This window comes from Dasypus novemcinctus, chromosome 4 (genome assembly GCF_030445035.2).
Source record: "Dasypus novemcinctus isolate mDasNov1 chromosome 4, mDasNov1.1.hap2, whole genome shotgun sequence".
NCBI classification, from domain to species: domain Eukaryota; kingdom Metazoa; phylum Chordata; class Mammalia; order Cingulata; family Dasypodidae; genus Dasypus; species Dasypus novemcinctus.
In genome coordinates, this window is record NC_080676.1 from 63,253,361 (window position 1) to 64,406,793 (window position 1,153,433).

Sequence of the window (1,153,433 nt, forward strand, 5' to 3'; positions counted from 1 at the left end):
TCCAATCATTTCCACACTGATGTCCTGCAGAAGCCCTAGGGCCAAATGAGTGGGTAAATGGAGTCCCCAGCCCCCACTCACCAGGGCAGCTTCCCATTTACCATTCATATGTGCTAGGTTTCTACAAAGCATTCTCTGAAGAAGAATTCCGTGGCTACAGAAGTCTGAGGCACACTGATTAATCCAATCTTGCCATGTGACAGCAGAAGAAACTGAGCCCCCTAAAAGAAAAGTGCCTTTTCTAACAGAATCAGGACTGTCCTCGCGGTCTCCGACTCTTACCCACAGAAGCCCTTCCCCATCCTGGTCACCACAACTAGGGCAGAGTGATGATGGCTGGAGGTGCAAATCTGGCCAAACAGTTCTTGAGGGTCTGAGATGCATCAAGTTCCAAATAAAGAATTTCAGTATCTGCCAGAGCAAATCTTTCTGAAACAGGGATTCTGCAAATTGTTGGAGCAGTGACTTGCAAGCACAGGACTAAATAGTGTGATGAGACTGTCCCTCTATTCCCCATGACCCCAGCAACAGTTTTAAAGGGAAAAATTTATCCCCAATGAAATATGCTGTTTTCCATCCATATACTCGTTTTTGTTTTTTGCGATGATGTTTGCAGAAAAAAGCCCACAGCTAATCGTGAACTGTGTTCTAACTCTTTCCCACAGAGACAAATTCAGGCTATATTGTGCATCTGCCTTGGGCTCTATCCAAAGAGATTTAGTTGCTTGAATACAAAAAAAGACCTCATTATAATGAGGCTTCACCTAGGAGATGCCTAAGGGCAGAGCCTGTAGGAAGCAAGAAGTAGAAGGAATACTGGGTCAGGAATTAGGGGACCAAGTCGTAGTCCCAATCCTGACACTGTGAAACCCAAAGCAAGTCACTTGCCTTTACAGGCCTCAGTTTTCAGTTTTCTCAACTACAAAATGGGAATAATGGTGCCTCCATGGTCATTTCCAAGGGCAGTAACAATTAAATCACTTGAGATCATGGGTGTGAAAGAGCTTTCGGAACTACAAAAATACTAGGTTCGTAAATAAAGGTGTTAATAGGCAGTGTTTCTTCCCTTTGGTTTGTTCTTTTGGGTAGTTAAGAGGAAGAAAGCTTCCTTTTCCAGGTTTCTGTAATGTTTGCTTCTTGCCCCATCTTCCTCATAACCACAGGCAGCCACAATGCTGCGAATTTTCCCTAACATAAGGGGCAATGCAGTGGGACCGCTCCTGTCCAGGAATTGTTGGAGAAGCAGAGAGCAGACAAAGGGAGCTGTTCCCTTACCCCCGGATTCCCCTCCCTTTCCTTTCCAAGCACAAAGTGAAGGGGTTTCTCAGCCTAAGGAATTTGGGGAATCATTTCCCTCTGAGCAACTATTTCCTCGTATGTAAAATAAAGAGGTTGTACAAAATGATATTTTAAGTTTTGGGGGTAACAATGTAATTTTATTGCTAGAAAAGACATTTTTGAGGGTGAAAGTATGTGTTATTTGTAATTACACCAGGATAAGCAGTGCAAATAGGCAAACCAGCATGTATGGATATCTATCTTATTTAAAACCTGTATCCACTTGGACTTTTACTGGGGAACCAAAATGACCTTAAGAAAAAGAAATTTCCATTCCCTCAATGTTGTCTTAACCACACTGAATTTTTGACGGATTCTACAGCTTATTTTTACACTGTGCTCTGTCACCAAGGACAAAATCTGTATCAATCTCATATATAAAAGAATCGGCAAAACATCTAGCATTTCTACATCCTTTATCTCCATTGCAACAACTCTATGAGGCAGGTATGGCAGAAGTTAATCCCATTTTAGAGATTATATTTTTTTAATCCTAAAAATAGGTCAAGGTCTTCCTCAAGGTGATGGAGCAAAAGTAAGTATGGCCTCAGTCCCTGTGCTTTTTCCACTGGGCCAGGTAAATAAGGGAGACACTCAATTTGCAAACTCAGGCTGGCTTTATGCCAGCCACCTGCCATCTAGAAAGGTCCTTCTCCTTCCATAACAATGATGTTCAAAGTATACAGGTATTTTTAGACTTCTCTAAAGTCAAAGTCTGACCAGGACCTTAGTAATCACCTAAATTTACAGTTGAAGAAACCAAATCTCCAAGAGAATGATTTGTCCAAGATTATCCAGAGCCTCCGTTAGCATTCTTTCTTTTTGAATTAGCACAGTTGTAAGTTTAAAGAAAAATCATACAAAAAGTACAGAGATCCCATATCCACACACAGTTGTCCCTATTATTATAACATTTTGCTTTAGCAAGGTACCTTTGTTACAACTGATGAACCAATATTATAATTATATCATTAACTATAGTCCATAATTCCTATTAGTGCTTACTCTTGTGATGTACAGTTCTATGAGTTATTATTACTATTACTTATTTTGGTAACATAAATACAACATAAAATTTCCCAATTTAACCACTTTCAAGTATATAGTTCCTGGGTGTTAATTGCATTCACAATGTTGCCTTGGCACTCTTTTAATATCAACCAAACACAAATATATTTAGGAGAGTAAAAGTAATTTATATCCTCTTACACCCTTACAAAGACTCATAAATTACCTTTTGATTTTCTAATGTTAAGGGGCCTCCAGCTATTACTTCCTTCCTTTGCTAGGAGAAGTGAGAGTTGAATATATTTAAATCTAAAGCATTGCAAAGCCATGTCTTATTTCTCTTCTCTGTATTCCCAGTGAAGACTAAATGAAGTTTTCTCTCAGGCAAAGCTTCCATAATGAAAATGTTCATCAGAGTTCTGAGTGGCCAAACCAAAGGCTGTTTGCCCTGCAAGAATGAGCACTTGGGAAGCGAGCAAGGAGGCTTGGGTTTAAGTTCTGTTTCGGTCACTCTATGGTTGCACTAACTTGACCAAATTATTTCTCCTTTCTTGGCCTCAGCTTCTTCACCGGTAAAATAAAAGAGTTGGATTAGGTGATACCTATGGATTCTTTCAGCACTAACACATTGTGAGTTTTCAACTTGAAAGTTTAAGTGTAGAATCTGCTGAGTGGGGGATTGATCAAGTTCTGTCCTGTCCATCAGCCTCATCACAGCCACAAGCCTGTTGAGATTTTGTCACCACATCCAGCGGGTGGATGTTTCATGCACCTTTTCCCTGCTGCTGATTACAATTACCTGTGTCAGCCAAAAAAGGCAATGGAGGCAGTCACCCTCTCCAGTCCAAACCAGAGTTAAATCAGAGACATTAACCAGGGAACCTAATTGACTGCTCCTTCATAAATCAATACAGCTGGCAAACTTTGCTCAAAGTCTGAGCATTTATTTCCTAATTTATTACCTGTGCTGAGATCACCACTGTATGTATTTCTCTAAGGAATTGTAATTACAGGGCAAAATAAAGACTGATACTCATTGATGTCATTGCTTGAATCCAAAATACCCCTGAAGGTGGGAGAAAATTTTCCAAAAGACATAATACAGCAATGACCTGTTTCTAATATTCAGGCCCAACAGTAGGTATGATTTTGAGCTAAAGGTAGTACCCATGATACTTATCCTGCCTGTCTTCATATTAAGTGGCAGGCAAAGCGACTTGGATTCACTTCTTCCATTTCTACTTACCTAACACCCTTTTCCCCCTCATCTCATACAGAAACTGCCTATCCTATGGAAAACCTTTCCCATATGTTTTGTGTAAGACAGACCCTTCCCCACACAGCCAATGGGGCAGACAGATGTCTTAGTTCTGGCCATAATTGTACCACATATCCCTTGGCCTCCATGAAGGGTTCAGAAATGAATATGTGATCACAGTTGGGCCAATACAATTCCTCACCAGGACATTTCTCCTCACAGACAAGATGGTTATTTTTCCCTGGTAGATTTTCTTAGTAGAATTTGAGTCTTCTAGGGAACTATCCTGCCCAATACAGAGAGAACTAAAGATAAGGAATTTGAACTGCTGGATATAGCCAAGCCTGAAACTTAGCTTTTTCTATTGCTATACAAGTAAGTTCCCTCTTTGGCTTAGGTTAGTTTGAGTTAGGTTTCTATCATTTGTAGTAAAAAGAGACCTGAGTCATGTTAGTTTCTTATCAAATCCTACACAGAACCTTTGAATGTCAGAGCTGAAAGAATGCCTAATGTTTGAGTCCATTGTAGGTAACAGAGAGACTGTAAGGATCTGCTCAACATTAGCAAAAGAAGTTATAGGAGTAACTGGAGTAGCTGGATTTCTGGATTAGTCTAAAAAGCCCCTCAGAGATCACCTAGTCCAATTTCTCAAAATTTCAATTCTATGGCATGAAACAAAAATAAATAAAATAAAATAAAATAAAAATCAGTATCTTAACTTAGAGCATTATTCTTTTCAAGAGCCTTATGTTTGCCATGACCCTAAGCTTCCCAAGTGTTCTGATGGTACATTTGTGTCGTGCTTTTATTTCTTCATAGCACTTTCATTGTTATTATGAAAGGAGTAAAATACTTTGATTCAAATCCCATCCATTGTTAATGTACAAGTCATGTAAACTTGGAGATGGTACTTAACATTATTGTGCCAGTTTCTTCATCTATGAAATGGAGGTGATAAGAAACAACATTCACTTTGTAGAACTATTATGAATGGTAAGGATAAAATGCATGTAAAACATTTAATCCAATGCCTGGCATATAGTACTCAGTAATTTTGATTATTACTTTTAGTTTATGATTTGTGAAACAACATTGAGAAACAAGACAATTTAAAGATAAGAAAGCCAAGGATCAGAGAAGATATGGGATATGCATAAAGTAACATGCTGGTTAGTGGTGGAACTGGTACCAAGTGGCAACTCACATGATTCTCACATTAAAATGTATTTCACGAACCAGATGGCCAATTCAGATTGTGTTCACTTGTTCACACATTCACTGATTCCTCTATTATTATTTCATGAATTCATTATTTCAGCAAATATTTCCTGAGAACCATGGGTTCCTTCCAACCCTAGGCTCCACCATTCATAGATTTGGATTTTAATCCTAGTTCTGCACTTGACTATTGTGGGCCGAGAACAAATGATTTCTTTCCTTTGACCATCATGTTCTTCAAGAGGCCAGACAAAATGTCTCTAAGGCCCTGTTAGGCGTTGAATTGTGTCCTCCCCAAAAGATATGTTGCAGTCCCAACACCCAGTAGTACCTCAGGGTGTGACCTTATTTGAAAATAGGATCATTGCAGATGGAATTAGGTTAAATAAAGATGAGGTTATACTGGGGCAGGACAGACTCCTAATCTGTTATGACTAGTGTCTTTATAAGAAGAGACAGACAAGAGAGAAGATGATCATGTGGAGACAGTAACAGGGATTGAAGTGCTGAAGCTGCAAGCCAAGGAATGCCAATGATTACCAGAAAATGACCAGAACCTAGGAAGAGGGAAGGAAAGATTCCCCCATAGGTATCAGAGAGCATGGTTCTGCCAACATCCCCACCACCACCACCCTGCCTCGAGATGGCTCCCGTATCTATCTGCTCACTGTCTGCTCACTTGCTCTGCTCATTGTGTCTGCTCTTTGCCTGGGTCCCACGTGCTAAGATTGGCAGTAACGTCCATTTCCAGCGTATTCGGGGGGGGGGGGGGGGGGGCCTTTCCCCTCCTCCCAATGATGGCCATGCACAAGATCCTCAAACAGAGCTGTACACTGGTGGCCCTTGGGCCCAATGAAGTCCACATAGTGTTTTGTTTGGCCTACAGTGATTTTTTTTATTTTTAAAGTCAACATTTAACAGATGTGAGCTTTTCATTAAAATCCAGATTCCTGGCTTCTCTTGAGAAAGCCTAAAATCTAGCAGCACTGGGCTGGAAACTCTACACTGACAACTAGCACTTTAGCTTTTTATCCTTTTAGGGAAGTGTGGTAGACTGAATACATAGCCTGTATTCATATGATAGACATGTTCTTAATCTTAATCCATAGACCCGTGGATAGGAACCCCATTGCAAACAGGCCTCCTGAAGATATAATTCTTTGGTAAGGTGTGGCCAACTGAATAAGGGTGGGCCTTAACCTGGATTACCGAAGGGTTTTTAAGGAGGACCTGGAAGTCACAGAAGCTTGGAGAAAGAAGAGAGAACATCATCATTTGACTAGAGGCAGAGATAAGCCAAGGAAACTTAAGTATTATTCCCTGACTTTGGGAAGAAATCACCACCTTCCTGATGCTTTGATTTTAGACTTCTGCTAGCCTCAAGACCATAAGCCAATAAATTCCCATTGTTTAATTAACCCATTGTGCAGTATTCATGATAGCAGCTCAGGCAAACTAAGACTGCTCAACATTAGTGTGCACCACTTTCTGCTCCCTGATTAGAGGTGAAAGTTTGACTTTATCTTGAGGTAGACTATGTATTTGGGGAGAACATCCATTATGGCAACCTAATCATGCAAATTTAAAACATTTTTTTTTTTTGGAGCTGGGGAAGTGAGTGCAAGGGGAAGACCTGAATGTTTTGTAATACCCTCATTATATATCTTTTAGATTGAGAAATTTATCTTAATGCAAATTAGCTCTTCATTTTAGCCTAGCTAGAGACCAATATGTTTTGATAATTCATTGGGATAAGTGTTTCTAGACTTAAAACAAACCACTTATACATGTTACCTTCCTGTTCCCTAAGGGTATTTGAGTTGGTGACTATGGTTCTTACTGAGATATACTGGTAAGCTGGCTCTATGGGGGAAAAAATCCTGATTTGCAGATTTTGCCAATTTCTATGTGTAAAACTCAAAGATGGTTTAATGATTGGCTCATGACATTTCTGAAATTTTAACTATCAGCTCTTTAGCCAGTACGAGACAAGTCAGTACACCAGGTCTATCTAATTACAGAGTATGGGAATATAAAAATGTTGTTACTTTTCCCTCACCCTAAATTCTATAAAGAGGACAGAATAAATATGAAAAGAACCCATGCCTGTCCTAAGGAGAATTTAGATCTAGTTTAGGAGACAAAGCTAACAGTCTTAAAACAGTTAGCTGGCCTTTCAATATCCAAAAAGAATATCAAATATATCCAAAACAGATTTCTTGGATTTCCTCCCAAAGCTGCAATGTATACACCTGATCTTTTCATTTCTGTAAATAACCTCCCAACTAGTTCTCTAGCTGAAAGATAAGGCATCACTCTCAATGCCTTCTTACTTCTCAAACCTCTTGCACAATCCAGCAACAAGTCCCATGTGATCCACCTCCAAAATTTCTCTGCTTCCTTGCATCCCCACAGCAACAACGCTAGTCTAAAACACTCCCATCAACTCTCACCATGAACCTGGTTTCCCTGTTTCCTTGCTTGCTCCCTTGCTATTTGTATTAGTCTGCCCAAGGGGGTGCCAATGCAAAGGAAGAGAAATCTGTTGGCTTTTATAAAGTGTAATTATTTGGGGTAAAAGCTTAACAGTTACAAGGCTGTAAAAAGTTCAACTCAAGGCTGCTTTCTCAAGAAGTCAGCTGCCACATGTTGAAGCAAGACCTCTGCCGAGATTCAGCCTTTCCCTCTGGGCTTCCTACATCAGTCTTGGCTCTCTTCCCAAGGTCAGCTGTAAGCTATCAGGCAAATGGTTCATCGCTCCCCAGGGCTTTAGCTGTTTGAGCCTTCTCCTTTCTGTCACATGGTGGATCAAAATGACAAAGTTCTCTCCAGTGTGTCCTCTTCTGTCTCTTGTGTGAGTAGTCCATTCAGACCCCAGCAAGTGGGCGGGGATCCACCCTGAGTTATGCCTTACGGACATAGCCCAATCAGAATTTAATACAATCCAAGGGTAGCACACCCTGAGGAACAGATTCATTTACAAACACAACCATTCTCTTTTTGGGATTCATAAATAATCTAATTGTCACACTATCACTGCCCCAAAAAGCAGCCAAAGGGATGTTTTAAGAACATAAATCAAATCATTTACTCCCCTGCTTTATTTTTTTTATTTTTTATTTATTTAAAAATTTATTTTATTGCTTTCTCTCCCCTTCCCCGACTCCCCCCACGCTGGTTGTCTGTTCTCTGTGTCTATTTGCTGCGTCTTCTTTGTCCGCTTCGATTTTTGTCAGCGGCACGGGAATCTGTGTCTGTTTTTTATTACGTCATCTTGCTCCGTCAGCTCTCCATGTGGGCGGCGCCATTCCTGGGCAGGCTGCACTTTCGCGCTCGGCAGCTCTCCTTACGGGGCACACTCCTTGCACATGGGGATCCCCTATGCGGGCATCAGCACTGCACATCAGCACTGCGCGTAGGCCAGCTCCACATGGGTCAAGGAGGCCCGGGGTTTGAACCGCATACCTCCCATGTGGTAGACGGACGCCCTAACCACTGGGCCAAGTCTGCTTCCCTCCCCTGCTTTAAACCCTCCAAAGGCTTCCCACTGAACTCAGAATAAAATTCCAATTCCAAACATCACCTTCAGACCCTTCCTAATGGGATATTTGTGAACCCCTCTGTCCTTGCCTTGCACCTGTACCTCCCCAGACTTTCTTTAATCACTCTCCCCTGTTTAGGTCTCTAAAATCTCCCAGTTCTTCCTCCCCACCTGGCCTTATATATTCAATGCCTCAACCAGTTACTTCTCTCCACTCCTAATCCCTGACCACGGCTGGCTCCTTCTCATTCCTGAGATACGGGTTTAAATATCACCTCCTCACAGAAACCTTCTCTGCCCATCCTATCTCAAGTAGTTCTCCCTATCTGGCCAGTTATTCTTCATTCCATCAGCCTATTCATTATCACATGCTTTGTCTTTGTTTACTTGTTTATGATTTGCTCCCCTCCCTCCACACACAATGTAAATCTCATGAGGTTAGAACCCCCTCCTGCCTTGTTTTTGAGATATCTCCTTTGCTTAGCACAGTACTTAGTAGACTGTAAGGCATTACATAAATATTTCAAGGATGAATGAATGACCAAATTAAAGGTGGAGGTGGGGAGATTTGACATTTCAACATCCCCTTCTGCCCCTAACATTTCAGGAGTCTGGCTTTATGAGTATAATTTTGTACGCTTACTGATGTGGGCCCAGCCCTTAAGGAGAGCAGAATTCAGAGGGCAGGGAGATGAATGAAGCTTGCAGTCAGCAGTCAGGGGCAACTCCCTGGAGGAAGCAATACATAAATTGGCCTTTTTCAGCCTGAAGAAATACTTTCACAAAAGACATTTGTCATCCTACAAAAAGTTTCATCCTAATCTTTATTTCAATTGCCAGCTACTCTATTGCATTTACAATGTGACTGTGTATAAAAACCTGACAGGCACACTTTTCAGGAACATCTCGCTTCTAAACTGCACTGCCCTTTAATGTCCTTGGGGGTGTGTCCACACTGACTACAGGCTTTAATTTGACACAGATAAAGAACGTGCAGAATTTGCCCAGAGGCCAATCGACTAGACCCTTTGGCTGGCTGGATATCTGGAGGATCTGTTCCACACCTCAGAGAAGACCCACTTAGGGCAGGAAGTGAGTCATCTGTGCTCCATAGAAGAGCAGGCACAGGTTGGACTATAGTAACTGTGAAACAGATTAAACTGGAACAAAGTCATGACATATTTGTTCCCTTCCACTTTGTGGGACATTTCATAACCTCTTGGAACTTTATGCTAACACTTTCTGAGCTGGAGAGATCTGCAGAAATCATCTGTATGATCCTCTTCTCCTACAGAAGGGGAAACTGAGGCCCAGAGGAGTCGTGTCCTGTGTAAATTCACACAGCATATTTACAGCACAGAGTGGATTGGATCCCTGTCCTGAATCCCAGTGAAATGTTTTATAGAAACATATACATAAAAACTGATTTTTACAAGATAAAACCTATTATATTTTATTTTTATTCATAATTTGACAAACTATTCACATTTCATAATTGAAAAATAAAGTTTTTAGCAAGTAGCCTCTAATGGTATTGAAGTTCTAGGTCATCTCAAAGGAATGCAGTTTAAAATGCTGATAGAAGTCTTTGCACAGTGAAGTTTAAGATAAGATACACAAACTTACAACAAGAGATAAATATTATTTTAACTGTCAGTGAAGAACTGTCATTTTAAAAACAACAAAAAGAACTGATTCTTTTTTTAAATCTCTGTAGTTTATATTTAAATATTATCACATGTGGTTTTTGAACAGTTTAAATATTGCTTGAGATATGAACATAGAAGGATACACACTAATGTGTTACACTGTTACACATGAAGTATTGGAGGCTAGCAGGAGCTATTAACGTAAAGAAGGGGGTCTGTGAGTTTTTTCATCTGTCAAGGGATCAGCTAGTTAAGAGAGTTAAAGTGTTTCAAGACACATATACATTTACACATCATGATGCTTGACTGGCAAACAGAACTCATTTGTCCAATTCCTTTACATCTAGTCTGAAAAGATACAACAGAGGCTTGCAAAATTGCTGTAAGAATGAAAACAGAAACAGAACTTCTTTCCTCATAGCAAACTGAATCACTCACCTGGATCCATTCTTTTCCACACTCACGAGTTCCCACAGACCTCTGGTGGGAGAGAGAGCCTTGAGTCTGGAGTCAGGAGCCCTTCCATAGGGTCAATCACCGACCAGCTTTGGAATTTTAGACCAGGGGCTCTCAAACAGGGCACTACAATGGCAACATTTTTCTTTAACATTTGTAAATCCTCCAAGTTAGAGAGCCAACTGTTGTAGCATGGCCCCGGAAGAGCTTCTTCCCAACATTTACCTTCCCTAGGCAATGGATCTCATCCTTTCCAATGCCCCATAGCTACAACTTGCCATGGTCTTGGATTCTCCTACCGATAATTACCAGTCCTTCCCTGTTGGGCTCAGGTGTGCTCATCAGGCCCTCCATTAGGCCAGAGGACTTTCAAAAATGCCTAATTACCTATGCATCTTGACCCTGGATCCTTTCTTTAAAAGGTTTGAGGTTTGAGTTGTAAACTCCAGCAAATTGCTCAAATTTGTTCTTCATCTGCCTCTAATACATATACTTCCATGTACTTTGTCAGACATAAAGGGTAAAATTGTAGACAAGAGCACAAAAAAAAAAAAAAAAAAATAGCAGAAGGGATCCATGGGGGCGGGGAGGGGGGGACAAATTCCCAAAGATTCTCAATTCTCAAAAGTGCAGTGGAATACTAATTGGCTGAGAGCTTCCTGTAGCATGGGACAGTAAAGCTCATTGGCTGAGAGATTACAGTCAAGTTTATTCACCTCTCATTGTCTAAGAGCATATACTAGCCCTCAAATCCCAGGTGGAACTATATGATATGAGATATGACATGGTAGAACTACATATGATATGATATTATGATATGATATATGAGGACATGAGGATATGGTATATGGTTCAAGGAAAAATATTCATAAAAATTAAGGTTATAATGCATCTATATCATTAAACAGGATATGCAAGGACCTAAGTTCCCTTTCCATTGTTTATGAGGCAAAAAATGGGTCAGCAAGAAATGTCCAGTGTTCCAACACAGAGTTGATATAATTTCAGATATAGGCAAAGAAACTTGGCATGTTCACAAGCTTATACAGCTTTAACATTAGTAAATAGGCTATTTTTGTTAGGTTATTCAAAACACTGAAAATATTTTAAAGACATCCCTTGTTGGTTTTGCCATGAGCATCAATTCCCCTTCTTCTGGTAACAGCACCCCTTTTTCCTTTGTGAACCCCCTCACCACACTCACAGTCCCTGGATTCATGTGAGCCTGGCCTTACCCAGCTCCAGGGATGTGTTTGTGATCAAAGCTAATCAGATTATACTATTTCTGCAGCCACAGGACTGTTAACTAATAAAGGCCTTTGAGAGCTAAGCCTAGCACTCTTTGAAAAGTTAGGAAAGAGATGCTTCTTCATTTTCCCTGGTATTGCCACCAGTGATATTGCCACCATGAGTGAGGGGTGGATCTAAGCATAGAACTGACACAGAAGTGTCTCAGTTGTCAAACCAGAAGACAGCTCTGCCCCCAGTAATCCCCTTTTCTTTACTGAGGCCAATTTGAAGTGGGCTTTTGTCTCTTGTAACCAAATTAACTATATCTGATATCCTTCCCACCATCTACTACATTACTACTCCCTAAACAAGGTCTTTGGGCTCTAAGGATCCTAGAATTGGGAATCATTAACCAAGCACCAAGGAGATCATAGAAATATATTGGCTAAATCTGTACAATTTCAATCCATATCTAATGCAAATCTCAGTCTCTAATTCCTCAAATCATTCATTCCCATTTATTGAGCACCTACCATGTACAAAGTCCTGCCTGGGCTCTATGTTAATCTAGATGACTTTGCTGTCCCCACCACCCTCACAGACAGGTAAGAGAATGAAGAAGGGGATGGCTAGTTATCAGGCCATATAGGAAGAGACAAGGGCCATTATACAGTTACAGGGAAGGTGCTATGAGAGTTCAGTGGAGGGAAAGATACCTTCTGGGTGGGAATCTAGGAGGGATTCATAAAAGAGTGCTCATTTGAATTGGGACTGAATGGATTAATTGAGTCACAGCCAAGCTAGACTAGAGCCCAAGTTCTGCCTCTGGTCCAGGATTCAGTTTATACTTTACAGGTAAAGACATTAATGCAGGGTCAGGCTCTGGAGGAGTAGGACAAGTTCTGCAAACAATTGTGTGGGGCCTCGTGCAGTGACATGGAACATGGCCACCCAGAGATACATTAGGGGCATATAAGACAAAGGCTACATGCCTTTAAATCCACCTTAGAGAACCCTGGAATCATAACATGTGAGGATATATAGGATTGCAGAATGTCATACCTGGGAGAACAGGTATATCAAAGGTTGAGCACCCACTTCCCATACACAAGGTCCTGGGTTCAATCCCTGGTACCTCCTAAAACATTAAAAAAAATTTTTTTTTCATGTCATACCTGATCATTTGACAGATGAAGGGGCTTGGAAACCTGAGGAAGTTTATTGACTTGTCTGAAATCACTCGGGCAGGGACACAACCAGGACCCAGGACTTCAGGGGACCTGAACCATAATAGCTGATATGAGTTACCAACATTATTTCAATTCCATCCCAGCAGGAGTAAGAGAAGAATTCTGGAATTATATTTTGATAGGTGCTGTCTCTTAGCTCTGGAATAGAGTCTTGTGACTTCCTTGCTTCAGCACATCCCTTGATTTTAAGACGGTAATGAGTTCACGCCTCTCCTGGGGCTGAGTCACACAGGCCTGGAAAACTTCCATAGGCTTTTCAGCAATAACCATGAAATCCCCACAAGAAAGCCCTCACTGGGAATGCACCCTTCTTCGAGCTCCACTCAGGCACTTAGTGAAATGTGAATGCTGTTTTGTGATGCCAGTTCAGGGATTTCATCTCGTTTCTTGGCAAAGCCACTCCTCCAGAATCTCTGTAACATAATAAATGGAGAAATCATTTGTAAGTACAAAGAGAAAGGCAGGTGTACCTGGATTGGAAGGCCCTTTCCTAAAGCACCTGTAGGGTCCTAGGGTAGGGCGAGGTGAGAGCCACCCTATTTCCTAATAATCTTGTCTTTCCCTGGGGTGTTTTTTATCATTTACATGCATTTTCAGAAGACTCTCTGAAAACCTCGTGAAGCAGGCAAGGCAGCATCTCATTCTCCCCATGTCTCAGTTGATGTGAGACTCAGAGAGGGAAAGCTACCTGTCCCTTGTTACCCGGCTAAGCGTGGCCATGCTCCTTTTATAACATCTGAGGCGATGATCTTGCCCCATGGCCAATATGAACTACCACCATAGTTAATGAAAGATGAGGTGTCAAGAGCCTTTATGGGAGTGACAAGGGAGCTAAGGAGGAAGGTTCCCTTGTTCTGCTTTGTGAGCCCTGTCTGATGCTCAGGGAATGGTTACTTCTCTTTTAAATCTGAAATAGGTAACAAGCCTAACTAGAGGACATGTAAAATAATGGAAACAAGCAAAAGATAATGGATGGATGGATGGATGGATGGATGGATGGATGGATGGATGATGTCATTTGCTCACACATTAATTTAGTTAACAAACCACTGATTACGTTTCAGCTGTGGCACTGAAGATGGACATGAGACTATGTCTGAGACCTGGTCTCTGCCCTAGAGGAACACGTATTCTAATACGGTGAAAAACAGACACACAGACAAATAAATGACCACACACTGCAAAAAAAACAAAACATAATGCAGATAGGTACACAGTGCTCTGGAAGCCCAGGAGAAGGATATGACTAAGTCTCCCTCCCATGTAATCATGGCCACAACTTTCTCTGGTCTGTGAGCTCCCCAAGGGCAGCAGGGACCTGCATGACTCATCTTTCCCATCCTATGGAGCATAATGCCAGGAATATCCAAGTTCACCAGTTAGTCCTTGCTGCATAAATTTCTCTGATGGAATCATAAAAGGTTCTACAGTGCAGGTGACCTGGGCCATATGACTGGGTTTGCAAAGCCCCCCAAATAGCCTGCCCTGGGACAAGGTCCCCAGCCTCAAGTCTTCCTGGGAGCTGCCCTCAGAATCAGCTGGCCTCCAGAGCCTCTCTCACCTGCCAGCTTCTTAAAAGGTGAAATAAGATCAAAGTATAAGGAACATCACAGTTGCCCTAGCGCCACTCATCCGTCACGGCTTGCACACCTCACCTTGAACAAGGGAGATAAGAGAATAAAATAACACCTGACATGGCCTTATCACTTGATAATAAAACTTCAGTTTTTCCACTTAAAATAACCGAGAGTCATAGCCCTGTACTTTAGCTGATAAAGAGATCACAGAAAACAAGGCTATTAATTTTTATCTCTGCTGTAGCACATTTCAGTGAATACAATATATGGGGGGTAGAAATACTTTTTGTAACAGTGCAAGTTAGTTATAATTTTTTTCTGTTCTTAACTTTCATTTCTCAAACCTTATTTATCTGTTAAAGTCTAGGAATTTTTAATCACAGATGTATTAAAGCCAGTGAATCCAGCTATGTTATCTCCATCACATCATGTTATAAATCTCTCTTCTTACTCCAACCCCATCCTGGGAGGACTTGATACAAATATTTAGACAGAATTTACAGGATCTGGGCAATTTAGCTGCCTCTTTAGTCTTCATTATTCCCATTTTAAATGAGGGATTGGGCCATTTGGCCTCTGCAATCACTTCCAGTTACAATACTTCAAGATCCCATGACTGAAGAGGACAATGAGCAGGTCAGTTTTGATAACGAGAGCAGTCTTTCCAGGCACAAAGTTTACCAGATAAAGTAGAACCAGGCAATCACGACTCCTGTTCTATGGCCCACACTTTAGGGGGTCCCTCTCTGACCTTTCCCACCAGGTGAGATGTCCATGGGGCCACATGAACCTGTGCATCCAAAGCCCTCCCACTCCAACTCTGGGCACCCAGGATCCTGAAATCCCCTTTGTAAATGCCCAAAGCCTGTCTCTAGGCTCTTTCCCTTGGTTCCAGCTCCCAAGAGTAGGTCACAGCCCTGGTGTGTACACCTCTAGGACCAGGGGGTGGCCTGGACATGGTTGATGCTTTACTTCTAAATCTCTCTTTCCTGCATTTTGGAATACTTGGGTGGAAAAGTGTGAGAAGGATTTGTGTTCAGGGGGCTACCCCTGTGCATCAATGCTAGCCCCCAGTGGTGTAGAGAGCAGGACGTGGAAAGAGAAGGGAGGCTATGACCAGGAACCTCCACTTGTATTCTTATCCGACCAGCAAATGTAGGGGGTGGGGGGAAGCTGCCACTGAACTGGGTGCTGGGGAGGATCCTCGTTGGGTGGCCGGTGGGAGGAACCGTGGGTCTCTATGAAGTTCTTCCTAAGCAATTAGGTAGTTCAAAGACCCGCAGGCAAACCCAAGCTCTTTCACAAGTTTACCTCAGGCCTCACATCTGGAGGTGGTTTTATTGTTTTTAATGTGTCTTATTTTTTCTGCTTGCTTCAGAATGAAGCTATCTCAGACTTTGTTTTCTTATCATTGATGTCCTACCTTATTCTAAAATAAAAATAGGAGAACACTTAGAGTAAAAAATACCAGACAGCTAAAAATACAGCCAGAAAGAGATCTGACACTATATGAAAGAAAGGAGATAATCATGCCAAGAGTCTCAGAAACAGTTATTGCTAAATATAAGAATAAAACAGCGCTGAGCGTCCTGACTGCCAAGGCAAAAATAGAAAAATGGTGAGTTACCTGGCTATCGTTATGTGATCAAGCACACCAACACCCATTCTTCAAAGAAGATAACCTTCCACTCAGAAGAAAATTTGAGAAAGAGATTTCTCACCTGCACCCTGATACAAGAGACCCTAAGTAACTTAAAGGACTAGATCTTCAACACTGCTTTTGAAGGCACTGTGGACCATTCTCCATACAATCATTTATTATATTGACATTTGATAAAAGCTGAAGACATATTTGAAAGAAAAAAAAAAACTTGTGCAGTCATTGCTACAGGTACCTGAGCTAATACCATCTAAGTGACCGAAATTGATATAAGGATATAACTCAGAAAAATCAAAGGAATGAACCATTTAGACAAATATTTCTCAAACTTTTCCACCCAAGTATTTCTAATGGCATCTATTGGCGGAGAAAAGTGAAATTCTACCCTGAGGGATTTGGAGATAGAGCATCAATCATGGCTTACCAACCCTAGGACACGGTAGAATTTATTCACAGTCTCATGTTTTATCTTTAAAATTTATTCAACTTCAGCATACTCTTCATAATAAATCTATGTTTATTTTAATATGAAATTAATTCCCCCAAAATTTTGCTACAATTTATTGCTTAGAAATACTATGGCTTTGACTAGTACCTGGCACATTTCCAAATGTTTTGAAAAGCATGGTTTTGATTGTCACTTATTTCTTCTTTTTTTAACATTTTCTTTTGAGATACTTTCAAACTTACAGAACAGTTAGAAAAATAACACAAACTTCATATAGGAAACTCCAACATCCCTGTACCCCTTTCCTATTAGATACCCACAACATCAATTTAACTTATCATTCTGTCTGTCCATCCATCCATCTACCTATCTGTCTATGTGTCTGTCTAGCTATTTATCAATCCATATTTTGAACACTTGAGTGTAGGTTGCATGCATCAAGCTGCTTGAACACTTAATACTTCCATGTACATTTCCTAAGAACAAGAATATTCACTTACATAACCACATTAAGTGCAGTTACCAAGTTTAAGAAATTTAACACTAGTACAGTCTATTTACTGATTTTTTGCACACACATCAATAATCTTTCTTTCAGCCTTTTCTCCTCCCTTGCTAGATCTCATCCAGCATCATGTATTACATCATGTATTATAATTAATCCCATTGTCTCTTTAGCTGTTCTTTCTTTTTTTCTAATTGTAGGAGCATATGTATAAAATGAACTTTTCCACCTCAACCACTCCCAAGCATACTATTCAATGGGGTTAAACACAGTCACAATATTATGGTTTTTTTACCACTTCCTGTTACTAAAACTTTCCCATCTCCCCAGACAGAAACTATACACCTATTATGTGCTACTATCCTTTTCCTCTGCCCCTCACTCCTGCCAACCTGCACTCTAATTTCTGTCTCTGAATTTGCATATTCTCCTATATTTTCTGTGTAGTTACAATGGGTCTTAAATTTAACATTCTAAGTATAGGAATTTCATTTGTTTTGATACCAATTTAACTTAAATAGTATACACAAACTATTTTCCTATACTCCTCTGACCCCCACCATTAAATAATTTATTACAAATTACACATTATATGTTATGAATCCAGATCACTGAGTTATCATCACATTGTATGCATTTGCCTTTTATATCCTCTAGGAAGTAAAAAGTATGTGTGTGTGGGGGGGGCTACAAATAAAAAATACAATAGTTCTGGCATTTACCCTTGTCATTACCCTTACTAGAGATTTTTATTTTATCATGCTGCTTCCATCTACTCTCTATCACCTTTTTCTTTCAAACTGTAGAATTCTCATTAGTATCTCTTGTAGGGCCAGTCTAGTGATGACAAACTCCTTCACCTTTTGTCTATGTAGTAATGTCTTAATCTCTCCCTTATTTTTGAAAGATGGTTTGGCCAGATACAGAATTCTCAGTTGGCAATTTTTTCTTTCAGCACTTTTTAAACATGTCTTCCCACGGCCTTCTTGCTTCCATGGTTTCCAATGAGAAATCAGTAGTTAATCTTATTGAAGTTCCTTTTTATGTGACCCAGTGCTTCTCTCTTATGGTTTTCAGAATTCTCTCTTAAATTTGGCATTCAATAGTTCGATTTGAATATACTGTTGTGTGTGAGTTCTTATTTTTTATTTTTAGCAAACAGATGAGGCAGTTATTACCCATTTTCTAAAATGGGAAATTGAGGCACAGACAAATTAAGGAACTTTCCCATTAGTACATGGAATCAGAATACATAATACTTGAATAGAACCCAGATCTGCTGACAAGGCCAGTCCTTCTTCCAGGCTTCCATAATGTTAATGTTGTTGTCTCAGAAATAATCATGGAGTGAGTTGCATGACCCAACTAAGGTCTCTGAAGTTGCCTTAGTGAAACAAAATGCTCACTGAGCTTAAGATGTCCCCATGTAATTAAGGCCCTGACACTAGGCTCCCAACATCCCACACATTATACCCGACATCCATAGGTGTGTCCTGATACCTTGCCAATGTTCCTCCAAGGATAAGTCACCCTATGTTTGAATTTTCTCCATAATCAGTTCATACATCATTAACCTCGTGAGGGTAGGGCAAGAGAGAGGGGTACTCTCTCTTTCAGGGTACCTCAGCAAATGTCCAAATACTTACTACAGTGAGGATAAATCTTCTTTTCTCCAAAAGGCAGGTAAGTGATCTTGAAAGCTGTAAGATGAAGAGAGCAGCCTAGAAGGCTAGAAGTTTGACAACCTGAGTCCTAGTCCTGACTTTGCCACGAGGTGTAGTACAGAAAATATTTGGTGTGGGGTGTACAAGGTCTCCTAGTAGTGGAAACAGGCACATTAAACAGTTCTATCCAATGTGATGCAAGCGTTATTGCAGCCAAAATAACAAGCCACCTGGACTGTGACAGCAACTGAGCAGAAGTTATCCTGCAGCCCTGAGTCCTTGGACAAATCACTTCAATTCTGAGACTCAGAAAAATTAGAAGAAGAGCAATGACATCATCAACTAACATGAGGATTATATTTAACAATTCTAATAATTTCATAAACACTAGCTGACTTAATCCTTATAACAATGCAGGCAAAGACAATAATGATTATCCCTACCCAACTGTGGCAAAACCTGAGACTCTGACAGATGGAGTCCCAGGCACATGACCTTGACTGGACTCCCAGAGAGGTTATCCAGAAAAATACTAGGAAAGCAGCTGGATTCTAGACCCCCAGAGCCTTATTCTTTACAGATGAACATCTAAGTTCCTCTAAGTTCCTTCTGTGAATTGCTCAAAGATCTGAAGACTGTTTGGTAAGTAATTTTTATGATCAAAAAGCTGTCAAAGGACTTAAGGCTTTTTCCCCTGCAAACTCAATTACAAATTTCTTAATTTAAATATCTTAATAAGAACCTCATTTTCTTTATTATCTATAATTGTACAAATACATCATGAATACAGTCTAATTAAGATTCAAATACCTCTTCTCACTGATTCCAATCTCTAGTACTCCCAATCGTTCACATACCACCCCCACAACAATGTAGAATTATTTTGTGCATATGCAAATATTTCAACTTGTTTTGAAGGTTTTTTAATATAAATGATGTAATATTGCATATTGTGTCCTACAATTTTTTTTCTTTTTTTATTAGAGAAGTTACAGACCAATATAAATTTCCATATACTGTATTTAACAACTTTCATTAGTGCAAAACATTTGTTACAACTGATGGAAGCAAACTTTTATAATTGTTCTATGAGCTATAGTCTATGATTTAACTTAGAGTTCATTGTGTTGTGTGGTTCCATGGATATTTTTAAAATTTTTATTCTAGTAACAAATATACAACCTGAAATTTCCCCTTTTAATCACATTCAAATATAAAAGGCACTGCTGTTAATTATGTTCACAACGTGGTGCTACCATCACCACTATCCATTACCAAAATTTTCTATCACCCTAAATACTTAATTTTAAGCTTTAACTCCCTATTCCCTAACCCCACTATATCCACTGATTACCTATATTCAAGATTCTAGCTTTATGAGTTTGCTTATTCCAATTATTTCACATCAATGAGATCATAAAATATTTCCCCTTTCGTGTCTGGCTTATTCCATTCAACATGTCTTCAAGGTTCATCCCTGTTGATGCATGGATCCAGAACTTCATTCCTTTTTATGGCTGCATAATATTTCATTGTGTGTATCTACCACACTGGTGTGCAAATAACTGTTTGAGTCATTGCTTTCAATTCTTTTGGATATGTACCTAGAAGTGGGATTGACAGGTCATATGCAAATTCTATGCTTACTTTTCTGAAGAAGTGCCAAACTGCCTTCCATAGTAGCTGCACCATTTTACATTCCCACCATCAATGAATGGATGTTCTTATTTCTCAATATCATCTCCAATACCAGTAATGTTCTGTTTGTGTGTGTGTGTGTGTGTTATTGTAGTCATTCTAGAAGGTGTAAAATGGTATCTCATTGTGGTTTTGATTTGCATTTCCCTAATGGCTAATGAAGTTGAACATCTTTCCATGTGCTTTTTGGCCATTTGTATATCTTCTTTGGGTAAATGTTTATGGAAGTCTTTTTCCCAATTTTTAATTGACTTGTCTTTTATTGTTTAACTGAAAGATTTCCTTATATATTCTGGATATTATACACTTACCAGATATGTGGCTTCCAAAAATATTCTCCCATTGTATAGGTTGCCATTTTATTTTCATAATAGAGTCCTTTGATGTGCAAAGTTTTTTATGTTTATCTGTTTTTTCTTTTGTTGCTTGTGCTTTGGATATAAAGTTTAAGAAATCATTGTTTCTTTTAGGAATTTTATAGTTCTGGCTGTTATATTGAGGTCTTTGATCCATTTTGAGTCAATTTTTGTATATGGTGTTAGGCAGGGGTCCACCTTCATTCTTTAGAAATGGAGATCTGGTTTTCTTGGCACCATTTCTTGAAGGGACTATTCTTTCCCAATTAAGTGTTCTTTGCCCCCTTGTCAAAAATGACTTGGTCATTATTCTTTGAGGGTGCTGTTGGGTTCAATTTGCTGGCGTTTTGTCGAGGATTTTGTAGCTATATTCATAAGAGTGTTTGATCTGTGATTTTTTTTTTTGTAGTGTCTTTATCTGGTTTGATATGAGAGTGATGATGGCCTCAACAGAATGAATTAGGGAGTGTTCCATCCTGTTCAATCTTTTGGAAGAATTTGAGCAGGTTTGGTGTTAATTCTTCTTAGAATGTTTGATAATATTCCCCTGTGAAGCCATCTACTCCTGGGCTTTTCTCTTTATTAGTTATTGGTCTGTTGAGATATTCTATTTCTTCTTGAGTCTGGTACTTACATGTTTCTAGGATGTTGTCAATTTCATCTAGGTTATCTAGTTTGTTGGCATACAGTTGTTCATAGTATCCTCTTATAGTCCTTTTTATTTTGCTGTGGTTGGTAGTAATATTCCCCTTATCATTTCTGATTTTAGCTACTTGTGTCTTCTCCCTTTTTTCTTCATCTGCTCAGATCAAGGTTTATCAAATTTATTGATCTTTTCAAAGAAACAATTTTTAGTTTTTTAGTCTCTATTTTTTTTTAATTCTCTACTTCACTTATGTTCACTCTAATCTTTGTTATTTCCTTCCTTCTGCTTGCTTTGGGTTTAGTTTGCTCTTCTTTTGCTACTTCTTCCAATTTTGAGGTTAGGTTTCTGACTTGAAATCTTTCTTCTTCTTCAATGTGAGCATTTAGAGCTGTAAATTTCCTATCAGCACTGGTTTTCCTGCAGCCCATAAGTTTTCATGTTTTCATATTCATCCAACTCAAGAAATTTGCCAATTTCCCCTTTGATTTCCTCATTAATCCTTGGGTTGTTTAATAGTACATTGCTTAATTTCCACATATTTGTAACATTTCCTTTCTCCTTTGTTATTGGTTTCTAGTTTCGTCCCATTGTGGTTGGAGAAGAGATATTGTTTAATTTCAACATTTTAAATTTATTGAGACTTGTTTTTTGACATAAGATATGATCTGTCCTAGAGAATATGCTCTCAAGAAAAATGTGTGTGAGCAGATATGGCTCAAGTGGTTGGGCTCCCACCTCCCACATGGGAGGTCCCTTGTTCAGTTCCCATTGCCCCCTGAAAAAACAAGTAAAACAAACCAAATAACCAACTCAGGGAAGCCTATGTGGCTCAGTGGTTGAACACAGGCTTCCCACATATGGGGTCCGGGTTCAATCTCTGGTCCCCAGTATCTAAAAAAAAAAAAAGATATATTAAAGTATGCTACCATTAATGTAAGACCTTCAAATCTGTCAGTAGTTGCTTAATTTATTTTGGGACTTTGCTATTAGGTACATATATTTTATAATTGCTATGCCTTCTTGTTGAATTCATCTCATTATCAGTACATAATGACCATCTTAGTCCCTCATAACTATTTTTTAGTTAAAGTCTATTTTATCTGATATTAGTATATACACTCCAGCTCTCTTTCAGTTACCACTTGCGTGGCATATTTTTTCCTTCCTTCACTTTCAACCTTCTATGTCTTTGAACTTAAGGTGAGTGTCTTGTAGACAGCATATAATTGTTTTGTTGTAGTTGTTGTTTGTTTTTGTTTGTTTGTTTTATCTTCTCTCCGATCTCTACCTTTTGCCTAGAGAGTTTAATCTATCAGAATTAAAGTCGCTATTGATAATGCAAGACTTTCTTTTGCCATTTTGTTACTCAGACTTTGTAAGTCTTATACCATTTTTGTCACCCAATTCTTCCTAGTTTCAATGCCTACTTTTATATTTATTTGATTTTTTGTATTGTACCATAATGAGTCCCTTCTCATTTTTATCTGGATATATTTTTTATCTCTTTTCCTTGTGTTTACCATGGGGTTAAAATTTAACATCCTAAATATGTAACAATCTTATTTAATTTGATACCAACTTGACTTCAATAGCATAAACATATATTGTTCCTATACTCCTTTATCCCCTCACCTTTTTATGTACTTGTTACCAGTTAAATATTTGTACATAGTATGTCCAAAACTACAGTGTTATCATTACTTTTTTAAGTATCTGCCTTTTAGCACTCATAGGAAGTAAGAAGTAGTGTTACATACCAAAATAATTCCAAACAATAGTGCTGGCTTTTACAATTAGCCAAATGGTTATCTTTATCAGAAGTTTTTATTTCTTTATGCCACTTTGGACCATGGTTTAGTGTCCTTTCCTTTCAGTCTGAAGAACTCCCTTTAGCATTGCTTGTAGGGTAGGTCTAAATAGGATTAACCCCTAGCTTTTTTTATCTGGCAATTTTTACATCACTCCCATTTTTGAAAGAAAGGCTCACTAGTTATAAAATTCTTTGTTAATAATTGTTTTCCTTTAGTACTTTAACTTTTTCAACCCACTGCTTTCTTGCCTCCATGGTTTCTGATGAGAAATTGGCACATAATCTAATTAGGACTCTTACAATAGCACATTACTTTGCTCTTTCAACTTTCAGAGCTCTCTCTTTGTCCTTTGCATTCAACAGTTTGATCAGTATGTGATGGGGCATATTCTCTTCAGTTTTATCCTGTTTAGTGTTCTCTGTGCTTCTTGGATTTGCATATTCATGTTTTTCTGCTAAGTTTGAGGAGCTTTCTGTCACTATTTCTTTGGCTATTCCTTCTGTCCCTTTTTTCCTTTCTTTTCTTCCTGAGACTCCCATAATACTTGTATCCATATGCATTGTGGTATCCCAAAATTCTCTTAGGCAATTTTCACTTTTTATAATTCTTTTCCTTTTGTTTTTTAGGTTGACTCATATCAATTGTCTTGTCTTCGAGTTTGCTGATTTTTTCTTCTGCCAGCTCCAATTTGCTGTTGAAACCCTCCTAGGAATTTTTCATTTCAGTTATTAGGGTCTTCAAGTCAAGAAGTTCTCTTTTATTCCTTTTAAAAATTTCTATCTCTATATTGATATTTTCATATTGTTATCTGTCTTTTCTTTCATCTCCTTGAGCATACTGAAGATCACTTTTTTTAAGTCTTTATTTGATATGTCCACAGGGTTGTCTTCTTCATTTTGTGTTCTCTGGATTTTTATCCTCTTCTTTTGGATGGACCGTCTTTTCCTATTTTTTTTGTCTTGAAATCTTTTGTTGCACACTGTATATTTTAATATTTTTAAATGTTAACTCTGGGATTTATTCCCTGAGATGTCTTGTTCTTGAGTTTGTAAGCAGTTGATAAGTGACAGAGCCCCTCTTTAGTGTTGGCCCTCTTATCAGGAAGTGCAGAGTCCTCCCTGTCTTTTTGTTGCCTGTGTTTTGTCCTGGACTGGTGCTTGCTAGTGACCATAGGGGTTCCTCTGTTTAAAGGACTTTGGATGGCCCCTCTACATTGCAGAAGATAGACCTTCTCCTTTTCTGGGGTGTTACACTACTGGAGGTAAGCCTTTGCCCTGGGTTGTTCACCTCAATTGTTTCTTACCTTGTCACAAGCTGCTTTTGTCTGGAGGGTAAATTCTGGAAGGTGGGCATGCCATAGAGGAGTTTTTCAAGTCAGTCTTTCACAGCCAAACAGACCAGGAACCCACAAAGGGGTTGTTGGCTATCTCTATATGCTCAGGGCTGGGGAAGGGAACCACCAGAAAGGGCACAAGAAGCTTCTTCCATGGTTTCCTAAAACTCTGCTTTTTTGACTAGCCCCTGCCCATCAAATGCAACCCTTTATCTGCCCTATGCAGCTCTGAGGAAGTGTACCATCTCTAAGTCTCCGCTACCACCTTGTCAAATGGGGGTTGGACCAGTGACTGTCCTCAGAACTGGGTACACAGTGATCCCAAGATGCTAATCAGAACCTGTGATCAGAGATTGGGCCGTGCCTGCTCCGGATCCTGGGGAGTAGATTTTTATGTCCCTTTCTGGCATCAACAAACTATACCAGGAGCCAGACCCCACTGTCATCTGCTGTGAGAGTGGGGGCTGGGTGAAGGTAAATGCCCAGCAGAGAGAGTAATTTATTTTTATTTACCATATTTTACCAGCCTCTTCCTCCCACTCTGCCCTGGGTGCTGTATAGTGCTCTACTGGAATGTGGAGTTTTAAAATAGCTAATTCAGACAGTTCCTACCACTTAATAGTTGTTCTGGTGGAGGGACTGATTCCTGGAGCTTCTTACTCTGCCATCTTCCTCTCAAATTTTTTAACTTATCATGTATTAGAAATCTAGCCATGCCAGCTTCCATGATGTACTGCATCCCTTCAATGGGGCCTGGTGCTCCACAGTAAAACTACACCACAGTTCTGCCATTCCCCTGTGCATGGACTTCTACATGGCCTCTATTTTCTCTCCATTCCTAACAATGCTGCTTTGAATATGCTTTATGTACTTCCTTAGAAACAAGTTAAAAAATGTTATATTTTAGTTCTGATAGATCATTGCCAAATTTCACTCCAAAGGTACTATATTGAATTACAGACTCACTAGCAGAGTATTAGAGGAGGTTCTTTCTTATACTTTTGCTAAAATTTGGTACCATCAATTCTGATAATTTTTTACCATGCTGGTGATAAGAAGAATATACATTGCTGACTTTAATTTACATTTCAAATATGATACTTCCCTATAAGATGGGAAATAATGAAATACATTAACACTTTAAAATATACAGTCTTCTTGGGAGAAAACAGGACATGTTGAAAGATAAAGGTTTCTGGGGTCAGAGCCTGGTTGCCTTCCCAGCTCTACCATCAAGCTTAGTGGCCTCTGGCAAGTTACTCAGCCTTCCTCAGCTTCATCTTCATGTCTGTAAAATGGGAATAAGGCATGTATTCTGGCTTCTGCCAGACCATGAACTACCAGACATGAAAGTACCTCAAAATGGTTAGCTTTGTGCAAGTATTAGATGTTCCCTGGCTTTTAGAAAAGGAAGAAGTTGATGCTCAGTGAGAAGGAGTACATACATATTCCCTAACACAAAACAATCTCCTCGTACAGCTCCAATAACCTTGTCTCATGTCGAAATGTTTAGTCAGACATTCTTAGCAATCTGAAAGATTAGGTTTTTTGAGGTTTTTGTTTGTTTGTTTTGGTTATGGTTTTTGCTTTTGTTCTGTTTTTGTGTTTTTTTATTTGCTTGTCTTATTTTTTATTTAATAGAAGCACATGCAGAACAAGGTATATGTTAACTGATTAACAGTGGAACATCATGATACTTAAACCTGAGATTTCAACTTCACCCAGGGAAATGATCCAGCCCCTTCATTCCATTTTTTTTTTCACTAAAGATGTTGTAGGTTGACAGAAAAGTCATCCAGAAAATACAGAGTTCCCATTTACCCACCCGCATTATTAACATTTTGCATTAGTGTGGCACGATTGATGTGAAAATATTAGAATTGTACTATTAAAAACTACAATCCACAGTTTACATTATCCAGTCACTTCTGAGTTCATTACAATTATCATAACTGCCCTGTTTTCTAGAAAGCAAAGTATTCCCTAATTTGGGGATATAGAAGGTTTTATAAACATAAGGCATAATAAAATTTATCATGACGCATGGGAGCATTGGAGAGATACAGAGGCTATTTTTTAATTTTTTGTCAACAAGCATCCACTTGCCCTTCCTAACAGCACCCCACTCTCAGTCCCCAGGGTCTAAAGGGAGCGCCATCGCAGGCTGCCTGCATCAGCTGACCTTCCCAGCCTCAGTGATTGGTTTATAGGAGGGCACATGAGACTGGCACCCAGAGTGAACCTTGGGGTTTTTGCAGGAAAGGTTTGGACAAGGAACTTTCCTACTTTCCCATTGTGCACAGTCCTGAAAGGAGTTATCCCTGGAAACTGCTGGCAACCTTCTTGAGGGGAAAAACGTATCTGAGAATGGGTAATAGAAATGAAGAGGAGGTAAAAGATTGAGAGAGTGAAATCAGATGCCTAGGACATTGCCAAAGCCAAATGTCCTCCTGGTCGACTCAGTAACACAACAAGCTAAAAAATCTCTCCACCCTTCTGTTGTCAAGTCTGATGCTGTACTACTCGTAATAACAGCCACTTCTGGAACCACACAAACGTACACACACGCTCATGTTCAATACATGAAGAAAGCATGATGTCATGGTAGAAGCACAGGCCAGGAAGGCAGGAACCCAGATCTGTCACCGACTGCCTTTTTGGACCTCAGTTTCCTCAGCCATGATGTGAGTGTGCTGGACAAATACGCTCACAGTGCCTTCTTGCTCTGACACCCTCTGAATCTGTAAATCTGAAACTCTTGGTGCTCTGTGATCACTAGGAGCTGAGACTGTCAGATAGTGACCCTGTGAAGCATTTCATTCATTGTGGTGAGAAGGGTTTGAGTGGCCATCAATGGGACCTGAAGAACATAGAACAACTAGCTTCTCTCTGTCTCTACCTGTTCCAGAAGGGGGTTCGGCTTTGCCAAAACACAGAACATTCTTCCCCCTGGGCTCCCTTGAGGAAAGGTCTCAGCATTATGGAAGGCATCTCTTGCCATTCACGGCTTGCCAGAGGCAACAGCCAAGAAGAAGAAGAAATCACAGGGCCAGTCCTGATGCCGGCACAGAATGTTCTGAGCAGCCGATCGCTGGACAGGGAGGATTACCTGATTCCCTACTGAGGCTTTCTATGAAAGGTGGGCGTGAGATTTGCCAAAGCAATATTCACCAACAGTTTCTATAAAGGTCCCTGAACGCTGGATTCAGATTCAACATCAATTGGTTGTCTCTTCCATATGAAGCACTATTATGCTAGGTTTGATTTTTTTTAAGTTTATAGACAAATGTTTATCTATCTATTTATTTATTTATTTTTAGGAAGGTACCAAGACCTCCAACATGGGAAGCAGCTCAGTCATTAGCTACATCCGGTCCCCAATGCTAGGTATTTTCATACACATTTTTTAAAATGTTATTGTGATCACACATATATAACATAATATTTCCCATTTTAACCGTTTCTAAATGTACAATTCAGTAGCATTGATCATATTCACAGTGTTGTGCTACCCTCACCACCATCCACTACCAAAACTTTTCCATTATCCCAAACAAAAACTAGTATTTATTAAGCAATAAATCCCATTCTCACCTCTTCCCAGGACCTGATAACTTTTAATTTACTTTCTGTTCTATGTGTTTGATTATTCTAAATATTCCACATAAGTGGAGTCATACAGTAGTTGTCCTTTTGTTTTTGTCCAGTGTTTTCAGGGTTCTTTCACATTGTCATATGTATCAGGATTTCATTCCTTCTGAAGGCTAAGTAATACTCCACGGTATGTAAATACCACATTTTATTTATCCCTTCATCTGTCGATGAACACTTGGTTTCTTCTACCTTTTGGCTCTTGTGGATAATGCTGCTATGAACATTGGTGTACAGATATCAACTCAAGTCCCTGTTTTCAGTTCTTTTAAGTATATACCTAGGAGTAGAATTTCTGGTTCATGTGGTGATTTTATGTTTAACTTTTTGAGGAACTTCCTTCACTACTCTTTTAAACCTCACAACAATCCCAAATATCACCCCCAGTTCATAGTTCTAAAAATTGAGGCTCGACGAGATGAAGTGAAAGTAATTTGTCCAGGGTTACAAAGCAACAGAGTCACAGTTAGTTCCACCAAGCCAGGACAAGTCAAGGGCCCATGTGACTGGTTTTGCCTCACCTTCTCCCAGCCCTCCACCATGCCATAAGTAAGAGTCAGAAACGCAGGGGTCAGAAGCACATGCTTCAGTCACTGCCCTCACATAGCTGCTTTTGCAAGCACAGGACAGAGTGTTCTAGTCATTCATGTACATGTCATTTCCCTGACCTGTCATTTCAGGCTGTGGGTAATTTAAATGTGCATCTCCCACAGTTCCTTGCTTTAGACAGGAAAGTGAAAAGCAGTCCCTGACTGGCTGGCCCAGCCACTAACCTTGGAGGGGGTCTGGACTCTACCAAAGATCACCAACTGGATGCATTTAGCACCCAAGAGTCAGCCGAAACACAAGAAACTCTGATCCAGGTATGAGACTGGGAAGCAATAAGAAACTGAGGGAATAAAAAGTGCAGGACCCTCCTGAGGCATTCAGATCAAGAAGTTTCAGTGAGACTGGGAACCCAACCAAAGGAGGCAGGCTGGATTGGGCCTCAGAGCCCACAGTTTACAGCTCCCACTGTGACTCCACCCCTGCCCATTCAACCTGATGGGGAATTTTTGAGCATCCCTCCCACACTTATACCACCCATTTTCCAAGATGGAGCCTGTGGCTGAGAGGCCCCATACATGGTTCACTTTTAATGCAGTGTGTGGCAGACATCAGGCATTTAATCAGTGTTTGCTAAATAAACTTTAAAAATTAAATTAATGCTCACCCAAAATCAAATAATACTATAAACCTTACTAAGACAATACCCTATAAGGAAACTACTGGCTCAGCTTCCATTGCTCTGGAAATCAGAATAGTAATATAGATTGTTTGGGTGGGAAATAACCAATTCCAAGTATCTGTATGTATCACAATGCCTAGAAGAGTCCTTTAGGGCGATAAAATGATTCACTGAGTGGTCCCTATACTCTTAAATGGGAAATATATGCAATTCAAATGCTGTCCAATCAGTCATCCATTCAGTCAACAATGTGGGATCATAATGGTGATGGGATGATAATAGTGAGCAAAACAGATATAGTGCCTGTCCTTGGCAAACTTACAGTCTAGTGGTCAACTAATCACACAAATAAATGCAAAACCATAATTTGTGATAAGTGCTCAGAAGAAGCGACAGACGGTGCTTTGAGAGGCCTGGCCTGGGAGGTTCAAAGAAGTGATGCTTGAGCTAGACAGAGAAGGGAACAGCTTGTGCAAAATCCTCCTGGATGAAGAGTGGAAAAGAAGAGCATGGGTAAAGCTAGTGCAGCTGAACAGCAGAGGGAGGGTGTGGCTTAAGAGGCCGATAGAGGTCAGACCTTTTCAGGTTGCTGAGCAATGGTAAGTGTTCCAGTTCTTATCCTAAGAGCAGTGTGAGTCATCTACTCTGCCAGTGAAAAAGAATGGTTGAGTAACATTGTAGCCCCCTGTTTCTCTAACCTGCACCCTGTGCACAGGTGATTCCTTTATTGCAGGAGCTGCGGCAAGGGAGAAGAGTTGCAAACTCTTTGGATGGTAGAAGTTATTTCCTTCTTAGAGTCCAAGCTGCAACTGAGATTTCCCTTTCCAATGTACCATGGCATTGCCAGAGTAGCCCGATTAGACTCTCGTCTGACAGCAGGAGCTCAGAGTCTTCCTGTTAGTTATTTCACATCCAACATAATGTAAGCTTCCCATCTTGTGGCTTATGCAGACCACATTTTAACCTGAAAGGCATCACAAGCATCTCATTTGATTCTAGTTATAGTTTCAACATTCAAATGTTTGAGAAAATATGAGACAAACAAGATAGTTTTAGTAATATACTTTAAAAATATTGTATTTGATTAATCACAACAGCATCCACATACATTTAAGAAATGCAAGTATATATGAGTAAAATATGCTTATCTTTTGCAGTCTATAGATAATCCTGAGCACACATTGGATTCAGAGATTCCTTTGCAGTAAATCCACAGGCTCACAAAAATTTGGAGTTTGGGAACCATTGTTGGGGGGCTTTAAAGATATTTAATAAATATTTACTAATAGATATTTGATTTAATAATTAAAACCTGTATCCTTGGATGATGACAAAAAGACTAACTGCAAGTCAGCATTGTTGATGTCAAGTCTCTTTCTCAACTCTGTGGAACTGAGCACACATTGGATTCAGAGATTCCTTTGCAGTAAATCCAAACAAAAGTTTGTCCTGTCGCTCTAGAGTGATATGGCAGCTGAAAAATTATTGAAAGATCCTTCAAAATTACAATCTTCTGGAGGAATTAAAACACATATATATTATGGACAATATAGCTATGACTGCATTTATTAATTCACAAGTATTTATCATTCAGCTCCAACTATGTGTAAGGTGATGGCAGTGCTAGGTGCTGGGCTAGATTGCTCTGGTCTTTAGGTAAACTTGGGTAGTCAGGGAACCAACACCCTGTGCTACTGCTTGTCCTGAAACCTCTGCTGTCTCAATTTTCTTAGCAAATCATTGATCCCATTCCCGGAAACATAGTCCCATGAGGTAAAATTTAAGAAACTGGGGAGTCTTGGCTTGGGGATGAGAGAACGCTGGAGAGACATGATCCTTGATTTCACAAATCAGAAGTACAGCCCTAGAGAACAAGAATTAGGTGTTCTTTGGTGTGGAGTCATACATAAGAATTAGAGTCCAGTTCTGGAAGCTACAGAGAGACTGATGTCATCTTAGCAAGAGAAAGAACTTTTTAATAAAGAGAAGATTCAAAATATGGAATAGACCATATTAGTAGGTAGTGAGTTACCATTACTTCAGGTTTTCAACCAGAGGTCAGATGATCAACAGGCAGGGAGATTGTAGATAAGAGTCATTCAACACCTGTGGAAACAGTGGAGCTTATCTTCATGACTTTACCTCTCACTTGAATCTATTTTTATGAGTGTTGGCTATACCCATAGATTTCTGCATTACAGATCAGATATTATAATATTCTACCTTACACCTATGTATCTGTACATCATTTAGAGCTTAGAAAATGCTTTCATTTACATTATCTCCTTAATACCTCAGGACAACCTTTTGAAAAAGTATTACAAAGACTATTATCCCCATCTTACAGTAGAGGAATCTAAAGCAGGTAAAGCCTGAGAGAAGCAGATCGATTAAAAAGTCAGAATAAATGATGATACCACCATTAGGTCCCACTTCCTACTTTGGAATCAGGCTGAGAGCATCCAGCTCATGCATTTTCAGAATGAAGAATGAGTCCCAGACATGGGAGATATATTGTAGAGGGACTGAGAAGCTGTCACTGACATTCAAGCCTGGGCTTGACATTTTCTCCAAAGCTCAAACAGTAGGAAGTATGCAGTCTTTGATGTCAATGGACTTAATCCTAATGGCTCAGCTTCTTCTCACTCACAACATGCTCCAGGGTGAGACCAGGCAGAACAATGACCAGTCTTAAAGAAGACCAGAGTTGAAAAAACAAGGAGAGAGAGGGTGGTGGTCAAAGGACGACAGTGAACTAGAAAAGGTTGAGAAAGTCCCAGGAGGCGACCAGAGAATCAAGAACAATTTGCTGCTTCCTGGGAAAAAAAATGTTTTTCACAGATGTTTTGCATCTGTGAATATTGTCTAGTGATTCCCAAAAAGGATACAGATTGAATAAGCAGAGAACCCCCAAAGGCCAGTGAAGGTATTAATTCTTCTATAATAATCATGTTGCATTCTTCTCCAAGGTCTTTCATCTGGAGAGCTCAGAAAATCTGGCAAACATCAATTTCAGGCTACAACATTCCTTTGAAGTAAGTATTATTATATCCATTTTCCGGATTGGGAAACTGAGCGTCTAAGGAGTTGGCCTAGGGGCTACCCTACAAGACTCTAGGAGAGCCAGCATTTCAGTCTTGAGCTGTGCAGAGAGTGCTGGGCCTCACCAAGAGGGAGAGACAGAGACCTTCTGATAATGCTGCTATTCCAAGGCTCTGAGAAAGAAAGAAAGGATGCCTGAAAAGACATTTTCTGCACTGGTTTTACACAATCTTCTGTAAGAACCTAGGAGGGCTTATTTGTCCCCCCTTATCAAAGTGGTTGAGTCCAAGAACCCTGAGACCTGGAGCCAATAGACTCCAGTCAGGTGTCTTCTTCTTCAAAGCTGTCAAAGGACACATTCTTACTTTATTTTGGATGACTTCGGGTCACAGTTATTAGTACTCGTGTCTTGTTTTTCTCACTGGACTTCAGAAATGGGGTATCTTACATTGTCCGTTTTGCCGGTTCATAATATGTGGTCATAAGTAAATTGCTTTTGACTTTATTTGAAATGGGATTGCTAGGAAAAAGAGCAGCAGGCCACGTCTACAAAGGGGCAAGGACAAAAGGTGATGATGTTTGTACTCCCAGAGATAACTATAAGGCCTGCTTAGTATTCAAATCCTCAAGTGAATAAAGGTACTTATGAGTTTTCATGGCTACCCAAAATTCCATTTTTACTCTCAAACTAGTTTGTATTCAAGCCTGGCCAAATTCAGTGAAGGAGCTTTATGAAAAGCCATGTGTGTGATAAATATATTTGATAACAGCAGGCCTTTATGTGAGCATCATGCATTATAGCTCTACAAAGCATTTTTATAAGCACTCCCAAATTTGATCCTATTTAGACACCATGAGGTAGGCAAAAGAGATGTCATTATCTTATTTTGTCGATTACAGTTTGTCACAGTTAAGTGACCCGCCGTAAGCCACACAACTATTAAATGAGGAACTATAGCAGAAACCAAGAAGCCAGGAGATAGACAAGAATGACTGCTCCCTGGATTCCATCATCCCCTTTCCCTTTCCAGTCTTCCAAAACTGGAATCTTCTTGTGACTTTCTCTTTGCCCAACTTCATTGCTCACCACCTGTGCACCCTCCCTCCAGCAGTCTCCCTGCTGAACCCTTTTGGCCTGTTGAGATGTTTCTTATCTCTTTCAGCTTCAAGTGGCTTCTAGAGTCCCTTGGCATGTGGCAGCATAACTCCAATCTCTACCTCCATCTTCACATGCCCTTCTTTTTGAGACTCTGTGTCCAAATCTCCCTCATTTTTCTCTTCTAAGACACAAGTCTTTGGATTTAGGGCCCATCCTATACCCAGGATGATCTCATCTCAAAATCCTTAACTAATTACATCTACAAAGGCCTTATTTCCCAATAAGGTCACATTCTAAGGTTCCACGTGGACATGAATTTGGGGGGGACAGTATTCAATCTGCTGTCCTCTCTATTGTTTAGTTTCTCTCTTGAGGGAAGGACAAACATAAGTGGGACAGTACAGTGGTGCAGAGATTGAGAGACACCAGGCAGGAGAAGCCATGAGGGGCAAAAGCCGTGAGATAGAAGAAAAGTAGAGCTAAGAGGTCAGTAGCCACTGCAGGAAGAAGCACAAGGAGTTGGGACAAGTTGAGGCACAGTAATGCCAGAGCATTTTGAGGAGCAGGGATGGGGTGGCCAGAACAATAGCAGCCATTGTTTCCAGAATGGCAGCACATTTCTTTTCAACAGCCCAAGGCACAACTTCGCAGCCACTCATTTTCCTAATTATCCTCTACATTCATCTCTCATAACCTGAGATGAATAGCATTTCCCTAACTCTTGCATACTGAACAAAACTAAAAACAAAACAAAACAAAAAGAATACAAATGTGTAAAAGTGCTTTACATACTTAAAAAACATCGCTTTACGCAAGGGAGCCTTTCAGCCAAAGATCTCCACTAACAGCAAAAACAAAGACAAAATTAGTCCTGCAGGTGAGTGAGGATGTGGGCATTGGCCACTCTTGACAGCTCTGTCTGCACTTGCTGCATCTCCTCCAAAAGCACAATCATTGCACCCTCAAGCATCTGTCTACTCAGACGTTGCCTCTTCCAAAACAGGAAACCCTGGTTACTTGATAATTGCACGACAATAACTCAGGGATTGACCAATCCACTCTCTCAGTTACTTTATCATGAGCCTTCCATGCTGAGCCTCTGGGCCAATCAGCTTAACTTTTCTCAACCATTAGCACACCATCAAGAATTGCAGGTTAAATGTCATCAATCTTCCCCACTCCCCCACCCCTGAATAATCCTAATATTCAAGCTCTGTGAAGATTATTAGCCTTCTTAAAAGAAAAGTGCCCTAGGAATCTTTACTCAACATGATAGTCAATTACCTTTGCTTAATCATCTTTTCCTTTTATTCCTGCTTCAGTGCTCAGACTCATCCTTCTGTGCAGGACAGTGGTTGATGCTCCCTAGGAGGCTCTCCCCATTCCAAACCCCATGTGCTAGTCATTATCATCCCTACCATGCTTTCAGAAAGTTGCTGTATTCTTGCTACTTGGCAGTCAATTCCACAGACCTCCCAGGCAGCAAACTGCTGCAAATGGCCTCTAAAGCAGATCAGATTTGTCTTCCATTTTCTTGATGAGGAAAGAAGGAAAATGACCTAGCCAAGATCTTAGAGCAAGACAGACTCACTAACTTTATTCTACTATCTGTCCTACTGAACTACACTCCCAAACACAATGTTATTTTGCTCATTAATTCCCTCACCAAGATTTTCTAAGTGCCCCCTACGCATCAGTGCTCTGCTAAACACCAAATATTCAGACTTGAAGAAGAAGATGGCAGCAAGTTCCCCAACCAGCGCTTGAGTCAGCCAACCATGCTACTAAAATAAATTATTTTGCCCATTCATTCAGGAAACATCTAGCAGCCACTTGTGTTGGGCTCTTTAAGGACCTACTGAAATCCCACCTTCTCTCCCAGCATCCCTCCAACATTCACCCTATGGGAATTACGCTCTTCTTCAGTAGAGAGTCATAACAAGAGTCCATTTTCACACCACTGTCTTCCATTAGAATTACTCGTATGCTATAAGAACCTTTCTTATCCAAACATGTATCCCCTGCAACACAGCCTGGTGCAAAGTAGGGGCTTAATCAGTGCCTGTCAAACTGAGTACTCACAAGATGTTTGAGGCACTAGGGGAGAGGCAGGATCACTATTAACTATAGTCATGGCTGTTACAACACTGAGAATGACTAAAACAACAACAGCAAAGCCATTTTTCCTCACACTTTCCTGTGTCTGGGAATCTCCCAGCACTCAGACAGATATGGCTGTAGTTGTCTCAAGTGCTCCTAAGCAGTCAGGTCTATCCTTTCTGTTTGGATAGTCTCACAAAGAACTCTCCCATCTATTTTATTATATGAGACCCTCAGCAAAGCAGAATAGGCATAACAGGGTGCTTTTTCCTACCTACCAAGATCAGACAGGGGAAATGATAGCTTGATATCTCAGTTAGGAAGTGCTAGAGCCTGGACTCAAATTCTCCATTCTAAGTTTGGTATTCTTGGCACCAAACATACCAACACACTGTCACAAATCATAATAATTATAGAAAGTAAGAAATCTACAGAGCTGCAGTGAAAGGTGGGCATCTTTTTACCTTTAAGTTTTTCTTTTTTGTAACTTCCCAGATGTAGTTGATTTGTATAAATCTAAACTGGGCTAAATATTTGTTAATGGGCTTTTATAAACAGATGCAGTTGCACCACCATGCAAAGAACACAGGTGAAGAAGGGTTTATTCAGGCTTATTTGCATGAGTGATCAAAATAAAATATGAAAAGTATCTCACAGGAGAGATCAGAACTTTTGAACACTGATATTTCACAGTTCAATGATTCTTAATGATTTGAGAGACACCTATGCCTGCTCATATCTGTAACTGTTGTTCATATACACTTATATTTAGTTGGAGAGAACGTTGATAGATAAATAAAAGCAAATTGCAACTGACATACAATATCGGTTCAAGTTAATGTTCTAACTGCTTGAGGGCACTTTGTGGCCAAGTTTCTTTTATTGATCATGTCAAGGCTCCAATCTATTTCAGTTTGGAAGAACCGTGTTGCTAAGTTTTATCATATGCAAAAAAAGAAAAAGCTGGCCATGCAAATGGATATAGCATTAAGTTTTTCATGAAATTAGTAAATATCATCTATTCTCTTGAGAATAAACCGAAACCAGGTATATGCTGGTACAATCTTTGGATCAACGTGTAGTGTGCCTCCCCATAGTCTATTGAGATTGAGCTGCTTCCATTACTCTATAAGTATTTTGGACCCACTCTCATTTCCTATCCAGTCTAGAGAAGTCCTATCCCACTGGGACCTGACAGCAAGACTATTGGGGATTATAATAAATTTCCCTACCAGGAAAGACCTCGTCCCAAATCTCCATTCTGTAGGTTGCTTCAGGATGAAGGGAGCTACACAGATGTGGCCCTTCTGGGTCCTCACACCCCTAGAAAGTGAAAATTCTCTGGATGGTGAATTAGAAGTAGAGCCTCAGCACGTCTTCCTGCATTCTTTCCTTTTCTCTCCCGGCCAGCCTACCCTCAGACAATCTGTTCTCAGCTGTTCTTGGTTGGGTTTAGGCTTAGCAATCCAGATCTTGCTGAACATTGGAGGCCTTCATTGGTCTAGCACTGCCAGTGACAAGGTAGGTAAGTCAGCATAATTCTGGGGTTCAATATTAGGGAGCCCACTGCCCCAGAGACATAAACCACATTCTCCAGGGGGTTTAGGAACATGAACATGGAACACAGCAAGTGTGGGCAACTGATTCCTCATCAAACTTAAGTTCCTCAAGATCCCTTTGTCTCTCTTGATTCACCAGTACCCATCACAAGGCCTGACATGTAGTAGGCACTCATTACATATTTAATGGATTAAAGTGAAAGGACAAGAATGTAGATGTTTACGTTTTTTACCTCTTACACCATGCAGCTGCTATGGCCACCAAGAAACACACAGCCTGTCAAATACCACACACATGACATCTGAGGTGCTTTCTTATACACAAGGCTTCTGTTTCCTCCCCTACCCTCTAGTAGAAATCAGAATAGCTGCCATGGAGCTGTTTTTCCCACAGTATTTCTTCCCTCCTCAGGGGATCTTGCATTTACCATATCATCCCCCTTCTTTCACCACTTACCACTGAGGTAACTCATCTCAAGCAATTCCTCTTTTACTTGTACAAACACATCCTCTCTAGTCCTCTTCCTCCTTGTCTCTTCTCCAACTCTTCCCCATTTATCACAGGACAGTCTCTCATCTTCCTTGTTTCTCCCTCATCAATTCTGACATAAGCCCAAAACCACTTTCTCAGACTGACAATTTTAAGAGTAGAGCTAATGCTACCTCAAGTGAAAGGCCAAGGAAGACTTCTGTTTTGCAATGAAATTAGACATTACAAAGAACCAGTTTTATCAGCCCCCTTGCAGTCCTTGAAAATGACCAAAAATTATTTTGAAAAATTCTGCTAGTCTCTATCAATACATCATATGTTTTCTTCAAGTACCAATATGCTAACTAAAAGCTCAAATAAAAATAGCACCCTATATTATGAATTTGTAGTGTGTTTTATTATGTTTAACACAAACATACCACACTTTCATTATATTATGCAGACAAGAGGCTTTAGAGAGGTGGACCAGGGTTCCAGTGACCAGTTTGAGCATTGTCCAGCAAACATGCCCTGGCTCCCAAATTAAGACCTTAGAACACCTTTACCCATCTGATGGGTAAATTGTACATACTTTGTTATCCTTAAAGAATTCCTCGAGGAGCTCTGTGGCTGTAGTTTAAAAAATGGAAGAGTACAGACTAGTTATTCTGAATAGTGTAGACCCATTCCTCAAAAACTGGTATTTCCTTGAATTCAATCAGTTTTTATAAGGGTAGAGGAGACCACCCATCCTGGAAGTTTGCTATATTTTCACTTTCGGCACTCCGCTTTACTCCAATCCTGGGTGTTCTTAGTCTTCCTGTTTGACCCGGCGGCCAAGGTACACCTGACAAGTCCTCTATATGTCTGTTCTCCTATCTCCAAACTCGACATTCCTGATTGTTGCATGCAAGAGGCCAGGTAACATGCAGTAGGGTTGGGGACACAGAATGAGTTACAAAACAGAATTTATCAGGAAAACCTACAAAGCAAGAGTTGGCAGTAGAAGACATTTGGCTCTCCAGTCTCTTCCTTTTCCATGGAGAAGCATGCTATGGCCAAACCACCCTGCTGGATTCACCATGGGTGCAGAGACCCCTTTGAAAGGGCAAGCTTGTGAGTATACTTATGTGGGGGAAGGATTGCATGGGTGCCAGGCTATCTGGCTTTTATATGCCAGGGAGTTTAGATATTTACAGGACTTATTCCACAAACTATCTAGCACCTAAAAACCTTGGGAAGTCATAGAAATTCGAGCCAAAACCAGATCCTTCTATGTAGGAGAGGCCAAGTCCTATCAGAATTTGAATTTAGATAGGACTGAATTTAGATAGCAGTTCCTGATGCTGGGAGGAGGACCCTCGGGTCCCAAAGAGGTTTTTGTCCAGGCAACTCAGAATGAGTTCCTGGGTAAGTTTTTAGGCAACATTAAGGACACTGAAATTAACCTTTTTTTAAAAATGTATCTACAGATAAATTTAATTGCCAGGTCCTGCGACTCCTTCTCTTTTGAAGTCACCTGTGAACATCACCACTTCTGTACCCTCTGTTCCATCTTCCCGGTCCCTTCCCTCCCTCGTGTGCTCACATCTCTTGCTTGCCCCAGTGCACTCCATCCTAGCTGCTCTCTCTCCTAACTGCCTCCAATCTCTCCTAGAGACAACCTGTCTTGCATAGCATGGCAGGCTTACTATTCCTGAAAGACAACTCTAACCTTGTTACTTATAGCATCCAGGATACATTAGGCTATCCTGAAGTAAAAGACAAACCCAACATTTCAGTGGCTTAAAACAGCAAAAGTTTATTTCTCACTCTCACAACATGCCCATTGTTTGGCAGCAGGGGATTCAGCGCCATGTCATTATTGTCCTCACTCTGAGGCCAGGCTGATGGATCAATCACTATCTGAAGCATAGCTCGTGCTGTAGAAGAGAAAAAAATTGAACTCTGGGCGAACCTCACATCGATAAATGCATATTTACCTGGAAGCAACAGATGCCATTTCTGCTCACAGCTTATTGGCCCAAAATGATCTCATGAGCCCACCCACAGGAGGCCAGGAAGTGAATCCAATCATGTGCCCGAAGACTTAGACCTAAAATATTCACTGAACAGCATTAATGACAAATTCATTACTCAAATGCTTAAAGAACAAAGAAGCTAATAACTTCCCATAGTTTTCAGGAGATAGTCAAAATGCCTTAGACTACAAGATCTTCCCATTTTCTCATCTAACTGGAAGTTACTAAACGAGCACTATCTCCCACTCCCTACATAGCATTTCAGCAAGAAGAAACTATTCACATTTAACTGCACAAAACATGTTCCATCAGGCCTTGCTGCCCCTCATCCACACCTTTGCTCCTGCTGCTTCCCCACCAAATTCTAGCTAGTTTTTCTAGGACAAATTCAAACGTCATCCCTTCTATGACTCTTCCTTCAATTCCCGCAGCCAGAAATAAGCCCTACTCTACTCTATACCTTGATAATGGCCCAATCTGGGCCTCTTTATGGTACCTAATACAATTTCTCTTCCTTTATAATGAAGTATCTTTGTAATTTAGTCATAAGTTTAATAAAGACTTAAGAGGGCATCTAGTTCTTAAATCTTCCGTATGTATCACTGTCAAGCCTTCTCCATTTGTCTGAAAGGTCACAGTTTGGGGGAACTCACTACTTCCTAGGCAGCTCATTCTATCATTCTAAACTTAAACAGCTCTAATTATTTTAAAAAGCAAAAATAAGGATGCATTTTAAACTCTTCATTGGAAGCAGATTTGGCTCAACTGATAGAGCATCCACCTACCATATGAGAGGTCCACGGTTCATACCCAGGACCTCCTGACCCATGTGGTGAGCTGGCCCACGCACAGTGCTGATGCGTGCAAGGAGTGCCGTGCCACACAAGGGTGTTCCCCACATAGGGAGCCCCATGTGCAAGGAGTGCACCCCACATGGATAGCCGCCCCGTGCAAAAAAAGTGCAACCTGCCCAGGAGTGGCACAGCACACACTGAGAGCTGATGCAGCAAGATGACACAACAAAAAGAGACACAGATTTCTGATGCCACTGACAAGAATGCAAGTGGACACAGAAGAACACACAGTGAATGGACACAGACAGCAGACAACAGGGGGTGGGGGGGGGGAAGGGGAGAGAAATAAATCTGAAAAATAAGTCTTTAAAAAAATACAATAAAGCTCTTCATTATGTAAGGCGAGTCCCACATACCTCTTTTCCAAACAAGGACAACAAGATACCATGAGAGAATAAGAAACTTTTTCTTAAGTAGCTAGGAAATTATCAAAGGAAAGTTCTGGCTTAATTTATCTCACCGTGTTGCTCAGAGGCTTCTCAGCTTCTGGACTGGGATGTGGATAACCTCCTAAGAGACTGAGAGGAATGGAAAGACACCAAGGCAACCACTCTGCCTTGTTTACTGGAGAACTCAAGTGTGCTTCTCGCACAGCTGTGCTGAGTGGAAGTGTTTAGACAGAAGGCTGTGTGGTCCCAGACAGATGTGGCTGTGCCATGATTCACTGTCAGGCTGTCAACCTGAACTGTTGGGAATACTGTACAACACACTCTGGGTAACCCCTGAGGAGAACAGTGGAGGGAGCCTGCCAGAGACCTCTCTCATTACCAAGCATGCATGAGAGCAAAAGTCTACCTAGAGGGGTGCATGGCCTTACTGACTGCTAACGACAAATAACACATAAATGTCCTTTGCATTTTCTGGTGCCTTCTTCAGCTGCCTTATGGAAGAACACAGATCTTGGAAAGGACACAGGCTCTGAAATCTCTTCCACTGACTTCCTGCATGACCCTGGACAAGTCACTTCACTTGCGTAAGTCTCTGTTTCCTCATCTATGAAATGGGACAAGTAGTAGTTCCTTTCTTAGGCTGTAATAAGGATTGAATGACAAACAAAATGTGCCTTGCCATGGCCTGGCTCAATAAATCATAGATTTTTCTGGTCTTACTTTTAGATCACAGTACCGAGGCCCCTGACCTATACCTTGTACTTTAGAGGGTCCCCAGTAGGCCCTCCTCCAGGCATTCTCCTCTCCACTGGGTGAGATCATGAAGTCAGAGGACATACCTACCTGGAGTCATGTCCCATTCTAGACCACCCTCCATGAGCCCAGGACTCCACAGTTTCCTGTCCATATGGTTCCACACCTGCTCATCAGACTTGTGTAGGCCGCATCCCCTCATCTGTCCTGCAGAGAACACCAACGCCCAAGGCCCTATGCACGCCAAGGCCCAAGAAGTGAACAAAGGACAGCTGTGTGCAGGGCCTAGGGATGGACTGGGATGAGGATGGAATTGTCATGAAGATCTGATTTTATTTTATATTTTTACATGTATGAAGAGTTATTTTCTAAAAGAAGCTTTAGATTACATGAATATTACATAAAAAATATAAGGGATTCCCATATACTCCACTCCCTGCCCTCTCACATTTTCCCCTATTAATAACATCTTTCATTAGTGTGATACATTTGTTACAATAGATGAGCACATGTTGAAGCATTGTTACTAACCATGGTCTACAGTTTAGGTTGTTCTTTTACATTTTACACCACACAATTTTAGAGGTTTTGACAAAATGTATAGTGGCCTGTATCCATCATTGCAGTGTCATGCAGGATAATTCCAATGTCCCAAAATGCCCCATGTTACACACCTATTCTATCCTCTCCCTCCCCTCAGAGCCTTGGTGACCACTGCTTTTATATCAATGTTACAAGTTCTTCCATTACTAAAATAATCATAAGTCTACTTTAGTCCTTAGTTGTAATCCCCCTTATGTTTGTTCATTCCTCAATCTTGAGGATTTGGGCATGGTAATGTCCACTCTGTTTCTGAATGAGAGGGGCCTTAGATCCCCATGGTGCAGATGGATGGAACTGTCTTTCTTGCAGGTATAGGTACTCTCTGTTTTGAGGATGGGCATTGTCCATCATCATCCTTTTTTTAGTTGTCCTGGGTGAGTCTGATGAACTGGAGAGTAGGTGTTGACTGAAACTCTGCTGGAGAGTCAGGGCTCTACCAACATATAAACAGCTGGAAGATTTAAGTCTCTGGGACACATATTTAATGTGTCTAGTGCTAATTCTAGGCTCAAATAAAAGTGGCATGAGAGCCACGTATAGGAAAATCATAAATGAGTCTATCTCCAATACATTGGTGGAGAAAGATTATCATATATTCTAAGGTAAGGTCCACTGACAGGGTGCCTAATTCCTGGGAATGTCTACCATTCCTATAGTGTCTAGATGTCTCTAGAGCCCTCAGGAGTCCCCCTGCTTGAGGCACTGTTTACCGTGGCAGTCAGGGAGATCTTCCTGAGATGTGCGTAAGTATACCCTCTGGAGTGATCTCCTGACTCACTTTGAAATCCCTTAGCCATGAAAATGCATGGTCATGGGGATGTTGATCATGGAGGCTGGCTGTCCACATGCATGTATGTGAGAGCCTATCAGTGCAAGAGCAAGCAGGGTGGGGAAGAGAAGGGGCCAAGATACAGGCCAATGACCTTATTTATACCCTTGCCCGGGACCTCACAAATGTTAGAGAAAGGCCTTGTTTCCTCTCTCTTCCTTATTTCTAATTCCCTCGCTCTCAAGAACCAGAATTTTAAGTCATGATTGACTGACCCCATAAACAAAAGCAGGGAGCATCACTGCATGATTCTGAAGCTAAAACAAGAATATGGGTTGGTCAGTCTTGCAGGCTGCACAGCTCCAGGGCCATCATGGGCACCCTGGCCTACGTGAACAGCACCTGCTGGAGTTGTGAGGCTCTCAGACTGCACCACACTATATTGTGTTCCTGGCTTTCATGTGTACATGTACTACATGCAACTACTAACATCACCTCACTAGTGCCTTCCTTTTCAGGAAAGTTAAACCAGATCTCTGGCCTGGAAGACTGCAGCTGCTACTTCTGATGGAAATGGGCCAAATGAGAAAGAGCTTCTCTCTGTGCCACTGAAGGAATCTCCAAACAGCATGCCTCCTCTCTGAATGGACATGTACAAGCCCTTACTGGTATCACTCTGGTCAACTGAACTGCATGATTCCATTGATATAAAATATACAGAATAAGTAAATCCATTGAAATGGAAAGTAGACAGGTGTTGAGGAGTAATGGCTTAGAGGGCACAGGCTTTCCTTTTGGGGTGATGTAAATGTTTTGGAACTACATAAAGGTGGTGATTGCACAACATTGTGTAGTAAATGCCACTGAATTGTTCACTTTAAACAATTCTCCTCGTGTGCTTATGAGCAAGTCCTGCAAGTCCCCACTGTACCTTCTCAGTTATGACCTCAGCTGCTGGAACTATTGTCTAGGTCCTACCTGAGATCACCACTGACTGAACACAACCTCTTCCATTAGTGATGCCCACCATGTCATCACTATGGCAGCCATGAAGGATGCCATTCTCCCCATGTACTTCATTTCAAGTGCGGGGCAGGCCCCTTCCCTTTATTCCTCATAGTGGAGCAGTGACTGGGGATATCTTTATTATTGTTATTATTATTGTTACTTAATAATAATATTTTCTTAGAATTGTCCTTTTCATTTTTATTGAGGCAAAATTCCTGTAACATAAAATTAACCATTTTAAACCATTTTTATAGCCATCCTAGTGGGTGAGAATGGATCTCATTGTGGTTTTGATTTACATTTTCCTAATGACTAATGATGTTGAGCATCTTTTCATGTACTTGTTGTCCATTTGAGTATCTTCTTTGGAGAAATGTCAAGGACAACTTTTAGCGAGGTAACTAACATTCTAGGGATAATGGATGGGAATTAAAGCTAAGAATAACTTAAAACTACTACTAAACTCCTCACCTTGCTCCTAGCTTGCCTTCTTGAGGCTGGGGAGGCAAGCCACGTGCCATCAGAATCTCTCTCAGCATCTCCACGCCTTAAGTTTGGGCTCACTACACACCCACCCATCCCACTCCACACATGAACACACTCTGTTCTCATTCTTGACTTCAAGATTACATAGTAATCAGGACTTGGTTGCCCTTTATGGAACAGCCTGAACCCTTTGTATATTATCTGGTCCAGGGCTCCATCAGAACTATTAAACGGGGATGTATGTTGTTGGACTATGCTGGGTTAAAGAAGTAAGGGCAGCTGCATTCCACCCAGGTGGGTTGCTCCAGCTCAGCCCTGCTTCTTTTCAATCTCCCTGCACATAACTTCCAATACAGAGAAAGGAGTCATAGAAAGAAAATGGCCAATGCTCCTCTTCTGTCCATTTGCCATGTGGTGAAACTGAAACACAAATAGGAAGCATTTGACCAAGATCACAGCCAGACACAGGTCTAGATCCTGGTCCTTGACTTCCCAGACTTTTTTTCCTGGAGGACAATATGATAAGACAAATGTTTAGACATTCCTAAGTTGACATCACCAATTTAATCTGGAAATCTTAGTTCTGGTTATTCTGTACCCTGATCTTCCCACCTATAAAATGAAGCTGCCTCTTTCTTTCCCCTTGGGAGAACTAATGAAGTTTGTATATATATATGCATATATACATATATATGCTTTAAGTTCGCTGGAAGGCAGGAGCTATATAAATATATGTGAACGTTTGTACTTACACTTTTTTTCTTCATGACCTAGTTGAGGTGGAAAACCATTTTGGGACTAGGTGAAAATGGCACATACTAATTCTACCTGTTTCTTCTTGCATGGTCTAGTCTGACATTCCCAAGTAAAATGAGTCCCCTTAACTCTATAAAAGGAAGTAGATTCTGTTCTGCCAGGTGCATTCAAGCCACACAGGCATAAGGCCATGTCTGTGGGTCTACATTTGGACTGGGGTTATGTCGGTGAAAGTGACAGCTGGAGAAAAGGCAATCTGGCTGCCTGCCAGGAGCCCCAGACAAGCACCGAGAGACCAAGAGCAGGTGGCCCCCAACTGTTGGGTGAGACCTTGGACAAGTTACTCCCCTGCTCTGAGTCTCAATTGTTCTATCAATAAAATAAATAGACTGGACTGGACTAAGAGGTTTTAGTTATTTCTTAACAGCAAAAGTCTGCCTTCAAAATAAAATCTCATGCAGATCCCACTGTATAAAAGCCGATAAAAACGGAACCGCTCTGACTGAAGGGCCCCTCCCCCTCCCCGCCTGGAACTCTCTGCTCAGCCTCCAGCTCACCGGCACGAAACCCTTCTAAGTAAAATAGTTCATGATTCTATGTCATCGGAGTAACCAGTTAGAGCTAGACAACTACAAGATAGGAGAATGAAGGCAGCAGGATGACAGAGGCCGAGGCCTGGGGAAATGACAAGGGGAAGACCGGAAGTGAGTGGAAATGCTTGCGCCAGAGCCTGGTCCAGACACCCTGGGGCTCCCGGAGGTCTTCAGCAGCGCCCTGGTCTTGCACCTCAAATTGCCTGAGAGAAAACGGAGGCCCCGACTGTTAAGATACAAACTTTGTAACTTTTTGACCCAGGAAGTTTTGAGAATCCTAATAAGAAAATGATTATAGACTGCTTTGAACTCTTCAGAGACAAGCAGCATTTAAATACAAGGTATTATTACCTCAATAGAGTTCTCTTTTGATTACCACTGTGCTTGAAAATGTGGGCAGACCACTTTTATTTTTCAAAACTCCGGTGTTTTTTTAAAAAACCCTCATGTACAATATCTACACTCACTCCCCCCCCCCAATAAGCTAATTCCCAGCTTCCTTGTCACTGGATAAATGAAGTCTTCAGAGATATTATATTCGTTTTATAGACTGAATTGGCAGTGCCCTTATTAAAGACATCTATCCCTTCCAGCACACCATCTCCTCCAGTTATTTGAAGAATTGTTAAATTAACAGTGAAAACAATATTATGTTTGGGATTTACGTTGTCAGCACCAATATCACTCTACAGGTAGGAACTTATCTAGAAAAGATTCTGAATAAATCTCTATTTATGGGCTAATTGATTCCTTGATATGGGGTCTGCTGTTGAATTTCAGAAGTCAATCCCCCAAAAATTCAGTGTTAGGAATTTCAGAAGTCAAGCCCTCAAAAAACCTTCTTTCAGAACTGTGATACTCAAACAGCTTGTACTGTAAAGAGCATATGACCCAAAGTCAGAAGAAAGGGTTCAAATCCAAGTTCTACTGTGTATTTTCTTTGTTGAGTAGTAAATCATTTCACTTCTCTGGTCCTCAGTTTCTTCCTCTGTAAACTGGGTAAAGTCTCCTGCCCCATGGACTTCAGGTCTGCTCTGAGGATAAAATCAAGTGGTGCGGAAAGTCCTGCGTGGCCTAGCATGAGTGTAGGCTCTGAATGGAACTAGATAGACCTTGGTCCGGTCCTTGTACAGCAACTTACCAGCTGTGTCCTTATCAGATTGTTTTGAGGAATCTAAGTACAAGGCCTGCACCAGAGCAAAGGCTGAATCGGTGTTGGTACAAAAGCTGCAACACTCCATGTACCCAAGGAATTATTGTTTTTTCTTTCTAGTTCTGCTTTCAGTGCACTGCTGACCTAAAGATAACCAGGCATCTATTGTCTCTGAACCGCCTGAGTGCTCTTACTCGTGCGAAAGGAAAAAGGAAATACACTGTGGCCCAGAATGGGGCTCCAGAGAAATCCAAAATGAGCTGTGGTCTAAAAGCAGCTTCTCTCCAAACCTATTTTTAACCAGCTGTGAACTTCTCTAATAAGCAGAGAGTGATGCTGGGCTCCCTGAATAGCTCTGCTGACGAGCTGCTGCCCGCTTCTGCTACTATGTGAATTTATGGAGTTCTGGTCTCACACTTCATTTAAGAAATATACAGTGGTGCTGAGACTGGGGGCCAGACACCTATAACTCTTGTCCCCATCTCCCAGTTATAAATCTTGGTGCTTCATCCACGAGTGAAGAGGAGTAACTGAAGAGATGTAATCAGCTTTTCCTTTGGTGTGCTCTCCTCTTTAAGACTTTTGCAACAGACAAATTTACTAAGGGATCACCCAAACCAGACCTCTGGTCCAAAGCCAATCCTGAATCCAAGAATGCTTTCAGTTGCAACTAACACGAAACTCTACTACAGTGGTTTAAACAAGTGGGAATTAATTTTTCTCACTTTAAATATTGAGGTATCTGATAACTGGTGCTAGTTTAGAAACTCAATAAAGTCACCACAATTCTCTTAAGTTGAAATTCCCTGGGCTTTTTTCTTCAGAGGTGCAGTCTGTTGGCTACAGGTCAAACCATCATATATGTAATCCAGTGAAAAGAAAGAGGAAAGCAGAAAGAGCAGCATCTATATCAGGGAATAAAAACATTTCCAAGGATCCCTACAGCAGTTTTTCCCTTCTACACTTTATCACTTAGAACTGGGTCAAATGATCACCATTGTTTAGGTGCTGATTAGGAATAAAAAGGTTGGAAATGAAAACTGGATCAACCAAGAATGTCTGTCCCAGCTCCCAGTAAAGGTCTGCTTCGTGAAGGAACAAAAAATGAATGATCAATTATTGACTAAATTAATGAATGAATGTTTGACACAGAAACCTAATCTTGGATTTAGTTCAGCTATCATTTTTTACAATCCCCCATCCCATGTGCTACACCAAACTGTGGTTTTACAAGATTTCCTCTGGTAGCAGCCATGAGAATGGAATGGAAAAGGTGAAGAGAAGGAAGCTGGGAAAACCTGTTCAAAGGCTACTGCAATTATCTTGGCAAGATATGAAGCAGACCTGAAGTAAGGCAATGGCAACATGAATGTGGCTGAGAGGCCTGATGAAGGATGTTATGTGACATTAAACTAAGATATTTAACTGACCACTCAACCAGGCAAGCAAACCAGACCAGATGAAATGCTGTCTGTGGGAGAGGGAACTCCAGAAAGAATAGTTAAGGAGAGAGATAATTAATCTCAATTATGGCTTCCAGACCAGTTAAAACGATGGGGACTATAGTTTGCTTTACTAACCCTCTTATCTTAAATTTTTCATAAATTATGGCCAATTACCATCTTAAAAAGTACTCTGACTTACTGAAATTTTATCACCCCTCATAGGAAAGAAGGGAGAACATCTTGTTCTCACAATTGTTATTTCCTGTTGTAGAAAAAAAAGGGGGGGTAGGGGAAGGAAGGCAAGAGGAGATAATCTAAATGTCAAAGAATTGATTCAACAAATGCCCTTTAAAATTCAAAACAATTAAGTGTGTCTGTAGATGCAAGGTAGTTTGAGTAAAAATGCAAATACACTGGCAGGATGATCCCATTTTTTTTTTCTCTCCCCTTCTCGCCCCCCGCCCCCACTTGTCTGCTCTCTGTGTCCATTCACTGTGTGTTCTTCTTCCGTGAACACTTCTGTCCTTATCAGTGGCACCCGGACTCTGTGTTTCTTTTTGTTGCATCATCTTGTTGTGTCAGCTTTCCATGTATGCCACACCATTCTTGGGCAGGCTGCACTTTCTTTCATGCTGGCTCCCCTTACAGGGCACACTCCTTGCGCATGGGGCTCCCCTACGCGGGGGACACCCCTACGTGGCACAGCACTCCTTGCATGCATCAGCACTGCGCATGGGCCAGCTCCACACGGGTCAAAGAGGCCCGGGGTTTGAACCACAGACCTCCCGTGTGGTAGGCCAAGTCTGCTTCCCCCCATTTTTTTAAACAAATAAAATTAGAATAGGTGCTTTAAACAAATATAATACTAGTATCTATTTCCTGAAAGAATGGATAGCCATATGATAAAATTTGACCAATAAAATGTAAACAGAAGTGTGGTCTAAAGGCTCTTGGGAAACATGATTAAGAACTAAGGCATGTACACATGACCCTTCCATGAGCTTAAGTCTGAAATGCTAATGTGAGGGGTAGACCATAACTATAAGGCCCTCACTCCAGGGATGGCAGCGAGGCAAAGCCTGCTGGACTTGGGCAATTTGCCTCCTGGGCACTTTGTAGAATAGACCAAACAACAACTCTGAATACCCACTTCTAGATGATTTCAAGAAGTATAAAGATGGAAGCTCAATCAGTTGAGCTCCCGTCTACCATATGGGAGGCCCTCGGTTAGCGTCCCAGGGCTTCCTTGTGAAGGCAGGCTCACCTGCATGCCACAGAGAGCCACCTGGCCCTCAGATGCTGCAGAGAGCTGACTCAGCAAGGTGATGCAAGAAAAAGAAGGGAGACAATTGAGAACACAGAAGAGCCTGCAGTGAATGGACACAGAGAGCAGACAGCAAGCAAGCTGCAAGGGGGGGTGGGGGGAATAAATAAAAATAAATACAGACACAGAGAAACGTACAGCGAATGGACACAGAGAGCAGACATCATGCAAAAAGCCACAAAGGGGGAGGGACAAAAAAAACCTGATGGTGATGATGGTTGAACAACTGCGAATATATTTAAAACTAGTAAATTGCATATTAAAAAAAAAAGAAGTATAAAGATGCTTCTGGGAAAGCAGATGTGACTCAAATGATTGGGCTCTCATCTACTATATGGGAGGTCCAGGGTTTGATTTCTGGGTCCTCCTGGAGAAGGCAAGTTGTCCCACATGAAGAGTTGGCCCAAATCTTTTTTTTTTTTAAGACGCTTATGTCTTGTTCAAGCTACTTTTATTTTGAATTTTTATGATTTTCGGGCAAACCTGACACTAACTCATATAAATATATTTTAGAGAAAAGGGGTTGGGGAAGAGAGAAACACCTGTCTCATTTATCCCTTTGATACTGTTTAAATTTTTTAAACTTGCACAACTATTACTTTTATTTATTTATCTACTTTTAATCAACAAAATTTTGCACTTGATTAAAACTTAAACACAGGCTGGGGACATAGGGGCAATGAGTTTGAAAATGACACAGGCCTCTGGAATGCATGGTCAACAGTACACAGGGGCAATCGCAGAAACTGTATTTGGAAGAAGAAGAACACATTTGGATGAAAGCAGATGGTTGTCTTCATGTCTAGGCTTTCCTATGGCTTTACCTTCTATGGCGGGCAGGAGAATGGCTCCCCAAAGATGCCCAAGTCCTAATTCCCCAAAACTGTGAATATGTTACTTACATGGAGAAAGGGACAGCACAGATGTGATTAAATTAAGGTTCTTGAGAAGATTATCCTGAATTATCTGGGCAGGCCCAATGAAATTACAAGGTTCTTATAAGGGGGAGGGAGGCAGGAAGTTCAGTCGAAGAAGGAGATGTGGCGATAAAAGCAGAGGTTGGACAGATGTGGGCCACTAGATGAGAAATATGGGCAGTCTAGAATAAAAAATGGCAAGGAATCTGATTCTCCTCTAGATTCTCAAGAAGGAATGCAGCCCTGCCAACCCATTTTAGACTTCTGATCTCCAGCACCATGAGATAATAAGTTTGTATTTTTTAAGCCACTATGTTTGTGGATTTGTTATCACAGTAACAGGAAACTAATATACCTTTCCTGTTGTATAGAGACCAAGGATTTCCCTTCAGTATGATGGACTTTGTCACAAAGTGCTTCCACTAGTTACATCTCAGTTCTTTCTCACAGCAGTGTCTGAATGTCCCTTGTCCTCTCTTTAAAGTCCATATACATTCCTGTGGCTCACCTTGGGTTCTGAGCACACACAGTCCAAGGAGCCTTCAGACCCCAGAATGACACCCTCACAGGTGTCGTTCTCCACATCCTGCTTAGCCAGTGTTCACAAATATGTCCTGGAAACAATTTTACTTGTTTTCTGTTACCAACCCACTGCTCTGGCTAACAAAAATCCTGGGTTTTAAAAATTTGTAAATCAAATTTGTAAATTTTAAATCAAGACAAGAGTCAATAAAAGAAATTATGCTGTTCCTTATTTCTTGACAATAAATTGTATGTTTTGGTAATATAGGCTTCTCCTTAGAGTGACACCCAAGTGTATTTGTTCAGTGTGTGAGTATGCATATATCCACCTCCCTGGACTTGGCCCAGTGGTTAGGGCGTCCGTCCACCACATGGGAGGTCCGCGGTTCAAACCCCGGGCCTCCTTGACCCGTGTGGAGCTGGCCCATGCTCAGTGCTGTTGCACGCAAGGAGTGCCCTGCCACGCAGGGGTGTCCCCCACATAGGGGAGCCCCATGTGCAAGGAGTGCACCCCATAAGGAGAGCTGCCCAGCGCCAAAGAAAGTTCAGCCTGCCCAGGAATGGCGCTGCACACATGGAGAGCTGACACAAGATTCCCATGCTGCTGACGACAACAGAAGCGGACAAAGAAGACACAGCAAATAGACACAGAGAACAGACAACCGGGGTGGGGGTGGAGGGGAAGGGGAGAGAAATAAATAAATAAATAAATCTTTTTAAAAAAAGATGAGGTTTTGGGTATTATGGTCCTTTATATACAGAATGGGATCTCTCACATTTGGGTGGGCTCCTCTTTCTTCCACCTTGATGCTAACACTGCCCTAGAAGGGGTAAACGCTTGCTGAGCATTAGTGTGAGGTGAGATCCTGCCATGCTGCTCCTGGCAGGAGTGTGGAATAATCTGAAGCTATGTTAGGGAATTTTAAAAAGTAGACCAGTGATTCTCATGTCAATGTATTGATCAGAAAGATCTGGTGTGCTTTAAAAGTATGTAGATTCCCAGCTGCACATCAGATATACTACCAAACCCTAGCATCCAAGTTCCCTGGGTGATGCCAATGCACATCGAAGTCTGAGAACACGCATTCTAAAACAATGCCTGAACAAAAGAGGTAATTATTTTAAATGGTATTATCTGAGTAGACAACTACCATATATGGTGGAATTTCAACGTTGACGTAAGTAGCCCTCTTCCTTAGGGACAAATGCCTAGAATTCCTTTAACAAGAGCCTCTCACCACACAAGAATGATGAGGCTAAGAGGATCAATCCCTTGGGAAAGGGTCAACAATAGAAAAAATCACGTTGAGGTATAAGTAGCTGATATTAGATGACAGCAGTCTTACAGAACAGGCTTAGACAAGATGAGGTTGGGTAAGAAGGACATTTGGTTCTGACAAACACCAAGAGGAGGTAGTTGGTGAGGTAGTGTAGACAATTCTCACTTCCTTATGCCTGGGGCTTAGGTGAAAGGCACAAGAATCCAGAGAGCACTGACCTCTTGTCCATGAAAGTAGACTGCATTCCTACTCACATGAATTCATTGGCCTCTCCCCAGGGGATAGCTTCCTGTTTCACAGATACTGTGAAAGAAGGGCTGGATATCAGGAAGTCTGAGGTTGGAACAAGCGACTGAACTGTAGATCTGGCCTCAACAGTCAGTCTTATCCAAATCTTTTTGCATCTCAAATGCAATATATTCATTCCTTCTTTTCCATGGCAGAAACTTTTAGAAGAACCCAGGCTGGGGTTCTTCCTCTTTACTCATCTGTGATTGAAGAAAGGTCATTACAGGCTTGGTATCTGTCCATGGACAGGGATACTCCTTGGTTCTTCTGATAGCTCCTTCTATCTTTAGAGCTCTTCTCTAACTCCTTATGCTGGAAGGGTTGTGTGTGTGTTGCTATGTTTGTGTGTGGACATATCTCCATCTCCCTAGTCTGGAGACTGCTGTCAAGAGTCATTTCTCTAGGGTGGCCATTGTGCTGTGCTGAGGAGGAAATTCCACTAATGCCACCTAGTCCTCTCTTCAGGAAGAAGAGGCCCGGTGGGGGCCAGATATTCGCTGATAATCTGTCAAGGTCTACACTTCTTGATTGGCCAGAGTCACAATTTTAAACTCAATGTCTCCACCTGCTTGTCATTGATTCAAAAGAGAAAGGTCTATGGTTTCCAAAATTTTCTGTTGTGGCCAGCACTCCTAGAGCAAATCATCACAATTCCTCTAAGAATATCTTGAACTGCCTGTTAATCCAGTGCTATCCCCTGAGAAGAGAAAATGACCTTGGGATCAGTGCACTCCTGAGAAGGGAAAATGACCTTGGGATCAGTGCACCAATAGCCAAACAACATTGAATTAAGTGTTATTTCAACAATAGGAAGTGTAAAGAAAGATACTTTGATTATTTACGTATACTTCATTCAAGTGAATGAAATAGATTCGCACACAACCACTCTGTGCAAAATCAGCAACAAATATTTCCCAGTTACTTTCAGACCCCGGTTCTGCAACTTGGCTTCAGGAGACATTTACATAAATGTCTACCAAATTTTGGATTATCCACTATTTCTTGCCATTTGGTATAGTTTTGCCACCCTTGTTCTGCCTTCTCTTTCAGTATAAGATTAAGAGTGAAGCACACTAGTGTTTCCACCTCTTTCCAGCACCGGCATGGCATCAGCTTCACATACCGCTGTGATCAGGACTCTGACGCCAGAATCAGGAAGGAAAGCCTTCAAACGCTCTCTGTGTTGCTAATTTGGGCGAAACACTCCCCCACTCTGGCTATAAGGTACATTACCTGCCTGTCACCTTCTCTACTTTCTATTTCTCCTCCATTAAAGCAGCAGGAAAAAGAGAGGTCAGGGCCCAGTTCAGGTAGGTCTAGCTAAAGAGATCAGAAATGCCTTAGGAACCTTAGGGGAGGCAAAAAAAAAAAAAAAAAAGAGGCAAACTCTTTTCTTTGGAAGAATCCTAATAAGAAATGAAGCTTGACATGGGAGTGTGGAGTAGTAATAAAGAGACATGAAAGGAGAGGTGGAACAGTCTGTCCTTCCACAAGTCTTCATCTGAAGATTGTTTTTCTCCAGTGGTAACCTAACAGCTGTCTTTTTTCTCCCCCTCATTTCTCTTTCTTCTTTTCCTGAGACACATCTTAGAAAGAGAAAGACTTTCTAATGAGGCAAGGCAAGCAAGATATTCGCCCCTAACACCAATTTTAGCACTGGCAGTTAAAAGCATCCTAGTCAGTCAGTGCTGGCTGACTGCAGGGCCCATCTGCTGGCCTTGAAAAATGTTTGGCCCTTGCTTGGAATCGTTTTTTCTAACCAAGAATTATCTTCATCAAAGGCCTCTTTCTGACCAAGGAAAAGGTTGAGCTATTCAAATATTCCAAAGCCAAGTTGCTTTGGGCAAAGGAAGGCAATAATGTTTCCTAAATTTATAAGACCTGCCAAACAATTAATTCTTCATCATTCACTTCCCAAATGCATATGTCCAAGTACTGAAGGTGGGGGATGGTGAACAAACCTAAGAGATAAATTTGATACAGTCAAGTTCTTTAAGAGTTTAGAGTCTCGATGGGCAAAGAAAGGCACACACATAAATAACTTTATTACTAGATAAAAACTGACTGTTGTAGCCTTCATCAGGGGCAGAACCAGAAAATGTGGGCTACTACTATTAGAGATACTTAGGAGCTTTTTCAAAATATGCTGGACTCCTCCCCCACATGATCTTCTCATTCAGAATGATTTTCTTTTTGATTGATAAATAGTTGTTGGGTTGGTTGATATAAGGAGTCTCAATGTTTCTCTTTTTTCTCTCTCTCTTTCTCTCTCTCTCTCTCTCTCTCACACACACACACACACACCACTTATAAAAAATATTTAAGTAATACTGATTTGGCCAGGCAACCATAGAGACTAACCCAACTGATATATTCATTCACTCATTCATTCATTCAGCAAATATTTATGGAGCACCTACAATGTGCCAAGCATTATATTATACACTGGTCATAAAACAGTGACCATGTCTTTGTGCAACTTATATACAGGATTGGGGGAAGCAGACCATAGGCAAATAATGATGCAAATACAATTACAGGGAAACAGATATGGCTCAATCAATTGGGCTCCCATCTACCATATAGGAGGTCCAGAGTTTGATCTCCAAGCCCTCCTGGTGAGGGTAAGCTGGCCCACGTGGTAGGCTAGTACACAAAGAGTGCCAGTCCACTCAGGTGCGCAGCCACGCAGGAGTGCCGCCCTGCATGGAAATGTCGCCCCTTGCAAGAAAGCTGCCCCACACAGGAGTGCTGGCCGACGCAGAGAGCTGGCGCAGCAAGATGACGCAACAAGACACAGAGGAAAGAAAATAAGAAGACATAACAGAATAAGGGAGCTGAGGTAGCGCAAGAGAGTAATTACCTCCCTCCCACTTCCCAAGGTCCCAGAATCAGTTCTCAGAGCTGCCTATTGAGAATACAAGCAGACACAGAAGAAAACACAGCGAATGGACACAGAAAGCAGACAGTGAGGGGTGGATGGGGAGAAATAAATTAAAAATCTTAAAAAAAAATACATTGACCGTTACAGATAGAAAAATTAAGTTCTGGAGGCTCTTAGGGGAGGAGGGGGACTTGTTTCCAGCTTGGGGAAGAAGGAAAGGGTATCAGAAAAAGTTTTACCAATGAAGTGCCATGTGAGCCAGATTTTGAAGGTTGTGCATTATTTTGGATATTGGGAGATGGTAGGCCAAGGGAATTCCATTTAAAGCATATATTGTGAATAAGGGTAACAATACAGGAAATGTCAGGGTTTGGACTAGGTTCTGGAGTAATAGGAGAACCATTGAAGTTTTATGAGTAGTGGAATGATATTAGCTACACTTTAGAGAGATGAGTTTCCGGCATGTGCAGGAAGCACAGTAGGACAGACAGGAGAGAGGCAGACCATTGGGCAGCTACCAAAATATATTAATAGAAGAGTAGAGGCAGTGAGAATGGTAAAAAGGGAACAGATATAAGACACGACTGATTTATAATCCATAGGATTTGGCAATAACTAGATGGGGGCAAGGAAGGAGCTTTTTGGGAAATACTAACATATCAACACAGATACTGGGAATAAGGAAGCACACCTTATCATATTCAGCCCTTACCCTTGTTTTCTATCTCTTCCTTCTCTACCCTTATCCTCTATGCATAGCATTCTATATTACAGAAGTAGATTATAAATTACCACAAATTTTTGATAAGTGAGCAAACTTTCCCAGAATATGATGAGCAAAGTCCCTTCCCATCCAGAGGCCCAGTTAGCAATGGAAAAGGTCTCTGGTGAATTAGGCAGCCAACCCTCAGTCAGGTAGCTCTTCAACATTGTAACTCTACCATTTACCAGCTTTGGACTTGGGCAAGTCCCTTTACCTTCCTCAGCTTCATTTTCCTATCTGGGAAAAAAATAGGGCTAATTACACCTACTCACTCTGCCTCACTAGAGTGCCATGGGCTTCAAAAAGATCAAGAAGGAGAAGACTTGAGAAAGATGATTGGTGAGTGGCAGCAGGGGATAAGGTTGAAGGCAGTGAGACACAGATGACCACTGCAAAGGCTAAAGGAGTGAGAGGCAGTAAGCATATGAAGTCTACTAGATGGAGGAGTTGCAAGGCGAAAGGAGGATGAATTAGAGGAAACCGAGGCTACAGGCAGGAATGAGATAGGAGGTTTTGCAATGGCAACCAGGATGGAGGGGTGATGAGCATTGCATCTCTAAAAGGCAGAGAATGCTGAGAAGGGGGTGTTAGGCCAAGCTGAAGCCTTGAAAGATGAAGAAATGAAGTGCTGAGAGTCCACATACTTTTTCACTGTGCATCAACAGCAAGGTTTTGATTTAGATCCTAAAAAAATCTGTTTCAGAGAGCGGGAAAGACCGTCATTAATGTGCCAGAGTCTGCTAGTTACCTCCTGACATCCATTTTCTCCTTTTCAGTGACCACTCTGTTTTTTGGCTGGGAACAAAATCAGTCAACTGGATTTCCCACCTATCCTGCAGCTTGATGTGACTATATGACTAAGTCTTAGTTGGTTAAAAGTGAGCAGATATATGTGGGACTTCCAGAAACTCTCCTTAGAGGAAAATCATTTCTCCTCTTTGTCTTTTCTGCTACTCAGACTGCAGATGTAAAGGCTGGAGCTTTAGCAGTCATCTTTGTCCTTGTCATGACCTCACAATTGGAAGCCACACAGTAGAGCAACAAGAGAGCAGTGGCAGGGTACCTGATTTATGAAATTAGTATCCGGTCTGGGCTGCCCACCCCATATCTCCTCTAGGTGATTTTATTAGTTCTATTAATTATATTAGGCGGCAGAAGTGGCCCAGTGGTTAGGGCGTCCGTCTACCACATGGGAGATGTGCGGTTCAAACCCCGGGCCTCCATGATCCATGTGAAGCTGGCCCATGCACAGTGCTGATGCATTCAAGGAGTGCCCTGCCACACAGGGGTGTCCCTGCATAGGGGAGCCCCGCGCACAAGAAGTGCGCCCCATAAGGAGAGCCGCCCAGCATGAAAGAAAGTGCAGCCTGCCCAGAAATGGCACTGCTGACACAAGATGACGCAACAAAAAGAAACACAGATTTCTGTGCTGCTGACAAAAACAGAAGCGGACAAAGAAGACGCAGCAAATAGACACAGAGAACAGACAACCAGGGTGGGGGGGGTGGAGAAGAGAGAAATAAATAAATAAATAAATCTTTTTTTAAAATTATATTATTGCATTATTTATTAAATTAATTATTATATTAATTTTATTGCTGCTTTGACAAATTGCCACAAACCTAGTGGCTTAAAACAACACAATTTTTAAATCTTAGAGTTCTGGAGGTCAGAAGTTTGAAGCAGATCTCACTGTGCTAAAATCAAGGTGTCAGCAGGGCTGTATTCCTTTTTGGGGCTCTATGGAAAACTTTATTTCCTTGCCCTTTCCAGTTTTTAGGACCTGCCCACATTCCTTGGCTTATGGCCCCATCAGCACATCTTCAAAGTCAACAATATTGGGTCAGTCCATCTCATGCTGCCATCACTGGCTCTCTCTTTTAATTCTTTCACTTTTAAGAACCCTTGTAGTAACATTAGGCCCTCTCAGACAATCCAGAATAATCTCCCTATTTTCAGGTCAGCTGATTAGCAACTTAATTCCATCTGCAATCTTAATTCCACTTTGCCATGCACCCTAACAAATTCACAGGCTCTGGGGGTTAGGACTTAGACCTCTTGGGGGCCATTAGTCTGCCTCCCACAGAGGCAGATAAATATACTTCTATCTCATCTAAGGCATTCTTTTTCAGATCTTTGTCACCCAAAGCTGAGCCTAATCCCAGTTGATGTGATAATGCATTCCCCTCAGAGATATTTGCTGAATACCCACTCTTAGGCAATGGCCTTGCACATCAGTGTGGTTGTGCTCTGATATTCCTGGGTGATTCTAATACCCATAATCCTTCAGAGATTGTCAGACTCACCTTGTAACAGCACCTTCCTCCAGAAGCATTCACATGTCCACTGTCAACAAATGCAATCCCACTTCTGTGAACTGACCACAACTCCTGCTCCCCAAAACCCACACACTTTCCTCAGTACAGAAAAGGAAACTGAGGCCCAGAGACAGGAAAAGTCTTGCCCATGGTCCAAAGCAAGAAAATTCAAGTCTCTGAATACCACTTCTTCATCACATTCTTCTTCCTTAAGTCACTCTTGAATTTTCAAGGAAGGGCTTGTTGGACATGTGTCCACAACTCCATGGGTCTGGGCTCCCAGGTCACACACCTTGGCACAGGCAAAAGACTGTTTTCTCCCCTAGTGCAGTGATTCATTCCTGCATTCGGCAGGATTTCTTATATTCATTTTTTGGCTGTGGGATAGCCATAGCAAAGTTGTCTGATACGTGGTGTATTAGTCAACCAAAGGGTGCTCATACAAAATACCAGAAATCAGTTAGTTTTTACAAAAAACATTTATTTGGGGTAGTTGCTTACAGATACCAGGCCATAAAGCATAAGTTACTTCCCTCACCAAAGTCTGTTTCCATGTCTTGGAGCAGGATGGCTGCTAGTGCCTACAAGGTTTCAGGCTTCCTGTGTTCCTCCCTTCCTCAGGCTTCTTTTCCCTGGGTTCAGTGTTTCTCTCTTCCCGGGGCTTGCTACTGTTCCCTCTGTGAGCTTACTTTCCAGGGCTCCCACTTAAGGCTTCAGCATCAAACCCAGCATCAAAACCCCTCAACTCTGTTCTTTGCCATGTCTTTTATCTGTGAGTCCCCACCCCTTGGTGAGTGGGGCTTTACCACCCTAATCATAACTCTGTCATGCCCAGGTACAGATCAGATTACAAGCATAATCTAGTATTTCTTTTTGGAATTCATCAATAATATTAAACTGTTACACACGCATTAAACTGCTACCTGTTTCCTTGCTACTCACACTTCATTTCTAATATTTGTTAAAATAGAACCAATTAGTATCAAATAGGACTTACTAGGTAACTTGGATAAGAAAATCAAGTTGAGGGCTCAGGCCTGGGAGACTATTCATTCTAGTGCCATCCCCAAATTTGCCTTTGCCTCTCTGGGTGCTAGCATTTCCAGCTTTTATAAAGGGGATTTATTTGGGATAAAAGCTTACAATTCCAAGGCTGCAAAAATTCCAACTCATGGCACCATAAGAGGTGCTTCCTCACCAAAGTCAGCAGCCATGTGGTGAAGCAAAATGACAGGAGATATCTGCCAAGGGCTCAGCCCTCCCCCTAGGCTCATGGTCTCTAAAACCCAGTTCCCAGAGCTCAGTTGTGAGCAACCAGGCATAGGGTTTGTCTCTTTCTGGGCCTCCTTTGTCACTCTTGGCTGTTCCACTTTCTTCCCGAGTTCAGCTACAAGTTATCAGGCATATGGCTCATCTCTGCCTAGGTCTCAGTTCTTTGAGCCTCTTCGGGTCTTTTCTCCTTGCCAATCAGCTGTGGGAGAGAACCGGAGTTCTTTCTTTCACATGACAGGATCAAATATGGTTGTTCTCTTTTCCTGAGTCTCCATTTTTATCAGGCCCAGCAAGACGGCAGAGACTCAACCTGAGTCATTCCTCACTGATGTAGTGCAATTAAAAGGGTATCACACCCACAGGAATGGATTACTTCACAAACATAATCTTACTCTTTTTGGGATTCATAAAATAATTTCAAACTGCCACACTCTACCCTCTGAATCCCAAAAAGACATATGTCTTACATATGTAAAATACATTCATTACATCACAATATTTCAAAAACCTTAAATTATTTCAGTAGCAATGTTAAGTTGAAAATCATATAAAGATCAGTTAGAGCTATGAAGTTTGTCTTGGGCAAATTTACCCTCTGTCTGTAGATCTGTGAAACTTAGAAAACAAGTTATTTGCTTCCAGTATACAAAGGAGGGCCAGACATAGGATAAACATTTGCATTACCATAAGGAGACATTGGGAGGGAAACAGGTGTCGTGGGTTTCCAACAGTTCCATAAACCTGCAGGGCATACTCCATTACATTTCAAAGTTTAAGAGTCATTCTTAGAATGATGTCTTCTTCTTTGGGCCTTAGGGGAGCCCTTCCCTTCCACAGACTTGCTCAGTAGCGATTTTCTTGGTTCCACCCTCATCAAATATTTGGGTGATGGCCAAGCTCCAGACCCCAACCTCCAAGAACATTGGGGTGATGGCCACACTTTCTCCAGTCTCTGGGGTACAGGTTCTACCCCCTTAGTACAGTGAGGTGGCAGCAACATTCTCCATAATCTTTGGCACACAATCCCAACCCCCTCAGAATGGTGGGTGGTGACCTGACACTCTCTAATCTATGGAGAACAGACCCAACCCCCTCAGAGCAGTGGGGTGACAACCTAACTCTCCCCAATCCCTGGGGAATACACTACACCCTCTCTGTACCCGGGGAGGCCAAACTCTCCCTTAACAACAGGCAGGAAAATCCACACCCTTTTAAAATGCCAGGGCAAACTTACTCTTTCCACACACATAACATTTCTCTTTTGGGGATTCATAAAATAATTTCAAACTGCCACACTAAGCAACAAATATGCCTCAAAATAATGATAAGGAACAGCTAATAAGCTCATTCTAAAGAACATTACCACTATGCAAAGTGTCATCTAAATTTGTAATAATAAAACACTGAGAAACATTGAGCAACCAGGAATTTAGCTTTTCCCATTTGGCTCTGAGTCATTCTCCCTAATAACATTGAGCAAAAGTAAGTGGAACTAGAATGAGGCCAGAATACAGCACTGGGAAGTATCTGATAGCCAATCTAGCATAGAGATGTGCCCAAGAGCCAATGGCAAGGACATAGTCCATTTGCTGAAACCCTTTGCTCTGCTGTTCTTAAAGATCTCATTTCCCAAGTCCTCTTTGGTAACTAACTGTTTCTGGGTTACACACCTCAGAAAGTTGGAAAGATCCTCCTTATGCTGGACTCAGATGTGATCTTTGTCCACCAGCCTCTCTGGTTACTTTTACTGGAACTGTAGTTGGTGCTAGGGTTTAATGTATACACAGGGACCTGAATCTCTGGACTGACCATGTGATAGCCAGGCCCTGAGCTTCAACAGACTTGCAATTCCTACACTCTGGTTTATGGGACTTACCCCACTCATCTAACATGGAGGTGAAGAAAGTCAACTACCACACCAGGGAGCCAAGAGTGCCTACAACTGAAAGCAGGAGAATTGCATCCAGCATCCATGTGGAATCTAAGCCCCCTCTTGATATCGATGTGGAGTGGACACAACCATTCTAAGGTCCACAGGATGGAGGAATAGAATATGGATTAGAGTAGACTTACTGATATTCTATTCATGAACAATTGTGATTAGTGGTTATCGAAGAAAATGTGGCATTGGTGTGGAGAAAGTGGCCACAGTGGCTGCTGGGGGTAGGGAGTGGGAAGAAGAGATGTGATGTGGGGTTATTTTCGGGGGTTGGAATTGTCCTGGGTGGTGCTGCAGGGATAGTTACCAGACATTGTATGTCCTCCCATGGCCCACTGGGTGGACTGTGGGAGAGTGTGGGCTGTGGTGTGGACCATTGACCGTGAAGTGCAGCGGTGCTCAGAGATATATTCGCCAAATGCAATGAATGTCTCATGATGATGGAGGAGGTTGTTGTTACAGGGGGAGGAGTGAGGTGAGGGGGTTGGGGGGTATATGGGGGCCTCATATTTTTTTAATGTAACATTAAAAAAATAAAGAAAGAAAAAAATTTTTTATTAAAAAAGTAAAAAATATTTATATATTGAAAAAAAAAAGAAACAAGTCAGTTTTCTTTGGCTCTGTCCTCAGTGGAAATGGAAAGAAAGATATTCAAATATACCCGTCACTCACACATACAGTAATATTCTTTCCGAAGTCTGATAACTGGTATTGACATAACTCTTCCGTAGCATTTCCCAGTACTATTACATTGCTTCCTAAGTGTGTTTTTTCAATCCAAAAGTTTTTACCTTGAGTCAAAAATGCTAGAGTATGAGAATTTCACAACTGGACAGGATTTTAGAGATTATTTATTCAAACATCTAGATTTGGCACTTGAGAAGACTGAGGCTACAATGTGTACAGTCTTGATTAAAGTTGTGGTTTTGAGACAAAGAACTGTAAGTGAAGACTAAGGAATTTTGATAATAATGTGTCACTGAATAATATTAAAATTATGCTAATTTTTATTTTTGTATTCTTTACATAATACTGCCTTAAACTTGTATGATGCCCTGATATTTATTTTGAGCATAAGCAGTCATCCCTCTTTTTGTATAATAGCTGTTTACTTTCTTCTGTCAGAGAATTCATTTTCCTTCAATTAAGCATAATTCTGCACATTCACATTAACTTCTCTAATTTAGGGGATCATACTGAATTCTAATTCTACATTACTTGACTTCATCTAACCTTTGTGGAGCAGCGTGTGGCCTATGAGCCAAGCACTGCCATCTCAGTATCTCATTTGATCCTCAAAACAGCCCTAAGTTAGAGGGATTACAATCAACATTTTAGAGATTTTAAAAAATGAAGCACAGGAAGATTAAGCAACAGATCCAAGATTGTCCTTCTGTGAAGACCTAAGTCTTCTTATTTGTGCCCATGACAGTATATGACCTCTCACATAAAGTCAGCAAATCTATCTAATGATTTTAGAGCAGTTAAGTCAGGGAATGACGTTCCTTCTCCATTATCCCCACCGTGGGTATCAATGTTAAGTAGCTTATTTAGCCTAGCTCACATACAATTTGATTTTACTCTTCAAGTTGAAGGTGAATGATAACTTTGACATCCCCAAAATGTAGGTCAATGAAAAGAAAGTGTGAACTTTCCTTTCAATATGTAATCAAAGACATGTAGGCTAGGCAGAAAATGATGAGGGGAGGCTGTGGAACTCAACTGGAGTTAGAATGAAGGAGAGCTACCTTCTATGAGAGGTCAGGAAAAGTGCCTTGGAGAAGGAGCACAGCCCCCGCCTCGATGAATGGGAAGGGTTCAAACAGATGGTGTTGGGGTGGGCAGTTGAGTCAGAGGTTAAGAGAAGGGGTTCAGAGGGAGGAAGGTTTGGGAAAAGAGGTGAATGAGGGATATCTGAAGGAATTGGGATTCATTCACTGAAAAAGAGACAATTCTGTGTTTCTATGTATCTGAAGGGTGATCATATCAGAGGTAGATAAGACTTGCTCTGCAGAGTTAAGATTCCAAAGACCAGTTGCTTGGGCCAAAGGGCACAGAGTCAGTTTGAGACAGAGAGCTAGGACCAGGGCAAATAAAGAGGCACATCATTTCTAACAATTATACCTGCTCCATGGAGCACTGAGAAATCCATCAGGGAAAATATTCAAGTGAACCCTCATGAACTTAGGTTGTAGACAGTATTTCCACATTCTGTGCGGGTGAATTTAGATGACCTTCCAGGGCTCTTTCACTTCTTAATTTCTAAAATTCTATAAGTTCAGGGAGCAGAATATGGCTCCACACAAGAAAATCCTTTGAACTTATTAGCTTATTAGCTGCCCCAGGGAGATCGGACTCCCTTGCAGGACTGGCCCACTTTGTGCCCAAGGGGTTTGCACCTCTGTGAGGAAAGGCCAGCTTTCAAGGCATTCTCCAGACCTGATATTTTAGCCATTTGTACTCAGTTGGAACTTCACAGGGTTTTTACATTATATATATTCATAATACAAGAATGAAATACATATTTTTATCTAAAACAATACAATTTTTTTTTTAATTCTTGAGGAAAAGTATATTTTTTTCCATCTTCCAAGTCAGTCCTCATTTTCCTAAATTTTTCTAATTGCTGCACTGCAGGTAAAATTTGTGCTAAATACATTAATTGATGTGCTTTGGCTAGTAAAGTTGTTTTCTTTGATTGAATATACTCCATATATATGTTTGTTTAGAGTTCCTAACAGTGCTAATTTTTAGTTACTTACATGAACCTTACATTTTTGTAGTCTCTTTATAGTTTCTCATGTATTCAAGGCCTCTTTTATTCTCAGGCATGCCTAGGATTTGTCAGTACTTAGAATGAGGAGAAGAGGCCTACCTGAAGGGAAATGGTGAGCCTGAGTTCTGTCTGAGTAACCTGAGTAACCTGATGCCCCAGAAACGTCATCTTCCAGCTCCTGCTCCAGCATCCTCACATTCAACCAGGCACCCCCCACAGTGACTCAGTACACTATACCAGTACCACGATTTTATGAGGAAAAAGCTAAGACACTGAAAGGCCGGGTGATTGAGCCCAGGGTCACAGAGTTCATTAGCGACAGGGCCAGCTGAGCTTTGAGTACATGGCCACAGAATCTTTATTTTTGAAAATCACCTTTAACCTACCCCAGGTCATTTATCTAGATGGACTTGGAGTTACAAAGCGGCTTGCCCAAGTTTTTTAACCATAATCACTGAGTTCCCAATCTATCACATGAACAATGAGCAATATTATAGATTTCTTACTACTAATAACCAAAGAATGAAGTGCCAGATCCATTTTGTATAGATATCAGCCATTCCCACACAGCTCTGTGTTCCTCACTTGCTGATCATGTCTCAGCTAGATTAATAAATATTGGCACTATCTTCTTAAATTGCTACATGAATATTGCTTAAATTGCTTTGTCCCTCAAATGAATATTGGCTAAAAACCTCCAGTAAGATGGAAAAAGACCTTGAATAACAGGGGGGAAAAGTAAAGGCAAATGAGTTTATGGGGCTAAGAGACTTCAAAGTGAGTCAGGAGGTCATCAGAGAAGTAACACTTATACACATCTCAGCAGGGTCTCATAGACATCCAAAGTAGATACTACCCCAAACAGTGGGGCTCCTAAGGGCTCTGGAGACACCCAGATCCTATGGTCATGGCAGATAGCTCCAGAATTTGGGGCCTTGCCAGTGAGCCCTACTTTGGAGTTTGTGCACCCCAGTGTGATAAGAGTTGGACTCAGATATGACTTCTCTACACATGCCTTTTGTGTCCCTTTTATTTGAACCTATAGTTGGTGCTGGAGTTGGTAGGAGTACATCCAAGAGACTTGAATCTCTGGGCTGTCCATGTGCCAGTTGAGCCCTGAGCCTCAGCAGCACCTACTCTCCAGTTCATTGGAGTCACTCAGGATAACCAACAAGTAGGTGAGGATGGATAACCACCACACCAAGGAACTGAGAGAGTCTACAACTGCAGGCAAGAGACTCCCATCCATCAGTCATATGGGATCAAATCCCCCTCTCAATTAAAGGTTGAGTGGGTATCACCATCCCAGAATCCTCAGGATTGGGGAATAAACTATGGACTAGAGTAGACTTACTGGCATTCTACTACGGACTTATTGTGATTCTAGCAGTGGAAGAAATTATATCATTGATGTGGAGACAGTGACCAATTATTATCCAATGTTCATTTGAGGGTAAGGAAAGGGAAAAAGAGGTGTAATGTGGGGGCATTTTCAGGACTAGGAATTGTACTGAATGACATTGCAAAGACAGATACAAGCCATTAAATATCCTGCCATAACCTACAGAATTGAGTGAGCGTGTAAACTACAATGTAAACTATAATCCATGCTTAGTGGCAATGCTCCAAATGTGTTCATCAATTGCAATGAATGTACCACACTAATGAAAGAAGTTATTAATGTGGGAAAAAGTGGGAGGTGCGAGGAGTGGGGCATATGGGAATCCCTTATATTTTTTTATGTAACATTTTATGTAATCCCTAAGTATCTTTTAAAAATAAATTAAAAATATATATTTTTTAAAAACCATAAGGAAAGTTGATTACAATTAACATAATTAAACAGACAAACAAAACAAATCCCTTTCTAGTCACTTCTCTGAGAATGCCCATGCTTCCATGTTTCAGCATGTGGCCTACCTCGGTGCCCTAAAAATGCCCAGACTTTCCCATCTGTAATCCTTTATTCATGCCATTGCCTCAATCTGGAATATCCCCACCCTCCTTTTCTACCGCTCAAAACTTTACTCATTCTATAACGGCCAGTTCATGTGTCACTCTGTAAGAAGTCTGTCCTAATCCCCTCAATTGAGATTAAACCCTCCTTTCTCGGACCTTATTTCATAGTTTTATAGAGTTGATTTTTTATTGCATGTGTGTCTCCTATACTAGACTGTGACTTCCTGAGGGCCCAAATCAAGTGGGATTCACGTGGGCTGTGTACACTGCCTCACAATATGCACTTGACATATGTTTATTGAATGAATCAAATTAACATCAAATGCCATTTCCCTTTTTCCATTTCTTATCAGATATTCAAAGATATTCAACATCTCAAGTGTCTTCCTGCTTACAATCTGTACCTCCTTTTCTACAGATAATCCATAAGGGGAAAGCAAGCTGCTACTGTTAGGAAACATTTGTCTGGGATTGCTAGAAACCGTGTACAGTTCACTAGTTCTTTTAAATGATAAGGGTTTTCTTTTTCCTTTTCCAATTATTATTCAGTTTAATTTTTTCTGTCCTTGTTATGCACAAAGGAGAATGCTCACAAATCAGAAATCACTGAATGTCAGAACCAAAAGAGAGCATCTAGTAATCTAGCCCCCATCTTTTATTAAGCTATGGGAGAACTGAGCCCCAGAAAGAGTAAGTTACCTGCACACAGTCAAGTAGCAAATTCTTAGCATGCTGAGACAGGGTTGAGATCTCCTGTCTTTCAGGCCAATGTTCTTTCCACTCCTGAGAATTTGTTTTATGGTTTAGCTTCCAAAACAATGTTTGACCCTACCCCCACCTCAGCTGTGAATTTCATCTTTTCATTTGAGAAGCAGTAATCCCAGCTTTCTGAAGGAGCCTCCTCTGAAGTTTCCATAGGCCTTCAGTGAGAAAATCTGTCCAGACCCGGCCTCCTGCTCTTTGCTGTAGTCCTGGCCCAGGTCAGAAGACCTCTATCCTCACCATCCTGCCGTCAACACACGCACCTCACTTCAGCCTCCACAACTCTTCTTTGGCTCTTCCGTAACCAGGGAAGGCCTCTCACCATATTTTAGCTCTAGTACCTCATTTAATCCTCACAACAAACTTATGAGGTAGGGAGCATTGCTATCCCCATTTTACAGAGGAGGAAACTGAGGCCCAGAGAAGCTGAATCGCAGTATATAAACTGGCAATCTGCTCACAGACAGGGGTCCAGGCCTGTGGTCCCAAGGAGGTCTCTGCTCTTTCACATTCATTCCATTCTCTCAGGCGACACCATTAGTTTCCAAACTATTTTTTCCTGAGTAGATTTGGTGAGATTTGGTTCTTGCCTTAGAGGGTTACTTCCTAAGGCAATTAGAGTTGAAGATTTGAGTCTTCTGCTTTGGAATGTTTTTTTTCCCCTGCAAAAAATGGCAAGCACAGTCATGATTTTTTAAAAATCTGTAAATTCAATAGGTGCATTTCCTCACTAGAAAAATTCACCTTTGGGGTAGAGTGCTTTATGGAAAATTCCAGTGGAGAAAGGAAAATTTCTCAAAGTGTGGTGAGCAATTGCAAAGAGGAATTTTGAAACAGGCAGGACAGGCATTTGGTAACCTCTGGCATTTGTTACTGCAAATGCTAGGCCTTACAAAGATAATGATTTCAGAGCAAATTAGTGTGTTAGTCAGACTTAAGAGGGATTTTGCATGAGCTTCAAGCATAGTTTCCCAAAGAAAACAGTGTTCAACAGCCCTTTTCTCAGAGGGTTGTGATCTGAGAGGGGCAAAGAGGCTGAAAGCCAGAATATAGTACCCTTAAATTAGAACTCTATAGAGGGAGGAATTCATTGTTCACCTGATGAACTTTTACAGCCCTGAGTTGGAAAATTCAGAAGGAAAGAAAAGAAAAAGGAGAAAGGCAAGGAAGAGGAAGGGAGGAACTGAAAGAGGGAAGAAAAGGAGGGAGAAGCACAAGAAAATTGCCAAATTCTTTTTCTCTCTTCGCCGCATTAAAAAACTCAACTACTATAAGGATAAATTCTATTTCTACTCCATAATGCTAACTCTGGGCTTTGTATCCTCCAACACACAAATACACATAAGAAACTAACCCAGGTAGTGATTAATATAAATTAATATGCAATATTAATTAATTATATTAATAATTAGAATTATTATTAATATTTACTATCTAGAATTACTCAAAAGAGTATTTAGTCTGTTTATTTGAAAATCTCAGTGGTGTGAGTTGCAGCTTATAAAACACCTACATCTTGCTGTGTGCTTGGAGAAGTCTTCCCATGGAGCCATAGCAGTGCTGTGTGAGCCTTCCCGAGCCAGGCTTGCAAATTTCTGCACTTTGCGTGACAGGGCTGGCCTCTTTGAGTTCAGCTCCAGCCTCTTTCCAGTCCATGGTTGCTCCTTTTAGCAATAGGGCCTGGACAAATGGTATTGTCCCTAGTGGAAGAGATTGAATGAACAGATTCTCCATGAAAATTTGGAGGTGAAATTTTTAACATTAGATTAAGAAACAAGGCATGGGGCTGCAAGTTCCGCCATATGATCCCTCACTTTGTGTTCCTGGATAATCTTTCCCCTCTTAGGGCTCAGGAAACTGAAGGGGCATGGCCAGATGAGTCCCCTTCCAATTCTAATATGAAATGATATTTGTGACTAAGTTGCATATTTCACCGTTATCACATCTGTAATGGGGCCAGGTTGGACCAAATGAACTCTAAGTGGCCATCCAGTTCTTGCTCTAGGAGTCTACAGTTCTATGACTAAATCAGGGCTCACTAAACCAGTGTAAAAGGAGAGAGGTTAGGAGTGGATGTACCTCAGGTGGTTGAGTGCCTGCTTCCCACATACGAGGTCCTGGGTTCAATTCCTCAGTGCCTCCTAAAAACAAATAAGCAAAACAAATGAAAAATACCAAATCAGGGGAGCCCATCTAGCTCAGTGGTTGAGCGCCAGCTTCCCACGTACAAGGTCCAGGGTTCAATCCCTGACCCCAGTATCAAAAAAAAAAAAAAAAAAAAAAAGGAGAGAGGCTGTGGTAAAGGATACCAGGTTGCTCCCAATGTTCTAGCTTAAGCTCAGGTATGAGTTTACCTAGCACAAATGACCAGCCAGAATGTAAGTGCTCAGAGCCCCTTGGGCATAGAACAGGAGCTTCCTACACTTGAGGTCGCTATTCTCCCCCAAGCCCCTGCCTCCATACCTTCTGTTCCAGCAACCCTGATCATGAGAAGAATGGAAGGGCCTGAGTTTCACAGCAACTCAGGGTCCCACGTAGGACCTCAGAGGTTGCCAACCCCAAACTCCTTCCCTGTGCATTCCTCCTAAATAGTTTCCCACCTCTGCCTAAAGGCAACCTGCTTCATCTTTAGAGTGTGTTGACTATTAGAAACCTCTTGGGTCAATAGCTGTCTACCTCTAATTTCCACCATTGGATAAATTCTGCCCTCTGAGGCCTCCCTTAATAAGTCTATCCTCTCTTCCCCACAGAAACCCACCAGATCTTTGGAGACAATAGGCATGGACTTATTAGGTCTTCTATTTTTTTAGAATAAGGGACTTCCAATGACATGGTTTCAGATATCTTTCTCTCCTTGTATGTAAATTCTCCAAATTGTCAAACGACATGAGGCTTAGGAGATAAAAGACCTAATTTTGAGCTGTGCCTCCATCAAGAGGCTATATTCTTTCAACACAACTGATTGGAAGTTTTTATTTAGAGTGAATAAAATGTTGAATATAGGAAGCTTGTAAATGATGAAGTATGACATGAAATGTTATTACTACTACTCTGCTGCAAAAAAATATTATTGCTCCCACTCTGCTGCTAGCTACTATAGATACCACTACTAAAAATATGGGGAAAATATGGGGAAGCAGATGTGGCTGAGAGGTTGAGTCTGCCTCCCATGCATGAAGTCCCAGGTTCATTCCCTAGTACCTCCTAAAAAATAAAAATAAAAAAATCTATGATTAATATCAAGAATATAATCCAATTCTCTTCTAAGACTACAGAATAAAAAAGGATCATATCCTTTCTCTTCCTCTGGATATTACATTCCTATGCATTCAGCCTAATACTGCTGTAGCTGTGTCCGTGGACTGTGTCCCAAAGTTGGCTCACCCTGAGCTTATCGACTACTAAATACGATGGCTTCATTACACATGCTATTGTCATTTTTCCCAGTTCTGTTATTGCAAAGTTGTGGACTTTACATTTGTCTCACATTTTATCTTGTTTGTCTCATTTTATTCAAATCCTTTTGGACTATGATTCAGTCATCAAGCACAGTGCTTTCCAAAGCTGGCTTCATATCAGAATCATTTTGGGAAATTTTTGAGCATAAATACTCTTCCTGAGACCCAATCTCAAGATTTTGAATCATTTGTTCTAGGGTGGGACTCAGGAAGCTGTACCTAAAACAAACTCTTGGGTGATCGTTATCAGTTAACCCATCAGGCTGCATTTGGAAATGCAGGATATTCACAACCTCCCGTTTAGTTTCACCTACAAGATGAACACGATTGCTCTAGGGAACTGCTGGGAGGGTAAGAAGATAGCATATGGAAGGGCAAGGGATGACTCTCCCACATCTTTTGCATTCTGTTAATGTTGGGTTTGTTTTTGTTTTTTTTCCACAAATCATTTACTTCCTCATTCCATAAAACAGTGTAGACAGAGCAATCTATCTGTGAGCTAGGCAAAGGGTTATCAGATACACAGAAGTTTCAAAATGCCTTTCTTTTCCGTCAAGAAAGAATCCTGCCAGGCCACAGCAGAGTTGTGTAATCTGGCTACAGAGAATACTTAAATTTCAAGCCCAGAGGAGAAATCAATCATCAATTTGGGAATGTCCTGGCAGACAACTACTTGGATGAACTCTGAAACTCTCAGTTTAAGTGACAACTAAAAGGTCCCACCTGCATGTATCTTTTATCTGAGGGATGACACACCCAACCACTTCCACTCCTATGCACAGGGAGGGATGGTTAATCAACCATAGCCCTCTTGGGAAACGGACTTGGCCCAGTGGTTAGGGTGTCCATCTACCACATGGGAGGTTGGCAGTTCAAACCCCCAGCCTCCTTGACCCTTGTGGAGCTGGCCCATGCGCAGTGCTGATGCGCGCAAGGAGTGCTGTGCCACGAAGGGGTGTCCCTGCATAGGGGAGCCCCATGCGCAAGGAGTGCGCCCCATAAGGAGAGCCCCCTAGCGTGAAAGAAAGTACAGCCTGCCCAGGAATGGCGCCGCTGACACAACAAGATGACGCAACAAAAAGAAACACAGATTCCTGTGCCGCTGACAACAGAAGCGGACAAAGAAGACGAAGCAGCAAATAGACACACAGAACAGACAACTGGGGCAGGGGAAGGGGAGATAAATAAATAAATAAATAAATAAATAAATAAATAAATAAATAAATAAATAAATCTTTAAAAAAATAAAAACCATAGCCCTCTCCTCTGCTGAACCAGGATGCAACCTCCAAACCCTTCTTAAAACTAGAGCTCAGTTCAGCCACTACCAACTGATCTGAGTAGGCATGTAAAATGAAATCTATTTACCACCCCAGTCAAACCAACAGCCCAACCCTTCATTTTACCTGGAAATCCCATAGAACGGAATGTATTTACTCTTTTAGTTGCCCAGCTGCTAAAACAAACACCATACAATGGGTCAGCTTAAACAGTGGGAATTTTGGAGAGCTCATGGTTTTGAAGCTAAGAGAAGTACAAAATAGAAGTGTCAGCAAAGCAAAGCTTTCTTCCCCAAAGACTGTAACATTTCAGAGATGGATGCCAGCTAACCTTGGATGTTAGCTTTTCTGTCACATGGCAATGTACATGGCAGTGTCTTTTCCTTTCCCTTCAAGCTACCATGCTTCCAGCTTCTGGCTGCTCCCCTTGGCTTCTTTTCCTGTGTCCAATTTCCTTTGCTTATAAAGATTTCAGCCATATTGGATTAAGGCCCACCTTCAGTTTACACACACCTTAACTAACAACATCTTCAAAGGTCCTATTTGCAAATAAGTTCATACCCACAGGGCTAGGGGTTGGGACCTGAACACAACTTTTGTGAGGGATACAATTCAGTCCCCAACACTTGCTGACAGCCTTGTCCAGAGTCATCTGGGAGAATTCTACCTGGACTGGAAGGAGCCCTAAGTTTTCCTTATTTTCTTTATGATACATTCTTTCTGAATACACAGACTGAGAAACCTAGATAAGCATTGTGGGGGATAAGGAATGAGGCATAGTCCTTTCCTTTGTGCCTGAAGTCCAGTAAAAGAACATCTACACACAAATAATGACTGAAGGTGTGCAGTGATGGGTGCCAAGGAAGCTCAAGGGAAGGATGAATTACATTATCCTCGTTCTAAGAAAAAGTGTTCTTCCCAACTTGCTAATTTACCCTAATAACAACACTAATAAAACAACACTAATTTACCCTAATAACAAGACAAAAAGATAAAAATGCTTCATTAAATCCATGTCTATGTCCATGTGACCTTTCCAAAGGTCAACTCTTGCAGTATAGGAACCCTATTGTTTTTTATTACATCTATTACACAACACAATATAAGGCACACACAGAAACACACAAAAACACACCTATACTCTCAGCCTAACCTTCATATGCTTAAGTTCTTGGCATATGAGAGCACAATTGTGTTACTAAAGATCTTGAAAAATATCTTAGCTCTATGCCTACTGAATTTCTTCATACATATCTATGTTAAAAGGCTTTTCCCCACATTACTAAAGCTATATAGCTCTCATACACTTCTTAGACAAGATCCTCCTTGTTAGACAAATCCAGAGATCATTCCTTTGACCTGTTCAGGCCCTCAGAGCCTCGCTCTAAGTCCACGACTCATTGTTCTCAAAGGTAGGCATTTATGAAGACAAATGCCATTTTGTTTCTGGAGTCAGAGCTCAAATCTTTTTTATTGCCTCTGGTGAGATGATATTCTGTTCCCTTTCCTCTATTTAAGTATATAACATACCCTAAAATATGTGCTAATTAATACATCTGTTTGTCTTACAGAGCAGTTGAAAAGCATTTATTTAAACTGTGATTCACATTTTTCCTTTCTGCCTGTCTGCAGATTTTCGTGCATGTATCAAATGAGGAGCCTGATTGCACTACTATTTTAAAGAGCCAATTAAAAAGTTCATTAAGTGATACTCTAGTGTTTTAGTGCAGGTAATAGAAGTATCAACTTATACATGGTCTTAAAAAGCTGAAAGTTACAACTGGATTTGAGAGCAGAATTCATTTTTTTAAATTTCCAAAATCGTCTTCTAGAGGATAACTATGTTCCTCTAATGGACACATGCATTGAGCAATTAGACTGTGCAAGGCAGTGCTAGGGTAAAAAATTAACTCATACATAAGTACTCAGAGAATTCCATGGCAAAGGCTTTATGGTTACCCCTTAGAAGAGAATGGACTGACTTGTTTAAGTTTGCAAAATCCAAACCACTTAACCCAAATTTGGCCAATCACATGATTGCTTCCAGACTTAGAATCTTAGTGAATTAGGCATGAATGGAGGAAACATTTGGAGATCAGGTTGATCAGAGCACCTACACATGGACCAGAAAATTCCTGACATGCAACCTTGACTATGGATCTTACCTGTTGTCCAAGCTAATTTTTCTCGTCTCCCACTTACTTTGTGAGCCCTACTATCACTTCAGTATAGTCCTTCTTCACATGAGATAATCAAAGTCTGTTTCTGTTGCTTGGCACCAATCATCCTAATTGTTTCCACGGGAGATGATTCCTCCCTTAATAGCTTGATACAGGTAACTGAGGAAAGATGTCTTTTACACTGTTATGGAGAGACAATTAGCATGCTTTAACTTTCTACCTAATTGTTGTCCATGAATGCGGCAGGTTGCTGAAGGTGCTGAGGCTGGAAGCCTAGATACCTGGAACCAGCATCTTATCCTGATCTCCTTGAGAATGAGTTCTTAAATTTACATCAATTAGTTGATTGTTTCTGAGGGGCAGCAAGCTCCATTCTCAGCGATGGGAGGGCTTAGCCATTTTTGCTTAACTCTGGATGCTTTCTAATTGTTTCTTTGCACATTCTGAAACAATGCCTTTTGCTCTATAAAGAGCAAAAAATATTCTGCTTTTTTTTTTGCTGGAATCTTGAACTGGATAACCCACAAGGTAGGTAGTTCATAGGCAAGTAGTCAGAAGTAGATTAGCCTAGTCCAAGCTGATCTATGAGGTGTAAAAAGGATCCACAATACGTATTTTCAAATCCAACTCCAAAGTTCTTAAGTTTATAACAAATGAATTCACAGGTCACTTAATTAGTTTCCTTAGCTATCTATCAGCTCACTCATCTCATTTTAGAGCTGAGAAATAAAGGCCTGTAAAGGCCACATCTTGACCAATGTCACACCCTGAGATGGGGTCCATGCTGGAATGACCATCTCATGACACCTGAAGCTGTCCTCTTCCCAGCTGCCTCCCTATCACCTTGCCTGTCACCTCCAGCCCCAACAGGCTGCTGTCTTCTCAGCAAAGGCTTAGTGAGTCTCTACTTGCCCTACCCCCTCCCCCAAGGTGTCAGTAATGCTCATGTGTGGGGAAGCTCTCACAGCAGTTCCTGCTTATGCTAAAAACACCCTGGGAATAAATAAAGGTCCCCATTCTAACACCTTCTACTCCTATCAAGTATTCACGTGAAGGAAAAAAAAGGATTTAAAAATTAAACCTACAGAGGTAGGGATTCTCTGCTATTGAAAGAAATTCCTTAACACACATTACTCAGGTAATAATTTATTTGACTGAGTCTATGAAATTTTTTAGAGCTTGAAACTCCTGTAAACAGGGGAAATCCAAAGAAAATAATAAGCACAAGCCCAGGACAAGACACAGGCCCAGAAAAGACAGGGAAAACCCTGTACTTTGCATTTGCCTTGGACAGACTTGCCTGATAGGAAGGCTGACACTCAAGAAAATCTCTGTCATATCACCAGCTGGCTACAAAATCAAGAAGCAGACATCTCAGGGAATAAATCCCAGAGTTAACATTATAAAATATTAAAATATACAGTGTGCAACTAAAGCTTTCAAGCCAAATAAAGAAACAGGAAATGACAGTCCATCCAAAGGAAGAGGATAAAAATCCCGAAAACACCAGTAAAAGGCCAATTGTGGACATAACAAAGACTTTTAAAAAAAAGATCTTAAAAACCCTCGAAGAAATGTAGGAAAACACGGAAAAAGAACTAAAGGATAGCAGGAAAACAATGAATGAGCAATTCAAGCATCTTAGTAAAGAGAGAAATTTTTTAAATGAAACAAACAGAACTACTGGAATTTAAGACTACAATAAACGAAATGAAAATTTCCCAGGAGGGTTTCAATAAGATTGGAGCTGGCAAAAGAAAGAATCAGTGAATTTGAAGACAAGACAATTTAAATGTCAGGCTAAGAAACAGAAAGAAAAAATAATTTAAAAAGGCAAAAATATCCTAAGAGACCTCTGGGACACCATCAAGCATACCAATATATGCATTATGGGAGTTCTAGAGGAGAAGAAAGAGAAAAAGTGGCAGCAAATATATTCAAAGAAATAATGACAGAGAACTTCCCAAACTTAGCAAAAAATGTGAATATATACCTTCAAGAAGCCCAGAACAAAATAGGATAAATGTGAAGAAAAACATACCCTGTCAAATATTGGTCAAACTGTCAAATGTAAAGGGCAAGGAAAGAGTTTTGAAAGCTGCAAGAGGAAAAAAACCAGTGCCTTATATAAAAGGAGTTTCTAATTATATTGAGTGCTGATTTCTCATCAGAAACCATAAAGGCACAAAGCAATGGGTTGAAATACTTAAAGTGCTGAAAGAAAATATATGTCAACAAAGAATTTTATATCCAGCAAGACTGCCTTTCAAAAACAGAAGATTAAGATATTTCCAAATAAATAAAAACTGGGAGAATTCATCAGCATTAGACCTGCCTTACAACAATGCTAAAGGGAGTTCTTCAAACAGAAAGGACAGAATACTAGACCATGGTTAAAAGTGACATAAAGAAATAAAGACCTTTGGTAAAAGAAACCATTTGGATAATAACAAATGCCTGTAATATTGTTTTTTGTTTGTTTGTTTGTTTTAAAGATTTAATTTTTTTAATCTCTCCCCTTCCTTGCCCATCCCCCTTCCCCCACCCTGAGTTGTCATCTCTCTATGTCCATTTGCTGTGTGTTTTCTGTGTCCGCTTGTGTTCTTGTCAGCAGCACCGGGAATCTGTGTCTCTTTTTGTTGCGTCATCTTATTGTGTTAGCTCTCCATGTGTGAAATGCCACTCCTGGGCAGGCTGCACTTCTGTCACACTGGGCAGCTCTTCTTAAGGGGCACACTCCTTGCACATGGGAATCTCCTACATGGGGGACACCCCTGCGTGGCATGGCACTCCTTGTGTGCATCAGCACTGTGCATGGGACAGCTTACCACATGGGTCAGGAGGCCCTGGGTTTGAACCCTAGACCTCCCATGTGGTAGGTGGATCCTCTATCCATTGAGCCAAATCTGCTTCCCTGTACTATTGTATTGCTTTTTTTTTTTTTTTTTTGGTATGTAGTTCTACTTCCTACCTCCTACAGATCCTAAAATGCAAATGCAAAAAAAGTAATGACAAATACATGGTTTTGGACATACAACATACAAAAATATAATTGGTAACAAGTACAATGGCTTTATCATGAAAGTAAAACAACAAGCTATACAATGGGAGAAAATATTTGGAACCCACATATCTGATAAAGGTTTAATATCCAGAATATAAAAACTTAACTACAAAAAATAAACAACCCAATTAAAAAATGGTTGAAAGTCTTGAATAGACATCTCTCCAAATAAAATATATATAAATAGCCACAAAGCACATGAAAAAATGCTGAACCTCATTAGCCATCAGGGAAATGCAAATCAAAATCATAATGAGATACCTTTTCACACCCACGAGAATGGCTGCTATTAAAAAAAAGACCAGAAAATTACAAGCATTGAATAGGATGTAGAGCAAGCAACAATGGCTCATTGCTGGTGGCTATGTAAAAGTTTCAGCTGCTGAGGAGGACAGTTTGGCAGTTTCTCAGAAAGTTAAATATATAATTTCCATATGACTTGGCAGTCTTACTTTTATGTATATACCTAAAATAATTGAAAACAGGGACTCAGAAATTTGCACACTGATGTTCATATCGACACTTTTCAAAATTGCCATAAAAAAATGGAAGCAACCCAAATGTCAATCAACAGATGAATGAATAAACAAACATATACACATAAATATATTTACACATAAATGGAATATTATTCAGTCATTGAAAGTAGTGAAATTCTGCTCCATGCAACAACATGGATAAACCTTGAAGACATTATGTTGTGTCAAACATGCCAGATACAAAAGGACAAATAGTCCTTTTGATAGGAAATAATTAGAATAAGAAAACTAAGTTGGAATCTACACTATAGGTTACCAGGGGATAGGGTGGGAATAGGGAATAGATGTTAAGGCTTAAAATTTACAGCATTCCTATTTGGTGGTGATGGTAGTACAACATTGTAAATATAACTAACAGCACTGAAATACACGTATCTGAATGTGGTTAAGAGGAGAAATGTTAGTTGTATATATGGTAATAGGATAAAAAAAATTCTAAGCCATGAAACTGTACTACATGGACAGGGAGGCCAAAGTTAAACTATATACTATAGTTAATAGTACAATTATAAAAATGTGCTTTCATCAATTGTGGCACATGTATCTCACCAATGCAAGGTATTAATAAAGGGGTGTATATGTGAATCTTGTATTTTGTGCATAATTGTTCTGCAAACCTCAACTTAGGAAGGAAGGAAGGAAGGAAGGAAGGAAGGAAGGAAGGAAGGAAGGAAGGAAGGAAGGAAGGAAGGAAGGGTATTCTTGCAACAGAAAAAATAAAGAATATTGGAGACTACTAAAGTCCCTACCATAAATATGTTGGATGAAGCAGAGAGCATGTGTGAAGAGCTGCAGAATTTCAGGTGCCAGGCTAAAAGGGCAGAGCAAATGTTTGTGTTCCAAAAGGTCCCTGAATAAAGGGTTCTTTAATCTTAGGGAAAAGATTTGCAACAGGCCTCCATTTTGGGGGCAAGATTTTTAAGAGTCAAAAAAATGAGTAAAACTTACTTGAGATCAAGGATCTGAGCTTTATAGACTTTCTCAGAGGAATCCTAGATGTTGGATTATCCAGACACCTAACCAGTGCAGAAGTCCCATCTGCACCATCTTAAATAGAGCAGTGGCTTCTTCCTCTTTCTTAACACCTCCAGGGACAGAAGCTGCTTATTTTATGACATCAATTAAGTTAAAAAAAGAAAGAAAGGTAAAGGGTGGGGATGCATTTCTGAGGTAAGCTAAAATCTACCTCGTTACTTCTGACTTTTGATCCTACTTCTATACCCCTGGGATCACACAAACAAATTTGTTCCTCTTCTGTGGGTTGCTTAAGTCTCTGAGAAAAACCATTGCTTTTATAATATAAAAGCATAAATGTTTATACAAGAATGTCAAAATAGGCCATTTAAGTGTGTAAATATTTACCATGAAACTCTGTTCATGATGATCATGACAACAAATAGGCAATCACATATATTGTATAATATACCTGTGGGTGAGCTCAAGACATACACTAGTGTCCAAATGGCTGGGGTGAAAGATCTGAATTTAGAATCAGTTGACCTAGATTACATCCTAGCCTGGGTTGTGTGATCTTAAACTGAGCCGATGTGTGGAACATGGAAATTACAGTGGGGCTGTAGAACCTGTTATAGAGAAGTCTGAAAACCTGAAAACCTGAGTTCACTTGTGTGTAAGAAGGATTGGGGGAAATTCATTAATTTGCTTGTTTCCCTCTCTGTGCATGAGAGATTTGAGCTACATCAGTGTCATTCAACACATTTGTAGTCACTGAACCCTTTCTTCAAGTGAAGTCTTAATTAGATCTTCAGTACTTAAAAATAGACAAAGAAGTTTGAGATGATGTGCCACCCCCATTATTTAATATTATGAGATTATACATATTATGAGATTTATTATATGAATTGGCTCATGTAACTATGGGGATGGGCAAGTCTGAATTCCATAGGACAGGTCACAAGCTGGGAACTCAGATGAAGGGTTTAATGAAATTCCCAGGAGAAGCTGGCTTGCAGAAGTAGAAAAGGAAATTACTTCTTTTGACTGCTAAAATCATCAGCTGTCCCTTCAAGGCCTTCGACTAATTGGATGAGACTTCTTTCATTGCTGAAGGCAATCTCCTTAGTTGATTATAGATGTAATCAGCCATAGATGCAATCAAATTACTGATGATATAAATCTACAAAATATCCTCACAGTAACAATCAGCAGGTGCTTGCTTGACCAAACTGGATACCATAGCTTAACCAAGTTGACACATGAACTTAACCATCACACTGTGTCATGCCAAGTTTGAAAACACTTTATTTGGATGGCTCTAGTTAGAGGTAATATTTTTTATTCCAAATGGTAAGAAGAGTTATAGTTGTTGAAAGTGTTTGATAAACAATAAACTAGACTCTAAATGTAAAGAAGTATTATGATTCGTTTTGGAAAGCATATTCCTTATAAATCCTGAGTATGTAAATTATCGCATCCCTACAAAAAGCCAGGGCCTCTAAACTGGAAACCATTCCTCAGAATCACCCATTACACTTCTTTCTGTGTGGCGAGCTGGTACCCTCACTCTTAAAATGGCTACTTTTATTTCAGACACTTTTGAAATGGCTCAGAAGGCTTGTTAACAGGTCACAAATCTTCACTGAGATAAAGGGCAGAGAATTTTCTTTCCATGTCAAATATACTAACTGAACCATTTAGTATTTTTTGTGTAACAAGCAATTCCACAATTTAGTGGTCTAAAAAAGTCACTTATTAGTGAATCAAATTTGGGCTGGGTTCAGCTAGGTGGACCTTCTGTTGATCTCACCTGGACACACTCATGTAAGTCAATTGGAAGGTTGGCTTCTGGCTAATTGGGGCTGGTTGTCAGGTAGGCCATGTGTCTCTAGCATCTAGGAGGCTAGCTGAGACTTTTGCAGAAGAGTAGTGTGAGCATAAGCTGCTTGTCTTCTTGTGGCCTAGAGTCAGAAGTTACAAATTGCTACTTCTGCCTTATTCTTCTATTGGTCAAAGCAAGTCACAAGGCTAGCCTAAACTCAAGGGGTGGATGAATAGATTGCACCTCTTTATAGGAGGAACAGCAAAGTCATATTGCAAAGGTGTGTGCATAATGGAATGGATAAGATCATTGCAACCATCTTTGCAAATCTACTACGCTAACCAATGCTAGTTTTTGCTTAAAGATATTATGCTTGCTTTTCTTTCTCCCTGATATTTACAAAAGGTATAGCTTATGAAATGTGCAGTTTGGAACCAAAATATATACAAGTTTTAGAGACATTGAAAATAAATCTGAATCCTTTGCTTCTCTAAAGCTTAATCTCCTGTTCACAATTTTCTTATTTCTGGCATAGGTGCACTCACTTGCCTCATTTCTCCAAGGCAGGCGTTCTTAACCAGGAAAGATTTCAGGGGATCTGTGAGATTGGATTTTGAAAAAAAATCAACTTATTATTTTTATTTTCTCTGATATCCAATGTTGAGTGTCATAAAACTATCTGCCACTACATTCTGAGAAAGGGTCCATGGTTTTCCCATGACTGGCAAAGGGGCCCATGGAACAAAAAAAGGTTAAGAACCTCTGTTCTAAGCCTTCTATGTGGATTTTAGTTTGCCATATGTCATGGGGCGATGGCCCATGAAACTCCTTTGCTGGGGGACTCTCCATCCAAGCTATGGCATGATCAGACTACTTAAATCATCAGAATGCCCTAGGCTTACTGCTTACTGCCAACAATGATATGGTCCATGAATGAATTTTGCCACAGATGGAGAAAAGTGGTCAGTTTGATAAAAACATAAACATGAAATAATGCAGATAATGCAAGTAATGCTTTGTAAAACTACAGAGAGTTCAATTATCAAATACGCAAAACAACAATTTCCCCTAAATTCCCTGAAAAATATATGATCCAACTATGTGCACACAATGATGATATGATTCTATATCTAGAAAGTCCTGGAAAATCTGCAACAAAACTGCTTGAACTAATAGATGACTTCAGCAAAGTGGTGGGATGCAAGATTAACATGCAAAAATCAATAGCATTTCTATACACTACTAATGGACAAACTGAGGAGGAAGTCAGAAAAAAATTCCATTCATAATAGAGACAGAAAGAACCAAATATTTAGGTGTAAACTTAACCGTGGACATAAAGGACCTGTACTCAGAAAACTACAAAATATTCCGAAAAGAAAGCAAAGAAGACCAAAATAAATGGAAGGACATTCTGTGTTCATGGATTGGAAAACTAAATATCATTATGATGTCAATTCTACCCAAACTGATCTACAGATGTAATGCAATCCCAATAAATATTCCAACCATCTTCTTTGTAGAATTGGAAAAGCCAAATATCATATTTATTTGGAAGGGTAAGTGCTCCTGAATACCCTAAAGTATCTTAAACAAGAACAAAGTTGGAGGACTATCACTTCCCAACTTTAAAGCATATTACTTAACTACAATGATAAAAATAGCATGGTACTGTCATAAAGATAGATTGATCAATGGAATCAAACCGAGAGCTCAGAAATCAGCCTTACAAATATGATCAAGTGATTTTTGACAAGGCTGTCAAACCTACCACCTGGGTCAGAACAGTCTATCTATTCAACAAATGGTGCTGGGCAAAACGTATATCCATACCTACAGGAAAAAGGACCCTTATCTCACACCTTATGCAAAAGTTAACTGAAAATCAATCAAGGACCGAAATATAAAAGTTACAACAATAAAAATCCTAGAAGAAAATATAGGGAAACATCTTCAAAATCTTGCAGTAGATGGTGGTTTCTTGGCCCTCACACCCAAAGCACAAGCAATGAAAGAAAAAATAGATAAATGGGACCTCTTCAAAATTAAACACTTTTGTGCTTCAAAAGACTTTGTTAAGAAGATAAAAAGCAATCTACTCAATGGGAGGAAATTTTTGGAAACCACATATCCAATAAAGGTTTAATGTCCATGTTATATAAAGAGATCACATAACTCAATAACAAAAAGACAAGTAACCTAATTTAAAAATAGGCAAAATACTTGAATAGATATTTTTCCAAAGAGGAAAGACAAAGGGCCAAAAAGCATATGAAAAGATACTCAACATCACCAGCTATTAGGAAAATGAAGATTGAAACCACAATGAGATATTATTTCATGCTTTACAGAAATGGCCATTATTTAAAACAACAACAACAACAACAACAAACCCCAGAAAACTACAAGTGCAGGAGAGGATGTGGAAAAATGGGAGCACTCCTTCACTGTTGATGTGAATGTAAAATGGTGTGGCCTCTATGGAAAGCAGTTTGGTGGTTCCTTAGGAAGCTAAATATAGAACTGCCCTATGATTCAGCAATTCCACTCCTAGAAATATATTGAGAAGAACTGAAAGCAAGAACACAAACAGATACTTGCACACTGATGTTCATAGTGACATTAGTCACAGTTGCTAAAAGATGGAAACAACCTAAGTGTCCATCAACTGATGAGTGGATAAACAAAATGTAGTACATACATACTATGGAATACTATTCAGCTATAAGAAGAAATGAGCTGGGGAAGCACATCACTACATGGATGAACCTTGAGGATACTATATTGAGTGAAATAAACCAGACACCAAAGAATGAATATTGTATGGTCTCAATGATATGAACTAAATATTATGAGTAAACTTATGGGCTTATACTGTACATTATAGATTAGTATGAGACAGAATGTGGGTTGAGAAGGGGAAGCTGATTCTGAATGTATGTATGTGGAATGCTTAATCAGGTCAATTGTAACTATGTGGAAATAGAGTTGTTGGTAGCACATTATAATGAGTATAGCTAACACTGCTGATTTAAAAATGTGATTCTGGCTGAAAAGGGTAGTCTGGAGACCTTAATGTTAATTGAAAGACAACCAGAGGATAATCAAGGGATTGTATAACAGTGATTTTGGTGGTAGATGAGGATTGTGGTTGACATAAATACTAGACTTACAAGGTGTTAAGACAGTTGCAAAACTCCCAGAACCACCTCAGGCATCTCATGTTCAAGACTTTGTTCCTCAAGAACCACTCCAATTGTATTAGTCAGGGTTCTCTAAGGAAACAGAATCAACAAAAGATATCTGTCAATAGTATGCAATTCTACTAGTCTCTCAGGCAGCCGTGGGGATGCTCAAGTCCAGGTTTCACAGGCAGGCTGCAGCCAGGGGCTGCAATGAAAGTCCAATGAAGGTTCTTGATGAGTTCTGGGAGATGCTGGCTGTCCAAAGACAACCTGGGAAATTCACTCTCAATGCTGGAATCACATCCCCTATTAAGGCATTCAATTGATTGGGTTAAGTGTCACTCATTGCTGATAGCAATCTGCCTGATTGATATAATTATAGCCAGCTATCTATGATTTACCACTGCTGTAAAGTCAATGGTGACTAACGTCCATTAATGCCCTCATATTACAGTTAGCCCCGTGTTTGCTTGACCAAACAACTGGGCACAATTAACTGGCCCAGTTGACACAATAGCCTGACCAAAACATGGTGATATGTATGAGAGAAATACAACTAATGTAATTTATGGACTAGAGTTAACAGTAATGTTGTAATATTTTTGTAGTAAAGGCCAAGAAGTTACTATATCAAAGTTAAAAGTTTAAAAAAAAGAATATGGAATTTAGTTTTATGTGATATGAATATGATCAAGTATTTTTTCCTTCATTTTCTTCATTAATAAGGAGATCTTGGTCATGTCATTTAACCAAATTGTGCTCAATTATTCATCTTTCTGAACTTGGGTGAAACATTTGAATTTGCTTTTAGGATTAAATAAGATAAATGTGCCTGGATAGAATTTTTAGAAGTAATGCTTCCATAATTTGCTAAGCAGCCTTTTTTTTTTTTTTAATATTTTTTGATTGTCTTTTTTTAATGATACATAGATCACCAAAAGTTACATTAAAAAATATGAGGTTCCCATATACCCCACTGCCCATCCCCCCAACTCTTCCCACATCAACAACCTTTTTCATCTTTGTGGCATATTCATTTCATTTGGTGAATACATTTTGGAGCTGCTATACTGCATGGATTATAGTTTACACTGTAGTTTACTCTCTCCCCCAGTCCATTCAGTGGGTTATGGCAGGTTTTTTAATTTCCATCATCTGTCCCTTCAGTATCATTTAGGACATCACTAAGTCCCGAAAATGCCCCCACATCATATCTCTTCTTCCCTTTCCCTGCCCTCAGCACCTACCATGGCCATAAGCTGCTCTTTGTCTTTTATTTTATTTTTTGAAGTTGCAATAAAATTTACCTTAAAAGAATAAAAATAAATAAATTTTTAAAAAGTGATGTACCTTCATAAATGAGGTATAGAAAGGGTGCTATGAGCATTCAGGGAGTAAATATATGTCTGGATAGGTGTGGCTCTAGAAAGGTTTCTTGGAGAAAGAAAACTTTTATTTTGAACTTGGGCAATTGAAATAATATATGAATATACAGAATGATCACCAATGGTTGAATGAACAAAATAGGATTTCTCTCTACTTTCTCTAAGCAGCCTGCTGCCCACTGGATCCCACACTGTGGTGACCATAACAAAGGCAAAGGAGGTGGGTCTTCCTGATAGTTCTTTACTAGGACACATTATTTCAAAGCCAAATCAATAATCATTGATATGAATCCTAGGAGACAGAGATATGGCACACACATATATGTTGAAACTATGCATAAACTGTCCAGCTGGAAACAAATATTAGTCATCTAGGTGGTGGTAGATTATGTTTTATGTATTGCCCACAGCTTATGAGGCAAAGTCCTCAAAACTATATTCCTGGGAAATGGATGTGGCTCAGGTGACTGAGTTCCCACCTACCAAATGGGAGATCCGTGTTCAGTTCCCAGTGCCTCCTAGAGAAGTTGCACAAGACAGTGAGCTGATGCAGCAAGATGATGCAGTGAGATGATGCAACCAAGAGGAAACACAATGAGAGACAGAACAAAGCAAGAAGTGGAGGTGGCTCAGGCGATTAAGCATCTTCCCCCTGCAAGGGGGATCCCCGGTTCGGTTCCTGGTGCCCCCCAAAAAGAGAAGACCAGCATATAACGAACAGACACAACGAATGCTAACAATAAGGGGGTAGGGAGAAATAAATTAATCCTTAAAAAAAAAAAATCACAAAACTCTAGTCCTAATAGATCGTCAATCAAAGTTCCACTGAATATAAAGGTTGATCATTTAACTGCAGTGAGAGATACATATTATGGCGAAATTGGTTTCTTGCCTAACTTAGAACTAGGGTGTGAAATAATTTAATTGTTGATTGCTTGTCAAGATGATAGACTCCTTCAGAAGCTGGGATTGCTGAGTCATGGGAGCCCATGTACTGGCGGCTGGGGACAGGTTAATTGGGGACAGCTGTGGCTGCAGAAGGCGTGCCTCCACTTGAGAAGGCAAACATATCAGAGAGGAAGGCTTTGGCTTTGGTTGTTCTAGAAAGAAAAAATAACTATAACAGAGACTAGATGATGTGAGAATCAAGAAAGAATCAGATTGAGCACTCTGTAAATAACTAAGCATGATTAATAAGTACGTTACTTTGACACTGCAATAATTACACCACGAACAACTGAGGTCCCTGAAAGTCAAAGTTGGCTTTATCATCATTTTAGGATTATAGGAGGCTAGATTTGGAAGAGGCCTTAGAGAGCTTTTAGTCCAAATGCATTTCTTCTCATTTTAGAGCAACTAATTCTTCTGGAGCTGTAGAGCTGAAGAAGCAAGTACACAAGGTAGGATAGAAGTTGATCTAAATAAAGAGAGACACATTCAATTCTTTCCCTTTTTATTTGCTTATTTGTTTGTTTTAAAGAATCACATAAGTACTTTCTTGGGATTTCTGTTTTTCCAGGCCTAAAAAGCTGTTGGTACTTAAACCACTGGGCTGTTGCTATTATTAACCAAATGCTAAGCAAATGCTACACAGCTGGTAAAAAAAAGAAAAGAAAGGGCCTGATGTGTCCATGCCTCAAACCCTGAGGGCAATTGATGCTTGCTCTAGTCAAGGTATTTACCAAACACCAAAAGGCCTTGAAGAGCTTCAAAGTATAGCAAAGCCATTACAGTTTAGTACTATTACTGAGGCAGACTAGTTTAGGGAACCGGGGAGACAAGCCTAAAACCTGGCAGGAAAACATGGCGGTGAAACACGTGGCCATGGAAGCCCACCCAGAAATCCCCCGAGGGAAAGACCCCATTAGAAGACTGCTGGCAGAACCCGATGAGAATCCTCCATTTGGAATGAGATTTCATCCAGGGTCAAGGAAAAGCCCTGGATACTCTCAAGGAGTCTTATCATTGGCCCCTCAGGGAACTGACAGGTGAGGTAATCAATCAAAAGAGCAAACAGCTGGGGGCCCTCCCCTGAACATTAGCAAGGGGAGGAATAATTAATGGCTTAAAAAGTAGCTGCACAGGACAAATCTCACTCTCTCTGCCTGGAGCAGCCCACACCTATACCTGGGGAAGTGTTATCAATTATTTTCTTCCGTTTCTATTCTCTTCTCCCATTTCCTAAACTGGCATGCTCTTAAGTTCTTTTATGTAACATAGCCAAGAACCTAGAGGAATCTGGCTACACTTCCACTAGGAAATGCGAAGTGTCAAAGGCCTGAAGGAGTTGGAGTAGGGTAGGACAACAATTGCTCTAGCTATCAGGGAAGTCTTTGTGGAGGAGGGGGTACCTGAACTGAAGGCCTATAGGATTTGTACACCTGCAGACGTATTTGATAGGCTGGGAGAGGAGAAATGCTCTGTGTAAGAGAAGACACTGAGGAGAAAAAGCATGAGGTAGGTTTATTAGAACAGTGGGAGATTATGCTTGGAGACAAGAAAAACATATATATAGCTTAGGGTTTGTTTTCTTGCTTAGGTAGTCTCATCATCATAGAAAACATTTTTAAAATATAAGTTTTTTAATCTATAACAATCAGCTCATTCAAGAAATTTTGAAAAATAGTTTTCAAAAGAAAAAAATCTTAATAATTGGCTTTTTCCTTTCCATATTTTTTTGTAGACATAAATGTTTTTGTTTTTTAAAATGATCTTAGAATTCTAAATTGGATTCCTCAAGCCAATGGTAAAACTTACATGAAAGGTCCCTCAAGAGAAATTTCTGATGTCCAGTTAGAGGGTTTGTTTCATAAGAGATAAACAGAACAAAACAAAAAACGCAGTGAAAGGTACAGAAGGAAACTTTTATCAAGGTGCCCCTGCAAGAGGGCACCACCCCCTCCTGTTCTAACGGAGGAGAGCCCTGCCTGCTCCATCCCAGGTGGTCCCGGTAAGTGTGCTCCTTAGGGTGCCCATGATGAGGCAGGAGTTTTCTGTTGAGAGTTTGTAGAACAATTTGCCACATTTTTTTAATACCATCACTTGCCCGTTGGTGAGTTCTTAATTTTGATTCCATTATTTGTCAGTAGAGTGACCTGTCCATCTGGTTAAAATGCAGATCCTGAGTCAATAAGGGCCGGGGGGAGGGGGGGGCTGCAGAGTCAGCATTTCTAATAAGCACCCAGGTGATGCCAAAGCAGATGGTCCACAGACACACTTTGAGAAGCAGGGTCATAGGGGTTTTTTCATACTTAAGATGTCATTTTGTTGTTTTCATATGAATAAAACAGATTAACTTGGTCACAAACTTTCTCCCACAAATCTTTATAGATGCTGCTTTATTTACTCTGGGTGCTTTATTGTTGCAGAAAAAAACTGAGGCTAATGTCATTTTTATTCCTTTCTAGGCAAACTGGTTTTTCTACCTGGATGCTCGAAGGATTTGTTGTTGTTTGCTTTACTCCTGTGCTTTAAATATTTTGCCCTGGTATGTCTACATGTATCTCTTTTCTTTGATTTTGCCTAGAATGCAGTGGACCTTTTGGCTTGCATACACAGGTAAACTCTTTGCAGCTCAGGAAAGTTTCCTTTTACTGTGCCCTCAATTATTATCTTGCTTTCTTTCTAAGGTTTTTTCCTACAATCTAGAAGACCTTCTTGAGCTTATCCTCTATCCTATACTGAACTTTTTTTCTGGGTTATTTCCACCCTTAGCCTCAAAGTGCATGTTAACTCTGCTGCTGTACTTTTAATTTCCTAAAATACGTTTTTATTGTTTTATTTTATCTATTTCCTATTTTAGTCATTCTGTTGTCCTTTCATGTCAGACTGCTCTCTCTTACTTACGGCTTTTGTTTCAGAAAGTCAATGCCTTTAAACTTTTAGAGAATTATAAACACTTCTATCATTTTATTCAGGTTCTTCCAGCTAAACATTTCTAGAAATTTGTTCTCCCTTTGTATGTTTAGGATTATGTTCTCTTCCCCTTGTTTTTTGTACCCCCCCACCACCACCACCACCCTTGTTTTGTCATTATTTTGCCTCTCAGCATCTGAACCAGGATCCCCTACCCCATTTCCTATATTTGGAGAATCTTCCATTTCATGAAGCAAAGCTTACCTTCCACACAGAAACTGAAAATACCAGAAACTCAATTTATTGATCTCCCTTGCAATTTGGGCACATGAAGTAGTTTCTGCCAATCAGATGTATCTGCCCTAGTCATTGACTAAGTGGTACAAGGAAGCAGAGCAGAATTGGCCACATCCAGTTTCCAGAGACAGCATATGGGCATTCTAGAGGTAGCATCCAGTATTGGGGTTGTCAGTGGTATAAGCCGTAATGTCCATAGCCAGCAGTGGTATTAGGAGTGTAATCAGTTAGTTGGATGAAGGGAGCCAATATGGCTCAGTGGTTGAGCGCTGTCCTCCCACATAAGAGGTCCGAGGTTCAATCCCTAGTCCCAGTACCTAAAGAAAAAAAAAAAAAGGTTTTACTTTAGTTAGTTGGATGAGTTAAATAGCATCTTTCCTTACTGTATAATCTGGTTCTTTAGTCTCAAAGTATATGCCAGGAACTACTTAACACTTTTAAAAAATTTATTTCTTTATTGGAGAAATTGTGGGTTTACAGAACAATCATGTGTAAAATACATGACTCCCATATAGTACCCTATTATTAAAACCTTGCATTGGCATGGAACATGTGTTACAATTGATGAAGGTACAATTTACAATTGTACTATTAACTTTAGTCCATGGTTAAACTTAGGGTTCACTGTTCGTGTAGTGCAGTTTCATGAATTTTTTAAAAAATCTTTATTCTGTTACCATATACACAACGTAACATTTCCCCTTTTAGCCACATTCAGATATATATTTCAGGGCTTCACAATGTTGTGCTACCATTACCACCATCCATTACCACAATGTTTCCATCCTTCCAAATAGGAAACCTGTGCATTAACTTCCCACTCCCTATCTCAATCCTGCCCCCTGATAACCTATATTTTAGATTCTGACTCTATGAGTTTGCTTATTTTAATTATTTCATATCAGTGAGATCATACAATATTTGTCCTGATGTATCTGGCTAACATCTTAATAAATTTATTTTCTGCCTAAATTGTTAGAATCCAATTCACTTCTTACAACAAAGAATCCTGCCTGAAAGAGTCAATATATTTTAAGTAGACTCCATGGCAGCCTTATTTTCTGTTCACTGTTACATTTCTTCACCTATCTAACACCTACTCTCTCAAGACTCTTCACAAATTGTTTCAGGAAATCTTTCTTGACCTCCCTGTGTTAGTCAGCCAAAGGGGTGCTTAAGCAAAATACCAAAAAATTGGTTGGTTACTATAAAGGGTATTTATTTGGGGTAGGAGCTTACAGATACCATGCCAAAAGCATAAGTTACTTTCCTCACCGAAGTCTATTTTCACGTGTTGGAGCAAGATGGCTGCCAGTGTCTGCAAGGGTTCAGGCTTCCTGGGTTCCTGTCTTCCCAGGGCTTGCTTCTTCCTGGGCTCAGCATTCCTCTCTTCCTGGGGCTTGCTTCTGTTTTCTCTGTGGGCTTACTTCCTGGGGTTCCAGCTTAAGGCTTCAGCATCAGACTCCAACATCAAAACTCCGTCGGCGGCAGACTTGGCCCAGTGGTTAGGGCATCCGTCTACCACATGGGAGGTCCACGGTTCAAACCCCTGGCCTCCTTGACCGGTGTGGAGCTGGCCCATGCACAGTGCTGATGCACGCAAGGAGTGCCCTGCCGCGCAGGGGTGTCTCCCGCGTAGGGAGCCCCACGCGCAAGGAGTGCACCCTGTAAGGAGAGCCGCCCAGAGCAAAAGAAAGTGCAGCCTGCCCAGGAATGGTGCTGCACACACAGAGAGCTGACACAAGATGACGCAACAAAAGAAATACTGATTCCTGTGCCGCTGAAAACAACAGAAGCGGACAAAGAAGGCGCAGCAAATAAATATAGAGAACAGACAACGGGGCGGGGGGGGGGGGGAAGGGGAGAGAAATAAATAAATCTTTAAAACAAAAAAAACCCTCCAACATCAAAAATCCTCAGTTTTGTTCTTTGCCATGCCTTTTATGAAGTGGCCAAATCAAAGCCCTAATCATGCCCAGGTACAGACAAGATCACAAACATAATCCAATATCTATTTTTGGAATTTATAACCATATCAAACTGCTACATTCCACCTTCTGAATTCCAAAAAGACATTACAAAATTTGAAAAGACCTTAAATCAGTAACAATGCAAGTACTCAGTCATATCACAGTCAATTTACAGAAATACAGTTTGTCTTCAGGCAAAGTCCCACCTGGATGTAGACCTCAGAAATTAAAAAACAATTTATCTGCTTCCAAAACACAAATAGACAGAAAAAGCATAAATTTTTTCATTAAGGAGAAATTGGGAGGGAAACATGAGTCATGGGTCCTTTATAGTTCAGTAAACCTACAGGGCATCCTCCATTTGGTTTCAAAGTCTGAGTCATTCTTAAGATGATGGTTTCTTTTCCTTGATGCCTTATGGGAGCCCACCCTTTCCACATGCTTGCTCAATGGCCATTTTCTTGGTTCCACCCTCATCAAGCATCTGGGTGTCAACAAGCTCCAGGCCTCACCCTCCAAGAGTGTGGGGGTGATTGCCACACTCTACCCAATCTTTGGGTTAGAGTTTTAATGTCCCCCCAGTACAGTGATGTGAAGACAACATTCCCTCTAAACTTTGGCATACAGGCTCAACCCTCTCAGAGCAATGAGTTAACCACCTGGCATTCCCTAATCCATGGGAGACTGGTTTACCCCTCTCAGACCTGTGGGGTACTGACTTTAAACACCCTTATCCTTGGGGAATGTGCCCCACCCTCTCTGTACCCTGAGGCAGCAAAACTCTCCCAGAACATTGGTGGAAACATCACCCTCTTTAACGGCTGGTGCAAACTCACCCTCTCTGTACACATGGGTAGGGCTCGTCTCTTGGTCCAAGGTGATGTCTTAATTCCAGATCTCAGCTTCCATGGTGTTCCTTTTAAAGCTGTTTCTCCTTCAATCTCTCCTTTCCATGTCCCCTTTAGTCCAAGCTGGCAGTAGTTTTGCTCGTTCAGTTCTCTTCAAAACCTTGTTGGTTTAGCATGCAAGAAGCAGAGACCAAGCCATCAGACAGTAAGACTTTCCACAAGTCTTTCTGAGATAACTGCATTTCAATCCTGATTTACAAGTTCCAAGTTAAGTTAAGCCCTCCAGTGGGGCACTTTCTTCTGGGAACTTGATTTCCAGAGACTTGGAATTTCCAGAATTAGTTTCTGTTTCCTTTGTGCCTGACTGTTCAGTCCTCAGCTTATCTCTCTCGTGTAGCATTTTGCTATAAGCTGCAGGCAGAAGCCAAGACACATCCCCCAGGTTTACTTTAGAAATTTCTTCAGCTAAATACTTGGGCTCACTATTTTCAAATTCTGCCTTCCATAAACCAGGAGTTAATTTTGCTAAGTTCTCTGTAACTTTAAAACATGAATCATCTTTTCTCCAGCTTCCAATAATAGTTTCATCATTTGCTTTTAAGGCATCATAAGAAATCTCTTTAGCATCCATATTGCTATCAAGAGTCTCTTAAAAGCAATCTAGGCCTTTTCCATGAAGCATGTATTAGTCAGCCAAAGGGGTGCTGATGCAAAATACTGGCAATTGGTTGGTTTCTATAAAGGGTATTCATTTTGGGGTAGGAGCTTACAGATACCAGGCCACAAAGCATAAGTTACTTCCCTCACCAAAGCCTATTTTCACATATTGGAGTAAGATGGCTGCCACTGTCTGTGAGGGTTCAGGCTTCCTGGGTTTCTCTCTTCCAGGGTCTTACTTCTCTCTGGGTTCAGGGTTCCTCTCTTCCCAGGACTTGCTTCTTCCTGGGCTTGGGATTCCTCTCTTCCTGGAGCTTGCTTCTCTTTCCTCTATAAGCTTACTTCCCGGGGCCCCAGCTTAAGGCTTCAGCATCAAATGCCAACATCAAAAACCCTCAGCTCTGTCCTTTGTCCACCCTTGGTGGGTGGGGACTCAGTGCCCTAATGACGTGGCCCAATCAAAGCCCTAATCATAACTTAATCATGCCCAGGTACAGACAAGATTACAAACATAATCCAGTATCTTTTTTTTGGATCATAACCATATCAAACTCTCTACTCCCCTTTCCCAAGATCAAGTGGGTGCCTTTTCTATGGGCTCCCATAACACTCCGGACTCATTCCTCCCTTAACACATATTACTCTAGGTAGTAATTGAATATATATTTGTTTATAACCCCAGCTAGACTCTAGGAAATCCTTGGACCATGTCTTAGTCAGTGTTGAGTCCCTAACGTTCAGTCACACATATAATTTGTAGTAAGTGCTTGAAAAAATTTGTGAAAGAATAAAAGGCTAATTAGAAATAATTCCTTCTTCTGAACATTAAAGCACTTTAAAATGCAATAACTTTGTACTTTGTGTAAAGTATTGCGTATACAGTTTATTGTATTCTTGTTCTTTTAGATTAGGATCAATGACAGGTTGGAGTAAATATCATGTTCAGGGCCTTCCACATTAATAGGTACTCAAGGAATGTTTACTGAAGAAGTCCTGTAGCTGTAGAATAGCCATAAAATCAGTTGTCTAAATTGGGCCACTTTTGAGAGTGAAAAGTGGTGCTATTAGTAGTTACCCTGAGGCAAAAGGCATAATTTGGGATTGTACCGGGCAATTAGATGTATGGTTACCTTATTCAGCTAGCAACATACCCTTGCCAGGTCATTAACAGTTATTCTGTAGACTTTGATTCAAGATGGAATATGTTAGCTCAGGGAGAGCTTCTGGCATTATATCTACTCTCTAGTAGGACGAACTGAATAAGAAAGATTATCATCTCATAGTTAAACATGAAAAGTGAGTTCATGACAGGGATAGATAAACTGCCAGGGATTCTTGATCCTCTTTATTCTTTACTCCAAAGAAAGCTACTTACCAAGTGGCACACATGCAGTGAAAGACATTAAAACTTAGATAATTTTTGGAACTCTAATAGTCATCATAAAATAGAAGGAAGCAAAATCAAATCTCTTGCTTCTTCCTACATCTGTCATGATGATCATGCATAATCCTTTAATTGTAATCAGAGGTAGGAATAAAATGTCAAAGCCATGTGCTTTAAAGAATTTAATTGGAGATTCAAACATCATCCCGAAGCAGCAACCACTTTTCTTCCTTAAATAAAAGCAGTCAGAAAATTTATATATCAGTTCAGTAATCCTCAATTTAAGAACTTGGTTTTGGAAAGTCTTTTTATCCTTGCTCTATTTGGGGAAATCAAAGCTTGATGTATATTGCCATTGGGTCCATTTATAGTTTAGTAGATTCATTCTTTTTTTAAAATTTTTTATTAGAGAAGTTGTGTGTTTACATACCACTCATGCACAAAATACAGAATTTCCATATATCACCCCACCAACATTGGTGTATGTGCATTGGTGTGGAACATTTGTTAAAATTTATGATATATTTTTGTAATTGTTCTAATTTTTTAGCAGTAGTTATCTTTCCTATAATTGGTGGAAAAATTATCAAAATAGTATTATCATTGGGGAGCTGATGTAGCTCAGTGGTTGTGTGTCTGCTTTCCACATACCAGATCTTGGGTTTGATCCCTGGTTCCTCCTTAAAAAAATAAGTATTATCATCCATAGTTTACATTGGGTGTATTTTTCCATATAACACCCTATTATTAGTACCTTTTATTAGTGCCATACATTTGTTATCATTGATGAAAGAACATTCTTATACTTGTGCTATCAACTATAGTCCATCGTCTTCAGTAGGGTTTACTATGTTATACTGCCCAATGTTTAATCTTTTAATTTTTATTATAGTAGTACTTATGACCTAAAGTTTCCCATTTTAACAACATTCACCTATATAATTCAGTGCTGTTAATTACACTCACAATAATGTGCTACTATGATCACCATCCGTTTCCAAACTTTTACAATCAACCTGTATAGAAATTCTGTACAAATCAAGCATCAACTCCCCATTCTCTAACCCTAATATATGCTCCGGTAACCTACATTCTAGATTCTAACAATATGAGCTTGTTTATTATAATTAATCTATATCACTGAGTTCATACAATATTTGTTCTTTTGTGTCTGGTTTATTTCACTCCGCATAATGTCCTCAAGCTTCATCCATGTTGTTCTGTGCATCAGGACTTCCTTCCTTCTTATGGCTGAATAATATACCATTGTGTGTGTGTGTGTGTATGTGTGTATATATATATATATAGACCACATTTTGTGTGTGTATATATATATATATATAGACCACATTTTGTTTATCTGTTCATTGGTTGATGGACACTTGGATTGCTTCCATCTTTTGCAAATGGTGTGGAAATATCTGTTCAAAAGTTCCTACTTTCAGTTCTTCTGGGTATATACTTAGTAGCAGGATTGCCAGGGCCTATGGAAATTATTTTCTTAGCTTCCTGAGGAACTACCAAACTGTATTCCATAGTGGGCGCACCATTTTACATTCCCATAAGCAATAAATGAGTGTTCCTGTTTCTCCACATCCTTGCTAACATTTGTAGTTTTCTGGGCTTTATAAATAGTAGCCATTGTACTATTAGAATTTGAAATGATATATCATTGTGGTTTTGATTTGCATTTCCCTAAAAGCTAGTGATGTTGAGCAACTTTTCATGTGCTTTTTAGCCATTTGTATATCCTGTTTAGAGAAATGTCTATTCATGTCTTTTTGTCCATTTTTTAATTGGGTTGTGGGATCTCCATATATTCTGGATATTAAACTCTTATCAGTTATGTGGTTTTCAAATATTTTCTCCCACTGAGTAAATTGTCTTTTCACTTTTGTGACAAAGTCTTTTGATACACAAAAGTTTTCAATTTTGAGGAGGTTCCATTTATACTTTCTTTTGTTGCTTGTGTTCTGGGTGTAAAGTCCAAGAAACTATTGCCCAACAGAAGATTCCAAAGATGCTTCCCTACGTTTCCTTCTAGGAGTTTTATAATCTTGTTCTTATCTTTAGGTCTTTCATCTATTTTGAGTTATTTTTCGTATATGGTGTGAGATATGGTTCCTCTTTCATTCTTTTGCATATGGATATCCAATGCCCCCAGCACCATTTGTTGAACAGACTATTCTTTCCTGAGTAAGTGGACTTAGCAGCTTTGTCAAAAATCAGCTGGCCATAGATGTGAAGTAGACTCATTCTTATCTCTAGGTTGACAAATTAAGGGTCAAACAGGCCATAAGAGAACACTAGAGGCCAACTTTGCAAGCAGTGGTAAAAAAGGTTTAGTGGGGAAAGAAAAAGCAATCATGAACTCCAATAATAATATTCAGTAGATTTGCATAGTGTTTACAGTTTGCCATGTATTTTTATATTCATTATTTTATCTGGTTTATGCCATAAAGAAACAGGGGAAAGTGAGACAGGGGTTAGGATCCTTATCCAATAAATGAATGAATGAATGAGGTCAGGGAGAGTAAGCAACTTACCTAGGATCATGCCTTTATTATTAGAGCTTAAACTAGAACCCAGATAGCCTAATTCCTAGTTGGGCATCCACCCTTATGCCCAATTACAAGGTTGAGTGTTTCATCTGTACAATGTATGGGAGACCTAAAGAAATGTGACCTGTTCTGTTTGGAATTTATAAATACCACCAAAATCCTTCAAACAACTTATATTTTTGCTTGGGAAACCTTGAAGTATTCCCGATCTTTCCCTGCCTTTTAAATTACAGCATTTGTCATAGACAAAGAGAAAGCTCATAATAAACTAGCCCATTGAAGGGAAGCTAGATCTTGCAGTCAGAGCCTTTTCAGTATCCTACAAGTATCTGAACCTCAAGTCACACATCTGAAGCCACCTGCATGGTCTGGAGCTAGAGAGGTTCAGGATCTTAAGGTAAGATATTAAGGTAATATGGTGGTCCATAAGCAAAGAAAACAAAATACTACCATGTGCCTCACTGGTCCTTTATAAGGTTCAGATGGAAGATGAAAACACTTGCCCTTTTGGTTTAAAATACATTCTTAGGAATACAAACATGAATTACTGACCTACTGTTCTATATAGATTTTATTTTTGAGAAGTTTGCTAATATTAGGTATTCAAAAAACACTTGTATTTTCCTCGTGACTGTAGTGTCCTATCTAACATAAGGGTTAGTGACTGGGATGAAGGCATATATTGAGAATTGCCAAGAGTGAAAATTATCCTTGAAAAATACAGAGGAATGAGTCATGTTGGAGCCTGACCCAGCCCATTTTTTCCTCCAGCTTTGGATTCCATTGCTGTGAGCATCAACAGAAGCATCTGGTTTTTAACTAAGGGGCATGCGGAATAAAACATAGGTGTCTGAACAATGGAATCAGTGAGGTGAGAGTGCACTATAAAAGGCAGGCAGAGATAGAGCATGTGCAGGTCAGTAGGGTCACCTGTCATATCTTATACTCACAAGAACCTTGGTGGAGAAGACCACTGGTGGTATTTAAATTGTTACCTCTCTCTTCTCTCTCTGCTCACACAGTTGAATCTGTGAATGTTAAATCTATCAGTCATGGGGCTCCATTGTAATGAGGACCTAACCTCAAAGAAGGGAACAGAAGGGCAGAATTAGCCAGACTTGACAACTGACTGGAGAGAGGGCTGTGGGAGAGAAGTCAAAACTGGCCCTGGGTTGTGACTGGGGGTAGTTGGAGTTCCATGAACAGAAAAGGAGGTGGGGGAGAAAGGAGGACTGAAGTGAGTTCAGTTTTGAGCCATGTTGAGGTTGAGCGTTCTCAAATCAAGGTTGGATAACCTCTAGACAATACATTAGTCCACATACTAAAAAGCAAGAAAAAAAATTATTTTAAAATATCTATAATTGGGGGCTTGCAATTAAACTTAAGTGCATTCTAAAAAGTAGGAGAAACCTAATCTTATTCAATTTGAGGTTTAAAGCATCCCTTCTCTGGCACTACCACTAACAAAAGTTGTCTTATCTAACTGAGTGAGCAAAGGGCCAAGTGTTAGAGGCATGGATAAAAATTTCATTACATATTTCAAAATAATATTCCACCACAGACCATCTGGCATGGATTGCTGAGACAGTTCAAATGCAAAATGAGTGACTTCATGTTTCCAAATATTTTTTTGTCTTAAAAAGGAAGAGCGTTATTGTCTTTATCTTATTACCAATACAGGAAAATTTAAAAGCAGGATATGTCTATTGTAAGAAAATAAGCAAATAAAAGAACGAATCCTGCCATCTGGAGATAACCACTTTTTCAACTTTGGGACACACCTTTCAGATTGTTTTTCATACAACTCTTTTTCACTTTAAAATATCACATAACTAAGAGAAATGAAAGCATATGATTGCAAAAAGACTTGTACATGAATGTTCATAGCAGCTTTCCTCATAATAGCCCCAAAGTAGAAAATATCCCAATAGCTGGAACTTATGACTAGATAAATAAAATGTGAAATATCCATACAATAAAATATTATTCAGCAATAAAAGAAATGAATTACTGCTACATGCTACAACATGGATGAACCGTGAAAATGCTATGCTAAGCAAAAGAAGCCAGTTGCAAAAGACTACACATAGTGTGATTCCATTTATATGAAATGTCCAGAAGTGCAACTCTTTAGAGGCAGAAAGTAGATTAATGGTTGCATGGCATTGCAGGTGGGAATGGGGAATGACTGAAAATGGGCACAAGGTTTCTCTTCTGGGTGATGGAAATGTTCTAAAATTTGAATGCCAGGAAGCAGAGTTGGCCTAGTGGTTAGGGCGTCCATCTACCACATGGGAGGTCCATGGTTCAAACCCTGGGCCTCCTTGACCCGTGTGGAGCTGGCCCATGTGCAGTGCTGATGTTCGCAAGGAGCACTGTGCCACACAGGGGTGTCCCTGCGTAGGGGAGCCCCACGCGCTAGGAGTGCACCCATAAGGAGAGCCGCCCAGCACGAAAAAAGTGCAGCCTGCCCAGGAATGGTGCCGCCCCCACGGAGAGCTGACACAACAAGATGATGCAACAAAAAGAAACACAGATTCCCGTGCCGTTCACAACAACAGAAGCGGACAAAGAAGACGCAGCAAATAGAGAACAGACAACTGGGGTGGGGGGAAAGGGGAGAGAAATAAATGAATAAATAAATCTTTAAAAAAATAAATAATAAAATTTGAATGCAGCGATGGTTACAAATTCCATACATTTACTAGAAATGTAAATTGTACATTTAAACTTGTACATTGAAAAGGAATGACTTTCATTGTATATAAACCATACATCAATTAAGCTGATAAAAACATACATCATGCACCTCTGTTCATTCACTTAAAAGTGTAGTTGGAAATATGAATTTGATAAAAATCCCTATTGGTTGGGCTGAGGCTCTCTCCTGCCTGGATGTTTGCTCTGCTCCCTGAGGAGTGGGTGAGGCTGTTCATCACAGCCATGAATGAGGCAAACCATTCTAAAGCCTATCCCCACGTGCATGACCCCCCAACAAGGCCATGGAGACAAGGCTGCAGACACGAGCCCTTAGAGAGCCTCCTTTACTTCTTGCTGCTGTTGTATGAAGACAAAAATGGACGCCAGATGTTAACATGTCCTGAACAGGGTCTGGATCTCTAGGCTCCCTGTTGCCTGCTCTATTGTCATCAAAGGATATGTGTACCTGAAGCAGCGGACCCAGATCAAACTCTGGTCCATGGGGAGGACTCTGCCCAGCTCTCTCGCTGCCCTTTGTCTTTGAGTTGGTATTATGTATCAGCTTTGTGTTCCCATGGGGGCTTGGGGTGCTTAGCACACTGTGTCCCCAGGCCTAATACGGTTAGTAGGTGCATAATAGATACTTGTTAGAACAAAAAGATGATAAACTGTCTTCCTTCGTGTTTGAGCCTACTTGAAACTTCTCATTGGAAGTGAACCCAAGAGGGATTAAAGCTCATCCATAACATCTCAACTACCACAGACAGTCCCCACTGCCAGACGGCGTTGCCTGACCTCCGGAGGCTCACTGGTTTCCAGATGTGGTCACAGCACTTTGACTAAATGTGTATTCCAACTGTAGTTTTAGGTGAAAGAAAAGAGGTGCTTGAGGTATATGTTTTTAACAGCTTACCTGAGTCAAAAGCCAGCAGAATGTGCAGGACGTTGAGTTGGGATAGGCCCAAATACATTCAGATATTCTGATCCTGTCATCTGGTAAAATGCAAACTGTGTTTACTTCAAGCCACTGGTTCAAAACTGGGTTTGAAAACTGGGTAAAACTGTACAGAAACCCATGGGACAGATACAAGTCATTTTCCATAGAGCCTTAATTCTCTAAACCAATAAAGAAAGAAGGTTGTGACAACATCCCCCCCACCCCAATAAAAAGAACTTGTGCTCTAAAAAGGGAGAAACATTCTTAGGAAGTCATTCTTTACATTGGGATCATTTTTCTCCATTGTACAGTGAGGCATGAAGAACAGGGAAAACAAACAAAGCTTTTGTAAGCTGCTTCCTTATCTTTAATGCTGCTTTTACTAAAAGCATACCACTACTGTTTACCATATCAAGTTTTCATCTCCTTACAAAAGGCTGATGCTTGTTCTCACCAGAGTCACCCAGAGGTCTTGTTTGCATCATACAGCAGTACCACATTCTTGGGAAGAGAACTATGCTCAACTATACAACAGGACACGTCAAATAGTAAAACTGGCACTTGTGCTTAGTTCTTCCTGGAAAAAAAGTGACCCTGAGTAGTTTTTAAGGATATATTTCATATAAAGTTGCAAAATAACCTTTGCTTTAATTCCTTCTCTATTTCTATAGCAGAATCATATCTTCAGATCTAATTTATAAAATTTATACTTGCTAAATGCGAGGAGAAGGCCTGGGACAGTGCTACACAGGACACATAACTAATAGCAAAGATTAGTCTTCTCCTCCTCCCTCCTGGCCCCAGTTCTAAGAGAACATGACCAGTTCTAGGGAGAGGGCATTCCCTATGATGCTTTCTAGCAGACATGAAGGATTCATTCATTCCCTTGCTCACTAAATAATATTTACTCTTAAGTGCCAGGTACTGTCTAATATGCTAGGAGCAGAGATGAACCAAACATAAATCCTAAAGCATTTTATATTTGAAAGGAGGAGCTCAAACAGACCTGTAAAATATTACAATGCAATGTGGTCATTGAGTTTGTACCTTTCTTAGAAGATAGACATATTTCAGGAGGAGGAAATTCAATGTGTAAAGGCTCAGAAGTAGGAAAGTACAGGGAGCTGTCTGTGTGTGTGTATCTGCGTGGTGGTGGTGGGGAGTTGGGGATAGAGTCTATAGTTGGAAAAAGCCATTAGGACTTGAATCAGTGAGCTGGGAAAAAAGCAGCTGAAGGGTTCAGTCTCAATACCATGGAACTTTTGCAAGTTTGAGAGTATAAAAAGACATGCTTTCTTTGAGAAGATGAACTTGGTCACTGGGTAGAAATACAGCATCAGATTGAAGAAGCAGGAGAATGTTGATGAACATCAAATCCAAGAACCAATGAGGTTCTTTATAGATAAAGACCCTGAGACCAGAGAGAAAGTGACTTGCCACCAGATCATACAGCAGTTTTAGGCTGAGGCAAGGACCATAAACCTTCCTCACTTCTGCTTCTCCCCAAGCTAAGACCTGGTTCTATTTCCAAATGGTCAGGTTCATCTGCCTTCCTCTCCTTTCCCATTGGTCTGTGTGCATCCAGGCCTTATCTCTTGATGAAGGTATCTGATTTTATTTATTATAAATTCACTGACCCTACCACCTTCTCCCGCTTCCTCTGCCTTTGACGAGGAAAATGAGAACAAAAATGATTGAATGTCAATAGTGACAGAGTGACAAGGTCTACAGGGCCAGTGAACTAGGATGGAGGTGGCGGTAGGGCAGGGAGGCCTCTCCAACAAGTTGATATTTAAGAAATATAGGTGGATTAGAAGTTTGCCAGGTGCATGGGATAAGTAGAGGGCTCCTGGGAGAAAGAAGAACCTGTGCAAAGGCAGATATGCATGGAGAGTAGATGCCCTTGGGAAATCACTAGCAGTTTTTATCCACCAGAGCATAGGGTCATGTGAACGGCTGGTAGAAATGAGGCGGAAGAGACAAGTAGGTGCCAAATCATGAAGGGCTATGCAAACAATACAAAGAAGTTTGGCCTGAAGAGTTTCGAGTTGGGGAGAGGCAACACCAGGTTGGTATTTACCTTTCAACTTCTGTACCCCTTTTGTCCATATTACTTCTCTAGTATCCTCTTTATAACCCTTTCCTCTTGGTCAGAAGATCATGAGTTCCCACACTAGAGTTTTCAAACTGAAACTACATGGTCATTCAGCAGTGGTTGAGCCAGGTGCCAGGCTGCCTGGGCTCAGGGTGGAATCACAGCTAGCCACAAACTTGCTCTGTGAGTCTGAGCAAACTACTTAACAACATGGGCTACAGTTCCTCACAGGCCAAATAGAGAAAGCAAAAGGGTTTGGCAAGGATTATGTGAATTGCATATGGAAGTCCTTTGAACAGTGCCTGGCATTATCATAAGCACTCAATGAAACTGAGCTACACAAGGCCTTTGGGTAAAGGACTATAGAGAATGAAAGGGAGTGGTGGGTCCACAGCCTGTCCTGCCTGAAAGCCTTTTGGGCCAAGACACTGGCTCACTGAGAATGCTGCTATTGGCATTTAGACCAACTATGTGTCCTCCTTGACCCACAGGACCCCTGCTTGGCCTCCAATTCTGTGCTACTTCTAGTCTCTGAGCTGATAAATGTGCATTTCGCTAGGCTTGAGTCTGAAAATTTATGCAATCTTTCTTTTTGGCCTGAGCCCCTGCACACAGCAAGTTTTAATAGGTATGTTGAGGAAAGTGAGTGTGTACAAGCAACCAGAGTAGCACATGAGAATGAAGTTTTTTGTTTGGGTTTGCATGAATGACAATGCTGCTTGTGGGTCACCAAGCACCCAATTTACAACTTTGTTGCTCATACTCCTGGTGAGTGTCTCATGAGTTGCAATTATCTTTTGTGATTAACTTTATATAATGCTTATGCTAATACCATGCCCACCTGAACCATTCACAAATATTCAGGAGGAAAAACACAGGGATCTTCCCCAACATACCCATACAACAGTTCCAGTGTAATTAGTAGCGTTTCTGGATCCAAAATAGCACTCTTATAATGCATTTGATGGAGGAAATGAATGACTGTAATTATACCTTATTAAACGTATTAATTCTCATTAGAACCCTATTATTTATAAGTGGGTTATTGGGGGGGGAAAAAAAGAAATGCTGGTCAAATCCACTTACATCCAGTGAAGACTGGGTGAATCCATTCTTATCTAACATAACACTGGGACTTTCTCATAGTAAAAGGTAGTACTCTGATATGGGTTTGCTGATATGTTGAAGAAAGAGTGAGTTTATCTGAGGGCTGATCTTTTTAAAGTCCCAGAAGAAATCATTTTAACTGCTCATATTTCCTATTTCAAACCATGTCAGTTGCAAAGAAAACAATATTTAATTATTGTATAGAATAGATACACTTAACTTTATCTCTCTACTACTACTTTTGTATTTTTGTATGTACAGATGAGAGCTGAAAGAAACAGAGAATTTAATTGGGATCCAGGAATGTCTGCATACAAAGATCCTCTACAAAGAAGGTGCTTGATAAATGATAAGTGCAATAATGTGCTTTTTAATAATTTTTAATTTTTAAAGAAGCTTTAGATTACATAAAAAATAAACAGGATTCCTATATATCTAACCCCTCCCCTCCCCCACTTTCCCACATTAACAGCATCTTTCATTAGTGTGGTACATTTGTTACAATTGGTGAACACATATTGAAGCATTGCTACTAACCATGGACAATAGTTTATCTTATATTTTACACTTTGCCCTGCACAATTTTATAGATTTTGACAAAATGTGTAATGGCCTGCATCCATCATTGCAGTGTCATGCAGGACAATTCCAATGTCTCCAAAATGCCCCAATGTTACACCTATGTTTCCTTCTCCTTCCCCTCAAAACATCTGGTGGCCACTGCCTTTGTATCAATGATACAAGTTCTCCCATTGTTGGAATAATAATAATAGAATAGTAAGTCTACTTTAGTCCATTGTTCATTCCCCAATAATGATGGTTTTGGGATAGTATGCCTACTCCATTTCTCATTGAGAAGGGGCTGAGATCCCATGAAGTGGATGGATGGAACTGTTTTGCTTGCAGTTATAGATGCTCTGTTTTTTGGGATGGGCATTGTCCATCATCATCCTTTTGTTAGTTGTCCTGGGTGAGGCAAATGAACTGGAAAGTAAGTGTTGGCTTCAATTCTGCTGAGATTCAGGGCTCAAATGGCATATGAACATACCAAATATTTAAGTTCTCTGGCACACATATTTAATAAATATAGTGCAAATAAAACAAGTACAGGTTCAAATAAAGGGGGCAGAAGGCCATGTGTAGGGAAATTATAAATTGAGTCTAACCCTGTCACATTAGGGAGCCTCAATTCCAAAGTAAGGCCTACTGCCAGGGTGCCAAATTCCTGAGATTGTCCGCCCTGCTTATAGTGTCTAGATGTCTCTAGGGCCTCCAGGAATCCTGTTGTTTGAGGCATTGTTTAGTATGGCAATCAGTCAGATCCTGCTGACACAGAACCTCTGGAATGACTTCTCAACTCACTTTGAAATCTCTTAGCCTTTTGATTAATGTCTTTTTTCAGATTCCTGTTCATTGGCCCTTGGTAATAATCCTTAGTGCCAGAGATGCTCATCCCCGGAAGTCATGTCCCACACTGGGTAGGGCGGGGAGAAGGTAACAAAACTCCATGTTGAGTTTGGCTTAGAGAGAGAGTCTACATTTGAGCCACAAGGAGGCTTTCAGGAGCTAACTCTTAGGTAATATATAATACCAGGCTAAGTTTCAATTTCACAGGAAAAGTTTCTTAAATACAATCATCAATGTCAAGGGCCTGGTGTAATGGTCTGTCCTCCTTCACTAGGCACTGCCCATGTACTAGGGGATTCTTGCTGCTCTTTTAGAGAATATAGCAGGACTCCCCAGGATGGGAATTCAGTATTCTTTTGGTTATTGTATGGGTCTCTATCCACCGAGATAACCCCGTGAACACTTGAACACATTAATATGCCATCGAGGTATGTCCCAGGTTCATCCCTCCCCACACATCCCCCCATCACTGACACCCAGCACCAGTGGTCTTCCTCTGAAACAGGTATGACCATTCTGCCATCCAAAACCTCCCCATAAACAAAGCCAAAAAAAACCCAAATACAATCAACAAGAAAATAACAATAACAAATAACAAATAAAATACAAAATTTAAAAAATAAAATTGTCTTTAATCACTGTAGTATCTGTTATCTTTTATGTACAGTGACAATTTCTTCTGTATGTTCCCCATGTCTTGTTTTCACTTTTATTTCTTTAACTCCTACTAAAAAAATCCCACCAAACCTCAGAAGAAAAAAGTTTTGGAGGCTTCATGAATGAGAAAGTCACTGTGTATCTTTAAGATTCATGAATGGGATTAGGTCCCATAAGGAAGTTGTGTGAAAAAAAAATTATGAGATTAGATCAGGTGACCTGACTACATGGGTGGGGGTGGGGGTAGGGTGTTGGCTCAGTCACTTTAGTGACATTAAGTCACTTTACCTGAGTATTTTCTCCAGTTGTAAAAGGGGTACTACAATGTCATGTTTAATTTACACAAGGGTCAATAAACTCTTGAAAAAGTGCTTTCATGAAGTGCTGAGGTGTGGGATTATTATTTTAGAATCCAGTAGGAACGAAATGCAAGGATACAAACTCTCCACCTTCCAGGCAATGGCTGCTTCACATTAAAACCCCCTAACATAGTAAATGGTGTTCTCATCATGGTTCATATTTACATGTTAAAGGAAAGAAATCCAACTCAAACCTTCCAAGAGCAAGCTTGTTTTTATTCAAACCAGTTCACCCAGTTCACCTTTTGGGCTTCCAGGCAGGTCTGCGAGGTAAACCTTAAATTCCAGGGGTCCGTTTACTTGAGCACAGGACAAGGAAGCTGCCCTGAAGTAACTGGTTGTCACTGCTATTCAGAGCTCACTGTCAATCACAACCTTCCAGGAACTGGCTCCAGAGCCAAGGGAAGTAGAAAATGACTTCACCGGTGGTCCGCGTTGCTTCCTGTCTGAGTGGGAAGAAAACAGAGCTCGGCCTGGCGGTGGGAACACTGCTAGGAGGCAGAACACCTGGGTTCCACTGCTGGATCTGATGAGTGTGTGACCCTGTAGAAGTCATTTTTCTTCTGAGAACTTCAGTTTTCTCAGGTGTGAAGCGGACGGTTTGCAAGTTGGTCCCTTACAAGTTCTGACACCTTGTAAGTTTCCATTCTTGCTGGGAATCCAGGGCAGGGCTCAAGAGCAAGATCTTGGAAGGGCACTCCATGACAGGATCCCTTCCGCCCAGGCTCACCCCCCTAATTTGGCGCCGTAATAGAAGACGCAGGGTCCCCGGTTTCTCCAGCAACCCCACGACTCGGGCAGCTTCCTCTTTCGACATCTCCTTCCTCTTCCTCCAGTGCAGGCAAAGCCTCCACACCTCCCTCTTTCCCTTTCTCCTTTGCAAGCTCCCCGCATTCCTGCGTCTCCTTCGTCCTCAGGAAATGCAGTGTACTCTGTGCGCCCACCTTTGGGGAAAACCACTGCCCGCGGCGGGCGTCCCCTCCCCCGCCAGGCGAGCACTGCGCGGCGGCCCCGCGGGCACAAGCCTTCCCATACCTTACATGGACAAATGCGTGCAGGCAAAGTCAGGAATTCGGGCCCCTGACGTCAGCCTCCAGCGCTCAGGGCACCGCACGGGAGACCGAGGGGAGGGGGTGGGGACGGTGGGGAGGAAGGAGGGGGAAAGGCACCAACCAGCAGCCGCTCCAGCCCTGCCGAAGTTTCACTTTTTGTCTCTGGGTTCGCTCCCGGGCCCCGCGCGAGCTTTCCCGGGATAAGTAGCTTTAGCGAGCAGGGGAGAGCCGGGCGCTGCAAGGTAAGGGCTGGCTGCACGGCCCTGGGCGCGGGACGCGGGCGGTGCGCTCCGCGGGGCCGGTGCGGGACCCGGGGCCGGGCCTGTCCGGGGCTGGGGACAATGGGAGGGGGAGTGCCCGAGCACCTCCTCCTCCGTCTCTGCCTCCGCCTCCAGCCGCCGCCGCCGCTGCCCCGGCTGCCTCCTCCTTGAGGTATTGTTGCAAATCCTCCTTCCTTCCCTCCACCTTCCGCCCGCAGGCGCCCCGGGAACCCCCGGCCCTAATGGGGCGGGAGCGCCTCCGGGGTGTCAGGAGCGCGGGGCGCGAGGCATCGGGTGCGCGCCTTGTCAGAGCCGCCGGGCCCGCGGGCCCCGCGGTGCGGAAGTGCCGAGCGCGGCCCAAGTGCCGGCTGCACGCTATGGGGGAGGGGGTACCCAGAGTTTTTCGGTTAGCGTCGAACCCGAGCTGGGCGGGGCTGGAGCCCTTCCCTGCGCGGCCCGTTTTTGGGCTTTTCTGGGCGCTCAGGGGGCGGGGCCACGCCCAGCCGCTTAGAGCTTTCGCGGAATCATAGTTGTCACTGTGGAAAGGGCGTATGGACCGGGCCATCCACGTTCCCCCATTTTACAGTCGAGGCAGCTGAGGCCTAGAGCTGAGGGCCTCCCCCAAAGTCACTTATCTTGAGGCTGAACCGTAAATAAAGGTGATCGTTCCTGACTCCTAGTCCCCTTTCTCTCTATACGTTTCTCGAGCACCCATTGTGTGCCAGGCGCGCAGGGTGTGTTGGGTCAGAGAGGCTGATGAGACCCACCCAGTCCCTGCCCTCAGGGAGTGCACAGTCGATCCGAAAAGCCAAATCTTACCCAAGGCAGGAAGTGCTAAGCGTTGGGGAAAGGGCATGGATAAAGTTTTAAGGGGCTACTGGGAAGCAGTTTCAGTTTTTGCCTGGGGAGGGACCAGAGGTCCCCTTGGTGTGTACTGTGATTGGTCAGGCCATGGAAGAATGGGGGAGTTTTCAGAAGCCAGCAAGTGGCCTGGAGGGAAGATATTTCTGTGAGAAAACTGCAGGACTGCTCTTGGGGGTGGGGATGCCACGGTAAATATTACTGTGTTGGGGGCATGGGGTTGGGGCGCAGGGTACAAGAGATGAGGTAATCAGTGGAATACGGCCAGGTAGGGGAAAAGGGTAGTGTTTGTGGGATGGCGGGTCCTCGGGGAACAGTAAGAGCTCTTTCCTTTTCCTTTTCTTTTCTAGGGATTCATCGACTTCCTGCCCCCAAGGAGAAACCCAATCAGCAAAAACAAACTCAATTATCCCTGAGCTAGTTTCCTAATACCAGACTCCTTTCCCTTCCTTTCCCAGCTCTTTCTCTTTCCCCCACCTTCTATTAAATTTCTTGCGTTTCCAATAAAACTTATTGTCATTAAGATGTTAGTGACTTGGTGGCTTACCCCTCCCAACGCATGTACAGTTTTAGAAAGCCCTAAATTAAAATGGAAGGGGGGAAATTGTGGATTGGGGCACCACTAGATAACAGCCAATTCGCTTTCTGCTCCTCACCCTCAGGCTTACTGATAGGGAAACAATTAAGAGGCCAAGAAAGGGTGGGTGCTAGCCCGGGGGCCAACAGTGAATAGTAGAATAGTAGTAGGCGGTGGAAGGCCTGAATTCCTGGTAGGGTCCTCTATACCCCATCACCAACCTTCCTCTTTCCAGGGTTCCTCCACTGTGGATCCTGCACCTAAATATTTTATGTCTGCCTCCTAACCACACTCTGAAGGCCTTTGCAATCTAGAATCTGTGACTGGCAGATAAGTAGTTGGGAATTGGGCTCCATGTAAGCAGTAGGTGGGTCTAGAGTGGCTTTGGGGGTGAGGAAGAGAAGCCAAACTGCTGAACTGACTATTATGGCTGGAACTGAATAGGACCCTTCTTGGGCCACATACTCTGGTAGAGGTGATTCCTTCGGGGAAGGTAGACAGTCCCAGGCAATAGTGATTGGGAGAGGAGGCTTGATTATGAAGGGACTTAAAAATGCTGGGTGCAGGAGTTTGGATATGACTTGAGCTCATCATTTGAAGATTTTGCGTGGGCTGTAACATGATTCGGAGCAGAGGAACTGGCAGTGCATAGGTTACTGCTACCCAAATTCCAGTGAGAGGCATTAATTTGACTTGAAACTATTACCAGTGGGTGTTCACTTGACATATATAACTGAATTCTTACTATGCACCATTGGCAAATATGAAAATTTTATAGCAGATTCCTCTGTTTTATTGAGATGAATAAATTATATTTCATCAATTCTAAAACACTTTTTTTCACCTTTTAGCAGCACTGAATTTGGGATGTCTTATAATCATGGGCATGTCATTGTTGAGCAGCTTTATTTCATGATAAGTTGCTAGTGTTACATCTTACATCCAATGGCTTAGATGTGATAAAATTTGTTAGTTATATCCTTTATGAATTTACAGTGTTTTGTACTTTAAAACACATTTTCTCATCAGAGATTCCATTTGAATCTCAGAAATTACCCAAGAATTAGGCCTGGTGGCACTGTCATCTCCCCTTTAACCCTTGCTCAAGGTCACACAGCTAATTAGGGATCTGCCAACCCAGAACTTTTGATTCTTGATATTAGTGTGTGACTTTGTTCTGCTGTGGGGCTAGCCTGAATTAATTGGGAATGGGGGAAAGAGAGATCGGATTTGATTTTGTAACCATGACTTAAGATGCTGAAATGATCGGGTTTTGACCAAGGATGGAACAACTCCTGGGACTGGGAAGGTGCTCTTAGGCCCGAGACTTGCTGTATTAAATAGAAGATCAACAGGGAGATAGGAAATGCCAGGTTATGTGGGAAAACCAGAGGATGGAGCATAGCTGTTTTCACACAGAAAGGAGAAGAGCAGTGCATGAAGTATACATGTTCTGGGTTTTACAACTGACCTTGCCTGGGAGGACAAAGAAGGGGAGGACTTTATCTCTGTCCTTGAGTAGCACACAGGGGCTTGTGTGTGGGGAGGGCATGGCAATGTGTTAAGTGTTGAAATGGGATATCTTATGGCTTCTCTGCACCGAGGAGAAACTACCTGAGGGAAGCTGTCACAGAGGGAGTGGTATCTGATCTGAACTCTTAGGGCTAAATAGGAGTTGCCCAAGTGGCAGAAGGACAGGTGAGAGAGGGACCTATCAGGAAAAGCTAGCAGATGTGGATGGAGGGAAGAAGAAGGTTTATTCTTGAGGTTGCATTTTGAATGGCCAGCATGTAGGAGACTGTGGAAGATGGAGAAAGGGAGACTTTTTTTTGTTTTTGCTACGTAGGTTTAAATTGATTTTGTAAGCTACAAGGGCCATTAAATGGGTCTGTAGAGATTCACATGAGAACAAGGCTGGGCATGGACTCCACAGCCATTTCTGTGGGATTAGGAATTTGATGGGTAATGAAACAGACATAGTAACACGTTTAGTAGTAACTCTCCAAGTGAACCTGAGACTTTGACCCAGGTCAGTAATTAGGAGCTCAGAGCTGAGTGTGTGCACTGGCAGGTGGAGATTTTTCCTGGAATATGGCTCCGCCTTGCTAGAAGAAGCTGCTGTGAGGAAGGAGGAGGTAAAGTTGTGCTGCATGCAGTAAGCTAGCATTTGGGTGGAACTCCAGGGGCTTGAAGGTAGAGCTGAGGCAGAGAACATGAAGGTGAGAAGAAGGGAGGAAGGAATGGAGGTGTGTGGTATGAGTTGGCTATAGGCTGCCGGCATCAGCTTCCCCAGACATTTGGAGGAAATGGCTGGTGCATTCCTATGCAGATCACAGAAAACTGATGGGGTGCTGACTGTATTGATGGGGACTTCACCTCTCCTGACTTTCTATAAACAGGGCGGGTGAGTGGCCAAAGGGTTAATGGGATTAATGTTTGGAAGCAGATAAATAACAGAGTTAAGGCTAGAAAATATTTATCTTCCTCTCATTCTTCCTTAATGACAATAATATAATTTCAGAAATTTTCTGAGTGCTTACCATGTGCTTACGTAATTCTCATACTGATTCATTAATGTAGATTTTATGAATATCAGCCTCATTTTGCAGATGAGAAAAATTTTCGAGAGGCACACGTCTACTAGGTGATATGGCTGAGTTTCAAACCTTTGCCTGATCTATTACCATATCACCACTCTCTACTGTGCCCACTGCAAGAAAAGTTCAAGTCAACATTGTCAGTGTCCTTCCTTGGAATTTAATTCAGCACTATTCATTGAGCCCTGGGCTAGCAGGCTTCTCAGTTCCACACAGATGCAGCCCTGCCCCTGCATCTGTCTTCAGGTGCTACCATTCCTTCTCTCCTTTGGTATCTTCCCTTCCAACCCTGACTGGAGAGGACAGAGCCTCTCTAGCAGATCATCTGCCCCTCCCACCAATGCCCCACTTCCCAGTCTCCTGTAATGATAAGGATTTAATGAATCCCTTTAGAGAGATAGTGGAGACTATGAAGTAGCCAAGTGGGAAAGGGATGGAGTACCTTGATATCAGTTATTGTTTGTGTGCATGTGGCTCCTGTTCCAATGTTAAACAATGGATATGATCCTGCCCTACCTAGGTCTTGCTGACCCCTTCCTCTAAGAAAGCTTTCTGACTCACATGAGAGCAGGGAATCAACTAAAGTCCTCCTGCCTCAAGTGGATCATTTGCCTTTTGAGGACTCACAGATAAAAACTTGAATGAGCTGCTTCAATGTTTGGCAGTGGAGATGGACCCTGGGAAGGACACCTGGCAAAATAAATAAGACCCTGTCTTTTTCATCTCTGGATCCTTCTCATCTCTGAATTCTGAAGAAGTTCAGTAACTGTTTGATAAATAAACAGCATTTATTGACCCTATATAGCATGAATCACCACTTGCCCTTATAAGTTTTTGTCCCTCTTCCCCCTGTAAGTAAGTTTCATAAGGATTACTTATTATTATGTACTTTGTTAATGGCTATATTTACAGTGCCTAGAAGAGTGCCCAGTGCATGGTAGGCGCTCTGGGAATATTAGATGAAGAGAGGAATTGACAGTTTCACTGCAACCACAGGATAGCATTGCTATGATGAGGTGAACTGTTTTTATTGCCCTCCAAGTATGGGCCTATGGAGTCACCCATGCTGTAGCTTCCACAGGGCCATTGTGCAGTCTCACCCTCAGGGTTCTGAATGGGGGACTGGGATTGTAGAATTGAGGGTTGATAGACTGTTTATGCAAAGGGCCATTGCAATTGTGACCACTCTTCCGCTTTTCACTCACACAGCCTGGTGGCTTTGTTGTTTTAGAACATTGGTCTGGTTTCTTAATTCATACCTTTGCTTATGCTGTTTTCTCTACCTCGCAGTTAGTTCCCTGCCTTTCTGTCTCTGCCTGTCGCAATCTTCTGATCATTTAACATCAAGGTCAAAAACCAACTTGTGCCAGGAAGCTCTCTCCAGGCTCCTCACCCCTTTCTACCCCTTTCTGGCATGCATATGTGATTACATACACCTCAGTCTCTTGCGTTCAGTTCAACACATGTGATCTGAGTGGTTACCGTATGCCCAGGAGACATGGTGGATACTGGTACAGCTAAGACAAACTCTGCCTTCAAGGGTCTTTTTTCTAGCAAAGGAGTGAGACTGAAATAGAACATGGTTAAGGGCCTTTATAGGGTGATGAACAGGGGGCTAGTGGGAGCACTTCAGAAAGAAGTGGCTGACCACCTGAAAACAACTGGTGAATGCTCATGGAAAAGAGGACATGAGGGTGGGAAGGTTTTCGAAGCTGAAGGACCTTGATGTGTGTGCACAGGACTGAGGCCTGAGAGTGTTTGGACCATGGAAGGGTATGTTTGGAGATCACTGTTAGAGATGGGGCTGGCTAGAGAGGGTTAGACTGTAAATGGCGGGTAGATTGAGCTAAGGAGGATGACAGTGGTGGTAGTAAGGGGCCCAGGTCTTTTGTTACATTTTGAGCTAGGGAGGGCATGGTTGAATCTGTATTTAAGGGAAGTGGAGTGATAGCAGGTCAAGATGGGAGGCAGGTACCCCACCCAGGAAGTTTCTGGGATGTTCCAGGGGGAGGAGATAAGACCTCTACTAGATTAGCAGAGTAGAGAGAGGAAAATGGATTCCAGCAGCTGTTTGCTGTTAGACTCAGATTAGGCAGATTAACTCGTACTCTTGTCCTTCTAATTATTTGCCAGTTTATCAGCCTGGGCTAAAATGAACTGTTTTGTGGGCACCAAAAGCTTGTAGGCAGCGAGATGGCAGCCAGTGTTTGCCTTACAGGCGTTTAGAAATCACAGAGTGGGCTAGGGTCTGATTGCTTACTGTACAGATGAGGCAACTGAGGCACTGAGAAAGTGACAGACTTGCTTGCGTTCACACTGCCTGGCTGCTGAAGCTGGAGTTGGGTCATGGCCATCAGCCCCAGGCCGGCCTCTTTCCCAGGTGTTCCCCAGTCTCAGTTTCTGCTGTGCCTGACACATTCCTTTTCCACCCTGCCTCCACTCTCTAGGGCTTTGCTTTGGAGAATTTTGGTAGGGGATGTAATTCGGAGATCTTTGTACTTTGGACTTAAACCTTGTGCTTTGCATTTTGCAAACAAAGCTATTAAGACAGTTCAGTTTGAGTGTGTGTGGTCTGGATATTTTTTTATGTTACTTGCTGTTATGCCTGCCGATGGTTTGGAAGAATCAAGTTTTTCTAACACCAAGGTTCCCTGCTTAGTGGCAAACTCCCCATTCCCAATCCCCTACCAGCCCCCTTTTTATCTTTACTTATTTTTCTTGCCTTAAGGTTTTCAGGTTGCTGGTCTTAAATCCATTACAGGGGAGATCCTTCTGTCTTATCCTTCCCTCTTAAACCTCCATCACAACTCAACTCACAGAACCCATTAGTACTTCATAGCCTTAATAGCACTTTTTATGTGGCAAATGCATTTTACAGTTGCTTTTATGACACAGTTCCCAATGCAATCCAAGAGGTGGGTTGGCAGGATCAGTCTTGTCTTTCTGAGTGAGGAGAATTTGGGAGTGAAGAAACCTTTCCACTGGGGCACCAAGCCTGAAGTAGCAGAGTGAGAATCAAATTCTCGTCTCCAAAGCTCCTGTTGTGCCCCTTAACTCCTGCAAGTGAGCATGAGATAATTGACATAGAAACCCTTAGCAAGCCCTATCCACAGGCAAGAAACCATTATTATTTTTTCATGTACACTAATTAGGAGCTTCAGTTGCCTGTCTCTGAGGCTTTGGAGCCTGAGGGTCCAGGCTTCACTGTGCTCTCCGGCTTCACTGTGCTATGGTTTCAGTAGTGTCATTATCAGCATTTTTTGGTGTAGGAAAAACAGATCTGTGTTTGAGCCACCCACTACCCCTGGGATCTTAAATAAGTCCTGGGACATCGCAGAACTTCCATTACCTTCAAATAGAGATCATGTGATAGGTCACAAACCCGGTTGTGAGAACCAGAGAAGTTTCTGTGACAATGCTGTAGAAATGGTAATGTAGTGTGCACGTGGCCAGGGTTCCACTCACTGTGTCGTTGCTGGTGCCCATCGAGGGGTCTAGCACTTTAAGCTGTTGGTGGAGATCATGGATTTAATTCCAGGGAACTCTAGCTTCAAGTCCTAGCTTTGTCATCCATAGAGGGTGCTCACCCAGGGTGGCCATAGGCACTTTTCAATTTACCCACTTGCTTTCCCTTTAGACTTCTGATTAATGAGGGCACTGCTGCTAGAAACACTGTGCTCTGCAAAGTGGGCTGAGTGCTCCAGACATTCCCAGGCAGCAACAGGCTGTGCAGGGAGATGGTTAGCCAGCAGTAAATGGCCGTGCAGTATGCCTTATGCCTTGACCATCCCAGTGCTTCGAGGGTTTTGTGTTGTGTTTATGTTTTTCAGCCTTGCAGGGTTTGCTTCTACTGCAGGGAAGGCTTGTGTTTTGGCAGGAAAGCCCCCTGTAGTTCACTGGAAGCTTGTGCTGAGGGGTGGAGCTAGGTATTCCTTGGAAACGTGTGTGGGAACATTTTATGGGCTTGTAAGCATGAGGATCAGGACAGAGTGGGGTTATTTTGCAGACTTTTAAGAAGTGTGCTGTGGCCTTGCTCCACACAGAGTGTAGTCAGTCTTCCTGCTGTAGCTGTTGTCAGCATTCCTTAGTCAGACTGGCTATCAACCAGTAGCTCCGCTGCCACCTTGCAGAGACTGCTGGAGGCTCTCCATCTCCTCCTGCTCAGAAGAAGATGGCCTGGACATAAGCAGTGCGAGTTCCTTGGCATTTTCAGGAGGATATTGTTTAGAACTTAAGGGATTTCTGTCCTTCACCTGAGCCTCAATTTCCTTATGTGTAAAAATGGCAGTAGCCACAGTACCTACTTCATACTGACCTTATTCTTCTTGATTGGCCCAGGACAGCCATGGTTTATGCCTCTGTCCCAGTGTTTATTAATAGGGTCCCTTTCTCTCAGAGGTGTTCTGATTCAGAGGATAAATTATATGGCCACCCTACTTGGCATAAGTGGTACGTGAGGTAGTGCAAGTAATGCATATATAGTCAGGCACAAGGAAAATTACTCAGTAAACAATCCACTGGCTTTGTTAGAGGACGTGCTTAATTTGTTGAATGAACTAATTCTATACAGGTAAAGTTGGACAAAGTTTGAAGGGGATGAGGATGTCAAGATTGTGGGCACTTAAATAGTTCATTAAGATTGATAAAAACATGTTAATCATGTCTAGAATATAAGAAAGTATCCTGAGAGAGGACTGATGGAAAGAGCCAGTCCACTGGAGCATGTGAAGAAGCTCATTCAAAGTTCTGTGGCTTGGATTGGCCTTGAAGGGAAGCCTTAGACCCAGATGTAAGGGGCAACTAAAATTGCTCTGGCTGCCGTCAGTTAAGAGTAACATGGATTCTCTGTCCACGTGAATACTTCAGCTGGGCTTTGAAACTATTATTTTTCCTCCAGTGGCCCCTCTTGGTAATGCTAACTACTATGGTGGAATCCCAGTGCTGTAGTAAAATCTGTGCCAGGAGGTCACCAGAGAAACTTGCACTTATTCTTCCTAAAGAAATTCCACCAAAGGCGGTTCTTATTTATTTCCCAGGAAAAAACAACTTGGTTGACACCTGGAGTTTCTATCTTGTTTGGCATGAAAACTAATCATTTTCAGGAACTGCAATAATGAGGTGCCACCCAGAGGGTGGGGTGAGCCTGACTCATGGGGAGGCAAACCTTGCAGTGCTAGGGCGGGTAAGCATTACCTTTTCTTAGAATGAGGTGAAAGGTAGGTCAGCTTTCCAGTGATATGGTCATTACCACTCTGGAACTCTCCTTTCTTCTTAGCCACAGACTGGCAGCTTCATTTGGAGGTCATCAGGGTCCTAGTGATGATAGATGGGCAGGACTTTAAAGATCCCTGTGTCCATTAGTTTGATGCATTCTTGTATTCATTCAGTTGACACATGTGCCAGGTCTACCTGTAAATGAATAAAGGAACTCTCTCTCTGTCTGGATTTTGGGGATGGAAACACAAATGCTGGGGGAGCTATCTGTAAATGATCAGGCAAATAGCTCTTCTCACCCTGGGACCACAGGATCAAAACGACAAAGCTTTCTCCTCCTATGTGTCTTCCTTAGTGCCATGTCTGTTTATATCAGCCTACCAAGGGGTTGGGGACACAACCTGAGTCAGGCCTTACTGACATAGTTAAGTCAAAGCCCTAATCTTAGGTAATTTAATCAAAGGGAATCATACCCAGAGGAATAGATTAGTTTACAAATAGATATACAAATCTTTCTCTTTTTGGGATTCCCCAAATAATCCCAAACTGTCAAAGCTAGTCCTCACAGTAGTCTTGTTGGGTAGTTATTTTTCTTTTCCAGTTTTAAGTGATCAGACATTTGAGGCTGGGAAAAGTTAAATGATTTGCCCAGGGCCCAATCTAGTTGGACCTTGAATTGGGACTTAAAATTTCTTTTTGTGCAATACCAGATTTCTTCTGTTTTTATCTCTTGACGATTCTGAGGCAGATTCTAGCTTTTGTTCTTATTTATAGTCACAGCATCCATTGTGGATCCTGATATGTGGTAAAGAATTTAATAAATGTTTGTTGAATGAAGATATGAATGAATAATGTTACTAAAGGGATAAAGACAACTTGAATTTTAAGACTGCCTTTAGTAGTAAATGAATTGAAATCCTCTAAACATTAATTGATCTGTTATCAAAGGACAATGAAAAAGGAGTCATTTAGAAAACAATTACCAACTTTACGGAACAAAAACACCAAAACTCTTTTTCCTGTCCTTCTCATCTCTTTTGAATCCATAACCCTAATCTTAACCTCCCCAAAATACATGCCTTCTTTGTATACATGTACAGTGTTTCTTTTTGCTTAATATTACAAAAAAGTTCTTCCTTGTTTTTGCCTGACCTTTATATCTATATTTTAGTTGACTAAAGATTTGTTGAAATTGAGACTTTTACTCCCTTCTAAATTTCTAAAGACAATTATTTGTTTCTTTTGCCCATTGACCTTACCTTTCAGTGATTACCATGTTCTCCCTTGTGTTGTGTGGTTATCTGAAAGTGGGTCTTATCTGCATGCACTGGGATATATTAGACCCTGTGGAAGGTCTGGCAAGTCATATAGTCTTGGGTTTAAATCATAGCTCTGCTACCTGTTAGTCATTTAACCGGGTACTAATTAACCTCATCTATTAAAAAGGGGGATAAAAGTGCCTGCCATATAATGTAATTGTGAGAAGGAATTACATGCTCAATATAGTAAAGCATCAACGCCTGGGACACAGTGCTGCTGAAAACTATCTCTGCTTTGCACCAGATGGTAAGATTCCCCAAGATCTTTTCCCTTGTATTTCCCCAGGGAGTGTGATCTATAGTAGATCTTAAATAAATGTTTATTGACTGGCTAAATAAATTTTAAGTTCTTCCAGGGGAGAATATAGGGGCAAAAGTACCAAATATTTCTATTACTTTTCATATCACTTGCCACCCAGCCTCCAGAAAGACTACTAATTTTAATTTTCACAGTTATTAGCAGTGTTTGAATTTACTTGTTTCTCTGTATCATCACAAGGATTTAATTTTATTACTTGCATTTTTTTTGTTAAGTTAATCTCTAAGAAATGATATTTTATTATTGTTTTAATTTGTGTTCTTTTAGCTACAGAAAAAATTTCCCAGGTAGTGGTTTAGTGTTTGTATTTCCTGTTATATGAACTATCAAATGACAAAATTAAAAAAATGTTCTGGGAAGGTTGGGGGAAGCTTAGTTTGAAAGGGCTAAAAACCTTAGTGTTTTGAATTGCCTAGCCTTTAATTATGCATTCATTCATTTATTTAGTAAGTATTTATTGAGCATCTATTATGGGCCAGGTGCTGTTCCATGGACTACAGATTACGAGGAAAAAAATAGATAAATGAATAAAGTCAGTGACCTGCAATCCAACCTCCTGATTTGACCTGGAAGGAAGCTGAGACCTAGCAAAGTATAAATTAGATTCATACAACCTGTTTTGGTAGCTCAACCATTTATTTGCCCAGTAATGGATTTCAAATGTTTTATACTAGTGTCCTTTTAAAGCATGGAAATAGCCCGGAAATTTCAGTATTGTTAAGACAAACTGTATCTACATTGAGAAAGCATAGTCCTGATTTTTGGTTTAGAAATATGGTCTCTTTGTTCTTCAGTCTTCTTATATATAACTTCTTCCTAGACTTCTACACTTCTTACATTTATATCCATTCTTAAATGTATAAATTTGTTATTAAAACAGGACCAGAAAACAAAATAACTCCAATCAAAGCAGTTTGTATCAAGTGTGAATGTTTTTGGAAATGGGAAGAACAGATGATATATTTCCTTATCAATAAAATAGTCAATTTAGATTTAATAAGGCAGTTATCTTCAGGTAATAAAAATTCAACTAACTTTCCATAACTATCTTGTTTAAAATCAATTAAGAGCCTCATATTCCTCACTTGCTGGATAAAATTTAATAGAACTTCAGTTAAGCATTTATTGCTTATTTAATTCAAAATTAAGTTAATCACAGTTGGTAACAACCACTGCATATTTAATTAACATTCAGCAAACTATCTTATTAAGTCTAAATTAGATACAGACAGGTCTTGTTTATCCCCATTAGTTTGCAAATACTACTTCTCTACCTCTAACCCTCAAAGGCCTTTGGTTTTTTCATGGCTTTCCTCTTCTGATTTGTTTTTCGTTTTCTTCTGGTTGATGCCCACCTTGGGTGAAGGAGAAGAGGCAAAAGCCCATCATGTTATGGGACCTTTTGGCTTGGGGCATAGATGAGAAACCATTCCATTCCATTTCATGCCATGCCATGCCATGCCATGCCATGCCATGCCATGCCATGCCATGCCATGCCATGCCATGCCATGCCATTCCATTTCATTCTTCAAGAATTATTGAGCACCCTCTCTCTGTGAGGTATTCCTCTAAACACTGCAAAAGTTATGGGGGAGGATATATTGAGATTTTTGGTTTTATTTTCTTATTTTAGAAATGAGAGGATTTGAGTTTAGTTTATTCATGTAGTATGTATTTATTAGTGTGCAGTGCGTAAGGCACTTTACTGGGAGTTGGGGATACCATGATAATTCAGAAAGGGTCCCAGCTCTTAAGGATGATGTGCAGTCTAGTGAGAAGGTGCCGTTATAGAAATACTGGACAAGGAGTTGTTGTTACAGGAGCAGGAAGGTCGCTTAGAATGAAGTGATTCTCTGAGACAGTTTCCCAACGTGTTAAAGGTGTTATATGAAAAAAGAGTTCTGTGGCCAAGTAAGTTGGGGAAAATCCAAGTTGAAATTAAATGGATATCTTAATCATGGGTTTTTTTCTGAGCCTTTAGTAAATTAATGCATATTGTGATCTCTCCAGAGGTTTGTTTTTCAAGATTATTTGATCATGGAACTACCCTATGCCTTACCCCTTTTTTTCCAGAACACTTTTTCGGGCTAGTGTTCCAATGTGCTTTGGGAAAAACTGTGGTGAGCCCTGAAGCCTGTCTTCCAACATCATACGGTTCAGGAGGGCTCCTCAAGGCATGCACCCAAGTAACTATGATAAGAAAAGTTCAATTTGTATCAAGTGTGTGCAGGTAAAGTGGGTGGTTTCAGACATAGAGGTTGAGGGGTTGAGGCTGGGGTCAGGGTATCAAATAGGGCAGGCTTTCATGGAGGAGAGTTGGGCCTTGTGGGAGAGAGAGAGAGGACTGAAGGGTTGCTAAAGGATCTTTGAAGCAGAACAATTGAAATTGTGACATGACTGATTAGTTTGAGAAACCCTAATCCATTGATACAATTTAGACCACTTTTCCTTATAGCTGAATCTGGAGAGGTGGCAGACTTTTTAATGCACAACTCTGCATCAATTGTCCCTTTGTTCCAGCTAAACGACTGTCTGTCTTTAGAAGTAAGCGTTGATTCACTTCTGTAAGGCTTTCGAACTCTTTGTCTGGAGTAGAGCCTCTGCTTTGTAAATTGTAATCCCTTTTAAGTGTGAGTCTTGGCTTCTTTGCGAACTATTTCATTCTAGGGGAACTAGTGTCCCTTTATTCCTTCACATACCATTTCTTCTGACTTTCTTCCCTTATCTGGGGGGCTCATTTATGTCTTTGTTTTTCATTCTTTTCCACTTGTATCATCCTTTTCATCAGAAGCAGGCTACCCTTTTATTTCTCCTTGAAATGTTAATCTATTTCATTTAAAATAAATGCTACCATTTTTCTCTTCTCCAGTAGCAACAAGCAGATGGAATATACATGATGAGATGGAGGATAATCTTCAAATCGGGTCCACCATGTCTTGGAAGATTTGACCTCAGGTTGTGTGCCTTGAGATCCCTCGGCAGCACCCACCTAGTTATTCCTATCCCTACAGAAAGGTGCACGGGCTAAGGAGTCAGGAGGCCTGGGTTCTGGTTCTGATTTCATGTTAGGCACAATATTTCCCAAGCCTGAACCTCAGGTTCTCCACTTATGGAATGTTAGGATTAGGCTATCTGTATTCTTAGGGCCCTTTCAACTAAAATAAATGTGTTTATAGGGAATAAATGGCTTAACCATTTGCTTAAATCAACATAATGCTTATGTCAGCTTGGATTGTTTGATCAGACATTTTTTTGCCTGGTAATATGAGGAAAGAGCTCCATGCCCACATGTAGTAGGCAGACAGTGAACACTGAGTCTCCTTTCCCCTGTATCCTGCTGGATTTGTTTTCTTTATATTGCTTGTTGCTTTTCAGTCACATCTCCATCTCTTCTGCCATGCAAGCTTATTTCTCCTTTGCCTCTACTCTCACTGCTGTAAACATTTTCTCTCCTATTCCCCAGCTCTTTTTTTTTTTTTTTTTTTTTATTCCCCAGCTCTTAAGTATGCCTTTTCCCCATCCCACTCTGCCCATGATTGGTGTCCACTCTGAAATCTAAAGGCAAATGGCTATAACAGTGGGAAGGTTGGTTGGGAGGGGTGAGGTTTTCTGGCCAACTGTAAATCTTTCTGGGAGACTATCTGGGAGAATAAATATTGCTCTTCAATGAATGAGACAAATCTTGCTCTTCAAGAACCTATAGGGACTTACAGGCTTGCCTTCTCTTTGACCTTTGGTGGAAACTGCAGCTGGTAAGGTATGTCATAAATTGGAAAGGAGGAATTTTTCTTTCTAAGAAAGAATTGGGGAGTGCCCTGTTAGTTCTCGGCATGGATTCCTGAGCATCTAGGAAAACCAGTCACCTGGAAAGCTCAAGCTTGTTTTGAAGACCTTGAAAAGTCAGCCTGAATGTTTCATTTCACCATCTACCAGAACAGACCCTTTAAGGATCAGAGTGTCAGCAGAGAGTCCCTCAAGTGCTTGACCAGAGGGTTTAACATGGGCTGGTGGTGCAAACCTTCAAGAACGATGTGCACAGGACACAGAGTATGCCAGGGATGCTGTCAGACACTGAGAGGCCGTTGAAGATGTCAGTGAGGTTAGGTTCAGTTCCATTCAATATTTTTTTCAAGAAGTAAGGAATTCACCTTGAGAGTTGTTTTGTTTCCTCTGTGTATTACACTTAATAATCACCTTTCAGTCTTTGTGATTAGTCCTTTGGATATTTATCTATCTATCTATATATATATGCCAACTTGGAAAATCCAGAAACATTTGGGAAGGTCTTATCTAAATGTGTTGTGTTTAAGTGTATGGACTCTGGGGCCAGACTGCCTGAACATATATCCTGTCTCTGCTATTAATATCTTGATTTGCTTCTCAGTGTCTTTAGGCCTCGGTTGCCCAATCCATAAAATGGGGATAGGAAAATCCTTTCTCATTGTTATGAGGACTAAATATGTTAATACATACAAAGTCTGTAGAACAGAGCCTGACACATTCTAGGCATCCATTAAATATTAGTAGCTGTTATTATGTAGATTATGTAGATATAATCTAGATAAGTGAGTTCTTATTGTTGTTATCTTTTTAAATAACCATTGCATTTTGGAATAATTTTACATTTACAGGAAAAATTTCAAAGGGAGTATAGAAAATTCCTGTATGCCAGTCATGCATTTTCCCCCATTTTTGAAATATTGCATTATCATTATACACTTGTCAAAATTGAGAAACTGACATTGGTACATTATAGTTAACTAAATTTCAAATTCGATTTGGTTTTCATCAGTTTTTCCATTAATGTCCTCTTTCTGTTCCAGGATCTAGTTCAGGGTACTGAACATATGCTTAGTTATCCTGTCTCCCCAATTCAGATGAATGCTTTAAAAACTTCCATTTTTTTTAATAGTTGGAGAAGAATTCTTTGTGAAAAACTTACTAAAATCTATTATGCTGAATGAGCAAACTGGGAGCGGTTGTAGATGATGTGGGGTAGGAGGGGCCCACATTTCTTTTCTTGCCATCCCACTTTTTCTCCTTGAAGGGGCTCTGGCAAAACAGGACCTCAAAAAATCACCAAAATCCAGCTTTCCTGTCTTCAGGGAAGGAGAATGAGTGCCCAAAGGAAGTGGCAATTCTGGGCAAAGTTGGAAGTCCAGAGATGGTCACAAAATGTTGTTGGAAATGCCCTGATTGTATCCTTGTTTGTTGATTGAATGATGAGAGTGGCAGTCAGGAAGTGAAAGATCTGCGATTGGATCCAAGCTCTTCCACTCCTCTCAGTTTTCCTTATTTGTAAAATGGGTACAGTGACCAGGGATACCTCACAGGATTTATTCTTCACAAAATATCACAATTTTACTCTGTGAAAATTAAGTGAGCTAAGGTGACTCATGTTTAGCTTCGCCTGGGATATAGTAGGTTCTCAATAAATGCTTGAAAAACAAGCCTTGGAAATTAGGAAGCTTTGTCCTCAGAACTTATCTCAAGGAAGACTTGGAACAGATCAGTGCAAAACAAAAACATTCATTCATGAGGGAATCTGTGTCACTCAGCAAGAAACCAATCTTTGAGTTTCCGATAAGCAAGATATACTGTCTGTTTTTATTCTTGGAGGCTTTTATCATACAATACTACATTATGTTGCAATCTGACTTTCACACAAATTGGATCCCAAAACTTCTTACAGGAATTAAAAATACAAACTCGTGGGCAGTATGTGTTTTATAAATTACAGAAAACAGTAGTGTAAAGACATGGTATAGTGGGCACATTAAGGCCTGCACAGGCACCGGTGCTCAGGGAGGAACACATGGCTAGAGCTGGGAGGCGGGGAGATGAGGAGATGGAACGAGGTGAGCAGATATGGAGCTTGGGCCTGAGTGCCAGGAGAGATGGCAGAGGGCAGACATCTCCAGCAGGGAGGCAGGATGAAGGAGCTCAGGGCAGTGACGGCTGTCATCTTCCTTTATTCTGCCATGTCGAGCTCTTCTTGAAAGGGGCACAACTGACTTTTGGAATCTCATCATCATCGCTTTCCTTTGCTCTTGCCTTTGTCACAGAATTTCCTCAGCCTGGATTGCTCTTCCCTGCCATCATCATCCATTTGAATCCAAATCTAAATAGGTTCAGCACATTAATGCCACCTCTTTCATGAAGCAGGCCTTGATTTCCACTACACCACTAAGGAGGACATAATCACTTCCAGCTATGATCTGTACCACTTGTACTGAGCACTTTCTACCTTCTGTTGTAAGTGTCTATGTGCCTTTCTTATTTTGGGCTTTTAACTTCTTAGGCTATTTATTCCTGCCTGGAATCTGGCAGATATATAAGTGAATATTTATTGAATGAATGAATGGAGACATGGATGGATAGATGGTTGGACATGTTTGACATCGCAACAAGACTCAAGACTCAAACTTAGTTCCTTCAGAGTAGGATTTTTAAAAATTTTATTCCGCCCCCCCCCCGCCCCAGTTGTCTGTTCTGTGTCTATTTGCTGCGTGTTCTTCTTTGTCCGCTTCTGTTGTTGTCAGCGGCATGGAATCTGTGTTTCTTTTTGTGGCGTCATCTTGTTGTGTCAGCTCTCCGTGTGTGCCGTGCCATTCTTGGGCAGGCTGCACTTTCTTTCGCGCTGGGCAGCTCTCCTTACGGGGTGCATCCTTGCGCGTGGGGCTCCCCTACGCGGGGGACACCCCTGTGTGGCACGGCATTCTTTGCGCACATCAACACTGCACGTGGGCCAGCTCCACACAGGTCAAGGAGGCCCGGGGTTTGAACCGCGGACCTCCCATGTGATAGACAGATGCCCTAACCACTGGGCCAAGTCCGCTACCCCAGAGTAGGATTTTTAACTTGCTCATCTCTACACCTTCCAGTAACCAGGGCTGAGAAGATGTGGACTCATTCGCTCTATCGTTTATTCAATCAACAGAGTCTCAGGCGGTATATCATAGTTGCAGCATTGAATAGTCCATTTGTTAATACTTTCTACAGTGAATATCGTACTCTTTGGGATGTGTTTCCATACTAAAGACTTATAAGGAATTTTTCTCTTTTGATAAAGACCAAGCACAAAATGGTTTTGTGTGTAAGTATCTCTTGTATGGAGAGCTAGTGCTCCCTCATTCCTTCAGCTGGCCTTGTACTCAGGAGAGACCTCTGGACTTAGAAAGGCACCATTTCTCTCACATTATTTGGCAGTTCTTTACAGACTTGCCTTGGGGACACACTCCCTTTCAAGTTTTTTAGAAGATAGTGCCAGAATGCTAGAATGCTCTTGGTTTGGGCTTTCTTAATGTTTTTGTTTCTCTTTTTAGCACAGTGATGGAATATGTACCACTGAGGTGGTAAATGGGAAAAAAAAGAAGTGCAGTGGAGTAAACTATCTGTTTCTTAGGGCCTTCTGTACTAATCACAGGAGGAAGCAGTAGATGTGATCAGATGAGAGAGCCAGCTGACTTCGGTGCATGCCAGGATTGAAATTGAAGTGACAAAATTGGTAGGAGTTTGATGGTGCTGAATTGAGAGAGCTTAAGGTTCTCTGAGTGGCAAAGCTGGAAGGACCAAGTAATGTAGTTTCCTCAAACTTTAATGAGCATGAGAATCATCCTTGAGGATTCATCAAGACACTGATTCCTGAGACACATCCCAGAGATTCTGGCACAGTAGGTCAGGCAGGGCCCAGGAATTTGCAGTCCTAATAAGCTCACAGGTGATACCAGTGCTGTGGGAAACACTGCTAGGTGATGGATCTAGTCTAACTGCTTATTTTGATGGGTAAATGAGACCAGGAGATAGGTGGAAAAGACTTGTCCACAGTTGCACAGCTCATCAGGAACAAAGCTAATGTCAAAACCCAGGAATTCTGATTTGCTGTCCCCAGGGACTGTCTTGTAATAATATTATTTTTAGCTCTACACCAGAGTAATAGCTAGCGTTCACCAGTTTTCCCTATTATGGTCACACACTTATTTTTCAGGGTCTTCTATTTGGCTCTCCAACTCAATTCTTTTATTCAGTTATCTCACATTTCTTGACTGCTGCTGTTCATTAGTAATTGCATTTGAACCAGAGGAGTCACATGGTGCTGTGGTGTCCTGAAAGCATGAGCTGCAACTAGTGAGACCTTGGGTCCGTTCCTAGACTTTATTCCCTCATCTGAAAATGAGGACAGTAACATCTCCTAGGCCTGACCCTTAGTACCCTCACCATCATTATTCAAGAGAAGTAAGGTGTGCTTTCTATTTGCACACAGGTGGCTTTCTGAATGTTACACTATGGGTGGTGGTGGTGGTGGTGGTGGTGAGATTTAGTGGAAAGAATACAAAGCTTGAAATTAGGAGAACTGGGTTCATGCACCAGTTTTATCCTTTATTAGCTGCATGGTCTTGGGTGAATCACTTGACCTCTCTGAGTTGTAGTTTGAAAGTGGTAGAATTTGCTAAGCAACAAGAGACCAGTAGTGAACAAGAGGAAGTAAGGAAGTTAGGAAGAGTGGAGATGTGCTGACCAGGTGCAAGCTTTGGACTGACTGGGAAAGAATCTGGCTTAGGAGGAGGCCTGGTGGAAGGAGAGCTGGGTGGCCTGAGGCTTGAGTGTGGGAAGGGGCAGCAGGCCTGGGGATGGCCCGGTGATGGTTGACCAGGTGGCCTGCCCAGAGAGGGGCTTGCCTCAGGCCAGGAGAGCTGTCCTCACTCCTATGGCAGGGTCCCTGCCAGTGGACAGTCCCCAACACTGGGTACCAGGCCCTGGCCGTGGTGTGTGGTGAGGAGTCTGGCAAGGGCAATTCTTTCTGCTTTGTACTGGGACCTTGAGGCAGAACCTTGGTTCTGTGCCCTGAGCCAGCCTCGGAGGCCGGCAAAACGTGTAGGGATTTGACCCCAGGATTGACCTTGGCTACTTCGTTTCTGGGTTTGTTTAGCGGTAAAGAGATTGGTTTATAAAGGTACTTAATTTGATTAATATGCCTTTCATGATTGGTTAAGAAGCTGAGAGAGTCCTGGTTAGACGATGAGAGGTTTTGGGGAAGATGAAGATAAGGTCTCATATGAGCCTCAATTTCCTCATCTGTGAAATGAAAGTGATGATGGGTGATTATGCTGATTCTGTCTGGATTAAGGATTAGAGTATGGTTATAAAATGCCAGAAAAGTGCCTGATGTTCATATTGCAAGGGAGCACCAAATAGTTGGAGAAGAAGGAGGATGGAGCGGTGGTGCTGCCAGAGCACTCCGGAAAGTCATCTTAGGGAGGACTTTGGGGGTTGCTGTCTGGCGTGTGATGGGGTGGGCAAGCATATTGGGTTGAAGAGCCCATGGAAATGTTGCTAAGCTCTGATTCATTGCACTCTTTTCTCCTTTTGTGTTCATAGGGCTTTTGTCACGGGTGAGCCTGGGAGCCCTGATTACGCTGCAGCACCCTCTTTTCTCAAGTGTGAGAAGGGAGAGAGGCTGCTCGTGGTCTCACTCCAACAGGGGGTGTCGGGGCTGTGGATGGAGCTCGCGGAGTTTCCAGGCTCTCTCCTTGCTTCATAGCCAGTCAGCGCTTGGATAGACCTCAGAGTCAGCAGGTCTCATCATCACCTCATTTCTCAGTGGAGGAGAGCAAGGCACATTGGGAAGTCTGAACCCTGGGCGAGTGAACCGCATGCCGGCAGGAAGTTGCCCGTGCTTTTCACACCCTTTTCCCCACAGCTCCCCTCCTTTCTCTCTCAGCGTCCTAGCTCCCCATCATGTTGTGCCCCAGGCAGGTTGATGGCCTGTGTCTTTCCCTTCTTTACACATCTTTCTTTATCTCATCGATAAATGCCATTGACCACCTTGCTGGCTCCTGTTTGTCTTTCCGAGGTCTCCGAACCTCCCTTTCTTCAGGTTACAGCTCTAAGACTATACAGTATCTTTCTCCAAAGGTTTGTGTTCTGCCCATTGCATGTAATTGTTCTTCTTTGGTTAGAATTAACCCCCTAGTAATCATCCCTTTGTGCTTCCCTTAGCTTCAGAGCACACTGCCAATCAAATGAGAATCCATCAGACATTCTTCTTTTAGCAGAAGGAGACTCTCTGGGCAGCTGGATGGACCCTTGCTGAGTCCATATATATTGTCTGTTGTTCCAAGGTCTGGGGATATGAATGTGAATAAGGTGCCATTTGGCTGTCTAGGAGGTTGTGGTCTATACAGGAAGCAGACGGGAAACCAAATTGGGGCAGCAGGCTCAGTATCGTGGTATAGGTATCTGTGCCCAGTGTGGGGAGGCACTGTCCAGGGGGGCAGGAGGTGCCCTGCCAGCGGCAGATGGTTGAGAGCAGACTGGGGTGGCAGAGAGGCAGCCCTGAGGGTATGCACACGTGTTTGGAACAAGCTGAAGAAAGAGACATTTTAAAAACATTGATGTAGGGCCTGCATGGCCACAGGGAAGGATGCTGCCCCCGAGCCTTCTGTATCCTCCACCACAGCCTCCTTTTGCTCTGTCTCCTGTCTTCACTGTGGATCTTCCCTCCTGGCTCACAGTCCACCTGAGGGGCAGCCCTCCGTAGTGCTGGGACGCTTGGAGGCACCTGTGCTTAGCTCTCCAGTCACTGCTTGGCCCAGGGCTGTTGTCGGCTGGGGACTGTTGAGACCCTCTCTACCGTGGTTTCCCCCGTGAGTCCGGAGCCCCGCCCCTCCGGGGTGCCCATATCTGGGACACGCTTGTTTGCGTCCAGAGTTTCCTGTCTTAATCTTCTATTTCCATTTAAAGCCCTCTTGAGCAGACTGAGTGTCTCCTGCCAGCAGCATTCCTTCTGGTTCACTAGAACCTCATTTCCCATCCTGTCAGGAATCTTCTGTGCTCGGAGATTACGCCCTCCTGCTGGGAGAAGTGACCGTCTGCAGGGCCTGTCTGACCTCAGCGTCATGGGGCTTCCAGTTCCTTTGAGGCATTTCCTCCCCCCACGTGTGAGGTATTGCTTCTTCCTCCTCCTCCACTCAGCCTCACCCAGCTTTGGGTTAATTTGACTGACGATGATACGTTTACAGTTTTGTCATTTGCCTGGCATCTGTGCCTGATGAGCAGAAGTAAGTTGTGAAACAACATAGAAGGAGTGGTTGGGCCTACTTTTAGGAGGAAGAGAGAATGGCCCTTTTGTGACATCAAGGACAATAAGGATGTGTTGATATGATTTGCCAATTAATGTTATCTCCAAGCACAAATGTATGCACAGCTCTGTTAGAAGAAAATGAAGGAGAACCATTTTGTGAGTGGAAATGCGTGGCGGGCACTTTACCGGTGCTCTCCTGGACTCTGGTCTGTGGCAGCTCCTGGGAAAGCCTTTCACCTTTAGCTTCCCAGCTGGCTGCCTGCCTTCTCGCTCACCATCTTTCATGGCCTGTGGGTTTAAATTCTTCAGCGCGCACACCTTTGCCTTCCCATCATCCTGCCATCCCCTGCCAGTCATACTCTGTGTTTCAGCTACCCTGAGCATGTTAGGGTTGCACAGCCTTGCTCGCCTGTGCGTCTTAGCACATGCCTTTCTGTTGGCCCGAGGGCCCCTTTCCTTGGTTTCTGTGTGGTTAAGGAGCCTGTTCATCCCTCAAAGTGCAGCGAGGACTTTTGAACCTCCCTCCCTCAGGCAGAATTAAAAGAAATGAAACCAATTTTATGATGTGTGTTATAAGAGTAGTACATGCTCATAATAGAAAATTTAGCAAATACAGAATCATGTAAAGAAGAAAACGAGAATCCCTTCTAAGTCCATTATTTTGATATAAGCACCCTCTATATTATTAATGTTCTTGAATAGGTCCTTTCATTACTTTTTTTGTGCATGTGCATTTTACTGACTTGCCATCTTCCTGTATGTATAGTTTTATATCTTGCCATTTCACTGTGCAATATAGCATGAGCATCTTCCTGTGACGTTAAGAATCTTTATAGTTGTAGCTTTTGATAATTGTATACTATTCCATTTTAGGAATATCTCATAATTTTTAACCTTTTTTTTTTTTTTTTTGCACTTGAGATTTAAGTTTCTAATTTTTCATCATTGTAAATATCACTGCCATGAACATCCCTTTACAAAATTCTTTTATCTGTACCTATTTTCTCTTTTCCAGGGTGGATTACTAGGAAGTGATATTGCTTTTTCAAAGAGTAAAAACTTTTTTTTTTTTTATTGACTTTGTAATAATATTACATTAAAAATATATATGTGAGGTCCCATTCAGTAAAAACTTTTTTCACCCTTAATTTAAAAAATAATTCCAACTATATGGAAAAAATTAGGACTATATAAGGAAGCAAAGAAGAAAATAAAAATCACCTATACTCACTTGTGATAACCAATGTGAAATTTGGGTTTAAAATTGTATCTTTGGGTCTCTGTCTTTCTAGGCCATGAGTTGGCACACATTTTCTATAGAGGGCCAGATAGTAAATGTTTTAGGCTTTGTTGGCCACATATAGTCTCTGTCACACATTCTTTTCTCTTTTAAACAATCTTTAAGAATTATAAAAACCATTCTTGATTAGTAGATTGTACAAATATTGTTTGCTGCCCCAGTGCTAGCCTCAAAAGAGGGGCCATACTGAATACAGTGTTTTGTTATTGCTTTCCCCTGCCATTTAACTACCTCATCACTGTTTCTCACAGTTTTTGGTTTCATACTGCCCAAATATAGCCTCTGCTCTTTGGGGCATATCCTTGTGTCCCAGCACCCCCCACCCCACTCTTTCCGTTGGTCAGACCCTCCTGTGGCTGGCCCATGGACAGTCAGTTAATTCAGGAGTAGTCCTGGCTGGCCGACACAATTTATTTTTCATGTGGCACCAGCTGCTGTTTTACCTGGTGGAGTCCTGTGACTGCAGTTGCTTTTGGTTGGGGTTGGATGTGATGGTGAAAGGAAGAAACATTTATTTAGCACTTGCCCTGGGCCGGGCCTTGGAGCAAGCATTCTTCCAAGGTTGAGGCTTGATGATTTCAGATGCAGGGACATGGGCCTGGTTGAGGCCCATGATTCTTAACCATCAGAATCAGTTGGGGAATTGGAAAAATTTTATTACATGGGTGGCCCCTGCCCCAGTCCTAAAGCAGAAAATGTAGGCAGATAGGACTTGCCATGAGTACTGTTCCCTAAGTACTTTTGTTGGGCATTCCCGGTTAAGAACCAATGGTCTGTGTCAATACGTGGTTTAGGTCAATATTGTGTAGTTGAGGAAAGTGGTTAGTGAGTCTCCCAAGGTCACATAGATTTATTTAATTATTTTCAATTGAGGCAAAAGTTCACATAATGTAAAATTAACCATTTTGAAATGAACAAGTCAGTGGCATTTATTGCACTCACAGTGTTGTGCAACCATCACCTCAACCTTTTTCCAAAACTTTTCATTACCTCAGACAGAAACCCTCTACCCATTAAGCAGTTGCTCTCCTTTGCCCCCTCCCTCTCACCCCTGCCAACCACCAGTGTGCATTCTGTCTCTGGATTTACCTATCCTGCATATTTCATTTAAATGGAATCAAGCAATATATGGCCTTTTGTGTCTGGCTTCTTTCACTTTGCATGTTTTCGAGGTTCACTAGGTTCATTTTTATGACTGCATAATATTCCACTGCATTATGCCACAGTTTGTTTATCCATTCATCCAAATATGTTTTTACCTCTTGGCAATTGTGACTAGTGCTGCTGTGAAACTGCCTGCACAGGTCACATAGGTTTGTTTGTAACAGTGAAGCCAGGTCTCCTTACTGTGCCTTCAGTTTGAGGACAGACCTCTCAGCACTGTGAGCTGCTTGCCAACCTGCAGTGGTAGTCTGGACATAGAACCAGTTGAATAGATTGCAACCTTGTCCTCTCTGCTCTCAGCCAGACATGTCACAATGCTGTATGTGACTTGGCATTCTGCATGTAGAAAACAGACACTGAGTCATGTTCCTTTTACCTCTCCACCTTTGCCCCCTTTCTGGTGCCAGTTTCGGGGCTCTGACTGAAGAGGCTTGAGCAATGTTGACAGCTCCAGAGTGACCAAAGCAGCAGCAAGTGCGTCTGGTGGCCTACTTCCCCTTTGCAGGGTGGTGGACAGCACCCTTAAATGGGGTAGCTAAAGAAGTTGTGTTCTCCCTAATATTTCACTATCTCTCAGGGTCATGATTTTTAAGGGAAACCCCACTCAACCCTTGCTTCTGGTCATACCCAGCCAGTAGCAAATGGAACAGGACACTGCTGAGACTTTGCAGTCATCCTAAGAAAAGGGTGTTCTAACATCCTAGGGAAGCCAAGGGTGCGAGTATCACTCTGCTTACGGGGCAGGCTGAATGGGGAACAGGAATAAAACTAATTGTCGTGATAGCTGCCATTTATTGACTGCTCCCTGTGCCTGCATTAACTCAGCTGTGAGAGGCTTGGGGAGGTTAAGTGATTCCCCCAAGTGGCAGGCTGGGATTTGAACCCAGTTCTGCTCGATTTCAAAGTCCGGTCTTATTCACGTGCTGTACAACTTTTCCTGCTTGTTCTGTGTTCATCCTCTGCTACCCCAAGTATTTAACCACAAACTTCATGGAGACAATATTTAAGGAAGCATGTTATGAGATGTCAAAATGGAGCCTACCACATCGAGGGGTAGAAGATTTCCAGTCATTGGAGGTATTCAAGCAGATATCACATGACTCCTTCCTTGGTGGGAGACTTGTAAGAGGATAAAGCATTAAATAACCACTAAAGTTCTCTGTTTTAGGGATTCCAAGAGTCTGAATCTAATTGGAGGATCTAATCATAGAACTATAAAAAAAAGCACATTAAGGGAGCAGATGTGGCTTAAGCAGTTGAGCACCTGCTTCCCAAATGGGAGGTCCTGGCTTTGGTTCCCAGTGCCTCCTAAAAGCAAAGACAACAAGCAAACCAATGAAAAAAACAACTCTGGAGCCAATGTGGCCAGTGGTTGAGCACTGGCTTCCCACTTACGAGGTCCTGTGTTCAATCCCTGGCCCTGGTACCTCAAAAAAAAAAAAAGCAAAAACAACATATTAAGTAAGACAAATTATAGATTAGGGGTGGAGAGGCATTGAAGCCCTTGATTTTGTACCACCTGCTTCCAGCCATGAAGGGCTGTGCTGCTCTGGTTTCTAAGTGTCTACCAAGTGCTCTGCAGGATTAGGCCCTGGGGGTGGTCCAGGCCTGAGAACTCGTCCTCAGGGAGCTCCTGGTCCAGTAAGGGAGGGAGGACATGAGCCCATGGAAAGATCTTAAACTATCCAAGGCCAGAAAGTGTGGGGGAAGAGTAGACAAGTGTGTGCCTTGGGAGTTTAGAGGAAGGAAGGGTGAGTTATGGGCAGGGATTTTTTTTTTTTTTTGTTTAATGATAGACTTGAACTGGGCTTGGAAGGATGCATAGAATCCTTTAGGTTGTAAGAGGATGGCATCAAGTCATGACATTGAGCTGTGGTGGGGGAAGCAAGCTGGGACCCTAGAGTGGTGGTAGCCTTGGATGATAAGGCATTGAAGAGTGAGTCTCCCGGGCTTCTTCCTAAAGTTAATAGACAGAGTGGTGGAGAAAATGCAGGATACCTTCTCTATCTCTTACTCTGTTGAATAAGCATTTGCTGGGTAGTCATTGTGGCTGGAGCAAGCTGGCCTCCAAAGATAAGTAGAGTTAGTTGGATGGAGAGGTTGTTCAGGAGCCTACAGGAGGTGGTGGAGGGTAGGTTGGTGACGGTACAGGTAGTTACCTCCATGTGGTAGAGGCATGCAAGGATCGCACATATCTGCTCTCCTTAAGCTTTATAAAGCTGGTGGGACCTGAGTTAAGTGCCTTGATGTGTGGAAACAGAAAGAACTGGGACATTCCTAGTACTTTGGGATCAGTATCCCTGTCTAGTACCTTCTAGTAACTCTAGTACCTTCTAGTAACTAGAAGCTGATGAAGAGTGACTTGAAGCTCTTGGAAAAAGCTCCTTATCTCCATTTTTTTTCCCCTTTCACTGTGAAATAGATCCCACTGTGTATTACTAACCTATCAGGCACGTGATCTTCCTCCCACAGCTTCCAGCTGGGAGAGGTGCTGAGAGAACCGAAGAGCATGTTTTAGCATTTTGTTAGAACAAGCCCAGGAATGCTGGCTTGTGGGAAGTATATTTTGCGAATGGTTGAGGAGGCTGGGAGTCAGCAGTGGATGGGTGGTTTCAGCTATGCCAAGAACTTGTTCAATAACTTGCTTGTCCATGCCTTCTGATTAGGCTGAAATTTTGAGGGCAGCTACCATGTGTTATTCAGCTCTGTCACTAGGGATTTGACATAGCACAGTGTCTACCTGAATTAATAGCTCAATATATTTTTCCAGATGAATGAATGAAAGATGTCCCTCTTCTGCCTTCATGTACTCATCCCCAGTGTGTTATCTCTTATCTGCTGTGACAGTACAGGGCCATTAAAGTTGAATGAGCGAATGCCTGGAAAGTACCCCTAAGTTCATAGACTGGAAAGTTTTGAAGAATTCATGGAAAATTCCCATGGGAGGAGCTGGGTAGCTGCTACACAGGCATGTACTTGTTAAATTGTAGCAAACTTACTAAACATGGGCCAAGGCATGCAGTGCACAGCTAAATAAGTAGCTAATCTCAGAAGCAAACTTTTACTTTATTTTATTTTTTAATTATCATTTTTGAAAAGTTAATAGAGCACACAAAACGTTACATTAAAAAACATAAGAGGATCCCATATACCCCACTCCCCACCCCCCACCCCCATCAGTTTTTTTAGTGGTATTTTTTTGAAGATACACAGATCACAAAAATGTTACATTCAAAAAATATAAGAGGTTCCCATATACCCCCCACCCCCCCTCACTCCACTCCTCCCACATCAGCACCTTCTTTCATCATTATGGCACATTCATTACATTTGGTGAATACATTTGGGAGCACTGCTGCACTGTATGGATTATAGTTTACATTGTAGTTTACACTCTCCCCCAGTATATTCAGTGGGTTACGGTAGGATATATAATGTCCAGCCTCTGTCCCTGCAATATCATTTAGGACAATTCCAAGTCCCGAAAATGCCCCCACATCACATCTCTTCTTCCCTCTTCCTGCCCTCAGCAACTACTTGGCCACTGTCTCCACATCAATGCTACAATTTCTTCCATTACTGATCACAATCGTTCTATAGTAGAATACCAGTATGTCCACTATAATCCATATTTTATTCCTCTACCCTGTGGACCCTGGAATGGTGATGTCCACTCCACCTCTATATCAAGAAGGGGCTTAGATCCCACATGGTTGATGGATGTGATTCTTCTGCTTGCAGTTGTGGGCACTCTCAGTTCCCTGGTGTTGTGGTTGATCATCTTCACCTCCCTGTTAGCTGACCTTGGTAAGTCCAACGAACCAGAGAGTAGGAGTTGCAATTCTGTTGAGGCTCAGGGCCCAAATGGCACATGGTCAGTCCAGAGATGCAAACCTCCTGAGTATATACCAACCCTAGCACCAACCACAGGTTCAGTAAAAGTGACAGAAGAGGCATGTGTAGAAAGATCACATCTGAGTTCAACTCTATCACTCTCAGGAGCACAAATTCCTTAAGTAGGGCCCACTGACATGGTACTGAACTCCAGAGCCATCTGCCATGACCATAGAACCTGTGGGTCTCTGTAGCCCTCAGGAGTAAATAGTAAACTTAGTTCAGACTTCACGATGTCCAAATAAAGGGCTAATAGTGTGCATGTATGTACAAGCAACATTGAGAGAAACTGAAGGGGGGATGCCGTGAGAGGAGAGTAGTCCTTGGACTGTGTGCTTTCAGCTGAACTCCAAAACTCTTGGTTTGTTTCTTTTAAAGGATAGTAAAGTGACTTCCCTAAATCATGGACTTACCAAATGTAATAGGGGAAACTGACATGTCCAATAGCTGATTTGGATCTAAAAATCTTTGTTTCATGACACGGTTGTGCTCCAGCCCTTTTTGAGCCTTCTCCGCTGCGCCTTTTCTCCCTCCCAAACAGGGAATTTTGGTATCATCCGTCAAGTTGATAGGGAAGGTGTTTGGTGGATACCCAGGGAAAACAAGCAGGTGGACACAGAACTATAAGCCAGACCTCCCCATTTGAGAGAATCGTGCTAGGCACAGCTGCTGTCCCATGGTTGCCCCTGAGAAGCCTGATTGTGCGTGGTGGGCTGGGGTGGTGGATGCTGAGATGTGACGTGCTGAAGGTGTCAAGCTCGGACCTGTGGGTCTTTGGTCAAGTTGCATTAGATGATCTTTTCCTACTTAACAAAGTGACATGGATGCGAGGAGGTTGTGGAGTGAGAAACCCCAGGAGGTAAATGCTGTGGAAGCAGTGCCCAGGGTTTGAAAGGTTTTTGAAAGGCTGAATTGGCCAAGGCATGGAACATTACCCTGTAAAGGATGGGGAGCCACAAAATACAACTGACAGGGGCAGTGGTACTTTCAATTTTTGGAAATCTCTAAAACAAAAGTCCATGACGGGAACGGGTGTAGCTCTGAGGTTGAGCACCTGTTTTCCATTTACGAGGTCCCAGGTTCAATTCCCAGCTGCTCCTGAAAAAAAAGTGTCAGTGACAGTGCTGCTGTGAGTGCTAAGAAATGTCCCATGTAGCCAGTGGCCTAACTTCTTAACCCTGTTTGCAGAGACACCTTCATTTTCTACTTTTCTTGGTGGCATGGTGAGAAAGGGCTCCAGCTTCAGAACCAAACAGGCCTGATTCTGAATTTGAGCTGTTTCTTTTCAGCACTGTGATCTTGGGAAAGTTGTTTTCTCCTCTGCGAGCTCCAAGGTTTGGAATCCTACCCTGTAGGATGGCTGCAGGGTTTGGGACTATGAAAAGTCTGTGCTGCACATAGGTGGCATTCCTTAAGTGTGTCATAAACATTCACCTTCTTACCTGCCCTTGTTCCACCCACAGTGGATAACTCCCCGTTTCCCTTGATTTACTCCACTGTTCACTGACTTTGTGCCTTTGCTCATGCAATTTCCACCTTCGAGAAATCCATCTTTCCTTCATATGTTTAAACTACTTCCATTTGCTGAGGTCAACTCTGCCATGGTTTCTGGGATGCCCTGCCCATTCATCCCAGCAGGCAGCAGCCTCCCTTCTCCTGCTACGCCAGTGGCCTTTTACCCAGCGCTGTGCTATGAGTACTGTACGGCCATCTCACTCAGCTGCCCCAGGGCCGTTCAGATGGGATTCTGTAGCACAATGCCAGGCACGTGTGGGTGCCCAGTAAATGGGTCGTGAGTGATTGAAAAAAAAAGAACTTATCTGGATGTCGACGGGTACTCCCTGAGTGGAGAAGAAAAGATGGTATAGGAACAGAGCGTCAGGCCTGCGGTTTCCGATTTCCTCCTTCAGGGTACAGGCTGGGATTGCCTGGAGCCACAGTTCCTTGAGACTTACATCCTCAGGCCTAAATCTGCCTCCTTTAATTACCTCCTTTCCAGGGAACGGGAGTCCTTTTTGTCTGCCCAGAAACTGCTAATTATTGTCACAACCTCTAGGTCTTGGTGCCCTTCTAGTCCATGGGACTGCACAGACTGACTTGTCTGTTGATTTTGGGGTTTCCTTGGAAGATTCTTTACATTTTCAAGTTTTCAGTAGGAACTGCTTTCTATTTTCAAGCCAGAGAAGAGAAGCCAGGGGCATGGAACATTCAAAATTTTATGGGAAAGAGCTTGGGGAGAAAAGGGGAAGGGGGACATTCTTGAAAAGGGGCAAGGTGACTTAAAGAAGGGAACCTGGTTGTGTGTCTAGTGATCTCTGACAGAGAGTATCAATAGTAACATTTTCTAATCGTTCCTCCGAGAAAGCCTTTCACATTTGACTGTCGTGACCTCTGGATCATGCTATTTGCAGCTGTTTCTATTTAGTTTTAAATACTTTTTCTTAAACTTAAAAAAAAAATTAAAAGCTGTTAAAATATATGCCCATAGTAAAACTAAAATAGTACAGATGGGTTTATAATAAAAAGAAGAGTTTCTTGTCCTATGTCTCCCTACCCCAGTTCAATTCCCAACAGCAACCACTTGTAACTGCTTTTGTTTTTAATTCTGCTGGTGGATATTGTTCTGTCTCACATTAGTGAGTTTATAGCTCTTATTTTGAGTGTTAATTTCAGATATGGCTTTTATGATATGCAAGAACTAGTTCATTTGTATCCCATTGCTATTTTCCCCCTTCTGAATTTCTGATAGTTATTTCACTATTTTACCTCTTCTATTAGTTTTCTTTGTGAGTTTATGTGATATGCATAAATCTCCATCTTATGTTATATCACCCTTTGACATTATCTCTTCACCCATAATTTTGTAAGATGAAGATGGGGTTTCTCTCCACCACTCCTCTCTCACTTCTGCCCTTCAACTTGTCAGTGATATTATATTACCTTTTGCATCTCTGAAGTTAATAATGGATACATATATATGTAGTACATATGTATATGGTTTTGTAACCGTAATTAAGTCTTCTGTGCTTCGTCTATGGGCTGATTTCAAATGTTAAATAGTCAACAACATTTACAGTATGATTTCTAGGTAAATATTGCTCAATACTGGGCCAAGTCATGTGCTATGGTTTCATTTCCTTTTCTAGGGTTCCGAGGTCATTACCTTTGAGCCACTCAAAACAGACTGAATTTTCTCAGCAATAAAATCAAATTGATTCTTCAAATTATTCTCAAGTTGTTCAGAACCATTCCAGGTTTTGTTTGATTTCTGTGGTGAGCTTTTTCTCCCTTTCTTTTTAAAATGATTATCTTCTTGGCATTTGAGGTTTTATTTCCATTTTTAGGAGATGAAAGTTAATCATTTCCCACCATATCCTGTATATCTTCATCTTTCTAATTGTTCTCCTGCCAGCTTGGCGTCCGTTCTGTGTTTCTTCTTGAAGTTCCATTGACTTTTTCTTTTATTTTTGGACTGGTTTCTCCATCTTTGGAACATGAGTTCTTATACAGTCTTTTGTTTTTTTCCCAGTACTTTCTGATTACCCCCTTTCATTTAAATTCTATATCTTTAGCCTAGCTGCAGATATCTCCAGGTTCTCACAGAGTTCCTCCTGTAGCTCCTGAGTCATGCTATTAGCGGTTTGTCATTATCATAATCGTTGCAAAGAAGATGTTATTAAAATAGTCACCATTGCTTTCTCATACATATTCTTACTAGGAAGTTTTGTTTGCTTTCTTTTTCCTCCACTGAATATTCATAAATATGCTCAGATTATTTTATAATAATCCATAATTTTAATGGCTATTCACATATTCCATTGAGTGGATGTACTTTTTTTTTTTTTTAGCCATTTACATATACTCTTAGGGATATAGATCATTATCATTTATCTGCTTTTATAAACAACACTGCTATGAACATTTTTGTGCATCAGGCCTTTTTCATTAATGCATAAAGCATTAATGCATAAAACCTAATTCATTACTTTACATCAGTGCTTGGTGGGGGAAGAAAACTGGGATACCTCTGTTATCATCTTTGAGGACATATTCCAGTGACTATGGTTATGTTTAGTTTTAGTAGGGATCACCTGGCATTTCATATTAAAAACTTTTGCTTGTCTTTGGATAGGAGCAGTAGGGATTGAGAGCGTAGCATCACTTCTAAATCAGCATGCTGAGTTCTCTTGGCAGCTTTAGGAAGATATGTTGTGACTTATTGCAAACTTACTATAGCCCAGAAGTCCACAATCACTCTTTTTAAATGAGTCCTCTGGGGGCTGAGCCTCTGTGACTTATGCCTGTAATGCTCTTATCACCTCAACACTTTGTGTAATAATATTGGCAAAGTATTATTGTGCTTGATCACCATATCACCTCCCTTATTCAGTGGAATTGTATCTCAGCAACTTTTGGGAAAGATCAGATTTATTCTTCCAAATCAAAAGGTACTCCCATCGAGAATATTCTAAAAGATCTACCTCTGCTTCTGTACATATTTTGTAAGAAAGGGCTATGAGGAATGGCAGGATTATTAGAATAAAGGGACTGCTGTGAAGAAATCCACAGTCACGTGAAACATCAACTTTGATATATTGAAGAAAGTCATTTTTTATTGTCATCCTGCAGTACTGTGTTATATTAAATCTCAGTTTGGCAACATTTACTCTGTGGTACTTACTAAGTCCGTGTGACATAATTACATAAAAATGGGACACTTGCCTTTACAATTCATTGAGGAACACTGATCACACACTGATTGTGCTGTTGCACTATGGAAAAATTTTGAGGTAATGAGTCACTGACTAATTATTTTGGGTAGTGAATGATAATACTCTTTTGAAGGTGATGATGAGATGTATAGATCTAGAATATCACAGCTTCAGGAAGATCTGGTCTAAGAGTCTCATTTTAGTATGAGAAAAAGCAAGGCCATAGGAGAGAGGGACTCACTTAAAGTCACCTTAGTAGTTAGTAATAGAACCAAGTCTAGATTCCATACTTTTCCAACTCTAGTCCATTTTTCCTTTCCCTTTACCACTTCTAATAATTCAAAACATTTGTAATTTGATTTTTAGGTATGTAAACTGTACTTCATGAGTCTGGAAATTAGAGACATTTTTCGTCTTGTAGAGAAATTTAGACCGTTTAAAAATGGAAGAAATGCTTTTGCCTGGAATGGAGGCAGGAAGAATGTAAGCTCTAGGACATAAGGTATGATTAGAGAAAGGGTAGGTGAGCCAGGGCCCTTACTTGGATATATTCATGCCGACGTGGTTGTTTCTGAGTTTTGGAGAATCTGGGGGTATGCTTTTGGGCAAGACACCTCTATTCTCTGGAACACAGATTCCATATCTATACAGTAAGAGGGTTGGACCTGAGTGGTTGGTCTTTGGAGACCCTTCAGCTCTGAACTCTGTGACTATATGTTTCTGTGTTGTATCCCAAGCCCAAGACAAATGGGAAAAAAAGAAAAAAAAGACCTTGCTGAATCACTACCGGCATCATCTGCTCCGGTCTGGCTGGGAAGTAGGTCAGAGCTTGGCAGACATGAGAATGTGGTTGGCTTTAGCTGTGAGCTTGCTCGAGTCCTCTTTGCAGACACCTGCCTCAGAAAGGGCCTGGGGGAGGGGCTGGTGCTCAGCGGTGGAGAAGGACATTTTTGGGGCCCCAGGTAGTGCAGACAAGGAGGGATCGGTTCATCAGTAGAAGGACCCCATTTGTGGGTGGGTGGGGAATGAAGGAAGCAGAGCTGGGACTGGTGGAGAAAGGGAGAAGCTGGCATCTGTTGCCATTTATCTTGTGTGGGGCACTGGCCAGGATTCTTTTTTTTTATTCCTCTCAACCACATAGGGAGGTTGGTGTCATTACTTTCATTTTAAGGATGATGAATAAGATGGAGACTTGGGGAGGCTTGGTTGACTGGCCCATGGTTAAACTTTTGGAAATTGGGAGGAAGGAGTCAAACTTGGTTCTGGTCCCAAAGCCTCTATTCTTTTCACAGTCGAAAACCATGCTCTGTTCTAGGTGCTGGGGAGATAGCAATGAAGGAGCCAGGTCAAGCCCATGTTCTCATACTGCTTGCAGTCTCGGGGAGAGGCCGATAACAAACTAGTTGACAAACATGTTTTCAGATAATGAAAAGTTCTGACAAGGAAAACAGCAGCCATTAGGCGATAGCAAGTGACAGTCTCACTGGTATGTTGTGTTTTTACATCCTAGTTGGTAAGATTGAACATTGATAAAATAAGATGACCCAAGGAAACAACATGCCTCTAGATTGAGATTCTTGAGGTCAGAGTGTAGCTTTTGTCACAATATGAACCAACTGTGTGATTGGGCAAGTAAGTCACTTTCCCATGGTTAATATTGAGGAAAGTAATTCCTCCCCTTCCTCCTTTTCTGGATGATAGCAAAGATGAAGCAAAACAGCTTAATGTGAAGGTGTTGATGAAACCTTAGTAGGCTATAAAAACAGTCCAGCAATGGAAATGTCTTTAACTGTTTTTAACAGGTTTGGTTAACCTTTCAAGGGATAGCCCCTTATATTTATTTACTGCCTTTTTGTTCATTGGGGAAACAACTGTTTCTTTAGGTTATTTCCTTATTCCTAGAATGAGGTCAAGAATGAGGACCTGCAGTGCCAGTCTCAGGAGAGTTTGGATATGATTCATTGGCCGCAGAGGACTATTAGAGGTGTTGCAACAGAGGCTGGTCCTTAGTCCTGTCATTGAAAGGTGGTGGGGGCGGACCTGAGAGGCAGTGGCAGGGGTCAGGGGGTGAGTTGGGGAACTGAGGGAGGTGGGACTAAAGCTTGGGTCTGACTCCAGAGTTGCACACAGGGGAGCAAGCAGGTCAGTTGGTCAGCACACACTTATTGAGGACCTCCCGCGTGTTAGACTAGCTGAGGAGGGGGAGACACTGTGGATGGGTTCAGCATTTGAGATGAGCCTGCTGTGTGTGGGAGAGGTATTCTGCTGGGTGCTGAGGATTCGAAGAGAAGTCAGTTGTGCTCGGCTGGCAAGGAATGCCCTCTCAAGTAATTAATATCTGTTCTATTCTAAAGCGTATGTAAATCCACATTCAGTCTAGTAGGTGAGTTATCCAAGGAGACAGAGATCAGATTTAAAGTGTATAACCATCTCTATTCAAGGGGTAACAGCTCTGCCTGGGGGACATTTCCATTGCTGGATTGTGGGGAAATCCGCAGGGCTCTAGAAGAGGGACTAGGACAATTAGGGTGATTCGAGACACTTGGGGACCTTCAGAAGCAACTGTAATATTTAATCGGTAACATTTAAATATTAAATGCAGATGATGCCTTGCTCTAGATCTTTCTGTGCCTCAGTTTCCTTTTCTGTAAAATTAGAGTAATGATAATGGTGCCTACTTCATAGGGTTGTTGTGAAGACTAATGGAACTAATATTTGTGAAGTGCTTAGAAAATTGCTAGCACATAAGTGCCAAGGAGGAGGGTAATATTTAAATGTAGCCAGCAGTGTTGTCTTATCTCTGTGAATAGCATCCCTGCATGTGGTGGTACAGTTATCTTACAATATCATCCGTGAAGTGACTGATGTGTTTATGGGCACCGAGGAGGGAATGATTGGAAGGGTTCCCCGGCAGAGATGATGCTTGAGCTGGGTTTTGGAAGATGTGTAGGAGTTTGTCTAAAGAACTTTCTGGGAAGAAGGGAGAACATGTGCAAGAACACCAGTGTGTGAAACAGCACAGGGCTTGACTGGAGGATGGAGAGGGTGGGCGTAAGGGATTTTGTGCTTAGATGACCACGAGTACTGCTTTTAACAAAAGGGCAGGAAAGAACAGTGCATTCATTTTATCCTCTCTTCTTCCTCTGTTAGAAGATGCAGGAAAAGAGATCTGGGACAAGGGTCAGGCAAAACCTTTTTTTTTTTTTTTTAAAGTAATAGCTACCTTGTGTAAAGTGTTAGGCAGTTTGCAAACATTGTCTTAAATCTTTCCATTATCCCCATGAGGTAGGACTGTTTATCCTCGATGCATTTTACAAATGAAGAAATCAAAACTCAGCATGTTTAAGTGACTTGCAAAGGGTCACACAAGGGCAAGAACGGATTAGAACTTGTCTGTCTGCAAGAACACGTGTGACCTCTGTGTCTCCTGAATTTGTAGTGCCATGCATGAGGAACTGGGTACTTTTCTTGCATGGAAGTGTAATTTGTAACAAAAACTGGAGGCAAAAGTACCCTCATTTGCAAAATGGGGACAGGAGTTCTTGCTGCAGACATTGGCTGTGAGTGCTCAGTCAGGGAAGAAGGGGACCTCGGCTCCGGTTCTTTGCGTATTTCTAGTCCCCTCAGTAAGACCCGTCCTGGGGAGATGAACGTGTCAGTCCATCTCTCCTGCTGCCACTGAGCCTTTGATTTGGTTACTGTATGCTGAGATAACCTCCTGACTGTGACAGAGAGCATAGGCTGATCATGTGGATGCTGCATATTTCAGGTCTTGTGATCGGGCTTTCTCAGAGTAAATTAATAATGTGGTTCCTGGTTAAGGCTTGGCTGTTCTATAACTTGGTTTTAGTGAGAGGATGTGCTGATCCTGCTGAGGCTGGTGTGTGCCAAGCCATGTGTCCTTCACGATTCTTACTGTACATTAATAAGCTGTTCTGGGACCCCCCAACATTAAAAACAAGGAAAGCAAACAAAACCCATCGAGAGGCAGCCTAGCATGGTGGTGAAGAGCACCGACTTTGAGGCAAATTGCTTAGATTCGATTCTCAGCGCCACCACTGCCTTGCTCTAGATCTTTCTGTGCCTCAGTTTCCTTTTCCGTAAAATTAGAATAATGATAATGGTGCCTACTTCATAGTGTTGTTGTGAAGGCTAATGGAACTAATATTTGTGAAGTGCTTAGAAAATTGCTGGCACTTTGCCAAGTGTATATAGAATGTGCCTTCCACTGCCCTTTCAGGTGTTACATGACTTGATATGTTAGTGCATTCTGGTTTTTTTTTCCTCAGGCCTGGCAGGTGAAGGCACTCATCTAACTTCTGTTAATGTGGTCAAGCACAAAAGGGTGACACGTTTGAGTATGTGGTCTGGTGGTAACATATGATGGCTGCTTGCGCCACAAGAACTCTACTGGCTGTGGGAGGTGTATGGCTGAGTAATGCCAAGTGGAACAATGAATTTGCTTTTGCTCATAGAATAGGTTAAGTGGCATTTGCAGCTGAGTGAATTTATTTGCTATTTATTGATGTAGTTTTCCTGACTGTACCTTCTGCAACCTATGTATTTGGAGTTAGTAGTTTTATCTGGATGGGCCGGCATAGTGCTTAATTTGGCTTTAAAAAAATTAGGATCACATACAGGGAAACAGTGAAAAGATTTGGATTCTCACCAACAAGGTTTAAGTCTCAGCTCTGCCACTAACACACTCAGTCCCCAAGGGCAAGTCCTCTCATCTCAGGGCCTCCATTTATTCTTCTTTTTCTTAGTGTTTCTTTACTGCTAAAATTAGGTTGCTGGAAGCCAGAAGCTCCCTCATCTCTTGCGTCTTGGGAGGGTTCCTCATTCCTGGTCAGTAAGCTGTGGGGTATTGAAGAAAGTTTTTATTTTATGAGTTCTGTTGATGGTGACCCTGGTCAGTAAAAGAAACAAACTGTTTTAATTTTTTTCTCTATGTTTGACAATCATGGTCCTAGAAAGTTTTCATTTTTGGCTCCCATCTTTTTTTTTTTTTCCTTTTTAGGAGATAGTGGGGTTTGAACCTGGGACCTCGTACATGGGAAGCAGGTGCTCAACCACTTGAGCTACATCTGCTCCTCATCATCTTTTCTAATCCCCCAAATATTTCTATGTATCATCAGTAGTAAAGCAGAATAAAATCAAATAGTTATATGGTAACCTCTTATGTTTTTTTAATGTAATGTTTTATGTGATCTATTAACTTTAATAAAAAAAGTGTTAATTAAAAAAAAAAAGAAATCAAATGGTTATTACCTTCCAACTCTTGGAAATTGGTTGCAGTAGGGAAACATTTTAACTGTTGAGCTATAAGTGATATTGGTACAGTGTGATACAGTTCCTGTATCCCTTCTGTAGAAAAGTGATTGAGCCCTCAATTGTACCATATTCCAAGTTTTTAAGTCTCTACTTTGTAGGCAAGCTTTATCCAGTTCTGCAAACCTCAGAGTGTGATGATTCAGGGAAAACCAAGTTGTTTTTCCCTAGGAAAATCAGAGTGACCACAACTTCTGTGGTTTCTGAAAAGAGAAGTGAAATGTAGTGATGTTGGAAATTAAAATACCAATGTTAACATAGCCATGCACAGTTTTATTTTGTTTACGTATGTGTGCATGTAGACAGGTTTGATGTCTACAATATCATAAACTTGCATGTTGTATATTTATAGTATAGAATGATACTTTACATTTGTGTAGTGCTTCAGTGATAAAGTGGCTTGCTTGAGATCAAACATCTATGTGAGCAGTAGGTCTTCTGACTAATGTTTGGCAGAGTTGTTTTGCCCTAAGTAAATCAGAGAGACTGACTGCTTTTGGAATTTGTGAAGGAAGAGGGGAGGTTAGAAGAAATGGAAATTATGCTATTAATAGAACCACAGTGAGAGCAAGGCTCCAATCAAAGTATAAGCCAAGACTGGACTCTGAAAGGATAGTTGCTAGAGGGAAAGAAAACATGGAGAGTTCACTGGTTTCTCAGTAGAATGACGGCCCATGCTTCTATTCTTCCATGCATCTATCTATTCATTCATTGCATCATTTTTTTCCCCCTGAAAATATAGTGTACTAGCTACCATGCTAAGGTCTGACACATCAAAATAAAATCAGAATGATAAGATGTGCTTGAAATATGGCTGGTTCAAATTGAGATATACTGTTATGTTTAAAATACACACTGGAATTCAAAGGCTTAGTTCAAACAATGAAAAATATCAATACATTTTATTATATGTTGGAATGATAATATTTTGGGTATATTGGGTTAAATAAAAATATTATTAAAATTAATTTTTCCTTTTTCTTCTTACTTTTGAAAATGTGGCTGATAGAAAATTAAAAACTGCTTATGTGGTTTGCATTGTATTTCTATCAGACAGTACTACAACTTATTGTCTATTAAGATATATTCCCAGACACCCTTCTCTGACAGCATGCTATTCCTTTCTTTCTCATTTCTACGTTTACATTTGTCTCTACTTTCTCACTTTCTAGTGACTCCTTAACCCATTTCAATCTGGAAGCTGCATTTGCCTAGATGCTGGATGGCAAATTTATTTCTCTTTAGCATTAGTATTATTTGGCCTCCCTGTGGCACTGGTGCTATTGACCCCTCTTGTTTCCTTGGCTTCCTTGGCTCTTCCCCTACCTCTCTGGCCTCCCCCCAAAGTTCCTTTGCTGGCTCTTGTTCCCCCTAACATCGCAGAAATGTATGTATTGCAGAGCTTTGTCTTCAGCCATCCTCTGTGTCTTTGTGTTCATCACTCCTAGGTGGTTATCTCCAATTTGGAATTCACTTCTAAATTCCAGACCCATATATGTAAGTGCCTTTTGGACACTCTGGTTGGAAATCTTCGTGACCTCAGGCTCAACAGTCTTTTAGCACCTTTACCTAGGTGAGTGATGTCACCATCTATTTACTCAGTCACCCAAGTTCTGAAACAGAGTCATTCTGGACTCTCTTTCTCTCACCTCTGCATCTAATCATTTTTGCATCTTATGGCATCAACCACCGTAACAATTCTTCCCTTCCCCTCCTCTGCTGTCCCACCCCTGTTCAGGCCTGAAGCATCTGTCTCCTGGAGGTTTCAGTAATTCTCAGCTGGCCTTCTTTTTCCTGTCTCCCCATTCTCCATTCCATTCTTTATTCCTTTTCCAGAGTGATTAAAAAAAAAAAAATCCTCCACTGATTTCCTCATTCAGGCTAAAATCCACACTTTTTGCATGAGCTAGAACACCTTTAGTGATTTGGCCCCTGCGTTTTTCCATCTTCGTCTCACTGATCTCCTTGCAAATCCAGTGCCCCAGGAAGATATATGACTTCACACATTCTGCTCCCCTGTCTGCAATATCCCTCCACTTCCCATCCTATCAGGGTAGTGCCCATGTGCCTTTCAAGGCTATTCTCTGATATTACTTCTGCTTGGAATACATTTCTTGACCCCTGCTATCTCCTTTTCCTCCATTTTAGACGTTTATTGAAATTGTTTGCCTCTACCTAAGGGCAAGGTTCACTTCTTTCTTCTCTGTTCTCAGGTACAAAATAGGTACACACACAAAAAATTTTTTTTTAACAAATAAATGCCAGATAGCAAAGGGTAGAGATAAAGCATGGTGGGACTTGCAGTGGAAGTGTAAGGATGAGCTCAGGCTATCCAGGAGACATGGCATTTGAACATGGCCTTCCATTCTGGCTTTAGAGGAGTGGGCAGGTGCAGAGAAAACCCTAGTGATCATCTCCAGTGTGAGTCTGTAGGACCCAATGATAAAGAAGAGGCTTGTCCCCTGGCTCAGTGCCAGCATCACCAGTGTACGATAAGGAGGGTAATCCCAGGAATCCACCTGGGCTAGGGTCTGCTGTTTGTTGCTGAGCTGGGTTGTATAACTCAGCTGAGCCTCATTAGTCCAGTACAAAGCTGGCATGGCAGGCAGGCACCCCTATCCTTGCCTGTGAGCTGCCCTGGAGGGAAGGAATGCAGAGCAGTTGCCTGCATTTTTATCTCTTCTTTCCCTTCTGAGCTGGAGCTGTTTTTCTGGATAGTCGAGAGGTGACCTCAGCAGCCAGAGAGGAGAGAGCAAAATGAGTCATCTCAGGCCCTAATGAGGTGCATAAGGGACCCTTCCTGGGAAGGAGGGTCAGGTGAGGTCATGCTGTGCCGGTGGGGGGAAAGGGGTGCGTTTTGCCTCGGGGCTCCAGGCAGCACTGGAGCAGAGCTGTGCTAATTTTACCCATAGGAGCTGACTGTGCTCAAGGGCAGGGCTTATGACATTGGCCTTATCATCCTGTGATGCTCAGAGAGCTCCCAAGGTACAACCCTGTTATGTCTGGTCTGTTTTTTCCCTTTCAATTTAATACATTTTTTTCCATTAGGTGTGCAAATTGGGAAGCAGGATGCTGAGGTGCAAAGAGCTTCCGATTTGGGTTGAAGGCACAGAGTTTGATGTGGAATCCACCTCTACCACCAGCTTCCTAGCTGTCTGACCTTGGGCAAGTTGTATAGTCTAAGTCTTCATTTCCTCATTTGTAAAATGGGACTCTTCTGTGACAATTATTAATTAATTACTGTGTGTCAGTCAGTGTATTGGGTGCTTTCGATTCATTTAATCTTCTAAAGAAACCTATACGAGGAAGGTATTATTGCTAACCCCATTTTACAAATCAGGCAATGGAGGCACAGAGAGGTTAAGTAACACACTTTATTCATGGTTGCAGATGGAAGTCCTTGGTCAGCAGAGGGTATGGTAGATCTATTTTTTTTTTCCCTCTCCCCTTCCCTGCCCCAGTTGCCTGTTCTCTGTGTCCATTTTGCTGCATGTTCTTATTTTATCCACTTCTGTTGTTATCAGTGGCACGGGAATCTGTGTCTCTTTTTTGTTGTGTCATCTTGCTGCATCAGCTCTCTGTGTGTGTGGCACCATTCCTGGGCAGGCTCAACTTTCGTGCGGGGCGGCTCTCCTTATGGGGTGCACTCCTTGCATATAGGCTCCCCTACGCGGGGACACCCCTGCGTGGCACAGCACTCCTTGCGCGCATCAGCACTGTGCATGGGCCAGCTCCACACGGGTCAAGGAGGCCCGGGGTTTGAACCACAGAACTCCCATGTGGTAGACGACGCCCTATCCACTGGGCCAAGTCCGCTTCCCCAGTAGATCTATTTTAGAATCTATAATGTGCCGGGCTCCGGGTGATGAGCTCTGCATGTATCCTTTCATCTCTTCCTCATGACCACCCCCAAAGTCAGGTATCCTTATCTTGCTCATTTTACAGACGAGGAAAAGGAGGCTTAGAGTGTTATCATGATCTCCTCAGATTGCCCCTGGTGAACACAGAGCAGACCAAGTCTGTTGAATCCAGTGTTCTTGTTCATTTCTTTGTTTTCTCTATTAACTGTGCTGCCTCCCAGAGCTACTTGTTGTTGCAGAAAAACTCTTCTTTCTCCCACCACTGCCAACCCAGGAGAAGCCAATATCCATGAAAAATATTGATAATTCATTAAGGAAGGCATGTCACTCTGCCAAAGTCATGTGGTCAATGCTGGGACTTGAGGAAATGGAAAAGGGCAGGGTTTTGTTCCAGTTATTTGTTGCTATGGAATGAGTTACCCCCAGACTTAGTGGCATATAGCATGCATTTATTATGTTCATGGGTTCCCTGGATTAGGCATTTGGACAGTGTAGCAGGCCTCAGCTGGAAGTCTCAAATCCTGGGGCTGGAGTCATCTGAATGCTCACCCACTCATATGCTGGTGGTTGATGCAAACTGTTGGTGGAGGCCTTAACCAGGGCTATTGGTCAGCATATCTGTATGTGGTCTCTTCATTTTGCCTCGACTTACTTCTTCACACCACGATGGCTGGTTTTCAAGGGCAGGCATCAAAGAGGGAGTGAGAGTGGGAGTGGAGATAGAAGGAGAGCACTAGTGGACGCCAGGCGGAAACTGGTAGTCTTTTAATACATAGCATCACTGCAGTATTCCATATTGGCCTGAAGAGTCACAAGCCTGTCCAGGTTCAAGGGGAATGGAAATTGAGTCCATCTCTTGATTAAGTGGCAAGGTTCTGGAAGAGCTGGTGAGAATGAAAATATTGCAGGGGTCATTTTTGGAAAGTATAGTCCCAAGGACAATCTGCCATAGGCTCCTTTTTGTTAAAGAGAGAAGATTCAGTTTCTCGATTCAGTGGCAAATCTAGAAAACAGAGGTGAAACCAGGAACTCTCAGGAAAGAGTCAATAATTATGCTCAACTGTGCTTTGTTTTATACAAATTAGAGTTTGTATTGACCACAAACTACTTTGTGTGATTCTTATTACTTTAGTATACCTCCTAGTTGTTGACACTTTGGAATTCTAGGTCTGTTTGCCTCATTACAGTCAAGTGAGATATTTTTTCCTTCCCTTCACAGAGACAAGGGAAGAGAACTTTGGTGTAGATATAGGTCTTGAGCAGACCAAGAAAAAGGGAATTGGATGATCAGTTAATTGATTTGTGTGGTTTTTTTTTTCTTTCTTTCTTTTTTCCTCTCCTGCATCTATGAGGCTTAAGTGCAGGAAAGACATTCCACATAATTTATTTAGAAAAGGAGGATTAATTCAGGGAAATAGATGCTAACAAAATCAATAGAAAGGCTGGTAGTGGTAGGAGCCAGGAGGCTACATTTGTAGCTATTGAGTTTAAGACTTTATTCCATGGTCACAATCCAGGGAAAAGAAGATGGGATTAAGAAGTCCTTGTTGACTTTTCTAAAACTTTTCTCAACATCCTCGATGTTGGTTACAGGGCACTGGATTGCTGAACTGAGTAGCCCTTTGACGCTTATGATTTCTTTGTTTCTTTTGTCAGTAGAAATAGCAGGAAGCTTTAGTGTCCCTTCTGCCTTCCACATTTCACATAAGTTACATCTCATTCGTGGAACCTAATTTTTTAGCTTCAAGAGAGTGTGGGAAATGTAGTTTTTTAGTGTGCAGTGTAGAAAGGCATTCTAGAGGATGGAAATAAGCTCTGATCCAGCTAATCCAGAGATATATCTGCCTCCAACACATTCATTTAAAAATGCCCACCGGTCACCTTCTTACCTTCTCCTAAAAGCATGTCATTTGCCCAAGTTCAGTTTCTGAATTGGGTTTTCCTTACTTTTTTTACAACAATGGTTGATTTTCAACCATTTTTAACCATTCAGTTAAGTTAGTCTCCTCCTGAAAGATATACCCTAGAACAGTTGTTATTGTTTATGTTATTTGTTTACAAACTTTTATTAAACATTTAATATGTCCCTGATCCAGTGCTAGATATGGGCAGAGATATGTTCTGGATCCTTCCATTCAGAGTCCATAGCTGCAAAGGGAAATAAGTCAGTTATGTTGTACAAGGAAGATGAAGATCAATGCCCCTGAGAGCAGGCTGAGTGAGTTCAAGATGAAAGATTATCCCCGCCCTGGTTGAAAATCAGGGAAGGTTTCAAAAAGGGTGGCAGGGTCCATTGATTCTCAACTGGTGGTGGTAGGGGTGGTAGTACACAGAACCATTTTAAGTGGGATTTGAAAATGTGGTGGGGTATTTTGTGTTGTTTCAGTGATGTGAGGACTAGTTGCCTTTGGCATTTAGCAGCAAGGGCGAGGGGTACTATATTTGCTGTTTCTCAGGGCTGCTATAATAAATACCACAGAGTGGCTGTCTTCAACAACATGAATTTATTATCTCACAGGTTTGGAGCTAGAAATCCAAAATGAGTGTCTTCAGGATCAGTTTTCTCTGAAGTCTGTAGGGTATGTAGGGTATGTATGAAGTTTGTATGTAGTATGCACAAGTCAAGCTTGCTGGTAATCCATAACTTCATGGCCACCTGTCTCCTTCTGTCTCCTGTGTCCACATTTCTTCTGCTCTTAAGGACTCCATTCGTAATGGACTAAGACCCACCTTGATTGAGTTTGACCTTACCTTAGCTGATTAACATTGTCAAATGAGTTAGGACTTGAGGAACATTATTCAATGCATAAAATCTTGCAATGCATGAGACACTGCACGTGAATATTTGTATTGCCCCAAAGGGCAATCTCGTTCCTGTTGAGAAATACTAGTAGGCCTTGAAGGATGTGTAGGATATCCATATTTGGTATTGGGGTGTAGGGTTGTAGCAGGTCAAGCAGAGTGAACACCATGAGCTAAGAGTTCAGTCTGAATAAAGCAAAAAATGTGTGCTGAGTCGCAATGGGAGGTAGTGTAAGGTGGGAATGGGAAGTTGGGTCTGGGTTATGCAAAAACTTGAGATATTAGATTAAAGGAATTGGACTTTTTTCTGTGGCCATTGGGAAGCCACTCAAGATATTGGGGAAGGATTACCTCATCTTACTGCTGTATACCAGTCATTCTTTCTTAATGAATGAATGAATGCCCCAGACAAGTTGTGGTTTATAAGAGATGGATTAGCTGGTACCTGGGTTTTGCCAGATACCAGATCTAGGATCTTGTGATCCTGGGAGAGCCCTAGGCAGTAAGCTTTTGGACTTTTGGAGAGTGGACCTGGTGATATGTCTTGCAGATACTCAACCCACATCCAGATGAGTGTTACGGCAGAGAGTAGTAGTAGTTACCTACACCAGAGAGAGAAGCTGATGTCCCAAGAATCTTGAAGGAAAGAGGGATTCTTCCATTGACCCCCCTTGTATAGCTGAAGGGCCATGAGGCATGTAGGCACATACTGTGCAGTCTATATTGATGCTTGTGCATCTTGAGCTTATTAAAAATTGCCAATCAACCCAGCTGTTTGCTGACAAGGCTCTTGCATTGTGATCATGACTGTAGCTATTCTTGGGAAGCAGCTTGCTTGTCTGCATGATGATGACTGTTGCATGTTGTTCCCCATGCTGTCCTGTAGAGTCGTGGTGACATTCTGGTCAGGCCGTCTTCTTTCTGGATAGATTTTGAAGATTGGGAGGGGGAGCTCAGGATGGAATGGACCACACATATATATCAGATGTTGTCTTGTTAGTTCCACTGTAAGGTTTCATTTCTGAAGTCTTTCAGGGGTATATAAAGGGATGCTTAGATTTGTGGGATGAGTCTACAGCCCTCATGAATGAAGAAACTGTGGCTCAGAAGGAAAGTGATCTGGCCGGGGTCATGCAGTACACTGGCCATGGGACCAGACTGGCACCTTTTGATGCTGTGTTTAAACTGTACTTTGTTCCTGGGGAAGAGAATGTAGTATGCACAGGATTTGCATCAAAGGCCTGACCTCAGCACTGGCTCAGCTACTTACTTGCCATGTGACCCTATTATGGACCCTTAGGTTCCTCATTGTAAAATATGTGTCACGGTCATATCTGCTATTGAACTTAAGAAAGGTGGGGTGATAATGTCTGGTTCCCCTGTCAGCCTGAAGCAGTCTGAGCAGACATCATCCCAAAGCCCTCAAGACTGAGAAATGAACAAAAGTAAGGGGGAGTATAACCACGGACCAAAGCAGATTTATGGTTATTGTAGTTATCTTGTATTCACAGAAGAATTGTAACATTGATGTAAAGATAGTGGTTGTCAAGGGTCCAGAAGGGAGAGGGAGGGATGAATATGTGGAACACAGGACACTTTTAGGACAGTGAACTTGTTCTGTGTGATACTGCAATGAAGGACACATGACATCATGTATTTGTCAAAGCCTATAAAACTGTACAGCACGAAGTGTAAACTGTAATGTAAGCTATAGACTTTGGTTAGTAGCAATGCTTCAGTATTGGTTCATCGGTTGTAATAAATGTACCACACTAGTGTAAGATGATAACAATATGTGTGTGAATATTGGGGGCTATATGGAATTCTCTATACTTTCAGTATAATTTTTCTGTAAATCTAAAACGTCTCTAAAAGTTTATTATTACTGAAAATAAAGAAAAGAAAGAAAGGTGGACGTGAAAAACTTTTTCAGCTACAAAGAAATTTAGGAATGTTTTCTCTTTTTATGATTATCTGGATGTGTATGGACTGGTAATTGGTGTAATCTTCTTTAGAGAAATGGTGGGGGAGTGAAGCTACTACTGACCACACCCCAAACACAGCACACTCCCCAAGAGTTCACTTCCCCACTGCCACAGTGAAGAGAGTTTGCATTCAGATGTGTAGGCACAGGACTATAGGGGAAAATCATAGAGTTGTGTGGAATTGGGGCTACACTCTTGCTTGTGGGCAGGGTCCATGTGGTGATACAATGGAAGATGGGGCCCATCCTGGAGGTCAAGAATGCTGGCCTGAGGGCAGGTGGACCTTATGCCAATAAGGGGTCAGCTGGGAAAGCCAGGATGAATTAGTTGGGAACCTGGCATCATCTTTAGGGTGTGCAGAGCGCCTCTGGGGAGAGGCAGGGAATCTTGCAATTGGGGAAGCGCTCTTAAGACTGGGTGATTCCCAAGTTTTGTACACATGCTAAATTATTTTTTCTGTTTAATTTTTTACTTGAGGTTATAAAGAGAATGGTAGTATATTAGATAGGTATAGAGTTGTAAAGTTTTCGGGAGTTTTCATACCCATTACTCCTTTGTTCTGTTCTGTATTGTGGTGAGGTACCCATTTTACCCATTTTATAGGTAAGGAAATTGAGGCACAGAGAGCAGATGGGCTTTCTCAGGCCACACAGCTGATCAGGAGGGAAGCGGAGAGCGAGCATGCCAAATCTCACAATTGCTCCTGTGTTACAGACCTGGATCAGTGGAAATTTCTCAAATGGGCCTTTTCAACTCACTTTTTTCCACTTGCCACTGTCTTGGTTGACATCCTAAGAAGTCTAGGAAGGCCATGAGTCCCAAAATCTCCAGAGATAATCCCTAAGATTTTCAAAGATGAGATGGAGGAAATTTGGAATGCAAATTGTGGTTTCTCTCAGTTCTCTCTTTTTATTGCTGTCATCATTGTTTGTCCTGGTTGAAAATGTCAATAAGAGCAAGGAAGGAAAGAAATGGTCCCTCTCACTTACTGGGCATCTTCTTTGCCCTGAACCCAGTGTTACCTGCTTTCCCATCTGTGGATTTAGATAAATTTATGAATGGGGTAAGCATAATGCATAGCATTTATTAAAGCATTCTATTGAGCAGTTTATATATCTTGAGTTAGTTAATCCTCATTAAAGCCTTATTACGTAGATAACAATATTTCCTATTTTACAGATGAGGAAACTGAGATTTAGAGAGATAAAATAATTTGCATGAGAGAACACAACTCCTAAACAGATTATAATCCAGTTTTTTCTAATTTGAGAACTCTTTCCTCCCTGATAAAAATGCAGAACTGTTTATTAAGGAGTTACATCTCAGATCTTGGGAGTTACTAGAATCATTCAAAATACCATAGAAGGCATTTTGAAGGGCTTGGCAGGCTGGTTGTTTTCAGCGCCAACCTGGGAGACTCCAAGTGGCTGTGGGGTTGGGGTGCTGGGGTTAGGGAAGGAGTCAAGGGAGGTGAAAATTGGTGAAAAGTGGAGGAAAGTGGAGGAGGGAAGGGGACCTGTAGATCCCAGTCCTAGCAACTCCGCTTTTATCTATGATACTTTACAAAGTCTTTACCTGCCAAGAATTTTGTTTGAAGAAAAAATTCTGTGCTGTTAGGAAAAGAAACAAGTTCGAAACCGACTGTGTTAGGCTAGCCCTTTCTTTTTACTAAGGTTGAGGGACAAAGTAGCTTAGCACAAGTTGTGCTTAGCATTGGAGGAGACCTCCCTTCTCTCTGGGGCACTTGGTTAAGAAGCATCTCCTTTTTAAATTAAAAAAAAAAAAGGAATCTTTTATTTGAGGAACAATTGACATACAATACATGGTTCATATTTAAAGTGCATACTTTAAGTGTTAGCATTTGTATATACCTCTGAAACCATTACCACGATCAAGGTAATGAACATACCCATCATGCCCCCAAGTACCTTGTGCCCTTCATGAGTGAGGGAGGAGGAGAACAAGGATATTGGGTTGTCCTGGAAACTAGAGAAGAAAATTGTCAACTGGAAGCACCTCCTTTAACTCAAAGTGTTAGCATTTGTATATACCTCTGAAACCATTACCACGATCAAGATAATGAACATACCCATCATGCCCCCAAGTACCTTGTGCCCTTCATGAGTGAGGGAGGAGGAGAACAAGGATATTGGGTTGTCCTGGAAACTAGAGAAGAAAATTGTCAACTGGAAGCACCTCCTTTAACTCAAAGTTTCATCTTGGTGGGACACGGCGCTTTTCTTTTTCTGTGTAAGTGTGCAGAGGCCTCAGAGGTCGTTGGAGAACCCACCGGGAGGTGCAGGTCATACACATGCTTTTAGTAGCTGCAGAACCTTCAGGCAGCTCCCCAAGCCCAGGCCCCTTGACCCGCATCTTTGATTTGGCTGGACCTCCCCTTTGGACCTTCGGAACCTCCCTGACATTGATTGGTTTAATTTCTCTGCAAGAAAGAGTTAAAATGATGGCCAGAATTGTGTCACCTACCTGGTCCAACCTTCAAAGGCATTGTCTAACTGAATACATTTAATTATTGAGCATCCATTGTATGCACTGTGATGAGAATATAGACAAGATTCCTAACCCCAAGGGCCTGGAGGGGAGACCAAAGCAAATGAGGAGTATTGTTAATTTTCCAGGTGATAATTTTGCATGTTAGTTAGGTATGATTGTTATGTGAGGAGGATTTCATTTTATAAAAATGCCTGAGCAATGGGAAAGAAGATATTTAGAAACCAGGGAGTAGAATCCAGAATTTGTGCTGTAAATTAATCCCAGCTTCTTCCACTTCTTGTTTCTGGGACTTGCACATTTTACTCCCCCCTTCTCTCCCCCCTCCCCCCCCCCCACCCCCCCACCCCCCCACCAGATGGCTCCCAGGTCAGTCTGCTCGTTGTCTGCTTGCTGTGTCTGCTCATTATCTGCTCATTGTGTTAGCTTGTTGCGTCTGCTCTTCTTCATTAGGAGGCACTGGGAACTAAACCTGGGACCTCCCATGTGGGAGTCGAGTGCCCAACTGCTTGAGCCACATCCATTCCCCTTTACTTTTTCTTTAAGCCTTGATGCCCTCATCTATAATATGGGAGTGAGACAAGGTGGTTGATGGGATTAAGTGAGAAGTATGTAACCTGCCTAGTACTGTGCCAGACACAGAGGAAACACTGATTAAATTATAGTTTTATTGTTGTAATTATTGTCTGGCAGGGGCCAGAGAGACTTTTTTTTTTTTAACCAGATCAGTGGTGTGATCAGAGCTCTGCTTCTGAAACAAACCCAAGAACAAACCCCCCTCCTTTTCGGATAGAATCCAATCTATCCTACAACAATTTGTCGTCAATGTACCTTTCAAAGTTATTTTTGTTTCTCTCCTGCCACCTGCCCACTTCTCCCACTAGTAGCGTGAGGTCCTCTAAGCTGGACTCCCATCTTGCCCTTTCTTATGTGTATTAGCTCTTCCTTGTTTGGAATGCCCTTTGTGCCCTCACCCTCACTACAGCCTCTGTTATATCTAGCCCCCAAGTCCATTCTTTTTCCAAAGGATCCCGCTGAACTGTGAACTCTTGGAGTTCACCACATCCTGCCCTTCATTTTGGGCAGCCCTCTCTTGTATTAGGCTTGTGGGCTTCTGAGCTCCTTGAAATTAGCTGTATGTATCCCTGGGCGCTCAGGGATTCAGGCACATACTCAGTAGTTTGTTCTCACACATTTGTGCAACAAATTAGTTTATGCGCTTCTCAAATATAAAAGCAGAGGAGAAAAATGAAAAACAATGCAAACAGATAACAGTCATTCATCACTGATATGTGTGCTCATCAGCCTTGGGAATGGATTTCTGGGGATTTGGCATCTCCGTAAATGACAGGGATGAGTTGGCTCTTTGCAGGAAGACAGTCCTGACTAGAAAGACCAGAGTATTGGGAGAGGCCTGAAGGAAGATTGCATTCTTGGAGCTTCTTGGGTGTCCTCCAGCTCCCAGGTGATCTGCAGCTGGACCTCTGGTATGTGAATGGCCTCATCTGCTCCTTCAGCCTGCAGCCTACTGCATGGGAAGAGCCTCTGTGAGCCAGGCTGAGGAGGTTTAATGGATTTGGGGATTATTCTCTTTTTGGTATCTGCAACTTGGAGTATCCTGTGCCCTTGATTAATTCATGCTTGGAAGCTTCAGTGGTGTTCTTTGGTAAAAATATGCTCCTTACCGTACTTTTATTTCCCCACGGGCTTATCTCAGGGAGCTTGGAGCCTGTGTTTCTAACGGCTTCTCCAAGGAAAACATCTCAGACAATGTTTCTGGAACTGAGAATCTCAGAGGGTCTACCAAATGTCCATCTCCATTACCTCCTTTAGGCCTAATTTTTGCTTTTAGATGAAAAGGTTTTTTTTTTTGATCTTGCACTGACATGCAGACATGTATGACTGGGAGTTTGAAAACCTGACAGTTGCTGCTGAGCTTCGAACTGCAAGAGTGAGCAGCATATAGACATAACTGTAGAGCATCAAATCATTTTTTCAGAGCCTTAATGTTTCTTTGTCTTGAGAATGACCTCACTGATTTTTCTATTTGTAAGGGAATGCACAGTCATTTACAAGTAATCTCACGATAATCCCTTATACTTTTGTTGCGCCTTACTCTTTTTCAGAGGACTTTCACTTGCATTATCTCATTTGGTCCTCGTAACTGCTCTGAGAGATAGGCAGAGTTGCTGTTTTAATCCCTAATTTTCAGGTGTGGAAACTGAGGTTTAGAGAAGTTAAATAATTGGTCAGAGGCCAAATGGTTAATTCGTAACAGACTTGCATCTGGAGCCTCAAGTAGTCTAACTCTAGGACCAGAGCTCTTTTTATTGCTTACTCGTGGCGACCTTGGGAATGTACTTAATCTCTCTGAGCCTCAGTTTTCTTATCAGTAGGGATTACATGAGACTGTCTGGGAAAGTACTTACTAAACTGTAAAACATACTGAAGTGAGAGGTTATCATTTTTACTACATTTGCTTTGAATCTAAACGGTGCTATCAAAACTGTGGAAGGAAAGATCATCTTTTCCTCTTTTTGTAATGACACCAAGGTCCTGAGTGGTGCTGGAGTTGTCTGGAATCTCAAGCTCCCAGCCCCGTGGTTAGAAAATTCACCCTGTGCCCTCCAGTAGGCTGCTTTGTTATTCTAAGGGCATTTAAGTTGGCAAGACCTTTTTCCTACAGAACTCTCTCTCCTCATTCCTTGAAAGGGCATAATGTCCTGTAAACAGTTCTAGGTTTGGCAGGACTGGAGAGCTAGAGTGGGGATTTGGGAATGGGATCTCTAGTCCCGAGCTTGGCCAAGAAGAGCTGGGTATGTGATGGGCAGTAGGGTAGAGGTTGATGAAGAAGTGGTCTTGAAGATCTCTCTTCTCTAGTTTTTCACTGACTGGAATTTAATAGGGTACGTTCTGGGGGTTCACCAGGCCAGCAGCATATTTGCAGAATGGGTTGCTTAGCAGTAACACTTGTTGGAAAAAAACAAAAATGATATTTTTCAACTAGGCAACAAATGCATTAGGAGTCGGCAGTGTGATAAGATCAGGGCAACAGCCAGTGTGACTTAGCGATAAGATCTTGGATGGCATTTCCATATGCTTGTTCACCTAAAAATTTCCCAACCAGTGAGACAGACTAGGTTATTTGCAGCATCTTAAGAGACAACATGAGGACCCGAAGTTGAAGGCCTGGGAGCCACACTTTGGTTCCATTTAAGGAGGAACATTCTGTTAGAAAGATGGAATTTGCAGCTAGAAGAGACACTGATCTCCACCTCTCTGGAGACCTCAGGAATTCCTGAGTGGGGTGGGCAGTGGTCTCTGTGGCCTTCATGGATTCCAGGATCCTGGTTCTCAGTGGTTAGGAGGAAGAGAGACACATACATGAAAGAAACGAAGGCCCCTTTGTTACTTGCAAAACAGGGTGGCGGGAAAGAGGGAATTTGAACTCTCATTTTCATTTTCATACCTGTCCCTGTCCTTGTTTCTCAGAGTTCCCAGGCTATCTTTGGGTAGCTATTTTGCATGGAATTTCTTTCTTCTCTGCTGAAATGCTTCCATTGGGGGTACTGGAAGGAACTCTGAGCTCCTAACAGGGTGATACTCTTTCTCCATTTCTCCCAGATCTGATGCTTAGTCTTGTCTTCTCATTTACCAGTGAGGCACATCCCTTTATCCTCTTCAAGCCTGATTCTGAGATCTTTAGAGTGCTGCACTGGAGAGAACCCTGGAAGGAGTTTTGTTTCTGGCTGTGCCATTAATTGCTGTGTGGTAGAAGGGTCTCTTTTCTTATCTATTTTAATTGTAACTTAAAGTTGTGTTCATTTATTAGGTATACAATAAATAAGGCATGGTTGCTATTTTCATGCTTTTATGGGGTATTGGGGAAAATATAAAATGTGTAATGACTCTTCAGATGGGCCAAGTAGAAGTTCCTTTCAGAGCACATCGTTGAATAATTTTGGACTGTCTATCCAATTTGTAGATGAGAAATTCGAGGCTAAGAGAGAAGAACTGGGAAGTGGACTTGGCCCAATGGATAGGGCGTCCGCCTACCATATGGGAGATCTGCAGTTCAAACCCCAGGCCTCTTGACCTGTGTGGAGCTGGTCCATCCGCAGTGCTGGTGTGCGCAGGGAGTGCGGTGCCCTGCAGGGGTGTCCCCGGCGTGGGGGAGCTCCACGTGCAGGGAGTGGGCCCCTTAAGGAGAGCCGGGCAGCTGGAAAGAAAGTGCAGCCTGCCCAGGAATGGCGCAGCCCACACAGAGAGCTGATGCAGCAGATGAGGCAACAGAGAGAAACATAGATTCCCTGTGCTGCTGATAAGGATAAAAGCTGATAAGGATTAAAGGGGTTGGTCATGGGGGAGCGCACAGCGAATGGACACAGAGAGCAGACACCTGGGGTGGGGGGAAGGGAGAGAAATTTAAAAAAAATCTTTAAAAAAAAAGAGAGAGAAGAACTGACTTGTCAAAATCTTAGTAAGTAAGTGACCGATCTGAGCCCTGCTGTTCGATGCCCTGGGGGGTGGGAACAAGCAGCCTTGTGGCACAGGTCTGAAAGCCATGAAATGGCCATGATTCTGAAAAACAACCTGTCTGACCTGCAGAAAGCCCTTAAAACCAACCGTAGAAAAATGTCACACTGAGAAACAGAGCCCCTGGGAAGCCAAGCTGTGGTTGGACTGCCTTCTCTGAGCACAGCCCTACCTCCCCACACTTCCACTTACCCCAGCCTCTCATCTCCCTAGCCTTTCCTCTCCTCTCATTCAGTCTGGAGTCATTATAGACCAGATTCCTTCCTCACTGGCTTTACTGGTCTAGCTGGTCGTCAAATACATCTAGGGAGCTTAGGGTCAGAATTAATTTTACACATTCAGTCGGGCCTTCCTCCCCCTCTCCTCACGTGTTCTTCTGATTGTTTGGTCTTCCTGGGGACCTTATCCCTGGCATCTGCCCTATGAAGAACTCATCTAAAAGTGAGTTCTCGGGTACTCCCAGCCCACCGCAGTCCAGCTCTGGTCAGGGATGGGGGCGGGGCGTTTTAGGACCCAGCAACCACCTGAGGAACTGCGTCTGGGATCCCTGGCCACCTCCTCAGGTGCTTCCACCCAAATTACCTCCTCCTTCCCCAAATGAATAGATTTATTTTATAAACATAGTTGTATTCTAGATGGTCTCACAGCAAAGGTGAATTTGAGACCTTTCAAACCAGTCACTTCCTTGTTTGGGTGTGGAACCTTTTCCCTGTGACAGCACAGTGTATGAAAGAGTCGGGACTCCCCATCTTTTGGGGTTAATAATTTACACTGAATAAGGAATTCTCTCTGAAGTGGGGCATTTTATTCAAGTGCCCGAGCAGAGTGGGGTGATTTTTCTGACATCCTCCAGCCTGCCTCTCCATATTTGGAAATGTTTACCCACCACACTGATCTATTGGAAGAGGAGGAGATGACTCAGGGTTTAGGAGAAGCAGGATTTGAATTCCTGTTTCCAGAAACAAAGTCGTCCCCCTCCCCCCCCCTCCCGCCCCCACCCTTCCCCCTCCGCTCCTTTGCCCCTTGCCTTGGACGCTGAGGAGAGAATGTTTCAGTTCTTTTCCCCTCGGGCTTCAGGACCACCTCCTTTCAGTGTCCTGTGCAGTGGGACGGAGGGCGTGTGAGAGGGAGTGAGGGCCAGCTGCCCGCCGGGGCCTGATGTCGCGTGAGTACATCACTATTGCCCGAGTGAATGGCATTTCTGCTCACAGACCCCGGGCTTACAACCCTGTGGGCTGGCTTGCTTGCAGGGAAAGGGGAGTGTTGCTGGGAGTGCTGGGTGCTTCAATTCGGGGTGTTTATAGCTGTTTTCCCAGGGGAAAGCTTCTCAGGGAGATTTAGAGATGGGCTCTGCCTGAGGAAAAGTTCTATTTGTATATGAAGACATTAGATGTATATTTGCTTCCTTCTGAGGCCTAACTTGAACTGGGTAGAAAGATAATTCAGGAGCATGGTGCTCTATCTGATTGCTAAGGCTAAAGCAACAAACAAACAAGGATGTTTGTGCACAATTGGAGAGAAGGCGTTTTAGCTTGAAAAACAGTTACGATTGGACCTAAGAATTGGTGTGTAACATTTGTGCAATGTCCACAGTTTGGCCTGGGATAACTATCTTGTATGCAGTACACTGTGTAGATTTGATGGACCATCAGAGTTGGGACAATATTTAGAGATGCCTCAGTCTACCTGTCTCCAGATTACAGAATGACAATCGGCAGTGAAGCCCAGAGAGCCTGCCTAAATTGCTCTGAATATACCTGGCTAATTAATGATAGGATTGAACTTGGATCTTCTCACTTGTGGCCCTTTCTACCTTCCATTAGACTTAGGCTTCCTCTTCAAGCAAGGCAGAGAGGAGGCCCATTTTGGAGACGAGGAAGCTGGGCTCTGTAGCCAGATTTGCCCCTCAGACCTAGTTGGTGAGAAATTGAGGGCTAGGAATTTGTTCTGCCTGTTGAGACCTCTTTCATTACGCCACATAGGCTCAGATGTTCAAAAGTCTGCATTTGTGGTTTTCTAAATTTCCTTCCCCCTGCCCCCCCCCCAATTTTTTTTTTTTTTTTTTTGCTTCTACTTACCTTTTTCTTCTTTTGGTCATATAAATGTTGTCTGAATCTGAGCTGCTACCTTCTGACCTGCTACATATATCCTTTTCTTTCCTAAAAAGGGGATGATAGCTTACCCTCAAAGCAGAACTCAGTGGTCAAAGTTTTTACATCTTTGGTAGTGAAAATTATGCACAGACTACGAAAGAAAGTGAGCAGGGCTTTTTAAGCCTCTACTGCTATTCTTTAAGCTGCAAAAATTTCGGAGCATTAGTCCCTTTCAACGATGAGCTCTGATTCTGAATAGATTTAACACACACACACATACACACACACGTGCCCCTTGTACATCTTTAGCCTGCTTTGATATAACTGCAGCATTCGGTGGAGACTAAGAGCATACCCATTCACAGTCCATCCAGATGTGTTATGTAGATATGATGAGCTACTCCTTCCAGTCAGTTCAGCATCTCTAGGGTCCCTTTCTACTGTGCAGGGAAGATGATAGAGATGTGGGGAAGCATTTTGGACACCAGCGGCATGGGGTCTCAACTGCTTTGAGACCTTCCTTAGTTCTGGGCAATGCCTAGAGAGGGGAAGCAACCCTTGAAGCTGCTCTGAAGCTGCTCTGAGGCAGCAGGGAGGCAAGAATTTTCACAGGGCTCCAAGGAACCTGCACACAGCCTGTGTCAGCTGTGGTAGGTCCTATGGTAGGTCCTGCTCATGGGGTGGAAGGAGACCGTTTTAAAGAGTAAAGACTTTTCCAGCTGTGATGCTGAGGGACAGGGTCCTAAGAAGTTAGTGCTGATAATATTAATAGGATTAATCATACTGTTAATCAGAAGAACTGACTTCAATTAATTGCTTACTGAGCAGGGGGCTAAGCACTTGGTTGACATAAGTCATTTAGTGACCACTACCGCTACCTATGTATAGGTATTATTTTTTTACCTCCATTTTCTAGAGGAAGAACCTGAGGCTTTGAAAGGTTAATAACTTGCCCAGAGTCATACAGCATTAGTGGTGCTGGGACTTGAACCCAGCAGAGTGCAAGCTGATCAGGAATAAGTAGATAGTGGATTCTGGCTGGCAAGAGTGTGGCAGTGCGGGGTGATTCTCAACTGGTTCACGAAGCTTCCTTGCACGTTGATGTGACGTTTCGTTAAGTCAAGTGTGCCAAAGGGCTATGCATGGGTATTTTTCCTTTGCTTCATTTTGGTCACCTCCAGCAAAGGGACTTTGTTCGACTTAAGGGTCTTAGCCAGACTTATGACTTTTATTTTGTTGTACCTTGCCTTCACCTTATTTTCCCATCTCTTTTCCCCATTTCCTCACTTAAAAAAAATCAGGAACTCTTTTATCAGGCATGTCAGATTCTTTCTGGAACATGGCAGAACACATAAGTAAAAGCAGTGGTATCTAGCATTTTTGCTATATGATGTCTAAGGAAGAAATGGCCTGAGGAGTAGTAGGCAGAGATTGGAGATGTGATTGTCTGAGCTGGTTTTGCTGCTAACTCAGTGTCTAACCTGGGCGAGGTCTGCCTCCTTTCTGAGTCTCAGTTTCCTCACTGGAAGGAGCGGTTGGTTTCTGTTGATCCCAGCCAGTGTTTATTCTATGCCGAGTACTACATTAAGCACCCTATGCTGGTTTATCTCCTTTACTTCTCCCCACAGTCCCACAAGGCAAGTGCTATTATCCCACTTTACCTGCAAGACAGGTAAGACCTAGAGAAGGGGGAAAACTTGCCCAAGCCCCACAGCTCCTGAGTACAAGCATTTGTAATCCATGTCTGACTGATTCCAAAGCCCACGCTGTTAGCCTCAGTGCTGGCTGCTTTCCCTTAGGGAATCTGTAGGGCTTCTTTCAGCTGTGGCACATTTTCATCTAACTTTCCTAAGTCTTTTTTGTGTTCCCCCTACATGCCTCATACTATCCTGGGCGCTGTTCCAGATTATAGACGAGTAGGACACACAAGTCAGTGATCGTTCAGAGTTTACTTTGTAGTAGAGGTGTGTGGAGGAGGCAGTTTGGTAATAAATGAACATGTAAATGTGAGGGAGTAGCCTGAAACAGGAGGATTCATACAGGACAATATGACTGTGACTGAGCAGAGATGGCCTCTGGGGAGTGAAGTTTAAGCTGAGACGGAATGACAAGGAGCCAGCCATGTGCCCATCAGGAGGGAAAGCAGTCCCGGCAGACGGAACAGCCAGTGCAAGGGCTGTGGAGCAGGAACGAATGTTTTGATGAGCAAAAGGAGGCCAATATGGTAGAAGGTAGAAGGCTGCAGGGGGAGACAGAAGCAGAGAGGAGAGCCAGGGAGTGGTGCTAGTAGGGGTTAGGAAGCTAGAGAAGAGGCTTAGGCTTTGACTTCAGTCTAGGCTTGCTGGGAAGCATTTTATCAACATAATTCTGGCGGCTATGGGGGGAAATGGATTGCAAGGAATAGGGACAGGAATAGAAAGAAGGTCAGATAGGAGGTGACTGGCAATTATCCAAGTGAGAGATGATGGTAACTTTGATTAGGACAGTAGAAGTGGAACTGGAGAGAAGCGGATGGATTTAGGACATGTTTTAAAGGGACAGCAAGTAAGATTTTCTTCAGAGAAATGTAATGCTAAGTGGGCAGGAATCTGGGAGATCCAGAGGGACATGAAAGTATTTGCAGTAGCGGTTGCACAGACATGCAGCTGGAATTCCAGGACTCAAGTGTGTGTGCTCTCCCCTTTGGTTTCTAACCTTGAGCTTCTGACCAAGGAATGGAGGGCAGTGGCTTCCTGCCTCTGACTTCCTGGCCGAGAGCTGCTGGAACGCCCCAAAATAAGCCCCACAGAACACGCCGCTTCCTTTGCTCTCACTGGGTATTTTTATAAAGCATTCTTTCCCACCAAGAATACAGAACATTCAGGGTGATGTTGACTTTATGGGCCGTATTTAATATATTTTTTTCCTTGCTCTGTTGTCTGTTCTTGCAGAGCGGCTTTCTGCCTCCTATAAACTCGCTGGTTGGGAGCGTTCAACCACCACGTAAGATGCTTTTGAAATGCTTGGTGGGAGACCAGAAGAACTGGGCTTCAAATCCCCACCTTGGCTTGTGGGCTCTGGACTCACTGTTTCCGACCCTTGCCTGCTCCCTGTAATTCCTTTTAGTGGTCTGGGCTTTGCTGCAAATACTCCATTTTTTCAACAGAAAAATTAGGGGATTTAGCCAAAGTCCCACAACACGATAACTGCTGGGTCAAGTAGGGAATCCAAGATTCCTGAATGAACCCCATGCTCTGACCTCCAGCCAAACCTACCTATCATGTGACCTCATGCTCCTGGGTTTCCCATGGCACTCTTCACTACAATCTGCCTAATTCCTGAGATCAGAGACCTTAAATCTGAATCATCTAAAATTCACTCCTGAGGCTTCTTCACACATTCCTTTTCAAATAGTTTACATTCTATAGTAACCAGTTTTTAAAAAATCTGTTCAACATTATATCTTAAAAACAGTGTTTCATTTTTGATCATTCGAGTTTTTTAAAAATTTCCTTCCTATTTCTCATTCATTTAGTCAACAGACATTTATTGAGTTCTTACTGTATGCCAGGCATTGTGCTAGGTGCTGGGGATTGATTCAAAGACAATTTGGAGGCGTATGGTAGGGGAGTGGATAATTACAGCACAGCGAGATAAGTGCTATAATAGATGGATATATAAAGAGCTAGAAATAGCACCATGAATAACATCTCTGAGCAAATTGCCTTCTTTTTTTCCTTTTGGATTATTCCCTTATGTATATTGCCCAAAGTGGGATTACTGGGTCATTTAAAAGATGAAAACAGTTTGGCACAAAAAGATGTAATGGCTTGCCTGGGGGAATACAGCTCAATTTTCAGCAGTGAAAAAAATTATTGTTGACAACTCCAGATTTAGACCACTTCATGAGGCGAGTTGGGCAGTTTTTATACAACCCTTGTCAGTATGGTGGCTTTCAGGACAAGTACCTGTTCTATCCATGTCAGCCTGTATGTGGAGATATATATCCTTATATCTAATCTCAAATTAATCATTGATTCCCATAAGAACCTAGCTATGTAAGTATTATTGTTTCCATTTTACCAAGGAGGAAAAACTGAGGCTAACTTAAAAGGAATTTACTTACTCAAGATTCCATAGTTAATAAGCAGAGAATCCAAGTATCAAGTGCAGGTTTTTGATTCTAAGACACCCGTTTCATTCTCCTGGTCATCAGTTAGGGGTGCTTATGTCCTGGGAGGGCCTGGACTTTTATTTAATGAGCCATGGAATCTCTTATCAGGAAGGTCAGGATCTATGAAGTAGATATGTATTTCCTAACTCCCAAACTCACAGGGAAGAGTGTAACTGTGTCACTCCTCTGAAAGCACCTGAAGGCCATTTGTCCTGACCCTGGCCCAGGTCCTGGAAGGTCATCCTCATGGCCCTCGCCCTGGAGAACAGGAACTCAGGTATAGTTGAGGCCATGAAACAATTCTGCTTTGAAGCATTTGTTTTCCTAATACTTAATGGTATAAAAAAAATCTCCCATCATTGGTGACCAGGGACCATCATAACTATATACCAATATGTGTCTACTGTCGACTTCCTTGATGTTCCTGCCCACTTAGCCTTAAATCAGCCACATCCTTTGCTATTTCCCAGATATACCCTGCATTTTCTAACTTCATGCCTTAGCTCATCTTTGGATTGAGTTGACCTCCCCCATCTCCATCCACTCAAGTACTGTTTGTCCTTTAAACCTCTGTGTCGATGCCAACTTCTGCCCTCAGTGATCCCTTGTCACGATCTACTCCCCATTATCCACTCTTTCCCACACTATAATTGATCCATTGTCTGTTTTGCGAATGCACATAATCATTAGCTCTAAGGCAAAAGAATATAGCTATATGGAATTTATGAACAGGGAATCTGGGCTTAAATTCTTCCATGATACTGACTTTTAGACCAGTTAATCTGCTTTAGCTCAAGTTTCTACATCTGTAAAATGGTTAGAGTTAATCCCACCATTTTGTAAGGTTGTTAGGAGCATTTGTATTGTTATTATCTCTGCTTTCTTAATGGCACTTACCACCCCCTGCTTTGCTCATGTCTTATCTCTCCTTCTAGATTGCTAGGTTGCCCTTTAAAGGTGGGAGGGGTATCCTATCTTCCCTGTGTCTTGGACATATGGGAATGACCACAAAGGCTCCTTTAAGGGAAAGGAGGATTCCAGACAAATGGTGATAACAGGGCAGATTCATTACTAGTCGAAGCCCTGAGTCAGCCTGTGCTGGGCCAGACTGGAAGCTCTGTGCCATGGAGATTTGAGCACACACAGCAGATGCTGGAGAAGCCTCTGATTCCTGCTTCTTGAGTGACAGGTAAGAGGCTAGAGCCTCTGTCCAACCTGGTTTCTTGCTCATGATGTCCACTGTTATTAGCAGTTTGCTAAAGGCAGAGTGGAACATGAGTCATGGTTTCCTTCTTGGGTCCTGCAGGGGTCTTTTCTGTGTATGCGATATCCAGACTTTGAGGGAAGGGTCAAGGTAGGTATGGATTAAGGCCAACCTCTCTGGGATTGGGCCTCAGAGAGAGGGCTCCCTTCAGAGCACGCTCTCTTTTGGACACCTCCACCCTTGCTAATCTTAGAAGCTGACTGCTTTGAAGGGGGATTCATTTCTTAAAGGGATGCCTCCATTTTTTAAACTTTCCTTTATGTCATTTCCCAAAAGGCAGCAGTTGAGTCTCTCAAGACCCAAGTGATTTAGCCTGATCCATTAGGTCCTCCATGTCCTAGCTGTGACATTCCTTTCCAGACTCCTGTCTACCGCACCCCTTTACCGTCCTCTGCCTCTGAGATTAGTCACTTTCTCTGAGAATACTCGGAGCTGGTCTTCCTCGTGGCCCTTGCTGTCTTGTTCCTGGGCCTATTTTCTTCCTTCTCCTACTTGGAAGCCCTCTTGGGCATTTAGGCTCAGTTTAAATGTCACATCATCTGCAAAGCTGTCCCAGGCACTCAGAGTACTTCTGCTTCTGCATGCTTTTCATTCTGTCTTTTGTATTCTAGTGTGCACGCAGTGAGGCTGGGCTGTTTGAGAGCTGTGGGCTCTCTAAACTATCTCAATTCTTCATAGCACCCATACCTGCTAGTAGACACTGTGCTTTATCAAGGACAGAAGGTGCTAGTAAGCCTCTGTTTTGCTAATAGTTTTGCCAGAGGGGTATTCAGAAGCCCATATTAAGGTTATCCACCATTTGTTTGATCAGGAGCCCAACGATTTGAATTTTGTTTTTGAATCGGCCTGATACCAGCTCATCGCTAACTTTTTTCAGTCCTGTTTCTCACATACCCAGCCATTGTATGCTTAGTGTCAGGGCTCTGAGCTTTTTAATCCACTTGAAAGCATAGCAGCAAGGTGGAATTCAGGAAGGATTTACCTCCTCCTAATGTGAATTTTACTTTTTAATTTGGAAAGGGAGGCTTTATTTTTATCCCAAAGGACCATGAAATGTGAAAATAGCGAAGAGGGTTTTTTTTTTTTTAAGGTATATTTCTAGCTCTAGTAGAATATTAGTCCATATTATCTTTGTAACTGCAAAGTAATAAAACCCATGTCCTGGAGTTTGGTTTTGCTGATCTGGATTCAAGTTCTGGCTTGACAGTTTACTAGCCCAGCAAACTTGGTCAGGTGCCTAACTTCTCTGACTTCATTTTCCTCAGTGTACAGTTGGGACAAATAATTTCTTTCTCATAGGTTTGATGGAAAATTTAAATGAGATTTTGGACATGAAATTGGGATTTTATTGAGTTTCAGAAGCCAGATTTGAAGGCAGTTTTTGAATGGCAGGTTCATAAAGTTTTCTGTCAAAGGAAAAATACTTGTAAGTTTTCCTACGTGTGTTTAATTTTAATTTTTCTGAATAATAAAATAATGTGAGCCTGTGCACCTGAAATAAGAACAAGGCCTAGAGCTGCAGGGTGCCTAAGAGTTACCTCCTGAGAGCCTCCATGTTGCTCAAATGTGGCTAGTCTTGAAGCCAAACTCAGCATGAAAAATGTTGCCTTCCCCCCAACATGGGACATGACTCCTAGGGATGAGCCTCCCTGGTGTGAAGGGATTACTACCAAGTACCAGCTGATGATGTAACTAGAAAATGACCTTGAATAAAAGGGTCAACTAGGACCAGCAGAATATCTCAGTCTACATATAATACCAGGAGTTAAAAATGCTTTTTGACCTGAATAAAAGGGGGAAATGGAACGGACAAATGAGTTTATATGGCTATGAGTCTCCAAAAAGAGCCGAGAGGTTATCAAAAGTGTTGCCCTTATGCACACCTCAGCAGAGTTCCAGAGACAGATAAAGTAGATACAACCCCAGGTATTGGTTCTTCTGAGGGCTACAGAGACCCACAGGTTCTATGGTCATGGCAGATGGAGTTCAGTGCCATGTCAGTTTGCCCTACTTTGGAGTTTGTGTTTCTGTGTGATGGAACTGGATTCAGATGTGATTTTTGTCCACAAGTCTCTCCTGTTACTTTTACCGGAACTGTAGTTGGTGCTGGGGATTAATGTATATCCAGGGGACCTGAATCTCTGGACTGACCATGTGATAGCCAGGCCCTGAGCTTCAACAGACTTGCAAGTCCTACCCTCTGGTTTATTGGACTTACCCCACTCAACTAACATGGAGGTGAAGAAGGTCAACCACCACACCAGGGAGCCAAGAGTGCCTACAACTGAAAGCAGGAGAATTGCATCCAGCATCCATGTGGAATCTAAGCCCCCTCTTGATATAGATGTGGAGTGGACACAACCATTCTAAGGTCCACAGGATGGAGTAGTAGAGTATGGATTAGAGTGGACTTACTAATATTCTATTCATGAACTATTGTGATTAGTAATTGAAGAAAATGTGACACTGGTGTGGAGAAAGTGGCCATGGTGGCTGCTGGGGGTAGGGAGTGGAAGGAAGAGATGTGATGTGGGGGCGTTTTGGGGACTTGGAGTTGTCCTGAGTGGTGCTGCAGGGACAGTTGCCGGACATTGTATGTCCTCCCATGGCTCACTGGGTGGACTGTGGGAGAGTGTGGGCTATGATGTGGACCACTGACCATGAGGTGCAGCGGTGCTCAGAGATGTATTCACCGAATAATGAATGTCTCATGATGATGGAGGAGGTTGTTGTTATGGGGGGAGGAGTGGGGTGAGGGGGGTGGGCGGTATATGGGGACTTCATATTTTTTTGAATGTAACATTAAAAAAATAAATCAAGGCGAAAAAAAGATACTAAAAAATGTAAAAAAAATAAAATAATGTGAATTTGTACCTGGGGACATACATGAATTTATATTCGGGGAACATAGCCTAACAGACTTAGGGACATACATGAATTATAAGACTCAGCGGTTGTCCAAATAAATTAGAACCACAGAACCATAGGCTTTGAGAAATTATAGAAACCTTGGAAGGCAAGGGAGCAAACATTAACACATGCTGCCTGCAGGCTCTGTGAATGCATGCTAGCTGTGGAATACCAGGAAATGACTGCCTATATCCTGAGGGTTAGGTGGCACTGGACCTTTTTGCAGATAGGGAAGCTGGAACTCAGGAAGGTTAAATAATTAAATCAAGGTCCCTGTCTCACTAAGGATTGAAATAGGATCTGAGTTTGAACACAAATCCCACATCTTGACCTTCACTGGTGGCCTCTGGAAATTCTTCCCATTTACAGATTGGACAAGTCCTGCCTTCCACGTGGTTGATTCTTAATTCCCTCCCTCCAGCAGCAGCTACTGATTCAGGGCCAGATATAGCAATAGAAAGCTGCAGTCTTCCTGCCCCATAACTTCTTTAATGAGTCAAGATAAGTTCCTTGACTTCTCCTGCCAAGAATTGGCTCACAAAGTGTCTCATTTTGATGTCCTTTGATTGTACTCATTCTTCAACCTTTACTTCATTTTCTCTCTTGTGGGGAGATACTTGCCTTTATCCATTTCTGTTTTTGAGGCCAGGAGTATGTATTAGGAGGACTTTAGGTTTTCTTTTTAAAAATACAGGTGGAAAATCAAGGTTCTTAAGTATTTCCTACCATTTCCTCCTGCCATTTATGGGCAGTGGTTGTGTTGGTGGGAAGAGGCGGCACTGGGCTAGGAGTTGGATCCATGGTTCTCATCTTGAATCTGTTGCTGGCCAGTGAGACAATGTTCCCTTTTGGGGCCTTGGTCTTTTCATCTGTAAAGTGACTCCCAAGATTTAAAAATTCTGCATGTTTTTTTGTGGTGTCAAAACTGTCAACTTCTGCTGAGCTGCGTAATCCTGCAGCTGTTTCTCTGATACTTTTCAATCTTTAGATTTAGGCTATTCAACAATGTATAATTTTTTAAAGGGAAGCCTTTATAGACATTTCTGAAATATAAGGAGGGGGGGATAAATGGATGTTAAAAAATAGAAAACAACCAATTAAATAGTATATAGCATGTAATTCTCCTCGGAAACTTACCATGAAATTGAGGAGCACTTTAACAAGTGGTAATTTAAATTGCATTTGAACTCTGGTAATGGTTTGTTTGCATGGGAACTTCAATCATCTCACAGCGGTTCTTTCGCAAAACTGCTTGTTCTCTTTATGGGAAAGATGAAAAAATTATTAAAAGAGAAGTTGGCTCTGGAAAAGGGAGGCCGCTTTTATTGGTGCATAGAGGGAAGCTGGTGAGTGTGTGAATGAGACGCTTCAGGGGACATAGCCTAACAGCCTTAGGAACAAGGGCAAAGTGTGGAGGGCTTTGCCGTTCAGTGAGCCTTAGAAATCTGGGAAGTCTGATGTTTTTTGTTACTGCTGTAGAAACTGTTCTGAGTTTTAGCTCCCTCTGTGAGAAGAAGCCCACATTTCCTGGGGCTTGGGGTTGGACGGTTATCTTTTTGTTTTCTATGAGATTTGCACTGTCCACAGACCTAACATTGGCCTCTAACAGTCTGTTCATCAGCAAGTTTGAAATTATTACTTTCTCTCATTTCAGTGGAAGTGGCTTTGAGAGTTCTAATGTCCTTAAAGACCACTGGCTCCCAGGAAGTTCAGTGCCTGGCTGGGCTCATCTTGATTATGGTCCATTTTCCTTACTTAATTTCTGTCTGCTGTCGGGATATACCGGGAGAGCTTTGAAACAGATATTCAGAAGCCTGGGTGTTTAAGCTGTGGTTTTGCTCTGTAACTGACCATGGGATCAAGGGCAGATCTTTCTTGGTTTCCTCCTCTTTCAGACTGGGCAGTAACTGGTCAGACTGGGCAGTAACTGGGTCAAGGGGACCAAGCCCTCCACTTGGTGCCCTGTACTGTCACTAATTGTGGGCTCTGGCCCACAGGCTCTCCCTACTGTGGCCTCCAGTTTCTTTTCCTGTCAGTTGAGTTGAGGTAGGTTTTTTTTTCTTTTTCAGTGAATAGTAATATCCACCTCCCCCCAGATGGTTCCCTCATTGTGCCTGCTTGTTGTGTCTGCTTGTTGTCTTTTTCCCCCCTCCTTATCTGCTTTTTTTTCCTTCTTCTTTTTAGGCAGCACTGAGAATGGAACCCAGGACCTCCTGTGTGGGAGGCAGGTGCTCAACTATTTGAGCCACATCCACTCCCTGCTTGCTTGTCTCTGCTCATGTTTTTTTCCCCCCTTGATGTCTGCTTGTTGTCTGTTCTTTGTTTATCTTTAGGAGGCACTAGGCACCAAACTAGGGACCTCTCTTGTGGGTGGCGGGCAGTCAACTGCTTGAGCAAACTTGACATCATTCTCATTATGGGCTAGTCACTGCATTCCTAAACCTGGAATATTCTAAAGCTAGAGAGATTCAAAACCCACTTTATCTCCCATTTCCCACAGGTGGGGACACTAAGGCTCAGAGAAAGAAGTGAAGGCAGAATCCAGTGCCCTGGTTCCCAGTCTGTTGTTGCTCCACTGGACACTCACTGGCAGCAAGATATTTTCCGTCAGTCGGTGAGTTCTACCCAGAAAAGAAGACTTTCCCTTTTAAAATAAATATGCATGTTTTAATGGATTTTAAAAATTAGTGGTTTCCATTTAAAACATAAGCATTGGTAACTAGGATGGATTAAGAACTAGGGAACAACGAAACATCCTTCTTATTTTTTTGACTTGATATTATTGGCAATAAACAAGATATAATAATGCTAATAAAATGTATGGCAAGCAAAGACAGGACTCAGCTCTTGGTAGGTGGTATGCAGAGAAATCAGGAAGTAAGCCAGTAATTGTATTGCTTCATTTCTTCTCCTTTGGCGTGGTGTGAAATGTTCTTGAAATTGAGAGACCAAAATGAAAATGTCAGTGAACAGTGTTAGGGATTTTGCAAGGAAAGTAAGTAGTATTATTGAATGACTTTTGTTTACCCTTTTGAAAGGTATTTCTTCTTTTGTGATCTCATTTTATTTTTCCAACAACCTTTTGAGGTAGGTGAGGCTAAAATTGTTTAGGCAAAGTTCCTGAGTCATGGTCTTAAAGGAGCTTCATTGGGGTCTGAATTTGAATCCTTTTGGGCACCCAGAATGGGAAATTCTGGCCCGGTAAGGTGAACTTCCTGTTGTTTTGGTGCAACTCTGTGGTTCCTAGGTAGAATGGAATGCCACATTCTAAAAAGTGGGGTAAAGGGAATCAGTGTGTGTGATACCCTGGCTGTGGGGAGCTCCAAGGAGAAGAGTTGAGAAATTCTGTGTAAGGCTTCTATGTAGGATTTTAGATCTGTGAGTTCTGTCTTGAGGGAAAGTCCATGTGTACCTCAATTGTTGGCCTTATACTGAATAAATTATATGCCTTGCCATGTTTGTGGTGTGGTTTTTCAAAACAGAGAAGATGCTGTTGTGACTGATAAAAACTTCATTTAAAAGTGTTACTGAGCTTATAGTTGCCTTTTGTGGTGCTATCACTCTCTTTTTTCTTCTTCTTTTTTTGAGGTACCAGAGCTGGGGATTGAACCTGGGACCTTGTATGTGGGAAGTTGGTGCTCGACCACTGAACCTCTTTTGCTACCCTGAGTTGTTTTTTTCATTTGTTTGCTTGTTGTTTGTTTTTCTATTTTTAGGAGGTACCAGGTACCGAACCCTGGACCTCGCATGTGGGAAGCAGGTGCTCAACTACTTAAGCCATATCTGCTCCCTCTATCTTTTTCAATCAGTGCATCTTGAGGATACAACTGTACTTTCCATGGGATCTATGATATACATAAAATAAAAGGTTGAAAACCACTGCTTTAACATTTTACTCTTAAAATTTCAAACAAGGTCTTGAATATTTTCTCCCAGCATGAAATTCAGTCATCAAATGTGAATCTTTGTTACTTGTTCTGCCTTCTGAAGTTTTTCAGTGTTAAATTAAATTGTGATAAATAAGAGGCCCTGCATTTGGATAAAAACTCAAAATCAAGTGTTTAATGACGGGATAAGAGAGAGTGCCTTGACAAGGAGCAAGCTGGAAGAGACTCAAGTTTTTTTTTTTGTCCGTAAGCTAATTATGAGCCAGCAGTGGCTTTTGTCTCTAAAATGCTGATGCAAACTCAGAGTGCATTAAATGGTATCTGGAGCAAAGTAGGTGGGTGATCCTGCAGAAAGCAGAACACCTAGAAACTGGCAAGTACAGAGGTCAGGTGGGCTTCAGGTACAGTTTGAGCAGGGCTCTTTCTCTGCCCTCTTCTGTGTGCTGCCTCCATTCTCAGGATGTGTCACCTCATGGTCACAAGATGGCTGCTGCTGCAATCCAGATGATACACATCCCATTGGGGAAAAGAGGGCCTTGCCTGCCATACTTACATAGGCAGGGGTTACTGCACATTCCTGAACCAGTGGCATGTGTGAATCAGGGCTCTACCCTGGAACTGAAGCTAGAGACAGTGCCACCCAAACCTAATGGCAGCTTCACACTGGAGAAGAGGTGACCCTGAAAGAAATACTGGAGTGCTGTGGGGACGGGGCGGAAGGGTTGGGTGCTGTGTGGACAACCATGAGTGTTCTGCACACCCACGAACCCTCCAGTCGGAGTCAGAGCTCCCCGAGAGCGTTAGGCTTTTGTTCCTGCCTCACCCTTAGAAAGAGACATTAGCAAACTGGACTTTCTAAAAGAGGATGCTGAGGGGACCAGAAATGCTGTCCCCAGAAGCTGTTACAGGAATGAGGCCCTGGAGAAGGCAAGAGGCTGGGGTGCACATGATTCTGACCTTCATAAGTACAGAATCTGGTAAGGAGAGGGGCAGTATCTCTTGTTCATGTGTGTATCCTCGAGTCTAGCAGGATCACTGGCACAAAATAGATACACAGTGCACAGTAAACCCCCACTTCATGAGCGTCCTTTGCCCTGAGGGTGTTCAGTCAAAAACTGGTCAGCCCGCTGTTGAGAACTTATAGGAATTCTAGCACAGATGAGACTGGACTACATGGTTTTATGAGATTGAAACAATTGACAGGACAGAAAGAGGCTTTAAGGACCAGTATGGCTTAAGAAGTTTGTGAGTGAATAAAAAGGCAGTCAGGTCTGGCCATGAAGTGGACAGAGAGAGGTATCAGAAGATCTGGTCTGCAGTCCCAGATCTGCCAGTTATTAGCTGTACAATCCAAGAAAAGCAGCATCCCTCAGCCCTCAATTTCCTAATCTGAGAAAGGGGTATAAATTGCCCTGTCTCCCTCACATGTTTGCTTAGAGTAAGTGTTCTGATAGATCCCTGCCCGCTGTGTAAGCTATGAAGCGTGGCCTATATGTGATAGGTTTTTACAGTCTTTTAGTTAAAAGACTCATGTTAAGTATAAGGAACAATAAGGCCATGGAAGTCAAGTACCCAGCGCTGGGCCCGGCCATGTGGTATCCTCAGGGTTTGTCCTTCCTTCCCTTCCTTCCAGCACCACACCCCATCCTCCCCAACATTTGATGGGCATCGACCTTATCCTTAGCCTGAAAAGGAGCTAGTTCTGGATCCTTGTTCGATAATGATGGTTGAAGTTGAAATGAAATTGTCAAATATTATTTTTATGTTTTTGCCTTAGGAAGCATGAAGTAGAGGGTGGTAGATTTAAAGACTGAGGGAGCCAAATGTGTGAAAGACCCCCATAAAGTAACAGTCCAGCCCAGTTGGCTCTTGCATTGTTCGATTAGAAAATCAGACCTCCTGCCCCAGGCTTGACTGGCCCAGTGTGAGTCAGGAAGGAAATTATTTGCCTCTGTTGACACCAATGTGCAATTGTTGACTGTAGCCAGGTGCTTTCAGTTTTAATATTTCCTCTTTGGTCCTCAGATGCATCAGGTATTAACCCCTGCCGGAAGCAAAGCATTTGTCTCATCCGCCAGTGAAAGTCTTGGCTCCCTGCAGTTACTTGATCAGGTGGTTTCTGGGCATGTGTGACCATCTGCTTAGCCAGTTTTGATTGCTATTGTGTTATTGCTTGAAAAAATGACAAAAGGACTTGCTGGGTCTGAGCAGTGACCCATCCAGCCTTCTGAGATTCTGTGGCCTTCCTGAAACCCAGGGATGTCTGGTAGGAGGTATATATGCTCTCCATGAAAGTAAATGGTAGAGCTGTCTCTTTCTTTTGCTTCCTTGTTCTTGATTCCATAGGCTTCTATTTCATGACCTTCTGGCAAAGTGGAGATACCTCTGTTCTTCCTTGGGCAGGAATCCAGTGGCTATGGCCCCAGGAGATCAAAAGAATTATTTGGCTCTCCTCACTCAGTTACTGTGCAGAAGAGGGGTCTAATGCCTGGATGGACAGAGGGCCCCACAGGTCCTTTGTAGACTGTTGCCAAACATCCCTCGCTGATCAGAGTGTGTGCTTGTCCTCTCCCCTGATCCCAGTGTTTGGAAGTTGGTGAGCTTCTGGATCTTTAGGAAAGCAAGATGCATTAGGTACAGCCTCTAATCTCAAAAAGCTTTCAGTCTAGTTGGGGAGAAAGACACATGCACAAGAGAGAAATACACATTAGAAAGGAACTGTTTATAGCACATGTTTTTTAATTACCTCAGACTAGGTGTTTAGGAAATGAAGGTAAATTATAGCCTCAAAACTCAAGAGGCTAGGGTGGAGGGCTGAGAGAGCAGATGGGATTGGGAAACATTGGGAAAGGTTCCTAGTAGGGGATCAGGTCCCCAGTTTTTCAGTGGCCTAATGGAGCTTTGTGACAGAGGCTCAGGGGTATACAGGGCAGGCCTATATATATATAGATTAGCCCTGTAGGGCTGGAGGGGTTCTGAGGGAGGATGTAGCTGATCGCAGATGCTTACTTGGGCAGGTTAAGAATCTCTTTCCTTTAGGCATGGTTCAGTCTCTAGCTCAATTTCCACCAACATGCTGCTTACAAAGTCAGCTGTTGACTTTATGATGTACTGAAATTATTTCCACGGTCATCTCTGGGTTGCCTGAGTCTGTGTTACCAATCTGGAAAGCATCTCTGCATTCTGGAAGACAGATTTCTTTCGAGAGTCCTAAAATCAAAACTCTTATGGTCTATGTCCTAGGCGTCACAAAACACGGTGGGGCTGGTTGGGGCCATTAAAATAATCCAGGACTGGACATCTCAAACTTGGATGCTGTGTTAGTTAACAATTGTTATATAACAAATTTCCTTCAATTTATTATTTTAAAACACCAAATAATTATTACCTCACCGCCTCTGTGGTCATGACTCTAGTGGCACCTGAATAGGGTGCCTCTGACTCAAGGTCTCTTATGAGGTTGCAGTTAGGGCATCAGCTGGTCTTATCTGAAGGCTCTACTGGGTCATTCACCTGAGTGTTGGCAGGTGCAATTCCTGTGGCTTGTTGGTCTGAGGGCTGTAGTTCCTTGTTGGCTGTTGGCTGGAGACCTCCTTCAGTTCCTTGCCATTTGGGCCTCTCCATAGGGCAGCTGGCTTCCCTCATTCTTAGCATGAGACAGTCCTCAAGATGCAAGCCGTGGCATTTTTGTAACCTTATCTTAGAAGTAACATTCCATTACTTCTGTTTGTTAGACGTGAGTTCATAGATCCAACCCACATTCAAGGGGAGCAATGACCCAAGGGTTTAAATACCAGGGGGTAGGGATTGTAGGGGAACATCTTAGAGGTTGGCTACCCCAGATTACTGAGGGTACATTCCATGTGCTAAGGTGAGGATGGGGATTACATGGAGCCCCTGAATAAACTCAGCACTTCTGTGGGCCAGTTTTACTTAAAGACTTGTAAAAATCGTTATATAAATACTGATATGTAATTGCCTAGGATGCAAAATTCGCCTGGATTTTCAGAGAAAAACTGCTAGCCTACCTTTATACCCTCCTCAGCAGCTGGAGGTGCTTTGGTGGCAATATCTGAAAGTTCTTTCTTGAGTCTTTTGCTGTATAGGTGAGATACCAAGACTCAGAGATGGCAGAAGTCCTTCTGGGACCATGGAGCAAGTAAGTAGCAGAGGGAGGAACCATGATAAGCTCCTCTAACTCTGGCCCAATGCTTCCACCTCTCCACACAGTCTCTGCTTCTCAATAAGTCCACACAACTTTTAGGCATGTTTTCTCTTCTTTATACAACCTCTATCCTGCCCCAGAAACAGGTTAGGAAAAATAGGTCAAAATTGTGAGTCTTGAGACTTGATGGCATCTCTTTAGTTAAATTTCAGGGATCTGCATCTCCTGTTGGGTCATGCTGTGTCCTGAAAAGTTGCATAAATCAGTATTACTTGGTTCAGACAGTGTGTCTCTGCAGTTATGAATAACATTTCTATTAAGTACAGAGAACCAATACACAACATTACTGTGAGACTGACAGGATCAGACATAAAACCTCCGCCAATACTTTCTGTCTGGCAGAACTTTTCTTTTAAAGAGCATCCATTCCCCACTCCCCAACCCTTCCCCAAATACTCTTTTTATAAAACCAAGCTCGGCAGTTCATTTCATAGAGGATGACAGGTTCCTTTATAGTCCACCTTTCCATTCCTAAAAAAATTAAAGGAAACGCTGAAATTATGGTCAAGCTCATTAGTAGTCTCTAAACCAAAATGAGGGAAGTAGAGCCTAGGTTACTGAGAATTTCATCGGTAAGAATTTAATAACACTCCCCACTCCACGACCCCTTTCAACTCATATTTTTTTATGCTTTTAGTGTTTTCAAAGTGTTGCTTATCAAATATTTAATTTGTACTAAAGTACACTGTAGGAAATTGAATTTTAAACAGGAGAAGTCACATGAAGTAGGGAGACTGCCACTTAAAAGCTGCATAATCTTGTATAAGTCACACACATTTTTTAGCCTGTTTCCACATCTGAAAAAATTGTACTAATAGTGAGCACCTCACAGAGTCTTTGTGCTCATGAAGCTGCCTAATGTATATGAAGTCCTTATTTAGTATGCTACTTAGTTCCTATTTGGTGCACATTAAATGAACTTCCTGATTTCCTTAACAGCCTGTAACTCTCTGTCAGGAATCATCCTCAGTTCTCTTCTTTGTCTCAAAGTCTCCTCTTTGTATGGTTCCCTTGACTTGGACTAGTCCAGCAGCATTTGCATATCAGTCATGCAGGTTTCATGTTTCCCTGACAAAAAGGCTTTAATATTTATAATTTTGCTCAATGGCTCCCAAGACAAAAATACAAACATCATAATATGCTTACATTTTCTGGTATGTGGAAGTATAGTAGCTCTGGGAACAAAACATTCATAAGCTGTGTTTATGAGGAAGGCCTTTTGGGCATCACTATTGAAAAATAAGTGCTGGTTTTCATGAAAAGACCATCTTGTCCAGGGGGTGGGCTTCTACTTTACCATCTTTGACCTCTTTATTTATAAATGGTAGCATCTCTAGGACCTGGCCAGCTCTGACCCTCTTTGGTTCCATGACTTCTTTGGGATGACATCACCTCACTGTGCTTCAGTGGCAACTGGCTTGAGTTATATCAGTTATTAAAAATGATCTAATATTTTCCTTTTAAATCTGGGACCTGGCTTGTTCTATGATTAAGCTAGTGATTTATTTATAATACGGTAAGAGACTGCTGCAGTCACTCTATGATGTAATCTAAGAATGACATGAAAACAAAATAGGCTTTTACATAATGAAAGTGTTCCTGTAATGCAGTTTATAGCAAGACTTTTTTTTCCCTCCCATTGAGAATAGAGATATTTCTTTACTTTCCCCTCTACTCTTTTTTAAATCTTCTTTCCCATTTATGAGTCTTAAGGCCTCTGAGTTAATTTTTAAAAAATCAGTATTTAAAACTCCATGGTCTCTGGTTTATTTTTCTAATCTTGTCATCTTCTTCATCCCTCTGGTCCCCTGGTACCCTCCAAGGTAGTTTTAGCTACTGCTCAGTCCAGCAGCTACCAGACTCTACCCAGCACTAAACAAACAGCACCTTTCTTCTCCCTGACTGGAAATACTCCCCTCCACTCCAAATTTTCTTCTGATAAAGACAGGTATGCCTTACTAGTCAGATTCCGAGGTTGCATCCTTCTGCAGGCTAGCTCGAATGTCCCTCTCTCTGAAGCCTCTGCCACCTAGTTAGAAACTCTTGATCTGTACTTCTCATAGAACATAGCAAGTTCCTCTCACGCTCCCCATCCCCTTTCCAAGGCATATTTAAAGAATATCAGAGTTAAAGGAAGTTGATTTAGGAGAATAGGGGAGGGAGTCTTTGTAGTTCTAGTTCTTCCACTAACACTGAAACTCCGACAGGTCATAGCCTATCTTTGGATGTCTGTTTCCCTTGAAAAATGATGGGTATAGATTTTCCATGGCTGCATGGTATATTGTTAGTGTATTGCTAAGGTTCTGTGTTGAAGAGGATGCTGAGGCTCTCTCAGTAAGAAAGAGTCCACAACAACTTAGTGATGTCTGCCATGATTGTGGGCAGAGGAGGTTGGAGGCATGCAAGAGGTATCTTGGCTATTTTTGGACTGGATAGTTTCTTTTATGTTCTAACTTGAGGGATGTTTTATTTGCTGCCTTAATGTGTCTTTCCCAAGGTCACACAGCAAGTTGGGGATAGAACCCCATTCTTGGACATATTGATGATTAAAAGCTACCTAGTTCTAATCTCACATTCATTCATGTAGGCCAACTGTGGGAATTGAGAGGCTCGGATAAGTAGGATTAGAGAGATGTTGGCTTACTAGAGGCACAAGATTCTTCAAATTCTATATGCCCTTGAGGTGGGGTGTGGTCATGAGATGGATTTCACCTCTTTGTCTTCTTTGCTTCCAAGGAGTTATAAGGTCCACAGTCTTCTAATTTATTTCAAAGTGAAGGTCATAAAGGTAGGGCAAATTTGCCTTTGGTCCTCTGTGCACCTCCCTCTCCCCTGCTCCCTCAAGGCAAAATGCCAGCACTAAACTGCCTGAACAAAACGACATCTAAAACGGGGCCCTGGAACCGTGGGAGAGGGCCAGATGAAGGAAAGGACAGAGGGAGTGTAGTATGGTTGAAGGCAATGGAAACCAGAGCACTTGAGGGATGCAAGGGGGAACTGGAAGTGTCAATGTGGAGAAGAGGGAAAGTAGGTGGAGGAAAAGAGAGTAGGTGGTACTTTCCTGCAGGACTTTGCTGTGGAAGGGGCACAAGCTTGTTCTTGTGACCTTACAGGCCCTCCTGAGAGTAGTGGCACAGCCACAGCAAGGCCATTGTGGAAGAACTTTTAATGCTAAGAGCAGACCACAGATGGAATGTGCTGTTTTACAAGTAGTTCTCCATCACTGCAGAGGTTTAGGTACAGATGTTGCTCGGTATTTTGTAGAAGGAATAAGAAGTTGGACTTGATGACCTTTAAGGTTCTTTCTGTCCTGAGAATCTAGCATTTTCTGAAGACACATTTTGTATTCATTTAAATAATTCCCATTTAAAAATGAAAGCTCTGTGGAGGAGAGTGATTCTTTCTTCCAGGTCTTGGCATACATAAATGCTGACTTTATCTTAGGCAGTCTTTTGTCCCACTTAGCATTATTGATGAGGGAAAGGAGGCTAGCTGAGGATGTCTTAGTACTTTTTTGGTACTGAATGTATTTTGAGGATAATATTTGTGCTTCCTTCAAGAGAGTTCCAGAGAACTCTACCCTTTCGGCCTGCCCAGATCTGCCCAATGTCAATGATTTGCTGTAACTGTTCCACCAGCATGCTTTGTTTATGTTTGCAGAAGAGCATTCATTTCACTTTGCTCTGCCATCAAGCACATTTTCACAACTGTCATTTCCCACTAGATTATAGATACTCCTTGAGAGCATAGAATCCTTATTCCATAATAGGTCTCATGGTGCCTACTGTCTTGGTTTACAGATAACCAAATGATGACTCTTTAGCTTAACAACTGTGGGGTTTTTTTGGAGCATCTACTGTGTGCCAGGCACTATTCCAGATGCTGGGAATAGAATAGTGCAAAAGCAGGCAAACCTTTTATTTCATGGAGTCAGACAATACAAATTAATGAGTAAACATATAACATTTAGGTTGTGATCTTTGTTAAGAAGAAAATGAAGTGGCTTAAAGGCACAGAGGATGTGGAGAATGTAGATTTAAAACACTGGCTTGAACTAGTATTGGAGAGGATGCATAGAAATAGAATATTCATCCCTTGCTGGTGACAGTGTAAGATGGTGCAGCTGCTGTGGAAGACAGTGTGGACGTTCCTCACAAAGCTAAGGCTAGAACTGTCCATATGACCAGAAATCCCACTACTCAGTGTATTCCCAAAAGAATTGAATGTGGGGATTTGAACAGATATTTGCATACTATGTTCATAGCAGCATTATTCACATTTGCCAAAATATGGAAGCAACCCAAGTACCCATCAACCAATGAATGGATAAATAAAATGTGGTATATCCATACAATGGAATATTATTCCACAGTCTTGTGGACTCATGAAGTCCTGATACATGTGAAAACATGATGACCCTTGCAGAGATCATGTTGCGTGAAGTAAGCCAGATACAAAAGGAAAAATATTTGTGTGGTCTCACTGATTTGAAACAATTAGAATAAGCACACTCATCGAGTCAGAATCTAGAATATAGGTTACCAGAGGCCAGGATGGCTAAGGGGAATGGGAAGAGAAGGCTTTAAATATACATGTTTCCTACTTGGAACGAGAGAAATGTTTTGATAATGGATGGCAGTGATGGTAGCACAACATTGTGAGTGCAATTAACAGCACTGAAATATATATCTGAATGTGTTTAAAAGGAGAAAAATTGGATTGTATATATGGTGACAGAATAAAAATTCAAAGAAAAAAATCCAGAAATTCACTGGTTTTGGAAGTTCTTGCTGATGAGAAGGGAGACCCAAATGGAGTGAGGCAGCAGCTGTTGGGTATCTGGGGGAAACAATATTCCAGACAGAGAAAGCAGTTGCAAAGGCCCTGAGGCAGAAGCACATTGTATATTCTAGGAAAGTGAGGAGGCCAGCATGGCTTGAGTGGGGTGACTGAGGGGAAGAGTGGAGAAGAGGAGGTCATGTGTATGCCAATTGAGGTAAGTGCAACATGGGAAGTGGATTTAGCTCAGCGGATAGAGCATCCGCCTACCACATGGCCCTGACCCATGTGCAGCTGGCCCATGTGCAGTGCTGATGCGCGCAAGGAGTGCCGTGCCACGCAGGGGTGTCCCCGGCATAGGGGAGCCCCACGCGCAAGGAGTGCACTCTGTAAGGAGAGCCGCCCAAGTGCGAAAAAAGTGCAGCCTGCCCAGGAGTGGCGTCGCACATACAGAGAGCTGATGCAGCAAGATGACGCAACAAAAGGAGACACAGATTCTCAGTGCCGCTGACAAGAATATAAAAAAAAAAGATAAGTGCAACAACAAAGATTTGTCAAGTACCCATGGTAGATGCTTAGAATAAAATTGCCTCTGTGATTTAAGAATTTACAGAAACCTTACAAGAGAATGACGGAAGGTATTTCTGTTTTTCAGCTTTAAGAAGCATGGACAATGGACCAGGAACTGGGATAGTAGTGGTGGGCAGCTCAGAACAAGTGCAGTTGGGCAGGGTACTGGCTTCCCTCTGCAGCCCACCTGCGGAGGCCTCTCCTTTCGGATTCTCTGCTCCTGTGGCGGGCACACCTGCAGAGGGCTTTGGGCCCTGGGTGCAGATGGGCAATTGCATGCCTAATCACCCATTCAGGCACCCACTTATTTGTTTTCCACATGCAAATATGGTTTTTTTTTAACAGACAGATTTAATGTATTTGTTGCTTCCCCATTTTATTTAAAACAAAACAAACGGCCAACCATGTCAGTTGAGGGCAGCAAATAGAAACACGAATATTACGGTCTTTGCAGTTTGTGGCAATTACGTGGCTGAAACCGATCCCAGGCAAATCAGTCTTTTCCCTGTTCAATTTTATTTCTACTTTATGTCACCTCTTCTTACTATTTTTATGGGTAAAAATGATTTTAGAGAGAGAAGTGGTATTACTTTCCCTAAATCATCTCGGCATTTCTTGCTACATCTTTTTCATTGTGTGGTTTCTACTTTCACGTTTTCAGTTTTGGAACTTGTGACCCATTGTTGAAAAAAGGACATTATGGAGTCTCCAAAGGCCATTAGCAGGTGGTAGAATGGTAACTTCCTTAGCCTGGAAATAAACAAACACAAATCAGAGATGTTTGCCCCTATTGAAGTGCTATTATTATTTATGGCGCAACGTCATGCAAAAAGTTACTTTTATTTACTTGGGAGCCCATAGGTAAAAGCCAATACTAGCTAGAGAGAGGGCTTGGGTTGGGTGTTTGCTTTTATTTGTAATGAAATTTCAGAGCGCTAGAGTAGAATGTCAGAACTAGTAGATACTTTGGAGTTTATTTTATCACAAATGCCTGTTACAGTTTGGGAAACTGAGGCGTACGGACCTGCTTGTTGGTCTCAGATGCTTAAGAGATAGGGCTTGGACTTGAGCAGCTGGAACTCTGGCACTCATCCGTGACTACGGAGCTGGTGGAAGCTGCCTCTGTGGTTGGGAGTAATGAAGAAACTGCTGGACCCCACAGAGGAACTCATCTCAAGGTGGGATTTATGTGTAAATGGTGTATATGTTTCTGATTTTTCTCTCATAAAATAATTTAAAATCCTTTTGGTGTTAAATCTTAAGCGAAGAAGCAGTGAGGGACATTGTAGATAGAAATTGTTGATTGTCTAACAGGGTTGTTGATTGACTGTCAGTGAGAGTATGGGGTGAATTTGTGCATGTGTGTGTGCCTGCCTGTGAGAGAGGAAGGGGAGGGGGGGAGAGGGAGAGATGAACAAACTAAGAAGGAGATGTCAGACCACTGGGCTGTAGAAATTTCATAGTTAGGGATGCAATATCTGAGCCTGAAGGAAGTCCAAAGTTTACTGGTTGGTCTGCTTTATTTTGTAGAAAAGGAAACTTATGTCCAAAGTGGTTCAGAGCCTTGTCCAGGATCAATCCCACTTTAATGGAGGAGTTAAAATATTAGACCAACAGTCTTTGATAGAAATTTTGACTTGGAAAAGTACAATCATCACCATCAAATCATATTTACTAGTTAGCCAGTGGAACTGGATGACACCTTTGCCATCTTTGGGATTCTTGACCCAGACGTGGCTTTGACAGGAGGAGCATCTGCAGGGTGGCAGGGAGGTGAGGGCCCCAAGTGTTGGCCTTTTCTGTCCTTGCAGACATGAACAGACACATCATCAGAGACAAGATGAACTTAGCTAGCGAGCCCCCCCCCCACCAACTGACTACCTTAAAAGTAATCTTCTGAAAAAGTAAAGCTCAGGGATGGCATCGAGGCCAGTTAAGTAACATTTTATGGATCTTTTAGAGACTCTTAAAGTTGCACTTGTGTCACTTTTAAATGCAAAATATTAGGACATTGAATTATGGGGTATGTATGCAAAGCCCTGAGTGGTATTTTGGGAGGCGCATGAGAGCAGTAAAGTCCCTATGTGTGAAAAGGGAAGAGTTTTATCAGAAAGTGTTGAGAGATGGTTGATATTCTATTCAGTGGCTGTAGGAATGATAAATGGTCGGGAGGCAGCCGCTTTACAGAAGGCTGCTAGGAACTTCTGTAGGGTGAGGAAAGGACTACTCGATAGAGCATGAATTCATCCTGCTGTGCCTGGGATCTGTGCAGGGGAACTCTGTGCAGGGTAACTCTCTGCAGCTATTTGCCTTGAAGTCCACGCTGTGCATTTTTCCTTTGATACTGCATGGCTTGGTGTAAGCGCATCTCCGCAGTGTGCTGGGCCGTTCACGTCACCAGGGCAGCCTCCTGTGTCCTAGGCAGACACACCGCGTCAGGGATTGGAGTGCCTCTGTCCCTACCATCCTCACCCTCCTCCCCCTTTGAGAAAAAAGTCATTAGCGTTGTTTGAAGGTTCATTTATGCTGATTTGCTTGCATTTTGTTACTAATTTGTTTCCTGCTCAAGTCTGTAACTCATCTGTTTTATGGTTTTATGTGAGACCACATTTTAATTGACTTGAGTCCTCTTTTGTACCCACTTTCTTTTTTACTTGTAATAAATGTCATGTGTCTGTCTTTGTGCCTCTGGCTTTCTTGTCTACATGTACAGTCTATATTTGAAGAATCTTTAGAGTTATTGACTTTTTTAGAACTACTCTATAAGCATTTCAGGTGACAGAATTACAAATTTAACTTGCTTTTCTAGAAACAATTTTTTTTTCCTACAGCACCAAAGAGTAGCGGTAGAGAATGAGGCATTCTGAAAATAAGAAAAAGGTGTGCCAAATGAGGTGCTGATTTCCAGCTAGGCATATGGAAAACAAAGTCTTTATTTCAGTGACCTCTTTGCTCACTGGAAAACTCTGGGCTGGTGGATTTCATGATAGGGATGCTGTGAGCACTCTCCAGTTACAGCAAGTGATGAGGTTAACTGCCAGGGCAGAGGATGTGTTCTTGTTGGGGTAAGTAGGGTGTTAAGGAGACATGCTGTCCTTTGGCATTAAATAGAGACCTTTTTTTCCCATTTGCATGAAGTTCAAGAAATAGCTCCACCAAATCCCCAAATTCACGAACTGTATAGGAAGGCAGAGCATTTGGATAGTCAGCTTTTAATGTGGGTTAACTTTTAACGTGGCCAATGGCCGGACTCAGTGATTCCTAGTGGATTTGTTCAACCCATTTCAAACCTCCAGGCACAGGCCTGTTCCTGATCCCCCTTCCTTTTCTGTGGTGTCTGCAGACTGCCAGCCTGGCCACACCACCTGTGTAACCATTCACAGACATTTTCATTTATTTGAAAATATTTAAATGGCCATTTTTTTACACAGGTACCAGAAATACGAAAAACGTGTCAGACACGGTACTTACCCTCACTTAAATAGTCAGGCGTAGAGAGAGAAGTGCACAAATAGAAACTTGAAATCACTTCTCCTTTCTGGGGTCTCCTTTTTACATAGACTGGACTAGATAATTGTCAAGGTCCCTTCTGATGCTAACATGCAGTCATTCATACAATTTGTCATTCATACAGATGTTTGTTAACCATCCAATAATCACTTATCTAAATGAAAATTGGCAAACATTTCCCTTATGAAGGGGAATGATGTTGAAGATGAATGAGGCAGTATCTACAAAATACTTTAATAAGCAAGTTGAAGAAAAGTATTATATAAATTTGAGGCATAATTATTAAGGGAAAAGTGAAAATAGGGGCCGATGTTTTTAGAGAGAGAACAGATGGTTCCTTTGTTTAGAATTTGAATATAAAGGAGAGAGAGAGAAAAAGATACTTGCCATATTGTTTAGGCCCTGAATGTGAGTGACTTTAAAATGCCAAAACAATCTGGTTAAGAAAGTCCCATGGATTCAAAATAGCTCCTACACTGATCAAACTATAATTAATATAACAAAAAAATGACAGTACGAAAAATCCTAATAAAAAATGCCACCGTGACAATTGACAGAATCTAACAAAAACTCCCATTTCTGCGTCAGCTCCAGAAACCTAAATTCCCTGTGTTCAGGAGTTATACCACACACAGGAACAAATTAGTGGGAACTGATTTAAAACACTTACTTTCTAAAGTTGTCCCTAACGTTATTTCAGTTTTCCATGACTCATAGAGGGAATGTTCAGGATTCACAGGAAATTGGCATTCTTCTCTCACCTTTATCATTAGATTCCTGTGGAAAAGTGAGGAGATTTGGGGCACTTTAGTTAGAGTGCAAACCTCAGGGGACTTAGGGGGTGTTGTAGAAGCAGGGGTCTTGGAAGGACCTTTGAGAAGCTTGCATAAAAAGTTGTGCAATGGTTTACTTTTTTTCTCTTCCTTGTTTCTTAATTTCTTCTCATCTGCCTCTGCAAAACACAAGTTAATTAATGTTAGCCTTTAGGCGTGTTCCTTGCAGTCCTGGTGTCTATCACTGTTGAGTCTGCAGGAAATGTGAGAATGAGGCCATAGGCCACCGCGCTGGGAGCTTTTAGCGGAAGTGCTAGCCCCTTAGTTCTGGTGCTGTCCAACCTGTGGTGTGACTGGGCAGGGTGACCTCAGTCTATCTGGGCCTCAGTTTCCCCACTGTAGAAAGAGGAGGTTAATGAGAATGTTCTCCAAGGATCCTCCCTGCTGTGCCAGACTCTGACACTAATCTGAGGTCAGGTCCCCATCTTGTTATCTACAACTATAAAGGATGGCAATTCTTTTAATTTGGGAGTATGAAAACAACAACAACAAAAAAGCTTCCTCAAGACAACAAAAGAGCTACATTGCTGAGGTGCAACTTCTTAAATATAATGTCACCTGTCTCCCTGCCTGCTGGCCTGGGCACACTGTGGCATAAGTGGTAGTGGTACTACAGTCTGAGGTGCATTCACACATCCCCTAGGGGCAGTGCGACTTGGAGAGAGGCACCGGTCTAGTCGCCTGAAGTTCTGGGTTCCAGTCTTCTGCTACTAGCCACATATAACCTTGGAATAACCCATCTCAAAGGTATCTTCGAGGTCTGAGTCATGGTTGGTTTGTGATTCATCAAAGCAATTAGAAGACCTGCTCCATTCCTTGAAGGCTCAGGCTTTGCTCAGAATACTCCCCTCAGGACTCTCATGTGGTTGCATGTATCTCTCTTATACACCTAATTCATTCTACCTTGCATTAGAATCATTTTGATTAGTTGTTGAAATGTCCCTTTTCATGCCATTCCCAATGTCCCCTGCCCCTCTCCCCTTGAGGAACCTATTCCTTCAAACACCTTGTGTGGTATACCTCTCCTTCTGCTTTAACCATACTGCCTGGGGCTTAGTCAATATCCTGTGTTTGTCTTCTGCCCTGGACTGTGAACTTAACCATGTTAGTACCTAGGTTCGAGACATGGTCACTTGAATGAATGAATGGAGAATGGATGATTCTGTATTCCCTTACCAGGTTGTGAGCTCCTCGAGGGCAAGGGCCATGTCTAATTAGTTTCTTTTCTGAGAGTGTCCAGCTTTGAGTGCAGTATGGGGTTAACTGCTGTTTGTTGAATTGTGGAAAGAGAGGTGGAGCTGGATCAGAAGCAGAGAATATATATGTATATATATGTATGTATATATATATATCCTTTAGCTCGGTCACATTAAATATCTTCTGAAAACCTAGCTGACAGAGGTCATGGAACATTTGAGGGTCACTCTGATTGTGTGCCCTGGGATGGGAGGTAATTTCCTCTTTGGTTGTCCTCTTGGCTGGGGTGTTCTAAAGACTACTTGTTCTCTCATTCTTAGTCCGTTGCTGTTGATAATTTTTTTTCTACCACCTGTCTTTGCTCTCTTTCTGCCTTTTCATCTCTTCTGAAGAGGTGGCTTGTATAATTAATGCCACCCATATAATGAAGATTGCAAAGTAAATTTAATAAAATAACAAAACATTTTTTCTCCTACCCTCACATTTTTTTAAAAGATCAAAATAATTTTGCTTTCGAGTGTGTCCTTCTTTGAAAAAAATCAGATAGTGGTAAATACATTGTGCTATCCTTACTGTTCTCCTTTGTCCATGGAATCTTTATATTTTGTGTGGAAAATAAAAAGATCTGTTTCTTCACTAATTGTTGAAGTACGTGTTCAAAGTTTTCCATTTTATTTCATGGATGATACCATAAAGTTGAGTGGAATTATGTGAGGATATCCTAATGGAAAAAGACTTGAATATCTATGGTATTGGCTCTCTATTTCTTAATTGTTTTGTCATCTTGGGGAGGTTTCTTTAACCCTCTCTATTCCTGTGTCTCTAAAATGAGGTTATTAGAGAAGGTAATCTTCACAACTCCCCCCCCCCTTTTTTTTAATTGCATAAACTTTAAATCCATGGATACCTGAGAGCAGACAGATATTTCCATGCATCGATTTCATTTTCTGTCCTTTAAGTAGGAATGATGACCCATGAACCACTGAAAACAGCAGCCTCAGTAGCTTTCAGAAGCCTCCAGGTAGTAGCCACCCTGCAATTCATTTCACTAATTTGTTTGTGATTAATATCCTCTGCCCCTTCTTTTTTGATAAGCTCACTGTTTTGATATTGAATTATAGTGAATATATTCCTCCTCATAGATGATATAGCAAAATGTATTTCATTTCTCTTATCTGAAATCTTTGTTGACTATCCACATCTTATTAATTTAAGTAGCCTAAATAGGGCATAGGATCTTAAATATTCCCTTCCAGGTCACACATTTGCTACTTAGAACCATGGTTTTCAACCTGAAAGAGCCCCCTGTTGGTCTGTGAGCCCTCTGAAGGCTGGAGCCTTGAGTATACCTACTTTTCTCTTTTATTTGACAAAGACAAGGCATAAAATATATGTTGGCTTAGATATTTCTTTAACTGAGTCAAAGAAATTTCGTTGAATCTCACAAAATTATTCTTCCTTCTTTCCAAATGAGGAAATGGAGGCTTAATGACACTAAGTATCAATGCTCAAAGTTTCAGTTGATTTAAGTGACTTAATAATGTGTTGACTTCAAAATCTGTGTCCTTCTCATTCATTCTACTGCCTCTGGTGATTTGGTAAAGTCTCTGAGTTTTATTAGAAATCAGTGAACTGAGGCCTCGTTAGGAAACTCTAGTTGTCTCATGACACCCAGGTGATCAGGAGCAGGAAAAACAGTCAGCCTGTACTCAAGGCCGGACAGGAAAGCATCGGACCTTCAGAGTTGGGAGGTGCACCACAGTGGGCCTGGAGGCTCTTCAGGAGAGTGAGGGTGACTGAGCTCACATCAGGAGCCTCTGTATGAGTGAGGCAGGTGTTGAACCACTGAGCTCTACCTGCTCCATCCATTTTTGCCTTTTAAATTTTGTTTTTGGTGGAAACTGAGCCAGGGAAAGAAAAGGATGATATCAGTGTCAATTGAAGGGTATAGCAGAAAAGTCTTGAAGCTTTCATAGAAATTCTTGGACCTATGCTGCTCAGTTGAATCACAATGTTTTTGAATAGGACCAGAGCTTCAGTCTTATTTTTAAGCTCCTCACAGTTAAAAACCATTGGTCTACTTCATGCAGGGATCTTTAATCGTGTCTTGCTTACCATCTCACTTGATGGATTTACTTCTGGGGTATCACCTCCCTGACAACTGAGTGAAAACAGGTGAGTGACCAGGAAGCTTACGTAAATAACATAAATGCACCAGAAACCCCACTGAAAAGGTTCTGTGGGACCATGAAATAAATGTGCAAAGGAAGAGAAAGGGTTAACGTTTTTACCTTGGGACCTTTTTATGCTTCTAAGGACTTTTAAAAATGATAACAGGGAATCTATTTTATTGCTTTACTTGTTCAAGATCTTTAAAAGTATGTGCAATAAAATACTATTTAAACTAACTATCTTTATGTTTTAATGCTTTTTGGAGGGGAATAATACTTGGTATGTAACTGGTATAATTTTAAATTATGTGTATATTTATATACAGGATATATTTATTTATATATATATATGGTATATTTATATGTATGAGAGAGAGAGAGAGAAAGGAGTCAGTCAGCAGAGCCTATTTTGTAGTCAGAGGATTGAGAGTTTTGCTGCCTTCCCAGTTCTATTTTACGGGTGTCTGTTTAAACATCAAGTTCCATTCAGTTGACGGTTCTTGACCTCATAATGTCTAACCTTTATATCTTTTTTTTCTTCCCTCTCCCAACTTTTTTTAGGAAAGTGGCTCCGATTCCTGATTCACTAATTTTTCCATCAGCTGGGAAGTTCAGATGTGTAGTGGGAGGCAGTACGTGTTACCTAGTCCATATTTTGATGAGCGAGTGTACTCCCTTCCTCCCCCCAAACCACTTGGTAACATTTAACCTCTAAGGCCACTGCTAATAGATTGTTAAAAATTGATACTAGCTATTACCTTGGAAGATATAGCTCATCTTCCAACTCTAAACTGCTCTTTCTAGAAGGGAAATAGTACTCGGGTTGCAAACGTGGCAAATTGGAATTTCAGAGGCTTGAACTGACCTACAAATTTTGTAATTGTAGCTCTGGTTACTTATCCACTGTGGCCTGGGGACATGTGAGGTGTTGTTTCCCCCAGGAGCTTTAGAAGGAGAAATCATAGAATCTTTTTCCATGTTAAGAAATTAAAATATACAGAATTCTTTTTACATATTCTTATTTATATATACTTGTGTAATATGGACTTAAATAGTTTGGACTTAATTTATTATTTTCAAATGCTGCTAGGAAATAGAGCTAATTCTCATACTATATATTTTCCCTTCCCTTTTTTTTTCCCTTGAGATTTATTTTATTTATTTATCCCCCCCTTGTTGTTTGTGCTTGCTGTCTGCTCTCTCTGTCCTTTCACTGTGTGCTTTCTGTTTCTGTTCATCTTCTCTTTAGGAGGCGCTGGGAACTGAACCTTGGACCTCCCATGTAGGAGAGAGGTACTCAATTACTTAAGGCACCTCCACTCCCTGCTTTGTTGTCATCTCTCTCATTGTGTTTCCTCTTTGTGTCTCATTGTTGCATCATCTTGTTGTGTAAGCTTGCCACGCCAGCCCTTTGCATCACCTCGCTGTCTTGCTCGTCTTCTCTAGGAGGCACTGGGAACCGAACGTGGGACCTCTCATGTGGTAGGCAGGACCTCAATCACTCGGGCCCCATCCACTTCCCAATTATTTCTTTCGTTAACTTTTTATTGGAAGTGATTTTTTTTAGAAAGTAGAAAGAGTAAGAATAGTTCAAATAATATCCATATGCCTTTTATCCAGATTCACTTACGATTAACGTTTTATTCCATTTGCTTAATTTTTCTCCCCTCTTTCTTTCTCTTCTTTCCTCACTCCTTCCCACCCTCTGTTTATATAAACAATTTTCTCAGCTATTTGGAAGTTAAGTTGCACACATCATTGCCCTCCACCTGTAAATACTACTGTATTTCCTAAGAATAAGGATAATTTTTTTGATATCCACAATATAATTGTCAACTTCAGTACATTTAACATTGATCCAATAATCTAACTGTTCACACCCCTATTTTGTCTGTTGGCCTAGTCATGTTCTTTATAGCATTTTCCTCCTCCAGCTTAGAATCCAGCCTAGAATCAGGTATTGCATTTAGTTATCAAATCTCTTTAGTGTCTGTGATGGTTTGAAGTTGAATGGACCCCAGAAAATTATGTTCTTAAAGATAATCCATTTGTTTGGTGGAACCTTTTTTTTTTTTTTTTTTAAAGATTTATTTATTTATTTATTTATCTTCCCCCCCCCCATCCCTGTTGTCTCTTCTCTGTGTCTATTTGCTGTGTTTCCCCTTTGTCCGCTTCTGTTGTTGTCAGTGGCATGAGAATCTGTGTTTCTTTTTGTTGTGTCATCTTGTTGTGTCAGATCTCTGAGCGTGTGGTACCATTCCTGGGCAGGCTGCACTTTCTTTGGCACTGGGCAGCTCTCCTTACGGGGTGCACTCCTTGCACGTGGGGCTCCCCTATGTGGGGGACACCCCTGCGTGGCACAGCACTCCTTGCATGCATCAGCACTGCTCATGGGCCAGCTCCACAGGTCAAGGTGGCCTGGGGTTTGAACCGTGGACCTCCCATGTGGTAGACAGACACCCTAACCCCTGGGCCAAGTCTGCTGCCTGGCAGGACCTTTTGATTAGATTGCTTTAGTAAAGGGCCTTTTAATTAGGTAACTTTGGTAAGTCATGGCCCAGGGTGGGTCTTACTCCTCTTACTAGAGTTCTTTATAAGAGAATAAAATTCAGGTGAATAGAGAGAGAAAGCCACAGAAAGAAGAAGCTGAAGCAACGAAACCCAGAGAAGGAAGAGACCAGCAGACATGCCATGTGCCTTGCCATGTGACAGAGGAGTCCAGGATTGCCAGCAGCTGGTCTTCAGGAAGAAAGCATTGCCTGATGATGCCTTGATTTGGGCATTGTCATGGCCTCGGCTAATAAATACCCATTGTGAAAATGAGCCCATTTCTGGTAGCTTTCAGCTGCCCAATAGACTAAAATTCTTTCCTTTAGTCTGAAACATTTCCATAGCTTTATCTTTTATGTCATGGACATGTTTGAAGCATACATGTTTTTATAAAATTTAATATTCCTCTTTTTTAATCAATTGTTTTTTCATGTTTAGATTCAGATTATGTATTTTCTTCCAGAATACTGCATACAAGATGTTGTGTCCTTTCAGGGCATTACATCTGGAGGTTCACGTTGTCCACCTCTTAACCTCAAAACCATTGGCTAATAAATTCTCATGTTTAAGCTGACCCATTGCATGATATTTGCTTGAGCAGCTAAGAAACTAAAATGTTTATTTTAGAAGAGTTCATTCATGTTATCTTCTAGTACCTTTATAGTTTTTCTCATTTAGATCTCTGATCCATTTGCATTTTTTTCTTAAGTATGCTATTAAAATTTTTAGTTATGTACATGTATTTAAGGCTGCAAGTCTTTCAAGAAAAGGCCTGCTTAATCATTCTTCACATTTTTTGAAGATAAAGTAAAAGCAGTATATTAACTTGGTTTCTTTAAAGTTTAGTGGTCCAAAATCATGTACAGTGGCATCAGTCATAAATTATCTTCAGCACAGAAAGTTTTTATTTTTTCTTGTGTCATGTAAGTTCATTTGATAACGGATTTCAGTCTCAGCTTTGACTTCATATTGGTTTTAATACTCAGCCATTTTGTACTTGGCCCAAATGTGTAACGCATGCAAATCTTCTATCAATAGATGGGTCTGCATCTGTATTTGGAGCCAACATGTAGGTATCTCAAGGTCAGATTGGAAAAAATCTCTAATATTTATCTACCGTTTATGTGTTTGCATATTGTTTCCATGGTCACCATTCCATTAATAATTCTATAGTCCTTGAGGAAAGCAGGGTGTATCATTTCCCTTCGAAAAAGGTAACCTGAGCCTTAGAGACGTGAAGGGCATTAGTTGTCCAAGGGTCCCAGGTAGTGGTGGAGCCGGAGTCTCCTGCTCCATCTCTCATATTCCGTGTCTGGTCCTATGACTCCCACAGACTTGGCTTTGAATCCTGGCTCTAGTTCTATCCCTGGTACATGCATAGTAAGGCATTTAATTTCTATACTGCCTGTCTTTGGAGAAGAAGTGTTGGTAAGTTAATTTATTAGAGTTATATTTATAGTTTGATTCTGACCACTGACTTCATAGAGTAAATAAAATCAACCATCTTCTTGGGGATGAAGATGTTGCTGATGAGTCCTGTGGCCCTTGGAAAGCCTTCCTTGTTTATTTGCACGTTGGAGGGGGAGGGGGAGTTGGTTATGGTACCTCCAAAGGCCTCCTTTCAGCTTTGCCGTTTTGTCATTTGATAAGAACTGACTAGAGGAAAGGTGGGACCTGATGCCTACTGAAGTCCAAGCCAGGATATATATATATTTGCTGAGAGGCACATATTGACGCCTAGGTTTAATCAGTCTGGTTTTTAGTTGGTATTGGAATTGTAAATAATATTTCTTCCTGGTTTATGAGATAGGAAACTGATTGTCTGCCATATGTATTTCCCATTTTTGTTTTCATTTCATAGTTTGGTTATGGAATGCAATTTTGGAGTTTGATTATTTTACTCAGTAATAATATTAGTATTAGCAATTTTTTCACTGAGTAGCTAGTAAGTGCCAAAAACTATGTACGGTATCATTCTTAATCTTTAAAGAAAAGCAACAATATACATCCTAATCTCACTTTGCAAATAAGGAAATTGAGGCCCATAGCAATGAAAGGACTTGCTTACCGTCTCTTAGAAAGTGACAGAGCCAGCATTCAAACAGAGGCTCCCTGACTACAGAACCTCTACTATACTTATACCCCCATACTGCCATAGGGTTGAAGGCTGGCAACTGAGTGCCATGCACTCTTCCTTTGCCCTCTACTTTTACAGTAAGTAGAGCTTGGCATGGGCCTGCACTGGCTCCTACCACCAGTGTCCTTGAGCTGTGTTCTGATGCGGGGACACACCTCATGGGATTATGTGTTGCCAGTGCCCCTCCCATGGCATCTGTGTTGACAGCCCAGGGACCCCGCCACTCCCCTACAAAGAGCTCATCCTGGACTCCCAACACAGGGAAAGAGGCTATGAAAAAGGATACAAATTGTGAGTAGGGATTACTGTGATGCTTAAATTTAGTAGTCAGGTATTCTCATTTATTTGACTTCTCTCTTCCCTTTTGGCATTTTATCCAAGACTTGAAGCAGTGACTTTCAACCTTGGCTACACATTAAAATTACCTGGGGCAAATGGTATTATTGCTTAGTGGGTAGAGAATTTCTGTCTAGGGTAATGAAAATGATTTGGTAATGGGTGGTAGTGATGGTAGCACAACATTGCAAATTTAACTACTGCCACTGGATTTTACAGTTAAAATTGGTTGAAATGACAAATTAAAAAACAAAAGCACTTGGAATGCTTTTTAGTAATAACTGTGCTTGGGCCCTAGCTCTACAGATTCTGATTTCAATGGGCTGGGGTGGGGTTTTGGTATCAACATTTTAAAGGAAGGAGCCAATGAGGAGAACCACTTCTTTCAGTGAAGACCCTCCCCCCTTTTTTTTTTCATACTTCTGATGGTGAGGTATACTTTTTTTTCATTTTTTAAAATTATCTTTTTTTTTTTAAAAGATACATAGATCACACAAAATGTTATATTAAAAAATATAAGAGGTTCCCGTGTACCCCACTTTCCACATCCCCCACTCCTCCCACATTGACAACTTCTTTGATCAGTGTGGCACATTACATTCATTGCATTTGATGAATACATTTTGGAGCATTGCTATGCAGCATCAATTATAGTTTACATTGTAGTTTATACTCTCTCCTGTCCATTCGGTGGGTTATGGCAGCATATATAATGTCCTGCATCTGTCCCTGCAATATCATTGAGGACAACTCCAAGTCCCGAAAATGCCCCAATATCACACCTCTTTTTCCCTCTCCTTGCCTTCAGCTAGTCCCATGGCCAGTGTCTCCACATCAGTGATATAATTTCTTCCATTGCTAGAGCCACAATAATTCTATAGTACAACATCAGTAAGTCCCCTCCATGCAAGCCTCTTCTTGTCGCTTTTACTTTTTTTAAATCCCATTTTTATCCCAGTGAATCCTCATTTTTAGGATCATTGCAGTAAGAAGTAGGATTTATGTAGCCAAGAGGATTCATATTTTTTGGAGGACGCTTAAGGAACAGAGAGTGTATTACCGGAATGGGCAAAAATGCTGAATTTAGTGACCAAAGGGAGGGAAATGAGCCATTTGAGGTCGGATCACTGGGAATAACCAAAAGACAAATACCGACTTTGCTATCTTCTCTCCCAATCCGTGCCTCCCAGCCCCATCAAATTTTCAGCATTAAAAAGAGTATTTTTTCTGATTGTGGGATATTCACAATCACTTTCATTGATTTTACTCTGGAGCATATTATGGCTTCTTTACACTGGCCGGGATGTGTTTTTGTGGTCTCTTAAGTTTCATTTACATAATTTAATTTACTACCACTTCTATTGAAATAATCATTTATGGCACAGAGTATGCATATAGAGACCCTTTACCTTGCTCATGTGGAAATACACCCACACTCTTCAGTCTGGCATTCAGCATTCTCCACCATCTGATGCCAGTTCTTCCAGAATGAAGGCCACTATTTACCATCTCCGTGCTCCAGCCAGCTGAACCAGGATCTGCCCTATCCCTGCCTTTGTTCCATGTCTCATTCTGCTGAAACATTAACTCTCTCCTGAAACTGCCCTTCATGCTGGCAGCTAGAAATAATCTTCCCTTTCCAAGCGCCCCCTACGCTGCTTTGAGTGGGGACATTCTTTTTAGAACTTTCCACATTATACCCTGAGCTTTTCCTATATGTGTATGTATATTTCTCTCTTTGTACTTCTTGAGGGCGAGACACGCTCTTCTTAATTTTGGTATCTCCTGCTGTGCCAAGAATACTGTCGGCATTCCCTAAATGTCGTTTGAATAAATGTTTTACTTTTAGTTTAACTCAGCAGATCTACAAAGTTAATCTCACAAGGATATGGGTAGCTTTGGTGAATGCTTGGAGAGGTCTAACCATGGATTGAAATCCGGTGACCTAGTTACAGAATATCCCCTGCAGGCTTGCTGGTAAGGAAGGCTCATGTTTAAACACTGTGAAAGAAGAGCCTGGCTTATTTATGGTGGTGGTTGTTTACGTGTCTTTTTAATGACCCTCTTTTTTTTCATTTTTTAAGTCTAAAGCGATGCTTTCTCCTCGAAAATTCAGAAAATGTAGATGGAGATTAAAGGAGAAAATAAAAATCATAATATCTAATACCGTTACCCAGAGATAATTAATATAACCTGTTCTATTTTAATAATAAATGATAATGTCAGATGTTGTGTACTCAGAGAAAAGAATTACTTCTTTGTATTTTTAATATTTGGTGGCAAGGCCAGTGCATCAAGTGGGTGGGCTGTTTATTATTATTATTATTATTAATTATCATCACCGCCACCACCACCATCATCATCATCATCACTAAAGCTACACCAAAATAAACATTGTCACCATTGCTAAAGTCCCAAGTCAGACCTCATGGGTTGCACTATGATTAAGCACCTTATATTTGTAAAGTGCTTGGTAGTCTTTTTTTAGCAATGATGCCTTAACAACAGCTGCACAAGGGCAGCCACATTGCTGATGAAATCCAGGGAGCCAAAGTTTCAAAAGACAGTGTTTCATGAGTATGATGGCAATGTCCTGATGGGGGCCCGGAGGAGGTGGGCGAGCAGCCTGGGTGGCAGGGCTGAAGAGGGAGTGCCCGGATGCCCCCTTTTCAAGCCAACCCCTTTCTGTGCAAGGGCTGGGAGACCCGCACGGCTCTCGCTCCTTGCGTTCATTTATACCTTGTCCTAGAATCCATTGTTCTCCCAGTACTTTTTCTCCACATATCAGTGATCACCTGAAATGAGGTAAAAAAAAAAAAAGGGCAGGAGTAATTTTGGGACTCACTTCTAAGGTGTATACACCAGATATGAGCAGTATAGACAGTAAGATTTGTTTGTATAAAACAAGTCTGACCAAGTACACATGGCTGATGTGTTCTTTTTCTTTTTCTTCTCTAACGCTTCCTCCTCCTTCCTCTTCTTTTTTAGGGTTACCTTCTCTTTTATTTTTAAATAGCTTTATTATTTTTATAAAAATGTTTTGCAACCACTGAGTAGAATTTAAATAATGCGGGAAAGAAAAAAATACATATCTCCAGATCCATTTTCCAGAGATAATCATAGTTGAAATCATATATGCACACATTTACATGAATGAGCTAACTGCAGGCTTTTCTGTGATTTACTGTTTCACTCAACAATAGGGCTTGAAAAATTACTTTATTCCAATAAATATAGATCTATGTCATCTTTTAACAGCTGCAGATTTTCTCTCAGATTTATAAACTGTCATTTTCCTAAGAACTGGTGATATTTTAAATCTTCTTTATTTATATAGGCAAGTCTTCATGATTAAAAGAACACAGTTCTTTAGTTGTAAGTGGATATTATTTGCATCTACTACTGTAGTAGTTCTTAAGGGGATCATTTATGAATGTAGGCTATACTGACTAAGTATTCAGAATATGCAGGCACTGTAGGGCTGGTGCTAAGAAATGAGTGAGCTGTTGGGTCTGTCCTCTGGGGCCGTGGCCTGCTAGGAAGCAGACACACCAGGAGGCTTGAAATCACGTGGAAGGGTGGGCGGGGCACTGAGGTGGGAGGGGTGGACCCCGCTCTGTTCTTCCTTTACTTTGCCTATGAGCTGCTCCATACTCCCGCTATTTCGGTCAAGCATGATTCTGGATTTTATTAAAATTAATTAATACTTTAATATTTAAAATAGTGTTTCTTTTCTGTTTGTTAAAAGTAATGTGCTCATTATTAGAAATTGAGAATATATAGGAAAGTATAAAAAAAAGATGAAATTCACCCATAATCCCACCTCTTATTGGTAATTACTGTGCTGTTCTATTTGTGAAAGTCTTATTTTGCCATGTGAGCCCATGTTTTTCATCTGAACTCACCCTCCTTAACCTAGTTCTCAGCTTTACTTTACGTAACGTTTTTAAGGGATGTGAGATGAAAAAAAGATGCTATTTCAACCAAAATGCACTTTTATATATTTTAAAGTAGTCCCCCGTCCAACACACACACACACTCAGGGGCAGTCACTGTAGTTGAGACCCAACCTCTTGTTTTACAGTTAGGAGAACTGAGGCCTAAAACTTGGCCGCGATCATGCAAAACAAACAAACAAACAAAAGTGGGAACCAAGACTCAAACCTAGCTCTCCTGAATTCTTGCCCAGTTCTTGTACCATTCCTCTGTACCTCCTTACTAGGTCATAGAAGCTTTGGTGGAGAGTGAAAAGGGAAAACACGTCAGTTCTAAGGAGTGCAGTTTTTTTCTGTCCTTTCAGCTGAGCTATTTTTGTAACTGTTTGGTACATGTACAATGCTGCCTCTTGGAGTGTTCTGGCCAGCCCGAGCGGCCATTCACTGCCCACTGCAGCCACACCATCCCTCCATGGCAGCCGCCACAGAAACCAAATGGAAACAGTCTTCCAATATAAAAATCAAATCTCAGGATCTGAGTGTACACACAGAGAAAAATACCTTGTATCCTGTTGTGCTATCTACATAACAATGAAACTCTGATTTACCAGTGTTTGAGTGAGACGAGTAGGGCCCATGTAGTGATTGATGTGGTTCTTAGTCTGTGATCCATTCACTAGCTGTAGTCAGTCTTAAACAGTCTTAAACAGAAATGCCAAATTATTTATTCTCCCTAAACCCGGCCTTATTATTCTTTTCCTCAGAATCATCTATGATTCCCTTTTGCATATATAACAAAGCCTGGGCCTCCTCTGTCAGGCATGTGAGGTCCTCTATGATCTGTCATAGCAGACATTGATATAATATGGAGGTGTAATAATGTAGCAGTTAAGAGTAGGGCTTTGCAGCCAGGCTGCTCCACCACCATCTAGCGCTTTTACCTAGCAGGAACGTGAACCTCTCTGTACTTCAGTTTCCCCATCTGTGAAATGGGAATAGGATTGTTAAGAGGATTGAATGAGTTAAAATTTGTAAAGGGCTTGACAGTGTCTAGGTCATAATCCAGAACAGAAAGTGCTATATTAGTTTGTTAAATAAATGCCTTTCCAACCCCAATGCTAATGGCATTTGCCTTTTGCACGAGAGATGAAATCATTCCTGAGGCAGTCCTCCCATTTTCCTGCCTCCCGGCAGCTATGGCCCTCACCCTTAAACTCCTTGCTTTCTTGTTTCTGCCTGTCCAAAACGTACGCATCCATTTAAGGCCAGACTCAAATGTATCTTCCTCCATTGCTTTCTGCATTCATTCAGCCATTCAGTGAAATCTTATTAAGGTTCTTCTGTGTGCAAGGTGCATTATCTAGAAAGCCTTCCACAATTCCCCTAGCTAGGGCAGATCTGTCACGCATGCCTCTCATGACATAAAATTTGCTTCGCTTTGTAGTTTATGAATATAAGTTATTTAGGGTAGGATGCTTTTTATCAGGTATTTATTAAGCTTTAATTTAAATGAATACATGAATGACGAGTTATCCTTTGTGGGTATTTATTACCTTTAGGTAGAGGCAAGAACAATAGGAACAAACATTACTTTATAAAAACACTTTTTATTTAAATAATAATACAACTCAGAATTCCCCGTTTTAATCATATTCAAGTGTACAATTCAGTGGTATTAATTACATTCACAATATTGTGCTGTCATCACTGATATCCATTACTCCAACTTTTCATTACCTCAAATAGAAATTCTTCACCCATTAAGCTACGACTCGCTTCCTGTCCCCACCCCCCACCCATCCCTGGCTTCTGGTATCCTGTAAACTCCTATTTGTTTCTAAGAAGTTTGATTCTTCTAGGTGCTTCATATAAGCTATATGTAACAGTTGCCTTTTTGTGTCTGGCTTATTTTATTCAGTAGGAGGTTTTTAGGGTTCTTCCATGTTGTGGCATGCATCAGAACCTCATCCCTTTTTAGTTCTTAACAATATTCCATTGTATATGTAGGATCACATTTTGTTTAGACATTTACCTGTCGATACTTGGCTTTCTTCCACTTTTTCACTCTTATGAATAATGCTGCTACAAACATTTGTGTTACAAATATCTGTTTGAGTCCCAGCTTTCATTTCTTTTAGGTACACACCAAGAAGTGAGGTTGCTAGGTCATATGATAATTCTATTTTCAACTTTCTAAGAACTGCCAAACTGATTTCCACAGTAGCTGCATCATTCTACTGGGCCACCAACAATGTATAAGGGATTCTGTTTTTCTATGTCTGCGTATACTTGTACCTTTGTCAGCACTTAGTATTTTTTTTAAATAATAGTTATCCTAGTGGGTGTGAAGGGATGTCTCATTGTGGTTTTGATTTACATTTCCCTAATGCCCAATGATGTTGAACATCTTTTCCTGTGCTTGTTAGCTGTTTGTAAATATTCTTTGGAGAAATGTCTATTCAATTGGGCTATTTGTCTTTTTGTTGTTGAGTTGTAGGGGTTCTTTATATAACCTGGATATGAAACCCTTATCACATATATGATTTGCTATTATTTTCTCTCATTCTGTAGGTTGTCTTTTCACTTTTTTGATAGCGTCCTTTGACATACAAAACAAACATTATTGCTTATGTTTGAATGTGTGTGTGTATGAGATTTTAAATGGGAAAGAAGGATGAGGCTGGTTGAGGGCAAAGAACCACTTCCAAGTTGAAAGAAAGGCAAGGAGAAGATGGGAATGGGAGCATGGCAGAGGTAAAGGGGAACGGGGCAAGAGAATTGGTTGTTCTCTGATTCATAAATCATTAGCTCCAAGATCCATTTTTCCTTAAGTGGTATAAAATGCGAAGTGAATTAAGTCTCAGGTTTCCTTTCCTTTAGGAGATTGGAGCTGATTTTTAAAATGAGGTGTGTGGGGCGGGAGGTGGGGTTTGGAGAAAGAAAGTGAAAATTGTTTTCTGAAGCTCTTTTTGCCAAGTAACTCTCCAGAGAGACGGTTCAGAGGGGAGGGTATGCCAAATTTGACTAGGAATAAGCCCCAGAATGATTAACTTGTTGGCCAACACACTATTTCTTTCCTTATTGCTCTGATCACTCCCTTCACCCCTATTCTTCACCCCCAAACACCTTTTTCTTTCGTTTTCTTATTTTAAAATTTACTTATAAATATTACAAGTAAGTGGATGGGTGAAAAAGCAAAGCAAAGAAAAACAAAGTAAGCAGATGATTTCAATCTACAATTATTGTCAGTATATAGTTTTAGATTTACTTATATGATCACCTCATCTGTTTTCCATTGAATGCCTTCTTCTTCTGCCACCCCTCCCCCTTGCTTAGTTCAACATCCAACCCACTCATGACTCCAAGCAGAAGAGGAGAATGGAACAACACAACTGAACTTAGAGAAGGGAGAAGGGCAGTTTTCAAGAGCTGACTCAAGAGCTTTAACATGAATAAATTCCTGGCCTTTTTCTTCTGCAGATTTTTTCTGATGTTTTTATGTTTGTCAAGTTTAAAGCTAAAGATGCTTTGCTGTGGAAGGCACAGAAAGTTCAACTTCGGGCATGCATTTACAGAGTACCTGGTATATGCAGACCTTGAGCTAACTTTGGGAGATGCTGAGAAAGTAAACGAGCATCTCTATCTGCAAAGAGCCCTGTGTGTGTGTGCATGTGCTTGAGTGTGCTATGGGGAGACTGGCTTCTGGGGAGGGGGGAAGGATGACGGGCCAGGGAGGAGGTGCTAGAGGCGCCCCAAACTGACAATTACTTCGAGGCATGCTTTAAAGTATCTATGACTGGAGTTATGAACATTGGGGAAGGCCTTAGGTATTCTGTCTGCTTCACAGAGGGGGTGGCATTTTTCTAGATCTTGAAGGCTGCCTGGGACTTTAATAGGCAAGGAAGGGAGAGACAAGTCTTGTCCACCAAGGCAGCAGCAAAGGCCTGGGGGCAGGAGACTCCTGGAAACACTGGGAGTGGGTGTGCCTGGAAGATGCACGGAGGTGAGACATCTGTAGCAAACTGCGCATCTGCATGCCCCCTATGAAGTTTGGCGTTTTCTTTTTTCTGTAAACGGCAGGGAGCTGTTATGAATTTTGGGGAGGGATTGTGATAGAATTACTCTGATGTGTGTGTGTGAGTGTGTGTCTTGTTTTGCTTTTACTTTTAATTTTCAGAGTCTTTTTAGGAACTGTTAGGCAGCCTAACTCTGGGAAGTGTTAGGCTTTATCTGTCTTCTTTTTCTTCTCTGTTCCTGCCTGGCTCAGCTCCTTCTCGTGCTTCTGTTAATGAAGTGTGGCAGTGCAGGCTCCTAGGAGCTGGTGTGTGATCTCGGAGCCGACCATGTGCCTGTTCTTCACGGTTTCCCATCCTTTCCCCCCTCTCTTTTTTTTCCCTCCTCCTCCTCCTTCTCTATCACCACCCCCACCAGCAGCAGCAGCACTCCCCTCCCTAAAATAAATAAACCAGTCACTCCAAAAGGTTCCAAGCACATTAGTCACATATCCCAGAAGTTTAATACAGAATTATTTTGACAGCGAGAACAAGAAGTGTTTTCTAGTTGAACGCACAGAACTTGCTTATTCCAACTGGGCTTTCTGCCGCACAGACAGATGATATGTTTTTTAGATGGATCGGCTGCGCAGGAGACTGCGTCGCTTCCCTTGGATACATGACAAACTGCTCGCTCCCAAAAGTGCTTGAGGAGAAGTGAAAAGAGAGACAGAGAGAAAAGAATGAAACCGAGCCCTCACTGTGAACATAACTTTCTCACTAATAACTTCAATAAGTCACAGAGAGATTTCCTTGCATTTACTTATTTATAGAGCTGCCTCTGTAGCTGTGAAGTCCTTTTTGAAACTCAGGCTCACGCGTATTCTAAAAGACAGGGCAGATCGAGTTATTGCAGTGCGGGTGGCTCTCGAAGCATTCCAGTTGAATAGCTCTTCCAGAAATATTTCTTGACTCATTTATTTAGCACTTTCTATTGCATTTCTAAGCAGATTAAAGAATCCTCCCTGACCTTTTACTAGACTACTCTAGAGCTGAGATAGATGGGCTTATCCCTGTTTGGCAAGTGGCAAGATGGATGAGGAAGAGGCAAAGACTCTTGTCACCCATGAGGGACATTTTACTGAAGTGCCAAAGCAGTGTCTGAAGGGTAAGAAAAAGGAGACAAGTGTGAGTTCTCTTCCTTCCAAATTGCCCTTCTCCTCTTGGGTCTTACCGCTAGCCAAGAAGACCTTTTCTCAGGGGCAGCTCCCGTGGGTGTAAAGTCCTTTCTGACCCAGAAGTGACCATGTGGAGAGAAGAAAAGAGGGTTCGAGACCTAGGATACCTCCTCTTTCTAGCTCCCATGAACCTTCACTGCTTCATCTCAAATCCTTCTGGAAATTTCCAGTCTTTTGGGAAGTGGGGGACTGGACTGAACTTCTCAAATTGTAGTGTGCACTCTCAGGAGCTTTCTTAACTTCTTCCAATAATTTCTTATCAGCCCCTTCATTCCCAGGCCCTCTAGTAAGGTACGTGTCTGTGTTGTGGACACTGGCTCTGTGACTTGCCACAGTGAATCCTTTGGGTCTCAGTATTTTCAGATGTTTTTCCTTCATGAAATTCTTTTTTTTTCTTTTTAGCCCTCATGAAACTTGATGTGGAATCCCAATATACAAAATAACTAAGTGTAAGTGCTGGAAGAACCAGTGCTAGGTTTCCACGTGGAGCCAAGGTATCTCTCCAGAACTCTGTGCCTCTGTGGATCCCACTTGGAAAACCACTTTATTGGAGGCTCTCCAAGGCCCCTGGCAGCCCTGTGGGTCTACCCACTTGCAGAGCTTTCTGCCCCTTTGTGTACCTCTCAAGGTTCAGAAAGTGGCACCTGTTACAGACCAGGAAGATGGGCCCGGTAGAGACTTGAGCCTTCCGGGTTTCCTTATCCTGGCTTTGATACTCCATGTGATGGAAGCCTTTTAGGTAGCTGACTTCACATTATTCTTCTCAGCAGGATTCCTCAGTCTCCAGGGCTCCCCAGGCCTCCACTCCTGTGCCTGGGCTTGTACTGCTGGGCACCGCATGGCCTGCACTTCATTATTATTAATTGTCCTACACTGAGAAGTAGTCTCAGGAAAGCCTTGCCAGGCTTGTTGGGACTCTGACCCTATAGTCTCTGTCTTAGGAATATCCCATATTGAATAATATGGGGTTCAAGCTATTTTTAAGAAAATCTTTTTTTTTTAAGTTCTGACTTTGGTCTTTATGAGGAAGGCAAAGCATAGGCCATCTCTCATTCCTCCACTAATATTTATTCAGCGCCTACATTCACGTGACTTTCTTCTGTTCTCCAGAGAAACTTCTGACCTTTATGATCATACTTCGCATTTTTGCATTGGCAGCGTGGTTTCTAAAGCACTTTACCAGCAACCTCATTTAAACCTAACAACAACTCTGTTGCAAAGGAGACTCAATGCAGTTGTACATGGATGCCAAAGTTAAAAGTTAATCCAGGAATTGCTGGGATTTGAACCTTAGGCTCTCTGACTTGTGCCATGGCACCAAACCACCTTCCACTTCATTCTCTGTGTAACAGGAATTATGAAGGAACACACTATTAGCAGTTACTGTTAAGTGCTTTCTAATATGTCAACAGTGTGCTTGGTAGGCACTTTGTAAAAAGCCCATTTAATCTCTTCAACAACCCTATAAGGTAGGAATGATTATGTTCGATCTGCAGATGAATTACTAGAGATATAGAGAGAATAAATAACTTGCTCAAGGCTCTACTTTAAAGAACTGATGGACCTTGGGTTCTAACTAGGACTGCCTGCATCCAGATGCCTTTCAAGTATGGGATATGATCCCAGCCCGTCATCAGTCCTCACTAAGAAGATGAAAAGTACTCTCTTGAAAATAAAGTCTGTGGTGTCTACATACTACCGTAAAGGCTACAAACTGTTAAATTAAACAGAACCCTGTTCGCTCTTTGCTCTTGGAAGGCATGATTACTTTGTGCAGTCCTTCAAACTTCTTTTTAGATTTTAAGTGCACATTGAAATTATGCATCTTCAGTCCTATTGAACTGTGCCCCTTTGGGCAAGTCATTTCTATTCTAGGGACCTTGGTTTCCCCTTCTAATGAAACAGTTGTCCTATCCTGTACTGAACATTTTATCCTTCCAAGTTTTACCTGTCTAGGGAATGTGCATTTGAATTCTCTTTGTATAATTCTTCTCAAAAGTATTATTTGGAATTATAGATACTTAATAAATCTTATTTTAAAGTTGGAAAGACAATTGTACATTATCCCCCTTTTCAAAGATATTTTCTGCTTCTGAAATGCAATTGCAAAAGTTTTAAAGTCAGATACCACTTGGAGAAATCACTAAGTCTTATCAAGAAAGCTGAATGCCTAATACATGTTCTCATTGGCTAGCTGTTTTAATTTTTTTAGCATCAACTTTTTTCTTTCTAACTCTTCATGGCAAAACAGTCCCTCTCCCCATAAATATGTGCATGCACATATACATAAACGTGCTGCTCAGTAAGTTATGTATGGTTATGCCTGCTATTTATTGATTTTGAGAGAGACATGCTATTTCATGTTATTTTTAAAGGAGTAACCAACCTAAGGAGTTAACAAATGACTACTGACTACTTTGTCTATTGATGATAACCCTCCCCCTCACTAAAACACAAACACGCGCACACACTTTTCTTGAGAAAGAAACCCTCCTATATTTGTTAAACTTGCCACCTTTTCCTCAGAATCTGGTTAGCATACCTTTGGGTGAGCAAAAGAAAAATCTTCCTCTTTGTGCCCAGTTCAGGGTGTGAATCAATTCTCCCTGCCTTTTGCATTTTAGTAAATGTTTCCTAGATGGATTCATTGAATTTCCAGTAAAGACAAACAGCTCAGAAATCAAATTGCATTCATACCAGAGGCCTGAGTTCCCTGACCCGGGCTTGAGAGCTCAGTTCCATATATGGCAAAAAGAGGAACAGAAAGAGGGAGTTGAGGGAGAATACCACACATACAAGGCATTCCTAAGAAATGTGCCTTCACAACTGAGAAAATAGGACCCTCATTGGTTTCCATCTTATGTAGAACATGAACTTTGAAGTTCTGAGAAAGAAGCTTATGTTCCAAGCATCTGCCACAGGGAACAGTTTATTTTCCCTTTTCTTTTTGGTCACATGTAGGTTTAATTTGGAGTCAGTGTTCAAGTCAGTGATAGTATAGAATAAGGACAAAAAAATTATTCTTGCAATCAGACGTTGGTTCTCAGCCCGATTTGACTGCCATCCAGCTGTGAAACTCTCTCTCTCTCTCTCTCCCTCCCCCCCCCCCCCCAAAGTCTCCCCACCCCTGACCCCTTTCTCTGGCTGGTTTTTTTCTTTTTTTTTTCCAGTGGCAAAGTGATAGGGTAGGATTTGATGATCTCCAAGATCTCTACTATTTCTGTTTTGATTCTAATTTTGCCTGAGATTTTTCCAGTTCCTGTGGAATTCCCCACCTAAACTAGTTTCTAATTCTTCTAAATACTTTCGGTGGTTTGAACTTAAAAAGACAAAATAAAACTCTGGTCTTGAACTTTTCTTTGTGATTTACTTAAATATGTCTTAGATGGAGATGAATACATTTCCTACATCTTCAGGGTCTTCTTCCTCTTGCACCTCTTGTTGGAGAAGAAACGGGGGATACATGACTAACCCATTCTTATAGGAAAAATATGTGCCTTTAGCAAAGGCAGCCTTTAACGGCCTTGTTAGTTATCTGCTTTTATAAATTAAGCTGTCTTTGTGGGAGAAGTGGGACCAGCAGGAGGCAGGTCCCACAGCTTCCTCACACCTTAGGAGATGGAACTAGGGATGTGAAACTGAGGTGTTGGTTTTCCAGTCCGTAATTGGATGAGTCACTTGGCTGTCACAGATGTTTAGAAGGTTAAGAAGAAATAGAAACACAAAACTCTGGCCCTAGAGCAGAGTATAAGTCATCTCCACTTTGTGAGACAAGGCGGTGGTTTTAATTGTTTTCTCTTCCCACCCTGCCCTTTCCCTTCTAAAAACATGGCTTTAGTTTCTCCCCTGAGATAAAGGCAGGTTTCTCTGTTCCTTGACAAAGGATTCCTGCCCTTGGCCTTTAACATCTCTGTGGCAGGTGTACCTCACCAGCACTCGGAGCAATGGTGGAAAGTTATTCCTCTAAGCCATGGTTGTTTAGCAGGCATCCATGAGAGGTCTCTTCTTCCCTGCTGAGGCTGAAGAACCAGGCATGACTGCAGAAACTTAGCCTTGGCCTTTTCTCACTGAGGATGGCCCCTTTGCTGGGAGCGGGCTGCTTCAGCATAGCCAAGAAGCCTTGGGAGGAGGAGAAGGAGGACGGCAGATACTTGGAGAGCAGAGAGGGACTGCTCCAGAGAGAGTGGGAGCTAAGACATCTGTGTGTCATGACAGCTGTACCATAAACTTGCTCTGTGTGACCTTGGTCAAGATGCTTCAAGTCTCTGGGCCTTTATTTTTCCATTTGGATGGTACAAGTGCTAGTGGGCCTTGAAGGCTTCTCCCCCCCCCCCCCCCCCCCCGGCTTGCTTGCTGTCTGCTCTCTGTGTCCATTTGCTGTGTGTTCTTCTGTGTCTGTATTTATTTATTTTTATTATTTATTCCCTCACCCCGCTTGTAGCTTGCTTGTTGTCTGCTCTCTGTGTCTGTTCACTACGCGCGCTTCTGTGTTTTTACTTGTCCGTCGTTTTTTGTTGTGTCACCTTGCTGACTTGGCTCTCCATGGTGCTTGTGGACTGGCAGTGCTCTGCGGCGCCCAGGCTGACAGCTCTCTGCAGCATGTGGGCGAGCCTGCCTTCACAAGGAGGTGTCGGGATGCCAACCCAGGGCCTCCCATATGGTAGACGGGAGCCCAGCTGATTGAGCCACAGCTGCTTCCCATTTGAAGCCCTTTTTTCAATTCTTAATGCATGGATCTAATATATTTTAAGATTGTCTCTTCAAGTGTCATATTGTTGCTACTTGTTATCTCCAGAGGTGCTGAGCCAGTCAACTTACACAAAGCCCTGGCCCTGCCATTACCCTGTTTCACATCAGATAGAACGAGAACAAAAATCCCTCCTGTTTTGGCTCCTGTCCTCCATAATATTACTACCAAATTCTTTAGTGTAGCATTTAACTCCCTTCACAATCTGCTTCAAACTGATGGTTCTAGTTTTTGGGAATGGGGCCTTTAGAAGGGTTTCTTTCCATGAGTAGCATTTATCTTTCCTTTACGCTCTCTGGGAGCCAGCCCTTTCTCACTTCAGAGGTAGGAGTGTGTATGAAAAGAAGGAACTACACATGAAGAATTTCAGAATGAGTTACTGGGTCAGGCGGAAACTGAGAAGAATGAGTCAGGATTCTGGGGTTCTATGACAGACTCTTCGAATAGTTTAGGGGAATTTTAGGGAAGCCAAGCATGGTGGATCTTCTGCTTTAGTAAAAAGCACACATTTTTGTAGTTACAAATGGTGGTACTATTGTGAGGAAATCACAGAAAACGCTAATCATATAAACAATAATGATTTGTTGACCATGTCTGAATCTTTGGGGAGCATGATATGTGAAGTAGCTTTATACAGGATGCACAGTGGACTAACCCCTTTCACATCCGTTAACTCACCAGATCCTCACAATAGGTCCATGAGGGTGGGAGGCTAATGATCTTTACCCTCATTTTATTAATGAGCAAAGCTATCTTTAAATAAAGTGAAGAGGTGTCCAGTGTCATGTAATAAAGAGAAGGAATAGCAGAGAGCTGTCCAGTGACCTTATATCTATACCATTTCCTGCCTTGAAGCTCCTGCCTGACTGGTGGAACCAGATAAACACACATATGCGCTCACACATGCGTAAACACAGTACCAGGGGATGGCAGAGGATGGCATTTAATTAGTTCTGAATTATGTGAGCCATAATATTTGGTGAATCAGTCTTGGTGATTAGTGGGGTGATGTGTCAGTCAGATCGCTTTCACAGCTGAGTTATCAACTAGGGCACTATGTCAAAAAACAGAATTTTGTATTTCTACTTTATAACTGTTCATTCATGCTTGTGTACTTTCATTTATTTAAGGCAGCAAAGAACTAATATTTATTGAACATTTAAAATATGCCAGGCCTTGAGCTAGATGCTTAACTGCAGAAGTAGACCATAAACTGAGGGTTGGAAGGGACTTTATAGTTTATTTAGAATACCCCATCTCCCTCTGATTCTTCATTCCCTTCTCTGATATCCTTAATGGGTGATAAGGCCAACTCTCCCTGACTATTTTGAGTGATATCCTTTGGTACAGGGTCGTTACTCCATAGGCTATAATTTCTGGTGTTTAGAAATGTACATAAACTACTTTAACTTCCAACACTGGTACTTATGATTCTATTAAATATATTTTTGAAAAGTCAACTCTTCTCTTGAATTTATGTTTTCTTCTTAGGATAGGTTTCTTAGGTTGGTTGTTGCTCTCGAGAGATCACTAACTGATTTGCTTTAACATTTCCTCTTACATGACTTGAGACTGCTTAACTTAATTCTGGAAATTGAAAATTGGAGGGAATAAGTTCATTCTGTCTTATCTTTCCTTTTGATTCCATTTTGGGGTACTGTAATTATATCTCTATAGTTGTTTGGTTTTAGACATGTCAGAACATGTTATGTATTTCTACACATGATATTTGAAACCTTTTTATACTTTCTTAGAACCACAAAATATTCACAATGGAAGGGACTGAAAAATTCTTCTCAAATAGTTTTAGGCCATAAATTCCTTGAGGTGAAGAGCTGTGTCAGATTTATTTCTGTATCTCCTCCTTGTGCAACTCCAAACACCTTGCCCAGTGCTAATAAAGGACTGGTGGATTGACTTAGATTTCTCATTCTTACTGCTTTCTTTGCCTCTCACTCAATTTGTCCAGTCATTGGGAAGACATGTGTGGATCAGTTGAGCACGATGAGTAAGTACATCGTAGGGTTTCCTGTCCTCTACTAGGGCTTTAGCTGTGTTTAGGTTTAAGAATGCTGAGTAACTAATAAAAACTGAGTCCAAAGCACTCTGCAGATAGAAAGTGCTTCATGTGTAATAAATAATAATGGTCCCTCAAGAGTAGGCACAGCCACAGAAAGAAGTGCCGACTTTGCAGGTACAGGAACTTTGATTGCCATTCTAGTAGAAGAGTGAATCAAATGATACTGACTCCTATCATCATTTGTAACCAGCAGTTTCATCTATAAGTCACTGTATATTCCTCAGAATGGGCAAAATTTACTTCCTAACTATCCAGGAATTAATCCTTCCAGGTACCAATAGAAAAGGGACTGAAGGGATGCTATGAAAATGGACAGGCAAGTCTTCTAGGCAGGACTTTAATTCATTCCTTAATTTCAGTCCTTTCTGGATCTTGTTCTCTGCCCCAACACTAACAGCTGTTTCTTTAGAGGAGTCAGTAGTCACCTCTATTTTAGTTTCCAGAGTCCTTGGTAATTTCACGAGGTAGATATTGGCACCTTTTCCAAAAGAGACAGGGAACAACTGGGGCCCCTCCTGGCTTTAAACCACAGTTTCAGAGTAAAACATAATCTGGCTGTTCCAGAGTACATTTGTCCGAATCCCTCCGTTTTTCCACAGAGAGGCCCTGTTCTTGGGATTTCATGGGGGGGGCAGGGGTGCGGCAGGGAGGGGGTGGCCTGGCCTGCCTTTCCTTTGCCTTGGGTTTGGGTTAGTCTGATTCAAATTCACTTTAAAATACTTGGTGACTGTCCACCAGGAGCCACGAGCCATGAGCTGAGCTTGATATTTTCAACTGTGCTATCCCACCTCATTAAATAAAGAGCAGCAAGTGAACAGAAACCTACACAGAATCTTGCTTCTCTTCTTGGTGACTTTAAAGCCTCTTTGTTCTCAGCAACAGCGACCCACTCTAGTGTTATTATCCATTCATTCAACAAATACTAAGCACCTAGTATTTTCCAGGAACTCTTCTAGGTGCTGAGCAGTGAACCAAACAAAGTCCTCCTGGAGCTAACATTTGAGAGATTTGACAGAAGAATGATTCAAAATATGATTTGACAGAAGTATGCTTTAAAAAATATATACAAACAAAACCCAGCAGCTCTTTCCTTCCAGCATTTACTCCTACTTTTTCTCATCTCCCATTCCTTTTTCTCCATGCAGCCTCATACTCAACCCTTTACTCTCTCACCGTCCCTTAGCGAGACACCCATATTTTCTCCTCATTCCCTTCTTGTCTCCTCTTTGCATCTGCTCATGCTTTTCATGTGGGAATGAAGCAGATGAGGCTTGATGTTGGCTTGACCCCAAGCTCTTCTTCATTTCCTACCTACTCCCTTCTTCCTTCTTTACCTTCAGGAGTGGCAGGGCAGATAGATGCTCTTGGTAGGAACCAGAGAACCTGGAGTAGCTAGTCTCATATCTCTTTATCTGGGTGTGGCTATAGCATTTACTGCCTAATTTTATGACTATTGTGCCCATTTCCATTTCCTAACTTGCCTAAGAAACATGGACCATGTGGATGTGTATTAAAGTGTGTTACACGAACTGGGAGGGAGTGGGAACATTTTCGTCTGTGGAAACTAGTTCCTTATTTTGGGATGAGGACATTTAGTGTTCAGTCTTAGATTTTAGTAGCTGCAGTGCTACTAAATTTACCAAGTGGTTGGAATCATCCTGTCCCCGGATTTCCACTAGAGCCTGAGGTTTGCAGGTGTCTGAAATTCCCTGGGCTATTGTTTCCCAACTACAGACTAGATATTTGGTGATCAGCAGTGATGACTCCTTAGAAGAGACAAGGCAGAGCTTGTGGGGAAGAAAATCTTTTCTTCTCCCTCCCTATAGTCCAGATCTTAACTTCATGCTTTTCCTCTAGACTTTGTTCCTGGGCTGAATTCCAGCCCCTCGTATCTCTTTAGATTATGTATAGTTAGCACAATAGCTCACATTTATTGTGCACTTACTACATGCCAAGCACTGGGTAAATTGCTTTCCAAACATTATCTCATTTACCCCTCCGAGCCAGCCTATGCAGTAGGTACAATCATTTTATGCATGAAGTAGATGAGGATACTGAGGCTCAGAGAGATTTAAGTAATTGTTCCAGATCACCCAACTTGTAATGGTAGAGTCAAGTTTAGAAACCAGATCTCCCTGACACCAGCTTTTGATTTCTTAATGACTTCACTCACCCCTTGTTTCCTCTCCTGCCCTCTGTTTACCTTACACGCAAGTCTTGCCTGCAGGGTCTGGCTGCATAGGTGGCTGGAGGGAGTCTCTGTCCTTACCTCTTCTTGCCACTGGCACCCTTAGCTTGAATCCTCAGCATGTGTTGTACTCTTCTGACCTCTCACCAGACTCTGAATTAGCTGTCAAGGCTGAATTCGCTGACAAGCACCTTCTAATGGGTTCATTGTTTTTCATGGTTTACTTGGTTTATCACAAGCTAGGGACAGCTTGACATTTGCTTGCTTCACTGTCAATGATCTGCCCATGCATGCAGAGCTCTTTGATTCAGATCTCCTCTCAGTTTCTCAGCACTTAGCTAAGACTCATGGCCATTTAATTGACAGTGCTTATGTTTCTGTTAATCAATCATGATATAATATGCTATGATAAGATCTGGAGACATACCTGAGAATTTGGGGACAGTCTTAAAAAAGAGTGAGGTTTGAAGAGAGGTATGGCCTCTGGTGGATGATGGTGGGTGCTGTGTAATATGGCACAGCCTAGTGCTTAAAATTAGCCGCTCTCCAGGGAACTGCCTCAGCCTGGGGCATTTAAATTATTGGTGCTTAGCATTTTTGTATTACTTTGCATTTGCAATGTGCTTTCCAGTGATTTATTAGCTGTCCTTGTTTTTAATAGCTCCTGGAGGTAAGTTGATATTCCGCCTTCTGAGAACCTAAAGGCATAGAGAAGGCGCATCTCATCAAATATTATTGGATCTGGGGTCAGGACTCTGACCTCCTGGGATAAGGCCATTTAGGGTCACTGCCTCATGTGGATTAGTTGGAGATCAAATGAACTTAACGTCAGCTCCCAGTCTGTAAAGCAGAAGTGGAATGATGGCAGCTATTTAGGGAAATGGCATAAAAGTCATTCTCCAAGGGCCTGGAGAATGTACTACTCCATTCTGTACTACTGACCAGCTCTAATGACCTAGACCAGACACTTTGCCTATCTGTGACTTAGATTCACATTCTTGTAAAACAAGGGTTTTCTTTGCAGTTGTTTTAGATCCAACATTGTATTAAATATAATTCTGTGACTTTGGGCCCATCTGGAGTGCCTTGGGTTTAGCCAATGAATTATATGACAGGCAACATAGGTATAGGTTGTAGCCATTACAGGACGTGTATTAAAAAGGTGCCCCCCTTCCTTATTCCAGGATCCAAGAACTGACTTACAATGATTTGCCTTCAGATTCTTTTTAAAAAGCACATAGTCCTCATTCACTATGAAACTGAAATAGTGAGTGTAACTGCTAGATGAAAGTCAGACTGGAGCCAAGACCATCAATCCAGTATCTTATGGGTGTTGTAGAAAGTAATTAGCAGACTCGATTATCTCACTGGTTCAACACACGTTTTAGGGATGTGATGTAATGCGAGGAAACATTTAGTTGTCAGATTTTAGGGCTGTATCAAATTTATTCTTGCAGGAAAAGTCTAGTTGTCCTGGCAACCTGAAATTGATTTTCTTTTTGCTCTTGTCAGCTAAAACAGGTCCCCTTTGAATCATTTTTCTAATTTAATATAGCAAACTATATGTCCGCACCTGGTGACTGAATCTTTCTTTATGACAGGTAACCCCAGCACATGGTTCCTCTTTCCTACCTGAGCCAGAAGCATTGGTTTATTATCGCCTTCACGCTGTGGTGTTCTCTTTGTGGTTATTTATTTGTCCATGGAGTCAGGTGTAGAAGTAAAGTGGCATTCAATTAAATAAGAGTCTAATCAGGTCTGTAGAGCAATGATGTAATTGGCAGCCAATCAGGGCTTTTCATTTTCAGTTACCTCCTGGGCAGAGGCGAGATTAGAATGGGCTCCAGGAGAAGGAGAGGGAGTCGTTTTGTGGGGATGCCCAATATTTCTGTGATTTGGGGGATGGTGGTGTAATGGCCCAGGTAACAGGGAAATCAGAGCTGTGTGGCTGCTCCTCTGCCTCTGTCATCTCTATTACTGAGGGGGGTGATCTTTAAATTAGAAAGGGTAGAATTGACATCATTAGGAAGAAATGGACGCCCACGACGGAAGAGGAGGTTGAGAGAGAACAATTTACTCTTCTAAATGATGACAAAGCTCCTGGGCCACACATTTTGCAACTCAGAAAAAAGAGAACTTGTGATAGTGACTGTGGAACTGCTGCCAGTAATTTTGAGGAAACCTGGAAATCAGCAGAAATGCCAGCAGTTGATAGATATCAGGTATCTAAAAACAGGTATCTGGAGTCTAGAATCTGTTGACTTTATTGTGGTTCCTTGTACACTTCTAGTCTGGTTGATTAAGATAGGAGGCTTATGTCTTGGAAAGGAAGCAGCTGTCACCAGGTGCCTGAAGAGGGTCACTTAGCCATTTCCCTAGGGGTTTAAAATGATATCACAGTGTAGTGAGGGCAGGCTCTGGAGTCAGATTTTCTGGGTTTGATTCCAAGCTCTTCTGCTTAGTAGCCACATGACCTTAGGAAAATTGTTTAATTTCTGTGACTCAGTTTCCTCCTCTGTAAAATGGGGATATTGGTAATATAGACAGAGAGTTCTGTGAAGACTAAATGAATTGGTGCATATGAAATGTTTTATCAATGCCTGGCACATATTAGGCATTCCATAAATATTACCCATCATTACTACTAGTAGGAAGACATTCGAGTTTCGTGAAGTATATGAACATTTTTTCTTTACAACTTTATGGATAAGATGATGAAATGTAAATTGGATTTTGAAATAGGTAGTGGATAAATTTATGGATCTGTGAAAAAATATATACTTATTAATGGTGTGGATGGAAAAAAGTGTCCATTTTTTGATGGGTAAGACCACAAAGTCATATTGCAAGGATGAGGATGCAGGGAGGGGAAGGAATTGTGGCCATTTGTAGCTTACCAAATCCCTTCCTTCTTCCCTGTCCTTTTCTCTCTCAAGAAATTACAGTCATTAACAATTTGGTATGCGTCTAGTTTTTTCCCACATATTTATATTTCTATAAATAAATATTTGTGTTTTTTTGGTTATGAAAAAATCTGTTATTTGTACAACATTTATATCCTTTGTTATTTCATAAACAAGCAGGACTAGCAAATTGAAAGTCCCTTGGAGTTGCCATAACATAGTTGACTGATATCTAATTGTCCTTTATTCTTGGTTAGAGTGGTTCATGTAATGGCTTTCCTTGCCTTCTCATGTGGTCCTTCAGAAGCTTTTCTTTCTTCCTTCCTTTGTATCTTTCTTCTTTGTTCCTCCCTGCCTCCTTTTTTCCTCTCTCCCTCCTTCTCTCCCTTCGTCTTCACCTTCCTACCTTTTTTCTTTATTATTTTTTAAATCTCTTGTCCTTGGCTTAAAATGGGTCTCAGTGGCCATGCATTTACATAATTAGCCCTTAGAGAAGCATCCTTCTGCCAGTTAGTTAGTCCCAGATTTGAATTGGCAGGTCCCATTGCTGTCCTTTCTTGGGTTCATTTTTCCTGGCTTTTAACACTGGAGGTTGTGGTCATATTGCCCAACCTACCTTGTCCTGTACACAGGGTGCTAGGAGGTAAGCTTGCATACACATGTAATTTTCCTTGGGTTGTTGGAAGGGTAGCCTGTAGCCTTTATTTTAGTATGGAGTAGAGTGTTCATCAGAACACTAGACTTCAGTGTTTTTTCTTGACCATTCGGTAGCCCTGACATGGGAGATATCCCAGCTCAGCCTGACATTCATGGTCCTACTTGATCTGACTTCAGGCTACCCTTCTACCTTCTTCCTGACTTCTCCCTATCTGCCCATATTCCTGCTTGTCCTCCACGTGGCGTGCCTCCCTCTCTCTGCCAGGTAACATCCTGCCATGGCTAGCTTGAATTCCACCATCTCAGAAATACCAGCTTCCCTATTTGGAATCCCTCTTTCCCACCTACTTTCCCATTATACTGTTTGTACTTTTGAAAACCCACCTGACATTTTAATGACTGTTATCTGTTTCTGAGCCATGACCCCCAGAGAGCAGGCATCTTCAGTTCTCCTGGAGCCTAGCTCAGGGGCTAGCATTTATAGATACTCTGTAAATGTTCGTTAAATTGAATTACTAAGGAGGCTTGGGGGGTTGGAAGGTTAACTACAGTTAACTTAAGGAACTAGAAGGACTCGTGGGAACTTGGTTTAAGAGCCTGGCTTTTTTGAGCAGCTATCAGCTTTTCCCAAGGCTCCATCGTAAGCCTTGCTTCCCTAAAGGCAGAAGGAAATGTGGGTCTGCTTAAATACCGGGGACACTTCCAGTGAAGTTAGATCAGGTTGGGCCATCTCTTCTCTTGGATCTACAGTTATTAGAATATCAACTTCCTTCCTATCAGAAATTTTTAGCCTTTGGAAGGGACTAAGTGGTTTACCTGATGACCTCTGGATTTCTGAATCTGATTATTAAACTTCTAGCAAAAGACTTTGTAGTTGCCTCTGTTAACAAGGAAGGTGAAGTTGCCAAGATGCTGCATTTGTGAAACTGAGTGAAATTCCAGCTTCATTTCAAGACTGATCTTTGGTAACAGTTTAGGGTCAGGCTGCTTGCTTGACAAGTCCACTTCCCAACATCAGTGCTGGGATCTTAGCTTTACTGCTGCTTGTGAAACACCTTTTCCTGATTTGCAGTTCAGATTCTTCCTGAACTACTGAGTGCTGCTTCCAATGACTCATGCAGATAAAAACACTTTATTGTTTAACACGCAGCAGAAAGACAGAGAATGCAGTTGAGAAGAGGATATATGATGCAGAGGAAAGAGATAAAGAACAGGCTTAGAGAGCTCTGGGTTTCAGCTCTAAATTGGCCAGAGACACTTTGTATGACATGGGGCTTTAGTTTCCAGGTTTGTAAAATATGGATAGAAATAATTATTATGAAGGGTTGTTATATATAAGCTAACTAAGGTTATTTAGGTAAAGCATGTAGCAGAGTGACTGACACTTAGTAAGTTTCAACAACAGGCTATCTTGATGGAGTTTGAATGATTTACTTTTAAATCCTGGCTCCAATAGCTGTTTGAATTTGGATGACTTGTACAGCTTCAGTGAGGCTGAGCTCCTAAACCTGTCTAAGTCCCAATTTGAATGGCTTTAATATGGAATTAAATTTACTTCCCATGCTAAGCTGTAACAATTAGAGAATGTTTGTTAAAGGCCTTGCACAGTTGTGTTTCTCAGCATCTGTCCAGGGGTTGACACTGGCCATCTGGGCCACCACCCCAGAGAGCCAGCTTCTCTGGAATGAAGAATGTGCTCATTGGGGTGGCGTGCCTCAGATGTTGAGTGAAGTTCCTGGACATAAAACCTTTTTCTTCAGAAAGCAGACCTACAGAGCCAGTTGATTTTAGAAGGATACAAACTATAGCAGGTCTGGAGAAATGCAGCCGATGTGGTAGAGGGTGAATTCAAAGCTGCCCAGTGGGGAGCTATGGAAGAGCTGGCAGTACTTTACTGAAAGATAGATTTGGGGTCAGGGTTGGGGATGGAGAGATGAGTTAGTGCTTGTCTAGAGTAGAGTTGACCAGGGTCTAAACTAGTGCAGTGGCATCGGTGTTGGAGAAGAGGGGCTGGCAGGAGGCCCCCGGCAGGAGAAATGGGATGGCAACCAGGAGGCCCAAGGCAGAGATGGAAGGTTCAGGTGAGAAAGTTGGGTGCAGAACCCAGGGACACTGCTTGAACTCTTGGGCTGTAACTAGAGTGCATAGGGTGAACTAGACAGGGGCTTTCTGTTGTCACCTTCCTGGTAGGCAAAATGAAGGGATATGTGTGTGTGCACGCATGTGCACGCACATGTGTGCATGAGTGTGTCTTAGTAACTGGGCCAGAGAGTTCAGAGACTTACCCAAGGTCGGATAGCTAGGAAACATCTTTCATTTGCTTGAAGTGCTATGTGTAGTAATGACTCTGAGTGACAGAAATGGACAGGGGGATTGTGCAGGGACAGGGCCTCGGCCTGGTTCCCTGCTCCCCCCCAGGCAAGAGTGTGGAGGAGTTTTACAGTCCCACTAATGGATAGCATCGCCTCCTCTGCTTTCCCAGAGTTTATTCCTCGAAGTATAATTGGAATTATTCCTCAGTTGCAAGATGTCTCAGTTCCTAGCTGACCTTAAAGGGTGGCATTGGCATTTCAGAGGTGGCATAATAAAGTAGAAAGAACAGGACGTTTTGAGCTTAGGGGCCTGGATTTGAGTCTTGGCCCTGTTTTTTGAGGTCTGTGTAATTTGGGCAAGTGAATGTACTGTAAGTGCCTGAGCCTTTCCCCCTGAAAATTGGGGGAAATGATGAATTTGTTGTGGCTGTGTTTTGCAAATTACGATGTTGGTCGTGTACAGTGAGTGTAATGAATAGATGAACTTGGATTCTGTTTCTACATAAGTGGAGTGGCAAGGGGTGGGAATGGTGATTTGGTCAGCACCTTAGATGGGCCAGATCTCTAATACTATGGTATTGCCACTACTTTCTGTTGGGCCTTGGAACATTGTGGTTAAAGACAGTAGAATCTACATATTTCTTGCCTGTACCCTGCCCTGTGCTAAATCAACCTCTCCCACCCTACAGCTATGAGGTAAATGCCTTTTCGAGCGTGCTCAGAATCTTCTAGCTCCTGTGTTAGCCTAGGAGATGAGAGGCCCTTTGTAAATTGTATTGGATTTTTGCATTCTTGGAGCCCATTTTCTTTCCCTCTCCTCTCTCTTCTGCTTGGGGCTGAGGGATCTCATGGTCCTGAAAAGATCAGTTGGTTTGGAGGAAGAAACTGGCAATTATAGAAGGAAGTGACTTTTCAGGAGCCCCAGAGTGAGTTGGAATCCTGGGATCTGTGCCGAGTTTTGTCACAACATGTCCCATTCCACCATTCAGTGTGAGGCTGATTGGTCCATGTCTGAGACCTTCCCCAGAGGGAATGGAAACTTCAGGAAGGGGTGTGGGCTCTTTGAAGCCTTGAAGTGAGCAGCAGTCTCTGCGGTGCTTGCTCCTGTGGGTGCTGAGGTTCCCATTCATCTCCCCTCGTGTCCACAGTGACTTGTTACTTGGGTATTCGGCTTGGGATGAGTCAATGCTCCTGTGACCCAGAAGACTCTGTGGTGTGCTGGCGGCACGCGGGAGTTAGTCAGAAGGCTCGTCCTCACCCCAGGGCTGACTTACTCTAGGTGGATGCGAAAGCCTTTGCCCTTTCCGATTCTCAATTTCTTCTCTTTGGTAACTTCTGGAGAATAGTATTTTCTTTTACTTCCTCATAGGGTCAGTATGGAAATCAAAGGAGAGAAGAATTTTTAAAACAAATAATGTTACAATATCCACATGTCATTAGTTTCTGCCTTTTAAAACGGGCACCTTGACTTCTCTTCTTTGCTTCCTCACAGACTGAATGTATTGTTACCAAAAAAGAAAACCAGCTAAATTCTGTTTTTATTTGGTGTCTGAGGTCTCTGAATTTAGGCCTGGACCATTTCAGGTATACATTTGGGATGTGTAAATGGGGACTGTGAAACTGAAGCACAAATTCAAGAATCACAGGTTCCTACCTGCCTTCTATCTATCTTGGATTATAATATACAATCCTTCATAAACACTGCGGCTTTGGTCCCCATTTTTTTTTTTTTTTTTTTTTTTAATGCAACCCAAGGAAACTTTTTTCCTGATGGAGAAAGTCCCTAGTTAGGAAACTGAGGCTGGCAAGGTCACCCATTGAGGAAATGGCACAATCAAGACCAGAAGCCCGCTCTTTGGATTCTCAATTAATGGCTCTTTCTGACACATCACTCTTCCCTCCTGTCAGGTGAAGAGAGAAGCCAGATGGTTTGACAAATGGTTCTTATTGCTGTCAAATCTGCCTTCTCTTTCTGCTCAGACAGACAGTTCTTACCTTCCCGTTTCTGGGGGGAAGGTGGAAGGGTGGTACTGTGGGCAGAGAAGGAGGTGGATGAAGGAAGAAATGCATTTTATTGCCTGTTTTTTTTAATGTGGCAGAGATGACCAATAAGCTCTCATTGCTCTGGCAAGGAGCAAAGCTAAAGCAGTGAGTAATTGCCACCTGAATTTTAAGCATGCAGAGGCCTAGAAATGCAGGCCATATTAGGAGACAACATTGATTTCATATATATTCATTTAAAAAAAACATGTGTAAGATGCCATATCCATAAATACTAATAAGGCTGTCTGATTCCAATTTTCAGGTGAGATTAGCATTTTATTGAGTATTTTATCTGTCAGATTCAATACTCTATGTACCATCCTCCCAGGCTTATTAGCATAATTGCTGTGCTTAAGCAACAATAAAAAATTCAGCAGTAAAATAGCAGTTAGTGCAGGCAATTTGTTATCAAAAGCTTTTACTTAAGGACAGCTCCAGCCCGCATTTATTAGCAAGTTAGGGTTATAATTTATTTTTATTTGGGAAAAAACAAAAGGAGGACAAAAAATTTTGCTTTTTTGTTTTGGGCATAATAGAGAAATTAGAAAGCATTGCCTCTTTGGAAAATTGTCCCTTCTTCCCTTCTTCCTTTGCTGAAGTTAGCCTATGATGAGAATAGACTCCACTTGTGAGGTATGTTGGCACACACAAGAAGTTGTTCTCCTCAGCACTGGAAGAAACAGGTAGTTTCTAGAGTTTCGTTTGTGCAGACATTTCCTAAAGACCTTCAGATCTATTATGTTGCTTAAATCTCACACAAGTCCTCTGAGATCTCTATTCTGAGAAGTGGAAAACTGAGTTGAAATGACTTGCTAGAGATGACACAGTCGAGTGGCAGAGCGGAGCCTCGAAACCTGGTCATCCAGCTCTCAGCGTTGCCTCAGCCTTGTGACTCTACCCAATCTGTCTAAACTCCCTGTGTGTCCATCGTTTTTCCAGCTCTGTGGGGGCTGAGTTTCATCCTCTTCTTTTACACACTCATACACACACACACACATTTTAATTTATCTAGGCTTGCAGCTGTTTGCCTTGGTGTCGCAGTTGCAGCAGTTCTGCCACATGAATATTCTCTTGATAACAAATATCCTCTGTTTCTTGCTTTTAAACTCTCTCTCTGTCTTACTTTCTCTCTAGGCTAGTGACTGACTCAAGAAAGCACTTGTGAGTACCGTCTGTGAAGGACTGGTGCAAAATAAGTGATTTTATGAGTAATGTGGGAGTCTTTATAGAGAAGACAGATAAGATTTAAAATGTGGAGACTGGGAAAGCACTCTTCTGTATTTCTTGAGAAATGTATCAGAAATAAATAAGAACATTAAATTGAGGCTTTTCAGTGTGTTTTAGGCTTCAATGATGGGTGATAATTTTCAAACTGAAGACAAAATTTTGGGCAAAAATGGACAACTGACATTTCTAAACTTTCATAGAAGGTACCAAACTTTCAAAGAAGTTATCTTACTGTCTCAGATTTTCTTTCTTCAGTAAATTTTGAGGACAATCATGTAGTCATTGACTCTGAACATTTCCAATGAAGGGACTGTGCTGGCCACCATGGGATTTATAGACCTGATCATACTGAGTCACAAGACTCAAGATATAGTTAGACTACTATCGGGTTGTTTTTTAGAGCAATTATTCTGTGATAGGAACTCTGGTAGGAATTTTTCTGTTTCAATTTATTATTCATTAAATAAATATTTCTTGAGCATGTATCATGTGCTGGTCACTGTTGTAAATGTTTTACACGTATCATCTCATTTAATTTTTGTAACAGTTTTTTATAAGGTAGTGGCAGATACCTTTATCATTGTTCTCATTGTTCTGATAAGGAAATAGAGGCATGAGAGAGTAAATAACTTGTCCAAGTCATGCACCTAGTAGGTGATAGAACTGGTCTCCCTATCTCCCAGATGCTTTCGACTGTGCTATTTAGCCAAAAAATAAAAATAAAAATCAGTGAGTCCACACATAGACAGATAGTGCTAATTATGATTAGAGGACTATGTAGTTTATTGATGTTAGAGCTGGGCAATAACCTGGATGTTTAAAAAGAATACTAAACTTGAAAATGGACAGGGTTCAAAGACCAGTATGTTTCTTAGTGTTTGTATAAACCTTGGCTAAATTACCACTTAGACAAGTCTGAGTGTCTTCCTTTGATAAACGAGAATAAAATATGGCATGTGAGAGCCTCCACAGGTGCCTGGTTCATGGTGGGTGTTCAGCCAGCGATAGAAGTACCCATTAGGAGACAGATTTCTGTACTGATAAGGAATGTCACTGAAGCCAGATTGCCTGGATTTAAACACAATCTGTCGCATTAATGACCTTGGACAAACATTCTCTTTGTGCCTCCCTTGCCTCATTTATAAAATGGACTTAACTCATAGGGTCATTGTGTGGATTGTTTAAGTTAAAATATGTAAAGTACAGAGAACAGTGCCATGAAACTAGGATGCTGAAGAAGTTCAGATGCAAAGTGTGAGCAGTTGGGGACCGTGTTGGACTCTAGCCCATTCACTAAAGGGCAGCAAATCAGTTTACACTGGGACATAGAGGTTGCATTTGCACAGCCACTCATGACTTCTCTGTTCATGGCTTCTCTGTCCCTGACTTTGCTTATCTGCAGATGGTGATTGAGAGAGTAAACTTCAGTTGATAGCTTATTCCTAGGAATGGAATTCATCTACATCCTTGATAAATTGGCTGGTTGTAGAGTTGCCATATGACTACTGAGTGTCAGTTTCCTGCCCAAAGATGGCCTGTAGGGCAGTATTTTTTCTGTCTGACCCAGGCAAATTCTATTTTCTCTTGATTTGCCCATGCCTGGGTCCTGTCTTCAGAGTTGTGTTCCATTTTCCACCTCTCTAGAAAGCATTGATATACTGGAACCACTTCTTCTTGGGTCCATTTCTCTAGTCCCAGGAGGAGGTGGGTGTGAGTTTTGACATGGCATTTTTTGAAAGGCTTATTTCCTTTAACATGTACACTTCTAACATATATATCCCTAACATATAATATTTTACCCATCTTCAGAGAGTAATAATCTACTGAAAGGAAATTAATTTTAAAGCTGTGTGGTTATTACTGTAAAATGAAAGATTCTTAAGGATCTTATGCTTTCTCTGGCTTATTGTTCTAAACACCAACTATATTTACAAGGCTTGTGTGTTTGCTTACCTTCCTGGAATTGGTAATGTTGATTTTGAGGGTGTTTCTTTGGCTTATTCAGAATAGAAACAGAAAGGCAAAAGTAGTTATTTTATGTCATTAAAAATGCGTTTATAGGAAAGAACGTTAAGATAATAACTTGCTTTGTGTACAGGGCTTTGTGGTTTTCAAAGCACTTAAATACACATTTTCTTATTTGCACCTTGCAACAATCCTATAAGGTAGGCAAGGCAGAATTTATTAAATTTCTTTAAGAGATGTTGTATCTCAGTTTCAGAGAACTGAAGTGAGTTTTTCTTCAGTGATGTGATGGATGTACCAGATCCTTTGACTCTCAGGTACTTTTTGCTTCACAATCTCAGTGTGAGTGTAATGATAACATTCTTACCAAGTGCTTATAAAATTATATAGAGTTGTAATGTATCTCAAAAATGCTCGCTTTTATTTTCCTTTTTAAAAAAAGATTGGTTAAAAGTTAACTATGATTTGGTTATTAACTTGTTCCACCCCAAATATAAACAACAATGAGTCTCTGGGACTTTTTGCTAAACCAGCATGTGTTTTTCAAAAATCAGGTGTCAAAGTATTTCCTGAAACTTACTTTAATGAACAAGGGAGGTGAAGAGAAATTTCCTTTTTTGCATGAGGTAATTAAAAACAGGATATGCAAACTTGCTATAGGAATCTAAAGAGGAGCATTTGTACTGATATAGAAAGTGGCAAGGTGTTTATTATAGAGGGTTTCATGATTGGTAGAGATATTAGTTGAAAGAGGTTCTCAGTAAGCATATCAATTCTTTTTAGTTTGCCTGAAAACCTATTTTTTCCCATGAGTTGGATCCAAAGTGGTATATATCTCTGTATTCCAAAATACAAAAGCGTACCTCAGACTTCCAGTTGTGACTGCAAGGTGCCTTTATCTGGGTGTCTGGGCATATCCTAAGGAATGGAAGATGCTCTTGAGCTTAATAATCAGAAGTCAGCGCTAGGCTTGCTTGGGAGGCGTAAGGATTGGATTCTCTTTGGCACATGTCTTTCAATCCTTTAGACACATGGAGCCAATTAAGCCCAGTGCTGTATTATTAGCGTCATGTACCAGAATGTGGATTAGGTGACATGCATTTTTGGAAACCTGTTTCTTGCCTTCACAGTGTGTGATTTCTTAGGTGGCAACTTCAGAGGGAATTGCCGGTATCCTAACATTAGAGGAGGGCTTTTAAACTTCCTGATTATTTCTTGAAAGGCCTGCTTTAAAAGGAGGCAGAAAGTGCTTCTGCTTGCACAGATTACTCCCTTGACTTTGCATCTTTCTGGGTTTTAAGTCTACATTGTCTGGTAATAGGTGTGGGTGCTCAAATTAGCTCTGATGTATGCCCCACATACAGTTCCCCTGGTGCTTTCTTAGGACACACATAGCTATGAATTCTGTATCTCCATGAAAATCTATGTACCATCTAAGTTTGCCATATAAAAATTAGCTCCTATTCTACAAATAAAGTTAGACATGAAATCCCTAGCTGGGCAAGTGAGACTTCACAAGCAGAAGATTCCTTTCTCTTGAGTTTCTCTCATACCCTATTCTGTGTAATTGGCATTGGGTTGTCCTATGTGTGTTGGCTTGGTCTCTTTTGCTAGATTTTGAACTCCTGGAGGGCAGGTGTCACATCTTATTGATTGCTGTGGTGCCTGGCACATAGTAGGTGCTCATTACCAAGTAGTTGGGCCATATTTTAAGAAGTTGAAAAAGCTGTTTTCCCTTGACAGAGCAAAGATTGTGAATGTTGCTCCTGGTGCATTCTGATCCTCCCTGTTTGGGAGAACTATGCTAGGAAACTTGGGGAAGTCAGGCATAAAACACCACGACTCCTTTCTTAGGGAGCCTAGCTCTTGCTATCTCACATACTGAGGCCACTTTGTAAACCATGAAACAGTGCACAAATGGGTCATCCTGATTAGTTTTAGAGTTAGTATGGCTCTGGCTCTAAGACACTGCCACCTTCTCCCATGTCTAAGATGTCCTTAACGCAGTCCTTTCTCCACATGTATAATGGGATAATCATGTATTGATTATTGTAGGTGGGGGAGGGGAATCAAAACGTGTCAAACTGAGTGCTAAGTAATTTTTTGGTAAATGGGGGGTTATTTTGATTTTTAAAAAGTAGATTGCTGAATGGTTTGCAAAATATAATGGAATGTTATTCAGCAGTAGAAAGGAACGATCTACCAATATATGCCACAGTGTGGATGAACCTTAAGAGTGTTATGGTAAATGAAATAAGCCAGTTGCAAAAGACAGCATAGTATGAATCCATTTATATGAAAAATCCGGAATAGGCAAATCCACATCATTTATAGAGACAGACTGAAGAGTAATGTGTACTGGGAGGAGCTAGGAAGGGCACGGGGAGTAATTGCTAATGAGTACAGATGCCTTTTTGGGGTGATAAAAATGTTCTTAAACAAAATTGTGGCTATGGCTACACAATTCTGTGACTACACTAAAATCTGAATGATAGACTTCAAATGGGTGAATTGTATGGCGTGTGAATTATATCTCAATAGATGTTAAAAATGTAGATTTTTAACAGGGAATCAAAATAGGTTTTAACATCAAGTTTTTAACTCATCTCGATTTGTTTTGGGCAAAGTCATCATGCACACTTAACGATGGTGACCACACCTAAGGAAAAACTGCTAATACAACCAGAGCCACTGAACTTGAAATATACTTTCACCCAACTTCATGCACAATCTTTTCAGGAGCTTTAAAAGTTTATACTTCCTGAGATGTTGATTAGTGAGATATCCGATAAGAAATAACAGGGTACTGACAGCCCTGATTGTATAAATAGGCGTTTGGGATTGTGTTCATGGTTTGCTTGTCAGTACAAGAGAAATGTGTGATTATGTTGAATGATGGTTAATTTCCTTATCCACCCCTTTTAAAAATAAAGATGTACGGCTGGATGACAGGTGCCCAGGGGAAAAAAAAAAGAGACCTGCAGCTTTGATAACCAACCCCAGAAGGAACTAGAAAGAACAAGTCCCTATTTATGGGTTGGCATTTGATTCTTGGCCGATTTTAGGCTATAGCTGATGAGTTAGGGAACAGTGGATAGTGCCCCACAAAGGAATTTTCCTTTATTCTTGTATAGTGAGTAAGTCTGGACAGCTTTTTCTCCTCCTCCTACAAGGTCATTGTCCCACCCTCTCCTACAGAGAGGCTCGACCCTTATTGTGTCAACAGAGTTAAAAGAGCAGCCTGTGGATGTGTGTAGAAGTTGGAAGAGTTTTCCTTTCCAACTTTGTATGTGAACAGTTCATACACAAACACTTCTCTTTGATTAAGTATCCGGTGAAACCAATTCACATGAATGCCAATTAAACTTTAATGAACAAGTGGGTGTATTAATATCAGCTGAGTAATGCATGCAGCATGGATTCCAGTAAGTGACTCACTTCTCTGAGCAGCTCATTCCCCATGCACAGTTAGAGTTACTAGAAAGCTTCCAGCTATATTTGAGTGGATCTGGTCTGGGCCCTGTAATTCTAGCAGTCCTTGGGGCTTGTTATTCATCTAGTGACAAAACCACAGTCATCCAGACCTCTGTTTTCAGAGCAAAGATTGGGGAAGGGTAGACGTGTTCACATTGAACAATTAGGTCCTTCATTAAGTAGTGATGGTATGGACACTTTTTTAAAAGTAAGAATTCTTTCTTTAAGCCCAGGGGCAGTGTGGGTCAAGGCAATTAAGATAGTACACCCAGTTTTGAGCATTCCCTGAGGCTCCCTTCCCATTCCCATCTGCTCTTGTCCCTCAAATTTCTAAGTCTCTCTATAGTTATATCAGAGATAGCAAAATGTGCTTAGCCTGATGAGACGTTTTGAGCACAGACCCTGTTCTTCTAAAGAGTATTAACTCTCCTAGCTTCCTAGGGAGGACTAAACAATATGACTATAATGTTTTTAGTTTCAGGCATGGCACAGAATAAGCCCTCAATAAATGTTAATTAACTCACCAACAGGAGAGAAATGGGAAGGAGGGTTTGGAGATGACTAGGGCTCAGTCCCTGACAATTAAGGAGCTTAGAGTCTCCTAGAGATTTGGCTTATCCTTAAGCAGGTCTATGTATTAAAGAGTGAGTATGACCCAAAGCTTGGAACAGATAAGAGCAATGAGCAGTATTCAGGGAATGACAAGATCTTAGAGTCGGGCTGCATCTGGTCAGCTCAGTGTGGTTAGCATATACGATGTGTTGGGGTTTGTGAGGATTAACTGAGACTGAACTTAGCCCCTGCCTTGACCAGCAAGACTCATCCCCACCTCGATTTGCTTTTCTGCCGACAACTTTATAAGCCTCCCATTCTTTTCAGCCCGTCTAGAAATGAGTTCAAACTAACGCATGAGTCAGGCAGAGGAAGATAATGGCTAGGATGTAGAATGAGTTTAGGTCTGTTCTGGACTTGCTAACATACTCTGCAAGAATCAAATTTACCCTTTCTTCTCGGGTAACTGTGTGAGACAACTCCACCAGGGGCCTGTGTTTCTGTGGAGCTCGGAGTCTGTGCTTCCAGCAGTCAGGCAGTTCCCAAAGACTGGGAGGCAGGACTGAGTTGTCCATGCTCAGTTCCTCCTCCAAATTCAGTATTTGGGTAGCTCACCCCTCCTGCCTTGAGGACATGTGGGGTGGAGGAAGGCCAACATAGAAATGCAGAGCAAGAGTAAGGAAATGTTCTACTGTGGCCAGGCTCCCTGCTCCTGTCCAGCCCCCATCCCAACATTGTTCTTAGAGGGGAAAATTGAGAGGTTGGAAGGCCGTACTGTGGAGGTGAGGAACCCCAGGGACAGTTTTCTGGGCAGGAAATGATGTAATTCACTCTATAATTTAGACTAGTTTTTAAAGTACTTCTGAAACCACCAATTGAAGAAGGCACACTTAGCTCAAACTTGAGTAAACAGGTCTTGTGTAAATGCTGTCAAGGTCTGTGGTGCCAGAATCAGCCCCACTTCAGAGGTAACAACAACCCCTCAGTGTCAGACTGTGGACCTTACACCAGGTGCTTTGTCTCATGGCCATACTTTTTTTTTTAAACGTCATGGGATAAAGAAATCTGGAGGGTAAAGGCATAAATTTGAAAATGATTCCAGAAGTGAGAAAATCTAATCAAAAATGATAAATTTTGTTTTTGGAATTTCAGGTAAAACAGAAGGGACTCTTGCAAATCAGGAATTGAATAGATTGATGGTACAAATTAGGAACTATATTTTGCTTATAGAAAACAAAGGAATGTCTACTAGGCTTAAAAAATGTGAGTCAATAGTTTAACTATTTGGCAATTAGAGCTAGGTATTTCATTATTTAACTGTTAACCTTATTTACTACCTGCCTTAATTGTTAACTATTTCTTTTTATAAACTGCCAAGAGAAGCCTGTTATTCCCATTTTACAGATGAAGAAACAGTAGAACAAATATAAAGAATGGTATCCAAGGACGCTTGAGGTAGGTTTCATTAGCCAGCTTAATCCTTTGTTTTCTGTTGGGGGTTTCATATTGAAGTAAAGCAATAGGATTGTTTTTCTTATAGGGATCCACAAGACAGCCAAATTGGACTTGGCTTTAACTTTCTAAGGAATCAGAGGCTGAAGAGATTTGTTGTAGAAATTTAGTAGCCTTGATTGATTTTGTCTTTGAGTGAAGACCTGTGACAAATTCCTTCCAATGTGGGGTTGATCCAGAACTTACTGTTGTGTCAACAATATTTAAAGCACATTACAGAGAGTATGCTCATCTACTTCCTCTACTGTCATCTTTTTTCAAGATGATATACTGAATAAGAGGCTGAATACAATGCATAGACTGACAGACTAGCCTTTCTAGGGTGAATGCCCTTTGCAAACCCATCGCTCCAAACTCAAATCCTGTCCAGATTTCCCAGCTTCCCTCGTTGTAAAGCTCCTAAGGGGACCTTCTTTTCTAGAAATCTTTGACAAACCACACTGCCATTCTCTTGGGAGGTAGCTTTCCTGACACCTCTGTCCTCCTGGCCACATTTAGTCCTCCTTTCCTCCCTTTGTCCAGCGTGAGGACTGCACTGGTCCCTTGACCATTTTGGGGACGCTAGTATAGCCAATCTATTGCTTTCCTTACCTTTGTTTATCTTGAGCACCTATGCTGGTGATTGCTCTATACAATAGTAGTTCTCACCTGAATTTGTTTGAGCAGCTGCATGAAGAGAGGTTTTTACCAGAATTTAAGTTTTCAGTCTGCATCCCTAAATCTTTGACTGTGGGGCTGGGCTTTTGTATTTGGAAAACCTTTTCTGGTGATTCTAAAGGCCACCGTTGCCTAAAATCTATTGATTTTAGTTTACTTATGGTTTTTTGGAGAGCTTAGAGTGAAAGCCCTTCTTTTCTGTTTTTTATTAGAGAAGTTGTAGGTTTATAGGAAAATCATGCCTAAACTACAGTTCCCATTTACTACCCTATTATTAACACCTTCCATTAGTGTGGTACATTTATTACAATTCATGAAAGGACATTTTAATAATTGTACTATTAACTATAGTCCATCATTTATAATAAGGTTCATTGTATTGTAGAGTCCTATATTTTTGTTTTTTTTAAGATTTATTATTATCTTTTATTTATTTATCTCCCTTTTCCCCCTCCCCCGACCCCAGTTGTCTGCTCTCTGTGTTCATTCACTGTCTGTTCTTCTGTGTCTGCTTATATTCTTGTCTGCGGTACCAGGAATCTGTATCTCTTTTTGTTGCATCATCTTGCTGTATCAGCTCTCCCTGCATGCAGTGCCACTCCTGGGCAGGCTATACTTTTTTTTTGGCATGGGACGACTCACCTTATGGGGTGCACTCCTCGAGTGTGGGGTTCTCCTACGCAGGGGATACCCCTGCGTGACATGGCATTCCTTGTGTGCATCAGCACTGCGTGTGGGCCAGCTCATCACATGGGTCAGGAGGCCCTGGGTTTGAACCCTGGACCTCTGATGCGGTAGGTGAACGCTCTATCAGTTGAGCCAAATCTGCTTCCCCCTATGTTTTTTTTAAATACATTTTTATTCTAGTAACATATATACAGTCTAAAATTTCCCCTTTTAACCATAAATATATAATTCAGTGCTGTTGATTATGTTCACACTGTTGTGCTACTATAGCCACCATCCATTACCAAAACTTTTCCATCAACCCAAATAGAAACTCTTTACAATTTAAGTGTCAACTCTCTATATGCTACCCCCATGCTGTCCCCTGGTAACCTATATGCTAGTATTCTAGTATCTGACTCTATGAATTTGCTTGAGTAAAAACTTTTCAAAAAAGATACTTAAGCCATTGCTACTAGGATGAGAAAGACACACTTAGAGCATGAAAAGAAAGAGAATGAGGTCATATTCTCATGTGGTTTCAGCTGGAGAGGAAGCTGGATGATGCTACAAGGGAACAAAGACTCCGTGTCCTATCTCCTTGTTTTATACCCCAGGTACATTCCCATAGTGAATATTTATTCTGTTCTGCAATATTCCCCTTGTTCCTACATGTACTGAACTACGGGTTTTGTTCTAGAAGTTTCCATGCTCAGGGGAGTGTGAGAGGGGTAGGGACTGAGGGTAGGAGTTCTTGGCTCATGCTCCTTACAGGTGAGGACAATCAGGAGACTCTTTGATTTGATTCTATAGGTTCTAGCCTTTTCAAAAAGACCCAGCTTCTCTTCTTGCCCTGCAAACCTTAAGCAGGCCCAGCCTTTTTCTGTATTCTCTACAGAATTAATAAATCTTATACCTTTAGTAATGCACCAGACTTTGTCAGAATCAGTTATTCTTCAGCAAAAAAAAAAAAAATCTAGAAGCTATACAGATTACCTGTAGAGAGACTGCGCACAGACTGAGGTGAACGGGAGGCCAGTCCTCCACCAGCGTTAGGCTCTCCCTGGGCTTTTTTTGTCTGTACCGTGTGGAGTCAGTGTTAGAATGTTTCAGTCATATCTTCCTTATTTAAAAACTACAGAATTGATCTTACCAACTCACTGGGGAGCCCATCATTAGTAAATTCAAATGGAAAAACTTGTCTGATAAATAAGGCAGAAAGCGTCACAGTCATCCCAAGACCAGCTAGCTTTGAGTAGTGATGCTTCTTCATCACTGACTCTCAACCTCCCTCAGTGTTCTGCCATCTTAAGCAGCTTTTGAATCTTTGCCTCTTGATTTCCTTACCTAGGTCATGTGGTATTTCTTTTTAAATTGTATCTGAATACCCCCTTAAGAGAATGCACTGGTCCTGTTTTGGCAAGTGGATTTATGAGTTTATAAAATTAGTAACAGTAGGGAATTGTGTAGTTTTTGAACAAAATTTTCCCTTTCCATGGTGAGGCTGAGGTATTAAAGGCCCCGGGTGGGCTTGTATGTGCAGGTTTTATTATTTTTAATTTTTACATTTTTTATAAGTCGCATGGTGGTACTTTGGTGTGAGAAGCAAGCAAAGCAGCTTTTGGAACACATTTAGAAAAAAACAGCAAACCTCTTTTCCTTAGAAGTATGAGTGTATGTTGTAAAGAGACCAACAGGGCACCAGGAAACCCAGAGTCAGGTCAGCTTCTGTTCATGTTTTGCTGTGTGAGCTTGGCAGCTTGTTTATAGAAGGGACCTATGTCTCTGAGTTGTTGAATAAATTAGATATGTTAATGCCTATGAATATATTTTGTAAGTGGAAAAGCATTCTTCCTATTTGTTTTCTTATCATAGGTACTTATCTTTTTCCTACAACAAAACAGCCCTTTATTTTTCAATTATAAAAGGTATGTAGGCTCATTTAAAAAGTATATAATGCACAAAAATACAAAAAAAATTAAAACACCCATAAGTTCATCCTCTAGAGATAACCACGGTTGTAGTTAAAAAAAAAATCTATATAGCTACTTTATCCTATTTTTAAAGGGGGATCTCTTTTTATAATTCTGTTTTAAACATTCTGTAGCTATTTAACGTTCTTCAAAAGTGTGAATTTTAGTCACTGTTTATTATTTTGTTCTGTGATATATTTGCTTGTATTGTGATATATTTCTCCATTGCTTCCATTATTAAGTACTGGCTGTTTACCAAGATGGATACTTGCAGGACAGTGCAGGAACACATAACAATTTTGGCTAAGTAGAGAAATTTGAAATATTACATTTTATCCTAAATTAATAGGTTTTGGACTGAAGTTTAGCAGTACTTTTAGTTAAGGTGTCAGTCAAGGTAAAAGTTCGACTTGAAGGGTTCTTAATTTAAAGAAAATTCTGACTATGACAAAATATATTACCCCAAGTTTTCTTAATGAATGTAAGTTAGTGGAACTTTGAAAAATAGTTTGCTTAGTCTCATAGATGTGTTACATTAGGTACATTGCTTTCTGCCTTGTGGAAGACTTTTTTTTTTCTCTTTTATTAGTTGGATATAGTAAATTTGTTTCATCTAGAGTGTTCATTTTCTGTTACTACTGGGCATACACGTAATATTAGAGTTATCACATATTTGAATGTGATGATACAATGATAAAGAGAGAGCTTTGGATATTTTTAAAAATTGAGATTTAAGGAACAGAAGTTGTCTTGAAGAATAAAGTACATGAGTATTTAACTTCTGACATTGATCTTTTTGTTGTGGATTTATCTTTGTCCATATGCTTTTTTATGTGTCTCCTTAGCATCTTGTTATCCACATTTGCTTGAATTCTGTTATCTCCATGAAAGTCTATTTTCCATCTAAATTTGCCATGAAATAATTAGCTTGCACTCTGCAAACAAGGTTAGACATAAAATCACTAGCAGGGCAAGTGAGACATGACAAGTTAAGATTACCTTCTCTGAATTTCTGTCATACCATTATTCTGTTTAATTGGCACTGGTTTGTCCTATGTATGCTGGTTTGGTTTCTTCTGCTAGATTTTGAACTCCTGGAGGACAGGTGTCACATCTTATTGATCACTGTGATACCTGGCACATTGTAGGTGCTCACTGCCAAGGAGTTGGGCCATATATTAAGAAGCTGAAAAGACTGGCTTTCCTTGAGAGAAGGATGGTTATGAATGTTGCTCCTCCAGTGTATTCCAAGCCTACCTGTTTGGGAGTACTGTACTGGGAACCTTGCGGAAGTTAGACCTGAAAACACAATGGCTCCTCTCTTAGGGAGCCCACACTATAGCTATCTCATGTTAGTGACAGCACTTCATAAAACATGAATCGGAGCACATATGGGTCACCTGATTAGTTTAGAGTTAGTATGGCTTAGTTGTGTCTCTTTGTCTGTATACCCACCTATCTCCTGCCTATCTAATCAATTACCTTTCTGGCATCCTTATCTCCTGCTCTCATGTCTGCATTTCATCTGTGGTCCTCATCTATCTATTCACCCATCCATATTTATATAGCTGTCTGCTAACCATCTTTATAAAGTGGATGGAAGCTATTTAGATCGGGCATATAAATTACTTTCTTGTATTTTACACTAAGGATCACAAGGACCAAGGTCATGAGAACCAGAAAGTGAAAATGACTACAACTAGACCATTTTTGTTCATTTTTGAAATCAGGAGGAATCTTCAGAACTGACCTGTTTACCCTTTCTATGATGTTCTTCTGTATGTTTTTAATAGAATTCATTTTGAGGAATGTTCTTGTAACTGATATTTTGCTAGAAATCAGTCTCTAGGAGAAAGAATAAACAAGAGCTATTGTACAGCTTCTGAGTGGCAAATGAAGGAAGTAAAAAGAGTTTACTTGAAGTCAGACCAAGGAAGAGAGAAAAATGTAGAAAAGCCATTTATCCAAATTTACTGACTTTTGAGACATATTGAATATTTTCAGGGAGTTTAGATACATCACAAACAAGATATTTTTTAGTTATGGGGACATGTGTTGTTATGGACAAAATGGAAGGAAGGGAACCAACTATTACAGAAAGCCTGTTTTTCCCCTTTTTTCTGTGAAAACTTCTTTGCATTTACTATTTCATTTAATTCTCACATCAGCCCTGCAATGTGACTTTTATTATTCCCATTCTGTAGTTAAGAAGCAGAGACTGAGAGAGATTAAATGATTTGCCCAAGTTGATATGGCTAATGAGTGACAGAGATTCAGTGGAATTGAGACTTGTTTGACCCTAAAACTGTAGCTTTTTGTAGTAAGTCATGCTGACACTATACAGAAGATTTGTAAAGCCTTAGGTGTATTTGAGCCCTACACTTTAAATGTTATAGTAAATCAGCCTCTGCAAGAGATTCTACAAATAACACATTTTAAAATTCTTTCCTTGATATGTGAGTGGGTTTTCATAGGGACATAATAAAGAAGACAGCTCTTAGGATATGGATATAAGATTGAGTTGATAAGATTTACCTTGTTATTTGACAAAATGGGGTTTTCCTTATATGCTACTGTGTATACCTGTTTAACCTAACCCATGTCTCATCAGTCAGCTTGAGCCAAAAGACACAAAGGCCTTCTTGATGAGAGCCATTTTATAGAGGCACACAAACTAATGAGATACAATAACTACTCTCCCCGAACTTTTATAAGCTCTAGGAAATCAGAAAAAGGACGCTTATTACAATGTATTTTACGAAGCCAGCTCTTAAGATAACAAATGAGCCTGACATAGTAATGGCTTCTGAAAACACAGTAAGCTTATTTTGTTAACTTTTCCATTGTTTTGAATGTTTGACCCCTCCCTTTTTATCCTGCTAAGCTGTGGAGTTTCGAAAAGCATTCTCTTTTGGGTAGGAATTAGTTTGGACATAATTAAAGATGACCATGGAGACTGGGTAAAATTTAGAGGCTCGTTTCAGTCTGATTGGGATCTCTCTCATAGGATCTTATTTTCATTTTCCATCTTTATCATGTTCCCTAAGCATTTATTAATTTCCTCCTGTGTATCAGTCACTGCATTATGTGAGAAGAATATACTAGAATAGGGGTCAACCATATTCCTTTGTATAGGGCCAGATAGTAAATATTTTAGCTTTTGTGGGCCAGATGGTTTCTGTTGTAGTTATTCAACTCTGCTCTTAGGCAATATGTAAAATACTCTGCCATAGATGATATTTAAACAAATGAGTCTGGCTATGTTCCAATAAAATTTTATATACACAAACAAGCAGGGAGTTGGATTTTGTTTGTGGGCTGTAGTTAACCAACCCCTGTACCAGAGTCCATGAAACTAGTGAACTTTGTTTTGTCTCTTGTTATTTCAGTGTTTTAGTTTGCTCAGCTGCCAAAAGCAGATACTATAAAATGGGTTAGCTTTCAACAGTGGGAATTTGTTAGCTTATCAGCTTACAGTTTCAAGGCTGAGAAAAATGTCCAAATCAAGGCATCATCAGGTGATGCTTTTGCCCCGAAGACCAGCTGCCAGTGATCCTGGTCTCCTCTGACACATGGCAGGTCACATGGCCATGCCTGCTGCTTTCTCATTTCTCTTCTGGGTTTCATTGCTTTCAGCTTCTTGCTTCCATGGCTTTCTCTCTCTCTTTGTCTGAATTTCATTCTCTCATAAAGAACTCCAGTAAGAGGATTAAGACTCACTCTGGGCCATGCATTAATGAAGTAACCTCATTGAAAAGTCCTGCTTAGAATGGATTCACACCCACAGGAATGGATTAAGTTTAAGAACATGGTTTTGTAGGGTATGTACAGCTCCAAACCATGACAATTTTGTAGGAGGCCTCTAACCTTTATGATTAAATGGCTTGTAATTTAACCAATCATGTAAATTGCAATAAAAATATTAACTTCCATGTAGCTACCAGATTCATTGCTTTCGAAATCTCTTGGTTGAAAACATCAAAGAGGTCAAACGGATTCAAATGCCACTATAGAAATTTTGCTTTCTCCAACTGAAACTGCAGTTCAGAGGGTAATTTAATCTAATTCCCAGATTTGTAAAATAAGACCACTGGAAATGACATTTATCTCTCATTTCAGTGCTGGTGTGAAACAAGCCTGTGAGGTAGTAAGTAATTTGCCCAAGTTCTGTCATCCAATTATTGACAGAACTAGAAGTACAATGCGTATGTTGTTACCCAATTTAGTTTTCTTTTCATGGTGCCCTGCCACATGTATCAATAAGATTCCTAGTTATGAAATTTCTCTCCCCTTTGAATCTCATAGCCTTTTGCCCAATCCTCTTCTATGCTGCTTATCATAAAGTTGTATCTTAATGTTTTTTTCCTGGACTAGTACCTCAAATAAAGATTGAGCTCTGTTTCCGTGGTGTTTTAGTTTCCTGGATGATAAAACAAATGTGATGTGTTGGCTTAATAACAGAAGTTTATTTTTATGGTTTCAGAGGCTAAAAGGCTTTCTTCTTCCTGGGTTTGGTATCTTCTGGTTGGACGGCAAACTCTGGGGTATCTTGACTTTTCCATCACATGGCAATGCACATGGTAGTGTCTTCTCCTTTATCTCCTGGGTTTTGTTGACTTTCAGCTTCTGGTTGTTCCCTGTATCTTCTCTTTCAGCGTCCAATTTCCTTTGCTTATAAGAACTTCAGCCATATTGGACTAAAACCTATCTTTATTCAGTTTGAGCCTAGCTTAACTAATAACATCTTCACTGGTCCCTATTTACAAAGGGGTTTGCACCCACAGGACTAGGGGTGGGGACCTGAACATGCCTTTGGTGGGGGACATAACTCAATCTCCAACACCTGGAAAGCTTAATATATTTCCTGGCACCTAGCATATAATTGTAGGCTGAAATTATCTTGAGCATCTTTTCCTTTCTCAAGTGTTTTATCTTGGGTTCCTTTGCAGTTATTTTGTCAGAAAAGTCAAGCTCTTTCAGAATTACTAAAATTCAAAGAATTTCTCTTAAGCATCCTTAAAAAAAAAAGGATATGAAGTTGAATTATATATGGCTGAGGCCTTTCTTAACAGCTCTTCTGATAGTTAAATGTCAGCAACTTCAAAGAAGAAATGTCAATAAACTATCAAGGAAGAAATTGCATATTTATTTGGGTACAAAATTTTAATTGATCATTTAAAATAAAGATTAGAGCAAAATTCTGAGAAATTTCATACCTTGCACATTTCTCTCAGCTGCCAGAACTCTTTGTTTTTACTCTGAGGAGACTTAATTTTTATTTCTCTTGCATAAAGGTTATTTATGTACATTTGTCTCTCTCACTGGATAATGAGCTCCTTGAAGTAAAAGCACTTAAAAATATATTAATCCCTGCATCCCCACAAAGCCTGTCTCTGTAGGTTCCAAACACTATATATACATTTACTTAAGGAAACACCATTAGAAGATGGTCAGTCTTATTTTTAATTCACTCTTATTTTGAAGACTTCAACTGAATAACTGTTTTACTGAACATCTGACTTTGTGCTCAAAGTTGGTGGTATTGTTGGATGGAAAGGTATATGGAAGTGAATAAGACACAGTTGTTTGTCTCAGGGAACTCTAAATTGGTGGAGATATTGAAACATAACCCATAAATATAATGTGATCTAGAAATCTGAGATAGTTATGAATGTCCTTAAATATGACAGAGTGAGCCAGGGGAGATGACCTTGGGCCTTGATGTATCTTGGTCTCCCATTTCAGTCATTGGATCTGATCTTTCTCAGTACAACATGCATACACATTTCATAGAATGATTTATTTTTTCTTTTTGCAATCTGTTCAACTGCAGATTGAAGAATGTAATTACCTTTAAATGGGTAAAAGAAAAAAAGAACAGGTTTCATTGTGTAACTTGAAGGTTTCCTAAAGTCTGACAGACACTGCTACCCAAAATGATTGGGATAGGCTTTGTCTTCAGTGGCAGGAACAGCAAGTGCATTGACCAGAGAGACCTGCACTATTTTAAATGAATGGTGTTTTCTGTGAGAATTTTCCTAGATTGGAAGAAGTCAGGCAGTTCTGGTTCTACACCTAACTTTGCCAACACCTAACATTGCCAGTTATTGTCTATGAGACCCAAGACCGTTGCCGCTCTTCTCCAAGGCTCAGTTTCCTCACCTGTGAAAATGCTAATAATGGAAAGTACCTCACAGAGTGTGGGATTAAATGAATCAATGAATGTAAACTCCTGTCTCAGCGCTCAGATTGATGTGCAAGTTACACGTGGAACCTTTGACACAGACATACTGTGTTTGCAAAGCTAATTCTTAGGGGTATCCTTCACTATCTCTAAGAAATGCTTCCATTCCCTTTTCTTAAAATTCAAGGCCCTTTTATCTAACTTTGCTTTTCTCACTTTAAAGTCTGCAAATGGGAAGTACAAGAACCATTTCATTTTCTTCTGGACTGTGGGGAAGATAACAGGGCAAGCATGCTGATGAACGACAGCTGATCCTCAGCCACTGTCATTTTTGTGTTTCAGGGAGAGGACTGCAGGGTGTGATGGAGGATGTGGGGAGGTCAAGAGGGCATGTGCTCTGACAGGGGTGCCTGCTGCCTGGTGCTGACCAATTATTGACTGGTGGGAATGGAGATTCATTATTGCCAGATTTTTATGTGAACTCTCTGGATTTTTTAATTTTGGTAGCTCATTCGAATATTTTTAAAGCATTAGAAGAGGTACTTCCCTCATGGAAGAGATCTCACTCACTGAGCATCAACTTTGGCCAAACTCATAACAGCAGTAACTTTAGCAAAAAACTTGAAAACTTCACTGTCCAGGCCCAACAGAACATGTCTGAAGATCGAATTTGGCCTCTATCCCTCCAGTTTGTGTCTTCTATGTGCCTTTTTAACTGATAAAGGTAACAGTAAAATGGCAAACATCTACTGTGCCCTTTCCATGTGTCAGGTTCTCTGCTACAGGCTGTACATATCCCGTTTAACTTTCACAATAACCTAAAGAGGTAGACATTACTTTTATTATCTGTATTTTAAAGATAAGGACACTGAAGCACAGGGAGATTAAGTCTTTTGTCCAGAGGTCACACAGATGATATGGTACAGGTGGGTGTCAAACCCAGGCCTGTTCACCTTGGCAACCATATGCAAAGCCCTGGTGGTTTATTAGAATTGCCGACATATCCTTACACATACAGTTGCCCAAACCCACCCCCAAACTACAAATCAGAATCTGTGGGTGAGGCCCAGGCTTGGGCACTTTTTTTTTTCTTTTAAGCTCCAAATCAGTGGTTAGAAGTAGAAGTACTATAGGTAGCAACTCCTTTCCATCCGCTGGGCACTCCCTCTCTCCTGTACCCTATTTTATTCTTCTCAAAAGCATTTATCACTTGCTGACTAATTTTGTGTTCATTTACCTGTTTGTGAATTATCTGCCTCCCCCCACAGCAATGTAAACTTCATGAGTACAAGGTTTAGTGTTTTTGTACATTACTTTATCCCTACCAGATAGATCTGTCTGGTATATAGTAGGTGCTCAAGAATGTTTACTTCAATGAATGATTGGTCCTTTGCCACAGAGCACTTAAGTCTAATGAGGGAGAAGACAATAAATACATCATCCTATGGTATGAGCTGAAAACAGACATTAAAATTTGGGATTTTGCTGTTTATCTCAGTCTGTGTTAAGGATAAATTGTCTTGGCTTGTTTTGAATGGACTGTGTGGCATTTGTGGTCACCTGCAGTAGTAGACTGGATACATTCTGGGCTCTGGTATGTGTATGTTTGGGGACAGATAGGGTGATAGGTATTATACTCCCATAGCCATTCTTTGGGCACTATTTTCCAGTGAGGGAACTAGAGATTATAGCTGGGGCATTTTCAGTTTTGTTACCTAACTGTCAGGCCATAGAACAAATTAAGGACTGATGGTAGAGGTTTCCTCAGTCTAAAAAAATTCAAGTATTTCCTTCTCTTTCTAGGAAAGCCAACTTCTGTAGGTCATTACCCTTACCATCTATAGCAGTAGTTCTACATCTTTATTTTTCAAAGGTTCCCATGATGGATAATGTGGATAGTTCACATAACTGTACAATATGGGTTATGATATAGATAAGGTGGGCTATGAGTTAAGTGGAATAAGTAGAGACCTAGTTATAAGTCCATCTCTTGCTCTTCCACCTAAGAAAGTAAATGGGAGTATAAGTAGTAATATCATGGTATCTAATGCTAGTTTCTAAATAAAAATAAATCATTTGAAACATTAAGACTTTAATATTTAATAATATTGCTTGGGACACAGCTGACAATTGATAGTGAAAATATTTAACAACCGTTATACAGCATCAAAACAGATCATGGCAAAAACAGTGGTGCCATCAGGTATGAGCTGATTGTCAGCCCTGCTGATGGTATCAGGCTGGTGTCATGATGAAGCAGCGAAGGGCCAGTGATGTACAGATTATCCAAGGAAACAACAAAACTCCGGGCTGCTCTCCTTAGGCAAAGTGGAGAGTGGGAATAGTCCCTCCTTGCCTAGAATGAATAAACTCTGTTTGAGGTTCCGGCCCTTCCAGTTGTTGCCAGGGCTCCTGGGCACTCCACTTGCGCTTGTGGAGCCTGTTTCTTTTAATAGCTCATAGAGGAGAATGATCTTTGTATCACCTATATCGCAGGCTTGAAAGGATGGTTAAGCACCTATGAAGAAACTTTTTAAGATGAAGCACTATAGCCAAGGGAAGGATGATGATTAAAGTAGTGATGACAGTGACGACGTCTCTTCTTTTGCGGACCGGAGACCTCTGATTTCTCTATTTAAATTTAGCCAAAAATAATGGTTGAAAAGAGTTTGGGGGAGAGGAGGGAATGAGCAAAGGTGGGACTTGACTTTCTTCTGTGCTTCTCCATAATAGTTATGTCCTGTGGAGTCCAAAGATAAAATTCGAGCAATCTGTTTCATAGTTCAGAATATATACCCCAATAAACTGGCTCCATATAGCCCCTTGTCTCTGTGTTCATCAAAAGGGCCACATCAGGGGTTGCCTGGTTGTTTTGAAAATGGGCTGATTTTGACACAGGGGAAAATTGGGATTCGTTTACTGTAAATTGCAAGTAAGAAACAACAGTAAGTTGAATATTAGAAAAACTTGGCTATCGCAAAAACCACACACTTTCACATCAGTAAAACATGGAGTTCTGATCTGAGTGAAATGTGAAACTTCTTGCAGACCACAGAGAGTAAAAAGGAGTACTTTTGTTTCATTATTAATATCACTGCCCTTATTTCTTTAAATGAGAATTGATAGCAACTACAATAGAATCTGTCTGAAAGACCAAAAAAAGAAAGAAAGAAAAATAAAGCAAAACAAACACACAAAAACCTCACCACCAACACCAAGAAAATCTGATGCTCTAAGGACGAGTCATCTTTAACCATTTATTGTTAAATTGTCAGGTCCTAGAGAAAGGTTTCCCATATTTCTGGGCAGAGAATAATATCATTGAAATTGTCTTTCTTCTTATCTTCCTCTTGCAGAAGACTGATCAACTTGGCCTTTTGGTGTACTGCAAGAAGGGTTATTGTGTCTTCTATTGTGCATGAGAATATTGAGCAGATGACTTTGGGTAGACCATGTCTCCCTTGTGTTCATAAGGGGAGACAGGCCCAGGCATGCCTGGCTAATAGGTGTGCTCTAGTGCTTTAGAGTGAAAATGTTAGCTCTTTGGAGGTAAAACAGGACAAACATTCAGGAATGTATAGCTGATGGAGTTGAAGGAAAGAACCCTGCTACTTGCTGACACATGAAATATTGTGGTGAAAAGTTCATGGAGTGGCAGTCAGTAGACTTGAGGTATTTATACCTTGGGCTAGCTTCTCAACTACAAAGGGCCTCCGCTCATTTCTCTGTGAATGTAGCAATTGAAATAGATGTTTTCCAGTATACTCTGAACGGTGGAAGAATTCTGTGAATATTTATTCAACTGCTGCTTCACAGGGACTTAGGCTGTTGTGACATGGGAAGGAAAGCTGGGGTGGAATATGAGGTTGGGTGGAGTATGTGTGGTTGAAGACAGCAGACTTAGAACTATTATTATTATTATTATTATTATTGTATTTGTTTTTTTTTAAGAAGACCTCATATAGTAGAGAGAACTAACATTTATTGAATACATATTCCTTGTCAGGCCTTGGACTAGGTACTTTATATATATATATATACACACACACATATGTTATCTTATTTACTTTTCACTACAACCCTTGAGGAGCAGCTGTGGGAACAGGCATGGAGAGAATAAAAAAATTTCCAAAAAGTCAAACTTATTGAGTAATTGTGTTTGGATTCAAACCCTGATATATTTTTCATGTTCTTTGCAATATACCACATTAAATTACAGTGTTAGGAGGTCACAGGTCATCTTTTGTTTTCCCTCCCCTGCATTCACTTTCTTCTTTCCACATTGCCCAGCTTTTCTTTGAAGAAAGCTAAAAACTAATTTGAGAAGGTAAGACAAAAGCATACTACAAAATTCAAAAGTCATAAAAAGGCATACAGTGACAAAACTTTTCTCCTCTCTCTCTCATCTTCTTGTCCAACCCAGAGATAATAATGGGAAGATTAGTCTCTTCCAGAGATCATCTTTGCAAAAAGAAGTATATACATACATACATATAAATGTTCAGGTATACGTAGAATATTTACACAAAGGAGAGCCTATTGTATATGTTAATTTGCATCTTGCTATTTTCATATAACTGCATATGCAGATGATTATTTCTGTCAGTATCTTATATCCACTATCTTGTAGATTTAATTTGCATTTCTCAATTAATGGCATTAATGTCTTTAAAATAGGTTTTATCAATTGTATTTCCTTTTCCATGAACTCCCTTTGCCTCTTTTTCTCCAGTTGTTATATTTGCCTTATTGATTTATTACTGTTGAAACAATTAACCCTTAGTTTGTGATAGGACTTGCTGTATCCCACCATTTTGCATTTGTCTTTTGTACCCTTTTGTACTTACAGAGTGAAAAAACAAAACAACTTTTCTATAGTCTATTAATCAATCTTTTGTTTGTGACCCTTAGATATGTCTCATTTTAAAAATTATTTAAAAATAATCATCTTTGTAATAGATATAATTATCTTAAAAAGTCTTCTGATTTTTCTCCAAGTTCTTTATGTTCTTTCTATCTCTCAGACTTAAATCTTGATCCATCTAAATATTATTTTGGTACATGATGTGAGGTAGGGATCTATTTTGATATTTTTCCAGATCCACCTGGCCAAACACTATTGAATAATTCATCTTTTTCACACTAATTTGAAAAGCCACCTTTATTGTATATTAAATTCCTTAATACTAAATATTTAAGTAGTTAACCAATACTTAAGTACTTCGGGATTTGCATCTCTTTTTGGGCTTTCTGTTCTATTAATCTGTCACTTCATGAACCATTATCACACATTCAATTATTGTAGCTTTCTGTGTTTTGTTATCTGATAGAGCTTCTCCACTTTCATTAGTTCTTCTTTTTCAGAAATTTTCTGGCTTGTAGTGCTTGCTTATTTTTCTGCAAACTTTAGAATCAGCTTGGACAGTTCCAAAATGGTATCTTGTTGATATTTTTATTTGGGATTGCTTTAAATTTATTCATTTACATGATCCATTTTGCATTGTAAAGATATTAATTCTTACTTTTCTCATTATGCCTTTCCGTTTGTTGACATCTTCTTTTATATCCCCAGCACCATTAAACTTTTTCTCCATGTAGATTGCATTTGTTCCTTATAAATTTATTTCTAGGTATTTTCTGCTTGCCTGAGTTAATAAAATTCCTTATTATATTATACTATCTAATAAGGTGTTTGTATGTGTGAGCATAGGTTTCAGATTTCAGTACATTGATATTCTGCCCAGTGAATTTACTGCATTCTCCCATCTGAATACTTTTAAAATGAATTTTCTTTGTGTTTCCAGCTCAATAGTCATATCATCTGCCAATAACTATAATTTGCTCTTTATTTTAATTGTGTGGTCTACTACCTCCAGTGGAGTAGGTATTAAATAGCAGTATTAGAGCGGACTTTCTTGCATATTCATGATTGTAATGAGAATGTTATTAATGTTTCTTCATTAATTATAATGTTGGATTTTCATTTGAGAAATAATGTTAAGAAAGTATCCTTATTTTATTGAAAGCTTTATTTTAAGTTAAAATTTATCTAATACCTTTTTAGCATTTATTAAAATAATTATTCATTATTTTCTTTAAGGAAATAACTTTTCACTTCTATCCTGTAAATTTGGTGAACTCTATGAATATATTTCCAAATGATGCTAGTTCCCCAGAATAACATCCAGTTTATCATTGTGTACTATTTTTTAGTGTTGGAATCCAGATGCATCAATTTTCATAAGTGAGATAGAAAATTGTGTGTGTTTGTGTATTAGTATTGCCAGGTTTTAGTGTCAATGTTATGCTTAAATCATTGTGAAAATAATTTGGAAGGTTTTCTTTTTCTTTCTCTCCCTCTTTTTAAAAAATAGTTTGATTAGCATTTCCATAATCTGTTCCTTAAAATGTGATAGAGTTCCCCAGTGAAACTACCTCGAGTTGGTGCCTTTTTTGGAGGAGAGGATGTGTGGTCTCTTCAGCAATTTTTTTTTTTTTTTCATTTCTTCCATCGTACTTGAACTCAGTAGCTTTTATATCCCTTCTGTGGTTACTGTTATTAAATTATAGTTTCTTAGGAAAGTTACTTATTTGCATGAAGTTAAATAATTTCTTGTGATTATTTTTATTTCCTCTGTATTTTTGGTTATTTCCACATTATTATTTCAAGTTCTGTGGTTTTGTGCATTGTTTCTCTTTCCCCCTTTTTGGTTATTTTAGCAAAGGCTTATTATTTATTTAAAAACAACTCTTGTGTTTTTTTATTGGTTCTACCATTTTGCATTGTTTATTTTCTCTTTCAAGTATTCAGTAATATTCTTAGCTTTATTTTGTTATTCTTTTTCTAATTGTTTGAGCTTGACTCTGAATTCACATATTTTCATTTTTATTAATATAAGTAAGGTGTAAATTTTCCTTAAATTTTGCTTTAGTTGTATATCGTAAGTTTTGCAATGGAGGGTTTTCATCTTACTATTTTTGGTTATTTGGCTATATACACCTTTTTAAAATGCCAGATTTCTTTGGAATGCAAGTTCCATGGGGACAAGAACCTTGGTTTTTAATTCATTCGGGGTCTATCACTGTGCCTATTGTTTAGCAGATGCTTCACAATTTTTTTATGAATAATAAATCCATGAAATAATTACAGAATTTTGGGCTGGTTCATTCCTGTGAACTACCATTCTAGTTATTCCCTACCTTCTTAAGTTATTCCCTCCCTTCTCTAGTTATTCTTTCCCAGTATGTACTAATGTATAGCATAAGAAAATATTAGGCATGCTTTACATTATATTTTTAGTATATGTTATTATAGTTTTATTCTGAAGGTGTACTAATACAACTTCTTTAAAATCAAGTGAACCTGGGTGAAAGAATCTTTGTAAAGATCAACTAGGAGAAAACATACTTGAGTAGAATCTGCAGGACACAGAGATATGGGATAACAGAGGTCATGTCCATGATTTTTGTGAACTCTTTTGTTCAAGTGAAATCTTACAGGGAAGCCCAAGACTATTATGCTCAATGTTGGAAGCAGGCCTTCACTGGTGGAGGGGCGGGTGCAGAGCCAATGGAAGCCTAAGACCCTACTGCTGAACACCTTCTCTACTGACCTGCTCCCATATCTCATTTGAAAACCCATAGTATCTGTTAAAAAACTCAATTTTCAGCTGAGAAGGAAAACAAAAATGCAAAGAAGGCAAATGGTTAATTCAAAGTTAGTGAGTTAGAGGCATCCCGTGGGACTACAACTCAGGCCTTCTGTCTCTACATCTAGTGGTATTTCCAGGCTCCCAGGAAGCCTGCTGTACCTTGCTCCAATGTACATTTTCCAGTGGACCTGATGTTTGATCGCCGCACTTGGCAGGTCCAGCTACTCTTGCTGAGGCACAGACTGTGTGTTTGCTGATCCCTGAGGGGAAAGCTGTGATTGAGGCTCTGAGGTCTAAGAACTGCAGACTTAGTTTCTAGTCTCCTGATGAAACTGCTAATCTGGGTGCCTGTGGTGTTTCTGCTGCATGGACACCTGCCCACACAGCATGATTAGAAATTATAATGATGACGACGATGAGTCTTCCAGGACACCCACGTCCTTTGCAAGATATTTCTGCTAATTGTCTCTACTGGAATAAGATGGAGAAGAGCAATGTGGACTTTTTTTTCCAAGCCTTTTTCTCCCTTTCTAAGGAAACTAAAAATGCTCATCCAATTCCGGTGTAGATTAAAGAATTCTTTTTACCATTACTCTTGTATCATTTCTTTTGTGTGTGCAGGGGATCCTAGAACTTTGGCTGCATTGTGTGATGGAAAGAACTCTGGGCTAGATCTGGAGAGATTTGGATTCAGGTCCTACGTGTGCCAAACATTCCTGGGAGATCTTGGTAGAGGTTTCTTCCCATCTCTTCAACTTTCATTTCCCCTTCTGATAAATGGGCATCTAGTTCTGTCAAACCTAACTTAGTAGGGTTGTGAAGATGAAATGAGGTAATGAGTAAGGAAATGCTTTATTAGCTCTATACCATAAATTTGCAGGGTTATTATTAAATTATTTTTGCATTGTTAATTTGTTAGACTGTTCATGTTTTATTTATGTAGTAAATCAAGCAGAGTCAGTATGAAAGCTGAGATGGCAGATTGTTGTATTAATCCAACATTGGGGAGGTTCAAGGAAAATAAAGAATAAAAAAAGAGAGGCCTTGAATGGTAGAGTATATGGGCTGTACCCTGAACTTGGGAAAAATTCAATCAGGAGGGGATGGTAGACTTGGAATAAAGAAAGGATCTAAGAAATTGGAGATCTTGATGGAGAAGTAAATCAGGTGAGAGAAGGATAGGAAGCTAAAGTCAGAATGTGCAATATTGGAGGCAACAAGAGGCAATTAGAAAAATGCTAGCTTGGGCTTTGGACTCTGCATCTGGAGTGTGGGAGGAAGAGCAGATGCAAAAGGGAGGCTGCAGGGAAAACAGTATCCTTGGAGCAGAACCTTCTCTCCCAGAAAGCCTTTCGAATGCCCTCCAAGGAGACTAAACCTTGTTCTATTGCTCCTTGGGGCCACAAAGATTCTTGTCTTAAGGATCTTTGCATCTTGATACTTAACTTAGTATTTTATCTCAGTAATTGTCTTTTAAAAATAATTGTTATTTTTTAAAGTTTTGGACTTATTTTTAATTTAAGGACTGAGTACTGAAAGAATGCTGGGGAAGGATTCTGATAGGGAAGAGCTGAGTTAACTTGGACATATTCATTTCTCTTTTTGGTTCATTGTTTCCTCATCTGAGATGTGTTGGGCTCCTTAACTCAGTTTCTGTGATGCTCACTACCTTTGTGGAAGGGAAAATGTTTTTCTAAAACTAGGATTAAAAAAAAAAATTCATTGAATATGTGGATATTTTTGTTACATTGCTGACGATTGGGAATGGAGTGGAATGTTTTGTGAAGGTCCTTTAGGAGAGGACTTTAGCTTGCAAATTATGCTCAGATAATTTTAACTTTTATTCCTGAGCCCTATCTATCTATCTATCTATCTCTCTCTCTCTCTCTCTCTCTCTCTCTCTCTCTCTCTCTCTCTCTCTCTCTCTCTTCTCTCTCTTATGTGTCTATGTCTGTCGCCTTACCCACCTACCCATCCATCATGCAACTATTGCCTCTCTTCTATTTATTGATCATCTACCTCCTTCTGTACCTATTGAAGATGTTGAAATTTAATATTTCTAAGCCTTTGGACTTTCTTTGGTTTGTTCAATCAAGTAGGCCAAATTGGACAAAAATAACATCTGAAGGAAAAATTTGAAAAAATTATCATAATTTTTTGAAAAAGATTTTTCCAAAACTAGTTTATACAGTCCCACGGATACTTAAGATGGAGACTAAAAAGTCTGGGCACACTGAATCCCTGAAAACACATGTGTATGTGTTAGCTAAGCTTTTTCCCTTCTTAGGAGCAGAGATAAAGACAGACTTCCAGTAAAACTGGGTGGGTATAAATTCTGAAATCTTCAAATGTGCTTTGGGAATGATTCTTTAAATAATGCCAGCTCAGATATAAAACAAAAATTTCTAGCAATTAGCAGAAATGTGAATTTTTCAATTAACAGTTTCATTTTTGGCAAAGTTGGCTTTTTTCATTCTATTTCTTTTTAATTTTTTAATTTTTTAAAGTCTACTTAGTTCATCTCTAGCTCCCAGTGAACCTTTTAACTAATCAAATGCATTTGAAATGCTTTTAATTTATTATAGTAACAACAAAAACTGATAAATCACTTTATGTAATGCCCTTTATTACAGTTTAATGTTGTCAGCTCTTTTCCTGTTGGAGTTTTGGTTTGGCGGGAAGCTGCTTGAGGGTGTTCATCCCCCAGTAGTTTTTACCTATTGCTGCTGGTGATGAATTTTTTTTTAAACTTTAATTTTGAAATTTAGATTTACAGAGAAGTTACAAAAATGGTGTGGAGAATTCCTGTATACCCTTCACCCAGCTTTGTCTAATGTTATTATATTTTATAAACAAAACACATTTATCAAAGCTAAGAAATGAACATTGATTCAATACTATTAATTAAATTACAGATTTTATTTGGATTTTCCACTATTGCCTTTTCTTCTGGATCCTATCTAGGGTACTGTGTTACATTTAGTCTGCTTCATCAATTCCAATCTGTGACAATTTCTCAGTCCTTTCTCATTTTTCATTACCTTGATAGTTGTTGAGTATTGATCAGGTATTTTTATAAATATATTTACTCTTTTTTTTTGGATCAGGTATTTTTTAGAATGTTCCTCAATTTGAGTTGCTCTGATGTTTTCTTATGATTAGACTGGACTTGTAAAGTTTTTGCAAGAAGATCATAGAAAGGTAAAGTGTCCTTCTCATTGCTTACTATCAGGGAGTACATGATACCAAGATGACTTTTTACTGATGCTAATTTTGATGGTGATCAGTTTTGTTTTGTTGTGTATTAATTAAAGACCAGTTGCCTGGGACTATTAATACACCAACACCTTTGCAAATTAACGGTAACAATTCCTCAATAGTCCAAACAACAGCTTCAACATTTTGGAGGTTCAATAACACTCAGAGTACAAAAGGTTTGAGGGAGGAATCCCAAATCCTGTATGTGATGGTATCAGTAGAAAGAAGATGCTAATGAGCAGCAGGCTAAGTTGCCATTATATTGGTAGTAATCCTTAGTCCTGTTTGGTTTTTCTCATCCTTACATATGGGATGGAGCCATCCCCCTCTGGTATTTGCCATCACAGTGTCTTGTAATCTCTTTGTCCTGAGTAGTAGGGTTGAGAGAAACACAGTGTATTATTGGGACAGTTGGGTCTGTTTCTTGATTTCTATTGTTAAAGTTGTCTCCAACTGTATTGTTCTGTTTACTTATTGGAAAATGAAGATGGAGGACATTGCACTGTCCAATGTGATAGCCACTAGCCACATGTGGCCACTGAACAATTGAAATGTGGTTAGTCCTACATGTTGAAAAGGACACCATTTTGAAAATATTGGTAAAATAACTTTTATTATAATTTCATCCATTTTTTTCACCTTTTAAAAAATGTGACTACTATAAAATTTAAAATCACTTTATGTGGCTCACGTTATATTTCTATTGGACAGTGATGGGTGTCAACCTGGGTGTAATGTGGCACATAGTAAATTGACCTTGTGTTCTCCTCTGAGTTCTAATAATATTGGCATTAAAGGGAAAAGCTTCAGCAGTCATAATTTTCATTAAAAAAGTCTGATTCAGAAGAATTGGCTCATTTTACATTATTGCTTGGACTGGAGAAGAATCTGACATTTGGTATTTTCATAATTGAGAACATAACTTGCTGACTTAAAAAAAAAATCACAACATTTTGTGCTTGGCCTTAGCTACCAGACTTTGAGCTCTCTGAAAATAGGGATTGTGTCTTTTTCTCTTTCTACCAGTCTTTCTCCATGAAACCACACACTAACTAGCACATTGGAGGTGGTTAACTTGAATTCACTGGATAAAAAATATAATTTTTTAAAAGGAGAAAACCTTATGAAGCTGCTCTATATTTATGATTGGAAGAGAAAAATAATCATCTTTATAAGGCAACCCGTTTTCTTAAGACAGTCACCAAAAGTAAAAAACATTGATCCAAGTGTCTATGCACTTCTTGATTTAATTACCATCACCATCGGGTGTTCCTGTCAGCTTTGCTTATGATAAAGAATCTTTTAAAATGCTTAACCTTACCACCCCTCTTCCTAAAGGGAGACAGAAAAGGAAGCTCCTCATACACGCTGATCCTCAATGTCAGACGTTATATCTAAGGGCCTTAAGACTGGGTGCTGCTGCTGCTGCTGCTACTGATAGTGGTGGTGGTGGTGATTTATTTATTTTCTCTGTTGTTTGATCCTTTCTAACATTGATCTACTATGGTGGCTTTATCCTGCTGTGGGAATAATAATGAAAAGAGTGTTTAAGCTTGGACTATATTAACTTTTCATTTGGCTATTTTACTTTATTATACATCAAAACAAGCCGGAGCCTCTGTGGACATACGACTTAAGGCCCTCAGACTTCCTCTGTGCCCACTCCCTTGATTCTTAACTTTTTCAGTACATGCCCTGGGGCTGCCTGAGGGAGGCAGCTTCCTGTGATGTTATTTGGTCAAAGCCTTATGCTGGAAGATGCAAGGGCCTCCAAGAAACCATGCTACGCATAGTGTAGATTCTGCCTACTCCACGGACCCAGCTGTAGTCCAGACCATGTTACTTTTTGTCAGTCAATCCTTATAGAATCTATGAGTGGCCTCGTCACTCGCCATTCCTAGAAGAGGCCTTTTGTAAGTGGGCTTTTGGTTATATACAGCCTTCCTAAGTAATATGTGAAGGTTTGAGTCTCCTGCAGAACAGAATGGAAGGTTGTGGATTCTCTTGGAATTTTAAGGGGCAGCTGTGGTGAGTGAATGACCTTAGAGTCAAGACCCATGTTTATTTTCTGGCTCTGCTGTTTTTTAGTTGTAGGCCTCCAGACACATAGCTTATCATTTTGAGCATAAGTTTCTTCATCTGTCTAACTTGAACAGTACTGATTCTCAGGGTTGTCCTGTGTTCATGTATGTAGGGTACCTACCTCAAAGCCTGGTACTTAATTGATATAAATACCAAATGAGCATGTTTTCTCACACGTATCTTTTGATTTTGTTAGTGACAGACCTATAACCATTTTATGTATTCACTGGAGGTGGGGGAGGAGGGCAATGGGGGTGATTGTGTGGTAAAGTCTACTTTACTCTAGCTGTGAGAAAAAAAGGGCAGGGAAAATGCGGTAAGCAATTGCTTGTAAAAAGCTTAGACTAAAAGCACTTGATGGATTTGTGCTGGTTTCCCGGTAGACTCATCTCTGTCCTGCCCGCGTAGTACAATTAATAGTTATTACTTGAGAAGGAACAAATTAAAAAAAAAAAAAGAGCAAGTATAAAAACATCCTTTCATCTTCCTGAAGATGGTTCCTTTTGTCAGGTCTGTGAAGCCATACCTGTGAATCATCTTGGGAAAACACAGTGTGGGTGACTAGAAGGAAGAGCTTGTGGCTCATTTCTTACCCACTTCCTGGGCTGGGGAAATGTGCAAGCTCATTTTTCTTATCCACTGATACCTTGTCAATATCTACTACCATTCACCATGTGTCTTCCCAAATGGGGTCTCTTCCTTACATCCTCTGTCCAAATACAGCACTATGTAGAGAGCCAGTTACTCTGTGGGCAGAAAAAGTTATAAGGCATAACCAGAGGAAAGTCAAGAGAGTAAATGTGGGACTGTGGACAAGCTGGAGTAGGAGTCCAAGTGCAATCACAGTGAAGGCCTGGGAAACACTCTAGCCATGCTTGTCTCATGAAGACACGAAATGAGTCACGGTTCTGCTATGGACTGGCCACCTCACCTTGGGTCCCTCACTTCCTCCTCCTAAGGAGACTTTGTATCAGCTTTTGTCACTTGCAGTTTTGAAGCTTAGTCAGATTGGTAGGGAACCCTGACTTTGGTGACGAATGCCCGAAATAGGCACCTGATTCTCCTATATGTTTACCTTAGGCAAAATGGAAGTAAAGTTCATGAATTTTAGGGTCAGTTCCTGGGTTTGAATCCAGCTAAAGCAGGAATGACTCTGGGTGAACTACATAATGTCTCTATTAGTTTTCTCATTTGCAAAATTGGAATGGGTTGTTGGCAGAATTGTAGATAGTGTACGTTGTAATGTGCCTGGCAGTAAATGATTGGTGTTGCTTTTGTCCCTTGTAACCTCAATTGTTTTTACCTGGCACTACCCCATAGGGATGTACTGTGGACCCATGAAATATTAGTTGTAAAAGTACTCCATACTAGATGCATAGAAGCTATAAGTTCTATCTATATAGTAAACAATGTCATTAAAGAAACCTCAGAATTAATTCCACCATCTTCTTTTATGTTTTCACTCATATTGTTTATTTATCATCAAGTCTTGGGCCTTTTTTTTTTTTTTTTTTCCTACATCTCTTGGATTTGCCTCCTTTGCTCTATTTTACCTATTTTTACCCTAAACCAAGTCCTCATTAACTCCTACTCTGTGGGTGTTCCTGTCTCAAGATTTCCTAGAACCTTGGTTCTCAAAGTGTGGTTCATGGAACAGCATCATGATCTGGCATTTGTTAGAAGGGCATCTCAAGTCCCACTCAGACCTGCTGAATCACGGGCTTTATTCCCCATCATGCAGTAGGGTTTCATCCAATTCACATGGCCAGCACTTGATCAGAGTACCTGCTTGGGCAGTTTGTATTTGTTTTGCTTCCAAAATATTTCTTGATTCTGATTGTTTTTACCACCTCTTTTTTATCTACCTCAATCCAAACCATCCTCTAATACCTCAACTGTGGCAATAAAGGTTCTGAAATGGTCTCCATACTTCACATTTGCCTCTTAAGGCCCATGCTTATAACACACAAAGAGATCTTCTAAATGTATTAATTGGATCTTATCACCCCATTGTTTAAACCCTGTAATGGCCTCCTTCCAAATACTTTAACATGGCTTGCAAGGCCTTGTGATATGGGGCTCTGTTCTACCATTCATCTCTACCCTAAATACTTTGCAGAGTAAGCTACAAGGACACTGGCCTTCTTTCTGCCTTATTCCTAAGCTAAGTTTGCTTTCACTTGGTTTTTCTCTGATTCCATGCAAGGAATTGAGACTTGGTTCGAGACTTGGTTCACTGTCATCTCTTCAGACAGATCTTCTCTCAAACCTCTGGTTAGAGTAGCAATCCTCCACTTTCCCCTCACTTTCTTCCATTACCGTGGAAGAAAACTGCATAGTAGTTTTGGTTCTCTGAGACCATGGTTTGTACTCTTTGGTGTCTTTATGTACATTGCAAATGGTGTTTTGCTAAGAGATATCTTATTTATAATATAATGGCTTAGGTTTCCTGAGTGCTTACTGTGGTCACTGTGCATGGAAAACTCTCTAATGGATAATTTCTTTTGGATTAGTTCATTCTCTTTAATGGATTATTTATTTGCATGCTTTTCTTCCTCTTACCGTAGGATGTCAGCTTCTTGAAGACTGGAACCATGTCTGTTATCACTATATCCTCAGCCCATAGAAGCTTGCCTGGCATACGATAGGTGCTCAGGAAATGCTTGTTTAGGAAATCAAAGGATCCCAGAGGATTATCACTGGGGAACAGGTCTACATGAAAGGAAAGCATGATGAGTCTCTCTCATCCCTTATTCCAGATATGTCCCAGGATAAAATAACTTTAAATTCTTCATCATCTTTCATCTAAGGAGAGGGAAGCAGGTGTTGGAATCTGATTTAGGATTTGCTTTAATGACCATGGGTGCAGATGTACATACTGGGCATTCATGTGAAGATTCTGGTACAGTAGTTCTTGAATGTAACCTTAAATAGAATAAGTCTTTTCTAAAGCCGTTTGCCCCTTAAGTTTGATTTTTGGGTGGCTGGAAATACAGGGCCTTCCGACTTTCCTGTTCTTTGTGCGCACATCATCGATGTGCGTATGTGAACCTTTTATTATTGTGGGCTCTGCCGGCAGTAACCATGGTGAGTAGACCTATCACACAGCATTTTTCTGAGTCAGTTTAAAATGCTGACAATTAAATATACCGTACTCTTTTAAGCGATCCATCAGTCTCCCTTGTTGTCATGGTGACCAGAGTATATTTAGAAATGTGACAAGTACACTGAGTTCAATTGCACTTTTGCCAAAACATAGTTTTGCAGCTAAAATTGAATTTCCTGATTGAAGATCCAAGTGCTGTTAAGGGGGCATGATCATTTCTATACATTATTCTGGAAGCCTAACTTACATCATTCTATGTAACAGCAGTTAAAGTCTTCTCAGGCTAGTAAGTTATTGACACATGAAGAGATTGTACTTAGAGTTGGTGAAATAAAGTGAAATAAAGGTAGCATCATGATTTTTCCTTTAAAAATGAAATTGGGCCTTCCCAACAAAACTGATGATTCTTTTGTATATTTAAAAAGAAAGTATAGGTAAGCGTGCATGCATCCTCTCTTCCAGATTGTAGTTCTCATTTACAGAGACTTATCACAGGATTCTTCTCCTCTCTCCTACTTGTGATGTATTCTTAACAATACGAAGGCACTCCTTTTTCTTGTGGTCTGACCTCGAATTGACAAGCATCCTTATTTTTCCCCAACCTCATTCCTTCTTAATTTTTCAATGAAGTAAGGAGGTGAAATGACCATAACTTTTTGCCCAAAGGAAAAGAAGAATCTTCTCTCTTATCTAATTGCAATTTAGTTTGAACCTGACTTCCTTGTCTTCTGTCTTCTGTCCTGTCAGCACAGCACTGAGAATATGTTGAATATGAATGAAATGAATGCTTGCTCATTTGACTGCAAACCATTTAGGAACTTATGCAGGATGGGGGTGGCTGGGTCATAATTAAAACTTTGATTTCTTTCTTGGCCAAAGAGTCTTCTTCTCTTGAGGTGAGAAACAAGTGCTCCTGGATACTTTTCCTTGTCTCTTTTCATTGAGCTGAACTAGTCAGCAACTGGGAAGATTTTGAGCCCCTCATGATACATTGTTAGAATGTTTTTTTCTTTATGTATGTTGAAAACAGTTTGTTGTGGTAAGAGACATCTCAGCTATTATAACAATGGCTAAAAATGACTGAGTGCTGGCTGCATGATAGGCATGGCATATAGTAAGTTGTTTAATAATCTCTTTGGATCTACACAATAATTTTATGAAGTAGGTTTTATTGGCATTCTCATTTTATGTTAAAGAAACTGAGGTTGTTACATATTATGTATCTTGATCAAGAGCAGATCCCAAGTAGTAAGTCTTGATTCTGATGCAAGTACCCGGCTAAACATTACCTGTCCTATAGTAGACACATAGTAAGTTATTTGTTGACTCACCAGTGCTTTACTCTATGCTGAGTCCACATCGATGTTTCAATATTTCCAGATGTTCTCTGAAGTGGTAGTTACATAAAGGTCAGTAGGCAGTCGTATCTGAAAGTACAGCTGAACCACTGTGTACCTTTCCTAATAGGTCACAATCAAAGGAGAGATTTGTGCTGGGCAAAGAGGGAGCATAGAACAAATTCATTGATTCTTAAATACTTATGTCTCAGGACTATTTTATACTCTTAAAAATTAGCTTTTGTTTATGTAGACTATTTCTATACATATTTTATTCTATTAGAAATTAAAAATAAAAAATAAAAAGAAATTTTAAAATAAAAATATTTGTGTAAAAACAAGAAAGAAGTACATTTTCCAAAATACCGACACAAATTAGGGAGGAAAGTGGCAGCTAGATTCTTCTGCTTTCAATTTGTTATGAAATATTGTTTTGATTGAAGTTTATGAAGAAACTCTAACCTCACACAGATAGGACATTGGAAAAGGAAGGAAAAAAGGAGATACTTATAAACTTTCTTCTTTGATATTATACCAGAACTTGACAAGTGGTAGTTTCTTAAGGGTTAGCTTACAATGTAGAATCTGAAATAATATCAATGAAATTTTTATACTGTTAGATTAAAATCCATTGTTATAATTCTCTCTTTGAATGGATATTTTGCCATATGAGATAAGATGTTGTAACATTGGTCATTTGGAAAATATTCATTCATTGATTTATACAGATCTTCCAGATGTCTGCACATTTCATTCTTTGATATTAAAAAAAATCACATTCATTAATAGCACCACTGATTTCTTCAGAAAAGTCTAAGTATTAGGAAGGTGGCAAATGCATGGTGGTGTTTGCAAGGTTTTCAAAATTCTAATTTTCACTTTAAAACTTGAATTTATCACTGAAAGCATATACTGTTAGTAGTTTTCCTTGAATTGACAGGTGGTATTGGTTTATTTTAAGAAAATATCTGCCATAGTCCAGGTTTGAATAACCATGGTTTTCTGTTGGTCATTCTTTCAAGTAGAAATGGTGTTTCGTGAAAAGAGCTTTTAGTTCAGCTCTCAGTCACACCATGCACTTCTTGGAGACAACCATCATACTTTGGTAGTCAGGGTTTCATGCTTATTTCACATTTTGTCACACAGAATATTAAAGATGTGTACTCAAGAGTTGAGATTTAATAAAATTAATAATTTTTAGTACATTAAGGGCATTCTCAAGTTCAACTGACTTTTCTTCTCACTTTATTATGGGTGCCTGGCAGTGAAAAATGCATTAACTGTAAGGATTGTTTGGTGCCACTGCCTTGGTTCACATCAAAACTCCAGCACTTTTATCCACTATTACTTTTGCATTATCAGTGCAAATGTCAACACATTGAAAAAGACTCATAACATTTTAGTATTGTTATAAAAATAGTTTTCAGTCTGTGGTCCCTTGAAAGGTCTTGGGGATCCCTTACAGGTCTGTGGACCACACAGTCTAGTGCTTTTATTTTACAGGGGAGGAGAGTAGGAAGAGATCTGCCCAAGATGGACAGTACCAGTTAGTGGTAGTGCAGGGACAAGAACCTAGTTTTGTATTACTCTTTCTTTTCTTTTGATTTCCTGTTTCAGTTTCAGGAATTTTAAGGTAGTCATTTCCAAAATTTCTTCCTCAAATATATTGGTGATATATTTATATATATATTTATCTTATTTGTGAAAACTTCCCTATTTTTCAATATCAAACCCTTTGTATACTTTATCTACTCACCACTAGCCACCTCTCTTCTGCTTTTCAGTAGTAACCACTGCTGCTAGTAGAGTCCTTTTTAAATAGTCTTGTGAGAGGAAAGTTGAAGCAGCAATTGACTGCTTGTTCATTTTCTGGATAAGACAGAATTCTGGCATTATGCGGATGAAAGATAGTGAGTTGTGGCTGGAGCAGCTACTTCCTTCTTTACCTAGGCTAAATTATTAAATAGTAACAGGAAAGAAAATTGTGTACGCAACCGTCATCTTTATTTCATTTTACAATTTATCTCACTGAACACCAGACCCTCCCCCCCCAAATTCCCTATTAAAGCTACATATTTTTTGCCCAATAAAAGTTACTCTAACTTTGCTTTTAATTATGTTAACATTTTATGCAAACTATTTTCTTCAATAAAAATGGGTAAAATTGTAGTGAAGAATGCTGAATAAGTCAATAGAACGAGACCCACAAATTATATTTTTACTTTAATACTGTACTTCTCTTGTGGTTTAGTATAGCTTTTTTGGGGGGGTGGGGTGGGAAGCTGAAGTGAAAATGTATGAGTAAATCTGGACAACTGTGAAAGTAGACTTGCAGACTCTCAAATGTAAATGTATTGTTCTCTCATTTTCAAATAAATTGGATATTCTTTTGCAAAATCTCATTTTTTCCTACTTCTAATCCGACAGTCTGTTGCCTTCCTCCCACTGTGTGCTTTTTGAGTGAAACTTTTGTTTGCTAACGAAAGTTTTCATGGTTACTCAAAGTGTGATCTGATTTGACCTTCGGTCACTCTTGTGAGTTAGCTCTTTTCCTGGGGCTTTGGAGACTTCCTTTTTTTCCCACAAATCTGATGTTTCTTGCCTTTACTGTTATTTGTAAACCTTTTTTTTTTTTTTTTTCTTTTTCTTTTTCCCCTCTTTCTTTCTGTCTTCGATGTTGGGTTTACAAATGTCCTGGTAGTGGCTCTGATTAACTCTTCAAAATGTGTTTTTTTCTGCCTTCTAGTCTTAGCCCCCTGAGAATGGGTGCTATCTTAATGCTTGGTAAACCATAGCTGACTGTGTATGCGTTGACTGAATATTGTTTTTACCTAGGGGGTCTCTTCTTCTGAGGGTATTTATCAATTTTTTATCTAGGGATTATCTCCCACTATTGGACTGCTAAATTTCCAAAACACAGAAACTGTAGTGGACCGTCTTTTAATGCAGACTTCATCCCACAAAAGGATATTACACATGTTTCCCTGACAGATGGCCATTTAGCCTCTACTTGAATGTTTCCAGCTCTTTGTGAGGCCATCAGTTCTAATGCTGGGTAGCTTCATGGTGAAAGTTCTCCTTTGTGTTTTTTAGAAACTGAATTTTCCGTACTTTCAACACAGATAGTTCTAGCCTTGTATTAATATATTTTGAAAAAATGCAATATGGCTTATACATGGCAAGCCCTCAGATACTCAAAGATAGCTTTGATTTCCCCATTCCCCATCACACTTTTTCTTGCTAGCTACATCCCAGAACTTAAAAAGATTTGAATCCTCATATTCTTTTTTATTTTTTTTTTTAAAAGATTTATTTATTTATTTACTTCTACCCCCTCCCTCCATTGTCTGCTCTCTGTGTCCATTAGCTGTGTGTTCTTCTATGTCTGCTTGTATTCTCATTAGGCGGCTCTGGGAACCGATCCTGAGACCTTCCAGAGCCAGAGAGAGGTGGCCTCCTCAGCTCCCTGATATGCTGCATCTCTTAATATCTCTCCTCTGTGTCTCTTTTTGGATCCTCATATCCTTTTTCCCTTTTCCAATTTTATATCTCTTTCTGAGATTTTCATCATGCCATCAAACATGATGGACCTCTTTCAACCACACCTCCTTTCTCTGTTGCATACTGGGAACAAGGTAAGTTTGTGCATCTAAAAGCCTTGGTATGAAGTACTGAAAGGGAATTCTAGTACCATAATTTGTTAGGTATAAATTTGATCAGGGTACTTAATCTTTCTAAGTCTCAGTTTCTTCAGATGTAAAATGGATATAATAATGACTTCCAAGAATATCTTTAATGAATAAAGTGTGTAAAATGCTTAGTTCAGTTCCAGAAACATAGTATGTTCTATAAATGTTATTTTCAGCTTGATTACTCCTTTTGTCTTTGATCTATCTGATTATCCCCCCCCCCTTTTTTTTTAAACACACATGTACTTGGTTTTTAGAATTCGTTATTTTAAGAGTTTCCTTCCCTCTCTCCCTCCATCATCTCCCTTTTTCTCTGGATTTTATTCATACCCATAATCATATAAGAATTCTTATTGTCTCTAGATATTTTTTATTTTGTATTTTGTTTCTAGATTTTAACATGGTTTTCTTGACATATTTTTTCTTCTACATGTTCTCAGCTCCTGCCTACATTTCTACTCACATGTTCAGCATTTGTTTTTCTTTCTGTGAAAAACATTTCATCACCCTTCTAATGGGTTAATCATGACTGGATCATTGAGGGTTGCTTAACTACTCACTGAACTCCTCACATAAATAATCACTCAGTAGCTTTTAGAATCATTTACTTGTACAATAAATTTTTTATTAAATGTTTGTTTACTAAATACTTCTTATATGACATGCATTTTTTCGTTTATTCATTCAATAGACATATGCTTGAGTACCCACTAAGGACTAGATGTTGGACTTGGGGGTAACATTCAAGAAACTGAGTTAAATAAGATGCTTCTCCTCAAGGTGCACAATCCACTAACAGCTATAAAATTGTGTGACAGTTTTGTTATTTAGATATGAAAGCAGGTATTTTAGTAGGCACGAGAAAGTTTGCTTAAATCAAACCTTTCTGGACCAGGAAAGCAGGGGAATCACGTACAGTTTGAACAGGGATTCAGAGCAGGGGAAACACTTAATGTTTGAACAGGGGCTCATAATCTAGAAGAAAGATGAGACTTTTACTTGACTTTCATTATATTTGGTATAAAACTGTTTTGTGAAACCAGCCTCTAGTTCCCATGTGCAACTCTTGAACCAACCCGTGACAACCCCTCCTCCCCACCATCAGTTACTTGCCTGTAACATTTTCCATTCCAGTTTAGGGGTCACAGAACCAGCAGAAAAACTGAAAGGTAGGTGTGATATTAAGAGACTCACTTTGAGGACCTAATTACTACTTGGATGCAGCTGCTTCTATAGTCCCATGTAAGAATAGTGACATAAATACATAAAAATAAATTGTATAATGGCAGAACACATTACAAAGTATTTCTGTATTCATCATTTCATTTACTTCTTATAGAACAGCTCTGTGCTTGTGAGTTTCCAAGGTGAATTTCTTAAGCATTATCACTGATAGATATTAGCACAATAATTAGCACTGAATAATAATGTGGGCTTTGCAAATAATTTTTTTCTCTCTTGATTCCAACATGATCATGCTTTCCTCTCTGATTTTATTTAGATCACATGACCAGATCTGCCCGTACCTAGGTGTTTAGGAAAGAGATCGTTTACTCTTCTAAGAGTGCCTCAGCTTCTTCACTTGTCAAGTGGGAATATTGCCATTATTGCTAGCAATAACATGGAAAAATTATACCCCATTGGGTTGTGGTGAAGAAGAAAATCTTTGATATGTATGAAAACACAATTTATATGTTTGTTCACAACTTTAAATATAAAGTATACCTTTTGAGTGGTCAGATTGCCAGGTACTTTAGTCAAAATGAGTTTGGTTTAGTTCTAGTTTCCTCAGACTTTTTCAGGTAGTTTCATGTCTTATTGCCCTCTCTTTTCCACCATTGTTATATATATTTAGTGAGTGCTTGTTGATGGATTTTTTCTTTAAAGATTTATTTTTTATTTATTTCTCTCCCCTTCCCCCCCCCCCCCCAGCCCCCCCATTCTCTGCTCTCTATGTCCATTCATTGTGTGTTCTTCTGTGACCACTTTTATCCTTATCAGCGGCACCGGGAATCTATGTTTCTTTTTGTTGCGTCATCTTGCTGTGTCAGCTCTCCGTGTGTGCAGTGCCATTCCTGGGCAGGTTGCACTTTCTTTCGTGCTGGGCGGCTCTCCTTACAGGGCGTACTCCTTGCGCGTGGGACTTCCCTACGCTGGGGACACCCCTGCGTGGCACGCACACTCCTTGCACACATGAGCACTGCACATGGGCCAGCTCCACACGGGTCAAGGAGTCCCGGGGTTTGAACCGTGGACCTTCCCTGTGGTAGGCGGATGTCCTATCCATTGGGCCAAGTCTGCTTCCCTTTTTTTTTTTTTAATTGCTCTTTTCGGGTCCAGGACTGGAGATTTGTAAGCTAGTTATATTTTGCTTAGGATTGGTAAAGTCTCTAATTTTCTGATTATGAGTTCCATGGATAGAACTTTTAAAAATACCACATTAAGAAGTTAAGCATTACCTTTAGGCCAAAGCAATTTACTTTTAAAAAATATGATTAATTTCAACACAATCAGCCAGGATGTCAAAAGATCTCAGTGCCTCTGATAGATGCTGACAGGTGAGGAAATTAAAATCAGGGAGGGAAGCAATTAAATACTGGCAAACATTACTTTAATGAGACAACCAAATGATTCCTAAGATATGGAATATGTTGTAGTCTTGATAAGTATCTTAGGGTGGTGGGAAAGAGAAAGCATTTAAAAATGTTTTTAATAGAGGATTTGGTGCTGGGAATAGTGGACATTCCATGTCTGTCACCTAATGTGTTTGGCCTAATCTAACATTTCAATTGCTTCTGGGACCGACTTCCTAAAAATGTTTAACATAATAATGTTTAACATTATTATATTATTTAATTTAAACAAATCTTACTGTAAGTAATTCTCTCATCACCACTGCATAAAACATACCAAAACACACAAAATCCAGACAAAATAAATCATGGCTTTTTCACAGTGGTTTTTGGCTAACCATGGGCAAGACCTATGAAAAGAGAAACAGAAAAAGTTTATATTTCATACAACTTCTAATTAAAAAGATTTGGGGGTTGTGGTGCTAAGACCAGAACCCAGGTCTATACTCCAGTGTTGTTTTCAAGATAACACCCCGGATTTAGAACATGTTTACAAAGAGTAAACAATGTACTGGCTTAGGAGCAGTTTTTGCAAGGCTCTTGCCTTATGCTTGTTTGTGCTAGAGAACTTAAACAAAATAAAGTATTATCAATTATCTGGAGCATTGGGTTCAGAAGTCGTAGTGCTTGCTTGGTCAGAATTCTTGTTCGTAATGTTAGGATCATTATCCTAGGCGTATGTTGCTGAAAAATTGCCCTGGAATGTGGTAGCAGATTCAGACTCCCAGGGTTTGTAAAAAACCTCTTGAAACAGGTGTCTCTGCTCTCTGTTTCTCATCTCCCTGCATTCCTTTCTGCTTTTTTTCCTTTATGCCACATCATTTCTATTCCCACTTTCTTTTCCTTACTGATTTCATTTGTTTCTTCTTGTTCTTTCTGTAGAAATGATCAGTACTCCTGTCAGAGTAACAAGTTTTGATGTATCTAGCTTTGGCATATATTCTAATTCATAGGTTGAAGTTTTGTAAGTTAGAGGTTGATTATAAAGGGCTGGTTGGTTGTCTTTGGCTTTAATTGCTTCTGTAGATGAGGCCATTTTTCTTGGGAAAGGATGGGTCATTTGACAAAAAATAGAGACATGCCAAGGACTGGGTCAGCAGTTATAAAATACACAGGGACTGCCAAGGATAATAGGGACTTCATAACCAATCGCCCCACATGTCTTTATTAGCCTAGTGGAAAACCCCATTGCATTATGAAATACCCAGGAGTTTCTGAGGACACGTGGCACTTGAACCAAGTGAAGAGGGGCTGGTGAAGTTAGCTAGAAGGCATCAGCTTTTCTACTTACTGCTTAAGGGGACACTTTTTGATGATGGGTCTTTTACCCTAACTCAGTTGTGCTGACTCCTGTTGTTTCTGTGACTTGTATTTTGACATTTGGCTGAAGGGTGTTGCATCTCTGAAACTGGGGAGAGCTGAGAAAGTGTTCATGATAGTAACTCTGCATCCAGTCCTCTTTTCAGCCCAGCTTAGAAATAAGTCACCTCTGGTGAGACCGCAGATGTGAAATCTTCTCTTTCTCCTTTCACTTGACAGTGAAGCAGAACTCAGAATACTAAATGTCCTTTGGGGCTTTAACCATTGTCTCTACTTCAGTGTTGTTTTCCCTTTCCTGAACTTTTTGTTACCCTCTCAAAATAGTGTATTACCAAATGGGAGTCTGCATTTTATTTTAGAAATGTGCTTACTGGTTTTGGTGTCAAGAATTCAAGGTTTAGGTTTTGATCTGTTCCATATTAGGTGATCTTTGAAGTTTTTTATTTCCTTATCTGTAAAAGTGGGGGAATAAGGTCTCCTTGGGGTTATAGTGGGGATGATTTGAAACAAAATGGCCATGTGATTAGTTTTCTAACTCTAAGATAAAGAATAGAGTTAAAAGATTATTAATGGTTTGATTTTGTGGCAGATAACCAGAATTTCTTGCAGGTCACTCTATCAACCATGCTCTTGTCTTAATCTGATTTGTGTTCTATGTGAAAAAGGGATATTTTAAGGAAGCTTCCCGGAGTTCTTATACTTCCCGATACATCTATCCATTGTATTAAAACAAGTTCTCTTTGTTCTTGCTGTCAGGTTGGAAGCTTCATCTCTCTTAACCTAAGGCATCATTTAGGCACAAACTTTAAAGTGACCCTATATCATTTGCAGGCCTTTCAATTAAGGCAGTGTCTCTTGCTTTTTGAGGCTGAGGGGATACTTGATTTTTTTTTTTTAAGTTTTAAGGACTTGTCTTTCAGAGGAGTTTTTTCTGTTGTTGTTTTGTAGTTAGGCGAAGCCATGTGAGATTCACATAAACATTATGGTGTTTTAAAAGTAGGGGTGTGAATCAAAGAACTGCCCAATCCAGAGGTATTTTCTAGCTTTGTGGCTTTTAATATCATCCTTTGATCACTTAAACATGGACTCCTAAGAAGAAATATTATCAATTCATATACCATGGCTCTGTACATTTGTAAAATGGAATAATATTCCAAAAATGTTTATCTTAGAAGAGCTTTGCCTATGAAGTAGAAATTATCATTTACATATGAGGAAATTAATACTCCAAGAGTTTAAGTAGCTTGCCTAAGGCCACATGGTAAGAGGCAGATCAGTCTCTGGCTCTAAATCCCTTGTGCTTTTTCCACTTCCCTATGTGAATCAAATAACTTCTTTTATTTGTTTTTCCCTCTTCCCTCACGCCTCCTGAATCAAGTCAGTTTGGCCTAGTGTTTTCCCAGCCTGATAAGCTAGGAGAGACTGAGGTATAAAGAAAGACCAGAGGCAGAACCCCTGGTTCCAACTTGGTGCTCTGCCACACATTCTAGTAACTGTGTTGTTTTAGGTGAGTTACTTAACTTTTCTGAACTTGAGTTTCCATTTCTGTAAAACAAGGGCAATAATACACATTTTGTCTGGTGCTTATTAAGGTAAATGTGAGAGACGGTACATAACTTGCTCAGCATATTAGAGCCTCCGTAGGTGTTATCTCCCTTCCCATCCTTCCTGTGCCTCTGAGCTTCCGTTTCCTCACCTCTGAAGGGAAGAGACTCATGCTTGCTCTTCACCAGGCAATTGTGCAGGTGACATGAGAAAATGAATGTGAAAGTGTTTTGAAAAGACGTAGGAAGAAAAAATTATTAATGAATTAATAGAGGTTTAAAACCCAGGAGTAACTTTTGCCTATTTTGTTTACAGACACTGGCATTGCAGTTCGCTTAAGCTTGTGTGTATAGACCACTTCAAGAGCTAGTGATCTGAGGTAAGAAAGCACCAGCATCTAAATGTTTATGAAATGCTGATATGCATTTTAGCCAATAATGTTTAAGGCTGATTTTACAACCAATAGAGGAAATACAATGAACATCATGATGAACAAACCCTGAAAAATGGCCATGGCAGCGTACCCTCCTTTTTGGTCTTCTTGATTTGACTTACCCTCTTAACTCCTAGCCCTTACAGTTAATAGCAAAAGAAAAATTATTTGGGCAACATGGCCATCTCAGATTTAACAGGTATTTGTTAAGTACCCATACTATGCTATGTACTAGGCTATTCATATCGTTGTTTGATTATAATCCCAGATAGGAGATGGCCTGAGCGCTTCTCACCCAGCTCTCTCAGCCTCTGATTCAGACATTGCCAGCTGCCAATCTTACCCGCCCCTGCTGGGGCCAAACAGTAATAGGTCACAAATCACCTCACAAAGATATACACTAAGGCTACAAACAAAATTTCCTTACAACATAGAGAATGAGTTAGAGTCTTCTGAAACCCAGGGCACATGCCGCCGTCCTGGGAGACCAGTGTGGAGAAGGGAGACCTGTGGTATATACTTGCCTTGAGGTTGTCAAGAAAAGGGAGGTCAATAATTTTTAAAAAATGGAATCACAATAGTTTTAAAATTTGAAAAATGGTGAGTTTTCTCCTGCAGCTGACCAGCTGGGATCCCAGTGAGCTCTGCTGTTCTATGTAATCCTTTAGAAGAAGTCTTAGCAAAAAGGAAATGAGGTAGTTAATAAGTTGTTCCCACCTGCATAATAGTAACTTTGTGGAAGATTTGATATCAGCATTTAAAGTACTGAAAAATTTGTTATGCTGAATTTTTGTTCATCTCTTTGGTATGTTAGTTCCATGATCTTTGAACCACAAACATAAGTAGCACAGATCATTAAAAGAACTGAAGTTTGTTGTTACCACCCCATATTTGTAGGAGTTAGTAATTTTAAAATTGAGTGGAAGATACACTTTTAGGTTAATATAGTTTTCAAAGCTAATATTCATGATATGTAAGAGCATATCATCTGCAACTATTGTGGGTGACGTATGGACTGTGAAACTCCTCTATAATTATATCAGACGTAGCAGCCATATTTAGATTTTATTCTCATTCCTACGAAAGAGTTATTTATATATATAAATGCAGTAGCAAAATATATGGAAAGGGTTCCTGCCTATCGTTTTTTCCTTGTCCAGCCCACAAAATACCCCTGCATAAACTCCTTTCTAATGCATTACTTTCATGGATAAATATATCAGAAAATAATTACTGTAGACACACACTACCATGGTTTTTGACAGCTTTGTGAGGCAGAGATTTAACTTGTTTATTTTAGAAACTGCAGTTATCATACTATACTTCCCCCAAATGCCAATTATTAAATATCAGTAGAATAAACTTTAACACATCTGTATGATTCTTTTGCAAGTTCACAATATCTGTAACAAAAATACATTAAACGAAAATTAGTATGGGTTGGGGGAAAAATACACCAAATGTAAGATAAAAACTATAGTAGGTAGAAATTTTTTGACAATACTCTTGCATAGTTTATAACAAATGTTTCACACCAATGCAAAGAGTTGGTGGAGGGGTGATATATGAGAACCCTGCGTGATGTTATGTATGTTTATTTACAAGTTCGCAATCTTTACTATACACTTAGTGTTCATGTGTGTTCATGTATGAATGATATACTTCAATAAAAAAGGAAAGTGGTTAACTGTGCCACCTTTACTTCCCATCTTGAAACTACAAAGAGGAGTTTAAGCAAGCCTTGAAAGGTTATGAAAATTGCTCTAGGTCTATGTCCATGTCTCTGCCTACCTACTTACCTGCCTTCTATCTGTCATTGCTCTACCCATTTAGCATCTATCATTTATCTACCTCTATTACTCTGTCTATCTATTTATCTATCTAGGAGCCTTCATTTATATTTTGGAAATGGGGGCTGGTGGAGACAGACAGAGAGAACTTCTCAATAACTTTGTGGAAGGTGAATCAATAAATATTTTTGGGGCATGCGGTAGAATTTTTAAATAATCTTATGGTAATAATTGGTATCAGTAGCAGCAGAGGAGAAAGAATAACAGTTTAAATAAATAATTAGATTTGACAGTAGATATGTCAACAGGTACCCAATTAATAGGTATAATTATTGTTTTTCTCTGCTTTCAATGTTGGAATACCGATTGTGGTGTGTTCCCTGTCCCATTTCCAAACCAGATCTATTTAAAGCTACACTTCATGGAATCTGAAATCTTATACCCTGTTTACTATTTAGAGCTGATACTTAATGTTCTTTAATAGGCAAGATCTATACTTGACGAAGGACAGGGTGATTCATTGACAGGGATGAGTAATGCCCATTTAATTATCATGGAGTTGTCTATTTTGCAGAGTAAATTGTTTATTATAAGTTGGTGGAAAGAGCTCTGGTCTGCATTAAATCAAATTAATAAGTTATTGTTTATTTGAGTTGGAGGCAGAGGTAATAGTTATAAATGAAATTATTTTCTTAGTTACCTGGATAGATTTTCATTGTTCTGGGGAATAAAGCAATGTGTTACAGAGGAAGAATTGTGAGCCAGAAGGCATGAGAAACTATTTCTATTCCCAGCTCTGTTCTCAACTCACTGTGTCACCTTGGGCAAGCACTTTCCCTTTCTGGGGTCCATTTGGGCATTTTAAAAGAGTTGCACGGTTGATCGTGGCATTACTTTTAGTTAAATGTTCTGCCTTCTGCCGACACTTTTCCAATATCATAGGGAAGTCCTATGACTCTACTGCAGAGTCAGTGTGTGAAAATAGTTATTCTTCTGTTTAGTTTAGTTTTTGATTCTCCTACACATGGGAAGAACAATAAGTGATTTGAATTATATAAACACTATGACTGGGCATTTGTACATTGGTCATCCTCTCGCCTTTAGCAACATTGCTATTTGCAATTTCTGGTTAGAAAGAAAAACAACCTACCTTCTCCCATCTTCCTCTTCTCTGTGGCATTCTTCCATAATCAGCGTTTCATTTTTGGAGGATCTGGTAAACTCATCCACTGTCAACATCGGTGGATTCTTCTGTTGTATGACTTTTACAGGGTGAGTCATTGGACCTGTAAGAAGAGGGCAGAATGTCAAAGCCAGAGGGGACTTTACAAATCAATCTAACCAAATTCTGTCATTTCACAGATGGAAATTTTGGGGTCAAGGAGGGAGTCTAATTTATCTAAGATATTTGTAGCAGATCCTGGACTAGAATTCTTAATTCTGACTCCAGAGTTGTGTTTTCGTTTAAGTAGAGAAATCCCTTTCTATAAACTGTTCTTTGCCTCCATCATACTTAAAGGGCTGTTGTCTTTCAGGCAAAGCTTATCTCAGTGTCAACACAGGGATGTGAGATAGCTTTAAAACATAAGTGGACTCCAGACATCTTCATTAATTCTGTGTGGCAGTGGTACAGAGGGCTCCTACTGGCTGCTCCTCTCTGTATTTATTTGGAGTCAGTGGCCCCCTTTCCAGTCCTTTCTGTTAGAAATATTTGACCCTGATAGAAATTATTCGACCCTGACATAACCACAACCTCTTCCACCTACCTCCTGCCCTTTGCTGATCCAGTGAATTATAGGAAGCTAAGGATGAGCTCCTTGCTGGCTGTTTACTGTAGATAGTTGGGAACATTAATAAAGAGAGGACAGATGAGGGATTAATAAGCCAGAGGACAGGAGAATAATAGCTAACAGAATGAAATCTAGTTCAGGGCCTACAATTCCCAGTTGCTGGGTTATACAAGATTAATAGTAGTGTCTCTCTTTCAGACCTTTCTCACTGTCTTGTTCTCGTGGGACTGGGCTGGGTCTGAGAAGCAGCTGAAATCATCTTTGCCAAAACCAAACTCCTGGGACTTTCAGGTCCAGGGTTGAAACCAGTAATTATCCAAAGAATTAGAAAATACCATAGAGGCCATTGGATCTAAACTCTTATCTTCATAAAGCTAGATTCAGAATGCAAATTATTTTACCGAATCTGAGGTTCAAATCCTGACTCTTAATTTACTGTGACTTTGGTGAGTACATGACCCTCTGGGCCTCAGTTTCTCCGTTTTTAAGGTGGGAGGAGGAATGATATAGATAATGTCAAAGATCCCTTTCAAACTCTGACTTTCCATGAGTCTCTGATTTGCTCGAGGTCCTGTAACAAGATTTCAGCCAAGCTAGGTCTTGAATTCAGAGCCCCTTTTTCTGGCTTGGCGTGCTCCTCATTATAACTTCCTCTGGCCATCTTTCTGAAAAGCACATTTGCATTTCTTAGCCTTGAGGTAGTAAATAAATTTTCTGAGTCAATTGATAGGTCCCTTTCTATTAAAGGACTTGTTTATAACAGTAAGTAGTTCTTAATTTGTGTCCATGTGTTTTTAGAGGTAGGGGCTATGGACTTTTTGGAAAATCAGATGAAAACTATAGAATCTCTACCCTGGAAAATGCATCTCTGCATAGAATGTAGACTATAATTTGAGCAGGTTTGTAGACCCTTTGAAGGCCACTCATGGGTTCTAGGTTAAGGACAAGATTTTTTTTTGTGTGGAAAGTCTGAAATGGCACTTGGATGACATACATTTTCTGATGCTGTTGGAATTGTTCTACTCTAAGTGCCAGCCTCATTTCCAAGTGTGACCCTGAACATTTATGTCTCAAACTGTTGATATGGTATTTTAATATTGAAACTCTTATCTGATTGCATTATTCATTCAGTCACTCTACTGTACGTCTACCAAATTCTAAAATACTAAAATACTAAATTCTAGGCTCTTTAATATGATATTTCACTTAATATTGTAAAATAGAAGATGATTTCCCCCATTATTCTTTTTTTTTTTTTTCCCCTCCCTCCCCTGCCCTGCCGTTTTTGCTCTCTGTGTCCATTTGCTGTGTGATCTTTTGTATCTATTTTTCTTTTTGTCTTCTCTACTCATCTTTCTCCTCTAGGATTCACCGGGATTTGATCCTGGGGAACTTTGATGTGGAAAGAGGTTCCCTGTTACTTGTGCTACCTCAGTTCCTGGTCTCTGCTGTGCTTCATCTTGAGGCTCCCCTTCATCTCTCTTTTGCTGGTCATCATCTTGCTGTGTGACTCATTTGTGCGGGCACTGGCTCACCACGCAGGCACTTGGCTTGCTGCACAGGCACTCGGTTTGCTGTGCAGGCAATCGGCTCACCATGTGGGCACTGGCTCGCTACATAGGCATTGGCTCACCACACAGGCACTTATCTTGCTATGCGGGCACTTGGCTCACTGTGTGGGCACAGACTCGTCCGCCGCACGGGCACTCATGTGGGCACTCAGCTCGCCACGTGAGCATTCACGCGTGCACTCGGCTCAACATGTGAGCACTTGGCTCACCATGTGGGCACTTGCGCGGGTACTTGACTCACTGTGTGGGCACTGGCTCACCACACAGACACTGGCTCGCCACCTGGGCACTCACTCAGGCACTTGGCTTACTGCATGGGCACTCAGCTCACCATGTGGCCACTCACGTGGGCACTTGGCTCACCGCATGGGCACTAGGCTTACCATGCAGGCACCCTTTCTCTTCTTCTTTATCATCAGGAGGCTCCAGGGATTGAACCTGGATCCTCCCATATGGAAGGCGGAGGTCTTATCACTTTTCCCTCCCCCCATTATTCTTATGAGGAAATTAAGCACAGAGAGGTTGGGTAAGTTGCCAAAGCCATACAGCTAATATATAGCAAAGCTTGAATTTAAATCCAGACATACTCCAAAATATGTGACTATCTCCAGAGACCTCACTGAAAAAGAAGAGGGACAATGAAACAAATTTATAAACCATAGAAATATCTGGAAAAAAATGACAAATGGACCCTAGAGGAGTACTGGGCATGTGTACTATGGGAGTTCAGAGAGGGACAAGATCATGCATCCTGAACCATTTACATTATAATTCATTAATTAAGTGCTTATCTGGCACCATAGGGCAAAGATAAAAATTGTTGGACAATTGTATAAAATGCATTGTAAATAACTCATAGTTTTCCTTTTTTTTTTCAGACTTCCATCAAATTAGTGGTGTCTGTCTCTCCATTTGGTAAGTGAGATGAAGAGGACAAAGGGCAGTTAGGTTCACACTACTCTGATTGTGCATGAGTTATCAACTGACTTGGGACTTCAGTGCTCTGGGAAATCTGCATGTTGCTTTCTCCCTGTTATATTGATCGTAGGTCTTTTAACAGAGATGGACTTCTGACCTTGCATAGATCAACACAAATGTGGATGTGAGCAGCTAGGATTTGGTTTCTGCCAAATTCTAATGACTGCCACATGTGTGACCCACTGTGAGTACACATGGGGGTCATGAGAGTAAAAACCCATGCCAGAGATGGAAAAGGTCTTAGAGAGCGTCAGGGGCAACATCTTCCCCTGTTGGAATGGGAATCGGTGGCCCAGATTGGGGTGTGACTTACTAACACTCAAGCCACAGTAAGTTTGTGGCAGAACAAGGACCGCAGTTTGTATGAGCACTCTTCAGGAATAACTACTCCTATTTCCTGTCTTCCAAATGCTTATACTTAAAATACTTAACCTGATAGGCTTGACAGGCACTTATTAGCTGTGTGTCCTGGTTTCTTCGGGTCTCAGTAACATCTTTAAAATGGACGTAATATCCTACTAACAGGACTATTGTGAGGATAAATGAAATATCACTGTGTTGTTCAATATACAGAAATATTATTGCCAATATGATTAATAGTCCTCATCACAGCCAAATGAGACAGGCACTGTTGTCCTGTTTTAACAGCTTCCAGTTCTTAGCTTCAACCTGATACTTTTTAGATCTTTGCTTCTCAAAGTAAGTCCGAGGACTAGCAGCATCAGCATCACCTGGGAGCTTATTTGAAATGCAGATCTCAGGCCACACTCCAGAGCTACTCAATCAGATTCTGTATTTTAACAAGATCCCCAGGTAGTTCATGTGCTCATTAGAGTTTCAGAAGCACTGTTTTTTAGGCTGGAGACCAATTTCAAGGCATATGGCCATGGCCTGCTGACAATGACTGGCAGGCTGCCCGCATTCTCTGGGTAGCCGTGCCCGTGCCTGCGATGGTGGGAGGAACCCTGTGAGCCGCTCCTTGGGAATGATGGAAGGCTGAGCTGAAGGCACCCAGCAGGCTTTATCTTTTCAACGCACTTCATTTCCTCAGAAGGACTATTCACAGGGGCTTAAACTGCGATTGGATCCCAAATCTTTCTGATTCCAAAGTCCATATTCTTTTCATTAAACCATGATGTCTCAGTTAAGAGGAATGTGGGGCTGTGTGTTTGATAACTCTTTTTCCCCATAGTGTGAATATTTCCACACTGGCTGTTTTACTATATTACACAATTCCTAGAGGGAAAGATTAAAAAAAAAAAAAAGCTTGAGTTGAAAGCCAGGATCCTGCAGCTTAATCAGTTATTTTCGTTTTTTAATGAGGGTGACTATTGTGAAATAAGTAATTATTAATTACTCAAAACTAATGAAATATTTTAGTTTCCTTGCTAAAAAAGCATATGGATGCTAAAAGAAAGCATATGGGTGTTTTTCGGGAAGCATATTGGTGAATGGACAAATTACAGTGGTGCCAACATGCCTTTGCTGTCTGGCTGGGGCCATTCACTACGTGTGTTGGCATCTGAGTCCTTGTGTGTTTAAAGGGATTTTTAAAATTTTATTCCCATCTGATGTGTGCCTTGGGTTGCCTCTGGAGTTACACAGCTCTGTCTCATAAATCTTTCTGCCATGCTTTCATTTAGACATTACTAGTTGAATGTAGTGTAATACTACTCCTAAGTATAAAACCTTCACTGTGGGTAGCTATCATAGCTCTTTTCTGGATGTCACTTGTCCTCTGCAGTAGACTAAAGTGCTTCCCTGGCTGATGACTGAGACTGTCCAACAGTTGGCCACAGTAGCAGAAACGGCACGTCAGGAGGCTGTGGATCTGGGACCTCCTTGCTCCACCAGGGGCTCTGTATGAGACCCTGGGCCAGCCATTGAATCTTGTTAATTAGGAATGCTAATGCCAGGAAGCTCACAGGCATGGCTGTATATCCAGTTTGCGGTCCATACCTTTTGTTACTTCTTTTCTTTGTGTCTCTTTTCCTTTGCTACTTATTTAGTAGGTCTGGCAAAAGCTTGATGGATTTGGGGGTGGTCGCAATTATTTTGGCTTCTCCAGGGATTGCACACATCTAAGCTTTTGATGATCATAGGCAACGTGATATGTTTGAGAAAGTATTTGGCTGAGTGTCAGAAAAGGGAGGTTTCAGTCCAGCTGGCCTTAAACGTTTACTTAGCACCTACCAAATGAAGAGGGAACTGGCAGAGTAAGTGGAGGTGAGTTCGATTCAGGAGAAACCAAGTCTCAGGATGATGTGTGAGTTATTGTGCTTTTTGAATGACAGAATTTGGGGAACTCTTTCCATCTGGAAGTTTCTTACATGATCCAGGGTTGGAATTAGCTTTGCAAGATAATTCAATAGACTTTGATGGACTATTAGAAGGAGCTGAAGATTTAAATCCTGGCGGGAAAGAGTCAGCTTGAGCTAAGACCCTGAAATAGGTGAATACCAGGCATGTTGAGAGACTCGAGGACCAATCATAGATATGTTGTAGTTGAGAGAAATTGCTTCTTTTCTGGTGGACTTCAGTCTCCTCACCTATAACATGAGAGCTTTAAATAAGGTGATTCTCAAAAATCCTTCCAGCTGGCATTCTATAGCATCTTTTATCCCATAGCCATATAAACCCTGACAATTAAGTATCAACAACAGAGAAGGGCCTGGAACCCAAGTGCTCTGTTCCTCTTTCGTTGCCCTTTCTATGGTCTCACATAGCATCATGGGTTGTGGGGAGGGGGCATGGGCAGCCATTATTACTCCAGCTTTTAATGTGTGAGACATGGGAAGTTGAAATGACCTATGTCTCAAAACAAGTACGAAACTTGACCATCCCTCATACTCACGACTCTTGTGCCCACAGAGGGGAAGTTCCTTTAAAGTGCCATCTCTCTCCATTTGCCTGCATGGGCCTAGCTCTCCTGCTTTAGGTCCAGCAAGTGCCTCCCTCCTAGGGAAGCCTTCCTGCCTGCATCTTGGTTCTGAATGGCTTAGCATGGCACTTTGTTTTACAATTAAACTTGATTTACATTGCTTTATTTTCATGTTTGCTCTTTCCATCCTAGCCCTCTATGTATTATAAGGGTCCTGAATTTAAGGACTATGTTCTGCTTCTCTGAATTCCCTGTAGATCTTGGCACCGTGCCCTAGATGTAATGCTTTATAAAGGAGCCAGTGACTATGTGTTCTTCAACAGCTTTTCATTCTGCATAATGCTTGTTTCTAAGATGTCTACAAGACCCATACGCTTACCGGCTTTCAGAACTGGAAGGAACATAAAACTGTCTTATTTCATACATACCACCTCCTTACCCTCACCCGGCCTAACTCCCCCAAGAAAGAAATGACTTGCTCAGCTTTGCCTGCCTAGCTAGTGGCAGTTCTGAGAACGGCAGCAGCAGAGGGTTGGGTTGGTGCCCCCACCTCTGCTTACCACTCAGCAGTCCTTGGCTGGACTCCTTTCTTTGTAGACTGTTAGGAATAGTGGGGACATGTGGTGTTGCTGCCGTATTAAACAGATGGAAACAAATAGACATGTATTGGGGATCTACTATGTGGCAGTCTTGTGAGAGATGCTTTTACATTGTTTGACTTGGTCTGTCGTCAAAAGCAAGAATCCCCACTTCTAAATGAGAGACCAGTTGCTGATCAACAAGAACTTTTAGCAAAAGACCCTCCCTAGAAACTCAGCCAGGTACACTGTGCTGGTGAGATGCTTTCTCCTAGAACATGGGGGAGAGGGCTCTGTAGCAAGTGGCAAGCATGACTCCTTTGAGGGAAGTTGGTTTTGGAAACAAGTGAAAATAAACAGAGGGAGTGATCAAAAGTGGGATGAGAAGGCTGTGGTCACCTGTGCATAACGGAGCATCCAGCTTCCTCCACAAGGGCACACGCCTCTGAGTCTTTGAAGAACTGGGCTTGGGTGCCTCACACTTGAGTGTTTGTAATACTGGCTTTTACTTGCCTTGTTTCATCTTACTCCCTTCTCTCTACTATGGCCTGACCCCAGTGCGTATCTTTTTCTCCTACTTCCTCCCCCTCTTCTCCTAAGTTAACCTGGGTGACCCCAAGACTTGAAGGCAGAGTGCTCTGTGCTGGATTGTGGAAATGCTGCCAGGGAAGGCGATGCACAAATCTGTTAAATACTCAGTAAAAATAGCTGATGAACTATGGGACTTGGTATTAAGCAAGATGATATTAACGAGGTTTGAGTGCTGCTCTGAACTGTGGCAGCTGCACAGGCATATTGGCTGCTTTTCCTTCCTACCTCTGGCAGCTCATAAGCGGTGTTACCATGACGCTCCTTGGGCTCTGTTTAGATCAGCTGTTTTCTGAAGGAGTCCCTGACCTTCCCCACAATAGAAACCATTGATATGGCCATGTTAGTGCCTTTTAAGGGGCATTGTGACTGGGGAGCCCCCAGTTGTCCCTTGGAAACCGTTAGAAGCTGTAGGTCAGGACACGGACAGGGAACTTGCAGGAGCAAGAAGGGCTTATAAATATCCTCTATTCTCATTTGGCAAGTGAGGATCCTGTGGCCCATGGAGTAGAAGTGATATGCTCAAGATCAGAGTGAAGTCTGAACAAGGTCATGGCAGGAACTCAGGTCTCCTGATTTTCAGTCAGGTGATGTTTCAGCAGTACCACACGAACCCCTGCCTCAGTGCCTTGGTCAGCCCCGAAGGCTGTGGATGGTGACACACCAAGCTTGTGGAATTCACTCTCCCTAGGAATGGGCAGAGGAGGTGAAGAAAAGAGGAACCTTTCAGTATCAACTGAAATGAGTGCGGAGGAAGGAATGAGAAAATAAATGGGAGTTATGGATCGTGAGGTGGTGATAGATGGCCAGCATTAATGACTGATGTGCCACACTCTCTGCAGAGAATCTTCTGGGCAGAGCTTTCCTAGTGGATTCCACACATTGCTTCCTTGAGAAATGGGTGCTCAAAGGATCTGGAGAAAATGCCTTTCCCTATAGCTCTAAATCTTTTCCTGACGGCACATAAAACTCCCATAAAAATCATTGTCAGGGGAAACAGATGTGGCTCACAACTGGGATCCCATCTACCATATAGGAGGTCCAGGGTGTGATGCCCAGGGCCTTCTGGTGAGGGCAAGGTGGCCCATGTGGTGAGCTGGCCTGTGCGGAGTGCCAGCCCACACGGGAATGCTGCCTAGCACAGGATAGCCACCCCGTGCAGGAGTGCTGGTGGATGCAGAGAGCTGGCAAAGCAAGATGACGCAACAAGAGACATAGAGAAGAGAAAATAAGAAGACGTAGCCGAACGGGGAGTTGAGGTGGCACAAGAGAGTAATCACCTCTCTCCCACTTTGGAAGATCCCAGGATGGGTTCCCAGAGCCGCCTAATGAGAACACAAGCAGACAGAGAAGAATACACAGCAAATAGACACAGAGAGCAGACAACAGGGGGAACAAGGGGGCGGGCAGTAAATAAAACATATCTTTAAAAAAGAAGTCATTGTCAGTACCATACTTGTTTTTGTACTTGATTATTACTTTAAATAAACTTTATTGAAATGTATTTACAGACTATGCAGTCCATATAAAGTGTGCAATGAATGGCATTTGGTAAGATCACAGAGTTGTGCTTTAATCACTTCAATCAATACTGGAGCATTTTCATTACTCTACAAAAAAAAGAAAAGTGAAGAAAGTAAACAACAAAAAACAAAGAAGCAAAAAACTGAAAACACACACACACACACACAAACAACCCTACCCCTTAATAGTCACCTCTTAATTTTCCTTTCCTTCTGCATAACTGCTAATGTATTTCTGTCTCTATAATTTATTTGTATTTACATTTTGTATAGATGGAGTAAAATAATATGTTAGTACTTTATTATTTAATGCCAAGTATTATTGATATAGTTCATCTATGGAATATGGTCTTTTCCACAAGATTATGGCATCTTAGAGAATAGAAAGTATGAATTAAATGGACCTTGCACCCTATCTTTCCCTATCTTTCAATTACAGCACCTGGAATAGACCTGAAAGTATAATGCTTATCATCCAGTAAATTTTTGTTGAGTTTAAGATAGTTGAATTCAGATGATTTCTTACATTTTTTAATTAATTGCTGGTGCAAGTTGGCAGACTATGATTTTGAGAACAGTGTTCTCACCAATTTAGATTCTGTTAAGATTTCTTGTAAGTTCTTACTTAATTTTCATAAAACCCGACATGCTGTCCATTATTACTCTCATTTTACAATGAGGAAATAGAAGTCAAGTGGTCAGCTCAAATCCATTTCAAGTAACAAATGGTGACGATCTTATTTGTATCCAGATATCCCATATCTAATTACTGTAATGCTACCTCTACTCCTCCCCAATACCTACAGAAGAGGAAGTGCTCCAGAGGCAGTCGTCTAGCTTGTTTAGGCAGTAAACTACCCTAGTAAGAGTTTGGGAAAATAATTATGAAGCCTCAGGTTTAAACAGTAAAATATTATAATGCTTTGGGCAAGAGTTTAGCTGTTCTCCCCCACCCCCCCGGTAAACCAAAGGAAAAATATTGTGTTTTCTATCTTCTTTATTTTCCTTAATTTGAAATAAGCTTTTAAGTAGTGTATAAGACTATTTTAACTTTTAACAAATTGGAGTACAGAAAGAATATAGGGGGAAAAAACCCCTTTCCTTACCCTAAATGAATTTACTCATTTAACTAAAAACAAAATTAGGCCTTTTTATTTTTAATACCATTGAAGGATACAGGAATTGATGAATGTTACAGCTAAAGCCCTGCTTTCAGTTGATATTGTTGTTTTGTAAGTTTTTTCTTAACATATGCCATATAATTATATGATGTATATTAAAAATTTCTTAATTGGTAAAAAATTTGGATGAATTTGGTTGATAACACTCTGCGTCCTTTCTTTAAAACCACAAATGCAACACTGTCCTCTTTTTTTTTTTTGTATGCTCTGAAAGAACACTGTTGTCTAATTTAAATTTCAAGTACATAGGCAAAACTGATTTGTAGTGAGTATAATGTCTTGATACATATGATGTCATGTTTCCTTTTGTACCTAACTTCCTTAGTGCTTAAGGAGAAGGATGAGTAGAATAACAATATGTCCACAGAGAAAGTTGAGCATTTAGGGCAAATATGTTTGTGGGTCTATTTTTGTATTTTTTACAAGCATGTTTATATGTGTGTGTGTGTGTGTCTGTGTGTGTGTGATTGGCTTATGGTCCTTCAACTATTTATTGTTGAGAGTATTTTATTTGTTGGAATTAAATAAAAACTGAGTTCTACCAAAGAGAAAAATTGAAAGGAAGACTTGGTTTTTTGAAGGATGAATATTTCATCTGTTTTAGAGTTGGAGGCAGAGTAAAAAGTTACAAAATTCTATTGTTTGCTGTTAGACAGAACTCAATACTGGAAAGAGTTTTTTGGGAATCTGATCATTCTTGCAAACATTCTAAATTTCTTCAGCCCTTTTGATACTCCTACTTTGTTTAATTCAATTGCATCAGTTTACTGTGACCCCTGGCCCAGGGTATACTATTTGCTACAAGGTATGCACAAAAAAGAAAAAAAAAAAAAAGCAGTTTTTTTTTTTTTTTTTTTTGGCTTTTAGAAAAGCAGTATTTTGTACTTTCTTTTTTTCATGCTTGAAGACTGAAGAAGTCTCCCTTGCTTTAGAATTGCCTATGCGTATGTTTTCCCAAGTAGATTGGGAGCAACATGAAGACAAGAGAGGTGTTTTATGTATCTTTATGACGATGATTTTTCTGAACTCAGGTGCAGTAAATTGAAATAACCTTTACCAGATCCTTTACTTGGAGCTCACAGGCTTATTCAGAATCTCTTTTTAAGTCATTATATTGTTTTTTAAATTCCTCACCTTCATATACTTCCTGGGTAATGAAGAAACATTGTCCATCTGCCTACTTGCAAAAGAAATAGGTAGCTTAGGGGTAAAGTAGCCTCTTTACATACTGGCCCAAACTTCATGTTAAAAATGTTTTTGTATATTAGAGAATGTTGCAGAGCTAGGAAAAATATACACATTATATATATGTATATGTATATATATATGTATACGTATATCTGTTCTTTGTCACAATATTTAATCCAAAGTGCTATTTACAGTAATGAATCAAAATGTCAGTTTTAAAAATATGAAGTGTCAAAGTGTTCCCACGTTGCAGAAAAGTTTGATGTGACAGTTTGTTAATCATATGACTATTATATCAAATGTGTCTCACAATGTTTTTTGTTCAGCACACTTTCTTGTAGGCTTCTCACACTTTTTGAGTGAATTTCCAGTTAAGTTACTAACCCAAAGAGCACATTTAGGTTACGTGTCTCCCACACCTCACACAAATGCTACTATATTTTTCTGTACATAAAACTGAATGGATTTCACATCATTTCAGAGTGGTTTGATTTTGTGCCTGACACATTTATGTATAGTAACTAAAAAAGATTCCTTTACTGTAATTTTGTTGTTTTCGTTGTAGAACCATACCATGGAACTTAAACTCAAAGTAATAGATGTTTCGTGTGTTTCCCCAAGCTGGGTTTCCCAAGTTATAAATTAGATGTCCTTATTTGCCAGTGCCTACTCATTGACCTTGGACAAATTTTTGAATTTTGCTTAATTTTACCGACTTCTTCATCCTACTAAATGTCTAGAGTCAGAGAACATAAGTATTATATGTTGTGGGGGCTTGGGGGAAGGCAGCATGGTTTCTTTTAGGAGAATCCATGGTTATGCTTCTTACTTGCTCTATGTTCATGAACTACAGTTAAATCTCTAGGCCTCAGTTTTCTCTGAAAAAAATGGTTAGGGTGAAATTGGATTTTAAAATTTATGACCCAAGGAGCCCTTGAATTCTAGAATGGAGTGTGGTCTCCAAAGGTGAGGTGCAGGGTGAGTAGTGAGGGCTCTGGATCCTTCAACCCAGCTGCTCCAATCTTTGTTTTGTAATTTAGATATTCACGTACCATTTCATTAAAATAAAAGGCTTCACTGCTTGAACAACTAACATACCTTCTTGCCTGTTGGTAACCACTATACCAGAAGCTATCCTGCAGCAGCAGTCTGATTCCATGGCTTATTTCACCGAGAGTTTTCAGTGGCTGACCGTGCCAACAGATTTTGACTGATCTGGCTCCAGTGTCTCTCTGCACATCCATGTTGCCTCCGGGGAAGTCTGTTCATTGGCAAAGCATTTCCCATACTGAGATTAGAACCACTATGTGTGACATTTCCTTGAGTATGATTATATCCGTTAGATAGTGTGAGGCAGGAAAAGAAAATGAGGCAAATAGAAAGAAAAACAGATGTTTAAGGGGCATGAATTAGTAACACTATATAAAAGCCAAAATAAAAGTAAATTGAAGAAAACATTTCTCATGGATTAAAAAAAATAAATAAACGTTTCCTGAAAGATGGGATTCAGGATTAATGGCCATCTTGCAGAATGCAGGAACATCATTTCCAAAGTCCCCCAGGAATCAAATTAGGTGATTAGTTTGCTTTAACTCTTTTAATAGCTGAAAACTAGAGGGGAGAGAATGGCCGAGTCTTCCATTTTGTGAATGATAATGAACTCTTTCCAGTAGTGAAATGCCCCTCTAGTAATAAATCTTACAAAAACTGTGTAAACCAGAAGTGGCAGCATAGTACCAGAGCAATGATGTTCTTTTATTGAGTCATGTATTTGCCAGCGGGGAAGTACCTGGGTTTTTTCGGGGAAATGATCCAAAATCCGTTTACAGGATGATTAGGCAAAACCCAGGAGTGATTCCTTGTTCTTTGTTCCTTGAGGACATTTTGAGATGAGGCAAAACATTCCATACAATTGGTGAACTCTAAAATTACCATTTTAAATAAAATAGAAAGCATCCTATGTGTAGTTTTTGGCCAAAGTCGGACAAAATAATGGATCATTGGCATGGGGGAGATGACGTGAAGACAAACAAAAGAACAGCATGGTTGTTATCTTGTTTCATTATTGTACCTTTACATCGGCTTTCCCTCCATTCTCCTTGCTGGAGGTTAGGCCCTTTAGTTGGGAGCCTTGTCCGTTTTGTTCTCCTGTTTCCCTAATATTTGGAGTCATGACTGGCTCATCTATGAGCTGGATACACATGTCCTCTTTGAATAAGTGATTCTGAAAGATAAAAACCATGAGGGAAGAAACATGACATAAATATGAAATCTTGATCTGGCTACTTTTAATCTCAGAAAATTTAGCTAACCTCCCAGGACTCAACCACTACTTATATTGCGTGCCTACTCCACTCAGGCACTGTTCTGACCCCTTGGAACATTAACTCACTTAATCCTCACATATATGCTCTGAGAAAGGCGCTAATTTTAATGATAAATAACCTTATTACCATTTTATAGATAAAAAACTGAAAACTGGAAATGCTACATAAGTTGCCCAAGGTCACCTCAGTTGATAAGATTGGAAGCGAGGATTTGAACTCAGGTAGCCTGGCTCAAACAGCTACACTTAACTACTAAGTTACTGTCTCCATATAATGAATGTAATTATGCATGCCTTTTCTACCTCTCAGCATATTGTGAAGTGGAAAGAAGATAACAGCTGTGAAAGTACTAGGTATAGGGTAAACCAACTGGTGAAGGTGAGACAACACAAAAGAACTATAATTTTAAGTATTGTAGTGGTTTGATATGGTTATGAATTCCAAAAATAGATATTGGATTATGTTTGCAATCTGGACTGTACCTGGGAGTGATTAAGTTATGATTAGGGCTTTGATTGGGCCACATCATTAGGGCGTTGAGTTCCTGCCCCTTGGTGGGTGGGGACTCACAGATAAAAGGCAAAGGACAGAGTTGAGGGTTTTTGATGTTGAATATTTGATATTGGAGTTTGATGCTGAAGTCTTAAGCTGGAGCCTTGGGAAGTCAGCTCACAGAGGAAAAAGAAGCTAGCCCTGGAAAGAAAGGAACATTGAACCCAGAAAGAAGCAAGACCCTGGAAGGGAGGAACCCAGGAATCCTGAACCCTTGCAGATGTTGGCAGCCATCTTAGTCCAACACATGAAAATAGACTTTGGTGAGGGAAGTAAGTTATGCTTCATGGCTTGGTATCTGTAAGTTTCTACCCCAAATAAATACCCTTTATAAAAACCAACCAATTTCTGATATTTTGCATCAGCATCCCTTTGGCTAATACAAGTATGAAGTTGAAACTTGCAGAGAATGTTCAGGGGAGAAAAAAGAGTGATCACTGTCAACTGGTGTGAAGGGCAGGAGATCAAGGACAGTTTTGTGGGGTAAGTGACATTTGGGTTGGCCCTGATGTGGGGTTTTGATAAAGGAGATGCTTGTAAGCAAATGGAATGAATGGAAGAATGCATCAGTATATACGGGGTGATGAAAAAGAAGAGGCTAGTTCATTTAATGCTAAGTAGTTTACCAGATCCGTTCTAAAACAGCATGCATTGAGGAATGGGGTTGGGGAGAAAAGGCATTTTAGAAACACTTGACCATCATCAGAACTTTGCTGGTCTACCTTGGGCACATAGATGATCCTTGCCTCACCTTTATCATGCTTGAAGCTATCACTTTCATATACATGGTCCAAAAATATTAGTCCAAGTAGGTACTTGCAGAAAGAGGGGCACATTAAGTCTACAAAATGCTGCATCCTCTGGCATGGTCTAAGCTATTGACAATATACGTTAGCATGGTAAGTCTTCCAGGAAGTCCTGTGGGACCACAGTTGGCTTTGACAGGGAACTTGGTTTTTACTTTCTCTTGTTTTTCTTTGAGTTGCTAGAACATATACTTTAGGAGATCTCCTTCAGCCAACTAGCTGAACTGATTTGTGTCCACTTTCCAACAAGGTGTGTTTCTGCTGAACACAGATCATCTCAAAGTAGAAGTAGCTCTATTCTCAGGGCAGTCCAAAGTCCCATTCTGAAAGAAGAACTTAGAGCACTTTTGCTCTGTAGAAATTGCTCTGTGTCATTTAGAAAGAGAACTGTGCTCAAGATATCAAATTTGAGAAACTGCAGCCCCACTCTTACTCTGAAAAAGTAAGAGTGAGAATCAGGAAGTGAAGGAGCCTCAGGTCTAGAAATGGAATATGCCTAAAAGTGATAGTAACCAGCCACAAGAACTACCCTAGCAGCCTGCCCTGTGAACGTATTATGAGAAAGCAGTTAAAAGTCAGCAGCTTAACCACCAGCCTCACAGAGGGATTTTTCATTATGTTACCCTACATTTGCCTGATATGAAAAGAAAGACAGTAGACTATTGCATGCCTACTCCATACCTTACTGTGTGTCAGGAACCATCATATAAAATCACCTCAATTAGTCTACTCAACAACCCAACTGTGTGAGAATTATCAATGTCTTTATTTATAGATGGGGAAGCTAAATCCCAGGATGCCTCACTGGTGTTGAATCTATCTTGTTGTTTTACATCTTGGACCTTTGCCATGTTTGTCCCTGTTCCTTTCCCTACCTCTCTGGCAAACTCCCAGTTGTAAATGAGGGTCTCCCATGATGAGCCCCTGAACTTTGTATAACCTCTCATGCTGGAATGCATGATGATACCCTTGTCATATGCTTACAGGTCTTTCTCCCCTTAAAATTCAAAACATGAGTCTGGGTGACTTGAGTCCACATGCTTGTGTTGCGTTGCCCTGTTGGCATTCAGCCTTCTCCACAATATGACGTCACTGTAACTTTCAGTTCCAGTCCCTAATAGGATACCTCCTCTCCAGCCCTTTGTTTTAGACCTTCTTTGCTGAAATATTTTGACTTTTCTGTACTCTGGGCCTCTTTATTTTTAATGTCCCCTCCCTCCCCCCATTTCTGGAACATGCTTGTTAACTTCTTGCTATTTGCTCAGGTCCCCCTTTATCTTTTAGCAGCACTTCTCATACTTGGCATGCATTGAAATCACCTGGTGATTTTATTAGAAGAGAATGATGACTTCATCCTCAGAGATTATGATACAGTAGGTCTAAGGTAGGGAAAAGAATAATTCCTATTTTTAAAAGGCTTGCAACTGATGCTAAAACTGTCAGTTTGTGGACTCACTTTGATTAGCAGCACTAATTTCCTGTCTTCCAGGAAACTTAACTGGCTATCTTAGGCCAAAGTGATTTTTTTTTTTTTTTTTTGTACTCTCATGGAGCCCCTATGATGCTCTATCAGAATATCAGAATTAGACAACTTTTCATTCAGGTAAGTCTCGGGGTCCATCACTGACTTCTTGCACCTGATGCTATATATGAGAGAGACAACTTTGTGTAAATGAACAAAAATCTATGGAGGGAGCAGGTGTGACTCAAGCAGTTGAGCACCCACCTCCCACATGGATGGTCCCAGGTTAGGTTTGCGATGCTTCCTCAAGGAACAGAAACAAGCAACAAGCAAAACAAAGGGTAAAACCAGCTCGGTGAAGCTGATGTGGCTCAGTGGTTGAGTGCTGGCTTCCCACATACAAGGTCCCAGGTTCAATCCCTCGCCCCAGGTACCTAAAAGAAAAAAAGAAGAAAAAAAAAATCTATGGATGGGGAAATTTCGAATCCTGAATTTACATACTGCCATAACCTCTTTCTAGCTGTGTGTTCTGAGGCAAATGAGTTTCCTCATCTCTAAAATAGTTATTAAATTTTCTTCTGCTGCAAAGTTCATGGAAAGATCAAATGAGACTTTGGATATATAAAGTACTACAAAAATGCAGTGCTATTCATATGTAAATTGTTGTTGGTATTTTGCTTGTTTCTATACAGTTGACTTATCTTTTTCACCATTAATGATGAGGCATGAGGGAAATGCTGTTGTTTATCAATGAGAGAGAGAGTAGTGGGTAGGGTTGAAGGGATTCTAAGATTTGGGAAAGTCTCTTTCAGGTTCCTGGAAATGATTCTCACACCAACAGTTGTGAAGCCTGTACTCAGGTCAGAAGAGCAGCATTTTATTTGCACTGTGCTTTTTCTCCAGGTAGGCCATGCTAATGATTTTATAAATTGCATTCATATTCAGAATCTTGTGGGAAGCGGATTTGGCCCAACGGATAGAGCATCCACCTACTACATGGTTCAAACCCAGGGACTCCTGACCCGTGTGGAGCTAGCCCACGCGCAGTGCTGATGTGCGCAAGGAATGTTGTGCCATGCAGGGGTGTCCCCTGCATAGGGGAGCCCCACGTGCAAGCAGTGTGCCCCATAAGGAGAACCACCCAGTGCGAAAAAGGTACAACCTGCCCAGGAATGGCGCCACACACATGGAGAGCTGATGCAGCAAGATGATGCAACGAAAAGAAACACAGATTCCTGGTGCCGCTGATAAGGATAGAAGCGGTCACAGAAGAATACCCAGCGAATGGACACAGAGAGCAGACAACTGGGGGGGGAGTGGGGAAGAGAGAGAAATAAAAAAAATAAATAAATCATTAAAAAAAATGAGACACAGATTCTGGGTGCCGCTGACACAAGCAGACACAAAAGAATACACAGCGAATGGACACAAAGAGCCTACAATGGGGGGGAGGGGAAGGGGAGAGAAATAAATAAAAAATAAATCTTTAAAAAAAAAGAACTTACATGTAAATATGAGAGCAATGAAAAGAGACTGCAGTGCTTGCCATTTACAGGAGTTTGTAGTCTGATTGTAAGTGAGTAAATTTGTAAATCATTAAAATTCTGTTTTCTATAAATGACGATACCTAAAAATGGAAGCAACCTCTAGGTTTTCTTGAGGAAGCATATCCTTTCCCTAAGTGCCTACTATGCAAAGCCCAGACCCAGCACTGAAGCTGAAAATCATGACCAAATGTAATTCCTTTGAGTAGTTCATATGGGAGATATAGACACATAAATAAGTAGCTGTTTCAGAAAGCAAAACATAATAGGAGACAAAGGACATGTCCAGATAATGTGCAGTGGAAACTTGTAGGTGGGTTTTGGTGGTGTAAGTATTGGGGAGGGGCTTCTTGAAGGAGGTGGTGTTTTTTGGGCAGACCTTTAAGAACTGAAAGTATTTCAGCAAATGGACTTCAGGTAGGAGTGTGCCAGGTGAAGGGGCAGTATGTTAATTCTATAGGCATTTTCTATAGTGTTTGATAGCTTAGTTTATGGGAAAAGTAAGGCATAGAGAAATGAGAATTATCTCCTTGGAAGATCCTCTGCTGACACTCTGGTCCCTCTGACTGCTTATTTATTTCCTTTAATGTGCTTGTGTCCTCCCTCCTTACAGGGTATTCCTTTTTTTCTACTCTCCATCTTCTTGAGTTTTCTTTCCTGGTCATTAGCCTCTCTCTCGTGCACATTTGGCTTACCTTTACCACCATATTCCTTTAGACTTCCTCTTACTTTTGGCTCCAAGTATTTTAAATCTACCCCCTCTCCATCTTCTGCTCCTCCTCTTTTGTTTTGATTCGCAACATTAATTATAAATTCTTTTTTATTGTTCTGTATTAATGAGATTGGCCTGTTTGCAAAATGAAGATGGCAGTTTTCTCTTTTCCGGGCTCTGGGTCATCAAGCCCATAAGGCTCCGTTTAGTCAGTGCTTACAGGCATATAGTGCATATTGCGGGTGAGAGGAAAAAAGGCCACGATGAAAAGAAGCAGGTTGAAAAGCTCTGTTGGGATAAAACATCAGGTTCCAGGTTTGTTTGAGAAGGCAATGTAGACTATACATTTCTGTGGCCGGATGACAGAAGTTTTGATGATACTGTGATCTGCCTCATATTTTGATAATTAAAATAATGTAATATAAGTTACGTCAAGTGAATCCAGGCAATTTCACCATCCACTACATTATTAATTCCAGATGGGAAAATTCATTAGGGCTTAAATTTTGTTTGAGGCCCAACTGTTTCTTAAATTATTATTACAATTATTATCTATTTATTTTTTACAACTGATGAGAAGGGAAATTTAACAGCTGTGTGGTTAGCAAGGCATGAAATTAAAAATGTTTTGCACAAAATCAAGAGGTTGTTTACTACAGAATTCCTCTTCTAAGAATTAAGTATCATTAGGATTGGCCACAAGATGCTCCCATGCACCACTGAAGTTTTATTTCACATTGCTAAAAGGCCTTTCACCTTCTCTGGAAGGAAGATGCCAGCCTAATGCTCAAGAAGGTCGCATCCGCAGTTATAATGTTAACAGTCAAAGGTAACAACCTCATTTCTGTCACTGACAACGAAACAGTGCACCCGGAACTTTAGCCTCAGAGCTCTCAGTGAAAGATGAGTAGGTTCTGTTTTGAGGAAGTCAGGTACATTAGAAAAGGCTGCAGCCTGAAGAGTGGTTCCAGGAGTTTCCTGTTTCCATGAATGCCTGCACATATGCCTTCCTTTACCTGGGCCCTAGAAAGTACCAAGTCCCTTGTCCTTTGTGAAGGACGTTGACAGTCTTCTACAGAAGCACTAGAGCATGGTGGTCAGCCAGATTAGTTGTAGTCTCTTTGCTGAGCTTTGAAGCCAGTCCTTCTGTTAGCTTGGGCAAGTTACATAAGGTTTCTGCAATTCATTTGCCCTACCCCTCATCTAATGGAAGTAATGATAGTGCCCATATGTCAGTCATTATTTTGAGACTTTGAAGAGTTAATACCTGGAAAATGTTTAAGGGTCTGCTTGATGAATGCTTTTGGTTTTTTTTTTAAAGATTTATTTTATATTTCTCTCCCCTTCCTTTGCCCCCACCCCCCTCTTGTCTGCTCTCTGTGTCCATTCACTGTGTGTTCTTTTGTGTCCGCTTTGCCTTCTTGTCAGGCGGCAATGGGAATCTGTGTCTCTTTTTGTTGGGTCATTTTGCTGCATCAGCTCTCCCTGTGCGGCGCCATTCCTGGGTAAACTGCCTTTTTTGCACGGGGTGGCTCTCCTTGCTGGGTGCACTCCCTGTGCGAGGGGCACCCCTATGTGGGGAACACCCTGCGTGGCACAGCACTCCTTGCGCACGGTAGCTCTGTGCATGGGCCAGCTCACCACATGGGCCAGGAGATTGAACCCTGGACCCTCCATATGGTAGGCGGACGCTCTATCAGTTGAGCCACGTCCACTTCCCTTGATGAATGGTTTATGCTCAGTTCACATTAGCTGCCTTCATTCCCTTTGAGTCAATATATTGTTTTGTGTTTGAGGGTCTTTAGTACACATTTAAGACTGACTTGGTTAAGCTCCAGCCTGGAATTTGTCTATCACTCTCCTAATATCTTTAACAGAGTCTTTCCTCTATTTCACATATTTATATACTTGTCTTAATTCATTCTTTAGAAGGATTTTTATATTTGTTGAAATAAAGCAAACTCAACCTCTGCCCTAAGGGACTTTTCTTCTTGGGAGAACAGGATTGGTAACAACTTTTCATATAATTTGTACTGGTACATCTACTAAAAACTCGGAAATATAGTTAAGGGATTTGTGATCATTAGAGGAGAGAACCATTAGTTTTGATTGAGATTGGGTGCAAGTGTGAAGAAAGAAGGCTACCTGGAGGAGGTGGGATTTGATATGGAACCTGAATGTTGGGTAGAATTTAATCTAGTAGAAAAGGGGAGAAGATTTTCCAGGCTGAGTGAACAGAGTGAGTTGCACTTGCTTTTATTTTTGTTTTGCTTTGTTTTGTTTTCTTTCTGAATTACCTTGTGCTGCCCTCTTGCCTCCGGTCAGGCCTTTTGTAGGTAGCATCCTGGTTAGGGCACCAGTGAGCTTTCAAGGCTGTTGTATTCTCCTTGTCCTGCATATAAAATGGGGAGAGGAGCCAGCTGCTGGTACATTCTATTGCCTGACTTTCAAGGGGGTTTAATTTTTTGTGTGTGGGGGGAAAAAAGGCAGGAAATACTGGATAATTGTATAGAGATTATAATGAAGGCTGTTAAGTCCTCTTTATTTTTTCTTTCAGAGCAGTTTTAGGGATGATATAAAGGCTTTCAAAAAATTTTTTTTTCCATATTGAGGTTTCATTTTACCCCCTTTATCTTTTCATTTTCTTAGGAACAAATACTGAAAAACAAACAAACTCTTGTTCTCTACCCTTAAAACAAAGCTGGGTGGGGTTCGGCAAGAGTATTTCCTGGAATGCATCTCATGCTGAGTAATAGATTTGGATTGTTTAAATACCTTTCCTGTAGAAGGTCCTTGGGCACGGAGGGATGTCACCAGACACCTTGCAGTGGATGGTGTGTTTCCACCCTGTGGAAGCCCTGCTTTAGCTCTCTGCCATGTCAAGGTGGTTTTAAATTTACTGTTACTTTTAGCAAATGACCTGATGAGGCACTATAATGTGCTTGTTTCTGGCCCAACATTGCATGGCGTGGTTACAAGATAATGCAACTCGTGCTTTAACCAGCCCCCCAGAACGTGTGCCTACAAGCACAGTTATCCAAACAGCGTTCTTTGGCAGTAGGGGTTCGGCACAGGGATCACTTGTTCCTAAGTTGCTGCCATTGCTCAAAACATTCTTGAAATTGCATTAAAATAATGAGATGTGAGAACCTGAAATCATTTACTTCTTTCTGAATGTGAGAAAATGGAGACCCTGAGACAAATATTGATGTGTTTAGCAGGGCCCTTCACTAGGCTAGGGGCAGCATCTGTTCTCAGTTCCCTTTTTAGCTTTTTGCCTGATATTTCATTTTCTCTCTGCCTTAAAGAAAATGGGCTGAATTAAAGCCCTTGAATAATTAGAAAGAAAAAGAAAGAGAGGAAACAAAGTTCCCCTTGGTACTGCCTAATAGCTCAGAGTATATCTATAGCCAAAGAGTCCAGGCCTCCTGGGATGGGTATAAGGAAGTTTCAATAAGTAGAAATCACTTTGACTGTCAGTGTTTTCAGTTGGTTATGTTGCATCTTTTATAAAATCTGGTGTAGAAAAAAATAGGGTTAAACATACAAGTTCCTAATTGGATGATAGACCTTATCTGGTATATATAGAGCTATGTCCTTGTCATATCAGTTGTCATATTCCTGATAGCATTCCTAAAATGTATTCCATGATCAAGACAGTTGGGAATCAGTAGCTATTACATCCTCTTGTTTTAGAGATTATCTATGGAATTTAGCAAGTTTAACCCCATAAAGTCCTATCGATAAAAACAGTAACTGCAACATTCCTTCATGTTATGTTAAAGTTGGATATTGCGAAATTAATTTATAATAGAACTGTTTTGTGAATGATAACCCAGACTTGTGTTCTGGGAGACTTCTTTGGATAGCATGACTTTATTATTATTAAAATTCTTTAAGTTCACATTTGTCATCTTGTAATAATATTGGGTGAAATACAAAGTCATAGTGTTAAAGTCCAGACCTCCCTCTGCCCTCTCTTCTTGATAGAAGTTACAGATTTATTTCAGGATCAAACATTTTTCAAATGAATGTTGTTAGGAAAAAAACAAAAACAACAAAACTCTTTCAGAGCCTAATAATTTCAGAAAGAAGACAGTGTTAGACCAGCCAAACCCAGTTTTGTGAATTAGGACTTTAACTTGGAGAGTTGTTCCTGAAAATAGCTTGTTTTTAAGCAATATTTTGTTGGCTTTTGGTAATAGACTTTTTCACCATCAAAGGAATGAATATGGGTGGTTTGAAACTGTGGCATGTTTTTGCATTCAAAACTATGGCTTGTGGAGGAAACGAAATTTTCTTTAACTTTTCTGAAACAGTTGACTTGACCATCATGGCTTTTTTTTCCCCCCTGCTTATTTAGGTTATTAGCTTTTTTTTAAGCTAGAAGTGTCCTTGGAGATCTCATCCAAGCCCACACTAGAAAAATGAGGAAATAGAAGCCCAGAAGCCTTCAGCAACATTTCCAAGCCTATTTGTTAGTAACAAAACCAGAACTAAAATGAAGGTATCTCACTTGCCTGTTCAGTGCCTCGAATATAATACGCTGTATAAAAAAGAAAGGCATTTACTGCTCCACTCTTAGTTAGAGAATGATAGACAGATAGATGGACAGGCAGACAGATAGACAGACAGATAGACAGATAGATACAAGCCCAAGATCTGGAATGCTTTTACCGTCAAGGTAAGAAGACCCTACATAGACCCGAGGCTCTATCTCCTTTCCATAAGGACTTCTCTCACCTCAGGCCAATCCTTTGATACTGTTCACTTGAGAAATTGCCTCACTTTAAAGGAAGAAGTGTATGTGAAGGAAAGGGTCATGCCCCACATTTTTTCTCCCTCTTTTTTCAGGCAGAGGTGTTCACCACAACAAGACAGGGTTTAAAAGTTTTCAACGTAAGAAGTACTGGCATGTCACCAAGTGCTAGAGGGATATGGCTTAGTTATAAATCATCATGTGATTGTCTCCTCTTTTTCTACACCCCCCTCTCTGATTCAAGCTGTCTCTTCTTTCTCCATTACCCATGACTTCAACAGGGGCACAGTCTTACCAGTCTCCAGAGAGAAATGAGAAGTTCAGATTCAGGGAAGATGTTCCTTCTGCTCAGCTTAACCTGGGGCAGCAAAACCAAGATAAAGTTCTCATACTTTGGAGTTTCTTGCTTTAAGTCAGAGGATTTGATAAGTTGGAGATATGGAAAAGTTTTGTTATTGACATTTCTCATTTTAAGAAGTTGCTACATTGGGGAACATGTATGGCTCAGTGGTTGAGCGCCTTCTTTGCATGTATGAGGTCCTGAGTTCAGTCCCTGTTACCTCCTAAAAAATATACATGTATAAAAGTTGCTACACTGGGTAGAAAGACTCTACCCTGATCAAGATGGTAGAGTGAGAAGCTACATGGGCCCCCCACCCCCAAAGAAGCTTTGAACAACCAGCTTGCTGGCACAAGCATCTTTCTCAAAGCACAAGAAAATAGTTAAAGGGCTGCAATAACAGGGCAAGCACCAAATCAAGAAGAAGACTAGGTAAAAAGCAGCAGGGTTCCTGTTGCTCTTGCTGGCCCCTCTCCTACTCTTGGACTATGCTCCTAGTGTAGCCCTAGTATAGGTCCTGCTTCTGAAGGGAGCAGAGTAACCCATGTGGGTTATCCCTGGCCCAAGCTCTCTGGTGGTTAATTGAGGGGTTTCGATATTCCAGAATTTCCTTGCATGTATTAATAGAAAGTAGCACACAGAAATTTCCTATAGTGTGCTGCAGGAGTGCAGTCAAGTCATGTGGCAGGGTATGGGTCTGATGGCTGTAAGACATGTATTTCAGTTTCAAGCGAAACTGTTTTCTAGGAAAGAGGGGGCATTCAGAACCATGTGAACAGGGGGATTTAAAGATAAATCAATTTAAATCATCCAGACTGAGGAGGAGGAAGAAGAATGAAGAAAAGTGAACAGAGGGAGCAGATATGGTTCGAGGGGTTGAGCACCTGCCTCCCACATGGGAAGTCCCGAGTTTGGTTCCTGTGCTCTCTGATAAAAAACAAACAAGCAAAACAAATGAAAAAAACTAATTCAGGGAAGCGAATGTGGTTCAGTGCTTGAGCACCCACTTCCCACATATGAGGTCCCAGGTTCATTCTCCAGCTGCCTGTACCTGAAAAAAAAAGCAACAGAGCTTGAGGGACCTGTGGGACACCATGAAGCACACCAATCTAAGAAGGAGAAGAAAGAGAAAAACATGCAGAGAGCATTTTTTGTTAAATGGCTGAAACATTCCCAAATTTATTGAAAGACATGAATGTATATATCTAAGATATTCAACCAACTCCAAATAGGATAAACCAGAAACCCACATCATGCCATGTTAAAATCAAACTATTGAATGTTAAACATAGAGATTTCTGTAAGCTGCAAGAGAGAAGCAATGCTTCATATACAAGGGAGCTTTATTAATATTAAGTGCTGAGTTCTTATCAGAAACATGGAGTAAAGAAGGCATTGGGAAGACATATTTAAAGGAGAGATTAAGACATTCCTGGATAGACAAAAGCGAAATGCTAAAAAGAGTTCTGAAGGTTGAAAGGAAAAAACACTAGGCAATTGACTGAATTTCACATGAAGAAATACAGATCTCTGGTAAAGACAACGACATGGGTAAAAATAAACACCAGCACTATTGAATTTTTGATTTGTAACTCCACTTTTTACTTCCTGCATGATCTATAAGACAAATGTATAAACTGTAATGGTAAATCAGTGATTTTGGACTCACGCTTTATAAACATGTAATTTGTAACAAGAGCTACATAAAAGTGGGATGGGACAGAAGGCTATAGGAACAGAGTATGTGTATACTATTGATGTTAAGTTGGTATCAAAGCAAATGAGACTGTTATAGAATTAGGATGTTAAATTTAAGCCCAATGGTAACCCCAAAGAAAATATCAGAGAATATGCAAACTTACAAGCAAGAAAGTAGGATACAGCTTATCTGGGGTAGGGGGATGGATAAATAAGTGTAGAATTTCTCTTTGGGGTGAAGGGAAAGTTGTGGTAATGGATGCTGGTGAGGGTACTGCAACACTGTGAATGTGATTAATCCCACTAAATGGTATGTGTGGGAGGAGTTGAGATGAGAAAGTTTATGTTGTATATATGTTGTTACAATTGGAAAAAAAAAGAGCAGCTAAAAAGACAATGACAATTAAATGTAATACATGATCCTGGATGAGATCTAATAAGGGAGGAGAAAAGTCTCAAACATACATTATTGGAACACAAAAAATTGGAATACAAATTTTAAGCTTTATGTAAATGTTAAATTTCTTGAATGTGTTAACTGCACTTATGAAGATTACCTAAGTGAATATCCTTGTTTGGAGGAATTGTACATGGAGACATATGTCTTTATGTGTTCAAGGAGTATGACGTGTGCACCTGCTCACAGGTGTTCAGACAGATAACGAGGTAGGTAGGTAAGTAAGATGGAGAGAGAGAGAGAGAAATGACAAAGGTGGCAAAATTTTTTAATTGATGGGTTTCAGTATCAGGATGTATGTGTGTGTGTGTTGGAATTCTCTGTGGTGTATATATTATTTTATTTTACATTTATATCAATGTTTTAAGTTACTCTGTTAACAAAAGATAATAACTACAATAACAATAAATCTTGTTTGGTTTGTGGTCCCCTCCTCCCTTATTTTTTGTTCATTCCTCACACTTGGATTTGGGATGATATCTGCTCTGACTGCTTCAGGCTGAGAAGGGACAAAGATATTATGTGGCAGAGGAAAGGAATTGTTTTGTTTCCAGCTGAAGATATCCCTTGTTTTGGGGATGGAACTGGTTCATTATCATCATTTTGTTAGTTTTCCAGAAACTGAAGAAATGGAAAGTAGGAGTTGGCCACAACTCTCCTGGGTTTGAGGGCTCAACAGGCATATGAACAGTCTAAAGATTTAAGTCTCTGAGTAAAATACTTAACAGGTACATTGAAAATTATGGGTTCAAATAAAAGGAGTAAAAGAATTGTGATTAGGGGATTTATAAAAGAATGTAACAATGTTATATTGGGGAAATATATTTTCATGTATTTCTAGATAGGGCCTGCTGAGGGGGTGTTGATTTCACAGGGCTGTCTGGATGTGTGTAGAAAGCAGTTTTGTTTGAGGCTTTGTTTATGTGGCAGTTTGTGAAATCTGCCTGAGACTTGCATAAGTGTAGCCTCCTGAATGACCTCCCAACTCACTTTGAAATCTTTTAACCATTAAATCTCTATATTTTATTTGATATTTTCCCTTTTTGGTCAAGGTCTTTTCCCACATACATTGCTGATTAATACTTGGTAATAATCCTTTTGTGCCAGGGAGGCTTATCCCTGAGAGTCATGCTCCACATTGAGAAAAGGTAATGAGTTTATTTGCAGAGTTTGGCTTAGAGAGTCCCTATTTGAGTAATGAGGAGGTTTTCAGGAGATAACTCTTAGGCATCAATTATAATTAGATTAATTTTATTATTGCAGGAATAAGGTTCATAATTACAAGCATTAAGATTGAGGGTGTGGCTTATTGGCCTTTTTTCTTTTATTAGGCAAGTCTTATATATTCCAGAGGTTTTTCTGCCATCTTATTTGAGAAAGTAGCAGGACTTTACCAGGAGGGAACTTTAATTTTTTTTTAGCTGCTATGTGGCTTCTACCCAGAAAACATGCCTATGTCAAAAAGGATACATTATTATATCCCATAGAAATATGCTTTACCTGCCCTTTTCCTCCATATTCCTCCCCATTACCAACACCCTGGGCTAGTGAAATACCTTTGTTATAGATTCTTAAAGGATATTCTTTTATTGTGTTATTAATCACAATCCTCAGCCATCACAGAGTTCACCATGTTATATAATCCCATTTTATCCTCTAGCTTTCCTTCTAGTAACATATAAAACTCAAAGCTTCCCCTTTCAACCACGTGCACACATACACTCCAGTGCTGTTAATTACATTCACATAAAGGTACCACCATCACCTCTGTCCATTTCTAAACCATTACAATTAACCTAACTATAAATTCAGCACAAATTAAGAATTGGTGCACCATTCTCAATTCCCAAGCTTTGTCTTGGTAACCTGACTTCGAGACTCTACCTCCATGAGTCTAATCACTATCATATCAGTGAGATCATACAATATGGGTCCTCTTGTTTCTGGCTTATTTTACTGAACATAAGGTCCTCAAGGTTCATCCATATTGTTGCATCTGTCATTACTTCATTTCTTCTTTTAGCTAATAGCCCATCATACACACACACACACACACACCACATTTTGTTTATCCATTCATTTGTTGATGGGCACTTGGGTTGCTTCCATCTTTTGGCTGCTGCTATGAACCTTGATGTGCATATATCTGTCCATATCCCTGCTTTAATTCCTTTTGGGTATAAAATCTAGTAGTGAATTGCTGGATCATATAGCAATTCTATATTTAGCTTCCTAAGGAACCACTAAACTGCCCTCTGCAGAGGCTGCACCATCCTACGTCTCCACCAGCAGGGAATGAGTGTTCCTATGTCTCCACATCCTCTCCAGCACTTGTAGTTTTCTGTTTAATAGCAGCCATTCTAGTAGGTGTGAAATATCTCATTGTAATTTTGATTTTCAGTTCCCTAATAGCTAGTGAGGTTGAGCACATTTTCATGTGCTCTTCAGCCATTTATATTTCCTCTTTCAAAAAAATGTCTATTCAAGTCTTTTGAAAGTATATATTGTTTTCCTACTTTCCTGTAAACTTGAAATTATTTAAAAATAAAAAGTAAAAAAAAAAAGACCCACCAAAAAAACAAATGAAAAAATGTTGCAGAATCCATAGTCTGGTACTGTATATATATATATATGGTGTATTACCTAGTGAAATGAAGTATAGTAAACTCAGAAATGGAAGATGTGGATTCTGAGATGTACTTCTCTGCCACTTAGCAAAGGGCCCTGGAGAAATCAAGGAAGCCCTCTGAGCTCCATTTGGGCTCCTTCTTTTCATTTGGACTTAGGACACGTGATTCCTAGCTCATTAACTACATGGGGTTGTTGTGAGGATGAAATGACATAATGGATATGAGAAAGCTTTGCAAAGTGTGAAGTACCCTATAAATGTGTAAGGGATTATTATTAACAATAATAATAGCAAACACACTGCTACCTGAGCCAGGTACTATTTTAAGCACTTTACAAGTATTAGTTCATTTAATTTTTCTAACAACTCTAGTGTGCTAGGGAACAGTGCTGGGCATCGAGAATCAGCGGACCTGGATGCCACCTGGATTGGCTGGTGATTTACTTTATAGTTGTGGGCATATCCCTTCTTTCCCTTGGTCCTAAATTTCACTCTTTATAAGGTATGCTTGGATGCAGGTTGTATAAAGTCTCTTTTGCTCAGGGATATGGGATTCTGTCAGGTAGTTTTTTGGCCCCCACTGGCTCAGTCACTGATAATATTGATCAGAACTACCTGTGAGGTAGGTACTATCATAGTCTTCTTTTTATAGATAAGGACATAGGTAAGCGCAGAGAGTCACATAACTTGCTGGAAGCTGCACAGTAGTGATGGAACCTCGCAGCTGTGCTCTGGAACAAAGGCGTCTCCCTAGGTTGGAATTCTTCAGCAATCTCAGGTTTGGTATGTTATTGGGCTCCTCATCTAATCAGCATTATGATTATCATTTAGCTCTTTAGGTTTTTGGTTGTGGCTATTATTTAACTCCACAATTAGACTCTCTAATTGTCTTGTCTCTAGGTTTCCTTTGTAGTAATGTGTATTTCCAGTGGCTTGCATAAGTTTTTGCATGCAGTAGCAGTCCTCTGCATGTACACAGTTTATTTTGTGCCCAACCTTTAGATTATTTGAACCCTTCAGAGGTCCTACCTCTTGGATCTAGAATAGAATGGACTTTCCACCTTGCCACGTGTTCACCTGGGAAAGCCAATTTAGGAGATTGCTGTGGCACATCTCTCTACAAGGAAAACATTGTTCAAGCTGTGGCTGGTTTGCCTTCTACATGGCAACTTTTTATCATGACCTTATAACTACCAGTGTCTTCTGGCTTCTTCAGCATTGTTTTGCTTTGCCTTTGTTTTTTTTTTGTTTGATTTCCTTGGGCTTTGTTTGTATGTAACTAAATAATATATTTGTAGCCCAGTTGCATCTGGGAAAGAGTAATAGCCATTGAAATTGGGAAGACATTAACTGTTGCAGCCCAAGGAAACTGACAGAAATTTTGCAACACTTTGGGTTTAGGTCCCTTGACTCTGCCTTCTTTCTCAGTTTGGTGCTGTTCCAAGATCTCTTCTTCTTTTTAAATATACTTTTTTATTTTATTTTTTTTAAAGATACTTAGATTACATAAATGTTACATAAAAAATATGGGGGTTTCCCACATGTCCCGCTCCCTACCCCTCACACATTTTCCCATATTAACAACACCAAGATCTCTTCCTGAGACCAACTTTCTTGGAGGGTTGCCTTTAGCACCTAATCCTCAGTGTGTAGTCCACCACCAATAGCCTCTCCAATTGCCACTTCATGACTTATATGGAGTTCATTTATTCTTTCATTTATATGTGAATTAGTTGATATTTCCTACTTGTTAGATACTGAGTCAGATACAACGGGGGTATACCAAAATGAATTAGACACCAACCCTGCTTTAAAGGATTTATTATTTCAAGTAGGGAGAGATTAATAAATTCAGTCAACAACTATTTCCTGAGTGCCTACCATGACCAGGTACTGTACCAGGCACTGGATTGGGACTATGGGTTCCAGGTAGAACCCTTTTCCTCACAGGTCTTCTGGTCCAGGGGAGACAGATGTCAGATTCATAATTTCACAGGTAATTATGCAATTATAGTTAGTGATAGGTGCCACAAAGGAAAGGCACAGTTTATTATTGGAATATTTAACAGGTTGTTTTTGTTTTTTTTTTCTCTCCAATTTCTGACCTTTTTTGAGGTGACAGGTATGTTTACCTGAGGGAGTAGAGTTAACCAGGTGGGCATAGGAGAGCTTGCTTAGAAGGACATATCACTCATTTAAGGTAGAAAGTGGTCAGCGTCCTGTTAAAGTGTTATGGTAGTTAAAAAGAGGAAGAACTTTTAAAAACTGGGTTGATACCCAAACTTCTTTCAGTGTGTTTTTTTGCTGTCCCTGCTCTATATGGTGGACTTTAGTAGCATTGTTGCCTGTTTTAGTAATTATAAGTTGTCTTAATAAAAAACTCGAGTGTTTTTTTTCTTTACTACTTATATGTGTTAAAATAATGCACTGTATTTCATAAGTACACTCAAGGTCATTGAATCCAATTAGTAAGAACAACACTTTTCACTTCATTGTTAAATAATGGGAAAATCACTGGCTTAAAAAAAGAAAAAGGAAAACGAAGGTACTGAGCTTGCTGCTGGAATCTAGGAGTGCCTGCTTGAGAGAAATGGCTTTGGACCTGTCATTTCACTCCATATGTATGTATTTATTTATTTCTTGAGAGGGCCTCACGTGTCATGGACTTCATTGGACCGTCAGAGGTGAGAGGGGCCTAGGTACGGCTGCTGCTTACTGCTGTTCAGATTGTATCCTTCTCAGCTGCGGGCAACAAGAGAAGGGCATGTTGGGCTAAAATCCTGCCGTCTCTCTACTGGTCAAGTCGTGACAGGAGCATTTTTCTAATTTGAACAAAAGAACCTAACGGTTAGCAGAGGCCTTGGGGGATGACACAGGTTTATTTTCCTGTGGAAGCATTCATAGTTTGCTGAGGTAGGCAGACATGGGGATAACTAAACATGATTATATTACCAGCCCAAATTAAATATGCTAACCTGAGGTACAAATAACATTCTGTGGGGACTTCACTGAAGGACTTTAACTCTGCCTGGATGGGAAGGAGAGAATCAATTCAGATCGCATTTGACAGACCCTAGTAGGCTAGGTATGGCTTTTTTAAATTTTTATTTTTATTTAACTTTATTCAATAAAATATGCACACCAAACAATTCATCCATTTAAAGTGTACAATTCAATACTTTCTCATATATTCAGAGTTGTGTAACTGTTACCACAATCAATTTTATCCCCTGAAAAGGGAAACTCCATGCCCGTTAACAGTCACTCCCCATTTCCCCCCATCCTTTATCCCTAGACAACCACTAATCTATTTTCTGTTTCTGTAGAGGTGCCATTATTCCAGACATTCAAATAAATGGAATTGTATAATTTGTGGTCTTTTGTGAATGACTTCTTTCACTTAGCATACTGTTTTCAAGGTTCATACATGTCGTAGCATGATGAACTGATTTTTCATTGGTGGAGAACAGAAGGAAGTTTACCCCAAAATAATAAGGATGAGGCAAGTAAAGGACATTTGTGAGAAAGTATGAGCTATATTTGAGAGGTGGAAAGTATTAATAGAATACTGGGTCTGCAGAGTAGGGCATATAGGGGATATTATGGGAAATGAAGTTAGAATTATAATTTGTGAGCACATTTTGGAGGGTCTTGAATGAGACGGAACTCTTTCTGGATGCAGATGTTTTTGAGAGGGGAGTAGTATAATCTGATGGATAATCTGAAGGGAATGAATAATAATTGGAGTTGCTAGGTCATTCAGGTTGGTAATGGAGTGTAAGCTGTAAAATCAAGAACTCTTCCCTCCCATGACTTTTTCCTCATACTTGACTATCTAACTTTTTATATTTGTTGGCTGGATAAGTGGAAGCAGCACAGATGACTTTCTGTGTTATTATTTTTTAAGCTATTTACAAGCATGTGAAAAAAAATAAACTTTTGGCAAGTTATAGTTAATATTGCCATTCCTTGGGCACTTGGGGTAAGGTTTTACTGGCAAAGCCCACTACTTATGTTTAATTAAACCAGGAGGAAACAGTCCCTCTGGGGAACCCTGTTGGGTTGCCCCTGCAGAACCCTCTAACAATGCAGTGTTTTGGATACAAAGTGTTTTCTTGTTTTGCCTACCTTTGAACTCCTTGGCCTTAGATGTGTTTTCTTATATTCACTTGACAGATTCCAGCCAATCAAATGAAGTCAAAGGTATCTCAAGAATAGCTAATATATGTTTGAATCTCTTGAAGCCAAGAGAAATCCCTCATTGCTTGTTTCCTTCTTTTTTCTGTTTGTTTGTTTGTTTATTTATTTATTTAAGTAGAGACCAGTGATTGAACTGGGACCTCATCTATGGGAAGCAGGCACTCAAACCACTGAGCTACACCCACTCACTCATTGCTTATTTCTGAGCTGCTCATGTCACAAGCTTTTGCAAGAGGAAGGATTTTAGAGTCTGACTCAAGGGTTATTAAATTAAAGGTTAGTGTTCCGTCAGCCACCTGAAATGTTTGTTTGGAGGAAATTTTTTCTCATAAGACAATTTAGAGGTTTGTGTCCCTCCAAAGAGAAAGAATCAGTTATATACTTTAATACCGAACATTTAGTGAGAACTTACACAAGGCCATTTATAGTACTATTGTATCGGTACTTGCGTTATCTTATTCAATCTTTATAATTCATCTTTGTGAGGGAGGAAATAGAATTATAGTATGGTAAAGTCAATTTGCCCAAGGTCACAGAGCTGGTAGGTGACAACTTGGACTCAGACCCATGTATTCAGATACCAGAGCCTCATTTTCCAAATCTATAAATTGGTATTGATGGTATCTGCCCTGTGTATCTCATAGTGTTGATGTTCACTTTTGAAATATGATAATGGATGTAAACGCTCTTTAATGAAATAAAGCTCTTTGAATTTGGGTGGAGTTTTTAAAAAAATTCACCTTGTTCCACATTTACATGTAGTAATTAAATTTTTGTTTTGTTTTGTTTTTCTACTCCCCATGTAAACTGTAAGCTTTTTGGAATTTATACATACTTTTTAAAAGCCTCCTCAATACCTAAAACATTTTGTGTGTATTAGATTTTAACAAACATGATTTTAATTATGGTTTTATTTCATTTCTCTTTTTTCTTGTACATTCTCTTTTATAGTATTTAAAAAAAAAAATTCCTGGACCCAAATAGGATGTTAATTTCTACTTGAATAGCTCATTCTTTGACTTTCTCACATTATGTGTTCTAGGTCTACTCTCTTGTGTCTCATCCTATGTATGCTGTGCCTTCCTTCTGTGTTTAAGGTAGATGCCTCCTGATGCTCTTACACTGTCCTAGTAATGATGACTTAAGAGTATTTGCTGGTACTTAAAAAAAACCTTTATGGGCATAGAGTCCAACTGCCTCATAGAAAACTAAGGCCCAGAGAGAATTAATCTATACTTGGTTGAAATAAGTATGGATAATACTCATACGGTGCATTCTGCTGAGGCTTACTTATATTTGGCTTTTCCTCCTAGCCTCCTAATTTTTTTTCTTTTAGATTTTTTAGAATGGAATTACTAACTTTTGTCACATATTAAAATTTCATGAGTGTTCTATTCTTGAATCCAATTCCATTTTCTTCTAGATCAAATTGCACTCTTTTTTACGCTCTGTTGTGGTACATTTGTTCCCAGACATAATCAGGGGTGATACCAGACACAAAGCATGCTTTACCATGTATCAAGTGGAAATTTTAGTATGTCTGTTTTATCTTGTTGAATGTAGATATTGTGGGCAATATTATCCATTTTAATTGATTTATTGGTTAATATTCTGAATTTGTCTGCTGCTCACTTCCACAGTAGATATATTTTATTTAATATAATTTATAAGATGGTTATATCTTTACAGTTTTCTCAAGACTTTTAATTACGTAATATTAAAATAACAGTAATATAAACTCTTAAAAATAGTTAGGTAGACCATCACTAGAATCTCATTATTTTGACATACCTGTTCATAACTTTCTTTCTTTTCTTTCAAACAATTCTTGTCCCAGTACAGGTTTGTTCTTTTAACATTACTTTTTTATCTTCCATACTACATATTCTAATTTACTTTCAAGTTTTTTATTTATTGGCTGTTATATCCATGAGATTTATACTTAGGCCAGATATGCGAGAGTGAGATGTTTGAGGCAAATGGTATTAACGTTTTTTCTTTATAATTATTACTGGCAGTTCATTTTCAAAACATATTTTCAGTTTACAACACCACCAATAAAGTGTTCTCATTTTGCGAGAACATGTTATTAAATATATCTTTCCCTATAGGAAAAGATAATTGTGTATTAGCGTAACATTTAATTTTTGCTAATTTAAATGGAAATCCTTCATTTTAATTCTCATTTCTCTGACTCTTAAGAATGGTTCTTTTTTCCATTGGCCATTTTCTAAATTTGCATATTCTTCTATGAAGTGTGACATCATGCCCTTTCCCTGTTTGATCTCAAGGGTTCATGATTTTCTGCTTTATTTGGGATCCAAAATATTAGCCCTTTTGTTTGACATATTTGTTGCACATATTTTTTCTTGAGTTTGTTGTTTGACATTTTAGTTATATTAATGACTATGTATATAATTATGGGATCAGTATCACTTAGCAGATGTACTCCTGCAACCACCCAGTTGTAACAGGACCTAAACCATCTTAAATTTTTTAGGCCAGAAGTTTCAGAATTCTCAGGGTTCCTTCCATGGATGAATTTGAAGGATCAGAAAGATGGAGGCATGCGCTCCATAGTACTACCTTGCTGCTGTCCCTTACAAGTCAAATAAGGTTTTCTTGGAGAAATTGTAGAATATCCTCAGACCACTACTCAGTTTTTCCTTCCCAGACTTTGCCTGTTCTTGAGAAGGTCACACACACTTAGCCCTCTTTTTTCTGAGGGTCTGGTTGTTTTCTTATTTCAGACAATACCAGTTCCTCAATAGCCCCAAACTGTTTTGCTTTCTTTCCTACTTGCCTGAATTTCTCCCTCGTTCTTTACATATCTTCTTTATTTCCACTGTACCCCGATTTCCAGTCCTGCAGTTCTAATTTTATCATGTCTTGAAGGCAAATGAAAATTTGTTCTTTTTTCAAAAAAGGGAACCAAAAAAGTATGAGGAATGATTGATGTGTATCTCAAAGTTGAGAATATGTTAGGAATTAAGAAGGAAGAATTGTAGCATATCAGGAAATAGGAGACTGTCTCATCAATTGCTGAAAGTGGTTGCTTAGGCTCTTGGAAAGCATTCCTTCTGAGAATAGTGCTTAAATCATGGAGCGTATTCACACACACATGCACATACACAACACATTCTTTCCCTCTCTCTGCCTTACTAACCATTTCTTCTTGACTGTCTTTTGTTTAATGATTTCTTTTACCTTGTTCCTTTCTAAATATTACCTCCACAGGGACCTAATTAGAACCCCTCAAAATTCACAGAATATCAGAATAGATTGGACTCCCAAATATTATCTTTAGGCATTACAGAATATTAGAAACTAATTATGGTTATCCATTGTGTATACAGGCATGTAAGCCTCTTCTGACAAATTTGTTGTCAGGCGGCAGTGAGAAAAGTTAAGGAAATATTTCTCATTAGCTTTTAAATTTCAAAGGAATTTTCTCCTCAGAAGTGATTATACTGCAAGTTGAGCCTTCTTAAATTCAAAAGTAAATGTCCAAAGCTGGAGTTTAATTTAATGGTGAGTTAATACTTAACTTAGCACTCAAATTTGGAGGAAAGGACTATTTATTACTATATTTGGAAGAGCAGTTTAACTCAAACTGCAGCACATTAAAGCCTTTAAAAGACTTTTAGAGGTCTTGTAGAGGTCATTGAACATTGTTATTTTTAAATAAAATATGAAAACATAACAGTGGCCTCAGGGTTGGTTCATCCTTAGAAAATGATGACATGAAATGCTCTGTAGGAAAAACTACTCAATTTGAAATCTGGAGTACTGGGTTCTAGTCCCAGTTCTGATTGTGTCTTCGCATGTGTCCTCAGGAACATCATTTTACAGCCCTGAGCCTAATTTTCACTTCTATTAACAAATGAATTGCAAACCTTAGTTCTGTAATGCACCAATTCTAAGAATTGACCCTCACTCTGATAAGTGATATTGCAAAACAATTATTAAGCGCAGTACGTTCAGGAGAAAAAGTGTCACCCATAATCATGTCATCCCAATACAGGTATATTCTATTATTTTTGCATATTCCTTTCCAGTTGTTAGCCATAAGCATAAATTTCCCATAGTGCTATAATCACTTGACATCATATATTAAGCATTTTCTATATTGGTGCATATTATTAAATGATTACAATTTTAATACCTGTTTAATATTTCATTCAGTGGTTAATTATTCCATTATTTTTATATAATGTATTGTTGTGATGAACATTTTATGCATAGATATAGCTTAGCCCCTGAAAAATCTTAAACATGATGTCTGAGGGGTGAGACAACAGGGTCAGAGGTGAGCATTTTTATGGCTATTCAAATCTTCTGATGACTTGTGTTCTAAAGGGCTGGTTCCATAACTCTGCACCAGGAATTTATGAATGAGTCAGTCTCCCCAGACTTACCAGCAATAGATAAGGTGGCTTTTTTTCCCCTCTTTTTCGGTGTTTATATATTTTTGGCTGATTTAAGGCTAAACATGTCTCCACATTTCTCATATCTAGTTTTATTTTTACATAGCATTAAAGTAAACATTCTAATGAAACTTATGGATAGCTTGTATAAAAAGGCTCTACAACTTTATTGAGTCATATGAAGTCTCTTGAAAACATTGCAAGGCGTCCCTTATTCCTATACGGGGATGCAAAGACTGTTAAGTAGTTATTTTTCCCTACTTTTCTTGTAATCTCAACACAACTCTTAAGTCAATGATTCTTGAATCTTAACAAAAGACTCTAAAATTGTTTGCTAATAACCAGGCAAAATAGCTAAGAGAAACTTGAAAAACAAGAGCAATGTCAGGGACCAGGCTGGTAAAACATTTAATAAGGCAACTGTATTTGGAGTGGTATTGTGGGGGCAAGGGAATAGATGGAGGCCCTTACAGAAACAACCCACTCAGAACAGAACTACTGCATGTGTAATTTAATTTAAAATAAAGGCACCACCTCAGAACATTCTGGCAAGTTTATTTTAATGACATTGGGATAATTGGTAGGCATTAATGAAATAGAGTTATATCATGAATATATATCAAAATAAATCCTGAAATGGGAAAAAAAAATTCATATTAAAAAGGAAAACTAGCAAAAGGCTTAGAAAAAAAAGAATAGACTTATTAATATCTGTGCTAGTTAGAAACAATAACTTTTTTTTCTTAGTTTAGAACAGGGGTGAGCAAACTTTATCTATAAAGGGCCAGGTATAAATATTTTCGGCTTGACAGACCAGATGGTCTCTGCCCTAACCACTCAGCTCTGCCATTGTGGTACAAAAACTGTATAGGCAAAAGGTAAATCAATTGGATTATCAGTGTTCCAGTAAAACTTTATTTATATATTTGGCAATGGATAGTGCTCTCCTCAGTCCTTTTTTTTTAAAGATTTATTTATTTATTTATTTTTCTTCCCTTCCCCCCACCCACCCCGCCCTGGTTGTCTGTTCTCTGTGTCTATTTGCTGCGTCGTCTTCTTTGTCCACTTCTCTTGTTGTCAGTGGCATGGGAATCTGTGTTCTTTTTGTTGTGTCATCTTGCTGCATCAGCTCTCCATGTGTGCGGCGCCATTCTTGGGCAGTCTGCACTTTCTTTCACGCTGGGCAGCTCTCCTTATGGGGCACACTCCTTGTGTGTGGGGTTCTCCTACGTGGGGGACACCCCTGTGTGGCATGGCACTCCTTGCATGCATCAGCACTGTGCATGGGCCAGCTCCATACAGTTCAGGGAGGCCCGGGGTTTGAACCGTGGACCTCCCATGTGGTAGATGGATGCCCTAACCACTGGGCCAAGTCCGCTTCCCTCATTCCTTTCTAATCTGATGATTTTGGGAGTATAAAATTAAAGTTGTACCATTAGTATGAGTTATACCAAAGAAATGCCAGTAATCTTAAAGAAGTAACTCAATTTATGAGATGTGTCTGATTAAAGAAGAACATATAATACTATTGTATGTTTCGCACACTCACTTGCACATTGAACTTTTTAAAGTTTATTTTATTATTTTAATTTATTATTTTTTGAAAGAAGATTTAGAATACATAAATGTTACATCAACAATATAAGGCAATTCCCATATACCCCACCCTTACCCTCTCCCACACTTTTCCCCATTAACAATATCTTTTATTAGTCTGGTACAGTTGTTATAATTGATGTACTCATATTGAAGCATTGCTAGTAACCATGGTCTATAGCTTACATTATAGCTTATACTTTTATTAAAAATTTATTTTTTAATTGTATTTTTTTGAAGATACGTAGAGCACAAGAAATGTTACATTAAAAAAATATAAGAGGTTCCCATATACACCCCCCCCCCCACTCCTCCCACATCAACAACCTTTTTCTTCATTGTGGCACATTCATTGCATTTGGTGAATACATTTTGCAGCATTCCTGCACCACATGGATAATAGCTTTCCTTGTAGTTTACACTCTTCCTCAATACTTTCAGTGGGTTATGGCAGGATATATAATGACCAGCATCTGTCCCTGCAATATCATTTCGGACAACTCCCAAGTCCCTAAAATGCCCCTACATCACATCTCTTCTTCCCTCTCTCTGCCCTCAGCAACTACTGTAGACACTTCTCTCTACATCAATGCTATAATTTCTCCCATTACTAGTCACAATAGTTCTATAGTAGAATACCAGTAAGTCCACTCTAATCCATATTTTATTCCTCCATCCTGTGGACCCTGGGATGGTGATGTCCACTCCACCTCTATATCGAGAAGGGGCTTAGATCCCCCATGGTTGATGGTTGCGATTCTCCTGCTTGCAGTTGTGGGCACTCTCGGTTCCCTGGTGTGGTGGTTGACCATGTTCACCTCCCTGTTAGCTGACCTGGGTAAGTCCGATGAAGCAGTGAATAGGAGTTGCAACTCTGCTGCGTCTCAGGGCCCAGCTGGCACATGGCCAGTTCAGAGATCCAAGTCTCCTGAGTATTCACCAACCCAGTGCCAACCACAGGTTCATTAAAAGTGACAGAAGAGGGCTGTGTAGAAAGGTCACACCTGAGTCCAACTCCATCACACTCAGGAACACAAATCCAAAGTAGGGCCCACTGACAAGGCGCAGAACTCCAGAACCATCTGCCATGACCGTAGAACCTGTGTGTCTCCGTAGCCCTCAGGAGCACCACTACCTGGCCCTATCTACTTTGGATGTCTCTGGGACCCTGCTGAAGTGTATGTAAGTGTGACCCCTCTGATGACCTGCCATATTGAGCATTTGCTCACCACCATCTCCCTTTCTGTCTCCTGTAAACATTTCTTCCAGACTCTAGCTCTGAGAGTCTGCTCAAATTGCTTAAATCATACCAGTTAGGTCATAAATATTTGTCCTGCAGTGACTGAGTTACTTCATTCAACACAGGGTCTTCAAGATTCATCCGTGTTGTGCTATGTGGAAATACTACATTCCTTTTTGCAGGTATTTAATATTCCATTGTATGTCTGTACCACAATTTGCTTATCTATTCATCTGTTGATGGACATTTGGGTTCCTTCCAACTTTTGGCAATAGTGAATAATGCTGCTATGAATATTGGTGTGCATATATCTATCTGTTCACATCCCTGCTTTCATTTATTCTGGGTATATACCCAGAAGTGGGATTGCTGAATCATATAGCAGTTCTATAGTTAGCTTTCTGAGGAACTGCCAAACTGTCTTCCACAATGACTGCACTATTCCACATTTCCACCAGCAGTGGTTGAGTGTTCCCTTTCCTGCACATTCTCTCCAACACTTGCAGTCTTCTGTTTTTTTTTTCATTAGCCTCCAGTCTCATAGGTTTGTAAGATGATATCTTAATCCCTTACCCATTTTTTAAAATGGCGTGTTTGTCTTTTTATTATTGAGAAGTAGGATTTCGTTATATATGCTGGATATTAGGCTGTTAGCAAAATAAATGGTTACCGAATTTTTTCTGATATTGAGTAGGCTGCCTTTTCACTTTCTGGACAAACTTCTTTGAAACACAAATGTTTTTAATTTTGAGGATGTCCCATTTATATATTTTATCTTTCATTGCTCGTGCTTGGATATAAAATTTACGAAACCATTTACAACTATGAGATCGTGTAGATGCTTCCCTAAATTATCTTCTAGGAGCCTTTTGGTCTTGGTTCCTATATTTAGGCCTTTGATCCATTCAGAGTTAAATTTTGTATAGGGCATAAGATGGTGATCCTCTCTCAGTCTTTTGCATATGGATATCCAGTTCTGCAACCACCATTTGTTGAAGATGATATTCTATCCCGTTGAGGGGCCTTGTCAAATATCAGTTGACCATATATGTGAGGATCTATATCAGAACTCTAAATTTGTTCCATTGGTCAGTTTCTCTGTCCTTGTGTCAATACCATGCAATTTTGACCACTGTTGCTTTGTAGTATGCTTTTAAGTCAGGTAGTGTGATCCTCCAATTTTGTTGATCTTTTTCAAAATGTTTTTGGCTATATTGGGTCCTAGCCCTTCCAAATAAATTTTGTAGTTGCTTTTCCAATTCAGAGAAAAATGATGTTGTAGTTTTTTTGGGGATTGCATTAAATCTGTAAATCAGTTTTGGTAGGATAGACATCTTAATGATGATTGGACTCCTAATCTAGGAATATGGAATATTCTTCCATTTATTTAGGTCTTCTTTGATTTCCTTTAACAATATTGTGTAGTTTTCTATGTACAAGTCTTTTACATTTTAGTTAAGTTTATCCCTAGGTATTTGATTCTTTTAGTTGTTTGTGTAAATGGGTTTTTTTTCCCCTTGGTTTCCTCCTCAGATTGCTCATTATTGGTGTACAGAAATGCTACTGATTTTTGCATGTTGATCTTATGTACTATATCCTGCCACTTTGCTGAACTTGTTTATCATTTCTAGAATCTTTGTTGTAGATTTCTCAGGCCTTTCTATGTATAGGATCATGCCATCCACAAGTAGTGAAATTTTCACTTCTTCCTTTCAAAATTGGATGCCTTTTATATCTTTTTCATGCCTAAGTGTTTGAGCAAGTACTTCTTACACAATGTTAAGTAAGAGTGGTGACAGTGGGCATCCTTGTCTTGTTCTAGATCTTAGAGGGTAAACCTTTAGCATTTCAGCATTGAATATGATGGTAGCTGTGGGTTTTTCATAGATACCCTTTATCATATTGAGGAAGTTTCCTTCTATTCCTATCTTTTGAAGTGTTTTTATTTTTTTTCAAGAAAGTACGCTATATTTTGTCAAATGCCTTTTCTGCATCAATAGAGGTTATCATGTGATTTTTTCCCCCAGCCTGTTAATGTGGTATATTACATTGATTGATTTTCTTATGTTGGACCATCCTTGCATACCAGGGATGAAACCCAGTTGATTATATTGTATAATTTATTTGTTATGTTGATGAATATGATCTTCAAGTATTTTGTTGAGAATTTCAGCATTCAGGTTAACTAGATAGATTGGTGTGCAGTTTTCCTTTCTTGTGGCGTCATTATGTGGTTTTTGTATTAGGGTGATGTTGGAATCATAGTATGAGTTAGGCTGTGTTCCCTCTACTTCTGTTTTTTTGAACAGTTTAAGAAGGATTCATATTAGTTCTTTCCGGAATGATTGGGAGAATTTACCTTTGAAGCTCTCTGGTCCTGGCCTCTTCTTTGTTGGGAGATTTTTGATGACTAATTCAATCTCATTACTTGTGATTGTTCTGTTGAGTTCACTGACTTCTTTTGTCAATGTAGGCTGCTAGTTTGTTTTTAGAAATTTGTCCATTTCATCTCCATTCTCCATTCTCCATTCTGTTGGCATACAATTTTTCAAAGTATCCTCTTATGACATTCTTTATTTCTATGAGCTCATTGGTGATATCCCCTTCCTCATTTTTTACTTTATGTACCTGCATCTTCTTTCTTATTTTTCTTTCTTTTCTTTTCTTTTTTTGTTAGTCTAGCTAAGGATTTGTCGATTTTATTACTTTTATCAAAGAAACAGCTTTTGATTATGTTAATTTTTCTAGTTTTTTTTTTAATTCTCTATTTCATTTAGCACTGCTCTAATCTTTCTTATTTCCTTCTTTCTGCTTGCTTTGGGATTAGTTTGTTGTTCTTTTTCTCATTCCTCTAGTTGTATAGTTAGAGCTTTGATTTTAGTTCTTTTTTAATATAGGTATTTATAAGTTTCGATACCTTGTGTTTTCATTTTTATATTTTTCAAGGTAGTTACTGATTTCTTTTGCAATATCCTTCTTGAACCACTGATTTTCAATGAGTTTGTTGTTTAACTTCCTATCTTTGTGCTTTTTCTGGTTTTCTGCCCCTTATTCATTTCCAGTTTCATTCCATTGTGGTCAGAGAAGTTTTTGTATAATTTCAATTTTTCTAAATTCATTGAGAGTTGTTCTTTGATCTAGCATGTGGTCCATCCTGGAGAATGATGCATGTGTGCTCAAGAAGAATGTATATACCACTGCATTTTGGTATAATGGTCTGTATTTGTCTCTTAGGTCTAGATTTTCTAATGTATTATTCATGGTTTCTGTTTGTTTAATGACAGATCAAAAAAACCTAAAACCTAAAACACCTGTGTTGAGATATTCTGTCTCGTGAAAATGGTGTATTAAAGTTCCCCCTATAACTGTAGAGACATCTATTTCTCCACTTAGTTTTTCCAATGTTTTGTGTCATGTATTTTGGGGCACCCCAGTTAGGTGCATAAATGTTTATGATTGTTCTTTCTTCTTGATAGTCAACTCCTTTTATTAATATATAGTATCCTTCTTAGTCTCTTAAATAGTTTTGCCTTTAGAATCTATTTTGTCTAATATTAGTATTGTGACTTGTGCCTTTCTTTGCTTATTGTTTGCATGTAAAATCAGTTTCCAAACATTCACTTGCAACCTCCTTGTGTTCCTGTATCTAAGGTGAGTTTCTTGTAGACAGTATTTAAATGGGTCATATTTCCTGATCCATTCTGCCAGTCTGTGTCTTTTGATTGCAGAGTTTTATCCATTAACATTTAATGTTATTAATTTCAAGGCAGTACTTAACATTAACCATATATTCTTTAGTTTTATACATGTCGTATTTTGTTTTTACTTCTTTTTTATGTTTTTGTTACTAACAATCTTCCTTTCTACACTCTCCTCCAACCCTCTCTCTCCTTTTTCCCCCTTTCAGCCTGCAGAACTCCCTTTATTATTTCTTTAAGGGCAGGATTCTTGTTGACAAAGTCTCTTAATTTCTGTTTATCTGTGAATTTTTTTAACTCTCCCTCTTTTTAATTTTTTTATATATTTTTTATTTTTGAAATTTATTTCTCTCCCCTTCCCGCCCCCGTCCCAGCCCAGTTGTCTGCTCTTTGTGTCTATTCACTGTGTGTTCTTCTGTGTCCGCTTCCATTGTTGTATTGTTTTCAGTGGCATCAGGAATATATGTCTATTCTTGTTGCGTCATCTTGCTGTGTCAGCTCTCTGTGTGTGCGGCCGCCACTCCTGGGCAGGCTGAACTTTCTTTCACATTAGGTGGCTGTCTTTACGGGGTGCATTCCTGGTGTGTGGGACTCTCCTATGCGGGGGACACCCCTGCATGGCACGACACTCCTTGTGCAACATTAGCACTGTGCATGGGCCAGCTCCACACAGTTGACCTGTGTCTGGGGTTTGAACCGTGGACCTCCCATGTGGTAGGTAGATGCCCTATCCATTGGGCCAAGTCCACTTCCCTCTCCCTTGTTTTTGAATGTCAACTTTGCTGGATATAGAATTCTTGACTGGCACTTATCTTTGTTTGTGTTTTTTCTTTTAGAAAATTAAAATGTCATACCACTGCCTTCTCCCCTTCATAGTTTCAGCTAAGAAATCCGCACCTAATCTTATCTTCTTCTGTATTTGATGGATCTCTTCTTTTGCTGATTTCAGTAATCTCTTTGTCTTGAGTGTTTGACAGTTTGATAAGGATAAGTATTTGTCTTGGGGTATGCCTGTTGGATTTATACTTTTTGGGGTGTACTCTGTTTTCTGGGCATGTACATCCATGTCACTCAAAAGAGTTGGGAGATTTTCAGCCATTATTTCCTCCAAACATTCCTTCTGCCCTTTTTTCCTTCTCTTCTCCCTCTGGGATGCCTATAATGTGTATGTTTGTGCTTTTTTGTTGGCATTCAATTCTCTGATTCCTTGATGAATTCTTTTATCTTTTTATCTATCTGTTCTACTATCTGTCTGACTTAAGATTATATTATCTATTTCTTTGCTCTGCCTGTTCAAATCTGCTGTTATATGCTTCCAGTGTATATTTTATTTCTTGCATTGCACCATTCATCACCATTAAATCTGTTTTCTTTTTATGTATGTTATGATTTTTTCAGTATGTTCCCCCAGTGTCTTCTTAATATCTTTTATCTCTTTCTTCATTTCATTAAGTCCATTTATAATATTTATTTGGACATCCTTGATTAATTGTTCCAAGTTCTGCGTTTCCTCCTGACTATTAGTTTTTCCATTAGACTGAATTATGTCTTCCTGTTTCTTAGAATGGCTTGAGGCTTTTTTGGTTGGTGTCATCTGTTTATCTTGATGGTCTTATTCAGATGGTTAACTTCTCTTTCTACTCTAGGTTTTTACTTTGTTTTGTTTTGTGTTGAGATTCTTCTTCTTTTTTTAGGTACTGGGGGCTGGAGAGTATACCCAGTACTTTGTATGTGGGAAGCTGGTGCTTAAACATTGAGCCACATCAGCTTCCCTGAATTGTTTAAATCATTTCTCTTGCTTTTTGTTTGTTTTCATTTTTTCAGTAGGCACTGGAACCATATGGGAGGTGGGAGCTCAACTGCTTGAGCCACATCTTCTCCCCAAGATTATTACTCTTTTTACTTTACTTTAACTTCATTTTTAATTTAATATTTAATTTTTTAAAAGATATTTAGATTATACAAATGTTACATAAAAAATATAGGGAATTCCCAAATGCCCTGCTCCCCATACCTCCCACATTTTCCCACATTGACAACATCCTTCATTTGTGAGGTACATTCATTGCAAGTGATAAGCACATTTTGGAGCTTGCCACTAAGTGGTGATTAAAGTTTATATTGTAGTTTACACTCTCGCCCACCCAATTCTGTAGGTTATGGCAAGATTTATGATGGCCTGTATCTGTCATTGCAGTGTCATTCAGGACAATTCCCAAGTCCCCAAAATGCACTCATATTACACCTATTTCTCCCTGTCCTTGCCCTCAGTACCTCCAGTGGCCACTGCCTCCACAATGATGTAATTTTATCCATTGCTAGAATCACAATAAGTTTATAGTAGAATACCAGTAAGTTTACTTTAGACCATAGTTCATTTACCAATCCTGAGAATTCTGGCATAGTGATGTTCACTCCACCTCCAATTGAGAGGAGGCTGTGATCCTATAGGGCTGATGGATGGGACTCTCTTGCTTACAGTTGTAGATTCTCTTGGTTCCCTACTATGGTGTCATCCATCATCACCTCCATATTAGTTGGCCTGAGTGAGACCAATGAACTGGAGAGCAGGTTTTGCAACTCCATTGAGATTCAGGACCCAGCTGGCACATGGACAGACCAAAGATTTTAGTCTCGTGGATGTATACCTGTCAGCGTTCATATAGAAGGATAGAAGAGCCATGTGTAGGGAAACTATGTCACTCTGGGGAGCATAAATTCCAAAATAGGATCCACTGGCAAGGAACCAAACTCCTGAGCTACCTGCCCTGATTATAGTATTTGGATGTCTCCAGAGCCCTGAGGACACCTACTCTTTGGGGTAGTATCTACTTTGGCAGTCAAAGAGATCCTACTGAGACATGTATAAGCATAACCTCTGAAATGACTTCCCAACTCACTTGGAAGTCTCTTAGCCATTTAAACTCATTTGTCTTTACCTTTTCACCCTTTTTGTCAAGGTCTTTTTCCAGTTGCATTGTTAGTTGGTGCTTGGTAGTAAACCCTTGGTGCTGGGGATTCTCATCCCCAGGAGTCATGTGCCACGCTGGGACCCTTGAGTTCACTTATTCTATGTGTTTGTAGTTGTCTGTGTACCCTTGAAAGAATATTAAGGCCATTGGAAAGGAAAGAGAGAAGAGAAAACAAGTATAAGATAGAAAAGGAACCATAAAAGAGCCAGTGAAATAAATAATGAGTTAAAAATCATAAAAAAATACAAAGGAATAAGAATTAAAAAGGTAGAGTAAAAAATGAAACAAGGAAAAAAATAGAATAAAATGAAATACCAGAAAGACAAGAAGAAAACAATGATGATCAAACCTATGATGGAATGAAAGAAAAGCAACAAAAGAGGGAAAAATGAAAGAAAATGAAGAAATAAAGAAACAATCAAGAAAAAGTAAGGAAAAGCATAAAAGGAAACCAAGGAAGTGAAAAACAGCAAACAAAAACAAAAATCAGCCTAGGAGAAACAGGCTTCCCTGTTAGGCCTTTAGAACCTGCCTCAGGCTGCCTGTGCTCATCAGTCACCCTGTGGCCTGCGCTCTGCAGGTAAGGTTCCTGGTTTTAGCAAATAAAAAAAAAATTGAAAATTAAAAAAAAGAAATATAAAATAACAGATAGAAAAACCTAAAGCAAAAAATCTCTTTCTATAAATTCCCTGTGCAAGGTGCTGGCTGGATCCCACTGGCTCACTCTCTGGATCCCTTCTCTTAGGAGGTACCAGAAATCGAACCAGAGACTTAATATATGAGTCAGGTTTTTCTCCACTTAGCTACACCCACTCCACATGTTAAGTAGGCTTCTGAAAGCTTATCTGGCTTTCCATGCTGTCTTCTCCCTCAGGGGAGTTGGACTCCTAACTGTTTGCTGGCTACTTCTCCGGGCTTCTTCTTTCCCAGGCTGGCTAGTTGCTTGTCTCCTCCACCCCCTCACTGACCTACTTCTTCCCTTTCTTAGGGAGTTGGGTGTGACAACCTGCCTGATTGGATCTCCCCTCTCCCCTCCCTGGGGTCACTTCAGGGCTGGCTGGGGTCTTTTTTGAGATTCAAAAGGCATTCAACTGGCCAAGTGCACTGAAAATAAACCACTCTCCACCCTTTACCAGACCCTTTTTCCTCCCAGAGAGAATGCTCTTTACCCACTGAGGTGGCTGCAGTGAGCCATGGGTTTTACTGAGGCTATTTGCCTGGTGGGTGGGGTACATATGCTCTTCCTTGTCACAGGAGCTAGTAAGTCCTGGTTTTTGTTCGGCCTCCTTTTCCCTCTGTCCCTCTCCCTTTTAGATGATGCACAGCACTCTCCTGGCCCGCAGATCCCCAAAGCAGTTTTTGCCCTTCCTCCTCTTTTTTTTTTTTTTGGTGAGATCCTTGAGCCCTGTCTGTCTACTCTGACTCCATCTTCCTGGAAGTCCTGCACTTTGAATTTCCAATTTTTTGCCAAATTATGTGTGGAAAAAGTATCTCACCTGTGTTTTACTATTATAAAAACTGGATATGTTTGTGTTTGTATACTTACATTTTTTTAATGTATTTATTTGCCATTGAGGTGTCCTCTGCTGTGAATTACTGGTTGGGTTAATTTGGCTCACTTTTTTTGCCTCCTTGTGACCTAATACTCCAATTCCCCAGAGATACTGTGATACCTTCTACTACAGGCCCAGTGCAGACCAACGTGGGGCCATTTTGCTTCATGCCCTTGTTTTGACGACCTGGGATTTGAGCTTGTTACCTATCCTCTAGCATGACTGCTAGTCCAATAAAAACAGAGGATGGAGGACAGCTTTGCCTCTCAGTCCTGTGTAGTTTGGTTCTGCTCTTACCTACTGTTTCGTCCCCCTCCAGGTACTCTTGGAAACCTTAATTAGTGGTTGCCTTAATATTATCTGAACTTGTGTATGCCCTTTGGGCCCTGAAATCCAGCTGTGTCAAGATCTGCTCTTTCCTTTCAAGCCATCAATGTGAGCAAGCCTAGAAATTGACCCTCACTCCTTCAAGTTGCTCTGCTTCAAAAAACAACCAGTATTATGCTTCGCTTCTGAACTATGACAGCTGTTTCTACTTTCCCAGAGAGATAAGTGAGAAGGGATGAAGTCACGTGAAGGAGCCATATAAAAATTATTAGTGGGCACAGAGTTTGAAATTATTATTATTAGTAAGGTGAAAAAGGTCATTTTCTTGGTTGGGCGTCTTCATGTCTTTGGTGCCTTGCAATTGCAAGGTTGCTCCTGCCCCTCCCTGAAATCTTTCCATTGTTGTACATGCTACAGGAACTGAGACAATTATGACAGAGCTGAGCTGGTTTCTCTTCTCTTTTGGACATCATTGTTTGTACAATTCTCATCACCATTTTGTCCCCAGATTATACAATTGTAAAAACATTGCTATATTTACATTTCTCTTTTCTTCCATCTCTGCACTCGGCTTGAGAAGTAGTGTTCATAGCTTTCTTTTGAAATTCCTTTATGAATAGCCTTCATATATATATATATATATATATATATATATATATATATATCACTCTTTGCTGTTTACAAAATGCTTTTAATATTTGGTAAGTACCTATGAGGTAAGCAGGGCAGCATTTTTTGTTTTTACTTTAAAGATGAGGAAATTAAGGCCCATTGAGGTCCAGTAGCCTGAGGTCACTATTGGAGCAGGCACCAGAGCTGTAATTAGATGTATGACCTGGTCCCTCCTGCCATTTGTCTTCCTGCCCATGAGACTACTTTTCTATTATGAATTTCAGGAACTTTTTTTGGTCTAAGACATGAGGAAATTAGTAGTGACTTTTTAAACTTTTCAAAGGAAACGTAAATATTAGTGCATTTGCCTAATATTTCTTTCATTCCATTCTTTGCTCTGGGTGCTTTAAGAGAAGATTGTGTATCCAAATCACTCTTCCTCACCCCTTTTTTCAAACATTGAGACTTACATTTTCAAGAAGACAGAGACCCTGAAGAAGCTGGGTTTGTTTTCTGGTATTCTTAAAAAACAACAACAACAACAACAACAACAAAAACACAAAACACTGAAACCGTGATTTTGGACTTTTCTGCCTGAGACTTTCCAGCTCTAGGCTACCACAAAGTCTAATTTTTGGGGGTCACTGATTCTTGTTCCTATTTTTCATGCATGATGTCTGTGTGTTATGTGACCTTTGTGTTCTGACCTTCAGGTCTAGGGAACTGAAAATTTAGGAAGTTTTGTTAGGATTTGGATCCATGTAAATTCCCTCATAAGTACAAAGACTCATAGAGTTCTGGAATATTAGAGTTTGAAGGGACTTTCTTATGTCCAACTCCTTGTTAGAAAATATGGCCAGTTAGTGATAGAGCCGAGGTAAGGATGGTGAGATTAGATTAGGCTTCCCACTGACTTCCTCCATGTCATTTTGTTACTTTCCTGTTAGAACAAGCCTCTTACCCCTGGACCTGGAGCTCAGAGAGGACTAGCACCAGCCTAGCTCTTCTCCCTAGTGATGAATGGAGTGCTTTGCATAGATACGCAAGACTTAGTTGTCCAAAGAGTGATTTGAAACTAAGTACTTTGAATTGATGATACATCATTATTCCTTACCTGTTAGCAAACTAAAATTTAAAGACCTCGAGGGGGTTTTATTTAAAGTTTATTATGGAAAACAGAAACCATTCTAGATATTTTAGGTAAAAAGAGATATACCATAGGGTGTTCCAGAATCATTGGAAGGACTGTAAGAGCAAGCTCTAGACTATGGCTTCGGTAATGAATCCTTGAACCACACCTTTGTTACTATCTTTTCCATCATCAGGAAAGCCAAGAAATCATGAGGCCACTGCAGGAACTATTGAGTTCAAGAATGCATCGTTGTACTTGTAAATCAGAGATCATGCAGCCAAGATCAGGAAACTGTCCTTCAGCTGTCTGTCAGCACCAAGGAAAGTGGTAACTGGATTCTGAGGCATGAAGTCCAGCTACTCCCTTTCTGCAGCAGCTGCTCCTTGATAACCACAAAGCTTAAGACTGGATATGGCTTTTTCTCCCATTTCTCAGCAAGCCTTGTTCTTTGCCCCGTTTCCCAATAAATTCTTTTTACTGGCTTAACTTAAAAAAAAAAAGCTAGGTATCTGTGTATGGTAATGTAGGTAGAGGAAAAACCCATTCCTTTTTGACTACACTTGCCAGAAGAAACAGCTCAAAGCAATAGGAACATGGCCTCCAGCTTCCTTTTGCCTTCCAAATCCCATGCAGTACATGTATTTCGGCAGAATGTCTTTCTGCAATCAAACCCAACCTGGAAGACAGCCTGTGCAATATGGGAAGTCACACTAGGAGAATAGGATTGGGATTTGAGTGCCTATCCAGCATATCCAACACATTAAGAGTTAAGGTTTTCATGTTTTGGGCATGTCTTCCATAAACCACTGTGTGTAGTAGAAATTAAAGTGAGAGTGAATTAAAAATTATGTTCCATAATAGCCCTATTTACCAGTGTAATTAATCATACAATAGAAGGGAATGCAACAGTTTGACTGTAGGGAATCCCTAAGGGGAATTTCTATTGATTAGAAAAATGTCATAATGAGGGAAGGCCTTGATCTGGGAGAGTGTTCTAAACTGTTTTGGTTTTAAACATCTTGGAAAGTACTACAGGGAGACATGAAATATTGTGACATAACAGTGCTTGCTAAGTTCGGGGGTGGGGTTCCTGATTTAGGCAAAGGTCAACTTTCTATCTTGTGTCCTCAATGCAAATTTATAATTTGCCTTGGAAATTAATGTAAATGGATTTTTAATATCATTTTATTGGCCTGCATTCAATTCATTTGACTTCATCTCCTTTAAGTCTTGTGTAACTCCTACTTATTAATAGAAATGTAAAGTAATTGTAGCAATCCCCTTCTCCCTTTACCCTTGTACCTGAATGAATGAATTTAGATACAAATTTAAAACTGTTTCTTGTTCACTGCCTTTTTCTTCCCTCTTGTTTCAAATTAAGAATGAGGCAGATCTGTTTTCCTACTTGAAACCTAGTAGATCTGATAAAATCACTGGTAATATTGATGTGGATAGGGGACAGGGGTGGATAGATGGTGAAGATATAATGAAGTGAATAATCCAGTTTTCTTAGAAAAGTTGATACTCTTTGTTTCAGAAGAAAGAGACTGAATGAGTGGGTTAGCTGATTAGATTTCTGCTGAATCTTAATCTTGCTTTCCTCTATTCCTGCAGAATCATTCGGATACGTTCTTTTCTTCTTAATTGGGAGCACATGTTCCTAGAGCATGTAAGCCCCTAAAGTCTCTTCTACTTCCCAAGGCTAATTGCTCTGCCCTCTTAGCAACTGCTTATAATTTACTCAAAGTATTAGAGGCTTTTGGGAGAGGACCTGACTGTGTTCAGGATTCATTCGGACTCAGTGACTAAAACCTCATTATCACAGTATGACGAGTAGAGGGACTATATAAGTTATCTTCTAAACCGTGAATAGTGGCATTGTTAATACACAACGATTCAGCAGGTGTTACTGAATGTATGGTCACCTTCTAAATTAACTCGGGACACAGAAGAACATGCACTGAGTTGGTAACTAATAAATTATTTTAAATATCTGAAGGGCTTTTAAGCATAAGAGGACTGTGATTCCAGTAGTCAATGGTAGGACCAATCAGTGGTCTCTATGGGGATATAGGTTTTTGTTATATAGAAATCTCTACTAGTTTTATCTTATTTTTCATGGAAAGGGCTGCCTTGCATGGTAATAAGTTCCTTGTCATTGGACATGTCCAAAAAATCTCACAGATGGTAGTTATCTTTCAGCTTGAGCTTTAAAAGAAACATCTCCATTAACAATTTCATGTTGCGTATATATTAAACTTGTGTGTTGGTGAAGGTTGGGTCATTAGCTTCTACCTTAAAAATGCCTGAACTGTGTGTCCCTTCTCCCCATGGACTATTAGCAACTTTAACATATTCTTCCTGCATTTCCTTTATATATTTTTGACATAGTGGACAATAATTGATAAAAATGCAAAATGCACATCACCAGTCCTTTCATCGAAAGAAATTTAAAAGGGAATAACATCTACCAATGTCATTCTGAAAGTGATCTGGAACAGCCTTGTTGGTTTTTACTCAGCTGCCATTGGTCAGTGCTTTTGCAGATATTCTCTCTGTTTCAAAGTTGTGACGTAAAAGTGGAACAACTTCCAACATGACTTAGAAGGAGGTCACTACTTGAAAATGGTTTCAATTGTTTTGCCATTAAATTGAGATTATAAAATTAGCCTTTTACATAATTTAAATTTATGACACATTTTAATGAGAAACTTGTCTGTTTTTCATCCCATTTCAGATTCTGAGAAATTATTTTCTGTGTTCTTGGGTTGGTGCTAAAATTTTATTATTTCAAAGCATATAATGCATGAAGTTGAATCTCTTTGTTTACTGTAACTGCAGCTCATGTCCTTGAAGATTGGAAATATGTATATTTCCTTTTATTCTTTCAATACCTGGCCTTTCAAAAAATGTTTAATTTAGCAGTATCCTCATGCTTTAACATTAGAATGAAATAGACTTGGGGCTTGATCAACAGGAATTTAAGATGACAAGTAATGAGAGAGACATATGTTAAATTGGGAACTTACTTCAATCTAATAATAATATCCTCCAAACTTGATAATATTAATTCAAAATCTAGTGTATAAACTCATTGCAAAGGCTATAAATTATTTTACAGACAGAACTTGTGACAGGTAAGATACAACAGCACAGTTAATGACATTTTAAAAAGCTGTATGAAGTTTAGAAGACCAAAGTATTATGGTTAGCTCCATGTCGTTTTGCTATGCTTTTTCTTTGGCATGCTATGTGGGTCACATGGAGAATTACCAGATGTAAATATGGCCTGAGATTTGTCACTAGTGAACTCATATTCATTGCAGACAATTTTAAGTATTTCTATTTCATCATGGTCTAACTGAAATAGAATTTTTTTTTGTGTGTTGTACTATTCATTTTTTATTGGGCTATCAAAGTAAATTTGCAACAAAGAAAAAATACAAATAGAAATATTAAATATGAAAAGTAATTAAAACATCCTCAAATGCTAGTAAAATTCCAAGGCCTGTCCAATGGGCATGACTTATTTGTACAAAGATAACTAAAACAGTGTATACATGTTTTAATACAAGTTTGAAAAACTGTCATGGGAATATAAACAGGTGAGCAGCAATTAACTTTGGACCTACCCACTTAGAGTATGTTTGGAAAGGGAATATTCCAGATACCACCACAGAGATTTTCTCAATAGATATTATACTAGTGATTTTTTCCCCCCATTGTCAAATTTACTTTCTAGTGGAGAGGCAAGATCTAAACCAGGGTTTAAAACTCTTATTAATTAGGCATTCAAAATCTTGTCTTTATAAATCCACATCTCTATTTTTAGAAGTAGATACTTAATATCCAAAGAGCTCAAGGTATTGTTTGCCCCTTCTCTTGGCATTGTACAGAACAGCAATCTGTGAGAGTCAGACTTAGAAGAGACCTCCTTAAGAGAATAATTTTTTCATGCACACTCCACATACTAGCCATATCATCATAGAACAAAAAATATTGTTGCAGGACGGGCTTTTAGAGATCATCTTGTTAAATGTTCACTATATTGCAGCTGGGAAACTGAGGTCCAGGAAGGGGAAACATTTTCTTGGTCACTTAGCCAAGTAGAGCAATTGCTATTAAATATGACCTAGAATAGAAGCTGAGGTTACATGTCCTTTTGCTAATTTTCAGTGACCCGGGTACTGGCTGTTTTGCAAGAGAAATTCTTTGCCCATATGTCCATGACAATACCCCTCCTTCTAGTCATCGTCCAACAACCAATAGAGGTATTATCTTGTTTAGGGAAACTTCTCTACTGTCTTTTGAAGGAGAGCAACTGGCCTTGGTTTGAATCTAGCCTCTGGTATATTATAACCTCTGTATTACGTTGGATATGCTAACTTCTGCTTCTCTAAATTTTTCTTTTAAGAATGTAGTATTCATATTAGATGAAATGAATTAGTCACTAGGATTTCTCCAAGCTGGGACTTTCTATGTCCTCTTAGTTATTGAATAGCCTGCCCTGTCACTTGTCACCCAAGTCTGTTTTTTTCCATGAGTGATGAGAGACTGGTCAATTAGTAATTGATTTAAATCTGTATTTTCTTTTGCCTTCTCCTGAGCATCCTGATCTTCCAGTGCTATTGCTTCTCTGTGGGTGCTGATTATTCCCTTTTCAAGTGACATTCTGAATAGGCAGTGAAAGAGCAGTGTGGAGGTCTATCTCTATTCTGCTTCACTTTATCAGAGATGTTTTCTTGTCTGAACCTGATGCTTCCCTCACTTGATGCTGCTTAGTTCACTTGGGATCTATAAATGTAGCTGAGATTTTCTTGCCACCAAGTGTTGACTGCCTGCAAGAATCAGGCCTTTATCTTCATTTGTGTTAGTACCAATGCTGTGCAAAACAGGTTGGCGGTTAATGTGTTCATTCCCACCTCCCCACCATTTATTCTATGCTCCCTGGTCTGTGGGGCTCAGAGGAGGGAAGAATTAGTTTTGTAAGAAACCTCAGTTCACTCAACTTGCAGACTAACTGAGTAAATCAAGGAACATGAGAGCTGGAGAGAATGTTAGTGTGTATCTAATTTTTAGGTTATGCCTAAGGAGAGACACTGAGATTCAAGGAATTTAAGGGAATGAAGTCGTGTAACCAATTAGAGCTAGAACTTATGGCCAAGTCTTCTGCATCTAAGTCTAGTGCTTTCTTGAGTATTTCCGACTGTTTCTCAGAAGTCCTATATAAAGGGTTGGCATTTCTGTAGAGTGTTCTCTAGTCATCTCTTCCGAGTAATGGCAGCTGTCCAGTCGGAAAGTGGGGCACTTAGCCAATGCTGGGCCAGAGCTGTCTATAAAGAGAAGTTGGGTGAATGCATTGACATTTTCAGCCTGTGGCAGATTCTGCTTTGCCCTTCCAGTTCTCAGCTGGCCTGATGCTTCAGAGGAAGGGTGATTACATTTGCTGTTCAACTAACAATTGTGTGTAATTTTCAGCCTGCCTTATTCGTTAATGCTGTCTTCCCACGCTTCCATCACATGCCACAGCATATCTGCTTTGTAATTACACTGGTAGGGGTTTACCTACACCATTTGGAAAATGTTTGCCTAAAGTACTTATTTACTTGTGCATAATAAATCTTGATGGATACGTTGGCAATCTGTGAGATCAGTCCAAGAATCCCTCCCACAATGGGGTAATTTGAAGATTCAGGGTAATGAGTGACAAAAAAAGAAAAGAAAAAAAAATCTATGCATTCTCACTGATGAGCTATAGGTAGACTTGCAGATCATTTGGAATCTCCATGACTTGACTTTTGCTTTGTTTTGGCTAGTTATATAGTCAGGATTTTTCATAGAATCATAAAAGCTTGTGAGTAGAGTTATCATTAGTACTCACCCAATCTAATCATCTCATTTTCAGAGGGGGACACTGGTGTTCTAGAGGGAGCAAAGGCACGTGAGCACATGGCAGAGCTAAGTCTGGAGGTTGGGTTTGAGTTCTAAAGATCAGACATCCTGCAGCTGGATACTGACATGAGAAGAGGATGGATAGCTGTAGCCTATAGAGAGTAGCACATTGCACCATTTTAGTGCATCATTGAGAAAGCCATTTGTAATTCCAAGATGGTACTGACTTATATATTGAGGAAATACATGGAGAAAACTTCAAAGATACAGGAAAGCATTTTAAAAATTATAACTGCATATTTAAATGAAGAAAATATTGTTTAGGGGCAAGAATCCTAAACTTGAGTCTGCCATCAACTACTTCTGATGTTTAAAACCATAGGACCCCTTCATCTCTCAATTTTTCTAAGATAGTTATGTTAATATCTGCCTCTTTTCTCCATATCATTTATTCATTCAGGAAGCACTGACCAAGAACCAGGCCTTGGGGTAGTTGCCAAGGGAGATCTAGAGACTAATGTGACATGATTCAAAGCTCAATATAAATACTCTAAGGCAATGACTTCAACCCTTGGATTATCATATATGTATAATTATATATATATGAATCATTGTATATATAATATGATATGTAATATCATATCATATATATATTGTATGTAATGTAATAAAGTTCCCCAGATTTATCTAATCTGTAGTCAATGTTGAAAACTACTGCTTTGAGCTCATAGGAGTAGATGAGTAAATGTTCGATAATTCCATGCAATGTTTGTTTGCTTTAAATATAGATGTTTAAAGAAGAGTAGAATATTGTTTTTGGACCAAAAAAAAAGAAACTCTACCAAACACTACTTAGCTCTGTTTTTCTGGATAACAGTCACTTGATATTTGCTTACTATCTTCAGAGAGGCTTAGTAGCTTTGTTAGTATTAAAAGTCACTTTATCTGTGGCTCTCAGTTTTCCCACCTACAGAGGAAGGGTCTAGCCCTTATGTCATATGGACTTTTGTAGTCATTTGCATTCTGTTGTACCTTGATTAATTTTACTAGATTATCAGCATCATCAGTTTGTATTTTGTGGCTCATTATGGTTATGGTTTATGGAACAGAATAGAGAAGACATTATGGCAAGACATTATATCCAGGACCTAGGAATAGAGGTAAGGGAAAGCATAAACTATGATTTCTAAATGGTGGCCTCTTTTGGATTGTGGAGTTTTCCCTTTTCCTCCAAAGAGAGGTATTACAAAGTGAAGACCATGGACTTATGGTTAGCAGACCCATGTCCAAGCATCACCTTTGCTATTTATTATCTGTGTACCTTTGAGCAAGTCATTTAACATCTTACAGGAGTACTGTCTTAACCTGTTATATGCAGATGGTGATACTCCTACTTCATACTGTAGTCAGAGTGATGAGGCGGCCACTAAGTCCTCAATAAATGCTTGTTATTTATTGTCAGTCCATGGTTTTGTTGTACCCACGGAATAGCTAGGAAGAAAAGATAGCAGAGCAACAAGGAAGGTAATAAGTGAAACCTCTTAGGTTCTCCTTAATTGTTTTGCATGTGACCACAGTTCCTGAAAGAGCACTGCTTAGGCAGCAGCAGCTCTCTGACTTTCGCTTCAGCATTAGGCATCTTGCTTAGAAAAGGGCCATTTCTCTTGTCTTCCTCTCTTCTGATGGTGTTTGTGTGCTTTCAGAGCCTCTTTAGACACCTTCCCTTTCACTTCTTGCTTTCATGATGATTATTAGTTTACAGTGAAACTGATCTAGAACCAGAGGAAGTAAGAGCAAGGGTAAGTTTTGGTCCACCAAAACCAGCTCTCACCACTATTCATCTTTGTGTTTATGTTGGGTCCTTCTCTGAGAAGCTGAGAAACCCCAACCAACATGTTCTAGTTCATCCGCTTACTAAACTTGTGAGGTTTCATCAGACCTATTTATCATTTTAATTTAAGAGAATTAAAGCGCTGTGGAATATTAGAGCTGGTTGGGACTTTACAGACATTCATTTTGCAAATGAGTATCCTCTCTTTTAAAGGCAACCTGGTAGTTACTAAGAAAGCTGAGACTAGGCTGGGGTCAAAGATACTCCATGTCTATATTTTGAATGTCTCACCTTCCTTGGATCTGTCCTCCATATGCCTCTGGGTTCATTTTCCTTACATAGGGTTTTCACTGTTGTTAGGTCTTTGATGTTCAAAGATTAAAATTCTAGTTTCATATCTCTCTATATAAGCTTTAAAAAATCAAAGCTCATTTTATCTTCTCTACCTTTCCGCCAACTATTCCTCTACCTCATTTCAGTACAACTGGCCTGCTCCCTGTCCCACGGAAAAGCTTTGCCTCTATTACTGAGCTCACAGTATTTCCAATTGTCGTCCTTGTTGCTCCACTATCTTTCAGAGTCCCTCAGCTTTCAAAGTCCTGGTTAAGGGCCTGTGAAGCCTGTGGTATCTCTGTGACATTCCCATACTATTTATTTTTTCATGTGCTTTCTTTCCCTCTTTATGCATATGAAGATATCTTCCTCAGTAAATGTCAGTTTTGAGGCTGGGAAAATGTCCAGATCAAGAGATCGTCAAGGCTATGATTTCTTCCCAAAGACCAAAGATTTCTTCCAGCAATCATTGTCTTCTCTATCATATGACAAGACACCTGGTGGCATCTGCTGGTCTCTCCCTTCTCTTCCAGGTTTCATTGATTTCAGCTTCTTCTTGATTCTGTGGTTTTCTCTCCTTGTGCAAATTTTATTCTAAAATAAAGGAATCGAGTAGGAGGATTAAGACCCATCCTACTGAAGTGGGACGCATCTTAACTAAAGTAACCTCATGGAAAGGTCCTACTTATAATGGGTTTACACCTACACTAACAGGAATGGATTGCATTTAAGACCGTACGATTCTGAAGTACATACAGCTTTAAGTCATCGCAGGATGTGAATCTGATTCATCTGGAGCTCCAGTGGCAGAGAAATATTAATTAGTTTCTTCATTCATTCATTAAACTAAGACATTTTTATTGAGTACCTTCTATGGATTAAGATCTGGGATTATAAAATGATAATTATGTCTGCTCTGAACGATTCAAGAGTTTACTGTGATGTATAGAGAAGCAGACTGTACCACACATGTGATAATTGTGATGATAGTAGCATGCCATGTGCTGTGAAGTATAGAAAAAGGGTATATAACATAAACTGGAGAAGAAATACCTGAATTAGTTCTTTAAGGATAAGTTATAGGATCTAAATGATGCATGGTAGATGAGATGGGATTTTTTTTTTTTTAAGATTTATTTATTTTTATTTCTCTCCCTTTTGCCCCGCTCCCCCCCCCCCCCAGTTGTCTGCTCTTTGTGTCTATTCACTATGTGTGTGCTTCTGTGTTTGCTTGTATTTTTGTCAGCGGCACCAGGAATCTATGTCTCTTTTGGTTGTGTCATCTTGCTGCGTCAGCTCTCCATGTGTGCGACACCACTCCTGGGCAGGCTGCTCTTTTTTTTTGCGATGGGTGGCTCTCCTTATGGGGAACGCTCCTTGCACATGGGGCTCTCCTATGTGGGGGACACCCCTGCGTGGTAGGGCACTCCTTGCGTGGATCAGCACTGCATGTGGGCCAGCTCATCGTATGGGTTAGGAGGCTCTGGGTTTGAACCCTGGACTTCCCATGTTGTAGGTGGACGCTCTATCCATTGAGCCAGATTCACTTCCCTGAGATGGAGTTTTTAATCAAGAGGTAGCTTGACTAAAAGGAAGCAGAGATAAAAATCTAGAGGAAAGGGATGAATTTTAAGAATGAATATAATGCTAAAAACTAACCTCAGAAGAAGTAGAAAACTGTTGAGTTTATCAAAGAAGTTTTTAGAAATATGATTAAGATCTGTTATTAAGAAGACATCAATTCTAGTTGACTTTATACAGAATTCTGATAAGCCTTTAAAGATCAAATGTTTCTAATGTTATCATTAAATTAATCCAGGCACTAAAAAAGGATGTAGAACCTCCATATCATATTTTAATAATGGTCAGAAAACAACAACAACAAAAACCCACTACAGAATGATCTTACATAGAATTGTAGGTCCAAAAATTCTGAATGAGATAGATATCTAATATATCAGTTTATCAAAACATTACAACACTACCCAGGTAGGTTTTATTCCAGGACAGCAAAGCTGGTTCAATATCTGGAAATCTATCAACATGATTCATTACATCACCAAAGTAAAGAAAGAAAGGAAAAAGAGATGCTTGTATCAGCAGGTACTAGAGAGAGATACAGAGATTCTAGAAAGGGGTGACTAAGGAGATTACATTCATGAATGACATGTTTTTCTAAGTGCTTCCTAGCCAGGTGTTGTGTTGGGATGGTTAGATTACCAAGGAGCTTCCAGCTTGTTGGAGCAGGCAGGCAGGCATGCAGTGAAAAAATGGCTTTTATAGGAACTGTTCTAAGTCATATATGAACAAAGCACTAGAAAAACCCAGGACAACAACTGACCTACTCTTCTTGGGGGAATTTAGGGAGAGTTTCCTAGAGGGAGATATATTTGAGCTGTCTAGGTAGAAAAATAAGGCTTGATAGAAACGTAAGGAATGGAAATGGCTTTGTAGGTGGTAGAGACAGCTTGAATAAGAATTCAGAGTTAAGAAAGTTCATCATAATTCCTGAATGACACTGGGCCATTGTTGACATGGAGAAGAATTGCAAGAGAAGATGATAGAAAGGTCATCTGCAAACCGATTCCAGCACTTTTAGGAGGAGGAACTAAAGTATCTCCGTGTGGAGGCAGTATCAGAATAATGTGTAGTGTTGGGGACAACTGAAAAGACTTTAGAGCTAATGAATGATTTGCATTTTGATGCTTATGTTTACATTTTCCATATTTTTCCAGCAGTTCCCTGTTCCTTTATATCTATGGCATATTTTAAAAGGCCGAGATAAAACTGACAATCATATAATGTGGGATTGCTCTGAAAGTGTGTATCTTTGCTTTAGAAATCGCTAGTCCTATATTAACCCATTTTTTAAAACTTTTCATTTTGGAATAATTTAAGTTTACAAAAAAGTCACAAGGATAGTAATAACCCATTTAAAAATGTATAATCATAATTTACTCTGCAAATATGTAGAGTACATTAGAACTTTCAAAACTTAATTTTATCCCATTTATTCCTCACTTGTACTCACTTTACTCATAATGAAACCAGAACAGGTACTTTTATCCCCATTTAGTAGAAAACTGAGACTCAGTAAACAAAGCAAAATAAAACCAAAATTGGTCTTTCTCAACCCTGAGAGATGGCTCTTTTTTTTTTTTTTTTTTTATCTTTCCAAATGATTCTGTATGTGCAGCCAGATTTAAGATAGACATTAATGGGTTGCTTTTCTATACTGGTTTTGTGATACAATGGCAGTTTAAGGATGTGTACAATAGGATCCCAGTCCTTTCTAGGAATTCACAGTTTAGCAATGTCTATATACACAGTACATATATGAAGAACCGTGGAGTAAAAGACAAAGAAAGGTGCTGTAACCAGAGTAAAAGGCCAGTATCATCACTGGCTTTATAACATCAGTCTAATTCAGAGTCCTCCTCACTGGTTCACTTTAATCTCTTCTATGTCACTGGTTCACATTAACCTCTTCTATGGATAAAGCTTCCAACAACCTTCTTGCAAGTGAGCTGGTCAAATAATTCCCAGTGACTTTCTGTGAGTATAGGGCCATTCTTTCCCCCTCCCTTTGTGTAGCACTTTTCAGTATATTAAGACCTTTAATATAGTTAAATCATTGGTTGCCGTAAAAGCCCTTTGAGTTAAGAAGGACAGTGCTCCTTATCTTAATTTTGAAGGTGGAGTTAGAGGCACCTGAAAAGGGTTAGGGGGGACCTGATCAAGGTCACGTCACTCATCTGTGGTGTAGAGTCTAGGCGCTACTGTGTCCCACCTTCTCCCTCCACTCTACCTCTCCATTGCTATGCCTTGTGTGGAGGCCTTTATTTTTTTTCCCCTGCATTTCTAATGTTCTGCCTTTACAGACATCTGGAGGTAATCATGCAGTCTTCTCAATTAATTCAGTTGAATTAATAAATTACTGGATGGACTGGGTCTAGGAGGGGGTGCAGTGTGCCTTCCAGGCCTTCCTGCCCTGGAGAGAGGCAGTCAGGCTTGGAGAGCCATCTTCTGTGCAGCTCATTCTCCAGCCCACAGGCTGCCTAGAGGGGTGATTGGCTACCCGAGGAGGTGAGATACCATTTTCGTTTGCTCACATAATGTTTGTGATCTGATCATAAGGCTGGGCTTGTTTTTCTCCCCAAGTTAAAGTTTTTCATAAAAGTCCAATATGATATCAGCTCTGCATAGCTCCTCCTAAAACACTCCTTGTTTGTGTGGGACTGTCCTGTGCATTACGAGAGTTGAATCTCCTTATCGCCTGGCTGTTTAAGGGTCCCAGTCATTGTGGCAACCAGTGTCCCCCTCCCTCCTTTACTTGGTGGAGGGCAGAAGGCAACTTGTTCCTGCCAGAGAGATTTTTTGCTCCTGTTTCAAGAATAAACTTTTTGGTGGTGGCTTATTACCTACAGAATCAATTGAAACTCCTCAGGCTTGCCTTCAAAGCTTTTTCTGCTTTATTTCCATTGCACATTTCATTCTTTCACCTGGCTGTTTTTCCTTTTTCCCACTTTGGTCCAGCTTACCTAAACCTAAGTGCTGTGCCTCTTCTCCCTGTGTACCTTGGCTGACCGTGCTAAGGCCCAGCCTCTTTCCCAGCACATAAGGCCCAGCCTGAATGCCACTCACCAGTATGGCCTCAGTTCTGCTCCCAGGAAGAAGTAATTATTTTTCTTCACCTCGCTTAGGTAATGTGTCACCTCATTTAGGTAATTTATCTCAATTTTATCAATGTGATAGTTATTTTAATTGACTATTAATAAAACAGAAGTTTTTTCCCAACCTTGTCAATGTAAGATTCTCTTAACGTAGAAATTCCTTCAGGTTAGGGACCGTGGCTTAATCCTATTTCCTGAAGAGTGCTAGACCCTAAAAGTGGTAACTGTTGGAAGGGAGGTGTTCAAGATGGAGTGAGAGGATTGCTCATTTCTATTTCTTCATCATCGTCGTTGTCTTCTTTTTCTTCTCTTGCTTCTTCTTCTTCCTCCTCTTTTGTTGCTCTGCCTCCTCCTTCCCCTCCTCCCCCTTCTTTCAATTCCTCTTCTGTCCTCCTTCCTCTTTCCTCTCCCTTCCTTCTTTCTTTTTTCCAAAGAACTTTATCAAGATGGATTAAGTATGGTTTATGATGAAATAATAATGAAGTGAGGTATGTTGCTTCCATTTTTATGTTTATACGAAAACAGCTGTGCATGTTTCTTTTTAATTCCAGATACCAACAATGTCTCACCCATCTTGGCTGCCGCCCAAAAGCACTGGTGAGCCCCTGGGCCATGTGCCTGCACGGATGGAGACCACCCATTCCTTTGGGACCCCCAGCATTTCTGTGTCTACACAACAGCCACCTAAGAAATTTGCACCGGTAGTTGCTCCAAAGCCCAAGTATAACCCATATAAGCAACCTGGAGGTGAGGGTAAGTGTTGGAATTTCAGAGTTGAGTGCCAAGTGTGAGAAGGTACAAAATAATAGAAGTGGTTTACTGTCCAGTGCTGTGTTGATAAAAGGTAGCTCATGTGTTCATCGTGTGGTTCATGGGCTATCAAAGCTTAAAGAGCCTCAAGAAATTACCTGGACTAACCCCTGTCAGGGACAGAGAGAGAGAGACTACACAGGAGTTATATGACTGTGGCTACACACTGAATTAGGGTGAGACCCTAGAAACTAGAACCCTGGTCTCTACAGTCATAGCTCAGTGCCCTTCTCCTGCATCATCCTTAACTGTCCATCCCTTTATCTTTTAGGGAGTTCTCTCCTTTTATGGCTCCTCCCTTTTATGTGCAGGACTCTCCCAGCTTTGACATGCCCCACTCTCTTCACTGTTCTTTGTGCACTTCACTCCCCTATGTGGTAGTCTCCAGGGACACTGGGAACATGAGTATGTTTGCATACTCTTCAATTCACAACTCTGTCCTTTCTCAACTTGCTACCCCACACCCTTTTGTCTCCTGTCAATTCCTACTTCTATCATCTCCAAAATATACCCTACCCCCAACATGGCCTTACTCAGAAGTCATCACTTCCTTCCCGTGTTTCCACACACACCTTCGACTATGACTATCCACTTGTTACTTCTTATGTTAATGTTCCTGTCCTTACTTTGAAATTTATTGACATGTAAAGAATGCTAGACTCTGTGCTTTTCTATTACGACATTACTACCTTCTCACAATGACCTTATGAAGAAGGTGGTTTTTATACACAAAGAAGTGAAAGCTTTGAGAGGGGACGTGAAATTCTCTCTATTATGGCTAGTAACTCTCTGAACTAAGGCCATTTCTCTTAACCAGGGTTAAGGGTTATAGCATGTCCTTCTCCTTGTGGCATATTGGCCCCCAGGCTCTATATTTTGCAGAAATTCCCTACTTCCCCTAAAAAAACTGCAAGCTTCTGTTTCTCCCTTTAAGCTTAAAATGTTGGTCTTGCATTCATCCTGTGTTCCTTTGGTTCCTATTGTACTGTGTGTTTTTAGTAAAATGACACATATGAAGTGGTCAAATATATGTCTGTAGGTCCTTTTTTTAAAAAAAAAAACATTTATTTTCATTTATTTATTCCCCCCTCCCTCCTTTGTTGTGTGCTCTCTGTGTCTGCTCGTCTTCTTTTTTTCTTTTCTTTTTTTAGGAGGCACCAGGAACCGAACCCAGGACCTCCCATGTGGGAGGTAGACACCCAATCGCTTGAACCATCTCTGCTCCTTGCTTGTTGTGTCTCTCATTGTGTTTCCTCATTGTGTCTCCTTGTTGTGTCATCAGCCCATCACATCAGCTTGCTGTCTTACTTGTCTTCTTTAGGAGGCATTGGGAACCACACCCAGGACCTCCCATGTGGTAGGCGGGTGCCCCATTGCTTGAGCCACATCTTCTTCCCCACGTAGGTTCTTATGTATGCCTGGGTATTAGGATGGATGGTTCTTATGTATGCCTGAATGGATGACTGTATTGTTCAGTAATTCTCCTCTTGGAATGTACTGTGTGGAATATGTCATCCTTCTTCAAAGCAACCAAGTCTCGTTTATTTTCTAAAGTTTTCATTCTTTCTTGCAATTTTGCCAACCTCTTTTTTCTTTCTCTAACCTTGTTTCAATATGTGAAGGAAGTATTTTTCTTGAATATGTACATTTTGAAGACAAATAGTGGGAAAGGCTCAAGGATATTCTGACTTCCTTTTGAAAGAATAAATAAATCTCTTTATCTGGTGTATATTTTGCCACTAGCTGTTTGGTAGAAGTGTGAGATATGCTTTCCTCTATGTGTAATTTAAATGTTATCCCTGCATTCTCTGTTACACTAAATATTTTTATAATTCATGTTTATTTTTATGTTTAAACTATTGTACATTAAAACAAGCTATATCCTTTTCTCTTTTCTTTGTTTAGCTTATTCCCCATCATTAGTCAAATCCCCAGAAAGTAGGTAACATAGTTAAAGCATGTTATAGGGTGACCAAATGGTGCCGGTGTTGTATTTCTGCTCATGCTCTTCATTGCTTTTAGTACAGACTCCCCCACCCCCACAATTTCCAGCTCGTAAAATCTTTTGATTTATAGCTTAAATGTTGATTTCCTAGAAGCTCAGTAGTAAAGTCAGAAACTTAGAACCAATCGAGATCATGTAGTCCAAATATTTCTTGGTATATATGTGAAAATTGTGGTCCAGAGAGTGTAAGTTATTTGTTCAGAATTGCACAGCCCATTACGGTCCTCACTAGAATATTGTACGAGGTAGTGAATGATGCTGGACTTGGCACTAGACCTCATCCAAGTTCAGTGTTACCCAGTTCCTTTTACAATATTCTGGTGAGAACTGTTCTTTACTACCCCATGAACTCTTTAGGCATCTCCTACAATTCTTACTGTACTGTGCCTTTTTGTATATGAACCTGTTTCTTCCAGTGGAGTGAACTTTTGAAGGGAGGGGCTGCCTGACTCATGTCTTTACCCAACATAGCCCCTAGTAGGATACCTGACACACAGTCAGTGTTAAATAATGTCTGCAGTATTGAATTAATAGTTAAGCCACAGCAACATAAACATGTTCATCCAAGCATATGAACTTACATATTTGAATTACTTTCGCCTTCCTATACCTGTTCATTGAATTTTTTAGTATGAGAGTTGTTTAACTACTGCTTCCTCAATGCTACTGATAACATTTCTCACCTTTGTATTATGTCCAAAATCTCTGGAGTTTACTTTCCCATTTTTATTTCTGACTGTGAAAGTGGAAAAGTATCCACATGTATTCTACACCAACTTATATTTAGCTGATACTATATGTTATAATTTTCTTTTATAAGGCATTCTGCTAATAACCTTCCCCTAAAAGGTTTTGGCACACTTAAAAGTGGGGTATGAATTTTCCCAGTTTGTAGCTCCTTAGGCCTATGGTCTTTTTATTTTACTCTCATTGTTTCCATACTTTTAATTGATTTTTAAAATAACTTGTGTTTTCTTAGCTGCCTTTGAAAGTCCCTGCATTTCTGAAGACCATTCTGTATCCACTACTATATGCTTATGGGCCCAAATATGTTTTTATCAAGTTTTGTCTTTATACAGATTTTATAATATTAGTACCTCCATCATTTTTGGTGAAAAGGTTTTGGTGTATATGTATTATTTGGTCTCTTTACTCTTCTGTATTTTTGTGGAAGACAAGATTATGCTATTTTTTTCTCCTCCTGCTCTTTAAGGACTACCTGGTAATGTTCTTTGCCCTGTAATCTGGATCTCATCTCTGTTTGAAATTTACAGGAAAACAATGTCTTAGGCTTTGATGATGGAAAAGTTATAGACCTTTCTGTTCCTTTTCCTGGTCTATACCAAAATAAGTAAGCTTTCTCACTTTATTAGTATAGCAATTTCTTAAAATGGCTTTGAAATTTTCTTATTATAAACCTAGAAATTGAAATCATACATACATACTGTATTAGTCAGCACAATACCAGAAATTGGTTGGTTTTTATAAAGGGTATTTATTTGGGGTAGGAGTTGACAGACACCAGATCATAAAGCATAAGTTACTTCCCTCATCAAAGTCTTTTTGGAGCAAGATGGCTGCTGACGTCTATGAGGGTTCAGGCTTCCTGGGTTCCTATGTTCCTGGGGCTTGCTTTTCTCTGGGTTCAAGGTTCCCTCCTTCCTGGGGCTGGTTTCTCTTTCCTCTGTGTACTGCCTTCCTGGGGCTCCAGTTTAAGACTTCAGCATCAAACTCCAACATCAAAACTCTAACATAAGAAAACCTTAATTCTGTCCTTTACCATGCCTTTTATCTGTGAGTCCCCATCCACCAAGGGGTGGGGGACTCAATGCCCTAATCATAATTCAGTCATGCCCAGGTACAGATCAGATTACAAACATAATCCAATATTTCTTTTTGGAATTCATCCATAATATTAAACTGCTACACATACCTATACACACGTGTGTGTGTGTGTACACACACATACATAGTAGTTTGACTGAATGAAATTCGATAATGCCTTTTGCCCACTCATTAAAATTAAATATATGAATACTTGCAAATTTGTAAAGTCGACGTTGGCCTGTGGCCTTGTGCCTTGGAGTTGACCTTTTCTAATCTGTGAAGTTGTTTTTGAAAATTATATTTTTTGTAAGATTTTTGAAAAAAATAAATCCATAGGGTACAATTTTGAGGTAACTCTTCCCAATAGCATTCCTTTGTGTTTGTGTAGTCCTTTATAATTTATCCAGCATGTTTTTTAACTCTCAAAAGAGAACTAGTATGTAGCTCTGAGTTATGTGGAACAAAAATTATTGCCCTTTTACTGATTGGTAAATCACCAGAAGTAAAATACCGTATTAAAGCCTAGTGTAGCTAGTGCAAGAGCAGAGCTAGACCTTCATATCCAGAGTTCTTACTAATTTCAAATGTTCTGTTGAATGGAGCTAGACTAGATAGGCTCATGACATTTCTAACTCTGTAGTTTTATTTTTTCATGATTTTTCACTGAAAGTAATTTCACAAGGATGACTGTGCTAGTTTGGAGCTATGTATCCCCCCAAAATTTGATCCAATGCTGTGGGTGTAGACTCATTGTAAATAAGATTTCTTCAAAATGTTACTTCAGTAAAGGTGTTCATTCGGTAAACCAAATGAATTAGATTGAACTTTAATCTGTATTATTGAGACCTTCATAAGCAGAGTAAAAGTCAGAGAATAGCCAGAAGGAGCGGCCAGAAGCTGAGAGGCAGTGGCATTGGAAGAGAAGGGTGGAGCCTGGAGGGTCCACCATGCACATTGCCATGTGACAAACAAGCCAAGGATCAAGGATGAAGGATCACAGGAGCCAGACCCAGAAAGCCACAGAGTTCTGCCTTGATGGCAACTTGATTTTGGAGTCTTTGCCTCAAAACCGTGAACCAGTAAATTCTCTTTGTTTAAGCCAACCCATTGCATAGAATTTGTTTTGACAGCCAGGAAACGAAAATAGTGACTGTTTACGTAGATTATTTCTATATAGGGTATATTACTCTGTGCACATTTGTGTAATACACAAAATGCCTCTTTTATATTTTCAAGCTTTGCCTATATTGCTTTACTTCATAAAAACAGGTAAGGAAGTGTGGGGGTCCTAAACATGGAAATTATTACCAGGTCTCTCTGTCCTTTCTGCTTCCCTGAGGTTATGACTCCATTGCATGGAGGAAGTGATTGTTAATATGGAGTAGACATAGAGATATAAAAAACTCTACCGTGATGGAAGTAACAGCCAGGCTTGTTTCCTCTCTTCTTTCATGCCAGTGCCATTTTTTATGCTTTAATCATAATGTCTTTGGGAACAGAAGTAGAAAAAAAAAAAAAAATGAAGGTGATCTAGTCCAGTTCTTTCATTTGTCAGGCATGAAAACTCAATCTGAGAGGGAAGGAAATTACTTGAATTTGGGACTGAACTCAGTTGAGAACCCGTGACTCTTGGATGTGTACATTTTTTCCCCATCATTGTCTCCTGGAAGAGGCAAGAGTAGAGAATTGATGAGTTCTATATTGATACTTGGTTGAAAACTAGCCATTATTGATGTGAAGTCATGGTTTTGGCCAGGCAGAGTATATCTGCAATAATGTGGTGTGTAATGAGCTAAGTCACAAATTCTTTGAACTCTAGTGTGGCTCAGGTTTGGCTAGCATGTACTTTTCCTCGTTTAGGGTAAACATCTTGAGCCTCTTCTATCATTGCAGAGTCTAAAACACGAGTTTTAAATTTCAGGGCCTCAAGTAAAAAAAGGAAAAGCTGTTCATTCATTAAGTATCAGATAATAATTGTGTTGCTTTCAACTTTACATTGCATTTACTGAAGAAAAAAATAACTTGGAATTCTTTGGGTGACTCCAGATTTTGCCAAATATCCATAGGCTTTTATTTTTATTAAAAATAAAAGGGGCAGTCCTGGCTTGGTGTTCTTGATATTTGCAGTCACATTTCAGTTTTACCATTTGACCCTGGGCATGAGACCTTTTTTTTCTTTTCCACAGGATCATTACTTTATAAAAGTAACTGGTAATGTCAGTTATCCTGCATGATTGTTTTGAGTATGAAATGGAATAGTAAATATGAAAATGTTTTATAAATTTTAAAATATTCTGCAACTGTAAGAAACTGCTGTCATGTATTTATTCAAAATTTATTTACTGAAAACTGATTTTGTGCCAGGCCCTTTACTAGGCACTGAAATAATGACAACAGAAGAATAATGAATGGAGAATAACCCCTACCCTCATTGAATATAATAAAATAACTACGTTGGTAATAATATTTATAAAATTATAAAATAACATTTATTTAATAAATGGATTTTGTAATGCTATACATATTTTACTAATATATGATAATTAGGTTAGTGATATTCATAACTAATGATAAACATTATTAACGTCAAATAACAGTGATAGGGTTTACAGTACCTCATTATTCTAAAAACTGTAAAATTCTAGAACTAGGTGAATCTGTGATGGTTTGAGACTGTAGGGACCCCAGGAAGCTGTATTCTTGGAGCTAGTACATTTCTGTGGGTGTAAACCTATTGTGAGTGGGGCCTTTTGATTAGTTTTCTTAAGTAAGGCATAGCCCAGTGTGGGTCTTAACCCTCTTACTGGAATCCATTATAAATGGAATGTGACACGGAGAGAGAGATAAAGAGAAAGCTACAGGAGCAAGATTCTGAAGCAACAAAATCTGGAAGAGGCGTGACCTACGGTCACTGTCATGTGCCTTGCCATATTGCAGGGTCATCCAGTATTGCTAATAGCTAGTCTTTGGAGAGAAAGCGTTGCCTGATAATACCTTGATTTGGGCATTTTTTTCAGCCTTAGAACTGTAAGCTTGTAACCTAATAAATCTCCATTGTAAAAGCCAACCCATTTCTGGTATGTTACTTTCAGCAGCCTAGTAGATTAAAACATTTTCTAATATAATCTTTCTTTTCCTAGGTAAGACTAATTAATTCATATATGTCTGTGGGAGGTACAGGGTCTTTCCTATCAGAGTGCTGATAATGTTGAATGAAAGTTATGAAAACAGGCAGAAATTATCCAAGTTTTAGAGGCTCAGTTTAATTCGTTCATTATTAAAAAATAGTACGTCACAAAGCCGAGGTCTGAGCCTGTGGATTCCTTCCATGCTTGCCACAGTTCTGCATCATAGAAGTGTTTGGGGGTGGCTTGTTTAGAAGCTAGAGTGATAGTGTTTAATAGGAAGAAGTTCATGTATTGTTGACAAAATGTCTTTTATTTTGTAACCCATCAGTTTAGTTAATGGCTGAAACAGAATCCTTAAGGAAGTGATGGATTCCTATACTTGTATGACTTCACAGTTACAGTGAGTGATACTGTAGGGTGTGGTGTAGTGGTTTCAATTTTCTTGTAGGTTAAATAAATGTACAACACTATTGACACTTCATATTTTAAATTTGATTAATGCTTAATTTCTTTAAGATTAATGATATCTATAGAACCGCGAAGTTATAGCACCACATACCTATTAGTATTGCTAAAATAAAATAAAATAATAGTGGTAACAGCAAATGCTGGCAAGCATGCAAAGAAACAGGGTCTCTCATACATTGCTAATGGGAATTTAAAATGCTACAGTCACTTTGGAAAATGTTGTGGCTGTTTCTTACAAATTAAGCATGCATTCACCATATGACCCAGCAATTATACTCTTGGACTTACGATCCAGAGATGTGAAAAGTTGAGAAGTTATGTTCACACAGAAACCTGTACAAAAATGTTCATAGTAGCTTTATTTGTAATAGCAAAATACTGGAATCAATCCAAATGTCATTTAGTGGGTGAATGGTTAAATAAGCTCTGGTACAACCATACAATGAAATAATATTACCCAGCAATTAAGATGAATGAGTTATTGATACATGCAACAACCAGAATTGACATCAAGTAGATTATGCTTGACAAAAGTCAATCTCAAAAGGTTATATATGATATGATTCCACATACAGAACAATCTCAAAATGATAAAATTCTAGAAATGGAGAACAGATTAACAGTTGTTAGGGGACAGTCATGAAGAATGGAGTTGGTTGAGGAATGGTGTTAATACTGAGAGAGAGCAACAGGGAGTTGTTTTATGGTGATTCAGCAGTCCTGTGTCTTGATTGTCATAGTGGTTATGGGAATCTCTGTCTACATGGGTTAAATTGCATAGGCCAATACATACACAGGAATGAATGTAGGTTGAAAACTGGTGAGAATTGAATAAGATCTAATTTACCATAATCTAACAATGTCAGTTTCCTGGTTTTGATATTGTTCTACAACTATATGAGATAGCACCATTGGGAGAAACTGAGGAAGGATACATGGGCCTATTTGCACTATTTTTGCAACTTCCTGTGAGTCTGTAATTATTTCAAAATAAAAAGTTTAATAAAATAATATATATATACACACACACATTTCCTAATGTTTTCTAATAGTTAAAGTGATATCTTACATGCAACCAGAATTGCTTGTACTGTGCTTTGACCATCAATGTTATAATGTAGATTAAAGCTAATGGTTTTCAAAGCTAGTCAGTCATCAGAAACACTTGGAGAATGTTCTAAAGAGGAAAAAAAGAAAAAGGGGAAAACGTGTTTGGGGCCCTATCTCAGTTCCACAGTATTAGAATCTCAAGGCATGGGCCTCAGGATTCTACTTAAACAAAACAAAACAACAAAAAGAGAAAGAATCCCCAGGTACTTCTGATTGATGTCCCACCAATGTTTGGGAATCATTTGCTCGTTTCATTGAGTCCAAAGCCCAGTGCTCTAAGGCCTTTTGAGTCTTCTCCAGGTTGTATGGGTGTACACTCTGTCCTTAGTTAATGGTGTTGATTTTTGAAATCCTAAACACATTTAAGAGTTGCATGTGAACAATGTAGAGATTCAGGGACAGAAAGTGTTCTTTGTATTGCTGTACCTTTCCTTCTATGCTTTTATCAAAAACATGTCATCCCAAGGAATTTTTATTTGATATCCAAAAAGAGGTCATTCTTCTAGAATGCCCCAGTGATGCCCATGCCCATACATATGTATTATAGATTGCCCCCTATTCTGTTGCTTTAAGTAGCAATGCTTGAAGTCTCAGCCAATTTTGCGTTCGTCAGGCCTATGTAAATTATAAATGGTTTCATTATATATATATATTATAAAAATAAATCCAACTCTGGCGCCTTTGGACAAATATACCTTATAAAGAAATCACATCCTGAAACACAGATTGACCCCATGGGACTATTGAAAAATAGGAAAACTTATATGGCATTTTTATCAGGTCTGCTTAAGTTCACTGTAGTCAGAGACCAATCTGCTGAGGACATTACCAGGGACAGAGGAATACAGTCACTGGGACTTGGTGCCCAGAACCTGCTAAGGCTCTTTCCTTCATATATCCTCCCTTCTTATCCATTATTTTCACTGTTCATCTATTGTTTGTCTTCAAAAAGAAAAGGCAGCCTGTAATTCAAGGTAGACATATGACAGGCACCATAACACACCAAACGTAAGCTCAGTGTTGTCTTAGTTTCAGCTATAAAACAAATACCATACAATGGGTTGGCTTAAACAATGGGAATTTATTGGCTCACAGTCTTGAGGCTGGAAGTCCAAATTCGAGGTATCAGCAAAGCCATGCTTTCTCCCCAAGGACTGTGGCATTCTGGGGCTGGCTGCCTGCAATTCTTGGTACTTGGCTTTTCTGTCACATGGTAACGTCTTCTTTCTGCTCCAGGTTCTGTGACTTCTACCTTCTTCCTGTGGTTTTTTCCCTCTATGTCTGAATTTCATTCTGTTTATAAAGGACTCTAGGAATCTGGGTTAAGATCCAACCTGATTAGGTTGTGCCACCCCTTAACTTAAGTAACATCTTCAAGAGAGCCTATTTACAATGGGTTCACTGCCACCAGAATGTAAAGACCAAGAAGACGAGCAAACTGGAGTAAACAATTCATCCCACCACAAGTGCCATAAAAGAACTTGAAAGATGTGTTGTAGGAGGAAGTAAGGACAACTTTATAGGTGAGGGGATATCTGACCTGAGCCTTAAAGAATGAGCTAGTTGTTTGCCTGGCAGAGAAGTGCAGGGGAAAGTAGAAAAAAAATTACGGCATGCCAAGGTAAGGGAATAGTGTTTTTATTATTGAACCATTATTATACATAACAATATGGATTAATGGTATATAAAATCAACTACTAAGTGATATTAATTTTTTTTCTTTAAGGTTCTAAAGTATCAAATAAAGCAGAGAGAATTTAAGAATGTTATTACATAATCCTCAAAAAAGAATTGATCTGGTTAGGGGTTTCATCTTGTTTACCATTCATCCCTGGGATTAATAATGATGTTCCCCAGTTTGTGGTAATTGGGTTTAAACTTGTCCACGTGTTTGTTTTTTTCAGGGAAAAGGTCCACAACATCATCAGAACCTCAAAGACGTCTCTAATTCTCTCATTAAGAATAAAAACAGCCCCTGCCTAAGGGGTCACCTGCCTATATTGGTGCTGCTTAAATGATATACTCTTTTTAATTTTCCTCTCACCAAATTTAGGAGGCAGTATCTGAGGAGAGAACTGAGTATTTGAGGGAGTGGGGATGTTTTTAATAATTTTATTAAAAATAGTATGTAATATACATGGTATATTGTGATTTGCCATTTGTAAGTGCATTCATGTATATTTTTCACTTGTTTATTCATGCAGAAAATAGTCCCATACCTCCTCTTGGTAGAGCATATCTGAGGCACTGCGAAGGATATGGCAGTGAATGGTTTCATTTCTTAGGCTGTGAAATGGGTTGGCTTAAACAATGGGAATTTATTGCCTTACAGTTTTGAGGCTGAGAAAATGTTCAAACCAAGGCATCACGGCATCATGAAGGCTTTTCTTCCTGAAGAGCAGCTGCTGGCGATCCTGGGCTCCTTTGTCACATGGCAAGGCACACGGTGGTGTCTCCTCGTCTCTCCCTTCTCTTCTGGGTTTTGTTGTTTTCGGCTTCTTGCTTCTGTGTCTTCTTTCTCTCTCTCTCTTTCTCTGTATTCATTTTTAAAAGTCTCTCTATAAAGTGCATTAAAAACCATCCTGAACGAGGTGGGTAACATCTTAACTGAAATAACCTCATCAGAGGTCCTTCTTAGAATGAGTTTACTTAGAATGAGTTTATATATACAGGAATGGATTAGCTTCAAGAACCTGTTTTCCTGGGGTACAGACAGCTTCAAACCATCACAGACATGTTTGTTCCTGGGAGAGGGATGCAGAGCAGGGATACTTATTCCTGCTTTACAGCAGAGATCAAGGCTTGGTGATGAATTTGCTTGTCTTCAGACCTACAGCTAGAAAGTAGTCAGCGGGGGGTCAGTCAAGCATAACTATTCTGAACCAAAATTGAATTCTTTATACTGCAACATCCCTCCTATTCCTTAGCTATAACTATTACCCATACATTTTATTTATTTCTTTTAATACGTGGATTTAAAATGTCATATTTGTTCCTCTTCCATTATTGCAGTTTTGAATGATGATTCATCAGTGCAGTGGCCTATTTTAGAGAACCACAATAGCTTGGGTAGAAAGAAAAAGATCCAACATACTCAGGAATGGAAAGCTGCCATCTTTTTATAGCTAAAATTGCAAACATCTGGCAATTACTCTATTCTACCTCCCTTAAAAAAAGAAGAATCGTCCCTTCAACTGGAGCCTGCCGCTCTGTTCAATCAAGGGAGTTGTGCAAGTCTCAAGGAGCAATAGGTTTTGATTCAAGGAGGCCATTGCCTAACCCAGTTGGCCAGAATCTCTTCAGAAAGTACAACATTTAATGCTCCCCATATGCTACTGTGTTATATAATGATAATTATGGTAATGTGACAATTAATGACTATAGAAAATCCCCTTTTGCTTTTCTGCCCTGGCTCATTTGTGGCAGCTCTTGTGGCAGCTTTTATATTTTCAAAATTAACTGTTCGGTCAAGTTTGCCTCACTTCATCCTTTGAAGCTTTTTGTACTGAACAAAGGGATCCCTTTGCGTCAGTACAACCGATGATTGCTGACTTGATTATCTTATAAACTGGTCTAATAAAATGTCAAAGGAACAAATCAATTTCTTTTTAAAGCCTGATGGTGATCCTATAGTCAAAAAGCAATCCACCATGACTATGGCCCCTCACTACCCCACCCTTATTTCTTGTTGTGATAACTGCTTCTGAAACTAGTTCTTCCCTCCCTGGCAAAAGTCAACTTTTTTGGCAGGGGAAGTGAGAATGGCTGGTGGTTTACAATAAGAGCTGAGAGTCAGAACTTCTGCATTTTTTTCTTTGGACTAGAACCAGCTTTCACTCTGGCCTTGACTGATGTATTTACCTTTCTATTCCCTCTTTATTTTTCTCTTCTTCAGGGCCATTGGAAGGTAGAGGTGGACATTTCCTTTCCCACATTATGCCGACCTTCTAAATGTTCTTCCCCTTTGCTGTGGGGTATCTTGGTAAATATTCCATAGTAATCATGAAGGAAAGGAAAAGATGTAGCAGGAAAAAAAAACTCAAGGTTCAATGCAATGCTAATTTTCAAAAACAACTTTAAGCCCTAAAAATAGGTAGTTTTCTACTGTTGCACATTATGGTTCTTGGAAATTGTAGACAATGAGGACTTTCAAGCTTATTTTATATGCCTGCCTTTCACTTTTACAATTTTAGTAAAACTGTGTTTACAATTTTTGAACAACTGAGCTAGGCCTGTCTCTCATACCCCAGTTAGAATCACCGGGGGATCTTCAAATGATACCGAGATTTGGACCTCACCTCAAGATATTTTAATGTAACTGGTCTAGAGTAGGCATCTTTATTCTTTCCGTTTCTTTCCTTTGTCCTTCCTTTTCCTTTCCTTTCTTTTCTTCCTTTCTTCTCTTTTCTTTTAAACACTTCTGATGTTTTAGAACTACTGAGCTAGGCCTACCTCTCATCTGAGTCTTAAATCCTTCCCATCTGTGACAAGGTGTTTTCCAGACTTTCTTGAATATTTTTAGTGAAGGAAATTGAAACAGCCCTTTCTGTCTCTGGAGAACACTTGATATTTTGAAAGTTTTTTTTTGTTTTGATTTGAAATCTGTCTTTGTAAAATGTTGACATATTTCTTAGTCTTAAAAGTTTATGATTTCCCTCCATAAACTTTAGTTAGGACATAACATTGTAAGCAGTCATTATAGTATCATTCACTTCCACCACCTTCCCTCCAAAATAGAAAGAAACAAACAATCCAATTGCATCTCCCTAATTGTGAGCCAGTTCTTATCAGTTAGGACCTCCCATCACCACTTTTGAGTTATAGAGCTCTGGGAAAGGAATTGTGAGTAGGAAACAGTCATGCAAATAAAGCAGGTACGTACTGTAGTGAGGCAAAATTAGAGTTACTTTGTCAACAAGACAATTCGACTTTGAGAGCAGGATCTTTATGTTGCTTATTATTCACAATGCCTAGTGTGTTCATGCATAGGAAAAGAATTAAATTATTATTTATTGAATAATTAATAAAATAATTTATTAATAATTAAATGAATGAATGAATAAATAAATAACAGTCCCTCAAGCACAGGCATGTCCTCATAAGCAAACTTAAATTTGCTTTGGCTTGAATATCAGGTGAGGGTGGAGGGATATTTTATTTATAAGGTCATCCATGTTATGTTTATATTAAAATGTATTTTCCCATATTTTACTGCTACCCTAATCTCCATTTTGTCTCAGTTCAGCCTTTAGAGATTATAAAGAACAAGTCTAATTCTTCCCTAGGAAAGCCTTCAAGACTCTGAAACTATCGTAGTGTTCCTTACCTTGTTTTTCTGTACTTTTCTCCTTCAAAAAGAATAATATTGAAGGATTTCTAAAGCTTGAATTATTTTATCCAGTCTGTCCTGGAAAGCTTCATTTTTTAAGACCCAGAACTTAACAGAATGCACACAAGAAATGGGATAATTCTGTAAAAGAATTCCTTTTCCTAACAGAGGACTAAATACCAAGAAATGCCTTTACAGTTTTAACCAGTTTGTCAGTGTCATGCTGATTTTTTTTTCCTTCTTTAAATCTTATGCATATTTTTAAAATACTTTTTTTCATTTACTATAGATGGAAAAGAAGAAAAAGGGTCTCTGAGAACACAAAGGCCAAAAAAGAGAATATAGACCTTTCCTGTGATCAGTTTAGTCTAATAATAAAGACAAATAAATGTATAGTTGAATAATAAGGTGGTGGTAGAAAAACAGCAGGAGTACTAAGTTCCAGGAAGCAGTCCCTCCACCAGATTAAAGACAGGAACAGTCTGAATCAACTCTTTTGAAACTCCAAAATCTAGTAGAGGACTGTGCATCATCTAGTGAAGAGCAGGAGGAAGACGTTGGTAAAATATGGTAAACACCAGTAAGTTGCTCTTTCTGCATAACATTTACCATCCCCTGTCCCCTCAGTCCCCCATGCCTGTGGGAGGAAGCACCCAGGTCTGGCCCCTGGCATAGCTCACTAGTGGCAGAAAGGGACCTAAAGATGTACTTTCCCAAAATCTGGGGTAGCCATGGGCAAGAGCAATGGAGGAAACTTAAAGATGGTATGCTTCCTCAGAGCTGTGAAAGACAATTGAAGGGCTGGATTTGCTGGGCAGGCCAAGAAAGCACAGCTTTGAGGGGCCATGGAAGAAATTCCTGGTGCTCTTACTGGTGCCTTCCTCATTCCATTTCCAGGGCAGTTTGGAATTGGCCAGCGCTGCCTTTGTGGGTCCCTGGCATTATTCCTGTGGGAAAAGGCTGAGCTGGGAAACACTTCTTTTGCAAGTCCCCCTTCCCAAAATTTGCTCCCCAGGCAAAAGCAGCATGGTACAAGGAAAGCAGTAAGAAACAATTGAGGCAAATGGCCTGAAGCAAAGGTTTATAAATTTAGGTCTAGAAGTGGAACACCCCTGGATAGGAGAAGGTCTGTCTCCTGGAGATTAGAGGAGGCACTCAAACTCCTGGAAACGAGGGACTTCTGAAGCCCTAGTAAACACAATCCCAGGACGAGACACAGTCCCAGAAAAGACAGGGAGGACCCTGCATTTTACCTGCTCCTTGGGAGGCTCTTCCTGATATGATGGCTGACACTCAAGAAAATCTCTGTCATATCACCTGCTGGTTAAAATCTCAAGAAAGAGACATCTGAGGGAATAAATCCCATAGTTAACACTTCAGAATTATAATGAATCAAAAGATTGCAAGAAAGAAAAAGAAACCAGAAACGATGGCTCATCCAAAGAAAGAGGATGAAAAAGCAAAACACACCAACACGGAAGCCCAGACTGTGGACTCTTACATCAAAGCCAGCTAAGATACCTCAAGAAAAGAAAAGTATAGGCCAATATCTTTTATGAACATAGAAACAAAAATCCTCAACAAACTGAATCCAAAAGGACACTAAAACAATTATGCCCCGTGATCAAATATGTTTTATCCCAGATATGCAAGCATGGTTCAACATAAGAAAATCAATTAATGTAATAGACCATATAACAGAATGAAGGGAAAAAAAACCCAAACTAAACAACAACAACAAAAACACATGGTCATCTCATTTGACACAGAAAAGGCATTTGACAGAATCCAACACTGCTTCTGGATTAAAATACTTAGGAAACTAGGAATACAAGGGAGCTTCTTCAACATAATAAAGGGCTTATTTGAAAAAAACAGAGCTAACCTTATACTTAATGAGGAAAGACTGAAACTTTGGCCTGTGAGATCAGAAACAAGAGAAGGCTGGTCATTGTCAACACTTATTCAGCCATTTACTGCAGGTTTTAGCTGGAACAGTTAAGCAAGAAAATGAAATAAAAGTCATCCAAATTGCAAAAAAAGAGGAAGCATATTCTATATACAGAATATCCTGAAAAATCTACAGCAAAGCTCCTAGAGCTTTAAAATAAATGAACTGAACAAGGTGGTGGAGAATAAGATCAATACCCTAAAATCAGTTGTGTTTCTGTACCCAACTCAATGACCAATCAGAAGAAATCAAGAGCACAAATTTCATTTATAATAGCAACTAAAAGAATCAAATATCTAGGAGTAAGTGTAACCAACATGTAAAAGATTTGTACACAGAAAACTATGCAACAATGTTAAAAGAAATCAGATTAAGACCTACATGAGGGAAGCAGACTTGGCTCAATGAATAGTGTGTCCACCTACCACATGGGAGGTTCACAGTTCAAACTCCAGGCCTCCTTGACCCGTGTGGAGCTGGCCCATGCACGGTGCTGATGTGTGCAAGGAGTGTCCTGCCATGCAGGAGTGTCCCCCACGTAGGGGACCCCCATCGTGCAAGGAGTGAACCCCATAGGGAGAGCCACCCAGTGTGAAAGAAAGTGCAGCCTGCCCAAGAATGGCGCTGCACACACGGAGAGCTGACACAGTAAGATGACACAACAAAAAGAAACACAGATTCCCAGTGCCACTGATAAGGATAGAACTGGTCAGAGAAGAACACACAGTGAATGGACACAGAGAGCAGACAACTGGGGGGAGCAGGTTAGAGAAAAAAAAGACCTACAGGAATAGAAGGACATTCTGTGTTCATGGATTGGAAGGTTAAGTATTGCTAAAATGTCAGTTCTACACAAAGTAACTTACAGATGCAATGTAATTCTAACCATAATTCCAATAGCCTTCTTTGCAGATATGGAAATGGCAATCACCAAATTTATATGTAAGTGTGAGGGTACCCAGATAGCCAATGCCCTCTTGAAAAAGAAAGAGCAAAAATTTGTAGGACTCATACTTTGTGATCATAAAAATTATTTCAAAGCTACAGTAATCAAAACATTATGACACTGGCACAAGGGCTTACATCTTGTCCAGTGGAATTAAAATGAAAACGCAGAAACAAACCCTCACATTTTGGCTGTTTTACTTTCCTGGGCTGCTCAAGCAAAATACCAGGAAATGGGTCAGGAGAAACAGTGAAAATTTACTTGGTCACACTTTGCGGCTGAGAAAAAAGTCCAAATCAAGGCATTACCAAGGTGGTACTTTCTGCCAAAAATGTGTGGCATTCTGGGGCTGGCTGCTGGTGATCCTTGGTCCTTAGCTTGCCACATGGCAAGACACAAAGCAGCATCCTCTGGTTTCTCCTGTCTCTTCTGGGTTTTCTCTCTCTCTCTTTTAAATTGAAAAAAAAAAAAAAATAACAGAAAAAGGAAGCTCAACAAGTTATAGAAGCGATACTCCTAAAAGTTCTCTCCCGGCACTTTTCTTCTTCCTGTGGCTTTCTCTGTTTTTGTCTGAATTTCATTCTGCTTATAGAGTTCCAAAATAGGATTACTCCATAAGGTGACACTTGGGCCACACCTTAACTGAAGTAACCTTAATCTAAAGATCTTACAAAAGGTCCACACCCACAGGAATGGATTAAATTTAAGAATATGTTTTTTCTGGAGTACATACAATTTCAAGCCATAGACTCCATTCTCTGGACTCCGATAAGACATGTTCCTTCTATGTGCAAAGTCCATTAATTCTGTCACAATATCCATAAAATCTTAAGTCCTTTCAGAAACAATGCTTAGTGCAAACTCTTCTTAAAATTGATGATGGGTATGATCTGTTCTGGGACACAGTTCACATGTTTGTGGGCCTGTAAAATGAAGAAAAAAAGTTATCTGCTTCCAGTATACAGTGGATAAACAGGCATAGGATAAACTTTGCCATTCCAGAAGGGAGAAAGTGAAAGGAAAACAAGGGTCATGCATTCCAAATAAATTTGAAACGCAGCAGGGCAAACTCCATTAGTTTTATTTATTTATTTATTTTAATTTATTTCTCTCCTCCAGTCCCCACTCCAGTTGTCTCTTCTCTGTGTCCGTTTGCTGTGTGTTCTTCTGTGACTACTTCTATCCTTACCAGCGGCACTGGGAATCTGTGTCTCTTTTTGTTGCGTCATCTTGCTGTGTCAGCTCTCCATGTGTGTGGTGCCATTGTTGGGCAGGCTGCACTTTCTTTTGCACTGAGTGGCTCTCCCTACAGGGTGTACTCCTTGCCCGCGGGGCTCCCCTACAGGGGGTCACCCCTGCGTGGCACGGCACTCCTTGCGCACATCAGCACTTCACGTGGGCCAGCTCCACACGGGTCAAGGAGGCCCTGGGTTTGAACCATGGACCTCCCATGTGGTAGGCGGATGCTCTATATCCATTGAACCAAGTCCACTTCCCTCCATAAGTTTTAAATTCTGATGGTTATCTGTGAATGTTGGTATGTACCCCAGGCCTGATGGGGTGGCAGCCATATCCCCTGCCAGCACATAATGCAGTTGCTGTGCTCTCCCCAAACACTGGAGTGAAGGGTCAACCCTCTCCAAGCATAAATAAGGTGGCCAGTCTCTCCACAAACACAAGGGCACAAGTCCCACTCTTTCCGAGCATTGCAGTGGAGGCCAGACTTTCTGCATCCCACTCCGGTCATATGTCTCATCCTCTCTGAGCACTAGCCTGGTGGCTAGAACTTTCTGCAAACACTGGCACACAGGCCACACCATCGCAGAACATTTTAGTTTCAGCACTCTCCATGAAAACAGATGCTTGGCCTGCCCTCTCCAAGCCCTGGAGCTGACTTGTTCTTCTTGCATACATGGGTGGGACTATTCCCTTGACCCAAGGAAGATATCTTCAATCTAAAGCTCTGCTTCCATGGTTCTGCCCTTGAAGTCATTCTTCTTTTAACATGTCACTTTTAGTATAGGTTGGCAGTGGTTTCCTTCATACAAATTATGCAAGAATTTGCCAGCTTTGCATGTAGTTCACAGGGGTACAATCCACCAGACAGAAGGACTAACCATCGATTCTTCCTAGGTAACTGTATTTACAATGCTGACTCTATCAGCTAAACTCTTACATGGAGCCCTTTTCTGGAAGGGCTCAGTATTTTCCAAATCATTAATTTCTGGTTTCTTTGTACCCTTTAGTTCAGTTTTCAGAGTCTCCCTTTCTCTCTCATTTCATTATAAGCTGCAATGAAAAACCAGCTGTATTTTCACCCTTTATCTTTGAAATCTGCTCATTTCATTGTATTCATCTGACATCATTGTCTTCCATCTGACATCAGAACTCAATTTTGCCAAGTTGTCTTCCACTTCAAAACAAGGATCAACTTTCTTTCAGTTTCTAATAATATATTCATCATTTCGTTCTACGATCTCTTCAGAAGTACCTTTATCATCAATGTATCTACCAATAGGCTCTTCAAAAGAATCTAGGCTTCTAGCCTATACCCATCACCCAATTCAAGCTGTTTCTACATTTTTAGGTATTTACAAGAGTAATAACGCACTCCCAGTACGAAAATCTGTTTTAGTTTCCTTGATTGCTCTAGCAAATACCACAGAATGAGTTGAGATAAAACAATGGGAATTTATATGTTCATAATTTGAGGTTGGGGAAAAGTCCAAATCAAGGCATCACAAAGGCACTACTTTCTTTCTAAAGATTGTGGCATTCTGAGACTGACTGCTGGTGATCCTTAATCCTTAGCTTGTCACATGGCAAGGCACATGGCAGCATCTCCTGGTGTCTCCCTTCTCTTCCAGTTTCTGTTGATGTTCAGCTTCTTGCTTCCTGTAGCATTCTCTCTGTCTGAATTTCATTCTTCTTATAAAGGACTCCAATAATAGGATTAAGAACTATCCTGATTGGGCTGGGCCACGTTGAACTGAAGTCACTTCCTAAAAACATCTTGCTTGCAATTACTTTTCTAATACTACAGAAAAGTATTAGATTTAAGAACATGTCTTTTTGGCATACCTAGAGCTTCAAATCACCACAATGTCCCACTAATTTTTGACAAGGGGGTGAAGACCACTCAATTGGGAAAGAATCATCTCTTCAACAAATGGTGCCGGATAAACATATGCAAAATAATGAAGGCGGGGAAGCGGATTTGGCCCAATGGATAGGGCGTCCACCTACCACATGGGAAGTCCAAGGTTCACACTGTGGTGAGCTGGCCCACACGCAGTGCTAATACACACAAGGGGTGCTGTGCCACGCAGGGGTGTCCCCTGCTTAGGGGAGCCCCATGTGTAAGGAGAGCCACCCAATACAGAAAAAGTACAGCCTGCCCAGGAATGGCGCCACACACCTGGAGAGCTGACGCAGCAAGATGACGCAACAAAACGAGACACAGATTGTGGGTGCCGCTGACAAGAATGCAAACAGACAGTGCAAATGGACACAGGGAGTAGAAAACTGTGTGTGGGGGGGCGGGTAGGGAACGGGAGTGAAATAAATAACAAATTAGTCTTAAAAATAAAGAATGAAGGTGGACTCCTATCTCACAGTATATACAAAAATCAACTCAAAATGAATCAAAGACCTAGTTAAAAGAACCAGGACTGTTAAACTCCTAGAAGAAAATGTAGGGGAGTATCTACAGGACTTTGTGTTAAGCAATGATATCTTAGACTTGGCATCCACATGACAAGCCATAGAAGAAAAATATATATAAATGGGACCTTGCCAAAATTAGATATTTTTGGGAAGCAGATGTGTCTCAAGCTATTGGGCTCCTGCCTACCAATTGGTTAGGTTCCTGGTGCCTCCTAAAGAAGGTGGTGAGCTGATGTGATGGGCAGGTGCAATAAGCTGATGCAAGAAAATGACATGACAAGAGACACAGGAAGAGAAAACATAACGAGAGGCACAAAAAAGCAGGGAATGGAGATGGCCTAAGTGATTAGGCACCTCCCTCCCACATCGCAGGTCCTGGGTTTGGTTTCCAGTGCCTCCTAAAGAAACAAGGAAGACGAACGGAGACAGCAACTGCAACAACGAAGGGGTGGGGAGAAATAAATAAATAAAATAAATCTTAAAATAAACAAACAAACACTTTTGTATGTCCAAGGACTTTATCATGAAAATAAGACAATAGTCTCCATAATGGGAGAAAATATTTGGAAACACATATCCCGTAAGGGTTTAATATCCTTAATAATAAAGAAGTCCTGAAGAACAAAACACAAAAACCCAATTAAAAAATGAGACAAAAACTTGAATAGACATTTCGCCAAAGAAGATATACAAATAGCCCAAAAGCATGTGGAAAGTTGCTCAACCTCATTAGACATTAGGTAAATGCAAATCATAATCAAAGTGAGATGATATCATACCCATTAGAATGGCTACTATTATAAAAATGGAGGGAAATGGATTTGGCTCAATGGATAGAGTGTCTGCCTACCACACGGGAGGTCCAGGGTTCAAACCCAGGGCCTCCTGACCCATGTGGTGAACTGGCCCATGCACAGTGCTAATGCGCGCAAGGAGTTACGGTGTCAAGGAGAGCGCCGTATAAGGAGAGCTGCCCTGTGCGAAAAAAGTGCAGCCTGCCCAGGAGTAGCACGGCACACACGGAGGGCTGATGCAGCAAGATGATGCAACGAAAAAAGAGATGGAGTTTCCTAGTGCCGCCAATGAGAATACAAGCTAACACAAAAGAAGAACACACAGCAAATTAACACAGAGAGCAGACAACGGGGGGGGGGGGGGGGGGGTGGAGAGAAATTTTTAAAAAAAATCTTTAAAAAAAGAAGGAGAATTACAGGTGTTGAAAGCATGTAGAGGAATAGGAACACTTATTCTTTGTTGGTGAGGATATAAAATGTGTAAAACAGTTTGGCAGTTCCTCAGAAATTTGAGTATTAGATTCTAATATGACCCAGCAATTCCACTTCTAGATGTATGTCTTAAAGCATTGAAAGCAGTGGCTTTAACAGGTATTTGCTCACCGATTTTCATAGCTGCATCATTCACAATCGCCAGAAGGTGGAAATAACCCAAATGTCAATCAGCAGATGAATGGATAAACAAATATGGTATAGACACAAAATGAAATATTATGCAGCTGTGAAAGTAATGAACTTCTGATATGTGCCTCAGCATGGATGAACCTCAAAGATATCATGTTGAATTAAGTCAGACAGAAAAGAACAAATATTGTATGATTTCCTGATATAAAGTAATAAGGATAAGCTAATAGAGTTAGGATCCAGAATATAGTTTACCAGGGAAATGAGTAAGGGGTAGGTGACAGGGAGTTAGTACTTAAACTTTGGCCCAGTGGTTAGGGCGTCCGTCTACCATATGGGAGGTCCGCGGTTCAAACCCCGGGCCTCCTTGACCCGTGTGGAGCTGCCCATGCGCAGTGCTGATGCGCGCAAGGAGTGCCGTGCCACGCAAGGGTGTCCCCCGCGTGGGGGAGCCCCACGCGCAAGGAGTGCGCCCGTGAGGAAAGCCGCCCAGCGTGAAAAGAAAGTGTAGCCTGTCCAGGAATGGCGCCGCCCACACTTCCCATGCCGCTGACGACAACAGAAGCGGACAAAGAAACAAGACGCAGCAAATAGACACCGAGAACAGACAACCAGGGGAGGGGGGGAAATTAAATAAATAAATAAATATTAAAATAAATAAATAAATAAAATAAAATATATAGAATTTCTATTTGGGGCAATGGAAAAATTTTGATAAAGGATTATAGTGATGGTAGCCCAGCATTGTGAATGTGATTATTAATAGCACTCAATTATATATTTGAATGTGGTTAAATGGGCAAAATTTTAGGTTGTATATATGTTATTACGATAAAAACTTAAAAAAAAAATCCATGTAACGACACAATACAAATAGTGAAAGTTCACTTAACCTGGAGACTATATATAGTTAAAACAATTATCAAACCATGCTTTCATCAGTTGTAACAAATGTACCACACCAATGCAAATTGTTTATAATAGGGTGATATAGATAATCCTGTGTTTTGTGCATGATTGTTTTATAATCTCATAACTTCTCTAATAAAAGTAACAATAATAAGCAGGAGTTTTTGTATCCCAAGGGAGTCTAAATTTTGAGGAAAGAGATTTGAAAAGCTAATGTTCAGAATGAGTGACAGTAAAAGAAAAACTGGTTATTAAAAATTATCAGAGTCACTTAAATGATTTTTCTCAACAGTGTTTCCTGGCTTATCTTCATTGGTTGAAGTTATTTTACAGGTCTTTTATTTTCATTCTTTTTGTTTTTTAAGAAAATATAGTATCTACTCTATGCCAGTGTTTTATTATTTGCACATTGTACTGACACACTGCTACTACCTGGTTGTAATGTGCTTAAAATATATTTTAACTGGAAAAGTAAAGAAAACCTTTAAAGCTATCCTATTTAAGATGATGAAAGAACAGCAGCCATTACATACTTTTATTTACCTTTGTGATTTATTATTCCATGTGTTTGTTTAGAATGCAAAGAATAAGAGTTAGAATAATAGATGTGACTGATTCTACATCTATAGACATCTGGAAAGGAATCAGTAGCAATGTTGTCTCCTGACATTTCTGAAAAATTTTTTGTGTCAACCTGAAAATGCACAGTGATCATTCATAGCCTAATAGATAAGGCCTAGTCCAATAAAATTGAAAACTCTTTCACATTATCACTGATAACATTGAGCTTCCCTCTACTTTCCTATTTACGTATATATTGTCAGTAAAACAAGTTTTATTTGTTCTAAATATTTTCAGTCCACTGAAACATTTCATAATTAAGTTTTTTTTTTCCTCACAGTTCTTTTCAGAGAGCTACAGCCATGACTCTGCTAAAGATGTGTTTCTGTTATTGTTGTTGTTGTTGTTTAGGCATCTTATTTTGTTCATGGTAAATCTATTATATTCCTAAACAGTTTACTTCAAGTGGTTTGTTCTATATTGAATATTGCCCAGATACAAATTAACCTGTATGAAAATGTTAGTTCTATGCTGAAATTTGCATCTGGAATTACTGCCTCTTATCCTGGAAAACAGTGGTAGCCAAGGTTGAGGATGTTTCTTAGGACCTGTGTCCATTTTGTGACCTACCAAGGACATTTAATTCTCTGTAATAGTTTCTGGACTCTTGTTGGCTGCAGAAAAATCTATTAGGTTGGGCATTTTGTTGTAAGTGTAGGGAGGCCTAAGCTAGAGAGGGAATGGAAGGAGGAAAGGCTTGTATTTAGAAGCTAGGTATCATGTAAGATAAAGCACCTTTCAAACACCCTGTTTTCAGAAATAAACCAAATTTTTAGAGATCCTGCTTTTCCCAGAGGGAGTATATAAGGAGCACTGATTCTTACTTAATAGTTAGGATTCATGGTAAAGTTTGTGTTCTTCTGAATACAACCTCAGAATTGTACATGGATCGTCAATTGAAAGAGTAGAAAAAATGGGCTTCCAGGATAAAGCTAATTTTATCTTAACCTCACTGAAAAGAAGGCGGCAGTCAATCCAGAAAGCTCACTCTGAAATGACAGGAGATAATTTGAAGGAAGCGTGGTCGAATTGAAAGAATGCTTCCCTAACCTCTTATGGGCTTGGTAAATTACTGAACCACTCTGAGTCAGTTTCCCCAGTTGTAGAACAATGCGATTGATCAATTTTGCCTGTTTACTTCCTTCTTGGTGTAAAATGATTTGAAAATATGATTCAGTGACATATTTCCATTTAATTTGTTACTTCTGAAAGGCATAGAGTAAAATTGTTTCCATGGAATATTGTTAATTTAGTTAGGTTGTAAACTCTGTCACAGATTCTTATCATGTAAACACTCTTTGTGCTCCTCTGCCCCTACCTGTGAGCTTCCAACTCTTCTGTGTCGGCTAATATCCTTACATGTTCTTTTCCCTATACTCAAACAAATCATAAATTCATATTTTTAAGAGCATACCATTCATGAGTGAGCTAACATTTAATTTATTCCTATTTTATGCCAGATATCTGATATATATCTTTAAATCACTGAAATTTATTAAGATTTCCATTTTTCAAATAATGTAATTGCTGCTCAGAGAGATAATTAATAAATTGCCTGAAGTTTCATGGCTAATAAGTAACAGGTCTTTTCACTGAATGCATATATCAAAGTCCATGATCTTTCTACAGTATTTTATATGCTGATTCCCAAAACATATATAAAAATTCAATGCACACACAGAGGTACAGATATTTGTTTCTATAGCTCTCTGTATCTATATACATATTATATATCTGTTTATCCCTCTATTCTCTGTTTGTGTCTATCCATTGATCTATCATTTATCTAATTTATCTTCTGTCATCTCATCACTATTTGTCTATCTATATCATCACCATCTCTCTTTATCTAGCTAAATAGCCAGCTATTGAAAGGAAAAAGGTCTAATATTTGATAGTATGTCAGAGTAGAACCTTCCCAGAAGGATTTCCATTTTTTAGAAGAAACCAGAGTCTAAAGCTGAAGGTATGAAGTCCTAATGATAAAACTTTATATTAGTCAGGGGGGGAATCTGGCTGTGGTATCTTTGGATATATGCTTTAGATGATGGTATGTGAAGTTGGCCTTGTGGTGAGAGGAAGGTTACACTAAAAAGTTCTTCTGGGAAGTGGACTTGGCCCAGTGGTTAGGGCGTCTGTCTACCACATGGGAGGTCTGCGGTTCAAACCCCAGGCCCCTTGACCCGTGTGGAGCTGGGCCACACACAGTGCTGATACACGCAAGGAGTGCCCTGCCATGCAGGGGTGTCCCCCACATAGGGGACCCCCACGCGCAAGGAGTGTGTCCCGTAAGTAGAGCCACCCAGCACGAAAGAAAGTGCAGCCTGCCCAGGAATGGTGCCGCACACACGGAGAGCTGACACAAGATGACGCAACAAAAAGAAACAGATTCTCGTGCTGCTGACAGCAACAGAGGTGGACAAAGAAGAAGACGCAGGAAATAGAGAGAAGAGACAACTGGGGGGGAGGGGGTGGAGGGAAGAGAAATAAATAAATAAATAAATCTTAAAAAAAAGTTCTTCCAAGTTAACCTTGTGATGGGGAAGTAAATAAGATAGATAGATAACTGATCTTCCAAGTATAAGAGAAATAAAAACGAGGAATGATATACTGGACAAAGATCAAATTTTTGTTAATTTCTGATATTTACTTTAAAAAATTATAATCTATTCTGAGGGCATTAAAACCATTGGCAGGGTTTCTATAAGCTTTTCCCCTTCCTTTTGTTTCCTGAAATGTATTGGTGAATCGAGTTAGGTAGGAGCCTCAAGGGAAGGGAAGAAGAGCTTAATCTGAACACCTCCCCCCCCCCCCTTTTTTTTTTTTGAGGTACCAGGGCCAGGGATTGAACCCGGGACCTCATAAGTGGGAAGCTGGCACTCAACCATTGCGCCACATTGGCTCCCCTGAATTAGTTTTTCATTTGTTTGTTTTTAGGAGACCCCAGGAATGGAACCTGGGACCTCCCATGTGGGAAGCAGGGGCTCAACCTCTTGAGCCACATCTGCTCCCAATGAACGCTCATTTATTCATTCAGGAAACGTCCATTGAGCACCTTAGGACCTATTAGGCTATTCTGCCAATAGCTGGGTAGGATTAGAGGTAAACAATGTGTGACCTGTGCTTTGGCTGTTTACTCCAGAAAAAGGAGCAGAGGATGGAGGACTCTGCCTAAGATGCTCCTTAAAGTGTTCCCTTACAGCTTTATCTTTATTCAGGCTGAGATGAATTCAGAACATGTTTTAGTCTATTTATTTACCTGTGAAATAAATAATATTAAGAAATACTGGGACATGACATGAAATCTTTATTAAAATGCGTTTCAAAATGATCATTGGCTGGTAATAGTGATGGATGCATGTGATCATCACACCCACCATTTTAAAGGAGGATGGGGAAATCCTTTGCCCTTGTATAAAACAAGAGTTTTGGGAACCTTGGTTGATGGTTGTGAGAGGGTTAAGCGTGTCCAACATTTTGTAACCAGGCTTAGTGTTCTTATATGAGCCATGTCAGGATGTTGTCTGCATGCCGTCTTTGCTGATCACAGTAATCGGGTCATAAGAGAAAGAGAAGTAATAGAGTGTCTCTTAGCAACCAACCCCAGGAGAAAGAGAAAATTACTCAAACCCGACCATCCAGCCAGGGAAGTAGAAAGAAAAAACACTCTGAAAGTCTGCTGAAAGTGCTCAGGGACATGGCTCTTTTATGTGCCAACTCCTAGAGTCTGCTTTGGGCCTTGCCTTTTGAAATAGAAAATAATTTTTGAAAAAAAGAAAAGAAAAAAGCAGAAATAAGTAAACAAACTAAAACATCTCCAAAATGAAACCATTTCTTGCCCCTGCCTTCCTTCCTCTCTCTTTTCATATTTTTTCAAAACACGTTTCAGAAAGAGGGACAAAGGAGCAAAGGGTGGGTAAGGGCAAAATAAACCTTGAACTTGGCAGTCTAAGGTTTGAGAGGATGGGGGTGGGGAGGAGAGTAACTAGACTGTGCCTAGTATTTTCAGTTGAGATCTGGATTGCACCTCAGGGGACCAGCAATGCCAAGTCTAGAAGAGGTGTTATTAGAATTGTAAGCCTCCTTGTGTCCTCCCTGCGCTATAACTGTGTGGCAGTTAGTTCTATAGCTCTTGATATTTGTCACTATAGACCTTGGTCTAAGGTAGTAGCTTGCAAACACTTTTTAACACAGATGTCAGTAAGAAATAAAATTTACATTGACAATTACAGGCATTTATATAAAGATACGAAAGGAAATTCCACTTAACATGTCTGCTCTTCCTTCATGTGATTTACCTTATGTTTTCTGGTCTACTTCAGTTCTTTGAAAATATTCTTGACTGACTAAATTACAGTTATCCCTTCCACATTGTAGGGGTTAGGGGTATGGTGCCGCAGCCATCTGGAAAATCTGCATAAATTTTTTTGGCTCTCCTTTTGCACCAGAAAAAAAGTCTGAATTTTTTCATTTTCTTTCATGGGGTGTTTACAGTACCTCAATGGAAAATTTGGGTTAACTATTTGGTCATAAATGAAATCATACACTATTACACATATATTTTATGCATTTCTGAGTTTATAAACTTTTTCTGTTATCTTCTGACCTTCGCGTTTTGCTTGTGGCTTCTGCAAAACTCTCAAAATATTCCCATTTAATTTCTTATACCGACCTATAATATATCAAAACCAAGATGTGGAAAGTCGTAATGTGGAAAGGATAACTGTGGTTGCTTTCTATAGTTTGAAAACCACTAGTCTAGTGGTCAGCATTTGTCATCCATTTATATTTATTAAAATGGTACCCGGCAGCAAGTTCAGCCATGGTAAAGAGCCATTGGCCATTACTGTGGTATTCAGAATAACAGTTATCTGAGCTAAGTATTTCCTTGTCATCTGTCAAGTGGATGTATTCTAGGATCCCATAACAGCTTGAAATTTAGGGAAATAAACCTGAGGCAATTCCTCCTGCAGACTGTTAACAGTTAGAAAGGTACCATGGTGTGGGCAAGAAGCATAGACCTCGACTCCTGAGACCTCAGTTCTCCTTGGATGTACCCTTTTCTCACTTTGAGCCCTTAATTAATGATGGGCATTCCAGGTGGAGTAATTCTTGTAAGTTATGGAAGAATGAAAGAAAGGGTGCATTCCCAGTCAGTTGTCCGGTTTGGGAGGATTATTAAATTGTGCAAATGTGTGATAAGCCTGAAACAGACAGAAATGTGACTGACCAAGTTTGCATAATACTGAGCAAAAAGGTCTATATCCCTTCTTCCCCCTTTTTTTCTTATAGCATTGCTAAATAGCTTCTATTCCATTAATCTTCCCTCAAGTTATAGTATAAACTCTGGAAAAAATGTGAAAAAAACAACAACCTGAAAAGACTAGGGAGAGTCCAAAGCAGAATGTTGTTGTAGTATAATCAAGGTTTGGAGGGAGGGAACAACATTGACTGGATTTTCTGTGTTTTTTTTTTGTTTGTTGTTATTTGTTTATATTTAAGGCATTTATCTTGAGAATAATCCTGTATACTAATTAAATTTCTAATACAAAATCCTCAATCTTGATTTAGCTTGAAGAGCCAGAGAATGGAGTTCAGATCAACCATAGCCATTGCCAAGTAAGGGGAGTAATCCTGGAAAGGAATAAATGAGAGAGAGAGCGCCTAAATTCTGAGTGTAATCTTTGCCCAAATCTCTGCTGACCACTGTGCCATACACGCATGAGTAGACACCAAACAGCTTAGCTCAGCTCAGCTAATGATAAATGAGCTGAATTGAGATTGGAGCTACTACTGGCCAACCAAGCTGAACGCCTGCTAAAATAGTAACAACAAAATTAGCACTATTTTGGAGAATGTAACAGAACCCAGATTGTTTGCAACATATAATTCATAAAGCCCAGAATACAATCCCAAGAGAAAAGATAATCAATGGAAACTTCCTATGAGATGACTCAGATGTTGGAATTAACAGACAAGGCTTTTAAAGCACAGTTGTTATAATTGTGCTCATGTATATTAAGGAAAATCTGCTTGTAATGAATGGAAATATAAGAAATCTCAGCAAAGAAATAAAAATTATAAGAGAGAATGAAATAGAAATTTTAGAACTGCAATTTTGAAAAATTGGGAATAATAGCAGATTCAAAATAATAACACTGTTAGCAAATTTGAAGATTGCACAGTAGAAATTATCCAACCTGAAGAACAGATAGAAAAATGAACAGGCAAATGAACAATGTGACCTGTGGAACAATATACAAAAGTACCACAAACTTGTCATTGGTATCTCAGAAGGAGCAAAATACCAGAATGAACCATGAAGAACACAAAAAGTACAGTGGAGAAAAGCTTCCATTTATGTGAAAAAATTCACAGAATTAATTATCTCAGAAAACCCTAAAGAAGATGAGTACAAAGAAAGCTATATCTATGCACATCATACTCAGATTTCTGAAAATCAAAGATGACAGAGAAAACTTCGTTTCTTGACTGTTGATCCAAATGGTTATTCAGCACATTACCTTTCACAGTGGTCCTGTTTGGATTTTTTTTTTATTAAAGAAGTTATAGGTTTATAGAAAAATCATGCATAAAATACAGATTTCCCATATACCATCCTATTATTAACACTTTGTATTCATGTTGTACATTTGTTACAATTCTTGAAAGGACTTTAAAAAAAATTATTGAAGTATATCACTCATATATAAACATACATAAACAATAAAAGTATAGTAATAGTTGTGAACTTACAAAACAAACATATATATCATCATACAGGACTCTTGTACCTCACCCTACCACCAGTAACTTGCATTGTTGTTGAATATTTTTAACTAATGATTAAAGAGCATTGTCAAAATATTACCACTAACCAAAGTTTCTTCCCCCAACCCACCCTATTATTATTTTTGTCTTTATATTATTTATATATGAACATACATAAACAGTAAATGTATAGTAAAAGTTGTGAACTTACAAAGCAAACATACATAACATCATACAGGGGTCCCATACCTCAGCCTTCCACCAACACCTTGCATTGTTGTGAGACAAATTATCAAAGAATATTGTTTAAATCTTACTACTAATTATCTTATATTTGGTATATTTTTCCCCCAACCCACCCTATTATTATGTTTAAAATTTTTTTTTAATGACAGAAATTGTAAACTTATAAAACAATCATGCACACGTACAGAATTACCAAACAGAATTACCAAACATGCAGTTGAATGGACACAGAGAGCAGGCAATGAAGGGTGGGGAGGGGAGAAATAATAGGTCACTCCAGTTGTATTTTTCTCATGCTTCTCCACATTCCCACCACCTTGCAATAGTGATGCGCATTTGCTGTAGCTCAAAGGACACCCTTGCATCTGTACCATCAATCACAATTCTCATCCACCTCTTGGTTTACTGTACTATTCAGTTCCTAGATTATTCTCTAGCATTCTGTCAATTGGCATTTACATACCTAGACTACCATTTTCAGCCACATCCCCTTTTATAAACTAGCTGTTACTATGTGTTATCATCCACTATACATTTCCACACTTTTACAGTAAAACTAATTAAAATTTCTAAATACATTAAACATCAGCTGTCCATCTCAGTCTTCCTCTTATCTCCTTTAAGAATCTGCAGCCTACTACCAAGTCTTGAAGGTATTTTCCTACATTTTCTTCTAGAAGCTTTATGGTTTCTGCTTTTATTTTTAGGTTTTTGATCCATTTTGCTTTAATTTTTGGATGAGGTATGAGATAGGGGTCCTCTTTCCTTCTTTTGGTTATGGGTATCCAGTTCTTTCGGCACAATTTGTTGAATGGACTTTTCTGCCCAAACTGTGTGGGTTTGACAGACTAGTCAAAAATCACTTGACCATACATGTCAGGGTCAGTTTCTGAACCATCAGTTTGGTTCCATTGGTTTTTGTGTCTGTCTTTATGCAAGTATCATGCTGTTTTTACCACTATAGCAAGGTAATATAATTTAAAGTCTAGAGATGAGTGTTCACTTTACCTTTTTAAGATGTTTCTGGCTATTCAGGACCCCTTACTCTTCCAAATACATTTGATAATTGTGTTTTCAATTAAAAAAAATTCTGGTGGGATTTTTATCAGGATTGCATTGAATCTATATATCAATTTGAGTAGAACTGACATCTTATTGATATTTAGTCTTCTAGTCCTTGAGCATGGAATATTTTTCCAGTTATTTAGCCCTTTTTTGATTTCTTTTAATACTGAGTTGCAGTTTTCTGAATATAAGTGCTTTACAACATTAAGTTTATTCCTGACTATTAGAGTTTTATCTGTTGTATTACTTTCACTATGCTTTTGACACTTGTAGTTTCTTTTATTGATATATTTTTCCTTTCTAGACTCTCTAACCTCTCTCTCCTGTCTTGTCTTTTCAGGCTCTAGCACACCCTTAAGAATTTTCTGAAAATCTGGTTTCTTGGCTACAAATTCTCTCAGTTTCTGTTTATCTGTGAATATTTTATACTCACCCTCATTTTTGAAAGACAGTCTTGCTGGATATAACATTCTTGGCTGGGAGTTTTTCTCTTGTAGTACCTTAAATATATCACACTACTGTCTTCTTGCTTCCATGGTTTCTGGTGAGAAATCAGCACTTAATCTTATTGGGTATCCCTTGTGCATTGCTTTTCTCTTATTGTTCTCAGAATTCTCTCTTTGTCTTTGGCATTTGACATTCTGATTAGTATGTATCTCAGAATTGGTCTATTCAGATTTTTTTTGGATGGGAGTATGTTGTGCTTCTTGGACATGGATGTCTATGCCCTTCAGTTGGGTTGGGAAATTTTCTACCATTATTTCTTCAAACATTCCTTCTGCCCCTTTTCCCTTCTCCTTCTGGGACACCGATGATACATATGTTTGTACATCTTTTGCTGTCATTTAGTTCCCTGAGACTTTCCTCAATTTTTTTCCATTCTTTTCTTCATCTTTCTTTTTTATGTTCACTTTTAGAGACCATTTCTTCAAGCTCATCAATCCTTTCTTCTGCCTCTTCAAGACTGCTGTTATGATTTCAGTGTTTTTTAAATTTCATTTATTGCGCCTTTCATTCCCATAAGATCTGCCATTTTTCTATGTATCCTTTCAAATTCTTTGTGCTCATCCAATGTCTTCTTTAGCCATCTCAATGAATTTATTAAGGAGATTTGTTTGAACATCTATGATTAGTTGTCTCAACTCCTTTATGTCATCTGGAGGCTTATCTTGTTCCTTTAACTGAGCCATAGCTTCCTGTTTCTTGGTGTGGATTGTAATTTTTTGTTGGTTTTCTTGTCATCTGGCTTACTAGAGGATTTATTCTGGGTGCAGTTTTTCTCTTTAGTTTAGGGCTTCTGGCCATTTCTCCCTTGTTGGTTGTGCAGTAGGAACCAGGGATGTAATTGGTCTTATAAGCTGTGGAGGCTCAAGCTGTCCTCATTACCCCAGGGACAAATGAAGCTTCTTCCAACTTTCTCCTTTGCCAGGGGTAGGGAGGGACGAGTCACAACTGTGTGCAATAATCCAAGTTGTGCAGGCCTAGACTATGGTTGCCTAGAGAGACTGATGAAGCTTCATGACCCTTTATCCCCTGCCTGGCATACGGATGGAGCTGCAGATGTGGGCAGCAGTCTTTGCAGTGTGGGTCCAAAATGACTGCAGTTTCTCTGATAGACTTTTGAGTATTCAGTGTGTGCCAGCCTAATGTACCTGCAGTTACCTGAATAGGCAGGGCCCATCAACTTTTTCCCTGCCAGAGGTAGGGCTGAAGCCTAGACTGGGACTGCTGGCCTATCTGGGTAAAGAAACCGGTTCCTGCCATCACTGTGATTTTCAGTTAGCCTGGCTTTCCCTCAGGCTGAGGGTGGAGTCAAAATGGCAGCTTGTGCCTCCATTGGAGGATTGGCACCAGCCTCCATGGCATGGAACACTCTACTCACAAATCTTCTTTGTGGATGGGCATTCTCCTCCTTCCATTCCTTCAAGAATGTTGCGGGATGCTCTTCTGTTCTCCTGGAGCCTGCAAACAGATGCTTCAACTAGCTCCTGATGGCTCTGGGTGTTTATTCACTGTCCTGTAGCAGGAGCTGACTCTAGGAGCTCCTTATTCCACCACCATCTTGCTGGTTCTCCTTGAAAGGACATTTTTATAATTGTTCTATTAACTATAGTACAGAGTTTAACTTAAGGTTCACTGTGTTGTATATCTCATTACTTGATTTTTGTTTTTTATTTAAATATTTATTCTAGTAACATATACACTAAAATTTCCCTCTTAAACACATTCAAATATGTAATTCAGTGCTGTGAATTATACTCACAATGTTGTGCTGCTGTCACCACCATCCGTTACCAAAATTTCATGGTTAACCTAAATAGAAACTGTACAGTCAACCCACCCACACCATGCACTCCTTTTATTGATATTATCCCTTGGATAGGTGGATTTTCAAGATTGCATCTTTTTTGATACTCTTGTCCCATCTATTTTATGAGTGCATGCCTAATATAAGACCAAGTAAAAAAGTTTTTTTTTTCCTCCTCTGTGTTAAGGTTTTTCACTTCACTTAGATTTTACTGGGCTTGACTACCCCTCCCCAACTTTTCAAATTTTATAGTTTTTTTTTTTTCCCCAACTAACATGACCCATTAATAATGACCCATTGCTCACTACCCGATAAGAAGATAAAGGATAATTAACTAATATCTTTACAGTTCTATCTTCTGCTAGGAGACATATGTTTATATAAACAGAAAGTGTTATTACAGTTTTTTCTTCCCCAAGGGGAAAAAGCAAATACTGAAATACTAATTAATACCTGGTATCGTTTCAAAACAAGTAATGCTTAAATGTTTTTCTTCTTTCTTTTTCTTAAGGAAGGAATTGATTTAGTTTGGTCTGACATTTTAGTAGTTTTTACACTATGGAAAATGCACTGTGTCATCGAGGATATTTGAAATAATATTCTTAAGGATGTCATTTTGTAAACCAGAGGCCAGGTATTAAACCAGTTACAGCTAATAAGTGAAAAAATAATTATCTGAGGACTTTGCATTTGTAATTTTGCCTTTCCTTGAGGGGTCTTCATGCAGTCACATATCTCGCTCATCCGTCCTGTTCTTTAAAGCTTTCCAGTGTCATAATGAAGCAGAAAAGTTTCTTTCTTTCTTGATATTCCTTTTTTGACCTGCTTTCTTTCCAAAGACCTCATAGAAGTTTTCCACAGATGTGCTCCCATTCTTCCTCTTTCTCTAACTTCCTAAATTTGGCAATGACAAGAATCAATGATATAGGATTTTATGTTCATTGCACATACTCATATCCATTGTTTTATTGCATCCTTAAAAATCCTCTTCGATATATAAATGGTAGGGGTTACTGTTCCCTCTTTGTAGATGTCTAAGCTGAGGTATCCAGAGGTGACATTATCTAGTATTGCTTACCATAAGGTGATATTACCTAGATCAGAACAGCAGGTTTTCTGACTCCTGGCCCAAGGGAGGCAATGTGCTCCAATGAAGGTCATGGCTGATGCATAATTCAGATGATCTATTTGAATATATTTCATTTTAGATGAAGAAACTGAGGCAGAGAATGGGTAGTAACTAGTATTCAGCAGGTCAGCACAAGGAACCAGACTTCTGATAGCCTTTCTGAGGCCTTTATTATCGAATAACTCAGATATAACACCCCCATATCCTATGTTCTGATCATGGCAATGTATAGTACAAGATATTACTTGAGAAGTATGCATGTGCTTCATAAATAACTCCTGCTGATTTTTGATATCTTCTATGGGTAATTAATGGACTTTGAAGTAGGTATTTACTCAGATCCCAAAATTGTTGAATACTAGGAAACAACAATAAAACATTAAGACCAAGGATTTCTATTCAAATTTTCAACAGTGCTTGGGTGATATTTTAGAAATAATGACTTGATTAGAAAACCAGGGCCTGTAATGCTAGGCCCTGACTTTTAGTATGAATTTTGAGAAGAATGTATATTTTTAGGCCTGGATAGGAAAAGGAAGGATATATTTTGAAGGTTAGGTGATTATGGATTGGCTGTGCTTAGGGTGGGGAATGGGTTCGTGGGTGCTAAAGAGACATATACTTATGAAATTGTCCAATGCTCAATACAGAGAGAATACTGAAAGCAGCAGGAGAAAAGAGATCCATCACATACAAGGGGAGCTCAATGAGATTAAGTGCTGATTTCTCATCTGAAACCATGGAGGCAAGAAGGCAGTGGTATGACATAGTTAAAGTACTAAAAGAAAAAACTGTCAGCAGGCAGAGCTGGGAGGGGTACCTTGAACAGAAACATGATTATGATGGCAGCAGGGAGAGTTAGGCCTCATTGGCACAGGAGGGAGTGATCAAGGAGAAGAAATGATAAAGACCCTCTGCCAGCCTTTTAGCCTAGAAAGTAGAGCCATAGTATATGAGTTAAGGTTGTAAAATCTCCCTGGAACTAGGTAGCTTTACTGTAAACAAATAAAATGGAGCTTTACTGACCTCTTAAACACTGAACACAACTCATTCATCCATTTACATAGCTGCTCCCATAGTGATGATTAGAAAGTAAGATGATGCTCTTTGATGAGCAGCCTTCCCAAATAACACTTGATGCTGCTGATGAATGAGACTTAGGTACAGTGCTTCTTCTCTGGAGTTCGGGCATAAATGGATCTGGGAGTATATGAGAGCTTCTTTCCAAAGTGCCTGTCTTTGAGTGGTAGGTTAAGTAATGCCTAGATACAATTTTAGGAGTACTTGTGTATCTTTCAGGAGGAAAGGTTCCTGCTCTTAGGATAATTTGCCATGCACTTAAAACTTTATAATCATATAAATCCTTCTTGGATATCATTTTCTTCTTTGTGGACTTCAGGTGAATTTGAAGATTTTCCACACGTTTAAAAATATGCACAAATAATACTATAAGAAAAAAACAAAAAGTTCACTTTAAAAATATGATCATAATTCTATCGCCCAAACACATTAATTCCTTGTGTATGTACCCTCTCAGTCTTTACTCTCATGAAGCTCCAGTTTGTGTAATGTATAAAGGGGGATAGTTGTAATTATGCCTTTTTAAAAAATTTGATGTCATAGAATAAGAATTTCCTTCCCTAGTTTATTTCTTTTCTAAATATCATTTAATTGATAACATTTATAGTCCTTTAAGTGGATACACCAAATTTTCTTAAATGTTCCCCTATTGCTGGTCATATATTCCAGTGTTTTGTTGTGTTGTTTTCTGTTAAAAAACAGCAAAGGTCGTCATGAGTACAGCTGTCACTCAACTGTGATGAGAGAGATGTGGTCCAACTAGATTGCCTGAAAATGCTATCCTTTTGGAGTGGACCATATAGTTTTATTGAGGTCAAGATGGTAGAGCATGTTCTATTATAGGTGATCCAACAGACAGATTGGTTGGCACAAATGACCAGAGGATTAGCTGTGTCATTGGGACAAACTGATCCTATTCTTGGGAAAAAGAATGAGTAACCTCAGTCTTGGAATAACTGGGGTAATGATATATGCAAAAATTTTTAGAGTGCTTATTATGTTCCAGGCATTATTTTATGCAGAGAGTTTTATATACATTATCTCTTTTAACCTCATAATAATCTTATTGAAATAGTATTATTACCAATCCCCATTTGATGGATGAGGAAACTGAGGCACTGAGAATTGAAACAATTTGGTTTAGGTCATGATATTTTTAATTAGTGGGACCAGTATTTGAACTGTGAGAATCTGTTCCCAGAATCTGCATGCATAACTGCTATACTCTGCTGATAGTTTATGAGGCAGTGGAACTGAAAAGGCAGATGTGAACACACCTTCCAAGTAGGACTTAAATCCCTTGTATTTTTAGATATTTTAGATTGACCTGAGGTTCTTTACACTTTCTGAGCCAGAGAATAGAACTAATCTCTTAGCTCGAGAATAGAACTAATCTCTTAGCTCTAAACTCAGTTTAACCGACAAACAGGGTGAATTGAATTAGCTACAAGGGTGAGTGGAGATCAGGACATTTATTGTAGTTGTTATCTCTTTTATTTAGTTTTTTATTTCTTAGGGAGTACAAATCTGGCACTTAGTGGGTGCCTAGGAAATACCTATGAATTTCAGGTTTAAAGGGAGGAATGGATGGACAAATGAAACACTGAATGCAAATCCATACATCTATCTCTTGGAAGCCTAATATTGACTTCCCAACTTTGGTTCAACCATACTTCGCCTGGAGTGTGTATGAGCACTCTGTTAATGCAGTCTTAGTGTAGGATTCAAAGCTATCTGAGCAAATTGTGAAAGCTTGCTATTAACGAGATTCAAAATGTATTATTATGATTTGTTGTTGTCTTGTTCTGATAAAGAAATGGGAGGCTTCTCCCTTAAAGTTCAGTGATTAAATCACCAGTGCCTTTTCTATTTTGGTAATTGTGGTAATTGATGTTTCCTGGAAATTTTCCCTCCGTTCTATTAATACTGTTAAAAGGGGGTTACAGCCATGACTCACTCCAGGAAGTCAACCATCATTCGCTTCCTCAATCTCACCAAACAGTCCCCGTGTGCAAAATCAACAACTTCTGCAAATGAGTTACTCTATAGTTCTCTAAAAAGTTTTAGAAACTACAGCTTTGTGGTTCACTCTGTGATTTCATGCCGTAATGAGGAATAAAACAAAAGTTTGACTTACTTCTTGGTATTCTTAAAATCATTGACTGGACAGGTTTCTCTGTCAAGAGAACTCCCACCTGCTGTCTAATGAAAGTCCCTTCACACTCATCTTTGCAAATGACACCTGGTTACAAGGAGCTTTAGCAGCCATAGACCTGGAGTTCACCAAATTTAGTAGTCTGTTCTTCTTACTAGTATATACCTGGCTTTATGTTTCTGTTTTCGGTGATTTGCTCTCATTGAATTAATTAGCTTATTCTTCATTCAACACCTAATTCCATATCGCTTGGACACCACTGTATATCAGATACCATCCTATGTTGTCTATGTTGTCTGTCCTGAGGGAGCTTCTAGTTTAGTGAGGTTACAGTGCATTGTGTTACTGAATTACCCCACAGGGAAAACAAATTAAGAAAAGCTGAAGGCTTACCCTAAAGAATCAAACTCTGCCCGATATTTATAAAATTGGGGAGAATAAGTCTATTTGTCTTAATTCTGTAATTTATTCTGTCTGGAATTCACTTCATCTCTCCTTCCTCAACCCTCTACCACACGTAAACAAAGAGATGGAAATGAACTGTGCATTTCTTGTGTGTTTAATATTTTCTACCTTGGGTTATAGTAATTTATGTTTATGTCTTCATTTCTCTGCAAGTTCTTTGGGAAGAACCATTTTGTGATTCATGTCCTGTTTAGGGATATCTCCCTCTACTTTTCCTTATCCCACTCCTCTTTGCCTCCTAAAACTAGCACGATGTCCAATGAATGGTAAATGTGGAAATGCCAGCTTGGTGATCGTAGCCAAGTTATTTAATGTCAAAGAATCTCACTGTGAAAAGGAGATAACAATTTCTACTTTGTAAGTTGTTGTGAAGATTAGGTATTATAGTTAAAGTTCTTTTAATAGTGTCTGGGGCTTAGTAGCCTCTTACAGAATGTTATCATTAATAAATGATCACACTGCTACATATAGAGAAGTAGCATTTCCTTCCAGGATTTTTTTTTTTTTTTTTTTTTTTTTTTTTGCAGTTCTTTTTGATTGATAGAGAAGAGACATGCAGTCTAGGATATCACATCAGCCTTCTTTATATAGGAAATCAGATGTAAATAGGCTATTTCTGTTGTATACATCTCACATTCTTGTATGATTGCTGACAAAACATTAAGTAAAAATTATGCTGACATTTCCCCTAGATGTCAATTCATGGTTTCATTAAAGTCACAGAATTTTTCCTGATACTTACTGCTGACACTGGTTTTACCAGAGGTTATGTTAATCAGTGTCATCATCTAGTGGTGCAGCTTGACCTTTGGGGCTTCATTGCGGTCCTTTGCTTATTCTGGCTTGAGCAGAGGAATCAGGCAGGATGACTTTTGCATCCCCTTACCTCCCAGCTCCATTTTCTGCTGGTAGAGAAACTTTGTGTAAAGAAGGGCTACAGAGTGACTGAGAAACTGCTGTGATGACAAAACATATATAATGTAATAATTGGTCAGACTTTTGTGTTTGATATGTATTTTTTGTGTCAAAATGATACACAGTTTTCAGAATGTATTTATATTGCATTGCCATTGAATTCCTATACATCAGCCTTTCATGCCAGGCATTACAGAGATTATGGTCTCTATTTTCTAGATGGGGGAGTTCAGCTATATATTCTAGATCAAGGATTGAATCCAGATTTTCAAAATCCCAGGTCACTTAAAATATATCTAACTATGAAATACATTTATATAATTATATTTAATGTATATCTGTAATATACAGTATCATTTTGAAACTATCATTTCAAATGTGGAACTTTCTGGGATTAATACTAAGGTAGAAAGTTGAACACATTTTGATTATGGCACTAAATATTTAAATTTTAATCAACATCAATCAGAAGATAATTTAGAAGCCTGGATGTCAGTTAGAATTGAACATTCACCTCTTTTTTTTGTAATGTGGCTCAAGTTCCTAATAAACTGCAGTGGAATTCCATTTTCTACCCTTTAGGTCCCCTTATACTCCTTTTTCTAATCACAAATACCTTTCTCTGTTCTGATAACTGATCCTTGGAAGGTTCAGTGTTGGAGTTCAGTTGATATTCTTAAATCCCCCTAAATTTATCCACTGTAGTATTTAGCAAAATTTCTAATTAGAAAATATTTGTGTAATTATTTGTTTACTGCCCTGCTCCCATACTCAACTGTAAACTCTATGAGAACAAGGACCAAATCTTTTTACTTATCATTGTATTGCATATATTTAGCATAATGCCTGTTAGTAGGTGCTTAGTGGATAGCTGTTTAATGAATCAACAAAACAATGGATGCATGAGATAGGTAATCACTTTTTAAATTTAGAAAGTCAGTTCTAGAAAAAGCCTTTAAAGCTTTGAATTCAAATTAATAAAATGTTACTGAAAACCTTCTCTGTCAAAACTACTAACATAGATTCTTTTGAGTTAATAGCAACAAACAAGACATAGTTTTCATCCTCAGTACAGTGGTATGTCGGTATTCATTGTTAATTGGTTCTGGGAGGTACAATGAGTACCAAAAATGATGAGTACCAAACAAAATTTTTCCATAAAGAATAATGTAAATAAATTTAATGTGGGAAAGTGGATGTCGCTCAACTGGCAGAGCGTCTGATACCCAGGAACGACCCGTGTGGTAAGCTGGCCCACACACGGTGCTGCCATGAGCAAGGAGTACTATGCCACACAGGGGTGCCCCCGTGTAGGGGAGCCCCATGTGCAAGGAATGCGCCCCGCAAGGACTGCTGCCCTGTGTTCAAAGAACGCAGCCTGCCCAGGAGTGGCACCGCACATACGGAGAGCTGACATAGCAAGATGATGCAACAAAAAAGAGATGCAGTTTCCTGTTGCTGCCTCATAATGAATGTGGACGCAGAAGAACACACAGCAAATGGACACTGATAGCAGACAACAGAGGGGAAGGGGAGAGAAATAAATAAAACTTAAAAAAAATTTTTAATATGTTCCCAAACCAGAGACAATGCATATTTTTAAGGCAATATGTGAAAAGATAGGGTTGTATATCATTACTTTACATGAGAAATAAACCTAAAAATTAATAAATACTTAGGTTAAATAAAGTAAAAACTTCACTTTACTGTGCTGAGAAGAGTCCAGGTGGGAGGAGAGTGGTGAGGAGGAGAGGTTACATGGAACGTTGCTTGGAAGGGGAGTCCCGTTCCAGGAAAACATCAGGCACTTGTACTTCAGGTGTTCTTTCTCTTTTCTGCCTTTTCTCAACTTACCCCATAGGCTCTGACACATTCTTTGTCACCTTCACTAAAAACTTATCCAATGAGGACTGCTTCTTCTTTTCAGAATTCCTTGAAAGTGTGAAATTGTTTGGTCATTCAATAAATTCACATTTCTGGTTGTGAGAGGTTTGTCCTGATGGTACTTCTCCACAAAGTTTTGAACTTCTGCCCATTTTGCACACATTTCTTTTATCAAGGAACTGGGGCATCCTCCTTTGTTTCCTCCTCCCTTCAGCCACTTCTTGTTGCTCCTCCTGTAGTTCCTGCAGCTCCACAGTGCTGAGCTCTTCATGGTGTTCCTCCACTAACTCCTCAGCATCAGCAGTATCGTCCTCCAGACCCATGGATTGGCCCAAAGATACAATATCCTGCTCAACTGTACTCTCTGTACTTGCAGGCTTGGGGTCAGCCTCAAACCCTTCAAAGACTTTTCGTCCACAAATTCTGGCCTGGTGATACCTTCTCCTCTTTTGTGATGTAGGTCCTACTTGGCATTTTTTTCCCCCCAAAATCTGATCTCATCAGAGTTAAAAACTTGGTGAGGAATAAAACCCTTAGCCTCTACATAGTCTTGAAATTCACAGATGAATTCATCAGCAGCCTTTTTATTAGCCCTTGCTGCCTCGCCATGCCTCACGACATTATGGATCCTGGTCCTCTTTTAAAAATTATCAAACCAGCTGCGGCTGGTCTTAAAAGCTTCAACACTCTCATCACTTGGTTCTGGTTTTCAAAAGGTCAGCATGCAACACTTTTGCTTTTTCACATATCATGGCTTCCTATTCACTGTCACCCACTAACTGCTTTTCGTTTTCCCAAATTAATAACAGCTTTCAACTCCCTCGAGAGTTTGGGAATGCTCTTTTTTTTTCCCCAGAGATTTATTTATTTATTTTTCTCCCCATCCCCCCCCCCCCCCCCCGCCCCGCCCCGGTTGTCTGTTCTCTGTGTCCATTTGCTGCGTGTACTTCTTTGTCCGCTTCTGTTGTTGTCAGTGGCACGGAATCTGTGTCTCTTTTTGTTACGTCATCTTGCTGCGTCAGCTCTCCGTGTGTGGGGTGCCATTCCTAGGCAGGCTGCACTTTCTTTTGCACTGGGCGGCTCTTCTTACGGGGTGCACTCCTTGTGTGGGGGGCTCCCCTACACGGGGGACACCCCTGTGTGTCAGGGCACTCCTTGCACGCATCAGCACTGCACATGGGCCAGCTCCACATGGGTCAAGGAGGCCTGGGGTTTGAACTGTGGACCTCCCATGTGATAGACGGATGCCCTAACCACTGGGCCAAGACCGCTTCCCTTGCTTCTTTATTCTTAATAATGGTGGAAACTGTTGTTCTAAGCAAAAATCATATACACTAGCAAGATCATTAATGTAAATACTGCTCTCATATTACCTATTATTTCTTTTTTTTGCTCAATGGTGGTATGAAGTAATTTTCTTTTCTGCTCAGCACTACCAGTGCTTATTTTTTTAGGACCCACGATGAGAAAAAAAATGCAAAAATACACAAAATGACCACTGAAACTAAGATAAGACTTAGTTTGGCTTGTGCACAGGGCTAGAGCTACCACGTGACTAACACGTGACCCTTTGTTTTTGCTGGAAAGGTTAGTGAGTCACGAGGCAACCGACACTGACAAGTTTTAGCTTATGCGTTGAGAACCAAACAATGAATACTGGTACAAATTTTTTGTGTCAGATGTGTGGAATACCAAATTCAATGAGTTTCAAAGCAGTTGCGTACCAAGGTATGACTGTAATTTGGAGTGGATGTGACTCATGTGGTTGAGCACCTGCCGCACACAGTCCCCGGTTCAGTTCCTGGTGCCTCTTGAAAAAACAGAAACAAACAAGGAAACCAACTTGGCAAAGCCTATGTGGATCAGTGGTTGAGCCAGCTTTCCGTATTCGAGGTTCTGGGTTCAATCCCTGGCCCTGGTACCTAAAAAACAAAACAAAAAACTAATAATTTAATCAGCGGCATTTAAAATATATGGCAGGGATTATAATAGAGCCCTAGGCAAAACCTGATAGAAACAGCAGATAAATATAAGATATTTCTTTTAATCAGGAACATCTTGTAAAGCAGATTTTCCATGGACAGGAACAGTGTGAAGAAAGTACGGTGCATTTAGTGACTGGATGAATCCCTGGGCCATGGTAGAGGGGCAGTGGAGATCGTACGCCCTGATGTTGGGCCTCAGAGAGTCTGTGCAAAAGTTAACTGTGTGCATTATTCTTTTTCCTTTTCCCCTGACTATTGTTTTTCCTTCCCCTCCTTCTCTCAACTATCTACACCCCCATTTTCCCTTTGTCTTTCTTGCCAGAACCAGATATTTAGATGATTGATGGTTTGCTGCAAAAACTGGTATTGTTCATTTTAAAATTGCAGATGGACTGTCTGGGCAGCAGCGTACCTTCTGTAAACTGTAGCCTGGCTGAGTGAGGTGGGACTTGGTGTTTCCTGAATTAGCTACCTTCTGCTTTCCTTGCTCCATGTGGTCATGGGTTCAGTTCGTAATTGACTGCGGAGAATTTTCTAAACTTTAGAAACAAGCTGTGTGCATAAATGTTTTAGGTAAGCCCCTTTTTTATGGTGACTTCTCTGTCAGTATGCCTAGTACTCTTTACTTTTACATGTCAGATTGAGGTGTTTTATCCTGAGAATGTCAACTGCCTTTATGAGGAAGCAGAGTGATCTGAGTATCTGAGAAGAGTATGTTTGGGTTGCTGGGCCTCCTTGCTCAAGAACATGTGGAGGAGTGTTATGCGTCTTTTGGTATAGCCATTCTGGAGAGATGGTGTTTTAGTTTGCCAAAGGGCTGCCAATGCAAAGTGCCAGAAATGGGTTGGCTTTTATAAAGGGGATTTATTTGGGTAATAGCTTACAGTTCCAAGTCTATGAAATATCCAAATCAAGGCACCCTCAGACATGCATTCTCACCAAAGTCAGCTGCCTTGGATCCTGTTGTCCAGCCACATGGCAAATCAAGATGGCCGCCGATCTCTGCCGAGGTCTCTACCTTCCCTGCCAGGCTCACCCTCTCTTGGAGCCCATCTCTGGGAGCTCAGCTCCGAGTAACCAGGCATAGGGTTTGTCTCTTTCTGGGCCTCCTCTTTCAATCTTGCTTGCTCTGCTTTCTTTCTGAGTTCAGCTGCAAGCTATCACTCCTAAGGCTTCTCTCTCCCTGGACCTCAACTCTTTGAGCCTCTTGGGGCTTTCTCTCCTTGCAGCTCAACTATTGGTGATTCTGGAGTCCTTTCTCTCATGTTGAAAGATAACGTGAGATGTGGTGGCTTCCTTTTCCTGTGGGTCTCACTCTTTCTTTCTCTGTTTTTATCAGACCCAGCAAGAGGGTGGAGACTTACCTGAGTGTGCCTCTGACAGAGTCCAGTCAAAAGGTTCTCACACCCACAGGAATGGATTTATTCTCTTTTTGGGATTTATAAAAGAACTTCAGAGTGCCACAGATGGTAACAAGCATTCTAAGGAATACAGCATTTTTATTCTGTTACAAAAGGCAGGAGAGAGGCAGATTGTGTACTGACAAGGACAAGGCAGGAGAGAGGCAGATTGTGTACTGACATGGACAAGCCAATGAAGGCATGTTTGCAATCTCTCCTCTCCAAATTTGATTTTCATTTTGTGAACTTCATTTCCCTGCTTTTAGACTAACACCTGTAAACAGAGGAACACACAATACTTGCTAAAAGGAGAAAAAGTCATTTCCAAACTTGGGCTCCAATTAATGGTTTATTCATTTATTACTCAACCCACCAAATATAACAATCCCTGTTTGTTATTGAAAATAATGCAAGCAGGAAGTAGGAGTAGGAGGCAAGTTCATGCATATCTTGCTATGATTTTTATGCTCTTCTATGTAGTGACAAAGTACTGACCTGGTCTTGAAGCCTGGGTTCATCGCTTGCAGACTGTGAAATGGGATCAGTCACATATCCTTTGAACCTCAGTAATTGCCATTACCAAACAGAGAATAAATATACATGGCCTTCATTCACTTCTTCAAATAGTATATTGTGTGCAAAAGTGTACTGTAAATTGTAAGTGCTGAACAAAGCTGAAGGGATATTGTCTCACTATTTGGCTACAAAGGCAGTGGTAGCATGAATATCTGTGCCCTTCTATTCTATTTCGACTCCATTAGCACAGAGAGCTTCAGAACTTCTTTTGCTGACAGTCCTAATTAGCAATTCTGTGTCTTAGTGTTGTATCAGTCCTCTCCATTCCTTAAGATGGAAACAAGTGTTCCTGTTATAGCTTTACCATGTGCATGACAGGAAAGAATAGTGTTGCCATCAGAACCTTAATTTATCAATCTTACTGACTTAAAATTTTAAATTTGCAAGCTAAAGATGATTCATTAACAAAGTATTTTTCATGCTTTAGCTTTTCTCCAGGGAACAAAAGGAAATGGCTCACACTAGCACTTCTAATAAGCACTCATTCAGCAAAGGATGGTGTGTCCTTAATTTTGTCAGCATGCGTATAAAAAAATGTGCTTAAAGTAGAGATGCTTCATTCTGCAGATACAGTGCATGCTTTTCAAATATGCCTTTAAATCTCCCTCACACCTGTTCAGATCTGTGCTTTTCCTCCCTTCTTTAAAATGTTCCATCCTAAAAGTTTTCATTTTTGGAAATTCAACCATTTTTCACTTCTTGGAAAGAGAACAATTAATTGATTTCAATATTTTAAACTGCAAAGATAACATTTTCCCCTACACAGTGTTGAGGTGGTTGAGCAGTATTCTTCTAATAATACAAATAATCTATGTGTATCTCTTTGTGTATGGATTTATATCTATGTCTTTATATCTTGAAAGAATACAAGGTATAGAGGTAAATTTTGAGAAATTAAGACATGGTTATGGACCGAACAGTCTTATAACTTTAGCTATGCATCTAAATTCTAAACTAAAAAGCAAAAGGTTGTTCCTGGCTCTCTGCTTACATGCACATAGGAAAGCCTATCTGTTATACTATAACTTGATTGCTTTCAGGCTTTTGTAAAAGAAAACATGCAGGCAAAGATTCATTATTGAAAATAAAAATGGTCCTGCCATGGATCACAGTGGTGAGAGAGACACTTCAGGACTCCAGCCACCTACCTACCCAAGTGTTGTACAACAGCTAAGAATTGGCAGAAACATCTTTTCCAAAGCTCCAGGAAACAGCTGAAGGGTCACAGTAATGGGGAGAGTGCCAGTTCAGGGGAAAGACTACTTAAAAGCAGTAGGATCTTGGGGCACCCTAGCTGGCCCCTCCTCAACAGCTTAGTACTGAGCCAGCCTGTGCTTGCAGCACAATTCCCTACTTCCTGTTCTAGAGGGAGCAGGGCAAACATCAATAACATAGGAGCATGTATGTCTGCCAAATCTGTTTGGGGTAGCCTGAGGAACTCACCATTCCAGAATTTGCCCTGAGTATAGAAGGCAGTTCACAGAGCTCTCAAACAGAATACATTGGTGTTAAAGGCTTGCAATAATTAACAAGCTGTAGCTCAGTCTCCCCTGATATGCCTTGGGAAAAGGCTAACCCCATCCCCATAAGCCTACGTGTTCAAGGGCATGGTGATTCCCCACCAGTTAAATAAAGAAACCTTGGAGAGATGGGAGTGAAGGGAAATGGAAACCTTCCCTACCTACATATCAGAGAGAGATAAAATTCCTACAAAACAAAGAAACACCTGCTCCTGCAGCATTCCAAGAAACTGTAACTCCCTAACCCACTATCTTCTAGTCACTCTCAGGGACAGTTCCACCTCTAGGGCTTCCCATTAGTCCCTGCACTTCACTTGGACCCTCAACCCCCTCCCACCAACTATCATTCCCTGCCTAGAAAATTTCTGTATAAATTCAAGTCCCCCCTTTCAATGGGGGGCTGAAGTCTGTTCTCCAGAACCCCTCCATTGGGAGAACCTCTCAGTAAATGTTTCTTTGTCTATAGTCATCAGTCTCCCTGTCCCAGTGAGCACCGTTTTTCTCCCAACAATTGGGAGAGCAGTCACGCTGCTGCCTGGGGCAAGGTATTGCTGGCTGTGGGATAAACAATATAATGCCTATGGGAAGTGGGTGTGGCTCAAGCAGATGAGTGCCTGCTTCCCAAATGGGAGGTCCTGTGCCTCCTAAAACAAAAACAAACAGAAAGCAAACAAATAAAACAACTAACTCAGGGACCCAAGTGGCTCAATGGTTGAGCATCAGTTTCCCACATATGAGGTCCCACATATAAGTCCCTGGGCCTTACTTCAAAAACAAAAACAAACCCTAAAACAAACAAACAAACATAAAAATATGCCTGGGATTCTGAGGAAACTGTTTACTAGGGAAGAGGCAATATTCATATCCCTGTAACAGGGGGATTCCTAATGCTGTAAGGATAGGCCCAAGAAAAGACTGGTGCACAGAAAGGATTAGGAAGGCCCGATGCTTTGGCCTCCAGCTGTTCTCTAATTTCATTGTATGGATAAGCTCTGAAGGAAAGCAGTCTCACAGGTCAGTTTGAAATGATTGCAAATGGTGTTTTCATTTTCTTTTCTTCTTTTCCTTTTTTTGTTATCTCCTAGCTTTCAAGGAAAACTATCTGGACACTAGATTCATACAAGTTAAGGAATAGATATCTCTAAGAGTCTAGCTACCACATTAAAATATCAAAATGTGCAGGATTCACTGAAAGATTGTAAAGCATACAAAGGCCCAGGAAAAGGAGAAGATTAGGAAAAGGAAAAGACTAATGCGTTAGAAAGCACCAATGAGAAAGAACAGACCAGGGCCCTAACAGACAAAGAAATAATAAAAATAGAAATAATGGCTGGAAACTTCCCAAATTTATTGAAAGGCATGATATATGCACCCAAGATACCCAGTGAGCTCCAAATCAAGATAAACCCAAAGATACCATGATACATTATAATCATACACTTGAATGCCAAAGATAGAGAATTCTAAAAGCTACAAGAGAGAAGGAATGTGTCACATACAAGAGAACTTCAATAAGATTATGTTCCAATTTCTGATCAAACCATGTAGGCAGGACTGCAGTGGAATGACATATTTAAAATACTGAAAGCAAAAAAAAAAGCCAACCAAGAATTCTCTATCCAGCAAAACTGTCTTAAAAATGAACGAGCTATGGGAAGCGGATGTGCCTCAACTGATCGGGCTCCTGTCTACCATATGGGAGGCCTGGGTTCACCTCCCAGGACCTTCTTGTGAAGGCAAGCTGGTCTGTGCACGCAGAGAGCTGGCACAGCAAGATGACGCAACAAAAGGAGAAAAGCAGACACAGAAAAACGCGCAGTGAATGGACACAGACAGCAGACAGCAAGCAAGCGGCAAGGGTGGAAGCGATAAAAAATAAATCTTAAAAAAAAAAAGAAGGAGCTATTAAGTCAATGTCATATAAATAATGCTCAAGCAGTTTGTCAGTACTAGAATGGCCGTAGGAGAGTGCTAAAGGGAGCATTGCAGGTTGAAAGGAAAGGACTGTAAACAATAGATTGAAGCCACATGAAGAAATAAGGATCTCTCATGATGGAAGCACATGGGTAAATATAAGGGCCAGTATAATTGTAGTTTTGTTGCTCTCTCCTTATTTTACTTCCCTATGAGATCTAAAAGACAAACTCAAAAAATCGTAATAATAAATCAATGCATTTGAATTCATAATAATATAAACATGCAGTTTCTGACAAGAACTACATAGAAGTAGAGGGACTGAGGAGTATAAGAACATAGATAGTGTATGTATACCATTGAAGTTAAGTTGGTATCTAAGCAAGAGTGTTACAAATTTAGGATGTTAAATTTAAGCCCCATGGTAACTATAAAGAAAATATCAGAGAATATACAGTCTCATAGAGACAGAAATTAGAGAACAGGTTGTCAAGGGCAGGGAGCAGATGGAGAGTTAATTCATAATGTGTATAGTTTTCTCTTTGGGGAGATGGAAAAGTTTTAATAATGAAGGTGGCACTGCAACAGTGTAAACATTAATAATTCCACCAAATAGTATGCTTGATAGTGGTTGAGATGGGAAAAATTTACATTATAATAATGTTCACACAATTTAAAAAATAATGAGGAAATAAAGAGACAATGGCAATTAAATGCAATGTGTAATCATAGAAATGATCTAATAATGGAGGAGAAAAGGCCCAAAAGGGCATTTTTGGGACATATGAAAATATTGGAATATGGACTGTATACTTTATTGCAATGTTAAATTTCTTGAACTTGCTAATTGCACTCAAGGTGGGTGCATAAGTAGAATTTCATTGTTCATCGGAAATGTGCATGGTGTTAAGTTTTCGAAGAACATGATCTGTACATCTACAGTTAAGTGTTCAGAAAATGGATTGATAAAGAGACAGATGAACAGAGGGCCAAATGGATGGATGGATGGTGGACTGATTGATAGATTAATGCATGGATAGAATGATGTGATAAAGGTGGCAAAATATTAAAATTAGTGAATCTGGGGGGATAAGGGTATGTTGGAGTTCTGTCTATGGGTTTGCATTATTTTTGCAACTATCTTATATGTTTGAAAGTATTTCAAAATAAAAGTTAAAAATGTGTAAACATGAGACATTCATTCAAGCATCAAGCAATGTTTATTAAGAATCCGTCCTGTTCTAGGGATTGGGGATAAGCAGTGATCAAATCCTTGCCCTCCTGGAGTTTACATTGTGAAGGGAAATGTATTAATTTCAGTGGCTCAAGTGCTGAAACAAATTATTTTCACTCACACACAGCAGGATAAGAGAATTGAATTCCCTGTTCATTTTTGATAGAGAATAGATCTAATAAGTTTCTGTCAGTTCAATCATCATTAAAGGCCAGTCTTCCTAGGCTCCCTCCATGTCCCATCTGACAGGGAAGGGAAGTATCTTCCACTTTTGTACCTAATTCTTTTATTTTTCAGTAACAGCATCTTTCCCATAGTCTGCTTGAAGATAGTGTTGCAGGTGCATTTTGTGTTTAATCTCAGGAGAGTCTTGTCTACAATGCATATCTTAAAAAGGGTTATGGGGCACAACTGAAATGACCAAAAACAGTTCTATTTAGTAAAAACACAGGTATTGTCCTATCATTTGAAGTCATCACCCAGATTTAGCTTCCTTTTGCCCCTCAAATCTCAGCCTTTATGAACCAGTGAAAGTAGCAGGTGGCATTGGGCTTTTAGATTTTCTTTTAGTGTCTCTTTCTGTTACTGTCCAGAGTCTATGGCAATGGGAGTGTCAGAGTCAGAACATCTGAATTATATCTCAGATCATATCAGCTCTTTCTTTTTAAAAAGCTTCATTGTATGTTGTTCATTAATGTGGATGGCATTTAATTCCTCTGTCTTTAGTTTTTAAAGTGACTAGTTTTACAATGTCATCCAAAAGCTTTTCTGGGTTCATTTGTATGCTTGTTTTGTTTTTATAATCTAGTCCCACTCTATTTTTCTAACCTCATTGCATTGCATTTCTTTAATTTTTCACTGATGGATTAAAATGCTGTGCCTATTCCAAAACATGTTACTCAGCTTCTCATTGGTGCATGGCCCTCCTTGGCGTTCTCTAAGTCCCAGCTCAGCTTCTTCCGTCCTCAAAAACCCTTTGCTTGCTAACATCTGTTTTCAACATGGCAGTAAAATAAAGTTGTCTAGGATATGAATGGATAAAACTGCTTTCATTTCTCCTTTTTGCATCTTCTCTGTGTCCTTTTTAACTTGTCATTTCTAAATTTCTAGAAAGGTCACTAATTTTTTTTTTTTTTACTCAATAATCTATTTCACATGTTCATAGTTGTTTTCTAAAGAGCACAGGAAGATGATGACATGGCTTTTGGAAGAGGAGATGGTGTTTCTCCTCTAGAACTTCGCATTAAAATAGGTTTTCTGAAGTGTGAGAGCTTCAGAGTCTAGAGTGGAAATTGTGGCCTCTGACTGGTCTAACTCTTTGATTCTTTTGGATAGAGAATATTGGAAAGTCCAGATGTGCATTAGGATTCTTGTCTTCTCTATGCCATCCCCAACTCGTGGTATCATATGCTCTATATTATATATAATGTGATGGGCATCATGTATAGATGCTAATATGTTATCTATACATGATAAGCTCACTCAGTCTCTCAACATTTCTAAGGAGAAAAGTGATTTGTCTCCTAAGGGTAAAGTGTCCACTTCTAGTCAAATAGATCTCTGGATCAAGGTTCTAAGATCAGCTCTTTACCCACTTGGCAGGGTTTTTGGGGAGGGACAGATTCTCTGAGCAAGAGGTGTTGTCACTACAGGCAATTTTTCTGACGTTGAAAGGTCCTTTTTTCAATCCTTTATTTTTTTCAGTATTTGAATGACAACCATATCATAGGAACTTGTCCATGTACTTGAGAATACAGTTGAAATAGACATAGCCTTTGGTTTATTTCAACCCGCAGTCTCCTTGGGAAGATAGCCGTTCATCAGTATGCACACACATGTGAATCATGACCATTGCCATAAGGGGAAGCAAAGAGAGTAATGGTGTATGAAGGGGTTAGCAGAATTGTTTATGATTATTTGATGCAAGTGAATGTTGGGATCAGAGCAACCACTGAATAATATAAAGTGGTGGGGAGGAATATTCAAGCAGAGAGAATCATCAGTATAGGGACCAGAGGCAAGAGGGAATGTGACATCTTCAAGGAATGGAAAAGCCATTATTGTTCAGGGTTTTTATTAATTTATTCAGCCATTTTTTATTGGATGCTTACTATGTGTCAGAATACAGCAGTGAGCAATACCCAGAGCTAGGGGTGGTGAAGTGAGGCTGGAGAGGTGGTCAAGGGGCTCTATCATGGACTCATCCCCCTTGAGTCTTCTCTTAGGTAAGCAACCCAAGTTCCAATGATCATTCTTGTATGATCTGGTTTCATATCTCTCTTAATCTTCTGTTTTAGATTGCTACAGTTTCTCTGGGAGATTGGTAGAACTAAGTGTAGATTTTAGGTCTGACCATTAAGAACATTCTTCATGACATTAATTAAGTTGCCTTGCTGTTTTCAGCCGATATCACTCACTATTTTTCTTCTGCCATAAGCCCCATGATACATTATGTATTGTTCAAGGACACATAATCTGTGCAGAATTGATTTAAAAATAGGTGTCCTTTGGGCCCTGAGCATGTTGTTTAACTAACTGATTCCTGCCACCTCTTGTTTCTTCCCAGAAAGACCTCACTTGCTACCCGACAAAGTCAAGCTATTGTCTGCTTAGTCTGTATTGTCTACTAAGATGCCTAATCATTCTTTGAGTTCCTTTTTCTTTTGTGGAGAGGTACTACAGTATTCTTGTCTGATAATTGAAGTGTGTTGGAAAGGAAAAACAACAAATAAGAAAAGGAACTTGGATAATTTCTACCTACTCCTGACTCTGAGATCTTATAACTTAATGCTTTACACCCACCACTTATGTCCCCTAACCCAAACTCTGTGAAATGAAAATGGCTGGTATTGAAGACAGATGTGTATTATGGCCCTCGCTTCATTTTCTAGGGGATGAAGTGGCATATCATATAATGCAGGGTGTCCACATCATGGGGCTATGACCACAACTTAGTTTTTCCTTGTCTCCTGATGGACACATTCTGTCTTAGGAAGAACTGCTGCTTTGGGGTTTCTTACCATTCTTTATATCTCTTACTTATTTCTTTTCCGTATTCTCCCTGATTCTGTTCCTTTCCAGACCTTAGCGCCTTAGATCTAAACTTATCTCCAAAATTAAATTGGCCCTCATAGCTAAACATGAGCATGGTTCTCACTTGTGGCTAGAGGTCTACAGGAAGTGGATAGTAGTTTGATGATTAAGATTCCTCCTTAGTTAGGACACCCTATTTTGATTTCATCTTTTTTAAATCTGCTTTTCCTCCTGCATCCTTTTCTGACAGTGTTCCATCATATCAATTCTCTTTTGCCTCTACCTTCTTCCTCAGGTGTTGAGATCTACCCACTGAACTTCCCCATCATGTCTGGCACCCCACTGCATCATGCCCCATGCATTCTCTGGCTTTGTCCTAGCTTAGGCCCTTAATTAACTCTAGGACTCTATTGCCAGGCCTGACCCTTAAACAATCTGCAACTTGCACTCACATCATTCTATAATATGGATATTTGCTGTTAATGACCTGTTGAAACCTTGAATATATCCACAGTGCCTATTCAGCCAGGCACCTGCAGTCCTCTACTGATTGAATCTGCTTGTTTAACCTCAACTCCAATTCCTTCCCTTAATCCTCTTAACATTGTTCAGATTGGACCATGTGCTATTCCCTGAAGATCACCCATGCTTTCCTTCCTCATGCCTTCACTTGAATGGTGCCCTCTATCTGGAATATAGTTTTCAACATTTCTACCTTTATATCTATTCTACAATCTTTATCAAAATAACCTTTTCTCTAGTAAGCGTTCCCTGAGGCCTTAGCTGAAAGTTATTTTGATTTTCACGGAGTTTCTGTAACACTTCTTAGTTATATATCTTGATGTTCTACAGATGAGATGAGAATCAGTTTAAATAACACTGGGTCGTAAATATAGCAAGTACAACTGTGAAGATTCCAATTTTTTAACTAAAAATTCCATATCGTTTCCACCACCCCACGTTCTTGCCATTACACATTTTTCTACCTTATGTAGTATAGTTGAGAGTAGGGTACTGAAAATAATGTCTACTTGTATTAAATGCTTAGTACATTCCAGTACTGTTTTAACTATTTTTTAAAATTTATTATTTCATTTAATCTTTATAAAAAATTTAAAATAAATAATCTTCTATTCTTTCTTTACATATAGGAAAGTGAGGCACAGAAAGGTTAAATATCTTGTCCAAGTTTACATAGCTGGTAGGCTGCAGCCAGGAGACCAATCCCAATGGTCAGACTTGAGAGCCTGTGCTGTCAACTGTCCTGTAATGCTATCAGTAAATAGTAGTGCAAAATAAAAAGTATAAAAGGTGTGATGAAAGTCACTGATATTCTCAGTTGATGGTATTTGGCATTCTCAGTTGATAATATTCGAAAATTGTGCGCTAAGATATTCTCAATAACTTTTCTCAAAGGAAACCCAATGTATTTCTTTGATTTGTATACCAAGACTTACATTTTTCTTAAGGATTTCTCAGTGTGGACACTTAAAATTTTTAATTTGAAACAAACTAATATTAAAACACTCTTCTCTGTAGATAATTCAGCTGTAAAATTTTATGTTGCTTTATTTGAAAACAACTTTAGTTTTATGCATTATACACATGGATGAGCTGACTGCTTATTTTCTGGTCTAGAAGGTATCTGTGATCTGTTTTTGGAAAACAGCTTTTCTTAGTAGTGGGCATTGGAAATATATCCTGTATACAAGTGAGATGACACAATTTATTAATACTCCCTTTATGTTTGTCTTTATAAAAAGAGGTGATCTAGAATCATAGTTCTAGAGACAATTGCCAATAGCGAAGACGATTGGAGTGGAAGGCAATTTAATAGATAATATAGGTGCTGCTTTACCAAGCTGTGTGGTTTCAGGGCAGTTTAGACAAAATTTTTAGTTGAAAGCCTGATGAAACCTCAAGACCATTATTTTTTTTAGATTTATTTTATTTATTTCTTTCCCCTTCAGCGGCACAGGAATCTGTGTCTCTTTTTGTTGTATCATCTTCTTGTGTCAATTCTCTGTGTGTGCGGTGCCGTTCCTGGGCAGGCTGAACTTTCTTTCCCACTGGGCGGCTCTCCTTATGGGGTGCACTCCTTGTGCATGTGGCTCCCCTACACAGGGGGCACCCCTGTGTGGCAGGGCACTCCTTGCGCGCATCAGCACTGCGCATGGGCCAGCTCCACACGGATCAAGGAGGCCCATGGTTTGAACGCAGACCTCCCATGTGGTAGACAGACGCCCTATCCATTAGACCAAGTCCACTTCCCTCAAGACCATTATTAATAATAATGTTTGAAGACTGGCAAAATGCTGCTGTGACAAGTTCAGACAAGATGGGAAAAGGGAATGATGACTAGGTACACTGCCTTCTATGCCTAGAAAGAGCCTTAAGCAGCTCTTGTAAAATGGCATCTACACATACCCTAGGAGATACACTCTTCTTCAAGCCAAAGCCTAACTTTTACGTTAATAGGGCTAAGTAATGATTGGAGTGAATAAAAATCAACCAAGTCCTCAGCTTCCTTGCTTGGTATAGTAATTGATATCATATATGATATTGAACCCATGGAATTTTATCAATCTCCTGCAATTTTGCAAGATAGAGGCTGAGTTTCAAAAGAATAGATATGGGTACATGATTTAAAAATGTAACATAAAGTGAACTCTATCATGATATACTGATTGGAGAATGAGAAGAACAATATGTTTAAACTTATTAGAGCAAATAGAAAAACAAATGTGACCTGGTATGGATATGGAAAACCAGTCATCAGTGCTTAACCTGTAAAGAGAATATTCATTTGTCCAGTGTCCTACTAAGAATCTGTTTACTAAGGGGATCCTAAAGAGGACTGCAATAGACAAATGTGGTTGTTGAAAAGTAAATTTGTTTTTGTTAGCTAACTGATTCATTCATTCATTTGTTATATATTGACACTATATATATAGCCCTGTACTACAGGCAATATTTTTACAAAGTGGGTCACAACCAATTAGTAGGTCATAAATTAGATTAGTGGGTTGTGATATCATTAGCAGAAAACACTTCACATATAGTTAGAATAAGTATTGTTTGAAAACTTTTCAGTTGTACACGCGCGCATGTGTGTGCTATATCATAATGTAAAATGCATTTTTATTGTGGATCATGGTTAAAAATGTCTGAAAAATTAGTACAAGGGATATACAAATCAATCATGCTACCCACAAGGGGCTTAGAGTTAAACAGAGAGATAATTACAGTATATGCTAACAAGTGATAATTATATAAGAAACTCAGATACTTACTATGAGAATGCAATGAAAGCAGAAAATAATTTGAATTTACGAATCAGCAAAGGCTTAGTAGAGTAGATGACATCTGTGCTGGACCTGAACAATGTGTTAATTACAGATGGGTTTGAAATGGTGAAAGTCCGATCTGGATTGACAGTTGTAGATGTGCTTAAAGGCATTCCATAAAATTCCAGAGAAGCACTGTGTTTCTTTTGGTCACTGAAGCACAGTTATCTTTGGTGTCTGAATTTTAGAATGCAATCACTCAGAGCGAATAAGGAGTAAGATAAACAAATGGATCTGGGGCTTTAGGAAATGCCTGTTGACTTATGAGAAAAGGAGCTCAAGGAAGAAAAGTACATGGCATGACATGATAATAGTCTCTGATTATTTTAAGATACAGATAATGCAGCAGTCACTTATTTCTTACACCTTTTGAGGAAAGGGCAAAAAATAACCAGCCAGAGCTGAAGTTACTCTGCACAGAAAATTAGGTGTTTCTGGAATTTGTATTAACTCTTCAGAAACTCTGGGGTTACCATTTGGTATCTGCAGCAGAAATTTACTAAAGGATCAGGAAGATAATCTTTGAGGAACTTTTGAGGATCATTAGAAAGAAACATTCATTTTTCTCTGTGACTATTTAGAATACACATGGGTGGTATACTTGGAGTAATAGAATCTTCCCTGGAATTTGGTCCTGCTGGAATATGGAGCCAAGTTCCTCAGAAGGTGCTGAAGCCTTCAAGCTGAGTCAGGACAGCACCATCTCTGCATCTGGGAGAGGAGATATTTGAATAAGGGGTTGATGCCCTGGCATCTGGAACTTTTCCTATTCTACAAACTCTGGTTTCAAAACTGGCCATCTTGATGTGCAGTTAAACAAAACAGATTGGGTGAAGGTTGGTAAATTAATTAACTCGTGTAAGATCATATAAGAAATTAGAAAAAAAAGTAATACCATCTGCAAAAGTGCCTTGTGCACAGGAAAAATAAATAGTGGCCAAATTACCCAATAAAACACTAGAATTTGCCTAGGTTAGATATTCCTCATTGAGAGTGCAATACTAGTTCTTCACTGTGATTGGTGTAAACACATGAAATGCTCCCATGCCTTAGAATCTCACTTTTAAGTGTCAGTTCTCCCAACACTTTCACTGCTTTTGGGGGATAATAAGAGAATTAAAGTCTGGGTAGTATTCCCCTTATCCTCTGAGGTCACTGGATTGAAGTGGTATACCAAGTAATAATGGTATTATTAATGATAATGACATGCAGCATGCTGGTATTAAGCCATGAGCTGATATATAGAGCAGCAGATATTGTATTTTTAGTTCATTTCCTTAGGCAAATGCAAATGTTGTACTTGCATAGTTACCTCAGGCATTCACAAGTTAGATTTCCAGTGCAAACAGTTTCCAGTAAATATGAACTACAGTGGTGCCATTAGTTTTGCATTCACTGGGTGTCTTTTTAAGTTTCTAAAGAGATAATTGAAGTAGAACTTGGATATGGGATAAATTGTGTATGTGTATAAAAGATTCATCAGGGATTTAAGGTACTTCCAACTCCCATGAAACATGAAAAGTATTTGCTGAGACTAGCTTGGAGATGGGCTGAGGCATGGTTCTTGATTCTGAAGAGTTGTCTGCTCTTTTATTGTATAAAACAAGATGAGGGCAGTGAATCTTAACCAGGACCTGAGGTAAGCACAGATAGGTGTGTTACCTTTCTTAGTTTTAGGATAATGGGGGTTGCTGTCATAAAATAGAACTTTTTTATTTTTAATCTTTTTATTATTAAAAATTTCAAACCTTTACAAAACTGGTGAGAATAATATAATGAACCCCTACGAATATATTACCTGCTTTCAATGATGATTAATTCATGGCCAGTCTTATTTCATCTAAATACCCACTCCCTTACCCAACCCTGGATTATTGTGAAACTAATCCTAGATATCATGCCATTTAATCACTATTGTAAATTTTAATCTTTAGTAGGTGTGTCTAAAAGATTTCTCTCAACCATGAGAAACACCTCTGGAAACCTCTTTTGCAAGATGTTTATTGATTTTGTGGCTTTTGCATGAAACACAGGAGTGATGACTGTTTTAAGGAGGACAAAAGTCCTTTGTTATATCTATTTCTCTATTTTTTGGAAATTGGCTTGGCTTTAGAGGTAAGAAACAGGGAGTGTTGTTGGATAAAATTTTAAACTCTAAGTGACTTCTTTGGTTGGGAGAAGCCCAGTTTGGTCAGAGTTTATTGTATTAATAGTTACCTGCTTGGTGAGACCCAGTTTACATTTGTGATCCTTTTATATTGATGCCTAAACCTTTGAAATTCTTAAATTATCTAGAATATAAATAGGGTTTGTATTAGTCAGCCAAGGGGGTGCTGATGCAAAATACCAGAAATCTGTTGACTTTTATAAAGGGCATTTATTTGGGGTAGCAGCTTACAGATACCAGGCCATAAACATAAGTTACTTCCCTCACCAAAGTCTGTTTTCACATATTGGAGCAAGATGGCTGCAGACGTCTGCAAGGGTTCAGGCTTCCTGGGTTCCTCCCTTCCAGAGTCTTGCTTCTCTGTGGATTCAGGGTTCCTCTCTTTCTGGGGCTTGCTTCTCTTTCCCCTATGAGCTTACTTCCTGGGACTTAAAGCTTAAGGCTTCAGCATCAAACTCCAACATCAAAACTCCAAAGTCAAAACCCCTCAGGTCTTTCCTTTGCCATGTGTTTTATCACCCCTTGGTGGGTGGGGACGCAACACCCTAATGACGTGGCCCAATCAAAGCTCTAATCATAGCCAGGTACAGACCAGGTTACAAACATAATCTAGTATCTATTTTTGGAATTCATAACTATATCAAACTGCTACAGGGTTCTACTTACAGAAGAGTTGTGTTCTCAGCTGGAACCTCAGCTGGGAGACTTGGTATTCAATACTGGGTATTCCATTGTAGAAGAGACATTTTCTTTCTAAAAAGACCAATCAAGATGCTTCATACCATGTCTTATGAGGAATTATTGAAGGAAATTGTAATGTGACTTCAAGATACAGTGGCCATGGGTTCAAAAGTGAGATTTGGATGGATGTGTAGAGCCATGGATGTATTTACTGAATGACTCCAAATGCTAGAAATAAATCAGAACACATAACTTAGAGAGAGGAAGATTTCCATTTACTACAGGCAAACTGTTTCTGACAAGAGTGGTCCAATGATAGAATTAGCTATCCTAGGAAGGGGTGATCTCCGAATCATTTGAGGATTTTCAGCACTAGCCTAGTGATCCTGAGAATTCTAAGATGTCTTACAGTCAGTTTGTAGTTTAACTTGATGAACCTTCCCTTCTAACACAATTTTTTTTTTTTTTGATGTTGTACATTTCTTACTCCCCATAGTCTTCTTAAAATAAAATTGTAAAGGTAATACAGGACACTTGATTTAAGAAAAACATTTCACCACTCAGTAACGACTGATGATAATGAAGGACATACTGCTATGGATCCTTCAAATGTGTTTTAATGTTTACTAAATTATAGTACACATATAGCAAGTTCACAAATTATAAATTTATAGTTAAGTGGTTTTTCCAGATTGAACATTTTTGTGTAAAAAGCACCCAGATCATGATACAGAACCTTTCCAGTAGCCCTGACATCCTCATTACCCAATTTTCCTAAGGAAAATCCCTATCCTGATTTCCAACAGCATAGATTAGTTTTACCAGCTTTAATTTTGGTCCTTTATATACATATGAGGAACCAATACAGTGTGTATCAAATATTTTTAATGCACAGACTTCATTTATTGAATTAGTCTTAAATAGTTGTGATATTATCATCAATACATTTTTATATACACTTAGTAAATTTGTGATAGAATTTTAATGGCATGTCACCAGTATTCTAATATAGGAAATTTAGATTGTTCTCAATTTTTCACTTTTATTTATAATGTTGGGTGAAAGTCCCTGCCCCTTGCCACTCCCTTTCCCCTACCCATATCATTCCACTTTGAATTTTAGATTGATTTCCATATGTGAAATTATTAGATTAAGTGGGATGATGTGTTTTTGAAGCTATGGATTCATTTTACCAAATTCTTACCTTAAAGTTATCAAATTACAAATTTCACTAGTAACATATAGAAGTGCCTATTTAACTACATGCTTATATTTTAAAACTTTTACATGTGCTAATTTTATGGGAAAATAAAATTAGTTTTTGAATTATTTATAAAACTTTTTTACATTTGGTATGTTGAGTCAAGCACTGTGCTTGAATGTTCTTCATACATTACCACTTCTTTAAGCTATTAATAATTAAAAGAACTAGATATCATTTTCATTTATCAGACGGGAAAACTGAAAAATAGGGATACTAAATAATATGCTTAATGCCCAATGTAATCAAGCTTATTAGTGGCATGTTTGGGGTTTAATCCAAATTCCATACTCTTAAGCCTGTCACTCATCTATCCTTTTTGTTAAGGTGTTTTGTTTTTTTTTTCCCTTATCATTTGCTTATTGTTGTTAGCATGTCTAACCAATTTTCATGAGATTTTTATGTATGTGTGTGTGTGTATGTGTGGGTATTACATTGCTGGGTGTTTATCGTTAATTTTGTTCCATATTGGGATCATGTATAAGTTGGTTTAATTTTTAAAATATTCAACCTTTAATAAAACTGGAACTTACTTTGGTCAAAGATGAATATCTTTTAGGTGAGGATTTTTAAAAATGGTTTCTCTGATTTCCCAATTCTATTTGATGACTCATCTTACCTTTACTCATTACTTGTGATATTTCTTTTTCACTATATATTTAGTATATATACATGCATGTTCAGTTCCATCAGTTTTTGTCCGTTCTTGTTTAAGACTCCCCTCTCACCATTTCACTTCTCATTTTATATTAGTTTTATAATATTAATTATGACAAGTCTCTCTTATTCTTTATTTCAGATTTTCTTAGATCTCTTTGCAGTAGCATTGAAATGAAAGAGGACTTGCAGAGGTACAGTTCTGTATAACTTAAATTTATCAAGTTGCTCTCTTCTCTGTCAGAGAATAGCAGCGGTATGTGATCTAGCTTAGTGAAGATGTGGCCTGAAAAGAAGCTTTACCACCTATTCAACCCTCTTGCACATCTGCCTTTAGGTGAGATGGACTCCATACTCACAGACCATTCATTTTAACTAACTTTTGTTCATTGCCTATACTATGCTAGATTCTCGATAGAAAATTTTGCATCCTCTATCTCACTTCACCACCTTAACATTCCTACGAAGTAGGAGAGCTATCTTATATAGTGATTTGTCCCAGGTTTACAGCAAGTCTGTGGAAGATCCTGCTAGTACCTGAGGCTTTTCACTCTTTCTTTTTTACTTTCCATTCATTATTCCAGTGCATTCTATGAAAAACATGTCCTACTCACTATTCCTCATTTGTAAATGTGCTCTATACAGTATTGGGTTTAGAGTTTTGAGAGAAAGTAAATCACGATTCTTCTTCCTAAAGGTATTATTCTGTTTAAATAACTGGAAATCCAGGTGTGTGTTCATATTTCTAGTTCTTAATCTAAAATCTTTAATAGGTTTGATAAGGTTCTATCAGAAACCAGACAGAAAATTAGATTTCTTGATTTTATAGCAGATTTATTATTATTTTTTGGATTGCAGGGATAGAGGAAACCATTTTAAATATGTACAACTATATCAGTGTAGTCCAATAGCCACTAGCCATATGTGGTTATTTAAATTTCAATTTGAATTTAAATAAATTAAAATTAATAGAAACCATTAAAATTAAATTATATTAAAATCAAATCTAAACCATTCCATTTTGTGGTTACTAGCCATATTCTAAGCACTTAGCAGCCACATATGAAAGGTTTTGGCACAAAATAGATTTCCAAAATTGCAGAAAGTTCTATTAGACAGTGCTGGTCTAAATGATTCTATAACTAGAAGATTTAGGAAAAAGGAAGAACAAATATTGAGGTATATCATACTGGTTTTTATTAGGTTTAGTAAGGTGTGAACCCTTTCTTGAAAATATTACAGCTGATTAATGGAATATTGAGATGTTTAATTTCAAATGTTTTCATATGCATTATTTAATCAACAAAGCAACAACATAGATTAGTCATTGACTACAAAAATAGATCAATATTTATTATACCCATTTTATATCTGGTGGAATTAAGAGGCACTTCCCAATCCCACAACTTCAATAAAAGAGAAATAAAGGTGGAAGTGTTTGACTGAAGAGCCAGATGTGTCATCCTGCTTCTAGTAACATGTGGTCTTCTCACAGTTATTCCTTTGTTGTTTGGGATGAACTGCCATTCTGAATCCTTTAAATGTTTGGGAAGCTTGAGATGAGACTCTTGAATTTCACACAGTAGTCTAATTTCAGACTCAATTCAAGTCTTACTATGAAAAAAGAAAAAAAAAATAGAACTAAGATGGTTTTCATGATCCTTTATCTAGTTAGGATAATATGGAATCAGCTCGCACCATATGGTGTCTTCTGAGGACTTATTTATTATTTTAAGAATACTCCTACTGAAATGCAAATACAAATAACACCAAGAGGATAGGTCCTCTTTATCAACAAACAAAACCGAAATGTAGTTGAACTGCATTTCTGGAGAGTTCTGCTTTCATCTGCATTCACTGGCACCCTGGATCTTTTATTTGGTTTGTGACTAAGGTGAGTGGGTGTAAGTTAATGTCAGAACTTCCACAAAGAAGCCATTTGGTGTTATGTCCAAGAAAGCTCCCGTGTCCTGGTTAAGGCTGTGTGAACTGGACCCTCCTAATACGGTATCCCCAAAGGTTAAATTTAATCCTCTGGTGTGACTGCTTTCAGAGTCTTTTCAAGTGCCTAAATACCATAAAATACTCTCTCACAAAGGCCTTCATACCAAAGAATGTGCCTGTCGGCTCATGTCAAGAGCTCTTAGTGAAGAACAATGGGCCTAAAGCCATAATCTAATAAACAAACAGATAATCTAGTTCAGTTTTGCCCAAGTAATATAATGTCTCCATCAAACTATTTCCTGCACCTTTAGCTCTATTCAGAAGGAAAGGGTTCTGCGTGGGAATGTGTGTATATTTTCTTTGAACAGGAGGGCATTTAGCTCCAGTAACTGAATGTCTTATTTTTCTCTTCTGGGTAGCTCTAGTTGTTTACGGTGGGAATTTTCCGTCTTGGTAATTTGGTATTTTGCTTGGTTTTTATTGTAAAGGGTGGAAATGTGTATACCTTAATTTAAGAAATATTGTTGCATCACCTCCATCTCAGTTGTCAAGACTAGGTCAGAAAGTTCTCATTTGCATTGAAGCCTTTCTGCCATACCCTTACATTCCCCTTAAGCCAAGGGCTATTTCCATAGAGCAACTTTAGGGATTCTTGTGCGGGGAGGGAGGGGACATAGTTAGCAAGGACCATAATCCCCATAGTAACCCTTTATACCCCTAAGTATAGTGCTCCTTAGTCTTGTGGAACATCATGACTTAATAACCAGTAGAATTTTGCCTTTTGAAACTTCTGAGTATAAAAGCTTATTTTCCAAGCTGTAGTAAGACATAGGAGTTAGAGTCAGTCATTGGTATTGTACCTGATCATGCCTAGACAATTATTTTTTGCCTGATCGTGCCTAGACAATTATTTCTATTCCATACACTTGATAAGGGCCTGCTTGCACTTAGGGTGGCTGCTTCATAATGGGATCAGGGAGAATTCTCTGACTGCACCTATTAAAAGGAAGCCTGTGTCTCTTATAGACAATAATTGGCCTCGTGTTTTGAGTCATGATATAAAATCTCAGGGTTGAAAGGACCTCAAAGGCTATCTGAACAAGTTCCTTGGCTCTATATTGCTTGAATCTCCTTTATAATATCATGCCAAATGCTCTTCTTGCCACTGCTTAAATGCTTCTAGTTATTTGGCACTCACATACTCTCAAGCCAGGTAATTTTTCTTTAGTGTTCAATTAAGCCTCAGGATTTGTAAATGTAGTTCATTTACCCTTGCTAATAAGTTTCTGTGACACTCTTCAAATTTTTTCTAACGAACTTGTAATTTTTCTTTTTATATGATGGTAATGGTAAAAGCTCTATTTTGGTCTTTTGCTCTTAGCTATATTTTTGTCTAAGGAGCTAAATATTCCCAAATTAAAATGGTTTCCATCATTTCAGGTATATGCTGTATATAGCTCTACTTTCTGTTTAATTGTAGCATTAATTTTTCTCAATATATTATATTTGAATCCCCCCCCCACACACGAACTCAAACATTGCTATGTTGGTCATCATAAAACCCTGTACCAACATTTTCAGTCTGTTTACGAGGTTCAGAGAGGTAAAGTAACTTTCTCTAGACATTAGATCTTTTTCTAAAATTTCTCTCACCTCCCCCTCCCCTTCCCCTTCTTCTTCCCTCCCTTCCCCCCCAGTTGTCTGCTCTCTGTGTCCATTCACTGTGTGTTCTTCTGTGATCGCTTCTATCCTTATCAGTGGCACCAGGAATCTGTTTCTTTTTGTTGTGTTATCTTGCTATGTCAGGTCTCCGTGTGTGCGGCGCCATTCTTGGGCAGGCCACACTTTTCTTTCGCGCTGGGCGGCTCTCCTTATGGGGCGCACTCCTTGAGTGTGGGGCTCCCCTACATGGGGGACACCCCTGCGTGGCACAGCACTCCTTGCATGTGTGATGTGCATGGGCCAGCTCCACACGGGTCAAGGAGGCCTGGGATTTGAGCCGTGGACTTCCCATGTGGTAGGCAGATGCCCTATCCATTGGGCCAAGTCTGCTTCCCATAGACATTAGATCTTGTTGGTGTGATTCTGGACAGTCTCCTAATCTTTCTAAGGCTTAGTTTCCTTACCCACAAAATAGAGCTAAGAAAAGCAGTCCCACAGGGAGAGAACTTCGCTGCTTTAGCTGAAATTCTAACTCACACTAGCTTCCTAAAATCTCAACCTAATATCAAAAGGGGTGTTTCTTAAATGTGGTGGCAAAAAGATAGTTTCAAAATGAAAAAGAACAATGTGTGTGGAACAAAATGGTAGAACTATTTTAAATAATATAAATTTAAAAATAACATATGCTTAAATATGAAGAAATGTTCACATTATGTGAAATTCCAGAAGCTATGTATCATAACAGAGCTTTTGTTTCTGTGCTGATAAATTGTTTCTTTTCTATGTTTTATGGCCTTAGCTACCCTCCTTTACAGCACCCTATGTTGACAGACTAACTGCCCCCAAAATTGTCTATGATCTGCTTCCCAGGATCTGTGAATATGCTATGTTACGTGGAAAGGGAAATTAAGGCAGCAGATGGAAATAAGGTTGCTAACCAGATGACCTTACAATAAGGAAATTTATCTTGGATTATCTGGCTGGAACCAATGTTGTCACAAGGGTCCTTAAAAATGGAAAAAGGAGGTAGAAGAGGACTTCAGAATGACGTGATGTGAAAAATACTCCACGCACCTTTGCAGTCTTTGAAAGTGGAGGAATGGGCCATGAGCTAAGGAATGTATATGATGGCCTTTAGGAGCCGGGAACAGCAAGAAAATGGATCCTGCCTTCTAGCCTCCAGAGAGAATACAGCCCTACCAAAATCTTGATTTTAGCCCAGTGAGACCTGTGTCAGGCTGTGTCTTTACAGAACTGTAAGGTAATAAATTTGTGTTATTTTAAGTAGTTCTACTTGTAGTAATTTGTTGTGTCAGCAATAGAAAACCAGTACATGCCTACACTGTTACACTGAAGTTACCCTTCTATCTGTTCCTCTCCCTAGACAGTGAATTCCTTGTGGGCAGCAATTTTGTCTTTTAAAAAGTCATTTTTAGACAGTTCTACATTAAAGAGATATACAATTTCCAAAGAAATGCTAAAGAGAACTAACCTTTACTGAGTGTGTATGTAACACATGCCTGGCCTGTTGTTTTTAACTTTTCAAAGTTTTACTCCCTGGGAACATTGTTTAACTTCATCAAATCTTAATTTTCTCAACTGCAAAATGAGTTCATAGATGAAAGCCTATTTGGTAAACTTTTCTGTAAGTCTAGATAATAAATATCTTAGGCTTTGCAGGCTGCACAGTCTCTGTTGTAACTACTCAGTTCTGCCAGTGGAGTCCAAAAGCAGACATAGACAGCAAGTAAATGAATGAATGTGACTGCGTTTCAATAAAACTTCATTTACAGAAACAGGAAATGGGCTGGATTTGGCCCTTGGCCCTAGTTTGCTGACACCTGAACTATTCCTTTCTCATTATCTCCTAATCTGATGGTTCTATGAGTTTTACTATTAGTGCTAGTTAAGCCAAGGAAGTGCCAGTAGGATTTGGAAAGGTAACTCAAGTGATGGGATGGTCTATTAATAAGAAGAACCATGATATTGCAGACTCAGGTACCAGGAAGGAACCTGCAACCATGTCCTTGGTAACTGGACCTTGGACAGATGCTCTTCAGGATGAGACATAAGGAGATCCTTGAATGCCAAGGCTGAGCTCACCGATCTTGAAACTCAGAGAACTGGAACTACTGTTGGAATAAAAGGGAGCAATAAATCTATTGCCCTCCTGAATGAAAGACCTTCCGAGGCAGCTGGCCAAAGGAAGCAGAGGAAGGAATGAGTTCCTCACTCAACTGAATTATGTCTTTGGGCAGGCAGACCAGTTCTGCTAAAATAACAAGGTACCTGAACTTCTGCCCAGAATACATCACTGAACTTTGCGTTTGAGACTGTCTTCCATCATAGGACCTCCGAATCTGAAGGGGTAAGGAAAACAGAGTTAATGAAATGTTAAGAAAAGAAGTTTTTCTTGGAGTGCCTCCCTAGAGACAAAACTTGAGTTTTCAAGGGAACTCCATACATTTTTGGACTCTCTCTTCTAATTAAAAAATCATAGGCTCTTAGATAGTGAAGATCTAATAGATTTGGAAGTCTTTTGAATTTTGTTGTTGGTGTGAGGCCTGTGCATTGTAGATGTGGGGGTGTGGATTTACAGGTGGAAGTGTGCAAAGAAGAGGCTACCTAGAATTAAACAAAGGACATGGATGATCTTATTTGTCTGTCTGGTTATGTTGCTGGGTTTGGGGGACAAAACTGCCCTATTTGGTGCATTATGATAACTTGTTTTATGTTTTGTAAATTTAAAGAACAATTTGTCCATTAAAAAAAAAAAAGTGGCCTAGTGATACTCATGGACCCAAGGAAATATTGGGCAAATCAGCTGCTGAAGTGCTAGATGTGCCCAGACAGTGTTACCTTAGGGTTCCCTGTGCTTTTCCTTTCCAAGACTTCTAACATTCCAGAGAGAGCACAATATTTGTTCATTTGGCTGCTAGTGCTCAGTTTTTCTGATGTTTTAGTTACATTCTTACGCTTTTCTTTCTCTTTGCCGTCACCCGTAATGTGCTGGAACCACTGTGTGCTAAGAGTCATGTTAGAGTATAGCATATACTCAGTAATTAATTACATTTTGTGTTCAGGTTTCTGATTGGGAAGAAAACCTTTATCTTTATGTCATTTAGAGAATCTCCTCATAATAATATTAATTTATATTTGTGTAGGACGTTATAGTTTTAACCTATGTAACTTGGTCTGCACAACCCTGGGCGGTATAGAAAAGAAGTGGGAAGTGGACTTGGCCCAGTGGTGAGGGCGTCCGTCTACGACATGGGAGATCCGTGGTTCAAACCCCGGGCCTCCTTGCTCCATGTGGAGCTGGCCCACGTGCAGTGCTAATGCATGCAAGGAGTGCCCTGCCACACAGGGGTGCCCCCCGTGTAGGGGAAGTGCGCAAGGAGTGCACCCCGTAAGGAGAGCCGCCCAGTGCAAAAGAAAGTGCAGCCTGCCCAGGAATGGTGCTGCACACACAGAGAGCTGACACAACAAGATGACGCAACAAAAAGAAACACAGATTCCCGTGCCGCTGACAACAGCAGAAGTGGACAAAGAAGAACACGCAGCAAATGGACACAGAGAACAGACAACTGGGGTGGGGGGTGGGGGAAGGGGAGAGAAATAAATAAGTCTTAAAAAAAAAAAAAAGAAGTGCTGTTCCTCTCATTTCACAAGCGAAAAAGAGAGTTCGGGACTGAGAATTTTCTTGATTTTCCAAAGTTCACACAGCTGATAAATGATGTCTGAGATTATATGCAATTCTATTTATTTTATATAAATCATCTAAGACACTGATCAAGTCTCTAAGACCATATTAATTTTGTAGAGATGATCCCCATGGCCATGTTGGATTGAGACTTTCTCTTTCAATCTCTTGCTCTCATATTTTCTCTCTCTCTCTCTCTTGCTCTCATATTTTCTCTCTCTTGCTCTCTCGCTCTCTCTGTCTCACACACACACACACACACACACACATGCAAATACATTCCAATACACTCACATATTGTGAGATTAGTAGCAACTGGATTCCTCAGTTTCTTTAATGATGTCATTTATTTGGCTAGGATAATACTTGGTGAGAATCCAGGCATATGCCCATTTTGCAAACATTTCCTCAACTTTTCCTATATGGCATTAAAAGAAACATGTTTGGGATAAAGATAGGTAGGTAGGTAGATTGGTCGATCATACATGATGTCTGCCTTTGAAGAGCACACAGGATAGTTGGCTCACTTATCTTTAACATGATACACCACCGTAAGTGCTCTAGAAATGCTACAGAGCATCGGAAGTAGGAAGATGTCTTCTGTATGGAGTAGGCAAGGAAGATTGTGTAGGTGTGGCAGGTGAGTTGGACCTCCAAAAATGGTTTGAGTTCAGATCTGAAGGAAGGGTAGAGATGGAAATCCTGAAGGAGAGAAGGTACGTGCAAGTCTTAGAGTCAAGGAAGCCAGGGGAAGCAGTTAGCTAGAAGACTGGGTGGGTGGCTTAGTGAAATGAACACTCTGACATGTAAAACTTCCAGAACTGCTGTTTGCAGCAATAATCTCAACTACAGTGTTACATGGAGGTGTTTGGTGAGCAGACCTTCTCAGGTTTCCCTTTATCTCTTCTTAGGAGAGCCATATTCAGATATACCATGGTGCCTGTCTAGTATGAGGTCCTGTTAAACTTTGGGAAGCCCCAAGTAGGGTTTCACCAAGTGTCCCAATACTTCCCAACCATAATTCTCTGAAACATGAGCATAATAGAATTATAGAAAAGTCAGCAAACATTTTCTATAAGGGACTAGTTAGTAAATTTTTAGGCTTTGCAAGGCATTTATTCTCTTGCAGCTTCTCAGTCCTGCAGCTAGAGCATGAAAGAGACCATAGATAACACATAAGTGATGGTTTTGGCTGTATTACAGTAAAAGCTTATTGACATAAACAGCCCGTGGGCCATAGTTTACTAACTCTTGCCTTAGAAAACAGCAAAATCAGACTTTAGTAAGTCTTGTCACCAAGATGTAGGTTCTGGGTTCAGTTTCTTTCTATGCCGTCATCTTGCTTTGATGTCCATGTGTTACCTGGTAATGATCAGGCATCACAAAAACCTTTTCATGGTGCACCAGTACATGAATAACCAGTCTGTAACATGTAACTGTTTTCGATGAGGCTTAGGAGGGGCAGAGGTTGCAGAGTTTGTCAGAGCATATCCCACTTAGCATGTTTGGGTGATCATGATAGTCAAGTTTGGCTGGGGCATAGGATGTTTGAAGGAACTTGCAGACAAGTCAGGTAGAGTTAGACTGTGAAAGGTCTTGGATGCCAGACTTCATCAGTCTTCATATTTAGTCTAGTGCTAATGGATGTTTTTAATCTGGCAACAGTGGATAAGATCAGTTGGAAAGACTAGGTCAGGAAGAAGGGAGACCATTTGAACTACTGCTTTTGTCTGGGTATGAACTAACTAGGCATTAACATATTTTGGTAGAAGTGGAGATGGAGACCAGTACACGAACTAGAAAACTTTGGTAAAATTTATATAGCTTATTTGTAATCAGAACAAATGGGTGGGACAATAAAGAGAAAAGAAGTTTGCAGCCTTTGTGATTGGGAGAATAGTAATGATGTGCACACATACATAAGAGGGGACCCAAAGGAAAGGAGGAGGTCTGTGGTCAGGGTATCTGAATTCAGCTTTAATCACTGAGCTGGAGGTTCAGATGAAGATAACCAGCTGGCAATCAGAGATGTGGACCAGGAATTAAGGAGCACTGTGATGATTCTGGACCTTAGTTGCTTGTAAATAGTGTATTCATGCAGAATTTCTTTTTTTAAAAATATGATGCATTTATGGCTACCACAGTAGCAAAAGCCAATAAATTGGGAGATTGGGGACAGGGCTATGATGAAGATATGGTTAAAGGTAAATTCATGAAGCTTCTGTGCCTTGCCTGTATTTTGTTTTGAAGTGACTATTATAACTAGGGTCTGAAATACTTAGCCTCGATCTCTTGGAGCCTAATGTTCCTGTTCTCCAGCTGAGAGAGACTAATTCACCATCTTGTGTTGTAAACACTCACTCATTTTAACTGATTACACCTCCAACGATTCTCAAATCACTAAAATTACTAATTGCTATTCCTTACACATCAAAGAGTGAATCCTGAATAATTAACCCCAAATAAAATTAGATGAATTGGCCCTTTTAATTAGAGTCCCTGCTGCTGTTTGTTCTGAGCTTCCTTTTCTTACTGTTAAGAGGCTTGTAGAAAGATTAAAACTGTTTAAGACTTAAACAGCCAGTGACCTTTTAATACAATATAAATCCATGAAAGCAATATTTCAGCTAGCAGGTGGCGAAGTAAATTTTTAGAGCAAGTACCTGTCAGTTCCAGTATTCCTTCAGAAAAAAAAAAAATGCATGCCAAAAAAACAACCACCTTGAAATGAAATGAGTGTCTCTATTTGATTATTTTTAAAACATTTATGCATTTGCTAAGCTTCAGACTGGATGAAATGGCAGGGTGGAAGGGGAGTGAGTAATGGTTGGCATCATTTTCTATAAATAGTAGCAAGTATTTCTCAGTGAGAAGAATTTGAAGTCATTTGTGCAGAAAAGATGAAGACTGAGGAAATCAGAGAAGGCCTGGTCTCATCTAGCCATTGTTGTACTAGGGGAGTCTCTGGAGGCAGGGGAATGTGACTGAGGGAGGTAGTGGTCAAAAGGAATGTCATGGGGTGCCTGTGCTGCCAGTCATTGAGCTGAGATTCCCCGCTCATCCATGCTGCGTTCAGCCTGGATTCTCTTGAAGACATTTCATGTTCCTTCTCATCTATCTGAGGTCTCCTAAATAAGAAGAACCTCTTCTCTCCTTAATGGTTCTCTGAAGATGTGAGAGCAGAGCAGCATCCCTCATTAGTCCTAGGATGCCTCAGTTTCTCCTGCTAAAACTGTTGTGTACTGTAGTAAATGTGTCCTCAGCTAGAGGGTGGGAGATTTGGAGTAACAGAGAGGTACTCAGCAAGGATCTCCCTTGTTTGGCTGTTTATCTTTACCTTGCTGGTCTAAACTTTTTTCTATCTATAAAATAAAGTTTTAAAAAATGTAATAAGTTTTTCCTTAAAATTTAAAAATAAATTATGACTTTTCACGCTTTACACAAACACTGAATAATAGTAGAAAGAATTCTCAATTATCCCAGACCCAGTTTCTCCAGATGTTAACATTCTATATAACACAGTACAGTTAGCAAAACCAGGTAATTAACACTGACATAATACTATTTGCTAATGTATAGACATTCAGATTTCATCAGATGTGTTATAGATACTCTTTGGATTGGATCTTAGACTAGAAAAAGAGTATCTATAACACTAGTCTAAGATCCAATCCAGAATCATACATTGCATCTGGTTGTCATGTCTCCTTTGTCATTTTTATTCTATGCCATTTCCTTTTTCTTTGTCTTTCATGGAGGTGAAAGACTCTCCACCAGGGCTCAGAAGCATGCCAGAAGCTCTTCAAAATGTTGGGATCTGTAGCCCAACCCCAAGGATTCTGATAACAGGGCTGCATATTATGTAGTGAATGAAAATGTTGGTGGTTATAAGTCAAATCTAGTTCTTTACCTTGGGCACCAACACCTTGAGATTCTGTTCATATGACATTTCTTCCTCATCTTCTCTCCTTTTCCTGCTTCTCCCCTATTCTCAATTCTCCTTTATAGGAGGAGATCTGATGTTCCAGAAATTCTGGAGGTTTTAAAGGAGTTTCTGGGTACCCCATGGGATTATAGGCACAGCTCTTTTATTGCAGTGGTCAGGTACATGTGGTTGCAATGTTTCTAGAGAATAGGGAACCCCATAACCACATGGTGACTTACAGATGAATACTCAGTGACGGTATTTTGAAAAAATACCCTTGGTAAGGTACTTTGTAAAAAGAAAAAAAATCCCACACATCTACTTGATTACCTTTTGATGTACATTATTAAAAGTCAAACTATTAATATCATGCAGGACCTATGACCCACTGATACTAAAGAGTTATTTATGACAGTAAGTGGAAAGGGAAAGTTTCCTATGCTGAAAATCCATGTATCCATTTTTCAAAGTTCAGTTTAATTTAATCTGATATAAATTTATAATAACAACAGAATTATTAGTATTTATTGAGCATCCTCTATGTTCTGTAAATGCCCTGCGTACAGATTAATAAATCAGAGAGCGTGCCCTCAAGGAGCTCACTGTCTAGTAGGGGAAACAAATAGACATGCAATAAACTAACATAAAGCAGAATGTGTACCCTAATAGAAGTAAACCAGGAAGTGACAGTGTATCACAATTGGATTTGTGGGTTGTTCACTTCACAACCACATGGCTGCAATAGGAAAATAAGTTGAATGACCTATTGAAAATGCCTTTATTGTGAAACCATACTTCTTCAGGATTCGTTACCCTCTGTGGTTGAAAAGCAAGATTCTTACCTCAATGGCCATGCATCGTGAAGTCCTATCTCTAAGAGAAAAGGAGAATTTCTGGAATATTCTGTTAGCAAACTGGTATTTGTTTGTCAGCTTCTTTCTTCAGTGGTAAATTAAAATTTTCATTTTTTCTGGTCTGTTGCCCCAATCTCTGTCCACAACATGATTTAAAAAAACAAAACAAAACATATTTCATGTTCAAAATGAGAATTTTACTTTTTGTTTTCAGGGCTGAAGATATATCAATTTCTGGTAGAAAATTATTAGGCTCAAATCATTGCCTTATTTATTTTGAGCCCCCATCTTTGGAAGTCAGAATGTCTGATGTGGTTTGCTTGGATAACAATTGTTATGTTTCTGTAAGACAAATGACACTTGGTAAATTCAAAGGTGCTATTTGGTTCTAGTCAGTTTGCAGAACTACATTGTCCTCCTAATTTCGTATTATTTTAAATCTATTCTGTGCTTTCAAAAGTAATTCAACAAATGGAAACCACTGTGTGGTAGGGAAAGATAATATCCTTAGAAGTGATACAGTAAGTTGTTTTACCTTCAAATAGACTGTTTGTGATTAAAGAAGAGGACGGTAGAACTCAGTGAAGCCCCAGAGATTCTGTATTATCTGAGTCTGAGATGAAACTGTCCATTTGAAAATTAGGGAGACTTCTCTACTTTAAGAATAATAATCCTTGGTTTTAATTTGAGAAACTCAAATTCAATTTCAAGCTAAGTTATTTAGGAAGACAATGGAACCATTAAACTTTCACTTGAGTAAATACAGTGATGCATTAAAATTAAGACCTGGGTTTAAATAAGTAGCTTCTGCAATTTATTTCAAGTTAGTTTTTTGTTTGTTTGTTTGTTTGTTTTTTAATGCTTATATGCAATAGACATTTATTATATAACGATTAAGCCAAAAGGAGGGCTAAAAATTAACAGTTATAAACCCATGAGCTGTAGATAATCATTATTAACATATATGTTTATACAAAAATGGGGTCATATTATAAACACTAACTTAGTTATATGTTTTTTTTTCCTTACCTGGTAATGTATCAGAAACATTTTTCATATTCTTCCCCCAGACACTCCATGACTCATTCCTTCACTAGATTTGCTCAAATGACACTTTCTCAGTGAAGCATTTTCCAGTCCTTTATTTTAGATTTCAACATCCCACCGTCATCCTAGAAGGCCCTTCCCACTCCCTAACTTTATATTTGTTTATGCTGCTTATTGCTGTTTGATGTTCAGTATGTTTTATTTATTATTTTTTCAGTATCCTTCTCCTCCTAGTAGGGTGTAACTTTCTCGAGGGCAGCACTTTTTGTCAATTTTATATGTTGATTGTCTATGTGTTGTTTTTTCTTTCTCCCCCTAGTTTGCACCATATTTTATGGAGTAATTCATGGCATATAGAGACGGCATTCACTGAATGAATAAACAGATGTCAGGAATAGACCCCATTATTACCTTGATGGCTTCACAAGTTTCCAGTGTGTGATTGACTATGATTTTTTTAACCAGTACTTGCTGATGAACATTTTGACTGTTTCTATTATGTTGCATTGTGATGAGATTCTTTCATATGTTTGTTTGCAAACTCTTCAAAATTCTTTAGAATAGTTTACTAAAAGGGGTGTTGTTCTATCAAAGTTTATAAATAGTTTAAGGGTTTTGATACCTATTGCCCAATTGAGAAACATTATTTCTATTAACACTCCTATCCATATGCTAGTATCATTGGAGAGTGCTGGTTTTCCTATAACATCATCAATACTTTGTTTAATCCTTACTTTTATCCTCGTCCTTCCTGTTAAGTGACATTGTTGCTTAGAAAATTAAGTACTGTGAAAGTCAGTAATATGTTTTTAGCTAAGCAGCAGAGATTTAGAATGGAAGAAAAATAGCTTAATTTTCTAATGTATAATAGAGCCTTTACTTTAAAACTGTCTAGTGTGGGAACTGAAAAATTGAAGTTACTTGGTCAAGGTCACATATCTTCTCATTACAAATGATAATGTGTCTGAAGACAGAGAAGTAGCAATGCCCAAGACTTCCCTTGATAATCATTGCTCTTCCTAGAGAATTCCCCAGAAGGTTGCACTCTCAAGACATAGGAGCAAAAAGGGTTTCAAGGGGCTGATTTATTAGTAGCTTCATGAGTGCCTGGTCCCTCCAGGATAGATGTTCTGGTCATACCAAAGTGACACACAGACTGTAGGCTATAGGAATGAGCAGGCTTTTTATCCCATCCCCTTGCCACACGACTGCATCTTGGAGCCACCATGCTCAATGAGCTGTAACCCCAAAGGACCATGGCTTGTCATTCTGATCTTGCTCTATGGAGCAAAAAAAAAAAATATTCCAAACAACAGCTAGCTGGTCTACTATTGGAGCCAGATCATGCTTAGGTCTGAGGCAGGAAGAATAAGTAAAAGATTCTCTGGGTGCTGATTTATAGAGCTGATATCCTTACAGTAGTAGCTAGACAGAAAAATTAGCAACTCCTCCCTTGTAAGAGAGAAGAAAAGAAGTGGGTTGGGAATAGATCATGAAAGGGCTTCATTTCTTGTAGGAAAGACATTTTGAGTAATTCAGGTCAATTCCTTCCACACTTTTAGTTACTACCAATGGATAGCAACTAGGTCAAGAAGATAGAGATATAGCACATTAAATGAGAGATTTTAGTCAATGGCCTCTGATATACCCCAGTATTTCCTGGTAGTTTTGAAAAAAATTACTCAGCTGAACATTTACAGATGACAACTTTCTAGGTATTTTGTTTTGTTTTGTGTATCTATATGTATTTAAATTTTAAATAAGTAAAATAATGACAGGTTAAAAATTTATACAGTGAAAAGTCAATTTCCGTTGCACTCTTGTTACCCAGTTGCAATACTTAGTGGCTTCATAGAGAATTGCAGTTTCCTGTTTCTTGGGAATCTTTTCAAAAGATACCATGAGAACAGACATTAGTGATTGATTTTCCTTTTTTATTAAACCAATGATAATGTATTATGCATGCTGACCTGAACCTTGAATGCTTCATTTTTGAAATATCTCACCCAATGTGCATTATGGTTAACTTTTCCTAGTGGCACATCTTCAGCTACTTAATTTCATGATAAATTGCCTCAGTACTATGAGGAAAAATCTACAGCTATGGCTATCAAATTATGGAGGCAGTCATTCCTGCTACATTTGTTTCATCTTCCCAATTGCTCTCTTTATCCAGCCTGCAAGTCCCTGTTCATAGTCCTTCATTCTGTCATCTTTGGCCTTCTCCATTGAGTGGTCACGTTTGGATTCTGTTGTCGTCTTCTGCCCAAGTGAAAGGAAAGAAGATTCACATGTGCTATGCAGGCACTGTAAAAGGCACTTTCACTAATTTAGCTCAATGATGTTCAAATTATGGGTTGAGACCCATATATGGGTCACAGAATCAATTTAGTAGGTCACAATCAGCCTTTTAAAAAATTAATAAATGTAATATCATAGATATTTTTGATTTGCATTATGCAGTATGTTTCATGATACTGTTTCAGATATACATGTACATATATATGACCATATATAGTATTACCACATGACATATAAGGTATTTCTTGCTCTGGTTTTGTTTAAAAAAATGTTTCAAACCACTGTTTTAGCTGTTTTGATCTACACAGTGACATTTTAAAGTGAATATTGTGATCCTTACTTAATAGGTGAGAGAAAACTCATCATTGGAAGTATTACCTTTCCTGAAGTAAAAGGCAGGGCTGGGTTTTATGTTAAAGGTTTTAGGCTTGGAATTTTGTACTGTTTTTGTATTATTTTCTTTCAAACAAATTTCCCTTCTTGGTTAGTTGCTATTAATGGAAATGACGGACTGTCTTTACTTGATGCTTATACTTTGGTCACTGTGATTTAAAAAAAAAAACAAAAACCAGAAAACTTCCTTCAATTATTTCATCTTTGGAAAAATTTTTTTCCAACACCATCTCTTTTTTCCTCATAATTTAAATTCCTCTTAATTTGAAGAGACCTCTAAGTGATTTTGTACTTACTTCAAAGTTTTATATTTACCTTAAAATTTAGGATTTTCCTCAAACAGACCAAAATTCTCCACTTAACAAAACTGGAGAATGGAAAGAACCCCGCCCAAAGAGATGGGAGCCTTGTTGTTCCAGGTGTAGTCCATGGATGCTCAGCGTCAGCATCACCTGTGAGTGTTTTAGAATTGCAGCCTCTCAGGCCCCAACTAGGACCTACTGAATCTTGTTTTAGCAAGGTCCCCAGGTGATTTGAACATGTATTGATGTTTGAGAGGCACCAGGGTATATAGGTGTTCATTTAATTGCTGTGAAATTCGCATAACATAAAATGAGCCATTCTAAAGTGAACAGTTCAGTGTCATTTAGTACATTCACAATGTTGTGCAATCACCACTTCTATCTAGTTCCAAGATAGTTTCCTTGATTCCTTAAAGGACTTCCTGTACTCATTAAACAGCTCCCCCAACCCCCCCCCCAATGGAAACGTTTCTATCTCTATGAGTTCTTTTTTTTTTTTTTTTTTTTTAACAACAGTTGAGATATTGAATGGCTTCTCATTTATTTATGTCCCAAGCCTTCTGCCTGACAGTGGTAATATAAGCATAAGTCATTAACGGGCTCTACTTTTAGGTAAGTCTCACTTCTAACTGGAGGAGAGTGACCTATGGTCACATAAAGGCAACTACATATTATAAAATGCTACTGTAGAACTGCATATGAGCCCCAAAAGGGGACTGCTCTCTAAATCCCTGGGTATGTGTGTAGGTTTACATGGGTATCTGGAAAAAGAAAAAGAAATAATGCTTTCATATTTAACTATGGTAAATGAAACCAGACTGTTGCTTATTGAATTTGAATTGTTCCTTTACGTTTTTCCACTCTGATTCCACATAGCCAGTACTTATCACTCTAGTGTAGGTCAATTCTTGTCAGTTTGCTCTCTGATTGGAGCCTTTATTCCATGAAGTAATAAGCAAGCTCTGAATTCAGATTATGCTTTTCATATATGCCTGACCCATGTTGCTAGGGCAACTACCATGGATTATAACTCATTTGTACCAGTTCCTTGGGCCTCGTACCATGGCTTTAGCCGTACTTGCTTCTCATTACTGCCCTTTTACCCAGAGACTAGAAAGGGAAGCTTGAGAAAACATGGATAGCGGGGGTCGGAGGAGTTTCTCCTCACTCAGTTTTTGAGTAAATGGTATGCATAACAGGATATTTTCTGAAGTAAATTGGAATAAACTAACATCTCGAAACATGAATATGATATTTCATTTGCCCAACTTATGATTTAATTTATTCATGTAGGTACCTCTGACACAAAGCAAAAACCTTTTGAATAACAGCTGAATAACTTGGGATGATATGGAACAAATTAAGCATGATGCTTCACGGCTTGCTTCATAGTCCAAAGCAGAATAAAAATCCATTTCCAGCTCTATATTTCACTTGTTGTATAACTTTGAAATTGAGTAATAATTGAGTATTTTGTATGCTTTTGGATGGTGAGGAAACAAGTAAGGAAGGAACTATGTTTGAAGGCCTGTGTCTGGCTACTTCACCTCTTCTAAAACCAAATTTTTTGTCTTAGAATTTAGAGATGGCTACACTGTCCCACATGCCTGAAGACATGTTCTTTTCTGGCCTGGCTATTTATTCTTCATTGTCCCTGTAGTTCCCAGGGTCTTGGAGTTCCATTTGAATTTCCTCATCAAGGTAGAGAGGATAGGACATGTACAAATGTGAAGGTCTAGCTTAGAATTGCTGACTGGAAGGTACTGCAGGTCATTCCATTCTGATGCTTTTGTCTAGAAGGGTCACCATTTAAGCCTCTCTGCCAGATGGTCTTTCTTTCTTGGTTCTCAAAAACCTGCTGGTATGGAAAGGGCCCCCTCTAATCCACCCATGCATTTTGATTTTTCCACTTTGCCAACTTTCTTAAGCATGGCCATTTTGCTTTCTTTCAAGATGAACTTACTGCAATTTAGAAGCATTTCCTCTTGTTTTCTTGTCTATTGAAATAGTGAACTGCAATTCAGAATCCTGATAATAACTCTTATTATGATTTAAGAGAGTTGAGAGTTTTTCATTCCATCTATCCCATCTGGTTTATGCTTCCCTCCAAGGACTCATTTTCTTTCCCTTTATTATGTTTGTATCTTTTTTCTAGAGATTTATCCATTCCTTCACATTTTAAAAAAATGCGAACTCTAATGGTTCAGCTTGAAGAACTGAAAACTGGTCTTGCTTAATAACTGCTCTAAATAAAGCAGCTAATTATTATGTGGTTTTAACTAGGACTTTTTAAATTCTGCCTAATCTTGCTTAGAATATACTATCTAAATTTATGTTGTTGCCTAGTTAATTCTTTAAAAAATACTTTCTATTTTGCTTTTCTGTTCCATTTCACCATCACTTTGATTCTCATCAACCTGTAGCTCACTATATTTAAAGCAGAAAAATAGAACAAAAGGGAATATAATTGGAAGGGACCTAACAGAGGCAGTTGTATTAAATTGCTACAGGATTTTGGCCTGTTCATGTAATTCTCTGGGCCTTGGTTTCTGCCTTTATAAGATGATATCCAAAATTTTGTCCAGTTTTGATATTACAATGACAGATGTTCTGACAATACTCTTTGTCATAACAGAATCTGGTAAGTTTAAGAGTATACTAAAAGTTGCCTTTAAAAGTTGTTTTGAAGAAGGGAAGGCATAGATCAATATATTAGAATGTCTGACCTTAAAATCTAGATGTGAACTAAATTTGGTGTTCAAGTCTTCAGCAACTTGGATGCTCTTGACGTGTATATATAAGATCTCATTGTAAACATTCTCCTCATGCATTATGATTTCTAAAGGCAGAAAAGAATGTGGTGATAGTTCTTTTTATTTAAAAAGTGTGCTGTACTTTTAGTGTATTATTTAGCCAAATGAGGGCCAGATGAGAGTTTTAACAATCCTGGCTGCAGTTTAGAATCACCTGCATTTTAAAAAATGAATAGTAACTTATAACCCCCTCCTGATCGTTTTCCTTCCACCTTCAAGTTTTTTACTGAATTGGTGTGAGATACAGCTTGGCCATCAGCAGTTTTAGATAAGCTTCCCTGGTGATTTGAATAAGTAACCAAAGTTTAGAACTGAATGAAGTTAATAAAGGTATAGGTGCTAAACAGCACATGGGGCATGTACTGTTCAGCTCATTTCCAGAGTATGAAATTCATTCATGATACATAAACTCTGATAAGGATATGGACAAAGTATATTTCCAGGTATCTGTACCCATAAGAGGGGAAAAAAATAGAATTTTTTCTGTATGACATGAGTTATTGAACCTTTCTACTCCTGATAGGTCCAAAATAAGAATAATATAGCACTTTGCTTAAAGCAGGTGTTCCTGGAATGTGGTCCCAGTACAAAAAGCATTAGCATCACCTGGAAATTTATTAGAAATGCAGATTATTGGGCTCTACTCCAGACCTACTGAATCAGAATCTCTGGGGTAGGGCCCAGCACATCTGTGTTTTAATAAGACCTCCCAGAGATGCTGATGAACTCTCAAGTTTGAAAACCATTAGCATAGAGGATTGTTGGAGTGAGAGGGAGCTTCTGAAAATCTTAATACAATACCTAATGCATAGAGAGAATACAGTAAGATAGTATATTTGACTGGTTGATATTCTGAATTGTTGCCTCTGGAATAGATTTGAGAGGTATTAGCTACTTTTCCATTTCTAAAAATGATATAAGACAGGTGAAAGCAAAGTAGACCACTTCAAACTTCTATCAGTATGACCAAACTAAGTCACCCATTGACACAAACTATCCCTCTGTGCAGTTTGAACTCTTTGATATCTGGAAATCTAAGTTATGATATTTCAAAATTACTCCAAAACAACTCATTTAGAGACTGCCACCCTCGCTGTTATGTTGAATATCCAAAATGCAGGAAAAAAGCTACTTATATGTAAAGAGCGAAGAATATTTTTCCAATACATGAAAAATCTTATTTTTAAAAGGATAAGGACAACAGAGAAAATACTAAGAATGGAAGTTCCCATTATCCCGTAAGAATTAGTTGTAGAGAGCATTTTGAATGATTCCAGAGTACTCAGTGGCGAGGTAAGTAGTTTTATAATTGTTTCTGACACTGGAAAAATGAAAGGGATGGGAAAAAAGACTGGTATTAACTAGATAGTAACTCCGGAGTCACGGATATTTAGAAGAAGTACAGGAGTGCAAGGTGCTACTGAGAATTTAGCTTTTGTAAGTGAAAGCGTGACCCATTGACTAGACCCCATTGCTCAGCAGTGGCCTGGCTACAGCATGGCCTGGATTCTGACAGAGCCTGGCTGGAGCCAAAGCTGGCAGAGGAAACCTCTTCCTCTAAAAGTTGGGGGTGAGGTTGGTCTGGGAGATACGTGAAGAACTAGTACAGAAGCTGGCCTTACTTTCAGTCCTCTGAGCAGCAGTTTTTTGAGTTTCCCAATATCGTCCACCATTTATGGAAAGAGCTAGTGATTTTTATTTTTCTATTTTTTTCTTTTCTTTTTACATCTGTGTGTGGGCTTTTCCTGGTCTTGCAGATCATTGAAGGCATATCGTATAATACTCTGGCCTTGGTTTCAACCCTCTCTGCAGCAGCTGCTTCTGGCCTCGTCCCGGCATCCACCAAAACTTAAGACCTAGTGCATTTTTTCATTGGTTGAGTTTCTTCTTTCTTTTTCTTGTGTTGTTTGGTCTGGCATACTCCTGATAGCCCAGCTCAGAAACTAGCCTCTTTCCCTTAGAAGCAGAAACTTCTGGCCTTATAGGAGCATAACAGGGACATAAAACCAGAGATCTTCTCTCCCCTACCTCTTTTACTTTTCTGTGTTTCATGTTTTTGGGCTTGGCAGATCCATGAGGGACAGCAAGTGCACAGGCCTCAATTTTAACTTTGAAAGTAGCAGCTTCTGACTTTCCAGCGGTGCATAACAAGAAATTTAGAGGTGGTTTGCTTTGCCTTTTTTCCCCCTTTCTACTTTTTCTTTTAGGGTGTTATTGTCTGCTGGTTTTTCTTCCTTTCTTTTCTCTCCTTTTCTTTCTTCTCTTTTTCTTTCTTTCTTTTTTTACTCTTCTTGAACTTAGTTTGGTGGACTGAAAAGTAGAACTAGAGTTCTAGGCAGAGGAAACCTCAAAATGTTTAGTTCTCAATAAAAAATTGCAAAACACACAAGGAGACAGGAATTTATGGCCGTCACAGGGAAAAAAGGAATTCAGTGGAAAATATTCTGGATGTAGCACAGTCTCTGGCTCTGGAATTACTAATCAAAGAACTTAGAATGACTCCTATGAATAGGATCAGTGAGCTAAAGGAAAACATGGAGAAAAAATAAGGAAAACAATATATCAAACTGTGAGAACTTAACAAAGAGATAGAAATTATAAAGAAAGACCAAACTGAGATTTTGTAACTCCAAAGTACAGTAACTATAGTGAAAAATTCATATCACCCTACACAGGCCAAACATACATTCCTTTTAAGTACACATGGATTCATTCTCTAGAGTAGATAATATATTAAGCACTAAGAAGTCTAAATAAATGTAAAAATTTCAAAATCATAAAGAGAAACCTGTCTGACCTCAAAGGAATAAAGCTAGAAATAATAGACAGAAATCTGCAAAATTCACAAAGATATGAACGTCAAATAGTACACTATAAAACAACCAATATATTAAATATGAAATTACAAGGTAAATTAGAAAATACTTAGGGACAAATGAAAACAAAAGTCTCAACATACCAAAACTTATCAGATGAAGTGAAGACAGTGCTCAGAGAGAAATTTAGAGCTATAAATGCCTATATAAAAGTAATATGGCAAATTAATAACCTTACATTTTGAGAAACAAGAAAAAGAAGAGCAAAGCAAACTCACAGCTAGCAGCAGAATGGATAAAAATAAGATTAAAGCAGAGAGTAATGAAATAAGAGTATAGGATAATTGAAAGAAAAACAGAACAAAAAGTTGGTTCCCTGAAAAAAATTACTGAAATTGGCAAACCTTTAGCTAGACTGAAAAGAAAGAGAAAAGATTCAAATATCTAAAATCAGAAAGGAAAATGGTATTTACTGACCTTACAGAAGGAAAAGGTATTATAAGGGAATAATATGATCAATTGATTGTCAACAAACTAGATGATCTAGTAGAAAAGGAAAATATCCTAGAAGTACATGTTATCCAAACTAACTCAAGAAGATATAGAAAACATCAACAAACCTATTACAAGTATAGAGGTTGAATCGATAATCAAAACTTTTCCACCAAAGAAAATTCCAGAACCAGGTGGTTTCACTGGTGAAATCTACCAAACATTTAAAGAAGAATTAATACCAATCCTTCTCAAATTCTTCCAATGCATTCAAGAGGAGGGAATAATTCTGTATTAGTCAGCCAAAGAGATGCTGATGCAAAGTACCAAAAATCTGTTAGTTTTTATAAAGGGTATTTATTTGGTATAAAAGCTTTCAGTTACAAGGCCCTAAATAGTCCATCTCAAGGTACCACAGGAGGTACTTTCTTACCAAAGTCAGTTGCCATGTGTTGAAGTAAGATTTTAGGCCTGGTCTCTCCTTCCTTCTTCCTCTTAAGGCTCTATGTACCCAGCTTCTCTGATCTCAGCTGTAGGCTGTAAGGTTTGTTTCTTTCTGGACTTACTCTGCTCAGCTGCTCTGCTCTCTACACCTGCAAACTATCAGGCGAATGGCTTGCCTCTTTTCCCAGGCCATAGTATCAAAGTTCTCTATGGTGTTTATGGAACACTCGCTCTTTTCCTGTGTCTTCCCTTGTGTGTCTTCTTGAGTGAGAGTCTATTTCTATCAGCCCACCAAAGGGGTGGGGACTCAATCTGAGACATGCCCTACTGATGTGGTTGAATCAAAGCCCTAATCTTAACAGGTAATGTAATCAAGACAGGTCATCTGAATCTAATGCATCAAAGGGGATCACACCCAGAGGAAAAGACCAATTTATAAACGTAATTGCTCTTTTTTGAGTTCATAAATAATCCCAAACTGCCACAAATATTTCTGAAAAAAATTAAAGAAAACAAAAGTAAATGTCAGGACTTACTGTACACTTTGAATGAATGGTACAAAGCATGCATCTGTATAATGTAGGGAAAGCTGTGTTGGAAGATGGACTGTAGTTAACAGAACAAAAATAAAAGCATTGTTTTATGAATTTTAACAAATATATAATATTAATTCATGGTGTTAATAATTGGGTGAGTTTGGGGAAAATACACCAAATTTAAGATATGGAAAATAGTAATATTTTGGTGGTGCTCTTTCATAGTTTGTAATAAATTTTTTAAAACAATGCAAGGTGTTTGTGGTGGTGTGAAGTATAGGAGACTGCATGATGATATGCATGTTTATTTTGTAAGTTTGCATCTTTTACTATACACTTGTTTACCTATGTTCATGTATGAACAATAGATTTCAATAATATTTTATTTAAAAAAAGAATAACAAAATAAATGTCAGGATAGTCCATGTTCATGGACTGGAAGAGTTAGCATTGTTAGTATGTCAGTATTACCCAAAGCAATATACACATTCAATGCAATCCCTATTAAAATTCCAACAGCCTTTTTTTTTTGCAGAAATTAAATGAAAAAAAAAAAAAAATCCTCAGAATTTCATAGAACTGCAGATGTTCCCCAAATAGCCAAAATGATTTTGCAAAAGTTGAAGAGAATCACAGGACTCACACTCTCTGACAAGTTGTATTACAAATCAAGTGTAATACAAACCATGTGGTACTGGCACAAAGACACACAGATCAGTGGAACCAAATTGAAAAATCAAGAAATGGGTCCATACCTCTATTACCAATTGATTTTTGTCAAGTGTGGTAAATACATTCAAGTGGAAAAAAATAGTTTCTTCTCCAAATAGTGTTGGAAAATCCACAAACAGAAGAGGCCCGTACGTCACACCATAGATAAAAATCAACTCAGTGATGATCAAAGACCAAAATATAACAACTGAGAGTGTAACATTCTTAGAAGATAACATAGGATTTAATCTTCATGACCTGGAATTCAGCAATGGATTCTTAGATATGATACAAAAAGCACTTGGAACACAATTATCAATAAATTTTATTTCATCAAAATTAAAATCTTGTGCATCAAAGGTTATTATCAAGAAACTGAAAAGACAATCTCTGAAATAGGAAAAAATAGCTTTAAACTGTAGAGTGAGTAAAGGTTTAATATTCAGAATATATAAAGAACTCCCACAACTCAATAACAAAAGACAATCCAATTAAAGTATGGGCAAAAAACTGAACAGACCTTTCACCAAAGAAGATATACAAATGACCAACAAACACATGAAAAGATGCTCAATATCATAAAAGTCATTAGGGAAAGGAAATTAAAACCACAATGAGATACCATTTCATACCCACAAGGATGGCTACTGTGAAAAAAAAAAAAAAAAGGAAAAATAACAAGTGTTGAAGAGGATGTGGAGAAATTGGAAGTCTAGTGCATTATTGGTAGGAATGTAAAATGGTATAGCCACTGTGGAAGCTAATGTGGTGGTTCTTCAAAAAAGCTATATATAGAATTGCCACGTGACCTGGTAACCCACTTTTCAGTATTTACCCAAAAAGAGTGTCACAAACAGATACTTTTGTCACAATTATTGATAACATATACAAAATAATAAAAAGATGGAAACAATTCAAATGCCCCTCAAAAAATAAATGGACAGATAAGATATGGTACATACATATAATGGAATAATAGGCCATCAGGAAAAACTGATGAGACATGTTGCAACATGAAATACTTTGAAAACATTATACTTAGTGAAACAAGCAAGGCATTAAGGATGAAAATTATATGTTATCAGGAATAAGAGATGACTGGAAATGGTACATCCACAGAGGTAGGAAGTAGATTAGAAGTTATCAGGGAAGGGGAAGTATTTGTAAAATAAAAAAAAAAAAGGAAGGTATTTCAAAATTCAATATTAAGACAATCCAATTAAAAATGAATAAAATCAGGGAAGTGGATGTAGCTGAAGTGATAAGGCCTTTGCCTACCATATGGGAAGACCTGGGTTTGATCCCTGGGGCCTCCTGGTGAAAAAGAAAAAAGAAAACTTGCCCACGTGGTAAGCCAAGTGCCTATGCAACAAGCCAAGTGCCCATGTGGGTGCCTGTAAGGCAAACTGAGTGCCCATGTGGTGAGCTGAGTGCCCGGGCATTTGAGTCACACAGCAAGATGATGACACAACAAAAGAGAGATGAAGGGGAGAGTGAAGGTGAAGCACAGCAGAGACCAGAAACTGAGGTGGCACAATTGACAGGGAGCCTCTTTCCACATCAGAGTTCCCCAGGATCACATCTTGGTGAATCCTAGAGGAGAAGGACAAGAAGAGAAAACAAAAAGAGAAATAGATACAGAAGATCACACAGTGAATGGACACAGACAGCAAAAACAGTAGGGAGGGGAAGGGAAAGGAAGAGGGAAAGGGGGAGGGGAAGAAAAAAAATGAATAAAATCTGTGATCAGATAGTTCATCAGAGAAGGTATACAATAATTCAGATATAAAAGGACAAATCCCAAACAAGCGTAAGAAACACCATTCATCATTAGGAAAATGCAAATTAAACCATGATATACCATTTCACATGTACTAGGATGGCTAATATAAACAAACAAAATACTGATAATGCCAAGTTTTGACAAGGATGTGGACCACTGGAACCCTCATATATTGCTGTTGAGAATGGTATGTGGTACAGCCTCTTTGGAAAAGAGTTTCACAATTTCTTACAAAATTAAGCATACCCTTACTGTATAACCCAACAATTGCACTCCTAGGTATTTTCTGAAGATAAATAAAGATATATATCTACCCAAAATCCTGTACACAAATGTTTATGGATGCTCTGATGATAAGCACCAAAAACTGAAGACAACCCAAATGTCCACCAACTGGAGAAGGGATAAACAATTGTTGGAGAGCCATACAAGGGAATTGTTCATCCATAAAAAGAAATAAAGTTCTGATCAATGCTAATGAATCCATGAAAACATTATGTTTAGCAAAAATAATTCAGACATAAAAGGACAAACATTGTATGATTACATTTTTATAAAATAAGCATATTCATAGAGACAGAAAGTATTTTAGAGTTTACCAGGTGCTCGGGGGCAGGGGAATGGCAAGTTATTGTTTAATTGGTAAAGAGTTTCTGTTTTGGGTGATGACAATTTTTAGTAATGGAAGGAAGTAAAGGAAGATGGTTTGATATCACAACATTGGAAAAGTAATTAATGCCACTGGATTGTATGCTTAAAATGATTAAATAGCAATTTTTATGTTATATAGACATTAACAAAATTGATAATAATAATATACCTCACTTAAAAATAATTCCATAGAGTTCTTGGATATATGTCTATACCACAAGCCTGAGGGATCAGATATGCTCTTTCAAGAATTCTTTTGTCATTATGTTATACTTATTGGTGATAGACGTTTGAGTTTCTTGGTATCTGGAAGGACCATTTACTCCTTTCCTATATTGTATAGAGATTACCAAATCAAATGTTTCTTATACTGTTTTTTCCTGATCTATTCTGCTCATACTTTCAGATTATTCTTAGTAAATCATAGTTATAGTCAAGTGTTCTCTTCTCAGAAATCCTTGGTTGGTTCCCATTGCATGTAGGATAAAATTCAAAACTTTCGCTAGCTATGCAACACACTTAAAACTTAAGTTTAATCATCTCTCTAATGTTTATACTGCACTAGTTATTTTACATTCCTATATTTATGCGAGATTGTATCTTGCTCTTTATTTTTTATAACTTTAGTTTTCCCACCTCTATATCTTCATTCCTCTTTTTGCCTGGAGTGAACTTCTGTACATCATAATATTCAGGCCCAATTGAATTGTCACCTGTTCAGTAAAGCCTTCTTTGATTGTTGCAGCTGGACAAGCTTTCTTGATCTTAACGGCTGGACAAATTTGTCTGCATATCCTCAAAGATTGTGTTTTGCATTATCCTTTCTTGCAGTATCCTTACATATTTTTTTCCCCTGTATTTGTTTATAACCATCTCATAACCCCCATCCCCATTTTCCCCTGTTGTTGGTAAATATATGCAATCTTCCTAGACTAACTTTTATGTTACTTCTACATATAAAATCTGGTTGTCTGTTAACATTTTGGGCTGCTAATTAAACTACAAAGCACTAAGACAGGGAATATTTTCTATATAAGGCAGTAATTTGTAATTACAAAGCAGCAGAATGCCAGCCAATATATGATTTTTAAATATTCCTATAATATTGCATCCATAATTCTGCATGTGCATTTCCTTCCTGTAGGTGATTTTCTTCCACCCCCACCTCCACCTCTGGATGATCCCAGTGTCCTTCCATCTGGCTCTGGAAACTTCCCTCCTCCACCTCCCCTTGATGAAGGTGCTTTCAGGCTGCAGGTAAGATCTGTGATTGAAGTCATGTTTTTAAGCCATGTATCTTGCAGTGTTCTCCACAGAAAGAGAACCGACAGGAGAGAGAGAGAGAGAGAAAAGAGAGAAGAGAGAGAGAGATATATTGGTATTTATTATTAACTGGTTTGTGTGGCTGCGGAATTAGTAATTCCAAATTCCGTAGGGCAGCCTCCAAGTTGAAAACATAAGAAACTGACTAGCTAAAGAAGAGGCAGAAATTCTTTTCTGACTTCTATAATCCTTAGTTCTGTCTTTTTAAGAACTTCAACTGATTGGATGAGATTCCCCTCATTGCTGAGGGCAGTGTCCTTTGATGATTTTAGATTCTTTCAGCAGTAGATGCAATCAACTGACTATAGATGCAAATCCATCTACAGACTACCTTCACAATAACAATCAGTCCAGTACTTACTTGACCAAACAACTGGACACCCTAACTTAGCCAAGTTGACACATGAAATTAACTATCATAGCATGCTGAGAAGCTCATGAACTCAGTGATTGTTTCTGTGGCAGATAAACATTTTTCCAGCACCTACAGAGAGCTTTACAACTCACAAAGAGCTAAAGTACTTTAATGCAAAATGCCCAACTCATGCTTTTCACAGTTCTGCTTGCATGCATTCTGAAAACCTGGAAATCATTCTACCTACTAATTTTGTTTCAAAACTAAAAGCCCTTTTTTGTAGGAATGCTTTTGTACGCTTTGTATTTACTTCAGTTCATTTAGACTTCATATTTTCTTGTTATGCTAGGATAAACATACATGCCCCCACAAACTTTACATTCTAAATTAATAAGGCTAATTATTAGGTCACTGTGAGTCCTAATATACAGCCAACAACACCTTTCTAGCAAGTCAACAGCAAAAATCCTTAGGGTTTTTTCTTGTGGATGATGCCAAGGATGCTCATTATAGATATGTATTGATTACATAGAATATTATGCTCTGAGAAGTATTGATTGCAAAGTAACTCAGTAACTCAGGGACTCAGTTCAGAGGTGATATCAGAATTAGTTTTCAGACTATGATTATAGATAGCAGCGCTGGTGACTAGCTGCCACCTTTTAAGCTGAAGATGTCCTTCATGCCAGGAAAAATAATAAGATAATAAAGCCATAGAATTATTTATAGTTTTAGGTGTGATAATATTATTTTAGATATGTTGAAGAAAAAAGACTTCTTATCTTAACAGGGAGGCATTCGGAAATATTTTTCCCATAAAAGCAGTTTTAAAAAGGAAAAGCCGTAGGAAATAACTGCTTAAATGGTCAAGTTTCTTGTCTGGCTTTTTGGTTCCTAAATTTCAGGTTGGGAGAGACAAAGGAAGAAATGATTCATTCATTCGACAAATATTCTGGACTCCTGTTCTCTGTGGGCAATCTTCTAGCACTAGGAATTCTGTTGTAAATAAGATTTGTTCTGCCTTAGGGAACTTATAGGTTAGTGGAGTGAGTAGAAGTAAACAAAATATAAATGTTGCAAAGTATATTGGAATGGGGTATGGGTAGGGGAAATCAGGGAAGGCAGTATGGCATAGCTAGGATGGTGTGTCGAGAAGGCTTCACTGACAAGGTGAGTTAAAATGAAAACCCAAAGGAGATCAGGAGGGAATGAACAATGTGCATTTCTTTGGGGGTGTATTTTTATGTGGTAGATCACAAGAAATAGAAGCAGCTCTTCATATTATTGATATGTTGAAATTTGTTAAGTTCTAGTTGTAACCAAGTACAAATTCGGTTTGAGAACCAGATATTTTCCTGACTATCAAGAATTTTGTGTGTGGGATGTATGTGTCACAAATTTACTACATATTTTATTTTGCTGCAAGTTAGTAAACTTAAAGATGAGATTTCAGTAATGGCCAGGAGTCCCACAAGGTTTTACATGTATTTTATGCAACCAGATGGATCTCTTGCAAATAAAAACAGTATGTTTGATTTTTCTTATTTTTAGTTATGTTTTATTAAAAATGAAAAATGAAGTTAATGTTTATTTTTTTTTTAATGTACATTTGTTTTTATTTTCTTGGGAGTGGGTCTTTGCCTTTTGTCAAATTTACACAGTGAAAAAATTTGCTCATTTCATTTTCTCTCTTGGGGTGTTCTGGAAACCATTTTGTTTCATTTTAAATATTGGTTCTAAGTGTATTGTTTGACCTGGTGACAGAAGACTAATTGAACAGCTTATTCTATCTGTGTGATCTTGAGCCAGTCTAAGTTTCAGTTTCCTAGTAAGTTAAAGGAAGGCTAATATACCTATATATCTTATTATTCATTGAGACACAGGTGGATTTAAAATTGTGTATTTTAAAAATTGTATATTTTTGTGTTATAGTAACTATTTCCACATAAAAGTAACACCACCAACAACAAATAATAAGACTTTGCCAATGGTTCCATTAAAAAAAATGATTGAATGTAGGGCTTTCATAAAATTGCCAAGTCTTTTTCCGTATGGACCTTGTCCTGATAACTGTACTCTAGGCATGACTTTGTTTTTGGAGAAGAAGGAAATAAACAAAAAGCCTATTTCCCTGTTGGCTTATGTTCTGCAAAACAGAAGGGAGGAGGATAAATAGAGTTTGCCAAATGGAAAAGGACAAATCTGGTAGGCAGAGGCATGTTATTTTTGAGACTTTTCATATGGAAAATTGTTGGCAAGTTGTAAAGGAAATGGACATGTCCTTCCCTTTTCTAGTAGTGACTTGGATGCAATAGTGACTTGACCCCACTTTGGACATACTTGCACCATCTTTAGATGTGAGTTATAATGTAACCTAAAGCAATATAATCACTAGAAAAAAATTTTGCATTTTCCTCTCAACCATGGTGAAACCTCATGTTGCCAAGTCCAAATTATAGTTGGTAAAATGTGTGTTTTTATGTAGAAGTCTGTTTATGTTTCCAGCAAATTTTCAGATTGGAGCCAAAAGAACGCCTACTAACTGTGACCATAAGAATTAAAAGATTTTCAGAAGTGAAAGGGACCTCAGAGTTCTTCTAGTCCAACTATGGCGCCAGACAAAGAGTTACAGCCCTTTCAGGTGCTTCACAAATGGGGAAAGTGGGATGCAAGGAGGTGTGGAGCCAGTAGTTTCTGACAGAGTTCATAATGAATTTGAGAATCACGACTTCTGAATTTGACCTTTCCATCTGTACAAAGATGGCTCGTGTTCATGGTTCTGTTTTCATCTTCTATCAGCCTGCAAGGCTTGGAAGGACTAGGCAGTTTGGCTCTCTTACTTTTTGATAGGTGCTATACACTTTTTCTGTTCTTTGCAAAAGGCAAATCAATATCTAGTGTCAAATTCTTGTTTTGAGAATTCTCCTTTTGATGGGAAAAGATGAATGTTGAAAAACAAATGTGGAATTTACTCTTTTTTCCTGTCAAGATCAGTTTGACCTCAATGTCTATGAGATATGGAAAACCATTTAGCAGTAACTTCTTCCTTCCTGCCTTCCTTCCTTCCTCCCTTCCTTTCCTCTGGTATACTTAAATACTTGCTATACGTCAGGCACATGTGCTGGGGATTATAGCCTTAGAACTTGGCATCAAGGGTTTGGTGCCTTGGGACTATCAGTTAGTTTTGTTCTGATCTGAAGGCACAGTTGATAATTCCTTCATGTTTTGGCCAGCCTAAGGGCAGGTATATGATATTGCTTAGGGTAGTTTCAAGGAAAGAAAATGTCTCCTAGAATCTCTGGTTTGCAGGGGAACTTGGAGATCATATGTTCAAGTGTCTTTTTGGTGTTTGAATCTCATTGTTTTTCAGGTCAACAACATGTATAGGGTGATATTTTGATGAGGCAGTGTTGAAGGATAAAACTTCTGATCAGATACAGTACTTCAGAATTAATTTGGGAAGATTTATACACACCTTTTAAATCAAAGTGTTTTTCGGTAAGTTATGCCTTAGTCATAAGGCTTTGATCAGAGGTACAAGTTAATTCCTGTATTAGTGGTGGCAAGTGGGGGAAATAAATGAACTGTTCCAAGAAAGATTCTTGGAAATGATTTCAACTGAACTGAAATTTGAATGGGTTTTTCAGTAATAAAGTAGCAAGACTACAAGTGCAGAGGGAGGAAAATACAAAGTAGCCATGATGGGCCTTAGATTTTCAGACTCTGGAATTTGTGGAGTTTTTTCTGCAGCCATTGACAATTTATTGCAGGTGTTTGCTATTATTTTAAATATGAGGGTGGCTCCTCAGACCTTGTCAGATGCCAGGCGGTGCCTTTAACACAGAATGAGGTGAAATGTGTTGCATGTGTGGAAAAGTTTGTACTGAATTCTCTGATTGTCTTGAGCGCCTCAGAAATTGCCTGCTGATACATGATGGCTTTGGGTTCAGGACCCTGATATTTAACTTCCTCTTTTTAGGATATCTTTCTTTGGTTTTTCTTCCTGAGCTCCTGTTGACAACTCCTAACTGCCTCTCTCTCATGATAGCCTAGCTCCGTGGCTATCTTTTAGTTACTTGCTATCCAGTGGTGGGGCACTTCTAAGTTTCATCTCCATTTATTCAGGCAAGAGGGCCGGCCATGTTTTATAGTGTAACTCTCTAGTCACTCCACCTGAAAAAACAGACTTCTGACCATCAGTGGTTCCTTAACTTGTTAAACATTTCTTTAGCTTATTGAACTGAAATTTGGCCCTTTATAAATTTCCTCACACTGACATTCTTCCTACCCTCTTAGAAAATGATGCCCATTCAAAGGAACAGTCAGGTCAGGTGAGAGATATGTGATATATGCCTTCAGGGGTTGATCAGTAAATTAATGGGAAGAGATGACTTTTCTGAGGAGTGAGTGAGAGCCCAGTAAAGTGAGGACTATGGACTGAGTTTGGGGAAAAGCCCAGAGTTAATGGACAAGAGGAGGAAGGAGAGAAATTTCCTTAATCATTTACACTCTTACCTTTAAAAAAAGTCAGTCTTCAAAAGCTTTTAAGCAAACTTGTTTGTATTCTTGTGAAAACAGCTCAGAGCTAATATATGTGTATAGCAATTGGCAGATTATAATCACTTTTCCCCTTAACCATTTGTGTATTTCATTTAACAACGGCAATGTTAGTATCTGTTGAAGATTTAGCAGAACAGGGTCTAGACCCTGTGCCTTGAGAGTATTTGTCCATTGCTCTCATGGTCCCTGGAGAGGAATTTACCTTGCAACACAAAGGACTCAAGCCCACAGTCACGGTCATATTCCGTCATGGGCTCACAAAATCGGCAGCTGGACTTGCTTTATATGGTTTGGATGTACCCTACCATAGAGGCCATTCCTTCCGCTGCCTGCTTGTGTGGTGAGGAAGGAGGAAACTGGGCTCTCAAGGAGATCCAGGCTACGAAGATAAGAGTGAAGGTAGTGGGCGGTGTTGCCAGAGCAAAAACAAAATCATCAGCAAAAACCTCATCCGCTCTGAAATGCTTGTCTTTTCTGTACAGCGAGAATACAAGCATAGCTTGATCCATGAAAACGAGCCAAAGAGGTTATGGAGATTGTTTGCTTCTTTTGGGTCTTGGATCATCGAGGCTTAGTTAACCCGCAGGGCTCTTTTTGCCTCCGGCGGCGGCAGCAGCAGCAGGGTCCTGGGCGATGACCTCCTTTCAGGTCCGCAGCGCTGGGTAGGGTCGTGGGCACACCACTGGTCCGGTGGATGTGGCTTTGTAGGAGCGAATGCCAACGTTTTCCTGTCTGCCTTTGCTCTGAATCATCCTCTGATTGGGCATTTAGATAAGAAGAGAGATATTTTTGCTGGCTGAACTTATCAAAACTTATTTGAAGGGAGTCGGCTTATAGTTGTTAAAAAACATTTCCCATGGAATGCCATAATTTCTCTTCCCATGTGTTTTTTTTATTTCCAGGGGATTGATAGTGGAATGTATTCATTACACACATTGTCATGACCATCAATGCCGCCACCACTGCTGCCTCCTCCTTGAAATCATCTAGGATGTATTCATGCACTCAGATGAAAGAGGGTCAATTATTGGATGAGAAAAGTCTTAGGGGAAATTGATTGTGGTTGGTTCTCCCTATGTAGGGATAACCAATGAGGTTAAGCTTTTCCTTAGCTCCTGAGTAAGTTTCTATATAAGGAGTAATTATGATACTTGTATATTTCAGAAAATTTCTCTTGTGCAAAATTAAGTGAAACTATACTTGGTTCTTTCCCAGTCAGTGGAATTTTATTTATCCCATTTTGTCTCTCCCATTAAGATTCTGAATGATCTCTTCAAAGCCAAGATTATCTTTATTGTTTTCTTCTACGTATAAAACAATATAGATAAAATATTTTCAAACAAGTCTATCAAATAAAAATTATGCATGCACATTGACTCCCTCTCCTGGTATAAATACATGATGCCTGGACCCTTTTTTCCTCCCTCTTTAATCCCAAGTTTTACTAAAATGATTTGGAGAATGTGTAGCAATATTTTTAAACTTTATACCCCCTCTCACAAATCTTTTCTCACATTAAATTTCACTACCTCATTATAAATAAACTTTTATTTGTTTAATGCACTATTTCTTTTGTTTGTTTGCTTACTTTTCTTGTATTTATCATTCTGAGTCTTTTCTGTTTATTTTTAATTTTTCCTGCCAGAGCATTTCAGCAAGTGATTTTTTTTTTCTTGGAAGGCTACAAGGTTCCTGAGACCTTACATAACCAAAAATGACTTATTTTTGCCTTCATATTTGAGAAGTTTGGATGCAAGTAGAATTCTTTTACTTCAATATTCTATGAAGATTTCACTGCTATCATTTAGTATTTAGTGTTACAGATGAGAAATCTGGTGTCAGTCTGATTCTTTTCCTGTGTTAGTAATTTTTTTTCTTCTTTGGTCTGTGAGCTTTATTTGTGGGATTCAACAATTTTAATACATTGACTCTAGATGCAGGTCCTCCCACTGGCCAACATTTATCCTTGACATCAGTGAATCTGATCTGAAGAGTCAAATTTTTTTTTTAGCTAAGGGAATTTCCTATTTGGGGAGAAAAATAACAACAAGAAAACCCATTTTATCTTTTATATGCCTTTTTTCTTCTTTATGGAAATCCTAATATATCTTCTCTATCCTTCATGCTGTTATACCTTTTCAATAGTTCTGTGATATGTAAGGATTCTTATTGCTTGTTTCCTTTGTTTTTATTTTTGTGGGGATGGTCTGCTCTTGCTTTGTACTGTATCTACCTGAATTTGTTGAGAATTTGTAGTTGGGGTGGCTCAGGGTCTCCTGTTCAGGTGGCTCTACCTAGCTTGCACACCAAACATTATCATTATCTAGGTAAGGAATATCAAATAGTGCTTTGAAGAGGTGGCCACACGGTGTCTGCAGGCAGTCTTCACCATGTGTATTATTAGGAAAGCAGGCCAGAGAATTAGCTTTCCTTAGATAGATAGGTCAAAAGCATACCTGGAAACCTCACCCCACCTTCAAGGCTATCGGTTATGGGATCTGTAGGCAGGTAGCAGAGCCCCCGCTTCATGTGCTGCATGAGGGCAGCAGCAGGCTGTGGCCAGGCCTCTCTGGTGGTCTCTGATTGAGTTCCCATGCCCTCTCAGTTTCCTTCCTCATGGTTTCCCCAACTATTCTTTGCTTCCTCCTCTGCTTCTCAATGGCTCCATTCCCTGGATGTGGCAATGTTTTATTAGTTAAAGGGATGGACTTAGGAACTCAATAGGTGATTTCACTGTTGGTTTGACTAGCTTTCATTATATACCCTAAATGTCTCTCCCTATTATGTTGTGGTAGCTTGAAATCAGGTCAGTTATTGCCACATTTTGTAATCTATCTCCAGTTTGCTCAGCTTCAGTGAGGAAGGAGTGGGAAAGAAGTTCTGCTGATTGCATCATCTAAGCCAAGTAAAATTTGAGGGACAACATAGTATGATGGTTAGCACTATAGGTTCTGGCTCCCTATTCACTCGCTGTAAGACTGTGGCTGTGTAATTTAACTTTATCATGCCTCAGTTTTCCCATCTTTAAAATGGAGGTAATTATGTACCTATGTCTTTGATTTATGGTGAGGTTTCAAAGAGCTAATGCATGTAAAGAACATTATATATGCCTGACGTGCTAATGCTTAGTAAATATTTGTTCTTGACTTTTTGCTCTTGATAATATTATGATATTCTAGACCAACAGATCTCCCTACTGGGTTCTGGTAGTTACCACTTTTCTTTAGTTTGTGCCATGACTCCCAAGGTGCACCACTGATTCCATCCCTTGCTATTTATAAACTTGGGGATTTTCTGTCTTTTTGCTAAAGAAATGCTACCACAAACTTCCTCTGTACAATGAATGAATTAAATAATCTTTTTTTGATCTTTTTCAGCTCTAAAATTCAATATCTTGGTAATAAAATATCACCTCTTCATAGTGGATTCAAATTCTCATGTACAAATTAGAGGATAAATCTTTTGGAAATTAAGGATTTGTCTTAAAAATACATTTCGTTATATTTCAACATCCTTGAGCTTTAATTAATTTCTTTTAGAAATTATATCACCCCTATATTAAGAGGAATGAATAATTGCATGGCTTTAAATGGTGCATTTGATGGTATGGTGGATATTGAAAAGAGAATAGCAAATTATTCAGAACAGAGATTTATTGACTCAAACCACGAAGTAATAGAGTATATGCTCCTAAGAGTGAGGGCCCTGTCCTCTTAGAACTTGTCTCAGAACCTCAAGAGTACCTGGCTCAAAATTAGGAATTTCATGAAAAAATGTTTAAAGCATTAAATAGAAAATATGGAAATAACTAGAAGATTATTTCACTGTGCATATACATGAGACTTCATTTTATCATTTTATATTAAGCTATTTTATAAGCTGAGATGTGCTTAGAGGGTTATTTTCATTTCCTTTTAGCTCATTTAAAGTCATATAGTACCCCTTTAGTAATTCTCTTCTGACACAGTGGGGATAGAAACCAGTTCTGGGCCATAGAAGCTACAAAAAAATATATTTTCATTGAATTACAGATTCATTAAATGAGATCTTCTCCCTCCCTTCCCAACACCTCACTGTGTTTCTCTCTGTATCTGGGACTTAAGCCACAGCCCCAAAATGAAATAATTCATTTCAACTCTCCTGAAATGTTTTTTGCATAGTTTTGCAACTCCTCCTGATTCCTCAACAACTGTCAAATTAATAAACTTGATGATTTGAACTCTTTGGCTCCTCCATTGATTTTTATTAATCTAAACTTCCTTGGTTCCTCTGTGACATCTATGACTATTCCTTTTCTCTCTCCTACCAGATCCCCTTCTGTCTTCCTTTCCCTAAATTTGGGTCCTTTTCAGCATTCTCTTTTTGACCTTCTGTCTTTTCTTCTCTCTGTAGAATTAACAACTCTGTCATTGAGTTAATTTCAGTCAATGTTTACCTAACAATTCAAACTTGAAATGCTTATTGTGCTATTTACCCAAAGGATCTTTCCATAGGAATAACTTCTGTTTCTTCATGTTCAGTATGTCCCAAACTCAACTCATCATCTTCCCCCATAGTTTCCATTTTAATGGAAACAATTCCATGTTTTCTAGTTTCCCAAACTCTAGTTTCTGTAGCTATTGTTGATTTGTCTTGCTTCTTTCATGCATTTGTCACCAAGATCTGCTATATTCTGGCTTGAAAATGATTCTCAGTTTTGCTTCAGTGTCTTCACTTTTCCATCCATCATCTTATCCATATCACAATCGGCTCATTGCCTTGATTCTATTTTTCCATTCCAGCTGCATGCTCCTAACTAATTAATCTTCAAAACATGTTATTTTCTTCCTATGACTCTCTATTGCCTGCCACATTAAATTTCCTCTCCTGGTTGATTTTCAGAGTACTCCATGACCTCCCTCACCCTATAAAACACACCTTATCTCCCACTGTGCTCCTTGCAGTCCTCACTCTTAGGAGGCTGATGTCCTGATTGTCAGTTTCACATACTAAATTAAATTTCCTTGTGTTTTTCCTGCTGCTTGGCTCGTCCTCATCTCTCCCAACAGGTCAGAAACCTTTCCTATTATTAAAAGTCTAATTCAAATCCTATTTCTTCCTCATCAGCTTCTGACCCCTCTGGCTTCTCTCCTTCTCTGCATCCTGACTCTTTGAGCTGTGTAATGTGGTGTAGGGCATGATCCAGGCTTTAGTGCCTAGCAGCTCTATTTACATTACTTAACCAGCTGCATGCCTTTAAGTTACCCACCTTCACATGCAAAATGGGAATAATAACGTCTTAGAAAGTTCTTTTGAGGATTAAATGAGATCATGTACATAAAGTATCCAGCAGTGTCTAGTTTGTAATAAAGGCTCAGTAAGTGTTAATGCTGTTTGGTAATACTGCCACTTAAGTTATGCCTCTTTGTGAGGTGATATAATTATTTCACGTATATTCATCCTGTCCCCAAACTATTTATCATGACACCAGCATCAAAATATAACATAAGCAAGGCCTGAAGAAATAATTTAAAATTATAAATTATAGATGTTCATCTTCCTTCAGATGAGGAAATGGAGGCCCCAGTCTCTTAAGAGTATTGCCCATGGTGGCACTGTTACTAGGAGAGCTGGCCCCAAACCCAGCTGGAGGCTTCTGGACTTCCAGGCCTGTATTTTTCCCATTAGTCTTAGTTCACTCGCATTTTAGAGACAACCTGAAGGCTGGGTCACATCTCTTATTCCTGTATTGCCCTTAGTCCCTATTGCATTAAAGGAACATAGAGTAGCTTCTTGGTTGACACTTGTGGATTGATTGCTCCATTCATTCTTTTTTTTTTAAAATTACTCCCCTCCCCCCCAATTGTCTGCTCTCTGTGTCTACTTGCTGTGTGTTCTTCTGTGACGCTTCTGTCCTTATCAGCGGCACCAGGAATCTGTTTCTTTTTGTTGCGTCATCTTGTTGTGTCAGATCTCCGTGTGTGTGTGGCGCCATTCTTGGGCAGGCTGCACTTTCTTTCACGTTGGGCAGCTCTCCTTACAGGGCACACTTCTTGGGCACATCAGCACCGCACATGGGCCAGCTCCACATGGGTCAAGGAGGCCCGGGGTTTGAACCGTGGACCCCCCATGTGGTAGACGGATGCCCTATCCATTGGGCCAAGTCCGCTTCTCCCATTCAGTCTTTGACTTGGTCACAGGAATTCTTTGAGAAATTTCTATGGGATATGTACTATACATGGGCTTATCACCCTTGTGATGCTGTTGTAAGCAGGCAAAGGATTCAACATGTGCCACTTCTATGTGCTGACTTAGTGTGGTGGGGAAAGGAAATGCTAGAGGAAGTTATATACATCTTGAGCAAATCAAGCTTTTCTATTTTTAGTTCTTGCTACTGTTTGGAAAGTACGGCCCCTGTTCATGGCAGTCTGGCATGTGTTTCCTTAGTGCCATTTCAAAAGGGGGAAAAAATAAATACGGGAATTTTTTTTGTAGTGAAAATAGTTACTCAGTGAAATCATATAAGTTCCCTCTTTTCCTCTTGATGAAACCTCAAACCCACTAGGCACAGAATCCATAACCTCAACTATGCATGTCAAAGGCTCATGCAGAGCAAGAGACTGGAGTCAGCAAAACCTAGAACAGCATGATGTGCTGTGATGCCCAAGACGGGTCAGGGGAGACTGGCAAAGGCAAGGACATCTGTCCTCGTTCAGAGGACCACTTGGCCAGCCAGCAGATTGTTGCCCCTGAAGAAAGCTGACCCCTGAACCAGGTAGACAGAGGAATATACAGCATTGTAGTCCTCTTGCTTTAGCTATTCCTTCTGCCTGGGTTTCTCTTTTTCCTGTCTCTCCCTGGTAAAAGTTTCCCTGAGTGTCTTTCTGCCATTCCTCCAATTCATTTGAATGAATTGATTTCTAATTAGTGCTTTTGTTTGGTATTTTGGGGACTTTTCTAACCTGAGACTGGAATGATTATCATTAGGGAACAACAAAGAGCCTTAAGCAGATGAATAAAATGTTGTACTCCACATTTAGACTGATTGCTGTAATATAGCAGAGCTTGGCTGCTCAGAATTGGCTTGGAGTGGACTGCAGCAGGCCATTGAGGCAGACTTGGGCCCAACCAAGGCTGTGGCCATGGTAATGGAGAGGGGGAGCTAGATTCCAGAACAATTTGGAGAGCAAGGGAGGAAGGAGTCCGGATACTTTGCAGGAGTCTGACTCTTCAAGGGAGATTTATTTGCTTCCTGCCCTGGTATTTTCCAGATAGAAAGGTCCTCTGAGAGTGAAATCTTGGAGGCAAGTGAAATGTGAATGGTACTAGAGGATATGTTGATATCACTAAGCAAAGATTGCCCTTGTTAATGAGTTAATGAGAAGGACGATACAGTCTCCAGACTTACACAATTCTGCCTGGATAAAACTATGACAGTATAGTGAGAATAATGCATTGCTATAATTAATGCTAATTTGTGGATATTGCGGATTGTTGTCATTGTTTTTTAACTGAATATGTATTTAGCTCCTACAGGGTGCTATGAATAATGCCAACTGATAGTTGATTTATCAGAACACTCAGAAGACTTTATAAACACCAATAAATGGAAACTCACAGCACTCCTTCGAGGTGGTAAACGTCCTTGCCATTTCTATAAATGAAGAGAAGTGAAGTAGATTGTGTTTGCTATGTTGGCACTGTGGGTGAGAACACAGAACTGTCAAATGAGAGAAAAGTATGTTTTCCGTCCCTGGGAACTGGGTTAGAATACATTAGTAAAGAATTCTCCATCAGATGCATTCAGGGTTGTGGGATTTTAATTAAATTGTTCCAGTTATTGTTAGCACTTGGATTAGCACGAGGCAGCCAAATTTTAGGCTGGCAGATTTCAAATTTAGTGTGGAAAAGAATTTGGGAGGCTTGAGAGGGGTTGTTAAATGCAGGTTACTAGGGCCCTGACCCCAAAGATTTAGGTTTGGTAAATCTGGGGAGGAGCATCTAAGGTACTTCTGATATAGATAGTCCTCAGAAGAGGCTCAGCTTCCCTTCAAGATCCAAGAATTCTCTGGGTTTAAGACCTGTCTTTGGTCATCAGAATCTAGCCTTACCCTGAGATGAGAGCAAGGCTTTTTTTTTTTTTTAATAGCTGCAGGATCTAGTAAAATTCACTTGGTATAATCCTGTGTTCTCAATTACACAGCACGCCACTTACTATCTACTATGTACAGAAGACCCACTGCACACTTAGCGTTCACCTGGGCTTGTGGTACCCAGTACCTTCTCTTAGCATGTTTTCATAATATCCTTGAAGGGTTTGTATTATTATTCTTCCATTCCACACTGCTTTAAATCCTTAAAGTTGATGGGGTAGGTGCCCAGATTTCACTTCAAGTTTGAAGCATAGATGGAAAGTGTCATGGTACTGAGGGAGCTCAAAGATACTGTGTCTCTAGACCTTGTTTAAGTGGGATGTAACGTAAAGAAAAATGTTCTCATCAGACCAGGGGAGAGGAGAGAAGAGAAGATGAAAATGACAGGTTCAGCTTTTCGGTTTTCCTTTATTGTCTTGTTTCTTTAATACAGACTAGGTACCCAGCTGTTGCTAAGCAAATAACAGACATTTTATTATTGCTTAACTCTGAATATTCTATGAAAAAGGAAGCATTTCTCAGGAAACCCTGAAATGAAGTATAAGTAGAACTTTGGAGTAGATAAAAGACTTTTTAAGTAGAGACAAGAATAGTGAGGTTTGAGACACATAATTCCTACATCCTTTAGACTTACTTCAGCCTCCAACTACCAAAGTAACGATCTTTGCATAGTAATCTATTTATTTGTATTCCCTGAGTCTAAAGCAGGAATGTTTGTGAGCTTGGACCACATTTCTTGTCTTGTGAGTTCACATTTGTTCCTGATTAAGGTGAATATATAGCTTTCTGATATGTTCTAGTACTCATCAGTGGTGGTCTTTTTCATTAAAAAAGGAATTGTTGCTGGGAGTGTTGTTAATGTAAATTGTCTGTGCATTGCCTAAAATATAGTTGAATCATACTGTGTGTTTGTTCCCACATCAACACTAAGTCCTGGGATACAATCGCCCCGTCCACCCTGTGCTTCAAGATGGGGGCTGTGTGTATCATCTAGAGAGCTGTACCATGAACAAGGGCCAAGTTCCTTATGTGCCAGGTTTTGCACACCTCATAGCCTGAACACTGCTGACCATTTGAGTCTGATCTTACTCTGTTCTTACCTAAGGCACACTTGTATTTGCCAAGTTCTTTTACATATTGCAGGATTCCTCCTATATTTATGGGGTAAATATCTTAATATTTTTCTCCATTCAAGGTCTTCTTAATTCTCACTGTTTTCATGTGCCTTTCTGATTTCTCTATTTAGCTGCTCTCCCTCTCTCTCTCCCTTTCTCTTTATCTCATTTATTTATTTGCTCTGGCATTTTGTGTTTAATATAGTTTAAGACTTAGCCACCTGTATTTTTCCCTATAATTTAGTTATTTGTGTATAAACTAAGCTCTGTAATGTAGTTATAAGCACTTGGAGGGCAGAAAACCACTTCCCTCCCTCCTTCCCTCCCCCTTTTCCTCCCTCCTTCCCTTCTTACTTCTCCTTCACATCAATGTATCCTGAGTATTTGATAAATGTTTATGGGAAAAGTAAATGAAAACTCTGCTAAGTGGGGAGCTGAAAGGCAAAGGAGAGGACTGAAGCATGACTTTTAGCTGTATTTATAGGTCTGATCTAATTCTTGATAATCTATTAGGTCTATATTATCTCCAGTTTGAGGCTTGAAGGCAAGACTTTCCCCATTTTGCATTTCCAGCCTGGGTGTCATGTATAAACCATGAACTTTGGAGTGGAACGTTTTAGTCCCAAGTTCTTGTTCTTCCATTTACTGAGTGACCCTGGAAAAGTCTCTTTTCCTTATGATACTTGGTATCCTCATTTGTGTAATGGGGATAAAAATACCTACTAATCTCTGTGATTGTTGCAAGAATGCAATGAACAATATTTATGAAAGTGCTTTTTTAAACTTAAGCAATTCTCCGTTGATAATGGTGATGCTGAGGGAGCTATGATTTTCTTCTCCCATGTTCCCACCATTGGCTGTGTCCCAGACTGTACACAGTACATTTTGTGGACCGAGTAGTTTATTAACAAAGCTGCTGGCTCATAGGATATTTCCCAGAACTGTATGAGAACAGGAAATTCAACAAAGAGAAAATGATAAACAGATTTAGGATGCTTATTAGGTAGCTGATGCAACTTTTATTGTTAGAAAATATGACTCCTGCCATTTTAGATAATCCCCCCCATATCTTTTCCCTTCTTTAGCTTTTGAGATAAGACATAATGTGTATGTTGCCTTTTCCCTCCTCCTGCTTGTTAGTATGCTGTCACTTCCAACTGTCTTTCTCCATTTCCATCAATCAGCTAGTGGCATTCAGAACAATGTAACTGAATGCAACTTCTCCTTAAAGTTATCAGTGATCCTATTTTTGAAATGGGTATTTCAGATCGCTTGTTGGTCTCCGCTCTACGTCTTCTGATTTTCTACTATCAAAAGAACATTTATACTAAATAGAAAGAGTGATTTGGTTTCAGAACGTGAGTTTAAGTGAAAAAATGGCAACAAAAACAGAAAAACTAAGCTCCTTAACATGTCATACAATTTGTTTGTGAATGCATTAGAATGACCAAACTTTTAAACTGAAAGAAAACTTAGATCTTCACATCAACCCCCTTATTTTGTTGTTGAGAAAACAGGAGCTCAGAAAGGGAAAGCAATTTGCCCCCAGGTATATAGCACTTGGAAGTTGAACCCTACTAAATTATGGTAGAGCCAGAACAAAATATCCAGTCTAGTACTTTTTCATCCCCCCATTCCTATGCACCCACCTACCCATTCACTACAGAGAATTCTATGGATGCACTTGCTGAATCACAAATACCATTTCTCTGAGTCGAAAATTCTAAATATTCAGAATTCTGTTCTGGCATTAGTGAACTTCAGAGTCTCTCCTGAGAAAGTCACAGTACTGTCTTCTTTCATTTGACAGTTTGTTTTGTGGGGGAGGACGGGGACTGGGGAACATTGACTCAGATCAGTGGGATGCATTATCTGTTTGCTGTTTGACCTTTGGTTAATCATTTAAGCTTTCAGGTCATTTGATTCCTTTTTTGATACTATCATCTACTCTTAATAGATGTTATCTAAGCTTCATCCTGTCTCTCATGTCTCTGATTCTAGTGTCTCCAACCCATTCTGACATCTCCTATCTCAGAACTCCTATAGCATTTGCTGTGCACCCTATGCCCACATTGCCTTCGGCTTGAGGATAGGCTCTTCTCCCCTACTTCTGCTGACCTTGCTGGAAGGCTGGAAGGCTGGAAATCCCTGGACAGTGCCTGTGCTCCTCTCTCTCACAAAGTTTTCTCATCTGGAAGATGGGATGGGAATAACCTTCCTCCTGAATTCATCAGTTCTTAAGAAGAATCATTGAAATAATGTATGTGATATCACCTTGGAGAGGTATACATAGTGTAAAGTGATAAGATTTTATCCTATTCAGCCCCTTTACTGAATTATTATCCTGGAGAGTTTAAATTACCTCTTTGAGTGAATTTATTATCTTTGAATGAAAATGTTGGAATAGCTCCTTAAAGTCCTGGTTTCAAATATGTCATGAGTTTGTGCTCCCTTTTCTATGCTAATTATCTATATTCTGTTCTCTCCTACTGTTCTAGCATTCTTTATCACAAATCCTGATTGATAGAACTCAGCACATAGAGTCTGAACCACAAATGTTTAAAGGGATTTTTCCCATATCCACTTCAGTGGCATACTTCTTTTCCTTTATAGCTTTGGCCATAAGACATGTAATACAGGACATGGGAACTGAGCACTTTTTCTCAGTTTCCAATTTTAGTAACATTTTAAGAGGTCATGAAAGGATTGAAGGGGTAAAAATTTCTTATGATGAGCCCATAAATAAAGCTAACATCAAATGTCTAAGTAGGCAAACATTTGCTTCTGGTTATTTCTCTTGTATTGTTGGGGAACATGAGAAAGTGACTTTTGAAATTTATCATGCCACAACTCATTGGTATCCTGTTATCAAAATGCAAAATAAGGAAACTGTCTTGCATGAGCTTTTAAAACAAAACCACTTGGCATGTTCTATTTGCTACTGCATGCTGTGGTGGGGAAGAAAACCATTTGAATAATTCTATTTAATCCTTAAATTTAAGCCATCATTGTCCCTCCCCCTAAAAATTAAACTTTTCTTAATTGGAATCCAAGCTAGGCTTTTACCCCTGCTACCTTTTAAAACTTTTGTTTACTACTTTATTATTTCATTATTATATTATGCAAAGAATTCCAGGGAAAAATGTCATGATACTAGATGAATTAGTGAATATTTTATAGATAATTCAAATGGATGTACTTCCTAAACACACACATACACACACACATATATAGTGCAGCAAAGACAACTTGGTATAATGTTTATTAAACCATGTATCATTTCATTTCATTTTCATTTTCACCAGAGAGTTTGGCTGATGCCAAATGTCAATTGATTTTCAAATAATTAATTTTATTGTGGTCACTCATGGCTCCTTTTTTATAGGTGAACATATGCGTGGTATTTTTCTGTATTATTATATAGCCATTATCATGCAAATTGGTCTTTATTTTAATTGTGAGGAGCTGCTTTAAAAGTATCTTGTAAATATTTTCATTTTATAAGTAATATAAATCAGTAGAAGTAATTCAGTGGGTAGATAAGTATAGTGAAAATAAAAGTTTTTTTGTGGTTTTGTTTGGTTTGGTTGTGTTTTTTAATTTTTATTTATTTATTTTTGCTTTATTATCTGCAGAGAACAGTGAAGAGAAGGCTGCTTATGAGTACTCAGTACTGACTATTTTGAACGTATCTCTGATCATACTTAAAACCAAGTTGTCCTAAAGACATCATACTGGCCCAACACAGTTGAGTTTGTGTCTCGTTGCTAGAGGGCAGGAAAGATAATGGCAGGCAAGTTGTGAAATGTCATTATAGACTCATAAAATATGAAAGCTTAAAACATATAAAAGAACACCTGGAATGTTCATAGTCCTCATTTTACAGAAGAGTTGAGCTCTAAAATGGTAAAGTGATTGCTTGATGGTGTCAGGAGTAGACCTGGTTTCCAGCTCTGAGTCCCGAGAATGAGTGGTTCTTATGCTGGCCATTTCTGTAAGGCCCGTTATGTAGAAACAGAAGCGCCCTTGGAATATCTCAGTGTAAAGAGATTTACCTAAGGATTTACAAAGAGGAGACCAGGTACCGGAAGGGTCAGGGGTGGGGTCAGATCTGAGGATAGACTTTTGCCATCTCTCTTTCCTCTCTTTTTTCCTTCCTCCCTCTCTCTTCTCTTTCTAATCCTCTACTTCTCTTTTATTATTTGCATACCCATTATTCTCCTCTTTCCAGTTACAACTGCCTTTTCTTCATAGACATTCTGATTGTTAAGAATTAGCCATATATGTCATCTTATTGGCTTATGATGGTCACAGTTCGTCTTTATGACAGTTTCTTTATGTGTTTTTTAGTTCAGATTTATAAGAGGGGTTTTATTTGCCTAGCCTATTCTTTTCGGCACAGGTTATTGATTAAGTCCACTGGCCAGTGTATAGACCTTGGTCATGTGTTCAACCTTGGATATGCAGACTACAGTGTTTTTGCTTGTTTGTTTTGTTTTAAAATTGTATTTTTTTAATTTAAAAAAAAGCTTTGGATTACATTAATGAGACATCAAAAGTATAGGAGATTCCCAAATACTGCCCCCCTCCCTCTCCCACAATGTCCCCCATTAACAACATCTTTCATTAGGTTGGTACATTTGTTAAAATTGATGAACACGTATAGGACAACCATGGACTATAGTTTATGTTATATTACTTTGCCTCACATAATTTTATAGGTTTTGATAAAATGTGTAATGGCTTCTATACCACATTGTCATGCAGGACAATTCCAATGTTCCCCCAATGCCCCCATGTTATACCCAATCTTCCCTCTACCTCCCCTCAGAATCTCTGGTGACTGCTGCCTTTATATCAATGATACAAGTTCTTCCACTGCTAGAATAATAATATCTATTTATATATTTAGGTTTGTTCATTCCTCAGTGTTAAGGATTTTGGGATGGTGATGCTCACTCACTCTGTTTCTCAATGAGAGAGGGCTTAGATCCCCTGGGGCAGGTGGATGGAACTGTCTTGCTTGCAGTTGCAGATACTCTGTTTTTGGGATGGGCGTTGTCTATCATCATGCTTTTTTTAGTGGTACAAGGTGTATCCAGTGAACTGGAGAGTAGGTGTTGCAACTCTACTGAGATTCAGGGCTCAATTGACATGAAGAGAATGAAGATTTCAGTCCCTGGGACATACATTTAATGAATTTAGTGCTAGTTATATGTTCAAATAGAAGGGGCAGAAGAGCCATGTATACAGAAACTCTAAATGAGTCTAACTCTGATCCATTGGAGAACATATATTCCAAAATAAGGCCCACTGATAGGGTGCCAACTCCTGAGATGGTCTCCCCTGCCTATAGTGTCTAGATGTCTCTAGAGCCCTCAGGTGCCCTGCTATTTGAGGCACTGTTTACTGTGAGAGTCAATGAGATCCTTCTGAGACGTGCATAATCACAACCTCTGGAATGACTTTCTGACTCACTTTTGAAATCTCTTAGCCGTAAAAACTCATTTGTATTTAATATTTCCCCTTTTTGGTAAAGGTTTTTTTTCCAGATAGATCATTAGGTGGCACTTGGTAGTAATCCCTTGGTACCAGAGAGGCTCATCCCTGGGAGACATGACCCATGTAGGGGGGGAAGGTAATGTGTTGATATGCTGAGTTTGGCTTTGAAAGAGGCCACATTTGAGCAACAAGGAGGCTTTCAGGAGTTAACTCTTAGACAATATATAACAATAAGCTAAGTTTCAGTTTCACAAGAAAAGATTCAAAGTTCAATCATCAAAATCAAGGGCCTGGGAAGTGGATATGGCTCAAGTGATAGAGCTTTTGCCTACCATATGGGAGGACCTGGGCTCGATCCGTAGGGCCTCCTGGTGAAAAAGAAGAGAAAGTGTGCCCACGCATCAAGCCAGTGCCCACATGCATGCCTGTGCAAGTGCCCATGTGGTGAGCCAGTGCCCTGCACAAATGAGTCACACAGCAAGATAATGACACATCAGAAGAGAGACAAGGGGAGAGTCAAGGTGAAGCACAGTAGAGACCAGGAACTGAGGTGGTGCAAATTCAGGGAACCTCTTTCCCCACCAGAGGTCCCCATGATTGAATCCCAGTGAATCCTAGAGGAGAAAGATGAGAAGAGAAGACAAAAAGAGAAATCGATACAAAAGATCACACAGGGAAAGGACAGAGACAGCAAAAACAGCAGTGTCAGGGAGGGGGAGGGAAAAAAGTTACATACTGAATTGACTGGCTATGTTAACCAAAGAATTTATTTTGAGACAATATTAAAGGTAATAATTCAATAACTAACATTTATTGAATACTTGTGAATAGCATTTGACATGTATGAGTTCATCTTATCCTTATAACAACTCCTTGTTGTCACTTGTGGCAATTCTTTTGTGTAAAAAATGACCCATCCAAACTCAGACTCTTGGAAATGGCATTTTTTTCTCTTTTGTTTCTGGTCTCTCATTTTAGATTATATTCCTCTGTACTTAAAATGGGGTGGTCTTCACTCTAATTCTAATGATGGCATGTGAATTATGATTTTTTCTAAGTTATAATAAACCCCAACTGAAAATTGGTGAGTTTTCTTCTTATGCATATTTCCTCAATGATTGAAAAGAAATATCTTCTGGAAAATATTGTGAGCAATATATTCATAGGTTTTGTAGCTATTAGTTAAAGGACTTGGTCGTTGGACTTATCAGACACTTCCTGTACCTTACATCTCATCCTCTTATCCCACCTTCCTACACTAGCCATTGCTGAAGCAACAAACTGTGCACAGGAATGATGTGATCGTACCTTTCTTCAACTGCATTACATTTCTCTTACTTTTTGTTCTGTGTTTTTCTGCCACCACACTACATCTTGGTATAAGTAGGTGTGAGAGACTTAAACCCAATGGGAAAACTCTCAGCCAAGGGAGCACTGGAGCCTCAGGGTATATATTCTCCTCTTCCATCCCTCAGGTGAAGATCTGAGGCATTGCTCAAAGGGCTTCCAGGAGGACAGACCCCTATTTGTCCACAGTGCTGACAGCTCAATACTGCACCCTTGAATTGGTTTTCCCTCCTTCCCTCTTCCTAGTCCCTCACTACTGCTCCTTGGGACTGATTCCCAAATTGCAAACCTTCATGCTAGCCCTCTCCTTGGGCTTTACTTTTTGGCAGAACCCAGACTAAGACAATGAAATCTTTCTAACTAAAGTTGAAGAGAGTGGGGATTGTTACTATTTCAATGGCCACTTGATAGGATGGCATGTGGTAGCTATAAGAAGAGTTAGGCGAAGAATCAAGGGAATCTTCCTTATTGTTATTTAACCATCAGCTGGATGACTGGGTAAGAGACAGTGATAGGGAGTAAAGGAGCAGGCAGTTTGGTGAGTCTGGGTGAGCTGGTGACATATCAAGCTTGGTGACAGCCTCTAATATAAGGTTTTGAGAATAGCAAGGTATCGCCTGAGCCTGAAGTTACTGAGAAAGTGGGTAGGAGTACCAAGAGGATTCCTGGTGGACATAGGACTTCAATTATTTGAATGAGGCATGAACTAGAGACTCAGGTGAAACAGAGACCTTTTCTAATCCCTAATGGGTATTGAAATTTAGAAGTGAAACTTTTATCATAACATCAGATAGGGTAGCAAGGGGTCTCGAAGCAGAATCCCACATGTTTAGACAGCAATTTGCTAAACTGCATCAACCTAATATAAGAAACTGAAAATGAGAGCAGTCCCAACTAAGACAGAGGGAGAATGAGGAGGCTAGAAACCAATTGAAGTCTTAAACCCACAGACTGGTTGCATACCATAATCACTTGTTTCATTGGATAATTTGATAATTCTGCAACTTTTGACTCTCTGTGGTTGACTATTATAGTTGATATGCTTTCTGTTACAGTATAGTGCAGATATTGAAGACCTGATCAAATCGTATATCTTTTCTGATAACCAAGAAAACACTTAATGAGTTATGCTTCTCTTAAGAAGGAGAATAATTTATAAGAACTATTTTATTTATATTAATTTATAGTTTCTGGTTGCCAATGCTGTTTATGAAAGTCATCGTGATTTCAGTGCTTTGCAATTTACAAAGCACTTTCCATCCATTATATTTGAATCTTGTAATGTCCCTCTGACTTAGATAGGGCAGGTGATGGTGTTCTCATTTTTTAAAAGAGGAAATAATGTCCCAGGGAAGAATTTAACCAGACTCTAAGTCTCCCACTTATCAATAAATTGTGCTGCCTATGAGTGTGTGGAAATACACTTATTGTATTCATATTTGTAATAATAGTGTGTATCTGCACACAAGGGAAATAAGTACATAATTTCTCAGGTGCCTTAAGTTATACTAGTACCCTAATTCTTCTTGTTGCACCAGGATTCCAATAGCCTAGAATGTTCACATGAGTTTTAAATGTTAAAGGGATTTATTTTCTTTAATCATACCACAGTCCTTCATGCTTTTTAAATCTCAATTGGATAAAGATGAAATCACCTCTGAGAGAGAGCTTGACATCTTGAAAACATCTGTTCCTAGGGCAGAAACCTGGTGGTCTTAGATGGTTTTGTCAAACTTGGGATTCAGACCATAAGAAAACACAACCATATCACTGATTTCTATCTTTGATTGAGGCAGGAAAGCTCAGAAAATTCTCCTAATTTTCACAGGGCCATCCTGGAACTCCGTACCATGCAGGTTGAAATGCATATATACAAACACACATGCATACACATTCACACCTGCACACATATGCATACACATACACACCTCCACATATATACACTCTCACATTCACAAACTTGCATATGTGTACACATTCACACATACATATACACATATACACCCCCACATACACACTTACATACATACGTGCACACATATACAAACACAAACATACTGTGACTCTTTGGTTCCCTTTTTATGTCATTTATTAGAGCATCACTACTTTCTGTTGTGCATCTAGCTGCTTCTACCCAAAAGATGTTGATGTGAAGAAGACCACTAAATGGACCTGTGACGTGTCTGTCATCATTTATTTATTCATTTACTCAAAGATATTTATTGAGCACATACTAACAGGTCAGGACCTATGTAAGATCCTAGGGTTACAGTGAGGAGCAAAACAGAGAAAGCCCTTGCTTTCATGAAGCTTACATTCTTGTGTGTGTGTTGGGGGGGGGGATGATTAACAATAAACAGACAAATAAACATATAATGTTAGATGGTGCTAGAAATTATGAAAATAAAATAAAATTTGATGAGCACCAGAGAATGACGTAAAGGAGTCATAAAAACTATCCAGAATAAGAAAATCATGAGGTCTGCTGTAAATAATGTGATAAAGGGTACCCAGGTTTAAAAAGGGCTTACAAACAAGGTTGCCATTTGCCTTATGGTACAGGTGGCAGTCATTAGGTTTGGCTCCAAGGGGCTGGGGGGCCATAGATTCCTAGACAGTTGGTGTTATAAGTGCTCCTAGGATAGATCAGGTCCAGGAGAGATTCATTCATCCCAGCTAAGTTCATAGGAGAGTGACTGACACCACATATCTCAGTAGATCAGTTTTATACAGAGCCTTAAGTATGTTCCAGGACATAGGAAAAGTTGCCTGATGAGCAAGATACTAGGGAAAAGGATCTAGTGATCTTAATAGTGCCTTTGTGCTAGCATTGCCTGATGTACCATATTTACTGTAATAGTAGGTTTACTTAGAAAACGTAAGACTTAGTGCTAGCCTAGTAGGACACCCTTTTTTTTTGTTTTTGCTGGAGCTATTCTGATTGCTTGGCTAATCTGTTTTTCTAGATTCTTAAAATCACTATCCTGATATTTAACCTCCTCAGACAAGTTCAGATTAGTCACTTCACAATATTTCATTCCTGTTGAATCTTGCTGAGGATACATTTTGGTCTCTTAATAAAATCTCAAAAGACCCTCCCAACCCACTTACAGGGTAATAATTATATTGTCTTCTTAAAAGATTAACTTTGCCTGACCCTGCTTCCAAATCCTAGGGCCATCCTACTTTATATATCTCTTTGCCTTAAGATCTGGGCCAGCTAACTGTTTGTGTCTTTGCTTGTTTTTTCCCAAGCCTGCTCACAATTCTGGGCCATTGCCTTGAGGCAGTGTTATTGCCTTCTCTTCCCTAATTGATTCTGAGTGCAGGTAGAAGTCTGCCTCTGATAACATAACTTTAGATCCCTAACTTCATAATTAGCAATCATTGTGACATGCTTTTGCAGAAGTCCCTTGGCCTAGTAATCTAAGCAGTCTCCATCTAATCACTTTACAGGTGCATCCCCTGTGACTTGGCATCACACGTATGCACACACACAAACACATTGCGGGTACACATTGATTCCTATCCTCATCAACTCTTTCATATCCTCAGGTCTTTGAATTCTGGTTCCTTTTCCAGGATGGCCAGTCTCCTGCACTTGTCCCTTCCTGTTTCAACTAACATGACAATATTCTTTGTGATGGTTTCTGAATGCAAGGAGCTCGTGATTTCTCACTGGTTAGATCTGCTCCTTGAGGTAGCGATGGAAGCATTTATTTACTTTCTCTATATTAAACAGAGACTGAGTTTGTGACCTTAGAAAATCACCTACATCTGCTTTAGTTTTATTATCTGTCAAGCAAGAATAATCCTATTCTAGCCTAGCTCATGGGGGTTTCATAAAAACTAAAATTAAAAAAAAAAATGAGTTAAAGCGCTTGGACAGATTGACCATGTAACTGGTAAGTCTGAAATCATTCTAATACTAATTGAAACTGGAAAATTCCTTTTTAAATATTTGTTTGTGTTGCATATAGCAGGTTAATCCTGGAGGGAAGACCCTTGAGGAAAGACGCTCCAGCCTGGATGCTGAGATCGACTCCTTGACCAGTATCTTGGCTGACCTAGAGTGCAGCTCCCCATACAAGCCTCGGCCTCCACAAGTAAGTGCTTCCCGTAAATGTTTCTCCACATTTCCAGCCATAGATATTCTACTCTTCTCTGAAAGAACAGATTTCTTTTTCTAGCCCTTTGATATTTTTTGCTCTTACCAGCTCCAGTGGTTTGTCTTGCTGTTAAATATCAGCCTGGGTTATTTAACAAGCAGAAACTTCTTTAATTGCTTTTATTAGTATTGTCTTTAAACCTCACATAACATTACACAAAATTTTTATGAAAGAACATACTTCTTATTGCACTGCACTAGCCTTTTTCTAGCTTTCCTGTATGGATGCTTTATATCTGTTATAGTCTTCAGAAAATGATTTAACATGCCCATATGAGGTAAAGGTGAGGGGCTATATGTCTTGTAAAGAAATTCCTTCTATTAGATATTAATTTTGTCTCCAGTTTTTGTTGTTATAACTAATGGTACAATAGACATGCTCTATATGTGTTTTATTTTGAGCTATATCCCTTCCTCAGCTTCCTAAAAGTGGCATTTTTACACTGAGGAGTATACCCATTTTCTTCACTTTTTTTTCCAAAGGCTGTAAGTGATTTATTTATTTATTTATTTATTTTTAAGATTTATTTTTATTTATTTATTTAATTCCCCTCCCCCGGTTGTCTGTTTTCTGTGTCTTTTTGCTGCGTCTTGTTTCTTTGTCCGCTTCTGTTGTCGTCAGCGGCACGGGAAGTGTGGGCGGCGCCATTCCTCGGCAGGCTGCTCCCTCCTGCGCGCTGGGTGGCTCTCCTTACGGGTGCACTCCTTGCGTGTGGGGCTCCCCTACGCGGGGGACACCTCTGTGTGGCACGGCACTCCTTGCGCGCATCAGCACTGCGCATGGGCAGCTCCACACAGGTCAAGGAGGCCCGGGGCTTGAACCGCGGGCCTCCCATGTGGTAGACGGACGCCCTAACCACTGGGCCAAAGTCCGTTTCCCTTATATTGCTTCTAGCAGTTTGAATATATTAGTTTCACCCCAGTCTAACCAGAATTTTGTGATAGCAATGAACTTGATTTGGAAGCATAAATAAATGGTACCATGTTGTCAGTTTTTCTTTGTGTTCCTTTGTTTTCTTCAGAGCAGGACTGTTTTTCTGCATCTGAGTTTATCATCCGCATTGTAAAAGCTGACCTTCCTATGCTAGTGAGCATTCTCTGCCTCTCTGAGTATTTATTGGGTGAATGGCAAGTTCTGTCTCAGGGCTGCTGAGTCCTCAAAAGACAGCCAGCAGAACTCCGGATACAAACCTTGGACAGGCACTGTTGTCTCTCTATTGTTGTTTGGTTCTTGTGTGATGTTTGCTTGACTGTGTGACAGTGCATACGGCATTTTGAGTTCGGTTCCAAATCTTAAGCAACAGCTTCTATATTAACAATGATTCCTTTTCAAAGTTCTCAAATTAAGAACAAGTTCTGCCTCTCTGTTGTCAGTCATTTCGACACTACTGTGCACATAAGGCTACAGTGCTTTCTTCTTTAGAAATATTTCCATTACCTTTTCTAGACATATAATGGGACTGTTAGTTCTCTGGGGGCACAAGGCAAAACAGACTAGAGCTTGGCTCTTCCTCGGTTTGCTCTTGGCTCTACAGGCCTGTCATAGTAAAAATGTAATTAGGCTCTGTAAATATGTCTTGAGATGCTGATATATGGCATAATATAAGAGGCAAGTCCTTTTCAGCAGTGGATAGTTGAAAGGGAGAAAAATAGGATCCAGGTGCCATCTTTCAGAAATCTGTAATAGTTTAAGGTGTGAATTATGGCAGTTATGGTAAAAGCACAAGGAAGTGAGTGATGCATTTTTTGGAAGTGGCAGAATCTAAAAAGGCTCATCAGAAGTCTTGCATTTATAGCTGGAGGGACAGATGAAATTGTATTGTGGGAGATAAGAGGGAAAAACAGCCTGAGCCATAGGGCAGAAAAGTCCAGGCCTTATTCAGAGAAATGCAAGCAGAATGGCTGAAGGAGATGAAACCATTGAAGACTGGGATATAACTCTGAGATGGTTTGCTAGTGAACGTCTGTGGATATTTAAAGATCAGCTCAAGGTTTTGGTCTCTTTTGTAAGTGCTGGGCAATATTTAGAGATTCTCTAAGAGGGGAAAGCTAAAATTCATTCTGAAAAGGAAACATAGGAAACAGGGCCAACTTTGGAAAGATGTAGGAGGATTGACTTAAGTCAGAGTAATATTTTCTGGTAGTCCTTGCTTACATCCTAGTTTCTGACCATTGTTTGATGTTCAGCAATTTTTCATTTCCACCCCAGCAAATATTTTCAGATCCAGTTTTGCAGAACAGTAGGACCACTGGCTTTGCCACTAGATTCAACTGTCCTGTGCCCAAGTGCTTCTGTGCCCTTTTCTTTACCAGTAAACCCTTATAACCTAACTAATACTGAGGAGATTCTGCTTTGAAGTTATTGCCTAATATAGCTTTCATTCTTTAAGATTGTATCTACACATGCCTTCTATAAACTGCTGAGTTTTAGTGGTTTTTTTCAGCACATACTGTTTTGTTTGAGTAATCTTACTGTGTGCACCACCTCATAATCACTCTTATTTGGGTAACACTTTACTGGTTGTATAGCACTTTCACATAAATTCTCATTTGAGTATCTACAACTCTGAAACATAAGTGGTATGCTTATTTTGTGGATGAGAAAACTAAAACAACGTCCATCTATGTTTCTCTGTGAACATAGATGGACTTTGAATTTAGGCCTGTGTTAATGTTCCAGAAACAGATTGAAGATGTCAATTTTGTTCTTATTTTGTAATGTTTTTACACCAACTACAAAAATATGAAATCATTCATATGAGTAAAGCTGCCACTCTAGTATGACTTTTCCATAAAAATAAAAACATTTAGAAGATTTAAAAAAAATAATTAAATAGAAGAAGTTCAGAATTAGGGTTGAATTTTCTTTCAATGTGCCGGTTCAATTCAGAAATTAAAGGGTGATCGGTTCTAGTTTTCGGTATTTTTTTTTTTTTTAATTGTTCTAATTTAGGAAAGCAAGAGTTAATGGGGAGATCTAGCTCATTCTTCTGAATTATCTTCACTCTGGTGGAACTGAATTAAATGTGTTAGTATTTATTCGTTAACATAATTATATAGTATAAAAAAATAATCACACACTTAAAATATTAAACATTTGTGCCAAGAGAAGATGATGACTGAAGTAGGCTGTGTTATCTTGTAATTAAAAGGTACTTGAAAAGTCCTAGAAATGTAGCCTGTTAAAGCCCCACTTTGATGTTTTCATTTTTGATCCAAAGCAAATTTTAAAACCTGTGGAGTAACCTGACTACTTAAAGTAGGCTAGTAGGTCTGTGATTTCTTACTGTTTGAGCATATGTTGTGAATTTCCCAAATCCACCTCTGAATCACTGTTGTAATGCTTCTTTGACTCATGGATTTAGAGAAAGAGGACCATATTTGTGGAGCATTTGTTCAGTAAGAGGTCCAAGGAAGCTCCATTCACGTTAAAGCTCTGAAAAATGCCTGTGCTCTTGAGACTAGATTTTGCTGAGGCATTTTTCTCCTTTTTTGAAGGAGCTTCTCCCACTCCTAGATTTCCCAGCTTTAGTTCTGTTCATTTATGTATCCAGATCTTTATTTGGGAAATGTGGGTTAATTTTATGTATTCATTCATTCTTTAACTGGCATTTATTGAAATTCTTCTGTGTATTAATTATTAGAATTCTAAAGTTAGCAACAGCATATCCTTGTTCTAGAGTAAATTTTAGTCTTACAGAAGAGATAAAAACATAAACAATTCAAAGGAACACAAAAAAGGGCTTCAATGTGTAATTTAGGTCATCATGTTACTTACCAGGTGTTGAAATTGGAGATCAGAAATAAGATTATCAAAATTGTACCTAATACCTTTATAGGGAACTGTAAGGGGCACTAGAAAAGATAGCCTTTGAGTTCACTTGGGACTTATTCATCCACATGTACGATTGGGAAGGTATAGAATTCATGGTGTGGGAATAACAAGGCAAGACATGTTGAAAGTAGAATTAGAAGACAAGCTCTCTAACCCTGGCTCTGTCTAGAAAAGAAAAGCATCGTAAGTCCATGTCTGATTCCTTCTAAGAAATAAAAAAAATTTCCATCTGATGCCTCTATAGTTCCTCCAAAGGTCCAAGTTTGGAGCATAAATTGGTCCAATTGCAATGTGTAGGGTATGTGGATTATGAAAAGAAATAACAGATGAAGAGGTCATACATTTGATATTCAGATAGCCCTTTTTATGTCTAAGAGCTCTTATAAGAAGGGGGGTGAGCTTAGTGGGCATAGCAATAGTAGCTATATTGGGTTCAGGGGTAGCTCCTTTAGGAAATTTTACATAGGGTGTAAAAATATCCATTTGTGACAGCACAATTATACAATTAAATTGTATTCATGTATGGAACTAAAATTTCCAATAACTTAAATGGTGCAGATTGGGAAAAAGTTTTAGAACAACAGAAATAAGAAGTTGTAATGTGGTTATTGGGATAACTGTAGGCTAAATATGACAATACAATGGTATCTGAACTTGAGTGGACCTTCAAGTTCAGATAGCCCAACTCTTTCATTACAGAAGGAAAAGTGTTGCCTGATAAGGGAAAGATCATTGCTCAAGGACAACACTGTTAGAGATATGCAGAATGATTCTTTTTATTTTCCCTGAACCACAACATAATGGTTTGATTGAATGCTAACAGCAACCATGAGACAGTTTGCTTTGATTTAGCAACTCAATTAGTTTATATACAAAATGTCTCTTTTTTTGTGGTGCTTTCTCAAAAATATGTCTTGGAAGCACAACAGAGTATCAGACAAATAAAAAGCATGCCTCAGAGGTTCACAGCCAATATGACAGTATTGTGGCCTTGAGTTAGTGTATGTTTAGACCCAACCCTTTGGTTATCATTTGTTAGTATAAATGCAGCTTAGACCATTTGGAAGACCTATAGAGGCATCAGATGGAAATTCTGCTTATTTCTTAGAAGGTAAGGAATCAGTTATGGACTTAAGATTTTTTTTTTCTTCTCTAGGCAGAGCTAAGGTTAGAGGGCTAGCCTTCTAATTCCTAGTACTAGGCTATCTTTTCTTTCCTACAGTGAGTTTTGAAAGGTTAGACCTGGTACCCAGGTGACTTGGAAGGATGTTTAATTATTCTTATATTCATATTTTAGGGAGATTTAGTAATCTTTGAATCAAGTTACCTTTGCATTGATCAAATGGAATTTCACTGTCCTCATTTAGATTAATATGAAAATTTGAGAGATTTTTAAGGAAAAAAAATAGGGTTGGACATAGTTAAAGCCTAGTCTCAAGTTTCCCAACAGAAAGAACACTGTTTTGAATTTCCTGTTGCCACCTATCTAGAACTTGGCTACATCATAACTTGAGCTTCCTTTTCTTTATTTCTAAAATGTGCATAGTAGCTGCCATTCATTCACCCTTTTGAGAGATAACAATATTCCGGATTTACAAGGAATAAAGTATTGGTTCAAAATAACAGTCCAGTCAGTCCTTACTGTTTTGTTTCAGGATTTTTAGCTGTGATTCTGGACCTTCCTTTAAAATGAATGATGGTTTCTCTCTAAATGACATAAATTCCTCATTTAAAGCATTGAAAAATTTTTGTAACTTCTTAGCCTTTTTGGGAGCTGAGTATTTAAATGCTGTTAGGTCACACAGTCATGTCATTTAATTGCAATTCAGGTGCACCCACACTGAGTCCCTTTCTTGGAGCAATGATCTTTGATGCAACCTGAGAAATTATCTCAGGTGTGTTTGCATGTGTGCATGTGTTGTGTTGAAGCCTTTTAATTTGGAATCTATGTTCCCTGATGTAGTATAATCAGGGTGGAGTCTTGTGATGCCATGGATCCTCTATTTTCTTGTGCTCCATGCTCTAGCTTGCAAAAGCCATGAGCAGCTGCACTGGAGATTAATTAGTAATTAAATGTTTAATATCCCATATTATCCAGTGCAACCCAAACATGTAGGGCTACTGGGAGATGAAAGCTGCAATGTGCTGATACTGTGTGATAAAACTTAGCCTTTCCCTGCAGACTGATGATGTTCTTGGTTCTTTGTTTTGCTTCTTGGGAATTGAGATAGGAACTGGGTATTAATCTATTGGAAAAGAAAATATGTGTAGGGAATGTCATCTTCTTTTTTCTATATTCTGTTCATAACAATTTAGAAGGGTGCCATGATTTGCTGAGAGAACAGATTTTGGATTTGTCTGTTTTTCTCTGCATTGTCTGCTAATAACTCTGGGCTTTCTTCAAAAACTATGGTAAAAGTTGAAACACTGTAGATATCTCACATATAAGATATTAACTGGAGTACAGTAAATTAAAATGTGTAAAAATACTATTTTTAAAGAAAAATAATCTAAATATTTGTAAGGCCCATGTTTAGAGGATCTGTCTTATTTTTCAAATATTTTTTATTTTTATATCATTTGTTTCTTTTTAAGGGGTACTGGGGATTGAACCCAGGACCCTATACATGGAATGCAGGTGCTCAACCACAGAGCTTTACCACTCCCGGATCTGGTTTATTTTGAATTAGTCTGTACCTGCCAGAAAACTTCAACAGTTAAATAATACTGAGATAGGGGCGGAGGAGTGGTTAGTTGATTCAAAGTTTCATGCCATCGGCGGACTTGACCCAGTGGTTAGGGCATCCGCCTACCACATGGGAGGTCCGTGGTTCAATCCCTGGGCCTCCTTGACCCGTGTGGAGCTGGCCCATGCGCAGGGCTGATGCACGCAAGGAGTGCCATGCCATGCAGGGATGTCCCCACATAGAGGAGCCCCACACGCAAGGAGTGCGCCCCGTAAGGAGAGCTGTCCAGCCCAAAAGAAAGTGCAGCCTGCCCAGGAATGGCGCCACACACATGGAGAGCTGACACAAGATGACGCAATAAAAAGAAACACAGATTCCCGTGCCACTGACAACAACAGAAGCGGACAAAGAAGACGCAGCAAATAGACACAGAGAACAGACAACTGGGGTGGGTGGGTGGGGGGGAGAGAAAAAATAAATAAATAAATCTAAAAAAAAGTTTCATGCCATGGGTTTGATGACGGACAATTTTTAGATTGAGTATAAATGCATTCAATTTATTTCCTCCTTTCTTTTTAAAAGATGTTGTTTTAATTTGTGTCATATGTGACATGCATAAGGAAGGTTAGCTTTTAATCTGTGTTTTGAGTGCCATGAAAATGGAACATCATTTTCAGAGTAGAAATTTAGGCTGGAAATCTACCTTGCACTGAACCTTAATAAATTTTTGCACAAAAATGCCCAGTTTACGTAAATCAATGTAAAAATCTGCTTCAAATGTATGTTAGTTCCTAGCAGTGATTGGGGAGGAAACTAAGCAGGTAATTGTTGCCCATTACCATGAAGAAACCGGTTCTGCTGAAGGCTGGCCAGTTTTCTGTGGACCTTGTCCTTTCTACCGCATCTCTTCTGGTAGCTTTTAGTTGTGATTTGTTTGCAAGATCTTGATAAATCCTTGGCTCAGAGATGATTTTTTTATACTGCACTGAATAACTCAATTCAGACATTGGTTTAAAAAGAAATATACAAAGCTGCCTGTTGAGTTTTTCCATTTTAGAGCAGCATCTTAGTGGAAATAATCAACCCTGTGTCCATGCAGAAGCACACATCACATTTGCAAAATTAAAGGGAGTTCTTGCCAAGACTGCTTTCTCTATTTCTTCCTCCTCTCCCACTGTTTAAGTATCTATTTTGGTAGTAGTCTTGATCTGAAATTTATGGTCCTTCTTTTATTTATTTATTTATTTAAAAATCAAATAAACTATAACAACAACAGCAAATTCAGCTATGTTTTCTACTCAAGATAACTAGACTTTACCATGTAGGGTTTTATATGTGTTTTAATAATCTATCTTACATGTCATCATTTGTCATGGTGAGTGAATGGTCTACTCTCCACACAGACTATCACATTGGAATTTAACTGCATACATTGTCCCTACATTGATATATTAGTTACAAGCATGAAATTTCAATTTATTTTTTCATAAGTGAACATACATATTTCTTTATAAAACTTTAGACTGGAATTGAATAAAAGATAAAAATTTGACAAATATTGCTGTTGAGCCAATCTTTTTAGTTTTCATTTGTATGTGCAGATGAGGCCATTTGTTTTTTTTTTTTTTTTCCATTTATCCTTTTATCTTTTGTTTTTTTTTTTTTTTATTGACTTTGTAATAATATTACATTAAAAATATATATGTGAGGTCCCATTCAACCCCACTCCCCCACCCCCCCTCTCCCCCCCCAACAACACTCGTTCCCATCATCATGACACATCCATTGGATTTGGTAAGTACATCTTTGGGCACCTCTGCACCTCATAGACAATGGTCCACATCATGGCCCATACTCTCCTCCATTCCATCCAGTGGGCCCTGTGAGGATCCACGATGTCCGGTGATCACCCCCGAGGCGCCATCCAGGGCAGCTCCACGTCCCAAATACGCCCCCACCAATCATCTCTTCCTGCCCTTCCCCATACCCATCGTCCACCATGTCCACTTTTCCCAATCCAATGCCACCTCTTCTATGTGGACATTGGATTGGTTGTGTCCATTGCACCTCTATGTCGAGAGGAGGCTCAGATTCCACATGGATGCTGGCTGCCATCCTCCCATTTTCAGTTGTAATCACTCTAGGCTCCATGGTGTGGTGATTGTCCTTCTTCAACTCCATCTTAGCTGAGTGTGGTAAGTCCAATAAATCAGATTGTAGGTGCTGGAGTCTGTTGAGGCTCAGGACCTGGCTATCACATTATCAGTCCAGAGATTCAAATCCCCTAACTATATCTTAAACCCCAACGTTAACTGCACCTCCAGCAGATTAGTATGAAAGTCTTATGAAGGGAGATCCCATCTGAGTCCAGATTCATCACACATAAACACCATTTCCAGAGAGGGGCCATCTGCCCTGGTAGTAAACCCCATCGGCAATGACCATAACTCTCATGGGTCTCTTTAGCCTTCATAGGAACCAATATCTGGGGGTTGTATCTGCTTTATCTGTCTCTTTGACTCTGCTCAGTTGTGCATGAGGGCAATCCTTCTGCCAGCCTCCAGACTCTTTTTTAGAAACTCGTAGCCATATAAACTCATTTCTCCTTTCCATTTCCCCCTTACTTTAGGTCAAACAGCATTTTAAAGTCATGTTGTTTTATGTAGACATGGATATTCTGTTGATCCGCATTGAACCTTCCATATAAGGTCCTTTTCCAGTTGCATCATCAGTTGGTATTTGATAGTGGTCCCTCGTTGCCAGGGAGGCTCATCCCCGGGTGTCATGTCCCACGCTGGAGGGAAGGCATTGCATTTACATGCTGAGTTTGGCTTCGAGACTGGCCACATTTGAGTAACATGAAGGCTGACAGGAGGAAATTCCCAGGCACAAAGTTGTTCTAGGCCTTGTTCTTATTTTGGGTTTATCAGCTCACAAGCATAGTCATTAGCATCAGGGGCTCACTGTTGAACCCTCACTCCCTCCCGGTCCCCGCCGCTGTACCTGTGAGACTATCGCTGCTCCCCTAGGGACCACGACAGAGCACCACTGGCCAGGAACCCAGTACCCCCCCTGCTGGGTTTTTAATTGTTGCCACTATGAGTATATCCAATCATTACCATGCACCCTGGACATATGTTCTGTACAGCTCCCTGTCAGCCATATATCACCTGTCATTGGTATCCCATACCAGTATCCCTCCATTGCCATTGTTGAAACACTCTGTGATCCAGAACTCCCCGAAATTTGAAGCCCAATATAATGTCATGGTCCCTTACTAGGGAATGGCATATAGCGATGGGTTTAAAGGATAGATAAAGAACTTGGATAAAGTTAGATAAAGAACTTAGATAAAGAATGTTGACTTGAAAAAATTCCACATCCTATCCTTTCCTCCCCCCCCCCCCCTAATTATTCAGCGTTTCTTCGTAGGAGTCCTAGACCACAGCAATGCATATATATAATATACAGCACTCCCATACATCCACCACAACACCTTTTTCCTTCCACAGCGATACTCTTACACCCTATTCACATCATATTTACTTAAGGTGATGTACAGAGTCTGAGATATTAGCTTTCTAACATGGTAATATCTGTGCTTACATTATGGTGCATACTTTAGGATACACAGTTCTTTACATTTTTAGTTCTCCTATGTTTTACATTATGGTTTACATTATCAGTCTGTCGTCTCCTATATGTTATGGTGTAATATTACATGTTTTATATCCATCCTTGTGTACTCTCAAGAAACTCCTCCCTTGCCCCCCATTTACTTTGGTTCCACACATTTAACGTCCATTTTCCCTTCCACCTTGGTGCCCACAGTGACAGTCAACCTCCGTTTCCTGAGGAGCCACTTCCAGAGATAGATGGAATAGTGTTTAGGGCCTAACTTGCTCATCTGCCCCAATGCCCTGGGAGCCACCCTTTCTGATGAGGCCATTTGTGAATTTTGGAATTGTCTCTCTGTGCTGTGGACCTTGGACCCATACCCAAATACTCATCTAAGCTCTGCTGTTGTGTTGGGGTTCAAGACCATAGGAGGGGATTGAATCATGTTTCATTGTGCTGAATCAAGTGTGACTTGAATATAAAGTAAAAATCTAATAATTTTATCTCTCAAAGTATACCTTGTGAGACAGTATAAAAGTGCCCAATACCTTAAGGAAAAAAAAGAGATAATTGTAATAAATACCAGACTATGGGTCCCTGACGCAAGACTGTCTTTGTTTCCTGTCACTCAAGAGGCACTCATATTCATGTCTGCTGAATAAATGAATGAGCATTTCATCCTATTTAGTAATGATGTAAATAGCCACACCCTAAAAACCTGCTAAAGAATCCAACCTAGGATTGACAGCTATTCAATGCCTGACAAAGGTATAGCTCCTTCCTGGTTTTTCTATAATGAACATGTATTTGCACTAACATAGTTGAGTACAGCTGAGGCAAGTGGGGTTTGAAAGGGTAACCTAATGATAACCACTGATTGATCTAAAATTACCAGCTTCATCCCTAAATTACTTTATATCACTTGAAGGCAATGCACTGGGTGAGATCATATTACCATGAGTTACAATTTTAATACTTTGCCCATTTGCTTATTGGGTGATTTAAGAAATAAACGTCAAGAACTTTTCAGTGTCCTTTACAGAGCTGCTGAAAAGATAGGACCGTTATGTTGTTCAGTGCTTCCTAATAGAGATCAATATGATAAATTCTTTCTATTTAATGTCAAGGGCAAAAAGTTTTCTGACAAATGAATATGCCTCCTTTTTTCAGAAAAAATAAATTTACATAATTATCATACAAATTTTTTACCATGATGGCCAGGAAGCTCTGCCTCCTGTGAAAGGAAGCCTGTAAGATTCAGTCTTCCTTCCTTTACCACACTGTTTCTGATTTTTCCTGACCCAGGATATGAAATGTCCTAAGTATTTTTCAATTATAAACCATTTAAAATAAAAAACATTTAATTGCCTTTTTCAGTGGAAGTACACTTTGTGTCTATGCATGTGTGCCTTGAAATTACGTGAACCAGATTTTTTTTTTTTAAAGAGGAAATTGGATTCTAAATTGTTTCTTCACTTATATTGATGGTATACAGGGCATCCATTAAAGTGACATATTCCCCTGGTATAAATAAAATACAAGATTTAAAGTAGTTTAAGGTGGAAGAATATTTATTTGTTCCTTTTAAAAAATGTGGTGTTTTTTAAAGCTTAGAGCCCTTATAGTTACGTATGTGAGCCCATTACCTGAATCATTTGCGATCTTGGACTCTTCCTCATGCTGTCTTGATATTGTACTGCTTATGCGAAAACAATGGAAAATGTTACTTCTTAGATGCTGCTAGAGATGCCAAGCTCTTTAGCAAGAAATAATCTTCTCAGCCCTCATTGCCACTCAGCAGATACAGAGTGATGTTGGATTTCCCGAATGGCTGGCTTATTTTAAATTGATCCTTACCAAGGCAGTCCAAGCCAGGAAACAATTTTTATAAACTATACCCTGGATGGCTTAATATTCTGTGTTTTACTTATTTTAGGACTCCTTTTCTCATCAGCCAACCTAGTATAGCTATAAGGTATGAAGTTTAACTGTGTTTATTGGGGAGCCTTATTTTTACAGTAACTTTTAGATCAGTTTTTACCACCAGCAAGTAGAAGAAAAAAGAGAGAGAATCAGGATGGTCTGTTTGCTCCTGTGTTAGGATAAATTTATAAGAGTACCTTTTGAAATAAGGGGATTAATAGAGATGCATCATTCAGGGCCATTAGCTCTCTGCCAATATCAGCCATATTGGATGAACAAAATTCTATGTGAATAATGATTTAGATGTACCTTGAAAACTAGGCCCAGTAAAGGTTGAATTTCTGAGAAGGCAAATGGAATTCAAGAAGGTGGCCATGGTGTACATGTTTCCAAGAGCTGCTTGGATTCTTTCTTCTCTTCGTTGACTGTTTCTTTCATTCAATCATTCATTCATTGGCTATTAATTGAACACAAACTCAATATTGAACTGTTGAAAGAATATAAAGACCTAATTAAATGGAAAGATAGCCCATGTTCATTGACTTAATATTGTTAAGATGGCAGTACTTTCCGAGTTGATCTACACATTCAGTGCAATCCTTATCAAAATCCCAGTGGGCATTTTTGTAAAAATTGACAAGCTGACCCTAAGATTTGTATTGGAAATTCACTGGACCCAATGAGCCAAAACAATCTTGAAAAAAGAACCAAATTGGAGGACTTACACTTCCTGATTTCAGAACTTACTACAAGTTACAGTATCAAGACAGTGTGGTACTGGTATAAGGATAGACTTACAGATCAATGGAAAAGAGTTGTGAGTCCAAAATAAACCCTTACACTTATAATCAAATGATTTCCAACAGGCGTGTCAAGACAGTTCAATGCAGGAATAATCTTCTTTAAAAATTGTGCTAGGATAAATAGATACCTATATGAAAAGGAATGAAATTAAACCTCTACTGCATAGCACTTACAAAAATTAACTAATATTCATAACAGATCCTAAGTGGAAACAACCCAAAAGTCCATTCATTGATAAATAGATAAGTAAAATGTGGTATATGACTACAATGGAATTTTATTCAGTCCAAAAGGAATGAAGTATCGATACCTGCTAGAAACTGGACAAACCTGGAAAAATTATGATACAAGAAAGAAGCCAGACACAAAAGGCCACATACTGTAAGATTCCATTTAAATGCAAAGTTCAGAATAAGCAAATCCAAAGAGAGAAAATAGATTAGTTGCAGGGACTGGGAGAAGGGGAGAACTAGGGAGTGACAACTAATGGGTAGTATTGATGAAAATATTCTGGAATTAGATATGATGTTGGTTTCACAATGCTTTACCTATAATAAGAACCATTGAATTGTGCATTTTTAAAGGATGAAGTATATGGTGTGTGAATTGCATCTCAATTAAAATAAATAAAACCCAAACAAAACTCTAGCAATGTGCCTGGAATACACAGATGAAATTGGACATGACCCCAGATCTTAAGAAGTTCATAGTCTAGTTGGGAGAATGCAAACTCAAAATGACAGTACAGAGTACTACTACAGGCTAAGGAAGAAGCACATATTAGGATACTGCTTAAACAGGAATAGTGAGAAGTCTGCCTGGATGGTCATAGAAACTGTGCTTCTTGGCCTTGCATTGACATGAAAGATCTGCAAGAGGATTAGACTCCCATGCAGCTCCAGAGAATAAAACTAAGACTAATATTGAGAAGTTGAGGAAGGCAGACAGCAATATAATATGACAATAGCTTTCTAACAGTGAGAGCAGTTGGACTTCAATGTAAGCTGCCTTAGAAGATGGCAAGTTACTTAATGAAACACATTTGAAATGATACACTGGCATTTACCACAAAAGTTATTTAATCTCTCTAAACCTTAGTTTTCTGAGTAAATACCATATCTCAGAGTTGACTTGAGGACCACGTAGAATAAATAAATGTGTGTAATGTGTTAATATGCTATATTGCATGTAATAAACAGTTATTACTGTTGCTTTTCCCTACTTCTGTCATCAAATTGATTTTGGCAGTAATGCTGGGAAATGAATGCAGGCAACAGATGGAGGGACTGAATTGAATAACACTAGGATTCCATGGTAGTCTCATTCTTGGTCACTGGACTTGGAGGTTTCTGTTCCTTGATACAAAAGCTTGGAAGGAAAGACAAAAGACCTTGGTTCTAGTCCAGGCCTCTGAATTGACTATTTCTGTACTCAGGGCAAACAGCTAGCTTCAATAATGCTTTGTGATGTTTGCCATGCTGGCTGGTCTAGAAGTTTCATTTATTAGACTGTTAATGACAAGAACCTCTAGTGACCTTGGAAAAAAAAAATTTTTTTGTGAATGTCATTGAGACTCTGATGAGCACTGAGGGTGGTTGAAAACCAAACAGTATGAGGGTCAAGAAGCAGGAGGCTTTACTTCCTCAGCCTTGCAAAGAAAATGCAATCTTTTCAAAACAAAGAAGAGAAACTTGGTTAGATCTGTAGATCAAATTATTTAGGATGCCTTAAGAGACTAGAGCTTGCATAATTGGCCAGACACCTAGTAAATTGCTACTACCTTCCCCCTGGGTCTAGCTTTGACATCTGTAAATTGGACAAGTGGCATTAGATGAGCTCTTATGCCATTTCTACCTGTGAGTTAATATGTTTTTTTCCTTGTATTAAAGAAAAGACTCTCTTGACTTTTCTTTCTAAACTTTTGTTATTTCACTATACAAGTTTTTTTTTTTTACGGCATGATTATAGTCGATGAGAGTAATTACGTGCAACCAAAGGGAAATTACATGGACATTGAAGGACTAAGATCATGATATTCAGTTGAGATAACATCTGATTTTATTCGTACTGTGTTTGGAAACTGGCCCTTACTGGCTCCTGTTGGCTTCCCCCTGGTTAGGGAAAATTATTTCAAACTTAAATACTCTATTTTAACTCCTAGGGTTAACATTATGATTAATAGGAATTAAAAAAAAAAAATTTCCTGGAGCGGGGGAGGGGGGAGATTATAAACTTGTCACAGTTTTAATAGGCCTGACATTAGCGCATTGATGTAATTTATTCAACCCAAATTTTCATCATGTTCAGGATGCTTTGGAACCAATATCATAGAGTTTATGATTATTTAAGAAGCAGTATATTATAGAGGTTAAAATCATGAATTCAGGCTGGCTTGCATTCAGATCACACCCCTACCACTTTGTAACTGGTTGTGAATTTTAGGATAAGTCACTTAAACTCCTTATGCCTCACTTTACTCATCTCTATGATGCAGATAATTACAATATGCACCTCAGAGGACTAAATGAGATATCATGGGTAAAGTACTTAAAATGATATTTGGAACAAAGTAAGCACTTCTTAACATTATTAATGGGAGTTTGGATGCAAATTCTTAAGTTGTCTGAGGTATTGCTTTTATATAAAGATATTGATTTAAGTAATATCCCACCCAACTCTCAAACAGATTTTCTATCTCATATACGCTGGTGTTATCCTTGCCGTACCCAAAAGGTAGTGGGTCTGTCTGCCCTTGAGCCTTTGCATAGGTCCTTTGGTTTTTTTCAGTGATATGTAGCATCTGGACTCTAAATCCAGAGCCAGAACCATAACCGGTCTTGTTTTATCTGACATGAATCTTCAGCACCTGTTTCTGTGAATTACAAGGTAATCCCTCTGATAAAAGTAAGGTTTTACTTAAAATCAAAACTCATACCTCATAGATTATGAACTTGTCACAGTTTTAATAAGCCTAGCATTAGCCTGTTGATAGAGTTTATTCTTGTTATATTCCTCATCTGCTGAGAGACAAATAAAGCAATAAATAAAGTAAATAAAGCAATGGCTCAAGTTACTGTCCATCAGGTCACCTGGAGGACTTGTTAAATACAGTCTGCTGAGCTCCATAGCCAGAATTTTGGACTCAGTAGGTCTGGAATGATGCTCAAAATTTGTTTTTCTAAGAAGTTTCCAGATGATGCTGATGTGGGGACCACATTTTGGGAACCATTCAAAACTGCTTGTCAGTCAAATGTTTTGTAAGCAGCACCCTCTTCCTCCTTTCTCTCATGTCTGCAGCTCTATACCCTTAAGGCTTGGTCTAGTGTCAACAACAGAACAATAGTATAAAAATGGGCCTTCAGGATCCTTTAAGTCAATGTCTTCCTTTGCTAGAGGAGAAAACGCTAACTCAAAGAAGTATCTTCCCAGGCTGCATAGTAAATTGGCAGAATCTGGAAGATGCATTTGATTTGCTTTGTTCTTCTATTTGGAAATGATTTACAACTACAATTCTTGACTAAGCATTTGGATTTAGAAAATTAGGGTCCCACTTTCAACTCTGCCCTGTTTGGAAGTATGTATTAGAATTGTTCTATCTCTGAGTCTCATTTTCCTCATACATGGTTCTTCTTAACTATAGGTGATGATTTTTGTGAGCCCTAAATGACATACTGTGTGTTAAAGGGCTTTGCAAACTATGAAGCACTATACAAATATTATTTTTCCTACCCAACCCATTATCTGATTCAATATCATGGTAACATAATATATTTTATGATAGTTACACCCTCCCCCACCCCCAGCTAGAGTAAATATTGACTTTTCTATACTCTTTTCAGGAGTAAATAGTGCATTATAAATTCCTTGCCTTTTGTACAGAATCCTTTCATTTTCTTCCTATATTCCTTTCTCTCTTCAAGGCCTGCTTTTTTCATTAAATAATTTGAAACTTGTAATTTAGTCATTTATGCATCTGAGTTGTACACATGGGAGGAGCTGGATCCTGGCAGGGAGGAGACCCAGATGGTGGTCTGAGAGTACTTTTGCTGGGAGGGGGCCTTCTAGCCTGTGGGCAAAGCCTTCAATTGGCAAGATCTTCAAGTCCAACATCTCTTGTCATTGCCCCACTGTCTGCACCTGCCTTACAGAAAGATGGGGGTCATTAAAGAAAACTGAGCATTGAAGAAAAAGAAGTGAGGGGGTGCACAGTTTCTGCCCTCTCTATCCCACCATGAACTTCTAATGGAGACAGATGTGTATACAGATAATGGCAGGGATATATGATGAACATATAAACAAGGGTCTGTGAACTCAATGCCCAATTCTTTCCCTGTCCCCAGAGAGGTTAGAAGAGGCTTTCAGAGGTGGCATTAAGCAGATGTGTTACAGGAACTGAAAATAGTTCCGCCTGGGGAACTATGTAGGGTAAGTGTCATTAGAAAATCTGAAAAGGAAGGCAGGAAGACATGGTCTGCAAATGCATTGCCTCCTTCAGCCTCTCTGCCTGCTTTATGTGCATAGTGAAGTCTCCATACCAGGAATCTCAGGCAACAAACAAGAAACACACATGCATTTAAATTTCTCTGTACTCCCTTTATCTATTTTCCCTCTATGCTAATACTTCAATGCCAGGAACTCTTCTGAAAACTGTAAGGTTGTGGGCTGGGAAGGCATGCATCCCATGCAGGTAAAATCACACCAGCCCTAAGCTGGTAAAATCAGTCTTCTCTTGTAGCACATCTCTGTAACGCTGCTAGGCCTGTCCATCACAATGTCATTTGGCAACATCCATAGTTTGGGAAGACTTTACTGCCTACGCAACACATTTATAGCACATTATCTCTCTTATTCCTTAGTACATGTGAATTAGTAAAGATAGGTAGTGCTGACCCATGAACATATGGTGACATCGAGGCCCAGAAATATGAAATGACTTGCCTTAATTCCCACAGCAAGAAAATGGGGTACACCAGGCCTTGAACTTACATCTTCTCTTTCCAAATTCCAAACTATTCATAGTCCTCCATAGGTAGAACCTCTTTATGCAAATGAACTCTTATCTGGAGCTTGATATAGTAAATGGTATATAAAATGGCTAAAGTTGAAATACAAGTTGGTATAGTTCTGGCTGAAATATGGGACTTTGGAGTACGAATGAGTGCCTACCTGCACACTCCCAGAGGCATCTCCATTTCTAGTGACAAACCCACACCCTTATAATGGGCTGATTCTCTGTCTTTAACTTGAAACTTGTAAGAAAGACCCAATTATCATTTTGCTGCCCAGGGTAGGGTTCATGTGGGAGACTAGTGAGAGTGTTCTCCCACTGAGCCTGGTATTAGTTCATGTGGATCAGTGAATGGAAGGACAGCAGGGGATAAAGACAGTTGTGCAGTGGGCAGAGCATGTGACTTCCCTAATCTTAGATCTGCCCCTCACTTGCTGTGATTTTTAGCAGAGCCCCGCAAGTTCTGATAGAAAAGTTCCCGTGAAGGCTTCATCGCTTAATAAAATCACACAGCTTGTCCCATCATGGACTCAGATTGGAGGATCAGCTAGCATTTCATATCCCTGTTCAGGACTTTATGTGGTACATATTTTGAAGGTGGCATATGTCTCAGGTAGAGGGATCTTGACTTGGTCATGGGTTGGGTAAGTTATTGTCATGCCAGAATTCAAGTGCTAAGTTGCTTTTTATCCATGAATTGTTTCATTGGGCTCAAATATTTTATGAGATTTCCTGGCTTATTATGAATATATTGCTATGTTCAATGTGGGGAAAATAAATGAAGGACTCCTTGGGGTGAAGGAGAAGGAGGGTAGATGTAGGAAGGGAGGAAGAACCCTTTGTACCTCTTTGTACCTCTTATCTCAGCAGAATCAGGATTGACTTGATTTGGATCAACAAAGGAAGGAAAGGGACAAGGCAGAAACCAGATGGTAGTGATGGGAGAACACTTTGTAAAAGTCTGTACAGTCCAACTTTTCTTTGTCCAACATTGCAAAGTTGGCAGGGTCTATTTTAGTTTCCTTATTGCTAAAACAATTATCATACAGTGGGTTGGATTAATAGCAGGGATGTATTGGCTCATGATTTCAGAGGCTAGGAGGCTTGCTTCTGCCTGGGGACAGTAGCTTCTGGCTGGCCGGCAGTCTTTGGGGTTCCTTGGATTTTCTGTCACATGGCAGTGCACATGGCAGTGTGTTCCTTTGACTTGTCACTTCTGGTTTCTTTTTCTATGTCCAATTTCCTTTTCTTATAAGGACTTCAACCATATTGAAATGAGGCCCATCCTCATTCAGTCTGGGCATATCTTAACTAATAACATCTTCAAAGGTCCTATTTAGAAATGGGTTCACACTCACTGGACCAGGGGTTGGTACTGGTATATGCCTTTTGTGAAGGACACAAGTCAATCTTCAACAGGTTCCTTGGAGATCTTCTTGATCAAGTTCCTTAATCTTAAAGAGAATGGCTGCTAGCCTTGGACAGGGGACTCACTTCCCCGTACATATCACTGCTGCACACTCCTTTCACAGGGTAGCTCAGAATGGGTGTCTCCATTGGGTAGAGGTGGGGCAGGGGCCAGGTGGTCCTGAGAGGCCCCACTATTGGTTTCTTCCTACCATCCACCTGTATATCTCTAACAGATGCTTGGTCCACAGGGCACAGACTTAGATTAGAAGACACCAAGACTCCCATAGTAACAACTGATAATAATAGGTATGACTGTCATTTCTGAGTTATGCTTGATGTGTTTAAAGGCCTTGGATTATCAAACATTATGAGATGTTCCAATATAAAACATTCCCCATGTAAGCAGGATGTTAGTGGTCAGTTCAAGAGAAGCCTGCATTTCTTTGTTTCGTTTTATTCTTTATGTACTCCTCTTTATTGCTTGGAACATAATAAGGCATGATTGCTGTACTGGAATTCATTATTCCCCCTGTATGTTAAAGCTCTGCATTATTTTTTAAAGATCCATGACAGATTAGAACTGATGGAGCCTTGCTGTGGTACTTCCACCTACTCTAAATCCTTTTTTTCTGGTCTCATTGAGCTTGTAAGTGAGGGGACAAAAGGAAGTTGGCTTGGCTCAGCTCAGAGACCTGAAATCCATGATCTTTTTAAAAAATAACTTTATGTGTTTTATTTTTTGTTGGCTCAAAGCCTGATTACCAGTTAATTCTGCTTTATAGTCAGACTCTGGTTTGACCACTGAAAGCTGTATGTAGCATTGGGCTTTATCTCATTATCTCATTCCAAAGTCGAGGATCTAAGATCCATAAAAGAGAGATAAATCTAATTAAAAAAAAAAAAAAACAGTTTACCCTGAGACTGAGTAGCACAGAGACCTCCACTACCAGCCATTTCCCTTTCCTCACAAGGGAATGAAGTTTTTCATTAAAAATAAAGCATACTCTAGGGAAGCAGACTTGTCCCAGTGGTTAGGGTGTCTGTCTACCACATGGGAGGTCCGAGGTTCAAACACTGGGCCTCCTTGACCCGTGTGGAGCTGGCCCATGCGCAGTGCTGATGTGCACAAGGATTGCCGTGCCATGCAGGGGTGTCCCCCGTGTAGGGGAGCCCCATGTGCAAGGAGTGCACCCCATAAGGAGAGCCGCCCAGTGCGAAAGAAAGTTCAGCCTGCCCAGGAATGGCGTCGCATGCACGGAGAGCTGACACAACAAGACGACTCAACAAAAAGAAGCACAGGTTCCCATGCTGCTGACAACAACAGAAGCGGACAAAGAAGAACACGCAGCAAATAGACACAGAGAGCAGACAACTGGGGGAAGGGGGGAAGGAGAGAGAAATTAAAGAAAGAGAGAGAGAGAGAGAGAGAGAGAGAAAGAAAGAAAGCATACTCTTATGTTCACCTCACATGCTTTCTTGAAATGGATAAGAAACAATAAAAGTGTGCAGGCTCACACATTTATTCTCATTCCCTATTCTGGGAAGAAGTGGCTTTAGAACAGAGAATAGATTTAGAAACTTTATCAAAAGATGTGTCTTTGTTATGATATGAGATATCTAATTACCCTTCTGTATGTCAGAATTTTTGTGTGTAAAGCAATTATCCGAGGACTCTTGTTTAGTCTTGTTTTGTAAACTAGCTTCTCTCCACTTACCCTTGGTTCTCTATTTCTTCCTTCTTCCATAACTCTATCCTACCTCATGTGCACGCAATCACACATCACACATCTGGAAAGTCGCTTTTGGTATGTAAGATAACATAATTATGGGTTCATGGGGTAAGTATGTGGGTATCTTTTGGGGGCCATTATTCTGGCTACCTGCTTGTTCATGGAAATAGACATAATATCACATGGTTAATGCATAGAGAATGAGGTTTACAGTGAGAAAAACGAAGTAGCCAGGTAATGATATGTCTTTTTTTTTTGCTCTGCGTAAAAAGTTCTGAAGTTATCCTGATGGCAATAGGGAGTCATTTGATTATTTTCTGCACAGGAATATTTAATCTTCAGTGAAATTAGTCTATTGGACTTTGTACCTCCATGGTACTCAACCATCCTTCATATCTACTTCTATGGAGAAATGAAGTCTATGTTTGTTTGTTTTTCACTCAGTATGCTAAGAACATATTTCAGAGTCATATGTATATCATTAATGTTCTTATCCCTTTTTATGTTTTTCCTTTTAGTTCTCTCTCCCTACTTGGCTTTCCTGGAGATTACAGAAATGTCATTCATGATCTATGACTTGTTAGGTAAAAAGGTCAGGAAGGCTAAGGTGTCTCAGAGTTGGGAAACTGGAATCCGGTAGCAGGGAGGGAATACTTAGGAGAACAGGGAGATGTCTGTTCCTCAGTATAGCAGCATATTGAACTTGTGCTATCTGGAGTAGACACAGCCCAAGTGAGGAGGTGGATGGCCTCTTTCTATATCAACTTAGGAGCAACACCCAGTTGTTTTGGCTTCCCCAAGGAATAGATCTAGGAAGTCTAATGAAAGAATTGGCACTGCTTCTCTGCACCTTTAATGTATGAGTGGGCAGTTAACTTGTATGTTTGTTCAGGAATGATTCTTAATGTAGGCAAAGAGCTGGTGAATAGAAGGAGCCTGGTAAATGGAAAGATTCTCCTGATGGAACAGGGAAATTGAGATTTATTGTTTGGTCAGTTCCAATTTTGCTGTTGTATTGCAGAAGAAAGCAGCTAATCAGAATGTTGGCTTGTGATACCAGTAAGGTGGAATCTACCTCAAAGGGGATGGTGTCATTGTTCAATGCCTGAGTTTCTTTCAAGTGAGTCACTTGTGGGAAAATGCCTTGACTCAGATAGAATGAGGTACCCGCACTATATCTGATCACAGTAATGTTATGCAGAAGAGGAAGCTGGCTTTGATCTTCATGGGATTGCAGACTGGGAAATAAAGAGAGAGGGGTGCATTTTTAAAGGTCATCTCTACTGCTTGTAAGAAGGCAGAGTAGCGCATCCCATACATCCATGAACCTGCACATAAAAATGGGAATTGAGTACATTTGAAGGAAAACTGCAAGTTTTGTGATTTTGATTTTTTGAATATGTTTTTCTGGAAGAATTTAGCATCCCAAATATTTTCCTTCTATTTTGTAGTTCATACTCTCTAACATCCACTTTGGTGCATAGAAAGGAAGAACCTTCTATCCCCTGCTTTAAGTGTGAATGGTGTGACATAATTTTTCAGAAAAAAGCATGCAATTTCAAATGTGATTCCTTTTATACTTCACTGGTACAGAAAATCTTCTAGACTCCTCTGTATAAACCCAGAAAGAGCTGAGTATCATTTGAACAAGTGGTAGTAGAATTCATATCACATCATAGAACGCTAGAGATTTGAGATCATTTGTTCTTTTATTTAGGTGAAATATGGGAACTGATAGGGATGAAACTGCTTGTCTGAGGCCATGCAGTAGTTAATGGGTAGTGCCAGGGCAGGAGCCATTGTTTCTCTGATTTCCAAGTTGCTCTCTTTCTAGTCCAGCACAGCTGCTTTCCAAGTTTAATAGTCTGTGACTCACAGTACAAATCTGTAGTGACATACAATATTTTACTTTGACTCTAAATCAACAAACCACTTTTAGAAGTGTGCATACTGCTGCATCACCTTTTATACCACTGGATTCTTCAAGTTGAGTCTTATTTCTTTAACTCCATTTATTCATTATTTTGACAAATATTTATTCAACTCCTGTTGGGTGATGAGCTCTCTTGTAGAGGCTGACAGTATAGCTCTGAATAAAACAAAGTCTATTTTCTCATGGAGTTCATGGTCCTGTGGGGAAAGACACAATAAGCAGATAAACAAAGTAAACATTTAAGTCAGATGGAATTAAGGGGTTTTGAGAAAAATAAAGCAAGATAAAGGGAAGAGGGAGTGCTTTGGTTGGAGGGGAGTGATAGTTGTTATCTTACATAAGATGGTTAAGGAAGTCCTTATGAGGGTTGATACTTGAGCAGAAACCTCCATGAGATGAGGGAGTGAGCCATCCAGATATTTGAGATAACCATGTTCCAGACAGAGGAAAGCATAAACATGAAAGAGAGAGAAGCATGTTTGGCATTTAACAGGCCAGTTTAAGAAAGCATAGGGTAACCAGTGGTGGGTGGAGTGGGGTGATCTGAAGGATCACAGAGGTCATGGGTCCTGATCTTCATGTAGGTAATCTTAGACTATTTTAATGGTCTTAACGCTTATCTGAGATGGAGAGCCTTTGGAGTCATGTGATCAGACTTACCTTAAGGATCACTTTGGCAACTGTGTGCAGAACATACTGTAGACTATGACCACAATCTCAATTAGAAATGATAGTCAGTTGGGCCTTAGAGGTGGTGGTGGATTTGTTAAGAAGTAGTGGGATTCTGGATGTATTTCTTTGGTTCAGTCACCTGGTTTTGTTGACAGATTAGATGTGGAATATGAGAACAAAAGAAAAGTTAAGAATGAATCCTAGGTTTTTGGCCTGAGGCCATCAGAAGAATGAACATGGCATTTAGCAAGTTGTTGAGAAGACAGCAAAGAAAAGCAGTTTTTTTGTTTGTTTGTTCTGGTTTGGCTTTGTTTCGTTGAAAGGAAGGGAGAGGGGATAACCAGGAATTTGGTTTTGGGTATATTGCATTTGAGATATCTTTTAGACTTCCAAGTGGTGGTTGAATAGATAGTTATATATTTGCCTCTGGAAGTCACAAGGTCTTGATTGTTATAGATTTAGGAGTCACCAGATATAAATTTAAAACCTTGAAACTGGGCCTTATCATCTTAGAATATGAAGTAGGTCCTGGAACCAATATTTTGATGTTGTGGAGCAACTCAGAGGGACCATGAAAAATGTTGTGAAAGACAAGACACTGAGATAGAAAGAAAACCAAGGGATGGACGTGTCCAAAAAAAAAAAAAAAGTGAATAAAAAGAACTTCAAGACTGAGCGAGTGATCAAGTTATCTGTACTGTTACATCAAATACTATCAAAATTAAAACAGACCACTGGATGTAGGTCTTTGATGGAGGTTATTGTGGTGGTGGTGAGGGGAGGAGTTCCTATCACTTTTCTGAGCTGTTGGCTCATTCTTGCTTTACCGTTCATGTCTCAAGGTAGAACCCATAATAAATAATAGTTAAATGCAGGGGCTTTAGAGTTTCACCGCCTGAGTTCAAATTGTAGATCCATACTTACTAGTTGTTTGAGCTTGGGCGATTTACTTAACCTTTCTCTGAGCTTCACTTTCCTTTTGAAAGAGGTGAAATAGTATTATCCATCTCATAGGATTATTGGGAGGAGTAAGTTAAATATATAGCACAGTATCTATCACATAGTAAATGCCCAATATATGTTAGCTCTTATGATTGAGAATGAAAACAATTACCAAAATTACGTAAAATACACTTGACTTATATTTTCTTTTCACTTTGGAAATTAAGACAGTATCTCTCTGGAGTTGGTAAGTTAGCTGCCCTGCTTTCTGTACTCTGTTATTTCTTGTGTGTGCATTCTCTCATCATTACAGGAATTGACTCCGTTATAATATAACTATTTCCACATCTTTCTCCTCTCTAGATTGTGGGCTACTTGAGGAACTGTATCCGGCTCTTCTCTCAGCACCTAACACCGGAATTAGTACTTGTGGCACTTCAAGCTTAAAAGTAAAACTGCTTCTGAATGCCCAGTGGTAGAACTGACTATTCTCATACCCAATGGATTAATGCTGAGATAAAATCTTAGTTTCTAGAATATCTTAGAAATCAATTTTAATTTCTTAAAATAATAGTTAAGTGCTTTTTAAAAAAATATTATTCCCTTCCTTTATAGCTTGTTTCATGGATTAAAAAAACCTTGTTCTTTTTCACACCCTGTAAGGGATCCTGATCACTGTTAAGGGCAGTTGACCTTGGGATTGGTGGTCTTGATGTACAGATGTTTTTGTGGAGACTCTACTCCCTTTCTCTTTCTATGACTGAAAACTTCAAATGAGCTATTTTCATTTTTTCCCATTCATAGTTCCAGAGGCTCAAATAATAATGCCTTTAACAGTTTCTGAGGCTTTCATGAACTTTAAAAAAAAAAGAGGTTTAATATTTGTTTCTTTTGAAATGTGGATAAAGGTATCTATTTACATGCCTATAACATAGCAAAACTGCATCTATTAGATTCTTGAAAGCAAATCTACAAATCTTAATTAAGCACTAAGCTAGGAGAAGTTCATTTAGCACTGACTCTAGCCTTTGTGTTATATCTTAAGATCTGGGTCCGTGAAAGGAATAGATTTCATGAGCAAATTTCTAATCGAATTCCTGTACCTTCGTTTACAAGTTCATCAAGTGGCAGTAGGTGATTCTTGCCTTTCTCATCCCATACAGCTGTAGTCTCAGTGGTAAAGGTAATGACTTTTTTTTAATTTTAGATTTATTTATTTTTATTATTTTTCTCCCCTTTCCCCCACCAGTTGTCTGCTCTCTGTGATCTTTCGCTGTGTGTTCTTCTGTGACCGCGTCTGTCCTTATCAGTGGCACTGGGAATCTGCGTTTCTTTTTGTTGCGTCATCTTGTTGTGTCAGCTCTCCATGTGTATGGCGCCATTCTTGGGCAGGCTGCACTTTCTTTTGCACTGGGCGGCTTGCCTTACAGGGCAAACTCTATGTGTGGGATATTCCCCTATGCAGGGGACACCCCTGAATGGCAGGGCTCTCCTTGCATGCATCAGCACTATGCATGGGCCAGCTCCCCATGGGTCAAGGAGGCCCCGGGTTTGAACCACAGACTTCCCATGTGGTAGGTGGATGCCCTAACCACTGGGCCAAGTCCACTTCCCAGAAATGCCTTAAAGTATTTTCAACCCCTCAGTTTGCTTAGTGATGAGTAATACATTTCTAATGAAGGGACTCTAGCCATACTTCCCACCTGACCTCTCCTTCTCCGTGTATTCTGGGTAGCCTGTGCCACAACCACTAGTACATTGACTAACAAATTTTCCTGAGTAAGCTTAAGAATCAAGAAGAACATGAGGGAAGCCAAAGATTGTAAAAGTTCAAATTCTGTTGTTGCTAATGTCATAATTTATTCAAGGTACTATCAAGGGGCTAGAATGCCCATAAGAAAGCTCTGGCACTCTTTGAGTACTTGTAATTAAGCAAAACATCTAAGAACCCACTTTCTAGTACTTTGTGTTATAATGATCAAACAGGCATAGAAAAGTGAACTGATTTGTGCAAGATTCCATAAACCTATAGAGAATGAATATTTTCAGTATTTTTGAGCCAGAAAATCTGCCAGAGTGTATGTGCATACTTGCTTGTTCACTGCCATGTATATATTCAGACAAATTATTATCTCCAATCCTGGTCAGTAAGTTCCTTGCTGTCTCTCAGTTCTCTTTCTCTTGTACTTCTATAGAAACAAGGGCTCTCTTTGAGTCTGAATAAGCTAATGTATAATAAAGGCTTCTGGATTTACCCATGTCTTTATACCTCATACTCCCACTCACTATCCTGTCATTTATTACACTCATGCTCCCTCTTCATGCACACCTTTCCAGTTGGTTCTGTCCTTTCCCAGCTCTTGGTTTTTTCTCTCTATGCGTCATCTGTCTATAAAGTCATTCACTAATGGCTGCCTGCTACTCTCACTCTTCACCCTTAACTTTGGAACTTGATCTCCCCGTTTGACATGAGGCACATATTTCTTCTGGCACATATTACATTCTATACTTTATTAGTTAAGTTTAGCTGTTCACATACTACCCCTCTGACTAGACTGGAAACTCATTCACTGTGGGGTATATATTTGTGTATACTTGCATTTTGGGGTTTTCCATTACATCTAGCACAGTGGTGCTTGACATAAGTTAGGCACTCAGCAGATGTTTGTGGACAAATGAGGACAAATGTGGAAAACAATTAAACCCCTAACAGACTCTAAAGTAATTCAGTAAATAAAGTTATCCTGACTGCTAGGATAACATGTCATTTTACCTCTTCTTTTGTTGTCATGCATAAAACCAGAATAAACCACAATTTCCCCAAAGGTCAAAAGAGCTAAAGGACAATGTTTGATTGAAATTCTACTTTCTGAAAGACATGTATATGTGACTGTTTTAGTCACAGTAGCGAGCGCCTTTGTTCTGTCCTGAATTTTTGGTGAAAAAAAAATGAGTTTTTGATGAAACAAACAAAAATCTTGTCTTTTTCTCATACGTGGAAAAGAAAGTATCTGGATTCCAATGACTATTCTGCCTTCATCAAACTATTGTCCTTGAACATGTCCCTCTCTCTACCTGGGCCTTACTCTCCCGGATGTGACGTGAAGAGTCCAAATAGTTAAATATTCCTTCCAATCAGAGCACACAAGGCTGAAAATTCTAGATTGGGATTGAGGAGTAATTCTTTCTGATGACATGTGATCCAGCCTGGCCCACCAATGGGAACATAAGCACCTGATTATTCACATATTTTTTAATATATGAGTTGCATAAAGCTGTTCAGTGATGGTGAAAATTGAGTGCTAAATATTCTATTAGATGTATATGTAATGTAATCCATTGAGGATCTCGATAAAATATAAAATTATATATGAAATATGCATCAAGTAAGAAGGGCTTACAACATTATGACATGGGAGTAATACAATTTGATTTTTATGAGTTAAAGATGGTGATATAACAAGAACTCCAGTTATTGGACCTGGAGCTGGCATATGTAGAGCTGTGTCTAAAAAGGCAAACCATTGAGAAAATAGTGTTTCTCACTCTTGTATTACCATGTTCAAAGAATGAACTGCTTCACTCAAAGCTGGAAAACAAGGCTTCCTATTAGTGCCTCCATCCAGGTCATTTTGATTCCTCACCCACTCCAGTTTCATTTATATTTATGCATTTTTTTATTATTCTTTTACCACGCCAGTGCCACAGAAAGAGAAATATTTTTACTTTGAAAAAGGTACCTAGAATCCCCCCAATGTCTCATCAGAGAAAATAAAAACACTTAACCTCACATAAACTCACTTCAGAAAATGTGAATGTAACACTGTTCCCGAACCACTTTCTCCTTTGAATGCCAACTGTCCACACAGCGGCTTTCCTGACCTCCTACTTCCAGCATCTCAGACCTTTCCGCTTGCTGGGCTGGAATATGTAATGGAGCTGTTCATCTGGCAATGTGGAAAGAGCTCCTTGTCTCAATCTGGTACCTGAAGACCTAGTTTCTACCACTCAGCAGCTTTACGAATACTGGGAAAATATTTAATATTAAATAATCCATTAATTAACTAATATAGACCATGATGTCCTCATCAGTAAAAGAGGAATATTTACTTTTTGGCATGACTAGAATTATGGCAGAGATTGCATGGAAATCATCTAACATATGAATTGACACATGGCAAGTGCTAGTTTGCTTCTCATCCTATACATGATCTGGGGACTCTGAAGTGTCTTGTTTCTTCATCTGGTTTATCTCAGTACTGTGCTATTCACTATGTGGTCTTCACTACACTGATAGGAGAAATAATCCTTAAATCCTGCTGTCATTTCTTGGTATCCCATGCATTTTAGTGAGGCATAAAATCACTACCCACCAGCAATCTCTGGAGCACTGTCTTGCCAATTCTTTTATCTACTTCTCAGGCTTCTGTTGTTTCATAGTCTCCTACAGAATGCCATTTAGGAGAAAGAGCCTGGACCTGGAATCTTGGTGACCTGCCTTCCAGTCCTGTTTCTTAGATAAATTTACTGTGTGACCCAGGCCATGTCTTTTCCCTCTACCTATTTAAACAACAATACAATCCTTAAGATCTGTCCAGGTCTGTCTAGAGTGCTTAGGTCTATTCACTTATGATTTAATTTATTGAATACTGATGTATCGAAGCACATCCTCATCAGTATTTCCTACATTTCCCAGTATAAAATGTATGGATGTTCCCACCAGCTCCCCCAAAATAGGAACTAGGTAACACTTCTGAGCCTGGCAAATCTTATAAACCCTTCAAGATCTGATCTTCTGCCTTGATAATGATATTTCAGTGCATTTACCTACTTATTTTTACAGTTTACAGAAGACCTTCATTTATTCATGCTTTTTAAAATCTAACGAAGTCTAAAATCTAACAAAAACTTTTGAAAATGGAGATTCCTCTGCATATTTTAGAAACAGGTTGAAAAATTAAATGATTTATTCAAGATACTTACAGTAAATGCTATAGAGCCTACATTTAAAGCCGCATTCTTTTCCCAGCGTAGTATCCTGGCTTGTTCTGTAAGTAAATGTGATTTCCACCCTGAGGGAGGGTTTCTATACACTTTTTAGTCCTCAAACAAATCTGCCTTTTCTTGGTACTACCTTGATCAAGATGGAGGAGTGAAACACTTCAGAGCTCTGTTCCCTGACAGGAGTTTTGAACAACCAGTAAAAAATGGCAGAAATACCTTTTTTAGAGAATCTGCAGACAATTAAAGGACCCCAGTAACAGGGTGAATGCTGAACCAAGAAAAGACTGCTTAAGAGTGGTAGAAGAAATCCTAGTATTGTGGGAAAATAGTGGAAAAGGAGACCCAAGCAAGAATCAGTTCTTGGACCAGAGCAATGCTAAACAGGAGTGAACTGTCTGAATCAACTCTTTCAGGACTCCAGAGTCCAATGGAACAATGTGCAACATTAAGGAAAGAACAGGCAGAAGAGGCTGATAAATTGTGATACATACCAGTGAATTGTACTTTCATGGGTGGCTACCATTACCCATCACAGAGTCTCATAGCTGGTGGCAGTGAGGCACTCAAACTCAGCCCCTCCTGCACATGTTGGTGCCAAAGTGGGACATAAAGATCTAGTTTCCTATGTCTTATGTCTGATCACTGCTGTTGATTAGCTACTTCAGATTGCCAAGGGCCCAGCTCTGTGGACAGCTATTATGCCAGCTGACCCCAGGCAAAGATGGCAGAGGAGACATAACACCATTAGCACCCTTCTTGAAAGGAGAGTTGACTGGCTGCATTTGGTGGGCAGGTACCAGTCAAGAAAGCACAGCATTGAAAGAAGCTCCTCTAACCTTTTGGTCCCTCCCACATCCCCACCCTAGGGCAGTTTATAGCCTGCCAACTCTCCCTTTGTAAGTCTCTGGCCTTGTTCCCACTGGGAAAATCTGACTTGGGAAATGCCTCGCCAGCATGCCCCCCTCCCAGAAGTTGCCCTCCAAGCAAAAGCAGATTAATACAAATAAAGAGTAAGAAACAATTGAGTCAGGGGGCCTAGGGCAAAAGCTTACCTGCTTTTAGTCCTGCAGTGGAACTGTTTCCTAAAGAGTAGAGTCTATATTCAAATTCCTGTAAACAGGGAAACTCCTAAGGCCACTAGCCTTAGACAGTGATTCAAAGTGGTGTAAAGAATTAAAAGACCTCCAGTAAAGGTAACCATCTGGTTAGTTACAAATGCTAGTACAGTGAATTGTGTTTTTTAGAATGAAACTCCACTTCTTACTTCCTACAGATGCTAAAATGCAAATGGAAATACAATATACAATGATATAATTTGTAACAAGTACAAAAAAAAGATGGGAGGATGGAGGGGTATAGGAACAGTGCATGTGTCAGCTGTTGAATTCAAATTGGCACCAAATCAAATATGATTGCTATATATTTAGTGTGTTCATTTTTAACCCAATAGTAACCAAAAAAAGAAAATATATGAAAAATATTTCCAGAAAGAAATGAGAACAATTCAATATTCTACACTACAAACACATATTTTTAAAAAATGAAAGTAGTTATTAATAGAAGGATTGAGGGGCAAAATGTGTATAAGACTTATAAAGACTCAGTAGCAAAATAACAGAAGAAAACCCTACCCTATCAATAGTTATTTTAAATTTAAATAGATTAAACTCTCCAGTCAAAAGGCAGAGATTGGCAGAATGGATAAAACAACATGACCCAACTATGTGCTCTTTACAAGAGACTCACCTTAAATTCAAAGACTTAAGTAGGTTGAAAGTGAAAAGATGGGGGAAAAAAAAAAAAATATATATATATATATATATATCGTACAAGTACCAACATAGATAAATGGAGTAACTATATTATTAATATCAATAAAATAGACTGTAAGACAAAAACTGGTACAAGGAACAGAGATGGTCATTATATACTGATAAAAGGGTCAATTCAAAAAATGTAACAATTAAAAAAAAAATATATATATATATATATACACACACACACCTTAATGCAGAGCCCCAAAATATATGAAGGAAATATTACAGATGTGAAGAGAGAAATAGACAGTTAAACATTTTTAGTAGGAGATTCAATACACAATTTTCAATTATGAATAGAATATTTAGAGAGACTAAAAGAATTTTTATAATACTATAAAACAATTAGACCTAACACACATATATGGAACATTTCACCTAACAGCAACAGAATACACATTCTTCTCAAGAGGACATGGATCATTCTCTAGGATTGACCATATTTTAGAACACAAAACCAGTCTCAATAAATTTTAAAATATTGAAATCATACAGTGTGTCATCTCTGACCACAATGGAATGAAGTTAGAAATCAGTAACAAATGGTGAATGGAAAATTCACAAACATGGAAATTAAACAATGTACTCTTAAACAACCAATTGGTTAAAGAAGAAATCACAAGGGAAATAAGAAAATATCTTGAGGCAAATGAAAATGAAAACACAAAATACCAAAACTTATGGGATACAGTAAAGTCAGTGCTGAGAGGGAAACTTATAGCTCTAAATGTTTTACCTTAAAAAAGAATGATATCAAATCAGAGACCTAACCTCAAAACAAACTAAACCTAAATCAAGCAGAAGGAAGGAAATAACAAAGATTAGAGCAGAAATATATGAAATAGAGAATTAAAATATAAGAAAATCAACAAAACCAAATGTTGGTTCTTTGAAAAAAATTCAATGAAGTTGACAAATCTTTAGCTAGACTGACAAAGAAAAAAGAGATAAGATACAAATGACTAAAATCAGAAATGAAAAGAGATGGCATTACTACTGACCCCACAGAAAGAAAAAAGGGGCTATAAGAAGATACTATAAAATGTACAGCTACAAATTAGATGACGTAGATGCAATTTACAAAGTCGTATAAGCACACAAACTACTGCCACTGACTAAAGAAGAAACAGAAGACTTCAATAAACAATAACGAGTAAAGAGTTTGAATCTGTAATCAGAAAATTGCCAAAAATTAAAGCTCAGAAGTAGATGGCTTCACAGGGAAATAGTACCAAACATTCCATGGAAAATTAATACCAGTCCCACTCAAATTCTTCCAAAAAATTGAAGAGGAGGGAGCACTCCTTAATTCATTCTACAATGCCAGCATCATCCTCTACCAAAGTCAGGAAAAAATAGCATAAAAAAGAAAGTTATAGACCAATATCTCTTTTGAAAATAGATGCAGAAATACTCAACAAAATACTAGCCAATCAAATCCAATAGTACATTTAAAGAATTGTACTCCATGATCAGGTGGGATTTATCCCAGTTATGCAAAGATGGTTCAACATAAGAAAATCAATTAGTGTAATACACCTCATTGACAGAATGAAGGAAACACATATACATGATTGTCTTAATTGATGCAGAAAAGGTACTTGTCAAAATCCAGCACCGATTCTTGATAAAGACATTTAGAAAACTAGGAATAGAAGGAAATTTTCTTAACATGAGAAAGGGCACCACAGCTAGCATCCTACTTAATGGTGAAAGACTGAAAGTTTTCCCTCTAAGATCAGGAATAAGCAAGGATGTCCAATGTCGCCACTGTTACTCAACATTGTACTGGAAGTTCTCACCATGCAGTTAGGCAAGAAGTAAAACTTTGTTTTGTAAATTTTGCAGAATTTTGTTCTATTTCCTTTTTTCCTCATTTTGCAGACAAAGTCATATCTAGTGCATGTGATGTTTTAGGAGACTTTTTATTTATTCCATTGATAATTATTGATCACTAACTATGTGAACTCTAACTAAAGTATAATGAAAGTGTGGAGGAGGGAAAGAGCACCTACATATTTTTTGGAGCAGCATTGCTAATGTCTGCGAGTGTCCTTCTTGGTTGTAAGAGTTGATCGCCCCTATTGACTGTGATTTCCTGTAGGGCAGGTCTTTTGATATATGCAAAGGAGCAAAGGGTGAAAGAGAGAGAATATGGTGTTTGAAGGAGTTGATATTTGACCTGAGACTTAAAAGAGAAAACTGTATGAAAATGAAATGTGAATTTAAAGTGCAGGATTTTAATAAGAATGTTGAGCACTGAGAATATGTAGTCATGCATTTGAGCAGTTGAGATAAGGAGAGAAAGGGGGAGGTTTGACCTGAGTTTGGAGGGTCTCCCACAGTATGCACTGTACCTAACACATAGTAGGTGCCCAGAAGTAGACACTTGTACTGAATTGCTCATGTTTAAATCAGTCCTAGAAGGAAGGAAGATAGTTTATCTCACATGGAATAACTAGGAGAGAGAGAGTGTGTGTGTGTTTTAATGAGCTACCAATAACAAAAACAAAACTGCAGTGAAAGAATTGACAGCCTGGATCTGTAATCTGCCTGACCTGACAATTAAAAGAACTTATTACTGTGTCAGTCTGCCAGATGGATCTTCTCCTTGAAATGTAACGTGCAGTGCTTCTGAATGTGATTCAAGTGCAAGCTTCCTTTTCTCCCTACTTGATGTTTCTTGAGTTTGGGAAAGAAGCAGTTTTATTTGAACTAAACCCACTCATTTCAAGTGTGTTTAATGACAGCAATATGTGACAGATAAAATAAAATCCTACGGCCTCATTTGATGTTTGTTTTAATTTCAGACCTTAGGAAGAGGAAACAGAGAGGATAAAACAATGTGGCTCAAAGGGAGGAGTTTAAAACAAATGATCTATGATCACAAACTTGGTCATTTTTCTCCAGAGAGAGTTGGGAGGTCAAATAATATGAGTAACAATAGTAGAAGTATTTTAAATTCATATAATGCTTTGTAGCTTGTGCTTTTATGTTCGTTATCTCATTCCATTCTGTGAGTGTGACTGGCCACAAAATATCATCATCCCACTTTACACATGAAAGTTCTGTGAGTTGTACCACAGCACACATCTAATGTGGCAGAGAGCAAGGTCTTTTGCCTGTTCCTTTGTATTTGGAATCCAGTAATTCTTCTACTGTTCTGTGCTGGCCCATCAGTCAACTGTGTGTGCAACACATAGGAGCACATTGTAAGCATTCTCTTCCTTAACTTCATTGAAATACCTAAATGGAGTGCTTGAATATATTCTCATAATAACAGATTCCAGCTGTCAGAAGTATGTAAAGTAAAACTTAAAAGCCATCTTTCACTACCTACAAATTCTTCCCTCACATTTCCAACTCCACTCTTTTTCAAAAAAATAATCACCGTTGTCTGTTTATTGTGCATCTTTCCAACCCTTTTCCAATGTATTTACCTATATAAATGTAGCTAAACTAAGGTAACTTTCATTTCAAACACAAATGGTATCATAATATTTTCTATTTTCTCTATTTTGCTCTTTTCATGGAACTCTTATAATGTCAGTAAGAAGGGATTTGCGATATTACCTTTAATATTTGCCCAGTGTTCCATAGTGTTCCTTCATTAGCCACTTTTATACTAATGGGCATTAAGGATGAGTTTCTGGTTTTCTTTGTTATGAACAATGCTAAAATGAGCTTCCTTTGCTTGTGTATCTTTGTATATGTTCAAGGATATTTTTTTGAAATAAATAACCGGAATTGGAATTGTTAGGTTTTGAAGTTTATAAAATGTCAGTTGAACCACCATCCCAACTGTTAGAATCCTCATATTATCTCATGTTATCAACATGCAATTTTATGTTGTTTCTTGGGAATGTGTTGTACAGACCAGTCCAGACTCTTCTCTAAACAGACGCTTGAGGCCAGGAGAGTAAATGTTGGGCAGGTTTTTTTCCATGGCAGTGTGGTTTGGAAACAGGCGCAGTGGAAGAACACTAGAGTATTCTTCTAACAGTTTTGTTTTCTTAGAACAGCTATACTCTTCATTGGAATATAATAAGATATTTAATGTAATTAAAATGCAAATATAGCAATGGATTTTTAAAATTCCTTAAATGTATCTTTGCTAAGAAACAAGAATTTGAGACAATAGTTGTTTTTTTATTTTATTTATATATTTAGACACACAATTATATATATATATATAATTAGAGACATTGTGAACTTACAAAACAATCATGCAAATGTACAGAATTCCATATAACACAATCCACCAACACGTTAAATTTTGTGTATCATTTGTTATAGATTATGAGATGACATCATCAAATTCTCACCACTAATTATGGTCTAAAGCAAACATTCGGTATATTTTTCCCATAATCCACTATTTTTTAAAATTATTTTTTAAAAATATTTATTTATTTTTATTTATTTCTCCCCCCTTCTCCTCCCCTCACCCACACCCTGTTGTCTGTTCTCTGTGTCCTTTCGCTGTGTGTTCTGTGTCCACTTGCATTTTTGTTAGCAGCTCCAGGAATCTGTGTTTCTTTTTGTTGTGTCATCTTGTTGTGTCAGCTCTCCGTGTCTGCGGCACCACTCCTGGGCAGGCTGCACTTTTTTTGCACGGGGCAGCTCTCCTTGCGGGGTGCACTCCTTGCATGTGGGGTTCTCCCACATGGGGTATACCCCTGCGTGGCATGGCACTCCTTGCGTGTATCAGCATTGCGTGTGGGCCAGCTCACCACATGGGTCAGGAGGCCTTGGTTTTGAACTCTGGACCTCCCATGTGGTAGAAAGATGCCCTATCAATTAAGCCAAATCCACTATTAACAGTACCTCTTTAACATTGATGTAAGAATATTACAATTTTGCTATTAACTGTAGTCCATAGGTTACATTAATTTTTCTTTTTCCTATGCATCTCCTTAGTCTTACCACCTCGTAATAGTGGTATACATTTGTCCTAGTTTGTAGACCATTCTTGTATTTGTACTATTAAACACAGTTCTCCTCCACCTCTGGGCTCATTATGTTTTTCAGTCCCTAGATTATTCTCTAGCTTTCTTTCTACTGATGTTTGCATCCCTAGACTACCCCTTTCAGCTACAATCCCATTTATAAGTCAGCTGTGTTATATTCAGTATAATGTGTTACCATCAACTCTATCCATTTTCACACTTTTACAGTCAAGCTAATTAAAACTTCTACATACATTATCAGTACTCCTTCTCAGCCCTCATCCTATCTCCTAGTGACCTGTACTCCAGATTTTATTCTTCATATTGTTTATTCTTCATATTTAATTCCTATTAGTGTGTTTATTCTTCATATTTAATCCTATTAGTGAGTCCATAAAATATTTGTCCTTTTTTGCTTGGCTTATTTCACTCAGCGTAATGTCTTCAAGTTTCATCCATATTATCATATGTGTCCCAATTTCACTTCTTACAGCAGCAAAATATTCCATTGTATGTATATACCACATTTTGTTTACCATTCATTGGTTGATGGACACTTGAGCTGTTTCTTTTAGTAATTGTGAATAATACCACTAGAACATTAGTGTGCAAATGTCTGTTTGCATCACAGTTTTTAGTTTTGTATATTTTAGTACAGAGATTGTCAGATCATATAGCAGTTCTATATTTAGCTTTTTGAGGAATCGCCAAATGTCTTCCACAGAGGCTGCACCATTTTACCTTCTCACCAACAGTAAAGGAGTGTTCCTATTTCTCCACATCCTCTCTAGCACTTAGTTTCCTGTTTTTTAAACAATGGCCATCCAATGAGGTGTAAGATGATATCTCATTGTAATTTTGATCTGTATTTTGAGCATATTTTCATGTGCTTTTTAACTGTTTGTATTTCCTATTTGGAAAAATATCTATTCAGGTCTTTTGCACATTTTTAAATTGTATTGATTGCTCTTTTATGATCATTGTATGATCTCTTTATAAGGCATGGAAATCAATCCCTTATCACGTATGTTAATTCCAAATATATTCTCCCATTGAGTGGGCTTCCTTTACACCTTCCTGAAAAATTTCTGGAATCACAAAAGTGTTTAAGATTGAGGAGGTCCCATTTATTCATTTTTTTCTTTCGTTGTTTATTCTTTTGGTGTAAAGTTTAAGAATCCACCAGCTGCCACCAGGTTTTGAAGATGATTTTGTACATTTTCTTCTAGGAGCTTTATGGCTCTAGCTTTTATATTATGTCTTTGATCCATTTATTTCACTTAATATTGTAAAATAGAAGATGATTTCCCCCCATTTTTCTTTTTCTCTTCCCCTCCCCCACCCCCGCCCTGCTGTTTTTGCTGTCTTTGTCTGTTTGCTGTGTGATCTTCTGTATCTATATTTCTTTCTGTCTTCTCTTCTCATTTTTCTCCTTAGGATTCATCGGGATTCAATCCTAGGGACTTCTGATGTGGAGAGAGGTTCCCTGTCAATTGTGCCACCTCAGTTCCTGATCTCTGCTGCACTTCACCTTGATCTCCCCTTTGTCTCTTTTTCACTGTGCAATGCAACTCATTTGCGTGGGCACTGGATCACTGCATGGGCACTCGGCTTGCTGCATGGCCACTCCGCTCCCCACGTGGGCTCTGGCTTTCCACACTGGCACTCATGTGGGCAGTTGGCTGGCCATGCAGGCACTCATATAGGCACTCAGCATGCCACGCAGGCACTTGGCTAACTGCATGGGAACTGACTCGCCATGTGGGCACTCACGTGGGCACTTGGCTCACCATGTGGGCACTTGGCTTGCCGTGCTCACTACACATGGGCACTTGGCTCGCCACGTGGGTACTGGCTCACTGCACAGGCATGCTTTCTCTTCTTTTTCACCAGGAGACCCCAGGGATCGAACCTGGGTCCAACCATATGGTAGGCAGAGGCCTTATCATTTGAGCCACATCCTCTTCCCTGTATTAAATCTTTGAATGCTTGGTAGAATTCAGTTGTGAAACCATCTGGTCCTGGACTTTTCATTTTGGGGAGTTGATTGATGATTGGTTTACTTACTTGTGATTGTTTTTTTTTTTTTAAGTCTTCTATTTCTTCCAGGATCAATGTAGGTGGTTCTTATGTTCCTAGGAATTTTTCCATTTCATCTACATTGTCTAGTTTCATGGTATACTGTTGTTCATAGTATCCTCTTTTAATTATATGGGATCAGTAGTAATGTCCCTGTTTTCATTTTTTATTTTATGTATTTGCATCACCTTTTTTTTTCTTTATTAGTCTTGCTAATGGTTTGTCAATTTTGTTAATCTTCTCAAAGAACCGACTTTGTTTAATTCTCTCTGTTGTACTTTGGTCTCAGTTTTATTTATTTCTTCTCTAATCTTTTTTATTTCATTCCTTCTGCTTGCTTTGGAAATAGTTTGCTATTCTTTTTCTAATTTCTCTAGTTAGGCCATTGATTTCAGCTTTTTCTTCTTTTTTAATGTAAGCAGTGAGTGCAATAAATTTCCCTCTCAGCACCGCCTTCACTGCACCTCATAGGTTCTGATATGTTGTGTTCTCATTTCATTTGTATGAGGTGTTTATTGATTTCTCCCACCATTTCTTCTTTGACCCAGAAGTGTGTTGATTAATCTCCAAGTATTTGTGAATTTTCCCATTTTATGCTCATTGTTAATTTCCATCCTTATTCTATCATGGTAAGAGAAAGTGCTTTGTATAATTTTGATCATGTTAAATTTATTGAGATCTGCTTTGTGACCCAGTGTATGGCCTATCTTGGAGAAAATCCTTGAGCACTTGAGAAGAATGCATTTTTGCTGTTTGGGGACTCAATGTTTTGTATATATCTATTAGGTTTAGTCCATTTATCATAGTATTTAAACTCTCTGTTTCTTTATTGATCCTCTGCCTATACATTCTGTCCAATGCTGAGAGTGTTGTATTGAAGTCTCCAACTATTATTGTAAAGCTGTCTATTTCTCCCGTCAGTTTTGCCAGTATTTGCCCCATGTAATGTTACATCCTGGTTATGTGCATATACATTTATGGTTTTTCATACTTGGTGTTGTTTTGGCTACCACATGCATCGAATATCTTTTTCCAGCCTTTCCTTCAAGGTGAGTCTCTTGTAGACAGCATATAGATGACTCATATTTTCATATTCATTCCTATAGCAGGTGTCTTTTGATTGGGAAGTGTAATCTGTTTACATTCAATGTTACTACTATAAGGGCAAGTCTTACTTTACCCCTTTTGTCCTTTGTGTTGTATCTATCATATTTTATTTTCACCACTCTCTTTATACTTTTAGTTACTTTTATTGATATAATCTTCATTTCTAGACTCTCTTCCAAGAGTCTCTCTCCTGTCTATTCTTTTCAGGCTGTAGCACTCCCTTTAGTATTTCCTGCAAAGCCAGTCTCTTGGTTACAAACTTTCTCTATTTCTGTTTATTTATGAATATTCTAAACTCACCCTCATTTTTAAAAGGCAATCTTGCTGGATTTAAGATTCTTGGTGGTAGTTTTTCTCTTGCAGTATCTTAAATATATCATACCATTGTCTTCTTTCCTCTGTAGTTTCTGATGGGAAATCTGCACTTAATCTTACTGGTCATCCCTTGTATGTGATCCATCATTTTTCTCTTGTTGCTTTCAGTATTCTCTTTTTGTCTTTGGCATTTGACTTTTTGATTTTTATCTGTCTTGGAGTAGGTCTATGGAGATTTATTCTGATGCAAGTATGTTGTGCTTCAATAGGGTTTGGAAATTGTCTACCATTATTTCTTAAAATAGGCCTTCTGTCCCTTTTCCCTTGTCTGCTCCTTCTGGAACACCCATGACATGTATGTTTACAAGTCTCTTACCATCATTTATTTCCCTGAGATCCTGTTAATTTTTTCCCATTTTTTTCCTTCATCTGTTCTTTTGTATGTTCACTTTTGGAGGCCATGGCTTCATGGATGCTTAAACTGCCCATGTTGCCCCAGGAACCAATGATGCTTCTCCTACCTTTCTTCTCCACCAGGGATTGGGACAGAACCACAACTGCAGTAATCCAAGCCATGCAGACTATAACTGTCTGTAGTTGCCCAGAGAGACTGATGAAGTTTCATGCCTTTTCTCCTTCCTGGAGCAGTGATGGAGCCACAGATGTGGAAAACAAATTAAGCCATGCAGGTCAAAAATGACCATAGATAGATGTAGCACCAGCCACCTCTTCCCCTGTGAGAACTGGAGATCAAGCCACAGTTGTGCCCAATGATCTAATCTGTGTGTGCTGAAAGTACCTGCCCTGAGAGACTGAGGAAACACTGCCCCACTCCTGTCCTGTGGGACTTGTGGTGGGTATGGGTCTACAGGTGCTCAACAATCCAGTCTGTCCTGGCTGAAAGTGCCTGCAGTTGCCCAGAGAAGCTGGTAGAGGTGTCGCCAGCTTCCTCCATGCTGGAGTTGGGGGCTGGAACCTATATTATGGCTGAAATCCAATCTGGGTGGAAAGAAGCCAATTCCCAGCATCACTGTGATATTCTCTCATCCCCCTTTCCCCCTATGCTGGGGTGGAGTTAAATGGAGGTAACTGATCTCTTCCTGACTTGAACAGATTCACACTTTAGCTGTTCCTAGGATTATACCTTAGCCAGCTGAATTTACCAATCAGTCAGTGCCTGACCATCTCTTCCTCCCCCATTTTTGGGAAATATAGCTTCCAACTCCAACTGGGGAATATCTCCCAAATTGACTTGTGCTGCTAGTGGGGAATGGGCACCAGCCTCTGTGGCATGGAGTGCTCTACTCACAAATCTTCACTGCAGATGGGCAATCTCCTCTTTCCATTCTTCCAAGGATGTTTCAGGATGTTCTTCTGGTCTCCTGAGTCCCCAAACAGGTGCTTTAGATACCTCTGGTTAATTACTGACTGCTCTGATTCTTAGAGCTCCTTACTCTGCCACCATCTTGCCCCTCCTCCTGATTTTATATATATAGCAAATACTTTTTTATTGTTGGCGAGGAAGAGTCTGCTAAGTTATTCCACATAACTGAGTACCTTACTTCTTGCTCCAGGTCAAAAACAGCTGTGTTTTTTGTTTTGTTTTGTTTTGTTTTAGTTTTAGCTTTTGTTTTTATTTTAAATATGATTAAGCTCTGTACTGATTGTATGATATGATGTTCCAGCAATTCAAGTCCTCCTCTCAGGTCATCCTACCTTTCCCAGATTCTTCATATTGGAAATGATTAATAGGGGATAAAATCTGAAAACCTGGGCAAATAAGATCATTGACCTGATCTGAGTGACTTTTGTGGTATTATAGATCGCAGAATAGCATCCTCACATTTATTTCCCATATCATGGATAATGTGTTTTACTTTTGCAAGCACAGAGACAGAAAATAAACTCTGTGTCCACCCCTCTTTTTCTGTTAAAATACTTATTTTTTAAAAACCATAATACACTACTATGGTTCAGAATCATGTTTGTCTAAGTTCTTTTAGAATAAAGAAGCTATTTCCAAAGTCTGTTTTAGTTATGTCCTTTCAGGTTGCAGGAAGCCAAGATGTACTTAAGTTACCTCAGATGACTTTATACGGTGAGACTTTATGGTGAATATACAAAGAGCAAGACATCTAGCAACCAGAAAACCAAGCCTCACAGAGTCTTGGACTACCATTGTGGACACAACAGTAGATGATTTTTGTCATCCCCATAAATTAACAGCCAATGCTTCCTATTCCATTGGGTCTCCATTCGCATGACTTAGCTTCACTCAGTTTTTCCTTCTGTTTCCTATTGTTGCTCCTGCAGTGATTCCATTTAGTTTTCTTCTCAACATTCTGATTTTCACTATATTCTGCCCTCTTCTACCTTTTGGCATCTTCATACAACTTTCTCTTGGCTTTTCTCCACTCTATTCTGCTACCAGCTGCTCTGTTTGTGTTTTGCACTCAAGCACTCGAAAAAATAGGATCCCTTATTTTTGCTGGTCCTTCTCAAGTACAAATTGGAAAGAAATTCTCACACCAACAGATCACATGGAGATCTGGTCTGGCTTGTTTCAATATGTGATCCAATTAGTTTTTTTTTTTTTTTTTTTTTAAATTTTTTTTATTTTTTATTGACTTTGTAATAATATTACATTAAAAATATATATGTGAGGTCCCATTCAACCCCACTCCCCCCACCCCCCCCTCTCCCCCCCCCCCCAACAACACTCGTTCCCATCATCATGACACATCCATTGGATTTGGTAAGTACATCTTTGGGCACCTCTGCACCTCATATACATTGGTTCACATCATGGCCCATACTCTCCTCTATTCCATCAAGTGGGCCCTGTGAGGATTTACAATGTCCGGTGATTACCTCTGAAGCACCATCCAGGGCAGCTCCATGTCCCGAAGACGCCTCCACCTCTCATCTCTTCCTGCCTTTCCCCATACCCTTTGTCCATTATGTCCACTTTTCCCAATCCAATGCCACCTCTTCTATGTGGACATGATCCAATTAGTTTTGACCAGAGTTCGGAATTAGATTTTACAAAGCTGTGGCAACATATTATTAAAATCAAACAGCGTCTCCTTAAATGGAGCTGTGGATGTGGTAGGGACTCAACATTTTATAGGGTTTTTGTTTTGCTTTGTTTTTTTTTAATCGTAGTGAGTTTATAACTGAGCCAAATGGAAGGCTTTATCCTTGAAGTTATTATGCTCAAAACTTATTCAGAAGACTTGGTCTTTGCTTCTGACATTATTCTGGCCATCACTGGAACTTTCTGCAAGTTTACTTCTCATTTCTAAGCCCCAGTGTTTCAATCTTTTCAAGAAATCTTCTGCAAAAATGGAGGAGGATAACTTAAGAAAAGAGGAGAACCAACCAAAATTAATTGCTTATTACCCCTTCCCCAGGTAAAAGTGAAATTTGCACTTTTGAAATGACAAAGGGGAGGCATCAGAGTGGTAATAATAGCAGGTACTAGTGAGTGTGGGGAAGGGAGTTAGTGAGGGAACAAGGTACCCATATGAGGCAGTAGGGAAGGAAACCAAGAACATGTTTAGCATGCAGATTGGGCATGCTGCTGCTTCTCTCGCAGGAAAATTGAAGAGTATATCTATAGAAACAGGGATACTTTGAGGTAAAGAGAATAATTAGAAGACAAATTAATGTAACATACTCTCATGCTTCTCAAAAGTAGGAAGGACAGTTATGTACAGAGAACATGACATGGAATAATGTGAACATAAGGAAATTTGGATAGACTGGTATATGCAGTAAATGGATCCATGAAAAGGTTATGGTGTAGCTTTGAGGGCCCACTTGAAATCTGAAGTTCAGGTCTGCACTATGTTTTCTTAAGAATCTATGCAAACCAGAGTTAAAAAAAAAAAAAAGAAAGAAAGGACAATGTGAGTATTGTGAATATTTGGGAGTTAAAGGTTTGCAAAAAGGCTGGGTAGAAATCAAGGGAACAAGGTTAATTCAGTATTAGTTATTGTGACTTAAGTAGATGTAATAAGTAGGACCCCTCTTTTCTACCCACATTCAGAAACTATTGATAAAATAGTGGAGTCAGATGGAGACCCAAGTGTCAGCCTTATGACTGACTAAAGTGCCCTGTATGACTGGCATTAGCACTGGGGCAAATGAAATTATCACTGTTTTACCATTAGACATATTTGCCTTTCTAATAGTGGCCAGCAGTGGACACCTGCAAGCCTCTCCTAGGGCAGGGGTGCTGTCTACTAGACAGTTTATAGTATGGAAAAGCAGAGAAAAACATGGGCCTTCCATGTAGGCAGATTCTGAATGAACTCTGGAGGAAGCTGAATGACACCTGCCCCATTTCTTCTCTCACATTCACCACACTTAAATCACTGCTCCTTCTTGGGGGAAGAGTGAGTGAGGTGGCAGTCAGGTGGCAGGGGTATTTCTCCGGGAATATGCTAATCTCTAGGAGGGGGAATAAACTTCCCTTTTTATGTCATTGACTACAGTATTCAAGGTATTGATCTAGGGACCTAGCTTCAAGCCTGGTAGAGCTAAATTGAGTTTCAGGGACTAAATAAATATGTATCAATTTGATGTCTTGTAAAGGCAAAGAGGTTGCAGGTGGCTAAGGTGATTATAATGAAAAAGGGAGCATATGCTAAAGGCAGTCTAGAAATTCATGGAGGTGAGGTCTGTAATATAGCTGAAGAGGTAAGTATTATAGAGGGAAATTCATGGTTAGTGGGATAGGGGAAAGGAAGGAATTATAATGGCAAGGCAAATCCAGTATCTGAACCTGTGATTTCTCCCCAGATGTTTGCAAGTCAGTAAGTTTCACAACTTAGAGATTTGCTGCACTCGTGCTCCTATTGCCTCTCTGCCGTGGAATCTAGATCACTGTTTCATTAATACTTGTTTTTCACTGCGGTTTCGAACACCATTCATCTGCAATGCAATGAGTAGCACTCTTAACAAATTTTGTATGAGGTGAAAGGCAGTGTGGCTCTTATGACTATAACTAATCTTCAAATTTAAATAAAAACCTGGATGGGCCTGTCTTCCACGGCAGCATCTCACCACAGCCTTGTGCCCTCATCTGCACTAAGGAATGCTGATAGATCTTCCTACTTTGATGAATTTTAAACTGATTTGTAAAATGTTCCCTTTGGCTGATCCAGACCTTAAAGCCATGCAATTTTCAGGTGTGAAGTCTTGCTGGAACTTAGTTGCAACCTAAGAAGGAACTCTTCCAATAGGAGCATGAGCAATAATGGAAATTATACTGTCATTACTAAAGGTTTTTATTTAGGTAATGTTTGCATCTTCATGATGCTTTGAGGTATATAAGAACAACTGATTGTATTTTCCTTTTTACAGATGATAAAACTAACCTCTAAGAGGTTTCATGGAAGATCAAATAGCAAAATCCTAACACAGCTAGCAGGAAAAACTGGCTTCTTTGACATTTCTATGGTATTTATAAATGCCAGCCTACCTCCCAGATAGGACATGCCTCTTCATACAAAAACACACCTATAAATATATGGCAAGCAAGCTCTTGTCCAAGTAAAATCCTTTCTTCAAAGTGTCAACAATTAGCAGTATACACTCACACCCAGACACATACCCCAATTCCTATGTGCAAGCCCTTTAGAAAGCAACTGTGATATATTAGGGCTTTGATAACTTTTTAGAGGACTTTATTCAATTTATTTACATACAAAGCTAATACTTCTAGCCATTTGTTAAAATCCCAAACAGGGCATTCAGTTGGTCACAAATATATTATCAAATGCATTTTTTATCTTATGGATCATTTGGATAGGCTTTAAAGAATTAAATATAAACTATTTGATATTAAAATAATGCAAAACATTCAATATGTGATGACTCAAAAGGGAGTTTTACTATTCCTCTGGGTTACTTTTATGAACATGTGATATTGGAACAATGTACAGACAGTCCTTTACTCAAAAATGTTCAGACTTTTGTAGAAAAAGACAAAGCTGCAGACCAGAATATGCACATCAGTCCTGCTGCCCTTATCAGATAGTATGGGTGGGGAATTGTATAGTGTCCCTTAGGACTTAGAGACAAGTAGAATTTGGGGCAGCCTTTAATTCCTAACGTGTGTGAGGAAGTAAGTTTCTATAGTTTAGTTAGTAGAATTTTCCATGACAGAAAAATGGATTAACACGATTAGATTAATAAGATTAAGTCTCAGTAACTTCTCAACTAGAAATCACGTTTGATAGGGAGCAATTCCAAAATTATTCAATAGTATTTCTTTTCAAGAACTCCTTCCCTTGCTTGATAAAAGGGATTACCCATTGATTGTTTCTCTTAATAACTTATGTTAGAATCTCACTGGTTATTTTGAATGTCACATGTCTTGACATTCATATGAGGGAGCAGGACTTACTATACAATGTCTCTTTGCTTAGAGGTGATTTTATACATAAATATTTCTTTCAAAATGACCATTGATAGGAACTGTGTTTGTCTTCAATCTCTGTGTCACATTTGATATGTAGCCAAGTATTCTAGGATTAGCTTTATTACTTATTTCTCATTACTTCACACACAAAAACACTAAAAAAAAAACTCATCTGTGAGATCATACGACCTCCTAAAACCCTACTCACAATTCTGAATGTCTGTTGTTTCTAAGCCTGCTGCCCTCTTCTTCCAATGTGCACACCACACTCCTGTATTTTTCTGTTTAGTTGAAAAAAAAAAAAATCCTGGACGATAAATTACACCAAAATTGCCACTAATATTTGGGAAGTTAATGATAATATATGCTTGATTTGTACCTTTTTAAATATCATGTTGTGGCATATGATGCCAAATCAGATCTTTTTTGGTTTTTATTAGTCAGCAACATCTATTTAATGCCTACTAAGTACAGAGCAAAGTTGTGAGGTGGAAAGGCAAAGAGATCTAAAAAGGAATAGACTAATATTTTCAGCGTAGCTTACCATTATCTTTATGAATACAAAAAAAATAGACAAATGAAAGATTTAAGAAGAGTTAAAAGAAAAATACGAATGAGTGCAAATTGATCTGGTATAAACTGAATTATATAAATGCAAATGATGCAAATTTTAAAAACTCAAAGTTCATCTTTAAACTTACTCTTTCTACTTTTATGTTTATAATACTTTGCCATGAGAATAGTGAGAGCTCAGTACCCTATGCACTTCAGTAATGAAAATTTCCTGGTTCAGTTGTATCATTTAGAGAGACAAATCTAACACTGATTTTTTATGGACATCTGAGAACTTAAGCTGTAAAACTTTATGAGGCCCTGTTTATCTTTTGTTATCCTCATTAAAACTGATGTGTGGCCTCCAGCAAGTTACTTAAACTCTCTGTGCTTCATTTTCCTCATCTGTAAAATAGAAATGATAATAAGACCTATGTCATAGTAGTGTTAAGAATATGAAATGTATAATACTGCATTACTTCAATTCTATGAAGTACCATTCTTTTATATGTGGTTTAGTTTCTTTAAGGTTAAAATGTACCCTATAGGTGATATGACAAGAAATCATTGTGCCATAGTTTAAATGGCATCAGTTCTTTCTTAGTGATAAAAAACAAAACAACACCAACAAAAAAAAGTGTTGCATCTTAAAATCAAATGCATCATAGAATCAATGAAATATAGCATGTGTGTGGGTGGCTTGAAGTTGTATGTACCCCAGAATACCAGGTTCTTTTTTTTTAACATATTCAATCACTTTTTTTTAAGATTTATTTTTTATTTATTTCTCTCCCCTTCTTCCCCCCTCCCCCCCACATTGTCTGCTCTCTGTGTCCATTCGCTGTCCTGTGCTCACTTGCATTCTTATCAGTGGCACTGGAAATCTGTTTCTCTTTTTGTTGCATCATCTTGCTGCATCAGCTCTCCGTGTGTGCGGCACCACTCCTGGGCAGGCTGCACTTTTCTCGTGTGGGGCAGCTCTCCTTGAGGTGCATACTCTGTACGTGGGGCTTCACTACATGGGCGACGCCCCTGAGTGGCATGGCACTCCTTGCACGCATTAACAGTGCGCATGGGCCAGCTCACCACATGGGTCAGAAGGCCCTGTCTTTGAAACCTGGACCTCCCATATGGTAGGAGAATTCTGTCAGGTTAGCCAAATCCACTTCCCTGAGCCACATCAACTTCCCCCACATTTTTAAACCTAATCCATTCCTGTGGATGTGAAACCATTGTAAGTGTAGAACCCTTTCATGAGGTTACTACAGTTGAGGTGTGGCACAGTCCAGTCAGGATAGGTCTTAATCCTATTATTGGAGTCCTCTATAAGCATAATGAAACTTAGATAATGAGAGACGATCACAGAGGGAGCAGCCAGAAACTGAACATCAGGAGAACCCAGCAGGGAAGCAGATTTGACCCAATGGATAGGGTGTCTCCCTACCACATGGCAGGTCCAAGGTTCAAACCCAGAGCCTCCTGACCTATGTGGTAAGCTGGCCCACACACAGTGCTGATGCACACAAGGAGTGCCATGCCACTCAGGGGTGTCCGCCACATAGGGGAGCGCCACACGCAAGGAGTGCGTCCCATAAGGAGAGCCGCCCAGTGCAAAAAAAGTGCAGCCTGCCCAGGAGTGGCGCCACACACATGGAAAATTGGCACAGCAAGATGATGCAACAAAATGAGACACAGATTCTGGGTGCCACTAACAAGAATACAAGCGGGCGCAGAAGAACACACAGTGAATGGACACAGAGCAGACAACTGGGGTCAGGGGGGGGGGGGGGGAGAGGAAGGGGAGAGGAATAAATAAAAAGTAAATCTTAAAAAAGAAAAAAGAGACCCAGCCAAGAAGGGGCAACCAGGAGGCACTGTCATGTGCCTCACTATGTGACAGGTAAAGTGCCTAGGATCACCAACTGCCAGCCCCAGAACACCAGTTCAGCAAGAAGCAGCACCTTGAGGATGCCTTGATTTGGACTTTTTTAGTCTCAAAACTGTGAACAAATACATTCCCATTGTTTAACCTGACCTATTGCATGATATTTGCTTGAGCAATCCAGGAAACTAAAACAATGTATAGAAGGCTTAGAACAGAACCTGGCATACAGTAAGTCTTAATGAGAGATATCTACTGTTATTATCATTGCTTGGATAACAATTTGTGGTTGGTAAAACGTTTTCATCTGATATCATTGACTTCTGAACTGTGAGGTAGATATACTTGTGATTGCTTGTCTTTGAGTAAATAGAGCCAAGAGAACTTGCCAGAGATCACACAACTGCTAAGTGAAAGATGGAGGCCATGAGCTATGGTTGTTTTATTTTCATTCATAACACCCTTTTTTAATCCTACTATGTTGTATGGACTGAATTCTGCATACCGAGAATGAAGTGTTAAATGAGTTTGCTAGAGCTGCTATAACAAATATCACACAATGAATTGGCTTTAACAGTAGGAATCTATGGGCTCACAGTTTTGAGGCTAGAAGAGTTCCAAAATTAAGATATCAGCAATCTTTGCTTTCTCCCTGAAGACTGTAGTGTTCTAGTGCTAGCTGCTGGCAATCTTTGGGTTCCTTGTTTTTTTGTCTCTATTTTCCATCACAAGGCAATATTATCTCCTTTCTGACTGTTCTCCTGGTTTCCATGGACTTCCAGCTTCTGGCTCTTCCCTGTGGCTTTCTCTTTTTAAGGCCTCTAGTAGTCTGGATTAAGGCCCACCATAGTTTAGCTAGACCTTAACTAAAAATATCAACTTCAAACATCCTAGTTATCATGGGTAACCCAGAGGGATGTACATTAAGAACATGTGTTTGCTGGGAGACATAATCAAACCCTACTATAGGTGATAACTAAGGCAGATGAGGTCCTTTCTCTGAACTTAAATGTTGGGAAGGGCTCACATAGGAGAATGTGAAGGCATAAGCAATAAGGAAATAAACAAGATAAACTCAGGTTGAGATATAGGATAAAGAGCATGGATGGGGATAGGAAGCATGCTATTTGCTAGGAAGGTCAATAAAGGCTTCCCTGAGGAGTTGAGCTGAGAACTTGGGCCATCTGAGGAACAGGAATGAACCAGGGTGGGCTCTGCAATACATTTTTCCTGCTGTCCTAAGAGAGAGTGATAACTACAACTTTAGGCTTCAGAGAGCAGATGCTAAGTTATATCTCTGGAGGGAAGGATTTGCACATTCCTGACCACACCTTATAAACTTGTGTTTTGGGGTACTTTAGAGAAGGACCCCAAAACACAGTACTTTAGAGAAGTACCCCAAGACACATTTGTCATTCTGGAGACAGATGTGAAGATGTGCATTATTTTATTCTCTTTTTCAGATGAATATACTGAGGAACACAGATATAAAATGATTTTCTCTAGTTAGTTTTCTAATGCTGTACAGTGCGTGTGATATCTACTAGAGTCACATATCTACCAGGTGTCAATTCTGTAAGGTTTTTAAAAGGTTAAAACCTTCCAGGTAGAAATTTCCTATACTACTAATCCTTGAGTGGTAACTTTTTATAGCCCATGGAATTGTGTCACAAAAGAAGTTGTTAGTGATTTTTTTCCCCCACTTCTGTGATTCTTTGGTATTACCTCTCTTGGCATTGGCTATTTAGAAATATCCATTCTGTCTTGGAATAGCCAATCAAATAATGACTCATGCCAAACCAAGAGTTTATTTATTCCTCTTCTCATTCATATCAACACCTGTTTAATTTGATCATATAAAGAATGTGATCTATTTATTTCTAACTATATGTTTCAGTACCAGTACTTGGTGCTTGCATAGTCCATACTCATAATGTTAAATTTGACTTCAGTGACGGCATGAATCGTTTTAAGTTAGTCACCATTAATGATATTGATTTGGGGAGAAGCATTCTTTTGGGATCCTATCCACATGATCTTGTACAATTCACTGCTTTTGTTGAACCTGATACCTTATTTATTAAATATAGATATAGAAATAAATGCATATTCTAAGCTCTATTATTTGTGCTATCATTGTCAATTTACCTACTAATGAGCTTCATTTAAATTGGTCTTTTGTAGAAAGTGGTTCATTGTCCTAAAGCCTAGCATAACATTTCATTTATTATTAAAGTTCAGCAAACATAATATAGCGTCCTATAGATGCAAGACTCTGCAACAGGGATGCAAGGATATAGGACCTGTGTCCAGCATCTCAGAAATTAACCTATGGTGAAAAAGATGGATTGGAAACTTAATGTTTTATTGTTGTTGTTTAATGAAAGTGCTCTATTGAGGAGAAATTCACATACCATACAATTCATCCATTCAGATTATTTTTAAAAAGAAGTGACCAATACATTCACTTAAGATATATATATATATATATATATATATATATATATATATTTCCACCCCCCCTCCCCCAGTTGTCTGCTCTCTGTGGCCATTCACTGTGTGTTCTTCTGTGACCACTTCCATCCTTATCAGTGGCACCAGGAATCTGTATTTCTTTTTGTTGTGTCATCTTGTTGTGTCAGCTCTCCATGTGTGTGGCGCCATTCTTGGGCAGGCTGCATTTTCTTTCACACTAAGCAGCTCTCCTTACGGGGCGTGCTCCTTGCGCATGGGACTCTACGTGGGGGACACCCCTGTGTGGCAGGGCACTCCTTGTGCACATCAGCACTGCTTATGGGCCAGCTCCACATGGGTCAAGGAGGCCTAGGGTTTGAACTGCGGACCTGCCGTGTGGTAGGCGGTCCATTGGGCCAAGTCTGCTTCCCACTTAAGAAATATTTATTTAGCACCTGCCATGAGCCAGGACCTTCTAGGTGCTGGATTTATAGAGATTAACAACAGTTCTACAAAAACTAGACACCAATTAAATATATACCAACAGACAATTTCCCTACCATATTACAGACCAATGTTCAGGGTCAGCAAAGATACTCTGAGAACATATGAAAAGGAAGATGGTCAATGAAAATCCAGTCTTGGGAGACTTGGGGAGGTTTTTAGAACGTGGTCATCTCTGAACAGTGGTCTGAGAGCCTTGTAGGAATTACCTAGGTTAATGGTATTGGGATAACCCAAGAGGCTAGAGTTTTTCTGGAAGAGAAAAGAAAATGTGCCAAAGCCCAGAGTCAAGTGATGGGTAAACTACAAGTAGCTGTCTCTGTCTAGAGTGGGCTGCTGGACCTGAAAGGCAGAGAGCTTGGCAGTGCCCGCTTTAATATAGATGTGCATGTCTTTCTATGAGGTCACAAAGAAGGATGAGGTCATCGAGAGCATGTGACATTTAAGTTGGGCCACAAAGGATATATAGCTGATTTCTGAGTCAGGCCACAGTTAGACCAGGCAGAAGGCACTGTGATGGCAAAACCAAGATGTGTGTAAGAGAAAATTGTTTTCAGCTGGGTGAGAAATTTGATATAGCTGGAGAATGGGGTAAGTGAAATAGAGAAAGAATACAGCCAAGAGAATATTTTGATGAGGGAAGCTTGTAAAGGGTTCTGTGTAATACAGTAAATGTGTACATTTGGCGCCTTGTCCTGTAGGCAGTGGGTATTAGGGGTTGAGGGGAGGCATAGCCATTTTGGGGAAGGATTTAGAAAAGGAAAATAATAATTAGAAGTGTGCTTTAGAAAGATATATTCTGGATATACTTGAATCAGAAGGAACTGGGCTATAAAAGTTAAGAGGATGTTATCTGTATTGTTTAAGATAGTGCTTAATTTATACCAAAATCTACTGGCCATTTAAGTCTTTTAAACAATGGGCAATCGTGTCCAATATTAAGAAATAATAGCTAAAGATCTGGAATGATAGCTACCAGTAACTGAGAACTTACTATGTCACTTTCATACATTAATTCTTTCAATCCTCACAACAACCCAATGAGGTAGACTATTTTTCCCCATTTTACAAATGGTAAAATTGTGACCCAGAGAGGTGATAACTTGCTGAGGTCATAATCAGTAAGTGGCAGACCTGGTATTTGAGCCAAGGCATTCTGGCTCCAAAGCCTAAGTATCTAAATTGACCAGTGAATGTACAATGAAAAATACTAACAATTGCATCAGTGAAAAGCAATAATGGACAATTTTGTGTTTTTTTGTTTTTTTGTTTTTGTACAATTCATTGGTTTTTTAATATAGTTATAAAGTTATACAAGCATTACCTACATCTAATTTTAGAACATTTCTTTCATCCCCAAAAGAAACCTCATTCCCATTGCAGCCACTCCCCACTCCCACCCCCAAACCTAGGTAACTTTCAATTTAATTTAAATGATCTTGAATTGCTTTTTATTTAAATGAATGATGACTTTAGTTTAATGGCAGTTTGTTTTTGAGAAGAAGCAATCTGATAGCCTTATTCACTAATTCAGGAGTGTAACGGTTTATTTGAGCTTCTAATTTCTAACTTCCGCATGCAATTAGTGTTTTCATAATTTGGAGGGGAGAAAGGTAGAGGTGTGGGCCTGTGTGTCAGTCACTGGTCATACAAGCCTGAGTAAGACGGCCCAACTCTTGTAGGAGAGGCAGACACACATGTAAGCACTCTATTGCCTAATATTGGGGAATGGTGTTCAGAATACCTGGTGTGTGTGTCTTAAAAGGATTGTGTTAAATTTCATTGTGTTGGAAGCCACTGTATTGTTTTTAAAAATTTAGTATGCACAAAGCATATGGCATGCTTGACATTTTTAAAATAAAATCCACATCAATTTAAAATAAAACAAAACTCCCCATCCAGAATGGTAGAGTAATTGCCTGGCATAAAATAACCCAGCTGTAGAGTGGTTTAAAGGACAACTGGTCTCAGAAAAGAGAATACCAGCTCGGATACTGCTACATAAGCAGCTGTAACACCTGAATTACTGTACCTATTTGGTAGCACATATACCTGAAATGGCTTAAAATAAAAGTTGCAAATGCACCAGATTTGATCCATCTTAGGGTATCTTTCTCTTCTTTTCTCAGTCCCAAGTTAAAAATAAAATCTGCCTGCCCCATTTTACTGTGTGCTAGTTAGTAGGATTAGCTGGAGTTCTCAACAGGAAAGCAATAGATATAGTAGACTACATTGTATGGTGGGTGAGAGCCCGGTAGAGATAATTATACAGTTACTCCCACTATATTACTCTTCAAAGAAACTGAGCCTAATATTCTCCTCCTAAGCAATTTAACCAACTTCTAAAAAAAAGTATAAGATATTATTTAGAGAATAAAATAGCTACTGTATATAATCAGGAGGGAGAATCATAGCAAATTATTATACTCATTTGATAAGTGTATAAAGAGCTATGCTCAAAGCTTTGTAATGTACCTCCTAAGTAATTGTTCAATTGTGCTAACTGTCCTTTAAAAAGGAGAAGAGATAAAGAACTGTTTAAAAAAAAAACAGTTGTTATACTTTTTCAATAAGGTTTTTCCCTCTGGGCACCGATTAAGTCTAATTTCATGCTCCATGAGGCTCAGGCACACATTTGGCCTTCAAATGTTTAATAGTGGTGATTTCTTTACCTTTCAAAAAATAATATCTATGTATAAACATGAACACCAATATGCATCTAAATATGAGAAAATTAAGATCTACCACGTCAGGTTGCCTTGGATGCAGTGCCTGAGCGCTTCCACTTAACTAGCTACGTGACCTTGGGAAAGCAGCTTCGCCTCTCACTGCCTGAGTTCTTGACTTTGAAGTGATTAAAATAATGCAGTGCTTACCCCACACAGTTGTCCTGAGGAGTAAAGCAGTGAAACACTCAGAATTGGATTTCTCAAGTGCTTACATTTTATTAATTCTAAAACCCTTATTTATTCATATTGTTAACATTCTGACCAATTACTGTTAGCTAGCTACAGTCATCACATGGTGGTTTCTGTCTTTTATCAATGCTCTTGACGCACATTATTAAGAGAAAAACACAGAACTTCATGATTTTCAGTTGAAAAGTGATTCATGAGATTGACCTCTAAATATAAAGAAGCATCAATTAATTGTACTTATATTTATTCTTTTTTTTACATACATGGGGTTGATATAATAGAACATTATGTCTCAATAATTTAAACACATTTCAGTAAGTCTGTATTAATGGTTCTAAGTAGTAACAACACTGCATCATAGTTGAAATGGAATATTTTTGTTTCTAGTGGTACAATAACTAATGGTGAATTTTATAATCATTGGCATGTTTTTCCTATGAAACATTGTAGTAAGCACTCAGCAAACAATGGCAGTTATAATTATCATTTAGGCAGAGGTTAAGTTGGTAGTTACACTGTCAGAAGGGTCCTAAGGCCTTTTGATCCACATAGAGTACGTTGAAAGAATTCCTTGGGTATTCATCAATAGTCTAATGACTTGATTTGTTACTATATCCATATGACTTGTTGAAGTTCATTCTGCAAACATTGCGCTAAGTTGGGCTGAAATTCATATATACCATATCCATATACACTACCCATTCATTCCTCCTAATAATGAGGGGTAAATTGGGTGATAGAAGTGAAAGCACATTTTACATCAGTCAAGATAGGTTGGCTAGTGCTGTACCAACAAATGCTCTCCAAATTCCTTTGCTTAAGACAAGGTAGGGTTTTTGTTTTGTTTCGTTTTTTCCTTTTTTTCTTTTTGCTTATGCTACTTGTTGGTCATGGCTCGGAAGTAGGTCTTTGCAGGCTCTTGGAACAGCCACCATCTCAAACATTTCTGATCCTCAACCCAGAGAAAAAGAACTCTGAGTGTCTTGATCCAGCAATCACATGCTCTTACTTGCCACTTTTGCACACATGCCATTAGCCAAAGCTATTCACATGGCTCCACTCAACCATACAGGTGCCAGGAAGAAGAGAGCCAGAAATATTTGGAAAGCAGTATTGATGTCTTCCGCAATATGTGTAATAGTAATAATGGTTAGTAATCACTGGTGCCTCCTCTATACCAGGTACTGTTGTGTTACATGTATGAAGTCCTTTGGTCGTTATAAAGTAGGTATGACCATGATCTCCATTGTTCAGATGAGAAACTGAGGCACAAAGAAGTAGAGTAACCTCCCAGAAGAGATTTTGCATCTCTTACATTGGTGTGTGAGATACAAATATAATTGAAAATTCTTAAGGTCTAGAAAGCAGCGGAGTGGACCAGGTAATCCCTAAGGCTCCCTAAAATTTTACTCTGATAGGTGACTCCCATGTGTTTTTATGAGCTTTATCTTCTGAAGCCATTGGCCTTTTCCTGACCAACACATTTGCCTGGTACCTCAGCAGATGAATATTCTCCCAGATCTAGGGCACTGCCAGGGTTTCAGTGGGTATGCCCCTCTTTGATGTATTTAAAATTCTGTCTTTGAAAATTTCAAACATATGCAGAAATAGAAGAATATAGTGAGCCCTGTGTACCTAATTATCAATACGGAATTATCAATACATGGCCAGCTTGCTTGATTTAGCTTTGCAAGTTAATATGAGTACCTGTCAAGCAGAGCTTTGAACACAGACTGTGATTCTTGGGATTGTGGGATGCAGTGAATAGGATGACCAAGACAGAAGGCCAGTGACCAGCCGGCTGCACTCTGCTGAGGAGGGCTAGAGCTGATGCGTGGAGGACAGAACTGAAGAGCTTCAATTTGAAGAGAGGGTATCACTAACCAATATCTTAGACAGGTTTTCAAGCTGAGGATAAATGATGTGATAGTATTCATTCATGTGACGCTCTTACAATGTAAGAGGTGGGGCAGAGAGATTTTTTCTTAATATATAGCAAATTTGTTGCTTTCTCCTTTGCTAAAATGGTAGTTATTAAGCAGAGAGAGCTAAACCTCTGAGGCGTGTTATGGAACTTCAGCAGAACAGCTCTTTGTCCCAGATCCTACTTCAAGGCAAAGCAGCAGCTAAACTAGAGAGCTTGCCTTCAGCCTGCTGGCTTTCCATTTCAGCACCATCCTGAGGGCCCGGGTCACTTAAGCTTCTCTGTTTCCTTTTGAAAGACGCAATAGCTGTCTGGGTGCCTCACAAAGCTATTATAGCATTTAATTAACAAATGTTCCTCAAGTGCTTTGAGCTCCTTGTTTGGAAAGATGTGACTGAAATGTAAAGTACCTTTCACTGCCTTATTTATTGCTCCAGCGAGCACGCTATATGCTGGCACCATTTATCTTCATTTTAATTTTATCTCCAACAAATATAGGCATTAATTTAAATCACATACAGAACATAACAGTTTTTAGAGAGGCAAACTTATTCCAGAGTGCTGCATTTTAATATCGCACTTTACCATCTTTTCTCACTTGATTCAAGAATAGTATCTCTTCCTGCCTCAGCATTTAATCTTAGGACAACAGAAACTTTTTTGTGCTTGCATGTTCTTCCCCTCAAACTTTCTCTCACCGTGGTGCTGTTTGTGGCCTGCAAGTTGCATTATGAGTGTGAGCACAGGTATATTAGTTCTGTTTCTCCTTTGCCAGGTACATTTCCCATGGGTGGGGGGCAGGGGGGGTGAGAGGGGACCCAGAATAATGAATTTCAGTGCTGAAGGCAATTCTTAGTATTTAAGATCAGATACCCATTTTTCTAACAGTAATAGACACAATGAAAGAAATTCCCCCTCCTAAAATTCATACATTAAAGAATCTTTTCAACTATTCTTTTTTTTTTTTCTGGTCCTTGTATCATTCAAAAGAAAAAAGTCCCCATTTTCATTGTAACTGTTACTTATGTAGCAGATGAGTCTTTCCCCGAGGGGAAACATGCTAAGTGGACCTGCTGCATTTATGACTGAAACTTTCCAGTTAGCTGTCAAACCCTAAGCAAGGATTATTTCCCAGTCCTTAATGTGTGACCTGAAAGGTTGTGTGTCTCCTGAATTAAGACTTGCCAATTGCCTCTGACAAGGCCATGTCTTCCCAGAAGCCGGGACCATGGAGCGGGTAATGGTGACAGCACAGCTGCAAAACGAGAGCCATTTCAGGCTCTTTTTAGAAGGTTTCAGAGTATTTTCCCTTCAAAATACTAAATTAAAAAGATAACAAAACTTTCAATTGTTTAATTTTTCAGACCGCTGAATATCCAGGTTCAAGGACATCTGTCATACCCAGATTGAATGATTGGTAGATAGTAAACACTGATTAAATGTAAAAACCAAAAACTTTTTAAAGTTCACTATTTATCCTTTTAGCTATCCTACGAAATAAGTGTTTTTATTATGATCATTTTACAGAATGCAAAACAAGACCTAGAGAAGTTAAATGGCTTTTCTGAAATCATATCACTAGTGAGTGACAGGGCTGGAATTTCAAATCCCATTAACCTTAGGCAATATAATTTTGTCATTGCTCTCTTCAACCTGAATTTTTGACCTCCAGTTTGATGCATACTCATCCCAGACCCTTAATCATTGTACTACCAGGTGGATTTTATCCGTGGCAAGAACACGGTTACCCTGGAAACCTACTAACCGAATGGCAATCCAATTATAGCACCACCTCCCAGGTTTTATTAAATTAGCATTACTGGTGATGTTAACCTCTTGATTGAAGGGTGCTGTGAAGTGGGTTCCAACTAGTTGTTCCTGCCTCTTAGGACCATTTGGGATCATTCTTCCTACTTCACCACAGAAACAAACAAACAAAAAAATGCCTAGTTGGATTTGGGGGATGAACTGGTACTGTCTTTTTGGAATATGGGCTTTTGGCAGTGGCTAGAGATGCATGAAAGTAGATGGAAAGAAGCCCAACTGGATCTGCCTCACTTCTGAGTAAGTCTCCCCTCTAGGGTCAGCAGACTTGGGGCCCTGGCAGGAGTGGCTGAGGCTCCTGGTCCTTTGTTTGCCTGGATCTTATGTATCTTATTTCACTTATTTCACTTCAGGCTAACAAGGATTGAAAGTAGTGAATCTGAATTTTTGAAGTTCTAATGTCAGTACTACTTTTGTCTTGAAAAATTTATTACAGATATGTCCTATCCAGAAGGATAATAATCAGTCAGTGAAGGGACTTCATCTCCTCATGTCCTGGAGGAATGATATATCCATGACTATTTGTCCAGTGAGCCGATTAACAGAAGCAGTGGTTCAAAATGCTGAAGAGAAATATGTATCTTTGTAAAACATAATACCTTCTGTGTTAGCTTTTCCACTTATAAAATAAAGGATTTGCTGTAAGACCTACATTCAAGTCTTGGCGCTACCTCTTATCTTGGTGACCTTAACCAGAATCTTTGAGCCTCATTTGGAACAAAATAATATTGGGTAATAATGCAGAACTGTTGTGAAGAAATAAGGGAGAGACATTTTGTAAACTGCAAAGGAGTAATCTCATATAAAGTAGTAGTGTTAATCTTATGATCATCTAACCATTTCTCTCACATTCTTCTCTCTCCCAGACACAATACTTTCTAACTTTATAAAGCATAATCTGGGAATATCTTTGATATTCCTTTTGGATATTTGTAGGGTCTTGGATTTAAAAGGCCTAATTCTGTTTTTATTTCTCTGACAGCAGTAAATTCTTCTAGTCTAATTTTCTCTTACACAAAATAGGGAAATACCCCTGTTACTTATCTCATCTATTATATTTTTGTTTTGATTACTTATAAATCTATATATTATCTCAATTTGACATATATTTTCATGCACATATGCATACCTATGCACATATATATTTTTCCAAATCTAAAGAGAAATATACACAGTGGCTATTTCTAGGAGTGGGGTATAAAGAATCAGACTTCATATACTTCTCTACTTGTAAAGTTTCTAAAATGAGCCTATTTTGCTGTTGTTTTATGCATATAATGTAATTTATTAAAGTATTTTATAAATGTAATGTATATAGAATTAGGACTTTATATAAATCTGTGTACATATGTGTATTTATGTGTGTACACATAATTTGGCAAAGTAAAACACCCTTTAAAGATGTATTTTGTTGACCACCCCCGCCCCCCCATTGTTTTGCACTTGCTGTGGGCTGTCTGTTCATCTTCTTTTCAGGAAAACACTGGTAACTGAGCCCAGGACCTCTCATGTGGGAGGGAGGCACCCAATCACTTGTGCTGCCTCTGCCCCCTGCTTGTTGTGTCTCTCATTGTGCTTCCTCACTGTGTCGTCTTGTTGTGTCAGCTCACTGCATCAGCTCGCCACACCAGCCTGTCTTCTTTAGGAGGCACCGGGAACCAAACCCGGGACCTCCCAATGTGGTAGGTGGGCACCCAACTACTTGAGCCATGTCTGCTTCCCAAGTAAAACACCCTTTAGCAATAAACATCTACAAGGGCAAATTAAAAACCTGTTAATTTTTTTTTCTATTTATTTCTCCCCTTCCTCATTCCTTCTTTCCTTCCTAACTTTATTCCCAACAAACTTACTTGTCTCCCTTCCTCCCTCTCTCCCTTTCCTTCCTTCCTTTCAATAAAGTCACTACCTAGCATCTTTCATAGGAGAAACAGAACAAACTTAGATCTTAAATACAGTGTTAGAAAAATAAGATGAGATTTTGAGACATGATGGTTTGTCCTTGCACCCGTATCATTATGATACTTGAAACTTTCTCAAAACAAAAGTATAACTATGATTTATAACACTAATTTCAATCTTTAACAGAGTGTCCTTCCCCACCAACCTGATGAGAGAGAGAGAGAACAAAACACTTAAATACAAATCCGGTGGTTACAGTACCACACTTCTAAGTTTGAGTTACCATGATGGTTCCCAGCAACCATTATGGTTTCTCTTTTTTCTTTCTCTCTCTCTCTTTTTTTAAAGTTCTTTGTTTCTAAGATCTTGTTTGCCTGGCTTTGTAGCAGCCAGGGATTTTGGTCCTTAAAAGCTAAAGCTTATACATTTTACTTGCTCCTCTTTCCAGATGTCTTCTATGGTTTTCAGTTTTAGCCCCTCTTCCTGGGACCACCCCTGCTAATACTTTTTTCATTGATTTTTTTTTCCCCCTAAGTCCATGCCATGTTTTTAATTTTAACTATTAAAATTTTAATTTAATCTAGAGCAAAGGGAGCAAGTTTTTGTCTGTCTCTGTGAATATTTAAAAGGGGAATTATTGCTCACTTCACTGACATTAGCAGCTCATCCTCTCATTTTTTTTTTTCCTTTTTTTTTTCAATTTGATCTGTCCAACTAAAGGAGGCCACATTCAGTAACTTGCTAGTTGAGAACTGTGTTCTACAATTTTCAGTTAGTTCCTCCTCTGGCCCTCTATCCTCGTGGTGCACTGAGTCACAATGTGATTACCAGCTGTGTGGTGCAATAGCACAAAGCATTGGCCAGTGGGATAGTCAAGATTCCATGTTGGAGGTATTTTCAGGAAAAGGTGCAGACCCAATTTCCATTCCAAGCATCTTTCAGTGCCTTAGTGTAAATGGTATTAGGGTTATAAATGATTATCCCCAAGCCTGTCTCAGTTCCAGCCCAGATGGAGTTTTGATTTTAGAAAATCATTGAGTGAAATGTATTTCCTGTGCCTGGTAGTCAATGATCACTTACCAAAAAAAGAGGGTGGTGGGAGAATAAAAATAAACTTATGATAATTCACATACACTTAACCTTTACTGAGTGAGTAATACCAAAAAGGGAATGAAGCAGGCTCTGCTGACCAGCATTTGCAAATGGATTCCAGGAATGTGGTTGGAGTTGCCAAAGTAATCTCTTAATCCTGCCAAGAGCATCCTATGGGATTTTGCTAAGGGTGAGGAAAGACAGGGATATGGAGGGGTGTGTGTGTGTGTTTGTATGTGTGTGTTTAAAGTTTTATTGCCCAGAAGGATGTAATGAAAAGAACATGGAAAAGGTTAGAAAAACTGCATTTGAGACCTGCTTCCACCCAAGCTCTATTATATTGGGAGAATCACCTACCTTTATTGGAACTTGTTACCACATGTAAAATAAGAGTATCAGACTAAAATCTCTCTTTTACATTTGTTTCTTTAAATTATTCAACACAGAAAACTCATGCATGTTCATCATAACGTTTCTGTGTTAAGAAAATCAAACTAAATGAAACTAGTAATAATAAAAAAGCAATCATAGTGTAAAAACCTGAAGAAACATGGTGTACTTCCAGTTAGTACTTCCAGTTATAGATCTAATTTTATTGCTAACAACTGTGGCTCTAACCCAAACAAGTTAAAAGCTCAGATTTAAACCTTGGCTTATGCAAATTATATACTACTCTTCTTCAGTTTAATTGATAATTTACAGAGAGCTCTTTATCAAAAGGTAATGCCAATTTATCATATTTCCTGGGATAGTTATACTACAGAAGCTAAGGTTTCTTTTTTTTTCAGTATATCGCCCCTTTACCAATTTTTAAAATGACCCAAAGCAATGCACTTACTATTTAATGTAATTACAAGAAAAACATAACCTAGATAGGATTTGTGAATCAGTCAGTTCTAAGACATTTGCCTCTTCAATCATATATTCTTTTTTTTAAAAAATATTTATTTATTTATTAATTTTAAAGATTTATTTTACTTATTTCTCTCCCCTTCCCCCGGGTTGTCTGCTCTCTGTGTCCATTCGCTATGTGTTCCTCTGCATCCACTTGCATTATCCCGTGGCACTGGGAAAATGTGTCTTTTTTTTGTTGTGTCATCTTGCTGAATTAGCTCTCCGTGTGTGTGGTGCCACTCCCGGGCAGGTTGCACTTTTTTCACATGGGGCAGCTCTCCTTACGGGGTTCACTCCTTGTGTGTGGACTCTATGCGGGGTCACCCCTGCGTGGCATGGCACTCCTGCACGCTGCAGCGCTGCATATGAGCCAGCTCACCACATGGGTCAGGAGACCTTGGGGATCCAACTCTGGGCCTTCCATGTGGTAGATGGATGCTCTCTCAGTTGAGCCACGTCCGTTTCCACAATCACATATTCTTCTCCATGGTTAGGACTCCCTTTTATTGCCTCTTCCTGATTTTAGTTGCCTCATTTTTTATTTAGGTTGACTATTAAGACATTTGTGTCCGCTTTTTATGTTGTATAATTGGTTTCCTCCCCAACCCAACCCCTTCTGGGAGAGCTGAAACCTTTCAAAGGATTCAGTAAGTCCCATCTGATTGGAAGACCTTTTGAGAGATGTTATTCCTAGTGTTGTCGGAATACTGAGAAGGCCTGCTCTTTCAGAACAATCTTGTTGTTGGTGGTAAGGGTGGAAATCATAATGTAGCAAGAGTGATCTCTTGCTTTGTAGCCTTGCAGCAAATAAGCTGTGGCCCAAGAATGCTTTGTTTTTTCACTGGAAGTCAAAGACCAGCCTGTTTGATGATGTCTATAGAAGGCATGTCAGTAAGGGTTCATCCAGAGAAGCAGAACCAGTAAGAGATAGATATTCATAGATTTATTGCAAGGAATTTCCTTCCATGACTGTAAGGGCTAGCTATGGCAACTCCATAATCCATAGGGCAAGCCATCTAGAAGAGCAGACTGAACTGTGGTCCACCGTAGAAGTTCTACTTCAGGTAAGCCCCTGCTCTGCTCTGTAGACCTCTCAACTGATTGAATCATGCCCACTCAGATTATCTAGAATCTCCCTTACAGTATATCAACTAATTATGGACTTCAATCATATCTGAAAATACTTCCACAGTAACACCTAGATTAGTTTTTAATTGAATAGTTAGGGATCATAGACAGGCGAAATTGGCCTATCTAGCCATTTTCTACAGAGATAAAGAAGCAAAGGACACTTGGAGGCAAGGAAGAAACAACAGAGAGGATGCAAAAGAAACAGTGAGAATGCTATCACCCTCGTCTTATATCTGAAAGCAAGAGGCTTTAACCAGAATCTCATTTTATGGCCTGCCCTGTTTAAACCCATGACACACTCAAGCCTTCTTGCCAACTTTTTAAGGTGACTGCACACCTTCTCTAGGTTTCCTTCCTTCAGGAATCTCCTTAGTTCCCCTTCTTCTGCCTCCCTTCAAATGTTGCTATTCTTTGGTGGGGTGAGGAGATGTCTTTCCTAAGACCTGTTCTCTTTCCACTTCCGACATTTGACTTTTAGTCTGATGCACTCCTGTGGCCCTACCTGTCAGTACTATATTGTTGGTATTCACATCTCTTCTAGCAAGCTTTCTTGTTCTTCAGATGCATTTGGATGTATCACAAGCAGCTCAGCTTCCTCATGTGCAAAATAAATTCATCAACTTCTCCCCAGAAATTCCTTCAGTTCCACCATCTAATCAGTTATCCATGCCAGAAGTGTGGCCATTATTTCTAGACCCTCTCTTTCCCCTCTTTTCAATTTTACCTCCTAAACATTTCACAAGCCTTTCTTCTTCTCCCTATCTCTATTAAAAGTAATGATTTCATATCACCGCCATCTCACCTAGACCATTGGTAACCACCTCCTCACTGGATTCGTATAGTACTGCTCTATCCCCAATCTATCCATCAAGCTGTTCCTGAAATGAAAATCTGAAGGTATTCTCTGTCAAACACCTTATCTCTTTAGTCCAGCAATATAGCACATGGATGAAGAAAACATGCTCTGAAATCAAATAGAAATGTGTTTAAGTCTCACTAATAACCTTTTTTGGTTTCCTCCCCATATGTAAAGAGATTTTTGTAATAGCATTTTCCCCTTCAGATGTTTTATGCCTCTTCAGCTTTCTCTATCTCTAGTGCTACTCTTAGCTCAGCTCCCCAAAGGCATTGAGCTACCACTGGGCAAAAACATGCTAGTCTCTCTGCTTAGAACACTGTCCGTGACCCCACCCCCATCCATAGGACTTTATTGCCATTTCCCATGAGAGAAGTTCACCACCTCCCCTGGTGTAGTTTAGTTTGGGTGCCACTTCTATGTGCTCCTATATCTTTCTCCTTGAACATCCTAATTCCTCCATTTTCCACTGCCCTGTAAATGCTTGTTCACTCACTGTCCCCTTCTCCCCTGGGATTACCCCCACCCACTGTGTGTACTGTAAGTTCCATTTGGACATTGATCATAGACTGTGATTACCTTGTAAAGCTCCTCACCTCTACCACCCAGTGCCAAGCCCAGTGTGTAGCAGAAATTGGGTGCTCAGTAAATATCTGATGAATGTTTATAATGTGACCATCTCACTAGTGCACATCCCTTTCCAACAAAGTGAAGATACCTTTCCATCTGCCAGAGCAAAAAAGCATATTATAAAATATATTTCTCTTACCGTTGTAATGACTCCCTAGTAACCTAGCTGCTTCGAGAGAGCTGTTTATACAATCAAATCAAGTGGTATTTTACAAGGAGGGAAAGCCCCAGGACAAGTCCCTTCTCTTGACCACAAAGTTCTATGATTTCTATCTCTCCCACTTGAAGTCTTGGTTTCATCGAAGCAACAATTCTTCCTCCCTATTATCCTGCCAAAATAAATGAATATAAAAGGCCATGTACATCTAATTCCCAATACATTCTAATGTTAGGCCTTGGGGGTGGAGTCATATCAAAAAACTTAATTTTAGCATTAGTTGGAGGAAGAGTACTAGATATATAACTAACAAGCATTCATGGAGAGCTGCTTCAACTTTCCGTCAAGCTTTTGGGGGAATTTTTTTTTTTTTTTATCAGGTCTGCACATTGACAGAGTTCACAATTTTAAAAAGGAAACGTGGCCCTTTTCATTAGCTCCTTTTACCTCATGCTGAGTCATGGATGAGAGAGAATTTGTAGGCGGCTGAGCTGCAGGAAAAGTAATACTGTCATTTGCACTTGCAGGCTGTTATGCTTTCCAGAAAACTTTTTCCGTAGGTTGCGAAAGTGATTAATCTGCTGTTAAAACTGACAAAGAAGGTTCTCTGATAAGAGAAAGAATTAAATGAGGGACTTTTCTTTAAAAATTCAGCTCTTGTTTATGATTTTAGGTTTAAAAATATATAGCACTAGATGGTTTTTGTTTTCTGTTTTTTTAATTTGGTCTTGACTTGATGATAGGACATTTTCTATTTAAATTATATCTTTTAATTTATTGTGCTATTGTCATGACTTATTCTTCATGTCTCTATCTAAATTATTCCTTTCTATATCTTGTTCCCTCACTTTTAAAAAAATTCTTTCATATTTCTATATTTGGGTCTTACTTTTTAATATTTTCCACGTCATGTAACTTCTCAGCCTCATAGCTCTTCAGCCAACCTCTTCTTTTCTTAACATTAAACCTGGTGAAGATCGCTAACTACCTACTTTCCTGACAAATTCCATTCATGTAACATTTCTACAACAGCTTTAAAGATCTGAACAAGAAGTGTTTGATATTATTTATTTATTTATTTATTTATTAAAGATTTATTTTATTTATTTATTTCTCTCCCCTTACCGCCCCCCGCAACCCCGGTTGTCTGTTCTGCTGTGTCTATTTGCTGCATCTTGTTTCTTTGTCCGCTTCTGTTGTTGTCAGCAGCAAGGGAATCTGTGTTTCTTTTTGCTGCGTCATCTTGTGTCCGTGTAGGCGGTGCCATTCCTGGGCAGGCTGCACTTTCTTTTGCACTGGGCGGCTCTCCTTATGGGGCGCACTCCTTGCGCGTGGGGCTCCCCTACGCAGGGGACACCCCTGTGTGGCAGGGCACTCCTTGTGCGCATCAGCGCTGCGCATGGGCCAGCTCCACACGGGTCAAGGAGGCCCGGGGTTTGAACTGCGGACCTCCCATGTGGCAGATAGACGCCCTAACCGCTGAGCCAAGCCCGCCACCTGTTTGGTATAATTTAAAGAAAACATCACTGCTTTAAGATTTTAGAAATTACATTTTTATCTTTTATTTTAAAAAACGATTTTGAGATGAAAAGATTTTCCACTGAGAACTGGTAAGTGTACACTGGCATGCTATCTTCTCTAGGAACCACGGATTTCAGTTCACAACCTAAATGAAAAAATACAGGAATAACATGGCATAACCTAACTTTTTTTACAAATCTTCAGAGAACCAGTGACTCATTTAGAGAATTCAGAGTTCCCAAAAAGATAGAATACCGTTTTAGAATCTTATGGAACCTTTAGTGTTTTATTGCCTGGTTTTAAAAACATGTTCTTGTGGGTGGTTAAAATTCACTGACTTGACCCTCTTCCTTCTACATCTTTGTATTTTGAAGACCGCTACCACTTTATATTATGGTACATTAGACTATTTTGTTCTTGTTCTTTTTTCCTTCTTCTTCTTCCCCTCCTTATTTTGCAGGCGGGCCTCTGAGCTTGAACTCTCTTAACAACTGAATGGGTGGGTTCCTGGGGAATAGGGTGCAGGTGATTTTCTCACAATTCTAACAGTTCTGTCCCCCAGTGACAAAAGAGAAATGGCTCCTTTTTTAGTTAAATGGATCAGCAAAGGGAACTTGGCATCCTTCTTTTAGTTCTAAAGTATGCATATCTATAAGTGTGAGTGTTTATATGTACACACTACATTAGCCCCTGGGCCACAAACCTAGGTTTTAAAATCCTGAAGCTGAAAATGTCAAAACCATTTACAAATGAAAACTTGCTACCATTATACATTTATATGGGGGAGGAAAGTAGAGGACATGTAAATGCATTTGTTTTGTATCCAAATTGCTAAATTTATTTTTGTTCCTTTATTAAATGTGTATGAAATATATGTAAACATTTATTCAAGAAATATATATACATATGTAATCTGTGTAGAAAGCAGCATTATTAGCACTGTTTTATAGTTTCTTCACCCATCATCATCCATGGCTTCATGTATTTACCCTTAGATTACACTTTCGTTTTTTGGGAGGGGGCTCTCATTGAAACTGGATGAGGTGTGGAGATTGTTTACATTCATTTTTAAGTAGAACAAAGTAATTGCTACCTTCGGACTTGACTATAAGTTTGTTTCAGTTTTCGTAGGAACATGAAATGACTTTTAAACCAGAGGGAAAGCTCCTCCTTTTTTTGATATTTGATGTTTGTTGTGTTGTTGAGATTCACTGCGTTAATTTAAGTTGATGGCAGTGTTTTTAAGTTAGGAACACTTCGATTTGACATTTTAAAAAGTAAATGGTGCTCTGTGTTTCATGGAAGTCTTTTTCTTAACTATATGCCAGAGACAGAATTTAGACCAAAAAGTAGTCATGAAGCAACAGTAATGAGATGTGATTGTGGTTTAGTGGGAGAAAAAAAGCTCTGCAGGGAACAGTACAAGTACAGTAAATTATGAATTGCTACTAAATAGGCCTCATTAGTCCACCATTGAATATATTTAATTGACTTTAGAAAAGGAATCTGGAAAACTTTGGAAAGTAGCACATATAAGACAACTTATGTTAAATTAATAAAAGTTATTAGAATGTCTGTTTTAAAAATTAGAAACAGTTTTATTGCATGTGGGGGTTCACAAAGCACCACCCATTTCAAGAACACATGCTTATTTATGGAAAAGCCATTTATATCTCCTAAAAGAAATGGATCTGCAGAATGCTGGACGGTGCAATATGTGACAGTTACCTATGAGTTTCTCTCCTTGTCCTAGATATTTCCAACAAAATATAATGAACTTTAAGTGTCATTCTCAAGAAAGTTGACTCTCTACTGAGGACTGGAACACAGGAGGGCATTTATAGTTATTATTTTCATGTTGTTACATGACAAAGGCTGCGAAACTGTAGTTCCAGATGCTAAATTCTATTAATGTAATTCATCTTTAATTAAATAGTATATTGGCCATACATTAATAATGTGGTCTATTTCCCTAACTTTATTAAGAAATTATCATAATTTTTGTATAATAGGCTAATTAAAAGGCAGTGTGTTTTGAAACTGTCTCCCCTAAAGTGATTATGTGCTTTGTGTCTGTTGAAGTTTGAATTAAGATTAATAAGAGATTGCTGACTTGAATTTTCTGATGCAATACACTGAGGTCTTTAAATTGGTAGGGAATTTTGTAAGATCTATTATTATTTTGCTTCCTTTAAAAAATTCTTGTTTTTCAGTAGGCTCACTATTTAAGAGGTTTATTTAAGGAATGCTTCAACCTGTTCACTTTGTGCTACCTCCATCCTGTAATTCCCTGAAAAAAAAACTTCAGGCAATTAAAAAATAATGATTTGACGTATACAGCTATCTGTTCATGATGATTCCTAATGAATGGAAGGTCATGCTTCTCGTTCTGTGGCCATTGTTGATGTTACTTTAATATCCATAATATGTTAACGTGATAATTAAATTCTCCTGCTTGTCCTGTGACAAAGGATTTTAAATGGTACTACTTATGGAGAAATAACTTTTATATTTAAAAATATGCTTTTAAACTGAGATCATATGTGCATACAGAATAGAATGTATAAAACTATGACAATAGGGTTTTACTTAATAAAATAAATTTTGCAAGCTGCCTTTTTCAAGAGTATTAGAAAATGTCACTCTCAACTAAACAGAAGTAATTTGTATCAGAGGTGTGCATCCTTACTCTTAATGAAACAGTACTCTCTCTTCAGAAAGTAATTGCTCTCTCATAACGTATTGCTCTCTCCTAATTCTTTTCCATCCTGAGTGTCCCTCCCCTGTCCTTCTTTTGCCGTAATATTTGTCCCTTAATTCTATAGATTAGTTGTCAACTAAAATTAAAGGCAGATGCTACCCTTCACAATCTGTCCTCGTCAGATTTTGCAGCCTTGCTTCCAGGTATTTGCCTTTGTGTAGCTTAGAGGTGGTTAAAAGAACAACTGTAGAGTCAAAAACCCTAGATTTAAACCCCAGTTCCCACATTCTTATTCTCTAATCTTGAGCAAGTTATTTAAGCTCACAAGACCTCAGTTTCCATGGCTATAAAATGGGGATAATAGTAGAATCTTTCTCAGTTTTATGTAAACTGATTAGAAAAGGATTGGCATAATATGTATCAACTAATCTTAAATTCCTGCCAAACTTTACTATTTTCCATACACACACTAGATTTTGTTTGTGCCTCTACTCGTGTAATTTTGTCCGAATACCCACCTTCTCTAACACACATGTGCATATGTGCATGCACACACATATATACACAAAGCAGACTTTCTGTTCTTATATGAACAACCCCACAAGACACAGCTCAGAGAGCCATATCTGCCTGCCAGTTAGGAGATAGTTCTTAAATTATTTAGCATTTTTTTCTGTGTATTATAGATATTTAGAAGCATAATTTTTCTTTTGTTGGTTTCTGAAATTATGTTCAGGGATCTAGGATTATTTTTATACTTTCTCTGGTAAGCTTTGTAATGAGGTGTGCTTATTTAATTTTAATTATTTAAGGAGTAAGGGGAGCTTTTCTTTATATATATATATATATATCTTATTTATTTTAACACATTTATATCTTTTTGAGGCACTTCTTGAGTATACTTGATGTGCCTACTTATTTTTGCATTGAGCTTACCACTTCTGGGCATTGAAGATCAGTAAATTAGGAGGAACAAAAATGAGAAATACATTTAGTCCATTTAAGCAATATGAGAGTTCCTCTTATTGTGTTTCCTTCCCTCATTTAGCCCTTAATTCAGGGGTTCTTAACATCTCTTGTTCCATAGACCCCTTTGCCAGTCAGGTGAAAACACGAATCCTGCTCAGAATGTAGTGGCAGATAGTTTTATGACACTCAGTCTCAGAGGTCAGAGAAAATAAAGATAATAAGTTGATCTTTTTAAATTGAAGCTTATGGACCCCTGAAATCTTCCCATAGACCCTTTAGGGATCTGTGAACTTCTGGTTAAGAGCCCCTGCCCTAATTGGTGTGCAGAAGAATGGCAAATCCTTTATGTAAAGAAAAATGAAAGTAAATCTCAAACTTCTACAATTTGAATGGCATTGTTTATTATGGATAGTTAGGTAAATAGAGCATTTACAAGCATATAGTTTATGTATATATACACTGTATTTATAGAAACGAAACAATGCAAGAAACTACCAGTACTCATATGATTTTTTTATTGTGGTCATGTGGATTATAGACCAACAGTTATATTCTGCATACTATAATTCTTTTTATAAAAATGTTTTGCCCTGAATTCCTATCCTGGGAAATCCTGCTATATGCTCTAATTCAGTGGTAAGAATCCCCCAAGTATATGGGCCTAGCGAAGGACAGACCATTATTGCCAGGCCCTTGATATTGTTGGTTGTATTTTGAATCTTTCGTTGTGAAATTGAAACAGCCTAGTATTCTATATTGCCTTAGAGTTACCTCTTGAAAGCCTCCTCATTACTGAACTGTGGTCTCTGTCTAAGCCAAAATCAGCCTATAAACTCACTACCTTCCCCCTGGCAAGGGTCACAACTCCTGGGATGAGCCTCCCTGGCACCGAGGAATTATTACCAAATGCCAACTAGCAATACTTTTGCTGCAAATGCGTTTTATGGCTAAGAGATTTCAAGGTGAGTTGGGAGGTCATTTCAGAGGTGATTGCCACAGTAAACAGTGCCTCAAACAGTGGGGATCGTGAGGGCTCTAGAGACATCTAGACACTATAGGCAGGGTAGACAATCTCAGGAATTCAGCACCCTGTCAGTAGGCCTTACCTTGGAACATGTGCTCCCCTATTTAACAGAGTTAGACTGACTCATAATTTACCTACACATGGCTCTTCTAACCCTTTTATTTAAACTTATAATAATTAACACTATACTCATTAAATATATGTCCCAGAGATTTAAATTTTCAGTCTGTGGATATGCCAGTTAAGCCTTGAATATCAGCGGAGTTGCAACAACTACTCTCCTGTTCATCGAACTTGCTGAGGACAACTAACAAAAGGATGATGATAGACAATGCCTATTCCAAAAAACAATATTTACACTGGCAAGCAAAGCAGTTCCACCCATCTTCCACATGGGATCTGAGCCTCCTCTCAATCAGAACCAGTGGGCATCACCACCCCAAAATCCTCAAGAATGAGCAATGAACAAACATAAGGGGGAAATGCAAATATGGACTAAAGTAAAATTATTATTCTAGCAATGGAAGAACTTGTATAATTGATATAAAGGCTGTGGCCACCAGAGGTTTTGAGGGGAGAGAGAGGAAGGAATGGGTGTATCATGGGGGCATTTTTTGGGACATTGAAATTGTCCTGCATGACATTGTAATGACAGATACAGGAAAATTATACATTTTGTTAAAACCTATAAAATTGTGTGGTGCAAAGTATAAATTGTATTGTAAACTATCAATCATGGTGTTAGTAGCAATGCTCTAATATGTGTTCATCCATTGTAATAAATGTACCACACTAATGAAAGATACTGTCAATGGAGGAAAGAGGGGGAGGGGAGGGGGTATATGGAATCTTCTATAATTTTTATGTAAAACTGATGTACTCTGAGGCTTCTTCTAAAATAAAAATAAATAAGTTTATAATGATTTCTATGAAAAAAAATTACACTCTGAAATAACGTTATAATACCCTGCACTCCACAGTAAGATTTATATTACACAATTCTTTACTGAAATGTAGTTTAATTTTTACACTGGGAAGCTATTTAGTTGACCCATATTTAAAAACATGTCATGAACTCATAAGACAATAGTTTTTCATATTCTGTGGGGAAATATTTTGTTATTGGTCCTGTGTTTTACTAAGTTTGGGAAATTCTCTATCATTATTTCTTTGACTATTCCTTCTGTTCCTTTCTCTCTTCTCTTTTTGGGACTCGCATAACAGGTGTATTGGTGTGCTTGATTTTGTCCCATAGCTGCCTTAGGCTATTTTCACTTTAAATATTTCTATTTTTCTTTCTGCTTTTCAGTCTATCTCATTTTAAGTGTCTTATCTTCAAGTTCACTGATTCTTTCTTCTGCCAGTTCCATTCTGCTCTTAAAACACGCCTGGGTATTTTTCATTTCAGTTATTGTGGTCTTCCACTCACATAGTTCTGTTTGTTTCCTTTATAAGATTGCTCTCTCTTTAATTAGACTCTCATATTGTTCATCATTGTTTTCCTGATATTCTGTAGCTCCTCTCTGTACTTCCTTTTATCTCCTTAAGCCTTTTTGAGATTTTTATAATAGACTTTTTTGGGTATGTCCACTTCTCACTCTTCGTTGGAGCTGTCTGTATTTTTATGTTCTTCCTTTGGACAGGCCATCATTTCTTGTTTCTTTGTTTTGTACTCCTTTATTGCACACTATACACTTTCATATTTTAAAATGTTAACTCTGCTTTACTCCCTTAGATGTCCATTTCCTGGTTTTGTAGCCAGATGGTGATAAGACAGATATTTTTCTTAAACTTCAGTCCCCCTTTCAGGAAGGTGTGCCCAAGGCCAATGGGCTGTACAAGGTTTTCCCTATCTTACTTGGCCTCTGTCTTGCTCTGGGATTTGACTTGTTAGTTGTTTTTGAGTTCCTCTGTTTACTGGAGTTTGGTTGTCTCTTTTCCAAGGGATGAAACTTCTACTCCCAGGCATCTGAAGCCGGTAGGCTTCTTCAACCAGGTTGCCCACCTCTGTAGTTTTTTAACACTCCTTTAATTGTCTCACACTGTTTTTACCTGGAAAGCAAATTCTGAGAGGAATTTGGTCATTCCTAATTTGATATTTCAGCCAAAACAGGGCCAGGGACTAAAGGAGGGTGCTGACCAGCTCCAAAGTGCCCTGTTGGAGGATGTCAGGAAGGGCACCAAAAAATTCTCTGAAGGCTCCCCAAAGTTGAGCTTTCCTGGGCTGCTCAGCAAATGCATCCCTTCAGCCAGCTGTCTGTCACAGTACTGAGGAAGCCCTGTGTCTTATATTTCCACTGACCAGGGAAGGTTGAAACTATGCTGCTCCGGCCTTTGTCCAGGGCAGGATTAAAACGATGGCTGCCCTTAGAGCCAAGACAGTGATCTAAACTCGCTAATCAGAAGCCATGATCAGTGATCAGCCTTTCACCTGCTTTTCTTATCACCAGCAGCTAGCCAGGGACTGGATCCTGTGGTAGCTTTCCATGAGAGGTGGTGAAATAACTCAGTAGCTGCCACACACAGAGAGCAATCTACAGTTCTTTACCATAGTTTATCACCCTCTTCTTCCTGCTCTTCTTTCCTGAGTGATATATGGTGTTCTCTAGTCTCTGGAGTTTCAAACTAGTTGTTCCCCACAGTTCCTGCTTGTTTAATAGTTTTTTGGTGGAAGGACTGACTCCTGGAGCTCCCTACTCCACTAACTTCCCAGGAAAATTGTCCTTGGATTTTAACACTGCACTTTCCCATAAAATTGCCTGGCACCTCTGTTAACATATGCATGACTGCTGTGTTACTTGGACTTCATAGTTGTAGATATTATTGTAAAAGTAAAAGATCCTAGAAAACAATATGCTGGGACAGAATTTCTACATATCTAGTTAATGCTCTCAGGACCTTTTTCCTTCAGACTCTCTGCCCCAAGTTAAGGCCGCATCATTTCTTGCCTCGATTATTGCAGTAGCTTTTTATCTGGCTCCCTGTATGTTCTGTGGACACATGACTGCCAGATTAATAGCCCTTCAACTCAGCCCTGCTCCCATCATTCTACAGTTGGCTTCCTGGCAATCTAACCTGTTACAAGATAGAATATAATAACAATAATAGTAATAATGGTAGTAACAAATGACTGCTCTTAGATGCTTCATCTCAACAATTGTCTTGAGATAATAGGGCTTTTGGAATTTGATATCAGAGAGTTTAACATGAGGTATTTGGCAAGTATCTGAATAGCTTGTATATTGTGTAACTGATTGAAAGAAGATCATCTGATATGCATGAGAAGTGAGTAGGCAGGGAGTTGACATTTTGTTAGAAGTGCATGCCTGGTATTATGATATACCATTGCACCTCCTCAAATCTTTATTGTCAGAAACAAACTACTTTGTAAAGAGAGTATACCATAATTCAGAACAGTGGAAAAATCTTAAAGCTTTGCATCCTGGTTTTGGTATCGCCACTAAAAATATATGATGCGTGCTAGGTTATTGCATTTGAATTTTCTTATCTGTTAAAGCAAATTGACTACTTGGTTACTACATCGTGCCAAGCTTTTATGAAATTTTTTTAATTTGTAAGGTATCTGTGATAACAATGTTAAGTGATCAAATGAGATTCAAAATTGCATAGAAACTGGGTTCACATTTAATCACAGTGCTTATACAGCACACATACATATGCATACAAACATAAACACACACATATATATGTGTATATGTAATAGGCTTGGAAATAAACTGACCAAAATTTAATAATCATTATCACCAAGTGTTTGAATTATGGGTTTTTTCATTTTCTTTTTTTTTTTTTTACTCTTGTTAGTATGTCCCATATTTTCTACAATGAATATCACTGTTTTATTGAAGAAATTGTATCTCGCATAAGGACTCCCTTACCACTCTCACAACTCTTAACAATGAATGATATAATTTTGTTCAAACATTATTAGAAATCATGGAAACTCACAGGAATAAATGCAGTCAAATTTCAACTCTTTCTTTTTTATAATAGCAGCATATCTTTTTTTTTTTTAAAGATTTATTTTTATTTATTTAATTCTCCCCCCTCCCCTGGTTGTCTGTTTTCTGTCTTTTTGCTGCGTCTTGTTTCTTTGGTCCGCTTCTGTTGTCGTCAGTGGCACGGAAAGTGTGGGCAGCGCCATTCCTCGCCAGGCTGCTCCCTCCTTTGCGCTGGGCAGCTCTCCTTATGGGTGCATTTCTTGCGCGTGGGGCTCCCTTACGCGGGGGACACCCCTGTGTGGCACGGCACTCCTTGCGGGCATCAGCACTGCGCATGGTCCAGCTCCACACGGGTCAAGGAGGACCGAGGCTTGAACCGCGGACCTCCCATGTGGTAGACAGACGCCCTAACCACTGGACCAAAGTCCGTTTCCCAGCAGCATATCTTTTTGAATGTGTTTCTACCATCTGTGAAATTTAGCTCTGGGTAACTGTATGTTTTGTTTGTTTTTGCTGCTGAGGTATTGAGAAGAAATCCAGTAATAAAATGGATAGTTCTATGATTACCCCTCTGATGCCTTGGATCATTTGCATGTCTTTTTTTTTCTGTGGTGTTTCCCCTTTATTCACCAGATATTGATGTAGCCGATGCTGCTTATCGTGTTCCCATATTTTTATAGTGCTCATCACCCTAGAACACACAGGGGTTAGCATATACATATACACGTGCACACATACTCACACAAACCAAAGAGAGAAAATTAAGAGAAACGGGGGATAATTTCATACTTGAATGCATTATATTAATTTTGCCAAGATGTTTTCAAAAGATTTGATGGCTTAATCTTTGTGCTACCATATTTTAAGTATTATAAAAGGATGAATATATGCCTGTTAAAGCATGGTCCCTATTCTCAAGTCATAGGATAGAATATTGGTTCTCTAACTTGAGAGTACATAAGAATTACCTGAATGGTAGCATTTATTTGAGATGGGAGGACATCAGGAGAAGATCAGGCTAAGGGGGGATACTCAAGAGTTTACCTGCCATGTATCATCTCATATCTTCCCCCTTGAAGGGGAAGGAGCTGAGTCATAGAGTCAGCAGGAATTTGCCTAAATCATCCAATACTTAGAGTGGAATTAAGGACCCTGGTCCACTGCCTCTTAAACCAGGATTCTTGCTGTCTGGAGCTCAGCTCTATGTTTAAAAGAAAATGTTCCAAATAGGGTTTGTCAGACTTCTGGGAATATGAGAGGTTTCTACTGGTTTTCTGCCCATTTCCTTAACTATAGTTGAGTTCATTAAGAGCAGGGATTGTAGCTTGTTACCCAGCAGCTGGCAAAATTCTTATTTAGAAGGTGGTTACTGACTGTATGAATGATACCATTTTCTAAAAGGAAATTCTAAAGTCATACCTTTAGAGTCAATTAAGTGCTCTATTTTCTTTGCTTTCAGATAGTTTTGTAAAATGCAGTGTGTTCTCTGAAAGGGAAAGATGTTGGGAGATATGAGTGTTTTTCTTTGAAAATAAAGCTATTTTACTTTAGGTATAAATATACATTCTTATTATGTTAAAAAAAAAGAAGGAAGAAAAAATAGAAAAATACCTATATTCCTAGGATCTAGAGTTACTGCTCATTTTTTTTTCTTATTCACATATTGAACTTTAATCATACTATATCTACAATTTAATATCTATCATTTTTATCCTTTATTTTCACTTAATATTATAGCATAAGGGGTTTAGTGAGTAATTAAGAATTTGCAACATATATAGATAAGATTTTTAAAAATTTATAATGAATCCAAAATAATATCAGAATCACTGAAGGACCTCAGGTGTCAAAAAAATATCTGAGACCAAAGGAGCTGGGTTCCTTAGACCTCTTAGTCTAGATGGAATCTTTGAATTCTTCTGATTAAATCTTCTAAAGGAAACTGAGCCCCTAAAAACTTAAGTGAATTTTTCAGACCTAGGACATCTAGACTGTGTTGTCCCAATTTTAAACTATTTCCCAAAGAATATATTTGAATTTGTTGTTTGTTATGTTTTAATCCTTAAAAAAACAAACAAACAAACAAACAAAAACTAACTTCAAAATGAAGTTTCACTGGAAAAATGAGTCCCAAATGATTAAAATCTGTCAGCAATGTCCACCTCACAACTAAGGAAAGATTTCAGCAGTGGGGCTGATACCCTGATGTTGGCTTAGCTACCATTTGCTTGCTGTCCTATAGCGCTTGGTCACAATATATACCATGCCTGAAATAATGGCAGTTTCTCTCATAAGCCATCCTCAAATTTCCAGCTGACAGATGCTATCTAGAAAAGAGAGCGTATGAATTCTTTACTTCTCCAGATTCTAGGGCATTAGGTGTACTGCATTATTCAAAATTATAAACAGGCAAAATAGAAAGGAGAGATTTATGGGTCCATTCAAATGAGCACTTTTTTCTTTACTCCTGTCGTTAATACTGTTTTTAAGAAGACTGTATATTGCCAAAACATTTTGCCATTTGCCCTCCACCACCTCTGAGGTTGTAAACTAAACCCTATTTTCTAAGTAGTTGCCAGAGAAACCAAGAAGAGAGCTACTTTAACTGCCAAATTCAGGGCTTGAATGACATAGACAGGCACAAGAGACCCCTCTGCTTCCAGATTACCCGTCCTTCACCTCACCCTTTTCAGGCTACACCAACCACTAGAAATGAATCCACCCCATGTGGTCATTGCAGGATTTATCTGGGCATTTGCTGAACCTGCTCGCAATTTATTTTTATTTCTTCCGATAGACGTGTATTTGGCAGAGGCAAGAGAATTCTTTCTGGAACAGCAGATGTGCCTGGTACACTCGTTTGCTGTAACCATTTGTGCTGTGGCTGATTTTTTTTTTTTTTTTAAGGCTGCAGAATTGTTGAAGGGGGAGGGTTAAAAAACCAGAACCATTTTAGCAATTATGCAAAGTTAGAATGTGAGTAATTTTGCTGCAGTTAGTCATTATGTGCTTTCATAGCTTGTTTTACAAGGATAAAGGGATGTGTACAGGTTTGGTGAATAGAGCTCTTATTTGTCCCTAATAGTTGCTCTTTATGAAATCATTTTCTACCCTTCCTCCTACTCTGGCAAAAGTGCCTTCGCCTTAGAAATTATACCCTTCTGTGATTCAACCCCTTTATCCATTTACAATACGTGGACAAACAGCCTCCATTTCTGAGAACAAATATGTAAGGAGAAGATAAACTTTTTCCCCCCACACAACATATAATGTGGTTGACGTTCATTCAAATCATAATCATATAGTAATCACTTAAAAATGAGCTTTTTTTCTGCAAAAAAAAGAGAGAGAACTATAAACATCCAGTGACTTTCCTCTGAGCTTATTGTGTTCTATATATGGTGTCCTTTCAATATATTATGTGAAATATTTGCTAGGTCATAGCCAGTTTTGCTCATTGAATTCTATAAGGACTGTAGCATATCACCTACTCCCTTTCTTTTTGCTTTTGGTCATCCATATTCCTTTGGATATGTGTGAAGGAGGGACTGTTTATTTCCACTGAAACAAATATAGCCACTTGCTCACACTGGTGGCTTCCCTAACTGAATTCCACTACTTTTTTTTTCTTGTGCGAAAACATAGCAACCCAACTTGGTCTACATTGAGCTTTTTTGGTGATTTCCATGCTCTGCTGCCTGGTGTCTATACTCTGAGTTCCACTTTTGTTGTAATAAACAAAACTGGGTTTGTTGCCTTTTTAAAGGCTTATTAGCAAGTCTGGTCACTTTGTGGTGTGATTGTAGGAAATTTGGTCTCAGAGACAGAAAACTGTGTTCTTATCCTAATGCTGCCATTGCTTTATCACTTTGGACAGATCTTTCCTGATCTGTTTACCTTGAGGAAAGGATGGGCATTGATGATCATCAAATTTCTTCAATCCCTAATGCCCAATGATTCTATATATTTTAATTGTGCACAAATCAACTGATTATTCATTCTCAAAATTTTCACAAGATTAAATCTGTTTTTCAGACTCTTTTGTCAAAGGTGGTCACATTTAAACTTCTACCACTGGCATGCAAATTTCATCAACAAGAAACCTCTAGGGCACTTGGGGATTTCCTCAGAGAAGGGATCCCACAGATTTTATTAATCTTTTTGTTTTTTTACTGGCTGTACTTTACTGAGTAGCATTGATAGACTGGAAAGGTTGATTCTATTATAGTAGTTGATTATAACCAAAAATTACTGAACCACCTTTACCACATTTCCTGTTACCTACAGCTAAGAAACCCGAAATGCGTAAACTAATTCAGAATATTTTATTAGATTGAATTACAGCGCCCTCTGTCATACTTGAATACTTCTTAGATGAAAGCCTGGGAATTTGGCTTCACAAAACTAATGGGAGATGGAGAAGAATGTAGAGTGGTTATAATTTGGCCAACTACTGATATTATTTTATGCATTAGACCTCTTTTGTGAAATTGGTCAGTAATGCATTACTGAAATAGCTTTCCTTAACTGAACAAATTCTTAGGGAGTATTTTAGACCTCTTCCTAAGAATAATGAGAACCTTCGGGGAGTGGGTATGTTAATCAAGGAATGTTAATGATCAAATTTGGGTTCTGTAAATATCATTCTAATTGTAGCATAGAAAAAAATATCTAGTGCACCACTGAACTAACTTACCAGTGATAGTGGACTACACTAGGGTACCTTTAATTATCAATAGTGAGAACTGGAAAAGTTCAAAGTCCTTAAGACATGGAATAAACAACCTTTACAATGCTAAGGGGAGAGAGAATATACTGGCTTGCTTGGTTTTAATATGATGATATGCTAATGCTATGAGTATATGAGAGCAGGGCCCCACCTGGATCATTGCTTCTCTGTTTAATAGTTAGGGATTAGGAAATGAGGAGTTCCAAGGTAGCATCTTGGTGTTCCCAACTGATTTAATTTTATTTATGGGAAAACAACTCAACAGACTGGCATTGGTATCTTCTGTAGTCTAGGGAGTTGTGTTAATTCCCATTCAAGGGAGTTGTGTTAATTCCCATTCAAAAGCGTAAGAATTAAATAAAATGTTAAACCTTCTTAGATCATACTATGTTCTGCTGTTTCTGACTCTGAAGTTATTAAGAGTAGCCCATTGCTAGCTGTAATCCATGTTTGCAGAGCACAGCACTGTGAAATGAGTGAGAGCTAATACATTGCACAGAAGTAAGATACTTTTGTCTGTATATCTCTGGCACAAAATCTTTGGGGACTTGTAAAGAGATGTATGTGTTTGGTTTTATGTATCTATCAAGGACCAAAAATTAGTTTATAAGTGTTATTCCCTATATTGGCAGCAATGTTTTGACTTCAATCATACCAATTAAGATCATATTAGTTTGATTTCCAAAATAACTCATCACCAGTTTTCAGGTAACATTTTAAAGTTAACTCTTCTCTTTAATGTGAAAATACAGGAAAATATGAAGATGAAAACCCACTATTGCTATTATACAAATTGAAAAAAAATGTTGGAGAAGATGTGGAGTATAGGAACACTCATTAATTTTTGGTGGGAATATAAAATGGTACACCTGCTGTGGAAAACCATTTGGCAGTTTCTCAGAAAATTTAGTGTAGAATTATCATGTAACCCAGCAATCTCACTCTTGGTACCCAGAAGAATTCAAAGCAGGGTCTCAAGCAAATATTTTCATACTATTGTTCATAGTGGCATTGTGCACAATTGCCAAAAGATGGGAACAACCCAAATTTCCGTCAACCAATGATTGGATTAAAAATATGTCATATATACATACAATGAAATATTATCCAGCCATGAAAAGAATGGTGTTCTGATACATGTGACAACATGTATGAACCTGGAAGACATCATAATGTGTGAAATGGTAGCACAGCATTGTTAGTATAATTAATACCACTGAATTATAGATTTAATGTGGTTAAAAGGGAAAATTTTAGATTTTCTATATGTTAATAGAATGAAATTTTTAAAAACACATAGGACTGAACAACATGGACATTGAATCCTAATGCAAACTATGGACACTAGCTTTTTGTAAAGTTATAATATTGTTTCATCAATTGTAACAAGGTACCACACTAATTCAAAGAGGTAATAATAGGGAAAACTGTATACGTGTGTGTGGAAAGGGAGGGGCATAAGGGAACTCTATATTTTCTGTGTGATTTTTCTAAAAACCCACAGAAAAAAAGCACATGCTAGGAGAAAATGCATTCAAGTGCTTTAACATAGGAACTAGCAGCAACCCAACAAGGTCATGAAGAACCCAGCTTCATTGCAACACAGTCCAAGCTTAATACTTGGACTCATGCCCTTCATGTTTTCTCCCTAAAGTCCAATGTCAAAAGACTGTTTTTTTTTGTTACTCCTGATATTGAAGACAGACTTGAAAACTTCCAGAAATTCTCTACCAGACTCTTATTAGCCAAAATGCCATCAGGTCACTTCTCCTGAAGCATTCATGAGCTAGGGGAATGGGATTACCCTTGTTTCATTGTGGTCCATTTCTAGTACTGTGGTTAAGTCCCCAAACAGCATTGCTTCTCCTCATTGGAGGAGGGATGAAATAAATGCTTGGGAGTTAACTACAATGCCTGCTTCACAAGGATTCTAAGTTTTTTTTCTAAGTGTAAAGGGAAACCATTATAGAATTTTAAAGAATGAAGAGACGTACTTTTAGAGACACACAGGTTCTACGGTCATGACAGATGGCTCTGGAGTGCAATGCCTGGCCAGTGGGCCCTACTTTGGAATTTGTGCCCCTGATTGTGATGGAGTTGGACTCAGATGTTACCTCTCTATACATTGCCTCTTCTTTTACTGAACCTGGGATTGGCGCTTGAGTTGGTATATGCTTACGAGACTTGAATCTCTGGACTGTCCATGTGCTAGCTGGTCCCTGATCCTCAGCAGAGTTGCAACACCTACCCTCCGGTTCATTGGACTTACCCAAGTCAGCTGACGGGGTGCTGAGAATGGTCAACCACCACACCAGGAAACCCAGAGTGCCTACAACTGCAAACAGGAGAATCGCATCCATCAGCCATGTGGGATCTAAGCCCCTTCTCGATTTTTATTTATTTATTTTTAAATATTTTTTATTATTTTTTAAAAGATGCTTAGATTACGTAAATGTTACATAAAAAAATATAGGGGATTCCCATATGCCCTGCTCCCTACAACTCCTACATTTTCCCACATTAGCAACATCCTTCATTAGTGTGGTACATTTGTTATAATTGATGAACACATTTTGGAGCATTGCCACTAAGCATGAGTTATAGTTTATAGTTTATACTCTCTCCTGCACAATTTTGTAGATTATGGCAAGATATATAATAGCCTGTATCTGTCGTTGCAATGTCATTTAGGACAATTCCCAAGTCCCAAAAATGCCCCCATGTTACACCTGTTTTTCCCTCTCCCTGCCCTCAGAACCTCCAGTGGCCACTGCCTCCACATCAATGATGTAAGTTCTATAGTAGAATACCAATGAGTCTACTTTAGTTCGTAGTTCATTCCCCAATCCTGAGGATTCTGGGATGGTGATGCCCATTGCATCTTTAAGAGGGATTTCAATGCCATAGGGCAGATGGATGGGACTCTCTTGCTTGTATTTGTACACTCAATGAACTGCAGAGTAGGTGTTGCAACTCTATTGAGATTGAGGTCCCACCTGCTACATGGACAGCCCAAAGATTTAAATCTCTGGAACATATACCTATCAACTCTAATACTAATTATAGGTCCAAATAGAAGGGTTAGACGAGCCACGTGTAGGGAAACCACAATTGAGCCCAACTCTTTCAGACTGGGGAGCATAAATTCCAAAGTAGGCAAGGCACGAAACTCCTGAGCTATCGGGACATGCTTTTAATTATGTCTGTGAAGATATTTGCAACACATTTAAATAAAAAAATAATAATCATATAAAGAACTACAAAATATCAGTAGGAACAACCAAGAGAAAAATGAGCTGAAGAACTAAACAGGCATTTCACTAAAAAAAAAGCAGCATGAATGGGCAATAAATAATAATGATGGAAATGTAAATTAAAAATATAAGATGCTATTTTATACCCAGATGGGCAAAAATTTTAAAGCCAAACATTAACAAGTACTATTGGCAATTCTTATTTACTGCTGGTAAGAGTATAATTTGCTATAACCATTTTGGAAAATGTTTGTCAATATCTTGTGAAATTGAAGGAACATAACCTGTAACCCAGCAACTCTATCCCTGAATATGTCCTCTAGAGTTACTCTGCCCAATATAGTGGCCTCTATCCACATGAAGTTTTTAACATTAACTAAAATTAAAATGTCTTCCCCAATTTTAATATTCACATTTCATGTACTCAATAACAGCACAAGGCTATTTCTCCTATACTGGACAGTGCAGATATACAGTGTAGTACTGATTCAGTGTCCACTGATTAAGTTACCAGCAGTTAACCATGGAAAATAAATAAATAAAAATATTGGAAAATTCCAGGAAAAACAAAACAAAACAGTTCATAAGTTTCAATCAGCTCACCAAGGGAGTACAGGCTGTGACATGAAGTCTGCCAGCCCAGTATATGACTCATCTCCCCTTTGTCCCCATACCCATGCTCCCATGGGAAACTTTCCTGCAGTCTGCCTCTGGTATTTTTGCTGATTCTATTTGTTGTAGCGTTAGTGCAGTGCTTTTATTTAAGAAAGCCCTCATGTGCTGTGATAATGGCCCCAAAGTGTAAGAGTAGAGAGGTGCTGGTAGTGTTCCCAAACCTAAAGAGAAACTGAAATGTGCTTTCCATTAGTGAAAAAGTAAAATTTCTTTGTATGATTGAAAGAGGTAGAAAATTTTATGTGGAGTTTGCCAAGTTGTACAGCAAAAATGAATCTTTGATTTGTGAAATGATGCAGCATAAAGACAGAATTTGTGCTAGTTTTTTTTTTTTTTTTTTTTTTTTAACCTCAAACAGCAAAAATAACTGCTACAATGTGTGATAACATGTTGGCATTCACTTACATTCTTAGTTTTAACCATCCACGGTCGGCCTTGGAATATATACTCCATGGATAAGGGAGCCCTATGTAGGATGTTTTCTCATCAAGGAGAGTTCTGTTGGACATTCTTGCATATAATTCTTCTTGGTGTTATATAGGACCTGGAGAAATATTATTCTGTTCATCAACAGAAATTCACATGAATTGACATTATTCATACTGTGGAATGCTGCATGGAAGTGACAATCAACATGGATGAATTTCAGAAACAAAATATTGCATGCAAAAAGCAAGTTACTGAAGAACAGAATGGCATGTAACCATTTATTTAAAGTAAAAAAAAAAAGCAAAAAAAAATTTTAGTGTATTGTTTAGAGTTATATATATAGATATTAATCTAATACTTGGTGGCTAATATCACCAAGAGAATGTTAATCACCAAACTCAAAATAATGTTTCTCTTAGTGGAGGAGATGGTGGATGAGATCTGGGAAGGATACATGGTCAACTTCAAAAGTATTCATTGTTCACCTCTTGGTGGGAACATGGGTGTTCCATTCTGTTCTTTATACTTTATCTTGTACTTTATATTTTTTAATAGATGAAATACTTCTTTTAAAAAGATAACTCTTGCTACAATGTAAATAATGAGCTTAAGGAAGAAATTAGTGTAAGCAGAAACCTATTAGGAGGCTATAATTTGTATAGTCCAGAGGTAAATGGTGACCTGGATCCAGAAGGCCACAGTGGGAGATGAAAAGCAGTGGAAGAATTTAGGATATATTTTGGAGGTGGATTGCTCTAAGCCTCAGTTATGGTAAAGGTGTGAATAGTGTGCTGTGGAGCACAGAGGAGGAATGCCTAGATCAGAGTGGGAGCTTTAACGAAAGCTTCTTAGAAGAGATGACAGATCATCTGCATGTTGAAGGACAATTAGGAGATTGTCAAGTGATCATCACTGGGGTAACTACATAGGTTATGACTTGCGCAAAAATATTAAAGTGGCAGGTCTCTGGGAATTGAAGACATTGAGTGCAACTGGAACAAAGAGTATAAGGGAATAGAGGGAGATGACAGGGGCCAGATGTGCCCATTGAGGAGTTGAGACCTTACCCTGGAAAAGACAGGGAAATTGCCACCATCTTTTCTTTCATTTCACCAGGGGGGAAGGAAGATAAATACTTGTGAAAAACAACAAAGTAAAGCACCAATAAAATGCCATTTCTAGCTACAAAGACATCCTGGTTGAATTCAGATGAAAATGTTTCTCTTTGCATTAATTATTTTCATGACATTTTTTGGTTTCCATGATCACCAAAACCTAAATTTTGTTCAATTGAAGAAAGTTTGAAATGAAGGTAAAAGGAAAAAAAGGGCAAATTGAATAGAAAATGGCAATGATGGAAATGGAGAAATCGTACCTGAAAGAAAATAATGATTCAGTCTCATGAGATCCTGATTTCCTTCTAGGAATGTTGCTGGTTTGTTATTACTTAAAGTTGCAAGGAGAAAAAACATAGCTTTCTTCAATTTTTCTCTTATTTATGAACTACGTGCTTTATTATCTTAAGGAAAAATTTAAGTATAATAATTGTGTCATCATTATCCTCATTTCAGAGACTTTTCTTGAGACAATGCATACAAATTAGAAACAGTTAACATGCAAGAAAAAAATGTCATCAACGAGCTTTGAGTTTTATATGGTTTAAATGTAGGGTTTTAATTTTTTACTATTTTTCCCTTAGAAAATTTCTGTTTTTCCAGATAGAAATTCATTTTTGCTTAAGTTACACTAAATTTTGCCCAAGGACTCAAATTAAGTTCTACAAGTGCAACAACTGAATTCCTTTGTACTATTTTGGCTATAGCAACTAGCTCAGTGCCTAGCACATAAAAGACTTTCAATATATTTGTATTCAATAAATAATGTGGATTAATTGTATTTCTGGGGGTTGGGATATCGTGATTATATGAGAGTTAATTCAAAATGTAGGACATGTTAAGAAATAATTTTAAAGTGCACTAGTCTCTTTCCTTTCTTAGTAAATTTATTTAAAATTTGTCCATTAACTATTTCAGGAGGGATTTAGCCAGCACTCGGAACATACATATACAATATGACCATTAAAATGACAGTAAGCATCTCAAATGCTTCTTGGAAAGAGGATAGTATTAAATTCAAAAAGTAAAATCATTAAATGATTTAGAGGAACAATTTATAGTAATGAGACTTCTGTAATTCAACATGCATTAAATTATCACAAAATTTCTTGATTGCCAAGTCAACAAGGGAAATTCAAAAAGCTTGCATTTTGTGTGGTAGTTGATAATTTGCCAAGAGGAATGCACTTTTTCTTGTGAGTTTTTCATTCATTCATTCATTCAGTTATTCATCAAATTTTGTTAAATGCCTACCATATGCCAAGATATGATCTAGCCATTGGGAAAACAATAACTTGTATTTCAGTTGTTTAGCTTTCCAGTGCTCTAGGTTTATCCACAGATAAAGATTTTTAAAAAAACTAAAGGACATTAGGTTAACATTTCGGTTCCAATGGTTCTCAACTGCAGATAAAACCACCCACCTAAGTAGAGGAAGTTTGAAAATGAGTGGGGACATTTTTTTCTTGTAAAAGGATAGGGGGTGGATGATATTATCATTGAATGGGTGGGCGCAAAGTGCTACTGTCCAACCCAAGATGACAATAAGTGCCCTGTTGAAAGACATTAATAGACTTTTGTGCCAGATACCTTTCTCAGGCTTCCTAATTATGAAGTTCCAGTGTTCGGTCAGGATTCTTCTCTAAATGGTATCTTCTACAGCACTCTCTCCTTCTTGGTTCAAGTAACTCTTCTTTCCCCTGGTCCCTTCAAGCCTAAAGGTAATGACAGTGCTGATTCTGCTAGCCCTAAGTCACTTTTCTGTCCCTTATACATCTCTACACCCTTATGAGCCTCTGCACATTATCCCTCTGTAAATAAATTCCTTGAAGTATCCAGGTTGGAGTGTGTCGTGCTTTTTGTTGGGATCCTTAATGTTGTAGCTCTCTTCCCGCTTGCAAGTGTCTCAATTCTAGTTTCAAAGGGATTTTAGTAATTAGTTCTAGATTTAATTCTCTGGTAAATTACAGGGGGCTATTGATTTTTTTTCCCTCTTGATTCTTGCCCATCAGGGGACGATCTGTACTGCCATTTACTTGTGTAATTTAAGAAGCTTGCATACTCTTGCCTTGGTGGAGTGGCCTACCCCTTTTTCATGAAGGTTCTAATAGTAACCAATAGAAACATATAGTTTCTTCATTAAGCATTTTTTATCCTAAAGTTCTTAAAGAAATAATCAGTTAAGACTGATTTTCATAGCATAGGGCATGGAAGAGTCAGTTTGGACCTAGAAAAATGTAAGGAAAGATTTTCCAGTCAACCATGCCAGTTATAACAAATGTTAACGTATATGGAATTGAATGAAAGATGGAATAACACTTTTTTTTTTAAGACTCAAGATTAGGAGGAACCCGGAGTTTCTATTCTGAACATTCTACAAACTCATTTATGAATGGAGACAGTGACTGAGAAGCTAGGCTAATGCCAATCAGGCCCTCTGCTGCAGTTTTAAAACCTGCCTTCAAAACACAAACTTCAAAAGTCACATGTTGAAGATGAAAACTAAGCACATTCATCCAGTAAAGAAAAAAGTAATCAGCATAAACCTAATTCCTTACAAGGAAATTTATTCACAGATTTCAAAATTGCCTTCTTTCTTTCTTCATGAACACACATATATCCACATATATACACATAATTTAAACCTTCCTAAAGTCTTCCAATGAGGGCATCAGATAACATTGCTTTTTTCTAGGAAATACTAGTAAAGCTCTCTTCAGCGGATAATGAGGTTTCTCATAACTTTATTATGGATTCTACTGTGTATGTGCCGATAAGTTTCTGGATGTTTTATATACCATAACTGTGTTTGAAAATAGCATATTTAGCTATATTTTGTTCCTCTGCAATTTTACATTCTTTATCTCATTGGAGGTGGATGGGGTAGAGAACAGGAATCATTTGAAAGCATATTTATTTATGTTCTTCATGGCTAAAGAAAGCTATGGCAACACTCTCCTGGCCCATATATTCAATTAAATATATAGTGAATCTTTTCTACTTACTGGATTATTTGGCACCTCCAAGCACTTATTTTTGGCACTTCTTTTTTTTTGCCAGAATTCTTGATGTTTTATCATGATTTAACATTTTCAGTTCAAAAATCTAGCACATTTTAAAAATTAGAATCATTTATATATAAATATATATACAGATATAGATGTAGATGCAGATATAGATATAGACATAGACATAGACATAGACATAGATATATTTTTTTTATCTGGGACCTGAGTATGTGTACCTTTCCTTTTTATTTAGTTATTTTTCCATTAGTTATTTTCTAAGCATCTTCAACATGTAAAGCTCTGGGAGACTAATGGGTGTGTAGAAGGTGGTTTATTCTAGGATCAATAGTGCTTGTTTCCCTGTCCCCCAGGTGTTTATAGTCTTACGGAGGAGCTAATACATAATCAGTAACAGTGGAATGGATGTTTACATTACCAGGCAGAATTTGTTGTGGCCACGAAAAAATAGACAAGAGAATATATTCTCTATATTTTCTTTCTTCTGGAACAGGCTCTCAATTTTCCTTTTGTCCAAATCAGAGTCTTATGTTCTTTCTCTCGACCCTGCCCAACCTTCCACTGAACACATGCATGTGTACACACACAAACCTAATCTAAGCAATTCACTCTCTTAAATATAACTCTTGATTATTTGTTACTTCCCTTACTTTACTGTTCTTGTTGTTACTCCCCTAATTTTATCCCTCATCACCTTGTCCCTGAGCTAGTTTTTGCCCTTCTCTAAACTCACTTCTCTCTCCTACCTTTATTCCTATGAGAGTGATTGCTCTTAATATCCACATCTGATCCTGGCTCTTTGTGGATCCGAAGTTTTCAACAACTCTGACTTATTTAAAAAATTAATGTGCTATACAAAGATTTTTTTATGGTCTAGTACTTACCTTTGTGTCCAGTTATCACCTTTACTCCTCCATCACTCACAGTATACCCTCCAAAAATATTATATTTATGTAGAGACTAGAATAGAGCATACACTTGTTTCTGTACTCATATCTGTCAGCCAGGGATCTCCTTATATACTTTGATCTGTTCTGTCTCACTTTGTAACATAGAGTCTCCATCCTGTCTGCTGTTCACACATATCTTTTTTCTGCCTGGAGGGTGCCTACTTCATCTAGTTTCTGATCAAACATTGATTTTTCTGTAATGCTTGTCTTGACTCCTCTAGAAGGATTTTGAGGCTCTTTCCCAATTGCCTTTGTACATCCCCATTAAAATAACTACCTTTTGGTGTTTTAATAATTGATTCTCATACTTTGTCAGTTAGGAAGGAGTTTAGCTGTAAGTAACTGAAAACTGAATTTTATCAGTGGCTTAAACAGATAGGGCTTTTTCTTTGGTAACAAGAAATCCAGGGATAGCGAGACAACCATGTACACAGGCATTCTTCTCTCTCCATGACCCCGTTAGGGTCTCAAGAAGGCTGTATCTACAGTCTCACACCAACCTTCCAGAAAGGAAGAGGAAAGGGGAGACATAGGAAGGTGTAATGCTTTTCTGAGGAGAACCCTAGTTTTTACTCTCTGAATATCTCATTGTCCAGAATTGTATGATGTGGCAACTCTTATCTGCAAGGTAGTCCAGGCAAGTGTTTTTGTTGTTTTTGAGCATATTGCCATCCTTAACAAAAATTTAGATTCTGTTAGTAATAAAGCAGGGGATAGGTATGGGGAAGCAGTTGGCAATATCTGTCCCATATATATCTCTAGGGACTTGATATATATAAATAAGAGTGTAAAGTTTATTATCCTCTTTCTCTGTACCACACTAGAATTTGCCTGGAAATTAATATACACCAAAACCAGGATGTGACCATGCAGTTCATATAACAGCAAATCCAAATATAGTAACTCAGAGCAAAACTGAAAAATTCTATCACTGGCATGTTTGCACATCTCTAATAGACTAGCACATGAGGATGCGTTTTCCAATCTCCAAGCCTTCCCTATGTCCTTACCTATCTCCTAACCTAACTATAGTCTCCTCTAGAATAGCAGTGAGATATTTTCACCTTTGTGTTCTTAGCACATATATAAGACATGCAGAATTTCTAAAATGAATGGATGAGTACAGAAGAAATCAGGAAATATATAAGAGGAGGAGGAGAAGGTGGTATTTGAGTGAGTTTTGCTAAATCAGTCTTGGATAGGAATATTTCATCTAAAATTTAGCATCTCCCTGATTATATCTGGGCTGTTTATTTCTTTATTTCTCCCTATGGTCCTCTTTGCTCTTTCGTTCCCTTTGCTCAGTCTTCCAACTCTTTCTCTAGTCCTTTTAGCAACTGAATGATTAAGTTTTTTTTGGTATTTTGAATGAGATCACATAGTTTACACTCAAACATGAAAATAGATAGCCACTGAAATGCCAGGCCAGTCCTTGACCTGCTAAAACACATACACATGCTTCAAATATCTCATTTTAATGTCTATATAGAATTGCATGTCCTTAAAACCTAGGCCTAGAACTGCAGGATGCCTAAGAGTTACCTCCTGAGAGCCTACATGTTGCTCAAATGTGGCCAGTCTCTAAGTCAAACTCAGCATGTAAATGAATTACCTTCCTCCCAGCATGGGACATGACTCCCAGAGATCAACCTCCCTGGCACTGAGGTTGCTACCAAGCACCAGCTGGTGATGCAACCAGCAAAAGACCTTGAATAAAAGGGCGAAATGGTAAAGACAAATGAGTTTGTATGGCTAAGAGTCTTCAAAATGTGTCGAGAGGTCATCTGAGGGGTAATGCTTACACACATTTCAGCAGGATCTCAGAGATGGCCAAAGTAGATACAACCCCAGGTAGTGGTGCTCCTGAGGACTACAGAGTCATGACAGGTCCTCTGGTCATGACAGATGGCTCTGGAGTTCAGTGCCTTGTCAGTGGGCCCTACTTTGGAATTTGTGTTCCAGAGTGTGATGGAATTGAGCTCAGATGTCACCTCTCTATGCATGCCTCTTCTGTTACTTTTACTGAACCTGTGGTTAGCACTGGGGTTGGTGTATGCTGAGGAGAATTGAATCTCTGGACTGTACATGTGCCAGCTGGTCCCTGATCCTCAGCAGTCTTGCAACACCTACTCTCTGGTTCATTGGGCTTTCCCGGGTCAGCTAACAGAGAGGTGAGGATGGTCAACCACCACACCAGGCAACCAAGAGAGTCTACAGCTACAAGCACAATTCCATCCATCAGCCATATGGGATCTAAGCCATCTGTTGATTTAGAGATGGAGTGGATATCGCCATCCCAGGTCCTCAGGATAGAGGAATAAAATATGGATTAGAGTGGACTTACTTGTATTCTACTATTGAATTATTGTGACTTTAGCAATAGAAGAAATTATATCACTGTTATGGAGACAGTGGCTATGGGAGTTGCCGAAGGCAGGGAGAGGGAAAAAGAGGTGTGGTATTGGGGCATTTTCAGGACTTGGAGTTGTTCTGAATGATATTGCAGGAACAGATGCAGGACATTATATATCCTGTCATAACCCACTGAATGAACTGGGAGAGAGTTGCAGCGGCTTGCTCAGTCGGTAGAGGTGGGGTCTGGCTGCGGACGAGGGGTCGGTCCAGCTCTGGACGAGGGGTCGGTCCCGCTTGGGACGAGGGGTCAGTCCCACTTGGGACGAGGGGTCGGTCCGGCAGCAGACGAGGGATCGGTCTCACAAGGGGTTGCGCGGTTCGGCTGACGGGGTCGCCCGGCGAAGCCGGCGACGAAGGGGTCGCCCGGAGAAGCAGGCGACGAAGGGGTCACCTGGAGAAGCAGGCGACAAACTGGGGACAAGGGAGGCCAGGCCCTTGTCGGGGGCTCTCAGGACTGGAGGGCGCACGGCAGAAGAACTACCGCGGAGACAAGGTAAACACGCAAGTCCACTTTACTGAGGGAGAGGCAACAGTTTTATAGGGGCTGGGGAAGGCTGATTGGTCGAAGCCATGCCCTGTTCTGATTGGTTGCCGGCGAAAGGTCAGTGGGCGGTACTGGATGGGGGAGGGGTGGTGGTTAGGGATTGGCTGTCGCTGTTGCTGGGGGAAGGGGCAGGATTTAGGGATTGGTGGCTGCTGTTGCTGGGGTGGAGGGCAGACTGGATTTTTCCGCCCACGCCTGGCTGTTGCTGCTGTCGGGGGAGGGGAAAAGGGCGGGCTGGATTTTTCCGCCCACACCTGGCTGTTGCTGCTGTCGGGGGAGGGGAAAAGGGCGGGCTGGATTTTTCCGCCCACACCTGGCTGTTGTTGCTGTCGGGGGAGGGGAAAAGGGCAGACTGGAATTTTCTGCCCTGCGCCTGCGCAGGGAGAAGGAAGGCATCGTGTGGCGCCATCCGGGAGGAGGGGCGGCCGCGGAAGCATGGCTGCCGAGAAGGGGAGACCCGAGGGCACTCTGCGCCCATGCCGAGCTCCCTTCAGGGGTGGCGGTGAGTCCGACCAGCCACCCTATTATGGGGGCAGCGGCTTGGCCTACCGCGGCCGCTCCCCCGCCAGGCCAGCAAACCACGCTTCAGCCCGAGGGGTGACCGCATTTCCCCCTTCTTTTCAAATAAGGACCAGGATGGCAGCAGCAACAAGTAGCCGAGGCCCAAGAGGCAGTAAGCAATGAGGGAAGTGGGGCTGAAGAGGGAGGTGAGTATGACGGGGATATAAATGTACAATTAAGGGGGCGGTATCTTGCCATTGCAAGCAAGGGTGGCCAATGTCCAATTCTTGTTGATCTCGGCGGCTATAAGATCCATCTGTTGTTAAAAGTCCAGGATGACAGCGCGTTACAGGTAGTTGATCTCTTCTTGGCGGCGAAGAGCGGTAGAGGCAGACTGTGTGATGGTCTGGAGGATCGCAGCAGTGAGGACAAGTCGCGTCAGGGCACCAGCGACGGTGGTGGCGGCAGCGTCGGGAGTGGTGGAGACGTAGGCGAGGACAAGAAGGCCAAGGTCTTCACGGGTGCGAGAGAGGCCAATGTTAATGGGGCGGGCTGACATGGGGCGGCCCAATCTGCAACGCAGTAGGGGTTCAAGCGAAAAAAGGAGGGGGGCGGGGGATGAGAAAGGACGCTTTGGATGGCTGAGAAGAGGAGTGAGGTCGAGACAGGAGGAAGCTCCGCAGAAGTATGGGGAGGCAAGAGCAGAAGCGTTATTGGATGCTAGAAAGCAGGCCGCGGGCCGGGGAAAGCGGGTTGCGGGCCGTTTAGCAGGGCTGGAGCTGCTTGAGAGCGATGGCGGCATGGGGGGCCGTGGTTACAACCTTCTGGGGTGGTAGCGGCTAGACAGATGGCGGAAAATATTATCAAGAAAGCAAAGGTTATGAGGAAGAAATAGAGTATTAAAGGCTGTGGGGGAAGTGAGAAGATCATTTAGAGGATAGGGTTGAGAATGGTATGTTTAAGACAGAAGCTTTGTGGTTTGTAGGAGACTGCTTTATAAACGAAGGAGAATGAGGGCAGTAAATATAGTAACGATAGATAGGAAGATGACAGTGAGGAGGAGTCTTTGTTTAAGGTTCCAATCGTCCGGCGCAACAGTGGCTAGGCCTATAGCGAGGGGTGTTGCTAAATAGACAATGGCTGCAAAGACAAAATCATCTTCTGTTTCCTTAAGAATAACTTTTCTTTAAATACTTAGTAGCATGCAATATTAGAAACCGTTTCCTAAAAGCAAGTTGGCAGGGGAGCTTGGTTGCTGTTAATCTTTCCTGTTATAAAATTACCTTTTATTATTATTATCATCAATTTAGTTTTATATATATATATTTAAGAATGACCTTTTGGAATTAGCCATTTAATACCTTAATGTAAACTATTGAAGATAAATTTTATCTTTACAGAACACATTCCCCCACGTAAAGTTATCACAATACCTTTTACACTTGCCGCATGCAAATTAAGTTTCAAGAGTTTATGAAAAATTAGCCATCTTACTTTAGGACAAAATACGTCTTTTTGCAAAACTTATTACATTTCCGTTAGCATTTTTACAAACTTTTAACCTTTTTAATATTCATATAAGTTTTACATTCTTTATATTATCCTGTGAAGAAAAATAAGTTATTCATTTTAATCTAGGCAAGAACAACTTTTTATGAAGACGTACAGTTAATTTTGTTAATTAAGACTTACAATTTTTTTTTAAATTGTAGATATCTTATTAACATTTAAACTTATGTATTAATATAATAAACTTAAGTATTAATATAAGCGCTTATTTAATTTTTGGCCATTTGAATAGAGCTCTTTTAGAGATTTCTAGTAATTTATATTTACCATCCGGAGGTATCACAATATACGTTGACATTGAACGAACAGACAGACAAACACAGAACAATTACAACACATTAACAGAAATATATAATTTATTTACAGTTGACTCATAATTCTTACTTTCTTGGTATAGCTGCTTTTAAATCCTTTTTTATATAGCATATCATAGATTATGCCCTTCAAGATTTCTGGACTTCATGTTGCCTGTAATAAGCCAGGAGGGAATCTTTTACCTTCCTGCTCCACAGCAAAAGTGACCCTATCTATAAGGCGAGTATAGGTGTCCGGGTCCCAAAGCTGACACGTGGTAAGCCACGGATTAAAGGGGAGAAGAAGGTCCCAATATACTTGAAGCTCTTTGAAAGAGATCTTACACCGGTGAGTGTCTAGGAGACCGGTGAGGGCCCGAACTTGTGGGGCTTGCTTAGCAGATAGGATGTTACCCATTGCTAATGGCCTTTTGGAGCCGATAAGAAAAGGGGCCCTTACCTTGAGAGCGCGGCGATGGGAGCCGAGGTGCGCGGTGAGACGAGGGGTCGGAGCCGGTGGGGCTCCGACGGTGGTCGCGGGCCAAGAGAAGGCCCCGACGAGGGGAGGGCGGGACGACGAGCAGTGGAGCAAGGCAAAGGGGAGCAAGCGTGGAGGGGAGGAGGCAGAGGTGAAGGCAGGAGAGGAGGTGCTCAGGCACGCGCTCCTGAGAGTTTTATTGGCGCCTCTTAATCATAGCGGGTCGGTATAAGCCCCCGACATGGAAGGAGAAAGCCATCCAGCGATTCTCCCAGACCGCCGTGGATCATATGAGGTCACCAAGGTTCAGGAGCAGCAATGCAGAGTGAAAAGATAGGGGTGAGAAGAGAGGAGAGCGTAGGGCTATGGTAGGATTACTTCAGACGTGCAAGCGCACGCTCCCGAGAAATCCAAGGCTCCTCTTAATCATAGCGGGTCGGTATAAGCCCCCGACATGGAAGGAGAAAGCCATCCAGCGATTCTCCCAGACCGCCGTGGATCATATGAGGTAGCCAAGGCTCAGGTAGCAGCAATGTTGCACGAGAGAAGTCCCAAGGTGAGAAGAGAGGAAGGCGTAGGGCTGTGGTAGGATTACTTCAGACGTGCAAGCGCGCGCTCCCGAGAAATCCAAGGCTCCTCTTAATCATAGCGGGTCGGTATAAGCCCCCGACATGGAAGGAGAAAGCCATCCAGCGATTCTCCCAGACCGCCGTGGATCATATGAGGTAGCCAAGGCTCAGGTAGCAGCAATGTTGCACGAGAGAAGTCCCAAGGTGAGAAGAGAGGAAGGCGTAGGGCTGTGGTAGGATTACTTCAGACGTGCAAGCGCGCGCTCCCGAGAAATCCAAGGCTCCTCTTAATCATAGCGGGTCGGTATAAACCCCCGACATGGAAGGAGAAAGCCATCCAGCGATTCTCCCAGACCGCCGTGGATCATATGAGGTAGCCAAGGCTCAGGTAGCAGCAATGTTGCACGAGAGAAGTCCCACGGTGAGAAGAGAGGAGGGGGGGGGCGCCAGGTTATGGAGTGAGGCTGTGGTGGAGTTGCCTTGCCCCACGTTGTGCTGTGGTGGGGTTGCTTTGCCCCACGTTGGGCGCCAAATGCGGCGGCTTGCTCGGTCGGTAGAGGTGGGGTCTGGCTGCGGACGAGGGGTCGGTCCAGCTCTGGACGAGGGGTCAGTCCCGCTTGGGACGAAGGGTCGGTCCCACTTGGGACGAGGGGTCGGTCCGGCAGCAGACGAGGGATCGGTCTCACAAGGGGTTGCGCGGTTCGGCTGACGGGGTCGCTCGGCGAAGCCGGCGACGAAGGGGTCGCCCGGAGAAGCCGGCGACGAAGGGGTCGCCCGGAGAAGCAGGCGACGAAGGGGTCGCCCGGAGAAGCAGGCGACGAACTGGGGACAAGGGAGGCCAGGCCCTTGTCGGGGGCTCTCAGGACTGGAGGGCGCACGGCAGAAGAACTACCGCGGAGACAAGGTAAACACGCAAGTCCACTTTACTGAGGGAGAGGCAACAGTTTTATAGGGGCTGGGGAAGGCTGATTGGTCGAAGCCATGCCCTGTTCTGATTGGTTGCCGGCGAAAGGTCAGTGGGCGGTACTGGATGGGGGAGGGGTGGTGGTTAGGGATTGGCTGTCGCTGTTGCTGGGGGAAGGGGCAGGATTTAGGGATTGGTGGCTGCTGTTGCTGGGGTGGAGGGCAGACTGGATTTTTCCGCCCACGCCTGGCTGTTGCTGCTGTCGGGGGAGGGGAAAAGGGCGGGCTGGATTTTTCCGCCCACACCTGGCTGTTGTTGCTGTCGGGGGAGGGGAAAAGGGCAGACTGGAATTTTCTGCCCTGCGCCTGCGCAGGGAGAAGGAAGGCATCGTGTGGCGCCATCCGGGAGGAGGGGCGGCCGCGGAAGCATGGCTGCCGAGAAGGGGAGACCCGAGGGCACTCTGCGCCCATGCCGAGCTCCCTTCAGGGGTGGCGGTGAGTCCGACCAGCCACCCTATTATGGGGGCAGCGGCTTGGCCTACCGCGGCCGCTCCCCCGCCAGGCCAGCAAACCACGCTTCAGCCCGAGGGGTGACCGCAGAGAGTGTAAAGTACAACATAAACTATAATCCATGCTGTGTAGCAATGCTCCAAAATGTACTTATCAAATGCAATGAATGTACCACACTAATGAAAGAAGTTGTCATTGTGGGAGGAGTTGGGGGTGTGGAGAGTGGGGTATATGGGAACCTCATATTTTTTAAGGTAACATTTTGTGTGATCTATGTGTCTTTAAAAAAAAAGATAATGAAAAAATGAAAAAACTTCTTTTAAAAAATATGTGCATTCTACTACTATTTGTTCTGACTTTTCATTTTGGTTTTAGAAATGTTTTTGGACATTCTTATTCTGCCCTCACATGTACTGCATAGGTGACTTCACTTATTTGTTTTCCTTTCATTCATTCATCCAAATCTTATCAAATGGCTACTATATGATAAATGCATATTTGATAAACACTATGCTAGGTTCTGGGAATAAAATGCTTAACAAAACCATCAGTTACTTCTCTGTTTTTCAGAATATGGATCAAGAACTTTTAAAAGTAAATATCATTTGACTCAGTTATTTCACACATGGTAACCTAGCCTAAGGGAATAATAATCTGAAGGAAGGGTCTGCAGTATTTTTTTGTAGCAATGAAAAATTTAAAAAGAAACAATCAGTCACCTGATTATTATCAACATACTATGGGGTAGCTAGATGGGTGATATATTGACATTAATTAAGCTTTTAATGATTTTTAATGACCTGGAAGAAGTCTTTAAAAGCAGAGATAAAAAGTAGACTTTTTAACTGTTTACATTGTATAATTCATACCCACACCCCACACACACATACACCTATTTGTGTACATATATAATTCATATGCAGATGAAACAAAGAGGACCTGCCTTGGTTTTGTTTTTGCTTTCATTATCCCCTGTAATTCCTAGTCTTACCTACTTAAAATGGTTATCATTCTTAAAACACTCTGTTTTCCAAACACTTCCAACCTGGAAGTTAAAGTTCTGTTTTCTTAGTTGGAATTCAAGGCCTTCCATTATTTAAAGCTCATTTGTTTCTTCTGCTGTATTCATCTCACATAGTTCATTCCCCACCTCTGCCCCAGTCATCTACTCTATATTCTAATTACACTTAGCTCTCATACTGTTGCCTTTTTTTGTCCTCAACTTTCCGATATGGTGCTCCCTACATTTTTATTGTTCCCTTTTTTGCCCTGTATATTTTTCTTCTACATGGTGTGCCTTCTGCACCATCTTCGCAGCCAGCAGTAATTCCTCCTCTTCTGAGCATCCATGCTTTACATCCAAAGCCCTCTTATTTCATGTTTTAAACTATAATTATTATCATGTATTGCAGTTATTAGCCTAGGACAAATCTTGCTAGTCTGTAAACTTTTTAAAGATAGGGGCCATGGTTTGTGTTTTACAGAATTAATACATAAATAATAAATAGCAATTGTTAATATTTATTCACTGACATATTTCATTGTCAATAACCTTGTTTTTGTTTGTTTTAATTTTCTCTCCCTTTTAGGGCTCTGTTAGTTCAACAGCATCTCCTCCTGTCTCCACCCCTGTCACAGGACACAAGAGAATGGTCATCCCAAACCAGCCCCCTCTAACAGCCACCAAAAAATCTACACTGAAACCACAAAGTGCACCCCAGTCTGGACCCATTCCTGTGACTCCAATTGGAACACTCAAGCCCCAGCCTCAGCCAGTTCCAGCCTCCTATACGATGGCTTCCACCCCTTCAAGGCCAACCTTCAATGTGCAAGTGAAGTCAGCCCAGCCCAGTCCTCATTACATGACTGCCCCATCACCAGGACAATTTTATGGCCCAGGACCCCAAGGTTACAACACTCAACCTGCTCCTGGGCCGTGTCCACCTCCGTCAACCAGGGGAGGCATGGATTATACATATGTTCCACCACCAGGACTTCAGCCTGACCCTGGGTATGGTTATACCCTCAACCAAGGACGCTATTATGATGCCTCTTACCCAACTGGACCTTGCTATGGAGTTAGAAATGACTCTGATCCTGCCTATGGTCAACAAGGTCACCAGAACACCTGGAAGCGTGAACAAGGATACACCCCTCCTACAGCAGCAAACCAGAACCCTTCTGGGATGTATCCTGCCCCAGGTCCCAAGAAGACCTACATGGCAGATCCTGTTTCAGCCCCCTCTCCAGCCCCACTGCAGCCAAAGGTAGGAGAATTCTTAACATAGAAAAGGGAATAAAAGAATGCCTGTCTCAACCTGCTTTGCACAGAAAGCAGAACCTAAGGCAAAAGCTAATGTACTACTCTTTCATCTTAGTAGGGAGTACAATACTAGAGAATATGAGTGGAGCCAGAAAGGAGGAGGATCCTCTTTGCTGATGTGTTAACAATATGGTGTCAGTTTAGTATCAAGGACAACTAATTGCTCAATCTTGAGAGACTTCCTTCCAAAAGACCATATGTACTATTATGTCTCTGGACTGTCTATTCAGGGGGAGAAAGGGAAGATAACTTGCCTTCTCCATCTTGTCTCCTATTGATCAAAGCTTTCCTCTGTGGAACATAAACTTCCTCACACTTACAGGTTGCACTTGCAGGGATACTAAATAGATCCTACAGCATCTCCTGCCTTAGCAGTGGGAGGGAGTCCCCCGATGTGGAAACAAGGTGTGCAGGAAAAAGCAGGAGGTGAACCACTCTCAGTCTGTGTCCATGTGATGTCTGTCAGGACCTAAGAAAAGTTGATACCACAATGACTGGGGGTCCAGAACTAGTGGGCAAAGACCACAAAACAAGTGAGGCCAAGGGGTCTACAGTAATGTGCACTCCTTGTCTGGTTTCCTTTAGGAATTGACTGCAATGGAGCGGGACTTGTTTGTTTATCTACAGTGATTATCCTCTGGGAAGAATCTTACTTTCCAGTCTTTAACCCTATTAAGCAATTTTTAAGAATCCTTTTGAAGTGACAGTTATCTTTTGGTGTTTGATTTAAGTGCCAGTGTGTATGCCTTTTAATTCAACGTATTGCTCTGAATGGATAAGATACAACATTACATACATCTACCCACCTACGACTTGGATTTTCCATCAGTCTTACAAGCAACATGATGTTATTTGCAGGAACCATGGCAAGAGACAGCGAGGAGAGTTACTCAGAAAGGATGAAATGGAGAAACTAAGACAGTTTCTAGCTGTGAGGTTGGAACAGAGCTCTTTCTTTCCAGTTAGAGTTATAAGAAATCAGACAGTTTAAAATCCTTGATTAGTTGGTGGCTGAATGATAATTTTGGGATACAGATTGGGTAAAGGGTGGGGATATATATACTTGTGCATTTGAGATTCTCCATTCCCAGGCAGAGTCATTCAATTTTCAATATTGTATTAAAATTTGCCACATTCCTGCTCTTCTAGTGGAAGGTTTATTAAAGCACAATTCTTGTATAATTGTACCTGCACTATTAATGATACGCCAAGTGAATTGCAAATTCCTTAGAGAAATAGACCCAATATGTGGGACCCGTGAGGAGCTGGAGGCATCCATCAACCTTCTGAGTGTCCATTACATGAAAGTGGGTCACCCATGATCATTACCCCTAAGAACACCATAATGTTCCAAGTGTAAATTTTCACTGCTTTTGAAACAGTACTCTTAGAAGGCTTTTCTTTCTAAAATCTTTTCATAAAAAGTATGTTATTGTGGTTTTTTATTTGCTTGTTTTTTAAAATAAAACTTGTCCCAAATAGCCAACCCTGACAGCCTCACTTTTTTTTTTAAACATGAAAGTATATTTGTATTAGGACTTCCTGGCCCCCAAAGCAATCAGTTCAGAGAAAATGGAACTATTCAACTCTACCTCACTTTGGTTTAACTGCAACAAATTCCCTTATGGAAGCTTAAAGTAAAAGTTTGTCAAAAATAAAAGAATAAAATACAAATTTGGGTTCACTCAGTGCCCATCAACATTTAAGTTCAAACAGGTATGCACTTTTGCCCTGACCTGTCTGGCAAACATCCTGACAGATAGGATAACTGAGTGATGTACATAAGAGAAAAGGATGGCCTCTGAGTTGTTAAGGATTCTGTCTGCCTACTTGGGGAAATAGACATGAGAGAAAGCTAGGATATGTCTAGGTGGCGGGAATAGTCTGGTGAGAGATACTGAGTCAGTCTTCAAGTTTCCTTCTTTCCCACCATGTCTCTGGGCACTTTGGACAGTCCCTCTTCAGCCTTTGGAACCAATCTGGTGGTGTATAAAAGAGAATCAGCACCTTCTGCAAGACCTGTGTCTAAGATGTTGAGTCAAGCCATACCACTACATTTGGTCTGTCCTCACCACCCTACGCAGGGTGATGGAATGAGCTTGTTAAAAAAAACACTCCCCCAAAAGCGTGGAACTTAATTTTCTTATTTGAGTGAGGCAATTGTTCAAGATGATTGTTATATATTTTGGGGAAAAAAGTGGTATTCATGATATTTTTAAATTAGAAATATTTGTTTTTTAACAGTACCATGTGTTTTAGCATCATCTCAATTGCACATTTAAAAAATTAAAATCAATTTATGTAGTTTTCACTGTGATTATTAATAAGAGTGGTTAGAGGTTGATATTTAACCATGTGTCTGTTTTAGGGAAAGGGAAAAGAGGCTGTTGAAGCTACAGATGTATTCTGTGCATGTTGTGTGGGCGCTGGTGGATGAAGGGCTGGGCTCCTTCACAGTTGGACTTTGCGCAGAATACTGCTGTATTACTGTGCACAGAGGACCTTATTGTCTGTGTATTGACTTTGCTTGGCTAAGTGAAGTGACTACTGGCTTGAAAAATGAGCTTCTAATTCTAATCCTAGTTCTTCCCCTGACATTCCTCTTTCAGCTGCAGGAAAGCCTCTAGACTTCTTTATGACTTGCTTCCAGCATCAGTAAAGTTGAACGTCATCTTAATTAATTAATTAATTAATTACTGATTGCAAAGGACTTGGAAATTTCCGGTGGCTGAATAATTGCCAAGTATAGACTATTTAGGTTTTTCACTGGCTTTTGTTTATCTCTAACTTTTTTTTTTCCTCTTTTTTTTTTTTATTGACTTTGTAATAATATTACATTAAAAATATATATGTGAGGTCCCATTCAGCCCCACCCCCCACCCCCCCTCTCCCCCCCCAACAACACTCGTTCCCATCATCATGACACATCCATTGGATTTGAATCTCTAACTTTTTAGTCATTGGTGGAAAACATATTATCATGCCTTAAAACATTGACCTTTTGTTACATTGAGAATCTCTGGGGAATTTGACATTTAATCAATTAAAGAAAATGATGTTTGCTTTTTTTTTTGGGGGGGGGGGGTTGTTTGTTTGTTTGGTTGGTTGTTTTAAAAGGAGAATTCTCCCAAAAATGTGAGATAAGTTGCTTTAGTTTTCCAATATTGTTGTGCAGTATAAAAGATAAAAGAAAAGAAGAAAGAGTAAATAGAAAGAAGGGAGGGAGAAAGAAGGAAGGGAGGGAGAGAAGAAAGGAAGGAAGGAGGGAGACAGGCAGATGGACCTGAAAGGGGGTTAGATGAAATCAACCTGCAAGACTTGGGAGATTTTGATTATATTTGTATTCTCATGATAAACTGAACAGTGAATCTGAATGTTACAGTAGACCCATAATGTTTACTGCACCATGTGAGCTGAGTTCCATGAAAAATTATTGCTATAAGCAAGTCTTCTTTTATAAGTGAGGAATGTTTCCTTCTCACGGGAAATCTTCTTAAAGTTACAATAGACTCTTGCCTCTTTGCTGCTTATGAAAGCTAATATTGTCTGCACATTGCTGTCTGGTTCACAGAACTCTTGTACATTGTATTATCTTTATATACCTGTAAGATAGGATGCGTATTTTCTCCAATATTCAGCTAAGGTGACTCAGCCTGAAAGTTTCAGAGCTAGGACTTGGAAATCAATATCACTCTCAGATCCATAGAGGCAGGGCACCTTTAACACCCACTTCCTTATCATAAAACCTAATCTGTGTCAGCCTCAGCTCTGTTAAAAAGAAGTTATTTGCTGCTTAGTGTATGAAAGGTGCTGGTGTTCTACATTTCAGGAAAGTGGTAGAGTCCCACCTATGACTGTTCCTACCCACTGAATTACTTATGCATCTTTGTCAAAAATCAGTTGACGGTGTATGTGGGGGTGTATTTCTGGAACTCTCTATTCTATTCCATTGATTTATAATTTACCCTTAGGCCACTGCCACACTATCATGATCATTGACCTTTATAGTATCTTTTGTAATTAGCAGTTTTTCTACATCTTCATTCTTTTTCAAAAATGTTCTGGCTATTACAAATCTTTTCCATTTCCATAAAAATTTTAGCTTCAGGGTGTCAGTATCCGTAAAATACCCTGCCATAATTTTGAAAAGATCTGATCTCTTAACAATACTGGATCTTCCAATCCATGAACATAGCATATCGCTTCATTTATTTCTGCCTTGGCTAATTTCTCTTGAATAGTATACTGTAATTTTGCACATTTTGTTAAATTTTTTGCTCAGCATTTCATATTGTAAATGGTATTTATTTCAATTTACAATTGTTGCTAGGAATATAATTAAATTTCGTATATTGACCTTTTATCCTGAGACCTTGTTTAATTTACTAGCTATACTTCCATTTGTTGAGATTCCTTAGACTTTTTTCTATGTGATCAATTCATGTGTGAATTAAATTGATTCAGTTGCTTATTTCCTTAATGCATAAAAGTCTATCCATCCACTTTCTGTATTTGAAAGATTTGCTTCCTGATTGAAGAAATAGTTTCCTACAAATGTGAAGGATGTGAACTGGGAAAAATAAATAAAGTGTTCTTCAGAATCATTATGTCATAACCCCTTAAAATTACAGATGAGGAAATTGAGGCCTGAAGAGTTACCATGATTTCAATGGTTATATAGTTATTAAGTGGCATCTCTAAGTAGAAAACACTTCTTTCTCTACCAAAATGCCTCTCTACATTGGTTAAGAATAGATCAACACATGTGAGGACCTTTGAAGTATCGTAACAACTATTGTTAAAAGAAACTTTATCTCTTAGCCTTAGACCTCCCTTGTCGGTCTTTTATGACCTCTTAATAAAAGAAAATCACTCCTATTCTAGTGCTCCTTTTTCTTTTTCACAGTTGCTTCTGTGAGAAAATTTGTTCCTAGAGTCTTTATGATTTTTGACTCAATCCATAATCTCTTTTTCCTGATTTTAAACAGCATCATGAGAATGGCTGACCTCATACACTGAAACCTTTGTGAATATTATTTCCTCATTTTACTCATCAAATCCTTTTTCATAGACTTGGATGTTTAAAAATATCCCAGGCCCCTAATCTCTTGGGGAAGTAAAATTAACAGATGATTCTGGCAATATGTAATTCTTATTTGTGTTTACAGGGCAAGAAGATCCAATTTATCAGTAGTTTTGCCTTTGTCTTGTTTCAGTTCTATAGCAGAACTTGTCCTCAACTTATTGATATGTCCCTCTGGGAATCTCATTTCCTTCTTGGTCAGCTGCAAGCATTTATACTGTCCTATTTTAGAGGAAAGTGTAGTTGTTCTCTTCCCCAGCAAACAAGGAAACTTGGTAAATACAAAAACTTTGATTTTACAATACCAATAGGTAGTGCCCCATAGTGAAAATCAAGTATTTTTAACTTAGTACAGTACTAAAAGTGCCCTTATCTCAGAGATAAAGATTTATTTCTTATTTTTAGAAATACTCTTGGCAAATAATATTGTGTTCACTCTGTTTCATCCTTGGAATTTAGTCAAAGTTCTTAACTCGATTTATTTTACAAGGTTTCTTACTTACTGTAAGGAAGCCAGATTTTCTAAGATATGGGTAAAGACTATGCCATGCAGAAGATGGCAAGGCAAGGCCTCTGAGCAAAGGTATTTGTAGGAATAGAAAGAAAGCTGGGGTGGCTGCGACATCATGAGTGGAAAAGGATACAGTGAAATGAAGTGGGAGAGGTAAGCAGGGTCCAGATCTTGTGGGCCATGGTAAGGTGTTTTTCTTCCATTATAAGTGAAATGGAAATCCATAGGAGTGATTTTAGGGCAGGACTAATAGGCTCTGGTGTTGTTTTCAGTGATCCCCAAACTCTGTAAGATCAAAATGAGAAAAGGGAGACTTGTTTAGTGCTTCCATGGGTTCCCTTAGAACAGAGGTTCTTAATCTTTTTTGTTCCATGGACCCCTTTACCAGCCAGGTGAAATGAGTACTACTGTAATTTATTGAATACATTCATAAGTGAAGGAAATGCTAGATTTCACTTAGAAGTCAGAGAAAATGAAGATAAGTTGATTTTTTTTCAATTCGAGCTCACAGACACCCTGAAATCTTTTCATGGGACCCTGGTTAAGAACCCCTGCTTAGAATTATTGAATAAATAAGCTTATGAACTTATTTGTTTTAAGTTTGAGAACTTTTGTATTAAGAAACTTGAAAGTCTTCACCATTTTATTGGTATAGCATTTATAACTTCATATTTCTCTTGCTATATTCTTAAGTTACCTCTCAACATTTAGCTCTAGGGATGGGGAGGGGAGTATTGTTGTTGAGTGAGAAATGAAAATACAAAAGGCACACCACTTATTCTCTCACAAGTGGAAGAAAAAGTTTTCCCAAGACAAGCAGTAATGGGAACAACAATGGTTCAAGAGTTATCAGTTAGAGGGATAAACTAAAGTTGCATGTTAAAAAAAAAAAAAAAAAAAAACTACAAATTTTAATTACTTATCCCAGGAAGATATAGTGTGGCACTACTATTTTTTTAAATAACACTTGAGCAGCTAAAAACTGAACACTTTAAAGTCAGGGACAGCTTGGGCATGGGTTAGGAATGACAGTTTTACCTGTTTCTATTTCCGTAGAAGGATTAGTGCATTATCAAGAGCATCCTTTAAAACAGGCAGGGATCCTTTTGGCGGTCTCATCTATTCTCCACTCCAGGAAGGCAGTTTAGCAAATAAAAGGCAGATAAGGACATTTGTTCTCCAAGACATCCTGTTTACTCCACATGTCTCTCTCCTTGACATGTAGTTCTCATCGGCTTGAATTTCCTTCCTCCTTCTCTCTCTAGCCTTTCCAGGTTATCCCTTTACCTTGATATGAGTCCTGTAATAAAATGTAGTCTCCTTACAGATTCTTCATGTAAATGTCCCAAAATGTGTATCAGTGAGGATTCCTTCCTCAGCAACAATCTTGGGACATCTTAAGGACTTTTTGTTTAGCTCACGAGCTGTGTACAAAATAATTCTATCTAATCGGAGGCATGCCAAGTTTAGTCGCTGTATTAGTCAGCCAAAGGAGTGCTGATACAAAATACCAGAAATCGCTTGGTTTTTATAAAGGGTATCTATCTGGGGTAGAAGCTTACAATTACCAGGCCATAAAGCATAAGTTACTTCCCTCACCAAAGTGTTTTGCCACGTGTTGGAACAAAATGGCTGCCAGCACCTGCCAGGGTTCAGCTTCCTGGGTTCCTCTCTTCCTGGGTTCATTTCTTTCCAGGCTCGGTTCCTCTGGTTTCTTCACAAGGTCACCTATAGACTATAGGCTCTCTAGGCTTTGCCTCTCTCCACAAGGCCAGCTACAGACTATCAGGAGAACGGCTCCGTCTCTCTCCAGGTTTTCTGTTGTGTCTAAGGAGCCATCTCTGTTCCTCTCTATTCTTCTCCTGTGTGTTCACTTCCCAGACTCCAGCTCAAAATGCCAGCATCAAAATTCCAACATCAAAGTTCCAGTTAACTCCTCTGCTCTGCCATATAGTTTTGTTTGTGAGTCTCTGTCCACCAAGGGGCAGAGACTCAAAAATCCTACTGGCATGACCCAATCAAAGCTCTAATCATAATTTGATTATGCCCAGGTACAGGCCAGTTTACAAACATAATCCAATATCTATTTTTGGAATTCATAAGCCATATCAAACTGCTGCAGTCACATTCCCATTGACACAGCCAAGCATGTATGAGTTACATGGTAATTTTAAGAAAAAGAATTGCCACCTAGATATGTGGTTTGTTATAATTACTAATGTTACTATATTGCTATATAGAACTAATTTTTTAAATTTTTATTTCATTCAATAGATACCTAATACGTATCATGTAGATGCCACATTTTTAGATGCCAAAGTGCATACAAAACTGAACTAAAACTGAGCTTATCACAGAGCTTAAAATACAATGGGGGGAAGTCCTATATGTATTATTGGTGATATAGGCCATCCCCCTACTTTTACTTCCTTATTTGTAAGCCTGAAGTAATATTTTTTTTTAGAAAAATAAAAGCTCACATCCCCACTTTCAAAGGGAGTAGAGCATTCCCCCCAGTGATCACAAAACCATCCCTAAGAGAGGCCCTAAGAAAGCTTCAGGGATCTAGGAAGTAGAGTGTATTAATCTAGCATAGATTTATATAGATGTGCCCTTAAGCCTTCTGGTCTCGAGTCTCTGGAGATGATGATGGGGGAAGAGAAGGCAAGAATAAATGGCATACTTGCCAAGGGCTTCTTTTGGCTGGGGAATTAAAGAGCTTCGTTAAGTTAGATTTATTTCATTAATTGACTGCCTTTGTTTATTATTGACTGGCTCTTTATTTATCTGTAAACATAAGGTGAGTTTCAAGGCTGGCTCACCAACTGTATCTTTGTATAGTATGTCTTTCATAGTATAATAAGTGTAATAAGAAGCATGCATGAACTTTTTCTTACTGGCCAAAGTTAATAAGTTAACACTTAACCTAACATTGTATATTCTACAATAGTGATTCTCAACTTCTAGGAGCCCTTGTCTCCATAAGAGATACATACAAATTACTTGGGTAGTTTTACAAATGACTGGAATACCTCCAAGATTCTATACACTCCATTTCCTAACTTCATCCCACACTCTATTGGGAATTACTGCCATGATGCATCTTGTTATTGAAGTGTGTCATATTCCTCAGAAGCAGAAAGTGATTGAGAATTTACTGCTTGATATGTTGAGACTTACAAGTGAAAACCACTCCCCATATAAATTGACAAACTTCCCCACATACTGAGAGAACCTTGATTCATGCTTAAAAAATACCATGATAGTAAAATGCCTATATGTTCTAAAATTTTAAAACCAGCTCTCAAGTATGAATGCTAGAAAGTACCCAAGATAAGTTAGTATTTCTGTAGACAATATGTTCATGTATATTGGTTCATGTAGTCTCTCAAAAAGCATATAAAGGGAATACTATTATTATTCTGACTCCTTAGCAAGTAAGAAATTGAGACAGAGGAGGATTGTTTTTTGCCCAAGAACACATGATCCAAGGTCTTAGACACTATACTACACTCTCTTTTTTATAAGAAAATGCTAATAAAGATCTTCACTGGTATGTGTTACCCAGCAAAGCTTGAATCAATTTCTTTTGATATTGATCAGGTTCCATAAGCTAAGCTGCTTAGCACCCCTCTTCTTAGTAATAGTGGGTAGTTATCTGTCAGGAAAGCTTCCTAAATGTCTCTTCCATATTTTTATCTGTCAGTCTGCCTTGGCCAGACACTTATGGGGAGGCAGGTGTCAGGGGAAGGGTGTGATTGGTGGACTATGAACTGGAAGTAAAAAGAATGATGTAAAGAGGGATTTAGTCAATAACCTTAAACCTCAGCGAGAAAATACAGCTGAGCTCTGAGAGATCCAAGAGAGAGGCTGACTCCCTCCTCAGCTCCAGTGTGCTGCATCAGCAAAATGTCTCTAAATAAGAGGTAAAGTCTTGCCACAAAACAAACAATTGCTGGTTTTTCAAGAACGATGTAATTTCACCCAAACATAGCAACTGCTTGCCAAACGCCAGGAATAACATTGTTTTGTATATTTGCATGAATAATTTATAACATTGTTGAAGAGCTGATCAAAAAAGGGTAAGGGAAAAGAAAATGTAAAATAAACTGTAAAACCCAGCCCATTTATGTCTGAAGTTTGGAGTCAGTTGAACAAAAATGAATGTTCAGTTTACCAGTCACATTTGCCATTGATTCAAAACAAACCTAACCTGAGAGAGGATTGAATGAATGAATGAATGAATGAATGAATGAATGAATGAATGAATGAATGCCCCCCACCCCCAAATGTCATTCTTGAAACAGTTGGGTAGAATTTTGAGTTGCATTCCAATAGAAGAAATGCCAAATGAGCAAGCTTATGCCAAATTTGTTTAGAAAACCTTATTTAAGAGAACTATAGAAGGGTGAACCTGATCACATGAAAATCTCAGGACTGTTCAACCTTCTGTGCCATTTCTGATATCAGCTATTAATAGGGAGTCAAGTACAAGTGTGTGGCTGCTGTTTTTTTTTAGTTGTTTATTTTTTCATTCTTTTTTAACCATATGGATCATCTTTGCAAAGGGCCCTATTGTTTAGCATGAATTCTTCAGGTAAGGAGATCTTTGATTTTCCTCCCTCTGCTGCTTATTCTTAGTGTGAACATTTCCTATTAGAAAACAAAAGTCTGGTTTTCTGCTTTCAGTGTGTGGTGGCTTGGATTTATGTACCCCAGAAAAATATGTTCTTATTTTTAATCAGTTCTGTGGGTTTGAAAATGTCATTTTTAGTTAAGGTGTGGCCATCTAAATCAGGATATATATATTAATCCTATTACTGCAGTTCCTTATAGAGAAGGCCATAGGGAAAAAGCCCCAGGGAGCAGCTAGAAGCTGGATGTTAACGGAACCAGAAGAGAAGACACTGCCATATTCATGGCCATGTGGAACCCCAAAGATTTCTGGGACCCTGGGGAGAAGTAACACACTAGCCTCAGAAAAAGTGAGCCAATAAATTCCTGCTGTTAAGCCAACTCATTGTATGGTATTTGTTTTAGCAGCCAGGAAACTAAAACACAAACTTTACAAAGTCAAAATGAAGTCCTAGAAATTAAATACAACTTTCTCAATAATCGTCTACTATATAATAGGTACCCCAAAATATTTGATCAATGGTAGGAAATTATTAGATTTTTAGACAATCAAAAATGAAGTAAACCTAAATGACTATCTTGCCCATCCATAAGAAATTTAGACCAGAGAATTGATGACTGTTCCAAATCCTCACAAAAAAAGATAGGACTTTAAAACAGTTCTTAACAGTTCTGAATTTGGAAGGCTGAGGATAATTCTGTGTCTACATTACAGGTACTTCATCATTCCCTTTGAAATAGCAGTGAATATTTCAGTGCAACACATTTTCATCTATATCAAAAAGAACTTCCTGAGATGTACAGAGAATGAATAGTTTTTCCTTCCACAAATATGGCACAATGTTAGACAAGCACAATGTTAGACAAGTCCCCTTCCCCATTTTTGTATACCATATAAAACATAGAATTCATGTCTTTATTTTTTTAAATAAATTTTTTAAAAGCTTTATTTATTTATCCCCCCCCCCAGTTGTCTGTTCTCTGTGTCCTTTCACTGTGTGTTCTTGTATTCTTGTCAGCAGCACCAGGAATCTGTGTCTCTTTTTGTTGCGTAATCTTGCTGTGTCAGCTCTCTGTGTGTGCAGCACCACCCTGGGCAGGCTGCACTTTTTTTCACGCTGGATGATTCTCCTTACCGAGCACACTCCTTGCACGTGGGGCTCCCCTACACGGAGGACACCCCTGTGTGGCACGGCACTCTTGCGTGCATTAGCACTGCATGTGGGTCAGCTCATCACACGGGTCAGGAGACCCTGGGTTTGAACCCTGGACCTCCCATGTGGTAAGTGGATGCTCTATCTGTTGAGTCAAATCTGCTTCCCTGTCCCTTGTCTTTAAAATCATCAGTACTTAACATGTGAAACTTTAAAGAAATCAGTTTCCAACTTTTGGCTTATAGAATATCCAGGCAGTTGCTTAACATTTAGATCAAAACATAGGAAATTTATTGAACAAGAAATTGAAAAGTTTTGGGCTGATATCTAGGTGTTCTTTAATATTCCTTCAGAGAAGAATCTGCAGAAAGTGACTCCATACATGATGAGACCTCATATATCTCAGAAGCCAAATATAGGTTTTGATTCAATGGAATTCTATTCACTATGTGGTATTTACTACAGTATAAATGGTTCTTCAAATAAAAGTCTAAAGACAAATGTATAAATACTATAAGGAATTGTAACAAAACTGCATTGGCCTTAGCTACTATAGTTAATATACCCAACGTATTAGTGAGATTAATTATATATCTCTCCAGATTTTGTCAGACCAGAAGCTTTAATCTTAGAAAAAACCTCTTAATTTTTTTTTCACATTAAGAACAGGAAATTATGCAAGAAAACACTTCTTTCAAATGAAAAAAGCAGCTCTAACAGATTACAAATTATTTTTTTCAAAGCTGTCAAATACTTTAAAAATCACAAAATTCAGAAAAATAACCTTTTTACTAATTAAATGCCTGATGGATTTTTCTTTTCGTTTCTTTTGTCTGTGTGGTTTTCGATAACCTCCTCTTGCAACCCTAATTTTATAATATTTTCTATAGAAAGAATAGCTACTGGTGTGATTGATAGAAGTTTTTATTATTAAATGTTTGGAAATTTTCCTTTAACCTGCAGTTTTTTATTGGGAATGCTATGTAAAATTTAAGATGATTGTCAAATTTGGGGAATCTGCTATCAAGTTTCTTTCATTTGTGAGCTGTTAAAGAAATCCTTGTGCTATTGTGGCAAGCTTGTGCCCTAATAAATTCTACTTTGTGCAATGCACATCAAAAAAGAAAAGAAGTCAATGATGCGTTTATAATGGCTACAGTATATTATTGAGTACATTCCTAATAAGAGAGAACATATACTTTGGCATCATTGCAATCCGAGTCTTCCTTTGTACACTTTTATGGTCCTGTCAATTGATTGAATTTTCCAGCAGACTGACTTCTGGCTACATACATTTCTCAACTTACTTCTTTATACCAGCACAGTCCCAGTCGAGGTGCTTTAGGACATGTTCAGGTCACATGATTTTGGGCCCCAAACATCTCCTTCACAAAGCTGAGAAAATAGCAGATGTAGTAGCATTAGAACTATTCCCAGAAGTCATTCCTAGACAGCTGGCTATGGCTTTAGCACATACTACAATGATTGCAAACTACATAAACATATCCCAATATGTTCAACTAAATGTATCCCAGACTCACCTTCCCCTAACCAAATCCCCACATTGCTGTGACCATCCAACATTACCCTAGAAGAGCATGTGGCAGAGCGCATTCATTGGAAAAGCCAGCAGTGAACACACTGCTTGGTCCCTTCCCAGGACCTTGGAGGGTACTGATGCAAGGGAGGGATACCAAAGCTTCATTTCCTTCATTATCAATCCATATCTGCTTACAAGTATTTCTTCTACTCCGGATACCTGCTCGGGAATTACTATTGCGTCCCTTCTTTCCTCCTTTCCTCCATCCCCCTCTGTCTTCCTCAAACATTTCTTTAGTGTATACCATGATCCAGACCCCATGTTGGGAGGGAGAAGACATATGCCATATGATGATGTCCATAACACACAAGATAGAAATTTACTGGGCATTCAAATGATTTAGGGATCACTTTCACCTGAGAGATCAAGGAAGGCTTTAATAGGTAGTGATATTTTTGTTTTACAGAAGTTTTAGATTACATAAATATTACATCAAAAATATAAGAGATTTCCATATGCCCCACCCACTCCCCTTCCCACACTTTCCAACATGAATAATGTCTTTCATTGGTGTGGTACATTTTGTTAAAATTGATGAACATATTTTGAAGCATTGCTACTAACTATGGTCTATAGTTTATATTATAGTTTGCACTCTGCCCCACACAATTTTATAGGTCATGACAAAATGTATAATGGCCTCTATCTGTCATTGCAATGCCATGCAGGACAATTCCAATATCCTAAAAATATCCCATGTTATACCTATTCTTCTTCCCTCCCCTCAGAACCTCTGGTGGCTACTGCCTTTATATCAATGATAACAATTCTTCTATTGCTAGAATAACCATAAGCCTATAATAGAATACTAATAAGTCTACTTTAACCCATTGTTCATTCCCCAGTCTGGAGGATTTTAGGATAGTGATGCCTACTCTGTTTCTAATTGAGAAGGGGCTTAGGTCCCACGGGGCAGATGGATGGTTCTATCTTGCTTGCAGTTGGAGACACTTTCTTTTCCTTGGGTTGTACATTGTCCATCATCTTCTCCTTGTTAGTTGTCCTGGGTGAGTCCAGTGGACTGGAGAGTAGGTGTAACTCTGCAGAGATTCAGGGCTCAGCCAGCACATAAGCAGATCAAAGATTTATGTCTCTGGATGTATATTCAACAAGTATAGTGTGAATTATAGTACAAGTATAGTGTGAATAAAAGGGACAGAAGAGCGATGTGTAGAGAAACTAAGTGATTCTAACTCTGTTACACTGGGGAGCATACATTCCAAAGTAAGGCCCACTGACAGGGTGCCAAGTTCTTGAGCTTGTCTGCCCTGCTTATAATGTCTAGATGTCTCTAGAGCCCTCAGGAATCCCAGTGCTTGAGGCACTGTTTATTGGACAGTCAATGAGATATTACTGAGATGTACATAAGCATAACATCTGGAATGATCTCCCAACTCAGTTTGATATCTCTTAGCCATAAAAAGTCATTTGTATTTAATACGTCCCCTTTAAAATCAAGGTCTTTTTCCAGACACATTGCTAGTTGGGGCTTAGTAATAATCCCTTGGTACCAGGGAGGTTTATCCCCTGGAGTCATTTCCCATGCTTGGGTAGGAGGGAAGGTAGTGCATTTATATGCTAAGTTTAGTTTAGAGAAAGGCCACATTTGAGCAACCAGGATACTTTCAGGAGGTAACTCTTAGGCAAAATATAATACTAGGCTAAGCTTCAGTTTTGCAAGGAGAGGTTCATAATAAGCACAACCATCAATATCAAGGGCTTGGTGTCATTGTCTGTCTTCCTTTACTAGGCTCTGGCCATGTAATCAGGGGATTCTTGCCATTCTCTTAGAGAATGTAGCAGGACTTCCCAGGATGGGACTTCAGTATTCTTTTGGTTATTGTGTGGGTCTCCACTCACCAAGACAATGCCCCATGAACACTTAAACATATTCATATGCTTTAGAGACATGCCCCCAAATGCACCCATCCCCACACATTTCCCCATCACAAGCACCCTGCCCCCATCACTGACACCCCACACCATTGATATCCTCCCTGCGACAGTGGTATTTGTTTTGGCATAAAGGATGACTATGGTGGGGATTGGGAAGAGTGGGAGTAGGTAAAGACTTTCCAGAGGCTGATTTTGTATATGGTTGCATCTCTACAAAATGCATTCTGTATCTGAATATTTAAAGTTTTATTTGGTTAATGGGCTAGGATAATAGCAAAGCAAATGGGCTAAAGAGAATCCTGGTTTGGTTACAACCTCATTGGTTTCAAGAAATGTCCTCCAGAGTTCATTGCATCTTTCAAAACTCCAGGCTCAGAACATCTGGGCCATCTCTAAGTAGTTTCTGCAACAAAACCTGAAAGTAATCAAGCCAGTAGCTTTATCTACCTTCTCAGAAATAGGCTTAAGACAAGCTTTTCACTAAGATCCCATCTATGTTTTTACTATCACCCATGGACAAGTGGAGTTTAGTCTGCAGTGATATTTGGTGGTTCCTTTGAGATTCTACTTTGACTTGCTCTCTCTCTCCCCACCCTTCATTCTTCGACTTTTCCTCAAATTTAGCCTTTGCATATACTGTCTTTTTCCCATCTTCTATTCGCTCCTTTATCAGTTTAGTCCAGTGACATTCCTTACTATGTAGAAGACAGCCTAAGCTTAGCCCCAAGGGAGAAGAGCCTAGCAAAGTGTCTTATTCATACACAATCTGTAGCAAGTGGTTGGCCCAGCTTCATACAGTGTGAGCTGGTGACAGAACCAGAGTTGGCAGTAGAGATATTTAATGTTCAGGCTTTCCATGATTTGACAAGTCACCTAGATCTGTTGATTATTTTAATATTTGTAAAAGAGGTATGGTATCACTGACATACTGGGTTATGAGCCCCATAAGGGCATGGAACTGTGTCTTATTGATAGTAGTAAAACACAAAATTTCTGATGACTGGTAGCACACAGGTATCAACCAATCTAAACTGATCCCTACCAAATTGCCTCCCACATCACAACTAGGACAAAGTTCGTTGCACAGAACGTGTTCAGGAAATGCTGTTGTATTGACTGTGCCTTGGCTTCCATAACTGTTCTGACTGTAATTTGAGGAGTAAAGGTAATGATGAATAAATTGCTGACTTAACTAGTATCATAAGGTTTGCTGGTGGCAGATAGCAAACCTGTGAGCACTAGTAGCAGAGTGCTCTGCTGGGAATGGCTGGCTAGTCGGTGAGGTTTTAAGGAGACATAAATAGCAAAGACTATACAATGCTGATATTCTACTTACAGTAAATGAACACTATCATCTGAAACACATTTAGATCCCACATAATTTTGTTCTCTGTGGTGATTTTTTCCAGATAACTTATTTTAATGCCATGTGTTTATTAAAATAAAATCAGATGGGGTGAGGGGAATCATTCCAACCAAAAGAATACATTATTCTGCTGACAAATAGCAGGTAATATAGTGGCAGTATTTGCAGAAAAATGTCAGGGATATAATTGAAACATATGTCTGTGTATAATTCATAGTTATTCTTTGTTTTTTATCGTAGGTCCATCTTTGACTGATGCGTTTTCAATAACGCTCTGTAATGTAATGTGTTGCTCTTCTTTTTTACTCTTTTGCTTTGGGCCCAGGGAATTAATTTGAAGGTTTTAACTTTCTGATCTTTTTCCTTTTTTTCTTTTTTTTTTTTGCCATGGCTTATTCTGCCTGCCATAGAACCATCAGATAAACTGCTTTACCTACTTCAGTCAGTCTCACAGTTCAGCATAAGATATATTTTAAGGGAATCTGTACAAAAGACTGAATGAAAATGTTCAAATAAAATATAGTTACATAAACTTTAATAAAAAGAAAGTACTAGGAAGCACTTAGTACCACAGATTCTGGATTCAAAGCTTTCTTCCTTTTCATTCCTTTTCTCAGACATTCAAGGGACAATCTAATAGGATATTTGATTGAGTGAACTCAACTTTAGCACTGGAGGGGTTTTATATAGCATCAGGTTCCAAGCCCTTATTTCTCTCATTCATTTCAGAGACATATATTGAGCACCTGCTTTGTGCCAGGCCCTATCCTAAGTGGTGCAGATATGGAGATGAAGAAGACAGTCCCTGTCACAGATACTTCAGTGGGGAAAGAAATAAGTGAGGAAACTGAGGCCTAGGATTATTTGCTTAAGGCCCTCTGTGACTAGAGGTTAGAATAGAGACTAGGAATATCTCTTATCCCACCATATCATTCAGGTACTACTCAACACTCAATTTCCCTAACCTAGGACATAGCAAAGAAGTTATAGCTGGGTTGAAATATTTCTTGTTCCTGGTTCCAAGAACTTCATGGGTCCCAGTGTTTTCTATGTTTAAAATAAATATCTTTGTACTCAATGTTAATTCCATAGTCTAGGAGGAAAAGATATATTTCCAACTTCTCTAAGCGTTCGGGCACCTTTACTCTCACATTCTGGGTTGTTAGAAAGGTTCCATTTTGTTGTAATGCATCTTGGGGCATCAGTGGTGGCAGTTTAGAAATCTTGCAATTGCATCTCGACAAACACTGAGAGTTTAGATGTGTTTTTTAAACCCCTCTCATTTGAATTGTGGAGCATAAATCTCACAAGGCAGCTTGTTCTCAAGAGGTTACCAGTACGTTTGGTTCTCCTCCCTATTACTGTGAGAACAAGTTTTGTCAGATTATTTTGACATGCTCACGCTCACAGGGTGTTCTGACATGTGGAGGCTGAACGTGTGCGTGTGAGGAAAAGACAGGCAACTGTACTTGGCTCTCTAAAGGGGTCCCTCCATGTGTGGGCAGAGATGGAAATCCCATATTCCATTTCAGATACATCCGATCTAGGAGTTATCCTTTGTAATTTGATATAGTGAGAAATGATAGGGTGTCCCAGGGGTAGGAGAAGTGATGCATTCTTCAGTTGGAATAATAAACTTTTATTCATCAACTTGGCATCCTCCAAATGACAAAATAAGCACTCAATAAATGTTCGTTGAAATTGAGTTCAGTGTTAGAGGGATTTAAGGAACCAAGTGACTACAATGATAAAAAAAAAAAGTGCTATGTAGTAAAGTTAAGGAAAGAGGAACTAATCAAGAGTCCTAGACTCTAGTTCCAGTTTATAACTCATAAGTGATTTTAGATGTCATCTATCTCTATTTTTCTCAGTTCTTTAAAACAAGGAGATTGTCCTGAAAAGCCTATGAAATCTACATATGTAATATTAACTCAGAAATTCATCAAAAACAACTGTAAATTCAAAACCATAGAAATATCCATAGCTATGTTACAAATGACAATTTGGTAGATAGTTCTTAACTTCTTCTAACCAAATTCCAGGATTATATCTCATATCCTTCTTGTTTTAGTACCTAGAACATTTGAGCACCTAGCCAGTACACAGAAAACATTTATTAAATGACGACAGTGAAATGAATTCATTTTTATTTGCCCCCATTTCCTAACCATAGGCCCATGTTGGACCAATGCAGAAATCCATGACCATGCTAGAGAATATTTGGGGAAGCTAGTTATAAGTGATGGACTCCCTTTTCTTGGGGCGATAATGCCATCAAAGTCACCATGCTACTCAGTACAGATACAAGGCTGATGTTTGTGCATATGGGACCAGTCCCCCTCCCATATATTTGTGACGTTCAGCCTGTTCTAATAGAAACCCTTTTCTGTGTGCCTAGAATCTGGAGGTTTTTGATCCTCTGTGTGTGGCCTATATCTTTTAACTGTAAGTTAAATAACATTACAGGTTATGTGACTACTAGAACCCTATTAACATCCCAAGAAAGTCATCTTAAAAGATGAAAAACCCAACTCACTTAATATGGGTGTGTCTTTTAGAACATAAATGATTTATGTGGGGCACTTTTCTGATGACAATTCTCCTTCCTTTACCCTGTGATTCTTTTGGACAACTCGTTTTTCACTAGCATGGGTCAGAATGGCTGTCACTGGCAGCAGACCGTAGCAAAAGCCTTAACCCCAGGTCAAAGCTCCAGTCTTGTTGTCCAGACCATGGTAGAGATTATTGATGCCAGAGAATTTTTTTTTTGTTGTTATTCTTGCACATACAAGTTACTTTTATTTGTATGATTCCTAAAAAAACAAAAGCAGAAACAAAATGAAGTCTAATACCATAATATACTCCTTTAGAAGCAGTAGAACTTGCTGTTAAAATGATAGGAGTACACTTTCTTTATTGTCCCACTTTGTTCTAAATGAGTAATCTGAAGTTAGTTTTCCAAACATCGCTCATCTTGAGGGAGGAGAGTACATTTGCAATGGATTTTTCTCAGTAGGTTAAATTTGAAGAAGTAATTAAGACTCCACATTTCTGATTTGCAGGAAACAGTTTTATGCATTTCCCTTGGATGAAAATAAGAGGATAAAGGGAGACTCTCAAATTGCAGTCTGGATGACCTGTTTTTGAATAAACATCATCATATTCCACAGTCAATTATCTCCAAAGTACAGTGTGTTCTCTAGCCAGAGAGCGAGCACGCGTGAGAGACTCAGAAGTGGTTAGAGAAAAGGACACATGCATTGAAGTGTACATTAATCTATTGTGCTCTGAATAATTTTATACAATTTGGGAGGGAGTAATGGGGAGGATTATACAGTATTTTTATGCGATTTCATAAATATCGAATTGCGGTCATCAGTGAGGGAGACAAGCATGGGTAGGAAAACAAAATGAGGTATGTTATGTTCAGCCCAGTAATAGACTAGCTCCTAATTCCAAAGGAAAAACAAGTCATTAGTTACAACTATTGAATGGAAGTGGTCTAATCGGAGCAGCTGGATAAGTATCCCATTTTATTATGGTATCGTTAGGTGTTTTGCAAGACTCTCTGGCTTGCCACTGAAATTATTTTCTGCAGCAACACTGGGAGAGTTCTGAACCCAGGAGCATCACCATTATTTTTGTTTATACCCTGCTGCTGTGCTAGGAGAGTAAATAGTGTTTTGTATTTTGTTTCTTTTTTTCCTTCCCTTTTTCTTCATCTATGAAATGATCAAAACTGTCGGGAAATATGTATTCGAGAAAGAACTTAAGAGAAACTTAGGTTTGATCAAAATGATATTGGCTATAATGAGGACAGGTATATTACCATTCCTTCTATATCAGTTGGGGTTGTTTTTTTGTTGTTGTTTTTCTTTTCTCTCTCTTTTTTTTTTTTGATTGAAGTTGGCAACCAAAGAAGGTATCAAATAGACAAAGTACAGCTACAACACTTAATTCACATGGGGACTGGGACTGCAGCCTGTTCTGATAGAAGCCATTTTCTTTGTGTCCTGGGACTTGAATCTCCAAGTTCCTCAGGCTCTCTTCTGACTGGTTGCCCTCATCAGTCTTGCTCCCAAGAAGGCTTATCCTCACTTTTACAGCCTTTCGGCTTGATAATTATTAGTGACACTGGCCCCTGCCCACTCCCACTTTCTTGTTCGTAAACCTGAAGAAGTATTTATAAAAACAGAGGGCTGACATCCCCACATTTTAGGAGAATAGAGCCTTTCCCCCAGGTTAAATACCAGCAGCAGAGAACCCTCTTCATTATGCCAAAAGATCCTTGCAAATTATTTACTTCCCATTTTAGACATCGGACAGTGACTCAGTGTGCCCTGGAAATATTATCACTGTAGTAATTTTCTTGTGCGGCTCAGCTTAATGTTAGAGAAATGGGTAGTTACAAGTCCAGACACTATAAAGATGGAGCTAAACATTCTTCTAAAAATAAAATGTTTGGTTAACTTTTAGTAGTCAACAACTTGCCAGCAGCCACACACAGAGTCAGACTAAGAAATGGAATAAATGGCCTGAGGCATTCTTTAATAAGGTCTCTTTTTGGAGAATTAATCTGTTAAGGTTAAAGGTTCCAAGAATATTGGCTTTTTCTATGAGTCTTCTGTTTGATATGATAGTTTTTAATTCTAGGGATCAATAGTAGGGAGGAAGCACCATGCCTGTGGTAATGGAGGGCATAAAACTGACCTGAGAATTGAGTTTCAGATATAAAAATACCAAACTGTCAAAAGGACTTATGGTTCCTGACCACTGAAAATATTTTCCTTTAGACTGGGTAAAAGAAGGGAGAAGGAGAAACAAGAATGAGATAGGAGGGAAATGTTGACCAATACCGCAGAGGTTCCTTTTAGAATCATAAATTGTGAGAGCCAGAAGTTGAATATCACTTAGACTATCCAGACATTTTAGAGAGGAAATCAGAGTTTCAGGGACTGGCAGAGTCACAAAGTTAGGTTGTGGCAAATATTGGAGAACTTGTTTCCAAGTTCAGTGCATTTCTGCTCTATCCTGAGACTGGTACATTTTAGACTCTGTATTAGTCAGGATTCTCTAGGGAAACAGAATCAACAACAGATATCTGTCAATAATATGCAATTCTGTAATTCTCATGCAGCCATGCGACTGCACAAGTCCAGGTTCTGAAGGCAGGCTGCAACCAGGGGCTGCAATGAAAGTCCAATGAAGGTTCTTGACGAGTTCTGGGAGATGTTGGCTGTCCAAAGATGAGCTGGGAATTCTCTCTCAGTGCTGGAATCACTTCCCCTTTTAAGGCATTCAACTGATTGGGTTAAGTGACACTGATTGCTGATGGCAATCTGCCTGATTGATGAAATTATAACCAACTATCTATGATTTACCACTGCAGTAAAGTCAATGGTGGCTGAAGTCCATAAATGCCCTTGTATTACAGTTAGCCTAGTGCTTGCTTGACCAAACAACTGGGCACAATTACCTGGCCAAGGTGACACAATAATGATCACAGGCTCCAAGACTGTCATTCTTTCACCTTTCTTATTAGAGTGGACTTACCGATATTCTATACATGAACTATTATGATTAGTAATCGAAGAAAATGTAGCATTGGTGTGGAGAAAGTGACCATGGTGGCTGCTGGGTGTGGGGAATAGGAGGAAGAGATGAGATGTGGAGGCATTTTCAGGACTTGGAGTTGTCCTGGGTGATGCTGCAGGGACAGTTACCGGACATTGTATGTCCTCCCATGGCCCACTGGGTGGAACATGGAAGAGTGAGGGCTATGATGTGGACCACTGACCACGAGGTGCAGCGGTGCTCAGAGATGTATTCACCAAATGCAATGAATGTCTCATGATGATGGACAAGATTGTTGCTATGTGGGGAGGAGTGGGGTAAGGGGGATGGGGGGTATATGGAGACCTCATATTCTTTGAATGTAATATTAAAAAAATAAAGACAAAAAAAAAAGATTCACTTAAATAAGTATTGAATTTAGGGATTCACGAGCTGGGATTATCATCCCACCACTGAATGTTCTGAAAGGAAATGGTACCCTATCATTGAAGCAATATTGTAAAAATCTGAGAAGAAACCTCTGCAAAGGTTTCTACTATCTTTCCAAGAAATGAAGTACAAGTGGTTGTGGATTCTACTGAAGAAACCCAACTGGTGTGAATTCATGTTAAGTTGGAGCATTAGTAACCTAGGACTATATAAGAGATGTCTTCTGACACATACCATGTCACATGGGGTTCTGGCAGACTATGGGATACCTCTAAGCCATGCCTTTAATGCTCAACATTTTTGCAGTGAATGTATGTCAGGCCTTGTGTTTGGGGATTATAGAATGTGGTCAAACTATTTTCATTGAGTAATTTGCAGTCTATTGAGAAGAACTGAGTAGTAACCCAATAAAGATTACACAAGGTAGAAAATAGTATAGACAGAATACTTCTGACTGGGAATTTTAGTGAAATTTTCACGTAAAAAGATCAGCAGCAGCATCTAGTATCCAGGAGTACTTAACTGTGTGGCATTATTGGTACTTGGAATAGAAAGAAAAGTTAGATCATACCAACTGTTAAATATCTCATGATCTTCTTATTTTATAAAAAGATGATGACAAAAGACAGTAGCTTAGTCTATGTTCAGAAAAAGTTCCTGAAGGAGAAATGATGTGAGCTAGACCTTAATAAATGGAGAAGGTTCTGATGGAAAATAACTTAGAGCATCCTGATTTATAGAATCAAAAGGAGCTAAGGCAGGAGGAGTGAGACTGCCTTTTACAGTTTCCTGGATCCATGCGTAGCAAGTTTAGATGAAACAAAGGATTCAAAAAAGAACTGAAGGGACTTTGATTGGTAGGATGAAATGATTCCATGTGATGGAACCCTTTATTAATCTAAGGAATTTGAACACCATAGTGGACCACAGGAGAACCTTGGAACTGTGAGCACAGATAAAGAAATAACTTGAGTTGAGAATTGATTGCATCTTCACATTAGAACCTCTAAATTAATCCTAACCTTGGATGCTCTTTGTTGTAACAAAGAAGAATATTTTCAACTTTACTCATATGTACTCTAACAATATTTTTCTCTCTTCTATTCCCTACAATCATTTTATTATTGATTCCAAGCTTTTAAAAAATTCTAAAATATTCTTATGTGTTTGGGGCATTGCAAAAGAATGTTTTTGTTTTTGTTTTTTTTAATAAAGTGGAAACCAAAAATGAATTTTGGTATTGGAAAAATAGAAGAAATCAATGCAGATGGGGAATGGCCAGTTATAGCAGAGATTCATTAACTAAACATAAAAGGCAAACAGCTCCTCTGAATCTTTGTATTTATTGGAATGATCAGTTCCAAGGTGGCTGTGAACTGGTGCAGGGTATAGACAAGGAAGGGAACTGTCTAAAGGGATTAGTAAAAACTTTGAAACTAAAACTTGGCTCTGCCTTCTATTAACTGTGGACCTTTCATTACCAAATCTCTCTAAGTTTCAGTTTTCTTCTTTGCAAAATGGTATAATTGGGAAATGGATGTGGCTCAACCAGTTGGGCTCCCATCTACCATATAGGGGGTCCAGGGTTCAATGCCAGGGTCTCCTGATGAGGGCAAGCTGGCCCACACGGTGAGCTGGCCCATACAGAGTGCTGGCCCACACTGGAATCCCGCCCTGCACAGGAGTCCCCCCTGTGTGAGAATGCTGCCCAGCACAGGAAAGCCGCCCTGTGCAGGAGTGCTGAGAGCTGGCGCAGCAAGATGGTTGAGGTGGCGCAAGAGAGTAATCGCCTCTCTTCCACTCCAGAAAGTCCCAGGATCAGTTCCCGGAGCTGCCTGATAAGAATAAAAGCAGACATAGGGGAAGCGAACTTGGCTCAATGGTTAGTGCATCCATCGACCACATGGGAGGTCCACAGTTCAAACCCAGGACCTCCTTGACCCTTGTGAAGCTGGCCCACGTACACTGCTGATGCACTCAAGGAGTGCTCTGCCACACAGGGGTGTCCCCTGTGTAGGGAGCCCCACACACAAGGAGTGCACCCCATAGGGAGAGCCACCCCGCATGAAAGAAAGTTCAGCCTGTCCAGGAGTGGCGCTGCACACGGAGAGCTGATGCAGCAAGATGACAGAACAAAAAGAGACACATTCCCAATGCCACTGACAAGAATAGAAGCGGACACAGAAGAACACATAGCAAATGGACACAGAGAGCAGACAATGGGGGGAACAGGGGGTGGGGAGAAATAAATAAAACATAATAATTTTTAAAACTGGTATAATAATAGCATACACCTTCAGGATTGTGGTAAAGAGTAAATAAGAAAAAATACATAAATACTTAGTCCAGTTCTGGTATATAGTATGCACACAGTTAAAGGTTACTTTTATTATAAGCTTGATTATTCTCAGTGATGAGATGCATATTAGCTTCCAAAGCAAGTCATCCTATCCTTGAGTAATACGGTCACATTTTCCTTTCATTCAGCTAAAAAGATATTTCCCAGTTTTACACCCTGGTCCTTTTTCTGAACTCTAAAACTACCCCTGCCCCCAGGAATTGGAGGAAGGAAGGAAGAAATAAAGGGAGGGAGAGAAGGAGTGTGTGTGTATGTCCTTGTACACCTGGCTTTCTTTAAATATGTTGGCACAATACCCACAAATCCCTTCAGTCTTCTCATCTTCTGGGTGACCGTCATCAGTTCTTAAATAATTTATCTTGCCTTGGTTTTTAGAACTCCTTGCACTCAAGGTACAGTTCTCATCCCTGTTAAGAAATGTAAGGCTCAAAATCAAATGGATCCCTTGAGGGGTGGTCTCACCAATGAAGTGCAGTGTCACATTCTTTTTATAATAATTGCCACATGGGGTTCAGGGTCCCTTCTCTCTAGTGTCAGTTTTGCCATGCGGTCCTTTGTAACTGACGGTAGCTTCATAGAATCTGATTGAGATCTCGTTCACAGGAAAATATTTGTAAAGCAATAATCCATTTAAAAGAAATACATTGTATTCTTCCTTTACCCTGAGAGGATGTAAAGTTTCCCTTGACCCAATTGTCAGATAAGATTCCCTCAGTTTTCATAACAAAGAATTAAACCAGATCATTTCTGAGATTCCTTCTGGCTTTGACCTTGTGTTTCTTTGCTTATGAAATCAGTCTTGGTACCTATATCAGAGACTTGTCAGGAAGGAATGAGAAATAGTCTTGGATAGCTTCAATCGTTTAGCCCAGTGTCCTAATACTGATCAGCCCTCCATGCTCCTTCAGGATTTACCATGCGGTATGGCCAAGAATGCCCAGTCAGAACCACATTTGGTCACCTGGAACAGCAATAGTTGAGGCAGAACAGAACCATGACCAGAGGTCCACATTTCTGGGGCATTTCTGGGGCTTCCTGTGAATGCTCAGGAGCCCTGCAAGCTCACCCACAGAGGAGCTGAAGTGCTGGTATTAAGGAATATTTCCAAGCTAGTTCATTGTTTACAAAACACTGTAAACTCATTTGATCCTCCCTGCAAACTTGTGAGTTAGTGAGTGAAGACAAAGTTATTATTGCCTCCATTTAGTAATGAGGAAACAGAGGTCCATGGAAGTAAGTTTTCCCATAGAGGTGAGGCTGTCCCTGTAAGGTGGCTTAAGGTAAACTAGTATATCATAGAGCTGGACTTGAGAATCACAGGTGTCTTGATATATTTAGGTACAGAAACCCTGAGATTTCCATAGAATCAGAGAAATGACAGATCTGGATTGTTCCTTAGAAATCATCTCAACCGATACCACTATTTCGCAAAAGTAGATCAGTAAGTTCCTGAGCTGAGAACAAAACACATGTTCCCTTTATATCACATTGTGCTGAGGCTTAGCCGTATCAACCCAGAAAATCACCAGGAAAACATAAAAGGCCCAAGCACAGGCTTTGGAATCATGGTGACCTCAGGGCTAATCTCTTTGCCACTTACTGCACATTAGTTTCTTGCTAGGTTGCTCTGTCTCTCTGAGCCTTGCTGTGACTTACTATGTGCCCAGCAGGGTGTTGATGTTTATTATGGGAGATAACATGCCAGTGACTCGCCTAGTGCCTGGCCCATCTTGGATGTTCAACTAATATTTGCTTCCTTTTGCCTGCTTACCCTTCCTGTAGTGGGACTCCTTTTTGGACTGTTCGTTTCTCCTCTGGATTTCCACGTGTAACCTCACTTGCATCAGAGGGTGGAGGTGAGCATGGTGTACTCACCACCCTTGCCACCCACCACTCTGGGTCTGTCCTGCACTGGGCATTGCCTACATGGGGATGTCAGCAGCAGTCCTCACTCAGTGCTTATTGTAGCAGGGGTCCTGACCTGATCTGGCTAAGGGACTTCTGCTGCGGTGCCTGGTGGAAAGTGCCTGCTTAACCAGGAGATCGGGCTTTGTGAAGAGATCTTTCAGTAGTAACAAAATATTTGCCAGGAGGGAGTGTAAACAGAAGAGAAGACTTGATTCACTTGCTCCTTTTCTCTTGCCCTCTCTTAGGTTTTGTTTAATTTAAGGTGTTTACACCTCAGGGCACAGCTCCTTCCAAGGGTAAGAGAACTTTTTCTGCCATCCCCCATGCTGGCCCTTGGACACCTTTAAGAGACAATAAATGGGGTGTGGATGTGAGACAGGGAGTGCATTCACACGAGTCCTGGTTATTAAGGCATCTCAGAACAAGCATCACCTCCATCCTGTCCACCCAGTTTCAGTAGAGACCACCCGGGCACCTGGGCTTACCCTAAGCACATTCTTTCAAGAAAAGGGTCACTGCCGGGCATTTCCCCAATATATCCCTGCTGTCCTGACCTGATCCTTCTCTGCTCTACCTTGGCTATCCTAGTAAAAATTTTCCCTTCTCAAAAAGTGTTACTCTTTCTGAATAAAAGATGAGGCAGCACCTTGTGAAAGGAGCCGTACGGTCTATGAAGAACACACAAGAGCCTGCTCTCAGAAGACAGGACTTTAGTTAAGTCGTTTGGTCTTACTGAACCTCAGGGTTTGACTTGTGAATGTGGAAGAATTTTATTTGACCTGCCTATTTCATGCTGCTGTTGTGAGGCTCAAATGTTAGACTCTGTGAGAAGGTGCTTTGAAGACCAAGCGCCATATAAATATGAAACATTTCATTGAACCTTCCTAATGTTCATTATTAAATTAACACTCTACAACATACCAGTAGTTGATCTAGGTATCTAATATAGTTGACTTCAGATTAAACTTTACCTAAGCATTTCTTGAAGAATATGAGCTATTGGTATGATTCTGTGGGACATGCTGGCTAAACAGAGGTGTCCAGAATTATCTCCCAAAGGAGTGTGCCTGCTTTCCACTCTAAAGATGGTGAGCCCAGGCTGCTGGGAATATGTTGAGCTCACAGGGTTTTTTGTTTTTTCATTTTTTGTTTTCTAAAGGGTATTTATTTGGGATAGAAGCTTACAGTTACCGGACCATAAAGCCTGAGTTATTTCCCTTACCAAAGTCTGTTGCCACATGTTGGGACAAGATGGCTGCTGGTGTCTGCCAAGAGTTCAGGCTTCATGCGTTTCTCTCTTCCTGGGGCTTGTTTCTCTCCAGGCTCACCTGCCATGCTCTCTACACAAGGCCAGCTGTAGACTTTCAGGTGACCAGCTCTTTCTCTTACCCTGAGGCTCAATTCTCTCCATGCTCAGCTGCTCTTCTCCTCTATGTACTTATTTCCTGGGCTCCAGCTCTAAAATTCCAGTGTCATAACTCCAACAAACTCCTCTTCTCTGCTGTAGAGTTTTACATCCTACTGATCAGGCCCAATCAAAGCCTTAATTATTATTTAATCAAATAAAAATGAATGAGTCCAATAAATCTAAAGTGCAAACAGACCAGTTTACAAACATAAAACAATATCTAATTTTGGAATTCATGAATAATACCAAACTATTACTGCAACCTGGAAAATGACATCTATTGACTGCCATGCAATTGGCTAAAATGTCCACGATCTTCAGGGGCATTAAGGGACAATGTATTTCATCATGCAAAATATTGAGATACTTTTTGATTCAGATTGGATCCTCATGTATTCCCATCTTGGCTGGCATCTAACACAGGGTTTTATATAATGCCAGATTAGGATGGGAAGTTAGATACTGGTTAGTCCTCCTGATGGGCTTATGAGGTTTTCCTTTTCCAAAAATGAATTATCACCAAGGAAGATTGGTGAGGAATTGTGAGCTGTCATTTGTAGACCTGAGCTCAACTCACATTATGACATCACCTTTGACTTATAATAATAAAAGTTCTATGCCTTGTCCAGCTGCTCTCTCTTTCCTCCATTCCTTCTATTACTCTCTCTGGCCCCTACATGTTCTGAACAATTTTCTGTATAGTACTCTTATTTTAAATAAATGGTACCTCATTTGGGTATTTGTTTCCAATATTCCTGGGGCTGGGAAATTTCCCCAGAGTTTAGCTATGACTCTGGTGCTCAAGCACCAAGAAAATTTCCACATGAGTTAGATCTGGCACTGGCAGTTTATTTTTTCTCCTTTCTATTTTATTGTTGGCCAGTTTAGGCCAGCATGTTGCTAGGTTGTGTTGGTTTCTTAGCTCTTGTATCCAAGCAAGATACATGTCAAAAAAATTTTTTTTTTTCTTTCTCTAAAAAGGTCTTCCCTCTTTTCTGCGATGCTTCAGCATTTTAATTCTGGTGCATGAAGTGTTTGCTAGAAAATGTTTTTATCACTGTGTTAGCTTGTCAAGTTGCTATTGTCATTGTCGTTTTCAGCTTAATAGGAGGAATCTTCTATTTGTACCAGGTGTGTTCCATATTGTAAGTAAATTCAACAAAGGAAATTTCAGATGTAAAAGAAATTAATAGTAAGACACTTGTTTTACATTTCTCAAAACCCAAAAGTTAAAATAGCTTAAAGCTTGTAGTGTGTCATGCTCTGACAGTACCATTTACAGGTAGAGAGTGATGCTTAACCCAAACCCACTGTTCCTTTGTAACTACCCAGCAAAAAAAAAAAAAAAAAAAAAAAAAGCATCCTCTGGGAGAAGGAGATAGGGCTATTTGCCAGAGTGACCTGCAGGTTGGGGGGAAGCTGAGGCACTAAGATTTAATGCTTCTCTAGTTTCAGCAGCTATAACCAGACCAGTCCTCATCTCAGCCTTCCTAGAGGACGATTCCTTGATTCCGCAGTGAAATCCAGCCCCCTGTGTGCAATGATAACTCCAGGTGAAATTGTGAGCTAGATAAAGACCATCTTTGTAGTTTTGAGGCGATAAGTATCTACATTCTTCTGTCAACAACCAAAATCTTTAAGTCCTAAAACAGTTAGGGAGGCTTTCACTGTCCCAGACCTTGCAGTGAGCAGCAAAAGAAATGAAGTTGAATATGAAATACAGTGAAAGATGAATCCATTGTGATTCCCGAGTCAACCATTATTCCTGCCCTCAAGGCACTCAATGGAGACAGAGGCATAAATAGTCAATTCCAAATTCCTAAATTAAATATCATAGTGAACAGCATACCAAGAAAGCACAAGAAGTTTTAATGCATTCTTCCTGAGGGAGGGAGGATAAGTCAAGGAGAGGGCATGAGGTGACTTTTGGTTGGCCCTGGAGAAAGAAAAGGAACTACTAGCTAAATTGTGGTTACTTTCAGCACTGGAAATCCTAGGTTTTAATGCCTCTTCACTTGGGGTTTATTCACAATATGCAATATAGAATTTGCCCCAGCCATAGGAAATAGTCATTATTTGGCCTCCACCTTGTCCCATCACTATTTAATATTTATAACCATATACCTACATACCTATCTAAAGTTCCCACCATATGGGTATATTTCAGATTAAGGTGGATTTTTTTTCCCTTGATAAAAGTAGTTTGCATCCATCCATCCATTCATTCTATGAAATGCTCTCAGGCTCTCAAATATGCAGACATTTTGCTAGATCCTAAAAAGGATATAGACTTTAATTAGGCAGTGGCATGTTGTTCAGTAATGAAGTAAAAAACAGCTGAAACCCAGACATTGAAGGACAAATACTACATGACCTCAATGATATGAAATAAACAAGCTGCCCTAGATAGCAAGAGACTGAACGATAGGCTTACAGGAAATCGGAGGGTGGAGGAAGGATATGAGCCGATGTCTGCAGGGGTCGAATTTAAGACGAGATGGTGGTAAGTATGAACACAAAGAAGAGATAAAAGGGGGGCAAGGGGTTGCCTTTGCTTGGGGCTTTGCGGGTTTGAGGGTGGCTGGGGAGGGACGGATGGGTAACGTTGCCCAAAAGTGGGGGGAGGGAGGGGTAGCATACGAACCAGGAGAGGGTCAGGTGTTGGTGGAGAGTAAAATGCCAAGAAAATCATATCAAAATATAATAAAGAGGGTTACCTGTTTAGAATGCTCGGAGGGGAGGGTCTGATGAAGGACGGGCTCCTGGGGAATGTCTAAATGCTCATTCTGCCAGAGTGGGTGACACCATGGGGTAGAAACCCAAGTAGTGAGAGTGGGGGTGGACCCACATCCTGGGGAGGACTAATGCCATCAAATAGAGGGAACTGTATCCCTCGAGAGAAAGGGTGGCTCCCAGGGCATTGGGGCAGTTGAGTAAGTTAGGACCTGAACACTATTCCATCTATCTCTGGAAGTGGCTCCTCAGGAAACGGAGGTTGGCTATCACTGAGGGCACCAAGGTGGAAGGGAAAATGGACGTTAAATGTGTGGAACCAAAGTAAATGGGGGGTAAGAGAGGAGTTTCTTGAGAGTACACAAGGATGGATATAAAACATGTAATATTACACTATAACATATAGGAGATGACAGACTAATAATGTAAACCATAATGTAAAACATAGGATAACTAAAAATGTAAAGAACTGTGTATCCTAAAGTATGCACCACAATGTAAGCACAGATGTCACCTTGTTAGAAAGCTAATGTCTCAGACTCTGTACATCACTTTAAGTAAATATGATATGAATAGGGCGTAAGAGTATCACTGTGGAAGGGAAAAGGTTTTCTGGTGGATGTGTGGGAGTGCTGTATATTATATATATACATTGCTGTGGTCTAGGACTCCTGTGAAGAAAAGCTGAATAATTGGGGGGGGGGGGGGGGAAGAAAAAAGAAAAAGATAGGATGTGGAATTTTTTCAAGTCAACATTCTTTATCTAAGTTCTTTATCTAACTTTATCCAAGTTCTTTATCTATCCTTTAAACTCATCGCTATATGCCATTCCCTAGTAAGGGACCATGAAATTATATTGGGCTTCAAATTTCGGGGAGTTCTGGATCACAGAGTGTTTCAACAATGGCAATGGAGGGATACTGGTATGGGGTACCAATGACAGGTGATATATGGCTGACAGGGAGCTGTACAGAACATATGTCCAGGGTGCATGGTAATGTTTGGATATACTCATAGTGGCAACAATTAAAAACCACAGTAGGGGGGGGTACTGGGTTCCTGGCCAGTGGTGCTCTGTCGTGGTCCCTAGGGGAGCAGCGACAGTCTCCCAGGTACAGTGGCGGGGACCGGGAGGGAGTGAGGGTTCAACAGTGAGCCCCTGATGCTAATGACTATGCTTGTGAGCTGATAAACCCAAAATAAGAACAAGGCCTAGAGCAACTTTGTGCCTGGGAATTTCCTCCTGTCAGCCTTCATGTTACTCAAATGTGGCCAGTCTCGAAGCCAAACTCAGCATGTAAATGCAATGCCTTCCCCCCAGCGTGGGACATGACACCCAGGGATGAGCCTCCCTGGCAACGAGGGACCACTATCAACTACCAACTGATGATGCAACTGGAAAATGACCTTATACGGAAGGTTCAATGCGGATCAGCAGAATATCCATGTCTACATAAAATACCATGACTTTAAAATGCTGTTTGACCTAAAGTAAGAGGGAAATGGAAAGGAGAAATGAGTTTATATGGCTACGAGTTTCTAAAAAAGAGTCTGGAGGCTGGCAGAAGGTTTGCCCTCATGCACAACTGAGCAGAGTCAGAGAGACAGATAAAGCAGATACAACCCCCAGATATTGGTTCCTTTGAGGGCTAAAGAGACCCATGGGAGTTATGGTCATGGCCAATGGGGTTAACTACCAGGGCAGATGGCCCCTCTTTGGAAATGGTGTTTATGTGTGATGAATCTGGACTCAAATGGGATCTCCCTCCATAAGACTTTCATGCCAATGTGCTGGAGGTGCAGTTAATGTTGGGGTTTAAGATATATTTAGGGGATTTGAATCTCTGGACTGACAATGTGATAGCCAGATCCTGAGCCTCAACAGACTCCAGCACCTACAATCTGATTTATTGGACTTACCACACTCAGCTAAGATGGAGTTGAAGAAGGACAACCACCACACCATGGAGCCTAGAGTGATTACAACTGAAAATGGGAGGATTGCATCCAGCATCCAGGTGGAATCTGACCCTCCTCTTGACATAGAGGTGCAATGGACACAACCAATCTAATGTCCACATAGAAGAGGTGGCATTGGAATGGGAAAAGTGGACATAGTGGACGAAGGGTATGGGGAAAGACAGGAAGAGATGAGAGGTGGAGGCGTCTTTGGGACATGGAGCTGCCCTGGATGGTACTTCAGAGGCAATCACCGGACATTGTAAATCCTCACAGGGCCCACTGGATGGAATGGAGGAGAGTATGGGCTATGATGTGAACCAATGTATATGAGGTGCAGAGGTGCCCAAAGATGTACTTACCAAATCCAATGGATGTGTCATGATGATGGGAACGAGTGTTGTTGGGGAGGGGAGAGGGGGGGGGATGGGGTTGAATGGGACCTCACATATATATTTTTAATGTAATATTATTACAAAGTCAATAAAAAATAAAAAATAAAAAAAATAAAAAAAAAATAATAATAAAAAAACAGCTGAAAAAGAACCGGGATCTATAAAAGAGAAAAAGGAAAGACATGGATGGGTTCTTAAAGATGATGTCATTGTACTCATATACTTGGGCAATCCCTGCTGAGAATGATGACTGTGAGCCAGAATCACATCTACTTATTAATCTGTTCAGTGACTTCTTACTGTACTCCCATCCCATGCTAGACACTGTGCTTGCTTAAAATGGGGACCTATGATTTTCTGATATTGCAATACATTGTCTCTAACCCTGAATGCTTCTTAATCATTACTGTACTTCTACTTCTGCCTGTCACAGCCAAGTAATGTACACATAGATGTCACTGTTTGGTTTTTCTATTGGTTCTTTTTGCTTGTGGTTGTGTTTCCAGGAAAATATGCCAAGTGCTATCAGAAAGTAAAAGAGACAAAAAATCAGGATAAACAGGCCTTTTCACGAGTGTTAGGAACTTGATGCAACTTTTGTTTGGTTGTCAGAACAACAGGATATTTGATGCTTAGCATTGCACATTATCTAAGTGACTTGGGACTAATGAAAATAGGAGGAAAGAGGATCTGGGTATGTATCAAGATCAGGTGTCCACAAATTATGGTTCATGGGACAAATCCAGCCTTTCACCTGTGCTTGCAAATAAAGTTTTATTGCAATCCACTCATACCCGTCCATATTATCCAAAGCTGATTTCACTCTACTGAACAGAGCTGAGTAGTTGCCACAGAGATTGAATGGCCCACAGAGCCTAAAATATTTCCTATCTGGGCCTTGATAAGGAAAAAAAAAAAGGTGTGCCAACTCCTAAACTACAAAGTGAATTACCTTCTTAAACACTGAAGGAAAGCAAAAAAAAGAGAAAAATATCATCATGTCCCTAATCATATTTGTCAATTTATAAAGCAGATATAAATTTTCATTTATATTTCTGAAACAAAGTTTATAAAACTCAAAACAACTTTAAAAAAACTCAAAATCCTAGATTCAGAGGTAAGCAGATAATCCAAAGAATGTAATCCCCTTTCTTCAACCAGTTTATACTGAGGATATTATGTTTCAGGAATTTCTGCCAGATGCTGGAATATTCAGACAAATATGACACAATCTGCCCTCCAGAATTTCTCTGTCTCCCAGGGAGACAGACATGTAAATCAGCAAATTCTCTTTACTGTGATAGATGGTAAAAAGAAGATGGAATAAAGAGGCCGAGAGGAGTTACCTGTCTTCTTGAAAGTCAGGTGAAGATATCACAAGGGACTTGAAATTTGACCTTGGTAGATTCACAAGGGTAAAAGCAAATGCTTTGTTTCTAGAAGCTTCAACTCAGCATAGCCTCTACCTTGAAATATCTTGGTATCCTAATAGCAGCTGCATCAGATTTTAGAAAATACCGTTCTATCCATTATCTCTGTGGTCAGTTATAATAATTATCTCCACTTTATTGATTAAGAACTAAGACTTGGCAGGTCAGTCAGGTGATCTGTTCAAGGACCACTGCCTGTAAACAGTGAAACAAACTTGACCCTTTCTCTTCTGACTTCAAAGCCACAGAACTGTCCCCCTGAGTCAAACTTTCCTGGCCCAAAAGTCTACAAATAATCCCTGAAATTTAAAATTAGCCTGAAATGTGGAAGAAAGGGTTCTTTGATTTTTCCTGCTCTGGAGTAGCCTGCCTTATTTCAGACATCACCAGGACGTTTTTTTGCACTTGACATGATTGTACACACTTCAGGTCAAAGTTATAGTGGCTTTGACTAAATATGCTTTCCCCTTACTTCAGTACAACTGCCCTCATTAGTCTGCCATAGGACCATCTCTTACTTTTCATTTTCCCTGAAAACCCCTCTGCCTTCTCTTGTTTTCTCTCTCCTTGTTCCCAGCTCTTAAACTCTTTTCCAAGAGGTGTGCACACCCTCCCTTGCAAAATTCCCTCTACTAGTGGAGGTTTGGCTAGAGCAGGGCTTCTTAACCACAGGTCCATGGACCCCCAAGGGATCTGTGAAAAGATTTCAGAGGGTCTATGAGCTTGAATTGAAAATGCTAAGAAACACTATTCTTGTGGACGTGTTCGTGCGGGTGTGATGTATTTATTAAATAATATGCAGTGTAGTATGGCCTTAGTAAGGGGTCCATGGTTTTCACCTGATTGGCAAAGGGGTCTGTGGAATAAAAAGGTTAAGAACCCCTGGGCTAGAGTGAGGGGAATCTCTTTATGTCTACCATGCCAGTATCCCCTAGTATTTGAGAGAAGAAGGAGGTCCCAAATCTCACTGTTTGCAGTACTAATCACCATGGACCTCAATTCCTTATGTTCACTCTGCCTACCAAGTACTGACCTACATGCTTCCTCTACATTTACATACTTAGTCTTATTTCAGGACCCCTAGCCACCAAATATTCAAGCCCTTTAGCCCCCAAACCTCCATTTTTTTCTTAGTTCACTGGTTTCTCCCACTGCCCCTTTAGCAGCTAGGATTCTACTCTCTGGCTCTTGCCTCAGCAGAAGTGGTCTTGAGAAAACAAGCTGGAACTCTCAGTACATTTTTTCTTTGCAAGAAGTAATAAAGATGAGAGGATAAGAGATGGGTTCTAGAATCAGTCTGCCAGATTTCCAATCTTGTACTTTCACTTAACAGCTCTGTACCTTCCTTGTTCGTATCTCCTGATCTCTTTGAGCATCACCTATAAAAGGACCCTCCTCACTGGACTATTTTAAGAATTAAATGAGTACATGTTAAGCAATTAGAATAGTCCCTGGCTGTGGTAAGTTTTAGTTTTTTTCCCAATCATTATTTCTTTCTTACACTTGAAATGCCATACCATATCTCTATTTTGGGTTCAGAAAATATGGTTAGCATAACCATGGGTTTAATAAAATTTTTGGATTAGCCTGTGATCCTAACATCCAATTATAAGCACTGTTTTTATGAAAGAATGAATTCCTGAGTCCAAACAGATGATTTACAAAAAAAATCTTGGACCCAAAGTCACTCATTTATTCATTTATAGAAAATGGTTAGTCTTGGAGAAGGGGCCTCTTTGGAAATGATGCTGCTGAAGAATATACTAAAAGTCTGCAACAATATTTTTAAGTGGACTGTACTTTTTTTTTCCAAAGATTTAGTTTATTTATTTCTCTTACCCGCCCCCCCCCCCCCCCTCCCCGCTCTCTGTGTCCACTCACTGTGCGCTCTTCTGCATCTGCTTATATTATCAGGCGGCACTGGGAAACTGTCTCTTTTTTGTTGCATCATTTTGCTGTGTCAGCTCTGTGTGTGGCGCCATTCCTGTGCATGCTGTGCTTTTTTCAGGTGGAGCGGCTCTCCTTGCAGGGTGCACTCCTTGCGCATGGGGCTCCCTATGCAGGGGCGACCCTGCATGGCACAGCACTACTCATGCACAGCAGTACTGCAAGGGGGCCAGCATACCACATGGTTCAGGAGACTCTAGGTATAGAACCCTGGACCCTCCATATGGTAGGCAGACACTCTGTCAGTTGAGCCATGGCCACTTCCCTGGACTATACTTTTGAATTTGCATTCACAGAGGTTTTTATTGCCCCTGTCCCAATGCAACCAATCAGGGTTATGTGTGCAGACCTTAATCACTCATTTTACAAGTTAAATTTTCTTGTTGGTTTTTGCTTCTTTGCAGTTTGACCTTGATGTTTTCTCATTTTATAAACAATAAATGAGAGTCAGTGATCAATAGACTGTATGGAATCTGCTGGTGGGTCTTACATGTACACCTGGCGAATCTTTTCATTGGTTTTCCTGTTATATCTGCCTCCAGGCTCATTAACTAAAGCCCATTTAAGCATTCGCCACCATTGTAATAAAGACGGAATTCATGAAATTTCATACTCTACAGCTTGTTAGTAGGGTAGGGTAAGAAGATACCATGCCAACAGTCCCCATCCTTTGTGAGTTCAGTCTCAATACAAGTCATCCTTCCTTTATAAAACATCCAGCATCCTATCTTATACTGTGGAAACAAAAGTCATTAAAGGTTGCCTACGCACTCCCGTCATTGCCTGGGACTAGGAAAATCTGTTGTGCATTATGCAAAGATAAATCCAATTTTGTTAACACAAATATACACTTTGGGGTATAAAGTAGAGTATATTTATGTGCTGTGAAGAGGAACAATGCCCTCTAAATGCTGAGAGGAGGTTCAGGAGAAAAGTGGTCTTAGATGGGTCTTGCCAACTAAGTTCAGGCAGAATATTAGGAGAGAGACATTCCTTATAACAGAAATAGCATGAGTAAGTATAGAGAAGTAGGGAATTCCAGAGATTAAAGTTATCTGTGCTTGTAAGAATACCTTAAAAATAGTTCATTTTACTAATGTAGTCATGTCTTACTTCAATAAAACCCTTAAAATACAGACTATCAAACTCTTTCTGACTTGTATGCATACACACATACACACACACAATCCACCTCTCACCACAAGTTATTGGCAATACCATATGAGAAAATTTTCATAATTTCCTGCCAATGACTGCACACTTAAGCACCACCCTCAGCAAAATGATGAACTCCATCGATATTTCTCAGTCCTGCTAAATTTCTCCATGATCCCCAATAGCTTAACCAGTTCATTCTTGAAGAACTGCATTCTAACATGAAGGTAAGAGATGCAGCATCAAGTCCAAGGATCCCATCAGGAATTAGGAAAATAGTTCTAATTTGTATACTCCAACAGGAAGAAACAATCCCAGTTGTTCTCAGAAACAGACCACTAGAATAGTTTTGACTCAAGAAGTTCATGACATCAGGCTAGCATTCTGTGAAAAGGGAAAACTGCTTGGGAGGGGAAATGGTTTATATAGAGTAAATGAATATGTGTATAAAATAAGATTGTAAAAATTATTTGGGTGAAGAAATGTATATTATTGGGAAGTCAACTATGAACAGAATATATAAAACAAATTGTTTTTAGGCTCAGCTTTGTTTTGCAATGAAGGACATGATGCACTGTATCTCTGGCCTTAACAGACTCATCTGCATGTTGAAGTAACCTGAAGATAGGTGTGAGTCTAAACTGTGCCCCTGCTCCTCTATTAGCTACAAGGCAGGCAGGTGCCCAGCAGAGACAGTACAGTTCCTGGAAGCTTCTAGAAAAGAGCCCAGGGCCAGGTAGTCAATAAGTGTTCTCATGTTCAAGATGAGGGAAAGGGCATGAGAAAAAGGTGGAAGAGTTCCAGTTGGCGTCAAAGAAAAAAAAAAGTTTGATATGGATTTTAGAAGATGAGCAAGATAAAATCAGCGGACAGTATTGCTCAGTAAATATCCCATATGAGAGGGATGACTGTAAAGTACACAAAGTATAGTTTAGTTTAGTGACAGGAAAACTCAAATATAACTGTCTGAAAGAAAATGCCATTGCTTTTGAAGGTCTTAAGATTCACATCTTTGGGGAGATTTTAAGATTACAGTGGGCATTCAGTCATCAAATGAAGCAGAGCCTGCAGGTCGAATCGATCACCAAAGTTGTTTCCAACATTAAAGATTCTGTCATGCTAGTTGTTCAAATGATATTTTCTCAAAGGGTAGGAAAAGATATCTACTAGGGATTAGAGAGAAATGCTCCTTCTTCAAGTTTTGTTTTTTGTTTGTTTTTTTAACTTAGATAATCTTGATGATGTTCTGACATTCTCAAGCAAAACCCACTGTATGCAACTCTTAACTGTGACTCTGGAAAATGTCACCCTCTAATGCTGATAATTCCTTGTGCAAATAGAAGCAGTGAAATTCTCACATTTAGACAGCACTATGGTTTTAAGAGGAAGGCCCATGCCGTGGAGCACCCAGGCCCTGCCAGTCCTCAATGTGAGCACCTGAAGGCAGACCTGAGCACCTCCTTTGCCTTGCTGTGCCTGCAACTATTGGCTGCCTTACTGCTCACAGTCAGCGACAGCTCATTGGTTTTGTTCCTTAATGCTGATCTTCAAAGCCACTGTGAAGCAATAGCAAACTGTTTGAGATCCCAAATCAGAGAAAAGATTGTGTAGAATAAAAAAAAAAAAAAGCAAACAAACAATTACATTTAAAAACAAAGTGTTGGGGGGAAAGAAACAGCGACAACCTTTTTGCTCATCTGCCAAGGCCTTGTGGCTCAGCTTCTGTTTTTGCCAAATCAGAGCAAATGACATCAGACAGTATCTTCCTTGTACGGGCAAGTGAACCATTTCTAGTGGTTAAATCTGGAGGTGTTTGAGAGCGCTTGCTCTTAACTTGACTTTCCCACTGGCTAGCATGGTGATCTTGAGCAAATCACATTCGTTTTCTCCATTTGGAATGAAGATTCCATTAAAGCTCCCTGCTTGAGAAAAAATAAATGAATAATAACTAACATTGGCATTGTGCATTCCTCTGAAGTATGTCACTGGAGCTTCACAAAAGACCTGTGAAATAGTTGAGGAATTGAGGATTAGAGAAGGGGCTTGCTCAGGCTCACAAGACCACTAAGTTGTGAAGTGAGAATTCAAGCCCAGCCTTCCAGTATCACACCCTTGTTCTTTCTATTACATGATACTGCTTCTGGCTAACCACTCATTCAAAAGCTCTTGAAAAGGAGATTCTGTTACTGCCTTTGAAGGTAATACCTGATCCCTGCATTCTCACAGGGCTTTCCAAATAGATCCCATATTGGCCCATTTCCATGGAATATTTTCAAGTTTTCAGATACTTTATTAATTACGGAATTGTTTTGGGGGGCTTAAGTTGTCCGAGGATATAATTTCTAAATTCAATTATTTTATCCACTTTTCCTTCTAGTTTGAACAGTCCCCTTAATACTAGAGTGACATCAAGGCCTGTATAACTAAAAGCAGAAAGTATGAGACATTTATTATATATATTTTACAATATAAAAGGCAACAAATTTTGTTACCATCATTACAAACTTAATTTCAAAATGTTTTGCCTATACAATATATTTTTTGCTATACTTGGTCCTCCTCAATATTATAAATCATTGATCACAGGTTGCTATGAATTTAGCTTTACCATTCAGGTCTTTTTATTTTATTTTATTTATTTATTTATGTCTCTCCCCTCTCCGAACCCCCCCCCCCACTGCGGTTTTATGCTTTCTGAGTTCATTTGCTGTGTGTTCTTCTGTGTCCGCTTATATTCTTGTCAGCAGCACCGGGAATTTGTCTCTTTTTGTTGCGTCATCTTTTTTGTTTGTTTTTTAATGGCTATTTTTTAAATTAATTAATTATCTATTAAATTAATTGAATTATCTATTAATTATCTATTTGAATTAATTAATTATCTATCCCGCCCCCTCCCCTGTTGTCTGCTCTCTGTGTCCATTTCCTGTGTGTTATTCTGTGTCCTTTTGTATTCTTGTCAGTGGCACCCGGAATCTGTGTCTCGTTTTGTTGCATCATCTTACTGTGTCAGCTCTGTGTGTGTGCAGTGCCATCTTGCTGCATCACCTCTCTGTGTGTGCCGTGCCACTCCTGGACAGGCATAGGCTGCGCTTTTTTTCGCACAGGGCAGCTCTCCTTATGGGTCACACTCCTTGCGCATGAGGCTCCCCTACGTGGGGGACACCCCTGCATGGCATGGCACTCCTTGTGCACATCAGCCCTGCACGTGGGCCAGCTTCACACGGGTCAGGAGGCCTTGGGTTTGAACCCTGGACCTCTCATGTGGTAGGCGGATGCTCTATCCGTTGAGCCAAATCTACTTTCCAAGGTCTTTATATTTTAAATGCTCTTTTCATTTTGGTTTTGTCACTTTGCTATTCATTAATTTAGCTTTGAACAGCTTTCCATGGCTATGGAATCAAGTCTGTATTCCAGAGTCTGATATTCATAGGCCTTTTTAATCTTTCCTATCTTTTTTCTTTAATATCCCTTCGCAGTTCCTAGTTTATCCAATTCAAACTAAGCTGCTCCCAAGCATACTAATGCATTGATTCTGTTTTAATCAATTAGTCTCTTTTTAGAGAATGCTTTTTTAAAATCTAAATTAGCTAAGCTTAAAGAGACCACTTCTGAAGGCCCTCCCAGATTTCTCCACATAGTCATAATTATCTCTAACTTTGCATGCCCCTATCATGTTATAAGATCTCTCATATATCACTATGAGAATTTGTTCTGTAAACTAAAAAGTGACATATAAAAATATATGCTGTTGTAGCTTAGATTGTGCAAGCTTAATCTCCCTATTAAACTTTGAGGGCCTCAGGAATAAATACCTGATATATTTGTTTATTAATAAACACAGTAACTTATGAATGATAACCTGTGTTCTTCCCATTTAAATATGTGGATAAAAGTTTCATATTTCTCAAAAGTTATTTTTTGATTAAAATAATACATGCTCATACTTTAACAAGCTTAATAGGACTAATAAATTTTAAACAAACAATATGCATTTCCTACTTTCCCCCTCCATTTTCCCAGTCCTCCTTCCCAAAACACACTCCTAATTTTTTCTCCATGCCATTAATTTGCACAGCTCCATGTTAAAAAAAAAAAAAAAAAAAAGTTTTCTCTCTTTGGATTCATTTATCTTAGACATTATCTGTGGATTAATACAAAAAATTGGATGTGCCGTCCTTACGTATTTTTAAGTTTTAAGAGCATTGTATTTGAGGGACATTTGTCAATCTCCCTTCAAAATCAGGAAGCCGTGCTTTTGCTCCAGATTTTCTTCAAGTTCTCACGCTGCTCTGGAAGGTAGGACAACCTGGTCCTTTCTTACTGGCGGCTTCATTGCTGGCCTGCTAGCTGGGTGTTTTAGGCTGATTATGTTGCCTTCTAGCCAAAAGAGTCACTTAATTATCCTCTAGGGTCCCATTGCCACACAGTACTTAGGTTTGAAAGTTGCAAGTGGGTTTACTGAAAACATCATGGAGTGGCTTGGAGATTATTAATGTCCTTTCAGGAAATACAAGGTGATTTTAGTGACCACAGAGCTGCCTGTGGTCTCAACTTTAAGTTTCCAAATAGTCTTTATACTTAAATAAGTGTTAACAAATAATAGTATATCTTGATAAATGCTTTATGGTATAAAATAACCTATTTGGTATGGGGATAATCATTTCTTCAGCATGGATTGATTATAAAAGAACGTTTCTCTGCCTCCCAGGAACTTAATTGTTAAATAGGGTCAATGGGAATATGATACAGTGAATAGAGCATTAGTATTTAAGTCAGGAGAACTGGACTCTGCTCTTTTCAGCTAGACAGTCTTCACATTACATCTATTTTTCAGAGTATCTGTTTTCACATCTATAAAATAGAATTAATAATCCTTATCTTGGGGTTTTTTGTGAGCTAGTGGGTAAGGTTGTATCTGTGGCTCACAAATTGTTCACCGAAGGAAACTGGAGTGGTTTTTAATATTTTACCATTCACTTTTTCATTTCCTTCACATAACAGAAATGAGCTTATTCTGGAATTCATTGGTTAGGTCTTTTTGGCTCATGACACAACTCACATATTTGTGCAATTGTGCACGCATGTTTTGTTTTACATTCTCAGCCTCCTTATGATTGCCTCTGCCCTCATGATGTGTGAAAATTCTTCTAAGGCCAACAATCGCAGGGCTGTCACCCCTTACCCAATTCTGTTTCCTTCTTTCATATGCAAACAGCAAACTTAAAACCTTTGCAAACAATTCTTTAAGGGACTTGCTTCAACCCACCCAGAAGCAAAACCATTCAGTAATGTGCACATGACTTAAAGTATATGGAGCATTTTTGTGCCCATTATCTCATTCTGACACAAATCACCTTTCATGTAGATATTTTTTCCCATTTTAGAGTTGTGGAAATTAACTGTCAGAGGGATTGTTAACAGTAGTCAGTTCCATCCCTTCTATCTTAAAACCTTCTGTAGAGTATTTAGGCTTCAAAACTGAGCAGCACAGGAATTCTTGTTTTTCCCAACATGTAGTAGATTTTCAAAGATGTGTTTTTGACCAACTATATTTGCTCTACAGCGCCTGCTCTCATCTAAGGCATATCGTGAAATGGGTTTAAAAGACTAACCTGAGGGCAGACGATTTTTCTTAGAGAATGCTCTAGTCCTTTTATGTAATAGCCAGAGTGATGGAAGAACATTGTGATGCTCAGTTTATGCTTAACCACCTTTTTCGAGGCTTTAAGTACAACTTTTGGTTATTGTTGCCTTTCTCACACACACATGCTCACATTTGAGCACTTGCTATCAATGTGGCCAGAAAAAGAGAGAGTGGGAGGGGTGGAGAGACAAAAGGAAAGAGGGAGAGATGGAGAGAGAGTGAAAGAGAAGGAGTGAGAGGAGAGGAAAAGAGGGGAGAGCTGTTGCCTCTATCTCCCAGTTACGTAAAACAGAAATCTTTAAATAATTTATCTTATTATGCACACATGGTGCTTGTTTAGTTCATCCTAAACTCTGAGTTCCCTGATAGGAAGAATCAGAGTGCCCAGCAGGTATTAGTTGCTCTAGCAATATTTCTTGAATTACTTGTGTCCCACCATAGGTACTCCTGCAATGTTTCTTACGCTAAAGTAAATAGTCTTATTTATCCAAAAGTGATGTGGCATCATTGGACATCTAGCCATTTTTATTTCAATGGTTTCCTGCAATGCAAAATGTTATTGAGAGTAAAGGGAGCCTGATGAGTCCCAGAGTCCTTACACTTTGCTTGGTTTCAGGTCTTTCATTGTTCACACCTGGAAACCCTTCCTTCCTCCTGATGAGGCTATGCCAGTGACTGAGGCCTGCTGGAGCAATTAATATTTGTCTCATTCATGTGTGTTTTCATTACTCAAAATGTCATAGTAGTAATATCTCACAGAATCTGTAAGATAACACATAGAGGAAGATAGTTTAAAAATGTTTAACATTACAATCACTATTTAAATGTAATGGTTAATATAATTAGAACTGTTAATAGTCCCAAACATACCATTAAAAAAAAAAAAAACCACAAAGCTTAGTTACATAAAGAGCTTCTTTTTGCCTCTCTCCTGCCTCTTTCTTTCTTCACCCCTCACAACACATGCACCAAAATTAAAGCTATTTCGGGATGTGTGCATCAGCATCTTGCATATATCTGATTTATCTTTGTGCATTGCACACATTCCTCAATTTCTCAAAGGCATGAGACTTTCAAGAATTCTTTAAATATGTAAATAATATTACAAAGCCCCTGATGAATTCTAGGCACACTGCATTATTCTAGGTGTCTGAGTGATGCAAAGAGAGGCTCAAATTCCCTCCTGAATTACCCACTTTGTATGTTACATTAATAAACATCAGTGAGCTTGCAAGAATTGTGTGTTATCTGAATTTAATGAACTTCTGAACTGAATGAAATGCATCTAATTGACAAGGTGCCATTAAACGAACAAAAGACAGTACAAGTGCCCCAAAAACACAAAGGGAAAGAAGATAAACTGAAGGTAGGATGAAAATCATAGGAACACATATCTGTGTAAGCATTTACCTGTGCAGTAATCTTTATGTGCATGGATGCTCTAGCATCATTTCAGGTGAGAGTATCTCAGATATGGGATGGTTAACGGACCCCAGAGTCTCTGGATGTTATACTTTATATTTCCTTTAATTGTAGCATAGAAACTCCGAAAAGGAGTTGGGGAGCTTGACATAAAAGATAATCTACTCAAGCTGTTGTTTAAATGAAATGTTTCGACAGGAGGATCTGTTTTTTGGCTTTGAAATCTCTTTGACCCAATAAACACTTTCAAACAAGTTTTGTTTTGTTTTTTTAAATTCTCTTTTCCACCCCATTTTGTGGTTTTAAGTATTGAGCACATTACTACTTAAGAAAACTGCAGCAGGTAGGATGGCTATTTTATTTGTTATGTGTATGCATGATATATATTACACATATTCAGAACACAATGCCATGATATCCCTTTCTGACCCAATAAGAAAAGTTACAGGAAGTGCAAAAATGTAAAAATATTGTTGTTTATGTCAAAAGGATTTTTTCAAGACTATACTTGGGGAAATGACTTTGTAAGTTATTGCCATGAAATTCATATAGTTACATGTTGCTTGGTATGCATTCTAAATCCATTGCAATCTACATATTGCCACAGGCCATGCTAGAACATTCCTTTAGTAGGGGTAGAGAAGGCATATTTTGGTTTCAGGGGTCACCTCCTTCTGTGAGCCTTTTCAGATCCTTCAGCTAAATGTAATTTTCCCCTCCTAAATTCTCATTGCCCTTTATCACACACCTGTTAATGGAAGTTTTAATATTCTGCTTCATATTAAAGTTATTTGTCTGTGTGCTTTAGTGCCCCTCTTAGAGCTGAAGTTCAGTGAAGATGAGTTTCTTACTGACTCATTTTGGTGTGCTGCTAAGTGCATAAAGCCTAGAAGGTGTCTTAAAACTTTGAGTGAATGAACAAAAAAATTCACACATGGTGTTTCAAGTTGACCTATTTCTTTGCCTATCAAAAGACTTCCACTTTTATTTTTAAAAAAAACCATGAAGTCCAAGTCTTGTGAATTCTAACACTTTCTTGTACTCAATGATCTAACTAAAATGATTTTTTTTTTTTTAATTTTATTTTACCTTTACATTTTCCTGAGTGGTTTTTAGCCACTAGTTTGTGTGTGAAAGAGGAAAAGGAGGAGGGAGGGGACAGAGAGAGAGGGAGAGAAAGAGATTGAAACAGTCTAGGACTATGCATCTTTTTGTTTTGAGGTCTATATTGCTGATCTTTTTGGTAAAGGATGGTTTTTTTCATGTAGTAGGTATAAAATATTAAAAGGTATCAATATTAGGAAACACTGGGAAATAAGCTACGGTACAGTTTGGTGCTTTTCCAAGGGTCTTATTGGCATGTAAGACAAGAGAGTGCTTCATGTGTGGGAATGTCAAGTGCACTGCAGAACATTTAGCATGCTTTATCACCCACTAAGTGCCGAAAGCACCTGCCTCACTCCTTGTGACAACAGAATCATGGCCAATTTCCAAATGCCCTCTGGAGCAAGGTGCTGCTTCACTCATATCTTTCCAGAACCACTATCTAGATTTCAGTGCACGAGGATTGATTGTAATTAAAGGTTGCCTGAAGATCGTGTGCTGTTTTTCTCTTTCCTCTCCTCCCTCTGAAATTCTGATTTTGCTGCCATGTTTCCTGGCTGACCTCTCTATTATTTTAACGGAATTGAATGGAGTTGAATATTGTTGTAAATAATGTGCATCCTTTTCCTGTTTCAAATGAGCTACAGATAATGCTGTATAATACCCAATGTATTACTAATTTCCAGATAATTTGAAAGGTGTGATTTTAGGACAAAGGAAAGAAGAGTTTTGGTAAATCACTTTATTTCAACATAATAGCTACACTTCATGCCTGAGAGTAGTAGTATTGTTTTATTAGAAAATTGCCATTTCCTTTCTAAACATAATTAATAAATAATATTCCCCAATCCCAATTTTAAAAATACGTGTCTTGGATCCGATATGGCTCAAACATTTGAGTGCCCGCCTCCCACATGGGAAGTCTTGGGTTTGGTTCCTGGTACCTCCTGAAAAAACAAAAGTAAACAACAAGCAAAACAAATGATAAAACAACTCAGGGAAGCCAACTCAGGGCTTCCCAAATACAAGATCCGGGATTGGCCCCTAGTACCTCAAAAAAAAAAAAAAAGTCTTAAGCCCCACTTTTTTCCTTTGGAACTTGGATCACTTTACTGAGGAAGTAAACAGGGACCTATGAATTTTGTGTTTGAGGAAAATTTTGCATTTATTGCAGATGTGGAAACTGAGGTTCAGAGATTAGTAGGAAAGCTGAGATTAGAATTTAGAATATCCAGTTTCACCGTCCAGTGCTTTGTATTTTCTCTCCTAATACACATAAGCATTTGTGACCTGCTGACAAAGACTGAGTTATACCAACTAACTAGTCCAGCTAGTCCACTGTGCTAATGAGAGAAGTGTTCACAGCATAATCCCTCCCTATCGTTTTAATGACAGTTTAGAATATATTCCAGAATATCAGACAAAGGTTCTAAGAAATTCATGCAACTCTTATTTCAAAGAAAAGATAGATTTCTCTTGATGAAGCCTTGGCTGCAGCAAATTTAGACAAGAACTGAAAGCAAAACAGCCTACTCAAGGTTAGACAGTGACTCGAGTCATTCCATGCACTTAAACAATATTTAGGATGACCCTATGTAAACTCACATTATCACTTAAAAGCCAGTATAAAAATACTACCCATCTGCTGTGCCAGTCCCGCTGTTGCTTGCCACATTTCTCTGACAAGCTGTTACCTCAGTATATAGAGAGAGTATACATTTTGGAATCTGGAGTTTGAATTTTTTTAAAAAATGGTATCTGGTACATATGGACTAGATTCTGTTCTTCCAAATGTAGATTTGTAACCTCATTTATTCTTAAAGATGATGTGTTAAATAAGTTTTTTTTTTTTGCTATTTCCTCTTTTTTGACTATGAAGATGGAAGCTCTTATAATTTTATGCCTGTGACACGCACAATGTACAATAGGAAATCATTTATTTCACACCCGCCATGCGATGTGCAGAGTGGGTGTTGGAGGTGTTTATAGCAAAAGCTGTAACTAAGTTCTCAGCCATCCTTGGTAGTGTGTCTTCTCCATGAACTATATAACTTTTCAGGTATCAAAGATGACTTAGCAGTATGTATAATAGCTCCAAAGCAATTTTCAGTGATAAAGGAGTCTAAATCCAGAAAGTCCTTGTCTAGATGCTAAAACAAAGAGGTACTGAAACAGCCAAATTGTAATCTTCCCTCTTAATAGGTAAGCAAGCACAAGAGGTAAAACTGGAAGTTAGATCTTGAGGCCTTATATTTCTTTCTCTTACACATGAATCTATGCAAAAATCCTTTAGCTAGTATTTTAGTTTGCAAACAAGCTGCTGAAAGCAATATACCACAAATGGGTTGGCTTTTACAATGGGGATTTATTGGCTTGCAAGTTTACAGTTCTGAGACCGTGAAAATGTCCAAATCAAGGCTTATCAGGCAATGCTTTTTCCCCAAAGACTGGCGGCTGGTGATGCCGGACTCCTCTCTCATATGGCAAGGCACATGGCGCCATCTGCACTCTTCCATCTCTTCCAGGTTTCGTTGCTATCAGCTTCTGGCTTCCTCTAGGCTTTCTCTCTTTGCTACTGTGGGTTTCTTTCTGTCTCTGTGGCTTCCTCTTTCCATATTTATCCCATTTATAAAGGATTCCAGTAAAAGGATTAATACACTGGGCTACTCTACTGAAGTAATCCAATCAAAAGGGTGGTTCCATCTACAATAGGTTCACACCCCTAGGAATGGATAAGCTCTAAGGCATTGTCTTTTCTGGGGTCCGTAAAAGCTGCAAACTTCCGCAGCTTAGAATCACAATTTTGTGCAAATGTGCAAGATCACTCACTAAGAGATTTGCCATTTTTACGTGGGACAATAACTTCTTCTTTTTTTGCCAATTTCCTAAGAACTGTCAAAAAGTAAAAAATACCAGAAGTGGTGGTACCTGATCTTCTTCGGTATTTATTGATACTTGTATGATTTTTCTGGAAATTCTTTTTGACAAATGTAAAATAGTACTTTATTCAAAAATTCTTAAATTCCATTTGTTCTTTCATTTCATAAATACTTATTATATGTAAGACCATGGGCTGGGAACTTTGTCAAATATATAAATGAGTTGAGGAGAATCTTTAAATGATATATTGATTAGGGGAGAGGAGCACATGAAAGTATATTTTAGGGGGAAGTGGACTTGGCCCAGTGGTTAGGGTGTCTGCCTACCACATGGGAGGTCCGCAGTTCAAACCCCGGGCCTCCTTGACCTGTGTGGAGCTGGCCTATGCGCAGTACTGATGCACGCAAGGAGTGCCCTGCAACGCAGGGGTGTCCCCCACATAGGGGAGCCCCATGCGCAAGGAGTGCACCCTGTAAGGAGAGCCGTCCAGCGCGAAAGAAAGTGCAGCCTGCCCAGGAATGGCGCCACCCACACAGAGAGCTGACACAACAAGATAACTCAACAAAAAGAGACACAGATTCCCAGTGCCGCTGATAAGGATAGAAGCAGTCACAGAAGAACACACAGCAAATAGACACAGAGAGCAGACAACGGGGCGGGGGGGATGGAGGGGAGAGAAATAAATAAAAAATAAAAAAATGTAAGTATATTTTAGGAAAACTGAGAAAGGAGTAGGAGTCTTTTGGTATTGGGCAGAAACCCTGGGATCATGATACAGAAAAGGCCATTTCAAATCTCATCTCAGCTCTGAGGCTGGTGGTAGAGAATACTACCTACTCAGAGCATGCAGCGTTTAAAATCAGATTACTGACTTTGAAAAACATACTTAAATCTTCTAGTCAAATTTCCTTGTTTATAGATGGGCAAAGCAAGAGCCTGTTAGGGGAAGGGATTTGACAAAGTTCACATTGGTGTTTAACATTATTTAGCAACAAAACTAGAATTAGAACCTTAGTTTTTCATCACTCAAGCCAATAGTCTCTCTACCGTTTTTGTTTTGTATGTGTCCACTGTTAGCCAAGGCTACTTGAGGCCAGCATTTGGGGTCTGAACCAATTTCAGATGAGGGCATTTTTGAGGCAGGGATCTCATGTTGAACTAAACTCATTCCTTGTTGGCACATGCATTACTTCCTCTTCCCCTTTATAATTTTGATATTGCATTTAACACATGTGGTTGGTGCTAAAGCTTTGACCACAAGGATAATTGAAGATTATACTTATTTTTTTGATAAAGCCTTCTGTGCATCCAAACTGGATAGTTGGTGGGTAAGGGGAGCAAAATGAAGTCAAAGGATTCCAGCCTGTCACATTTCATCACCACAGTCCCTTTATTTTGGTCGGTGCCATGATTAATGCCGTTCCCAAGTGTTCCATAATTTTCATTCACTGCCTTTTCAACCCTGGCCTCCATTGCTACTCTCTGACGTTAAACATTTCTAACCTAATGGACCAATTTCAGTTCCCCCCACATATTCCACGTAAGTTATCTTTTCTCCATGTATTTGTTCATGCAATTTAGTTCTTCCTGGATTGCTCTATCCACTTCTTAAAATCCTTCCAATGTTTTAGTCTCAGATGAAGTGCCACCCAGCCTAAAATGGCCCTGTCACTTTTGTGGCATTTATTAAAGCCTTCCCTAGGATTATAGTTATTATACTGACACTAGATATTGAAAGCTTGAGAGGAGAAAATAGTTTGTATTTGTATTTACTATCCTTATAGGGCCTAGCATTGCCCCTTTCACTTAAATATATGAGGAGTAAATTATTTGGACATAATGCACTTATACCTAAACTTTTCACACAACTCCCTTTGCAATCAATGCAAAAACTGTAAAAGTTCACATCTAGATAAACTGGCAGAGTTGTCAGCAATTCCTTCAGTTTATCACATTTCAATATTTTATTGAAATTGAGGAAAATCAACCATTAGCACAGATCCAGTTGACTAGTGCCTTCCCTTTCCTCTTCTTCCACTACAGCAACAGAAAAAATTATATGACATCATAATAGGAGAAAAAATGTGTTAGTGCTGTGTCTGCCTCATTGTCCCCAAATGCTGAAAAGAATGAATCTTAAGAATCCATCCTAGTTCACTTTTCAAACCTAACTGGTACTGAAATGGAATGGATCAGGGCAACTCTATCAGTGTTAAATCACACAACTTTTCCATTAGAATTGCCCAGTTTGGCAATGTAAATAAAGTGATATGCTCTGAAGTAGATCTTTCATGGCATCTCAAATGAAGGTTTGTCAACAGGGTTGTTGAGGCTCCATGCAACCCTAGTATCATAAGGGGAAAGAGTAGTGGTGATCGTATCTTTGTTCATTGTTAATTAATAAATCAAATGCCCTTAGACCTATTCTTTTAGGTGATAACCAACACTATAGTACCTCAGTGACTAATGCAATTCCAACTTCCTTGAGACATGTCTTATATTTCCTAGCCTTGGAGCTTATGCAGGCTTCTTATAGACAAATCTTCTTTGTCATTTTGCATTTTTATGTTCAGAATACTACAGTGCCTCACATATAATTGTCACTCAATATACAGCTTGAATGCATGAATGACCTCAAAGCACTTTGAGAATCACTGGAACTTGATGAATTCTTCTGGATTGAAGAAATGAATGCCTGTATTGAGAGATGAAAGCACCTCACTGTGATGCCCTCGCCTCCGTCCCCCTTCTTGCATCCTAGTCTCCATGCAATTGCTCTTCATACACCCTGCATTTTACTACCTTCATGCCTTTGGTCAGACTGTTCCTTGCACCTTGGATGCTGCTTCCTTCCCCATCTTACATATCTAGAGCCTTCCATCCTTTGGATCTACTCTAAGGTTCATTGAGCTCCTATCACATGGTGTAGGCATTGTCCTTAGGGCTGAGGTGTTCACTCCAGTAGTGAGCAAAATCAAGTCCCTGCTGGAGCTTAATTCTAGAGATTAGAGAAAGAAAGTAAAATAAAAATGAATAAAAATAATATGCACACCGGTTCAATGGAAAGAAATGGCAAGAAGAAAAACAAATAAGAGATGGAGTAGGGATCGTGTGAAGTTGATTATGGAGATGCTGTTTTAGATGAGATGCCATTTGTGTCAAGACTCAAATGAAGTGAGGGATGTGTGGAGCCTCTACAGAAGAGCATGCAAGGCAGAGGTAGCAGAAATGCAAGGCTCTGAGACAGGTGCGTTTGAAATATGCGGAGCAACAAAGCCTGTGGTCATGAGGATACAGTAATGGAGGAGGAGAACAGCAGGAGATGAGATCAAAGAGGCAGCCAGGACCAGGCACTGTGGGGTCCCATAAGCCATTCTATGGGATTAGTTTTTATGCTGAGTTGGGAAGGCATAGGATGGTTTTGAGCTGGGACTGGACATGATCTGACTGCCTTTTTAAAGGATTGCTTAAGCTGTTCTGTAGAAATAGATTGTAAGGGTAAAGGCCAGAATCAGGAGAACATTAAGAGCCTATTTCAGTAGTCCAGGCAGCTGGACAGGATGGTGTCTTTGACTAATATAGTCGCAGTTATGCTGGTCAGGTAGTGGGTATATTTCAAAGGTAGAGTTGGCATGATTTGCTATAAGATTGGAGGTGAGAGTTGGAAAGAAGAAGCAAAGATGTCACCATGTTCTATGTGAGAATCCCAGGGTGCCTTCCTCTGATGTTCCATAGCATTTTTTATGTCTGTTTAAGAGTACTTCCTATTTTATATCTATTTTTAGCAGTAATAATCTAGGTTTATGAAAAACCCCTGGAACAAAATTAAAGTTATGGCACGAACACCCTGTGTTAGAGTGTGTATAGTAGAGTCTTGTTCCTATACTTGAACACTTCTGCAAGGACCAGGGTCATTTGTATCTTTTGATTCCCCACTGGGTATAGCACAATGTCTTTTGCATGTAGAGGCTCAATAAATATTTCATGAGTGAGCAAAAGGCTTTCAACACCCATGTATCATCTAGTTTTCAGAGTAGTTGTCTGATGCTCTGCCCCATACTAAACGTGATTTTCCTTCTGTAGTGAAGATAAGCTAATTATACTTGTATTATTATTGTGTGTGTGGGTGTTTGTGTGTGATTAAATAAAAGAGAAGAGTATCAGAAGGAAATCAAAAGGCAGGATTGTTTGCATATGTTTTTCTGGAAAAAGTCTCAACTTAATTCTCTGCTGTTCCTTATTTGCATTTTGAAATATAACTTCTGTAGAGGGCTGGACCCATTCTTTTCCTGAAAGTAACAAGTCTGTTTTAGACAAATTACTGTGATGGAGCCCACATACAGTCGAAATACAGAGCCCTCTGGGCCCAGGATGGCTGCAATACCCGAGGTAACATTTGAATGTAATTTGAACTAATTATTTAACCATAAATGACAGCTCTGAACTTTGTGCTCATTTTGCATCATTTACTGCATTAGTGGGACATCTAATTATGAAGAAAGTATCTTCAGTGGTCTCTAGAAGCCCTGTAATAGAATAGAATAGAATGTCTGTACCAAACATTGTTTAAATAGAAGTGGTTGAAAATCCTCCATTAATCTTCGCCTTTGCATTTTGAATGATCTCTTGCTCCCACTTTAGGTATCAAGGGACTGAACCAGTCTGAACTGACTGTACAAGAATTTCAGTAAGAACAGGGAAGAGCAGAAAGGAGGAAGCTATTTGCATTCCTGGAAGGCAGAACTCAGAATTTATAATCTTTCATGGTACTAATAAAAGTTGGTCCATTTTCCAAATGCTGTTTATTTATAGAGAGCTTTTTCCCCTTTCATTTTCTAATTGTTAAAAAAAATTGTCTTTAAAAAAAAAGCCCACCTAGTATAGCAGTATATGAAGGAAAAGGCAAAGTGCATCCCATAACCCTCCAGGGCTCACCACATTAAGTTTGGTTTATGGTCTTTTAGGCTTTTGTTTTGTTGTTTAGTTTTAATGTATGCCGCTTTTTAATTTGCTGGGTTTTTTTTTCTCCTTGGATGGAGTTAAAAAGGCTTAAAAGACCTGAGTGAAAATGCTATTTGTCTTTTACCCCTTCCTCACATCTAGCTATATCTGTGTGCCTGTGTCTCAGGGTGGGAGTAGAGGTTTTACATGTACCATTTTGTTTCCATTTGCTGCTACCGACTTGCCCCCTAAATTCTGGGCTGAGGCAATCTTTGCAGGCAGATGGAGAATTGTTATCTGAGCCCTCCTCTCCCCACCCCCATGCCTTTGAAGGTTTGCACCTTCACATTATTTAATCACCTGTTCTTTCCACAAACATGTGGATTTCCTTCTCTGTACTGCTCTGACAATACCTTTTAGGGGTGTTTCTGGAGCTGCTGCTAAACCAACAGCAAGTTTCCTCTTCTGAAAGACTGGACCCTGGGAGGGGAGGAACTGGGGGAACTGAGTTGACATTTACAAGATTAAGTTTTTTGTTTTGTTTTGTTTTTTTATTTTGCTTCCATTCATACTAATTTACTGAGAATCTCCAAGCTCTCTAAGGCCCACTTGGGACACTAGTATTGATGTGACCTAGTTTGTCTGTTCCAGTGGTGGAAATAAAATATCGAAGTGATGAGTTTGCTTAGGGAGGGACCTAATTAAATAACCTGTGGAAGTTTAAGAGAGAGAAAGCTTATTTCAGTACAGAAAGTCCAATTTGAGCTGGGCAAATTTATGGCAAAGAATTTATTTCATTTTATTTTTTATCTCTGAAGACCCCTGTGACCTTGGTTAGTTCACATCATCTCTTGAATGACTGAAGGCCCTACATGTGAAAAAAACAAAAAATCCGTGGGATAATCTCTTTCAAAGAAAGATGAAGATGGTGTTCCCCTACATCAACTTTAAATTATTAGATAATTTTAAAACTGTTTATAACTGTACACACCAGCTATAATTAATAGACAAAGCGCTTTCTGTATGATACGTGTCCCTTTTTAAACTAGTATCAACCATATCAGTAATAATTAGATTAGTGTTTCCTGTCTTTCCAAGGCTTTTAAAACATCTTGTGGGAGGCAATTTGGCAAGATGCACACATCAGCTAAGGATTAATTTAACCCACTGACTTTGACCATTCTTTCCGCCCTAAAGTTGTGACTCTAGATTCTGTGAACCTTCCTGCCCCCTCCTAGCATACATAGACTGGACCAACTCATCACTGTCCCATTTTGTGCATAGTGAAAGTTTAACATATTCTAAAAACAAGAAGGACATTTTTTTTTTGGGGGGGGGGGGGTAGAGAGACAGAAAAGAGGCAAATTGAAATATGGCCTGGCCACCAGGACCAACACCCATGCTCTAGAGGAAAATTGGAGCCTATTTTCCTCCTTCCTTTCTCCTTTTTTTTTTTTTTTTTTTGTTCCTGTAATGATTTTTTCTTTCTATCTTACCTTCAAAGTAGATTGAGTAAGATTCAGTCTCCAGGAGATGGCTGATGAAATATGCTCCCCGTATTATTTGCATCTCATTCATTTATAGTCTAGTGAAGAACATTCCCAACCCTTTACAGCTACATGTTGTCCGTCGGGTGTGTCATAACAAACAGAACAGCCTTCTGGAATATATTGCTGAGTTCTTGGTTGCTGAATTTGCCTAAGTGTCCTCCTACCTATTGAATTGCCCCACTTTGAGCCAGTTATACTTGGCTAAGATTTCATATAGTACACTCTGGTACAGAAAGGATGCAACAGTTTTACAAAGAATGTAATTGAAAACTTTATAGTTCTCAATTTTGGCACAAAGGAGTCTTCGATTCAAATAGTGTTTCCCAACTCTTTCTATGAATTCTTTGGGTAAATTTTCACCATTTTATGCCTGATTTCTTTCCCTTCTCCCTCTTCATTCACAGCATGTGTGGCTTTCCTCCCTTCTTTTCCTTCCTGGAGCCACAGTAATGAATCTATATCTTTCAACATGCCCATAATATAATTTAGATTAGGACATTTTTCAGGTGTGGTTTTATTGATTCTTTTGGTCCCAAACTCTGTGTCACTGTAATCCCATGCTATTAATTGACGTAGAGAAAGGAAAATTGACATAATGAATACCTACTTTGCAACAAATATCATGCTAGGCTCATTGTAATAAACATTCTCCCTTAGTCATCATGGTAACCCTGCTTGGTAAGGATTACCATTCCACATTGTAATGTGAAGTCTGAAAACCAGAGATGCTAAATGCCTTGCCTAAGAATAGATGGCAAATCTGAGCTTTGAACCTAGATCACTGTGACTTCAAATACATGCTCTTTCCACCTCATGGGAAGACAATACAAGTCTTACCTTCACAAGAACAAGTGATGGGGCCTCCAGAGGTCATCACATATTTATTACTACAAATTTTATAGTCCCAGAGAGTGCATGCTACCTTAGGAACTAGAGATATGTGAATAGGATATTAGTATTGTACCCTATAAGTCATTGTAAAATGACCTTTAGGTGCTATTCTGTTTCTGAGCTGTGAGCAGTTCAGAATAATTATCATAATGAGGCCAAAGGAGTAATCCAACAATATTTTTTAAGCAACTTCTACATGTTTGGAGGAGGTTTGGTTATTTGTTTACCATAAAAGAATAGCAAATAGTCTTGCCCAGTGGCAGTTTAAAAATAAATGAGTTGATGGAAGGATTGAAACAATCAAAAACTTAAATATTCACAGCTATGGAACTGATTAGATTATGTTGTTGAAGATGAGGCAGGATGATAAGTTAGTATTGGCTACTGAGAACTGAGAACACCTCACAGAGGGAGGAGAAGAGTTTAGTCAGTCCTTTGAAATATAAGATCTAACCAGGTAGCCTGGATCTCTGTTTTCATCATTCGACTTCATTACTTTTTCATAATTAGACAAAAAAGGGGGTGGGGGGAGGACAGAAAGAGAGGGAGAATGTGAATAGCTCCAAGCAATTGGAGAAGTAGCTCCAACTTTTATATCCTTTGGACCATACATGTTCTTGTGTGAAGGACAGCACATCAAGACATGGTGGTGGGAAAATAGGTTGATAAAAGCCAGTACACCATAATTCTAGTCCTAATTCTACCATAGGGTATTGCATAGCTTTAGGCAAGTCAAATGACTTAGGCCCTCAGTGCCTTTTTCTGAAATTGTAGGGATTGAACTGGATGATTGCTGCATTCTATTTCAACTCTAGCACTTAACAATTCTATGATGTTTTTAATATGTTTTGATTGCTCATTGCATTGTATAAACATATATTAACCATCCTTATATGTAACAAAAAAGGTGTATTCTTTCTTCTAAAATGTTTAAGCTTGACCTTGCTGTGTAAAACAGCCTGGAGTATGTAATCAGAATTCTTAATTTTCAATTTTTCCTTCTTGTATTGATTGTATCTTTCTTAACATTTGAAGCCAGTTTTAAGTTTTGGTAATTGAAATAGTCTTTTAATTGTTTATTAAAAAGAAAGAACTAGGAGTAAAGGGTTACTGGTCTCTAATTCAGACTTTATTGTTAGATAGAATTGATAAAAAGATACATGATATTTTTAAGAAGAAAAGAATAGCAAAGGGAACACTTTAGAGAAAAAATAAGTAGCAGCCACTACATTTTCTGGTAGAATCAAATCCTTGAAGATTTGTCTATTCATGGAATGCTCTAGATAAAATCCTGCCCTCCATTTATTGGGAGGATACATCAAATTATTGAAACAATTTCTCTTTATTGTTTCCAAGTGTAACTTGTACCAACTCTCAGTTAAGTGTTTTCAATTGTCTTCTTAGCTGATTTAAGATATGCATAGATAGAAGAGGCCATTAGCACTGAAGTTGTGTACAAGGCTGCAATTCTTAAAGGGATTAATGCATCTTAAAAAACAACAACAACAACAACAAACACTGAATGTGCAGTGTATTTTGAAAGATTATTTTGTAAACCAGTGTCTTCTCCTTTATTTATCATATATCCTTGTGTTGGTAAAGGATAAATATTCAAATAAACCAAAGTAGAGTGAAATATACAAGTTCCTTCTCAATCAGAAAATGAATGCTTCTCTCTCCCTTTCAATTCCAAGATGGCCTTATATATAGCTACTTATATTGGAAGGCAGAAAATGTTGCAAGACCAGCAGACTCTAAAGTAGCCCCTGATCTTAGTTTTCTGGGACAGCCATAACAAAGTACCATAACCTGGACGACTTAAAACAATAGAAACTTGTTTCACAGTTCTGGAGGCTAGGAATCTGTGGCAGTTTGATTTTTTTTTGTAATGAATTCCCAAAGAAGAAAAAATTGTGTTTGCAAACTAATCTATTCCTCTAGCTGTGATACCCTTTGATTGTATTAGAGTCAGCTGAGATTCTTTGATTAAATTATGTTAAGATTAGGGCTTTGATTTGACCACATCAGTACGTTCTCACTCTGAGTCCTTGCTGCGTTGTTGGGCTGATATAAATGGACACTCACTCAGGAAGAGAGAGAGCTCTGTAGACACAGAAGAGGAGAGAACTTTGATCTCAAGGCCCGGGGAGAGTTGGACCATTTGCTTGATTGTTTGCAGCATAAGAGAATAGAGCAGCTGAGCAGCTGATAAGCCTGATACAAGCCTGATGCCAGACTAATATAGGAAGCCCTGAGAGACGAGCCCTATGCCAACCTACAGCTGTGCCTGTTGAGCCTTAAGAAAAAGAAAGAGGGCGGCGGACTTGGCCCAGTGGTTAGGGCGTCCGTCTACCACATGGGAGGTCCGCAGTTCAAACCCCAGGCCTCCTTGACCCATGTGGAGCTGGCCCATGCGCAGTGCTGATGCGTGCAAGGAGTGCTGTGCCACGCTGGGGTGTCCCCGCGTAGGGGAACCCCACGCGCAAGGAGTGCACCCCATAAGGAGAGCCGCCCAGCTCGAAAGAAAAGTGCAGCCTGCCTAAGAATGGCGCCTCCCACATGGAGAGCTGACACAAGATGATGAAACGAAAAAGAAACACAGATTCCCATGTCACTGATGACAACAGAAGTGGACAAAGAAGACGCAGCAAATAGACACAGAAGAACAGACAACCGGGAAGAGGGGGTGAGGGAAGAGAAATAAATAAATAAATAAATCTTAAAAAAAAAAAAGAAGAAGAAAGGAGAGAACAGGCAGAGGTCGCCCGCCACCTTGCATCAACATGTGATAAATGACTTCAGTGAGAAGCCTTTAATTGGACTTTTCAAGCTTTTTGGGGGGTAAAAAAGCTTTTACCCCAAATAAATACCCTTTATTAAAGCCAACAGATTGCTGGTACTTTGCATCAGCTCTCCTTTTGGCTGACTAATATAGAGTCCAAATTCTCAGGAGAATCCTTCCTTGTCCTGGCTTCTGGTCGTTTTCTGGCAATCTTTGGATTTCATTCTCTGCCTAAGTCATCACATGGCATTCTCCCTGGTGTCTGCCTGTCTGTGTTTCTTTCTCCTGGTTTAGGATGATACCCAGTCATGTTGGATTAAGACTTACCCTAATCAGTTTGGCCTCATCTTAAGTAACAATATCTTCAAAGACCCTATTTTCAAATAAGGTCACATTTACAGGACCAGGGGTTAGAACTTGAACATATTTTGCTGGACAGAATTCAACTCATAATATCCCCCATTATGCCCACCCCTAGGAGTCATGCCTGTGTGAGTATGATCCTTCTCTTGAGTGTGGACAATACCTGTGACTTGCATTGACTCGATAGAATATGGCATAGGTGACATGATCTACATGATTACTTGAATATTGTTACCTTATGTAAAATTGTAACACTTATCATACAAGAGACCCTCTCACCTGCTGGCCTTAAGAAGTAAGGTACCATATGGAAGTGGCTGTGCACCAAGGAGCTAAGGGCAGCCAATAGCCAGCAAGAGACTGAAGCTTTCATTTCAGCAGCCTGCAAGCAAATGAAGGTAGCCAACAACTGTGTAAACCTAGAAGCAGATCCTGCCCCAAACCTCAGGTGAGACCACAATCCTGGCCACTACCTTGATAGAAGCCTGTGAGACCCAGCCAACGCATGTCTGAACTCCTGACCCATGGAAACTTAGATAATGAATGTGTGTTACATTAAACCAGAAAGGTTTTTTATTGTTAGGCAGCAATAGATAATGAATACAATCATGTTGTTTTTAAAATCCACCATTTCTTCATCTTTCATTCTCTATATGATAAGTGAAGGTGGCTTGCTACTTCTATCCTCAGAATCAGGGTTTTTTTAAAAGAGTTTACTCATCTGTGGCTCTGTTAGGCAATAATTCTGTTCCACCGTTTCTGATATTTCTTCAAGAGACATGTCCTCTTACTATTCTTTATAAGGAAGTCCCATGAGGTTGAAAATCATTAATACTTGTTGAATCAAGTTGAATTATATAAAGATGAGTTTTTCTGAAAGCTATTTTTGAATCTTCCTATAGCTAAGCTAAGACGGTCTCTTAGAACTTCTGCTGGGATGTGGGAAGAGGGGATTCATTCTGTGAATGTGAACTCCTGTCATTTGCATGTTAGTGAAATTGTTAAAAATCACATTGAGGAGCCTTGGAAATGAAGCTGCTGTTCTACAAGATCACTCTTCTGTCTAAAGAATGTTAAAGAAGTAGAGAAGGAACTCAAACTGTCCAAATGATGAATGTAGATAAAGTTTTATATTAGCATTACCTCTCTCACCTTCACCAAGCCTAAGTGACCCAAGATGTAGTTAGCTAGAGAAATACAGGGGCTGGACAATTTGGAAATGACAGAGAACCTTGATACTCTTAAGCAAATTGTAGTCCTAAGATAGCCCTAATATGGCCCCAGTGTGGTCATGTCACTTCAGACTTATGTGGATATGTGCCAACCCTCAACTACACTATCTTGCATTTCTTTACTCACTCAATCAACTGGAAAATGAAGAGCTATTTAAAAGTCCCCAGAGACAGGTGCATATGGCAACATGAATGAACATAGAGAGTATTATGTTGAGCAAATTAGCCAGGCACAAAAGGACAAATATGAACTGAGTATGGTGAGTAAAGTTACAGAGGTAAACACTAGAGCATAGGTTACTAGGAAATAGAAGGTGGGTTGAGAGTGGGAGCTGATGCTTAGTGTATGTAGCATTATTAATAAGGTTAATTGTAAAAGTGTAGAAATGAATAGAGCTAATAGTTACACATTATAATGAGTATAACTAACACTGCTGATTTATAATATGAATGTGGATGAAAGGGGTGGTCTGTAAATGTAAATGTCAATTGAAAGGAAACTGGAAAATGATCTAGAAAATGTGTAACTGATTTTGGTGGTGAGTGAAGATTGTGGTTAACAATATAAATGTAAGAATGCTCTTCTTTTACCAAGTACTAAGAATATGGCGATACACGAGAAAATTACAACTAATGTAACTTATGGACCATAGTTAACAGTAATGTAATATTTTGCAGCATTAGGAAGAAGATACTATTTCAATTCTGAGGGACAATAATAGGGTGATATAAGGAGTTATAGAATTTTTCCTTTTGGAGTAATGCAAACGTTCTAAAATTGACTGAGGTGATGACAGCACAATTCTGTGATGAAATGAGAGCCACTTACTATACACTTTGAATGGATTGTACAAAGCATGGGGCTATATAACACAAGAAATCCAGTGGTAGAAGATGGACCATGGTTAACAGGACAAATATGCAAATGTTCTCTCATGAACAATAAAAAGTGTATAATACTCATATAAGGTATTAGTAATTGGGTGGTTTGGGGGGAAAATACACCAAATATAAGATATGGACTATAGTTAGTAATAATACTTTGACAGTGATCTTTATAGTTTGTGACAAATGTTTCACAAGAATGCAAGGTGTTGGTGGTGGGGAGATGTTTGGGAACATTGTGTGGTGATATTCATGTTTGTTTTGTAAATTCACAACTTTTACTATATAATTACTGCTTATGTATGTTCATGTATGAACAATATACTTCAAGAAAATTTTATTTTTAAAAATCCCCAGAGATAGCACTTCATATTTCTTTCTTTATAATTTGTATCATATCATTTTTCACTTTTGATCCCAATATCAGCAAAGACCCTCATCTTTAAAGCCTCATTTTCATCATTGTTCTGTCCTACAAGAGATTTCATTCAATGCTGAATGAATGAATGAATGAATGAGTGAGTAGATGAAGATGCTTAAAACTTCAGTATAACAAATCATTCCTTAACCCTTGGGGATATTACGTTTGGTGTAGTTATATATATATATGTCTAGCTCAGATTTCTTTTTATAGATAAGCATTTTGTTAAACTATTCCTAAACATTATTCCTAAAACAATTCCTAAAACAGAAAGAATCTGGGGAGATCAATTGGTCCATAAATTAACCAGGGAAGTGTTGATTATTTCCTGGGCTCAGAATATGGCATTCTGCCTGTCAAGTGATCAAAGAACTCTTCAAAGTTGTGAAAAATTGCCAAAGGACACATAGCTCAGAAATGGCAGGGAAGAGACATATAAATCCTGTTTTTCTGAGTCTAAACTTTATATTGTCTCCACAATATTCACACATCATATATATATATACATTCAGGTGACATTTTCTGGGCACCTACTATATCCCATGTACTGTTAGATATGGTGAGGAATATGCATATGAATAAGACCTAGAAGTTGCCCTTACAAAGAAAAAGAATCAGTAGGTTAAATCCTGTGGAAAGAAAGGAAAAGATGCACAAAAGGAAGGGCAGAGTGAAATGAGTGATGTTAGATTATAAATTTGTAGGCATAGATAGGTTATTTTATGTTTCTGAGAATGAAGGTTAATAATCTTACAGGTTGGTGGGAATGATTGATTGAGATAACATGGGAAAGGTCTGGCAATAAAAGAGGTATTGGTAATGTGAATATCAGAATGAACTTTAGAGTATCTTTGGAGGGTCCCATGGAAAAGCCTCTAAGTAAAAGTAGTTCTGGGTAAAGGCAGGAATGTGGGCTTGGAACTGAGTGAACTTGGACTCCAGTCACCCCCCACCTTGCACCCATGGCTGCCACCAGCAACTACTAACTGCATCAAAGCCTGTCTCCTCAGTTGTAAAATAAGATCATTGCAAGGCCCACTCACAGTGTGGTTAAGAAGAAAATGCAGATGATGGCACAGGTGTAGTAGTAAATTGTGAAAATATACCATAAAGTTGAATCATTATTACTTTTTTACCCATCAAGAATGTAATAGGAGCCCCTGTCTTTTTAAGAATGTATTCTTTTGCCTGTTTACAAAACTGTGACATTCTCTTCCTCATTACTATTTCCTTTGTAGCCAAACAAATAAACATTTTAAACAATCTTTGTCACTATCTTGCTTTATTTTGCCAAGACTTTGAATACTGTAAGTGTTGTGTGTGCGTGTGTAATTAGTGTTGAAATATTTGGAATTATGGAGAACTGGTGAATATGCACTGTGAGTACTCATGAATGTATTGTGTGCAACCTCAGAGTAGTCACGTTTTACCTTACACCCAGCTTTTCCACAAAACTCAAACTCACCTGTCCTCCATCAGAGACAAGTTTAACAAATAAAAAATAACACTTTTAACTGCTTTGAATGGAAACTTTATTAACATGCATCTCTCCATTTTGCACAGGCCATTCTCAGCATGTGGAAACCCCTGATGACTCGAGGTCAACATCATGACATCTATTATTATGCTCTGCTGAAATTCAGTAATTTTTCTCTCCCGTCCCCTCAGGCTCTCAGCTGTCATCTCTGTCAGCTGTGCTGCCTTTCACAGTCTTTCCCACCATCTTCTTATGTTTATTGGTTCTAATCTCCTCTAGTATGAGGAAGAAGCAGCAAAATGGTCTTTAGAATTATTGGTGAATTATGAGCCAATAAGCCCTGATTCAAAGGCGCCTCCATCGGAGGAAAGTAACTGCCCCTGCTCCTCATGCGCTGAGGCTTTCTTCCTTTCTTCCTGACTCTCAGGGAAATCTGGACGCGGGTCTGTTACTTTACATGCTCTCTTATGTTCTGCTCTGATTTTTGTTTATAAATTGTAACAACTGGATCATTTCAAATTGTTTCAGTTCCCTGTGGCTTTAAGAACAAGCTGATTTGAAGCCACATATTGTTGGCAGCTTTCATCCATTTATTTGGACTATCAAGCAAGAATGCTCGCAATCTTTCAAATGAAAAAAGACATCTTTATTTCCAGTTCACACCTTTCATAATAAGAAGGGTATTTGAAATAAAGCCAAAAGAGCATAACTTACTTCTCTAACTTCATATTTCAAATGCCTGCAACAGCAAGAGAATATTTCCTTAATATCCCACATCCCACCTTACCCCCAAATCAGCAGCAGAAAATCAGAGTGATGCATTGAGTCTCAGACAGCAAAAATAAATAAATAATAATCTACTTAATTTGTAAGAAAGGTCTCAAACTTTCCTAAAGTCTATCTTTGGGAAGTAACAAGAGTTAGGAACCCAATAAAGATGCCTTTAGTTATATTGAAAAAAAAAAAAAAATCTTTGAAAGGAGCATTGTGCCACTGTTACCAAAAGGAACCTATATCAGAATGACCAGAAACTTAGAAATATTGTATGAAACACAAATCTCCTTTTTGTGTTGAGACCAGAACTTGGAGTCCAGAAAACTAAGTCTCCCAGCCAAGGTGATAACTTTCTGCAGTAGAATAGTGGAGCTGAGAACATAAGGAAGCAGATTCTCCACTGTGGGGTAGTTGACAGATCTTACACTTTTATCTTCCTGGGTCCATTTCCCTTTTGCATACTGTGAACCACCGGATAACAACTCCTTGCTTGATAAACTACTTTTGTTTACTCTTTCCTTTGCTGAGACAGCTTTCCCTGCCCCAGGTCTGCATTTCCACCCTCTGTGCTGGTACCCTCCAGTTACCTCTTCTTGAGCCTGTCTCCTCCCAGCTGGGAAATGTTCTCAGTGTCTAGATGTTTCCATGGTATTTGACCTACTAGTCTCTGTGATGGCTATCGTCACATTGTACCTAGGGTGACAGTAATTTATGTAATAGTTTAACTCTGTAGCATATCTGTAAGCCCCTGAGGGTAGGATCTGTTTCTAATTTATCTGTTCCCCATTTGGAACCACACCCAATGCAGTTCTCAAACTGTGCCATTAATTAACATATATTAAAGGAAGAAAGGGAGGGATGGAAGGAGGAAGGAAAGACAGACTCAGAAGGGCAGAGAGAGGGAGGGAGGGATTATATGATTTTTAGGAGGAAAGGCATTTCTTTTCCAACCTCTTGCCTTTGTTAAAATATGTCAGTGCATATGCATGCACATAATGCAGCTCTCAGCTTGTACTTTTCCAGTCCCTTCTTAATCCCTTTCATTGGCTCCGCCTGCCCTGCCCTTCCCCAGTGCCTGTCAGGACTGTTACTTCTTCAGGCCAAGGCCAAGGGACATGCAGCAGGGTTTGTTGTGATTACTTTGGCCAAGGACCAGGACTTGAGGGAAACTGGGCAACAAGCATTTCAGGAGCAGGACTAGGCTGGGTTGTTGCAAAAGTTTTATATTCACCCTAATTGTAGCTCACATCGGCAAACAGAGTAAACACCCATGCAAATTACTAAGTTACACTGAATGTTCAAGGATGTCAATAATCGCCTTGGAATCCAACTGAAATATTTTTTTACTGAAACAGAAACCAGGCACCGCACAGTCTCTCCCCATCATTGGAGACAGATTTGGTGTATACACACGAGCCATGAAAGGGCCGCCCTTAAGGTACGTATATCACACTTGGCAGCAGAGTAGAGTTGTAGCAACAGCCACATTCTATTCTTAGGCACCTCTCTTTTCCTCTGTCTTAAAACAGGATGATAGAAAAGGGAGTAAGGTTTACAGTAATATAGGGTCTTACATTAAAGTACAGGAGAAAATTAGCATTCATTTTTATCTAAAGCCCAGGTGGGTAGGGGTGAGTCAGTGAAAACCTGTTCAAAGGGAATGCTAAGTCACATTTTATGTCAGATACTCTGTGGCTGTGGCAGTGGCACTGAGTAGCCCAGAATTGCTCCAAGTCCTATTTTTATATTCACTCAGACAGATCTTAATGAGTTAAAAGGATGTCTACACAAATTCACAAGTCCAAGTCTCCATTTGACCATGAGTCAGGCTGCAGACCATGATCATGGGCTTCTCGGTGGTAGTAGGCTTTTTTTTTTTTTTCCTCTTTTCCTTTCTTATAAATGAGTCAGAAGACTCACTGGTAAACCATGTGTGCTGTTGAGTGAGGCTTCTTTTACTGGAATTACACCGTTTGGGGAAGTACGTGTCCTCTAAGCCTTACTATATCTACCCAGGGAAACATGCTCCTCCCCTGATTTCCCATCCTGTACTTGCCATGTTGAAATGGACTATTGGGGTTTCCCACTGCCCAAGAGTCTTAAGTTTCTATTTCCACATTTTGACTGCCAGTTCTATATTTGGTTAAGAGCCTGCTTTTTGCCTGTTTCCTAGGGAAACCGTTTGTAAAAGCTGCTTTGTCCATCTGCCTTCCCTGCCTGGGTTTTTGATTGTGTACCCTGATTATTTCCTAATGTGACAGAAAAACACTGGGCCTAAAATGAGGGACAACCCCTTGAAATTTGTTAAAAAGAAGTATATGAAAATGAGTGGTCACTTAGGAAATCATAGTAGGAAGAAGCACGGGTGGCAAGTATATCTATGTTTCTAGTTGACTATATGTTTACTGCCTCCTATAAGAAAGCCAGTGTCTGTGTACAGTGGGAAGGTCAAGAAATCTTATAGTATAGAAGCAAAAACATTAATGATAAAACATAAACATACACATAAAAACATTCCCTGCAAGACCTTTCAGTCAGAACCATCAGCTGTGAAATAGTTGAAAGAACACTAGATTTAAAGGCAGAAAACCTGAGGTTTGTCACATCATTTTTATAACAGGGAGGATCTCTGCATCAATAAGAGAAACTTATTTTTGAAATCTGGGCCCGTTTTGCTAAAAATTCTGCACACCAGACACTGCCTTTATTAAAGAAATATGCATTTCTTTTTCCAGTTTTTTTTTTTTAAGATTTATTTATTCATTTATTTATCTCCCCTTCCCCCTCCCAACCCGATTGTCTTTTTTCTGTGTCTATTTGCTGCGTCTTCTTTGTCCGCTTCTGTTGTTGTCAGCAGCACTGGAATCTGTGTTTCTTTTTGTTGCGTCATCTTGTTGTGTCAGCTCTCCGTGTGTACAGCACCATTCCTAGGCAGACTGCACTTTCTTTCGCGCTGGGCAGCTCTCCTTACGGGGTGTACTCCTTGCGCGTGAGACTCCCCTACGCGGGGGATACCCCTGTGTGGCAGGGCACTCCTTGCGCGCATCAGCACTGCGCATGGGCCAGCTCCACATGGGTCAAGGAGGTCCGGGGTTTGAACCACGGACCTCCCATGTGGTAGATGGACGCCCTAACCACTGGGCCAAGTCCGCCGCCCCCTTTTTCCATTTTTATACCCCAAGACACATAAACAATGGCCAACCAGAGCTGTGCATAGTGGCATAATCAGGGTCACTGTACTGGGTTGATACTGTCAGTAAACATTCTAATTCCAGGTAGGTGATTGTGCATTTTTAGGCTTTTGAAAATTTAAACTTAACTCCTGAAGCTTCATCCTGCAGGCTTCATGGATGTGCCCAGCTCCAGGGACACCAGGTTGAGAACCACTAACCTGGAGGATTTCTAAGATGTTTTCTAAGTTGCTAGTTGCTTAAATTACCTCCTGAATTATTTTTTAGAGAGAAGGCTGGCAGAGTCGGAGAAGGCAGTGTACTTTGTGACTTTATAAAACCCCTATGTTTACCTGGCCCTTGGAGTCACGCCTGTGAGCCTGATGCCTGTTAAGCTCTTCCCTATTCCAAATGATTCTGCATTCCAGAAGTCATGGATGAGGCCGGTCCTTCACTAGGGGCTCGTGGTTAAAGACCAGGTGGGAGGAGGGGGAGTTCAGGTGTCAAGTCAGGACATTGTCACTTGCCTAGCATTAGAAACAGAGCCCTCAGCAGAAAGAAATCTGTTGTTTCGTTTAATTACTTTTCAAGATGCCATTACCAGAAATTTTTATGTAAATACATATTTTATTCCCCGAGGCATGTTAATATGAGACCAAAATTATACAACACTGAAAGGAAAACATTTCCTTTTTACTAGTTCTGTCTGTGTTATTGGGAACATGCTATAGGATGTTGAAGGAGTTCAAACTTAGCCATAGGCTCTTTCTTTGGTACTTAAGTTATAAAATCATAGAAATGAAATATCAATATTGAGCATTTAACACAATTCAATTTAATGAGCACTTCCTGGCTACCTTCTTAGATGGGCTCATGATCTGGAAGATTTAGATACCATTAATGATATAAAACCTTACAGACCCTAATAATTTGCTAAGAGCATTTAACTACCATACTGCTTAAATAATACTTGATGACTTACAAGAGGTATTTATTTATCAAATACTTAAATTGCACTTACTATATGTCAAGGTTTTAAGTGCTTTATTAATCCATTTCATCCCCAAAGCAGGCCTTTGAAGTGGGTGCTATTATTATCCCCATTTTGCAGTGAAGAAGCTGAGGCACAGAGAGGATAAATGATTTGCTCAAGTCATATAGTAAATAAAGTGGCACCCAGGCCAGGATTTCTGTCTGGCATGTGAGTTTTTATCCACTGTGCCATGCTCTGAATGGGCAAGGGAAGGAAGAAATTGCTTCAAGTTCTGGGAATCAAGGTACAGGCAGCGAAGAAGGTAGGCTGGACCCTACAGAGAATGTTTGGGAATGTTGGCATTCTAAGAAGTAGAAATTGCATGAGCAATGGCCTCGAGGTGGAAAATGGTATCTGTGGTTGTGTTGAAAGGACAGTAAGTGGACAAGTCTGGAAAAGGGAGTTTGGGTAAGTGGGAGTTAAGATTGAAAACAACAGTTGATGCGAGAATGTGAGAGGCTTTGAAAGTCAGGTCAATGAATTTATTCCTTATTCCGATAACATGCATAGAGCCCACTGCCTGGTTGCTGCACAGCTCACATTTTCAGATACCACTTGAATCTTTTGGGAAAACATTTGACATCATAGTCTGTGTTGAGTTTGGCTGCCAATTTTACATGCTTTAAAAAAATTTTAATTTGCCCACTGAGATTCCTCCAAAGATTTTTAAAGTCTCTTGTATCTACCAACCACCTTCTCCCCAAACCTGCCCAGTTTGGCCTTTACTTAGACCAATGTCAGGGATAATATCATGCACATAAACCAGTCCAAAGGATGACTTCTTACTCTGAAGAGTAAAATATCCACGTATTGAGAGCCTTCATTCACCCTCTGTCTTAGTGAGGCAGTGAAGTTGTCAGATTGCTCCCCCCACCTAGGGCATGGGAGTGCAGGCTTTAGAGTCAGGCAGCTCTGTGCCAGAGTGGTGGAACACGTCGTTCACCTCCCTGAGCCCAAGTTTTCTCATTTGTATAATGGAGAGATTAATTGTATTTGCCTAACAGGGGTTTTGGATTATTAAGTAATCCACATAAAATACTCAGTCCAATGCTGTGCACATAAGTTCCCAATAAATAATAATTATTATTTATAATAACATGAAGAACTGAGGATTAATCATGCCAGTCAAGGTACATGACTTCTACTGTGGCTGGTTTATTTTGTGAAGCCACAGGCCTATGCCAAAAGGCAATGGTAATAAAAGGGATAACGTTTCAGGTACCTTTTTACTAAAGTGGACAGCTAGAATTTGTCTCACATCCTTTCTTGCAGCCCTTGTCCTGATATTTGTCTCCAGGGAGAAATCTGATGGGCATTATGGATTCTGAGTGGATAGAACATCCCCAAAGAAATTCCAAATAGTAAAACTGAGAGAGGTTAACATAGTGTATGACTTCCAGTGTTTAAACTAGCAGCTGTTCTTTGCCCCAGTTGCCCATCAGAATTATGTGGGGAGTATTCTGAACATACCAGTTCTTGGCTTTTACCCCCAGACTACTCATTTTATTTGTCTTCGGTGGGGAAGCAGAAGTGGAGGGAGCATTATTATATTTTAAGCTGCCCAAGTGATTCTGATGGGCAGCTAGGAGAAAAACTATGGTTTGTATAGAGGATGGGCAAGCCAAGGAAGGACATGGCAAAGCTCTGATGTGACCATGGGATGAATCTTCATAAAACAAGTAAGCAACTACTTGAAGCTTTGCTTTTCCTGTATCTCTTATCTAGGTGGGGCATTTGTAGGCAGGACAGTTTAAAAAAAGGAGAGGAATGCCAACATCAGGTATGTGAAAGCTGCTTCTATTCTTCAAATAGATAGCAGGCAGGGACTTTCAGAATTCACCTTGGGAAAATGCAAAGGCATCTACTATATGTGTGCTGAGGTGAACTATATGTACCTATGTAAAAGCCTCAATGTCAGGCTGACTGAAAGGAGAGATTTTGCTAGCCATGCTTGCTGACAAAATAATAAAAAGAATTCTGTGATTTTCATACGAGTCCTGTAGTTCATTATACTGGGTTACAGCTTATCTCTTTTCTCCATGCTCTCTCATTTCCAATTTCTAAATTGTGAGAGATTATCTAGTTCAGTTTCACCTGACTCATTTTACAGATGAGCAAACCAAGTGATGAGCCTGACATTGCAAATGTGATAGAAGCAGATTCTAGATTCCCCGTCTAGTGTGCGATGGGTCATGCTATTATTGGACTCTGGGATGGAATCACTAATTTAGGATTGTCCATACCTTTTCTGCTGACCTTTTTCTGATTACTAAGCTGAAGCCTTCAGTATTCCCATGCTCTCCTGGCTCACCAGGTGTCTTATTTGAAGAAACTCCAGGGGACCAAAGTTTCTTCTTTTTGAAAGCACAGTTCTTACCTTAACTGCCCTAGGTATCTCTGCAGAAGAACCATGACCTTGCTGAGAGCCACTGTGTGCCAAATGGGCCTTAATTTTCCCTAAGTACTTTGGAGGAGAAAAACAATAATCTTTATGATGGGCTTTGGCTTAATCCCCATACCCTTTAGGAGAACGTGGAATTTGGCATAACTGATTCTGATTTAAAGAAAAATTATTTGTTCTGAAGTCATTTTTCTAATTAATAGTAAAAGAGGATTGAATTTTGCTATGCAATGTCATCTAGCCTTTGAGATTTTAGAATAAGAGGATCCAAGCCAACTGCCTTCTCCTCTGTGAAATCTTACCAATCAAAGCCTTTGCTTGGGTAAAAATTTACCCTTGGTGTACACAGGGTAATGCTCATGCCTCAGGTATAGCACAGACATATTCCTTCTTTGGTTTGCTTATTCATACTATGACAATTCATTGACCATGACTTATGTGGCAAGGTGGATGAAGGATGGAGGTGATATCCAGTGACGTGGAAGGAAATCACAGGGGTAGGGCTACATGATGGGTAAAGAGAAACCAGCAGAGGTTTGTGAGTACAGAGGAATAATATAATTAAATTTGTATTTTATAAAGAGAAACATCTGACTATGGCTTATCCATTCAGTACTTACTGAGCACCATCTGCAAGGTAGACACCATGCTTGGCGCAGAAGATACAAGAGTGAATAAATAATGGTCCTTGCCCTCAAGGAGCTCACAGTCTATTGAGTTTCCTTTTTGACTTTCCCACTAGATTGTGAGCTCCTGGAGGGCAGGCACTTTTGTTCAACTGGAAAAGAGCAAAATGTCAAGGTTAGACCTGGATTACAATCTGAGCTCTATTATTTTTACTGTTTCACCTCAGTTTACTAATCTATCAGTTGGGGCTAATAATGCCTACCCTATCAAGGAGCTGAAAAAAAGAAATGAGGGAAGGATGGGGCATACTTCTCATAGCAGGTCCTTTGTAAAAGAGGTTTCCTTCCATATTACAGAGGCTGGCATGTGGTAGCCATTCAGAAAATGCTGTTTCTGCCTCTGTGACTGGAGAGCCTATGTACTCTGGTGTCTCAGAGTTGGAAGGGTTTCAACTAGGACCCTGCATTTGTCACTAGCAGATTCCTTCTCAGCTTGGTCAATAGTCAAGTCACTTACTCCGGTCTGAACTAGCTATCAGGGCTGCTGTTGGATTCTGGACTTTCAGTTCCTGAATCCCAGACATCTTGCAAAAGTCAGAACCAAAGTCAAAAGAAAATGACGATATTTCCTCTTCAGCCAAAATGCCATTATTTCACCAAGGACAACAAATCCTCTTGGCAGGAGAATTTTATTTGCTTGTGCCTGTGCAAGCAATTGTATTTGCAAATGATGACATCCTTCTCAGAGTGGCCTTAAAGAAGAGGTCTTGGCTATAACTGAACTTTGAGAGTTTATTGTTTTCAGAGCATTTTCTTAATTATCTCACTTATCCCTAATAAAGTCTTTCTGAGGTATACATGGCAGGAATTACTATCACTAACTATATTCATTGAATCCCTTGAGACCTTGAGACCTACAGAAATGAAGTAACTTGCCCAAGCTCATACAGCAAGTTGTTCTCCCTGTTTGTAAGATGTTTACTGTTGCTTTAGAGAAACGGACAGAGTGAATATTTGTACTTTTTGACTGGTTAACACATGATGGCACATCAGGAAATCTGAGCTCAAGGTTTGGTTTAGGAAATGACCTTAGAAAATTCAGAGTGGGATTCCTAAGACCGATATGATTCTCTGACCTGTGACATCACTATATCTGTCCTATAGACTTGGTTCACAAGATAGGTCTATTCTATCATAGGCAGCATCTTCTATTCATGATGTCATCAATATCTACATTGAACAAAATCTTGAAGATTTACATAATTCTTCCAGGAGCACTGATCTGCAAATCCATCTCGTGAAATGTAGATAGAACCCACCTGGTATAGCATTTGCCTGTGAGGCCAAGAGAGGTTGTGTGACATATGCTAGGTCATGTGGTTAGTAAGAACTGATGCTTAAATCCTAGTCCTCTGGCTTTTAAATCCATTGTTTGTCATACTGCATGACATCTCATTCTCATGATCTAAGCTGCTTCTTGTTCTCTGGATTAGACTTACCCTTCGGAAGTTAGAGCTTGGTAAGATTAAACCTATATACTTCTAAATTTGTCAGAGGAATGCTAATATAAAATATCCTTTGAAGTGAAAAATATATCTATAAAGGGTCTATTCCACTTGTTTAAAGAGAAGTTTTCATGTATTTCCCAAATTTACCTCTAATTTTTAATGTTCCCCAAAAAGGTTCAAAGTCCCTTTAATCTACAAGTTGGAATTAAGAGGATGGCCTAATTTTATGCCCCTTTTGAGCATAAGGAATAACACATTTTAAGGATGATGAAATGTAGATGAGCTCTAAATACTTAACCAAAATCTGTAAGGTCACAACTAGGTACAGTGAGAGAATAGCCAAGGTTTTATCTCTTTCCTCAAAATTGCCCCTCTTCTAGAGTTAATTTAATAGTTGCCAGCACAAATGCTAGTGCCAAATAGTCCTGGCTTTGAGTCCTGACTCTGGTAGTACTACCTGCAACACTTCTGGCAACCTAGTGGTATAGAAGATAACTAATTACCTGTAGTCTGTAAAACTTTAACTTAGTGCAATGCCTGCTTTGGGTAATGAAGTTTACTTCTTATCACTGTTTTCGTCATCTAAAACTCCCTCTTTTCCTCTTTAGGGCACTTCTATTCACAGTCACTACCCCTCCCCTGCCCAGAGAGAAAATAGCATCAACCACACCTTACCATCTCTTTAAGCCATTGTGTCATGGAGCATTTTACATTTCGAACTTTATCCTTACCTTTATAATCAAAGTGCTGACTAATCCAATATCCGCCACCTTGTGCCTGCTTAGCAATTACTATTTGGATTAACACATTTTCATTTTTAGTTATGAGAGCAATATAAAAACAGAGCCCAAAGTTTGTCAAGTAGCAAAGGTAAAAAAATGAATGCCCACAATGCCACACTTGTAATACCACACATGGCATAGCAATGAAGACTTTCGACTGTGGATCCCTGTTGAATTCTGGCTGCATCATCTTGAGCACTCCACATACACCTCTGTGCTTCAGTTTCCTCATTGCTGAAGGAGGGGAATAAGACTGCCTACCTATTAAGATGTTAGGAGGATGATGTGCATTTGAAGCCTTTAGAATAGTGCCTGGTTCAACACATTTGGCTGTGACGATGATAGGAGAATGCCGAGGATGATTTGTGTGTCCCCTTTATGAATGTCGTTCACAAAATACTTAAGTGATTTTGCTTCTTCTGCTCCCTTTGTCTGTTGTAAGAAACCTATGCATTAGGACATTGAAGATTATTATATCCATTTAAGGAAATGGGACCCAGCGAGGAGAAATTACTATCTAAAAAGCACCCAGCAAGCTTATGGCTAAAAGGTATGTAGAGCTTGTTAACAACCAGAGCTGTTCTGTCCTTATTTTCTATATGCTTTTCTTGACTGGAAAAATAAATTCTGGTGGTGGGTGTCTAGTTACTATCTGCTAGTAACTAGTTCCTAGTTACTAGTAGATTACATGAAAGAGACAGTAGAGCACATTGAGTTCTTTCTGTCTGGCTTTTATGATAATTTTGGCTTTGTACGATTGTACCTCGTATCCACAGGAACTTGGGTACCTAAGGGACGGATGGGAGTACTCCTTGACTATTACAGCCAGCTAAGCCTTTTTGTAAAAGCAGCATATAAAACACACCTCAGAACTCTGTAGAACCTATCGAAGAATAGAACCTCAACATGATCTTCGCCCCTTTTGTGGCAGCATAGCTATTGCAGCAAAATCCCAGGCACCCGTATTTCTCCACTGGTCTTCCTCTGAGCCTTGGAGTTTTTAGCATCAGAAGTCACCAGAGCCACTTTCTTTAAATCCTCACTTTCTTCAGCTTTCATTAAGCAATTACTTTTTTAGCTCAGCAGCAAAACGCATATGGGTGGGTAGTGCTTCTCGAGTCTGGAGCAGCTAAACTGATGTTCCAGGGTTCTGGGTTGATCTTCACACAGTTTAACCCATACAGCCTCATCTCTGGGTTGATGTGACCACCCAGACAGTTCCTAACCTTTACTAATATGTTACCGACATCTTCATGGACAGTACCAACAATGAAACCAACAGAATGGAACATAGAAGGACATAAGAACTGGAAATCAGTTATATGTACATTTACCTAAGAGGAAAGATCTGACTTGTCACCTTGACTCATTTGTGTGTACCTCTCTTCAAGACTTCACTTGGATTGTCATTCTCACTACATTTCTCGCTATCTTATATGTACCTTCATCCAAAACCTGGTTCAAACTTCAGCTAGCATCTCTTCCTCTGTGTTCCCATAGCACATCATTAAAATCTTTTACTTTGCATTAGTAGATCTATCCATATGTCTAATGTTTCTTAGAGGGAGGGACCCATGTCCCACTGATTTCTTTAGCATGAGTACTTACAATAAGCACTCAGTAAATGTTCCTTGAACAAAATGCATTATTTATAATCATTTCTCAATTATATTTAGTTTTTATGTTGATTGAAAGTATGCTAGGTTGCATCTTTTAAAGGAAACAATATGAGAGTTCTCCAAGAAGTTGTCATTATATTGAAGAAGTACTGGAGGCTGAATCCATAAAATTAAGTATTGTCATGAGGGTTGAGGTATTGTTGAATGACTCGGATCAATCAATCACTTCATTACATTTCTTAGTTAGAAAAAGAATAAAGCTGCTAATAATATGCTTCCTATCTATTACCCAAGATGGTTAAAATGATAGAGATGATGAAGCATATTAAATTCTTGATGATATTCATGATGGTGTTAGAATAATAACTCTTTGTAAATTTATGTCATTTAATTACATCAAATCTGTTTCATTCCAATAAAATGAAAATTTGGACCTCTGCTAGCCTAGACTTAACCTCTAGTTATTAGAACTTGGGAGGCACTTTCTAGAAGTAATGTGGTTTGCTCCAAATCCTAGTTCCTTCTCCAACCAGTTCTGTAACATTGAGCAAGTTATCTAGCAACTCCGTACCTAAATGTCACTATGTATAAACTGGGTAGTACATGTACTTACCATATGAGATTATTTTAAAAATTCAAGGAGATAATGCATGTACAGAACAGTAACTCCATAAACATTACTTACTATTTTAATTCCCAGGCATCGTAGAAGACCTGGGATCAGGAAAACTCGATATACAATCAAGCGTTTCCTTCTGAAAGGCATATAGTTAGGTAATAGTTATTGAAAAGAAAGGGGAGAAGAGAGATTGAAGCCAGCTTGTTTAGAGCTCTAGACTTATCTGTAACAATCAGAAGCCCATGGGGGCTGCATAGGCTGAGAAGAAACATCCTTTGTTAGTCGAGGAAAAGGAGACTTGCAAAGGAATGGCAACAGCACAAGCTGCCAGAATTCTCTGTGGACCACATCTGTTTGTGCCAGCTGTTGTCAGTCTGTGTAGGCTCGCCGAGAATAACAGCAGTAATTTTCACTTTATAGCAACTTCCATCTCGGGAGCTCAGAATGCTGCATAAATGTAGATTAAAGATCCTAAAATTCTTGCCAAGAATGAGCACACTTTACAGGGCATCAAGAATGCGTCACTGTTCTGAGTGAATCTCTCACGGTGGAAAGAAGACTAAACTAATTTTAAGTTAGATTTGCTTTCCAGATCTGATTTTCTTCTTGATTTTACCATTCATTTTCTAGATGACCTTGGGCAATTCGGTTCCCCTTCGTGGCCCTGAGTTTTTTCAGTATAAAGGGAGGGATTCTACTGCCAATAACTGATCTCCATTGTCTCTTCTGTTTCCAAATTTCACATGGACTGCAGAGAATCAAGAACTGTCCCCCAATGACACTGCTCCTTGGTACATTTTGGAGAAGCCTACATTCTTGCAGTAATCCTAGAATATTTTCTTAGCATTTTATGCACAGTTATACTGAGTCTAGCAGAAAAGTATATTACTTTGGTCATTGGGAAATGTTATCCTTTAACTTTTCAGAGTATTAGTGTCTTTTACATGTTCTTCCCTGTGTGCCAATCTTTAACTATAGTACTGTTTACTATTTTATTTTATTCTTTTAACCTCCCACCTTGTGTCAGAGATTGATAAAGGAAATAGTCTTTGGAAGAGCATCTCTCCATATTTGCTGAATTGTGAATGAAGCCATCAAAAATGGCTGTCTCTCTCAAAGTATTGTCCTAAGATCATCTGCATTGGAATTACCTAGGATGCTTCTTATATCCTTGGTTGCCATCTTTTTACACAGAGGAAATATTGTATCATAATATTTTTCCTAAAAGGGGTTCAAGAATTTTGTCATATATGATTAAATTCCCCTTAAAACAAGTAGATGGATTATAAAATTCCTCTGGAAAAAAAAGTAGATGGGTTGTGAGGCTGAGTCCCTTTGTATGGAGATGAAGCATTTACTTTCTAGAATTGATGACTAGATTAAATCCCAGATTCTCCACTTGCTATCAAGGTGATCTTTGTGCCTTTGTTTTATTTGTAAAATGAGGATAGTAGCTACCTGATAGGGATGCTGTGGTGATTAAATGAGTTACTTAATGTAAAATACTTTGAACATTGCCTGGCATCTGCTAAGTACCTGATACCTTTGTTATTTTCAATCTCATAATAAGCACCCAAATTAACACTGATATAGTTATACCTTTCAGAACATGGAAAGGGGCAAGAAATTCCTTCAGTAGAATTAGTATTATTTTAAGCATGTTCAGTGACTGATTGGAAATATTAAATGCTCCTGGCCTTTAGATTCAGTATCCCAGCATGATCTTTTCTCCCCCTCAGCTACAGTTCTGATGAATGACATTGGGTTGTGCATGTTCTCTCATCTACCTTCCTGACACATTTGAAAGATGTCCATAGCTCAAATTTGGCACACCATTTGTGAGTGAACATTTAATGTAAATAATCATGAACTCTGTTAAATATTAGCACAAGACATGTATCATCTTGAGTATTCCTCACGATGGCTGGAAATGGGGCCGCAGGCTCTCTACTCTCTGCTCCCCCGCCCCTGCTATTTACAAATGAAAAAGCTAATGCTGAGAGGTGGTCTTTTTTTTTTTTTTTTTAATAAAAAAGAAAGAAAATGTTTTACAAAATTAGTGGTATAATTTGGTACCAGAACCAGCTTTTTCTGCTTCCAAAGCCCACACTTTCCCCATTACACCACAATCAGTGTTTCTGAAAGTAAAACCGTCACATTGGTCTCTAACCTCTGGTATAATTAGCATCATGCTTTAATAAGTGAGGTTGATGGTCTTGATTAACCTTTATGGTAGATCATGTAAGTTTCAGATTTCTAAATGAATATATAGAGGCAACTGTAAATTAGTGGAAGCTTGGATTGGAAAACTCATGTTTAACTCCTGGCTCTGCCATTTGTTATGAATACGATTTTGCCTAAGTCACTTAACTTTTCTTGTTTTGTTTCTTTATACACAATTTTAAAAAGGGAGGGAGGATGGAAGGAAGTAGAAGATCATAGTATCATCATGCTCTCATGCTTTGAAAATTATTAAATGATCTATTGTGTATATTGCACCAGGGGTATTGAAATTAAAATATTAAATAAAAATAAAATATTAAAATAGTATCGCATATTAAAATGCAAAGGGCTTTTAATCCATAATAGAGTAGAATACCTATTCAGCTTCTCTCAATTCTATCCCTCCTTCAAATCCTAAAGTAAGCCCCTTATCAATTTGGCATCCTTTTGTTATGTGCCAGCCCATTGTAACCCCTCTCTCTTCTGAATCCAAATCACCCACTGATATACTTAAGTGATATTTATATAAGCATGACATATCTTTAAGGGTAATTTAGCACTTAGTCAGTACGGTCAGTAGATGCTTTACATGGAACATCTCATTTAACCCATGAGGTAACTTCCATGGTTGAGGCAACTATATTTAGTGAAATTAAGCAGCATGCCTGAGTCACACTATTGGTAAGTAGTGAATGTGGGGTTGGAAATCAGGCAAGCAGACCCTAGAGAATTAATCCTCTAAGCCATATTGATCACCATCAGCATTCAATTTTTGTTTTTTTCTCTTTTATTTCTCTCTAATATGCCTTAATTTCCTGACTGGAATATGAATTCCTTGAACTTGTTGTATCTCACTATTTTGATGTCAGGCTTTGTGCCTACGTGCTAATATTTGTGGATAATTTTTAATGTAGATTTTACCATTGACTATAGTTTTCTATACTGCTCCAATCCCCGGAAACAAGATTTTGACTTCTTTCTCTTCATTGTCTCTGGCTTGAAACTAATCGCCCCTCCATGTTGAGCTACTCTGATTTGATTTTCACAGGTCAAGCAAAAAACATTTTCTCTGTTATTGTCACTTAAGCATTTTGCCTGCCTCCCCGCCGAGGCCCAGGAATCCAGTGTGATCAGCTTGTCTATCAAACTTGTTGCCGCAGCTGGCATTGTTATTGAACAAAACACATGCCCTTTCTTTGCTTCCGAAGTGCCTTGGATGACTGAGCAAGAACCCCTCTGACTCAAATGAAAACCACCCTGTGTTACGCGAAACAGGGGGAGTTAACCATTTGTTTGCCGGTCTGCATTTCCCACAAAAAATTCAAAGAACTTTACCTCTGCCATGGAAAGTGATGTGCCAAGCATCATATTTGCATATTAAAACCGAAAACTGATTTGCATGTTATTTCAGTGTCTTGTGTCACATTCAGGCATCTGTCAAGCCCACTAGATAGAAACAGCTTGTACAGTAGGAAAGTGTTTCTGTGCATATCAGACTGAAAATATAGGTGCCTTTGCTTTTTTTTTTCCAACAAATTGTCCACATTTGAGGGTTATCCATTTTCTCTTGACTTCATATGGGAAAACATTAAAGAAAAGAGAAGAATCTCATTTTTATATTATATAGTCTTGTTATTTTCTGCTTCCAAGGTTCATCCATTTGTTTTTGTTTTATACCATTTTAGATAATTTAAAAGTAAAGTTATAATGACAAGAATTGTGAAACAATCTGAATACCTAACAATAAGTGATTGATGAAACCCCTTTTTGAACACACAGTGAATAGGACCATAGCCATCCAGCCCTAGTAAAAGAAACACTATGGTGTTTCCTTGACATAGCTTTCTGAAAAGTGGAACAATGCATAGAAAGATTTTTAAATCTTTCTTCCCAGTGTTGGGGCAACTAGCCCTTGCATTGTTCCAGGTGACCAAACAGAGATGAAACATCTGCTCAGGGAAAGTCACTGCAAGATACTAATGAGGCACAGAAAAGAGAAAGTCATGGTTTAGTTTGAAAACACAACGCTCAACATGGATGAAGCCAATCAGTGAAAATAGTACCTCATCCTTGATATACCAAATTTCTTATGCTTAAATTGCATAAAGCTTAACTAATGGGGAAAAATGCATATGGGTTTTAGCCATAGTATTATGGTAAATAGCTTTTTTTTGGCCACATGTAGGAACAATGTAAGGTGGTATATATGAGGGGAACAAATTGAGAGAGCTCTCACTCCACAGGGAGAACATATTCTTTTTCCTTTAAGGAGGGTCCACCTGGCAGTATAGAGAAAAGCAGCAGTGAAATGAGAACTATGAATTTTGTTGGCAAGAGACCAGAGAATATGGGGCTACTGCCATATGCCTTTCCTACTTTTTCCTACCAAGGGGTAGGATAGCATACAAGAAGCCACTTTGCTTTGAAAAGCCAAACATGACGCCTCCTTTACTATTTATCTTTGGTGCCATAGACTGTGAGGAAAAGAGGTTAACAGTTTGGAGATCCAGCAAAGCTTGCATTCACTAAATATCATGTATTTTAAGTATTATAGTTAAAAATACTTAGAGTAACTACATCTCTTGCTAAAGCAATGATTAATGTGAAATCAGGTAAACTATACTGCAGTGCTTTATCAGTAATTAGGAAAGTGGAGAACTACTGGAGAAATACTACTCTGCAAGCATTCCATTTCCAAGAAGAAAGCCAATTCTATTTCATCTGTCCCTCTGGATGATTATAACTGCCATTTATTTGATGTTTAGTATTTTACAAAGTTTCTTCATATGAATTAGATACTGTTATCTTCTAGTTAATAGATGAGAAAATAATAGTGAAGCAAACCCCCAGGGAATTTAAATGGTGCGCTAGACATCAGACCACAAGAGCAAGCATGTTCCAAGCCCAGGCTCTTGGGAGGCAGGCCACCTTGACACGTGCAGACTGAGAGAGGTGGGCGTGGAGAGGTTTCCTCAGCTCAGCAGAGATCATCATAAAACCCTGGTGTGCAAATGCCACAACTCCCGTCACGGAGGCTCAGCCCTTTCCTTTGGCTGCAGTCACTAATTTAGAATCTTAGTCCTTGTCTTGGACTCCAAATCTGGCTTCAGAAAGATGATTTAGGAGCACCAGTGCATGGCATGAGAATGTAGCAGTGGTAGGAAAATCGAACTTTTGAAAGGTGAGAACTGACTGGAATGAGTTTCAAAGCCAGAATAAAACTTTTAAAGTCCAATTTTCTAGGTCTTCCATTTTGTGCCCTTATCATTCATTCTCCAAGAAGATGAAGTTTATGAAGAGAAGCAACAAGAGCCTGCTTTCCTACTTACAAGAAGCGGTGAGGTTGCATGTGGAAATGTCTGTTCCTCATTCTTTTAGGAGCAGAAATATATCCATAACATATACTAGATTAAAATAGGAGTTCTGAGGGCTTCCAACATTACAGAAGAGGTTGAGTGGTAGTATATTTCTCCTACTTAAAAAAAAAATTAAAATTAAAAAAGAGAAGCTGTGAGGAATGTTCATTTGTGGATTTCTAATTGCTAACAGAGAGGCCAATCCTCCCTTCCTCCCACCCTTTCTTCTTTGTGGCCAAATCTTTTAACCTGAAGCAGGTTAGATAGGTTAAATAGGTGTCCAGTAGATCATCTGCCCTTGTCTAGATGCCCTTGTCTTCCTTCCATTAAACAGTGAGATGTTGAGAGTAAAGTATGCTAACACTGTGAGAGTCAGAAAGTAGAAGCAGCCAGCCGCTGAAAATTGCAAACTGCAAATTTGACACAGCTAAATGGGGGGTGGGGGGTGGGGAGTGGGGGAGAACAAAAATATCAGAAAGAAAAAATATATATATGTATGTATATATATATATATTTTTTTTTTTTTTTCTCCCTGGCAGGCTTTCAGCTCCAAAACGGAGCTAATTCTACCTTTTGAAAAGACGATAATTTCAATGTTTCTTTTTTTCAAGAACACATAATTGAAGTTATTTTCCCGATGAGAGAAGGAACCTCTTGTATATCATCACAAATGGACAAGAAAAATGAGCCACTCTGGTACCCAGAGTGATAGCTTATTCATTATCATGTAATCTTTATGACTATCTTGGCTGCCTTTTCCTGGTGGGCGGTACTTTTCTGGTAAGGTTGGGAGTTACACTAAGTTCAAGTTATCTAGCACCATTTAACTGGGAACTTAATGACAGGTAAGGACTCAAGGACACCAAGGTCAGTATCAGAGTAACTCGAGAGACTGAAATGGTGACCAGATATTGGGTAGCTGTTTTGTAAAACGGCTCCTTAACACATATCTTTAGACATTTCAATTGTGATAACAAGGATTGGAGGTGGTGGAGGTATCCCCCACCGCACCCCAGAGTCTTCACTGTTTGTACCTTAGTTTTTGTCTACCATACCTCCTCTCTTCTTAGGAGGGACAGTGGAATTCATCCTTCGACACTTTGGGGGAGATGTGATGGTGATAGGGCAAGGTGGTTAACATTTATATGCTGACTTTATACCTCAAGTATGGTGAAAGTTCAGTAGGCTGTGGAAACCCTGTGACCTGCCTACTGCTTACTCAGATCAAGAATGCTGAATGAAGTTCTGGATTGTTTCAGGGGATGCTGACAAGTGGCCTCAGTACTCCTGCAAATGGAAATCTCTGTAATAATGAGGTTTCCACTTACTCAGTGTGTATCAGTTTTTATAGACTACAAAGCACCATATATGTGAATATCCGTGATTTCACTATAAATATCTTAGTGATATGAGTCCTGCATGTTATAGGCACAAAAATACAATAGTATAGAATCAAAAGAACCTTCGAAAACATTTTACAAGTAAAGAAACAGACCCAGGGAATGGAAATGATTTGACCAAAATTCCAGGACAAGTTAAAGGCAGAACTAAAATGAGACAGATTCTAAATGGTCGGGTCCTCTGTAATTATGAGTGCCTGTCTTTGTTTGCCGGGTGACAAAGACCACACACTGATGAAAACAACAGTAATTTATCGGCTCACAGTTTTGGAGGCTAGAAGTTCAAACTCAAGGTGTTGGGAAAGCCATGCTTTCTCCAAAGTCTATAGGTTTTGGTGCTGTCTTTCCAGCAATCCTTAATCACATGATCCTTCTTTATCTAATTTCCTTTGCTTATAAGGATTTCAGCCATATTGGATTAGGGCCTATCCTGATTGAATTTGGCCTCTTCTAAACAGGATCATTGAAAATCCTGTTTACAAATGAGCTCACACCCACAGGACTGGAAGTTAGGTCTTAAAATGCCTTTGTGGGAGACCGGACTCAATCTACCATAGTACCTCTGTAAGAATATATGTAAATAAACACCAAGGAGTATTTTATAAATATGAAGGGTATATTATTTGTGTTATTTTTAATCTGGTATGGCTTTCTTGGTCTCCAGTGATTCTATTCACATGTATTTTGTTCACAGAAACAAGTCTTCATTATTCCACAGTCCCACCCATAACTTGTACTAGGAACCTAGATCACATTTGGTTGCAATTTTCAGAATAAGCGTTCCCTAGAATGATGTTCCGAGCCCTTAACAAGAAAAGAGCAATGGCAGAAAAGAGTCAGTTGCAGATACTTTGGCATTTTCACTTTTCTAACAATTTTTATGATTATATATATTGTATTAGTCAGGGTTCTCTAGGGAAACAGAATCAACAAGAGATACCTGTTAATAGTGTGTGATTCTATAAGAGTCTCTCATGTAGCTGTGGGGATGCACAAGTCCAGGTTCCACAGGTAAGCTGCAACCAGGGGCTGCATTGAAAGTCCAGTGAGGGTTCTTGATGAGTTCTGGGAGATGTTTGCTGTCCAAAGATGAGCTGGGAAATTCTCTCTCAATGCTGAAATCACTTCCCCTTTTAAGGCATTCATCTGATTGGGTTAAGGATCACTCATTGCTGATAGCAATCTCCCTGATGTGATTATAACCAGCTATCTCTGATTTACCACTGCAGTAAAGTCAATGGTAACTAAAGTCTATAAATGCCCTTGTATTACAGTTAGCCCAGTGCTTGCTTGACCAAACAACTGGGCACAATTACCTGGCTGAGTTGACACAATAGCCTAACCATCACGTATATTTTTTTTCATAATTAAGGAAAAAATATCTAGAAAATGAAAAATACAGAAAAACATAAATAGAAAGACTATAAGCTACCCACTTTCCCATCACTTTCAACCATTAACCTTTGAGCATATTTCTTTCCAGTCTTCCTTCTGTAACAATTGGATACAAGTCTGCCTGGTCAGTGGTTGACTTGCTTCCATGTGTTGACTCAGGGCCCAGGCTCTTTCTGCTTTGTTCTTCACATGGCCACGTCCAACTGCCTAGCTCTGTGTCCAGAGAGAAGAGGAAACCAATTTTGGTGAATAGTTAGCAGTCTCTACCACATTTTGTAAATTTCAGGGTCCTTTGTAACCATATTAGTTTAGAAATACCATGATATTAAAATATTGTTGGGCGGCGGATTTGGCCCAGTGGTTAGGGCGTCCATCTACCACATGGGAGGTTCGCGGTTCAAACCCCCGGCCTCCTTGACCCATGTGGAGCTGGCCCATGCGCAGTGCTGATGTGCGCAAGGAGTGCCCTGCCACGCGGGGGTGTCCCCGTGTAGGGGAGCCCCACGTGCAAGGAGTGTGCCCCATAAGGAGAGCCGCCCAGCACAAAAGAAAGTGCAGCCTGCCCAAGAGTGGCGCCGCACACACGGAGAGCTGACATAACAAGATGACACAACAAAAAGAAACACAGATTCCCGTGCCACTGACAACAACAGAAGCAGACAAAGAAGATACAACAAATAGACACAGAACAGACAACCAGGGTGGGGGTGGGGAGGGAAAGGGAGAGAAATAAATAAATAAGTCTTTAAAAAAATAAAAATTAAAAAATATTGTTGGCCTTGGTAGTTGAAGGTATTTGCTGTTATGTATATTTCTGAAGCATGAGTTTGATAATGTCAGCCCCTTCATAATATTTATTGATGACTGTTGCCGAAAAACAAAGTCCAGGCACTAACCTCAGCCCATCTTTCTATCACCAAGTTCTATTCTTCCTCTGTTTCTTACCATTTTTTCTGATATGCATGTCCTTCTTTTCTGCTTTCTTTCTCTTTTTTTTCCTTTTTTCTTTTTTTTAATATCAATTTATCCTGCAAGACCAAATTAATATATCTCCTGTCTCACAGCCTTCTCCCGTCTCAGAGAACTTGATTCATATTTCTGTTTTAGTGCTTATATTTTATTGTAATTATCTATTTTCATGTCTGTCTCTTCCTAACCTGTAAATTCTTAGAGGCAGGAACCCTGAATGGCTTGACTTTATAATTATTGGGCGTGGCTCCTGGTAGCCCCTCAGGAAGGGTATGTTCTAAGAACAATGAAGGAGTTCTCTGAACTCTATTCTCAATAACTTGCCTGTGGGTCCTATAATGTTATTTTGCCCCTACTATCAGGTTTAAACAGTAAAAAGGACATCCATATTAGTGATTACTATTGATACTTACAAGAATGTCTTTTTCTCAGGAAACCCTGGAGGCTTTGTTTATATTTGTTTAGCAGTGTCTCTGTTTCACTATTTATTTAGCAGTAAACAACTCTGAAAAAAATCCTTCCTTAGATAATAGAGTCAGTAGATTAAATCCATAGGACTATAGAATAATAGAGCTAGAATAATAGAGCTAGAAGGTCTTGAGATAACAATATCAGAACTGAGAGGTGTTGCAGTGTAGCAGAAAGTACCCTAGCTCAGTACACCCAGCGTATTTGTCATTTTTCAGCAGTGAGCATTTTCACAGCATTGCTCATATCTTCTCCAAGCCTCAGTTTCCTCGACCACAAAACAAGGTTACCTATCAGGCAGGATTGTTGTATAAACATTTGAGATTTCATGTCTATGAAAGAAGGCCCTTTCAAAAGGGTTTATATAAATATGAGGCGTTATTGTTATTATTAAGCCATGATGAATATACTGCTGGTATGCTTCACACTTCTGCTTTTGAAGAAAAAATAAGTAATGCAATTCTCCTCCTTCCTGCCCTTCTCTCCCCAGTTTTCAATTCTGTGCTATTACCCAGACAGTGTGCTAGAAACTGCTTATTAAAAAAGGAATTGGACTTGGTTAATTTTTCTTAGGATATGCTAAGCGCTATAGGGAGAGAGAAATTAAAGGGTCTCCACTCATCAAAGTGAGAAAATTACTAAACTAGTACTTAAGGGGCTTGGGTGACTGAAGAAAATCCTGAGCTATCCTCCTTGGTGTGTGAGACAGCTATAAACGAAGACCTTGTATTTTTACTAGTATCTAGTCCATGGATATTAAAATTTATATATTGGCATGGTGGGCTTCTGCAGAAAAATAAGGTTCAAAAACAGTGGAAGAGATGATCTCTCTGGGCCTTTCCTGAGAAGAAATACCAGGAAGACACAATTAGCATTTTTATTTTATTTTATTTTTTATGTATTTTTTCACTTTTTATTTTTAAAGATACTTAGATTACTTTGATGTTTACATGAATAATATAGGGGATTCCCATATGCTCCTTTCTCCATACCTCCAACATTTTCCCACATTAGCAACATCCTTCGTTAGTGGTGGTACATTCATTGCAATTGATGAACAATAATTTAGGAGCATTGCCACTAAGCATGGATTATAGTTAACATTGTAGTTTACACTCTATCCCACCCAATTCTGTAGGTTATAGCAAGATAAATAATGTCGTTAAGTGTCATGTAGGACAATTCCCAAGTTCTGAAAATGTCCCCATATTACACCTCTTTCTCCCTCTCCCTGACTTCAGCACCTCCAGTGGCCACTACCACCATATCAATGATATAATTTCTTCCATTGGTAGAATCACAATAAGTCTATAGAAGAATCTAGTAAGTCTACTTTAGTCCCTAGTTCATTCCCCAGACCTGAGAATTCTAGGATGGTGATGCCCACTCCACCTCTAAATGAGAGGGGGCTTCAATCCCACATGGCTGATAGATGGAACAGTCAGTTCCCTGGTATTGTGGTTGCCCATCATCTCCTCTTTATGAGTTGTCCTGTGTAAGTCCAAAGAACTGGGGAGTAGGTGTTGCAACTCAGTTGAGATTCAGGGCCCAGCTGGCACAAGGGCAACCCAAATAAAATCTAAAGGAAAAGAGACTTTCCAAATTTGTTGTTTCCAAAACAGTATCCCATGCAAATAGTCTATTTGGAGAATAGAAGAAATAATATATTTTTCTTAAAATCTGTGAAAACTGACAAGTACTTTGAAATTACACTTCTACTAGAAATGTAAATGCTAAGATAGAATCTGGATTGCTGGCTTAGATTTATAAAAGACAGATGCCCCCTTTTCTTGTACCTTTTGTTGATGTTGAAAGGGAAGCAGAAGGAAGCAGACATGACTCAACTGATAGAGCATCCACCTACCATATGGAGGGTCCAGGGTTCTATTCCCAGGGCCTCCATGGTAAATTGGCCCACGCACAGTGCTGCCATGCGCAAGGACTGCACCCCACAAGGAGAGCCACCCTGCATGAAAAAAAGCACAGCCTGCCCAGAAGTGGCACCGCGCACACAGAGAGCTGACACAGCAAGATGATGCAACAAAAAAGAGACGCAATTTCCCAGCGTCTGATAATGCAAGCAGACACAGAAGAACACACAGCGAATGGACACAGAGTGCAGACAATGGAGGGGAAGGGGAGAAATAAATAAAATAAAATAAGAAATAAATTAATTAAAGAGAAAGAAAGAAAGAGGAAGGAAGGGGAAACGGACTTGGCCCAGTGGTTAGGGCATCCGTCTACCACATGGGAGGTCCGCGGTTCAAACCCCGGGCCTCCTTGACCCGTGTGGAGCTGGCCCATGGGCAGTGCTGATAAGCGCAAGGAGTGCCGTACCACGCAGCGGTGTCCCCCGCGTAGGGGAGCCCCACGCACAAGGAGTGCGCCCGTAAGGAGAGCCGCCCAGTGCGCAAAAGAAAGAGCAGCCTGCCCAGGAATGGCACCGCCCACACTTCCCGTGCCGCTGACAACAACAGAAGCAGACAAAGAAACAAGACAAGACGCAGCAAAATAGACACAGAGAACAGACAAGCGGGGGGGGGGGGGGGGATTTAATAAATAAATAAAACCTAAAAAAAAAATGAGCAGACATTTAAAAAAAAAAGAGGAAGGAGGGAAGGAGGAAGGAAAAGAAAAGGGAAGCAGATATTAGGCCCAATTCTGTGATAAAAAGTTCCCATTCTCTGAGACTCTACCTTAAGACTGGAAATTTCTCCAGAATAGTTGTTTAATTAAAACAATGGGTACCATTAATATTAGAGGTAATATTTTATTCTTTTCTAGCACTTTCTCTAATGGAAGAAATGCTTGGTAGGAAAAATAAAATGCATGGAACATGGAGTCAGGTGACAAAACATTTTGGGCTCAGACTTTCCCTCTTTTGAGTCTGGAAAAAAGGCATAAGTCATTTTCCCATGTTAGACTTCAATTTTGTCACCTGAGCTGGGATAAATCCCTCCCTCTTAGGAATGTTGGAAAGCATCCAAAGAGAACACCATTTATAAAATGGGTTTGGATATAAGTGATTGAAAATCATTAAGTTCTATATTAGTACATATATATGAGTATATAGAAGTCATGAGATATAGTATGGGATATAGTCATGTCATTTTAATCCTCACAAAGACTGAGGTAGCATTTGTAAGCCTGTTTTACAGAAGGGAATCTGAAATTATGAAAGGTTAACAAGCTTAGCCAAGGGCACCAAGCTAGTGTCATGGCCAAATTTCTCTAGCCATAATGTCACTGTCACATGGTATATCCTTTCACTATCTCTGGACACAAATATATTATGATAAACCTCCCTTGTCATTCCAGTCTTATAGTTCTCCCATCTTAGGGAGAACTTTCTAATTCTATTTAGATCACTCCCATGATGAAAACCCCTAGTGCAATTTCTGTTGCCTGGATTTTCTCAATTGAGAGTCTAATAGATTGGTGCCTTATAGTCTGTGAACTTCCTGAAATTGTAAATTTTGTGTTCATTTTTATTTATATTATTTTCTGGCAAAAGGCCTGGAGACCCTCAGCCATTAGAGAAATGCTGAATACCTCCATATTGCTTGGAAGCCATTACCTGACCCTACCTATCTATCCAGGTTCATCTCATACCTCACACTTGATTATCCTGGAAAAAAAAAACAAAAAAACAACCACATGTAGTTTCCCCACCTCATAGTAAACTGTTTCTCACATTTGATCTTTTACTCCTCTCAAAGTACCCCGTTTGTCCTGGGTTAGAACACTGCTCCAGGGTTTTGCTAATGTCCAGCTTTTTTTTTTTACTTGATTCTTCATGTTTAAAATAAGTAATACTTCATGGATTATATAAGTAGAAGTACATACTATAAAATAAACAAAAACTTAGAAAGTGAAAGTCCCCAGGATTCCACCCCCTTCCCCTGAGACAATCCCCTTTTACACTTTAGTATATGTCCTTTGAGACATTTTTTTCTGATCTATATATAGGTCTGTAGATAACTAACCTTTACAAAATCAGGACCATCATTTATATATCCTGGTCTGCTATTGGCTTTGTCATTTTGAAAACACGTATTGGTCATCTTTGCATGCTTGTACCAAAAGATCTACTGTGTACTCTTTTAAAACCTGTTCATTGTATATATTTATAATCATTCATTTAGGATTCCTTTATCCATCCTTTACTGATGGACAATTGCATTGTTACTTTTTTTCCTTATCTCTCTCAAATTTAATTCCTGTGACCAAGCTTGATGATATAATTATATGTACTTGCATGCATATTTTTATAAATTTTCCTAGAAGTGGATAGGATATGTACAGTTTAAAATTCATTAATACTAGAGAATCATTCTCCCAAATGTTTATACTATTCTGCTTCTGATAATTAGTTATTTGGGCATATTTTTCACCCCCACTAGACTCCAGTCTTCTCAAAGGCAAAACTGTGTCTATTCATCTTTGTGTCCCTCCCTGATGCTTGCAAGGGGTCCATAAAATAGACACTGTAAGAATGAGTGGATAAACTAATAAATAGAAGAATAAATTATTTCATAGCTCTTTAACCCTCACACCAACCTTATATAGTAGGCATTGTTTGGCATTCAGAGGAGGACTTACGTAAGGGCTATTTAATGTAATGTTTTTTTTATAAATGAGTATAGGATGTGCTAGTAACCTACCATTACCAATATTGGTCCTGATCATAGGCCTCTTTGGGGGTCTCAGTTTCCTTATGTCACAATGAAGAGATTGAGGTAATGATTCTTCAGATCCAGAGATATAGCTCTATTTTTTGTCTCTGTTGCTTACCACATGTCAAAGTTTACTCACTGCTTTCCCATCTCCAATCAAATCTTCCAACAGTGAAGTAAAATCCCAGGGTAAGGTTAGTAACCAGTATAAAAGATGCTTGGCCTTTTCAGACTTCCACTTGCCTGTACTCCAACTTTCTATACTTTTTAGAAAACCTAAAAGTGGAAAATTATAGAGAAAATGCCAAATAGGTGCTAATCAAAACATTTTCCCTAAATTTTCACAAATGTTTAAAAAGCATTATTGTGTTTTATTCATAACTAATACCAATCTTGGAATTGTTGGAATAAATTTTGTTAGTAAAGATGATAACATTTATACAGGAATCTGTATTTTATATGATTTTTGCATCCAAGCTTTCATTTGGTAAAATGAGATAAAGTGGGTAAATGAATATACAGCTTTATTTGTTTTGTTTAAGTAGTTCTTATCAACTACTGTGAAAAGAGAGCTCTTGCCCCACTATTTTAAGGATGCATAAAGATCAAGGAAAGAACATTGACCCACTATATATTAAATCACTGCCCATTAGCCACGGTGGGCATCGTCATCATTCCTAAGCTTTTTATAAGCATTTATATTTTGAACACTTTAAACATGCTGGGATATGCTGTTAGAAAGTTATAAGAAAAAGAAAATATAATACATTGCCATTTACTCACATAGCACAAAGCTATTTGACATCTAACATGTGGCCTGTCTTTTCCTACACCCTTTGGATTCTTGGTTGAGCATCTCAAGTACTCTTTCACTTGCCAATCGATTGCCTTACTTTGCTATATTTCTGGCTAACACACCCATTTAAACACTAGCCCAATATCAACACTTCTGCCTGTCTTCCCCCTCTGATATGTGGCTATTTGCACTGCTGGCAAAATAAATCACTCAACCCCTTAACTGGAACATAAGGCCTTTCACTTACTGGACCCCTACACCAAAGAAGATTGTTCTCACTTCCTACCTCAAGCTTTATACAAGGGCTAGATCTTCTTTAGCTGAGTAAGTCCTAGTCTGCTGTGGTTCGTCTCCTCAGGAAGTCCTCCTCTCAGACTGTGAGAGGTCCCTCCTTGTACTTTGTGCACCTTGTATGCTTTTTTATCTTTAATTATTAATGTGTTTGTATTTCTCACTATATTGTAAGCCCCATAAGGGGGAAGGCTCATATTTTTATGATTCTGCAACCGGTTCATAGTGACTGCTTAGCAATTGTTGAATGAAGCAGATTCGTACTGTTGTAAACATGGATTTCTAAAGCCTGATAGATGAGTCTTGTAGATAAGGTGAAGTGAATAATGTGATATGTCCAAGACCAGACACTGAATAAGTAATTAAACTGATTCTAAAACCCAGGTCTTCTAATGACCAAGTTCAGTGTTTCTCCTCGGCAAGGCAAGACATTCTTTCTTAGATGGATTGCCTGCGTTGATGTCTAAATCAGATTTAAAGGGCTATATGTTTCTGCCTTTCAGGGAGGACACACAGGATCAGTGGGGCCTTCCACCATTCCCCCCTCATTCCGCCCAGAAGACGAGCTGGAGCACCTGACCAAGAAGATGCTGTATGACATGGAAAATCCACCTTCTGATGAATACTTTGGTGAGTAGAGTCTAAGCTGACTTGTGAAGTAAACATCCTGCCCTGTTTTCCTTACTTGGTAATGAGAAGCTCTACCTGCTCCCCTGGTAATGTACTCTTTCCGCCCGGATGCGTGGAGTTGGTATGTGTGCACACACAACTGAGCAATTCCAGGAGTTCCTTTCTGAGACTGCCGTAACTGTGATATCTGTTAGCGTGTACTAAAATCTCAAGAGTAATATAGAGTTTCTTGAGATAAAAAATTTGATTTTAAGACGTTCTTTTTTGGCAATTTATTAGTGTCCCCTTAGGCAGAAACGGTGTTTCTGTGTGCGTTTAAGTTTCTCACTAGTCTAAAGATTCATGCGCATAATGGGGAATTGAGTATTCACCTAGTCCTTTCCCTATACAAGTGCCAGGACAAGATGCTCCCTATGCAATTTTTCTTTTTAACTTGCCTCCTCTTATAACTGGTGAATAATTATGAACCATTAATCTAATTCAGTACATTGGTGCAACACAAATTTATGAATTGCCTGCCATTTGTGAGATGCTGTAAATACATAACCTGTCGTAGGGGGCTTATAATTGTTCAGAATAGACAATATAAGCACACAGATCATTTCTAGGCTAGGTGGAAACTGTTAAAAGGCATAAGAGAGGCTTGGGTAAAATGTTACATATTTTTAAAAAATGTTTTAAAAGCTCAGTTAGTCAGGAAGATCAGGAGTGGTGGACTTGATCCAGGACCCTTTAAATCAGTGCCTCTCAAAATTTGTGGTGAAATACTTTTTCCCCTAGAATGTTGCAGACCAATATTTTTGTATCTACAATAAAAATTATTAGGAAAATGAAATAATAAACAGGCATATAAACTTGGAAGGCCAAGTTTTATCACTCTTAGATTTAACAGAAATATATTACTCTGCTAAATTATTAGAATATCTAAATTTTATCCTCAATTTCTATACTTGTCTCTTTAGAGGGTGATGATAAACATTTCAGACACTAGTTCACAGACATACCCAAAGAAGGAAAAGAGCATTATATTTGGGCTGCAGTATGAGCAAAGGCACAGAGGTGGAAAAATTGCACAGGGCATTTGCTTCTTCAAATATTTTCCATTTTCATGCCTTCCCACTCATTTCCTATTTGGGAATATGTAATGACAGGTAAAAGCAGGGCATTAGTCCAAATGACACAATAGCTGGAGTGAGAGGTACTGAGATGTGAAAAACATGGCATTTATTTGTATGCAGGTGGCAGTATAGATTAGCTAAAGGAACCACAAAACTGGGAATCAAGAAGTCTGGTTCTGGTGCCTTCTCTTCCTATCACTGGCTATGCAATGTTGAAATGTTCCCATTTGCATAGACCCCATTTCCCACCTTGGTATATAAATCAAAGGCGTGGTTGCAAGTATTTTCTAGTGTTCCATTCAAAACTAGTAAATTCACTATAGAAATAGCATTAACCCAAAGAAGTACAAAATAAAGTCTTACATTAAGATACATTAAAAATGAAAAGCTAATGTAGCAAGTATATATGCTTCAAATATCATAGCAACAAAATGCATAGCAATAAATAAAATTGGATCTAGAGAGTAATTGTGTTAGGAATATATATTGATCACTGGAAAAATATTATCTTTGCTCTCAAAGATACTAGTTCTACTACTCTACTACTAGCTCTACTACTTACTAGCTTAGAAAATTTGGATGAATTGCTTATCTCTCTAAACCTTCATTTTTGTTTTGTTTCATCTATAATATGGAAACTTTATTTCAGTACTCATAATATCTATTTTTATGAGTATTGAAATAAAATATTTAGAGAAAGCATAAAGTCAGATTCATGGCACATAGAATATGCTTAATAATCAAAGTTCTTCCATGCTCTTGGAGGCTTGCAGTCTAAGAAAAAGATATGTTCATATAAAAATCCATTAATAATGCCTGATTTAAATTTAAGTTACTGGCAACAGTAGAACAGATGCCATATAATCATTGCCAAATGAAAATTACTTACCATGAGATAGAATTTAGAATAATAGCTAACATTTGAGTGCTCACGGTATGGCAAGCACTGTTTTATGTATTTTATGGGTATTAACTCACTTTATCTTTGGAGAAAAGCATAACCCTGGGAAATAGATGCTATTATTTTTTTCAGATTACAAAACTGAGACATTGAAATGTTATTTTGTCCAGTATCAGCAGCCAATAAATTGCAGAACTAGGATTAGAATCTAGGTTCCAGATGTATACATTTAACCTCCACACCATAGAAGATAGTGAGAGCTAGCCAGGCTGGATATTTAGGAAAGGTTTTATGGAGAAGATCAGCTTTGAACTGGTAGAAAATAAGGGATGCGTATTCTCTTCTAAGGGGACAGAATAAGCAAAATATAAATTGAGGCCAGGATTATTCAAGTAAATTTTACTTTATTCAGGAAACATCCACTGAATGTATAGATTTCTCTGCTAGTTAGGGGGGAAATGCAGAGATAGGGCATTCAAATATGTGATATGCACAAGATTATGTTGTTTTGTCATAATACAACATTAAAAATGACAAGCAATTTAATCAAAGGTACTTCAGTGTTCTTTTAGAATTCAGAAAAGGAAAGAGGACATCCAGAAGAAGGAATGGAAATGTGTTTATGGAGTAGTTAGCCTTTGAGTAAGAATTTAAAATTATGCTCATTGAAATTTGCAAGTGGGAAGACACTTCCAAAGTAGAGTTATTTTTGATGAGGGTGATTTTGACAAAATAGTGAATAAACCCATTAGAGTAGAGTGCCCATGTCAAACTAGCAAATACTGAGAAAAAGATTAAGAGCCAAACTGGAGAGGGCTTTTTAACACCTGGCTAAGGCCAGGAACATTATCTTATATAAAGAGTAAACGATGTTGAGATCAAATGCCATGGCAACTCTTACATGTAAAATATTCAGTTAACAATGTGGGCTCTGGGGGCAGATGCTTTGGTGGAATTTCAGCTCTACCTCTGATTGGCTAGATAAAGGCAGTAAGCAAAGAAATAGTTAACAGAATGTCATTTACAGCTCTACTCGTTAAACATTTCCTATGTACTGCCCTGTGTGTGGCACTGTGTTGCATGCTAGGTACACCCACCTGCTTAAGTTCTGCTGTCACAAAGCTCACAGTTCCTGGGAAGGACAGGGGAGAGACAGACATGTAAATAATATCAGCGCAGATATCAGCTCTGTACTGGGTCTCACTGAGGTGCTCTGTGAGCCTAGGAGACAGTGTCCATATGTCTTCCTGGAGATAAGAGGGAAGGAAGGCTACAGAGAAGTGCATTTGCTTCCAGAGGACTTGACCCAAGGGAGATAGCTAAGAGTCCTCTCTTGCTCTCTATCAGAATTGTATCTTAAGATCATTCTGGACCAGAAAGAGCCTTGCCAAGAACTACCCTACAGAACTCACTCTCATTCAACCCTGCCCTCCCTCAACCTTATTGCCTACTCTCTTCCTCCATCACTTTGGCTATTTAATGATGTATTGTACATTCAGGCTGTAGATGATTTGCTAAAGGTAATTAAGTATTCTCATTTCAAAGATCTCCTGCTGGACTACAAGCTGCACAGGGAGTAAGAAGGAACAAAATGTAAATAAATGATGTCAACAAAGTAGGTTCCCATGTGGCCATGTTGCTTTTCCTCAATGACTCCCCTTTTTTTTTTCCCCAAGTGGGAAGATTCATAAATGTATTGAGTTTGGTTTGGATTTTGTTTTTTATTTTTTTAAAGCTACTTTTTAATATCTTTTTTTTTTTAAGATTTATTTATTTATTTATCTCCCTTTTCCCCCAATTCCGGTTGTCTGTTCTCTGTGTCTTTGTCCGCTTCTGTTGTTGTCAACGGCATGGGAGTCTGTGTTTCTTTTTGTTGCGTCATATTGTTCTGTCAGCTCTCCATGTGGGTGGAACCGTTCTTAGGCAGGCTACACTTTCTTTCGCACTGGGTGGCTTTCCTTATGGGGTACACTCCTTGCGCATGGGACTCTCCTACGTGGGGAACACCCCTGCGTGGCAGGACACTCCTTGCGCGCATCAGCACTTTGCATGGGCCAGCTCCACATGGGTCAAGGAGGCCCAGGGTTTGAACCGTGGACCTCCCATGTGGTAGACGGACACCCTAACCACTGAGCCAAGTCCGCTTCCCCAGTTTTTGTTTTTGTTTTAATCTTTCTGGAGCCTCACTCTTAGCAGTTTTGTTTTGTTTTTTAAATAATTAAGGAATAATTATAGTTAATGGTATACTTAAAAGTATCGGGAGGTGATCTGGTTTATCTTTTGTGGACCCTAGAAAATTATGTTCTTAAGCTAAACCCATTCCTGTACCTGTAAATGGGGCCTTTTGATTAGATTTGGTTAAGGGATAGTGAGTAGATAACTTGATTAGATCACTTTTGACTGGACTACATCAACAAGGTATGGCACAGGTTGGGTGGGTCTTCACCCTCTTGCTGGGTCGTATTTAAACTGAGAACACACCCAGAATCTAGAGCTGCCATTTTGACCCTGCCATGTGAGAGGACTTGCTAGTACCTGAGCTGAAGCATGAAATTCCCAAGAAGCTGTGCCACAGAACAGCCCAAGGCTGAAGAGATGAGCCCTGTGCTGCTTGCCCACAGCTGGGCTTGGGAGAAAGCAGAGCAGCCAAGATGAAGAGAGGAAGCCCAGAAAGAGACATGCTATATGCCTGATCAACCACCGCTGAGCTCAGAGAGACAGTGAGCCTTGAGGGGGAAGGTAGGAACCTAGAAAAAGATCAGCTACCATCTTGCCATGCCATGTGTCAGGACATCAGAATCACCAGTGGCTGACTTGGTGAGAAAGCATCTCTGATGATGCCTTGATTTAGGCATTTCATGGCCTGGGAACTGTAAGATTTTCCCTGTATACAGTTCCCATTATAAAAGCCAGTCCATTTCTTATACTTTGCATTGGCAGCTCTTTGGCAAACTAAGACAGGAGGGGTAGCAAAAGATCAGAGATTACTTAATTATAAATAAAAAAAGGTACCTTTACAATGAAGAAGTCAGGTAGAAACCATCTAACCCTAGTGATAAAATTTAGCATCATCAAGACAAAGTGATAAGTACCAACTAATATGATGTAGTAAGACGTACACAATATCACCTATGTAATATTCTTGCCAAAATGTTAGCCTAAATCCAGCTGTGACAAATCCAGATGATGGAATATTCCTCAAGACAACTACCTGAATTCCTCAAAAATGTCTATGTTGTATTAAAGGAAATTAAACAGACATGCCATTCAAATGCAAGACATGAGCCATGATTAGATTCTCAATTTTTAAAAAAAAGTTATAAGGGATTGTGGGGGAAGTTATAGAAATTTGAATGTGAATTATACTTTAGATAATATTGATTATAATTTCCTATGTTAATGAAGTTATGGTTATATAGGAATTGTCCTTGTTTTTAACATTTAAAATTGAAACATTTAGGATGAAGTGTCATGGTGTCCTCAGTTTACTTTGAAACCATTCAATATATATGCATTACATATTTTTATTAAAATAAATACATTACATATGTATTTATTGCCATAGGTAATAATAGTCATAATTGACAATACATTTCAAATATTTTCAACCCCTGAAATAGTCTAATGTGACACTAAGCATAGTCTTTTTTTGCCATGGGTCAGCTACATACTTCAGGAAGATAGCACACCTAATATCCCCCATCAACCATTTTAGCTGCTTTTAGCCATACTGCTGACCTTGGAGAAAGGCAAATCACTGATAGCCACTGCTCATCTTGTTTCCTCAAGTCAGTCCTTAATAAAATGTTAGAAGCAGGAGCCCTCAAGGTGAGTCTCAGCTGAGTATCTTTGTAAAATTGATTTATTTTGAAATGATGCCAGTGTTAGTGTTTCCTTGCCCCCTCTCAACCATTATCATCAAAAATTGAGATTTTTGCATTGGAGTATTAAGTATAGGCCACAAAGGATGGAACATGATACAGCAATTCGATGAGTCTGTATATTTGAATGGAAGATAAGGTCTCTTATGTTTGAACATTCTGTCTACTTGGACTAATGTTGCCTATAGCAAATTCCCTGAGAATCCTGCAGTATCTTTCCATTGGGAATAGTGTTCTTACGTGGGCTTCTAGATACTGCCTGAGGGAGGGGCGGGTAGAGGGACATGGAATAAAGTTGGTTGGAGGAGATGATTCTTGTCTAATTCAATTAACCAGTTAGCGGCTCTTTTACCCAAAACATTTCAGCAAAACTCCATGCTTTGGCTCAATTGTTTGCCTCTTGGAACAACCTGTTTCCCTGCGCAATGAGAAGAGTTTGCTTATGCTAAAGGAGACTGTTAGTACCAGTGATAGATACAGAGAAGGAACAAGAGATGATGAACTAGAAATTATATTTTAGGGGAAATTTCAGTACTTAAATTAGGAGAGGGAGAATTTTAACATTAGCTATTAAAATGAATTGGGGAAAAATAGAGTTTTCCAGAAATTGGTTAGTCTATAGGGCTGGTTGCCAGCTTTCAGGCATCTATTGTACAGAGAGTTTTAGGGGAACTTGCTGAAATTGTCTCTAGATAACCTTGAAAAGTCTCTTTTCCATGTTGACTAACAAACCCAGAGCATCGAAGTGTTATTTTTTCATTCATTTTGAAAGAGAAACATCTTTATATGTGACATATTCTACATTTGTATGTCAGTGAACATCCCCATGTCATGATTCTTCCCAATTAATAGTGCTGGCTGAGCAGACCAGAAAGCTGGAGACAACACTACTGGAATACAATAGCTCTTGAAATGAATGCTGTAATATATCTGAGGAGGGACTGAAAATATCTGCTAGCATATTTTTAAGCACGAAGCTGTAATTACCTTGGCATAGTTTTAATGGTGTTGTCTTATTCCTACTTAAAAAAAAAACTGATGTGAGTCTTAAAATTGTTTAGTGAGCTATTTGAAGAATCACTATGCTTTCAGAGCAGCACTAGGTAAATTCTCTTCAGAGAATTTGGCATTTATAGAACAGAATTTTTTGTTTATTTCTGGTTATTGTTAGTGGTGAATTTTGAGAACTTTTGCACAAAGTCAGGAGTTTGTTCCAGTGAAACCAGGCTTTATTCCTTCAAATTACAGTGGGACAGATGTGGAAGATATGAGTCAGCAGGGGCCTGGCCCGTGTTCGGCCTTGAAAGTATAAAGGCTTAAATGGGAATTTACTACGATGCCTGTATTGATAACTGAACTTTGTACAATGTATCTTCTCAGTCAAAATGGAAATGGAGGCCTAATGAATGTGCATGAGTTAGAAACAGAGTGCCTAGATCTGTGGGGACACTAACCCATTTGGTCTCTAGAAGAGTTGACCAATAGATAAGTAAAAATCTTGACTAAGATGCTTACTTTAACTAAGATGCTTAAGAACCAGGAAATCATCATTTGAGGTACAGGTTGAAGGTATGGAGAAGAGAAGATATAGACCCTGTTTGCTCTTAGAGGACTGCCGTGTGGAAAAGGAATTAAACTTAGTATTTATGATTCAAGGTTAGCAAAAAGGTAGTGAGTGAAAGGTGACCAATTCACATTCAGTATAATGCAATATTTTTTTAATAAACATAAAATCCTTGCACAGGTCTAGGCCAAAGCCCAGAAACCACTTATGGGGAAAGATGGTGACAGCCATTCAAGCAGCTAATGGGCAATTGGATTAAATTTCTCAAGTCCTGTGTAACTCTGATTTTCAGTCACTTTGGCATCTAAACTTGCCCGAGAATCAGCCTCTTAAGTCCAGTTTATAGTTCTATCCCCTGATTTGATTACATGATTGCAACTAACATTTATAGAACACTGTGTAAAACCCTTCTGTATTTGCTGTATCTGAGTTAGACAGCAGCCCTTCAAAACTGATAGTATGTTAACTTCCATTTGGCAAAAGAAGAAACTAAGGATCTGAGTGATTATGGGACTCACCCCCTTCCTGAGGACCCTCCACTGGCCCCACCAGTCAGCAAACCAGTAAGTGGGAGAATTGAGTTGGAGCCCAAATCCTCCTCTCTATTCTACCCCACAGCGCTCTCTTACCACCAAGTGACTGGATTGGTCATGGAGCCTAAGATAGGTCAGTTAACATTCTCTGTGCTTTAGCTTTTTAATCAGTTCAAAGAATTATATGATTGTTTCGAAAAGTGATTATAGAGTCTCAACTTCAGAGTCTCTAAGTAATTTATATCTCATTAAAAAAAAGTTTCCAAAGCCCTTCTGTCAATTATACACTAGTAAATGACTCCAGGTGGCAGGTAGCTTTCAGTACAGACACTGAGACCTTAAGGATCTTGTTTTCACAGAAAATAATGGCTTAATCAATTAAAAACCCCAAAATGACAGTGGAAAAAATTAGAAAATGAATAGTTCAAAGAAAATGCTGTATTGATTTGGAAAAAAAATGTTTTGTTTTGTTTTGTTTTGTTTTCATTTTGTTTCTTCCCAGCTTTTTGTATAAGATACCTGTGGGTCATGGGGGTAGAATGTTTTCTAGCTGAGACATATTAGTTATATTTCCTTTGGTGGTAGTGACTTCTGGTAAAATGTTTACTCAGGCAGTATATATTTATAGTACTTAATAAATAATAACCCTAAGCATTTTGTATGTTCCGTCTTATCACAAATTAATTTTTTATTTGGCTATATAGTATGTTTTTAAGAATTTCTTTGGACTCGTAGACTCAAAGTATCATAAAGAAGAATGTTATCTTAGAAACTATCTGGAACAATCCCTTCATTTTCCAGAAAACTGTAGCTCTAGTGACTTACTCAAGGTCATACAGCTAGGAGTGTTTTGAACCCTATGGCTAAAATTTCTTATTTGAATAAAGAATAAAAATTTGTCTCCAAAGGCTAGAAGAAGAACGGCAATTCAACTCACAAAGATGAAGTGGGCTGTGACTGATAGAGAGTAGAAAAGTCATGATTGCTACATCACTGAACTTAAATTAAAATCATAATGCTGCACCCAGCACTGCTCACTGCTTGCCCCACTCCATACTGGCAACTGCCCCCAGGCAGGCCATGGACGAGGAGAACTACTACCTGGAGCTGTGCAAGCGGCCCATGCAGCTTGAGAAGGCAAACTGGTCAACTGCGTCTTCTGCAGTGAAGCCAACAAGCAGGTTTTTGCAGTTCGATCTGGTAGAGATATTGGGGTTGTAGTTAAAGGACCAGATGATAGGAACCCCATTTCATTTAGAATGGAAGACAAAGCAGAAGTGAAATTCACCAAGTTTTCTTTAGAAAATAAGATATTGGCTGTTCAGAGGACCTCAAAGACTGGAGTTTTCTAACTTTATCCCCTACAGTTCCCAGCTGGAATACACACAGGAGTGTAAGACCAAGAATGCCAATATATTAAGATTCTGCTGGATGAGTTCTACTGAATTTGTCTTCATAACAGATCAAGGGATAGAGTTTTACCAGGTATTACCCGAGAAACAAAATCTGAAGCTCCTCAAGAGGCAGAACATCGGTGTAAATTGGTATATGCGCTATGCCGAGAGTGCTGTGATTCTGCTGTCGACCATAGTCCTTGGAAATGTTCTGCAGCCTTTTTATTTCAGGGCTGGCACTATGTCGAAGCTGCTCAAATTTGAGATTGAATTACCAGCTGCACCCAAGTCAACCAAACTGAGCCTTTCTGAAAGAGATATTGCAATGGCTACAGTATACAGACAACTTTATGTTCTCTTCTTGAGGCAACATTCACAGATCTCCAATAGTGCAAGAGCAGAGGTGGTCCTCTATCACCTACCAGGAGAAGGCACCTGTAAGAAGATGCATATACTGAAGTTAAATAGGATGGGAAAGTTTGCCCCAAACGTGGTGGATAACTTGGTGGTCATTCATCACCAGGATAGAGACCTCCATAATATTTGGCATCAAGTTAAAGGGAGAGTTTGAAGGCACAGTCACCTTCCATCACCCAGTGCTTCCTGCTTAATCGATTCAGCCTTATCAGCTCCCCATGGCAGGTCCTGCTTCTGTGACCAGCCAGTCCCCGGTCCCCTGCAAACTCTATTCTTCATCCTGGATTGTCTTTTAACCCGACATCATTATCAGCACAAGCCAAGGCTTCCTCTGGAACCTCCACGTGAAACTTCAGCCCATAGTAAATCTCCTGCCAGATAAAGGAAGACTGATGGACTTTCTCCTCCAGAGAAAGGAATGTAAGATGGTCATCCTGTCTGTTCACAGATGTTGAATGAGTCAGACAGAGCAACACTGCCTGTGATAACCACTGTTTTTTACAAGCTTAATCATGAGTATAAAAAGTACCTTGATGCTGAGCAGTTATACAGTGGCAGTGGAGGCAGGGCAGAGTCAAAGTAGTCCACTACTTAGGAGGTCTGTGTGGACCCAGGCCGTCATGGATCAGTCTGACATGTACACCCATGTCCTCTCCATGTTCATGGAGAAGAAGCAGATGCTTCCTAAATTTGTGATAACTGTACTGATGGAATATATTCGCTCTCTTAACTAGTTACAGATTGCTGTACAACATTACTTACATGAACTTGTTATCAAAACACTTGTCCAGCACAACTTATTTTATATGCTACATCAGTTCCTGCAATACCATGTCCTCAGTGACTCGAAACCTTTGACCTGTCTGCTGTTATCTCTAGAAAGTATTTATTCTCCTGCTCATCAGTTATCTCTGGACATATTGAATAGACTTCAACAGCAAATGATGAAATAAAAGAATTTCTTCTTTCCAAACACCAAGTGTTAGCTGCCTTAAGGTTTATCCCGGACAATTGGTGGCCATGACAACATTTCTGCATGAAAATTTTTAGATGCCGCAAAGCAGACTGAACACAACATGCTTTTCTATACTATCTTCCAATTTTTTGAACAATGAAACCAGCATTTGTGAGGGAACCCTAATTTCACACCAGGGGAACACTGTGAAGAACATGTTGCTTTTTTCAAACAGGTTTTTGGAGACCAAGCTCTAATGAGACCTAAAACATTCTGAAATTACTTGCTGGTTTGTGGTGTTTTTTGTTTTTTAACAAAAATGTGTATAAAGTTAATTTATTGCATTAATAAAGCTCTTTAAACTACCAAAAAAAAATCATATTGCTACCGTTGGACTTGATATCTTTTTCATGTATCTTATGTGAAAATTAAGAATTGAATTGGTCAACAGGTAGGTTACATCCTTAAGTTTTTTCTTTTTCTTTTTTTTTCTTTTTTTTTTTAATTTCAGATTGCATTTTCTCCTCTCTGAGGTGCCTTTGTAGTTCTTGGTTCCCAAGACAATCTCTTATCACCTCAATTTCTTTCTGTTCTAATCCACTTGGTTCAAATAGGCAGAGAATTCCATTTAAAGAAATGTCCTGTTCCCCATGTTTATATGTGTTGTCATAACAACCAGTTGTGAAAGGTCATTCGTTTAAAATTGGCCCCATCAAAGCTATAAAATACTACCTAAGACTGGTGTTTCATATGTCTTGATGCAAACAGCAGATACCCATTCACTCAGTACCTTTGGAAAACCATTCTCTTTATCAGAAGAATGAGAAGAAATGTGGAAATCAACTCTTACATCATAATCAAGTATTTCTTGCCTAATAACTGTGGTAACACACTTGAAATTCTCGGAGAGAAAGAGCTGGTAGGACACACATTGTGTATGGCAAGAGAAATTCTCAGTTTATAGCTCATCTATCACTGTGTACTGATACTTGGCTCAATCTGAGCCCTGAACCTGTAAGTGCTTATTATGCATTTTCTGATCTTAAATAATACAGATAACTGTGACCTCAACTCCCTTTCCCCTCCAAACCACCCTACTTTCCCCCACCTGCACTTTCCCCACAACTTTCTCTAAAACACGCAGATAATCATCTTCTTCCAGACTTTGAAGTGGCATTAGGATTGTCAGAAGGCATAATTAATTGACTGTCAGCAAAGCCATTGTTTGAACATCTGTGGAGTCCTACTTGGTAGGCATCTGTTGTTGTTCTTTTAATTGAATGGATTCGTTCATCTACAAATATTTATTGAGTGCCTACTATAGACCAATTATTGTAATGTGTACCATGGGAGATAATGGAAATGAGGTAGCATAAAGGCCAGGGAGAAGAAAGCATTTGTTAAATCCTGTAGTGCCAGGGGCTGTGACAGAGAACAGAATCCACAACTGACAGCAGACAATCCAGTCTGTCTTATCCAGGTTAAGAGCTTTTTGTCACTATGTCCTAGCTGACCTGTGACACCTCATATGCCAAAGGAGTCTACATGAGGGGGAATATAAAGAGGAAGTAGCAATATATGTGGCCATGATTAAGAGTCCCAGCAGAGACAGTTGAATGCATTTAAAGAAAAACAAGCAAAAAATAACCAAGGTCATGAAGCCTAGGAGTCCTGGAAGCAGAGCCAAGTTAATGACTTTACCCAGTTCTCTTCCCTGCTCTGAATATGATGTCAGTCATCTTATACTACGTTTCCCCAGATAGTACTGCAACTTTACACAGCCCTGCTCTCAGTCCTAATTTGGTTCTCTCACCATCAAGCCTTTACCTTATAGGAGTCCTGGATTAGCTACACTCATAACTGGCAATGAGCATCATTTGATGAAATTCAATAAGAGAAAACAGAAGGACTGTACAACAGTGACTTCCTGAAACCTTTGAGGATGTGGTAGCCAGGAAGTGATAAGAAAATATTTCTTAACTTCCACTGACTCCCCCTTTCTCTCCAATTGAGCCTTAGGTTTATAGCAAATCTAGAAGGACACATGGGAATTATCTATCCCAAGAACCTCCATCCTTCAGTCTTTTGAGGGCAAATTCATAATTTTTTAACGTATTTGTGTGCTTTCTGTACTATTATTTGCCAAATATTTTTATTTAAATCAGTTAACTTTTTAATCTACTTTTTCCTGCCTGTCAATAATATCCATAATTTGATTTTATGTGTTGAGGTGCTAGTATTAAAGACACTAAACTAAGTAATGTGTTTAAATAAAAGTTCTTCCATGATTCATCTGATGTTCAAAATATTGAGAAATGTGGATATAATTCAACAAAAATAAATAAATTGATGGGACACCTTGGTGAAATAATGTCCTCAAGGAAGGTTGCCCATTGTGTTAAGTTTTAGGAAGTAAACATTTTTTTGGATGCAGGTTTATCATGTTATCATGAGAGGCAGTACAACTGTGTAAAAAGCCAGGCATTAGGAATTCACAGGCTGGACTCTGGACCTGACACTGTCCCCCTAACTCACTAGGCCACCTTAAGCCAGACCCTTTTCCATAGACCTCTTAATTTCTTTGCCTCAAACACATTTCACATATTGTCATCTATACACTATTAAAATGTAAATGAAGAGGAAAGAACACTGCCCCATTCAGAATTACAATATTGCTTTTATCAGAGGTCCAAGGAAGAATTTTTAAAGAAGGCCAAAAATTTTATTATCTAGTCCATTATATACTCTGCTTTGTCTGCTTCCCATTTCCTAAGGTTTATGAGAAAGTTCACTGAATTAACAGTAGCTTTGAGTGGCAGTTAATAAAAATAAAATAGGGTTGTAGGAGATTAGGAATGAAGTTGGATATCATTCCATTTAAGGATTTTCCTGGGTCAGTGATGTTGTTTGCTAATGTTTCTTGGTATACATACATGATATTATATTGTTAACCATTAATGCTATGAAGGTCTTCATTGTATATGAAGCCCTGCCATAAAGATGAATTAATTCATCCTTTTGAACATGGCAAAATGGAGCAAACACTTGGCTTGGAGTCAGGAGAGCCAAGGTTAAGTCCTGTATCCCTCTGTGTGACATGGCAACATTTGACATTTGTGATATGCTTTAAAACATTTTGGTATACATTATTGTGAACCATTCTTTTAATAGTTTTAAGATTAGAATTACCATTTTTCCAGAGAAACCAATTTATCCAAGGACACAGGGTAAGATTTACGTCTCCTGGATCATACTACATGGCTTTCAGCTCTTTTGTATAATCTCTTTTTTTATCATTATTATTTATTGATTTATTTTCTAATTGTATTTTTTTTTAAATACATATATCACAAAAAATATAAGTGCTTCCCATATACCCCACACCCCCACTCCTCACACATCATCAACCTCTTTCATCATTGTGGCACATTGATTGCATTTTATGAATACATTTTGGAGCACCGCTGCACCACGTGCATAATAGTTTACCTTATAGTTTATACTCTCCCCCAGTACATGTAGTGGGTTATGGCAGGATATATAATGTCCAACATCTGTCCCTGCAATATCATTTCGGACAACTCCAAGTCCCGAAAATGCCCCTACATCACATCTCTTCTCCTTCTCCCTGTGCTCAGCAACTACTGTGGCCACTTTAACTTTCCTGAATCTCAGCTATTTCATGTTTATAAAAGGATCTTTATTCCCATCTTTTCTATATGTTTACTGTAGGGGTCAAGGGAAATGAAGAGATGTGCAAATGCTTTCTATCACTTCCCAGTGCCACATCTGGCTTGATTGATGCCATTTATGATTAGTGTGTAAAAATGATTCCTCTGACTTTAATGTTTGTGTCTAGATACATTTGAATCAACAATGTGTTTATTTTACGGTATCCTCCTGTCATTGGAATATCATCAGAGAACACAAGAAATGTTTTTAACCATTGGGTGTGAGAAAGCAACACACCAAGAGATGCCACAAAGTTCTCATTTGCTGAGCAAACTACTCTTGCTTCTTATGTGGAATGCACAGAACTAATTGAAAAGAAACAAAAATGAAATTTGACTCAGATTGAGCAGGATGAATCATAACCTACTTTTCATCTGAGATGTGAAGAAAAAATAATTAAAGAAAAACCAACCACCACACATCTTTACTGTCAGTTCAGCATAATCAATATAGAGCTTTGTTCAGCAGCACAATGAGTGTATTACTACTAGGCCAAGAATTGCAGGTAGTAGAATATCTACCTAATTTTCTCTGTCATAACAGACTGCTGTAATAGTCTGTCTTCTTTCCTTTTCTTTTTCAATCAAGAGAGTTTTTGACCCATCAGTAGTTGTCACCCAAATCATTCAGAAATGAACCTGTGATCTCTGTTGAACAATTAGAGGCTAAACTGAGACTGGACAAGCTTGGACCATATCTGGTCCCAGTATCAGTTTGTCAGTCTAAGAAGACAGCAAAGCAGAGAAACCTAGCCAGGGTAGAGTTGCTGTTTCCCCGAACTTAGCTTGTTTTCAGTAGTGATATGAATGATTAAAGAAAAGTGAAAAGTATATACTGCCATGTTCCAGGATCCAGATGTGTAATCTGCTTTACTTGTGAATGTAGCTTTATTTACTTATTTATTTTTTATTACATTTAGAGAGAGAGGCACTGTAGTTTACCTTGGAACATATTCTCCAATTCTTTTCTTAATTCAGGATTAATTTCTTTCTAATTCTTGCTACTATTACATTTTATCCATAACTCTTTTATGACCTTTATTTCTCTCATGCATATATGTATGAATACATATATATGTAAATACATATACATATGTAAATATGTAACCCGCATGTATGTGTGTATATATGTAACAGGAGTTCATATATCTATATCCCCTACTTTATTATAAGATCACTGAAAAGAGAGACTACATCTTCCTTATCTTACTTTTCCACAAAGAGCCAAATGAGAACGCAGAGGTCGATGACTTTAAATCCCTCAATGCTCCTCCACAAAAGCCTTTGCTTACAAAAGCGTTTCCTCTAGTCTGGTATGATCCTTAAAAAAATCCTTCTTGATAGTCTTAGTGTGTATAGATTAGTGTGTATTGAGCAGTTATTAATACTATATATTAAGAATTTTACATGCGTTATCCTGTATCTTGACTATAACCGTGTAAGGATAGGTACTATTACTTTACAGATGAGGAAACTGAAGCAAAGAGAAGTTGCCCAAGGCCTAATAATTATTGTAGTTGCATTGCATACCCAGAGCCAGACTTTTAACCCCTGCATCCCCTATGCCTGTTACTATGACTTGCAGAAGGTGAACTGAGGCCTGGCAGAAGATTGGACCTACGTGGTCTGTGGTCATCATGTAGTTTTGCTGCCAGATCCCATTCTATTTATCCCTCTGCCTCTCCTGAGAGAGATTTTTGCATGAATTGACTTCCTTTGATTTGAAATCCAGGTGTGTCATTGCTTTGTTTACATGACACTAGATGTCTACAAGGCACTGTCTTGGTTTCCCTACCGAGGTAATGATGCCCAGCTGGGCTGCATACTCCAGATGTATAAAAAAGTGCTGAGAGTAATACTATTTTTCTTTATACCACTTGTAATATACATCTCTATCCCCTGTTCCCTCCTAGGCTTCAAACCTGGTTCTTGTGATTTTAGCACCATGTCCAGAAGTCCTCCGCCCACCCCTGGCTTCACCCCAATCACATGTGGAAATAGTGTCTTTTAATTCTTAGCAGTCCTTCCACAGTGGCATCTTCTAAAAAACCTGAGTAAAAGCCATGTCCTGGCTTACTACCACATTGGAAATGAAAGAGAGCATGGGAAAAGGAATGCATCTTGAAAATAAGCTCACCCTATTGACAAGTCCCCAGGCAGAAGAGTTCAGGGCAATAGCTAACAATTGGCTCGCTCAGTCGGAAGTTGATGCTATTTTAGGCCATCAGCAGGAGTGTCAATGTATCTGTGAATCTTGGCATTTTATTTCATTAAGGTGGTTTCAGGAAGCCAGACACTGATTAACTGATTCTTCGACTTAGTTCCCACTCCTAATTTTGGATGTGTGGTGTCTTCAGGCAGCTGTTGTGACACCCTGATTCTAAAGAAAACTTTTCTTGTGCCTGTGAAGCAATCCTGAGAACAGTCTACCCCACATCCTACAATCCTGGGACCTCCTTCGCTACATTTCTGATCAGAGGTGGCATGGGGAGACTGTGGCTTCTGGTTCCAGCAGATCAAGGAACTACAACGCAGGTGTGTGCAACCAGTTGCCATTCAAGCTTTGTCCATAGTAGCAGCATTCTCACTGCTGCAATGGGCTGGGAGTAGAGTTTTGTTTGGAAATCACATATGAAGACACCTATGGAAGGAATGGCCTCAGCAATGTAGTCACTTTCAAGGTCAAGAGATGCCATAGACTGGCTGCAAGATTTGTTTGGGTAAGCCTAGGAGAGTTCTCAACTTTATGTTGTTGGTAAAGTCTTGGGATCTGATTTTATTTATAACTATGCTATAAATTAGAAGGAAAAGGGTTGCTAGGTAGGAAATTTATGGTATTGAGTTGTTCTTTCATTTATTCATTCCATAGTTATTGAAAGCCTACTATGTGTCAAGCACTGTGTTAGGCATCTCCATTAAACATTAATCTACAAAGTGGTGTCAGAAATATTTACAAATAACTCACTTGCAATTGATAAATATATTACAGGAGTTAGGTGAAAACTCCATGGGAGGAGAGACATTAGAATGGCGTACTATAATTGGGAAAGTGGGGAAGGACTTTCTAGAAGAGTTGATATTTGAGCTAGATATTAATGAAATTTTCCAGGCAAATCATGAGTAAAAGGGCATTTCAGACAATTTAGTCAGAACAAAGGTATAGAGACTAAATGGAGAATTGCAAAAAGTGAGGTATGACTAGAAAATAGAGTGGAGGAGGAGAAAGTGAGACTAAGAGAAGTTGGTGGTCAAATCAAAAGGGCTTTTTGTTTCCTACTGAGCAGTCTAGCGACTGGCCTGAAGGTCCTGAAGAACCACAAAGGGTTTAAATGAGGGAACAAAGCCATCTGATAGATACTGATTAAAGATGACTCTGGGTACCAGAGGGGTTGGGGTGTTGAGCCAGAGAGGAGTTGGGAGACCAGAGATCAGTCAGGGTGTCATTTGCATTAGTTGAAAGGGAATGATAGAGGCCAAACAAAGACAGCCCTGTTGTGGCCTTGCAGAGGGGCAGGGAAAGGAGAGGGCAGGGAAAGGGTGCGTAATAGGGATGAAGTGAGGCTTATTCCTGGCTTTCTGTCATGGGGGATGGTGATACCGCTGCCTGCGTAAGAGACAATAGAAGTTCAAGAGTAACTGTGCCATCAGTTCCTCAGAGATCTTCCCTGTTCAGAAGCAATTCATTCCACTGGTCATGTATTTGTTGAACACCTGTGTACAGGCACTGTTCTAGGTATGGGGGCAATAATAGTAAATAAATAACAAAAGCCATCCCTTATGGGGCTTACATCCTAGTGAGGAGAGAAAGACAGCAAATAAATACTAAAACATAGTATGTCAGATGGTGGTAAGTCTATAGAGAAAAATGAAGCAGGAGAAAGGGGATAGTGAGTGCTGGAGTCAGGGTGGGGAGTGGAAATAGCACTAAATAATGAGACAAATGTTAATTGTGAGGTTCCTATTTTTGTGAAATCTGGTCTGCCTAATTTTGTTTCTCTCCATTTTTTGTTGTTGTTTCATATTTGATTTTTTTCTCTTAAAGGAAATCAACAGCAATGGTAACATAAACATTTACAAACACATAGATGTATACACAATAGTTTGTATTGCCAATATAATACATGCCAGGAAAAACAAAAGAAAACAGCAGCTAAAAAAAAAGTAAATATCAAAAAAGACAAAAAAGGAGCCTCCCTAAAACACTAATCCTTGTCATTCTAATCACTCACTGGAAAGTTTGAATTAGAAATGAGAGGGGCCATCAATATCTAGACAAGATAATAGTTATGAGGTTCTTAATGTTGAGGGTCCTTAGATTTCATCAAAATCCCTAATTTTAGAGAAATTCAGGCCTAGCAAGAAAGTAGCTTATTCAAGGACACCCAAGTAGGTCTAGAATTCAGGTCTCCGGACACTCTTTCTAGTGATCTTACTATCATTCAACATAGCAGAGACACAAAACTCAATATCTGGGTCTGACTATCTGAGTTTGAATTTCCACTTTGCCACAGTGACCTTGAACAAGTTGCATCTCTCTATACCAATTTCATCTGCAAAAAGGGGATGATTATAATAGCACTTTCCTTAAGGTTACTGGAGAATTAAATAAATTTATAACACATAAATACTTAGAGTAGTGTCTGATAACAATGTTAGGATTCAGTAAATATTTGCTACATTATTGCAGTACCAAGCTTTAGTTCCTATTACAACAAGAATAAAAGAGTGTTAGAACAGCATGATGTAGGTTACTTGGGCATTGTATGTTTGGGCATGAACTTGAAATCAGTTTCCAGTGATGGCCACATATAAGATCTACTTGAATTTCCAGTTAAGATGTTTATTAAAATATTAACTAGTTCTTTTCAGGTCATTGAATAAATATAAAACACTTTAAAATAACTTCAGTATTCATTTCATTCAGAGAAGTTCTAGACAACAGTCTAGAACAAAATTATCTGAGATTCTAGAACCATAATTAGAACTCTAAACTTTAAAGACAGGGGCATGTCTCATTCATTTATGCATATCTAGCACGGATTATTTTTATAATGGTTGGCAACCTTTACTGAGTGCTAAATATGCTGAACACATTACTGATCTGATCACATTTCATCCTCACAGCAGGTAAGCATTTATATCTGAATTTTGGAGATGAGAAAATTGTGTCCAAGGTCACCCAGACAGTAAGAGACAGAGCTGGATTTTCACAAACTGGGTCTCTGTTCCTGTGTGCTCAGCAAATGTCTGTTTTTAATAATGATACTTTTCTCAACCAACTGCTATCCTGCAATTAGTCTGCGTTTTACATTGTTGTCCTTTCTGTGCCATTCCTACTACTCATTCATAGAATTATAAATTAAAGCTTGTTAGGACTAGAAAGACCGAGTTTCCTGGTTCTCAACTTGAAGACTAAGAATCACCTGGGGGGACATTATCACTCCATAAAGCTACACACCCACACATACCTACCCTGTACATACAGTCTGATTCTGATATGACCCTAGACTCACCCCCACTGAGAAAATTGTGTTACTCTGAGAAACTTTAACTAATGGAGTATGTCATAACTGCCCGGTGTGATGGAAGAAGGAAAAAAAAAAAGGTCAAGAATTACTGTTCTAGTCCCATCTTTTCATGTCACAGATATGGAAACTAAGAACCAGAGTGTGGCAGTACCTTCCCCAAGATCACAGCTAATTTATGAAATATCTGCATGTAGAACCTAACCCAGGTTACATTCTGAATTTCATTGTTAGGGTATTTTCTTGTTTATTCCTCAAAACTTCCTTTGGTTGATGCTCTTATGTTCTTAAAAGTTCTAGGGGAAATACAAGGAAAAATGAAAGGAGTAATTAATTTACCTGGGATCCCATAACAAATCATTTGGCCAAAACAGGATAATTTTCATTATTTTATTCTGTTCTACACCTATTCTTTTGGTTCCAGTTAAGTAACAGCTCATCAATATGGAATGTACTCTTTCATAATAGTAGGTTTGTGGGTTGCATCACTTTTTTGTGTCGGTTTTCAATTTCTGTTCCTTTGATATCTGGATAAATAACAGAGATGAGGAAACTCAGCAGGAGAATTATATCCTAGATTTTGTGTGATCTCTGTTCTCTGTGACTCAGTACATTGTAAGGTTATTGGTTTGTTTATTACATAAAATTTATTGAGAACCTACTATATGTCACTGACCAAGAGTGCTGTAAATCCTTTTTGAAATAGCATGTACTATAAATAATTAAATTTAGAGTTCTCTGCCCCCAAGAAATTTACAGCATACTGGAGGCTGGAAAGTCGGACATAATCTTTTCTACCATGTGATAAATCTTATAAGTGAGTTTTGTATGTATGGTACGAAAAAGAATGTCTGGGGCCAGCATGTAGGATAGAGAGATTAAGAAGTGACATCTGGCTCACTCTTCAAAGGGGAATAGAATTTTTTGTAATAGAGAAGTGGGTGAAAGGTGTTTCATATAGAAAATGCATGTGGAAAATTTATGGAGGAGGAAAACATGGTGTGTTGGGAAAAAGAAAGACATTGTTGCAAATTTTGTAAGCAGAAATTCTCTGGGACTGAAGCGACATTGAGTTGCAGGAGTCAGAGGCCGTGGGAAAATAGAGAACCTGGGGCTGACTGGCAGGAGGCCTAGTGTGACATGTCCTAGAAAGGATCTTTTGGGCTTACCAGTGTCATATGGAAAATTGATAAACTATTGGTAAGCAGATAGATAGCATCAGATTGGTGTGTTTTTTGTTTGTTTGTTTGTTTTTAATGTGGAAGTAACCATTTCAATTGCCTTACAATACTACTAATGGCCTGGATAACTTTATAAAGCCACTGCACAGAGGATAATGGGGCTGGAACTTTCATGAGAACAAGTTTAAGGAATTTGTGGGGGTGAAAAAGGAGCTCTTGCTACCTTTTTTTCTCAAAGTTCAAAACAGGACGTGTCTAGGTATGCAGAAATGCAAATCAAGCCAACTATATTTTTGGTGTGTTTTGTGTGCATTTTGATTTTCACATGTCAGCAATACTGTGCGAATACTATTATATGAATAATCCACCAGATACAACTCAAGAAAAACGATCAGATTTTAAAAGTGCAAACATATGCACATACAGATTTCAGTGATTACAAAATATCAACTTTCAAAAAATAAGCAGATCCTCAGAAACCATTGTGTGTGTATGTGTTTTGTTTGTGCTGCTCCCACCCTCAAGGAGAAAGAGTTTCAAAGTCCTGATGCTACTGAAGAAGTTGTATATGTTAAGACTGAAGAATACCCTGGAGGTCATCCTAATTCCATCTCTCTCTCTCTTTGTTTTTTTAAAGTAAAATGATGCTAACAGAGAAACATGAGCTTAACCAAACCATGGCCACCAGGTTGACAGTACACAGGCTAAACCTTGGTTCTTTCCACTCTTTTTTGAATGCTATTTCATTTTTGCATTTTTATTTACAAAATACTTGGTAGTTAGGGACTGAGTGAATCATCCCAGGATAACAGACTTTGTATGGTACTCACTTGTAATTGGAGACACGATCGGTAAAGAATATTTAGGGGATTCGGTCAGGAGGATGACTGGAGTTATATGTAACTTCAGTTGAAATCATATTTCAAAACCGTAAAGGAGCAGGGGATGGGTGAGCAGCACAGATGAGTGCCCTAGGCCTTGTCCTTTCTTCTTCAACCTCAAAATGATTTGACAGGAGAGAAAGAACTGTGTAGTATTGGTCGATGAGACCAGTATTAGCTTTCTACTGCTACTGTAGTAAATTACAAAAAAATCAGTGGCAGAAAGCAACTCAAACTTACATTTACAGTGAAGTTCTGAAGGAAAGAGAATAATGAGAGGCAAAAGATGAGGGAGACTAAATGTATTAAAGAGAAAAGATCAGAAAGAAAGGTTGTCTTTTTTTCCCACCTGTCTCAATCTTTGGTCGTCTTAGGAAACAGTTCTGTTTTCTGCGTGTAGTAAAGGCAGGAGTTCCAGAATTGAGCACTAGAAAACTCCAGGGAAGACACTAAGGAGAATTAAGGATTCTTCTGACTGATGCTGTGGGAAAGGACTTGTTCTTCAAAGTAATAGATTCTTTCTGAATTAGAAAACAAACATGGCTCTGAAGTGGAAATGTGTATCTCCAAAAGTGAGAACCAGGAAAGGCACAATTCAGAAATGAATGAAGTTTCTCTAAGTTCTCAGATAGGAGAAGAAATATGGAATGAGTTCTGGTAGACCTAAGTATACACTGGCATTTACATTCCACAATTCCCACTTCAAGGAACTATTGTGCACTGTACATTGCCACACAATTGCTAACTGACTGTGACAATTAGACTACCAATATTTGTCATAAAAGGATATTCTTGAGAAAAGAGAGAAGTTGAAAATTTCAAGGTATCAGACTCCTTTTTCTCTTCCAATATAAAGGTAAAGTTATCCCCAGAGGTAGTATGATGTAAATGAAGCTAAATAATACCAGTGAAAGTGCCCTTTAAATTATAAACTATTAGAATTGTGAAAGTTCTTCCTTCAGCTCCTCTTCCATTGTTAAACCTTAGAGGTAATTTATTTATTTGTGCCAGGGAGAAAAGTTGAATCAGTCACTTCTGTGACAAGGGGTAACAAACTGTGAGAATGCCAAGCAGAAAATGCTGTAACTAGCTGTCTTTGAGCAACTTCTGCCATTGATTGTTTTCCAATGTTCATGCCCACATACCTACAGAGTGGGTATGTACATAATTGAGAGTATGCTCAACCTGTCTTAGAAATGTGCCTTCATCAAAAATGTATGTGCAGTGAAAATGGCAGAGTAAGGACCTGAAAATGTGCACCTCTGTTAAAGCAATGAAAACATTGGTGAAAACTGTCAGAATCAACTTTTTCAGAACTCTAGAAATTATTTGAAGGCGTATAAGTAACATGGTGTGAGGCCATAAACCAGAGAAGCCATAAATTCCTAGATAAGATACCACCCCACACCATAAATGCATCTTGAAGTGTAGACACATTCACATTCCTCAGCATGATAGCTATCTGTTCTAGAATCACTCCCGCTACATAGCAGTAAATTTCGAAGAGACATGTTTATGATCTTGCAAATCCTGAGTTGGCTCTGTGCCTTCCTTGTTCTTGCCCAGTATAACCCCCTGTCACTCCCTGAGTGGCACAGAGCACTGCTCTGAATGTCCTGGAGCCGCCCACGACCAACTTCCTAGTCTGTAAGTTCCCTAATAAATTGGTAATATTTTGCTTTTAAAAACAAAACAAAACAAAAAATGTGATAGTGCTTTAGTAATGATACACTTCTGTAGAAAAACTAAAGAACATGTGATTCTTCTTCTGAAAAATAATGTTTCATATGTTGTCATGTGCCTTGAATTGACAGAATGTTTCCCCATAAATTTGTACAAAAATCGATTTTTAAAAATTAATCCTTCCCTTCTTATAACATGGTATTCTCCCCTGTATTTGAATTGTCTTTTATTCCTTTCAATAAATTTTTCTAGTTTTCTTCATCTATCATATACTTTTCTTGAGAAATGTATGCTAAAATACTTGTCTTGATACTATTGTATAATCTTTATTTCCATTTCCAAGTGGTTATTGCCACTATGAAAAGATGCACTTGACTTTTGTTTACCTTTTTCATATATCTAAACGTATTATTGGGGGAAGCTGACTTGGCCCAATGGATAGGGCATCCGTCTACCACACGGGAGGTCTGTGGTGGTTCAAACCCTGGGCCTCCTTGACCCATGTGGAACTGGCCCATGCACAGTGCGCCCCATAAGGGATGCTGCCCAGTGCAAAAGAAAGTTCAGCCTGCCTAGGAATGGCACCGAACACACGGAGAACTGATGCAGAAGATGACACAACAAAAAGAGACCCAGATTCCCATGCTGCTGACAACAGAAGCGGACAAAGAAGAACACGCAGCAAATGGACACAGAGAACAGACACCTGGGGGGTAGGGAGGAAGGGAAGAGAATTAAATTAAAAATTAAAAAATTAAAATAAAAAAATATATTATTGAATGTTGTTATTAGTTCTACAACTCCTTGTTGGGGTCACTTAGATTTTTCTTAGACATAGAGTGATAATTACCAATTTTGCCTTTTCTTTTCCAGTGTTTGTATTGCTTATATGACTTTTTTGTTTTATGACTTTCCTGAAATCTTAGAAATATTACTGAGTAATAGTGATGATATTGGGCATTTCTTCTTCTTCCGCATTTTAATAGCTATATCTTTAATATTTTATATTTTTGTATGAAGTCTATTCATTTCAGTCAAATACTTTTTGCTTCTGGGAAATTTCATTTTATTCCTCTTATCCTTGGATTTTTAAAATTAAGAGTGGCCATTTTTTATTAAAATTCTTATGTTTAGATCTTCTAATCCTATATATTTGTTCTCCTTTGATTTGTTCATATACTGAATCATGTTTGTAGAATTCCTAATGTGAATCCATCCTTACATTGTGAGTATGAAGCCAACTTTATGGTATGTACTGCTCTTAACAATCTGGCAGCTTAATGTAGTTCATAATATTTGTTTATAATTCTTGTACCTATATTCATAAGTTAGGATTGCTCTGTATCTTTCTTTTCATATAATATCATGTTTTGGTGTTAAGCATAGGTTAGCCTCCTAAAATTAATTTGAAAGCTTCCCATCTTTTTTCCTTTCTAGAATATTTTGTGTTATTTAGAAATTATATATTCCTTAAAATTAGATAGAACTGACCTTTAAAGCTATCTCAGTCTATTTTATTGGTGCATCTTTAACAAACGTTTCAATTTCTTCAGTGATTAATGAGCTGTTGAAGGATTTTGATTTTGATTAGAATTAATTTTGGTAATTTATATTTTCTAGAAAATCAGCCATTAAAAATTTTCAACTATGCTAACATGACAGAGCCATACTATTCACTTAGAGTTTTTAAAAAAATATTTATCTGTATTTATATCTCCTTTCTTACTAAGTCTAGTTTTCCTATTTTCATTAAGCTTTTTTTGTTGTTAATTCTTTGTGTTTATGTGTTACAGGTGAAGGAGTTAACTTGTTTCCTAATTTATTATTTTTAGTGTTTTATTAATCTCTACTTCCTACTTTGTTTTAGTTTGGTTATTCCTTTTTTGTATCTTAATATGAATGTTCACTCATATTCTATCTTATTTAATAATAAAAGTAGATTTATAAATACCCTTCTTTATGTTTTTGTTATTTAAACCAAGTTTTCTCTTTAATTTAAAGAATCTAAGCCTTGAAATTTATTACTGACATGTGTATTCCTGACTAGCATTACAAACATGTCCAGGTCATTGCTGAATTTGGTATTTTGTCAGCTGGGAGTACTAAATACCCCCACTTAATTTGATATTTGTAAAGCTCAGAGCAGCACTGGGGTTCCTGTACAGTTTTGCAATTGCCCCGTGGTTTATTTGGCCAAGTTCCAACTCCTCAGTGAGGAAACAAAGGGTTGTCTTATTGCCACCTGCTATTAACTAAATGCTTAGAATTCAGTGTCCTAGGGGTGACTGGGAGACATAGGAGTGGATTATTGTGGCAGCCTGTGGAACCTCCTTCCCTGGGGATTTTTGAGAACAGCAAAGAACCATCTGTCTAGGGATGATTTTAAGTGCAGCCCTGCCTGAAGGCAGGTGCATGGATTAGATGGCCTGTCAAGATTATCATCCATCTCAATGACTTCTATGGAAAGGATGCATTTGCTGAGTTTGAAAAGAGTCCAGGAGGAACACTGATAGGTTTGGGGAGCATGTGGTCAAGAGCCTGAGACTATTCAGCCCTTTATGAAATTGAAGCCACTCTCTCACTCCATGCCCTGAATTCCAGAATGTACCCTCTAAATCTGCAGCCAGTTATTTCACCCTTGAAAGGTATATGCATGTGTAGGTGAAATTGAAGAGAAAGGGAAAAATCTTTATTGATCAGAAACAGAATTTTTTAACAGAGTGTTTGGCTAATCCATACCTAGACATTCTTTTGGTTAAGTCAGATCTGGCCTGTACATCAAGCACTAACTGCTGACTTTGAGTTTTCTAACCTTGTTCCTCAGAGGTTGGTCTGTTTTTTTTTCACAAAAATAGTTTGACTAATCTTTCAGAAAAGCTGCCCCAAGTATATCAACAATAAATATATTGTAGATACAAAAGACAAAATGCCTATAATTAATTAAATAATTAACCAGGTTAAATCACCATTATTGTAAGATTCAATTTCTGTTGTGTAAAATATAATAATATATTTTAAAGTCATGGAGAAAGGGGAAGGCCCCAAAATATTTCACAATGCATTTTAGAGCAAACGATTAGAGTTATAAACCAACTGATAAAAGTATTGTGTATCTACACAGCTGTCAGAGTAACCAGGTAGTCGATGTAGACATGGAATAAGACAACCCATTTGTTTAACTACTATCACTGCAGAGTTAGATAGATTGTGATTTTGGGGAGGAGGGAAAGGGACCTGTAGGGGTGAGGTGGTTTGGATAAGCAGAATGGGGAGAGTGGATTAATTAAGAGAGGTGTCAGGACCAGCCACAAACCTCACCTGAAAGTTTAAACTGTTTTAAAAGTAAGGGTTCTCTTTATCAGGAATATAGTGCTTTCAGAACAGGACATCCCTTAACTCACACTGTATATTCAATACAGAAAAATGAAAGAATTCAATATTTTTAAATTAACAATTTAAAAAATACCTAGGTAAAATATAAATATTGATCTAATCCACTATTGAAGAAAGATTTTCTAAAAGTAAAGCAGTAACACAAAAGAATTTACAATAGATTTGATGTTAAAAAAAAAGTTTAATTATGTAAATATTTGTAATTTGTAGTAAACAGACATGATGAAAGGTTAATACTACAAAATTTTCATGTAGATGCAAAAATCCCAACAGAAGAAAGACAGATGTTGTAAACAATTCTAAAGAGGGGAAGTACAAATGAGTGATTCATTTGAAAGAAACATCATTCACACTAGTATGAAAATAAAAATTAAAACAACCAGAGTCTAATTTTTCACCTATGAAATTACCAGAGACTTGAGAAAAGATTTATAGCTAAGTATCAATTGGCCCCACTCTTCTAGAAAAGTATATGACACTATTCTTTAAGTGCTTCAAGTACTTTACACCTCTCAATCTTTACAGATATTTATCCAAGTAAATAGTAGAAATTTGGACAAAGTCTATCTACAAAAGTGACCATGGAAGTATAATTTCTAGTGGCAAAGATAAAATCTAAATGATCAAAAAGAGATGGTTAAATAAAATATTGTAAATCCCAAATGATGAGATTTTAATATACTATAATTGAAGAATTTAATTGATTTATAAAAATCTGTGGAGAAAAAATAAGATTAATCTTATATAATCAGTATGGTCATATTTAGGTTAAGGGAAAAAAACATTTATAGAAAGTCTATAATAAAACATTAAAATGAAAGCAAATTCTCAATAACTAGAATATATGTGATTTTTGCTTTTTCCATAACTTCTTTAAAATTCAAATTCTCTGCAGTGAACATATGTTATTTTTATAATCAGAAAAGAAGGAAAAAATTTTAAGTACATAGAACTAACATGAGCAATTTAAGTATAAAGGAACAAGGAAGGAGGGTTTTGAATAGGTTCATGAAAAGATCCCTGGATTGAGATTTGGGGGACCTAGAGTTCTAGCTCTGTCACTAAGAAATGAGACTTGTGATTGCCTCTTTTGGATCAAAGATTCTGTGAGCCAGCATTTTATCAAAGAACCCTTCCTAGTGTATCCATGGGCCTGCCAGTCTTAGGAGACAGGTTAGCAGCCAAGATTAAATTTCCTGTGGATAAATTTCAGAACTTCTACTCACTGATCAATCACCCTTTCCCAGTTTCCTGGAAGACAATTAAGGAACGTCCAATACTATTCTTTCTCTTCCCATTTGACCTCAGCTATGAGCTGGGGGAAGCAAATATTCAGCAGTGTTCTTTTCAGCCTCGAGCAGTTGTAGACTCAGACACCACTACAGTAGCAGAATGATTTTTGGCTTTCACAGGTTCTAGTTTATGGCTGAATGTACCCATCATTAACTTTTATTTAGTTTTCTTAGGGAATATAGCACTGTCCTTTAGGTAGGAGACTGTGGAAGCCTTAGTCTACCTTTTCCAGTCCTGTGATTCAGTTTGTAATTGCAATCAATGTATCTAGTATACCCTTAGTTGAGAAAAATCTGTACTGCTTAAATGATCTTTGGTACCTGAGGACAGTCTATCTTGTTACCTCTTTTTCCCCTCCATATTACCTAATTCTAGGATGTAGCTTTTTCCACTTATTCAACCTGCTCTCATTTGCTTTTTGTATTCTATATATAAATTAAAATATCTTGTTTGTTATAGCCCTCCCTCCCATAAGTATATTCTATTCTCAGTTGCACTCATACTCACTCACACACACACACACTTTGCTGTTATTTACTTACTTATGGTACTTGAGCAGGCTCTTAGAATGTCAATTTTGTGCTTAGTCCACCATCTTGAACTAGAAATCTGAACTGTCGTTATTAGGATATAAAATTTTATAGCAGGCAAATCCCCATCAGGATTATTTCCAAACGAAAAGGATTAGTCATGTAGTAAATCTGCAAACTTCTTGACAATAACAATAAAGACAATATTAGGTACTAGGTACTATCCAAAGCACATTATACATCTTGTTATTCCCACAGCAGTACTGATTACTTATAATAATATTAAGTAATAATAATATTATCATCCATGTTTTACAGATGAAGGAACTTATTCCCAGATAAGTTAGGTGACTTGCCTAATAAGGCCACATAACCAGTAACTTACAGTGCCAGGTTTTAAAGGCAGAGCATATAACTTCAGAGCCCTGGCCCCTAGTTCTTTTTTTAAAAAAACAAAACTCTTTTTTAAAAATTTTTAGGAGGTACCAGAGATTTAGGAGGTTTAAGGGATTGAACCCAGGACCTCACACATGAGAAGCAGGTGCTCAACCACTTAAGCTACATCTACTCCTCTGTTGTTCTTTCTAATTACAATAATATGACTTCAAAGGCTCTCTGGGGAATTCTCTTCTGCCCTAGAGGTGATTTTAAATCTCTTTGTTTTACATTGGTGATAGGTATATATAGGCACACAGGATCCCCATTTCCAAACATACTCACTTGATAGCATATGGGCTGCTTTCAGTTACAAATGTGAATTTTCTTAGTTGCTATAACAAAACTTTCTGGTACTCCCTAACTGTTAACTTTGAGAATCCATGTAGCTTTGTATATTTAATTTTTGTTGTGAAAGTTATATTCACTTTATCCCTTCCTTTGACATCAGCAAGATATAATTCCTATAAATCAATTGGCAATGTACCTATCAACTTTTAACTAGGAGAACATTAGTTAGAATAAATATCAAAGTTCCTTCTTGGAAAGACTGAAAAGACTTTCTTGGAAACATGGTGTTGTTCTGATCATGTTTTTCAAAATCCTTTTTAAAATGATGCCTTGCTACTGCATGTTCCTATTTGCAAACTTCCTGGTATCTGACATTGTTTGGGAGTCAGAGTATATATAAACAAATAAGCATAGTTTCTGCCTTAAAAATTGCTTAAGATCTTTCAGAGAAAATTAACAGTTATGAAAAATGTCTGTAGCACAGAGTGACTCAACGCTACCTGAAAGGAGTTAAAATGTCTACAGTTATTTGAAGAAGGGAAACGTTATAAATGCTCTGGGGGAGTAACAAAAGGTGTCATGAACCACCCAATATAAAAGTTGGCCAAAGAAGAAACACAGCAATACTTAATTAGAAAGAGAAAAAGAGAGAAAGAAAAAGAGGGAAAGGAAAGGACTGGTTTCTTATCTGGCTTGTTGGAGAAGACAGCATTTAAGACAGGCCTTGGAGAACAGTGTATGATTGTTATTGGTGAAAATGGGGTACAGGTCATCGAGAAGATAGGAATTACATAAATAAAGATCTAGAGGTTGATAAACAAAACGGTTGGGAAATAAAAACACAGAGTCTGTGCCAGTCCTTAGGAAATGTATAGGGATCACATTTTATAGTCCTATAATGAAGAACTTTTCAGAGTGGTGAGTCAGTATATAATTCCTTAGAAAATGAAATGAAATTCAGGGATGGAGATGGTGACAAGAAAAATCTAGACATTCTTGAAATTTGGTTCCTATCCATGAGAATGGGTTTGAAACTAAAGATGGGAGTTTGTTGTTAGTTACCTAGCAAATGTGCTAGTTAAGCCATCTCTGCATGGATACAACAGTGTTATCCATGAGCCTGCTAAAGACCACAGTTGGGAATGGCTTTTGAGCTGTAGTCATCTTATCCTTGTCTTCTGCTAAAGGCCAGAATTTAGACTGACCCCTTGTACTTGCTTTGTAATAACAAGGTTTGACTGATGACCATATCATTTTATATTAATCTAAGAAAGTTTCTTCTTAGGTCTTCTGCATCTCATACATCATGAAGGTAAATGGCCAATGATTATCATTCTTTGGCCATCATTGGCTTGAGTTTGTTGATATTTATGAGTCACAGTTAGTGGGTTACAAAAATTATGCTTTTTTGCATCTCCAGCTGAACCTCCACAGAAATCAAGCCATCACGTTATTCACATATGTCCATGGACAAAAATGTATCCCAAGATGTACTAACAGACTCTGTAAAGCAATTTCCTTCAGATTATCAATATGAGAACTAATGTGCATATTAACACAGGCTTTATAATGCATTATAAAGCCTGTGTTAATATCCATTGCTATAGTTTAATAAATGTTACTTTTGCAATAGGGACAATGTAGCCTAATGGGCTCTGAACTTTAACTTGCTCATAATAAAAATGAGTAAATGGATCTACTTGTGAACTTCAGAGTGCACCCTGAAAAAAAAATTCTTTTCTATCCTTTACTACATTCATATTTTCTGTTAGAGCATGTCTATCAAAGCCCAATATCCAAATCAATTTTAATAAAGACAGAGAAATTACATTTAATTGTCTCTATCCTTTCACATTAATCCATTATAAATATTTTATTCCACAGAGTTAGAAAAATTACATTCACTTATTAGTGAAGAGACTGCCTTTTTAAGGAGTGCTTTATTCTTTAGGATCTTGCAACTTTCTTTAAATATTTCAGGTCCAGTAAGTGGTAAGAAATGAAAAATAAGCTGACCTGATAGGGTAAGGACCATTTAGAAGTCTTTTATCTTCAGGGTGATATAAGTTAACACTTATTTGAGTGCTCGCTTCATCAGCATATATACTAAGGATTGGAGCGATACAGAGATGATTAGCATGTCCCCTGTGCAAGGATGACATGCAGATTTGTGAAGCATTCCATATTTTTAATAATAAAAAAATAATAGATAACTTATTTGATGTACTCAGCAGGTTGTAAAATTCATATCGCTCTGTCATGATCCACGAGAGATGACTAAATCATAATAAAACATTTTATAATTTGATTCATGGGAGTTGCAAAATGATAATCATCGTTCCTCTACTAGGAAAAGGGGTGGGTTTTTGTGTTTGTTTAAATATCAAAAACCAGATACTAATTCTGAACTTTAATAAAATGTGCAATCTTTCTGCTATTTTCTACCTACTCTCGGTTTCCATGACCATGCACAATTATTAGTTCTAGCAAATAAACAAATTTGAGGCAAAATATTCATTTATTTTTATTTTTAAGATATATACAAATGCCCTTCTAGAGGAGAAAATAAATTAAAAGGCTTCAGTGTGTTTCAGGGTTGTGCAACATTAAAAACCAAAACAATAGTTTTTAATATTTTTGGAGCAGAAGTGAGTCAAGGAAACATGTTTTCCTGAGTATGTTATTTAAACTAAAACTTCTAATTAGTATGACAGAAATTTGTTAAAAAATGCAATGGGACCTGAGATAATAAAAAATGTATACTTTCATTTGGGGAATCCCAATTCAGAGACAGAGAGAGAGATACACTTAGATATTTTAGCTTTAAAACTTTTGTCTTTATGTCTATTCTTATTCCAGTGGCACACTGTCATGATTACTGTAGATTTAGAACAGTTCTTTATATCAAGTAGTGTAAGTCCTCCAACTTCGTTCTTAAACATCGTTTGGACTCCTCTTCAGCCTTGCATTTCCATATGAATTTTAGAATCAGCTTATCAATTTCTACCAAAAATCCTACTGGAATTATGTTGCATGTATAAATAAATTAGGGGAGAATTGGCACTTCCACAATATTGTCTCCCAATCCATGAACATGGTATCTTTCTCTTTTCATTTAGATTTTCTTTAATTTCTCTCAGTGATATTTTATAGTCTTCATGGAAAAGGTCTTGTACATAGTTTGGCACATAAACCTAATAAGGAAGCCAAAACTATAAAACTACTACAAGAAAACAGAAAATCTTCATGACTTTGGGGTAGGCAAAGATTTCTTAGGATACAAAATACACAAGCCATAAAAAGGAAAAAATTGAACTTCATAGACATTTTACAACTTTGGCTTTTCAAAACATACCAAAAAAAAAAGAAATGTCAAGCCACAGACTCAGAGAAAATATGTGTTATAGACTTTGCGTCTAAAATATAGAGAGAATTCTTGCAACTCAATAAGACAGATAATTTAATTTTAAAAAGGCAAATTATTTCAACAAACACTTCAACAAAGAAAATATATGAACAATTAGTAAGTAAATGAAAATGACTTCAATACCTTTAGTCATCAAAGAAATGCAAATTACAACCCATGAAATACTGTACCTATCCACTTGAATGGCTAAAATGTAAAAGCCTGTCAGTACCAGCTGTTGAATGAGAAGGCAGAGCACCTACAATTCTCATGCATTGGTGGTGAGAACATAAAATGGTAGAGCAACTCTGGAAAATAATTCGGTTTTCTTAAAAAGTTAAACACACCCACCATCTGACCCAGCAGATCCCTTAGAAATTGACCCAAGAAAAACGAAAACCTTTTTTCACTCACACTGTATGTAAAAGTTCATAGTAGCTTTATTTGTAATAGGCAAACATTGGAAACAACCCAAATGTCACAAACTGTGATCTATTCATACAATGGAATACTGGTGAGCAATAATCAAGTGAACCAATATGTGCAACAACATGGAAAAACTCACAATTACGCTGAGCAAAGGGAGTGTCTCCCCATAAAATCAAGAATAAACACTGTATAATTCATTATTGTGAAATTCTAGAAAAGACAAGATCTGTAGTGACAGAAGGTGATCACTGGTTTTCTGAGGCTGGGGTGGGAGAGAAGGTTGACTGGAATGGAGCACAAGGGAACTTTTTAGGGTGATGAAATGATCTATAAGTTGTTTGTGGTGTTAATTGCAAAGGCTTATAACTTTATCAAAATTTATCAAAATGTACCATGTACACTTAACTAATAGATTGAATGCAAATTATGCCTCAATAAAAATTGATTTTAATGAACAACAAAAAGTATATTTCACCATTTTTTTTCAAATACAGCCAAAACCTATTTGAGTAAGGGCTGTCAGCCCTGTTTGGGGTGAGCCATAGCACACAATGGATCGTCTGTGATTTCCAGTTTGGGTTTCTTTAAAGGAGAGTAAGACCTTAATGACAGTTGAAACAACTTGACTACAGAATGCTTCAAGACATGTTTTGCTGTTTTTCCTCATATTTTAAAGTTTTTAACCCATATCTAATTGAACAATTTACCTCTTTTTTCCTACCTGAAATAACTTTAAGGAATTTTTCCAAAATATTCTACTGAGATTTTATTTTTTTAATTAAAACATCTGTGCTCTTTTTTTCATTAATTTGCATAGTAGTTCATCAAATAGGAGACTTACAATAGCAAGTTCAAATGGCATGACTGTTTTAGGGATCCAATACAGCTGACTCTGGTGGCAGGCTGGAGCAGGAATCAGGCTCTGCTCATAGGGTTATTGGTTGGCACAAAGGTACATAGCTAAAGGGGAGAGTGGGATGGAAATCCAGGCCATGTGCCACTTCATTTTGTAACGTTAAGGGTGTCCATTCAGGGTGAGTAACTCCTTATGGGCTAGCAGAGGCCCTTAAGGGCAGAAGTATCCAAACATAATAAGAAGTAACAGAATAGCCAGGAACACCTGGCAAGCCAAGGGCTCCAGTCAGTGTGTGTTAGTGATGGAATTGAGTGGTCACTTGAGCAGGTCAGTTGCTAAATGAAGGGCACATGAGGTATCAACTGTATCTTTATTATCAGACAAGCGCCACTGAGGTGCAAAAGTAGGAGTAATTTGTCATAGAATTACACAGAATTTAAAAGGCAATGTACTTCAATTCTCTTTGAAGCTTGCATTCCACCTGCATCATTCCCAACTATCTGAATATCTCCAAGTATCAGGAAGCCCTTGACTAGATGAGGAGAGAGATTTCCAAAGAGAAGACAAAGAAAACTAGTCACAAGCTCTATGCAGTGAACATGCACATGATAAGAGGGCAATTTTCCCATCCTACTTTGCCTGAATTTTGGTTCGTAAATCACTGAGGCCTGATTTCCTCTTTGAAATCTGTTCTGTCAGTCTTTGGTGTGGTGTTTGTCTTCTCTTTCCTTAGGGTTTGGTAACTCCTCAGGTTTTGAGGGGCATCCACATACTATTAGAAATTAGCGATATTGACCTTCTTTTATCACTCTTACTCTCAAATATCTGGTTGCCGCCAAAGCACCACATAAGGAAACATATATTTACACACACTCACTCATATACACACATTCATACATACATGCACACCCACACACTCCCATACACGAAAGCAAAAGCACATATTCACACATTTACACTCACATCTGCAAAGAGAGCTGCATCTTTGTGACTTCCCCACCACCACTGACCCATAGGTTTATGGGAAGCTCACAGAAAACTTGACCTTTTTTACACTTATCTCTGTGGTCATTTCCAAAGTTAACTAAAATTGGAATCTGGGAGCTGTCCCCCACTTTTCCTACTCTACATACCCAATGTGTCGCTTTATCCTTTGTACTTGGAAACAACTTTTGAATGTGTCTCCTCTCTCAACTCCAACCCCAACCACACTGCCACCTGTGGAGAGGTGATCTTTCTCAGCAAAGTGTAGTTGAGAAACCATATTCTTTAGAATCAAGTAAATTAAGGTGCACAACTTGGCTCTGTTCATAGTCATTGTTTGACCTTGGATACATTATTTAAGTTCTCTGAGTCTCCTTGTCTTCATCTGCTCATTGAGGAAGATGATAGCTACCTCATAGGTAGGCATAGAAGAAGGACAAACAGTGTTAGTTCTCTTTTAATTTCTCTTCCCCACTTGCCTGAAATATTCCATTAGCTTCATAACTAGTCTCCTGCTTCATTTCTTGTCATTTCTCCATCCACATTATAGAGATTTTACTAAAATATGTATAGAGTTATGCCATTTTTTTCTTCTTAAAAACTCAATTCTTCTGGCCTACAGAATAAAATGTTTATTAGTCTCACCTAGGAAATCCTTCTTCACCTGCCTTGGGCCCACCACTCCAGCCCCATTTTATTTTCCTTCCTATTTCTCTCTGGCATTTGAATATATCAGGCATTCTCACCCCTCAATTCCTTAGTTTTCACCTTTCTGTCAGAAGCCAGATTTCACTCATCTTTGACACTCAGTGCCTGTCACCTGCTAAAATGCTCACTGCCTGCTTGTTTAATTTGAATGTTTATCCTCTAAGCTGTCACAGGTCTTAATGATTGTTAGTTGCTCAAAAAATGTTAAATTGGATTATTTTCCGTCTTATGGGAAATTACATGAGTTATTACTTAAGTCGTTTATGAATTTTTGGTAACCCTATATTAAAAGTTCCATTTAGAGTTACAGTTCCATGAGGGTAAGAAGCATATATCTTACTTCTATATCTGCAGTATTGGCACATAGTAGGTCCTCCATAAAAATGTAGTGAATGTGTGACTTTAATGAGTTTCTGGCCATGTCAGGAATAGTTCTGAGTTGGAATCATTCTTAGAAATAATCTCCAAAGCCTCTTTCAATCTTTTTTTTTTTTTTCCTTTAAGTCAATAAATTCCTTAACAAGTTATTCTGAGGAAGCTGATGGTGTAGTGATGAAACTGATGAGGAGGCTCTACTCAGGCATTATTCCCACTCATCTTTCTTCTTATTCCCCCCATTTTGCCAGGATCCTCAGAATTCTTAGTGTTCTTTGGAACACACTTTAGAAATTTCTATTTCTGGTCCAACCATTTAATTGACATGGAATTGAGGTCCGAGGTAGTTAAACGACATTTCCAAGGTCATAGAGCTATATATGGTAAAGCCAATCCATAAACCCAAGTCTTCTGACTCATTCCATTACTCATTCACTACCCTTCATGTTCCAATTTTGTTGTATATCATGGATAACATTTTATGCTTAAACGTTTTTTTTTCTTTAATAGAGATCTTTCCTTTTCTTTAAGATGCACCATCACTCCCAGTTATACCACCTGCACCAAGCTAAATTATTCCTCAGTGTTTACACCTTTCAAATATTTATAGACCATCATCATGGCACTCCTTAGTCATCCCTCAGCCTCGTTATATGTACATATATAGCTCCTTTAATCTTCCCTTACAAGTGAGTCTCTTCAGTCCCTTAATCATTGGTACCATTCTACTCTCTAGTGCCTGTAAGAGAACAGTCTGATTATATTCCAGATGGGAAAAATAACCCCAACATGTTGCAACAAGGGGGGAGAAAAACACACTGAATAGAAGAAAGGAACAATCTTACAGGTTAATTAGTAGTATGGCCACAAATATGTCCACAGTTTTGTTTCAGAAATAAAGCAAGCTGTATTTGTTGTATCTATCTTTTCTTTGAACTTAACAGAATGCTGATAATGCCAAGCTGTATTTACAGTCCAAATTTTTGCTAAAGACCTTCAACTTCGCACTCCCCATGTGTGGTATCTCTTGCCCAAGACAGAACTACAAATAAAAACATGTAGCAGGAGCTGATGCAAGAACCCATTACTGAGCTTATCTGTTTTTGTACAGTTTCTGTGGATTTACATGAATTCTGGGAGCTCCTCATAAGCCTTAGTAAGGAAGAGCCCTTGACTTATCTTGCCAGTTATTAGACATTTGGGTATTAGTCATCCTGTAAAAATTAAATGTGTTTACTGAATATGATAATCTAAGTATGGAAACTACAGTAGTATAAGAGCAATTGCCCGGAAATACTCCATTGCTCTATTGACATAAATAGAGCATCCCTATTACCCAGTCTTTTCTCTCTCTCTCTCTTTTAATATCATAGCCTCTAGAGTGTTTTAACAAATTTGGGATCTTGAAGGGCTACCCAGAGATTACCACTGAATAGATTCCCCACAACTTCAGGCTGTCTTAATCTAAATTCAGTTTGTGTGTTCATCTGATAAATTTATCTTAAAATGAAAAACTTAAGACTGTGAAGGTCCTTAGAATCCACTTGATTCAATTTATTCATTTTATGTGTAGAAGATAGAGAGAAGATATAGCCAGCTCAGATACACAGTTTCCTAAGGAAATGTTCAATTTTTCTAAACTCTCATATGGTCAAGAAAGTGTTCCTTCAATCCTAACCAAATCATTCCTGTAGAACTTTCTGTCCCTTTTTTCTGACAGTCTCACAGGACAGTAAGCTCTTATAGTGTGGAAATGTGATTTCTTTTTGTGTTCTTATTATAAATCATTGCCCTGTAGCTCAGAAATGATGACGTAGCCAGTGGAACTTGCTAGAATAGAATTTAAACTTTTCTAAATAAAATCAGTGATTCTGCTAATCTGAATGTGGCAAATAAGGGCAACTGTTAATTTTTTTCTCTTATCCAAACAAAATTGTGTTATTTTCTGAATGAAAGGGGAAAAGGAGGAAACTTCTCATGTTTTATTCAGATGTTAACAAAATCGAGATGTGTGTTTCCTTAAAATTGTCACAATTTTTATCCTAAACATTCTAGTAAGTGATAGCAAACGACTGTGAAAGCTTCTTGAGAGAAGGGTGAATTTTTCCAGTAGCATAGTTCCAGTGGGAAGTATTACCTAAAAGTAATAAAATAATCGTTTTCAACCTTTCATATTTTTACATACTGTGTACATACATACATGTATTAATAACTGTTCCCCAGATGTCCGTCAGAGAGCTCAGTGCCACTATGCAAATACCAGAGAAGGAACCAAATGCAAACTGTAGTTTAGCATAGACTTCAGGGCAGAGATGGCTACGGTTGTAAGACACCATACCCTGTAGGTCTCTCTCACCTCTGACTATCATCGTAATTCAAGTCTTCATGGCATCCATCTGCACACTCCACTGAGAATATGAGCAGCATTGCCAGCACTTGTAGGAAACTCATATCCTCAAAGGCTATCCAGTCATCTTGTGGGTTTTGCATAGGAACTCCTTAGAGTATGGCCTCTAGATGGAAGTCCCAGATATTACATATGAGTGCATTTGCCCTATTGTGATTAGTTATATCTCTTAAAAGAATTCCTTATATTTTTGTCATCTTTTACATGTGTACTCCTCCCAGTATCGCTTTGAGGTACCTAGGGCTGGGATTACTAATCCTGTTTCACCTCTGGCTCATATGGATGAAATAGCCACTCCAAGTCACAGATCATATATGCTGGAACAGGGCTAGAATCCAGTCTTCTAAGCACACATCTACCAGTTATTCTATTTGAGTAGTTTTGTTTTGTTTTATTTTTATTATTCTTCAATCAAAACTGTAAACCTTTGTCAAATGAAATGTTATAAATAACTCCAATGTAGGAAAAAGCCTCAAATCAGACCAGGTATGATCAAACAGGGCCATGTTAAGGACCAAGATCCCAGAGCCTTGCCCTCTTTGGTACAACTGTATAACCTCACCACACCAGATCCTGCTGCCACTCCTTTGCTTTCAGAACACACAGATGTGCAAATCCAGAACACACCAGGATGTTTCAGAGAAAAAGGGAGTGATTATATTTATTCAGATGGTAATGGAGACAGCCTTGTCATGGAATAATCCCATATGTGGTCATCCCTGTAGCTTTGCAGTGTCCCACACAATGCTCCCATTTACAATGAAATTTTACCATGGTGTGGAGGTAGTTCCTCATGCTCACACAACAGCGCCTACTAGTGGAAAGAAACCAGTATTCAAGATAGCATTCCTGGGAGATAGCTGTGTGCAGCTGTGAAAGAGTCCTAGCCAGAAAGCCCCACGGTCTGGGTTCAGGTGTCATCACTGTTGTAGACTTTCTTAAGGAAGGCATTGCCCCGAGGCTTTGTCTCTGTATCTGTAAATATTGGCTTCCCAGTGAGGGAGTGTCAGCATAAGACCATGGCCCATCTTAGATCAAGTGCCACATAGGCAGTGAGCTCAAAGACCACTGAACTTGGAGCCAGATGAACTGTTTTTAAATCCAACTCCACTCCCTACTTCTTGAGTCATACACAAGTTATTCCCAGTTAGCTCATCTGTAAAAAAGGATGATTGCCTTATCTAGCTCTTAGAATTGTAAGATTCAAATGAGAACATGGGAATTATGCACACCTTTGTTAACTCACAGGATTATTCTCGATCCCATATCTATATCAGAAATTTAAGAGAAGTAATGTTAGTTATAACTTTCACTACTTACCCCGTTTTGGTCTATATTCCAAATTATATCCCCCTTGGAGGCAAATACTGTAAGGTAGCTGTCAGAGATGCTAAAATAAGAAGAGTAATATGAACACTAAAGAAAACGGCAAGTGAAATACCGGTTCCTTTGCATAAAGGTTTAAGTATCAGTTATACAGTTATCCAGAGGATCTACAAAATGTTAACACTCTTGTTTGTCTGCTTTCTTCTTTTTTGAAACAGAAAAAAACGGGAAGGTAAGATAGACATTTACAAAAACTGAGTGTCCCTTAAGATGATTCATACTTCTCCATCTGCAAACTGTGGCTCCCAGTGTGTCTTGGTATCAATAAGTTTATTTCATGTTATGTAGGTGGATTTCACTTCATTTGAAATATATTCCTTTATATTACGTATAAACTCTGCTTTATATTTCATAAATTTAGATGGCCTTCTACCACACATTGGACTCTAATTAGTTTTATAGGCTATAAAATGCTCTGTTTTTAGGTCCTAGTTTTTTCATTGATAAAATGCAGATTATAATAGCCCCTGCTTTGCCTGCCTCAAAAGGTTGTTAAGAGGATTAAATGCATTGATGAATAACAGAACACCTATAATATTTTTTTAAAGGCCCAAATTCTTTTATTTATTTATTTATTTATTTATTTATTTATTTTCCCCCCTTCTCCTCCTCCCGCCCTACTGTTTTTGCTGTCTGTATTGTCTTCTCTTATTTTCTCTCGTATAGGATTCACCAGGATTCGATCCTGGAAACCTCTGATGGAGAGAGAGGTTCCCTGTCAATTGCACCACCTCAGTTCCTGGTTTCTGCTGTGCTTTACCCTGACTCTCCCCTTGTCTCTCTTTTGATGCGTCATCATCTTGCTGTGTGACTCATTTGCACAGGGCACTAGCTTACCATGCGGGCACTTGCGCAGGCACTTGTGTGGACACTGGCTCGCCACGCAGGCATTCTTTTTCACCATGAGGCTCCAGGGATCAAACCCAGGTCCTACCAAATGATAGGCGGAAGCTCTATCAGTTGAGCCAAATCTGTTTTCCATCTATGATATTATAAATCACTGAAAAAACATAAGGGGTGCTCATTAACCTCAGAGAAGATTGTGGCTGTTGTTGGGCGTGGAAATAAAGTAGCTTTAGAAATACCCCATTGGGTTACCTCAGTCTTACGTTTGCTCTCAAATATTCAAATAAATTTGGAGATTTCCCACCACAAAAGCTAAATGTAACTGGACAAATGGAGTATTTCTGGCTTTTGAGTGGAGTTTGAGAGAAATAAAAATTCCCCTGAAAGGTACCATGAAACAGATTATAATCATAAGTTAAAAATAATCATTGCAATAGCAGTTGTAACTATACTTGGAAATATTGATTTTTCTCTTAACAGATCAGTCATATAATGAATTTTAAATATATAAGAATAGATTAAAATTAAGAGAGGAATATGAAAATATCCATGTGCAGAAATTTAACTTCAAGTGAAATCTTGCTTTTCCCAATACATATACTATCAGGGATGTTCAAGGATGTATATGTTTCCTGCAAAGGTGGATGGTTTTAGGAATTTTGGAGTACTAGCTAATAAACCAGTTTAGAGGGGCAGTAAAGTAGATGGCCTTTAAAGACAGGCAGCCTGGACCTCAATTCCAACCTTTAATATTTAACTCTGTGACCTTGGGCAAATAACTGAATCTCTCCATGCCACCATTTCTTCAACTCTTATAGGGATATTGCTAAGGCCTACATCATATAGTTGTTGGAAGTATTATGGGAAATCATACATTTAAACAATTAGAACAATGCCTGGTACATAGGTGCTGAATAAATATTGACTTATATTTTCATCACCCTGGAATCCACAAATTTTTATAGGATTGGGATTGAATTTTTAGCACTGTATTCTATTAGAAAAATGTATAAATCTTACAAAATTCGCTCAGTGATTCAATGACTTCTATTATCCACACAACTATTATCATCTTTCGAAGGTGGTCCAGAGCATACATCTCTCTGCTCCTAATGTTATGAGCTGTAGTAATTCAGTTATGTTGAAGCTGACCATACCTCCTGCAGCTGGAGGGAGGAAGAAACAGGGCTCTGCCCGTGCTGGGCACTTTAGAGCTATTATCTTTACTGATTGTGTGGTCAGTTGGTCAAGGCAGTTGTTATCATTGACTTTTTACATAGGCTCAGAAAAGGTTATTCCTCCACATAATATTTGGCACTTTAAGTGCATTGGTTGAGGGCCTGGCAGAATGGCTGACTCAACTAAGAGCACCTGGCTAGTGGGTTCGCTGCTTTTTTTGGAGACAAGGGATCTCAGGCTTAGAAACTTTGGGAAACTCATCCAGCATCCCACTGATAATAAGTAATAAATGCATGATTCACAGTTCTGTCTGATTTCTTTTATACCATGTCATAGGTAACTTGTTTAAAGGCTGTACCATATTTTATCCAAAACTATGTAACAATGTTTTGGAGGTTTGGGGTTGGTTTTGTTTTCTTATATTATTTTATTTACTTATTTTTCCTTTTTGCTGCTTTTCCCAAGAATGGAAGTTGAAAAAAGCTGTTGTCATGACTACTGCACAAATGTATGTTAATTACTTTACTGAAGGTTTGGGACCAGTATTGATGATGCCCAACTCACTTCCCATCAGCCCAGTCACTAAGGTTGCAGTTGCCTAAGATGTAGCCCCTTAGGGCCTGGTCTTTTGGCACTAGCCATCATTACTTTCTAAGAACATTCCAGGACAAACTGCCTTTTGTGGAACACACACACTCACAGTTCTCTTAAGTGTAGTGTTTCTTAAACCTACTGCACATTACAATCACCTGGACAGCCTCTGAAAATAGCTATTTCAGAACCCCACAGCAGAGCAAAACAATGAGGCTTTCTGGAGGTGGGGCATGGACAACTATTTTTTTTTAAAGCTTTCCTGATGGGAAGCCAGGTTTTGAGGTGCAGCACTTGAAGGCTTGCTATGCAGAGCCCTTACCTGTACCCGTCTCCACCTGTAGCAGAGGCCGTCGTTCAGAAGCCTCTCCTGAGACTTGGGGGATGCAGAAGTAATGTCATCCTGGGCAGTGGGTGTAGGTCAGTAACCGACCACCTGCTTCCCATATATGGGGTCTCAGGTTCAATCCCTGGTACCTCCTAAAAAAAAAGTTCTATCCTGGCCCTTGTTCTTCTTTTCCTGGGAGTGGTGTGGGGCCCCACTCATAAGGAATGCTGAAAATGTCAGAGTTAGAATTAAATAACAAGAAGTATTCATAGAAAAAAAACCACAGTAGTTAAGAAATGGGCTTTACAGGTCAAACCACGTTCCAACCTCACCCACCTCCTTCTACCTTTGAGACCTGGGTCAAGTGATTTAACCTTGGGCTTCTTACCTATAAAATAAGGACAATAGATACTGGTCAATAGGATTAAATTGAGAAAATGTATGTGAAATGTTTAGGGCTGTACCTGGCACAGAGAAAAAAATAAAATTAATTTTCGTTTACGTTTTTTATACACTTCTTCACAATTGTGGTATATTCAAATCACTGAAACATTCTTGCTTTTGCAACCCTTTGTGGGACTCTCCCTCACAATTTACCCTCACCCAAAGGCCCAGCCTAAGCAAATACATATCTATAAATGAACCACTTTGTGGTTACACTTCAGCATAACTTCTCTTTATCAATAGGACAGCTCAGCCTGCACCCAGAGGATTAACTCATCTGATGTGTTGCCTGCTTCCTGACCTTTGTCCACCATTCCAAAACTTCTCTTCCTGCAAATTTTGCTGTGTGTGTGCAAATGTTGCTGTATGTGTGTGTGTGTGTATGTGTGTAAGGAAGTAAAGGAGAGAAGGAAATATCAATATACAGCATCCTTCCCACTCCCATCCATGTACCCATTGAAACTGCAAGCACCCCTGCAAAGACCATCTAAGTAATAATAGAGTGAAGTCCTATGGTACAGTATATGTACACAATCTGAGTTACTGAATGGATTTGCCTTCAGTCCCGCTAAAGACATAAGGACTCCAATATTCACAGAGCTAAATGACATTAACCATAGGAAAGTGAATATTGGTACATTATTTAAAGGCTAAGTCCAAGAAAATAGTAAAAACTCAGTTTGATGATTGATGTAATATGTGATATCACAGCCTAAATGGCTTTCAGTTGACATTCTTTGTGGGTTCTGTTTCGTCAAAGGCCATACAGTAATGCCATATGATAAATTCAGGTATGACACAAAAGAAGCCTATTCTGTGGGAGGCCTTCTTATTAATATAAGTGAATTGCTTTCTCAGACTCAATGCTGGCAAAATATTTTTATGAGAAAGTTTAGCCAATTCTGTTCATGGATGTTTTCAGTGGGTGGAAAGTCATTGAAAACTTTCAAACATAGCCATAAAGACCTAGCCTTAGGGAGAGTAATCTTGTTGGTGAAAAATAACATATATTATGATGCCATAGAATTCTTTTTTCAGCCAAATCATGTGGAACAGTCTGTCCCTGAATTGTTTTGCATGCAGATGAAACCTGTTGTGATACTTGCCAACACTTATTCTAGCAAGCAATATAGAAATAAGTATCCCTCACCTCTCAGGACAGTGGTTCAACTTGGCAAGCATTATGATTACCTAGTGGCTTTTTAAAATTCCAGTACCCGGAGATATACCAACCCAGGCCAGTAAAATTGTAAGTCCCCTAGTTGATTCCAACATACAGGCAAATTTTGAGAGGCACCATCCTGAAACTTAAGCAGTTTAAGAACAGGTTACCTATTTTTCAATGTGTTAATGCTACAGGGTTCCATAAAATAAAAGCTTTGTTGGTTGGAGCCTTCAGTGATGTCATATGGGCCTGGTATATAAAGGATGTAAACTCACTATCTTTCTGTACCTTCAGTGGAAGATAATTTCTGAATCAGCTTAATCATTACTGTGCATGCAGTAACACCAGTGACCACATGGAGGATTAATTGGAGCAGGTTTTGTTTCTAGGAATGCTTTACCGTCATTTTGCTACCCTTATATAATCTTACTAATTTAACTTTTGCACCAGGGCTTCTTTCAGAATATATTAAAAGGGGCTTTAATGAGAAAATCATACAATTAGCCTATAGAGCTTCAGTTCATTATAATATTTAAAGATAGAATACTAATTTTGCTTGTGCCTAAGATTCTATTAAGCTCCAGTAGTAAGGAGGACATGCAGAAAAATGTTACCTGGTTTGATGTCTGCATAAATTCACTATTTTGCTTTTGATGTTGAGTAATGTGCAAGCCTAGGCATATGCCACCCCCAATTACCATGGCACCAACTCTCAAAATGGCTTTGGACATTCTTTAGCCCCGCCTCAAAAACAAGGAATGTTTTTAAATAAAAATGTATTTTGACCTTAAAAAGGAAATAAATTCACATTACCAAAAGAGAAAAACAGACCAATAAAAAAGAATACTCATGTCCTAATATTCTATTTCCTGAGCTCCACCTATTGCTTTGCCAGGAATGTCACCATCCGTCCATGTAATTCCTAAAACTGACGTGTCCCACTTCTATCTAACCTTCCAGACTTATTCAAATATTAATATCCATAGAGCCTTTCCAGTTATAAAAGGAGGTAAATCAGAGATAGGGAAACAATCAAGAAGCCACTCCTTTGGCTCAGTGAAAGGTAACTAAGTTTTATTATTTAGGCATGTGGTAGAAGGGATGTATTTCAGAGACATTGCAGAGGTTGCTGTAGATGTGGGAAAGGAAGGGAGGGATGAAAGTAATCCATGGCTGATTCCACAGTCAGTATAAAACAATATGTAAAATAAGCAATCGTATATAAACAAACTTCATTTTTATATGTTCAGGAATCTTAATTCACTGATGAAATTCTCCCCAAGCTCTCCAATCCTCTGTCACTGGACCTTGTGGAAACAGTGCTAAGTGCCAAAAAGCTCCCGCACCTCAGCTTCAGCTTCCTACCAGCCTCTAATCAATTGTTTCCTTCATGCCCTATTCCTTCAAGTCTGGTACCATTCTCCTAGTTTTTCTCATTCAAAAGTGCTGAGACACTTGTCTAAAAGACCAGTGTTGAGATTGTGGTGTGCATTTAATGATGCGTAATGTAAGCCCCTCAAGAGGCAAGGTTACAGTATGCTTGAGTAACTTTCTTTCTATTCTGAATACCTCCCTAAAAGGCATGGTTTGTAAATTTGTGCTAATATGAAAAGGGAACATTCAGGCACCTTTTCTATCCTGCTGATATGTAGGGCTATTTTTATTTTTTGTTCTTCGCTCTTTTTCTGTGCTTGTGATTTTAAAGGTGCCAGACTGCCCTTGAGGCTGGTGTGCCCAGTTTCTCCCAAGAATAGGAAAAATACAGGAGGCAGCAGATCTGGTCATGCCTGGGTCCAGCACAGTAGCCTGACCCATAAGGAAGAATATTCCTGATAAATAAAGGAGACAATCTTTCCTTATGAATACAGTCCATCTGCTTTCATAGCTGAGAAGACAAAACCTTGTTGTGCCAGTAGTACCAAGTCAATGCAGAGGTTTTGGATCCAGTAAACTACAGCCACGTATTCCCTCTTTGAAGAAACATTTTCTCTCCCATCTCCACCTGCAAAATGTCATCATTTAAGGTTAAGCTCAATTGCCTCATTCTTCCCATAATCTTTCCTGAACTCTCTCAGATGTGTTATTCCTTCCACATTTCCATGGCACTTTCTTACATATTGTTTTGCACATTCTGTCCCATGCTTGTTGGATGTGTATAACCTCATAACAATGGTATATAGCAGTGATTTTGTCTAATCCCTTTTTTTATCCCACCAAAGTAGAATATACTATTGGGAAAATACTGTGAAACAGATTGAAAATTTTAAAGCTTAAAAAAAATAAAAATTAATTAATTTTTAAAATTTTAAAGCTTAATCTTTTCAGCCTGGCATTTAGGACTCTGCTCAAACTTCTCCCTTTAACCAGTAATTGAAGTTCTCTCACCAGTACATGTGGGTGGGTGTCAGCCTCTCCACAAACCACGGAGGTTCAGGCTCCTGGATTCCAGATAGTAAACATGGGACATCCCTGATCTGGATCAAAATTGCCATCTGCCTCATAGACTACAGTAACCATTAGGTAATAACATTTGGCCAGAGCTATTTTTTTTCTCAAAGTGTGGTCCACATATTACTGGTAGAACCCAGTAGAGTCTCAAGTGGTCCAGTTTAAGTAAAGAAATGAAAAAGTAATAAATGAAAATAATTGCGTTTACCTGCATTTAACAAGTTTTAAATAATTATGATTTTCAGAGAAATCCAAAAGCTCTTTATAATCATCTTATTCTTAAAAGCTGCACATGTATCACAAAACCTCTGGTGGCTGGTATGTTTTAGCCAATGATAAGTAACCAGTAACAGTGCCATTCAGCTCAGAGTATTTTCATGCCATTTCTTTGTTTTCTGCTTCTACTAAACTTGAATTTTTCATTATTACTATGGTATTGCATTGTTTCTTCAGTTCAACAAAATAGATCAGTGATTTGAATATGGTTTAAGTAAAATATATATAATACACATCATAACATAAATACCATTCCAAAATAACATTATTAATGTAAATTTTAGTGAAAAGGATTCTAATATAAATTTTAGAAGTTAATCTATATGTGCTGGGGCAAAGGTGAAGATTTTATACAAAGAGGTGAAAAGAGTTTCAATAGTAGTATGACAATGAATCTTTAAAAGTTAGATTTTATGGTGTAGTGATTAATTTACCTCTGATCCCCAAGATGTTTTCTGTTATGAAATTTTTTATGGTGGCAAGAAGCTCTCAGAACTTTAGCATTTTCAAACCTAAGATAGTGAGCTTAATAGTAAACCTATTAAGTTTTTTCCCTGAAAAAAATGTTAAAAATTATGCCTTATGAAATAGCTTAAGTTTTGTTACTAATGTCACGGAAAGTTCAAAGTTTTAAAGGCATCTTTCCAAGTTATATATCTTAAAATAAAAGCAGATGAAAGTTAACTCTTTTACAGAAATTTGTAAAGCCAGCCACAAAGTTTACTACAAATAATATACAAAAATTATTTTATCAAGTGTCAAGGCTATGGTATCAAGACTTCATAACAAGATCAACTGTAATGGAACTCAGTTTCCAAGAGTTTAACTTTTTCCCAGACTTAATATTTCTTAGTCCTTATACAAAGAAATTAATAATATTAAATTAGGCCATTTTTAAAAGGAACATCCAAATCCTATAGCAGAATATAAAGAAATACTTTCCAGGGCCAAGTGCAATCAAAGAGAATTAGAAATATGTCTCTCTCCTTTCTCCTAGGTTGAAACATTTAGCCCTCCGATTTTTTAGTGCGAAACATTTGTCAATGCAACCTGACTGAGTGCTGTAAGCAGTCTTCAGTGAGAAATTGCTCGATAATGTTAGATCTGGGTTCAGTCCTGATCCACAAAACTAGTAAAGGCAATACAGCATAGTGAATAAAGCACAGATGCCATATGTAGACTGCTTGGATTTGAAGTCACTAAACCATTTTGTGACTCAATTTCCTTATCAGTAAAATGGCAATAATGATAGTGCCTACCCAAATGGGTTATTGTGAATATTCAATAAGATAATATATACAAAGGGCCTAGAACAGTCCCAGATATATATAAAGCAGTATATTTGCTCTAACTTGTAGGTTGCTATAACTTTTTTAAGTGCTCACAGACACTTGCTGACATTCTCAATGGCATGTAATTACTTGTTAGGATTTTCAAACTTCATAGAAAAAAAAAAAAATAAGGGAAACAGAATACAGACCTGACCTCTTTGCTCAATCCTTCCATCATGGGGCCCAGATTTAGATATCTTGCTGAAAGATTGCAGCCAACTCAATGCCTCACAGAATGTAAATCTTTCTCTTTTATCATATTTCATTATTCAAAAATTAACACGATTTTTTTTTTTTAACAAAACCCCTGAAGTTCATATGTGGGCCAGATGCCCCATTACTTGATCTAAGAATGCTGTAATTTTTCAGAACACTGGACTGGACAATGATAACCAAGACAATGAATGAGAGAACTCAAAACTCTACCATATGTGGACCTGTTGCAGGATTTAAGGATGTTCAAACTCAGAACAAACTCAGAGGCACAACTGACAGAATTCCATTATCCTGAACAGTGTCAAGTCCAAGACAGATGAGTCTTGGTCCGTGAGGCCCCAGAAGACTGAATTAGAACTATTGAGCAGCAGTTATGGTGACTCCACATTTTTTGGTTCAATGAGAAAGAGAACTTAACAGAACTGTCTAAAATTAACAGGTCTTTCTTGTGATCTGCCTGTCACTGAGGGCTGCAAAGAGGTTTTACAAGCAGGACTTTGGTGAAATGAACTGGAGTTGGAGTTTAGACCCGGTTCCCTTAGTCTAACTGAATGCATAAATATTCCAAGGAGAAAGGCTTTACTAGAGTGTTTCATAGACTGTGTCTTCCACTCCTATACCCTGAGTCATGTTCTTTTATTTTTGCATGTGGAATTAGAGCAGATGAGGGGAAGCGGACTTGGCCCAATGGATAGGGCATCCGCCTACCACATGGGAGGTCTGCGGTTCAAACCCCGGGCCTCCTTGACCCATGTGGAGCTGGCCCACGCGCAATGCTGATGCACACAAGGAGTGCCCTGCCATGCAGGGGTGTCCCCACGTAGGGGAGCCCCACGCGCAAGGAGTGTGCCCCGTAAGGAGGGCCGCCCAGTGCGAAAGAAAGTGAAGCTTGCCCAAGAATGGTGCCGCACACATGGAGAGTTGACGCAGCAAGATGATGCAACAAAAAAGAAACACAGATTCCTGTGCCACTGACAACAACAGAAGTGGACAAAGAAGACGACTCAGCAAATAGACACAGAGAACAGACAACTGAGGTGGGAGGGGGAAAGGGGATAGAAGTAAATAAAATAAATCTTTAAAAAAAAAAAAAAAAGAAGCAGATGAGGTGTAGCCAAATGAGCACTGGACTTGAATGCAAAATGGAGTTCTACTTGTCGCTTTCTGTGGGACCTTGACCTCTGAGGGTCAATTTCCTCAACTGAGTCTTATAAAATCTCCATCATACCAGTATTGCAAAGGATAGTGGTGGCTCTACTGGTGATTCTGGTGGTAGTGGTGGTGGTGGTGCTTGTTCTGTTCCTGCTGCTAACATTGTGTGAATCTGCTGTCTTACCTATGTTGGCTTCTTTAGAAGATTGGAGGTATTCTCTGGATTGCTCTTTTTAAAAAAAAATTTTTTTCACATCCCCCCCGACCCCGGCCTTGTGGGGGTTAAGAGTTCTGTGGTTGAAAGTGCCTAATTAATATCATTTCTGGCATACTTCTTTTTTTTTTAACTACCCCCCCCTCGAGATGGCGCCCTCGTCTGTCTGTCTGTTGTCTGCTCACTGTATCTGCTTGTCTTCCCTAGGAGGCACGGGAAATAAACCCAGGACCTCCAACATGGGAGGCAAGTACCCAACCCGCTGGCTGCATCGTCTGCTTGTTGTGGCATCTGCTCGTTGTGGTGGTTGTGGTTTCCACTGGTTACAGTGCCTGCTGGTTACAGTGTCTGCTCATCTTCTTTAGGAGGCACTGGGAACTGAACCTGGGACCTCCCATGTGTGAGACAGGTGCCCAACTGCTTCAGCCACGTCCACTTCTTTGTTCTTTTATTTTTTCCTCCCTCCCACCGCCTGCCCTGGTTGTCTGTTCTCTGTGTCCATTTGCTGCGTCTTGTTCCTTGTCCACTTCTGTTGTTGTCAGTGGCACAGGAATCTGTGTTTCTTTTTGTTGCGTCATCTTGTTGTGTTAGCTTTCCATGTGTGTAGCACCATTCCTGGGCAGGCTGCACTTTCTTTCGCACTGGGTGGCTCTCCTTTCGGGGCACACTCCTTGCGTGTGGGGATCCCCTACGCGGGGGACACCCCTGCGTGGCAGGGCACTCCTTGCGCACATCAGCATTGCGCATGGGCCAGCTCCACGTGGGTCAAGGAGGCCCGGGGTTTGAACTGTGAACCTCCCGTGTGGTAGACAGACGCCCTAACCACTGGGCCAAGTCTGCTTCCCTCCTTGTTCTTTTTTCAATAACTTTTCTTCCTTTTTTATTAGAAGTTATGGATTCATAGAAAAATCATCAATAAAATATGGAATTCCCATATACCACCCTATTAACACCTTGCATTAAGGTGGTACATTTATTTCAGTTCTTGACAGAACATTTGCATAAGTGTACTATTAACTATAGTCCAACATTTACAGTAGGGTTCACTGTGTTTTACAGTTTTATGTTTTTTTAAATTTTCATGGGTTTTTAAAAATTTTTATTCTAGTATCATATATTCAACCTAAAATTTCCCCCCTTTTAATCACATTCAAATATATAATTCAGTGCTGTTAATTATGTTTACAATGTTGTGCTGTCATAACCACTATCCATTACCAAAACTTTTCCATCAACCAAAATAGAAAACTGTACAATTTGAGCCTTAACTTCCCATTCCCTACTCCCACGCCACCCCCTGGTCACCCATTTTCTAGTTTTTAACCCTATGAATTTGGTGATTTTAACTGTCATGTCAGTGACATCGTACAATATTTGCCCTTTTGTGTCTGTCTTGGTTTGTTTTTAACAGTCAATCCCCTTTTTTATTTCAGGCCGCTGTGCCCGTTGTGGGGAAAACGTAGTTGGGGAAGGTACAGGATGTACTGCCATGGATCAGGTCTTCCATGTGGAGTGTTTCACCTGCATCATCTGTAACAACAAGCTCCGTGGGCAGCCTTTCTATGCAATGGAAAAGAAAGCATACTGTGAACCCTGCTACATAGTAAGTTCCAGACTGGTCCTCAGGGGCTTTAGAAAGATGTCTTCTTTGGCAAGTTGCCAATCAGTTCAGCTAGAATAGAGCCATTAGCGCTCCCTAGACGTAAAAATATGTGTGAACTGGTATATTTTATTTCTTTCTCCTTATTTATATCCCCTGATCATTATGAGGTCAAAAAAGTGCATTGGGATGAGCTGACATTCAATTAGTGGTATGCTAGGAAGAGCCTTGTCCTCTGACTTTTAAACTTCTGGGCCCTCTGAATCATCTCTTATGCTACCCAGGATGTGTCTTACTGCCCATTTCCCAGCAGGTTTTCACTGATGCAGAGAAGCCTTTTATTATAGAATACCTTAAAGGGAAATGAATACTAATGATAACAGATAATAGTTGTTTTCTTTTAAAAAAAAAACGCAACTGTATATTAATAACATAGTTGGTTGACTCAAAAAAAAAAGCAGTCACAGTATCTTAGTTTTTTGCACATTAAACTATCCATTGATACAGCAATTTGTTGAGTGAATACAAATTTTTTTTAGAAATCTGAAGTATATTTCTTTGCTATCCTTTTGTATGATTTTAATATCTGTTTAACACTTGTTAGTGGGAAAGTAGTGCTTCTTAACATATGCACAAGAAATGCACAGTTTGGTCCTTAGTGTCCATGCATTTCAACATAAAAGAATACTGGTGTAAGGTATTGGAAGTTACAAATATCTTTGCAGATCTCCAAGGTTCAAATTTATTGTAAAAGTCCTGACCTCATTGGTATTTTCTGCATAATCTGACAGGTCTGTCACTCTGTAGCCATGGCGCCTATAGCTCGGATCTGAAAGTTCTTAAAGATTAAAAGTTTGTAAATGTTGTTTTACGTCTCTTGGTTTGGTTTCATTTCATTCTTTTTCCCAGAGGCAAAACACATAGAGCATCATAATGGACCATAAAATGTTAGAGCTGGAAAAATTCTTAAGATCATTTGCCTACCTCCTCTCTTGAGCACTGAGAATTCAGAGACTCAGAAAGGAAGAAATTGACTTATGTTTGATCATATGTGTCAGAGCCAGGACTTTTAGCCAGTTGGTTCACAGTCCTAGTCCCATTTTCTTTACATCCACCACACAGTTTTAGTTTGTTCTGTTGATTTGGAATCACTTTGAATTAGACAAATTACATGTAAAGGAAAGTCTAGTAAAAAATTTACCTCTTTAGAAAATAAGAATATTTCATGTATTATCTTTGAAATCTTCGTTGAAAATAGAAAGGCTTTACATAATTCTATGCCTTTGTGTGGATTGTCATCCACAGTGACTTGAGACCATTGCTTTGAAATTATTTCCTGCAGTGAACTCTATGACAGTGACGTCAGCAGAGCCTATGGGGACCACAGACTGTTTGTCCTTAAACTAAATGACTACAGACTGCTGTAGTTTTTGAGGCTCTGGTGGATGTTTTTCAACCTCTTTTAACTAGATTGTTGACTGCTGCTTCCTTAATTTATGCCCCTTTGGCAGCATTCTTCAGTCACTCCTTTTATCCCTTATGAGCAAGGAATCACATACACAATACTGGGAGACAATATAACCTGATGTGAAGGACATGGGTTTGGATTTGGTTCCATCACGTGAAAACTTTGTCTCCTTGGGAATGTTACCAGATCTTTCTAAATGCCACTTGCCTCTTCTATGTAATGGAGGCAATTGCAGTATTTATCCCAAAGGGTTGTGAAGACTTAAGTGACAAAATCCATGTAAACAACACTTCATCAGGACATGATGGTGGAATACATATTATTCTGCTATTTATTTTGCTAAGACCTCTGTACCTCTTTAATATTTCTGAATGTGAGGACTTCACATGTGTAGTGAGATTCATGGGCTTTAGGAAAATTGTTTGAACCTCTCAGAAGTACCCCCCTCCCATTTTAAAAAGTTTTACTTGCTTTCCTGGGTATTTCATACAGTTGGAGAAAGTCTAACCTAGCTAGTAGATTTCTAAAATGTGTAGTTTTGAGTCTCAGTCTCCATTCCAGGGCTAGGATCTCTGATTATTTAGGATGCTAGCCTATCTGCTTTGGTTGCCTGTTACTCTACTATTCTTATGACAAGAAAACCTACCTAGGAGATATGTAATCACATACTTAGAATAGCTGGATTAATTCAAATAATGGAAATTCTTACATCCTTTTTTACTTCCTCCCCTCCTAAGAACCTTTAATCAAGATTTTTCTTTAATGGGATCTATCCACGGTGACTTTAAAATGTAATCTTATTCTTAACAGAATTCAGTTAAGCTTTAATCAAAGACCAATGTTCAATATTGATTTCACAGTTCATCATAGCCCTTAGATCCATATATTAGCACTTTAATTTCTCCTGAACTTATGTTAAGTCCTGTAAGTTGCATGCTAGAAATGCAAAGAGATGTCCTCTTTTTTCAGGGGTGAGGAATAAATGAAACAGGTTTGTTCTGAAGATAGAATCTGTATTCACAAGGAGCCTAGAGCTACAGGTTTCTCTGTAATAAAAGCCCTTAGAATAGAAAGGAAGCACCAGAGATGTCATCCAAATTGTTTCATATTACATTGGTGGAAACTGATGTCCTAAAGACATCCCGCACAAAGCACACACAGCAGAGAGAGCCCAGCCCCAGGGATCAGTCATTGCTCCTTTTTTTAAATTTAAAATACTGAAGATAGCTCCTTAGTTCCTGATTTTTGTATAAGGACCACCCAGGTTTGATATGAAGCCCAGGCACATATGAGACCACTCTAATATGCATTAAATTTATTTCTTTAAATACATTGTTCACTGATCAACCTAAATTATATTTAATTTTTAAACTAAACATTTAAATAGTCTTTAGAGATCTGTACCAGTAACATCATAAACTTTGATTCAATGATGATTCGTATTTTCCTGTGGTTTCCTGAATCCTTAATCTTGTTACAAACATAGGAGTAATTCAACAAATTGATCTGATAAGGTCTTGTAATTGACCCCTAATCATTTTACGTGTGCTTTATTTTGTTTTCTATTTTGATTAGCTTAATATAAATTTGTATGTAGTTTTACATTGTTAATCTCCATTTTTAGCTATTTATGTTTTAGTTTTACATTGTGTTTTCATACTACATTTTAAAACCATTTGCTTTTCTAGAGGTGTTGGATATTTTCCAACCTTTAAGTATTTTAAATAACATCCTATAAACTACTGACTAAAATTTTGATGTTTTTTTAATTTTTAATTACTTTCTTAGTACTTGAATTCTTTGATTTATATTACCAAATTAACTTTAAAGTAATTTTGGTGACTTATGCTTTATCCTGTTAGATTTCTTTATTTTCTAATTTATAGAACCGTTAGCAGTGAGTTTATATGTTGAACTGAAAACTCTCCACTATTGAGTTTTCATATTTATATTTACTTTATACCAGTTTATTCAGTGCATTGTGGTAATTCATGGTAGGTTTTTTGTTTGCTTGTTTCTTTGTTTTGTAGGTACCGGGGACCAGGAAATGAACCTGGGGCCTCATATGTGGGAAACTGAAACTCAACCACTGAGCCACATAGGCACCCCTCAGTTGGATTTTTTTTCATTTGCTTTGCTTGTTGTTTGCTTTTTTTTCTTCAGGAGGCATCAGGACCCGAACCTGGAACCTTTATGTGGCTCAATCACTTGAATCACATCCGAGCCCTCACAGTAGTTTTTTTTTTTGAGTTTGTGTAATTAGCATAATCAATGAGATGGTTTTCTTTTGGTGACATATCCCTTGGAGGCTTAGCTTTGATTATTCTTATAGGTTCATACATAGATAAATGAACAGATTAAAATTAAGAGCAATAAAATTTCCTTGGGAAAGTAAGTGGATTAAATAGAATATATTGGTTCTAGTCCTAGATATCCTAGTATAACCTGGGTTAATCATTTAACTTTTCTGAACCAGTACCTCATCTATTAAAGGGAGATACTAACTTCTTCCCTGCTTTAAAAGAGAAGAGATAGGGGAGCGGATATAGCTCAAGCAATTGAGTGCCTCCTTCCCACATGGTTCAGTTCCTGGTGCCTCCTCACAAAAACAAACAAAACAAATGAAAAAACCAACTTAGGAGAGCCAACGTGGCTCAGGAGTTGAGCACCAGCTTCCCACATATAATCCCAAGCTCAATCCCCAGCCCCTGGTACCTCAAAAAAAATGAAGAGAAGGGCTAAACAAGTTCATGGATATAATATTTTGAAAATCATGATGTTATTTACTAATCTAAGGACTTAATCTAATTAATAACTTTCCTTTTGCCTTTCCCTTTAGCATAATATGATACAGTATAGAAACTACAATTTGGGAATAATTTTCTGGCTGCAGTTGCTATGGATATACAGAAATAAATAGATGTTGTGGAAGGAATGTGAGGACAGATTTGAGCAGAGGTTCTTGCTTTGCTCAGGAAGACTTTTATATCATTATGTGTATAAAGGGCTCCAACAATGCCTTCTGCTTATGTGCCCTTCTGCCCTTAATGAAATGAACTTACTCCTAAATTCAGATTTAGCGGAAGAATTGCTGTTTTCGTCTTAGCTTTGCCAAGGAGCCTGGGCCTGGGATGTAGCACATCAGAGATTCTCAGCAAGTCTGTTTATGAAATGGCAGCCAAGGATCCTCTCCTAAACCAGGGCTCTCACTAAGAGAAATAAGTGAATCGAACCCAACTCCTAACTCTCCAACTGTGAAAGTCGGTACAGACATTTTTATTAAATTGAAATCCAAATGATTAAATGGAAATAGGAGCCAACTCCACAGGAGTCTAAACACTTAAGGTACCTGAACTTGACACATTCACAGCAAACACACTCGCAACCTTTTGCTCCCTTGTCACTAAATGGCTACAGTTAAAACCTTCTTACCTTTCAGCCTGCATTAAGAGACAGGTTTTTGTACCTCTGCTGGAAAGTTTCTCTTTTATATGCTCTATTCCTCCTAATAAAATGTTCTAAAAGTAGTTTTGGCCAGTGCTTTATATGAGTATAGGAAAAAAAGAACCGAGAGTTTGCACTAAACCTGAAAAATGTACATGACCATAAACTTCCCTCCATTTTTCATATTGTCCACCTCTCCTCCCCATCTCCAGAGTGTTTGTTTGTCTGTCTCTCGTCTCTTTCTTATCACACACACACGTGCTTTCTTCTTGATGTCCTTTCTGATCTTTACATCATCATCCCAGGTAGTAGAAAATAGTTTAAGAAAGAAGAAAATTTGTCAAGTATTCTTTTGAGAGGTTTAACCACACTAAATACCACAAAGAGTTATCTCTTCTATTTGTACAGTCCCTTACATTTTACAATGCTCCCGAACATCTATTGCATGTTATATCAGAATCCCATTAAATAGATAAGGATATATTATCAATCCCAATTTACAAAGGTGGCTTTGAAGTTTTCAAACTAAAAAAGGGTGAAGACCAGGAACAGATCTTCTAACTTGCAGTTTATCGCTGGCTTAGTATTGTACCTTGCAAATCATGTTCAACTTCTAAAGACATGAAGATACTGATAGCACTCTACTCCCCACGCTTAAAATCATCTGTGATTATAGCTTTCTATTTCCAAGATTTTAGTTGATGACTGAGAATGATGCTTTCTAGTACGATAGAACCTGAAATGCTGTAGACAGAAACCCATCGATCACTGTCTTTTATTGAGCATTTACCTACTGCTCTCCCTGAAAGGCCTCAAATTAAAAGGCAAAAATTTCTTTTTGGTGCTTAAAAAAATCATAACTACCTTTTGTTTAGTGCTTTAATCTGTGATTTAACTTTCACAAAACACTTCTTTAAAATCTCATTTTATCCTCTAATGATCCTAGGAAATAGGTACAATTAATATTGCTTTCATTTCTTCGAATAAAAACCTGAGTTTCACAAAAAGTAAGTTTGCTCAATGCACAAATCATGAATGTCAAAACCAGGACTTCAACCATGGGCTCTAATTCTCAAGTCCAAGCTGTTTCCATGTATCCAACAGAAATCAGCAGAAATTTCATTTCTTATTGCTAAGTTTCCTTTTTCCTAATTGCTTTTTTCTCCCTCTATTACCATTTCATATAGTGTAAAATTTAAAAAAGAATAACTAACCCAAACTCTGAATTTCCTAGATATAGTCTTTTTTCCTTATGTTTAGATCTATTAAAGAATTATAGAGCTCTGAATAAAATCATATTTCTGATGGTAGTAATTCTTTTTTTAAAATCCTGTCTTTAAATCCTAAATGCTCCTTAAAGAAAAAATTTTAAAACAGAAGTAAATGTCAATAATTCCCCCATCGAAAAAAAAAATAATAATAATAATAATAATTCCCCCATCGAAATACGATCTCATTTCCATTTTTACCACAGACCCTTTTTCTGTTCCTTTATACCTGTGTTTATATGGGGATTTGCATTTTGCTGTAACCTCATATTTATATATATATGGTTGCATACATACATATAGTGAGTCCATACCATATGTACTAATTAGTATTTTGCTTTTCTTACATAACATTATATCAAACTTTGCCCTCTTCAGAAAAAAGTCTTTTAAATATTCCAAGGACATTCCAAAAGAACACATATCACTCAGTTAGTCAGGGTGCTCCAGAGAAACAGGAAATATGTGTGGGTGCATGTGTGCATGCAGATACTACAAGATTTATTATAGGAATTGGTTCACGCTATCCTGGAGATTGGCAAGCCCAAATTCCATAGAGCAGGCTGCAAGCTGGGAAATCCAATGAAGGTTTGATGCATTCCTTGTGAAAAGGTGACTGGCTGAAGTAGAGACACAAATTCTTCTTTTTGACTCTGAATTCATCATTTCGAACTTCAATTGATTGGATGAGAATTCTCTCACTGCTAAAGCAATCTTCTTTGTTGCTTATAGATGTAATCAACCATAGAGGCAATCAATTGCCTCTTGATTTAAATCCATGAAATACCCTTACAGTAACAACAGGGCCAGTGCTTGCTTGACCAAACAACCAGACACCGTAACCTAACCAAGTTGACACATGAATTTAGTCATCACAATCACCTTCATATCCTTTCTGAAAAAACTACTCAAAGAAATATTCCAGCAGACAAATAAATTAATCAAATTGAAGGCTAAGGGAAATCCATAACAAATAGAAATGGTGATATGCAATGGACCCATAAAAGAGCAATTCAAAATAAAAGACAGTCATGCATAAAATAGTAAGTTCAGGCCAAAAGAAAACAATATCAGTGGCCTACTTACTATATCATATCAAAGTCTAAATGGAAAATGTAGGCAGTTCTTACTTTGACTGATAGAGTTGCACATACAGTACAGTAAAGCAAGAAATGTATAAAAGGATAAGCAAATAAGCATACTCCTGGGATAAAGAATTCTTAGAAAGTAGTGATGATAAAAGTGCATGGGGGAAAACAGACTTGGCCCAATGAATAGGGCATCCGCCTACCATATAGGAGGTCCGCAGTTCAAATCCCGGGCATCCTTGACGGGTGTGGAGCTGGCCCATGCGCAGTGCTGATGCGCACAAGGAGTGCCGTGCCACGCAGGGGTGTCCCCCACGTAGAACCCCACGCATAAGGAGTACACCCTGTAAGGAGAGCCGCCCAGTACAAAAAAAAGTACACCCTGCCCAAGAATGGCGCCGCACACGCAGAGAACTGACACAACAAGATGACACAACAAAAAGAAACACAGATCCCCGGTGCCACTGATAAGGATAGAAGTGGTCACAGAAGAACACACAGTGAATGGACACAGAGAGCGGGGAGGGGAGGGGGAGGGGAAGGGGGAGGGGAGGGGGAGGGGAAGGGGAGAGAAGTTTTAAAAAAGAAAAAAAGTGCATGGGAATGAGATGGAACCAAAGTAGAATTCGAAGTAGCACTAGTATTATTAACTGCACCAAGAGAGTACAAATAAATTAACCTTAAAAACTAGGAAAAGTCAATAAACCAACCTAAAAGAAGGTGGAAAACATGAAAATAAAAGCTGCAACTGATAAATTGAAAAATACTAGAATGTTTAGGTCCAAGGTCTAAGAGATGATTATTCAAAAAGAGCAATAATATAAAAGTTTGGTAAATATAAAAAGAAATCAAAAATTATAGGAAATTAGGAATGAAAAAGAAGCTATAAGCATCACTCTAGAAGACATTTAAAAATTATTACACTTAACATTTTGCATAAAAGAAGCTATTTTCTGTGCCAATCTAACAGGGGAGGAAAACTTGGGAAAAAATGTTACAAACATGGATGAAATGCAGATCTACTACCTAATAAAGACCCAGGAAATTTCATTAACAGGATTTTTCACATTGTCAAAGAACAGCTTATTCCTTTGCCATTTTAACTTTCAGAAACTAGCAAGAGAAAAGAAGCTTCCCAAATCATTTCATACAGCGAGCCTGATCCTGATAGTGCTACCTAATATCAGATGCCTAAAAAAGAAAACTCTAATTTATACAAACACAGAAATCCCAAATGGAAATATTAGCAAATTGAATGTCACATCATAAAAAACATGGTCAAATTCAGATTATTCTATAACTGCAATGTTAAGACAATATTAGGAAACTTTTAACATGATTCATATGTCTAGATATTTTTTAGATAAAACTGAATTGTCAACTCCATAGATGCTGAAAGAGCATTTAATGAAATTTAACAAAATTCTAATTTAAAAACAAAAACAACTTCAATAACACAAAACTAGTTCTAAGTAAAATTTGAGAAAAGAGCATATGTGTTTAGTAAGATAAAACAAACCAATGGCCAGCCTTCTCCCTGGATCAAGATATATCCAGATCACCACTCCTACATTATTATTGCTCTTGACTTTTCAGCCTTTGTCATATAAATTGGGAAACAAATACTTGAATATATGTTTCAATTTATTATGTAATATTTCTAACATAGTTAAAGATATACAGTGTAATATGATAGAGATCCACATGCATATCAGTCCAAATGAGGAAATAAAAATATTAGAAATTCAGTTGAAATCATTTGGGTTCTCATCCCTGATCACATTCCCAAAATTTCCTTACAGCGGAAATTCTTATTTTGTGTTTTCCTCTTAGTCATATCCATTCATTTCTTTATAGTTTACTATATAAATAAATCTGCAGATAATGCATGGTATTGTTTGCTTATTGTGTTTCATAATTTTAAGTGAATGATAGTGTAGCACAGATATTTTTCTGAAACTTGCTTTTTCACTGAATATTATTTTTATGAGATTAGGATAGAGAATTTTTCTTGAAAGCCTGAGAAAATCTAAAGTATTAGAAATAATGGAAGTTTGATATACTTTCAAAATAAAATGATACATTTAAATTTAGAAAATAGAACAGGAAAAACTTCTGTACACAGAGTTACGAAAAAAATTAGAAAACACCTAGGTGCAAAACATTAAAAGTGTAAAGCATCAAAGTGAAGAATTATATAATATTTTACAGGGGTAATTAACTCATGAGCAAGATGATTTGGGGATTGAATATACTTTGGAAAGCACCTCTCGCTTTACCAAGCACTCATATTATCACCCTGTAATTATACAACAGCAACGCTTTCAGTGGGGGAGCAAATAGTCACTGCACTGTTCTTTGCTAATGGTATTTATTTAACGCTTTTCCGCAAATAGCTCTCAACTCTTTGCTGATCTTGGTTACTGTTGGCCATATCCTTGCAACCTCTGGGAAGGCATTTACTGGTAGAGAAAACGCACAGACCTATAAATAGATTGACCAGAACAACTAAGAGGCCTAGCTGAACATAACCTTTTCTTCCCGTTCTCATCCCAAACTACTTTAACTTCTTTCTGTAGTCATAGAATTAGAGCATTTCTTAAGGGCCAGAAGGAACCCTAGAAATTTAATAACATCATTTTATAGCTGAGGAAACTAAAACCCAAGGAAGATTTGCCCGAGGTATATGATTTACTAATGATAGAGGCAGGAATAGAATACATGATCCTTTATGATGCCTTCAAAGAACTGCTTTCTTTGGGACTGATTTGAAGAGGTTTAACCATAAGTGGCTAAAGGTTCAGAGAACATCTCTAGAAAATGTTGGATTTCATAAATTTTGGTCGGAAAGTGTAGAAATGGGACAGGATTTGTTTCAGCCCTCATGAGGGTGGAGGGTCTCAGATTTCCAGGTTAAATGCCTCTGAAACTTTACACTAGAACCTTCTCACTGACCTAGTTTGTTTATTTTTAAATCAAGCATGAACTCACCTCTCTGTTTGCCAGAGTTTGGATAAATGTCAGCATTAGTCCACTGCAATAATGGTTTAAGATTATTTAATCCCATTACTTATACACTTCATTAGGCTGAGTGAATTCTTGGCAGTGGTTCAGTAAACTTCCTCCTTTAGAGATAAAAGGATAAAAGAATAGAGGGAAGGAGTCTGTTCCTCATTTTCTTTCATATTTATCTTATATCTGTTAAAGGATAAAGGAATGATAATTACCTGCTGCAGCATAGAATCTGTTAGAAGGGTCCTACTAGCTATAACCTTTACATTTCAAAATAGAAGAAAAAGAATTGGAGCAGAGAGGAGTATGTATGTGTGCCATTGTGTTATGAATCAACCTTAAAAATAAACTTGATATAGGTTCAAGGGTCCTAGGTAAGATACTCAATCCTTCACTTAGGGGGACGGATAGGAGGCAGTGAGTGATTGTGAAGAAATAATATGGAATTTAAATTAAGACTGGGTTCACTCCTAGCTTGTCCAGTTACTATCCTGCATTCATTTATTTTCCTTTAGCTTCAGTTTCCCCACCTATGGAATTAAAGTAGTATTTCTTACTTCACATAGTTCTGTGGGCTAAATGAGAGTTCAGAGAGGAGGACAAGGGCTGAGCAGAAATCAAAATATGGGAATTTTTTGTTTGTTTTTTAAACAAATCAATTTTATTGATGCATACTAATAAAGCATACAGTTTATCCAAAGTATACAGTGAGTCATGGTTGGTATAATCACATAGTTGTGAGTTCATCACTTCAATCATTATTAAAGCATTTTTATTGTATCAATAATAATAATAAACAAAAAGCGGACAAATAAACAAGAAAATCCCTCATTTCTCAATCTCTCTCTTTTCCCTGTTGCTATTTCTGGCTATTCTTGCACATTTATTTATTTATTTATTTAACAGTTTTATTGATATATATTCACATACATTATGATGTATTCAAAGTATGTAACCAATGGCCTTTTTTTTAGCTGTTAAAGTTGTAAAATAGATTGAAATAAGTTACAAATTTTAAAAGAGAGTGCAAGGCCAGATTAAATTTAATAAATTAATTATTAAAAAATAGAATAGCAGCAATGTTTATAAATGTAAATAATTCAAATATAATAGAAATTAATTATAATTAATTATAATTCTATTACAGTCTAACTACTGGATATAATAATCTCTAAGAATGAAATATATTATTGATTTAGTTATTTAATGTCCAGTTAGGTCATAATTCTTTCTATACAATGAAATTTCTTTTTGGGAATTCTTCACATCCTGTTGGAATGAATTACAGCAGATAATTTGCCAACTCATAATTTTATGAGGCAAAAAAACTTAAAATCTTGTTCCAACAGTAGTCATGCTAAATCATTATTGATTCAGATAGATTATTTTTATTAAAGAGTATGAATAATAAAGGGTTAAAGAAACATGAAGTATCTAAAAATGTATCTCTTCTCTAGTCCTCCTCAGTTAAAAGCAAGTTTGTATTCTGTAGGGAAAAAAATTATAGCATACTGAACATAGGAAAAATTTGTCAGTTGCACTGAGTTATTATTTTTCAAATAATATAATGTTATTTTATATTTATCTTGTCTCTTTTTTGGTTATTATTTGCATGGAATACCTTTTTCCAACCTTTCATCTTTAACTGTGTTGTGTCCATACATCTGAGGTGAGATTCTTGTAGACAACATATAGTTGGCTCATATTTTTTAATCCATTCTGTCAGTCTATGTCTTTTTATTGGGGAGTTCAATCCATTAGCATTCAGTGTTATTACTGTCAAGGCATTACTTACTTCATCCATTTTGTCTTCGGCTCTCTGGTATCATATCATTCTATTGTCTGTCTTCTTGTTCTTTTAGTATACCCTTCCTAATAATCTTCATTTCTGAACTCTTCTCCAGATTTCTCACCCTTTTTTTTTTTTTGCCTTTCAGGCTGCAGTACGCCCTTTAGTATCTCTTACAAATCTGGTCTTTTGATAGCATATTCCATCAGTTTTTGTTTGTCTGTGAGACTTTGAACTTGCCCTCATTTTTGAAGGACAGCTTTGCTGGATACAGAATTCTTGGCTGGCAGTTTTTCTCATTCAGTACCTTAAATACATCATACTCACTTTCTTCTCTCCTCCATGGTTTCTGATGAGAGGTTGGCACTTAATCTTATTGAATTTCCCTTGTATGTGATGCTTTGCTTTTCTATTACTGCTACAGAATCCTCTATCTGTGATATTTGTCATTCTGAATAGTGGATGTCTTGGGGTAGGTCTATTTGGATTTATTTTGTTTGGGTGTGTTTTCCTTCTTCGGTGTTGATATATAGGTCCTTCATAAGGGCTGGGAAGTTATTGGTCATTTTTTTCCTCAAATATCCTTTCTGCCCCTTTACCATTCTCTTCTCCTTCTTCACCAATAATGTGAATGTTTATGAGTTTTGAACTGTCAATCAATTCCCTTAGACTCCGTTCCATTTATTCCATTCTCTTCTCCTTCTATTCTCTTGTCTTTTCCAGTTCAGATGTTCTGTCTCTGAAATCACTAATTCTGTCCTCGAGCAATTCATATCTGCTTTTATGTGCTTCTAATTTATTTTTAATCTTATCCATCATGTCTTTTATTCCCATTAGGTTTCTTACTTTCCTTTGTAGGCTTTCAAATTGTTCTTCACACTCTCCCAGTATCTTCTTTTTTTTTTTAAGATTCATTTTTATTTCTCTCCCCCCACCTCCACTTTCTGCTCTTGTGTCCATTCACTATGTTTTCTTCTATGTCTGCTTGCATTCTCAGCAGCACCAGGAATCGTGTCTTTTTCTGTTGTGTCATCTTGCTGCATCAGCTCTCCATGTGTGCAGCACCACTCCTAGGTGGGCTGCACTTTTTTTGCGCAGGGCAGCTCTCCTCATGGGGTGCAATCCTTATGCATGGGCCTCCCCTACCTTGGGGGTGCCGCTACATGGCATGGCACTCCTTGCATGTGGCAACACTGTGTGTGGGCCAGCTCACCACATGGGCCAGGAGGCCCTGGATTTGAACCCTGGACCTCCTTTATGGTAGGCAGATACTCTATCAGTTGAGCCACATCCACTTATCTCCCAGTGTCTTCTTAACATCCTTTATTTCTTTAGTCATATTTTCTTTAAATTCTTTGAAGTGATTTTGAGAGTTGTGTGATTAACACTGATTGTCTTAAATCCTGTATCTCTTCAGGATATTTGTTTGTTCTTTTGACTGGGCCATCTTTTCCTGTTTCCTAGTATGCTGATGACTCAGCATCTAAATATGTTGGTGAGTTTATTCTGTTGGCTAGTTTCTTCTTTCATACCTATTGTTGTTTTTGTTTTCTCCCCCCACAGTTCTTCTTTGATATTTGGTTCAACTTATTCTCAGTCTTTAAAATTGCCCAGCTTGAGTTTTCAAAATCTGGCCAGGGACTCACTAGTGGGGAACAGATTTTCTCCCAGGGATTGGATACAGAGAGCATGAACAGTTTTTGTCCATGCAGTTTCCAGACTAGCCAGCAGATGGTGCTAGTCAGCACACCTGTCCACGCAGGTGTTTCAGTCTGCTTTCCCGTCTTCATGTGTTGAATCTCCAGATCAGAAATCAATGCATTCTCTGCTGAATTCACTGAAGAAAAGCACACTGACCTCTCATCCCTTTTCCCTTGAAACAGCTGGAGGGGAGGAAGTCCGCTCCCCTCTAAGTCAGCTTCTGTGAGCCAGGGGTTTTACCCCACCTTAATATCTTGGGATTGGGGAAGGGTAGCCCTTCCCTTCTGCTGCGGGAGCTTGGTAACTCACATTTGGGGTTTCGGCTTCTGTCTCTCTGTCCCTCACCCTCCTGGGAACTGTGCAGCACTGTCATAGTCTGCTGACCCCCAAAGCAGGTCCCCCAGACAGCTTTTGGCTCTTTTCTTTTTTGCCTTTGTGAGAGCATTCAGCTCTGCCTCTTAGTGCATTTCCATCTTCCCACATTCACAACCTCTGGAATGTTACCTGTGTACTTCTGGTCTGAGAGCTCACAGAGCCTGAGGGACAGCAAGTCATGAGCCTCTGGAAACTCAGTTTTCTCAAAATGTGGTCAGAAATCACCTACTTCAGAATTACCAGGAGGTCCTCATTAAAAAAGCATTGGGCCCTTTCCCAGAATTTCTGCTGAAGGAGCCTAGAAGTGTGTATCTTTGAAAAGGCGATTGAAGGGATTGTTAAGCACACTCAAGTCTGAGAATCCTCTGTATCTGTACTTCTAGTCCAGCTTATGCAAGAAATGGCCCCAAAATACTTCCCCATTTTTACTCCCCATTTTTCTCCTTCACATTCTTTACAACTCTTGGCCAAACTACATTATTTTCACCAAGCATTGATATCTTAACTCTGTACCAAGGATGTTGTCTGCCATAGGCCCTCTCCCATCTCTATCGTTTGTTAAGTTTCTATCACCACTAGTCTAAAAAACAAAAGCTTTCCTGAACTTCCCCAACTTGATATGACTTTTCGGAACACGCAACACTTTTGTTTCTCTCACTTTGTATAGAACCACAGTACAACTGGTATTATAAGTTGATTGAGCCCTTGACAGAGTCCTTAATGATTTAAGATTCTTAAACAGTATGTGTCTAGAGGAGAGAGAGGAGTGGCTGGAGGGGTCATATCTAATTCTCCTTTGTCTTTTCTGCAGTTGTTATAGGTCTTATCACAATAGCTGAGCCTATTGCTGCTTTGATATTGGGGGTATATGGGGGGGTGGGAGTTGTTGTTTCATTCTAGATCCCAAAATCTTCTCCCAGAGTCATTGACTCACAAGCTCTTTGCTTGCCCCTTAATGTACATTGGACTTGAGACTGTCTGTGTATGTATAAGAAGAGGAAAAGTTACCTCTGGGAACCTATGAGCAGAGTCATTGATAAAATGTAAATATAAAAGATGGAACGGAAAGATGTGATAATAAAGCCAGCTGTCTAGCTTCCAGCCATAGCATTATCATAAGAGCTGTACATTCAAGGTTAAACACAGAGACCTGACTTAAAAATGAAAGTTGCCAAGAATTTGAGTGGACTTCTTTGATGTTCTGATGACTTTGAATGGAACATGGTAATTTACAGCCAAGCCTCCTTTAAAACAAAACAAAACTTCTTGGTCCTAGATCTCTTCTTTGGTTAACCTTCCTACAGGGTATGGTAATTCCACTAAGGCTGACTTCATCATTACAGCAAGTCAAGTGGTCTTTTTTGAACACTTCCTAGTGGTGTATGTTGATTTTCAAAGAATATTTGTTGAGAGTTGTTATTTTTTTAACTTAGATTATTTAATCATTTAGTCTCTTAAGCTTACAGTATGAGGAAATAGGAGGCCAAGGGAAAGACTTGCTCGGGATGCCACAGTTGGCTGGTTGCACTGAGAACTCTTTAAACAATCTGAAAATCACAAATATACATGTCAAACTTAAAATGATATCAAATAATTTTGGAAAGAGAGTAATCATCCTCCACTTAAGTTATTTTTACTATTTGAACCCTTTAATAACATAAAAGTTGTTTGAGGCACAATTATATTAATAAAGTTCATGGGATACGTTATTCCAATAACACAAAACTGTTCAGAATTTCTCCCTTTAAAAAAAGTAGAAATTTGTATTTTTAGTCTAGTTTAGGAAGAGCCTAAATAAATTCTAGTACAAAGCATGACAAATATATGAAAAGTTTGTCTACAAAGTAGAAAGTGTTAAATGTGTTAAGGCCTCAGAGAATGGATGTGGGACACTCGGAGATGGGACCTGTAGAGGGAAAGAAGAAATTCACCAAGAAAGTCCTCCTGAAGGAAGAGGTCTATGTCCCTCTGTCACTATGTAAATCATATTTCTTTCTAATGCCGTACTGCTTTTTACAAATTAACCAAATCAATACTTAGAAAACCAAGGGCTTCGGAAAATGAGGAATTTGTGTAGAATAGAAGTTTGAGCAGAAGTTTGAGCTCCTGTTCTCTAAATCTGAGGCTCCACCTTTCTCTTAAATATACTCAAGCTCGCAGATGCCCTGTCAGCAGATAGAGCTTTTTCGCTCTGTCCTTCTTTCTGAAGATAAGCACACGCTCTTCTGAAACCCCAGAGCTTTTATCTAGATCTTACTGTTTCTACTTTGTATTCTAGTGACCCGTGGATAATTTCATCCTCACAGACTATGACTCCTTATGAGCAAGTTCATTGTGTTACCAGATTTTGTCTAGGTTCTTGACTATGCTGCAGAAATGAATTTCAACAGCATGTTGGGTGATTAGGCCAGTAATTTATTCAGGCAGGGAGGATCGAGAAATGGGAGAAAATAACAGACCACCAGTCCCAGGGGAAAAAGAAGGGGCTGAAAAGTGATAAAGTGGGCTGATTTACAGACTACAATTCCCCATAGATTATAAATGCCCAGGTTTTACTTGCATGGCCATCATGGCAGACGAAAAACAGCGAGAGCAGAGCACAGAAGGAAGAAACGAGTCCAAAAGTGAGAGAGCATTTAGGCCTTGTGCCAGCTTTTTGAACCATTAATTATTCCACCCCTTTGCTAATGGCAGGGGAGGAGTTCCAGCTGTTTGCTGCTTTGATTGATTAACCCACCCATCAATCCCCCATTAAGACTCAATGATAAAGTATTTGGGGACTATCTGGGGCTTCTCCTGGCTTCCAAGGGAAGTCTTGTTCTGAATGGCTTGGTCTTGCGAGGTATCTTCCAGCAGCCGTCTTGGGGGTTATTGATGTCCACGTGGAGACTCTGCCAGGTTCCAGTTCCATCCATTGATTCCCTATCTTACTAGCTGGCTTCAGGTGTATCATCTTTCCCAATCCACCCCACACCTTCTACTTTCCCCCAAATAGTGCCTAGAGTAATAACTCTAACCCTCAGGGTTATTTAGATTTTTTTTTAATGAATTAGACTCTGGACCATAGATCTATAAATGCATTATCAGCACAGGTTTAAGGGAGTGGGGATTAAAATATTCTATATTTCAAGATATAGAATCTACATGCTTTGTTATTTAACTGGTATTTGTTGAGCATCATGTTGCCTCTGAAGAACTTTGCTGGAAAATCAGTAGGGCCCTATTAAAGTTTGAGATAGTATAAGCCCCTGGTGCATTTTCCTTCAAGTACAGAGTTTTCCCTACCAGATCTTCTCATTTTTAAGACCAGAGAGAAAGAGAGAGAAAAATTAGTTCTTTAGAGGGTTGTTTCACATTCCTATTAGAGTATTAGGAAATTGGCACAAGTGAAGGAAGCCAAACTGACCGGAGACTGGCCGGCAGTATCTGCGGGTCATTCCAGTAGAGCTGTTAGAATAACAATGTGTTCTCCAATAAAGTGCTTTTTGTCAAAGTCTCTTTTGGAATTAACTCCTCATGCACAGATCAATAAACCTCACCAACTTGCCAATGTAATTAAGAGGTGGTAGATTAAATATTACTGTTAATTAAGTTAAAAGTAAAAAAAAAAAAAGTTAAAAGTAAAATAAAACATAGAATGTCGTTTTTGTGAGATTGTACTGTCAGATTTTGCTCAAGGGTGTTTCTGAGTTCTTCTAGAGGAGAATCCAGGAAATCAAGGGCATTACTAGTTTCATTGTCTTGGGGAAAGTCAGCATTTCAACATGTCTGTTGAATATTTTTAACTGAAGAGTGAACTCTTTGCTGATTTGTAAGCAACACTGAGTGAGCACAAAATGGCAAATATACAAATAGTTGGAGATTTGATCCATGTTCTCATGGAGCCTGCAGATGAACAGAAGAGTCAAGATGTGAACAAGTTTAATGCAAGGCAAGGTAATCTGACTTATCTATGAGGTGGTGAGGGCTCAGAGGAGGGCATGCCTGGTCCTGCAGTGCAGAGAGGAGAGACCAAGCCTTAAGGAAGAGAATGATGAAGCATTGGAGCTGGGCCTTGAAAGTGAAGTAGGATCTGATAGGGTGAAAAAGAAGAACGAGAACAATTCTAATTTCTAAACAATTTTCTGTGGTGAACTCCCTTAGACCTTCTGGGATCAAAGGAAAAGTAAATCAGCCTGTTGGCAATAAGAGTTTATTGAGCATTCATTATATGTATATAATTCTGCAGAATCTTTTGGGCAGGGGAGGTGAAAAAAAAAAACCTTCAGATTGACAGGTTTTTCTACATAAATGACAGATACTCTTGGCATCATCACTTTCCTCTGCTGGCATCTTAATGGAATTCGTTAGAAAGGCCAAATTCCTTTGTAATGAGACCACATGGAAAAACAAGGGCCTAAAGAATATGTTGATGCTGTCTTTCTTTTTCTGAAATGGTAAAAGTACCCATTTTCCTAGGTAAAAGAGAGCCATGTCAATTTCCTAAAGTAATACAAGAACCAGTTGTTTGATATTTATGTTACATTCACATAGAAGGGACTGGTTAGACTTTTTCAGGGAAGAATAACTTTGAATTCTGATTCCAAAAGAGTTACTGTTGGATGGTATTACGCAACTTCACTTAATAATCTGCCTGTTTTTCTAGCTATGTTAATTATATATCCTTCAACATTTACCACCTGTACCAACCGCTTAGCATAATAATACCTTATACTTCAGTGCGTGTGTCCAGAGTACTTTTAGAGTTGTTTTTCATTTGATGTTGACAGCAATCCTAGAGGCAAATGTAATTCCTAGATTAGACGTTGTGGAAACTGAGGTTCAGAGAAGTTAAGTGACTTGGCTAGTGTAGTCCATACAGCTAAAGAACTGAATCCAGGCTCTGGCATCCATTTCCTAACGAGGAATTTCATATTCTTACCTCTGTGTCTAAACTGCTTATCAAAACAATCTTTATTCATCCGATGATTACTCACTGAACACACCATATTTCAGATATTGTAGTGGGCATTGAAAGTACAAAACTGAGTAAGACAATCCCCAGGCCTTGGGAGGTAACCATTTGATTACAAGAAACAGATATCCAAAAACAGATGAATGGGAATTTAGCAGTAAGTGCCATAGTAAGTATATGAACTTTCTTTGGTGGTTAGGAGAGACACAAAAGATTGAGGGGCTAATTTTATTGCTATTTTTATAAGTGTATCAAGCTTCTGTCTCCCCAACTAGATTATAAGTATCTTGTCATGTAGTATATCTCTCTGTATCCACTAAGACATCTGGCACAGGGCCCACCCCTATTGGCATCCAGTTAATATCTCTTGAGGATAACAGTGATGATTTTTCTCTCTGACTTCTACACATTGGAGAGATTTTTGGCTTGGGGGGAAATATTGGCCCTTAGGCAAAATAGACTTGTATTTACAAATTTGAGGTAGCATTTTTAAATCATTTGTAACTAAAAGAAATAACTTTATGATGAGACCGCTTCTAAATACAAAAACAGTAATGATAGTCTATTTTAGCCAGCTAATGCCCAGCTATGATTTGAAGTTTAGAAAGTTGTACTTTTATTACTGGTCTCATATGTCTGAATTGTTGCTTTCATTAGGGGCTATTAACACATCAAAACAGCCTTTAATCATTCTGCAAAAATTCAGATTATTCTTAAATACCATTACTATTTCATTGGTGTTTTAAGTGGTATCAAACATTGCCACAGTGTTCCACAGGAAGGGGTTGGATTTCAGTAAAATACAGTGGCAAAGGACACCCACATTTGCAAAGTTATGGGGAAATTTTTCCTCTTGGTGAAGATGTGATTATGAATTACATAAGCTTGGAATTCTGGTGCAGGATGCTTCCATTCTCTGTTGGTTTGTTTTGGTCATATATTACAAAGAGAATATTTCCAAGTTCATTTATATACATGTCCTGGTTTCTTGAGTCTTATTGGCAAACTTCTTGAACAAATATTAATGCTCAAATACACTAGAACTGACATGAAAACAGGTCTTTTTCTCTCATCTATCTAAAAGAGCTTTCCTTTAGTCATTAAATTCCTGAGATACATTTAGTCCAATTCTGCTGTAGATGGGAGCTCATTATAAAGATTCCAGGTAATGGGGAGCAGATGTGTCTCAAGCAATTGGGTGCCCACCTCCCAAACGGGAGGTCCTGGGTTCGGTTCCCAGAGCCTCCTAAAGAAGACAAGCAGACACTACAAACAGCAGACACCGCAAGTACTACAACCAGTAGGTGCTGCAAGGAGCATTCACTGCAGCCACTGCAGCCAGCAGATGACATGACCAGCAGGGAGTAAAAGTGACTCAAACAGTTGGGCACTTGCCTCCCACATGGGAGGTCCTAGGTTTGGTTCCTGGTGCCTCCTAAAGAAGACAAGCAGACAATGAGCAGGCAGACAAGGGAGCCATTTTGGGGTAGAGGGGTTAAATTAATTAATTAATTAATTTAAAATATACATATAAAGAATTTTTTTAAAAAGATTCTAGGTAAGCAACTTCTCTAGCAGAAGTGAACTTTTTGATTCAGTCTCCCATCATCCCTGAAAATCACTGCTATTATCAGTCTTGATTTACTAAATATCAAGGCCCACACCCATATGCACTTACAAACACAGGCATTGGTTCATACCAAAGCCAGGGACCCTGCAACAAAACAAAGCTCCATTTACCCTACGGGGAGATATAAATCAAATTTTATGCCTGCCACAAATTATTTTTTTTGAAAAATAATATGGAAATTTATAAGCAGACACTATAGCACTAATTTATCAACCAAGTAACAATTTAAATAGGACAAGAAAAGAGAAACCATAATTTAAAGATTTCTTAGTGTGGTACTTGTAAGTGTGTGTGTGTTGTGTGTGTGCATGTGTGTGTTTGTGAGCTCGCATGTAGAGATGTATTGAATTTGAGAGTAATTTATGGAAAGTGCTGCCAGCATGGTATTTCAAATGCTCCACAATTTGAATTTAAACTACTCAATGGGATCATTAAGATTATTATGCATGTTTTCCAAAGAGTTTGAATTCAAATGACAACTTAAAAAAAAAGTGCCCTTTAAAAACTGAGGAATGTTATTGCACTTACAGAAATTCATGCAGTTTGAAGTAATTTGCCACCTCCCCTTCTGAAAAAGTACCTGATGATAATGTGCTCAGGAGACAGCGATGCTGGAGAGACTACATGTTGTTGGCACAGTCCCTTGATGAGTAAAACTGGATTGTAAGGCAGACTTTATGGACAATGAATTATTTCATTTAGTACAATTGACAGCAGAAAATCAGGAAGGGACATAGAGCAATGAGGGGTGGGAGCACAAAGATCTGATGATATCAAAGGCTCACTGAGCATTGCATGAGAGGTCCCTTCCCACTCGGCAGATGTGCCACTTGGTTTGTAGTGGCAGACAAGAGGATTCAGTGATTGTGTATTGAAGGCTAGGATGCAAGAATTCTCTGAGAAGGAAGATTTATTATGCCTGGCCAGGCCCAGCAGACTTCTGTCCATAAAAACCAAGCCCTGAGCAATATTTCCAGGTCTTTTTTATACAGAGGATTTGGGAGTGGGAGTCAAGCAACACCTTGATGCAAAAAGGACTTTCTTTTAGTTTTTTAGAGTTTAGGGATTTGTTTGGATACCAGGTAAGCTTGGATTACATACTGCCCACATACCAGGTAAGCTTGAATTAACATATCACCCACATTCCATCTGGATGTAAGTTCGAATACACAGTCTATATCCTTCCTAGATATTCAAAGAGTATAGAGCCTATTTCACTTAATTGGCTTTTCGGAAACTAGGCAAACTTGGATACAGAATTAGGTAAGTTTGAATTCATTCACAGGCCATATTATTTCCCCCCCCTTTGATGCAAGCTTAAGCTTGTTAAGCTTTGGCATCACTATTGTTGGGGTTATGAAGTGGGCCACTGTCTGTGTCCTTACCGCATTATTTATTAAAGCAAGTACTCTAGTTATTATTAAGGGGCAGAAGTAGGGAAGTATGATGAGAGCATGGGAGGAGTTTCAGCTGTTGACCACCTCGATTGCTTGTTTTTCCCACTAATTTCTCAGGAGGGTCTAATAATAAAGTCTCTGGGAGCATCCAGGGCTTCTCTTGGCTTCTGGAGGAAGTCATCTTCCAAGTGGTAGGATCTTGGGGAGATTTCTTGCTAGGTTCCAGATCTGTCTACCAATTTCCTATCTTACTAGCCTGCCCTATTTTTTCTTTAGAGAGTTTATACCTTTGCTCTTAAAGGGAGTGCTGAAGGGAGATGATTTTTTTCTGTAGTATTTTCTGCTGGTCAGGGACTGTCAACCCTACCTGAGAAGATGTGAAACTCTCTTGCTATCTTATCTCATTTGGAGGAAGATAGATCTGGCATCCTAGGTGAAGCTGGATGAAGTTTCCATATGGCTAACAAGATGTTGATTCTGGAAGAAATAAACTTAATTAGAATTTTGAAAATATATGGTCCCACTAAGAGGGCACGGGACCACAGAAGTAGAAAAAAGGTCAGGTGCCTACAAAGGCTGCATTTTCCTAAAGTTGGTGGGAAACAGTATTTTTCTTTGAGTTATTTTATGCTGTTGGTTAACTTTAAGAGAAATTGCAATAGACAACAGGATTAGGTATAAATTGTCAATCCCATCTCCTATGGTAAAAGAGAGGAATAAGAAGAGGCGTTTCTCTTTTCAGTTAAGCTAAAGGAGATGAAAAGAGGCAAGGTTTTTAAAAGGGAAGTCTGATTTGCCTTTCCCCTAGCAATAGGTATTTGGTCTAGAGTTAGAGGGAACTCTGATTTTGCCATAGACACTACTTAGCTTTGTCTTTTGAAGAGGTATGTTTCAGGCTGTCCAATGACTGGCACTCATGTGTTCCATCAGGTGCTTTTGGTGAGCTGGCACTTTCATGGATAGCTGGCTTCATTCAGCATTAGTGCACCAAGCTGGACATTCCTTTAACTTTACTAGCTGTGGGAGTGACCAAAACTACCTAGTAAAGTTTCTTACATTTTGGCTCTAATTGAGCAACTCCTGGTAATTTCTTTGACTGTTTTTACCAGGCTTTGTCTTTTGAAAACCCATTTGGCTAAACTGGTTAGGGCGCCTTTCCCTAGATGACTGGGTTGGTGAAGTCCATGAAGGACTTTCTACTGCACTGCTCCTGGTAGGTAGACTTGAGTATCTTTAACATGCTAATCCTTATTTCCATGGTGAATTCCAGGCTAGCTGCCCTGGTTTGTTCATCCTAGGTATACTGTCGAACTTCAAGTACTGGTACAGGTGCTGGAATAAGGGGTAGGAGGGAAACCTGGGTTCGTGCTGCCGCTTTAGCAGCTTTGTCAGCTCAAGCATTTCCCTTTGCTGTAGCAGTGTTTGTTTCCTGATGCTTTGGACAATGCATAATTGAATAACATATAGGTACAGTAGTTAATACTAATTAATGTACTACTCAATCCATAAGTTTCTCCTTCAGCTGCAATTAATAGCTTCAAGTTTCAGGTTTGCAATACCATGCAGGTTATCTCTCCATGGGAGCAAGCTATAGTGCCAATTGTGCTTAAGTTTTACTCACAGTACTCTGGTAATCTTTGTTCCACTTGATATGTTCTTCACAGAAGCTGCAGCACCATTGATCCTAGAGAAAAGCTAGGAAAGTAGGTTCCAGTATTCCACCGGCCTAGTGCATAGCACTCTTGTGCACTATGAAACAGTGCCAGTCTGGAGGCGATACCTCTTGTACATTTGGCTGTAGCAAGTCATTGTTGGCTGCTGCAGGAGTTTGAAACTGCAATGTAGTTTCCATTTACTTCAGGTGCACAACCAGAGATGTAGTAGATATTTTTATTGTTTTAGGGGTCAGTGACCAACTTAGCCAATAACTCATTGAGAGGCAAACCTTCAGTGTATTGAAGGCCTGGTTTGAATGCACAAGAGAGTTTGGCAATGCTGAAGTCTATCTCTTGATTTTTATATACCTTTTATACATTTTCAATGCAATGTATTGCATACTAAATGAACTTTTTAGTACTTTCCTTTTTACTTTTATGCTTTTACCATGAAGACATTAATTTCACATGTATTTTACTTTAGCAATAGAGGGAAAACTATTTTTCCCATTTTTAAAATGAAAACTGAAGATTCCCAGTGGAATCAAGGTAACTTTTCATTACCACCACTTGAATATGCACATTGAGGTGACGTCCAGACAGGTTTTACTGCTATGAAGTTACTTTTTGCTATTAATATTAATTTAGGTTTTTAGTTAGTAATGGCTTTTAGAACTAGCCATTTAAATGTTGTAGTTTAGAAGATGTTTTTATAAATTCTTTATAACTGACCACAACCACATAGACTTGGTTAATTTACCTTATATTGCAAATAACAACCAACTGAATTTACTTTAACCATTTAAAAGAGGGCAGATCTGCATTTTTTCTTTAGCTTAATTTCATTAAACATGAACTTACAACTTTTATCATTTTAAAGATTTAATACATATGTTAATTTATTAACTAGATATTTTATAAACAAAGAGATAACACCCAAGCTAAATAAATTGAAACTCTTATAATTTATACAAAGAATGTTCTTTTTAATATAAACTGATTCTTAATTTTTTTCTGCTTAGAAGAGTTTTAATCTGTTACATCTAGTCTTTTTTTCAGAGCTCTTACAAAGAGAAGGACGTGGGGGCTCAGTAGGTCAAAGAGCTCAGGAAAACCTTTTTCTCTTTCTCAGTAGTTGTTATATTTAGATATCTATGACTTTTCTGTCTTTCTTTAGCTTAATTTGGGCTCTAGGAATATTCATTATATATAACTGTATATTTAATTTTTAACTATTTAAATAGAGCTCTATTAAGAATTATTTGTTAATTTGATATTATCTGATGTATGAAGATATACACTGAGCAAACAGACAGACATGTATATAGTTTGACATGGAAGCACAATTTACTTAAAACTTTTTTTTTTTTTTTTACACGAAACAAGTTCAACTGTAAAACAACATTTGAAAGATCTCCCTGAAGGCTTTTTCCTTTGTGGAATTCTCCAGACTAGGGGTCCGTGGTCTCCCCACTTTGTGACTTTCTTAATTAATGGCTTGTAACCAAAATGTTTCCAATGCTCTAATACAATTTTTCTTTGCCTCATAACTTTATATTTTACTTTGACTTTTAGTAGACTTGGATGAGCAAGACTAATTATATGTATATTCACTGAGGCTTGACCTACAGTAACTATAAACAAAAACAAACTCAGTTTATATTTACCATCACAATAGTTGAAGTATAGGGGCTAGGTGAAGTTAGTTATAAAATAACCATAATTAAAGATATGTTTAAGTTATAATTACCATTGCTATAGTAAGCACTAGATAGACTTGAAGTGGCTGTAAACAAAGGTAAGTTAATTTAAGATTACTATTACAATAGCTGAAATCTAGGCTACATTTACTCCACTGTAATAATTTCAGTTGTTGGTTGGTTGGTTTGTTTTTTTCTTTTTCTGTTTTATATATTAAAAGCATTTATACAATGACTTCAACTCTTGGTTTCTAGAAAGTTTTCACTTAAAATCAATTTGGGCACCTTTATTTATTAACTAAGCAATTATAACAATTTTATTAGTAGCAACTGTATAGTTTCTCTATTTTTTCCAGCAGTTAAATAAATTTCACTTGTAATTTATGCATTAAATGCACTGGTAAGACAGAATTGACATTTAAAGATTATTACCTTTCACCATTACTCAATTTTTAATAGGTGAACTCAAAATCTAATATTCTAAGCATAGGCAAACTGACAAAGCTAAATGCAGATTTTAAAGTTGAACACAGAGTTAAACACAGACTAAAAAAGAAGAGAAAATTCTATACATTTTAAAGATGAACTCCAAATATAATTTTCTAGGCATAAGCAAACTGACAAAGTCAAATGCGGATTTTAAAGTTGAACACAGATTTAAGCACAGATTAAAACAGAAGAGAAAATTCTATACTTTTTAACATTCCTAGGAACTCCTCAATCTTAATTGATGGCACTGAGCTCTTTTTATCTTGATCACTATTTACACCTTTTATAGGCACAACTGAGTTTACCCCAAAGGCAGTTCAAGGTTTATTTTCTTTTTTCCTTAAGGAGACACAATATGAGGTTTCTAGGTCTCAGATCTATCTGTTCCTTTTTTTTGCACCAGTTTAACTGGAATTCAGGGAATTCAGTTTAACTGGACTACACAGAGGCTGCTCTGTGGCCATGTGGACCAGCAGCATGCAGAACCTCATAATTCCTGAGAAGAGACTCCCATGAGGAGCCCACTGGCATGCCAGAAGCCATGCTTATCATTCTAGGAAGAATGAAGAGATACCCTTTTAGTCGACTGACCTGGCATCCCAGAGTTCTGGCCTGTCCAAAGTTCACCATTTCACACAATTCAATACCACCATTCGGAGGTATGAAAACATACACTGGAGTCAAACAAACAGACAAACACTAAAAGAGCCGCAGCACACAGACAGAAACACAAACCCCATCAATCTGACTCATAATTTCCATTTTTCCGGTATGGCTATTTTCGAGCTTTCTACTTTTTACTTCGATTTCTAGGAGGTTTCTTTGTTTAACTTTTGGGAAGTGCCATTGTAGGCTATGGGGGGAGGAGGGTTACCTTTCTTTAATGCATATCAGGGGGAACTGAGTTACAGCTTGTTAATTATTGCAAACTTAGCAAGGGGCAACTTCTAACAAGACTCTTTGCCTACCATTGCTGTTTACAGAACAAGCTCAATTGCAATCCAGCATTAAAATTAAAAGACTTATTTCTGGCCAAACTTCTCCATCTCTCAATCTCTCAATTCATATTCAGACTAAGCTTTATCACAAAAACCAATTCATCTTTCTATAACCAAGATCTTTCAAATTTAGACCAATTCTTCAGGATGCATCCCAGTGGAAAGTACTGGGATACTAATGCCTTATTTCCTATGGTGTCAGAAAGAGAGAGACACAGAGAGCAGCCGAACAAAAGGCACAAGAGGCAGCAGGCCTTTTTCTTATAGAAAGTGAGGGAGCGGGACTTAAACCCATCAACGCCTCTCCCATTGCAACCAAAACTTCACTGTCTTAGTGAAGGCAAACCAAATGCCAGCCCACAGTCAGCTAAAACCAAGCATCAGGCTTGTTTTTGTTTTTTTTCCTTTTCAGACCTGGAGAAGATGGCTTCCCCCCTAACTTTTGGAGGTGTATTAGGATCTTCTCGGGAGTTGATCAGGCCCCCTTTCTAACGTTCACAGTTAGGCTTTTCTTACACTATGCCCCCGAGAGTCTTACCCATCTGGTGTGCAGAGCTCCTTTTTCATACTTAGTATTTCCTTTAGACCCATCGGTGCCTCTGATTTCTTCCGAGAGGGCTCCAGCAGAGTCTGCAACCTCTTTATGGACTAAACGGGTCCAGGGGTGCCCTGGGCTGGGGTTTGCCTGGGCCTTCCCAGCTTCCTTGGAGCTGTCTGAGAGGGGCAACCAACTGCTGCTGTCTCTGGCCTTCGTAGCAAATCCAGACAAGCCTCCAAGAATGTAGTGTGGGAGATGAGAGGATTCAGTGATCACATATTGAAGGGTAGGATGCAGGAATTCTCTGAGAAGGAAGATTTATTATGACTGGCCAGGCCCAGCGGACTTCTGTCCAAAAAAAACAACCCCTGAGCAATATTTCCAGGTCTTTTTTATGCAGAGGATTAGTGAGTGGGGGTCAAGCAGCACCTTGATGCAAAAAGGACTTCCTTTGTTAGTTTCTTAGAGTTTAGGGGTTTGTTTGGATACCAGGTAAGCTTGGATTACATACTGCCCACATACCAGGTAAGCTTGAATTAACATATCACCCATATTCCATCTGGATGTAAGTTTGAGTACACATTCAGTCTATATCCTTCCTAAATATTCAAAGACTATAGAGCCTGTGTCACTTAATTGACTTTCCGGAAACTAGGCAAAGTTGGATACAGAATTAGATAAGTTTGAATTCATGCACAGGCCATATTAGTTCACTTTCTGTGGATGTGGCAGACTACTTTCATATCGTGCCAAATAACCCCATGAGCAATTGACAGAAGAAACATAAAGGAAGGCTTACTTTCTTTTCTAAAGTAGTCTTTGATTTCACAATGAATTTACCATTATATTCTTTTAAATAACCGTAGTTCCAGTGATAGGAAATTTACTCCTTCTCTCAGCAGGTTTTTTCCTTTGTTGTGTTATCTAAAGGTTATAAAGGTACTTCTTATTTTGGACAGAAGTCTATTTCTTTACTATATCTACTCATTAGTCCATAGAGAAGATAGTACATTTTCCACTTGATAGCTCCTGAAATATTTGAAGAAAGTTCTCAAGTCCTTCTGAAACTTCTCTTGTTCTGGCTTCATCCTATTTCCTCCATCCATTTCTTGTACTTCCTGGTTGGAAGGCCTCTCACAATCGTTACTGCTTTCCTCTTGATTGGCCAGCATATCAATACCATTCTTCTAGTATAATGCCTAGATTTTCCATTGGTTTAAATTTTAAAATTTACTTAATTGACCATGTAGAACTTAGTTTAAAAGGCAAATTACAGCAGCAAGAAGATTCTGAATCATGTTACATTTTTTAAAGTTGAAAGACAAATTTATAGTCCATATGTTAGTCAGCCAAAGGGATGCTGATGCAAAGTATCAGAAATCTGTTGGCATTTATAAAGGGTGTTTATTAATATTTGGGGTGGAAGCTTACAGTTACCAGGCCATAAAGCATAAGTTATTTCCCTCAGCAAAGTCTGTTGTCACATGTTGGAGCAAGATAGCTCCAACTTGCTGCAAGGGTTCAGCCTTCCTCTTTTTCTTAAGGCTCCATGGTCCCAGCTCCTTCCATTATCAGCTGTATGTTAGCATAAGGCTTGTCTTTCTCCCCAGGGTTCATTTCTTTCCAGACTTTCTCAGATGTTCATGGCTTTGGTCTCTTCAGCTCCAAAATATCAATCAAACAGCTTGGCTCTCTCCCCAGGGCTCCAGTGTCCAAACCTAAATTCTCTCCTCAGCCATCATTTTCCCAGGGGAGCAGGAACTCAGCATCCTACTGACATGGCCCATTCAAAGCCCTGATCATAGCTTAATCAAGTAAAAACCTCTGAATTTAATACAATCTGATATACCCAGAGGAATAAGCCAGTTTACAAACACAACCCAGTATCTATTTTTGGGATTCATAAATAATACCAAACTGTTACACCCATTTCCAAGTTCTAGTGGAATAAAATGAGGTTGTATATTAGGTCTTGCTATCTTCAGCCTATTTTAAGCAGACGTGAAATGAGATGCTGATAAGAGGTTGTATTTCTGGAAATCTTTTCTGCAGATCTGTAGTAGATAGACTGTATACATAATCCAAAGACTCAGAGAGATGCTTGAAGCAACTATAATTTTATCTGAAAACTTTTTATGACTTTCATCATTTTTCTAACTTGTATTTAAGTATATGCTTCTCTCTTTCCATCCAGGGGTAACATTCATTTATTTATCCACTTTAGCATGAGCTATACACTACTTGGTATAAGTGGTGTTCATTAATTGTTGAGTGCTTTGCAGTTTATAAAACATTCCAGCCTAAAGTTGAGCCTGGTGAACAGGTATCATCTTTTTTTTAAATGAGGAAATCAAGGCTCAGAGGGGCTTAAGGGACTCACCCAAGAACACAGAGCTGGCCAGAAGATTTGAATGCAATGCTTTGTGGACCTAGACTCTGTCATTTAGCTTGGAGCATCTGTCATTCAGTTTCCTGTCACTTTGGTGTTTGTCTAGATAGGATCTATTTGTAAATGGCTTGAAGGGAGAGAGTGTTTTTGATTTTTACATTTGTCAGGAGTGTTACTAAAGTTCAAGAATTTTTTGTAAATTTGAAAGAAACTCTTTGGGTTTCTAGAAGCTTTTAGAGTAGCATTGCAAACACTCTGTTATCCAAAATGAATCTATAATACTTCGTGAGAAATGGTACTCTGTGAGGGCCAGTACTGAGGCAACAAATGGAACCTTTTTTTCCCTAACAGAAGGCTTGCTTTGTATCCAAATCCATAAGCGCATATAGGAAAAAAGAGACTGCAGCAAAGAGGATGACTTTGCCAAATCAGCTGTGGGAAATCAGCTGTGCAGTCAGGAAAAGAGCTTGGAGCTCCTAGGTCTCTAGCCAGTTTTCTGGCCAGTTGAAAAAGCCTGAGCTCATGCTCAATCTAGACTTTCAAAGTCCACTGCTTTTACTTGTCTCCTTGTTGAGAAGAAAAACGTCTTTCTCCTCACCACCTCCCTGAACTTAAACCATCACACCCATTAGATCTCAAGATTACTCCCTCTGTCTTCCTTTCATACCCTTCTGTTTCTAGATCAATGTCCTTATTCAAATGAGCCCACTGTTCCTTTCAGAAGACTTCTGAAAATTTGCATATCTGATGAAGTGTTCCAATCATAACAGCCCTTTCCAGTAAGCCCAGTATTGAGCAGCTGATTCCAGTAATGGAGAAGACTCTTTGAACTGTTAGGCAATGGGTTATACTTCCAGCAGAGATTGAGCAATCCCTTTGTGGAGATGTTTTTAGAGCATGAATCTAGATACTGAAAGGCTCTTCTGGATCCAGACTGCCTGCACTGAAGAACTTTTGGGTGAAAGGACAGTTAGACTGGTCCCGTAAGTATTCACTGGGCAGAACCACCTAGGAGAAGTAAACCTGGTTTTCTGTTTCTTCATTATGCAAAATAGATGTCAAAATATTTCCTCATTGGGATTTTGTGACTATCAAATGAACTTATGTTTGGGAAAGTGCTCATAACCTATGTGGGACATATTTAGCCCTCAGTAATATGTGCTGCATGAATAGAGAGAGGTAGATACTGTACAGCTATACAAAGCAATTGGGCACCTTGTGAAACAGGAGTTTCCTGCCACCGAAAGGAAAGGAGGAGAGACTGAATGACCACCCATCAGAGAAGCAATGGACAGGACTCTGGTCAAGGATAAGCATTGAAGAAGACAACCTTTACTGGTCCTTCCAACTAAAAAGTGAAACACTAAAAATAACTTAATTGTACATGAATCCCCTGATAGGCTTACATCCAGACCCCAGCAGGGTATCCTATCTTCTTGAAAGGAAAGCTTAGTATTTATTTTCCCTGGATAGAAATAATATGTTAATATTAGTCAATGCCTTTTTAGTTAAAGGGAAATTGAATTTATCCGCAAATTTACATCAGGAAATATCAAAATGCAAGAATGAAACTCAGTATCTTGTGACTTAAGGACCATCCTTACCACTTAACTCAGTCTTCATGTATCCAAAGGTGGTAAGGCAGGCTACAGAACTTAACCTTTGAATCAAAGAAAGAGGTTTCTCTTTGTGTCATTTTCTCTTTGTGACAGTTGTCAAGGTTCTTTACTTTTCTATCACAAGAGACTCTCATCTGTAAAAGGAAGTTGACAGTACTTGCTGTGTTGGGCTATCAGGAAGATTAAAAGACTTCATATGAGTTAACTCCCTAGCACAGTACCTGCCTCCTAATAGATAATTAATAAATGCTAGATGTTATTACTATCAGAGATTCACCCTGAGTACAACTATCATGCCACACAGTACCTTCTCTGGCAAATTTAAGCACTCTGTAATAGTTTGTGTTATAAAAATCTTGCCTCAATCCTTTGCCTCTCACCCTTGTCATACTCTCCTAGCAATACACTAGTCTGGATAAATCCAACCACTCAACTTTCATTCACCAAAGCAACTGTATGTTCACAGTTTACAGTTTTATAGCCAAGTTCATTGATGTCATTATAAATTATGACCAATCTCAATCCAGTCCTTGATCCCACCTACATTCTTAGAACATTCTTAGACTCTACTCACATCTATTTCATACTTTGTCCATTCTATCCTGATTTTTAACTGTTCCCAAATCTCCACTCCCTTCTTCTCAAGGTGAAAATAGAACCCACCAGGAGAAACATCTCTCAACTTCTGCCATCAAAATTGAACCTATCCTCTTTGTCCCTTTTGAAACAACAGCAAACATGTCCAACTGACTTTCAAGTGCCAATTGGTGTACATATTTGCTTTGAGCTCATTCTTCCCTGATCCCCCAGGGTCTTCACTCCATAGGTTATCCATTATTTATCATGCCTCTTCTACCTTTCTCGATCGAATTTTTGTAAAGTTGTCTTTTAGCATGGCCCATAATTTCCCTCCATTGATCCCATGGCTTCCTCTGGCTTTTGCTTTGTCCCTTCATACACAGCCAAGCTCTTGAAAATGTTATTACATACACTGCCTCTATTTCCTGACCTCACAGTCTAGGTTCCCTCCTAGCAACCTAGCCCTACCACTTCTACTTTGATTACACAAAATTAGGACATCACTGACTTCCATATTTCCAAACCATATGTCAATAGCAGTGTTCATCTGAACATCTCAGCAGGATATGATCATTTTATCTTTATAGTGCCCTCCTTCCTGCTCCCTTGGCACATCCAACTTCCTGATTTTCTGCCGATTTATCTGACCATTGCTTCTCAGATCCCTTTGATGGTTTGCTCTACTCCTACATGATCTCTAAATGGTTCAGTTCTTCTGGGCTCCTTTACTCCCTCAGTTCTCTCTTTACTTACTCCCATTTCCTCCCAGGGTTTTAAGTACCATCAATATACTGCCATTTCTCAAATTGATACTTTGGTGGGCTTGCTACTATTTTTTTATTTTAGCCATTCTAATAGGTATGTAGTAATATTCTAGTTTTAATTTGCATTTTTTTTGTGGTGAATGATGTTGAACATCAATTCTGGAGGGTATGTGGAAAAATTGGATCACTCCTAGAAATGTAAAGTGATTCAACCACTCTGGAAAGCAGTTTGAGAGTTTCTTTAAAATGTAAACATTTACCTACCAACCATCAATTGCATTCCTGAGCATTTATTCCAGAGAAATGAAGACTTGTGTTCTTACAAAATCCTGTACATTAAGGTTCATAGCAGCAGTATTCCTAAAAGCCCCAAACTGGAAACAACCTAGATGTCTTTCACCTAGATGTCTGGTGAAAGTTTAAGTTGTGATACATTCTTACTCTTGAATACAATTCTGCAATAAAAAGTAATGAATTATTGATATATGCAATAACTTGGAAAATACATTAATGGTTGCCAGCTTAGGGAGCTGGGAAAGAGGGTAAGATGGGGGGATTATAAAAGGACAATAGAAGGGTTCATTGTGGTGATAGAACTTTTGGTATCTTGGCTGTGGTAGTGGATACACAAACTTTTACATCTGATGAAAATTATGTAGATCTAAATACACACAAATGTATGCACACACACACACGAATGAGAATAAGTAAAACTGGAGAAATCTGAGTAAGATTTGTGGATTGTATCGATGTCACTACATTGTACTATATAGTTTTACAACATGTTACCACTGGGGAAAACTGGGTAACAGATACATTGGATCTCTGCACTATTGGTTTCAACTTCATGTAAATTTATAGTTAACACAACATTTTAAATTTACTTTTAAAAAAGTCAGTACCAACTGAAAATGCCTGCTTTAACTGAAAAAAATAATAATTTTAGTAATAAAATATAAAGCAAACATCAAAATGAAATGCCTTCCTCTCTTTCTCTTCTTTTCTCTCTCTCTGCTCCCTTACCTCCCACTTACAACTCAGGTCTCTGCAACCCTGCTTCTTTCCCCACCTCTCCAGAGAGTCTTCATAAATAGGCTCAAGGACTCACAAACTCAACATTTTCAAAACAGAACCCCTAATTTCCTTTTTTAACTCTACTCTTCCTCCTCTGGTCCATTCAGTGAATGGCACCACCTCATGCCCCAACTAAAGGCACTGGAGCTGCCTTGGATCCCTGTCCTTTTCACTCTTTCCTCTTATTCAGTCTCTCACCTGCTGCTCATATTACTTTTGCTTCCTTAATATCTACCTTCATGTGTATGGTAAGTGACTTCAGAATTCTTCATTGATATTTCATTGCCTTCAAGAGAACTGCCACACTCCTCTGACAGGCATTAAAAAAACTATACCTCACATACATATATCACCCCCCCCCCCCAACACACACACACACTTCCAAAACAAGGAGATTGCATTTTACTTCTGAAGCTGGGCAAGTGCTTTCTCTTTTTGGAATGCACAATTTTCCTACTTCCATCTCCTTGGAAATAGGAAATTTTCCTTTTCCCTCAAGGGTGTGATGCTTATTGCTTATCGACCCCTGTGTTCTATGTCAGTATTTTCTGCTTTCTGGCACTTAAAGGTTTTGTATTTAAATCACCTATTTATTTCTCCATATACCTCATTAGCTATAAGCTCTCCCTAAGGTCAGTGATGATATATCTTGTTCCTCATTGCATCCTATATGGTAAGTACTCAATAAATGTCCATTGACTCATGGGTTATACTGAATTGAACAAAGATGAGACCACTGGCTACAAAGCTATTTGCATAAGTGCTGAAGGAATGGCTTTGAGGTAAATGATCATGAACTGGATAAATGATCCCAGCTTCTGTAACCCTGCTTCACTGCTCCTGATTTCCAAAATATTCAGTCATTTCCTCTGAATCTTGCCAGCATTCTTTCTGATTTTTTTTCTTTTAGGTTCTTTCCATCTCGCCCAAGCTATATAGACTTTAATAAATCAAGGTCTAACCAATGCTGACTATAAGGGTTGCATCCTCAGTCTTTGGATCCCCTTCAGGTTTTTGTGGTTGCTGTTAGGCTGGCCGCCTTAATAGCCATACTACCTTGCTGATCCTCCCAGTCTTTGGCCAACTCTAACCTCAGTCGTTATTTTACCTACATGTTACTTCATCCATAGTTAGCCTTTTTGTTGTTGTTGTTTTTCTTAACAGTTATTATAATATGTCTGGTTTAATGAAAAGTCCCGCCAATCTGGGAATCAAGAAACCTGGGCCCAGTCCCAGCTCTACTGCTAATCAGAGAGATGGCCTTGAGCCATTGACCATGCCTGTCCACCTGTCCATTTAGTTCACAAAGAGCTACCCAGGCTCTCTTTAAAAGGTCTCTTTATTTTATGACAGTGCACACTTATTTCATTCTGTCTTGCTGTACCACCAAATTATGCATGGACAATGGAATACTCAAAGAAACCTTCATAAAATACAAGAGGTATATTTCTGTACTACTTTACAGTTTTCAATGTGCTTTCATATCCATTATCTCATTTAATCCTCCCAAATATGGAAACTGAGACTCAGTCACTGTTCATGTGTTCATAATAAATAGGGAAGCCAATAATCTTGAATATATATCAAGATTTTTAAAGAACTATCCAATAGGGGGGAAAAGAGTGAGAACATCAACAGGCAACTCATAGAACAGGAAATAAAAATAGCTAATAAACATATGAAAACATGTTCACCTTTATTTAAAGAAATGCAGTTTAAAATGCCTTTGTTTCCCCTTATCAGGTTGACAGAGATTTTAATATTTGATAACCAGTGTTGGCAAATGTATGGAGAGGCATGTGCTTCTGATTGTAGTGAAAATTGATATTAGCTACTAAAATTTAGTACTAGTACTACCTTTCTTTTTTTTTCACCATCCTTTTTTTTTAATTGATTTTGTAAAAATATTACATTAAAAAATATATATATGAGGTCCCAGTCAACCCCACCACCCCCACCCCACCACTCCCCCCCCAGCAACATTCACTCCCATCATCATGACACATCCATTGCATTTGGTAAGTATATCTCTGGGCATCTCTGCACCTCATGGTCAGTGGTCCACATCACGGCCCATACTCTCCCCCATTCCATCCAGTGGGCCCTGGGTGGATTTACAATGTCCGGTGATTGCCCCTGCAGCACCATCCAGGGCAACTCCAAGTCCCAAAGGCGCCTCCACATCTCATCTCTTCCTGCCATTCCCCATACCCATCAGCCACCATGTCCACCTTTCCCACTCCAATGCCACCTTTTCTCTGTGGACCTTGGATTGGTTGTGTCCGTTGCACCTCTATATCAAGAGGAGGCTCAGATTCCACATGGATACTGGATGCAATCCTCCTGCTTTCAGTTCTAGGCACTCTAGGCTCCATGGTGTGGTGGTTGTCCTTCTTCAACTCCATCTTAGTTGAGTGAGGTGAGTCCAATAAATCCGATTGTAGGAGCTGGAGTCTGTTGAGGCTCAGGACCTGGCTATCATATTGTCAGTTCAGAGATTCAAATCCCCTAAATATATCTTAAACCCCAACACCAACTACAATTCCAGTAAAGTAGCATGAAAGTCTTATGAAAAGAGATCCCATCTGAGTCCAGTTTCATCACGCAGAAACACCAGCTCCAAAGAAGGGCCATCTGACATGGCAGGGAACCCCATCTGCCATGACCATAGAACCCATGGGTCTCTTTAGCCCTCCAAGGAACCAATACCTGGGGATTGTATCTACTTTATCTGTCTCTTAGACTCTGCTCAGTTGTGCATAAGAGCAATCCTTCTGACAGCCTCCAGACTCTTTTTTAGAGACTCGTAGCCATATAAACTCATTTATCCTTTCCTTTTCCCCCTTACATTAGGTCAAACAGCATTTTAAAGTCATATTATTATATGTAGACAGGGATATTCTGCTGATCCGCATCGAATCTTCAATTCAAGGTCATTTTCCAGTTGCATCATTAGTTGGTAGTTGATAGTGATCCCTCGGTGCCAGGGAGGCTCATCCCTGGGTGTCATGTCCCACGCTGGGGGGAAGGCATTGTATTTACATGCTAAGTTTGGCTTCGAGACTGGCCACATTTGAGTAACATGAAGGCTGTCAGGAGGAAATTCCCAGGCACAGTGCTGCTCTAGGCCTTGTTCTTATTTCAGGCAGCTCACAGGCATAGTCATTAGTATCAGGGGCTCACTGTTGGACCCTCATTCCTTCCCGTTCCTTGCCACTGCACCTGGGGGACTGCCACTGCTCCCCTAGGAACCACGACAGAGCACCCCTGGCCAGGAACCCAGTACCCCCCCCAGCTGTAGTTTTTAATTGTTGCCACTATGAGTATATCCAAACATTACCATGCACCCTGGACATATGCCCTGTATAGCTCCCTGTCAGCCATATATCACCTGTCAATAGTATCCTATACCAGTATTCCTCCGCTGCCATTGTTGAATCACTCTGTGATCCAGAACTTCCTGAAAATTGAAGCCCAATATAATGTCAGGATCCCTTACTAGCAAAATGGCATATAGCGATGGGTTTAAAGGTTAGATATAGAATACGTGAGTACTACCTTTCAAAATTTTAAATGTACACATACTTCTATCTTGTGATTTTATTTCACATGGTAATATACTACAGATATATTTGCTCAAGGGCACATAGACACTTCTTCAAGAATACACATTCCAACATTGTAATAACACCAAGGGGGGTGCTAAATAAAATCGCAAAATAAAATATGGCAAATTCATATAATAATAACATGGAATCTACCAGAAAAACAAGATAAATCTATATATACTAATAAAAGACAGTCAAGAAAAACTAGTTTCAAAAAAAAAAAGGTAAAGAACAGTACGTAAAGGATCGCATCTGTGTTTTTTTTTTAAATTGAGCATAGATATTTATGAGAAAGGATAAGTTTTCCTTTTCACTTTATACCCTTCTGTACCAAAATCTTTATGAAGTTTTAAATATCCAGTTTAGAATTCAGCTTTTATTAATTCAGTTAACTACAGTATTTAACCAAGCCAAACTGAAAAGTCTCTTTAAAAAACAAAACTTGAGAGGATTTAGATTTATGTCACTTTCAGAGCCAAAACAACTAAGCACCCCACTCAGTAAGTGAGGACCCTGGCCTGTGGCCCCAGAAGAGAGTGGGCAGGGAAGTGCCCTGTGCCAGGCCCTTCCTGACCTTGTGGTCTGTCAGAAGTCTTGGAATGTAGGCCTCAGAAGCACGGGCACCCGAGGCCGACTTTCATCTATCAGCAATACCCTCATTCTGCATATCAGGTCCCTGCATCTCTGAGAAATATGTTCATGTGAGCCCCCTGCCACCGAGATCCCTGTACTAGCCTCCTACTCAAAATATCTTCTTAAAGTGTGAGTGTTCTTTCTAAAATTCAAACCTGGCCATGCTGCTGTCCTAGTTGAAACCTTTCAGTGGGTTCCTCTTCCCAATGCTTCCTGTCCCTAGTTAATCTTTACATAAATACAAAGCTTCTTAATATGTTTTATATGCCCTGGTTGAAGTCACCTCTTTTTATCTTCCCAGTCTCATCTCTTCACCATATGCTCTAATTACATGGAATTACTTTCAGTTTTCCCATTATGCAGGGACTGGTCTGCTCATGGCCCTTCGTACATAATCTAGCTCTACCTAGGACATTTTCCTGGGCATAACTAACACCTTTGCATTCTTCAGGTCTCTACTAAGTTTTCCTTTACCCAGTCTTCCTTGGCTTCTCAAGATGATTTTGTGTTGCTTAAATGTGCTACTCATAGCACACTATAGCTCCCTTTATAGCACCCATTAGATTTTATGGAGGATTTTGGTTTTACTTGTCCACAGTCCCACTCCTTGAGGAGAGAGAAAGTTTCTGCCCTCCTGTTTTACTGAGAACACTCTTGTATCCCCTGCTCTAACCTGGTGCCTGACATACGGTAGATGCTCTGCCAGTATGTACTGAATGAACGAGCTCCAGTGAGACAAGACAGGCCCGAGGTCTTCTGAGCTCAAGTGCACTGCTTCTTCTCCTACACCAGGCTCCCTTCCCACCGCTTCACTCTGGTGCACTCAACCCTAGCCCTCTGTGCAATCTAATCTTGTATACCCTATTCTCTGAGTTTTTAGGACAGAACAAGAGTTATCAGTGTAATGCCCTTTGAGGTTTTGCTTACAAGGGAAAGGATAGAATAAAAGGGAATGGTTCCAGCTTTGAGAATTGTTTTGGGGCCACGTCATATAAACCTCCTCCTACCTAATGTAAGATCACCGCCTGTCCCTCAGGTATGTTGGGCACTGCCTCTTTTATTGCTGATGAGAAGCTGAGTCCTGAATCCTACCAAACCCTGTAAGTTTCAGTCACCCTTTCGTTAAAGTCTTAAGACAACAATTCAAATCCGCCCTTGGCAGGATATTAGAATTGCTCCTTCCCTCTTCTGTCGAAGCTGGCAGGACCAACTTCCTTGATTCTGAGCAATGCAAACCTAAAAGCCCTGGACTTCTTCTAGGAAGAAACAAATCTGGCTGCTCCTGGGACAGAGGAGCAATGGCAAAAAGCAAAAAAGAACAGGTAAAATTCATTTGTTCCTCATCTTCCCAATTTATCAGAAGTAAGGTAAAATCCAAGTGAGTTCCTCTGCCGGGTTACCCCACCCTGATAACCAGACCTGGCGAATAACTTGAGTCACCACATTGCATTCAAGTATTAGCTGTCAGGCTGTTGGAAAGTAAAGATGATGCTAAATGTGGTTTCTTTCCTCACTTTCCTTTTGGTGTTAAGGAAGATTGTTTAAAAGAAGAGTAGATGTGACAGAATCTTGGAGCTTCCATACAGAAGTCAGGGCCATGGACTGTGAGCGAGTGTGCCTCTAGTCCCTCTTGTGGGCACTGGTCCACATCACAGGAAGCCCAGCTGAGGTGGCTGTGAGCATGAGAGGCTGGCAGATGCAGTTAGAACCTGAGATGTTTCTTTGCATTTATAAATCTAGAAAGAAGAGATTATGAAGATAATAGGGCAAGCCTACCATTGCCATTTTAACAATAGCAAAATTGACGCCCAGATCAGATATATAACTGGTTATTTCAGACATTCTGAGGCAAGAGTTGCCCTTTAAGTGAAGCCTTCTCATATGCATGTAAACTTTAATAATTAGCAAAGGAGTCTACAGGGCCTCTTGGAAGCTCTGTCCTTCCCCATATGGGGGAGTGATCAGCTTTTCTAGCCTCCCATCCTGCCAGGTTCAATTCAATTCAAAGAATGTTTAAGAAGCACTTGTGCCATAACATGCTGGGATCAGTATTGCAGTTGTCGGGATAGAGCAAGGAACTGAGGTGTGCTTGCCCATGTGAAGCTCATATCCCCACCTCCCTAAGGTGCTTTGGGCTCCTCCTGTGTAATAAAGTGACTTGTGTGCATTATTTCCTTAGTAGGTAGTTTGTAGGACCTAAGCCTGGTCTTAGTTGACAACCAGCTAGAACTTTCTCACTGAGACTCTTCATTAGCCTCCAATGTAGGGAGCTTGAATTATGACAAGAAAAGTCACTTTTAGCCAGACAATGAATTCTTACTGATTTTAGGGGCATTTTTAACAGGTATATTTGTAAGCAATATTACAACATTCTATTTCTTGTGTTATTCACTCATACTGATAGTTGATAGTAACATAGAAGCTCATTTCACTGTTTTCCCAAAATCGACTGCACATTAGAAGCACCAGGAGACTTTTTACTTGTATTTATTTGTTATTTTTAAATTCACCACCCAAGAACAATAAAATCAGAATCTTTAAAAAGGGAAGCCCAGGCATTGACAATTTATTACTACATCAAATCCCTTAATAATCAAATATCACTTAACAGTCTGATTTTTAATGGCTTGTTTGTAAGAAAGTTAACTCTCCAGTCCCCAGATACTACCAACATAGAAGGTGAACTTAGATTTTTTTCTCAAAATTTCTGGCATATTCTGTAATTGCATTTTAAGTGACTGTGGTTTTCTACCACCATTCTGCCTTGCTCTCATTTTATATATAGCTGAATTCATATCAGAGGGCAGGGAAGGGGTGATTAGAAGAAAGTAACCTCTTTCAAACCCATTTCTTTTAGTGTTAGAAGAATAATTCATTAGAAAAATCCACGGAGACTTGGGGTTCAAAACAAGTAAGAATTTAATAACAATTAATACAGGTTAAGAAGTGCTACCTCAAAGGGTTGTAGCATATTCTTGCTACAAAGATCCAAAACAGAAGCTGTTGATGACTTGGTGATAGCAAGGATCACTTTCTCCATTGGCAGGAGCTAGACAAAATGGCCCCATGATCCTGTCCAGCCCTGGAATCTATAACCACAGAAGCAATGAAGTAGCCCAACAGAACTGGGTAGAAAAGCCATGTTAGAGGTACATTTGAATCATCAAATCTACCCTACGCTTTCTTCTAAAGTAATATCAGGAAAAGTAACTTGAAAATAAATAAATAAATAAATGAATGAATGAATGAATAAATAAATAAATATATATATAATTTTCCTAATATCTTACCTTATACATTTGTTTGGGCAATTAATATTAACTGCTATAGCAAAAAGGCCCTTAAATCTCAGTGACTTTATACAACAGTTTAGTTCTCTGATAAAATCCACTTGGGTGTTTGGCAGGTGCTTTTTTCTTGGGGGATCAAGGACTCAGGCTTCTTCCATTCAGTGATTCTACCATTTCCAAGAACTTGGGGTCCTGTGCTAGAGCCTGTACCTCTGGCAGAGAAGGAAAGGGAGAGCATCGGTGTTCTTATGAGGTGGTGGGTGATGATGATGGAACAAACGTGGCATTGTTTTCTTCTACCCATAGTTCATTTCCTGGGACTTAGTCACTAATTGGAAGGAAGGCTTGGAAATATAGACAACCTGTGTACCAGAAAAGAAGAGAGAGTGGTTTGGTAGTATCTGCCATGCTTTAGTAATAATAAAAATAATAGCCTAAATTGAATCAGTATGATTTCATGGAGCTTACCAAATCAAATTATTTGAAATGATTAGCTTAGCAAAATATGCAAAAGATACTTTTCCTACATAATACAATTTTTTTATTATATAACTCTGTGTTTTCTATCTCAGTTGTATTTGAATTAATGACTAACAGAGGGCTTCAATTTGTTCCGACTAGATTGTTTAACTCTAATTCTGTTTCATATACCTCTAATCCATATCAACAATTGGGGGAATACCTTATTTTTTTTAAGAAAGAGAAAGTTTATTCAGTTTTTCAACAAATATTGGTGAAAGCCTATGACAGGCCAGACACTGATACTCAGTGATGAGCAAAAACAAACAAGTGGCCTGCCCTTGGGGAGCTTAGGACCTATTAAAAGAGATGGACAAAGTGTTTTTAAAAGAAAGAACTATTGTCAGAGCATTAAAGTAAAGGAACCTGACCTAGACAGAGGGGTCATGAAAGGCATTCCTGAGGAAGTGATACTTCACTGAGCTATGAGGAGTGAGTAGAGTTTAGACTTTTCAGGCAGTAAAGAATGCTGATTTGAGGAACTGAAAGAAGGCCAGTGTGGTTTAAGCTCAGTGATTGAAGGAGAAGCATGATGCAAGTCGAGGTCTGAGAGTCACATCATGAAGGACTTAGGCCATGCTAAGGATTTGGCCTTTCCCCCAAAAGTAAAGGAAAGCCCAGCTGTTTCATTCCTTCTTATACTACTCATCCACCACAAGCTTTTCCTGAAAGGTCTTCGGCAATAGGGGAGATATGGAAGTAACATCATGAGCAAGTGAATGGCGGAACCTTTTCCCTCAGTGTTGTGGTTTTTAGCCACACATCAGGTATTCCATTTCTCTCCAAAGCTCCTCATTGCTTCATACAGCTAAAAGTAAGGTGAACTTGGAGGAAAGATGGCTTAGTTGAGAATACAACCTGAAGAGTGAAAGATTTTCCCCTTGCAAATATAAGCCCCATTTACATTTTCTAATACCTGATTTAGTAGAATGACACCCATAATTTGGATTCATATTTCCAGACCTTTCCTCTGCAAGCCAGTTCCATTTTATCGGCAATTTAGTCTAGATTACAGATTATAGAATACTAATCCAGTATACTCTCCTCTTTCCCATGCAATTCAGTTGTAGTTCTTTCTTCATGACCTCAAAAACATCTCTTCTGATCAAACCAGCTCTCCCATTCTTCATCCCCACTTCTCCCCACTGAAATGACCTCAATTTCCTTTTAAATTTTGAACTAATTTTAAAATTAGAGCTCAAAAATTTCATCTCCACAAAATCTGTCCTTCAGCAAATCTGCTGGTATTTTCTTCCACTAAATAGAAGTGCTGTTTGAGGTATGTATCATCAGCTAGTTTTCTTAGAAACACAAACACAGCCCTGGACTCTGGGCAGGTGATTGTGGGCTTTGGTTACTTAAAGTGTTTTGGTTTCCTTGGCTGCTCAAGTAAATACCATGCAATGCGTTTGGCTTAAACAATGGGAATTTATTAGCTCACAGTTTTGAAGCTAAGGGAAGGTCCAAATCAAGGCGCCACAATGTCAATGCTTTCTTTCCTGAGACGGGTGTCCTGGGGCTTACTGATGACAGTCCTTGGTCCTTGCCACCTCTATCACATAGAAATGCACATGGTAGCCTGTCTTGGACTCAGTTCCCTTCCAGGTTCCACTGAATTTCAGCTTCTTGCCTCTGATGGCTTTCTTTCTTACCTATCTTAACTTCATTCTCTTTATAAAGGACTCTAGCCATAGGATTAAGACCCATCCTGATTGAGTTGGGCTGTACTTTAACAGAAGTAATCTCATCAAAGGGTCCTACTTACAATGGGTTCACACTGACAGGAATGGATTAAGTTTAAGAGTACGTTTTTCTGGGATCCATACATCTCCAAACTTCCACACAAAGCAAAGGAGGACAGAAACCAGTGAGGTTAAATCTGTCTTGGTCATGGTTTTGCTAGGAAGTTGTGTTCAAGCAAGCGAGCTTTCTGTTTCAATTGGTAATTCAGAGGCCAAGTGTAGTAATTGCGTCCCATAGAAGAGGGTTGAGGTGATGAATAAAAGACAGTAAGGCATTTGCAGTTAGCACAGTCTATCTTGTCCATTGCTGCTAAGTGAATGTCCCTACAGATTAAATGTTGCATAGATTAAAATTATGGAATCTCTCTAGAAGGAGAGGAGTTGTAGAGATCTGGCCTAAATTATCCAGTCTCATCTCATTTCACACATCCTGCCTTCTAGCCATACTGGCCTGCCCTGTATTCTCTCAAAAGTCCCACCCTTTTCTGACCCTCTTTTTAGTTCATTCTGTACCCTGCATTGAAATGCCTTTCCCTATAGATTTATATCCAAATTTTATATCACCAGTACCACTGCCAACTTGCTCCCTGAATTTTCCTTTTGTCTCCTAATTTGGAATAATCACTCCCTCTTCTGCTCACTTTATGACTTAGATTATATATATTTAACTTTTTGTAGTCACTTATTTTTTTTAAGATTTATTTTATTTATTTCTCCCTAACCCCCCGCCCATCTAGTTGTTTGTGCTCTCTGTGTCCATTCATTATGTGTTCTCTCTGTCTGTTCATCTCTTCTTTAGGAGGCACTGGGAACTGAACCTGGGACCTCTCATGTGAGAGAGAGGCACTCAATAGCTTGAGCTACCTCCACTCCCTGCTTTGTTGTATCTCTCTTTGTGTTTCCTCTTTGTGTCTCCTCGTTGCATCATCTTATATCAGCTCACCATGTCAGCCTGTCACATCAGCTTGCTGTCTTCCTCATCTTCTCCAGGAGGCACCAGAAACCGAACCTGGGACCTCCCATGTGGTAGGCAGGTACCCAAATGCTTGAGCCATATCTGCTTCCTTCATAGTCATTTATGTGTGTATGCCATATTCCCTATAAGAGCAACTTTTGAGAGAAGGTCCATAACTTTTAAAAAAAATTTTAGTCACCCCCCCACCCCACCCCCCGCTTCCCACCAGGGATTGAACCTGGGACTTCATATATGGGAAGCAGGCACTCAACCATGTGAGCTACATCCATTCCTCCATAACTTATTTTTGTATTTGTATTTCCTAGAGCTCCTTCCAGGAGTAAAAAGTGCTGTGAGATCAGTAATAATTAAGTTCAAATTGAACTCTATTACTAAAACATTTATTTCTGACTATGAATAGGTTTCTCAACCTCTCTGAAAACATCCTAAGTTCTTCACCAGGGGAATGAGAATTACAGGTGAACTCCTTGTTTGGGGGGAGGCCTGACTCATGGTAGACACTCAAGAAGGGCACATCATATGTTTATAAGTCTATGATTAGTATTTAATACTTGTAAGAAATAGAAAATATCTTTTAAGCCATAATGATACTTTCAATATTTAGAGAGTACTTACTTTATGCCATGCACTGTGCATTTCATCCTGTGAGATGGGTACTATGATGTATCCTTTTTTATAGAAGGGAAATTGAGACTTATGTCCAATATGCCGTAAGTCAGGCTAATGTGTCAACTTGGCCAGGTAATGTGCTCAGTTGTTTGGTCAAGCAAGCACTGGGCTAATTGTAATGTAAGGACTTCTAGACTTTAATCTTAGTGAGTTGATTGCATGTATGACTAATTACATCTACATTCAACTGAGGAGATTGCCTTCAGCAGAGAGTGAGGTCTCATCTAATCAGTTGAAGACCTTAAAAGAAGGGATTTCAGCTTTCAGAGAGAGAATTCCCATCCCTGCTTCAGACAGACAACATCTCCTGGGGAATTCATCCAGGAACTTCATCTGGGGGTCCTGGCTTGCAGCCTGCCCTATGGAATTTGGACTTGTGCATCCCCATGGTCGCATGAAATAATGTTATAAAATCTCAAACTATTTACAGATGTCTCCTGTTGGTTCTGTTTCTCTAGCGAAACACTGACTAATACATCCAATTTTAGGAGGAGATGGAATTTGAACTCAGGCGGTTAGATTTCTAGACCGGTGCTCTTCTTGACAGTACTTTCTCGATAGACTATGTGAATAGTAAATCGATCCCCTTCCAGGAACATAATAAAGTCTATTCAATCTCCCAGACGTTTGGAGATAAATCTCCATTGTCCCTTAAGCTGCCTTCTCTCCAGGTTAAACATCCCAAGTCCATACCACCTTTCCTCAAAGGTCAAGTTTTCAGCTCTTTCCCTGTGTTCATCTTGGTCACTCTGCCCCAGACAGGCTCCATTTCTTTTATGTGCCTCCTAAAGTATGGGATACAGTTGCTTTGAGATACTATTCACAGAGGTCAGAGGAAAAGAAAATATAATTCCTGGTTTCAAGGAGTATTCTGGTAAGACTCTAAGGTAGCCACTTGTTGACTTGGGTCAAGCGCTCTTAACTGTAGCTTGGGAAGCTCAAACGGAAAAGATGCTGAATGGAAATGAGGAAATGATGCCTCAGAGAAGGGAAGTTTTACCCTCTGTGAAGCCTCTACATGTTTACGTTTTATGAACTCTGTCACTTGCTAGTGAATTTTCTTGCTCTGTGTCTTAAAGTACAGCTGCAGTTTGGGTTCCACCCTCTTCACTTAAAAGGGTGATTAACTATTTGTGATGAATAATTATTTAATTACCAGTTCAGCTACATGTGTATAGTTGTTTTGCTTCCTTCCCCTTCAATGTAAGCCAAGTCTTCTCGGTAAGAAAAATAATACAGAATTAGTCAACTACCTTTTAACAGATTTTTATTCAGTCTGGTACCAAGAAGGTTCCAATTTTACATCACCTTTTGCTCAAAAATAAATAAAAGCTCCCCCTCAGCCAGTAAGATTTTAACACTCATAGCATTTCCTGCAACTTGTAATAAAATCTTTACTTCATTTTGAACATTTTACTCTATCTTGGGATAAAAATTTAATCAGAAAGAATTATTGCTCTTTTAATACTCTTTTAACCTTTATATTCACGATAGATGCAAAACCACTTACATTTAAAGCTCTTTTTTATGAACTTGTATGCTGATCCACTTTTTCTCAAAGATATTTTTTGCAAGAATTCTTGAAGCTTGACATGGGGTCACTGCAAACTTTCAGCCTTTACCATTCACTGCTTTCCACTTCCATGTCCTCTTTGCCCTTTTAATTATTTTAGCAGTGCTGATTTAAGGAAGTTCTTTATTAATGCCACTAAATCCTTTTTTATTGTTGTTGAAATCCTTTTTCTTTCCATCATTAGATGTATTTAATGTGTTCCTGCCCCTCTTATTTTATAGGCCTTTCCAACAAAAGATTGAGCAAACAGCCTTCAAAATAGTCTCTTCTGCTTAAAGCATAACTTAGGCTTAAGTTTCCTGTTTCAAGAAATTTATACGTAGAGGGGCAGCATGCTATACTACAGTGTTCTTATTTTTTATTATAAAAGTAATTCATTTTATAATAAAAAATTCAAATGATTCAGAAGTTTTTAAAAGTAAAAAGTGAAATTCTTCTCAACTCCTGCCCCTAGAGAAAGCTGCTATTTACAGTTCTGTTTATCTATTATACTTCCAGAATTTTTGTGTATTATTAACGCACATATCTTATATGCACATATATATGCCCAGATAGTAGTGGACACCTTTTTCTGCATCTTGCTTTAGTTTTTTCCCCAACAATGTATAACTAGTACCTTTCTAAAAGCTGTGGTACCTATGGGTCTACCTCAGTCTTTTTAATGGCTGCATGATATTCCATACGATGCATGAACGATAACTTATTCAGTCATTTCCTTACTGATGGATATTTATATTGTTTCCATTTTGTTGCCATTAAAAACAAATATCTTCGTGCAATAATCTTTACACAATTTTGTGATTTTTTATAGGTTAGATTTTTATAATGGTCCTGCTGAATCAAAAGTGTATGAGCAGGGTAGTGGATGGAGCTCAAGTGTTTGAGCACCTTTTTCCCATGAACGAAGTACTGGTTTTGATCCCTGGAACCTCCTAAAGACAAACAAACAAATGGAAAAAAAAATCAAAAAACTCTCATTGGGGAGCAGATGTAGTTCAGTGGTGAGTGCCTGCTTACTATGTACGAGGTCCTAGGTTCAATCCCTGGTACTGCCTAAAAAAAAAAAAAATTTTTAAGTGTATAAGCATTTCAATTTTAATACCAACTAGAAAAGCCCTCTATAAAGGGGACCCCAATTCACATTCTTCTCAATAGCATGTAAGAATATCTGAGTTCCATACTCTTGCTAAGCTTGAATATGCTCCACCTTTTTATTTTTTTGCCAAAAATATTGTCTAAAATGAGTTCTTATTTTAATTTGCATTTATATGACTTTTAGTGGGTTTAGCATCATTTCATATGCTTAGTATCCCCTGTCTATTTATATTCTTTGTCCATTTTTTATTTTTGATTATTGGGTTATTTGTATTTTTCATTTTGTTTTGTCAGAGGTTATATAAGTTTAGCCCTTTGCCCGTGGTTATTTTGAAGAGAAGGGAAGGGAAAGGATAAAGGAAAGAGCATGAACTTTAGGAATATTTGTTATAGCCCTGGCTCTCATTCTTTCTTTTTTTTTTTTAGAGAAGTGAGCTTACAAAACAATCACAATCATGCATAATGTACAGAATTTGCATGTATCAACCCACCAACAACTGCTTCTATTGTTGTGAAATATTAACATCATCAAAATATTACTGCTAACTATAGTGCATAGCTTATATTTGGGTATTTTTTTTTCCATAGACTTCCCTCTTATTAACACCATGTATTAGCATGGAACATATCTTATAGTTCATGAGAGAACATTCTCATATGTGTTCTGTTAACCACAATCCATCATCTACCACATGATTTACTATGTTACACAGTCCCATGTCTTGTACATGCCATCCAAAGTATTCACTCAGTGGCTCTCAGTTTCATCACAGAGTTGTGCTGTCATTGCCTCAGTCAATTTTAGAATATTTTCCTTATTCTAATAGAAAAAAATCCCATAACTCCCCTTATTTTTGACCCTTAGCACTGATACTCTCTTTGCCATTGATGCAAGAATATTACCATATTACTGTTAACTATAGTCCATAATCTCATTCTTTTAATGTCTCTAAAATTAAATAGGTAAGTAATGACTCTAAACAGTCAAGGCAACAGCCTAACAACATTCTTTTGAATGCTTTTTGTGTTCATTCATTTAAGAAGGGCCTAATTTCTATAGTCATATACAGGGCTCTTTTGTACCAGTTTAATATTTAAATAAGATATATTGTAATGGATTTATCTAAGGACTTATTTAAAACTTTTTAAAATGAGACAGTGATATTTATAAGATAATTAATTATCACTCGAAAGTATGTTTCCTTTAAAATTTATTTATAGTTATCTAGTTACTTTACAATTATTCATTCAGTCCATTCAGCCTATTTCAGGCTCTTTGGATGCAACGTAGAACAAAACAGGAATTCCTGCCCTCCTGGTGCTTATATTCTAGCAGGAGAAGACTAAACAGTAAACATGACATAAAATAAATTAGTATGTTTGGAGGTGATACATGCTATTGAAAGAATAATATGCAAGTAAAGGGGAATCAATAGCAACTTTGGAATAGCCATAGTGAGAAACTGACCTTTGAACAAAGTTTTGAAAGTGGTGAGGAAGAGGGCATTGTGTTAAAGGCTAGGTCAGGAGTGTGCTTTTGATGTTGGAGGAACATCAGAGGGTCCAGTGTGCCCATGGAGAAGTGGGCGAGCTGGGTAGTACGAGATGAGGTCAGAGAGGTAAGAGAGTGCCAACTTTTTAGAACTTTATATAGACCCATTTAAAAATCCATTTATGGACCAAGTTACATTTATTATGTGAGTTTTAATTCTTCATCTCAAGATATAGAACCAGTGATGGAAATTCAAATTATTCTGTCGATTCTGTCGATTTAGTTAATATTAAACTAAATTTAACCTAAGAAACATTCAGCAAGCTACTACTTTGCTGAAAGCAAGAAAACAATATTGTCTAATTGAAACTCCTAATTTTATATATGAAGAAATGCGCCTCAAAGTAGGGAAATGACTATCAAAAGGCAATCTACTAAGCATTATTTTAAAAAGATAGCAATAAGCAATTTTATTGATATATAATACACATACTGATAAATATATAAGCCAAAAGCCTTAATTAACTGCACTCACCTCCCTGCCAAGAGATAAGACATTAGCAGTACCCAGGACCTCAGAAGCTCCTCTTATACCACCCAATATTTTTCCTGTCATGACTTTTAATTCCACATGTTAGTTTTACCTATTTTTAAATGTTCTACAAATCCAGTTATAAGGTATATATTCTTGTGTAGGTTTCTTTTTCTTTTTTTCTTTTCTGTATTATTAGAGAAGTTGTAGGTTTACAGAAAACTCACCATATATAAGGAGTTCCCATTATTAACACATTGATACATTTGTTAAAATTCATGAAAGAATAATTTTATAATTTACTATTATATTTACTATTAACATCATTTTCATCAGAGGTCACTGTATTGTACGACCCTATTTTTAAATTCTTTTTATTATAGTTAACATATATATAACCTAAAATTTTCCTTTAACCATACTCAAATATATAATTCAGTGTGTGCAAGTTTCTTTCTTTTTTTTTTTAAGTAGGTACTGGGTATTGAACCCAGGACCTTGTTCAAGGGAAGCAGATACTCAACCACTTGAGCTACATCCACTCCCCAGATCTTTTACATTTTTATGTGTAACAATAGTTCATTCATTTTCTTCTAGAGGTTTCTTTTTTGCAGATTAATTCAAGTTTTCTAGCAACATTTGTTGAAAATTAACTGAATATATGTAAGTCTATTTCTTGATTTCCTGTTCCAACCATCTAAATGTCTATCCATTCTCCAATTCCACATTTTCTGGACTGTATAGTTTTGTAGTAAACCTGGAAATGTATTAATCCTTCAATTTTCTCTGCTTTTTCAAAATAGACTTGGCTATTCTAGCTACTTTGCTTTTCAGTATAAATTTTAGAATCACTCAGTCAATCTCTACAAAATTTTCCCCAGCTTTTGGTTCTCTTCGTATTTTTTCTATAGTTTTTCTGTTATCAATATCTGGTCTCTTTATTATTTCATTCATTTTTGCTTACCTTAGGTTTAGTTTGTTTTTCTCTATTAATGTGAAAGCTTTGAGACTTCTTTTCTAATGTAAACATTAAATTAATAAGCACTGATTTAGCTGCATCATACAAATTTTTATATTTTGTGTTATGTTCATTTAAGGGTTTTCTTGTGACTTTCTCTTTGATTCATAGGTTACTTATAAGTATATTGTTTAATTTCCAAATATTTGGATATTTTTTCTATACCTTGCTGTTTTCCAACTTCAAGTTTATCTGTTGAGTCTTTGAACCTACTTTGCAAAACTGCATTATTTTTTTTCAATTTGTTGGGTTTGTTTTATGTCCTAGTATTCAGTCTAAATTGGTGAATGTTCCATTGTACACTTGAAAAGTAGGTGCGTTCTGTTGTTTTGGGGTGGAGTGTTTTACAAATATCAATTAGGTCAAGTTGGCTGTATTATGCAAATTCTCTCTACTGGTAACGATTTTCTGCTTGTTCTATTCAGTTACTAAAAAAGGAGTATAGAAATCCCGAGCTATAATTGTAGAGTTTTCTGTTTCTCCTTTCAGTTCTATGGTGTTTGTCTGTTAGTTTTAATTTATTTTGAAGTCCTGCTATTAAGTGAATACATATTAGAATTGTTATGTTTTCTTTCAGATTAGAATTGGCCAATTTATCATTACATAATAAGCTCTCTTGACTCTGGCAGTATTTCTTGTTCTGCCTTTGCTTTATCTGATATTAATTTAGCTTTTTATAGCTGTCTTTTTTTTTGGTGGTGGTACCAGGGATTTAACCCAGGCCCTCATACATGAGAAGCAGGTGCTGAACCACTGAGCTACATCTACTCTGCAATGAGAGTTGTGGTTTTTTTTTTCATTTTTTGTTTTTGTTTTTAGTAGCTACCGGGGATTAAATCTGGGGCCTTGAATATGGGAAGCAGGCACTCAAGCACTTGAGCTATATTCACTCTCCTATACTTTTATTTTGATAAGTCAGCAAAATATTTCTTTTTCTACACTTTTGTTTTTATTCTATTCCTCATATTTTAAGGGGGTTTCTTATGACAGCAAATATTGGGCCTTGCTTTTTTATCCATTCTGACAATCTCTGCATGGTGTGTTCATTTACATTTAATGTAATTATTGATTTGCTTGGATTAAAATCTACCATCTCTCTAAGTATTATTTTAATTTTCTATCCTTTCTATTTTTCTCTTTCTGCCTTTCTTTTGATTAAATAATTTTAATGATTCATTTTTATTTTCATTGTTGGTTTATTATTTATACTTTCTTTGAACATTTTTACTTTTATTCTGTGGTTTGCTATACATACCTTTAGTCAGAGTCTACCTTCAAACAATATACTACTTTAAGTATAGCATCAGGAACTAACAATACTATATTTCCAATTTCTCCTTACCATCTTTTGTTGTACTTATTGTTATTCATTTTACTTATTCACATGATATAAACATACAGTACATTGATGTGAAATTTAAGTTAGTTAATTTTTAGAGCAGTTATAATCAAGAACACATGATTTTTTGATGTAGGTCTATATAACATTCTTCGTGTAAATCCAAGTTTCTTTGTGGTATCATATTCCTTCAGTGTAAAGACCTCTAAATTTCTTGTGTTAGATCTGCTAGAAATGAATTCTTTCAAATTATGTTTTCTTGAAGGACTTAATTCTCCTTTAAAAAGATATTTTCACTGGATAGGGAATTGGAAGTTGACCCTTTTTTCCTTTACATCACTGTAAAGATGTTCCTCCATTGTTTTCTCACTTGCATAGTTTCTGACAAGAAGTTTGTGTTGATTTTTTTCTTCATTGCTTTCTATGCAGTGTGTATTTTTGCCTCTAACTGCTTTCAAAATTTTCTCTGTCTTTATTTTTAACAGTTAGAGAATGATATATTTAAGTAGTAGGTGTTTAGATGGGGGGAGGAGGGGGGGGTTGTTTGTATCCTGCTTAGTATGTCCTTTAATTTCTTGGACCTTGTGTTTATAATTTCATATTTGACCTTAATTTTGGAAAATCCTTGGCCATTATCTATTCAAACTTTGTTTGTTTGTTTGATTGGTTGGTTGGTTGGTTGGTTGAATTTTTACCCCATTCTGTCTTCTCTTTCTGCAATTCTAATTATATATGCATGTTTGATATTGTCTTATAGCTCTGGGATACTTTGTTCTTTCTTACCCTTTTTTTCTGTTTATCTATTGAGCTTTCTCTTTCCCGATTCTTTCCCCAGTTTTTGAGTCTACTGGTGAACCTGCTGAAGGCATCCATCATCTCTGTTAATGTATTTTTCATTTCTAACACTTCCCCTTTATTCTCTTATAGTTTCTCTCTGCTGATCATGCTTGTTGTCTGCTTTTTCCACTAGTGCCTTTGACATCAATCATAGTTATTTTAAATTCTCTTTTCAATAGTTTTAACCCCTGTGTCCTGAGTCAGGTTCTGTTGGTTGCCTTGTCTCTTGTCAGTGTATTGTTATTTTTGCTTCTCTATACCCTGCAAGCTTTTGTTGAAAACCAGACATCTTGCATAGGACAGTAGAGACCAAGGTAATGTATTTTATGCCCTGTAAATGGGCGTGCCTTTTCTTCCATGAAGCATTTAGTGTGAGTAATAGAGCCAGTCTAGTCAGGAATTGGCTTTGGTTTGAGTTTGTTGTTGCGATGGTTATCCTCAGTGCAACCACCGTTTTCTAATTCCTCCAATGTCCCCTCGCCTTTGAGGAGGAGTTGTGTGGCTTGCCAGAGGGATTTTTCTACATGTGCTCCACCTTCAGATTTAGATTTTCCCTCTACATCTAAAGATCAGAGGCAGTTTCTCTCCTGTCTACTACATGACTGCTGTTACTTTTTACTTGATATGAATATTTCTGGGTCAGGAGTTGTTCTCTGTTCTGTTTCAGCCTTAAATGTAGGGAGGCATTGTGCCCTTGGCTCTGAAGAGCAGACCAGCTCAGTGACTCTGCCTCTCCCACAGGTGTTTTCCTTTCCCTGCTGCACCAGGTCTTCACTGGTGTGCCCTAAGGGAAACAGAATTCACCAGCCTTTTCACTGGAGCTTAAGGCTTTTGTTCTGAAGGAAAGTTAAGGGTTTCCAGTCTTTCCCATAGCAGTGGCTGTTATCCATCCCCAGTCCTGCACCACAAAAGACACTATCAGGGCTCTTAACATACCCCAAGTCTTTTAGTCTTTTTTGTGTGAACATCTGGTAAGATTGTGTTAAAAGACCTACATGGGGGTATGAATTCCATTTGTCCCTGTACCGCCCAAAGTTTCAATATCCTTCTACTACACATTAGACCTTTACCAATTTGTTAATAATTTAGGTGAATTCTTACCAAATAGTAGGGAATTAGGAAGCATTCTGTCTCTAGGTAAGTAAGTCCTCACATCTTTCTCTCCTCAAGGCAAGTTACTTAATTGTCCTGCAGCCTTAGTCTGTGATGGGTTCCAAAAATGTGGGGAATTTGCAGACTGTCTGGCATGATATTTTTCTTTTAGGAGGTACTACGTATTGAACCCAGGACCTCATACATGGGAAACAGGTGCTCAGCAAATGAGCTGCATCCACTCCCCAGTGAGAGTTGGGTTTTTGTTTGTTTTGTTTTGTTTTGTTTAGGAAACTGCTTAACTACTTGAACTACATTCGCTCCCCTGGTGTGTTTTTTTGTTGTAAGAATGGAGAGTAGTATTCTTTCCATCTTTCTCCATCTTCTGAGGCCTCCATAATTTTCATGTTGTTAATTTTTGTCTCTATATCATTTTCCATTGTATGAAAATACCATAGTTTGTCCATGCTATATCGTTGAGAGACATTTGGCTTATGTAGAATTTGGTTTCATTACTACAAATAACGCTTCTATGAACATATGTCTTTTGGTGCACATGTCTATTTCTTTGGGTATATACATAGGAATGGAATTATAGGTTATAGGATGTATGTATATTCAACTTCACTAAATTATTTTTATAAAAATTATCACAGAAGTATAACATACAGAAAAGTACATCCATCTTAAGTGGCCACAGGGTATCTTTAAAACAGTTACTTGAGGGAAGCGGACTTGGCCCAGTGGTTAGGGTGTCTGTCTACCACATGGGAGGTGGGCGGTTCAAACCCCGGGCCTCCTTGACCCGTGTGGAGCTGGCCCATGTGCAGTGCTGATGCGCACAAGGAGTGCCCTGCCACGCAGGGGTGTCCCCCGTGTAGGGGAGCCCACGCACAAGGAGTGTGCCCCGTAAGGAGAGCTGCCCAGCAGGAAAGAAAGTGCAGCCTGCCCACATGGAGAGCTGATGCAACAAAAAGAAACACAGATTCCGGTGCCGCTGACAACAACAGAAGCGGATAAAGAAACAAGATGCAGCAGATAGACACAGAGAACAGACAACTGGGGTGCGGTGGGGTGGGGTGGGGTGGGAGGGGAGAGGGGAGAGAAATAAATAAATAAATCTTTTTTAAAAAATCAATAAAACAGTTACTTGATAGACCTATGGATATTCACATCTCCAAACATTAACTGAAAGTTATTACCATGGTAGGCATTTAGGAAATAAAAGATGAAGGAGGAATCCCTGCCATTAAGGAACTTAAAATTAGCAGGAGTAATCAAGTGCTAGACTAAAAAAAAAAAAAAGAAAAAAAAAAAAGCAGTGGTGAGAGAAATTATTACTAGGGAAATCAGGAAAAGTATATTAAAGATGTCAATTTGATTTGCACCTTTAAGGATGACAGTATAGATAGTGGCTAGAACAGCAATGTGGAGATTTAGGCTCAAATCCTGGTTCTTCTACTCCCTAACTAGATAAGCCTCCATTTTTCTTTTTTCTTACATGAGAATAATAGTAATGCCCACGTGAATGGAAAAAAAAAGTGTCACATTTTAAGTGTCCTTGTTAGCTATGATCATGATGAAGATGATTATACTCCTCCAATACCAATTTTTTTTTTCTTAAATTCTCTTCTTCAGTGATTTCATAGAACTTGGAGTCATTATGTCAAGAAAGAAACATACCACTTTGATTTGTAGGAATGACTGAGGGTGTGTGGGTCTGTTGCCTTGGAAGGAATGATCTTAGAACCATTCTTTCAGTAATCGCAGATCTTATAGGTGTAAGTGTTTCTCACTTACAGCTGTGGAAGCTCAGACCCAGGAAAGGAAAGGGAATTGCTCAGCATTACACTTTGCTGATATGTGTACTTGTTGAAATCCTGCAGCTATACGGATAGATCAGAGCCATGGATGTTACACATTTCTTTATTCTCCCACAAAAGCTGTTTAGTGTATGTGGTGGATTTTCGTGGAAATAAGGAATGAACCTCTGTTCTCTTAGATTCCTCCTGGCCTGTTCAACATTAAGGGTAGGCAAGGTTGAAGACATTTTGTAAATATATTTTGGTTTTTCAAAATCAAGTAAAGTTTATACAGATGGTGATTGGAAAAAGGGAAATAAAATAAAATCTGGAGAATACTGGTTACTCTTTTTTTCTCTGCATTTCAGCTACACAGTTCTTCATTATAATGCTTCCCAATTCCTTTTATTGGTACTTCCAATGCCAGTGGGCAAACAGCATTTTTCACATGACCAGGGAATTCTGAAAGTTTATTTCTTGCACCTAGCATAAAACTCCAATGCTATAATGATAGCGATGGTGGGATTTTACCCAATGTCTTAACGGCAAATATAATCAGAATATAAAAAGATTTAAATGCATAGTTTGAGGAATTTGCAGAAATGACTAAAAGGACCCAAAAAAGCACAATTCATTTTGTTTCTTTCACATCTGTGTGTATTTTTCTCTTTCTCTTATGCATATTAAGGATTTTTTTTAGGAATAGTATCTTAAAAACCAATAGTTTCCAAAGTGTTCTCTTATAGGGTAGATTGATATGTTGTCTTTGTAGATGTGATTATTAAATAATCCAAAGGACTAAACCCAGAATGACATTTTTCCCTTATTCATGTGTGATTTTTTAAATCCCACCCCAGGATCTAATTATATTTTATTTTCTCTGTTTTCTTAGTATATTATATCTAATATACTTTACAGCTAAGGTTTAATTTTACAAATACTGGTTTGATTCTGAGAAAAATTTACATTTCTCTTAGTGTCTTTTAACTTCTCCTTTTAAAGTATCGATCAATGAGGGAGGGACAGAAGAGGAGAATGGACCCAAATCTAATAAGTGAATGGATAGATGATTATGAAAATACATAGCTTCTGACACAGTGTAAAGTTTTCTATGGTTTTCCCCAATTTCTAGAACTAGTCCTGGCAAGAGCTTTGTCTTTTAGAGTTTATACACCCATGTCACTCAGATACATGCAGAATTCATGAACTGGATAAGAAAATGGTCTTTGAATAATAGAAATTATACCCTGTGTACAGTTCTCATATACATGAACCTATTAGTCCCCAGTGAGATTAACAAATAACTTGGCTATTTAATTGGAGTAACATTCATTTATTCGACTGTGCATGGCCCTATGGGTTCTTCTGTAATAGCACTTAATATTCACTGAATGATATTTACTTAATGAATGCTTTGTTCTGTATCAGTTTTTGTGCTCATTGTTTTACATTCATGATCTTATTCAATCATATCAGTAATCTATAAATTGGCACTATTATTATCCCTGATAATAATGATTATGGTTATTATAATTATATTATTACTGATATGGAAATTGATAGACGTTAAGAAGGTTCCTGTAGATTAAAAGACTCATAAGTAGTTTTAAAATTTCTTTCCAGGTAGTGTCTCCAGAACATGTATTATTAATCACTATATATTTGTTCATTCATTTAACATTTCTTTACTGAGTACCTACTGTCAGCCAGGTACTGTTCTAGGCCCTCTTCTGGTACAGTAGACACCATGCAAAGGCCCTACTCAGTCCCCTTGGAATTGCCACGTTCCACATAATTAAAAAATACTGTTGCATAGGGCAGAGAACTATTTGAGCAAATCTCGCTTTTTTTTTTTAAATCAGGGATTGAACCCAGGACCTTGTATGTGGGAAGCTGGCACTCAACCACTGAGCTAAACTGGCTCCCCCAACTTTTTTTTCATTTGTTTGCTTGTTCGTTTTGTTTTTGTTTTTAGGAGGTACCAGGGATCCAACCTGAGACCTCTTTGTAGGAAGCAGGTGCTCAACCACTTGAGCTACATCCATTCCCCCTCATTTATTTGAAAAGAACCAGCTCCCCACAGGAATTTGGTTAACAAAGCATTCATTTAGTATCTGTCATGGGCAGTTTATCCTAATATCATATTAGGAGATGCTAAAGGGCCTTCACTTGAAAGGACATCTAATATACAAGGAGGATAACCCCAAAATATATACTGAAGTTCTATCTGAGAAGACAAGACCACCATAAAAGAGTTAGCTTGAAAGAAATTTTACCAGCATCATTTATATACCACTGATTAAGTTTAGAAGTAGAAGTGAATATAATTAGTGTCCCAGGATTAAATTTGAAATCTCCCTTTCTCTTTTACATCCCTTTTTCTTTTACATCCCCGTACTATTACAGTTCACTCTCATGTGGAAGTGGCTCAGGTTAAGAGCACTAAGCTTTTCTATTAGTTTCTAGTAATTGAAATTCCACCCAACTGCCCCTTCACATGGATTCCATATATTCCCTTTCAAAAAAATTAAATAGCCTGCTCCAGGTCAAGTGGGATAAGAATTGTTCTCTGTTGTTACCCAAACTGTCCTTTCCTCTCTTGTAGTACTGAGTTCATTCTGGCTTGGATGAGAGTTATCTGTACCTATATGTGTTCTCCACTCCACCCCCACACTGAAACACACACATACACACATACTTCATTGCAGACCATTTGTAAGCTCTTAGAAAGATGGAAGGCAGAAGCAATGTGTGAGCTATGTCTCCCCCTGTATGAGGTTTGGCCTTGCATTGCTTTCATCTTTGAACCTTAAAAGGCAATATGGTAGTTAGAGCTAGGACCCAGGAGGCAGTCTTTTCTGCCCATGAACTGTGGAGCATTGGGCAAATTACTTTACCCCTCTCCAACATTCAATCGTCTTATCTATAAAATGGGGACATAGATTATATGCCCCCTTGCCTTTGGGTAATTGTGATGGTTAAGTGAGAAAGTACATGCCAAGCAGCCAACTCAATGCCTCACATATAGTAAGAGCCTAATAAACACTATTATCCTCAACCAAGTAGTGAACAGCTTCAAAGTTTTAGGCAATAAATAAGTACTTGTAACTGAATTGACTAGAATATAGTGCCCTAAGCCTTCACTCTGATAGGTACCATATGGATAACAAGCTTTTATTACGCCATTTGGATTCAGCTCCAAAGCCAACGCTAGCCTCTTGTATTGAAGCCAGCTCTTACGTTACCTGGATTATTTTTAGGGCATTTCAGTGAACACACTGAAGCAATGTAGGCAAAATCAGACTTTGCAGACTCTGACACTGTTCCCCAGAATATTATGTTGGGAGAGCCAAGATGTTCAAGGACTGCAGAGCCAGGTACAGGTTTGCCTTTAAAACACTTCAACTTAGACTCATTTCCGTTCTGACTGATGTTGGTTAAAATAATATAAGTCTGGACTTAAGAATATACCTCTGAATGAGAGAAAATACCGGGAGATTCTAACAGCCATTTTATAAAAGAAAAACAAAACAAAACAAAACACAAAAGCAGTAATTGACTTTTATATTGAGGCCAGGACTCCACAATGGATTTGTTGAAAAAGCAATTGTTTTCGCAGTTGTATGTGTTGGTTTGGGTTTTCTGTATTTGTGTGAATGTTTTGAAAGATGACTGTGGATAATCATTGTGATTTTCCAAGCAGCTGGTCTTCTCCTGGCATTGTTACAGTGTCGGGCTATTTCCCCCTAATCCGACCATAATGTCATAAAAAGTTGGCCGTTCCCTTGGCAGCTGTTCCGGGTAGACTAGCTGCTCTCTCTACCTCAAGCCAACGACAGGCTGCAGGCATGCTTGTTCAGGCCACAGGGAAGCAGATTTCAATATTAACAAATCACTTGTGTTATTTTCAGGCTGTTCAGAAGGAATCCAAAAGTAGTTTTTACAATAAAAAAAGGCATATACATCATGCTGATGTGATTTTCATTTATTTTTCTTAGTTTAGCTCCCCCCATCAAGGTAGTTCCCTCATCTGTTTGCTCATTGGTTTTTTTTGTTTTGGTTTGGTTTTGCTCGTTGTCTGTGTTTTTTTTTTCTTTAGGAAGTACCAGGAAACAAATCCAGGACCTCCCATGTAGGAGTAGGCACTCAACTGCTTGTGCACATCTGCCACCTACTCGTTTTCTGCTCATTGTTTTTGCTTGTTTGCTTGATGTTTGCTCATTTTCTGCTGGTTGTTTGTTTGTCTTCTTTAGGAAGCACCAGGAACCGGACCTGGGACCTCCCATATCGGAGGAGGGCAGTCAACCGTTTGAGTCACATCTGCTCCCCTAGTTTAGTTTGTATTTTTTTTAAATGAGCATAGTCTCTGGCCACTTTTGACCTTTTCATCAAATGAGATAATGGATGTGAAACCAGAAACTATAATTGATAAACAACAAAATGCTCTATATATGCTTTTATACCTCATAGTCTTTGGGTTTATTCTCATTGTCTGAGCTTAAACTTGAGTGTCTCCTTCTCATCCTCTGGGAAGTTTCTTTGACCTTGCCGTCTGCTTTCCACATCCCTGAATTAGACACAGTTTATACCTCCCTCAACAAACAGTAAAATCAAGTCTATCCTCTCAATGAAATCTTTCTAGAGATCTTCTCTCTTATTTACTGTATTCCTGAAATCCTATGACATTTAGATTCAGTGCTAAACAAGCATTTTTTTAATGTGCTTGCTGGGAATGAACAGGATTTGAAAGTACTTGAGAAGATAAGACCAAATTGTATGCAATAAGCTCATCTTATCTTCTAAAACACTGTAAAAATCCTATATGTGTCTCAACATTTAGCACAGTGCTAAGCACGGAGTAGGGGCACAGAAAGACTGTAATAATCTGAATTACTTAAAAAAATATTGGTGACAACCACTTAACTGATAAATAGAGGAGAGGCTTCTTCTGACCTTTTTCCTTCTCCCCCAAGACTAAGTACTAAGCCGCAAGCAGGAACCTAGTGTTCCTTTGCCTTTTTCTTTTTTTTTTTTAGATTTATTTATTTATTTAATTTCCCCCCCTCCCCTGGTTGTCTGTTCTTGGTGTCTATTTGCTGCGTCTTGTTTCTTTGTCGCTTCTGTTGTCGTCAGCCGCACAGGAAGTGTGGGCGGCGCCATTCCTGGGCAGGCTGCTCTTTTCACGCTGGGCGGCTTTCCTCACGGGCGCACTCCTTGCGCGTGGGGCTCCCCCACGCGGGGGACACCCTTGCGTGGCACGGCACTCCTTGCGCGCATCAGCACTGCGCATGGCCAGCTCCACACGGGTCAAGGAGGCTCGGGGTTTGAACCGCGGACCTCCCATATGGTAGACGGACGCCCTAACCACTGGGCCAAAGTCCGTTTCCCTCCTTTGCCTTTTTGATTGTTGTATGGAAACAGGTATTTGCAGATAATCAAGAGGGGACAATATGGCTCCTGTTTTGAAAAGACAGGAACCTTTTCAAGTAAGTTTGAAATCAGCTACTACAGAAGCTACACAAAGTTTTCAGTGCAAATGGGTCCATTGCCTTGTTACAGCTTGTAAGAATGCCTGTGCTGAGGGTCCTGGTGACCAAGGCGTTTGGAGTAGGGGTGGACGCTGGTGTGGAACATCTTCTACAGATCCTTCTAGCAGCACTTACCCTGTTTTCACAGAGCCTTATCAAAGTTTGATGCAGAGTCATTGTACAAGGGACAATGACCTGCCAGATGACCTCTTTGAACAAGAGCTAGTTTCAGCCAAAGTATAGCTCTAAATGAATGGAAAATCCACTTTAAATTTTCAAAAGGGCTGCTAAAGCACTTAGCTCTGTAGTACAGAGATACAGAAATGAATAGAATGAACTGGATGCTTTTTCAGCAGCTGTTTCAATTAGGATGCCAGGTTTTACTATCCTTCCTGCTCCTGGCAGTTCATCCCTTTCTGCCGCATATCACACCTTCTTTAATTTTGCAAGTATTTTTGCTGCTACTGCACTCCCCACCCTAAAACAAAACTCAGCTCTGTTACAATTTTTGCAGGCTGTGGGATGGGAAAGAGTTTTGTTTTAATTTGAAATGGTTGCAACTTTGCTTTGTATATGGAACAAAAATGGAACACCAGATCCTGTGTTTGTCTCAAAACTGAAATTCCAAAATCTAACCTGAAGTGAAGTGACAGATGTTACAGTGTGAACAGATGTCTAGGCTCACTTCAGAGGAAAGCAGAGAAGGAATCACCTTAATATTTTTTACAAAAGTGTAAAAAAAAATTTATGTTTTTGTCTTCTTTCTAATTCTACCTTAGTGCCTTCATTGAGCTGTAAATACTTTTAGAAAAGTGATGTGGATCCTAATTTGATGCAAATCAAATATCATGTTCAGAGAGCAGGTATGAGTTGGGTTTTTCTTCATTGTTAGTGAGAACCTATAGGTCTACCAGGTAATGGCCGTGGGCTTATAGAATGTTAGACCTAAAAAGTGCCTTGGAAATCCTCTAATCAATCATTTACTGATCAGACAGGCAAAAACAGCAACCCAGGAAGGGAAATGACTTGCTCAAGACACCACAGCAAGGTCATGGTTTTCTGGACTGAAATCTAAGTTTCATGACGTCTAATCAATGTTTTTATTTTTCTAGTGCAGCTACCAATGCCTGTTTATGAATAATAATGTATAATGTGTGTAATTCATCTAAACTATTTAAGAGGTGATAATAATGTGCATCCTCCATTTAATAATATTCAAGCTTTTTGAGAGCTGTCATCGTTTTTACTACTATTTTTTCTCTTGGGCTGTTTTCTCCATTTGTTTCTCGGTAATTGCCAGGGGTTTAATAGTTCCATGTCAGTGGGGTAGGTGTTGCTCTAAAGCCCTACAAAAAAGATAGTATAAGAATTACTCTTGTTAATCTGCAGCTAAATTCTGAGTTATGTTAATGTGAGACCCAGCTTGGTACAGTGGGAAAAACTTTATAGTTTTATATAGCCCAGGATTCAAATCCCCACTTTACTGCTTTCTAACAATGGGGCTCAGTTTCTTCAAATAAAAAGGGGGGTAAGTCTTTACCTGCAGGGCTAAGATTTTGGGATGATATATGTGAAGCACCTGGCTCTTTATAAACACATAACACGTGCCAGCTTCCTACCCATCTTTCTATGGCCACCAATTATTTTCAATCTAGTTTAGCTATAGGAAGATAGTTTGTCATGATCATTCAGTTGATGATAATTTAAGGATTTGTTTTCCCTTGTCTCTAAAGAGTTGTAGCATGTATGTTAGGTGCACATGTGCATAATATATGAAGTTTTTGCCATCTTTGTTGTTCTTTTATATGTCTATTTGATTGGCCAGGTCTTGAAATTACAAACATATTTTTTAAAATATGTACTGAGCACCTACTGTGTGCCTTGGTGTGGAGACTGCAGACATCCACAGGACATGGCCCTGTCCTCTAGGGGGTTATAAGAAGAAGGAAAAACTTATGTAACTGCAAAATAATAAAAATAGACTTTGAAGTGTGTTATAATACCAGTACAAATTGAGTGAGAAAGAAATTTATTCTAACTACGTGACCAGGAAATAAATTTGTGGGGGAGGTGAGATTTTTAGCTGGGTCATAGAGACTGGGTAGCACCTTTGACGGATGGTGTTAGAGTAGGAAAGAGGAGAAAGACTGAAGAACTGAGCCCAAGAGTAGAGGTAGAAAGGAGCAACTCATGGCAAGTGATGATGTGGCCCCTGGGCTGGAGCGCGAAGGACAAAAATAGGAAATAAAGGTAGAAAGGTAATTTAGCAAGCAGTGCAACGAGGGAACTCATTCTGGTGGTCAACAGGAAGGTTTGTGTAGCCAGACCTGTGTTTTAAGCAAATAAATTTGAAAGCCCAAAGAAGTCAAATTGGGGGAAAAAAGGTTGTCCATCTTATCTGAAATGAAAGTTTTGGGCCCTAACTCAAAGAAGACTAGAGGTTTCAGAAGGTTATATACTGTCTGTCACTTCGGCTACACATGCTTATTCCACAAGACTCTGGAGTTATTTTCACTGTTGTGTAATAGGATTAGTTTTGTTTTTAGCGGATTCTCCGAAGGAAATGTGGTAAGCACATTTCTAAAACCATCACATGAAGTACTGTTAGCAATAAATCATTGCTTACAAATATTTTTCCCCTTTAGAACTTCTTTATTATACTCCCTGATATGTTTTGCTATCCTGTAAAAATGTGTGTATGTTTAAAAGTTCATATGTGCACGTGTGTGCTTGTACATGTTTAAATAAAAACCAGTGGATGCTCAAAAGAAAAGTTCAAGTAATTTTGAATAAAATGTTCCAAAATGTACTTTGGAAATTGTCATTAAAAACAAGAAGTGTATGCATGTCTTGGTGTTTGTGCGTATCTGTGCATGTAATTGGTATAAGGGAGGAGAGCAGTTCTCGTAAGTTCACACCAAATATTCCCCCGAAAACCTACTTTATATTTTCTCATGTGCATTCTTACATTCACTGTGCTTGTTTCCCACCGTCCAACACATCTCCAACTTAATTTCCGAAATCTAGTCTGGCTACGTAATAGAAATTACTAAACTGAGAAATCAACTTCTGTTTTACAGACATGTGGAAGTTCAATTAAAAGGATACACATTTTAATTTTCAGTGTTCTTGAATACTCCTTTTTATTATAAACATAGTATTACCTATATAATAGTCCAGATTACTTAGCTCAGTTCACCATTAAAATGTTTTCACATAATTAAAATTTAACATTTTATCTTTGACTTTCATGAGAACTCAATGTAAGAAACTTCTGTAAGAAACTTCTATAAGAAAAGGTGTTTCTCTATTTCCTGGGAAACTGCTATTAAATGTTTCTCACTATATCATTGTCACTTTAAAAATGTGCAAAGTATTTTTTCTCTTAGACTTTTAGTCCAAGGCTTCTTGAAGTGAAATTATCATTTTATCTCATATTGTTTCCTTCTTAGTCCTGGCTGCCAGAAAGCTCAATCCTAACTTTCTTGTGTGGGGGACTTTTTTGTATTTTTATATTTTCATTTTTTAAAGCAATTTTAAGTTTGCAGAAAAATCATGCAGAAAGTATAGTTCCCATATCACTCCCCTCACACACACAGTGTTCTTATTATTAACATTTTGCATTAGTATGCTACATTTGTTACAACTGATGAACCAACAGTATTATAATTATATTATTAACTAAACTCCATAGTTTACATTAAGGGTCACTCTTGGTATTATGCAGTTCTTTGGGTTTTATTCTTTATTTGGGTATGTGGTAACATATATAGAACATGAAAATCCCCATTTTAACAACTTTAAAGTATGCAATCCAGAGGTGGTAATTACATTCATAATGTTGTGCTACCATCAACAGTATCCATTACAAAACTTTTCCATCATCCCAAACAGAGATCATGAAATATACGCCCTTTTGTGTTGGTCAACACTAAACTCATTGCTCTGATATAGCAACCATCTTTTTTTGGTATCTGGTATAGTTCTCTCCTCCATTCCTTCTGGAGTCTCTGATCATTTTTCAGATTGTCAGTTGTAACAATACTACTGGATGTGAATTTTAATTGCAGAACAAGTCAAATTATTTTTGAAAGTGTATGTTTAAAATAAATAAAGCACATATTTGTAAAGAAGCATGGTTTTAAAAGAATGGTTCTCGATTTTAGCTAAACATTAGAATTACCAGTGTGCTTTTGATACCCAGGCAGCATCCAGGCCGATTAAATCCCACGTGGCAGGGAGGGAAGGGGCCCCAGGCATTGGTAGTTTTTTAAAGCTCCCCAGATGATCCCAATCTTGAGAACCACTGTTTTAATATTTTTCATAATAGACAAATTTGCATATTCTTTGTTTATTCTTCCCTTTAGACTATTGGAATCATACATACACACAAATATATACTTTATATATACTATCCATATAAAAGCTATATATTTATGCTGATATATTGAGCTATAAATATATACAACATATAAATGTATGTTTATATGTATGTTGATTATAATGTGGGTGTGTGTATATTTTTTATTACAAATCTGTTTTATTCCTAGGCATATTTTCCCATATAGTCCCAGAAATATTTTCTGAGGATATGACTGTTAATAACTGTATAACATTTGCACTGCATGGTTATACCATAATGCACTCACTTCTTTATTCTTGTACATTAAGGTTGCAATAAACATCCTTAAACAACTTTAGGACACATATCCAATTTTTACCTTGGGAATAAATGAGATTATCTACTGATTCCCTTCAATGTGGTCTGAGTTTTGCCCATGGTAGCTCCTTTATGGAGTGGCTGGCTCTCTGATTCCTCATTTCTCCCTGGCATTGCTGTTTTCTAGTGTTTCTAAGGACACAGAACTTAGTACAGAACCGTCTAGAGTTATAGAGGCATCAATCCCTGGCATTGAAAGAGTCTCTCCTAATTGAAAAACTTACCCTGGATATGATTGGGTATACTTCCTCTTTAAGACAGGAAGGGCAGGGCCATCCAATGATGTCATGGACTCTTTGAGGTAAAATGGAGAAATACTGGGGAGCCATGGCATGAGATCATCTACTCAGGCTAGAAGTGAGCCTAGATTTTGAGGTCTGAGATGGCCTCTGAAAGAAAAAGGATCAAGGGTGATAGAGAAAGCAGCAGATTGGTGAGAGCACTGAGAGCCCATTGGGATTTGGATAGCCTAAATTTGACATGGTGTATTTTTCAAGATTCTTATATTCATATATGCTCCCTGAATAGCAAGGCAGAAATGGAACAATTGAGTCCACAGTTTGGGTAGTATATGATTAAGTTCCAAACTCAGTGTTACAAAAGTATGTTCTAAACGTCCCCACTTTTCACCTCTCAGCTGCTCTGTTTACTTGACACAGCCTCATAATCATTTATTTCTGTTCTTTTTGACTTACCATTCTGATGCATGGAATATTTTTAGCCCATGTGTGCCTGGGACATAGTGGGCATTCAGTAGATGTTTGTTGAATGAAGAAAGCAGAGGCAATCACAACTTTCCCTTCTGGTGATTTGCTTTATGATACAATTTCCAGGAATGCATTGTGTCTAAAATTGGTTACCATATGTACAGGAAATTCTTTCTTATGTCAACGTGAAATCCCTCCAATATAAATCCCCCTCCATGTTTTGTTTTGTTTTGTTTTGTTTTATATACAGCAAACTATAAACCTTGTACTAGGATAGATGTTTGAGGAAGGGGAGAAAGTGTCCCACACAAAGTTTTGGGCTAAGGCTAGATGGCATCTCTTTCTGTAGAGGTCTAACATGGACATTTTATGATTCATTTCCTTTCTTAGACCTATTTAGAATTAGTTGTCTTTTGAATTAGAATTCCAGCCCATCTGTGAGGCAGAGAGCAGCGAGCTAGAGTAATACAGATAATGTGACAAAGAGATATGGAATTTCCCAGTCTTTATAGAAGAGATGGGTGAGAATAAATGTCCTCAAGATTAAGTCAGTGAGTTTTCCTGAGAGAGATCTCTCTGACTTTCCTGGAGTTGAGCTTTTGTCCTTTGAAGGAGCCAATATATCCAGGTATCTAAGCTCAGAGAGCTCAGATGGCCACAGTGTGATTTGTCTTGCTGTTTCAATAAGTCCATCTGAGCTTCAGCGTAAGTCTCCCCTTCAAGGAGAGTTCACCCAAGGATATAAAATAAAAAGAGACTTGGATGGAAACTTGGCCTCCCAGTTTGGAAACATTTTTTATTGGGTACAGATCTAAGGGGTAAGGGGGTGGGGGAGGGAAAAACAAACACAATTTTCATGTTGTAAATGTTCATAAAAAAAAGAACAAGTAGAGAAAATTAAAATGTTTTCATTTTGCTGAGACTTTTTTGCATTCCCATGTCTCCAAAATAACTTGGGTTTTATGACCATCTATAGCTGCTTTGGTATAGAAAGACAAAGAATCAATGCAGTTAAATAAATTCAGAAAATAAGAAACATTTGGAATTACAAGTCATTTGGCAAAGATATTTTTCAAATATGTTTTTATTAATCCAAAAAGATCATACTATTAATAATAATTTTAATATAAAATTCTGAAATTCTGTCTTTAACTTGCCAATTCTATTGTCAGTCATAAACTTCTTATGTTCTATCCTGTGTGTATCGACTTGTTGATGCTGTTGCTGCATTTTATTTATTTTATTTTTTGTTTATTTCTCTTCCCTTCCCCGCCTTACCCCCCACCCCCCCAGTTTTCTGCTCTCTGTGTCCATTTACTGTATGTTCTTCTATGCTGACATATTCTTGTCAGCAGCACCCAGAATCTGTGTCTCTTTTTTGTTGCATCCTCTTGCTGCGTCAGCTCTCTGTGTGTGCGGCGCCACTCCTGGGCAGGCTGTGCTTTTTTCATGCTAGGCAGCTCTCCTTATGGGGCACACTCCTTCCGTATGGGGCTCCCCTACACAGGAGACACTCCTGCGTGGCACTGTACTCCTTGTGCACATCAGCACTGCGCATGGGCCAGCTCATCATACGGGTCAAAAGGCCCTGGGTTTGAACCCTGGACCTCCCAGCTTGTGCACATCAGCACTGCGCATGGGTCAGCTCATCATACGGGTCAAAAGGCCCTGGGTTTGAACCCTGGACCTCCCATATGGTAGGCAGATACCCTATCCGTTGGGCCAAATATGCTTCCTGTTGCTGCATTTTAAAATCACTTAAGTGTACTCCACTACCAAAGTACTTAATTTAAAGAGGTTAATAGTTATGATTTGACTCAAAGTCATCTGTTTATTCATACCACACTTTCATCTAGAAATGTGTATTTAAGTGGAAAGAGTTATCAGAGTAACAATCAGGAAGTTTGTATTGTAATCCTGCCTGTCTACTGCAGACTGGCTGTGTGACTTTGAACAGTTCATTTATCATCAGTATTACCAGTCCTCTGAAAAGTGAATTCACTCATTGGGATGGTGAGAAGTTTGAAGGAGATGTCTCAGGAAAGGAGTAAAATGAGGACTAGAGTAAGATGATCTAGAACTCTACTGTCTAATATAGGTAGCTCCTTGCCAAATATGACTTGTTAAAATAATTAAAATTTAAAAATTCATCTCCTCAGTTATTCTTGCCACATTTCAAATGTTCATTAGTCACACATAGCTAGTGGCTTCCATACTGGGCAGCACAGAAGAACAATTTAGTCACTGCAGAAGTTTGTTTGGACAGCATTGATCTAGAATGATGACCCCTTCTAGAGTTCTAGAAAATGAGCTTGGATGCTACCTCCTTGGGTTAGTCTGTGAACTGCCAGGAAGAGTACAAACCTCAGAGAACTCTGTCTTCTTGAATCACATGTGAGATCAAAACCGTTATACTTAAGGACCTGGTTATTTCGTATTGAGTGGCATATCAGCTGCATCTCACCATGGATGTGGAATGAGTGGACATGCTTATTCTGAATCCCGTCAGAATCGTTTTTAAGTAACATATGTCCAGTGTCATCTTTGGCACATTTTTCTGGCTTTACCCAAGTTATGAAATTAAGCCTTACAGTCTCCTTCATAAATTCAGCCATCAAAGGCTAAGGTAATGATATACTGAGCTTTAGAAGACTGAAGTGGGATAGAATAGTGGCGCTGGAGTGAGGGGACATCTGGGAATCCTGTTGCTCTTCTGATTGGCAGAAATTCATCCTGAGGACCAGGAGCAACTGCATAAGAGGCAGAAAACATTCACTTCTTCTGCTTATGTTTTGTTACTCTACTACATACTATGTGCATGTCTGATGTTGAAAGTTCTCTATGATCTATATGTATAAAAATATGATGTATAATATATAATATTTAAACTATGTAACAGCTTATAACATTATAAAAAAAACTCAAAGGGTAGTGATCATTATGCTGCCCTTTTAGTCTGAGGTTCATTTGGTGGTTTTTGTTTTTGTTTTAAAGATTTATTTATTTATCCCTCCTCCCTCCATTGTTTGCTATCTGTGTCCATTCACTGTGCATTCTTCTGTGTTGCTTGTATTCTCATTAGGTGTATCCGGGAACCCATCCTGGAAACTTCTGGAGTGGGAGAGAGGCAATCATTCTCTTGCCCACCTGAGCTCCCTGGTCTGCTAAGTCTCTTATTGTCTTTCCTCTGTCTCTTTTTGTTGCGTCATCTTGCTGTGCCAGCTCTCCGTGTTGGCCAGCACTCCTGTGCGGGGCGGCCCTTCATGTGGACCAACTTGCCATGTGAGCCAGCTTGTCTTCACCAGGAAGCCCTGGATATTGAACCCTGTACCTCCTACATGGTAGTCGGGAGCCCAATTGCTTGAGCCATATGTGCTTCCCTGTGGTTCATTTATGTACAGTGCAGTGTTCCCTGCCTTTCTGTATGCATGCACACACATACTCACATACTTGTGCTCACATTCTGTGAAAGTACACTTTTTTTCTTTATGCATAGTAGTGTCACCTGGTTGTTTATAGCACAGACTCTGAAGCTGACTGCCTCTGTTCAAATTCCAATTCTACCATAGATGAGCTGGGTGGCCTTGGCAAAGTTACTTACCTTCTCTGGGGATAGTTTTCTTATCTAAAATGAGGATAGTAATACATCCTACAATGACAGGATCGATAGGATTAAATGAGAATGTATATATTTATATATAAATACTCATTTACATATATGCATACATACACATGTATATATCTCACTTAGAACAGTTCCTGGAACATTGCAGGTACTATATAGTATGTAGCTATAAGCTAATTATCATTATTAGGCCATTGACATGTCATAGTGGACATTCAGGTATGGTTGTTGATGGGAAGCAAATGTGGCTTAAGCAGCTGGGCGCTTACGTACCACAGGGAAGGTCCCAGATTCAGTTCCCATTGCCTCCTAAAGAACACATGCAAGACAGCGAGCTCACAGGACAGGCTGGCACAGCGAGCCAACACATCAAGATGATGAAACAAGATGATGCAACAAAGAGGCACAACAAGGAACATACACAATGAGAGACACAATAAGCAGGGAGCAGAGGTGGCTCAAGCCATTGAACGCCTCCTTCCCACATGGGAGTTCTCAGGTTCCGTTTCCTGTGCCTCCGAAAAAAAAGAAGAAGATGAGCACACAAAAAACAGATACAGAGAACAGACAGCAAGTATAAACAATGGGGGGATGCAGGGGGTTAAATAAATTAAATAATTCTTTAAATTAAATATTTATATATATGGTTGTTGTTGATTAGTATTCCAGATCTCCAAGGGGGAGACTTTGTATATCTTGACAAAGACTTGCAAAGGAGACAGTCAGGAAGGACATTATGGAACCCAAGTTAAGCAGGTAGGTTTTCTAGGCACCCATTGCCTCTTCAGGAACAGGAACCTACAGGCTGCATTGTTCTTTCTCCCCCAGAAACCTGCAATCCCCCAAATTGATGATGATAGTAAGGTGTCTCTGAAAAGAATGAGCCACTTGGGATGACCCTTTCCCTTACAAGATGTCTACCTAACCCTTGAGTTGACTGGATACTGCCTGCAGATCTAGTTTAAACTCAATGCTGTAGGACCTTCGCAATGCCTTCCTTTGAACTCCCACTTCTGTGAGAACTTTCTTCTCCATCTCACTCCAACCCATTCCCACCCCACTCACACATACACACACACACACCCTCCAACTCCATGTGCTTCTTTTTTGCCACATGCTTAAGATTTAAGGACCTTAGAAATCTCTGCTCCCACCTTGACTGAGGCACAGAGATGTCCTTTTCCCATGCTGTTGACAATAGCAGAAGTAGGGCACGTTTTTCCTTCATGTGCCACCAAACTCGCAAACAGAATGTACAAGATGTTTTCTGGTTACCAAGGATACTTAGTGACAAAGTCATACCTAGCCTTTCTTTTCTCTCTCCACCCCCTGAGCCTCACCCCTAGCCCTCCCCTCCCTTCTCCAGGGTCTTTATCTGCCTCTCTACTTGGAGCAGTGGAGCACAGCTAATGCTCTGTAGCCCATCACTTATTTCTGTTCAGAGGCAGCTGCCAGAGGACTGGCTAGAAAGAATAGTACACTTGCAAACATTCCCAGATCTTTTTTCCAGCAGGCAGATTACCTCTTCAGCAAGAAAAGCTCATGCTTTCTTATGCATTGAGGTTTTTACCATTGGCAAATGGATCCAATTATATTTGTTTAGGGGGTGGAGGGTGGAGGATGGAGGGTGGAGTGCAACACAGTGCTCTCTGGTTTCTGCAGGTTTACTTAAAGGAAACATTCTGCAGCTCTCAGTGTGGATTCTTGCCCTGTGGCTTTCAACTCTAGTTAGCTGAAGGTTTTGTCTGTAAAGTTCTGTCCTATTGGTATTACATGGTTAGTACATCTGTAATAGACATTTTAATGGGCGAATGACTGTATACAAAGAAGAATGTGACTTCATGAGAATGCAGAATAATATTTATTGAGATATATCCAGGCATTTTAGACTGATATTCTGGTTCCTCCATAATCTGATTTCTAACTCTTATTTCCTCCAACTTCCTTCATGCATTCCAAACTTTAGCAATAGGCTTCCCCATCATTATATCTTTACTTGTACTATTGTCTCTGCCTGGAATCCCATCCCCACCACCACAACCAGGATATGCTTTAAGGTCCAACTCAAATGCCCCTTTCTCTGAAGAATCTTCCTCTAATTATCCTAGTTAAAATGGTCTTCTCTGAAATTTTACTCTCATCTCTGTACCTCTCTTATAGCATACCTAGTCCCTGTCTGTCTTGTGTTATTTGAATATGTCTCATCTATACTACTAGAAAATAAATTCCGTGATGGTAGTAGGGTCTTACCGCCCCTGTCCCCACCATGCTAAGGCTTAGGGTAGTTCTTCACACATTGTAGCTGTTCAAAGAATAATTATTGAATAGGTAAATGAGTAAAATGACAGAAAAAAATACTGAGAACACAGAAGCAGGCCATGGTCATGACTGGGGTCAGCAGGAGATTATATAGAAGATTTGAAGAATTTTATTATTAAATGGAATAGAATATTTCAGCTGGTAAAAACTTTAAACAAATCTAGCCACTACCTCCCTGCCCAGACCGTCTTCATTTTCAGATAAGGAAACTTAAAAATGCAGGTATGACAGTCCCATAAGCCACAAAGTCACATAGCATATTCAATAGAACTAAGACTTGTTAATTCGGATCTAGCTAGCATCCCACCCAGCATGTTTGGAAATAAGGTTAGAATACACATAATACCTGACACATGATTGTAAAAAGAGAATTACCCTCCCCACAGTCCACTACCGCACACATTTATTTCCCTGCTGATAAAAAATAACATCAACTGCAGAGGGAAAAGTTAGTGTTTGCTGTGTGGTTATGCACAGCAAAATCAGAAATCCCAGTAAGGAGATAAGACCAGTTTTACTCAATTTCTTGGTGAAAGACTTAATAACTTAAACTCAGACTCTCAAGTCATTGTAAGCAGGACAGGAAGTGGGAGTTGGACCTGGGCAACATTCCTACCAAAGGCAGGAATGCAGAGAGGAGTAAGGTACTGCAAGTCCTGTACTCAAGCAGTAGGAGGAGCAGAGGGCAGGAGTCAAATGGTTGGTGGGGGAAAGGTTTCTTTCCCCAACTTTGTAACAGCATTACGTGAGAGAATTCAGAGCTTTCTGAGCTGCGTGCTTGCTGGAATGTGGACTGTAAATCTCTTCTCATCGTCCGTCTACTCACTGATCCACAAATAACCACTTTTCATTCCATCTGCTCCCCAACCACCTGCTTTTCAATCCATCTTTATCTCCATAACTTTTCCCATTTTCCTACTTTCTTCTCTGTCTACATTTTCATGGTACTTCTCATTCTTTTAAAAACGTTTTCCTCTGGCCACATTTTTCCCTATAAGACTTCATAAAAGACTAATATGGTCTCTTTTCTGTGGCATTTATTCATTTATCTGCTCAGCAAATATTATTGGGAACATGCTTTGTACCAGGCACTGTTGACGTTGTTGAGGATACAGCAGTGAACATAAGAGATATAAGTTCTTCCTTCGTGGAGCTTATATTCTAATGGGAAGACAACACATAACATAATTGGTAAATTATATAGAGTATGAGAAAGTAATAAGTTTTGGGAGAGAAATAAGCTAGGAGGGAAAAGGGAAAGCTGGAGGAGGAGGAAACTTGTTTCAGCTTTAGTCAGAGAGTCAGTGTTGGAATCCCAGCTCCATCCTTACCAATCATATGACCTGGGACAGGTTAATAGACCTCACTGAGGCTCAGTTTCTTCGTGTGTATATCAGAAGTGGTAAGAGGAACTTATATTAATACTTCCTGGGTTCTTATGGGAATTAAATGAGTTGAGGGAAGTGGATTTGGCTCAACAGATAGAGTGTCCACCTACCACATGGGAGGTCCAGTGTTCAAACCAAGGGCCTCCTGACCTATGTGGTAAGCTGGCCCACGTGCAGTGTTGATGTGTGCAAGGAGTGCTGTGCCACACAGGGGTGTCCCCCTTGTAGGGAGCCCCACATCTAAGGAGTGCACCCCGTAAGGAGAGTCGCCCCATGTGAAAAAAGTGCAACCTGCCCAGGAGTGGTGCTGCATACATGGAGAGCTGACGCAGCCAGGTGACGCAACAACAACACCTACAAAAGAGACACAGATTCCCGGTGCCACTGACAAGAATACAAGCAGACACAGAAGAACACACAGCAAATGGACACAGAGAGCAGACAATTGGGGGGGGGGGGTGTGGGAGGGAAGGGAAGAGAAGTAAAAATTAATCTTAAAAAAAAAGTAGAAATAAAAAAATAAATGAGGTGATACATGTAGTGTTGAGCACAGGGCATGGCCCCTATAGACACTTACTGAGTGCCTCCTTGTATTATTATCCAACTTTGTGCCTTTAATATACCCTCATTTTTAAAATGTCTGTGTTTACATATGTGTCTCTCCTACTAGATTGTGAGTTCTTTAAAGTCAGGGACTACATCTTATTTATGTCCTTATCCCCCATAGTGTCCCACACATATATAGAGGATTGTGTGTTTGCTTATTGAATTAGAGACAAACAGGATACCCATTTCCTAGGCACAATAACCTTATATTCAAGCCAGTTTTTAGAAGTCTTCTCTAATTCCCATCATCTTGTATCACATCTAAAGAAGAGCTGCATTCTCTCCACGTCCTCTCACTTCTAATCACCATTCCTCCCAACCTCTTACAAAATACCAAATCCATGATGCTTGTCTCACTGACTCACCCATTCCTTGTCTCTTCACAGAAGCTTCTCATAAGTCATTTTACTACAGATTCAGCCAGTTCCTATATCCTTTTTCCATCTTCACACAACGTCAACCATTTCTACTCGGTCAGATCCACCTACTCCCCTCCCAGACATCATGTGTGTGGCCCATACTTTCAGCAATAATACTCTTTCACAGTGATTTATCACTTCCCATTGAGGACCCAAGTTGATACATTATTTCATTTGAACCTTAGAACAACTCTATGAGGTACTTACTACAGGAATTATCAGCTACAAATAAATACTTGCTAGTTCAGAGAGGTGAAATGAAAAGTCCAAGTTTACTTGACTAAATGTGGCAGAGTGGAAACCTAAAATAATTTAATCTGAAGCGATATGATGGGTTTGAAAAAGCTCACACTTGGCAATTCTTTAACCAGAATCCTTGTCCCAGCTTTGCAGTTAACTCACCATAGTTACCTTGGAAAGTGTCTTGAAGCCTCATTTTTCAAATCTGTAAAATACAAATAATTCTTGACCTTCCCAACTCACAGGAATATTTTGATAATTAAAAGATATGTGAAGGAATTTTATGAAGTATAAATTATCATGTATGATTGTTCTGTTACCCCACAACTTCTCTAATAAAAAATGTTTTTAAAACTTGTCATGCTTAAACGTAAGGAGCATGAAAAGCACTGTGAAAATATAATCATCAATGGCATCCCTATGCAAAGGAAATGTTTTATTTTCTTAAATACCCCAATGCATTGGCTTAAAGAACAGGAATTTATCAGGTCATGGTTTTGAGGTTAAAAGTCCAAAATCCAGATGTCATTAAGGCAACGGCTGCTCCCAGCGGACTGTGGCCTTCTGGGGCTGGCTGCCAGCGTTCCTTGGTCCTTGGCTTTTCTGTTACATGGAAACGTACACGACGCCTCTTCTGGCTTCCAGGTTCCCTGGACTGTCAGCTTGTGGCTACTTCCTCTGGCTTTTCCTTCTGTGACCTTTCCTTTCAGGGCTTCAGTAGTAGGATTAAGACCCATCCTGACTCAGCTGGGCCACACCTCAACTGAAGTCACCTCAGCAAAAGGTTCTGTTTTCAAGGGTTCACACTCACAGGAATGGATTAAATTTATGAACATGCTCTTCTGGGGTACAAAGCACCAAGCCACCATGGGAAACAAATGGACACTTTATGTAATTTCCACACATACCGTAAAACAAAAGCTCCTTAAAATTTTAAGGTATAACTAAGGTTTTACACTGATGATGAAGAATATATAGTTAATGAAAGCACTTTTAATGATTGAGATTTATAGGCTGAAGAAGTACAGTATGCACAATTCTTGGAGTCTGAATGTATTTAGAAAGAGGTCCTCTCCCAACAAGCAGAAACATTTTTGGGAGAAAAGGAAGAAGGTTATGCTTCTGGGCAACAAACAGTATTCTGAGCAAACCTCAGAGGTTTCTACATCTTTAAAATCCAATAATGTTAGAAGTGACATGTTTCTAGTGGTAAGAAGTTCTGCATTATGGGTCAAGTTCATTGCATATTCCAAAAGCCTATTGAAACTCCTTGGTTTTTCTGGATTGCTGTTGAACTGATGGTTGCTTCACAGATTGACTATCCTTTGGGATTCATAAATATTGATGTTGTATAGAAACTTTTTTGAAACTACATACCTATATTGTCTTGTATTTGTAAGTGCTCAATAGACCTATGCTTAAGGAAGTAAACAGCCGTATTGGAGGAGCTCTGTTGGAAAGGAAATGTGGATGACTTCTAGGAACTGTGGGCTGCTTCTAGAATCTAAGAATGGCCTCCAGCTGACAGATAGCCAGAAGCAGTGTTGCTCAGTCATATATCCACAAGGAAATGAATTCTGCAGACAGCCTGAATGAGCTTAGAAATTGATTCTTCCCCAGTCAAGCCTCCAGATGAAAATGCATCTTAATTAAAACCTTATTTGCAGCCTTGTGAGATTTTGAGCAGAGGACTTCAATAAGCCCTGTGTGGACCCTCAGAAACCATGAGATAATAACGTGTTGTTTTAAGTTGCTGAAACGGTGGTATTTTGTTTTTCAGCAATTGGAAAGCAATACAATTCTATTATTTTCTTTCTTTTTCCTTTTTTCTTTCTTTTCCCTTACTTCCTTCCATCCTTCCCTCCCTCCCTCCTTTCTTCCTTCTGTCTCCCCCACCCTCTCATTATTTTTGCACTTGCTGTCTGCTTTCTGTGCCTATTTGCTGTGTATTCTTCTGTGTCTGCTTGTCTTCTCTTTTAGTGGCACCAGGATCCAATCCTGGGACTTTCCAGAGTGGGAGAGAGGCACTCAATCTCTTGCACCACCTCAGCTCCCTGGTCTTCTGTGTCTCTTATCATCTCTCCTCTGTGTCTCTTCTTGTTGTGTCATCTTGCTGCGCCAGCACTCCATGTGAACCAGCACTCTGCATGGGCCAGTACTCTGCATGGGCCAGCACTCCACATGGGCCAGCTCTTTACTCAGGCCAGCTTGCCTTCACCAGAAGGAAATCGAACCCTGGACCTCCTATATGATAGATGGGAGCCCAATCGCTTGAGCCACATACATTTCCCTCTCTTATTTTCTAAAGTACGTGGTTATCAAGATTCTGGTTAAACACCTTCAGTGGTAGGGAGCTCACCATTTCATCACACAGTCCACTTTCAGTGTTAAGCAAGTTTACACATTGTCGAGTTCAGCTTTACAGAGAGCAGCACATTCTACAGAGGCAAACGAAGATATGCTATGGATTTCCAAGTAGGCTAGTGAGTGGTTCCCAGTTCTCTTGGCCCCGGACTTTCTCAAGTGGCCTTGTAAGGTCTTGAGGTTTCCTTCTTCATGAAAGGAGAATGGAGGGGAATGCATATGACAAATCAACACAAATGGATCTCTTGATCCCAGTTTTACCGCTTAACAGCAGGGTAAAATTAAACCCAGTTTGAAAAGTTAGTAAGTGCTGTTCTTAGGACTTTCCTCCTAGATTTGTGACCATCAAGTGAGATAACATCTGTGGAAGTGTTTGTTAGCTATAAATCTGCAAATAATCACAAGTGATGATTATTATTAACATAATAATTTACCAGTAAATATTTGTCAAAGCTGGTCCACCCTGAAGGAGACTGGCTCTCCAGGGAACTGCCCATGCGAAGATGAGGAAACCAGCCCCCCTTTGGAATTGCATCACTGATTCTAGATTCCCAGTGGTACATTTCACGTCTTGCTTCAGAAATTTGTTTTTTGTTTTCTTTGGAAGGAACAAGAAGCCCCTGGAGCCAGTTACACTGTCGTCAAACTTAGTTGGTAATTAGGCTCCAAAGCATACCTGTGGCAGCGAGACAGAGTTGGAACTTGAATTCCTTTCCACAGGTGGAGGATAGGCTCCTAGAGGCTGTGTATTCAGTTTGGCTATTTTTATGTTTCTGCATGCAAGAAGGTTCAAGAGAATCTGGGTAAAGCAATTAGCATCCTTGTGTCTGTAGGCAAAACTGGTTTAAACATGTTTCTCTGTTCTTGAAAGGCTGTTGGAACTTTGGAAGTTTATCTGATGAAAGATTTCACTAAGCAAAATATCTTCTCTTACAAATCCAGCTGCTTTACACTCTCAGTCAACCCTAAATTCATTTATTTTCTTTAGAGTCCTTCTTACAACTGCTAGCCACCAAGAAAAATTAATCCCCAGGAGCCCAAGAAGTTATGAGGATGTTTAATCTGTTCAAGGATGTCTCAGCAAACATTGTTAATTATTTTAGGAAAAACTGTTTACGTGTTTCTATTCTCATTGGGAAGAGAAAGATGTGTTTTTATACTTGTATTTTGCAGGAGATATTTCATATATCTGTTTATATTATGCTATTCATATTACCATAAAAAGTAACTCTCTTTTATTGTGTTTATTTTTGTCTACTTCAGGAAGAACAAGTTCAACATCCCATTAGTTTAAAAATTCCTGCTTTTAAAAAATTACATTAAACATTTTCACAATAAGCCAACTATCTGTATATTCTTTTATATTTAGTCCCACAAAAAATGTTTCCCTAACTTTAGTTTACCTTTCTCTCTGTACACACCCTATTCTCTTGTAAGCATGATGATACATGTCATGGTATAAACTGGCAGGAACTTATAGAAATGTGCTATCAATTCTGCAATTTGTGTTTTCATATTTCATGATGCCTATTTCTTATCCATGATTTCAGGGTTTTTTGCATTTTTGTTTTCTTTGGGCTTTGATTTTTGTTTTCCAATCTAGGCCAGTGGACCAGCTCTAATTTGGATGCTAAGGCAAAATAATTGACCTTGATTCCTAGACATTCCCCTGGCTAGTTTTCTCAGTGGCTCTCAGACATGGTGCTACCAGCCTTCCCCGCTAGGGGAAGTTACCTGCTTTTTCATCTTTAGTCTGTGAGAACTTTTCACCGACCAACTGTAACACTTTACACTGAGAATTATAATTTTATCTGTTTGATTCTTCTGTTTCCCCCACTACATGGCGAACTTATATAAAGCAAAGAACCTGTTTGTCTTGTTCATAATTATATCCCCGCTGACTAGCACAAGGCCTGGCAGAAAGCTGATGTTCCATAACTGTTTATTTCATGAATGAATATTCATAGGTTACATTTTCCCATGGACCAGACAGTGCAATCCTAGATCTTGCCATAGCATACAGGACACCAAGTATAAGAATTTGAGTGGTCAGAGAAAACCCACGAGTGTGGGCAACTCTCAAATTAAATATGGGTTATTTCCCAATAGTTCAGAGGTAAACAAATATTACAATTCATAGAGCTTGAAGGGATGCATTTCAGCCTTTCTATTTTACCAATGAGACACTGAGGCTTTAGAAACGGACTGCATCACCAAAAGTCCCAGAAAGAGTTTGAGGTGCAGAACTAACTCCTACCTAGTTCAGTGTATTTTCCTTTCTGCCTATTCTCATTTCATCATAGACACGAACACAAAATAGTTGCATCCTTAAACTAGCCCACAAAGAGTCAAATTTAATCTGGAGTTAGATAAAATAATTTTTCACATAGTCTTAAGACCTTCTAGAGAATAAGCTATGAGGCAAGTGAGAAATAGGGCAAGACGTGTATTGGGACTGCCACAGAAATGGCAGTCAGTAAGGACATCACCTCCACTGTGAGATTAGTGGTATATGGGGGCAGGGTGGCTGTGCCCACTCCTACATAAAGTTAAAGGTGTCCCAAAATACAGTAGCAGTTTGTAAATGGAGGGAAGTCTTCCTGCCCAGTCTTCATAGGAAGAACCACAATCGTTTAGGTTGCAGAGAAACCATATAATTGTCTCACATGTGTGTCTTGGTTCCTGTGCACTTCTTTGCATTTTAGATGAGGAAGCAAAGGCTCTTGTTAGTTATCTGGTAAACATTTGTCTGCCAAGATTTAGAAAATAAGTGTTTTCAGCCAATTTTGCCTTTTTTTTTTTTTCCAGATAAATTTCATGTATTGCTTCTGTCCAGAACTGTAAGGTCATGTCAGGTTTTCCAAAACTCCAGGAAATGTTTAATTTTCTTTAAAGAAGAGGAGAATAAAGGGGGAAAAAATGTAGCAGAAGCTTCTACTGCCAAACTACTGTTTTGATTTCTCTTGCCATGAACTTTGGATTCCCCACATCTTGAGACTTAAACTCTTTGATGTCCCTTTAAGCATAAAATAAAAGATTATTCTCTTTAGTCCATAGGCTTGGAGGAGGGCAAACATGAAACATTCTTGTGTGTTCACATTTCTATAGCAATAATTGATGCCAGTCTTAGGGCTGTCATATTTGACCTAAACATATACAATAAGCATTTGATATTCCATGACTTTTCCAGTTTTGTCAACTTTCCAATCCTGTAAGGAGTCCCTTCTTATTGTTTCTGTGTGAGCAATTTGACAAGGGCGGCATCCATGGTCTGATTCTTCTTTCTATCCCTGCAGGGCTTGTAATTATTCTTTGCACACAATAGAGGCTTAATGCATGAGTGAATGTATGTGTGATTCCACAGAGCTGCTTAATTCTATTAGACACACCACCTAGGTTTCCATAAGACACTTATTTAATTGGTACATATTTCTTATTCCCTTTTAATACTCAAAAAATAGTTTGTTACTTTTAGAAGAGCCCAAATAAATAGAAAGTAGAATATTTCCAAGCAGAGAGTTAATTTTTTCAATATCTTCCAACAAATTATACCATATCTTTAATCTTCATTGGGCCCATGAGATTTAATTCCTAGGTTTTATGATCATGTGTGGTTGCCTAACTTTGTGTTCATGTGACATAAAATCCTAGAGAGTCAGAGCTGCATGGCCATTTAAAAATCCTTCTAAGTCATTATAATTTACAGGTAAGAAAGCAACAAATTTGCGTTTATCTTTAGTGAATGAATAAGGGGGTTGAACTGTCCTTAATGGAGATACTATGTGGATATTCTCAATTTTTTTCCCACAGAAATGATGCGTTATTTTGTTTTGTGACTGTGCCTAGACTGGTTGTTTCTAGGGATAGACAAGAGCTGTGAAGAAATCTGTGTCCTGCTGAATTTCCAGTGTTGCTATTTTTACCAACAGGCGAGACCGCTGTCCTTTATGGTCATAGCTAAAATGGGAGTGCTTTTGGTCAGGAAAAAGGGGAACAATAGTCACCCTTATAACCAATTAAGAAATCACATATGTTCTGCTGACCCTGTTTTTATCTTGTGATAAATTTTGAAATTGCCTCTATTTCAAGATTGATGGACAATGACTAAGTATGAAAGCCATCATTATGTGCTTTCTGAGCAGCAGCTCTGCTTTCCACCTTTGAGACCATTCTAAATATTGTCATTTGCTTTGAGAAAAAGAAACTTAACAAAAATGAGTTAGGGAATATAAAGGGATCATTATTACCCAAGAATCAAAAAGGGAGGCAGAAGGGTAATGAATGCAGTGAGGAGAACCTTGGCTTTCTAAGATCTGACTGAATGCTGGCCCTTTTAACTTTAACTTTAGGCAAGCCAGTGATCCTGGCAGCCTTGTCTCCCTGTCTGTGTCAGGTGAGAAACTTTGGGATGGCTTAGGGGAAGCGGACTTGGCCCAACGGATAGGGCGTCCACCCACCACATGGGAGGTCCGCAGTTCAAACCCCCAGCCTCCTTGACCCGTGTGGAGCTGGCCCATGCGCAGTGCTGATGTGCTCAAGGAGTGCTGTACCACGCAGGGGTGTCCCTGCGTAGGGTGTCCCCCGTGTAGGGGAGCCCCACGTGCAAGGAGTGCGCCCTGTTACGAGAGCCGCCCAGCGCGAAAGAAAGTGCAGCCTGCCCAGGAATGGTGCCACCCACACAGAGAGCTGACACAACAAGATGATGCAACAAAAAGATACACAGGTTCCCGTGCCGCTGACAACAACCGAAGCAGACAAAGAAGAACACACAGCAAATGGACACAGAGAACAGACAACTGGGGGGCTGAGAGGGGGAAGGGGAGAGAAATAAATAAAAATAAATTTTGAAATAAAAAAAAAGGAATGTCTTAGGACCATAGACTGTTCCACAAATGTAAACTCTTATTATTAAAAACACTATCTCTAGTGGTTTCAATTCTGAGTCTTGCTGATCAGGTAGCTTCAGATTCATAGCAATCCCAAATAATGACTAATATTTGTTTAGCATTCTATAGATTACAAAGTACTTTATTATTATTTTATTATTCTAACATTGCTGGTATTATCTACTATCATTCTATTATTATAGTAGTCTATTTATTGCTTTATTCTTCTAACTTGATTTCTCTTAATCAGATATATTGTGATCTAAATTTTACAGATGCTAAAGATTCTAGGAGGATGAAGGACTTCTTGACATAAATTAACTACTAAATGATGGGGGAGGGCAGATTCCAACCCACATTTTGAAACTACTTTCCCCATCTTCTTTTCCCTAAGGCTGTGGTTTCCCAGTCATTTGACATAATCAGAGTCAAATAGAATAGGTTATCCAACCCTCACCCTTCACTCTTTTCTCATTACCTCCCAAAAGTTTTTTCACTAGAAACTTCACTCCTTGAAATTGTACGCCCTTAGGTTGGAAGCAGTTCCATTTCACACTAGTGGTTGTCACTGGAAATTTTTAATTATAATTCTTGTAAGAAGCTGGAAGTTAAAGTTCAGGAATAGAGATCAGAGTTTGCAGGGGTATCTTATACACTTCTGACCTCTAACAACTTGATGAAAATAACCAGAGGATTTCTTCTTTTACCTAAAATTCCCTAGAAGAGAAAAAACACCGATTGCCTCTACAAATAGGAATAGGTATTCGGGCCATTTTTAACGCTAAAGTTGGCTGAATGTTTTAGGTATAAATAGGGAAACAGTTTTATTGGTGCTTTTAATAGAGTCTTATCTAAATACCTAAAGTTTCCTGCACGTGTCAGTTGTTAATTGTTAGATTGGATTCCAAGGTCCACAGCTCCTGTAGGAGGTCAACAAGGGTAACTGATGTTTGTTCTATTGTTAGGATAGCAAACATGGTAATCATTGCAAGAGTGGGCTAACGCATCTGTTGCAAAGTTATTTATTTGACCAAACAGCAAGAACTATAGGATTCAGAGTCAGACAAGCCTTGACAAAAAACCTTGCTTCACCACTTACATGTTATGTAGCCCATTAAGGAGAAGTCATTTAACTTTTTGTGCACAGTTTTACTATTCACAAATAATGAACTATAAATCACTGTTCTGTTTGAGATGTAAAGATATATCTTTAAGATATAAAAACGTGTCAATCAAGTTAATTTAAGGTAAGTGGTATTATTCTAGTCCTATTTTCTAGAATACCCAGAAACACAAACGTTTAACCCTAGAAGGGTTTTTCTTCTCCCTTGTATTCTCCTAAAAACCCAAGGCTGCTTCCTTTTTCCAGCTGTTGATAAGGGTGGAAAGGGCAAGGAGTGATATGTTCAGATCTTTGTCTCAACCCTCCTCTATTCCTCAACCAGTATCTGTGAATTGAAGAGGCAGCTTGGGTCATTGGAAGGCTGTGTTTCACTTACATGCAAACAGGTTTTCCTGTGAGACCTTAAAGGTACAGGTACTGAAAATGGGAAAGGAAGCCCTATTGCCATTCCCAAAGCTAGGGAAGACCTATGCCACTCCTTATAATAGCAAATCCTGGGCATTGGTAGAGGGATGAATTTGACTTCTGCCACTTCATTTACTTCTCTTGATAAAGGGACATTATTTAGTCATTTTGCTAGTGAGGTAACCACAGTGAAGTTACTTGCTCATGATCTGAAATTGCATGAGCCAGTGCTAGTATCGAGGTCCACTCAGAAATCCACCTCCAGCCTTGTTTGTGACTCCCTCTGGCCTCCTAAGCAAGCTCATACTCGATTTGCACTAAAAGTGGGGTGATGTGATGTGGCGAGCATCCAGGTCACTTGGGAAAATACACTCTGTTTAGGACTTTCTTTTCTTCCTCTTGGGTTCCAGCACAGGGGTTGCTGTAGGCTGTACTGGATGTCAGAGTGTCCCTGGCCACTTCAGGAGAATTAGAAGAGCACCAGGCCTGTGGATAGAGATATACTCTTAGGTCTTCATTAAGACCACCCTGTCCATAAGATGTATTCATGAATCACAACACATGTGAATTGTTTTTGTTAGCCATGTGGAAGACACATCAGTAAAACCATCTCTACCATTTGTCTGTATCTTTCTGCTTTTAAAAACCTTGGTTCATAGTGCTTTATGAAGTTGGATGTCACAAGGTAGAATAGGTTTAAAACATCTCTCAACACCATGGAATGAAGAAAAAAAAACACCGTGGAATATTGCAGTACAGTGAAAAGTATTCCTCTTGAATTTAGAATTTAGAAAACCAAATTCTATTCGTGTTTCTTTCAGTAGAGTCATCTGCTCTAAATCTATTTTCTCAGCTCCTCAGTTATGTATTTTAACCAGATGATTTCAAATATCCCTTCTTCTTCTTAAAAGGATTTTTTTTAACTTTTTTTTTTTTAATTTTTTTATTTTTTATTGACTTTGTAATAATATTACATTAAAAATATATATGTGAGGTCCCATTCAACCCCACCCCCCCACCCCCCCTCTCCCCCCCCCCAACAACACTCGTTCCCATCATCATGACACATCCATTGGATTTGGTAAGTACATCTTTGGGCACCTCTGCACCTCATATACATTGGTTCACATCGTGGCCTATACTCTCCTCTATTCCATCATGTAGGCCCTGTGAGGATTTACAATGTCCGGTGATTACCTCTGAAGTACCATCCAGGGCAGCTCCATGTCCCGAAGACACCTCCACCTCTCATCTCTTCCTGCCTTTCCCCATACCCTTTGTCCATTATGTCCACTTTTCCCAATCCAATGCCACCTCTTCTATGTGGACACTGGATTGGTTGTGTCCATTGCACCTTTATGTCAAGAGGAGGCTCAGATTCCACCTGGATGCTGGATGCAATCCTCCCATTTTCAGTTGTAATCACTCTAGGCTCCATGGTGTGGTGGTTGTCCTTCTTCACCTCCATCTTAGCTGAGTGTGGTAAGTCCAATAAATCAGATTGTAGGTGCTGGAGTCTGTTGAGGCTCAGGATCTGGCTATCACATTGTCAGTCCAGAGATTCAAATCCCCTAAATATATCTTAAACCCCAACATTAACTGCACCTCCAGCACATTAGCATGAAAGTCTTATGAAGGGAGATCCCATCTGAGTCCAGATTCATCACACATAAACACCATTTCCAAAGAGGGGCCATCTGCCCTGGTAGTTAACCCCATCGGCCATGACCATAACTCCCATGGGTCTCTTTAGCCCTCAAAGGAACCAATATCTGGGGGTTGTATCTGCTTTATCTGTCTCTCTGACTCTGCTCAGTTGTGCATGAGGGCAAACCTTCTGCCAGCCTCCAGACTCTTTTTTAGAAACTCGTAGCCATATAAACTCATTTCTCCTTTCCATTTCCCCCTTACTTTAGGTCAAACAGCATTTTAAAGTCATGGTATTTTATGTAGACATGGATATTCTGCTGATCCGCATTGAACCTTCCATATAAGGTCATTTTCCAGTTGCATCATCAGTTGGTAGTTGATAGTGGTCCCTCGTTGCCAGGGAGGCTCATCCCCGGGTGTCATGTCCCACGCTGGGGGGAAGGCATTGCATTTACATGCTGAGTTTGGCTTCGAGACTGGCCACATTTGAGTAACATGAAGGCTGACAGAAGGAAATTCCCAGGCACAAAGTTGCTCTAGGCCTTGTTATTATTTTGGGTTTATCAGCTCACAAGCATAGTCATTAGTATCAGGGGCTCACTGTTGAACCCTCACTCCCTCCCGGTCCCCACCACTGTACCTGGGAGACTGTCGCTGCTCCCCTAGGGACCACGACAGAGCACCACTGGCCAGGAACCCAGTACCCCCCCTACTGTGGTTTTTAATTGTTGCCACTATGAGTATATCCAAACATTACCATGCACCCTGGACATATGTTCTGTACAGCTCCCTGTCAGTCATATATCATCTGTCATTGGTATCCCATACCAGTATCCCTCCATTGCCATTGTTGAAACACTCTGTGATCCAGAACTCCCCGAAATTTGAAGCCCAATATAATGTCATGGTCCCTTACTAGGGAATGGCATATAGCGATGAGTTTAAAGGATAGATAAAGAACTTGGATAAAGTTAGATAAAGAACTTAGATAAAGAATGTTGACTTGAAAAAATTCCACATCCTATTTTTTTCTTTCCCCCCCCCCCCCCTAATTATTCAGCTTTTCTTCACAGGAGTCCTAGACCACAGCAATGTATATATATAATATACAGCACTCCCACACATCCACCAGAAAACCTTTTCCCTTCCACAGTGATACTCTTACGCCCTATTCATATCATATTTACTTAAAGTGATGTACAGAGTCTGAGACATTAGCTTTCTAACAAGGTGACATCTGTGTTTACATTATGGTGCATACTTTAGGATACACAGTTCTTTACATTTTTAGTTATCCTATGTTTTACATTATGGTTTACATTATCAGTCTGTCATCTCCTATATGTTATGGTGTAATATTACATGTTTTATATCCATCCTTGTGTACTCTCAAGAAACTCCTCTCTTACCCCCCATTTACTTTGGTTCCACACATTTAACGTCCATTTTCCCTTCCACCTTGGTGCCCTCAGTGATAGCCAACCTCCGTTTCCTGAGGAGCCACTTCCAGAGATAGATGGAATAGTGTTCAGGGCCTAACTTGCTCAACTGCCCCAATGCCCTGGGAGCCACCCTTTCTCTCGAGGGATACAGTTCCCTCTATTGGATGGCATTAGTCCTCCCCAGGATGTGGGTCCACCCCCACTCTCACTACTTGGGTTTCTACCCCATGGTGTCACCCACTCTGGCAGAATGAGCATTTAGACATTCCCCAGGAGCCCGTCCTGCATCAGACCCTCCCCTCCGAGCATTCTAAACAGGTAACCCTCTTTATTATATTTTGATATGATTTTCTCGGCATTTTACTCTCCACCAACACCTGACCCTCTCCTGTTTCGTATGCTACCCCTCCCTCCCCCCACTTTTGGGCAACGTTACCCACCCGTCCCTCCCCAGCCACCCTCAAACCCGCAAAGCCCCAAGCAAAGGCAACCCCTTGCCCCCCTTTTATCTCTTCTTTGTGTTCATACTTACCCCCATCTCGTCTTAAATTCCACCCCTGCAGACATCGGCTCACATCCTTCCTCCACCCTCCGATTTCCTGCAAGCCTATCGTTCAGTCTCTTGCTATCTAGGGCAGCTTGTTTATTTCATATCATTGAGGTCATGTAGTATTTGTCCTTCAATGTCTGGGTTGCTTCACTCAACATAAGGTTCTCAAGATTCATCCATGTTATCACATGTGTTTGTAGTGTGTTTGTTCTTACAGCCGAGTAGTATTCCATTGTGTGTATATACCACATTTTATTGATCCACTTGTCTGTTGATGGGCATTTGGGTTGATTCCAACTTTTGGCAATGGTGAACAATGCTGCTATGAACATTGGTGTACATATATTGGTTTGTGTTCTTGTTTTCAGTTCTGCTGGGTATATTCCCAGCAGTGATATTGCTGGGTCATATGGCAAATCTATGGCTAGTTTTTTGAGAAACCGCCATACTGTTCTCCAGAATGGTTGGATCCTTCTGCATTCCCACCAGCAGTGGATGAGTGTTCCCCTTCCTTCACATCCTCTCCAGCACTTGTATTCTTCTGTTTTTTTCATAGCTGCCAATCTTATGGGTGTAAGATGGTATCTCATTGTGGTTTTGATTTGCATTTCCCTGATAGCTAGAGATTTGGAACATTTTTTCATGTGCTTTCTTGCCATTTGTATTTCTTCTTCGGAGAAGTGTCTGTTTAAGTCTTTTTCCCATTTTTTAAATGGATTGTTTATCTTTTTATTTTCAAGATGTAGGAGTTCTTTATATATGCAAGTTATAAGTTTCTTATCAGATATATGATTGCCAAATATTTTCTCCCACTGTGTGGGCTCCCTTTTTACTTTCTTGACAAACTCCTTTGAGGTGCAGAAGGCTTTAATTTTGAGGAAGTCCCATTTATCTATTAGTTCTTTTGCTGCTCGTGCTTTTGGTGAGATATTCATAAATCCATTACCTATTACAAGGTCCTGTAGATGTTTCCCTACACTGCTTTCTAAGGTTTTTATGGTCTTGGCTCTTATATTTAGGTCTTTGATCCATCTTGAGTTGATCTTTGTATAAGGTGTGAGATGGTAATCCTCTTTCATTCTTCTACATATGGCTATCCAGTTCTCCAGACACCATTTGTTGAATAGGCCACTCTCTCCCAGTTGAGAGGGTTTGGTGGCTTTATCGAATATTATGTGGTTGTATATGTGAGGTTCTATATTAGAGCTTTCAATTCGATTCCATTGGTCTATATGTCTCTCCTTATGCCAATACCATGCTGTTTTCACCACCGTAGCTTTATAGTATGTTTTGAAGTCAGGTAGTGTGATTCCTCCAATTTCGTTTTTCTTTTTCAGTATGTCTTTGGCTATTCGGGGTCTCTTTCCTTTCCAAATAAATTTCATAGTTAGTTTTTCTAGTTCCTTAAAGAAGGCTGCATTGATTTTTATTGGGATTGCATTGAATGTGTAGATCAATTTTGGTAGGATAGACATCTTAATAATGTTCAGTCTTCCTATCCATGAACAAGGAATAGTCTTCCATTTATTTAGGTCTTCTTTGATTTCCTTGAACAATCTTGTATAGTTCTCAGTGTATAAGTTCTTTACCTCTTTAGTTAAATTTATTCCTAAGTATTTGATTTTTTTATTTACTATTGTGAATGGTATTTGTTTCTTGATTTCCTCCTGATCTTGCTCATTATTGGTGTACAGAAATGCTACTGATTTTTGCGCATTGATCTTATAACCTGCGACTTTACTAAACTCATTTATGAGTTCTAGAATCTTCGTTGTAGATCTCTCAGGGTTTTCTATGTATAGGATCATGTCATCTGCAAATAATGAGATTTTGACTTCTTCCTTTCCAATTTGAATGCCTTTTATTTCTGGTTCTTGCCTCAGTGCTCGAGCAAGTACTTCTAAGACAATGTTAAATAGGAGCGGCGACAGTGGGCATCCTTGTCTTGTTCCTGAGTTTAGAGGGAAGGAGTCTAGGATTTCTCCATTGTAAACAATATTGGCTTTAGGTTTTTCATATATACTCTTTATCATGTTCAAAAAATTTCCTTGTATTCCAATCATTTGGAGTGTTTTTATCAAGAAAGGGTGCTGTATTTTGTCAAATGCTTTTTCTGCATCAATAGATATAATCATGTGATTTTTTTCCTTCAATCTGTTTATATGGTGTATTACATTGATTGATTTTCTTATGTTGAACCATCCTTGCATACCTGGGATGAATCCCACTTGGTCGTGGTGTATAATTCGTTTAATGTGTTGTTGAATACGATTAGCAAGTATTTTGTTAAGTATTTTTGCGTCTAGGTTCATTAGAGAAATTGGTCTGTAATTTTCCTTTCTTGTGATGTCTTTGTTTGGCTTTGGTACTAGGGTAATGTTGGCATCATAGAAGGAGTTGGGTAATGTTCTTTCTGTTTCGATGGTTTGGAATAGTTTCAGCAGGATTGGTGTCAGTTCTTTCCGGAATGTTTTATAGAATTCACCTGTGAAGCCATCTGGCCCTGGGCTCTTCTTAGTTGGGAGATTTTTAATAACTGATTCTATCTCTCTGCTTGTGATTGGTTTGTTAAGATCATCAATTTCTTCTTTTGTCAATATGGGCTGTTTATGTGTTTCTAGGAATTTGTCCATTTCCTCTAGATTGTCATTTTTGTTGGAATATAGTTTTTCAAAATATCCTCTTATGATAGTCTTTATTTCTGTGGGGTCAGTGGTGATATCGCCTTTCTCATTTCTTATTTTGTGTATTTGCATCTTCTCTCTTTTTTTCTTTGTTAGTGTTGCTAAAGGTTTGTCAATTTTGTTAATCTTCTCAAAAAACCAGCTCTTGGTCTTGTTTATCTGTTCAAGTGCTTTCTTATTTTCTATTTCATTTAGTTCTGCTCTTATCTTTGTTATTTCCTTCCTTCTTCTTCCTGTTGGGTTACTTTGTTGTTGTTTTTCTAATTCCTTCAAATGTGCAGTTAGTTCTTCAATTTTTGCTCTTTCTTCTTTTTTGATATATGAATTTATGGCTATAAACTTCCCTCTCAGTACTGCTTTTGCTGCATCCCATAAATTTTGGTATGTTGTGTTGTCATTATCATTTGTTTCAAGGTAGTCATTGATTTCTTTTGAGATTTCCTCTTTGACCCACTGTTTTTCTAAGAGTGTGTTGTTTAATTTCCAAATCGTGGTGTGAAATCTGGGCTTCTTTCCCTTGCAAATCTCCAGCTTGACTCCACTGTGGTCAGAGATAATGTTTTGTATGATTTCAATCTTTCTGAATTCGTTCAGCCTTTCTTTGTGGCCTAGCATATGATCTATCTTGGAGAATGATCCATGTGCGCTTGAGAAAAATGTATATCCTGCTGTGTTTGGGTGTAGCGATCTATATATGTCTATTAGATCGAGCTCCTCTAATATACTATTCAGATGTTTTGTTTCTTTGGTGATTCTCTTTTGAGATGTTCTGTCCAGAGTTGATAGTGGTGTATTAAAATCCCCCACTATAATTGTAGATGTATCTATTCTTTCACTTAGTTTTTCCAGCGTTTGCCTGACGTATTTAGAGGCACCCTTGTTAGGGGCATAGATATTTATGATTGTTCGATCTTCTTGACAGATTTTCCCTTTGACTAAAATGTAGTATCCTTCTTTGTCTCTCACAATTGTTTCACATTTAAAGTCTATTTTGTCTGATATTAATATAGCTACTCCTGCCTTTTTTTGGTTATTGTTAGCTTGTATGATTGTTTTCCAGCCTTTCACTTTCAATCTCCATGCGTCTCTGGGTCTAAGATGTGTCTCTTGTAGACAGCATATGGATGGGTCATATTTCCTTATCCAGTGTCCCAGTCTGAATCTTTTGATAGGTGAGTTTAATCCATTGACATTCAGTGTTATTACTATCAAGGAATTATTTGTGTTAGCCATATTTTGATTGGATTTGTGTTTGTCATATTTTGTTTGTATTTTTTTTTTTTGTCTTTTTTGTTGTTGTTGTTGGTCTTATACTCTCCTCCAACTTTGCCTTTCCTGTTTTTTCCTTTCTTCCTGCAGAACTCCCTTTAGAATTTCTTGAAGGGGAGGTTTCTTGTTGGTATACTCTTTCAGTTTCTGTTTGTCTGCGAATATTTTGAACTCTCCATCATGTTTGAATGCTAGTTTAGCTGGATAGAGTATTCTTGGTTGGAAATTTTTTTTCCTTTAGTACCTTGACTATATCATACCACTGTCTTCTTGCCTCCATGGTTTCAGAAGAGAAATCAGCACTTAATCTAATTGAGCTTCCCTTGTATGTGATGGTTTTCTTTTCTCTTGCTGCTTTTAGGATTTTCTCTTTGTCTTGAGCATTGGATAATTTGACAAGTATATGTCTTGGGGTGGGCCTGTTGGGGTTTATGACTTGTGGAGTGCGCTGTGCTTCTTGGATATGTACATCTGTCTCTTTCAGTAGATTTGGGAAGTTTTCAGCCATTATTTCCTGCAACACTCTTTCTGACCCCTTTCCCTTCTCTTCACCTTCTGGAATGCCTATAATACGTATGTTTGAGCGTTTTGCATTGTCATTCAGGTCCCTAAATCCTAATTGGATTTTTTCTATCTTCTTATTGACCCCTTCTACTATCTGTTTGATTTCTGATGTACTGTCTTCCACATCACTAATTCTCTGCTCTGTCTCTTCTAGTCTGCTGATATTTGCTGCAAGTGTATTTTTGATTTCTTGAACTGTGGTGTTCATTCCCATCATATCTGTTATGTTTTTGCGTATGTCTGCAATTTCCCCTCCAAGTGATGTCTTCATGTTGTTAACCTCTTTCATTACTGCATCAAATTTGTCGGTGATAAATGTTCTGAGATCTTTCATTGCTTGTGCCAAGTTTTGCTCCCCTTCGTGATTATTGGTTTGTTGATTGGATTCAGCCATGTTTTCCTGATTATTGGTTTGGTTCGTAGATTTTTGTTGCTTCCTGGTCATCTCTTTATTTTGATGAATTTAATCAGTTCCTTAGCTTCTTTGTCTGCTCTTGGAGGTTAATTAGTTGTTATTTTTGCACAGGTGTTATATCTTCTCTTTGTCACTTTTTTCTTCTTATTCTAGTTACTTGTTGTTGGTTAAGTTCACTTTAGAGGAAAGTATTAGTGTTGGGGAAAGGCAATTGTGTAAGCAAGGGAAAAGTGTAAAGTTGTATTGGTGATGTATGTTAATAAAGCAGGAATATGAGATCTGGAAGGATGGAGGTTAGATTCATGTAGATTGTATAGAGTTATAGCTGTAGGTAGAGTACCTTTTATGAAGTTGATGACTGAATTTGGGAGGAATATGGTATGAACTACACAGCTATTGTTTTCATGAGAGAGGGAAAAAGAAAAGAAAGGTAATAGTTTCAAGAGTGGATAATAGACAGAAAACAGAACAAAGGTATTAGAAATTAAGAGTTAGACACTTTGTGGATCAAAGAACGGAAGGTGGGGGGTGGAATATAGGAGAGACAGTAAATGATAGTGGATATCAAGATGCAGGGGAAGGGGGATAGTGTAGGTAGCCTAAATCAGTTCACACAGAAATGAGGCAGTGGAGGATGGGAAAACCCAGCAAATGTGAGGTGTTCCCTGTAGCACCTATTGTATACTTGAATTAAAGTAAAAATAAGTGGAAGATGAGGGACAAGAGGGAAAGAGAAAACCGAAAAAAAAAAAAAAAAAAAAAACTAATTATAATAAAGAAAAAAGAAAGGCAAGAAGAAAGGAAGAAAGAAAAAGAGGATGGGCAAACGGTGGGGAACGGATAGGGAGAAGAGAGATACAGGTACACACGTGTCACAATTGCAACACTATCTAAAACAACAACTTCCCCCCGCTTTGCCCTAAAACCCCCCCGTCTGTCTGCCCAAATGGGTCTGCAAGCACCTTCCTTCCCACAAACCCCCAATAGGCCGCCCAGGGCCCACGAACTCCCCAGTACTGCAGATGCTCAAAAAAAAAAAAAAAAAAAAAAAACAGAAACCCCTCCGCAGGCCCGGCTCCGCCCGCGCGGAGGCTTGGACCGGCTCTGCCCGGCTCCTCACGCCGCCTTGGCCTGGCCTGGCTCCGCCCAGCTCCGCTCGCTACAGCGGCCCAGCCGGCTCCGGCATCCACCTCCCGCCACCGCGGCCTGGACCGGCCCTGCCCGGCTCCGTACCCGCCGCGGCCTGACCCGGGCCCGCCCGGCTCCAAGCGCTACCGCGGCCCGCAGCCGGGGCCTGCACCGGCCCCGCCCGGCTCCAAGCGCTACCGCGGCCCGCAGCCGGGGCCTGCACCGGCCCCGCCCGGCTCCAAGCGCTACCGCGGCCCGCAGCCGGGGCCTGCACCGGCCCCGCCCGGCTCCAAGCGCTACCGCGGCCCGCAGCCGGGGCCTGCACCGGCCCCGCCCGGCTCCAAGCGCTACCGCGGCCCGCAGCCGGGGCCTGAACCGGCCCCGCCCGGCTCCAAACGCTACCGTGGCCCGGCCCGGCCTGGCTCAGCCCCACCGAGCGGGGCTAGATGCCTCGTCTCCGCCTACCCAAGAAGGGAATCCTCTACAGGTAGCTGGGATCTCCGTGTATATTTCACAGACGAATCCTCTCTGTTACCTTCCCTCCAAATCGATGTCCAGACACCTCCGGACCAGCAAAAATCCCGAAACAATCAGGTCCCAAAGAGTCTCCAACGCCGCCCAGCCGATTCCCTGCAGAAGACTCTAACAGGGATGTTCACTCAGCCGCCATCTTGCCCCCCTTAACTTTTTTAATGTAAGATAGTAATTAAAAGAGCTGCAGGTTTCATCACGAAGAAAAGATTACATTATGAGCATCAGCTATTTAAGGTGGCAAAAAAATAAATCACACCCATTATAAACATGTCTATCTTTAAAATTAAAAAGGCAATTTTTTTGTTTGTTTACATTTATAGAAAAGCACTCTCCTACCTAGATCATTCATCTTTGGTGGAAGGGTTTTAAAATTTCATGCTTTTCCCACATCCCATCTATATTAGTCAGGGTTCTCTAGGGAAACAATCAATAGGAGATATCTGTCAAGGGAATGAGATTTTATAAGAGTCTCTCACACGACCATGGGGATGCACAAGTCCAGGTTCCGCAGGCAGGCTGCAAACCAGGGGCTCTGATGAAAGTCCAATGAAGGTCCTTGATGAGTTTCCAGAAGACATTGGCTTTCAAAAGAGGAGCTGGGAAATTCTCTCTGAGTGCTGCAATCTCTTCCCCTTTTAAGGCATTCAATTGATTGGATGAAGTGTCGCTCATTGCTGACAGCAATCTCCCTGATTGATGTATATACAATCAGCTCTCTATGCAGTAAACTCACTGGTGACTGAAGTCCATAAATGTCCTTGTATTACAATTAGCCCTGTGCTTGCTTGACCAAACAACTGGGCACAATTACCTGGTTGAGTTGACACATGAGCCTAACCATCACACTATCTTTTGTTTGCTAATTTGTTTCCTTTTTGCATTTTTCTCATATTTAATTAAGATATAAATCACATATAATAAAATACTCATATTTTGATTGTTGAGTTTGATGAGATTTGACAATTTTTTATATCACCCCAGAAAGTTCCCTTATGATTTTTTCTAGTCATATGATATTTTGTCATATGAATATGTCACAATTAGTTCACCCATTCTTTTCCTTTTTTTAAAAATTGTATCATGAATTTATATAAGTGAAAAACCTGGGAATATAAGCATTGAATCTTTGCGTCAGGTCCATCTTCCGATCAGTCCAAAGGACTCAGGGTATTTGTCATGAGGGGGCCCTATACTAGTCAGAGTTCTCTAGGGAAACAGAATTGACAGGAGATATCTGTAAATAGTAGAAGATTTTATAAAATTGTCTCATGCAACTGTGGGAATGCACAATTTCCAATTCTATAGAGCAAGCTGTAAGCCGGGTCTCGGATGAAGGTCCTTGTTAAATTCCCTAGGAGACACTGGCTATCTGAAGTAGAGATGGGGATTCTGTCTCTGAAAACTTTGAAACTCTGAAAAAGGAGAAAACTTTTCTCCTTTGAAGGTCTTCAACTGATTAGATGAGACATCACTCATTGCTGACGACAATCTCCTCAGTTGATTGTGCATATAGCCAGCCATCAATGCAATCAACTCACTAATGATTAAAATCTATGACATGCCTTTGTATTACAGTTAGCCCAGTATTTGCTTGACCAAACAACTAGGCACCCTTACCTGGCCAAGGTGACACATTAGCTTAACCATCACAGCCTCTGACAACGACCTGAAATATTGCATCTTTTGGTAGCCATTGCTCACCCACCATTTATACCATTGTTGGTTAATGTGGAAAGAGCACTGGCCTGAAATTCATGAGATTTGGCTTCAGTCTGCATATTTGTCCCATCTTGCTAGTATAAGTCACTTCATCACTGGGCCTCTGTTTTTGTGGTTGGACTGGATATTCCATCTCTGACATCCGATTTTCCTTCAAAAATCCCTGTGAGCTCTGGACATCTTATCCTTCTCAGGTGATCCTTCAGTTTCTCTCTTTTGCGCCTCTGTGGTAAATTATCCAAAGCATCAGATTATTTGAGAAGTATCTCGGGTCCCTCTTCATCTCCTGCTGCCCACACTTCCCTTTTCTAGACATGGAGCATAGAAAAGAATGTTATCTAAAAGTTTACTGCCAAAAAGATTTTCCTAAAATAAGTTGGATCTTAAAATATTTTTACCTTTCCATTACACTTATTTTTCCAAGTCTTTGGAATACTATTAATTTGCATAGCTAATCATCGCTATCAATGTGGATTTATGCTTCCTTTGCCCTTCCCATTTTTAACAATTGTCTTTAATGATAGCTTTTAAATTTATTTTCATTCCTCCTGATCTGGAGTAGTAGTTGTATGATATGTGTTTAGGGCGCCTGATAGTCAAAGTGCTAGCCTACCTATATTTCAGCTATTCCCTGGCTGATATTATTTATTTTCAATATTTGTTTTACTTAACATTTAAATTCTCCCTACCTGCTCTCTTTCTTCTCAAAATCACAGAGAAAAAGGTCATTCCTTCCCCTTATGGAAAATGCTCTCTATGAAATATATTTATGAAGGACAAACTTTTTATCTCTTTGAGAAATAAGCTGAAGGGAGGGACTAGTACAGTCAAGGAGGATATTTTTCTAGCTTCTACTAAGTCAATGATATAATTATTTTGTATAAAAAGGGAATTTTGGGAAGCATATTTGGCTCAACTGATAGAGTGTCTGCCTACCATATAGAAGATCCAGGGTTCAAACCCAAGGCCTCCTGACCCATGTGGTGAGCTGGCCCACACGTAGTGCTGATGTGCACAAGGAGTGCCATGCCACACAGGGGTGTCCCCCACATAAGGGAGCCCCACGTGCAAGGAGTGTACCCTGCAAGGAGAACCGCCCTGTGCGAAAAAAATGCAGCCTGCCCAGGAGTGTCACCACACACATGGAGAGCTGATACAGCAAGATGGTGCAAAAAAGAGACACAGATTCCCAGTGGCACAGATAAGAATGTGAGTGGACACAGAAGAACACACAGCAAATGGACACAGAGAGCAGACAACAGGGTGGAAGGGGAGAGAAATAAATAAAAAATAAATCTTTAAAAGAAAAAAAAATGTAAAAAGGGAATTTCTAGGCTAGCATAGTTACTCATATATCATGGAAAATTTAAAATTACATCTCCAACCAAAATTGGATTGAAAAGTGTCTGCATTTTCATTATCCATCTTATTGGACATATTCTTTGCATCATGGTAAAGAGTAAAAAGCATAGACTTGCAGAGTGAAAAAATTTTGAATCTTGGCCAGATGCTTTCTAGTTGATGAACCTTGGGAAAGTTACTTAACCTCTCTCAGCCTTAGTGTTCTTATCTGTCAATTGAGAAGAATAATGTATGTTTCAAGGTTGTTTTGAAGATCTTAGATAATGTATATAAAATTCATGGCACATTAAGTAATGAACCTAATAATGATAATAATGTAATTATTTAGGAGCTGTCATTTCTGGCAACTTCTCTTTATAATATAAAAATTAGTCCTTCGATATTTATTTTAGTCCAAAGCTCTAAGCCCTAACTTCAGAACTTCCAAAATGAAGTATGACAAGGTCACAGATTCTGAGATCTTTCACCATTGCCTTTTATCTTTACAAATGGTAATCCAGACAGTTATATTTTAAAGTTGTGATGCATGTAGAGTTTTCCAGTGAAGGATCCAGAAGGACAGAATCAGAATGTTTACCAAGCAGCCTTAACTCTGTACTGCATTGCAGAGATATGGCTTTTGTATGGGGAGAGGGTGGTCTCCTGATTCTGTAATCAAGGCTTAGATGCTCAAGAGTCAGACATTCCCCTTATCTGAAAATCATAGGTCATTCATCCCTGTTATTGAAAGGGTTAAAAGAAAAAAGCTTGAGAGATTAAAAATTGAATGGGTTGAGATAAGATTACTGAGATTAATATGTATGTGTATATATATATACAAATATATATATATAAATATATATATATATATATATATATATACAGTAAACTGCCTTTTCACCTGCAAGAAAACCATTATTTATCTAGAATTTTTGAATGGGCTTTTCTTCAGTTAACTGTTTGGAGTGTCTATGATTTTTTCTCCTTGACTGAACACAAGTGAATGAGAAGCATATTTAAGTATGTCTCACAGTCAACTTCTTTCCAAATCTCCTCTGGTGTATACTCCATGTACCCTTGACAAGGAGAACACTTAATAGAGACAGTATGTTCTGGAACTCAGAGGACTTGTGTGAGAATTGGGAGTACTTATGTCTGTTGTTTCTGCTAAAGACTGACTCTGTGACCTTGGAACAAGTTGATTCACAAACAAGGTAAAGGAGATCATATCTGCAGTGGAGTTAGAGCTCAGTAAAGAATGGAACTACATCACTGCAAACTGTTCATTATTGTCGGTTAGCTCAGATAAGGAAAATGGTTATAATTACTGCCCAAACTTCCACATTATTCCCTTCCAATGTTCTAAGCCCATTTGCCTCTATGAAGTCTAGTCTCAGCTAACCCTTCATACTGTTAATCTCAATAAAATCAGCTCTTTACCTATGTGTTTTTATTTAGTTATTCATTAGTTCAGGGGGCATATTTATTGCATATCTACTCTTTGTGCTAGACATTGGGTTAGGGGATATAAAAGATGGGAAAGATCTGGTCCATCTTAAGGAGTTCACAATATGGTGGAGGAGTCAGGCATGTACCCCAAACTGGATCACAGTTCAATAAATGCCACAAGTGTATACATACAATATTTTTATGGATGAAGAAAGAAGTCACAACCAACTCTGTCTGAGAAGAACTAAATCAGGGAAGGTTTCAGAGAAGAGGGCACATATGAATGGAGTCTGGAGTTGTTTCATTGAAGATGTAAGTGAGGAAAGTTATTTCAGCTTGGAGAGTAATGTGAAGAGACATTCCAAAGTGGAAAAGTATAAGATATGTTCAGGTAACTGAAAGCAATCTGATTTGGCTAGAATGTAGGGTATGCGAGAAGAATGACTGAGCATCAAGCTGGGTCAAAGTTGAGAAGGCTCTTAGAATTCTAAGAAGCTGGATTTCTCCTATAGCTATAAACCTTTAAGCTGTATAGATAAGGAAGAGATATGATCCAGTCCATGTTTAGAAATATACTCTGGTAGATTAGTCTAGATGATCAGCTAGAATAGGGCAGAAGTCACAAACTAGCTGTTAACAGGCCACATAACTGCAGATGTATTTTGTTTGACACTCAAAAGGTATTTTTTAATAAATTTTAAATTAGTTGCAAACATTTGAAATATGGGAAGATTTACATAAAAATCTATATTTCCAGCTTCAATTAAAAAATGAAATTCACAATTTCTGCTTGGTAGCAGTCAGCTAGAGGTATAAGGTGTCTTCCACCTTCATTTGGGACATGTATTCTGCAATTTGCCATGGTTCCCACTACTCATGGTATGATATTACTTTCACTCAAAGAATGTCACTCATTGGTGCTACCTTTCTGGTTCTTGTATCTGAAGCATTAGACTCCTGTAGTAAAGATGCTTTGTCTTAAATATCATTGATCATGTTGTTGCAGTTGTATTGGTCAAGAATGATGAACACCTGAACTAGGGCAGAAGCAGTGGGGATGGAGGGAAGAAGGATAAACTTGCTGATTGCTTAGCTATGTAGAGTGTAAGAGTGATAGAGGAGTCAAAAGACTGGGGTATTATTCTAGATGACAAGTAGGTGGGATTCCCATTAGATCTGAAACACAGGAAGGAGAGAAGGTTTTGGAAAGATGGAAAAGTATTTAGTGTGGCCCTTTGTAGGTTGTGGTTTGGGAAAATATTAATAACACTGTGAGAAATAAACTTGTAGGTCAGTAGCCTAGTTGGTTAGGTAGCACTGTACTTAATGATGAGAAGTCATCATTTGACCCCAACAGCTTTATAATTTTTTTTCATTGTTTGTGTCAAAAGCTTTATCTTGAACTTTAGCAAGTTATAAACAAATACCTATTCTCAAAACCAGAAACAAGGAAATGGGAATATATGAAATGCCTAGAGGGGGCTTCTAACTATAAAAGATATTAAACAACATGAATAATAGAAGCAGTCCTTTGGTCAGTCAATATGAAACAAATGGATTATGTAGAATCCAGATTTAAAATGTATGTTGGACTTTAGGTGGAGTTTCTTAGGAAGAAAAAATAAATAATACAGAACCTGAAACAGGGCCAGGACTAGGGTAAGGGCCATGAAATGCATGGAGAACCAAAATTTAAGGAGGTACTCATTCTCAGGCATACCCTGGGAGTGAGTGCCTCCCTAAAGATTGCAAGCAAACACCTTACTTGCCTCACCCTAGTGCCAGCCCTGATGTTCTTCTTCAAATAATCAGATTGCCTCATAAAATGGGCATAATTCCATTCCACAGGTGTGATTATAATGCATCTGAGATTTATGGCTATGCCTAGTTCTTTTATATATACCCACTGTGGGATGATACATGCAAAAACAGCTCTGGATTGTGATATTCTCAAAGCTTCAAGCCTCTTGTGAGTTTCCAGATGGTTCTGAACTGACCATTTCTCCAATGGCAGACAATTGATAGCTGTTTATGCCAGCATTCTGCACAGCGGAGATCCCACTCCAGAGTAGCTTCCTCTGATATTGACTTAGCAGGCTTACTGAGTATAGAAGGCCAGCATGTCAAGAAGAAAAGTTGTTTTAGATATTTTTCTCAGGGGAATCATCTCCTTATTGGGTGCCATTGAGTCATAGAGAATGTGAAACCCAAAACAGATCTTATATACCATCTAGTTCAACCCTTTGTTACATAAATAAGAAAACCTAGGCACAGAGAAGGGAAGTTACTTGACTCAAATCACAAAGCCAAGTATATTAGTTAGGATTAGGGTCAGGTGAAGTGACAGGAAACAGAAAGTAATGTAACAAAACAAGTCTTATGAAAGTAGGAGATCCAAGACAATTTTAGTCAAGGACCCAGCCACCTGTTTTGTTACTCTGCCATGCTAAGCCTGTATGGTGTCCATTGGAGGGTCTAAGATGGCGGCAGCTGCTGCTGCTCCAGTAGCCAGCAGGTCTGCATTCCAGGGGACTGAGGAATGCTCCTTCCCTCTGAGTCTCTTCTACCTATATCCCATTGGCCAGAACTCAGTTTCATAGCCACACTTAGATACAGGGAAGGTTTAGAAATTCAGTCATTCTAGCCAGCATATACACAGCCTAAATCCAGAAGTTTTAAAAGAGGAAGGGAAGAGGAGCAAAAGGAAATGACTATCAAAGACTACCACAGCAAATTAGTGACATTTCTAGGACTGTTACCTAACTTCCTAACTCCCAGTTCAATGCATTTTTAATCATACCACATTTTTAATTCTCATGGAGATGTGATCTTTAATTAAGAAGCCAGTGAAACCCCTTTGAATACTTACAAATTTATCATTTTACATGTCCATGCTAGATGCAATCTTACCCCTTTCTTAAGATTTTTAAATGTTTTTATTAATCCCTACATAAGAGTCAGACAGACTTATGTATAATTCCTGGCTACCAATTTGTCACTTAGGGTGCATAATGAATAAAAAATCTAGGCTTCAGTTTCTTCTCCAAAATGATGATAATACTGTCATCAAGAGGTTGCTTTAAAAGTTAAATGGATAATGTCTGTGAAATGGCCTAGCCCAGTGCTTAGTACCAAATGTCAGTTTCCTTCTCCTTGCTTCTTCCCTTTCTCAGGATTCCTTCAAACCTAAGATGACTTAAGTTTCCCAAAGAATAACTGAAGGAATCTAAATCCTTGGCAAAGTTGTTCTCCAAATTTATCTATAACATATTTGTTTAGATGCATAGTCTATTCTTTTTGCTTTTTATAAGCTCAAATTTCTAGCAGATCTTGAAGATTGGTTAGGTCTGACACAACTCTGAATCATAAAACTTTTTAAAAATTACACATGCCTGAGCCCTAACCCAAAAATAATGATTAAATATGTCTAGGGGTTGACCTGGAAATCATTAGTTTTAAAAGCGGTCTGAGCGAGTCTGATGTGCAGATTTTGTCAGAGACAGATCAGCATGATGATAGGCTGGAGTACCAAGAGACTGAGAGGCTGAAAGCAGTTAGGAGGCTTAGATAATAATGATATTATCTAAGTGAGAGGTGAAGAGATGGTGTGGAGGCTCTACATAGAGAGCAATGAATGGAATTAAGCTATTAAGTGGGCAAAATTAATAGGACTTGGTGCCTGATCAAATGTGAAAGAAGGAAAAGTTGATACTAACTCTGATGTCAAACAGCCATAGCTCTTAAAGTTTATCGAAATGAACTTGTTTGTTTGAAGTAAAGGATAAAAGGTATTATAAATATGAAAATATGATCATTAATATTCTAAAAATTCTCATCTGCAATAATGAGTCAAATCCAATAAGATAAAATATAAGAGGGATAAAAGTAAAATCCTACTTTAAGCTTAAAAAAATTAACTATGATATGAGAAAAAATGAATACATGTTATGACGCTCATTTAAGAGCTGCTTATGTAAAAAATAAATAAATAAACAAATAGAAAAAGTTGTAAAGGAGACAATTTGACCACAAGATCCATAGCAATATATAGGACCACAGGAAAGTAAATGCAGTATTTGGCTGTATTCAAAAAGAGGAGTGTGCGGAATAGGGGAAATGGTAGTTTCCTAGAGTGATGTGCTAAGTTTTGGGCCTCACACATTTAAGAGAACTTGACAAACTAGAACTTGTTCAGAAGAGGGTGTCCAGGAGGGTAAGATAACAGATACCATGTTCCATAAGAAATAGTTGAAGGATTCCTGATGTTTGTAACAGCAAAGAGAAAACTAAGAAGGGACACTGTTTCTAATACTCTCCAGGTTGGTTACATAGCAAAAGCAACACATGTGTCTTTAGAGGGCAGAAATAGTGCTGATGGGGTAGAAGGTACTTAAATCAAAAGAATAAAGAATGCTCTAACAGATTTACCAATGGAATAGACACCTTCAGAAAGCATCTGTTCTCACTGGACATGCACAAAGAGCCTGACGGGCTGTACAAGCATTAAATTGATTAAGAACATTGCAGAGGGAATTTATGGATCAGACTGACCAGGACAAATGACCTATAAGGTCCTCCTTACTCTGACAATCTAATTCTAGCATCTTAATTTCTAATTTCATTGACAGTATAATGAAAGAAATAATTTGCCTTTATTAACTGAGGCACACACAGAGAGACAACTCTGTTGTCTTTTCACATGTAGCAATGTTAAGAATAGTACTGGATACTTTTTAAAATAGCAACTCTATACATATATCCTGTACCAACCTTTGCTCCTGCTATTACTGAGAATAAACAATAGATTGCATGGTTTGGAAAACACTTTGCTCCCTGACTGGAAGAATAAGATCTATTTTGCCTTTTTATATTATGGTTTAGAGATTATGGCTCACAATGCTGTGGCTGAATTAACCCCATGAAGTTACGGTGTATCGCTTTTATGTGACTATCTCCAAAATTTAAAATTCATTCATTCATTCAAACATTTATTCAACAAGGAACTTTTACTATATGTTAGCAACCATCTTCAGTGCCTGGAACATATAATTTTTTTTTTAAATTCTGTCTTCCAATAATTTATAATCAAATATAGATCTGCACATGTGCTTCAATACTATGGCTGCATACCTAATCACACCAAAACTTAGAGCCAAAGACAGCAGTAATTATTTATGATCACTCAGTTTCCATGGGTGAGGAATTTGGGAGTATTTTAACTGGGCAATTCTGGCTTGGGGTCGCTTATGAAGTTTCTGAGCTACAGTCTGTCAAAGGCTTCTTCACCCAACATGTCTGTCACCTGAACTGGGAATAGTTGAACAGCTGGGCCTGAAAAAGTTGCATTTCTTTAGGCATCTCCCTCTAACTGCCTATGGTCTCTCCAGAATGAGAGCTTTATAGTAGCCTGATTTCTAATATGACATCTAAGGTTCCAAAGGTATATGCCTCAAGAGAGAACCATATCAGATTTTATGTCTAGCAAACAGAGTCATATAGCATCACTTTCACTGCAATGCATTAGTCACAGTTTTAAAGGTCTTCCCAGGACTCCACTTCTCATTGGAGAACTGTCTGTATTACATCATAAGAAGCATGTGGAATGAGATATATATTTGCACAGTCATCTTTGGTAATTACAGGTTGCCATGGCATTTGTCACAGCATATACATAGATAACACTAGACAGCAGGGTCCCTGCTTGGCTGAAGATATGAACAGTGTTATGGAAAATCAAATGAGTATGGAAATAATAAAGGAGGAAATGGTCACATGTCCCAACCCCTAAAAGTTGAGGTCTTCAATTTAAGAAAGATGTTTTAGGTAGAGGCAAGAGTGAATGTAAAGGCATTGAAGAGCAGGGAGCATGTAGTTTTAACTAGTTTGGTTTGACAGGGGTGAAGAGTGGAGGTGGAGGGGTAGCGGGATGGCTGGTAGTGGCAATGATGGGGCGTGTGCCTGGAAGGGGAAAATATTAATAGGACCTTGAATGTCAAGATAAAAAGTTTGGCACTGGGGAGCAGTCACTGACTTTAGAATGATGGTTGAGTAATTTCTTCCATCTACATTCTTTCCTGCCTTTGATAGTAAACATATCGTCTCTGTTAAAGTTTCCTTCCTAGCTTAAACTGAACGCAGACTCCAAACCATCAAATCACTTTGGATTTTTTTTTTTATCCACCACAAACAACTTTAGGATGGCATGCATTTGAACAAACCAAAAGTGATTTCTCTCTTTTAATTTTCAGAGCTTTTGGCTAGATGCAAAGTGAGAAATTCATACCTTTTTCAAAGAGTGTGGGTTCTTTTTCCCAATGCCTCTCATCCATCTGGTTCTCTGGAGGTCTTGGAATCTAGGAAAGTGTTAGTTCACTGTGCTGAAATCCAAAAAAGACTGCTAAACTGTGAAAGAAAATTTGCATTCCAGAGAAACTGAAAGAGGTAGTCCACTAACCCTTTTAATCAGCAAGGAGAAAACATCTGTATTTTCTGTCTTCTTTGTCTTTCAGCAGTTACAGAACTTGTTATCTGTGCCTTTCATACCTATTTAATGTCAACCATCAACCACGTTTGGCATGGCAGGGGTAGAGAGAGGAACAAAAACATGGAATTACTTTTCTATTGTAGAAAATATTATAGCCAAGATACAAAGAAGCAGATCAGTTCATGAGCTTCCCTTTGTGCTCCTTATAAGGTTACATTGTCATGAATGGATTCCAGAGCCGGGTGTTGGACTGACTGTACTGGTCAGCTGCTCATGGTTCAGAAGAAATCCATGATGTTGGCATTTTGTTATGGCCTTTCTAACTGTGGTGCTGTCTTTTTTGTCTTCCATTAGCAGAGGTATAATTAGAGGGGCTTGTTTTCAACAGAAGCAAAATGATTGCCAAAACTATTCAACTGATCTCTAGAGAATCAAAGTTAGCTCATGGCCCTCTGGCTGTCTGGCTGTTCTCTTTACCACTCCCAGGAGTTAGAGGCTTAATGTTTTCCCTTTCTTTTGAAAGAGGATCAAGTTTGGTTCAAACAAGCTTTTCTCTCATCCCCAGGAGTACAAGGAGAGATCTTCAGTGACCCAAGTTGTTTGGCTTCAGACCACTTGTGGTTTGCTACAATTTAGGAAGTAATTGCATCTCATAAAACCAGGTAGAAAATAAACATCTTGGCATGTCTGAGCTTCAGGCAACTCTGAAGGAAACCAACACATGAGCAGAATGGTATTGGGAACATTTCTAGTCTCTGCTTGCTGATCTTGATTCTAATGGATGATTCACAGTGGGTTGAATTCTGTACAGGCAGACACTTATTACTATATATATATGTATGTAAACAGCATTGCATAAGCCACGTTTTGGATTTTTCACCAGGATGGATCACTTACCCACAAGTAGACAATACTGTAAAGCAAAAACTGCTATATTGTGTAATTAACTGGAGATCACTGATGTTCTTAGGAAAACTCTTAATTAATATTTATTTAAGTATACTCTTGCAGAGAAAGAATCAAAGAACCCAAGATTTGGAAGAGACCTTAGATGTTAACTGTTCAATTTCATTCATTCATTTTTTTCATTCAATGAATACTTACTGTCTGTTATGTGTTAAGCACTGCACTGAGGCTGTGACTGTGGTGGTGTTCAAGAGAGACAAATGCCCCACTCTCACAGAGCTTACAGACCGGTGAGGGAAAACAACGATAAATATGTCAGCAACTAAATGAATGAGATGAAATCAGATCAGGACTATGAAGAAAATAATAGGGTAATGAGATAGATTCTAGTACAGGAGAGGGGGTACTTAAAGAGAAGGCCGATGGAGGGCGCACTGAGGATAGCGAAGTTTCAGGTAAGTCCATGGGAGTAGGTGCTGTTGGATGAATCCTTGGAGTACTCACAGACAGTCATTCATTTATTTAATAAACATTTATTGTACTCCTTCTGTGTATTAGGCATTGCCCTAGGCACAAGGGATGAAGCAGTGAACAAAAGAGAGATCCCTGCCCTGGTGAAACATTTATCAATTCTCAAATCAACTACAGAACTTCAAGGGACCAAGAGATCTATTAACTCAACGTTTTTGTGTTTAAAGTGAAGGCGTTTAGACCCAGATAGAGAAATGATGGCAACAGACCTTACTGCTAGTGGCTGGCCTTGACAGGGAGAAAAATAGAGCATAGCCCTTAGCTTTTGGCTCATTTTTCTTTATCACTGTTCCATGCAGGATCTACATAAATACCCTTTTTCAGTTCTAGTTTCAAATAGTGCTGGGGTTAGCATTGTGATCGCAAAACCAATCATCTTCTCCATCAGGACCTCCTGTCTATTCTAAAGTGCAGATACGATTGCGGGTTAAGATGGTCCTTCACAGACACAGCCATCAGAGCTTAGTTGGTCTGTGATTAAAGTTAAGTCAAGGGAATGGATGCTGCTGAGTGTATCTGTGCCAAATTATATACTCCACAAGACTTTCCTGTATTCAGTCTGAATGCACAATACATAACTGTTCTACCACCTATTAGGTGTTCCAGGTATGCAAACAAAGAAGAGCTAACAAAAAATATCTCTTTACAGCCAAACAGCAAAAACAAATTTTAAAAACCTTTATAGTATTTTCTTAAACTCAACATGGGTAGGTTTGTGTATATATATTTGTGTATCTTATAATTGTCTGGAAAACAACTGAATAGATTATTCAAAGAGAGGTGAGCCAAGATTTAGAGTCAATCCTCACATGAAACAATAATTTCGCTCAGAGAAAAACAATTTATCTTTATAACAATATCTTTACATTTCTTTACATTCTTAAAGTATACTTCTCTCATTTCTTATCTCATTTAATTCTCACAGTCCTGTGAAGTTAACAGGATAGAATAATTAGTACCCCAAATTCAATAGGTGAGAAAATTGATGCTCAAAGAGATTATGGAACAAGATAGTAATAGAGCTGCTAGGAAATACCATTTCAGTACTCCTGAAAGTGACTACCTCAGTGGAACAGGTCTGAGTGTCTTTAATAATCCCTAGTTACATGTTATAAATGTCAGGAATTATGAAAACTCCACCTAAAGGTAGCATGACATGAGGCTAAGGATGGGATTAACCCGTCTGAGTTCGTGGCAAGAGGGCACCATATTTATCAGTGTGTATAACTACCTTGTTTTGAAATAGAGAGAACCTAAGTCATATAGCCACCTAATGATTTTTTTATTGGTAACATAAGTAATTATGCTAATATTGTCATATTCTTATTGTCAGTAGGGCCAGAATACCAAAAGAGTTGTGGTACTCAGACAAAGATCCAAAGCAGGATTAGGGAAAGAACGTTTCATAGAAACCAGGATATCTGGAGACCGGACTCAGCTCTTTTACTAAATCAGTATAGAACATTAGGTAAATTACTTCCCTGAATGGAGTATCCTAGTATATAAGGTGAGAGGGTTGAATAAGATCACTTTAATAATTCTTTCACGCTACACGAAACTATGTGTATTTGTGAAAGGCTAACATGGCACAGCAGCATGTTATAGATTAACAAATGCATTCAGTGTAATAGTCATTATATGGAACTTGAAAAAATATATAGGAGAAACTTGGTAATTAGAGGACAATATGAAGTAGAAGAAAGAGCCTTGGAATTTGGACTTAGGACAAATGTGATCAAATCCTGATTTCATAAGAACGCTACCATTCTACCTACAGTAACTTTGTTGTTGACATTAAACTTGATCTGGTTTTGTATACACTTTAGTAAACTGTAAAGACTCTACCAAGGCAAGGTATCAGTTTTAATTTGGGCTATACAAAAGAATTTCAAATTACTTTTATGCAGAACTAAGGAGTTTATGGGTTTGGGGTATAATAATGTTTACATAGAAGTAAACAGCTTTTTCCACAAAATTCCTTGAAAAGTGGAGGGAAGTCTCTTTAGAATCCAGAAGCCCATTTTATGTTATGACATTATCCAGTTGGCCTAGAGTGCCATTATGGGACTCCTTAGATACCACATTGCTTAAAAAAGAAAGTGAAGCTATAAATAGTACGAGAATCGATGGTAAAGGTAAAAATAATTATAGAAATATAGTGCTTAGATGTGGTAATTCAATGAAATGATCAAGGGATGTCAAAGCTTTGGGTTAATTAAATGTATGCCCTAGCCCCTTAGAATTTATAAGGGGAATGATGGAGAACTAACATTTATTGTATAGTCAGGCCCTGGGTACTTGCAATCATATACAAGAACACTTCAATGGAGATATTTTCAATCTTGCTTAACAGATGAAACTAAATGCCAGAAGTCAAGAATGTTTTCCAAGTCACACAACTAGTAAGATGAGGAGACAAGACTTTAGAACCCAGTTTCTCCTGACTCAATCACTAATTCTCTCACCATATATGACAGACCCTCTGGTCCTATTCCTAAGTCCCAATAGACTACATTGAAAATGTCAAATCTGTGCTTTGACTTTTTTGAAAGGAATTCTATTCCTTTTTCGTTCTCACCATAGTCTAAATAGTTCTGTGATCTTTTTATTTTCCCCCTAACATGAACATCAGTCTCTGCCCTCTTTCACATTTCTTGAAGCTTGTGAGACATTCAAGAGAAGCACTCTGAAAAAGTCTCCTGTACCACATAGGCTATACATTTTAAGATAAAACAATGCCTCTCTAGGCTTTCAAGTATAGATAAACTAAATGCCCTTTCATTAAGATTTTATTTTTCAGATTGCAATCCCAACCCTAGTGTTTAAGAATAAATGAAAGGGTATAATTTCCTTTGTGAACAATGTGACTTGTGACTCATTGCAAAAATAAAATAAAAATAAAATAAAATTGGCCTGAATGTCCTGATCTTTTTGTCCCTTCTTTTGTATTTTTGTCTTATGGTTTTAGGACATATTTCTTCATTTTTGAGCTAGCTTGCTTAGTCCACATATAAACAGAAAATCTTGTAAGAAAAATCATTTGTTTTCTAAATTTGTTTTCTAAATGCATGTGTTTAATTTATTATAGTTTGACATGCCATCCTTCTTAAATCAGTAGATGTTCATCTCTGGTGATATTGTTTCCCTTCCCAGTATAGCCCAAACACACACCTCAGATTTTGTTACTATATTCATCCTGTGAAATGAATTTTGTCCTAATGCAGGCATATCTGGGATGCCACTCAGAGAACTGAATAATGAAGATTCTTGTTATGATGTAACATCAAATCCAAAGAGCATCATAAGGAGGTTTTCTTCAAACAACAAGTCAAATCCCACCTAGAATATATCCCTGGAATCGTAGAACACCACCCAGCTCACTCCCCACCAATCATTACTCCTCTGTGTTCCCTTCACACATCACTTGTGCCCCTATGATAGCAACTTCTTGTGCCTTTGCCTCAAATCAGTGATTTGTAGGTGTGCCCCCCTCTCCACTACACTGGGACTCTCTGAGGGGATGGAGGGTGTCTTTGTCATCACTCTCTTCCTTGCTGCCTGCCAGGATCTTGAACACTTACCTCTCTACTCTTTAGATTGTGTACAATGCTAAAATAAATGAAGAGGCAGGTCTGTTCACCTGAAAAGTACATAGAAGATTGTTTAAAGGGGGAACAGGCAATATGGCATTGGAGACAAAGAATTGTGCTAAAAATTAGCAGAAGTGAACCAAAAGAAGAAGGTCTAATTTCTCTTTTTTCTAATGTTCAGTTATGCATTTCATAGCAAACATTTCTTTATACTTTGTGACATCAAAATAAAGTATTTCTTAAGGATTTGATGCCATCAAATAATGTGTCTCAAAAACTTCCCTACCTGGAAAAATTAGAATTTCCATTTGTAAATGAGGGATTTTCATCCTGATTAGAAAATCACAGTAATGAAGATACTTGTTTACCATTATTATTTTGTTTCCTTCGAATCATGAATTAGATATAGTCATAGATTTAAGTGAAGGACATTTAATAAGAGCCAAAAAAATTCTTAATAAGGGAAATGGAGTTGTTGGGATGTATTGTACTATAGGCTCTTTAATAGAACTATCAAGTTAGTTTACTACCCTGTAAAGGAAACCAAATATAGTACCATCATTTGGAAGGCCCTCTTGAATACTAGGCTCAAGATATGGACTAAGTTTGTTTCCAAAATTTAGTTAAGTAATATATTTATTTGAATTTAAATAATGGCACTGATGCTTGAACTGTTTCCTGATTCATTGTCCTGTTCTCTTTTGTACCATATTGCCATTCCATTTGTAACACCTAAACTTGAGCTGTGCTTCCTGATCTTTTCCACATCATGGTTTATGCAGAAAATTGTGGCATTTATTCAACACACTGGAGTAAATGGATGAGGCTTCTCCCACTCCAAGGTGGCCACCATGGCTCTGGAAACCTCTGGCCCCTTCTAACATCCCAATGGTGGTACCCCTGAAACCTATTTGGGGCTAGCAATTGAGAAACTCCAGACTAGACAATTGCTTTATATAATTAAACAGAAGCATTTCATTCTATGGAAAGTACTTACCCAGAGTTTATTAACTCATCATTCAATCAATACATGGGAGTCTCACCTTTAACCATGCACACTGTTATGAGTGCTGAGAGTCCCAACAGTGAGTTTTCTGTTCTATCCTTTTGGAGGGAAAGAACTGACCTACTTATTAAACACTGTCTTAAAATCTTGAGACATTTCCTTTTCTCATTTATATGCATGTATATTGTTAGACAGCCTGAATGCCTTATATTTTAAATATGGAGTTGTTTCTACTGAAATATGGAATAGCTATAGAATGATATTATAGTAGGGGAGTTGTCCATTGGGTGGAGAATTAAGAGACCTATATTCTAACACCAAATCTGCCACTGTTTTTCTTCTCTGTCCCTTAGTTGTTTAAGTCTAATAGTAGGTCTAGAATCATGGTTTTCAAACTGCAGTGTGGATACCCCCAGGCTCTATTATTTTACGCTCTTCATCCAGAAGTGATTGATGACTCCTTGAGAAACTGCTTCCCTGAACAAAGTACTATGGAAGAGGGAAGCAAGTGCAGGGACTTAGAAACACTTAGACTAACATAATCTGTGAGGACTTTTCAAGATTTTATATTTCTAACTTTTGTTTCTTTTTATTCCTGTCCCAACAAGACTTGGTAGTTGTCCCTTTTAGCTGGAATGTATCAAACCCCTAGAGAAGAAGAAAATTCCGGAGTAATAATAAAATATTGGCCTGTTAGGAAAGTGCCAAAAAATGTATGTAAAATTTGAGATGTAACCTCTTATCTTTCCAAGAGTCTTTCCTGTTTCAACACTGGTTCATACTTAAAAGAAAATAATGACTGAATATAAGATCACATTTTAATTTTATGAAATGAAAATTTTAACATTTCTAAATGTCAACAATCACTATAGTCTTGAATCTTCAAATAGTCATGTCCTTTGATTTAAAATACTCAACACTGAACACTTATAACATTTATATAATGTATAAATTATAGGAATTTCTTATTTTCTTTATCATTTAACTAGTAGGTAGTGTATCTATTACCTATGTGCTTCATTTATATTCAGATGATTCTTCCGACTCTTCTGCCTATGAATTAGAAGATATTACTTAACCAGTATGCAAGGATAGAAAACGTACAAATGAGATTGTATCTCTAATTGCATTTGGGGGTTTTGTACACAAGGTTTGTGATTTTATTTTTGTTTTCACTTAACTTTTTGTTTTTAATCACAATTGCATTGGCCATCATTTTGGAGAAGTTTCTAAGCTGTGCCTTTAGCAACTAATTTCTTGCTTTTTTTCTGCTAGTCTGCCATCTTCTCCCTTCAATAGTACTTTCATTGGAGTAACTGCTTAAAACGTATTTTGTGGAAAACAAATCCTCGTACAGTGTGTAGTGCATGAATAAAATCTAGACTCCTCTTTCAGCTTTGGCTATAAGGCCTTCCACAGCTGGTTACCTACTGTGTGGTTACTGTTGTAGACAGTGGTGGGTCCCCTCCCCATCCCCTTCAGAACAGAGGCTCTCAGTGCTCCAGCTACAGGGAGAGTAGGCAGCTGATCATTCAGTCTATTTCTGCGTACACCTGAAGAGAACCACCCCACCCAAGGTCAGAGATCCTTCTTGGGGGAAGCCTGTATTCACTGAAGATTGGTGGATGCAGGGCACAAGGGTCCTACCCCTAGCCTCTAGGCAAGATGTCTGCAGGGACATCCTAGCTCGAGAGTTTATTCACAGGACCACCAAAGTCCTTTGTTGAAACTGCATTATAGTTCAACTTCCTCTGCCCAGTGTACTGCCTATACTCTTCCATAGGTGGTGATCCCAAGGACATTCCCCCAATAAACTCCCTGGTTCAAATCCTTGTTTCAGAATCTGTTTATGGGGAGCTCGACCTAAGACTCCATTATGGCTTTACATGGGGGAGAGGGGAGTGTCACAGTTTGGCCATGGAGGTTGACACAAATCATTAAATGAAGTACTCAGTATCAGTACTGAGTACTCAGTACTCATTGTACTCAGTATCAAAGAGGAAGCATTACACAATTCTGCAGGAGTGGAAGGGGTGACTTTCTTTGTTTGGGGAGTTACAGGGGGAGATTTAGGAAAGCTTGTGCAGAAGAAGTGACATTTGAGCTTCATTGTGAGGAATGAATAGGTGTTCTTTAGACAAAGAAGGGCGTAAGATTGTCTTGGCTTGAGAAAGAACTCACTCTATTACAATGTGGCTGGGAGCTCAGTGTGGAAGCTGGAGGCTTGGGGTCCATGTGGAAGAACAGGAGAGATGGATCTGGATATGTGCCTTACTGCGATTGAAAGTACTTAAGCTGGAGTGTGCATCTATCAAACATGGCACCACTACCCATATACAAGGGAGTGATCCAGAGGATATACTTAAGAGACTTCCCTCTTCCACTTTCCTTGAAGATTTCTTTTTATTTTCTTAAAAATTTCCCATTTATTAACCATTTCCTTTCAACCTAGTTCAGAAAAACCTCATGTTTATATGAAGAGTGCATCTTTTTGTCTGGTTTTGAAATAACCATCTATAAAAAGACACACAGATCTCTCTCTCTCTGGTGCTTGAAATTCTACCATTAGCAATTTCTAGAATATTAAGTGGGAAGACATAATAAAGAATATATACATCAAATTTCTAAAATATGAATTCCCCTTTCAAATTTCTGATAAGGGGCTATCTAGTTTTTTCTCAGTATATCTCTGGGAATGGAAGCATTGGTCTTTTCCTGTTGTTGTTAGGGCTGATATATCACATTCATAGAATCTCATAGTTGAAATTAATCATCAGTTTACTGATGAGAAAAATGAGGTCTAGAGAAAAGAAAGGATTTCCCAAGGTCATATGGCAGATATTGACAAAGCCAGAAGTAGAGTTTATTTTCTTTAGAGTTGCTGTTGCTACACAATGAATCCATCATATCCCTCTCTGAATTGGATGTCAGGAAAGTACGTGCCAGTCCTAGCTCTACCCCTAATGAATTCCATGGCACAGGTTCACCCATAAAAGTTGTCTAGATGTGGCTTTTCGCTTGTATAATAAGAGGCCTGGTCTAGAAGATCTCTCAGAGCCTGTCTTCCTGACATTTCTTTAAGGCAGAGGAAGAGAAGCTATGTCCAAGAGTTTAGTGAAGCAGCTGGGGATTGAAAGGAGAGAACAGTAAGGGGGCTGGCTAGTGGAGGTCAGCATGTCCACCGCCACCATTCGCTAGCCCAAGCTTTCAGTCAGCTGCACTCTTGGAACCTTTATTTTCTGATTTGGAGATATTTTGTAGTAGTATCAGTTTAGATTTATAGGTTTTGTTTTTAAAAAGAAATGTTCTGATTAACTATCCTTCAAGCAGGACTTCCATAGGCCAAAAAGTCTTTCCTTAGAAACCGGCTAAACCTTCTGTGTTGCTGCTGGTATTTGTGACCCTGAAGCCAAACCTCTGCAAACAAAAACATTTTCTGGCAGCCCAGCCTAGATCAACAGGGTAGAAAAGAAGTAGGGAGTGTCATTGTCCAGGCCATCCTCACCTGCAGATTCTGATTCTATGTTCTGCTATTTTAATTTCACCCTTTCATAATGGGGGAATAATAGGTTAATTGCTTCCATGAATTTAGGCTGTGACCAGAAGATTACTAAGCAATTTCACAACCTTGGGCAACCACAGCTTTGGAGAGAGGAGGGTGATGGATTTACGAATCCTTCTTGGAATGAGTCAGGGGAGTCAGGGCCAGCATTGTGCTGCCAGAGTGAGATATAAGCATAAACAATATTCCTCCATTCATTCTTTTTGCACACAATCATGCCAGGCTATTATTATGGGGCATAGGAATACTATTCCTAAGGCATAGTCCCTCCACTTAAAGAAATTGCAGTCTTAGTAGAAGACACAGATGTACATGCAAATAAATTTAATACAATTCATGCTGAAAATGCTGTAAGCAAAGTAAATAAAGTGCTTGGAAAGGGTAGAAGAAGAAGCAACTTATTCCAACTGGGGGCATCAAGGAAGGTTCCACTGGAATATGCCCTCTGACTTACACCTTGAAAAATCAAAATAACAGACTGGGAATCGGCGTAGGCATTAGCCAAGGTGCAGAAGTATGGAAGTTTCCACAGGTCTGAACAAGAGAGAGCAGACAAGGATGTTAGAGGAAGCTAAACCTAGAAAGAGCGATTGAAAGCCATTTGAGAAACGAGCTCTATTTACGGTGCAGAGCTATGAAAGTTTTTGTTAGAAGGAAAACTGCTTGATCACATCTGTGTTTTGGAAAGGAAGTTGGGAGTGATTTGGGGGGCTTGGAATGTGGGTGGGTAGGGGGAATACCAAAGAAGGAGAGATAAGCAAGGAAACCAGTCCTGGAGGTCATTGGTATAGCTCAGGCATCAGCATATATCTACTCACAGGTACTTCCTCTCTCATGGCATTTGGTTTGTCGTGTAAGAGAGCAATTATATTCCTTAATTTCTATGTCCCATCCAAATTCTGCATCTTTCTAATCAGATCCACGTCTCAGGTTTATTCCAGATTGTAAAATCAGTGAGTCAGTCTAGATATGGCAGTTGGAATATATTACATGTGAAATGTGGTTGTTTGGGAAGAGAACATGGGATTCTAGAGATGGATGGAAAGTTAAAAGCTAATTTTGTCAGTCTTTCTGAGTCATGACGGGATCTCTTTTAAGGTGGTGTGGAGTTTTAAAGCTCAGCATATTTTTTAAGCCAACTAACATGACTTTCTCAATTCACTTCTCAAAACTAGACTCCCTCTAGGTTTAACATTTCTACCGAGAACACAAAACTTAGAGATACCGTTTGATTTAGGACTTTAAATGATCAAAAGCCTTACTGATTTTGTTGCACTCTGATTGGGTTTAGTAGCTGGCATACTGGGTCTCTCAGTGTTCAGTTTTCAGTTTTCAGTCTTCAATCTTCAGATGCACCCCTATCAAAGAAGGCTTTGGTGACTCACACAGGGTCCTTGCTAATGGATCAGGTTTTTAAAGTAACAGCATTCTCCAAGTGGAGAAACTGGTGGTGTATTGCAAGGGTGTACAAAGTACAGCCCTGAGCCAAATCCAGCCCAACACCTATTTTGTAAATAAAGTTTTATTGGAACACAGCCATGGTCTTTTATTTATGTTATGGCTTCCTTTGTTCTTCAGTGGCAAAACTGAGTTAACAGTAACAGGGACTGTATGGCCCACAAAGCCAAAAGTATTTACTATATGGCCCTTTTAAAGGGAAGGTTGCTGACACTGGTATAAAGAGAAGGAAGGAAGGAAGGAAAAGTCATGTGTCCTGAATCCTGGATTTAGTGCTTACTAGCTGGTTGACATTGGGAAAGTAGCTTGAGCCAACTAGCTGTGTTTTCTTCTCTCTATAATAAAGATACATTTTCTTATGTTCTGCCTTCCTCAGGCAATTGTGATGAGCACATGAACCAACATGTTGTATAAAAATGCCTATTATGCTATAAGTTTCCATGTTAAACAGAGATCTTCAAATCCCAATTTAACATCAGAGTTTTTCTTTCCTTCCGTAGAATACCCTGGAGCAGTGCGTTGTTTGCTGCAAGCCCATCATGGAGCGGATTCTCCGTGCCACCGGGAAGGCCTACCATCCTCACTGCTTCACCTGTGTGATGTGCCACCGCAGCCTGGATGGGATCCCGTTTACCGTGGATGCTGGCGGGCTCATTCACTGCATTGAAGACTTCCACAAGTAGGCAATTAACTCTCCCTCTTCCAGCCTGCCAGGCCTCTTGGAATCTGTTCTTACTGCTTAGCTTCTGGGTCCCCCATTCACCTCCCTTAGGGGCATAGCATCTCAGGTTTACATGGGACCCCTAAAAGGCCAGATTTCACTCCTTACCCTTTGTAGGAATTGATGCTAAGTATCCAATGTGGTCGTCTGACCTATGACCAAAGACTTCCCTGGGTCTTGTCCATTGCATTTTTGTGTAGCTCTAATTGGGAGAAAGCCAAGTCAGCCACAGAGTGGATGTAATAGAAAGGGTCAAAATGCTGAGGTCGCCCTCCGTGATCTGAAGAACAAGGTGTGTGATGTTGTTCACATCATTCACTTCTCTGAACTCTCCAGTTTTGTCATTAGACCCAATCCTGTTCAGAGCTCCTCCTTCTGTGGCCACCTAGGGCTGTCTAGAGCTGACGATGTCTCTAAAGCTGACTGTCTCTAGAGCTGACTCTGTCTCTCTCTAGAGCTGACTCTGTCTCTAGAGCTAACTGTCTCTCTGCCACTCCGTGAGTGGGAGGTTATGGGAGGCCGGGTAGGGGGTGGGGAGGAAGGCGCAGACACAGAGCATAGAGTTCCTTTTACTACTGCAAGTCTCTCACGTATTCAAAGGCAATTTCTTGCCATCACCAACATATTCACAGCCTTCCCTAACTTCTTTCCCCATCCAGGTCTTCCCTTCTTCAGGATATTTTCTAAGGAAATCAATCAATCCAGTATTGTATAGCCTTTTGAAGAGAATTAGGAAAATAGAGCCTCCAGGTCAAGACCACTTACCTGGAAAAATATGTCCCAACTTTCTCATTTCTTTCATTTGTAGGTCTTTTCCCTACATGGAGCTGGGATTTTCATGAAAATTTTATTACTTACTGTTTTGCTTATTTTCATTTGGCTGGTTAGTTAGTTGGCTAATTGGTTGGTCACACGTGCTTTATTTTTTGTTGTTGTTTAAGAACTATATAAAAGCTGCAGGTGTCATTTGTAAACGGCAGATACAAAGCCTTCTGGTTTGTGTTCACTGGGCAGTGGCTTTGAGGATAGTCTGTGGAGGTCAAAGAGATGAAGCTCATCTTGCTTACCACTTTGGGTAGATATCCTACTGTGCCCAAATGTGCCGTCTTCACTCTGTTGATTATCAACAACCAGGAGGTACTTGCGATAAGCAGTTTGGAGTCCTGAGCCTCATATTCTAAAAATGAATTTCCTGACCACTTTCCAAGTAGCAAAGAGAGCGAAAATCCTCACCAAAAGATGTGATGCTGAATGAATTAAAAAAACTCCAGAGGCAGAAATTTTCAACCTGAATTAGACAAAGAAGGGCTCACTTTTAAAGGGCAGTCACAGCATAAATTGTACTTCATGTTATTGATATTTTTAGCTTGTAATTGCACATTTTTAAAAACCCTGCATCTATTTAAGGGAAGCGAAAAGATACCATTGGGGAATGTGTTTCTGTCACTGATTCTCTCATTTCTTAGACCTAATCCAAGAATGACTGATAGATATAATCAGAGCACACATGTTTCTGTTGTTGGAAAAGACTGCTATATTACACCACTCAACTAAAACAGGAAATCAGTTCTGACAAATGTAAGTTTATATCTATGCCATTAGCTTTCATTTCTAGGGGTGGGGAGCATAACTGGAGATTCGTAACTGGGGACATAAGTATGTGTGTGTTGAAAGCTCCAAAAAGGCAACCTGGAGCAACTAAAAGAGAAAGAAAATCTCAAACCCCAGTTATCTCCCCCTCCCCCCACTAGTTCAATGGCATATTAAAACAAATTTTTTTTTTTTAATAATAATGCCAGTGTGATTGGCAAGTAGGTAGGGAGAGAAGCTTTTTTATCTTTTCCCGTTTCCTAAAAGCAAATAAGAGAAAATTTACAGAATTCTGTATCCAAGCCTTGAAAGTACTAGAACACAAAGCAGCTAAAAGTCCAGTACAGATGGGCATTGTAAGGCCAAGGAGAGTTTGAGTAGGGAAATACAGTCTTTTTCTCCAGACTGAGTTTTGGGGGCCCTTGTTCTTGGTCCTTCTGAATGGGTCTCATCTTTGTGGGCATTTAGGAAATCTATTTCAACTCACATTTACAAAGAACCCTCTGTGTGCCAATTACTGTGCTAAGTGCTGAAGGGAAGAGGTGCATAGCTAGAAATACATTGATGGAAACTGCATAGATAGAATTGCAAAGATACATAGAGAGAAGTCCCCATCATCAAGTTATCAAGGAGCTTCCCAGGAGGAAGCAAAGAAATATGTGGAGACATAACCGTGATGTGAGGAAAGCACTAAACACCATGAGATAGCTCACCTATCACTGTGGGATAATGGAAGGCCTCATGGAAGCAGAATTTCAGGAATGGTTTAAGTGGAAAACAAGGTGATTCCTGGCAGAAGGAACAGCTCATGCACAAAGCAAAGGCACAGAGTTAGAAAAGGAATCTTTCCATTCAAGGAAGGCTTGCTTTGCTGTAACTGGAGCAGCCTTGAAGTAGAGGTTATGTTGAGATATGGAGACCCATGAGAAGGGATTTATGTTGTCTTTTTTTTTAAGATTTTTAAAAAATTATTTTTATTTATACCCCTACCCTCTTGCTACTTGCACTCACTGTCTGCTCTGTGTCCACCTGGTGCACGTTCTTCTGTGTCTGCTTGTCTTCTCTTCTCATCATCTCTTTAGGAGGCACCAGGAACCGATCTTGGGACCTCCGACATGGGAGAGAGGCATTCAGTTGCTAGAGCCACCTCTGCTTCCTAGTTTTTTCTGACTCTCATTGTCTCTGCTCTGTGTCTCTTTTTTGTTGTGTCATCTTGTTGTATTAGCTCATGGCACAGGCCAGCTCACCACGGCACAGTCTAGCTTCACTGCGGCACGGGCCAGCTCTCCATAGCTCAGGCCAGCTCGCCTTCACCAGGAGGCCCTGGGAACAGAACCCCGGTCCCTCCATGTGGTAGACAGGAGCCCAATCTCCTGAGCGACATCCACTTCCCTATGTTGTCTATTTAATATCCTGTCTTCTAAACCAGTACTTCCCAAACTTTAATGTAGCTACAGTTCACCCATGGATATTGTTAAACTACAGATTCTAATTCAGTAGATTTGAGATGGGGCCTGAGATTCTGTATTTCTGACAAGTTCCTAGTTAGCCTTATACTGCACTTTGAATAAAAATGTTCTGAAATGCTATCTCTATGGCCTTGCTAATGGGCCGGCTTCTACATAATCACCTTTGGTCAATGTTTGCTCACATCCTCCAGCCTATTAGGCATGAAGACTTTCTAAGATAACATTTCAGATGACTCCTGAAAACTTGGGTCCCTGGCAGACTGACTCTGTTCTACTACCACCCGTACCCCTAACACACAAGCACACACACATACACATAGTTTCCCACTTCACATAAAGGTACATCTTTCAAGGCCCAATTCCAATACTGTCTCCTCTAAGAAGACTTCTCTGATCCCAACCTCTCCCTAACCCCATGCTGAATTAACTTCTCCTTCCTGTGTTTTACAGAGTTTGTAAATATGCTACAGATAGCACTTGCCATAGTCTGACTAGTAATAAAATAAGTATGTTAATATTTATATATATACATATACACACATATGTATATAAGCTTATATGATATATGATTATGTGTATAAATATAAATACATTACATAATTTTTTTGCAGTAAGGGCGGGTTATATATATATAAATTTATAGAACAAATGCAGAAATACATAGAATCTATTAGTCTATCTGTCGCAGTTCTTGCATATTTTTGTATTCCCAGTCCTGACACAGTGAAGGCCAGTAAAACAGATTTATGTAACTGACCCTTTCAGTCTATTAAAGCCTTTATCCTACTGTCTGTGCTTTCTTAGCTGGGATATTTCACTCATCCATTTATCTGTTTAATCATCACCCATTTATTGGTTGCTAGGAATGTGCCAGAATAGAAAACTTAAGGGTATCCCTCTCAAGGCCTTGGTGCCCTCAGCTGTAAAGTAGAAATGACTGAAGTACTCCTTATAAGGTTGCGGTCTGTAGAAAATAAAGTCAGGTATACAGTATGCTTAATAGGGTGTGGCACATAATAATTTTCCAATAAATGGTGGCTATTTTAATCATCAAAATTCTTCATCAGATTTATTTTTATTGCTATTGTTTACTCAGTGAGCTGGCCTTGAAAGAGACCACCTTGGATTCTGAACCCTCCTCACATTGCCAGCTGAGGGACACCATGGGGACTGTGGAAACCACCTCCTGTCTCTTCACTTTACTTTTCCCAGCATGAAAATGAGGGTAGGGGTAGGAAAAAATAATTACAAGGATACAGTTTATATATCTTTCCCAAAAGAGGAAGGATCATGAGATCAAACATAAAGAAGACCCAAGTGAGATCTTTTTATAGAGAAATATGGGAAATGCATCACTTCATTGGCTGTAGCCTGAAGTTCCCCTCACTGTACCAGTCAGAGTGGTTGTTTCAGGAGACTTAGAGATGGAGCAAAGTCCCGTTCTTTGGGAATTCACAGTTTTGTGGCTCCCAAAGACAGACAAATAAGTACTACTGAAATAGGCAGACTCAATGAAAAAAAAATTACCCTAGAATAGAAAGTAATTCTACTTGGGGAAATTAAGGAAGGCTCATGTATACAATGATAGGCAAGACATAATTCTGACTTCATAGAGTTTACAGTCCCAGTGGGCTTAGAGAAAGAGAATTTTGCAGTTGATCCCAGAAGCCTGCTTATTTTACTACTGATGACCCAGATTCAAAAATAATCAGATAGTCAAAGCAATTTTTTTTGCCACTGAGTATAAACTTCTTGCATAAAATATGAATTATAGCAGCTCTGATTACTGCTGCAGTTGTACCATGATCCTTTTAATTTTTCTTTCATAGCAATCAATTGATCTGCTACTTAATTCATATTTATTTAGATTACAGCCATACAGATGCCTTTTGGGTGCTGCCAGGAAAATTAATATGTACATTTAAAGTATAATGTATGTAAAAATGCTTTGACAACCATAAAGTGCTCTACAAAGTATTAGATTACTATCATTATTTCTTCTTAACTCTTACTACAAAAAGATAAATTTTAATGTCGTGTAGTCTTAAAAACATTACCACGAAAAAAAGAGTTGCAGTTTTTTGGTTTGTTTTGTGGTTTTTTATTGGTAATCTTCAGTTCTTATCCATGTCCATTTCAAATCATGTCTCATTTCACACCTACACAAATGCTACCCTAATTTCTGGAAGCTACAGATGGATACATGAGCTATATTTGCTGCCTATTAATCTGTTAGGAGGAAAAAAAATGTTAAGGACTATCAGTCAGAATAAGAAATATTAAGAAGTTAAGAAATACAGAAATTCCTTATCAACACTTAACCTCGAAAACTTATAAAAATGTAAATGTACATATATATGTTATCATATATACATATTCTTTGGACGTGTTAAAATCCTTTAAAGAATTAAAAATTTGACAGCCTTTTAACTTTTTCTTTTCAATCAAAAGTTTATCACAACCAGAATGGAAGAAATGCAGTCTTGGTCATTTAAATTTTGGATGTAATGTGTAAATAAACTCACTAACCTCTGCCATTTTGAAAAGCTATGTACTTGAGTATACTTGTGTCATTTCCTAGAATTCAAGACACACTTCCAAGTAAGAGATTCTAATGAGTGGGAACAAGGCAAAGATACCAACCCTGGGATATTTGGGTAGGGCCTTGGGCACACATAGAAAAGTTCTGGAAACAAGAGTCAGAAACTAGTAGTTGCTGGCCAGGACCTTTGTTCCACCCACTGCTCAGCATAGCTGCAAGCTCAGGGTTGTATTCAGAGTCTACTGTATGGTAAATAGCACTTAGAAGTTCTTCATGCATAAGCAGTTCACACACATACCCCAGTCATGATATTTTGGATGTAAAAGGACCTCAGCAGTTACCAAGTCTAAGTCCCTGATTTTACAGATGAGGAAGCAGACACAAAGAAAAAGAGTGTCTTACTCAAGGTCACTGGAATGGCAGAGCAGGTGTGCTGACGGTCTCCTTCCACTTCTTTTCAATCTCTATGCCTCATGGCTTTGTGTTATGTTCAGTATCTAACCACTGCTGTTCTCTCTATTTTCAGAAAATTTGCCCCCCGATGTTCTGTGTGCAAGGAGCCTATCATGCCGGCCCCCGGCCAGGAGGAGACCGTGCGTATTGTGGCTCTGGATCGCGATTTCCACGTTCACTGCTACCGGTGTGAGGTGTGTGGGCAGCTCCCTCAGGCATTGACAGTGCCTTGAGAGCTGGGTTTTATAAATGTAGCGATTCATCTGGGACAGATCCTGGTACCTGTGTTCACAGGGCTTGGGTTTTAGTTCCAACACTGGCATATAATACAGGGGGCACTGGGTATGTCACTTTACCTGTCTCAGTCCCAATTTCCCCATCTGTAAAAAGGACTCAAGTTCTTTTTTTTTTCTTTTTCTTTTCAAGTTCTTAATGCCCCCAAATGTGGCTGTGATACTAAAATACAACACAATGTCAAATAGGGCATTGTAAATTGCAAAGGGCTGAATTTGTGGGACATGGCATTATTATCATTATGCTAAATCTTTGGCTCAGATACTACAATTAGCCACGCCTATGGGGCAGAGTTGCCATTGTCACCATTGAGAAGAATGAGAATTCATTCCTCTCAGAGGAGTAGAAAGTTCTACGAAGTCATGGAGATTCATTTATTTGTCAAGCACTAACTGAGTACCTAAAATGAGAGGTCAAATGACTGCTAAGGGCTATGGGACAGTTATGTGCAAAGTGTTATGGGAGTACATAAAAGAGGTCTGGAATCCAGACTGGGGGTGGAAAGGAAGGTTTCTAACAGGATGTCGGCAGAAGTCTAAGGGATGTGTAGCCATTAATGCAGCAAAAGGCAGGAAGTCTCGCTATAATTTGTACATTAAAGGGTACCATATTCAGAAAGTAATTATTTTAAAATTCATTCTTTTCCTGGTTCTCTAAGTTACTCAGATCCCCTCCTTTGAAGTAGTTTTATTGTTTTCTACTAGCTTTTCTGATTAAAGCAGTTTTCAATCCTCTCTTCCATCTGTGAGCAATAATAAAAACTTTCTATTACAAATCCCAAGAGATTGGTTTGCCTCCTCGAACAAGATCTTTCCTGGACACAGGCTGCTGTGAGGGCCGCGCCTGGGCCCTCTGGGACTGCATTCACTCCAGGCACATTCTTCAGTGTAACTCACCACCTGCTTTATGCATGGGACTTCATTTTGCCCTCGAGCCCAGTCCCGTGCCGCTCTGGCCATAAAATGAAGAAAGATAATAATAACTACCAACTTCTACATGGGTTTTATGACTGGGAGGTAAAGAGGAACAACAATACCTAGCTATCACCTTCAAAATTAACCTGAATTTTTAAAAAATTAATCTGAATCAGAAGTAAGAGCTAATAGATACTTTTTTTTTCTTTTTTTTTTTTTATATTTTTTTTCTCTCTTTTTTTTTTTTATTGACTTTGTAATAATATTACATCAAAAATATATATGTGAGGTCCCATTCAACCCCGCTCCCCCACCCCCCCTCTCCCCCCCCAACAACACTCGTTCCCATCATCATGACACATCCATTGGATTTGGTAAGTACATCTTTGGGCACCTCTGCACCTCATAGTCAATGGTCCACATCATGGCCCATACTCTCCTCCATTCCATCCAGTGGGCCCTGTGAGGATTTACAATGTCCGGTGATTGCCTCTGAAGCACCATCCAGGGCAGCTCCATGTCCCAAAGACGCCTCCACCTCTCATCTCTTCCTGCCTTTCCCCATACCCATCGTCCACCATGGCTAATAGATACTTTAGAGGTCATTTTACTGATGAGGAAAGAGACTCAAAGAAGAAAAAGCTTCCCAGCATTTCTTACACTCTTGAAGTACATACCAATAGGCTTTGACTTTTAAAAGGGTGAATGGGGGGGGAGGAGTAAATGTGTCTTTTCTCCTCCCAGATAAAATGGTTTAAAACGCTGAAAATTTTTTTTTAGAAGCAGTATTGTAGAATGAGAACACTGAATTAGAAGACAACAAACGGGGTTCTAGTCCTGCCACTGACTCTCTACTAACATTGGACAATCACTCTTCCTCTCTTCCTCCCTGTCCCCATCTGTAACACCAGGAGGCTGTACTGGCTGCGCCCTCTGGCTCTTTTCAGCTCTTAAGAATCTAGGCACTGATGCTTCCCAGGCAGTGGTCTACTCTGTGTTCTTTGTTATCCACGTGATGAGGTGTTGGCTCGTTAAAAGCTTGAAATCACGTCATTTATGAAATGACCTCTTTTTTTGCAATGAAAATTATTTTATTGTGCTCCATTGCTTGGTTTCCCTAATGCCCTAGGGCTCCAAAATATCCTCTTGATCCTATTTTGATAAATTTGAGCTTCCTGGGGAGTATAACCGTTACTGCCATTGCTGCTGCTGTCGTGTTTTGGGGAGTTGCCCTTTTAGGCGCTCGAATTTCGTTATTTGTCAAATGCAGGCTGAGCCCTGTTGACCTCCTTGCTGCCTGTGGTAGACACCAGAGGGGACGCATGCAGTAGCTGTGGCCCAGAAGCAAACACCACTAGAGCCAGTACTTCATTTTTATTTTCTAAAGAAACGTCCATTTTTTCCCAAAAGTAAGGTCCAGCATTTGTTATATAACATGGTCCTCAGAGGGCCTGTCAATGGTAATATAATCCTTTAGAGTTACACAACACTTTTGCAGTGTTTCAGTTCCATATTCATTATCTTCTTAGATCCTCCCAACAGCTTGGCAAGGTAGAAAATACAGGAATCATTTTCAGGGTGGCAGTGGGCTCTGCCTGAAGTCCCACAGGCAATGGCAGAACTAGAGGCGGTGCCCAGAAGTCCTGGCTTCTAGTCCAGTCTAGTACTTTCTCCTCAGAAAGTAAAACAAATTATTTCTCCCTACAAATTGTAGGGTTTTATTTTCTTACTAGCAATTGGAGTGAAGGTACCCACTGGTGGCCCTTCTGCTTGACAAGCATTGCTTTGCTTTTGCTTAGAAATGGCCAAGAAATTTCATTCCTACACAGGTGTATTCCCTTTCAGCAAGCCTTACACTAATGATAAAGGGTAAGGGCCTGTTTTTGTTTTCTCTTGTGGCTGCTGTTTCAGGAGGAGGGTGGGGCAAAAGCACTCCTTGGGAACCTAGAGCCTTGGGATTTTCTCTTCCTGTATCTGTATTTCATCTTAAGTGAAATTAGAAAGGTCAATTTACCCACTTTGTATTTATTCCCCCAATCTTTAATTCAGTTTAACTTAAGATATGTTTATGTACTGAAGGAAAGGGGAGGGGGGTAGTGGTATATGAAGCAGAAAATGTAGGAAGAGGCCACTTTACACAGAACCTTGAGTGGAAAGCTAAGGAATGTCATCTCCATGTATGTCAACTGCATTTTCACTCATGTAGTTCCGTCTGTCCTCATTTTTTCCAGGATTGTGGTGGTCTTCTGTCTGAAGGTGATAACCAAGGCTGCTATCCCTTGGATGGACACATCCTCTGCAAGACCTGCAACTCTGCCCGCATCAGGGTTTTGACCGCCAAGGCTAGCACTGACCTTTAGGTTTAGCAACCTGTATAGCTGGTTAGTGGGTGGCCCTGAGAAGAACAAACCATAAGGAGAAGATTAAAAAAGAAGGAAAAGAAATAGGGAAATAGAAGAAAGGAAATCAAGCTATGGGATGGTCTCTGTTCTTCATCTGCTATTCACCTTTCTTTAGGAACACATAGAATGAGATTTTTTTTTTTTCAAGTTCTGCCAAATTCACATTTCACATTTAATCATGTAGGACCGTGATGGGCCTTTGTTCCCAAGGACTTGCACATTTTTGCATGGATTATGCTCCATCCCTTTCACTTCTGCATTCCTGTAATTTTTAAGCCCTATGTTTGTCTCACTTTTCATCTGGATGAATGACCTTTTTTTTGAGTGGTATTTCCTGTCACACAGTTTTTCATGGGTAAAGCTTCCACCTCATAGGTACTTACACGAGAAGGCTCCATCCTATCACTTCCACGTTGCCTGCAATCATAAAGTTTAGACATTGTTTTTCTGCATTTTGCAAAGTATATCTGTATATATTTCTGTTGCTGTAAACCAGCCCTGTCCCTGGGGGGATAAATGAACAATTTATTTGTTAGCCCACAGAGAATTTGTCATAGGTTAAATTTTACATAGGTTAAAATCGTCTCAAAGTTAATTTGCAACTGTCCAAATTTGAAATCTATAGTGACCAGTGATTGAGGCTCATTTAAAAACAATCATATGCCCATAGTTAGGAGTGATGAGGGAAAACAAAATTTTAGCCTTCAAAGACTCTCCGGATGGATCATGCTAGAAAAAGTATTTTGGGGGTATGTTTGAAAAGCCCATTTTTATCCCACAATATTATCAAGATTTTCCTTTTCCACAATCTGGACATAATAATATACACAAACTTGGTTTTCTCTAGAATCTAACATTTCTGAGACTATTCCACTTTTTGTCTTAAGACGTATTGGCATTTTTTTTTTTCTAATATCCAAACACAACTACCAAAATTGACTTTTTCTCTCAAGGAAGTAGCTAGAAAGAACCGTTTCAATTACCACCACCCCGACCCCCAGCCCAGGCCCAGGTCCTTTTTGTCTGACAATTACAAATCAGGGCACACAAAATAAAATTGTGTCATTTTGTTTAGTTTACTTTAAAAAAAGAAAAGCTTAATAAGATTGTGAAACCACATTTCATTATTCTCATAATCCTTCTGTAACTCAAATTACATATTGCATGAGATATTTTCATATCATTGATGTGACATTTACTTTCAAAGAAATGTCATATACTTTCAAAGAAAATCACTGAAAAAAATTGCTTTTCTGAGCTAAAAATATGCAGGTCTTTGCCTAGAATCTTCGTTCAAACTCTTAATGGCCAGTGAAATGCTTACTTGCCAACTTGAGAACCATACTTCTTTATGTTCTAATATGTTTCATCTAAGGCAAGACACCTGGCTTAGTAATGGCAGTTTGCTATTTTATAAACTAATTAAATATTTTGGACTGAGATTCCTTAAATCTCTCTTCAAATCATCCATAAATATATACTTTTAAATTATGAGCTATTTTAAATATACAAAAAGTATAAGTAATAATATAATGAATCCCTGTATACCTACCACCCAGTTTAGGAAATCAGTCCTAACAAATACAGTCACATTCCCCTGTATACTATTTCCAGATTCCACAAATACCTTTTTCTTTATTATAGAATTATAGAGTCAATTTTTCTAGTCTGATTATTTTTTATTTTAACATCCAGAATAAAAGTGAAACAATATTTGTGCATGTTTTCAATCATAAACCCATGCCCCGGGAATTCCAATTGCATTTATTTTACTGTAATAGGAATTATCATAAAAGTAGTTCAATTATTGTTTAAAAAAAAAAAACTCAAGTCTATCATCACTGTAACTCATCTAAGTTCATTTGGGGCTCATTTGCTTTCCTCACCATGCAATTTTGTTTCAGAACCACCAAAGCTATAGCTCTTAAGAGCTTCTTTTGACCACATGTTTTTCCTTACCTTGCTAATCTTATTCCTTCATCTAATATTTCTCATAACGTGAAATATAGGGATTCATTTAAGGATAATGTGTGAGTTTTAGGATACAATGACAACAGTCTATCTCTGAATTTCTGTCTTATAACATAAAATCCAGACCATGCTGATAACCTCAAAGAGCACTGACTGTTAAACAATTAGCACAATATTCAGAATAGCACAGTATTCAGATCAGCTTGAATTGACTTAATAACTTTTTTTCTATGAAGTGTCTTTGGGGAAATTGTCTTTTGGCCAAAAGTAAAGAGCCCAAACTATTGAGAGATAGATTTTATTTCTTGAAGTACAGTCATATTATTATAAAATTTGCCAGAAGAGGAAGAATTTATGAAATATTTATACTATAAAAATGCAATAACATCCTACTTGTTTGTTACATTTAAGTACTTATGTAACTGAATGTTTACATGCCAAAAAATGTTATAAGAAATACTGTCACAGACCTATCACAGTGACTTTGCCAGCAAAATACTGCTTGCTTACAATCTTTAGAGTACATTTTTATCACATAACCTCAGAGTATCTTTACCAAAGATTTTAAAAGTAAATCTCTTTTTAATATAGACTAATTATGCTTTTATGATAATGAATGTGCACACATACGTATGTGGGAATATTTAGTTTTAGATTTTTTTCTTTCACAAGGTATAATAAGGAAAGGATCCTACAATATTTTATTCCATATATTTTTAAAATATATGATTTATATTGCTTTATTGTTCGTTCTTCTAATCATTGGATTTAAAGAATGCCAAGTCACTCTTTACTGTTTAAGTTACTTGAAATTTTGCCTTTAACAGAAATCATATTACCTTAATGAACATATTCTATTATCTTTTGATATGTCATCTTTATTGTTATCACTTAAATACATAAATAGTAGAAAAGCTCATCAACAATAGAATCTATGAGGCTAAAAATATACTGGTTTTAAAAAGTTGTCAAGAACATAATTATCTGGTAATCTTGTGTAACATGGGAAAAACGGAAAAGAAAAAAAACCCACTATATCATAGGCTCTGTAGCCCATTTAAAATAAGAATTTTTAACTGTCTGAATCCCTAACTCATACTGACTCAATGTGGTATCTCATCTGGCAAGCAAAATTGTCTTTAAAATTAAAAACTAAGCCATGTGTCCCAGCATAAGGCATCAAGATTTCGAGAGGCTGGACATCTCTGTAGCTCAAAGACGTGGGTTCTTTTTCTTGTCATTAGCACATTGTTATTTCCATAGGACCTTCTCTGGTCTAAATTTCTTTATTGGGTGTGTGCTAAGTAATGCAATAGAGTTTTAATAATGCTATATCTGTTTTCTGACTATGAAAGATTCTGCAAAGATGTTTATGGTGATGTTTAAAGTAGATGAAATTCAAACTACTTCTAAATAAGTATTTTATAGTTGAGTTCAAAGTAGAAAGAAGGTACTTTTTCAGTGGAACTATAATAGTTAATGAACTATAGGCAGGACTCTAAAAACAACTTCCAACAGTTTTTCCAGTTAGCAAAAATCCTATTAATGTGAACCAGCCAGGAATAACAGTGTTATTTCTATTTGATATGGTTTGGGCTTCTCTTGTCAAATCTGTGTCGGTTGCCCCCTGATCCCTCCATTATCAAGTTTTGAAGGGTGTTGGGGAAATTATGGCAGCTGTTAGGAAGATCAGGGAAACACTGCTGTAACCTCACAGCCTCTCACCATTTCTCTTGGCTTAGAAAGGCTTTTTTTTCATATACATTTCTAGAAATATTGCTATTCTACCTTAGTATTTCACATTTGTAGTTTAAACAAGCAATTGTCCATCTGTTGCCTAGAGCTCCAGTACATGTGTGTTATGAATGAAGTATGACAGCATGTTCCATACCCCTGCTTTAGCCATCTGTAGGAAACCAGTACGCTAAAAAAATATACCTCAGCAAAATGTGCCTTCAATCTATTTCCTGGGATCGCTCTTTTGGTGCACTTTCATGGGAGACAATCACAGAGAGCAACCTAAATGTGTGCCTTATTTTTAAAGAATCCATTTACACTACCCTCAGTGCTCCTCTGAAGAGTCCGTAATCTCAAAGATATACTCATCGAAAAGTCAAAAAACAAAATCCAGAGAAGTAAAGAATTCTTCGTCTTAACATGTTCTAATAGCATTTTTCTCTCCTTCTCTTTTGGAAGTTCCTCGTATATTCCTAACTTTGGAGAACATTCTTATGCCAGAAGGGTCATGTATTGGATCTTCTTAGTGTTTAGATTTGATCTTATTCTGGTTTTAGTCAAATAATGAAGACAGACTTCAACTGAAGTCCTTAACACCTATTAAGCACATTCACTTCTTTCATTACCTTAGTTTTATTTTGTTTCGTTTTTGTTTTTTTTAATTTTAAGGAATTAGTAGACAGAACAAGTTGAGAATCCTGGTCCCAAGTCATGACTATGGTACAACCATGAACATTTCAGATCAGTTTATTTTCTTGACAGATAAGTAGAATGATACTTTCCTCATAAAGGTGCTGTTTGGTTAGTATATTATTCCATACCTTTAAAAATGATACAGTTGAGGCTACTGGGACTTGGTGAAAATTTTTCCTCCCTCTCTCCATCCCTCCCTTTTTCTATTCTTTCCTTTTTTTCCCTCTTAACTCCATCCTTCCTTCATTTCACTCTTCTTATTGAGGCAGTTATGCTTGGGCTTTCATAAAGAGACTAAATCAATACATCACTATCCTTATGGAATTATGATCATATTTAGGGAGGAAGGCAACCCAAAAATATATGTGGCATCCATTAAAGCCTTCCTTTCTAAAGGCATATATTTCAGTTGTGTTTTTCGTAGAGTGAGATAAGATAATAATATCTTTTAGTTTTATTTGAATGAATTTGCATCTGGGACTCAGGTCAAATATTCTTGGCAAATTCACTTACAAGTGCTCTAGTTTTCTCAGCTATAGGAGAAGTGATATTCTAACACTAGGTTAAGATTTTTTAAAATCCAAAGCATTTGACTAACAAAACAAACTTTTAATGGTGGCATGTGATTTAACTCCACTGAAACTTGACAATATTAACTTTTATGGCAAGGAAACTATTTTCCTTCCAGAATTTTAATGTGTTTATGACACTAATATTAAATACAATAGCTGAATCACAATTTTTCCCCCACAGGGTATGTCAACAACAGAGTTTGTGTGTGTGTGTGTGTGTGTTTTCTCTTTCTTTTTTGGAGCACAGATTACAGGTCTCTATACTTTTTCAGAAAGCAACCTGAGAAGAACAAGTCTGGGTACCTCAGTGAAGCACTTTTAACTTTTTAAAATTTGGTTTGAGATTCTTTTGATCTCTGTTGGATACTGATAAAAATATTCCTTTTATGTCCATTTTAATGGTTTGGTAAAACCTTCTAATTCTAGAATTATATTTCCATTTATGGTCTTTACCCTTATTTCCATTTTCTATGGGTTTTCACAAGATTGGCATTGCTTTTTATTTTGAAAGGGTCAAATATGAGGAATGTAAAACTAACCAATTATAATTAGTTATGGTTTCAGTGGTTATCCTGTTTTAATATATAGCTGGATTTTTTTTTTTAACCTGGTTCCAAGAAGAATAGGGTTAGGGAGGGGAAGGGGGGAATTTGAGAGAAGGGGCAGTCCAATTAAAACTATGACAAGAGAGTTCTTGTGAAGTGTAACACTGAGAATTTTCATAAGGGCCTTAGGGACCAGCAGTTGTCGTTGTTTAAACAGGAAAAATATTTATATTGCCAATCTATATGAACTGTTTAAAAATCACTGTTGCTAACAATAGAGGTATTTTTTCCCTTGTCAGGGGAGAATAAAATGGGAGCTGCCATTAGGCCTGATGGTGTGGCCATAACTACATCAGGACTTTTATAAGACATGTCCTTCCTTACAACCTCTGAGAAAGGGACATAGCTTGGTCTCTTTCTGACAGATGGTGATACATATTCTGACATATTCCTAGGCAAACTGCACTACACCCTAAGACTCTCTAAAAGTTACAAGTTACTGTTTTCAATGTTCTGACTTACAAGGGCAGTAAGAGTTTTTTGATCTATGATTTTCTTATTCAAATCCAATCTCCCACTGTCTTTAAAGCCATAACTGACTTGTACTAGTTAATTATTTTTTAATTGCAAATATAGAAAATTGACTGTATGTTACTCACTTTAAAGAAAAATAAATATAAAATGGCATGTTTTCCCTTGAATGCAGTAAAGACACTCAACTTCTTTCTCTATTTTACTTTCTCTCTTTTACTTTCCTGTTCCAAAAAAAAATCAGTTACCCAATAATGTGTGTTAACTTATTTTTATGGAAAGTTGTATGGAAGATGGATTTTTATTAAACTGATTAACATTTCCCCTTGAAATTAAACTAAAATTACTAAAATCTTTGCTCTTTATTTCTGATTGATCTTTAATTCACAGCAGTCTCTAATCACACTAATAAATATCTCTATTTCTAGCCTTTTTTAAAAATGACAGTTAATATTCTACAAATACACATAAATATACTACAGAGAGGAGGAAACCCTGCAACTACTTCTTTTGTTATTAATAACAAGATGCTTGCATTAATCCTTCCCCACTTAATATCTTTGTTAATTTTTCCTAGATACTCATCTAATTAGGGGAAATAGAAAACTTTATTCATCTAACTCTGCTAGACATTTACCTAATATTAGAAGCCTTAATATCCATCCACAAACCCTAAAGTTATCTTGGCACTGAAAGTACCTTCTAAATTCAGTGCTCAACACTAGGAGTGAAACACTTGAGTGAATCTTATGGTATAACCATGAACATTTCAGGTCAGCTTTTTTACTTGACAGATAAGTAGAATACTTTTCTCATCAGGCTGCTGTTTGGTTGGCATATTATTTCATACCTTTAAAAATTACCTGGCTTTTAATATAAAATGTTCTGATAAGATGAGTGTAGCTATAGCATCTTTTGTTCTCCACCAATGTAGGTGGTTTTAGCAGACCCTAAACACTAGTGCTGTTCCTAGCTAAACATAGAATCATGACCTGCTTAGGATCTTCATCTCGACTCTGTAATTTTCCTGACAAGTAACCATCCCACATCTTAGACCTGGCCAATATGTAGCCATTCTGCCATTGGGACAGCTCTCATCTACAAATGTTCTTCTTTATTTTAAGCTTAAATCTGCCTCTGGAGCTACACAAAACAAGTCTCTGTCTAAGTCTTTACCTTCTTCCTTGGCCAAAGTATTTCTGGAATTCCTTCTTAATAGGAGATATTCGGAGTCAATGGGAAGGAAAGGGCATGGAGGTCAGATTTCACCAACTCTTTCAACTTTTCCTTATTTACTGGCACAGTGTCAAGTCCTATCATCCTTCTGCTGCTTCTTTCAACAGTTGAACCCAAATATATATATTCTTTTTTTTTTTTTTTTCCAATCTACTAAATTAAACTTTGCAATCACCTTGGGTCAGGCTAGGTGAAAACACTTTCTTCAAGGTTGAAAGTAAATGGAATTGAAATCACAAAGGGAAAGTGATATTAGATGTGGAAATTACTCCAAGGACTCTGACCTGGGAGAGTAAAAGCTACATGGGGATAGAACTCCCATGTGTATAAAACAGCCCTCTTACTCTATAGCAGGGTTCTTAACCTTTTTTGCTCCATGGACCCCTTACTAAGTCTGCACCATACTGTGTATTATTTAATAAATAATTGCACCTGCACCAACACCTCCTCACAAGAATAAAGTTTTGAATTTCAATTCAAGCTTGCGGTCCCCTTGTTAAGAAGCCCTGCTCTATAGCCTCTACTGTTTTTTGATATTGCCAAAAGCAAAGTTATCCTGGAAATAGGAAGTGAACTAAGGCATATGCCGTTCATGAGAGACCAACCTCATGTTCAGTATTATAGTCTCTTTGACCCTTTTCTTGCCCATATTCTTCATACTAAATATGGGGAAAGAGTCCTGGACACTCTATAAGTTCTACCAAAATAATTACTGGTTGATTGGTTTTGAGATTCATTTCTATTCATATTAATGCAAATGTTTATACCCAGAGTTCTTGTGCTTATTCAAATAAAGCAGCTTCCTTCCCTAATCAATTAGGGGCTTAGGCTTCCAATATTCTTATCCCTTATTCAACTCAATTTCATAATTACCTACTAATCACTATTAAAAAATCAGCCATTAAGTACCGTTAGTTCAGACCAATTGTGATAAATTCACACAAGTTCAATCTGCACTATGTAGGAAGGAATAATTCTTGCCCAGTGGTACCAGTAAGGCTTCTTGGAGGAGATGAAATTTGTTAAGAAATCTTGAATTAAAAGATCTGGAATTGAAGGAAGAATATTTCAGGTACTGAAACAATATAGAAACTCAGGCTACAATCAAAAGACCTTCTTTCTTGGCCAAAGTATTTCTGGAATTCCTTCTTAACAGATATTCAGAGTCAATGAGAAGGAAGGGACATGGAGGAAGTCTAGTTCAATTGTTACTTCTTGTTTTCTCTTTATTATTGAAAAGAGAATGAGCTGCCAGGCTATAATCCAGCATGCTCAGTATGAAGAGGAAGCAGCCCTCATGAACTTTATCACATAGGAAATGTACATTATTGCCCTGGGTTGCTATTTAGTCTTTGGGAGGACAAGGCCTTTTAACCCCAGCTTTGAATTAGAGAGCCATATAAGCAGAACCTGTCATCAGTCTCCCGGACAGAACCTGGAGGTAGCTTTCTGAACTCTAAAATAATAATTCCTAAGAGCACTTACAAACTGTTTTCCTGGGAGGACAGTTATTAATAGCCCTGTACTAGAAAAGAAAGCTGAAGCTCAGAATATTTAAGTGACTTGCCAAAAGCTTGTAAGTGGCAGACTTGGAGACTTACCCTGGTCTTGCAAGTCCAGTGCTCTTTCCAGTGACCACTCAGGGTCCATAATACCACAGAGGACAATATGTATGTCTCACAGGCTACCTTGCCCCCTGTTAAAAGTCATCCAGGCATATTCACATGGACTATGAGCTGTCAGGTGGCAAATCCACATGTGTCTTCTTTGAGAATGAGATCATTTAGTGCTTCTGTGTGTCTTCTGTGTCATAAGAGATCACTAGGTATTCTGGTCTGGCACTGACAAAGTTGGTGAAAAAGGCCACTGAAGAGAACAAACAACCTTGACACTGAAGCACATTACATCAAGTTTCCCCAGAGAGAAATTGGTTTACATTACATTAACTGAAAAACTCTGGAACTGATGTTCAGAATATCAACTGAGACCACCCCATTTAGACTTTAGTGGAGTACAGAGGTGACTTGATCCTTAAGACAAGCCTTTCTCTTATGGGCTACAATAATGCCCCACAGATGCAGAAACTACTATAAATAAAGAGTGCATATTAGTCTCTCTCTCAATTAACATCTATTGAGAGTCTGCCATGTGTATGTTGCTCCATCAGGCATTTCTGAACCAACCAACCCATGACCTTGAGATGTCAGGAAGAATCCTGTTGGACAGATTGTGCTTCTGAGATTTGGCCTTTGCCATTTGATTGACTAGATTTCCAAGGTCGTTTTAGTTTTTTGATTTGTGTGTCCTTATCACAAGAAATTTTGTACTGTGTTGTTTCCAAAATATGTATTTGGAAGCCTCTTTGTGTATTCTAGGGGCTGCTCAATATGGCAGTTCAACAGCCAGGCATTCCTTCCCTTGAGCTGCATTCCTCAGGGAGCTTTGTGTTAGGGGTCATGCTTCTTGGTTTTTATCTCCTCCCATTACTCTCTTCGAATTGTTTGACTTTAAGTTAAAATCTTGTGAACTGATTGAAAAATGTACCTTCTCCACCTGTATTAAATCTACTGCAGAAACCTTTAAAATGTTCTTATCTAGTAAGCTTTCTAGGCATTTTCTCTTCCTAGAGTCTATCATCCATCAAGTCAGTCTTAGCATCCATCTTCTTATACCCTGGGTTTAGTGAAAATCAGGTTAAAGAATGAATGGCCTCTGGTGAGAGGCCCAGTATTCACACCTGATGAATACCGGAGGTGCCTGTGGGGCCAGCAGACTGGTGGCCTTTACTGAGACAGCAACTTTAAGATGCTGAGAAGGTGCCTCTCCTCCCATAAGGGCTAATGAATGTTATGGCCTGTAGAATGGAAATGATTCTTGTAGGATAAATGGACTATCCCCTCTCCAGGAATGGATTAAGAGAATAAACATTCTGAGATTTTCTCACAATTATCTAGGTGAGTATACCTAAGCAGAACCTCACTTAGGCAGACCTTGTGATGTCTTATTAGAGGGACTGATAGAAGAGTGATGCAGTAAACATGAACAAGCAGCCTTTTAAAAACATAGAAGCAGCCCACAAACCCTGATTTAGCTTCATATAATATAACAAAAACAACTAATAAAAATTTCTCTTCCTCCACTTTCCACAATATATAGTTTCCATATTTATGGAAAATACAATTGTGTTGTCTTTAAACACACACACACAGACACACACACATCTTTCAAGAAAGCTGATCCTTCTAAAAAGAACTCTTATTTTTAAACACTTGGGTTTTTCAGGCCAGGAAATTAACAATTCCTAGACCTGACCCATTTCTGTGGCTGACAAAAAAGGAAAAGAAAAAGCTATTTAAATTCTGTACAGATCCATTTATCTCTTAAAATATGCCAAAGCAATTTGAGGTGGGGGTGGAAACGAAGGTATTTCTCTCCTGTTTGAGTCTCTCTTTATATTTCTGTCAGGAAAAGGGTAAAAATCTATTCCTGGGCTATTATTATTGATGCATTATGTTGCCACTTTGTACAATGCCTCCTATGCTTCATCCTGAGACACATGAATTATCGTTGCTTTCTCAACTCCATTTCTTCCATCATAAGAGAGTAAATATTAAGCCTGAATGTCTTTCCTCGCAAAATTATTTAACTCCATTTCTGAACTAGTTTAGAAAATGTGAAACGGGGAGAGCTAGATTTTCTTGGATACATTTCTCCTTTCCTTTTCTTTCTTGGGAGATTTAAAAATAAAGAAAAAAATCCATTTCACTCTCATCTTTCTTTCTCTTTGGGTGATGGTTCTGATCCCTTGATTATTATAAACCAGAAGGAGGAGAATAGCTTATTCAGGTTCTGATGTATCTACCAATGTGTTTCAGTCCTTGAAACAGAGTTTGAGGGGAACAAGTTTTGTTTTGATTTTGGTTCTAATTCAAATGGCAATAATAAGACTGTCTTCATATTTTAACTTTTAAATAGTAAAAGGCAAGTTGATATTTGGCAGTGTTTGTGTTTTACCAACCCTGTGTACCTTCTACTTAGTTTTTAGATGAATGTCAAATGCATCGGCATATCGGGGTTAGATAGCCAAACAGAGTTAAAGTGCCTTGGACGTCCCTCACTAGGTAGCAAAGTTGAACTGGCATAAATAGTTGCCATCTTCCTAACCTCAAATGAAATGTCTGAGCTGAGGTGTATCCTTGCTAAAAGAAATATAGGACCCTGAAAATTAAATCTTGTCACCAATATTTTATAATGAAGTAGTAGCCAAAATCTTTCTTCCTTTTACTACTCATTTATTTTGGGAAAGCTGATGAGCAAATTAGCCAAGAATCATTTCCTTAATAATTAAAACTCTGAATTATGCCTTCATTCTTTTTCAGGGAACATATCATAGAGTAAATAGAATTAAAGATGGGGGAAGCAGACTTGGCCCAGTGGATAGGGCGTCCGCCTACCACATGGAAGGTCAAACCCCGGGCCTCCTTGACCCATGTGGAGCTGGCCCACGGGCAGTGCTGATGTACGCAAGGAGTGCTGTGCCACACAGGGGTATCCCCTGCGTAGGGGAGTTCCACGTGCAGGGAGTGTACCCCGTAAGGCAAAAAAATAAAAAAATAAAAAATAAAGATGGTACTCAATTATCTGATTCTTTAGCTTGAATAAAATATCATGTGGCTTAATGTGCCTTATGTTAAAATTTAAACTCAGATGCAAAAAATTTTACATCTAGTTGTAGTAATGAACTTTTACATGCTGTATATGCAATGAATTGCTTTGCTTTTTTGTCTGTTTACCATTACTTTTAAAGAGATTTGAGGCTCTCTTTCCCTATGGCTAGGTAGGGGGATATATACAATTATGAGACACACAAGAAAAGGGAAGGGAAAAAACTTTCTGAGTAGCAAATCTGTGCCATGAAACAGGCATGACACAAAGATGCAGAGCCTGAGGATAGTAATTTTCCCTGAGCCAGGCACATAAGCTTTTATTTCATGGCTTTGTCAGAGTCTTTTCTCCTTCTCTGCCATCACCTTTGAGAAAAACGATTGCACCTTCTCAAGTATGCCTTTTTAACAGCTACTGTTGAGTTGGCAAGTCTTCCCCAGCTCTGAATATAGCCATTTGCCGACTCCGGCCTCTTTGCGAGACTGACTCAAATCTGTGATCTTCTGTTCAGCATACACATCAGCAAAGTGAGAAGATGAGCACTAAATATAGGCTCTATTAACTTTACTTTTAGATTTACTGCTTTCAAAAAGTGCCTATTCTGGGAAACAAACGTTATTCCTACATATGTATGTACACACACACAGTGCCCAGAATCATACTGTACAGCCTTCAAAAACATACCATCAAAAGGAGTAGGTGCTGGGATAAGGAAACTTTGCCAAGTGGAAGAAAGACACTCATCGCCAATATCCCCAAACGAATGGCACCATAAATGGGCTGCAAACACATTCCCTGAGCATTCCTTGCTGATAAAGCCACTTTGTATTTATATCCTTCTCAATGATGGCATATTTCTCAGGTTTTCTGTGCTCGGTTTCAAGGGAATATATATTTTATGGAATTGGAACATTTAGTCAGGGAAATCATGTTTAAAAGAATTAATAGAGTCGGGGTCCATATTAAGATATGTGTCATGTGTGTTTTTATAAATTAAGCATTGGTAGGTTTAAAATGTCAACACACTTCTACTTTTATCTCTCAGCTAACAAAAGAGAAAACTGAAGTCTAGGCTGTGGGGATTTGAGGCTCAGGGGGCCAAATGCCCTTGCCAAATACTTAGAGTATTTTTACTTTGACTCCTAAAAATAGTAGCACATGTTATTTGATGGTTTTGTTTCCACAGTTCCTTCTCGAACAGAATAACTCTAGATGTTGATGGAAGAGCAGCAGAGCCTAGAAAGAGGGATTCTTTTCCAGTCATGATAATAACAGGGAGCCCAGGTAAATAGGTCCATGGAGACAGCATAGTTGTAGGAGAAGGGTTAAAGGGAGGTCGTGCTTTCAAAAAAAGATGTTTCTCTGTGTCTGCCTGACATTACGTTGCAGAGGTGCTCCCTTCCGTCTAAGTCAGTTGGCTCCATAGTCACTTGAATATGCCATTGTTTCTAGAAGGAATTTACCTCCAGTTAGCCTTTCTCCAAGGAAACTTTCGATGTCCTCTTGGTCACAAAGTTATCTCCTACCTCCTCCAGTTTCACCAAAGAGAGGTAAAGGGAAACAAATTATGGAAGATGGTTTCCATGCCACAGTAATTAGCAGTCATTCTGGTTTCCTTATAAGGGTCCCCACTGCACAAACTTGAGATGAGCATGGAACAGACCACTGTTTCCTAAGTTCAACAGTGTAGCTGTCATCATTTTATGAGAACAGTTAGCTCTTCACTAATAGTGCCTACTCTTCCTGTTGCTGTTTCCTTTTCTATGTTCACCTTGTCCAGTTTTCAACACTGGTCATTTTCAAATGAGCATTGTAGTTCTAGAAAGGAGTTCAAAAATCTCTGTGCAAGGTCTTAAGTGGTGTTGGAATACAAATGTTCTCCTCCTGAGAAATAAGATGGACTTGGAAAGAGACAGATAGGTGCCAGTCTAAATCTCATGACCATAGGATATACAGGTTAAATGGTGTTTAAAAGTGAATAGATGAAGGAGAAGGGAGATACAATGAAAAACCAGGTTTTTTCCTATGAAAAATGTGTCTGCTGAGAGCAAGCACTTCCCACTAGTAAAGCACTTAGAGCCCTGCCGTGACTGGCTAGTCTGTTCATTGACTTAGGGAATAACATAGGGAATATGCCTTTTTTTATAAGTGTAATACCGACAGAGCCATGCTATTCCTAAAATACAGGCTTCTCTTGTTAATTTTATTCTTAGCAAATTGCAATTCTCCACTACTGACAAATCCAAAATAGCCCACGTGGTTCCTTATGAAAATAAGAGAATGAAATCTGTTATAAGCAAGTGATTTTGGTATTTTCTTTTATATTTATGCATTATCCAGCTATGTTAAAACATGTTTCTATTTACCTTGTATCAATTACATTTTTCTATCAATTAGATTATTTCAATTCTCTATAAGAATAAATATGAAAATCATATTCCTTTTTTTCTGTAAAAGAACTGCAACTACTTTATTATATTTAGAAATTCAATAAACTTCTTATTATATTTACTTGTGCATGTAGAATTCTTTCCGAGTTGTATAGTCCCTATTTCCTTTTCTTCAATAGGTAGTCCTACCCACCCCCACCAACTCCATTCACACTTCAACATCGTGACCCGCCTTCACATTGCTGTACCACTATCATGCCTGTCCACTGCCAAACCTCTCCCATCCACTTATCATTGATTCTGCCCAGATTGAGCATCAGTTTACCACTCTCTACTCCCTTTCTATCTCCTGGTAACCTATCTTCCAGACTCTACCTCTGTGAGTCTGCTGAATATGCTTAGGTCATATCAGCAAGATCATGCAATATTTGTCCTTTAGAGACTGGCGTACTTCACTAAACATAAGGTCTTTGAGATTCATCCATGTTGTCACGTGTCAATACTTCATTCCTGCACAGAAGATCTTAAAGGTGGGGCTATGTGATAGTTGCAGTCTTTCAGGGGACCACAGAAAATTATGTTCTTGAAATTAACATTCTTGGAATGGTCCTGGGGGTGTGAACCTATTCTGAATTATTAATTAGATTCAATTAGGGGCCATTTGATTAGATTGTCCAGTAAGTCATAGCCCAGAGTGGGTCTTAATACTCTTACTAGAGGGAAGTGGACTTGGCCCAGTGGTTAGAGCGTCCGTCTACCACATGGGAGGTCTGCGGTTCAAACCCCGGGCCTCCTTGACCCGTGTGGAGCTGGCCCACATCCAGTGCTGATGCGCGCAAGGAGTGCCGTGCCACGCAGGGGTGTACCCTGCGTAGGGGAGTCCCACACGCAAGGAGCGTGCCCTGTAAGGAGAGCCGCCCAGCATGAAAGCAAGTGCAGCCTGCCCAGGAATGGTGCTGCACACATGGAGAGCTGACACAACAAGATGATGCAACAAAAAGAAACAGATTCCAGTGCCGCTGACAACAACAGAAGTGGACAAAAAAAAGATGCAGCAAATGGACACAGAATAGACAACTGGGGCGGGGGGGGGGGGAAGGGGGAGGGAGAGAAATAAATTTAAAAAATAAATCTTAAAAAAAAAAAAAATACTCTTACTGGAGTCCTTTATAAACTGGAATCAGTGAGGCTGCAGAAACAGAAACCCCCAGAAGCTGAGAGATAAGGTTCTGGGATCCAGAAGGTGAAAGGAAAGAATTTTTCCTTTTTTAAGCTAGATCCAAGTAAATGGGTGCTTTGAGTAGAGTGGGGTTCTCTACTCTCATAACCAACAACTGACTTTTCACACTTTTACTCCATCTTTTTTTGCATACTTTCCAAGCATTTAGGACCTGCTCCATACTAAGCACCTTGAGGGATACACACATAAATCAGACATAGTCCCTGCTTTCAACCAGTCAGTGGTCTAGTAGAGCTGATAGGTATGGATACAAGTAACTATGGGCAAAGGAAAGGAAGACTCAGAACATTTTCAAAACTCTTCACTATTTTTCATGTCATTTACAAAAGCTATAATCTGGAATTCTTTTACTATCATTTTATAGATGAAAATGCTGACACTGAGAGAAATAGTTAATAACCTAAAATCACCCTCAGTCTTCCACTAAACTTTTTTCCTCATTTTCACAAAGAACAGTTATGCAGGAGAACCCAAGTCATCTGACACCGAGTCCAACAGTCTATCTGCTAAACCCTGAGAGTGTCCAGGAATAAAGGCTATATGACAATCCTTCCATGAAAGACAGAAAAGAGTATCCTTCCTCTGTCCCACTTAGGCTTGGGTTTTTTTCTCTTCAGCATTACATCTCAGCCTGCAAATGCTAGGAGATCTGAGAACTACAGGTTGTGCAAGAAGCCAGAATTTTTAAAATTGTCAGACACAAGATACACCTTTGGAGAAACAAATGATAGGTAAATCATGGGACTTGGAGTGTTCATAACTTCTTGCCAGATTAGTTATAAACAAAGAAGGGCATTGTAATCTTGTCCTTGCTTAACTTATTTTGCTCAAATTACTCACTTTTTGTTGTTTGCCCCCTCCTGCTCTCTTTTCTAACACTACACATTGGTCTGTTCATATTTATAGAATGTAACAGATGGAAGGGCCCTTAAAGATCATTTACTCTGATCTAATGAAAGAAAACTAAGGACCTGAAATATGAAAGGGTTTGTCCAAGGTCACAAAGTACTTCAATGACTGGGATGGATTTTGAGTTCTGGCCTCCTGATTCAGTCCAGTTCTTCTATATCATCCTGCTAATCTTAATAATGTAGAAGAAAATGGAAAAGAGTATTATTTATAATTTCCATTTCTAGTAAAAATAAAGATATTTAGAAATGAAAAACTGAAAAAGCTTAATGCCCATAGGCCCTAATTAAAGGAAATTCCAAAGGAAACATGTCTGGAAGAATGTAAAAGAAAGATCAGCAATGCAACAGAGAATGATGAGCCAAAAAAAAGGCAACTACCTAGCTGAATATAAACAACTGGCGGTACAGAAAATACTAACCTGAAGGTTTTAAAAAAAAGAACAGAGCCAAAATACTGACAATAGCTAAATGTAGGCCCAGATTGCAAAGACATTTGTAGTATCTGGGTATAGAGTAGTGCTATTAACTTTATATTTGTTCAAGTTACACATATATGGAAATTTTCAATGACTATCACCTAAAGGAAAGATGTAATACAAATCAGTAGAAGGCAGAAAGTAAAGCAATTTTTTTAAATGTAAGAGAAAAATGAGAAAAGATAGTACGGATAGAATCATATAGTATGAGTAATAAATATGAGTAATTACAAGAAGTATAAAGGGACTATTAATATTACAGTTAAAAGATAAAATTTTTCAAACTGAATGAAAACAAAATTTAATTTATGCTATTTATAAGAGTCATACTTAAAATATAAGACAGTAAAGTTAAAGACTATTTTATTAGTGGCTATTAACCAAAACAAAATAAAATTGATGTAGCTATATTAGTATCAAAGTAAAATTTAAGATAAATTCATTATTGATAGAAGGTCAATGCTTATTGAATGAATGGCTTAATCCACCAAGAGAATATAAAGTTTAAATTTGAATGTATCTAATGATATTTCTTCAAAATCTAAAAGAAACATTTACAGAACTCTTATGTAAAATTCATAAATCTGCCTTCAGGGAAAGATACTTTAACACAATTCCTTTGTCAATTACTCAAGCAATAAAATAAAGCCAGCAAAAAAAAAAAATCACTAACCATATAAAAGACTTTAAGGTCAACTATTAAGAATCTTGATTTAATGGATATAGAAGAATCTCTACATTCACTAGATGAAAAAATGTTCTCTTTTTTCAAGAATTCACGAGTAACTTACTAAAACTCATCACTTTGTATGCCATTGTCAATAAAATTCTAAATATCTATCATACAGATGAAATATTATGATTCAGTGAGATTTAGCTCGAAAAAACAAAAGTAACTTTTTACAAAATCATATTTTGAAATTTTAAAGCATCCTAAACAAGGTTATTTCAAAGAAACATCATAATGGAAATTAGAAAATAATTAGGGCTGAACAATAACGAATTTTCTACATAGTAAAACTTGTAGGAGTCCCCAGAAAGAAATGGAGGGAAGCAGATTTGGCCCAATGGATAGGGCATCTGTCTACCACATGGGAGGTCCGCAGTTCAAACCCTGGGCCTCCTTGACCTGTGTGGAGCTGGCCCACGCGCAGTGTTGATGTGCACAAGGAGTGCTGTGCCATGCAGGGGTGCCCCCCGTGTAGGGGAGCCCCACATGCAAGGAGTGCGCTCCGTAAGGAGAGCCGCCCAGCATGAAAGAAAGTGCAGCCTGCCCAGGAATGGTGACATACAGATGGAGAGCTGACTCAGCAACATGACTCAACGAAAAGAAACACAGATTCCCGTGCCATTGACAACAACAGAAATGGAATTCTTGAATGTTAATATTAGAGAATAAGAAAATGAAAATCAATGATCTAAGGATCCAATTCAGGTTATAAAAAGAACAATAGACTAAAACTCAAAATTCAGAGAGGGAGATAGTAAAGATACAAAATAAATGAAATCAATGACATAGAAAATAACAGTATAATAGAACGAGCAAAGTCAAAAGCTGTCTCTTTGAAAATGCAACTTAATTTACAAATGTCCAGAAAGGCTGATCAAGAAAAATGAAAGAAGGCACAAATAAATAATATTTAACTACATATACAGTAGATATTTGAGATGTAAGAGAATATGATGAACAATTTCATGTGATTAATTTGAAAACCTGGATGAAATGGAAATATGACTAGAAAATTATAACAATAAAAATGAATCATAAATAGACACCTGAATGATCTTCAGTATCCTCAGTGAGATGGAGGAAAATAGAAAGCTAGAAGATAGCAGGAAAACAGTCAATATACTCAAGGAAATGAAGGGAAATACAGAGAAAAAACTAAAGGATATCAGGAAAACAATGAATGAGCAATGTAAGAATCTCCATAAAGAGAAATCTTTAAAAGGATCCAAACAGAACTATTGGAGTTGATCACAATAACTGAAATGAAAAATTCCTGGGAGCATCTCAATAGTAGATTGGCAAAAGGAAGAATAAGTGAACTGGAAGACAAAGCAATGGAAATGAGTTCTGCTGAGGAGCAGAAAGAGAAAAAGAGTTTTAAAAAGTCAAAGTAACTTAAGAGACTTGTGGGACACCATCAAGCATACTGGCTTAATATCCAGATATAAAGAAATCCTTCAACTTAATAAGACAAGGAATCCAATTGAAAAATGGGCAAAAAACTTGATTAGACATTTCTCCAGAGGAGATATACAACTGAAAGATATACATGAAAAGATGATCAACATCATTAGCCATCAGGAAAATGCAAATCAAAATTCTAACAACCTGCCATTTCACACTCATTAGAATGACTGCTATTAAAAAAACAAAAATTACAAGTACAAATACAATGGCTAGGGTGTTCACCTACCACATGGGAGGTCCGTGGTTCAAATCCTGGGCCTCCTTGACCCATGTGGAGCTGGCCCATGCGCAGCACTGATGCACGCAAGGAGTGCCACGCCACGCAGGGGTGTCCCCCACATAGGGGAATCCCACGTGCAAGAAGTGCCCCCCATAAGGAGAGCCGCCCAGCATGAAAGAAAGTGCAGCCTGCCCAAGAATGGCGCCGCACACATGGAGAGCTGACACAACAAGATGATGCAACAAAAAGAAAACAGATTCCCAGTGCCGCTGATAAGGATAGAAGTGGTCACAGAAGAACACACAGCGAATGGACACAGAGCAGACAACTGGCGGAGGGAGGGAAGGGAGAGAAATAAATAAAAAATAAATCTTTAAAAAAATTGTATACTACTGTAATTACTATTAAATTACTGTATACTATGGTAATTAGTATTAAAAATAATTAGCATTAAAAAATTGTTGCCAACAACTTCACCAGATATAATAATATACCAAAAAGTTCCATTTTATTTCTGTGCAACAGCTAAAAGATTTAACATATTTTTAAATAAGCAGAATATAATAGCAACAAAAATTTTTTTAAGTACCTAAGAATATCTTTTTTAAAATGTACTAGACCAGGAGAGTAGATGTAGTTCAGTGGTTGAGCACTTGCTTCCCATGTACGAGTTCCTTTGTTCAATCCCCAGAAGCTCCTTAAAAAAAAAAAAAAGTACAAAATCCAATAAAAAAACTCATAAAACTTTACTGAAAGGTATTAAAACAGACCTAAATAAATGGAAAGATATACCAGGCTCAAAGATAGGAAATAATATCACAAAGATGTAAATTCTCCCTAAATTGATCCACAGATGGAATGGAATTATGATCTAAATTCCAACAGGATTTTTCATGGATTTCAGCAATCTCTTTGTAAAATTTACATGGAGGGATAAATGCGAAAATAGCCAAGACACTTTCGAAAAACAAGTTGGATAACTGTCTTTATCAAATAAGACTTACTATAAGCTATGGTGATTAAGACAGTACAAAAACCGGCAAATGTACAAATGGTTTACAGTTGAGAATCCTGAAATAGAACCTTCCATTGATGATAACTTGATATGTGACATGGATGATATCGTAGATCACTGTGGAGATAATTGATACTGGGATAATTGGTCTTCCACATGGAAAAATTAAAAGCCAATGCCTACTTCATGTCAGTTCAGAAATAAATTTCCAGCTGGATTAAAGACTTAAATGGAAAAGGCAAAATACTAGGACATAATAAACTATTTTTAGGACCTTTAGGTTATAAAGGATTCATGAACAAAATACAAAGCATGAAAGCTATTACTGAAAGAATTGACAATTTAGATTTCATTAAAAACAAGAAATTTAGTTAAGAGGCCTAATAGCATCAAGCTAAGAAATCTCTTTGCTGTGCATGAAACTGACAAAGTATTACTATCCAGAATACTCAAAGAATTCTAAGAAAAAGAAAACCCAATAAAAAAAATTGGCACAAAATAAAAATAGGCTTTTCATGGAAGAGGAACCACAAATGACCAATTGACATATGAAAGAATGCTTACGTTATTAGCCCCTAGAGAAATGCAAACTAAAACCAAGGTATGTAACCATTTTATACCAGTCAGATCAGCAAAAATCTGAAAATCTGATGATGCCAAGTATTGGAGATGATGTGGAACAATGGGTATTTTATGCAATCTGGGTGGGGGAATGTTAATTACTAAAATCACTTGGGAAAATAATTTAGCATTACCTAGTAAAGATGACTACAAACCTCATAACCAGGAATTCCACTCTTTCCTATGTGCACCAGAGGCATGTACAAAGATATATAGATCTGTGTTGTTTGCAAAAGCATGAAACTGAAAATAAAAAATGTCCATCCAAGGAAGAAATGATAAGTGACTAATAGCATATTCACACAACAGAATACTATTAATATATATGACAGTGAAAATTAATGAACTATAGTTGAATGAACCAACAATGTCAGTTCTGAGTAACAAGATATTGCATGAAAAGAAGCAGTCATGGAAGAGTAAATTCATTCCTATGATGCTACTTCTAGAAAAGATTTTTAAAAAGCAAAATTAATATGATATGTAAGGATTTAGATATATAACTATAAAGAAAATAAATGACAAATGCCAAAATAAAGCTAATAGCTACTCCTGGGAGTATAGGATGAAGGAGCTGTAATTGTTAAAAGGCAAATGGGAGACTTCAGTGGTATTGTTATTATTCTATTTTTTTAGTAGGGTTGTGGGTTAACCAGCATTCATTTTATTATTATATGTTATAATATGTGTTATATGCTTCACGTATTTCATGTTAAAAAAGAAAGGAAGATGAGGAGTACTTCCTAGTACCATTATTTTCCTCCCCATTGCAAATTCAAGTGTTCAGTATATCCTTAATGACAAGTATATTTGGGACAAAGGTCACCTCAGGAGGATGCTAAGAAAAGTCCCAATTGCTTTCAGCACTCTTTATACAAAGTCCTAAAATAACTCCTAAACGAGGATGAATGGAAAATTGTGAATGGGAAGCAAAGCTCTCTGTGTGAGCCATGCAAATCTAGAAATCTCTTCCACACTTCTCTGCCTCTGTAGTATTCTATGAAATTTTTTCTCTTTTTCCATGAAATCTTAACTGCTTTCTCTCTTAAAACTGGTTACTCCCTCTTGTCAGTTCCCATTCTAATGCAAACAATTATGCCTCCATTTCTCAATTGTTTTTGTCTGTCTTCCCAAACAATTGCTATGGGTCTGCATAGGAAATGATCTTTTTAATTTTGTTGGTCCTTCAGTATCTAGCACAGGCCTGGCACATCATAGATCCTAAGTAAATAACTATCCATGGGAATTAAATTGCTTCATTTCCAGCTTGGCCCCATACTCATACCCAAGCAAAGCATTTCATCTCTTTCTGTTTGGGCTATTATGATCAAGAAGTAGATGAAATACTCAACTCATTATTTTCCCTATGATGATGTAAAACTCACAGTGGTAGCAAATTCTGTATGAAATTCCATAAACAACATTCTTTTTTTTTTTTTTAAAGATTTATTTATTTATTTAATTCTCCCCCTCCCCCAGTTGTCTGTTCTCTGTGTCTTTGCTGCGTCTTGCATCTTTGTTCGCTTCTGTTGTCAGCGGCACGGGGAGTGTGGGCAGCACTATTCCTGGGCAGCTGTGCGGGTGCACTCCCTGCGCGTGGGGCTCCCCCATGCAGGGGACACCCTGCGTGGCAGGGCACTCCCTGCACGCATCAGCACTGCGCATGGACCAGCTCCACACGGGTCAAGGAGACCCGGGGTTTGAACCGTGGACCTCCCATGTGGTAGACAGACTCCCCAACCACTGGGCAAAGTTCGCTTCCCCCATAAACAACATTCTTAAATTCAGGTCAGAGAACCCCCAGCTCCTGGATACTTCCAAATCTCTTAGGAAGGGAATGAGGATGTAAATATGAAGAAGGAAGATGCACACACTGGACATCTTGTCAACAAAGCTTGCCATATCCACTGGGTGTCGTATGGTCCAAACCTAAATTTTACCTCAGACCCCTCCTTCTCATCCCCTCAAATGATGGTTTCCCTCATCCTATCCCTTCCATCTCCTTAATACCCATCTCACTCACATCACTCATTTTGTCTCCACTGCCTAGTCTAGGCTTTCAATATATTAGGACACCATTTCATAAAGTCCTTACTTGTCTCTCTTGATGTTTTTGACCTCATCACCTCACCTCAAAATGATCCTCTACTGCAGCCAGCCTGGTATTTCCAAGGCACAGATCTGACCCCACTACCTGCCTGATCCAAACCTCTGCTGTATTTCCAGCACCTCCAGAATACAAGAGAACTTCCTTGGCATTACCTTGAAGACTCTAGGATATATTTCCAGTTTTATCTACTCCCACTCCTCCCCACATACTGGCTATCAAACTACAAACCCTTCCTAACAGAACATGCCTTCTCAGTTCTCCATGCCTTTGAACTCACTTCTCAGTGTTTAGAATCTGCCTTACCATTCCTGCCTGGCACCTATTCATACTTCAAGACCCGGTCTTCATATTACGTTCTCCAAGAACTCTCCTTAAACTCCAGGACTGATCTGGTTGTTCTTTTGTGTCTAAAGACATGCATGCAACTTTGAACAGACACATATGAGGATAGTTATCACATTAAATTAAAATGTACTCTTTTTCTAGCCTAACTTCTCTCTAGACTACAACCTGAAAGACTGAAATTGTTTTACTCACTTCTGTTTGTGTGTGTCGGGCATATAACAGGCCTTGAATCAATGCACAATAAATGAAGAATTGAATGAATGAGTGAATAAATGCTTCTCTGTGGGATGGTAAGGGTTATGGTGTGCTCTCTTTCTGTGATTGTCCATGAAGGAGCTGGAGACTAAGAGGTGTCACTGAAGAGTAGAAAGAAGACAGTTTCACTTCTACTGGAGAGAGGAAGATCAACCAGTGTGAACTTGTCCTTCTTGCCACTGAGATGTTTTCCACTCCATTTTTCCCTTTCCCAAATCTCTCTATAAATTTGTACAGAAGACCTTTTCCCCTCTGGAGCTGTGAAGGACATTTTGTATTCTTCACTGTAATATAGAAGGAAGAGAAAAAACTCATATGCCTTAAAACACTGGGAAAAAAAATTGCCAACTGAAAAGTCTTCATTTTGGCCATAAACATATTAAAATGTGTGATGTCAAGCCAACTTAAACTATCCCATTGTTTTGAAGTGTGACTAAGTACTGACTAATATTACTTCCTCTGGGTTTTTTTTTTTTTTTTTTTTTTTTTTTTTGACTCAGTAGAATGGAAAATTTCCAGACTGTTGTTACACTTCACTGTCTGGACAGAGTTACTTCCTGCATACCATAATCACTTGAGAGAAAGAAAGAAAAAAAGAAAAAAATGGAAGGAAAAACTCCCAATAGTTCCCCGAAGTTTAGCAATAGCTCTTTGCTCTTGGCTTTTATTGCTTTTGCTTTTGTCATTCTGGGTTATTCATAAAAGCAACACAGAATATCAAAATTTAAGTAGGAAAGGACGTTGCCCAGATCATCTAGTAAGGAGCCAACACTTTTCCCTGCCCATCTGAGCCATGCCATTTTGCCACCGCATTCCACCAAGCAGTTCAAGCTCGAAGTAAACATTTTTTCTTCAAGAGCTCTGTTCCTCCCAAGCAAGCCCTCATAATTTTGGGCTGTCAGCTGTTTCTTCTGCCTCCCTGTGGACTATTCTTTTTAGCTCTGCCTTCTGGGATACAAGTGGTGTTTGCAGAAAGTGATGAGATACAGAACCTTGTTCCAAGTGGATTTGATCACTACAGACATAGTTGTTAATGACTTCTTCAGAGAGAAAAATGGATTAAATAACAGAACTGAAGCTTTAGGAATGTCTTCAGAGACTTGAAACAGAGAAGAAGGACACCCGTCAAATGTGCCTTTGGAAGATCAGGCCAGGTCCCTTCTCTCATATCAGCTGAAATTGTCTGATCCAAGCCCATCAGAGTGATTGGAGTCCCAATATTCCCTCCACTATTTATCTCTTTCAAAAACCTTGGAATATGTCTGCCCCTGATTCACCCAACTCCTCCTAGCTACGGTCCCTATTTGCTTCCAGCATCATGCTTTCTTCTGACCAGTTAGCAGCCTCAGTTGACAAATCCTATGATAAAAGAGATCAGCTGTCCCATGGGAAGTTTCAGACAATTCTGGAGCCTTCTTTGAGAGATTTTGTGCCTTTCTTTGCAAGAAGCTAGGTACATTCACAAGGAGACACAGTACATTCAATTTCCTGGGGATGTGATTCATTTCTACAGCCTCTGAGTCTCTACCAGATTTAAGGTTAAAGAAAAAGCTAGCCCCTTGAGGGCCTTTCAGTTCCCTGGAAATTAGGAAGAAGGATTCATTATATGGCAGAGATGATTGCCTTTTTCTTTTCATTTGCAATTGGTGGCCCAGAAACCACAGCCATCAAATGCAGAGGCTCTGCTAAGTCATCACTATTTCAGTTACTAATTAGGTCCAATGTTCACAGCAGAGGAGTCTGTGGGGGGTAATAAACTGCTTTTTCAAATGATTAAACTTCCAAGCCAACACACTTTGGTTACCACAAGAATCTTACCCTTGAAAAGATTCTCTGAGGCAAAGAACAGGACCCCCAAGGCTTTGCTCCATGAATGGAGGTTGAATAGCTTGGAACTTTAGATGGGCACCAGCAGCCTGTCTCTTCGGCCCACATTCCAACTTCACCTCTTTGGTCCTGTTTAGATGTTTTGGGGGACCACATATATGACAAAGCCAAAGATGTTTCAGTTAAGAGCAAATTCACTGCTGTGGGATGAGACTGCCCAAAGACTTGGATCACCTTGGGCAGAATTACTAATGGCATAGTCCAGGATTGTCGTTCTGCTATATCTGGGGTATTGGGTCCCCTGTGCCTTGACCCCATTTTCAACAGGTGTGGAGAAGGTACTGAGGTGGTTAGGAAACCTGAAGCACTATGCTAAGTACTTTCAAATGTGTTCTGACTTAGGAAAAACATAAGCATTCACTACAGATCTTTTTAGAAAATAAACATTTACTGTGTTATAAAAAAAAGAATTACACAAGAACACCATGCTCCATTGTAGAGAAAAAGTAGAAAATACAAACAAGCAGAAAGAAAATTTTCATCTTCCACAATCCTATCAAAGTTTATCAATCTTAGCACTGTTGACATTTGGGTCTAGATAATTCTTAGTTGTGAAGACTATCATTGCGCCTTGAAGGATGTTTACAAGTGGTCTCTACCCACTGGATGCCATAAACACACTCTCCCCCCAATTGTGGCAACCAAAATAGTCCCCCAAAATTTCCAGGGGCAAAATTATCTGAGAATCACTGCTCTATAAATAACCAATGATACCATTTTCTAGTCTTTTCCTACATGCATTCAAGCAAATACATATTTTCTAATGAAATCATAGTATATATATATTATTTTGTATTTTCATTTTTCATTTTACCGTATATCCTGAACACTTTCACATGTTGATACCTGTTCTACAATATTCTTTTTTTTACACTATCCTTTTAATTGCTGCATTATGCTCCATTGTATGGTTGTACCATGGCTTATTTAATCTCCTGACTTTTAGACATTGAGATTATTTTCAAGGGTAGTGAGAGCATGAAAACAAAATAAAAACAAGACAAAATTACTGTGCCAATTTTGCATTCTACAATGGGAGGCTGTTGCCATGAAGCCTATGAATGGAGAAATGTTGCTTCTTTCCACTTACAGAGACCATTGGGAGAGCAGAAGAGTGGGGAAGAAATCTTAAGTCAAAAGTTGCCAACTATTCTGTGCTGCTGATGAATAAGATCCCAGGTAGAACACCTTAATGATTCTCTAATTAGACTGGGGTACAAATTGAGGAGTGGAGACCAAATGAATTTGTAAAAATAAGGGAATGGAAAGAGCTTAGGGATGAGTAGCCAAGGAGGATGCCAAAAATAAGAGATCCTAGAAAACAAAGAAGATAAAAGATGGAGTTTTAGAGTTGGGGGTGTGGGGATGAAGCTCTTGGTTATCCACCCTGATGCCTCTTTTGTCAGAACTGGGGGTATAGCATCTGTCTTTATCCTGTTACTCTTCTGCTTAACCTCCCATTTTCGTAGGTATGGGTGGATGGGGAGTAGCTCTCACTGCACATGGATTAAAATTCAAACTCCTTCAGGGATCTGGAAAACCTGTCATGAGCTAGGCTGTGACTACCTCTCCATCCTTTCTCTACCTGGAATTTAAGCTCCAGCCATACAAAATTTCCAGTTTCAAGTGTACTTTGTTCTCCTGCTTGGGGCCTTTGCAACTGCTCTTTCCTCTTTCTCCACTGATAAATCCAATAGGCCCAACATGGGGACACACATGCTAAGCCCCACATCAGCAAGAGTAAAAACCAAGCTAGTTCCTATTTCCTGGAAATGCTTGACTTGCCCAGAAAACCAAATTTAAATACAGTTATTGCCAGTTAACTTCCTCATTCCTGGGCAATCACCTGCTCCCCATACTGTAAGATCCCCTCCCCCAAAGTAAAATGGAAACAATGTCTGTCCATCAGAACACTTCTTCACTTGCTTCAGCCTTAGTCTTATATGTTGCTTCCTCTTTCCACACCCTCCAACAACCTCCCTTCTACTTTCTGAATGGAATGTAGCCCAATGCATGAATCGCTCAATAAAGCTGTGAGATCTTAAATCACATGAAAAGTTTTTCTTTTATCAGTTTTGATGATGAGAATAGACTCCTAAGGCTACTGCTGACAGCTCTGGAGACGAGAAAGACAAGTGAAGGTGCCCCAGAACCCTTTGAGTTCTCTGTCCTCTCCATTCCCAAGAGTCATGGGTGATTGCCTCTCCCATTGAGTTCCACCTTCTTTGTTCTCAGGCTTTTAATAGTTCTTACTAGCTTTTAGCCCAAAAGTTAGCAGGTCAATCTTGTTGATGAAAAGGCTCAAAATCTTAACTCCTGTTCCTAGTTTTTTTTGTGCAATCTGTAATTTCATTTTTGCTACTGCTGATTTCTTTGTTGTAGGCACAAGGTAAAAAGTGCTCTCTCTGTCCAGGTTAGTGGAAACATGGACTGATGAGAAGACTCAAATTTTGAGACCAAATCTCTAACCTTTCGTTCAATCTGCAGTTTCATTTTTGCTATTGCTAGTGTCTTTATCCTGTGCACATGGTAAGAGGTGAAATGATAAATATGGGATCCTGAAACTCTAAAAATTTTAATTCTCCTCCCTCTCGAACCAAGAATATTACAAGTTCAGAAATTACTGGGCTGGAAGCTGTGCCTGTTTAACCAAATAACAAAGCCTCACCAAAGACAACCTAGAGTTGCAATGTCATTATGAGGAATGTTTCAATTAGACAAATTTATTTATCTCAGAGGAGCACTAAAGAAAAAGGAATTAAGCCTTTTAATTCCTGAATTAAACCAAATGTGTGGCCTATTTTAATTGGTACTAAGTCTCCTAAGAAATTTCAAGACTCTAAAAATGGCTAATATAAACTAGTGAGTTTTATATTTCCATGTTGTCTGTGTTTTTATGTTTTTATATCTGGCTCCTGGCTGAAAAATTTTTAAATTGAAGCTATAAGCTATTTGTGTCTATCTATATGTTTGATGCATGGTATTTTCCTACCTCCTATGGTATTACCAAATTAACTTATAAAACTCCTAAAAAGAGCTCAATTCAAATTAGCTTAAAGATAAATAAGCACTTATATATAAATTAATAACACTTAAATGCTCTTCAGGCCCTCTAGGCTGAAGTTGACAGCTTAGCATCAATGTTCTTGATGAACAGACAGATTCTAGGTATCCTCACTACCCATGAACAATGTTGCATTTATGTTAATAAGTCTGGTACAGTGATAAATAACCTGTATATTTTAAAGGATCAAGTTAAGATGATTCATGATATCAGTTAGGCTCCAACATTTCAATGGTCTGAAGCCTTTCCTTGTCCTAAGGCAGATGCTACAACAGTTGCTTAAAAACTTTTAGAAAATATATTTCCTGCCTGGGGAATGCCTTCAATTATTTCTAGTGAATAGGGCACTCACTTTACCGGGCAGGCCGTTAAAGCTGTAACTAACATTCTACAAACAAATCGGGCATTATCATTGTCTCTACCACCCTCAGTCCTCCGGAAAAGTGGAGAGGACAAATGGCATATTAAAACTTAAACCATCTGAATTAAATGAGGAAGCCAGGCTACATTGACCTAAAGTTCTTCCATGGATCCTTATGGCCATTTGAAGCATACCTTTTGGGAAGCAAACTTTCTCCTTATGAAATTTTCACTGGAAAATCTATGTCAATTGGCCTCCATCTTGACATTGATCATCAGCTTCCCCAGCAGGAGATAACTCAGTATTGTAAATCTCCAGTGACTTCTGCAAAAGATTATCTCCAACAGGTAAGGGATGCATTTCCAAACCTCCCTTAGACTCCTCACACCCTAACTTCCAGTAATTGGGCATACTGGAGGCAACATCAATGCAAAACAGTTGAACCATGCTGGAAAGGACCTTACCAGGAACTCTTAACTTCAGACACTAGAGTCGAACTAGAAGGGATTGAACCTTGGGTTCACATCTCACAACTTAAAAAAGCTTCCCCTTCCAATGATTGGACCTGTGACCAAACCAAGGACCTACAACTAAAATTTATTAAGACAAGAAGTAGAAGAGGACAGCATCTACCTAAGATCACAGAACACAATCCCATGAACTTCTATGTTCCTGTCATATTCCTTATCATATTATTCTTTATTTATTTTTGCATTTTTATGGGTTCCATACCCCCTTTGCAAACCTTTTCTGTCTTGCTTAGAAGACATTATCACCAAAGATGTTTAAACAGTTCTTGTTCTCATCCATCAGGCATATGGGATTAAAGCCCGCTCTCAAATGGAGGTGGAGTGGGCATCACCATCCCAGAGCCCTCAGGATTGAGAAATAGAATGTGGACTAGAGTGGACTTACTGGTATTCTACTGTAGGCTTGTTGCGATTCTAGCAATGGAACAAATTATGTCACTGATGTGGAGAAAGTGGCCACTGGAGGTGCTGAAGTCAGGGAAAAGGACAGAGAGGTATAGGACAGGGCATTTTCAGGACTTGGAATTGACCTGAATGACATTGCAACGACAGATAGGGGTCATTATATATATGGCCATGGCCTGCAGGGTTGGGTGGGAGAGAGTGTAAACTACAGTGTAAACTATAGTACACGCTTGGTGGCAATGTTCCAAGGTGTGTTCATCAATTGCAGTGAATGCGCCACACTGGTGAGGGAAGTTGTTGATGTGTGGAGGTGTGGGAGGTGTGGGGAGTGGAGCATATGGGAATCCCTTATAATTTTTATTTAACATTTTATGTAATCTACATATCTTTTAAAAATAAATAAAAAATATATTAAGAATAAAAAAATTGTTCTTGTTTGATTCCTTACACTTTGCCATGGCCTTGAAAGACAATATTATCATTCACTTTTCCCAGGCCATTGCAAAAGGGGGAAATCTAACTGATTGTTGAATCTGCCAGCACGAACTATGATTTGTTTATGATCCAGGGAGTCCTGTTGTCTTGGCAGTGACTAATTATTTTAGGGACTCCAAATACCACTACATCTTACAATCAAGCTAGCAAATCACCCATATATAAAGGATCAGCCTATTTAGCCTGTCACACATGCCTTGTTTTAACTCACAAACATTGTAAATAGATCAGGCCTATTCGCTGATGGCCGGTTTCATTATACATTAACACAGGAATGGAACAGAGATTACACTCACTACAATACCAGCTTGTCCTCTTATCATTAACCCAAGAGACTTGAAAGGACAGCTCCCACTATGTATAATGCTCTGTTAAAAACGACATTTTGGTTTCTTTTAGATATGGCATAGTGTGACAATTACATAAGCAATGCATGGTTAGAAACAGCCAACTTGAGCATTCCCCAAACAGATAATCAAACCCTCACTGGTGTTCTGTGCATACCTTTGGGTTATATTTTCATCTGTGGAAGGGTCCAAAACTGTGACCTGCATTCTTCTTCATATGTTTCGGCATTTCAATATATAGATGGTTGGTATATGTCAGGACAATATGGATTAGACCTCTTAGTAGTTCCCTTCAAAATGTGTAACAAATTTGAAGCTTCACTGGACTCGCTCACTTAATTTACACTCCTGAGCCAAACCTAAGTTGCCTGGGGGTGTCATTGACACTGGATGGGCCTCTTTTTTTTGGACTCTTATTTCCTTGGTTAGGAATTAATATAAATGGAAATATGATTTTAAAAAACATATCTATAACAGTAGGGAAAAAATGCTGAATCCACAGCAAAAACTATTGCTGCACAACAAAAATCTTTATTTAGGTTGAATTGTTCCGGATAATAGAGTTGCACTTGATTGCTTGCTTGTGAGCAAGGAGGGGTTTGTGCTGTTATCAATACCACCTACAGTATCTGAATATACTATTCCTTACAATCATGACTTGTGGTCAAGTCAAAATGCAGTTACATGAAATAGTCAAACAAGCCATGTGGCTGAAACAAGGAAGTCCTTTCTTGGAACCGTTCTCTAATCTCTTTGATTTCAGTTGTTTTGAGTCCTGGGGTCCTTGGCTCAGAAGCATACTCCAAACACTAAGCATTTTACTACTCATAGAAATCTTAACAATCTCCATGGTGCACTGAATCCTCTCAAGTTTTAAATGGTTGCACCAACCATCTCACCAAATAGTGCACATCTATCTAGAATGACAGAATTGTGAACAGTACAACAACTAGCCCCTGGATACATACAACCTGGAGTAAATCACCTATGGGAGCCAACTAGAGCCAGCAGATGGTATCTAAAACTGGTGATAATACCTTAAGTTTTGATCTCAGCCCTTGGCCTGGCCAAGGACCAGATATAAAATGGGGGAATTGATAAATAAAAGCTAATAGACCCACCATGGAGGCACCGACACTGAGCCCCACTGGTTGCCAGTAAAACCAAAAACTTAAGCCAGTTTCTATTTCCTGTACATGTCCAGCTTGCCCAGAAAACCAAATTTAAATACAGCGAATCAGTTTTTACCATCACCCTGGGTAACTTCTTTCCCTAGGTAATGTCTACTCATCCTTCAGATTGAAGTTTAATATAAATCACTTCATGACCCTTAAATTCTGTGTTATGTGCCCATGTCAGACACATGTGCTTCTACAGCACTTTCTACTTCCCTATGATAAGATTTACAAACTGTTTTATAATTAGTGTCTAATTATCTATCTATCTTCCCCATTAATCTTTAAACTGCATAAGACAGGATCTATTTGTAGAAAACCCAATGGTCAGTACTTATTGGGTAGTGCCTGCCCCTTTAGATTGGACAAGTGTGTTCCAGGTCACCAGGACCTCAACTCTCTCCTAGGATTTTATAAACCTCATTCATCTATGGTCCCTTCCTGCATCTACAGGCATTTAAATATACGATCGCTGCTACAGAGAAACATATTTCCTATTAATGTCACAAAGAACCTTCCAACTCAACCAACATAGCTGTCTACCTACCATATGGGAGGGTCCAGGGTTCAATACCCAGGGCCTCCTGACCCATGTGGTAAACTGGTCCACACACAGAGCTGCCGCACACAAGAAGTGCTGTGCCATACAGGGGCATCCCCGCATAGAGGTGCCCCATGTGCAAGGAGTGCACCCCGCAAGGAGAGCTGCCTGCTTGAAAAAAGTGCAGCCCACCCAGAAGTGGCACTACACACACGGAGAGCTGACGCAGCAAAATGATGCAACAAAAAAAAGAGATGCAGTTTCCCGGGTGCAAGCAGACACAGAAGAACACACAGCGACTGGACACAGAGAGCAGACAACAGGGATGGGAAGGGGAGAGAAATTAAAAAAATAAATCTTAAAAAAAAAAAAAGAACCTTCCAATATGAAATTTTGTCCAACAATGAAGTAGGCCCTCTCTTTCTTTGTTTTGTAATGTGGTCCACATGTGTGGACCATACAGTTCCTAGTACTGTCTTAGTACCATACAGTTCCTACATGACTGGGAAGTCACAAAAGGCTGGAATGAGTGTGACCATGCTCCCATAGAGACCACGGTACCTCACCTGTGGCAGGTGGTATATGAGTCTGTGTAGAGTTGAATCAAACTAAAAGACTGCCTTGGCAACAGATAACTTTCCAAGATTCAACAACTTGCTTCCAGCCCAGCCAAAGGCTTTCTGCTCTGAGGCAAATGTCACTGTGGTAGAATTGTCTTAATGAGAAGGCATGCTTGCTTCTCTTCTGGGGGAGTTTCCTAGAGTGATGCTCTTAGAAACTCCTTGGCAGGAATCCTGAGCCAGGCTTGGCATTGACAACGTCCTCCTGCTGGCATTAACAAGCCTCTTATTTAAATGTAAATGAGCTCTCAGTGCCAGTTTGTGAGCGAAACACATCGCTTGTGTTAAACCAGAGCTGGGAATGCTACAACACACCAAATGTCGGCTTGGTTTTCACTTCCCTACCACATCCGTAGTTCTGAATGTAGCTCTCTTTGCCTTGTCTTCACGATCTGCAGAAGTAGGAGTTATCAGACAATGAATTGGGAAAATGTGTGTAGTCCAGTAGCCTAGGTATAGTCCCAAATTTGCTTTGATATGACTCTGGACAAGTTACCTGGAGTTGCCAGAAAAAAAAAAGTAGGATCATACATCAGATCCCAGTCAGCAAAAGGACTTGTGGCCTTCTGTTTGCTGCTGATGTCAGCCCAACTTTTCCCAGGGGGCTACCTGTACTGTAGATGCTCTGATCCTATGCACATTCTCTCTTTTCTCCTGCCTTGGTTCTATTTCCACACTCCTATACATCATTTAGTGATGTTGCCCAATGTCTCATCCACCTTAGCCATCTGGGTCCCTACTCAGCTTCTTGCCCTAACTTGTTATATTTTATCCAATTTCCTGTTTTGCTATGTCCCTCTTTGTTTCTGATCTTTCACAGTTAATCTGTGCTCCTCTGATTTATAGATTCTATCTCTCTCCCAGATACCCTAGTGACCAGCATTTTTCTAATGTGTGCTATTCTGGATTTTTTTTTTTTCATGTCTTCAGCACTGCTGAAGTATGTATGCATCTTGAGACCAAGCCTGGCTCTTATCTATATTGGTAGCCTAAATCCTCACCTAAACCCTAATGAGTGAATAAGTGAAAGGATGGAAGAAAGAGTAGAGAAACTCCATTTCTATACCAGGATCTTGCTAGGAGAGGACAAATAGGGCTTTATTCCATTTTGCCACCTTCAGACTGGCATATGCTTTCTAGTCAAGTGGCTAGAATTGACAAGATTTACTACATAAAGACAATTGGGTTAGACTATAGGCTGTACTATAAACATTAAAGAGATATACTATGGGGACTTCCATGAGAAGCACAATGGACTGCATTCAAAAGAGATACAAAATGATATAATGGAAATCCATGATAGAAAATAAATAGGTAAAGATACCTGGGAATCTTTGAATCCAGAAAAAAAAAACAAAAACAAAAAAAAACCACTATCTTTTCCAAAGGAGAAGCATGGCCATCAGTTTTTCTGATTGAAAATCTATGTTTCTGTTTTGCTTCAGCCCAGTTACTGGTGAAAAAGGTCTGTTTCTGACTGCTAAGCCCAGACAAAGGTAACATAAGTACCACTTCCCACTCTCCCACCCGAGTCTTCATCAGTATCTTTTGATAGACCTAGAAACTTTGATTGGTAGTCTGTGCTAGGGAAGATGATACAAGGTATCACTGGTGTTTGCTGTCACTAACTGGTCCTTAAGTCCCAGTTTGGGGTACCAATGAAAAAAAGTTCTTGAGGCTGATAGAATCTGGTAGAACCAAGTACACAGACCTTTGTGAGACTGAGTATAGAGAACAAAGTGAGACATGGAACAAGAAGGAGATTTTTTTTCTAATTCTTCAGGAAACCAGTGACAGTCTTGTACCATGAGGGTATGAAACTTTGGAAACAGTGCCTTGACACTTAACTTGATGCTCTCAACAATGGTAGATGAAAGAAGCGAGGTTTCTATAGGAATCACTTATGGAGAGTGGGAGCAGGGGCAAAAGAACATGGGAGATGACTTGTGGTTGTTGCTGACACTCTATTTTGTAGGTCCAAGTGAATCTCCTCTTTGGGGATTCCCAACTATAGATGGGGAACGTCTTAAAGGAAGCTAATTACTGACAACTAAATAAGTGGGGGGTTGTTATCATAACTTTAGTGGGGAAAAAAGGAAAAGAAAACAAAAGAGAAAAAATCCCTATTTTTAAAAAATAGTCACTGGTTGATTATACCTGCAGCATTTCAACTACTCTCCAAAAGGAAAAAAAAGAACAATGTGGAAGAGCTCTGGATTCTTTCTCTGGAGTCAGAAAGCCTAGAGTTTCATTCTGGTGCAGGCTCCAATTCATAATGTGATCCTAAGAAAATTATCTTCCCTCTGGACATCAATTTTCCCATCAGTAAAATGAGGCAATTGGGCTAAATAAGCCCTAAGGAGAATACATGAGAGAAGAGCAGAGGAGGAGCCAAATATTCATTAATTCAACAAATATTAATTCAGTAGGCAATATGTTAGCTCAGCAGATACAATGGTAAGGCTTGCCTTTCATGGAAGTTTCTGCCTAGTGAGTGAGACAACTATTAACCAAAAGATCACAAAAATAAAGAAGTATAACTGATAACACTGTGAAGGCAAGAGACATGACTCCTTGAGTATAAAGCAAGAATAGAGACAGCAGGTATGAGAGAGTGTATGACTGTACATGTGCACATACAAGTGCAGTGAGAGAAGGCATTGTGTAGGCAGTGAGGATGTGGGAGCCTGATGATAAAGGATGAAATTATTGCCACTGTGAGAGGAGAGTTTTAAAAATTAAGTAGTAAGAGCTTGATGGAATGGACTATGCTGTGTTCATCTTCTTCAGCTCAATTTTCCTATCCACACAGCAATGAGCATAAAGTCTTATACAGAGTGGTATTCCAAATATGATTGTGGAGTAGATACATAGTAAAGGGAGATTTAGAGATTCTAAAGGGATTGCACAAGGTCACTTAGCTTGTCGGTGAGTAGAGACAAGATTGACATTCAACTTTAAGATGATCCAGCATTCAAGACAGACCTCAACCTAAGCAACCTCTTTTTACATCAGGGAGTCTCCAAGAGGAAGTGATCACTAGAAAGATGGGGTTCCAAGAGGCACATGCATACAAGCATTTACATGCACACACAATTTCTCCTTTCTTCCTCATCCCCCTTCAACTTCACACTAATTTCATACTACTACCGTTTGCTTTGTTCCCAGAGAAAGAAAAGGGCAAGCATCTTGCCTGAGGCAGTCTCTCACTCTTGTGTACTTTCTTCCTCTTAGCAAGGCACCAGAGAAAAATGGTAGCTGTGGAGGCTGGGTTGTCATCAGATTTATAGTGGCAGTAGAAGAGGTCAGAGGCTAAGTGGAAAACAGTGTAGATGTAAAACATCCACTTCCTTGAAATATTGTGTTCTCTATGAATGGACATAGGAAGTGATCTATTGTTCCTTGTTCTCTTTATTTCTCCATTGCCTTCTAAGAGAAAAGCCTCCAGGCAGGGTGCTACAGATATTTGCCAGGCAGTGCTAGGTTGATGACAGTTGGTCTGTTGGGGGACCTCTGAGTGCTTCTGCAAATGAGAGAAAGAAGAGGCTAGAGAGAACTCACCTTCTAGAGGTTTCAGTGTAACTAAGACTCTGGATATCCCATTAGCTTTTGGCCTGAACATTCAAATGAGGGAAATGGATTCCACATTGATGGCATTCATACTTGGAAGAATATTGCACAACCAGGTGACCATTCCTTGTCCCTTGAACAACATATGCTTTTTGTACTTTTCAAGATCAGAGAAAAAGCACCCTTGACCAGAGAGTCTAAAACTCTGCCTGACAGTTATTTCATACCTTAGTTGTATTCTCTAGTTGCCTGTGTGACACAACTTAGAAATTTATTATCTATGAATAATATTTGTGTAATGTTGACATCTGTGATATGAGAGTATTGATTTGAAGCTAAGCTGAGTTCACTCTACAATAGGGATCTAACTGAAGAGGACTGAAAAGGTTTATGGAGGTAAGTCAGCAGGTGACTATTGAAGTGGTGATCAGAAACCTGTGGGGAAGAAACTCACCAAATAAAGATCCACAGAAAATGGGCCACGGGGAAGGGAGAAGGGCATTTCTGACAGTGTTGTTCCATTTCCTTCTGATCTACTGGTACCTCAACATTTGCCAGAGCTCAGGAATAGAGGCTCACAATAAATCAATAACAATGGTTATTAAAGTCTGTAAGGAATTAGAAGCACTAGATAGCTCCAATTTGGAATCCATGGAAAACAGTACTATCCAAACATAGAGGTTAATTCTGATCTTTTGAGGGTTTAACTCTGAGATATGTTTACAGCTTTGACAGGTGATATGCAGCTTGAACTTGGAACAGCAGCATGGAGGTTTTTTCCCTCAGCCCATTGGTAGAGTTAACAGAAAGAAGTGGAAAGAGCAAAATGGAATACTCCATAGACAACAGAGTGTTTTGTATAAAGATACACATAGAAATCACCTTCTCAGGAATAGTGAGAGTATTTTACAGAAGCTTGTAAATGAACAAGCATGGATATGGACCAGGAAAGAATATGTGGGGATTAAAATCATAGCACACATTTCCTGCCAGGAAAGTGTAGTATATAGAAAACATAGGATTTATTATTATTATTAATAATAGTAGTAGTAGGACATGCAAAACCCTCAGTATAGTATCTAGTACATAAGTTGTCAATAAATGATGCATATATTATAAAATGTTTTAATACTGATGCTGTAACCACTGTAAATAGTTATTATTTTGTCTAAAACTGCAAAAAATTATTTTCAGTTAGGAACAATTCATTTTGTCTGCATTGTATAATTCAAACATTTTCATATTTATGTATTTTCATATATACGTGATATATATATATATATAAATATATGTTTTTCTTTTGAAATTGTTTCCAAAGTGTGTGTTTTTTATCCCCCAACTAAAGCAAGAGTCACGATGGCCCCTCCTGATGATCTACTAAGATCAAAACACATTGGCTTCATTAAAAGCTCATAAACATTAAAACCTGATGAGGCTTCCAAAATCCCTGCTCCCATCTTCCTCTACATGACTTACTTCCACCATTCTCCCTTTAATAAAAAGGGACAGGAAAGAATGGTTTTCATGGTGGCCATGTGCTTGTCATCATTTGGGAGTTCTGATACCCTTTTAACTAATAACTGTCTCTGGTTTGGCGAGATGGACTTGGGTGTCCATCGCACAAACCTCTTCAAAATGTCAGAGAATCCCCTGCACAGGCTTAGAAGTATTTATAACATCTTTCCTTCTTTTTCCCACTTATCACCCAAAACAGCAGGAAACCAATGATGTAAAAAGAGGATGTAGAAAGGAATAAGAGGGCTTGCATCATCATGTGAGAACCAACATTTACTAACTGTGGCAGCAGCCACATCACTTAGCCTCTAGCGCCTCAATTTCTTCTCCTGTAAAATGGGGACAATGACATGTGCCCTTTCTACCTCACAACATCGTTCTGAAGATAAAACTAAACAATGAATGTGAAAGCTCTTTGAAAACTATCAATCCATGCAAATGCAAGATAAGTACTGTTACAGAAGGTGTACAAAATGTTTGTTGATATTTGGGGGGATTTGCTGCTTTCCTTTCCTATTGGACATCTTCTTCCCTGATTGTTGGGTTCTTCTCATCAGTCTGACCAGGACAAATTTTAAAATCTCCATTCCTTGTGTTTTCTCCTGATGCAGATGTAATAATACTGGGGCAAAAATTGTGAAGTGTGTGATACATTCTTACAGCTGGAGAACACAGTGTTCTGTAAGGGCTGAGGTTAGCATTTTCCCTCTAATTTTCCATTTTTCCTTCATGCTTTTCTGGCTAAGTGAGATAAGGCCCCAAGAAGGCCTCAGTTTCTGTTCCTGCTACCAACTGACCCCAAATGAATCCCTTCTTAACTTGAGGTCTCATGTTCCCCAACTGCAAATTTCTGGCCTTCCATTGATGTGGGCTATGGGTGGGAGGCTCTTTGTCTCTTCCACGATAACCCAAGCTGTCTCTCCTGACTTGTGAGTGTGGGATGGTAAGAGGCTGCAGTCCTGCCCTTGGTGACCATAGCAATGACTCCAGTCCTGGGAGGCCATTTAGCAATACAAACTATATACATACCAGTCAGTCCAGGGAAACTGATGGTGATGATGCTGAAACTTAAGGGAACTTGGACTTGGCCTCGAATGGGAAATATAATATAGCCTGTGCATATATTCATAATCATCTAATTCTGTATCCAAGTGTGCCTAGTCTGTAGAAATCCAGTTAAGTGATATGGGCTTTGAATGTTCAGAAACGATGTAAGACTGAATGTGCACTCAAAGTTGCATCCAGACGGAATGTGGGCAAGATGCTAATCCAAGCTCACCTGAAATGTGGCGCGCGATATGTTAATTCAAAACCTAGGCAAAGACTTAACTAACAAAGAAAGTGATTTTTTTTATAAAAGCACCACTTGACTCCCCATCCTGTATAAAAGGAACTTGAAAATCTTGTTTGAGGCCCGGTTTGAAACAGAAAGCTCCCGAGTCCGGCCGGTGGTCAATAAATCATTTTTCCTTCTCAAAATCATTCTTGAGTCCTGGCCTTTCTATACACAGTAACTGAACCTCTCTCAACTTCTACAACACCATCATATGCACAGAAATCTCCACTTTGAGCTCTTCAATACATAGGAGTAGCTTTACGTAAGATTTCACGGAAGAAGTTACATTGCTGATTTCTCCAAACCATTGGACCAGAATTTTTTTTTTTTAAACCATAGATGATCTCTAATACTCTTGGTTTTTACATGTGGACTCTGTGATCCTTTTTTGGGAAATTTATGTAACCAATGAATTTGGTAGAGTAAGGATATTGATGCATTTTTAATTAACAGGGTTTTGTGACAGAGCCAACTGAAGTAATGGCTCTGTAAGAAACCATGTGAGGGATTATTCTTGTCAATAGTTCTTCTACCATGTGCTTAGAATGAATTTCAGTCTGACTGTCTTGCCAAGAAAATCATAGGAAAAGCACTGCTGTTCCTGTAAATATTAAGATGTGTCAACCTCAAGCTTCCTATTTCACTCAAAATCTTAGTTTTTGATGCTTCCCCATTAAAAACACATGGCAGATTTTCTTGGCCACTGTAGCAAAAGTATTGTCCAAACCAGAGCATTCTGAATTTAGAGTAATAAATAGTGAACTCCTTATTGGTGCCCACACCCAAGAGATGAATTATCTTCCAGGAACCCAGCTAATATAGCATCCCCCAAAAAACTAGTATCCCCTTGTGAATAGTTATGGGGTCTTTCAGATTTTATTTTTGAAAGACCCAGCAGGCCATGTGGCCCACTCCACTGCTTTCAGTCAACTGTGATTCTATATTTTTAACAATCTCCTGGAAATCAAGATCTAGGGACAGAATAAGTTGCTGTTTGGGTTAATGCCGATGCATAATAATAACTCTGAAAGAGGAAGGTCAGGATCTTAAAATTAGAATGTCTGGGCTCACTCTCTTTGCAGCAGAGATAAGTGTTTATAAATGAACTACCTGTTGGTCTTTCCCTCGTGCTAAAAAGAAAAGTGACAGTGATAGCTGGAAAACGTGTTTACTAAAAATCGCTTCACTTAAGCAGCTCGGAAAATTCTAATTCCTTTCCCAGATCTACTAGAACTGGTTTTCTATTAATCTAATCATAATAGTTTACTCATTGTTTTTAGTTCCTAGAAGGACAATACACGGCTCTTCCCAGTTCTGCTTACAGGAATAAGAGGAATAAGATAACATCGCAAAGCAAAACCACAGAATGGCATGAGCAACACCTTAAGACCCAGTAAATCTGTAACTTTCCTCAGAGACAAAAAGGTTGATATTCTTGAGCAGTCCACTGAGGAAAGAGCCATGGAGACTCTGCACACAATAATATCCACCTATAAGCTTTGATCAATGAATCACTGAAACTGTGACAAGAAGCAGAAGTTTGCCATGCTTGACCTAATGCAGGATTGAGAAATTTGCTCATACCCTCCTCATGAGACTCTTTAAAAAATCCAGCATCATCACTGACTTGGCAAGAATGCATCACCTGGTCATCATTTTATCATCGATCCATATACCCTTTACTTTGACTAAAAAAATCCTAACTGCTATCCTCACTTTGAACTGGTTTTGAGAAGATTCTTTAAATTCCTTGTTTGTGCATGTGCAATAAATTACCTTCTCATCGAGAGACATATTTCTTTTTCATGGTGCTGGATTGGGAAGGCCCTTCTTTTGAAAATAGCCATTCAGGAGGTATCAATTTGACCACCATGAATAAACCCATGCTGCTCTCGAGGGGAAGCCTGAGACAACTCCAATCTATATCTCATCACTGTGGGACTCCCCCAGATCTTTTGTCTCTGTGCCTGGCAGCAGCCTGGGCATTTCTCTGGAAGACCAAGGGTAGAGGGATGCCATGGGCTGACACTGGGCACATTGTGTGAGGATGATTTTTTTAAGCTGGGACTCTCCCTGTACACCTAGTATGTATGACATTCTCTCATCTAATCTGTGTTTACTTTCACTTTGCTGGTTCACTTATGCTGAGGGGATTGTTGAATTTTGAATTGATCTGAGCTTATAAATATGGACTTGGTGGGTTTAAGCTCCACTATCCACTATCTCAAATTTGGGGTTCTCTTGCTGACTTTGTGTATTTGCATTTCATTTTTACATTGGGGAACCTGTTGACTTTGAGAAGTTCTAGTCTTGATGTTTTTTCTTCATGATTTTTGTTGGTGTTTCCTGGCCATGGGAAACTCTCAGAATGTGCCAGGTATGTCTCCTTTGGGCTGTATTTTGGAAAATTGGTCTAAATTTGTAGGGGACCCTCTTAAGAAAAAGAAAATGATTTTCTATTGCAGTATTGCCTGGCCACAGTATAAATTGGATCATTGTGAAAAGTAATCTGAAAATGAGTCTTTAAATTTCAATACTATCTTGTAATTGGATTTGTTTTGTTAAAAATTACTAAAGGAATTTGTTTAACTGCTGGAGAAGCAGAAAAACTTAACGACATTAATGTTCTCTGTTCTGTTTCCATGTTAATTCTAATTGGATCTAGATAGCCACATTAATAAAATTGGTGCTGTTATGGTTTAGTAACTTTTGAACTGGACAACTCTATAAAAGAAAAAGAGGAAAAATAATAGAAAAATGCTAGCTGCATTTGCAAGCTTGCACTTAAATCATGGCTTAGCCCTGTCAGCAATCAGCCTGCCCTCCAACTTGCCTCCAGAAAACTGTTTCAGAAATGTATCCTTGTAAATGTTTCATCATGGAGCTCTAAAATACTAATAAAAGAGTAAACTAAAGACCCCTATGACCTAACAATGTTCCAGTATTACTTTCTGCTAAGTATTTAAAATGAAAAAAATTTTTGCATTTGCATATAATCAAATTGAGTTATTATTCTGACAAATTTGTTTAATTTTAATGATAATTGTATGTTATAAAAAGTTTGCTTAGAGACACTTACCATAATCATTCCGGTAACTTAAATATGTAAGGTATATAGAATGTGTTTATTTCTTGTTAGTAAGGAAAAAAAGTAATTCTGTCCTATGATAAAATGATTATTAAGTAAAAGGAAAATGTGGGACAAAACCCAAATGAATACAGAAAGTGTAGAAGGCTTGAAGAAAATAATTTTTGTTGTCAAGTTTGGGTAAGATTTGATGGGTCTATCTATAAAGTTTAAAAAACCTTAGGATCCAATAGAGTACTGAGGCAAAACTAAAATTTGGTTCTTTTGCTTTTAAAATAACAATGTTTCTTAAATTATTAGTCTTTTTTACTAAAAGTTTTTATGAAGAGTTTTCTCCCAAATAATCAGTATACAAAGCAGAAAGTCTATTCTATCAAAATAGCTTCTTGTACTTAATGTTATCTTTATCATGCCCTGGGTTGTTGAAGAAAAACAAGTTTTCTCATTTTTAAAAGAACATAATGTTCAAACCTAGCAACTTTTTAGCATATAGCTTTATCTTTTTTTGGGGGGGGGGTACTGGGGACAGGGACTTGAACTCAGGACTTCATATATGGGAAGCCAGTGCTCAACCACTGAGCCATGACAGCTTCCCTGAGTTGGTTTTTTCATTTGTTTTGCTTGTTGTTTGTTTTTGTTTTTTCAGGAGGCATCAGAACTGAACCCAGGACCTGCCATGTTGGAGGCAGGAGCTCAACCACTTGAGCCACATTTGTTCCCTTGCTCTATCATTTTATTTCAAACTATTGCAAAAGATTTGTTCTTTCACCTTACAAAAAATAAAGTACGAAAAATAGTTACATTCATTTACTATGTTATAAGTTGATGAAAAGTGTTTAGAACGTGTACAAAAATTAAAAGGTATTTTCTAATCTTCTGTTATTCAAAGTTATATGAGAAAAATGTTCACATAAATATTTAAAGACTATAAAATTCCTAGAGATTTGACAGTGGTTTCTGCATAATATTGGAGAACAGTATATATATATATATATATATATATATAACAGTATACATATGTGTGTATATATATATAATGTTAATCATAGTTTTAGCTACTTTAAAAATGTTATAAGGGGAATAGATATAGCTCAAGTGGTTGTGTGCCTGCTTCCCAAGTACAAGGTCCTGGGTTTGATCTCTGGTACCTCCTAAAAACAAAATAAACAAATAAAAATGTCATATGTCACAGAAACAACCTCACCACTTGGGAATCAAGAAGCAGATGCTCTGGCCCATATCTGCAGGATTTATACCACCCCACCCCTGCTCAGGAGACAGCCCACTGGCTACATAAGAAAAAAAAAATAGTGGCCATCAAGGGGCTGCCATGAGGTGGCACACGGCTAAGGCATTAGGCATTCATATAAGTACTCTAACCTGGTTCATACCTTACAAGATTGTGAGTCCTGTTCTCAACTTTGGCCACAGATGTGCCTTACAGAAGTGGACATATCTATAAAGCTATACACTTTGGGAATAGACTTCAGTGTTATAGAACTCCCTTGTGCATTTAAACCAGGTCCCTAATACCATGCATGGTGTCTCTTCATTTAAGTTACTGGCTAAATCAGTTATAAATAAGTTGTCTGTCACATCTCCTGGTAATGCTTCTGAAGTAGAAGAAAATATGTTGCTGTTTCAGACTCCTGTGTCTCTGCCAGCCAGCAATAGCTCACTATCGCTAACTCTACAATAGACACTGCCTCCAGACTGGCTATTTCATGGTGTCAGAGGGTGCTATGCGCCAGGCCGGTGGAACACGGGAGCCTACCTTCCTGTTCTCTCCAGGACCAACAGGGCTGCAGTATGCTGGCTGTGTAAAAGATATACCAAGAGGAGCAAAGTTGCCAGAGCAATGGAAATAAAATCTTAGCAAACACAATTGGCATTATGACCTGCTCCTATGAAGGGACAACATATATGCTCTCATGCAGTTTACTGCTCTAGTAGCAAATGTTACTACTCAGTTTACACTAGGAACCAAAGGAGGGCTCAATCTGTTAACTAAGGATATAGCCCAGATAAGAAGAGTTGTCCTCCAAAATAGAATGGCCTTAGATATATTAACTGTAGCTCAAGAGGGAACTTACGCATTGATTAGTTTTAAGTGCTGCACCTACATACCTGGTGAATATAATAATATCTCCTCTATCCTAGATCATATGCAAAGTGATATTAAACATGTTAAAGATCTTAATAGACTTGACTCATTTTCTGACTGGTTGATAAACTTGCCTATGAGGAGCATAGCTCTCTTAAGTACTGACTCTATTTTGCTTGCCATATGCTTATCTTCTTGTTGCCTATATTATCTTTGTGAGTTTAGGTCTAAAGCATCCTCCAAAATGATATGAAAATTTCCTTTCTTTGCCATGGATAGCAGGAAGTAACTACAAAAGATGAGACCCTCACCTATTCCCTTACAGATGCAGAATGCTCACAAAAGGTGTCTTCTTAAGAATAAGAATTATACAAACACAAGGGGGGACTTGATAGCTAGAAAATATGCTTACTAAAATCTCTTCACTTAAGCAGCTCTGAAAATCCTAATACCTTTCCCAGATCTACTTCAACTGGTTTTCTATTAATCTAAGTACTTCACTCTTTGTTCCTAATTCCTCGAAGGATAATAACTAGATTTTCCCAGTTCTGCTTACAGGAATAAAAGGAATAAGATAACATCTCAAAGACAAACCACAGAATGGCATCATGCAGTAAATCTGTAACATTCCTCAGAGACAAAAAGGTCTATATCCTTGCGCAGTCAGCTGAGAAAAGAGCCATGGAGACTCTGCATACAGCAATATCCACTTATAAGCTTTAATCGATGAATCACTGAAACTGGGACAACAAGCAGGAGTTTGGCATGCCTGACATAATGCAGGATTGAGAATTTTGTCCACACCCTCCTCAAGAGACCCTTTAAAAAATCCAGCATCATCACCATGGGGTGGTCATCACCTGATCCTCAACCCCTACCTCTTTCCTTTGCCTAAAAAATCTTAGCTGCCATTCTCATTTTGAACTGGTTTTGGGAAGATTTCTTCAGTAATTTGCTTGTGCACGCACAATAAATCACCTTCTCACTGAGAGATGTGTTTCTCCTTTGTGGCGCCGGATCAGGCAGCCCCTTTTAATGAACACAGCCATTCAGAAGGTATCAACAGCACTTAGAATTATGGAATCTCAGCTTTGGAAAAGACCTAAGAGGTCAAGTTGTTAAACTTTTACTAGTATCATGAATCCCCTCTAGAGTATCTCTTCCAAATAGTTTTTGAGCCATTGCTTAATCATCTTTAGAGATGGGAATCTCACCTCCTCCTAAACTTTACTGTTGAATAAAAAACATTTTTTTTATGCTGAGCTATAATTGACTTGTAATTTCTACCCACTGATTCTAGTTAAACCCTTTAATATAACATAGAAAAAGCCAGTTCAACAAATCTGCCCCCTTCTCCCAATGGCAAAACGTCCTCAATATAAACACCATGTACATTCCTTCTTAGAGAAGGGAATGAAACTTTCATTAATCTCCTACCATATGCTAAACAGTTTAAAACACTACTTACCATCATCCTCACTATAATAAAGAGATTAGAATTGGCCCCAATTCTAATTGGTTCATTAGCCCACCAAGTCTCAGAAAGGTAGAATTCTGTAGAACTATCCAACTTGGAAGACACAGATCAGGAATTCAAGACCAGCCCTGGAAAGCCCTGGCACTTTCCATTATATTCTGCTGCCTCCCAGCACAAAGGAGCTTCATGAGCCACATGGAGGTAATGTCTAGCAAGTCTCATGAACTCCAACCTAGACTGAAATCAAGCTAGAGTATTTTCATGTGGCCACTTGACTCTAAGCATTCTAAGCTGTCACTTCCACCATTATATACAGATAAAATATCCAAGCTGCCATTCCTTCAAAACTACAAGAAATTCAATACTTCAGATGATTTTAGGGAAAGATTACCATCATTGTCAATTGACATTTCACCCTCCAATTTCTGGCTTCAGCTTCTTCCCTGCCAGGAAGTCTGATGAATGTTGCCTTCTCTCCACATCTCTTTTTTTGAATAATGGCAGCAAAATTCTACCACACCCATTCGTTCTTCCTTGCTCCACTGACATGGGTTGTTGTTTAACAGTCTTTATTTAAGATTTGAATTATTAAATGGGCACAGAACAGTAAACAAATTAAAACTGGATATCAGACATTACTGATGTTGAAGTTTGTAGGCTTCTACTATCCAAGGGACACCCTTGACCATGAGTTTTCCCTCATGCTCCACCTCTCTAAACAGAGTTCCTTCTCTAATTCCCACCAACAAAGCACTTATCCTTTTGGCCATCTAGAGGAAGCTAGGAATTTCTTCATATGTTAGATGCTTGAAATATCAGTCTAAGGAAGAGATCACTGAAACTGATTATGCAAAGTAATTAATCTCTTCATCAGCTTAATTCTCCCTACCAAAATGGGTCTGGGCCTTGCCCTTGCATAAAAACCAAAATGCTAATTAAAGCATTTTCCCAACAAAAGAACAGGTCTCTCTCAAAGAATCTCTACCATTTTCAGGCCAGAAAGAAAATACTTGCAGTCAGCTTAAAAAATAAAAAAAGGTAATAGTTCTTCCTATTCAGAAGATTGCTAAGACTGTTCACTTTCAGAACAGCAAGCTCTGGTATCACAATCAAATGCCCTTTCTGAAACAACCTAAGAGTACAGTTCAATTGATTTCTGAAATCCACAGTATTAATGCTCTTTATTCTCAGTGAGTTGAGTGGAAAAATCAACACTCCTTTCATTGTTTCCTGCCTTAAAACAAAAACAATTAAAGAAATCACCTAGAAGTAAAGCAGTGTTCTTGGCTGCCAACTTTGGTACCGAAGATCCTAAGGTGGGGTTCTTAACAAGGGGTCTGCGAGCTTGAATTGAAATTCAAAAAAAACATTATTCTTGGGGGTATGTGTTGGTGTGGGTGTGATATATTTACTAAATAATACACAGTATAGTGTGGACTTAGTAAGGGGTCTGTGGTTTTCACCTGACTGGCAAAGGGGGAACAAAAAAGGTTAAAAACCCCTGTTCTAAGGGTTAAGGTTATTCCAAAATCTGAAGGTCTAGAACGAGGCAGAAAACTCAGAGACAAAATACTTCAAAGCCAGTTCAGAGGATTCCAGTAGAGAGCTGGGCTGTTGCTAACCAAGGCAGCAATCACTCTGTGGCAATATATTCAAGACACAGTTAAAAAAATATCTCTCTCACATTTACTGCTTTAGAAACAGAATCCATTGCCTAATTGAGAATCCTTTCTGCCTAATTACTCTATTCCCAATTTTTTTTTTAAGCAGCAGAGTTGCTGTGGAATTATGTACTGTATAATTTCATCATTTAGCAATATGTAAATCAGGGGAAGAAAGGAAGAGGGAGAGAGCAGCAGAAGAGGTGCAATCATCTCTTTGAATTTCTGTGTGAAGAGATGGGCAGTAAGGCATGTGCCACATCTCAGTGCTGGGCTGGAGGTCTAATCCGCCCCCCTCCCACCCCGGGATAGCTCAATAATTTTAACCAAATCACGTTGCCTTTCTGGATCTCTCAGAATTCCCTTCTGTTGAAATTTTGCCCCTGTGTTCTCAGCACCTAGCACAGTTCTGGGCACAGAATAAAAGTCTTTAATAATTACCTGATGAAGGAAGGAAGGAATGCAGGGAGAGAAGAAGGAAGGGAGGGAGGGAAGAAGGGAAAGAAGAAAGGAGAAAAGGAGGGAAGAAGGAATGGGCAGGTTTGTCTCCCTCACAGAGTTGTTAGTAGGGCTAAAAGTGATGACGGAAATGGAAGCGTTTAATAAACTATAACATACTGATTATATATAAAGTGCCTTATACTCAGATGGAGAAAAACTATTTAATGTCCCAAAACAGAACACACGTTTCTCTTGCCCGTTTCTTTGATAAAATGGTCTGCTTCTCCAGAAGTTAAAACAGAAGGCTGTGCTAACTACTGTCAAGAATGAAATTCTTTTCAATTTTCCGGGCTGTCCTGCCACAGTCTACAGATGAGAAAATGGTGGACGTGAGTTCAAGGAAAAATCAAGTCCCGCACCTTGTTACTCCAGGGTTTTGTCTAAATCTGGTAGGTCCTCCCCTGAGGACACCTCTCAGGGTTGCCTACAAGGGGCTGTTCAAGCTCTCTTTGAGTGCACAGGGCAATAGTGGCCTGGCCTGTTCCCTGGCCCCCTGTACAGGTAGAGGGGCAGCTAATTGGGTAGGGTAGGGGGCTAATTGGGTAGGGGACTATCCATCTGCTATCTGGGGATGGTGACTTCAACTCCCTGGTATGGGGTTTGCTCAGATGAGCATAAGGTTGCCTTCTTCCCCACTCCCTGAGAGAAGGGACTCTTATTCTTCACTGCTGCCTCATCCGCAGACTTTCCCCACCAGGTCAGAGGAAATACAAATCTGGCTCACTCCTTCCTAAAGCAGAAAATCCAGTTGTGATTTTCCCTGCGATCTCATGAGCTACTGAATACTTATGGTACAATGACTTAATGATCTGCCTTCAGGACAGGGAAGTTGCTTCCTCTTTTGGACCTCAATTTCTCTATCTCTGCAAAAAGTTAAAGTCAGTGATATGGAGGCACTTTCCCCTCTCCCTTTGTAACGTTCTTTCCATCTGTGATCTCTGTCCCTGGTCTCAGTGTTATGACACACTCAGACTGAACTTTCATTGGCAAGGAAAAGAATTAAACGACCCGGTGAATTCACCTGCTTATGCCAGCATGGAAGATTCAACAGCAGCAAACTGGAAAATTCGATATATAAACACTGTTTTACATAGAGTGTAGAGCTTTACCTTACTCAGGGTTAAGGGGCAGAGAGGGCTGGTGGAGACAGTATAAGCCTTGGGATCAAAAGGGCTGGAGTTGAACACTACCTCTGCCATGCCCAAGTTGTGTGTCCCTGGGGAAATCACTTTACCCCTCTGAGCTACAATTTCCTGACCTGAAAATAAGGATAATAATAACTTCTCTCTTAAGTAGTTATAGGATCAAATGAGAAAATGCATTTTAAAGTATAGTCCCTGACTAAAACAAGGGATGTTAGTGATATTAATTTTCAAGAGGCTTGAGGATCCATTAGGCCACCAACTGTATACGAAAGAACAAGTCATTATAATAATGAAGAGAGCCTTAAATTTATATTTGGAAAGTTCAGACTTTACAAGATGCTTTTATATTCAGAAGTATACAGAATTAAATGATGTGCGAAAAGGAGAAACAGAACTTTCTTAGAAATCATCTGTTCTCACTCTCTAGCTTCTACCCATTTTACAGATAATTAATCACTCAAACATTTTTCTGTGTACTGGAGCTATTGCTCAAACCAGACATGCAGAATTCCTGCCCCCAGAACTGGGGCGGGTGGGGGAGGGGGGTAGGCGGAGCGGGGGAGGCTGCACGGGGAGCAGGAGGCAAGCACATAAACAAGCAAATTCAATTACTGGCTTGGTGATGTAACAAACCAAAAAGACGGTAATTGAGGGGTGATGTTACAGTTTGGGTGGTCAGCAAAGGCCTTTTGGAGGAGGTGATATGAGTTGAAACTTGAATGATGAGGAGATGATTATTCAAAAATTTGCTCAAGGTCACAGAGCTAATTAGAAATGAACCCAGGCCCAGAATCTAAGAACTGTGACTTCCGCTGTTGCCACTAGCCTACGCTGGGGTTCCTGGTGACCCCCGAGTCCAGATGTCTGCCCAGTTTATAGAGTTCTGCCTGGTTCTGGTCCAGATCTAATGTACCTCTTCCTCTCCCACCCCTAGATCAAGGTAGAACTGTCCCTAAGCTCTCATGGTTAATTTTTTCACCATAATCATAATCCAAGCCTCATTATTTTAAGTCACTCTGCTGTAAGCCATAGCACCACTGAGTTCAACAATAATTGACTGAGTTCTGGTCATTTCGAAGATGCTTTGGGAGTTGAAGAGCTAAGCTTTGCTCAAAAGAAAGTCGCAGAGTGTCTCTTTATTAGAGGGTGGGTGAGAGAGGAGGGGATAGTGTAAGGACAGAAATGAGTATTTTTATTCATCTGTCCTGCATTATGGAGCACTGGCAGTGTGCTTGGCATCTTGCAAGGGGTGAAGCAGCGCACAGGGGCAAATCGGACAGATTCTGTGCTCCCAAAAAACTCAGAGTCTGGTGAGGAAGAGAGTTTAAATGCACAGATGATTATACTTACAAGTAATAGTGACTACAGGCAGAGTATTACAAGAGAAGTACAAATAGCGATAGGGAGAGAGCATTATTTCCTAGGAAGTAAATCATGGAAGGCTTCATAAAGGTGGTGGATACGTTACCTTACATGGCAAAAGGAACTCTGTGGATGCAATGAAGTTAAAGATCTTAAAATAGGGAGCGGATCCTTGATTTTCCAGGTGGACCCCGTGTATCATAAGGGTCCTTAGAAGAGGGATGTCAGAGAGGAGAGAGGATGCTAAGATGATGACTTTGAAGTTGGAGGAAGGAAGCCAAGCCAAGGAGTGCAGATGGCCTTTAGAAGCTGGAAAAAGCAAGGAAAGAATCTCCCCCAGAACCTCCAAAAACAACACACCCCTGCCACTCCTTATAGATTTCTAACACCTTGAACTGTCTGACAATAAATTTGTGTTGCTTTTGACCACTGAGGTTATGACAATTTGTTACAGCTGCAACAGGAACCTAGCTCATGCTCCTGAGAGTTTATTTTTTTCTACTGGTACTATGGTATCCTTCATAATATTATAAACTTATTGAGGACAAAGATCAATCAAGTTTATTGTTCTGTCTCCTGGGTGCCTGATACAGGGCTTTCTCATGTAGATGCCTAATATATGTCTGAATTTAAATCAAATGCCCTCTTTTGGGTACCTGAATTTAAATAAAATGGTCTTCTGGGTGAGGTCCCGGAACTAGATTGAAACTGTTGCACATGTAAGTCCAGGTGGGCGGGAACTGAAGCCCTGGCTTCATTTCAAGTCATCGGGTTTTTATCAGGTGATGGGCACTGCCAAGCCTAGCGTGAGCTTCGGCAGTGGTGGGGAGAGGAGTCTGTGTGGCGTCTATTAAGCCACCCTCACAGTGATGCCTTGGGGCTTATGCTGTTATTTAACTTTTTGTCATTCAGACTCCACATTGTTTTTGTTCTCACTGAGCTTTCCAAGGAAACAAATATTTGCGCCCTAATAAGGGAAGGGCAAGAGGCTTAGTTCTTGGCACAGAGGAACAGGTTATTCCAGTTAGGATTTGTACTCAGTGTATCCCCAGGTCCAAAGTCAGTTGCTTCCTCATACATTTATCCATTCATTTACTAACAGATTAATTCAATCTGTATTGAGCAAGTCCTATAGCCCTGACAATATAAGAGGTTCTGAGGATACAGAAACAGAGAAAAGATAAAGCGTCCTGGCCTCGGGAGCTCACCGCAGGGGAAAGGGAGCGACAGATAAGGCGGAGGTCTACATGTGAACTTGAAGAGCTAGGCTGGAGGAGTGTGGGGACACAGACCCTGGCTAATTCTTTCTCTTTGTTGGTTCTATGGCTTTGGTCGTTTACGTGAGGCCAAGGCAAATGTGAATAGTGTCTTTACTGTTCTCAAGGGCCAGAGACTGAAATCTCTCTTTTTAAAGTGTCCCTCTTCAGTCACTGAGTGTCTTGACCCTCCACTTAACTGTGTGACTTCCCATTTCTGCCTTGCCCGGAAAGATGAGCAATATGTATATCCCTTCCAAAAAGAAATTGACATCCTTCATCACTGGGACTTAGCAGGTGAAAATTTTTAAACTTTCCTCCTCTACTCTTCTACCCCCACATCCTGGCTGCTCTGTCGCTAGTCTACTGTGTGATTTGAGCAACCTATTCCTATCCTCTGGGCCTTGGTTTCTTCTTCTTTAAAGTGGATATGATTGCCATTCCTGCCCTGTCTACCACCAGGTTTTTGTAAAAGCAAATGTGATAACAAACAGTAAAAGATGTTGCAGACTAAAAGCTGTTTACATGGTTAGTTGTCTTTGAAATAGCAGTAGCTACTTTAATATAATATTTATGGTTATACTTACTGTTGCTATTCTTATTTTCATCATCATTATTGTGTAGGAGTTGTTAGTTGTGTCCAACAATAAGGCAGCTGTCAATGCCCAGTGACGTATGAACAAAGATAGGCTAAGTAGAACACATTTGAAGTCCCCCTCCATAAAAGCCACGGCCCTGCTTATAGATGCTTTCCCCCTGTCTTTTTCTTGCTGCAGGAACATTATCGTAAGATTTCATTACTATGAAAGACTCTGAGGGGGGTGACCCAATCCTGACCTTCTCCCAGGCATGGTCCTCCCTCCTCCATCTAGATGTCCACAGTCTTCCAGGAGGGCCTTCTTGGTCCCATGGTATCTGGTCTTACCTGCCCTGCAGACCTTGCTGACGTCGGCCCACCCTACACAGCTTCGTCTCCGGCCTTTTGGCAGGGCTGGTCCAGAAACTTTACCTTCTCAGAATCTGGGTCAGCGGAGGAAGCCAAAATGGATCGTTATGCGTCTGTGGAACTCTCAGAGGGGAGGGTTCCCTCTTCTCTTCACTGAGACTTTCAACTGCTGCTGGTTCTACAAGGTGCTTTTGCTCTTAATTAGTGACATGTCTTAGACTGATCTCTAATGGCTTGCATCTCCCTTGTTGATTAACTACAATCAAGGAAGTTGCAATGTTATTTGTAATGCTGCAGCTTAGCAACAGCGGTTCTTTTTATTCACACATAGAATCCAGTCCACAAAAGAGAATCACCTCTTGCCTCTTGCTTCCTGAGTGATTTTGCTGGTATGGGCACTCCTGGAATGAGCCATAGCTATAGGGTCCTGGGGTCCTGGGATAGGCATTAAATTGCTGAAACAGCTGGACTGAGCCTGCCACTTTTTGACTGTGGAGCAATTAATTTCTCTTTTCTCTTTCTCTTCTGTAAAATGGGCGTATATGACCTTCCTCACAGTGAACATGGGACTATACATGTGAGTGTGCATTAATAATTAGAAAAGGCCATAAGAAGATCAGGCAATATTAAAAGGTTTGTTCTGGAAGATCTTAGGGCTTGGAATTACACTGAATGTGTCTACTACTTATTTATCTTGAAACTTTGGGCTCTTCTCTTTCCCTACCAATGGTGGAGCAGTGGGGTAGACAGCATTGCAAGTTGTTGTAAAGACCAAATAAGATGATGGATGTTCTGCCCCATGGGATCTAAGGCCCCTCTCAATTAAAGCTGGAGTGGGCATCACCAGCCCAGAATCCTCAGGATTGGTAAACAAACAATGGACTAGAGTAGACTTACTGGTATTCTAGTATAGTTATTATGACTCTAGCAATGGAAGAACTTTTATCATTGATGTGGAAGCAGTAGTAGCCACTGGAGATTTTGAGGGGAGGGAGAGGGAAAAGCAGGTGTAATATGGGGACATTTTTGGAACTTGGGTATTGTTCTGAATGACATTGCAATGACAGATTCAAGCCATTATATATCTTGTCATAACTTACAAAATTGTGTGGGAGAGAGTGTAAACTATAATGTAAACTATAATCCAGGCTTAGCGGTAATGCTCCAAAATGTGTTCATCAACTGTAACAAATGTACCACACAATTGAAGGATGTTGTTAATTTTGGAAAATGTGGGGGGGGTTGGGAGCAGAGGATATGGGAATCCCATTTATTTTTAATGTAACATTTATGTAATCTAAGTATCTTTTTTAAAAAATTAAAAAGAATATTTAAAAAAAGATGATGGATGTTGACTGCAATTGACGTTATAATGGTTTTTCATTACATGATCTTTCCGAGGTGCTCCCCTATCTAAGCCTCAGTTTCATCATCTGAAAAAGGCTCTACTACCAAAACAAAACAAAACAAACAAGAATAAACAGATACCAATCTGAATGCCAATGGACTAGGCCTTTTCTAAAGTCCCTTCTTGCTAGATAATAGAACAACTTATATGACAAATTCTAAGATATTGATAGACCCAATGCAAAATGCCATCCTATAGTCATGTCACTTACCATCTAATGAATAGTTGGAGCAAATTTTTGTAGGGAACTGTATTGGTCAGCTCATGATATTAGAAACTCAAGTCTGGATTGGCTGCCCCAGCCTCCCATCTTATCTTCCTGTGAAGGGCAGAGTCTCTACCAGGTCAGGAGACCTGGCCCTTAGCTCAAAGTGTAACTCTGGACAAGACTGGGCCTCACTCTTCTCTCATCAAACCAAAGGATGTAGACTCAGTGTTCTCTGTGGCAGTTTCAGCTTTAAAATCCTATGAATCTAATTTCTTTGAGTCTAACTTCTAACAAGTCCTGGGCACAGGGAATCAGGCCGGCCTCATGTGCCTTCTGAGACTTGCCTTGTTAGAGCAGATGGAGTGTGTCTGTCATGGCGACGGCGTAACCAGTCTGGTCACTTCAGATGTCTCTCCAATTAACACTCATGGTGGCGGCCAAATGCTCAGGCAGCAGAGCGTGCTGGTGGAGATGATGGCGGGAATGCCTGGGCCCGCTGCCACACCTATTATCTAAGCCTTACCCTCCGGAGGAGTGGGAGGGGCCAGCCAGACTTCAGCTTGTGTGGGAGGTGGGAGGAGGGGTGGGCGAAATGGGAGGTGAAATGTGTGTAGTGGTGAGATTTCTTTAGCTGTAGAGTCCTAGAAAGTTAGAAATGAAAAATGCTCATCTAGTAAAGGCCCTTACTAGGTATTTTGATTTCACTTCCCTCTTCTTCATTCCCATTGTGCCTGTCCCTTGAGGACTCCATCACCTCTGGCCTCTTGCTTTCTGAGTGATTTTGCCCCTTCCCCCCACCTTTTCCCCCCTCTCCAAACCATCCCCTGCAAGAGTGAGCTTATGTCATCCCCCTGCGTGAGAAAATTCAGTATCTCCCCATTGCCTTAAGAAAAAAAATCTACACCTCTTAGCCTGGTACACACAAAGCCCCTGGAGATCTGATTGACCTAATCATTTACTTCCTCTCATCCTTCCACCCCACAATATCTAGCCATTGGGAAATTTTCCGAAAAATTTCTAACACACAAAATTCTTTACTTTTCATAGACCCTCTGCTTTCATTGTCCTCTTGTCTGCCAAAGAGATGCTCAGATTTTAAAACTCAATCTAGGTGCCCCCTCTTCAGAGATACCCTCCAGGACCACCCTTTCTGTGTCTCCATAATATCTGGATAACGGTACCAAAGCACTTACCACTCTGTTAGGTAAATTGCCCTTCCATATGTCACCCTTCTTCCACAGACTGTGAGTTTTACAGGGCTGAGAATGTGTCAAATTCATTTCTGAAGGTTCTTGCTCCAGAAGTAAAACTGACTTTGACACCTGATATTCTACTGGTCTCCAGAGTTAATTTGTCCAATGAGGCTTTTGTGCCATTCCCTAAGCTCTGCCCGTGGTCAAGGAAAGCAATGTCACCAGGTCACAGGTACACAGCAAATGTCAGTTGACTGACTGAAGGAACCCGTTCATTTATAGATGAGGAAGCAGGCCTGGAAAAGGGAAGTGACTCATCCTAACTCGCATGGAGGAAGGGTAGGTCCTATATGTAGAGAATGAGTCTGTTAACTCCTACTCCTGGTCCAGTGCTCATGCCACTACTGTACACTGTCAGATGGTTTCAATGAATTCAGTTCTCTTGTGTGAGAGAGTAGAGGAAGGGTCGCGACTGATGGCATGTGTATAGAGGATTCCAAACTCTTGTGGAAATCCTGGACTTGTGGGCTGAGCATTGAAAACCATGCAGCGCATTCAGATTGAGAAGAGGTAAAACAAAACGATTTAAAATATGTCAGTAAGCTCAGAGGCTTGGCAAGGGTGGTAGTGTTTAGAGTGAAAATAACGAGCAATTATGAGCTGTACATTCTGTTTCAGGTGTGGATGTTATCTGTGGTTTTCTCTAGCTGGGTAATGGCAAAAAGCCTTTGTCCCCCAATCATGTCAAAACCCCCTGCCTGTGTTGTTCTTGGGAGGGAAGATTTGGCCTTGGCAATTTGTCTCGAAAAATCAAAACAGCTCCTAAAAGAGTGGGGCTTAGTTTCCAGGAGCAGCCTGGGTGCTGGGCATGCTTCCTGGATGTTAGGTATACAGGTTTCTGGAGTGGACAGGGGTGTCTGAAGGTCAAGCAGCCGGGTTTCCAAATCTCAGCCTGCTTTACAGCTCTGGGCCTCAAGCCTCCTCCCTCTCAGCCCACAAAACCCCCCAATTTCCTTCTTGGCAAGCCAGCACTCCTCAGAGCTAGGAAATGAGATCTAACCAGAAGCTTTTCCTGAGCTTATGTATATATTCTTCCCTGAGAGGATGATGAAAAAGGAAAAGAAGTGGCTCTTGAAAATGTGGGCTGGAGAACAGCATGGTGAGTCAGAGAACAACAGGACAGAAATAGAGCTTAGAGATCATTTAGCCAGGATGCTTATTTTCCTTTTCTTCTTTATTTTCTTTTCTATTCTTTTTTTCCTTCTCCTTTTTCTTGAGGTTTCCAAATAAAATTTTGTATGGAAACCCAACATATTAAACTTAAAGATGGTATGACTTGAGGTGATTGTGGCTCCCCATTCTGAGGTTGCCTCTTAGTGGATGCCAGTAGTGACCCCAGATATCCCTCCTTAAATCCCTGCACAGCAGTTTGGGAATCTCTGCTATGATCCAAACCCCTCCTCTCACAGATGGGGTGAGTGAAGCCCAGAGAGGCCACAGGAGTCATTCAGCGTCAGACAGGGAATTAGGGATAGAAGGACTCTACAGAGACAAACGGGCTCTTTATACCTCCTTCCAGTAATCTGTACTAGATTCCATCTGGGTTCTGTAAAGGCTCAGCCTCACCCTAGTTTCAGCAGTGGGTAAATTTTTTTTTTTTTTTGAGGAGAAAGTCAGAATGTAAGAAGCCCTAACTCAGTAGCTTAGGGAAATCAGCATCAGGTTAGCCTGGCTGCTCATCTCCAGCTGCTCATTGGCATCATGCTGCAATTTCTCTCCTTGCACTTAGCATCTGGGTCCAATCCAATTACAGCTCTGCACAAAGCCCTACTTTCTATGCTTTCTGGAACTGGGTTCTATCTTCTTGCTAACAGCCTAGACTCTTCTCTCCTGTTCCCCAACATTTTAGGGCATGACCTGACCCCAAGCATGGACCAGGTGTGGGAATGTGCCCAACCACTGCCTGAATCTCTCTTCATTTTTTGTCTCCTGCTATATGGCCAGGGTCCTTTTCAAGACCTCTGTGACTCTGTGCACCTAGCCTGCTGACTTATTACCTTTGCCTAGACTTAGTGCTCCTGACATATTACTTGTACCCACATGCTTGGGCTTCCTGCAGCCTTTAGTGGGTAGAGGTGAGGTAGGGAGTATGGTGGCAGAGGTGGGAGGGATTGACTAAACTTAAACATTCCAAGACCTCCCAATCTGGCCACTTCATATGCTGTAAACTATCTTCCAATAACCAAGTCTTTGCACCTATAGGAGCACTCAGCACCACCACTGGCAGAAGAGGGGCATGTTCTACCTGGGATTCCAGCCTTAACTCCAGAGCTTCCTCCAGATCTAGAGAATCAGTGAAATTCATGGCTTATGGGACCCTAGAGCAAGTGTCTCCTAATCTTTAATGGGAACCTATAGCATCAAATGCAGAGGTAGATGGAATTAACTCTGAGACAAAGATGCCTGAACTTCCTGTGAGCCTTAGAGAAAGTAATGGCTGCTCATCTTAAGGTGGACAGCCCTCCTCCTGAGTCCTGCTCAGACCACAAACCAAGAGATAACACCTTCTGGAACCTGTTGTAGGTGTCCCAGATGCCCTTGGATAAGGGAATGCCTCTCTAGAAACCTGTTCAATCCATGCCCACTGAGACTGAGGTAGGTGGGTCACCAGGAGAGGGTCCCTTGCCACGAGGAGACTCACCCAGGAACAGAACTGACAAAGCAATGCCTGTCAACTTTGCCTTCCAGGTTGGCAGCACTATTATGATTGGATTAGAGAAGTCCTTCCTGAGTCTGTAGAATCACTCTGGAAAGTAAGTGCTTTACAGGGAAGAGGGATGAGGGATGGTGGTCATGTCACCTCAGCTCTGGTCCAGCTTCACATGGAGTTCTGGCTCTGACAAACCACAGGGTGCTTTCCTGACCTCACATCCAATGACTGGAAGTCCTGGGGATTAAGCCAAGGAAACCTAGGCCTTAAAGACCATGTAGGTTTGAGCAACTCACTCCACCTCTCTCAAACTCAGGCCTCATCGTGACAATGGGGATAATACTAGCACCTGTCTCATGGAGTTGGTGGTAATCGGCTAAATACCCCGAAAGCTTCCCCAGAAACAATAGATCCTCAATGCCTATTTTTTTTTAATGCTGGTTTGCTGGCTCTAAAAGGTTTAGGCTGGAAGAAAGCACAAGATTCACAGTGTCAGCAGAATGGTCCACCAGAGATCCTAGGGGACAGGCCTTGGAGAGCTGCACATGGGCCTCTCTGTATTTGCTTTTAAAGATTAAATCTATATGCTATGCCTTATTCTAGAGCAAAGTGCTAGATTTTAACAACTGGGACAAGAGGCAGGAGACAGGCGGACAGAACTTTTCCCCTAGGTCTGCCTCAAAGTTGCAGAATTAGCACTTTTGTGACTACAAATTCCAGACTAGGGAGGAGACCAATTTTCCTCCTTTTCCTAATCCAATGTGTGATAAATATCTTTCAAAATGCACAAAACCTCATGGCCTTTTTCATATCTAGCATCTCCTCTGATCCTTGCAGCAACCTTGTTAGGTTAGGAGGGAAGATTTTTTCCTCATTTTATGGAGGAGTCCCCTGAGGCCCAGAGAAGAGACGAGATTATCTCGACCCACAGCCACTTGGCAACAGGTGAAGATGTACAAAACACGTTTGCTTATTTCCACCCACTGTTCTTTGTCTCTCTTCTTTGATCTCAAATTTAAACATTTAATTTGAGCTTAGGCTAAAGTTGTGTCATTTCCAGTATGCTACACAATCAGCATTCAACATCAGTGATCAGGCTCATCAGAAGTCTCATGGATGTGTCCCGGGCTCTTTCTGTTAGACTAGCTCAGAGCCCTGTTGCCCACGGCAAAGGAGGCTTGGGACTCAACTTGGGCAGAAGGAGATGGGGAAATGGTTTGGGGCTATAATGTCCTACAGGAACAGGTTCTTGAAAGAACTGATGGGGAAAGGATTTGGAAAGCTGCTCTGGAAAGAAACGTTGTTGAGCATACAAAAGGACAGGGTGCTTCCCTGCTAGTGTTTTTGTCTCCATTGGTATCAGCTACAGAAGAGAAAAGACAAAAGGGACCTTGCCTTTATGCAACCCAGAAGTCACAAGTGGTAAAGAATATAAAAATGAGACATATAAAAATATATTTAATGCTTAAAATTTGTTAAAGTAATACATGCACATGATAAAACAGGTGCAGCCATGGTGTCTTTATGCTCCTCAGTGGAGAGTTTTCATTTTTCAGGTAGAAAAGTTGAGCAAAACCTTCAGTTTGGATTAAGTTGACTCCTTCCAGAAAACAACTACGTCAGAAGGCATATAATAAAGGAGACCATCTCCTGATTATTGTCCTTCTCATCATGAGCCATTTTACTCAGAGACAATGACCACTAACCATTCTCGCACTAGTTTTTATTGTGATTATCTCTATACCTCTAAATACTATGCTTATTAATATTACTATTTCTTAATTTATTTACTTCATTCAACAACAAATAGCTTTTGCTGTCTAGGCACTTGGGAGCTTATATTTTCCACTAACATTCTACTAAAAAAAAGAAGAGTATTTAGCTCACTTTGATCAACCCTTCCTCCCAGGAGAGCTCTATTAATAATTTCATTTTGAAATGAGACATTTGAAATAAGACAGTGTATTGTGCAGCTTAAAGATGATAGGGAAAATGGGAGGTCTAGAGAGATAGGACATAGGGTATTTCTTGAAGATGGCGGACTTGGTAAGTTATTTCTTGAAGATTGGGGACTTGGATATAAAAATTGAAAGTAGGTCTTTGAAACGTCATCAAAGACCTAGAGGATTCCAGACACTGAAATGCCCTGGAATGAGAGATTCCAAAGCACTGAGATACCTAAAATATGCTAGACCAAGTGTGAATGGGATGGTGCAAATATATGCCAAGGCCTCAGACAAGGATGCGATGGGCCTGGAGAGGAAGATCCTCACTTGGTGGAGGGACCTTAGGGTTACAAGGATATTTGTTGGCAATGCTGGGGAGATAAGAACCCAAGATATAGTCAGGGATCTCGAGCTTGACACCCAGTTCTAACATTTAATAGTTATTTGTCTCTTTTTCTATACCTCAGTTTTCTCATCTGTGAAATGGTGGGGAATCCAACTTCTCTATGAAGTTTAAATCATGTATCAATTTACCAACTGCAAAGTGCTATAAAATGAATTCTAATTATTAGAGAGTATATGCAAAGAATGTCTGAATGAGATTCTGTAAACAGGAATTTCATTGTGCATTATTAATTTTTCTTTATAAAGATCAATGACTTCTACCACTAATCTATCATGATAATGATTCTTATTCGTATTCTGGGTAATTAGGGAAATGACCATTGTGCTTTCTGGTGGAATGATTCCTTTATTTAAACACATCTTCAAATGCTTAATACAGAATTTTCCCTCTGGCTCTCAGAGTGTGATGGCTTACATTGTCTTATGGTTACCATGGAAAGTTAACTGGCTTGTTTAGCCCTTGGAATTGTGTTCTCAACTAAAAGGATAGTAGTGAAATGGTTTCATTCTGCTGCGTATAAAGATCAATTCAAGTAAACCAAATTTATTGAAAGTTTCCTCCTGCCAGGAATGGTGTTACTGAAGGGCTGTGGGGGTGTTCAGAGATGAATGAGAACTTCGCCCTGTCAGAGGGGGATCCACTCTTATGAGAGGAAGGGATACACACACAAAATTTAACACAAGATCTTAAGTGATCAACTCTAAAAAAGAAGTACAATTTTGTGCGGTGGGAAACTTAAGGAAGAAAAGACTAATTCTGAATTGGGGATATCTGGGATATACTGGTGAGGAAGGTATGGTTTGAGCAGAGTCTTGGGAACTACTAGAACTTTGGCAGAGTTAGAGAAGCAAGTGCTTCATGAGTGGGGCCTGTAAGATCCAAAATCTAGGGGTGGGAGACCTAAGAGAGCTTTGTGGGAACAGCAAAGGTCTGAAATGTGGCAGAAGAGAATGGAGTCAGAAGCTAGACAAAGGTGGGCAGCTCTTGAGGCCCAGCTGAGGTTCAGTTTTATTTTGTGGACAACAGTGCCTTTGGAGGTGTCAGGGCAAAGCAGAGCAGAGTGCTTGTTCCATGAGAAAAGTGTATTGGTCATAAGCAAATGCAGGCATGGTGACTTCCTGCTCCTCAGGAAGGGAGGAGGAAAGTGTGAGCCTTACCTAATCAGTGAAATCAAATCAATCACTGTTAATGCTAACTTTAATAAATATTTTTCAGTTTACATATATGATGCTTTTCCCCAAATTATAAATAACTTCATGATGTGTGTGAGCTTTCTGGAAGTAGTTTAGATGGGGAAAATAACATTCAATTAACAAGCTGGTCAGAAGCTGAATCATAGCAGAAGACAGGAAAACACTTTTGGAATATTAGAAGTACTAATTGGAATATTTATTTTCTAGGAAGCCATACTAATAAGGGTAAAAATTCTATGTATCAAATCCCAGAACACTAAGCTGAAAGGACATTTAGGGTGGGTTAATATCCATAACCTCAAGAAGCACAGCAGCATGGTGGGTAATCGTAAGGCTTTGAGCATCAAACTGCCTGGGTTAAATCCTGGTGCTGCCTCTGTGAGCTGTGTGACTATGGTAAGTACTTAATCTCACTGAGCTTCAGTTCACCCACCTTTAATGTGGGGATAAAATAATATTCTACCTTATAGGATTGTGAGGACTAAAGGGGTCAATATAAGTAAAGCTCCCAGGACAGTACCAGCTGCTGAGTAAATGCTGCATGTGCATTAGCTACTATTATTACTATTACCATTATTTTTCTGCCTTTGCCAAGAAGGAAGGAAACCAAAGTGTTTGGGGACTTACTATGTAACAGGCATTTCTAATAGTTGCCTCATTCGATTTTTCTATATATCTATATCCACCATAAATATATATATATATATATATATATATATTTTTTTTTTTTTTTCAAGGAGGTACCAGGAATTGAATCCAGGACTTTGTGCATGGGAAGCAGGCACTCAAACCACTAAGCTATACCTGCTCCCCCATAACAACTCTTTGATGGGTTGTTGTTATTATTGATAAGGAAATTGTGAGAAGTTAGGTGGCCTTGTTGGGGTCAACAAGATGAGAAATGTCCATTGAATAGGAACCCAGAATGACCTGACCTCCAGTTTCTGTCCACGCAAATGAAAGCCCTCATCTACTGAGAATGTTGTGGGTAAGGCTGGCTGACCCAGTTTTCCCTGCTCAGTTTGCCTATGCCTTGCTATGGATTACTAGTAGTGGGAATAAATCTATTTTTTTCTCCTGTCTTTTTTTTTTAATCTAATAAAGCAGTGTTCAAGCAGCTTTTACGGACTTGAGGTACCGAGCAGCCTTGTGCTCCATAGACATGATTCGTTGTCATTGCCACTGTAGACAGTGCTTTCTCTCTAGAAAGCGGAACAAGAAGGCCACAAATAACTTCTTGTCATACCTCATGACCCTGAGGAAAAATGGAGCAGCAGGTAAGGTTGAAGAAAATCCTCCTGTCAGGTTTAGTCCTTGAATGATTACAATTCCTGATATGCAGAGAGTCTAATAGTCATAGAGACTTTTCCATAAACTATCTGTTCTTCATAACAACCAGAGATAGTTCAGGCAAGGATCAACCCCTGATTTTGACACTTGATTAAACTAAAGCCCAGAGAAGTAAGGAGGTTTGTAAGTGACAGAAACAGGTTTTGAAATTGAACCTTTTCCCAGCCAGTTTTGTTGCCTTCCATGGCAATGAGAAGAATGTCAACATCAAAGACAAGGCAAATCATTTAAAACTGAGATGAAAGTAATGGGCATCCTTTAAAGAGGTGCTAGGACTATTAGTCTTAAAGTAATATTTTTGGTCTTTTCTAGACCTATTGGGAATGAAAAAAGAGAGAATGGTTCAAGCTAAACACTTCAGTGGGTGGAGGGATGTCTCAATTTGCTAGGACTGTTACAACAAATTCCTTACACTGGCTGACTTAAACAAAAGGAATTTATTGTCTCACAGTTTTGGATGCTGAAGTCCAAAATCAAGGTATCAGTAGACCACACTTTCTCCTGAAGTCTGCAGTGATCTGGCGGTACTTTGCTGACAATCCTTAGGGCTCCTTGCTTGCATCTCAGCCTCCGTCACATGCTAATCTGCTTCTTAGGCTTCTTCTAGTTCTTGGTTACTACTACTGTGTCCAATTTCCTTTGCTTCTGAGGACTCCAGCCATATGGATTAAGGCCCATCTTGATTCAATCTGACTTTATCTAACTAGGATATTTGACCATCTCATTCACAAATGTGTCCACATCTTAACCACTAATAATGTCTTCAAAGGCCCTATTTACAAGTGGGCTCACACTCATAGCACCTGGGGTTCAGATTTGAAAATGTCATTATGGGGGATATGACTCCATCCCCAACAGGGATTTAAAAAGAACAAATGCCTTGCCTTGATTACAAGCTAGTAGGGCAGGCTCGAACATTACCTCCAGAGTTAGTTAAGTTGTCCAGGTGTCAGAGTAAGAGTCAGGGTTAATAACCAAGGCCACTTCACATCTGACATCCCACACCCTTCTACACGTGTGATTCTTGACTTCTTAAGTAGGAAGTAATTCCAGGAACTTTTGACACTGTGGCCTTGTCAGTATTTTAAAAACTTCATTTTTGGCAGGTCGGTAAGGGATCACTTCTGCCACAGCAGGTCTCCTAAAGGAAGCAGCTGATTGAGTTCTCATCCTGCCTTTGTTTTTCTCTTTCAAGGAAAACTCCTTGAGAGCTGAGCATGAGAGTGAGGCACTCTGGCCTCACCCTTCCCCCTAATGACCCTGGATGACTGGGGAGAAACATTATTCTCTCCATCCCTTGGCAGGACTGACTAACCCTCTGACCCCCTCACCTTTGGAAACTCCTTCACACCAGGCTGGCACGTGACTGGGTTTCCTCATTATTTAGGTTTGGAAACACCGGGGGCAGGGCAAACTTTCCACCAGTCAAAGCTACAGTTCTGCTTTCAGGAGAATTTTTTTCTAGTTCTGTGTGGGATTATTTTATTTTTGTCCCAAGGCTGTCATTTCCCTGATGGAGATGCTGTGATAAACATGGCCAGTGAGAATTAGCTTTTGCTGCTCACACCATGCGATGAGAGAGAGTCAAGCAGGGGGGTATCAGGCTTCATACACTGGAAGCAGCTGAAAAGGAGAAAATGATCTTAAAGGTAGCCAGGCCATTTTCCAGGATCCAAGAACACCACACATTTGTCACAACAGTCAGGATGTGTCTCTCTTGCACAAAATCCAACATAAAAAGGCAAGGACAGTGTCCTAGCAGCCTGGAAGATTTTGGAACCCCATCTTCTGGGCTTATTGTCTGAGGCTTAGGTTGAGACTCTGCAAGAAAAATGGAGGAAATTCCAGGGAGCTCTTGTCTAAGGCTCACACACTCCAACTAGCCACCAAGGGTGGGTGTTATCTAAATCCACATCTCAGTCACCCTCTTCCTGCTGGATCGTTCCCATGATAACCATTCTGCACCTCAAAATGCAATATCCATACCAAACTCACTTTTTTCCAATACCAAAGTCTTCCTTCTTTCGCTGTATTTATAATCTGTTTTCACAGCTTCACCCCCTTTACTCACCCTCCCAGGTGGGTAAATATCAGGGTTATTGCTGAATTCTCCTTTTCTTTTCTTTTTGTGTGTAGTGTCAATCAATCATTCTGCACCCCATGTCTTTAATCATTTCATTGCTATTTGGATGCCTGAGTCAGCTGCCCATCACTTTTTGCATAAATCACTTTAGCAGTTTCCTAACTAATCTCTTTATCTCCAGTGTCTCTTTACATCAACCCATCTTTCAGAAGCTTCCTGGATCACTTTTCTAAATCCCAGCTCTGGTAATTTCATTTCTCTTCCAAAACACTGATGATTCCCACTGCTATTCCTTTGTATGTCATTTGGGGAAAACACTTAGCCCACCCCTCCTGATCATTCCAGTTTCTCCTATCTGCACCAAATCTTGAATATGATCGGAACTTTCCCTTCTCTTTGCTTCTGGCAATGTTGCTCCATCGTCTTGGAAACCTCTTTTTCCACATGTCTCTTTGTTAAAATCTTTCCCAGGGGCCTGCTCAAATCCCAGTTCCTTTGTAAAGAGTTATTCATTTATTCAAGGGACAATTAAAAAATATTTAACCATGGACCCCTGGGCATCAAGCATCATGCTATGAGTTAGCAATATAGCTCTGAATGACACAAGTGTTCTTGCCTATAGTCTATTGCAGAAGTAGACTTTAAACAAACACCCAAATATTAATAACAATTTGTGCTACGTGTTTTGAAGGAAAAGAACATGGTACCATTAGGCAGAATGAAATAGGGGTGAATACGTAATTTACATCCATGGAATCTGGGAAGGCTTCTCTGGAAGTGATGTGTTTGAAGATGAAGAGGATTTAGGCTGAGAGTAGGAACAGGAAAACGGTTGTGTGAAGGCCCTGGGGCAGGAAGGAAAGAGACTTTTTAATCCCTAACGATAGAACTAACCCCTCGGTGTCCTCTAAGCTCACAGAGGCCTCGCCACCTCCATGATCACATGCATTGAGGCCAGCTGTTTATTCTAATGCACTGTGCAGTTTTATGTCATCCATTAGACCAGGATTTCTATGCGGGTAAGGACTGTGTGTTACTCATTTCATCCAACTACTCCTTGACCCAACAAGTATTTCTGTGCACTTCATACGTACATACCAGAGGCAGTGGTAGGCACTTGATATACAGTGGTAAGCAGGGCACCAGAGTCTGTATCTCTAGGGCCTAACATAGTACTGGTCACATAGTAGGGACTCAAGAAAAATGTGGAGTGTCTGGAAGTATATGCTTTTGTTGTGACAAGACGAGGTGGGCTTTCAATTAGAAAACTTATTACAGATGCCCCAATGGCAGTCTCTTTTTCACTGTAGCTCATCGAGCAGGCTAAGATACCACTCATCACACCTCCTGCAGCCACTGTAGGGACACATACTCCCTCCTCCACTCCAATCCCCTGGATGCTGGGTGCAAACCTTACACCTGGGATAGCAGCCTTTCTGCCAGTTTTGAGTTTGACCATGTTCTAGTCTGAGCTAATTTTGTAAGTCAAATTGCTTAAGAGTGAATATGAAATCTTTGACTGAAGCCCAAATATATAAATACTCACCACATTTCCTTCCTCCCCAATTTTGCAATCATCCAAAAAAGCTCTTCATCTTGTCCAGCATAATTAGTTATTTATATACCCTCATGAGGTCCTTTGTTCAGAATTAAATAGTCTGGTATACAGAATTTCTCTTGTAAGGCTTGTTTTGCCATGCTACTGCTTTTTGGAAGCTGTTTGTAAATACGTCCCTGTGGATCTCGTCGGGATATGTCTGTGCATATCTAGGAGTGTGGGGAAATAAACCAGTCCACATCAGCAAATTTACTGTGTGACAGTGATGCTTGGTTAGAAATTGCCTCCGATGTCTCACACTGTCCCCTGCTTTCTATTATGAAGATTACCAAGAATTATGCATCTTTTTCTTGAAGACCCAAGGGTAATAGAATAAACACAAAAATAGTCATGAAAAGGTAGAAGTGGAAATCATCTTGGAGATCGGTCACCAGCTTTTCTAGGTACTCCATTTTGCCCAAGAGGAAGCTTGTTCCCAGAAAGGGGAAGTGAAAGGGACTGGTCCCCAGCCTCTTGGGGGTTAGTGGCAGAGTCAGGCTGACTCCCACACTCTTTCTACTAAACCACTGACACTGAGCCTATTAGTGCAGGAGTACCCTCAGACATTTTCTGGGTTGATTACCATTTGCCCCTAACCAGAGACCTGGGGCTATGTTTAATGGCGCTGTCTCCTCTCAAATGCTTCAGCTATCACTAAGGAGTATTGCCCTTCATGCAGCAATTCTTTGTCTTCTCTCATGCTGTGGTCAAGGCCTCTAGATAAAACTCCACAGAGTTTGGGACTCTTTCCTGAGTGAGGATCTGAAGAACTCTCCTTCACAGGAGACATCCATGAGTTTTTTGACCTAGGATATGGTCTCTCTTGGTGCAGGTTCCATATGCACTTGAAAAGAATGCATATTCTACTGTTGGGTTTTATTGCCAATTAGATCCAGTGGTTGGTGGTATTATTCAGTTCTTCCATAGCCTTGCTGGTTTTTCAGCCACGAATTTTAATTTGTGGAATTTATAATATTAGTCAGTCTTAATTATCCAGAAGACTTTGTAGGTCTTCTTCCCATTGGAGAGTACAGAATACCAGTTCCCGTCTTAAAATGGGACCTCTAGTCCAGGCAGGTTAGAGGTTAGCAGTGGGGCATTTCTGGGATGGTTGGGCAGATGGTATGATTTGAAGAATCCTGAAACTTTCCTCCTAATACACATACATGGGCTGTCAGTATAAAAACCTACCACAAAGTTTTATATGAATCCTCACTGGAATAAGATCGGTTGTTATACCTATGAAATATCATGTTAGTTACCCAACATCTTAACATTAAAACTCAATATCTTCCTATGGTATTATTTGTTAAAAAACAAACAAAAAACAAAATAACTTTTCTATAATGATCACGTATTAATAGTAATACCATTTATTAGATTTTAAATTTTAAATATATTTATTACCTTATACTTTTTATTTTAAATTATCAAACATGTAAAACATACAGAAAAGATATAACAGATGTCACGTCCTCATCACCAGAATTCATAGATGCTAATATTTTGCCATATTTGCTTTAGACCTCTCTTTTCTTAAAGAAATAAACGTAACAGAACAGTGAATGCCCTTCCTCCACTTTTTCTTCTCCTGCTTTTCCCCTTTCCCTCTCTACAGAAAAAGCCACTATGCTAAATTGAGTGGGCAGCATTCTCATGAATGCTTTGTACTAAAAGTGAATGCATCCACAAGTAATTACGGACAGGAAAATTTCATGGGTATGTATTTGTTTTTTTTTTTGTTTTTTTAAAGATTTATTTATTTATTTCCCTCCCATTCTCCCTCCCTGCCCCAGTTGTCTGTTCTGTGTCTATTTGCTGCATGTTCTTTGTCCACTTCTGTTGTTGTCAGCGGCACGGGAATCTGTGTTTTTGTTGTGTCATCTTGTTGTGTCATCTCTCCGTGTGTGTGGCACCATTCCTGGGCAGGCTGCACTTTTTTTTGCGCTGGGCGGCTCTCCTTACAGGGTGCTCTCCTTGAGGGTGGGGCTCCCCTATGCAGGGGACACCCCTGCATGGCACGGCACTCCTTGTGCGCATCAGCACTGCACATGGGCCAGCTCCACACGGGTCAAGGAGGCCCGGGGTTTGAACTGCGGACCTCCCATGTGGTAGATGGATGTCCTAACCACTGGGCCACGTCCACTTCCCTGTATTTGTTTTTATAATCAGAGGAAGAAAAAAAGACTCATCTATCATGTTCAGAAGACTTAGGTCCATTTTAATCTCTATTTTTCCAAATGGATTTTGCTTCAGTTATAATTCTTAAGTTCTTCTTCTGGGAATCCACCTCCATAACTTCACCTCCTCCCAGCACTGTCTTGTCTCGCTTTTGCCAGAGTTGGGAGCTTGGGCCCCGGTCTCATTAGAGCTGGCCTTTTAGAAGCTTCTGTCTGTCTGCACTGGGCATTATCCATTCAGAATCCCTGTACTGGGGTCAGGAGTTAGGACAACCCATGAGGCTCCAGTACCTGGACATCCTATTGCCTGGTGCCTGCCTGACCTGTGACTAGATGTAGCTATTCTTTTCAGACCTGACATGACTGGCTCACCATTCCAGCATCAGTAGGCAGGTCTAATTCCCCTCCTGCCTTATCACTTCTGCTTAGATATTCCAAGCCTGGAACCCAGCACCTGAGAGGATACATTAGGGGAAAGAAGAGAATGAGAGGGTGGGGACTGAGGAGGCTGGCAATAAGGACTGAAATAACTAACATTCTTGAGTAATCAAAACCATAAGAACTAAGGTGTAACAGGTATTCAAATGTGTTCCTCAAAATAATAATAGTTGTTCTTTATGGAGCATCTACTGTGTGTGTATTTATTTCTAATAATAACCTTACATTAATATTTTAGAGATGAGAAACCTGAAGCATAGAGAAGGAGTGTGCTACAGTGGAAAATTTTTGGGATTTAGCATGTCAGACTTGGGTTCAAACTTCGGCTCTACCACTTACAACTTATATAAAATGGACCAATTTCTTAACTTTTTTGAGCCTGGCACATAATAGGTGTTTGGTAATGATGGCTGTTGTTATTGCAGAAGATCTGACTTCTTGCCCAAGGTTACACAACTAGTGTACAGTAGAATTGGGATAAAAACCTAGGTCTGCTCATCTCAAAGCTACCCTCTCTTCAGGATAATATGATCTGCCCGGATAGGCATCTTGAGGGGACTAAATACAGAGTGGTCAGCAAAAGTGAAGGGATGCAGATAGGTGTAGGTGATGAATGGGGTTTAGCTTTGTTATTCAAAGTCAGAAGCAGGTAGTGAGCTTGAGTCTTCTGGCTCTGGAGAAAACAGCAGCAGTTCATGCCCAGTTTTATTCTGTGGATTAGATGATGGGGGAGGAGGGCATGGAGCCTCAGACCTGGAGGGAGAGGTGGCCAGAGGTCAGGCTGGAGATACCCAGGTTACTTAGAGTGATTCCTCTCTAGGACCAAGTGGATCCCTGCTCCCCATTGCAGTCCACAGGATGAGAGCTGGGCACAGCTCAGGGCCAGGGTGGAAGCCCTGGGTTTGTCTCCTAACTTAATGAACCATTTACCAGCAGATAATTGTCAGCAAGTCACTCCCTCCTGCCCCGCTCTCCAAGACTCCATTTCTACAGGAACTCCCATAAAATGGGCCCAAGACTTTTTTTAAACTGTCTTTGGGTGGACTAGATTAGGTCATCCTGTTCATGAATGCGCTTAGCTAATTGCAAATTCTAGGTGCATGTGAGATACCGACAGGGAGGAAGAGTCGAGGTTTTGCCTCTTCTGTAGTTCCTCACAACACGATTATGCTGACACGGGCCACATCAAATTGACTCACACATAACTGACAGGAAAACGGGCACTGTTTTCTAATTATCCAGTTTCCAGGCCTGGAACTATCACTGGGAACCTGCGATGCCAATGAGAATTAGCTGACAATAGCAAGTTTTCTGTGTAGGACTGGGGAGGGGTAGGTTGGGGATGATGCTGAGCCTGGAAAAAAAGGGAATGCTCACATACAAAGGATCCGTGCTGGAAAACGAATGGTATTGGTGAAACTTGCCTCAGGTTCCCAAAGTTCCAACCTGGGAAGGCAACTGGCCGACAGGAGACCCCAGCTCTGTCCACGCCAGCTCTGCATTGCCACACCATTTCCCCCAGAGCACACCTTATCTCTCTGCTTCAGTTTCTCCATCTGTACACAGAACACTTCCCAACAGCCTAAGGTTCAGGGTCCTTCTCATCCGTAGGGGGATTTCTAAGGATAGAGTGAAAGAAGTAGGAAAAGCAACACACACACACACACACATACACATCTCTGTTCCCCGGCCCAGGACCTCTTAAAATCAATTGTAGAATCTGCCACCCGGCGGTGGTAGGCGAGAGCTAAGGATACATGAACGTCAGTGAAAGTGCGAGCGTGACGGAAGGCTTTTAAATGAATCACTTTGTATCTCGCAGGGCACCTGCTCCTCAGCCGCCAACGGCAGCGCGAGCAACACGATCATTCAAAAGCTGCCGCTTTCCATTCACGCCTATAATTAGCACGCAGGCTGCCGCCGCCTGTGCAGCGAGGAGAGACCTCGGGGGCGGGGCCACCACGACCTGGCCCCGCCCCCTCTCATTTCCCCTCCCCCGCCCTCACCGCGCGGAGCCTCGGGCCTCCCCGCCCCACGCGCCCGCGGGTCCCAGGCTCGGCTCTCGGCACCGCAGCGTTCCTTCAGTCACTGCCGGGACTTCAGGACCTGGCGTTGCCTCATTTTGGGATCACGCTGGCGCAGTAAATAAGCACCTGGACGGACGCGTTTCCAGGAGGGCAGCTATGTTTAGAGTGGCTGTCCCCCCGCTTCCTCATCCGCCCCCCAGACTTCTGCGGCCCGCCCTCTGCCCCAGCGCCGACTCACACCCCGCGCCGCTCCTCACCGCGCCTCCCAGCCACCTCTCCCTCTTTGTCGCATTACATAGTAATCTGAGATGCATTGGATGAGCTCCAGGGAACAGAATGTACTTGGCAGAGACGCGGGGCTTGATGTCTGCAAAATGTCGGAAAGGCAGCCAAGAGCCGCTAACTGGGTCATTAACCTCCAAAAGCAAAGCGCGGACTGTGGGCCCGCTCTGTCTCCCCTCATCTCGCCAATAAAAGTGCCTCAGTGTGAGGGGAAGAAAAAGCCCAAGGTTGGCTGCTTTGATTTCTAGGCACCAAAGACAGGCTAGTCCCCTCCTCCTGGCCCGGACCTCGGCCCGTCCAGGCCTCCTCGGCGTCGCGTCACAGATTGCAAGTGGCCTTTAAAGGCCCAGCAACCCCGCAGGGCCACGCTCTGCGCCTGTCTGTAAAGACGTTACCCAGCAGCCCGTCCCTACCGCACAGTCTCTAACGCCTCGATTTTTTTGGGTGGGAGAGGGGAATGTGAAGGGGAGTGGGGTTTGGGGCAGAGGCTCTAGGCCTATCCCAGACCCCAAAGCTAGAGTGAGATATTTTGCCATCATTTTCCTCCTCTGCTCCCTCCCCATCTCCGTCTGCCCCTTTTCTTCTTTCCCGTCTTCTGCTTTCTGAGAGCTGGCAGTAGAGTGTTGACCACAAAGCCTGGCTCCAGAAGACCAGAGTTCAAGTAACAACTCTGTCACTTGCAGTGTGACCTTGGGTGAGTCATCTCTTTCTCTGTTCCTCATTTCCCTCACTTGTCAATTTTTCACAATAACACTTTCCTGACCTACTTCACAAAATTGAGGCCCAATAAGAAAAAGTTGTATAAACCTCAAAGTTCAGTTCAGTGTCAGGGATATTCTCCCTGACTGCCTTGACCTCCACTTCTTTGAAAGCTCCAAAGCACAAAGTTTCTCTGGACTTGCGTATACCCCTGGAAAAGATGAATATATAAGTGGAGGTTTCACTGTGATATTTTAAAGGTTTGAATATTCACATGGGGATAGTCCCTAAAATCCACCCCCCTCAATTTGTCAGGCCCTGTTGCCAGATTGCCAAACAGACACTTCCCCTTAATACCCTAGCCTGCTTCTCCAGTGACTTGATGAAGAGAGAAAGTGCTTGGTACTGAAACCAGAAGAGGTCGATGCAGTTCCTCAAATGATGTGACTCCCTTACTTGTTGGAGGGAAGACAGCCTGCTGGGACTAGCAGCAGCCTATGGATATGTGGGTCTAGACATCTGGGCAGACAACTAAAGTCCAGGACAGGACACACTGATTTGCGCAACCCGACTTTTAGAGGGTAGACGGTGCACCCTTGGTGGTGAATACAAAATTAGAACCAAACCTAAATCCCCACTGAAGGGCTTCTGATCTCTCCTCACTATTCTTTCCATTGCAACCATATTAGATTGACACCACCTCCTCACCATACCCTATGGATGCCCCATGCAGCCATACCACTGTCATTAGCTGAGCCTTTTAAAAAAATCATCTGAAAGACCATTCCACCTCCCTTTGCCACACAGTTAAATCCTTTGCATCCCTCAAAACTCAACGCAAAAGCAAACTCACCCATCTAGAGCTCCCCTTGGAACTTATTCATGAAGTCTCAACATAACCAGTCAGTTTGGGGTTATGCTATCTTTGTACTTGTTATATCCCTTTTATGGAGTGGGGATTTCTCTGCAGATAGGGATCCTTTGTTGCTCTCAACCCTGATGGCTAGGTATCCACACATCCTGATTCCTCCCCAGTCTATGCTTGTTTTCCTGGTATAATTATTAATAGCTCCCTCTTTTGTCCTGTTTGGATGAGAAATTATCTGGTCACCTTATTGAGGCACTGCATCCAAGTACTTGGCACATAGTAGGGCTTTGTAAATGTGGTAGACTTCCTTGAAGAGCTTTTAAGGCCCATATCTTACCCAATTCCCAGGGACTCTTGGCCTGACTCTTTTTGCCAGTCTTCTGGAGGCATGCTACCATTTGTTCCTCATCCCTGGAGAAGGACTACCGAGTGACCTATATCTAGTTTCCTTCTGACAAGCCTTTCCAGGATTTCAAAATGCTGTGACCCAAAAAGAAATCACTCCCCTCAACCCTTTGCATTCTTCTCAGCTTGATTGAAGGAGAGTCCAGGATGTTGGAAACATATATCAAACACCAGAGAAATACTTGACCTACAATGTGGGATAAATTCCTCATTTCCAACCTCAACTGGATGTTTGGTCTTGCCCAATTTCTTCGACAGTTTGACTCTTCAAAATGAACTTCACTTACATAGCTGTGTGAGGAGGAGGAAACAATTTATGAAGCTCAGAGTTTATTATAAAATATGTAGTTAACGTTTTAGGTAGTGCTCAGAACATTTGAGGTGCTGCAGGGAAGTTAGGAAAGACAATGTTCCTTCCTCTTTTGCATCTTAATAAAAAGCTTACTCAAAAGCAAGCCTGTTGGGGTGTTTCTTGATGTTTGTTAAATATCAAAAATTTGGAAATAGCAGCAGGCAAGATGCCTGGCTTTGTGAATGGATTGCCATCTCCAGCGTCAGGAAGCCTGGGTCTTCTTTCTCTTTCTCCTCTGACTCACTGCTTGCTCTCGGATGAATCATCTACCCTTTCTCGGCATTGGGTCTCACTTCCTTCGTCTCCCCTATAAAATGGGCGTATTTGCCATTCCTACCACACAGGAGGGAGCTGAGACTTTAAGAGACCTTGTTTATTACATACAAAACTATTATTAAAAGTAAAAATATGCTATGGGTTTTGACTTTCTGGAGAGGCACACATGGAGGGTACTTGAGGCCATTTTATGAGGTTTCTTTAGGTTCTGGGACACCTCTATTCACCAAGAACGGCCTCTCAGAAACTGGAAATGAGCAGGAGAATCAGTCTCAGGATGGACGTGGGAATGAGTCTGGTCTGTTCGAATGGGAGCAGGAGTCTTATGAGGAAGTTACCAGACAGGAGTTAAGAAGGGAAACAAGGAGAAGGGATAAAAAGCAGACAGGACTATTCTGGGAGGGCTTTGATGCCAGGCTGAGACATTTGGCCACTCTCCAGAGGGCCAAATGGAGGTGCCTGAGCAGGCACACAGCAGGTTCTGCAGTGTGCTTCAAGGAGATACATCCACGAGAAGGAGGGACAGGAGACTAGAGCCGGGGTCTGTCAGGTCCCAGTGTGGTCAAAGCAAATGGCAGCTTGTCTCTGTATGAACTTCAGTTTCCATCTCTGTAAAACAAACAGGTTAGGTCCCAAAGAGCTGTCATGCTGTGATTGATTCTATTGTAAAGACCCCCAGGAAATACCTTGTGTTGGGGGTGGGATGGGGGAGAAGAAATAGAAAGAAATTAACTGTGTTAATTCAGTCAGCTCTAGCAGCCTTGTTCTTCAGGGAGGGAACCTGATCACTCTCAGGATCTCAGAGCTAAAGGGTCCCCAGGTATCCAGAAAACAGATCTTTCAAGCCACAACACAGCTTATCTGCACTTTAGGTCCTGTCCAGCAATCTCTGTCTAGACTTATCTGCTATCTACTTCCTAATCTGGCTGAGACAGCTGATATTTGAGAGAACTGCACTGACGTTCATGCTAAACAGCTGTTCCTCAAGAGGCGTCCCATGTTTCCCTGTTCTATATTAGTTGTCCAGGAAGCTTTATATCAACCAGGACTACATGGCTCGGGAGCTTCAGAACTCTGCCTTATGAAAACCAAACTTGATAGTGTGCCTTTGATATTTACCAACATATCATATAAAATTGGCATATAGAAGGTTCTTTACTATAAAAGTACTATTGGGACATCTTTTGATAAGCTATTTAATGGCCCTATGTAAAGACCCTCATAGAAAATTCTTCAGTGAACCCAGATATTAAGAAAGAAAATATTGTTATTCTTTTTTCTTTTTTTCCCTCCTTTGGTTATTTTGGGATTTGCAGTAGTTTCATTAGATTTGGGGTTAACTGCACTAATGCTCTTGTTTTGTAGTTGGGTTAACAAAGTTCTGTGCTTTTTATTGTAAGCTTCTTCAAATATTTTTTCAAGTAATTTAAAAATTACACGCATACACATTCATGCAGACATAAGAATTCAATGGAACCAAAACCAGTGCTTGAAGAGGAAAAATAAACTCACTTAGGATTAGTGCACTGACTGAATTCCTCCTAAGAATTTAATTGAAGTAAGAGATCCAAATTTCAGAGTATCACAGGTGGAAGGAGCTCCCATAAATACTGACGAGTGCTCCTATGTTGGAGTGCAGTTTGTGTGAGAAGGTGTGGCCATCCCTAAGCAACACAGATTAAATAGGTTACCAAGGATCCAACAAGTGTTGGGAGAACAAAATCTTGATGGTCAGTGAGGACTAGGTTATGGGGATTAGCAAGTTCCGTTTTGGAGGTTATAATTATTCTATCAGTTGTGGTATGGCTTTGAGAAATGTGTCTCATCATTTACTAAATGATAGAAGAAAGCGACTGAGCTTTGAGGTTTCTTCTAGCAGCCATATTCTATTATAGTTGACCAAAAGTCAGAGTTCAGTTTGGTTGGCTGAGCAAACTCCAATAATCCACTGTGGAGTCCATAAACCAAGTAAGAAACTAAGCTCTGTCCCTTGCTTCCGGCTTTTATAACACACCCCAACTGCTGGAGGCTGAAGGGCATGTATGGATGGGAGGTGGGATATAGCTGGAAGTTTCTGACGCAAGCTCTTCTATACTCTGAAGGACATGTCTACTCACTTGAATGATGATTAAATGAATGATCATCTACTCTTAACCTGCCTTACATAGATTCCTTAAGGAAAAATTCAATTTCGTTTCAAAGATGCTAGAAACCCACAGATTTGGAATATAAAATATAAAATTAATTTGGTAGATTGTGTGGTTCAATTCCCTCACTTTATAGATAAGGAAACTGAGACTTACAGACACTTGTTCATGGGAACTGACCAAAAACATAAAAGTCAACTGACCAAAAACAGAGCCAGTGCTAGAACCTAGATCACTGTTCCATGGCACTTACTTTTGCTACATGCTGGAGTTTAGATCCTGGGTTGCAATGTATAAGTCTCATTAGGCGACCCAGTTGCTAATTTTATTACATCATTCTTGTGCTTAAAACCATTGTGGATTTCTGCTGCCCATTCCTAATTCAGAGCTCATTTTTGTGTTGTATTTGGACTCTGTTCATATCTGTCACCACTTAAAAGTTAAAAAAAAAAATCAATTCCCTGTGGATGATAAGATGGGGAGGAATTAGGTGATCTTATTTAAGCTGATGTGACAATCTCTGACACACACTTAACTTGGTTAACCTTTTCCTGATTTCTCAGTTCTTAGCAGCTTTTCTGGGCAATTGCCAGGATGTCACATTTCTCAACTCATTTGCTATTTCTTGAGGATCAGTTAGTCATTTATTCTGTGTCATGAGAGGGGGCAGAGAAGATGGGGATGTAAAATAGAGTCTTCATCAGAGTTTAACCTGACTATAAACAGAATTCTATAAGGCAAGGTAAGAAGGATCAATAATGTGTCTTTCAGGCCAGAACAGAAGGACTCATAACACCAATCCCACTCGCGGATAGAGGAGGCTGAGCTTGTCCTCCCAGACTTTCCCACCAGTGAACTCAATTTTACTCCAAGAGCACCCTCTGCTGGATTGGAGCAGGACCCAACAGTCTCAGCCATCTTGGAAGTGGCCCCAACAGGAACTCTGAAAGGATTGAAAAGGAAGATGGGGATTTCCTTGAGAATTGGGTTCTCACTCAGAGGAGCTCTGAGCTACCAGTGTTCAAATATTAGCCCCACAAATAAGATGAATCCAACCCCTGAGGTCTTCTCACCTCTCCATTTCTCACACCTTCTACTTTAATTTTTTTCTCTTGCCTCATCCTGCTGCTTAGCACTTGGGAAAGGAATTCATAGTGTTACCTTCAGCCTAAAAGATCATCTTGTGATAGCGAAAATTTAAAGAGCGGACATGTGGTCTAGTGACATGGGCAGAAAACTAGGGATTCCCCCTTCTTTTTGAGGCCTAACCTGTGAGTTTTAAAGGATAAGTAATTTCTAGGAATACCTCAATTTCTAATCTTGGATCATATAACTCCTTTGATAAAAACCTTCATAAACCACTCATTGTCTCAAGTCAGCATTCCTTACGTTTTCATTCAATGTGTATTTGTAAATTTTTGGAGCATTTTTTGTTTGCAAGAGTAGTAGTATAATATTAACCTTAATATTATAATAGTATGCTTAAAAATGAACTTGGCCTTGATCTAGTTTTAAGGAAATGAAAATATATTGGTATTGGTTTTTTTTGGCTCTTTATTTAGGATTTTTGAATATTGAAGTCATACATATCACACTAAATATCAGGCTCAGAAAACACTTAATCCGCTCATAATTTTGAACCAGGCAGAAAATACTGTTTAAATAATTAGCTCTTGGAACAGAAAAATGATTGATTTATTGAGTCTATCTTTGGTGCTGATGTTAACCTTAACATGTTTTATAGGAGAAAAAGAAGGTGAAACTTATTTTACATAAAAAGTTTTGGGGGCTGATAATCTTTGAAGTGCAATGTAGACAAAGGAAAAGATAATGTTAGGAATATGGTAATCATCCAAATGATGCTGAAAAACTGAAGATTAAAGTTGGATGAGACCTTGGGAAAGATTTTACCCTCTAATAACCCAAGTCCTGAAATGTGGACCAGAAAGAATAATTTTCCCAAAGGTTCATGGCCAATTATTGATGAAGTCTGAATTGGAATCTGGATTATCCAATTCTCAGTCCAGAGACCCCAAGGTGCTTTAGGAAATTGCTGCCCAAATCCCAATGAATTTAAAAAGAGGTTCTTAACTCAGGCTCTGTCCATTTCACAGTGTCCTTAACAGGCTGAGAAATGGCACATTCAGATTCCTTCCCCCTGCTGACCCCTCATTTTGTTTACACATGGCCGGCCAGATGTTTGAGAAATAAAACAAATATCTGCAGCTGCTAGCGGGATAGAGCTATTGAGGTTCCAGGTTTTGAGCCAACGTATCAGACCATATTTAATTTTTACTACTTCCTTCTAGAAAACCTTAACTTTGTCAGTTTAAATTAAAGCCTCATTCACAAGATGACAAGGGCTTCTTGAGATGACTCCAGACCATCTTCACTGTCGTACAGATGACCAAAACAGCAATAGTTCCATTACTACTTGGGGCCCCCTTTTCCCCTCATCCCTTGCTTCCATTCCTGCATTTAGGGAGGAGAACACATTCTTCTAAATGAGAAGGAGAGACTAGCAGTTCTCCCTACCAGGCAGAGGCCAGGAGAACTACTAGGAGAGAGACAGTGTATTGTGTGAAAAGAAGAGGGACTTTGGGGCTATGTAAAACTCAGGTTTAATCCTGACCCAGTCATTCCCTCACCATGCAATATTGAGTTATTTAACTTGGAGCTTTGTTTTCCTTGCTTATTCTTAAAATAAGGATTCAAATACTTAGTTTTCAAGGTCATATACATATTTAGTAAGAAAATGTGCGGCGGCTTGCTCGGTCGGTAGAGGTGGGGTCTGGCTGCGGACGAGGGGTCGGTCCAGCTCTGGACGAGGGGTCGGTCCCGCTTGGGACGAGGGGTTGGTCCGGCAGCAGACGAGGGATCGGTCTCACAAGGGGTTGCGCGGTTCGGCTGACGGGGTCGCCCGGAGAAGCCGGCGACGAAGGGGTCGCCCCGGGAGAAGCCGGCGACGAACTGGGGACAAGGGAGGCCAGGCCCTTGTCGGGGGCTCTCAGGACTGGAGGGCGCACGGCAGAAGAACTACCGCGGAGACAAGGTAAACAGGCAAGTCCACTTTACTGAGGGAGAGGCAACAGTTTTATAGGGGCTGGGGAAGGCTGATTGGTCGAAGCCACGCCCTGTTCTGATTGGTTGCGAAAGGTCAGTGGGCGGTACTGGACGGGGGAGGGGTGGTGGTTAGGGATTGGCTGTCGCTGTTGCTGGGGGAAGGGGCAGGGTTTAGGGATTGGTGGCTGCTGTTGCTGGGGTAGAGGGCAGACTTGAGTTTCCCGCCCACGCCTGGCTGTTGCTGCTGTCGGGGGAGGGGAAAAGGGCAGACTGGATTTCTCCGCCCACGCCTGGCTGTTGCTGCTGTCGGGGGAGGGGAAAAGGGCAGACTGGAATTTTCTACCCTGCGCCTGCGCAGGGAGAAGGAAGAAGAAGGGTGCCGCCCCACAAGGCATCGGGTGGCGCCATCTGGGAGGAGGGGCGGCCACGGAAGCATGGCTGCCGAGAAGGGGAGACCCGAGGGCACTCTGCGCCCATGCCGAGCTTCCTTCAGGGGTGGCGGTGGGCCCGACCAACCACCCTATTATGGGGGCAGCGGAATTAGGCCTACCGCGGCCGCTCCCCTGCCAGGCCAGCAAACCACACTTCAGCCCGAGGGGTGACCGCAAAAATGTATATGAAAAGTGTATGGTATACAGGAGTGTCCAACAAGCTGTAGCTATTATTATTCTTTCCTTATTTTTTCCCCTAGAGCCTAAACGATGCAGCAGCCAATTTTTGAAGACCAAGAGAGTGCAATAGGCCTCTTGCCGCCATATTATTTCTTAAGTTCTCAAATAATATGATGACTTATTGATATTTACAATATTAGTAATTTTATTTATATGTGTTTAACAGTTTTCTAGCATTCTTTTTTCCATTTTATTAACAAAAATTTCAAATCTATAGCAAAGATGAAATACTTTTCTATTATTCATAAACCCACTACTTAAAGTATATCATTAACATTTTACTTGACTTGCTTTATCATTTATCAATCCATTTATCCATTATATCTATACAATAATCCACATTTTTATGCATTTCAAAGATATTTTCAGATACCTATACACTTTCCCCTAAATTCTTTAGCATATCACCAGTTAGATTTCAACATTTGCTTACAATTTTTTATTTTTATGTAAATTTATATACAATGAACTGCACACATCTTAATTTCACTGAGTTTTGACAAATGCATTCATCTGTATAATTCAAACATCTCTTAAAATATATAGAAAATTACCATCACCCTAGAAAGTTTTCTTATACCTCTTTCTCAACTAGAGGCAACCTCTGTTCTCATTGTTTTCCCCACTATACATTAGTTTGGCCTATTCTAGAATTACACATAAATGGAATAATATGGTGTGTACTTATCTGTGTAAGTTTTCTTTACCACAACATGATGGTTTTCATGTTCATCCTTGTCACTCTGCATGTTGGCAGGTTGTTCATTCTACTAGAAAGCCATCTTTAGTGAGTGGTGCTAATACCTCCTCGAAAATATCGAATTGATAAAACAAAAGAGCTTGTGTGTGTGTGCATGTGTGTGTTTCTGTGTGTGTACAAAATAAAACAAAAACTTGTAAGATCAAAATGGTTATAGCCTCTACCTCTGGAATATGCAATTGAGGTTAGAGGAGGAAACGATGGGATGTTAATCTTGATTTTTAGAACATTTACATTGTTTGACCTTTTCACACATATATCTAGATTTACAAGATAGAGAACAAATTAAAAACCAAAATGAAACAACAACTAAACTAAACAACTTAGGGGATAGGAAGAGGGCTGAGGGTCTCATGCTACTCCCTAGCTAAGGAACTTGGCTCTCGGCCCACTCATACACCAGAGAATGCTATGTGATACTGGATAAACATAGAATCTGGAAAATAGAGATGGCCAGCTCTGGATGAGAAGAGTATTGACAGAAAAAATGTGTCAGGGGTATAAAATATGGGCAGATATTGAGGGAAAAAAAGCTCATAAGATAATTAAGAGGATTGAAAGAAAAAATTCTGAAAGAAAACTAATAGACTCTTAATAGTGCAGAAAGTAGACCCTTAGAGTCTTAAAGTTTTAGATTTGTAAGAGGTTTTAGGGAACATTTAGCATGACTCTTTTGTTTTGAAAGGTGCAAATGAAGCCCTACTTAAAAATGATGCTATCTATCTAATTATTAAAGTGTAGAGCTGGCATCAGAGGTCTTAGAGATCATCAACACTCCTTGAGGGCTGGCCTATGTCTACTGTTTTCTGTGCACTATGCCAGGTTCTTAGGTGCTCAGCAACTATTGAAAGAGTGAATCTTGTTCTGGGCCCCTATTTTACAGAGGTAGAAACGAGAGGTGACCTGACACTTGCTCAAAAGAACACGTATCTTACCCAGTGGATAACAATCAATGATTGCTGTTTCCACTGAGACACCATAATAAGAGATACATTGAAATTACCTTTGTGAGAGCTAGGTTAGATAGTAGAAAGACTTCCTTGGAAGAGAGGGTTGTGAAGCATTCATTTCTTAAAAATATTTAAGAATAAGTTAGAGTGTCACATATTGAAAGAGTTTAAATCTGACTTACTTGACAGACTAGAAGACATCTCAAGTTCCTTCCAGTTAAAAAAAAAAACAAAACAAACCCACGATTTGGGTTCGTTCTTGCAAGGTACCAGTGTCAAAAGTGATGTAAAAAGCCTGACCCCTAGTGGTCATTGTTTCTGTGTTAGACTGAAGGGAAAAAAGGCCAAAAAAAAAAAGAAAAAAAGGCAACCCAGATTTTGTTTTGGAATTGGAAAGGAGCCTTAGAAATTTTCTAGTCTAATTTTACAAGCAAGGGAACTTGAGTAGAAATGATTCCCAACACCAACTACTTTGTAGTGAAGCTTGAGTGGAACCCAGGACTTTTGGCTGGTACTGAGTTCAAGCTTCAATTCTTATATCTGGGAGTCACTCACCTTCAATGAACTTGGAAGCTGGAGCTTGGGCAGATATTTGAGTTTCAAATACACCCATGGTCCTGTTCATTAGCTATTAATAAGAAATTATTTTTTTAAGCTAATTGAGCAATAAAAAAGACTCTTCTGACAATTGTGTTTTATCATAAACAAGTGACAATGGACAAACTGCTACTCTTTCTGGGCATCAATTTATTAAAAACAGAGTATAAAATATATGATCTTTAAGATATTGTCACTCTCAAACATTTGAGGATATCAAGCACATAGTGTTTCTTGTCTCAGAATTACCAGCATGTGATGGAACTGTTATCACTTCAGCAGCAATACTCCCTTTTAGAAAAGGGGTTCTTAATCTGGAAGCCACAAATCCTGTGGCATCGATGGGCAGGTTTCATAGGGAGATCTATGAATTCTCTAAAAATGGCATTCAATTTTTAAGGCATTAGTGCATTTTTCTTGAGAAAGCACCCATAGATTTCATCAGGTGGTACAGGACAACCTCACGATTTATAAAAAATTTCTAAGCTAAAATAGACAATGGGCAAGGTTTCCAAGAAAGTAAAGGATCCAAGCTCTAGGAGTTAATAGTTGTAATCTACAGAATTAGACCGTTTCCCTTCAGTTCCCCTGTTGACATAGAGACAACAAATGTACATTGGGGGCACAGGATTTTGGGGCATGGGAATTTTAGGGAACTATTTCTTAATCTCTCCTCTTTTGTGTTGAGGAACACTTGGATGCTCAGTACATGTGAGTACCAGTTGACTGACCGAAGCCCTCCATTCCCTTTGTAAAATGTTCTGAGCAATGTCCATGGCATGCTGAATTCTCATGGATGGTAGGCTGCATCTAGTGTCCTCCTGAATGTCTTCTCTCACCAATTGAGTTATATGCTTACCAAGGGTCAGTTTGGTTTTCTCCCTGACCTTTTTGTGCCAGTTATATTAGTTAATGTAATTATGTAATTTAAATATTATGCAAACAGATGAAAGGTGAGTGTGAAAATAAAAGAGACTTGCTTCAATGAAAATTAAGTTAATTGCTTTGGAAAGACCCAAAGGGAATGAATTTTTGAAAAGTTTTCTAAAATTAGTCTGATAGTGAGACAACTATTAAAAAAAAGGACGAAAAATTAAAACTTAGAAGAATTCTGAAAGTTTTCCTCCACTAAAACAAACAAACAAACAAAACAAAAACAAATGGCTTGAAACTGGAAATAGTAGAGGATACATTACGGGAGTGTTTTGTTCAAGAACAACAAGATTGAATTCCAGAATTGAAAAATGTATGCTTAAAGAAAGGCTTTGGCCCTACATCAAAAGAATGACTGACAAATGACTGTCTTAAGTTAAAATAAATGTGTTTACATATTTCCCTGCCTTAACCAACTTTTCTGACTAGCTGACACTGAACCACAACAGGTAAGAGTACTTTTTTAGTATTTAGATTAAGACATCAAAGTGAGTTCTAAGACAATTGGTTTACTTATATCTCTTGAATGCTAATCTCTTGAGGGTTTGGTCTTTTTATAATTCTTATAAGGTTTCTTTTTAACCCTGTAAGTCTACTACTTATAGACACTTTTCACAGATCCTTTTCCCCTTGACAGTAAACTCTTCTTCAGAGCCAGGCAGCAAGAAATCAGCTTCCACACCCTCTGTTAAATTAATGTTTGTTTACCTTAGCAAACCTGTCATATTCACTCAAAGTCATGCAGGGCCATTTGTGGTTACTATCAACATTACACCATCCCTTTTCAGACAGTAAGAGCCATAAACCCTATCTTTGTCTTCTAGAGAATTCGTATTATAAAAACAATATGGCTGATTTAAAAAAAGAACTGTACAAAGATGTTCATTGCAGCATTATATATATAATAGCAAACACACTAAAAATTATTTAAATATTTAGTAACAGGAGAGTAGTTCTATTAGGGTATTTTTACCCAATAATATTTGGCCATTATTGTTGGCTTTTTATACAATTAAGGAGAATCATAATTACAAAGAAATTTAGCAACAAGAAAGAATGTTCATAGAGTGAAGAAAGAAAAATACAAAATGAAATGAACTTTATTATTATACATGAAATTGATGAAGATTTGGGTTTTTATCTTTTGCCAATTTTTCATTTATATTTCATTCTTTCAATAATTATAGAACCCTATATTATGCAGCTTTTAGCCACTTTATCAAGGCTGGGTGGCCTTAGGATGTCTGGAGTTTAACTTAGAGTTTCCTAGAAACTCATATTCTTGGACAAGAGCTCACTCAATTATAAATGGAACTGGGATGGAAGGTGACTTCAAGGTCATACTGGCTCAATCCTGTCATTCTGTAAATAAGATGTATTATACAAATTACCAACAAATTGATCTTGTCAGATTACTTATTCATTCTATACCTCTGTTTCTTCACCTGCAAGTGAGATAATAAAAGTATATCTGTCCAAGGTTTGCTGTGAGTTCTGACATATAGTTCATGGCACAGAGTAAACCCTCAGTAAATGTTAGCTATTAATATCATGGAAGTCAATGGCTGAGCCAGGGCTAGAATTCAAGTTTCCTGAATTCCTAATTGGGGATATTTCTATATCATAGACCTTTCATCTCGATCCCAACTACAATCCTTTGTTTTGCTGAGTACTGGGTAAGAAAAATGCAGTGAGATCAAGGATACCATGACTTTATATAACTCTGTCTAGAAGACAACCAAACAGCCTACACTGTAGTCAAGATTACACTTATTAAAACTGTTAGGGATATTATAAAGAGAGGGCACCCATGAACTGAAAACATGCCTTAAATCAGACAGAACTGGGTTCAAATCCTGTGCCCATGTATGTACTGTTCTGCACTGGCTTTTATTAGCTTCATCTTCCTTATTGTCAAAGTGAGGATAAACAGGGATAACCCTTCCTGCACAGATGTGAAGTGAATTGCCACGTGCTAGAGGGTTTTGTGAAGTGTGAGTGAGATACAATTCAAAGTGGCAATTTAGTTTTTTAAGATTACTTTATTTAAAAAATTCTGACATAATGTTTTTTCATGTGCCCAGGCATTATTCCAAGGGCTTTACAAAAATTAATTGAATGGACTCTTCATTGCAATTCTGTGAGGTATGTACTATTATTATCCTTGCTCAAGCTATGGAGCTGAGGTTTGAACTCAGGCAGTCTGGCTACAGAGTCCATACTCCACTGCCTTTATATTGCTTTATTATCACTGAAAGTGCTTGGGCTTAAAAGCAAGGAAACATATGTTTTCCTTCTTCACAATGTTCAACTCAACTTAATTAGATTCAATTCGATTCAGTTCAATTCAGTCCTATTCAGTTCTGGTAGCGCTTTTTCGAAAGTTTAGTTTGTGCCAGAAACCACTGCATTCAGCGCTGCGAGAACCAACAAAAAGCAGTAAGACACAAAAAACTTGGTTTTGAAGGGGAGGGTAAGGCACATATAAAAATGGTAGTAAACCTTGGAGTAGATGAGGCAGTCTCAAAGAAAAAATGCCGAATCTGACCCTTGGTGACATCTCTTCTCTCCACTGCTTATGAATGAAAACTGGCCTATCCAGGAGGGCAAGTAGGGTCTTTCGGAACCATTGAGCACACGTGGGGGAAAAGTTGAAGCATAACTACTCTACAGCCCTGAAAAGCAGATGTGCTAGGACCACTGGCCTCTCTCTGGTTCCAGTGCATGCGCCAGCAGCCTGAGGAGGCCATTCTAGGTTAAGATGAAGTCATTTTCAGTGGCCGGGTTTGTGTGTGATTCCTCCTTCGCTTTCTCCCCTTATGCATTCCAAGGGAAATCTGCACATTGTTGGTATTTCCTATTGCTCCCACATAGCTGTTTTGACCCTAAAATAAATAATCTACATAAAGCACTTCACACAGTATAGTCCATAGTTGGTACTCATAAGATGCCAAATGTTAGCATCGTTATCCAAAAGCTTGGTTATCTGACCACTGTTCCACAGTTCCCTCGGAAAGAGATAGGAGATTGGTCAAATGGCCAATGGCCTGTCTGAGCATGACAATCCTTTGTCTTTTTTAGGGAGTTATGTTTTCCTGTTCCCAGACCAAGAATGGAACAAACCAGGCTAAGAACATCCAGGATCATGCACCTGCTTGTCCAATGGTCACACTGCACTGAATATGAGTATTCTCCATGGGTAAATTGTTCCCTTACATAACACTTTTGAAGTTACACAGTTAAAATGACTTGTGTATTTAAATTTGAGGCATGTGTAAGTACCTCATAATTAAATGCTGTCTATTTAACCAGACAGTTCTAGCAGGTTAATTTGATGTCTGTTATGAGACTTAATAATTGTGAGTGATTTTTTAAAAACAATTTACTGGTATAATCATTAACTACCCCTAGATTATCTTGTCAAATTGATGATTAAATGCCTCAAAAATTCATTACAGAGTTAGTATATTAATAGGAATATAATTAAGTAATGTTTGCTCATGTAATCTAGAGTTTATTATCTGTACATTTATTTTTCTTTTCTCTACTTATTAAATCTTCCTAGGGGCCTCTGAAGAATCAATAGAAAACCAAAAGTCAATAAATGTCTTATTAGAGCCAAATGAGGAACTTAATTGAGACTGTGAAATAAATATGGATTCACTAGATCTGTGTGTGTGTGTGAGATTTATTCCTATTTCATAGTAAGATTATTCATTGGGAAAAGAGTTCCTTCCCTTCCTTCTTCCAATTCTTCCTGCATCCCTTCTTTCTTTCCCACCTTTCCTTTTTCTCTCTCTCTCCTTTCCTTCTTCCCTTCCTCCCTTCCCTTTCCTTCTTTTTCTTTCTTTCATCAAACTTTTAACTGGCAGTTATGTGCCATTGAGGATATATAACGCTTGATTCTAGTTGAACAGAATGGAGGAGAGGGACCTGTAAAAGACTGCAATGCAACCTGTTCAATGCTACCCTAAAGGTATGTACAAAGTGCTAAGGGAACACAGAGGAAAGAACAGCTAGCTGTACCTGTAGTCAGGGAAGATTTCTCAGAGGAGGTAACGTTTGTTCTTGCCAGAGAACAGGATGTAGGAGTTTACCAGAGAGAAAAAGTCAGAGAGGGGCATTGCAGGCAGATGGGATAGCGTGGGCAGGGGCCTGGGGATAGAAAAGAACATGAGCCATTCCAGGAATGGTCAGGAGTTAGATGAAAATGGATGAATTTTAAGCTACTGAGTGTCATGATCAGAACTGTGTTTTTCAAAGGATAACTTTGGAGGATAGTGCAGGGATTTCAGGAGCTCTCAGTTATGCTGTCATGATGTTCAGGGACGTGTCCTGACAACCCTGAGCTCTGCAGAGGTCCATTCACATTCCAGTCTGGCTGGTCTGACCCTTTCCCATCCTCATCCTCTTAGTGAGCATCATTTGCCCAGAGTTCTACAGGTTTCACCTGATTTCTGCTCTGTTGTCATTATAAAGACCCTCATACTTGTCAGATCACATATTCAAATTTTGAGTTTAATAAGGTCACAACATATTTCAGCCTGGACCTCCTAAAAAGAGGAACCCATAGTTCAGTTTGGTTATTCCCAGAAACTCACACATACTGAGGAGCAAAAGAATTCAAACTCAAAGACGGTTGGCTATATGAGCAACCATGGATAAAATTTAGAAGGAGTGGAACTTACATTGAAGACTTTGTGGGTTTTCAAACCTCTATATGGAATCCAGTCATTCATAGCCTTCCTAACCTCCATGACCTCTGAGATTCACAGGGGTCAGTTGTAAAATATTTTTGTCCTTTTCCAAGTGTTGACTGCCATAAAAGTAGCTGCCTGTCTGGGGTTGTGCTAGGCTAGATGGCTGGGTGGCTTTTGGTGAAGAAGCAAAAGAGGGAGAGAGAGAGAAGGTGGAAACAAAAAACACCCTCTGATACTTAAAACAATTGTGATAATTGGAAATCAATTTCATACCATAATGTTATTCATAGCTTGGGTCCATGGAAGAATTTGTTTGGGGGACTCTTCCTTTTCCAGGGAAGTAAGTATGGTATGTTTCTGATACTGATATGCTCTGCCTGTGCCAGGACTACCTACGTGACATGAACTGTGACCAGCAATGTTTTAATATTTCCAAAATGATCACATTAGATAATGAAATTAGACAAGGTTGGGGAGGATCAAAGTCAATGGACAAGTAATCCTGAGGATAAAAAATTCTCTAAACTCTGTGCCTGAAATTGCTTAGACATGTGACAAAAGATAATTTACAAATACAAACTAGCTTTATTAAAAAGAAAAAAATATATATGTATATATGTTTGTTGAAAGCTGAAAGTTCCAGAAAGTTTTGCAGATGTGGCCACAGAAGTTATTCAGGTTTTATTTACTTTATTATTTATTATTTTTATTTTTAGAGCAGTTGAAGGTTTATAGGAAAATCATCAAGAAAATACAGAGTTCCCATATATCCCCACCACCACTTTCCCTATTATTAAGATTTTGTGTCAGTGTGATACATTTGCTACAACTGATGAACTAATATGATTATATTTATATTATTAAGTAAAGTCCATAGTTTGCACTGGTAATTCCATTTTGCCAAACCTTCTGGACCAAGATGTAAATGACATTTTCTTAATGTTAGGGAAGTCTGAATATGAATCTGATGCCTTGGCTTAAAGTTCCTGGTCTGCCACTTACTAGGTAACTCTGGATAATTAGCACTCTCTCTCAGGGCTTCAGTTTCCTCATGTGTAAGAGAGAGATAATAGTCCCAGGCTTGCCCATCTCACACCACTGCTGGGAAGATCAGATGAGTCATGGATATGAACTATCTTGTAAATAGGGTACAAAGTCCTACTAAATAAAAGACATTGGCATTATGATTAGATCTAAACATATTTAAGCTTTTGAAGCATGTGGTTAGAATTAGGTGCTGCCTTCTGCATCAGATCCTGGCTCCCAGGTACTGATCAACTGTCTTACACAGTCCTCTTTTCTGAGAGGGGTTGTTCTTCCCAGGTACTGAGCTGAGGCAGTTATTGTAATTGTCTTTGGCCTGTCTGCATCCTCTGTCTGAAAGCTCTGTGAGAGTCAGGGCAGAGTCTACTGTGGCAGTATAGCACAGTGCTAAGGATTTAGAGATGGACTGTCTGGCTCCAGTCTTAGTTCTAGCCCTGGCTTACCACTTACCACTTACCTACTTTGTGACTTTGGGCAAATGATTGCACCTCTCCATGTTTCTTTTCTCATCTGTGACATGAAAATCATAAACATGCCCACTTCCTAGTAGCATTGAGTTAGTACACGTCAAGTACTTATTTTAAAACCTGGAACATAGGAAGAACTCAAAGAATGTTAAGTATTTATTATTATCATTGTTGTTGCTTTCCTTTATAGCTCTAGTGGTTAGCACAGTGTTCAGCATATAACAGGTGCTCAATAAAAACTTAATGAAAGAACCCAGAAGAAAGTCTTTATTTCAGGAAATACTTATACTGAGATTAGTGAATCTTAAGGGATAGGAAAAACAATAGCAACAACAACAATGGAAAACACTGAGTTATGTGGGCTGGGTCTGCAAGCTTTGGGGACATTTACTTTTTGTCTTTATTAATAAACAGAGTACTTCTGCTGTAATGGCAGTTTGTGGTATTGGCATGGTACTTTAGAGTTACAAAGAGTGCTTAAGGCCAGTCTTTACTGGATTCCTGCACCAATTCTGTGAGGAAAGTGTTATTATACCACCCATTTCACAGAAAAGGACATTAAGGCCTAGAAAGGGGTAATGATTTGCTCAAACATCACCTATCTGGTAAGCAGAGGAGCTGAAATTAGAATTTAGGTCTTCTGGCTCACTGATCTTTTCTCTACCTGGAAACAGACCCAAATCTCACCCACCCCAGGACTGGGTGTCTGATAGTGGCCATCCAGGCATCCTATAGAAGAGTCTAATTTGTCCCGCTGACTGCAACAACCAGAATTGGGGATGTAGTTCAATATACTTTAGATTTCTTATGGTAGTTCATTAAGGATCACTCACTCATGAGTTTAGCTAAGCCTGTGTGAAGCTTTTTATCACTTCAGCCTATGCTCTGGTTTGAATCCTAATTTCCTTGGCATATGAGAAGTGCTTCAACATCACTGTGCTGATTTTTCCCCATGAAAGCTAAGATAATACAACCAGTCCCTTTTTGCACACAGAAACCAGAAGCCCTGAAGGTTTTTACACTTAGGTCATTTAGGCAAACTAGACATAGAATTATAATTACACCATTGTTCAGCTTTACAGATCTTCCAGATTGTCTGCAGAGTAAAGCACTTTTCTCAATAATTCTTAAACCCCTGACAATTCCTTCTCAGGAATTACCATCAAGTTGCACAATCAGTCTGTGTCACCCACCAGCTGACCTTTCCTCTAATCCCATTCACTTTTTTCTCTCTGCAGTGTTGAGTACCATCAACAGCCTTTCCTTCAGTGCCTTTTGAGACCAATGCTCCTCTGGTACTCCTCGGAATGGCCTTCTCCAATTCTTTCACAGCCTCTTCCTTCTCTACCTCAAGACTTTGGGCATTTCCCTAAGCTTAAGCCTAAAAACCCCTGATTTCTCTTTTCTCTCCTCTAAGTCTAATGAACTTTTTTTTTTTTTTTCTAATGAACTTTTGTAAGTGCTTTGATAAGGGTAGCTGGGGCTTGATGGGAGAAGTGTTGTCAGGGTGAAGGGCAGAAACATCTCTATGGAGAGGATCTTCAGAGATCTCTTAAAAGATGAGTAGGTGTTCCACATTTGGACAAGGAAAGGAAGGGCACTGATATAAGGGGATAACTTGTACAAAGGAGCCAAGGGAAGAAACTTTGAATTTTATTTACCAACTCTGAAAAATGGGGATAACAATACCTAGCTTGAAATGTTGTCATGAGGATTGGTGATGATATACATAAACAGAGCCCGGCTCTTAGCATATGATCAATAAGTGGCAAATAATAAAAACAAGCTCCTTTCTGTCACTGATCCTGTTTCCTTTTGGAAGGGATTGAACTAGAAGATTTTAAAGGCTTTAGCAGGGCAATCTCTCCTCTTCCTCACACTCCTAATTTTGACCAAGCTTCAACACGTTCTTCCTTCTGAACACACAAATCATTTACTCCAAGGGCCATCAATTTTATTGACAAACAAATGCTGCCTGGTTAAGTATATTTCACCACTAAATTGTTTAACTTTATACATAGACTCAGTTTGTCTCCTCTACTCAATTATGAACTTCTTGTAGTAAGGGTTGGGTGCCCCTGGATTCAAAGCAGAAATATGGGATTCAAGTTCAGGCTGTTGCACCTCCTGGCTATCAGATCTTGGGTCAATTAGTTTAACCTCCATTTTCTCACGGGAGTTAAATGGAGGTCATAATAATGGTCACCTTTGGAATTTTTATGATGTTTAGATAAGATAATGCATATGATGGTACCTTATAAATGATAAAACATCATAAAGATAGTAATTTTTATGGCATTTGTTTTGGTGCCTGTATTAATCAGGGCTCTTTTAGTTAAAATTAACAGAAACCTAACTCAAAATAAATTAAATAAAAAAATAAAAATTTGGACATCCAAGACTGAAATGTCCAGGATACACAGACAACAAGTAAGAAAATCAGAAATGTGTTTCTCTTCTTCCATCAGCTATGTCCTCATCCATGTTGGCTTCTTATCAGGCATCTCTTTTCCTTGGTGTCTTTCAGTAGCTGTAGGTTTACATCTTATTGGCTTAACAATCTTATTGACAAATTGGCTTTTATTTTTTCAAATAATTTTGATGAAAATCTCACATTTGACTCTCATTGGACTGACCTGGGCATGTGCCCATCTCTAAAGGCTGATGAGGTTTCTATGCTGATGGCCATGCCCGGTTGACTCCACTCCTGGAGTCTAGTCAAGTTCTTTGTAACATACACGGACTGACAGTGGGAGGAAGAGTGAGGTGCTGGTGCCAGAACATGAGAAAGTCAAGGCTAGAAAAGCCACAGCACCCATCACAGCCCCCTTATCACTGAGAGTTAAAAGGACAAACACTATGTGGGGTGATTCTGTGATGATTAGGAATTGCTGTCTTGTGAGGGATATAAGCGCATTCCACAACAAATCTAAAAGAAGAAAGGTTGTGGAAAGTTCCAGAAAAAGAGAATGGATAGGACGTATATTGCAAGTCCAAACAGCATTTATTGCTTTGATTTGGTTATTTCAAACTAAAGTTTATTTACCCTGGCATTGGTGAGCACGAGAGTGAGAGGAACAGTGAAAGTTCTAAGACCCTATTTTTAAACAAAGTCTTTTCAAATAGAGCATTCACTCATTTGAATACCTGTCTAAAAGCAAAAGCAGGAGGACCTCTGATGGGTTCAGCCCAGGACATGCTCAGGGCTGTGGAGCCAGGCTGCCGGCAGGCAGGAAAGGGCAGAGCCCACAGTGACAGGAGTGTATTGTCTACTGCCAGCTGGGGCTGCTCCATCCTCCCAAGAGACTCCCAGTAGAGGGGCCTCTGGCCTCTGGTGTCCTTTCTGGTGAACACGGTCTGGGGTCGATCTGGATGCTGATGTCCTTAGCCCTGGTGGGTTTATTTGATGGCCATCACTGGACAGAATCTAACGAAATACCTAGGAAATCCTGGAAATGGCCCCTGACTCTGTGCTGCGATATTTAGTTTGGAAAATGGACTAGGCTAAGGAACTAAAGGGTCTTCCACTTCCCCTTTCTCCTTCTCCCCTCTCCACCTCCCTCCGTATCTCCCTTTCCGTCGACTTCTCCTTCCTCCTCCTCTGTTCGACTCTTCCAGTAGGATGAGAAGAGCATTTGTAGTTTATTATGTGTAAAGCCCTTGTGGGGGGCAGATAGCAAGGCAGACAAAATACACCTCCTATCCTTAACCTTGCATTGTAATAGAGGGACCAACCCTACTGGCAACAAACCCCAAGTAGACAGTGGTGATCCCCTCTAAGGCACATCTGGTAGTCTGGGAGGTCAGAGCCAGGAGAAGGAATTTCTGCTGGGGGATTTATGTGATGCTTCCTGAGGAGGGTTTTATGTGAGTTTTGTCTTGAAGGGCACCCACTGAAAAAACACAAGTAAACCTGGCAAAGGAACAGAAAGGACATGGCACAACTACAAGAGGGACCTCAAATTTCATGCACAAATGTTTACATATTTTGTTGATGGACTATGGTCCTTCACTCAGAACCTGATTTTTAGTTTACAAAAACTGCTAATAAACTTGGTTACCTACTGATGTATATGAGATCAGAGAGAGCAAATTAGAAGGGGAGAGAGGGCTGCTGGAGGCAGGTCCACTAAAAGTGGAGAAAAGTACAAGATTGATAGGAAGAGAGGAGAAAGAAAGGAAGGAAGGAAGGAAGGAAGGAAGGACGGAAGGAAGAGAGAAAAGAAAGACCCTATTATGAACCCTCAAGAACTAAAAAAAATAATCATAGCTATGTGGATTGAGTGTGGAGTCAAGCAGTCATTTAAATTTAAAGGGTCCTCTAGAATGTCATCATACTTTACAGTTCAGTGAAAAAACTGACAGCCTGTAGTCCCCAAGAAAAGGCTAAATTATATTCTTTATGCTTTGTTTTAGAAGATGGACAAATGTATAATCAGTTTCAGAAAGATTTCCATCTCAATTTGGTTGCAAGAAAGTTTATATTAAAACCATAGTTTGGAAGCCTGAAAAGTAAAAAGCTTTAGAGTTAATCCAAAAGTTTTGTGGGTCATTTTATGTCATACATCTCTTGTCCCTTTACCCATCCCACGTCCCTAGGATCTCTTTTCTTTCCTCCCTGTGGCTTTCACCAGGTCAGCCCCGGAGCTGGGCTCACCAAGCTGCTATTGGGACCTCTTCTAGAGCATTTGGAATATGGAGGTGAGTGGATAGGGAGAGGGGATCAGAGGTAGGGCCAAGGAGCACGGGCACTGGTCTTGGCTTCTTACCTAAGAGTTGGGGACTTTAGAAAAGTCACTTCCCTTCTTTAAACCTCAGTTTTCCTGCCTGGAAAATGGGGATGAGTAACCCTTACTCATGGAGTCATTGTGAAGATCAAAGATGTGAATGGATGGGAGTGTTCTTGCTAAACTGTGCAATGGGTCCATTCTCAAACCACACAAGATGCTTTTTACCCTATCCCCACCTCTAGTTATCATTTGTGCGTGCATTAGTTCCCTCCTTTGACTATTAATTTATTTTAGGCCATGCTTTTTCCTTTTTTTTGTATCTACCTGAAGAAGAGCTGCCTCAAATGACTCTGCAGGTCATGTGCACTGCACAGCCCAGGGTGGGTATTCATTTAGGCCGTGATGTCAGTAGGATTCCCTAAGGTGGTACAATGCAGGGGTCCTGACCAAAATGCCTAGCATGCTGCTTTCTTCATATTTATTAAACACTACGGGCTATCTTTTCCATTCTTAATATTTAAGCCTTAACCTGGAACATAAAATATTGGATTCAGGGCTTTAAATTAAAAAAATTACACTATACTATTCATCTTCAGACTCAGCTTTCAACCTCCCATTGGAGTTGTTTGGATTGTACTGGTTATACCTTTGGTAGAATCTTCCCAGTCTTTTTGTAAAGAGGGGTTTGGGCCACCAGGATTCAAAATCAAAATAAGTAAAAGAAAAACTGGCAAGCCTGGTATTTTAGACTTTGGTGTTTCGGTTTCCAAATCTTTGAAAATGGTGAAGCCTCAGCAGCTAGGCTTGAAGTTGGGGGGAGAGGGAAAATCACAACATATGGCTCTCCCCCTTGCCTCAATCCACTCCAATTCCAATTGTTATAGGGTTTCACAGATGCTGTGAAATCTTAGCAGTTCAACTTCTGCCTATTTCTTGATGGAACCAACCATACCTGCTTCTCAGGGTTGTTAAAGAGTGAAATGAGAGCACACGCAAACATCCAGGCACAGTACCTGGCCCCTATTGGATGCTCACAAAATGTAAGTGAATCTGAAACAATGGTGGCAAGAAGTCCCTCCCTCTTCCCCCACCCATTCTTGGGCACTACTTCTCATTGTTGGTTAGCTCTGACATAGAACTTTCTACCTTACATATAGAGAAAAATCCATCTCTGTGTAACTGCCACAAAAGAGACCCCTGGGCAAGGATGGGACGTCTTCCCATTTTCCTGGCCTCCCTGCTCAGTTCCTTAGCAAGGACAGACTGCAGAGGGCCACTGTGGTCAAAGGGTTGAGGAGCCCGACAAGCCTCTGTGGTTACACACTTATTTATTTCCTTATTTATTACTTTTTGCAGCTAACATTTTTACAATCATGTTATTTTGTGGTTTATTGTCAAGAATGCATTGTGAGCCAAGTTTACTTTAGATGTGCTCTGAGTTGGAAAAGGGTTGCAGAAGGGAATCCAGCAAGAGTGTGGGGAGGGCAGGGGAGCAGCTGCAAAACCATTATATAATTGATACATCTTTTAATGATCTTTTTTTCTGTAAGTAGACTCCCAAGGAAGATGGAGGAACGAAAACTGAGAAAACAGCCTAGGCTCATGTATAACAACATGAACAGTCTCAGCAACATCGAAAGTGAAATGCCAAGGGCCAGCCTTAGAATCGGGGAGGACAGCCTGCAAGGAAGCTCCACTCCTGCTTAGCAACCTCGGCAAAACTACGGTGGTGGAGGTTGGTTATAGAAAGGCGATAGATGATGAATTAATTCGCGAATATTTTCACTAGGGAGTTTATATTACTCATTTAGCTTCCAAGTTTTTTTTTTTAATAAAATCAAAACCCCAACTTTTCAGCGATTAGCCAAAGTGGGGTCCAAGAGCAGCTCTGCCAGAAGCTGATTTTCTTTTTAACTCTGTATTCTTCCTTCTCTACCTCCATACCCCCTCCTCAGGCAATGGCAGATTCCTGAGAGAACTCCTCGCTATGGGTGAAGCCCATTTTGACTGTGTTCAAGTTTGTTCTGGCATTATTCCATCTGGTGGCTCCCCAAACCACTTTCCTCTTTTACTCCCCTTGTAAATATTTACATAAGAAGTTTCTTGCAAAGGCAGGATCTTATATCGGTGGGTTGGCGCAAAGCAAAGTCTTGATGTGTTTTATTCCTTTTACTAACAATTTAGCTAAGTGGATTCCCTCCCAGCTCGTTAAAAAAATCCTTTCATTTTAATAACATCATCAGAAACGAAATAGCATCAGAGGGAAAAATAAGTTTGCAATATACAGCCTCCAGTGGCAATCTCTGAGCCGCTCAGTAGCTGCTAACGGTTGATGCAAGAACTGGTGATTCTCAATAATGGCAGGAATGCAGTGTGCATTTAAAGGCCTCGTCTCCATGTGCAGAACAGGGATCTGTTTCTTTTTTCTTTTTTTTTTTTCTGGGGTGACTGGGTGGATAAGAGATAAGATACCTGGGTCAGGAGATCAAAACTTGATTTCCAAACTTAAGACACCAGCTCATCTTGCTTCCTTCCCTAAGGCACTGTCTTGGTTTGCTTTCTCTTCTCAGCCTTCCCTCCCGACAAGTTCATCCTTGCCCACAGCTTTAACTGACACCTCTCCTTAGGTAAAAATTAAATCTCTCTCTTTAACTTTGACCTCTCTTCTGAGCCCCAGTTCCGTACTTGCAGCTGTTCTGGTCATTTCATCAAGATGGCCATCCATACCCTAACTCAACAGGACCAAAGCCAAGGCCCTCTCCATCTGGACCTTGTCCTGCTCTTGTTCCTGTGAATGCAACCGCCCACTCCCACCCAAAGCAGCCTCCTCCCAGACATTTGGGTCTTAAATCTCAGTTACTTTGACTCCTCCCTCTCACCTGCTCCCAGATCTAATCAGTTACAAATGCTATTGATATTAACTCCTTGAAAAGACTTGCTTGATAACATTTCTGTTTCTGTCCCCACTGCCATTGCTATAGGCTTCTTTATACCTTATCCATTCATTCATCCGTATGCTCATTCATACAACACAGATGTTGACTGAATGCCTCCTACATAGTAGACACCTAGCAGATGATGGAATACAGAAGTAGACAAGACAAAAAAAGAATCTGCCTCTTCTCTCATGGGGGAAGATGCACATTTTTAAAGTTAGCTATGTAATAGCATGTTCAGTGTGACCTAGGGGAAAACAGCAAAAGTATAGGGTCTTTCTGTCTTCTGGCTCTCCCAAGGTCCTGCAGCACACTGTTCTGTATTCATTGATTTCTGATCATGTCACTTTCCTGCTCAGATGCCCCTTGCTATTTCCTACCAGTTTCATGCCATTCATTTATTCATTCTTTCATTATCCAAATATTTCTGTGCTTCCTCCTTACACCATGCTGTTTATTGCCTCTATGTGTTTTCTGTCATGGTCCCTTTTTCCTGCAATGCTCTCCTTTCATCTCACTATGCCCAGTCATTCCTCTCTTGGTTATTTAAGGGGCAGCTTCTTTAAGGCAGGCATCAACACTTCTAGGACGGTCTCTCCACTCCTTGCAGAAGTCTTCACTATCATGCTCTTTGTCAAGTGACCTAGAATAAAAGAGCAGTGCATTTTACAGCTATGCTGCAGCTTTTTCATGAGAAACATTACTGGTCTCTTCTCCTTTCCTTTTGGCCAATTTAAAGATAGAGAAAAATGAGGTTTAAGGAAGTATCCTGTACACGTTATGGTGAATTAGAAGAGATGCTAGCGATATTAGAAGTTAGGTTCTATGAACACAAATTTCAATATTTGATTTTCTGGTTTGGCATGGCTGCAATAAAAATTGGTTAAGTGCTGTAATGTTTTGTAAAGATAGTCTACATTGTTTTGACTCATTCGTTATTATTCACTATCCCCTTAACACGCCTCTTAAAAAAAAAAAGACTAGCCTCCCTTCAACGCAGAGTGCGGGCCGGGAGCTGTGCTGCAGCGGCAGAGCGGCCGAGGCTGCTGAGCACCGTCACACGGAGCTGGAAGGAAGATGCGGCTGGGCTCTGAGAAAGACTATACTCTCCCTATTGGAGAGAGAGACTTATTTCGGGAAATATTCAATAAGAAATTTTGAAACACAAAGTCTCATTCATGGTGGAAGAGAATGAAAGGGGCTATTTTCCCTCTTAAAGCTTGGCTCAGAAATGGAACGATGCAATTTTTGTGCAATCCAGACGGATTATTTGTTGATCATGTTTTGAAACCCCTGCCCTTTAAACAAGCTCCCAGAATAAATGGATTGCAATTGTGGGAAGTTTATTTTTATTTTTTTTCCTTTTTAAATCTTAATATTATTTTTTGAATTTGGGGGAGAGGATAACAGGAGAGAGTGAATGGAAACCTGCCCGAGAACCGAAAAATAAAAGGGGGTGGGGTGCGGATGAACACAGCAAAGATGAGAGTTCTGCGTCGGAAACACTTGTAGAATGAGTCACCCCGCAGGACAAATAAAACCCCACTCATCACCCTGTCTTCCTTCTCCGTAGCGTGAGAAGCAAACAGTGGGGCCCTGGAAAAACATCAGCAACTTCTTGTAGCATCTGTAGTTAGGGAAGGTTTCCAAGCCACAGAGAGGGCTGCGAACCCGGCTTAACCGGGCTCCAGTTTTTCTCAGCCAAATAGGAAGAACCTCCAAATTGACCTTGGAAAAACACATTCACCAAAGGAAAAAAAAATTCCAAACGCCTCCTGTGTATTTGTATTAAAAGAGTTTTTAAAAAAGTAACAAATACATTTCTTTCCCGTTTTCCATGAAAAGAGTGTGAATATTTTCAGATATGCAGTGGTTGAATCCTTAACGTGGGTACTGAAAGGCTGCGGTGAGGACTTAAGCCCTGTCCCTCTTTAATAAATACAAGGTCATCACATAGTACAACCGTATTCATATGAAAAAGCCTGAGGGGGGAAGCATTCTTACCACTCCTTACTGCAAAGATCGCAATTAGCAATTTTATGAAGAACATAAACTCTCTGTGTATCAAAGATTCACTTTTATTACTCTGAAACTGGCTCCAGTAAGCATCTCGCAAATGTTTGGCTCTTTCCCTTCCAGGAGACCTATTAAAACAGTCTGTCTAACTGCCAGCCACTAACCTCCCTTCAGTGGGTGCAACAATATTGAGATGGTGACCTTGGCCCACTCAAAAGTGGCTTTTCAGTTATTGGGCTCTTGGATGGAAAATGATCTCTCATCACAGATAATCTGAAGGCTTGTTTTACTCCTCTCCCCCTATTCCAGTTATGAACAGCTTGGTTCAGAAGGATGATTCAACCTGCTGCCAATTGTGTCTCTGGGTTCTTCTTTCTCCCATATTGAGAGCAGCAAGAGTCGAGGGAGAGGGGCAGTTGATCATGTTGCAGTAGCACAGGCATACTTTTCCAAGCTGTGCTTGCCCGCTGGAAAGCAGCCAACCCTGTGAGCTGCTATCTGAGCAGAGACTCACAGCTGGGCAGTCCCACTGTCAGTCTACCACTACCAACTGACTGAGCCATTTGACTTCGTGTCTTCAGGTATTGCCTGGTGTGTCTAGTGTTTTTCCTGTTCTGTGGGCTCTTTATCATGGCATGGGGTAACAAGTGGAAAAGACAGTGTCTGGCTGGTTCTGTAACCAGAGGCAATGGGCCAGGCTTCACCTCATTCATTTGGTTTTACTTGTCAGCCAAATGGATCTTGGTAAAATAGTTAGTCTCCATAATCACAATAAACAATCTTGAATCAGTGTTAGTAAATGTTATGAATAAACATTTGTTTATTGTGTTAGTAAATGTTATGAATAAACCCAATTTCCCTTTGAATGGAAATGGTGCTTTATACATAAATAATACTCAGAAAATGTTCCTTGATGTTCCTTGAATGAAGGAATGAGTATGCCAAGGTGTTGGGAAGGTATACTTTCTGCCAAATGACTGTTTTTTGTTTTGAGATGAAGATTTTCTTGTTTGTCTGTTTTTTGGTTATTATTACTATTATTATTTAATGTATTTTTAATTTTTTTAAAAGATACTTAGATTACATAGTGCCAAATGACTTTGGATATAGTTTCAAGTTATTTTCCTAGTGTGCCTCTGTTCATTTACTTCCACTCTTCTGTTGTGTTGAAACTCATCCTTTTGATTACCTACTTTTATTACCTTGACAATGATTCTTCAAGCTTTCAAACGAAGAAGCAGACTGCCTTTGATATGAAAATAGCTAATGCAATACTTGGAGATTGAGCAGTTTTGATGCTTTTGGCTGCAGGTAAGAGAATATCTGACAAATTGATTTAAACAAGAGATTTGTTAATGAAATTTACCAAATAAAATGTCTAGAGATTAGCAGTTCTGGGGTTGGATCAATAGCTCACCAATGCCAGAGGCTGAAATCATTGTCTTTGGAATTTTCTTTTTTTTTCCTTCATGGTGTCAAGTTGTTGAAATTCCAACATCAGATCTTCAGAAGAATGCCTAAAGGGTAACAGAAGAGACTTTTTTTAAAGACCAGAAAGTCATCTCCTAATGTCTCATTCCCCATAGTTGGGCCATATGTAAAGTAAAAACAGATCGCCTTTATTGATTTAGACCCATTATGATTAATCTCTGGGATTTGGCATATTACTGCTGAAGTAACACTGGGATTTGGTTAGCAAGAAAGAAAGGGAAAGGGGGAGAGGATGGGGTATAACGGAATCCCCTATATTTTTGATGTAACATTTATGTAATCTAAAGCTTCTTTAAAACTTTAAAAAAAAAACATTAAGAAAAAAGAAAAGAAGGGGGAATGGCTGTCATAGACGTTCTTTTTCAGGTAGTTGTGTTTTAGGGTTCTTTGAATAGACAGTTAGGTTCAGCACGGATGAGCAATGCCAGAAGTGTATGAATGAAAATTTTGTTAGTACTCACAGGTCCTAGAACATGGAAGAGCAGCAAACCTTGCAGGGTTATGGGGAAACATGTTTGGAATGTAAGATCAACCAAGCAGGCAGGGAGCAAAAGAGAGGGTGCAGTGAACGTGGGGACTATGCCTTTATAATGTTATATGGGTGGAGCTACAGTTCTTGGTCAAGCAAATAGTGGATTGAGGAGTTTGTATTTGACTATTGTGAGGATGTAAACCTGGGTAGCTTGCTAGGAAGAGAGAGAGAACCTGTTTATCTTGTATACGTAGGTATCAGGGGTGGAAACTAGGGGCCTAATGACAGGGTCTAATACGCCGAGGCATTCTCTGACAGTGCAGCCCCTGTGTTACTAAGGACAGGTTTGGGGATGCTGAGGCATCATGATAGTGTTAAAGGTCCCTATTTTCATTTTAATTCACTCCAATAATAAGTACGGAGATGCCTTCATTTCCCCAAAGGTGAAATGGCCTTTGAAAAGGCCACGATTAAGGATTAAGGCCACAATTAAGGATTCAGAGAAAGCAAAGACCAGGATATTTAATCTCCTCTGACACTAAATGTAGTCCTCTACATGACTAGCCTGTATCCAGCAGGAGTATCTCCTTTTGTAGCAAGTGTGTGTCAAAGAAAAGCAATGGGCTTTCTTAAAAGATGGCACAAACTTTCTTTTACAGAAGAAAATGCCTTGGTTTAGAAAATTGCTTGACAAGCTGCTTGGTGGGAAAGTGATATTCAGAGGTCATATGTTGCTTGGCGCCAAGGTAACAAAAGAGAAGGCAAAGCTGCTTTGCATGAATCAGGAACAGAAATTTTTGAATGTGGGAGAAAAAGTGAGGGGGTAAAGAGAAAAAGAAGTGAAGTGAGGAGGTAGCATGAGGCTGAATATCCTGAGGGGGAAGTGGATAGTGACAATCTCCAGTTGCCAGAGAACCGAAGGGCTTCTTAGAACAAAGAAGTCATATTCAGTTTGGATTATTTGTGTTTGTGTGAAGTAGTCCTCTCCTCAGTCACTTCCCTCAGACCTTCAGTAAAACACACGCTGCACACATGTATCTCAAGATAGTATACTTTGGTCAAGGAGATGGGCCTGAATGGTACTGGATATGCTTTGAGCAGAATTAGCAGATGATTGACAAATGGAACTGATTCAACCAAAGCTAGATTTTAGGCTTTCAGCAGCAAAGGTATCTGTCAGCTGTAAACACTTTCTATCTTAGGCAAGAACAGAAAACTTGGGGAGATTCTTTCAATATTCACAGGACAGTGAAAGAGTGAAAGAAAAGAGAATAGGTTTGAATCAGATTTATGAATACTTGAAGTAGGCAGGGTGATTCCAAGTGTTACTTAGGTTACATATATACTATAACATCATTGCTTTAAAGAAATAACAGTCCAAATCTATGTTAGAGTATGAGTAATTTTTGAATGTTTCTCCATGTATCATTCTGTGTTTCCTAAATTTTCTGCCTCTGTCATATATAATTACTGTAATCTGGAAAAAACAGCACAAACCTTAAAAAAACATTTTATTTATTTGAGATAATTCTAGATTCATATGCAGTTATAAGAAGTAATATGGCCCAGGATGCAGTCTATCTTGGTATATGATTTGTGGGTACTTGAAAAATATGTGGATTCTTCTGTTTTGGGTGAATGTCCTATAAAGGTCAGTTAGGTCCTGTTAGTTTATGGTGCTGTGGAGTTCTTTTATATCTTTGATTTTCTGTCTAGTTGTTCTATCTATGCCCAGCGTGAAAGGAAAGATCAGCCTGCCCAGGAATGGCGCCGCCCACACTTCCCGTGCCGCTGACGACAACAGAAGCGGACAAAGAAACAAGACGCAGCAAATAGACACCAAGAACAGACAACCAGGGGAGGGGGGAAATTAAATAAATAAATAAATCTTTAAAAAAAAAAAAAAAAAAAAAAGGAGTGCTGCAGTCTCTAACACTAACTTGCCTATTTCTCATTTTATTTATACCAGTTTGAGCTTAACATATTTTGCAGCTTTTTAAAATTGGTGCATACACATTTAACATTTAGGGTTACTATATCTTCTTCAAGATTTGACTCTTAGCAATACACATTGCCCCTTTCTGGCTCTGGTGATTTCCTTTGCCCTTAAGTCTATTTTATTGGATATTAAATTGCCAGTCCTCCTCCTTTTTTTTAATCTTTTTCTTTTTAGATCCTGGGGCCAGGTTTGAACCTGGGACCTCTTATGTGCAAAGTTGGTGCTCAGCCACTGAAGCACATTGGCTACCCTACCCTGAATTGTTTTTTTTGTTGTTTGCTTGTTGTTTGTTTTTGTTGTTGCTTTTAGGAAGCTCCAGGAACTGAACTCAAGACCTCCCATGTGGGACGTAGGTACTTAACCACTTGAGCTATATCCGCTCACCACCCCCACCCCAGCCATTTTTTTGCTTAATATTTTCATGATTTATTTTTCCACCCTTATGGTGATATGCGAAGTGAGTTTTTATGTAGTGGGGTCATGTAAGCAGCATATATGACTTTTAATCCATTCTGCAGTCTCTCTCTTAATTGGTGTATTTAGGCCATTTATATTCAATGTAGTTATGGATATTTAATTCTTTTTATTTTTTTAATTTATTTCTCCCCCTTCCCCACTCTCCACCCCCCCACCCCCAGTTTTCTGCTCTCTGTGTCCATTTGCTGTGTGTTCTTCTGTGACCACTTGTATTCTTGTCAGTGGCACTGGGAATCTGTGTCTCTTCTTATTGTGTCATCTTGCTGTGTCAGCTCTCAGTGCCTGTGGCGCCACTCCTGGACAGCTTGCACTTTTTTCTAGCTGGGTGGCTCTCCTTGCAGGGTGCACTCCTTGTATGTGGGACTCCCCTGCACAGTGGACACCCCTACATGGCACGGCACTCCTTGTGCACATCAGCACTGCACATGGGCCAGCTCATCACATGGATCAGGAGGCCCTGGATTTGAACCCTGGATCTCCCAAGTTATAGGCAGACGCTCTACCCGTTGAGCCAAATACGCTTCCCTGATATCTTAATTCTTAAGTTTTTTTTTTGTTATCTGTTCATTCTTTCCATTTTTATTTCTCTTTTTTCTTTTTTCTTGATTTCCTGTGGGTTATTTGAACATTTTTTAGCATTCCATTTTGATTTTTCTACAGTGTTTTTGGGTATATCTCTTTGTGTAACTGTTTTAGTGGTTTCTCAAGTTATTACATTATATATATGTAACTTATCAGTCCACCATGGGATTCACTATGTTTAGGGTACCCTGCCCTGTACAGTCCATCCAAAGTATAGCCTCAGTGTCTCTGTTTCATCACAGAATTGTGCTGTCTTCAGCTCAATTTTAGAGTATTTTCATTACTCCAAAAAGAAAAATTCCATACTCCCATCATTCACCCTTAGCATTGATATTGTACCTTCTGTGCTATTGCTGTAAAAATATTACAAAATTACTGTTAACTATAATCTATATGATTGTTGTATTTTCCACATATCTACATATTCTTAACACTTGTAATAGAGGAACATATTTGTGTTTGTACTATTAACCACAAGGATCTTCTACTACCAGAATCACTATGTTACACAGCCCCTAGATTATAGTCTAGCTTTCTTTCAATTGACATTAGCCTCCCCAGACTACCCCATTATATTCAATGTAATGTGTTACCATCAACTCTTTCCATTTCCCCTCATTTATAATCCCCCTTATTAAACATTCTACAACATTTTCAGCATCAGGTCTCTGTTCTCAACCCACATTCTATATCCTAGTAACTTATAATCTAAAGTTGAACTCCATGAATTTACTCAAAATATTTAGTTCACATTAGTGAGATCATATATTTGTCCTTTTGTGTCTGGTTTATTTCATTCAACATAATGTCCCCAAGTTTCATCCATGTAGTCATATGCATTCTGATTTCATTTCTTCTTACATCTGAATAGTATTTCATCATATGTATATACCACATTTTGTTTATCCATTCATCAGTTGATGGACACTTGGGCTGTTTCCAAATTTAGCAATTGCAAATAATGCTGCTATGAGCATTGGTGTGTGAATGTCTGTTGAAGTCCCTGCTTTCAATTCTCCTGAATATGTTGCTAGTAGCGAGATTGCTGGACCATATGGCAGATCTATATTTAGCTTCCTGAGGAATTTCCAAACTATCTTTCACAGAGGCTGCACCATTCTACCTTCCTACCAATGGTCAAACAGTGTCCCTATTTCTATACAATCTCTCTAGCACTGTAGTTTTCTGTTTTTTCTTTATTTAAATAGTGGGCATTCTGTAAGGCATGAAATGATATCTCATTTTAGTTTTGATCTGCATTTCCCTAATATCTAGTGATGTTGAACCCAGTTTCATGTGTATTTTGGCCATATGTATTTTCTCTTTGGAAAAATGTCTGTTTAAGTCTTTTGTTCATTTTTAAATGGGATTGCTTGTCTTTTTATTGTTGTGTTGTATGATCTCTTTGTATAACATGGAAATCAAACCCTTATTGGGTATGTGGTTTCCAAATATTTTCTTTCATTGAATAAGCTGCCTTTCTACCTTCTTGAAAAAATCATCTGAAGCTCAACTGCATCTAATTTTGAGCAGGTCTCATTTATCTATTTTTTTCCTTTCATTGCTTGTGCTATAGGTGTAAGGTTTAAGAAAATACTAGCTACCACATGATGTTGAGGATGTTTCCCTACATTTTCTTCTAGGAATTTTATGCTTCTAGTTTTTATATTTAGGTCTTTGATCCATTTTGTGTTAATTTTTGTATAAGATGTGAGTTGGGGGTCCTCTTTCTTTCTTTTAGCTATAGATATCCAGTTCTCCCAACACTATTTGTTGAATACACTGTTCTGATACAGCTGGGTGTGTTGACAACCTTGTTAAAAATCACTTGACCATAGATATGAGGATCTATTTCTTAACTCTCAATTTGATTCCATTGTTCAATATGTCTGTCTTTATGCTGACCATGCTGTTTTTACCACTGCAGCTGAGTAATATGCTTTAAAATCAGTAAGTGAGAGTCCTTCAACTTCGTTCTTCTATTTAAAGATGTTTTTGGCTATTCTGGGTGACTCACCCTTCTGAATAAATTTTATAATTGGCTTTTCCATTTCTGCAAAAAAGGCTGTTGGAATTTATATTGTGATTGTATTGAATCTGTAAATCAATTTGGGTAGAATTGACATCTTAATGATATTTAGTCTTCCAACCCATGAACAAGGAATGTCCTTTCATTTATTTATAAAGATCATCTTTGATTTCTTTTAGCAATGTTCTGTAGTTTTCTGAATACAGGCCCTTTATAGCCTTCATTTAAATTATCCCTAAAAATTTGGTTCTTTTAATCGCTGTTATAAATGGAGATTTTTTCCCTGACTTCCTCCCATGATTGCTTATTGGTAAAGAAATGCTACTGATTTTTGCATATTTTTCTTCCATCCCACCACTTTGCTGATCTTTTAGTTCTAACAGCTTTGTTGAAGATTTTTCTAGATTTTCCTGCTATAGGATCATATTATCAGCAAATACCAAGAATTTTACTTCTTCCTTTCTTATTTGGGTGCTTTTTTTCTTTTTCTTGCCTAATTTTTCTATCTAGAACTTCTAGCACAATATTGAATAAAAGTGGTGACAGTGGGAATCCTTGTCATGTTCCCAATCACAGTGAGAAAGCTTTCAGTTTTTCACCATCGAGTACAATGTTAACTGTGGGTTTTTCATGTATGCACTTTATCATGTTGAGAAAGTTTACTTCTATTTTTTTAAAAGATTTATTTTATTTATTTCTCTCCCCTTTCCCCCTGCCACCCCACTTGTCTGTTCTCTGTGTCCATTTGCTACATGTTCTTCTTTTTGTCTGCTTCTGTTGTTGTCAGCGGCACGGGAATCTGTGTTTCTTTTCTGTTGTTGTTGTTGCGTCATCTTGCTGCATCAGCTCTTTGTGTGTGTGGTGTCATTCCTGGGCAGGCTGCACTTTCTTTCACACTGGGCGGCTCTCCTTACGGGGTGCATTCCTTGCACATGGGGCTCTCCTACGTGGGGGAACCCCTGCATGGCACGGCACTCCTTGTGCACATCAGCACTGCGCATGGGCCAGCTCCACAGGGGTCAAGGAGGCCTGGGGTTTGAACTGCGGACCTCCCATGTGGTAGACAGATGCCCTATCCACTGGGCCAAGTCCGCTTCCCAAGTTTACTTCTATTTCAATCTTTCAGGGTCATTTTTTTAAATAAAAAAAGGATGCTGTATTTTGTCAAATGCTATTTCTGCATCAATCAAGATGATCATGTGATTTTTCTTCTTTATTGCTGTGTTTTATTACACTAATTTCTTTTCTTGTGTTGAACTACCCTTGCATACCTGGGATACTATCCACTTCATTATGATGTGTAATTCTTCTGATGTGTTTTGGATTTGATTAGCAAGTATCTTTTTTAGGAGTTTTGTGTCATATTCATTAGAGAAATTGGTCTGTAGTTATTTTTTTTTCATAGTATCTTTGTCTGGCTTTGGTATTAGGGTGATGTTGGTTTCATAGAATGAGTTTGGTAGTGTTCCTTGCTGTTCATTTTTTGCAAGAGTTTGAGCAAGATTAGTATAAAATTTTTGAATTTTGGTAGGATTTACCTGTGAAGCCATCTAGTCTTGGTCTTTTCATTTTTGAGAAGTTTTTCATGGTTGTTTCAATCTCTTTGCTTGTGATTGTTTGTTGATGTCGTCTATTTCTTCTAGGGTCTTTTTAAGTTTCTATATTTCTAAGTATTTGTCCATTTTGTCTAGTTTGTGTAATTTGGTGATGTATAGTTGTCCATAAATCCTCTTTCGATTTTTAAAAAATCTCTGTTGGGTCAATAGCGTTGTCCTCCTCTCCTTTTGATTTTATTTATTTGCAACTTTTTCTTTTTTTTGCTTTGTCAGTCTAGGAAAGTGTTTGTCATTTTTATTGATCTTCTTGAAGAACCAGCTTTTGCTTTTGTTGATGTTCTCTAATATTTTTTTGTTCTCCATTTCAATTATTTTTGTGTTACTTTTGTAATTTCTTTGCTTCTGCTTGCTTTGGGATTAGTTGCTGTTCTTTTCTAGTTCCTCCAGGTATGCACTTAAGTCTTTGATTTTAGCTTTCTTCTTTTTTTAATGTAAGCATTGAATGCTGAAAATTTCCCTCTCAACCTTGCCTTCACTGCATCCATAGTTGTGATATGTTGTGTTCTCATTTTCATTTTTCTTGAGATATTTACTGATTTTGCTTGCAATTTCTTCTTTGACACAATGATTATTTAAGAATGTTTCTCTGTCCAAAGAAGAAATACAAATGGCAAAGAAACACATGAAAAAATGTTCAACATCACTAGTGATTAGGGAAATGCACATCAAAACTACAATGAAATATTATTTCATACCTATTAGACTACCCGCTATTAAAAAGTCAGAAAACTGTAAATGTTGGAGAGGATGTGGAGCGATAGGAATGCTTACTCACTGTTGGTGGGAATGTAGAATGGTACAATCACTGTGGAGGTCTGTTTGGCAGCTCCTAGGGAAATTAACTATTGACCTGCCATGTGACCCAACAATGCCATTTTGCTACATATATATTCAGAAGAACTGAGAGCAGTGACACAAATAGACATCTGCACACTGATGTTTATAGCAGCATTATTCATGATAGCCAAAAGTTGGAAACAATCCAGGTGTCCATCAACTGATGAATTAAACAAATTGTGGAGTATACATACAATGGAATATTAAGCAGTGGTAAGAAGAAATGAAGTCTTGAAACATATGACAAGATGGATGAATCTGGAGGACACTATGTTGAGTGAAGCAAGTCAGACACAAAAGGACAAATATTGTATGATTGCACTATTACTTATATTATGTGAAATATAAATATATTATGTGAAATATGTATGAGTGAAATATATATATTGCATATATAATTTTTCCTTGAAGAAGAAAAAAATTGGTTAATACTACAAAATGTTAATATCAGACTGAAAAAAAATTATACTAAGTTGAAAGAGATCAGACACAGAATATTATATATTGTGTAATCCCATTTATATAAAATATAAATATAAATCAATTTATAAAGATGAAATTAGATTAGTGGTTTTGTAGGCCTGGGAAGGAATGCTAAGGGGCATGAAATCTATCTTTCTGGAGGAATGAAATTGTTCTAAAATTTTTGAGATGATGAATGTATAATATTGTGTTTATACTAAAAGCCATTGATTATACACTTTGGAAGGTTAATATGGTATATGAATATATCTCAATATAACTGCTTAATAAATAAAAATGTAATTGTTCAAGAATAACCAGAAATAGCAGCTATGTACAGAAGAGGAAAGACAGGGAGATTGAGAGGTGAGGAATTTTTTTAGTTTGTCTGTTTTTTGTTTGTTTTATTATTGAAATTATGAAAATGCTCTAATAATGACTGAAGTGATGAAAACACAACTTTGTGATTATACCAAATATCACTGATTATACACTTTGGATGAATTGTATGTTTTATTAATATGTATCAATTAAATCAATTTATTTAAAAAAAAACTGAGTGTGTTGTTTAATCTCCATGTATTTGTGAGTTTTCCCTTTTTCTGCCTGTTATTGATTTCCAGCTTCATTCCACAATGATCAAAGAAAATGTTTTGTTTAATTTCAGTTTTTAAAATTTATGGAGACTAGTTTGTTAACCAACATATGGTCTATCCTGGAGAAAGATCCATGACTGTTTAAGAAGAATGCGTATCTTAATGTTTAGGGGTGTAATATTGTATATATGTCTGTTTGATCTAGTTCATTTATCATACAATTTAAGCTCTCTGTTTCCTTATTGATCTTCTTTCTAGATGTTCTATCCAGTGAGAACTGTGGTGTGTTGAAGTCTCCAACTATTATTGTAAAGAAGTCTATTTTTCCCTTCGGTTTTGCTGGTGTTTGCCTACTTTATAGGGGGAACTCTGGTTAGGTGCATAAATATTTACTATTGTTATTTCTTCTGGGTGAATTGCCCCTTTTACTAATATAAAATCACCTTCTTCACCTCTTATAAAAGTTTTGCATTTAAAATCTATTTTGTGAAATATGAGTGTAGCTACTCCAGCTGTTTTTTGGTTACTATTTGCATGGAATATCTTTTTTCCAACCTTTTACTTCCAGCCTATTTGTGTCCTTGCATCTAACTTGAGTCTCTTGTAGGTAGCATATAGATAACTCACATTTTTTTAATCCATTCTGCCAGCCTGTGTCTTATGACTGGGGAGTTAAATTCATTAACATTCAATGTTATTACTGTCAAGGCATTGCTTACTTCATATGTTTTATCCTTTGACTTTGTTATCATAGCTTACCAATATATGTCTTGTAACGCTTTTAGTCTTCTCCAAATGCCTCTCTCCTGTCTTTTCATTTATCTGTGAAGATTTTAAAGAGACCATCATTTTTGAAGCTCAGTTTTGCTGAATAAAAAATTCTTGGTTAACAGTTTTTCTCTTTCAGTACCTTTAATATATCATACCACTTCTTTCTTATCTCAAAGGGTTTTGATGAGAAATTAGTACTTGGTCTTATTGAACATCTATTGTATGTGATGAATTGCTTTTCCTTGCTGCATTCTGAATTCTCTATCTCTGGCATTTGACATTCTGAATAGATGCTGTCTCAGAGTAGGTCTATTGGGTTTTATTCTGCTTGAGTTGCATTGTCTTTTGGATATGTGTATTTCTCTCTTTCATAAAGGTTGGGAAATTTTCAGCCATTATTTCCTCAAGTATTTTCTGTCCCCTTTCCATTCTCATGTGCTTTTTGAACATCCATAGTGTGTATACTTGCCATTTCACACTGTCCTCCAACTCCCTTAGACCCTGTTCAGTTTTTTCCATTCTTTTCTTTTTCTGATCTTTTTTCTTTTCAAGTTCAGATGCTCTGTCTTCCAATTTGCTTATTCGTTACTCTGCCAATTAAAATCTGTTGTGATATGCCTCTAATATATGTTTAATCTCATCCATTGTGTCTTTTCATTATCATAAGCTCTGTTACTTTTCTTTGCAAGGTTTCAAATTCTTCTTTATGCTTACCCAGGGTCTTCTAAAATCCTGTATCTCTTTAGCCATATTTTCTGTCAACTCCTTGATTTAATTTAGGAGATTTGTGTGACCATCATTGATTAGTCGTTTTAAATCCTTTGTCTTATCAGGACTTTTAATTTGTTCTTTTGTCTGTGCCGTATCTTCTGTTTCTTAGTATGACTTGTAATTTTTGCTGATGTCCAGGCATCTGATTATATTAGTGATTTTATTCTGATGTTCAGTTTTTTTCTGTTGTTTAGTTTTGTTTCATGGCTCTTTGATTTTTGACTCACCTTTATCTAAAACTTTAAAATTGCCCTATTTGTGCCATCAAAACAGGGCCAAAGATACTCTAGTGTAGTGCAGATCGAATCTAAGGAGGCTTAGGGATAGGGACAAAAGAGACTCCAAAAAGTCTTGTTTTCCTTCACCTTCCTAATCTGCCAGCAGATGGCATTCCTTGGGAACCTTTCTCTGAAGGTGATTCTTTCAATCTTTCCTGGCTTGTGTCTGAGCCAGTTAGAGCCACAGTTCAAAGCAGGTCTCTGCTACTTAAACTTGCTGAAGAGAAACCACATTCAGTCCTGCTGTACCTTTCCTCTTCCCAGAGAGGAACATGTACATTCCCCTCTCTTTTGGCTGTCACTGTAAAACCAGTGGCCGTTCACCTCATGTGTAGGGAATGGGGGCCACTCCAAGCTGTGGGGGCAAGTACTCCACAGTTTTTTGTTTGGCCTCTTCATTTCTGTCCCCATTCCCTCCTGGACAATGCAATGGCACTCTCCTGCTCTGCAGGGCCTCAAATCAGCTTCTTCAGATAATTTCTGCCCCTCCTCCATTGTTTTTGTAAAAGGGCTGAGTCCTATCTACCTACTTTGATGCCATCTTCCTGGGATCTACTTCTCTTAGTTCTTCTTTATATCTCCTATTTCTTTGCTATAACTTTCAGTTTTTTGTTTGCTTTAAATGTGTTTATAATTTTTAATTGAAACATCTTTTATGATGACTGCTTTATGATCTTTGTCAACAAATTCTAACATCTCTGTCATTTCAGCGTTGGCATCTATCAATTGTTTTATTCATTCAGTTTGACATCTTCCTGGTACTTGGTTCAAGTATTCAAGTATTTTTGCTTGAAACCTGGATATTTTGTGAATTAAATTATGTGACTCTGAATCTTACGGTCTTTTGGTGGAGTAGAGCAATTATTTTTTTTTAAACTTTGTCTTGTTAGTCTGCTCCTTTGGCTTGAGAGGGTAAATTTTTTTTCAGGGGATTTCATTTGTCTGTGCCCATTGACATTTCTGGGTTTCATCTTCTTTGGACTGAAGGCAAGATTATATGAGACAAAAAGAAAACCTAGTGAACTGACCACTGTGTGATCCCTTGGGTTCTGAGTTCTCTATGTAGTCTGACTTCTGCTCTCCACATTACACAGACCCTTTATATTTGTTTTATATGTAATTTCCAGGTATTTTAGTAGTACTTAATTGGAAGAATAGGGAAAAGAACATCAACTCTATCTTCCAGGTAGTAGAGTCCCTCGCATTTTATTTTGAAGTAGTTTGACCCATCAAAAAGTTGCAAAAATAGCAAAAATAATTCCTATATATATTTTATCCAGATTCTCCAAAATTTTCACCATCTTTGCTTTATTATTCTCTCTCTCCTTTTGTACACACAGATGCACACACATGTACGTAACTTCGAGATATATTTTCTAATAACAGAAATATTATTTTACCTAACAATGATACAGCTATGAAAATCAGGAAATTAACATTGACACAATACTATTATTTGATATACAGACTTTATTCAAATAGCATCAGTTGTCCCAATTATATATATAGTATAATGAAAGAAAAAAGAATAACTTAAACCTTTTATAGGGAAATACAGCCTTTCATATAGGGCCCTGCATTTTGCTATATTATTTCATTGAGCAGTCATTCTCCCAATTCTCTGTGACTCTCTTTTTCTCCACCAACTCCACCCTGATTTTTTACCTTTGAAGGTATTTTACAATCAACCAGCCTGGAAGCTCCTGAATCTCTGTTTTATTAGTCTGAGTTAAGACAGGAATACAGAATCATTCTAAGTATTATAAGAATAAAGGTGTTTAATATAGAAATTAAAGATTAACTGGGAGAGTGATGATCAGAAAGGGTACAGCCAAAATGTTAGCAAAACATCACTGATGATCTCAGTCTGAAGCTCTATAGTGAGTGCTTACCAAAAGTTTACCAGGAGACTGCTACAGTTCTTGAGTTGCAAGGAAAGATCCCAACCAACTATCTTGGTTACTTATGTAACTTGCCTCTGGTCAACAATTTGGGTGTCTTGTCCTCCTAAGTCACTTCTGCCTTCCAAAATATCATGCCATTTTTTCTTTATTGGAAAATTCTAATTTGGAATAATACAGTGAAGAAAATTCTGGGAAATGTAGTTAGAAGGTTTCTGGTTTATCTGAATCTCCCTGATGACTGAATGGTGCCCTCCATAGGAGAGATGATGGTCAGGAAAACTTTTATCTGACTCAGGCAATCTGTCTTTCAGGAAAATTACTCTAATAGTCAGAAATGCATTGTTAAATTCTTCCACTGACTCCTTGATAGAAATAGTTGGTTCTCCCTTTCACATCAGAATGGTGAATTTGTTTTTGTCATCATTTTCCTCAACTGATTCACCCTGAGTTACTACCCAAAGAGAAGTATGGGAGAGGGGCAAGATGGCAGCTGAGTAAGGAGCTCCAAGAGTCAGCTTGTCTTACCTGGGAGTTGGTAATCACCCAATGCTATTTAAAACACCTGTTTGGGGAGCCCAGGTGAGCAGAAGAGCATCCTGAAACACCCTTGAAAGAATGGAAGGAGGAGACTGCCCATCTTCAGTGACGTTGTGTGAGTAGAGCATCCCATGCTGTGTAGGCCAGTGCTGATCCCCCACTGGCATCATAAACTACATTGGGAGTTATTCTGTGGCTGGCATTGGAAGCTCCATTTCTCAAACACTGGGGAGTAAGGGATGGGTAGCCATCGACCCAAGCTACTGATTAGTAAATTCAGCTAGCTAATGTATATCCAAGAACAGCTAAAGTTTGAACCTGTCCAAGTTGGAAAGAGGCTGGTAGCTGCCATTTTAACTCTGCTTCTGGCATGAGGGGAAGTGGGACTGATTGAAAAATCACAGTGATGGCAGGAACTGCCTTCTTTCCACCCAGATTAGACTGAAGTCCTAGCCTACGCTCCAACCCCACCTCTGGCAGGGAGGAAGCTGGCAGGATCTGTACCAGTCTCTCTGGGTAACTGAAGGTGATTTCAGCTGGCACAGACTGAATAGTAAGAAACCTTGAGCACCATCCCTGCACCCCAATAGGATAGGACAGGAGCTGTGTTTTCTTGATCTATCTGGGTAACTGCAGGGTTTTCAATCAGCACAAACTGGTTTGTTGACTCAAATAGACATTTCTCCAAAGAGGAGATAAAAATGGCCAAAAACACATGAAAAAATACTCAATATTACTAGCTATTAGGGAAATGCAATCAAAACAACAATAAGATGCCATCTCACAACACATAGAATGGCCATTATTAAACCATAAGTGCTGGAGAGGATGTGGAGAACTAGGAGCACTCATTCACTGTTTTTGGGAATGTAAAATAGTGCAGCCTTTGTGGAAGACAGTTTGGAGTTTCCTCTAAATATAGAACTGCCATATGATCTAACAATTCCTCTACTAGGAATACATCTAGAAGAACTGAAATTTGTGACATGAATATATATTTGCAAACTGATGTTCATAGCAGCAATATTCGTAATTGCCAAAAGATGGAAACAATCCAAATGTCCATCAACCATTGAATGGATAAACAAAATGTGGTATATACTTACGATGGAATACTATGCTGAAGAAATGAAGTTGGAGCACATATGATAACATAGATGAGTCTTGAAGACATTATGCCCAGTGAAATAAGCCAGACACAAAGGACAAATATTGAATGGTGTCACTAATATGAACTAAGTGCAAAGAATAAATGCATGGAGTTAAAACCTAGAGCATATGTTATTAGTAGATAAGAGAAGGACTGTGAAAGAGTACTGATGCTTAATGTATGTAGAAATTTTAATTAATTGTGTAGAAATGGATTTAATTAAATGTGTGAAAATGGATAGAGTTGATGGTAACACATTATAGTGAGTAGCACCTGGTTTATAAATGGGATTGTGGCTGAAAAGGGTAGTCTAGGGTTGTAAATGTCAACTGAAAGAAAGCTAGAGAATAATCTGGGGAATGAATGGCACAGTGATCTCAGAGGTGGATGACAATTGTGGTTAATAGTACAGATACAAGAATGTCCTTCTGTGAACTAGAACAGATGTACATCACTATTGCAGGGTGGTGGGAATGTGGAGAAAAATATAATTAATATAACCTATGGGCTATAGTTAACAGCAATACTATAATATTCTTGCATCAATGCCAAAGATGTACTGTGTTAATAATAATTATGGGAAAAATATGCCAATTGTATACTCTGGACCATAGTTAGTGATAATAGATGATATTATCTCATAATCTGTAACAAATATTTGACTAAGATGTGGTATGTTGGTTAAGGGTTTTTGTATGGGAATTCTGCACATGTGTGTGATTGATTTTAAAGTTCACAACTTCTGTAATAAAAATATATTTAAAAAAAGAAAACATGTATGGTGTTATCTAACCTACATGCTTCATTCCATTTGGAAACTGTTTCTTCTCTCATCCCAAACAATTGGTCTTAGTTGATGACACCATGACGTTTCACAACCTTGATCCTATTCTTAACCACAATTTATTGTTCCATGAGTGACATATTGCTCAAGATGGATCAATCAGAGTATTTTGTTCAATGCAAGCCATTTACTGGTCTAGAGATGGGACCCTGATCAGTCTAGACAATTATTTGCAGGATTTCTTGAAATGTAATTGAGAAAGAGAATTAGTCTTTTTCTTCTGGTGGAAAACTCAGGAACTCTTGGAAGCTATGTTTCCTATTATCTGGAAGAAGCCATTTTTCAGTGAGAGGAAAGGAAACTGAAACATAGAGGGAAAAAGAGCAAAAGAAGAGCATGGAAAGAGAGAGAGGTTTGGTCAAGTTCAATTCTTTGACGTTAGTTGCTCCAAAGGTCAACCTCATTCCTATCTTTCTTATGATTTACTTATTCAAATCTTGTTTTTGTTGACTGATAATTCTTTCATGCATACTCTTTTTTTTCCCTCACTAAACTAGTTCAAACTTGGTTTCAATCACTTGAAAACACCTATGTATTATTATATAGCTAGTTCATAATGTTGGAACAAGTGAAGTACAGCTCATTTTTTTTTTTTAGGCTTTAAAACTTTTTATTTGAAAATTATACATTCCAATAATTAAAATCAGTTGAACAACAAAAAAATAGCACTCTGATTAGATTGCATTTAACAGCCCGTAGGACACCTTGGAACAGCTTTTGCTTTTACCCTAGGTTTCACTGTTGTCTTTCACCAACATGCAAGTTCTTATCCTTCCCTGCTAGCCAGATAGGTAGATGGAAGAGGCAGGCATGGCCTTCCTTGTCAGTAGTTTTTAATTCTTTGAGGTGAAAAGGGGCAGCACAGTCATTTAAACTTGATCCAACCTTTTTGCATCTTACAAATTTAACAGCTAAAAGAAGTAAAATAAGAAGGCAATGCCTGTGGAATGTCCAGTGCATATTGGCGGTGCATGTGTCATTACGATTTGCCTGCTTGCTTTTCCTGTTCAATCATTTCTTTGGAATGCAGTCGATTTTTCTCTTGCATTTCTATCTTCAATTTCGACTAATCAAATTTCTCAATCTCAGTCATATTGGATTTGTCAGACATGGTAGCAGAGGAAGCTGAGCGTAACTCACATTTTTGAAACTTCCCAAAGCACTTATTTTGGAAAAATTTTATTTATTCTACTCATAAACATTATTTGCACATTTCCTGAAGGGGTGCTTCAACAATAGAGGTTGATCTATTGATATGTGATGTGGACCCAAGGTATGTGCTTTCTCATATGCTATATAATTTAAATCTCCTAACAACCAAAGTGGTAGGGTTTTTTTTCTTTCTTCTTCTCATATCTCAAAGATAAGAAAAACGGGAACTTAGAGAAGTTATGTCTTACAACAACTGAGTGAGTTTAGGGCTTCAGCTGTCGCATAAAATGTTTTTTTTGTGTGTGTGAATTAGAGAAAAGGAATTCACTGCTGGACACAGCCCTAAACCAGGATATACAGCTTGGTGAGCAAAGCACAGGTTAGATTTCATCTTTATTGTCACCACTGGATGGCTGACCTTGTGCAGAGAACAACCTTGGCAATACTTACCTGGCACTTGGCAGAATTCAAATCCTAGAGTAAGGATTTGAATTTGTGATTTTAAATTACTTCTTTTAAAAATTCTGCCATGCTGCATCTTTTCTTTGTTTCCAAAAGTGGCTCAATTTTATGATGTATCTAGAGAAAATGAAGACTGTATTAGCCAAGATAGATTAGGTTATGCTGTATTAACAAATATCTCTAAACTCAGTGACTGAACATAAAAAAATTATTTAATGCTTACTAAAGTTCTGCTGAAAATCCAAATGTTTCTCGAGGGAAATTGTCCCCCATGTGCTGACTTTTAGGCTAAGCTCTTAGGGCAGGATATATTGGCACATGCTTCACTGATGACTGGCAAGGGAAGGGCCAAGCTAGAAAGTAAAACATTTACAATTAAATACTTTCATGTGAAAGCAACATACATCACTTCCACTCACATTTCATGGTCAATGGCCATGTTGAAGTTAAAGAGGTAAATTAGTGTAATCCTCCATGTCCTCAGAGGAGAAGATACCTAGATATTGATGAACAATAGTAATAGTTACCATAAGGACTCCAAAGTCTTATGGATTCATGACAATTCTATTGAAGTTAATTAATAAGGCAGCTAAATAACGATCCTCTCATAGTCAAAGATCAGAAAACTTTAAGTCATACGAAGGAAAATATATTTGTTCTCACTCTTTTTCTGTTTTACAGTGACTTTGGTCACTCAACTTGGCCAAGCTAAACATAAGTAATAACTTTATTTTATATTTTGCCCAGTGATGTGGACATCCTGTTTGTCAGCAAGCTTTATATAATACCTCTTACTGTTTAGAAGTCTAGTATTGAAGTTAATTGGTTAGTAATGTTTATGTAGCCTACCACGAGGGGATTATAGCAAACTTCAAATGAAATAAAGGCTACAAAGGGGCTAGGTATACTTTAATCTATTTTAATGTGTTTTAATTATTGTTTTCCACATCAAGCCCATCTGTGGATTTTTTTTTTCAGCAGAAAGCTGATTGGCTGATTCCTCAGAGGGCATAAAAACCCATTTTTAGATAATCCAAAGTCCTCCCTTAGTAACAGATTTCTATAAGCATATATTTATTCAACTGAGGATCAAGTTAAGTATGGCAGTGTGGAACAGGACTGGGGGAGAAAGGGTGGTCAGGACAAGATGGTGATAAGAATGTGGCTCAGATGGAAAAGTAAAGCAGCCTATCGTATAAATGTGAGGCTGCTGAGGTCTCTGCTCTGTGCTTTCTCTTTAATAACAGAGTTGAGAGGTGTTAATGAGCATGACACAGGGCACACAGCCATCAAGTGAATTAGTCATAGCTTGATTCTTTTATGTGCCTTGTCTAATGGCAAACATTACCCAGCAATCACAGCAGCAGCACTCTCAGATGGAGCAGAAGGTGTGGAAGGGAGTAATGAGGCTGCCTGAAAACTGCTTTACAGAGCCCTGCACCAATTCACAACAGATAATAGAACTCAGAGCCAGACAGATAATAGAAGCGACAGCCATTTATTGCTAAGAGACTGTCTGAATATTTGTGCATAAAACAGCCCACTCCAAATTCTTTAATCACATTTCCTGTGAAAGAGTGGCAAAAAGAAAGCCACGTGGCAGGCTACTTCCATTAGTGTTCTCTAAATGAGTATAAAGAAGAGGAATGAGTAGACATGAAGAAAAGAATACTGACAGAGACTGCAGATCAGAAAAAGCTCCCGGCTGTTTGAATTCAGCAAATTGGGACATATTCTCCTTGTGGGGAGGGCAAGAGTATTGGAAAGACTTCATTTTGGAGTGATTTGATATTTGGAAATGTTGAATGTTTCTTACAATTCTTATTTGATTCTTGAGCGAGGATGGCTTACCCAGCCCTCATTCTCTGTTACACTCTTGCCTAGACTTCGGCGATTTTCAGTATTGTGGGTAGTGAACGGGGACAAATGTGTTTGGTGAAGGTTTGTGGATTGAATGAATCGTTTGCCATAAGCCGGCCCCCCCCCCCCCCTTTTTTTTTCATTAGAGAAGTTCTGGGTTTACAGAACAATCGTGCCTAAAATACAGAATTCCCATTTACTCTGTATTTATCCATTTATCTGTTATTAACACCTTCCATTGGCGCGGTACAGATGTACCACAAACTTTTATTAAGATCAACAAGCTAAATTTTGCAAAAGTACCCAAAAGTACCCCAAGAAGAAACATTCATATCACATGATGCCTTCTAATACAATGTAAAATTCTGAAACCACGTTTTTCATTTCTCCCCACTCTATCTTGCAATTGTGTGTTGTTATTTTTTCTTCTGGTGCGACATTTTACGAGGGTTATTGTCCAGATGAAGTATATCCAAAAGAAGATGACCAAAATGTAAAAAAGAATGTGATACCATATAATTTAAAAAACGCTTGGAGGGCCTAGAGGAGATTTTAACATGGGGGTGTGGGGTGTGGGTGAGTGAGTAACTTTATAACAGTATTCAAATAGCTGAGTCCTTTCTTATGAAAGAGAAATTGGATATAGCCTGCAGGGCTTTAGAGAGTAGGAAAGGAAGACTGAAGCGAACTTAACCCAGTTATAGGGAATGATTCTCCTGTGACTGGAACTGTCCAGGAATTGGATGGACTTTCCTGAGGGGCAGTGAGCTTCCTGTCAGTGGAGATGCCCAGTAACATCTTGTCAGGAATGTGATGATGATAGAGAAATGTTCAGATAGAGAGTTGTCCTAATTGAGATGAAGCCCCCTTGAAACAAGGGTGTCTGTGATATTACTCTTATTATTAGTCTCCTCAGGGGGTTTCTTGCTGCATTATAATTTGGAGTCCAGGAGATAAGGAAATATGGAAAAATGGGACCTTAACAGCTATGTTTGTGACGGTTTTTCTGCCCTTCTTAAGTCAGAAAGACTTCAGGGCTTGCATTATTTTGATTATGCAAATAGGCGTATTATTGAGACAAATAGTAAATTATGATGAGTTTTTGTACAGTTTTTAAATTTATCCTGGAGTTAATAATTGTCCTGTTTATTAATTTTCTTCATTTTCAGTTACTTATAGCTAAAGAATCCTGAGATGCTCTAACAGTTTTATAATACTCGGCATTATTATTTTATACCTAGATAAATAGAGCAGGGCATCTGCTAAATACAGTTAGTACCCAACACTGTTGCATATTGAAAACCTAGTCTTCCTTTCTCTTTTATTAATGGAAGCCTGGTTTTTGTTCAGGGCAGCAATATGTTTAGCTTTAAAAATCCATTTACTAACCCTCTTGTGTATCTTGTCTATAAGATACCATTCTGGACAAGGAGATAGATGTAAGTAGATGTCCACTGGGGATTTGGGGGAATGTTTCTTTCCTGTTAAAGGCATTCCCTCTACCTCTTCTCCCTCCCCCTCCTTCTCATTAGTCTCTTCTCTTTTTTCATCCTGCTTGTCTGGGGATGCTGATTTTAGGTGAGGGGTTGAGCAGCCTTTTTTCAACATGAATCACCATGAAGATAAAAGATGTCTCGAGCAGAGAGAGTCTGGGATGTTAAGGGCATTGCAAAACTTAGTCTGGTACTCTGTACTTCCAGATTTCTGGTCAAATGGGAGAGAAAATCTATTTAGTCCAATGTAACCCTAACTGATACAGATGACACTTCTAATAAGTGAATTTTTCAATAAATGATATTGGGACAAGTGCCTAGCTATTTGGGAAAAAAATAAGTGGAAACTTTACCTCACATCTTGCACTAAAATTAATTCCAATAGACTAACAATATCAACGAAAAAAATGAAACCATAAAGCTTTAGGAAAAAATGTGACTTTTAAAAATAGAATCTAGGAATGTAGAAGATTTGCTTAATCATTTCCAAAACCTCCCAAATAAAATGATCACTAAATTTAACCTCACAATAATTAAAATTTTCTAAACATATGCTCAAATAGACAAATATTTAATTAGGAGGAAAATGCTGGCTGCACTGAGGCAGAGAGCTAATCTCCTTAGTGTATAAAGAGCTCTTAAATAGCATCTAGGAAAATTTCTCAGACTAATAGAAATATTGGCAAAGGAAACAGTCAGACTATTACAAGAAAGAAGAAAGGTACCCAAGTAAAGGCTCCCTGTATAACAGACTAAAGAAATAAATAAAATAAACAAGCTAATAAAAAAGAACTTGGAAAAAAACAGATATAATGCAAGAAGCCAATTAAAATTATAAATAATATCTGAGAGATAAGAGAAAATGGAACATCTAGAAAGTAAGAAAAGGATGTTTCATATGTTTAAAAACAAAGTGAAAAAACAAAATAAAGCCTAATAGTAAATAAAAAAGAGTTTCTGGAAAAAAATGCAAAGACTAGAGGGAATATAAAATAAAGAAAATAATGCAGAATTTAGAATAAAAACCCAAAAAGACAGTTGATAGAAGAGGAAATAGAAGAAAATTAAAAGACCAAATCAGAAGCTGCAACATTCACCTACTAAGAGTTCAAAAAGAAAGACCAAAATAGAGTGGGAAAGAAATTATCCAAGCAATTTCTTATATAACAACAACAAAAAAATCCCAGATCCAAAGGATATGACTTTTCAGATTGAAAGTGCACATGTGGTGCCCAGCATAGTGAATGAAAAAGACCCCAAATCCCATGGATAAACAGAAATTTCTGAAAGCTACTAGAAGAGAGGAAAAAATCACAACAAAGGATCAGATATAAAAATGGTGCATCAATCTACTCCTATTTTCTATTTTATTATAGCTTCTAATCTGGAAAGGATTTTGAAATTTGCAAATATATTTTCTGCTGAAGTTGAGTCTTGCACAATGAATGGGTGTTCTCAGGGCAGAGAAGGTGGGCTTGCTGGTGGCTCCTAGCTATGAGCAACTTCACCGCAAGAGGGACTTGCTGCTAGGGCATAGATAAATTGGTATAAATTCCATCTCAATTGCTGGGAAAGCAGCTCAAGGCAATTGAGTTCACCAGTGCAAGTTTGAAGTGTTTTTTTAATTGAAATAATTTACCCTTTCCCTCCTCTCGCCCTCCTTCCATTTTTTCCCCCTGTTGCAAACATCTGCAACCTTTGCCACAGGTAGGGGAACATTTAGGCTAAGAAGCACAAATTTAGTTCCCTTAAGTGTCACTTTTCCCACTGGGACTCTGTAATCACGCTGATACCCTTCAGTAGTTTCTTTAAACACTCTTACTTTCTGCACAGTGCTGAAAACTTTTCCTGTAATTTTAAAATATATGAAATGCTGATTGGTAGTCTATGGATGTAATATTTCAATTATGCAACTGTTGTAACTTATGGGTGATAGTTAACTGTAATATTGTAATAATTTTGCAGCAATGGCAAATAAGATATATCAATTCTAAGGGACAACAATAGGGGGGTAAAGTGGGCACGGGACTTTTCCTTTTGGAGTAATGAAGACATTTTAAAATTGACTGAGGTGATGGCAGCGCAACTCTGTGATGAATATGAGAGCCATTGAGTGTACACTTTAAATGGCCTGTTCAAATCATTGGATTGTATAACACAGTGAATCCTGAGGTGGGAGACGGACTGTAGTTAAGAGAACAAATATGAAAACATTCTCTCATGAACTACAACAAGTATATAATACTAATACATGGTATCAATAACCTGATGAGATGGGAGAAAAATATACCAAATGTAAAATATTGACTGTAGTTAGTAGTAATATATTGAGAATGCGATTTCTTAGTTTGCAACAAATGTTTCACAACAATGCAAGGTGTTGGTGGTGGGGTGATGTATGGAAACCTTGTGTGTGATATGCATGCTTTGTTTTGTAAGTTCACAAAGTTTACTGCACACTTATTGTTTATATATATTCAAGTATGAATGATAAGCTTCAATTATAAAAACAAATAAAAAAAGGAAAAAGAACACTTGGGGCTATTGTGGTTGTTCAGATGAATATGGAAGTTTCTTGGTCTAGGCTGGCAGCAGTGGAGGAGGGAAGTGGGCAGATTTGGGCTGTATTTCAGCAGTAGAGATAGCAGGGCTTGAATGAGGGTGGGGTTAGGCAGAGAGAAGAATTAGAGATATCTCCTGGACCTTTGAAATGTTGCCTTTGAAATTATTGAAATACAGTATACCTACAGAAATTGGCAGTATGTAATTGTACAGATGGATGAATTTTCAAAATTTGAACTCAGCCATCTCATTTTTAGTGGAAAAATACTATACATGCTTGCTGTTTTTGAGCTTTCTCCTCTATTCCATTTACCCATTTCTAAACTCCTGCACCGGCATCCCATTATTTAAATAATGTATTTAATGTAATAATGTATTATAAATAAGTGTAGCTTAACATCTGCGGGGCATATTATTAAAAATTATTTCTCATTTTAAAATTACATTGGAATTTAGTCTGGAATGACATTAAATATAAAATGTATTTTGGGAAGTGTTAACAACATAATACGCCAAATCTTCCAACCATGGACAGGTATCTTCATTTGGGTGATCTTTTCAGCTCAAGTTTTGTAACTTTTGAGTTGAAATATGTGAGCTAGAAAGACAAATAATCAAACCACAACAAAAATAAAATCAGCAAAGAGTGCGCCCCGTAAGGAAAGCCACCCAGCACGAAAGAAAGTGCAGCCTGCCCAGGAATGGCGCCACCCACATGGAGAGCTGACACAAGATGACCCAACAAAAAAGAGACACAGATTCCCGTGCTGCTGGCAACAAGAGAATCGGACAAAGAAACAAGACTCAGCATATAGACACAGAGAACAGAAAACCCAGAGAACAGACAACCGGCGTGGGGGTGGGGGTGGAGAAATAAATAAATAAATCTTTAAAAAAAAAAATTTAAGAAATGAAAATAATGCATTACATGTATTTTTAAAATTTTTATTTACTTATTGAGGTGTTTTTGTATCCACACGTAGCTTAATACTTCTATCATCCCTTGGAGGAAGGCATTGTATACAATGTCCCTTTTACAGAAGAGGAATTTAGCTCAGAGAGCCTGAGTTACCCATGAACACACAGCCAGTTGATGCAGCCACCTTTGGCTCAAGACCAGGTCTTGTGATTTGAATTCTAGTACTTGCTCCACAATATTCCTTAGCTAGAGGCTTCTGATTATGAAGAAAAGAATAGGCCTAGATGTAAAACATTAAACACGTAGTACCCTACATCATGTAGCCAGCCCTCACTCATACCCCTCCATGCAGAGGAAAATTTGTTTTCCACATTTTAAACCCCTTTCTCCTCCACAGAAGCCAGAATTCTTTTTCTTTTCCCCTGTTACTTTCCTTCTCCTGTTCTTGAGAAAAGAACTTGTATATCTATAAATTTCTCAGGGACTTCGTTATATTTCACCAGTTGACAGCTAAATCATGGGGCAGAAATGTGATGCTGTAGATGCTGGAGAGCTAGGTTGGAAAAGTAATGGTTCATAGGGGTGAGTTTTTCAGTTCTTAATGCATGGGCTTTTCTATTCCACAGGCCAGTAGGCAGATGCTATATAGTATGTGCACTCACAGAAATAGAAAAGCCCTCATATCTAGGGCCTCCACTTTACAGATGGGGAAACCAAGGCCCAAAGATGTGAACTGATTTGTTTAAGGGTTACTCTATACAAATTTGACATTGCTTTTATTGAAAGATGATATAAAAAGGCTGGGCTTTTAATTAGAGACCTATCCAGGTTAGCTTCTTTGGGAAGCAGACCTTGATACAGAGATTAGCATGCAGGAAGTCTACCTTGGGATCAACGCCTGTAGGAGGGAAGGGGCGGAAGCAGAAGTAGGTAGAGGGAGAAGGGGAGATGCAGTGCGGGCACTCAGTTGACTGATATCCTCCACTAATGCCACGAGGAGCTCTTCGGGAAAATGGCCCTCAGAGTTGTCCCATTTTGGCTGAAACAGCCAGGCCTTTTTACAACACAGCCTCCATCAGTATGGTGAATAAATAAGTCACTTCAGGAAGGGAGTCACCTTGGGCAAGGCAGCTCTACATCTGAGGTGATCCCCGCTGGGCTGACAGCTGAAGGGTCCCTGTGATAGTCCCAGCAGCTGAGGCAACAAGTCCTTCCTTGAAGGCTGGTCAAGGATATCCATCACAAGAGCTGGGCTGGATTGGAAATTATATTCCAAGTGCTGCCAACACACAAGTGGTGAAACTGGACTTGTAACCAGGATTCCCTGCCTTCTATCTCCTATCTTTACTTTTATTCTTTGCTGTTAAGAGTCTAAACTCTTAGGAATTTGTGATTTGAAGTTATTTATGATTCTTAGATATGAGCTGTTGAATTGTGGAGAATCTTGCCAAACTGGTTGGCTCAATTTATTTATCTTCGTGTGCAACTACAATGACAAAAAAGTTAAGTCTATCCCTGAAGGTGTAACAGCTCCAATAGTAGAAAGAACACTTAATACCAAGCTCTCCAAATGCCTCTCCAAACTTTATACCTTTAAAGGCATTCTCCCGGGAGCTGCATGCTGATATGTTTACTCCAAAAAGTTTTCTGAATCTACATCTTTCATTTCTGTAGACATAATCCTCCATCAGACGAATATTGAACCAAAAAGTTTTCTGAATCTACATCTTTCATGTCTGTAGACATAACCCTTCATCAGATGAATACTGAACCAAAATTCACCAGTCCAATAGAGAATTCGAGGACATTATTAGGATTCTGAACTCACACTTGCTTCACTCAGATCTGTTCTTCTTCTTTGGCCTCTGAACTCAGGTATTTTTTCAACATGCCCACTATATTGATCTGAGTCTTGTTTATTTTTTAAGCATTTGCTCAAAGATTATCTCCCCGAAGAAACTTAAATGATTTAATACAAGAAAATACTTAACCACACACACATATCTGTGTAAAGAAATCAGTGAATAATATCTTTCTAATGACATTTGAATTTTCCAAATGAAGGTCTGAAATGTGGGCCCTACAGCTTACCCCCTTTGGGGTACTGAAGGCACAACAAATACCTTTTTGTTTGTCTTCAGTACACCATTGTCTCTGCAGTTCTGGTTTGAGAGAAGTGTGACTGGGTTGTGTACTACTTGGTTCATACTGGATCTTGTGCACTAGTGTTCAAGTGACATTGGGAGTGAATGAAAGAAAGTGGAAAGCACGAAAGACACCCATGAGATACCGAGTAAGGGAGCTCAGGGTTGGAATGAACTTAGAGACCATCTAGCCCCAATGTCTCATAGAGCACTCCCTCTAAGGACGCAATTCTTCTGCTTCACTCCCTCCTGAATGGCAAAGCAGTCCATACCAGCTCTGGACAACTGTTTAAAACCCTTATTTGGGAACAAAATTTAACTTTGGAACTTTCATCTGGAGTTCTAGTTCTGTTGTCTGGGATTGTACAGACAAAGCTTAGTTCCTTTCCTTTAAGATCACCTTTCAGAATGCACATAAACTTTGTATCTGATCACTCTAGAATCCATTTATAGAGCTGTGTCTGTACATTGATTGAATTCAAAGGCCAAGTTCTGCTGCATAGTCTCTTGCTTAATTTCTGGCTGCCTAAGTTGAACTAGAGATTTATTTTGAATCTTAGATAGTTTGACATCACTCTCTTTCTTGTAGGTTGAACTGGCAAGTACTTCCTTGTTCCTTATACTTACCCAAATACCTTTTCTAAGACCCTTGGGTATATAAAGGGTTCCATGGCTCAATATTGATAGTCATTTCTTCCTCAGAGCTATCCTTGCTACAGTATTCTTTTGGTGGTACACCTAGTTCTTACCCCTTCCTCTGTGTGGCAAGAAAGGGTCACACTAGCGAACTGTAGACACAGGAGTGAATCTTATTGGGTGGCTCTTGTCCCTGAATTGATATGCTCTCAATATTTGTTGAACTAAAACTTGGTAAAAATAAAATTAGATGAAGTCCACAGTGAGAACTGATACTGCTGAAGAGTTAAAGGGAAACAGGCTTCTTGAAAGCATCAGGTTGTCTTTATATTCATTTTAAAGGATTTTTTTTTAAACAGGATGCCACTTTTTAAAGAAATGGTACCTCCTTTATTTAGTTCAAAAGTCCAAACAATATTAACAGATGTAACCCAAGAACCTGGATCCCACTTGTCTCTCTTCACTCTGTTTTTCCTTGCTTGCTGTGTTTTTTATAATTAAAAAAAAAATCTTTCTAGTGCTTATTTATGAAAAGACAAGCAAAAAAAACGCATGTTCTTATTTCCCCCCTTTTTCGACTGTGACAGAAGCTAATTATGTTCATCAGTATTCCTGCTCTCTTCTGACTCAGAAAGATTTTGTGGGTACTTGCATGAGGAATCGACGAGACACAAATGGATCATAAACCTATTAATTTTAAAGTGTATTGCATTATCAAAGACACACATGATCCAGGATTGAAAATGCTGCTCTATTTCCTTCTGGTCCCCATAGATGCACAAGTAAGAGGTTGGCTGGGAAAGTTGGAATGCTCTGAAAGGGTTCAAATGCCCCTTCATTCGCTTCAGATGTGGCCATGGAGAATTGTTGACTAAAGTGAATTTCCCAGAGTCGGAGCCACGAGTACAGAAACAAATGGACAAGAGGGCTCCTTCCAGAGGGCAGAACCAGCTTGTAGTCAGTGAAGCCCTCCCAGCAGCCCCAGAGTAAAGCGTCTTCAAAATGCCTTCCCAGAGGGATTTAAGAACTGATATGAACCAGTCACCTCTGCATGTCCTCCATTCTCCCTTTCCTTACTCCACAACTGTGTTTTATATGTAGTTTGTAGGTCACTGGACCATAAAGAGTTATATCCAGATCAGATGGAGAGGACTGAGCATGACTCAAAGATGCTGGATTTTGAGTTAGGAGCAATGAGTGGATGAGATTTGTGTCTTTTGAGAGGAGATAAGTGTGTTCAATGTATTGAGAGAAGGATGAAACAGGTATTTTATGACCAGAATGGCACACTGTGATGGAAGCTGCTAGTGCTCTACTGATGATTCAGCACAAGCTGAACATCTACTAATCCAGAAAATCCTGCTGACATCTTTGCTTTTGACTTTTAAGTAGTAAATTATTCCATAAGGAAAGAAATCATCTGGGAGTTATGCTCCCATATTATAAGCAAAAAAAAAAAAAAAAAGATGCTTCTGGGCATGTACACTAGGCTAAGGAGAGACACTTTGAGTTGGGAAGGAAATTCCCTTTATATATTGTATTTTAGGGAAGGTCATCTAATTTTCCTTTACCTTTGGGAATATTTGCATTATGGCTATTTCTAAAAGGCTTATGGTGGAAGAAACTTTTAAAGTACATGTTGATATAATCCATCAATTAACTAAGTAATTAATTAAACTCATTCAGCATTAATTGAGCACCTATTAAATTAGAGGCACCATATCAACACAATGAAGCATGCAACAGTGAATGGAAGCATGTGCAAAATGGAAAGAACCCTGCATAAACAACAACAAAAACAACATTCTTAGTAGTAGCAGCAGTCACTTCCATTACTGAACACTTACCAATGCCAGGAGTATTAATTACATTATCTCTAATTCTCAAAATAACCCAGAAGGTATTTACTGCTCATTTGTATTTTTATGGTCAAGGAAACACAGACTCTGAGAGGCTGAATGACTTGCTCAAGATTACAAAACTACCAATCTGAATTTGAATACAGCTGTGTCTGAACCCATGTGTAGCTTTTTTTCCTCTCATGAAACACACCTACTTGCAGGATCAATGTTCAACTAACCTTGCCTCTTAATGCTTGGTCACCTTGCTGAGTCTCGGTTTTCTCATTGTCACATCCAGATGGTACCACTCATCTCCACAGTGGGTGTTCTAGTCCAAGGGCCTAATGGATGTGAGAGGGTTTGTAAACCACAAGGCAGCATACAAATGCAAATAACAGCAAGAATTATTATTCATAGTATTAATGATGGCAATTATCCTTGAGTTGCTCATGATCTACAAAGGAAAATAGAACATATAAAATAATCATGTGGCAAGTGATAAATGAAGTAATAGAGGTACGGAGAAAAAGCTGGAGGTGTCCATGGGTAGAAGATATAGAGAGGTAATAAACATATGTGCATTTGGGCTCTTGGGGAACAGCCTTGGCCTCTCTCCTGAAAAGGTTTTCCTAATCAACAGTAGGCATAGGCAGATGCAAAGCATGCTGCAGCAACAATTTTTCCTTCTGGAAGGCAAATACCCCCTGACAACTGTATGGGAGTTCATAAAACTACTAGTATCAGAATCATTGCAGTCTCTGTTTAAAAATATGTATATGTATACATATGCTTTAGAGATTCTAAATCAAGGATCAGCTCACTACAGACTGTGGGCTGGTTGCCTATATTTATATATAAATTTTTATTGGAAAATGGTCACACACAGTATTTACTTATTTTCTATGACTTCTTTCTTGTTATAATGGCAGAGTTGAGCAGTTGCTACAGAAATTGTATGGTCTACAAAGTCTAAAATAGTAAACTAGCCCTTTAAGAAAATGTTTAAGGCATCCTGCTCTAAATAGAGATAGCAGCCATCAGGTAAATGAATAGTTAATTGTATTAAGTATGTATATGCATGTGTGCAAGTAGATGTTAGAAAGGGGAGGCTGGGGTGGACCAATGTGGGCGCCATTTCTTCCTTTGTGCACTGTTGATGGAATCTGGCAGTTAGTCATTAGGGGAGACAACATACTGTGATCCGTGGTTCACTACCTTGGATGCATATTTAAATCACCTGGGGATCTTTTAAAACTCCTGACGTACAGGCAATACCCCAGCCCAATTAAATCAGAATCTCCTGGGGAGTGACTGTACATCAGTAATTATTAAAGCTTTCCAGGTGATTCCAATGTGCAGCCAAGGTTGAGAGTCATTAGTGTGGTGGAAATAACCTTGGCTTGGGTTTCTGAAGTATTAGTTCGAACCCAAGTTCTAGAACTAATTTCCTTTAATTGTAGGTTTAATTGTATAATATAGTACCTTTCCTACCCACCTAGCAGACCCAGTGAGAAATGTTATTTTATCTATTTTCCCCTTCTAAAGCAGGATTTTTAGGGTCTTTCTTGTGTTGGGGGGATGTCTGGAAGGCACTAAAGTAATGGAATCCTTATTTAGGGTTTGCTCTTGGCTGTCAAAAAAGATTATATTTGTTTTATGCAGAATGGATTGCAGAGTTTATGAACTCTGGAAGCCATTAAACATGTATGGGAAAAGAACAGCCATGTGGCAAGTCTACTTTGAATGTGCTAAGTAAAACAGCACAAAAGAAAACATGACATAATATCAGGTCTGTTTGAATACAGAGTCCTTAAGCGTTACTGTGAATTGCATCCCAGTAGAGTGAAACATTCCTCTCTTAATATTTACACCAAACTTTTCTCTAAGGCCTCTTTAGTTTTCCAGGCCTGAGAATGAGGGTTCAGAGAGGTGGTAGGGAGAGGGGTGTAGGAATAAAGTAGGGATTTGCTATTTGGCTTGAGCTATGGTTTTCCATTTGATATCATAGGACTAATTATTTACTCCAGCCTTGAGTAGCACTACTGAGTCAGCGATTGCATTTTCATTGGTGATTGTAAGGCTCACTGTGTCCCACCCACAATACATGCCCCACTGGTTAGCCCCCAGGACTAGAGAGTATAGGCTTTGAGCATGTTTTCTAAAGGCATGAGGAAATTCAAAATATTCATGAGGGTTGTGGTAGGGTTGGTAATCATGTAATCCTATTAAATTGTTAGCTTCCATTAATTATATGATTAATTTATTTGACTGTCCTGAAGGATAGGACACTGGCCTGATAAATGTAAATGATGCTTCAGAAGAGGGTGGATGCTTGACCAAGGAGAAAGGCAAGAATGGTGCTTCTTGGGGAAGGCAGAGGTATTGATTGAGACCTTATAGTGATGGACCTCAGACTGGATGGCTAGGGATTCTATGCAATGAGAGTTTCTTTTGTTTTGCCTGATTCTAAAAGTAAAACCTGATTATCAGAGAAAATTTGGAAATCCATAAAGACAGTTTAAAAAAAACACCTTAACTAAATTCTTTCTGTAATCCTTCCTCCTAACTATTAACACTTCCTGGTCCCTTGTTTCTATCCACTTATTAATGCAAAGTCCTCTGCCAACAGAAACAAATTTAATATTTACTTTACAGAGTTATTCTATAGTGTTATTATCCACTCTCAGATGGTGAATGCTCAAGTGCAATAATTCTCAACTTGTTTTCTGATGTGCCTTCTCAGAGGTGCTCATGAAATGTGAACAGTGTGTTAAATTAAATTTTGGTACAACTAGTGTACACACTCCAATGGTTGACAGCCCTTCCAAAATAAAGGGATGAGCAGGGAGTAACTTGCTAACAGTGAGAGGGAAGAGACATGGCATAATCAAGCCTGTGCTTGCTTTCTGGAATGTTTTCTAAAATATATAAGAACTTTGTTTTTCAAATATTTAAGAAAGCACTATCAGATCCATCGACATGTCTACAATTAAAAAAAAAAGAGCCATCATGCTGGTGAATGACCCAGAAAATAACACAATAACTCTGGGTGACTTTTAAACATTGAGAGACACTGCCCTCAGAATTGATTGTGTTGTTAAAATTAGTGACTTTTTTTCAGGGCTTTTTCAATGTTTTGGTCTATTACTAGTGTATTTTAAAAAATTTTAAGGCTAAAAATAGTCATTGAACACAAGATTGAGAATCCCTACCCTGTGGAGCATGGGAGAACAACTGACTTTTTTTTTTATTCAGGAGGTAACTGGGATTAAACCCAGGACCTCATACATGGGAAGCATGGTTCAACCACTGTGCTACATCTGCTACCCAATGAGAGTTTTTTTTTGGTTTTGTTTTTAGGAGGAAACTGGGATTGAACCTGGGACCTTGTACACGGGAAGCCGCCGCTTAAACACTTGAGATATTAATACATCTGCTTCCCAACAACTGATTTTTGACACATTGGAGAGCAATTTATACTGGTCCCAATATTAGGGAGAGTTTTCTCATTGAAGTATACCATGTGGACAATCACGACAGGAAAATAAAAGCCATGTTTTGGGAATGACAAACATTTAAGTTTAGATGAAGCATAAGATTTGTGAAGGGAGACATTTAGGAAATGTGGTTGAAAAGGGAGTTTGGGACAAAATTGTAGAGGCCCTGGAGGAGCAGGGTGAGGACGTAGTCTTGATTTGGGATGGCGACTGAAAGCCACAGGGAAGTGATATATGTCAAAGTGGGTCTTCAGACAGATCACCCTGTTGAAGGATGGATTGCAAGAATGGGTAGAGATGGGAGGCAGGGAGACCAGTTAGGCAGAGTGGTGCAGCTGCCTACAGCTTGGGCTCTAGAACCAGGCTTGCTGTGTTCATGTCTGATTTGTGCCACTTCTAGAGCTGAATAACTTTGAGCAAATTATTAACTTCTCTGGGGTTTTGTTTGTTTGTAATAATATGTGACTGATAAAAAAAGTATTGAGTTTTAAATGAATCAGTATATGCAAGGTGCTGAGAAAGGTGCCTGGCATTCACGCTATGTAACTGTTTGCTTACATAGCGAAGGTGGGAAAGTACTAGGAAAAAAATTTGGAAACTTTTCATTTTTTTCATGGACAACCTCAAATTAAAAGTTTTTCACTAATGGCTCCTGTGGTTTCCATTAAATTCATACCTTAGGCCTAATTTGTAAATAATTAGATTTCTGCTAAACCTTCCTTACTCTGCTTCCCACAACCCTGCCAGAAGAAACCAGAAATAACCCACCAAGATTCAGAATGCCTATAAGCAACCAATAAATTTTTTGTGTCTAAGGAACACAGCTGTCCTAAAAGTTTGCATGTGGACTAAGTAAAGTATGTAAATAGAAAGTCAGAACTACGCTAAAAATCTCATTTTTCTGCTTTCACTTTAACGACCAGATGGTAATGAGCCAAAATACTTAACTCTGCTTAGGAATTTAAACACATGCATGCAGGACAAAGTCACAGGGGCAGCATTATTGTGATTAAAAATATTGTCAAATAGGTTTTCAAATAAGAACCGTGTTTTTATACATCCAATGCAACGTTCCATGCTGTGGTAAATGGTAGTTGGACTCAGTTTGAGTTAGTCTATGTTTAGGACGAATTATGTAAAATCGCTAAATCATCTGTTTTGTAAACATAAGAAAGGAAATGATTCCAATGGATGGGAAAAGCTGTTCCAAATTGGGAAAATGGAAAATCAAGGCCAGATGGAAGTGTGCTGGAAACTCAAAAGTGCCAGCACTAGAAACAGTGAGTTTGCATCTTCCTTCATGTCTTGTGGTAAAGGAACACCTTATTTCTGATTTCCTGAAACTGAAGTAGAAGCTATTTTTTTTAAGTTGCTTATTTATTATTTCTCCAAGTATTTATTATTGAGAGCTTACTGCTTGCAGGTGTCAGGATTCCCTTACTCTCAGGAGAGTCATATTCCATGGATCATAGAAAGATATAACTAGAAGCTACCTTAGAGATCATATGGTTAACCCCCGACTTTACAGTTAGGCAAACTGAGGCCCAATTCTAGTAAATCAGCGTCAGGACTAGGCTTCTGGAAGGTCAACTTAGCAAGTCATCAGAGATGACCAATGGTGTTACTTGCCTGTTTCTTCTCTGGGCTGGGTACAGTTACTTTCTGCAGACTCTGGCATAGGTTACTTATAAATTCCTCAGTAATAAGTGGGGGCAAAGAAGGTGCGGCAGAGGGCTCATGATCACGCATCTGTCATATCCGAGAACTTCACCCATTGTATCCAGAGGCTAAGTAAACAAGGCACTTTAAGTGCAGACCTAGATTCAAATTCCCATTCTACCAACTTCTAGCTATTATTAATTATCTTCCCCAGCTAAACGTCATTCGTCTTAACTATAAATTGGAGCTAATTTTTCTTTCTACTAAGTATTGCTATAACATACTGGGGGAAGTGTCTGTATACACTGCCTGAAGCATTATAAGCACAAAAATGATAGTTAGAGTGATCATTTGTATCCATAAATGGTGAAGTGCTAAATGAATGGTATTAATTCATTATTACTCTGTTTAAGGGTACAACATGGGCTCAACCTTCAAGATGTTTCCAATCAAGTGGGTGGGGCAGTCATACACAAATAGCTTGCCTACAGAACCTATTATGATAGCATTTCATGAAAACAGAGTCTTGAGAATATAGGAGAAAGGGAGACTAAGTGAACTCTCTCCCTGTCTCTAATTATGGTCTATTTCCTATTAAAGATGGAATTGACTAAGTGTTTTTTATGAAAAAAGAAAAAAAAAACCCAAAATGATTTAGTGGGTTCAATGTAAGGATTTATTTTAGGTGAATTAAGCTGCTTGGGAAAAGGTTCAACAAAGATTGAGCCCTTTTTCTACCTTGCAATTGTTAATATAATAACATTCATCATCCTGACCTAAGGGAGCCAGAGAAAATAATGCCTTTTTATTGAAATTTAAATTGGTTTGAGGGGAAAATAAAAATCAGTTTATGTGTGAGATGTGACTTCTACAGCTGAAAACATGCATGTGGAAATGTGGTTTGTTTAGAAGTTGCAAGGTTTTATGATGCTACTACTTCTGACAAAAGAGCAGGGAATAAATAATATAAAATGTTGATGTTATAAAACATTCCACGAGAGCTAACATCAATACAGATGAATAAGGCTTTAACATAATTAATGCCAGCCTGCCTTTGTGCTGTCGTTTGTTGTAGAACAGACAAAAGCAATTCAATAGGCTTTTCCAGAGCAGACATACACAATTTTAATTAATAGGTTAATGATTTTTGGAACAACAACAAAAGGGCATAGTAGTATAGGGCTTCTGAAATGACTTGGAAGCCAGATTTCAAATTTAAAAAAGAAATTTTTAGGTGACTAGAGAGTAGAAATTGGAGGAGTTTCCTCCATTTTCACGTGCTCTTTTACCTGAATACTTCTGATGTTTTCATATTTTGCTTAAGAAAAGAAGTCATAAAACCTGAATCTTGGGTTCCCTTCACAAGATGTAGGAGTCTCTATTTCATCATCTATTTTATAATTTCCTCATCACAAAATGAGGGAATTGGGCAAGGTGATTGTTGAGGTTTTGGATTGGTGTTGCCAGATTTAGTCAGCAAAATATAAAACAAAAACCAGAATGCCCAGTTAAATTTAAATTTAAATTCAAATTTAACTGTGAGTCTTGAATTTTGCCTGAATCAGAACAATGTAATCACTATCTCTGAGGTACCAATCACACTCCTTCTTCATATATATTTCAAATAGTTACTAGAGTCAGGAATCAAAATATCAGTGTTTTTACCATAATTAATCTGGATTAGATAATTTGGCTTTGACTCAGGCCAAATTTAGTTTCCTATTTCTAGAGTCATTATTTTCAGTTAAATTTGCTAACAGTAATTTGCAGGGCATCCCTCTGCAGGGGAAAAAACTAAAGAGAAGAGCTGGAAATGTTACTCCAGTCCTGTCCTTCCTGTCCCACCCTGGGAAGTAGAATGGATGACCTCCCATAGAACATAAAAGAATGAGGAATGCAGATACCATTCAAATCTGATAGTCTGTGATTGTCTCCCTGGAATTGGATGGATTTCATTTTTCTGCTGGTCATAAAAATTCACAATAAAGTATAAGGAAAAGAAAATTTAATCGTTCAATTCCAATTGAAACCAACCACAAATGCTATTTTTTATAGTAGCTAGCAAATACAAAACTTACTACCTGTCAGAGGTTATTTAAGTGCTTTATGCTTAATTCATTTAATCCAGGCATAAATGCTATGAATTAGTTTCCATTATCATCATCCTATTTCAAAGATGAGAAAACTGAGGCACAGAAATATTGAGCAATTTGTCTAGATAACACAGCTAGTAAAAGACAAAGCCAGGTCCCTAGTGGAATGAAGCCCTGAGTGTGAGAGGACAGCAGGAAGCAACAAATGACAAATCTAAAACACAAAGGTCAAATAGCTTGCCCAAAGTCATATAACTAATGGGTGACCGAGTCAGTGTTCAAATTAAATCTGCCTTTCTCCAAAGCAAATTAAAATTTTTTATGCTCAAGACGTTCAGGAAGATGGCATTGGAGTAGGTAGGCAAGGCTCAACTCTCTCACAAAGACAATAGAGGAAGGGCAAGAAGCTGTCTGTTCTGGAACAGACCAGGAGAGTGCTGTGCATCCTCCAGGAGAGTGAGGGACAGAGAGATGAAGATACCAAAATGAAAACTGTAAGTTATGAGTCCCTGTGGCTGGAACAGCACCCAGCTCTCACCCACAAGGCAAGCAGCTTGCATAAAACCCATGGCTCATGGCAGCCAATGGAGAGGAGGAAAGATAACTTCCTCCCTGGGAAGAGGGAGAGGGTGGTGGAGCATGGAGAGCGGTTTCTCTTAAGTGAGTTTGACCAGCAAGTCACACTTCGAATTTCAGATCTGGCCAGACCAGAATCATGGGCAAGTGGAGGTTCAGAAAGAAAGACCTCTGAGAAAGGTTCACCAACAAGTGCCATCTGCTGGCTGGTCAGGAAACTGTAAGGAGAAAAAAAACTTTTGTCCCAGACCCTATGGACTGAATAAACACACCATTAGTAAGTCTTTGGCCTTTTTTGATAACTTGAGCTGGGAAATTTTAAAGAATTAGAATAAGTTGAACCAAATCAAAGAAGAGCCATGCAACAGAACCACTAGGCAAAAGAGAGAAATTGACCTTCAGAATAAACTCACCAACATATTTAGATGCCTAGACATCAGCAAAAAATTACAAGCCATTTTAAGAAACAGGAAGAGATGGCACAGCCAAAGGAACAAACCAAAAATCCTTATGAGAAACAGGATTTAAGACAACAAATCAATGTTTGCACAAATCTCCTAAATCAATTCAAGGAGTTGAAAGAAAATATGATTAAAGAGACAAACGATATTAGAAGACAATGGGCAAGCATAAAAAAACAATTTGAAAGCCTGCAAAGAGAAAGTAACAGAGATTATGTGAATGAAAGACACAATGGATGAGATTAAAAATATATTAAACCAATCATAAAAAACCTCCCAAACAGATGACTTCACCAGTGAATTCTACCAGTCATTCAAAGATGATTTAATACTAAACTTGCTCAAGCTCTTTGAAAAAATTTGAATGGGAAGAAACACTACCAAACTCATTCTGTGTAGCCAACATCATGCTAATACCAAAACCAGATAAAGGTAGTACGGAAAAAGAAAATTACAGGCCAATTCCTCTAATGATTATAGATGCAAAAATCATCAAAAAAAACCATACATGTAAACCAATCCAAAAGCACATTAAAAGAATTACACACTACAATCAAGTGGGTTTTTTTGCCAGATATACAAGGGTGATTCAACACAAGAAAATCAATTAGTGTAATAAACCACATTTATAAATTGAAGAAGAAAACTCACATGATCCTCTCAATTAAGGGTGTGCAAATGTCAGTTCACATCCTTGCTTTCACTTATCATCAATGCCACAAGGCTATCATTGAATGTCGAGAAAATATCCAATAGAAAATTAAAAGAACCCTGAAAACTGTAAAAAGGTGTGGTTGAAAAGTGAGCAAAATAATTCCTATCTACCTCACAGGCTATATGACACATATAAACATGATATATGCATAATAATTGATGTTATAGATATTTATACATTTGTATCAAGCCTATTTTATATCAACTGTGGACAATTCTGGAAGTTAAGATATACAAAATTACATAGTAGGTGAACTTTGTCTCAAGTTCCCTCACCATTTCCTTTAACTTGGTGGATTTTACCCTTTTTTGCCCTGGTGGCCATATAAAGACCAATTCATTGCTTCATTCGGCAATCTTTTTTTTTTTTAAAGATTTATTTTATTTATTTATCCCCTTCCCCTTGCCACTTGCTTGCTGTCTGCTCTCTGTGTCCACCTGCTGCATGCTCCTCCGAGTCTGCTTGTCTTCCTTTGTTGCGTCGTCTTGCTGTGCCAGCCCTCTGCAGGCATGGGCCGTCAGCTTTCTGCGAGTACGGGACAGCTTGCCCTCCAAAACGAGGCTCCAGGTTGCTAATCCAGGTCCTCCCACGTGGTAGACAGGAGTCCAATCAATTGAGTTACCTCTGCTTCCCCATTTAGCAATCTTTTAATGTATGAATACATTGTGCCCACAAAACAGAAATATGCATAAGACAGTTTTCTTTAATAATGTCATTTATCATAGGTTCTGTTGAGGGGAGCCTGAAACAAAGAAAGGACAAATCAGGCAACCCTTGCTTGGGATGTAGAAAGGCAGAAAGTGCTTATTAGATAGGAAAAAAATAAAGATTTGCCAAATAAACCTTTTTTTTGAAAGCTCTCTTAGAAGGAGGACCTCAACAAGAAAAGGAAGAATAAAAATAATAACAGTAAACAATAATAAGAAGGAACTAATAGAACTTAGGAAATAACTGATTATTAGTTAGAATGTAGAAATTGCTATGTATAAAGCTGAGCCAAAGCAATAGGCCAAAGCAATAGTAGTTTAAAAAATGTATGGTAGACAAAATAATGTGCCCTCAAAGATGCCACATTCTAATTTTTGGAGCCTATGAATATGTTACCATATAGCAAAGTGAACTTGGCAGATGTGATTAATTTAAGGATCTTAAATAGGAAGATTTCCTGGATTATTTAGGTGGCCCCAATATATGCAGAAAAGTCAGAGTCAGGGAAGGAAATATGATGAAGGAAGCAGAGGTTGGAGAAACAAGGAAGGGACCATGATCGCAAGTGAGCTCTTAAAGCTGTAAAAAGTAAGGAAGCAGGTTCTTCCCTGAAGCCTCCCCAGGGTACATAACCCTACTGATAACTTGATTTTAGGGCTTCTGACTGCCAGAACTGTAAGATAATAAATTTGCAAGGTTTTTTGCCCCTGAGGTGTGGTGATTTGTTATTGCAGCAATAGGAAACTAATACACAAGGGATGATTATTTCTTTCTCAAATAATAATCAGGTGGTAGATGTTTCTGATCTAGAATGAAAATTTTACACTTTCCAGTTACTAGGAATCCTAGCTGTTTATATCTTGATATTTTTCCTTCTTAAGGATGTTTTTTTTCCTCTGTATATTAACCAAATGTTCCATAACCACAATCATGTTTCAAGCACCTGGATGGAGGAAGAGAAAAATAAAGGTCATTTTTCTTTTGTTTAAGGAAATGGTCCTGAAAATTCCACACATCACTACTTAAGTGTCTTTGGTTAGAACTTTTTTATGTGGTCATACATAGCTTCAGGGGAGGCTGGGAAATTAAAGCTTTATTTTGTGTGGGCTTTGTGCCCAGCTGAGAGGTAGGAGCCCTGTCACTATAGGAAAGAGGGTGAATAGATATTGGAGATAACTACTAGGCTATAACAATCTTAGTAAAGTTATTACTCCTCTTAATAAAAGGAAAAATATATAATAATCTATACAATAGATTTTGGATTACCAATAAGGTTTGGGGTATGGCAGAAGGAGATAAAAGGTACATAAGAGTATGTTAGGCCACTTCTCTGATTGAGGATTAACTTTTAAAATACTGGGAATTTAACTAAGATATATGTCATAATTTAGGCATAACTTCAGGAAATTAAAAGCAGAATGCATAATTTCCAGGCAACCAGAAAAACATTTAATCTATCCAATGATAGGTACATTGGGAGGAGATAAAAGAGAAACAAATAGAAAATACAAAATAATTTAGTAGAACTGAATTCTAATAAAGTAGTAATTATAATAAATGTAAATGTGTTAAATTCACTGACTAAAAGCAAACCCATTCAGATTAGATTAAAAACATGATCACCAATGTTCTCAACACAATTGCATTTAAACAAAAGTATACAGAAAGTTTGAAAATAAAGGCATAAAAATGACACTAGACAAATATAGACTGAAAATAAGAATTCAAAACTGAAAAAAATAGAAATTGAGATAAATCTCTTTAGGAACAAAGGTAGATGTAATATACTGGTAACAAGAATAACAGATTGACTATATAACAATTACAAACATATTTACTTCTAACATATCAATGCATGCTCAAAAATATGTAAAGCAACAACTGACAGAACTATGGAGAATAAAATTAGATCAATAGCTAAAATTGGAGAGTCCTTAAAAACTGTTAGTTCAACCATACAAAAGAAAACAAAAACACAAAAAATTGAGCAACAGAATTTAGAAGGGAATTTAGTGCTTAACTACATCTATAAGAATAAAAATTAAAGAAGCCTCCAATTGAAGTTAGAAAAGCAATAACATAAAACTATCCAAAACAAATGAGAAAGAAAGATATAATAAAGATGAAAAAGAGAAAAGTAATGAAAGAAGGAAAAATAACAATATATAATGAGAACAAAGAAACAAACAATTTTGCATTCTTTGGAAAGATGAATAAAATATTCAGGTCTGTGGTAACATTGGTAATACTGACAAAGAAAAAGAGAAATAAGATGAATTAGAGTACAGAATGAAAAGGGTGATGTAACTATAGATGTAATGCCTAGATATCATGTATAACTGCAGATAAAATGGATATTACAAAAGCAGTAAATGCTATTAATAAGATCTATAAACTGATAAATGGATAAATAAACTAGACCAAGTAAAAAAAATTCCCTGAATCAACAGAAGAAAAAGAAAATTTGAAAGATTCAAAATGATAAAAGAAATCAAAATGGTTATCAGCAAATTCTCCACCTCTACCCCTCCCTCACACCGAAAGCCCAGACCCAAATTGTTTGCAAATGATTTATTTAAAAAACACTTTCAAGAAACAAATAATTATCTTCTTAAATAAGTTGTCTTAGATATTAAAAGAATAAAAGGGCCAAGGTGCCCAAATCATTTTCTGAGGCTAGTATAACATTAGTTTTTGAGTGAATCAAATGTTATCTGTAAAGAAAATTATAGGCCAATTTTATTTATAAACTTGCATGTGAAAATTGAAATGAAACCATTAGATTACAAAATACATTAGTTTTAAAAGAATGATGAAATATGATCAAGTAGGGTTTACATCACTAGTGAAAGGGGGTTCCCACATCAGAAAATTTACTAATGCAATTCAGCACACTATATACTAAGCAGAAAAATCATATCTCATTCAACAGAGGTATAAAAATTATTGAATAAAATTAAATTTCTATTTATAATGCAAATTCTAACAAAATTTGGGATAGAAGAGATATCTTTAACTTGTTAAAGGATATTGTGGCAGTTTGAAATTATTTTATAAATCCCCAAAAAGAAAGATTATGTTTTTAAACTAATCTATTCCTAGAGGTGTGGTATCCTTTGATTGCATTAAATTCAGTTAAGGAGACTTTAATTAGATTACTTGATAAGAATTATTTTTGGGTTTAAATTGAGCTACATCAGTGGGGCATCATTCCTGTTGAATCTCTACCCTCTTGCTGGTTAGAGACAAAGAGAGAGAGACACACAGACATAGAGAGAGAAAGCTACCTTTTTGATCCTGCCATGACTAGTGGATCATTTAAGCATGAAGTCCCCAAGAAGCTGAAGCCATGGAGGAGCTCAACAGGTGATGGTGAGCCTGAAGGGGAAGACCAGAGAAGAGACTGGCAGCCATTTTGCTTTGCCACATGCCCAGACAATTGAATCAACAGTAGCTGCCTTTGGTGAGAAAGTTCTTACAGCACCTCAATTTGGATATTTCATGGCCTTGGAACTGTAAGCTTCTACTCCAAGTAAATCTCCGTTATAAAAGCCAACCCATTTCTGGTACTTTGCATCGACAGCCCTTTGGCAAACCAAAACAGGAATATACTAAAAACCTCCAGCAAACATCTTATTTAAAGAAGAAACTTTAGATACATTCCATTTAATTCCATTAAAAGATCCTTATATCACCACCACTTCTTAGCCTAGTACTAGAGAACATTACCAATAAAATAAAACAAGAATAAACCATGAGGTTATCAATCTGGAAGGGAAAGAGTATTGTATTATATGATCATTTATGGAAACTAACACAATCTTCAGGTAAATTATTTGTTGTAAAACTATTAAGAATAGTTCTGGACAAAAGATTATCTTATAAAAAATAAATAGTATTCTTCTGACCAGTAATAAATAAGTAAAAGTAATCATTCACAATATAGCAACAAAACTTTAAAATAAAATGTATTAACCTAATGAAAGCATTCAAGTTTTTTTTTTTTTTTGAAAAACATATCTCAAAAGGCATACAAGAAAATCAGAATAAATGGAGGAATAAACCATGTCCATGGATGAGACAGTTTAACATTTTTAAAACCTCAAACATTTTCCCAAATTAAATAAAAAGTGCCTGGAATTCCAAATAAAAACTTCAGCAGAGAAATTTGAAATACTGGGTGTAAAATGTATATTGAAAAATAAAAGTCTATGAGCAAATGACAGTTTTGCAAAAGAAGAGCCACAGGGAATATTGGTCCTAGCCTATGTGAAGAGATACCCATAATAAGAAACCAGTGTGGACTCTCATTTAACCAAAAAGAACAATGAACAGATTTAAAAGCCCATTAACAGTCCCATATGGAGCAATGTATAAAATTAAGGTGACCATAGCTTCCGATTTGCCTTGGAAAGTCCTACTTTATTCCTGTTGGTCTAGCAAAAATATTGTCCCATTTTAATCTCAACTCTCTCTCAGTTAGGATTATAAATTATAATATGTCTTTATTATAATAAATTGATATACTAAATCAGTGGGAAAAGGATGGATTTTCAGAATATGGTATTAGGAAAACTAGATTACTAAATGAAAAAGCATAAAATTTAATTAAATTTCTAATGGATTACACATCTAAATATAGAGATAAACTATAAACTAGTAAGAAAATGTTGGAGAACACCTTGGCGATTTTGGGGTGGGAAATAGTTTCTTGAATAGTTCCCCAAAAGACCAAAGTATAATGGGAAAAATGGACAGTTTGACTGCATAAAATTAAGAATTTTTCTTCAATGAAGGGCACTGTTGATAAAGGTAACAGATGGGCAACAGACTGGAAGAAGATAATTACAACATTTAAAACTGACAAGGGATTAATATCTAGAATAATTAAGCAATTCTTGCAAATCAACAAGAAAGACAAGAAATGGCAAAGAATATGAATAGGTAATTCACAGAAAGGGAAACCCCAATTACCTACATGTTCGCAAAGAGATCCCCAACATCACAAGTAATCAGAGAGAAATAAATTTAAAGCACAATGAAATTCCATTTTGCATCCATCAGATTGATAAAAATAAGAAAGTCAGATGGAACCATTGTTGGCACAGATGTGCGGAAATGAGAATCCTTATGCAGTGCTGGGGGAATATAAACTGGTACAGTCATTCTGGAGAGCAATCTGTCAGTACTTAGGAAAGTAAGGACAGGTATTCCCTATGGCTCAGCAATTCTTCTTCTGAATATATATATACCTAGAGAAACAGAGTCATAGCTGATATATGCAAGAAGAGTAAGAGCGTTATGACTTGGGTAGGGAGGTGTTGTTCCACAGAAACAGGCAGAGAAAATAAACGCTTAGCAAAGTCAGAGCTGGAAGTCTGGGTCTGCAGCTTGTATTCTTCATTGACTTTTCCACAAGAAGGAAGCAATGACTGCCCCCATTCAGCCTCTGTCCTATGGCATTGTCAAGGCCCAGACACTTCCCCCAGTCAAAAGCTTTCAATGCCCTGTAGTGAAAACATCTGTAGGTAAAATACATAAAAGATGTTAGAAACTCATGGAACCTTAAAAATGTGGACATCACCACAAGATTAGGGCAATGCTTAATCTGAAGGGGAAAATGATGAAATTACAAATCTCAGTGACATCTAGATAAGAAACAAATCCATGAAATCACTGAGTACAGAAATTTGAAGTCTCCATGGAATTTTGGAGATCTCTTTATGGAAGTGTCCCTAGGCATGATAAGAGGCCAGCAACTCCATAAGAGAATATGCAGTGAAAACAGGTACTATGAGCCACAAAGTTTTTGAAATCACAGCAGAACTCTAGCTTTAAGCACCTAGTTATTAAGAGAGAATGTGCTTTTGTTTTCTTGTAATTTCCTGGAGACCAGGAAAATTGGTGAAACTGGTTTTAATCCAGATGGTGCCTCAGAAAGGAGGTCATTTTTAGATATCTCCATCTCACTTGAGATTTATTTGACTTTTCAAAGAACCACACATTATTAGAATGGAAATATTTTCTAGCCCACCGTGGAATTCTCTCTACAAACACCCATTCCTAATAAGGTAAGCTCAAGAATCTGTTTGAATCAGACCACAGATCTCATTATCTCGGGATACATCATCCCACCCTCAAAGAGCTGTCTAAGCTCTTCTTGATAGAGAATATTGTTAGAAGGTTGCCTCTCTGCCACCGTCAGTCCAGGTTACAGCTTTTAGACTTCACTTGGAAACTTGGAAACTTGGAAATTGAAGATGATGTTCTTTATAAATCTTTGACTTCTTCAGGACTTCCTCATTGTGGTGATGAAAATTAAACAGACTTTCCTTTCCTTCCAGAAATTCATGAAAACTGTGAACTATTGGACATCCAGCATCTTTCTAACCATTGCCCAATTATCTTTAGGAGTTCACAGAGGTATGTCTTATGGAATAACCTTCTTTAATAAGCCTTTTCAGTTATCTTATGTTTCCAAATTCTTGTTTCTCTGATGGTTCCATCATTGTTATGGCTACTTTTGTGCCCCATGGATAGGTCAAAGATTTTTACCAAGGTTCTGATTCCCATTGCTCTCAAAAATGCCACTTTAGGCTGCTGCTTTGCTTCCTTTTGTGGCTCAGGCTCTTGACACCTACCAGTGGAATCATAATGTCATTCTGTGCACCATTAAAAACTTCTCTGTGGTCGTCTGCTACAGCTGGTACAACCACTGATACTTGTGCTACTCCTGCTGTCATACTGGTTCCACCATGGGGTGACACCTTACTCCCAAAGTCTTACAGAGATATTTGGGTAAAAACACCTCATTCAGGTCTTATTTGTAGGTTGTCTTTCTCCAGTATTTGGTCATCCACTCTATAGGGTCCTCTGGGCTTCCCCAGATTTGTCTCAATTTTAGACTGAGGGAAGCTGCAGCACAAACTGGGATCCCTTTGCAGTTTTTCACAACTCTGTATTTGATGGAAAAATACAAAGACTTGCAGACCAGCCACAGCTATTTTAGGATATAACCATAGGTACCCCCCCCCACTTCCTTTCCCTTTCCTTCTCCCTACCTCCTGTGCTCCCCTCTCACTTAGTTGAGGAGGAGCTCACCTTTCTCTAGAAATAATATTATTTTACAAACTGGATTCCCACTTAGCTTGATCATTGCATTGCTTAAGCTGACTGCCAGTCCCAATGTGTTAAACTAAAAGATGCTTCAATAGGGAGAGTATAGCATTGTGGTTAAGCACTTGAACTTTGGAATCCAAGAATCTAAGTTTCAAATTTTGACTCTGTCCCTTTCTAGCTGTGTGATTTGGGCAATCACTCTCAGCCTCAGGTTCCTTATTTGTAAAATGAGGATAGCATTAGTATCCACTCAGGACTATAGTAAGGATTGTGCAGTAATATATGTAATACAGCATTTAATATGGGAGAGATAGCATTGTCATTAATTAGAGAGCAAACCAAGACTATATGTAGAGCAAGAGTGAGGTGCTGCTTAGAACACCACCTAGCCTAAGCCCTTTTCTCAAATGCCAGGTATTTTTACGCCCTGTTTTCTGGTGATGAGGCCCTCTGGCGGTAGAAGAGAGTGTGTAATTTCTTTGGGGCAACTGAGTTTACTCTGACGGGCTTTCAAATGGGGGAAAGTGTTGGGGAAGAACACAGTTGAGATTCAGAAACTGCCCTGCACAGAAGCCTCAGCTTCAAAAGCTGAGCCTTCCCTGCTGCTGACATTCTTTAAGATTCTGAATGTCAGATATAAAACTAGGCCAAACTCCAAGTTGTTCCTATTGATTTGAATTCTAATGTGAACATTGAGCCCCTCCACTCCAACTCTGGGATCTGTCTGGGTTGTTAATGTCAACTTTAGAGGCCTGTTTCTGAACCAATGGGGTGCTCCATAAAGAAATGTTGAAAGGAATTGAGTTGCCTCTTGTCTATCACAGCTGGTTAAGTTCTTAAGAGGCCCTAAGCATTGGAAAATTATAGTGCTCTCATTCTTAAGAACTGCAAAAAAATCCTAAATCATAAAATAAGTGTCAGAAGATCAAAGGAAGATGGATTTTCCTCCATGATGACTACTTTAATGTACTTTTTTTGAGCTGTCAAGGATAAAAGTATTGGTAATTTCCTCACATTTTGATTGCATTTATTTTTCTGGTATCTTAGCATGTGTTTTATTCTTCTTTTGGCTCATCAGGGTCTGTTTGACATACAAGAAGTTTTATGTCAGAAGTGAATTAAATGTTGGTAACATTTTCCATCTATAAGTCATCTTATAATTTATAGATTGCTTTTATAGCTGTTACATCCTGAAAACTTCATGCCGACTCTGGTCCATCATAATAGTAAATTTTTTGTTTTTGTTTCTTTATTATTATTATTTTTTAAGGAACTACTGGGAAATGAACCCAGAACCTTATACAGGCAAAACAGGTGCTCAATCACTGAGCTCCACCTGTGTAGTAAGTTTTTAATAAATGCTTTTTGAATGTAGAGCAAGGAGGAAAGTGTCATCTCATATCTGCAGATGGGCAAGTAGAGTTCTGGAGAGGTTATGTAAATTATTGGGCAAGTGTTCTGTCTAGGTGCAGGCCTTCTGAATGCAATTCTGCTCTTCAAACTGTATGTCAGCTGCTTGATGATCCCTGGTGAAAATGAGTTCAGTTATGCTCTAAGAAAGGTATACTCTAAAACAGAAAACTGTTCCTTTAGACACTTAGATAAAGCACCCTTTCACATCATGGGAGAAACCTTATTTTACAGATGAGAAAACTGAGACACAGAGAGAGGGAGAATTACCTGCATGAGGTTCAAAGGTCACTCACCAGCAGGGCAGGCAATGGAACTCTGACCTCAGCACCCAACCACCTACGTACAAGGGACAGATGAAACATGCCTGAGTAGGCCTGTGAGAATGACTGCCCTGGTCATGCACTGCTTATTCTCTGAGTACTTTGTAAAGCAGAGGAGAATGCTGTGGCACCTACTAACTATAAGGCCTTTCCACTTTCACAATTGGTCCCATTCAGAAAACATAGGAAAGACTATATCCAGCTTAAATTCAAACCAAGAGATAAGGGTAAATCTTAAGCACAAAATACTGACTCATACATAAGGCCTAATGATATGAGTTTTTCTGGAAATAAATCTCTTTCTTTTTGCGAACAACATGATGGGGGTAGACATTAAAAGATATAGATTAAAGGGGCACAAAATAAGAGTACTAGAAAAACCCTGAGACTGGAATACAAGTTGAGTAGCTAGGAGTCAAACTGTCGGGAAGCTCTCTGATGTGGGTTGACATGTTTATGCCCTAACTTCTGGCCCTGTGAATGTGACCTTATTTGGAAATAAGGGCTTTGAAGATTATCTTAGTTAAGAAGAGGCCAGGGAAGTGGATTTGACTCAACTGATACAGCATCTGCCTAACATATAGGAGGTCCAGGGTTCAAACCCAGGGCCTCCTGACCCATGTGATGAGCTGGCTCACGTGCAGTGCTGATGTGCACAAGGAGTGCCCTGCCACGCAGGGGTGTCCTCCGTGTAGGGGAGCCCCACATGCAAGAAGTGTGCCCCTGCAAGGAGAGTTGCCCTGTGAGAAAAAAGTGCAGCCTGCCCAGAAGTGGCGCTGCACACAAGGAGAGCTCATGCAGCAAGATGATGCAACACAAAGAGACACAGATTCCTGGTGCCGCTGACAAGAATGTAAGCGGACACAGAAGAACACATAGTGAATGGACACAGAGAGCAGACAACTGGGCGGGGGGGTTGAAGGGGAGAGAAATAAATAAAAAATAAATCTTAAAAAAAAAAAAAAAAGAAGAGGCCACATTGACCAGTGTCATTATCAAAGGGCAGAATTGTACACAGGAGACAGATGGAAAACCCATGTGATGACCGAGCAATAATGTCATAGATTGCCAGCAAGCCAGCTCCAGAATCCAAGACTGAGACATGGAACTGATTCTTCTCTACTGATTTCAGACTTCTAGCCTCCAGAACTATAAGACAACAAATTTCCGTTGTTTTAATCCATCTAGTTTGTGATATTTGTTATAGCAACCCTAGGAAATTAAGCAAAATACTCCCAACACTTCCACTGCTCTGTGATCTTGTGCTGGCAAGAATAAAGGAATCTCAGTTTTTCCATCTGCAAAAATGACCAGGTTGGTCCATGTATCATTCAGGCCCTTATGGGATTTGACCTCCTGTGACATTAAGTGCTCTCTTTATTTTTTCATTTTTTTCATCCCGGGTGGAAGAACAGTTTGTTGATTTACTAAGGAACAGATTGACACCAAAGCCAATGCCCTGCTTAGCTCTGTTGAAACTTTTTGGGAACAAATTCCTCCAGGGATTGACTTGTATATATGCAGAGCATGCCATTTATCACCTCGATTTAGGCACTGGCATGGCACTGGAATTCTATGATGCCCACTCTTTTGAATTAGAGAAGGGCACAGTAACATTGGCATTTTTGCTTGGGGCTAGAGGTTGAATTGCCCTTTAAAACTAGGGATTGTCTTGTGCTCCAAAGGTTGCTACTGACTGGAGACAAGTTTCCACGGTCAAGAGAAGTGACATTCATTACCAGAGCAGAAAGCCAGGTAACTTGAAATGATGAGTTCTATGAACAAGAAGTACCATATACAGCATTTGAGCTATGGCCACTTGTGGGATCTTAGATAAGTCACAATTTTTCATGTCTCATTTTTCTACCTGATGATCTTATATGAATGTTTTACTGATGCCTATCTCTTCTGCAATGCTTAGGCACAAGGTGTATATCTAGTAAATGTTTGATGAGTGAATGAATAATTGAATACCAATCTCTAAAATTGCCCATCCTTCAAAAAATTAATAGTCGACTAAGAGAAGGAGAAAGCATGTGCATAAATGAATAAATACAAGATAGATTGTGACCTGTGCTATAAGAAAAAGACAAGACAATACTACATTTGTAGTATTTGGAGTATTTGGGGTATTTGGAGTTGGAAAAATTTACAAGGGGAATCAAGAAAAAGAAGGTATTTGAGCTGAGCTTTGAAGAACAGGTGTATATTTAACATATAAGGATGACTTAGAGGAGAAAATAATACCCATGTTAAAAAGAGCACAAGGAAAGATAGGAAAGAACTTTTGTGTTTAGGGAAGAGGAATGGTCCAGGTTGTATGAAGTGGGGAAGAAATTTGGAAAGGATAGTTGAGGTCTACTTGGGAAAACCTCAAATGACAGAATATTTGAATTTCTTAAGAAAATGGTTATCTATTGAATAACTTTGAGAAGGGGAACAACATGATCCGAGCAGAGGATAAAAGTTCATTCATTTAAACCTATAAAAACAGTACAACATGAAAGGGCCATTTATGTTACGTTTTATGTGAAAGCATGACTTGCTCTTTGAGAGAATAATGCTCATTCTGGTGAAAAAAATGACTCTTTCAAACAACTGAAGAATTCATTAATATTCCTGGAAAATGACCAAATAAAACTCTGCAAGCCTGGAAGATCAAGTTTATCTAAAAGTAGTAGAAATTTTCCCTTAGAGAGTTTATTTAACTGTGCCCTTCTTCTACTATGAATTTAATTACATTCAGGCATCTCATTAAAGAGAAACATCCTGGCTGGTAAACATGATATTTTCAGTTCTTAGAAAACCAAATGACTACCCAAATAAACCTGATTTTAATACTGTTTAATTGTCATCTGGGTAGTTGTATATTGCAAGAAAAAAGTAGATTCATTTATGTCCTGGTCCGATTTTCCATTTCATCTGCATGAGCAAATGACTTGTGTAATTGTTATTTATTACTTGGGGAAAAGAAGGATGAGAAGTACCAAATTTAGTCTTCTAAATAATAAGATGTGGATTTGTACACTTTGTGGTCTAATGTAAATGGAAAAGAAGACAGACATTGGAATCAGATGTCTGAAATCATTTGTTCTCTTTGTTATCGTAGCTGCATACAATACAAGATCCCCTTATCCCACCACATCACCAACACCTTGTATTGATGTGGAACATTTGTTACAAGTGGTGGCAGTGAGTTTTTATGGTTGTCCTACTTTTTCATAACAATGCTACAAGTTACTCAGTTAATGCAAGATAATAACTACAATCACGATGAATCTGTGTTAGTCAGCAGTGACACATCACCCTTATTATTGTTCATTCCTCAATTTTTTTTCCTTTTTTTTGTTTTTATCTCATTCTTCAGTCTGCAGGGATTTGGTACAATGCCCATGCTGACTGCTTTAGTTGAGAAGGAATGTAACTATTACAGTGCAGAGGAATGGAATTGTTTTGCGTGTAGTTGAAGATACTCCTTGCTTTTGCGCTGGCACTGGTCCATCATCATCATTTTGTTAGTTGTCCAGGACAGGCCTGAAAAACTGGAGAGTAGGATTTGGCTGCATATTTGCTGGGTTTCAGGGATCAACTGGCACTGGAAGAATCTGATGGCTTTAAGTATCTGAGAAATATACTTAACAAGGAAATTGAAAATTATAAATTCAAATAAGAGAAATGTAAGAAATCATGATTAGAGGATTTATAAATGAGTATTATACTGGGGAAATAGCTTTCCATATGTTCCAAGGTAGAGCTTGCTAAGGGGGTATTGATTTCATGTGGCCCTGTGGCTTGCCTATGGCATCCAGGCTTCCCAGGACCCTCAGGAGCACTTTTTTTTTTTGAGGTACTGGGAGCCAGGGGTTGAACTGGCAACTTCATATGTGGGAAGCCAGCACTCAACCACTGGGTCATCTTGGTTCCCCTGAGTTGGTTCTTTTGTTTGTTCTGCCTGCCGTTTGTCCTTGTTTCCTTAGGAGGCACTGGGAACTGAATCTGGGAACTCCCATGTGTGAGGCAGGAGCTCAATCACATGAGTACAGGAGCACTTTTGTTTGAAGCTTTTGTTTGTGGCAATTTTTGAAATCTGGCTGAGACCTGTATAAGTGTAACCTCTGGAATGACCTCCTGACTCACTGTGAAATCTCTTAGCCATAAACACCTTTTTTTAAATTAATTTTCTTATTTTTAAATAAACTTTAGATTATATAAATGTTACATAAAAAAATAAGGGATTTTCATTTGTCCTACTCCCTCCCCCTCCCACACTGTCCACATCAACAACATCCCTCATTAGTGTGGTACAGTCGCCACAATTGATGAACACATATTGAAGCATTGCTCCTAATTATGGATTACAGTTGTCGTTATAGTTTATACTCTGCCCTGCACAATTTTGTAGGTTATGACAAAATATACAATGGCCTGTATCTGTCACTGCAAGGTCATGCAGGACAATTCCAATGTCCTGAAAATGCTCCTTTATTACACCTGTTCTACCCTCTCTCATCCCTCAGAATCTCTGGTGGCTACTGCCTTTCTATCAATGATAAGGGTTCTTCCATTGTTAGAATAATAATTTCTACTTTAGTCCATTGTTCATTCACCAGTCTTAAGGATTTTGGGATGATGATGCCCACTCTGCTTCTACTTGAAAGGGCACTTAGATCCCATGGGAAAGATGGATGGGACTATCTTGCTTGCAGTAGCAGGCACTCTCTGTTCCTTGAGATGGGCATTGCCCTTCATTATCTTCCTGTTAGTTGACCTGCGTGAGTGCAGTGAACTGGAGAGTAGGTGTTGCAACTCTGCTAAAATTCAGGACTGACCCGGCACATGGACCAATAAAAGATTTAAGTCTCTGGGACATATATTTGTCAAGTATAGTGCTAATTATAGGTTCAAATAAAAAGGTCAGAAGAATCATGTGTAGAGAACCTATAAATGAGTCTAACTCTGTTATACTGGGGAGTATAAATTCCAAAGTATGGCAGTTTGATATCATTTATGAATTATTGAAAGAGAGATTATATTTGTAAACTGGTCTGTTCCTTTGGGTGTGACAACTCTTTGATTGTATTAGGGCTTTGATTCAACCACGTCATTAGAATGTGACTCAGCGTTGAGTCCCCACCCCCTCAGTGGGCTAATGAGACAGACTTTCACGTGGAAGTAGATACGCAGAAGAGATACATAGAGAATCCCGCAGCCCTGAGAAGAGAGATGAGCCTGATTGTCTACAGCTGACCTTGTGAAGAAAACAGAGCAGCTAAGCCTGGAAAGAAATGAGCTGTGGGGAGAGAGATAAGCCTTATGCCAACCTACAGCTGAGATTGGAAGAAGCTGGGACCACAGGGCCTCAAGAGGGATAAGGCAGGCTGAACCCTTGCAGATGTTGTCCATCATCTGGCATCAACACATGGCAACAGATTTTGGGTGAGAAAGTAACTCTTATGGCACCTTGAGTTGGACTCTTTAGGGCCTTGTGACTGTAAACTACTACTCCATATAAATACCTTTATAAAAGCCAACAGAGTTCTGGAACTTTGCTTCAGCACCCCTTTGGGTGACTAATATACAAAGTAAGGCCCACTGATGGGTACTGAATTCCAGAACTGTCTGTCCTACTTATAGTTTCTGGATGTCTCTAGCACCTCAGGAGCTCTGCTGTTTGGGCACTGTTTACTGTGGCAGTCAATGAGATCCTGCTGAGACTTGTGTAAGAGTAACCTCCGGAATGACCTCCTGACTCACTTTGAAATCTTCTAGCCATAAAAACTCATTCATATTTACCATTTCCCCTTTTTGGTCAAAGTCTTTCTCCAAATGCATCATTGATTAACACTTGGTAATAATCACTTGGTAACAAGAAGGCTCAACTCTGAGAGTCATGTTCCACATCAGGGGAAAGGTAATGAGTTTATATGCAGAGTTTGGCATAGAGAGAGGCCACAAATGAGCAACAAGTTGCTTTTCAGAAGGTAACTCTTAGGCATTAATTTAATTAGGCTTAGTTTCATTATTACAGGAATAAGGTTCATAGATATAAGCACTATGGCTTATTAGCATGCTTTCTTTTATTGGGAAAGACTTACATGTTCTAGAGCTTTAGTCCATCTTTTTGAGAAAGTAGCAGGTTTTCCCCAGGTGGGGAGGTTTAGTATTTTTAAAGCTACTGTGAAGGACTCTTATCTATCCAGAAAACATACCTATGGCAACAAAGACACCTTTTTATCCCATAGAAGTATGTAGCTATATAATGTTCAAAATGTTCAAAAGGCCTTGTCCGTTGAGACACTTGACACACCTTCTTATGGGAATTATGTTAATTGACAGGTAGAATGTAATTTATATACTTGCCTTGTTTCTTATGTAAAGTTCTTCTTATTTATTTTTTCTGAAGATGAAGCTTTGTCCTGCACATGGCTGCATGCACTTTCAGAGAAACCTCATAGCAAAACATTATAACTGACAAGGAAATTTGTTTCTGTGACATATAAATTTTTCTAAGAATAAAATCACAACATTCCCATAAACCGCCCTTGTTGTTGAAACTTAATATTGGTGTGGTATCTTCATTACAACTGATGTAAGAATGTTAAACTATTACTGTAGTCCATATTTTAGGTGTATTTTTTTCCCATATACCATCTTGTTATTAACACTTTTTATTAGTGATGTACTTTTGTTATAGATCCTGAGAGAACATTCTTATATTTGCATTATTAACCACAATCCTTGCCAACAACAGGGTTCACTGTGTTATCCAATACTATGTTTTAGCCTCTAACTTTCCTTCAAAATTTTCCCTTTCAACCATGTTTATACACATAACTTAGCACTCATAATTACATTCACAATAATGTACTACCTTCATCTCTGTCCATTTCCAAACACAATCAACCTAATTATTAATTCTTCATAGATTAAGCATCTGTTCCCCATTCTCTACCTCCATTCTATCTCCTGGTAACCAATCATCTAGATTCTACCTCTATGAGTTTATTATAATTAGTTCATACTAGTGAAATCATATATTATTTGTCCTTTTGTGTCTTGCTTATTTCACTCCACACATGGTCAACAGTGCTCATCCATGGAGTCACATTTTTCAGTACTTTATTCCTTTTTACAGCTGAATATTACTCCATTGTGTGTCTATGTGGCAGTTTGAGATTCCTTATGAATCCCCAAAAGAGAAAGATTATCTTTGTAAACTAATCTATTCCTCTCATTTGATCAGTTGATGGGCCTTAGATTACAGAGCCTATTAAGATTGCTTTAAGGGCTTTTTGATTCAATGACATCAGTAAGGTGTAACACAGGTTGAGTCACTGCCCCCTTGGTGGATCTGACATAAATGGACACCCTCATAGACAAATGAAAAGAGAACTCTGTCATTTTTGATCCTGTTAAATGGCAGAAAGGAGAAGTCTTGAGTGGCTGGTGCCCTGGGAAGAGATGAGACATTTTGCCTGATATTTTGCAGCTGACTTTGGGAAGAGAGCAGAACAGCTGAGACTGATATAGAAGGTCTGGAAAGAGATGAGCCCTATGCCAGGAGAGGACTGCAGGATCACTTAAGCACAGAGCCTCAAGGGACTGGGCCCATGGAGCTCAGGAGGAAGAGGAATTATTTTGCCTGTTTTTAGTTGGGGTGTTTTTCTTTTTATTGTTGAGTTGTAGGAGGTTCTTTACATATGTTGGATATTAAATCCTTATTGGATATGTGTTTTCCAAATATTTTCTCCCACTGTATAGACTATCCTTTCACTTTCTTGACAAGTTCCTTTGAAACACAAAAATTTTTAATTTTGCAGAGGTCCCATTTATATAATTTTTCTTTTGTTGCTTGTGCTTTCAGCATAAAATTTATGAAACTGCTGCCTACCACAAGAACTTGAAGATGCTTTTGTGCATTTCCTTCTAGGGGTTTTGTGGTCATGGCTCTTACATTTAGTCTTTGATCTGTCTTGAGTTAATTTTTGTATAGGGTATGAGATAGGGGTCTTCTTTCATTCTTTTGGTTATGGATATCCAGTTCTCCCAGCACCATTTATTGAAGAGACTATTCTGTCCTAGCTGGGTGGACTTGTCAAATATCAATTGACCATATATGCGAGGGTCTATTTCTGAGCTCTCAATTTGATTCCAATAACTTGTGCCAAAACCATGCTGTTTTGACCACTATGGCTTTGTAATATGCTTTAAAGTCAGGTAGTATGAGTCCTGCCTGACTTCATTCTTCTTTTACAATATGTTGGATTTAATTTTGACTGTCAGTAATTAGCAGTAAAACTGGAACAGGTTACTTGACCTCTCTAAACCTCAGTTTCTTTATCTGTAAATGGGAAAATATCTGTACAATGCCTGGAATAGAAGCTAGAGCAGAGAAAGTATCTGCTAAACTGTAGTTATTTTAATCATTATAATTGGCATTAGAATTATATATTCATCTTAAATTGCATATCTGCACACTCAAATTATTTGTGTTATAATTGTACTTGCATTATGTTAACATGGACTGCACTGGGGGGAAAAGCCTAGGACTGACTGGTTTGAAGGTTGAGTAAACTTACCTGCTACAGGGGCTTGGCATTTGGACAGATGTGACGGTTTGCTCGGTCGGTAGAGGTGGGGTCTGGCTGCGGACGAGGGGTCGGTCCAGCTCTGGACGAGGGGTCGGTCCCGCTTGGGACGAGGGGTCGGTCCGGCAGCAGACGAGGGGTCGGTCTCACAGGGGTTGCGCGGTACGGCTGATGGGGTCGCCTGGCGAAGCCGGTGACGAAGGGGTCACCTGGAGAAGCAGGCGACGAACTGGGGACAAGGGAGGCCAGGCCCTTGTCGGGGGCTCTCAGGACTGGAGGGCGCACGGCAGAAGAACTACCACGGAGACAAGGTAAACACGCAAGTCCACTTTATTGAGGGAGAGGCAACAGTTTTATAGGGGCTGGGGAAGGCTGATTGGTTGAAGCCACGCCCTGTTCTGATTGGTTGCCGGAGAAAGGTCAGTGGGCGGTACTGGACGGGGGAGGGGTGGTGATTAGGGATTGGCTGTTGCTGTTGCTGGGGGAAGTGGCAGGGTTTAGTGATTGGTGGCTGCTGTTGCTGGGGTAGAGGGCAGACTTGAGTTTCCCGCCCACGCCTGGCTGTTGCTGCTGTCGGGGGGAGGGAAAAGGGCAGACTGGATTTTTCTGCCCTGTGCCTGCGCAGGGAGAAAGAAGAAGAAGGGTGCCGCCCCACAAGGCATCGTGTGGCGCCATCCGGGAGGAGGGGCAGCCGCGGAAGCATGGCTGCCGAGAAGGGGAGACCCGAGGGCACTCTGCGCCCATGCCGAGCTTCCTTCAGGGGTGGCGGTGGGCCCGACCAACCACCCTATTATGGGGGCAGCGGAATTAGGCCTACCATGGCCGCTCCCCCGCCAGGCCAGCAAACCACACTTCAGCCCGAAGGGTGACCGCAGACAGACTGTAGTCTACATTCGAGGACCCACTATCCACACGAAATTCAGGCAGGGGCTTGAGTTAGAAAGGGAATGCCAGAGAAGAAGGTGGGGAAGAGCAAGGAAGTACTGCCCAGTCAGGAAGAGAGGCAACATCCAGATATTTAAGGGAGTAGCTCCTGGAAAAGGAACTAGCATGAACTGAGCAGACTTTTGGGGCCTTAGTTAAGAGGGGGTAGTGGTGGTGGGGAGGTAGAGGTGGGGATGAAGGAAGTTGAGGAAACCATGGTAAGAGCCCAATTGCATTAACTGTTGGTTTGGGGCTAATGGTTCATCCTGTGAACATTGAATTTTCACATCAATTGACAGCAGAGTTTAATTTCAGGGTTCATTGGTTGATGGACAAAGATTTTTGGTAAATTCTCCAGTCCTTTAGGCACTGAGGTGGGTCTGGCTTGTGTGGTATCAGAGACACTAAGGCAGCACAATAAGACTAATAATCAGCTCTGTTCCTCTGGACTGTTACAAAGATCCAGTAATTAAATATTTGAGGATTTTTTAGGTGGAGCTAATGGTCTATTTTTCTGGAATGTATCTAAGAAAATTTTCCTGGGTTTAGTTGTAGGGAATAGTTATGCAGGGAATTCTTAAGTCGAATATCTAGTAGGGAAACATAGAGAAATGGGAATGATTAATCTGACAAAACAGGGAAAATTAAAAGGCTGTGAAAGAGCAATACCATGGCAGGGTTTTTAAGGCTTCTCCAAAGATTTACTGTGTACTTCTAAGAATTTTTAAGATTAAAGGCATTTTCCATTATGTTTTTCCTATAGTGGAAGCTTCTCATAAAGGCTTTTTTTGTTTGTTTGTTTTATGACTATTAGACAACTCTTCCAACCCCACCCCATGACCAATAAAAACTTATATAAATACACATGAGTTTTCATTGAAGTCAGAGGGGAAGAAGAAAATTATTGGAACTAGAAAGGTCCTGTTTAAGGAGGAAAAGATCTTGGAATCCAGAAAAATAACTTTTCTTCTTTTCTGAAAATACATGTATGACTTTTTCTGCCTAGGCCAAGTAAATGGGAAAGGATGTTACAAAAATGGGTCAAAAATAAGAGAATAAAATTTGTATTGCTGAGGCCAATATATATATATATTTTAAAGATTTATTTTTAATTTATTTCTCTCCCCTTCCCTACCCCCTCAGTTGTCTGCTTTCTGTGTTCATTCACTGTGTGTTCTTCTGTGTCCGCTTGTATTCTTGTCAGTGGCACGGGGAATCTGTGTCTCTTTTTTGTTGTGTCATCTTGCTGCGTCAGCTCTCCATGTGTGCGGTGCCACTGCTGGGCAGGCTGTGCTTTTTTCACACTGGGCAGTTCTCCTTATGGGGCACACTCCTTGCATGTGGGGCTACCCTACATGGGAGACACCCCTGTGTGGCACGGCACTCCTTGTGCGCATCAGCAATGTGTGTGGGCTAGCTCATCACATGGGTCAGGAGCCCCTGGGTTTGAACCCTGGACCTCCCATGTGGTAGGTGGATGCGTTATCCATTGAGTCAAATCTGCTTCCCAATATATTTTTAAAAATATATTTACCTTAGGGCATAAAAAGGAAATATTTTTCCAAGGTTACCAGTTATTTATGGGAAAGGATCTTGTATTTCTCAATCTAAAGGTATTGCCACCATAGTAGGCTTCTTACTTTTGGTGTCATCTCAATTTCTATCTTCTTTCCAAATATCCTCTAATGGTGGGTGCTTAGTCTGTGTTCTCTAGTCTCACAAGGGAGCTGTTGGAATTGTGTAGGTTACATCACAGTGTTGTCCCAAACAGAGTTGCAGGAGTTAAGAATATTTCTATTCCTGTACTCATCAATCATTTGTTAAAGGTATTCCCTTCCCCTCCTCCGTGTCTGGGGTTGGTGTGGTACAATGCAAAGTGCCACATACTTCTGGATAGAGAATTCTTGACTGGAAGTTTTTTCCTTTTAATACCTTGACTATGTCATACCACTGCCTTCTTGCTTCCATGGTTTCAGGTGAGAAATCAGCACTTAATCTTATTGAGCTTCCCTTGCATGTGATGGTTCTCTTTTTTCTTGCTGTCTTCAGTATTTTCTCTTTGTCTTAAGCATTGGAGAGTTTGAAAAGTATATGTCTTGGAGTAGGCCTGTTGGGATTTATACTCTTTGGGGTGTGTTGTGCTTCCTGTACATGTACGTCTATCTCCCTCAATAGGGTTGGGAAGTTTTCGGCCATTATTTCTTCCCCTTCTCTTCCCCTTTCCCTTTTCTTTTCCCTCTGGGATGCCTATAATGTGTATCATTGTATGTTTTATGTTGTCATTCAAATCCCTAAGACCCTGCTGGATTTTTTCTATCTTTTTATCTATCTGTTCTACTGTCTGTTTGATTTCAGATGTACTGTCTTCCACATCACTAATTCTTTCCTCTGCCTGTTCAAATCTGTGGTTATGTGCTGAGAGTGTATTTTTGATGTCTTGGATTGTGCCATTCATCACCATCATATCTGTTAACTTTAAATGTATGTTTGCAATTTCTTCAGTATGTTCTTCCCAGTGTTTTCTTAATATCCTTAATCTCTTCCTTCACTTCATTAAGTTGGTCCATGGTATTTGTTTGGACAGCTTTGACTAGTTGTTTGATGTTCTGCTTCTTTTCCTGGTTTTTAGTTTGTTCAGTGGACTGGGCCATGTCTTCCTGTTTCTTGGTATCATTTATAATTTTTTGTTGCTATCTGGTCATCTTTTTATCTTGATGGGTTTATTTAGTTGACTAGCTTCTCTTTCTAGGGTTTTATTTAGTTGCTGCTTCTGTGTGTGTGTTAAGTTTTCTTTTTGACACTTTGTTCTTTTAATTCTGTTTCCTTGTTGTTGTCTATGTTCCCTTGAAGAAAAAAGATTAGGGTCAGAGAAAGCAAAAGAGGTAAGAAAAGAAAAAGGATAATAGTAATAATGATAGTAAAAGTTATAAGAGGAAAACGAATATTTAACTCATATAAACAATGTAGAGTAATAGGAGTAAGAAAGTGGAGTACCTATAATGAATTGGGAAATAAAATACAAAGAAGTATATAGAATGAATGAAATGGCCAGAATGATGAGGAAAGAAGGAAAAAGAAAAGAAAGGACAGAAAGAAAAAGTTAATAAAAGAAAGAAAACAGAATAGAAGAGTTAGAAATATAAAACCAGAAAAATTGGGAACTAAACAAACAGAGGTGGAATTCCAACAACAGAAAGTGGAAGATAGAAAATGCAGGAAGGAAAAGAGATAGCATTAGTAGCCAAAATTGATATATGCAGAAAAGGGGAAATCAAGGAAGAGGAAACACAGCAAACAAGACACAAGTCAGCAGCACCTAATTAAAAAAAAGGGGGGGGGGGAGGAAAAGGGAAGAAAGACAAGAAAACAAAACTAACAAACAAACCTACAAGCAGGCAGTAAAAGAAAAACTAAGGAAAAACAGCCTTTCCTCTAAGGCCCCCATGGAGCTTCTCAGGCTGCCAGTGTTCATCAATTCATTCCCTCATCAGTCCACACCTGGCAGCCTTCCCTCTGCAGGTTTTAAAGCAGGTTTTTGTGAGGAAACTAAGTTAAATTTTAAAACAAAAGTAACCTTTTTTTTTTTTAGGAAAAATAAGAGACCCAAGAGATGGTAAGACAAGAATAATGTCTCTGTTTTCCCTGTCCTAAAGTATCAGCTGGATGTTTAATATCCTGGTGGATCACTACTCGAAGAGAGCTGGGAATGGAACAGGGGACCTTGTATATTCAAGGTGGAAACTCGTCCACTGAGCTAAACTTTCTCATTGGACCAGTTAGTTCTTCAGAAAGTTATCAAGTCACTTTCCCTTGGGCAGGTTTGAGTCTGCAATTGGATAAATTCCTGCTGATTAGCAATCAGTCCTTGCCCCATTTCTATTCTTACTGCTTTTTCTCCCAGGGCAGCAGAATGCAATAGCCTGTGTGAGTGTTCCCTTTTGAAATTCAAATGCTACCCTGGTGACTTAACTCTTCTTAGAAAAAAAATGACTCTCAACCTTCTCCAAAGCACCCCTCCTCCCAGGGAACCCTAAATAGGCTCTTGGTAGCTTATTAAGCACATCCTACTGCCCACCTCCCTTAGGGGAGTTGAAATTTTGATGGTTTTCAGCTCTGGACTAGTTAATTGCCTGACTCTGTCCCCTCCCAGACCAAGTTTCTTTATCCCAGGGTGGTTAGGTAAATTGGGCTGCCTCAGCAGCTATGCCTCCTCACTCTTCCTGGTGTCACCTCAAGCCATCTGGTATGCTCCTAAAAGCTCAAAAAGGGGCCCAGGCAATCAAACCCACATAAGGGAAACCCCTCTCCACCCTTTGCCAGAACCCTCCCACTCTGGGCCTCCTCTGGCTAGGTGACCTGCCTTGACTTTTTGCTTTGATGGTGGGGCTTAGCTATCCCGAAGTTCCAGTCTCAGAGACAAGAAACTCAAGGTCTTACCTTGAGCAACTACTCTCTTTGTCGAGCACTGAAGCCTCCTGCTCTGTGGGTTCCCAAAACAGCTCACTCAGGCAGCATCTTGTCCCCACTCAGTTGTTTTTCTGCGGGAGAGCTGATGAGTGTGCACTTAATCCAATGCCATCTTGCTCCTCCCACTGTCCAAATTGCCACAGCTTCTGACTCTCTGCTTGTGTAGTAGGCAAGAAGTTTCTGACAATTTGAGAACAATCCTTTTGATAAAGACGTGGCAAATGCGGGCTTCAGGAATGAAATTCTACCAGAAGCTGATGTTCATGAAATTGGTAAAGGGATCCAGATGGATAAGGGTAGAGCTCTGACTCTGTTGCTTACAGTCCCCCTTCATTCAGCCATAGAGGAGGTGCCAGGCTTTTCATGGTTTAGCTCTAGGATCTAGCGTCAACACCTTTCCCACTCTGATTCACTGTAAACTTCTGGCCTCCTACCCTTGCTGTGACATTTCTCTGCCTGCAGTGTCTTTTCCCTCCCTCTCTACTTGGCAGACTCTTTTTGCCCCTTCTCCCTCTGCTCCAACACCATCCCTTATGTGAGAGCATCCTGTATTGCCTCTTTTTCTCCCTCCACTGGCTTCCAGAGCACACTATACCTACTTCTATATTGTGTTGTTTTAGAAATGGTTGCTGTTTGTTCCCACTCCCTCTCATTTATGTGCAACTCCTTCCAGGCAGAGAGCATGGCACAATAAAATAGGCTTAAATAAATGTCGAGTACATGAATAACTAAGATGTCAAGGCTCCTTCCCAGCTGAAGTAATCTCTCTCTTATGAACTCTCCATGATTGCATCATTTTCCTTTGAATCACAATCATTTATATGCATGTGTTAAGTCCCCTGATGGTTTATAAGCAACTTGAGATGAGACTCCCCAATGACAGGGCCCTGTATGGGTGTTTGAACATGGTAGGGGCTCAGACAATGCTAACTGGAACAGGTGAAGAAATTGTTCAGTGTTGATAGATGAACAGTTTGAATATATAGGCCTGGAGCAGGGCAGCATTTTCAGCTTTTATTCTTTTTTTCTTTTCTTTATTTTCTCTTAAAGGTTACATTAAAAAAAATATGAGGTCCCCATATAACCCCCACCCCACCCATGCCACCCCTCCCACATCAACAAACTCTTTCATCATTGTAGCACATCCACGGCACCCAGAGAATACATTCTGGAGAACCACTGCAGCACATGGACAGTGGTCCACATTGTAGTCCACACTCTCCCCCAGTCCAGCCATTGGGCCACGACAGGACACACAACATCCAGCATCTGTCCCTGCAGCACCACCTACGACAACTCCAAATCCTGAAACTGCCCCCACACCATATCTCTTCTTCCCTCTCCCAACCATCAGCAGCCAGCGTGGCCACCCTTTCCACATCACTACTACAATTTCTTCCCTTACTGATCACAACATTTCCCCAGTAGAACACCAGTAAGTCCACTCTAATCCATACTCTATTCCTCCATTTTGTGAACCTGGGATGGCTATGTCCAGGCCCCCTCTACATCAAGAGGGGGTTTAGATTCCACATGGTTGATGTATGCAATTCTCCTGCTTGCAGCTGTAGGCACCTTGGTTCCCTTGTGTGGTGGTTGACCTTCACCTCTCTGTCAGCTGGCCAGTGTAAGTAGCTTTTATTCTTGTTCACACCTACTCCTATGGGGCTACATGTTCTTGTACTACTAATCAAAATGATGGCAGAACCTTTGGAAAGCATCAGTGCTATGTGAATATTGAATACGATATACCTTCCCAAGTACCTGGCGATTTCGCCTCATTCATTCTCTCGACTGGCATCCTTCAGTTTGTTTTTGTTTTTTTTCCTCTTACCCAGGGTGATAATTTCTGAAGAGTAAGAATTAATCACTCTTGCTTCCCCCTTGAAGCATCACTAAATTAATGACTTGACATATCCATCATGTTGTCTGTAAGCTCTGTAAAGCATATTAGGATTGGGGAATTGCTGAGAACAGGGTACAGACTAAGAAAATCTTCCTTGAGAATCAGTGCGGGAATCCAAAAATGCTCCATATGTAGTGGTTTCGAGACCCTGGGCTTTTTACTGTTTCCGTTGCCACCACATGATGCATACATCAGGCATGAGGCGTTTGTTTGTGTTTGTCTTGGTATCATATCTTGTCAGATCTAAATCATTAAAGTAGAAAATATCCCTCAAAGGGTGTTGTATTAGTCAGAGTTCTCTACGGAAACAGAATCAACCAGGGATATCTGTTGATAGTAAGAAATTTATCAGAGTCCCTCAGGCAGCCATGGGGATGCACAAGTCCAGGTTCTGCAGGCAGGCTGCAACCAGGAGCTCTGATGAAAGTCCAGTGAAGATTCTTGATGAGTTCTGGGAGATGTTGGCTGTCCAAAGACGAGCTGGGAAATTCTCTCAATGCTGGAATCACTTTCCCTTTTAAGGGATTCAACCGATTGGGTTAAGCGGCACTCGTTGCTGATGGCAGTCTCCCTGATTTATGTAATTATAACCAGCCATCTATGATATACCACTGCAGTAAAGTCAATGGTGACTAACGTCCATAAATGCCCTTGTGTTACAGTTAACCCAGTGCCTGCTTGACGAAACAACTGGGCACAATTACCTGACCGAATTGACACAATAGCCTAACCATCACAGGTATCAAGAAGGTTTTTGGATTGGAAATAGTTTTGTAAACTTCCAGCAGTTTTATTTTGTCTAGACACAAGGAAATTAAAAGAAGGAAAATCATCAGACATGTTAATAAGAAGGCATGTGCAAGTAGATGCCCTTTCTACATGGTAGGACATGATGTGTACATGATGGTCTTGTACACACTTCTATGACCTCATTTCTACAATCCCATCACTTTCTGAGAATTTCCCTACCTCTTTTCTTGGTTTCACTACTGGCCTGGGAGAAATATTAACAGCTATGGGCAAACCTGTCATTGAAACAAACAAAAAATTAAAACAACAAAAGAATATGACCTACTGATGGAAGGCAGGAGATGGTTAGTCTGATTTCTGAAGCAAAGCTCATATTTCTATATATATGTTAACATTTACTTAGGAATTTCTGCTGGACCTACAAAGTCTTCTTCTGCATTGCGTGTTAATTGAAGCCAATTTAGACTGAACTACCCATTAACAGGATAGTGAATTCTGTACTCATAGTCTTTGAGACCAGGAAGGGGCCTTTGAGATAACCTAACACATCCCCACCCACAAGTCTCATATAGAAAGAATGAGGCCTCAGAGACAAGTAATTTAAATATTTGTTAGAGTCAATATTTGAATCTAGCACCCTGTGATCTTTCTACCACCCCATGTTCTGATCTCCTTGACATCAGCTCTGACCAGTTTACGAATGAATCCCTTGTGTGATCCAAGTGTGCAATCTTAAGTCACAGAGCATCTCTACAATGTAGTTTGGTCTCAGCTGACACTGTTATCTACAATTAGAAAGTGGAAATTTTAGTTGGTTATTATAAATGGTACCAAAAAACCAACCTAACTTATTATCTTTTATTCTTTATATTTGCAACTATGTCTCTACTCTTTTTGGGGGCCACAAAGCATCCCATTGGATCCATGGATTCAGAAGGGTCAGGGCACTCACTATAAGGCTTAGTACAGTCTCCACAAATGAGGCACCCCAACAAAGAAGCTTGCATCATAAAACTGTTTAAGAAAAATAATACTTAATGCTAGTTACTTAAAGGTGATGCTTCTTTGGGAAAGCAGTAAGTTGTTTGTAGATGTGATTTGCCCAAGATGTAGCTAACTCATAGCAACTACATTTAAAACACAAACTTGACCTTTACCCTGAGACTGGAGAAAAGATGGATGATTTATACTTTTGCAATTCAGGATGAATTGAAGAAACAGACCTCAAAATACATTAACTACAAAATACATTAGCACACCTAGAGTCATCAAGAAAGGTACACATCCACACAGAGAAGTGTACAAGCAAGATCTAGCAAATGCAGACTGAGAAGTGACATTTAGATAATACTCTTTCTGTAAGTATATCTAGTTTTTCTCCTCTGAGCATTAGCATTGACAGTCCAATAATCATTAAGGTCTAGGAAAGACGACATGTACCAGTCCTAGTTCCATCACTTACTAGCTCTGTGATCTTGGACAAGTTACTGAATCTATTCAAGCCTTGGTTTCTTCGTCTCTCAACTGTGGATAATAAAATTATCTAATGCATAGGATTTTTTTTTTTTAAACTCCAACATTTAAAAAAAAAATTATCTCCCCTTCTCCCCCAACCCCCTCCCCCCGTTGTCTGCTCTCTGTGTCCATTTGCTGCGTGCGTTTTCTTCTTCTTTGTCCACTTCTGTTGTTGTCAGAGGCTTGGGAATCTGAGTTTCTTTTTCTTATTGTGTCATCTTGTTGTGTCAGCTCTTCATGTGTGTGGCCCCATTCCTGGGCAGGCTGCACTTTCTTTCGTGCTGGATGGCTCTCCTTATGAGGCGCACTCCTTGCGCATGGGGCTCCTCTACGCAGGGACACCCCTGCGTGGCACGGCACTCCTTGCGTGCATCAGCACTGTGCGAGGGCCAGCTCCACACGGGTCAAGGAGGCCCCGGGTTTGAACCGCGGACCTCCCATGTGGTAGGTGGACCCCCTATCCACTGGGCCAAGTCAGCTTCCCCTCATAGATTTTTTATGAGACTTTTCTGAGCTGTCCCAAGTGTCTAGCACATAGGAAGGACTCAAAATCATCAATAAGACTAGTTAATGTTTACTAAGCACTTCCCACGTGCCAGGAATAGTTCTAAGCACTTCATGCAAAACAACTCATTTAAATATTTAGAACAGCATTATGAGATAAATATTTAAATATTTATTATATTTTAAATAATTTAAATATTATTATTTAAATTTTACAGATAGGTAGTTTGAGGCACAGAGATTAAGTAATTTGGTTATGGTCTTACAGGCTATAGTTGTGTAATTGGGGTTTAAACCTTGACAGTCTGACTCTAGAGGTTGTGCTCTTACATACTAGTGTTTGCTATTATGGTGTTCTAAGAACTATATATAGGGAAAAATTAAGATACTAGGTATACTACATGTGGAATAACTAACAATTTAACAAAGTAACAACAAGAGATTATCTCAAGTTCAGGAAGGGGAAAGGGACAGAAGAGTTAGTGGGTGAAGAAGGCTTAGGTGAGCAAGGTATTCCAGTTTTAGCATCTTTAGGGATTACGAGGGATTTGTGTTCCCAGTATCTGAAGTCAACATCACTAAATTCTGGGGGAGGCTGGACAAGTGTCAGGTTATGGAGTTTTAGGTGATGTGAAAAAGGAGTCTATATCTTATCCTACAGATTGAGTAAAGGAGAGGTGAGAGATGGAGAGAAGAGACTGATCCCATGAACATCATTTGAACATTTAAATCCAAGTGTGGTTTTCCTTTGAATTTCTGCATTAGGTAAACCAAAACCTGTTTTTGTATGCTCCTAAAATGAGTAGGATTTTTATCACTTGCAATGCTAAGAATCTTGACAATCACTTGAGAGACTATATAATATTAGGTAAAAATATATGAAGGCATAAGTTAGGGCAATGGTGGTATAAACAGAGGTAAGAGTATGAAATGGAAAACTAGTTAGTGGTTTTAAAGGGCAAAGGAGCAATGGATTTTCTTTTGGGTAATATCTATCCTCTATCATGTGCAGTCCTGGCAAGGCTGTTAATCAAAGGGCCCTGCATTCTTTTTTCATTTTTATTTTTATTTTTAAAGATATTTAGATTATATAAATGTTACATAAAAAATATAAGGGATTCCCATATGCCCCACTCTCCACAGTTACCCACATTAAGAACATCCTTCATTAGTGTGGTACATTCATTGCTATTGATGAACCCATTTTGGAGCATTGCCACTAAGCATGGATTATAGTTTACACTGTAGTTTACACTCTCTTCCACACAATTCTGTAGGTTATGGCAAGATATATAATGGCCTATATTTGTGAATGCAATGTCATTCAGGACAATTCCCACGTCTCAAAAATGCCCCTATATTACATCTGTTTTCCCTCTCCCTGACCTCAGAACCTCCAGTGGCCACTGCCTCCACATCAATGATAAAAGTTCTTCCATTACTAGAACCACAGTAAGTCTATAGTAGAATAGCATAAGTCCATTCTAGTCCATAGTTCATTCCACAATCCTGAGGATTCTGGAATGGTGGTGCCTACTCCACCTTTAATTGAAAGGGCCTTCAGTTCCACATGCCCTGTCTTCTTTTGACGAAGTTTGGCTCTCAATCTGGGCAAAGATGCCCTTTATTCTGGTGATTTGAGTTGTATCAGATGTGACCCAAGGATGGAAAAACCACATTCATGTCAGTGACAAGACTTGATGAGACCGTGAGGATATTCCTGCTATGAGACTTCTGGTGTTGCCTGTTTATGACTTCTCAAGCTTAGTTCTTAAGCCCTCCCCTCTTCAACTCTCTGAGTTATCCCTCTCCTTACAATAAAATTAATTTCTGTAAGTATATTTAGTTTTACCCCTCTGAACATTAGCATTTACTACAATCAAAGATAATTAAGGCTAGAGAAATTGGTCCAGGAAGTGATGTATTGCAAATAACAGACAATAAAATGTAGAGCTTCTTGAGTTACTGAAGGGCAATTGGAAAGTTTGCAATCCTATTCATGATGTTAGAGTCAATTGGTATTTCTCGAGGCCTTCAGTAAAGGTCTTTAAGAAAGAGATCTGCCAGGGTTGAACTTGGCCCATCAGTAAAAAGAGAATGACAAGCAGGCAATATGGTACAGATCTTTCTCCTGTAGTACAACTACAAATCTTGTAAATAAGGCAAGAGTCTTCAAAAGGAGACCTCTGAAAGATGGTAAGTGTGCACACTGGTTTGGAACTTCATATTGGATGAAAACACAATGACCCAGTTCCAGAATTTCCAGACCCCTAAACTAGCAACAGAAGGCATCTAGCCAGGTCTTTCCTCCCTCAGATAAAAGTGAAGTCTTTCTGAAAATATCAGAAGAGCTGGTCACCACCAGAAAGGGGGACTAATCTGGAGCTCTGCCAACAATGAGCAGCTGCAGGGACTGCTCTTCTTCCATGATGGACTTGAGACTCTCCTTCCTGTCCAGAGATACTGGGGAGGGTGGGCTGAGCCAGTAAGAAGGACTGGGCTATAAGAGAGTTTACCTGGGAAGCCTCTTTGACCCTAAGGGGCTGAGATTTCCCTCCCTTGTCCAGAGACAACAGGGCAGCTGGGGAGCACTGACAGGGGATCCTATTATAATAAGCAATTAGCCAGAAAAGCTTCTTTGTGCTGTGGGCCTGACAGTCCCTTCTCTCATTGGGAGACACTCAGTGGCCCAGCTTAGTGAAACCTGTTCCCTCCTGCTTTAGGCAGTACCAGCAAGGACTAATGTAAAACTTAACAGCAACACATAAATAAACCGAAATAACACTGCAAAGACTCTAAAAAGTGAATGTTTATTGGAAACACAGCTCACAAAAGTGGGTCAGAACCTGCATGCTAACGTTAAACAGGGTACTAAGGTAAAAGATTTAGCAAGAACCCAAAGTCTTTCTTTTTTTTTACTGTATATTTATTTCTCTCCCCCTCCCCCTCCCCACCCCAGTTGTCTGTTCTCTGTGTCTATTTTGCTGAGTCTTCTTTGTCCACTTCTGTTGTTGTCAGCGACATGGAAATCTGTGTTTCTTTTTGTTGTGTTATCTTGTGTCAGCTCTCCGTGTGTGTGTGGCACCATTCCTGGGCAGGCCACACTTTCTTTCATGCTGGGTGGCTCTCCTTATGGGGCGCACTCCTTGCGCGTGGGGCTCCCCTATGTGGGGGTCACCCCTGCATGGCAGGGCACTCCTTGTGCGCATCAGCACTGCACATGGGCCAGCTCCACACGGGTCAAGGAGTCCTGGGTTTGAACCGTAGAAATTCCATGTGGTAGACAGATGCCCTAACCACTGGGCCAAGTCCGCCACCCCAGAGTCTATAATAGACAAATGTCCAGGATACAATTACAATAATCTGTCATACAAAGAGTCAGGGAAATTGCAACTTAAATGAGAAAAGATAATCAACTGATACCCACTCTGAGATGAATCAGATATTGGGATTATCTGACAAGGATTTTAAAGCAGGTACTTGAAAATGTTTCTTTTAAAATGCTTGAAACAAATGGAAAAAATAAACTTCAGCAAAGAAATAGAAGAACCAAATGGAAGTTATAGAACTGAAAACTACATAAACATAAATGAAAAAAAAAACTCTCATTGGATTGCTTTTAATGTACAGTTGAAGTGATAGAGAATAGTCAACTAGAAGGGAGATCAATAGAATTCATTCAGTCTGAACTACAGATAGAAAATCAACAGAAAGAACTGAACTTGAGTACCTATAGGATGAAAAGAAATAGCCAATATTCATATCATAAAAGGTATAAAAGGAGAATAAAAGAGAATGGGGATGAATGAATATTTGAGGAAGCAGCAATAGCTGAAATCTACTTAAATTTGGTAAATATACAACCTATAGATTTAAGAACCTGAGTCATTCCCAAATAGGATAAATCCAAAGAAATCCATACAATCTCAAAACACATCATAATTGAACTTTTGAAAATTTAAGACAAAGAAAAATCTTGAAAGCAGTTAGAGAGGCACAATGGGGATCTCTAGGAGAACACTGATTTTAACGATAGCGTTCTCATCTGAAACCATAGTGCCCAGAAGGAAGTAGAAAAACATTTTTCAAGTGCTGAAAGAAAAGAACAGTCAACCACATATTCTTTATCTACCAAACAGTCCTTCAGAAATGAAGAGGAAATGAAAAATTCTATGATGAAAGAAAACTAATAGAATTTGTTGCTAGCAAATCTATTCTTAAAGATTGGATAAAGGAAGTACTTCAATCAGAAAGGAAAAGATAAAGGAAAGAAACTTGGTGCCTCAGAAAGGAAGGAAAAATGTAAAAAGCAGACAAAATATGGGTTCATATAATAGATTATCCATCTCCTCATGTGTTTTATAAATCATAAATGATGATTGAAACAAAATTTGTTATGTCATCTGATACTCAGAATAATGATGTGTAAAAGTGGAGAAGGTAAAAGAACCTAAACACACGAGAGGTTTCCAGTCTTCACTTGAAGTGGTAAAATGTTGATACTCATAGACTGTAATAAGCCACATAAGTATATTGCAATACCCAGTGACCACTACGAAATCTATACAAAGAAGGAATAATCTGAAAAATTCCACCAATAAATCAATATAGAATCATAAAAAAATGTTCGAGTAACCCATAGGAAGGCAAGAAAAGAGAAATTGAGGACCAAGAACTGGAGGAAACAAACGGAAACCAAGTAATAAAATGTTAGGCTTAGGTGTTAACATATCAATGATCTAAATGTAAATGGACTAAATATGCTAATCAAAGGTAGAGATTGGTAGAGTAGATAAAAAGCATACCCCAAAATATATGCTGCTTATAAGAAGCTCACTTCAAATTCAATAGCAGAGGTAGAATGAAAGTAAAAGGGTAGAAAAAGATATAACATACAAATATAAAGGGGGAATTAAAAGCAGGAGAATCTATATTTAGACCTTTTTTTAACAAATAAATTTTATTGATACGTATTAATACAACGTAAATCCATCCAAAGTGTATAATCAATGATATTTGGTATCATCACACAGCTGTGCATTTATCACTTCAATCATTATTAGAGTGTTTCATTGTTCCATTAAAAATAATAATAAAATGAAAGAACAGACAAAAATTCATCACCTCTCAAGTTCTTTATGCTTCCTCTGCCATACATGGCTGCTATTCTGTTTCCATCTCTAGTTTATTTGTACTTATATTTTGTAAAAACAGTCTCATATATTTAATATACCCATACCCATATTCATATTTCACATGAGGTTTCACTATGTTATACAGTCCCATGTTACATTTTTAAAAAAGATTTATTTATTTTGTTTATTTCTCTCCCCTCTCTCCTTACCCCCCACCCTCTGTCATCTGCTCTCTGTGTCCATTTGCTGTGTGTTCCTTTGCATATGCTTGCATTCTTGTCAGAGGCATGGGCAATCTGTGTCTCTTTTTGTTGCGTCATCTTGCTGCATCAGCTTTCCTTCTAATAATATACATGTCCCTTGACTTTTCCCACTGTCATACCCACATAATACCCCTGCTAGTTACAAACACTATAATGTGCTTTCACAGTTTCTATTCATTTCCAAAGATTAACAAACTTTTTTTTTTTTTTTTACCTATTCTGTACAAATTAACCCTCAGCTTTCCATTTTTTACCTTCATTCTATTTTCTGGTCACCTTTATTCTCACTATTAACTTCATGAGTTTACATAATATATTTATTAAATAATAGTGCAATCATACAGTATTTGTCCTTTTGTGTCTAGCTTGCTTCACTCAACATAATGTCCTCCAGATTCATCTATGTTGTCATATGTTTCATAACTTCATTTTTTCTACAGCTGCATAATATTCCATTGTAAGTGTACAACAAAATTTGTTTATTCATTGGCCGATGGACATCTAGGTTGTTTCCATCTTTTGGCACTTATGGAAAACACCACTATGAATGTTGGTGTACAGATGTCTCTTTGTGTCACTGTTCTCAATTCTTCTCGTATATACCTAATAGTGTTATGACCAGGTCACATGGCAAGTCTGTATTCAACTTCCTTAGGAACAGCCAAACAGTCCTCTACAGTGACTGTACCATTCTAAGACCCCACCAACAGTGAATAAGTGTTCCTATCTCTCTACATCCTCTCCAACACTTGTAGTTTTCCAATTTTTAATAGTGGCTATTCTAATAGGAGTGAAATGATATCTCATTGTAGTTTTGATTTGTGTTTCTCTAATTGCTAGTGATGAATATTTTCTTCCTGTATATATATATATTTTGCCTTTTATGTTTCTTCTTTGGACAAATGTCTATTCAAGTCTTTTTACCCATATTAAAATTGGGTATTTGTCTTTTTATTGTTGAGTTGTAGTATCTCTTTCTATATCATGGATATTAAACCCTTATCAGATATGTGACTTCCAAATATTTTCTCCCATTGAGTAGGCTGCCTTTTCAGCATTTTGACAAAGTCCTATGAGGTGCAAACATGTTTAATTTTGAGGAGGTCCCATTTATCTATTTTTCCTTTTGTTGATCATGCTTTAGGTGTAAGGTTTAAGAAGCTATCACCTACCACAAGATCTTGAAGATGTTTTCACATTCTCATCCAGAAGTTTTATGTTGTAACATTTATATTTAGGTCCTTGATCCATTTTGAGTTAATTTTTGTATAAGGTGTGAGATAGAGGTCCTCTTTCTTTCTTTTGGATATGGCCATCCTGTTCTCCCAGCACCATTTGTTGAATAGACTGCTTTGGCTGGGAGGACTTTAACACCTAGTCAAAAATCATTTGATGGTAGATGTGAGGTTCTAGTTTTGAGTTCTCAATTCAGTTCCTCTAGTCAATCTGTCTTTATGCCAGTGCTATGCTATTTTTTACCACTGTGGCTAACTAATATGATTTAAGGTCAGAAAATGAGAGTCTTCCAACTTCATTCTTGTTTTTAAAGACTTATTGACTATTTAGGGCCACTTACTCTTTCAAATAAATTTGATAATTGACTGCTTGATTTCTGTAAAAAATGCTGTGGGGGTTTTGATTGGGATTGTGTTGAATCTGTAAATCAGTTTGGGTAGAATTGACATCTTAATGATATTTAGTCTTCCAGTCCATGAACACAGAATGTCCTTCCATTTATTTAAGTCTTCTTTGGTTTCTTTTAGCAATATTTTGTAGTTTTCTGAATACAGGTCCTTTGTGTCCTTGGTTAAGGATTTTTTCTAAATATTAGATTCTTTTAGTTGCTATTATAATTGGAATTTTTTTTAAAGATTTATTTTTTTTATTTATTTCTCTCCCCTTACTCCTCTACCCCCTTCAGTTGTCTGTTCTCTGTGTCTATTTGCTGCGTGTTCTTTTTGTCCACTTCTGTTGTTGTCAGTGGCTTGGGAATCTGCGTTTCTTTTTGTTGCATAATCTTGTTGTGTCAGCTCTCCATGTGTGTGGTGCTGTTCTTGGGCAGACTGAACTTTATTTCATGCTGGATGGCTCTCCTTACGGGGTGCACTCCTTGAGCGTGGGGTTCCCCTATGCGGGGGCACCCCTGTGTGGCAGGGCACTCCTTGCATGCATCAGCACTGCACGTGGGTCAGCTGCACACGGTTCAAGGAGGCCCGGGGTTTGAACCACGGACCTCCCGTGTGGTAGACAGACGCCCTAACCACTGGACCAAGTCTGCTTCCCTGGAAAGTTTTTTTGATTTCATCCTCAGATTGCTCATCAGTAGTGTATAGAAATGCTACTGATTTTTGCGTATTAATCTTGTATCCTGCCACTTTGCTGAGCTTGCCCATTAGTTCTAATAGCTTTGTTGTGGATTTTTCAGGAAATTCTAGATATAGGATCATATCATCAGCAAATAGTGAAAGTTTTACTTCTTTTCCTATTTGGGTGCCTTTTATTTTTTTTATCTAGCCTAATTGATCTAGCTAGAACTTCTAGCATAATATTGAAGAATAATGGTGACAGTGGGCATCCTTGTCTTGTTCCTGATCTCAGTGGGTAAGCTTTCATCTTTCATCATGAATACAATGTTAGCTATAGGTTTTTCATATATGTGCTTTATCATATTGAGAAAGCTATCTTCTAATTTATCTTTTGGAATGTTTTTATCAAGGAAGGATGTTTTTGGGTATATGGGAATCCCCTACATTGTAAATGTGACTTTACTATGATCTAAAACATTTTTGAAGACAAAATTGAAAATTAAAAAAAAGAAAGGATATAGACACTGAGGAAGGAATGGAAGAGATTGCCTTGCCACTGTGCTGAGAGGGCAACACCTATTACAGTAATGAAAGGCAAAATGTCAAAAACAAAGTTTTATGATATTTTTCATTTTTTAATACCCCAATTTATTTTTTACTTTACTTTAGTTTTTCTAAATTATTATATATTTTATTTCTAATCTTTAAACCTATCATTACTATTTCATTTTCCTACTAATTGAATTTGGCAACATATTAAGCTTCATTTTTTAAGAAGTTTTACATTACAGAGGGGTTAAACTATGTCAGGGGAGGAGCACTGGTGTGGTGTGTCATTGATGGGGGATGCATGTACGGGAGAGAGTTTTCCAGGATATGTATATAGGGTATATAAATATGTTCAGATATTTGTTGGGTATTGTCATAGTAGGTAGAGTTACACATGAAAACTGAGGGAGTGCTGAGTTCCTAGCTGGGGGAGTTCTGTCACATTCCCCAGTGGAACAGCAACAATCTCCCAAGTGTAAGGGCAAAGACCAGCAAAGAAGGATGGTCCAATGATGGGCCCTTGAAACTGATGACTATGCTTATGAGCCTGTATGTTTGAAATTTCAACTTAGCCTAGAGCTGCAGGGTGCCTGAGCTACCTCCTGAGAGTCTTCATGTTGCTCACATGTGGCCACTCTGTAAGCCAAACTCAGTGTGTAAATGCATTACCTTCCCCCATGGTGGGACATGACTCCTGGGGATGAGCCTCCCTGGCACCAAGATATTACTACCAATAACCAGCTGGTGATGCAACTAGAAAAAGATCTTGAATAAAAGGGGGAAATGGTAAAGACAAATGAGTTTATATGGCTAAGAGACTTCAAAATAAGTTAGGAGCTCATCAGAGGGGTTGTCCACATCTCAGCAGGATCCCAGAGAAAGTCAAAGTAGATAAAACCCCAGGTACTTATTCTCCTAAGGGTTATGGAGTCACACAGGTTCTATGGTCATGGAAGATGGCTCTGGAGTTCAGTGCCTTGCCAGTGGGCCCTATTTTGGAATTTGTGCTCCTGCGTGTGATGGAGTAGGACTCGATGTGATCTCTCTACACTTGCCTCTTCTGTCACTTTTACTGAACTATGGTTGGTTGCTGGGGTTGGTGTATGCTCAGGAGATTTGAATCTCTGGATTGTTCATATGCTATCCGGGTCCTGAGCTTCAGCAGAGTTAAGACACCTACTCTGATTCATTGAATCTACCCAGGTCAGCTAACAGGGAGGTGAGGATAGTCAACCACCACACCAGGGAACTGAGAGAGTCTACAACGACAAGCAGGAGAATCACATCCATCAACCATGTGGGATCTAAGCCCCTCCCAACTTAGAGGTGAAGTGGACATCACCATTCCAGGGTCCACAGGATGGAGGAAAAAATATGGATTATAATGGACTTACTTGTATTCTACTATAGAACTATTGTGACTTAACAATGGAAGAAATGGTGTCATTGCTGTGGAGACAGTGGCCATGGGAGTTGCTGAGGGCAGGGAGAGGGAAGAAAAGGTCTGATATGGGGGCATTTTTGGGACTTGGAGTTGTCCTGAATGATATTGCAGGGATAAATGCACATCATTATATATCCTGCCATAACCCACTGAATGGACTGGGGGAGAGTGTAAACTACAATGTAAACTATTATCTATGTGGTGTAGCAGTGCTCCAAAATGTATTCACCAAATGCAATGAATGTGCCACACTGATGAAAGAGGTTGTTGATGTGGGAGGAGAATGGGGGGGTGGGGACTGGGGTATATGGAAACCTCTTATATTTCCTAATGTAACACATTGTGTGATCTATGTATCTTTAAAAAAAGGCAATAAAATATATGGCAAAAAAACTATCTTAAAAGAAAAAGAAAAGATGCTATATTTTGTCAAATGCTTTTCCTGTGTCAATCGAGAGGATCATGTGATTTTTTTTCTTTTTCAATTTATTAATGTAGTTTATTAATCTAATTTATTTTCTTGTGTTGAACCTCCCTTGCATACCTGGGATGAAACCCACTTGATCTTGGTTTATAATTCTTTTGATGTGCTGTTGGATTCCATTTCCAAGTATTTTGTTGAGGATTTTTTTCATCTGTATTCTGTAGAGATATTGGTCTGTAATTTTCTTATTTTATAGTATCTTTTCCTGATTTTGATATTAGGATGATGTTCTCTTCATAGAATGAGTTTGTTCAATTTTTGGAAGAGCTTGAGAGAAATTGGTATTAGATTGTCTTTGAATGATTGGTAGAATTCACTGGTAAAGTCATCTGGTCCTGGGCTTTTCATCTTTGGGTGTTTTTTTATGACTGTTTCAACCTCTTGTGATTGGTTTGTAGAGGTTTTCTGTTTCTTCTAGGGTCAGTGTAGGTGTTTACTGTTTCTAGGAATTTGTCCATCTCATCTACATTGTCTAGTTTTTTTGTCATGTTATCTTCTTAAGATCTCTCTTATTTCTGCAGGGTCAATGGTAATGTTCCCTTTCTCATTTCTGTTTTTATATACTAGCATCTTAGTCTAGCTAAGGGTTTGTCAATTTTGTTGAGCTTCTCAAAGAACTAACTTTTGGTTTGTGTTGATTCTGCCAATTGTTTTATTGTTTTCAATTTTGTTTCTTTCTCCTTTGATCTTTACTATTTCTTTTGGCTTGGTTTGGGATTAGTTTACTATTCTTTTTTTAGTTCTTCCATGTGTGCAGTTAGATCTTCAATTTTAGCTCTTCTTTTTAAAAAATTTTTGTCTTTCTTTTCTTTCTTCTTTTTTAATGTAAGCATTGAGGGCTATAAATTTCCCTCTCAGCAATGCATTTGTAGTGTCCCATAAAATTTCATATGTTGTTTTCTCATTTTCACTTGTCTTAAGATAATCACTGAATTTTCTTGCAGTTAATTGCACTGATTATAAGAGTGTGTTATTTAATCTCCAAATATTTATGAATTTTCCATTTTTCCATTCCATCATTGATTTCCAGCTTCATTCTGTTATGGTCAGACAAACTGTTTTGTATAATTTAAATCCTTTTTAAATTTATTGAGGCCTGTCTTGTGACCCAGCATATGATCTATCCTGGAGAAGGATCCATGAGTGCTTGAAAAGTATGTATATCCTGCTGTTTCGTGATGTAATGCTCTAAAATTGTCTGTTAGGTCTAGTTCATTTATTATATTATTCAAGCTCTCTGTTTCTTTCTTTATACTCTGTTGAGATATTCAATCCAATATTGAGAGTGGTGTTTTGAAGTTTCCAACTATTATTGTAGGGACATTTATTTCTCCTTTCAGTTTACCAGTACATACTCATAAATCTTGGGGCACCCAAGTTAGGTGTATAAATATTTATTATAGTCATTTCTTCTTGATGAATTGCCCTTTTTATTAATATATAATGACCTTCTTAATCCTTTATGACAGTTTTACATTTGAAATCTATTTTGTCTGATATTAGTATCACTACTGCGGCGGCTTGCTCGGTCGGTAGAGGTGGGGTCTGGCTGCGGACGAGGGGTCGGTCCAGCTCTGGACGAGGGGTCCGTCCCGCTTGGGACGAAGGGTTGGTCCCACCTGGGACGAGGGGTTGGTCCGGCAGCAGACGAGGGATCGGTCTCACAAGGGGTTGCGCGGTTCGGCTGACGGGGTCGCCCGGCGAAGCCGGCGACGAAGGGGTCGCCCGGAGAAGCAGGCGACGAACTGGGGACAAGGGAGGCCAGGCCCTTGTCGGGGGCTCTCAGGACTGGAGGGGGCACGGCAGAAGAACTACCGCGGAGACAAGGTAAACACGCAAGTCCACTTTACTGAGGGAGAGGCAACAGTTTTATAGGGGCTGGGGAAGGCTGATTGGTCGAAGCCATGCCCTGTTCTGATTGGTTGCCGGCAAAAGGTCAGTGGGCGGTACTGGACGGGGGAGGGGTGGTGGTTAGGGACTGGCTGTCGCTGTTGCTGGGGGAAGGGGCAGGGTTTAGTGATTGGTGGCTGCTGTTGCTGGGGTGGAGGGCAGACTTGAGTTTCCCGCCCACGCCTGGCTGTTGCTGCTGTCGGGGGAGGGGAAAAGGGCAGACTGGAATTTTCCACCCTGCGCCTGCGCAGGGAGAAAGAAGAAGAAGGGTGCCACCCCACAGGCATCGTGTGGCGCCATCCGGGAGGAGGGGCAGCCGCGGAAGCATGGCTGCCGAGAAGGGGAGACCCGAGGACACTCTGCGCCCATGCCGAGCTCCCTTCAGGGGTGGCGGTGAGTCCGACCAGCCACCCTATTATGGGGGCAGCGGCTTGGCCTGCCGCGGCTGCTCCCCCGCCAGGCCAGCAAACCACACTTCAGCCCGAGGGGTGACCGCAACTGCTCTGGCTCTTCTTTGTTTACTATTTGCATGAAATATTTTTTTCCAAACTTTTACTTTCAACCAGCTGTGTCCTTACTTTTGAGGTGTGTCTCTCTTAGACAGCATATATAAGGATAATATTTTAAAAATATACTCTATCAGTCTATGTCTTTTGATTGGGGAGTTCAAGCCATTAGCATTCAATATTATTACTGTAAAGGCATTACTTACTTCATTCATTTTACACTTTGGCTTTCCATTGTCATGTCTTGTCTGTTTTTGTTTATCCTTTAACTTATCCTTCCTAATAACCATTTTTACACTCTTCTGCAAATCTCTCACCCTTGCTTTTGCATTTCAGGCTGCAGCACCTCCTTTTAGTATCTCTTGTAATTTTGGTCTTTTGGTAGTATACTCTCTTAGTTTTTGTTTGTCTGTGAAAACTTTAAACTCGCCCTCATTTTTGAAGGGCAATTTTGTTGGATACATAATTCTTGGCTGGCAGGTTTTCTCCTTTAGTACCTTAAATATATCATACCATTTTCTTCTCACTTCTTTTGTTTCCTATGAGAGGTTGGCACTTAATCTTATTGAAGTTCCTTTGTATGTGATGATTTGCTTTTCTCTTGCTTTCAAAATTCCCTTTTTATCTCTGATATTTTTCATTCTGAATAGTAGTCTCAGAGTAGGACTGTTTGAATTTATTCTCTTTGGGGTGCATTGTCCTTCTTAGACAATGATTTATGTCTTTCATAATGGTTGAAATATTTTTGGTCATTATTTCCTCAAATATTCTTTTGCCCCTTTTCTGCTCTCCTCTCCTTCTGGTACACTGATAAGGTATATTTGTGTGTGTATTTTGCATTCTCATTCAATTTCCTGAGACCCTGTTTCATGTTTTTCATTCTTTTCTCTTTATGTTTTTGTGTCTTTTTCAGTTCAGATGTTCTTTCCTTGAAGTCACTAATTCTGTATTTGAGCAAGTCAAATATTCTGTTATGTGCCTCTAATGTGATTTTAATGTCATCCACTGTGTCTTTCACTCACATAAGCTTGGTTACTTTTCTTTTCAGGCCCTCAAATTTTCTTTATGCTTACCCAGGGTCTTCTTAATTTCCTTTATCTCTTTAGTCATGTTTTCCTTCAATTTTTTTGAATTGAATTGGGAGATTTGTGTCCTTGTCATTGAAGAGTTGTCTCAAATCTTGTTTCTCATCAGGATATTTGTTTTTTTCCTTTGGTCTGGGCCATCTTTTCTCATTTTTCTATTTGGCTTTTAAACTTTTGTGATGTCTAGGCATCTGAATATGTTGATTAATCTATTCTGATGCTCAATTATTCTCTTGCCTAGCTTTGTTTTTTTTAACAGCTCTTCTTTGATTTTTGTTCAACTTGTTCTGAGTCTTTAAATTGCCCAGCTTACATTATTAAAATCAGGTCAGGGACTCCTTAATGGGGCACAGATTTTCTCTCAGGATTTGGGCTAAAGAGTAACCTAAAAGCAAGTTTTCTAATTGTGATTTCCTGGCCAGCCAGCAGATGGCACTTTTTGGCACTTATTTCCTTGGAGGTGTTTCTTTTGACCTCTGCTTTCCAGTGTTTCCATTCTGGCTAGAGCTGAGATTCGAAGTGGGCTGTGCTGGTAGAATTCACTGAAGAGAAATCACTCTCTGCCCTCCAATGTATACTCCCCCTTCCCTTTTAAGAACCGACCTGGAGGAAGAGGTCTGTTTCCCTCTCAGTTGGCTGCAGTGCACCAGGGGCTTTATCCAGGCTTAATGTCTTGAGGGTGGGGGCCATTCCCAGCCACTGCAGGGGTTCAGTAAATCATGTTTATTGTTTTAGGTTCTTTGTCTCTCTGTTCTTCATCCTCCTGGAGGTTGTGCAGCACTGTCCTGATCTGCTGACCCCCAAGGCAGGTTTAAGACAACTTTTGTCCCTTTCTCCATTGTTTTTGTGAGAGGGTTGATCTCTACATGCCTGCTAGGATGCCATATTCCCAGAAACCCTCCTCCCCCAATATTTATGTACTATCAAGTAAACTTCAGAGCAGAGAATATACCTAAGAAAGAGTTATGTTACAGAATAATAAAAAGATACAATGATTCTAAATGTGTGCACACCAAACAAAAGAGCTGAAAGGAGAAGTAGACAAATCCTATATTATAGTTCAGAACTTCAACACTCTCCTCTCAGCAAGATATATCTTCTCAAGAGAAAATCAGGACGGATATTGAAGATATGAATGATATAATCAACCAACAGTATTTAATTTTTTTTTTTAATTTTTTTATTTTTTATTGACTTTGTAATAATATTACATTAAAAATATATATGTGAGGTCCCATTCAACCCCACCCCCCCACCCCCCCTCTCCCCCCCCCCCAACAACACTCGTTCCCATCATCATGACACATCCATTGGATTTGGTAAGTACATCTTTGGGCACCTCTGCACCTCATATACATTGGTTCACATCATGGCCCATACTCTCCTCTATTCCATCATGTAGGCCCCCAACAGTATTTAATTGATACCTACCTATCTATACTCCACTGAACAATAGTAGAATACACATATTTTTCAAGTGTACTTGGAATATTCAACAAGATAGATCATGTCTTAGGTCAATAAAATAAACCTCAACCAATTTGGGAGAATCAAAACTGTATAGATAGTGTTCTCTGACTACAGTGGAATAAAACAAGAAACAAATAACAAGAAGAGAATAGGAAAATCTCTAAACATGTGGAAATTAAATGACAAACTTGTAAAAAATTCATGGATTAAAAAGGAATTCACAAAAGAAGTTATAAAATATGTAGAAGTGAATTAAACTGAAATTACAATATATCAAAATATATGGGATGCATCTAAAGCAGTTCTGAGAGGGAAATTTATAGCATGAATGCTTACATTGGAAACTAGATGTGGTGAGGGTCCTTAAGACTATCCCAGACTTGGTGATTCATCTTCTAATAAAGTCCTAGACTCACAGGACTCAGAAATTCTTATACCCATAGTTAGCATTTATTACTATGAAGGGATACAAAGAAAATCAGCAGAGGTAAAAGGTACTTGGGATGAAGTCTGGAGGAAACCAAGCACAAGCTACTAAGAGTCTTCTCCCAGTGGAGACCCACAGACACACTTAATTCATTGAGAAATTAATTGTGCTAACATGTATGAAATGTTATCTTCCAAGAAAGGCTACATGAGCTTAGGGATCCAAGCTTTATATTGGGAGTTGGTCATGGAGGCATTTTGTGCCTGCATGACTGACTACAATTACTGAAGCTCCCAGCCCCTGAAAAAAAGCCAATGTTCACCATAAATTAGGTCATTTGCATGAAGTGTCTTGACAAACTAGTACACTGTGCTTTAATGCCTCAAGTGTAGAAACATTACTGGTTAGAACATTCCAAGAGCTCAATTTCCAGAAATTGGCCAGAGCAGCCACTAAACAGACCCTTCTTGAGAATGTGCAGGTTTAACAATGCAAGTTTACTGAGTTAACCTATTCCTGCACATGAAGAAATATTCTTTTCAATAATATTTCTACCTCAAGAAAGTAGAAAAAAAGAGCAAAATAAACCCAAAGTAAGTAGAAGGAAGGAGATAATAAAGGTCAGAGTAGAAATCAATGAAATTAAAAATAAGAAAATAGAGAAAATCAAGTAAACTAAAACTTGATTATTCAAAAAACTTGTTAAACATCTAACAAAACTGACAAAAATAAAAAGAAAGAAGACATAAAGCAATATCAGGAAAGAAATAGGCGATATCATTACAGACCTTGCTGTCATTATAAAGCAATAAGGGAATAGTACAAAAATCTTTATTCTCAAAAATTTGACAACTTAAAAGAAATGGACAAATTCATTAAAAATCAGACACCAACTCAATCAAGATGAAATAAGTAGGGAAACGGACTTGGCCCAGTGGTTAGGGCATCCGTCTACCACATGGGAGGTCCGTGGTTCAAACCCCGGGCCTCCTTGACCCGTGTGGAGCTGGCCCATTCGCAGTGCTGATGCGCGCAAGGAGTGCGCCTGTGAAGAGAGCCGCACAACGTGAAAAGAAAGAGCAGCCTGCCTAGGAATGGCGCCACCCACACTTCCCATGCCGCTGACGACAACAGAAGCGGACAAAGAAACAAGACGCAGCAAATAGACACCCTAGAACAGACAACCGGGGGAGGGGGGGATATTAAATAAATAAATATATCTTAAAAAAAAAAAGATGAAATAAGTAATTGGAGCAGTCATATAAATGTTAAAATGAGAATTCATTATAAAGCTACTGAAAAAAGAAATCTCTAGATCCAGATATTTTCACTGAAGAAAGCACCAAACATTTGAAGAAGAATTAACACCAATTTTACACAATCTCTTCCAGAAAATAGAGAGGAGGAAATACTCTCTAATTTATTTCAGGAGGTCAGTATTACCCTGATACCATGATCAGACTGAGATAAAACAAGAAAAGAAAATTGCAGACGTATCTCACAAGAACACAGATACAAACGTCTTCAACAAAATGTTACCAAACCAAACAATCTAACAATGTATAAAAAGAATTACGCAACATTACCAAGTAGAATTATTCCAGGTATGCAAGGATCGATTAGCACTCTAAAATCAAAGTAATTTATCATATCTGCAAGTTAGGGAAAAACCATACGAGCATATAAAATGACACAGAACTCATTTTACCATATCAAACAAATGCCATCATTAGCAAATTAGGAATAGAAGGGAATTACCACAACTTGATATGTGCATCTACAAAAAACTACATTACCATCATTCTTAAAGAAGACTTAAATAAATGGGTACCATGGTCAAGCATTGGACAATTCAATATAGTAATAATGTCAGTTTCCCCCAAGTTCATCTATAGGTTTATTGTAATTTCTATTAAAATCCCAACGATTTTTTTGTAGCCATAGACTAGCTTATTTTAAAATTTGTATTGAAATCCACAGGCCCTAGAATAGCCAAAATAATTAGAAAATGAATATAGTGGGAGGAATCAATCTACCTGTTATTAAATGCTTAAATAGGTAAAGCAATTGAGACAGTGTGGTCTTGGTGGAGAGACAGGCACATAAATCAGTGGAGCAGAATAGAGAACACAGAAATAGATCTACAAAAATAAGCTCAACTGATTTTTGACAAAGGTGCTAAAGAAATTCAGTGGAGGAAAGACAGTCTTTTCAACAAATGGTGCTGGAGTAATTGGACATTCATAGGCAAACAGAAACAAAAATCCCTTGACCTAAGTTTCACACCTTATACAAATATTATGTCAAAATGGGTAACAGACTTAAATGTAAAATATAAAACTATAAAATTTTTAGAAAAAAGAGAAACTATTCAGGATTTATGATGGGGTAGAGTTCTTAGAATTGACACCAAAAGCATAATTCATGAAAGGAAAAATTGATAAATTGGACTTCTTCAAAATTAAATGAAAATTAAAACTAAGTTTAAATATTACCCTGTGAAAGACCTCGTTAAGTGCATAAACAGACAAGCTACAGACATGGAAAAAAACACATTTATTTCCAAAACAGATATCTGACAAAATATATCTAGAATATATTAAGAACACTCAAAACTCAATAGTAATATAATAATCATTCCTCTTAGAAAATGGCAAAATACCTGAACTGATATTTCCCAGAAGAGGATAGATACCTAACAAATAAGCTCATTAGCCATTATTAGCCATTTGGGAAATGTGAATTCAAACCACGATGAGATATGATTATGCCCCTATTAAAAGGACCAAAATGGAAAAGAAGGATAACACAAGTACTGGGAGTATGTGGAGAAGCTGGATCACTTAGCTTTGGATAATTTGGGAATATATGAAATGGTAGCAATGTAAAATGGAACAGCCACTCTGGAAAACAGTTTAGTAGTTTCTTAAAAAATTAAACATGCAACTACCATACAACCCTCCTGGGCACTCATTCCAGAGAAATGAAGACTTCAGTTCATGAAAAAACCTGTAAATAAATGTTATAGCTATATTCATAAAAGCCAAAACTTGGCAAGATCCTGTATGTCCATCAACAGGTGAATGTTTAAACAAACTGTTACATTCATACCATGGAATAACAATTTAGCAATACAAAGGAATGAACTATTGATATGTACAACAACCATGATGGCTCTCCAGAGAACTATGCTGAATGGAAAAAATCAATTCCGAAAGGTTATATACTGTGTGATTCAATTTAAATAACGTTTTTGAAATGACACAATTATAGAAATGGAGAACAGATTAGCGGTGCCAGGGATTAAGAGGGCGTGGAGTGGGAGGCAATTGTGTGGGCTAAAACAGCAACATGAGGGATGCCTGCGGTGGTGGAAATGCACTGTAACTTGGCTGTATCAATGTTGACAATCTGGTTGTGATATTGTTCTACAGTTTTGCAAGACATTATCATTGGGGGAAAGTAGTAAAGTGTACAAGGTATCTCACTATATTATTTCTTACAATTGCAGGTGTATCTGCAATTAAAAATAAAAGTTGAATTAAAAAAACAAAAATCCAATCATGCAACAGCAAAGCAATGCAAGGGATCGTTAAGTGATGGAACCATTCAGTGTCTTGTTTGTGGTGGTGGATACATGATCCTACACATGAGATAAAATTGGATAGAACTAAATACACACACACGGAAATGGATACAAGTAAAATGGGGGACATGATATTATACAATAATTTTGCAAAATAGTACCAGGAGGGGAACTTAACTTGATATAGTTTATCAAGTAAACAAGGGATCTCTTACGACTGCATGTGAATCTACAATTATCTCAATAAGGGTAAATTTTAAAAAATAACATAGATGACAATATAGTTTTGTTAAGAAAGTCTTTTCATTTGCAGACTCTCTGTTCCCTGGAATCATCATTGTCCATCATCATCTCCTTGTTGGTTGCCTGGGTGAATTCAATGAACTGGATAGTAGGTGTTGCAAATCTATGAGATTCAGAGCCCGGCTGGCACATGAACAGCCCCAAGATTTAAGTCTCTTGGACATATACCTATTAACTCTAGTACTATAGGTTCAAATAGGAGGAGAAGAGCCATGTGTAGGGAAACTACAAACTACAACTGAGTCCAACTCTGTCACACTAGGGAGCATAAATTCCCAAGTAGAGTCCACTGGCAGGGTGCTAAACTCCTGAGCTGTCTGCCCTGCCTATAATGTCTGGATGTCTCCAGAGCCCTCAGGAGCCTCATTAGTTGAGGGAATATTTGCTTTGGCAGCCAGTGAGATCCTCCTGAGATGTGCATAAGGCTAACCTCTGGGGTGACAGTTCCATCCATCTGCCCCATGGGATCTAATCCCCCTCTCAGTTAGAGGTGGAGTGGGCATCACCATCTCAGAATCCTCAGGATTGTAGAATGAACAGTGGACTAGAGTACACTTACTGTTATTCTACTATAGACCTATTGTGAGTCTAGCAATGGAAGAAATTTTATCATTGATGTGGAGGCAGTGGCCACTGGAGGTTCTGAGGACAGGGAGAGAGAAAAACAGGAATAATAAGGGGGCGTTTTCAGAACTTGGGCATTGTCCTGAATGATGTTGCAATGACAGATACAGGCCATTATATATCTTATCATAACTTAGAAAATTGTGCGTGAGAAAGTATAAACTACAATGTGAACTATAATCCACTCTTAGTGGCAATGCTCCAAAATGTGTTCATCAATTATAGCAAATGTACCACACTAATGAAGGATGTTGCTAATGTGGGAAAATGTGGGAGGAGTAAGAGTGTGGCATATGGGAATCCCCTATATTTTTAATGTAACATTTATGTAATCTAAGTATGTTTTTTTAAATATTAAAAAGTATATATATATATATATATATAAAGAAAGTCCTTTCTGCCTATAGCCTAAAATTTAAGGAGAACTGAGCATCCAGATATTCTAAAGCTTTACAGTGATGGAAAACCTGTGCACACATGCATACAACACAATCTACTGAAAAAGGCAAGCATCGTACAGGTACAGAAAAATTCACTTGTGGTTGAGTATGTGTGCGCATACAGAGTAATCATCCTAGGAGGAAAAACTATTACAAGCCATCCTCTCCATCACACCTTTGAGCATATTGTTTGCCTCAAAATATTCAAAGGCAGAGATGATGCTCTTATTGCAATAAATTAATGTGCAGAGTTAAGGGATTTTTGTTTGTTTGTTTGAGCTTCAAAAGATGATGTGGGATTATAACATAATGAAGGTTTCTAAGGTTCAAAATCTGCTAATTAGCTTTTATGTTCAATTCAGTGCGGCTTTAGTGCCCACAAATACAACGGGAGCCTGGATTTCTAAGGAGTATGTTCAGGCAGGCTGCGGGTAATGTGACATTAGAGCTGGCCCCATCCCTCTACTCCATGGCATATGCACAGGAAATGAAGCTAACCCTCAATTAGTGCAGGGGTAGTGATGAAGGAATGAGAAATGTTGGTCATGTGGGGTCCTCATCAGGCAGAATGGGTAGTGATGAAGAAGGGAAAGTGAACATTTGATATTCTCCCTGAAAATGGGTTCTAAAATATATGGAGGAAGAGGAATAATAAACAGGTACAATCACTCAAGGATTGACTTTCTTTCATCTATTACTTGAGAACTTATTAATTATAAAGCATTGCACTAAACACTGGAGTTGTTTCAGAAGTAAATTAGAATTATATTTTGCAGGGAAGCGGACTTGGCCCAGTGGATAGGGCATCTGTCTACCACATGGGAGGTCCATGGTTCAAATCCTGGGCCTCCTTGACCAGTGTGGAGCTGGTCCATGCGCAGTGCTGATGCGCGCAGGGAGTGCCGTACCTCGCAGGGGTGACCCCCCCTCCCCCCCGTGTAGGGGAGCTCCACGCGCAAAGAGTGCACTCCCTAAGGAGAGTCGCCCAGCACGAAACAAAGTGCAGCCTGCGCAGGAATGGTGCCACACACGGAGAGCTGATGCAGCAAGATGATGCAATAAAAAGAAACACAGTGGCCTCATTCAAAATCAGTTAGACAAAATGATACAGAAGAGAGAAAAAATTTCAAGGCTCTCAAGTAATGTCGATTTTGATACATATGTGATCCCTTGTCTCATTGTTGGGAAAAAAATGGCAAGGACTAATCAAAGACTATTGCGAAGGAAAAATGGATTTTCCTGTGCAACTTTATATCACAAAATTACCTTACCTAGTCTGACAATTTACATTATCTTTTTTCCTCTGGCCTTCTGAAAGTCTTACTGTCTTCGCATCATCTTTCAAGAAACTGCTCTGAGCCACCACTGAGTCCCCAGGAAATTCTGGAAATCTGCAGTCATTTTCATAATGAAAACAAATATTGCATAATAAGTTGCAACTTACAAAGTACATTATCATTGACTCTTGAATTTTTGATATAGCTCAGGCAGTCAGTTTCATCCCATATTAAATGTATATGATTTTGTGTTTGTTAGATGTTCCAGGTGCACAGTTTTTTTTTTTTTTGTTAGCATGCAGTGTGCCTCTTTGTCCCTATATATGTTTTCACATTAAAATCTATTTTGTATGATATTCCTGTAGCTATACCAGGCTTTCTCTTGGTTAGTATTTACCTGGTATATCTTTGGGTTTGTGTGCTGTTATTCTTAACTTTTCTAGGTGTTTTATTTTTTAAAATCTGTGTCTCTTGTGAATATGTATTTTAAAAGTATATTCAATCTGATCATTTCATAACTTTAATAGGTGAGCTTAATCTGCTTACATTGATTGGTATGGTAATATATTTGAACTGATTTCTTTCTACCCTTTTTCTTTCAAAGATTTATTTTATTTATTTATTCTCCATCTCCCCCACCCTACCCCCCTGCCGCTTGCACTCACTGCTCTCTATGTCCATTCACTATGTCTGCGTGTCTTCTCATCTTTAGGAGACACTGGGAACTGATCTTGGGACCTCTAATGTGGGAGAGAGGCATTCAATCACTTGAGCCACCTCAGCTCCCTGGTTTGTTGTGTCTCTCATTGTCTTTCCCCTGTGCCTCTTTTTCTGTTGCATCACTGTGTTACATCAGGTAACCATGTGGGCCAGCTCACCTTCACCAGGAGGCCTGGAATGGAACTCTGGGCACCACCCTCCATATGATAGAAAGGAGCCCAATTGCTTCAGCCACATCTGCTTCCCTTAACCTTTCTTTTTTATTTCCTTTTTTTTTTTAAAGATTTATTTTTCATTTATTTCTCTCCCCTTTCCTGCCACCCCCCCCCCCGGCCCCCCGCCAGTTGTCTGCTCTCTGTGTCCATTCACTGTGTGTTCTTCTGTGTCCGCTTGTATTCTTGTCAGTGGCACCCGGAATCTGTGTCTCCTTTTGTTGCATCATGTTGCTGCGTCAGCTCTCCGTGTGTGCGGCGCCATTCCTGGGCAGGCTGCACTTTTTTCACGCTGGGCGGCTCTCCTTACGGGGTGCACTCCTTGTGCTTGGGGCTCCCCTACACGGGGGACATCCCTGTGTGGCACAGCACTCCTTGCGCGCATCAGCACTGCACATGGGCCACCTCACCACACGGGTCAGGAGGCCCTGGGTTTGAACCTTGGACCTCCCATGTGGTAATCAGATGCCCTATCCATTGGGCCATATCTGCTTCCCTGCATTTCCTTTTGATGTTCATTTTTTAAAAATCTTTTTCCTCCTTTGTGCCCTCTTGTTGGGTTGATTATAATTTTAACATAGCCCCTTACTTTTTGATGGTTTCAGAGTTATGACTATTTGTCTATTCTTCTAGTGGTATTACTTAAATTTTAAACATTGATACTTATTTTTTTCAGCTATATAATAACTAATATAGGTAGAGTGTTTCCTCATATTTTATTCTTCTTTTTCTATTTGTTTTGGCTATTCTAGGGTATTTGGCTTTCCATAGAAATTTTAGAAGAAGCTTGTCTATGTCTATAAAAATTTTGCTGTGACATTGATAGAAAATGTATTAAAACTATATATCAATTTGTCGATAACTGACGTCTTTACTAAGCTGAGTTGTTCAGTCCTTAAACATGGTATGTTTCTCCATTTATTTAATTTTTTTATTTCTTTCAATAGCATTTTGTAATTTTCAGCATACACACACTGTACATGTTGTGTTCAGTATATTCACAATTTTAAATGGTATTGTATTTTTAATATCAGTATATATATCTTCATTGCTAACATATAGAAATGGACTTGATTTTCAGTTTTGATCTTAAAACCTGCAATTTGGCTGAACTAACTTTTTAGTACTAGGAGTTTTTTTGTAATTTTTTAAATTAGAGAAATTGTAGGCTTCCAGAAAAATCATGCAGAAAATGCAGAGTTCCCATATGCCACTCTTTCACACACACAGTTTTCCTATTACTAACACTTTGCATTAGTGTGGTACCTTTGTTAAAACTGATGAAAGAATATCACTATAACTGTACAATTAACTATAATCCATAGTTTGCATTAGGGAGCATTGTTTACATTATACTGCCCTGTGGTTTCATAAAAATTTATTCCAGTAACATTTATAAAACCTAAGTTTTTCCATTTGAACCATATTGAAATATATAATTCAGCTGTGCTAATTAAATTCACAGTGTTATGCTACCACGAAAACTATCCATTACCAAAACTTTTCCTCATCCCAAATAGAAATGCTGTCCATTTTGACCCTTAACTCCCTATTTCCTATCACCACTCTGCTCTGGTATCCTATATTCTAGATTATGACTTTATGAATTTGCTTATTCTAATTATTTCATATCAGTATGACCATATAATATTTACTCTTTTATATCTGGTTTACTTCACTCAACATGATGTCTTGAAGACTTATCCAGGTTGTCATGTGTATGAGAACTTCATTATTCTTATGACTGGATAATAGTCTTTTGTATGAACATTTGGTATATTAATCTGTTGATGGACACTCAGGTTACTTCCATCCTTTGGCAATTGTGAATCATGCCATTGTAGACATCAGTGTGCAAATATCAGCTCAAATCTCTTCTTTTAGTTACTTTGCTTATATATCCTGAAGTGGGATTTCCAGGTCATATGATAATTTTATACTTGACTTTCTGAGAAACTGCCAAACTGTTTTCCATAGTAGCTGCACTATTTTAAATTCCCACCATCAGTGAACTAGTTCTCCACATGCCCTCCAGCACTTGTTATTATTGGTTTTTAAAAAATAACTCTTCTAATGTGTTTGAAATGGTATCTATTTTTGTTTTTTCTTATTTAATTTTTTATTTAAAAAGCTGTAGACTTACAGAAAAATCATGTAATAATTATAGCATACTCATATACACTTTGCATTAGTGTGATATCATTTTTACAGTTGGTGAAAGAATATTTAAATTGTACTGTTAATTATAGCCCATAGTTCACATTAGGGTACTTTCCCCCCATATACCACCCTATTATTAAAATCTTGTATTAGCGCTATAATTTGTTATAATTCATGAAAGAACATTTTTATACTTGTGCAGTTAACTACAGTCCACCATTAAAATAGGGTTCACTTTATTATACAGTCTTATGTTTTACCTTTTAATTTTATTCTAGTAATATATATGATGAAAATGCTCATGTTATCCACAACCACATATATAATTCAGTGCTATTAATTGCTATTAATTACGCTCACAATAATGTGCCACCATCACCACCATCCATTTCCAAAGCATTAAATCAAATTAAGTAGAAAGTTTGTGCAAATTAATCATTGACTCCCCATTCTTTATCCCCAACCCAGCCCTTGGTAACCAATTTTCTAGATCCTAACTCTATTAGTTTGCTTATTCAAATGATTTCATAGCCGTGAGCTCATACAATATTTGCCTTTTGTATCTGGCTTATTTCATGCAGCATATTGTCTTCAAGGTTCACTCATGTTTAGCATGTATCAGAACTTCATTCCTTTTTTGCAGTTGAATAATATTCCATTGTATGTATTTGCCACATTTTTTAATCCATTCATTTGTTGATGGACACTTGGGTTGCTTCCATTTTTTGGCAATTTTGAGTGTGATGCTTTGAACATTGGTGTGCTTATATCTGTTCAAGCCCCTGTTCTCAAGTCTCTTGGATATGTATCTGGTAGAGGGATTGCTAGGTCATATGGTCATTCTAAACTTAGCTTTCTGAGGAACTGCCAAAGTGTCTTCTATAGCAGTTGCAACATTTTACATCCCTAACAGTAATGAATGAATATTTCTATTTCTCCACATCCTCTCCAACACTTGGAATTTTCTGTTTTTATAATAGTAGTGATTCTAGTGGATGTGAAATGGAATCTTATTGTCCTTTTGATTTGCATTTTTCCTGAGAGATGATGATGCTGAGCATCTTTTCATGTGCTTTTTAGTTATTTGAGTATCTCCTCTGGAGAAATGTCTATGCAAGTCTTTTGCCCATTTTTAATTAGGTTGTTTGTCTTTTAATTGTTGAATTGGAGGATTTCTTTAAATATTCTGGGTATTAATCCTTTATCAGATATGTGGTTTCCAAATATTTTCTCCCACTGAATAGGTTATATTTTCACTTCAGTGATAAAATCTTATGATATACACTAGTGTTAAAATTTGATGAGGTCCCATCTATCTATTTTTTATTATTGTTGCTTGTGCTTTGAGTGTAAAGTCTAAGAAAACATTGTCCAACACAGGATTCTGAAATGCTTCCCTACATTTCTTTTAGGAGTTTTATAGTCCTGGTTCTTATATTTAGGTAATGATCCCTTTTGAGTCTATTTTTATATATGGTGTGAGATTGGGGTCCTAGATCATTCTTTTGTATATGGATATCCAGTTTTCCCAGCACCATCTGTTGAAGAGACTATTCTTCGCCAATTGAGTGGTCTGGGCAGCCTTGTCAAAAATCAATTGACTGTAGATGTGAGGATCTATTTTTGAACTCTCAATTCAATTCAATTGATCAATATGTCTATTCTTGTGCCAATACCACGCAGGTTTGACTGCTGTAGACTTGTAATAAGCTTTAAAGCCAGAAAGTGTTGGTCCTCTACCTTTATTCTTCTTTTTCAAAATGTGTTTACTATTCAGAGTCCCTTACCCTTCCAAGTAAATTTTGATACTTGAGTTTTCCATTTCTGTAAAATGGGCTGTTGGAATTTTGATTGGGATTGCCTTGAAGCTGTAAATAATTTGGGGAAGAATTGACATCTTAATGATATTTGTTTTCCAATCCAAGAACACGGAATGTTCTACCATTTATTTAGGCCTTCATTGATTTCATTTAGGAATGTTTGGTAGTTTTCTGTATACAGGTCCTTTTTATTTTTGGTTAAATTTATTCCTAGATATTTGATTCTTTTAGTGGCTATTTTAAGTGCAATTTTTTTTCTTGATTTCCTCCTCAGTTTGCTCATTACTAGTGTATAGAAACACTACTGATTTTGCATGTTGATCTTGTATACCGCCACTTTGTTGAATTTGTTTATTAGCTCTAGTTGCTTTGTTGTAGATTTTTAGGGACTTTCTATATCTAGGATCCTGTCATCTGTGAAGAGTGAAAGTTTTACTTCTTCTTTTCCAAATTAGATGCCTTTTATTTCTTTTTCTTGCCTAACTGCTCTGGCTAGAGCTTTTAACACATGTTGACTAAGAGTTATGACAGTGAGCATCCTCATCTTGTTCCAGATTCTTGCCTTGTTTCATCATTACCTTTCAGTCTTTCACCATTGAATTAAGTAATATTTCCTCCTGTTCAAATTTTTGGAAGAGTTTTAATAAGATTGATATTAATTCTTCTTGGAAGAATTTGTAGAACTCATCTGGAAAGTCATCTGGTTCTGAGGTTCTTTGTTGGGAGATTTGTGATGACTGATTCAATCTCTTTACTCATAGTTTGCCTGTTGAGATCTTCTTTTTCTTCCAGAGTCAGTGTCAGTTGTTCATGTGTCTCTAGTAATTTGTGCATTTCATATAGATTGTCTCATTTGTTGGCATATAGTTGTTCATAGTATCCTCTTATGGTCTGTTTTAGTTTGTTAAATGTTGTCAAAGCAATATACTAGAGATGAGTTGGCTTTTGCAATTGGATTTATGAGGTTAAAAGCTTAGAGTTCTAAGGCCATGAAAATAACCAAATCAAGACATCATCAGAGATGCTTTCTCACTGAGCTGCAGCTGTGGGTGATCAGGCGCATGGCAGGACACAATGGTGGCATCTACCAGTCTCTCTACCTTTTCCTCCAGGGTCATTTCTCCCTGAGCAGCAGCCATTGGCAATCAGGCACATGGTGGGGTTCACTCCTCTCTCTCCTCTCCTCCAAGCTTCATTGCTTTCAGCTTTTGGCAGAAGTGGCTTTCTCAACTCCTGGGACCCTCTCTTTCAACTTCTGTGTTCCCCTCTGTCTCTGCAGCTTTCTATCTGTGTCTGTGACTTTTTATTTCTCTGTTTATAATGGATTCCAGTTATTGGATTAAGATGCATCCTGGGCCTCACAGTCTAAGCAAAAGCCCTTAACTGAGGTAATTTAATCCAAAGGTCCCACCTATACAATTGGTTCACATGCACATTAATGGATTGGCTTTAAGAACGGGGTTTTCTGGCATCCAAAAAAGCCTCATACTGCCACAGGATCCTTTTGGTTCCATAGGGTCAGTAGTAATGTCTCCCTTTTCATTTCTCATTTTATTTATTTGCATGTTCTTTTTTCTTTTGTCAGTCTAATTAATGGTTTGTCAATTTTATTGATCTTTTTAGGAAGCAACTTTTGGTTTTGTTAATGTTCTCTATTGTTTTTCTAGTCTCAATTTCATTTATTTCTGCTCTAATCTTTGTTATTTGTTTCCTTCTGTTCCCTTTGGGTTTAGTTTGCTGTTCTTTTAATAGTTCCTCCATATATACAGTTAGGGCTTTTATTTTAGATTTTGATTATTTTTAAGGTAAGCCCTTAGGGCTTTAAATTTCCCTCTCAGCACTGCCTTTGCTGCCTCACTAACTTTTGATATGTTGTGTTCTCACTTTCATTTATCTCAAATATTTACTGACTTTTCTTGCAATTTCTTCTCTGTCCCCCTGATTAAGATTGTGGTGTTATCTCCCATATATTTGTGAATTTTCCATTTCTGTGGTTATTGATTTCCAGCTTCATTCCATTACGGTCAGAGAAGAAGCTTTGTATAATTTCAATATTTTTAAATACATTGAGACTCTTTTGTGACCCAAAATGTGAGTCTATCCTGGAGAATGATCCCTGTGCACTTGAAAAGAATGTATATCCTATTGTATTGTTCTGTATATGTTTGTTAGGTCTAATTCATTTATCATATTATTCAAGTTCTCTGTTTCCTTATTGATCCTTTGTTTAGATGTTCTATTATTGATGAGAATGTTGTATTGAAGTCTCCAAATATTATTCTAGAGGTGTTTATTTCTATGCATAGTTTGCCAGTGTTTGCATCATGCATTTTGAGATACTGAGGTTAGAAGCATAAGTATTTATGATTGTTATTTATTCTTGGAGAATTGCTCCTTTTATTAATATATAGCATCCTTCTTTTTCTCTTATAACAGCTTTTGCCTTAAAGTCAATTTTATCTGATCTTAGTACTTAGGTTGATGCAAAAGTAATTGAGGTTTTTGCATTTTGAAATTTGCTGTTTGATATTGGAATATATTCTTAAATAAATGTGGTTATATTATACATCATTTTAATGTGCATTTATCACTTTTTTTTTGCTAATGACTTATTACTTGCTGTTTATTTTATATTTATTTTAGACTATGGAAATGATGTTAGACAAAAAGCAAATTCAAACGGTTTTCTTATTTGAATTAAAAATGTTTGAGTTCAAAATGGTTTGCAAAGCAGCAGTGACAACTTACACACCAACAATGTAAGTGGCCCAGGAACTGCTAATGTACAGGGAGTTGTTCAAGAAGTTTTGCAAAGGAGACAAGAGCCGTGAAGATGAGGAGCATAGTGACCAGCATTGGAAGTTGACAATGACCAATTGAGAGCAATCTTAAACTACATAAGAAGTTACTGAAGCACCTCAAAGCAAATTGGAAAGGTGAAAAAACTTGGTAAGTGGGAGCCTCCTGAGTTGACTGAAAATTAAAAAAATCATTGTTTTAAAGTGTCATCTTCTCTTATTCTATGCAACAACAACAAACCATTTCTTCATTGGATTGTGATGTGCAATGAAAAGTGGATTTTATACAACAACCCCAGCAATGACCAGCTCAGTAGTTGGACTGAGAAGAAGCACTTTCCAAAGCCAAACTTGCACCAATAAAAAGTCAGGGTCGGGGAAGCAGCTTTCGCTCAATCAGATGAGCACCTGTCTACCATATGGGAGGCTCTTGGTTCGTGTCCCAGGGCTTCCTTATGAAGGCAGGCTCCTCTGCATGCCACAGAGTGCTGCCCAGCCCACAAGTGCAGCAGAGCACCACCCAGCCACAGATGCTACTGAGCTCCACCCAGCCTGCAAGCACTGTAGAGAGCTGACTCAGCAAGGTGATGCAACAAAAAGAAGGGAGACAAGTGAGAACACAGAATAGCCTGCAGCAAATGGACACAGAGAGCAGACAGCAAGCAAGCTGCAAGGGGGAAGGGGAAATAAAAATAAATAAATAAATACAGACACAGAAGAACATTCAGTGAATGGACACAGAGAGGAGACAGTAAGCAAAAAGCTGCAGGGTTCGGGGGGGCGGGTAAAAAAGTCTGGTCAAAATTTGGTGGTCTGCTACTGGTCTGATCCACTACAGCTTTCTGAATCCTGGTGAAACCATTATGTTCAGTAAATTGATGAGATGTACTGAAAACTGCAATGCCTGCAGCTGGCATTGGTCAACAGAAAGAGTCTAATTCTTCCCCATGACACCTGACTGCAATTGCACAACCAACACTTCAAAAGTTGAACGAATTGGGCTACCAAGTTTTGCCTCATCCACCATATTCCCCTGACCTCTCACCAACTGACTACCACTTCTTCAAGCATCTCAACAACTTTTTACAGGGGCAACACTTCCACAATCAGCAGGATGCAGAAAATGCTTTCCAAGAGTTCATCAAATCCTGAAGCATGGATTTTTACTCTACAGAAATAAACAAGCTTATTTCTCATTGGCAAAAATGTGCTGATTGTAGTGGTTCCTATTTTGATTAATAAAAATTTGTTTGAGCCTAGTTATAATGACTTAAAATTCATGGTCCAAAACCACAATTCCTTTTGCACCAACCTAAATATAACAATCCCAGCTCTCTTTTGGTTACAATTTGCATTGAATATCTTTTTTACATCCTTTCTCTTTCAACCTTTTTCTGTCTTTGAGTCTAAGGTAATGATCTCTTGTAAATAACATATGCTGGATCATGCTTTTTAAACCAATTTGCCAATATGTGTCTTTTTGGGGGGAAGTTTAATCCATTAACATTCAGTGTTATCACTGTAAAGGCAGTACTTACTTCAGGCATTTTTTTCTCTTTGGTTTTTACATGTCTTTTTTTTTTTTTTGTCTTTCTTTTCCTATATTGCAAACTCCTTTTCTGTATAGTTGATCTTTTGTGAGTATCTGACTGTTTCTGTGTATTTTTAAAATACTTTCTTTGTGGTTACCCTAAGGTTTATATTACATAAACTGCATCTATAACCAACAAATTTGAAAAGATAATAACTTAGTTTCAATGGCATACAAATTCTCTGCTCCCATATCCCTGTTTCCCTTCTTTATGTTGTTTTTGGCCCCACTTTCCCTCTTTATATTTTACACATCTGTTATTAGGAACAATCTTGTTCAATTGCATTCTGATTCTTATAGGAATTAAAGAGTAGAGTTGTATACTGAGGATACATTTCTATTGGGTTATGCATTTACTCTTTTAGTTGCCCTTACTTAAGATCTTCATTTGGTCACACTACTCAAAGCTATTCTTTCCTGCCTTACACTTTCAATCTGCAGAACTTCCTTTAGTAATTCTTGTAGGGCAGGACTTTTGTTGAAAAACTCTCTGTTTCTGTTTATCTGTGAATATTTTAAACTCTTCCTCATTTTTAAGGATATTTTGTTGGATAAAGAATTTTTGGCTGGCATATTTTCTTTTTCAGTACCTTAAATATATTATACCACTGTCTTCTTGCCTCCATAGTGTCTGATCAGAAATAAGCACTTTGTTTATTGAAGCTCCCTTGTATGTGACAAATTGCTTCTCTCTTGTTGCTTTCAGAATTCTCTCTTTAACTTTGGCATTTGACCTTCTGATTATTATGTGTCTCAGAGTAAGTCAATTAAAATTTGTTCTGTTTGGGGTACCTTGCTCTTCTTGGGTATGTACATTTATGTCTTTCATAAGAGTTGGGAAATGTTTGGCCATTATATACACAAATATTATTTCTACACACCTTTTCCCTTCTTGGACATCTTTGACATGTATGTTTGTGTACTTCAGGCTATCACTCAAATCCCTGAGACATTGCTCCAATTTTTTTCTTTTTTTTCTCTATTTTTCTTCTGCCTGTATTGTTTCAATTTCTTGTCTTCTAGTTGTTTGCTGATTCTTTCTTCTGCCTGTTCATATCTGCTGTTGTATGACTCTACCATATTTTAACTCTCTATTATTTTGCCTTTCATCCCCATAATTTCTGTTATGTTTCATTTTACACTTTCAAATTCTTTATGCTCACACATTGTCTTCTTAATATCCCTTGGATTTTTATCCCTATTTTCCCTCATTTCCTTGAATTGATTTAGAAGATTTGTTTGAGCTTCTTTGATTAATTGTTCCAAATTATGCATCTCCCTGGACTGAGGCATACCTTCCTGCTTCTTAGCATGGCTTATTAGTGTGGCCTATCATGTTTTTGCTGATGTCTGGGCATCTGATTATCTTGCGGAATTCTACCTTGCTACTGTGATTGATTGTATGGTTTGTGTCTGTCATGGGAGGGATCTGGGCTATACTGTCTCTGTGTGACTCCCAAGCTACACAGAACTGAGGAGAGGCAGGCACAGACTGGGATGGAAATTTCGTACTTGCCCTTGTAGATTTTTCTTCTTTTTATTTGATTAAAATTTATGGATTTCTTCTCCAGTCTCTATCATCCATCAGAGTTCTAAACAAGGGAGATTTGTCCTTTTATTAGCTAATTCTGAGGGAAGGCTTTTCCAGGGTATTTCTTATATTGCCATGCTGATGACAGTATTCTTTCATTTTAGTTTTGATTTGCATTTCCCTAATGGCTAATGATGTCAAGCATATTTTGTGCTTATTGACCATATGTATATCTTCTTTTTATTTATTCCTTGAAATCTATTAATAGGTATTTCATGTTTTTTTTTTTCTCTGAATTTAGACACATTGTTTTAGTTTCCTTGGCTGCTCAAGGAAATATCATTCAATGGTTTAGCTTAAACAATTCAAATTAATTTACTCATAGTTTTAAGGCTAAGAGAAAGTCCAAATTAAGTCAACAACAAGGCAAAGCTTTCATCCCATAGATTGTATTCTGTGGCTGGCTGCTGATGATCATTGGTCTTGTGCTCCTCTGTCAAATGACCTCTCCCTTTTCTTCTGAGTTCCACTGATGCTGAGCTTTTGTGGCTCCTTCTGTGGCTTTCTCTTGGTATGAATATCATTCTGCTTATTACAAGACTCCAGTAATAAGATTAAGATCCATCTAGATTGAGATGGGCCACACCATAACTGAAATAACCTCTTCAAAAAGTCCTACTTACAATGGATTCATAATCATAGGAATGGATTAAGTTTAAGAACATGTTATTCTGGGGTACATGCAGCTACAAATTAGTACGTGTGTGTGTATATATATATATATATATATATATATAAAACTATATACATACATACATACATACTATATATATATATATATATATATATATATATATATATATATATAAAATCCTTCTTTTGAATTGATACCTTTATCAGTATATAGTATCCTTTTTTGTCCCTTATAACAACTATTGATTTAAGGTTTATTTTTTTAAAGATTTATTTTTATTTATTTCTTCCCATCCCCATTCCCCCTGTTGTCTGCTCTCTGTGTCCATATGCTGTGTGCTCTTCTGTGTCTGCTTATATTCTCATTAGGCAGCTCCAGAAATGGATCCTGGGAACTTCCAGAGTGGGAGAGAGGCGATTAAGCTCTTACATCACCTCAGCTCCCCTGTTTTTCTATGTCTTTTTATTTTCTCTCCTTTGTGTCTCTTATTGCATCATCTTGCTGCACCAGCTCTTCATTTCAGCTGGGACTCCTGCATGGGGTGACTTTTTCCCACATGAGGTGGCATTCCCACTCAGGGCAGCTCAGGGCTGCAGTCCCGCATGGGCTGGCACTTGGAGTGGCCAGCTTGCCATGTGGGCCAGCTTGCCCTCATCAGGAGGCCCTGGGCATTGAATCCTGGACCTCCTATATGGTAGATGGGAGCCCAATTGGTTGAACCACATGCATTTCCTTAAGGTTTTATTTTTATCTCATATTAACATAGCTATTCCAGTTCTGCTTTGCTTATTGGGTTACATGAAATACACACACACACACACACACACACACACACATGTACATTTAAATTTTTCCCTTTAATTTTTCTTGTAATATAGATGACCTCAGATTTTTCTTTTTAGCCACTGTCATACCCATACAATAGCGCTGCTAGTTACAGACATGATATGCTTTAACCATTTCTGTTCATTTCAAAAGATTTGCAAAGAGCCTTTTAAACAATTCTGCACAGATTAACCCTCAGTTTCCATTCTCTACCCTCTTCCTATTTTCTGGTGACCTATATTCTAAGTATTAACTCCATGAGTTTACACAGTATATTTAGTTCATAATAGCACAATCATACAGTATCTATCCTTTTGTGACTGTCTTACTTCACTCAACATAATGTCCTCCAGGTTCATCCATGTTGTCATATGCTTCATAGCATCATTTCTTCTTACCACTGCATTTTATTCCATCATGTGTATACGCCACAATTTATTTATCCATGCCACAGTTGATGGACACCTTGGCTGTTTCCAACTTTTGGCAATTATGAATAATATGGCTATGAACATTGGTGTGAAAATGTCTGTTTGTGTTCTGCTCTAAATTCTTCTAGGTATATACCTAGTAATGGTATTGCTGAGTCACATGGCAAGTTTATATTCAACTTCTCTAGGAATTACCATACAGTCCTCCACGAGGCTGTACCATTCTACATTCCCACCAACAGTTAATAAGCATCCCTATCTCTCCACATCCTCTCCAACATTTACAGTTTTCTGACTTTTCAATAGCCTGTCTAATAGGTGTGAAATATCTCTTTGTAGTTTTGATTTGAATTTCCCTAGTAACCAGTGGTGGTGAATATTTTTTCATGTGTTTCTTCACCATTTGTATTTCTTTTCAATTGTCTTTTCAAATCTTTTGCCCAGTTTTAAATTGGGTAGTTTGTCTTTTTTATTGTTGAGTTGTATGATCTCTTTATATATCATAGATATTAAATCCTTAATGGATATGTGACTGCCAAATATTTTCTCCCATTGAGTTGGTTTCCTTTTGAACCTTTTGACAAAGTCCTTTGAGGTACGAAAGTGTTTAATTTTGAGAAAATCCCATTTATCTACTTTTTCTTTTGTAGTTTGTGCTTGGGGTGTAAGGTTTAAGAAACTATCACTTAATACAAGATCTTGAAGATATTTTCCTACATTGTCTTCTAGGAGTTTTATGGTTCTCACTTTCATATTTAAGTCCTTGATCCATTTTGAGTTAGTTTTTGTATAGGGTATGAGACAGGGGTCTTCTGCCTTTCTTTTGGATATGGATATCCAGTTTTCCCAGCACCATTTGTCTAACAGCCTGTTGTGGCCCTGCTGGTAGGGCTTGACTACCTTGTAAAAATCACTTGACTGTAGATGTGAAGGTCTATTTCTGAATTCTCAATTCAGTTCCATTGGTCAATGTGTCTGTCTTTATGCTAGTACCATGCTGTTTTTACTACTGTAGCTAGGTAATATGTTTTAAAGTCTGGAAGTCAGAGTCCTCCAATTTTGTTATTTTTAAAGATCTTTTAGGCTATTTGGGGCCACTTACTCATCCAAATAAATTTGATAATAGGCTTTTCCACTTCAGCACTTCAGCAGAAAAAGCTGTTGGGATTTTTATTGGGATTGTGTTGAATCTGTAAATCAGTTTGGGTAGAATTGACATTAATGGTCAATTAATTGACTTAATCTTATAATCCATGAACATGGAATGTCCTTCCATTTATTTAAGTCTTCTTTAGTTTCTGTTGGCAATGTCTTGTAGCTTTCTGAATACTGGTCCTTTATGTCTTTGGTTAAGTTTAGTCCTAAATATTTGACTGGTTTAGTTGCTGTTGTAAGGGAAATATTTTTTTTCTGATTTCCTTCTCAGATTGCACAACAGTAGTGTATGAAATGCTATTGATTTTTGCATATTAATCTTCTATCCCACCACTTTGCTGAACTCATCTATTCTAGTTGCTTTATTGTGGATAAGAATGAAATAAATTATGGGTTTAGTTATTTAATTTCCATTTAGGCCATAATTCTTTCTAGATAATCAAATTTCTATTTGGGAATTCTTCACATCTTATTGGAATGAATTACAGCAGATAACAACTTGCCAATTCATAATTTTATGAGGCAGAAAAACTCAAAATCTTATTCAGGAGTAGTCATGTAAGGTTAAAGAAAAATGAAGTATCCAAAAATATATCTCTTCTCAAGCCCTTCTAAATTAAAAGCAAGTGTTTATTTTGTATGAAAAAAAAAATCACAGAATACTGATCACAGGAACAATTTGCCAGTTGCACTGAGTAATAATTGCTCATATACTATAATGTTGTTATTTTATGTTTATCTGGTCTACTCCAGCTCTGATTTGATTACTATTTGCATGGAATACCTTTTTCCAACCTTTCACTTTTAACCCAGTTGTATCCTTACATCTAAAAGGAGGGTCTTTTGTAAACAACATATAGATGGCTCATATTTTTTAATCCATGCTATCAGTCTGTCTTTTGATTGGGGAGTTGAATCCATTAACATTCAATGTTATTACTGCAAAGGTATTACTTATTTCATCCATTTTGTCCTTCTGCTCTCTGTTATATCATTCTATTGTCTACCTTCTTATCCTTCAGTTTACCCTTTCTAATTATCTTCATTTCTAAACTCTTCTCCATTTCTTGCCCTTGTTTTTCTTTTTAGGCTGTAGCACCTCCTTTAGAATCTGTTGCAAATCTGGTCTTTTGGTAACCTATCCTCTCAGTTTTTGTTTGTGAAGACTTTGAACTCACCCTCATTTTTGAAGGACAGCTTTGCTGGATGCAGAATTCTTGGTTGGCAGTTTTTCTCTTTCAGTATCTTAAATACATCATATCACTTTCTTCTCACCTCCATGGTTTCTAATGAGAGGTCAGCACTAAATCTTATTGAGGTTCCCTTGTATGTGATACTTGCTTTTCCCTTGCTGCTTTCAGAATCTTCTCTTTATCTCTGATATCTGTCATTCTGAATATAGGTGTCTCAGAATAGGTCTATTTGGATTTATTCTGTGTGTTGTCCTTCTTGATATTGATATCTTTGTCTTTCATAAGGGTTGGGGAGTTTTTGGTCATTCATTTCCTCAAGTATTCCTTCTGCCCCCTTTCCATTCTTTTCTTCTCTGGGACACCAATAATGTGAGTGTTTGTGCATTTCACATTATCATTCAATTTCTTGAGACTGTGTTCCATTTTTTTCCCCATTCTCGTCTCTTTCTGTTCTCCTGTCTTTTCCAGTTCAGATGTCTGTCTTCAAAATCACTAATTCTGTCTACAAACAATTCAATTTTTCGCTAATGTATTTTTAATCTCATCCATCATGTCTTTCATTTCCATAAGGTCCATTACTTTTCTTTGCTGGCTTTCAAATTGTTCTTTGTACCCACCCAGTGCCCTCTTAATATCCTTTATTTCTTTAGTCATATTTTCTTTAAATTTTTTGAAGTGATTTAGGAGAGTTGTGTGATTTTTACTGATTGTCTTAAATCCTGTATCTCTTCAGGATATTTGTTTAGTTCTTTCGGCTGGCCCATCTCTTCCTGCTTCCTAGTATGGCTTGTAATTTTTTTGCTGATGTCTAAGCATTTGAATATGTTGGTGAATTTACTCTGATGGCCAACTTCTCTCTCCTATTTTTTCCCCACAGCTCTTCTTTGCTATATGGTTCACTTTATTCTAAGTCTTTAAAATTGCCTGGCTTAAATTATCAAAATTGGGCCAGGGACTCAGTAGTGGGGTGAAGATTTTCTCCCAGGGTTACTGTACAGACTGCACAGAGAACAGTTTTGTCCATGTAATTTCCATATCAGCCAGAAGACAGTGCTAGTCAGTGGACCTTTCCACAGAAGTGTTTCAGTCTAGGCTTCCCTGTGTTCCTGTGTTGAATCTCCTGATCTGAGATTCAAAGCAAGTTCTGTTGGCTAAATTTACTGTAGAAAAGCCCCCTGACTCCCCCTTCCTTTCCCCTTGAAAGACCTGACAAGGAGGAAGATGCATGTTCCCCTCTCAGTCAGCGGCAGTGAGCCAAGTGTTTTACCCCTGCTTAATATCTTGGGGGTGTGGGAGACAAGCCCTTCCAAGTCACTGAGGGGAGCTTGGTAACATGTTTTTTGTTTTGGCTTCTTTTTCTCTCTGTCCTTCACCCTCCTAGAGCTGTGTAGTACTGTCTTAGTCTGCTGTCCCCCGAAACAGGTCCCACAGACAGATTTTGGCTCTTTCTCTGTTGTTTTTGTGAAAGCATTGAGCTCTGCATGTTAATCCATTGCCATATTCCCACAATCCTCTCTAGCTCCCTTTTAATTGACATTTACATCCACAGATTACCCCTCTTAGCCATAATCACATTTATAAATCAACAGTGTCAGTTATATTCACTGTAATGTGTCACCATCAACTGTATTCATTTCCACCCTTTTCCAACAAACTTTATTAAAAATTCTATATATATTGAGCATCAGCTCCCATTCTCAACCCACATTCTATCTCCTAGTAACCTATAATCTAGAAATTACCTCCATGAGTTAACTCTTTGGATTTAGTTCACATTAGTGAGACCATGCAATACTTGTCTTTTTGTGCCTGGCCAATTTCACTCATCATAATGTCCTCAAGGCTCATGTATATTGTTATATACACCCCAACTTCATTTCTTCTTACAGCTGAATAGTACTCCATTGTATGTATATACACCATTTTGTTTATGCATTCATCTGCTGATGGACTTTTGGGCTATTTCCATACTTTAGCAATTGTGAATAATGCTGCTATGAACATCAATGTGCAAATGTCAGTTTGCATCCTTGCTTTCAGTTCTCATAAATATATTCCTAGCAGTGAGATTTCTGTATCATTCTGCAGTTATATATTCTACTTCTTGAAGGGCTCCCAAACTGCCTTCCATAGAGACTGCATCATTCTACATTCCCAACAACAGTGAAGGAGTTTCCTAATTCTCCACATCCTCTCCAGCATTTGTAGTTTTCTGTTCTTTTTAAAATAATGGCTATTCCATAAGATGTGAAGTAGTATCTCAGTGTAGCTTTGATCTTCATTTCCCTAATAGCTAATGATGTTGAACATTTTTGCATGTGCTTTTTTGCCATCTGTATTTCCTCTTTGGAAAAATGTCTATTTAAGTTTTTGGTCTATTTTTAAATTGAGTTGCTTATCTTTTTATCATTGATCTGTATGATCCCCTTATATAACTTGGATATAAAATAATTATCAGATACGTGGTTTCCAAATATTTTCTCCCATTGAGTAAGATGCATTTTGCTTTTTTGACAGTCTTTTGAAAAACAAAAGTATTTGATTTTAAGGAGGTCCTGTTTATTTTTTCTTTCATTGCTCCTGCTTTGAATGTATGGATTAAGAAACTACCACCTTCCATAGTATCTTGAAAATGTTTCTCTACATATTCTTCTGGGAGTTTTATGTTTCTAGCTTTTATATTTTAGTCCTTGATTCATTTTGAGTTTATTTTTGCATACATTGTGAGATGGGAGCCCACTTTCCTTCATTTGGTTATGGATATCCAGTTTTTCCAGGGCCATTTATTGAATAGACTATTTTGATCTAGCTGGTTGAGCTTGACAGTCTTGTCAAAGAACATTTGACCATAGATGTGAGGGTGTATTTCAAAGTCCTCTATTCAGTTCCATTGGTCAATATGCCTATCTGTATGTCAATAGCATGCTGTTTTTACCAATGTAGTTAAGTAACACGCTTTAAAGTCAGGAAGTGAAATTTCTCTAACTTCATCTTTTTAAGGATTTTTTTTTTTTTTTGCTATTTGGGGCCTCTATCTCAATTATATTTGATTTGATTCCAATATAACTTCAACTGCATACCCAAACTCTTCCTATATCCCTCCATCCCCCCACTTTTGTGTTGTTCTAAATGATATCTTTTACATTATGTATCCCAAATCATAGATTATCATTATTTTTATTCATTTTCATTTTAAAACCTGTAAAAAATAAAAATTGCAATTACATACCCAAAACACAATACTTCTGTATTGGAATGTTTAATTCATCTTGTGGTTACCATTACTGGGGATTTGTACTTTTTATGCTACTCCAATCTACTCTTTAGTGTCATTTCTTTTCATGTTGAAGGACGCCTTTAGCATCTTTAGCATTGCTTGTAGGGCAGCTCTATTAGTGACAAATGCCTCATCTTTTATCTGGGAATGTCTTAATCTCTCCTTATTTTTGAAAGACACTCTGACTGGATATAAAGTACTTGATTGGCAATTATTTTCTTTCTGCACTTTAAATATTTCATCCTACTGCATTCTTGCCTCCATTATTTCTGATGAGAAATTAGACTTAATCTTTATTGGGGCTACTGTGTACTTAGCAAATTGATTTCTCTTCCAGCTGTCAGGAATCTTTCCTTATCCTGGCATTTTGCAATTTGACTACAAAGTGGTTGGGTACTGTTCTCTTCATGTTTATCTTGTTTGGGGTTTGTTAGGATTCTTAAATGTGTATATTAATGTCTTTCTTTAAATATAGGAAGTCTTCTGCCATTATTTCTTTGAATATTCATTCTGTCCCTTTCTCTCTTCTACTTTCAGAATTCCTGTTATGCATATAATGATATGCTGATGCTGTCCCTCAGGCCTCTTAAGCTATATTTCCTTTTCTTCATTCTTTTTTAATCTGTTCTTCACGAGTTATTTTTATTGTCCTCTTTGAATTGACTGATCCTTTCTTTTTTCAGCTCCAATCTGCTGTTAAGACCCTGTAAGGAAATTTTTATTTCAGTTATTGTGGTCTTCAACTTCAGCAATTCTCTGTGGTTCCTTTTTAAAATTTCTGTCTATTTATTGAGATTTAGTACTTTCTCTGTGTATTCCTTCAGCTTTTGGAACATACTGAAGATAATTTTTTAAAGTATTTGTCAGGTGTATCTAAAGTCTGGTCTTCTTAATTGATGATTTCTGAAGTTTGGTCTTGCTCTTTTGGATGGGTTTTCATTTCATTTTGTTCTTTTGGATGGATTATTATTTCCTGTTTCTTTGTTTATCTTGTAATGTTTTGTTGCACAATGTACATTTTAATATTTTAATGTGTTAACTTTTGGACTTAGTACCTGAGTTGTCTGTTCTTTAAGTTTGTATCCAGACAGTGATATGACAGTAATTTCCTTGAGAACCAAAACAAACAATGCAATGCAATAAACACTTTTCACAGTCTTTGTAAATTATTAATACCTCTGGTTTGGTTGGTGCTCTCTTTCAGAAAGCCCTTTTACTTAGAGAGTAGCCTAAAGCCAATGTGTGGCATATTTTCCCTCTTTTCTGAGCACGGGTTTTGTCCTGGGTATGTGCTTGTGGCCTTAGAAATTTCTGCATTTTCAGAAATTAGAATACCTTACTCCCATTGCAATAGCATTTCCCTTCCTCTGGGAGCTTAATTGTATGTCTTATAGCCTATAATCAATTGCCTGAGAATGTTTCTATATGATTGTTTCTTACACTGCCTACAAGCTGCTTCTGACTGAAGGGCAGGTTCTGAGAAGGTAAGCCAGAAATGAATGTTTTGGTTGAATTCTTCAGTCTACTACCCAATAGATTGGCACTAATATACAAACACACTCATATACACATGGGTGTTACTCTCCTCCCTCCAGAACAGGGCTAGTGATCCACAATGAGAGGGCAGGCTGGCTCCACACGGTACCAGGGAGGAGTTGGGGATGGGCCAGCAAGAGTATCATACACTTGTACTGTTTTAAATTGTTTTCTTTCTTTCTTTTTTAAAATAGATTTTTATTATTTATTTATTTTAATTTATCTTCCCCTCCCCACATGGTTCCTTCATCTGTCTGCTCATTGTTTTTGCTCACTGTGTCTGCTTATCTTCTCCAGGAGGCCCTGGGAACCGAACCTGGGGCCTCCCACACGGGAGGTGAGTGCCTCACAGCCTGAACCACATCCACTCCCTGCAGGTTGTGGCATTTGCTGGCTTGCAGCATCTATCTCATTGGTGTCTGGCTCATTGTGGCGGGTTGTGGCAGGTGTGACATCTGTTCATCTTCCTTAGTAGGCACCTGGACCTGAACCTGGGACATCCCATGTGGTAGGTGGGTGCCCAACTTATCGAGCCACATCCACTTCCCAAGTTATGTTTTCTTGATTCAGTGTTTTTCCAGTTATGACACTTTACCTGTTTTCCAGATAGCTGAGGAAGATGGCTCTGCCAGGTTTTACTGGTTGTTAAGTGATTCTGTGGGGGGAATGCAGCCATAGATTGGCCTGTGCCTCATCTTGGCTGACCAGAAGTTTGCTCTCTATTTTTAAAATATTTGGTGTTATTCTTCAGTGAAGCCATCTGTGTCTGGAGATATTTATTTTTTCATTAGTTTAAATGTATTACCCTTTTATTTTTTGGAATCTGTTGGTGCTGATGAGAAGTCTCCTATCAGTATAGTAGTTATTTGTAGGATTTGGCCTTTCTCTTTGTCCTTGAGGTTCTGCAGATTTATTAACAAGTATTGTGGTATAGATTTGTCTTTAATAATTTTCATTGATATTTGGAGTGCTTTTTATTCTAAGGACCTATTTTATTTTTTAGTTGTGGAAACATTTCAGGTTTTTTAAACTTTTTGTCTATTCTCTTCTTCTGGGACTTCTAGTAGATAAATGTTGGTGCATCTCAATGTATTCTCCAAGCATCTCTTTGATTTTCTATCATATTTTCATTTCTTTATCTCTGTGTTGTTCTCTCTTAAACTATGTTAACTTATTGAGCTTAGTGCCTTAGTTCCCTGTTCTTACATTATTTATGCTTTTGGCCTATCTTTGGATCATTTTAATTATGTTATTCCTTCATTACCACTTTTAGTATCCTAACATTCTTATTTTAAAGTTTTGGTTAGACTGTTAAAGTTAATTATACAAGAAGGGAATTCATGTTATGATTTTTCATTTCATTGGTTGTCTTTATTAGCTCTAGTTTCTTCATAAGTTCTAGAATCTTGGTATATGGACTCATCTTAAGTCAAAGAAATTATGTTTGCCTCTTCCTTCCTGGTCTGTGTTTTCGTTTTAAAAATTTTTGACAGCATTTAAAACTACCTCCACCATATTCCCATAGTCTGGTTTTAAAATGGCATTTGGATGTTCAATTCTATGGTATTTTAGAGATATTGTGATACAGTCATTGCGTCAATGGGTTTCCTGGATCAGTTTTACATCATGAGTCTGAGTTATTATAATCTTGTTTTCTTTGATCTGTGGCTTCCTATAAAGTCACAGCCCCAGGAAAAAAAATGGCATGTCCCCTCTTTTGGTCCTTTTTTATGCATGGAGATACTCCTACAAACAGAAAATCCTTCAACACAGGCAGTGAGCCTAGTCTTGGTCACCTGTCTTACATGGAACACTTCATTATTCTGTGACTTCCACTCCTGGCTTCTAGTTTTGGAAGTCGGCAGGTCCTTCGTTTCAACCATGTTTCTCAATTTACGCTTCTGCTCTGGTTTTTAATGTGCCAACTGGTTTATTTTCTTCACCCCTGACTTTTAGTTGAGGATATTAAAATATTAAGATGAAATAACTTGGTAAGTTAGTGGAAGTGCTAAGATTCAAATATTAGTCTTCTGGAGTCAGCTTCCATAATTTCTCATTGCTCCCAAGTAGCTTTGCTGTTGGCTTTTATTTTTCCATTAGCATTGTTCTGAACTTTAATATAGAGATTGGATTTTCTTTTAAAATTTAGATAGTAAATGAGGTGAGGGGCTTTTCTTTCTCTAAAGTCGTCATGATATGGTGGAAAGGATACTGGACTCGAAGTAAAATTACCTAGACTCTGTTCTCGTTTCAGAAATTCAGTCAAGAACTGGGCCTCAGTTTTCTCTTGTAGAATATTAAATGATTTGACTTAGATGAGCTCTAAATTCCTTTTCAGTAGAGTGCACCTTTAGTCTGTGACCATCTCAGAAAGATGTAGTTTGCTGATTGAATATCACTTACATTTTAAAAATGTGTGTAATATCTGTCACTGAATTTAGTGTTTACAAAAAAATTCTACATAAAACAGCAAATAGACTTATTATCATGAACAGATAGTTAGTACACAGCTTAATGGTCCCATATGGAGCACTACTATTAGGCCCTGAACTTAACAGTTTTTCCTTTCCCCTTTTTAAATGCATGGACCACCAGTGGAAGTATTACAGTAATGTAACAAAGCAAAACATTCCCAATATTTTACAAGAAGAAATTAGTGGGCCACCCTTGCACATCTATTGCTGTTTATTCTGAGGATGATAGATGGATACCTGAATTCCCTTATACATAGTTAAACATTGCCTTACAGATTTGAAAAGAAGTTAAATTAGTATGTGCATATAATGAGCAAAAACTTCACAAAAGAATATATATGGAAATGTTTATTGTAAACTAAAACCATAATGAAATAAACTACTAATAGCAAAAATCAGGAAAACTTATAATGCTAAATATCAGTGAGAATGTGGAGCAACCTGGACTTTCATACATTACTGGTTTGAAGTGTAAAATGTCTATGGAGATGTATTTGGTAAAGTTTAACATGGATCTCCCTCATGATTGAGCAATTCCATTCCTAGGCATTTTATTCAATACACCTGAAAACATAAGCCTATAAGGACTTAAACAGCAATATTTCTAGCAGCCTTGTTCATAAAAGTTAAAATTGGGAAACAACCTAAATATGTATCACAAGATAAAAAACAAATTATGGTATATTTCATCAGTAGAATACTGTTTAGCAATAAAAATAATGAACTACTTTTATATAAAATAATATGAATGTATCTCAAAAAATCATGTTAAGTGAAAGAAGCTAGATGCAAAAGAGTACATATTGTCTGATTCTGTTTATTTGAAGTCCAAGAACAGGAAAAATGAATCTATGGTTATTAAAGTCAGAAAGGTTTTGCTTTTTGGAGGTGGATTGATTAGAAAATGGCACAAGGACATTATTCAAGATTTTGTTTGGGGGAGTGATTATACAGGTGTTTGCAATTGCTAAAACTCACTGAATTCAATACTAGAGATTTGTACATTGATTGTGTCTTAATTATATCTCAATAAAAAATGATTATAAAGAAACTGATGTATACCAGGCTCTAGACCCAGTAGAAGATTATATTTATTCCTAGGAAATGTTCATATCTCATACATTTCAAGAACTCAAGAAATTTTTGATAATTATCAATTTGCATGGAAATACAAATATCTCATTGCAAAAATTACACTTTCTACTTTATACCTGAACAGAACCAAATGGACAGTCACTCACATTTAGAGTAGTATGTCTTATGTAAAGCCAATGTTGCTTCTCAGCCAATATGATCAGGGAACTCTTCATCAAATAATATGCTTTGCCTGGTGTGGGGTGTCATTGATGGGGGATGCATGGGTGAGAACAGGGCATGCATATAGGGCATATAGATATGTTCAGATGTTTGCTGGGTATTGTCATAGTGGATAGAGTTACATATAACAACTGAGGGAGTGCTGAGTTTCCATCCTGGGGAGCTCTGTTGTATTCCCCAATGGAATAGCAACGATCCCCCAAGTGCAAGGACAAAGACCAGGGAAGGAGGATGGTCCAATAATGGGTCCTGGATTCTGAGGACTATGCTTTTGAGCTTGTGTGCTTGAAATTTCAACTAGGCCTAGAGCTGCAGGGTGCCTAAGAGCTACCTCCCAAGAGCCTCCATGTTGCTCAAGTGTGGCCACTCTCTAAGCCAAACTCAGCATGTAAATGCATTACCTTCCCCACAGCATGGGACATGACTCCTGGGGATGAACCTCCCTGCGCTGAGGGATTACTACCATCATCAGCTGGTGATGCAACTAGAAAAAAACCTTGAATAAAAGGGGGAAATGGTAAAGACAAGTGAGTTTTTATGGCTAAGAGATTTCAAAATGTGTCAGGACATCATCAGAGGGGTCGTGCTTACACACATCTCAGTGGGATCCCAGAGAAAGCCAAAATAGATACAATCCCAGGTACTGGTGCTCCTGAGGGCTACAGAGACACACAGGTTCAATGGTTGTGGCAGATGGCTCTGGAGTTCAGCACCTTGTCAGTGGACCCTACTTTGGAATTTGTGCTCCTGATTGTGTTGGAGTTGGACTCAGATGCGACCTCTCTACACAAGCCTCTTCTGTCATTTTTACTGAACCTGTGATTGGTGCTGGTTTTTTTTTTTTTTTTTATGTTCAGGAGACTTGAACCTCTGGACTGTCCATGTGCCAGCTGGGCCCTGAGCCTCAGCAGAGTTGCAACACCTACTCTCTTGTTCATTGGGCATACCCAGGTCAGCTGATAGGGAGGTGAGAATGGTCATCCACCACAAGAGGGAACTGAGAGTGTCTCCAGTTGAAAGCAGGAGAATTGCATCCATCAACCATGTGGGATCTAAGCCCCTCCAGATTTAGAGGTGGAGTGGACATCGCCATCCCAGGGTCCACAAGATGGAGGAATACAATATGGATTGGAGTGGACTTGCTGGTATTCTACTATAGAACTGTTGTGACTCTAGCAATGAAGTAAATTGTATCATTGATGTGAAGATGGTGGCCACAGGAGTTGCTGAGGTCAGGGAGAAGGAGGAAGAGATGTGATATGGGGCATTTTCAGGACTTGGAGTTGTCCTGAATGATATTGCAGGGACAGATGCAGGACATTGCTTATCCTGCCATTACTCACTGGATGGACTGGGGGAAGTGTGAACTACAGTGTAAACTATGGTCCATGCGGTGTGGCAGTGCTCCAGGGGGTGTTCACTGAATGCAATGAAATGTGCCTCACTGAAGAAAGAGAGTGTTGATGTGGGAGGAGCAGGCGTGGGTGGGGGAGTGGGGTATATGGGAACCTCTTATGTTTTTTAACCTAACGTTTTGTGTAATCTATCTTAAAAAAAAAAGACAATTAAAAAAAAGAAAAAAATACATTGAAGAACTCTTGGTTTCACTAACACTTCTCCTGAAAACCCTTTCCTTAAGCCTGTCTTTATTCTCATTTTAAAAGTCCTGAAAATGCATCCTAGGTTTCATATACAGTTTCTACTGAATATGTGGTGTAGAGGAAAATGGGATTAGCAATGTATATTCTTTCCTCTAGCTAGGTTTCAGTCTGAGTTCCTTTTTCTTACTAAGTCCTGGAAGCTTTTTTCTGCTATATAAATTCAGGGTTGTATGAAGGACAGTGATCTGGTGGTGATGGCTATACTATGCTCTCCTATGTAATTGGTAACTCCTGGCTCTGAATTCAGGGAACTTGGGTTTAAATTGGGTTTAAATATTGGTTTTACACAAGCTGTGTCTCTTAAGACAAGTTCCCAATGTCTCTGGGTTTATTTTATTTTATTTTTTTAATGGAATGATCAGTATACAAAAAAGGGCTACGTCATATGGTAATGGACAATGACTATTAGAATTAGAAAAGATGTTGAGAGTTTTCTAATCCAACCCCTACTTAAGTCTAGACAGGAGAACAGAAACCATGTTAGACCTTTAAGTGGGAAATTTTAATATAGGGAATTGTTTACACATGTGATAGTCAAGCTGAGAAGTCAAATATGTACTGGAAGGCAACCTAGAGAACAGAAACTATACTAATCTGAAGGAACCAAAGGGAAAACGTATTAATTATAGGTTCAAAAGCTGGTACTTTGCATATGGATGGTAGCCATAGAGAAAAGATGGCCATTGCTATAAACCCCAAAGAACACAGAGAAAAGAAAAAGAAAAACACTGGCTTGTCTCTTCCTCTTCCTCTTGAATCTTATTCCATGCCTTTCAGGGGCTAAAGTTATATAGAAACAGAAGGGCACAGGAAGCTTTGTTCCCTGGGAGTGATACAGAGCAGAATAGGGGAAGGGAAGTGATGGATTTGAGAGCAAACTGGCAGTTGACCAGCATAACTTCCTAAAGAAAGAGGGACATGGGCTAGGTTGTAAAGGTTATATATTGGATTTTGAGACTTGAAGGGACTGGAAAGAGACATTTGTGGGAAAACAGGGCCCCTGTGAGCAAAAGAGAGATATAAGGCATACTCATGGCAGCTTAGGGATGTCACTCTAGGTAAATCAAGAAGTGTATGTTGAGGAGTATGGGGACTAAACTAGTTTAATTGTATTACATCACGGTGTGGTATCAAAACCAGACAGATATTCAGAATTGGAAAGTCAAAAGAGACAATCTTCAAATATATTTGAGTAGAGAGGTGACATGATGAAAATGCTGATGAAGGCAGAATTTCTGGCAGAAGCATCCAGGGTGATAATCCACCAAGTCATTGCAATAATTCATATATAGACCAGCAAGAGTTTGCTCAAGGCACTTGTCAAGATAATGGCAGCAGGTATAGAGAGGAATAAATCGACTTAAGATATTAACAAAGTTCTCATATTATAGGAGGTGAAGATGAAGAATGGGTTAAAAATGGTGCTAATTTTTGGGCCTAGACAACTGGAGGAATAATAGTTTACTTGAGATTGGTTTCTGAAAGAAGATTATTAGTTTAACTTTAGATGAGTTTTGTTTGAGATAATGGCAAGATATGAATAGACAAATCCAGGAGAACAATGAAAATATAGTACTAGAACTTTGATGAAAGAACAGAAGTAGTGATAGGGTTTTGGAGATCATCAGCAAGCCTTGAGAATCAATGAGAAAGTATGTATGGGAGAGGGTTTGTTGTGAGGGTCAAGGACAAAGCCTTGGGTGGTGATGGAAGGGACAAAAGGCAAAAGCAGGAAGAGATATCAATAAAAGAGAAAAAAGAGCAGTTAGAGATGTAGGAAAAGAATCTGAAGTGACTTGGAAGGCAAGTAGAATTTCAAGAAGGAAAGTGAAAGGATGAGTCAAGTCAGAATGTGTAGAGGGAGTCAGCATTGTGTAGAGACAGGAAATATGGTTCAACAGGCAAAGTATGCTTACATAATGGGCCAACAAAACTAGTGCTGGAATTAAAGAATAGAAGAAAGAAACAGCATTTTTGGGACTTGGGAATTGTCCTGAATGACATTGCCATGAGGAATGCCAGCCATTGTATATCTTGCCATAACCTATGGAATTGGGTGGGAGAGAGTGTAAACTACAATGTAAACTTTAATTCATGCTTAATGGCAATGCTTCAATGTGTTCATCAATTGCAATGAATGTACCTTACTAAAGAAGAATGTTGTTAATGTGGGAAAATGTGGGAGGGGTAAGGAGTGGGGCATATGTGAATCCCCTGTATTTTTTATGTGACATTTATATAATCTAAGTATCTTTTAAGAAAACATGGTCAAAGTATGAAATGACAGAAAAATTTATAAGAAGATAAAACTAGAAAATCCCTTATACAAGGTTCACTCTGTATCATTTAGTAACAAACATTACCTCTCTATTCATGTGTCCTTAAAAAGTAACCATGCATTAAAATGTTCACCAAGGATGTACACACACAGACCCCTATATACACTGAACATAACCATCTTCTCTTCTACTCTTTCTTTCCTTTTGAAAACTGTGCATCACAGTTTACATCATATCCTAGTTCATTACTGGTGCCACATTTTTCAGGTCCCATTTGTTATAATTCCATATTTGTGAGACTTTCTGTTCCCAGTATTATTTATCTGTCTTTGGAAGTCTGAATTTGCCTGGGATTTGTCCAAATTCAACTCATTTCTGCTTCAGAAATCATAAGAGATTTCAATGGGGGTTTAAAAAAACTTATGAAGAGTTGGAAGTCATTTAATAATATGCTATCTACTTGGAGTCAGCTCAGTGGGCAATAATAGACCATATATCTCTCCAGGGAAAAGTCTGCCAGTAGTGAGTGATCAAAGAGAGATACTGGGGTAAAAGCATGAGGGGGTATATGTTATATATGGAAAGATGGCATGAAAGTATATGCACTGGAAAGGCATGCTCTTTGGAATGAGAAGGTCTGAGTCCTTGCCTGGTTCTGTCATTCCTTGGCTGCATAATTTTCGACAGGTCATTAATTTATATCTCTGGGACTTCATGGCTTTTGGGAAGATTAACTGAGAAAATATGAAAGGGTAGAGCATTATTCTTGGTAGAATGCAGACCCTTTTGATGGTTTTTCTTTACTGTACTTTATCCTAGGAAGAGTACAACTTAGAAGAACATTAGGTGCCTTGTCAGAAAGCCAAAAAGCAGTTGATGAATTCTGTTGCCTAACCTCTTAAGGTCACAGGCAGTCTTGAAGACTTTATTTGTACACATCCTTGTTAGTGTAGTCCTTACAATTGATCCCAAATCCAGTTCAAATCTAGTTCTTATTTCTGACACAGGTCCTTTTAGGTGTCTTTTTACTCACTCTGGTTTGGTTACACTGATCCTCTTTCAAGCTTTGTAATTCACCTTGAATTTCTTGATCTCAGAGAGGTAAATTCCAGTGGCTAGAACTTCTATGAATGCAGCCTTAGTAGCCACTAACTGTATGACTGACACTGAAAAAGGCCAGCAAATCAATTGTAAACAAATCAGAATATATGACTACTTACAATGTCCGTACTGTTTTTACGGGTGCACATGTGCACACACAGGCATAGATACTTATTTGTATCTGTCCAGTCACATGATAGGAGTTTTTTTTTTTTTAAGCAGGGGAAGATATGGATTTTAGGTGGGGACAGAGACTGAGAAAAAGAAGGAAAATAAAAAGGGAGAAGGTGACAGGGCTCTTTTTTCATATTTTGCCACCAACTGTGTTTGAATGCCTATAATTAGGTGGGATGGGAGGGGGACAAAAACTGGTAGAAATGCTTAAGAAATATTTTGAGGATTCTTTGCACAAGTAGAATCACTGGAACCCATTTCTGCTTCATGGAAGCCAACACTGCCTTGGAGCCAGATGCCTGGAAACTTAGACAACTCTGGTATGGATGTAGAGGTCCTAATGATGGGTAGTCAACAGATGAGACCTAGTGGAACACAGAGAAGAGGAGGAAGGTCTTGTGTCGATATCTCATGGTCACTCTAGCTGATAGATTAGCTCATGAGCCTGGGGCATGGTTCATCTTAAGGACCCTCCAACAACTGGACCTGGGGTCAAGAGTCTTAGATTTTATTTGCAGCTTGTCATGGAATGACTTTGTTACTTTGGACAAGTCATCTTCCCTCTCTAGATCTATGTTTTCCAGTCTGAGAAATGAAGAGTATAGATTTGGTCTCAAAGCTCCCTCCTGGCTCTAATCCCTCCTGGCTCTAGTTGTTACTGTCAGTTATTTCATTGAACAAATATTTTCTAAGTGCCTATATCAAGTTTCTATTGCAAAATTCTGGGCATGGAACTGTGAACTTATCATTACTTATGATCCATGGCAGGTCCAGGTCCAATATCTTCTTTTGTCATTCACTTGCTAAGTGACCGAACAAGTTTCTTTACCTCTAGGATCCTCAGCTTCCTCATCTACATAATGAGGGTGATACACCTCCGTTCAAGGTTGTTAGAGACAAAACATACAAAGTACTGGGCACACATTAGGTGCTCAGTAAATGATGTCCACTATTATTGTATTGTTAATTAGATATTCTAATAACAGGACTCTTTCAGCCTATAAACAAAAACGTAACTGTTCATATATATAAACTTGGAAAATGGAAATGACCGATATATTGATATATATGAACTTGTCAAGACGGCTTGCTTAATTGAAAAATTTTCTCCTCAAGAGATGTTCTAACATAAAAAACAAGGAGATGCCCTTTTAAAAATGTGCTGCTTGTTAGCTATTTTATTACTCAAGTTTGCCTGAGAATTCCACTCAGTCTTTTAGTCCTCATGCATCTGCTGACAAGAATCTCAGCATCTCCAAGGGTCTTCTCTACCTTTGCAACTCAAACTTGTCCTCCACCTAATTAAAGTAACTGCTGGTTAATTAGGCAAAATATAGTTTCTTTTGTTCCTCATCAGACTCTCTAGATAGTTATCTTTACCTAAGTTTCTGTCTCCTAGCAGCTGCCTCAGAACTGCCATCTCTCCTTCAGTCCCTGCACCAAGTCAGAACTAAGCTGTTGGAGCTTAAACTGATGTTAGTCTTACAAAGTTATGTTTCTCTTTCTTATTGAAACATATCACATTACCTGATGCCCAGCAGAGCATGGTACTTAGTGAGTCTACGTGGTTACTACAAATAGATACAGCATTTGATCTTATGCAAATGTTTCAAAGAGAAACTTGCATCCCTGAGAGAAGGCAATTACATTTTTAGCACCTAATAAATTGTAACTGCTTAATAAAATATGTTAAATAGCAATAAGACAGTATGTACACACACTTTACCAAGAATGGTTGCGAGCATTGTCTCATATGATTCTTATCACACTCCTCAGAGGGAAGTGTTACTATGTTAACAAGTGAGGACACTAAAGCTCAAATAGATTGAGTGATTTTGTCCAAGTTCACACATATCATGAAATAATAAATCCCAGAAACAAAACAACACAGTACAACACAACACAACACAAAACAAAACAAATAACAAGCCCTTTTACCATGTGGAACACATGTACATTCTCATTCTACTGTTGGGTTTTTTCGGAGGACACCCAGTGCTTGAAGGTGTGTAAATCAGTCAGTGAGCTATTCTACTGTGAACTATTTCCAATGTTCAAAGACATGCGGCTCATGTTTCATAATATTTGGGAACATAAGGACAAGCTGGCTGGTGGTAATAGGGGCATGGTTTCCATTAATGTTTTGGATCATTTATGGGAATGAGCATGTGTGTGCCTGTGCATGCGTGTCTGTTTTCTACGGAGTTCCAGTAGCTGGATGCTGCAGCTCAGTCCGCACTGATGCTTGCTTCACTAATGGAGGATGGCTTTTGATTATCTGATCTGGCTCATTCTCAGCTGGGAGAGTCCCAAGCCATCATCCATTTCCAAAAAGGACTAAGAACTAACAGAAAAGTCATCTGGGAAAGTGAGTATTAATAGTGGATAAATGGAAGTAAACGTTTACATGGAGATTACAACTTTCTTTCCAGTTTAAGAATAGCACCAGATGATTCTGAGTTACATGATTTTAATCATTCTGGACCTGATCCATAATGAAAAGTTTAGAGCTAGAAACATTGTTACAGTTGAGGAAATGAATTGAGGCTAAAAATTCCTCCTTACTTGTAGGATGAGGATTTTTTTATTCATTTGGATTGTAATAAAAAGAGAATCACAAATCGTGAAGTTCAAAATTCAATCATTTAATAAGTGATTTGTTCCTCTGTTTGACTTGAAGTCAGGATGTGTTAAGATAGTAGCATTTTCATCATTAGCTTGGCATTAGGGGTCTACCATGTTCTATTTTCAAACTATACTTTTAACTTTATTTTCTTATAACTTTCAGATGAAGTTAGTTTTTCACAGACATGCCCAGTGCTTTATTCTTCCTGTCTTTTCTTTTTCATATCTTATGCTGTTCCATCAGCTAGAAACACCTTTTCTTCATTTCCATATATAAAAATCCTACTGAGTTTTAGCTAAATCTAATGCAATGATTTCCTCGAAGCTTTCAGCTGGAAGTCGTCCTTCTTCTCTTCTGAATACTCATATCACTTATGGCAAAGTGAGGGAACTCTCCCTGATGCAAGGGAGGGAACTCTTCCTGATGCAAGTCCATTTCAGCCATTCTTGTTCCTGTAGGACAGGGGTTCTTAACCTTTTTTGTTCCACGGACCCCTTTGTCAGTCAGGTGAAAACCATGGAAACTCTTCTCTGAATGCAGATAGGCAGACAGTTTTATGACATTCAGCATCAGCATGTCTTTAAATTAAATTTTAGGATTATTCAAAATTATGTTTTACAACTTTCCTGTAATTTCAATACCTGATAACCTCACACAGTTCAACATCTGTTCAAATGGTCATTTTCCACAAGCATTTAGAAATTTGAGTTTTCCCATGGCATCATAAAACCAACTCCACCATCCTTACCAATCTTTTTGCAGGCAGTTATCCACTGCACTCAGAACATGCCACATCAAAATAAAAATACTAAATCCACACTACATTGTGTATTATTTAATAACTATATCACAGCTGCACCAACACATCCCCGCAAGAATGTTTTTAAATGCATAACATTACAAAGTAAATCAGTTACATATATTGAAATACAGCTAGTAAAATTTAAAAAAAGATATAATAATACTATACATATGTGCTTCTTTCTTAACATTAAATAATAATCCAATACATAAAAAATATAGAAAAGCTAAAGTTAAATTTTATTTTTTAAAGACATGCCAATGTGCAGACTTGTTATCTTGAATAAGAACGTTAAACTGTGATGTAGTATTTGATATGGCAAAATGAATATCATACTGGCCATCTAACTGAGTTGATTTTTTTCAATTCAAGTTCACAGACCCCCTGAAATCCTTCTGTGGATTCTTGGTCCGTAAACCTCTGGTTAAGAACCCCTGCTGTAGAAGACCAAATTCTGCCGCAGGGGTGTTAGGTACTAAACCTATCTGCATTTGGCTTATGGGAATCCCTGCTATATGGGAAACATTTGTGTTTAGCTTCTTGCATTTTATCCAGAAAGGAGATTTTAGGGGATGTAGCTGATTAATCATTATATGGTGTTTATTATAGGGCCAAACACATTATATAACTTAGTAAAAAAATTACTTAGTAATTTTAATATTACTTAGTAATTATAAAAGTAATGTGTTGAAAGACTAGAAGATAGGCTTAAGGGAATTGGGTGGGGGGGCGAGAGGAAGGTTCTGAGCTGACGCCTACATGGGTGAAGTCTATGATAAGTTGGAGGTAAGTATTTGTACAGGGAAGGGATAAGACGGGGTCATAGGGATACCTTTGGGTGGGCTTTTGCAGGCTTGAGGGGGGCTAGGGTTGGGTGAATGGGTCAGCTGACCCAAGGAATGGGGGGGGAGGGCTGGGGGGAACCGTTGAATACAGGAGAATGTCAGGTATATGGTTGAAACTATACTGTTGAGAAAACTCCTTAGAAAATATAATAAGGAAGAATCACGTGTTTAAGGTGCTTAAGCGGGGGAGGGGGGGGGATCTGGTACAGGGGCTAGCTTCTAGGGAGTATGTGAGTGCTCATTTTGTCATAGTGTGTTATATCATTGGGTGGAGACCCACACAAAGAGTGTGAAGGTCTACTGACATCCTGGGGAGACCTGATGTTCCCAAATAGAGGAAATTGTGTCTCTTAAGAGAATTGCTGGCTCCTAATTAGTTACGGCAGTCTGGTATGTCAAGTCCTCAGCATTGTTGCAGTATCTGTAAATCTGGTCCCTCAAGTAGTGAAGATTGAGTGTCATTGTGTGCCCTGAAGGGAGAGGGAGAGAGGTATAGCATGGATGGAAGCAGGGGGGCAATGGAAGTACTCCACAAGATCATGCAATGATGGACATGCCAACTTACGTCTAAAGTGTATAAGTCTATAAACTAAAATGTAAACCATAATGTAAAACATAAGAAATTAAAAATTTAGAAATTTGTACAGTCTAAAATATAAACAATAATGTAAACAAAAATGGAACCATGTTTAATAGCTATGTTTCAAAATCTGTAAATCAGCTGCAGCAAATATAACATGGACATGTAAAAAGATCATTGTTGTGGAAAGGGGAAAAGGGTTTGATGTTGGATATCTGGGAGTCCTCTATATTGTGTATGTGAATTACTGTGATCTAAAACTTTTTTGAAGACAAAATTAAAAATTAGAGAGAGAAAAAAAGAAAGGATGTAGACACTGAGGAAGATATGAAAGTGCCTTTCCACTGTAAATACAGGGCAACACCTATTACAGTGATCAAAGGTGAAACATAGGAAACTAAGCTTTATAATATTTTTCATTTTATTAATGAACCACACATTTTAAATCTTAATACTTAGGAAGGATTCTTATGTGATTTTATAGAGGTTGATTCCTAACTTCTTTATTTTCAATTACCCTCTGATTTTCTGACACTGGGAGTTTATGTATAGCCTTTAACCTGTCAGTCTTAACATGTTTTTGTTTTTGTTTTTCCATTTTTCAGAGTGTATCACACCCTCAAACATTTTTCTGAAGTAGAAAATTCTTTTCTTTTCCATTGGCTTCCAGAATAGGAAAAGGAATTAAGATGGCATCAAGGTGGGTAATATACATAGAGAGAGAGAGAGAAAATCAGGGAAACTTCACCAAATAACCATAAGAATATTTTAATGGTTAAAATGAAGCAGATCCATGGTTTAAGGAGCCCAATATTTTACTGTAACAGAGAGAGATCATGGTCATTCTCCTAGATGTTAACTTCAAATGCTAGGGCTTCCAAAAAATTCCAAGTTTATTTTAATTACTTGAAAATGTATTTAAACTATTAAGAAATGTCTATATCTATATATTTTCAATCCATTTACTATGCTCAATCTACATTCAAAGAATATTTGGCATTTGTGATTTGTGTATGAGATGAGAAAGAAGGTTGAGTATTAGTTTCTAAAGGACCTCTTAAGTAGTACTTAAGGACTTTATCTTGAGTTAGGAGGGCAGGAGAGTGTAACTAACTTGCTGTGATATTTGTGTAAATAATTTCCCCTTTTTGGACATCACATTCTTTATTTTTAAAATGAGAAAATTGGACTAACTTACCATGGAGGTTTCTCTACACCCTAACATTCTCTCTCTCTCCATGTGTGTGTATATACATGTTTCTCTATATATTTTGTAATATCTTCTCATAAAAAGTTCATTTAAGACACTTTATTTAGTATTTTTTCATCTGTGTTCCTAAGCCTAATTGATTTACTATTTTCTATTTTGGTACTAACTTTCTATGGTTTGATAACAAGATTTGGTAGACAGGTAGAATGAAATGGGAAACTGTCCATTAAAAAATACTTTGGAATATTTCCTTAAAGATTTAGAATTCATTTAAAAATCATCTGAGATTATTTTAATGGAAAGATCTCTGATTTTTAATTCCAATTTTATCTTCTTATTATCACTGTTTCAGGTTTTTCAAGACTCTTCTTGAATCCCTTCAGGTATTTAATATTTTTCCAGGTTATTAATTTTGTTTGAGTTCTATCTTAACTGGTATGTACTTGTAACATTCTCTCTCTCTTCTTTTTCTTTTTTTTTTTTTAGGCAAGGGAATAAAGAGTTTATAAAAATCAAGAAAAGAGTACACAATCCTAGACATGGATTGTGACCATGCTATAAGAAGAGTCACACATGTGGTGCCCTGGGCTAGGCTTTTTAAGACCTTTCATCCTCCCATTTGCTAATTTGGGGGGAGGGACCCCAGCTGTTTGCTATTCTGATTGGTTGCCTTATGATCCCACCTGTAAGCTCTTAGGGGACCAATGGAAGGCCTATTTGGAGTTATTTGGGCTTTCCCTTGACCCCAGAAAGAATTCCAAATGTGACCTTATGGCCAGCTTCTTTCTGACTATCTTTGAAGCAGGGGGTTTATGGGCAGGGTCTCATGGTCATGTTCTCTGTTGGGTCCCAGCTGCCTTTCCCTTTTCCCTATAGTAACCTGCCTTCATATCCCCCTCTCTCTCAGAGAGTTTATATCCTTATTCTTAAGGGGGAGCTGAAGGGCAATGGTCATTCTTCTGTAGCTGCTTCCTGCTGATTAGGGGGAGTAAGCCTTATCTGACAGAATATAAAACCTTCTGACTATTCTTTTGAGGTTGGGGGAAGATGGGTTGAGCACTGTGGTTGAGATTGGATGAAATCTCCATATCACTAGTATCTTGTTCTGGTAGGTATTGATTCTGGGAGAAACAAGCTTAGTTAGAATTTAAGATATTGGTCCTACTAAAAGGATAAAAACTGGTAAGCAGTCTCCAAAAAGGGGTCAGCCATGACATACTAGACCATGAGAATGAGAAAGGCCAGGTGCCTAAAGAGGCTGCATCCTCCCAAAGTTGACAGGAAGCAGCATTCTTCCTTGAGTTCTTTTATGCTGTTGGTTAACTCTGTGGAGAAATTGTGGTGGACCTGCTGGTTTTGGTATAAATAGCCAACCTCAGTTCCCATGGCAGTAGTTATGCTTAGGACAGCTAGGAGAGGTATGAAGAAAAGCACTGCCCTAAGCATAAACTCACTAAGACAGTATGACAGTGACAAGGCAAGCATATGGCAAGCAAAATAAAGAACAGTTAAGAGAACCATTCTTTTATTTTATTTTGTGGTTTTTTTTTTTTGGTCTTTATTTATTTTTTTAATGCTACATTAAAAAAATGTGAGGTCCCCATATACCCCCACCCCCTCCCCCAACTCCTCCCCCCACAACAACTCCTCCATCATCATGAGACATCCACTGCACTTGGTGAATATATCTCTGAGCACCACTGCACCTCATGGTTAATGGTCTACATCATAGCCCATACTTTCACACAGTCCACCCAGTGGTCCATGGGAGGACATACAATGTCTGGTAACTGTCCCTGCAGCACCCCCCAGGACAACTCCACCCCCTAAAAATGCCCCCACATCACATCTCTTCCTCCCATTCCCTACCCCCAGCAGCCACCATGGCCACTTTCTCCACACCAATGCCACATTTTCTTCAATTACTAATCATAATAGTTCATGAATAGAATATCAGTAAGTCCACTTTAATCCATACTCTATTCCTCCATCCTGTGGACCTTAGAATGGTTGTGTCCACTCCACATCTATATCAAGAGGGGACTTAGATTCCACATGCATGTTGGATGCATTTCTCCTGCTTTCAGTTGTAGGCACTCTTGGCTCCCTGGTGTGCTGGTTGACCTTCTTCACCTCCATGTTAGCTGAATGGGGTAAGTCCAATAAACCAGAGTGTAGGGGTTGCAAGTCTGTTGAGGCTCAGGGCATGGCTATCACATGGTCAGTCCAGAGATTCAGGTCTCCTGGGTATACATTAAACCCCAGCACCAACTACAGTTCAGGTAAAATAACAGGAGAGACTTGTGTTCAAATATCACATCTGAGTCCAGCTCCATCACACAGAAACACAAAGCAGGGCCAAGTGACATGGCACTGAACTCCATCTGCCATGACCATAGAACCTGTGGGTCTCTGTAGCCCTCAGAAGAACCAATACCTGGGGTTGTATCTACTTTATCTGTTCTGGAACTCTGCTGAGGTGTGCATAAGGGCAACGCTTCTGATAGCCTCCTGGCTCTTTTTGGAGACTCATAGTCACATAAACTCATTTATCCTTTCCATTTCCCCCTTTTATTCAGGTCAAAAAGCATTTTTAACTCCTGGTATTATATGTAGATTGAGATATTCTGCTGGTCCGAGTTGACCCTTTTATTCAAGGTCATTTTCTAGTTACATCATCAGCTGGGGCTTGGTAGTAATTCCTTGGCGCCAGGGAGGCTCATCCCTGGAGTCATGCCCCACTCTGGGGGGAAGGTAACTCATTTACATGCTGAGTTTGCCTTCAAGACTGGCCACATTTGAGCAACATGGAGGCTCTCAGGAGGTAACTCTTAGGCACCCTACAGTTCTAGGCCTTGTTCTTATTTCAGGTGCACAGGCTTACAAGCATAGCCATTAGTATCAAGGGCTTGTTGTTGGACCTTCCTTCTTTTTTGGTCTTTGCCATTGTACTTGGGGGATTGTTGCTCTTCCTTTAGTGACTGTGATAGAACTCCCCTGGCTAGGAACTCAGCACTCCCTCAGATGTTGTTTTTAATTGTAACCACTATGAAAATATCCAAACATTTTTATGTACCCTGGATATATGCTCTGGAGAACTCCCTGCCAACCATGTGTCCCCTGTCAATAACATGCCACACCAGTATTCCTCCCTTGCCATTGTTGAACTTCTCTGTGATACAAAACTTCTTCAAAAGTGAAACCCAATATATTGCCAGGTTCCATTAATAGTAAAATGGAATATAGTGATTAGTTTAAAGATTAGATATAGAATACATGTTAATTTAGAAAAATTAAGGTAAAAATAAATTGGGGTATCAAAAAATTTAAAAATGCAAAAGCTTTGTTTTTGATATTTTGCCTTCCATCACTGCAATAAGTGTTGCCCTATATGCAAATTGGCAAGGCAACTTCTTCCATCTTTTCCTCAGTGTCTACATCCTTTCTTTTTCTTTTTTTCCCCCTAATTATTGAGCTTATCTTCACAAAAGTTTTAGATCACAGTAATTCATATATATAATATACAGTACCCCTAATATCCAACAAAAAACCCTTTTCCCTTCCACAGCAATAACTTTTTACATATTCATACTATGTTTACTGAAACTGATGTACAGATATTGAGACAAGAGCTTTCAAACAAGGTAACATTTGTGTTTACATTGCGGTTTACATTTTAGACTATACAATTTTCTAAATTTTTAGTTATCTTATGGTTTTACATTATGATTTACATTTTGGCCTATCAGCCCCTATATATTTTTGGTGTAATTTAACATTTCTTATATCCATCCTTGTGTAATCTTGTGGAACACTTCTATTGCCAACACAGTTACATTGGTTCCATCTATTCAATACCTCTTTCTCCCTCCCCTTAGGGCCCATGTGACAGTCCATCTTCATTGCTTGAAGGGCCATGTTCAGAGATATTTGCAACATTATTGAGGCCCTGACATGCTCAACTGCCCTAATGCACTGGGAGCCACCATTTCTCTCGAGAGATACAATTCCCTCTGTTTGAGAACATCAGTCCTCCCCAGGATGTGGGTATAACTTCACTCTCATTATATGGGTCTCTATCCAATGATTTAACCCACTATGGAAAAATGAGCACTCACCTACTCCCTAGGAGCCTGTCCTGTGTAGGATTATCCCCTTTAAGCATCTTAAACCGGTAACCTTCCTTATTATATTTTTGAAAAAGTTTTCTCAGCATTATACTCTCAACCAAATACCTGAAAATCTCCTATGTTCGTATATTGCCCCACCCTCCCCCCAATTTCTTGGGCAGTATTACCCATCCTCCCATCCCTAGCCCCCCTCAAACCTGCAAAGCCCACCCAAAGGTAACCCTGGTCTCCCATTTTATCCCTTTCTTGTACAAATACTTACCTCTAGGTTATCATAGATTTCACCCATGTAGGTATCAGCTTACATCCTTTCTCTACCCCCCATTTTCCTTTAAGCCTATCATCCAATCTCTAGCTCTCTAAGGCAGCTTGGTTTACTTATTTCATATCATTGAGGTCATGTAATATTTGTCCTTCAATGCCTGTGTTGCTTTACTCAACATAAGGTTCTCAAGATTCATCCATGTTATCACGTGTGTTTGTAGTATATTCATTCTTAAAGCTGAGTAGTATTCCATTGTATGTATATACCACATTTTATTTATCCATTCATCTCTTGATGGGCATCTGTTGATTCCAACTTTTGGCAATAGTGAACTATGCTGCTATGAACATTGGTGTGCATATATCAGTTTCTGTACTTGTTTTCAGTTCTACTGCGTATATACCCAGCAGTGGAATCCCTGGGTCATATGGCAAATCTATAGCTAGTTTTTTGAGAAACTGCCAAACTGTCCTCCAGAATGGCTGGATCCTTCTGCATTCCCACCAGCAGTGGATGAGTGTTCCCATTCCTCCACATTCTCTCCAGCACTTGTAGTCTTCTGTTTTTTTCATAGCTGCCAATCTTATGGGAGTAAGATAGTATCTCATTGTAGTTTTGATTTGCATTTCCCTGATAGCTAGAGATTTGGAGCATTTTTTCATGTGCTTTTTAGTCATTTGTATTTCTTCTTTGGTGAAGTGTCTGTTTAAATCTTTTTCCCATTTTTTAAATGGGTTGTTTGTCTTTTTATTTTTGAGATATAGGAGTTCTTTATATATGCAGGTTATAAGTCTCCTATCAGATATATGATTACCAAATATTTTCTCCCATTGGGTAGGCTCTCTTTTCACTTTCTTGACAAACTCCTTTGAGGTGCAGAAGGCTTTAATTTTGAGGAAGTCCCACTTATATATATATATATTTTTTGCTGCTCATACTTTTGGTGTGAAGTTCATGAAGTCATTTCCTATTACAAGGTCTTGTATATGCTTCCCTACACTGCTTTCCAAAGTCTTTATGGTCTTGGCTCTTATATTTAGGTCTTTGATCCATCTTGAGTTGATTTTTGTTTAAGGTGTGAGATGGTAATCCTCTTTCATTATTTTACATATGGATATCCAGTTCTCTAGGCACCATCTGTTGAATAGGTCATTCTCTCCCAGTTGAGAGGCTTTATCAAATATTATGTAACTATATATATGAGGATCTATATCAGAACTCTCAATTCAGTTCCATTGGTCTCTGTGTCTCTCCTTGTGCCAATACCATGCTGTTTTCACTACTGTAGCTTTGTAGTATGTTTTGAAGCCAGGTAGTGTGATTCCTCCAATTTTGTTTTTCTTTTTCAATATGTCTTTGGCTATTTGGGACCTCTTTCCTTTCCAAATAAATTTCATAGCTAGTTTTTCTAGTTCCTTAAAGAATGCTGTGTTGATTTTTATTGGGATTGCATTGAATGTGTAGATGAGTTTTGGTAGGATAGACATCTTAATAATATTTAGTCTTCCTATCCATGAACAGGGAATATTCTTCCATTTATTTAGGTCTTCTTTGATTTCCTTGAACCGTGTTGTGTAGTTCTCTGTGTATAAGTTTTTTACATCTTTAGTTAAATTTATTCCTAGGTATTTGATTTTTTTATTGACTATTATAAATGGTATTTGTTTCTTGATTTTCTCTTGAGCTTGCTCATCATTGTTGTACAGAAATGCTACTGATTTTTGTGCATTGATCTTATAAACTGCAACTTTACTAAACTCATTTATGAGTTCTAGAAGCTTTGTTGTAGACCTTTCAGGGTTTTCTATGTGTAGGATCATGTCATCTGCAAATAATGAAATTTTGACTTCTTCCTTTCCAATCTGAATGCCTTTTATAGCTGGTTCTTGCCTCAGTGTTCGAGCAAGTACTTCTAAGGCAATGTTAAATAGAAGAGGTGATAGTGGGCATCCTTGTCTTGTTCCTGATCTTAGAGGGAAAGATTTTAGGATTTCACCATCGTAAACGATGTTGGCTGTGGGTTTTTCAAATATACTCTTTATCATGTTCAGAAAATGTCCTTGTATTCCAATCTTTTGCAGTGTTTTTATCAAGAAAGGGTGCTGTATTTTGTCAAATGCTTTTTCTGCATCTATAGCTATAATTATGTGATTTTTTTCCTTCAATCTGTTTATATGGCATATTACATTGATTGATTTTCTTATGTTGAACTATCCTTGCATACCTGGAATGAATCCCACTTGATCATGGTGTATAATTTGTTTAATGTGTTGTTGAATATGGTTAGCAAGTATTTTGTTGAGGATTTTTGCATCTAGGTTCATTAGAGAAATTGGTCTGTAATTTTCCTGTCTTGTGGTGTCCTTGTTTAGCTTTGGTACTAGGGTAATGTTGGCATCATAGAATGAGTTAGGTAATGTTCCTTCTGTTTCAATTTTTTGGAAGAGTTTCAGCAAGATTGGTGTTAGTTCTTTCTGGAATGTTTTATAGAATTCACCTGTGAAACTGTCTGGTCCTGGGCTCTTCTTAGTTGGGAGGTTTTTAATGACTAATTCTATCTCTTTACTTGTGATTGGTTTGTTGTGATCATCAATTTATTCTTTCATCAATATTGGCTGCTTATGTGTTTCTGGGAATTTGTCCATTTCCTCTGAATTGTCATTTTTGTTGGAATATAGTTTTTCAAAGTATCCTCTTATGATAGTCTTTATTTCTGTGGGGTCAGTGGTGATATCTCCTTTCTCATTTCTTATTTTGTGTATTTGCATCTTCTCTCTTTTTTTCTTTGTTAGTCTAGCTAAGAGTTTGTCAATTTTATTGATCTTCTCAAAGAAACAGTTCTTTGTTTTAGCTTTTCAAGTACTTTCTTATTTTCTATTTCATTTAGTTCTGCTCTTATCTTTGTTCTTTCTTTCTTTCTTCTTCCTGTGGGGTTACTTTGCTGATTTTTTACTAATTCCTCCAAATGTGCAGTTAGTTCTTCAATTTTTGCTCTTTCTTCTTTTTTGATGTATGAATTTATGGCTATAAATTTCCCTCTCAGTACTGCTTTTGCTGGGTCCCATAAATTTTGGTATGTTGTGTCATCACTTTCATCAGTTTCAAGGTAGTTATTAATTTCTTTTGAGATTTCCTCTTTGACCCACTGTTTTTCTAAGAGTGTGCTGTTTAATTTCCATATCTTAGTGTGAAATCTGGGCCTCTGGCCCTTGCAGATTTCCAGCTTCACTCCACTGTGGTCAGAAAAATTATTTTGTATGATTTCAATCTTTCTGAATTCATTGAGCCTTTCTTTGTGGCCTAGCATATTGTCTATCTTGGAGAATGATCCATGTGCACTTGAGAAAAATGTATATCCTGCTGTATTTGGGTGTAATTATCTGTATATGTCTATCAGATCCATTTCCTCTAATATACTGTTCAAAGTTTTTGTTTCTTTATTGATTCTCTTTTGAGATGTTCTGTCCAGAGTTGATAGTGGTGTATTAAAATCTCCCACTATAATTGTAGAGATATCTATTCTTTTTTTTTTTTTTTAATTTTTTTATTTTTTATTGACTTTGTAATAATATTACATTAAAAATATATATGTGAGGTCCCATTCAACCCCACCCCCCCACCCCCCCTCTCCCCCCCCCAACAACACTCGTTCCCATCATCATGACACATCCATTGGATTTGGTAAGTACATCTTTGGGCACCTCTGCACCTCATATACATTGGTTCACATCATGGCCCATACTCTCCTCTATTCCATCATGTAGGCCCTGTGAGGATTTACAATGTCCGGTGATTATCTCTGAAGCACCATCCAGGGCAGCTCCATGTCCCGAATACGCCTCCACCTCTCATCTCTTCCTGCCTTTCCCCATACCCTTTGTCCATTATGTCCACTTTTCCCAATCCAATGCCACCTCTTCTATGTGGACACTGGATTGGTTGTGTCCATTGCACCTTTATGTCAAGAGGAGGCTCAGATTCCACCTGGATGCTGGATGCAATCCTCCCATTTTCAGTTGTAATCACTCTAGGCTCCATGGTGTGGTGGTTGTCCTTCTTCACCTCCATCTTAGCTGAGTGTGGTAAGTCCAATAAATCAGATTGTAGGTGCTGGAGTCTGTTGAGGCTCAGGATCTGGCTATCACATTGTCAGTCCAGAGATTCAAATCCCCTAAATATATCTTAAACCCCAACATTAACTGCACCTCCAGCACATTAGCATGAAAGTCTTATGAAGGGAGATCCCATCTGAGTCCAGATTCATCACACATAAACACCATTTCCAAAGAGGGGCCATCTGCCCTGGTAGTTAACCCCATCGGCCATGACCATAACTCCCATGGGTCTCTTTAGCCCTCAAAGGAACCAATATCTGGGGGTTGTATCTGCTTTATCTGTCTCTCTGACTCTGCTCAGTTGTGCATGAGGGCAAACCTTCTGCCAGCCTCCAGACTCTTTTTTAGAAACTCGTAGCCATATAAACTCATTTCTCCTTTCCATTTCCCCCTTACTTTAGGTCAAACAGCATTTTAAAGTCATGGTATTTTATGTAGACATGGATATTCTGCTGATCCGCATTGAACCTTCCGTATAAGGTCATTTTCCAGTTGCATCATCAGTTGGTAGTTGATAGTGGTCCCTCGTTGCCAGGGAGGCTCATCCCCGGGTGTCATGTCCCACGCTGGGGGGAAGGCATTGCATTTACATGCTGAGTTTGGCTTCGAGACTGGCCACATTTGAGTAACATGAAGGCTGACAGAAGGAAATTCCCAGGCACAAAGTTGCTCTAGGCCTTGTTATTATTTTGGGTTTATCAGCTCACAAGCATAGTCATTAGAGAGATATCTATTCTTTCACTTAGTTTTTCCAGTGTTTGCCTCACGTATTTGGAGGCACCCTTGTTAGGAGCATAAATATTTATGATTGTTCATTCTTCTTGAAAGATTAACCCTTTCACTAATATGTAGTATCCTTCTTTGTCTCTCACAATTGTTTTGCATTTAAGGTCTATTTTGTCTGATATTAATATAGCTACTACTGAGGTTTTTTTTGGTTATTGTTTGCTTGTAAGATTGTTTTCCAGCCATTCAGTTTCAACCTCCATGAATCCATGGGTCTAACATGTATTTCTTGTAGACAGCATATAGATGGGTCATATTTCCTTATCCTATCTCCCAGTCTGAATCTTTTGACAGGTGAGTTTAATCCATTGACATTCAGTGTTATTACTTTCAAGGAATTATTTATGTTAGCCATATTTTGTTTGGACTTGTGTTTGTCATATTTTGTTTGTTTTTTTTCCCCTTCTCTTTTTGTCTTTTTTTGTTGCTCTTACACTCTCCTCCAACTCTACCTCTCCTGTTTTTTTCTTTCTTCCTGAAGAACTCCCTTTAGTATTTCTTGAAGGGTAGGGTTCTTGTTGGCATACTCTTTTAATTTCTGTTTATCTGGGAATATTTTGAACTCTCCATCATTTTTAATGCTAGCTTAGCTGGGTAGAGTATTCTTGGTTGGAAATTTTTTTCTTTTAGTACCTTGACAATTTCAAACCACTGCCTTCTTGCCTCCATGGTTTCAGATGAGAAATCAGCACTTAATCTTATGGAGCCTCCCTTCTATGTGATGTTTCTCTTTTCTCTTGCTGTGTTTAGAATTTTCTCTTTGTCTTGAACATTGGATAATTTGACAAGTATATGTCTTGAGGTGGGCCTTTTGGGTGTTTGGGGTGCATTGTGCTTCCTGGACATGTACATCCACCTCTCTCAGTAGGTTTTGGAAGTTTTCAGCCATTATTTCCTCCAACACTCCTTCTGTCCCCTTTCCCTTCTCTTCTCCTTCTGGGATGCCTATAATACATATGTTTGTGCATTTTGCATGGTCATTCAGGTCCCTAAGTCCTAGCTGGATTTTTTCTATCTTTTTATCTATCAGTTCTATTATCTGTTTGATTTCAGATGTACTGTCTTCCACATCACTAATTCTCTCCTCTGCCTCTTCTAATCTGCTGCTATTTGCTGAGAGTGTATTTTTGGTTTCTTGAACTGTGGTGTTCATCACCATCATATCTGTTATCTTTTTGCATATGTCTGCAATTTCCTCTCCAAGTGTTTTCTTCATATTGTTAATCTCTTCCTTTACTTCATTAAGTTGGTCTCTAATATATGTTTTGAGAACTTTAATTACTTGTCCGATGTTCTGCTCCCCTTCCTGGTTTTTAGTTTGTTCATTGGGTTTGGCCATGTTTTCCTGATTATTGGTTTGGTTTGTAGTTTTTTGTTGCTGTCTGGTCATCATTTTATCTTGATGGGTTTAATCAGTTCCTTAGCTTCTTTGTCTAGTCTTGGGGATTAATTAGTTGTTGTTTGTGCATAAGTGTTATGTCTTCTCTTTGTCACTTTGTTCTTCTTACTCTATTTTCTTGTTGCTGGCTAAGTTCACTTTGAAGGAAAATATTAGGGCCAGGGAAAGCAAAATGAATAAGAAAAGAAAATGCATAAAGTAGTATTGGTAATAAATGTTAACAGAGCAACAATATGAGATCTAGGAGAATGGATATTAGACTCATGTAAGTTGCGTAGAGTTATAGCAGTAAATAGAGTACTTAAAATGAGACACTCAACTGAATATGGGGAGGAATATAGTATGAATTAAAAGGCCAGTGTTTTCATGAGAGAGAGAAAGAGAAAAGAAAGGCAATAATGTCAAGAGTGGATAAAAGACAGAAAACAAAACAAAGGTAGTAGAAATAAAAAGTCAGACAATTTGGGGCCAAATAAAGGTAGGTAGAATATAGGAGAAACAGTAGATGATGGAGGATAGAAAGATGTGGGGGAAAGGGGATAATGTAGGTGGCCAAAATCAATACACACAGAAAAGAGGAAATGGAGGATGAAGAAACACAGCAAGTGTGAAGTGCTCCCTGTGGCATCTATTATATAAAGAAAATAAAAGAATAAAAGAAGAAAAAGAGAGAAAAGAAAAAAAGAGAAGAGAAAAGTGGGGGCAAAGAAAAAGGGGGGGGGGACAAGCAAGAAAAAGAAAAGGAGAAAAAAAACCTAAATAAATGAAAAAGGATCTTGGGGGATAAAATGGGAGAAAAGACCAGGAGACAATGCAATATGAGCAACCACGAAAAAAAAAATGAACCAATGTTTCAAGCTAGAAATCATTTTTATAGTTAAATAGTTAGGGATCTGACCTTCCCCCTTTCTCTTTTCCTCACTTCTCTCTCTCCCAGGGCAGCAGGAAAGCTGCCTGAGAGTTCTGGTAGGAGATTCAAGTAGGTCCTTGTTGAACCATCTCAATACAGGAGACTATGACTCTTTATTTCCAGTGTGAGAGCACCTACACCTCACCAGAAACCCCAAATATGCTATTGGAAGCTTGGATAGCACTTCCTACAGTCCCTCACCCTTGGGTGTGCTAGAAGAGGTCTAATTGATTTTCTGACTCCACCTTCTCCCAGACCAAGTTTCCTATTCCAGGACGTTTAGGTAAATTGGGCTTTCTCAGCAGATTCGCCTCTCCTTTCTTCCCAGACTCTCCCCAAGTCAGCTGGTACACTCCTCCAAGTTCAAGGAGAGAGAGAGAGAAAAAACCAACAACACAAAATGCCAAGGGCTAGGGTAATCAAGGACCTCAGATGGACCTCAGGGTGTGGTGGATTTGTGATGGGAAGTCCATTATATTGCAGACACAAGGTGTGTGAGTCTCTGGAGCATGGGCCACCAGGGTTTAGAGGAAACAGACCTGGGAATCACGCATCTGGTTAATACAGGGCCTGGGAACACCGCAGCACAACAAAGCCTTCAGGGATCACAGCAGCTGGGCCACCAGCCCTAGGAGGAGGGGTCCCGCCCACAACTTCTGACCTCCATGTCAGAAACCCAAAATTCCACCTCTTGCAAGAATCTCCTCTGTCACTGTCTCACCAAATCAACATCCAGACACATCCCACCCTGCAAGCCCCCAAAACAGCCTGCTCAGGGCTTGGGAACACCCCAGAACAACAAAGATACCAGGGACCACCCATGACCGGGCTGCCAGTCCCAGAGGGAAGGGTCCCGCTCACAACCTCTGACTTTCATGCAAGAGACCCAAAATTCTATCTCTTGCAAGAATCTCCTCTGTCATGTCCCACCAAATCGACATTCAGACACCTTCTGCTCTGCAAACACCCGAAACAGTCCAGACCAGCAGGACTCCAACCCTACTCAACTGCTTCTTTGAAGGAGAGATTATGAGTTGCACTCACTTAGATGCCATCATGCACCGCCTCTCTTTTTTATTTTATTGGCATATATAATATTGTCTTTTTCTTCTTTATTTTTTTAAGTGTTACATTAAAAAAATATGAGGTCCTCAAACCCCTCCCCACCCCACTCCTTCCACATCAACAACCTCTTCCATCATCGTGGCACATACACTGCACCTGGTGAATACATTTTGGAGCACTGCTGCACCACATGGACAGTGGTCTACATTGTATCTACACTCTCCCCCAGTCCACCCAGTGGGCCATGGCAGGACACACAATGTCCAGCATCTGTCCCTGTAGCAACATCCAGGATAACTCCAAATCCTGAAAATTCCCCCGCATCATATCTCTTCTTCCTTCTCCCTACCATCAGCAGCTACCATGGCCACTTTCTCCACATCAATGCTACAATTTCTTCCAACTAATCACAATAATTCCACAGCAGAACACCAGTAAGTCCACTCTAATCCACACTCTATTCTCCATCTTGTGGACCTGGGATGGTTATGTCCAGTCCCCTTCTACATCAAGAGGGGACTTAGATTCCACATGGATGATGGATGCAGTTCTCCTGCTTGCAGTTGTAGGCACTCTTGACTCCCTGGTGTGGTGGTAGACCTTCTTCATGCTAGGAGTGTTGAGTTCCTAGCCAGGGAGCTCTATCACATTCCCCAGTGGAACAGCAACAATCCCCCAAGTACAATGGCAAAGACCAATAAAGGTGGATGGTCCAACAATGAGTCCTTGATACTGATGGCTCCAATTATGAGCCTGTGTGCCTGAAATATGAACTAGGCCTAGAGCTGTAGGGTACCTAAGAGTTACCTCCTGATAGCCTCCATGTTGCTCAAATGTGGCCACTCTCTAAGCCAAACTCAGCATGTAAATGCATTACCTTCCCTCCCACATGGGAGGTCCTCAAATATTGTCTTTAGCTATTGAAAATCTCCTCCATATTAGTAATAAAATCCTTTGTGTTTTTCTTTTTTAAAAATACGGTTGTATAAATAAAATGTGGTATACCCATACAATGGAATACTACTCAGCTATAAGAACAAACACAGTACAAACACATGTGATAACATGGATGAATCTTGAGAACCTTATGTTGAGTGAAACAATCCAGATATTGAAGGGCAAATACTACATGACCTCTCTGATATGAAATAAGTAAACCAAGCTGTCTCAGAGAGCTAGAGACTGGATGATAAACTGAAAGGAAGTTGGAGGGTAGAGGAAGGCTGCGAGCTAACACCTACATGGGTGAAATCTATGATAAGCTGGAGGTAAGTATTTGTACAGGGAAGGGATAAAATGGGGTCATGGGGATAGTTTTGGGTGAGGCATTATGGGCTTGACGGGGGCTAGGGATGGGAGGATGGATCAGATGTCCCAAGAAATTGGGGGTGAGGGTGGGGGGAACATTTGACCATAGGAGATTGTCAGATATGTGGTTGAAATTATAATGTAGAGAAATCTCTTTAGAAAATATAATATGGAAGGTTACCTGTTTAAGATACTTAAGGGGGGAAGCCGACTTGGCCCAATGTATAGGGCATCCACCTACCACATGAGAGGTCCATGGTTCAAACCCCCAGCCTCCTTGACCCGTGTGGAGCTGGCCCATGCACAGTGCTGATGTGCACAGGGAGTGCTGTGCCATGCAGGGGTGTCCCCCACGTAGGGGAGCCCCACATGCAGGGAATATGCCCAGTAAGGAGAGCTGCTCAGTGCAAAAGAAAGTGCAGCCCGCTCAAGAATGGCACCACACACACAGAGAGCTGACACAGCAAGATGACTCAACAAAAAGAGACACAGTTGCTTGGTACTGCTGATAAGGATAGAAGCAGTCACAGAGGAGTACATGGTGAATGGACACAGAGAGCAGACAACTGGGGGTGGGGGAAGGGGAGAGAAATAAAGAAAAAAATGTTAAAAAAAGGTGCTTAAGGGGGGGCATCTGACACAGGGCAAGCTTCTAGAGAGTGTGTGAGTCCTCATTTTGTCATGGTGGGTTATATCATTGCAGAGACCCATACAATGAGAGTGAAGGTATACCCACATCCTGGGGAGGACTGATGTTCTCAAACAGAGGGAATTGTATCTCTCGAGAGAAATGGTGGCTCCCAGTGCATTAGGGCAGTTGAGCATGTCAAGGCCTCAATAATGTTGCAAGTATCTCTGAACATGGCCCTTCAAGCAATGAAGATGGACTGTCACGGTGGGCCCTAAGGGGAGGGAGAAAGAGGTATTGAATAGATGGAACCAATGTAACTGTGTGGGCAATAGAAGTGTTCCACAAGATTATACAAGGATGGATATAAGAAATGTTAAATTACACCAAAAATATATAGGGGCTGATAGGCCAAAATGTAAATCATAATGTAAAACCATAAGATAACTAAAAATTTAGAAAATTGTATAGTCTAAAATATAAACCATCATGTAAACCAAAATGGAACCATGTTTGAAAGCTCTTGTTTCAATATCTGTACATCAGTTGCAGCAAATATAATATGAACACTTAAAAAGATCATTGCTGGGGAAGGGTCAAAGGGTTTGATGTTGGATATGTGGGAGTACCATATATTGTTTATGTGAATGGCTGTGATCTAAAACTTAAGTGAAGACAAATTTAATAATTAGAAAGAAAAAAAAAAGGATGTAGACACTGAGGAAGAAATGAAAGAAATTGCCTTGCCACTGTACATACAGTGCAACACCCACAGCAGTGATGAAAGGCAAAATATCAAAAACGAAGCTTTTTCATTTTTTCATTTTTTGATACCCCAATTTTTCCTTTATTTAATTTTTCTAAATTACTATGTATTCTATATCTAACCTTTAAACTCATTACTACATTCCATTTTACTCTTAATGGAACCTGGCAATATATTGGGCTTCTTTTTGAAGAAGTTTTGGACCACAGAGAGGTTCAACTATGGTGGAGGAGGAGCACTAATGTGGGGAGTGATTGGTGGGGGGCACATGGTTGGGAGAGAGTTCTCCAGGGCATGTATGCAGGGTACAAAGAAAAGTTTGGATATTTTCTAGTTGTTTCAGTTGAAAACGATAGCTGAGACAGTGCTGAGTTCCTGGCTAGGGGAGCTCTATCACATTCCCCAATGGAACAGCAACAATCCCCCAGGTGCAATGGCAAAGACCAACAAAGATGGATGGTCCAACGATGAGCCCTTAATACTGATGGCTCCGATTATGAGCCTGTGTGCCTGAAATATGAACTAGGCCTAGAACTGCGGGGTGCCTAAGAGTTACCTCCTGAGAGCCTTCATGTTGCTCAAATGTGGCCACTCTCTAAGTCAAACTCAGAATGTAGATGCATTGCCTTCCCCCCAGCATGGGGCCTGAAGATGAGCCTCCCTGGCACCAAGGGATTACTACCAAGCACCAGCTGATGATACAACTAGAAAAAGACCTTGAATAAAGGGATCAACTCAGACTGGCAGAATATCTCAGCCTACATGCAATATCAGGTGTTAAAAACTGCTTTTTGACTTTGGATAAAAGGGGGAAATGGAAAGGACAAGTAATTTATATGGCTTTGAGTCTCCAAAAAGTGTTGGGAAGTCATCAGAGGGGTGATGCTTATGCATGCCTCAGCAGGGTACCAGAGACAGCCAAGGTAGATGGAAACCCAGGTTCTGGTTGTCCTGAGGACTGCAGAGACCAACAGGTTCTATGGTCAAGGCAGATGACTCTGGAGTTCAGGGCCATGTCAGTTGGTCCTATTTTGGAGTTTGTGTTCCTGAGTGTTATGGAGTTGGACTCAGATATGACCTTTCTACACATGTCTCTTCTATTACTTTTACTGGACCTGTGGTTGGCATTTGGGTTGGTGTATACTCAGGAGACCTAAATCTCTGGACTGTCCATGTGATGGCCAGGCCCTGGGCCTCAGAAGACTTGCGGCTCCTACCCTCTGGTTTGTTGGACTTATCCTGGCCAGCTGACAGGGAGTTGAAGAGGGTCAACCACCACACCAGCGAGACAAGAGTGCCTACAGCTGCAAGCAGGAGAATTGTATCCATCATCCATGTGGAATCTAAGGCCCCTCTTGCTATCAAGGGGGACTGGACATAACTATCCCAGGGCCCACAGGATGGAAGAATAGAGTATGGATTAGAGTGGACTTACTGGTGTTCTGCTGGGGAACTACTGCGATTCGTAAGGGAATAAATTGTAATAGTGATGTGGAGAGGGTCGCCACAGTGGCTACTGATGGTAGGGAGATGGAAGAAGAGATAAGGTGTGGAGGCATTTTCAGGATTTGGAGTTGTCCTGGATTGTCCAGGGACAGATGCTGGATGTTGTGTGTCCTGCTGTGGCCCACTGGGTGGACTGGGGGAGAGTGTGGACTACAATGTAGACCACCGTCCATGTGATGCAGCAGTGCTCCAGAATGTATTCACCAGATGCAGTGGATGTGTATTCACCAGATGCAGTGGAAGAGGTCGTTGATGTGGGAGTGGTGCGATGGGTGGGATGGGGAGTACATGGGGACCTCATATTTTTTTAATGTAACATTTAAAAGAAAATAAAGAAGAAAAAAATCTGATTGTGTCCACTCTTTTTCTTTACAAGATTTTTCAGTAGTTTGTCCATATTAACAGTTGTTTCAAAGAAACAGCTTTTGGAGTTACTGATCAACCTACCATTCATCATTTTATGTGTTTTGTTTTGTTTTTTCTATTTTAACTACCTTGTCAACAATATTTGGATTTATTTTATTGTTTCTTAGTTTTTCAGGGTGGCTATAATAAAATACCACAGACTGGTTGGCTTAAACTATAGGAATTTATTGGCTAACTGTTCGGGAGTAAAAGTCCAACTTTAAAGTTATCAGCAGAGATCATGCCTTCTCTGAAATCTGTAGCCTTCTGGTGGTGGCTTGCTGGCATTCAATCTCAACCTCCATCATATGGCAATCTGCCTCTCTCTCCTTCTGTGGTTAATACTACCATGCTCAAATTTCCTTTTCATATAAGAATCCCAGTCACAATGGATTATGGTCCACCCTGATTCAGTTTACCTCATCTTATTAGGATCTTTGAAAAGCCCATTTTATGGGTTCACACCCACAGGACTAGGTATTGGACTTGTAAATGTCTTTGTGAGGGAGGTTATTCAATTTACTACATTTGCTCTTTTATAGCATTGAATTGGATGCATAGATAATTTATTCACAATATTTTTTGCTTGGTATTAAATCCATTTAAGAGCCTACAGAGTCCTCTCCATTTTACTTTGCTACATTTCTACATTCCACACATTTTGATAGGTAGAACTCTTTTCATTCATTTATAAATAGGTTTTGATCCCAAGCATTAATTAATAGAATATTTTAAAATTTCCAAGTAGATATTCCTTTGGGTGGGGTATGGCTACCCCTGGGTTTTAATTTCTAACTTTATTGTATTAAGTCCCAAAACAATGATCTGTATTATGTTTGCTTTACAGAATTTACTGATAGTTCTTTATTCAGAAATTATGGATATGCAAAATGTTGAAAAGAACATATTTTGTTAGGTGAATTATTCAGATAATTTCTTGCTTTTGGTGTACTTAAAGGTTTATTATTGAGAGAGGCATCAAAATTTTCACTAAGTTTTTACTTTTTCATTGTTTTTGCCTTTTAAATTGGATCTGTCTAATAGATACATTGAAGGTAAATGGCAATTTAATTTTCTTGGTTAATTGTGTCTTTTATCAATTTAAAAGATTCTCTTAAACAATTTTACTTATAAACATAGGATTTTAGTTATAAATATTTTTAAATTATACATCAAGAATGATTTAAAACTGGGAAGCGAACTTGGCCCAGTGGTTAGGGCATCCATCTACCACATGGGAGGTCAGCAATTCAAACCCCGGGCCTCATTGACCCATGTGGAGCTGGCCCATGCGCAATGCTGTTCTGCGCAAGGAGTGCCCTGCCATGCAGGGGTGTCCCCCGCATAGGGGAGCCCCACACGCAAAGAGTGTGCCCCATAAGGAGAGCCACCCAGTGCGAAAGAAAGTGCAGCCTGCCCAGGAATGGCACCGCCCACACGGAGAGCTGACACAACAAGATGATGCAACAAAAAGAAACACAGATTCCTGTGCCGCTGACAGCAACAGAAGCGGACAAAGAAGATGATGCAGCAAATAGACACAGAGAACAGACAACCAGGGCAGGGGGGTGAGGGGGAAGGGGAGAAAAACAAATAAATAAATAAATCTTTAAAAAAAAGAATGATTTAAAACTAATCTAGATTTTCTATTTCATTTACTCACCTCTTTCTTGTATCTTATGTATTATTTAATCTTTGATTTATTTTCCTTTATGCTTCATATAATTTTTTCAGAAAGCTCCAACACTTTTTCCCCCTAAAAGATCATGATTGTGGTAACTTCCATAAAACCTTGAAATTCTGAATATGTCTTTATTTTGCTTTCTTTATTTTTCCCTTCATTTTCTCCGATCTAGTTTTTATCAGATGCAGTACTAGAGTAGATTGGATTTTTTGCTTATTAATTTTCAATTTAGTTGCATCTATTACTTCTACTTTTCAGTACCCTAATATATTTTTATTTTCAACAATCAAAATTTCAAATGCCAAGCCCTCTAACTCAGTTCTTCTCTAACTGTAACAGACATATAAATAACCTAGGGATCTTGTTAAAACATATATTGTTTTAGTCATTCTGGGGTGTGATCTGAGAGTCTGCATTTCTAACAAGCTCTGAGGAGATGGTGATACTGCTAGTGTGTGGATCACATTTTGAAGGTTATTAATCTTCCTCCATATCCTCTAGTAACTCTGCTTTCTTGAGTGTTAATACTTGTATTTTTTAAGGGTATGGTTTCTTCTGGTATTTGTTTCCCTCAAGTGTCTCTTTTTTTAAACTCTTGGTTGTAAGAGCTACTTTTTATTTATCTGTTTCTGTGATTGTGGAGGAGTGGCAGTCATGCTGGTAGGAGGAGGGCGCTAGGAGCTTGGGTTTCAAGTGTGAGGGTTCTACACTAGGTCTCTCAAACTTCAGAGCTAATGCTCACTACTTTAGTCTATGGGCAAAACACTGTTACCAGCTGGTTAGCACAAGCTGGAGATAGGATTGACAAGAAAGCTGATAATAACAATTAAAATTGATAATGAAATTAATATTTTTGAATGCTGTACTAGTCAGCCAAAGGGGTGCTGATGCAAAATACTGGAGATTGGTTGGTTTTTATGAAGGGCATTTATTTGGGGTAGGAGCTTACAGAGACCAGGCCATAAAGCATAAGTTACTTCCCTCACCATAGTCTATTTCCATGTGTTGGAGCAAGATGGCTGTCAATGTCTGCCAGGGTTCAGGCTTCCTGGGTTTCTCTCTTCCTAGGGTTTGCTTCTCTTTCCTCTGTGTGCTTATTTCCCAGGTCTCCAGCTTAAGACTTCAACATCAAATTCCAGCATCAAAACTTCAACATTAAAAACCCACAAGTCTGTCCTTTGCCATGTCTTTTTTCTTTGTGTCCCCACCCACAAAGGGTGGGAGCTCAACATCCTACTGGCACAATATGCCCTGAGGAAAAGACCAGTTTAAAAACATAATCCAATATTTCTTTTTGTAATTCACCAATAATATCAAACTGCCAAGAGTGCCTACTGTGTACAAGACAGTGTTCTAAGAGACAGGGGGGATGGAGGTGAAAGAAGGACAAGGGAAAAGGGAAATGAGAAAATGAGTGACAATAAAACTTGCATAACAGTGGGGAATTCACCTGTATTTTTCTTGGTTTTATTTTTTGACCTTCCTAAACTCTTTAAAATCTGTGGAAACAAGATTAATCAAGTAGCCTTCAACTTTCAGAGAAAGCCCTAGCTGTAGTGACCATAGACTATAACCCAAGAGAACAGGAGGAATATTAATTTTGGCTTCTAAAAGGCAGATTTTGAAATTTATTGGAGAGACATCTTGTTCTCTATTGTATGAATTGTTCCTGAGAGCTAAATAAAATAGTCTTTGTTTTGTGGGCTTACAGGGATTTTATTGGCGATATTTACTTAGATGCCAAAAATGAAGCCATGTAAATCTTGGAAACAGATTTGAATTTGAAGTTTAATGTGAATTTTCATCTTAGGGAATTTTTTTTTTTTTTTAGTTTTCAGGATGTAGATGGACAATGGAAAGACAAGTGAAGCCACCTGTACTTTAGGCTCAGATCACTAACTTCCAATATGTTGGGGTCTCACACTCTTAAAACAGTTTCCTTCTTTTTTTCCCTCTTTTAATATACTTAAACACTTTTTTAAAAACTGACACTTAGATTATATAAATGTTATATAGAAAATGTAGGGGGTTCCCATATGTCCCACTCCCTACCCCTCCCACACTTTGTCACATTAACACCTCATTAGTGTGGTACATTTGATGAACACATATTAGATGAACACATATCAAAGCATTGCCACTAAGTGTGGATTATAGTTTACAATATAGTTTAAGCTCTCCCCACACAATTTTGTAAGTTATAACAAGATATAGTTTGGCCTGTATCTGTCATTGCAATGTCATTCAGGGCAATTCCAATGTCTTGAAAATGTCCCCATATTACACCTGTTTTTCCCCTCTCCTTCCCCTCAGAAAGTCTAGTAGCCACTACCTCCACATCAACGATAAAAGTTCTTCTATTGCTAGAGTCACAATAAGTGTATAGTAGAATACCAGTAAGTTTACCCTAGTCTGTCATTCATTCCCCAATCCTGAAAATTCAGGGATGGTGATGCTTACTCCACCTTTAATTGAGAGTTGGCTTAGATCCCATGGGTCAGATGAATGGGACTTTCTTGCTTGCAGTTATAGATTCTCTGTTCCTTGGGATGTTCATTATCCATCATCATCTTATTAGTTGTCCTAGATGAGTCCAATTAACTGGAGAGTAGGTGTTGCAACTCTGTTGAAATTCAGGGCCCAACTGGCACATGGAAAGCCCAAAGATTTAAGTCTCTTGGACATAAACCAATCAACTCTAGCATTAACTATAGGTTCAAATAGAAGGAGTAAAAGAGCCATGTGTAGGGAAACCACAACCGAGTCCAACTCTGTCACACTGGGGAGCATAAATTCCCAAGTAGGGCCCACTGGCAGAGCCCCAAACTCCTGTTCTGTCTTCCCTACCTGTAGTGTTGGATGTCTCCAGAACCCTCAGGAGGTTCACTATTTGAGGCAATCTTACTCTGACAGTCAATGAGATCCTACTGAGATGTGCATAAATATTATCTCTGGGTTGACCTCCCAGCTCACTTTGAAGTCTCTTAGTCATACAAACTCATTTGTCTTTACCCTTTCACCCTTTTGAACAAGGTCTTTTTCCAGTTGCATTGCCAGCTGTTATTTGGTAGTAATCCCTTGGTGTCAAGGAGGCTCATCCCTGGGAGTTATGTCCCACACCAGGGGGGTGGAGAAAATGTATTTCTGTGCTGATTTTGGCTTAGAGAGAGGCCAAATTTGATCAACAAGGGGACTCTCAGAAGGTAACTCTTAAGCAACCTATAATACTAGGCTAAGTATCAATTTTGAAAGAAAAGGTTCATAAGTACAGTCATCACTATCAAAGGCTCATCATTGGTCCATCCTCCTTCACTAGTCACTGTGCATGTACTTGGGAAATTCTTGCTGTCCCATTAGAGAATGTGGCAGAACTCCCCAGGATGGGAATTCTACATTCTTTTGGTTATTGTGTAGATTTCCACTCACCTTGACAATGTGCAATGAACACTTGAACTCATTCATATGCCTTATAGATATGCACCAGATGAACCCCCTCCCATGTACCCCCATCACTGACACCATGCACAATAATTCTCCCCTACCACAGTTTTAAACCTGTGATCCAACACTTCTTAAAAAACGAAGCCACAAAATAACCAAATAAAATTAATAAGAAAATGAAATAATAGTTTTAAAATAACAAATAAAATACAAAAATTTAAAAATTGAAATAATAAAAAATAATAAAAAATAAAATTAAAAAGCATTTGGCATTATATCTTTCATAAGTGTAAGATCTGTTGTCTTATATGTGCAGTGATATTTTCCTTCATTTATTTTCCCAGTGACTTTTTTTCCCCCGTTTAATCCTCAAAGAAGCTTTAGGTTATTTTAGAAAAATCCTCTTTCCTATTTTAGTAACATTTTACATGTGGATAGTACATTTGTTACAATTGATGTACAAATACTGAAGCATTGCTACTAACCATGATCAATGATTTATATTATGGTTTACATTTTGGACCGTACACCTTTATAAATTTTGATGATATTTAACATGGCCTGTATCCATCATTGCAAGATCATGTAGAACAATTTTAATGCTCCCAAAATGCCCCATGTTCCATCTGTTCTATTCTTCCCTGCTCTCCTCTCAGGACCCACAGCAACCACCAAGCTTCACTCCTTGAAGAACAAGATTCATTGTTACTTGCAACAACATTGAGGGCTTGACATACTGGCCTGACCTCCCTTATTAGGCACTGCCTATGCTCTCAAGAGACTCCTGCCCCTGTATTTGAAAACATAGCAGGACTTCCCAGGATGGGAGACCAACACCTTCCTGTTCATTGTGTGTGTCTCCACACATAGATACAAAGAACTATGACAGGATGAACACTCACACACTACCTAGGAGCCTGACTCAGGTGTGTCCTTTCCCACATGCCCCTACATCCAACACCGTAAACCAGTAACCCTCCCTTGCCATATATACCAAAAGAATATTCCCAGTGTTATAGTTTTAATCACATACCCACAAATCTCCATAGTTCACCTGCTCCTTCCCTTGGCCCTCCTCCCTGTTCCATGGACTGTGACCACCTCCCCCGACCAGCACTGCCCAACTCAATGGCATCACTGAACCACTGTCCTGCCCATCCACTACACAATTACACTCTTCCACCTTATCATAGATTATGCTTATATAGGTATTAGCTCACAATCTACTCCTTTCTGTGTCCTGTAAACCTATCTTCCAGACTCTAGCTCTAATAGTCTGCTCAATTTGTTTAATTCATATCAGTGGGGTCATGTAATATTTGTCCTTCAGTGCCTGGTTTGCTTTACTTGACATAAGGTCTTCAAGGTTCATCCATGTTATCCCATGTGTTCATACTTCATTCCTTCTTATAGCTGAGTAATATTCCATTGTATGTATATACCAGAGTTTGCATATCCAGTCATTTATTGATGGACGTTTGGGTTGTTTCCTACTTTTGACAATAATGAATACTGTCACTATGAACATTGGTGTTCATATATCTGTTCGCGTCCCTCCTTTCAATTCTTCTGGGTAAATACCCAGCAGTGGGATTGCTGGATCATACAGCAGTTCTATAGTTAGCTTCCTGAGCAACTGCCAAATTGTTCTTTACAATGGCTGCACCATTCTATATTCCCATCAGCAGTGGATAAATGTTCCTATTCCTCCACATACTTTCCAACTCTTATAGTCCTCTGTTTTTTAATAGCCACCTGTCTAATGGATGTAAGATGATGTCTCATTTTATTTTGATTTGCATTTCCCTAATAGCTAGTGATGTTGAATATCTTTTCCTGTGTTTTTAGCCATTTGTATTTCTTCTTTCAAGAAGTGTCTATTCAAATCATTTGCCCATTTTTAAAATGGGTTGTTTTTTTAAATTTTCCAGGTGTAGGATTTCTTCATATACGCTGGATATTAGGCCCATATCAGATATATGGTTGCCAAATATTTTCTTCCATTGAATAAGCTGTCTTTTCACTTTCTTGACAAACTCCTTTGAGGTGCAAAAGTTTTTAAGTTTCAGGAAGTCCCATTTATCTATTTTTTATTTTGTTGTTTGTGCTTTGGCTGTAGAGTTCATGAAACCATTTCCTAATACAGGATCTTAAAAATGCTTCCCTACATTATCTTTCAAGATCTTTATGGTCTTTGCTCTTATATTTAGATCTTTGATCCATCTTGAGTTATTTTTGTATAAGGTGTGAGAAGGTGTTTCTCGCTCAATCTTTTGGATATGGATATCCAGTTCCCCAAGCACCATTTGTTGAAGAGGTCATTCTTTTCCAGTTGAGTGAGCTTGGAGGCCTTGTCAAATATCCTTTGACTGTATATGCAAAGAACTATATCAGAACTCTTAATTTGGTTTCATTGGTCAGTATGTCTATTCTTGTGACAATACCATGAAGTTTTGACCACTGTAGCTTTGTAGTATGTTTTAAAGTCAGGTAGTGTGATTCCTCCAACTTCATTTTTCTTTTTCAATATGGCTATTAAGGGCTGTGTAATAATCAGGGCTCCTTGTTCTTTCAAATAAATTTCATGGTTACTTTTTCCAAATCAGTGAAAAATGTTGTGGTCATTTTTATTGGGATTGCATTAAATCTGTAAGTCAGTTTGGGTAGGATAGACATCTTAGTGATGTTTAGTCTTCCTATCCATGAAGAGGAAATATTCTTCCATTTAAGTCTTCCTTGATTTCCTTTAACAGTGTTGTGTAGTTTTTTGCATACAAGTCATTTACATCTTTAGTTAAATTTATTGCTAGGTATTTTCTTCTTTTAGTTGCTATTGTAAATGGGATTTTTTCCTTGATTTCCTCCTCAGATTGTTCATTATCGGTGTACAGAAATGCTACTGGTTTTTGCACATTGATCTTATAACCTGCCACATTACTGAACTCATTTCTAAGCTCTAGAAGCTTTGTTGTAGATTTCTCAGGGCTTTCTATGTATAGGATCATGTCATCTGCAAATAGTAAAATTTTTACTTCTTCCTTTGCAATTTGGATACCTTTTATATCTTTTTTTCACTTAAGTGCTTGAGCAAGAACTTCTAATACAACGTTAAACAAGAGCAGTGACAATGGGCATCCTTGTCTTGTTCCATATCTTAGAGGGAAAGCTTTTAAGATTTCACCATTGTATTTGATTTAACTGTGGGTTTTTAATATATACTCTTTATCATGCTCAGGAAGTTTCCTTCTATTCCTATTCTTTGCAGTGTTTTTATCAGGAGAGGGTGCTGTATTTTGCTGAATGTTTTTTCTGCAACTATAGCAATTATCATGTGTTTTGTTTCTTTTGATCTGTTTATGTGGTGTATTTACATTGATTGATTTTCTTATGTTGAACCATCCTTGCATACCAGGGATGAAACCAACTTGGTCATGATGTGCAATTCACTTGACGTGTTGTTCATTATGACTAGGAAGTATTTTGTTGAGAATTTCAGCATCTAGTTTCATTAGAGAGATTTGTCTATAGTTTTCCTTACTCATGCCATCTTTGTTTCACTTTGATATTAGGGTGATTTTGGAATCACAGAATGAGTTAGGTAATGTTCTCTCCACTTCTATCTTTTGGAATATTTTAAGCAGGATTCATATTAGTTTTTCTGGAATATTTGGAAGAATTCACCTGTGAAGACATCTGGACTTGGGCTTGTCTTAGTTGGGAGGCTTTTGATGACTAATTCAATCTCATGACTTGTGATTGTTTTATTGAGTTCATTAATTTCTTCTTTAATCAAAGTAGGCTGCTTCTGTGTTTTTAGGAATTTGTCCATTTCTTCTAAATTATCCATCTTGTTGAAAGACAATTTTTCAAAGTATCCTCTTATGATACTCTTTATTTCTTTGGGGTCAGTGATGATATCATATCCTCTTCCTCGATTCTTATTTTATGTATTTGCATCTTCTCTCTCTTTTTCTTTCTTAGTTTTGCTAAACATTTGTCAATTTTATTAATCTCAAAGAATGAGCTTTTGGTTTTGTTTATTTTTTCTCATGCTTTTTTGTTTTCAGTTTCACTTAGCTCTGCTCTAAACTTTGTTATCTACTTCTTTCCACTCTCTTTGGGGTTTGTTTGTTCTTTTTCTAATTCCTCTAGGTGTGCAGTTAGGTCTTTGATTTTAGCACTTTCTTCTTTTTTAATATATGCATTTATGGCTATGAATTTCCCTGTCAGTTCTCCTTTTGCTGCAATCCATAGGTTTTGATAGGTTGTGTTGTCATTTTTCTTAGTTTCAAGGTAGTTATGTATTTCTTTTGCAATTTTCTCCTTGATCCACTAATTGTCTAAGAGTGTGTCATTTAACTTTCATGTTTTTGTGCCTAATTGAATTCTCTGCTTCTTACTTATTTCCAGTTACATTCCACTGTGGTAAGAGAAATTACTCTGTATAATTTCAGTCTTTCTGAATTCATTGAGACTTGTTCTGTGGCCTAGCATGTGGTCTATCCTAAAGAATGTTCAATGTGCACTCGAGAAGAATGTATATTCCAATGTATTTGGTTGTAATATTCTGTATATTTCTATTAGATCTAGGCCTTCTAATGTATCATTCAATGACTTTGTTTCTTTATTGATTCTCTGTTGAGATGTTCTGTCTAATGGTGATAATGGTGTGTTAAACTCCCCCACTGTAATTGTAGAGACATCCATTTCTCCACTTAGTTTTTTCAATGCTTGACTCATGTATTTTGTGGTACTCTAGTTAGGTGCATAAATGTTATGATTGTTCTTTCTTCTTGAAAGATTACCCCTTTTATTAATATATAGTGGCCTTCTTTCTCCTTTACATTTGAAGTCTATCTTGTCTGATATTAGTATAGCTACTCTCACCCTTTTTTGGTTATTATTAGCATGTAAAATTGTTTTCCAACCATTCACTTTCAACCCTTGGTCGAAGGTGAATTTCTTGTAGACTGCGAATAGATGGGTCATTGTTGGCCTATCTCCTCAAACAGCTGTCCTAGAAGCTCAGATAGCAGACTCCTGCCTAGTCACTTCCCCCTTTTTTTCCCCCCGCCCCTAGCCTCTCCGCCTGCCCTCTGCCTAGCAACTAATCGCAACCACCTATCGGAAGGCAGTACCCGCCTGCACCAATCCCCATCCCGATAGACAGCAGGGCTAACCTAGTATCCACCCCCATCCCTAGTAACTGCTTACGGCAGCCAACCACAAGTCCTCCCATGCTTCTGCCAATCCCCTACTGCCACATCTCCCCCCACCCTCTGCGTCTCCTATATAACCCACTGTACTTCCTCAATAAATCGGACTTGCGCACAGACCTGGTCTCCACGGCTCCTTCCTTCCCCCCGCCGCGTGTCCTCCACACCTGAGAGCCCCCGAGGTTGTCTGCTGCGACCTCGAACCCCGCTGAAGTGCGGCTCTCCTGACCCCTCCAGCTGCCCCCGTCAGGAAGAGATTCCCCCGCAGGTCATATTTCCTTATCCATTCTGCCAATCTGTGTCTCTTGATTGGAAAGTTTAAGCCATTAACATTCAATATTATTACTGTCAAGGGATTATTTACACTAGCCATATTTTCTTTAGGTTTATATATGCCATACATTGTTTTTCTTTTTATATTTTTAGTGATTCTTCCACTCTTCTTCCACTCTCTCTCTCTCCTATTTTTTCCTTTCAACCTGCAGAACTCCCTTTGGTATTTCTTGAAGGTTATCTCTTTTTTTAATTGACAAATGCTCTTAATTTCTCTTTATCTGTGAATATTTTGAACTCTCCCTCATTTCTGAAAGCTAGCTTTGCTGGATAGAGAATTCTTGGCTGGCAGTTTTTTCTTTTAGCACCTTAACTATGTCTTACCACTGCCTTCTTGCCTCCATGGTTTCAGATGAGAGATCAGCACTTAATATTATTGAGCTTCCCTTGTATGTGACGGATTTCTTTTCTCTTGCTGCTTTCAGTATTCTTTCTTTGTTTTGAGCATTGGACAATTTCACAAGTATATGTCTTGGGATAGGCCTGTTAGTATTTATACTGTTTATTCAGTGTTAGTATTTAGACTGTGCTTCCTAGACATCCATGTCCCTCAAAAGAGCTGGGAAATTTCCAGGCATTGTTTCCTCCAACACTACTTCTGCCCACTTTCCCTTCTCTCCTCCCTCTGGGATGCCTATAATGTTCATGTTTGTGTGTTTTGTGTTGTTATTCAAAACCTTAAGTCCCCACTGGATTTTTCTATCTTTTTAACTATCTCTTCTACTCTGTCTGATTTCAGCTCTACTGTCTTCCACGTCACTGATTCTTTCCTCTTCCTGTTCAAATCTGCTGTTATGTGCTTCCAGAGTATTTTTGATTTCTTGCATTATGCCATTCATCTATATTAATCTTAGTAAGGGGAAGTCTAGGAGAGGCTTCATGGGGATTTCACATGCATAGAATTTTTCTAGCCATATGTAAAGACAATGGGAACCAATTTTCTTAGGTAAAGTAAGATAAAATTATTCCATTCTTATACTTTCTCGAATACTGCAAAACTGTCCACTTTCCCCTTCACTCTAAAATTCCTTCCCACCTCTTACTTTAAAAGTTTTTTTAAGATTTATCTTATTTGTTCTGCCCCCACTCCCATTGTTTGTGCTTGCTCTCTGCTCTCTGTGTCCATTCGCTGTGTGGTCTCTTGTCTTCTCTAGGAGACACTGGGACCTGAACCCAGGGCCTCCCATGTAGGAGAGAGGTGCTCAATCCCTCAAGCCACCTCTACTCCCTGCCTTGCTATGTCTCTCAGTGTGTTTCCTCCTTATGTTTCCTTGTTGCATCATCTTGTTGTGTCAGCTCACCATGCCAGCTCATCTTGCCAGCTTGCCATCTTGCTCATCCTCTCCAGGAGGCACTGGGAACTGAACAGGGACATCCCATGTGGTATGTGGGAGCTTGAGCCACATCCACTTCCTTAAAGCTTTTTAAATGAACAAAAAGTATGCATTTAAAGTGTTCTGGGATTTCCATTAAATGGTGCTTAGAAAGTCTAAGGTTGACTACACTGCTCCAAGTTCATGAACTTAGATTTCAACTTTCTATTCATCCTGCTGAAATCCTTCCACCTCTTCACTGGCTCCTGCTTGCATCTTAAGTTTGCATCATTTGTTCTAACACAGGTGTGTGAGTTATGGCAATAAAGTTAACCCAGATGTAATTAATTTTCCTCTGGTGTCACTTGCATTGGTAACGAATAAAAAAAATGAAGTATTTTAAAATTTGGGCATTTTTAGAGATGATTAGTAGTGCTGAATACCTGTGCATGTCCAGAGCTAATGGAGCAGGTGAGAACGACATAATATCCCTTCTTTCAGGGTGATAATATCCTTGCTCTGTCATCCATCACAAATCTTCCTCTTTGCTCCAGCCAAGGCAGGGATCAGTTCTATTCATCCTGGACGGCCATGATGTACAACCTTAGGAAATGATTGGCATCAGTTTTGCAAGTGCACCCTTAGTTCCAAGGCATCATTATCACTCTATGTCATGCGTATAGATTGTAATCTTCCTTTCTGAGAGTCTGGTTCACAACTAGGGTACCAATGCAATTTTTTTGATCCCTGCCTGCTGAGAGAGGGGGATGAGAGTGAGACTGAGTGAAGATATAACAGGGACCTTATCTTCAGTTGCTCCTGTCTCATTAATCTTGGATACCTACAAGATTTTGTCTACAATGAAACAGGATGCCTTTTACTTTTTGAATGCCAGATCCCAGGAGAGGATACCTGCTAGGGGCAGATTTGGGTACAAAACACTGACAAGATTTCAAATGTTAAGAAGGGAGGAGTGGGGAGTCACAGACCAGAGCATAGATAATGTGTAGCATATTCAGAATTGGGCCTTTGTAGCATATCTCCTCCTTGCCCTTGCATTCAGAGTAGCTTATCAGACATTTCTGGAATGCCTTTATTGTGAGAAGTCCTGTGCTGGATGCTGGAGATGCACAGGAAGTTAAGAAACCATTATTGTCCTTCAAGAGCTTTTGAATTAGTATATTAGTGGTCTGTTTCTAATCAGTATCCATCCTTTATTTTTTATTTTATTTTTTTTTAAACATGATTCCCCTAAAGGTAATCACATACATTTTTTTTAAGATTTATTTTTATTTATTTATTTATTTATTTATTAATTAATTTATTTATTTAATTCCCCTCCCCCGGTTGTCTGTTTTCTGTGTCTTTTTGCTGCGTCTTGTTTCTTTGTCCGCTTCTGTTGTCGTCAGCGGCACGGGAAGTGTGGGCGCGCCATTCCTGGGCGGCTGCTCCCTCCTTCGCGCTGGGCGGCTCTCCTTATGGGTGCACTCCTTGCGCGTGGGGCTCCCCTACGCGGGGGACACAAAAAATCTCTTAAATCACTCACATCTTCTCAATCCCTTCTGGAAAGTTGACCTTTAGGTGGAGCTTCTCTCTGTGTTCTGTACTGAGGGTAGCATGATGCTCTAGGTCCTGGTCAGATGGGGATCTCTCCCATGAATATCTTTTTCATGAGACTGTAAGCACAACGGTAGCATCTTTTTCATCTCTGAATCCCTATTGCTTCTTATAGGGAGTGGGTATTTGGAGAAATGCTTTGAGTGATGAATCTTAAGGCTTGTCTATCTTCTCTTTCTTCATTCAGCATCCTTCCTGCGTTAGGACAGAGGAATCTCAGTCGGACCCAACTTCAGAAAAAATTGTCTGGTGAGGAAGACTTTGAAGGAGGGAGAGTAAAGTTTGACTAGGGCCTGGCTCTGTCTCTGATTTGCACTTTGCATGAAACACTTCACTTCTCTTTGTCTCCAACATCTTTGTGGACAAAGCTGATGGGAAATGGGGATGACAAGACAAAGATAAACCCATCTGTGGCTCAGTCATTCATTGTTTTCATACATTAATTTACCTGGCAAACATTTATTGAGCACTGACTGTATTAGAGGCTCCTCCCATGAGGCTTTGCATCCTTCAGTTGGGCTTAATGGAATACTTGGTCTTCCTTCCATATACCTTCTGCTCTCTAGACCCTGTGCTTGCATCTCTGCCAGGCAGGCACCAACCCCTCTTACCTTCCCACCTTTTTGGTTTATTTGTTTTATTTTGTTTTCTGAATGCTCATTTTCTAATTGGGCTTGATGACTGTTAGCTCCTCTTTGAAAACTTCTACTCCCCTCTTCCATTGACCCCAAGTGGAGTCCTGGAACCACCACTTAATTTCTTCTCTTCTGTTGCATTCCTGGACCTCTTACAGTAATTATTGATCACATGTCTTATCGTCCCACTAGACTGTGAGATCTGTGACAGCTGGGTCCCCTTAAGCCTATTCCTGAGCCTTACTCTTACTATACACTCAGTAAATGAATATTGCATTGATTTATCTCTTCTTCCTCCTAGAACAGTCTATGGCAGAGGTGCTCAAACACATTGGCCTCGGAATTCCTTTTTGCTCTTTAACATTATTGAGGAGCCCGAAGAGCTTTTGCTTATGTGGCTTATAGCTATCAATATTTATATACTAGAAATTAAAAAAGAGAAATTAGAAATGCATTAATTTGCATATTTTCCAAAAGAAAAAGTGGGTAGTATTTTACATTTTTGCTAATTTCTTTAAAGTTGGCTTAAATTAAGACAGGTATATTTTCCTACGCACTTCTGTATTCAATCTGCAACACTTTGTTGTTTTGGTTGAAAATGATGAAGAAAATTCAATCTCATCCAGATAAATAGAAAAGGGTAGAATGTTTTAATAGTGTTTCTAGATAATTTAAAATATTTTTCTTTTCTATCACATCCAAATTCAAAAAGTGGTACTTTCCTAAAGGTCAGTTGCATTGTGGAACCAGAAATTATATCAATGATCATTTTGTATTTACTTATATTAAAGTCCACTAGTCTATTTTGCATTTTAAATCAATCTTTTACCTATCCGTTGTTTCATAAGATCATTCATTTTTCATTTGGAAAACATAGATTCACTGAATTATGCCTATCTTTCAAATGTTCGCACTTTTCATCCCAAAATTCAAATAACCACTTTCCTTAATACCACTAGTGATTTCATCAGAAAAGTCTTATGCATTGGGAAGCTGTTAAGTTCATATTGGTGAATGAACATTTTCCAAAATTCTAATTTTTGATTAAAAGTTTAAATTTTATGAATGGCAAAAGATATTATGAGCTTTGCCCTTGAAGTGACAATCTTACTTTGTTTATTACTGAGAAAATGTCTACCAAATGTCCAGGTTTAAATAACCAGTTTGTCAGTTGCTCTTTCAAATAAGAATCTTATTCCATGAACAAAGGGACTGGCTTAGGCTGCATCTTAATTGCATAATTCCTTTTTTCCAGAAAATTATCCTACTTCAATCTATAGCAGAAGTACTTTATGCATATCCCTCATTTTGTCATAGACTATTTAAAAGCTGTGCACTCAAGGTTTTAAAATTAATAAAATAAATAACCTTAAATGCTTCAGTAAGGGCATTCTTCAGTGAAACTTTTTATTTATTTATTTATTCATGGCAAGGAAGAAGATGATCACTATGAGTCTAATCTAGTTTTGGTTTTGTTGCCTTGATTCATGCTAAAGCCCCAGCAATTTAGTCTGCCATTGTTTTTGCACCATCAATGCAAATGTCAACACACTGAAAAGAACAAACCACATCTTGGCACTATTATGAACCGACTTGGACCTTGTGGACTGCCTGAAAGAGCCTTGGAATCAGGGTTGTGGATCCTATTGTGAGAAACACTGATCTACAGGATTGGTTTCCATGTTTCTCACCCTTTATATAGTCATCTTTTCTTTATTAAGGGTAAAATGATCCATTTGCTCTAGTTTATCAGTGATTTGAGGGAAAGAGACAGGATTTTCTCCTTGATTTCACTTCTTTCTGCAATTCATTCTGCTTGTAATTTACACATAAACTGCATACTCTGATCCAACAAGGACCAGTCAGCTACTCAGAGGGCAACAGAGCTAAGTCTGATCAACTGATTGGGTGCCTGAAGCACAGGTCAGAAAGAGAGAAGAAAAGACGTTGGGCTGAAGGGAAGCAAAAGAGGTAAGAAAGTCTGAAGAGAAAGATTATGAGAATGAAAGAGGGAGGAAATAAGGAGGAGAAAGAAGGAAGGGAAAGAAAATGAAGAGGAACAATAAGAGCAAAGGAAATAAAAGGAATTCATGGAGAAGGTGGGCTTGAATTATCTGTTAGAAAGTCTTAACCAGGAGATCTGACTCAGCTGGACCTCACCCAGGTTTGATCCTTGCAAGAGTCAACATCCACTCTGGCTCTTAGATTTCCCTGTCTGCAAAAATGATAGTGCTGAGGGGTGGAAGGGAGAGTACTAGAGGCAGAGAAGATGGTTCACAGATGGACTTCAGGAGTCCCTGAACTCCTTGAAATTGTGAACAAAATCATGTGTGTGGTAGGTTTTTTCCTAGGGTAGGGAATGGATTGTTTTCATCAGTTAATCAAAGGTCTCTTTACCAAACTTGTGAAGAACCACTGGCCTGAATAGTTTATGAATATTTCCAGCCCTAAAACTTTATGATTCTTCTCTGTAAAGGGACCCTGTAAACTGATACTAAAATAGTTTTCCAGCCTTAGAGTTTCACCTTTAATGTCTTTGATCATAAGCAAGATTCAACAAGAAGTCACTGGTCTCTATAAAAAAGAGGAGCAGTAATCCTTAGAAGTCCTGAACCCTTGTCACATTGCAGTGCCACAGGTAGGACAGGTGGGCTAGTAGAGCCTCTGGGGGCCACCAAGCAGAGCTGCTGCCCATGGAGTGCTTGCAAACAGAAGTGGCTTCACCCTGAACGCCAGAGCCATGACTCCCTTGGTCTCAGCTTGTTGACTTGGTCCCAGGGAAGGAGCAAAGCTGGCCAAGTCCAATGAATGGCCGGCAGTGGAAAATCGGTGCTGCTGTCTGCTGGCAGGCAGGGCGGCCGACACCGCATTTGGTCAGCTCACCCCAAGCCGCGCGCTCCATCCCCCGCCATGGCTGGCTTTGGCAGGCTCTGCCAGGCCTGAGAATGCAGGAAGTCTTGGGTCACGGTGACCTCTAGTTGCTGATGCCAGATGAAATATGCCCTGGAGGTTCTCCAGGGTCACATGGTGTGTGGAACAAGAAAAGGCAGGGCTGCTATTGCGCTGACAGAGTGGATTTTGGCTCCAAAATTGTACCCCTTGGGGAGTAGGAGGAGTAGAGGGTGGGAAGGGGGTTGTGGTTTGAGAATGGACAATAGGGAGAATCAGTTTTGCTTTTGTCATCCCCTTTAGGCTTCCAGAAAGCCACTTGCTCCTGAGGTGGAGGCACTTTCAGCCCCACCTCGCCACATGGATATTGGGAGTGTGGCTCAGAAGTCTGGGGGAAAGCATCTGTGTGCTTTTGTTGTTTATGTGGCAGTAATAGTGGATTTCTAGTTCTATACATGCTGGGCCTCATATTTAGATAAAAGCTGTATTAAAAATGGGCCTTGAATTAGATAGAGCCCCTCAGTAACTCAGCCCCTCACAATCAAAAGAAATGGAGGCTCAGGGAGAGGGCAGCTACCTCCAGGCCTGGAACGCTCTACAGCCGTTATGAGTGAAAACAGTGCTCTCCCTGTCCTTACTGTTGAAACCTCTCTTTACCTTGTTCCTATGGCTTGAAGCATCTAGTTCTGTTCTTCCAAGTCTCAAACTCCTGTAGGAGGATCAGGCTCTACCACAAGGCCAGTGGTGGACACCTATCTTTTGCCCCCTTCCCCACCTAGATCCATGGTGCTGGAAAATAAATTATTTGTCTTGGCCTGGCCTGAGGGAAGGGGATTGGCTTCCTTCACTTTCAAGAATCAGGAACCGAAGTCTGAAAGGGAAGCAGTTGAGAAGAAAGGAGCCAAATGCAAAACAAGATCCAGCTGGGGGAGGTCAGGCTCAATAAGCAGGCTGACCACAGGTTTGAAAAAAGAGGTCAGACCCCAGGAGCTGGGCGGTAGCGGCAAGAAGTGTTTTTGCCAAGGGTAGATGACTGCCTGTGAAGTGGGTGGGCTCTAATCTGTCACCCCACACCCAGCTTCAGCTAGCATAGTCAGCCCTTTCTGATTTTTCCTCCCTTCTCTATAGAAGGCAGAATTGCCTCAGCTTCATTAAAATAGAGATAGGAATGGGTTGTCTAAGGATCTGGGGGAGAGGTATCTTTGGAGAAAATGAAACACATTTCAAGGGTCAGCTTGAACCTCACCTCCTCCTAGAGCCCTTGTCAATCATTCCCCATGGGTCTTGGCTTTCTCACCATTTCTCATCGCCCCACTCCATAGCACTTCATGTTTTGGTTCTAATAAGTATCTCAAATTGTCACATAATAAATTTTTTGGTAAGTTAGTGACAAATATTTGTACAGTATGTCATGTCTCAGTTTATAAAGTTGGTTGCATTTACAAATATTAACTCACTGGCTCTTTGGAATGACTAAGAAATAGCTAGAATAGTTATTGATAGTTTGCTTTATATAGAGGCAGGATGCTACAGAAGGCCTGGACCTTGTCTCCATCAGTTTGGGGCTGGAACACGAGCTGTATCATTGGCTACCTCTGTGAACCTGGGCAGCCTGTTTGGCTTCTTCAGGCAGCTGTTGGTGCCACCAAGAGAGGTCTGTGCCCTCTCATAAGTAGGACCACATGGCATCCACCACGAGCTGAGTTTTTGGGAAAATAAAATCCTGCCCTGCCCACCTAGAAAAGGATTATATTGGAGGCATCATATTTTTACCAACATGCTATTTGTAACCCTGAGTAAATGCCATGGTTTTCTAGCATCAAAACAACTTTATCCCATTTTCTTTTGGAAATTTGAAGGCAGTGAACTCAGCCTGGCTTCACATCCCAGCTCCTCTTGGCATTCCTTTGGCCCCTTCTGCTCCACTAGGCACATCTCAGCCCCCATCCTCTGCTTCGTTTCCTCTCCCTTCTCATCATCCTACCCCTCATCATTTGTATTATACTCTTGGAGATTTGCTCTCCATTCTAACAAATTCTCACATATTTTCAGTCATTTCACAGAGTTCTTTCCCTATCTTGCACCCTAATTGAAACCTGGTTCTCCCTAGGACAACACTGGCTTGGGAGTCTTCTTACAAGGACTTTTAAAATATAAATCTTACCCTAAAGTTGGAGAAATGTGATCATTATCTATACCCCATGTTGCTGCTTCCAAACCATTACTCCTCCAATTCCCTGTTTCTCTTAAAGAAATATACTATGGTCATACCATCCAAATCCTCCACATTGCACTCTCATTCCACTGTCAACCACAGACCTCTTGATTTGTCTCTCTATTTACTGAGGATTTAAGCAAAAAATTCAGTTCTCCCTTCTTCTTTAAATACTGCCATTGCTCTGGGTGATCAATATTCATAGGGCAATCCAATTCCTTGACTTTCTCAAAGTTCAGTGAAATATTACATTTTAGGAAGTTATTCTCTTGCCACAATCTTCTATCGTCATTCTGTTTCACTTTCATCTAGGTCTGGTAGACATTATACCCACATAGCAGTTTGATATTGTTTATGAATTTTAAAAATAAATATTGGATTATGTTTGTAAACTGGTCTGTCCCTTTGGGCATATTAGATTATATTGGATTCAGAGGTTTAATTGGTTAAATAATGATTAAGGCCTTGATTGGGCCATGTCAGTAGGACATTGCATTCCCGCTTCTTGGTGGGCGGGGATTCACAGAGAAAAGACATGACAAAGGACAGAGTTGGGAGTTTTGAGTGGGAGCCTGGGAAGTAAGCACACAGAGGATCAGAGAAGCTGAGCTTGGAGAGAATCAAGCTTCAGGGAGAGAGGCAGAGCGGGTCACCTGATGGTCTACAGCTGACCTTGTGAAGAAAGCAGAGCAGCTGAGCTCAGAGAGGAGCAAGCTCTGGGAAGAGAGGAACCCACGGAGCCTGAACCCTTGCAGACATCTTGCTCCGTCATGTGGCAACAGACTTTGGTGTGGGAAGTAACTTATGCTTTATGACCTGGTAACTGTAAGCTCCTACTACAAATAAATACCCTTTATAAAAGTCAACAGATTTATGGTATTTTGCATCAGCATCCCTTTAGCTGACTAATACAGAACACCTTCCTCCCATCTAAGAGTCCTCTGTTTTCCTGTTCATCTCTGTCCTCCCTAGATGGCCATTCTCTTGTTTGTCCCTCATATCCCATTTCCTTGGCCATTGTCTATTCAAATCAATCCCATTATTTCCTCTGCTCTTGCACTTAGACCACCCAACCAGCTGGGAAAAATTATGCCACTATGTGTATGGAACCACTACAAATCCATGGTTCTAACCTCAGTTTGGCCCTCAGTGACACCTCTGAAGTGTTTTGTACAGCCAATGATTTGGTCTTTCTCCTTTTCCCTACAACAGGCATTTTAGAGTTTTCTAGAGGTTCAAATGCTCTATCCATTGGCATCTATCACTCTCAGCAGTGGACCTTATCTTCTACTTCACAGTAATGATGATTTTACCAGGTGAAATTTTTGCTGTGACCATTTCTTATCTCCTCACATGACTTTGCAGTAGAGGTATCTCTTCTCTTTCCAGGCCACTCTGTCCCTAAACTATGGATTCCATTACCTCTTCCTCCTTAAGAACTTTACTCCAGCAGTTCTCTCCTTTTACTTGTTTCTTCAACCTCTTTTTCTCTACTTAATTTCCCCATTCAGTACAGGTGATTATCCATTTCTTCTCCTAAGCAACTCTCACTTATCAATAACCACCTCCCACTGACATCTCTTTTAGCAACACTGTCTGCTTCTTTCATATACAAACCTTTTAAAAGTATACTCTATTTTCATTGGCTCTACATCTTCATTCTTTCCTCAAATAACCACACTCTGGCCACATAAGACCTTGTAGAGGGTAAACCAATTGGCTCTGTTTGAGGCCCATTTTTCTTGCCCTCTCCACAGTATTTGATGCTTTGTATATTCCTGTCTCTCAAATTTTTCTTTACTTAGCTTTTAGAACAACATATTTTCCCATTTCCCTTCTTTGTCATTCATTTTTTAAATTCTTTTTATTCATCTACAATAGGCTTATAAGCTCAAGAATGAATTAGCTCTAAAGACATGGTCTTCTGGGTCCACCCAAATTCAAACTGTCATACTCACTATTTGACATACTGTGTGATCAAATTTTTGCATGTATTTTCTTATTTGATATCCATAGCCCTAGGAGTTAAGTTCTATTATTACTCACATTTTGTAGATCAGAAACTGATGCATAGTGGTGTTGAAAAGACTTAAATAACTGAGCTACTTACAAGCAACTGAACTCAGACATTCTGGCTCTAAGGCTTGAATCTACCTGCAATACCTCTACTCTTCCCCCCATCCCTTACATATTTTGTTTCCAGGGTTCAGCCTCAGTCTTCCGGCCCTCGCATCTTACATGATCTTTCTAAATGACCTCCTCCACTCTTCCTTTAGTCAGTTAACTCCCAATTCTGTAATTCAGGCCGAGAGATGAGAAGTCCAATTAGATTTGTAGATTTACAACAACTAGAGTTATTGTAAAAAAACCCATTTCCCTTGGCCTTTTCTTTACCTCAATTTCTTCAACTGTGAAATGAGAATAATAATAACACTTCCTTGCGTAGAATTGTATGTAGTAAGAAGATGTATGAAAAAATGATCTATATCATAGCTGTCTGCTTCCTCTCCCTCTGCATCCCCTCCTATATGTCTGACAGGTATCACACACTCGACATGTATCAAACTGAACACATTATGGCCCAAACTTCCCAATATTGTCTACTTCTTTTTATCCATCCATTTGCCCTAGGTGTAATGTTTAATATTTTCCCCTTTTTTTACCCACATTCGACCTGTCACCATACTGGATCATATTGATTCTAGTGCCTAAAATGACTCCATTGCCTACATTCAGGCCCTCATCATTTCACAAGTTACTATTGCAGTGTTTCACTACCTGGAATCCCTGCCTTTTCATAGTCCTGACAGATCATTTTTTTTTAAAAGGGAAGAAAGAAGGATAAGAATTGGATGATATTTATCCTTCTCTGCTTAAAAACATTCCATGGTTCCCCAAAGCTTCAGGATAAAGTTTAAATTTCTTAGCTTATAAAATCTTTAAAAATATATATATATATATGTTTTCCTTGTTTCTGCTGAACCATATTTTTTGCCATTCTCCTAATTTTTTTTTTTTTACTTTTTTGCCCCAGTAATGGGGAATTAGTGGCAGTCCCTCAAATGCCAGGGTGTTTCAAAGTTCTTTGCATTTATAAATGCTGCTTTTCAACACCATCCTCTTCTTACTCTGGGTACCTTTCCATTGTGCTTCAAGATAGCTCAGAAGCTATCTCTTACAGAAATATTTCTTCCTGGTCTCCTCAGTGAAGTTTGGTGTTCATGCTGAGTTTCCACAGCATCTGGTGCATAATTCTATTAATCATTTAATACTCCACATCATGGTTCTTAACCTTACTTTGCCCTCAAACGTTAGGATTGGCAAACTCCAGCTTGTGGGTCAAATTTGGCCTGCCACATGTTTTTGTAAATAAGATTTTATTAGAACACAGGCATGCCCATTCGTTTACGTATTGTCTGTGACTGCTTTTGCACTAGCAGAATTAAGTAGTTGTGTCAGAATTTGTATGGCCCACAAAGCCAAAATATTTACTCTCTGACCCTTTTGAGAAAATATTTGCAGATTCTGCTGTAGAAGCGAGAGCACCCTCACATCAGTTAATGTGGATTACTGTACAGGATTCATAGTCCCAGATGCCCATGCCCTGAGAACGTGGATCAAGAGCTTGCTGATGATGTGTGACAAGGGAAATGGGAAGTTGGATGCTTCAGATATACAGCTCATACCACTGGGAAACACTCTTTCATGCTGTAATGGTCTATGTACTTACATATATCCTAATGAAACAGATCCTTGAAGGCAAGGTCTTTGTGTCTTCATCTTTGTTTTTTATGCCTGGTAACTGGCTTTTAGATAGGGGAAAAAGCCAAGCTTAAGTAGAAAGAGTTTTTCTGAAAGGTACTAGGATATATTCATGGAATCCAAGGAAGAGATGTGCACCTAGTCTTTGGGAAAGTCACAAGAATGGAACAGAGTTATTACCACCATCAGAAGGCCTTTTCTGTCTCATGTCTAAGCTCTTTTCTTTTCTTTTTTTCCTTTAAGGTACCAGGGCTGTGTTGAACCCTGAATGTTGTGTTTGGCAAGCTGATACCCCAACCACTGAGCCACATCAGCTCACTTGAGCTGGTCTTTCATTTGTTTGCTTGTTGTTTGTTTTGTTTTGTTTTTAAGAGAAACTGGGATGGAACCTGGACCTATCATGTGGGAAGCAGGTCTCAACCATTTGAGCCACATCTGCTCCCCTCTGAACTCTTTTTAATTGTATCAGCATCATTTTTTTTTTTCACTCTGGACTTTTCCCAATTGGAGAAATTATAGCCAATCTTAGCTCCTCAGTTTTTCATCTTATAATTTTCAGCCACTGATGAGACCTTATTCTGACCTTCTTTTAGTTCCAAGTCTTAAACTACTAAATCAGTTGATCATCACTTGTAGTCAGAGAATTGTGATTAGGTGAGGAAATGGAAGTTTTGTGATATTTATATTCCCAGAAGGGAATGCTATATAGATAAAACAGTAGATGCTCTCAAGGTAGCACCTGTTAGGGTCCCACCACCCATGCCATAGTAGTGCCTGATAATTACACACCACAGCAGCACATAGGGGTGCCCCATCATAGCAAATAGGAAGTCCTTAATCAATATATATTAACTCAATAAATAAATGACTGAATAAAATGAAGGAGTTATCCTGTCTGAATGTCTTCCTTCTCTGTAAAATAAGAATAGTGTTTACCTCATAGCTTTGTGCTGATACTACAATGCTTGACAGATAACAGACATTCAGTAAATGCTATCTAAATTTCCAATCCCTTATATGGGTTGGAATTGAGGAGGAAAATTTTGATGGAATTTATCATAGCAGATCACCTTTTAAAATCCTACCAGCATGCTTATTGATAAAATCTCTCTTTGTCCCACATTGTCTCCTAACCATATTTAACTGATGTCAATATAAATAATGTCTCACAGATCATCCCTTGGTTCAGACTAATTTTTTTATATTCCCTAAGGGAAACTCCAGGGCATCACAGACCAAAGTTCACTTTTGTACCTCTTTCAGACTATGTTCATATGTTCCGAGACTAACAAAAACCTGAGGTCAAGAACCTTTGGTCTATGGGATCAATGCTTACTTTTTCATGAGCTAACCTCTAGCTTACTTGTTTACCAAACTAACTCATACAACATACAAAGTGAATTACTGATTCTTGCACTTCTTTGAATGTGACTTTTTTCTTTGACCATCATTGCTCTTTTTCTCACATTAAAATGTCTTCTTTTTTTTTTTTTACTATTTTATTTTATTTTAATTATATTTTTTAAAAAGTTAATAGATCACACAAAATGTTACATTAAAAACCATAAGAGGTTCTCATATATCCCACTCCCCATCCCTCCACCCCCGTCAATTTTTTTTAAATTGTATTTTTTTTGAAGATACTGCCTTCTATATCCTTCAGTTCTGGCTCTATAACTCTCCTGACCTATCCCTCTAACTCTAGAAATCATAAATCACTTTTTTCCTTGACCTGGTACAAAACATTTCTGCTCAAGCCAGGTACCTGGGGCTCTCATTGCCCATCTCAATTCCCTTGCCAAACTGTTCCTTCTAAAGCCATACTTGACAATGTGAAAGAAGATTTCTAATGGATAAAAGTTTCTCTCCACTGATAAATGGTTTGTAGAAACCATTTACAATTTATGAAGCTCTTTGTTTTTTGTTTTTTTTTTTATTGACTTTGTAATAATATTACATCAAAAATATATATGTGAGGTCCCATTCAACCCCACTCCCCCACCCCCCCCTCTCCCCCACAAAACACTCATTCCCATCATCATGACACATCCATTGGATTTGGTAAGTACATCTTTGGGCACCTCTGCACCTCATAGTCAATGGTCCACATCATGGCCCATACTCTCCTCCATTCCATCCAGTGGGCCCTGTGAGGATTTACAATGTCCAGTGATTGCCTCTGAAGCACCATCCAGGGCAGCTCCATGTCCCAAAGACACCTCCACCTCTCATCTCTTCCTGCCTTTCCCCATACCCATCGTCCACCATGTCCACTTTTCTCAATCCAATACCACCTCTTCTATGTGGACATTGGATTGGTTGTGTCCATTGCACCTCTATGTCAAGAGGAGGCTCAAATTCCACATGGATGCTGGATGCAATCCTCCCATTTTCAGTTGTAATCACTCTAGGCTCCATGGTGTGGTGATTGTCCTTCTTCAACTCCATCTTAGCTGAGTGTGGTAAGTCCAATAAATCAGATTGTAGGTGCTGGAGTCTGTTGAGGCTCAGGACCTGGCTATCACATTGTCAGTCCAGAGATTCAAATCCCCTAAATATCTTAAATCCCAACGTTAACTGCACCTCCAGCACATTAGCATGAAAGTCTTATGAAGGGAGATCCCATCTGAGTCCAGATTCATCACACATAAACACCATTTCCAATGACGGGCCATCTGCCCTGGTAGTTAACCCCATCGGCCATGGCCATAACTCTCATGGGTCTCTTTAGCCTATGAAGCTCTTTGTAACTATCTCATGATAGTGTTTGAAGATCACTACCCCTCCTGATCATTGATCCATTCTCCTATATAATTGATAGTTTAGGGGGGAAGAAACTTCCCTTTTACCAAAAATAATTTTGCACATCTTTGTGTAAAGGAGGAATTTTCTGATGGTATCTTTCAGTGCTGGAAAAGACCCTACAATTTACCTATTACATTATCTCAAAAGGTGCCTGGATTTTCTTGAGTGTCCTTAAAGGGCAATCTAATCTATACTTGAATTTATGGTTTATTCATGATTTTTAGAGGAATACCACCTTCTTGGCCCCACAAAATTAGATATCTTCCACTGTTACTTGGTTCTTATACATTGATGAATATTTTGCCCTCCTAAAAACTTTAATCATGGGTTGCTCTGGCATCCATTAGAGAAAGTCTAAGTTTTCTCTTCACATGGTAGCTTTGAGTAGGTATGTGGGGTCAAGATTGTGTCTTCTCTATTTCCCTTTTTTAATAATTAATTTTTTATTTTAAAAGAAGCTTTAGGTTACATAAATGTTACATTAAAAATATAAGGGATTCTCGTATACCCCAGTCCCTCCCCCTCCCACACTTTCCCATATTAACAACATCCTTCATTAGTGTGGTACGTTTGTTATAATTGATGAACCCACACTGAAACATTGCTACTAACCGTGGACTGAAGTTTACACTACACTTTATACTTTGTCCCACACAATTTTGTAAGTTATGACAAAATATACAATGGCCTATATTCATTACTACAATGTCAGTCCCAACAGTCTTAAGACCTTCAACTGTTGTTCATATCCTATGGTTTTGAGTCCACTGAGTGTTTCTCAGGATAGATTCTGGTCTACCAATTTTATTTTTAAATTTCTAATTTTAACAAGATGACTTTCTCTTTGAAGCCTACAGAATAGAGGATGTCTAAAATACACTTCAAGCATAGTGATTATTTAGTTTATTGGGATGAAGAGTTTGCTATGGATATGGAAGCTTTCTTGATTAGAAACATTTGTTGAGGATGGAAAATTTAGCTTAATTAAAAAGTTATGTGCCAATATTCACATTTGTCCTGATCCATTTTCTAAAGTAGTATGAGATCATCTTCATAATAGTGTCATCAAAAACCATCAATAGCCACCTGGCCTTCTTGTAGTGCTTTGAAAATGTCAATCAACTCATACTTTTGCATGTGTCTTTCCTTTGCTTGGGATATTCTCAGAAATCCCTCCCACTCAAATTTTTGTGGTCAACTTCTTCTCATGCTTCAATCTCTGAGAAAACTTTTCTTGATTCTCCTCTCACTCCAGTACCAATCTAAATTAGGTCACCTATCATAATTTTTCAATCTAACTTATTTTTTCCTCATGACAAACATTACAGTTTTTTTTTTTTTTTTTTTTTTTTACTGTACTGCACTTTATTGCACTTCACAGATAATGCTTTTTTTTTTTGGTTTTAATTTGCATTTTCTTTTTTTTTTTTAATTTTTTTATTTTTTATTGACTTTGTAATAATATTACAATAAAAATATATATGTGAGGTCCCATTCAACCCCATCCCCTCACCCCCCCTCTCCCCCCCCCAACAACACTCGTTCCCATCATCATGACACATCCATTGGATTTGGTAAGTACATCTTTGGGCACCTCTGCACCTCATATACATTGGTTCACATCATAGCCCATACTCTCCTCCATTCCATCCAGTGGGCCCTGTGAGGATTTACAATGTCCGGTGATTGCCTCTGAAGTACCATCCAGGGCAGCTCCATGTCCCAAAGACGCCTCCACCTCTCATCTCTTCCTGCCTTTCCCCATACCCTTCGTCCACTATGTCCACTTTTCCCATTCCAATGCCACCTCTTCTATGTGGACATTGGATTGGTTGTGTCCATTGCACCTCTATGTCAAGAGGAGGGTCAGATTCCACCTGGATGCTGGATGCAATCCTCCCATTTTCAGTTGTAATCACTCTAGGCTCCATGGTGTGGTGGTTGTCCTTCTTCAACTCCATCTTAGCTGAGTGTGGTAAGTCCAATAAATCAGATTGTAGGTGCTGGAGTCTGTTGAGGCTCAGGATCTGGCTATCACATTATCAGTCCAGAGATTCAAATCCCCTAAATATATCTTAAACCCCACATTAACTGCACCTCCAGCACATTGGCATGAAAGTCTTATGAAGGGAGATCCCATCTGAGTCCAGATTCATCACACATAAACACCATTTCCAAAGAGGGGCCATCTGCCCTGGTAGTTAACCCCATCGGCCATGACCATAACTCCCATGGGTCTCTTTAGCCCTCAAAGGAACCAATATCTGGGGGTTGTATCTGCTTTATCTGTCTCTCTGACTCTGCTCAGTTGTGCATGAGGGCAAACCTTCTGCCAGCCTCCAGACTCTTTTTTAGAAACTCGTAGCCATATAAACTCATTTCTCCTTTCCATTTCCCCCTTACTTTAGGTCAAACAGCATTTTAAAGTCATGGTATTTTATGTAGACATGGATATTCTGCTGATCTGCATTGAACCTTCCATATAAGGTCATTTTCCAGTTGCATCATCAGTTGGTAGTTGATAGTGGTCCCTCGTTGCCAGGGAGGCTCATCCCCGGGTGTCATGTCCCACGCTGGGGGGAAGGCATTGCATTTACATGCTGAGTTTGGCTTCGAGACTGGCCACATTTGAGTAACATGAAGGCTGACAGGAGGAAATTCCCAGGCACAAAGTTGCTCTAGGCCTTGTTCTTATTTTGGGTTTATCAGCTCACAAGCATAGTCATTAGCATCAGGGGCTCACTGTTGAACCCTCACTCCCTCCCGGTCCCCGCCACTATACCTGGGAGACTGTCGCTGCTCCCCTAGGGACCACGACAGAGCACCACTGGCCAGGAACCCAGTACCCCCCCTACTGTGGTTTTTAATTGTTGCCACTATGAGTATATCCAAACATTACCATGCACCCTGGACATATGTTCTGTACAGCTCCCTATCAGCCATATATCACCTGTCATTGGTACCCCATACCAGTATCCCTCCATTGCCATTGTTGAAACACTCTGTGATCCAGAACTCCCCGAAATTTGAAGCCCAATATAATTTCATGGTCCCTTACTAGGGAATGGCATATAGCGATGAGTTTAAAGGATAGATAAAGAACTTGGATAAAGTTAGATAAAGAACTTAGATAAAGAATGTTGACTTGAAAAAATTCCACATCCTATTTTTTCTTTTTTTTTTTTTTTTTCCCCCCCCCCTAATTATTCAGCTTTTCTTCACAGGAGTCCTAGACCACAGCAATGTATATATATAATATACAGCACTCCCACACATCCACCAGAAAACCTTTTCCCTTCCACAGTGATACTCTTACGCCCTATTCATATCATATTTACTTAAAGTGATGTACAGAGTCTGAGACATTAGCTTTCTAACAAGGTGACATCTGTGCTTACATTGTGGTGCATACTTTAGGATACACAGTTCTTTACATTTTTAGTTATCCTATGTTTTACATTATGGTTTACATTATCAGTCTGTCATCTCCTATATGTTATAGTGTAATATTACATGTTTTATATCCATCCTTGTGTACTCTCAAGAAACTCCTCTCTTACCCCCCATTTACTTTGGTTCCACACATTTAATGTCCATTTTCCCTTCCTCCTTGGTGCCCTCAGTGATAGCCAACCTCCGTTTCCTGAGGAGCCACTTCCAGAGATAGATGGAATAGTGTTCAGGTCCTAACTTACTCAACTGCCTCAATGCCCTGGGAGCCACCCTTTCTCTCGAGGGATACAGTTCCCTCTATTTGATGGCATTAGTCCTCCCCAGGATGTGGGTCCACCCCCACTCTCACTACTTGGGTTTCTACCCCATGGTGTCACCCACTCTGGCAGAATGAGCATTTAGACATTCCCCAGGAGCCTGTCCTGCATCAGACCCTCCCCTCCGAGCATTCTAAACAGGTAACCCTCTTTATTATATTTTGATATGATTTTCTCGGCATTTTACTCTCCATCAACACCTGACCCTCTCCTGGTTCGTATGCTACCCCTCCCTCCCCCCACTTTTGGGCAACGTTACCCATCCGTCCCTCCCCAGCCACCCTCAAACCCGCAAAGCCCCAAGCAAAGGCAACCCCTTGCCCCCCTTTTATCTCTTCTTTGTGTTCATACTTACCACCATCTCATCTTAAATTCGACCCCTGCAGACATCGGCTCATATCCTTCCTCCACCCTCCGATTTCCTGTAAGCCTATCGTTCAGTCTCTTGCTATCTAGGGCAGCTTGTTTATTTCATATCATTGAGGTCATGTAGTATTTGTCCTTCAATGTCTGGGTTGCTTCACTCAACATAAGGTTCTCAAGATTCATCCATGTTATCACATGTGTTTGTAGTGTGTTTGTTCTTACAGCCGAGTAGTATTCCATTGTGTGTATATACCACATTTTATTGATCCACTCATCTGTTGATGGGCATTTGGGTTGATTCCAACTTTTGGCAATAGTGAACAATGCTGCTATGAACATTGGTGTACATATATCGGTTTGTGCCCTTGTTTTCAGTTCTGCTGGGTATATACCCAGCAGTGGTATTGCTGGGTCATATGGCAAATCTATGGCTAGTTTTTTGAGAAACCGCCATACTGTCCTCCAGAATGGTTGGATCCTTCTGCATTCCCACCAGCAGTGGATGAGTGTTCCCCTTCCTTCACATCCTCTCCAGCACTTGTATTCTTCTGTTTTTTTCATAGCTGCCAATCTTATGGGTGTAAGATGGTATCTCATTGTAGTTTTGATTTGCATTTCCCTGATAGCTAGAGATTTGGAACATTTTTTCATGTGCTTTCTTGCCATTTGTATTTCTTCTTCGGAGAAGTGTCTGTTTAAGTCTTTTTCCCATTTTTTAAATGGGTTGTTTATCTTTTTATTTTCAAGATATAGGAGTTCTTTATATATGCAAGTTGTAAGTTTCTTATCAGATATATGATTGCCAAATATTTTCTCCCACTGTGTGGGCTCCCTTTTTACTTTCTTGACAAACTCCTTTGAGGTGCAGAAGGCTTTAATTTTGAGGAAGTCCCATTTATCTATTAGTTCTTTTGCTGCTCGTGCTTTTGGTGAGATATTCATAAATCCATTTCCTATTACAAGGTCCTGTAGGTGTTTCCCTACACTGCTTTCTAAGGTTTTTATGGTCTTGGCTCTTATATTTAGGTCTTTGATCCATCTTGAGTTGATCTTTGTATAAGGTGTGAGATGGTAATCCTCTTTCATTCTTCTACATATGGCTATCCAGTTCTCCAGACACCATTTGTTGAATAGGCCACTCTCTCCCAGTTGAGATGGTTTGGTGGCTTTATCGAATATTATGTGGTTGTATATGTGAGGTTCTATATCAGAGCTTTCAATTCGATTCCATTGGTCTATGTGTCTCTCCTTATGCCAATACCATGCTGTTTTCACCACCGTGGCTTTGTAGTATGTTTTGAAGTCAGGTAGTGTGATTCCTCCAATTTCGTTTTTCTTTTTCAGTATGTCTTTGGCTATTCGGGGTCTCTTTCCTTTCCAAATAAATTTCATAGTTAGTTTTTCTAGTTCCTTAAAGAAGGCTGCATTGATTTTTATTGGGATTGCATTGAATGTGTAGATCAGTTTTGGTAGGATAGACATCTTAATAATGTTCAGTCTTCCTATCCATGAACAAGGAATAGTCTTCCATTTATTTAGGTCTTCTTTGATTTCCTTGAACAATCTTGTATAGTTCTCGGTGTATAAGTTCTTTACCTCTTTAGTTAAATTTATTCCTAAGTATTTGATTTTTTTATTTACTATTGTGAATGGTATTTGTTTCTTGATTTCCTCCTGATCTTGCTCATTATTGGTGTACAGAAATGCTACTGATTTTTGCTCATTGATCTTATAACCTGCGACTTTACTAAACTCATTTATGAGTTCTAGAATCTTCGTTGTAGATCTCTCAGGGTTTTCTATGTATAGGATCATGTCATCTGCAAATAATGAAATTTTGACTTCTTCCTTTCCAATTTGAATGCCTTTTATTTCTGGTTCTTGCCTCAGTGCTTGAGCAAGTACTTCTAAGACAATGTTAAATAGGAGCAGAGACAGTGGGCATCCTTGTCTTGTTCCTGAGTTTAGAGGGAAGGAGTCTAGGATTTCTCCATTGTAAACAATATTGGCTTTGGGTTTTTCATATATACTCTTTATCATTTTCAAAAAATTCCCTTGTATTCCAACCTTTTGGAGTGTTTTTATCAAGAAAGGGTGCTGTATTTTGTCAAATGCTTTTTCTGCATCAATAGATATAATCATGTGATTTTTTTCCTTCAATCTGTTTATATGGTGTATTACGTTGATTGATTTTCTTATGTTGAACCATCCTTGCATACCTGGGATGAATCCCACTTGGTCGTGGTGTATAATACGTTTAATGTGTTGTTGAATATGATTAGCAAGTATTTTGTTAAGTATTTTTGTGTCTAGGTTCATTAGAGAAATTGGTCTGTAATTTTCCTTTCTTGTGATGTCTTTGTTTGGCTTTGGTACTAGGGTAATGTTGGCATCATAGAAGGAGTTGGGTAACGTTCTTTCTGTTTCGATGTTTTGGAATAGTTTCAGCAGGATTGGTGTCAGTTCTTTCCGGAATGTTTTGTAGAATTCACCTGTGAAGCCATCTGGCCCTGGGCTCTTCTTAGTTGGGAGATTTTTAATAACTGATTCTATCTCTTTGCTTGTGATTGGTTTGTTAAGATCATCAATTTCTTCTTTTGTCAATATGGGCTGTTTATGTGTTTCTAGGAATTTGTCCATTTCCTCTAGATTGTCATTTTTGTTGGAATATAGTTTTTCAAAATATCCTCTTATGATAGTCTTTATTTCTGTGGGGTCAGTGGTGATATCTCCTTTCTCATTTCTTATTTTGTGTATTTGCATCTTCTCTCTTTTTTTCTTTGTTAGTGTTGCTAAAGGTTTGTCAATTTTGTTAATCTTCTCAAAAAACCAGCTCTTGGTCTTGTTTATCTGTTCAAGTGCTTTCTTATTTTCTATTTCATTTAGTTCTGCTCTTATCTTTGTTATTTCCTTCCTTCTTCTTCCTGTTGGGTTGCTTTGTTGTTGTTTTTCTAATTCCTTCAAATGTGCAGTTAGTTCTTCAATTTTTGCTCTTTCTTCTTTTTTGATATATGAATTTATGGCTATAAACTTCCCTCTCAGTACTGCTTTTGCTGCATCCCATAAATTTTGGTATGTTGTGTTATCATTATCATTTGTTTCAAGGTAGTCATTGATTTCTTTTGAGATTTCCTCTTTAACCCACTGTTTTTCTAAGAGTGTGCTGTTTAATTTCCAAATCGTGGTGTGAGATCTGGGCTTCTGTCCCTTGCAAATCTCCAGCTTGACTCCACTGTGGTCAGAGATAATGTTTTGTATGATTTCAATCTTTCTGAATTCGTTCAGCCTTTCTTTGTGGCCTAGCATATGATCTATCTTGGAGAATGATCCATGTGCACTTGAGAAAAATGTATATCCTGCTGTGTTTGGGTGTAGCGATCTATATATGTCTATTAGATCGAGCTCCTCTAATATACTATTCAGATGTTTTGTTTCTTTGGTGATTCTCTTTTGAGATGTTCTGTCCAGAGTTGATAGTGGTGTATTAAAATCCCCCACTATAATTGTAGATGTATCTATTCTTTCACTTAGTTTTTCCAGTGTTTGCCTGACGTATTTAGAGGCACCCTTGTTAGGGGCATAGATATTTATGATTGTTCGATCTTCTTGACAGATTTTCCCTTGGACTAAAATGTAGTATCCTTCTTTGTCTCTCACAATTGTTTCACATTTAAAGTCTATTTTGTCTGATATTAATATAGCTACTCCTGCCTTTTTTTGGTTATTGTATGATTGTTTTCCAGCCTTTCACTTTCAATCTCCATGCGTCTCTGGGTCTAAGATGTGTCTCTTGTAGACAGCATATGGATGGGTCATATTTCCTTATCCAATGTCCCAGTCTGAATCTTTTGATAGGTGAGTTTAATCCATTGACATTCAGTGTTATTACTATCAAGGAATTATTTGTGTTAGCCATACTTTGATTGGATTTGTGTTTGTCATATTTTGTTTGTATATATTTTTTTTGTCTTTTTTGTTGTTGTTGTTGGTCTTATACTCTCCTCCAACTTTGCCTTTCCTGTTTTTTCCTTTCTTCCTGCAGCACTCCCTTTAGAATTTCTTGAAGGGGAGGTTTCTTGTTGGTATACTCTTTCAGTTTCTGTTTGTCTGCGAATATTTTGAACTCTCCATCATATTTGAATGCTAGTTTAGCTGGATAAAGTATTCTTGGTTGGAAATTTCTTTCCTTTAGTACCTTGACTATATCATACCACTGTCTTCTTGCCTCCATGGTTTCAGAAGAGAAATCAGCACTTAATCTAATTGAGCTTCCCTTGTATGTGATGGTTTTCTTTTCTCTTGCTGCTTTTAGGATTTTCTCTTTGTCTTGAGCATTGGATAATTTGACAAGTATATGTCTTGGGGTGGGCCTGTTGGGGTTTATGACTTGTGGAGTGCGCTGTGCTTCTTGGATATGTACATCTGTCTCTTTCAGTATATTTGGGAAGTTTTCAGCCATTATTTCCTGCAACACTCTTTCTGACCCCTTTCCCTTCTCTTCACCTTCTGGAATGCCTATAATACGTATGTTTGAGCGTTTTGCATTGTCATTCAGGTCCCTAAATCCTAATTGGATTTTTTCTATCTTCTTATTGACCCCTTCTACTATCTGTTTGATTTCTGATGTACTGTCTTCCACATCACTAATTCTCTGCTCTGTCTCTTCTAGTCTGCTGATATTTGCTGCAAGTGTATTTTTGATTTCTTGAACTGTGGTGTTCATTCCCATCATATCTGTTATGTTTTTGCGTATGTCTGCAATTTCCCCTCCAAGTGATGTCTTCATGTTGTTAACCTCTTTCATTACTGCATCAAATTTGTCGGTGATAAATGTTCTGAGATCTTTCATTGCTTGTGCCAAGTTTTGCTCCCCTTCGTGATTATGGGTTTGTTGATTGGATTCAGCCATGTTTTCCTGATTATTGGTTTGGTTTGTAGATTTTTGTTGCTTTCTGGTCATCTCTTTATTTTGACGAATTTAATCAGTTCCTTAGCTTCTTTGTCTGCTCTTGGAGGTTAATTAGTTGTTATTTTTGCATAGGTGTTATATCTTCTCTTTGTCAGATTTTTCTTCTTATTCTAGTTACTTGTTGTTGGTTAAGTTCACTTTAGAGGAAAGTATTGGTGTTGGGGTAAGGCAATTGTGTAAGCAAGGGAAAAGTGTAAAGTTGTATTGGTGATGTATGTTAACAAAGCAAGAATATGAGATCTGGAAGGATGGAGGTTAGATTCATGTAGATTGTATAGAGTTATAGCTGTAGGTAGAGTACCTTTTATGAAGTAGATGACTGAATTTGGGAGGAATATGGTATGAACTACAAAGCTATTGTTTTCATGAGAGAGGGAGAAAGAAAGGAGAGGTAATAGTTTCAAGAGTGGATAATAGACTGAAAACAGAACAAAGGTATTAGAAATTAAGAGTTAGACACTTTGTGGATCAAAGAACGGGAGGTGGGGGGTGGAATATAGGAGAGACAGTAGATGATAGTGGATATCAAGATGCAGGGGAAGGGGGATAGTGTAGGTAGCCTAAATCAGTTCACACAGAAATGAGGCAGTAGAGGATCAGAAAACCCAGCAAATGTGAGGTGTTCCCTGTAGCACCTATTGTATACTTGAATTAAAATAAAAATAAGTGGAAGATGAGGGACAAGAGGGAAAGAGAAAACTGAAAACAAAACAAAACAAAAAAAAACTAATTATAATAAAGAAAAAAGAAAGACAAGAAGAAAGGAAGAAAGAAAAAGAGGATGGGCAAACGGTGGGGAACGGATAGGGAGAAGAGAGATACAGGTATACACGTGTCACAATTGCAACACTATCTAAAACAACAACTTCCCCCCCGCTTTGCCCTAAAACCCCCCGTCTGTCTGCCCAAATGGGTCTGCAAGCACCTCCCTTCCCACAAACCCCCAATAGGCCGCCCAGGGCCCACCAACTCCCCAGTACTGCAGATGCTCCAAAAAATAAAAAATAAAATAAAATAAAGTAAAATAAATTAAAAAAAAAAAAAAAAGGAACAGAAACCCCTCCGCAGGCCCGGCTCCGCCCGCCGCGGAGGCTTGGACCGGCTCTGCCCGGCTCCTTACGCCGCCTCGGCCTGGCCTGGCTCTGCCCGGCTCCGCTCGCTACAGCGGCCCAGCCGGCTCCCGCGTCCACCTCCCGCCACCGCGGCCTGGACCGGCCCCGCCCGGCTCCGTACTCGCCGCGGCCTGACCCGGCTCCACCTGGCTCCGCTCGCTACAGCGGCCCGGCCCAGCTCCGGCGTCCGCCTCTCGCCACCGCGGCCTGCACCGGCCCCGCCCGGCTCCGAACATTACAGTTTTTAATGATACATTTGTTTGTATCATTATTTAGTTTATCTTCTCCACTAGGGTATAAACTCTGGACAGATTGCAATTTAGTCTGTCCTGTTTACTATAGAATCCCTAGTGATTGGCAGTGTAGCTGACTTGTATTGGATGTTTACATAATATTTCTTGGATGAGTGAATGAATGAATGAATAATCCAGCATATTGTTTTCTTTCTTCCTTCTCATATTGTCTATAACCTTATTGTTTTCAAAGGATTTTCATGCCCCTGTCATTTTAGGTAATGAAGGGTAATTATTATTGTCCCAAGTCTCCATCTGATGAAATGGTGGTTCAGCAAAAGGAAGAGACTAATGCAAGCTCACAAAGCTGGTGATGTAGGAGTTGTTATTCAATCTGAGACTACTAGTTAGTAGACTCTAGACTCCACTTAGTAGAGCTGAATGTTGACTCAGTCTAGTGCTCTTTCCATTAGTAATTAAAAAAAAATAGACTTAAAGAATCTCTTCTAGAAACAATTTGAGTTTATATAATGATTTTATATGTGTGTGTGTGTGTATACACATATATAATGCTGGAAAAATATGTTTCCTACAAAGATCTAGATAAAATACAATTTCTGACATTTATGTCTTGATTTCTTCATGTGATCTAGTGGGGAGAGCAATACACAGAGAAGAACTCACTGACCTAATCCCATTTCTTTAGGGTTGGCAGGATTTCAGACAGGCTGGATGTTACGTATATTGACTAAATGCAGGAAACCATTTCTCCATCTGATAACATTCAATGTATTTTCTTGTGAGGAAAACTTGACCAAAATGAAAATAGTAATTTTTTTTTTTAACGGGTGGCTTAAAAAACTAAGATTTCTTTCATATTGTTAGAGAAAAACAGCACTCACTGGATCATGGAGACTGATGATTGCAGGCAAGGAAGTTTATTGGGAACCTCTCCCAAAGGAGGGAGTCTGAAGAGAGACTTCAGCCTGTTCGTGAAAGGTGGTGGATATTACTTTATATGGTACATCAATAGGCAGGGAAACGTCTAAGTCCATGGGGAGGGGGTTAGGGTCCAAAATACAGCCTTGGGCCAATAAGGGGCTGTAACAGTGAATTCTTCTGGTGTATGGCTTGGGAGTAGTGGGTTAGGAGGTAGAGTATTCTTGGAATGTGGGAGGGTTTGATGGGTCTGGACCTAGAAGGGATGAGGGTCCTTATCTTTCCCATTCCTACTGTGATATGGCTCATCCTTGGGGGAAAATATGCTGTCCTCCACATGTAGGCATCTTGTTCAATCAGTTGGAATGGAGTCACAGGCTTACAACTTGTTAATCATTGCAAACCTTGTAAGGGGGAAACTCTAACATTCCTAACTCTTTGATTTTATATCTATCTATATATATATGATGAAGGACCTAAGTAATGGGAATCCTGGGCAGAACAGAAGGGTGAGGGGATTCGGGATGTTGACTTTGTCTGGCTACTTTCTGCTGTCATGGGGCAGTGAAGGGTTCCTTTCCATTCTGTCCAGTGGGTTCTGATTTCTGGTCCTGAAGAGGTTGGTATTGATGTTCATGTTGCCAAAAGATGCCGTTCACATGCTCCTGAGTTGTTGCTTGTACACATTGGTGTATGAGTTGGATGAGAAGCTGTAAGAGAAAAGGACCAAGAAGAAGCAGTAGCAGTACTATCAGTAGTGGTATTATAATGGGTAAAGGATTGATTTGAGGGGTGAGGAAAAGTAAGAGAGAAATGAGGATAACCATGATTGATTTCCACAGCTGTTGTTTCAGGCCCATTGAATGATTTCTATGTTTTCCTTTAAAATTTTAAGATTTTTGTTCTACCTGTCCAGTTTAGCTAATATAAAAACAACAAGTTTCATTTATGATTGCACAGGTGCCTCCCACGTTCTTGTGATATTGTCATGGTTGGTTCTGAGATCAGCACATCCTGTTGGATTAGGGACAGGGGTCAGAGTCATCTGTTATCGGGACAGAGGAGACCTACCGGCAGTGACTGTGGTTACGGGGTTATTTTGTTAAATGGGGCTAACACATACGTACTTTTGCTTCAAAACAATGTCTATTACATAGTATGCTTTTTCTATTGATTTACTGACTTTATTAGATATCACCTTTGCAAGAACACATAGACTTGAAAGTAAAGCAACATCATTCCCTTATAGAAATTCCATGTTAGCCTTTTTTTTTCCCCCACCAACTCATACTGATCATCTTTTATTATTTCAAATATATAAAGTTTGTCGTTCATTCTCCACTCAGAAAATCATAGAATACCAGTACAGGCATATAAAACAAGCTAACTTTAAACAACAAAATTGCAAATATCTCACTTACTGCAAGTATTTTACTGACTTGATAAATAATTTTTAAAATATTCTCTAATATGTAACCTATCTCTGCTTATCTCTCAGGACATAAAATTATTGAATGTGGTATCAATTGCTTTCATTTCTCTGTGGAATTAGCCAGGCTTTAATTCATTATGGAAGAGATATTTCTCATAATATAACATGCTTTTCTCTCATCCTTTAAGAAAGGCAATTTCAGAGAATAATAACATCTCATGATTTTATAGGCCTTTAAGACCAACCACCTATGAATCCCTTCTGCAACATGTCCTCCAAAGTCATCTATTCCCTTGAATGAGGGAATGCATGGGGAAGTTACCATCTCATTTACAGTTGATGCACACAGGGATAAACCAGGTTGGTTGCCTACTTGAGTAAGTGTGGCCCACAAGTTTGCTGACTTGTGAAATATGGGGCTTCATCTCTTTCTGAATGGTATGCTAAGCTTCCCTGAATCCTGGGCATCTGGAGAGTGTGCTCTACAAGTATAGACAATCTGTAATTGTTTAGACTGTCTGGTAGCAAAGCAGGCTGACTTTGTTTGTGGCTGGATGGAGGGACAAGCTGACAGAATCTTGCAGAGCATGGAGATTTCTGGCTAGCTGCTTGCTAGAATGAGAATATTTTAAGTGGGGTTAGCTTTCCAGCTGTCCCTCTCAAAAATACCTGTTATTGGGAAGCAGATGTGGCTCAATTGATTGGGCTCCCATCTACCATATGGGAGGCCCTCAGTTTGCTTCCCAAGGCCTCCTTGTGAAGGCAAGCTGACCCGCGCTCACAGAGAGGTGATGGCCCACGCCCACGGAGAGCTGGCACAGCAGGATGACGCAACAAAGGGAGACAAGCAGACACAGAAGAATGTGCAGCAAATGAACACAGAGAGGAGACAGCAGCGGTGGGGGGGGGGCGGTAAATAAATAAAGTAAATCTTTTAAAAGAATACCTGTTATTAAAATTAGGGAGGATTTAAAAAGGAGAATATTTAATATATGAATTACACTTTTTCACTGATTATTTTTCACTTTGGCAGCATAGTTCTCATATATTTAATTTTTAGAATCTGGTTTTCTTTTTTGTTTCAGAACAACTGTGCAGAATGCTGATAGACCCACAACTTTTCTTAGTACAATTTTAAGTACATTCTTTTCCACTTTTTGGTTCACGTATTATTCATTACACTAAAAATTCTGTTTCTGCATTCCAGAGAATAACATAATTTCATAACATAATAACATAATTTCAACAATGTCAAATAAAAAAACAGCATGAATGGTACCTTGTGAAATGCTATAGTTTGCTCATGTATTTCCACCTTCCTATAAAGGAAACTGCAGTAAAGATAACATCATTAAAGATTTTCTTTTCTTTTTTTTTAAATCCAAGGTGGAGTGGTATTTTAATACATCAATCTCTTTTTTTCTCCCAGTCTTTCTATCTCCTCTGCCTCTTCTGCAACTGTGTATCTAACTCTGTACTTGATTGCCTCAGGGGAGTCAGTGAAAGGGCTGAACTCAGAAATAGCCTACTTGTCTTTCTGACATTTGCCATAGAAAAGTCTGCGCCTTTAGGGGAACTTGGAGTTTTGTGGAGAAGGTAAGCGGTTGGTATTTCAAGGGTATAAAACCAAGTATTTCGGTCAGAAGCAAGCAGAGGAAAGAGCAGAGCATGCCTCTGGGCTGATTGAAGTTTGTGTGTAGGGGGGATGGTTCAGAGAGTTTTGTGGTCCTGGAGGCAGAGGAATCCTGCCCGCTGCTTCCTATCAGTGTTGAAGTGGTTGCAAGATCCTAAACAGGAAATGGCTGCCTAGCGCGTTGCATAGAATTGGAAAATTCAGAAGCAGCAGCCTTGAAAGAAACATTCCCTTTCCCTGCGAGTGGAAACAATTTGGAATTAGCAGATATAAAGGGCCATGCAGCCTGGGATAGGAGAAGCAGCAACTTGTGTGGACTACCGGATCAGAGTGCAACCTGTATGTTCCCACCTTGCTCCTACATACAGAATCTTAATATGGCATAATCTTACGGGGAGCAGGGATCAGAGGGAGAATTCTCAGAAAGAATTCAAGATAAGTTTGTCTACTAATCCAGCAGAGTAAGAAGTCAGATAAACAATTACATTGAGTTGTAATGTAGAAAATTCCTGTGAATTGAGGTTGAGAAGCATACTTGTATAATCAAGGACTATTTTTGTTTTCATTTAAAAAAATTAAGGTAAAAGTTACATACAGTGAATTTCACCCTTTTTTAGTCCACAGTTGTATAACCTTTGACAGTCATTTAATCTTATAACCACCACCACAATCAAGACATAGAACAGTTCCTTCACTCTCCAAAATTCCCCATTGCTGCTTTGTAATCATCACTTCTTCCCTACTCACAGCCCCTTTGTTTATATTTGTCCCTAGAGTTTTGTCTTTGCAAGAATGTTATATAAATGGAATCACGCACCACGACGCCTTTGAGTCTATCTTCTTTCACTTAGAAAAATGCATTTGAGTTTCATCCAAGTTGTTAAGTACATCAGTAGTCCCTTTTTATTACTAGGTTGTATTTCATTGAATGGATGTGCCGCAGTTTTCCCCAATTATTGGTGATTATTAATAAAGCTGCTACCTACTTTTCCCTAAAGGTTTTACATGAACATAGATTTTTATTTCACTTGGGTAAATGTTTAGAATGGGACTGCTGCATTGTGTGGTGTATATTTAATTTTATAAGGTCCTGCCAAATTGATTTCCAAAATGGCTGTAACATTTTGCATTCCTTTCAGAAATTTATGAGGAGTTGCATTTGCTCCATATCCTTTCTATCTGTTAGCATGGTCAGGTTTTTGTTATTCTAAGAAGTATAAAGTGATAGCTCAGTGAGGGTTTAATTTGAATTTCTTTGTTGACTAATGACATTGACTGTCTTTTCAAGTGCTTCTTTGCCTTTTTTATATTTTTGGTAAATTATCTGTTCAAATATTTTGCCACTTTTTAATTGTGAATATTGAGAATTCTTTATATATTTTAGCTACAACTCCATAATCAGATATATCATTTGATAATACTTGTTCCCCATATATGATTTATCATCCTCTTACCAGGACCTTTCAAAGAGCAAAAGTTCTTCCCTTTGATAGAGTTCAACTCACCAATTTTTAAACAATGATTTTGCTCTTTGCCTATTCCAAATCCACAACATATTTTCCTAATTTCTTCAAGAAGTTTTGTAGATTTTTACATTTAGAGTAATTTTGATGTTGTTGTTATGAATATCAGTGTGCAATTTCCTGTTTGATTTCCTGCTTTCAGACCTTTGGGTATATATCTAGAAGTGGGATTGCTGTGTCATTTGGTAATTCTATACTTAATATTTTGAGGAACTGACAAAAGCTTCCGCAGTGGCTGCACCATTTTACATCCCTACCAACAATGAATGAGTGTTCCTATGTCTCCAGATCCTTCCTAACACTTGTGGAATTATTCACAATTGCCAAAAGATGAAAGAAACCCAAGTGTCTATCATCTGGTGAATGGTTAAATAAAAATGTTGTGTACACACATGCACACACATAATGGGATATTATTCAGTCATAAAAAGGAATGAAGTTCTGGTATGTGCAACAATATGGCTGAACCTGGAAGACCTCATGTTGAGTGAAATAAGCCAGACACAAAAGGGCAAGTATTGTGTGACCTCACTGATATGAAATAATTAGAAGAAGAAAACTCATAGTCAGAATCTAAAATATAGGTTACCTGGGGACAGAGTGGGGGGATAAGGAGTGAGGAATTAATGTTTCAGTTGGTTCTGTTTGGTCTAATTGTAGAGTTTTTTGTAATGAATGGTGCTGATGGTAGCAAAGCATTGTGGACATAATTAATCGCACTGAATTGTATTTGTGAATGCGATTAGAATGGGGAAATTTTAGAATGTATGTATGCTATTAGAATAAAAATTTAAAAAAAAAGCATCAGGCTATACAATACAAACAGTGACCCATATTGTAAATGATAATTAACAGTACAATTATAAAAACATTCTTTTATGAATTTTAACAAATGTACCACATTAGTGCAAGATTTTCATAACAAAGTGATATGTGGGAACTCTGCATTTTATGCATGATTTTTCTGTAAATCTACAACTTCTCTAATTAAAACAAATTTCCTTTATTCATAGGGATATGCAATCATTCTGTTTGTTGAAAAGAATATCCATGCTCTATTGAATTGCCTATGGACTTTATTGACACTCAGGTGACCATTCATTTGTGAGTCTCTTTCTGGGCTCTCTGTTATGCTTGGTTGATCTATAGGTCTAACCTGTCTCTAATACTAAACTATTTTGCCCACTTAACTTTATAATAAATCTGGACATTAGGTAGTATAAATCCTCCAACTTAAACTTTAAACTGTTTGGGCCCTTCTTGTTTCTTTGACTTTCTATGTAAATTTTAAAATCAGCTTATCAATTTCTGTGGGAAAAATTGCTATTGGGAATTTGTCTGGAATTGCATTGAATCTGTAGGTCAGTTTGGGGAATAACAGTCATCTCTGATCTATAAACATAATATATCTCTCCTTTTATTTAGGGCTTGTTTGATTTCATTCATCAGTATTATATTGTTTCCGCATAAATGTCTTGCACATATTTTGCAAATAATAAGTATTTCAAAAATTTTGCTGCTATTAAATTGCACTTTAAATTTTAATTTCCAGTTGTTGTTTACTGGTATATAGAAATATACTATATTCTAGTATATCAAAATATACTATAGAAATTTTTCGGAATATTCTTTGAGATTTTCTCCTAAGACAATTATATTGTTTGTGAATAGAAACTTAAACTTCATTTGGTCATGATGTATTATCCTTTTTATATGTTACTGGATTCTATTTGCTGGTACTTTATAATGATTTTTTTTTCATGTTATGTTTTTGTCTGGTTTTGGTATCCAAGTAATGCTGTCCTCATATAATTAGTTGAAAAGTATTCCGTCCTCTTTTATATTCTAGAAGAACTATTGATATTATTTCTTGCTTAAGAACTATTTTTCATGTTAAAAAAAAAAAAACAACCAGACATTTATTTGCCTATTAAAATTTTTCACTTTGCCTGGCAGGCAACTGAGGTACCAAAACCATTTTATTATATGAGGGAGCTGCTATGAGGATAATTTTACTGTAGGGTGTTTTGGGGATAACTAATGAATGCAGCTCCAATGGCACCAACTTTAGGGCAAACTTTGTTGATTTCAGAAGGAGGAAATCAGTTTGTTTAACAGAGACAGGGCCCAAGGTGCTGTGTGTTCGGTGTATCTTTCAAGACTTCAAAAATCCTGAGAAAAGGACTAGGATTATACAATTTTATAAGTGAGGAAAGAGTGCCTCATAAAATCTAGGTAGTTTTCTTCCTTAAATTAACTTGGAGAAATGATAGTACTACATTACATTATTTTAATGCTTCAGTATTCTTTTCTGATTTTATGTGTATTTGTTATAGGAAAATTAAGTAAAAAATAAAATAGTTCATATATTTTATCATCTAGAGAAATGTAGTCTTCTTTCCATATGCAGCAAAATAATACTTGGATATAATAAGATGGCAAATCTTTTTATCTCCCCTGTGCTTCTCTGACCTTTTCCCAATCCTTCAGGAACTAAAGATAACATTTTTAGATATCACCCTCCAAAAAAAAAAAAAAAAAAAAAGGTACAGAGAGCAAGGGGCATAACTTCTGACTTTTGAGTTCCAAAGTAAGCTCTTGAAAGCCAAAGGCAGATACAATAGGTTTAGAAAGTAAAGCATATGTGTGTTTCAGTTCCAAATATCCTTCCTTCCTTCCTTCCTTCCTCCTTCCTTCCTTCCTTCCTTCCTTCCTTCCTTCCTTCCTTCCTTCCTTCCTTCTTTTTTTCTTTCAAAAGAAGCTTTAGATTACGTAAATACTATAGGGGATTTCTATGCACTCCACCTCTTCCCCTCCCCCACTCCCCCCACTAACAACATCTGTCATTAGTGTGGTAAATTTGTTACAATTGATGAATGCATATTGAAGAATTGCTACTAACCATGGTCTATAGATTACATTATAGTTTACACTTTGTCCCAAACAATTTTATAGGTTTTGACAAAATATATAATGGTTTGTATTTCTCATTGCAATGTCATGCAAAACAATTCCAATGTCCCCAAAATGCCCCGTGTTACACCTATTCTTCCCTCTCCCTCCCCTCAAGATCTCTGGTGACCACTGCCTTTTTTAAATCAATGATATAAGTTTTTCCATCACTAGAATAATAATAAGTCTACTTTAGTCCATAGCATTTCTCCCTTATGTTTGCTCATTGCTCAATCTTGAGAATTTTGAGATGGTGATGCCCTCTGTTTTTGACTGAGAAAGGGGCTTAGATCCCATGGTGCAGATGGATGGAACTGTCTTGCTTACAATTGTGGATTCTCTGTTTTTGGGGTGAGCATTGTCCATCATCATCCTTTTCTGAGTTGTCCTGGTTGAGTCCAATGAACTGGAGAGTAGATGTTTCAATTCTGCTGAGATTCAGAGCTCAACCAGCATACTAACAGACTGAAGATTTATGTCTCTGGGACATATATTTAACGAGTATAGAGCTAATTATAGATTCAAATAAAAGGGGCAAAAGAGCCATGTGTAAGGAAATTATAAATAAGCCTAACTCTGTTTCATTGGGGAGCATATATTCCAAAGTAAGACCCACTGACAGGATGCTGAATTCCTGAGACTGTCTGTCCTGCCTATAGCCAAATCTCTTCTTTAAATAACTAGAGTCAAAGTATGGAGAGTACAGATCATCAGATTTTTTCCATGTATGACACAGAGGGTAAAAAATTTTTAATTGATTCTCTCCAAATAAGTTTGCCCAGCCAGCAGGTAAAAAGGACTAATTGTCCCAAACTGTACCCATGATTGACTGTTGTCCCTGAGCAGGAGCTCAATATCTCATTTGCCATTTTGTTTAAACCCTGATTCCTGGCACTTGGCCCAGAAAGGTGGCTGGAAGAAACTCTAGATAGGTTGGGGTACATAAGAACCAAATAGAGTGTCAACTGGTTTCTTCAGTTATAACCTTGAGGGACTGCAAGACTCATGGAAAATCTCAACTACAACAGAACTTTTGTTTTTGTATTTTTTAATGATTTTTTTAAAGAAAAAGATACAAAAATCCCACAAAATATTACATTAAAAAATATAAGAGGTTCCCATATACTCCATTCCATCCCCCCCACTCCTCCCACATTGACAACTTCTTTCACTGCACTTGATGAGTACATTTTGGAGCATTGCTACACAGCATGGATTATAGTTTATATTGTAGTTTACACTCTCTCTCAGTCCATTCCCTCTCCCTGCCTTCAGCAACTCCCGTAGCCACTGTCTCCACATCAATGATATATTTCTTCCGTTGCTAGAATCACAATAATTCTATAGTAGAATACCAGTAATCTTACTCAGCTATATGGAATACTACTCATCTCTAAGAAGGAATACAGTACTCTTGGGATAACATGGATGAATCTTGAGGACCTTATGTTGAGTGAAGCAAGCCAGACACTGAAGGACAAATACACATGACCTCTCTGATATGAATTAAACAAATCAAGCTATCTCAAAGGGCTAGAAACTGGAAGATAGGCTTACAACAGTACTTTTTTTTTTTTTTAAGATTTATCTTTATTTATATCTCTCCTCCCTCACCCCAGTTGTCTGCTCTCTGTGTCCATTCACTGTATGTTCTTCTGTGACCGCTTCTATCCTTATCAGCAGCACAGGGAATCTGTGCTTCTTTCTGTTGTGTCATCTTGCTGTGTCACCGCTCCGTGTGTGTGGCGCCATTCTTGGGCAGACTGCACTTTCTTTCACACTGGGCGGCTTTCCTTATAGGGCGCACTCCTTGCACGTGGGGCTCCCCTACGCGGGGGCCACCCCTGTGTGGCAGGGTACTCCTTGCGTGCATCAGCACTGCATACCGGCCAGCACCACACAGGTCAAGGAGGCCTGGGGTTTGAACTGCAGACCTCCCATGTGGTAGATGGATGCCCTATCCATTGGGCCAAGTCTGCTTCCCAACAACAGTACTTTTGAGGTAAACCATAGCTGTGGCCAAAGAATGATATAAGGAGAACTGTGGTGGATTGAATTATACACCCCAATTTAGACATGTTCTTAGTCTTGGTCGACATTCCTGAAATGTGAACACATTGTATATAGAATCTATTGAAGATGTTATTTTAGTTAAGGTGTTGCTCAACTGGATGAGGATGGGCCTTAATCCAGATTACTGGAGACTTTATAAGTAGAAGAAATTCAGACATAAGAAGGGAAAGCCACAGGGAGGAACCTGAAGTTGGAAGTGAACAGTATCAGAAGAGAAAAGGGAAGGATTCAAGGCAAAGGACCCTAAGGATTATGAAAAACTAGCACAAGATGATCCTAAACCCAGGAGGAAGCAAGGCTTCTAACCTTCAAAACCATAAGAAGGTGAATTCTCATTATTTAAGCCAACCCATTGTGTGGCATTTGCCATAGCAGACTGGGAAACTAAGACAAGAACCATATACTCCTCTTTCTTTATCTCTCTTGGCACAAAAAGTAGGAATTTCTGCTTTTGCAGAAGTAAAGAGAAGAAAACCTTTTTTCATATTTCATCTCACCCACTCTGGGAGAGACTTGATTCCAAGGCATGCATGTTCTCTGCCTGGTAGGAAATTGTGGTTGGATTGTCTACCTCTGCTTAAGACCGGATACATTCAATTTAGGCTGTGGAACCTGAAAGTAAGGAAGAAGGCATCTTCCACGTGTAAAGCTACTCTTTTGATCTTTGCTGACTCCTGAGTCATTTATCAATCAGATAAGAACTTGGAAGAAGAAGAAAGGAGTGTTATTCAATGCACCCAGCACAAACCCCAACACACTGTTGTGTGGGCTGGCAAGCTGGAGAAATTTTCTCAAGGGCTATTTTTGGAAGCTGAAATTCAGGAGAACTTGAGCAGTCCAAAGTAACTTCCAAAAAGGTGTAGGTTTTGATACCTTAGTAAGTCAAGCTGTCTTGGATATTTTTCCTAGGTGACTGGCAATATCTTATCTTTTGTCCATGCAACTAAATTTTGACTGGCATGGACTGCTACAGCTCACTTAGACCAAAGCAGGAATAGATTTGTCCCACACTTCATTACAGTGGCTTCCTGCACTATGTCTTCTATTGTAAGCCTGGGCTTCAAAACTACAAAAGCCAAAACTAAGTTAGACAAAGCTGCAATGGATAAGACATTGTATCTAAATTGTATTAGGTGTTAGCATTTAATGTCTGTAACTTTTATCATGTTTGGTAACATAGCATTCAATTGTAGTGCCAAGGAAAGACCTGTAGATACCAGGGTGCTCTTGATACCACCCTTCTCTTCCTCTGTTAGGTCTCTTTGGGCACCAGTCACCCACTTTAATCTACTAACAATTAAAATATTTTAAAATCTACTAATAACTAAAACATCTCTTAAAATCCCTTTTGAAAGAAGATAGACTTGGCTATCTCCTTTTTTTGTTTCATATTATTTGGTCTACCTTCTGAGATCTCAAACTTTCTATTGACGAAATTTCTCCTTTTCTAGTTTAAACAGCCTTGTTTCTTTTACCAGAAGAAAAGCTTAATGCAAATACTTTATTGGGAGGTACCATCCCAGGGCAAGGAGAGGGAGGAAAAAGTCCAGTGAGGTAAAGAAGAAAAGAAGGTAAGCAAAAACAAAATGGTACATTATCGAGGTGGCCACATGTTGATTAGAAAACACAAGTGGTTGCTCAATCATGTGGGTCATCTTTGGAAGAAGGAGGAAAGAGGAATTTATTTGTCAGCTCCTTCCCACCATTTGTTACTCAGTTGTCAAATTTCCCATTATAGGGAGTTCACTCCTTTATATTTCTAAGTTGCATCTCCTGATCCCTTTAACAGGAGTGCCTGGGAAACAAGATCCCATTCCCTGTGGCATAGCTTCATCCAAGTGTGGATGTGGTGGGAGGAACTGGCTCCTTTGTGGGTTTGTCAGATCCTGGTCCTAGGGCCTGGCTTCTGGAGCTGCTCTGACTGCAACCACAGTGGGCACATTGAGGACATGCTAGCAGATGAGGGGGTTGCGGTGATGGCAATGGCATCCAGAGCTCTCCATGAGCTGGCAAGTGGCTAAGTATCTTGGAGACAAGTGGGGCATGTGGAGGCGCATTAACTGTGCTCAATACAGAGATAAACTAAAAGAAAATAGGGATGGTGTCCCTGCTGGTATAAATATTGATCTGATCGAATGATATGTTCTACATGTGACAATTCAATACTGAGAGATGTGGTCAGACAATATTTGGTTGAAAATAAATGCAACTGGTAGATGCAGAATTCATGACTTCATTACTTTCACTAGGGGTTTCCTTATATTAGTAAGGGTAAGTAACATGAGCTGCTGCAACAAATAAGTCCCCAAAGATCAGTAGGTGCCAGAGGCAGTGGCAATAGCTACTGTACTAAGAATGCCTTCTTAAATCACTGAAGTACAAGGAACACAGGTTCAAAGAGGAGCTAGAACTTTTTAGAAGTTTAATATGCTGGATAAAAGAAAAAGAAATTGAGAATGACCTGATGAGTGAGGTGGCCACCATTGAAAATTTCTAAATTTTGAGCAAAAGCAAGAGAGTCATTCTCTGAAGAAGTTGAGAGTATGCTCAAGAGAATTCACCCCGCCTGCAATTATAGTAAATATGCTTGCCTTAATTAATCTAATGATAGGCTATTTTATTCTCACTGAGTTTCAGTTTCAAGTTGCAGACTGTGGATAAAAAGACTAGCACATGGGGCAGGCTAATAGATGCAGATATTAATTTTTCTCTCTACTCTCTTTAACTCAGACATCCTGGTTATTTGCTTGGGTCTTGGCAATAGCTATGTGTGTATGCATGTTCTGAAACTTGAGTTTTGGGAACATCATTCTGCCTGGGTTAGCTGCTCTGGGGCCTGAGGAGTTGCTTATGTTTTCTATATTTTGAGTATGTAGAGCAAGCATTATGATAACCTTTCTATCTAACTCTGGTTTCTTTAAGTAGTGAGACATGAGAGATGCTTGATTGGATCAATTTAATTTGGAAGGTGATTCAGGAACCATTCCATCCCCATTGATGGAGAGCTCAGGCTGGGTGTGATGAGAACTTAAGCTCTGCCTGGGCTTCTGAGTGAGACTCTGGCTAAGATGAAAGAGAAAAAGAAATGCGGAAGATTTTGTTCCTCCTGGTATGTAACTTACAATAGGAAAGAAAGTTAACCTTTGGATTTCAAGTTCTTCCCGTGAATTTTATATTGGGATGAGGTTCTTATTGTTCAAATCTAGAACATTTTAGTGTTACAATTTTTTAGTATCTTCACTGTGACATTTGGGCTTATTATCCCCCTGTATTAGATGATGTGACTGGCATATTCTAATATGAAGTTTAGAATAACAAGAGGATATTTGGTCTTGAGTATGGTGTGAATTACTCTTCTTGTCCATTTGAATATTTTATAGACAAAAGCTGAATTGCCCACCTTGTTCCCAGTAGGCTATAAAGGAACAGGTTGGTTGATGTGGAGGAAGCTACCTCATGAAAATGGAAGCTGCATTATCTCCAAGGGGAAGAACCAGTCTGCCTCCAGGTGACGTATAATTAAGATCATAAAACAGTTAATGTCTTATGTCTCATGTTACAAGTGTAATAATAAATAATACCCAATTTGAGTTTCACCCAGCCTTGTGAGATGGTCAGGGCAGGAGCTTTTATCCTCAGTTTTTCAACTGAAAAGGGAGTAAGATTTGCCCCAAATCATGTGAATGCTTCTTGTTTATTAGTATACTGGTTATGTAAATTATTTTTTATTGTTATTCCTGAATAAGAATACAAAACGGAAGACAGACTAGGAGCAGAGAACTGAAGATAAGAGTTGAATCTGTGTGGACACACAGGACACCTTTCAAAGGTATAGAATTCTATTGTATGTTCAGCTGGAAAATTCTGCTGTATACTTATCCACTTGTCATTTGATTCAAGAAGTGTGTCTTGAAGGTTGCCTGTCTGCAAAGTTAATCCTTCTAAAGCATACTTGTTCCCATCTACATGGAGTTTTATTGAAACATAAATGGAATTGGTTGGCTAAATGGGGCTGGGGAGGCAAGAGTGTTAAGAGGACTCAGGAACTTGTGTTTAAATTATAGTTGAAAGGCAAACCTTAGATAATGAGGGTCAAGTAATTTCTGGATTTTGCAAGATTTTCTAAATTTCTCCGCATAGACATACATTTCTCTCAGAGCCTAGGTCTTGTTAGAGTGTCGGCAGTTTCAAAAGAATAAGGAGAGAACTGGAAAACTTAGATGAATAATACAGTTATTTTGTTCAGTCATGAGGAAAGGAGAATATTTCTGGGAAGGGTAAAGGTAAATTATTAGGTTGCACAGTACTACATTGAGCAAAAGTTTTTTACTTCAGAATGAGGATGGCAACAATAAAGATGCAGATCTATGCATTTTCCTTTTCTTACAGAATGAAACCAAAAGAATTATAGAAAGAGTTTAATTATGAGTGGATTTTGTTACTTAGGTGGATAAACCTGTAAGTTTATAGGTTTTATTTTCTGCAAATTTCTTTAGTTAGATAGTCTAAATTCCATATTATTCCTTGTGGTAGAGACAATGCTCTGAGTCTACCACACCATTTCCTCTTCTTAACTATGCCAGAAGACTACATTTCTCAGCGTCCCTTGAGGTTAGTTTGGGATCGTATGACAGAGTTCTGGCTGAAGAGATGTGAGCAGAAGTGTAAACAACTTTTAAGCTTGTCCCTTAAAAACATCTTAGCATACTTTGCTTTTCCCCCTTTTCTCTTTTTATGATGAATTTGGAAGCCGATGATCATACTTTTTGTAGCTGAAGTACAGAAACAACTGGATTCTTTGAATCATGCCTTGGAAAAGCCACGAAGTAGAGCTGTCCAACCAACATCAGACAATAATATGAGCAAGAAGTAAAGATTTGTTGTGTTAGGCCATAGCCCTTTCAGAGATTATTTGTTATTGTGGCCTAGGCTGGTCTATCCTAGTGAATGAACTCCTAGAAGTTTTCTCATACGTTCCTTTGGACTTAGTGGGGGTCATTTGTAACAATAGGTATGAGTTATTCATTGAGCATAGGAAGCAAGGGAGCAGAAGTCAAGGAAATCTGTGCATTTTTGGTTTTTGCAGGTAAAGAATTGGATTGTGATGGTATTTTGTAAGCTAGGCCAAACAAACAAAAGGAGGTTTAAGGATTATTGGTATGAGATTTATTTGGGACATATTGTGTTTGAAGGGTATTTAGCTATATGTCATGGATAATCTAATAAAATGTCCTGGGGTTAAGTGTCATGTCTTTACGTGTGAATATTCTGAAGAATCTAGTATCTATACACCATTTATATTTGTTAGTTGGTTGGTTCTTGCACTGGATAAAGTGAATTCTAGAGGAAATTTTCTGACTCTTTCAGTCAATAAATTCCCCCAGAGCTGTGAAGATACTTTTATTATTTTTGTGATTAGAATTGCCTTGAGTTGCCCATGTGTTCACATAAAGTAGCTTGTTTAATTACAATAGCATATTTATGGTGCTTCTTTTCTTGGCTTTCACCCCACCACCCCACATCCTCAAATCTACATTTTCCTGAATCTTTTTCTGCAGCATGCTCTCACTCTTTTTAAAGATATTGCTCATTAGGTGGATTGTAAAAGCCAGCCAAATGTCAAATCCAAGTTTGTTACACAAGTCGTTTGGAAGGTCAGAATGATCTCCACAAGTTGCATACCAGTAACTAACTCAATTTTTTATTTCCCCAAATGACTTTTCTTGTGAAATCTGGTTTTCACATCTTCCCATGCTTTTCCCTAATGGCCTCCTTGTATATTTCAAAAAATAACCAGGAAAACGTATTTTAGAAAAGTTATTGGCTTTTATTTTTCTTTGAACTCTTTTGGATTATTTCTTTGTATTACTTCACAGAGAAGAATTTTGCCTAGAGTGGGTGCTAAATAAGTATTTGTAGATGGTGCATAGAACTTAGTTGGTTTGAACTGAATGGGACCTTAGGGATCATCTAGTCCAAATTGTCTTTTTTATAGATGATGATACAAAAGTCTAGAGAACTGAAATGTCTTGGCCAAGCTCACACAGCTGGTTAGGTTCAGACCTGCTGCTATGCTAATAATGCTAGTCCTCTAATTATGTGCATAGCTAGACAGGTTCACAAAGCCACCATGGATCTCTTTTGATCCTTACGATTACCTGAGATAGGAAATACAGACATTATCAAATTTTTAGTTTCTTAATAGATGAGTAAATTGAGGCCCAGAAAAACCAAATCACATAGGTGTCAATCATTTATTCCACAAATATTAATTGATCCCCTGTTGTCTGTCTGGAACTGTTCTAGTTTTGCTCTAGATAGAAATAAAACAGACAAAGGCTCTGCCCTCCTTTTATGAGGGAGAAGAGAGGGAAAACACTATGATAAATAATAACTGAAACGAGTGGGCTTATCTCCTGACTCCAGTCCAGTGCTGTTTTGCTCAACATCTTTGTTAATTAACTAAAACAAATGAATGTTCTTACTGATTAATTCTCTTTTACTGAAGAGAAATAACCTTTTAAAAGAATTTATCCTGTAAGGAATGCAAGGCATTTCAGATGCAGCAATAAAAAGAGGGCTTCAGAGAGTTATATAATTTTATGTGCTCAAGAGAATATGGGAAAACATCAGTAAATGTTCCCTTTCTCTCCAGCTTTGAGATTTATGATTGGTCTGTTACAATAATAATAAGTGAATATTGGCGCAAGAAATATATTTGATTCAGTGGGTAACATTTGACAGCCTTAACTTGTGAAATGTAGAAAAGTTCTTACAGGAAGCTCCAGCAGAATATGTAATATATAAGAAGGTTTTCAGGGAACAGAAAAATAAAACCAAAGGAAACTGCTATCCAATCTGTTTCGTTAAATATGAAAATTAAAATGCCTTTACAAAATGCTTTCTCTTCCTCTCTCCTCTCAACAAACAAAATCTTTGGTAGGCTGCCTGAAATTGCTCATCAAAGGAAAAGACCACACTCAGATTTTAAATGGTTTCTCCTGAATGATGCAATTAATGCTAAAGGGAACATGTTGTCTCCTCAGCATTTGTAGGGTAAAACATTCATTGTACTTCCTGGTACTCTATTGAGCCTCTCCTTGGACTAAGATATTAGCCAGCAGAGAAATGGTTTGCTGCATTTGCTCACTCTTTTTTTTTTTTTTTAAAGATTTATTTATTTAATCACCCCTCCCCTCCCCTCCCCCGGTTGTCTGTTCTCTGTGTCTGTTTGCTGCGTCTTGTTTCTTTGTCTGCTTCTGTTGTCGTCAGCAGCATGGGAAGTGTGGGCATTTGCTCACTCTTGACCTCTGGTAATCAGAAGGATTTGTCTGATTAACTTGACAGGAACAATTCTCCCTTGGACTAAGCATGTGCCTGGGAAGTGTATACTTGAGTTCCTCTTACTCAGGTCCTGATTTGCTGACCTTGGCAGGCACGTCAAGGCTGACATCTCCTATTTGCAAAATAGAAATGTTACCTTATGATTGTTTAGGTTTTGAAACACATTGGAGTAATGCCACAGAGAATGATCTTTACTTAACTGTATTTGTTCTTACTACTCAACTTTTACAAGAATACGACCTTTTGAAAGATACTTATTGTTCATTTATTCACTCTCCAACTCACAGGTTTTATTCAGTAGGCATTAACTAAAGAGTTCCAATCTGTCAGAGGTAGTACTGGGAAAGCTCTGGTGTGGAGACAGAATAAGACATGGTGCCTATACTCAAGGGGCACTCTATCTTTCGTGGGGGGCTGGCAGGGAAATTCCTTCTGACAATAAAATGTGGTGAAGAGAGGCAAATGTAAAGTACAGTGGGAGCTCAGAAGAGGGTGATAAAAAATGCTCTTGCCTGTACCGTGAATTAAAGCCGTGCCTTTCAAACTACACGCTGGCAGAGACAAGGCATACCAGTAAGTGTTTGGATTGCTCTTGGCCTCTCCACTTCCCACAGAGGACTTTCCTCTTTGATTTATTTCATATATATGTATTTCTTATAAAATTGGTTTAGACTTTGGGATTTTATAGAAAAAAATACAGATAAGCCTATACATGTAAATTGTCTTTATTTAATACTCAGATAACACTGGCAGCAGGAGTCACTCTTCTCACCATTTTACAGCTGCAGAAACTATTTGTCTTTAAAAACTTTCACAATTTCGTGGTCAGTGGTGTGTTAAAATAGTGATCTTTATTTCTTTCTCTATGAAACCAAACTACTAAAGTATATTCACATTCATTATAGAGGGTCAGCAACTGGCACAGGGCATGATAAATATTTGTTGAATGAATGAATGATGGCAGAGACTAGATATAGTTGTTTAGAATAACTGGTGTTTAAAAAAACTTAGCATTTAGTTTATTAGCCTGAAAGTTAAAAAAGCTTTCTACCAATTGCAATAATAGATCTTGCAATGAGATCCTGAGTGATTCACTGATCCTCTTCCACTTTCAATTTAGTAGGTGATTTTTTAGGTTCCTTACACACGAAAGGTTTACTTATGCTTTTTGTTTTTCACTATTGGATGGTGAAACTGATTTTTCTTCATTTAATTAATTTCTAGGAAATTGCATAAATTAGTCTGCATATACTCAATTAATAGGTGATTCTTACCATTTGCAACATTTACTTTATATCTGTCATGTGGCACAATGGGAAAAACAAACAAACAAACCTTTTCTTCTAGAGTTGGAGAATATGGTTCAAATTCTGGGTCTGTTACAAACTAGCTGAGTATCCTTGGGCAAGTTTTTTTCCTTCTCTTGTTTTCAATTTTTGCTGGTATAAAATGGGTACACTAATCCCAGATGCCCTCCTCCGTTATTTCTGAGGATTAAAAGAAATGGTCCAGTTGAAAATGTGCTGTGAACTATAAAGTGCCACATAAATGAAGGTGCTTATTATTCACAGAGGCCTGGGTGTTTCAGACCATATGATTTTCTTCAAGAGTTGTTTGTTGATAGCTGATTAGCTTCCCTCTGACCCTGCGCCACCCTCTTTTTTTGAGGTCAGAAGAGATGGGGGATTGGCAAAGAAATAAAATGCTACAACTATCATGTGAACAAATCCTCTCTCCACTCAGCTCCTCTTTGGTTTCTCTATTCATATATTGTCTTAATCACAAGGCATAAATAAAGCAGCACCTTCCAACCTCACCTTCAGATTCTGGCACTTCAAGGGCCTCAGATCTCAAAAAAGACCACCATCCTCCCCTGCAGAATTTTATGTCAGGCTCATTTTTCCAATGCAAGATTTTATTGCCTCCTCAGAAAATAGAGGTGTTTTTTTTTTTTTTTTTAGCCTTTGGTATTTTTTGCTTTATTTTTAAAATGTCTTTAATGATCAGCAAAGAATATCACCTTCATGGCATTCCATCTTTATTGTCTCATATCAGTTTAACTTTCCTAATAAATTTCAAGGTAGAAGTCTCCCTGCCAGCACTATAAGCACTGCTGGTGCCTGGAACAGAACTGGACTCTTTTCCTTACCTCACAGCATCATTATAGACAATAAAAATTCTGGAAGCCGGATTTTGCAGGCAATTCTGATTTTGAAGATGATGCATAAGATACAGAAAAGTCCATTTTAGGCTCTGAGATGCTGACACCAGGAAAACTCCTTGTTCCAGATATAATAAGTCAATTTGACTCAGAAGACACTTGGAGGCATGATCTCCTTTGAGTATTAAAACAACAACAACAAAAGAAATACCCACCATTCTGCTTTAGGACAGAATTTAATACCTTTTTCTTTGTTTGAGGAAATTCTGATCATGGAACCAGACAACTAGGCTTCACTCCAGTTTTGCTACTTGCTAGTTGGGTGACAAAGGGACTGATATATGTTCATTTATAAAGTGTGGATTAAAAATACCTGCCTTATCCCTTCCCCGTGTGTTGTGAGTATTAAGTGAGAATTTCTGCATGTGCCTGATGTGTTCTGATTTTACAGCATTTTAATACTGGAAACGGGACATGTAGTCAAGAGCACAGGTTTTGGAGACAGCAATATGTGTCTGAATCCCACTTCCATTACTTCCTAGATTTATTAACTTGTACAATTTGCTTAAACTTGCTGAGTTTAGATTTCCTTGTCTTTAAAATGGGAATTGTAATACCAAAACGAAATGGATATTGGAAGGATTACATGATACAGGTGAAGTACTTAACTTGAACCCTGGCATGTGGAATGCACTCTATTAGTGGTTGCTAGTTTTGTCTTACTTGGTTCCTACCAATCTCTCTGAAGAACTAAGATCTTATTCAACTTTTTTTTCACTGTGAAACAGTAGGTGACCAGAAACCCAGAAAGATGAAGTTTCTTACTCTAGTGTAAAGGGTAGATCTGGGGCATGAGCTCAGGTTTCTGAACTCCAATAGGAATATTCTGTAAAGCAATTTATAAAGTTAGAGCCTGTGGCAAGTTAGTTGTTAGTCAAAATGAATCAGAATGAGGACTTGGGGTTTTCAACTCCCAATTTAGGAAGTGTCACCTTTACTTTGGAGACTAAGAATTCTTGAAATGATCACAAAACAGTCCCTGCCCTCAAGGCCAATCAGGAAGATAAAACATGGGTATATGCGACTATAAGCTAAGAAAAAGCTTTTTTGTCTTTTTAAAGAAATGTGGTGATTATGAAAAAGAAGAACCATGCCTAGTTTGGAGGATCAAGGAGAAAACTCACAAAAGAGGTAGTGAGTAGAACTTTGAGTATCAGAAGCCATGGAAAAGAGGAAGTGTATGCAATGAATGCCCTAGAGCAAAAAGATGATCATTTGCTCATAAGGTAGAGTCTAAGGTATTCATGTTTTTTTAAGCTTCAGTTTTCTTTTCAGGAAAGTGAGGATAGGCATGGTTCCCCAAATGGTTACTGTAAGACTTAAAAGAGCTGATGTGTGTTAAAATTGTTAAGCTCAAATGCCCCCTCTTTTTCTTTTTCATTCCTTCCCAACGACCACACCACAAGGCACAAGAGGGAGGGTGGTATTTTGGTCTATTAGATCCATTTTAAGGACTGTTGGTGGTACCAGCCTTTCCTTGTAGCTTAAAAATCAGCCTAACTCTAGTATCATTGGGCTGTTGTGAGTGGTGGGTAATAAAATTACCCTAAAACTTTTAAAATACTCTTTGCTCAACTGCAAGATGAGTTCAAAAGAGAAAATTCTTCTGAGTCATGGCTTCTCCATGAACTCACTCTGACAGGATCCTGTGATTGACTTTCCTCCACTTCTTAGTTTGCCAGAGCTTCAGTGGCAAATACTACACAACAGGTTGGCTTAAATAAGAATTAATTAACTCATGGTTTAGAAGTCCCAAATCAAGGCAAAGCCTGCTTTCCCTCAGAGTCTGTAGTGTTTTGGCGATGGCAGTCCTCTGTCACATGAACATGCCCTTGGTCTCTTCCTGTGCCTTTCTCTGGTGTCCTGAATCTGAATTTCCTCTCTTTATAAGGTCTAAATATGGCCACCCTAGGTGCAGGGGTAACAAAGATCAAGAGAATTAAAAGGGATAAAAATAATATCTTTTTAAAGAAATAATTTATAGTTTTTAAAATGCCCTCATGTCCCTTATCTGATTTTAGCACCATGCTAACAAAAGTTAGGGCATGTTCCTCTAATTTTATAGATGAGAAAAGTGAGATCCTGAGAGGTTAGGTGACTTTCCTAAGGCTATGCCACTGAAAAGTGACAGAGATAGTACTCAAGATCAGTTATTTTTTTAAACTTATTTTGACGTAAAGAAAAGTTGCATGAACAGTACAGTGATTTACTATATACCCTTCATCCAACTTTCCCTAATGTTAACATCCTATATAACCATAGACCAATTGTCAAAATTAAGAAATAAACCTTGGTACAATACTGTTTTAGTTTCCTAGGCTGCTCAAAGAAATACCATGAAATGGTTGACTGAAACAATGGGAATTTATTGGCTTATGGTTCTGAGGCTAAAAAAAAGTTCAAATCAAAGGGTGAAGGTGATGTTTTCTTCCAAAGATGAACTGCCAACAAACCTTGACTCCTCTGTCACATGGCAAGGCACTTGGTAGTGTATGCTGGTGTCTCCCTTCTCTTTCGGGTTCTGTTGATGTCCAGCCTCTTGCTTCCTGTTGCTTTCTCTATGTCTGTCTGAATTTCATTCTCTAATGAAGGAGTCCAGTAATAGGATTAAGACCCAGCCTTAGTGAGATGGGCCACATATTACCTGAAGTAACCTCAGCATAAGGTCCTACTTACAATGGGTTCACACACACAGGAACTGATTACATTTACGAACATGTTTTTCTGGGATACATACAGCTTAAAACTAACACACTTTACCCTCTGGACTCCAAAAAGACATGTTCTTTCTACATGCAAAACACATTCATTCCATTACAATATCCCAAAAGCCTTGAGTCATTTCAGAAACAATGCTTAGTACAAAACCAGTGTGGTTGTGGTCTGTCCTGGGGCAAATTCCCCTACATATGTGGACCTGTGAAACCTAGAGTACAAGTTATCTGCTTCTGACATACAATGGAGAGACAGGCATAAGATAAACATTTCCATTTCCATAGAGAGAAATTGGAAGGAAAGCAGGGGCTACAGATGCCAAACAATTCCAAAACCCTGTAGGGCATTCTCCATTAGATTTTGAGGTCTGGGAGGAATTTATGCAATGACATTTTGTCCTCCAAGCCTGATGAAGTGGCAGCCCCACTGCTTCCAAGTGCTTGCCCCAGTGGGCTTGCTCTCTTTGAACACTGGGGTAAAAGTTCCATCCTTTCCAAGCGTCGGGATGGTGACCACATCTCCACAAATGATGTGGCACAGGCTCCACCCTCTCAGAACACTGGGATGGCAGTATACGTCATGAACAATGGGGTGGAAGGCCCATCCTCTCTAAGTGCTTGGTCAGACTCAACCTTTCCATGCACATGGTGGGTCCTATTTTTTAGCCCAAGGAGATATCTTCTGCCCAAACCTCAGCTTCCATGATTCTGCCCCTGAAGTTATTCTTCCTTCAATTAGTCCCTACTCTGTCCCTTTTAATCCAGGCTGGCAGTGGTTTCATTCATATAAATTGAACAAAAAAGCTTGTCAGTTTTGCATATAGTTCACAGGGTCCAAACCATCAGACAAAAGAGCTTTCCACAGATCCTTCCTGGATAATTGCATCTCTAGTCCTGGCTTGCACTGAAATGGCTGACTGAATCCATGTTCAGTTAAAACTTTACATGGAATACTATTATCTGGGCACTCACTTTCCATGAGCACTACTTTTTCTGAACCTTCGATTTTTGGTTTCTTTGTGCCCAGGGGAATCGGTTTTCAGCTTAGCCCTTTCTTCTCATTTCATTGTAAACTGCAAGGAGAAACCAGGATGCACTTTCTACCTTTAGGTTGGACATCTCCTCAGCTAAATATTCAAGCTCATCATTTTGAATCTCTTCCTTCCATGCAACGTCAGAACTCAATTTTGCCAGATTTTCTGCCAATTTAAAACAAGGATTGCTTTTCCTCCAGCTTCCAATAACAAATTCATCGTTTCTGCCTAAGTTTCATCAGAAATACCTCTAAGAAATACCAAGTCTCTTCAAAGAAATTAGGCCTTTTCTATCAAACACCTTATAATTCTTCCAGTCTCTACCCAGTACACAATTCCAAAGATGTTAAAAATCTATTTTAGTTTCCTACCCTATCAAACAAATACCATGAAATAGTTAACTTAAACAGTTGAAATTTATTAACTTACGGTTCTGAGGCTAAAAGAAAGTCCAACTTAAGGTATCAAGCCAATACTTTCTCCCTGAAGACTGCCATTCTGGGGCTGGCTGCCAGCAATCCTGAACTTGTCTGTCACATGGCAAGGCACATGGTGACATCTCCTGGTCTCTCCCTTCTCTTCTGGGTTCTGTTGATGCCTAGACTCTTGCTTCATGTTGCTTTCTCTTTGACTGTCTGAATTTCATTCTCTTATGAAGGAGTAGAGTGACAGGATTAAGACCCAACCTGATTGAGGTGGGCCACACCTTAACTGAAATAACCTCATTAAAAGGTTCTCCTTATAATGGTTTGTACCCACAAGAATTGATTATACTTAAGAAGATGTTTTTTTCTGGAGTACTTACAGCTTAAAAACCATAAAAAATACTATTGAATTAAGTACAGATTTTATGCAGTTTTCACCAGTTTTTCCACTAATGCCTCTTTCCTTTCCCAGGATCCAATTCTTTTAGTCCCACATTACTTTTAGTTCCCATGTACCTTAGTCTTCTATAATTTGGTACAATACCTCAATTTTTCCTTGACTTTAATTATCTTGACATTTTAGGAAAGTACTGATGACTTATTTTACTATGTAGAATGTCCCACAATTTGGGTTTGTCTGATGTTTTTTCGTGATTATATTTGCATCTGCATTATTGGGGAAGACACCACAGATGTGCAATGTGCCCTTCTTAGTTACATTAGGTTAAAATGTGTTATTGGTGATTGCGAACTTCTCTTTGTTAAGGTGACATATGCCAGGTTTCTCTATCATAAATGTACTATTTTCACCTTTGTAATTACTAAATGTAATTTAAGATAGTTTGAGTCTAAACAAATATCCTGTTTCTGTTTAATTTTACTCACTAATTTTAGCATTATTTGGGTGAATCTTGCTTACTGTCTGTTTGATAAAGGATGCCAAGATATTATACCAGGAATGGATTGGCTTTTACCACGGAGATTTATTAACTTGTAAGCTTACAGTCCTGAGGCTATGAAAATTCCCAAATCAAGACTTCATCAAATGATGCTTTTCTCCCCAAGAACTGGCTTCTGTTGGCCCTGGATTCCTGTCATGTGGCAGGGCAAAATGGCAGCATCTGCTGGTCTCTCTCTTCTCCTTCAGGCTCCATTGCTCTTAACTTCTGGCTGCCTCCAGCTTTCTCTCTTCTGCTGTGGTCTTCTCTCTGCTCTTGTGGCTTTCTCTCTCCTGGGTTCCTTTGATTTCAGGTTCTGGATTCCTGGACATTCTCTCTCAGCTTCCGGAGATTTCTCTCTGTCTTTGCAACCTTTTTTCTCTGTTTATTGTATATTGATCCTGTTTATAAAGGACTCCACTAAAAAGAAAAAGACCCACCCTGGGTTATGCTGTCCTGAAGTAATCTAATCAAATGGCTCGTAACTGAAGTAGTTTAGTCAAAGCATCCACCTACAGTAGGTTCAAACCCACAGGTACAGATTAATTTAAGAACATATTTTTCTGGGGTCCACAAAAGGCTCAAACTACCACACTGTCATTATTATTGTGATGTCCCAATGGTGATTCTTCTGTTTTCCTCGTTTCTTCTACGTTTATTAAGTCAGATTATTCTGTAGGGAAGATTGTTCCTTCATTACCTTCTAAATTTAGTGTTAATTCCTAGTGCTTTGCAATTTTCACTAAAGCACAGATGAAGGTGAAAGTGAAAGAGCTTGGGCCACTGTGAAAGTATGACTGTTTCACATGTGAAGTGGAAAAGGGGAGGGCATAACTTTACTCATTTCACAAATATTGATTGAACACTTATTTCTATAAGGATACTGTATGAGGTACTGTGGAGAAAAGAGAAATTCATTAAAAAAAAATTCCAAGGAGGCTGATAAAGCAAAGATAAATACTTTAGGTACTGTTTATAAAAGGGATAATGAGTCTTAACTGAGTACTGAACTGAAAAATGATTACATTGATGATTATTTCAATAAGTGTATCATTAAGCAGTTGTCAAGCCCTCAGTGTAAGTTCAGCTCTGTATAGCATTGAACATCCCCAACCGGATGATCATGATGTATGTGCAGATCTTAGTTAATGTCTTAGTTTGTAGGGTTATAAGCCTGATGCCTCTTTCTTGTAATTTGTAGAGAAAAGAACCTGAGTAGAACATAATCATTTTGACTGCTTTGGGACTCAGGCTTCTTCCCAGCCTGGAAGAGATTATGAAGCTTCAGAGAATCCAAGAACTGTTCTTCATTTAAGAAATGGGGAATTATATATAGTACCTGAAAAAATTAGACTTCTATTCTTGGAACTTTCCTTGTTAATAGGTAACTGCAACAGATTTACCTAAAAGTCCAGAAAAAGAGTTGTTCTGGTCAAAAAGTTCCAGACCTTAGCCTGCTATTTTAAACAATAATCAATAAAACTAATATTCCCTTGGTGTGACATGTAATGGGATGCAACTAGGGGCATATGTAGATTCTCCTTGGGCAAGTGAGTGGTTTACTACTGAGGAATTATCTGCTATTCAGGCAGAATTAGGATAAGCTCATGATGAATGTCGATGTGGAGAGAACCAATTTCCATTACACTAATATGATTATAAAAGGAAAAAAATCTTCCTAACAGTAGAGTTTATTCCAGTTTATACAGGCTTTCATTTACATTCTTACTCAAATGCAGGTAGTTTTAGATGCAAGTAATAACCTTCATTTTAGAGATGAGGAAAGTGAAGTACAGTGACATTATGTCATTTTCACTAACAAGGAGGTAGTTTTAGATCTTGGACCCAAATCTTCTGATTCTAGAGTGTATATGCACTCTCTCTCTCTATATATATTATATATATATATTTCCTTATATATATATATATATATATATATATTTTTTTTTTTACCTTATTCCATGTTGCCTCTGGTCATTGGTATTCCTAAAATTCTTCACCACTCTAAGTAAAGTATGTCTTACTTCAGTCATTAAAGTTCAGAATTATGCTTTTGGTCATAACTTAATCACCAATGGTATCACTCTCCATGCTCAAAAATATCCTGATTTGGTCTAGAGATAATATCACCCTGTATATGGGAAAGCTTAGGAATTTTCCATCTTGGGCTTCAATCTTTAAACTGATGTAAGTTTTACTAAGGATTTCACTAATGAACTACCCAAATGTTAAAAACTAATGTTTAGGGAAGCAGCTGTGGTTCAATCAGCTGGGCTCCTGTCTACCATATGGGAGGCTCTGGTTTCACGTCCCAGGGCCTCCTTGTAAAGGCAAAAGCTGGCCTGTGCACTGTGGAGAACTGACGGCCCAAGCGCCATGGAGAGCTGCAGCAAGATGGCACAACAAAAGGGAGACAAGCAGATACAGAAAAAATGCACAGCAAATGGACAGAGAAGAGACAGCAAAAGGAAAAAGCTGCAAGTGGGGGAATAAATAAATAAAAATAAATCCTTAAAAAAAAAACAAGCAAAAAACTGTGTAAATATACTGTGATGCATGCCAATGTTGGAATAGAATGTAGACATATTTGTATGTATATGTGATATGTGTATACATGTATATATATATGTTTTCATTCATATATCTGTACATACATATGAATGTGTACATATATATTTATGTGTACATAAATATATATGTATAATAATGTTTAATGGCCTGGTATAAAAACTCACAAAAAGGCAAACATAAAAATTTGATCCTAATTGGATATGTTTGTTTATGTCCAGGTAATGAGATTACAGGTGATATTCATTTCTGTTTCTGTTACTTGTTTCTGGATTAGCCAAATGGTCTACAATGAGCAGGTACAAAATTTATAACCACAAAAAGTTTTAAAAATCTCACATTTAGGGTTATGGGGAGTCTTTCAACATGAGAATGTGAAATCTCAACCCTGAAGGAAATGAAACCACATAGACAGGATTCCAACAACATGAAAACAATCCTTCTCACAAGTAGAGCCTTACCATATCCAAGCACTTTCTGATTATATTTTTAAAATTTAAACTTGAAAAGAATCTTCAGTTAGTAAAGTACCTCCTCCATTTTGCAGTGGAAGCTGCAATGCAGCTATAGAGTAAATGAGGCCGATCTGGGACCCTGGAGGGCATCCTGTGTGATTTGCTCCACCATGCGACTCTTGTACTTATCCTCTCACAGCTTTGAAAATTAAAAGTCAGACATTGAGTTTTAACTAATTCTTTTACTTGTGCTGCTAAGCAATCATTTTTTTTGAGTAGGGAAGGGAAAGCATGACAGTATAACACAGTAGAAACTAAGAGAAGTTTCCATTTTCTTTAAAGTAACCATTTAGCCAGTTTGAAATTTCTACTCAAGCCATTCAAAAGAATACTGACTAGGACCTAGAGATGTATATTTTAAGCTTCAATTGGTTGTGAATGTGCCATGTAACTTTTGGCAATTTGTTTTCCCCCGTTAGTCCTCAGTTTCTCCATCTGCAAAATGAAAACTTTTAACTGGATCATTTCCATGGTTTTCTCTGGCTCTGGTTGTGTGTTTCCATGACTCTGAGCTTCTTGGGAAAGACTGAATTCCAAAGTGTATTCCAGACCCACCCTGTCTAACCTGGGCTCTCCTTTCCTTTGCATTTGGAATGAGCCCAAAGAAAAGGTCATTTTTGCAGACATCTTGAGGTTGTGCTCCAATGTCCTCATTAAATAACAGGAGCCCAGGCTGGCAGACCCAGGGGAATATTCACTCCAGGAGAAAAGGGCCAAGTCATTACTGGAACCCTATCATCAGAGCTGTAAACACAGGCATTCATTCGTGGGCTTTAGCTGAAAGCCTATTTTCTCTCACTCTCTCTCCTTGTACAGGTTCTGTTTGTCAAATGCGTGTAACTCTTATGATAAGTCACCAAAGGCGGGAAGGGAGAGAAAGAAAGAAAGAAAATTACAATGGTAAATAGGCTCTGAACAGCAAAAGATCAAAATAGACAGCCTCTGGCTTTACTGGATGAGTCACTGCAGCAGCCCAGACCGCAAAAACAACGTGGCTTCTCTACTTAGCAGCAGTCTTCCTGTCTGGAAAGGAAACACTGCTGTGATTGGAGATATTGGCCATTTTACAGACTTCAAAGCAACTTTACAAGCAACTGAACAGACAAGAGGGAGACCAGGTAAAACAAATTTTCCAAGTGTTTGTCTGTACAACCAGCTACTCAATATTGATATGAAGCTTCAAGGAAATGTTTTTATCTCTAGCCAAAGCTATTTTCCAGACTGGTCATCTTCCATTCCAGTGTAATGCATCTATTTTTTCCTCAAGTAATACAAGTTATTTTTCTGGCTGAGACATGGTTTCCATTCAACAAATATCTACTAGCCAGGCACTGAGTTGAGCACTATGGGGCTAGAGTGAAAATAAATAGGAGGATTGTCTAATGGGGAATGGGGATAAGTACACACATCTCTATATCACAAAAGGAAATATATGCTGAAAACAGGAAAAACACCCAATCATGAGGGTTTGAAGGAAAGAGAGGTGGACCTTAATGAATGAGTTGCAAGACTGGGAGACTGCTATGTAAAGAAAGATCTGTGAGTATTTACAATATAACAATGAGTCTGAGTTTAATTTGGAGTGTAGTGTACAAATAAGGGAGTAGAAGAAATAAAATTCAAAGGAGAGATTGGGACAAGATCTGGAAGTGGTTTGAATGCCAAGGTGAAGGTATTGGGCCTTATCCTTATTATGATGTGGATATGAAGAAAGGGAGAAGAAGTGACATTATCGAATGATTGCCGTGACTACTGTGGGGAGGAAATAAAATGAAGGAGATACAAGATCCAGGAAAGTTAGTAAGGAGATCATTGTCGCAGTTCAGGGAAGAATTAAATTATGGCCTCTGACCTAGAGCATTGCCTCTGCGGTTTATAGAAGTGAGAGTGGGCCTGTAAGGATTAAGTTAATTTATCTGAACTTCTGGAGTAGTCAGTAAGGACATAAATATAAAAATGTTCACCATCACAGAATGATATAGTAACTACTGAAGCATTTAGCTGAGTTGTCTGAATTTCTGAAGGCTGTGACCAACTCAGGTTGCTGCAAACAAAGAAAGGGTTGCTGATGTCATAGAATTACATACCCTGTAGGCTTTATTTGCTGCTTGCATTTTGAATGCTGTAGATTGGCTACTCTATCAATATTTTCTTTCTAGCCTATGATTTTAAGAAATACTCTTGGAGTTTAGAAGGTAGTAGTGCTTGCAAAGAAGGGCATCCATCTACCTGTCAAATGACTCCTTTTTCCTATCCGATATTGGGTAAATGACCTGTCCTCTCTGGACCTTCGTTTCCTCATCTGTACAAGGAGCATGTTATGGTAGCCAATGTGTGAGGCCCTTTCCAGTTCTATCAGTTGAGAATGTTTTCTTTAGAACGAACAGTCTCCATTACTGATGTTGGCTTTCACAAAACGGACCCATCCCATTGAACCCTCTTAACAGCTCTAGGTATAAGTAGTGCAGGTATAACTATTTGAAACACAATTTCCAGATGTATTAATAGAGACACATAGAAGAAAGCAATTTTCCCAAGGATACACAGTGATTTAATACTATAATCAGGATGAGAACCTTGGCCACTTGCTTCCTGGCCCAGTACTCTTCCCAGTCTACCATGCTACATGATGCCTAAGAAGGGTCAGTGAAGTATATTGCAGGAAATATGTTCAGTTCCCCATGATTGTTCCTGAATGTCCTGCATTCTCATTGCTTGCCCTGAGTATAACTGGGTCAGCAGAAAGGGATTTTTTTTTCAGCATCACTTACTTCCTTTTTTTTTGTTGTTTAAAGATTTATTTATTTATTTATTTCCCCTTCCCCCCCACCCCAGTCATCTGTTCTCTGTGTCTATTTGCTGCATCATCTTCTTTGTCCAATTCTGTTGTTGTCAGCGGCACGGGAATCTGTGTTTCTTTCTGTTGCATCATCTTGTTGTATCAGCTCTCTGTGTGGGTGGCACCATTCTTAGGCAGGCTGCACTTTCTTTCGTGCTGGGCGGCTCTCCTTACGGGGCACACTCCTTGCTCGTGGGGCTCCCCTTCGCGGGGGACACCCCTGCGTGGCAGGGCACTCCTTGTGCGCATCAGCACTGTGCATGGGCCAGCTCCACATGGGTCAAGAAGGCCCGGGATTTGAACCATGGACCTCCCATGTAGTAGACGGACGCCCTAACCACTGGGCCAAGTCTGCTTCCCATCATGTACTTCTTAAAGACCTTTCTTTAAAAATCACCTCCTTTCTTTGGGAAGTATGCAGACATAAAACTCTTCATCATTCTTCATGGTCAGTATACCCATGACCAGCTACAGGGGGCTGTACCCTAGGAAATGGCTAGCAGGTTGAGGCTGGTCCATCTACATTCCCAGTCTTGGGTCCCTGTGGCTATAACTTCACAGAAACTCTGGGTTGAAAGTGACCGTAGGGTGCCACAATCAAATGCTCTTTATAGTGCTTGATCCTTTCAATAATGGTTCTAAAGTTTGTCTAGCACCTTCCTGAATTATGGTATTGCTCCTGAATCTCTGACCTGTTTTGTAAACTGTCTCTTGACATATTCACATGACTGTCCCATAGTCAGCTCACTTTCAAGATGACTGAAGTAAAATCTATTATGTTCCTCAAATGCTTCTGTTTTCTTCTCAAATTGCATTGCCATCCTATCCAGTCCATCAAGCTAAAACTTGGTCCTTTTAAATTCATTTCTCTTCTGTATTTGGCAAATTATGCTACCTCTGAAATATCTCTTTGATCCACCCTGTTTTGTAAACACTTTACCATCCCCTTCAGGCCCTATAAAGCTTCCTAACGGATTTCACAGAGCCTTTAATAGACAAATATGAAAATTAAACTTCTGAGCAGGAATATAGGAAGCATTACACGAAGTAATTGGCCATAGGATGTTTTTTTCCCCCAGAGTATCTTCTATGGAATGCACTTTGGGAAATGCTAGTCTATCCATTTCAGATGAATTGTAATCCCTTATCCTTGTCACAACCCCACCCTTTGCCATTGCACTTGTTATTTCCTCTGCTTAGAATGTTCTTCCTGACTCCTGCCATCTGGGGATATCCTACACATGTTTTATGGCCCAATTCAAAAGTCTTTTACTCTGTGAAACTTTCTTTGACCCCATGTCCAAGAATAACCCCTGAGCTCTCAGAGAACTGTATACCTGCATCTATTACAACATTTGAAATATAATCTAGATGTGGTATGTACTTATACAAACCTCAACAAAATTCTGAGCTCTGTATTTACAGATCTATTTTTCTTAGATCTGTGTCACTAGATTCTAGAATGGTGACTCTGTCCTTTCTTGTTTTCTTCAACATTGGTTAGGTGATTTATGGTTGATACTTGAACTTCTTGCAACGACTGAGCTTATACTAGTACAGTGACCTCCAACCTCTTCACCTCCCTCACTACTACCTAAGCAAAGATAGGAACCAGTGGGAAGTTTGCTGGGATGTGAACATGAATTTCCAAAGGAAGATGGGGCAAGTACATTGGCAATTACAGCACAATGTCATTAAGGGAAAGGGTTTCTGGGAAAGAAGAGACACTTCTGGAAAAAAGACATTGGAGGAAGCTTCCTGAAGCTTCAAGATCAAACCTCTTTATTTACTAAGCACTCACTCTGTGGAGTACATTGTGTTTAGACCTGTGTGGACAGATGAGCCAAGCTCATAACTGCCTGCATGGAGCTTTCAGTTAGTAGTTATATTGTGTAAGACTCCTGGCTCCCAAGAAAAGAAAGCAACCCTGCTAGCTGAAGCAAAAAAGAGAAGTCTATTTTAGGAATGTGGGGATATCAGAAACTAAGGTATGAGAAGCAGCTAGGTCTAAAATTGAGCTGGAACCAGAGGATTACGCACCATAGGGAGTCCAGGAAGTGGTCCAGCCTTTGCCCTTACTCTCTTTGTGTGCCTGTTTTAATCTGTTTTTTTTTTTTTTTTTTGCTATAGGCCAGTATTCTCAGGGTTTCCAGCTATTAGGAATTCAGAAAGCTATGTGTCAGGAATGTGGCTAGCACTGAAAAACACATCTAGAATGGAAATATCTGCTCTCAGCTCAAGCTCTGCCCTCTGCCCTGGCAGAGATGACTTGGATACATCATTTCCCTAACCCATCTGTGAGAGGAGAGATTTGACTAGCTCAAATAACAGCTTGGATGGTCTATCTTGACAAGTTCTGCCTTAAATCATTTTCGAACTTGGGGGGATATAAATAAATATAAAACTTCTTAGCAAGTAATGATGCTTTGGGAAATTCTTTTACAACTCTAGATTCCAATACACTTGGTCAGGTAATAAAACCTATTTTGGCAAATCAAAACCACAGTGAGATACCACTTCACATCCACTAGGCCGACTGTTATTAAAAATGTGGAAAATAGCAACTATTGAGGAGGATGTGGAGACATTGAAACCCTTGTGCCTTGCTAGTGGACATATAAAACAGTGCAGCCACTGTGGAAAACAGTTTGGCAGTTTCTCAAAAAGTTTAGCATAGAATTGCCATTCCTCCTGGTAATTTTACTCCTGGAGAAATTTACCCCAAAGAATTGAAATCAGGGACTAAACAGATACTAGTAAATGAATATTTATAGCAAAATTATTCACAATTGCCAATGAAAAAACCCAGTTGTCCATCAAAAGATGAATGGCTAAACCAAATGTGGTATATACATACAATGGGATATTATCTAGCTATTAAAAGAAATGACGTGAAGATAAATGCTAAACATAGGTGAATCCTGAAAACATCTGGGTAAGTGAAATAAGCCAGACATAAGAGAACAAATATTGCATGATTCCTCTTATATGTAATATCTATAATAAGCAAATTCATAGAGTCTGAAAGTAGATTAGAGGTCACCATGTCGGCGGGAGAGGGAATGGGAAGTTATTCTTTAATGGGTACAAAGTTTCTGTTTGGGAAAATGAAAAGGTTTTGGTAATGGGTGGTGGTGATAGTAGCACGACACTGTAAATGTGATTAATGCCACTGACTTGTACAGTTAAAAATGGTTAAAATGGAAATATGATATATATTACAGTAAAAATAAATTTATAAAAGCCTGTTTCATTAGAATGATTGTGCATAAGATTTATCTCTTACTTGTAATCCTTTTCTGCCTGGGACTATTTTGGGCCTCTTTCATAAACTCTGCCTTCTTCCTTCTTCTCTGTTCAGACACAGGTTACATTTCTGCCATGCCTCCCAATTGCACTGCAACCCCTGGATCAGGCTTCACCAAGGGTATTTTGTTTTTTGAAATATTATACTTGCCAAAGTGTCTTCCAATATCCTAAAATAACTCTATAACTCAAGTTGGGGAACAGTCTGTGCATCTCCCATCTGTGCAATAATCACGCCTCCCTGTGCACAATACTCCAGGGTTTACAGAGTGTTTCCTCCTCTTATTGATCTCCACAACAATCATCACCCATTCAGCAATCTTTCTTAAGGGCCTAAAATGTACAGGTGCAGAGATACAATTTTGAACAAAATAGACATGATCCCTTCCCTGCTGGAGCTGAAAGTCTGGAGAGACAGAGGTCATATTTTTATTCCTATTTTAAGAAAAAGTGATTAAGGGGAAGTGATTTGTTCCAGGTTGAGGCGAGAGCTGAGCCTTTAACCTGGACTCCCTGTTCCCAACTCAGGACTCTATAACTTCGCTACCTTTCTGCCTCCCAACTCTGAGAAATCCCTCTGCATGCTCTCCCTTAGCAGTTAACTGGGAAAGGAAACAAAAAAAGCTAAAGCCAATGAAAATTTCAATGTGGCAAGTAGAAGAGCCAAAAGTAGCAAAATTAAGAAAACAACAAAATAAACCAGATGAAGCCTCCAAGGTTGGGGAAAGAGAGGGTGGAGAGTGTCCCAAACCAAAACAACTAGCAACACCCACTTAAAAAAAAAGGATATTTTTCTCTGAAAGCTAGAACCCAGCAGGGTGTCCTTAAATTGTACAAAACAGTGTTTGATGTGAGCATCCAGTCCAGCTGTGAACAGAACTCGGCTTTCATGTCTTCCATGCGGCTCTCATCAACTAGTTGAATTGGACCAAATGTGAACATGACTTTGCCTCTTGCTTTTTGAAGAATGATCAATGGGAACTCAGTAGGGTGACAAGTGGGAGTGGGGTGAACTGGAAGAAGGAGGAGGCTGCTTTTCATAGAGATGTCCTCCACGCATACAACGCTTTCTGCCTGCCTCTGCCAAGCCAGTGTGCTCCTCCTTTTCCTGCTATCTCTGTATGTGTCAAGTACAGGCCTTGGCTGATGGTTGGTGGCAAGGATGATATTATCCTTCTTTTTCCTGAGCTGTAATAAGAGCTTTTTAAAATGTAAATCAAATAAACATTTACACTTACCTCAATGACCTTCCGTCTTCAAACTAGAAGATGTAACCCAGATTGTGAACAAAGGCCAAAGCAGAAAAAAAAGAGAGAATTCTCAGACAATCATGAATGGGTTCAATAGAACATAATTCCTCCTTAAGTGGAGGGAGACATATATGTAAACCACAATTCCATAAGAATATAAAAAAAGTCACATGCAAATTTTATGAAAGCCTAGAGGAGAAAGTGACCAAAACTACCTTGGGTGATTCAGAAATTTGCTAAGTTGAAAAGTGCAGTTGGAATTAAGGGGAGAAGAGAAGGCAATGAAAACAAAGTCCATGAAAGAAAAGATTTGCAAGGGTGGAAGTGTTTGGTGTATTCAGGGAATATTTGATGAGATGCTGCTTGTGGTTCTGGTAAGAAAACACTTTGTGTAGTGAGATAAAGTAGAAGATTGCTCGGGTTTTGAGACCAGGATAAGCTACTTCAGCCAACTAATCTCAGCAGTTTATGAGAGTAGATTTTCATGTCTAGCATACTTCTCAGCCTATTGCAGATTGATAGGTGGGTGATACTCTAGGGTCAGGAGCCAGGAGTCCAAGTAGATGGGGAAGGAGAATGGGGATAGTGCATACATAAGGAGGTTTTAAGGGTGAGGCTTGGAAGTTGTGTACTTCACTCTTGCTCACATTCCTTTGTCCAAATGCTAGCCACATAGCCACACTTAACTGCAAAGGAGGCTGGGAATTAGAAGCTAAGGAAAGAGCACATAAATGTTGAGCAGAGCAGTCTCTACCACTGCTAAAAATCTGGAGAAGAGGAGGATGGAGAGAATAAGGACATTTACTCACCTGATGGAACTAGAGGAAGTCTAGAAGCTTCCCTAGATGGAAAGCATGTGATGAAGGAAGCAGGGAGGGCTGTGGGTGAGAGGTTCTCCATGGCCAGCTCCTCAGATGGGAAGAAGGTGGAAGATACCAACTGGAAGGTGCATCACTGAGGTGTCAAAATTCTGCTCTAGTCCTGAGAAAATGGACAAGGAATTATTTCAGTCTCAGTCCTTAAATGGGAACAAAAAGAAATTCAGCCAAGTAGACAACTTACAGTCCCAACATTTATAGAGCACCATGTGGTTTATGCTATGCTCTCCTGCGAAGTTCTCAACTGATCCTCACAATAACCCTGGGAGGAGGACCTGGTTGAGAATAATCTTCCACATTTTAGAAGTGAAGAAGCCAATGCCCAGCGAGGTTAAACTACTTGCATGGTGTTACCCAACAAGTAGGAGGTGGATCTGCAGCTCAAACCCCACACTGTGTTTTTTCCACAATTCCTTAAATCCTTATCTGCATGGGGGAGATGCCAACCACATTTTGGGATGCCAACCCAGATCCAGTCCTGGACGTAAAGCCAGGATCCTGGGGCAGGCCCCCTTGATCACCTGCCCTTCTATCTGCATGACTTTTGGAGTCAGTGAGACAACCCCTTGCTCAGAGAGCATGTACGTGTTAGCTGTCAAAGAGCGCATGCAGCATCTGACAGCCCTAATATCACTGTTTGTATTATCAGACAATTACCAGCCGAGCTCGTATTCATAATTTGACTAACAACTCGCGACAATGATTATTTTTCCTTTCCTGGCAAAACAAATATAGCAGCATTTTCTTTTCAGCATCAGCGCTGATGCTCCTTGGCATTCTATCAGCTGAAGGATTTAAAAAAAAAAAAAAATGTTAGTCGTACTCCCCCACATCTCACTAACTTTACAGTCCTCCATGGCATCTGTGTGCAGTGAACTGAGCTGTTGAGACTAAATGTAATTTGCAATCAAGCTTCTGTTAACATGGAAATGTACCGGCTGGTCTGCTGCAATATGGGTTCTCATTCTGTCTAGCATATGGTTGCATTAAATCCAGTCTCCAGAATGTCTCTTGTTACCACATTGTCAATCCGTGCAGAGCAGAGAACCCTAAAAAACCATTAAAGGAACATATTTTTGGAATTGGCTCTTCTATTGGATCTTGACAAGAGCTGTCCAAAGACATACTTGGCTACTTGAAATGAACTAGCCCTGTCAGATCTATGCACACATACACACAGAGACACACAGTAAACTTGTGTTTGATGTGCTGTACTTGCAAGTATTAGAATTGCACTGGAGGACAAAGAAAAAGGAGAAGGTGAGCTCAGCTCTACTGGTCACATTAGAGACTGATTTTTTCCTTGCTATTTCAATATTCAAGGAGTCCCAGACTATCAGAGTAGGACAGGACATTAATAGTTCTTGCAGCTAAAAGTATAGGTTCTGGAGTTGGATGAACATGAGCTTGAATCCTGACCCCATTTTCCCCTAGTTTGATGACCTTGGGCACATTCTGAAGGTTTGTGTGCTTCAGTTTCTTTATCTGTGAAATGGAATGTAATGAGTGCTTCACAATTTAGGGTGTTGTGGGGGATTAAATTCCTAAGTATTGTACCTAATTCAATAAATAATGCTCATTAGTATTAATTACCTCTTTCTTACCACTCCCATTCCCAAATCTATGCTTAAATGTCTTCTACAACATCACCCACTACTGGTCTTCTCTTCTGGTCTTGCACACATCTGGTGTCAGAGATGTCAGTTTCTTCTAAGATAACCAGTCTCTTCTATACAACTCTATTAAAGTTATTCTTGTGATGGTTAAGTTCATGAGTCAACTTGTCTATTTTATGGTAACCACATGTTCAATCAAGCAAGTTCTGGCCTGATTGTTACTGTGAAGGTATTTCACTGATAGAGTTACATGCATAGTAAGTTGATACCATCTATGGCTGATTGCATCTACAATCAACAAAGAAGATTGCATTCAGAAATCATTTGGAGGTCACAAAGCCATTACTGAAGATTGCAGAAGTTAGAAAAAAGAATCCCTTCTTCTAGGTTCAGCCAGGTTCTCCTTCAGAATTTAACCTCACTTTGATCAGATTTTCTAACTTGTGCTATGGAATTCAGACTTGCCAATCCCCATGGTGGCATGAGACAATTCCTATAATAAGTTGCATATATAATAACATATATGATAGCACATGTAATAATACATATAATAGAAATGGTAATAGAAATAGAAATACATATATAGACTCTCTCTGTTTCTTGAACCCCCCTTGTTCTTCACCTCTCCTCATATGAACTCCTCCTGGCCTGGCCCCTCTTCTTGGAATTGCTTGGGTCTGTCCAGACCTCTCTTGATGTTGGCAGCCTGGCCGATGGACTAAACATGGTGCTGTTTCACCAGCCTGCCCCTACCTGGTGATGAGTAAGGATTTTCCTGATCACTTCAATGCAACTTGAAAGTAGACCTGTGTACAAGTGCAACAAGCTTTATAAAATAGATGGAAAATTCACAAACAGTGGTTCTCAATAGATCATTTAGTACTTTAAACTAAATGAGGCGAAGAGCATAATCCTTTAAAGGGACAGGTCTCTGTAGCATCATTTGTGCAGAGAAGTCATTTTAAAGGGGGTAACTGCCCCTGTTGTGCAAGTTTTCTGTAAATCTGAAGTTTTGTAGGTTTTATTAGATGTGATCCAAGCAGAAAATACATACACAGAAAGTGTACTAGACACCAAGGTGGTGGAACACAATGTGTCTCCAATAATTGAAGAGTACATTGGAGGTTCAGGACAAGATGGGAAAAAAATATTTTATTTATTCACTCACCCATCCATTTGTTCATTTGCTTAACAACTTTTATGTTCAAGACATCAGCTCGGCACCACAGTGGTAAAGAGGCTGGCAGACATGTTAAGGCCAACTAATACCTGGTGTGCTGTGAGGTACATCAGTGTCAAGAGCAGGTGTTCTGGGGGTTCATGAACCAGCCAATCCAACCTCGTGTAGCTAAAAAATCAGAAATGGATAAAAATACATGCAAATAATTGCATTGGAATGGGATGAGTGTGATATTAAAATGTTGTACAAAATACTCTGAGATTTTTGAGGAGATAATTTTTTCAACATATATTTATTGAGCACCCAAAATGTGCTGTATCTACAATGAGGAACAAAACAGACAGCCTTTGAACTTTATCAGTGTTACAGAATGCATGTGCATAGACGGACTTTAAAAAAACAAATACCCACCCTTTCCACTCTATCTATCTATCTATCTATCTATCTATCTATCTATCTATCTATCTATCTATCTACTTATCTATCTATCTATCTATCTATCTATCTATCTATCTATCCATCCATCCATTCACTGTGATGCTATGGAAGTAGAAAATAAGAGTGGGGACCTGGTTCAGAAGGGGAGGGATCAGGGAATGTCTTTCTAAGTTGTATTTAAATGGAAACCTAAGAGATGAGTAGGCATAAGAATGAGACAAAGGAAAGTCCATGTGCAAAGATCTATGAGTGGGAATGAACTTGGAGAACTTGAGGAATTGAGGGAAAAAAATGAAGTGACAGAAAAGGGAGGTCAGGAAAAGCAATTTAGAAGAGGCGGCCGCACCAATGAAGGTTCACTGTGTGCAGAGAAAAAATTGAGGCACTACAGACAGAAGGAGGGTCTTGCACAGAGGGGTGGAGTCCTGAGATGACATCGTGTCTGAAAGAAGCTCCACATTCCTTGTGTGTGTGTGTGTGTGTGTGTGTGTGTAGGGGTGAAGAAATACAGGGGATGGCCAGAAATGGAGGAGGAGACTGCACCAGGTCATAACTGACTTAGTAGAACTATGTCAAGAGATTGAGTTTATCCGGAGGTACCATAGAAGCACTGAAGGTGTTCTAAAGGACTTTTCATGCTTTGAAAATATATGTATTTCCATTCTTTTAGCTACATTAACAATGTTGTGCTACCATCAGTACCATCCATTACCATAATGTCTCCATGATTCCAAATAGGAGCTCTTACATTTTAAGCCTTAACTTCCCTTTCCCAGTTCCTATTGGTAACTTATATTCTAGGTTCTGACTATCAGTTCGTTTTTTCTAATTATTTCAAATCAGTGAGACCATACAATATTCATTTTTTTAAACATATCTACCTCCCACCAACTTGTTTGCCAGGAGGGCAGAGGTATGCCTGATACACTTCTGAACCCCCTTTTCTTGATGCTCACTGAACTTTGGTTAAATTAAATTCTATCTCCTTTTTTTTGTCACTTTGTCTCCAGCTCTAATTTGTGATCTGTGATGGCTTTCATTTTTGAAATTCTCTTTACCTCCTTATAGTGAGTGATATGGTACTAAGGTCCCTTGCCATGAGGAGTCGGCCGCTTCTTAAGACCATGGAGGCTGTGACTTCAGCCCCTGCATGGTGCTTGCAACCTGCTCCTGCATTATGACAGGAAGGTTTCATCCAAAGGTGTGAAGGATGAATCACCCCGAGATGCAGATGGTTTTCGGCTGCCATTTGGCCATCCCTGATTGAAATCACAGAAATCAGAGGCTTGTTAGACTGTTTAGCCCAGTATTCAGGCTCAGTGGAGAAACTCATTAGCTCTATTTAATTAGGGAAACCAAACACTTCCAAACCTACTTTAATGTCAGCCTAATCCCTACTACTTCATTAACATATTTTTTAAGTTTGCACCTTTAATGTGGTAATGATTTTCTTAATTCTTTCAGCACTAGAAGTCCATGGATTCGAGCTGTCACCAGAGAATAAGTAGAACAATTATACATGTGACAGTCATGTTTCTTCAAACAAATACCTTAGGTATCACTAAGATATGAGATTATTTGAGTCACATTTCAGTGTACAGGCTAAACACCAATTTATATTGGTTTAGCTATATAATATTATATTTATTGAGTATCTTTTTTTCCATGGTATTTTGGAAGTTTTCAAACAAGGATCTACATCAATCACTTGAATCTCACAAAATGCTGGAAATAAAGTAGGGCAGATGAAATTATCTCCATTCTACATAGGAGAGTACTGGGGCTCAGAGCAGTTAAAAGATTATTCAGGATCACAGTTATATGCTTCAAGTATTTTTACTTTCCCCCTCATTTTCTACCTTAGAGTAGTAGAATGGCCGACAATAATGACTTCAAGATTTCAGGTCAAAGTGGCTTGGAATACTGTGTTCTCAGTAACAGAAATAGGAATGTCAGAAGGAGGAGGAGCCATTTCTCTGGAAAAGATTATAAATCCAGATTAGGATATATTGCATTTCAGCTACTAAATAACCTGATACAGGATGATTATCTGTATGGATGTCCCTTAGCTGCTCCAATTTTATATAAGCACTGTCTTCTCAACCTCTGGGGTTCAATATTTTTCCTAAGTCAGAATCTTTTAAAGTTAGCCTGAGGATCCACATTTAAGGAGTAAACTCTTACTCTATCCTAAATGTAATTTTGCAATCCACTGATCTACTTTCCAGGTCTTTTATTCAGGCTGACACCAACTCTGATTTAGGCATACGTGTTACTGATTCTTTCCTGTAGTTCGTAGTTTGTAACATACGTTCATATCCTTTACCTCATTTGATCCTCACAGTTCTTCTGTGAGATGTGACTTCTTGTCTCTGTCACATCAGTTAGTAAATGGGGCTCAGTTACCATGCAGGGTTCATTCAATGACAAAGCTAATAGGTGGAAAACTGGGGCTTGTGCTTTGGGCTTCTGTCTCGACTACTGTGACTTATTCCACTGCCTTCAGCACAGCTTCCCAACCCGTTCTACTTTTCATCCTTCCTTCCTCTCTCACTGGTTTTCCTACCCTCTAGGAATCTTCAGAAACTAGTTCCACAGTGCTCTGACCAGACCTGCTTTTCAGAAAAGCTCTTGCATCAGTCATGCATGTTTTAGTATGAATTTAAAGCATTGAGTGCTGTGTCCTAAAGGTACGATATTCTCATTGTCATCTTCTGTTCATTCTCTATAGCAGGGACTTCTTGAATACTTCCTCTGCTCCTGGTGTGGGGAGTACAGTGATGAACAATTGGGCATGGCTTGTCTCCTTCTGAAATTAACAGGCGTGTGGCAAGAAAAGCTTTGTTTCCTGCAAGTGGACTTCAGGGATCACATGCCATATGGGCAACCATGTGTCCCATCCATGAGAAAGAATTAACTTGGTTTAAGGCATGACACACTCTCAGGATCCTGCAATTTGAAGCATTTTCTTAGCTTTAATTTTGGGTTTAGGAGTATTTAGCCACATATTCTGTCAGAAGGCATTTAGGCAATGAAGAGGAAAAGTGCAAGAGATACTGATGTGACATTATGTTTCAGAACAAAGAGGCTTGAGGTTCTGTTGTCAAAATGAGCATTAAAATATATTTGGGGGTAGGGGTGTTTCTTAATAGCCCTGAGAACAGGCAATATTTTGGTAGGCTCGTAAGGGTATATACCCTTTGAATAAAGAGTTTACTTTGCATCTTATCACAGGAATAAACACTGAAGCCAGTAAGCAGTATGAATTTTATGGTGACTCCTGCTGAAATTTTGGGATTTTTATTACAGAGTTGGTTTATGGTCATTTGAAGATAAAGCCCTGGTTGCTAGAAGTCAATGCGAGATTACCACGACCAGGTCATATTAGACATACCACATTTCCTTTTCTGATCATGCCACTAGGGTAGAAAATCAGCAGGGCCGGGACATATTAACAAAGGATGTAACAAGGCCCCTTGTGCTGTGGTTGTACATAAGATGGCAGAATATGAGCAGGATCATGTCATATTTTTACTGGTTTCCCAAAAAATGGTTATTAAGGTTTGTAACAGTTCTACAAAAGGTAGAAAGCATCTTTGTTGAGAACCACAAGTCTTTTTTTTTTGTTCAATATTTTTCATTAATGACTTGATATCTGAAAGATGGAATGCTCAAATTTGTAGGTAAAATCAAACTAAAATGAAAAACAAATACCTCAGACTGGAGGATGAGGAGATAGCATGGTCTAGTAGACAGTGCACATCCTTAGAAGACCAGGTTGAGCTTGTCGTGTGTCTTAGGCACTTTACAGTAGGGTAACTTTGTACAGGGGCTTAATCACTCAAAGTACAGTCCCATTAGTGAAGTAGCAAAATGATTGTTGCTCTTTTCAGATCAATGTGAGGATTTAATAAGTATGTCAAGGTTTAGCATCATACTTGGCACATGGAAAGTCCTCAATAAATTAAATAGTAATAATGATAAGGAAGAAATAATATCTAAAATGAACTAATGCTTGTAGAACACAGGGCTGTTCATATTACTATGTTTAATAATATGAAACAAATCAGAAATTAAGATGTGTGTATGGGGGGAGGTAGAGATATCAAGACTGAATTCATGACACTCAAAAGCTTCTAAGAAACTCTTCGCACATATTGGGCACTTAAACAATATCTGTTAATGATGACTGAATTAGCTGTGTGCTTAAAAAGATAAAAATGCAAAGGGAGACCTTCTATCGATATTGTATCTGTTGGATGCCTTCAAATACATATACAGGGCTGCCATGTTGAAAAGAATATCAGCATATTATCCCATGTTGTTCTATAGAGAAAAACTAGGTTGAAATTGATGGGAGTACAAAGGAAAGAAAATTTGGATGTTAGTAGAAGACTTTCTGTAGCCATCAGAACTTTCCTGTAACAGCTCTGGCTGGTTGGAGAACCTCTATCAGGTTAGCAAGTTTTCCCTGTACTGACTGAAGCCCAGGCAGTACTTGTTGCATGAGGGATGTGCTGAGGCAGGCTTCACGTGCTTGTACACGACCATTCCTGAACTTCACTTTTGTGCTGGGCATTCATTCAAGGGCTAGGGGACAAAGTGCAAGGATGTGTGCCTTAATTTAAAGAGACTCATACCATAATGGGAAGATGGAGCCCCTAAATCTCCTTGAGGGAACTGAGGAAGACTTTTCAGTGGGCCTCCTTCAAATGGAGACTTGGAGGATTAGTAGTTTTTCAGGCAAAGGGGGATTCCATTCAGAGAGAATAGCTGGCACCAGGGTGAGAGTATGAGACATCATGATATATTCTCAGAAAGACAAGTATTTCTGGTACTAAATGCTGCCAGGAATGTAGGTCATGAAGGACCTGTGTTGTCTTGGAAGGAGTGCTGGTGGCTTTGCGTCCTTCCTTCTGAATCCTTTGTATCTTGACATATTAAAGCATTGATCTCACTGTATTATAATTGCTTGTGTGTGTGTCTCCTTATTAGACTGTGAGTGCCTTGAGGATAAGGACCAAGTATTATGCATCCTTTATCTTCATGGACTAGCTCTGATCTTGACACAGCTTATTTACTCAATAAATCCTCCTAAATGAAGAGAATAAATAAATGAAACAATAGAGATCTCGTTTAAAGGAAGAGCCCATGATTTGTGAAGAGGTGTTGAGTTCCCAAAAGATTCTCAAGCTGTGCAAGTATAACATCAAGAATTACTTCTAAGGAGCTGTGCCCTCTACAAGGGATCTCTGCTAATGCTAATAATAATTGCAAATATTTGTTTAGTGTACTTTGCACCAAATTCTGTGCTAAGCATTTTCCATGCCTTATCATTTAATCTGCACAATATCCCTCTGAAAGTATGTACATGTTTTCCCCATTTTATTGAAGAGGAAGCTGAGATTAAGAGAAGCTGAATAACTCATCCAAGGTCACACAGCCAGGATGTAACAGAGCCAAAATTTGAATCCAGGTCTGTTTGACTCCAGAGACTATGACTTAACCAGTATATACTATCCACTGAATAAGGTGTCTTATTCTGGAGGAGGCAGATTATTAAGTAAGTCCCATCTCTAGACCAGGTCCTCTTAGAAAGAAAAGAACTGTTTTGTTTAAGAGAAATTCAGCTCGCCTGGATCCTCTGACCGCATATTACATTATAACATCTGCCCTAGCAGTGGAAAAGGAAAAGTCTGTAGGAATAGGCTAAGTTCAGAGGAGTTAGAGCACCATAGATTTGGGAGCAAGGGCTACACCCACCTCTCCCCCTACTCCATTCACCACTAAATGAGCAGTTGCAACTCTTGGTTAGAGAAAATAGATTACAGAATAGAAAAGTAGCACTAGATGGAGGCAGAAGAGAAATGGAAATATGAGGCACTTTTTGCCTTTGGACTTTTTAAGTCAGAGAGGTCATTTGAGGGGCTTCACTTTATTTTCCATTTGGCCTGTGGGAATTCTTCCACTTGGGATACTTAGGAGCCCTTTACTTCTAAGGAGATCCAGAGATCAGCACAGGGCCCACAAGTAAAGAGGCAAGGGACTCTACCTTAGGCCTCCCCCTAGGTTCTAATGTGGACGAGAGTAAAAGAGGCTTTGTAGGTCTCCTGACCTGACCAGTCTAAGTGCTCTCAAGTGGGGAAGGAAGCAAAAACCCAGGAAAGATGCTGTCTTCAAAAGATGTGTGTGGATGACTTTTGCTTGCTGCTTGGTTCTGGCAGATGGGAGTAGGCAGGGGGTTAAAGAACCTCAACAGATGCCAGCAGTCAGTAGGTGTTGGTGGCCATTCTCCTTGAGTGCTGAAAAGATGGTCACTTCGTGCCTGTGAAGATTAAACTCAGATACAAGTTCTTCTCTGGAACACAGAACAACATAGTCTTTTCTCAGCTGACAGGAAAAAAAATGTTTTCAGGAAGAGGCAGCACATAGGGAATACAATGGCTGCCTGAGGTTCTGATTTTGGAGTGTGAATTCTACTGTCCAGGCAAAACTCCTGGTGTTTGCAAGTATCTGTTTCTGCCAGGAGACAACTTGCTGTAGAACCCTTCCCTCCCATCCTTCCTGTCTGGGAAAGGAAAAATGTCCACACACTGCCATCTGGTGGTTACTATTGGTCATCGCAAATTTATGGAGAAAGTTCACTGAGACCCTCAGAAGGCACTCTACTAGCAGACAACAAGGTGTTTCTGCGAGATGGAATTGGACTCAGAGGGGATCTCTTTTCACAAGACTTGCATGCTACTTTAATGGAATTGTAGTTGGTGCTGGGGTTTTAGATATATTTAGGGGATTTGAATCTCTGGACTGATAATATGACACCCAGGCCCAGAGCCTCAACAGACCTCAGCTCCTACACGTTGATTTATTGGACTTACCCCACTCAGCTAACATCGAGTTGAAGAAGATCAACACCACACCATGGAGCCTAGAGTGTCTACAACTGAAAGCAGGAGTGCATCCAGTATCCATGTGGAATCTAAGCCCCCACTTGACATAGATGTGCAATGGACACAACAAATCCAATGTCCACAGAGAAAATGTGGAATGGGTGTGGGAAGGGTAGCCATAGTGGCTGCTGGGTTTGGGGAATGGGAGGAAGAGATGAGATGTGGAGGCGTTTTCGGGACGAGGAGATGTCCTGGGTGGTGCTTCATGGACAATTACGGGACATTGTAGAGCCCCCCAGGTCCCACTGGATGGAACGTGGGAGAGTGTGGGCTATGATGTGGACCATTGACTAGGGGTGCAGTGATACTCAGAGATGTACTTACCGGGTGCAATGGATGTGTCACGATGATGGGAGAGAGTGTTGCTGTGGGGGGAGTGGGGGGTGGGGGCGGTGGGGTTGAATGGGACCTCATATTTTTTTAATGTAATTTTTAAAAATAAATAAAAACAAACAAACAAACAAAAAAAACAAAGCAGTAGTGAGCAAAACGTGGTTCCTGCCCTTGAGAGACTCATGGTCTAACGGGAGAAATAGACATGTCAACAAATAATTATAACTTGAGAAGCGCCATTTTAAAATATTGGCGCCAAATCTTACCAAACTGAGGATGTCTCTCTGGAGGCTAGGAAAGATAACCTTTCATCTGGGTCTGAAGAATTGCAGCTATTAATAACTCTGTGAACAGGAGGAGGAAGGTCACTCTAAATACAATGGAACAACATGGGCAAGTATGTGGTGTAAATTGTTAGTTCAGTCTGGGTGGTATGTAAGGAGCATGGGGAAGACTCTGCAGGAAATACAGGGAAGGAGTTAAGGTCACATCAAAAGGGGCCTTGAATACCTGACCAAGGCAATGGGTCTACTCAAGATCATTGAGCAGTGAAATGAAGGGATCAGATTTTGGTGGTGAAAGATTATGGACAAGTATCTGTACTTGTCTGAACCCTTTCATCAATTAAAATTTCCTATGGAAACCCAGTATGTGAAGTAGGTAAAACTGTAGTTACTTTGATTGAAGCAGAAGAAGGTATCCAGAGCCTGACCAGTGACTCCCCCCACCCTTGGTACATGTGGATGCCTTTGGGCAATGTCTAAGGTTCAGTAGAACCTGGTTTGAAAACTACTGCTGTGGGGGATTCTTTACCTAACATGACCATTTCTCTACTCTGGTTTTCATAGGTAACTTCTTCCTGTCCTTCCTATGACATGGGATATTCATAAATTAGGCTCTGGATCTTTTTCTATCCCTTTTGCTAGAGATGCTTACAGTCCTGGAGACCCCTCAGTTTATGTTAACCCCAATTTAGGGGTAAATTACTTTTTCCAATCATATGAGCTACATCACCTGATCCCTGGCCTCCAGTTTTATATTCCTAGAGGGAATATGCAGGGAGATAGATAAGGATCAAACATCTCTGCCATGTCCAGCAAGCATGACTTGTCTGCCACACAATGTATCAATTCATATTCAGGATCTAAAGGGTAGTGCTATCCTAACTCACAGATCATCCTCATAGAGTTCTGAGAAGGAATCCTTTACTCTTACTAAGGGCATGAAAATTGTTGCATACATTTAAAGGATTATACACTCTGGTAGTTTAGTGAAGGGTGATCTGATGAGTGGCTAAATTGTCAAGATCTGAAGGACTTCCTACTCTGTGAAGAGAGTAGCCTCTGGATAGCATGAACCAAAAGAAGAGAGATTTCAGTCCAAGAATTGATCAAGAGTGACTGTTCCTGGTTCCCTGATGCTGTTTGTACCAGCTAATGCAAAAATTCTGATTCTTCAGATCCATATTTTAGATGCAAAACACAAATTCGACCCACCCGACAGCATTTTCTCTTATTCCTTCTCATGTTCTTTGTCCTTTACTCATGCCTTGCCCACTCTCTCTGCATGTCAGAAGTCAGTTCGCTCTCACTCTCCCTCACTTACTTCTCTGCTTCCAGCCTGGGACTGTCCCTTGTGACTGGAACTGCCTCCTTCTTGCCATCTGGAAGCTGACATCTGCTGCCTTTTTCCAATCCTGGCCCCCACTTTTCCTTGAAGGCCTTCAAAAAGTTAACTTTCACTCAGTGACTTTTCCCAGTACATGATTATGTACATAATATTTTCCTCATGGTTTAGCAATGACTTTTGTCTGGATTACTTAGGTTAATTGTTGTTTTACTGAGGGTAGACTGACCACTGTCCTTTCATGTACCCAGTGCCAAGTTCAATGAACATTAACAGAGTGAATATCACAATTTAGAACTAATGGGTCGGGCCTATTCTGTATTTTATTGGAGAAAATGGAAATGTGATTTAGATTTTGAGGAAGAGCTATAAAGCAGGAGTGTCTTATACACTTTGCATACTTCCTTTAGATATCTACTGTTCACTGACCCAGTTCAGCTTGTTTTCCTTTTTTAAACTGTGAACTCCTTGATGGAAGGAACCTATAGTACTTGACTTAGGGCCTAGCTCACAGTACATGATCATTAATTACTTTTTCAGTGGATTTTCAATATCTTTTAAAGGACTTACCTGGGTAGTAAAGACTTTTGGGACTTTAGTAAAGTTTCTCCAAGACCAGATGGTCACACTTTTCTGGAATCATTCCAAATGAAAGTCAGTGAGGTGGTGAATAACGAAGAGCTATTCACTTGGTATTGTCTGGTTCAACTAGCACCATGATACCTGAGGGCAGAGATGTGATGCTAAAGGGGAGAGGCTGTGCTGGATGTTGTGACAGTACTATAGCACTGGCTCTTCCAGGTCCTGCTTACTGAGTGGGCAAGTCACTCATCACAGGTCTTAGTTTTCCCATCTGTGAAATGAGGGAATTAATTCCCAAAGACCTTCCATTTATAACAATGCCTTGGATTTTTCTGGTTTCAGCTTCAGGTACTAGTAAAACCCCAGGCTCTGAATGACTGATTAAAATGGCTGAGTAATTTGCAATCAATAAAATTCCAGAGCTAGTTCTCATTCTCTTCTAAAGATGTCTGTGTGAAGACCTGTGTCAATGATTCAGATGGCAAGCATACCTACAAAATGATTCCCTGGACACTTCTTGTCCTTGGAAGTTCAATAAACTTGGCATTCAGAAAGAGCAAGTGGGTTATGTAGACACAGGACACTGTATTATTAGGAGTACAATAATACAGGAAAAGCTCCTTTGAGTTGGGAGATAGAGCTCATATCCCAGCAACAATCGTCTCACTTCATAATCTAAGATTATGTGCTAAGTACACTGGAGACGTATGTTGGAGACCCATATTTAACCCTAACTATAGTGAAAACCATGGTAAAGATTTTAGCAAAGGGTACTATTTTGTACTTAGTTGCTGTGTGAGTTAAGCACCTTTGGTTGATAACGATAAACCCACTCAAGTTAAATCAAGTAATTGGAAGAGTTATTTTATTTTAAGGATTCATACAAGTACAAGCAGGCATCTCAGACGTTAATGGAAGTCAGGCAAAACTTAAGATCAGACTTTATAGCACCTCAGCAGGAAGGTGATTTGGATTTGACAGATCTGCCTGGGTTTGTCCCAGAGATTGGGGCAGCCAGAACTCAAAGAGTTGTGTTCCACCTTCAGTGTGACTCAGCTACTCTTTCCATTTTGGTATCTCTTGAAAATCTATCCTTTTCATGCTACCAAACGTCATGATTTATTCCATATTTTAAAATCTGAAGAGACATAATCTAATTGCTATAGTTAATTACCATAGCCTGTGGGTTGGGTAGATTTTTCCTTAAAGTCATGGTTAATCTATATTCTGGCCACCCGGGTCATATGCACTTTCTGGTTCAAGCAGCTTTGACCAGAGGCAGGATCTAGGCTGTAAACATGGTAACCCTGAGCTAGCTAAGCACTGAGATCCTCTATTCCAGTGAAGACTGTGTGTGGGCAGTTTCCTTCAAAAAGAGGCATGTCTTTGGATAGATTATACAAGATATAAGACTGTACAACACAATGAATCATGTGGTGGAGATGGACTGTGGTTAACAGTACAAATATGGAGTATTCTCCTGTGAACTATAACAAATGTACAATACTAATACATGGTGTTAATAATACCAGGGAGTGATGGAAAAAATATACCAAATGTCTGATGAGGTTCTTTTATAACCTCTAACAAATGTCCTACAATGATGTAAGGTGTTAGTGTAGGGGTGATGTATGGGAATTCTGCACATTATGCATGATCGTTTTGTAAGCTCACAACTTCTTTAATAAAAATATAGATATTAAAAAAGGGATGAATGATGGTGAGACACACATCTGTTCCACTGGGAATGTTTAATTTTGTGAAGAAAAGACTGAAGACGGAATAAGATTGTTACTTTCTCATATTTGAAAATCTTTCTTATGAAAGCAGAATTGTGGATGTCTCAGGTCATTCTAGACGACAGGAATAGGACAAAGGAACATGGAATATTGGGAAAAATTTTTGACTTGAAGAGATTTTTCTGAGAGGGCACAACATAGGTGGTATGGGAGGTTATGTCAAAAGGGGAGGTTGCCATTGGCAGACACTTACAAATATCTTCAGTGCTGCTTATTGAGCATTCATGTGCCTGTTATTGGCTAGTCTTTTTTTTTTTTTTAAGGTTTATTTTATTTATTTATTTCTCCCCATCCCCTCATTGTTTACATTTGTCTTGTCTATTCATTTCCCCTGTTTCTTTAGGAGGCACCAAGAACTAAACCCCGGACCTCCAGTGTGGGAGGGAGGCATCTAATCACTTGAGCCACCTCTGTTCCCTGCTTTGTTGTATCTCTCATTATGTTTTTCTTCTTGTGTCTCTTGTTACATCATCTTGTTGTGTCAGCTTGCCATGTCTGCCCATCATGCCAGTTCACTGTCTTGCTCATCTTCTTTAGGAGGCACTGGGAACTGAACCTGGGACCTCCCATATGGTAGGTGGGAGCTCAATCACTTGAGCCATATCCCTTCTCTAGTATTTTTTTTTAAATAAATATTTTATTTCCAATTATTTGATTATCAGTCAAGATCTGTCTTGTTTCAGGTTCCCTAGAAGTAGTACTTGAGGAGGGATTCAGATACACATGGTTTACTGAGGTTGTAGTCTTCAGAAAATACTTGCAAGAGAATGAGGAAAGTAAAGTAGGAAGGGAGGAACTGAGCAACAATGGGGCCTCAGGCAAAATCTAGCCTTATTCTGACCCCAGGGAGTTCTAGAGTGCAATTCACACTGAGGAGTTATTCCAACCTGGGGTTTGCGAACCCTCTATCCATCAATAATTGGCTGTCTGGGGTGAGGGGTGATATAACCTCCTTAGTGTCTCAGACCCATTTTAGACTTCTGAATTCCAGAAGTTTAAGATAGTAATTTTGTGTTTTTAAAGCCACTACTTTTTTGGTAATTTATCCTAATGCAGGATTTTTCATGGTGGCAGCGTAAATGAGGTTTACCGATGGATTGGATGCATAATGTGAAAGAGTTAGTGATGGAACAACTAGGAGGACGGAATGCCCTTTCCTGTGATGGGAAGACTTGCTCCAGATGACCTTGGATTCAGATCCATTTGTCCACGCTGAGCCAGAACAACTTTCAGCGGTGATGCACTCCACTGGGCTGGTCCTGGGCTCCTCTGCTGCCATCGTCCTTCTAGTTTCCCAGCAGAGTTTCACACCCTCCCTGCAGACTGTCTTCATCAGCACTTCCTCACTGTTCTCTGAGGGCAGCAGGCAATGCAGAGCTCGATGAGATTAGACACATATATTTTATTTTAAGGCACAGCTGAGAAAACATTCAGAAAATAGAAGGTTATTTTAATGTAAACTGTATTATCTGGAGGCTTGCTGATGGTCTGTCGATGGGCTTCTGAGACTGTGGGATAGACTCCTTATATCAATAATCACTGACACAGTCACTTAAAACCACCTGCACTTATCCTTCTGCTAGCCTCAGCCGGCCAGGAGAGGCTTACTCATGTTGGGACAGAGGCTAGGCCAGGGAGCCGGAAGACCTGCTTCCGACCCTGGTTCTGTTTACTCACTTGGAGTCACTCTCTCTTTCTGAGTCTCAAGTTTCCCATCTGTAAGATGAGGTGCTGGGACACTGTTTACAGGAGCCATATGAAGCCTTTTCTCTGGTTCTTGGTGATATTGGTGGCATGTCTTACTGAGAGAAGCTTGAAAGAATGTCTAGCCCTCCAGGGCCTCGGTTCTGTTCTGTCTCAGGTCCTGAGGAGCAGGCACTGACCTACTTCTGTCTTCCCTGCCATCCTGACAAGTCCTTATTATGACTCTAGCATTGTCACTATTCATCCTGTTTCTATACAAAATGGTCAGTAACTCACATGTCCATGGGACTGAGCAGTGAGGACAGTCTCCATTAGATCTTGTCCACAGCAGATGGCCATGCTTCCTTTCCAGACTGAACATCAAATGCCAGGAACTCAGTGAGGGGCACCCTCCTTCAGACTTTGAGCTCTGTGAGGCGGACAAGCAGGCCAGGTTCCGGCCACCTTCTGTTCTGATTTGCCTAATGATGCTTTTGGCGAAAGACAAGGAAGAACAGAAATAGCAAAGAAGGAAGTGATTAATCTGTTAAGGGAGTATGGCAGGCATCTTTTAACCTTTGGGAGGAAGTTTCCATGAAAATAAAACAAAAAACAAAGCACAGTGCTGTTGCATCCCAGGAGAATGAGCAAACCTTCTTTGAGAACCTGCTCTCCATTTTCTTCCCTAGGCCGTGTTGATGAATTGGAACATGCTGTACAATAGGATTTTTTATAATTTATGCTGTTTTCTGTCCTTTTTTGACTGTGGGAAACCTGACCTGTCTAATAATACCAAAGACTGAATACTCATAGTTCTTTATTGTGCAATGCATGTTATAGAGACTAATAAAAGTTTGAATAAATAAGCAAATGGATTAAAAATATACATTTACTGTGGCACTTGATACTTTACTGCATTCTTTTGGTTCTCAGAGGCCATATTTATAAAATGTAGATTCTGATAAAGTATTTTACAATCAAAGAGATAATGGACGCCAACATCACAGTCATTTGTCATCACCATTGTTGAGTCCCTCAAAACATCTCATTCAGGAAATAATGGCTATTGTTATTTTTTACTTTCAAACTGTTTCTGTATCTATTTTTATCACTTAGTCCTCAGAATAGCTCTTTGAGCTAGGTTTCTACAGGTGGAGGAAGTGAGGCTCAGAGAGGTTGAACGGTGCTAAAACCATTTAATAATTTCACATGGGAAGAGCAGGTGTCACGCCTTATTAATGTGCTTCGGCATTCCCACCACCCTGAAGTTGCACTGGCATCAGCCTATCTGGTTCAGTTTGTCTCCATCTTGTTGGATTCCATCTCTTTCTCTTCTCCTCACAGCTTTGTTTTCTTCTTTCCATACTCCTTCTTCTGAGAAATTAAACCAAATTGCATTTTCACTGCAGATGCTTTGCTTGTTTCTCTGAAGTACACTCTCCACTCCTAGAGCTTATCAAGGTATTTTTTTATATTTTTGCCCCCGACAAAGGCAATTTTCTTCTTAAAAAGAATTATTGGGAAAGTCATTAAGATAATAAAGTTTACTGTTTCCAGGATTTTCTTCCAAGTAGCTGGCAGTTATTCCTACAATGATAAAAATGTGCTCCATTCACACCATATTTACACTTTGCTGCCCTGTGCCATTTTGTACTCACAACTTTTTATTTCAATGCTAAATCATGATGTCTTCTTCTAAAAAATTTTGCAATGGCAATTAATCTGAGCAACACACATAAAATAAGAGTAAAGTTTCTTTCCAGCTTACTAAATAAAGAACTATGCAAACATAGAGGGCAGACCCAACCCTGGGGAAAATTACAAAAGGTTTCACAAAGAAGAGGTCTCAGAGGATGGTATATCTCACTAGGTGAATGAAGAAATGGAAATAATATTTCAGGTAGACAGAATATGATGGAGAAAAGTCGAGAAGCCCAAACAAACATGTTATGTCAAGGTAATGGGTAGGGGAAAATGGAGAAAGTGAGAGATGGTTCTGGAGGAGTATGGTGGAAAGAGGGTAGGACAGAGTCATAAGTCCTTCCTGTTCTGGAGAGCTCAAAGAACTGATACGAGGCCAAGTAGAGGTGAGAGATGGGAAAGCTTTCATGAACGATAGAGTCCTGTACTTATGTAAGGCAGCAGTGTTTGTTAGCGCTGATGTTATTTTTTGTTCTTCTTGTTATTGCCAACAACTTAAAGTCAGTCATGCATTCCAAATAGGAACTATCTGATTCAGTGACTGGTGTTGCTTAATTATCTTGTATGTTGTTCTTGGTATTAGGAGCACAGTGTAGGATGGGAAACGAGCAATAGGACATGTCTTACTCAGGTACTGCAGATTTCCTACGCACAGCCACAGGGTATCTCTCTTACAGTCGGCATTGCTTTGTTGGGGATTCATGAATGGTAGAGTCACTGTTATCAGTCTTGGAGAGCACTGCAGAGAAGTGGCCAGGGTATTGAC

The 1,153,433-nt window shown here is 39.2% G+C and overlaps 1 protein-coding gene, 1 long non-coding RNA gene, 2 other non-coding genes and 1 pseudogene across 11 annotated transcripts; all 5 read left to right on the plus strand.

Annotated features, from left to right (window-relative positions):
- Positions 1-106,866: 106,866 nt before the first annotated feature.
- LPP (LIM domain containing preferred translocation partner in lipoma) lies at positions 106,867-822,582 on the plus strand. 8 transcript variants are annotated; one of them, XM_071214679.1, is made up of 13 exons: positions 106,867-106,967; positions 174,627-174,740; positions 269,564-269,627; positions 275,711-275,747; positions 336,073-336,274; positions 425,024-425,136; positions 450,194-450,319; positions 549,085-549,762; positions 641,562-641,688; positions 693,569-693,738; positions 810,996-811,174; positions 817,344-817,464; positions 820,710-822,582. In XM_071214679.1, exons 5-13 carry the CDS (start codon positions 336,082-336,084, stop codon positions 820,836-820,838), a joined length of 1,836 nt encoding a protein of 611 aa, XP_071070780.1. In that variant the 5' UTR covers positions 106,867-106,967; positions 174,627-174,740; positions 269,564-269,627; positions 275,711-275,747; positions 336,073-336,081; the 3' UTR covers positions 820,839-822,582. The 8 variants fall into 8 exon arrangements, with proteins under 8 accessions (XP_071070780.1, XP_004467253.2, XP_071070781.1 ...); XM_004467196.4 differs by lacking the exon at positions 106,867-106,967 and adding an exon at positions 107,322-107,626; XM_071214680.1 differs by lacking the exon at positions 106,867-106,967 and adding an exon at positions 107,322-107,626 and having other exon boundaries at positions 450,197-450,319.
- On the plus strand, positions 631,051-631,187 carry LOC111766246 (small nucleolar RNA U109). The gene has a single exon (XR_002798340.1). It is a non-coding gene; the product is annotated as a small nucleolar RNA U109 (small nucleolar RNA).
- LOC101422338 (regulator of MON1-CCZ1 complex pseudogene) lies at positions 650,613-652,976 on the plus strand (annotated as a pseudogene).
- LOC111766245 (U6 spliceosomal RNA) lies at positions 673,477-673,584 on the plus strand. The gene has a single exon (XR_002798339.1). It is a non-coding gene; the product is annotated as a U6 spliceosomal RNA (small nuclear RNA).
- A 98,430-nt stretch (positions 822,583-921,012) lies between the features above and the next one.
- LOC111766244 (uncharacterized) lies at positions 921,013-924,501 on the plus strand. The gene is made up of 3 exons (XR_002798337.2): positions 921,013-921,212; positions 921,854-921,942; positions 924,311-924,501. It is a non-coding gene; the product is annotated as an uncharacterized lncRNA (long non-coding RNA).
- Positions 924,502-1,153,433: the final 228,932 nt, after the last annotated feature.

Bases quoted from the DNA above. Each gene is read 5' to 3' on its own strand.
- LPP (XM_071214679.1), top strand. From the start codon at position 336,082: ATGTCTCACCCATCTTGGCTGCCGCCCAAAAGCACTGGTGAGCCCCTG. The intron at 549,763-641,561 runs GTAGGAGAATTC...TCTGCCTTTCAG, and splicing joins CAGCCCCACTGCAGCCAAAG to GGAGGACACACAGGATCAGT. The intron at 693,739-810,995 runs GTAAGTTCCAGA...TTCCTTCCGTAG, and splicing joins ACTGTGAACCCTGCTACATA to AATACCCTGGAGCAGTGCGT.